Source organism: Lepisosteus oculatus, chromosome 19, assembly GCF_040954835.1.
Source record: "Lepisosteus oculatus isolate fLepOcu1 chromosome 19, fLepOcu1.hap2, whole genome shotgun sequence".
NCBI lineage: Eukaryota > Metazoa > Chordata > Actinopteri > Semionotiformes > Lepisosteidae > Lepisosteus > Lepisosteus oculatus.
Genome location: NC_090714.1, coordinates 6,370,374 through 7,451,587, shown reverse-complemented (window position 1 = coordinate 7,451,587; position 1,081,214 = coordinate 6,370,374). Strand labels below are relative to the sequence as shown.

General features: G+C 44.5%; 39 protein-coding genes, 5 long non-coding RNA genes and 1 other non-coding gene across 86 annotated transcripts; 21 read left to right on the top strand and 24 right to left on the bottom strand.

Moving 5' to 3' along the window:
* The first annotated feature begins 17,125 nt into the window (after positions 1-17,125).
* Positions 17,126-94,669, top strand: baiap3 (BAI1 associated protein 3). Of its 6 annotated transcripts, none has more exons than XM_015360022.2 (34): positions 17,126-17,541; positions 35,844-35,996; positions 61,517-61,604; positions 63,342-63,428; positions 64,715-64,822; positions 66,477-66,536; positions 67,850-67,916; positions 69,039-69,252; positions 69,499-69,543; positions 69,846-69,923; positions 70,712-70,814; positions 71,347-71,454; positions 71,822-71,914; positions 73,175-73,278; positions 75,001-75,118; positions 76,537-76,661; positions 77,945-78,035; positions 78,332-78,388; positions 79,002-79,099; positions 79,300-79,351; positions 80,020-80,171; positions 80,528-80,651; positions 81,010-81,153; positions 82,151-82,246; positions 82,672-82,887; positions 83,495-83,563; positions 83,842-83,921; positions 84,958-85,066; positions 86,206-86,277; positions 88,722-88,805; positions 89,532-89,652; positions 92,456-92,579; positions 93,082-93,278; positions 93,781-94,669. In XM_015360022.2, the coding sequence occupies exons 2-34, from the start codon at positions 35,851-35,853 to the stop codon at positions 93,885-93,887; spliced, it is 3,537 nt and encodes a 1,178-aa protein (XP_015215508.2). In that variant the 5' UTR covers positions 17,126-17,541; positions 35,844-35,850; the 3' UTR covers positions 93,888-94,669. The 6 variants fall into 6 exon arrangements, with proteins under 6 accessions (XP_015215508.2, XP_015215507.2, XP_015215511.2 ...); XM_015360021.2 differs by having other exon boundaries at positions 63,339-63,428; XM_015360025.2 differs by lacking the exons at positions 17,126-17,541; positions 35,844-35,996 and adding an exon at positions 40,040-40,165 and having other exon boundaries at positions 63,339-63,428.
* A 306-nt stretch (positions 94,670-94,975) lies between these two features.
* Positions 94,976-107,101, bottom strand: tsr3 (TSR3 ribosome maturation factor). Of its 3 annotated transcripts, none has more exons than XM_069180755.1 (7): positions 106,991-107,101; positions 105,514-105,668; positions 103,501-103,717; positions 98,929-99,122; positions 98,317-98,484; positions 97,688-97,742; positions 94,976-96,530 (listed from the first exon to the last, which is right to left on the bottom strand). In XM_069180755.1, the coding sequence occupies exons 2-7, from the start codon at positions 105,638-105,640 to the stop codon at positions 96,341-96,343; spliced, it is 951 nt and encodes a 316-aa protein (XP_069036856.1). In that variant the 5' UTR covers positions 105,641-105,668; positions 106,991-107,101; the 3' UTR covers positions 94,976-96,340. The 3 variants fall into 3 exon arrangements, with proteins under 3 accessions (XP_069036856.1, XP_069036857.1, XP_069036855.1); XM_069180756.1 differs by lacking the exon at positions 106,991-107,101 and adding an exon at positions 106,928-106,986; XM_069180754.1 differs by lacking the exon at positions 106,991-107,101 and adding an exon at positions 106,453-106,704.
* A 340-nt stretch (positions 107,102-107,441) lies between these two features.
* Positions 107,442-113,859, top strand: gnptg (N-acetylglucosamine-1-phosphate transferase subunit gamma). The gene is made up of 11 exons (XM_006637093.3): positions 107,442-107,616; positions 107,748-107,802; positions 108,091-108,158; positions 108,929-108,983; positions 109,546-109,629; positions 109,731-109,824; positions 110,375-110,489; positions 110,790-110,872; positions 111,658-111,786; positions 113,130-113,211; positions 113,371-113,859. Exons 1-11 carry the CDS (start codon positions 107,526-107,528, stop codon positions 113,463-113,465), a joined length of 951 nt encoding a protein of 316 aa, XP_006637156.2. The 5' UTR covers positions 107,442-107,525; the 3' UTR covers positions 113,466-113,859.
* Positions 113,860-114,999: 1,140 nt separating this feature from the next.
* LOC102690285 (cyclic AMP-dependent transcription factor ATF-4-like) lies at positions 115,000-119,814 on the bottom strand. Its single transcript, XM_015360027.2, has 3 exons — positions 119,703-119,814; positions 118,943-119,188; positions 115,000-116,159 (listed from the first exon to the last, which is right to left on the bottom strand). Exons 2-3 carry the CDS (start codon positions 119,091-119,093, stop codon positions 115,339-115,341), a joined length of 972 nt encoding a protein of 323 aa, XP_015215513.2. The 5' UTR covers positions 119,094-119,188; positions 119,703-119,814; the 3' UTR covers positions 115,000-115,338.
* A 1,246-nt stretch (positions 119,815-121,060) lies between these two features.
* Positions 121,061-167,054, bottom strand: unkl (unk like zinc finger). Of its 2 annotated transcripts, XM_015360034.2 has the most exons (16): positions 166,747-167,054; positions 165,693-165,902; positions 148,478-148,654; positions 144,148-144,281; positions 143,120-143,255; positions 142,230-142,347; positions 141,185-141,269; positions 139,790-139,956; positions 138,836-139,024; positions 136,422-136,484; positions 135,673-135,850; positions 132,990-133,079; positions 131,958-132,194; positions 131,387-131,580; positions 130,066-130,323; positions 121,061-128,478 (listed from the first exon to the last, which is right to left on the bottom strand). In XM_015360034.2, the coding sequence occupies exons 1-16, from the start codon at positions 166,809-166,811 to the stop codon at positions 128,323-128,325; spliced, it is 2,457 nt and encodes an 818-aa protein (XP_015215520.1). In that variant the 5' UTR covers positions 166,812-167,054; the 3' UTR covers positions 121,061-128,322. The 2 variants fall into 2 exon arrangements, with proteins under 2 accessions (XP_015215520.1, XP_006637127.1); XM_006637064.3 differs by lacking the exon at positions 138,836-139,024 and having other exon boundaries at positions 166,747-167,049.
* LOC107078982 (uncharacterized) lies at positions 152,401-157,834 on the top strand. Of its 3 annotated transcripts, none has more exons than XR_001479954.2 (4): positions 152,401-152,547; positions 154,804-154,946; positions 155,838-155,883; positions 157,605-157,834. It is a non-coding gene; the product is annotated as an uncharacterized lncRNA (long non-coding RNA). The 3 variants fall into 3 exon arrangements; XR_001479952.2 differs by having other exon boundaries at positions 157,520-157,834; XR_001479953.2 differs by lacking the exon at positions 155,838-155,883 and having other exon boundaries at positions 152,406-152,547.
* A 7,109-nt stretch (positions 167,055-174,163) lies between the features above and the next one.
* On the top strand, positions 174,164-177,212 carry LOC102684155 (histone H3.3A). 2 transcript variants are annotated; one of them, XM_006637063.3, is made up of 4 exons: positions 174,164-174,271; positions 175,633-175,787; positions 175,996-176,149; positions 176,685-177,212. In XM_006637063.3, exons 2-4 carry the CDS (start codon positions 175,660-175,662, stop codon positions 176,811-176,813), a joined length of 411 nt encoding a protein of 136 aa, XP_006637126.1. In that variant the 5' UTR covers positions 174,164-174,271; positions 175,633-175,659; the 3' UTR covers positions 176,814-177,212. The 2 variants fall into 2 exon arrangements, with proteins under 2 accessions (XP_006637126.1, XP_015215540.1); XM_015360054.2 differs by lacking the exon at positions 174,164-174,271 and adding an exon at positions 174,334-174,553.
* A 3,671-nt stretch (positions 177,213-180,883) lies between these two features.
* On the bottom strand, positions 180,884-184,522 carry uqcc4 (ubiquinol-cytochrome c reductase complex assembly factor 4). The gene is made up of 2 exons (XM_015359982.2): positions 183,957-184,522; positions 180,884-182,828 (listed from the first exon to the last, which is right to left on the bottom strand). Exons 1-2 carry the CDS (start codon positions 184,046-184,048, stop codon positions 182,486-182,488), a joined length of 435 nt encoding a protein of 144 aa, XP_015215468.2. The 5' UTR covers positions 184,049-184,522; the 3' UTR covers positions 180,884-182,485.
* Positions 184,523-184,642: 120 nt separating this feature from the next.
* LOC102689887 (uncharacterized protein C7orf50 homolog) lies at positions 184,643-314,061 on the top strand. The gene is made up of 6 exons (XM_069180758.1): positions 184,643-184,732; positions 187,198-187,374; positions 187,948-188,106; positions 297,088-297,293; positions 310,990-311,071; positions 312,589-314,061. The coding sequence occupies exons 2-6, from the start codon at positions 187,219-187,221 to the stop codon at positions 312,760-312,762; spliced, it is 777 nt and encodes a 258-aa protein (XP_069036859.1). The 5' UTR covers positions 184,643-184,732; positions 187,198-187,218; the 3' UTR covers positions 312,763-314,061.
* Positions 208,794-217,511, bottom strand: gper1 (G protein-coupled estrogen receptor 1). Of its 2 annotated transcripts, none has more exons than XM_015360030.2 (2): positions 217,318-217,511; positions 208,794-212,114 (listed from the first exon to the last, which is right to left on the bottom strand). In XM_015360030.2, exon 2 carries the CDS (start codon positions 211,683-211,685, stop codon positions 210,606-210,608), a length of 1,080 nt encoding a protein of 359 aa, XP_015215516.1. In that variant the 5' UTR covers positions 211,686-212,114; positions 217,318-217,511; the 3' UTR covers positions 208,794-210,605. The 2 variants fall into 2 exon arrangements, with proteins under 2 accessions (XP_015215516.1, XP_015215517.1); XM_015360031.2 differs by having other exon boundaries at positions 208,794-212,109.
* LOC107078981 (uncharacterized) lies at positions 231,474-237,590 on the bottom strand. 2 transcript variants are annotated; one of them, XM_015360029.2, is made up of 2 exons: positions 237,486-237,590; positions 231,474-234,416 (listed from the first exon to the last, which is right to left on the bottom strand). In XM_015360029.2, exons 1-2 carry the CDS (start codon positions 237,486-237,488, stop codon positions 233,277-233,279), a joined length of 1,143 nt encoding a protein of 380 aa, XP_015215515.2. In that variant the 5' UTR covers positions 237,489-237,590; the 3' UTR covers positions 231,474-233,276. The 2 variants fall into 2 exon arrangements, with proteins under 2 accessions (XP_015215515.2, XP_015215514.2); XM_015360028.2 differs by lacking the exon at positions 237,486-237,590 and adding an exon at positions 236,702-236,828.
* gpr146 (G protein-coupled receptor 146) lies at positions 249,804-264,619 on the bottom strand. Its single transcript, XM_015360032.2, has 2 exons — positions 264,296-264,619; positions 249,804-252,859 (listed from the first exon to the last, which is right to left on the bottom strand). Exon 2 carries the CDS (start codon positions 252,815-252,817, stop codon positions 251,816-251,818), a length of 1,002 nt encoding a protein of 333 aa, XP_015215518.1. The 5' UTR covers positions 252,818-252,859; positions 264,296-264,619; the 3' UTR covers positions 249,804-251,815.
* A 7,971-nt stretch (positions 314,062-322,032) lies between the features above and the next one.
* c19h8orf33 (chromosome 19 C8orf33 homolog) lies at positions 322,033-328,013 on the top strand. 4 transcript variants are annotated; one of them, XM_006637089.3, is made up of 8 exons: positions 322,033-322,171; positions 322,444-322,493; positions 323,171-323,258; positions 323,901-324,038; positions 324,995-325,473; positions 326,063-326,153; positions 326,834-326,980; positions 327,545-328,013. In XM_006637089.3, exons 2-8 carry the CDS (start codon positions 322,485-322,487, stop codon positions 327,718-327,720), a joined length of 1,128 nt encoding a protein of 375 aa, XP_006637152.2. In that variant the 5' UTR covers positions 322,033-322,171; positions 322,444-322,484; the 3' UTR covers positions 327,721-328,013. The 4 variants fall into 4 exon arrangements, with proteins under 4 accessions (XP_006637152.2, XP_069036854.1, XP_015215499.2 ...); XM_015360013.2 differs by having other exon boundaries at positions 322,034-322,171; positions 325,109-325,473; XM_069180753.1 differs by lacking the exon at positions 322,444-322,493.
* A 112-nt stretch (positions 328,014-328,125) lies between these two features.
* Positions 328,126-352,462, bottom strand: LOC107078976 (dynein axonemal assembly factor 8). Of its 6 annotated transcripts, none has more exons than XM_069180748.1 (31): positions 352,398-352,462; positions 350,265-350,399; positions 347,979-348,086; positions 346,924-347,448; positions 346,294-346,396; positions 345,676-345,811; positions 345,022-345,165; positions 344,488-344,805; positions 343,672-343,825; positions 342,406-342,597; positions 341,344-341,496; positions 340,430-340,624; positions 339,795-339,911; positions 339,312-339,456; positions 338,577-338,886; positions 337,925-338,034; positions 336,641-336,795; positions 336,138-336,282; positions 335,915-336,046; positions 335,471-335,665; positions 334,176-334,475; positions 333,690-333,752; positions 333,008-333,061; positions 332,635-332,804; positions 331,943-332,138; positions 331,523-331,617; positions 330,869-330,989; positions 330,325-330,539; positions 329,873-329,958; positions 329,301-329,370; positions 328,126-328,761 (listed from the first exon to the last, which is right to left on the bottom strand). In XM_069180748.1, exons 2-31 carry the CDS (start codon positions 350,388-350,390, stop codon positions 328,675-328,677), a joined length of 4,920 nt encoding a protein of 1,639 aa, XP_069036849.1. In that variant the 5' UTR covers positions 350,391-350,399; positions 352,398-352,462; the 3' UTR covers positions 328,126-328,674. The 6 variants fall into 6 exon arrangements, with proteins under 6 accessions (XP_069036849.1, XP_069036850.1, XP_069036847.1 ...); XM_069180749.1 differs by lacking the exon at positions 352,398-352,462 and adding an exon at positions 350,627-351,068 and having other exon boundaries at positions 334,176-334,472; XM_069180746.1 differs by lacking the exon at positions 352,398-352,462 and adding an exon at positions 350,627-351,067.
* Positions 351,323-365,725, top strand: anks3 (ankyrin repeat and sterile alpha motif domain containing 3). Of its 4 annotated transcripts, none has more exons than XM_015360008.2 (17): positions 351,323-351,481; positions 352,709-352,882; positions 354,353-354,551; positions 354,987-355,108; positions 355,691-355,772; positions 355,872-355,995; positions 357,192-357,335; positions 358,059-358,184; positions 359,105-359,220; positions 359,716-359,877; positions 360,656-360,780; positions 361,412-361,553; positions 362,530-362,702; positions 363,321-363,421; positions 363,812-363,895; positions 364,085-364,167; positions 364,348-365,725. In XM_015360008.2, the coding sequence occupies exons 2-16, from the start codon at positions 352,713-352,715 to the stop codon at positions 364,156-364,158; spliced, it is 1,944 nt and encodes a 647-aa protein (XP_015215494.2). In that variant the 5' UTR covers positions 351,323-351,481; positions 352,709-352,712; the 3' UTR covers positions 364,159-364,167; positions 364,348-365,725. The 4 variants fall into 4 exon arrangements, with proteins under 4 accessions (XP_015215494.2, XP_015215495.2, XP_015215496.2 ...); XM_015360009.2 differs by lacking the exon at positions 351,323-351,481 and adding an exon at positions 351,515-351,584; XM_015360010.2 differs by lacking the exon at positions 351,323-351,481 and adding an exon at positions 351,521-351,574.
* A 40-nt stretch (positions 365,726-365,765) lies between these two features.
* On the bottom strand, positions 365,766-373,979 carry igfals (insulin-like growth factor binding protein, acid labile subunit). Its single transcript, XM_015360007.2, has 4 exons — positions 373,919-373,979; positions 371,222-371,455; positions 370,326-370,432; positions 365,766-369,734 (listed from the first exon to the last, which is right to left on the bottom strand). Exon 4 carries the CDS (start codon positions 369,727-369,729, stop codon positions 367,924-367,926), a length of 1,806 nt encoding a protein of 601 aa, XP_015215493.2. The 5' UTR covers positions 369,730-369,734; positions 370,326-370,432; positions 371,222-371,455; positions 373,919-373,979; the 3' UTR covers positions 365,766-367,923.
* Positions 371,830-390,193, bottom strand: wdr24 (WD repeat domain 24). Of its 3 annotated transcripts, none has more exons than XR_001479947.2 (11): positions 389,906-390,123; positions 387,126-387,609; positions 385,579-385,756; positions 384,129-384,801; positions 383,291-383,403; positions 380,266-380,390; positions 379,542-379,646; positions 378,439-378,776; positions 377,057-377,241; positions 375,509-376,334; positions 371,830-374,065 (listed from the first exon to the last, which is right to left on the bottom strand). XR_001479947.2 is itself a non-coding variant. In XM_015360003.2 (11 exons), exons 3-11 carry the CDS (start codon positions 387,604-387,606, stop codon positions 376,166-376,168), a joined length of 2,367 nt encoding a protein of 788 aa, XP_015215489.2. In that variant the 5' UTR covers positions 387,607-387,609; positions 389,906-389,998; positions 390,130-390,193; the 3' UTR covers positions 371,830-376,165. The 3 variants fall into 3 exon arrangements, 2 of the variants coding, with proteins under 2 accessions (XP_015215489.2, XP_006637123.2); XM_015360003.2 differs by adding an exon at positions 390,130-390,193 and having other exon boundaries at positions 371,830-376,334; positions 389,906-389,998; XM_006637060.3 differs by having other exon boundaries at positions 371,830-376,334.
* On the top strand, positions 390,192-396,265 carry zgc:112496 (uncharacterized). Its single transcript, XM_006637086.3, has 6 exons — positions 390,192-390,317; positions 390,915-391,066; positions 391,666-391,759; positions 393,004-393,163; positions 394,586-394,738; positions 395,942-396,265. Exons 2-6 carry the CDS (start codon positions 390,927-390,929, stop codon positions 396,145-396,147), a joined length of 753 nt encoding a protein of 250 aa, XP_006637149.3. The 5' UTR covers positions 390,192-390,317; positions 390,915-390,926; the 3' UTR covers positions 396,148-396,265.
* A 610-nt stretch (positions 396,266-396,875) lies between these two features.
* On the bottom strand, positions 396,876-481,593 carry rhbdl1 (rhomboid, veinlet-like 1 (Drosophila)). Its single transcript, XM_015360037.2, has 9 exons — positions 481,242-481,593; positions 467,560-467,718; positions 451,978-452,202; positions 447,639-447,787; positions 446,600-446,712; positions 411,416-411,516; positions 406,824-406,884; positions 405,822-406,138; positions 396,876-404,622 (listed from the first exon to the last, which is right to left on the bottom strand). Exons 1-8 carry the CDS (start codon positions 481,278-481,280, stop codon positions 405,867-405,869), a joined length of 1,119 nt encoding a protein of 372 aa, XP_015215523.1. The 5' UTR covers positions 481,281-481,593; the 3' UTR covers positions 396,876-404,622; positions 405,822-405,866.
* Positions 473,714-476,215, top strand: LOC107078983 (uncharacterized). Its single transcript, XR_001479955.2, has 2 exons — positions 473,714-473,916; positions 475,968-476,215. It is a non-coding gene; the product is annotated as an uncharacterized lncRNA (long non-coding RNA).
* Positions 481,594-506,805: 25,212 nt separating the features above from the next.
* On the top strand, positions 506,806-508,371 carry h1-0 (H1.0 linker histone). The gene has a single exon (XM_015359971.2). It carries the CDS (start codon positions 507,221-507,223, stop codon positions 507,824-507,826), a length of 606 nt encoding a protein of 201 aa, XP_015215457.1. The 5' UTR covers positions 506,806-507,220; the 3' UTR covers positions 507,827-508,371.
* A 2,630-nt stretch (positions 508,372-511,001) lies between these two features.
* rhot2 (ras homolog family member T2) lies at positions 511,002-535,625 on the bottom strand. The gene is made up of 19 exons (XM_015360046.2): positions 535,415-535,625; positions 533,486-533,544; positions 531,113-531,194; positions 530,728-530,771; positions 529,696-529,749; positions 529,365-529,417; positions 528,263-528,371; positions 527,746-527,847; positions 527,084-527,182; positions 526,419-526,527; positions 525,737-525,857; positions 525,269-525,353; positions 524,644-524,789; positions 524,088-524,188; positions 519,743-519,873; positions 518,534-518,614; positions 517,795-517,917; positions 515,493-515,695; positions 511,002-514,359 (listed from the first exon to the last, which is right to left on the bottom strand). The coding sequence occupies exons 1-19, from the start codon at positions 535,449-535,451 to the stop codon at positions 514,242-514,244; spliced, it is 1,857 nt and encodes a 618-aa protein (XP_015215532.1). The 5' UTR covers positions 535,452-535,625; the 3' UTR covers positions 511,002-514,241.
* A 1,535-nt stretch (positions 535,626-537,160) lies between these two features.
* wdr90 (WD repeat domain 90) lies at positions 537,161-571,844 on the bottom strand. The gene is made up of 43 exons (XM_069180789.1): positions 569,198-571,844; positions 568,372-568,463; positions 566,693-566,869; positions 565,749-565,887; positions 565,123-565,293; positions 563,677-563,803; positions 562,964-563,031; positions 562,747-562,856; positions 562,289-562,525; positions 562,045-562,107; positions 561,403-561,471; positions 560,934-561,044; positions 559,999-560,144; positions 559,315-559,372; positions 558,358-558,476; positions 557,829-557,990; positions 557,000-557,130; positions 556,024-556,140; positions 554,663-554,898; positions 554,009-554,145; positions 552,843-552,973; positions 551,794-551,924; positions 551,117-551,278; positions 550,701-550,829; positions 550,192-550,325; positions 550,071-550,111; positions 549,573-549,707; positions 548,919-549,086; positions 548,459-548,553; positions 548,264-548,366; positions 547,903-548,024; positions 547,419-547,575; positions 546,768-546,958; positions 546,066-546,234; positions 545,482-545,599; positions 544,666-544,837; positions 544,417-544,539; positions 543,494-543,674; positions 541,783-541,913; positions 540,163-540,306; positions 539,772-539,891; positions 539,378-539,462; positions 537,161-538,022 (listed from the first exon to the last, which is right to left on the bottom strand). Exons 1-43 carry the CDS (start codon positions 569,208-569,210, stop codon positions 537,865-537,867), a joined length of 5,583 nt encoding a protein of 1,860 aa, XP_069036890.1. The 5' UTR covers positions 569,211-571,844; the 3' UTR covers positions 537,161-537,864.
* Positions 571,845-571,891: 47 nt separating this feature from the next.
* On the bottom strand, positions 571,892-601,390 carry LOC102688670 (glucagon receptor-like). 2 transcript variants are annotated; one of them, XM_069180791.1, is made up of 14 exons: positions 601,153-601,390; positions 584,366-584,487; positions 583,225-583,327; positions 582,908-583,015; positions 582,697-582,818; positions 581,579-581,685; positions 579,414-579,570; positions 577,268-577,427; positions 575,991-576,051; positions 574,306-574,375; positions 573,878-573,966; positions 573,143-573,281; positions 573,016-573,057; positions 571,892-572,655 (listed from the first exon to the last, which is right to left on the bottom strand). In XM_069180791.1, exons 2-14 carry the CDS (start codon positions 584,441-584,443, stop codon positions 572,587-572,589), a joined length of 1,305 nt encoding a protein of 434 aa, XP_069036892.1. In that variant the 5' UTR covers positions 584,444-584,487; positions 601,153-601,390; the 3' UTR covers positions 571,892-572,586. The 2 variants fall into 2 exon arrangements, with proteins under 2 accessions (XP_069036892.1, XP_069036891.1); XM_069180790.1 differs by having other exon boundaries at positions 584,366-584,459; positions 601,153-601,388.
* A 2,874-nt stretch (positions 601,391-604,264) lies between these two features.
* cluap1 (clusterin associated protein 1) lies at positions 604,265-627,765 on the top strand. Of its 3 annotated transcripts, none has more exons than XM_015360044.2 (13): positions 604,265-604,404; positions 605,319-605,425; positions 605,582-605,693; positions 606,444-606,528; positions 609,445-609,624; positions 614,790-614,885; positions 616,246-616,329; positions 618,050-618,183; positions 618,573-618,714; positions 619,169-619,241; positions 621,327-621,437; positions 622,249-622,304; positions 626,242-627,765. In XM_015360044.2, the coding sequence occupies exons 2-13, from the start codon at positions 605,404-605,406 to the stop codon at positions 626,419-626,421; spliced, it is 1,275 nt and encodes a 424-aa protein (XP_015215530.2). In that variant the 5' UTR covers positions 604,265-604,404; positions 605,319-605,403; the 3' UTR covers positions 626,422-627,765. The 3 variants fall into 3 exon arrangements, with proteins under 3 accessions (XP_015215530.2, XP_015215531.2, XP_006637118.2); XM_015360045.2 differs by lacking the exon at positions 604,265-604,404 and adding an exon at positions 604,698-604,788 and having other exon boundaries at positions 619,172-619,241; XM_006637055.3 differs by lacking the exon at positions 604,265-604,404 and adding an exon at positions 604,698-604,788.
* Positions 610,183-613,727, bottom strand: LOC107078984 (uncharacterized). Its single transcript, XR_001479956.2, has 3 exons — positions 613,593-613,727; positions 612,289-612,357; positions 610,183-610,517 (listed from the first exon to the last, which is right to left on the bottom strand). It is a non-coding gene; the product is annotated as an uncharacterized lncRNA (long non-coding RNA).
* Positions 627,766-627,826: 61 nt separating the features above from the next.
* On the bottom strand, positions 627,827-651,525 carry nlrc3 (NLR family, CARD domain containing 3). The gene is made up of 18 exons (XM_006637054.3): positions 651,378-651,525; positions 650,494-650,754; positions 648,523-650,266; positions 647,719-647,805; positions 645,206-645,289; positions 644,270-644,353; positions 643,259-643,342; positions 642,652-642,735; positions 642,101-642,184; positions 641,452-641,535; positions 639,458-639,541; positions 638,858-638,941; positions 635,696-635,779; positions 635,121-635,204; positions 633,971-634,054; positions 631,777-631,860; positions 631,511-631,594; positions 627,827-631,222 (listed from the first exon to the last, which is right to left on the bottom strand). The coding sequence occupies exons 1-18, from the start codon at positions 651,388-651,390 to the stop codon at positions 631,132-631,134; spliced, it is 3,288 nt and encodes a 1,095-aa protein (XP_006637117.3). The 5' UTR covers positions 651,391-651,525; the 3' UTR covers positions 627,827-631,131.
* Positions 651,526-665,934: 14,409 nt separating this feature from the next.
* Positions 665,935-684,276, bottom strand: LOC107078985 (uncharacterized). The gene is made up of 12 exons (XM_015360050.2): positions 684,014-684,276; positions 680,705-681,610; positions 680,005-680,233; positions 679,771-679,910; positions 676,637-677,217; positions 675,384-675,660; positions 674,785-674,956; positions 674,178-674,359; positions 673,552-673,662; positions 671,452-671,607; positions 670,443-670,536; positions 665,935-668,532 (listed from the first exon to the last, which is right to left on the bottom strand). Exons 2-12 carry the CDS (start codon positions 681,534-681,536, stop codon positions 668,463-668,465), a joined length of 2,844 nt encoding a protein of 947 aa, XP_015215536.2. The 5' UTR covers positions 681,537-681,610; positions 684,014-684,276; the 3' UTR covers positions 665,935-668,462.
* A 3,319-nt stretch (positions 684,277-687,595) lies between these two features.
* Positions 687,596-690,734, bottom strand: LOC102688468 (zinc finger protein 436-like). Its single transcript, XM_069180875.1, has 2 exons — positions 690,494-690,734; positions 687,596-690,356 (listed from the first exon to the last, which is right to left on the bottom strand). Exons 1-2 carry the CDS (start codon positions 690,732-690,734, stop codon positions 689,125-689,127), a joined length of 1,473 nt encoding a protein of 490 aa, XP_069036976.1. The 3' UTR covers positions 687,596-689,124.
* A 2,695-nt stretch (positions 690,735-693,429) lies between these two features.
* trnak-cuu (transfer RNA lysine (anticodon CUU)) lies at positions 693,430-693,502 on the top strand. Its single transcript has one exon. It is a non-coding gene; the product is annotated as a tRNA-Lys (tRNA).
* Positions 693,503-763,322: 69,820 nt separating this feature from the next.
* sbk1 (SH3 domain binding kinase 1) lies at positions 763,323-793,684 on the bottom strand. Of its 2 annotated transcripts, none has more exons than XM_006637083.3 (4): positions 792,456-793,684; positions 770,964-771,175; positions 766,274-766,476; positions 763,323-765,474 (listed from the first exon to the last, which is right to left on the bottom strand). In XM_006637083.3, exons 1-4 carry the CDS (start codon positions 792,491-792,493, stop codon positions 764,695-764,697), a joined length of 1,233 nt encoding a protein of 410 aa, XP_006637146.2. In that variant the 5' UTR covers positions 792,494-793,684; the 3' UTR covers positions 763,323-764,694. The 2 variants fall into 2 exon arrangements, with proteins under 2 accessions (XP_006637146.2, XP_015215534.1); XM_015360048.2 differs by lacking the exon at positions 792,456-793,684 and adding an exon at positions 772,412-773,402.
* Positions 793,685-815,337: 21,653 nt separating this feature from the next.
* Positions 815,338-850,231, top strand: xpo6 (exportin 6). The gene is made up of 24 exons (XM_069180752.1): positions 815,338-815,922; positions 821,534-821,624; positions 823,942-824,054; positions 826,593-826,790; positions 829,270-829,429; positions 830,137-830,214; positions 830,641-831,136; positions 833,767-833,893; positions 834,279-834,388; positions 836,349-836,457; positions 836,817-836,909; positions 837,311-837,380; positions 837,713-837,872; positions 838,656-838,748; positions 839,364-839,508; positions 840,646-840,792; positions 841,785-841,974; positions 843,503-843,658; positions 844,167-844,281; positions 845,302-845,473; positions 846,135-846,296; positions 848,032-848,130; positions 848,650-848,880; positions 849,345-850,231. Exons 1-24 carry the CDS (start codon positions 815,920-815,922, stop codon positions 849,444-849,446), a joined length of 3,420 nt encoding a protein of 1,139 aa, XP_069036853.1. The 5' UTR covers positions 815,338-815,919; the 3' UTR covers positions 849,447-850,231.
* Positions 850,232-855,818: 5,587 nt separating this feature from the next.
* Positions 855,819-865,234, top strand: nme4 (NME/NM23 nucleoside diphosphate kinase 4). Its single transcript, XM_006637053.3, has 5 exons — positions 855,819-856,254; positions 861,631-861,761; positions 862,382-862,483; positions 863,156-863,268; positions 864,436-865,234. The coding sequence occupies exons 1-5, from the start codon at positions 856,089-856,091 to the stop codon at positions 864,554-864,556; spliced, it is 633 nt and encodes a 210-aa protein (XP_006637116.1). The 5' UTR covers positions 855,819-856,088; the 3' UTR covers positions 864,557-865,234.
* A 1,438-nt stretch (positions 865,235-866,672) lies between these two features.
* Positions 866,673-876,981, top strand: decr2 (2,4-dienoyl CoA reductase 2, peroxisomal). 3 transcript variants are annotated; one of them, XM_069180933.1, is made up of 10 exons: positions 866,673-866,795; positions 867,649-867,772; positions 869,252-869,320; positions 870,025-870,076; positions 870,360-870,495; positions 872,015-872,139; positions 872,926-873,019; positions 873,463-873,567; positions 873,808-873,996; positions 875,810-876,981. In XM_069180933.1, the coding sequence occupies exons 2-10, from the start codon at positions 867,657-867,659 to the stop codon at positions 875,863-875,865; spliced, it is 942 nt and encodes a 313-aa protein (XP_069037034.1). In that variant the 5' UTR covers positions 866,673-866,795; positions 867,649-867,656; the 3' UTR covers positions 875,866-876,981. The 3 variants fall into 3 exon arrangements, with proteins under 3 accessions (XP_069037034.1, XP_069037033.1, XP_069037032.1); XM_069180932.1 differs by lacking the exon at positions 866,673-866,795 and adding an exon at positions 866,896-867,502 and having other exon boundaries at positions 873,808-874,046; positions 875,810-875,898; XM_069180931.1 differs by lacking the exon at positions 866,673-866,795 and adding an exon at positions 866,899-867,502.
* Positions 876,982-882,985: 6,004 nt separating this feature from the next.
* On the top strand, positions 882,986-944,071 carry rab11fip3 (RAB11 family interacting protein 3 (class II)). 6 transcript variants are annotated; one of them, XM_069180926.1, is made up of 16 exons: positions 882,986-884,512; positions 911,492-911,585; positions 916,391-916,482; positions 920,316-920,384; positions 921,883-922,052; positions 927,860-928,045; positions 931,241-931,375; positions 932,634-932,669; positions 934,420-934,513; positions 935,403-935,506; positions 936,173-936,313; positions 937,734-937,815; positions 937,975-938,112; positions 939,084-939,239; positions 939,889-940,029; positions 940,616-944,071. In XM_069180926.1, exons 1-16 carry the CDS (start codon positions 882,986-882,988, stop codon positions 940,727-940,729), a joined length of 3,279 nt encoding a protein of 1,092 aa, XP_069037027.1. In that variant the 3' UTR covers positions 940,730-944,071. The 6 variants fall into 6 exon arrangements, with proteins under 6 accessions (XP_069037027.1, XP_069037026.1, XP_069037029.1 ...); XM_069180925.1 differs by having other exon boundaries at positions 921,880-922,052; XM_069180928.1 differs by lacking the exon at positions 920,316-920,384.
* A 2,113-nt stretch (positions 944,072-946,184) lies between these two features.
* On the top strand, positions 946,185-947,583 carry LOC107078979 (uncharacterized). The gene is made up of 2 exons (XR_011182713.1): positions 946,185-946,358; positions 946,695-947,583. It is a non-coding gene; the product is annotated as an uncharacterized lncRNA (long non-coding RNA).
* Positions 947,584-948,362: 779 nt separating this feature from the next.
* telo2 (TEL2, telomere maintenance 2, homolog (S. cerevisiae)) lies at positions 948,363-967,223 on the top strand. Of its 2 annotated transcripts, XR_011182642.1 has the most exons (22): positions 948,363-948,459; positions 949,513-949,888; positions 950,572-950,849; positions 951,777-951,845; positions 952,672-952,819; positions 953,072-953,174; positions 953,853-953,921; positions 954,618-954,759; positions 955,078-955,214; positions 955,430-955,524; positions 956,308-956,439; positions 957,071-957,159; positions 957,661-957,752; positions 958,261-958,377; positions 958,798-958,869; positions 959,535-959,708; positions 960,073-960,164; positions 960,963-961,062; positions 961,571-961,635; positions 962,275-962,390; positions 964,121-964,344; positions 967,137-967,223. XR_011182642.1 is itself a non-coding variant. In XM_069180816.1 (21 exons), exons 2-21 carry the CDS (start codon positions 949,545-949,547, stop codon positions 964,237-964,239), a joined length of 2,553 nt encoding a protein of 850 aa, XP_069036917.1. In that variant the 5' UTR covers positions 948,363-948,459; positions 949,513-949,544; the 3' UTR covers positions 964,240-964,614. The 2 variants fall into 2 exon arrangements, 1 of the variants encoding a protein (XP_069036917.1); XM_069180816.1 differs by lacking the exon at positions 967,137-967,223 and having other exon boundaries at positions 964,121-964,614.
* On the bottom strand, positions 965,160-1,012,156 carry ift140 (intraflagellar transport 140 homolog (Chlamydomonas)). 4 transcript variants are annotated; one of them, XM_069180812.1, is made up of 32 exons: positions 1,011,754-1,012,156; positions 1,010,992-1,011,101; positions 1,008,380-1,008,559; positions 1,007,834-1,008,055; positions 1,006,786-1,006,907; positions 1,006,240-1,006,382; positions 1,003,557-1,003,732; positions 1,002,919-1,003,010; positions 1,002,498-1,002,604; positions 1,001,842-1,001,990; positions 1,000,575-1,000,778; positions 1,000,022-1,000,094; positions 998,963-999,054; positions 998,410-998,537; positions 998,182-998,299; positions 997,960-998,081; positions 997,575-997,710; positions 995,649-995,780; positions 995,380-995,415; positions 993,805-994,004; positions 975,201-975,378; positions 974,707-974,897; positions 974,285-974,380; positions 972,333-972,465; positions 971,644-971,787; positions 971,205-971,333; positions 970,357-970,539; positions 969,631-969,837; positions 968,508-968,720; positions 968,026-968,192; positions 967,188-967,329; positions 965,160-966,740 (listed from the first exon to the last, which is right to left on the bottom strand). In XM_069180812.1, exons 2-32 carry the CDS (start codon positions 1,011,007-1,011,009, stop codon positions 966,528-966,530), a joined length of 4,446 nt encoding a protein of 1,481 aa, XP_069036913.1. In that variant the 5' UTR covers positions 1,011,010-1,011,101; positions 1,011,754-1,012,156; the 3' UTR covers positions 965,160-966,527. The 4 variants fall into 4 exon arrangements, with proteins under 4 accessions (XP_069036913.1, XP_069036914.1, XP_069036916.1 ...); XM_069180813.1 differs by lacking the exon at positions 995,380-995,415 and having other exon boundaries at positions 1,011,754-1,012,155; XM_069180815.1 differs by lacking the exon at positions 1,011,754-1,012,156 and having other exon boundaries at positions 1,010,992-1,011,122.
* On the top strand, positions 976,726-991,230 carry tmem204 (transmembrane protein 204). The gene is made up of 3 exons (XM_006637052.3): positions 976,726-977,973; positions 981,524-981,679; positions 988,350-991,230. Exons 1-3 carry the CDS (start codon positions 977,688-977,690, stop codon positions 988,592-988,594), a joined length of 687 nt encoding a protein of 228 aa, XP_006637115.1. The 5' UTR covers positions 976,726-977,687; the 3' UTR covers positions 988,595-991,230.
* Positions 1,012,157-1,012,229: 73 nt separating the features above from the next.
* Positions 1,012,230-1,016,344, top strand: LOC102687039 (E3 ubiquitin-protein ligase TRIM56). Its single transcript, XM_015359973.2, has 2 exons — positions 1,012,230-1,012,452; positions 1,013,332-1,016,344. Exon 2 carries the CDS (start codon positions 1,013,344-1,013,346, stop codon positions 1,015,399-1,015,401), a length of 2,058 nt encoding a protein of 685 aa, XP_015215459.2. The 5' UTR covers positions 1,012,230-1,012,452; positions 1,013,332-1,013,343; the 3' UTR covers positions 1,015,402-1,016,344.
* Positions 1,016,345-1,016,581: 237 nt separating this feature from the next.
* Positions 1,016,582-1,017,849, bottom strand: LOC102686841 (dynein light chain Tctex-type protein 2). The gene has a single exon (XM_006637076.3). The coding sequence runs from the start codon at positions 1,017,727-1,017,729 to the stop codon at positions 1,017,178-1,017,180; it is 552 nt and encodes a 183-aa protein (XP_006637139.2). The 5' UTR covers positions 1,017,730-1,017,849; the 3' UTR covers positions 1,016,582-1,017,177.
* A 518-nt stretch (positions 1,017,850-1,018,367) lies between these two features.
* ccdc78 (coiled-coil domain containing 78) lies at positions 1,018,368-1,029,005 on the top strand. The gene is made up of 15 exons (XM_069180810.1): positions 1,018,368-1,018,559; positions 1,019,086-1,019,217; positions 1,019,803-1,019,889; positions 1,020,859-1,021,038; positions 1,021,714-1,021,887; positions 1,022,186-1,022,236; positions 1,022,815-1,022,903; positions 1,023,385-1,023,463; positions 1,023,871-1,023,996; positions 1,024,923-1,025,128; positions 1,025,699-1,025,873; positions 1,026,522-1,026,565; positions 1,027,049-1,027,130; positions 1,027,410-1,027,510; positions 1,028,156-1,029,005. The coding sequence occupies exons 1-15, from the start codon at positions 1,018,452-1,018,454 to the stop codon at positions 1,028,280-1,028,282; spliced, it is 1,761 nt and encodes a 586-aa protein (XP_069036911.1). The 5' UTR covers positions 1,018,368-1,018,451; the 3' UTR covers positions 1,028,283-1,029,005.
* On the bottom strand, positions 1,028,572-1,037,238 carry antkmt (adenine nucleotide translocase lysine methyltransferase). Its single transcript, XM_015359990.2, has 6 exons — positions 1,037,189-1,037,238; positions 1,033,136-1,033,415; positions 1,032,325-1,032,429; positions 1,031,812-1,031,952; positions 1,031,140-1,031,190; positions 1,028,572-1,029,785 (listed from the first exon to the last, which is right to left on the bottom strand). Exons 2-6 carry the CDS (start codon positions 1,033,295-1,033,297, stop codon positions 1,029,564-1,029,566), a joined length of 681 nt encoding a protein of 226 aa, XP_015215476.2. The 5' UTR covers positions 1,033,298-1,033,415; positions 1,037,189-1,037,238; the 3' UTR covers positions 1,028,572-1,029,563.
* A 7,491-nt stretch (positions 1,037,239-1,044,729) lies between these two features.
* On the bottom strand, positions 1,044,730-1,052,401 carry LOC138224290 (uncharacterized). The gene is made up of 3 exons (XR_011182726.1): positions 1,051,692-1,052,401; positions 1,049,555-1,049,802; positions 1,044,730-1,044,799 (listed from the first exon to the last, which is right to left on the bottom strand). It is a non-coding gene; the product is annotated as an uncharacterized lncRNA (long non-coding RNA).
* Positions 1,052,402-1,056,129: 3,728 nt separating this feature from the next.
* On the bottom strand, positions 1,056,130-1,066,700 carry metrn (meteorin, glial cell differentiation regulator). The gene is made up of 4 exons (XM_006637074.3): positions 1,066,011-1,066,700; positions 1,063,748-1,064,211; positions 1,061,167-1,061,226; positions 1,056,130-1,060,188 (listed from the first exon to the last, which is right to left on the bottom strand). The coding sequence occupies exons 1-4, from the start codon at positions 1,066,109-1,066,111 to the stop codon at positions 1,059,875-1,059,877; spliced, it is 939 nt and encodes a 312-aa protein (XP_006637137.2). The 5' UTR covers positions 1,066,112-1,066,700; the 3' UTR covers positions 1,056,130-1,059,874.
* Between the last annotated feature and the right edge of the window lie 14,514 nt (positions 1,066,701-1,081,214).

The following is a 1,081,214-nucleotide window of genomic DNA, read 5'->3' as shown; positions in this document are numbered from 1 at the left end:
CTCACCCAGCCCTGCCAACGTAGGATTGTACATCCTGTTTTCCAAAATGGTAAGTTCTGAAAAATGTGCCAGTTAACCTTTTGAGTATGCACACTGGCCTAAATTAGTTTTCTCATCACCCTGTTCAGCAACTACTATAATCATGCTGTGCATTAGCAGACACTTGTCAGATTACACATTGTCTTTTCCCCACAGGCAGTTTTTTTTTTTCCAAAACCAGGTTATGATAAGAAGGGGGGGGGTCTTGATCCTGTCACATAAAACACAGGAAATAAAAATGATGCACATATATTTATATCTATTGAACTAAATGTCAGAGGGGAGAAGCAGTGAACTTTCTATTAATATGTATTGATGTGCATGAAGAGAATAGGAATGGGCATTAAGACTCCAGATGCCTTGCTCACAAAATGGATTAATCATGTCTGTAGTGGAGATCTGTAACTGTTTCATGAGAGCCCCCCTGCTTTAGTGTTTACTCAGTGGGAGGGGAGCATGCTGGTGTTGACTAATTGCTTTACGTAAATATGAGTCGTTTCCAATGAAAGCGTAAGTAACCTTACAGATCTACAGCAGTGGGGTTGGGCAATGGAGGCCTGCAGCTTCTGGTTCTGCTAACCACATGTATTTTCCTCCTCAGTAGTGGCACGAATAGCATTTTAATGTGTTGAGGAACAGTTCCTTTTCCCCATTTACCTTTAGCACGTGTCTCAGTTCTTAATCTTTTGGTTCATAAAGAGGTTCATTTAAGCAACTGCTGTTGCATAATGAGTTGGGAGGCAAACCCATCCATGTACTTCCGTTGGGGTCACCAATTGTATAAGATGTGGTTTCAACTATGTGACTTGTAGTGTGTGGATAAGTGCCTGTGTCAGAGTTCCTGCTTTTCCCTGTTTTAAGTTTGTTAAAGCCTTCAGGTGTTGATGCTTTCAGTTAGGGTGTTCTGGAGACATTGTGGTGTCTTGACTTTGTTCCAGCTGCGATCTCCATTTCCATTTTTACTGAAACCTATGACTTCTCATCCTCAGAGCCTTTAAAAACTGGGTGTGTGCAGTCTAAGCTCCTGTTGTGTGAAGTAAAGGTGGATTTGTTTAGTGTCCCCATTTTCGATAATTGTATTGGTGTTTTCCAAAATGACCTCATGCAGCAAACGATTCTTTCAATTAAATGAGTGAAAGGGGTCACACCAACCATTGAAAGGCAACAGCGTTGAGCAGGCTGTAACTGTGCTGAAGAAATGGCCAACAACTTCCTTTAATTCTTCTTGCATAACCTGATCTGCACTTTCTGTGGTAACTGTCTGGTCTTCAGTTGTATATTTTTTCTTTGTATGGGAGAGAACGTAAGAGAACTCCTTGCTGGTTGATGGCTCGGATACGTGCCAGGGAATTGATTTTAGCTCTGGACCTAATTAGCTGCCCTTGCCCTCATAACTCATCACTGGAAAGGCAGTGCAAGTGTGTGGGCAGGAATAGCAAGGCAGGTTCATACAAAATACACAATGGGACGTGCACCGATATTCTGAAGGCGTCCTCTTCTGCCGACCAGAAGGAACTCCAGCCTCCTGTTTGCTCTGAGATAAGGGCTTTGTTTTGGTAGGCCTTACAAGCTGGAGATACTGCTGGCTAATGACCAAGTCTGGCCTGTCTGGGATTCCAGCTTCAGTTAAGTTGAACTTCAAATTTGGTTACTGTATGTTGAGCTTTCATCATGGAGCAACAAAAATAATCATGCGTATTACATGCGTATATAATCAAGTCAAGCAAAATCAATCAAGTTAATTTACTATTACATCAAATCACTGAATGTAATAAGTGTGCTAAGTTTAAATTTGATAAGACATTATTTTATCACCCTTCCAAAAGGGTAGACATTTCTTTGGTATCACTACACACATCCACAAAACAAATAATACTCAACATAAATACACAAAGACAAACTGTAGTCTAAGACATGCAACATTACATATATACATCTTGCTCCATCTGCATTACACTTCTGTTACACATAATCTCATGGCTCCATGCAGGGGAAAAAAGTACCTTTACTATACTGATTGCACAGGGAACAGGGTCTCTTGTTGACACTTTTTGCGAAAGTAGCTGTTGGGAAGGGTGGGAGGGGTCATCAGTTCAAAGCTGAGCTTTCTTTTAAACTAGAATAAAGTGCATCTCTTTAACCTGTTTTTGTGGTTAACCAATTATTTTACTTGCAATATGAACAATTGTTGAATTTACCTTGATTCTTCATAGTGGGCATACCATACCACACTGTGATACTAAAGGTACAGATCTTCTATCTTTCTCTAAAATGTTTGGACTCTCCCCAACCCCTTTCAGCTTTCTGGATATATAGTATACGCTCACTAGCCAGCCTTCTAAAAACAGTAGTTGGTATTGTCTGCAACGTTTAAATGTTCATCCCTCACTATATCTCTAAATATCTAAAACGCTGAACAACCTTCAAAGGCTGATTTAATAAGGGGGAGAGGTTTAAAGTCTGACCTTTTACTGTTACAAGTAATAATTTATCACAATACACTGAAAAAAAACATTAAATATTAAGCAGGAATTCATGAGACAGTGGAATAGCAATGTACCATTCTTTTGTGTTCCTAATGATTATAAATTATGATTATAAATCCCTTCCACGTTTTGTATTATCTTTATTTTTTTTTCTTTATCCTTTCTGGACAGCGGACCAGCAGATATGTTAATAAATGAGTCTCCTGTTCCCACCACCGTGGCTGGCTTAATTAAGTGTTATGAGGCCTGATAAGAGGCACTGGAGCAGATTCCAGCAGGTGCGAAACAGCGGCAGGAGCCCAGGTTCTGTGCAGATCGGCTGATTTGAAGTGGCTTTTTCTTTTAATTAGATGACACTTCTCGGGCTCGCAAGAGTTCAGTGGAAGGCAATAAGCCTGGAAGGGGTTAAGATAATCCATCCATCTATTGTCTAACTCCTTTATTCAATGCTGGGTAGCTGGAGAAGATCACCAATAATTAACAGGTACAGGACAGGATAGACCCTGGATGGGATGGCAGTCCATTGCAGGGCACATACGCAACAGGGCCAGTTATTCCAGAGGCCGCTTAACCTACCAGTATGTCTTTGGATGGTGGGAGGAAACACCCAACCAGGAAGAGAACATGCAGACAACACCCCAGGTCTGGAACTGAACCCACATCCCCACAGCTGTGAGGCACCAATGCTAATCACTGCACCACTGGGCTGCCCAGGGTAAAGATAATATGCTATATTATAATAGAACATTATTATGTAGTTGCAGCATTTGTAGGCTAATGAGGGCTGTGCAGGAACAGATGCAGGTGAGAGACTGAGCCCCGTGTGCCTCCACCACTGAAGGCACGTTTCTCCCTGACCAGGAGTGAGGAATCTGTAGCTGCGTCAATATCCTGTAGAACTGAACTTCACACAAAATTGAGAATTTATTGTCTGTCCTAACACTCTTCACCTTACCCCGCTGGACCCTGCCTCCCCACTTGCCAAGATGGAGATTGACAGCTATTGATTTTTGGCATTATTAAAGGTTCTCGCTATTTACAAAGGCTGTGCAATCCTTTCTCTGGCGGCTAAGAATCTTTAGCAAGCCCACAGATCCCATCGTCATCCGATCATTGTTTTTATTAATTATAAGAAAGTAAGAGAGCTTCGAAATGAGCTGCCCATCCAACTTGTTCTGTTGATAATGGCTAATTCATCCCAAGGATCTCAACTAGCTGTTTCTTCAAGGTTGGTGGGATACTGGGTTTCGCAACATGGCTGGGTAGCTGGTCGAATTAATCATGCTTCCCCATAGTTTCCAGGCCAATTTGCCTATGGCATCGAGCACACCCAAGTGTGACTGAATCCTGTGGGTCTTCAGTGACATGCCTTTACATATCATGGGAATGGTGTGTGAATCAATATTTTTCTCAGTTTTCTCATTTTTCTTCTGTGCTTACCCTTTTTCAAACATTTTTTCCCTTGGGATTAGAAACCAAATGGTGTTTGCCTTTGTTATCGCACTATGAAAGGGAAACAAAGAGTGGTACAGATGGAAGCAGCCGCGAGATCTTTGCAACCGGCTCCAGACGAAAAATAAACATAATTACCGAAGGAACTGATGTTTTCCAGCATCAAATTGTGCACACATTTAATTAGCAGAACATTAAGCTTTTCCTCTCAAGAGGGGGATCCTTTTGTTGGGAAGATGACAGTAGCTGGGGCTTTATCTGGGAGGAAAAATATTAATAGCTGTGCTCAGTAATTAATCTCCAGGGTCCATCACAATAAGACAGAGGTAGATGGAAACAAGTTGTGCCGAAATCCTCATCCTGGCTGCGCAAGTGGTCCCTTGGTGGGGCTGGTCCATAAACCCCCCCCCCCCCGCCCTGGACAGAAAAATCCGTAATTCCTTCCTTCCTCCTCCATCGGCAGGGAAAAGAGCACAGAAATGACTCCTCGTGCTCCAATGCAAAAATTACCTGAGGGGTAGCCCCACACATTGCATTTACTTTGTTTAGTATGTTTTGAGAACATTGTCCAACTTAATTTTCACATGCAGAATCAATAATTATTGTATTCTTGTTACCCTTCTGGATCGTTGATTGTTTGGCTCTTGTGTTGTATCAGGACAGGACTTGTACCCTGAAAAGCTGCACTGCTGGTGTATGGCGAGTTCATGCCCTGGGTTCATGAAGGCTAGATAAGTTTAATGGATGGCTTAAACTGATACTATTAAACAAATAAGCAAGATGAACTGAATTTTTTACCGTTCCTATGATTTTAAATAAAACAACTTCATAACCAGAAGTTTAATTCACACAGCCACTTCCTGGAGAGTATTTGACAGAGTAACTAGAATGGCAAACAGTTTTTTAACTTAAATTTACCTGGACAAGAGAGCCCATTTGTAACTTGCATACCTACAGTGTATTTCCTGAAGGGTGAAGAACGAAGAGAGTGACAGCAGACCCATCCAGAGCACATTGATTAACACAGCTCAGTCTTTCCTCCCAAGATATCCTGTGGATTCTGCCAGTACAACTGAACCCAGCCACGACGAATCGATATGTTCAATAAAGTCTGACCCAGTTGATTTCCTCTTGCTTCCCGTCCCAAAGCTAACACTTCCTGAATGTGCAACCTGTGCATTCATAGGCAGAAAAATCAATTTAAACACAAGCTTCCTGGGACATTTTATCTAATGAAAAACCATGGATGAACTTTTTGTTTGGAGTTACCTTGGCAAAGGTCATTAGCATGCCTGTACTTAAATATAAACACATAAAATCTAGGTTTTAATCAAAAGGTATTTGGTGTGGGCAGACACTGAATTTAATCACACAACATTGATGGGTAAGTAACTGACATTTCTTTTCAATCTCTATTTGTATAATTCTACTGTTTTCCTGTTTTCTGAAATACAGCAGTAGAATGTGTAAAACCTCTTTAAAGTAGATATGTTTTATTTTTACTATTTTATACTGCTATAATTAGCTTGACAGCAGCTGTGGTTGGAGTTTGCTTGATCTTGAGTGAGTTTGAGGCATTCTGAGTGACTTCATATATTTGTTCATGTCTGAGCATGTGAATGTACTCATAAGATCAGAAATCCAGTGTGCCAACCTTTGCACATTTTGACAAATAATGAGGAATTGTAGCAACCTGATTGTAGTTTAGTAAGTTATATGTTTCTAGCAAGGGACTCAGATTAACAGCCCAGTGCTTTCTCACAACCCATCTTTCTGATGGGTTACTTGTGCCTACCTGGGGCCTCTCCCATGAACCCTACAACTCTCCCACAGACTCCAGATGGTGGCGCTAATGCCAAGGTTAGATCCTTGAACAGGAAGCGCTAGTTCATACCTACCCCTGCTCCATGACACCTACCCACCTTGAGTCTTGACCCATAATTCGAGAACCCAAATTTTATTGAATGGAAAAAAAAAATGCCTGAGCACCCAATCCTCTATGATAAGGTGTGAAAATGTGTCTCTCTGTCCATTACTCACTGGTTACATTTCATTGTTGGAAGCTTAGCTCTGCACCTGCTTCCCTGTTTTTGCACACATTACTTTCACTTGACTGTATGACAATATTACCATCATTTGGAGCCATTGTTTTATTCACATCAATTTCCTCTCTAAGTTCATCTTCCCACCCTCTACCCTCCATACATTATTCTCATTCCCATGTGTCTCCCCCAAGGATTCGTACCGGCTAAGTAAAACTGTTGTCTCAGAGTAGGTGCAATTAATTTAAAAGGGGTAGGAGGGGTGGCTGGTGCGCCCCAGACATTTATACACCATAGATGCCTAGAGGAACAAGTAATAGGTTAATGCTGAAAAGAGAAGAAAGAAAACACAATGTTTCAGCTGTGGAGCCTTCTTCGGGTGTCAATGACTAGATGACTGGAGTCTAATCATGTGGGAGCTCTGAAGCTCAGCAAGGTACAACTGTGAAAATACCTGACTGGAAAACCACTAAGGAAAATCAGGATCCTGCTGGAAATTGTGCTAATTGACCAGTGGGTGTCGCTCCTCTCTTTAGACTGTAAGTCTCAAACCAGCACACCTGTGCAATAAAAGGTCTTTCAGAGAAGCAAAGTAACCAGGGGAAGCTGAGCTTCAGCAAGGCACTGTATTTGCCAATTAGCCATTGCTGCCAAGCTCTTGAGCATGCTGTAGCTCGGATATTTTTAAAAGGCTAAAAATAGAAAATAACACTAACTCTAAAATAATATATTTAAAAAAAACTGAAAAACCGAGGCTAGAAAACTATGTGATTCGTGGGGCTGGAGAGTGAGCAGCAGACGCCAGCTTGATGCTGACGTGTTCATCAGCACCAGAAGCGAAGCGCGGAGTGTGAGCTCTTTGCTCGGGGACTTAGTCACTTTTGAGGGAGAGAATTACGTCCTTGCGTGGGGTAAAAACTAATGTGAATACCAGGGCCGAATCACGACTGCCCCAGGGGTGGGGGGGGCACAGAGGCTTAATGGCTGCCTGTGACTAGCCGAAGAGGCAGGTCATCCCTCTACCGACCAAGATCATTTCCCCCTGTGGAAATGATTAGACAGCTTCACGGCCCCCTTCTGACTGTTTTGAGCACCATTCTTTGGGGCGAATTCCAGTAAAGTTCCATCCACATGGTTGAAACAATCAAGCAGAAGTTGGGAAGCTGCAGAGTATTCTCTAAAACCTACCCCACTGAAGGCCTCCTTGTTAAAGAAGGCATAACAGGGCCAGGAGGGTTGTAAACATCTCGGGTCACAGAGTCCTGAGCTTGAGTCCAGCACCAATTGGAGGAGAGGGCGTGTCCCTCACCCACGGCACCCGAGTGGCCACAGGGGGGCGCTGTGCCACTAAGAACCGAGGAAGTCTGGAGTGACTTTTTCCACCCCAGCCCTCAGCAGACCTGTTGAGATGACCAGGTTCGAACCCGTGCCACCTGGAGAATCAGCCTGTGCTGTGGTGAGCACCAGATGAGCTTCTTGGGAGGCCCTGTACTGACAATTTGGACAAAGACAGGCCTGGTCTTGTCTCTCTGGACTGTTTGATATCAGTGAAATAATCCAAGTCTCGGTTATTTGGGTCATGGAAAGCTGTTCTTCTTTCTCGTAGATTTCGATTGGGCTTTGGAGACCCAGATCAAAATGCTAATGGACGATCTGTCTAATTTTATTGCTGGCACTCGCCTTCCCAAAACCTGGCTGTCACATTTTGATTTAAAAAAAACCGCCAGGCTCCGGGTCAAGCACACTTGATTAAAATATGTGCATTCTGTTCAGCAGTGGTCCATTAAAATTAATCTCCATTTACATAAGGTCCTTGAAAGTTTTAAATGCTTTACAAATAGCAGTGCCTGTTTCCCCCACTTCGTTTCCACTTCAGCCCACTTCAAAGACTGCCCTGGTAAGCCATTGTTATCATTATTTACTGCGCATTCATATTTTAATCATATCACATGATTATTTATTTAGTTTAAGGTTTAAGGAGGCATTAACTAAGCACTTACTACCGTTTTGAGCTTGAACTGGTTTTGTTTTGGGTTTTTTTTTACCAGTCGGAGAGGTAGGGTCTAATCATGAGCTCCAGATGGATTTCTCAGGGATGTAGATCAAGGACTACAGTGTGTGTTTTGTTTATATATATATTTTTTTTTTGTGGAGGTCAGTGGAAGGTATGGATGCAGAGAATTTGTTTATTTTTTAAGACATGCACTAGATAAACATAAGAAGTGCTGATGCATCACATGCTCATTTAAAGTAGTCCGAATCCCCATTTAAATGCTTAATGTGATAAACCAAAGCAAAAGCAAAAGCTAGACACAATATAGCACTAGCAAATCATGGGCGAAGCAGGATTAACCAGCAACATTACCACCTTACAGGCTGATCTCATCAGCTCTCAGAGCGAGGCTGAGCCTAGGGAGACTTCCATACAGAGAACCAGGCAGCTGCTGTAATGATAATGGGACAGTAAGTGGCACTCTGTGGCCTTCTGTTCCAGAATTTTCAGGAGGCGCCATCCAGCAGATGAGATGTTTAGCCAAGGGCCTGACTACTTGAGGATTAAATATTCTATGGTGTAAGAGTAGTGGTGTTAACTCCAGTGTCTCTGAGCTTGCACTAAAATGTAGAGTAGTGTAGTGGAGAGGTGTAGTTCTCACGTCTCTACCTAGGATGACCACCTGGGAGACCTCCTGGGAAAAACTAAGGTTGCTTGAAGTGGTGTTAGTGGGAATAGTACGGGGGCGCTCACCCTGCAGTCTGTGTGGGTCCTAATGCCCCAGTATAGTGATGGGGACACTATACTGTAAACAGACGCCGTCCTTCAGATGAGACGTAAAACCAAGGTCATGACTCTCTGGGGTCATTAAAAATCTCAGGGTGTTTCTCGAAAAGAGTAGGGGTGTTACTCCCGCATCCTGGCCACATTTCCCATTGGCCTTTACCCATCATGGCCTCCTAATAATCCCCATCTTTGAATTGGTTTCATTACTCTGCTCTCCTCCCCACTGATAGCTGATGTGTGGTGAGTGTACTGGTGCACTATGGCTGCTGTCACATCATCCAGGTGGGGCTGCACACTGCTGGTGGTGGTGGAGGGGAGTCCCCATTACCTGTAAAGAGCTATGAGTGGAGTGTCCAGAAAAGTGCCATGTAAGTGTAAGGAATTATTAATTATTATTACCTAGGGCTGCTGTGTGTGTGTGTGTGGGGGGTCCTCCTGTACAGTATATTAAGTTCTTTGGAATCTTTTGGGATTAGAATATCCAAAAAATAAAAAAGGCAAGAGTGCAATAAAAATGCCCAGAGAATAAAATCATGGTAATTCATGGTAAATTCATTGACTGTGACTTAGAAGTAAATACAGGGCATAAACACTGTACAACAGGGGAATACATGGAAAAATACTATACAAATATATAGAGGACAACCATCATAATGAAAAACCATTTGAGAATTTAAACAGGAAACAAAACTGTAGTCATAATGGGAAAATCAGTTGCTGTGCGTCCGTTCCAGAAATTGCCTTCATGTAATTCAGTTTTTTCTTCCTTAAAGGGCAGTGAAAATGATATAAAATTGCCAGTCCTAGGTACTTCACTGAAGAGCTACAGTTTAGCTGGGAAAATCCTGTCGTCACTCTAAGTGTCTCAGGTTTGATATTTTTTTCAACACACCTTGTTTATGTGAAGGAAAATAGACCCTGACTTTGTTATGTTTTCAAGGCTTTATACGATAATTCCTTGGCGGAAAAGAGCCATTTTGCTGTGGGAGCTGCGTAATGAATGTGTACCTCTCTATTTATAGCACTGTGAGCCTGGGCAAGCGCTTTTCTCTCTGTCCCTGTAGCTGTGGATTCTGTGCCATTAAGGCCATCAGAGAAGAAACACAGAAGTAATGATATTCACTCAAAATGGATAGAAAAGGGGGGGGATTAAATATTTATTCTAATTTAGTTCTCAAGACGCATAATCCTCTGCTCATTGCTGATGAGGACTGTGGGAGGGCAGTCCTTGAAGTTTTTGTATCCAAATGTAGTTTATGCCTTTTTTTACTTAATGTGAGAAAAAAACCTCTTCCTGTTAGGTAGCAGGACAAGAAACTGTGCTTTCCATGATCCCTGCTGTGCATGAGTTGTATAAGGCATTTGAAGTCTTTTCGTTTGATCAGTAAATGAACTAAACCTTTCTTGGTTTTCTTCCAGATTTGAAAGGAAAGCATCACCTACAGAAACACGTTTGAACAGTTAAAGCATGACAATGATTCCGTTCATTTCCAAAGCTGAGAATCCAACTCCCCTTGCTGATCTACAGTCTTATCCTGGAGCCAGTAAGAAGAATGCATGTTCCGAGGCAAAACATTCAGCTACTGTATCCTGAATGATTCCATCTGCTGTAGCTGGCATTTAAGGTTCCCAGCCTTCATGCTTTTACACAGACTGCATGACTCATGCAGACAATTGGAATTGGGATATATATATTTGAAATCATCAAACAGATGTCTCTGTTTTTACTGTACTGTATGCTTGGTGTCTTTGCTCAGTGAAACTGAGCTGACTGAGTTGACTATGAACAGAAGGGGGAATGGGATCCTTCAGATTCTCATTAAGTGTCTTTGGATTAATAATGTTTAAAAGCTGCACAAGCATGAAACTGACATATTGGATGTTGATAAAAATCATCACATTTTGGCCTGTTCGATGGTTAAAGATGTAATAGTTGAATTTTGGAAGTCCTGTGTTGAATGCAGTGGTCTAATTGGAGGTGTCACTTAGTGTCACTTTGGAAGATGATGCCTGGAGTATATGGACATAATAGTTTCCCACACTTAACTATCCATCCATTTTCTAACTGCTTCTTCCATTTCAGGACTGCTAGGGAGCTGGAGCCTATCCCAGCAAGCAGTGGTTGCAAGGCAGGGTACACCCTGGATGGGTTGCCAGGCCATTACAGGGCAGACAGAATGCTGAACTATCTTTAAGGCTAAATCAAAGCCTTTAGTGTGCTTTCACTAATTGACACATCAACTACTGCAGCTGGCTCAAATAATCTGCGCCAGAGGTATTGGACAGGATAACAGAGAGTGGATACACAACCATTGTAGTCACTAAAACCACTGTATTTGGACACTCAGACCCAGCTGTCTGTTTAATGAAAAGTTCAGATATTGTCAGGATCCTCATCCCTCCGTTAAAGGGCACTCTCACCTTGTATTATTTATTGTCATTACGTGCACCTGTCCCCTGTTGCCCTCTTATTATTTAGGTCTGGCGTCTCCGGTGTTCAGGGCTCAGCATGGGAAGACAGACGCCCAGAAGCCCGCCTACCAGAGGGTCCAGGAGTGGCCCGACGTCACAGGCTTCAACGCGGCGTCCTGACCATCTGTGTCTGGGGCTCCGAGAGCCTGGCCTCGTTATGGTTTTAACTTCTGTGTTCCTGTTCCCACGTTCCCTAGTTCCCGTTTTGAACTAATTTTGTCTTGGAAGGATCTTCCCGTACCTGGACCCTGGACTGCGCGCTGTTTTCCCTTATTGGAATTCCCTTGTTCGGACGCGTTTGCCTGCGCTCCCCCCATGCACCGGATCATCGTCTTAAACTACACTCTCTGAATCGACTCTCGTGACAGATACACTCATCAGGAATTGTGTCGCACATACATGCATTGGATAAAATAGGGGGTTCAATAGCAGTCTTCACTTGTGAATGTGGAGTCACTGTTCATCTGTCATTGTGTTATGTGTGCACCTCTCCGCAGGACATTTTGTATTATAAAGGTCTCTAGAGTGATTCAGCCCATAAAGACACTCAGCTGAGTGGAGGTTGAGCTCTGTGATCACAGGTTCAAGTCACATCACTAGAATTCCCCATATGTCTGCCACAATTGGCTGAGTACTACAGAGAGCAGGACGGCATTAGCCAGGCCAGCGATGATCCTTGGCTAAATTAAAATTAGCTGCCTACAACAGGCTAACGAAGCTGTGCAGCCCCTTCCTTGACTGGCGAGAAGGTCAGAAACTTCTTGTTGCCATGGTCCTGATGCGGTTGCTATGGTCCCCCTGTCAAAACCAGCTCTTGGCGTAGGAGAACTAGGGGACTGCCTAGGGCCCACGGGGCCACCAGGGGCCCCTCACTGTGTAACACAATGTATGTGATGAATTTCATTGATCTTTCATCACATCTTACATTGAATGAAACAGCACAAGTGACCTTTTAATTATGTTGCAAACTATGTTGTAATGGTTTAAAATTAAAATCATGTAGTTGCACCTGGTAAATGTGCATCGTCCTCCAAAAGGCTCTGAGAAAAGGAAGCACTTAAAAGAAGAGCAGGATAAGCGATCTCAAAACTGAGGTGCACCAAATCCAGTCACTGCAATAACACATATGTAATGCAAGTGGTTTTGAGTCTGTTAGATCCATGTCACTAGCAAATGGTAGACAAGCCACGTAGACTACTTGAGGTGTTTTCCTAGAAGTTAAGAGATTCACATTTCATGTTAATACTTTCAAAGTTAAAATATGCTATCTTTGAAAAACGTGTGCTTCTTGTTTTTGTATGTACGTTATTTAATATGTATTTTTCAAAGCTGGTTAATAAAAGTTTTTTAGTTATCTAATTCATTTATTTAATCATTCTAAATAGAAAAATAATGTTTTGGTGGGGAGCTGATAATAGTACTGTATGTCCAAATTGTGATCTAGATCTAGGTCCCTTTCCACTATCCTGTCTAGGGACCCCAAACATCTAGGGCCGGCCCTGCCTCCTGTTGTTGTTATGATCCTCCTGTAGTTGGTCATAATGCTGTTGCTGTGGTTCTGATGCTGTTGCTGTGGTTCTCCTGTTGCCGTGCTTCGTTGTTCTGATGCTGTTGCTGTTGTCGTGATGCTGTTGCTGTGGTTCTCCTGTTGCTGTTCTTTGTGGTTCTGATGCTGTTGATGTGGTCCTAATGCTGTTGTTGTGGTTCTGATGCTGTTGTTGTGGTCCTGATTCTGTTGCTGTTTTTCGTGGTTCTGATGCTGTTGCTGTGGTCCTGATGCTGTTGCTTTGGTCCTGATGCTGTTGTTGTGATCGTGATGCTGTTGCTGTGGTTCTCCTGTTGCTGTGGTCCTGATGCTGTTGCTGTGGTCCGGATGTTGTTGCTGTGGTTCTGATGCTGCTGCTGTGGTCCTGATGCTGTTGCTGTTTTTCGTCGTTCTGATGCTGTTACTGTGGTCCTGATGCTGTTACTGTGGTCCTGATGCTGTTGTTATGATCGTGATGCTGTTGCTGTGGTCCTGATGCTGTTGCTGTTCTTTGTGGTTCTGATGCTGTTGCTGTGGTCCTGATACTGTTGTTGTGATCGTGATGCTGTTGCTGTGGTCCTAATGCTGTTTCTGTGGTTCTCCTGTTGTGGTTCTCCTGTTGCTGTTCTTCATTGTCCTGATGCTGTTGCTTTGGTCCTGATGCTGTTGCTGTTTTTCGTGGTTCTGATGCTGTTACTGTGATTGTGATGCTGTTGCTGTGGTCCTAATGCTGTTTCTGTGGTTCTCCTGTTGCTGTTCTTCGTGGTTCTGATGCTGTTGTTGTGGTTCGAATGCTGTTGCTGTGGTCCTGATGCTGTTGCTTTGGTCCTGATGCTGTTGTTGTGATCGTGATGCTGTTGCTGTGGTTCTCCTGTTGCTGTTCTTCGTTGTTCTGATGCTGTTGCTGTGGTCGTGATGCTGTTGCTGTGGTTTTCCTGTTGCTGTTCTCTGTGGTTCTGATGCCGTTGATGTGCTCCTTATGCTGTTGCTGTGGTCCTGATGCTGTTGCTGTGGTTCTGATGCTGTTGCTGTGGTCCTGATGCTGTTGCTGTTTTTCGTCGTTCTGATGCTGTTGCTTTGGTCCTGATGCTGTTGCTGTGGTTCTGATGCTGTTGTTATGATCGTGATGCTGTTACTGTGGTCCTGATGCTGTTGCTGTAGTCCTGATGCTGTTGCTGTGGTTCTGATGCTGTTGCTGTTTTTCGTCGTTCTGATGCTGTTGCTTTGGTCCTGATGCTGTTGCTGTGGTTCTGATGCTGTTGTTATGATCGTGATGCTGTTACTGTGGTCCTGATGCTGTTGCTGTAGTCCTGATGCTGTTGCTGTGGTTCTGATGCTGTTGCTTTGGTCCTGATGCTGTTGTTGCGATCGTGATGCTGTTGCTGTGGTCCTAATGCTGTTTCTGTGGTTCTCCTGTCGCTGTTCTTTGTTGTTCTGATGCTTTTGCTGTGGTCGTGATGCTGTTGCTGTTCTTCGTGGTTCTGATGCTGTTGTTGTGGTCCTGATACTGTTGCTGTGGTTCTGATGCTGTTGCTGTTGCTGTGGTTCTGATGTTGTTGCTTTGGTCCTGATGCTGTTGTTGTGATCGTGATGCTGTTGCTGTGGTCCTAATGCTGTTTCTGTGGTTCTCCTGTTGCTGTTCTTCAATGTTCTGATGCTGTTGCTGTGGTTCTCCTGTTGCTGTTCTTCGTGGTTCTGATGCTGTTGTTGTGGTTCGAATGCTGTTGCTGTGGTCCTGATGCTGTTGCTTTGGTCCTGATGCTGTTGTTGTGATCGTGATGCTGTTGCTGTGGTTCTCCTGTTGCTGTTCTTCGTTGTTCTGATGCTGTTGCTGTGGTCGTGATGCTGTTGCTGTGGTTCTCCTGTTGCTGTTCTCTGTGGTTCTGATGCCGTTGATGTGCTCCTTATGCTGTTGCTGTGGTCCTGATGCTGTTGCTGTGGTTCTGATGCTGTTGCTGTGGTCCTGATGCTGTTGCTGTTTTTCGTCGTTCTGATGCTGTTGCTTTGGTCCTGATGCTGTTGCTGTGGTTCTGATGCTGTTGTTATGATCGTGATGCTGTTACTGTGGTCCTGATGCTGTTGCTGTAGTCCTGATGCTGTTGTTGCGATCGTGATGCTGTTGCTGTGGTCCTAATGCTGTTTCTGTGGTTCTCCTGTCGCTGTTCTTTGTTGTTCTGATGCTTTTGCTGTGGTCGTGATGCTGTTGCTGTTCTTCGTGGTTCTGATGCTGTTGTTGTGGTCCTGATACTGTTGCTGTGGTTCTGATGCTGTTGCTGTTGCTGTGGTCCTAATGCTGTTTCTGTGGTTCTCCTGTTGCTGTTCTTCAATGTTCTGATGCTGTTGCTGTGGTTCTCCTGTTGCTGTTCTTCGTGGTTCTGATGCTGTTGCTATGGTCCTGATGCTGTTGCTGTTCTTCGTGGTTCTGATGCTGTTGTTGTGGTCCTGATGCTGTTGCTGTGGTTCTGATGCTGTTGTTGTGGTCCTGATGCTGTTGCTGTGGTTCTGATGCTGTTGTTGTGATCGTGATGCTGTTGCAGTGGTCCTAATGCTGTTTCTGTGGTTCTCCTGTTGCTGTTCTTCAATGTTCTGATGCTGTTGCTGTGGTTCTCCTGTTGCTGTTCTTCGTGGTTCTGATACTGTTGTTGTGGTCCTGATGCTGTTGCTGTGGTCCTAATGCTGTTGGTGTGGTTCTGATGCTGTTGCTGTGGTTCTCCTGTTGCTGTTCTTTGTGGTCCCAATACTGTTGTTGTGGTTCTGATGCTGTTGCTTTGGTCCTGATGCTGTTTCTGTGGTTCTCCTGTTGCTGTTCTTCGTGGTTCTGATGCTGTTGTTGTGGTTCGAATGCTGTTGCTGTGGTCCTGATGCTGTTGCTTTGGTCCTGATGCTGTTGTTGTGATCGTGATGCTGTTGCTGTGGTTCTCCTGTTGCTGTTCTTCGTTGTTCTGATGCTGTTGCTGTGGTCGTGATGCTGTTGCTGTGGTTCTCCTGTTGCTGTTCTTCGTTGTTCTGATGCTGTTGCTGTGGTCCTGATGCTGTTGCTGTTTTTCGTCGTTCTGATGCTGTTGCTTTGGTCCTGATGCTGTTGTTGTGATCGTGATGCTGTTGCTGTGGTCCTAATGCTGTTTCTGTGGTTCTCCTGTCGCTGTTCTTTGTTGTTCTGATGCTTTTGCTGTGGTCGTGATGCTGTTGCTGTTCTTCGTGGTTCTGATGCTGTTGGTGTGGTCCTGATACTGTTGCTGTGGTCCTAATGCTGTTTCTGTGGTTCTCCTGTTGCTGTTCTTCAATGTTCTGATGCTGTTGCTGTGGTTCTCCTGTTGCTGTTCTTCGTGGTTCTGATACTGTTGTTGTGGTCCTGATGCTGTTGCTGTGGTCCTAATGCTGTTGGTGTGGTTCTGATGCTGTTGCTGTGGTTCTCCTGTTGCTGTTCTTTGTGGTTCCAATGCTGTTGTTGTGGTTCTGATGCTGTTGCTTTGGTCCTGATGCTGTTTCTGTGGTTCTCCTGTTGCTGTTCTTCATTGTTCTGATGCTTTTGTTATGATCGTGGTGCTGTTGCTGTAGTCCTGATGCTGTTGATGTGGTTCTGATGCTGTTGCTGTGGTCCTGATGCTGTTGTTGTGATCGTGATGCTGTTGCAGTGGTCCTAATGCCGTTTCTGTGGTTCTCCTGTTGCTGTTCTTCGTTGTTCTGATGCTGTTGCTTGGGTCGTGATGCTGTTGCTGTGGTTCTCCTGTTGCTGTTCTTCATTGTTCTGATGCTATTGTTATGACCGTGATGCTGTTGTTGTAGTCCTGATGCTGTTGTTGTGGTTCTGATGCTGTTTCTGCGGCCCTGATGTTGTTGTTGTGATTGTGATCCTGTTGCTGTTCTTCATGGTTCTGATGCTGTTGCTGCGGTCCTGAAGCTGTTGTTGCTGTGGTCTAAGAAGCACTTTTGCTTGTCACAACTGTGCTCATTTTTCTGAAGAAAACTAATTCACTGTCTCTTTTTTTCATTATCACTCACTTTATAAACGGGTCGTTTAAAATTGCTTGCAGACTAATCCTGAGTCTCCTTGTATTTATTTCAGAAGAGCTCTTTGTTACCTAATTGAGACCTTAATTGAGGTAACAGTGTGCATATGCGTAACCAGATCGTAACAGTTCTTAGATGAAAAAGAATTGCAAATTAATTACGCTACGTTCTTGTTTTAACATTGAAGGTGTTAATTAAGATGACTCATTAGGAAAGAAACACATAAGTGATGCCCCCCCGTCCATCTAGCAGCGTCAGTGTCTGTAGATACTGGTGCCGTCTTCACTTTTCTCCTTTTTCCAGTTTATAAACTCTTACAAAGGTGGGGTATGTTGAGGTAATGTGATACGGGCGTCTTAAGGAACGTGGAAAAGATTCTCCATGTTTGTGCAGAACTCGGAGAATCTCTACAGGTAGCCCGAGGAGGCAGGAAGAAGCGAAGAAGAACGTCTCTGGGAAGGTGTCTCGATATTCCTGATATTCCTGTCACCGTTTCAGACAAGGTGCCCCCCGCAGCGCACTTCCTCTGACCAAATTTGGCAAGTGCCGGGGACAACACGCGTGAAAGAGAGAAAGAAGTCGCTGAAAAATAGAGGATCAATCTTTCAGCAAACAAACGTGTTCCCGTGTCGGAACTTGGCGAGACAAAACCGCCTACATCACTGTTTTCTAGCACCGAAAAGACGCACTGATAAAGCTCGCATCTTTGCGGATTGAATGATCTGCGTTTAACAGGTGAGGCTGTTTTTTCTAATTTAGCAACTTTATTAGGTGCGTGTCCGAATGCATGCTTTATTATTATCATCATCATCATCATCATCATCATCATCATTATTTCCTGCTGGTCTCACATTACTTTACAAGAACTGTTCTCTAAATTGAACATGCGAGGCATTTTTCAGCAGGAACGTCGAAGAACTATTTTAATTGCGTGAAGTTTGTTGATTATGCGGTACGAATTCGGAGACTAGTTATTGAAGGATATGTTGCCAAGGCGGTATGAAACCTGCCCGTTGAATTTATTAATTCAGTTTCTAGCTACTGTAGGTAGCATTTCTGGAGCGTTGACGTACGTAATACTCACTCTTCTGAAGTATTCTCGGAAGTGAAGGCTACTTTGATTTTTACAAATGTGTGCCAATACTTATATTAAACGAAATTTTTATTTTAAGCTTGCGCTTTCTTGACATGTTGTTTTCCAGAACACGTATTTTCTCCGATGAGAAGCACATAAAATCGGCTCGCAATGATTGGGGTGATGCCATGACATTTATGCTGTACGGAGTAACACGGACCTTCACTGAAAGGTGTTTTTAAAGTGATAAAGGAATGTAGTTCCATTAAGGCAACTTATTGTACCATTTCTCCGCGGTCTTATTTGTGTTTTGTCAATACAGTTTTTATTGTTTGATATGAAAACAGTGGCACACGGTCCGATGGGGTGCTTTTTCAAATAATGATAAAAAGCTAATTGTTATTACGCTCTGTTGCCAAAATACACCGCTCTCTTACAAGCTCTTTGGCATTTCTCAGCGAGACCCAGGCAGGAGGCACCGAGATAGGATGTCAACAGACACAATTTAGCCACACATGTACACAGATTTAAGTAAATAGATTTAGTTAATTATGATCAACAAAATTTGCCCTGGAACCATTAGCGCCGCTGGTTAAATGGATTAATTCTCGGCGGAGCCAAGTCTGAACTGAAGCAGATCGTTTCATCTACTGTATATCAGGGGCGTTAAAATACTGGACTTTACAGTCCGTTTCTTCATCTAATTAAACAGCTGCCTTTTTCGAAGACTTATGCTGGAAGGAGCTGAAAAGTCCAGTATTTGATTACACTTTGTAATCTGGCAGTGTGAACACTCAACTCTGGACAGTCCCACTGTAATCAATTCCTGGAACAAACCCATGAGGGTGCTCCTGGAGTTGGATACTTTCACAGGGATCAGCGAAGCAAAACCCTTAAGCGCTCAAGAGGCTTCCCGCCCAAAGACTAGCAAGATCATAGCAGTGCTCCAATGCTCTCTCTTTTACAGCATGTTGTGATGGCTTTGGTTTAGGCCAACTGACCATCACAGCTGTTGATTTAACTTCTGTCTCAACAAGGATGGATTCCCAATCCAAGGTGGTGGTCATCTGTTCAAAGATTTATCTGGTAAAACAGTTCCCCAGCTGTCACTGTCCATACAACATGGACTTTTAGTTTTGTGGGTTGTCCTCGAGGGATCCTGCTGGTCCCAATAACCACGACTCCCCTGTCCAGATTCTGAGAAGCTTGGATGTTGGTGTAACAGTGGCTTGTATCTACATTGGGCTTGTATCTACACATGGCTTTGAGAGCTGGATGCTTGTTTCTGTAGGGTGCATCACTGTAAGTCTTGTTGACCGGTGGCTATCAGCCCTGCTCCTGGAGTGATCCTGTGTCGTCTGGTTTTCATTTCAACTGAGTTCTTTTGCCCGTTAGGCTAAATGATCTGTAAATGGCTGTTAAGACCCTTTTTATCTGTTGACAAGAGCTTGAATGGAGTTATTTATTGGTCTCAACCATAAAATGTTTTCCGGGTTTCACAGCTGCTTTCATTCAGGTCTGTGAGATATCTAGATTTAGATCTATGGTGAATACAGATTTATTTTTTGGGGGAGAGTTTTTGATACAGAGTTATTTCCACCTGTGTGCTGTATGAGTAATTGGCTACCTACTTTGCACAGAAGAATAATTACATTTAACATTAACACTTACATTATAATCATATTTATTGTATAAATATAATATACATTGAGGATCCAATGGATGGTGCTCCATTTGCTGAATTTCTTTCAATAGCATTCCCACAGCAGAATATTTCTGAATTAAAAAATGGATTGAGGAATCAGGTGGAGAAGGTCTGATCAAGCAATAAGTTCAATTAAAGGGATCAATTAGCCTCAGCAATTAAAACCAAAATCAGAGTAGAAAGGGGTACTCCAGGAACAGGGGTGAAAGCGACTCTTGTAAAGAGCTAAAATTAAACCTACGCAGTCACAGTTAATATTTCCATGACCATATGCACATTACAGAAATCTACGATAATCTTGGCTCATGGTATTTCACACTCTCAAGTAACACACTGTAATTATATCAAAGCAAATGGTGCTGAAGTGTTACTGCAGATTGAACCAACAAAGAAATACTGTAGTAAACCTGCAGAGTTTGAAGAAGCAAGGTTTACTTCTGTAGCAGGCATATCAAAAATGTCTTTGTGACTCATGGCCTTTAAATGCACAAACTGTAAGTCTTAACAACACCTTTTTAAGAGTATTAGGCTGCTTGGTACCGTTTTCCATGATGTTACATGATGTCTTATCTTTTTTAAATGGTTCAGAGTGATCCTCAGCTGGTATTTGTTTTCTATGGGGTTTTTAACAAATGTTTGGGAGGGATGACAGCAGCCAAGGTCTCCCTCACCTCTGCTACCTTGTACTTTTCATTCCCCATGATGTCACTTCCTGGAAAAAAAACTATAAATACCAATGAGTCCCTCTCTCTCTTTTGCTTGCCTTTGTCTTTCTCCCTCCCTCCTCTACCTCACCTCCACCTGTGCAGGTGCTCCTTGGTTAAATGCTCTCTGTGCCTGGGTGGCCTGGCTTCATCGAGGAATGTAAGAAACATTGGTGTAACCTGATTGGCTGAGGGCCACCCACCTGGCCAATTGGGTTAAGCCAATGCCTCTCACACCAGATTCCTGAGAAAACATTCTGGGATTTTTATTGAGTAAAGTTATTCCTCGTGAAGTGTTATTTTTTAGGAGAGAGCTTATCGTTTCAATTTTACAACATGTGATTTGGAACCAATGACTATCCCATAATGCCTACAGGGGAAGTACCACCAGATGCAGCTCAATACTGATGACAGTTCTAGCTCACAGGCTCCTTGCAGAGCATTATAGTCACTGTTCTAAAGTAAGGAAAGTGTGGGCCATTCTGGGAAATTCATGACCGAGAAACTCCAGCAGTGCCGAACTACAAGCACTTAGGGATCCCAGTCACACTCTTCTAATGCCTAAGTGTGAACTACTAAGATCTGGACCATAGTGCTCAGCCAGTGCTCTTTGCTGGTTGAGCCACTCAGGATCCCTCTTCTCATGCTGGTTTTGAGGTTCTTTTGTTAGCCTGCCCAGCGTGACTCCATCTTCTCTGGCTGCCTTGGCAGTACCACATGTAATCTGCCTGTGTATTTGCATGTGAAATGTATGACAATTCCCACGGCGATACTGAAAACGGTGGGTGGAATGTCTTTTAAATATCAAATCTCTTTACTTACAGAACCTCTCTCTCCAAAGACGTCAGACGTTGCTTCTATGTCTGTGCTTGAATCCCTGTTCTAGTGTTACCTTTTGGAACTAGCTGGTATTTAAAGCTGCCTTCTTCTAAGACACCCAAACCCTGCAGATTCAAAAAAAGGAATATGCCACAAAGAACAACTGCAGAGTTATAAGAGAGCTGAAATGCTCTGTCAAAGACAACAATAGGTACAGATGTTACATGAAGAGATCTTAAAGAGAACAGAGTTCAATAAATCAGACAAATGATACATTTGGAGATGGCCATCACTGGATCCCAGTCCTGGACCCCATAACCCACACATCTGTGATTTCCAGTCGAGCCCTCAGTTACACAATCAAATCCTTTATTATTGTTATTATTATTATAGCCCATGTCGGAGTGTTGTATTTTGTAAGTGAAATAAAATCTCACACTTATAACTAGAAACATAATGCACAAATTCCAATGAAGCAACTTCTTAGATCAGTTAAGGCTTCAATTATCTAACTGAGGTGGGATGGAATGCATTCCAACAAGTGTGTGGGTCAACAGGACCAGGACTGGGAACCACTGCTGTATATCAGTGTCACACCTGTAGCCTTCTGGAGCAGGTGCACTTCACTCTGCACTTCCAAGCTTCAGAACACAGCTTCAGGAGCCATTTTGAGTTGGAGCAGACAGTGACATTGTTCCAGTGGCATTGAGAGAGTGTATTACAGTAGGTCAGGAAAGATAGTAAATGACAGCCTGTGTTGTGTTCCTGCTGAAACGAATCAAGGAGAACAGGAAAAACAAGCATCAATATGTTTTCGGCAGCGTTTTAAAACTGCTCATTAAGTGTCAAAGATGCAACTGTAGCCTTTCAAGGGGACTCTTTTAGGTTTAGTGAGGGGTTTCCATGGTTACCTCACAATCAAGGGCAAGGCTGCATCTCAAAATACAAATCTAAAGTCAAATTTAATAAATTTCCTGCGGATATTAAAATTCAGATTCCTAATACTTTTTTCTCCTACAGTATTTATGAAGCTATTCTGTACTTGTGAGGACGTTCTAAAGGTAATATCGGAACAAATAAGACATTTTTTGTGATTCAGTACTGAAAGTCATTTTCTATTTTCAAGCCCTGTTTTGTGCCTGCAATCATATTTAACAATTCCTTTTTAATTGAAGTGGAGGAAAGTGATGGGAGCAATAAACTCTGCCACGCTGTGCCTTAATGCTTTTCTTATTAGTTAGTAAAATCCATGTTCCAGTTGTCTACATGCTGTATTTTGGCACAGTTCTTTTCCACCACCCTGGGAAGCACAGTAACGTCAACTGCTCTCGGAAAGCCGAAAATGGATGCAGAAAACAAAAAATAAATGGATTGTTGCCACGTTGGAACAAGTGGATCATAAATGATTAATCCATGATCCACATACTGTAATAGTGAATCTTGCATTATAGAGTGTCTTTCACATTGAAGATATCCCAAAGCACTGTGCAAAAAGCACAGGATCAAGAATCAGAGGCTTCAGCATGAACAAAATCATTAGATTCAATATATACCAAGTGTCAGGAAGCGTTTTTCAGGACCCTGTGCAGACAGTAGAATCTGGAAGGGAGTGAAACAAACATGGAGAAAGAAGACTAGGATCGGGGCTGGTAGACGAACAGGGGGCGTGTCAACGGTGCGCTGGTACTCGGGGGGGGGGGGTGTGGCCAAGGCAAACAAGTCCAAAGGGAGTCCGTAGAGCTAGGTAACCCATCCATGATAGACATAACGAAGGTTAAAAGCCGGAGTGGGATCCGGTGAAGGCTCGGGGAAATAAAAAGGGGTAACGGGGCCAGGCACTCCAAGCCCCGGACCCAGATGGTCAGGATGCCGTTGCGAAGCCTATACCGTTGAGCCCCTTCTGGACTCGCTGGTAGGCGGGCTTCTGGGCATCGATCTTCCAAAGCTGAGCCTGGAATAATGGGAGTGTCCAGCTTTTAAAGGGGAGACTGGAAGAGGAGGCAGGTGCAGGAAATCCGAGGTAAACAAAGTAAGGCTGGAGTGTCCTTAAGAGGAGGGGTTTACGATCGTGGAACTGGAAGAAACTGGTCAACTGCAGAAATATCAGCTCTACCCAGAGCTGAATAGGAATACAGTGCAGAAACTGTATTGTATGTGAATGTTGGGTGTTATGTTAGGCAGCAGTCAGATGCACTTGTCAGAGACCAGCAAAATTTTACTTGTGGATAAAAGCTTTCAATCAATAAATGAATTACTTAGTGCAAGAGCACTGCTGGTTTAAACTAACTGGAGTTCCTGTGAGGCTTTGATGATGACCAATAAATAAAGTGACCAAATAGGCAATGGAGTATCTCTGATGGGCTTTAATTTAGGCATCTCATCAAATGAAAACAAACTGAATTTACTGGGCCAATGGCATGCCATGTGTACCTGAATAAGACCCTCCCTAGCTTGTCAGTGCTGAACCTTTTCAGCTGAAGTGATCTTGATGAAGTGGAATCAATATTTCATGACCTGTCCATGTCCAATAATTGGGTAGTGTCCGAGGCTCCCACACACTTGACTTGATACAGATATTGATGGTCTTAAAATAAAAGCTGTTAACTCGGTCTACTTCCTGTTCATTACCAAGGGAAAGACAGGCTGGTGAATCTTTGCGTATTGCACTATGTTCCGTGCTGGAAGCAATTCCCAGAGGATTTGAGATGAGCACGCTGTGCATTCCAGATCCTTAAGGTAAAGATACTTTTTACCCAGAAGTTTCTAGTTTAAATCCCGTCTCTGCCACTGACTCACAGTGTGTCACCCTCAGCTAGTTACTTAAGCTCCTTGTGCTCTGCTCTTCGGCTGAGACGCAGAACCAGTGACTAATTTAAGTGACTCTGCAGCAACTGTTATTCCTGCATAGTTGAACCTTTGGTCTCTGCAAGTCACTTGAGATAAAAGCATCTGCTAATTTGTTATTATTTATTATTATTACTACTATAGGGAGATTAGGAGAAGAGCACTTAAGCTTAAGAGTATCCAGCTATTCTTAACATAGTGTTTAGTGAAGAATTTTTAACATCCCAATGATTTGTGACTAAAATGCTTTAGTGTGCATACTGCAGTTTCCTTTATAAAGATTTTCTTTCTTATTAGGTGCTAGTCAGTCAGTGTTTGTGCTCTGTGTATTTTTTATTCGTTTCGTCTTCTCTCATTAAAGATCGTGTTCCTGTAAAGGTCTGGTCAATGATTGATTGAGTAAAACAGCTGTTGAATCGCCACACAGGGGGCCACAAATACTGCAGATTTTCTTAAGAAAAGCTTGAAATCAAGGGGCTCAGAGACAGAATTATATTTAAAACTGGGGGAAGCAACACATGTGCCGTGCTAATTGGTTAATGAACTTCTAGCTCTGACAAAATATCCATATCTTGATCATTGCATTAAGCTCATTTCACATATTGATCAGCAGTTAATATTTGAAATCAATCAATCAATATCTTAATTAGTGAGTATGCTCTGGAGTACACAGATTGTCTGTCACATTCCCTTTTAAACCAAGCATATGCCAGAATGTACCTTAAGATTCTTTCTGCTGTAGTTATAGCAACACCAGGCCGGGCAAACCAATACAAGCACTGAAAGGAAAGTCAGATCAATATTAGGACAATAGGAAAATGAAACATAGTGTAACTTGCCCAGGAGATCAGCTCTTACACTTTCACGGCTGTTTCCTATGATTTCTCTTTGCTAGACCATGGTTGTTTCATGCCTCTGATGCTTCATGAATGTGATTTTCTAAAGTGTTCATAGAATCACCTAGCAGCTTGTGATGCAGTTATCGCTGTGCATGAGACTTTTTTCTCTCTGTCATATTGGCTAGACAAACACCAATTCCAGCTGTTATATTGTAATGACAACCATCACAGCTCAATCTCAAAGTTTTAGTTTTGAAGAAGCCCCAGGTGAAGATCTTTGCTCAGTCTTTTACAGTTTTCCATTTTAATCCCAGCATAATGCACAATCTAAATAATAACTGACTGAATGGAAACGAACTGAATAAATGATAAATAATTACAATAATTATAATGATTAGTATTAAAGCCACTTTTAGTGACTCATGCAACAGCCCAGTGTGTGTCTGCTGTGACGATTGTATCTCTAATGTGAGAGTCTGTTTTTTTATATAAACCCTGATCAGCAGGATGGATTAACAACTCCTTTGCAGGATGTCTTGTCTCTACTGTTGTGTGAGTATGAGGATTGAAGGCTTTTACACAGCAACGTGCCCAGAAACAGCCGACTAATTACTCTCATCTCAAATGTTTGAGTCGAATGAGATTTCAGAGACTATCTCTTTCATTCTCAGTTCACTTTGCCGAAGCTGCACGTGTCTAAAACACCCCAGAGATTTTGCACAGCCGAATTCAGGCAGGATGCCTCTTCCTGACGTGACAAGCATTTACATGAATGTGCTGTGAACCTCGCTTTTCTTTTCGCTTAACAGCTTTTTTGAAGTGCGAAAATAAAAAGTAATGTATTCTCTCTTTTGCAGACCTGCGTTCTATTCAACATTAACAGTTGCTTTCAGAGACAAATGGGAGCATTCTGAGGCCCAAGTTTCGTGCTTTTACAATTGGAAGTGTCTGGTGGATGAGCTGACCAATCTTTGGGCTTTATTAGTGGATCATTCTTAATGTCTCCTGCATAGGTCTGAGCATCATGGCTGGTTAAAGCTAACAAAGTCTTGTCAATTGACAAGCATGTCTCTTGTACACCAAAGTTGTACAGCTTATTCTGGAAGTAGAATGTGTCTTCTGTGTCTGTTCTGTCATGTCTCCTTTCCCATCAGTTAAAGTGAGTTCGCCTTCAGAGCTATTGCTTTGCTTCCACCAAGAAAGGTTGCTTCAGATGCCAGGCAGACAGATTCCCTTTAAGTAAAAAGCAGGGCAAGTTCAAGGATTTCCTGTTTTGTGCCGAAAGAATAGAATCATTTTTCAATTGTCGAGTTACTCCTCCTCCACAGGGATGTCTAAGAGCTTGTTTCTCTCTGGTCTCCGCATCTCATACACAAAGGTCAGCTGTAGAAATTAGAAAGAGGAAATTAAATAGAAGATGTACCTGCTGGCAGAGATCGGACCCCCCCTCTCGTCCTTCAAACACTATTCGATAGAGCGGTCTCATCTGGCAAAACATGTTTCAAATCAATAAGGATGAGGCTGTAATGAAACATAATGTTAATTTCTGTTACATGAGAGCTCTTCTACAAGCGGAACCTCTTTTGTTATTGTGTTTTCCTGGAGTACTGATTTGATTGGTTATGTTTGCGTCTGGGCTGAAGGTCAGAGTTATTGCAGGGCTGGACTGCAACAGAGTTTTTTTTTACATTGTAACCTGTATCATCTCCAGCTAGTGGTCTCTTGTTCCTGCCTGGTTTGAACTGTACAGGATGAAAATAACTTTCAAAGACACTCGAACGTTTTGTGATCAGGCTTTGGGGTGGGGGGGTTACAGAGTTTGCATTTCGAAAACACTGCATCTAATCAGCATGCGCTGGTGCCAGATAGGGAGAGCTGCTACTTCAAGTGAATGTTTAAAACCCATTCTTCTGAGAGAGCTGCAACGTGATGTTGTGAACAACAACAAGGACACATCTTTAATCTAGCACAATGCATGCTGTCGCCCCAAGACAATTTACTTCCCAAATTGTATTGTGGAAAATGGATATTTCTCCAAACTATTTGCAGCACCAAACCTGTGGATGGTCTCCTGTTGCATTCTAAACAGCAAGAACTAAAATTAATTTCCTCTCCCGCACAAAGTCTACCAGACCCTATTCAACTGTTTTACCAAGCAAGGGACAAAATGTGGAGAATTAGGATTAAGTTCAGCACAATAGGTTACTATTAAATCACTTAGCAAAAAGTGAACATAAAATGTCACTAGAGCTGTCACTCTATATACTGTAATATTATAGTATATATAACATAAATATTGTTCTTTGTAATAAAAAGGCAAAGGTGATTAAGTTTCATCCCTGAAAAGATATGTGATTAAAAAGTGCCTTTTGAACTGTGTTCAGAAGGCATCACTGTACACAAAGGGTTGTAGGAGTCTGGAACAAACTTCCCAGCCATGTTGTCAAATCTTTGTCAAACCTTTCTAATGTTGTTAGCGCAGTTCCTTTCTATAATACAGTACAATGAGCTCCATTTTGCCAAGACTGTCTTTAGGATGAGAGGGTTAATGATTATGTTTGGATGTATAATGATTAGGCATCATTTTTTCAGGCTATAATGGCAGCCCAATATAACAACCTATATGGACAGTATCTGTGTTACTTGATAGGTCAGTTTAAAGTCATTACACATATGTTTTTTTTTTCAAAAAATTTAATTTCCTAGAACCATTATAGATGTTTTTAAACCTTAATCTCCCAAGGTTTAAAACAGTAGTACAAATATCCAGTTGTGGAACAACATCCTCATCAATGTTACATTTTTTAGATGGGGACAGTTTAGACATCGGCAAAACATATCTCTGTGACCCAGAATTCAGAGTGAAAAAAAAAAACCTAAAGACCATGTTCCCAGACTCTCTGTGCTTTTACAAGCAACAGTCACCATCTCTCCAGTTACACAGTTTTCCTGGTGAGTTAAGAACACAATGTGCTGACATCACTCTTAGTAAGCGATCTCAGCCATGTCTGTGCTATATTCTAAAATTAGTATTAGTGTATCTAAGGATAACGTTGAAGACAAACAGCAATATTCTTTCCTCCATCTTCCCTGTATGTGATTTCTCTAGATTTTTGAATGGTCCTTCCTGCACGCATATCTGCACGTGTCACAAAAACCTACACATTCAAAGACACAACCAGTGCCCAGGATGTGAAACAAAAATGTGTTGCATATCTCTAAGGAAATGCACAGAGACATCAATGGTATGTAAATATGTGCTTCTCGTGGCCTGAGTGAATTGAGGACTTTCCCTTCATTCTGGGACAGTTAAAACTGAATTTCCCTGAACGTCTGATTTCAAGAGTCTGGTTTCCCCTGGGGATCATAGGTACTGTACGTGTTAGTTAAAAAAATTAGAGAAATCTCTAATAAATGCAATCAGTCTCCCTCACTAGCCACTGATCTTCATTGTTCATTGTTCAGGCGTAGTTTTGAAAGATTAACTTTCCATGTAGTTCTTTTATAATGTAGTGTCCAGTCTTTTTATATCATGTTTAGAGTGGACTAAATACTAGACTATATTCAAGATGACTTCTTCAAGTTGGGAGTATCTAGATTTATTGTGAAGATGAACTGTAAAATAGAGTGTTTGATAGAGGCCTGTCTTTTTTGATGAATGTATTAGTTGTCTATTATTGTACCTTCCCAAGTGGGAGAAGCATTGAGTATTAAACTTGCTGCACAGAGAGAATGATTACACCATGATCCTCTATACACCTGCCTTCAGAGTCCATTCTTCACCTGCCATGGAGCACAAAGCTCTACAGAAGCATTGTACCCCAGTGCTGCTTCCGGTGCCCTTTGGCCCTTCCAAGAAGATCCCAGTTGCAGTTCGCTGGCGACGTGGGTCAGGCACAAGCCAGGAATGTCTGGGCTATGGAACTCAACCTGTGTATGGAACAGGCAAGCAGCCTTACTGCCTGAGCCTGTCAGAGATTCATCTTGTGTCTCTGTGAACAAGGTTATCGGGGAGATTTGATGGAGAGCTATGAAATAATTGAAGGGGACAGACAAACAATTATCTCAACTTTTCTGGCAGTTTCCTACAGTAAATGTACACTGAAATGATGCACCTTTGCAGCAGTCAAACTGCAGAGAAAGAGTTTACTGAGGTATATTACTTTCTGAGACTTATTGTAGGTTTACAATGCTTTCACTTTGTTTTACCATTGTGCTTCACTATAGTCTATGACACTAATACTATTATACCATCATAAACTTTGTTGAAAACCCTGTTAAGAACTGATCCAATGAACAGCTGGTTTTACACGAATAGCAATAAGTACTCAGAATAGTTTACCAGGCCATGTTTAATCCAGAACCCCAGGATCCTGTGGTAATCAACTCCGTGCTGTGTTACAATCGCTCTCATTACAAGACTACAGCTTCAGGGGGATAATTTACCTTATTTTGTTCTAGGCTTCTCCTGTGCCTTTGAAATATAACATTTGTGTAAAAAATAATGGAAGCTTTAATAGAACCAGATCCATGTATGGTCATTAAATATGAAAGAAATATGTATTTCATTTAATATGAAAGAACTGCACATAATATTGGACACTTTCACCTTCAGCATAAAGGAATGGTTTGCTTAAATACACACTATTCAGCCTTTACACCCACGCACACTGTAAAAGAATTATGAAAACTGATACCAAACTTTTTACATTTCCTGTGACTCCGCTAACAAAATCAGGATGAATATTACACTTCTGAGTACCATGAACTCAACCGGAAGGCCCACTCCGTGTACATGGAAACACATGAGATGCGGGCCTTTGAAGAAGGTGAGTCCACCTTTTCGTTTGTACCATATGTTGTCCTGTCTTGGAATTGGGAAGGTCAATCACTTTGACCCTCCTGCACGACCTGTGCACCCAGAGGAATGTGGATGTATGACTTCTCCTCCGGCACGCCTGCTGTCCGATGCTGTGTGCTGTGTGCTCCTCAGCTCTGCCAAACAGAGGTGTGAACGTTCTCACTGACAGCACAGCAGGCTCGCAAAGTACCTGACAGGTCACAAGGTGGCACTGTTGAGCAGCAAGCCCTGGACACTGCAACGCCCTGGCCAGTTGAAGCTTGTCTAGCCATGGGTAAGTTCTGCCAGTTCTGCACCAGCGCTTGATTCAGATCTTAGCTGACTAATGACATAGTCCAGCTCAGACAGGGGTGCTCTGGTCTAACAGAAGCAATCTGCACTCTATGAAAGCACCTGTACTCATTAAGCTACTAATGTATTGAAGATCATGAACAAAAGATGGACTCACCTGACCCTACATGGGCGAATTTTACAACGCAACACAATGAGTAAAATGTGAGACTTTCCATCAATTATCTATTCACTTCCTCCATTTTAGAGTGGTGGGGGAAGCCATATCCTATTCCGACAAGCAAAAGGCACAAGGCAGGATATACCCTGGGCAGGAAGCTAGTCCATAGCAGGGCCAGACTTTGAATATTTCCTTTTTAAAGGAAGAAACGGCAGCATTGAATGCCGTTACTTTACCACAAATGCACTGCATGACACAAACTACAAAACTAGTTACTGAACCAGAAGCAATTTCTTTTCTTGCTTCATCTGTAAAACCCTATACGAAATGAGTAAAAAGCAAACTATTCTTCTTTACAGCTTCGTATACAGTTGAACTTCTTTTGTCGCAGTTCTTGTCAGATGTGTATTTTTGTGTTACACAGCCAGCCTTTCAACAGTGTCCAATTTTCTTGAAAGATAGATGATGATTTTTCTGTCTGTGTCAATAAAATCACTGTAGGTTCACTGATTCCTCGTCTCCATTGTGCACAGCAAAGCTAATTGATGTGGCACAGAAAGGAAAGGTTTTGTTGGGCTCACTGTGTTAAATGGAAGTGAATAGTCTAAAGAATTTTTGCCATGATAACGACAGATAGGTATTCTTTACATGGCCTTGTGAAGCCTTGTGTACCTGGATATACTGTCCTTGTGTTCTGCTGTTACCATAGAGACCGAGTCATTCTGATAAGAGAGGGAAAGGTTTTGTCTTTCATGCAAACAGAGACTGGCAGGGAGAGATCTCGAAATGATATGATTGTGTTCTTGGCCTGAGAGTCTTTTAAATGAGGTTATCTGGTTTAGAGGCCACTGGGGCAAAACTTTGACCCCCTCCTGATGGCAGGTCACAAACCCCACACTTGTTATGGGTTTTTCATCAGTAAGGCACTGAAGACCACCAGCAGATGGAAAGCTCAGTCATAACTCTTAGTGCATGTTGAGCAGAGTTGCTAGTTCAATCCAGTGTCCTGCTGATCATGTGGGTTTTGTTCCAGGAATGGACTGCAGTGGGACTGTGCAGAGCTGAGTGTCCACACTGCATAGACAGAGACTAATCAAACACTCGATTTTACTGTTCCTTCCAGCATATGTGTTCGAAAAAGACAGCTGTTTAATTTCATAATTAAATAAAAGGACTGGAATGTCCAGTATTTTACCTCCCCTGATATACAGTAGGTGAAACAATCTGCTTCAATTCGGACTCCACAGAGTATTAATCCAGTCAACCAGTGGCGCTAATGGTTCCAATGCAAATTTTGTTGATCATAATTAACTAAGTCTATTTACTTTAGTACATGTGTAGTTAAGTTCTGCCTGATGCCTCCTACCTGGGCCTTGCTGAGAAATGCTAAAGCAATTATAAGAGGGCTGTGACAGAGGTGAGTTGGCAACAGAGTGTAATAACCATTAGGTTTTCATCTTGATTCCAAAAAGCACCCTAGCAGACCGCGTTCCACTGTTTTCATAATTAAAAATTAAAACTGTATTGACAGAAGGCTGCTGGGAAATCATACAATTGACTTGGCCTGAAAAACGTATATTTGGCTATATAACACAAAAAAGATAAATATGGAATAAACATAGGAAGAATGTATTCTTTAATAATCACACTTAAGCCTCAAGATAATTCATTTTACTTTATTTAATCTTTTTTTACAGTTTTTTAGCTACTCTCTCTTGTGTTTCTCTACTGAAGTGTAGATCCTAGCGATGTTTTGTGCAGATGAGGAAAATCTTCATTTTCTCAGCCTTCTAATATATGGAATTCACAAATGTGCCCAGGAGCTTTTTTTAATGTGTACTAAAGGCAAACATTTGCCTTTTCCTCCAATCATAGTGCCTTAATTGCAAGGAAAGGGCACATGTAGCGATTTTCTTCTCTGTATCTCAGACTTCACACATGTACTGCAGAAATAATACCATCTGAATCAATAGTAAGGCGGGTAGGGGCCTCCAATTATTTCAGACTGCGCTTCACCTAATGTTCACACATCAATCCCAGCCTTTGTCCAGCTGTCAGATTTACTTTCCTGCTGTCGAAAGCAAAGTTCATGTCAGAAGTACACTTAAGATGACAACAACAAAAAAAAAAACACAAAACAAGAGAGCTCCCGCAGTTCTGGTGAAAAAGAAAGTCTGACAGCACTTTGGAAGGTCTGTTCCAAAATAAATGCAACAAAAAATAAAGGTCAGAGAGAATACTGCTACACCGTAAAACTTTCAGTGCAGCTCGCTGAGGTCTGTAATGGACTATAAAATGAAAGGGAGCTTCTGGTGTTTTTTTGAAAGAGCAGGTTGTTATATAATTGCCTGCATGAAGCTTAACTTCTCTTCTCTTTCCCGTCTGCACTGCAGTACCTCACAGCTGTGATGGAAGAGGGGGGGATTGAGACTTCTCCTGCGTCCTTTGTTGATGTTTAATCCAAAATATGATACAGTAGATATGTAAAACTGCTACTGGATTAACGCTGCAGCAGACAATTGCTAAAACAATTATATGGAATTTTGAAGATGGAACTGAAAATGGCTTTCACACAGGTCTGTCTAATTGTGTCTAATTGCTAAAGGGCTCTAATTGGTGTTCGATATTTCATTCCCGCAAGCATTTTGATGGGATTCTATTGTGTTAATTTGCATAACTGAAATATGGGTATAAAAGGGCAAATAAATTACGGTCTGGTTTTGAATAAGGTTACACACTGAGCTTCTGATTGTTGTGGTTCCCATTCCTTGCTGCTAGCTTAAAATATTGCATCATGGACAACTTAATCTTCATCTTCATCTTCATCCATGTCCCTGGTTGTTTCCCCACAGCCAATCAATCTAGAAACTTGGTTATGTGCAAAATGGCCCCCACTCACTGCATGCACATACTCTACACCCCCTCTGGATTATTTTCCAATGGGACACTCTGGACTGTAGGAATAAATATCTGATGGTCTCTGCAGCAAGTTGTGTGAGTGTCAGTTTTCTGACATTTTTTGTTTCAATTGCGCTCATATTTATGAGAAATAAATGAAAAATTAAATTGAATTCAAATTTAATCTTTCTTCTACAGCTACTGTACAAAAGCTGTTCCCTAGTCGAAAAATGGCAAATTTGTAGAATTTCTTTTCACGATAAATACACAGGAATTAACCAGATGCTGTCCTGGACAGAATTAAAGACTGTTTGAATCCTACATTTTCTGACCCATTAGACCCATAAGGCTGAACGATCTGTTCTCATTGTTGGTCATTCATATACTTTAATTTGTCTGAGTTAATGGGGCTTAAAAATCTTGAATATGACTTGAAGAACAAAAATACCAGAGCGTACTGTCCCACATTGTTTCTGTTGTTTTTCAAATTGTAGTGAATTTTGTTTCAACCCTCCTTGAAGAAGGATTTTTGCAGACATTTTGAATCACCAGTTATATTTCATTTATCCATTGTGGAGTTGGTCAATTGTGTCTTTGTCTCCAGGTGTACAGAAACAACCTGTGTACTAACACAGGTAGTAGGAGAAGTGTTGAAAAGCCAGATGACTACAACAAGCATCCTCACTCCTGGTAATACAGATCCATAGGGATTTCAGCTGTAGATTGAGACTAAATTCAAATTGAAACTTTTGACATCATTTGAGAAATTACAACTGAGGAGCAAAATATTGGTGCTGTGGTGGCACGGTAGTCAACCTTCCTGTCTTGGAACTTGGGATGTAATTAGTGTTGGGGCCCTGGGTTCAGTTCCTAGGCTACCCTCTGTGTGGAGTTTATATCTTCTTCCTGTGTTCTCCTGCGTTTCCTCTGGGTGCTCTGCTTTCTTCCCACAGTCTGAAGATATGCTTGTAGGTTAATCGGCTTCTGGGAAAATTGGCCCTGGTGTGAGTGTGTGCATGTGTGTTTGAAATGATTATAGGACTGTGTGTGTCGTGTGATGGACTGGTGTCCCGTCCAGTGTGTACCCTGCATTGTGCCTGTTGATTGCCGGGATAGGCTCCAGTTCCCTCGTGACCCTGAACTGGAACAAGATGTCAGAAAATGGAAGGATGTAGCAAAATACTATCATTAATTGAAAACAGGTCTACCAAAAAGATGAACATACCACCAAGGCCAGCAGCCACATCACCCTGCAGCTCACAGCTGGCAACACCCTGAAGCTAACCAGGTGTGAACATGGCCAGTACCAGGATGTGAGACCTCTTAAGAAAGCTAAGGTTGCTGCTGGAAAAGGTGTTAGTGGGGCTAGTAGGGGGCGCCACGATAATTATAATGTAATAATTTAATAATAATAATAATTGCTTACACTTATATAGCGCTTTTCTGGACACTCCACTCAAAGCGCTTTGCAGGTAATGGGGACTCTCCTCCACCACCACCAGTGTGCAGCCCCCACCTGGATGATGTGACAGCAGCCATAGTCAGCCAGAACGCTCACCACACATCAGCTATTAGTGGGAAGGAGAGCAGAGTAATGAAGCCAATTCATAGAGACTAATTAATAGACTAATTAAAAGTCTAATGTAATGTAAAACCAAAGCTTAACCCAGACCTTACTTCTACATACATTTTTCCAGAAAAGAGTTACAATTACTGTGAAGCTTTTACTTCACGTAGAGTTGCACTTGTGTTTTCACAGGGTTAATTTAGTGTTTTTCAACATTAGTTGAAGTGTAAGCTTGAATCAATCCTTTTGACCTCACTTGGAGAAATTGCTAATGTACCAGTAATACTGAAAAAGTGAAGATGTAACTAAATTAGAAATTCCCTTTTTACATTAGGAATTATTAATCCCTCTTTATTTAGGAATGTGAATAAAGTGAAAAAACATTTTGGAGGCCTAACTGAAGTGGAAAGCTAACCCTTACTCAGTACTTTTCAGGGCAAACCGATTAAAAAAAACCTTCTTTTTGTTAAAAAGAAAAAACATTTTTTCATGTGTTTTTTTTTTCCGGAAATACACACTTAACAGGCCTATACAGAAAGCACCATGCATGAAAGAAAAGAATATTGAAAAAAACTGAAGTCACTGAGATGACTTCAATCGTTTATTGTAAAAAAGTTGCAAAGTTAACTACAGCAATAAAAATTGTAAGTTTGATACTTAAACAGTCCCAGCCACCTGCGGGGTTGTGGAAAGCTGTAGTTTTTCTGAACTCTGCTATTTTTTTCTTTAAATAGGTTTTCCTGACTAGCTTTTCTTTGTGGAAGAAGGGTGGGTGTTGAGTGGGACTGGGAGGGCGCAGGTAAGCAGTAGCAACTTGCAATCAGAGTCATTCTGCATCAAAGACAACAGCAGGTGTGCATACAAGTAACGCCACTGACAGCTGTCTGAAGATCAATCTTCAGTGCCACACTGAGTGGAAGCAACAGGGGCATATTAGTCAATTCTGTTTCGAAAAAGCTTTCAGTTTTTTTTCGCGGCAGAGTTAAATAATAATCTTTTGAATGTCTGCGTGTGCGTGTGTTCAGAGAGCAAGTGTTGCACATTTGCTGCAAGAGCAGCAAGGAACAGTGGGTTTCTTTTTAGTCTCTCCTAAGTAGAGGCAACATCAGTACTTTATCTTCTTGAATAAGCTGATAGAAGACGATACTAGCTCTGATTGTCAGCTCTCACCTGTCGCGGCCAAGCCCCCCCCCTGCTGAGCCAGTGCCTCTGAAAGTCAGGTACAGTACCATTGGCTGGGCGCCCAGTGACACGGCGCTGCCTTCCTCCCGCAGGTAGCGAATGAGCATGTCGACGCTGTTGGAGATAAAGAGCAGCGTGCTGAGGCAGGTGCAGAGCCGGCAGTCACTCCGCGGGAGAAGAGAGACTCCAGCTGCCACCACATCCTCCAGCACAGACGCACACAGCGCTGCCAGCGCCTCCCATGGGTGAGTCCCCTCATCTGCCTCCGACTGCACTCGGACAGTTCACTGTGACACTGAAAGGGGGGAACATGACACGCAGCCAGATTCCAGGATCACACTTCTCAGGACAGCAGGAAAACGAATGGCTGTGCAGGCTGCAGCACCTGTTGAGTTCTTTTCTACGTTTGCGAACAGGCTGTAGGATTTTCAGTATGTCTAGGATTTTCTCTATAGGGTTTCTCTGTGTGTAAGACTCGCTCTGGGTGCACGATCTTCTCGTGTGAACAGAAACTTGTTGGTGCCACAAAGAATCTGACAGATCCACCCACCGGTCCAGCATACTGATGTCTCACATATATGGAGGTTTGTAGGAAAGATCAGGGGTTAGCTCTAAATATATTGATCCTAAAACATGTACTTCTCCAATGTAGGGCAAGTAGAGGAGATGTTTTGAAGTATAAAAGGTGCTAGTGAACAATGGTGAACAGATCTGATAGGGAGAGAATCACTCTGTCAGTCTGGTGATCTCCAAGAAGCCTCTTTGTTACAAAATAAACCTCTTTCAAACCTCCACTAAACTACACTGTGACTCCTTGCATCCAGGCGATGCTTTCATCTTGCTGTAGACGTTGGACTGGAGACCTGTCTGTTAGTCTGGCGATCTTCCATTTATGCATCTCCTGTCTGATGTGAGAGGGGATTTGTGCTTCTGTGAGGCATCAGGGCAGATTTCAAATCGCACAGTCCAGTTTTGACAGGAGCGGTTTGTTTAATTTTGTGTGTGTGTTTATGCTCTGCTGTGTGAAATGAAGATGGTGTCAAAAGTGCGTGTGCTTCAGGTCCAACAAGGGCAGCATTCAATTTCCGTTTGAGGTCATACTCTTTTATAATGTTTTTTTAAATAATGGATTTTTAACATTGCTTTCCTTTTCGGTTGTTTTTTAAGCCTTGTTTAGTGGAAATTATAAGAATAAGCCACTCATTGTTCTGCACAAGAGTCTTAAACAGAATGCCTCCGAGGAGACTAGCTGTTGGACGAGTTGCTAGGACTGGTGCTTCCTTTGAGCAAGTCACATACCCTGCAGTAGAAATGGGTTTCCTGGTCAGCACTTGAAACTTGAGAATTTTTTCTTGTTTGACATGAGTATAAAAATCAAGAATGACGTTTTGAAGTGATGTTTTAGTGCAGTTCTTCTTGTGGACTCTTCCTAATTGGGGGAGTAAATTTGCAAATTTAATTTAATCTTTCATTTTCAAAACAACCTTTCATCCTTTTCCTGTGGGATGCCACTGATTCAGTGTTTCTATTCAGAAATTCACACTGATCCTTGATGTTTAACACAGTAGCTTCTGCAGTATTTAACGAATAAGTTTGTACATGTCATCCTCTGATTGAAGAACCTGGTCATGCAATCATGATGGACTAGTCTACATACTTGTGGTTTAAAAATGTATTTCTGTATCCCAAGGTTATAATGTTTGCAAAGGTGACATTGCATGCTTTATTTGAACAACCCATATCTGTGTCAACAAAAGAGTTCTGCAAGATGGCTGGTGGTTTTGTGTGAAATAAGGTTTGTGCAGAGTAAAACCTTCAGGGATGAGAGCAGGTCTGGGGCAGGAGTCCCCTGAAGAATGAGCTGTACTACAGAGCAGAATGTGGAGTGCTTAGCACCTATACAGTACGCATACAGATATTTAAATTTTCCAGAACCATATCATGCAAAGTGTGTGCTAAAGTAAACAAATTTAAACAGTTAGTTCAGCGATATTATCATGGCATCTTTTACACATTAGTTCTGGACATTTATATTAGTAGTATCAAAAGCATATTACATTCTACCTCTGGCTTAAATACTAAATAAAGAAAGGGGAAATTGAATTAATTACTTATAATCATGACCAGGGATAACATACATACCATCTGAATTCCCTGCATCATTGTTTCTGAACTTTTTGTTACAGCCGTTATTGACTTTTGACAGAACAAAGCAAGTGTCTGTCACCATTATATGAGACGAAGAGGTTTTGTAAATATCCGCTGTAAATTATAGACAATGTCAGAAGATGTGAAATGCATTTTAAGGGTATTTACAAAGATAATCTATTTCCTGAGATGTGTGTGCCAAACTTGACGTTGGTGACTTTAAACAAGAAAATGGTGACGTCTGCTCATTCTAAGATGCTTGATAAAATACAGGCTTGAAATTCTATCATGGCAATGTTCACATATTGTACCAGTATTTAAATGTGTTATTAATTACATTTGTTGCTGTTTGTTTTGATTATAAGGATGATTTTTGATGCATTTTAACTGTCACAGTTGTGTAATTACAAAGGATGAAACTAATCTTTTTTTTTTTAAATGGTCATTTTCAAAGCAGCGCTGATTCCTTTAACTCATTTACTCACGGTTCTAACTTCCTTTTTTGACCAGTATTGCTTATTTAATAAGTTGCGGGGAATTATTTGGCAAATAACATGTTTTTCGCAGATTCTCTTCAATTTTTCAGCAATGCCTGTATGCCAAAAGAATGTTAAGCTCTTGGACTCTGATTAATGCCTCATGCCCAATTAACTAATTAACACAACACATTACCCTTAATTGAGTCCCTGTAGTGAAACCAAAGAAGCTTGATTGTTTACAATTTAATCAGGAAATCACCACCACAGGCTGACTCAGAAAAGGTGTGGCTTTAATTTTATTATCAAGTATTTAAAATGTAAGCAATAATCATTTGGGATATGAACTTGAACTTGAACTTGAACTTTATTGCCATATGTAACCGGTACTGGTACAATGGAATTCTTACTTACAGAAAGTCTCTCGTTTGTAAAACAAGTGTAAAAAACAAAACAAAGTGCAAACAGTGCATCAAGACAATGTACAAACAAACAATAGACAATGTGCAAGTAAACATGCAAACAGTTTGAATGTAAACAATACAGACGTGTAAATAATGACTGGAGACGTACAATAAATAAATTACAATGAGGTAGATGGTGATGGTGTAGGTGTGGTCCGAGGGGGATGGCTAAATGTGTTCGCCAGTCTCACTGCTTGTGGATAGAAGCTATTGAAGAATCTAGTGGTAAGTGACCGTATGCTCTTATATCTCTTGCCTGAGGGCAGTGGGGTGAAGAGCTCATGCCCGGGGTGGTGACTGTCCTCTGTGATGGCCAGAATTCTACCACGGCAGCGGTCCTCATAGAGCTGTTTAATCTCGGTGAGACCGCAGCCGATGATCTTCTGGGCCATATTGACCATTCTCTGCAGTGCCTTTTTTTCTCGCGAAGAGGTGTTGCCATACCACACGTTGATCCCGTTGGTGAGGACGCTCTTGATAGTCCAGCGGTAGAAGTTCACCAACACATGTATTGGCATCCCCCATCGCTTGAGGCACCTCAAGAAATAAAGGCGCTGCTGAGCCTTCTTCATGATAGAGTCAGTGTTCAGAGTCCAGGTTAGATCTTTAGAGATGTGGATTCCCAAAAACCTAAAGCTGGTGACTGTTTCCACTTCCGTTCCATCAATACTGAGTGGGCTGTGAGTGTGTGGCCTGTGTCTCCGAAAGTCCACTATTAGCTCTTTCGTTTTCTTTATGTTCAAGTCCAGGTTATTGCTATGACACCACCTAAGCAGCTGTACAACTTCATCCCTTCATTTAAAAATAAAAGCTTTATGTTTGGGACCTGTTTGAGAAAAATCTCTGTGTGTTCAGATTGTTTGTCTCTGAACTTCAGTGTTGTTACTGATGAGTACAGTAAGGAAATTTAAAAAGAAAACTGTGACTATTTTGAGATCGGTAAAGCTATGTTTGTGGTGCAGATGAAGGGGAGGTTTGTGGTGGAAAAGAAAAAGCTGTACGAAACAGTCAATTGCACAATTTCCAAAACACTACAGGGGACGGACCACAAGATTTGACAAGATTTGACAAGATTTACCTAACAAGCAGCACATGTGATAGAAGAAGTTAAAAGGCATTGCAAAACAAGGATGCGTCTAAATAAAAGAAGCTACAAATATAAGAGCCTAGCATACACTGGGAGAGGCTCTTCAGTGCTCAGGAACACCGGGGATACAGAAGTGCATTGGAATTCACTTGTGTTCTCTCTGCCTGTGACTGTACCTGAGTGCTTGCTTGACATACCAGGAATCCACTCTGTGGTTCAGAATTTCACCTCCAGCTCAGGTGAGATCAGCTAGATACTGAACATTACCTATAAGAGCAGCCTACTGTATGTAATCATATGCGATGCTTTAGAATTTAGTGTGTCTTTAGCATTTGTCTTTATCTTCATAACTCAAGCATACTTTGCATTAAATACTATATAACATGTTCTGCTTTGATTGATAAGGCTTGATTAATAATTAAGTCTCACAATAATTGCATGTTGCTGGCATAATCGTGCTAGCTTTGAATGCCTAAATAATACAGCTTGATTGACGAATATAGCACACCCTTCCTTTGCGTATTTCTTGAGCTCTGCCTGTGAGGTGACTTGAAGATTAAAACTCAGAGGCTTCCACCTCAGATCACGGAGATAAATAGGAGTAATAATAAAAATCTTGGTCACCCAATTGTATTGGATTATAAACCCCCAGTAAAATGAACTTTCCTCCTGAGTTTGTGGTTTTTGTGAAGGATTTGTTAACCCAATCAGCCACCTGTTTCAGGTGAATGTCACCTCATTTCTGTGTTCTGCTACACAAGGCATTGACATAGCTGGTGGTGTTTCCTTTGGTGGGCGGATGCCTTGATAATCTGATTTCCTCAAGCCCCGTGTGTCTTGCCTTGGCTTCTTGAGTGGGTGTGGAGCTCACCACACCTACAGGGGAACTTGAGCATGTATTCGATTCACTTCCTATGTGTTGTGCCAACATCTGCCAACATTTCCATTTTATCCGATGAGAAGAGTCAGGTCACAGACTGATTTTAATTTTGCACTGCCACGCTTCTCCTTTTGTGGTTGTGTTTCTAGGACAGAGACCTCTTTGTCGTCCCAGAATAATATTACAGCTCTTGTTGAGCTGCGCCTCTGTCCACCATGTGGCACTTAGCCAATTTGCTGGATATAAGCAGCTGTTGCCATCAGAACACAAAATAATTGGCCTTCTTTCCTTTATTCGAGGAAGCCCTCAGCCTACTATTAGAGCCCTATTGACAAACAGATGGCGCTGAGAAGGGGCTTGGTGTTGAAATAATCAAAACGGTGAGGAACATTAAAAGGGGTATATTTTGGGATTATTGATATGCAGGCCTTTATTTTCTGAAGAGAACTGTAATCAGAACAGTTAAGGGAATAAAAAGGCTTTCACAATGGGAATAGCATTTATAGTCATTTGTTATAAAACAGCTGATGAGAGCATTTAGTGCCACACAATGACAGTGATGGTACTTTAGATTGAGCCATGCAGACAGTCCATTTGAACCCAGAGAACATTTGTCTGAAAATGTTTGGCTACAAAAGAGTTGCTAGAATTGCAGCAATTTGCTGTTAACAGGGAGTGACAGTGCCAGGCAGTTTTTCTGCACTGCACTGTCCAGATATAAACAAGCAAAACCTGTGGGTGCTTTTCAGAGATCCTGATATCTTCACTGGCAAAACTGGAAGAGGGAACATATTCACTGGCTTTTAGAGTCATTCCAGAGTGACTTACAAGGGGTTACAATTTTCTTGTTTTCTTTTTGTGTGGATTAGCCTGATTCCAACCTGCTCCACCAGCAAGAAGACCTGTAGTCAAAGCAGTGATTAGAGTAAAGGGGTTTGAAATTGAGCTGCAACCTCAGTGGAAAACCAGTGGAGGTTTTCCACTGAGGTTGGGGCAAAGAACGAACCAAATGGCTTTTTATTACAAAGCATTTCAAACTTTCAATGGGCAATTGCATATACAGCTGGCATGTCAGGTTTGCTGGAGCAATCTGGGTAAAGTCTTCTCTCCCCAGGTAGCACTGTTCTTTGAGCACCACCAGCTATTAGATGCTCTGGATTCGGTTACAGTTCACATGGGCCTATACTCCAGTTACGCTAGTTGATATCTTCTCTGAAGACGTGCAGCTGCTCATAATGTTAAACTCCTAGAATTCTGATAGTGGATTTTACGGACCGGGACTCAAGATCCCTTTCCTAAAAACAAGAGAAAATCTCTTTTTTTAGAGGAGTCACTCTGAATCTCTCAGTGAGAGGAACACCCTGTTTACCAACCTCTCAAATCTCCTTTTCTCTTCAGGCGCGTGGCAGGGGTTCGATCGATCGGGCTTTGGCTGGTTAAAATGTTATTTGGGCTCCTCTGCCTGGTTGTGCAGTACCCTCTTTTCAAGCAGTTTCGAAAACAGGGAAATATACAGTAGGTAGTTCCAAATAAAAGGTGACTATGGCACTAGGGTAAAAGCAGAGATCAATGTTAAGGTAAAGCAAAGTTACTAAAGCAAATCCATGGTGCATGCACAGTAAAATCATAAAACTCTGAGAACCCCATGTACTTCCACCTGAGCCAACGTTTTAGTTGAGCAAGGAAATATATGACAGATGTTTTTTCCCTCATACATTATTTTTGTGCTAATATAATGTTCTGAGTAACTAACAGATACTTAATCTGATCAAACCAAAAGTGCACAGCACTGCAACTGGAAATTCTCAGCGCATTTGTGGATTTTTTAATCTGTTTTGCGTGGGTGGAGCCCCAGGAAGGCCTTGGCCAACAGGCAGCTGCCAGGTGGATCCTCTTCACGACTGGCGGTTCCGATGATGTTTTGATTGAAAGCTTCAGTACAAGCATCAGTTGGCATCGCTGGGCAAAAGATTTTGAATTCCCCCCAAAGTAATGTGTTGCGCTTCTGCGTGTAGTAGAAAATGGTTTGAGCAGAGCCTCTCATGCACTGTAGCCCGATTCCATCTTGTCAAAGCAGGGATTAGAGTCACAGGGTTTGAAATTGAGCTGCACTGGTAACGCTGAGGTCTGGGCACAGAGCTAACTAAATGACTTATTATTGCAAAGCATTTCAAGCTTTCAATGGGCAATTGCATATACAGCTGGCATGTCAGCAATGCAGCAAAATGCAGCACAGTCCTAAATGCAAAGTACAATACGGAAATGGAAACTACAATACATGCAAATATGTAGATACATGCTGAGAGGCAGTAAACGCGTAACACATTTATGTATGATTATGTTGTTTGAATTTTAATGTCTGTCTGTGCATGATATAGAGTATGTGTATCTTAAAGAAATTACATGGTGAGTTAAACAGAAAAAAGTATCAAGCGGAGGGCAGAGGTGTGACGCTTCACATGTACAGTACAATAACACATTTTGTATATTTAAAGATGCTACCTTATCTTAATAAAATCAAAATTCTGTCTTCATGTTCAAATCACTGCGCTGTACCCCTAAACGGCTCACTAACGGAGATTTTTGCACTACATTTGGCATTTCAAGCAATCTGCAAAACAACAAGCCATATCATAATTATAATATCTGAATCATAGCTGTAAAATATTAAGGAAAAATACTTAACTTCATCATTAGGCTATTCTGCTTTTCACTTCCTCTTGCGGTTGCTAACTGCAATCTGTGATTATTTTTAATTAGAAATGCACAGCGCTGTCCGTAACGTGTGTGTTGCAGCTTATACAGTGCTCGATGTTATTCAGTGACTACAGGATGTTATCAATTATGTCAGGGGCCTGGGAGGTGATGGAGGGGTCTGTAATGCAGATGAGGAGCATGTGAGTTGTCCAGCACTCCCCTGGGGAGGAGAGGGAATACAAATCTGTCTGTCACTATTGTTGGTGGTAATGTATTGATACTCTTACTAGTCAAACTATTATTATTATGGTCTACCCCTCTCCTGAACCTTTTTAGTCTTCTTTGCAGGATGGGGGAGGTCACAGAAGGTTTTTCAGTCTCCAGAGGTGTGGTACCTTGACGAAAAGAGTGTGCTTATGTCCCAGGACACAGCTTTCCACTATCCAACACATGAACCTTAAGTGTTTCTCTTCCGTCCTGGGGGGAGGGTGTGCTCAGTCACACCCTACAGGAGGGCCAAATGATAACTCAGAGGGAGTCTGGGCCTGCCTGCCTCTTCTTCCAGATGGCCAGTTGCAGCATTTCTTAGACTTTGAAAAAGACAGCATTTCCTAGCATTGCAGCACTGCATAACACTTTAATTAATGTATTTATTTTTCTAATGCTTTCCTAATCCTGTCTGGGCGCAGAGCTCAGAAGAATACTTTTGGGCATATCATGCTTGTTCATATACTGTATCCTGTCTTAATAATTAATGCCTGATATTTCGCAAAGGTTTTATCAGCGACTTCGTCAGGAAATGCTGACAAAACTGTGAGCAATAAATGTGACAGATGAGTTTCAGACGATACTCCCTTCTGCCCTCCCCGTGCTCTAGAGCTGATGCAGAATGGGAACATCAAATTCATTGCTGGTCTTATTGAGGAACTATTAAGCGTCCAAAATGCCAGGCATTGCATTTATTCACTGGAGGAAATATCCGACCTTCAAGAAATAGCAGCATCGCAGCTGTGGCTAAAACTCCAGTCTGGATGACAAGAAATCTCATATAGGCAATAAGAAGGGATTATTTGACAAATCCCACAAGGCCGCTGATGGAAACGAAAACATATGACAGCCCATGGCAGTGGAGCCAGACCTGATGGGGTTTGATGATGTGATTATCAACCAATATGAGCCAGTCTGATTGAATGCATGCCTTTTGTAGTGGTGGTGATGTTAAGACAAATTCTCCATTTATTTTACCTTCAAGTGTCTGGTTTCCTGTGTGCTCTTCCATGAAGTGAGAACAAGAACCCCCCCCCTTGATGATCCCCCCATACTGATTGATTCACAACAGCATTAACTGGAGTGGAGTTTGTATTTTTGCTCTTTTCTTTTACTGAAGATCCTGGTATGGCACCATGGCACTACAGAATGGCTCAAGGTGTTGTCCCTTTCCTGGAAATGGGAATGACCACAGAGCAGTGTGAGAGTGATTGCTGTTTTTTTACAGAGCACAAAGAAAGCCTGCCTTGTCTTGTGTGGCTGCTGCTATTTGCATAGTACTGTATGCCTGTCAGTTTCTTTTCATTTTCGGGTGGTGTGTTAAAGCATGTTAAAGTCTGATAGGTATGCCAAGAATGAAGTGATAATGCCTTTCACTTGTAACAGGACTCATGACTTAAGATGAGAAAGTTACAGTGACATTTCCCAGGATTCCCAGGAGTCTTCATCATCCTCCCACAACATGGCGCTGGTCTTTCAGCATGGCGGGCTTGATATTTGACAGGGCTGCGCAGGTCAGGCGCTCTGACATGAATCACAAGCTACAGTACACACTCTTGGTTCAGTGCCGTAGAAATGTGTCCTGGTGGCTGTTATCTCTCAGTCCTCACAAATACTGGAGAAATGGCAACTATTACTTCCATTGCAAGTATTTCTTTGACAGCTATTCACACTGCAAGGCCCAAGGACGCTCTCCTGGCAACTCAATGGAAGCTGACTTTTTAAAAAGAGAGGGTATTCTTTACAGGTTCCTTACAGGTTTACAAACCTACCGGGATGCAAACAAAGAAAGTAAGAATCCCAGGGGCAGTACTTCAACAGCTATACAAGCACATGTTGAAGTATAATAAGAGGTTCTTTGTGAATCTGGATGAAAATATGCACGGTATGTACTATATCTTAGAAGTTAGTGGTTAATTGTGAAGCAAGCCCACTGATATAAATGCTTGCAGTGTGGTATGGATGTGCCATATGGTGTGAAATGATTCAGATCCTAGTCCTTGACTTCATTTCTTCTTTTCTACCCAGGTGCCCCCCTCCGATTCCAGATTTTGTCTTAATTCAAGGGGAACCCCCACCCTCAAACAGGTTTCAGGAGGCACGCTTTGGAAATGCTTCAGCTGTCAAAATAGGAAAGTTCAGAGTTTAAATGAAATTGAGGTTGACTTTGCATATGACTTTCCAGCCAGACATACTATTAGCATTCTTTCTCCAGGACCTGGCTGCCTAATCCTGGTCCTAGAGGGCCGGTGTACTTGCAGGTTTCACTGCACTCAGATTTTAATGAGCTAAATCAGCTGGTTTCTGATTTAACTGGACCAATTTAACAGTTTTGCCCAGCCCTTAAGATGCTCCTGCTGTAAAGAGACCTAGAAAACCTGCAGGCACACCAGTCTCCAGTTCTGTTCCTGTTCTACAGTATATAAAGGTAACTGTAGAACCTGGTAATTTTAAGGTGTTTTGTCTGTGATGCTAAATACTATCCCCCCAGAGAATGGTGGCATAGATAAGCAAACCTTATTCCAACTTCTTGTATCTGTAATTGATAGGATCACAGTGGACTCTGATCTCAAGGAAGGAACACCTATGGTCTAGTTTCTAGATCAAATTGCAACATTGAGTAGAAATCAGCCGTAATGCTTCCACTCTTTAGCATTAGAAGTGTCACTGAATAACTTTTCTCTGCTGTAATTTTCTCACACAGGATATCATCCCAGTGGGGAACAATTACTGTGACATGCTGGCCTAGACCAGCTCAGGCTGTCTGAGTGTTCACGTAAAAGGTGCAGACAAGTGATACGTTCAGCAAAGGCTGGTTTACACTGCTACTGAACGTGAAACGTCAGGACTGTGAGGGAAAAACTAGGAAGTATTCTGCTGCAGTGAAAGCATCTAAGGAAGGATTTTGACGTTAATTGTGAGACCTGGTTTAGAGAGGTTCAGAGGCAAGAAAGCTTTGCTGATGTGTTGGTGATCTGATAATGCCTTGAAATGCCCAATTAGGAGGTGTTTGCTTAGTAACAGTAGATATAACAACTAAAGAAAATTATCCACACATCCTTCAAAAATCCCCTTATTCCTTTTGAGAATCACAGCAACTTGGAGCCTATCTAAGAAGTTCCAGGGAACACTACCTAAAATCAGCTGGTATTAAACTGTGCCAGCATCGAGGGAATTACATCCATTTAAGATAAATCTCTTAATTGCTATTCTACTTATTGTAGTGAAGGAAACAAGAGATATTATTAGCAGACATTAACAAAACACTTCCAGTATTCTCTAGAGCAGGGGTCTCCAGTCCTGGTCCCAGAGGTCTGCAGTTTTTCCAGATCTCTTCCAGCATGTGAAAAGATGAATGATGCTGTTAATTAGTTGATCCCAATTAAGCCAATGGTGATCTTATAACATTGTTAAGAGATTAATTGGCATGGAAACCTGCAGACACACTGGCTCTTCGGAACCAGGATTGGATACCCCTGTTCTAAGACCAGAGTAATATCCACTGGAAAGTTTTCATGTAGCATCCATCCATAAAGATAACAAAACCTAAGTAATTATAGCTCAATAAGTCTTAATTCTATTACACAGAAGGCTATGAAAATGATAAGTGTAACTAAACTAGGGGATCATTTGTATATCAGAAGGATTCTAATGGAGAGTCACAATGAGTTTAGAAAATGCAGGTCTCTCTAAACTAGTTTTTTTAGCAAGCGACAACAGTAATGGATAACCCTGAACATATAATAGATAAGAGAGCGTGTGATAGGGCGTATTTAGACTTTCAAAAGGCTTTTAATCAAGTTACTCATAAAAGATTAGTTTTTAAATGACAGACAGTAGGCATTCAAGGTAATGTGTGTCTTTGAATTAAGAACTGATTAATGGGCAGCACATGGAGAGTACAGGTGGTGGTGAGTGCACAAACTGGGATGATATAATTAGTGGCATAAATCAGTGTTCTATATTCTGGTGCATTTAGTAAACTTGCCAAGCTCATAGATGATACCAAAAATAATATGAATATTAGCAAACACTGTAGAAGCTGCAAAGGAAAGCCAAAGATACAAATTTCAAGACCAGGCAAACACACCTTGCAGAAGACGTTTAATGTAGACAAGTACAAAGTGATAGATGTAGTTAGAAAAATCTAAACTATAAATATAAGGTGGAAAACACTTAGTGCTTGAAGAAGCTGCTCATGAAAAAGTCAGAGGACACAAATGGAAACAAAGTGGAACAAATTGCATTTAAAACTGAGAACAGCAGGTTTTTACACAAAGGATTGTGTGGAATTATGAGATACTAGCAACCAAATGTGTTTGATATGCTAAATGATTGGCCTCCTTTTGTTTGTAGTCTTTCTCTTGTTTTAATGTTTCCTTAATGTATCAAAAGCTTTAGAGTCTTTACAGAATCTTAGAATTATATCTAAATTGTTACACATCTCCTCCACTTCACAAAAAACATGCTGTGACTCCACACTTATAACTTAGATTTTGTCCTTCTTTGAATGCTTTCCATAAAAAAACACAGATCTGACAGTCTTCCAGTTTTTATTGGTGTGTTTGAGGTCTGCCCAGAAAATTATTTTAATATAGTTATGTCAGACACATTTTACATTTTATTTTTGTGCACCATCAACCCTCTATTGTGAGTTGTTAAGTCACAGGATATCTTTTGTTTTTAGAATTCATATATTTAAAAATACAAATGACAGTAAGTATGAAAGCTTTTCATTGTAAAACACTTCTCACTGTGAAATAAGGCAATTTAATACATCTGAGTAATAAGAGATTGGAGATTGCATTTAGGATTGTATAACAGTCAGATTGAAAGATTTTTCTAGTTCTTTCTTTCCTTCACCATTTCTGTAGCTCAGCTGTTATTGAAAGCGTGTCTGTTATATCCTAAATGACTCAGCATCTGTTCCATAAAAAGACACCTGTCACATACTGTACAGAATATTTTAATTATAAAATTGCCTGTCTTCTTTGACACTAGGGCCTAATTGAGCTAAAAAGCCATTTTCTGATTTTCTTCTGTGGGAGTTGCTTTGTAACTCGTTGCTTTGTCTCACTTGGTGAAAATCTTTAATTTTTTATTTTGCATTTTAAAACAGCACCCAATTGCTCACAAAGCACAGGAGTTTAGACCACCCTGGTAATTGAAAGACACATCCTAGGAAGATACATCAAATACCCTAACAACATTTCCTCTTCAAAACAAAATTATAATAATTTATCTGAAAGCATTTGCTGTGAATGAGGAAGAGCCTGATTATGTGTGGGCTTTTATTCCGAGTCTGCCCTCTATTAAACCTCGAAGAAACAGAGACCTGGACTTGTAAAAGAAAATTATTCGCTCTGATATGAAGGACCTCCTGTCTATTCCTCTTGCATAAGTGTTGATCCTCTTTGAAAAACACCACCCTTCTATCTCCTCTACCCTTATTTTTAATATGCAGTCATTAGTGCCCGGAAGCTGTTTCGCATCTTAATTAATAACGGGTCTTTCAGAAGAAAGCTAATGGTTTGGATGCAGCAATTCATAGGTAAATCAAAGACTAAGAACAATTGCAAGGTTTGTGTTATTTAAGCTCGACAAGTGCAAATGGACCCAATACAGGGGATGTTTGTTGCATATTATTCTTTAGATCAGAAACATTTCATATCATTAAAATGGCAGGGCACTCCAACCAGTGTATTTGGGTTACAATGAGAAGCTGAAGATTCCTCATGGAAAATGGGGATTCTTTTTTCTCATGTTATTCAGTTTATTACGTGCTTTGCGGCCTGCCGCGTTTTCGGTGTGTGACTCTCTATTAGTATCCCTGCTTAGGCAGTGATTTGCTTTTTGTGATTGAGAGCTTCAGGGGAAAAAAAGGTTTGTGAAATCCACAAGAAGAAATTAGTTAAGGATGTGCAAAGCTCCGTTTTATTAAAAGGATCTGTGGTTCACATGTGGTTTACTAGGCTTTTCTGTATTTCTTCTCCTGGGAAGGTTAACATGATATCATTAGCATGTTATCGGAAAGCCCCGGCTTCTTGTGAGACTGGTTAGCTTGAGTGGTTTGAACATGGTGCTGACCTCAACAGGGTTTGGTGCTGAGGCTGCCCAAGTTTAGAGAAACCAGTGATGGCAGAATCTTTTTTTTTTAACATGTTGGACACTTTGTAATGTCACCATTTGAACAGGGCTTCACTGAAAGCCTTCATAGCCTCTTTCTGTTTGTTAGGGAAGAACAGAGTGCATTTAACTTAGCTTCCTCCTTGCAAACATTTCTTCTGAAAGCCACTGCAGTCTTTGGAAAATAAGGAATCTTGTTTTCTCTGCCTTCCCAACATTTTCACTCAAAAGTGAACTATTGTGATGTGTCTTCTTGCCTGCAGGGAGCTTGTATAAGGATGGTGTACAACTAGGATTCATAGAAATCATCTACCACCTCATTCCTGGAACTTGGGGGTATTGGGAAATAAACCTGTAATGTCACAGGACAGGATCCAATTCACAGTTGCCATAAATTAGGCTTCTTTCACCTTTTAAGCAACCCTTATCAAAGCCTAGTTTTCTTTTTGATGTTGTCCTCCGTCTTCATTATCAGCAATTATAATTTCATCTTCAATATTGGTTTGCCAGCCTTTGTCTGTAAACTGCTTAAAATGCTTTTAATAACTGTATTCAATAGCCTGGGAACGGAACCTTCGGCAGAGTCCACAAAAAGCTCTTGTGTGGAGAGAGTTTCTGGTGCCAGAGGGGGCTGTTTCTATCACAGTGAGCACTTAGAAGTTTTTTAAATAGCCTATGTAGATGAGGAATTGAGGATTCTAAATAAAACTGTTAAAGCGTCTTCTTTTTCATCTGGCAGGCTTGTGTGCAATTGTAATATTACAGCGCAAGAGCCTCATTTCAGTCAATTAAGACTCATGCATTATACAGGGGAAGGCCTTAGAAGAAACATCCTGTTAAAGGCCACAAACTGTCACTCATTTGAGATGCTACAGGCATGGAAAGCACAGGTTAAAGGTAAAGGTTATACATGACATTCTGCAGATATATTGGAACAAAAAAACGCAGCTGAATGCAACGCTAAGGTAAGGCTCTCCAGAATTTTTAAATTCACTGAGGAAGTCCTAATGACAAACTCCTGACAGTTTCTAAAGAAGATGACTGAAAGTAAAGATAGTTAAAGCAGAGAGGGTAACCAAAATGAAAGTCCTTGTCAAAACGGGCAATATCTGAGAGTAGGAGGAGGCTTTTTTTGAGAACTGTATCTGCTCAAATAAGTTTTCCACCTCAAAGAGTTTGAAACATTAGTGACATAACTTTCATGTCACACTGTTGCTAAGGAAGGAGAGGAGCCTTCTTTGTCTGGTAATTCAGTCAGTTGTCCTGATTAATACAGAGAAAATTCCTGTCTGACATTCAAACCTTCTTGTGAATTCGAAGGTTGTTTTCAACGATGCAAGTTTTTAATGTACAGGGTGTTATGAATTGTACTGGAGCACTGTACAATTCCAGCACTGATAAAACCCTAGCACCAGTCTGCTTTGTTATTGCACTTGCTGGACAAGCCTCAGATCTCACCATGATTGAAAACCTTGCTGGCAGCGCAGCAAGTCTGCGTCAGGCATTGCTCCTGTGCTGCTGGAATGACAGTGGTGCTTTTATCTCCCACAGGAAGTCGTAAATCTCTTCTGAAGCCGTTTGCTTATTTCCTGTGCTTTTACGCAGTTTGTACTTTAAATGATGCACGCTAGCTATGTATTTACATCATATTGATAAGATTTTTACAGGGCCATTTAATGACTATATGATTAAGAATTACATTAATAATTAAAATACCCATGTTGTTTTGTACCTTGTACAGGTGTTTATTTTTAAGAAGAAAAGTCTTATTTGGGGTTGCTTACTGTTCTCCCAAGTTGTGATTTCCTATCTTTAGTCCTTTATTATCCCCCTTTCCCTTTTTTCTTAACAAACCCAGTTGAGGGTCAGTGTTTGAATCATGTTTTTTAAAAATTGTAGTGCACACATCTTCCATTTAGAGGGTCACTAGTACTGAGGATACTTGCAGTGCAGTGGTTCCTGTTAAGAATTCCTAGGAAAGAACTGCCCTTTGGATTAGCAGCATTCTAGTTCCTCAGCCCTGTGATGTCCCACTGCATGTCAGCCTGTGATACATCCTGCCAGTTGGTAACCAAGATCATCTTTATCATGGTTTGTGACGGAATCTGCACTCCATCTACCCCTGGCATGCAGAATCACGTCTATGAAGGTTTACAGTGATATACTATAGTAAGAGGGGTATAATTTGCATCAAAAGTATGGTGAAATCATGGCAGGTGCGTAACATTGACATAACATGAAAGATTCTGGTAAAGCCAAGGCAAAGCAAAGTGACAACATGACACTAGCATTGAGTTTATTGCTCTGAGCTTCTTAAAGAGGGCGTCTCTTTAGAAGCAGCCTCGGGTGTTCATAATGTTAGCACAATGTACGGTATGAAGCTTCCCCCCAACCTGAGGCCCTACCCCTGTGCTTCAGAAGACAGGCGAACACTATGGAGTGAGCAGGACATCCCTTTAAAACCCTGCCAGAGCTTAAGGGAAAGCGTGGGAGGGAGCTGTTCCCTAGCAACCAGCAGTGGAGTTGTTATGGGAGGCGTATGTAAGCAAGGGAACCTTCAGCGTCCAGATGGCTTGCCCTGAACATGTGTAAATAATGTTAATATCTCCGAAGGCATGTGATCTTAAAACCACAAACACACATAAGGGTTCACAGCGAGATCACCTAGTGCGCCACCCTGTGATGCTCAGGCTGCACAAGCATCAATCATTTATCAAAAAAACAGTTTGGCATTCGGAGTACTTAACAAGAGCGCCAAATAGACATGGGCAAAGCTGAAGGGGATATCCCAACACAAACGTGCACATGGGGAATGGAGTAAAAAAAGCAGGAGACCTAATGGTTTTTCACACATTTGTCATGGATGGCAATTAAAGCAGAAAAATTACTAGTTTCAGAAGTGAGGATGCCACACTTTCAGCCCATCGAAAAATATCAAGTCCACAAAAGGTCAAGAGAAACGGGATTCCTTTATAATTTGGGTGTTAGAAATAGAAAATCACAGATGATCATAACTCATTTAGTCATTCCAGCTTGTTTCCCAGTTCTCTTTTGCATATACTGTAGGTTTAACAGTCCACAAAACTCTTCCGTTTCTTATTTGAATATCAAGGGGTCAAAATCTGTGTCCGCTTTAAATACATGTATTAAATGCATTGAACGTTTGGTATGTAGACGCATCTCCTGGGAAAATAACTGGGACACAGCAGTATTTAATACTACAAGACAATAATGACTCCAAGCACTTTTCCAAGAAATATGCAGCTGTGTTGTTAGCTTTGGAGTAACAAAGGAATTGATTCATTTTGTGAGTGTATGTCAAGTTTAACTGCAATTGTACATAGAGGTTTCCATTCAATGGCACTGCAGAAAGAGCAAACCTTAATCAAGCCAGCTTGTTAATTTGTAAGATAGACAGGTTCCTTTGAGAATTTAGAAAAAATAATTCTAAAATTAAAATTTAACATAAAAAGAAATTTTCAGCTGTGTTATGTCCTCTTCATTCAGTTTTTTTTTTAACCCTGGAAACATTAAGAGAAGGAACACATTTGTTGTTAATAAGGTACAGTAGGTAGCGGCACACAGAAAAATAGTCCCTCTGAGGATGATGTGATAATGGGAGTTCATTTCAGATTAGGTTTTGAGTCATCTCTGTTGCAGCGATCCTGTGTATTTTCCCTCTGTGAAGAATGGGAGAGTAGGACAGTGGCATGGAAAGTTAGCGCTGATGCCTTGCAGTTCTTGCAAGGCAGTTCTTGCAGTGGACTGGAGAGCCTTCTGTGTGGAGAATATATGTTCTGCAGTGTCTGTGTGCACTGGATTGGTGTCTAAATGTGCATGTGTGTGCACTTCCTGCCATCTCAGCCAGGGTATAGCCCTGACTTGTAGACTCTGCTTCAGGGCCACATCCCTGTCTTGGAACAAGCAGTTTTGTGATAATGGATAGAAGGAGAAAAATGGACTGAATGTCTTCTTCCCCTATGTGTGTGGAAAAGCGTCTGAGCTATAGGGCTGTTATTACATTTAAGAAGCAAAGCAGCATTCTTTTAAATTGGAACAATATGAGCAGTTGTGAAGCTCAGGGGATTCAAAGCAGTTAACTTTTAAGCAGAAACGTGGGGAAATGTCTCACGTTATTGACTTAAGCTAGAAAGAAGGAGCCCATCACAGCTCATAGTAAAGCAGACAGACCTGCAGATTTAACAGATATTTTCAGATTTTTTGTTTATTAATTTTGTCATCTCCAACATTAATATTGTGACACAAACATCCTAAGATTAGTTGTCCATTACCTTTGATTGTCTTACCTGGAATAAAATAACCTTTTCTGTAGCAAGAATGAAAAAAGAGCGGCATCACTATGAATAAACTGCTGAGCATTATTTAAGTGATAATTACCACAATTCTTAGGTAATAAGTTGGAATTTAATTGGGTATTTCATTGTGACCTAAAAAAATGAACAAAGACTGTACTGCTCTGGCAGTGTTTGTCGAGTGTATTTCGGGGAAGCTCTGAAGACGCGCTCTTGAATTCCTCCAGTGAGCAGGGCTCTGTTACCATGGTGACCAGACTGCAAGACAGTCTATGGGTCAGTTCCGATTCACTACATCTCACAGACTCCTGATCAGATTTAATTACATGCTGGACAACTCTGACAGCACCCCGCCCAAAAGAGTAACATTCTTTGAATGGCAGTTGTGGGGATGGGCTTCCTTTCAGGCTTTGGAATGAAGTATTTCAGGCTTTGGAACTGAAATGAGCATTCAAATGTTTTAACTGTTCATCCATTTAAGGATAAAATCTGAGTGTGCCTAATCTGTTATCAGAGAGGTAAGGGTTAACCATCAGTAACTGGTAGACATTCACCCACTGCTCTTCCACGTTAACGTCCCGTCAATTTAGGTTTGGAAAAACAAGTTGTTTTTTTTTTACTTAATTGTTGTGACTGAGGTTTGACTCAGAAGAAGAGTGGTGTCTTGCTGCTTTTACCAAAAACCTTCTGCCTCTTTGGCTATAAGTTTCCACTTTTTACTGTGTGCTGTTGGGATACGTTATTTCTCAATGCAGGCTAGGCTTGGGTTATCGTATTCAAGCCACATTTGTGCAAAATAGCCAATCTGTAATTTGTGTTAAGATGGTATCTAAAATCAAGTCTCAATTCTGGAAGACATAATTGTAAGCTGTAAATTATGCAAGTGATTTTCTGCATTTTGTAGGGAAAATGTCCCTACTAAACAGCCTGTAACAGAGCGTTTTTAGCTGTTGGGGAGAAAGTTGTTGCTGGTTATCAGTTGACTTTTTCCTCACTGTGTTTGTCAGAGTACAAGAGACTATGTACTCTGCTGCTGCCATTAAGAAGTATACCAATCCTTCTCACCCAGTGAAGAGGGGATAATACTTCTTTAAAAGAACTTCTGAATATTTGTCCCCTTAAACATTCTTGCAGCATCATGTTAGTAACTTGTTAACCGTTAGGATGCATGACAGTATTCCCAGGCCAGAGTTACTTCTTGTAGTTACCTGTGTGTACTATACAACCCGTGATACAACTCAGAAGACTGGATTCTGTTTTTATTCCTCTGACCATCTGAAGCATTCAAAACTGGGGGAACATTTTAAAAATAAGTTAACTGTGTGTGTGTGTGTGTGTGTGTGTGTGTGTGTGTGTGTGTGTGTGTGTGACTTCCTCAGTAAGGCCTGCACTGTCAAGCACAGCCGTTTCAGGACCTGTCTTCACTGACTGCACAGCCTGGCAGTCTTGGTTTGGTTTCTTTGCAAGGTGTGCTACTGAGGTGTCTGCTGCAGAATGTCACACTGCATCCTGCTGAACATTGCCCACTGAACCTTCTGAGAGCCCCTTGAACCCACAGCAGAATGTCAGGAATCCCTAATGAAGAGATATGTGGATCCTATGCAGACACAGGAGTAGGTAGATGACGAGGCAAGCAAACAATCCAATATGTAAAGCGAGTTCATGGTCCAAAGGAAAAAGGCGATTCATAATCCAGGAAGTACGATGAAGCAAACAATCCAAGACGAGAGGCTAGGTCCAAAGTCGAAAGGCAAAAGGGAAGTCCAGAATCCAGAATAGTACGAGGTAGAGCTCTCAACGAGTAGATTCAATACCAGCAAGTGGGTTAGGATGGTTTAAATAGTGTTTAAGTAGAGAGTGTGCTGATGGATTAACACGTGCCGCGGCACTTGTTATTAGCCCACTGCTGGTACTGGTTAGTTCTTTTGTGAGATGGTCTTCGCTGGCTGGTGGTTGTGACACAGAAGAGTTTCTTGGACACACATGCGTGTTAATCTGTCCTCTGGCTAGTCATTGACAGTACCACCCCCCCCCTCACGGGCAGCTCCCGACACCCAATCAGGATAGTCCCTGTGAAAATCACCGATGAGCATAGGGTCCAAAATATCCTTCTCCAGAACCCAAGATCTCTCTTCGGGGACATAACCCTCCCCGCCGGCTAGATACTGAAGGGTAACATGGTGCCATCTGGAGTCGAGGATCTTGTGGACAGTATACACTGGGCACCCCTGAATGAGATGCGGGAGCGGTGGTAGGGTTTCAGGAGGGAGACATGGAAAGATGGGTGGATTCTGAAGGTGGGGGGGAAGCACGAGACAAAAAGTGACCGGGGCGATCCAGGAGAGAATCAGGAAGGGACCGATGTACCTGGGGCTGAGCTTTTTGGAAGGCAGGCGTAGAGGTAGGTTCCTCGTGGATAACCAGACTAACTGTCCTCTCCGAAAACATGGGGGTTAGTCTGCGATGCTGGTTAGCAAATCTGGCCTGGCGCTGGAACGACTTGGGGAGAGCTGTCCTAGCCATTCTCTAGGACCTCAGCAGATTGGAAATAAATTGGTGCACCAACGGCACGGCCGTATCTGGAGGGGTGTCGGGGATGAGAGTGGGTTGATATCTTAATGAACAGAGGAAGGGAGAGAGACCTGTGGAGGAGGAGGCAAGGGAGTTATGGGTATACTCTTCCCAGGGAAGCAGTGACGACCAGTCATCTTGTGAAGAGGAGGTGAATGTTCTAAAGAAAGGTAAGGAGGCTGGTTACTCCTTTCCACCTGTCCATTGGCCTCAGGGTGACATCTAGAAGTCAAAGATACATGGGTCCCAAGTGCTTGACAGAAAGCCTTCCAAAAGGCAGAGACAAATTGAGGGCCCCTGTCAGAGACCACATCCCTGGGCAGATCATGTATCCTGAAAACCTGCTACACAGTGTCACCATTTCCTGGGCCGTGGGCAGTGTGGGGAGGGGTACAAAATGGGCTGCTTTGGAAAAATCAATTGGAGACTACCATGATTATGGTATGGCCTTGACTGTTAGGAAGATCCGTAATGAAGTCGACAGCTATATGGGACCAAGGGCGGGATCGGAAGGGGGTGAAGAAGGCCGGCTTTCCTAGCCCGTGGAGTCTTAGTCCTGGCACAGATGGGGCATGACCGGACATACTCAGCAAGCTCTCATGGAAGACCACCAAAAATCCTTGGTCAAGAGGTCCAGAGTGCATCTGCTACCAGGATGACCTGCAAACCGGGAATCATGACCCAACTGCAGGACAGGAGAGCGCAAGTGATCTACCACAAAAAGCTTATCTGTGGGACAGTACAGAGGAACTGTAGTTCCATTGAGGGCATCTCTGACCTGATCCTCAATAGAGGAGTGAATCGCCACCAAGCTTCTATTAGATGAGATGATTGATCAGGCGTGTAGTCCAGATCTGGGAGGAATTGGAATGCCGTAAGAGTAGAGCCGAAGAGTTGTTTTGGGCATAGGAATGCCTGGTTAGCCTCTGGGTTCCATTTACCCCGGCTTGGTCAATTGCGGGTCGGAGCCGTGATGGGCGCCACAACAGAGCTAAAGTTCTGGATGAATCACCTGTAGAAGTTTGCAAAAACTAGAAAGCATTGAATTTGCTTTAAATTGCGAGGCATTGGCCAGTCATTGATAGCAGCGACCATCTCCACTCCAAGGAGAGAAATAATGTAGCCCAGAAAGTGAATCTTAGAAGCATGAAAAAACGCACTTCTCAAGCTTGGCGTAGAGCTTGTTGTCAGTGAGTCTGGACAAGACCTCCTGGACGTGACATACATGTTCCTCAGGGTTGGCGGAAAAAAAAAAAAAAAGGATATCGTCCAAGTATACCAAAACAATTTCCAATAATATCCCTAAAGATGTCATTCATGAAGGATTGGAAGACCACCAGGGCATTAATGAGTCCAAAAGGCATAACCTGATATTCATAATGCCCGTGCGTGGTCATAAAGGCCGTCTTCCACTCGTCCCCTTCGCGTATCCTGATTAAGTTATAAGTCCCCCCCCATATCTAAATTTTGAGAAGATGGATGCTCCGCATAAGAACTCCAGAGCGGCTGGGATTACAGGCAAGAGGTAGCGATGTTTGACTATAATGGAGTTCAGCCCTCTGTAGTCAATACACAGCCATAAGGAGCCATCCTTCTTCCCTGTGAAGAAAAACCCAGCACAGGCTGGAGATGTGATCCATCCACAGCTTGAATGCAGATGGGGGCGAGAGGAATATAATAATAATAATAATAATAATAATAATAATTGCTTACACTTATATAGCGCTTTTCTGGACACTCCACTCAAAGCGCTTTACAGGTAATGGGGACTCCCCTCCACCACCACCAATGTGCAGCATCCACCTGGATGATGCGACGGCAGCCATAGTGCGCCAGAACGCTCACCACACATCAGCTATCAGTGGGGAGGAGAGCAGAGTAATTAAGCCAATTCATAGAGGGGAATTATTAGGAGGCCATGATTAGTAAGGGCCAATTGGAAATTTGGCCAGGACACCGGGGTCCCACTTCTTCAATCTACAAAGTTCCCCGCTGCCCCCGAGTCAACCAAAACCGAAAGGGGAAGGTGAACATCCATCCATGAAATCTCGGACGGGAATAAAGGCCCAGACGAGGATTGTGAAATAAACAGCACTACAAACTCCAACAGTAAGCTGTTGGAGGGTTCGAGATGGATACGGGGATCTTGAAGGACAAACGGAGAGAAGGTTTATCCGAAGCGCCGCAGTACAGACAGTCCCTCCCGACGACACCTTTCCTTTTCCTCCAAGGACAGGGGTGCATGTGGCAGGGTGGGCACCAAGGGGAGAGGGCCCATGGGATGCACAGGTCTGCTTCCTGGGTGCCTCTCTGCTCTTTGAAGCCAATTCAACCACCTGAGCAATCGCCACCTCTAGAGACCGAGTGTGTAGTGGCATGAGCACTGGGTGGTCCTTCAGTACCTCCAAGAGACCTTTAGAGAAAAGGCAAACCAAAGCTTTGGGGTTCCAGGCAGACTCTGTGGCGAGGGTTTGGAATTCTGCCACAATCTTGCAGTGGTCTGTCGCCCTAGTGAAGCGAGGACAGCCGAAGGAGAGTCAAGTCCGGGTTGCTTTGAGAAAAACGCGCCCAGGGACGCCCTAGTGAAGCGAGGACAGCCGAAGGAGAGTCAAGTCCGGGTTGCTTTGAGAAAAACGCGCCCAGGAACGGTCTGCAAAAAGCTGAGAGTCAGAACTGCGGATCTCCCCTAGCAAGCAACACCGCTGCCCAATCCAATGCTATGCCTGTGAGCAAGGAAAGGGCGAGTCCGATCTGCTCCCAGGGAGTAGAAAAACCGCTCAGTCTGCAGCTGGAAAGCCAGGGAGCATTGAGCAATAAAACCCCAGCAGCCTGCAGAGTTGCTGTCATACTTTTGAAGTTGAGGGAGTGGTGGGCGGGGCCGCGGGGGTCGGAGCAGGTGCTTATACAAAAAGCTTAGCAGGAATCGGTACGGGTGCCGGCGAAAATGGGGGAGACGAAAGCCAGGCGACGTGGTTAGCGAGCTGTTGGAGTGAAGATTGAAGCTGGGTGAAAGCTTGGGAAGGGTGATAGAAAAGAGAACGAAAGGCTTGAGCGTCAGCGGGATCCATCTTGCAGGTTCGGTATTCTGTCAGGAATCACTAATGAAGAGATATGTGGATCCTGTGCAGACGCAGGAGTAGGTAGATGACGAGGCAGGTGAACAGTCCAATACATAAGGCGAGTTCGTGGTCCAAAGGAAAAAGGTGATTCAGGATCCAGGAAGTACGATGAAGCAAACAATCCGAAACAAGAGGCGAGGTCGTGGTCAAAAGGAGTAAGGTAGGTCGAAATCTGGGAAGTACACTGGTGGCAAACAATCCGAGACGAGAGGCGAGGTCCAAAGTCGAAAGGCAAAAGGGAAGTCCAGAGTCCAGAATAATACGAGGTAGAACTCTCAACGAGTAGACTCAATACCGACAATCCAGAATAGTACGCGGTAGAGCTCTCAACAAGTAGATTCAATACCGGCAAGCGGGTTAGGATGGTTTAAATAGTGTTTAAGTAGAGCGTGTGCTGATGGATTAACACGTGCGGCGGCGTTTGTTATTATTAACCCGCTGCTGGTACTGGTTAGTTCTTTTGTGAGATGGTCTCCGCTGGCTGGTGGTCGTGACACAGAAGAGTTTCTTGGACACACGTGCCTGTTAATCTGTAAGGAGGGCTAAAACACAAGTATGCCAGAAACTTGCACAGCTGGAGATTTAAAAGCAGATCTTACACAAGACATTTACATGAACTGTGTAACTATACATTTGCAAAACAAGAATAAATATAAGGGAAGATGTATTTGAGTGCGTGTTCGAATTTGGTATGCATTTCTACTATTAAAGGATAATGTACATGCTAATTTAGTTGTAGATAATTGTATCTACAATTATGCCTTGTAGATTATTAAACTATTCCAGAGCCGTGTGTAATGAATGGATGAATAAAAAGATCCTCCTTGTATTTCATTGAACTTTCAAATGTCTTGGCTTTCTCAGAGAATCGATAATTATCATTAATTATTTTAATGAAGATGTACTGCAAGCGTGAGTGATTATTTTCTTGGTTCCCTAAGGAGCTGTGCATCCTTGATGTATTTTAATCCTGTGTGATTTAGGGTATCCTTGAATTCCAGTCACAGGAACCTAGCTTTTGAGTTAACGGTTTTGATTGGTGTGACTGGAAGAACTGGTTACGTCATCTGGTTCAATCTGGCACATGCACAAGCAGGCCGACACGCACACAGAATGTGCGTACAGTTTCTGAGAAGGTCCATTGTGAAACAGTTCCTGGTTACCAAAGACAGAACTCGTGTTAACGCACTCACTTGCCAACTCTACAACAGGGTTCTGTGACAATGAGAAACAATAATCTCTCTAGATATTAAATCTCACTTATCACTGGTGAAGACGCGGGCTCATTTCCTTTGTGCCCATATGAACTGACAAATAAATTGCTTTACAGAAATTTCCTAGAAATACATCTTGTAGCTAAGCAGTTTGTCCATCCTGCCTTTTGATGAATTTTTAGAGTTTAAAGCACTGGAAGGAAGAGACCAATAGAATCTAAAGAAAAAGGAGATGTTTGGTTATTTTCAGCACTAGAAGTGAGTGTTTCTGATAGTTATTGTGTTGTGTAGGTTTGTGGCAGTGTTTGAGGAAGTTGGCTTTACCCTGCTGGCTTTGTGTTTTATTTCTCTTTTGTTTCTGAGCACACCTGCTAGAAATGTGAAATCCCTGTGTTTGTTTCAGGGCTGCTGAAGGAGACGGTGAGTTTTTCGAACGAATGAAAAGCATTCTTCAAAAGCAGGAGAACATGCAGCGGTCCTCCCACACTGAGGTTTGTTATCAAACACTGTTTTTCCAGCTTTTTGATGGTGCTAATGGAGGGTCTCAATCTCTGTTTCTGTTTATGTAGCATAGACACACAGTTATTTAATATCACATTGATTGATCCTTTTTTACTGCTAGAAGTACACCAGAGACTGAGCATAAACTTGTTCATTCTAAAATTCTAAATTCTTTCTTGAATGGGTAAGTTAGGTCTCAGTAAAGTCTTACTTTTTCAATTTTTTCTAAATGATTCCTTTGTTAAAGAGCTTTAGAGGTCATCAGAATACAGGTTGAAAAATAGGATGTTTGTCCCACCTTATTTATTTGGTTGTAAGGAGTTCAATGAGCTTAGGCGTTCAATTGATCTAAAAGAGATACATGTTCCTGTTCACACCTGGAGTGTTTCTCAACAGTTTCTAATTTTAATGGTTGCGACATACAGTACTGACATTAAAAATAAAGGTAGTGTGCACACATGGATAGTAGCATTTTTTTTATCTGGAAACATGACCCAGAATTGTAAGCAGTTGTTTCCAATTGTGTAGTTGCCTTTTTAACTTGTAAAAGTTGTGCCTTTGAATAATGTCTACCAGAGATTTGAAGGCAGAGCTAGCTGTGGGCTAGGAGGCTAATCAATGTGCAGATTTGTCTATATCTTCTGAAGCAGGAGGTCGGGGCTTGAGGTAACTAATATAAGAAAGCCCTGTGTCAGAGGGTTCAGGATCAGCTTGCAAGCAGTTGTCAGCTACTCTGATTAGAGCAACAGCATGATCAAGGGCATACAGCAGTGAAACTGTCTCAGTGTTTCCTTCAGGGAAATACTGTAGTTCTTGCTTTCTGCAGAAGGTGGGTCATATTACAGCGATAGAAAAACAGGATCTGTAATGCAATACCTACTTATTTATTCATTTTTTAAAGAAGAAAATCAAATGACATATCAAATAACATTGACATACTACAAAAACATCTTAGGTACGGGATTTTTTAATAAAACTCAGTCTTTTTCCCATTTACTGCAGTTTTCCCTTACTTTCAGTTGTGGTTTCCTGTGGGTTTAAAGTGCCTTTAGCATTTTTTGATAGTTGTCTTACAAACCTTGCAGATTGCACTGTCAATGTATTTATTCAACATTTATTTAATTTATGGAAGTTTATTTTAATGAACAGATGCATCACATTCTCACAATATCATGCACATCCACCAGAGAAGTTCGGACCTTTCTGCAGTCATTCTTTTTATCTGCACACAACACCGAATTTTCCCAGTACAGTGTCAAACTGCTTTATGCAGAAAATACTAATTAGTTTCCCAGAAGCTTATTTTTTTCTTTTGTTTTTGATATTTATTGTGTCCAAACCTTAGCTGCATGGTGCTGTAGACTAATCGACTGAAGACTGTTCTCTTAAACTCTCTGAGTTTAAATGCTCAAACTCTTATTCTAAATATCTGTTACAATTTATTCTTTGTAAGCCACCTCTAGCTTGATAGTTATTTAACCTTTTATTCATGTTCTCTCACTGTGACTTTATTGGGTCAAAAATTTCAGTAAAAAATAAGAAGACCTTTTTTGGGGGATAATTTCCAGTAACTCTCTTAATATGCTAATTTGTCTCTGAATGCCACTGAAGCTGATATGTAGATGTCAAAGCAATTGGCTGGTTAAATGCGAATTAAGGTGTTTTGACCACGCAGGGATCAGTTTCTTTGCTGACTGCTCTTCACCTGAGGTTCTTCTGTTCAGCAGGGCCTCATCGAAAGTGGGGCTCCCCCTCCCCCAGAGACCACAGGCCAGACCAGTGTCACAGAGAGGCCAGCGTTGACCAGGAGAGAGGTGAGCCTGTCGGGTCTTAGCAGAGCTGTAAACCTGGTATTACTATAATAATGCAGAGCACATTAGATGGTTTAAGAAATGAGGCAGATTCATGGTTAATGGGGTGTACTAATAAACCTTGTTAAGTGTTTCTACTTTCTCTTTAAGGAGAACAGTATCTGTCTCATGTTAATTACAAGTTAATTTGGCTGGGCCATCTCAGTCTGGCTCTCAGCCAGCAGCCTCCCACTTCATCATACGGTGAACTGCAGGAGGGCTGGACTGCACAGTGACCTCCCGTACTCCTAAGGAGGATGAAGCAATTTAGAGCCAGCTAACCCTCTCCCAGCCAGTCCATCTATATCAGCTCCTCTAGAGATTCAGCAACACTTTTTTGAGCATTTTGAGCACAGGCAGTTTCTCACTTTATGTAGGCATATGAACATGAGATATCCATAGTGGTGCTCTTGTCCCGGAGAAGCATACAGTAAATCAAAACAGCCATCACCAGAACAACACACTGGAAGTCCAGGTCATCTTGCCCTTTGCCTTATTTAATAGAATGAAACATAATTTATCAGAGCGGACCTTGATCTGTCAATACCCAATATATCCCTTTACCTTCCACAGTAGAAAGCTGAAGTCTAAAACTTTCAGTTGTTGTAGTTCAGTACATATTTTGTAATCAAACTGATTACAAAATCAGCTCCTTTTACAGTCTGCCAGTAACTTGAACAGTGCATTTGTACATTACCCATGAGCTGATGTTCCAGGGGAGCGCCATGGCAAACTGGTGTCTATCCCAGAATGCATAGGGTGCATGTCACTCTCCCTGGAAGCAACGCCTGTCCATCACAAGGCCATGGAGCAAAAAAGAATCTGAGTAGCCAATCAAACCTAGACAGTGTGTCAGTTCCATGTGGGAGGAAACTGGAGCACCTGGCAAAAGCTCCCTAGGAACATGCATTCCTCACACAGACGGACATTCCAGCCCAGAATCCAAAATTCTGTATCTTTCTTGGACAGGGAAGATAAATCTCATTAAATACTTATTTTTTCCTAAATGACTCCTTGATGAAAGAGCTTTAGAAAGCATCAGAAGTAAGATTTGTCCTGGAATAATTTAAGACTTGAATCTGATTCAGCAATAGAAAGAAAATGGAAAGACAACAATAAATGTTGAAAAAGAGACATGGTAGTTTATTCCGCCTCATTAGTTTGGTGGTTAGTAGCCTTGTGTTTCTAGACCACAGCAGCACTGTGATGCACAGCTACAAACACATCTGTGAACCCTGTCTTCCCTGCAGCTGGACCTTCTCTACGAAGAGGTGGTCTACACTGTGGTGAACCGGGTGGGCGTGCCTACCCCTGACTATGTTAACAACGAGGGAGAGCTCTTCGCTTACCTACAGAAGGTATTCTCACTTACAGTCATGGGGGTCATTTCTACCATTGCTCTCGTGGTAATAAAAAATAAAAAATTAAAACTGTTTTAATTTTTACAAACTGCTTTTTACATAGCAAAAGATTTGTCATTACTTTTTGGTAATTACTGTAGTGTTATTTGGTATTAGGTAAAGAATACACGTAATGCTTTATACTGTATAGAACATTTTTAATTAAAAAAATTGGAAAACATTTAAAATACTTGGTGAAGTGAGACTCTAATAATACTCGAAAACTTGAGCCTACAGATCAAAAGCAGCACACTCTTCAAAACAACATTCATCCCAGATAAAACCTAAAAGCTTTGTAAGACTAGGAAAAAGAATTTTCTTGCCTTAAATGCATGTGCAGCATCAGTCTTCTCCCTCTGTTAGTCTGTGATCTTGAAAGTGACTCAGTTCAATGCTGAGGTTCAAATGTCTGTTCCCCTTCCAGGACAAAGATAAAATTCAATCTTCTGCTGACATTCATTCCAGTTGGGCCCTTGATTTGGTGCCAATATTTGCTTTCTTTAAAAACATTTTCTCTGCTCAGGATTTGGTTCCAAAATATCCAAAAGTATTTTATTGCCAACAACATCATCATACAGAAATGTACACAGTCTCTACTCAACATTCCTAATTAATTTACCACATGATTTCTCACAGAACAGCTCTTAACAACATACCAGCTTACAAAGAACACACCTAGGTGGGGAATTACACTGCATCAGACACGCCCACAGTGAGTGTTTTCCTTCTGTTTAACTCCAATTGGTCACATTTCTCAAGCTACCACACTTGTAGGAGGGCAGTTCTAAAACTCACTAATTAATACATGCTTCATACCAATTACCAAGCCCGTTCACCTTTTTAAGAGCTGAAAGCTAATGTCACAATCGGCCTCAACTAGAAAATCAATTTTGCCTGTTTCTAAATCAATTTAGCCTGTGATTAAGAACAGAAACCAAAAGAAAAGAACCGAGGATTACACCAAGGAAAGGAAATTTGCAGTTTTTGAATCCATGGGTCAAAGTTTTGGCTTGAACTAAGGTGTTCACTCCATATTAACTGTTGAAAGCAGAGTTTTTTCTTCTTAATATGGGTAACCTTCAAAGCCTTGACGGTATTTGCTCTACAATAGAAATAGTGGAGTAGATTAAGGGCCTGTCAGTCTTCGCTGTGTTTGGGGGTGGTGCTGTCTCCTTTTTTTTGAGCTCCCTCTGACGCAGACAACACCCTTTGGTGCTTTTGATGTAGCTTCTCGGTCTGAATTGCTCATCTCCAGCTCGTTCCAGGGCTCTCCTGGTGGGAGGTGAAGCTGGCAATCTCGAAGGTGACCTGGAGTGTTTTTACTCATTAGTTCAGACCCAAGACACAAGTCACCTGGAGATGCTAAAAATAGATTGTCAGTGAGATTCACCAAAGCTAAGATAGTGAAGGGTTTTGATATGGCACTTACAGTAAAACAGAGAGAAATTCTTGTGGGCTTTGAACCCGGACTCTCAGTTTCTGTTTCACACAAGGAGTGCAGCAATTGTCCCCCCCCAAAGAACAGAAGGCTGCCCTATAATCCTCTCCTCATGGAAGCTGCGTTCGTTTCATCGAAGTTTGTGATTTTAATGGCTGCTTCTATTTCCCCCAGGTGTTCGACATTGGCTCAGAGGAGCATGACATCATTCTCCAGAGGGTCAGAGAATCCAAGGTGGGAGACATTTTCTTCTGTTTTTTTTGCTTTTGCTTTTGTCAAACGTTTTTCAACTGTGTTGAAAACTGCGTATCTCCCAGATATCTCTTTTCCACCTGACTGGTGCCTCAGGCTCCCCACAGAAAGGTTTGATCGTGACGTGCGGACTGATGGAGGGAACCTACATGTACAGGAGAGTGTGCTTCTTTACACAAGGGGTGGTGGGATGTTGGAACAAGCCTTGTTACATCCCCTGGCTGGCTTCTTTTTAGAAAACGCTAGATGAGAGGTTCTGATCCATTAGACATTAACTAACGAACTGTAGATGGGCCGAACAGCTCCTCTCCTTTGTTACCTGTCTTATTTTCTTCTTAAGTAACAGAGAATCTGTTTTATTTAGTGTGTGAGGGGTCTGAAAAGGTCAATGTCTTACATACAAGGAAACATCAGAGATCATTGCTGCTACAATCAAGACAGAGTAGTTGTTGTGCTACTTACATTCCTCAGGAATGCAATCATAATTCAGCACCTTTAATATAATCTGTCTTCAAGACACGAAGAATTAAAAACCAATCTGGACTTTGGACTTGGATGTCGGAACATTCTGAATCACACTAACCACTGTGGGCAAAGGTCATCCTTCACACTGAGAACTTTGATAAATATTTGCTTCTGTTTTCCTTGCTGTTTGTTGAGATTGGTTGTGACGTTTACCTGATCAATTAAGGTGGATGATGGCTTGATGTGATTGTATTTTCTTTCACTTGTATGACAGGACCTGTCCGGCTTGTGCGTGCCCCACTAAAAAAGCCTCCAATCTGTTATCAGGGCGTCTTTTAAAATCAAAAGAAAAGATCTGACATCTCAGTGCCTTTAAATGTTCCACATAAGACCTTTGATCCTCATCCAAAACTCCTGTGGTTCTCTGCAGAAGCAACAAATAAAATTCAGAGCTGAAACTTAGCTCTGAGAAAGCCGCACGAGACAGGTCTTCCTTCACTGTCAAAAGTTCCAGACGTAGCTTTGTTTTAATTTAGAATTACAAATAAAGTTCACCTGATATATTTGTTTCTTTTAAAAAATCAGATATTAAAAGGGAAAATGCACTTTCCCCTGATCTTCAGTAATTGATGATTGTTTTCAGCAAAAGGAAAAAAATAACCCACAACCTCTTAGAGCATATTGTTCAATAGTTTCATGTTTCCTTGCCTGAATAGATTCTTTCCTCGGTCAGAATGAAATATACCAATAGAAAATGTTGAGAAATGCTTTAAAATCCCTTCTATACTCTCCAGCAACACTTACGTTGTGTGTACTCCTTTTCATTCCAGCGAGCCAGTTACGCACTGAAAGTTTCTGTGATGAAAGGCAAAAATCTTCTGGCTAAAGATGCCAATGGTGAGTCAGGTGCTCTTCTTACTTCTGCGCTATGGACACGCTGACTGGAAGTTTTTCTTTCACTGCTGTAAGAACATCAGAGTTTTCACAGGTTAAAGACAAGCTCAAGGCTCCTGTGTGGCTCCACCAGTTTTTCAGAGACCTTGACAGTTCACGCTTGGTCTGTGTTATTTGCCAGCTGTGTCTACGACTCCGCAAGCGACAGCGTGCAGTTTGCAGAGCGCTGCTGGGGTGGTGTTGGCTTGAGATGAGTTCAGTATCCTCAGCTGGCAAAGCTTCACTACCCCTGTAGTGTTCTGGGCACCTCTGAGCCCACGGTTTTGCCAGTGAGAGCTGCAGGACCCCTCCAGCTGAGGGCACTGAGGGACTCGCAGCTCACTTGTAGCAGAAAACTGCAATTAAGTATTTTTTATTTCAAATTGTGTAACATTTGAAAATAAAGTAAAGCAATCGTAATTTAAGAAGAGGCATATGTTTTGCACATGTAGAACACAGAGCCCTGTAGAAATCTGCTTCCTCCTAGTTTCTTTTATCACTCCACCGTTTTGTGAGTGGTCTAGCCCTCATGTATATTCAGGCTCTACAAAAAGCCTTGCAGTAGTCTTGAATTTTAAAGGTTTTGAGGTCAGTACAATCCGATCATGGATGCTGTTCACTGTCTGCTATTACAGTTTGAATCTCACAGTGTGAACGATGTATGACAGGTTTTGTATATTGACATGTGATTATTAATATTTGCTATCAGGATGCAAATTGGCAGCATTCCAAGACCTGGACTTAGGCTATACTTTTATCTGATCTTCCTTGAGCAGAAGCTTGGTTATACAGGTACAGTAATTAACTCCAGCATTAAGGTTAATAATGAGGTTATGTTCTCAGAATGGAAACCTGTTACCTTGTCATGTTATTTGCACCAATGTCTCATTTAGGAATGTCTTGGATTGACCTCAGCTACAGGTAAAACAATGGGACACCTTGCTGCAATCGAGTTTCAGAAGTTGCAAGTATTGATTTCACCTTAAGAAGAAACAGTTTTTTTTTAATTGATACCCTCCTGCATTCTAGATTGGAAAAGATCACCCGATTCTTGCCTAAATCTGAGATCCCTGCCTTTGCTTGCAGGCTACAGCGATCCTTACTGCATGCTTGGGATCCTCCTGGGTCAGAGTCCCAAGGAGCCAGAAGAGAAGAAAGAGAGGAAGTTCAGCTTTCGCAAGAAGAAGGACAAGATTGAGAAACGCTCCAGCGTCAGGGAGGTCCTCCCTGCCAAGTACATCCAGGTCACAGAGGTCAAACCGCAAACTCTCAACCCTGTGTGGAATGAGCATTTCGTTTTGTAAGTAGTTACAGTAATTTAATTCATTCTAACTGTGTGCCAAACAAATGTAAATTAAGCAACCTCTGCTCCTTCCCTTTTTAAATTCACAACCTTTGAAGTTGAGTAATTTGTAATTTGTAATTATTTGCATACTATTTTGTACTTCCTTTTAAAGACATAAAAAGGTATATTCAAAACAGTAAGATGAGATTACATTATGTCATGTAGAGCTTCAATAAATAACCTCTTTAATGGATTTTGCAGTGAGATTGATGACATCTACAGTGACCTGCTCCATCTGGACATATGGTAAGACACTGGACTTTCCTTCAGTTTGAGATTCAGTTGGATTAAATGATTTGTCATTGCTGCACCCATGCCAAAGCAGAGCAGTTTCTGAGGCAAAACCTCATTCTGTGTGAGTCATATTGGCCATTCCATTTGCTTTGATAAAAAAGCCAAGATTGTGTGCCCAGAAAGATTAAAACAAGTTTTGAAACAAATGTCAAGTGCAACTGCTATTCAAAAAATATACTTTTGTTACATTAGCCCACACATTTACAAGCACAAATGTGAATAACCAATAACCTGCCCTGCTGTTGTCTTCCTAGGGATCATGATGATGATGTCTCAGTGGCAGAAGCCTGCAAAAAGCTCAATGAAGTCAGTGGTTTTAAAGGCATGGGCAGGTGGGTGTGGTTATGGGACAGGTGGGTGTGACTGTAGGGCACGTGGGTGTGGTTTCAGTGCAGATTTGTGTGGTTGTGGGACAGGTAGGTGTGGCTATAGGGTAGTGTGATTTGTTTGTGGGATAGGTAGGTGTGACTGTGGGGCAGATCAGATCAGATTGATCTGGCCATATATAATTTTTTGTATTAGGAATTTGTCTTTTTGCATACCCCAGCTCTCCGTGAGACACACAGACAGGGAGAGAAGCTTGGTGTCAGAGCGCAGGGTCAGCCATTTATATGGCACCCCTGGAGCAGTTTTGGTTATCTGCCTTGCTCTGGGGCCCAACAGAGTAGGATTCCTCTGCCGGCTGTGGGACATGAACCAGCAACCTTCCAGCCACAGGCCACCGCCCCCCCCCTTTTATAAGATCAGATGGGTGTGGCTATAGGGCAGCTGGGTGTGGTTGTAAGACAGAGAGATATGACTGTGGGACAGGTGGGTGTAGCACCAGGACACATAATTGTAACTATAGGACAGGTTCATGCAACACCAGAAAAAACACCAGACTCCCATCTCCTTTAGTCAAAGAACAAAACTGATTTGAAATTCAATGCCCTTTGTATCAGGTTACAATAACAAGAATTCTATATTCCTTCTAGTTCTTATTGTTTCTGTTCTATTATAGAGTCACAAAAGCAATGTGGCTGGTATAGTGGTAGGTCTTTAACTTAGGCATTATAGTTACATTATTGAAGAATTCTGCCCAACCTAAAGCATTTTTTAAAATCGTTACATTGCCGCGCAGGTATTTCAAGCAGATTGCCAAATCTGTGAGGACCAATGGCACAGCAGGGTCTGTAGAGGAAAATGTGGATGACTTCCTTGGCTGCCTGAATATTCCCATCGGTGTAAGTACAGAGAAAGGGGATGAAAACCATTATTAACCAAAGACGTTATTTTTTCAGTGCAGAAATGCTGTCCATTGAAAGCCGTTAACTGTGCACAAGTAGGATGAAGTATTGGTGAACCTTGTTAAAAACTAAAAACTGAATAGTAGTAGTCCCTTTTCACTGTTCACTAATAATGAAAGGTTTTTTTCTTGGTTATCAAAATCTTGTAATCCCATGCCATACAGGTAGATGTATCCAATGGCACGTCATTATTCTTAGTCCCTATTTCATTGCAATGGTAAAGTGCAAAAACAGTAAAATCAAGGTGAAAGCACGGTAAAAAAAGAGGTGCCTTAAAGTGCAGTACAAACCTCTGGAAAGTGGCAGATGAAGTAGATGTCTGGCACAAGTATGGTGAAACTGAGGGACACCGCTTTCTGAAATGACCGTGCCAGACTCCTAGAAGGAGTCTGAAACTATGCAGTGAGTGGTAATTTGCGGGTTCGAGCACACGTGATCTGACGCAGTCTTGTTTCGCCTGCCTCTGAAGGAGATCCCTGTGGATGGTTTGGACAAGTGGTTCAAGCTAGAGCCCCGATCCAGCACGTCCAAGGTGCAGGGGGAGTGTCACCTGGTCCTCAAGCTGGTCACCACACAGGTACACCCCCTCTCTCACAGCACCAGGGGCGCAGCTGAGGGGACGGCAGGGGGTGGGGGGTGGGGGTTGAAGTGCTTTGATCAGTGAGATTGATCAGGTTTCTTTGATCAGTTTGTTCAGATCATTGAGAATCTAGAGAAAAACCTTCTCTGTCTGGAAAAACAAATCTTTATTCAACCGGAATCACAGTTCTGACATTGCTCTGTTGAACTAAAATCCTTTTTCTTTCACAATCCAGGCTTACAGCAGCTAGTATACAGTTATCAAAATCATAGATGCAGAAATTTGTTTAAGATCAGTGGAGAGCTGCACTTTGGATTTTTCTTTTGAATTGTTTCGATGCTATTTGTTGGTCTCTCTCCCTCAGAGGGACACGGTCTTGAGTAAGAAAGACTCGTATGCAAAAGTTCATGAGAAGCTCCTCCGTCAGATCCTGGAGTATGAACACGCTCAGGTGAAGGTAAATTGGCTGATTTCATAGCTGGATTTTGTATTCCCCTCACTGTGGACTAGAGGATTTTATTGCTATTTATACATGTACATTAAAATTCGTTTTCATGCCAATCTCTCAGGATGCACACAGTACAGCAGATGACACAGTACAACAGACAACACCACACAATGTAGACAGTACAGTACAAAATGATAGATAATAAATAGTGACAACCAGTAATAAAAAATATGTTATAGTACTGAGGCACTACTTTATTAGCTGTTGAGGATCCGTACTGTCGTAAGGCACAAGCTGTTCTGAAGCCTAGTGGTCCGAGTTTAACTACACTTACTGTAGTGCGCTACTGCTTGCCAGAGAGAACAGTTTGTGGGCAGGATGCTGGATTGGCCTTACCAACTGACTGTTGGTAAATCACATCCTATAGTCCTCTCTGCCGTTGCCACAGCCCTTTGCAGTGCATCTTTGCCATGGGCAGCTGCTGTGGGTTAAGAAAAGGAAGAAGGTTACAAAGGAGAGGAGATCATTCGGCCACTCTAACCCATTTGGTAGTTAGTAGTTAATTGACCCAAGGAACTCATCCTGCTGTTTCTTGTAATACGCCAGGGTGTCAGTTTCAACAATATGGCTGGGTAGCTTGTTTCACACTCCCACAGCCCTGTGGGTAAAGATTTTCCTCCTGTTCTCTGTTTAAAATGCACTTCCACTTTGTTTAGTGCCCACTGTTTAATGTTTCAGTGAATCTTGACAAGTTGCAATCTCCTATTATAAGGAGTTGGAGGAGAGGGTGCCTTTCTCGTAAATTTCAATATACTGGTGTCTTGGATTGTAATGATCCTGTTTCACTTTTAGAGCCTTTGTATTAGAGGTATAAGAAGCAGTAGGTTTTAGTCTTCCTGTTCTGTGATCATCTGTGATCCTGCAGCAACCTCACTGAGAGGCGCATCTCCTCCAGGTGTTGCTAACTGTCCTGCAAGGAGATGGATGCATGTCAGAAGACAGATGACCACCAGGTGGGCGTGTCGGAGATGGGGTTACACAGCTCTTTCAACTCCCCTTGTAGTATAGGGGCTGTAGCTGTAGACCGATCTGACAAAACACCTGATGAATTCAAATTGAAATAAACTACAGACAGGGTGATTTAAAGCTCGGATAGCATTTACAGTATAATGTGAGCAATATAATCTTAGGAGCAATGATTGTCTTGAATACAAAAGAAAAGATAGTAATGAGTCCAAGTTTGAAGGGGATCTTTGCCTTTCCTTCTAGACAGAATCCTACAACTGGAATGGGAAGCTGAGTCAGCCAGCCTGGACTGTGGTATCCCATCATGCCGTGCAGACTGACTTGTCACCACTGCAGAGGGCCATAATGTAAGTTTCTAGTGACAGTCTAATAAAAGCAATATTCCATATTATTATTATTTTTGATCTGTACAGCATTCTTTGGTTTTTCTTCATTTTGCTATTGATGTTGGTGTTTCCTGTTCCACTAATCAATTCGAAGAGAAAAAGTGTTTGACCATTTTAAATAAGGCACACAGTAGGCATGTACTGTATACACAAATTCCCAAATCCAAAGTAAAACCATCTTCATTTGGCTTAAAAGATTTTCTACCATGCAGAGTTTATCAAAAGTCCTAAGACAATTGTTACTAATATCACAAACTCCAAAAGAAACTTATAGAGATTGATGACAGAGACTGTTTAGCATTCACAGGACACATTTACAGAAACTATTTTTAGGAATGAACTAGTGCAGACTTAGCATGATGGGAAATGGTTTCTAAGTGTCTTTCCTAGTGTTTTAAAGCTTGTCATAGCTTTGTTTTGTCTGACTCTTGATTTCTAAAACCAAATCCATTTATATGTGCATAACTGAAACAGGAATATAATATGAACTTTCTGTTCCTCTCACATTTACATTTAAAGCCATTGAATAGGCTTATTCATTCAAATCTTTGTGGTGTCATGAAGATACACTTTGTTGCAACAGCACTCTGGACCCTTAGAAAGAGAGATATGTAAATATGCCCCTTTATTATCCCAACTGACTATTATAACATAATATTTGAAGATTGAGGAGTGTAATGTGATATTATTTTTCCTGAATTCCCTGTCAGAAATCTAATATTAATCTGATCAGGACGGACATTGCCTGCCCTGTAGGACACTTTTCAGATTAATATGGAGCACCATGTACTTTTCAGCAAGTACAGGTATCCAGTAAATTACTATCACCATCCCCTGCAGTTCTCCTTCACATGATATCTCTAGATCTCACAGCTGAAATAACACTTTGTTGTCTTTTCATGAGAGATATATGTTTGCACTAGGTCAGCTTGTTCTGGGTTTATTTTAATTTCTGATTTGTGGCCAATGCTCTGTTTCTCTTATTCAAGGCTTAAAACGGCACCTGATCTTTCAGGTTTTTTTGCCTCAGAAAAGCATTGAATCTTGTTTTGGAGGTAAAGCAATTGTTCGCTGTTGTGACGACTGCAAAGATTCAGAGGGAGCGGTGAACGAGGAAAGCTAGGACTGGAGTCATTTGAATCAGTACCGGACAGTTTTTTTTGGTGGGATTGCTGGTTTGACCCTGGGTCACATCCTTCCCTGACCACTCCTGACTCCTCCTCCAGGGTATCTTCCTCTGTTGGCAACAGTGACATGTGGGCAATGATCTTCCTCCTTGAGAGACCCTCAGTTCCAGTTCAGTGTGGCAATCACACCCTGTCAGCGCTGTCGGAAGAGATCACACTGTCGGAAGAGATCACACACGGTTCTCCCCTCACTCCCTGCTGGTACTGGTGGAGCGGGGGGCTGACAGATTGAGTGTGAAATGAAGATTAATTGGTGATTTCATGGTTAAAGAAATACTGTGAGAGCCAGGCACACATGGGACCTCCCATGCCAATAGATTCATTGTGCCACTGTTCTGGAAGAGGGAGTTGCTAACATTTCTACTGCTTATTGGTGACGCTGGCACCTGTAACCCTGTACTGCAGGTTTTCTGTGTGTGTGAGCCACATGCACACCGCTGCAGAGCTCTGCCGGTCCCTGTGTTGAGCCAGTTTCGTGTTGTCTCCTCTCCTGCAGATGGTGGCAGTGCTACAGCAAACATCACCAGGCCCACACCATGGACTACTCCTTCCTGCTGGAGCTCCTGAGGCAGGTCGAGGAGGCCTGGGATGCTGCTTCTCTGCAGACGGAGCTGGTAGGCCCAGGTGTCCCTCACCTCCTTGGTGAAGTTATGCAGGGTCTTTGGATATTTCACTGGATATTCGCATTTGATTTCCTTGGCTCAGATTCAAGATGTGCTGTAGAGCAGAGGTTCTCAGTTCAGGCACTTTCACTGCTGAGGCTAATTAAAGGGAGATGGGATCGTTCAAATTTTTTAAATTGCTTCTGCTCTGATTGTCAAAAAATGTAATGCACAGAACCCTGTTCAGTCTGTCCTTAACTTGTTAGCTTGTTGTTCACCCTTATCTGTCCAGGCATGAAGTAATAGGTCAGAGATTACAGTCTGCAGACAAACAGGATTTAGACAATTAATTATTTATGCTTTCTATGAGCTCAATGCTTGCATTTCAGATACCTAGATGAATAATGTTCTCATACTTGATCAATTCCTAAGTACATCTGCTGATAACACACAAACAGGGGTCTTATCAAAATATTAGATCAGTTAAGCATTTTAATCAGCATAGTCAAGAGCTTAGTTAGGGAAAAAAATACTCTGGAGGAAACCAGTGCTGTGATGTTCCTGTGAGTTCGTGGACACATAGTCATAACTGATAAATAATGTAGCATAAATCCAGATCACAACAGATAAAACCAGCTATGCATCTTAATGATACCAATTGCTTTTGTTTCATGTCCCTTTCATTTGTTGCTTAAGAACACAGAAAGGTTAAAAAAGAACATAAGAATTTAATAAGGGACTACAAATGAGAAAAAGCCTTTCAACCCATCTGACCTGTTTGGTGGTTAGTAGTTAATTGATCTGAGGACCTCATTCAGCTGTGTCTAGAAAGAAGCCAGAGTATCAGTTTCAACAGCATGACTGGGTACCTTGTTCCATGCTGAGGCTTTAATAAAATTTAAAAAAATCAATCCTCCTAGGCAAAGTCTTCTCGACAGGTCGTAGTCCTATTCAACTGGATTATTCACTAAAAAAATGAGTCACAGTAGGGTATTTTTTTTCTATATGAGCTGTGAATGATAAAATCTTCCCTAAAGCACTTATCTACAGTCGTGAAAAGTGTCTGCTGTGTCTTCTGGGGTCTGTAGGACCCAAATGATTATATAAAGTTTATTTCTTCTATACAGTCTAGCAGCCTGTTGGCTGAGCAGCCAGGGACATATTACAGTATACAGCACTTCATTTTCTGAGAGCTATACATTTTTTCAGTTCTATTGAGTTTTACTGTGGAGATTTCTTTTAGCAGTGTTGTTCTAAAAACAGTGTTGCACTAAAAGATCCAGGATCCAGGCTTGGTTGTGATCTGTTCTACTCAAGACTTGGACTAGCAATAAGGTTACATGTTCTGCTATCTGCAGTTGGCAGAATTGCTGTCTGAGCTGTCCCTGCAGGATGTTTCACATCTGGCTGCTATGTTTTGTTGGGAACAGGAGCAGAGCCTGGCAGACAGTTTCAGCCTCTTCACAGAGTACTGCCTCTCGCTGCTGAAGAACCTGCGGCAAGTGTTTCCCACCTCCAGCCCCACTGCCATCACGCGCTGTGAGTTTTTGCTCAGGTAAATATGACCCTCCATCCAGGCGTGTGTCACTGCCGTGCAGAGATGTGCTGATCTCTAAAGCTGGAGCTCTCAGTCCTGCAAAACTTATAGATCTAGTTCATCGCTTCCTGATGCCCTTGGAAAGAGAAGAACATTAGAGAGGTCACAAATGCAAAGCAGCCCATCAGCCAGTCGGCCCAGTCAGAGAACCTCATCCAACTGTTTCTTAAAAGAAGCCAGTGTATCGCCTTCATCTGCATGGCAGGTTTAGGTCTGCGCTGCAGTTGCACGGCCCCCAAGACCATTACAGACTCATGCCCTCCCCGACATACAAAGGGTCCCTACTATATTAAACCTGTAAAAAATTGAATAAAATAGTGTCCAAAGATGAAACCCAGACTGAACCGAGATCAGTTTGTGCCAAGGCTGAAGTTAGGATTGATTAATTAATTTAGGTAATTGATTGCATTGATTAATCACTTCTCTACCAGCAACCCCACTGCATTGCAGATCAGGATGCCTTGTTCAAACTTTTAGGCTCACAGCTGGCATTCACACTCTCCTGAGTCTTCCCAGAACCACATTAAAGAGTACAAGAATCTCCCTGCTCCAGTCTACTTTTGAGTATCTGGTGCAGAGACATTCACTTGTTCCCCTGTAACCTCATATCTGAAAGCCCATGTTTCAGGGTAAAAAAAGAGTGTTGCTAAGCAGCACTCAACACAGTAGACACCAGTGTGAGATGACCCCTCCGAAACCTGCTCACTAGACGAGCAAGAAAACCGACACTAAGCTGCTTCTTTACAGACGATGAGATAATGTGGTTCTTGTTCTCTTTTGCGAGATCTGAAACAAATCTTTTTACGTGTTCAACAGTGCATCGAGTTCAAGTTTGATACTTTATTACCATAACAACTAGTTGTGTGGAATTTGGTGTGGTGAGCTCACACAAGTAAAAGCATACAATAGAGATATACAACAGAAAGCCAATTACAGATGCATCCACCCAACACATTGATAAACCATCCTAAACACACACCAGCAGTAAATAAATAACATTGGGGCCTGGTAGAGTAACAATGAGCCGTGCAAAAAAGTCAAAGTTAAAGTGCAGAGTTTATGCATTTCACAGCCTCCGGATAGGTGCTGTTACTGAACCTAGTAGACCTTGTATTAATAGACCTGTGCGGCCTAGCAGAGGGGAGAGACGTACACTGAGGTTGGGCAGGGTGGGAAGGGTCGGCGAGGATTGTAAGTGATGAGGTGTTGAGAGGAGTGTTTTGTCTGCTCTTCTGTTGCAGGTGTCTGGGACAGATTCATAGCATGGAGGCTTTCAAGAAAATGTGTCCATTCCATAATGAACTCTATGTGGAAATCGCTACCGTCATAAAGGTACAACATTGTCAGATTTGATTTGCCAAGACTAAAGCTTGCTAAAGGGGTCATTTTTAAAATTGTCGTAGGGTTCACATTATTGCTACAATTACTTCTGTCGGGGACTACTCTTTGTACCGTCATATGGTTTTTGTGTTATCTTATGATTTAACCTCACATTGTCAAGAATGTGTTGTTTCCATCTTACTACTGCCAGATTACTCCAGTTATTTGTACAGAGATGGGAATTGTATTTATGTTGCAAAATACTGATTCCTAACCCTAATCAAACCTTTGGGCTCTCGTTTCTGCAGAAGAGCACATTGGAATGGTACGAGGGGATCATTTCCACAATCAAACCAGAGGAGGGTGTACGTACTGGTTCATGTCTTCGTCTGCTTATTAAACAATTCCGTCTCGCTGCAGATTTCTTTTACATTTTCTACAAATTAGTATTGGCAACATCCAGGTCGAGCAAACTCCCCACCCTAGTGCTAGTGAAGGATGAATGAAGACATTGTTGTGGATCCTACAATAGCCAATCAGATTGCTGCTGCACTGTGAGCCCTATAGCACTTACAGCAGGTTTGGCATCAGATGGAGAACAGATGCAGTGCCCACCCATGGTGCAGCGGGCTCACATATATCCCACAAGCCCCAATGGTGTCTGTATTACCATCACGGAATCCCATCCAACCCTAGTATCATGCATGTAGTTGTGCAACACTACCTGGACAATTCTGGTCGCAATCTGCATGTGACATAGCCCAGAACTGAAGCAATGATCTTGGGACAGGAGTGCTCAGCCTGCGCTTCAGTCTGGGACTTTGAGATAGCTGAGAGATAATCTGCCTGCTGACTGTTACACTGCAACAATTAAAAATAGACAAGTAAAAGCCCCCCTGTTCCTCAATCCGATGTCTGTGCTAATTTAAATGGTACATTTTTAGGAATTGAAAATATGGCATTATCCATTTTTCCCAGACACTTGAAGAGCAGTTGAGGCGCCTGGTGTTGGTGGTGGATGCAGTCACCAGCGACGTGCAGAAGAGCCAGAACGTCTACAACAAGCTCTTCAGCAGGTATCTGTCTCCCGCCTGCAGCCACTCAGTGCGTCCTGCCATCAGCAACACAGGACAAGTCGAAAGGAGTAAGAAGCCTTCAGTGCTCTGCTTCGCAGGAGGTGTTCAGCATCGCCACTCAAGAGGACATTAGAAATAACTCATGGGAACTAGTTGGGATGTTATTACATTGGCAATCTCTCTCTTTCCCCTCCTTGCAGTGCTGTGAAGGTGGATTTCTTCAGTATCTCCTATCGACAGCTGGAAAAACTGGTAAGGAAATGTCTGAAGTCAGAACAAAGACATAACCGTGTAAAAGTGCACTAGGTATGACATTGTAAAATCTTGTTTCAATAACAAGAATCAAAACTGATAGAGGATATTAATTATGCAAATGAATGTATTAATTTAATACACAAGTGTTCACTTAAAACTGTAAACAAAAAAGATATAACAATTTCCCGGGACCAGGGTTGAAAACAACTGTGTTTTAGTGCACTGAAACTGATTTGTCTCGCCCTTTAAAGATCACTAAACTCATTTACTTTGTGAAAGGCAATATGAAACCAAGCGTCACTAGACAGCAGTATTCAAGATGAAAATACTTGGAAGTGCTGTTCTCACTGACCATAATATTAGAAGGCCTCGTTACATAATATATTGGGCAAAAACTGCTCGAGTCGGTAGCAGCGTGTATTTATATTTATATCCCTTCTTCTACTGGGAGTGCATTCAGTTCCAGCTGGGATGAGGATGATGTTGTGTGGGACCGAGCTGTATGTTCTAGCGTTTAGAAATACTCATGTTCCTTAAGCCAACTATGCGTTGCCTGCTACTGAGAGTCTGTTCATTTGAGGTTCTGGTCTTCAGTGTATTTATCAAGAGCTTACTATGAAGAGTGTGCAAGGTGACCCTGCTGGGATACACTGTCTGCCCTTCAGGTTGCTGACGATGTGAGCACTGCTATGGAGAAGGTGTGTGGTACTCTAGAGCAGGAGGGCACCAGACTGACCCAGCCCATGGGCGAGACGCTGTTTGAGCTGTACATCTCCCTGAAGATCCTCAAACAGTACTGCGAGTTCCTCCCCCTCAAGTAAGTGTTGAACAGATTAACTCCGTAACTCTTTTTTTCAATCATTGATGTTTGCTATTTTCTTTCAAAATACTGTATAAGAAATGGTTGTACGAGTTGCTTTTGTCCCACTCTTCCAGAACTCAGCTCTTTGAAGTCAATTCTCAGTGTCGAATCTGTTTTCATCTCAATAAAGATCAAACCAGTGTCCATTCCTTAACGGCATAGATTCTAAATGTTAGGATATGTGCACAGCATCACTAATGTACCGTATGCTTGAGATTTAACCTTGAAGACCTTAGCTAGGGAAGAGTGGGTTATATTTGTTCTTTGACAATGAAGACCTGAGTGTTTTTTTTTTCTTGTTGGTGTTTCAGGGACACCAAAGCTCTGGCTCTGTCTGGATTTCACGAATGGTTTAAGACGTCCATTCACAAATGGCTGCAGATAGTCCATGAGAAGTCATGTGATAGAATCCGCAAAGCAGTGGAGGTGGACCAGGTGGGTCCACGTGGGCAAGATCTGAGTTGATGATCATGTCAGGTTCTGAGTCTCCCATTGTGGTCTTAATCAGAGTGAACAAACCGCTTCAGTGAAAGCATTTTTAATCTGAGAAAACTTGCTCTAGATATGAACATAAAACAGCTCTGAAGTCTGAGCAGCCCTTAGTTTAAGCTACCCCTTTCATCATTTAGACTGGCATTTCCTAATTTAAAAGCAAACTTTCCCCCAGTAGGGGAAAAGACTTTTAATTGTAGAAAACTGTCAATGAGGCTTTGGAAGTGAGCCCAGGAGAAGCGGGGAGTGTTTCACTCAGTCTTTCCCTGTGAGTGTGTAATCTGTGTTGTGTTTGGAGCAGCTGGTTCCTGTTCATACGTTATCGAAGCACAGCACTTCTGCAGTGGACGTCACTTCCTGTTTCAATCAAGTGAGGGAATTCTGGGTACAGCTGGCCTGGCCGGACTCGGCAGGAGCCTTTATTTTCGTCACCCGATTGACAGACGTGAGTATGCTTGGGTTTCTTCGTGGATAAAAATTCATGTCAGGATTGAGGACGTGTCATCTTTCGCACATTGACATGTTTACATTCCAGCCTTGCACCCGGGCTAGTATTACTGAAATTCCTAAACAGGTAATTCCTAAAGAATGGCTAAATTATACTATGCTAATGTATGGTAAGCCGACTATAACATTGTTATGGACTTTTGTGATGACTGAGGGAACAGGATCCACACACTCTCTGGCAGAGAGCAGGCATTGCCTCAGGAGATATCAGTACTGTACATGTACTGTGTGGTCTGTCTCTCACTTTACTTTCTTGCCCTGACACCATTGAATCTCAAGGTTCTGTCAAGAGCTATTTTCTCCCAGCTGTTGCTATTAATATTTATGGGAAAAACAGACCACCGGTAGGTCCTGGAGAAACCAACAGACCTTAAATCTCTCTCATTATTTTATTTAAATGTGCTGAACACATTTTATTCCTCATTACCTACATTGCCATTAGGATATCCACGGAGTTCCCATTATGAGTCAATTAATTTTTGGGTAAGAGTCTATCCATGGGGTCCCCATTAGTCGGAGTTCCATGAGGTTCACACATGGGGATCCTACCAGTCAGAGTCAGAGATCCACTGGGTACTGCTGTTTAGTGTACTTAGTGTGTCAGCTTTCTATCGATAATCAATTCCATAAAGGACAGCATTTTAGGAGAGTGCTAACCATAAAGAGGCATCATTAAGAAGCTTTGGTAGGCCACTTTAAAACATCTTAAGTTGGTTTAATACCTGGAAAGGGTTCAGTTGGTTCAGTTATCAAAGTAAGACCTCAGACAGAACAAAGACTAGAAGATGTGCACTCCAGAATACAAAAAAAGTCAGAAAATGTCATGATCCACAGAGAAATGTAATTTCTCATGTACAAATGAGCCAGGACTGGGAATGGAGGAGGTCATTTTTTGTTCTTTGCAAAGAAAAACTGGATCCATTCTTTGGCTGCAGGATGTTTGCAGTGCCGCGATCTGCTATTCAGATCTGATCAAGCGCAAAATCGAGAGGAGCCAGATGCTCCAGGACAACAAGAACTTAACGAACCAGGTAACTGCAGGGTCTCCATGTTCACAGAGCTGTACAGCACTGAGAGGCATAAATGAAACTGAGATACATGCCAGGCAAAGACATACAAAATAACACATTTTGTTTTTCTGATAAGCCAGGTGTTTGAAAGCAATTGGTGAGTTCTCTAGCTCATTACCAAATGTATATATGCTAACATCAATATAGAAAGGAGTAACTGAACAAACTACTGTGTAATACTACAGAAACCAAGGCAGTATAATCAGTACTTTTGTAAATGTTAGTTGGAAACATATCCATGAATGGTTATGTAGTACTGAGTCAGAATAGTTAGTGCTTTGACTTCATTTGCCTTTCCATGGAGGGGAATGTGCCAGCAATCGCCACACTGTTCAGCACTGTCTCTTAGGAGCCTCTGACTAACTCTCTACAATTGTCGCCTTCAGCTCTGTATTGCGCTGAACAACATTGAGCACGTGCGCAAGTTCTTAAGCAACCTACCCAAGGACCTGGACTGGAAGTCCCTAGAGGTGGCCATGGAGGAGTCGTGTGGGGCGGATGGCAAGGAGCAGGTGCAGAAAGCCCTGAACGCTCAGCTTTTCAACATCGACATTGACCTGCAGCGCGAAGCCAAGCGCATGATCGCACTCCTCACAGACAAGGTGGGTGGAGGAGCAGACCTGACTGGGGGGGCTCCTCACAAAGGAACCTGCTGCTGTTCAGCTGCAGGCTGTGATGGTTCTAAACACTCTCAGGGCTCTTTCTTAACATAAAACAGTTTACATTCATCTGTTGGAGTAGCATATTGATTGAAAGATTTCTTTCCTTGAAGGACACCTTATGCATTGTCTCCAAGAAGTTCATGTTCCACATGTTAAAACATGTTCTTCCTGTGGTGGCATGGGTTTTCACCAGGTGCCCCGGTATCCTTCCACCTTCCAATGACATGCAGTTTAGGCTGTCTCTCTCCAAAATCGACCCCACGTGCATGTGTCTCAAAAGGATTTCCTTCCCTACTAGAGTGTAGTCCCACCTTGAGCCCTGTAATTCTGGAATAGGTTCCAGTTTGCTGCAATCCCATTCCAGGACAGGTGACTTTCTGATAATCCATGGATAGTAATTAAAATTATTGATGGGAGTCACCAAGAATGTGACTTAAAAATCACAGCTTAAGAGTGAATAAATTGTGCCGTTCATTTTTATAAATCAAATGCATTATCATGTTAATGACTGATAGGATACTCTCCCTGTTTCTGTCGTTGGCTGCAGATGGTTTTAGATATGAAGAAATACATCCAGCACATCAGTCTATCCCCGGACTCTATCCACAATGATGATGTGAGTGTTCACTCCCCTTTCCTGCCCCCATTTTGTGTTTGACCATAACGGGAAAAAGAACACTGAAGACACAGGAGAACAGGTGTTTGACAAGTAGCGGTTCAAAAACCACAAGACAGCATTTCAGTCGTGTGTTTTATTTTGACAGAAACACAATACAGCACTTGGCTGGATTGTCAGATGCAGATGCAGTCTAATGCACCATATGTTTAACCTCAGCCTTATTCCTCAATATGTGTGTGACGATCCTGAAGGTACACACAACTTGTTTCTTCTAGGCTGTGTCCCCTCTGATGAAATACCTGGATGACACTTTGGTTATCTTGAGCGAGTCCTTAGTGAAAGAAAACCTGTCCAGGTAAATAATTTATCCCCTTAATTTCAGTTAGCTTAAGAATTATGTCAGTTGAGAACTAATGCAATAATATCATTTACAGTGATAACATGGAGTCCTGTCTATTCAATTGGATGAATCAATATTGCATCCCAATTTCACTGTCTGTTGGACATTGTGATGGTCACTGGTGCCTTTAAATAACAAATCCTTTGTTGCAAATAACACATTTGCTAGTGCTTCTCCAGTTGCATCCTGGAGTGGTATTCACTCAACCACACCAACAGACCAGGTTGAAAAGCAAGAAATTGCTTCATTGGTTGAATTAAGAAGCAAACATATCAGATATTGCCAGTGCATTTTATCCAGAATACTGGGATTAACACCCCTAGTCCTTCTAGAGTACCCTGAGATCTTTAATGACCAAGTACTCAGGGCCTTGGGCCAATGGCTCACGAAGGACTGCACTTCCTACAGTGTTCTAGGGCATTGGTTAGGAAAGTTGTTCCAGGGGGAGGAGTGCACCAACCACACCAGCCTATTTTTCCTGAGAAGTCTCCGGTCCCAGTACTGGCCAGACACAGCCTTCCTTTGTGTCCGAGGTCTGAAGTGATAACTCTGCAGCTGTCTACAGTACATTCAAATTGTATAATATTGTGGTGCACGACTTTCATGATCAAACTGTTTGAAAGTCCAGATACCTGTATAAGCACTCTAGGTATTGAAAGGTTTTAGGTTTATGTGTTTCTTTCCACAAATGCTACAATGGCAGAATGACAAACTTGAAATGTGACATGTGTACTGTACCCTCCTATTTTGTGTTTTTTCAACATTGATTTCCATCTAATTTTCTTCTTTTCATATTCCATCACATTTACTTCTGTATTTTGAGTAGTCTACATTTTAAAGCCATGTGAGTGTTTTCTGTGTAAATGGCCGTACTAATGCCAGTGAAATTCAGTCTCGGAGAGCAGGGCCGCTGGTCCCCTCGTGCGCAGTGGGGCAGTTCGCTCCCTGGTGGTATATTCCTGTCAACCCTGTTCACCTTCCTGTCTGGCAGGGTGCTGCAGGGCCTGTGGCAGCTGCTGCTCAGGCTGATCTTCGACACAGTGGCTGAAAACCGAGGCGTGTCTGTGGAGTTCTACGGGAGGTTCCACTACACGGTCGAGGTAGGTTGCGCGCTGGCCGCAGCTGCACCCTTCCCTGCTCCGAGAGCGCAGTTTCAGCTCTCCCATCATACAAGCTGCCAAGCTGATCTTGACTAACACGCGCCTTCCCGTCCACAGCTGTCATTGTGTTAAACCAGCAAGACGAAGCCTGCCGAGATACTGTTGTGAACAAGAAGCTGGCAAAGTGCTGGAATGGCTTTGTGAAACTCCCCTTGGGGTTTTCCTTTATTGTCCTTTCCATGAATGGCGCTTTGTGTCAGCTGAGAGACAGGCAAATTGTTTCTCTTCGCCACTGGACATTTAAAGCTTTACAATTCTCTTCCTGTCTTCCAAATTGTGTTGATCACAATTGGTTGCCGCACTTCAGCTCTCTGCGGTCTGAACTGCGGAACTGACCAAATCAAACCTTCATCACGGCCCTGACAGTAATTTGCTGGAGCAATTAGTGGGGCACAGTCTGTAATGTTGATGTGTTAATACCAATATGCAAAGGACAAAAAAAAAACTTCCAACAAAATCACAGCTTGCAGCCTCTAAGTGGATAAGCGCAGTGGGCATTAGCTGTTAGGGCTCGATGTGTTACAGGAAGTGGCTATAGGGCATTGTAGCGTCCTTATTTAGATAATCCTGCTGGGCTGGTTACCTGCTGAGTTTATGAATGTGCACAGGCCTGACCTTCCAAGATTGAGTGCCTGTGAGAAATGTAACCTGAGTATCATCATTGGATTGAAAACCACTGGATTTCTTCTGAAGTGGATTGTGAAGATCAAATACTAAATTGTCTAAATGGCAAGCTAAAGCAAATCTGTAAGATTAAGTTAGTTCAGGTGGGTGGCTGCATCAGCATGCTTAGGCTGCAAGGGAACAAGTGATAGGTTTATTCCATGCTGAAAAGAGAAGAAAGAAAATGCAACCTTTTTGGCTGTGGAGCCTCCCACACTTGAAGAAGGCTCCACCGCCAAAACGTTGTGTTTTCTTTCTTCTCTTTTCAGCATGGAATAAACGTATTACTTGTTCCTTTGGTTTCTCTACGATTAAGCCAAGTTCTACTGAGCTTTAAGAATTTACAGTAATACGTGTAATAATGTACAGTGTCCTTCACCTGTCAATGAAACACTGAAACATTGTGCTTCTCCCAGGTTCTGGTTGAGTTTTTCCATGCTGAGGGTGAGGGCTTGGCACTGGACAATCTCAGGAATGAGCAATACAAAGTAAGCATTTACAAAACCTGGAAAACTGCTGTGAAGGGCTAAGAGGAAACAATGAGTTATAATCTGCACTACACTGGATATCCTTATTTTTCCAGACAAAAAAAATGTAATTGCTAAAAAGCCTCAGTCAGGAATATGACTTTTATTCAGGAAACAAAATTATACACCAGTTATGGATAATTCAGGAATGGTTATTTGGAATTCAAGAGCCTACCTAACACTTGGTGTACATCAGCCAATGTACACAAACAGCACTTGCACCGAATTAGTTACGTTTTGTATGCCCTGCTCTTCTTTGAATTCCGTTTTTTATATACATAAATTGTGGTTCTGCAGGACAAGCCATGACTGCTTCACAACAAAAAAACATAACATATGGTGCAGTCCGTAAGTATTTGGACAGTGACACATTTTTTGTTGTTTTGGCTCCGTACTCCAGCACATCGGATTTGAAATAAAGCAATGACTATGAGGTTAAATTGCAGAATGTCAGCTTTAATTCAAGGGTATTTACGTCTATATTGGGTGAACCATATAGGAATCACAGCCCTTTTTATACATAGTTCCCCCATTTCAGGGAACCAAAAGTAATTGGACACATTAATATAGTCGTAAATAAAATTGTCTAATTAGTACTTGGTTGCAGTTTCTTTGCAATCGATAACTGCCTGAAGTCTGTGACTCATAGACATCACCTGGTGATGCTCTTCCAGGCCTGTAATTCAGCCATTTTCAGTTCCTGCTTGTTTCGGGGGCTTTTTGCTTTCTGTCTTCTCTTCAGTAAGTAAAATGCGTGCTCAGTGGGATTCAGGTTGGTTGATTGACTTGGCCAGTCAAGAACATTCCACTTTTCGGCCCTGTTTGGGGTCATTGTCCTGTTGCAAGGTGAAACGCCGTCCAGTGAGTTTTGAGGCATTTGGTTGGATCTGAGCAGATAAGATGCTTCTGTACACGTCAGAATTCATCCTGCTGCTGTCCGCAATCACATCATCAATAAAGACAAGTGAGCCAGTTCCACTCTCAGCCATACATGCCCAGGCCATGACACCACCTTCACCATGTTTCACAGATGAGGTGGTATGCTTTGGATCATGAGCAGTTCCATTTTCTCTCCATACTTTCCTCTTTCCATCACTCTGATACAGGTAAATCTTTGTCTTATCTGTTCATAAGACTTTGTCCCAGAACTCTACAGGCTTTTTTCTGTACTTTTAAGCAAACTGTAACCTAGCTTTTCTGTTCTTGAGGCTTACCAGTGGTTTGCATTTTGTGGTGAACCCTCTGAGGTTATGCTGGTGTATTGGTCTCTTTCTGGCAGTCTTTGACACATCTTCCTGCTGTATATGCCTACATCCTGGAGTGTTCTTGATCTGTTCAAGTCAAAAAGTATTCTTCGGTCAACCACTACTGTGGTCTTCCATGGTCTATTAGGTCGTTCGCCATTGCTAAGCTCACCAGTGTGTTCTTGCTTCTTAAAAATGTACCAAACAGTTGATTTTGACACACCTAATGTTTTAGCTATGTCTCTGATTGATTTATTCTGATTTTTCAGCCTCATGTTGGCATGCTTTAATGGCATTAACACTTCTTTGGTCCTTATGTTGAGAGATAACAGCAACAGACTCCAGATGCAAATGCCACATCTAGAATCAACTCTAGACCCTTGTTAGCTCTCTTGTGCATGAACTAATGATACAACAACACACAGCTGGCCAAGAAACAGCTGAGCAGCCAACTGTCCAATTACTTTAGGTCTCCTAAAATGGGAGGACTATGTATAAAAATCATACATGGGGAAAAATTCGATGCCACGGTAAAGGCCGAGGGGGGGAATTTGGCCCGGACACCAAGATAACTCCCTACTCTTATCGAGAAATGCCCGGGGATCTTTAATGACCACTGAGAGTCATATTCCTATATGGTTCACCCGATATAGACGTAAATATCCTCGAATTAAAGCTGACATTCTGCACTTTAACCACATAGCCATTGTTTCATTTCAAATCCAAAGTGTTGGAGTACAGAGCCAAAACAACAAAAATTGTCAGTGTCAAAATACTTACGGACTGCACTGTAAGTGCATGAATCATCTACATAGTGCGACCTTATCTATTTTGCTAAATGTAATCCAAACCGTAACTTTTTGGGTAGAGATTTATTTGTATCTAATGTGCAGGGACTCCCCGTCTACATGCTCAGAAATAACACTGAGAACAGATGGCTGTATGAATGTAGAAAAAGCATGGCTGTCCCATTAATTTAGACATTTTGTGTTTGAGCAGAGCAGACATCTCTAAGTGTCATTGTATTCTAGGAGTTTTCAAAGATTGAAGGTGGGAGTGAGGGATCCCAGTGACCTGACTGGTTTCACCTTCTTCTGTGCTTCATTTATAACAACACTCTTTCAAAAATACACAATGAAGGACACTCATGTGTCTCTGCAGGCCCTGGAGGAGGAACTCAGACTGAACAAGTGTTCATCCAGCGAGCTGATTGAACAGTACTTCTTGGAGAAAATTGCACATCAGGTACCATTACTTCACAGTGGAGGTGGGGTTGAACAAAATCACACCCTTTCTGTCATGACTTATAGTTTGTGAAAACAGTAGGAAGAAGCCAGCAGAGATATTTCCATGATCAAGAGGTTTGGCAAGTTGTGCGACAGCTTTTTGAAACTTCCCTCTCCTCTTCAGCACCACATTGTATTGGGATAATAATACAATTCTATTTTTCAACAACTGCTTTATTATTTTAAGTTTGCCGTTTTTATTAACTGCAACAGACTCCACCTTTGGTAGGTGTAAAGGATTTTATCACACAAAAAATATATAAAAAATATATGAATATTCATTATTACAATAATTATACTGTTAATAATATGAAATAAATGAATCTTTCAGATAAATAAATGAAAAAAATATTATGTGGTGCTTAAGATGTATGGCCTTGTACAAGGTGGATGTATTTTCCCTTTAAATTAATGGGAAAAAGTGAACACATACATTTTCAAAAATACATTTTTTTCTTCCTGGTGCGCCGATTTAAGTTTCGTACATAAAAGGATTTTCAAATTCTGATTTAATAATGATCTTAGATACACCTTTGATGTATGATACTTAGATCTTTTCAACTCTTCTCATGGAAAAACTGCAAAGATATGATAGCACCCATCCCAGAAGTCTTTTTTTGACTATCTTTATGTTTATAAGACTGTTTATAAGGCTGGGGAACTGTGTCTTTTTTCTGTTTTCCAGAGAATGCTAAAGCACAGTAAATTTGGCCGGATCAGTGTTAAGTGCTACTACGAGGCCTCTGAACAGAGGCTGACAGTTGAAATCCTGCATGCTGCAGACCTAATTGCCTTGGATGCCAATGGTAAGCAGGTGAAAGACAAAAAGCCACTACTGCACCATTCTTTACAGAGGAAAAAGGCAACCAGGGCCTGACTGCATTCAGCAGCTTTAGTATTGACATTAAACTGGACACTTTTTATCTTACCTATGTTATCTATGTGATGACAGCTTTTCTACCAAGTGAACATCCAGTGCTGTGAAAAATTACTGTAAGTACACCCCATGGAAAGGTGTATGTTTTTTTTAACATATTTGCACGTATGGATATTTGATCTTCATTTCAACAATATTGATAGATAAAGGTGATCTAATTTAACAAATAACAAAAAAAAGTCAGAAATGCAATTGTCTGCTTTGGAAAAAATAAGTACACACCCTTGCTTTAGCAGCTGGTGTTGCCCCCTTTAGCAGAAATCACTTCTTGCAGGCATTTCTTGTAATTGTTTATCAGTCTCCTACATCGCCTTGGAGACCTTTTTGCCCACTCCATACAGAACTCCTTCAGCTGTGTGATGTTTTTGACAGATGGCCTCACATTCTCCTCAAGTACTCTCTGGTACAATGTGGAATTCCTGGTTGACTCTATGATGGCATGCTGGCCAGGCCGTGAGGCCGAAAAGCAGCCCCAAACCATAATGCCTTCATCACCATGCTTTAAAGTTGGTATGAGGTTCTATTGTTCAAAGGCAGTTTTTGGTTTTCACCAGACATGATGTCTTGCATTGTGGCCAAACAGCTCTACCTTTGTCTCATCCATCCAGAGCACATTGTTCCAATAGTCCTGATCTTCACCTAGGTGTTGTCTGGCAAACTTCAGTCGTGCATCTATATTCTTTTTTGAGAACGGAGACTTCTTCCTTCCTTGTGCGTTCTCTTTCGGATGGTTGCCTCATGCACTTTGACATTGAGTGAGGCAAGACTTGCCTGTAAATCCCTTGATGTTATCCTGGGGTTTTTGGAGACTTCCTGCAGCATCTTTTGGTCAGCTCTTGGGCTGAATTTGCTGAAACGACCTGGCCTGGATAGGTTGCCACTAGTTTGAAATTTCTCCATTTGTAGATGATTTTTGGGACAATGGAGTGATGGACTACAAATTGCTTGGAAATGGCTTTAAAACCCTTCCCAGACTCTTAGGCATCAACAATCTTTCTTCTGAGGGCCTCAGAGAGCTCTTTTGATCTTGGCATGATGTAGCCACCCACACACCTCAATTGCTAAGACCAAACCAAACCACAGTTTTCTGATGTTTATACTGTCTAAGGCAGTGCCCTCCACGTTACTCTCTAATGATGTTCTAATCATTTGCACCTGTTTTGGTGCACCATATTCTAATTTTTGGCATTTGATCCAATGATAAAGGTAGGGGTGTACTACTTTTTCTGTACAAGGAAATTGAATTTTGTTTATTTAAATAGTACAAATGAGTGCAAAATGGGATTTTTCAATGTCATTTTTTAAAATTCGATCACCTTTATCTATCAGTATTGTTGAAATGACGATCAAATATGCTTTTATCCAAAAATGTAAAAAAAGACAATCCTTTTCATGTACTTACTTTTTCACACCACTGTATATATGTTCTATTTTAAAATCTTAATGTATAATATATCTGTAATTTAATATATGTATATTATACCCTGAGATGCATTAACTCCATTAACAAACAAAAGCATCTGTTGGTATTTTTAAAGCAGCTGCAAATCCCTTAATTTAGTCAGTCACAGCGCCAGATACACGTCTTTTATATAGCCTTCAAAAGAAGTGGGGAGAAAATTATAATTCAGGGCATTTTTATTCCTCCCTGCCATGTTATTATTCAAAAGGTGCAAATACCTCATTTCAAATTGCAAACATATCATGTGTTTTGGCACAAACCCTTTACAGTGAAAGGTCAGTGTGTTTTGCAAGTGGCAAGAACACACATGTGGAAAATGTTTCATAGCATAAATAATATCACCAAAAGAACTTGGAGGTACCGATGGGAATATTCATGTCTTGGAAGCAAAATGGATTAAAGACCTATTTATAACAAGAAAAAAAAGGAACTTTGATCCTATTTTGCAAATTCACAAGCTGCAGATTTTACTCCCCCACATATGGGAACCCACCCAGTGGGCTCTCCTGAAAGCATCACACTCGCCATGGCTAGGGTGATCTCCTAAGTGCTTGTTAGATTGTACGACCTGTGCTTGAGGTATAGACTAGGACTCCCTGCTGACATGCCTACAGAAGCCAAGCAAACAAAACGGTCTTAATGCACTGTCTTCAGTGCAGCACTTCTCTTCCTGAGAGCAGCTCTCTTTGGAGACAGCCTTACCAAGAAAGCCTTATTTTCCTTCGTCTTTTAGCCACCTACACAGTGCAGCTTTCTGCTGTGCGGGCCTTTTGAAACACTTGCCAGAGTTTCACTTTTTTTAATGCTGTCCGCTGCACGGTTTCATTTCAACAGAGATGATTAAGGATTTTGCTGTTGGTCGTGCCTTGTCCTGTCTATCTGGAACCCTGAGGTTTGTGTGGGGAAAATCAGGCATCACTTCCTGAACTGAGTTACAGCTGAGTCTGCACTATAAGGGGTCACCTTATAATATGGGTAACGCTGTATTTCAATAAAGAAAACCTTCTGCATTATGCTAAGCACAGTATCTTAAAAACAGGTGCATACTGACTGACTGACACTGGGCAAGCATATTATGGTGTTGAATGAGTGAAACAACTTCTGTGTCTCAGCTGAAACTAAAACAGCCTGTTGTGTGAGAACAAGCACCACAAGCACAGCCTTTCCTGAACCTCAGCTTAAACAGCCTTACTTTCTGCTTGCTCCCCAGGTCTAAGCGACCCATTTGTCATCGTGGAACTGTGTCCCCATCATTTGTTCCCCACAACAAAAAGTCAACGGACTCAAGTCAAAGCAAAGACCCTTCACCCTGTCTTTGATGAGCTGTTCCACTTGTAAGGAGACCAATCTGTTCCTGGCCCGTTTTTTTTCCCATATGTAACTCTTTAAACAGATCTCTAGGTCTATATTTCGTAAAGAAGAAGGTACTGAGGAATAAATATATACTATGATTTTATTTCATGCCCTCCAGAAACGGGAATGTAGAATGGTTTCTTATTTTAATATTAAGAAGAATGACATTGCAAAGGTAACCTGTTAAAGTAAGCCTGGCTATTGTACACCAATGATGGGAACAAATTATCAGTTTGTACTCCTTCATGTGAATAAAATTATACTGAATTCTTGTATCATTAAGCTGATTTTAGCATGATTTGAAGGTGCAATGCAAATGAGTCAGTATTTTAGTAGCCAGAACCCCTCAAGTGCTAAATTCTGGAGATGTTGCTCTGAAGCTGAGGCGTTGATTCCAGGGTTGGGCTGCTTTGTGCGAATCAGCGCTCGAGGTTGCTGGACCCTCCTTCTGTCCGGGGCTGATGGGTATCTGTGTCTCCCCAGTCATGTTGCTCCAGAGCAGTACAAGAAGAGGTGTGCCTGCGTTACCTTCACCGTCATGGACCACGACTGGCTGTCCACCAATGACTTTGCTGGGGAAGCCATTGCTCCCCTCAGTGACTTCTGTGGACCAGACAAATCAGGAGGAGGCAAGAACATACCACCCCTGATTCTTCAGCTGGCTCGGCCCAAACCCAGTGGTAAGAATTAATCCTTTTTCCCCCCCCATGGGCTAACTGCCTGCTCCCTGGCACTGTAAACAGGTGACCTGCCTCCCCCAGGCCAAAGGGAGCTTCCATGCTTCCATCCAGTGCGACAGCTGTCATGATGTAAGATGAGACAGCTCCAGGACCCCTGTGGTAAGGGGGCAGGCCTTGCAGCAAAGGGGGCTTGACGAATGCTGGCAGTGGTGGTTCAGCATTCGAGGGTCTTAGAGACTGCTCTGACAGCTCTGACAACACGCTTTGCAGAAGCAAGGAAGCTGCTAACTGAAGAGGAGTAGTGTTTGACTTCACTTGTCAATGGTAATTCTTCCAAGTCAATGAAGAGTCCAAAGTGACTTAAGATGTCAAGTGTCAATATTAGAGTCTGCTATTGTACTGCATTGCAATATATATACTGCAATACTGTATATTTTAAATTGTTTCAGAATATCTTCCATCACATTATCCACAAGTGTCATTTTTTTCATTCCCACCACAGATAAACCAATCCTGAAGATGCTGGAGGCTCGAACAGGGGACAGAGAAGCCCAGGAGTTTGTAAAAAAGCTAAAAGAGATTGAAAAGTCTATGGCTGAAGAAGAGTAACTATTTTCAGAAATAAGTTTAAACCATTAAAAGGTAACACTTTATAATAACTAAGCCTCACTGGAAAGTCAATCAGACATTTATATTTCCTCTGAGCTCAAAGGTGTTCTGGTGCCAAATATGAGGTTATCAGATGACAATTTCTAGTATCCTCCAGTTTATGTTAAAAAGCCTCATTATAAAGTGTAACCTATTACAATTCTCCTGGTTGTTTTTTTCTGTTTTCCATGTTATTTGGAAAAAGTACTTTGGTGTTTTAAAGTTATTGATAAATGCAGCAATGAACATTTTAGTCTTCAACAGACTTTTCAGTGTCACACAGCTGGTTTTCCTTGCAGTCTAATCAGAACTTCATCTGCTAATTCCAAGCAACGAATCGTGCTCTTGCGTGTTTTGACATTCTTGTAATGACCAGGGAAGCAGGAGAGAAGAGACGAGACAATGTTGGAGAACAGCCTGCTGAGAAGAAGTGTTTTATGTAATATAAAAGATAAGGCTGTAAATAGCTGTCATTTAAAACATATTTGTACCCTGTAAAAGCAATTTGCTTCAAAGGTTGGTTTTCTTGTGTGCTAATGTAATGCAGTTTCTATTTTAATGCTGTCTTTACAGACTCTACCTGACTGTGATGGTCCTTTTAAGATAAATCTGTATTAGTTTGATGTAAATGTGGCACACAGAGATACTAAATATTTGTCCTTGTAAGGTACTGACCGTATGTTTTTGTAACTGTTGCACTCAAAAGCATAATTTATTTAAAATGGCCTTTTGCGTGTCCTTGACTCGAGGATGTTATTTGATGGGTTTGTTTTAAAGCATTACATTTCCACTGGCGATCAAAGCTGCCCTCAATGTCAGCTCTCGAGCAGTATTCCTCTTAAAGCTTGGAGGTTAGCTTGTCCTCCAATCAATGGGTCATCAGAGTGCAGGTGCTTTGGTTTATCACACACTACTTGAGGCCACAAGGACCGAAAAACCAGTGAGGCACTGAAAAAACTCAAGGCATGACAAGAACCAATGATACCAAGCCAATATTCTCAGAGGTCTGTTTGGTTTCCGCCTCAATGATTTCAGTTAGATACTAACAATTTATCAGTAGATAAATTATTTATTAACAGCGTCATATCAATATAATTTTAACCCCATTTCCACTGTTCTACTTTCCAACAAAAAGAAAAACATTTTCCTGTGTAAACTGGATTAACGAGAGCATTAGATGATTTTAATTATACGCAAGTTCTGGCACAGGTACTGCAGTTTGGTGCACTTTGCACCGAGTGAATCATGATTCATGCTGCGTTCAAGGTCTGTGCACTTAGAGTGACACACAGTACAACACAGACACATCTAATTAACACGCAGTGTCACCACAGCCTCATACCCGGTAAGAGTGAGACAGCAGTGCCTTGTTTTTCATTTAAATGGAACTTATTAACTGTAGTTCGGGAGTCAATCCCACACAGCTGTTCCTAACCACAACCATTACAGAAATAAGCACTATCTAGCGATCACAAACACCTCCTTCGCCATTTGTCTCAAGCATCTCTCCTTTGTCCCATCTCCACCTTGCAGCTACATCTTGGTTCACTCCTCTCTGAAGGGGTTCAAGCTTCCTCATTAAAACCAAACCTCTCTGCAAATTAATCCAAGCATTCGCAAAGCTTTTAAGTCTTGGATGTTGTTGTTCCTAGGGAAATTTAAGCTCCATCAACTATATTGCTCTAATTATCAGCTCAGCTACAACCTTTTTTTCCCCAAGGTCTTTTCAAACCAAGGGTTTTATAAGACACACAAAGGCCTCTGGAACAGGCAACCCAGTCATGCTGTTAAAGATGATACCCTAATTTCTTAACCCTCCCCCTAACCTCAGGAATGAAGTCCTCCAATCAATTAGCTACTAGCACCCACACAAACTAGATTGACCAACCAGCCCCCTTTTGTTTGTAACCACATTTTTATTCAACGTACATAAGCAATAAACGGAGGAGTTGAAAAACACCAAAACAAAAGTCAGACTCCACCTGATAAAAGATCTTTGTATTCCACCTGAAATGTTTGATCTCTAGCAACCTTTTCGCAAACCCTGGAAGCTCTTTGTCAGGAAATATTTTTCCTGACATGTCTGTGTCTTTGACTCATCTCTAAACAGTTTTTGTTCTCTTCATACTTACCAGGATTACTTCAAGATTTATTCCTGAAGGTCCGAAATAACAGTTTTGAGTATATTTGAATTTCTGAATGAATACAGACAAAAATAAGGGGGACTGTCTAACTAGAATGATAAGAAAAAAAAGGTATCAGAGATTCCTGACAACAAGCAAAAATGCTTTTCTTGACTGTCTTAAGCTGCACAAGATTTGATACAGAAAACTTGCCTTTTTCCATCGCAAAACATTCTAAATTGCAAATTAGACACGAACACAACAGAGTCTTTACTGCTGAATAACGCGTGGTCAGTTCCTGATCCTTTTCTTTGCTCCCTTCCATATGACGTCAGCACTAGGAGTGGCGCAAGACTTGCCTTCCTCTTCTCCATCCTCTTGCTCACTCTGCTCTTCGGCCTGATCCTCTTCCACCTGAGGGCCGGAGTCCTCCTCACTCTCGCTCTCATCACTGTCGCTCTCCTCTTCCTCCTGCGCGGCCCTGAGTGGTCACACAACAGCATGATCACATCTAGACCCCTGGGTGCTAGGTATAGTTCCTCTGAGGGCCACAGAGGCCCCAAAAGTTTTTTTTTAATTTGGAAACAGCCTTAAGGCTAAAAAGGGTAGGCTAAAGGTAGGGTTTCCAAATTCAATTAAAAAAAAACCTCTTATTCTAAATGTCACCTGTTCACCAAGGTCTCCTTTCTGCTTGTGTGATGGACTATAATTAATCTGCAATTTGTGGCTGGTGGGTGACTAAAGTTCTCATTTAACTGCATCTTCCAGTTACTAGGGTCTAAATTACTTAATTACACTCTTCCGTGAGCTCTTAATTTAAAATGTAACTGAAAGAGTCTGTTTTCAACATTTACAAATTTAAAGAAGTTTAAACCCTGTATCTAATGTAACAGGTAACCAAATCAATAATAAGATCTGAAAGCAATTTTAAAAAGGCTCTAATTAAACGATTACGTCGAATAAACAGCAGTGCTCAGCTCGCACAAGAAAACAGGAGACAGCATGTACCCTGGAGTAAATGATTATGCACAATTGTAATCTAATTTATGAGGAAAAAAAACAATTTTCCTAATGGTAAATAACATATTCCCTAGGTACATAAAAGAAATTAAATCAAAGTTCTCCGACTTTTTAAGTCACGTAGTACTAAAATGTCGTCTGAATCATGCAGAATTCTAAAAACTGCTTGATGCTGTTACTTGGTTACTGAATTAATACAATTACTACTGTTCATTAAGCCTATCTGAAGCTTAATTATTAGCATTTAAGGAGCGAGCACAGGGACCTGTATGCTTTATCCACTAATAAGCATACAAACAGGAAGTCCCACAACAGAAAGTAATTGACTGCAATTACCATGCCTCTCCTTTGATCAAGTGGGCCGAAAATGGGTGGCACTGTGACATTTCTAAAAACAGATTTCTAAGAGATCTTCGCTCACGGTCCTGATTAGCCTTCTGGCTTAGCGGTTCAGCAGAGCTTTTATTGAATTAAACAGGTGGCCACAGTTCTCTGTTTGTTAGCTCATGAGGATTTCAAGCTTCCTCGGAAAACCTGCAGGGTTGAGGCGGAGAGCAGCACTTCAAAAACGAGGCAGCGCGTGGTGCTGATCTCTGAAAAACGAGAGGTTTCACTCACCATCTCGGTCTGTTGGGGTTTGAACACTCTCTTCCCGAGTCTACGTCAAAGGGATCTAACAAAGGAACAACAGAGGCGTGTGGGACTGGTGCAGATGTGACTCGACTTGTTCCTCCACCCCAGTACCCATCTAGATAAATCACTGATCTGTCCATTTACGAACTGCTTCATCCAATATAGGGCTGGGGAGCCGGAGCTGGAGTCTTTCCTGGCAATCTACGGGCTCAAAGCGGGATACAACTTGGACGGGAACCAAGTCCATATCAGGCTAGATACATACAGTACACACATGCACCAATTAACCCCTGTGCCACCCCTGATAAGATCATTTTAAAAAGAGTATGGGGTTCCTGCTGTTCAGCTCAGTTTATTTGTCATATGCACAAGAGCAACGAAATGCTTTTTTGCATGTATGCCCCAATACAAAGACATTAAGAAAACAGCAAAACATAAACACAGAACAGCAGCAGCCACAGCAACAAAATGAAATACATACAACTTACATAGAAGTCAGCACAAGCAGTGGGCAAACAAATAAATTGGTGCGAGTCAGAGGTAGAGGCAGAATTCAATACTCTGACAGCTTGCAGGAAGAAACTGCCGGAGGACCCTCGGCCTGTCCACAGTACCTATGTCGTCCTCCTGCGGCTTGGCAGCCAGGAACTCTTTCTCCACCTCCAGCAGCTCCTCCTCCGAGCGGCAGGCGGCGTAGCGCTCCAGCAAGGCTTCGTTCAGGTCCAGGAACACCTTCCCCCACTTAAACTTCCTCAGCAGGATGACGGCCAGGTCCCTGAACCCTGTGAATCAGGCACAGCCCCTCCATCAGCAGCCGCTTAAGAACTCCGGCTCGACGTCTAGCGAACACGGAAACAACCGCGCAGGGCCAGCTCCCCCCAAACCCCGCTCCGTCAAGGTGAACCCACGCATCTTTGTCTCCCACCGACATCCCCATTTTAGAAAATCGTCAATGTAAAACTAAAAAACATACAATGTTTTGTGGCTTTTTAAACCTCAACAGAGAAAAAAACAAACACTGCGAACTGACATCACAGAACCTGGCTTTGAAACAGGACAATGTCTCAGCAAGGTGAGCATAAGGCAGGTAAAATAGACTTAAAATAGAAAAAGGATTCTAGGAAAGGGAAAGAAAATCAATGTTTTTGGACCACAGTGATAAACACCTGAAAATGAAAGATTTTTCAATGTGTTTATCGAGAGGTGGTGTGAAGAGCCTCACTTACCAACGATACAGAAGGTGGCAGCAAAGGCCTCGACGCAGGACAGCTTACAAGGCCGGCCGTAGTTCACCGGATTGGCGGCCACCAGGTAGGGCAGGAGCCGGGGGTGGCTTCCCCTCATCTTGCTGAAAGGTGTCTCCTCCAGCTTGGCCCAGGAGCAGTCGATCACTGCCAGGCCGCTCTGGGCCACGATCTCCCTACAGCCGCGCAAAAACCGCAGCGCATTAGGACACCTGGACAGCCATGAAAGGGCAGCTCACTGAAGGGCTGGCGCCCCCAGGTGGAAAGAAAGAGGAGGTGCGTGTGAAACTGGAAAAAACAGGTCCTCACTTACAGGTGTCTGGAACAAACTACTCGGCCAGACAAGCCACATGACATCCAAACAAGGAAGACAGGCTGAAGAGCCTCTACTTGCTTTTCATCTCTCTTGTGTTCTAGGTCAGCAGTGGGCATCTCTATTTCAGGAGAGCCACCATTGTTTTTTTCATTTCACTTTGGATCTTAAAAATATTTCATTTAAACAATTCTTTGTCTATTCATTTGGATCACCCCAGATCTTAATTTGTTACTAATCGAAGATGAACCTATACAACCGCCAGGACTCTGGCATCTGAGGATTAGAGTTGCCTATAACTGCTCTAATCTGTCCCACACGGTCCTTAGCAATGAAATTCTGTGCTGGCATCCCTCTTGCATGAAAACCCTTCACTCTGACAGAAATCATTTCACTTTTTTTAAAACAGCTGCTGCCAGTGAATGTTGGTGGCAATATTGTTCCAAATAATAACAGATATGCAAGGCATTAGTCTGTGGCTTAGACAGATGCTCCTGACTGAGTCTGATCCTGCATCAGGGAGCATTATTAAGCTCATGCATAATCATAACCCATCTCTGCCTTACACACAAACATTGTTTTTTTCCCCTAGCTAGTACAGCTTGCTGTCAGTTTAAAATTGATTTTGTAACAAGACAACTTCTGGAGGGCTGCCGCTGTTATTAAAATCCTGCTTCTCTAGACAATGAAAAGCCAGCTTGTAAATACCGAGGCCATACATAACAGTGCCACAATAATCTTGATACCGCAAATAAATGACACTGGATATCAAGATTAAGCTAAAACTACTAACGCAAGCGGCCCTCACAAGATCTTATGTGCCATAACGGCTTTAGTATACAGTGGTGTGAAAAAGTGTTTGCCCCCTTCCTGATTTCTTATTTTTTTGCATGTTTGTCACACTGAAATGTTTCAGATCATCAAACAAATTAAAATATTAGATGAAGATAAAAACAAGTAAATACAAAATGCAGTTTTTAAATGAAGGTTTTTATTATTAAGGGGAAAAAAAACCCAACCCTACATGGCCCTGTGTGAAAAAGTGATTGCCCCCCCTGTTAAAACATAAATCAACTGTGGTTTATCACATCTTTGGAAAGCTGAGTTCAATTTCTCTAGCCACACCCAGGCCTGATTACTGCCACACCTGTTCTCAATCAAGAAATCACTTAAATAGGACCTGCCTGACAAAGTGAAGTAGACCAAAAGATCCTCAAAAGCTAGACTTCATGCTGCGATCCAAAGAAATTCAGGAACAAATGAGAAACAGAGTAATTGAGATTTATCAGTCTGGAAAAGGTTATAAAGCCATTTCTAAAGCTTTGGGACTCCAGCGAACCACAGTGAGAGCCATTATCCACAAATGGCGAAAACATGGACAGTGGTGAACCTTCCCAGGAGTGGCTGGCCGACCAAAATTACCCCAAGAGTGCAGCGACGACTCATCCAAGAGGTCACAAAAAGCCCACAACAACATCCAAAGAACTGCAGGCTTCACTTGCCTCAGTTAAGGTCAGTGTTCATGACTCCACCATAAGAAAGAGACTGGGCAAAAATGGCCTGCATGGCAGAGTTCCAAGACGAAAACCACTGCTGAGCAAAAAGAACATAAAGGCTCGTCTCAGTTTTGCCAGAAAACATCTTGATGATCCCCAAGACTTTTGGGAAAATACTCTGTGAACTGACGAGACAAAAGTTGAACTTTTTGGAAGGTGTGTGTCCCATTACATCTGGCATAAAAGTAATACAGCATTTCAGAAAAGGAACATCATACCAACAGTAAAATATGGTGGTGGTAGTGTGATGGTCTGGGGCTGTTTTGCTGCTTCAGGACCTGGAAGACCTGCTGTGGTAAATGGAACCATGAATTCTGCTGTCTACCAAAAAATCCTGAAGGAGAATGTCCGGCCATCTGTTCGTGACCTTTAGCTGAAGCGCACTTGGGTTCTGCAGCAGGACAATGATCCAAAACACACCAGCAAGTCCACCTCTGAATGGTTTAAGACAGTGGTTCTCAAACTTTTTGGACCAAGTACCACCCCTAATCCAACCAAAGCATCCAAGTACCACCTACAAGTCATCATCTCATAGGAACCCCAGAAATTCTCAATGACTAACATGAGCGCGCGTGCACACACACTCACACATACATATAATAAATATTATAATAATAAACTTTATTTGATATAGCGCCTTTAAAGGTGGCTTCTCAAAGTGTTTTACAGAAAAAAAAAAACATTAACAACAACTAATAAAAAAGCACCATTTCAGTGAGAGGGGTGAGCCTGTTTAGTTGAGCAAAGCAGATGTGAATTAATTTTTCGAGCCTTGATACAATTCACAACAGAGTCTAACAGATATTAAATCGTCAGGCATTTTCTTGACGGCAAATGTCTCGCGGTGGATGTTGTAATGCGTACATTAATTTCTGGAGCAACCTCTCTAATTCGTGCAACTACACCGTTATGTCGGCTTGTCATTGCTCTAGCACCGTCTGTACAAACTCAGACGCATTTTATCCAGTCGAGGCCATTCTCTTCGATAAATTCATTCAGAAGCTGAAATACGTGCTCTCCTGTAGTTCCTGTTGGTAGCGGTTTACAGAACAGAAAGTCTTCATGGGACATACCCTCAAACTCGTACCTAACGTAACCGAGCAAATTGGCCAAATCGACTACAGACTCATCTAATTGCAGTGAAAAACATCTGCTCTATCAGTGTACTTTTGATATAATCCTTCATTTCAATAATTCTATGAATGACTGTCTTTCAGGGGGAGGGGGGCAGCAGGTCGAGCTGTTTAGTAGCTTTTTCTCTACACATAATACGTGTCAGCTCTTTTGCCAACGGTAAATAAGGTTCTTCAAAAATAGTGTAGCTTACCTGCTTTAGCAATCCACAAGCTTGCATTTTTCCGCGTTTCCGTTATTTCTGTATTTATTTAAAGTTTTTATTTCATGCGCATGGAAGCGAAACAAAGAGACGCTCGGTGTATTTTTCTCAAATTAGAACAGTTCTTAAATATTTTTCTGTTATCACGCTTTCGTGTGCTCACAAGATTACCTGTGTTCATAGCACGTATTTCTATGCATTCCTGTGTTTACAACGTTGGCATTGTTCCAAAATCACGCACATTCTCCTTTCTCCCTATTTGCTGGAGATACAGTAGCTTTTTTTAAATACAATTGGTCACTTGCGTCCGTAACACGCATTCCTATAGAGTGGTATAGAATTACAGAGTATCTCTTGTGTCCACTGAAGTATTAGCGCGCACTGTATCGTAGTACGTAGGCTGCGTATTCCACACGTATTAAAATACAAAATATGAAAACCCGTCCTGATTTTTCAGCGCACACGACAAGGTTCCAGGGTCATTTGGCGTACCACCAGGCGGCACTCCACGTACCACTGCCGGTACGCATACCACAGTTTGAGAACCACTGGTTTAAGAAAAACAAAATGAAGACTTTGGAGTGGCCTAGTCAAAGTCCTGACCTGAATCTGATTGAGATGTTGTGCCATGACCTTAAAAAAGCGGTTAAGGCACGAAAACCCTCCAATGTGGCTGAATTGCAACAATTGTGCAAAGATGAGTGGGCCAAAATTCCTCCACAGCACTGTAAAAGACTCATTGCCAGTTATCGCAAACGCTTGATTGCAGTTGTTGCTGCTAAGGGTGGCCCAACCAGTTATTAGGTTTAGGGGGCAATCACTTTTTCACACAGGGCCATGTAGGTTTGGGTTTTTTTTTACCTTAATAATAAAAACCTTCATTTAAAAACTGCATTTTGTGTTTACTTGTGTTATCTTTGTCTAATATTTCAATTTGTTTGATGATCTGAAACATTTCAGTGTGACAAACATGCAAAAAAATAAGAAATCAGGAAGGGGGCAAACACTTTTTCACACCACTGTATATCTTTATGAAATAATCTTGGGGAAAAAAAACACATAGACCTGTGCATCGCCTTCAGATTTCCTAGCTGATGATCTTCAGATGGACAGACAACAGAAGCACAAACGAATGGAGCCAACAGTTAAGATGGCTGTCCTAGTGAATATCCTAATCCTGCACGTCAAACATTCAGAACCCCACACACACACACACATTTCAATTTGACACTCTGTGACCCTTCACGAAATTCCAAGATGTTCTGGGATTCGTTTTTTTTCCCAACCAACTGACTGATCCAGACTTGCCTGTAGGGCCGCGCCCGTTCCTGGGCCCCTCGGGGACTCACCTGTCCTGTGGGGAGACATACTTGGTGCCCATGGGGCTGAGGATGAGCCCGTTGAACCTCTGGTTGAGCCGCAGGTGGCGCACGAGGCCCTTGCGCACCAGCTTCCGCCCGGTGCAGCGCTTGGGGTCACAGTGGCCCAGGTCCCACATGGCCAGGGGGCAGGGCAGCTTGACCCCGGACTCGCCCCCTTCCTCGGCGCCGTTTCCCTGGACGCTCGCTGCAAGACAGGAGTCCGTTGAGTCCCAGTGCAGAGCAGTTTGATCCGTTTCGGGTATAATGCGTTGCAGGCTCTCATACAAACTGAACCAATAATGGAGGCAAAATGCAAACACTGCCTGCTACCAGTTAAACTCCTTATTGTTAAGCGCCTTGGGGCAACCTTGTTGGGAAAGGCACTATATAAAAATAAACTGAATTGAACTGAATATTTAAGGAAACCTATAGGCATGCAGAAACCTTAAATTAAAGGTTGCTCACAAGCATGTAAAAATCCAGTATTTATCATTAGATTCGGCACACACAGTTTGCTCACCTGGCATAACAGATTGCTAGGAATTAAGAATACAAATAAGAATGCTAGGAATAAAAAAAACCTTTTTATTCAGGATCAAACAGAACATGGGCAAACTCCCACAGCGTGCTCAGTCGCCATATGTGGCCCATAGAGCAAACAGGTTAGAAAAAAAATAAAACAACAGGTTACTGAGGCTGGCGCTGCGCCCACTTCATTTTTTACTATCAATATCTTGTTTTCGCCAATGTAATTAGAACAGTTTACATAAACAGCAACTCAAATAATAAGCTGTTCTCAAAACACACACAGAGTCATTAATTCAGACATGAAAAAGTAGTTGATCATAAAAAGACTTTGCTTTCAGCATCTCAGGGAGACAAAATGAGCATGTTTTCATGAGCAGTAGGGATCACAGAAAGCCACCACAGCTGGCAGATAATTCTGTCAAGAACGTGCTCAAGGAAAAATTACAGGAATAATGACTGAACTGTTTACAAGGGTCTTTTTCAAAGTAAACCTGCATGAACTCTTCATTTGATGGATACTTGGAAATGCAGGCATTTTACTGTACAACCAATTAGGGTCCTATAGTCACCATATAGATATAAAGTACAAGATAATTAAGAAATTACAAAAAGGAAGTATGATGTCAAAAGTAAAAAATCAAATTTAGAAAACGTTTAGTTGTTCTTAGGTTATGAGGTTTAACAGGCTCTATCTTGAAAACAACACTGTCCAATGTCTTGTTTCTGTAGTAGATCGTTATCGCCCTCTGCTGTTGCTACAGCACACTGAAGCTACAGGGTCCTGAAACACTACAAAATAGTCTAATGATCTCAAACCTCTGCAAAGACACCTAAAGTTAAATTAAAACGCCTTTGCCCTTGTTTTAAATAAACAAATGAGTGCGTACACGATTGCGCGGTTTGATCTGATCCTGAGAGACCGTGCTCAAAAGCCTGCAGCGTGGACCGTCAGGGAGAAATAAGGTAACCATCTTTCCATTCCAGCACGTTTTCACAACTATCTCAATTAATCCTTAATTGCTTAATGACGACCAGCAGCTGGGTCAATGAAGACATTAAGAGTGATTGGTTTCTGCAGTGACTCAGACTGGGAGGACTCAGACTTGGCTCCTCTCTAGAGATTTGAAGTCACCGGAGCCCCCCTCTCAGAGTGGCTCAGCTAGTACCGGCGTTTCCACACCCTGCTGCTCTCTCTGGGCTCTTTCACTGGTCAACTGTGGCAGGGATATCCCATGAGGCCGTGCACGTAGCGGGTTGCTGAAGCATGCATGCATCCTGGGATTGCCCACAGGAACAGCGGCCTCCAGAACTCAGCGGGATGCCTGCGGGAGTGCAGGGCTGCACGCAAGAGGGCGCTGGATTCTTCCAGACAGCACTGAACTCTCGCACGAGGCACAGCCTCAGATCGCTCCAAGCAGCCCACGCTCTGGAAGAAACTACATGGCACCTGAGCTTTTTTTCTTAACAGCCAACCTTGCAAAGCTTCGTGCATCTCTTCGGTGAAGGCCTCCAGTGATTTCCCCTTCTGCCGGTGCTGGGTGTCCCTGCCTCGGCCGGGGGGGCGATCCGGTTTACCATGGTGTTGCTTCTTCCTCCCCATCCCTGTGCCTGGAAGTTCACGCTCGATGCTACACAGAGGGAGAAGACATTGACTAAGAGGCAGCACTCTCGACGAACTGGAGGCTGCTGCACACTAAACCACCTAATTCAGGTTAGGTTTCCAAGTAAACTAGACCATTTTAAAATTTCACTTTTCCTCTGTGGACATGCATTCCAATACTGATTTTAGGAAAGGAGTTTTTCTCAGAGGCCAAAGACGTACTGATAGGTTAATTGGCTTCTGGGTAAACTGGCTCTGGTGTCAGTGTGATCCCCCACAACCGTGTATTGGATAAAGTGGTTAGAAAATGGATGGATGTATTGTGCTTTAAAAAAACTAATAAATACCACTGCACAGTACAACTTGCAGTTACACCACAAGGCATTCCAGGCTCTTTCTAACAGGAACAATGACAAAAGCCATTAGATCTCCAGCTCAGGAACAAGTTCAATTGAGAGCTGATATCAGGTTTTAAAATAGACGGAACTGTTGCACCAATTCTTAAATTGAACCGGCATCCTTAACATAAGGAGGACCCGGACTCAGTTCTGAGTACATGGCAACTCCCACGTTGGTGGGCGATGCTTTCACTGCCCTAATTCAAACCAGCTCACTATATGAAAGAGCTTGCAGAAAAATACCCTGCATTTAAAAAAGCTCATTCGTGTTTTCTTGAAACCGCGCTTCCCATTTTTATAATTCTACACTAAAAGTTTTTTTTTACTTAGAAGCACTGATGAATGTTCGCCCCACTGCTGAGGATAGTATTAGTAAGACAAACATTAATACGCAGTTTAACACTGGGAACTTACACGTGCTTCATGAGTTGAACAAAAGTATTGACATTTTAAGACTAACTGACAATTTAATCTAGGACAACAATTGTGTGTACGAGCCAATCTCGGAAGGGGCGTTATCGTCCATTATTCTACTTTACCAACAATACGCACTGCACAGCAACGTAGTATTTATTGAATGACACTGAAGGTATCATTTAATGTAAATACGTCTATACCTTTGAATATTTTCTAACCTTAAATTTAAATTTGGGAGGTTTTGGAAACCTATCACATAAATTGTTAAAATCACACTCATTTTTTTCAACGACGCAGTTATCCTGATTTATTCAAACTACAATACAATTACAGTTCCAATATTTATCACAGACTAAGATAAATTCAATCTTGCCATAACAAGTTTCTCGCGCACTAGTTAGACCAAATTGAAACACTTTTAAATATAACTTATGCAAACTCAAATCGTTTCCTATTTATAATGGTTTAATACATTGCCTATCAGTCGGTGAAACACAGCATGTGAGAGAGGACTTCTGCTTATTTTGCGACTCACCGAGCACCACGTTAGGACACAACAGCAGCCATTTCCTGCTCCAGTTTCGTGTTTAACGTAACCGCCCGCATTCGCCGCAGTCCTACGGTTAGGCGATCTGTTTCCTCAGCAGGCCTTTCAAACTTTCACACCATTACACCCATCTCAACATCATGTAAAGTGTACAATCAAAAGAGTGGACTTCGAGGACTGTTAAATTAGTAAAGAAAGGCCCCATTAAGACCGTGAAATTAATGTAATGTGACAAGCGATCCCGTTAAACGTATAACCAGCGCAAAAAAAACACCATTAAAAGACAACAGGGCTGCCATTATATATTTTTTCAAATGCATTTATTCTCTCTCGTTTCAGTACAATACGGTTGTTCCTTTAACAGTTCTAAAAAGTGTTTTTGCTCGTGACGTTTACACTTGAAACACAAAATTTATTTTCATCGTCGGCTTCCTGCCTGTCAGACCGTCACGTGTGATTCGCAGTGCCACTTCCTGGTGTCTCTGCACCAAGCGACCGAAATTTGTTTCAAAAACCTTTTAAAATGTATAACACGGTAGTGTTGAGCGTGAGCATTTTTCCTGCAGGGCACCTTTATTTGAGCTTGTTCTCTCTGACGTGGGTTAGTTTACAAAGTAAGTTTTTTTTATCCCAATTATCTCAGTTATAACTGCAGTGACTCGTTTTATGCCATTACGTAGAAATTTACAGCAATTTTGCAAGTCGCGGGTTAATCAGTTTTTTTTTTTTATTCTGCGCGTTCTAGTACCGTTATCGTCAGCTGGAAAGATGAAGATTGTAGAAGAACCAAATACGTTTGGGTAAGTACAGTATGAGCATCTAAAGCCATCAGTCTCTGTATAATTAGCTTGTAGTTTGCATTTCGTGCACAAAACATCTTTTCCATATTTGCAAAATGTGCAGTAGTGAGGCGAACAAAATAATAGTAAATAATGAAAGTACAAAATGAAAAGCCAAAATAGAAAAATAAGATGAAGCCTACTGCTAATACAACTTAACATGCAGCTGCTGTCTGCTGCGCAATTCGAGTTACTGATCAGTTTAAACTCCGTAGAAGGTGTGTTTAGCGTGTGTTTTTTATATTAAAGGCTGAACAATCCTATGCTGGCACAAGCCAACAGACTGCAGCCCAGGGTGCCTCCATCTGGTGTTTCAGGTAAGAGTGTTGTTGCTGAGCCCTGCTGGTAAAGATTTTCTTTATCTTGTTCTGTTGCTTATTCAGTGTATGTATTTTGGCCACTTCTTTCTGCTTAGAGATAGAGATGTGCATAACCTGCTGACACGATGGTTAGTATTCCAAGGCCTTGTGTTTGATATTAGCAGAGGGCCCCCATTCACTCCAGGAGCCTGGCATAAATTATTGCTCCTTAGTGGCATCACTGCAGTCCTGGCACTCTTGCCAGGATACGAGTACCAGCAGAAAAGAAGCCATAGGCTGTCCTACCTTGTCTATATTTCTGTACGGCTTTAAAAACAAAATAACTCACTGTGGTGCACACAGATTGCACTGTATCAATATAATTTAAGGAGTCACAAATGAAAACTGAAAATGTTTCGCAGTTTCAAAAGAAAATTTGCAATAATTACATGGGAGTGTCAAGCAGCAAAGAACAAAAATTAATAAGGGTCAACATCCTGCGTTTGAATTGGAAACCATGCAGTTTTTAAAGCAAACTGCACTTGGACAATCTTCGTTGGCGCTTCCATGTGGATTGGGATCTCCTCTATTGATTACATCAAAGATGTCTCCTCTACCATCCTCATTTTTCCACGATCTGCAGGGGTGCATGAAAATCACAATTTGGCCTTCCCACTCTGCATGAATGAGCACCTCTGCTCCACAAAGAGGCTGGGAAATTCATCAGTCGGGCTCAGCCAAACGAAGAACTTGACGTTTTAATGCTGTGCTGTGCTGTTTTCTTAAAGGGCCAGCTCATCTCCACAGACTGGCGGGGAAGTGTTTCAGCTTCATAGAGTCGATGTAAGTATTCCATCAGACGGGCACAAACACGAACACCGACATGTGCCCATGTGTGAATGAGGATTAAAATGTTTTGCCGAAATATAGCCAAAACAACTGGCCTGACCAGGGCAAACAGCTTGAACAGGCTATAATGTGTATCCGCAAGGTTTTGAAATGTTGCATGGCTGAGGTATGTACAAACGTACTGGGCTGTAGGGTTGAACTGCTTGTTTCACCAGTTATAAGGAACGGCAGGACAGAGCCCTGAGCCTAGGAAGGTAATGGAGGTCTGCCTGTCGTGTTCCTCAGAGCTGCTCCACATTGTCCACCACTGCAAGAATGTACTCCTTTGATAAGTGAGTTGCTAATATTTTGGCCACCAGTGGTAAGGCATAAAACACATTTTTAGAGCCCAACTTAATGATTGTTTATGCTTCCTATGCACGATTTCAATTTGGTTTTCATGAAACTGTGGAAATTACCCTTAAACGGGTTCACAGAAGCTGGAGGGCCACTGCAGGAAGTGTACCTGTGCACCTTGCATTCCTGCGACAAACGAACAGGTTGTGTGTCCTGACAGGTACAAGTACGAGTTCTGCCCGTTTCACAACATCACCCAGCACGAGCAGTCCTTCCGGTGGAACGCCTACAGTGGGATCCTGGGGTGAGTTCCCTCTCTCGCTCCCCTGAGCACCCCTGGGAGAGGGGTGTCTGGCTTCCTCCTTCAGCAGAGCTCTGGTGTCTCTGTGTTTCTAACACCAACAGGATCTGGCACGAGTGGGAGATTGCGAACAACACCTTCGTCGCCATGTGGATGAGGGAAGGAGACTCCTGTGGGAACAAAAACAGGCAAACAAAGGTAGGAGCTCACACAGCGTTTCGGGTCTTGGCGTCGCAGGAGGCATGTTGGCAGGCCGCAGCCACACTGCACTGACAGGATGAGGCACTGAGAGGAGGCACGTTTGAGCAGTTGATTCTGGTCACCCACAACTCAATGCTCTTCAGGCCCAGAAAGACCTCTGACCTTCCCAACCCATAGCATTTACTCAGATCTGACCTCTGTTTTTTTTTTACTTATGTTTTTTATTAACACACAAAGGTAACCAGAAAAAAAAGATTTGCCAGTCATCTTAAATACCTACCTTAGGTATTACAAATATAAATGAGTATAAAGTCTGCTATGAACTGAACTCTGTTTATGACCACACTGCCTGCTGCAGTTTACATTATTCAGTGATTGGCACCCTGAAGTCCAGAAAATATTTCGAGATTTTTGTACAGAATCCCAATGTGGGCTGGGATTGTGGAAGGAAACAGAGCTGCCAAATGTTTTTATTTGCCTGCCTTACAGAATCCAGTTTCACACAACCGCTCAGCTCGTCGGTGTCTTTTCCTTTCTCATCCTGCAGGTCGTGCTCTCCTGTGGGAACAGCAGTAGGCTGGCCCAAGTGTCGGAGCCCACTACCTGCGTCTACGCCTTGACGTTTGAGACCCCTCTAGTCTGCCACCCGCACTCTCTCCTGGGTAAGGGAGCAGGTGGCCTGCTTTTGAAAAGAAAAGCTTGCAGAATAACTCATTGTGAACATTTTCGGGGGCATTGTCAAAAGGGTATTAAAGTGTTCAAATATTCCCTTTAATCTGAATAAATCTGCATGTAGCAACCCAGTTTTGTATGATTCTCCATGTAGCACACACTCGGGTAGGCTTCTTTGTTCGATGTTCGTACAGCAAGCAGATGCCTTTTTCAACTTCAATTAAAGCTGTTTAATTGGCGCAAAAGATGGAAGAGAGCTGGATAACCGCGGGATTATCTGGTTTTTGCAGTTTACCCGACCCTTCCCGAAGAGCTGCAGAGAGAATGGGATGAGGTTGAGCAAGCCCGATACGACCAGCTGATCACCGAGCAGGTGGGCAGAATTCACTGCTGTGTCATCTGTCACAGTGGCTAATGTCATCCCCTAATTCCCATTTTCATTCAAAGTCACTTACACACAGCACTCCAGGTAGGTGCACAGAAACAAATATTTTACCCTGACCAAATCATCCAGGCATTTTACATTCAGACACCCACGGTGTACTTCATTATCTTTTGAAGATAAAACTTACCTGCCCTGTAAAATACAGGAAGCAGCTGTGTGGAGGACTGGTTAGGGCTCAAAGCTGGAAGGCTGGGGGTTCAGATCCCAGATGAAGTCTGCTGTTACACTCTTGAGTGAGATATTTCACTCAGATTGCACCAATGAGATACCCATCTGTATAAATGGGTTCAGGTGTAAGTCACATTGAATAAAAGCTTCCTCCTCCTTTCTACTACTCATGCCTCAGTAATTGGCAATGCTGGCTCATAGCTCGTGGGCTCTGGGTTCAATTCCTGGGGATAACTGTGCGGATCACTGTATGTTCTCCATGTGTGCATGTGAGTTTCCTCAGCGTGCTCTGGTTTCCTCCCACAGTCCGAACACATACAATACTGGTAGGTTTATTGGCTTCTAGGTAAATTAGCCCTGGTGTGTGTGTCTGGCTGCTCTGTGCCCCTAAATTGGATAAAGCAGTTAAAAAATGGATGGATGATTGTGATAGAAAACAAAGTCTGGATTCTCTTACATTCATCAAGTCCCTTTCTGAAGAGTTTATAGAGTCAACCGGGTGACTCCTGTGTCATACTCTGTGGTGCTTTTCTTCCTGTCCAAAGGGATACAACAAGCAGCTGAAGGCGATCTTTGAAGAAGCTGGATATTTCAAAACTGCAAAGCCCAAGGAGAAGAAGGAAGTTGGCGACCATCCCTCCAAAACGTTCGACTCTCTGGAGCAATGCAGTGAGGTTTGTGATTCCAGGGGAAAGAAAACAGACTTTCAGCTCAAATTCCTTCCCCCATAAAAGTGTCTGCAATCATCCCCTGTACGTAACTTACCTTTTTTTCTATGAGAGTATTTGTTCTGCAGATTGTTCACTTTCCCATTTTTTTAGTTTTAATATGTGTGTGCAGCTTGGGTCACTGCTACACCCTTTGCTGTGCATTGGATGTTCTGATCAAACATAAAATCCCCGTTTTTTGTCAGGTTCGATGTGTCAGTACTGTCACACTCCATCTCCACCATTAACAAGACTCAGTGTCTAGAATCCAGCTATTCTAGTGGTCAGTTGGGTGTCGACCACTAACAGGAAGACACATAACAGGTTCTCTGCTGAATTGAGGCTGGGAATCTCTGATTTCTACGAGTTTCAGACTAAGAATATGTGGAAGTATCTGGAGTTGTGCAAATAAGCATTCACACTCCATCCTTCAGAAAAATCAGTTTAGCAGAAAGAACAAGTGTTGCACTAACAATGGAAAGAGGCCGTTGTCAAATAAGTTCAAGTAGGTAGCTGTGTCAGCATACACAGGCCACAAAGGAACAGGTAAAGGTTTATACCATGCTGAAAGATAAAGTAAAGAGACACAATGTTTTGGCTGTGGAGCCTTCTTCAGGTGTACAGTGATTGTCAAATAAGTGCAGTATGTGAATGTGCATTGCACTTAGTGAAGTGTGGAATCACCCTCCACCTCCTACAGTGTTACAGTGCCATGTTACTCTTGTGACCCCAGTATAATAATGGACTGGTACAGGTCCTATTCTTAATTATGTTTTCAAGAAACACTATGCACACAGATAAAGAAACAATGAAGCGTTTAGATTAGGGAAAATAAGTGCACACGTGTATGATAGCCGTCTTAACCCCTAGCCCGACTTCTGGGACTGCTTCTCATCACTGCCAGTGGTTTTCAGCCCAGGCCCTGTGTGCTGGGTAGGCTCTGCTACAGCACAGTGAGTCCACACTTTGTGGTTCCACAGCAGCTCAGCTGTAACCCAGACATTTCCTAGCCCATGAGCTGGCATTAGCCCTCATCCCTAAATAATGTGACAGAACAGTTCCACAGCACTTGTGCCATTTCAGTAGAGTAGCAATTAATTTGCATACTATCAGGCTGCCTAGTGTACATGTGGCATCTTTAAGTCTGTGAAGCACAGTTTCAGTCTTGGGGCTAGGGACCTAGGAAACTAGCGAAACATCAAGGGCTAGAGTTTGGTGCCTTTGTATTTTTGAAAATACCAAGTGAAGTTCGCAGAGGTGCCTGGTTGCCTTCACTGCAGGCTAAGGCCAGCTATCTGTTTCCTGTGTAGGATTTCTACAAACAGAGAGCGGAGCTACAGAGACTGCAGGCCCTGCTGTCCCAGAATGGGATCACTTACAGCAAGCAGCCAGGTAAAGCTCTCCGCTCTGTGTCATAGGGATCAGCTCCTTTTCTGTCACTTGTTAAATGACAGAAAAGGAGCTGATCCTTCTCAGAGTCCGGCCAGATTTTCCCCACTCGTGGTTGTGTCCTCTGTTGTTGGTCAGTTTTTTGTCTCTGTCCTTCCTCAGAGAACTCTGACAGCCCTCAGGCCACGCCCCGCTCTGCGACTCCCAGAGAGGAGCATCTCCGTGGCGACACCGGGCAGCTTGGCGATCTCCTCTGAGCACACCTCGAGTCACACGCCAAAGGAAAATGGGGACAGAGGAAGTGAGAGAGGGGCAAAACGAGAGACGTGGGGTCCCTCAGGATTGGTTTTGCCTTCGTAATTATTGCTCAAAGGTTGAGAAACTGGTGTCAATCAGGATGTTTGTTCACAACAAGGGTAAATGAGAGACCAGTTGACAGCTGTGTCCTTGAAGGCAGCTTTTGGGAGAATTACTGCCAGGCGTGAAACGGGCTGTGGCCCCCAGGAGCACAGTCTAGAGAACAGAACTGGAAATCCAAACCAACCCCACCCCCTTGAGTTCACATTCAGTTATACCTTCTTATTTGTATAAAATCTTTGAGTTGTTTATTTAAGTGCTGTATATTTTTGTTAATAAATGGATAAAAGGAAAGTTCTCACCAATTTCCCTGGTTGAAACTATTAAAATTAAGAAACCACATTAAATGTAATGGGGAACTGCAATACTTTTTTCATATTTCGGGGTTAGAATCAGCATTGATGAGTGCATTTCAAACCACAATTAAAGTAAAATTTACACAGTAACTTTGTAAAACCCCCAGTTCACATCGCAAAATAGAAGAAATTTCCAGGTATACGCAGCGCCATGTTTTGTGATTCAGAACAAAGCAACAAAACCTCCAGTGACCCATTTCGGCCCTATTACACTGTAAGCAAGCAGGCTTGTGAATATATCTCTTTTAATCCAATAAAAATATTGCTCTCGATTTCAAGACTGTTTTGCAGACAAATACTACGTATTAACTCCGCATATAGATCACGCTGGAACACATCTGCTGCACAGCCTGTACTCATTCGCTCGTACATCGCATTACAGTAGTCATCACAGTGACTAGTGAGCAGGAAGGGCCAAATCACGTCACAATTCGCAGGAACTTGAATGCGAGTTTGTGACAACATGATGACTTACAGTGCTTTCATGATCTTGTGCTTAATTTGAAATTTGTCATTTTTATTTCTGTAACATCAATGAATTTATTTTGTTACAGACATTTAATAACCAGTTTGAGAAATTGTGACTGCAGTTCCCCTTTAAAGGGGAAACCAGTGTAAGTTTTAACTCAATTTACAGTCTAAAATGATCCCTTTATTTTAAACAACTGAGACAATTCTTGAATTTTGAGAACACTGCTTTGTCAAATGAGACAGCATGACTTTTTCTTTTTTTTCCAAGTGGAAATTGGTATCTATACAGTACGTACACTGAGAAAGCAACTGATGTCCCAGGATAAAGATCAAGAGAATACTAATGTTACAGGCTGCTCCCCTGATTCTGGCAACACAAGCAACAGATTATCACACTAGAGGACTGGCTTCCACAGTAATACAGCAATAAAACATTTGTGTAAGAGCGCTACAGCTGCACTGAGGTGATTTTTTGAAGATCTGAACTCACTAGCAAACATTCTAGTTCTGTATACATTTTTTCAGTTATTTTGGAGAGCTTCAAGTACATGTGACTTGTTACTAAGTATGTTGCACCAATTGGTAATACCCATGAGACAGCAAGACAAACAGTTTCAAATGTGTATTGGAGCCAACACTAGTGAGAAAGGTAGGTTGGAAACATTACACATGTAATACATGTAGTGCCTATTACACATGTAATTGGAATAGAGCTGGTTACTGACCAAAATACTTTTCAACAGCACAAGGTCCACAGGCATCCTGTAAAAGCACATGACGGAGTCCTTTGTCACATGATTTGAAAGCTTGCATTGGAGAGGGACAATTAAAAGTCCCGCGGGAAGTACTAGAATTTTAATACTCGGTTATTCCGAGGAGCCATGCAATAACCACGTTCGACCAAGATAGCACATTTCATTGATCTGCTGTGACCTTCAGCTATGGCTCAGCTCTTGGTCTGCTGTGGTTTGGAAAACACCACACTCTTCTCCTCTCCAGCGCTCTGTACCTCCTCTAACAGTGCTTCCAGGCACTGGATCTCTGTGGCCAGTGAGGCCACCTTCTCCTTCAGCTCTCTGTTTGTGTCCTCCAGCTGGAGCAGCTCGACTTCCAGTGCCGCCCTCTGTGCTCTCTTCTTCTCCCGGTACCTCGTGGCTGCGTTTTTGTTCTGCTCCTTCTTCCTGTGCTTTCGGTTGACAGTGCACTTGGAGCCCGGGGAGGAAGAGGAGGGCACCGCGGCCTTCTCCACCAGCGAGCCGTTTTGGCTCATGATGCAGAGTGGGATGTTGGCGGGAGGCTCCGGGAGCTCTTGCCAAGGCACAGCTCCAGGGATGGTCACCAATTTAGCATCATCGCACTCCGAATCCATCCCATTATCCTCACTGCCAGAGGGAGCAACTAAACCATCCAGCAGCAACACGGATTCATAGGGAAGTTCCAGAACTTCTGTCGGCTGGCCTGCAGAGAACCAGCTGGCATGGGAAGAGGCCACCGTGGCAGGCTGTGTGGCAAAGTGTGGGGATAGAGGAGGTGTACAGGGCGCCACTTGATCGCTTGAGACCGATGGGCCCTGGAGCCGCCCTCCTCCTTTAGGCTGAACATGAGTTGCAGCTGAACTCTGTGTAGTGGATGTGACATCAGCCTGGAATTTCAAAGTCTTCTCAACCACGTGTAGCAGATCTTTTGAGGTCACTGGGGCATCCTCGATCAGACTGTCCAAGAGATGTACATCCATCTTCTCTCCCATCCATTCCATCTCGGAAATGCCTGCAAAAGAGAAAAGTCCTTATGTGGTTTGTCAAGAGTCTTATTCAAAAACAAAAGAGGAGATATTTCTTTTAACAATGCTTCCAAACAATTAATTATGAACATATCACAAACACTTTCCTCATCATCAAATACAGTTGCAAGAAAAAGTTTGTGAGCCCTTTGGAATTACCTGGACTTCTGCATTAATTACTCATACAAATGTGGTCTGATCTTACAGTAAGTCACAATAACAGACAAAAAATCTGCTTAAACTAATAACACACAAACAATTGTACTTCTTCTTGTCAATACTGAACACATTGTTTAAACATTCACAGTCTAGGTTGGAAAAAGTATGTTAACTTCTAGCTAGTGACGTCTCCAAAAGCTAATTGGAGTTAGGCGTTTCAATCAATGAGATGAGATTGGCGTTGTGGGCTGGAGGTGCCCTGCACTATAAAAAAGACACACAAAGGTTGGTTACTGACAGAGTCTGCTCTTCTCAAGAAAGAGCTGTTCATGTGAACCATGCAGAAGAAGAACTGTAGTGATGCATAAAGCTGGCAAAGGTTACAAAAGCATTTATAAAGGCCTGGGTGTTCATCAATCCACAGTAAGCTGTTGGTACTCTCCCTAGGAGTGGCTGTCCTGCAAAGATCAGGGCAAGAGTGCAGCGTGCAATGCTGAAGGAGGTGAAAAAGAACCCTAGGGTAACAGCAAAGGACCTGCAGGAATCTCTTGAACTTGCCAAAGTCTCCGTTCATGTGCCCACTATAAGAAAAACACTGAACACGAATGGTGTTAATGGAAGGACACCACAGAGGAAACCACTGCTCTCCAAAAACAACATTGCTGCACGTCTCAAGTTTGCAAGCGACCACCTGGATGTTCCATAATGCTTCTGGGAGAATTAGAGGGAACAATGGATTCAAAATTGTATCAAGAAATTTTACAGGAGAATGTCAAGGTAGCAGTCTGTCACCTGAAGCTTGAAAAAGGTTGAGTGATGCAACAAGACAATGACCCGAAGCAAAGGAGTAAATCAACAACAGAATGGCTTAAACAGAAGAAGATTCGTGTTCTGGAATGGCCAAGTCAGAGTCCAGACCTCAACCCAATTGAGATGCTGTGGCACGACCTGAAGAGAGCTGTTCACGCAAGGAATCCCAGAATTCCTAGGAATCCCTGAAATGTCAATGAACTAAAACAGTTTTGTAAGGAGGACTGGTCTAAAATTCCTCCTAACCGTTGTGCAAGTCTCATCAACAGCTACAGGAAACATTTGGTGGAGGTTACTGATGCTAAAGGAGGTTCTACCAGTTACTAAATACAAGGGTTCACATACTTTTTCCAGCCTGGACTGTGACTGTTTAAACGATGTGTTCAGTACTGTGTAATGGAAAGTTACTGAGAAAAAGTGTTTTATCCTAAAAATGTTGTTTACGGACAGAGCTGTGCTGCAGAAGCAGCTGGATACTCAGAACAAAGTGTGATAGCACCCAACTCGTCAAGGGCACAGGATGTTTTAATAATGTTTATCTCTGCTGCTTGAAGAAGGGAGTATGAGAAACTATTTGAATAACTGCTATTCTTTGCTTAAAGCAAAAACCTATAAGGAATGGAAAATTACTGTTTTGCCTGTCCTTGAAGTGTTGCATCAGCTTAAAAAAAAGATATAAAACAAGGGCTCTCCCAGCTTGCTTTTGAATCAGCTTTTACTTCTCTGTACAAATGGGTGATGGTTTTTTCCCATATTGCAATATGAATAAAGACCTTACTAAGTAATCGAGAATACTTTCTGTGGCTCCTTTATTCTAACCGTAAAAGTTTCCACGACAACTGACAAGAAGTACAATTGTTTGTGTGTTATTAGTTTAAGCAGATTGTGTTTATCTATTATTGTGACTTATTTGAAGATCAGACCCCATTTTTATGAGTAATTGATGCAGAAATCCAGGTAATGCCAAAGGGTTCACAAACTTTTTCTTTATCTGTTTTACACAAAGAGACTAAAGGCAATCTAAAAGTGATGGATGAGCTTTACTTTGCCTCCCTGCCTGCCCTTCCGAGGCAGTACCACTACTAATGTGCATGGAAGCAAACATGGAGGGCAGAGACATAACACAGGGAGCTACACGAAGGTTTGATCCAAGGATTGTTCCTATTGCGATTAAGGAATAGAGGGCAGGTACAAACCTGCACACTCAACTCTTTTCTAGTCGTGTTTGTGGGGGAGAGACTATCCGTTAGAATGGTCTTGAGTCCCGACTCTCAAGTTGCAATCAGTGTGGTTAATGAACTTAAGACAGACCGGGACCTCAGCTTTCTGCCGCACGAGTGACACCTGGAATCTTACAGCTGCCAATGAGCTTGCACTGATGCGAGCGCAAGTCTCACTTCTCCTCCAATCAGCGCTAACTATCCTGCATGGCGCTGTGGAGCTCGCGGCACGTCAAACGACGAGTGATCGTCCCTGGTGGCTGCGTCAGAGGAGACACGCTTGTAGGTGTTGTCGTGGGTATAAAAAGTGTTAAAAAAAAACACCCAACTGATCGGATAATGTTTTTAAAAAAAGATTTTAAGCTTTAGCTGGTTTAATTAAATAAATGCGGAACTAAACAGAAATCCTAAACCCTTCAGCGCTCAAGGAACAGCTGAAACAGCAAAGATATTACTAGAAAGAGATGGGCAAGGACCAGGTGGTGCAATGAAATAAGTGAAATGACTGTCTCTGCCCTTGCTGCTACAGCGACCTGCATGGTGCTCAGCCTTTGCATAAACTGTAAAGACAAGGGACCTACTTTGGGTGTCAGAACAGAGCACGAAGCCGCCGCTTCCTCCCAGTTGCCTCTCCTCCTTCAGCTCGGCGCACACGGGCAGGTCAGGCTCAGCGGTCAGTGAAGCAAGTTCGGGATACAGGCTCCCCAGCTGCAGCAACTCGCTCCAATCCATCCCCAGCACTCAGGGCGGTCGTCTCCGGGGCTTGCAGGGGTCTTTTCTCTGGCAGGGGCTGTGTTACCGAACAAGCAGCGGTTCCATCTTGAAGCCTGCAGAGGATAGGGGAATGGGGGGGTAATTAAGATCACTATGAGAAATAGCAACCTAATTAATGAGCCGGAACAGTAGCCAAGCGTTCTTCAAGAGCCTCAGCTGTTTTGCGTATTATTTCATTGGTTTCAAGCAGCTGAGAGCTTGTTAATGGCCAAAATCTGGCAAGGGCAGAGTGCTGAACCTGCATTGCAATGTGCTGTGCAATCACCAGCCTGCTCATTCCCCAGCCCCCCCACCACATACTCAGTCTGTCTTTAGCCTGTACTATAAGCAGACAACACAAAGCACCATGCAGTTAGAAAGGCGAGCAAATTCTTCCACTTTTAGAGTGCAGAAGAAGCTCAAAACATTGCAAAGATATACATTAATCACTGCCTTTTTTAAAAAAAGAGAAATGCATCAAGCAAAATGTGAACTTCTATGTACCACAAACACGGAACGCAACATTAAAATTGGTACGCAAACTTTTCTCAGCTGTTTAGCTCCTTAGCGGTGCCCAAGTATACTCACTCCATGTTTGGCTGTGTGCTGGGCTGCGGGAGTCAGCAGGCGCTGGAGAGTCTAAATTGAGGAGTCCATGGCAGGGTGCAGCCTCTGAGCCCAACCCAAAGACACTGACAGCTCACAGCCGCTGTGCATAGGCAGTTCTGCAGGGGGGGGAGGAGGGAGGTGGCAGCCAGGGAACCAATGGCATGGCGGCAGCCCTTAGATCCGCCCAATCAGAGCAGAGGCTATAACTGCAGCAAGGGAGGGGTCAGAGACAAGGGATAATCCCACTTCCTCTGCCCCCACCCACCACATACTTGGCTTCACACCCATTCCTTCTTCACTAGGGGGAATTACAGAGCCCACGTGCAACAGACAGCATTTTCTCTGATGTTCCTCCTGCTGCTTTCCAACTTCTACAGACTACAGATTGCAGTGCATGACAGCTTAATGATGCAACGTCTAGTAATGCCTTCAGGCTTTCAGTGTAAATGGATTCCGTTTCAGAGACTGTGCTGACATGACCCTCAACCCAAACGATAAAGGAAATGATGCAGAAGCGCATCTCAAACTGAGAACAGGACACACCGGTGATGTGGGGAGAATAGCACAAATTACCTCTGTTAAAGCAGACGTTCTGACTTCTTTTAAGAAACAGACTGGGTGGGCTCAGCTGTAATTGTGTTCCTATATTCTTATGTAAGCTATAAAAATCCCTAAAAGATCTTTTAATAGAGGCATTATAAACACCATTAATTGATATTACTGCACAAAAGAGAAACTGTACTATCTCCTTAAATATATCTTTATGAGGAGTTAACACTCAAAGGAAGGAAAGCTTTGCTTTAAATTCATAACTTATTTTTTCATAGGTCAAGTTATTGTAAGACACTTTTCTACTGCTTTCAAAGCAGTCCAATCAAAATCAATTAAGGTGCACAGAGGTCGTATTCAACTCTAGTACATGGTTATTTACCAGTAATGGGACTTAATTAATTGTATCACAATGCACAATGTTTATTAATAGGATTCATTTAATTGAAGTAAGGTGATAACCGTAATTAAGCTTTTAAAACTGATGTTTTTTCAGAGAGGAAGGATGTGGATAACACTTCAACAGTAATTTATATAATAAAGATAAATAGGTATATTCTAATTGTTGAAATGTTGAATTTGGAAAAAGAGGTGAACCATATAGTTTATTTTCCTTAATTTTATTGTTTTTTACCTTTGTACTCATTAGACAAAAATGGGAGATTTTCATTATTATAAGAACTGTTTTCCAAATCTCTACTTAAATCTATTCTAGGACATGAAATAATATATTAAGGATAAACCTCATGCTACGTGTGAGATTGTGAAAAAAAGACACACCACAATGGTTAAGATCAAAAATTATTTTAATTCCGATAATGATAATAAAAATAATTCCATGAATTCTGTAAACCATTGCATAAATGCTATAGTGTAAAAATTTTAACAAGTGTTAACAATTTTAAACAATACACTACAAGTAAATGATTATGCATTATAAATAATACCTTCTACTCTTTAAGAAAAAAAGCCATTCGGGTCTTCAATCTCTTCTAGACACTCAGCTACACCATTAAAGACTTTCATAAATTAAACATGAAAATTCCCATAATATGCAATTAAGGTCTTATGTTGACAACACATACACAAAATTAATATACTGACAGTAATATTTCTAGGAATATTTCAACACTAGTTAGGATATGAGCTATTCTATATATCAATACATAATAAAATAAGGAATATGTTTTTAATCTCTACAATAAATTCTACCCCAGTTGGATTCTAAGCAATTAAACCTATTAAATGCAGCTTAAAGTCTGTAAGAACTTAACACCTTTCTTTTTTCTACAGTTATTACTGTAAAACCCTGAGAAAATAAACTTTTTCAATTTTTCCATCTCTTTACCGTTAGGTTGATAAATATGCAAACTCAAAAACTGCATTCACAATAAATTCTTAATTCATACTTTAGAGATTTTGTATAGTATAGCCATTTCACAAAACTAATGCTACATCTTAATGCAAACATATTCCACCTTCTCTTAAAGTGGCTTTTATCCAAATTTGTGAATGATACATTCAAGGATTGGGTTAAAATGATTTTAAAAAGTTCAGCGACAATGTGTATTTTTAGGGATCAGTGGTTCCGATAATTGTGAAGTTAGAACATTTTTCCGAACCCTTTAAAAATTAAAAACAAATACAAAATTGCTCTTTACAGTTAACACTTTGATACAATTTCTATTTGAAAATTCTTGGATATTCAGTTCAATCTAAACAATTTTATGTTGCATTCCATACATGATTGCATAAAAGTCCTCAAAATTTCACCAGCATAATAATACAAAAAATATATGAATGCAAAAGATTATCCTCGCCCAACCCTTAATAAAATCTTTCCATTACGGTTCACTGACAAGCTGATCTCTTCAAGAGCTTTTCTTCAGTATCAATTGTCTGGTCTAGTTTATGGATCAACTGAAATTCTATCAATTTTGAAATATGTGAAAATAAAAAATACCTTAACTAATTAAGTGCAATTCTAAAACCTACAAACAATCTTAAGGCCGATGAAGAGGCAGGGAGAGGGACATTGTAAGAGGCATTGGAACCGATTTATTCACAAAAACAGCTCGTTTTGAGTTTTTGTTAAGGGAAAGCACCGAGTGGAGTAAAGCAGGCACAGATCATACTGTAAAACCAACAATAAAAAGAACAATTAATCAATCATCACTCAGCTCAGTCCCTTTTTCCCTCTCTTCTGGCATTTCAGTTCTCACAAACCGCATGTGGATATGTGGATTCCATCTAGTCTTCTAGCTCAGTTTGTCTCGACTGCCTTTGTATCCTAATCCAAGGAAAACAGGAATGGAATGAGCTCAAGTTTTGAAACCAAGCGGAAGCTCAGAAATGGGACAAAAGGAAAAATTGAATCCCTCTGAGATTTATGCCTCTAGACACGGCAACACAAAACTGGCAGTTTAGTTTTTTTTTTACATTTTGGAGATGCGGAGATCTGTTAAGCAAATTCATAGATCAAAGGTTTATCTACGCTTTTTCAGAAATCGTCTGAAAAAATAAAACAGCAGACTCTGGAGCCGAGATGATCTGGATTGACGATCCCTGATCTAGCATTAACTATTTACTGCCTTATAGCCTTGGAACAATTACCAGCCCTTCAACCTTGAAGGTTTAAAGGTTTAATAGCCAGACTCAGTGCTATTGTACCCCTTAAGACTACACTGAGTGCTAGGGACACCAGTCATCTCAGATGGGGAACATCCCATTTTGTTTCGAAGGCCATTGAAGGCTGAGATTTCGTCTCAGATTCCTACTACAAGCTACGCACAGTGCAGTCTTCAAGGCCAACCAGCCGGTGCAGACAGGATCCCGCAGAGGAGAATGAGGCATTACGAAGGCAGCCGCAGAGACAGCAGCCCTTACGAAGGAGAGCACAGTTGGCACATTTTCACAAGGACAACCTCAGCAGGGCAGTGCCAGTGTTGCAATTCCATTGCAAATCCAGCACCTTTATTGCAACCACAACCAATTACCAAGCGGGGCGAGACCTACATGCCGCTACTTGCAAGGGGACACAGAAAGGGGCATGAGCTGGACAGCAGACAAGCTCCGAAAAAACCACGGGCAGAATAAGGAAGCTGAAATGGATCAACCATAAAGGCACCTTACGAGTGCAAGTTGAGATGCAAGATCCAGATGTTAGGAGCTCAAGCCTACAGGTCACCTGACTATGTCTTTAACTAAAACACCCGGTGGCCCTGTGTCTATGTGTGAAAATACTGAATAAATACACAAGATACGCTAAAAGGGTTGGGAATCATAGATTATCAAGGACAGGAAGAAATGAAAAACACAAGTGAGCAAAAGCACCAAAGAAGTCCTTTACAAGTCCTATACACACACTGATGGGTACATGAGTGACAAACAGCTTTTTTAACTTTTCTTGGTGTAATAGACAGACCATGATCCCATGACACCCCATCCTAAAGAGTGCTCCTCGCTCAGGGGCTGATTCCAATTAAGTCATTAGCAGTCCAGGGTGGAATGATAAACCTATATCTGGTTCGGAGGATGGTAGAAACCTGTTAATCTATAGGTCTTCTTAAATCCTTAACACCTTGTCACCTGTAAGAGTGTAACGCTGGTACGTTATTAAAATTCACAATGCCCAATGAATTTTGTTATTCCCAATATGAAACACCTAATTGTGTTGTACTCGTCTTGGCTCACTGCTACAAGCCCGTGAGGAAGTGTGGACATTCTGCTGCCCCACCTTCGTGTCACTCGTCATCCCCACGACAAACACAGCAGAGCCCTAAGCCAACTGCACCCAAGTGGCCGCAGGGGGGCGCTGAGTCACCGAGACTATGCCCACCCCATCATTAGCACTCATTCTGCTGGACTCTACCCTTGGGGAGACCTGGTCACCATCGGCTAGTGATGCGACCACGGCTTGAACCCGTGATCATAGAGCTCAACTGTGCTCATATCAGAGCCTTTACTAGGATGTCCACTCTGAAACAAGTGATATACCTACAAGAAAACTATGTACTTTTATCAGCCTTGGTACTAAAGAGGCTACTAAACTGGGGCCGATAGGGGGTACTGACAAGCTAAACCAATAGCACTGCTGAATTTAGCACAGGGTAAGAACACCACTGCTCCAAAAAGCATTCACTTGCGTGTCTTGTTCTAACAGGTTTGGGTCTGCTGTCTCTTTAAATAGAACCTTCTAACCCAGGTGTGTAGTGAATGAACAGTTACTTCTTTGTATTCTTCACTTGCAAATATGCAAAAGGGCATATTTCAAAGATAAAGGACATTAGTTCATGTGGGGCTGCTTGGGCTGTATTGGTGTAATCTGTGCGAGTTAAGGAATGCAAGAGTGTGCTGTCACTCGTGATCAAGTCAGTGCAACACCTGTTCCAGACTGAAAGTGGGATGAAAAGGACGTTTACACATAACTTCAGCTACAAAACACAAGGGCTCAAGTGAAAACTGAAAATACTGTTTCCCTTGGAGACTGGAGTTGTGGCTTGGTTACCTTTCATCAACAGCTATGGCGAGAATGCTCTTCTCTTATTATGCAACTGCTGCACCAAGGTGAAATCTAAACACGACCAAAACCGGCAAAGGTCAGTTCCTTTGAGCCAAACAACGGGTTTTGTGGGAAGCAGGACAGAAGGCTCGGGCTGTGCGAGCAAGGCTGAGACTGCATCTGTGTAGGCTTCCTCTGGTAACGATCATGACTCACTGCCTCAACCCCGACGGACCTCATCTCTCTGGGCGTTTCTACACACGTCTGCGGCGCAACTGACAGGCGAAAGGTTGGTGGTTCGAGCCCACAAAGTGAAGCTGAAGGTTTTTTTTAAATGCATCTGCAAATTGGTCTTATTTTAGGCTAGAACAAATACAAATTGCTAAGCATTATGTGATCATCTAGCCACTTCTGGGTTTAAAATACAAAGTAAACTAAATTTCAATTGTTTTAACTGAACAGTGATAATTCTGTTAAAAATAAATGATGTTAGATAATCCAGTTAAACTTTAACTGAATAATGATAATAAACCAGGCAAATGAAAACTAAAGAAAGCACCTTACACTCCATATATAGTTCCTCCTGACAGCAGAATAGTAGTGCACAACCATACATATGCGATATTGATTACGAAGCTTACAAATAAGTGACAGTTCAGCACAAAAAACTGTACTAATTCTTAATGAAGTACTGATCCATATGGCCACTTTGGAATATTAACACAAATACCATTCGTTTTTCTAACATTCCTTCACTATGAACTACTGCCAGTTCAAACAGTTATGATTTATTTAAAAAAAAAACTTGTGCATTCCTTATATCTACCACAAGACGTCATCCTGAATTGAATGATACAGTTTACATTTTACATTTCTGTTTTACAGGATCTGATAAATACACAAGTTAAATTTGAACAAAGTTTGGTCATTTCTCAAAAATCTGGTTTCTAGCTGTTTTCTTGCTTAGAATGTTAAAAATTAAAATAAAATTACAAAAAGAACAATTCTAGAACAGGAAAGGTCTTTGGCAAAAAAACCTACAAAACGTGGTCTAAAGAGTCCATTAATATCATCAGCAAAGGCAGATAGAATAGTTTTCTCCCTCCCCCTCATTAACATTAAACAGGAGGGCTCCCTGTAATACTGCTACTTTTTGACATTTCTTACACGTTTTGAGAGCAACACTGTGAATGAAATACAGGCGACAGCACTTTGGTATGTTAAAAAATGACTGTGTATTAGTCAACAAATACTATGCATTAGTCATGTTAATTTAAGTCACCTGTTGAGAAACATCTGAAACTTCAAGAAGAGAGAATTTGGAGAAGATGTTAATACTGAAACTTTAAATTATATAAGACCCAGAAGAGGGATTAAGGGGTCTCATCTGATGCAAGGAATATATGACCCTATTGTGGGCTGTAAGCACAGTCTTTCCCCAAAAACTAGCAATCCATATTGGAAGGGGGCTTTCTGTGCTTAAAAGCATTCACTAGTCCACACCTTGCAATACTGAACCCTGTAAGGCTGGCCTAGTGCAAGCTTTTTGTTTAAACTGTTTTAACATAGTTCACAACGAGTCTTACTTTTGGTACATCTGAAGATTTCAGGTGTATAAGTTGCTGTATTTGCAGATTTGAAAAAGCATGGAAAGTTCCTAAAATAACATGTGAAATCAGATTAAGAAATGCATCTAACACTTACTGCATTTCACACACACACTGTAAACACCACTATTCCTCCACTAATGTATGACTTATGTTTTTGTGTGTATTTTACTGATGTTTTTTACTGTGCAATGAAACGGACCCCTATCCAGAGAATTAGCTGGCCAATGCAATTCTGTCTGGCATGCAAATGAACATGTCTGCCATTTTGTTTCTTATACATCAATATACTTCTCAGGGTTGTGAGTGAAACTATTTCCTTTCTGCTGAACATAATCTTTGCTGTAAATATTAAAGGACCAAGCTATACAGAATAAAGAAATATGAACACAAATACCTTGTTTGTGAACACAGTAGTAGGTCATTTAAATTAGTTTAAACCTAAGCACATTACACGGTCGTATTTGACAACACAGACTGAACAGAATACACATTGATTTCCCCTGTAAAGACAGTACAGAATTCTTTTTCCCCCCCATATCAAAAAAAGAACAGTGCCAGTTGTTTTTACATGAACATGGAAAGATATTTTTTCCTGAATTGCATACTCCTAACCACGTAAAATTAAAGATGGTCAACAATTTGAATCGATACTATAGCTACACCAAATAAAAGCACTAAAAAAAGCACCATTGCTCATCAGACCAGAGAACTGGGGACAGGAGCTGTGAGCTTGTTGTCAGGCCTCAAGCACTGACATTAGCAATATTCTCACATGGACCAGTCTGGAATTAGAAAGGAGGATTTCAAAGAGCTCAGTAGATCAGCCTACATTACTCATCCCCCCCTCCCACAATGATATTTCTAATCAAAATTTGCACAAGCCTTTTAATCACCTGTAGCCATTTGTTTTACTACAATCTTGAATTGCTCACAAATGCTGAGATTTTCTGAGGCAAGGCACTTAAGAGAGCAAGTGGCCAAGTATCAGGTCTGTTCATAACAGTTTCAAGAGGCTAGGAGTCATACAAAACCAATTCTCTATGAAACAAACAGTTGCAAATTACCACAGGACCGTTTGGTTATGGTACTGTAACTGTTAGAAGTTGGTTCCTCCAACATCAAAACATATTAAAAAACACAAAAAATTAAAATGGCAATTGATTTCCTAAATGCTTTAGCATATGTGCCTTTATGATATTACTATAACTGCTGGTTATGCTTGTAAGCATTAAAAGTTTGCACTTAATTTCTGTTTTGATTCAAAAATGTAAAAATCCTAAGCAAGTTCAACAATACTAATATTAATATTTATTAAGTACTATTTTTAGAATATGAAATTTTTAACAATATATTTACTATACCAGGATTTAACAGTAAGAAATTGAATATGAAATATTCTATTATGTTTCACAGTACACAAACAAAAAAGCTTCATATAATAGTATATTTAGAAAAAAAATGAAAAAATCCTACAAAGCAGCTTAAAGCAATTTTCTAAAGTAACCTTAAACAAATCCCCAGGTCAACAAAGTGCTTTTACAAGAAATGAGTCTCTTCACATGTCTAGTAGCAGTAATAGTGTTTGACTGATACTTTTCTTAATTCTTAAACATTCTTAATTCTGCAAACATTAAGAGCCTTAAAGAGGGCTGTGAGGTTGGGATAATACGAATTGAAATATTTAAAAATTAACTGCAGGGAAAAATATGAATACGTCTTGAAATTTTAAGTTTGTTGACAAAGAAAGAATCTTGGCAGGTCTCCTGAAAAAAACAGTCAGAAAGTACCAGTCAAACACCATTAATAATTTCTAATATAACTATTAATTCAAACACTATAAGAAATACTGAAAAACACAAAATGCTGTATTTAAACTGTTAGCATATTATTAGTTCTTCAAAGGGCTAGATCCAGGAATTGTACCTTGGAGATTTCCACATCACCACTTCAGTATTTTTGTCTTACAGTAAGGACATTCTGTTTTGCTCGGTGCGCAGTTCTCACAAAGCACATAGTGTTGACAAGGCTGTAACACGACGCTGCGATCCAGCTTTTGGCACACTATACATTTCTTTGACTGAAGCTGATATATTACCTGTGTGATGAAAAAAGAACAGTTAGTATCCTTCATGCAACAGGCACCAGTACACACCTTTCAAGCAGAACAACACTTCACATTAAAGGGGAACTGCAGCGCGATTTTTATATTTCGGAGTTAGAACGAATCAGCACTGATGAGTACATTTCAAACCACAATAAAATTAGCTTGCAAAGTTACACATTAACTTGCAAAACCTCCCATTTACATGACAAAAAAAGACTAAACGTCCAGGTATACGCGGGGCCATAATCTGCGATTCAGAACGATGCAAACAAACTTCACAAAAACCGGTGAGGTGGAGCGGCCCTGTTTGATTGTAAACAAGCAGGCTTGTGAACACATCTCTTAATCCATAGAAATATTGCTCTCAACTTTGAGACCGTTTTGCCAACAACTACTACTTACTTGTTAATTCTGCATGCAGATCACGTTGGAAATTTTCTGCGGTCAAATGTCTGCTGCATAACCTGTACTTATTCGCTCGTACATCCCATTACATCAGTCATTATGGTGACTACTGAGCAGGAAGGGCCGCTTCATGTCGCAATTCGTGGGAACTCTCCCTCTCGCCCGTGGAAAGACCAGGGGTTTGCGACAACATGGAGACTTAACAGTACTTTCACAAAGTGTGCTTCATTCGAAATTCATAAGATTTCTCTATACAGTCAGTGAATTTGTTTTGTTACTGAAATTTAATAACCGGTCTGAGAAAGTGGGACTGCAGCTTCCCTTTAATGCACTGTTTTCCAGGTAACTGTTTAGGGCTTGATTGGGAAGTAGAGTCTTTGGCTCTTAACTTTGACGAGTCTTTCCTGATCACTAAAACCTCTTTTCCTCTCATTTGCACGTGGCCTGTTTGCTGAACATTGTAGTATGCCAAGAGGCAAGCTTGATTACAGCACTGAAATGAGTGCAAAAATCTGAACTTAAAAGTCAAGTTTAAGGTTACAAGGCAGACAAATTCAGAACTCAGGTGGTGGATCATGGAGCACAGAACAGTATGGGTATGTGGCCCAACAGGCTACAGCAGGAGAGTTACAGGATGGAACTATGAAAGTAAATATGTGCAGCAAATCAATTTGGGAATAATCATAAAAATCTACAGGTTGAAGAAATTGTTTCAGACCATTTGTTGCATACTTGCATGTTTCAAGTAAAGCTTTCGGGAAGGTTAAGAGAAATGTCACCAGTTAAACCCCCCAGCTCTACCACTGACTCACTATTGTGGGCCTGTTGTTGGTGACTCTGCCACGAGTCTCAGTACGTCACTCTGGACAAAAATGAGATGCACAGCTGCAACAGGGACAAAGTAAAAGGAAGAGGTCCAGATCTGGAGAAGCCTTTGAATAAACAAATTCAGATCTGGACAGATCCCACACTGCTCCTACACTTATTTGCAATAACATAACATTGTGCACTGTTCCTGCTGAGTGAACTTGCGCCGATTGATGAGTAGGCCCTTATCTAGCACAGATCTAGTGTGATGAAAAAGTTCAATGTCTCTCTTTGAGAGCTTATTTACATCTACGAGACACTGAAGGATCAGGACTTGAAATGGATAGGGGATTTCCTCGCGCTTACCCCGTCGATGAGCTCCAGATCGGCCCGCAGCTGGCTCTGAATGGAGTGAAGCTTTGGTAAAGGCAGCTGGTCGATGTCCCCGCAGCTGCGCAGGAGGGGTACGCTGGGAGAGGGGCACACGGCGGTGAAGTCCTCCTGCAGTTGCTTAAGTCTGCGCTCCGCATCGTCTCTCTTCTGGAAGGCCAGCTGCCGCTCGGCCTCAGCCGCCTTCGCCTGGTCCTTCGCTTCCTGGGCCTCCTTCTGCCAGGCGTCGCAAGCCTACAAACAGGCAGGCACAGTCCGCAGAGTCAGCACAGTCACACACACCCGGCACACTCGCACACAACTGGCACAGTCGGCGCACACACTCGCACACGCCTGGCCCAGTCGGCATACTCGCACACGCCCGGCACACGCCCGGCACAGTAGCATTACTGATATTTCTACCACAGAATATAAAAAAATAAATAACCTTGAAAAACAATTTTCAAAATACATTTCTTTAAATTGACAGTTAACTCTCAGTTTAATAGACTAAAAAGAGGGGAAGAGGTGTAAACGTCTGTTAAAACACAAATTACGTATTTCAACAAAAAAAAACAGTATTACAGGAGAAAAAAATATATTTACTATGTATATATGCTTTTTGGATCTTTTGACTTATTTTAACAATTGTAATCAACAACAAAAATTGTGCCTGTACCTTTATCATAAATATACAAGCTCTTTATTTACTGTGTGATAAATATACTGCATAAATGTCACTAAAGCATAAAAAACATGCATCGTAAACAACAAAAGAGTAAAAAAGGGGTAGGTCAATTATTTCAGCACTTCATTGTTACTGCAAGGAAAGCCCAGCATTTCTCCTTTAGCAGATTTTGTCCATTACGTCCCAAGTCTTTTAAAGAAAAGTCAATTTCCCAGAGGGTTTACTGTATACAAGAAACAAATGTAAAGGCGTGAGATGGATTTGGTGTAGATTAACCAGTGTCTTTCTTCACTCCTCCAGCTCGGCAGTGGTTGGACACTACATCTGCTAGGACAGGCCAGACTTTGGCCGTACAGTAATCAAACATTATCAAGCCACACTCTCATTTGCTGGGAGCTTGCGCACAGTTACGCATTGCTTCTCGTCTTTAGAACAAACCGAAGCCCAGCTCCAGTCAGAGAGCGGGCTCTTGGTGCTCCGGCTTGGCCTGTGTAAGTGTCACGCCTAAGGTGTTTCGCTCTTATAGTGGCGGAATTGGGGTAATTTAAATAACGGGCAGGACAATGAGCACCATGCTGAATCTGTTGTAAACTAGTGCTTGCTGTACAGATATTGTATTACAGGACGAACCTGTTTAACCTGCTGCCAAGAATCTTCCCACTGCTTGATCTTCCTCTTGGCGTCGTCCAGCTCTCTCCGTAACCGGGCGAGGTCGGCCCCGCTGGAGGCGGTTGCCGAGGCGATGGTGCTGAACCCCGGCGACGGGCTGGGAGAGAAGCTCCCGCTGACGAAGTCCCAGATGCTGCCAGCGCCTCCGTTTAAACCTGCAGAGGCAGAACACATGACAACTATTTTCTAATTCTCCAGAGACGTTGTTTGTTTAGAAGCAACTGGTCAACAACTGGTTAACGGCACTAAAGCAATTTAAAATATATTCTTATATATTCACTATCCAGAACAACAGCTTTGGTGCGTTAAAGACTGCAGTTTAATCACAGTATAGAAGACCCAGGTGTTTATCTTGGGTTTCCCCCCTACAAAGGCTTAAAATAAATCTGTGAAACCATGCAATTAACTGATTACTAATCAAGTTATTACTCTAAATGTAGAAAGTTACTATCTGTAGTCAGACAAAGAAAGCAAGCAGGTGTTAAAGTACCAAGCCTATTTACAGCTATTTTCTTGTTTAGTCTTTTCTTACCCAGGGAATTCTGGGAGGAGGCCGAAGTTCCCAGAAGGCTGTGCTCTGCCTTGGCTGGCTGGGCCTGGGGCTGACTCTGCTGGGGTGCCATTGCCGAGGACAGGACGGACTGAGAGAGGGACTGAGACAACGAGCTCAGCGGAGAGGCAGAGAGCGAGGAGGAAGAATGCAGCGAGGAAGAGCGAGCAAGGGAGCCAGGAATATTGACAGGGGCTGAGCCTCCTAACAACCTCTGACCTGTATGGGTGAAAATTAACGAAAGAAAAATACACCAACTCAAACCCTTTTTTGGTCATTTGTAATGTTCCTATTGGAAAGCTGAACATCAAAGCAAGGGAAACGCACGAAAGGTAGTTTTGTAGACTCCGGCTAATGATACTGATCAAATCTAACAATTACAAAGTCTGAATTTTTGTCACCCCATGAAAAAGTTTAAAATCTTAATGTTTAAAGTGTTCTACCAGCCACTTTACACATCCTTACAAATTATTATTTACTGATTTATATAGTGTGGGGTTCTCTTTATCAGCATCACAGCTCTCCTTCCATGGGGACAGTCATATAAAAAACATTTATACAAAGTTAAATGCTATGCTAAATGCCATCTTATAGATATTTGTTTATTGAGCAATTGTCAGATGCTAGGGTTTACACAACGTAAGAGTTACCATGTTTCTTATTTAAGAACTGGCAATATTTTTGGAAAAACTCTTTACCAGCCAGGCCCGAACCACTACTGGAGCAACGCAGACTTCAAGATCGCGCACAGGTCTGACCAAGCACGTACTCCCATTGCAACAACAGCTGGGCTAGGGCACTGGACGACTCTCGTTCACCACCGCTGCGTCACAGGCGACTGGAAACCCATAGGGGTCAGCATCGAGTGACAAATCAAGCAGCTGTGCCAGAATGATTAGGGTAACCCGGTAAACTCAAACCAGCACCCTAGACCACCCCTAGACTCTACAGCCCGGGGCCTAAATTGAAAGACCCCACCAATCTTTTTCAGCTCACTCACACCAGTCTGCTTACTTGTTAAGCCAAGATCACTATTCTCTTCTTCTTCCAGTTCCTTATCAAGAGTGACGTTAATGTCGCCAAAGTTCAGGTCAAGTGCAGAACCTGCAAAGTAAAACCATCAAGTATCAGCAAAGGTTTACTGTAGTCAAAAGTACAGTTTTTACAAATAAGATTTTATTTAAAAATATAAATATGTTATACTACAGAGAAACTTGGTGAGAAGGAGCAATATTCTTTAAAGTCTGTGTATGTATACACTTATTAAATTGAGGCTCACTCTTACTATGAAAAATACTCGTACAGCCAGGATTCGGAGTCTCTGATGAAGGAAAAGTTAGATGAAAACTTTTTAAGATTTAAACAACTTTAGCAAAACTCAAATTTTCTTTCCACTTTTCACAGTTTGCAAAATAAGCAAAGAATTGAGAAAAATTACCTGTTACTGTGCTCTCAAATCATTACAAATTACAGAAAGCTTTTTAAAAAACAAACACAAAAATAGACTTTAAAAGCACAAGTTAAATTCATTAAGTTGCTTATAAAAGGCCTCAAACCAGGCCTAAAACCAGAGGAAAAAGACACTGTCTCAGGACCTACACAACAACTAAACGTGTATTTCACTGTGATTTTTAACTTGCAAACAGTAGCAAGCGCAGTTCCATATGTTCCGTTAAAACGGCAGAATTCCAATTCACACTGGACAGATCTCCCCAAAGAAATCAACGCAGAGCAGAGCTTATTAATTCCAAAAGAATGACGCAGAGCAGAGGGCATCGCTATAGCAACTAGAGCTGTGTGAGTAGTCGGGTGCCTGGCTATGTGCAAAGAGGAAATACTGAAACTGCCCAGGCTTGGGAGCACACAGAGCTACGGATCTCTTTGCCAAGATGTGTGCTTCTTTTCAAAGGTCACACTTTGCACAACAGCCCTCTTGTACTGAACACTTAATAAAAACTGAACTTGGAATGCCAAGACCTTGCATGGGTTAAATAATCACAGTTAAAACAGAAAAACACCCTCAGATCCCATTATGAGGTCCTTCGCCCCATGTTGCTGATCCAGATGTCACTAACGCAACTAACAGAGTAGTAACACTGGTGACTCAGCATCTGCAACATAACCCTGTACTTTGTTCTCCGCTGCCTCCTGTTCTCCGAAATTAGAGATCCAGTACTTCACTTCTCCCAACCCATTCCTAAGGGCTACCCTGCAGTGTCACTGATCCACTGGCTCCGGCACAGACAGAGAGCACTTCTTGTTAATTCATGACATTCGGTATTAGAAGTGAGTGCAGCACTGTGCATCGAGCACATGCACACAGCATCACTGTACAGAATCATTTCCAATCGCAGTACTTATGGAATACTGCATTTTAACAAGGCTGACAACAGCTAGATTTTCAAGAAAACATACAAATGCAGCAGCAAAGCACAAAACTCTCAGGTATCCCAACATAAATTCTGAACATACTCGCGTACACATCTTAGAAATTGCACATTTTAAAACAATCTCTATTCTGTAAACACTCAATGTGTCTGTTGACTAAGCACTTCTGTACCGCAACCTTTTTTTACTCTATTTGTGAATCCCCAGTAAAATCACCCTACCTCACTGCCAGAAAGCTATGGAGTTGTAAAAGGGAGAAAGTATCCGCCCATCTAAGTGCTGACTCACTGTCTGCAGCAGTGAGCTCTGTCTCTCTCTCTCCCTCCCTCCCTCCCCCTCTCTCTCCAAACACCCCTCCAGACACAGACCCCTTGCACATGCACCGGCTAATCACAAACCCCAGTCATGTGACCACAGCTGCCTAGCAGCACCAAAGAGTCAGGTATGCACTCAGACACGCTCCCTGCCCTAATGCACTGTTGCTATTTTTAGAATTGCACCCCCCCCTATACACACACCCCGTCCATTGTTATTGCAATGAAAACTCCCTCCCGATTTTCAAGTTCCTCTCTAGCTGCCGCAAATTTCCAGACATGTAGGAATCTCCCCCAGCTTGACAGAAACAACTGAATTCTGCACCTCTCGAAAAAATAAAAAAATCATAAGCCAAACAAAGACAAGACCACCGATTAGGAAAAATTGCTAAATTAAATGTTGGATAACATGGGTGATTCTGAATTACAAGAAGCTACATGTGGATGGTATCTGGTTGTTTGTGTAGATTTTTGTCCCCATTACAACAGTGTGGGTAAACAATCAAAACATTGCAGGACTTGAAACTGGTCTCTCTTTTGGCGTTCAGCCCTTCTGTTTTTAAAAACCCCATTAGATTATATCCTAACAATTCCCTCAATGTTCGAGAAGACCCTCCATCCACCAACCTGCCTAGAGAAACTAGAGATGGCGCCTTTCAAAGATCCAAAACTCCACACGTGCTTGACTACAGCTAAGAGGGAATGCAGGCCATGGATAATTTTCTCATCTTATGTGCATGATTCAGCACAGGATACAGCATCTGAGCAGCTCACACGTGGTTAAGCAGCTGGACAGATGGACAGAGGGACAGACGGTAAGAGAGGGACAGACAGACAGTATAGACAGACAACTCAGAGTATCACTTACAGCAAGATAAACCAATGATCTGCTGGTCATAAAAGAGAGGTACTTTTCAACCCATCCTCACACTGGCCTGCAGCAGAAGCGTGTGAATTCAGGTTACTGTTATTAAAAGAGCAACTATTGCCCATACCGATCACCGATTCCACTGTGTTGCTGCCAGGGTAGAAGGGGGTTGCTTTCGCGTTCATTGTGGACAGAGTGGTTGGGGACGAGCTGTCGGAGCCGATGCTGGAGGCCAGGCTTGACGTTATACTGGATGTTATACTGGACGCCAGCGGGTTGACCGCTGAAAAAACACTAATGAGGTTCTGCGAACAGGAAAAGGGCAACGGTTAGTCTCACCTGGTGATCAGGACATAAAAGCCTCCAAATTTTATTTTCCTGCTTTCACAGCGGCGCCCTTCTTGGGATTTGAACTACTGCTGCCTCTCTCACAAGCTGTGCAAACTCTGCTGCTTTTAATATCTAACTAATTATAAATATGATAACTGATATTTGATGATATTAAAGATATAACTGGTGATACAACTGAGGCCATACTGAAGACATCCTCTTTTAAAAGCTCTAAAACTAAGGAGGTCTAGCAGTATTTGCTTCACATCTGCATTTGAAAAGAACTGAATTGGTTGTGTTCATATGCAGCCCTCTAGTGTGGCCTAATGAGAACTACACAGCTTCAACACCAGGCTAAGCATAGCCATCCAGTAACTAGAATTACATTTCCCAGTTTGAACTGAAGACTATCACGATTTTCCTATACATCTCCATTGAATTCCTTTGAGCTTTTCTTCCCCACCCTCATACATTTTCTGAAGCTGCTCATTTAATCCACTGCCAGATCCAAATACAAAATTGCGCCATTAACAAAATGAAGTGCACCTGCTTCTCTTGGTCCACTGGTTTTTGAATACCATCCACTGGGTGGCTCTTCAGATTTTTCGCCTAGAAAACAGTAACCAAAGTTGTGAAGGCAAACTGTGCAGTGAATGTTAGGAAATTATATCCTGAGTGATTCATAAGCTACAATAAATATGAATCTGAACCCCACACCTGCATTCAGAATACTGAAAAAGGGCAACCTGAGATGACCTTTCCAAGTCATGACACAACTCACACAGCAATCATCAACCCAAACTGAAATTAAATGTATTCAGCTCTAAAGTGCCATTTGGCATGATCAAAGTTACACCTGAAGAAGTATTCTGCATTCCTCATTCCCCTGTGTGCCAGATGAGACTTTGGAGGATGAGGAAGACGACGTGATTTCATGAGACACATGCCAACAAACCAAAACAGCACAACAGACATGAACGACTCAGGCCTGCAATTAGCCAGCAAACACAGGAACGATAACGACCTGCACCGTTGAGGCAATAACTGCATCTTTTTAATAGGTGACCTACTCTTCCAATCCCAGCCTTTTTAAGGTTAATAGGCAAACTAACGCTGTGGATTCTGGTTGAAAAGGTTAGCGATGACTCTTAATAGCAAACAGGGGATCTGCAAAGATGGGCAACGTTTCAACATCTTTTAAACAAGTTTTGTTTTTTTACTTGTGCAATGTCTCTGAGCTAAACACTAGACACACTCTAGTGGAGTAAGTTGCAGCTGAAAACGTTTGGACAGACAGTAGATTGGTCTCCTAGATATCACTGTACCGGCGCTTCTCAGTGATGGAGAAAAACAATAAGGAGTACTGCAGCCCAGTCCAACTCAAAGGCACCCAGGTGGCTGAGTGATGCTCCAGCTGGGTGGACTGAAGGTGGCTGGGGCACCTCTTGGTAGGGAACAGCCAATAACTTAGAGTTTGAAGACATTTCAGCGAGAGATGCACCACTCCTCCAGGTGCTGCTCTCCCTGCTGCGAGTCCGGGGGGGGGGGCGTGTCGGACGAGCGTGCGTGCACACAGTGTCGGGGGTGTGCAGGCGAGCTGTGCCGGTTAACGAGTGGCGATTCTAAAACGGTTAGGCGGAAAATAGAAAATTCCCGTTAAAGAGTGAAAAAGAACAGTGAAGCTTAAAGAGCTGGGCTTTGGGAGGGCAGGTCAAATACGTGATTTCTAGATTTCTATTTATAACCAAAACTGACAAACGAGAACCAAACAACTTAAAAAAGACAGACAAATCAACACTACCATGTGCTTTGAGATGTACACTCGGTTCATCGGTTTCATTTCGCATAAATCCAATCACAAACGTCACAGCGACTTGCAGAGGTTAAAATTGAAAAACTAGCCGAAGAAGGATACACACGCATTCAGAATCCTGTGCATTAGATTCACCGGAACACCTCCTAAAACATATGAGAGCAAAGCCACCTCTCTAGTAAAAGCCAGTGGGCTCCCTTTCAGTAGAGCTGGATGAAATGATCTGATAATGCAGGCCAGGTGTGGTAGGGACAGAAAGGCGGGTCTGGGGATCCGGAGTGCCTCTCCCAATAAAAGTGAGGGGCAGAGCCCGACAGTCTGGACATCACCAGCTGGGTGGAACATTACGCCATCAGTCCAGTGTGACTAAGAGGTGTGGCAAAAGGCAGAGTGCCGGGGGCAAGCTCCAGTCTTCAAGAGTGAGCTTGTATCGCCTGGCGGGTGACAGCGCCATCAGTGATGGATGCATCACTCCCCCTGTGCCAGACTGACTCTCCTGTAAGGCCCTGTGCAGCTGTGGCATGTCCCAGGAGAGCCGGCCAAGTCAGCCTTCTGGGTCCATGAGCTTATTTGCGTCTGGACTGAAGCCGTCGTGCTGCGATAGGCTACAGAAGTGTTTTCGGCTGAGCAAAAACTGTCTGCACCAAATGTGTTTGTTAATGAGAGTTAGGGGAAAGTTTGTACCTCCATCAAGTGCGAAGGAATATTTAAATCGAAAACTGTTCTTTGGGCAATTATAACAAAAAAAAAATGAATTGTGAAGGAACACCTTCTTTTTGGTCTAAAAAAGAAAATGAAATACTAATAATCGTCTCTAAAGGGATTGTTCCAACCTGCTCTTAAAAGAAAAACCACCTGAATAATCGTTTCATACAGCTCTACCCAACTGTCCTGAACATAAAATAACATTTCAGCTGTACTCTGCCTCAGAGCTGACGCTGTTACCCAGAACCCTTTCGAAGTTCTTACTACAGAGACTAGGGAGTAAGGAGCCTATTTCCGCCCTTCACTTGAGGAGGCAACAGCCTAGGAGAGGGAAAACCAGAAAAGAGCTGCTCGTGGGAAAAAAACCCTAATTTATACTGACAGCACTGGGCACTGGGTCTTCCAGTCAGGAGAGGGAAAAGAAAAATGAATCTTTATATACCTGATCCTCACGTTCAAACCCCGGAGCTTTGGGATAGTTAGACGTTGGAGACGAAACATTGGACGTGGTGGATTCTGAACATAAGCTACCGTTAGTAAAGCTTTTAGGCCTGCTGATGGGTCCGATTGGGGACAATGAACTGTTGCTTCCTGAGCTTGAGGTTACTGTTGGACTACTAGAGCATGAAACCTGAGGGAGAAAATGACAGAGGGAACTTAAACAGGCTTCAGAGCCAGCAAAACATGCTTGCTACTCTGCGCTTTTAGGCATTCGAAAACTGTAAAATGGACAGCAGCTCATGCGACCTGGAGTGAAGTGAATTACATATTTAGAATACGTGGACTGGCAAATGTACAGAAATCAGAACATATTTTCAACCTCAGCCTCTACGTCTTGACTGCACGAGTCTACAAGCCACTATAGGGAAAAACAAACCTTCTCAGAGGAGGTTCACACGGGACCATCTTGCGATGAAATGAATAATACAGAACAGGTAATAACACAAAAATATACAAATTACAGAAACTGCAACCAGACTTAAAAAAAAGGGATAAGAATGATTCATTACAAATCTGTGTCATTACTACCAGCAAAATTATCCTTTCTTACAAAAGAAATTTCACAGGTGTATTGGATGAAAGGGAAAATTCAGACTTGGAAAACGCTTTATCTCGGCCATTTTAAAATCCATAATGAATTAGATAAATTATTCTCTGCTATGCCGGAAAAGCAGAGGTGTGAACAGTACAAAAGCCCTTAAACCTCATGGAGAGACTGTAATATCTGGCTTTATAAAGTTAAAGTGCCGGTAATCATACTAACATACACAGGAAATGTTTCTTTGAACTTGGACGTTACAAGAATCTGGGAGCTCATGCTGTATTCACTGGCCTTTTTTTCCCCCCACAAACAACGTTATGAAAACGGAGCACAGCTGTTGGCGAAACCACATACATTCCCTGTTTGACCACTGCTGTTGGCCGCGCTGCCGGCGGAGTTGGCGCCGCTCCCCCAGTCGGGGCCCGGACACTCGGAGAACGGCTGGGACCCCGCTTTCGCCTGGGACCCCGGGTGCATCACAGTGAGCAGCGTGTTCATCGCCTCCTCGGCGGAAGGGATTCCTGCAACACAGCGCGGCACGGGGAGGCGGTCAGAGCTCTCTCTCGAGCCTGCGCCGCCAGGAGGAGAACAGAGCGGAACGGGAGCCGCTATCGAAAGCGAGATAATCTCGGCGGCAGACAAGCCTTATGGAAGGAAGTGCATGAAGGTGACAAACATCCGGCCCGTTCTTGTGGGCTTGGTTAGCTAACCGGTCTGGGGATCTCAATCAGGAGTTTCGTATCTAATGGAAACACTTCAACATCGAGGCTGGGCACCAGCCTGTGTATACTCCCTATTCTACTGTAGGTCAGAAACTTACTCTTACTGAGGAGCACCCTCTGCGTCATTAGGATTGTATCCGGAGAAGCCACCTTCAGAACAGCTGGGAAAGCACTGACCAAAAGCCTAGAGATGGTGACCATTAGGAGCAGGTGGTCCAGGCGGCACAAGAAAGGGATCCAATTCCAAGGCTCCCAATTGGATCCCAGGGTAAAATGGGCAATGTGGATCATATTCCCATTTTCCCGTACTTGTGATTATTCACCTCTATAATTGTTATCTCTAGCCTGGTGATTTTATGTCAAATTAGATCTTACAATGTGGCCAGTAAATTCAGAAGAGCTTTTTAACAGAACTGTGTGAATGAACACCAACCCAGAAGTGCAATTTAACAACTGCAATGCCTGTGCACACTACCATCGCAACTGCTTGCAAACAATCCCTACAGCAGATAAAAAGTCCAAACTCTTGGATTCACTTAGTGATTCACAGCAATGTGACTGCAAGTCAGCTATGAATCTCCAGTGAAACAAGGACTGCCTGACAAGGTTTGTCATTTACCACATATGTATTATTATCAAGTGTAACTGATATAAATCCTTCTGTGCCTCACTAAGTATTTAACTATATTTTACTGCTATGTCAGGGTGATAACTAAAATCCAAATAAGCAACCAGGTAGGACAAGCAAGAAATCACAAAAACCAGGGATTGATAATATCTGTAAAGATTTCCCTTCTGGGCAACTGGGCCATTTCAGGTTTCTACACTAACTTTACTGATTAAGTGAATGATGAAACATTTTAGCTACAAACCTGCCTAAAACAGTAACTGAGCATTTGGTTTCTATGTACAAACGTATAGCTCGTAAAGTGTAAAACAGGTCAAATGGTAGTGCAAGATCAAACCTACTCCTACTTGCATGCAGGTATCTGGCCCTGTAACCCCAGCAGATGGTTAAATGCCTTACTTTCCACATGGGCAAATGCACAGAACGGTCCTCGAGGGCAATATCCTGTCTGGCGCATATCATTGCATTTTGTGGATTTGTAAATCTAAAAAAAAAGAAACAAGATATGACATGTTAAGGTTTCAATACAGTCTTAACATAAACCACTGCTCTATGAAAATTGCATGTTAGAATGAGCATCTCGGACAGATTGTGCTGCTGTGCCTGCAGGAGACTTGCAATATCGTAGGGGGGCACTCTTGCATATAAAGACATGAATACAGGAGTTAATCAGAGGGGAATCCTGCTCCCAACCTGCTCATATTCCAGCCCAGGACTGGAGCAGCAATATCTGGACCACAGGGCTCAACCTGCACAATGAACGTTAACTGGCAGCTCCCAAGTCAGTGCACACCAGGTTTTTAGGACATAAGTGAATATCCCCTATTACACCAAGCTTAATAATAATAATAATAATAATAATAATAATAATAATAATAACAACAACTTTCTGGACACTCCACTCAAAGTGCTTTACAGGTAATGGGGACTCCCCTCCACCACCACCAGTGTGCAGCCCACCTGGATGATGCGACAGCAGCCATAGTGCGCCAGTACACTCCCCACACACCGGCTGTCAGTGTGGAGGAGACCAGAGTGATGAAGCCAGTTCAGAGATGGGGATTATTAGGAGGCTATGATTGGTAAAGGCCAGGGGGAAATTTGGCCAAGATGCCAAGGTAACACCCCTACTCTTCAAGAAGAACCCTGGGATTTTTAACGACCATAGAGAGTTTTTCAATTTTATGCTTCATCCTAAAGACAGCTCCTTTTTTACAGTATACTGTACCTGTCACTATACTGGGGCATTAGGACCCACACATAGTGGGCCAGTAGGGGGCACTCACCCTGTGGTCTAACACCTCTCCCTGCAGCAATCTTAGCTTTCCCAGGAGGTCTCCTATCCAGGTACTGGCCAGGCTGACCTTGCTGAGCTTCAGTGGGTGGCCAGTTGTGAGCCTGCTCGCTCCTATTCGTGTACGGGTGGAGGCTTTAAGCAGCTTACCTCTGGGTGGAACTGCTGCTCTGTGCGTGAATGGCAATACTGACAGCTGTCGCCACTGTCGCACTTCGAAGGTTCACCCCACTCGTCTCCATGCTTCACGTTGGGACAGGGAGTGGACCTGCAATCAAGTCCCCAGAAATGAGTTCTGATGCCTCGAAAATACACAACACCCACTGTCAATCACCATGCAGGAGGCCTTGTTGACCCCCTGTGTGAGCTCTATACTGACAATACTGACATTTTACACGTCTAGCCTAATCCGATCACTCTGAAACCAAGGCATGCTAGGATGAAGTCAAGAATGCACAAGCAATGTAGCCACAGTAACAAAATAGTAGACCACAGAGCCATTGTATCGTATTTTTTAGAAAATGTTCTGAGAAACTATGAGAGAAAAACACAGCTGGTTACTTTCAGATCCTTACCACAGCTTGACGGCTGCAGCAGACAGATCTTAAGCAGTAAGTGTGGAGCAGGGCTCATAGTTCTGGACTCGTAACTGTGGGTTTGATTCCCAGAGAAGTCACTGCTGCTGTAACCCTTGAGCAAGTACCATTATATATGAACTGCCCCAGTAAACTTCCCAGCTGTATAAATGGGTGCAAATGTAAGTCACTTTGGGCAAAGGTATTGCCCAAATAAATAATTACTTTTTTTTTTAAACAAGCAGTTTAGTTTATAAAAAAGCACATTAGACAAAACAGTCCCACACAAAAGCTCTCTAATCTTATTATTGTCTTTAATCAGCATTGTTAAAAAATAACTCTGATTCTGAAGGTGTGAACACCACCCGCATGGTTGGCCAACCAGATTAAACCAGCATGGCTGTACGTCAAAAGTAAACATCGCGATAACGCTGTAAAAAAGCAAGCTGGCTCCACGTTTCCGACCTGTACTTGAATTTCCTCGGATTTCGTCGGCGGTCCCGGCTGTTGTGGTAATGTGGACAGGCGTACCCTTGTCTGCAGAGACGGGGGGGCTTGGTGCACTGGTCTGTCTTGTAGTTAGCAAGAACAAAGTTGGTATCTGTGGAAAATAAACACCTTGCCCAGTCAAGAGCAGCTTTCAGCACATAGTGGAGTGACAACCCATCTTTGGGTTTTACATACTCCAAAAAAAATAAAAGGAAAGATATGTCAGGAACTTAAAATCATGGTTTTCCAACATCCAGCTGCCCTTTTCCTTGCATGACTAACCAGACCGATGTAAAAATGTACACTGTAGTGCTGACTATCAGCTTGATATAAAGTCCAGGACAGAAACATTAAACTATTTGTACACTGCCTGAAAAGGGCTCTAATATATTTAGTGTGTCCACTAGATGGCAGTGTCTCCATGACATGAAAAGCAAAAGAAACAAATGCACAACTAAATTCACACCTGATGAATGTAATGCTGTTGGATAATGAAGTACTGAAATTTTCCTTTGTTGCTGTCACAGGCAGGAAGAATTGGTGTAAAATAACCATTGTATTCCTATTTGCTTAGATGCCTCTTGTGTGTTTGGAACATACAACACAGAGAAGGGAATATATTTCTGGCAAGGGAGTTTGATTTCACAATTATCTGCTGCATTGGGAGTCTGCTTGTGTTGCTTGTGTGTCCTCAGCATGTTCTCATGGAATTCTGATCGCAGGAGATCCAAAAACTGGATAAAGTGCTAAAAGCTTACAATAGATACCATGACTGTGAACCTGCTGCCATTCGGCCAACTGAAGAAAAACCACGAAGGTGCTTAAAAATACAGACATTAAAAGACAAAGTCAAACTACAATAAAACACAAAGCAGACTTAAAATTCCAGTCTGGCAAAGTAAAAATAAAATGTATATAAGAAAACTGGTCAATAAAAAACACCGTGCTAGCAGTTGACTGATCTTGTCAACAAACCGATTGGCAGTGAGGCTGCAGTCTCTTACCCTGCCACCTGGGGTCCTCGGTGAGCGTCTTTTCGATCATGGCCTGGCTCGCCAGGACTCCAGGCTGGAGATCAGGGATGCCCTCCCCCGCCCCCAGCTGCCCATTCTGAAGCGCCTCCTGTGCCTGGATTTCTCTGGAAGAGGATCCGAAACCGCTCCATTAATAACGACTGTGATTTCTCAATGAAGGTACAAGGTCTCAAGCACACGGTAAGCATTCATACACCGTAGTCCTTTTGTTGCTAAGCAACAGCAGCCTATCCCTCAGTCACTTTCCTTCACTGTAGAGGTGGGAACAGGCTTGCTGTTCTGCTGTTCCACTGTGTTTCTTGAACGACATCTTTACTACTATGGAATGCCATGCTCTCTTTTCTTTTGGTTTCATTTGCAACTGTCACAAAATGCAAGTTTATATCATTTGTCTAGGTCTAGGTCACCCTATGAAAAACTACAGTGAAAAGAATGCCATGTTTCGTTTCGCAACCATAGTAGAGCTTATTTGCTTTCTGAGACTTCTTAATACAGCAAAGTGAAGCTCGGTGCTTTGACACCAAAAAAAAAAACATTTCACGAATGTGCCTGGAAGTCACTGGCTATACAACTGAATCAGTGTTCCTTCGCAGCGATGTCCATTAGAAGTAAAAACAGGCCCAACAGTATGAGCCCATTCACACAGATATGGAGTGCAGGGTGAGGCTCCCCGGACCTCTGGTGTCTCTGAACGTGCTGCTGGGTCCCACACAAACACGACCGCCGTCACAGCAGCCTCGGCTGGGTGCGGCCCTGCTGAGAGCAGGGTGCAGGACTGGACAGGACTTCTCACATCCGAGTCAAGACCCACTCACTCACAGAGGCCTGGGGCCAACTGTCCGGAGCCCTTGATGGTGGACTCAACAAGTTAGTTGATCAAGAGAACATGACACATAGGGCCTGCTCTCACCTAGCGCACTGCTGGATTTATGGAAATATTACATAGAAGACAGTCCCATACCATGACCTGCGGTGAAGCATGAATTTCCACAAATAAATCTCCTGTTTTTTTAACCGAAATTTCCCTTTAAGATTTATTGTGACAAGATACTAGACAGATTGGGTACTAGAAATGTGGTATCTAAAGCAAAATAAATCTCAGAAAAGAGAGCATAATCCATGAATGAAATCTTGACTAGGACCACTGGGCAAATAGTAGCCACATAACAGGACTTTCAACTCTCAGACTTCTAAGAAGTTCAACCCATGTTTGTTTGTTTTTCCCCAGCGGGGAAGAGCTGTGTATCAAATGCAAACAGAAGGACAGCGTGTGGGCTTTCAGAAGAACGACAAACATCCTAAGAATGAGAGCCGCACTGAAGCCTTTGCTGTAATGCAGCTGTTGATCTTCCAGGAAGAATGGTTTAAATGTGCATGGTTTAAACAGGGCTCCGCTCCTGTTGTTTCCCATCTCTTTACCATCATGAAAATGATCCTGGAATACGCCGTGTAAGGTCACGATAAGAACAATTTTCAAGGAGAGCTTTTCTTAAATCAGGCTCTGAGAGCCTCCACATCCTGCAAGACAGCAGGACAGGACCCCCTTTCGTCCTGTTCATTTCTTGGTGCTTGTGTCGGACAGCTCTCGTGTCGGAGGCAGCAGTGGCCATTTGAAGACAATGCCTTTCCCCCCCCTCTCCTGTATGCCCGTGTGGGTACTGGCAGCAGTCCTGGCAGATCGAGGTCAGAGATAAAATGGCCAACCTTTGTTCACGGAGCACAGGGGCACAAACTGGTCGGACCTGACAGAGAGGCAGGCAGCTCGCGTTGTCAGCTAAAATAAAAAGATCGAAACTCCCAGAAGTATGTTTATCTTCCGCTCTAACAGAGAGCCAGAAACCTGTTTTTTGTAACAACACTTCTGTTGTCAATCGACATTAAAGTGTATTAAGAAGAGATTCCTTCTCGTCCACAGTATTATTTTAACTCATTTCCTGATTTTAATCAAATTGGAATATTATAGTGCTATTCAGAAAGCATACACAAATCTATACTGCGCAAGTTTTTGATTGGAGACAAATATTTGTGTAAATATCAAAGTGCAATATTGCATTTTTAATAACTTCAACAATATTCCAAAGAGTCGGTTCTTAAATAGGTCCACTGATGCTGAGCACAGAGGAAACCGATGACCTCATTTGCCCTTACGCTCAGAGAAGCTGCACTCGGAACAAGAGCCGTGGAATTCCCCTGCTGCTAAACCAACAGGAATGGACACCGTTCAGAGAAACTCGCTAGTCCATGAGGTCATTTCCTCTTTCTACTCCAGCTGTCACTACCCAGAAACTGATCGGGCAGGAGCTGCTGAAGTTCAAGTCTGTCCGGGACTAATAAAGACCTTACGATTTCCAAGAACGATGGTCTTGAAATCAGAGCAGCGTTCACTTGACAACTCGATCTCTGAGGCAGGCTGCATTTTCTTCACGCTTACGCTTGGATACAGATACTAAATAAAACTGCTAAGGCTTGTTCAGTTTTCAAAGACACAGAACTCACTAGACCTGAATAGAATGCCCAACCTGTTTAGCTTCAAAAGACTTAAAAGCAGGAGACACGTGCAGATGTAATTCTCGTCTTTTTGGTTCGGAACGCAAACTGTAGATGAACAAAAACAAATGGCAAAGGCCCACTGCAAACCCTGCAGACTGTGGGATTAACCTGCACTGCGCCCCTGGGCTCCTGGTTCCTAACAGGAAGCACCGGGTGAGTGTGGTCTGCTGTAGGGGAGCAGAAAGCCCGAATGAAGAGCTGAAGTCTGAGTTTAACAAAGCACAATGATGCTGCTTCAGCACATAGGCAGAAGAAGGGTGATGCAAGGGCCAAATCATCCCACCTTGAGACCACTTCCATCTCCTTCAAATAGCTCTTTACCATAGACTGCAATAGTGGTTGCAAGTTTGACCCTCAGGTGAGCCAGGTGCATTGCCCGAATTGCTCCAGTTAATACCTAGCTGTAAAAACGGGTGCAAACGAAAATTGCTTTGGCTAAAGGCAGCAAAAATCAGTAAAGAGTAGTAGCTACATAAGGAGGGGCTATTATATAAGCACTGTCTTACAATTTGGATTTGCGTGAGAAAACACAACTCCAGGAAACTCTTCTTTGAAGAGGTGACAGCTCTCCTGCAACAGGCAGACAGCTAAATCCTCCTCTTTACATTCCATTACGATCACTATGTGAAACCAGGTCAATCACGGGACTACGAGGTTAACAAAACTTTGATTGGCAGAGGGAATTTTTTCAAACAATTACTCATCTGAGATATCTATTTGGTGATATCTCATAAATCTGTGCGCATTCAGAACAAACCTGCTCCTGGGAGTGAAATAATTTACAAGAAACCGTCCCCCTGTGGGGAATGCCATCTCATCAAGGCCCATCCATTCCCACCCTCATTACTCAGCAGGCACGGCAGGGTCTGCAGGCTAAGCAATGAGCCCTTAACACGCGTGTCTACATGGAAGACAGATATGTTTTTTTAATTTTGAATTCGTCATGCAAAATACCCTGGTGATAAAAGTTCCCAATGGAAACAAGCCACAGGGCATGCAGTCGCCTCCGATTTCCTCTGGGAGGTAGCGAAGGAATAACTGCTGCATATCTTAATTGAGAAACCGGGACAGATTAACAGACCTTTTCCTCCAATGGCTATGTGCCTGCACATACATTCATGCAAATCGAAACCATATAAGCGATTTGCAACTCAATTATTTTTATGGCGCTAATGATCCCGCTCACAGGACGCATGCGATCGAGGAGGGACAGGGGTGCGATAAAACAGTGGCGCAACATTATAACACTTCATGTATGTTTTTCGCCGTCTAAACAAAGATCGATAAAAAATTAAATGAGTGCTTCATTTAAGATTGAGAGAGATAATCATAATTATTGCTTACACTTATATAGCACTTTTCTGGACACTCCACTCAAAGCTCTTACAGGTAATGGGGACCCCCCTCCACCACCACCAGTGTGCAGCCCCACCTGGATGATGCGACGGCAGCCATAGTGCACCAGTACACTCCCCACACACCAGCTACCAGTGGGGAGGAGAGCAGAGTGATGAAGCCAATTCATAGATGGGAATTATTAGGAGGCCATGATTGGTAAGGGCCAATGGGAAATTTGGCCAGGACACCGGGGTTACACCCCTACTCTTTTCGAGAAACACCCTGGGATTTTTAATGACCACAGAGAGTCAGGATCTCGGTTTTACGTCTCATCTGAAGGATATATTCCATCGAAATATATCTAAACGGACCCTGGCGGACGGGTTTGAGCCCAGGGCCCTCGGGGACGTACCTGATGTCGTACACCGGCGGCCGCAGGTCGTGGGGGCCGTGGGCGAAGGCGCAGTGGAGGCCGTTCTTCGCGCAGTGTCCCCGGGCGTCCGTCTCGTGGATGCACGTGCCCGTCTTGTAGTAGCGCAGGTGGTACTTCCGCTCCGTGTCGCCCGTAGTGCGGTGCAGGTAAGGGCAGCTGTGGGCGGGGAAGAAACGGGGCTGAAGCGCATCTTCTGCACGAGGTACGGAGGCAAGTCCAGCTTTCCTCCAGCCGTGACTAAAACGCTCTTCCACGCACGCTTCTACAGCGGCTAAAGAGCCAGAGCGCTCTCACCCTGTCCCGAGTGGAATACAGAGCCATCAGGCTATTCAAATGGTGTTCGGGAGCAAACAAGCAAAATCCATGACCAGCCCAGTAACCCTGGATGGCACAGGCAGGCGAACTGAAAACAGGCACAGAGAAGGTTCAAGCCTTCGCCGAACCTCAGCTTTCACCACACTTAGCCCCCCTCGCGCCCCTCTCTGCACGCAATATCCTCTCGCAGCAAGTCCCTACAACCTTTGTTCATGTGCAGAGAACTCTAAGAAAGCACCTGCATTGCTCAGGTTAAAAAAAACAAAAACAACCTACAGTAAATGCCTGAAGCCCATTTCAGTCAGGTAACCTTAAAAAATATCTACAGAACCTAATGAAAGCTTACAAGGAGGACCAGAAGTGCTGTTATATTTTGACTACAGCCACTCAGTGCACAACTCCAGACACATTAGGTAGCCTAACGATCAACCAATAACCTTTGCCCTACTAAGCTTGGATTGAAAACGAGTCTCTCAACGTCTCCGCAACCCAGCGATTTTTCCCACACGTGAAAGTGAGTTTTCATATTTGCGGTACGGGCCTGCAAGGACCCAGCAGATCTGTATGCAAAATCTGTGAGCACATTCTAAGTCTTCTTACTCCGCCGGTACAAGTTTGAGAAGAACAAGCTCAAACACCCAGGAACTGGATTAGTGCAGATAAATTGAGTCCAAGACAAGGCTCATAAAGTACAGAGCTCCTCTATTTTTTGGAAAGAAGCTAGGACTGACCCATGGGTAACAGAATAAGAAGGAGGAGAGAACTGAACCACACAAACAAAAACTCAACCATTTTCCCCTTTTGACTCACTTTTTGAACTTCTTTTTTGCATTTTTCATTTTACACCCACCCAATTTGGGATCATCAGCTACTTCATCGGGGCTCATCTCACTGGTGACCACACAGGATCGACCCGCTCCTCCAACTCTAACAGCGATCAGGGCGACACGCCCATTGACAAGCGCTGCGCCTCTTGAGCCTGTCGTGGCCCAGAAAGCACCCGCAGTGAGGTTTTTGCCAGGGAGCCAGGGGAGGCCGACAGACTAATCCCAGATCTCTGCCAGCTGTGCAACCCCAGTCGCAGCCAGTGACTCGCAACATCTGGGCCAGTTTTACCATCCTTGAATATCTTGTCTGCGGCTACCTGGTCCTGAAAAAATTATGATGACGCTAGTAAAGAAGTTATAATTCCTTACATGCGTATAGCACTTCTTCATCCCAAAAGATCCCAAAACAGTTCATTCCCCAGACGTGCAGCCCCCACCTTGGTAAGGCACAGGAGCCCTTCAGCACCAGCAGCCCCACTGCTCAGCTGATCAGCTGGAAAAAGTGAGAAATTACTTCAACTGAATTAAGGAGGACCTTCAGCGAAGCCAGAGTGGAGTTTTGTCAGGACAATTTAACAACACTACTTTTACAAACAGGGTCATGGGATCTTAAATGACCAAGGAAGTAGGGACCTCAGTAACTTCTTGAGTGTTACTTAGGCCAGTCGCATTACTGGAAATTCTGGTTCAGAGGAAAGAGCATCACCAACTGGTATTTTCCTTAGGAGCTGCCCATCACCGTTCAATAAGGGCCCAACATTACCTTGTTTCTAAAGCTTTCTTCTAATCTTCTGACATGACCCAGTCGTAAGGTTAGGAAAAGGACATCAACTTGCCTGTTAAATTACTACAGTCCTTCAATCTACCAGCTGAGCTATTAAGCCTTTCTGGGAGCTGTTAAGTGAAGGTCTGCATAGTCAAATGCAGTGGCTTTTGACCCTGCATCCGTTTAAGTGTATTAAGTCACAAGGTCCCCGTGTGAAAGGAAACAGTGGCTGATTTTCCTCTTTGCCACACTAAGCGCCTGCAGCTTTTCACATAGTTTGGGCTTGGAGCTCTGCCAACAGCATCTTATTTCCTGGCTCATCAGAATGCAAGATGAAAAAAACGCCACCACTAGCGATCGAGTAATTCCTGCTTCACTAACGCACTCCAAGAGCAGTGATCTTCAAGCACTTGCAGGGCATGGGAGGCAGAACACAGTAAAAACTCTTGGAGAGACAGATCGGACAGCTGGCGTAGCTGAACGACCTCCAGTGCCTACGCCAACACCTCGTGCTGGATCTTTTGAAACGTGAATGCATTTGCTCGGACAGATGTGAAAAAGACATGATACTCAAACTGTTGCCTTTGTGCATTACCAATACAATCTGGAGAGTAACCATCTGGAAAAACCCAAAGTGGAACACACCGCTGTGCATCTGGAGTCCGTTTCTGTGGATAGCACACATGCTATCAGCTTGTTGCTCCTGATTTGTAGGGTCAGCGAGAAAAACCCACTGCTGACAGGCTGTTTTCTATCATGCCATGTTCACAGCACTGCAAGGCTTAAGAACATGAATACAAGTGACAGCCACATATTGTCCCTCTCACTCACAGGGGCCGACACACTAAAAACAGCATCCCTACTACTCAGCTCTGCCCCTGTGAACCAAAATTCACTTCAGCTCTGTTGTTTCTGAAGCTGTCAACCCAGGGGCATCGCTGTAGGTCTTCTCTACTGATCCAAGAGCTTTAGCTCAAACACCAAGATTCTCAGTCAAAGCTCCTACTGAGCTCCTACACTCGCAGGAGTGTCGGGAAAGCATCTTCGTTTAAGACAACCTCTCTTCGAACAGCTTGTGAAGCTGTGTCCAGCACAGAGCTAAGACAAGCCTGAGCCCACGGACATTAGAAAAATGGCTTGCTATTGTCTGAGCTTAGAAGCTACTTATTTGAGCCCCCATTTTCATTCCTTCTGTAATTTGTGAGTCAGGTATGATTTAAGATGACAGCTACGATCCACAGGCCAGCCAGCACAGCATGGACTGTATCCTCTGAAATGTGCCCTTGTCAGGCCACCTGCCTCCTACTTCCACTCCCCCTCCACGATTGGTGCCTCCTACAGTGCCAGTCAAAAGGCTGGGGCATCGGTCCAAGAAGACATGGAGCTCTGAGCAAGAAGGCTGCAAGCCTGCTGGCAAGCCACAAGGGGGTGCCACTGAGCAGCAATCCAACCAGCTATACGGATAATCCCATGCACAGTTCAGGCTCGGACCAGCAACCTCTGGACTGACTTTAAAACCCAATCTGCACTCAGGAGTAGACCTTAACTGGTTTAAATACTGGGATTGCCTAACAGAGTAGGCTTTAAACATCTATCCATTTCCTAGCCTTGACTGCATGGTATATTGTTTTTAAAGAGACCGAATGTTTCCTTTTGGGTTGGGGTGACAATATTGCCTATTTTTGGTTTATTTCAGGGGGCGGAAACCTCAACGTTTCACCTCAATGCAAACTACAAAATGAGTCTCAATCACCTGTTTGTTTTCAAATGTAAAAAAACAACAACTATGAATGATGTCAGACGCGCTGCAAAACTGAGGGACCTCTCACAACGCAGGCTTTGTACTCCATTGCTCATGGAGGAGAGGCAGAAGTATGTGGGTTAAAAAAACAACAAAATCACAAAACATAAATGGCAGCTTTAGGGACTGATGCTGAGAGCACTGGGTGACTGATAAACTGCACAGAAGCCACAGCAGCTCATTCTCACAGAAACGGTAGCCATGGCAACGCTGCTGAGGACATCAAGGCAAGCTGTCATAATGAGTGGGGGAGAGAGACATCTTATTTTTCAGTGATCTAGGACTCGAAGATATTTCAATATTCTTCGGCTTCATCCAGACTTCACCCATGTTTAACAGGGTAAGAAAACCTCACTCACCCCATGCACTGATAGCGTAGACTCTTGAGGAGCAGAGAAGGAAAACTAATGACTTCTGGACTGGATTCTCTGTACAGGCTTCACCCTAAAAAGCAAGAGCTGAGACACGGCTTTAGGTCTGGTCTTTGGAAATTACCAGGTGCCAGGTGTGCCGGTGCCCATGACACAGATCCAGAAGGAATCTGGGAGCTACACTGACCAAACCGGTCAATGTAATTTGGATTTCTGCTGTTCTCGGGCACACCTGCAATTCTTTGCTGGCACTGCACAAGAGAATCCTTCGAAATTTTAAACAATGAGCTAGAGGGATAGCTAGGGTAAGGGAATAACAGAGGAGCTGAAGATGGAAAGAGATAATGCTGTAAACACTGAAATAGAGCAACCTAAATTCTGCAACACCTACAAAGAGCTTTTTCAACCGCAGCTTTGGAGCAGCGAATTGAATCAGCTGTCATACCACCTCAGTGCTGCCCAGGATATTTGAACTTTTATGGTCAATTTCCCTGTGATACGAACTACAAATTTAATGTTGGGGGGTCTTCACTGATGAGTACGTTTTTATGGCCCTCTAGCCTAATCCACTTAAAATCAATCGCCCTAAACTGTATTTTTAAAAACCTAACAGTGAGAAAGTGCTGCTTGAACAAAAGAAAAATAACTTTTAGAAAGCATTTAGACTCCTAAATGTGCACAGCTAGATTGAGATTCCTCCCACATACTGTACGTACTATATGCTGGGGCACACTGCAGGTCAGAGCTCAACAAAGAAAAGGCCAATTCAGTTGGGGTTTTATTTCCTGGCTTTCCATATGCAAAGTTTAAAAATCAAACAAGAAATACTGCCAATAGCCAAGCCAAGAAACCCAAACTATAGTAAAAATCACAAGCTGAGAGGACGATCATTTAAATGATCATGTGACTGGAAAATAATTTCTTCCCGTGATCTACAGCTCACAGTTGTACTGCAGCACAGCAGCTCTTAGAGAGATGTCTGCTGCACCCCTTTGCTGCCATGAACGCTGCTCCAGCAGTGGAGTGCCCTGTCAGAGCAGTCTCGCCATTCATTTCCAAACTTACAATTCTGGCTATATTCATACCCCCCCGTCATATGGAACATAAATCTCTTGAAAGAGCTCCAGCCAAGTCTTTCAACACCAGCCCCAGCGCCCAGAGGAGGAATCGCACTGTGTTGCTGCTCAATCCGAGTGCTGCCTGATAAGCAAAACTAGCAGTGTCCGATTCCTCACCCAGAGCTAACACAGCCCCCTTTCTCATGGCTGGCTCTTTATATGCGTTCAAATACATGCCAATCATTCCAGCTCTCAGGAAGCGCCTTTTTTTTCCAAGAAGATATTAAAAGATGAACTAAAGCTGCACCGAATAGGTAAGAATATTTACCCAGCCCTGGTGGTGCTTTGCCACTCAGGGTATCCCAGACATGGGCTCCTGACGTGACCCAGGGAAGCACCCAGCAATGCCTGGACTGTAACCTGCACCCTTAATAAGTGCCTTTCCCCATCAGTACCGCTTGAACCTTGAAGGTGTCCCAAGGACTGACTGTGATATTTAAGGCCTGTTCCAAGATATTCTGAGTTTAAGAGGGAAAAAAAGCACTGAGGTGAAACAGCACGTTAAAACAAGATTAATTATTTTGGAGACACAATATCCAACTTTCAAGCATTCATGCTGCTGCTGTTGCCGTTTCCTGGGTTTTGTTACTGAAGGACACTATTTCCTCAGAGGTGCTTGATCGCCACACCAAACCAAACAAAAACAGCTTATAAAACTGACTTGGCTCCAACACTGTGACGCTCCTGCAAAAGCAACTTGTAGCAGAAAAAAAGCTGCAAATTACCCTATCCCTTAAAAATGTGACTACAAATTAACAGAACTGTGAAAGAATGACAAGTTCATGTTTGACAAATGCACAGAGATTGGTTTATCTCAATTAAGCAGTCAGGAGAGGTTACAAAGTTCAACTACTTGAAGGATGACACTGCATAGGAAAAGCCTGAACCGAGACCAGCATTTTTACAGGCTGGAATAATTCGGAGATAAAGGCAGAGCCACATATAGACAAAACAGACAAAAAAAACTGACTTCCTTCACTGGCAAATTGATTTTAGGAAAAGCTATTTTCTAAACATACAGAGCACTCTCAAAACGTAAAAAAGGACAGTGCGATATGATTCACTTGAGTTTCACTTTCACTAAAATAAAATAATCTTATACTGCAGCAGCATCAGATTCAGTCAATGAAGCCAAGAGAAACAATGTAGGGAGGAAACTGCTGAGACCTGCAAACATCCTCTGCTAGACCTGGGTATTTCCCTGAAAACCGTGCAACACTAGTTACAGCACCATGACAGAATACTACAAGGTAAGCAAGTATTATTGATTTTTTTGCAAAAACGTCACCACGTTTGTTTTACAAATTGCACCGAGCAGCCAAGTTCAGTTTGATTGAAACCCTGCATTTACAGTCCTGCAATCACCTTCCAGACAGCTGGCAAAAGCAACAGTAACTGTCATGTCTGAGGCAAGCATAGATTACCTATTACAAGCCTTCGAATAAAGACCAGTGCAGAAGGATTGGGCCTCCCAGCACAAACAGGATCAGACAGAGGAAAACCAACGTTCAGAAACATGCAGCTAAACCCGAAGATGAGCCCTCAGCACAGTCAGCCAGGAGCAAGTGAGGGCGTCTACTGCATGTAGGAAGAATTATGCCTTGAAGTCCTACACTGAAATCTGTATTAATTTACATAAGATACTATTTTGAGTCACAGAAACAAATTCCATTCTGCAAATTGCAGAACGCTGATTGCATTCTAAACTTGCCGTCAACCAGCTGGTCGAACTCAGCTGGAAGGACTGTTTGCCTGAATTAAATACGAAATTCTGTTACTGTCAAACTCACACCACTCCTTTCCCCCACAAGGGCCACAGCACAGCCTGCTTTCCAGGGCCTACCAGCCTCTATAATAATAATCTTTATTTATGTAGCACGTTTAAATGTCTTCTCAAAGCCCTTTACAGGACGACAACACTATAAAAAAATTAAAAACATAAAAATACAACATTTGCACAATGAGAGGAGACAGAAGACGGTGGTACTGAATACAGTAGGAGCTGATGGGTAAGGAACAGAACCAGTTGAGTGAAGGCTCTTCTAAAGAAGAGGTGCCAATAAGACTACCTGAAATTCAGTGCAAATAAAAAGGCTGGATTTCAACATCCATCCAATTTCGAACCTTTTCTACCTGTCCAGGGCAATGGGGGAGCTGGAGCCTACCGTAGCAAGCAATGAATGCAAGGTGGGGAACGCTCTGGGCAGGACACCAGTCCATCACGCAGGTGCAGGACACAGACACGCATACACTCACATCAAGGCCAGTTTTGCTTTTTCCAGAAGCCAATTAACCTACCAGTACATCTTCGGACTGAAGGAAGAAACCAGAGCATCTGGAGGAACATACAAACTCCACAGAGGTGATCATCCCAGGTGGAGGAACGAACCCGAGCTCCAGCCCTGCTAACCCCCTCACCACTGTGTTGCCCCCCATTTCATCTGCAAAAGCAGACCCTCAGTGGCTCCCTTAGTGGAAGCACAAACAAAAGGACCCATCTCTTCCAAAAGCACCCGGCTGGGATGTCTTGACCCAGGCTTTGAACTTGATCCTACTTTTTCAGAACCTGCGTCTTACTAAAAATGAACGTTCACAAAACAAAAAGAAGAGCGGTAGTCTGTCAGTTTAGCTACACAAAGCACTTGCATTCAAAATCTGATGTGCCTGGGGGGGAGGGGGGTTGGGGGGAAGCTTAATGATTTGGAAGTGGGTGTTGTTGCCTCAGAGCTCCCAAGTCCTTGGGTTCGATTCAGCCCTGGGATACCCTCTGTGTGGAGACTGCATGTTCTCCCCAAGTTTACATGGATTGACTGGGTCCCCAACAGAACGTGGGCACAAATGGCCCGCCCACGTGCTCTTTTTTGCACCCACAATCTGCCAGGTGGGGGATCCATGATGCTACATTATCTAAAGAAAACATTACAGGCGAGCTGGGGTCTAGGGGAAGAGACATAGCTGTGTCGTTGAAATACACACATTCACCTGTACCCCAGAACTTCTCCAGCACTTTTTTAAAAATACATCTGCTCATCTGGCCTAAAAACTATTATCTTATTTCTAAAACCCAGTGCAAATCCACAGGCTATATGGAGCAATACAAGGAACCAGAAAATGCTTACCAAGGTCAGCTGACACCCCACCCGGAGTGGGGGAAAAAAATGAACTCTAACAAGAGAAATACTGATTTACACTTCAAAGACTGAAAAGCACAAAATTGTTAATTGAAGCAAAACCAACAGAATTCTTGGGCGTTGCAACATGTAGGTGCCATTTCGTTACTTACACAGGCCTTAGCCCCGTTCATCACTCCCGTCATCAGCTGCATAGAGAGCCGTCAACAAAAACCAGAGTGCAAACCCACAATATTAATAAGAAATCAAAGGAAAGAAAATGAGCACACTGTGGCCTGCAGCACAGAAAGAGAGATTCCTAGTTAAAGCGATTTAGAACAATCACATTTTTGCCCTCCAAGCAGCGGGGAGACACTCGTTCTCCCCCCTTAGACAAGCTGCTCGAGTCTCGGCAGTGCGGACCCTCTTTGCACCCGCTCCCCACTTACTGATCTTCTCGGGACAAGTGTCCCTGGATCGCAGCAAGGACACGGCGCAGTTAAGATCTCTGCCTCTGGCTGATTTTCCTATAGAGCACCGATACATGGCGAACCACATAACCCACAGCGAACACAACAAGCGCGCAGCAAACAAAACACGGCCGCCGCACTGCAGAATTGCAGATTGTGTATTTTGAACCGGCGGCAACCACGCTGTGCTCATTTCCTTGTCTGGTGCGCTTTCTACCTTTATTCCATCACTGTTGAGCCTAGGAGCCCTTCACTGACAGCGTGGCCAAGGAGCCCCGAGTGTGAGAGAAAACACATGCTCTTGCACCTGCACCTTCTGTTTCCAAAGGGAGAGGCACTCACTATCCCGACAAGACCAATCTGCTCAAGATGGAAGGGTCACAGAAACATTCCTCAGCGACTAGGCTCCTCTTCACGTCAAGAACCCGAGAGAGCGACGCAGCCCGAGAGCAGCTTGATTCACGCCTGACGCTCTGCTAACGGATCTACGTGACCAAACCAGGAGGCACTGAAGAATAAATGTCATGACGGTCTCAGAACAAATAAAATAAAAGGCATCAGAAAAGCTGTGTGTAATAGTGAGTGTACATTTCACGCAGAAATGATTGGTTACAACAAACGATCTTTCATGGAGAAAGGGAATATGGTTGCCTTTTATTATATATTTTAGCAGGTAAGTCAACCGAAACCTAATTTACATTTACAAGACGACTTGTGCAGATCTGTGCTGCACCTCGCTCAAGGCTCAAAGAGCGGCAGCGTCCCGCGTGAGCTCTCAACCCACAAGCCCCCCCAATGTGGACCCAATGTGGGCTGATAGAGATTTACCTTCAGCTCAAGTGGCTGGGTCCCTGTTGGATGACGCCGGAAGCCTGGGTTCGAGTCTCCGACGGTGGGGGGGCCGACCTGAGGCAGCAGCAGAGGCGAGGGCGCATACCCACTTGAACCCGAGAGCGCTACAATATTCTGCTGGTGAAAATCAACTTCACACACTACAAAACAGGCCTAAAACTCCGACGTTGCAAAAGCGCTTTATCAGCTACCAGCAGCTCCAAACTTCACTGACCTTGATACGGAAAAAAAAAGATCTATTTTTAGGTAGATGCAGATGCACAGCTAATCTATTCATTTATTCAACCTTTTGAAGTCTCTTAATGCACTGAAAACTTCTGAAGCAGCTGCACCCTCTTTAAGAAGCACAGTAAAAAAAAAAGGCATGAAGAATTAAAATGGTTGTAAAAAAAAAACATTTTGCGCTGAGGCCCAGTGAGTATGAGAGAAGTTGGTCTCATTTCAGCAATTGAGAGGAACCAAAAACAAAATAAAACACAGCAGAAATAGCTAATTAGCACCAAATATAGGGGTTCCCCGCTTTAGAGCCACTCTGCTCATGTCTCGTTACTATCACTCACAAGCAGATGCACAGCAGCTGCCTGAGCCGAGGCTAAATTAACCTGACAGGCTCAATTTACAATCAACTTCCGTTGTATCCCTGTTGTATCAGATCCCATGTAAGATACAGTGTGGTTTCTTGGGAGCTGTTAAAGCTCTGTTAGCAGAAAAAGTAAATGGAGCCTACCCCTGGGGCAGTACGGTGGCGCAGTGTTTGGCACTGCTAGGCCCTGGGTTTGAGTGCTATCAGCGTAGAGCTTATATTTTCTCCCCATGATCGCATGATTGCAACCTGACATTTCAGGTTTATCGGTTTCTGTTAAAAAGGGATCCTGGTGTGCGCATTTGCGTCTGTATGCCCTGCGAGGGACTGGCGTCCTGTCCAGGGTGTACCCTGCCTTGCACCCACTGCTTGCTGGGATAGACTCTGGGTCCCCCACAACCCTGGCTTGGATAAAAGCAATTGGGGGGAAATGGATGGATGGATCTTGTTCCTGTTCCTGTTAACTCTGAAATGGTATTTGTTTAGAAATGTGAAATGCCAGGGGGAAAACAAATCAAAGCAGTCAGATCCTGATCCTGTTTCATTGATGTATAAGCTGCAGGCTCTACAAGGTCAATCAGAAACATTTAAAATTGTTTTAATACTCATTAAAAATAGTATAAAGATCATGACATTTTTAGACTCTTATCTTAAAAGCCACCATTCCATTGCCTCAATACCTTGAAACATCTGTTCATCACTTGGAGGAAGACCTTGAGTTACCATGCGTGTAGGATGTGCCACTACACATTTACAAACTGTAAAGCTGCAAAGCAATTTCAGAAAGACTTCGGTACAATTCAAGACTGGGCAAATGCATGGCAAGGACTCAATGAAGACTAAAACCTACTCACAAAAAATACATTAAAAAAGGACAATGTGAAAATTGTTAAATTATAATCAATTCAAGCTTTGTTAAAACGGTGAAGTGCACTACTAGGACCTTATTCTGAAAAGTATACACAATTGTGACATTGCTTGACTTAAATTAAATGGAAAAAATAAGAAGTGGATTTAAAACCGGAGAAAGGGAGTCATTTTTTCCCCACACAAAAGCCATGCTGTTGAAGCCGGAAACTAAACTTTCTTTTAGGAAAGGCTGGATGAGATCCCTAATGATAACCAAATGATCTAGACAGGCGCACTCTCCTCACTTTGCAACCTTTCTAAGTGTGAAAGACCAAAGTCATGTCTAATGCAGCTGTATATACATATTACTACTTACAGGCAAACGATTGACTAACCCCTTTCTAATGCCTGTGAGAGAGCATGTTCCGAGCCCGGTCTGGTGCCGAGGAGGATGGCCAAGTGCTGTGCAGTGCCAGCGGGCCCAGTGGACTTCCGAAAGCTTTGCCAGTGTTCCTCTATGCAGCACAAGTCCTGCTCTGTCTCCGCTGCCAGCAGGTGCTTGCTTAGTCCTACCACAGAAGCGCTTGAAGCGACTCCGTGAGCACCATCAGCCATTCACACATCAAAGCCTCTCGCCCAGGCTTATCAACGCCTCTTTTATCCCCGGCCTTGGCCATTATACGGGGGCTGCAGACCGCACAGTAGCGACACAAGGGTTTAATCGAGTAGATGCAGACTCCCTGGGCGTCAATATAGCGAGTCTGATTGCGGGCTGGGTCAATAAGATGGCAGAGGAGGGAGCTCAAAAATGCAACAACCATTATGTCAAGAGGGAACGCAGCTTTTCGGTGCCTGTATTAAAATGCCAAATAAACCCATCTGCGATTTGTCACAGATTGTGCACTAATCCAAAATTGAGGCTCTTTTTAAGAGAAGAGTAAATAAAACAGCGCTGACTACAGAGAAGCAGCATTTCAAAATACGGGGTTTGAGTCTGGGAAAAAGAACTAACTGGCATGTGAGGCCAATGTTATCTTGGGTCAGCGGGTCATTTCAGTAATATTTAGAAAGCCTTTAGTTAAAAACAAAATCTCAGCCGTCTGCCTCTCTCTCTCACCCCGTTTGCCAAATGACTCCAACTGAACATTTTATTTTTATTGCATAACACCCAGTGCTGAACTTGACACAGAGCATGCAGAAATACACTTGTGTACTGCCATTAAAACACTGTTTTTGTACCACTTAAACAGCAGGTAAAATTGCTGGGCTCTAGGTAAAGGCATCATCAGGCACTGAAAGATTACTTAGAGCTCTAGCGAACTGTGTCCGAGCAGAGCAATAACAAATAACTAACCCTGCTCAACACAATCTTCTTTCCTGCGATGATAAACGTGTTATTGAGCTTGACCACTGAGTACTGCCCGAACACACCCGTGAGTCTGATGTACAGGCTGCGGGCTCTTTCACAAGCCAACAGCGGGTGAGAAGGACACACATCTGGATCTCATACCCCTTGCCCAGGGACAGCCAGGGCTTTTATACATTTGTCTCAATTAGCACCCGATCGAGATCAAAGAACACAAGTGGTCTGACATTATGCAAAATAATTTGCTTAATGAGGTAAGTGAGGTAATTAGCCAGCACGTCCCTCAAGCACAGTCCTCTCTGCAGGTGTGCGGGGCTGAAATACACTCTCAGCCAGTTCCAACAGCTTGCAGCAGGACCGCGATCTCAGAATTGTCCTGCCCAGGGAAAGGCTGATGGCCGCAGAGACTCGCTCCTGCCGCAGCCCGGAAGTCTCGTGCACTTTAACTCCAAGACGTGGCTTGAAAGGGGGTTCCTAAGATTTTGTCCAGTATGAGTAGAATGGGGAGCTTTGCCCACCTCAGTTACACAGACTCCACAGATAAACATAACTTGCCTCTGTACCAGTAAAATTTAAAAACCCTTTCCCTCATATTGGGGAATTTTACATTCAGAAAGAGGTGGCAAAGACGGGAATGAATTGTTTTCTTGTCTGTTCCTGAGCATGCTTAGCACAAGAGTCCCACAGTTCACGAAACTCAAGACAGGATCATAAATAACACTGGGAGTGGGAATTCCATTTGTTTCCCCCGTAACTGATTTTCCTGTTAATCGTGTAAAAGAAGCGTCCCCTGTGAGCACACAATTATATCATGCTACTTCGAGTCAAGCTAGAGACTAATTCTATGCATCTCCTCCGAGGAAGAAAGAGTCATGGATTAAAATTTTCTAAACCGCATGGTCTCCTTGCCCAAGGAGAACTGGCGGCTACGTCCGACGCCCAGATCGCTGTTCCTGCAGTACCTCCCCGACCACACAACCAACAGCCCTTTAATCAGCAGGAACTTCATTTTCAAAGCAGCTCTGCGGGAATCGCAGGCAGAGACCAATCATGACAGGATTAGTAGCAGTTCCAGAACACAGAACCACAGTGTCCCCTGAAGCAGAGTTCCCCTGGGCACCTGTAGTTTTACAACACTGGTTTTCCTCAAGAGCCCTCACACACCAAGACCTGGGCGTCACAGGAGCCCACAAGCCACTACTGTAACTTCTTCTGGGCCGCTGTGAAAGGACAGGCATAGGAGGCAAGAGTCTGATGGCTTTTACAAAGCACTCCGGCTTCTCACTGCTGGAGGCGAGAGCCGTTGGGGACAGAATTATGGCCTGATGTTAACCGTGCACTTTGTTTCTGCATTATCGATTGTGTTGAGAAACCGGGCTGAAGCGGTTGGGTTGTATGGCTATTGTACTTGTGATTCAGTTCAAAAGCTCAGGAGAAAAAAATAATTAAGTGTTCAGCACCTCTCTGCTTCAGTGACTTTATGCCACCCCATGGTGCATAAAGTATTTATATGTGTATATTAGTAATACTGTTTAGGAGCTGTTGAAAACATCCTGACAAAAAGAACCAAAATTGACAACAGCGCGACATCTTGAGCGGAGCCCACATCGAGTTGGGGGGAAAAAAGGAAATGAAACCATCTCCAATTCTTGCTGCGCTCTGTAGGACAGGCTCCTCAGAGGAACAGCCTTGAGAGACCATCAGTACAGGATTCAGACAAGATGGGGGATTCAAATCAGTCATCCAGCTGGCTGGCTATCATTCCAATTAACCAATTATCCCATTAATTACACATGATTAACAATCTTTCTTTAATCTTGGACTGCTCACTAGGATCAGGCTTAGAGACCACCTAATTTAATACGATTGAACACAACATACTGTGAGACGTTCATTTACTTTGTTCTTAGTTTTAGGTGACCTGTATAAAACTGAAATGTCATATCTGATTTAATGTACCTGTATAGTCTGAAATCATACAATCCTTTATTATTCCACATGCAGGCTCTTCAAATAGCTCAGGTAACCAAAATTACTCTGACGAATTACACAACTAATATAGGATTCTATAGCAAAGACTTCTGCAATAAATATTCCAGCAATTTTTGCTCTTGTTCTGTCTTAATTTTTTTATAGAACATTTGATTAAAAATATTCACTTCTGAAATAATGTAAATTCCTCATTAGTAAGTCATTAAAATGGGACATCACTGGAAGGGGTGAATGCTATTGGAAGGCACATATATTAAACATACAGTGCAAGAAACATCAAAGCAGCACCGAGGAAGATTATATACAGGAACAAAAAGATATGATAACATGGCTCCATGAATTACTGCAATTTATTCTTATAAGGAAATTGGATTGAGGGTTTCCCTCTTCTTCAAGACTGCTAACATGAGTCATTTCCAGCTGAAGTGAACCCAAAACCCAGTCCCCAATCTAGATACAACAGGAGTGCTGATGTTCCCAGTCCTGGATCTGTGGATCCACATACCTGCTGGACTTCATTGCAGCTGAGCTCTTTATTTGACATGATCTCTGACTTAAACCAACAAGCTGCATAAAAGTCGGCATCCAACTTGTTTAGGAACAGAAAATCAAAGAGGTCAAAGAAGTCACATTAGGTTCAAGAAGTCATATAACGGGTCAATTATTTGAGTAGCTGGGTGGAAAAACAAATCCATAAACAGGATTGGGAACCTCTAGTTTAGCCAAATTGCTGATTTCAGTCGTGTCCAAGTCGTGATGCACAGACAGGCGTATTGTTGCGTACTTTTTAACCCTTTCATGATGTCGTTGGCACTCACAATGCCATTGTTGCTTGTGGGGAAAGCAATTGATTAGTGGCATCGCTGGAGACTTTATGCACACAAACAACCAGTGTATAAGTGAGCTTTCACAGAGGAGGCCCGAAGAATCTACCTTTCCACTGTTACCACTCACTACTTTGAAGGACTGAAATGTTTAGAATAGGCAGAAACCAAAAACAAAGCCCTCCTAACGACTGCTCACTTTCTAAGTGCCAGATATCCCCTCCACCCTTTAATAAAGCAGAGTCAATATTGCTCCATTTAGGAATGTCCATGAAATTGTTGCATTATAGTCCAGCACATCATTGCCGATGCCACTGCTCACACCTGACAACTTCCCTTAATTGCAAAAAGAGCAGGATAACTTTCAGCTCTTCAGTACAGCCATATTCTCTTATCCAATATTACTGCTTGATTCTGCTTTTTTATTTATCAGTAGAGATCACTTCACATTTTTAGTACACCAAATGAACATCAAAGCTCATGTAAACTGAAGAACAAATGAGACGCCAGGACGACAAAGGAAACAAGCAGAAGTTGTACATATTTTGTGGTATGGAGATATTCGTTTTTCAATGAAAATAACAAATCCACTGTAATAAAACAATTTACAGCGTCTTTCATCAAATGTTCGACAACATATGTAATCCATTGCTACAGAGGTACTAAATAAACTTCACCTGGCAGGAGATAAGCCAGTTCAAGTGGAAACTACTGTTCTTACGTTAACCTTGTTTTATTTTGTAGCCAAAGGCTAAAATTAACGTGCACTCCACTGCCACGGAGTTTGTAAAGGTAAGTAGGCTTTACTGCATAAAACGACAAACTAAATCCAACGTTTTCATGTCAGCATGTGACCAATAGCAGCCGTGGGTGTTATCTTTAATTACACAAGGCAAAGGAATGGTAAACACTTCCCCTGTTAGCTCATAACGAAGCAGTATCAAGACCCGAGAAAGAAAGGGGGTGTGTCTGTCTGCCAGCCTTGGTCTGTAAAGATGAAGGACGGCTCAAATTAAATTAAAAAAATGTTTTTTTTTCCTGGAGGGGGGTTAAAATTCTCGTTTCTACGAGAATTGTAGACGGTTTTGGATTCACAAGGCTCGCGTTTCACGGCAAAATCTCCGCAGTAACACACAAAGCGGACATAACTTCCGCATCCGACAGCCCCAGCAGCCCGAGTGTTCAAACCCCGACGCAGCTCGCGAGCATGGCAGAGGGGTGCGCGCGCTCCGCAGCAGAACAATGGCCACGGCTGCGAGCCAAGCTGCACGCGCGTTTAACACCTAGTCCGCTCTCAGGGTAGGAAACAAACAGATCCTCTTTTTGTAAGGGCTGCCCTCTTCCAAACACTCTAAACCTTGCATACAGATGCATTTTCTACTCCTCTGCTTGCACCTCTCGTGCGGATGCGCTGAAGACGGGGGTGTGTGTTACCACGATTGTCTGAGAGGAGCTGGAAGACGGTGCTGTGAGCTACTGAATTTCTCCTGGTGCAGACACTATCTCAATCCACGCCATATCGATTCTTTCTCCAAAACGCGAGCAATAGAAGGCGCCTATCGCCGAAATACACCATTTGAAAATAAAGTGGATCTGAGGCAGAAAATCGCTACAAAAAATCCCCACGACTGTGTGCATATATTACCCAAAATACGTAAATGATCTCTTTTAACACATCCGGTGTATTCTCGGAAACCTTACTCATATTAAGACGTTACAATCAGCATTACAAGACACCACGTAGACTGGAAAGCACCACACAGCACACATGTAAAACTCCGCTATTGTGCATTTCCTAGTTAGAAACAAAAGCACTGACAAACACCGCCTATTCCAGTCGAACAATAAAAACATCAAATATCAACATCCATCAATCATAATGCCTATTATTAACAGAGAAAGGGGCGCACATTGAAGTGCATCCGTTAATTTAATTAGCCGATAACTTACTCGTCTCCGTCCGGGCAGATGCCTGTAGTTTCGTCGTATTTTGTACAATAAACATCGGGGCTGTAGTTAAAAGTCCCATCCCGTCTCCTGATAGGTCTCCTCCGCCGCTGGTTTAGGAAATGCCAGTGGAAACAAGTGAACGGTCTATGCTGGGTGCACTTGTGTTGTAAGAAAAGAGGGCATTGCTCCGTCCTGAACTCCTTTAAATAGCTGCAAAGTATTGGAAACCACCGTTAAAAACATGATCTTTTTAAAAAAGGCAAAAATGATCTTTGATGATATTTCTAGTCTTTAAACTTCCACAGGTTATTATGCTTAGAACGCGACCGACCGTAAAAAGCATGCATATGCTTTCGTATCATTTCGGAAAAACCCTCATTTTTAAAATACCCAATTCCCTTCACGACTGCAACGTTACTCTCGTGTTTCGGCTGTAAAAAGACACGCTTCGTGATTCTGAACTAACGGTACAATCGCAAGAGGACCGGGGAACACGTAAATACTGAAAAATTCCGCTTAACCAAATCCAAAATTTACTGTCGCTCATTGTTGCAAGAAATGTTACTCCATGCTGCCCAAAACTCCACTGCCTGCGCTCACGATACATTACTATTTCGATAGGACTTACGCCAGATTTGGTCCGTAAGAGCAGTTCTAGCTATTGGTACGTACGTCGAGAAAGACACGTAGGGACTTCAGCAAATCAGGCCGAGATGGAAGAAGGAAAAATAAAAAAGTAAAAATGCAACTTAGCTGCCGATTCTGCAAACAAACTGGCGCAGGTTAGCGTTTGATGGGTGCTACAGGGTGCTCCGCTATTACAGGCCAGCTGCTTTCTCTAGTTTAGCTCGCTGCGCTTTGTTCAAATGTGTCTTTTTTATTTACTTACGTGTATTCGGGAAGAATTTACAAAAGGAAAAAAGCACCATTTTTAAACCCACTCCGGGTGCCCGAATCTACGAGGCTGTGGGTTTGCTGCGACCACTGGCACCCCGGCGTAGAATTTTTTTTTTAATGCAATTTTCCGCGCTTTCAATTTTTGGCTTTTACTTACGTGTAGTGGGTTGGTTTCTCGGTTTGAGGAGAAGCGCTCGCCGCCGTTTTCGAAACCGACGGCATTTTCAGTCAAAACAATGCAAGGCGCCTGCGCGGCGGCACGCTCCACTCCTCGTATTCTCGTGCACAGCAATGGAGCAGCATGGGCCACTGGCGGGATAAACAAACTGCTGCAGCTGGGCGGCGAGCGGGCTGCTGAGCCGACCCTTCGCTCGGGCGACAGGGCAAGACCGCACTTTCATCGGGTCCTTATTTCAGCGGTGATAAGCCGTGGCCGCGGCTGATTCTTCTAAAAAGATCTGAAACGTAACGCTAAAAAAAAAATTGATGTTTCTCCCCACCACCACTCCCTGCATTCTTTCACAAGAGGCGGTTTGTTGAGCGGTGTGTGCAGGAGGGTTTTAGAAGTAGGTGACGGGTTCGTGAAGCGTAGCTGTTTTAAAAAGTTCAGAGACAAGTGAAGTGGGTCCTTTGGGTTGAACAGCATGAAAATGCAAGTATTTATTACATTCGTGAGGGTTTTTATTATTATTATTGTTGTTAGTCACCAGTTTCTTTATCAATTGAAATTGAGTGATCAATTTCGATGCAATGAATGAAGTACTTGGGTATTTGAGAACTGTAATTTGTAATTATTGTATTAATGTATTAAAAGAGGGAAATCACACTCCCAGTGTGGAAAATCAGTGCTGCAACCTAGTGGATCTTTTCTATCAAAGCTTATAGTTTTCATATACAGTTGGTGCAGTTGGGTTTAATACATTGCATTATGTAGCATGACTTCCAACAGGGGATCCTAGTTCTGGTCCTGGATGCCCAGACAGCTGCTGTTGTTCGTTCGCACCAGACTCTTTAACTTGCAGAACACTTACAGTAGCTGAGCTCACAAGCACCTTATTTTGCAAGAAAAAAAATTCTACTCAAAAGTCGGGAATTTGTAAGTTATCTCTGCAACACAGCAGTCAAAAGTTGGCCTCCAACACATCTGAGAGATGAAAACAATGAAATAGTACAAATGAATCCCGTTATTAAATCAATGAAGGTTGTAGTTTTTGTGGCCCTCCAGTAAGTCAATCACAGCTGCAGTTGTGAAGATCTGGTTTATAGTGATTATTAGTGATGAAGGGTTTGATTGTACTTTATAACCTGAGGGTCTTCATGCAGAGTTCTTGACACAAGAGTCCTCTTCAGGCCAGAAGAGGTGGACAAGTGGTGAAACATATGGCTACACCCCTCTGATGTGCATGAGGGTAACTGGCTGATTCTGTGGTGCCCAGTGAGCGAGTGTGGGGCTGGGGACCTGGTTCACCGGCACCGTGCTGTCCAGACTGTGTGTGTCTCTGGGACCAGCCCAGCAATGTCGAAACCAAGAGGGGCCGAAGGACGTCCTCTTGTTTTGAAGTTTTCTTCAGTTCTCAAGCAGCTCTGCTTTTCTTCAGCACTGGCTACCGTTAGGAGGACTCGGAGCCTTGCACAGAACATTTCGCACAGGGCTCCAAACAGATTCTGCTTTGTTGTTTTTAAGAAAGATACCACTGGACTTTCAGATATTTCTAGAACAATTCAGGAAGTTTGAGCGGGGAGCTCTGTGTCAACGGGTGCTGGCTGCAAAGGAAAATGTAGCGATTAAGTCCATGCTAAAAAAAATAAAAAGACGAAATAACATTTCTGCTATGGAGTCATCTTCATGTGTATGAAGAAGGCACAACAGCTGAAATATGTTTTGTTTTTGTACGTTTCAGCGTAGGCTTAAACTGTACTTGTTCTTTTATGAAATGAATATCTTATTTTTCCACAATACCTAAGAAAATAGTAGTATCTTAATTTTCTTAAAGAAGAGTACTAGTACATTCTGAGAATAACAAAATTGTAATTTGTAATTGTAATGTGAATGTTGTTCACATTCGGCAAACTTTTTGCATTTTTTAAAACATTTAAATGTTTGCAAAACTAAACTGTTATGTCTCTAGTGGTATGTATTTCAATGTCTGAGACTGAGTAAAGGTTTTGGAGTATGTCCTTATTACTCTTTCGTTATGACTTTATGCACTTCTCTTTACTGCCGTTTCTAAATTAGTTTATGATGGAGTAAGAAATCATCTTGAAAACTGAAAGTGTCACGTACGCCACCATGTGGTCAAATCTAAAAAAACACTATGAAGCTGGATAGTGAGAACATTTGTTCTCTGGATCAGGGCTGTCCAATCCTGGCCTTGGAGAGCCAGGGTGCCTGCAGGGTTTCCTGGTCATTTTGAGGAGCAGCACCAGAGGAGATGGGAGAAGCTGTTTGATTGGTCAGGAGCTGGGGCAGCTTGTTAAGAGACGCACTGACCTCCGGGACTGGGGTTGGACACCCCACATCTAGAATCAGATCCCATGTGAACAGGCTGAAATAGTTCTCCTTTTCCAATGTTCTCGCACGGTTTTCCCTAATTATTGTGACTGAGCAAGAAATCTTTGCTTTTGTGAATGCAGTAGGAATTATGTCTTAACATAATAGACTCCTGTGACAAACGGCCATTTGGTGAGCCAGTTCACCGCTTGGTCAGGCATTGGCTCAGCTTTCACTTTCCAGATGAGAAGTTGCACTGCTCTAAACAGAAACTGAAAAAAAAAATAACCCCCAGACTTGAAATACAGTACACTAAAGAAGCGGCACACATTCTCCAACATTTTTGTTTTTAAATGTATGCAGGACATCTTTGTTTTGGAGGACTTCGTTGTTTAATTTCACCCACCTCTGCTACTCTGTATCTGTCTGCAGGCTTTAGTATCAGCAAAAGCCACTGCAGGGGTATCCAGCTCCAGTCCAGTAGGGCAGTATCAATCTATATCATAGACCACCCCAAGTTTAGTTTGCTCAACTAAGTATAAGCTTTCCTGTCCTTCAGGGCTGGAGAGTATTCAGAATATTGTTCCAAATGGTGTTGAAATACTTTACTTTAACTTATCACATGCTTACTTGATAACATAAAGTCAATAATGGGATGGTTATAAAAAGCTACAATACTACCTAGCAAGATTACAAATCCTGCTGGATCAGGGCTCTGCATGTCCATTGTTAGACACCTCTGAAGTAAAAGGTTTGTGATGCAGCAGGAGCACAGTCACATTCCACTGCAAGCATCCAAGACTTTCCTGACAGGGGGCGTTAGGGAGCTGTTGTTAGGCCTGCAGCTTCTGTTGTGGGACTGCTGCAGTGCTGCTTTATGAATCACATACTTGTAATACAATAGAACTGAAAACCGATATGGCTGCTGGTCATATCACCCTTGAACTCACAACTGGCAATCTACTGAAGCTCAGCAGGTGTGAGCCTGGCCAGTACCTGAATGGGAGACCTCCTGGGGAAAACTAAGGCTGCTGCTAGAAGAGGTGTTAGTGGGGCCAGCAGGGGGCGCTCACCCTGCGGTCTATTTGGATCCTAATGCCCCAGTATAGTGACAGGGACACTATACTGTAATCAGGTGCCATTCTTCAGATGAGGTGTAAAACAGAGGTCCTACTCTGCTCTCCTCCCCACTGATAGCTGATGTGTGGTGAGCTTTCTGGCGCACTATGGCTGCCGTCGCATCATCCAGGTGGGGCTGCACATTGCTGGTGGTGGAGGGGAGTCCCCATTACCTGTAAGGCGCTTTGAGTGGAGTGTCCAGAAATCGCTATACAAGCAATTATTGTTATTATTTTTTTCTTGCATGAACACCAATCAGGTCTCAGCTGAAACATGAACAGGTGAGTGATCTTGCACCAGTCCAATGATATGGCCAAGGTGGTATGCAACGGCATTAACTCAGCTGGGCACTTGTGCTTTTATACACCTGGGTATAAACCAGGACAGCACAAAGCAAAACTCCAGCACACGCCTTCTTGGTGTTTATTAGGGGCATACAGTAATGCAAGTACTCTAAATAAAAGAATCTGTAATACCCCATGCCCAGTGACACGCCAAAGCCAGGTTTATCATGAGAAAAGCAAGATGTTTCCTTTTTGATTGAATTTAGGACACCATTCTAATGTTATTGGTGTATGACAAGATGTGGGGAGGGGCAATTATGGAATTGTGGAAGTGGAAAAAGAAGAAAACAGTTTGTACCATTCAGTAAAAAAGTGGTATTTATGAGCACGTTTTTCATATTCATCACGTACTGTTCCTTTTCTTCCTTACTTGGGAACCAGTGCAGTGATGTAAAAATCAAGTGGCACTGAAGAAGAAGCAATGACAGTAGATAATAATTTTTACACTGCTCTGCACACAGTGACAGGCTTTTAATTTGGGACACTGTTCCATGATACTGACAAGCCAGATAATTGCAAAATGCAATTTACTAATCCAGCTGACAAGTGTTAAGTCAATTAAAGGAAAGTCATTTAAGCCTGTGCACCATGCTTTTTCACAGTGGGCCAGATAAATAATAGCTCCTTTTGTGTAATTTCGTAGCACAATATCTAATTCAATTTTTTATTATACCTAACGAACAACAGCGGATTCACTAGGGGCTACTACTTTTTGTTCCAGCACACATACATTTGCATAGGGCATTTACATTTCCCTCATTGGAAGGAAAAAAAGAATAGTGAGCCTGGAACACTTTTAATTGTACTTTCCATTATTTCCCACATTCAAATGGACTAGCTAAATTGTTTAACCCTTATAAAATACATAAAGGTCCATCTCTAAAAATGTTTTTGCATGTTGCAATCTGAATAAAATGTCTTGTGTTACTTTTAAGATGACAAAGGTCCCCCTTGTATGAACTGAACCCTCTTTAGAATAAAAAAGAAAAGCTGAGATCGGTTTTAATAGGATTTTTGATAATATGAGCCATAACCAGACAGAGGGAAAGTGCTATAATTAGAGGCATACACCAGGGGTCTATATTAGGACTACTGCCTTTCTTAATTTATATCCTCCATCCATCAAAAGTACAGAGTGTTACATGCAGGTTGAAAAAAACACAAATTATAAATAAAGGAACGAATATTCTTTATTCTGACCTTCTTAAGAATCAACAGTGATGCACAAACCAGAGACCACAGGAGGAAACAATATACAGTAACATTGCATTTTAAACTGAGAACAGAAGGCACTTTTTCACACAAAGGGTTGTTGAAGTTTAGAATAACCTAGCCTGCCGATACCCTGTCTGTTGTCTGAGAAATGTCTGAATGAGATCTTCGGATCATTTGTCTCCTAACACACCAATGAGTTAGATGGACTAAATGACCTTTTCTTTTTTGCACTTATGTTCTGATAGATAAAATGTCTTCTGTTTCTTGGGGGAAAAAATGTTTGACCTTGTCATCCAATACTAAATACAGTAAGTGCTTCATTGTAATTGTAAGCTTGTGAAAACACATTCTACAGTTTCTACTGTGTTTTGGTATAAAAATAGCTAGTACAGAACTCCTTCAAGATGCTAGAGTGTTTTTTTTTTCCATTTTCAGTGTAGCATCTTATTTTTTAAATGGATGGACTCAGGATTTCCATCTTCTATCTATCCATTATGAGAAAGCTGCACATTGCGCCCCAGAGCCTGTCATGAAAATACAGGGCACAAAGGAGTGTACTCCACATGAAAGGCCAGTCCATCATAGGACACTCACACTAGCCACTGTGTCTTTGGAATGTAGGGGAAACTGGAGCACTTGGTGGCAACTCAGTCACTCAGGGGGCAGCCTGGTCAGTACCTAGATGGGAGACCTCGTGGGAAAAACTAAGGTTGCTGCTGGAAGAGGTGTTAGTGGGGCCAGCAGGGGGCGCTCACCCTGAGGTCCACGTGGGTCCTAATGCCCCAGTGTAGTGACAGGGACACTATATTGTAAAAAGACGCTGTCCTTCGGATGAGACGTAAAACCGAGGTCCTGACTCTCTGTGGTCATTAAAACTCCCAGTGTTTTTTTCGTAAAGAGTAGGAGTGTAACCCAGGTATCCTGGCCAAAATTTCCCATTGGCCTTTACCAATCATGGCCCCCTAATAATCCCCTTCTATTAACTGGCTTCATTACTCTGTACTCCTCCCCACTAATAGCTGATGTGTGGGGAACTTTCTGGTGCACTATGGCTGCTGTCGCATCATCCAGGTGGGGCTGCACACTGGTGGTGTTAGTGGGATTCCTCATTACCTGTAAAGCGCTTTGAGTTAAGTGTCCAGAAAAGCACAATATAAGTGTAAGCAATTATTATAATTATTAACTCGCGTGAACATGGAGTGAACATGCAAACTCCACGCAGTGTCTTGTGACACTGCTACCAAAGCACACATAGAATTCAATGCTGCAAAACACATTAAACCTGCAAAAGTGATTAAATTTAATTATATGCACGGAGGCATAAAATAACTGACAAAATGTTACATTTAAAGATTAATAAACTATCTTTAATGTTATCAACAAAGACAATTCCAGTGCAAAACAAAGAATTCCAATGCGTTTTCCTTCCATAAAAGGTAAAACATATGTTTAATTACAGTTTGCAGAGCTTAATGAGCTGCGTTAGCACATATTTATCAGAGTGTAAGGCTGTGGTCGAGGGCGGTCGAGTACTTTCTGTTTTGTGTGGAGTTGAAGCGGGTAATAACAAGCTGTTAGCCTGGCTGAACTTGAAGAAGATGGCGAGACTGCGCCCATGGCTTCTCAGGAGTACAAAAGCAGAATCTGTGGCTGACACCCAGGACGTGTTCCTGCAGAAACACGTTCTCCGAGTTTAATTACGAAGCTCACACACTTGACTGGTAAAATTGCTGTTGCGTATGTCTTGACTTTCCACAGGTCGTAAATGTAAAATGAAGATGGTTAAAAATTCGGAATATCACACTTTTGTATATTTCTTTGAAAGCGTATAACTAAGAAGCACAGGAGAAAACAAAGCATGGAGGAATGACCTACATCAGCCTGCTTTTTGGGCAAAATCACGAGCTTTTCGGTCACCGTATTCCGTTTTAGGCCACGGAAGTTTACTTAGGTGTAGTATTTCAAGGAGTTTTGTAATTGCAACGTAGTGTTTTTACCATACCACTAGTGAATTGTCACATATACGGATGGCAGATATTACAAAATCCATTTCTGCATGTTGTGAGACAGAGAACATACTTAGATTTTTTTAAACCTCATGCTGTACTGGATCAAGCCAATTCGGTGATTTTTCTACAGTTTCCATTGTGAACGACCTTCATGCCCTAAAATGTATCAGTGATTACGGTCGTGGTTTTTTTTACAGGCTGAAAAAAAGCCTGAAAAAGCCCGCCGGAGGTCCATGCTCGTCTGCTCCTCCGCACACTACAGCCAACACAGTACAGCAACAATAACATTGACATCTGAGGCGCATTAGGGGGCGGGGATTTCCCCTGCTCCCCCAATACGTACGTCTTCTTCTCGACCAATCAGAAAGCAAATCCGCCGCGCTGGGGGCGTGGTCTGCGCACTGCGTCACGGGGGAATAAATTCAAGCCCGGCCTCTCCAGGTTTTACGTAGCGCAGTGTGGAAATTGGCCGCTAGGAAAGAAGAGGCGTTTGTGATCGCTCGAGTAAGTGCTTATTTTTTTTAATGCGTTTTTAAAACTTTATTAGACATGAGAGTCATTTATTTCTTCATGTGAGGCGCATACGTGGGCTGGTGAACAATTCTGAGCCTTCTTTTCCTTGCCGATTGCTATGGGAATACGGCGCTGGCGGTCTTTCTCCCCATCTCCGGACTTCTGGCCGTCTTGAAGTACTGAAAATAGAAACTGCGCCGCATATATCCGAGGCTTTTTTTCTCTTCGGCGTTTCTGGCGCTTTTGCGAGACTACCAAATCGCGTTTTACAAGGTAAATGGGTCGAGTGCCGGGGACCGCGGAGATGCCCCTCTCCCGGAGAGGGGCGCGATTCGCCCCCCGCCGGGCTCCCTCGCCTTCCCCGGTGCCTCGTGCGGGCGGCTGAGCGGCGCGAGACAAAGCGGCGGCGAGCGGCTCTTCCGAGGCGCCATGTTACAGCGGGCGGAGGGGACGTGTCTCCTGCGCGTCGCGTAATGGTGGAAAGAGAGGCAAAAAAAAATAAAAAGAGAGATCCCGTTTTGTTTTGGGGGGCTCCGTCTTTTCGCCCCTGTTGTAGTAATTTGACGGAGTTACTGCCGAGTTTAAGGTTTTAAGGGTGTCGAGTTTTTCTGTAATAGTGGGGGTGGGGGAGTTACATCAGATAAGAGAATTTGGAAAGCGCTCCCGCCTTCCGATGCTGAAATGCGGATGAGTGACTGAGCTGTGCCCTTAAGGTAGTTCTCAAATCTCAATTTATGAACCGCAGTCTTATCTTGCACTACATCTAGCCGACTACTTATTAGTATTTTTGATATCGACATTTAGTTTTTGCCGGTCTCATACGTTTGTTTTCGTAATGTTCCTGTTTTAAGTTGCTCTGACGCCGAATGAGATCCTTTGTCTTTTAGTGTCGAAAACAATTTTCATTAAGCAACGAAGCCGGGCAATTTATTCTTAATTCAGGCCCGCTTAATCAGAAAAATACTTTTGGCTGCTCGGAGTAACGGCAGCGCGGGCTGTCGTGACGCGAATATGGCCGCAGACCTTCCTGTGGGGTCTGCTGCTGCTGGTCGCTGGTGAAGCCGCCATTTTGTGCTCTGGGCTCCGGTGTTGATTTTGCTGCTCGGTGGATAACAGCTCGTTCTCGTTCCGGAGCTGCTGCTGTCGTGTGCCGCCAGAGCGCCCCACGGCCGCCATTGGGCTGCCCTGCGTCAGTCACAGCGTGGGCGGGACGTGAGGTGCAGGCAGGAGCAGAGGGGGTCTTCTTAAAATCGGCACCTATCGGGATTAGACTCCCTGCTTCGAAGCCATTTTTTTGCTAGGACGAGATGCTTGTGCTTCAGTCTCTTCCCTTCTTGTTGTTCCGATTGTAGTTTTGGGACACGGAGACTTGAGTCGCAATGGCACGTACCAAGCAGACTGCCCGTAAATCCACTGGTGGAAAGGCGCCCAGGAAGCAGCTGGCCACCAAAGCTGCCAGGAAGAGTGCGCCCTCTACTGGTGGTGTGAAGAAGCCTCACAGATACAGGTGAGCTTTTGCAGTCCCCTTCCCCTTTTCAGGATTCCTTTACTTCTTTGCACAAGTTCTTGGTTTTTTTAATGCTTTAATTTAATGTGGTCTTGTGTTGAGGTTTCATAGTTTTATGTTGATTTGAAAAATTTCCGGTCAAGTCCACTCTTTTCCCTGTGTGTATTGCTGCAGCTGCATGATGTTTTTTTTCTCCTTTTAAAAAAAGGCCTGGAACTGTTGCCCTGAGAGAGATCCGTAGGTACCAGAAGTCCACAGAGTTGCTGATCCGCAAACTCCCTTTCCAGCGCCTGGTGAGAGAAATTGCACAGGACTTCAAGACCGACCTGCGTTTCCAGAGTGCTGCCATTGGTGCTCTCCAGGTATGTCTCTTTTATTGGTATAAACAGTTCACCAAACTACGTGCTATGATTAAGAGCTGAAAGACCAGGTTATTAGAGGTATAGTATAGCACTATGTTCAGATTTTCTTGATTTTAACAGGTGAAAGATTTTGGCTGAAAAAGCAGTGGTTTAACCTGTATGCATGTTGTGGTTAAGTCTGTTGCTTTGCATTGCACAACCAACAACTGTTTACTGCTCCCTATCCTCAGACATGGATCATTTTCACTGTCCACAGTCGGAGCATTACTGATCCAGGAGCAGTGGCTACATCTGTTAAATATCTAGAAGTCTTTCAGTAGATACAATCATACTTAGAATTTGGTGTGCCAGTAGGACCTTGGTTTCTGTTGCCCCTGTTTAGGGAGAATTTCAGTTTCTTGAAATGGGTACATTTTCCTGAGGTTGCCAGTGTCAGGATGTGTATGCTGGGAAACGGTGTCAAGTGCTCAATAAGAACTTGTATACGGAGCATGGGAATAGTTTTAATCATTGTTTTCTTTCCATTTCCTCGTAGGAGGCCAGTGAGGCTTATTTGGTTGGCCTGTTTGAGGACACCAACCTGTGTGCCATTCATGCCAAGAGAGTCACCATCATGCCCAAGGACATCCAGCTGGCTCGGCGAATCCGGGGCGAGCGCGCCTAAGCACCAGCTCTCGAACTTTATCCGGACTTTTTTTTTGGGGAAGAGAAATTTTTTGAAATCTTTTATTGAACTGCAAATGCCTTCATGTGGAGGTTGAAGTTTATTTTGTATTTTTGTTAGTATTGATAGAAAACAGAAAAAAAAACAGGCTAGTGGTTTACAGTGCAAAAGTAGCAAGCGTTTTGTAAAACATTCCTTCAAAACTCCCTCTCAGGTTTTTAAAATAAACAGTCAATTTGTATCTGAAATTGTTATACCTCTGGCTCATTGTGCTGTAGATTGTAGTTTGCATGCTTCAGATGGGATAAATTATTAGTAGACTTGTTATCTTTTTTTTCTTTACCTTTCTCTTTTTTGCATTGTGATTATTGGGTTGTAAATAAACTTTCCACTACCTCACCTTGCTTTGTGTCTTGTTTCCAAGAAATTGAGTACTGTATTTCAGTCTTGGTGTATAAACAGATGCAATATAGTCCAGAATATTTACTCTTAATTTGAGATCCAACTGTATTGAGTAATTCTAGTCTTCATTTTCCAGGCACTAGAGGAGAAAATTTCTAATATCTTGAGGCATTAAAAGTCAAATCCTTACTATAGAACGTTTTTATGCTTAGTTGCTCACTGATGCCACCATATGCTAGGTGCTTTCAAAAACGGATTGTAATTTCTGAAAGGTGCCGTCTACCTGCCCATGGGTGAATCAAAAATGGTTTATTTCCCAAATTGGTAATCACGTAATTGTCTTTCAGAAATGATTCATTTTTGGAAGTATAAGGCTCAAGCAGTACAACACAACAGTATAACAGATTGACAACATATATGGGCGTTGCATATCTGTTGCTCAGTATTCATTTTTTAGAATAACGATATATTTTAAGTTTGAGATGTTTTATACATTAAGATAAACGCGTCAATTTGGCGTTGGATTTTAAAACGCCGCAAGTCGTCATTTACCCGGAAGTCAGGTGCCAGTGAGGCGCTGATCCGCAAGACGTCCTGGCGCAGCGCCGAGACGTGACGTCATCAGAGCAGCAGTCTGTCAAGTTTTACCGAGTTAAAAACTCGCTTCGCGATACAAGCGAGATGCGTTTTGAGACAGTAACAATACAATTGGCGTATCGCCGTGAATCAAATCGTTCACAATAATTTGCTCGACAGAAGCTAGTGATTTCAGTGTGGGCGATGTCTTTCTAGTTTGTTCACGGGGCAGTAATGATTCGAAGCGTAATTTTCTACAGAAAAGAAAGGCAAGGTCCGCTGTTATTGAACGTGTGCTCCGTAAAATACAGAAGAACTGAAAATAATAAAACTAAAAAGTGAAAGAATAACTATTAATGTTTTCAGAAAATGTCAGATTCCTCTTTCAGATTATAAGGACTTTTGCCTTTCTTTACATTTGCCGCGAAGCCATTTTTCAGAGCTGGAACAGAATGATAAAAGTACTGGAAATTTGTACAGAACAGGTGTATTTTCGGGACCTACACGGCAAACAAGCGGCAATATCGATTCAGCAAAGGTTCCTCTCGCCGTTTTGACATAAATTGCCGTTTCAGGCAACATCCAAAATCTCCTCAGTCTCAGATTTCGTGGCCAGGTTGCAACTCTAATAATTTAAATCTTTAGGTTATTGTAGCAGCGGACATATACAGTGATGTAAAAAAAGGCCTTCATTTAGTCCAAACCTCATAAAAAAGTCCTAACAGTACATAAATCTAACCTCATATGACAGATAACACACACACACAGTTTATTTTGTCATTATTTACTTTTGAAAATCAGCCGACATTCAGTAGCATTGTGTGAAAAAGTGCACCCTGTGATTCAGTGATGCGTGGAACCCCTTTTAGCAGCAATAATTTGAAATAAACTTTTCCTATAAGAGTTGATCAGTCTCTGACATCGCCTGGGAGATCTCCTGGCCTACTCCTTGTTGCAAACCGCTTCAGCTTGGTGATGTTAGAGGGGATTGGTTTAAGGTCAGCTCTCTCTGGGTCCTGCCACAAAATCTCAATGGGATTTAGGTCTGCGCTTTGACTCGACCATTCCAAAATCTAGGTTTTTTTTCTTTTTCAGCCTTTCAGTTGTACATTTTCTGGTGTGTTCTGGAACATCGTCCTGTTCTGTGATCCACTTTCGGCTAAGACAGTGCTGTAGCTGTAGCTGTTAGACTCACATTTTCCTCTAGAATGTGGACTTGATGGTTGTCAGGCTTCCAGGTCCTGCACCTGTGGCTTAAATCATCACCCCTCCACCATGCTTGACGGTTGGTCTGAGGTTCTTGTGGTGATACACAGTGTTTGGTTTTCACCTAACATGTTATATGCAGGAAGGCCACACAACTCTGCTTTGGTTTCATCTGTCCAGAGACATTGTTCCAGAAGTCTTTGGTTCATTCAGGTGCTGTTTTGCAAACCTACACTATGCAGAAATATTCTTTTTGAAGAGAAGGGGTTTTCTCCTGGCTACTCTTCCGCTAAAGAATTGTTCATTTTTGTCCCTAATGTTAGAATAATGAATTCTAATGCGTAACTTATTGACAGAGGCCTGTAGATCTCTGGCTGTAGTTTTAGGGTTCTTTGCAGTCTGTAGGTGCATCATAGTCTGATCTTGGGATGAATTTGCTGGGACACCCACTCCTGGGTAGATCTTGAACTTTTTCTATTTGTAAATTCTTTCTCACTGTAGAATGATGGACTTCATATTGTTTAGAAATGGATTTATAACCCTTCCCAGACTGATGAGCAGCAATGACTCTTTCTCTGAGACCATCACAGATATCTTTTGACCTAGGTGTGATGTATTACCACAAACCTGAATGCTCCAGACAGAACTGACAAAGCTTCTTATTTTATATACAGGTGGAAGCACTTCCCTCATGATCACTTCTTTAGCACCACCTGATTGTGATTACCATCTCAACTCATACTGAAAGCATTAAGGGTGGAGTAACTTTTTCACACAAGACTTCTGAATGTTGGCCGATTTTTTCGTTTAATGTCTTAATATGTAAACCCCTTAGAATTGTACCAGGGTGTATTCTCTTTTTCACATCACTGTAAGTAAGCACAGCAATATTTAACCGTATAAACAGCAGGAACAGCTAACTGAACACGAACTTTGAACACTGTACTCTCAGCCTAAGCTTCTGTTTTGCCTATTTGCTAATTAAATCAGCTGGAGTCCAACCTACGATCCCTCTAATGCCAGGACCCATCTTTTACAAACTGTACAATCTAGTTTTTACAATGCAAGCATGGGAAATGCTGTTCAATTCCCCACCAGAAATGACTTTCGAGAATTTGCACTGGATCTTGAGCTGTGCGGGTACCAGATGTAATATTTTTAATGTGGTCTAAAGCTAGTGGCTGGCAGTACTGTAGAGAGGTGAAAGTAACAGGAAATTGGCTGTAGAAGGTGGCGACAGGGAAGGTATTATATGGGATTACACAGACTTTTTGTCCGTTTATAACTAGAATGGGTAGCCGAGTGTATTCGCCCAAGTTTAAAGTTTGACACGCATCTTTATACCATAGATAACTGGACAAAAAAGCTAGCCACAGTCAAACATAAGCTTCTAATTGCACTATTCCGGTAGTTTTGCTCCGCCAGCATGAGAAAAAGTGCAACAGCTATGCCTCGCATGTCCAGACAGCTACCCTCTTTTCACTTTTAGGATTGGCACTGTGCCTCTTGTACGAATGACGTCTCATTTCAGGCAGCATCAAAAGGAACCTGTTACCACTTAAACACTTATATTTCTAACAATATTTGGTATACCCCCCATCCCCACAAGTGTCCTGTCACAACAAGCTTACAATCCTGATTGACGCTTGACATGAATTTGGCCAGGGCTTTCTAACTTCTGTGAAGCAGTATCTTACATTCTTCCGCAAAGATATTTTTAAAACCAACATTACAACAGAGACCCCTGCATGAAACATTTCTCAGGGTCGCCCTCTTGTGGACAAAACCGGAAGGAAACAAAGCATAAATGATACCAGAGGCAGAAAGCAGAGCAGGCACTGAGCACAATCTTGGCAGAATGAAAAGAGAAGAAAGGTTACAAAAGATAAGATCAGATCACTTTATTGGCCATATACAATTTCTTTCATTAGGAATTTGTCTTTTCACCTACCCCAGCTTGCTCTCCATGAGACACACAGACAGGTAGAGAAGCTTGGGGTCAGAGCACAGGGTCAGCCATTTATACGGCGCCCCTGGAGCAGCTGGGGTGAAGGGCCTTGCTCAGGGGCCCAACAGAGTAGGATTCCTCTGCTGGCCACGGGATTTGAACCGGCAACCTTCCAGCCACAAGGGCATTCAGAGCAGCAAGCAGCTGTGGAGGGTTTCTGCAGCCACTATGGCATGATTATGGGTTCATTAGTGTATTCCCTTCCTCCACAGGGACTTCTCCCTGGAGAGCAGTGGGAACATCACAGCTTAGCTACGCAGATTGCATCTTTCTGGTGCAGTGTTTCTGCATCAGCAGGGAATTGCCACAGTCGGTGCCCTGTATGATTTCCACAAAGGCCGGGAGCTTGGCAGCACACCTGATCACCACTGGTCACCCCTGAGCACGGTCCTGACCCAAAAGGACAAGGCCACTGGCACTGCTCGGGGCTGTTCGCCCAGCCTGGACACTGGCATCTGCATCCTTCTTGCTCCATCTCAACTCAGGCCAGGTGCCAGAACATGATGCAGAGTTCCGACTCCGATCCCCACGAGGCCTCTGGATGGGCAAGTCTGAGATAAGATTAGCCATGTACAATTTCGTGCATTAGGAATTTGTCTTTTCGCATACCCCTGCTTGCTCTCCATGAGACACACAGACAGGGAGAGAGAAGCTTGGGGTCAGAGCGCAGGGTCAGCCATTTATATGGCAGTTGGGGGTTAGGGGCCTAGCTCAGGGGCCCAACGAAGTAGGATTACTTTGCCGGAGTGAGTGCTCCCACGTTGCTCAGCCAGTAGTTGCCCTGCATAAGCCCAGGTCTCAGCTGCTGCAGGTTTGAGTCAGGGCTACCTTAACAGCTGGCAGTGACCAGAACGGATCTGCTGAACATAAATGGTATAGGTCACCCAAAACAACCTATTTCTAGCTAAGCATGGGTAACTATTTGGTTTCTAAGATGGTTTTGTGGGGGGGTGGATTAAAAATCCAAGACTAAGTCTCTTTTAACCCAACTTTAGGTCAGGGAAGGGCAAATCCAATTCTCAAAGACATGGGGACCTTCTGATTTTCTTTCCACTGCCAATTTTACTTTCTTCTTTTAAAAATATGGCCTCACCACTTGAATAAGAAACCAAATCAGATTTTTAAGTCTCCATCGGTTGTCAATTTAAAACTCCGTGAAGGCTCGAGGCCAATGAGGACCGGAGCTAACCACACCTACTGTAGATGAGGACAGAGGTGTGGCATTTTGAATTGGGGTCCAAGTTTAGTAGAGTAACAAAGTTAGATCTGGCGAGAGTAAAGAATCCTTCTTTAGATTTACATTGCACATTATTGAAATACACAAAGGTGGGGGGCAGCTACAGCATTCTCTTATCTTTCATCAAGGTTTCCATCAGAGAGATGTACAAAGACCCTCATTAATCACACAGACTGAAACAAGTGGTGAGAACGGGAGGGAACACGGACAGACTAAAAAACACGGAGGATAACGCCTTAACGCCTACGAATTTGGCCGGCCATTTTCTTTGCCGGCCTCTTCAGGAGCATCAGTCTCTGGCTGCGGCAGCAATCCGGGAAGGTACTCGTAAAGGTTCTTTTCCAGCTGGCGGTCTATCTCGGTTTCCTCCCGAAAGAAGCACCACACCAGTAAGGAGATCCCTAGCAGGCTGAGGGGAAGGACTTTCCACAGGGGCTTCTGGTGCTCACTGCCCAGGGACTTGTCCACCGTCCACGTGCGATGGCTGGCCTTGCTGGTGGAGAACTTGATGGGCTGGTCACCGTCAGCCGGCGGGGATGTCCTGCTCTTCGGCGGCGTTGTGCACAGGGCTTTCAGCGAGTCGTATCTATGGAGAATCAGAAACCTGCGACAATTTCCAGTTTTACACCAAAGGGCTTTTGTTTTTTCAGCGCAGAGGTCAAATCTGTATCCCTCTTGACATTTTGTATCTCCTTCATCCATACGCACTGCAGCCAGTGAAATGAGAACTTATGTAATATAAACATCTCCATCAATCCTTATTTTTCCCTCCACATACTTAAGGTGAACACAGCATTATCCCGCTGTGGATGATAACGGTTTTGTTGAATTTATTGGTCAGAAGACCCACAGAAACCCAAGTTCCAGAAGGGGGAACAATTATGCAGGGATACTGTACTGGCTACTAACTCGGCATTATCGTAACTAAAACCACCTTTATGCCATCATTAGTTAAATCGGTCAAAATTAAAGACGTAAAAAAGACTCGGGATCGATAAAAAAAAATCTCTCGTATTGACATAAGGAGACGAATAAAGTATTTTGTATTTTGAATTGAGTAGAACTGCTTATATGGAATAAAACGACAGGTTTTCTCGGTAATTTATATCCAAGACCGATTAAACCGCTTGATTTCGCCACACCTGTAGATTCTATTCTACAACCTTTGATCCCGTTGAAGGAACAGCTGCACGTCCGTTTTCAGCGTCTAAATCTAACGAGAATTTCCCTGATTGAAAGAAGCCCCTGACCACAGACTGTACCTGAACACTTCGCGATCCATCACACTACTGGGCGTTTTGTCGCTGCTGTTTTGTATAAATTGTAATGTACCGAATCATGATGTTTTGGCAAATCGCTTTATAGTTATGCAACTTTATTCCATACAATTAAGTAACGGTTTTTTTTAAATCGAGTGTTTTATAAACCAATTCTAGAGATAATAATAGTAATAATCACCGTGCGACATCTAGCTAGATTTAGTCTTCGTTCTCTTCAAGGTCACGGTAAACGTAACGACTATTAACGACCACAACTCGCTCGTGTTAAACTCACGATATGGGGACAAGAGATTTCTGCATTGGCATATCTTGAAACAGTTTAACCTTTGCTATTGTTAGGAAAGATGCCATAGTGTCGTGTTTTCCCCGAAATCTCCACTTCTAGAAACATTCAGGACATGCACTCACTCTACAATTTAAAAATAGGCACTTACCTTGCACACCTGTGTGGATTACAAATAAACACCCCCCGATACAGGCACTTTATTCTCACATTACAAAACAGAGTCCGTCCTAGTCCCGACATCTTCAACTCACGCTTTAGGTAATGCTACATGCCAGTGCAACTGCGTGTACACTCCGTAAAGCAACTAGACCGTGATAAATTCGTTCCTCTGTCACGAACGAGGGATTATCTCGAAATATCTGCAGGATACTTTAAACGTACAAGGATAGTGTTGTAGCAGCTAAAATCTACTACAATAAAAATAGCACGAGTAAAAATGCATTTGCATTTTGTTCGTTGGTTGTTATAGGGTATTTATTCGAGAAGTTTATCTAGTCAAATTAAAAATAATCCCAGTGATTCAGCTTCAAGAACCAAGGCCGGGCCGGTTTGATAAAAAAAAAAAACTGCACCCTCTCCTCAGATTTGAGTGCTCTCCCTTTTCATTTCTTTTTTGTGTAAAACGATGCAAAAACGGCCTCATATTTATCTTTCCTAGACAGGAATAGGCAATAGGCTGTCACTGACAACACGTGCACGGTACTCCAGCAGGTTGCCACATGCGACCCCAACCCCCAGCCACAGCCACACTGAAAATGGGCTGGCCTTTGTGAGATTGACAACCATATAGCCAATCGAAACGGGACATTAGTGAGCCAGAACCAATCACAGTGAAGGGGCGGTGCGTAGCACCATGCTTTCTATGGCGCGCGTGAAGCAAGAACTTGCTCGTGTTGTACACAAACTGGAGGAGTACCGTGACTGGTGTGAGTAGTGCAAATGCGTAATTAAATTTTAGCCTAAGTCTAATTCTGTGGTGTAAAGCTTTTATGTATGAACATATCGGAAGTTATGCAAGTCATTGATGCTGTGGTTGTGGACATTTAATGTTACAAAATTCTGCTTTTGAAATGAAACTTATTTAAAACGCAATTTTAATCATTAACCTCACACGCGTTGTTGCTTGTAATTTTCCTGGACTGCGTGTTTGCTGCTTAAATGTTAGCAAAAAGCTAACTATGGGCAAAAGTTTGTTGATATTTCTATGAATTGAGTTCTTTGAATGTGGCAACTATGTATGCGTGTTTGGGTTTGTATTATGACTAGTTTTCTAGCTTTTAATTTTCTAATGTAAAAGCCCCTTTACATCTTTGGAAAACAAAGTACTAATATGCTGGCAAGGCCTTACGAATTAATTATTCTTGGTAACGGAAAAAATAACGAACACTCCTTTCCACGAAGTAACCTGCTACTTCTTACCCAAAGTGACTTACATTTGTAACGTTATACAGGAGGGTATTTTACAGAAGCAATCTGATTGATGTACCTTGTTCAAGGGTACAACACCAGGATTTGAAACCACATTTTTAAGGCATCTGTAAAGAGCTGTAAAGAGCCCTAACAACTACCATACACTGCTACTAATGATATTTTTATATAGCGTTATTGTCCATCCAAAAGGATTGACATTTGTCTTTGGCAACACCATACAGAACCATATATATAAAAAAACTCTTGACATAAAATATATACACGTTTAAAACACACTACTGTATAGTCCTGGTCATTCAGCAATACGTTTGCTGTTTTCCAAAAGTAGAAAACAACAAGACACATGTATGGATCTGTTTCTCTGTCAGTTCTAATCGACCTTCACCACTTTTTATTATGTTGGGCTGGAAAGCTAATGAAAAATACTGAATGATGGCACAGCACATATGTGTGAAGCACATTTGTATGGAGTCTGATAATGCTTTAATGAGATGTCTTCATAGACTTCCTGATTTAATTAGCCACTAGGGGGACATAAGGGGTATATTATGTTTTATTATTATTTTCTTAAATTTGGAGCCTTGAGAACCTGACTGGAGAGAGAGAATTCTGTTCATTTTCATTTCAGCATGAATTCAGAAGACGTTATAATGCAAGGAGTACCTTTCCTTTTCTGGCTCATCTGGCCATTCTCTTGGTCTTTGAGTAGGATAATTGGAACTGTTGCGACTGTGGCTGGACTTCAAGATCATATTGATAGCTTTGATGTAATTTGGAGAATTTAATTACATTGATAGTTATGAGCACAATATTATTAATTACTAAGAATTGCTTACACTTATATAGCGCTTTTCTGAACACTCCACTCAAAGCACTTTACAGGTAATGGGGACTCCCCTCCACCACCACCAGTGTGCACCCCCACCTGGATGATGCGACGGCAGCCATAGTGCACCAGTACACTCCCCACACACCAGCTCTCAGTGGGCAGGAGAGCAGAGTAATGAAGCCAGTTCATAGATGGGGATTATTAGGAGGCCAATGGAAAATTTGGCCAGGATGCCAGGGTTACACCCCTACTCTTTTCAAGAAACGCCCTGGGATTTTTAATGACCACAGAGAGTCAGGACCTCAGTTTTACGTCTCATCCAAAGGATGGCGCCTGTTTTTTTTTTACAGTATAGTGTCCCCATCACTATAGTGTCCCCATCACCATCACTGGGGCCTTAGGACCCACACACACTGCAGGGTGAGCACCCCCTGCTGGCCCCACTAACACCTCTTCCAGCAGCAACCTTAGTTTTTCCCAGGAGGTCTCCCATCCAGGTACTGGCCAGGCTCACACCTGCTGAGCTTCAGTGGGCTGCCAGCTGGGAGTTGCAGAGTGACATGGCTGCTGGCTATATAATATAATAGGCAGATATTAACTGCAATATCTGTCTACAAAAAGTAAATATAACACCCGATCACTATTAAAGCTATACCCATCCAGGAATAATATAAAAATAACGTTCTACTTTCAAGGGAAAGCTGGCACTAATCTGGGCTTTAGTGAGAGGAACAAGTTTCAGAATTCCAGTTGCTGTAAAGTGAATGGTACATGTGGGTGGTATTTGTGTTTTGGGTAGTTTAATCAATACTATTAAGTTCTTAGGTTTTTGTTTTGCGCAATATGAACTACAAACTGTATGATCAACATTGGATTGTAAAGAAACTTGATGGTGGAACTGATGTGGTAGTCAAATACTAAATGGTTCTGAAAAAATGTCAACATTAGATGTCTAATTTTAAGATCCTCCTAACTCTAACCAAGCATTTGCTTAGATGTAAATCTCACTATGTTAGGGTTTGCAATAGTATTAGGCTTGCAATTACTGTGATAATTTAACATTAATTGTGTCCAGGTGATGCTTTGTATTTTAGATTTAGAATTGTATCTTTAAAATTTTTTGATGTAGAAGCTTGCTGTCCCTGGCGTTATGGCAAAGAACAAAAAGTCTGACATGGAGTCTGAGCGCAAGAAGAAAAAGAGCAGGAAAGAGAAAACTGATGAAGCAGTGGAGAGGATAGACCTTGTGGGAGCAGAGGACACTACAGCAAAGAGGAGGAGGACCAAAACTGGGCGTGGTGATGAGGTGGGTGTGATATTGATATGGGTGTGGTGTTGCGGTGGGTGTGGCAGTGATGTGGGCGTGGCAGTGAATGTGGGTGGAGTGCTGGGGTGGGCGTGGCAGTGAATGTGGGTGGAGTGCTGGGGTGGGCGTGGCAGTGAATGTGGGTGGGGTGCTGGGGTGGGCGTGGCAGTGATGTGGGTGTGGTGTTGTGGGTTGGTGTGGTAGAGATGTGGGTGGGGTGCTGGGGTGGGCGTGGCAGTGAAACTTGGTACAGGCTTGCAGATGCTCCTGGTAGCAGCACCTGAATGTTCATTGCTTCTTTTTTAATCATGGTATCAGCGGATGACTAAATTGTTGTCTAATTGACTGCCAGCTTTCTCTTACCGTGTTCGCCCCTTTACTAAGCCTGGTGCCGATTTCACTTAGAAATGCTTAGTAGGCTGTTAGACCTGGCCATGGCCGGAGGAATGCACCTGACTTTTCCAGAGCCGTCATTGGAAATAAGAATAAGGCTTTCCATCGGAGTCCTAACTGCTGACTCCTACTGCGTCTTTAAAGCACAGGACAGATGTGCCACGGTGTTGTCTTTCTCAGGAATGTCCGCTGTCCGTTGGTACAGCTGTTGAGTCCCAGCCTGAGCAGCTGAGGGGGAAGAAACCCAAAAAGCGCCAAGCCGAGGAGAAGCCTGACTCCGTGGAGGTGACGCAGTCTGGGAAAAAGGAGAAGAAACGAAAGAAAATCGGACGGGAGCAGGTAGGCCAGGCAACACAAACCTGATCAAATGGTTGATGGCTGGACTCTTTAGGTCATGGGTGGTAATTTACAGCTGCCTGCCGGTGCCACCTGTACGTGTGGAGTTTGCATGTGTTCCCTCTGTTCAAATGCTTTTCCACAAGTGGGTGGCTGGGCTCCTCGGCTCATTACGTGCCCCAGAGTGGGAGAGGCGCTCTGGTGTTGGGGCCTCTGTCCCCTCCAGCTGTTCTGGCTATGGGGCAGCACGGATGGACAGGTTGTGCTGTGGGCCGGAAGGAGATGGAAACTGACCTGTGTGTGCTCAGGAGTGTATCTGTGCTAGTACAAAGCACACGGCCCATTGATTTATGTTTTGGTGAAAAAGATGACCACTGACCACTGAATGCCCTGTTCTGAAAGTTATGGTTCTGAACCAGGTTCTGAAAGCTATTACAGTAATGTTTTGGGATTATTTCAGTTGGGCATCTTTCTACACAAATGCTCCATTTGGATTTTGACATGAGATGTCATTGAAAAATGTGAAATGTTCTAAGCATTGTTGCAGCTGATGGGATATTAGCTTATAGTATTTTCTTTACAGGAAAATCGAAAATCTCAATTTTTGAAGTTTGCATGTAGTTCAGTGTACAAAGTGTCCAAGTAGCAGTCGTGACGTGCAAGCTTTACACACTAGGTGGTGCTGTATGCTTAAGGTAAAGGCAGAGGAACAGGACAGGAACCTTGCAGCTCAAGATGTGGGTCATATTCATCCTCACATCAGGACATTCACAGGATTCGGGCCCGGTTTTTAAATCTTGGATATGACATAACAGTCAATCTGTTACTGATACTAATAATATCGGTGTCATATATGTAATCAAGCAGCAAATCATTACGTGCTAGCATTTAATCATTATTTATAAAGTGGGTTAAACTAAAAAGAAAATAATTTTACAGATCTGCTTGCTACGTTTCAGTGGGCTCTGGCATGCTGTGTACGGAGTGAAAGTGAGGGTGTTGTGGTCGCGGTTGCGTTGAAGAGAAACTGCGCCCAACTTGCAGATAACCTGGGCCCCCTTTTTGAGCAGTAAGAGAGAGAGATAAGATCACCTTATTAGCCATATACAATTTCTTGCATTAGGAATTCGTCTTTTCTCATACCCCAGCTTGCTCTCCATGAGACACACAGACAGGGAGAGAAGCTTGGGGTCAGAGCGCAGGGTCAGCCATTTATACAGCACCCCTGGAGCAGCTGGGGTTAAGGGCCTTGCTCAGGGGCCCAATGGAGTAGGATTCCTCTGCCGGCCGCGGGATTTGAACCGGCAACCTTCCAACCACAGGCGCAGATCCTTAGCCACAGAGGCACCACACCGCCCCAGTAGTAGGGAATCGAACCATGTTGACAGCATTGTATGGCTTCTGTATATACTAACAGATATTGCTTGTCAGAGCTTGGTTTAATTTACAAGTGGACGTTCTGTAGCAGCAATAGTTGCTAGACTGAAACCCACCCTGAGGATCACTGTCACACTCCTAGCTTTTCAAGTTCAAGTATATTGTCATTATACTCATATACAGGTATATGGTATAAGGAAATGCTATTTAGCTAGCTCTCAGACGATAAGTAGTACAAAAAAACATTACAATTGTATAAGAAAAGAAAGACAGAGACAACAGGCAGTGTGCAAAAACAACAACAACAGGTAACAGGTAATGTGCAAAACAACATCAGATGTGCAAAAACATACATCAACAGAATGAAATAAAGAATAGAAAATGATGGGGAGTGAGCTTCTTGACATGTGAGGTAGAGGTAGATTTCAATGTGTGTTTGAGTTTTTGGTAAGAGAGAAGGCACTGTGAGGTTCAGATCGTAGGTGAGAGAGGCTGGGAGTTGAATAGTTTGATAGTGCGGGGGTAAAAACTGTCTCTGAGTCTGGTAGTCCGGGCCCGGATGCTCCGGTACCGTTTTCCAGATGGTAGAGGGTCATACAGTCTGTTGCTGGGGTGTGTGGGGTCTTTGATGATGCTTAGAGCTTTCCTCAAGCACCGTCTGTCATAAATGTCCTGTATAGATGGGAGGGCAACCCCAGTGATGGACTGGGCAGTTTTCACCACCCGCTGTAGGGCTTTGTGGTCAGCAATACTGCAGTTGCCACACCTCACTGTGAAGCGGCCTGTCAGTGTGCTTTCTGTAGCGCTTCTGTAAAACTTAGTGAGGATCTGGGGACATATCTTAGTCTTCTTCAACCGTCTTGGGAAGGGTTTTCTCAGAAACCCTGAACATGTGGAACTTAACAATGGTGGTAAGCCCCTGGCAATCAGAATCCTGCGTCCCCACAAGCTGCTATATCTTTAACAGCATCGCCAGGCTGTTGGGAAGTTTGATTTTTGCCAACCTCAGACAGCGTTCCTATGATTGAAGTGCGTCTACTCGAGAAAGCACTCAGAACCTTTGGGTATTTCAGAGCACAAACAGATGAGACAAAGTTACAGACTGCTGTTAGCAGAAAACCTTAGTTTTGGCTGCTTGGAGCTTGCTGGCAGATACATTTTACATTTACATTTCATTGACACCCAGCTGCTGTGTGCTCTGCATATTTTTGAAGAATGCCAGCCACATTCGTGCTGGGTGTGCACAGCAGATTAACGGCAATTTGTGATGCAAATTCAGTGTGGAAGACACTCCTGGAAAAAAAAAAGAAACTACCCTCTACAAATGGGATAGGTGAGGTTACATGAAATAAAAGAAAATCTGAAGTAGGTCTTGGAAGATTGGCAGTGAAGTTGAAAGTAGGCTGTTTTTTCAAGTGGCACAGCAGGAAGTGAGGGATTTGTCAGTGTACACAGTCAGCAGGTGCCTCTGAGTTTTTCTGCCGGCACTGTTTTACGTGTTAACTAACAGAAGGAAAAGATAAATATAGATTTTTGATGACACATTCCTCGATGCAGAAAATATGACTTATTTTCACAGCTCGCTCTGATCATGAGGTGGGATTTTAGTTATTTCTGCTGGTTGTCAAGGACCTAACGAAATCTATGGGGCGTTGATTTTTTAAAAAAAGGCACACCTCATGCTTTATTTTGCTTTGTTTAGATCTTTTTATTTTTGCTCTAAGCGATAATTTTTCTACTGCAGTTCCAGCTACCGGGTGTGATCTCTGGAATAAAAAAATAGTTTATGGCTTTATTTCAGCATTAAAATTTTACATACTGTACAGTGAAATTATATTGGACTCAGAATCCGTATGAAGGGGGACACATTTCCCCTATTGTTGTGAAATTTATCAGGGCTCAAGTCTGAACACGGGTGGAACAGTGTCTTTTCAGCTTTATGAACTAGAATCTGCTTCATGTTATCAGTAATCCACCATCGGTGCACTAGTTTTATTACTAGACAGTGTTGTAGGTAGGAAATGAAAGATTTTCATAAGTCTTTCGGGATACATGAAGCATGTTCATCGATGTTAAACACTGAATAGACGTGTGATGGTCCCTCTGGTGTGTATGTGGCCAGGGTGCCTTTTATTCTGAGCTCCTTGTTTTGGATTTTGTCGTTCCAGATATTTAGACAGCTGGCCTTTTCACATGTGTGACTGTGGTCTTCTTATTGACCCATTGACAGAAAAAGTTTTTATGTTGTTGTCATGAGAGATTTGAAGTCTGTTATGGGAGGCGATAAAGTGTTCGTTTTCCTTTTGGGATTGTGTATCCTAGAAGTGGTGTCTTGCCGGTTCTATGGATCTGCCTGGTGTTCCGTGGGGATCGGAGGGGGGGAACATGGGGTCAAGGTGATGCTACATTTACTGTCATCGGGATGTTTTCCAAATTCAGCAATTAACTGGAATTGCATGGGCTAGGTTGCGAAGGAAGGAAATTATTTTTGATGACATATGAAAATACTGTATTTATGCACAAATTGTGTATTATGCCTAAAACAAAACTCCGTTACCATTCTCTGGTAAAAGCTGGTACCAGACTGTTTGCTTGTAGGCAAGAACATAAAAGTGACATTAAATTCCCATTAAAATGCATGCAAATGTCTTTGATTTGTTACACATGCTCGTAACTTTTCATGAGCAAATTAGGTACTTTTCTGATGTGTTTGAGTAGTTTAGAACCATAAATCAAGTACTATACATAAAATACATAGCATTAACCAACACTTCTTTTTATATGCAAGCTGCTACAGTATGTTTAAGTGTATTAGGAAGCACTTATTTGGTGACATTTGCATAGTTTCTATAGTACACATGAACAAATCAATAATCATTATTAAATAAACATTCTTTATTATGTTAGTTATTAAATCTTATAGAGTCAAAGACGGAGCAAAACCCATAACTGAAAAGTAGGTATGTGCATCAAGGTGTCTGGTGATCAGCTAGCAATACTGCGCATTCATAGTGCACATGATCAAAATAAACATTTTGTTGTGTAAAATGTTAAAATTCATGAATCAATATTATTTTAACAATTATGCATTTACAATGTTATTCACCACCATAATTAGACTAATATCCTTATAACGTCTGAGAAGATATTGAGAGCCAAGCACATGCACAATTAAAAACGGAAGAATGAGCTACACCTGAAGCTCGTGTCAGCAAAGGATGTTAACTCCTTCAACAGAAATAGGTATGCATGTATGTCCCTCATTTTAGCCAGTACTTCTAAGTGCTCATTTAATGAGAGGTGAGCGTGCATACAATAAAGTTGAACCTTTCCTGCTTCGCTACTATACCAGGTAATTGTGGTAACTGTGTAGATGTAGGACTGAATTTTCCTGGAACAGCTTAATCAGCACTTCCTGCTGAAGCAGTTCCGTAGAGTATTGCTCCAGACACTGCTGGTGTCAGCTGTGTGAAACGCTAATGAAATGCATGAACTACAGTATGAAATCAGCAGGAACACGGTCATAGTCCAGAAAAGGATTAAAAGACAAGTACAAGTACAGGATCAACAATGGGTAAACTAACAAAGAATATTAACAAAGTAGTCTATATTAAGATGTTATGTAAATAATATATTCTTATAAATAGTGCTGAGTATGGCAATAAAGGTTTCTAATAATGCATAATGGTTCTGAAAATGCTCTACAGAGTACAGGCAGGTCTTGCAGTTGCTGTGAGAGCAATGCCCTGGGCCAGAGATCTCCATGTGCACTTGGTGAATGAGAGCTGGGGCCTCTGTCATGCCCTGCTGTGCCGGAGAAGACAGGTGGATTGTGTTCAGCCTACGAAGATCAGACAGGCAACCAGAGCTTGTATCTGGAGGCTAGCCTCTGCAGCAAGAGCTGTATGTTTTTTTTTTTACTGGGCCGGGTGCCCATATGACTCAGCTTCAATCTTGAGTGCGTTTCCAGGTGAGTTTCCAGACGGCGTGAGGAGAGTGCTTAACCTGATGTGACTGCGACATTGTGCTCGAGATCTGAATGTTTTAACCCCCCACATACCCAGACCAGCAGGCGCCCCTCGTCACTGCAGCTCTTCGTCTGTGTAATCTCTCTCCTTTTTTTCTTTAGGGATTTCAATTTACAAATGCAATCATAAATTGGATGCATTATTTAACACCTGTCCTCCTCAATATGCATTTTCTTGGGGTTATGTATGCTCTCTGCCCCCTCTTTTTAATTACACACAATGCAGCTGGCTCATTAATACTGTATCAGTCTGCTGTTTACCCCATCTTTTAAAACGGCACATTTTAACTGGGAAGCCTAGGAAAGTCTTCAGCCAAGACACTGTAAGAAAATGTTTTAATTCCCTGTGTGCGAGTTTTCTTATTTGCATTTGCGTCACAGGAACTTTTTGCAAAAGTAAATTCCTGAATAAGACAGTGGATTTAGAACTTTATTCCATTTGCCAGCGGTGATAATGTCCCTCTTGCGCTCTGATTTTTTTTTTTAACCCACCCCTCTCCCCCATATAAAAAGTCAATGGTAGTTAAGTACCTCTCTGTGAAACTGTTCTCTGTGAGCGTTTGAAATTCGGACCTCCAGGCTGTAGATATGTGGGTGGAGACAGTGATGATACTGGATGAGATGCATCAGTATGTGTAATTGTTCCCATTGACCTGAGGGGCTGGGAGTTTGCATGGAAGGAAGACCCTCACCCCTTCAGGAACGTGCAGTTTGGAAGGGGAGCCCCACTGCATTTTAATGTGCTTATACCTGTATATTGTGATATTTCACTGGAAAGCATTGGGGGAAACTAGTGCATTACACTACCTTCACACGAAGTTTTGTTTTTGTCATTGCAATATCCGTTACATCATTGCAAATAAAAAGTATGTGATGTTTTGGTGCATAGCATCCATACTTAAGATGTTTTTTTTTTACGAATGATTAATTAAATTCCAATTCAGTAGATTAAAAAAGGTAAGATAACATCACTTTATTAGCCATATACAATTTCTTGCGTTAGGAATTTGTGTTTTCGCATATCCCAGCTTGCTCTCCATGAGACACACAGGCACACAGACGGGGAGAGAGAAGCTTGGGGTCAGAGCGCAGGGTCAGCCATTTATACGGCACCCCTGGAGCAGCTGGGGTTAAGGCCCTTCTCAGGGGCCCAACAGAGTAGGATTCCTCTGCCGGTCGCGGGATTTGAACTGGCAACCTTCCAACCACGGGTGCAGGTCCTTAGCCAAAGTGCCATCGCTCCGCCTGGCACTGTAATTATTCAGTTCAAAATACTTTATTCATCCACAGTAGGGCAATTTATTATTGCACTTTCCCCAAACACAGGCATTACCGTGTGCTTTTTATAATAGATAGATAATACTTTATTAATCCCGTAGGGAAATTGGTTATTAAAAGATTTGGAACTTCAGGTCAGGTGTTAACATCTGAGATCTTACACTTCCCTCATTTCTTGCTCTTTTCTGTGTGTGGCGGAGGGGGAAGATCGCTTTGAGAGAGACCAGACCGTAAGTACTAGATGCTCACAGTAAGACAGAGCTGACCAGACTCCCCCTTTCATTGTGTTTATGCCTAAATCGTGCGTCAGTGATGGACAGTAAAATTGAAATCTGCATAGCTTCCATACAGAAACAAACCTGTTGTAGTAATAATAACTCGTCTTTCTCTGCAATCTCCAAGCACCCCGTTCAGAATTAATATTAATTAGCACAAAGCTATTTTTGCCACAGCTTCTACCTAATTATCGAGAAAGAGATGAGATTATACTTAAGTGCCTTCCAGGCTGTTTTCTGTTAGGTAAGATGTAATTAAATTGGAATTGTTTGTAAACCAGTGCCATATACGAGGTAGAAAACGGCTGCAGTGTTAAAGAGGCGCTATCCTGTTTAAGGCTTACAGTGTGTTTTGATCAGTTTTAGTCACCTCTGAAAGCAAGGCTTGGGCAATTCTGCATAAAACTGTTTTTGCTTTTAATTAACAACACAATTTTAATTTCTGACAATAAGGTAGCTCTTGAAACATAAGAAAAGTGATGAACCAGAGGAGGCAACAAGGAAGGAATTGCACTTCTAGTTTTGATTGTATTTGGTAAACGTGTGTATTTATAAAAAATGGTATGAAACTCTTTTTCTTAAGCTTTCTACTGTCTCATTCAGCTCTGACTTGGCAATTACCTTACTGTATGAAATCCTAGTAGCCAGTGGAGTCAGAACTCTCACTAGTCCCTCACCAAGAGGAGCTTTAGCCAAACTTTTTGCAGTTTGTCTCCTCATTTTTGAGTCTGCAGAGTGGTTTTGCTGGCTTTCTGATCCACTCATGTAGTGCTGTCTTGTCAGCAGTGATCTTTAGAGCAAGATTCTGTCAATACAGTGAACTCTGCAAAACCGACTTGAAGAAACTCTGTAGACTGACGAGCTTTTATGAGGTTATTTTTTGGTTAAGATTGTGAAAATTTATTTTTTTGTGTGGAAGATTCTGAACAAAAAAAACTAATTCAGGACAGCACAGAGAAAAATCTTAATTGAGTATACGTGTCCTGTTTTATGGGTGTACTTCACTTAACCTCTGTCCTGTCTTGACCACACAAGCTGCTTTCTCAAAAAGCAGCAGAAATGAGTTTACCAGACAGTCAGCCCCCTCCGCTCATGAAGAAAGCAAAGCGCTGCCTGTTTCTCATGTTCCCCAGAGAAGAAAGCCTGAAAATGGCTTCTTCATTTGTTTCTTGCCTCCCCGGACCTGCACTGTGCTTTCAACAGTCTCAGAAAGTCACAGAGTAAATAAATACAGCTCAGCGTAAAAGACACATTTTTGTTCCTCTCTTACTGCTGGGAGCCCCAGTTGTGGACATAGTCCCTGTGTGCCTGGTCAGGGCCAGCGTGCCTTCTCAGAGACTTGCCTTCCTGTGGTATTTCTGCTGGGGTAACACTGTGAGCTGTCAGGGTTTTCCTGTCTTGTTGAGTCTGTATCTGACTATTCCCTCTAAATGAGGGGTCTGCAGCCTTCGTCCTGCAGAGCATTGGGGTCTTCTGGGTTTGTATGAATCTGAGCTCCTTCTAACCTAAGTGAGCCAGGTGTTATTGCGAGATTAACGTGATCTTTAGCAAGTGATTGGAAACTCTTTAAAAACCTGAAGTATTGTAGTTCTTCTGGACCTGGGCTGGGGATGTCTGATCTGCACTCTTCATCCGTCATTCTGGCCACCTAGTTTGCTTACTTTTCCGTATCCACCTCTCTAGTGTTATGGGTCCACTGACGTGATAGTTTCTGTGAGATTAATGAATGAAATGAAGTTGTTTTAGTAGCTGTGTGCACTGGGAGCCAGTGAAGTGGTGGTAGCGGAATGAGGACATGGCGTGCTAATGAAGCACAGGATGAGATGGTAAGCGAAGGCATTCCTCAGCGCGTTTAAAATTGCTGCTTTATTGTCGCTCTGAAAAATCTACTTTAATTTGTATAGAAATCTCATTAGCAGTACCCTTACAGTTCCACTATTTATTATGAAAAAGAAGTTTATTTAAGTTTTACATTTTTTTAGAAATATGGAATTTGACGATCTTATATCCCAAGCCGATTTTAAATCCCCTCTGGTTATTCCATGACTCTGCACAACACTCAGTCCCGCACTCAGTCTGGGAGGTGTGGACTCCCGGACACGCTCACCTGTCGCTTGACGCGTTGTAAATCCCTCAGTGCCCTGGGGGAGAGGCCCATATCTCGCTGGCATTGGTGTCCGCATACAGCTCCCTGGGAAGTCCCAGGAGGCGATGTGTGCCAGAAGGCTGAGAGAGCCCCTACAGAGCCATCCCTTCACCACCCTAGCGGGGCCAAGCCAACTGTGTGCCACTCCTTGGAAAGTCCCGGCCACACTCAGCTTGTGACTGAAGGCGAAGAGGTGGATGAAGAGAATCCTTCCCCAGGGTGGCTCTGCCCGCTGACACTGAGCAGTGGGCATGTCTTAGGCCTGGGCCAGTGATTGGAAGTAATATGGGAGAAGCACCTAGCGGGCAGGAAAGATTCCCAACAGCCCCGATTCAGTTGCGTCAAGCGCAGTCTGAAGTATAGGAGCAGAATGTTGTTCCGAAGAATGCTGTGAGACAAAGCATGGCACCGGCAGCGCCTTCAAGAGTGCTTTCCCACATATGGAATTAACCGAGCTATGTCTCCTGTGGGAATAACTATGTAAAGACTGAAAACAAAACAGAGTGAGAGATCGAGAGACCTTGTTACTGTATGCCACAATGAGTTTGACATTTTCACCGATCCCGTCGAAAATTATTTGAACAATGCTAGGAGCTCATTTCCCAGGATGGGATGTCACAGCTGGAAAAACAGTTTATCCTTTTCCGATGCTTTTCCCAGACCGCAGAGTCCTGTGTCCCACTGTTCCATACACAGACTCTGCACAGCGCTCTGGCCGCAAGGACTCGGTCATAAAAGAGCCGTCTGGCTGGAATTTGCGTTTTAATCCACTAATTGAGGTCAGCCAGGCTGTCGATGCTCAGGCCTGTTGGTTTTTTTTCTCAGGGGTGCAGATTTAAGCAGGTGTGAGCAAGCAGGTAACCAAGTAGCTCAGCTTGGGATAGACATGCTGTTTGATGGGCTCCTATAATTGAGTGCACCAAAATATTAAAGTAAGATTTTTAACCCAGCAGATTTTTTTGCCCATCAGATTCTTATTGTTCTGCCTGATCTCATTATTATCCGGGTTTCTTAGGCTTAAGTGAAGTGAAATGTTATTAATTAAAATTGCAGTCTTGAACAGCTGAGATTCCGCTGCAGGGACCGTGGTGGTGGTGGGAGGCGCAATGTGTCTGTGGGCTTTAGATCTTGGTGTGAAAGACTGTTTGCATCCTCCCCCCTCTTCCTGTGAGTCAGTTGTTTCTCAGGAGCTGCGTTTGCTGGAATGGTTTGTAGGAAAAGCAAACTGTTGTGTTGGGTCAAATGGGAGACATGCAGAGGTAGGATTTTGCCAGCTACCTCTGGAAAACCTTGAACCCCTGTGGCTCAAAGTCCAGGGGGTTTTCTCGGTCTCTTTTAAGTCGTGCAGAAGAGTTCTGCTCTAGTTTAGCCTTACAGGGCTTGGAGGAAGAATGGTAAAACTTTAAATACTGGCACAAACCACTCCATTTCCTGTCCTGTGACATGTTTGCATCAGATAGCTTTAACTCAACCATTCTAACCCTTCTCCACAGGCACCAGGCTGTTTATAATTCAGAGCAGCTCTGAGGAGACCCCTATTTTAAAGGAGTTAGTCCCCCATCAGCAATAGAAAAGTATTTTAGAACAATGCATGTTCACAACCCTGCAATATACATTATAACAGTCATGTACACCATGGTAATTGGTCCCATTTGTGGATGGGAATCTGCATGTTCGTTGGTGCTGTGGGGCTGGCAAGCCGGTCACGTTGAGGGATCTTGCCTTGAGTTTTTATACGGGTGCGGATTTGTTTGCCTGAACAGTGGTACTGAGAGAGGGAGAGGAAAGTGCTTTTGTTTGCCGTGGAATATGAGGGCATCTTTTCTTAATTGACCCTGTCCTTTTCAATTCGAAATTCATCACGGCAGGTGTCGCGGGACCTCAGCAACTCAGCCAGCAGGCTTCTTTGTGTAAAGAAGGGCCTTTTGTTTTCTGAGTGTGTTGATCTGTCTTCTTCTGCGGTTTGCTTTTGATTACTAGATCATTAACGCATTGTGACCGGGCTCAAGCTGTATCTGTGCACTCTCCAAATATGCACTTCAAATGTATTTTTGGAAAACTGTTTAAAGATGCATGCGACGTCTTTGGCTTAATGACGATTCTGTTTTCTTTGCAAACTGAATTTTGCTGAGACATTAGGCAGATAACAAAGGACCACTGTTTGTTTTGCCATATTTCTCTGAACATGAAACAGATAAGATTGTAGAAGGGTATCCGGAACTATATTTTTCAGAAGCTTTCACACACAGTGCTGGTTACTCTGTCACGTAAAATTAGGTTAAGTCTCTTTTAAATATCTTGATTTTGTGCTATTTGTCTTCCTTTTCTGTAAGAATCTGCAGGTGCCTATTGATCTGACAAATATTGACCACTTTAATTGTGCCGATTATTTGTGTCAGTTTATGGGAACAAGGTAACTTGTCTCCAAGGCTAGGAATCTCAGAGCTTTGTACTTCAAATGTTTTTTATTAGATGTACGTACAGCATTTAGCAATAAAGAACACAGCTGTGCAAAAGGCAAATGGAGCTGCTCAGATGTCCATTTAAGCACATGTTTTGAAACCACAGATTTTGCTATGGTTTTGTGAAGGAGTTCACGGGAGTTGACAGTTGTTCTGTAGATCTGTTCAACTCCTGCTGGCAGCAGACGAGAGAGGTGAGCAGGACTTCTCATAGTAGTGACTTCCTCTCACCAAATGGATTTATTTTAATGGCATTAACTATCCGTTAACTGCACATCCAAATCGGGATCTGAGCTTTCCCTCATGTGCCAGTCTCTGAACACGAACCCTGAGGTGCTCCGTTAATGATTGGAGACTCAAGGTTTTCTTTGTGTCCTGTGTTCTGTGCACGTGCTCCTATATTCTTGTAGCGTGGGTGTATGGTCAAGCCATTAAGCAGCTGACTTTTCTTTTTCCACAGCAGTGTTAATAGGACGCTGTCTTCAAAGAGAAGTGTACTGTCACATTTCAACTGATCTGTTAGGCCTGTGCTCTGGTCGTGCGTCTGTGGAAGTGTGTACTGTCTGGGCACCTGGGAATTGTCGGGTTCGGAAATGCACTGGCTGACACCCATGTGGAATAGAAGCGCAGTGCACCAGGCGTTCCGCTTCTCACGCACTTCCAACACATCAAATGTACGATGGCACAAGATGAGAGAGGCCTTTAATAACTGCTGGAAAGCAGGAGGGGAGGGTGTCAAGAGTCATCCATCTTCTCCTGCTGCACGTTTCAGCGCCGAACAACACTGTCCCTTATTCACGTTTACTAGTTTTTACAAGGGTGTGCCGAAAGGATTAATAAATGCGGGGGCCTGTGGTTTCAAGCTGTGCTTAAATACACTTTTACCTTGTTTTATTTCTGTCTGCATGTTTTATCACGATTGTGACGTGCTGCATTGCGCTCGACAGTAGCCATGTCACCCTGCATTTCACATCTGGCAACCCACTGAAGCTCAGCAGCTGTGAGCCCGGTCAGTACCTGGATGGGAGACCTCCTGGGGAAAAACTAAGGTTGCTGCTGGAAGAGGTGTTAGTGGGGCCATCAGCGGGTCCCCTCCCTGCAGTCTGTGGGGGTCCTAATGCCCCAGTATAGTGACGGGGACACTATTATGTAAAAAGGTGTCGTCCTTCAGATGAGATGTAAAACCGAGGTCCTGGTGTTCCGTGTTCATTAAAAATCCCAGGGCGTTTCTCGAAAAGAGTAGGGGTGTTACCCCTGCGTCCTGGCCAAATTTCCCATTGGCCTTTACCAATCATTGCCTCCTAATAATCCCCATCTATGAACTGGCTTCTTCACTCTGTTCTCCTCCCCACTGAGAGCTGGTGTGTGGGGAGCGTTCTGGCGCACTATGGCTGCTGTTGCATCATCCAGGTGGGGCTGCACACTGGTGGTGGTGGTGGAGGGGATCCCCATTACCTGTAAAGCACTCTCAGTGGGGTGTCCAGAAAAGTGCTATATAAGTGTAAGCTATTATTATTATTATTATAATGGTTCACTCACAGCACGCTAATCTGAGGGGCCCTTTTGTGTGTGCTTCAGTCAGGGGGGCTGGTAGCCAGCAATGTGAGTGTGGCTGCAGCTCTGCACTGATAGAGGACTGGCGCAGGTATCCCACCTCTGTTCTTTCAGGCTGGAGGAGACTAGTGCGGCAGTTCTGTGCTTGTTTCCATCCTGCCTCCCTGATCACATTGAAATGTGCCTTAATGACTCAGTAGTCTTTCTTCCTGTTGTTGTTGGCGGCCAACAGGAGCGTGAATATTGCCTCTTCACACTGTTTCTGTCGGAGAGGGAACAGTTGGGTCGTTTGCAAGGCATGCCAGCTTCATTGCAAACAACAGACTCTGGATTACAAAATCCAGGGTAGCTCAGTCCCTGCCTTCTTCGTATGCAAACAGACATATTCCATTTTCAAACCTTTATTAAAACGCTAGTTAAACCACATGATTGACATTAGTTTATTTGGTCTAGGCTAAGTCCGAGCCAGTAGGGATTCCTATGGCAGATGAAAGGATTTGTAGTGTTAAAGGTCTTTTAGAGCTTCAGCTATTTATTTTAGCTATTTAAAGCATATTGTTATTTTTATTGTTCTCAAGGGCTAAATTTCCAAAGGAAAAGAAATTAGAGATGACGCAGGCATGTAAATAACTTTAGGAAATGTCAGTAGCATCCTACAGTGTTTCACAGAATTTACGACTGAGCCTGTTTTTTTTATGAAGGCGATTTTGAAAAAGGCCAGCCAAATAATTACACGTTTAGGAATTTGCTGATAAGATCTCGATGCTCAGATTTCCGCTTCGGCTGATGTGTTTGTATGCAGGTCGGAGTCTGATGTTCAGTTTTCCAGAACTGGGTAATTTCTGTGTAGTTTTTTTTTTAATACCCCCCACGATAGTCTGTGAGCTGTTATTAAAGGTATGCTGTCCCAATAGTAGTAATAATGAAACCCTGCCTGATCTCGATGGTTCCCAACAAGTTGGCTCGAGTCCATCCCAGCTCAAGAATGATCAGACACTAACATGTCAATACCTTGGGAGTCCAAGCACAGCCAAATGATGGCACAGTTCAGGTTTCAAGCGGTGACTTCTGAACTGTAGGCAACAGTCCACAATCCACGATTAGGCTTCAGCCATTGTTGTCTAGACTCTCAGGCACAACCTACACTCTGAGCCAATGATTGAGCCCATGAAGATTGCTGTGCAAGCCAGGTCTCAAAGTAATGTAAACCAATGGCTGTCTTTCACACAAGCAAATGGAGTCAACTGAGCAAGTGATGACACAAGAAGACCAACTTTTGTTTGCTCTTTAACACGGTCTCTTTGAAACGAACGCTTGCACATGAAATTTGGTTTATGCTAACTAATTGCAAACAAGTATTTGGCGAAGCTGTGTAGCCATTTCTGTCCTTTGAAAGGGCTCTGTTTTATTTTGCTGATCTTGAGATGAATTTAAAGGGTTTTTATGCTGTTGGGTATAATATTAAACACTTTCACATGCGCTTCACAAATGACTTAATGTGTGCATTTTTTTTTTAAAACTGTCATATTGGATCAAATCATGAGGGCATCCTGACAAATGAAGGTGTTTAATATGAACTTGTACTTTATTGCCATATGTAACTGGTACAATGGAATTCTTACTTACAGAAACTCTCTCTATTGTTAAAACAAGTGTAAAAACACAAAGTGCAGACAGTGCGTCAAGACAATATACAAACAGTAGACAGTGTACAAGTAAACAGTTTGAATGTAAACAATGCAGACATGTAAACAATGACTGGAGATGTGCAATAAATAAGAAATCATAATGAGGTAGATGGTGAAGGTGTGGTCCGAGGGGCATGGCTAAATGTGTACCTTTTAAATCTGCATTGCAGCTCATTCAAGGCTTGATCCACTTTTCTGTTTAAGACTGAGGATGAAAACTGACCGGCTCGCCCTTGACATCTCATTTTGATTTTCTAATTCAGACAGCGGCACAGTGACACTGATGTGCCGTCTTCATGACGTGACGCACACTGATTTGCTCCATTTGTTGTAATAGAGGGTCTCCAAACCCAGAGGTGCTCTTTTCCGCTTCAGCGCGGCTGGAGGGAACACGGCGAGCGTGACTCGTCTGAAATCCTGACTTGTTTGCATTAGAGCTGGCGGTGTCTGCAGAAAAAAACACTCCAACATTCTCCAAATGTGCAAGATGGAAATAGGTGACCTTTGACACGGCAACAGCTAAAAAGGTTTGGGCGGGCTTCAGCCGGATTCAAAGGAAATGTTGCTGTAATTACAGTGCATTGGTTGGGGGCAAGAGTATCATCTCTGATGCACTGCATGTGGTCCTAGAGCAGTTTCTCTTGTGTTTGATGATGTCCTGCATAAGCTGTGCTAGTAGACCCTCCCCATCCATGGTATTTATGTTTGTTGTTCAGAAGCTGTTTTTATTTTTTCATTGCCTCCTGGGAAGTCATTTTAGGGGCAGCGTACAACAGTGAATGTGTGAGGCAGTTGTTTCACGCTGTTGATATAATGTCTTTCGCCTTTTCTATTTCATTTTTTGTTTCTATTGTTTCACGTCCTTTGTGCCCTTCGATTCAGGTTTTCCCAGTTTCGCATGGAGCGAAGGGAATTCAAGTTGTATTCTTTTGGGAGAAGTGCAAGCCCTGGCTCTTGAAGAAAAGTGTATATTATTTCTAAATTAATCTGGCTTCTGGGACCCCTTGAGAAGGACGGACCTTGCTCAAGATCAGTTACAGATAAGGGGTCCCATTCTGAGTCCTGAAAGAGCAGAGTGGCACTTTTCAGTGTCGATTCACTGGCTGTCAGATTTGTGGCTCCTTTCTCCTCAACAGCTCTACTGCCAAAATACATTGTCTTAATGGCCTGGGACTGGAAAGGAAATAATACTTCTGTCTTGAGTTTGAAGGTGGACAAGGTATTTTACCTTAAGTGAAACATTTAAAGAAATTCTTAATAAATTCTCAATTTCCCTCACGGGATCAATAAAGTATCTATCTACATCCATACCAGGATTGTAAAGTACTCACTCCAACCTCTTAACTTCTTTCTTTTCAGAGGTTTAGGGGTTCATTTTTCTGGCATTTTCTGTATGTATTTCACCTTTGGGCGTAGTACAGTGTAAGTGTCCCCAAGGCGGAGTATAAACTGGAATGGTCTCCATTGGTTAGAGTTTAAGATCTTAGCAGTGGCCATCAGGCTTCTTAGCTGTAATCTCTACCAGAGGCTTTTTATATCATTAACTAACTGATAGCACTGTGGCTGTCAAAGGACCTAAATGTGACAGCTGTTTGCTGTCCTTGTAGTTTTATTTTATTTTTTGCACTCTGGGAATTTGCATCATATAAAAGGTGATCAGTGATAACAAGTGGAGATTTTATTGAGATCTGAAGGGTGAGATGTATATAAATACAGATCTTTAATTAAGCTGTTAGTGTTGAAGGCTGCAGCTGAACCTCCCCCCAGGACAGGTGGATTTCCCCTTAGTGAGGGGATGACATGTTCTGTTTGGGGGGTGTGGGGACAGGCGTCACCTGAGTTCAGGGATTGTGACTTTACTGTTAACAGTTCTCTAGCTTTTCACCTCCTTGCTTGTGTGAGTCCCTGTTTTGTAACAGTGCTGTTTTGTAGATAAGTGCTATTTATATAAAGTAACATAGAAATACGGAGAGAGTGGCATGGTGGTGCAGTAGGTAGAATTCCTGCCTTTCAGTGTTGTTGCCCTGCTTTCAATTCCTGGGGTTCTATCTGTGTGGAGTTTGTATGGTCTCCCCTTGTTCACGTGGGTTTCTTCCAGACGCTCTAGTCTCCTCCCACAGTACAAAGACATACTGGTAGATTAGTTGGCTTCTGTGAAAGCTGGCCCTGGTGTGAGTGTGTGTGAGCTTGTGTTTGTGTCCGTGTGTGTGCTGTGATGGACTGGCGTCCTGCCTTGTGCCCATTGCTTGCTGGGATAGACTCTGGATCCCCCACAGCCCTGCATTGAAGCAGTTAGAGGAGTGCTATCCATTAGCTCCAATAATAATGTACTTGCACATTTGTATATTCAAACTAAAGAAGTGCATAACAAAAGATTCTGTTGAAATGAACATCACTCTTCTATTCCAATGTTATTATGAAGCAGGACATTAAAGATGGTGTCTGATTTGCTTAGCACCTTAGGTGTTGCACAACAAACTTGCGAAACCAAAACTGTTTTGGCATCATCCCAGTGCTACATCAGCATCTCTCCAGTACCGATGCTGAAAAGTGGTCAAAAGTCCGATTTCTGTTTGTTTTACTGCATCGCTACTTATTTTCTCTCTTCACGCCTCATTCCCTGGGAATCAGGCTTATGGGTGCTTGTTTCATCTGCCTGTAAAAAATTCTACCCTTGCTTCTTGGGACTTCCTGGACAGCTAGTCAGTTTTACATGTGTCCTAAAGCATCTCGTTACCTTTTCTGATGGCTTGGCTCATTTTTAAGGATTTATAAAGATAAAAGATATCTTATACAAGATCTTGTTCTTGATGCAGAGACTAAAAAAGTGCTCAAGACTCTCTGCTTTTCTGGCGTTCTGCTTTAGAGCAACAGCATGAGTGTTCCAATGAAGTAAGCAAATAAACTTAAAATGGCTGAGGATTAAAACAATTAAACTCAGAAGATAAATGACACCTATTTCAGTTCCTTAAAAGTGCTCTGTAATGGCAGAGTCTTGGAGTCCAGCTAACTAGATATACTGTAATGCTGTGACAACATACAGTAATAGAAGAGTCCCAGCTTAGTACAGAAAGTAGAAAGTCTGTGGCAAATGAAATTGTTTCCCTTCCCACATGTTTTCTCCTCTTCCCTTTGACAGCAGGAGCTGCTGCCGTGGTTCTGATCCGAATCGAGGCTCGGACAAACCTGTTCCTGGGTAACAGGGGAATCTATGCTTAACTTGTTCCTGTTCCTGTTGTCTGTGGAGTATTGCTGTGCTGGCAATATCATGAGCAAAGACTTTGATGAATAAGTGCTGTAGTTTTAGCAGACAACAGTTACTAACCTTATGAACTAAAGAGATTGATCCTTGTATAAATACAGGCAGCCAGGGCTGATTTCTGCAGGCCTTTCCGTTTCTGGGTTGAGTCACTCCTGAGTCGATCCCTGCTGCTCACACTTGTGAGAGTCGTCCCAGGGACACCTTCACAGACGGAGACAAAAAGGGCCAGCGTCCCACTGTCCAGCAGCAGGGCTGTGCCTGACATGGCGTTCCGTCTCTCCCCCACTGTGTTCGATCCCGTCTCCTTCGTGAGAGAAGGAAGGCTTCTATGGAACAGACCAGGAGCCAGCAAGCTCTGTGCAAGGTGTCATTGAGAAGAAAAGCCCCCATGGCCCTTGTTTTCAGTGTTCAGTGTTCTTTTCATCCCCACTTGAGTACAGGGAGTTCAACCCGGTTCAGAGCTTTGCCCTTTTTTAGAAGATCGCAGTATAATACTGTGATCTGAGCTCTTCTGTGTAAAGGTGACTCTTCCATCAGCAGTGCTTGTTTAGTTTATGGGTGCAATTTGCTGCCTCTTTCTCTGTTGGATGTGGTTGTAAATAGCACAAGGATTTTAATACTTTAATGGCTTTGTTTTTCATTTAGGAAAAGACATTTCAGACTGTAATGAAACTGAAGTGCACGTAGTTTCCCCACAGTGTGCTAGCAAATATGGCCGTGTTTTTGTCTTGTGATCTGTTGATACATCAATGCCAAAGCCAGAATCATTCCTGTGTAACATTCCTGCCTGACAGCTGCTTTGTTTTAGTGCCTTTTTCACTCGCTATGAAAATTTGATGGTTGGCAAATGTTGTCTGTTTTAACATTGTTTTATCCTACTGTTAGGAGATGTCTTGGGTGGATCTGGCAGTCATCATTGCAACTTTCAGTGCCTGTTTTTATGTGGTTATGTCATATGAGGATCTGTGTAACTGAACCACTGAATTGTCAAGTCGGTCAATACAGAAAAACGCAGTAGCAAAATTGAGAGTCCACTTTTTGCTTCAGCTTTTAAGATCTTTCCATCTTTAGAAATTTCCTTTTGCCTTTCAACTTCCTCCAAAACATAGCTTTAAATTTTGTACAATTTACAAATAGAAAACCATGGTTGAAACACTAGCTGAACTATGTACAGTCATCTTTGTCTAGAGTGCATCTTCTGGGGTTTTGGAGGTTGCTAGGCGACATCCCGGTGGAGGCACCATGCTGGAGCATAGCTGACTGTGTTTCTGGGCTGGCGTTCACACAAGCCAGCAGACCAACCGGCGCGGGACTGAAATGGAAAATAGTGTTTTCTGAGAACGTAGCCAATAGGTGTATGTGCTGAGTTGTGAACATCCCTGCCCTGCCCCTCTTTTCCGTTGTTAAAATGGAGAAAAGCACATTAGAACAATCTTAAGTCCGAAGCAGTGCTTTGATCCTTAAGTATCTTGTATCATTCGCTTACTCTTTGTAATCAAAGTTGTGCATGGTTTTGTTGTCCTGTGTCAGAAGATCTTTCTCTGAGCAGGGAGTTTTTCTGCTCTGTTCCATTTATTTACTTAATAGCTGTGTGCAACTGAGTTTAGGTCTGTTATCCGAGTTCTACTACTACTGTGTTAGGCCGTTTTTTATTCTTTGCAGTTCAGTCGGCTTTGCCTTGTCAGCATGAGATATGGTGTAAAATCCTGCCAGGTTACCTTCAGGCTTGGCCACAGTGCTGCTTGAGTGAGGAGCTTTTCAAAGGATGCCCTTTGCTATGGAAACTCTTCCCCATCTCATTAGGCCATAGCACACAAAAACAGCTTGTGTGCAGTGTGTCACCTGAAAACCTTGATTCATTTCACTTAAGTGCTGAATCAGCCTGAAGGAATGGTGTGAGCATTTGTTATGCCCCAGCACAGTGCGATTTCAACAACTTAATGTGCTGAAGAAACAACAGCCGAAGGGGACTATTGTAAGGTTTTTCCTTTTTAGTGGAAGATCTGTGCTGCATTAAGAGTGGTAAAAAAAAATAAACCAGAGGTCCTTGTTTTATCTGGGATCAATCTGACCAGTTCATAGTAAAAGGAATTAGCCAATTAGGTGGGAGAGTGATCTGTACATAGTGCCTCTATGGTTTCAGCCTTTATCAATGAAACAAAATAAAAAATGGGCTTACAGCTTGCTGTTCACTCTGGTGTTCTAGTTTAGCCCATCACTACAGAGGGTACTGCTTACCTCTGATTTACCTTTAAGGTGAATATCGTGCCAATATCAGAAAAACAAAGCCTGTGGCTTTCTGTGACCCGTTCTGTACCACTTACACTGAGGTATGTACTGTAAGTATGAGAATATATCTCGCACTGAAGGGTGCAGCCATCTGAACTTGAGAATTTTCCTTGGAAAGTCCTGTAGCTCTAGATGCTGTGTGAGATATTGAAGAGAGCACCCACAGTGTTTTGAACCAAGTAAATGTCCCACAGGTTAGGAGTCCCTCCCCTGAAACAACTCAAACACCAAGAAGCTAGGAAGCAGTTACTGCAGCAAACACCATTACTGAGCTTTTTTTCTAATGGACTTGTAGGTCATAACTCCTGTAGAAAACAGATCTGTTTGCACAATTTCTTACAAAATACATTGCTTTATTATTCTGAAAATTACCCTGCTTTTCATAGATCCTAGTGTGAGGGTGTTAAGAGAGAATACTCCGGGTTCTCCAGAGTCGTCGCCTTTGACATTTAAGTATACACCAGAAGATAGAAGTAATTGCATTATATTGCTCTTTTTCACGCAGTGGAGAATAACAGCCTAGCAACACTTTGCAGTTCAGCAATAGACCGTAAAGGCATCACAATGGTTTGTAATGAGAAAAGGATTAGTGGACTCAATCCTTTTCCTTTGTTCCCTGACCAGACGCACTCTGCACACATTGTCTCTAGAGTTTGTGAAATAAACTGTGTTAATACAAACCGATTCTGTTTTTATACTGCTGTGCGAAAGTCTTAAAAATTTAGAATTAATCTGCTCTTCACATTACGTTTTTCTGCCTTTAAGCAGAAACCCAATTCTGTTTTGATCTTGTAGGGAAATGGTAGCCATTTACCCCCATCATGATAAATCAGCATTTTGTAGCACAAAACGTAGTTTAACTTTGCATGTTTAGGTATGTTGGGTGGCTAATATCAGAATCTTTATCATGGATACTCTAAGAGTGGAATACTAACAGGGCTAATTGGGCTTTATTTTTTTAAATTTGAACAGATGTGGTATCGCACAAAATGGAGGCTCAGTAATGAGATCCCAAAACATCTCATTCTTCTTGAACGTATATGTATTTTTTTAGGTAAGACCATGCTTAGTCCGTTTGGAAAGCAAGGCTGTTTACTGATACAAAAAAAACTTACAATGCTTACAATGAAATAAAGCATTTCAGCATTTCTAGTTCAGTCCTTGTAGGATACTTTTACATATGACCTGAGATGTGACACTTGTCTAAGGAGGAGCAAATGAAATTAACGAGAAAGAGTGTCTGACAGTGAATCAGTCGTATTTTATTGCTAAATGTGATGGATTAGCTACCACACATTTCATAGTAGGTATTCATTCATGCATAGTTTGATGATAATGTTTTTGAAGTTTCTTATCCACTTGAGTTAAAGATTGCTAAATGACAAACTCAGGTTTTTCCAAATTAAGCTGTATTAGTGACTGTGAAATGTATTATAATAGAAAACATTGTTGGAGACTTTGAGTAAATTGCTGATGCTTATAACATATAATATTGCAACTACTGATTTTGTCTAAGATGTAAGACTTTCGCACAGCAGTGTATATGTATTGAAAAGAATAGCAGAGAAACAAGTAGTACCGGTGAAACACGTTTGCTTAAAAACAATTCCTTTTTCCGTATTGTTTTGTAATAAGCCACAAGAAAATTAAGGTTTAGGTGCAACTTCAACAAAACAAGTCAGCATCTAAAACAGTTTTCTTTTTGTACAGTAATGTTCTTCATCAGAAACAGTAGTGTTTAATAAATTCTTTAGTCAGAAAATCATAACACATGATATTTGTTTTTTTCCCTTAACCTGAATAAGCTGCTTGTTCAGCCCCAGAGTGTCTTTTTTTAAATTACTTTAAATAACAAAAAGAAAATACAGTGCTTCCTCTCGCCTGCTTTTTTTGGTTTTATGGCGTGTTCTCCCAAGGCCCTTGTCCTTTCTCAGTTCTTCCTCTTTCTGTTGTTTCTAGCAGTTATGAGAAGCTTATTTTCGGAAGTCATTGGGGTACATTAAGGATATCTCAATCCAAACTTCCTGCACTTTTCCAAGAGGGTTGTCCGTGCCTAGACTTGACGTGTTTGACCCCAGTGCCTCAGGTCATCTGCGCCACTCCAGCCTAAAAGCCTCCCAGGATCCTTTGAGGAGCTGCTGGTGTTAAACTTCAGACACTTCACTCCTGACGGGGATCTGTAAGTCCAAGGTGTGATGACAGAAGCGATACAGCACGGACCAGCTGGCCTTCTGCTTGATGAACAACCTCAGCTTGTCCCTGAAAGTCTCTCCCAGGAAGCTGTAAATGATGGGGTTTAGGCAGCTGTTGGAGAAGGCCGCCAGGTTCACAATATGGCCCGTCAGCGGGTAGTCGTGCCTCAGCGTCTTGCCACTGCGCTGTGCAGGGTCTTCTGTGCCTTGGAGGAGCTGGATGCTGATGAAGACATTCTCGGGAAGCCAGCAGATGAAGAACACCAGGACTACCACCACAATCATGCGCAGGGCCTTCTGCCGCCTGGGCCAGAGGCCCCGGTGTTTCTGGGCCCTCATGAGGATGCGGACAATCAGCGAGTAGCAGAGGCCAATGATTGAGAAAGGAACCAGGAACCCTATGGTCACCTCTAGCCACTGGATCTCAAGGACATTGGCAAAACAGAAGTGGACCTCGCCGGTGTGCTGAGTCTGCACGATGGTGAAGGGGAGCAGGGTGGCCAGGATGGAGGCCATCCAGATGAGACTGCAGCTTAGCTTAGCGTGCTGCATTGTCCGCAGGGGGCTGCTGCTCATGGCGCTGGCCAGAGCCACGTACCTGTCGAAGCTCATCCAGGTCAGGAAGAAGATGCTGCTGTACATGTTGATCTGAAGGAAGAGGGACATGAAGGTGCAGAGGATGGCGATGTCGTAGTACTTCTCATTAAGGTTGAAGACCTCGATCAGGGAGTCCGCCACCAGGATGAGGTCGGCCACCGCCAGGTTGACAAAGTAGAGGTCAGGGATAGTCATCTTGTCCCGATGGTTAAGGTTGACAACCAAGATGAGGATGTTCCCGATGAAGCCGATGGGGAAGAGGAAAATGGTGTACAAACAGGAGAGGAAGAGGCTGATGATGTAGAACTGGTAGGTATCATGGGTCTCCTCAGGCAAGTCCTGGAAATCAGTTTTATTGCAGTCGTACGAAGTGTTCAGCTTCAGTGCTGTGCAGTTCCCATAAATGTGAAACAGTGTGGTCGCCTGCACTTCCATACTGCTTGTTACGTTTTTGGCTTTGGCTGCCCCGAATTACAGGTCACATGGCTTCTGATTGCAGCTACATCTTTCACACTTTTAAATCCCCTAGTGCACCACTTATGCCTATGACAAGGGTCTTGCCCGACGCAGAGTTTGCATTCTGGCATCAGACACTGCTCTGCCCCAGACAAGAGCTGACTGAATCCATTCTGACCAATAGTTTATCTCATAACAAAGGGACAGAAAGGGCTGGTGAAAAACTCCATTTTTTTTTATTCCACTCTTTGTAACTGTAAGTGAGTCAGATTGGTGCGATCCATTGCTTGTGACTTGGAGCTGCGGTTTTTATTTTATTTTCAGTTTTCCAGATGTTTTCTCTCCCAGTCCATTTGAATGTTAATTCACCGCTGTGCTGCTTTTGACGGCAGTGCTGTGACACCTGAGCTGGGGAGAAAAGGAAAAAAAAGTTATTACATTAAAAAAAAGATTAGGTGTACAGTGTCTGGTTTAAATTGCTTTGGCATTGTGGTCTTGGCCAGCTCTTACCACTCTTGTTTTTCAAACACTTCCTCTTTCTAGCCCCCTGGCTGTTATCTAAACCTCAAAGCTGGATCTGCAGCTACAGTAGCTATTCCAACCATCCAGAAGGCTTGCTGGCTTCGTGTCTCGTGGTCTATCGCACCACAGCAGATTTCAAGCATCCACCTGGAGTGGAAGCAGGGGGCAAAGTTGCGACCCCTCAAGTTTTGGAATTATCACAAAAATAATCCACTTTTTCACCGAACATCTTATTTTAAAACCATTGATAATATTCCAACTTATAGATTTTTCTTTACCTGGGGAATCTGGAGAGATAGGTCTGAGAATATGACTGGCCTCACTGAAGAGGTGAGAGTTAGCTGGAGTTTGTGAAAACAGTTCATGCATTATCTGCTGTCTTAAGTTGGTCAGTAAGACTTAGGAAGACCTGATGTATTTGCTGCTATATGCCGTTGTCTTTCGTGGTAATGCTCGTGCTGAGCAATTTTTATTTCCTTTAGCTACTTCGATTTACCTTTTGAATTTGCTAACCAGCTTAACCAGAGACACCGGGAGTCTCAAACTCCCAGCTGCCCAAACCTGGAGCTTCCTGATGATCAATTTTAAATGCCACTAGAGTCCAACCTTCCACTTTTGCCTACTGTTCATTGTCTCTGTCAGACATAACCTTGTCATCAGGACTAATACTTGTAGCATTTTGGCCTTTAGAATAGCCTGTCATGTGGTTACATTAGCTAAACTTCACAATTAATACTGATGCCGACATGTAAATTAAGACCCGCAGTCAACTCCAACTTTAAAAACCCCTTTTTCAAAGGGACTCGTGTGCCCTAAGCGGTCTGATTAGATGCACCTGGTGTGTTAAGTGGCACTAAAGAAGGTTAAAATGCAAACCAGAATGTTAAACACATGCATTGAAGAGCAAGCTCAAAATCCTCTCCTGATCCTTTTGCACACCCTCTCACACTGGTCTAAGCGTGGTGATTATTAATCAGGCGCTGAAGTGATTTGAAACTTGTTAAAATGCAAGCTGACTTGTTAATTAGCTAAATGCGAATGGGCCGTCAGCACTGGGCGATGCGACGCGAGACAGCCTATATAAAGCCTGGCAGCGCAGGCTCTCTGTGCTTCAGCTGGGGCATGCAGCAGCAAGCCCAGCACTCCAGCTTCCAGACGTTAAAATGCTTTAGTGGCGCTTGAATGTCCTGTTTTGTTTGATGCAGATTTTGCTTCTGCTGTTGTATATTTTGTTGAAAATCTTATACATCTGTGCTCCTATAAATGAATTGGTATCAATTTCTGTCTGTAGAAAGTCATGAAAGGATGTCTTTCTTGTGCAGCAGAAATTTGAGAGTTGGTTGTAATGATTTAAATTTTGTCCGTTTAGTCTTGGCTTTAAGTATGCATACATTACCTCACCTCAAGTGTTAGAGTAAATGTTGGGTATTTATCAGCATTTCCTGTTCCTTTTGGTAATTCATTTTATATGGCACATAAAAATAGCACCCTGCACATAGCTGAACCAGCTCAGCTATAAATAGGTAGCATACAGGTAAAAGACCATAATACTCGGTGACTTGCATAGTGTTGCACTGTCTACAATTTGTGGATTTCAGGAGGAAAACAGCTGAGCGCTTTATTGCAAAAAACAAAAGAAAAACATTGCATTGCTGTAGAGGTTAAATCTTTGCATTTATATAATCGAAAGAGTACCCTGTGGGTTATAAGAAAACGAAATAAAATAAATATACACAAAAATCTAATGAGATCTAATTAAGCATAACGCTTTGATATTTATTTAGAAGGTTTTAAAATGGTGGGTTTTTAAGAATCGGCACTCATTAATTCATTAATTCAAATGCATACAAAGTGTATAGACCCTCAGTATGAGAATGGGCTTTCTAATTGGGCACACTGATTCAGAACTTCCTAGGTAATGAAAGTGTTAGTAGTAACCAGTCGTTATGAGCAGGAAATGTTTCAAAACATAATGAGTGACTGGTTTGTTTCTACTTTAACGTGCATTGATTGCCACAAGCTGAGAAACTTTTTTTAATATATTGGAGCTTTGCATTAATTAAAAATGTAATCACTTTGAGCACACAGAACTTTGAGCAGACAGGCTCCCTTCCCCTAGCCTTTTAATTTTCCACAGAAAACTGGCGTTGCATTATTTATGATTCCCAGCTGATCTGGCTTCTCCACGATGAAGATCAGTCTGCGGCCAACGCTGCAAATGCATTTTAATCCTGGGGTAATATTAGAAGCCTTAATCTAAAAAAAAAAACTTCCTTGGTGCAATAACCCTTTCTGTTAATAATTGTACTGTAATGAAGTTGGTGCTCCAGCACTGCATTAGGTCTACCAGTCCTGTGGAACACAAGCATGAGGCGTTCTGCCTGCCGACATCAAAGTGAATGGGAGAAGGCCGATTGCGCTCTCGGTAATTACTGTGACCTTTCATGGCTGGGGTGAGAGCTTGCTGGATTTGCAGACCATCTCAACGTACGGGAAGGAACCGAAGAGCTCCCAGCAGACGTCCAAAATCCAAAAGATTTGCTTTGGAAACTGACGGAGATGAATGGCAGAAGTGCAGAAGAAAGGCACGAGCAAGACAATTCGTTTGTGTTTTGACCAGTCTGTCACTGGGGCTCATTGTGCAGGAGTCCTCTGCAGTAACATCGGAGTGCTTTCAGTGTGGGATGCTGTGACCCTGAATAAACGAGGTGTAGGTACTTGCAGACTTCCAGAAACTCTGCTCTCCTCACAACAATTATTAGATATCTTGCTCAACAATACATGGCTTAATTTCCAATTACTATGTATTGGATGTGTGCTGTAATGAATATCTTTTGGTAATATGAAAGATGTACATTTCTTGCTTTGGGGTATCATTCTTAAGAACTAGTAGTTTAATCAGCTTGAAAAATTGAAACAGCTTAACGACAATGGAACAAGTAAAGGTTTATTCTGTGCTGAAAAGAAAACGGACACAGCTTGTGGAACCTTGTTCAGGTGTGATGAAGAAGACACCTGAAGAAGGCTCCACAGCCAAAATTGTATCTCCTTTCTTTTCCTTCCAGCATGGAATAAACCTTTACCTGTTCCTTTGCAGCTACCTACTTGAACAGCTTGATGGCTCTCAGTGCTCATAGTGTCACTCCTAGTTGTGTCCAAGATTTCTGAAGACTTTTCACAACAGAGTATCTATATGTAGGTTTGTGTGTGTCAGTGTTTCTGACCATTCAATCAGTTGATGTAAAACCTTCAGGCTAGTAATCCAGACTGACGTCTTTTTAATTTCTGATGAATCACAATAAACTTGCACAAATTCCCAAACCTAATAAACATTAAGAAAAACCTAATTCCAATAACTGCTTTAATAATATATAATTGTTTTTGCACCTCTACTCTGCGCCTCTTGGCAGTGGCTCTGCTCAGTGGGCACCCGTGCTGATGGGCTTGTGCCGGCAGACGTGGCACCTCTGATGGTGGCCATTTGCTGGTAGAAACCCAGCACTGTGTGACCCAGACTGCAAGAGAGCACCCAAAGGGGCCTCTTCAGAGAACAACCAACTTCCCCTGATCTGGAAGCTTTATAATGAATCAAACAAGATAATGAAGCAACCTGACATGAGGCAAAATATTTGAGAATGAGAATAGTTGTTTTTTTTCCCCTCGCGGCCCCTTTTTTTCCATGAAAAAGTTTGGTAGTGCTATTATCTTTCTGGTCGGCAGAGAGATATTGTTGCTGCACTTTGGGGTGACAGTGGGAAAAGGTAGCTCGGCATGCTGAAGCAAGAAAGAAAAAAAGAAGGAAATGTACTTGTGCAGTGTGACTGTTGGATGAGTTTACATAAAGAAGGTAGAATATCCATTTTAAAATAAACTGGTCTCTTGCTGTTTTTTTCAGACTGGATATTAGTTTTCATATTCCTGTACCCTGCCATTTGCTTTCCTGGATTGAACCTCAAGAAATCTGTTTTGTGACTCGGCTAAATGAACATGCAAAGACACTGTAAACGTGCTTTGGCATATTCTCATCAACACTTGCTCTGTTTATCGTGAGGACCGTTCACAAGTAAGGTGTATTTTCAAGCCTGAATGTTTAATTTTCGTACGTCCTGCTTTTGCTGAGACCATTGTCTTAGCGACCTTAGTAAACCATATTACGCTCATCTGCAAAGGATCTGATCATCAGTTGTTGTGAGAAGGTGTCTGCTGAGCCTCATCAGTCATGCAGTAAAAGAAAGCTTTCCTGTGTACTGGAGAATGAAGCGCTAAGATGACATGCAGGTCCACGTTAAAAGCTACAGAACTCAAGTCTAAATTTCCCAGACGCTTATAAGAGATGCAATGGAGTTTCTGACAGAGGGAGGCTGTGGAGCTTCAGCCGAGAAATGACAAGATTCCTTAAAAAAAGTAAGTGTATACTACCAAAGCACACAAGCACGCACATAACTGAGCAATATCTTGCCCTAGTCCTAAAGCCAGAGTCAGGCCATCTCGCGGCTGTGTGTGGCGAGACCCCGGTCTCTGGGAAGAGTGAGCCTGTAGCCTGCGCTGCTCAGCCCAGGTGCCTGTAGAGCTCAGTGGCTGCTGGTACCAGAGGACTTGAATTATGCATGGTCTCGCTTTCTATGACCAACTAAATTCGTGGTACAGAATTTCCCACTGGGATGTTTTCTTTTGTTCGAACCAGCCAGACACTTCTTGTCCCAGTTTTTGTTTTAAATCCCTTTGTCGATTTATGCCACGGCGTCCTCAGATTTCTTTCCAAGGTTCTTTAAACATGAGCCTTTGTCAGCAAGAGACCCAGTTATTTTCGGAGAACCGCATGTGCGATACTCCTTTCCTTTCAGCTAGACTGGCGGCTGCTCTTTATTTTAAATTCAGCACCGTGCTACTTGGAGGATCGCCTTCCCAAGGTAACAGTACGCCTGCAAGCTTAAGCAAAGCCAAGATCGGACCACTTTAGGCAAAGCGATTGTATTGCTGAAGTTTCTGGGCTGATGCTGACAATGATGCTTTCTTTGTTTTACATTAGAGAAAAAAGACATCTGCAAGATTCAAACGCGATCTTGGCCGAGTGAAAGAATGGACTTACTTTTCTGGTGAAGGCTTGTTGCTCATTCTGTCTGCTTCTCCGGGGCAGAAGAAACTGCTGAGCCGCGAAGTAGTCCCCATCTCCGCGCTCGCCAGCGCTGTGGAGCACTTTGAGCTGCTGAGGTAGTGCAGTCGCCTGCTCCTCTGAACGCCACCTGCTGTTCAGCCCAGCCGAGGAGAGAGAGAGAGCCGTCCATAAGCAGCAAATCACAAAATGTGCTTGCTCCCGGTGCTAGCCTCCCCTCCCCACCGCCTCCTCCACCTCCCTCAGTCACCGTGGAAACTTCCCCACAGCTGAGCCGTGCCAGGACTCTGTCTAAGCACTGCTCTGTCCAGGGGTCGCCCTCCACAGTCAAACTTTCAATGAATGTCCCAGATTTCGCTTGGCATCAGGGGCTGTACAGACTGGGGGACGCTTTGTGGTTTGTTTCCTAGCCGTTTGTGCCTTGAAACCCCTGAGCTCTTCGTTGTTAAGAACTCATTTCCCTAGGATTAAAGCAGTGCTCTGCCAAGACTGTGGAAAAGGCTCCTGGAACAAACGTGAAGCACAGTTTCTTTTTTAACTTTTTATTTAACAATGAAAAGATTTACAAATACAACATATACAAAGTAAAATAATGAACTGCTTTCACCGTTATTATTTTTTTAATATATTATTAATTCTTTTCATTATGAGAGCATAGATCGAAGGTTACATCTAGAAATATAATCAGCAAAGACACGACAAGTAACCAACAATCTAGATGAAAGACTGCTTCATGCTCTTTCACAGTGAAGCACAGTTTCTCAAAGCCTTTCAGGACTGTCAGTGCTTGCAGATTTCTAATTTCTACATGCAGCAGGCATAAAGCACTTTTCCATTATTGGTAATACTGCAGAAAATGGAAAAAAAAAAAGATTAGATATTACATTGTGGTAAAGCTAGTAACTTTTTTTTTGTTAACAAAAGTCATTCAATTTTTAGAATGTCTTCAGCTCTGTTATGCTTCTAAACTTTTCATGTTTCCATGTTCTGACTGAGGGAATTTTGTTCTGTTTTTAGAAAATAGTTTTCAAGTAGTGCTGTGTTATGTTTGAGCTAGGTGCCTCCCACCGGTTATAAAATTTCCTGAATGCATTTTATGAAAAGAATTGTGCTCTTCCTAATGCTTCATGGGTGAAACTGGACGTGTGATATAACCAGGACTGTCTTGACTGGCAGAGAAGAGCAGTAAATGGAAACGCTGCAGGCTGCTCCTTGCCTTGACTTTCCTGTGTAGGAGGGTGTTCAAAGGACCCGCCTGACTCCTGCATTGTTCGCAGAACAATGAGAGGAGGCCATTTGGTTAATAAGCTCTAGCTGTGCTTCTGTAGAGCCAGCACTGTTTCTGTTGTTTTGCGTGATGTGTTTTCAGGTATTTTGCCCCCACCTGTCTCTGTGGATCAATGACATTTCCGCAAAGAAGGAAAGCGAGCTGCTAATTTTCAGGCTCACTGCAGCGTCACACCGGAGGCTCGTTCGTTTGCAGTACAGCCCACGTCTCAGGGGCAAAGGCATCTTCCTTTTGAGACGAGCGTACGCCTCCCGTCTGCTGACGGAGCCTAGCTGGTCCAGGGGCTTGAGCTATCATGCGCTCACACAGCAGCACCGCGTTCTCTGTGGGGTCCTTCATAATTAACCTCTTTATTTTTCACCCCAGGGGAAGAATACATTTGTCAGTTCACACTGTGCTAAACAGTCCCTGCTAAATGTCCCTTCTCCTTTCTAAGCGGCCTGTACTCCTGGAAGTATTCCACATGAGAATTTCACTAGTGCTGTCAACTTCAATGTGGTCTATCAGGTATCGTTTTCCTAGCTAGCAGCTATATCACCCTGAACTCACAGCTGACCACCCACTGAAACCCAGCAGGTATGAGCCTGGTCAGTATCTGGATGGGAGACCTCCAGGGAAAAACTAAGGTTATTGCTGGAAGAGGTGTTACTGGGACCAGTCGGGGGAGCTCACCCTGCAGTATGTGTGGTTCCTAATTCTCCAGTATAGTGACGGGGACGAAAAGGTGGTGTTCTTTGTGAATCTGAGGTGCTGACTCTCTGTGGTAATTAAAAATCCCAGGGTGTTTCCTGAGAAGAATAGGGGTGTTACTTAATTTCCCAAATTGGTTTTTACCAATCATGGTCTCCTAATAATCCCCATCTCTGAACTGGCTTCATCACTCTGTTCTCCTACTCACTGATAGCTGCTGTGTGGTGAGTGTACTGGTGCACTATGGCTGCCCCTACCTTACTGTAAAAGGCATCCATCCTTTGGATGAGATGTAAAGCTGAGGTCCTGACTCTCAGTGGTTATTAAAAACACCAGGGTGTTTCTTGAGAAGAGTACGGGTGTTACCCTGGTGTCCTGGCCAAATTTCCTATTGGCCTTTACCAATCATGGCCTCCTAAAAATCCCCATGTCTGATTTGGCTTCATCAATCTGTTCTCCTCCCAACCGATAGCTGGTGTGTGGCGCCTTTGGCTGCCATCGCATCTACCAGTAGGGGCTACACATTGGTTGTGATGGAAGGGAGTCCCCATTATTTTTAAAGTTCTTTGAGTGGAGTATCCAGAAAAGTGCTAAATAAGTGTAAGGAGTATTTGGCATATTTACCATTAAGTGACTTCTTGGGGAAGCGAAACTGCACGGGTGTCTGGTGCAGACAAGGACAGCCAAATACATCTTTCAGATGTGAAGCAGGGCTTTGCTATAATTTGATCACAGTGGCTATGTAAGAAATGGTATCAGACTAGAGTTAAGTTAAAACTAATTTTCGCAAGCATTGCTCGATAGTCGTCTTCTTAATGCTATTAGGCGTTTCCTTTGCAATTTGTCTGTATACTGTGCATGTTAAGATACAGTATGCATAAATATACCATGCTACTGTATCTGCATCTATCTATGCCTTGTCCAAGTGATCAGATGGCAAATGAGCTCTGCGGGATGGATTGCTCATATTTCCAGAAGGTGTGATTAATGAGTGCTTGCCCACGTTCCATTAAGAGATTTGTGAATAGTGCAGTGCCTGTAGTTCGGTGCATACTGTAGGAGAACAGGCTGTCCTGATTGGCCTGGCTGTGATGCTCAGACTGTTCGTTTTCTGCTGGCTCACAGGACGCTCTGCTGCGAGCTGTTTTTGAAGGCTATGCCAAGGAAGCAAGGCCGGAGCTCTTCATTTGACATAAGCTATAGGCCAAAGAAGCAATGAGCCTTTGCCATGCCTGGGGAAGCAGGAAATAAAAGGCAGGTTTTAGACAATAAAACTAGTTTATGTACTGTATACCATAAACATGGAGCCAGATTTAAATAAAAAAACAGCGATTTGTGAGCTGTAAATCACGAATTAGCAAAATCCCACTTTAACTCAAGATGGTAGTTGCACTGTTTTTTTCAGAAATGGTTAGGAAATCTTTATGGGGGGGATGGGGGTGCTAAAATCATTTAGTGGAAGCTCCTTTGTATCTCCTCCACTAATGGCATGTAATCTAGAGTCCTGCTCTGTGATTTTTATAATTGTTGTTATCTATTTGCATACAGTGAGTCATAAAATACAATGAGTCATTAAAAAACATCCTTTTTTTGGAGGTGGGTACAGGCTTTTGAATTCCAACAGGAATAATGTTTGCTTCTGTCCACGGTGATTATTATGTGGTGAAGTGGAGGGCTGTGATGAGTCTCGAAACCATGTGTGTGTCTATAATTTCTAAAATTAACGAGGCCCCAGGGGACGCCGGCTCTAGGTTTCAGAGATCCCAGTGGAGGGAGAGAGGATGGGCAGCTCTCTGCAAGCAGCTCCTGTCCCTTCTACCTTTCTGCCCCAGTGGGTCCTGCAGCCCGGAGCTGGAACAGCCATGGGTGTGCTGTGGCGCACAGGAAACACAGGGTTTGTCAGGAAGGCTGCATGCTTTGAGTGCACCCCCACTTTCCAGAGGCGGGGCTGCTGGGGCTCCTCCCCCCTTCAGTCTCCCCATTAGGGGTCTCCCTTACAGGGCGCAGAATGTGTTTTTGTGTTTAGAGATCGCTTGAATTATTCCCATAATGGGCCAAGATGAAGGTGCGCCACTCTGTCGGCTCCAGGCTGCTGCACGGTCTCCAGGCCCATCTGCTTTAGATCACAGATGATACATTACACTAAAACAAGCCAGCGGTCACATCCGAGACCTGGCTAGGAGTCTGCAGCAATCTCATCACTGACAGTCACTCAAGCTCCTCGATTGTCATTTCATGTGTTGGCATTTAGGAAGGCGGTTCTTTACTTAGTTGATATTGATTTCCAATCAATTTAATTTTGATTAAAATTGATTGGAAATTGATTAGTTGTGCTCGAGCACCCATTTCAAACATGTTTATACCGGATTCCCCCCTGCCCCCATCACACCTTTTCCTGGACACTGCTGAGTGTCAGTATTTTTAAGTCCTCTTTCCTGGGGAACTTTAAGCAAAGCCTTCTGAATTCAAAATTTGCCATATCTGATGTCCAGTGTGTACCTTTTACTGTTGGTGCTTGTTCAAAGAACTTAGTTTATCAGACAAGAACTACCTTTTATAAATCTATGCTATTTCCATAGACATTATCCATGTCTAGTTCAGTGATCATGATCCTCTAGTTCAGTGGTTCTCAAACTGTGGTACGCCTACCGGCAGTGGTACGTGGAGTGCCGCCAGGTGGTATGCCAAATGACCCTGGAACTGTGTCATGTGCGCTGAAAAATCAGGACGGGTTTTCATATTTTGTATTTTAATACGTGTCGTATACGCAGCCTACGTACTGCGATACAGTGCACGCTAATGCTTCAGTGGACACAAGAGATACTCTGTAATTCTATACCACTCTATAGGAATGCGTGCTACGGATGCAAGTGACCAATTGTATTTAAAAAAAGCTTCTGTATCTCCAGCAAATAGGGAGGAAGGAGAATGTGTGTGATTTTGGAACAATCCCAACGTTGTAAACACAGGAATGCATAGAAATACGTGCTACGAACGCAGGTAATGTTGTGAGCACACGAAAGCGTGATAACGGAAAAATATTTAAGAACTATTCTAATTTGAGAAAAATACACCGAGCGTCTCTGTGTTTCGCTCCCATGCGCATGAAATAAAAACTTTAAATAAATACGGAAATGCGGAAAAATGTAAGCTTGCGGATTGCTAAAGCAGGTAAGCTAGACTATTTTTGAAGAACCTTATTTACCGTTGGCAAAAGAGCTGACACATATTAAGTGTAGAGAAAAAGCTGCTAAACAGCTCAACCTGCTGCCCCCCTCCCCCTGAAAGACACAGTCATTCATAGAATTATTGAAATGAAGGATTATATCAAAAGTACACCGATAGAGCAGATGTTTTTCACTGCAATTAGATGAGTCTGTAGTCGATTTGGCCAATTTGCTCGTTTACGTTAGATACGAGTTTGAGGGCATGTCCCATGAAGACTTTCTGTTCTGTAAACCGCTACCAACAGGAACTACAGGAGAGCACATATTTCAGCTTCTGAATGAATTTATCGAAGAGAATGGCATCGACTGGATAAAATGCGTCTGAGTTTGTACAGACGGTGCTAGAGCAATGACAAGCCGACATAACGGTGTAGTTGCACGAATTAGAGAGGTTGCTCCAGAAATTAATGTACGCATTACAACATCCACCGCGAGACATTTGCCGTCAAGAAAATGCTTAACAATTTAATATCTGTTAGACTCTGTTGTGAAGTGCATCAAGGCTCGAAAAATTAATTCACATCTGCTTTGCTCAACTAAACAGGCTCACCCCTCTCACTGAAATGGTGCTTTTTTATTAGTTGTTGTTAATGTTTTTTTTTTCTGTAAAACACTTTGAGAAGCCACCTTTAAAGGCGCTATATCAAATAAAGTTTATTATTATAATATTTATTATATGTATGTGTGAGTGTGTGTGCACGCGCGCTCATGTTGGTCATTGAGAATTTCTGGGGTTCCTATGAGATGATGACTTGTAGGTGGTACTTGGATACTTTGGTTGGATTAGGGGTGGTACTTGGTCCAAAAAGTTTGAGAACCACTGCTCTAGTTCTTTACTTTACCCTGCATGGAGCAGAAGTCAGACTTATTGGCCAGTCAATTACATGGTTCAGTTTCTCACCCTTTTTATGGACTGCAACTGCACCAGCTGCTCTCCAGTCCTTGGGTGCAACTGCTGTCTTCAGGGGCTGCTGGAAGAGTTGCATCAATGGCTTCTGAATAATGTCATTTTTTTAGTATAATTGGAAAGACAGCATCAGGCCCTGGGGTTTATTAATCTTGAGTACTTCCAGTACCTGAAACTCTTCACCGGTATAGAACTTTGTCATTCCTGTGCATGAGGCATGTTGTTGGTTTCTTCCTTGGTGAACACCTACAGTAAGTGAACTGCTTGTTTAGTATATTAACCAATTCCCTTTCATTGTCACAAAGTCTACCATTCCTGTCCTGGGTATATTTTACTTAATCCTTGATTTAATCTTTTGCTGCTGCAGGATAGAAAGTTTTTATAATTTGGTTTAGCCTCCATTTCAATATTTCTTTCAATTTTGTCTCTTGGCCTTTCCACTATCTGTTTTTATCTGCGCTTCATTTCCTGAAACTGGCATCGAGAGAGACTTTGCCACAGTCATTTCCATTAATATTCTGAAAAAAATCCTTTGAAACAGTTACTAAACAGCATCAAGATGCCTTGCTTTTCGTTCACCTGCGTTAGCTCTAAAACTTAGCCAGAGTCTGCTGCATTCTGGGGTAGGTAAGTTAGTACTCTATTCAAGTGATAGTGGCTTATAAGGCCAGGGCTTGTTCTGGTTTCGATGGCATTATGGGGAGTGACCACACCTGACTCCGCCCCTACATTGGACACTGGTCCACCTCAGGAAATACCCCTCCTTGATGCTGGTCTCCACTTATACACCTGGGTGGACTGGAGCAACTGGGAAAAAGCACCTCCTTGCACAAGGTACTACAGCAGTGTCTACAGTGGGGACTCAGGCTTACAACCTGGCAGTCATGAGTCCAGAGACTTAACCACTATGCTACACTGCCCATAAAATTGTAGGCTGCATTCTAGAATGATGATGAAATTACGTTAATTTCTCTCCGAAAACTACTACAGCTCATACTCACACTAAACTCTTTGCAGAATATCTCTGAGCAGCTTGCAGCTTTGAGCAGTGAGCGTGAGCTCAGCACAAGGAATACTTCCTTTTCAAATGCCTCACTGCCTGGTTTCATTCTGTGATCTTGTCTAATTGCGTAGTGATGACACGTGTTCACAAGATGTTACAGACTGATCCTGAGAAATGTTTTTTTTTCCCCAGACAAGATTTAGCTACTGTCTTTTGTACAGGAAAAACAGGACGATTATAAATATCTGGCTTTTGTTGAGGAGGTTACAATTTTGTATTAATTCAGTCTTTAAAAAAGATATGGAGGGGCAATTTGTTTTGCTTAAGATGTTAAAAGGCATACTTGCAACAAGGGATATTTGTTCTGGTTTGTTTTTCCATTTCCTGAAAAAAAAATTCAGACTGACTCAATTTCAGTGTCAATTATGCTGTGAGTGCATTGTCGTTGTTTATGAATTAACATTAACAGAACAACCAAGCACAACCTGACCAATCATCAATCCACAGGGTTCGGCTTTCCAAAAAAACACTGATCCCAGCTGCTTCCCAGTGGCTCAGTCACTGAGGCCGTCTTGCTGATGGTTCCCATACAGACACCGTTCCTGTACCAGTCTCTAAACGCTTGGACAAGACTGAGCATCCCTCTCCCACTCTCCCACATTGGAGCTCATAGTTCACTTCCGGGGGGTGTGTCCTGTTACCCGATTCAAGCAGCAGTACTGAGCAGTTCTAGTACTCAGACTGCTGGTCGCGACTCTCCAGCAGTTACCATTGTGTGTCCAGGTAAATCGTCAGCTAATAAAAACTTAGTTTCATGCAATATGAGCAGTTCAGAATTACTTAATGTGAAGTTGTTTTTAAAAGTAAATAAAACCATCAGTACATGCTGTTGCCACTTTTTTTCATATTTGTTTTTTAACTTTAAGGACTAAAAAAAACAGCAATTTAATCTCATTTTCTTGCATCCTTCTGAATCAATCATTTAAACTGTTATAGCCTAATTATTTTTTTAAGCAAATGCTCTTGGAGCAGTATGTTGGCTTGTTGACTGACTGGTTAACAAGACCATTTGTAGCACTGTGGCCTGGGTGCTTGGGGAGTTTATATGAAGAGTTGTCTTGTCTCTGCATGTTAGAAGGCTGGCTGTAGATGGGTAATGGGCAATATAGACGTATTCCTAATAAAAAGAAGCATGCATCCATGGACTCAGTGGAAGACATTTTTTGTAATGTTCCATCTGAAGGGTAAAATGGCACATCTCTGTTACCTACTGTACATGTCTGCTGGGCTCCACGCCTGTCTTGTGCTGATTAAACCTACCATTGTCCTCATCCCACACCAGAGAGAGATCTTCCGGGACGCCACAGTGGCTGGACACTGCGAAAGAGGGAGGGAAGGGCAAATGCAGCCGAGTCAGTCTGCATTGTTTCTGCTCGCAAGACATTTCTAAATGTTCTGTTCACTGAGATAAAAAAAACTTTTCTGGGTGTTTTTTTCTAGTGATCTGCATTGCTTCATAGCTATTTTAAATTTTATTCTGACATTGAGGTTCACATTTTTACTGCTTTGCTTCAGCAAAATAGATGATATTTTGTTGCTTTTCATCCCTAAACCATCTATAAATGGCCTCAAGGGAGCTACATTCACATTTTACTTTTACTGTACTTAGCATAACAATATTAATGACATTCTCCGAGTCCACCAGGCCTACTCTTTGGGGAGGTACTCTTTGTATTTTGGCTTCCTACTGAAAAGTATTCAGAGCAACTTCAGGCTCCTTAGCAGAAGGGAGTGTTGTTGTAGCTGCTGGTGTTGTTCTTGGCTCAGTCCTGACCGCTTGCTGCCATCAAACCATCATCTGTGTTCGTTCATCAGTTACTGAAGCTAAATGTTTTATGTACAGGGCTTGAAGTGGGAGGACATTTTAATTATACTTTCTGCTTTACATTCGCACTCTTGTATAAAAAAACAACTTGAAGAGTCTGCATTTGTCATTGTTCGCTATCACCTTTAATATGGACCCTTGGTAATATAGTATCTGGCTCCATTTCCTGCTCAGTGTTTGCTCGTTGTTTCTCTAGCTGCTTTGCTGACACTGGGTTTGAGAATGCTGAATCCTGTCAGTCCGTGAGCCCTGGAAACTGATGCCAGAAGCACTTTTTTTCTACGGGGTATACTAACACTGTGCAAATAAACAGGTCCTTCCAGCATACAGTGAACTGGGCATATACTGTCTCTACTCTTTACATTATTAATGAGCTCCGTGCATTCACCAGGCAGGTAGGAAGAGAGTGAAAGAGAGGCATGGGCTTGAGTGGTCTGGGCCTCAGGTGTGGTCACTCACTGGCTTGGCGCCAGTCTGGGCCTCAGGTGTGGTCACTCACTGGCCTGGCGCAGGTCTGGGTCTCAGGTGTGGTCACTCACTGGCCTGGCGCAGGTCTGGGTCTCAGGTTTGGTCACTCACAGGCCTGGCGCCGGTCTGGGTCTTTGGTGTCATCACTCACTGGCCTGGTGCCGGTCTGGGTCTCGGGTATGGTCACTCTCTGGCCTGGCGCCGGTCTGGGTCTCAGGTGTGGTCACTCACTGGCCTGGCGCCGGTCTGGGTCTCGGGTATGGTCACTCTCTGGCCTGGCGCCGGTCTGGGTCTCAGGTGTGGTCACTCACTGGCCTGGCGCCGGTCTGGGTCTCAGGTACGGTCACTCACTGGCCCGGCGCAGGTGTGAGACAATGGTCTTTCAGGCACTCTAGTCTCAAAAGGTGGTTGTAACCCTGCTGTAAACTCATAAAAAGTCAATCCAACCACTGTGGTTTTTTTTTACATGTTTGTTCCATCTAGATCTAGTTGCCATCAGCTTACTTCAGGAGTGCACTTAGTGCTGTAATTACAAAACACTTACCAAACCGCTGAGTTGGCACGGTTGCCTCTCAAAACGGAAAACAAGCTGGCTGTGCTCTCGATCTCTCAGCTTACACTATCAAGGCTTTACTCATGCAAAGGTCTGCGCTCTGCAGTATCCTCTCACAGTGGTGCTGAGGACCTTTAGTTATCTACTGTATCTGGGTTTTTTATGTTGAAAACGTGAAGCAGTGACTTCCCTTTTTTGGAACTGAATAGGGACAATATTATGTCACATTTTATAAATAAATATGGTTTTGATTCTGGCCCTCGATGGGTTTTAAATACATACCGATGCTGGTTATCTTTTGTGTGCGAAACTGCAGTGAATCAGAATTGCAATGCTGAAGTTAATTGACAGCAACACCTTTATTATACAAGCACCATTCGTAACCCAGCATCTCTGAGCTCTCTACAGAAGAACAAAAAGAAAAACAACAGCTTCTTTATATTGGAGCTACTCTAGTAAACTTACAAGAAAAGGCCAAATATAGTAATGTCTTTTGAAGCCTGATTTAAAGCAGGTCAGTGAAAACAGAATTTCTTGTTGCCTATGAATGTAATGAGGACATGGAAGAGATAGCATTTTATCTCGTATGTAATCTTCATGTTCTGTGTTCCTGTATTTGTTTGAGGTTTGCATGGGTTCCATCAGACTGTTTCATAATGCCTCAATGTTCAGGCTGTGTTTTCATTAATGCAGTACTGCACGAGTGCAGTTGAGAAGAAACAGAGCTCTGTCCATTCAGTCCTCTGCTTGCTTATTAGGTGATTCTTTTCTACCTTGACAGCTCTAATAGGTGACTAATGATGTTCAGACATGGGTGGAAATCACGAGCTATCGAAACCTCCCATCAGAAATAGACTTTGTGTTCTGCAGTGGTCCAGTTAATGGCATCCCACACACCTGAATAAGGGCTGGCGTAAAACCTGGCAGTTCTGTCAGGGTTGATACTAATTAATAACCTCACCCAGGCTCGTGTGAGCAGATATAAAGGTCTTAATGAGCTGCAGAACAGCTACCTTAATTGCCGAAGAACTCAGCAGGAATGAAACCCAGAAGATTCAGGGCTGAGAACTACCAGGGGAAGCCAGTTTAGATATGGCCTCTGAAGTTCAGGATGATGCTTGTTAGACAAATAAGGAGAGAGGTTGATGGGGAGGAGGGCGGCAAAGCAGATCCATTCTCATCAGAAAGGCCAACGATGAGCAGCCGGTTCATAACCGTTGAAAAGGCTTTCCCGCCGGAACCTCAGGGCAGACGTCTGCGGGAGCACTCAACCGCCAGCTTCACAGGCCTGCTTGGCTCATCCCTGTTTTTCCCAGGCACCACATATTCCTACGGCAACATGGAAAACAAACAAAGCAGCAGAAGAAAACGGGGCCAGCAGCTCCATCTGCAAACGCAGTGACATCTACCATGAGAAAACAACACGCTGGCTATCCGCTTTTGCAGAGCTTTTCTTCATGAGACGGGTATCAGGCACATTTCTGTGTAAATAAAGAAACAAAATGTGTTTTAGAACCGGAATTCCTCCTTCAAGTTGCTGTGATCAAGTCACCCGTCTTCAGTGTTTGTGTAACCCTTCAGGTCTTGTGTATCAGAAGTTAGAATCAAATCAGTTAGCCTCAGCTTCAAAGGTTATCACTTCACCTTTTAGAATTTAGGGAGTTTCTCTGGGGGGAAAGGAGATTATTCTGCTAAACATTCGGGCGGGATCTGCAGTTTGTCTGGTCTCCTCTAGCACTGGTGTGCTGTATGTACACAGCTGACATGGATCAGACAAGGAATTCCTGGCACAATAAGGATGGCGCATGGCAAGACCATGGAAACCTGTGGGAATTCATGCTCGAGAGGCGCTGAACGAGATGTGCAGCCAGCTGGTTTCTTTGGTTATGTTCTTGCGGGTTTCGAGGCTCCAGACGTTTTGTTTGTTCTTAGTCGACGCGTGCTCGGTGGACCTGGAAGTTGGCCGCACGAATCCGTTTGCTTCCCAAGGGGCACTGGGAGCCGGGAGGAGTGGGCGGTGAGGGCGCTGTGGAAGGAACGGTGTCACCACCCACTGCTCGGGGCCCTCGCTGGCGTACCTGCCAGAGGAAACGATCCCCAGACTCGGCAAAGAAAGAGAAAATCCTCTTAAAATTGATTTGTAGTCGGGTCCGTTACTGGTATTTACGACACTCTCTGCATGGCACTGTGATTTTCACTGAATTACTACACCTAATCAAGTTGAATACTTAAAAAAAACTGGATGTTGCCAGGTTGCGATTAACTGAAACAGTTTTTTCATACAAATCCTTTTCCAGATTGTGTGCTCTGCCTTCTCTGTGTAGCAGCAGTTTCCTTCTGTTTAGATGTCAGGTGCCCCCTTTTAGGTAATTGAGTGAGTGTGTGTCTTTTTGCCCATCATTGCAGCATTCATTTATATAGACTCGCAGTTGCTGCACACTGACTGTCAGGGAATGTCAGGGAGAGAAAACAAGGTGTGGTTTACCTTGAAAAGGCAGGCTCCTTGGACACCTTATAGCTTCGAGAGGACATCTGTTGAGTTACTGGAAAGCAGGCTGTTGTATACAGCAAGGAAGACTTTTTCATTGGATGTGTGCGTTTTAAGTTTCGGAACAAGTCATTAAATTAAGCTAGCAGCTATGAGACTGTGTCTGTGAAACAGTGATGAAATGAGAAGCACATGATGTCTGAAAAAAGGAGTTTTTGCCTGGCTTGGATGCTCCAGTAGTCCTCAGTGCTTCTGGGTCTTTACTGTATTTTTTCCAGATTTGTTTTAGCTTGGCAAAGTTTAGTTGCCCAAAAGCCTCTGCAGTGATTTTAGGAAGTGATGGGCTTGAAGTGCTTTTGTTTGGGGTTAATTTTTGTGATTTCTTAAGCTTGGAGAGAAAGTCTTCACCATCAATGTTGTCGGATTCTCCCCCCAGTGTGCTGGCCAAATCCATCCACTGCTTTTCATGCACATCAAAGAGAAACCTGAAATTATCTCTGTTCATTTGCTTTTGTTCGAATTATGAGATGAGCAATATGAGAACCTGATCAACAGACTGGAAATTATTCTATTTCAGATATTTTTCTGGCTGACAAACATGGCTGTTAAATATATAATGAAGGCTGGATCTAGAAGATCAATCTAGACAAAACCTTCAAGACAGGCTAAAGAAACACCTGTGTCACCTAAATGTTTTACCTCTGTGCTTACAGTACTTACAGTAAGTAGTTTATTGCCTCGATTGTACAGACGTTCTAGGTCAAGTGCATATGCTAAATGGCTAAGAATCTGGTTTTGGAGGTCAGTGTTTGTGAATGGACTCCTCAGTGGTAATTCATGAACTTCCTGTGAGCAGATGCTCAAAAGAATAGAACCACTGCCAAGTGGTTCAGCCTGTCTTCAGCTTTTCCATTTCCCAAGATCTGTGCGCGTAAGAATTGGCTGAAAAGTAAAATTGCCATTAGCAGAGGATCTAAGCCCCATTTCTTATTCTCCATTCTGTCTGTGGTATATTAAATATGTTAATGTCTGGTTAGGTTTGTTTTGTTGAATTATGACAAATTATGTGTGCATCTCTATAGTGAATGAGTACAAGGAAAGTGAGGTTCTCTCTTTTTTTTTTATTAAGCTGGTTCAGCCTCTGAAGCAGTTGTGTCCCACCACTTTGAATAGAATTCTTGCATCATATTTTTTCTAAAACAACGAGGGCTCCATTCTTTGTATTGCACAGGTTGGCTCTGAATCTACGCGCGTATTCAGCATTGCCATGGCAACCTATAGACAAATTTGCTGGAGGAGCAGAACTTGGCCGCATCACCTCTGACTCAGGATGGTTTATTAATGAGCAAACCAGTTGTCTCCACTAATACTTAATACCCAAGCGTCTGTGTCACTGAGTCTGTACCTGTTCAGTCTTGAGTAGTCTCCCATTACAGGACTGATATGATGGTTATTATCACGTCATCACTATATTAATACTTATTAATGTATTTATCTCTAAAATGGTCAAAGATATATGCAGTCTCTGATCTAAAGTTATTACCACCTGATTAACCTCTTCTTTTGTTGTGCTGTTTTTTTATTTGCTTGTTTTTGGCATTGATTCACACAGGATTTCATGTAAAATGTTAAATATATTGTCATATTTTATTAAAAAAAATACAGTAAGTATTGTGGATGGCATGGCCATGCTAGGAGTTTTACCAAGCACTAAATTCCCAAGTGCAAGCGCTGAAGTGCTGTGGGAGGCCAGCGTTGTGCAGTTGGTGCTCCTGTGGTGATCCTGGCCAGTTTCTGACGAAATGCAAATTTCCTTGGCCGCTCAGACAGGGAGTCAAATGAGGAGCTCCTGCTCTCAAAGCACAGAAATTGCCCCCCGTGTTCCTGCTCGGCTCTGATTTGATCAGACAGTCACCTGGTCCGGATTGGTGTCCTCTCTCTTTCAACCCCTCTTTTCTCAACTGCGAGATGCTTCCTGGATCCACAGACGCACTGAAGCCAGAGCCGTGCTCCTACTACGAAAAACCAGTTCCTGGTTCCTAACCCACCACAGAGACGCTGTCACAACGGAGGACTTTTCATTCATTATTTTAGCTCTTGTGTCCTAAATAGTCAGGAAGACCTGACATTTCTAGAAATTCTTGGTGTATTGTGAGACTTGTGCGACTGAAATGAACTTTCGACTTTGCAGGAAAGAATTTCAAATGGGATGTTTGCCCCTCTGAGAACGAACAGAAACACAAGCTTTCTTAGTTTTAATACTGAATGTGAGCATCAAAATTAAAATGGACTTTTAATTATTGGTTACCTTGTGATTAATTTCCCTTATTTACATTGACTTTCTGATCATGCACTTCTGCAGCTGTTGAAAACGGATGTCCAGAGTTGCTCTATGCTTTTTGTTCAAATCCAATGACATTAGGCTGCGCTGGAATTGCTCTGGAGAGGTGAAAGGTCAAGCAGTTGGGCGCCATTGCTGTGCTGCACTGCAGTGAACTCGTTGGGTTATTGGAATGGATAGTCCCCAATAACTTGCCCTCTATTTCAAAGCATGGATGAATGGAGCAGTCGAGTCTGCATTCAGTCTAGAATAGTTTGTAATATTATTTCTCCTGTTGTGCAAAGTCAAAAAGAAAAGGGGGTGGGTTATGAGGATTAGCTCATTTACTTGCACATCAGCCTTTTAATTTCTTTTTAGAAGATCTCATCGTACACGCTCCAGTACACTTGAAGTTAACTTTACATACGTGCCTGTCTCCTGAGTGATGCTTGAAGAAATTATCTGAGCTCTGGTCTCCTGAAATGCAGAACTTTTTTTATTTTTAATTGCAGGCTCTCCTGTTTCTGGTTTTGTTGAACTGCTGTTTTATTTCAGTTTAGAACATCTGCTTTCCCAATGCAAAATATTAATAATAATAATAATAATAATAATAAAGCTACAGTGTTATTCAGACCAAGGCTAGTGATTCTGGATTGCTTGTAACTGTGAGATACATGTGAGTTAAACTACTGAACCTGAATGCTGTTGCCGACAGTGCTGTTTTGTAAAACTGTCGTTTTTTTTCTGGCTCTAGGTGGAAGGCCACTTAATTTTAAAAAGGTGTTTTAAAAAAAAAAACAATTTTTTTCTTTGTTCTTTGATACCCTGCATTGCAGATTGGAAGCAAAAAGTTTTTTCTTGCTGCAGTTTTTAATGTGAGCCTTTATCATGTCTCAGAAGACTAGATTGAAAAATGTCATTCATTCTGCTGAACAGTTTGATGTGGCCATGGAGGAAGCAAACAGAGCTGTTGGTTTTTGCTTCTAAAGCCTTGCATCTGCCTCTGAATGTGCCTTTACGCAACGGGCGAGGTTCTTCTCTTAGTTAACAGTCCTGTTTGTTAATGATCATTCATGCTGGGATGGAGAAGAGGCTCTTGCAGTATCTCAGCTCTCCTGGTTGTCTGAATTCAGCGATATTGGGTCATCTTTTCCTATTTCAATGTGGGGCTCCATGATGTTCCGGTTGGCCTCCCGTCTGCTGATGCTCTGGCAGCAGTGCTGGAGGTGCCTCACCACGTCCCTCCGGGCATCCTGGCACGGCTGGCAGAGGAAGACGAGGAGCACCAGCTCGAGGCAGCAGGCGGAGAAGAGCACAAGCTCTGCACTGTGTGTCAGGGCCTGCTTCCAGAGTGAACCCTCACCTGTGTCCGATTTCAGGCCACTTCTGTGGACCAGGATAGAATTGTAGACCAGTCTGCTGCAGAAAGCAATAAGGCCTACTGCCAGGATCCCTGAACATGCCTTAAGCCTGGAAGGGAAGCTCACTTTGTCTCTTATCCACACGACACAGCAGGTGATGAGGAGGCCCATCAGAAGGAGATAGGGAAGCAGAAATCCAAGGCTGAATTTGGCTATGTCATACTGGGGCAAGGCTTCAGGCGGATCCAGTTGGCAGGCGATGTTCTGATGGATCCCCTCGTGTGTCCCCAGAAGCCCCGTTATCAGCACGGAGCAGAGGAAGGCGGCGAGAGCTGACAGAGCCACGCACACGGCAGGATGGCCCACGGCCTTCCTCACCAGAGCTACTCTGGCGCGACTCTCCTCCCACTTCAGAAAACACCCCACGAGAACATGAAGAAACTGGGCGTTCAAATAGGCAAAGTTGAAGAAGAAGGAAAACACGGCACAGCTCGGGTTAGTGATCTTCGAGTAGGGCAGCAGAATGGTGGGGATGGAGTAAAGAATGATGAAAGAGTCTGAAATGGAAAGGGCACCAACAAGGATGTCCAGTTTTCTGAAGGTGCATCCAGTTCTGTAGGACTTAAGGTAGCTGTAGAGAATGAAACCGCTGGCTATCAGGCCTACTAGAGCAAGGGACAAGTAACACCAGTCCAAAGCTGCAATGTCTTTCCCCAGACTGCGGCCCTCTGTTGTTGTGCTGGTCTCCAGGAGGGTGGTGGTTGTTGCAGTGCTGGTTTCCTCCAGTGCTGCAGTGCTGGTCCTTGTGCTAGACTCAGCGCTGTCTTGGCTGGGGAGCTCTGTTGTAGTTGTACTTGTTTCATAGGATGACCCTGTTGAGCTTGACTGGAGGGGGAAAGAAAACAAAGATGCTGAGTGAGAGGGAAAGAACAGTAAGGGGAAATGCTGCAGGATAAAACATCTCTCTCGGTTTTTCATGATTGCAACAAGGGTGCCACCTAATGTTGGAACCTGCTGATGTCTTCAGTAACAGGGTATGGGCAAGGATGTGCATTGTTTTGCTAGTTCTGGTGTATACTGCTTGTTGTAATGGTACTGTTTGACAATGGTGCCCCTTATTCAACCAAGATGAAATAACGAGGCTTGATCTAAGATCTTTTTCTCAAACATCAGAAGCCATAGAACGCTGAGCATTCCAGAGGAACTGGAATTGTCTGCATCAGGTCGCCCCAAGCGGTGCCATACATTTCTGACCCATTAATAAAAATCGGACCCCTGCGTGACGATTTGTGCCAGCTCTTGGTGTTGTGCCCACACGTTATCCGTGCCACTCAGTCTGGTCCGACACTGGCTTCTTTAAAAGTCCACTCGCACAGAGGAAAGTGATTAAAAGGAATGGGCAGATAAGAGCAGAAGGCTGGAATGCAATCACTCTGAGCTTTCTTAGGCACATGGTCTTGCATTCTCATCTGTTTCTGTTTCATTACTAACAGTTGTGGCTTTGATTAGGTTTTTAAAATTGTACGCTCTTGCACAAGCAAAACTTACATTATGGCCTTTAGATCTCTTGATACATAAGAAACCGTTTAATCATTTAAAATTAGGCTTTCATAGCTCTTTGAGGGATATTACATAATAGCTGTAGTTTTTACCAAACCAATCTGTCTGGCTAATTGTACCTTTTTAAGTCTTATCATGTGGAAAAATGTCAGTTTTCAGGAGGTACAGCAGCCAGATCTCAAATATTTCCACCAATAACTCTTTACTGGTCCCTTTCAGTAAAGCTGTAGAAGAAAAACATTTGGAAGCATTTAGGTACCCTCATTTAACATTCAGAGATGGTAACTGAGTTCCCTGTTGGGTCACAAAGATACCTTGTAGGTCAGGAAGTGAATATTTAATTCATAGTTTCTTTACTAGGTTTACTGAACATTCATTTGCCTTAGCATTGAAGTGATAGTGATGATACACTGACAAGATGTGGAATATTCAGCCCACCATCTGAATAGTCAGTCCTGTAATTTACCAAACCACTTTATATCATACGGTGTCGTGAGAATCCGGAGTCTATCCGGCAAGCAATGAGCGCGAGGCAGGGTACACCCTGGACAGGACGCCAGTCCATTGCAGGGCAAGTGCAACCCAATCACACATGGGGACAATTTGGAGGCCACGGTAAAGGCAGGGGGGGGAAATTTGGCACAGACACCAGGATAACTCCCTACTCTTCTCGAGAAATGCCCGGGGAACTTTAATGACCACTGAGAGTCAGGACCTCTAAAGTCTCATCTGAAAGATGGCGCCCAGGTACTGACCAGGCTCAACCCTGCTTAGCTTCAGTGGATAGCCAGTTGAGAGCTGCAGGGTGATGTAGCTGCTGGCCCATCTGAATAGTCTCACCTTAAAAATATTTTATTTAGTGAAGAACTCCCCTATTCAGTGGAACCTGTTAAAATGCATTCTGTTGTCTTGTTTTAGCAATTGAGAAAACTTTCTTTTGACTGAAATGTAGGCAATCTGTTGCTCATGTGACGTAGGGTAGCATCCAGCCAGGACTTTCTTTTCTGTATGGGCTGATATTGATCAAGCTCTTAGCTTATAATCATAATTGCAGCAGCAGCAGTATTATGTTGTGTTATGGCCTAATTTGTGTTTTTAAAGAGAGAAATATGGAAAGTCTTTTTGTGCCTCTTTTGTTAAAGGTTAAAAACTGCTGCTTACACAGACGCTGGTGGTCTTTTAACTGAAGGCATATTCACTAGACACCTCTTCACCCAGCTTAATATACGATGGTTTCATTGTGAGCACTTCCTCACTGTCCGGCTCAACTTTCTGAATTTTGGCCCTTTCCAGGTTCCTAACTACTGATAGATAGAAGTACTGTATAGACATCCTCCATCTCCAGCAGTTCTGAACTGTCAGAACAAAGAATCTTGCAAAGAATCTCGTTCCAGAACAGAATTTGCTGCAATGTTCCACTCTCTTATTTAAGTGAGCCTATTTAAAGGCCCTAAAACTGTTCTTTAAAAACATACATTTTAATATTGTTTTTTCACACTTTGTCTCTGGTTTGTCTGGCATCTTTGTATACTTCTGTTAGCTCTCTTAGCATATCGGAAATAATTAATGCTCTTATACTAATGTGAACGACACACACGAGTGGATCTTACCCTGTCTTCAGGCATTGATTTTATTTCTTAGTCGTTTATATATAGCTCCAGATGACGCCGGATATGTGTGCTAACAAGGAAATCATACAGCGGCTGGTGCTCGGCAGCCATTTAAAGAGAGAGGCACATCCTGCCTGGCACAGTAGGTGTTACCCTGGCAGAGCCCACTGGGTGGGAGAGCAGGCTCCTGCCCACATGTAGGAGGCCCTACAGGATGTGATCCAGCCTGGTATAAAATTAACTGCCAGGTCATGGGCGCTTGGGTAAAAAGCAAGAGGAGTTTAAAATTTCTGAAATAAAGCATGCACTTAAAAATCTGTATGTGCACCATTTCACTGCATCTCGAGATACTGATTTTTGTATTATTAGCGGTGAACACGACCCATATATCATAGAGAACCTTTTCTGTCATCTTTTACAGCTGTTTGCACATCTTTCATGATTTCTGTCTTGGACTGAACATGAGTGCATGTTACAGGGACAGAGTTTCCAAGCATACTGTGTTGTCTCTCTCACTTCACGCCATTGGTACCCGGTTCAAAACTGTGCACAGCGTTTGTATTTGCGTTTTTATTGCTTTCATTTTTTTAAAGAAAAAACATTAAAATGGCAGTGTGTATTCCTTTCAGACATTCTGTTCCTGTCAAGCTGAAAGTTTGGAAGTCAGTTTTAGGGTCTCTTGTAACTGCTGTAACTCTGAATGTGCCTGCACCTTTAAAATGCCTCTTTTTTTGTCATAAAAGAAGTCAATATTTTATAGAAAAAAAATAAAGCTGTTACTTACCATCTTTTTGTTTTTTATTGACCTTGGTGCGGTTGAAAACTGCGTGCAGGAGAGTTCAGGAGATTTCTTTCACTTCCTCTGAGAGGCGTCTGTCACAGACGCAGCAGAGATGCGTATTATAAGGTACTGCCTCAGGAATTGGGCTGGTCATGTTTCAAAATTCAACCCCCTGCCGGTGTGCTGGCTTTTTGCGGGCTGCTGTAAGGCATGCAACTTTTTTTGTGTCAGTGCAGCAGGGGTCTTTTGTAATGAAATTGAAAACATGAAAGTTTTCTCCTTTCCAGTTTCACTGGCTCTGAGTTGTGCTGGGCTGACGTGTTTTATCTACATGTATATAGGTTGTGTGCAGTACTGAATTTTTTTCTGATCATTGAGGTACAAAGCTGGAGGTGTCATGATTAAAAATCCCATTTCACGATCAAACCATAAAAAGTAGCAAAATGTTCATTTTTTGTCTGAATTATGAGAAGGATGGAGTGTTTGTCACTGGGTCTGAACTTACCGGGGTTGATCCGAGATCAGGGGCAGACCTGGTGCGTAGAGTAAGAGTATCTTGTTCAAGTCTGGAGATGGAGAGTGGGAGAGGAAGGCTAGCCAAGCAGGAAGCAGGTTGTGCAGTGAGAGCTGATGTTCACATACTGCATTATCCTCTCCATAGCACCTGCGTGCAATTGGTGTACCTGCAGGGCAGTATGCTGTTAGTGGATATAGCAGCATGGGGTGTTGCTCTGCAGTTTTACTCGAGAGTCGTAAATGTACTGTATAAAGTTGCTAAATCATATGAAGCACAGTCAACACCCATTTTAAGCATATGACCTTGGTTTATTATCTGTGCATTTCCCCATTTATTGTGGGGAAAGTCCCACATTGCTGATTGAACAGACAGAATTCCCTCTTTGGCAGATCCTGTCTGTTGAATCTGAAGTGGATCAAAGTGACGTCTGTGCTAAAGCAGGGTTTTACTGTACTGGTGCAGTGAAGTCAGGAGGGGTAAGCTCAGGCCCTGGAGGGCAGCGGTTGAATAACTGAATTAAACATACGATTCTCTGTCTTCGGGGTCTGGTGCTGTGAAAAGCCCGCTGCTACTGCCCCTCTTGAGGGGAAGAAATAGAAATCAGGCAGGGCTGCTGGTTTTCAGTGGTTGTTTTTGTTCACGTGTATATGGTCAATATGTTTTCTAGATAAAATCACTGAAATCTGTTTATCACAAATCAGGTGAGTTATCCTTCAATTGGAAACGCAGTAGATGGCATGCCTTGGTCACCCATCCTAGGACTAGCTTGTACCCTGTTTTTAACTGTAACAGTTCCTCCTCTTTGCTGTCCATCTTGCTGCTCTGTGGACGTTGTTCTGAGAGACAGACCTCCACCCTATTAGAAGCTCTAAAATAAGACCGGCTTCTCTCTCAGGCACTTTCTAGGGCTTGGTAGCCCTTAGAAAACACAGCTTGTTTTATTCCCCATGACCTCTGTCGCTGTGGCGCAGCTGTCCAGCAGTGCTAATGGCTTTGCCGTGGCTTGTTAGTCAGCTGTCACATGTTGATAGTGCGGTCACCTGGCCATTGGGGTCACACGCATTTCAGATTGGTCAGAGCGCCTCATGGCTCTGCCACTGAACACCAGGTTCAAAACCTGCACCGCTTGCTACATTGACATCATTGCTCAGGGATCGCATTTTTCTGTCCGATTTAAGTGGTCATAAAAGAAGAATTAGCCAGATCTCACGTTCCCACAAGATGGGGGTCTCAAGGTTTGTGGGTGACATGGTTTAAGTAGTGTGTGAGTGCAGCGAGGGCGTTCTGTACAGAGGCCACGGCGCACATGTTCAAGGCAGAGGGTGCTTTGCTGAGGGCTCTAATTTTAGACTCGCTAGTGCAGGCGGAAGCTACAGAGGAAAGGTGATGTGTGTGCTGTCTTGTGGAGTGAGGCTCTGTGCATATTTCAGAGGGCTCCTTTTTGTATCACTACCATCGTGTTTAGAAAGAAGAAAGAACAGGGCACTGGGAGGTTAAGATAAAATGAGTGGATCCAGCAGAAATCACCCTGACCCGCAAAGCAGCATTAAGCTCTACACTACATTTAGGGACCACTAGTTGTCAAATGAAATGTTTTTGTGGAAAAACCAAAATGTCCTTTTTGGTTTCAATCAACTGATACAGCTTTCAGTCTGGATCCTGGCACTATTTGCCACTGGTCTGGAGGCCCTTTAAAGACTTTTGTCATCTACAGACTTTATGATCTGCTACCATCTGGAAAACGGTACCGGAGCATTCGGGCCCAGACTACCAGACTCAGAGACAGTTTTTACCCCCGCACTATCAAACTATTCAACTCTCAGCCTCTCTCACCTACGATCTGAACCTCACAGTGCCTTCTCTCTTACCAAAAACTCAAACACACATTAAAAAAATCTACCTCTACCATACATGTCAAAAGCTCACTCCCCATAATTTCTATCCCTTTATTTCATTCTGTTGATGCATATTTTTGCACATAACCTGTTACCTTTTTGTTGTTTTTGCACATCGTCTGTTGTTGTTTTTGCACATCGTCTGTTGTCTCTGTCTTTCTTTTGTTATACAATTGTACTACTATTTTTTTCTTGTACTACTTATGTCCGAGAGCTAGCTAAATAGCATTTGGTTATACCATATACCTGTATATGAGTATAATGACAATAAACTTGAACTTGAACCTATTTGAGATTATCAACAGAAATGACTGTTACCCCTGGTTTCTCTTTCTTTATGTTCTTCTGTTTTTACCCATGTGGTCGACTGCTTAAGTGTTAAGTCTTAAGACTAATTAAGCTAAATTAGGGATAAATTAGTGTCAGGATTTTTTGACAATTCACATTTTAAAAAAAGTTGTTCCTCATGTTTTTTCTGTATGAAATTCAAATCCAGGAAGAGGGAATACAACTGGAAATTTAGCTGGAGAATGTAACCTGAAAGCCAATCTTGAGCTATACAGCTTGTAGAGAATTTTCCAGACGTGGAATGGGGGAAAAACTGCAACGTTAATTAACATTCAACACTTTCAGTGATTTTAGAGTATTGTAGCAGATGAAACTGTGATGCAGGCCGCCCTGATGCCTCCTGCGTTTAGCCTCGATGATGTATTTAACATGACAAAGAGGAGACGAGTGGAACATGATGGGGAATCTTCAGATCTGCGGTGCCTGGCAGGTGTGCGTGGGGCGCAGGCTGTGTGCAGGAGGTTAGCTGTGCTCATCCCGCACAGGAAGAGAGAGTGGTCGTGTCATCTTTACCAGTTCACGGTCAGGCCTCGCTCCCTGCAGCGCTCACGGACAGCTCCACTGCCCCTGCAGCGAGCATGAGCCCTGCTCTTTCAGCAGAGCCAAGCTGGAGCTGCTGCTCGGCTGACACAGAGCGCACAGGAAGGAAGTCAGGCCTGCATGTCGACTCGCCAGATGACTAGTTAGTTGATTTCCTGAACTTTCTAAACGTGCATTATTTCCTTTTTAATATCTGCACAACTTGCATTGATGCTTCCCAATCTCTGACTTTAGTATAATAATATATAAAAGTATCAAAGGAGCAAGTAATTGGTTTATTACTTGAAAAGAGAAGAAGGAAAACACAACATTTTGGCTGTGGGGCCTTCTTCAGGTGTCCTGCATATTAAAGTATCATCATAATTTTTAACAACTCTAACTGGCTCCTAGAGTGCAGTATTGTGACATCGTTACTGTAGACATCTGTATCTCTGCTGACCTTTGTGGTTATAGCATTGCTGTCGCTTGTGGTTGTTGTATGTCAGTATTTTTTTCTTGCACTTTGGTTGATAGGAAGGCAGTCCAGTGATGTGATGGTTAGCGCTGGGCTGGGGTACCTTCAGTGTGGAGTTTCCATGTTCTTCCTGCATCTGTCTGACGTTTCTTCCCACTTTCCAAAGCCATGCCATTCAGGTTACTTGGTCTAAGTTGTCCTTCTGTGCTTACCCTCCAGCGTGCCTCCTGGGATACGCTCCATTCTGCTGTGATCCCTGCCAGGAATGAGCTTTATTAACATTTAAATTAATGTTATAACTTTGTTTTGCTGATTATATGGGCTGCCATATTGTAGTGCAGAATGTTTTCTCTTGGAATATCAAGCGCCATTTTCCCATTTGAATCTTTCTTTTCAAAATGAATTTGTAATTAACAGGAGAAATTGTAGGCCTCAGCCTTACTGTACATGATTTTCTATCACTTTTTGTTATATTAAATATGTCCAGTTGAGGAAAGAATTCCAACAGTTAAGTAGAAAGAGCTCTTCAGCTGTTGCAGTGCCCTTTCTCTGCAAGACTGTCGAATCCTCTTCTGGTTAACAGCACTTCTTCCTTTTGGCCACTAGGTGGAGCCGTAAGACAGTTAAAATGGGCTGTGGTTTGTACAGCATCCAAACGGCTTCAAAATCACGTCTCAATGGTCTGTCTCTTTTAGGCACCTTTCATTTCCTGCTCCCAACACTGCTTTGACCTTCTATTTTAGCTTTATGCTTTTATACAGTTTTCAAAAAGGGGCGGATACTTCAGTATCCACAAACAGCCCTCAGCAGTGGAACCACAAGCTGAGAGACTTCAGGCCTGGACCAGTTTCGTCTCCTCCACACCCTCCTGCTCCAGGTGTAGCTGTACACCCTACCATTCTTTCCCTCCACTGAACTGTACTCATGCCGCCAGACCATACGTGTTAATTGCTGTTGACCTGTTCTGTAGTGTTTCAAGTGGAAGATAAAGACATGATGTAGTATTGAAATAGTTATTTTATAAGGTCGGTTTTTGTAGCTACTTATTTATATGTTGTATTAAAAAATTAAAGCATTAAATGTGAATTTCTTTTTCAGCCTTGAAAACTAACGCACATTCCCAAGCCTGCTTCGAGATCTGTCAATCTGCTGAACTCAGTGTACACACCTAGAAGCAGTCATGGCAAAAGAAAGAGTTCAGTTGACAAAGCGTGGCGCATCAGAGCGGTTCGGTGTATGACTGGCTCCTGTAGGCGCTTGTGCTCACAGTCGCAGCACGTGAGGGGGATTAGCCCCTGAGGGGGGGCAGGAAGGTGTCTAGCTGGCAGCACTAATGAGATTACGGCATATCCCAAATCCACTTGGGGGGTCAGAGGTCACGGCCTCAATCAATTGAGGCTAGTATTGGAAGGCAGAGATGAGGATGGACCTCCAGACTGACTGACATTTTACACTCTTCCACACTCACACAGGGCTGCACACACAGAGGAGTGACCCCTTCCACACTCACACAGGGCTGCACACACAGAGGAGTGACCCCTTTCACACTCACACAGAGGAGTGACCCCTTTCACACACACACAGAGGAGTGACCCCTTCCACACACACACAGAGGAGTGACCCCTTTCACACTCACAGAGGAGTGACCCCTTTCACACTCACACAGAGGAGTGACCCCTTTCACACTCACACAGAGGAGGGACCCCTTTCACACTCACACAGAGGAGTGACCCCTTTCACACACACACAGAGGAGTGACCCCTTCCACACACACACAGAGGAGTGACCCCTTTCACACTCACAGAGGAGTGACCCCTTTCACACTCACACAGAGGAGGGACCCCTTCCACACTCACACAGAGGAGTGACCCCTTTCACACTCACAGAGGAGTGACCCCTTTCACACTCACACAGAGGAGTGACCCCTTTCACACTCACACAGAGGAGTGACCCCTTTCACACTCACACAGAGGAGTGACCCCTTTCACACTCACACAGAGGAGTGACCCCTTCCACACTCACACAGAGGAGTGACCCCTTCCACACTCACACAGAGGAGTGACCCCTTCCACACTCACACAGAGGAGTGACCCCTTCCACACTCACACAGAGGAGTGACCCCTTCCACACTCACACAGAGGAGTGACCCCTTTCACACTCACACAGAGGAGTGACCCCTTTCACACTCACACAGAGGAGTGACCCCTTCCACACTCACACAGAGGAGTGACCCCTTCCACACTCACACAGAGGAGTGACCCCTTCCACACTCACACAGAGGAGTGACCCCTTCCACACTCACACAGAGGAGTGACCCCTTCCACACTCACACAGAGGAGTGACCCCTTCCACACCTCCATGGGGTTGTACACACAGAAGAGTGACTAACTTTGTTAGTTTCTATCTCTTTTTTTACCTAGTTGTGATTTTTTACACATATGCTGTAAAATGTGTGTATAAAACGTTACACACTTGGCATGGTGTCGCAGTGATTAGCATTTTCTGGACCTGGGGTGCTGTCTGCATGGAGTTTGTTATAATATTTATTATAATAATTCTATACGCTTATATAGCGCTTTTCTGGACACTCTTCTCAAAGCGCTTTACAGGTGGGGACTCCCCTCCACCACCACCAGTGTGCAGCCCCACCTGGATGATGCGACGGCAGCCATAGTGCGCCAGTACACTCCCCACACACCAGCTCTCAGTGGGGAGGAGAGCAGAGTGATGAAGCCAGTTCACAGATGGGGATTATTAGGAGGCCATGATTGGTAAAGGCTAATAAGAAATTTGGCCAGGATGCCGGTGTAACACCACCACTCGTTTTGATTTTTAATCCAATGTTTTTTTAATCAGGATTTGTAATGACCACAGAGAGTCAGGACCCCGGTTTTATGTCTCATCTGAAGGATGGCGCCTTTTTTACAGTACAGTGTCCCATCACTATAGTGGGGCATTAGGACCTACACAGACTGCACGGTGAGCACCCCCTACTGGTCCCACTAGCATCTCTTCCAGCAGCAACCTTAGTTTTCCCAGAAGTTCTCTTATCCAGGTACTGACCAGGCTCACACCTGCTGAGCTTCAGGTTGAGTTGCAGGGTGATATGGCTAGTTGGCTTCTGGGAAAATTAGCCCTGGACTGGTTGACTGGTTGTGTGTGTCTGTGTCCTGCTTTGGTGCTTTGCTTTGGTGTCCTGTCCAGGGTATCCTGCCTTGCGCCCATTGCTTGCCGACATACTCCACCACGAGCCTGTGTTGAATAAAGTGGTTAGAATATGGATGAATGATGAAACTTTGTTCCATGTTCTTGTGATATACAGTAATTATTCAAATTGGAATTATTTGTTTCAAGATCCATCAGTCGCAGAAAGTTTGAGGTGCTTTCCGAGGAAGTAATGTTAAGAACTTAGTATTGCTGCCTTAGAAAGAGCTCAAAGAAGAGTGACCAGAAAATTCCAGGTCTAAATGGAGTGTCATCCCCTGGCAGGTTAAATGAGTAAAATCTTCTCAGCCTTTAGCTGAGGAGATTATGAGGGAACTTGATACAAGTAGCCAGGATCCTGCAAGATCCCGACAGCCTCAGTCTGGTGCATTGCTTCACACTCAGCAGTAAAAGAAGACCTCAAGGGCACATCTGATTATCCCAGGAAATTATATTTAGGGTTGAGAGTAATGGCCACTCTTTGAGCAAAGAGTGGTGGGTGTCTGAAACCAGCTCTCCAGCCATGTTATTGAAGCGTAATTAGAAGTGTCCACGAACCAGTCTAACTCAACCGCATATTTCTTAACGCGATCTTGAGCAACGCTTTGATATCGTTATTCTTTATCTAATTCCCCTTGAATGACCTTATTTGTATGGATAGAACTTTGGGTTGTTAATTAATAACCCACTCTAACTCGTTTTTCTAAATATGTAATTATCACCTTTGTGACACACAGCAGAGATTGATTGCGTCTTCTCAAGCTCCTCAAAGTAATCTCCTTTCCTCTTGGGAGAGACATTAACTGAATCTTCAAGTCTTTCTAGAAAGGCTACAAAAGAGAAGGGACAATGATCGTATCAATAAATAACGAACTTAATAAAATTGACCAGAGTGCGGTCTGCTTTCTCTGAATATGTGACTCTTCTCCCCAGAAGCTTTGTAGGGAATCTGGGTTGGAGTTCTTTAGGCTGAACTGTGCCTTCAGTTTTTGTCTCCTTTTCTCAATACCAGGAAACAGGCTCTTTGAAAACGTGAGGTGATATAACGCTGGATCAGGGCTTTCTGTGTGACTCAGAACACTGGTCCCGCAGGTCGTGACCTGCCAGTCGGACCCGTTTCTTGAGCTCAGTGTTTTTCACACTCTCTTCCTCTCGGCAGCGTGCTCGCTTCACCCCTGACTTTCAGGCTGTTAGATGGACGTTTTGTTTGTGCTTCAATCCAGCTCAGACCCAGCAATAAAACCAAAATCTCTTTAAACACAACTGAGCCAGTGGTTACATAATCTTGCTCTGCAGAGGAGCTACTGTATTACAGTTATTCCAGGGTGGCTGCCAGATTATTTTATAACATGCCCCTCAGAATAATCACTGAGATTATCTAGAGCCATGTTTCTCAATCCCCAGTCTACAGACCCACAGCAGTCCCTGGTGCAGTGCCGACCGGTCCCTGCTTTAAGTAACATTACTGATTAAATTCTAATCTACCTACCGGCTCTTTTTAGCGTAAATGTTCGTCAAAGGAGGAGAACTGGAGAGAGTTGGTCCCTGGTGGAAATAAACTTGAGAAATGTATTGATCTTGATCTTGGTTGTAAACTCTGCGATATTTCACAAAAGCACACCTGATTTAAACTCCATTGGTAAACGTTTTCCGTGTGTCTCTGTGAGTAGTGCTGGGACGTTTTGCCTGCACAAATCCAGTGTGCAGTGTTCAGTGCCGTTTATCTCTGCCAAAATAAGTTTTAATGAGCTATTAAATCCTTCCTTGACATTCTGGGTCTGATCTGATATGTTGGTTAGCACAACAGATGTTGTTGTAGGGGCGGGTGGGACAAGGTTCCTGTGGTTTTCTGGAGATGCTTTGGAAGCTTTCGCAGAATCAACAAATTGAAGCGATTGTCGCAGAGATTGGAGAACAACAGATGAAGTGTTACAGCTTCCTTTCATCTGAGTGCCAATAATTGCTGCGCTGGTTAACCGCACCAGAGGCAGAGCAGGCGGGAGGTGGGGTTAGCTGAACGTGGGGGACTGCTCGGTACTGCTGGGGTCCATTCCGTGTCTGTTGACGCGGGCCCCCAGTTCCCAGCGCTGGTAAAATAAACGCTGCTGGCGTGTGGAAGGTGGCTTGAGTTCGGCTGATCCTGGGTTCCCTTTTTAGGCAGGAGGGCCGCTTTGTGTTACTGGTCGCAGTTTGAAAGCCAGCGCTCATCCATTAGCTGGCGATGATAACGGAGACCAGGAGAGACGTGATATTCTAGCTGTTGTCAAACAACTAGGACTAGTGAAGGACACAGCGTAGAGTCACTGACAACTGTCCAGCTTTGGCTAAAAGAAAAAGCTAAAACGGGGGATGAGTGAATTAAAGTCACTGACCTTGGCTTTAACCTGAAGAAACAGTGTGCTTGACCAAGCCTTTCTTGTTTGTTTTATCTGGAAAATAATTGTAAAACAGCCTGCTTGAAAAAAAAAGGAACGATCTCATTGTGTAACGAAAGAGCTCAGCATGTAAACCCAGAAGAAATGGATGATGAAAGCCTGGCGTCTTAATGACTAAACTTGTGTCGGCGAATACAGTGCTTACACAGTCCTATCTCAGCACACTGAGTACACTTGTCTGTTGTACTCCTGCCCAGACAAAGTGCCTGCCTTAAGCCAGTCTTGTGGTTTTCCCAAGCGTAGATGAGTTTTTGATTGTGAGAATATGCAGTGTACAGCTGTTTTAAAAAAGGGACTACTGAATCTTCTTAATGGTTCCCATATCTTCACCTAGGGTTGGTTTAATTAAGAAAAATGTTATTGTTGTCTCGCTGCACAGGCAGACTTTGATCTGCAGGGTCTAGGTGGCTTGAGGCCCTGTAATGGACAGTGCCGGTATTGTGAGCTCAGAGCTGTGCTCCTGCGCGTCTGCGCTGCGGGTGCCCGGAGTCTGCCAGAGACTGCCCTCCCCGCCATCAGCCAGCTGCTCCTGGACGCCAAGGCAGCAGTGGAGATCTTTCCTGGTGTGGCGGCATAGAGCCAGCGCAGCGAGATTGTAACGAGTTAACTTGCTCTTTTTCATGGTCTACAAATGCACCCTGTAGTTCTTACATTACAGGAGATACTACGATGGCTTCATGTTAGGCTTTACGGGTTTCATATTGTAAAGAGACAAAATAAGTTCAAGTAGAAAACCACATTTGTGTGGTGTATATTATGAAGAAAAATGATAAATGCTCTGTGGGTTATTGTAAACCAATTTATAGCTGAGTTGTATACATAGCAACTTTTTATTTTCTTGTCATGTCATATGATCTTTAACATCTAACGTCTACAGCGGCATTCACACTCTGCACAGCTGTACAGACTGTAGCCTCGGGCACCAGAGAGCTTGCTTATTGACAGTCTCGTCGAAGTCGGAGCTACTGCTCTTTGTTATGGAAGTGAGATAGACACTGTGCATCCATTAGGCAGTTGTGGAATTGCGGCAGCATTTGATTATGAAATGTTTAGTTTTTTTTTTAAGAGGAGGCTCTCCTCAAAGCTGCTTAAAAGGTGCAATGCTCTGGTGTCTTGTCCTGACCTGGCTTAAATTTTATCCCTTCTACAATAATTACAAATCCAGATTGAGGCTGTTTCAAACTGAGAGGTAGCAAACCACAACTCCACAGGAACATGTGTAATATTAATAACGTTGTGTATTAAAATTATATGTAAGCGCATGCATTTAAACAGTACGATATGTACATAGTACTATTTTTTTCTGTATATGTGTGTGAAGTGGATGACAACCTCTCCTTCATTAATATTTAGAGGAAGTTACTAAGAGCAAGTTGACGTTGATCCAGTGGCGTGTGGACTTCTCTGGAAATGATTCATGTTGTGTCCGGAGACAAACTCCACAGCGTCTCTTTCGACGTGTGAGGAATTCCGAGAATGCTGTCCTCACTCTGTATCCGAAACGAGCCACAGGAAGGGTGGCCCGGCGGCGGCAGGCCTCTCCGCTCAGCTGCCGAGAGAGAGATAACCCCGCAGAGTCCCATCTCTGAGAAAGGTGCTTTCCCAAAGCTGGGCGAGTCGCTGAGGCCTCCTCCAGCTCTTGCAGCAGCCACCAGGGGAGACTACACCCAAAACACGGACGATATGCATCAATCCCCACCATTACACCGCTTTAACCCCACGTTTTGATGTCTGGAGCCGCCTGTCGTGAGAAACTAGCAACTTATTGCACAGTTGCAAAGGTAACGCACAATTAATCTCCAGACACAGTTCAGTTTGCACATCTGCGCTTAACTGATCTCAAAGAGCCAAGTCCTGGAAAGAAATGGGGAGTTTTAACTCAGCAATGAGAGGTCACGAGAGGCAGTTGACTGTATTGTTAAACAAAGGTTTCCTAAGTTAAAAAGGCCTACCTCTTGCGTGAAAGCAAGGCTGGTTTTGCCTTTGAAATAGTTGTGACCATCACAGCCATGTTGTTGAAACAAGTTTCCTGAATACTTGGGCTTCCCTGTTTGTAATCTTCCACCTCTTAACCATAATTCTGCATGAGCAGTAAATGTACTTAAGTGCATATTATAATATAACTTGTGTACCATATACAGTTATCTGCTATGAAGTAACAGGTCCAGTTACACTCAAATCATTATTAATGATTTAGCATTAGAGGCTTAAATACAGTAATATTAATCCTAATTAAATCACTTCTTAACACATAACATGCATCATGTATATATACATAGTATTGTATATAAAGGATTCAAACCACCGTCTTACGTATTTTGATCCTGACTGACACTTGTGACATGAAGTTTCCATTTTTTTAGTTACCATATGTCTTTTTTTAATTCTTTGTTTGGTATTAAACCTGAACACACAAACTTAAATTAATTATTTTTTGAAAACCTATAGTGGAACGTGTTTGCACTCTTGTGGTAAAAGATCGGTGAAAATCAATAATTCTTCCAATCAATAACTGTTCTAATACTCGGGAATCCAAAATGGCTCTTCAGGCCAGGCAGTCCACTAAGCACAGATTGGGTCTGTATCCTGTAAAAGCCATGAGAAAGTCATGCCTCTTGAGCTGTGTTTAAACCCAGATCCATCAGAAGTAAAAAGGAAAAATCTGAAAACGGGGCTGCACCCCTTTCTAAAGATATAATTACAGAATTATATGCATGCAAACAAGATAACAGTGCAGGCATATTCCACACACTGCTGAGCGTGAATGTCTCACTGTGACATTTCTACAGTCAGATGTGGTCATTAACCTGGTTTTGCTCTCTGTTGTGGTACAATGGAATTCCAAGACAGACCAGAATGCGACTGAGTAAGAAACACGCATCTTGGACACTCACAAGAACTGGAGAAAAACAAGCAAAAGCCAATGTGTTAAATATTCACACTGTTAGTTTATTGGTTTAACAGTCTTGAACTCATTAGAGGCAAGTGTTGTAGATAATCAACTAAAGTATCTAAATATATCTCTGTGAGAAAATAATACTGTATTTTGTACTGGTCTCTGTTTGTTAAGCCTCTAGGGTACAATATATACAGATACTTCATCATTTTATATATACAAATAGCTTTTACAAATTATAGTCATTTGTACATTAAAAAGGTCACACATTTGCACTTTCACATCATGAAAATTAAATAATTCTACACTCTGCTTACATAAGTGGGTTTAAAAAACTCTTACAGTACTTTTTAATATATATATATATTTTGGTAGACTGTATATTCTATAGGCTCTTCTATTCATGGAGGAGTCCTGTGCGCCGTGCCCGTGATGACCGAAAGAGGTCGTGACAATATGAGGGCTCAGGTTTTCAGTGGGCGTCTTTGTTCCAGGAAGGCAAGAATCCAAGGGACAGTCTCAGGGAGGTTTCACACGAGACGTAGGTGGTGCAAAGTACAATAACTAGCAACTCTTCCAAAGCAATACTTTTAAACTGAATGTTTTCTGAATGTGTGGTACAGACGTAAGCTGTCACACTCCACAAATAGTTTTTTTTTCCCCCCCATGAAATCATTCATTTATAGCAACTACAGCTTTATCATCAGTTTGTCCATCTACCACATGAAAGTGGCAGACGAGAAGAAGTGTTTTACTACGTTATTACTTCATGAGATCCCAATCGATAATCAGGTAGCACGCTAGGTTTATTTTTCTTGCCCTGAGATGCCGGCCTAATTCAGCAGTCACACAGTACTGGCACAGCTCTGGCTTTCTACTCAAAGTGTCAGGAATTACTCACGGGACTTTGATCTCGCAAGAAGCAAAGATTAACCGGGCAGGGTGTCTCCTTCCAGCTGTTTGTGGGTCAACACCAACTCTCAAATATTTTTCTCTTGGTCCTATTCTTCTGCAACACTTTAATAAAGTTTATCCACAGGCACCGTCCTGTCAGGTTACTAGATAAACCCATGCTTGAATAGTGTTTGAGTAGATCAGAGAAACATCTCCCAGCAGGGAATGATTCTTCATTTATTTAGGCTGTATCGACATAGTGTTATCTGAAATACTTCAAGACTCAAGACACATGGGTCTATATATTAACCATCCTGATTGCTGTTTTAAGTAGAAGTGTTGAACATTTTTCCTTTTTTCTCTACAATTCTGTAATTCATTATTTACTCAATAAGCACCGCTGGAGACAGAGAGCCTTTTCTAGAAATGTTATTTCACTGAGCCGTGAATAATATGAGATGCTTACTTTGCGGAGCACATTTTTTCCTGAAGGTGGCCAGATGTTGGGCACGTAGATGTGTAACCACTTACACGTCTCCTGTGCATCTAAGCAACAAATATACACCATTAACACCCTAAATTCTGTTCTCCCACAAAGACGGCCACTTTCCCAGAAATCCCAGAATGCTGTACAGCCACAATTAGTTGCTATAGCTTATGAGTCTTTGTTTGGGGTTTACCTGGAAGTCTGAGAGATTCTTTACGTAATGCCCCAGGGTGAATATGAGGTACGGGTATTGTGTGTGTGTTATACATGAAGTGTATTGTTTTTTAAGACTTGAGTGGACTTGGAATTGGATGTTGCAAACCAGGGGAAAGGGGGAAGAGGGGAATCTGTAATTATTAACATGGTTTGAACAAAGTGGCTTGCACGCTCAAAAAAAAAAAAAAAAAGCACTTAGTGGTTTCCTCGTAGTAGCCAGCTCTGCAAGAAATGCAAACAAATTCCCGTAGCATCCCGGCGCACTCGTTGCGCTCCAGTCCACGAAACCGGCGCAGGTGGGCCGGGACTCCTCCGTGATCGGCGTCCGTTTTACTTCCTTTCCGATTTTCCCCGGGGGCGTCTGCTGCTCTGGCCTGCCGCTCTTCGGTGAGCGACTCCAGATCCGAGGGGAGTGTGGCGGCGGCGGTGGCGGCGGCGTGGCCTCTCCTAGGCGACGACCTGCTGCACCGCCGAGCGCTCGTGCGAGCACCCCGGCCTCCCGCAGCGCAGCTTCGCCAGCAGCCGCTGCAGTTTGTGCGGGAAGTTCTTGTTCATGTGCCGGTACGTCAGCGGCATGGCGAAGCTGCTGGAAAAGGCCAGCAGTTCGGCCAGACACCTGACAAAATAATACACCGTTATCTGAGGTCTGCTGAGGTACCTCCCCTGCGCCCCGGACAGCGTGTGGACCAGCAGTGTCATGTAGTAGGGGGTCCACAGTGCAAACTGCACGCAGACTGAGGTCAGGAGGAGCCTGTGGATAGAAGGGTCCAGCCTCCCGGAGTCCTGGTCCAGCGGCGTGGACTCTTTCCGAATCCGCAGTATCAGCACCAAGGCGTAGAGGACCGCTATCGCGGGCACGACGTAGCCGATGAACATCATGATGGCGTCTGCTGCCTCCTTGTTCTGCATCTTGGAGCACTCGATGATTTTGGTGGACACGTGGTTGCACACGTAGAACAGGAGGGAGGAGAAGCTGGTGAGCACCGCCCCGCCCCAGATGAACCCGCACACATGCTTGGTGTTGTAGACGCTTGACATGTACGTCCTCGGCAGGGCGCGCTCGATGTAGTAGTCCAGGCTCAGCAGGGTGGTGGAGTACATGATTACCAAAGAGGAGATGTTGAACAGTATGAGCAAAGTGATGTAGATCTCGTTGTTGTAGTCCCAGATGGGCCACCTGGTGTAGCTAGGTCCCAGCAGCTCGATGGGGGCCACGATGTTGAGGACGAGCCCGGCAATGGCCATGTTGACAAAGTAGACATCAGGCATGGTCATGGAGACCTTGTTGTAGAGGTTGACCACCACCAGCAGAGCATTGTAGCACAGCCCCACGGGGAAGCACACAATGAGGTAGATGAGGGAGAAGACGGACAGGACGAGCCCGAAGTCCTGGCAGAGCTGGTGGTCCACACTGTGATCTGTCTCATTGTAAAACATACAGCTCCACATAGCGATCTTCCTGCAGGGCTTCACTTCCGATCACTGGTTCAACTGAAAAGACAGAGAAGACAAGACCTTGTTATTCTCTGGCACTGGATGTAACATACCAATCTTCCCTTGCCTATCCATCTTGACTGGCAATTCACCTTGACTAGAACTAGACTCCGTCGGGTGTTAATAATCTAATACGAAATATCAGTAGAAATCGTGACATAACTAAACTGGAGATTTACAGTACAGTGATTTTCTTTTCCCACTTTCAGTTTTCTTTGCTTTGTGTCATATGGTTTCCTTCTCAGTGCTGTCAGCTAATTTTTCTTAAAGAAGGTTTCCATATTGAAGTTGGATATGCAACAGACCCGTGTATTAAAAAGCCCCCTTTAGCTTTGTTTCAGTAACAATGCCTATCCTCTCTGTTGCCTGGAGCGGTGTGGTGCTTTCTGAAGAGCACTTGTCTCCCTCCTTTTAATGAGCTGCCTGTTTTCTTTGGCAAGAGTGTGCAGGATTCTCTTATGTACGGTCAATCTTAGCTGGCAAGAACCAGCCCCCCTTTCCTTTCTTCCTGACTCAGGGAGCCGGGCTTGGGAGTTCAGCCTTTCAGCTCGCAATTTATAGCGAGGAAATAAAAACCTCAAAGCCCAGGTCCTGCTGGGAGTCAAGGAGGAATGACAACATTGTAGGGGTTCATGCCGAGGTCACAGAAGGCTGTGTGATAACCCTTCCCTTCTCTAACTCATCCCCTTTGTTTTTTGTGCAAACGGGAGGTGATTGTAGCCAAGTGTTGGATATGTGCTGAGCTTGTTAAGGCTGGATCCTACAGTATCTGTGGCTCATCAGAGGAGGCAGAAATTCTCAGATTCAGTTACATATATTAACTACACAGTATATAACATTATACTGTAAGTACAAGTTGATTTTTACCATTAGATGGTAACTGAACCTATATTAAACAGGTATTGATTGTAAACGGTAAGAGAGGACCTTGGCTGCTGGCATTCTCCATGTTCACTTTAGCACTGACCTGGCAGATATGGGAAAAGTAGCCTGGTTCCAGACTTTAACTGGAGAGGTTTCCTCTAGGAGGAAACACGCCTCCACTCAATTTACCCAATCACATGTCTGTTTTGTTCAGACCCGTCCAACCCTACCATAACTGCCCAATAGTGACTGCGTATGATGATGACTGACTCCATCAGTTCATGGCAGAACAAGGTTAGGAAAATACCTATCTTGAGAGTCATCATAACAGTAACAAAAAATGAAATTACATTATATCTTCCCGTTTGCCTTGTTGATTGATCAGATATAAAGGGAGGCTAAATGTTTTCTTTGCAGCTGTGGCAAATATGAGTTTCTGATTTTGTTAAAAATCCTCCTTTTCTTAAAGGCTAAATAGACAAAGTTCGATTCAGACTTTAATTCCAAATCTATCTGAGTTCTCCAAAAGAATGCCACTGATCTGTCAAGTATTTGTTCAAAAACAGCATTGTTGAAATACCACCAGTGGTTTTTAATCAGTTGATCAGTTTGCTTGTGGCTCAGTTTGCAGAATAGCAGGTGTTTTTTCTGTGCTTTAAGAGCTGAAAAAACAGAAAAGTCAGAACAATATTTCAAATCTGCTGAGTTTTATACAATGTGTAATGTGCAAATTGCACTTGTTCACAGTAAAGGAGAAACACACACCTACAGGGTGTCTAGGTTTCCAGTCTGTGTCCACACTCTGTATGGTCTTAATATTGTTTTAGTCTTTGCTGTTCAGCATTGTTTTCCACTCCCAAGCCTTTTCATTTTATTTATTTATCATGCTTGCTGAATTGTTTTTCTTTGCACTTAAATGTCACATCAACTTTATATGCATTGTATGTCACCGTGAGTCAGGGCATCTGCTAAGCAAATAATTAGTTTGTATCTCCAGTCTTTTTTCCTTTTCTCGTGTGGTGGGAAACCTTTCATTACACAACAGCTGCTTCCCTTCATCCCTCCCTGCTCCGATTAATTGAATTGCGTAAAGAGCTGCCTGGCAGTGGTCAGCAACAGGACACAGCCAGCAACTGGATCACGCCTCTGTTCTGTTTCGTGACCTGCTACTGTGGAGCCTTTCTGGCACTGCATGGCTCGGGCTCGACCGCAGACTCGCAGACGCACACAGCACTTGGCTGAGGGCTGCCTTCATCCCAGAGTCTGTGTTATTTGGAAGGCAAGGCAAAGGGATTTGGGACTGGGGGAACAGCGAAAAGGGGGGGAGGTGGGGGTAGTATTGCAATTTCAGAACCTCCCTCGCTCTTGGTCCCCGAGACAGGTGCAGGGCCTGGTTGCTGAAAAGACGTGTTCAGGTGACTAATTCTCTGGGTGCATTTGAATAGAGCCCAGGCGGAGATGAAGGAATGTGACAGGCAGCAGGAGGAGCTCAATAGATAGGGCAAGACAGCAGGGAATTTTTTTCCTGGGATATTCTTTGTCTGGAAAGAGGACCACACCTTTCTTTTTCAGGCTTGGTCGTTTGACACTCCCCTATCAACCTGCTCTCCCCAAACCTGACTCCAGGAAATCTCAAGTCTAGACTTCTCATGGTAGCAAAGTGGATTTTGTAAATATCCTGGCTTCAAAAGTACATGAAGAAAAAACTGGCCATGCCTCTCAAAACCCTTTTTTAAAGTTTGTTAGAAAGCTTAGTTAAATACTGTGAATCTAGCCTCAAAGAGCCTGTGCTCCAGAAATAAGCACTACTGCAAAGTAAAGGCAACCTTGCTTTCTTGTTTTCAGAGTTTCTTCTGCCTAAAAAAGCATTTTGAGTTTCAGCATACTGTGAAATCAGTGTTAATACAGTGACCCATCTGCAGGTTGTCTGTACTGCACATCTTGCTTATCTGCATCGGTGGAGAGGTACAAAGCTGTCGCTGTTTCAGCTTTCTGGACTCCTTTAGATTTGCATTTGTAAGCTTTCCTCTTTATTTAAAAACTGCAACTCCCACCATTCCCAGTGAAGAACAGTCCCAACCACATATCAGCTTCTGGCTTCCAAGATAGATGTGCCTTGGACTCGCCTCGCGTGGGCAGTAATCACTTAAGGATACTGCCGTTCCTATCATTTCTGCACCTGAACTGGGCCAGGGTTTTCTTTGTCTCTTTCAGAGTAGCCGTTTCACTTCCCGTGTAATCACAATTTCTCTGGACAGCCACAGCTTGTAGGAAGTTGTGGTGGCACAGAAACGCACAATTTGTGATACTCAGATGATCAGAGTTAAGATTTATTTTATGAGCATCACAACTGCCTTCCTGTGAAGGCTGTTGACAGGAATAGGTTTAAGAAATAAGCAAGGAGAAGCCTGCACAAAATTGGTACGTACAGCTCAAGAGACTCAGTGTTAAGCAAAAACACGGGCAAATTTGGCTTTCAAAGGCTGATGGACGTGCCACTTGAAAGACTGCACGTCAGGCATATCATTGGTCTCCATTACTGTTCCATACAGTCAATAAACACTCTCGTACTGTGTTTTTAAACTGTGATGTTAATTAGCCTAACTGACAACTCATCCCATTTGAAACTTGAGAACTCTCCTGAAGTCTCTCTTGAGATAAAGGATGTTGCACACAGCTTCTTAACAATTGGCTTAAGATACAAAGCCCAGGGGGAAAGTAAGCATGTAGAGTATTCCAGGCACTCTGTATTGATGGTGCATTATACAACCAAGCTTAGCACTGTTGGGCTTTTTTCTCCTGGACTGTTTCACAGGGACATTCCTCTGTAGTGTGCATAGGCCTTCTGGGAGAGCTGTGAATGCACTCCAAGAAAGTGTCTCATATTGTAAGCAGAGAAACCAACACTTGTTGCAGATTCCAGCAGAACCAACTTTTGAGCAAGAGTCTTCGCAGACTCGGTGCACAACACTGCTCAACCTGATGTTCCACTATAACATTTACAGAGGACACAATTGGAAGCTAAAGGAATTTAAAAGCGAGATCAGGCAACACTCTCTGACAAAGGAGTCTGGAACAAACTGATGAGCCACGTTGTCGAAGACGATGTCCTGATTTCTTTACCAGAAGCAGCTGGATGAGTTCCTCAGATCAACTAACTGCTTGTGATCAAACAAGCTAGATGGATACCTTCCACTTGTTTGCACACTTTTACATTCTTAGAGCTAAAAACACAGCAGTCCACAAGGCACGTGCTTGACATTTACCTGCGATTGCAAAAAATGAGTTTGCTAGTTGTGTTCTCGTATCTCAGTAATCCCACTAGTGTGCTTCACGTGTGCCTTTCTGGGCTGTCCTGCAAAACCACTGGGGATTATAAAATTAGAACAACATCCTTCTGATCTCATGTATTCACACACTCATCCGTCTGCCCATGAAAGGAGAATTGCACAGGCAGGCCTGGATTTACCAACAGCTAAATAAGTCCTTTTGTGGCAGCCCCAATTCGCCATCAAAAGTCAAAATTAAATGAGAACAGCAGTGTTTGTTTTTTCTAAATTCAGAGTTTGTGGGAACCTGGATTCTCAATGCAGTTTTGTATGGCGGTATAATTAGGGAGAATAAAAGCCTTTCTTCTTTGAGACAGTTCAGGAGAAAAAAACACTCACAGGTAAGCAGTCGTCACATTAGATCATACCTGTTTTTGGAAAAAAAAGACTATACTTTAGTTCGCTTTCTTTACAAACCACATCTTCCAAAACAGCCCTCATTTGTAGCCAGCTCTCATTAAAGAGAGTAGAAAAGCAGCTTTATTTTTTCAGTAATAACTGCTGTCTCTCAAAGTGATTACCTCTGCTATTAGAACCCAAAACATGCCTGATAATTTATTTAGGCAGTCTCTGTGGTTCTTAGAACACTATATTTAGTTTTGCTATGAATGTTTGTTGTAGTTTATAATCGCTGTTATTATTTTTAGTCCAGACAAAAGAGTTTATAGTCTGAAATTCTCCAAATGTCTGCATAAACAGCGAGACAGGAAATTTACTTTGCAGCTGCATGAATTTAGGAGCCAGGCTGCATTGTGAATGAGACTGCACACAGGTATGACCTAACTCTTCCTTGAGAAATCAGAAATTTAAAAACCATTAACTTTAAGCCTCATCTTTTTAAAATTAGTACCGAATGTGTCTTCTAATAAAATGTACAGTATTATCTGATGTGGTACATTACTGATTACCAACACTATATCGTTAATAAACCCGGTTTTCTTTATTGTGGCTGTATACAGTGGCCTCTTGGGTGAAAGAGCATCCCTTCTAAAGCGTCACCTTATAACACAAAAGATTACTAAGATGCCCAAAGAAAGCCACTCAGATCCTCAAGGCTCCTCCGCTAACCTGTGCAAAGTAGTGTTTCTGAACAGCTAACAGGCCAGTCAAATCAATACTAGAGATCCTGCTGTGAGTACATTGCATTAGCCTCTGTTCTACAAAACATTGTTTTTCTTCATCATGTACCCAGCTACAGCGACCTTAATAAATGAAATAAAGAATACATTTCTTAAAGAAACCTGCTCCCACAGGTCACACTACTGGTGACATTTGGCAGCTGGATTTGTGCTCATCTAGCAAAGACTAAGGTGATCAGCTACGATGCTATTCCTCTCTACAGCCTGAACTCTGTAAATATAGCAAGTGTTTCTAATGCACACATTTCAGTGTGATTCTCAGGAACACAAATATTGCAAAATAACAGAAATGACACCAGACAACCATAGTGATTTAACGGAAGCTCTCCGAAATCAGATGCAGCTGAGATACCACTTAGTATGTGTTGTTATTTTTCTTTCAAAAAGTCCTTCAAAGCCTTAGTTTATTGCTTAACTACATTTCAGGTGAAACTGTCTTAGCTGTGCTGTGCTTCCTTTCTCTGGTCGATCAAACTGCACATGAGGAAAGCTGATCACACGTGACAGTAGCATTTGGGCTCCCATTAGTTGAAGAGAGTGCTACGTGTGAATCAGAAATTACAAGCACTCCTCTTCATGAAACTCCCCCACCCATTCCTGCCCAGCACAAACACTTCTTCTTTGGAGTTTACACCTGGCTTTTCAGTCACAGCAACCAAAACAGGAGAATGATCTCAATTCATTGTAACTACCCTGGAGGCATTAACATTAACTTCATGCAGCACTGCACACTTTACAAGCAAAACTGGAAGAGATCCTTCACCTGTGCCAATGAGAACGTTGGGCATTCCCAAAGCAGGCCATGTAAAACCATCACGCTTCAGTGAACATTCGTTTAAATTGTTAGGGAAGATGGCTTCCCCCTGACTTCGGGGAGCCTTCTTGAAGGGGTAAAATATTCTGGCTGCTACTAACATTTTAAAGACTGCGTAATATGCATTTTTTTCCAAAAAAAAAAAGTCATAAAGGCCAAATACCATCAACAATCAAGTTTTACATTTGTCTGAACCTGCTTAACCAAATTAGTGTCAACCATTTTCTAGTTAAAGCTTGATCTTGTTGATTTAAGAATTATTTTCTTTTTTTGGGGGGTTTTCATAAAATTCTGGCCTCCAGCCTCTCACAGAAGAGGAGGCACAACAGTCACTGTGAGTAACATACTGATCGGCACGGCATATTTTATCTGAAGAACAACAGAAGTCATTTTGCCTTGCAAAACTGGTATTGAGTTCAGCCAATTTCATGAATCCTCTTTTTCGATGCTTACAAAGTGGACCTTTTTGGATGGCAGAGCACAGCTGATTGAGAGATCCTCCTCCCACTCCTAGCACAACGAGGCAAGACTCCTGGCAGTTCACATACCACAGGGCAGCGAACAAAGGCTCTCTGAAGAATGTAGAAGTGGCGTTAGGAATTTGGGCAGTGTATTAGGAAGCGTTTCAAGCTAAGCTGCTGTAATAATGAAATTTTGCACAAACAGGTCTTCCTGGTGTGTACTCGCTTGTTTAGTCAATGCTGCAAAAAAAAGCCTCTGTAACGACTGTACCAACCTTGAATAATTGTTCTAGGCAAGCTAAAACCTCAGCTTATACAAGCTTTTGACCTCCGTTGCTGACAAAGAGGAAACTATCTCAATAAGATCCTTATGCAACACGACTTTATAATTTAGAAGTGTTTTTAGTTCTGAGGCTTTTGTGTTACATTGCAATTTGATGTTTGTAAACCTTTTACAGCTTCTGTTGGCGAAAACGTCCTCTGAGCTCCCCTTCTCATAAAAGTGCGCCGTTCTTGACAGCAGCAATTAACTGTTTGGGTACAAACTTACAGGGTCTGATACGGTGCTGCTTGTCTCTTAATGACCATGTTAGGCTTGTTCTGTTACTTTGTTCCTCAAGTCTTGTTTGCCTTATCAGTTCTTTCTACAGTAGCTGGAATTTGGCAGGACTATCCAGCTATTGTCTTTTGTTTCGTTCCATGAGACCAAGAACACTGACACAACTCCTTGTTTCAGTTCTGTTCCCTCATCCTCCTGAATATTGCCTCTGTATGAGCTTTTAATAATGCTGAGAAAACAACCGACCTTCTCCTAGGCATTGTTCTGTTGTTGGGTGCCAAATGTCTGGCTCAAACCACTTGAGTGAGCTGATCAAAGCCAAGACTGTGCTGGCTGCTTACTAGGAAATGTGGATAATACACTGCTTCTGTAATTCGGTATCCCCTTTCTGTCTTTGCCACGCTTTGATATGAATCCCTGTGCAAGCATTTTGCTTGGAGAGCATGTCATACACTTCGGTTTCATATCACATTACATTAATTCATAGCTGCACATTAAAAGAAGCTGTACATTGGCTCTTCTTCTCTATACACAGTAAGGAGAGAAAAGCAATCTCACGGTCTTTGTGTGCTAGATCCTGTGGAGTTCACTACAACTTTGTCTCCAGGGTTGAATACAGAACAAAAACTGTAGTCTGGTCATTTTTATTCTGTGTCAAATTTCACACCAGTATAGCGCATTACAGTTGTCCGGTTCGCTACACAGTGACTACCAAAAGTATTCACCCAACTACGACTTTCATATTTTATTGTTACAATTTGAAATCGTAAAGTTTTAATTGGTATTTTTTGCCATTAATTGACACAACACACTCCATAATGTCAAAGTGAAAAAATTTGGTAGATCCCCCACCCCCCCCATGAGTCAGTATTTGGTAGAGGCATAGAGGCACCTTTGGCAAAAATTATAGCCTTGAGTCTTTTCGGCTCTCTTCATCTCTATTAGCTTATTAAAATTGCAAAATCTCTCAAGCTCCCTCAGGTTGAATGGGGACCATTAGTGATGAGCAATTTTCAACTTCTGCCACAGATTCTTGGTTGGATTGAGGTCCGGGTTTTGACTGAGCCACTCCAGAACTTTGCCTTTTTTGTTTTTAGGCCAGTCTAGTGTGGCTCTGGTTGTATGTTTCGGGTCCTTGTCCTGCTGGAAGATAAAGCAGGCTTTCCTCCAGGATTTCTTTGTACTTTGCTGCACCCGTTTCGCCTTCTTTCTTCACATGTCTTCCAGGCCCTGATGCAGCGAAGACTCCCCATAGTATGCCACTGCCACCACCATGCTTCACAGCAGGGATGGTGTTCTTAGGGTGATGTTCACCGTTATTCTTGAACCAAACATACACTGTAGCGCTTAGTATAGAGGCTTAAAAGGACAATTTTGGTTCCATCAGACCTTAGGCTCATCTTCCATCTTGGTCACAGTCTTGCATGCCTTTTGGCAAACTGTAGTCGAGGCGGATGTGAGTTTTTTCCAACACTGGCTTTCATCTTGCCACTCTCCCGTGAAGCCCAGATTTGTGAACCGCCAAGGTTAATGTTGTCGTACGCACAGCATCTCCCATCTCGGCCGTGGAAGACTAATTTCTTTAGCGTTGTCATTGGCCTCTTCGTGGCCTCTTGTCACTGGTGCCTTCCTCTCCCAGATACTGAGTTTTTGAGGGTGTCCTGTTCTGCACATATTCACAGTCATGTCATGTTTTCTCCATGTGTTTGTAATACTTTATTGCACTTTGAAGAGTGTTCAATGTGTTGTAAGTGTTCTTATACTCTTCCCCTGATTGGGTATAACCCAATAACCCTATCCTGGATTTGTTTTGGCTGTTCCTTTATGTCTTCATAAAGCTGTACTAATCAACTGTGGGTCTTCCCAGATATACAGTAGGTGTATTTAACCTGAACTGATATGAAGATCCTTAATTGCACACAGGTGGACTCATTCAATTAATTATGGAACTTCTAAAGACCATATGTTGCACCAGAACCTGTTTAGGTGCATCATGGCAAAAAGGATGAATACTTGTGCAATCAGATTTTTTCTGTTTTATATTTATAGTTAATTTAGGAGGATCGGAGGAATTTTGTTTTCACTTGGACATTATATGCATCGATCAATGGCAAAACATCCCAATTCAATACATTGATTCCATATTGTAACACAAAAAAATGTGATGTGTGTCACGGGGTGAATACTTTTAAAAGCCATTGTAGATGGGAAATGAACACTTACCCTGGACAGAGAGAAACAAACTTCTCCTTAAGGTGAAGCATGTTAGGAATACTGGTCCAAATTTCATCTCCTTTCAATTTCCTAACGGGCCTCCATTGAAACATTCCAACCCCTTTATACCCATATTTTGCAACTACTTTGAAATTCTGAACGGGTTTTGCTGTGATTTAATATGAAACTTGAGTCTGCAGCCTGCTTCAGTTATTCCTGGATAGGAGGTGGGACTTGAACTGTAGCTACTACATTACTCTTTAATTAAAATCACTTTGAAAAGGCTGGGCGCGAAAAGCCAGAGGCCTCTATCTGTAACAGAGATCTGAGGCTCCTCAGTCAGGAGGCACTCTCCTACAACAAACTCGTTTCTTTCACCATAGCAGTGATGGGCCAGCTGATCACCTAGAAGCACACTACAAACCTCCCAGTGAACTGAGTTAGCTGCGATATTGTGAGGTTACAGGTCTTTCTGGTTTCCAATCCACACAGTCCCTGGGCCGTCACTCTAAAGAGCTTTCTGTCAGGGTTAACGTCTGCCTCTTAACTAGTAGGAAGCCACAGGTACAGATGTCCATCATAAGATTTGATACAATTCTGCTGTGCATGGCTGCCCCTGATACTTTTCAGTTTATGTACTGCTTTCTGATTATTCTTATGTACACGCTTTGGGGGTATTATTATAATATTCACTTATACTCACTTGTCGATCAGTCTGTTTTGTGTGTACACGGGCACTTTAGAACAAATAAATCAAATCCTTTATGAACAAAGCCTCGCTGTTCGCTATTCAGTTACAAAACTAAATCTGCATCATCGCTGTCTCATAGGATGTTACGGGACTGTATCTCAAGTCACCACAGCTCTCTTCCTGCAAGGCATGGAGTAAGTTTTTTAACGCGGATCGCGTATCTCGAACACTATAGACCACACAGCACTAAGCGCATTCGACTACGAAAACAGGGAAACGATTTTTCGCGTTGAACTACCTGGTAACGTAAGACTTCCCGTTAATTTCGGTGATTTGTCTTTCACAAGAGGAAAAAATGTATTATAAGCTCGGTCGCCGCGTTCTTCAAAACGGCTCTCATTACAGCAAGGAGTATCAGACTCACGGTGCCATTGTGCTGGTGCTCCGCTTCAAAGCGGCAGCGTGTTAATAATCCATCGCTGTATCGGTGACAGGATCAAACACACTTTACTGGCGCAGCCCGTTTATTAACCACGGAGTACAGACACTCGATACCGCTGGATGAGAACATGATCAACACGGTCAAAATAACACGAGAAAAAAGAGCCGTCTTGATCCGCTTGTGAGTTGACGTGCTGCAGTTTTAGTACTGAAAGACGATTTAAAAAATGCTCGTTTGCCGAAACGAAAAGACGTCCTTTCGTAGTCTATCGATTTGACGTGTTGGAATTGTATCCCTTTTCAAAAACTAGTAGTTTTGTAAACTCACGATCATTCCTGGTCATTTCCTGTGTTGTCAGTATTGCATCTGTCAAGAGTACTGCCGCTTGAGCCGAAAATAAGCATTAGTTGGATTTCTTCAAAGTTTCATTCACATTGCGACCTTCCTTCAGAGTCCTGAAGTGAATATCGGAGCCTTTATGAAAAGCTTTTGGAGATTCCTCTGGATTAAAAAGTTGTATGTTGTAAGTGCAATGCATCATTGATATTTTATATAATGATACCTTGCACTTTTTACATCAAATCACAAAGATTTGTGTGCTTCAGTCCTCACCTTGATTCTACCAATTAAACTCCCCCCAAAACAATCATGTATACTAACAAGAAATACAGTTCGTATACCTCTAAAAGTCAACGTATATCGCATGATGCACATCGCTGTTTATGGGCATCTTTTTTCTGTTTGGGGTATTCATTTATAACGCGCTTTCTCTTACTTGAAACTAGTTTAGGCCAGCACCATGTTCTCAAAACTGAATACAGTTTCGCTCCGAAATAATTTCGCTCGCTCCTGACATCTGCTGCTCTCCAGCTTCGGGAGTCCCGTGGAACAATCTCGATTTCAGTTTAAAAACAACTCACCTGGTCAGCAAAACTGCGACTCCTCGGGACGACCAAGGGAGGCATTGGACTTCCATATAATCCCGAACACATGTCCCTCCGGGTTTTCTTTTTCTGGAGTTCTCGCTGTGGGGAAAACAACCTGTTCTGCGCCTCTGCGTCCCTCCCCTCCAGTACATGCAGAGAAAAGTTGCGGGGAGAGACAACAATGTGGGCCGCCTCTCCGCTGTTTGTGCGAGCTCTCTACCCCGCCCCCCTGAGCCAGACCCTCAGTGCTTCGCGTAAATGCGCACGCCAGCTGCTCGGAGCGCTCCCGAGTGGCCCCGGCCCCCAGTGCGAGTGTGTGTGTGCGCCACACGTCCCCTCCGCCCCCTCCCGCTCCCTCAATCAGCGAGCCCGCAGGGGCCCCGGGCCTCTCTCATTGGGCGAGCCCAGGAAGAAGGGGGTGGCGACGGGGAGTTCCAGCCAGCAAGCGAAAAAAAAAAAAGTACCCTAACAAAATCCTGGTACTAAGTGTCTTTGACAGCGGGGTTAGGGGTTAGTAATCCCGAAGCCTCCATCAATCCTCGGGATCCTGACGCTCACGCTGACAGGAAAGTGCGGCTTCGCTGTGCCGCAGGTGTCTTGACAGTTTTCCGTTTTCTCCCCTTCCGAGACCGGGCGGTATGTTATTGTAACGCATACTTACATGATGTTTTTTTTTATGTATACCCCCTCCTTAACTCCGGACAATCCTTCAAAAGCGGCTTCTTAAGAAGGCTGAAGGGCTTCACCCCGTAATATGATATAAATCACGCCTGCTGAGTCATCTCTTTTGCGGGTTGCTGGTGGTTGTAGGGGGTGATTTTCCGTTTCAAAGCAGAAAGCGCTCTCGATGAATACAGCTCTTGTTTACGCTGTAAATTAAAATTCCTTATGATGCCGCTGCTCGGCCCGTTTGAGTTTTGGAAGTGCTGTTAGATGATACTGTGACCGAGCCCTCACGGGGGACCGGCGTTTCCCTTGCACGTAATGTACAGCTGTGTGGTATTAGGAATCCCTTTTCCAGTAATTTTAAAAATTACTGTAATGTTCGTGCACACAATAACGGGACTTTCCCTTAAACATGCAGGAAGTTAAGCAATATGTATTGTACAGTCCTGTTCACGTTTATCACTACATAGCCCGGGGTCAGGTACTTTAATAAACCCATATAAACGAGCGCACAATGTGATCTATTTTATCAAAATTGGAAGCCAGCATTTTCCTAAATGAATTTAAAATACATTTTTGTTTATATTTCAGTTTTGTGGAGCTTAATTGTTCCTTTCTATATCTAGAAAAGTAGAAAATATCTGCTGTCTATATCTAAAAAAGCAATGGGCTGTTTTTTCTAGGAAAAGAAGAAAAACATGCTCTTTAAATTGCCATGGACTGAATCCCGAAGAGAAGAATTTCAAAATTGTGAATGAAACAGATGCTGCCCCCTACTGAAAACATTGCTAAACGTGGAGCACACCAGTGTTGGCTGTAAAAGGACCTTCAGTACATACTGTATACAGAATGATTTCCAGTTTTATTTTTCTGGCTTAAAATGATTTGCTTTTGCAGAATGATTTCCAGTTGAATTGTTCTGGTGCGCACCCATTGTGTGGAACAAAGTAGCATTAAGAAATGTTTTTATGTGCTGAATGTATTTTATTTGGTTTGCATTTACCTTGCAGACTCTACAGAGATACCCCAGAAATCTAAACTACAGTATGAGCAATGTTGGTGTGCTTCACGCAGAAGCTTTTACGAGATGCAATTGTGTCAGCTTATCTTTCCTGTCAGTTTTGCATTGTTGTTCATGTTTCCGAATGGGCTCCTGATAGATCTGCCACAAGCCCGAGGTAGTCTGGGTGAAAGTGGAAGTTGTTTTGGCAGAGGTCTGTCAGACAAGCAGACAGCCTGACCTGGCCTTTTTAACACAGGAGAGGTTAAGGGGCCGACGAGCCAAAATAATTCCTGCCCTGGTCTTCGTAATGTCAGGAGGTTTGGAAAACGTGTCTCGTCTTCTTGAAGTTATCAAAACAAACAGCAGGTGCTGAATGAAGGGAATTTACATTTTGCTAAGAAGATTAAGGATTACAGAATATCCAACTGTAAACACTTGACTGATTATGACCTACTTATTACAATCCAGTCTCTCCATTGGTTCTGTAATGCAGACTGTTATAAACACAATTGCTGGTATAGGAAGTCTCCATACCTGATCAATAGAAATAAAGCTGAAATATTTTAAAAACATGAGCTGGTCATTTTTATCTTAAGTCCCACAGTTTGAGATTCTTCAGTCACCATGCATCTTTTTCTGACTCAGATCCAACATTTTCTTAGGTTTGATTACCTACATCATATTTAGGGGAAAAATGGAGATAGATTGTAAGGGAACTATTTTATTAAATCTTTTAAAGGGTTTGTTCTTTACCTAATTAGAATCTGCTCAGTTTCCAGGGTGTCTAAATAAACTCTTCTTTAACTGGTACAGTTAATTTTAGATTAATTTATATGTTTAATTTGGTGATGTGTGCTATTTTCTACCCCACTGCAATCGGTTCTTGATTTTAATTTAGCTTCAAAATTAGCAGCGTTACATATACAATCAGATCTGATTTTTTGTTTTGTTTTCGGCCTGTGAAAAAAGTTTTTGAAATTCAAAATCCAGTTTCTGCCATGGTACCAGTTACGAGAACATAGCCCCTGTGGTCTGTAATTTAATGGAAAGTTTTTAAAAATAATATTTTAGAAAGATGCATGAGAATAATAAGGTGCAGGCATACAGTAGACCTGGAATTTTGTTTCTAAATTCTATACACTTGAATGTGTTTATTCATGGTGTTTAAATCTTTTCTTGTTTTATGATCCATAAACAACAGTGTTTGGCAAAAAGACCTAATGTAGGTATTACTGGGAAACATTTTGTACATTTATGGATGGCATTCATAAATGTTTTTTTTTCTAGAACCTTTCTTACTGTTGTATAATAATAATTGCTTCCACTTATATAGTGCTTTTCTGGACACTCCACTCAAAGCGCTTTACAGGTAATAGGGACTCCCCTCCACCACCAAAATCAGCTGACAAAGCAGAAAAGAAGGTTTTCACATGCAGGACTGCTGAGAGACCCTATCACCACAGTTGTTTTTGCATAGTGTAAAATATGTATGGTTTTCTAAAAGCCAGTTCACGATTCTCATCTTTGTTTCAGTAAAGTATTTTTCACAGTACCCAAGATCACCTCTCACCTAAAGAAAATTAATTTAGTCATGTTTTTCTAAAGTAAACCTGCTATGTCATATAATGGCTTTGACAGGATGAGTTCTATTAAGACAAATAAACCTTATTCTAAGAGCCTTATTGTTGGGTTGTGTGGGAATTGTCGTCAAGTCTCAAGACATAACTTTCTGCAGAAAATACACTTTTCTACGTAGAAAAAGTGTCTTTTCCATTGATTTTAATGTAGGAGGCTTTAAAAACATGCAGTTTAATTTCCTGCTGTGCTGCTTGACAGTGACCTAAGTGACAGGACAACAAATGCTAATAGCTGTCTACTGACAGCACAAAGCCTGTGCTGTCTTTACCTAGCGTCTGGGCGTCTCTGTGTTGTTTCAGCATGAAAGCTGAGTATAGACACATTCCCAAAGATGATGAACAGCGTATGACCAGGCAATATGGACAGGATGCATGTTGGGGTGGGGGGGATTGTCGTGATGCCTGTCTAGCTTCTGTTTACTGTCTGCTCTGATTCTGGAGTAAGCTGATCAAAGCTGACCTCTCTGTACAGTAAAATGCAGAAGGAATTTTCTTTTTTTCAAAATTGTGCATTGTACCAGATCAGGGGTATCCAATCCAGAGCCCTGAGAAGTCACAGGCTCTGCCTAATATTTAAAGTCCAGCCTATAAATTATCAGTTTGTAAAGATTAGAAACACATGTGAGTTTTGGTCAATTTAATACAGCTAATTGTTTCAATTAAAAGAGGAATTTACAGCTATGATTTATTCTAGAGAACCTAACTAAGCTAACTCTCCAGTGGAAACAAAACACATTGCTCTTAGTATTAGAAATTGCAGGTATAAGGGTGACCCATCAAACCTTCTGGATTGTGGCTTTCCAGGCAGAGCTACGCCGTAGCCGGAGATTGGAGGGGCAGCGCCTCTTCAGGATGCACTGGGGAGGATGAGGCTACCCATTGATTTCTCTCCGTAAACAGGATACACTCGCTTAATGACTTAGTGATCTTCATCTGCCCTTTGAGAGATCTCTCGGCGTTTGTTTAGTAATGAGTCCCTTGGGGCACTGTTCTGTGATCTCACAATGGATATCCAAACGTGCCGAAGGACACAATTGTCCTTTATTAAATGGCTTAGTGCAGGACCTGCCCTCTGGTTTCGGCTTCTCCCAGCTCACAGTTTCACAGTGAGAGCTCCACTTTCCTCAACAGTACTCATTTAGCTGTTGCACTTTGTGGTAAAATAAAACATCAGAGACCAGGAGTGATGCCACAGGTTTTGCTATCACAAAATGATTTTCCAAGCCTGACTTTATTTATAAAAAGCCCTTTCCAGCCCAAGTACTTTGTATGTAGTGATAAAAAAAAACAATAAAAAGTAAATGAATAAACTTAAAAAATACAGGATAGAATGTAGGGCAATCATAGGTCCTGGTAAAAAGGTGAATTTTGGGTTTAAATATGAAGAGAGTCAAAGGAAGGGAAAACAAGGGAGCAGGGACAGAAAATGTCCGGTCACGTGCTTATCATTTACGGTCACAGTTATCGATTATTGAACCCTAGAAAGGTAAAAGCCAAACTGTCTAATAAAAAGTGCACTGCCAGTACACGACTTCAAGAATTGGTAAAATGATACTGGTTCAGCTGCAGCAAGTCAAATAATAGACTTATTCTCAGTTGCGCACAAAGTTGAAGACAAACTGATAGGCAGGAACAAACATTACTCAGACAGAACACTCCTGCTTTCCAAGCTCAACAGAGGAAAATATTGCCCAGGTTTAAACATCAATCAGACAGTTCAGTATATTGATTAATCTGTGCATTGCTTCAGCCTTAATGGTAATCACGGAGCTTGGCACACAGGGTTTGTATAATAGGTACAAATACCAGCTTAGTGTTGATCCTCCTCAAAACATGAATAGGCTGTTTTGTGGTGAATTACCGCACGTAATTACTGGGTACAGAGGCTGTGTAAGTGTGGTTTCAGAAGAAAGCAGAAAGGGAGTCCAGAAGATGGTCATTTTCAATAAACTGCACAGTCATAATTTAAAACACTCAGTTGTACAATTTTCCATTTCAATATTTGTTGCTTGTTCAAGAGTTGTGCAATCTCCCATGTCAATCAGAGGTACATTACAGGGGTAATATGTGAAAAATGATACAGGTACATTTTTCTGCCAGTGCCAAACGAAGCATTTTTCTTTAACATCTTTTAGTCTGACAGCATCCCTTGACTTTGAAATCTTCTCCGTGTACAGTTCAGTAGGCGTTCAGTTTCACAAAGTGTTGCATAACAGGTGCTATATAACACAGAGACACTGGTTTCTGTCATGTTTATCAAGTTTCATAAACAAGGAGAATGTCGGGCATATCATTTTTTAAAAGTTCTTTCTGGAGTTAATCTTTAGGAAATCTGCACCTGGCTCTCTAATAGTTCAATAGCAGGTAAAGCTAAATTGGTCTATTTGCATGGTTGCTGGCTGTCCCTGGTTTTGTAGTGCTGGCAGCTGATGATTTGAATGGGGAAAGATGCAAATTGAAGATGTAGAGGTCACAGAGAAGCTGGAAAGCAGTCTTCTACCTGAGTTGTATCTGGTTGTGACTTCGCAATGCATGATGGATTTGTGTTATAGTTGTCATCATTTTTGCTCTCAGTTCAGCTAAGAGAACCCTTTTCAAGGCAGTGTTTCTCACCTTGCTCATGCATGGCTCTGATGATAAAATAAGATGACTTTATTAGCCATAGCTAATTTCTTTCATTAGGAATTTCTTTTTGCATACCCCAGCTTGCTCCCCATGAGGCACACAGACAGCTTGGGGTCAGAGTGCAGGGTCAGCCATTTACACGGCACCCCTGGAGCAGTTGGGGTTAAGGGCCTTGCTCAGGGGCCCAATGGAGTAGGATTCCTCTGCCGGTCATGGGATTTGAACCGGCAACCTTCCAGCCACAGGTGCAGATCCTTAGCCACAGTGCCACCACTCCGATTAAAGAGCAGACTTCACGCCTCAGGGCAGGGGACAGTCACATCTGGTTTCCTTTTTTATTTGGCCTACAAAAGAATTGCTTTCCCAGCACCTGCAGGGGTGCTGTCTGATGATGTTCTGACCTGTTGGAACCTATGGTATAAAAAGCAGTTAAAGGATAATCATTGTTTTATGAGAACATGTTCTGCTTTGAGCAGGAATTCCTGTGATTCATGAGGTGCTGTTTGTTATGATGGAAGGGAAGCTGGTAAGCCTAATGTGAAAAAAGTAAATGATGTCAGGAAATGGACATTCCGAATTGGTGATCTCGAGCCAGCTATGCTGTTTAAGGTCAAACTTAAGACTGATGGAGAGATCTCTGGAGTTGGAGAAAAATAGAGAGAAGTATGGAGAAATGGAGAGGAAGAGGAAGATTTTCTCTTACTCTTACTCTCTTGTTGGTCGCTAAAGAACATTTGCAGCCACAAAATCCAAATGGGACAACTTTGCAGAGGAAATGTGGAAAACTCTTTTGGGAGTTAAAATGTTTCAAACTATGTTATGTTGCCATAGCTTGATTATAGGAAAACCGCAGTTCATCAGACAGAAGTTCTTTTACGACATTTTTGCAATGAAAGCAATACTTCAAAAAGACTCTGTATGTGGTTATACAAAGTAGAGTTTCTATTTTTGTGCCTCTACCGTGTCCAGGGAATTACTTCCTTACTTAGGAAGAGCAGGAATTGTTCTTTTTCATGTTGCAGTAGCTTGTTTTAGGCATCAAGCCTGTGTACATCCGTGGCAATCACTCAGAAGTGAAGAAAAAAGTTAGTTTCATTATTGAGTGTTTACGTCTCCTGGTGATGACTGCTCTAATTTTTAAGCAGCTGTATTTATTTCTCAGTTAAATTCACTCGTAAGAAACAGCTCAAGTGAGTTTCTGCATCTTCCAAAAAGTGAGCTAGCTGAATTGCAAATACCTCTTTCAGGGAAAGATAAGTCAGACGTTTTTAAAAAATGACTAAACCTCCTTTCTTAGGAGAAAAAGGTTTTGTCTACTCCCGTATCTTTACAAGATGACTGAGCTTAAATGCAGTTATTTCAAGTCTTCGTGCTTGTCGTCAGTTCTGGGTGCTGGAAAGGGAGTGTAAACATGGGGGTGTTGTGGGCCTCTTTGATGGGGGCGCATTGAAGCCCGTTGCTCTGGAAGAATCTTTCCTTCCGTCCTGAGTATGTCGTTGTGCGGCGATGCGTAAAGAGGCTCAACTGGAAGTCAAACCCAGTTGCTGTGGTAATCAGGCAGTGCAGCCTTGAGCTGTGAAATATGATGCCAGTGGTCATGAAGGAGTTTTCCATAACAGTTTGGTCCTCCCTTCTGAAATAATTCAGTCTTTTTGCATCGTTCCAATACAGAATTTTGGTGCTCTTCAGTTAAGTTAGAATAAGGTAGTGAAAATAATCCTCTATTCCACCCCACAGTAATTTAGGTTTTCTCAATGTGACATGAGACACAGAGCCTAAACTCCTAGACATGTTTGGCCAAAATTGTTGAGTTTGAGGGGGTGCATTTGGAGAGCTTCCACTCAGCACTGGAAGCACCTGCATTTTGACAGCAAGATGGTTTGGAGTTTGAGGCACCAGTGCTTAACTCTGTGTACTTTTCTAAATATGTTACAGGAAGCAGCAGGTAACTGACAGTTCAGAAGAGTTTCCTCCTGGAAATGTGGTGTGCCAGGCAAGTGCATCGTGTAACATCATGTAAGCACAGCCAAGAGTGTGAGCATGCCGCACTTGATACAGTGAACGCGAAGAAGGAAAAGGTTTCTCATGAGCGCTTAGGAACATGAGAGCTGAAGGTATTTCCTGTCAAGAATGATCAGAGACAAGCATGCTCTTTGATGCTCTCCGCTGGACTCGCCAGTCTGTGAGGGATAGGGATGACATGCACAGCTTGCAGCCCGTGTGTTTTCTTGTCACGAAGCATGAGAGCCCAAGGGCAGCATAGAGCAAGTACTTTGCTGCTTCTTCATGATCTGCAGTGCCCCTGCTCTGTGTGACATTCAGCCTAATTTTCTACAGATGCAGAGGACACGTTCTTGGTTATACACCGATTTAGTGCAGGACACTCTGATTCTCTGATTCCCAACAGGACAAGAGACAGGTGCAGTTTAATCAAAGGTAGGGTCAGGCCCTCCTTACCCTTCTGAAGCATGAGTGTCAAGTTGTAGATGAACTTTAGTGTTCAGTAACAGGACAAGTAATTCGACATCGCATGATTATTGATTGTGGAATTCAGTTCATACCTATTTATAATGCCTGCAGTCTCATACCCTCTCTTGAAATATTCTCTTAGTTAGGGGTCAACACTACAGCTGAAATTAAGCACAAAACATGTGGCTTGTTCAGCCCTGATAGAGGAGATGTCTTTGAGGTCAGGTGTTTATTATAGCGCAGTATGGAAACCTTGAAAGTTGTGCATTTGTATCAGAGAAAAAATAAATAAATAGAATGTAATGATAATTTAAGGTGCAGAAGATTTATTGCAAATAGATGACTCGTGTGAAAGCAATTTAACTAAGACAGCAGTTTAATAATAGCTTGGTACCTTAGATGAGGCCTCCTGTTGTGTTCACTAATGAGGGCATAATATTATGGCAATATAACAGGATTCTAAGCTAATGCTGGTATGATATTTAAACAGTGTATTTCTGGCAAGTGGTTAAATGCATTGCAGCATTGTCTGTATTGAGCATTTTGTCATATTCCATCAAGGCTATCGCTTGTATTACATGGGTTCACTGTCCCTTTAAAGAAGTGAAGCATCTTCATTATTACATAATGTTTCATCAGCTATGTCGCAACAGAGGTGCAGAACAAGTTCGCTTAATTTCTCTCCTCTTTGGCAGATGTTATATTAATGACCCCAATGTCACCATTCATGTTCAGGAAGTGAATTCTGTTTGCATAACCATATGCCATGAATGTACTGAATTTTTTTTTATAGAAACCTTTAGCAATTTAGTGATCTTGTCCAGTAAAGCTCTTCCAAATTTGCACAGGAAGCTGCATTGTCAGCAACAGTGGAGGTCCTACAAATCTTTAACATTGTTTTAAATAAAGTCATGTCCAGATTTCCTTTAAACAGAACACTTTATTCTTGGCAGTTAGTTTTGACGTGACCAGACCATTTCCTGGGAAAACAAAATGTCCCGTTTTCTTTGTTTTGTTTTTGTTTGTTTTGTTCCTCTCCTTGGTGGTGCGCTGGTGCGGGGCTGCCTGGAAGAATTCAATGTTGTGATGCTCTGAAAACAATAGTCCTGAGTCACCTCCTATGGTGGCTGTGGAGTTCCCACACTGCGTAAGCTGTCACCGCTGCAGCTCCCAAGAGACAGAGTGACCCTGGCCTTCGGGGTTTCCTCTTGTCCTCGGACGTCGGTGCATCAACTCATTTCTCGGAGAGCAGCCGTCGGAGCGGAAGGCCGCGTTGGAGCCAGGGAGGCATCGGGCTCGGATTAAGACAAAGCCGTGGAAGAGTGTTGTGCAAGACCGGCGCGGTCGTGTTCTGCCGTTGAGAGATTTGCCGATAGCTTGGGGACTCGGACACTTTTTGCTGTCACGTTCTCCCGTTCAGTTTGCGCGCAGAGTGACATCTCCGATGTCGGCTTTTGACACACTTTGTGCTGCTGCCAAGGCATTTTAGTATTCTAGTTGTCGTTGGGTTTTTTTTTTCCCCTGGAGTCCCTTCGTTGGGAAGTGGGTCGGCAACCTGGATTACATGTGGGAGCCGATGCGTCTCGCCAGTGACGTGGGACCGGCCTCAACCCGACCCCGATTCCGGGATGGACCGAGATCCGGGAACAGAAGAGCCAGCCTCGTCCCGAGGGAAAAACACGAGGCCCGCGCTGGCTCACACAGGGGCTGGGGAAATCCCACCTGGCAGAGCGAGGATCAGGCGATCGGGTTTAAAGCCTCATTGGAAGGCTGAGCAGGACCGATGCACCTTTGCCTGCTTGCACTTCCAGAAAGTAATTGAGACCCCTGCTCGAATGCCACGGTAAAGCCTCACGAGTCATCCTACTTGGCAGGAAGGATGTTTCTTTGCAGTGAATGTGTCTTTAGGACAAATTATTGAGGAGGTTTCTGGCATGTAAAACCACACAGCGATCCAAGGGTTGAAGTGTTTTTGGCACATGGAGCGATCCTCAGTATAGCTGCCAGTCCCTGAATCCCTGCACTTGTGCGCCTTTCTCAGCCAGGCAGGTGCAGGCGGATGGGATGGTAGGAGTTTCAGTCAAAGCACAGGTGGATTCTAAAGAAGGAACCTCAAAAAATTAATTCCACAGTCTATTATTTTTTCATAACAGGTTATCTTTAGTTCCACACTCTCAATTACTGATTTTCTTTGAGAGTCCTAATTGACAGGCACCTTTTCATGCTGAAGTATTAGTCTAGTTTTGTGCCCTGTATTTTTACATTTGGATTTGCTGATGAATTTTTGCTTCACAGCCTCTGTGTTTGGAATTGTCAGCTGTTCCTCAATTCATCTGACAGCTGTGACCCCATGGCCACACTGAGAGGATGTGGGCGACACGTCCTCCTGCCACAACCAGTCACCACCTGACACTCGTTAGGCCTCCATAGTTCCTCACCGGAGACTTAGCATCCATTGGAGGAGCAGCATGTCATCCTCTCTTCACTCTAAGGTCCCAGGAGTCAAGGAGAAAGCTGGGCAGATCTTGTCTGACCCGAGCTCTTCCAGCCCTTGCTAGTGGTGCGTCAGTTTTCGGGCAGCATGGTCGTATTTGGCTAATGACAGGCCCGAGCTGGTGCCATGTGAACTCTAGAACGTATTTTGATTAATACAGCTTCTGCTTTAGCGCTACTCTCTGGAAGGCATTGAAAGGTGCATTTAATATTGGGAACAGGAGGCACTTCTTTAGACAAAGGGCTGTGGGGAATATACTATCCAGCCATGTCATTGAAGCTGATCTTCCCCCTGTCTTCTTTCAAGAAACAGCTGGATGAGATCTTTGGATTGGCTGAGTGGCCTCCTCTCATTTGTAACTTTACTTTCTTATGTTCTAATTCAGTTAAAGTGGACTCCTCTTAATGCAGTAAAGAATCCAGTTTGCATGAGAGAGTATGAACCAATTTTGGTTTACAGGTGTCTTTATATTTTTACTTAATTTCTATATTGTTAGGTCTCCTCCGTGCAGACAGTTGTACAGTATACACACATGTGCATTGTTTAATGTGCATCCAGCCATAATAATAATCTGTCCGCGGCATCACATTGAACAGATGACAGCAGCATTGCCACCACACTGCAGCTCTCAGCAAGTGCCCAGGCCGCGGTCACTTGTGGTTACATCACTCATTACTCGGTTCTGTTTTGAGCCTTTCCCAGAGCTCGGTAAAAGGAGAAATCCTGGAATAATCGTCTTTTGAGCAGTCGCCTCACTTGACTCACACAGCTGATGCTCTTAAGGAGCTTAAGCGATGTGAATTAAAGGCCTGGATTGACATTCCTTGCTTTTTGATTGGAAATAAGGCTGCCCTACAGATGTCATGTGTTTTATGTAATGCCACAGTGCAGAGCTTTCATAGTCACAGTGTGCAGAGTACTTTCACAGTCAGCTGACCTGCTGAGACAGCTACATGGGGAAGCGTGCACTATGGAGCAGTGAAAATTGGGTTCCCATAAAGCCCGGGAATATAAGGACTGACTGTGCACACCTTTCCACTTGAGTTTTTATATAGTGGGAATGCATCGCGCAAGACTCAGGATCCCCCTTTTGATGCATGTGTCATATTCCATGCAAGTGCGTTCCCAGTGATCCCACTTCTATGGATCCCAGAATCAGGGTGACCCCTTGTTATTATAACACTGTCTGAAGGGAAGCACCCTGTTCATCTTGCTAACCAGTTCTTCAAAATCATAATCCCATTTCATAAAGAAAAGCACCAGGCCCGGAAAAGGCCTTGTGCATCTGGGATACGATTGTGGGATTAGTGACAAATGAGGGGAGCTGTGCTCCACCCAGTATCCAGTTGCCCAGTGTGCACATATGGAGCAGCTGTATTTGTTCCGCAACCCATCTGCATCACGGATCGCATTGCACTGAGCTCTGATCAAGCTTGTACCACAAGTCGCAATTACAATTTTGTGTGTCGTGGTTTATTCAGTGACTGGATTGAATTAATTTTCCTTCAGGACATATTTAGACCTCTGATGGAGGCCTATTTAAACTTGATGAAAACTGCATTTTGCCATGCTTTTAAACTCTTGAGAGAACACCAGAGCCGTGCTCCCCTGTGATCTGGCATGTTTCATTATGTGTTGAAGACTTTATGAGCTGCATTTTGAAAAAAGAAAAATGCAATCCAGTAATTTTGTTAGCGGCAGCCTGTGGATTCTCCATCACGGGAGTTCTGCTGAATTCTGTCCGTGTAGCACTTCCAATCTCGAGGAAAGTGTTAAAGTATAGCAACAAAGTCATGCAGTTGGAAATGGAATCAAAATGCAAGTGCAAAAGGCTTGAAAGCTGTTTTCAAGAAAGTTTATTTTCCTTCAAATTGCATTATTGAAAATGAACAGAACATATCTGTTAATGAGAACAGATTCAATGTACATCCACAGGAAACCTTCCAGAACATAAATAATAGTTTTAAGAAGGGGGTTAATTTTGAAAAAAGCACTAAGTAACAGTTTAGTGAATGGGGCCCATTCTTCTCACAGATGGACATGTTTCAGATAGTCTGAAATCTGTTGATTTAAGACACCTGAGGCACCCCTGCACAGACAGCCCTCTAGTCCATAAGGAGGACGTTAGGCCGACTGGATTAATGCAAACTGAACTGTAGCTCTTAGCAGTCATACTGTGGCTGAGGACCCTTCTCTTCCAGGCGAATTACAGCATGTTCTAGAGATCAGAGACCATGTAGCTGCCTGTGTAAATATCCTTCACAACCAAACCTGTTTGGTTTGTGGAGATAATCCAAAGCAAATATTGAGGAGGGGAGCCAGGAACACTCGCAAATAGTTACCATATGTGAGGCACGCTTAGATGCATAGAAAGATCTTGGGTAGAAGGGGTGATAAATGAAGAGCACTGTATTAGCAGTAGTATTTGCAGGACCTCTGGTCAAACCTTGATTGGGGAACTGCAACAAAAGCATGCAAATATTTGCATTCATTCCTGTTTCCTGGAAAACAAGTCCTTCCTCAAAGAACAAGTCCAAATGGCTTTTTCGCAATTGAAGTCTTAAAATTCCAGTTTTTCTGTGTCGGTTTTTTTTAACTGAAGTAGATTAATGGTGTTATAATGGAACACTGCTTTGATAGGCCAGTCGGGTCCAGTGGTTTTGTTCAAAGGGATTATTTCTGGCTTCCACTGTTAAGCGTTTCAGCATTCTTTTAAATTATGATTTCTTACATTCGTGGAAACATGGTTTAGAAGTATACAACATTATATCAAATGTATTCGGAGGAACAAATAAGCAGAATCTTATATTCATGCTTTATGAATTCAGACATTTGTAATGGAAAAGCGGACCATGTACTTTTAGCAATTCATTTTCAGCAAATGCTTTTCAAACTGGGCTGTATCCAAGTCACAAAAGACCTTCGACCTTTCCTCTCTGTAAAATCAGGAGAACTAGTGACATTGGGGCACATGATTATTGGAATTTCCTTTCTGGTGTCGGAATGTTTCGGACTTTTTAACACCCACACATTCATCCTACTTCTGTTCACTTCGGTGCAGGGCCCGCCATGCATGCCAGCCCAGCAACATCTGCACCAGGCCGAGGCGCTACAGATAATTAAGCTAAACACTCTTTCATTTGTGGATAAAATACAGTAGAAATGTAATTGCTCAGGCCAGTTGTTACCAATTGCAACACAGCCTGTACCAATTAAATAAGTATAGTTAATAGCTTTTCTACAGCACTTTTCATCCGAAGGTTTACCAAATCTCTTTATATGTGGCAACCCCATTAGGGACTGACCAGGTGGAGGAGTGAGAAATTACTTCACCAGTTGAATCAAGAGGGAATTTTTGGGAGGCCAGATTGTACAGCTGCAGAGTCTTTAAACAACTAGTCAGGGCCTCAGTTTCTCTTGTGAACTGAAGGACAGCACCTTCTACAGCACAGTGCCTCCCTTCACCAATAGATACCTGTTTTCCTTAAGAGGTCTTCCATCCCAGGACAGTATTAACATACTCTGCTAGTGTTATTGTAGTTTTTTCAAAGATATATCAGGTTTTTGGGTATTGGTTTGTGTCTCTTCCCAATGTGTTATTTCAATGTGACTTCTTGGGCACTTTTTCCCTGCATTCCCAATTCCAAAATCTCAAGTCAGGAAGTGCTTGGAACCATTCAGAGAAGCTACACTCCAGCTACACAGCATTTCCATGGTTTTTGCGTTGAGGCTGCATGTTTGAATTGCAAATCATCCAGACAGCCCATCATCCAAATGCAGATTATTCAGAGTTAAGTAATGCCATCTTCAGAAAGCCTACGAAGAAGGTACCCAAGAAATACAATTGTTTATTTTTTCCTTGTCATCAGTCCAATCTAAAGAAAATAAATTAATTTACTTTTCTGACCCAAAGCCAACGTTCATAGGCGCAGAAAAGATTCCCTTCACTCTTTCAGCACTCATCTTGATTACTTAGTGGTGCTGAGACAGCAGCATCGTTAGGCACTGTGTTTTCACTCCACTTCAGTAACACTGGCTGGTGTGTCTTTGTGAAAGTGTAGCATCCCCTGCGAGATCTACATGTCAGTTGCCATTATTTGTGGTTTTTCACTGCACTTTTAGTATTCATGCTACCACATCACTTTTTTTCTTGGTCTGATCAGGGAGAAGCCTCGACTAGCAAGCTACAGTGTGGACAAGACCCACCACAGGAAGATTTCTTGTTTTGTTTTAGTGCTTCTGATGAAAGGGTTGTATTACTGTATCCATATTAACAGCAGAGGATAATGTTGTTTGGAAGTTTGACAGCTGGTAGTTTAATTATTTGTAGAATTTAAATAATATACAACAAAGATGGTGTAAATAAAAAAAAATAACTGCTGTCGTTGGCACTTTTTATTATAAACAAGATGGTAATTTATACCTGGTTCATTTACTACGGCCCTGTCTTAATAGGGCCCAAAGCATAGTTAAATAAATGATCCTATTTCAGTTGTTTTGTCGCTACCAAATTCACTTTTTGAGCTGCATTATTACTTAGGTGTGTAAGAACATTTGAACTTTTTGGTGTGAAAAATCCATGACAAGCTGGTCGTACCCATCCCGACTGAACAGACGTGTCACGGCAGGGGTCTCGGGGGGAGCAGCACGAGACAGACCCTTGTCTCAACCCTTCTGTGTTGGAAACTGGTTCACTACCTCAGCTCCTAGACAGGCTGCCCCAGGAGGAGAAGGGGGGGGGGGGCATCGGTCTGCAGGTACATCAGGACACATCATGTCCTACCCCAGCTGTCTCTGCAGCCCCAAGCACCTTTTTCAGTGCCGGTGGATAGGATTTTGGCCAGTGGGTGGGCAACCTGCTTGTCTCGACAGAGGAGAACGAGGGGGGCTTGTGCCGCGCGTGTGGTTCTGTTCCACAGCACTAGAGACGGCGACAGGTCTTCTGGCTCGGACACCGTGAGGGGGGAAGTCAGACAGCCCCAGCAGGACCTTACAAGTGTGATTCTCGGGTTTCATTCCTCCAGGGGCTGTGTGGCTCCTGAGCGCTGCGCCCGCTCTGATGGAATACTTTGTCTGCAATGCTGTGAGGGTATCGGCTATGGGGGCTGAAGACGAGTGTCAGGCAGCAGCCAGCATTGCCTGTGTTTCATCATTCAGAATGATGGACTTCCCTCCTCCCACAGTTCCTGTAACACTTCCAGCAGTTGCAACACTCCAGTTACCGTTAAACCCTGGCAGCACAGTGGGGTTTTGAATAACCTTCTGAGTTTCGATTTGCTTCGAGAGACGGGAGTATGTTTGGGATCGGTGAATTCATTTTGCAGCAAGCCCCAGGTTGGCAAAGTGCCATTACTCCCAGGTGATAAATCTTCTCACAATTTTTTTTTAATACCACTCATTTGCTTTTAAGTATCTGCTTTAGTTTTTGGTTTATAGCAGTTGAAATTTAGCGCTTGAATTACTCTCATCAGTAGAGCTGCCAGACTCGCTGTAGACGCAGATACTGCTGTTGATTTATAAGATGCAGGGAGAGTAATTCGGTTTTACTGACCGTGCAGTGAAGGCTCTGACCGGTGTGTTTCTTGTGGTGCAGTGGTTGAGAAAGCAAGGCTGCTATGAGTTTATATACAGGGGCAGTAAAGCTGCTGAGCCCTGTCTGCCATCTGACCTCACCACTTTGCTAGTTGGTATTACTTGGTTAGTTAGACTGCCTGCAGTACATCCACATCAGATAGTAAATTAAGTACAAATCAAGAACTACTGGCCAGATACAGAAGCTGACTTTTGCGGCCTTTGCGGTCATTTTTCTGTCCTGAGAACAGAATGTTCTCACATCTGTCACAGTATTGTACTCCTCGTGGTGTGCTCTCGCCTTAATTACTTTGTGGCCTGTGAAATGCACATATGTTCCAGCTACCAACACCGTACGGATCAATTGGAAACGGGCATTTAGCAGAGAAACCAGCCGTATGCATGAAAGCGCAAGGTGGCATTTACAGTAGCAGAGAGAAAAACTCTTAGTTTCCGAAACGTGTCCACTAGAGCAGAAGTCTTCCCTGGTGAGTTCTCGGTGGGAAACGGTTGAACCCAGGCACCCTGGTGGTGTCACGCAGAAAGCGTAGAAGTTCTCTGGGCTCTCTCCAGCCTGCGACTGAGAGCACCTTTTCATTGGAGCCTCTCCATGTCCGCTTCTTCCTCTTTTCACCTCCGGATAGCCCTTTTCTGCAGACTTCATCGCTTCCGAGAAGCCTGGGGCCATGCGTTCGTGTGGAGTGTGTCAGCCCTCCCTGCCAGGCTAGGCTAGGTGACACTCGGAAAATCCAGAACTCTAGAGCAAAACCTGCAGGAAAACATGGAAACAGTGCCGTCTGTAGCGTATTCAGCTGCTTTATTTTTTTTTGTCCTGACTGTGGTTTCTCTTTAAGCCTTTTTTTTTTTGGAGGGGAAGGGAACACAGATTTAAAATGGGAAAAAAACAAACTGTTCTCTTTAGAATGGGTCCCTTCTCTCTTCCTGGGGCTGTCCGGTGGAGTGTTCCGTATTGATTGGGATTCCTCCAGGCAGGCTGGCTCGCACGAGAAAACAGTGTTGTAATGTGTTCTTGCCTGTCTTTCATTAAGAGCTCCGTGCAGCGCAGTCACACTGCTCCAGACCCCTGGCAAAGTGCCTGCTGCCTGCAGTGCTTTCGTTGGAGACTCCAAGTGTGGCTGTCTGTGAGTTGTTGTTCGTGTGATTGTGTTTGTGAGGTCTGTGTCTTTGTGCAACATTGTCAGAAATGTCTTCAAATGTATGTATTTAAGAAGTGGCTTTTCAAGTTGAAATACAACAGGCAGCTTAAACTGAACTGCACAGGATGGCGCTCTGGCTGTTTTTTGATGGTTTTGAAAACCAAACACACAACCCCTTGAGAGAAATAAGCTTGCCACATGCCTTGGTGGTTTTTTTTTTTAGTTTAGTTTTCTTAAACAAAAACAAAAACTGAAATGAAAATGTTGCAGAGAGTAACTTGCAGTCTTATCTTTGAAAGTTTACACAAGAAAATATTTACCATCTGTGTATTTTCATTCCTGTTCCAAAAATAGACTCAGGTTGGGTCAATGTTTCTTGCGTGTGACAAAAAGCAAAACATAATTGGAGCTTTGTTCCTGATCTAAAAAGGTGGGTAAAGTGACTTTAGCTGTTAAATCCATCCATCCAGGCTTCTATCCTCTGCTCTCCAGGGCCTGATAAATACCACACATTGCTATATTGCTCTTTTTACCTCATTTCTGCTCACTGAAGTTGGCCATACCTTTTATTTTCCAAGTAAGTGATTAAGTACTGTCGCCAGGGAACGTACTGGAAATCTGGAACAATACAGCTGTTAAAATGAATGGTGACAGAAGTATCCTTAAACTAAGAAAACAGACCGATCTGGAAAGCTTGGTGGCTCCTGGCCTGACTGTTAGCTGTCCATTTAGTTTCCCGTTCCTGTTTGAGTTGATTGAGCACAAGTCTGCCTCGCATTCAGCTGGATTCATTTGAAAGGCAAGTAGACTGTAGGGCATTTCTCTGAGCCCTGGAATCAGCTTCTTCAGAGTAGAAATATGAAACGTTGTAATGACCAAAACGTTACACAGCATTCTAAATAAGATCTTTCTAGTGAACTTTACAATTTTAATATATATTTAATTTAATATGAAATAATCATTCGTTGATTTGAGTTTGATATATTTTGCTCTCACTTCACACAGTCGCTCAAGCGTATTTAAGCTGTTGGTTGTGAGGAGACTTAGTTGTTTAAGAGAGACAATACTGGGATTGGAACACCTCATGATCCCCCAACAGCAACTGTTTCTGTATGTTGAAATATGACACATTCATTCTGTCTGTGGTTCTCCATTGTGTATTGAGGACCGTTTTTAATATTACAATTATTTTAAACAAAGTTGCAAGTCACCCATTCTACCATTCAAAGACACCGATAGTGCAAGAGTTGTGGATTTAGCCAGAAGCTATATCACCCTGCAACTCACTGAAGCTCAGCAGGTGTGAGCCTGGTCAGTACCTGGATGAGAGACCTCCTGGGAAAAACTAAGGCTGCTGCTGGAAGAGGTGCTAGTGGGACCAGCAGGGGGCGCTCACCCTGCGGTCTGTGTGGGTTCCAATTCCCTAGTATAGTGACGGGGACGAGAAGGTGTTGTCCTTTGTAAATCTGAGGTGCTGACTCTCTGTGGTAATTAAAAATCCCAGGGGGTTTCCAAATTGGTCTTTACCAATCGTGGTCTCCTAATAATCCCCATCTTTGAACTGGCTTCATCACTCTGTTCTCCTCCCCACGGATAGCTGGTGTGTGGTGAGCGTACTGGTGCACTATGGCTGCCGTCGCATCATCCAGGTGGGGCTGCACACTGGTGGTGGCGGAGGGGACACATTACCTGTAAAGACCTTGGAGTGGAGTGGAGTGTCCAGAAAAGAAGTATATAAGTGTAAGGAATTGTTAATCATTATTATTTTACACTGGATACATACATGTGCTTTAAAAAAGTTCCCATTTGTTATTGGTGATCCACTGACTAGTGTTTGGCCCGGAACTGGGTACCCCTGACACAGATGGCATGTGAGCCGGCGTGAATAACCGGGAAGGTAAGCGTGCAGGTCTTGCTCAAGGGCACGGTACAGGCTGCTGAAAGAGTGAGCAAACTGGAGAGAGGCTGTGTGGTGGACTTGCATTCAGACCTTGGACCTCTCTGGAAGTGGTTGAGGAGGCTTAGGTTAAAGCCATTTACTTATTTCTAAAATGAAGTAATGCTACTGACAACAGTTAACTCCCTTCTGTCAGATTGGTAAGTCTACTCTATTTGGGTTTGCTCCCTGAGTAGTTGACCGAACATGGCGCGAGGTGTCTCCTGTTCGCGTATGACTTACACGATCTCCTCCACACCTCACAGCCTCCCTGCCACTTTCTGAGGCCTTCATGCCTTGCTAATGCGGTAAGCAGGAATTTTAATAACACTGACAACGATACATAAACTGCCAGAGCAAGACACACATGCTCTGTTGATCAAACTCTTCTAAAAGGGGCTCCTTAACTGCTGCTCTTGCTTCAGTAGGCAAATTGCTTATCCAGCTTGTTAAGCATAGTTGTGGCTGCATCCCGTGAATGCAAAATGGACAAGACAACAGCAGTGTTTATTTGTCGATTGTTGGGATGGGGGGTATATTCTTGGTTTGGATGAAAAACTTTTTGTGTGCAGAAGAAAGGCTTTATTGTGTAAACAAGCACTCAATCCACAAATGAAAGCCTTTGTTTTTTTGCTGACTTGCGCTTTTATGCACGCTGTGCATTCTTCATACTCTGAGGCCCAGCAAGGCTCCGGCCTGAGCTGTCTGAGCGAAGGTGGAGTTGATGCAGGAAGTGCACGAGAGCCATTTGCAGTTCAGGGTTTTGGAGCAGGCCTGTGGAATTAAGAAAGACTGCCGTTTAAACTCTGCAGAAATGAATGAAGTTTGTACATTAGGCTGGAACCTCAAATTAAGGAGGAGGAAGAGTAGAGACTTTTAAGTCACTTCTTCACCTGGCCCCTGGCTGCTCAGAGCTGCCCTGAGAGAAACTCCTGCTCCTTTTCAGCAGCCCCTGACGGTTTCACAATGCTGATTTCAAGAATTAGGAGTCTCAACCTGGGCTTTGTTTGTTTGAAAGCACTGCTTTGTTTCTGGATACAAGCACACAAAAGGAGGAAATATGACCCCTGTTCTTTTAGAGACCCTCTACCCCCACTGTAGATTCAAACCGCATGTAAACAAGATGTGTGCACAGACCAGGGGCTGCCTTGGCTCCACTGCCTGGCCAGAATTTGCCTGAAGAGTGATGTCTGCTCAAGATGTGTTACTGAAACCTCCCACCTTGTTTTGGGTCTGAAACGCACAGCAGTGCTGCCAAGAGAGGCCTGACCTCGTGAGGGATTTAATGTTTATGCCCTTTTGAAGACAGCTGAGTAAGAGGAGTAAGTCTGCGCTCGCCCAGTTCTTGTCTGCTGCCTTCGAGATGTCCCTGCAGGTGAATTTACACCGGTATTTCACATCAGGATCTAGTCTTCCAGAGCTACCCTTGCTGGGTCAACTCAGAGTCATCCTGCAGTTTGCGCAGATCTCATCCCAAGTGTTTAGTGTGAGCAGTTTGTGCAGAAGCCACCCCAAGTGCTTGGCATGCATTTACCCATTTTCAAACAGGATGGGATGCTACCGACACACTTGATCCCAGTTAGAAGCAGCAGTGTAAATGCTCCTTTTCCGTTTGTGGAAATCGGCTGAATTTCAATTTCTGTCCCCCAAAAACAGGCAGTGTTGTCGCTGTGTATCCACTTTTTTCACACAGAGCTGGGAATGGGGGAGTTGAGAGAAGTAGTTCTGTTTTTTAGATTTGTTTTGAGGCCATTTTCTAACTACATGGTTTTATCCCATGAAGGAAACTTCATTTGTTGCCCTTACTGGTATGCTCGGCTGTGGCCTAATTTTAAGATCCAGCTCAAGAGCAAATACACGCACTGTATATATAGCGCCCGAGCATAACTGAACACGTCTTACATGAATAAGGAGACGTGGGGAAGCACCAGGTAAATTCGATCACACCCCATGTTGCCTTCAGGGCAAAGTACACATGAACCTGAAACCAGAAAAAAAAAAACCGCTTAAAATAAAAACGTCTTTGGAGAAATTCCTGAAAATGACTAATGCTAATGTTTTCTTTCACTGGTAAACAAACAACTCTGAAGATAACGGTACCTTCGCCTTGTGTCAGGTAGTACCAGACCAGGGTGACTGCCCACTTGTTGGGTGGAGCAAGTGTTAAATAAACCTACAAGTGATATTGTTTACAAACTCGCTTTACAAACATTGCCTTTCTTACACAGAACTGATTAATGAATAACCTTGTATCAAATCCAGGTTGCTAGTACAAGTCCAAAACTGTAATTAGTGGAGTAGCTTACATCTGTTTTTCATGCGTCTGTAGGGATTTATTTTGTTCGTTCTGTGGTTTACCTTCAAGGGTTATTATACATTACCAGAGTTACCAGGGGTTATTATACATTATTTTGTACTACTCATTGTAGTTGAGAAGGGCTATTGTTGTTTTCAGGGACGTGATCCAAGCATAACAAATTTACAGAAAGATGGTCCCTGCTGTGTCCCTGCTGGCCGAGTTCCTTTTCAGCGAGTCTAGCCCCTGCCCCCTGTTAGATTCAGTTTTTATTTCGGATTATTCTGAAGAGGACGATTCCTTTTTTTTTTGGCTCCACCAACACAGGCTGGTGTGTGCGTCTTATCCAGTTTCGGTGCTCTGTAATCTTAAGATGAAAGACAAGAACGGAAAAAAAGAACTTGCCCTGAAGTGGAAGAGCAGGAGGGAGGGGAGGGGAGGGGGGGGGGCTCTCAAAACAGCTCCCGCGCCCCTTTCCCCTTCCCCCACGCCTCCCTGCTGCAGCCTTGTGATCTGAGGGGGCCCCTTCATCAGATAACACCAACACTGGGAGTCAATGTTCTGTCTCGGGCCCGGCCACCAAACAGCAAGCAAGGGGCCTTGCCGATCTTCACAGGAACACAGGGACTCGGAGATCAGTCGCCCCCGGCCCCCCGCCCCCCCGCTCCCCCCCATCACACTCTGTGCTGCTGAATCGGCTCTTTCACGGCATAAAGAGCACCACGGGGTGGGGGGGGTGGTGGCTGGCTGGGAATGAAGTATAAAGACGGTGGTTTGAAGCAGGCGGCGTGCGCTCCCTTAGGTTTGAAAACTCCACCTTTCTGGAAAAGGTGCTTCTAGAAGCGGTTTTAAAAAAAGAGGGAAGTTCAGTTCTCCTGACACGAACCCTCCGCCTTGTCACCCTCCCGCGGGAGCCGGGACAGGGAGCCGGGGTGTGCCGTGGAAGCGAGCCGCGTCCAGCACAGCAGGTGTTGCCATGAGCTGCGCCGCCCCCCCCCTCGCTGGGCTGACGTGAGAGTGACTGACCGTCCTGCAGGCACACAGCCCCTGATATGAACTCTGTAAAGCCCACACACCCCAGTTCTCGAAAGTCACGTGAGAGCTACTGGTTTTGCTGGAGAGGGGGGAGTAGGCTGGAAAATGGTGATAATGGTGAAGCTCCGGGCAAGGCCTGTGGTCATTCTGTGCTTTGGCTCTTGAGCCGCACGATTGGGCTTTTCAAGTTTCTTAGCTAAAGTCTGAGAACGTTTCCATCTTCTGTCTAGAGTAGATTAATAATTTACTAAGTACAGAGATCTGTTAAACGTTTTAAAATGCTTCTCTGCTGGGATTTCAGTTTTACTCCCGTGTCACTACACTTTTAATTCCATCCGTCAGTGTTCATTAACTAGAACACATATTTGCCTCCATGCCTTATAGTATAGTATTATAGGACATCATTTTGGGGAAAACAAAACGTAGGCTCAATGGGCTGCATAATATTTGCAAAGGTTTTTATATACAAATAAGGACACTCCTGCTCTGATAAAATTGCAGTGTGAAGAAGGTCATGGGCAGCATTGCAGAAAACCAAGTTTCGCTCTTTAACCAAACAGGTGGCCAGAAAACCTTCTGAAGCTGAAGCTGATGCACTGGGTTCTTCGGTTTGCTGGGCCTCTGACATCGCTGTTGTGACACAGCTATGTCGTGGAGCAATAAGACTCGCTGTGCTTACAGGTGGAGCCGTGTGGAACATGTTTTTATGGACAATCACGTGTGAAAGCAGCCATGTCCCTCCACGCATTCAAGCTGTCATCAAAAGACGCAACGGTGCCATTCAGCTGAATTAGCACCCTCTGGTGTCTGATACATGGCTGTAAATCTGTTCCTCGTGATCTATAAAGTAGTTTCCCAAATGGCATTGCTCGTCAGTGCACAGTTCCCCCATTGCTGCTGTTTGAGTGAAGGATCTGTCTTGAGATCTTCATCGGCCCGGCTGATGTGAATCTGTTTCACTGTAATTTTTTTTAAGCTTTGAAACATTACCCTTTCTTCCAAAGTTCTGTGGCAAATTGAAGTTAATTTGCAGGAACCTGATCAGTTCTTACTGGCACAACCCATTGTACCTGCTTCTAAGATCCTGAAGGCAGCGTACCGTATAAAAAAACCCCCATGAAAACAGAACCGTATGCAGGATTCCTTGCAGTAAAAGATCTTTAAATATTTCCACCCCATGTAGTAATAATAATAATAAATGCTTTTCTGGACACTCCTCTCAAAGCGCTTTATAAGTAATGGGGACTCCCCTCCACCACCACCAATGTGCAGCCCCACAAGGATGATGTGATGGCAGCCATAGTGCGCCAGTACGCTCACCACACATCAGCTATTAGTGGGGAGGAGAATAGAGTAATGAAGCCAATTCATAGATGGGGATTATTAGGAGACCATGATTGGTAAGGACCAATGGGAAATTTGGCCAGGACGCCAGGGTTACACCCCTACTCTTTTTGAGAAACACCCTGGGATTTTTAATTAACACCAGGACCTCGGTTTTACGTCTCATACGAAAGATGGCGCCTTTTTACAGTACAGTATCCCTTTCACTATACTGGGGCATTAGGCAGACCATAGGGTGAGCCCCCCATGCTGGCCTCACTAACACCTCTTCCAGCAGCAACCTTAATTTTTCCCAGGAGGTCTCCCATCCAGGTACTGACCAGGCTCACACCTGCTGAGCTTCATGTGGAGGTTAGATATCCTGGTGTAAAAATGCTTGTGTGTGTTTGCACGTACTGTACTGCAGACATGCAGTGAGCTGTGGTTATTAACAGTTTCATCTTTGAGATTTCCAGTAAGATGTCAACAGAAATTACATGAACATGTGTTCTAAGTAATGGTTAGTTCGGGGGAAAAATGTGATGCCCGTAGTATCCGGTTTGACAGGGTATTTCTAAAAAAATGCAAAACCTAAAAGTCTGTACGTTTTATGAAACAGGATTGAACAGGTCTAAATTTCATTGGGTAGCAAAAATAGAAAAATGATTAACTGGATAAAAAAATTCCTGTGAAGTCATTCAATTCATAGTAATCTTCTTGCTAGTTGTAAAATCTCTTTGGCTTCCCAGAAATTCTGCCCGCAGCAGATCATCACTGAGTCATTGCTGTGCAATAGTAAAAAATAGAAAATGTGTTCCAGCGCCGCTGGCGTACCGTCAGTGAAGACACGGCACTCGGGGGACAGGCGTGTTCCAGCACCGCTTGCGTACCGTCAACAAAGACACGGCACTCTGGGGACTGGCGTGTTCCAGCGCCGCTGGCGTACCGTCAACAAAGACACGGCACTCGGGGGACAGGTGTGAAGAGTGTACTGACAGTGAGCTGGACTGATATTCAGAAGTCCCTGAGAACTGGCACTTCAAGGCGGACTGTTGAGATTCTGCACTCTTGACGGGCAGTGTGTGTGGTAACAGTGTTATCAGCACATGATGCCAGAAGAGCAGAAACGAGCATGTGGGCAGCTGGGGAAAGGGGGAGGAGGAGGAATGTACTCAGAGCTGCAGAGAATGTACGGAACGAAAGGGAATGAAGAAATCCAGAGAGGGTCATGTGGGGGTCATCTGCTGCACTGGCACTGAGGCAGCATCCTAGAGTAGCTACGCAGGATCATTTTGACTTCTCTCAGGCAAGGACGTTTGTCTTGTTCTCCAGGACTGGATGCAAGTCAAGGCAATCGATATAGACACAAGTGTTAAAATAAGATCCCATTTATCTTATTTAAGCAGACTTTCTGGGCGGGCTTACCAGTGAGAGGCCAGGATCTTCTTTAAAGGAGTCCAGGCCAATATGCTGGTATTTGAGTTTGATGGTCCAGGACAGAGCAGGAAAATGAAGAAAGTGGGGAGTGGGGAATTTTGCCAACACGCAAGCTGCTAGGCAACAAGTAGAGGATAATACCATGCTGAAAAGATAGAAAAAATACAGTGTTTTGGCTGTGGACCCTCTTCAGGTGTGGTCCAGTCAGAGGCCCAGCTAAAAGCTGGCAAACGAGAAATAAAAAAAATAAAGAAAGGGAAATTATTTCAAATCAGTTTATTCATTTCCTTGGCAGCATTTATGAAATATATGCTATAGCTATATTGAGCTAACATTAACAGACAATCTTTTCTTCAACGTCCTTGAAAAGGAAAGGTTCCAGATGAAAAGAGGTCATTTGTCTGTTCTGGCCTGTTTAGTTTTTAGTACCTATTAGACCAGTTGATCACAGTAGATAACCTGGCTCAGAGTGAGAGTGCAAAGCAACAAATACGGGCTACTTCAATGCTGAGTAGGAGAGAGAGAAAAAGTCTTCTTCAAGGTGCCTTCAGAGCAACGAAACGTTTATTTTTTCTGCTTTTCAGAGTGGAAGCGGCCAGCACACACTGACTCAGCTTCGCGCTCAGAGGAAGGATATTCTTATCAATCATCGGAGTTTTGGAAGATTTTTTTTCAGGGGTGAGGGGAAAAGTACAACGTCCTGCGGACAGGCCGCTTTGCCAGTCACTTGCTTGACGATATCCGCAGCTGAGCTCTCGAGTGCCAGGCGGTTCCCCCTCCTGCAGTAGCGCAGTGCTCTGTGTTGCCCCTCTCCGCGGGCCCCCTGCCACAGCAGTCCAAGTTTCCTTTGTTACGGGGCCAGCTCCGTGTGTGGAACGGTTTCTGTAGGAGTGAAGCCATACTTTACCTCCTGTCCCTGGAAAACAGCCTGTTTAATCTTTGCATTACTTGTTGTGCCAGATAAGTTTCTGAATACAGTCTAAATCCCTTAGAATCTATGCGAGTAAGTTTTCATAGCACATATACTGTACCTGTTTTGGAGGGATTTTGACTTTCAGTACATGAAAAGTTTTTTTTTCTGTTTTTCGTTGTGGGTGGTTTGGGGCTTTTGTTCGTGCTTTAACTCCTGAGGAACGTAAGACGAGGTTGCCAATGTGTGGGGGGCCAAATCCAACTAGCAGCCAAGGATCTCATCCAGACTTTGCTCAAAGGTTCCCGGGAATTCGTTTCAACAACGTGGCAAGGCAGCTTGTTCCCAATATCCACCGCCGTTTGTGTAAAGAAGTGCCTCCCATTCCCAGCCCTAAACACACTTCTCTCACTCACTTGGTCCAAGGCATATGACTGATAAAATAAAACGTAAAATGTCTGTACAGGTTAAAAAGCAGTTTTATGGCTAGCCTAACATTCAAGATCAGTTTTTTAAATGATCAAGTTTAAAATTTGCTGAAAAATATCAAATGTGTCCGGCTGAGCCCACAGTTAGATCATTATGGGAATTGGTTCTAACTCAGTCAGAGCCTTTACAATGCATCCACCTGTCCTGTCTTGTTTGCTGTCCTGTCAGTCAGGTGTTTTAAGACAGACAAATGTTATTTTCTTGCCCAGGTAAATACACTGTCTCAGAGGCTCAGCCCTGTGGGTCAGAGATTACTGATCTGAGCCTGGTCTGCCTCCGTGTCCAGCTGTGACCAGGCTTGTTTGGCATGTTCGAGCCAGCAGCAGTATCCTTGGTAACGGTGACGCTCTGGGACGTCCGGGGCACGTTTGAGGTCACAATACCGTAAGCAGAAAGCCGGGGTCACTCTTCCACAGTCCGTCACCCAGCGCTCGCAGCCCACCGTCATTCCTCACATGCTTGTGCAGAGGCTGAAGCTACGAGCCACGTTGAGCTTTTGGTAATTTCATATCTGGAAATATAAAATTATTATATTATAAAATATAAAAGTAACAAGTTTTTCCACGTTTTTTTTTAAATCCCCTTTATTTGAAGCCCTACCTTTAAATGTGAGGATATGATTTATTTCCCATTGCCAACTGTCAGCTTTTTTTTTATTTGACTGGGGAAGGATGCTGTACCACATTATCACTGAGTTGTTGAAGACCCCCCCCCAAAAAGAAATTGTTTTTGCGTGTACTCGATTAGAATCGGCTCCTAGTCCAGCTGCAAGGAGAAGGCATTTACAAGAGAGTAGCTGTGTTCTTCTTTGAGGATTGGAGCCTCTTTGGGGTAGTGGTCAGGATTGCTCCTCGCAGCGCTGGGGCTCTGGGTGCAGTTCCAGTCCTGGGGTGCTATCTGCATGGAGTTTGTACGTTCCCCCTGTGTTTGTGTGTTTTTCCTCCCGAGCGCTCCGCTTTCCTTCTGCAGTCTAAAGACATGCTGGATGGGTAATCGTCTTCTGGGAAAATGGGTCCTGGTGTCAGTCTGTGCCCTGTGATGGACGGGCGTCCCATCCTGGATGTATCCTGCCTTGTGCCTGTTGCTTGTTGGGATGGTTAGAAGGTGGATGATTCCCTTTTGGTTTTGAGACCAAACACCCCTGTTGCTTAGACAAGCTGTGTGTCCTCGGTGCCAGCTAAGCCTTATGAACTGGTGCCTGTCTCTCCGGCGGCAGTGAGATCGGACCGCTCAGGGTCCGGGAGGAACGGGGGACAGTGGGAACCTCAGACTCACTGGGTGGGATTCTTGGCTTGGCCTGCGGTGGCCCTTAAAAGAAACCAGACAAATATGGTCTCAACAGAACTCGGCTACATCGGAGCCTGAGGAGGAGACTGGATGTGCACCGAATAGCAGCCTGGAAACCCACAGGCTGCTGTGGTGGGCTGACACTGCCAAAAGAGGAGGGGGTGTCCTGGCAAGGGGGACAGAATTTGAGGGGAAACCAAAATTAGAGGCACTTATACAGCACCAAAGGCTTCGTTGTGATGTATTTTAAAATCTGCCATAACCCAGTGTCCTAGAATAGGCCGCAAATATTCCATATTAATTAAGGGACGCTGTTTTTAGATTTCAGCATGTTTGCAGAGCTAAGTGTATGTTTACATTCCCGTTATATTGTAAGAATTCAGGTTCATAAACTGTGTGTGCATTTAAGTGTGGTTTTTAAAAGCTAGCATCATCACACCTTCGTCAGATATCCTATACCTAGTGTTTAGATCATGGATTGAATAGGACAAACTACATACTGAAGGCTTTAAACCAGTTTCAGAAAGTACACATATGTCTGCAGCTTCTTTGCAGGTTGTTAAATGTAGACAGGAAACAAAAAGATTAACTTTGTAATTCAATTATGTTAAAATTTGTGATTAAGGCACAGTTCAATTTCCATTGTAGGTTAAACAAAATGTTAAACAGAGGTGTTAATTAATTCCTCTCCTCTCTCTTAAAAGGCTGGTTGATGGTGTTGGGTATTCAGTTTCATCTGAGCTTAATTTTTGAAGCTAAAATTCGAAATGGGTTCCAAGATGGCACAAATTGTCCTTAAGTAGGGGTTGGTGATACAAAACCAAAAGCAAGTAAAGGCCTTGAAGAGTTTCCACTTACCACGAATCAGACAGCAAAATGGGAAACACATGGAGTTCGATTGGATCTTGGGATGCAAGAAGCTTTTCTGTTCTTGATGAGATCGCATCAGATAGCAGAGAGTGAACTTGAGCAATAAACCTACAGCCCAGAGGAAATGAAGAGTTTAAATTGACTCATCAATGGAAAGCCATTAAAAAAAGGCCTGGAAAATACTAGATTTGTTGGTGTCTGGGACAAACCACACCATTAAAGGTGATGCCCTACTCTCAAGCCTTCAGTAAACAGCTGGAATTGATACTTGGATGAGCTAAGCAAGATTCAAGTGAGAAAGATGGGCCTCTCTCATGCCGCATGGCCAACAGGAGAAATCTGTGTCAAAATTTATAGGCTGTTTTCTTCTGCTCTTCTGCAGCCGAGAAAAACACACACAAAGCAGGGCAGAGTGGAGGAATTCATGCCCTGATTTTGATCAAGGAGGCCTTTGTTTGCCAAAGTTATCTGTTTACTGTTAGAATTTATTTACAATGGGTCGGGCTCTTCACTTGGTTGGATGGTTGGGACTTTCTCTTGCAAAGCTAATCGGATCGCAAAGGAAGGGTTTATGATCAAAACCCCTCATCTTCCCTAATTAATGACCCTCCCCCTCCCTGATCTGCATGAGGACCACCCAGCTTTGACACACTCCCAGGGAAGTTTGGCAGAAAGGGCTAAAGACATTCTGGGCACTCAGAGCGCTTTCCAGACGTTATGAGTAAAATAGGAAAAATAAAGTGCAGAATGAAAAGAAGGTGGAAAATGCATTCAGAGGAGGTCATATCTGTGTGTTTAGCATGAATACCACTGAATTATCATATTTTTTGTTTGTTTTTTGGTTTGAACTGAATAACGTGCACTTATTTGACCATGTATGTTTGTGGTTGCTGTAGAGGACCGAGTTAATGCGATGGTGTGGTTTATTAGGTGGGGTTCTTGGTTCAGATCGTAATGGTGCAGGCAGCATGACTGTAAGCTGTCGGGGCACTCTGCTCTCACGCAGGGCCAGGCTGGTTTCAGAGGTCCTCGCTTTCTTTGCAAGGGAAGCACCCAGTTATACATTGGTTCAAGTGGAAATCCTGGCCCACTCAGTTGCACTTGAGTATGCCTTGAGGAGATACAATTATCATAGCCTGTCCAAACTGCAAGAGTAATGACCCTGGTTATCTGCCTGGCTCCTCACTCATTAACAATGCTGTCAGTTCTCCAAAGACTTTTTCATCAGTCTCTCCCTGACAAGGAGCAGCCCTACTTTGCTGCAAGATGTTGTTTTCTCAATTTGCAGATGTGATGATTACCCACAAGCTGGTGCTCTTTTCTGTATTGATGCGTGTGAACTGGTGCCAGTCTCTGTCAGCACTGGCGGTTCAGTTTCAGAGCTCTGTTGCTTCTTGTTGAGTTTTAACTTTATGGTTACTGTTATTTCTCTAGAGTCTTTCAAGCGATTCATAGAGTGCAAATGGAAGCAGGAGAGAAGAATCATGAGGACTGCTCTTCTCTGGAATAATTACACAAGAGCAATGTTTTCATAACATTGTGTACATACACAATTGTACACAGTATTCTAAAGGAGATCTTAATAGAGCATTGCACAATTAAATCCTAAACTATTCTAGAATTTTGCTTTTTTTATTGCTCCCCTCCATTGTCTAGATTAAGATGTAAAGAATAATAATTGCTTACACTTATATAGTGCTTTTCTGGACACTCCACTCAAAGCTCTTTACAGGTAATGCGGACTCCCCTCCACCACCAGTGTGCAGCCCCACCTGGATGATGCGACGGCAGCCATAGTGCACCAGAACGCTCCCCACACATCAGCAATCAGTGGGGAGGAGAGCAGAGTAATGAAGCCAGTTCATAGATGGGGATTATTAGGAGGCCATGATTGGTAAGGGCCAATGAGAAATTTGGCCAGGATGCTGGGGTTACACCCCTACTCTTTTCAAGAAACGCCCTGGGATTTTTAATGACCACAGAGAGTCAGGACCTCGGTTTTACATCTCATCCGAAGGATGGCGCCTGTTTACAGTATAGTGTCCCCGTCACTATACTGGGGCATTAGGACCCACATGGACCGCAGGATGAGCACCCCCTGCTGGCCCCACTAACACCTCTTCCAGTAGCAACCTTAGATTTTTTAGAAGTTACTCACAGTCCAGAACACACAAAGAACAAACCAGAACAGAACAGTACACAAAAAGTTGTATTGCACAATATATTTATATTTATATTTATAAATGTATTGCACACGTCTCATATATTGAGAGTGGCATATATTGCACCAAAACGGTTGGAAAGTGGAAAAAGAAAAAGAATCCTGCTATTTTGGTATTATCTGCAAACTTGACTGCTTTAACTACAACAGATTATAGATTGTTGGTATAATAAGGTTTTAAGAAAAACATAAGCCTCTTAAATCTTTGGAATGTCCTAAGAGAGACACCTGATGTAGTCAAGTAATTGTCTCCCCAGTCTGAGCATTTTCTCTCATTCTTTTACGTAAAACTGCACTAAAAAAGCAGGACGTTGTCTGAGACAATGAAACATCTCTTTCATCTCCTAGTGTTAACACAGCCCTGGTCTTAAGCAAATCTTTGCTTAGTGAAGTGTTCAGGTTTGTAAACAAAACTACAGGTTAGCTTCAGGTGTCCTGGCACTTCCTGGCTTCCTGTTTGTTTGAATCTGTGAGGAATGGGAAGCATAACAACACTTTTGTCTGCTGTGTGATTCGCCTGTTGCTGGTATTCAGCTGTATTTGCTTACCAGTGGAGGTGTTAGGAGTGACATCACTTCCTTTCACTGTGCCAGAGGCCAGCCGCCACACCCCCTTCGGCGGATTAACACTGATCCCAGGGAGTGGGGCTGATCCCTAGTTAAAACAAACAGACTTCAACTGGACAAGCAAGCTTCACCAAGCAGCAGTGAGCTGACCTCGGTTGTAATTCATTTCCTTAGAAGGCGCCTTTATCGAAAGAATTCCTGCACTGTACAAAATGAACGCAGTGAAGAGAGGTGTACATGGATATGCTGTAGAATCGATGGGTACAGTCCAAGGGGGCAGGCAGGGGGAGGAGGGACAGCCAGGTGGCCAGCAGCAGGTGTCGGAGAGGGTGCCAGGCTGGGAGGAGAGCAGCAGGGCGAGGGACACCCTGGTAGAGGCAGTGGTGGAGAAGGATGAGGCTCCTCAGTGGGCTGAGAGCAGGGAGTGGAGCCAGGGGCCACCTGTGTGAGCAGCAAGACAGAGAGCAGTAATCAAGCTTCTGGGCGAGATGGGGAGGGTGGGGTGTCAATGGCGATGCACTCAAGCCAGTTAGGAGATGTTGCAATGATCCAGCCTAGAGAGAACAAGGACTTTGACAGACTGAGTGCGGCACAATGTTAAAGGGTGAATGAAATACTCTAGATGCTCTTTTGAGGTGGTTTGAGCCTGCCAGGCCCGAGATGTGTTGACCATATGAAAAGGAGGGACCCATTTTGTGTCATTGTCTTGCTTTTTTTTTCCCCAAGACTAAACTCAGTCCTAATCTCTTGTAGAGTGATCCCTTCCTATGATGTGGATTTCTGTTTAAATACAGGAGGCTGAACAGGATGGAGGAGAGGACGAGGAGGAGGAGGAGGGGGGAGACTTAAGCCCAGAGGAGAGGAGGCAGCTGGAAAGAAAAGTGAAGAAAGAGATGAAGAAGGAGGAGAAGAGGAGACTGAAGGCAGCCGGGGTGACGCTGGAGAAGCCCGAGCCCTCTAAAGCGACTGCTGCCGAGCTGGCTCTGGACTACCTCACCTGGTAAGATGCCCTGCAGCCCAGGAGAGGGCGAGAGTGCACTTATCCTGCAGGTTCACAATCACCTGGGCCTGAACATTCTTCTCTACAGTGCAGTTTGCTCTTCATTTTCTTAAATGACTTGAGGTGCAAAAATGGGAAAACAGCAAAATATTTCCTTTGACAAGAAGGCAAAAAAAAATATTTATACATCATTTAAAGAGAAAGAGAATAGCTGGAATTAACAATACTGGAGCCAAAGTCTTCAAGGAAGCAACAAAGCTTTGAATATTCTCCGTCTCGATTCAAACCGAAAAATGGCGGCTTGATGAGTTTGCGATGTCTTTCATTTAAGCGCAACAATAATTCAAAACACATTTTGAAAGCGAACCAGTCCATTTCTGCTGAATAGAGAAAAGCTGTATACACTGTCGTAAGAGAATCCAGACCGGGAGGTTTTCGAGATTGGAAAACCGTTGTCTGATTTTTTTATTACCCCACACTTTTGGGACAACGCTTGTTACTCCGAGAAGTATCTCACTTTGCACTATTTCCTCTGTTGTTACAGGTGAAAATGTTTACACTTTCTTTCGTTACAAGTTGAGCACTGTTAGCTTAACAGTACTTCCCAATTGGCAGTCATGCACGTCACCATCATTTAACGTTTGTTGAAAGTAGCCACACCGATCCATAATGCCTATCGAAAGAGAGCAAAACATTGCCTGGTCTCGATCCAGACATCCTTAAAAACCAGAACTGCATTGAAGTTCAGGAGAAGATGTTTTTCATTCTGCTGAAGTGTGACATAGATCTCTAACACAATTAACTTGGAGCAAGCAAGTCATAAAGCATCTTCCCCCTGGAGCCCGAAAAGTATATAGCCGGGTCTAGTTTTTATGTATTTGGCTAGAGCCTGCAGTCAGTTGTAATTCTCTTGCCAAGAATGTGCAGAGAAATGAAATTTAAACTCGGCTGGCCCAAGGAAACATGCCCAGGCTTCCAAGAACGGTTAATGTTTAGTTGGGATGTTTGCGGTGCTGGCTTTGCTTTCACTCAACGCTGTTTCAGAAAAATAAAGCGATTAATTCTCAGAAGCAGCGATGGAAAGTTGCTGTCTTCAGATCACACTTCTGTCTTTCTTTGAGCACCCATAAAAACCTGAACCTCACAGGAGGGCTTGTGGAAAGGGACATCTGTAAACAAGCCCTCATAATCGCAACTCTATTAAAATCTTCAAACAAATGACCTGCTTCTGTCTTTGGGAGTAAAACAAAGAAATAAATTGGATTTATTTTGTGAGGTTTGAGCCAGCTCCTATATCTAGAGATGCCTCCTGATAAGACTCACATTTCTGTCTGTGCTAAATCTGATCAGGACCTTGTACTGAGTCAATTAGTTGGATGCATCAAAACTTTCTGTAATTCAATCTACAGGGGATGCAACCTAGCATCTTCTGACTTCAGTGACCCCAGTCAGCACTAATGTTATTGACAGGTCTGAGAGACCTGCTGATGTGGGTCTATAACCTTGGTTATTAGTCTCTTTATGGATCTGCCAGGGACAGCAGTGTGGAGTAGGGGTTAGGGCTCAATACTTCCAAACCAAAGGTTTGTGAGTTCAAATCCTGGGTGGGACTGTGCTGTTGTACCCTAGAGTGAGGCTTTTTGCTCACACTGCTCCAGTAAAAGCCCTGCTGTACAAACAGTTCTCTAGCCAGCTCATTCTTGTGAACACTTGCTCTTAATTTTCTTATCTGGTTACATAAAGACTTAAAATGAAATGGGTCCACCAAAAAGGTTAATGTTCACAGTGTTAAAAAGAGCCTTTGTTCAGCTTTGTGTTGCAGTTTTACACCTTTCTGAGTTCTGACGCTGTGGTATTATTGCTTTCATCACGCCAGCACTGTAAGGTCTGTAAGGCTTGATTCTGGTGCTGAGGGAAGGGAGCGATGTGTTGAGACACCTGCTGCTTGTGTTCTGAGCAGGGAATGTCAAGGGCGCCTTTGTGACAGAACTCCACTGGTCCACTGGTCGCCAGTGAGTTTTCGATTTGATAACATTTCTCTGATGTTATCACTCACTTGCACAGCACCCCTATTGCAGATTTCATTGGACCCTGTTTTCTGTCAGACTGTCTGTGTGCTTTTGTCAAAGCCAGTTTCCAGTTTGAGGCAGCACTCTCAGCTTAACAAGGCATGTTATGTATATGCACCCATACTCTGGAAATCACTACCCAAGCTCTTTGGAGACTCGGGGACTTTTATTCTCATTTAAAAATGCATGACTATTACTATTAAAGTTGTTTCTTCTGTGTAGTTAAATTTTAATAACTTGCATTTTAATAAGTTACTGACTTCTTGTAGTCACTGATGTCTGCTTATTTTACTGCTGTTCAATGCCTAGAGTTGTCTAGCTATGAAAGGAACAGTAAATGAAATAAAGGAGGTGTTGTTCATGGCACGTGTGAATGACAAAAGGTTCAAGGATATGTTCAGATCTGCTGACCAGCTTGGGGGAGTTGGATACATGAATGGTCAGTCGAGTTGTGCCTTTATTGAACTACAGTGGTGCATTGTGAAAAGTTTTGATGTCTTTTTTTGTTACCTCCTCCCACCTCCCAGTTTGGAACGTGAATCTCGACAGAGGCTACATACATGATCACGAGGAAGTTCAAGGACTGAGAGTCTGATGACTACAGGTCAAAGAGTTCCTGAGGTCACAGATAGACCCAAAGGTTCCATTCCAGACTCATCACTGTGGTCCGCTGCAGGTGTAAAAAAAGAACCACATTTCCACTTGCAGTGGGCAATGTGTAAATAAGAAATGATTTCTGCTTAGCAAAGCTTTAAAATATTAAAGGGGAACTGCAGGGCTATTTTTATATTTAAGGGTTAGAAAAAATCAGCACTGTGCATTTCAAACCACAATTAAAGTAAAATGTACACAGTCACGTGTAAAACCTCCAATTTACATCACAAAATAGACACAGTTTCCAGGTGTGCACAGCGCCATGTTCTGCGATTCAGAACGAGGCAACAAAACTTCTAGTCTTGTGAATACATCACTTTTAATCCCTTAAAGATATTACTTTCAATTTTGAGCCGGTTTTGATTCGTGGCAACTCGAATGTGGGCTTGCGACAACATGGTGACTTACAGTACCTGCACAAAGTTCACGATTTTGTGCTTCATTTCGAAATTCGTAAAATGTTTCTATGAACATCAATGAGTTTATTTTGTTACAGAGATTTAATAACAGAGAAATTGGGACTGCAGGTGCCCCTTTAAGTATATACTTGTTGCACTGCTTCCCTACAAGTCTATTGGGAACATAGTGAGCCCCGGTTCTTGTGGTGTGATGAAATGTTGTCCAGCTAATCCTGACACTGGCTGGAGATGATGGGAGTATATTCATGAAGAGCAGTAGGGTGAGCATCAGGGGTGCATTCCTGTGTCCCTTAAGCACCCTGTTCGCATCAGGCTGGGTCTGGAAAAGGACAGCAGCTGTGCAGTGTCGGGATGACCCAGCGCACACAGGCCCAGTCAGCCCTGATGTTGCCAATTAACGCACATCTGGAACGATTTGTGCACTCTGCTGCGCTCAATTTTTAGTGAGCGTTCAGCAAACAAACATTTGAGATTCTGATTAGAACCATAAGGTAATGTCACTGAAAGATCGTTTAAAAGACTGGGCTTTTAGGGAAGATTTTGGTGTATGTTTTTTTTTATTCCTCATTTTACTTCGCGGTATTAGATCTGTAATTTTGCCTTTATATTTTAGTAAATTTGGGAATTCAGCCTGAATTCCTGTTACCGGTCCTGTGCAGAGGAATGGAAAATAGCCAAGCTGTAGTCTTCTGCAGTGCCTTCTCAGTGCTGAAGAAGATATATGGTCTGGCCTGCAGGAGTTTTAAGCATGTGTCTTGTAGTGTTTCTAGCTGCATTGTTTTACTCCTTTTTAACTACAAATCCATATTGTTAAGAAAACCTTCTCTAACTTTTCACAGGAACATGCCTTTCACAGCTGTGATTGAATGATCTGTGCTTTATAACAGAGCAAGGTTTATTTAACTTACTGTGGCCTGCTTTTTTTATCTGATACAAACAGTCGTTATTGAATTCTTGTTTTCCTTATTCCAGTAGTTCCCAGTAATTAATTCCACAATTTCACTTTCGTGGGAATTAAAAAAATCTGCTAGCCCCTGGCAAGGATCCTTCTGCGTAGATTTTATCTGGGCCACATGGCACACACACTGTATTGGGGTTGGACGGTTCCTGCCTGTCTGTTGGAGGGAGGATTTGTTAATAAACGATTTTCTGCTTCGCTTTCTGAAACTGAACTCTGGCGATCGTAAACACTTTATGTCCTACTCTAACCACAAACTCAAGTAAGCCAGTTAGTGTTGCAGGAAATGAAATATGCACCAAAATGAAGACTGCCACACTTCCCTGTACTAGACACACACTTTTTTCTTTGTTTATCCTCAAATCTTTTATTTTAATCTAAAGGCTTATTAAATCCAGGCTTATTATGTCCCTTAGAGCCCCCAAATTGGAGGTAGTAAGGGGGTCGTGGTGCAGGGGTCAGGGGTCAGAATGTCTATGCCTTCTTAGGATACATGCACTTGGTGTAATCATCCCATTTATTCTTTATAAGAATTTAAGGACGTGAGAGACATTCGAATGAGCCATTCAGCTCATCTAAGTGATTAAAGTAGATAATTGATTGGAGATGTTCATCCTGCTCTTTATTGAAAGAAGCCATAATATCATCCAACAAAGTGGCGATTCAGCTTGATTCAGGGCCCAAAAACTCTTTGTGTAGAAAATCCTTTCCTGTGCTCAGTGTTTAGTGCATTTCCATGCAGATTCCACTTGTATCCATTGGTTCATGTTTCATTGTTGATTCTGAAAAAGGTCATCATGTTGACTTTGTCAGTGGATTTGAGGCCTTGAATCAGATCTCCTCATGGTCTTCTCTGTTCAAGACAAAAAAGGTTAAGGCCTACGACTGTAGTGCTGCTAGTTACATTGCAGCTTATTTATGATTAAAAAACAGAATGTCATTCAAGTTGGTCAAAAACACAGGAGGTCTTGTAACCTCCCCGATATTAGTAGTAGTAGTAGTAGTAAATAATAATAATAATAGTCTCGCAAAGTGTCTAAGGAAGGGCGATAATTCTATAACAGCAGCAGAAAAGGTAGATTTAGTCTCGGGTATAGTGAGCAACTGAATGGAGCCTACAGGAGGGAGTGTAAACATGGAGGAATTCAGAGATGAATGATGGAGTCAGATTATTTAGAGCCTTAAAAGTCAGTAAAAAATCTTATATGTGACTTTATAGGTATTCAGTGTGAAGAAATGAGTGTAGTAGTGATGTGCTGCCAAAGTCCGTGGTGAGTTAGAAGTCTAGCTGCAGAGTGTTGGGCATATTGCCGTTTAATGAGAAGAGCTTTTTCAGCTGACATTTGCGATCCACCAGTAAAAGTTCTGTTTTTTCACTATTTAACTTTGAGGAATTTAAAATTCACTAGAACTTGATGTCAGACACACAAGTGATAAGTGACAGAAGTGGGAAATTGGAGGGAAAAAGACATTGTAAAGAAATCTCATAACAGAGAAACTGAAGGCCGTGTTTGAGAGCAATCTAACCGAGAAGAAGTAATGGGCCCCAAGACTGAACCCTGTGGCACACCATGATGGATTGGAGGATTTATGAGGACCAAAGACAAAATGCTACCTGCCTATCAGAATGGGTTGATCTTTACGCTAAGATACCTTCATTCGTGGAGAAAAGCCTGTGGGGTTTTCAGGAGAGTTTGCTTGGGTCGAAGGAGTAGTTGACATCTGTGAAGGACTTCTGTAAGTGAACACCAGGGAACCTACTGCTGGACTCCAGCCTCTTGGGCAAGCCTGATCAGTTAGCTAATGACAGCTCAGACCAGACACCCTGATTTCTGGACTGTGACACTTGAGCTGCACTCAAAAAAAAAAGCTTTTACTCGCTGGCTGAAAAAGCAGGGTTACTAAAATGTATTCGGTATACTGTAGTTTATTTGGTATAGTTGTCTTCCCTTTAGGATTAAATCACGAAGGCAGCAGGTTAGGTGGCAACCAGCAAGTTGGAAGAGTGATGGAGCTGCAGTTTGGAGCTGAGCCGCCAGCCAGCACACAAATTCTCCCAAACCAACCACGCTGTGCAGGGGTAGCAGGGAAAGGCTTAAACCACGCCACGTGGGGCTCATGTTTGCTAAAGCTCAAGTAAGACTTGAGTAAGAAGTAATTACACATGCATTTGGTTCACAACCCACTGAAGCTAAGCAGGTGTGATCCTGGTCAGTACCTGGATAGGAGACCTCCTGGGAAAAACTAAGGTTGCTGCTGGAAGAGGTGTTAGTGGGGCCAGCAGGTGGTGCTCATCCTGTGGTCCATGTGGGTCCTAATGCCCCAGTATAGTGATGGGGACACTATACTGTAAACAGGCGCTGTCCTTCGGATGAGACGTAAAACCGAGGTCCTGACTCTCTGTGGTCATTAAAAATCCCAGGGCGTTTCCGGAAAAGAGTAGGGGTGTAACCCCGGCGTCCTGGCCAAATTTCCCATTGGCTCTTACCAATCATGGCCTCCTAATAATCGCCATCTATGAATTGGCTTCATTACTTTGTTCTCCTCCCCACTGATAGCTGATGTGTGAGGAGCGTTCTGGCGCACTATGGCTGCCGTCACATCATCCAGGTGGGGCTGCACACTGGTGGTGGTGGAGGGGAGTCCCCATTACCTGTAAGAGCTTTGAGTGGAGTGTCCAGAAAAGCGCTATATAAGTGTAAGCAATTATTATTATTATTATTATTATTATTATTATTATTATAACCATTCTTGAACTGTAAGTCATATTATAGTAAGATATTAGCAGTTGGCCAGGAGACTGAATTGCCACCACTTATAACTATTCTTACCATGCGAGTTGGAGTAGAGCAGCTTCCCTCTGTTTTCTCTAGAACAGCATGGTATTCCCAATACTGTTTTTTCCCTAATTCTCACTGCTCGCGTTTTTACTTCATAACCAGGCTCAGAGAGATGGGAAGAAGCTGATCACAGGCTGCAGTGTCTGTTTTCGCCGGCGAAGGAGTATTGTACATCCAGACTGGACAGTTGGCTGGCTTTTTTTAATCTTGATGCTGATGTTTATAAATGAGGCACGGGGCCTGTTAAGTTAAGGACATGTGTTTCGTGTTGAAATCTAGCTCAGAAACTTTAAATGAAGTTCAGGAGAGTTAACATAACACGTTTACAGCTGCTGTGCCTTGTCGTGAGAGATCTGCGTATGCTCTCCCTGAAGTCTCTGGAGCCCCTGTCCTGGTGAGAGAGGACCTGTCCGGCTGATCTGGGTCCCTGTCGCAGGGGGGGAAACGCCTGTCTCTCTGACATCAGAATATGGGCTGAGGTTTCTTCCGAGAACCGAGGAGAAAACAATTTCATCCACTTTGTGTTCTGTGAGAAACTTTCTCCACGTGTCCGGAGTCAGACTGCTGGTCTTTGAGGAATTCCGTAGCTCATACACTGTCCGTAACTTTCCAGTGGGAAGAATTTCAGAAAGCATTCCCACATTTCTCAAAAATAGAATAACCATGAAGCAGGAATGGCAAATGGGAAGAGAGTAGAATTTGGCAACCTGTTGTTTTTCTTCATGAAACAATGACAAGCCCACCCTAAATTCTTAGATTTGTTTACCAGCCCAGATTCTCTGATCATGACAACCACTTTTGGGAGTTGTCATCACTATTACGTTATCTATTGATGTAAATCATTTTGTTTGATTCTTAAAACACTGTAGGATTTTCACTTGAACTCTTGAGGAAATAAAGTAATTTCCTGAATGGGAATATATATTGTGTTGTAGTTTATCCATGATGAGTTAATACTAATGTTCTGTGGTCTTCATATCATAAACGTTTCCTGGCTAGGAACACAGACATAATTCCAATATTGTATCTGTACTTATGTCTCTCTTTTTTCTCAGTACTTTTTCTTTCTTTAAGCATTATTCAGTTGCCATGTCAGCCTGAATACATTCATGTTCAAGGGCTGTAGATCTTTCTAGTTGTTGCTTAACTGATTAAAGCAGTAAGTTACCGTCATTTAAATCCATGTTGCTTTGCATATCGGCAGGGATCCTTCTAGTTTTTATATGATGGGGTTTTTAGGGAAAATTGCAAACAGTAATGAATATATATTTTTGATGGATGATGGATTCTGAGAGTCTTACATCAGACCTGTTTGACCCCAGTTTCTGATGGTCAAGTATGAAAACAAATGTGGCTCTAATATTAATTTTCTTCTAACTCACAAGTTGTGTAAATGCAAATTGCCCATGTAATATGTCTTTTCAGGATAGTGTGAGAGAAGTATTTATGTATTGTGAGCCATGTGACGGCTGTCATGGAGAAAAATTTATTAGACATAACACCATAAACCAGTCTCAGTTTCGCCAGTGTGCAGTGAGACGGGTCATTTATTAGTAGGGTTTATTAAAGGTGCATCTGTGTAACTAATCAATCTGAAAGCAGATATGGCCAGCAGCCATATCAACCTATAACTCACTGAAGATCAGCAAGTGTGAGCCTGGTTAGTACCTGGATGGGAAAAACTAAGGTTGCTGCTGGAAGAGGTGTTAGTGGGGCCAACAGGGGGCACTCACCCTGCGGCATGTCCCAGTATAGTGACAGGGACACTATACTGTAAAACAGGCGCCGTCCTTCAGATGAGACGTAAAACTGAGGTCCTGATTAAAAATCCCAGGGCGTTTCTCAAAAAGAGTAGGGGTGTAACCCCGGCATCCTGGCCAAATTTCCTATTGGCCCTTACCAATCATGGCCTCCTAATAATCCCCATCTCTGAACTGGCTTCATCACTCTGTTCTCCTCCCCACTGACAGCTGGTGTGTGGGGAGTGTCCTGGCACCCTATGGCTGTCGTCACATCATCCAGGTGGGGCTGCACACTGGTGGTGGGTGAGGAGAGTCCCCATTACCTGTAAAGCACTTTGACTGTCCAGAAAAGTAGTAAGTGTAAGCAATTCTTCTTCTTATTATTATTATTAACACCTTTCTGTAATATTGTTCAAAGCTTTAGAAATTTCCCTTGCAGAGGGCCAGTGGGAGAACAGTACAGTCCTGTTTATCTTATACTCCTCAGAAAGAGCACACTCACAAGCGTTGAGTGTGAAGGCAGCTCAGTGACCTGTTCTTGATAGAGAAGCCGATGAGCTTGGGGGGGTTGTGGAATCTGGTATATCACATTAGGGCATAATTATATTTCCTTCTTCCCAGGCCCCTGTGTGTTCAAAGTTTTTCAAAGCCTGTAAAATTGTATCTATCCATCTGTCTATAAGTATAGATGTATACGTATCCGTCTATGTATATATTCATTCGCTGTTCTTTGTAACATATCTCAATTAGCATCCATAATGCAGTAATGTCATAATTAAAGACTCAATTCTAGTAATAAGTCTGGTTTTAAATCAAATCTAGTCTTGGTAAGTACCTGAAAAAGACATAAAAAACCTGTTATTCTCTCCCTTCTCAATAGTCAGAGGAAACTAAAAGATAGTGGGGCAGTATCATGTGAGCAAGTCAAGAGATTGTCAGGTTGCTCACGGTAACATAGTTCTCAGATTCTGTCAGACGACCCTGTTGCTGCTACAGAATTGTCATGCAGCTCCCGGTAAGACTAGCAAGTTCTGTTTCCTGACCCTTTATTGACCTGGGAGATTGTTCCCATGGAGACCAGCAGAGTTCCTTGGATTTGACTATAGCGGGACATAGAAAAAGCCTTTGGGGTCACTTTCCGGACAGATTAATAACAGAATACGGCTTCTCGCTAAAACCGTTCCTTACAGTCTGCCCGGGCTGCAGCCCGGTGAGCCGCGAGCAAGGGTGCGAGGCGAGGAGAACAGAGTCCTAGAGGCAGGCTCCTCGCTGTCCGAAACGAATGCTTTGTACTGTTCAAAAAGCTCGGGAACACCGACTTTTGCGGGAAGCTTACAGTTAACTGGAAATATTACAGATCAGTAAAACCATGTGTTTAATAATAGTCACATAACAGCTGCATTCCTCATCTTTGTAGTTAGAAATAAAAACCTATCCTTATTAGTTATCCTTATGCGAGTACACTTTAGAATTAAAACTGAGCATTTCCCCTGAAATAAAATGAATTCCCTTGTAATATTCTTCGAGAATATTTCAGGATTAAACATAAATGATATTTCGATAATATTAAAGCCAGAGCTGACTGCCAGAAAATAAATGGGCAGACACTCAAAATATTAGTCTTCTGATTATATTTGACAATATTTAAAACTTTGTTAAATACTTAAATGCATGTCTTTTTCTTGTTTAACTACACTGCAATAACCTGTTTACAATTATAGACATCACAGTTTATTAACTTGTGTACAATACACAAGTAGCTCTGTTCTACATAATCTTGCAAGGCCACAGTAATCTGTTGTTTCAGCCCTTAAAAACAACTACATGAATCTGTTAAAGAAAGTGGGTGATGTAAGCCTTTCAGGAGGTTTTCACTTTTCAGAATATTTGACCCTCCTTTTACTTCTTTTCTGGAGCATCAAACTAGGGACCTGTTACTGCCTTCTAGACTCTACAAGTCACTTTGGACTTTGGAAAGCATCTGCTGAATAGATTTGTTTTTTATTGCGTTGTTGAAGAAACAGTTCCTAAAGGGCTTTCTATTGCAGGTCTAAAGTCTTCCCTGTGGCTGCTGTAGGATTGGGTTGCTTTTCTCTGCCAGAGGTTTCTGAACAGGGAACCAGGCGAACCAGAGGGGAGGTCTAGCTGTAAAAACAGGGAGAGGTCCAATTTTGCACCAGCGTTTTACATTTAAAGAGTAAAAATCAGCCTCCTCTCACTGGATGATAATCTGCCTTTGGTGTGTTTTTACATCATTTTAAACTCTTTACTTGAAACATGGTTCTTCCATTGTGAAAACGTACTGTAGGTAGTCCCAAAAACAAAGCAGACAGCTGACTGTAGTCAGTAGGACCTGAGGGATCATGTCTAGGGGGTCTTTTAAATATTATGACCAGTGTTAAGAGGAAGCACGTGGCCTATATGAGCATGAAAAGAAGTGATTGGCATGGTTTACTTAATTCTTCGAGCAGCTTTGAAAATCTAATAAAGTTCATGTGATCTTTCTGTCTTCTTTCCGTAGCAACAACTGTGTTAGAAATAGCCACTCTAACTACTGTACTGCGTCGCAGCATTTGAAGTTCTTGTGTTCTGCCTGTTATTGCTGATGGTTCTGATTTTGTGATGAAAGGAGAGGTCTCTACATTGTTTTGTCCTTGGACCAGTAGCATTATCTTCTCCTGATATTATTATTTGTAACACACCACCAAAAAAACATTCGCTTAAGTCATGCACAGATGGATAAGAAAACTGCTGAGCTGATTGCATTGCTTAAGGACAGCTTTTATAAAGTTCAGCACATACAGTGCCTCTTTTTAAAGAGCCAGATCTCATTGTGGTATTGCTGGCATTATTTCTATCAGTATTGCCTGCCTGTGATGCCTGTTTCCATAGAGATGGGGTGATTGGGGTTTTAATAAATTTTACTTTAAGCACAAACTGACTCAAGAGGCTGCCTCCTAACTTTGTGAATTAAGTCTTGTTCAGATTCACTCCTCTCCTCAAAAACGCCTGTCTGAGTCAAACAATACAGGCTCTTGTCTGGGGGCTGAGCCCGAGTCCATTTGGAGCTGTCCATGACTGGGATTCTGTAGGTGGTGACTGCACTCGGTTGTGCAGTCTCCAAGTTTTAATCATCCTTGGAGTTTACAGAAGAAGCATAAGAGCGCCCCCTAGGGCTTAGAGGACACCTCCGTGGTTACGCTCATATTGGTGGGTGGCTGGGTGATTGGTGTGGCTGGTGGTTATAACCGATCCTGGACCAGTCTGAGACATTGTGGGGACTCGTAGCTCAGACAATGATTAGGGGGTGTTCTCAGTGGAAAGTGCGTGTGAAAGGCAAAGAGGTCAATTTCAGCCGATAAATAATCTGAGCAATAAAAAAAGACATCGTTTGGTAGCTTTAAAGTTCACGTATTTGAAAAAAACATTTCAGAGCAGGACGGCTGACAAGGTTGCAAGTGAGATGAGACTGTTTGGCTCATCTGGCTCGTTTCATTTCTAGCCAACGCTTGTCCTGCGCATATGCTTTCAGAAAGAGCAGGGTGTCAGCTTGAACTAGGTTCTCACAGCCCGTTTTGTTGCCCATAGTTTCCCCATGGTTTCCTCTTGTGTCACATGATTCAAGCTGTTCTGTTCTTCTTGAAGTTCATCATTGGGATGACTTTGAGTACCAATCCCAGTCCCTTTAAATGATTTTCTCTTCAAAATTAAACTGATTCGGTTCTTCCAAGTTAATTGGAAGGTGTCGGTGCAGGACATTCCTTTAGACCTGGGATTAAACCCGCAGGTCTTCTGTGCACTGATTCCAGAGCGCCGATGCCCGTTTTGTAACGTGGTGTCCGGAACGGTACACTAGTATTCCCAAATGGTGTCTTAACCAACCCGGCTGCTTTCACAAGAGAAAGCCGTTGGTCTGTGCTGGGTTGCCTCAGCAGGCTTCACAAAAACAAAGAAAACAGCAGCGAACAAAAGAAAGCAGTGATTCAGCACTTCTGGCAGCCCTGGGTGAGGACGGAGACAGGGGGCTGACTGAGCTGTGGCACGGCACTGGGTACTAACAGCAGTGGAGTCTCCTGGCAGTGCGACAGAAAGGCTCGAGCTGCATTCTTCAGGGAGGGGGAGTTTTTAATATCAGCTGGGCTGTCAGGACAGAGAGCTCCGAGGCCAGAGGGAGAATGCTGTGTAAGCCCCTCTCCCCTGGCCTGGAAACCAAGCAAGTGCCTCACAGAATGAAGATTTCCTGAAGCCTTGCGGTGTCGCAGTGCGCAGTGCCCCCCCTGCAGACAGGAGATAAAATAGCTTCCAGGACGAGGCTGGCTCCCTGTCAGGTGCGAAAAGGACTTTTTGTCCGTGTCCCAGTGAGCGATTTCATTTGCAGCCAATACATTACAGACTGGCCACTGTTTAATCTCGACTGTTTTCCCAAATTTAACAGCAGGGGATTCATCTTCCAGACAAGACTTTGGAGTGATGTGACTGTTAAAGGTCTTTAACTTTCTGAGGGTTTTTGTCTTGTGTGTGGCGGCATTAAGTTAGTTTTTCTTTGGCTTTTGCTCCAAAGTTTCGCTATTTTATCTAGTTTTGTAGGTTAAGGTGTCTCCTGCCATTGCACTGTGATTTCTCTCTCCTTTCAGCACCAAAGTATTGATTTATCTCCCTCTTGTCGATCATGGTTTTGAATTCTACAGCTATTTTTATCAGTGGTCTGATAGAATAATTTCCAAGAAACTCTGATTATCGTATGAGTGTATGGCCACTGTATGTCCACATAGGAGCCCTTATTCCTCCTTATTAAGGAGGAATCTTCAAGTCAACATTTAAGACTTATTGGAAATTTTTCTACATTACCTTTTTCACAAGCAACGGTTATACAGTGTGAAATGGCTTCACTTTTTTGCCAATTGGTTAAAAAATCAGATTCTTTGTTTTAAAAAAAGCTGCACGCTGCATTGGACAGATTGTGTTCTGCATGCTGGGCTGCCCAGTGGTTGATTCCTGTGCTGTTTGATTGCAGCTGGTCTCAGAACCGCGCACAGTGGAGGTTTCAGAAGACGAGACAGACCTGGCTTCTGCAGCACATGTACGACAGCGACAAGGTAAGCAAAGCTGAGATTCTATGCCAAAATCAAATTCTTTGCATTCTGAAAATAAAAAAGAAATTGTGCTTCTTGGAAACATCTGCTCCAAGGAAAGCCTTCTGATGTTACTGTTTGGCTAAGACAGCTTACCATATCCAGTTGCAGGGTTTGCAGTGCAGATTGACATAGCAGGTTTATGGCACGTGTCCCATTTTTTCTAATCTTCAGATGCCTGTGTTCTGAATAACAGATCTGTCTGCGGAATAGTCTTCTGCTAGTAGAGATAAGAGATTTAAAGATCACAGGCTGTAAAATATTCCTGGCTTTGCCAGCTGTTGTGCAGAAGCCATTCCTGATCCATGAGTGTCTGTTCCTGGGAAGCATGTGAGCTCAGTTTCTGCTCCAAAGCTCAGAGAGTCAGTCACATCAGTGCTGTCCAGAGAGAGATGGGGATGAGACAGGGAGAATCCTGTCCAGATTGTCAAAGCACTTAAAACGTCAGAGTTTAGATATTTGCAAAGTGCTAATGAATAATGCATTAGAAATGTCTTAATTCTGGACTTTTTAAAAAAATGATCAAGCACTTAAGTAGTTTCCGCATGTGTCTTGTGGTTCGTATTTCACTCTTCATTCTGTAGTTCACTTTGTTGACTTTGTCTAAGCCCTTGAGGGAATTTGAGTACTTTTATCGCTTGTTCTGGCATTATTGGTTATGTTCCTCACAAATGACAGATGGTGCCAAATTACCTACACAGAATCTATGATTCAGTACAGCTGATTACATAGTGCAGACTATCAGCCACAGCTGTGCCTGTGTATGTTTATCTGCCTGAAGCTTTGCTATAACTGTTCCTCAAACCACATCTCTGCTCTTTGCTCCTTATAATACTGGCAATAAGACAATTATGATAAAGGCCTGCTCTGCTTTTGAAAAACAAACCTTATCAGTATAGACTGACTCAGATACAATTAAAAGTATGGCCCACAACCAATTGCAAATTAAAAAAACTAGTACTTAATTATACCTTGATGAAATTCAGTCTCTTTTGGTCATTTACAGAGAAAACAATAAGGGAATTTAGAACAAGTAGTTAAACACAGTAAAGGTTTTAAAGTCAACCCAATGCACTACTTCAAAAGCTCTTGTGAGAAAAGGAACACAGGTGGAAACTGAGAAGATATGCAAGAGACCCTTCTTTACACAAAGAGTTGTGGGGGTCTGAAGCAAGCTACCCAGCTGTATTCTTGAAGTCAATTGTTGAAGTGGGGGGGCTTCAAGTAATGGCTGGATGAGATCTTTGGATCAGTAGGTTACAGCTGTCAAATTAGGGTTGACCAGATGCTCGCTTCTCATTTGAAACCTCCATGTTCTTTAAAAAGCTTCAGCAAAACCAAAGGTGACTTGAGATTGCGAAGTGGCAGGTGAGGGCGAGGTGGGTATATAGTCCAGGCGCCTGTGGGCTCTGGCGATGTAGATGGGCGTGGGGGCGTGAATCCCGGGTGTCTGACTGTGCCTGTGTGATGTCTGTGTGGAGGTCCCGGAAGAGAGCTTCGCCATCCTCCTGCAGTACCTGGAGGGGCTGCGCGGCAGTGCGCGGGACACCACGGTGACGCGGGCCGAGGCGCTGGTCAACGAGCGGGACGGGACAGAGAGCGGGGACAAGGAGCGGACGCGGAGGGCCAGGGAGGTCATCCAGCTGCTGTCCTGAGCCGGAGTCCCGGGCTTCCGGACTCAGAGGAAGGGGAAGGGGATGGGGAGGTGGGGGGGGATTTTTATTACAGAGTTTTTAAATTTCAACTCTCACGGTAAGTCAGAGTCATAGTCGGACGGTTTTAAACAGAATCGTGGGCAGATCAGTCCACTACAGAGTAACAACAGAGGACTGTTTATGAGAAGTGCTTTTTGCTCATTTTTTGCATCTCGATTCGACTGCACATGGGGAAATCATCATACACGCATATCGTTGCATATAAGGACGATTTGTGCATGAGACATCGCTGTGTTCAATTTCTTTCTCCTGCTCAAAGCAGATACAGTATGGTGGTAGGCTGGGGGGTTTATATGCCTCCATGTGTTTGTGAAGAAATGTTCCTGCCCTGCAGGGGCTGCTGCCTGACAGAGTCACGAAATGAGCCAGTTTGGCACCATCCAGACCCATCCGGCTCCTCCGTCCGGATTAAAGATGTGAAACATTAGTAATGACTTCAACAGCCAGAGATTAGGCTCCCTCAACCTTACTTTACTTTCCTGGTTTGAATTAAAAAGTGTTTAATGCCTTGCCAAATGACAGAAGAGACTGCGCTTTCTGTCTGGTCTCCATTGTCAAAAGATGCAAATGCAACCAAACTCGACATCTGTTCCCTAAGCTAGAGGCTTCTTCATGTTTTAAGAATCACGTGTAAGAACAATCCCCTAAGTAAAGGAGTACGCCTTCTCGTTTTTCATTAAGATTGGCAGGCCTGAACAATGTTCAGCGAATTTTGAAAACAGGAGTCTTTGCATGTCCTTTTTGTTTCAAAGGGGGGTTCTGTTACAAAGTTTAAAGCAAGCTTTGAAAAACGATACATTTATTATATAGAAAATGGGAAAAAAAACAACTGGAATTTGAAACCTCTCATTGTCTCTTCTGTTTTGTGTTTTGGATACAAACAGTCACCTTCCGTAGGGTACTTTTTCTTTTAAGGGTGTTCTGAGCAGATTTTCACCATACTTCCAATATTAATAAGATATGCGCTATCAAGGAAGATTATACATTCTTGTGTGCATTTTCACCCTGTGAATTGTGTTTTGGAACAAATGATCAACATTCAAATACAGTTTGAGTCAGACTCAGAGGCTGGAGACTCAGGTCAGGGACAAATCCTTTGTAAGAGTTTTGAATTATTCTAAAACAACATATCCATATTGTGAGAAAACACAGGAATAGAATAAAAGTTTTTAACCTGATATTGTGAAGACATAAACTGTAAGATCTCTTGGAAAAAATAAAAAAAATGATTGTCACCAAGTTCTTTTTCAGATCATCAAATTCTTTCATGATTATCTTGAGAGCTTCTCATAAGGCTCAATGATGATGGTGTATTTAAACCTGAGAAATCCAAATGGTTTCTTATTGCAGTCCAGTGAGTGCGGCACCCAGTTTTGTAGCACTGTAGAGGAGCAGAGCTTTAAAGAGGGAGAGACAGATGACCTTGCACCTCGAGTGGGTTATGTCCAAGTTTCCGCTTGTTTCTGTCTTTTTACAGCCTGGACGTCTGCCTCCCATTCCACTGTTAGACTTGTCCTCCAGGTCATGAATGCAGATCAGCACAGTTGCTCATTGCTTGTGAAACACACACGCTTTGCACTTCCTATTAAAGCAGGTCACATTAGTGTATTGTACAGTAGATACAGGGATCAGGCACTGGCTGATGGAAACTGCTGAATGGGGCTGAGGTTCCATATATTAACTCAGTCTTCTGTTTGAACATGCTGAACTATAGTTGCGTTTTAACACCAAACGTGTAGTACCTTAAAGTCTCTTAAGGATAGCATGTACCTTTTAGACTCTTAACAGATGTTGTTTTAGGGTTAAGAGAATGTTTGAATGATGTTAGTTGTCTGTTCTTTCTATAATTTAGATAGAATTATCCTCAGATGTTCACACCAATTTGTCAAATCCCAGTGTCATGTGTGTTGTGTTTTAGTGGTAGTATTTTAACATCAACTATGAGCAAGTAGTTCCTTGTTTTAGACACAAAGAAAAACTGTAATACTGTATACTGTTTGTAAGAACCACCACAGCAAATTGTAGCACAGTTGGCCAGTTCTGTTTATTAGAATTTTATTTCAGGAGCTAATTTGCTCAAAGGAAATGTTTTTTATTTGAAGTAAAAAACTGTTTAGCAGAACAATACACCAATACATGGGTTGATCTAATAAAAAACCTATTGCAAAATAGCTGAGGGCACTGTAGCTGAGCTGCATCTGCACAAAAGTCCCTGTCAGCTCTCGAGTCCTTCACAGTGGCTCCCATCACCTTCACCTGCCTGCAGTCTACCTGCAGTCCTGCTCTGAGCTTTCCACTGACACGTCTCGTTAAGAAGTGATACGAATCCTCATTGCCTGTAATGTCACTTGCTCAAGTTGTTGGCAAGGATTCTGCATGTTGTTTTATTGGGGTGTGTAGTGTTTATGAAGGAGCTGTGCCTTTTTTAGCCTCATTCAAGCAGCTTTATTTTTAAAATGTCCTGTTTGCATTGTGTCTGTGTTGTTGCTTCATAGCCAGTTCCGTTGGCTGACTTAACACATAACAAGGCTGGACCCGTGTGTGTCGTGTCCTAAGCTTTTCAGCACCTGCAGAGGCAGATGTGTGCGCTCAGCGTCCACGAGCCTGCGACTGTTTTATTTACATTTTTCCCTTAAAGGCTTAAGGCTCGGGTTTTGTGAAACGAGATACACACACGCAAGCCTTTGGGCACTAAATAAGATTTTATTCTTGGATCTCTTTAAAAATGGAGCTTTTTTTCTGCCACAACCACATACTAAACTTGCCCCAGGAATGGCTGAATGCGGGTGATTGAGGTTAGGGCAAAACATTTGGGTACAAGGGGAGTTTCTTGCTCAGCAGGAATACAATTAAACAAGAATGTTACATATTCCGTCTTGTATGTACTGTACACAAGACACAGAGAGATACTGTACAAGTTTTCAAACCATTGTTAATTGTTTTATCTATTTCTTTCTTGGGTGAGTACAAGCTTGTGTTTCACATAAATAAAATGTTATATACAAACTCAAAACATTTCCTAGGAATATGAGCATATGTTGCTTTATGGTGTTGTAGCCTGCTATGTTTTGTGCTCAAAGAAAAAATCATGGCTGGGCTTAGACTTTAAACAAGCAAATCGTTAAAGATGTTTTTATTTCTTGTCTGCTTTTGCTTTGTAACAGTTTTAATTTACCTTGTGTGGGAAACATGTTAAAGTAGCGAACTTGGCCTTTAATCTGAAATGAGTCTGTATTAAATACATACGTATTTGTATACATATAAACGTATTAATCTGAATTGAGTCTGCTGCACAAACAGCTGGGGGTGCAGCTCTGAAAGCGGTGTTGCTGGTACTGTAAGTGCACAGCAGCCTTGTCTTTCTGGAAGCAGTGAACATCCTCTGGAAGGGCAGGAGAAGATGATCTGGGGAGTTTTCTGTTCGTTTCCCTTCAAGGACCACCTAGAGATTCGTCAGACAGGCCTCGGGCTGGTATCAACAGCTATTAAAGGGTGATGTCAACGTTGTTTGTGTTGTTTTTTTTGTGTTCAGTCAAGGCTGCAGCCCCATCCCTCCCCAGTCTGAGCAAACAAACGGGGGGGTTTGTGCAGCTGTGCAGCCAAGTGATGGATCTCAGGGTGCTGCAGGGAGGGGGCCCCTGCATCCTCTCACCAGCTCCAGAGGAGGGACCTGACAGCTATGAGCCAGGCTGTGAGGACCCCCCCCTTCTTTACAGACACAAGATACGCCCGCACACAGCCGCAAATTAGAACAGTAATTAGCTTGTCACTCATTCAGTGCCTTGGTAGTATCATTCCTCAGGAGGAATATCCTATCCAGGCAGATTAAAGGAGCTGAATCTTGTGCCATCAAGCATTCAGAATCCTCAGGTATTGGTAAATTCACCCTAGGGTTCACACTTAGGAAAGTGTAGAGGAGATGCATTTGGACTAAAAATAGGGGGTACGTCTTTAGACAATGGGTCACCTAGTATTTCTGGACCAAACTACACAGCCAAGACATTGAAAGTGAACTTGGAATCCTTTAAGAAAAGAGATGTGTGTGATTTTAGTATCTATACCCAAGGAGCAAGATGACCTGAAAGACCTTTCAATTCCAAACCTTTGTATTCTCGGGATCTGGGCATTGGAGAGGCCATTTATGGGTCATGTCAGGCTTATGATTAACACAGCTGTAACCACTTTGTACCAGATAGACAGTGACTCAAATCTGATCATTGTGTACCCAGTCTCCAGGTAGGACTGGGCAATCTACAGTTAAGACTGTTCAATTGGACTTCAATAATGTATAAAGAAAAGAAAGGTAAGTAAGTGCTTTGTCATTGCTAAAGAGTGCTGGTATAGTCTATGAATCATCAGCACACACTGAAATATTTCTCTTATTTACTGGATACAATCGTTTTTATTTAAGTTTACATAGAAGAAAGAATATGTACTAATATGATGATTTTTTTTATTTTTTTTTAGCATTGTAAACTTCCCCCACCTTTCAATCTGTTAAGCCAACATTAAATCCCTGGTAACTTTTGTAGCCTTGAATTATGCCCTGGTAGCAGGACTGGTCTTTTGGTACAGTGAAGCTTCATTGAGCTTCGAGACTGGGAGGTGTCTGAGAGACAGAGTTTGAATCCCATGAAGGAGACAGCTGGACGAAACACAATGCGTAATGCGTAATGCGTAGTGTGTGTGTGTGTATCTGCGCATCTCTTTGCTCCAGATCCATCCGTGAAAAACGTTGCAACAAACACAATGTGGGCCTTGTTTGAGAGGAGGTTTCAGTTCATAGTGAGCTACTGGAAAGCGCAGGAAGAGTGGTGGAGCAGCACTGATAAACCGCGTCGATATTGCTCCGTAAGGTTGAGAGAGCAGGGAATTTTACCAAAGGCAAGAGAAACGGATGAAACCAAAACCACACAAGTGGCTAATCCTGTAAAGGTTTCAACAAGTGCGGTTGGATTAGGATGCGAAATCCTTCCCACTCGGGCTTTGTTGAATAAACAACTTGTGTTTTTTTAAACCGAACACAAAGAACTGGGAGGTTTTCCTCCTCAGACTTGACATGGTTTGTGGATATATACTGTGCAGAAGCAGGAGCTGGCATCACTGTACTTGTGCACACCTGTACAGTAAGCCATACTGGAATCATACTGCCCCATTCAGACTGTTTATATGCAGTCAGTTCAGGACCAGGTCGGTCTATTTTTCAGTTTCAGTACAGTGTGCTGTGATTTGCAACCTTCCTGAAAAGCATAAAGTCCAAACTGAGTTGAGCAACCTTTTAGAAAGCTGTTTAAGAAAAAATAGAAAAAAATGTTTAATTATTCTATACTATTTGACCTGGACCCTTGTGTCTTATAGAGCAGAATATTTCACTTTAGATGTCTGAATAGTGTAACGTACTCCTTATTATAGTCTTATGATGTATGTTTGGAACAGGGTTTAATAGCATATTCACATGTTAAATATGATCGAAATGACTGTGAAATCTGTATTACAGGTTATTTATATTTACTTTTAGAATCCCAAATTTTCACCCTCTTTAAATTTTAACCCTCCTGGTTTTGAAACCGTCTGGTGTTAATCAGCTCAGCTTTGCTGCTCAAACTTGTGCAGAGTTTGAGCCGACTTGGTAGTGCTGGTCACTAAAAATAATACTTCCTTACAGGTATATTGCGCTTTTCTGGACACTCCACTCAAAGCGCTGTACAGGTAATGGTTACTCCCCTCCACCACCACCAGTGGATGCAGTTGCAGCCCCACCTGGATGATGCAACAGCAGCCATAGTGCACCAGAACGCTCAACCCATATCAACTATGAGCGGGGAGGAGAACAGAGTTATGAAGCCAATTCATAGATGGGGATTATTTGGAGGCCATGATTGGTAAGAGCCAATGGGAAATTTGAGTCAGGACCTTGGCTTTACATCTCACTAAAGGACGGTATAGTGTCCCCATCACTATACTCGGGCATTAGGATCCACACAGAGGCTGAGCGCCCCCTACTGGTCCAACTAACACCACTTGCAGCAGCAACCCAGGGGGTCTCCCGTCCAGGTATTGGCCAAGCTCACACCGGCTGGGCTTCAGTGGGTCACAGGGTGATGATAAACAGTAGCTGCTGCCAATGAGTTTATTTTTTTTTTTACATGATTTTACTGTTTTTTATGAAAGAATACTTTGTGGTGGTTTCAAAAAGATGTACTTAATCTAAGAGATGGCATGTGCCAGGCATGCTGAGGCCTAAAGAGAAGAAATCAGGCGAATCGATTGGGTTCGTTAAAGAACCTAGAGCTCAGCTGGTACACGAAGCAATAAGATACTCTGCGCCTCCAGGAAATGAATTTGAGACGCCTGATTTAGAGGCTGCTGTGTGCACAAAAGAGCTCTTATTGTATCCGGAGGCCTGACTGGACTGCAGGCCTGTCATTAACCTTCTTTTGTTTTGAGGGCTTTAGTTGCCATGGTAGCCAGTCAACCTTTGAGCGGGGAAACAGTGAGGGGACCTCTCCAGCAGTGTCCACAGCACTGGACTGTTGAGCCACTTGTTTGCTTAAGCAGCAGGAAGCAGTAGGAGCCCTGTCAGGCTCGGGTTGCCTTGTTGGCAATGACCATTTACAGTGTTGCCGAAGAGGCCGCTTTGAGACGCACCCGAAAAGAAAACAAAATCTACAATATTAAGAAATGTTATAAGAGCCGATACACACAACTGTAATCATCGTCCAACACTGGTGAAGCAGGAGAGAGATTTAAAGGGGAATTAAAACACTTTTTTATATTTTGGGGTTAGACAGAATCGGCATCAATGAGTGCATTTCAAACCACTATAAAAGTAAAATGTACACAGTAACATGTAATTTACATCGCGAAATAGACAACCTTTCCAGATATGCTCAGCGCCATGTTCTGCGATTATGATTGAGACAAAACTTCTGGTGATGTGCTGCGGCCATCTGACACTGTAAATAAGCAGGTTTGTGAATACATCTCTTTTAATCCAAAAGAAATATTGCTGTCAATTTTGAGACGGTTTTGCTAACAATTACTACTCGTTAACTCTGCATGCAGATCACGATGGAACATTTTTGTAGTGAAATGTCTGCTGCAGAACCTGTATACGCTTGTACTTCACAGTACATTAGTCATTACAGTGACTAGTGAGCAGGAAGGGCTGCTTCACGTCACAGATTGTGGGAATTCAAATGTGAGTTTGCAGCAAAATGGCAACATACAGTACTTTCAAAAAGTTAACAATTTTGTGCTTAATTTGAAATTCGTAATTTTTTTCTATAATGTCAATGAATTTATTTTGTTACCAGTCTGAGAATTTGGGACTGCAATTCCCCTTTAATCCAGCTGAGGAGTGTGCCTGAACTGTGCTGCGTGAGTCCAAATTCAAATTCAAAAATCGTATTAGCATAACCATAACCATGAATCACAGTATTGGCAATGCATTTATAATTAGCAAGACATTTATAACAAAAACAATATTATTTGAGACTCATTCTTTGTTTCTCAGCTTGTGTATTGGAATGCCAAATCTATAGAGGTTCCTCCCACCGTATGATTGGACAGTGTGCTGGTTCTGGCAGGTCTAGGAACTCTGGGATTCGATTCATTATGTTAGGGAAGAATGTTTTGTCTACTCTCTGAGTATTTATTGCTGCTTAGCAGGAAGAGCAGCTTTGTACTTCTCTCTGCTGGCAGTGGGACCACAGCCTTTCCTCTCTGGGCAGCCAGGTTTGCCTGTTTACCCAGTTTCTCTGTCCAGGCTGTAGTCATCTCCCTACTCAATATGCAGTCTTTCATTTTGGATACCATGGAGTATAGCTCATCTTAAAACGTTGAACTGCTGAGAAGTATCCGGAACACAAATACAGTAGCTAGCGTTCAACAAGGCCCTCTAGTGGTCATTCAGGAGTAGTGTCAGCTGCACTATCTCCGTCGTTAAATTGGAAAGAGCTGCATTACGTTATACTGTAGATGTGTCTAGCCCGCTCAACACCACTTGACATTGTTCCAATCGCTGGGTGCGTCTTCCCTAAGATCCTGTTTTGAATTCTCTCTCTTGATTTGATGGAGCATTAGGTTTTTGTGTGAATTTACCTTGAGCTTCGTAACGCCTTCTGTTGACCAGTTGCAGGGGATTGATGGCACACAGGATACTGGGGAATACAGTTTACATCTCTCTCGATCAGAGCAGAGGGTGCATGCAGCTGAAGCCCATGTCAAACCCTGTAAAACAGGAGCTGTCGTAATTCTGCGTTCCCCGATTACTTCTGAGTAACTCACAGCCCCAGTAATCCTCTCTGCTTGCCTAATATATTTAAGGAACAAGTAATAGGTTTATTCCTTCATCCTTGGAGCCTTCTTCGGCCGAAACGTTGTTTTCTTTCTTCTCTTTTCAGCATGGAATTAACCTATGACTTGTTCCTTTGCAGCCTACGCATGCTGACGCAGCTACCCACCTGAACTAATATATTTAACGTCTGATGGATCTTGCAGCAAAATTTGATGGAACGGTTATAGCCGAACTTCTGCCAGCAGAAATATTATATATAAAGAAAAAGGGATTAAACCGGTCATATAAAGACCAAACGAAAAGAAAACGACAATCCTTTCAGATGATCATAGCTGTTAAGCAACGTGTTGCAAATTAGAGTGATGTTAGTGACCATGAGATCTCTTGAACACAGCAATGCCGCTGTCAGCTACGGAAAGGCGAGGCAAAGATTCCTGATTAAGTAGGTAGCCGCGCCAGCAGGCGTAAGCTGCAAAGGAACAAGCAAAGGTTTATTCCATGCTGAAAAGAGAAGAAAAGAAACACGTCGTTTCGGATGTGGAGCCTTCTTCGGGTTCACATCCGAAGAAGGAGTCCAGATTTGTGAGTATATAACAAAAAGGGACACAAACCCACTGAGTGGAGGTTAATTAGTTATGGTATTTGAAGCATGTACTTTTGAAAAGGCGATAAATAATACTTCTGTATACTTTAAAATTGAAAGCAAAGTGGTTTATAAAGTGGATTTGTGACAACACACTGCGTGTATATAAGGCAACACGAAGCCGTAAATAGTCCAGTACAAATTGATCAGCATTTTCCGTTTAATTGGAGTGAAATGAAGAGTTTGAATTTCGGTCTTGCGGAACTAAATGTCAGCGGACCTGACCTGCGCTATTGACTTTACCCGGAGGAAATTAAAAGAGGGCGTACTGCTGTTTCAGACACGTGATTGAGTCATTTGTATTGTGCTGTTGGACTGCAGTAGTGGTGTACCCTTACTAGTGACAGAAATGATATTAAACAAAGCAGTTTGTTGTTGAGTACTATTCCGAAAAGTGAATACAGAAGGTTGGTAACTCTTATTTTGCTGCTTGGTCATATTTGGCATTGGTTTTAAAGTTTGTACTGATCTGAAAAGATGTCTAAATCTTAATCTCAGACGTGTTAATTTTCCTCTAATGTGGGTAAGATTTGTGTATACAAATTGAACGTCTTAATAATCAGTGTGATTACCGGTATTCTTAAAGTAATGCAATATTTATTTCGATCTAAACTCTGGAATACCCTTAACACTTATTAATAACATCCCGCCGTTTCAACTCCCTCCCTCCTATGTTCAGGAAAGCAAGGAATGCGATTCCGGATTGTGTAGGATTCCGTGATGGAAGAGGTAATATTAAAGTTTTGTTTCGTAATTGTTATCGTAATTGTTATCTTCGTCTACCCGTTTGAGATGTGGTTGTGGGCATATATATGGTACTATTTTAGTGTAATCCACTCTGAGCTGTTTGAAAGAGGGGCTTAAAGGGTCATTTTGAAACAACATGCAGGGCAGCTTTCTCAAAGGTTTCCATATGGTGATCTACCAGCAGCGATCTGAAAGGTTTTCAGAAACGGAAAATCCTCGGCTTCTCTTCTTGACTACTTCTCTGAGGGACAAATAGAGAAGGTTTGGAAGACGCAGGACACCCCAACTAACTCCTGATAAGAGCTGTAGAATTCAGAACAAATGTCTACTGTAAAAGGACAGATAACTAGTTCTCAAAGGAACAAGTAATGGGTTTATTCCAGGCTGAAAAGGGAAGAAAGAAAACACAGTTATTACCCTCACACCTGAAGAAGGCTCTGAAACGTTGTGTTCTTTTCTTTTCAGCATGAAATAAACCTATTGTTCCTCCGTAGCCTACGCCCGCTGGGGCAGCTACGCACCTGAACTAGGATGACTAGTTTTGTTTGGGTTTATTTGAAATGGAACGTGACCAGAGTGTGTTGGGGACAGGCCAGAGGGGTTGAGCAGCATCAGTAAGCCGGGAGAGAAACCTGCTCATGGTGTCGATTCCTGTTCAGGCTCCCTGGGGCACCTTCCAGGATGAACTTGACTGGTGTATCCAGAAGCTGGAGACGGGCTTACTGACAGGCCCCAGCCCTGAGCAAGGTGAGCCACACCACAGCACTGGCACCCTGGTTTCCCACACAGCGTCCAAGCTAACAAACATTTCGCAGTACGGTGTTGAAGCACTTGGTCCAGGCAATATATTCTTACCTCAGTCGTCCAGTTTTGTTGCAGTGGCAGATGAAGAAGCTGTTCACAAGGGAACACTGCTCAGTTAGTGCCGTTGACATAAAGCAGATGTGTATCAAAGTGTTCCCTCCTGATGGCCGTTAAGATCTGCTTGTGGTGGGATTTTAAATGGTTTGTCAGAAATTGTATAAAGAGTGAAATACTTGTTTATTACATTAAAAAATCAATTAAAGAGTTTGGGATGACACATGTTTAGTCTCCTACATGCACAGATTACATGTTAACCCTCTTTATAAATCAGTGAAGGACTATCCAGGAACATTGCCCTTACTTACTGTTTGCAGTACTGACATGGAAAAATACACAGAGAGTGTTAAGAAAAAGTGAAGCAAGTTTCTGACAGTGAAGCAGTAATCAAGCAATCACTTGCTGGCAACGAGGGATGACGTGTGGAACCTTGGTCTTGGAAAGAGATGATCCGTGTGGGTTGTGCGTGTTCGGAAGCTGTTCTGTCAGTGAGGGCCTCACCCCAGTCCTGTCTCTGCCTGACTGCAGCGCAGGACAAGAGGAGAGTGCTCAGTGTGCTGCAGTCACGGGGCTCCTCCTTTGTGCAGAAGAGGCGGGTGATGCAGAGCGTGTTTGGGGATTATCGCCAGAGAATGACTGAGGAGTACAAGACACAGGATGGCTCAGGTACCCCAGACCTCCTGTTGTAATAAGATCAATGCCTTAACAACTATGTTCAGTGTTGCTGTTCTTGGAAATGTGGTTCCCATTGTCATATCTATACAGGTACTGAATTTCATTGTTTCATAGTTAAGTTTTCAGTCTTTTAACTTCATACGCTTCCTTTGTATTAATAATCAATAGGATGCAATATTGCAATATAACTCACAACTGGCAACCCACTGAAGCTAAGCAGGTGTGTGCCTGGTCAGTACCTGGATGGGAGACCTCCTGGGAAAAACTAAGGTTGCTGCAGGAAGAGGTGTTAGTGGGGCCAGCAGGGGGCGCTCACCCTGTGGTCCACGTGGGTCCTAATGCCCCAGTATAGTGATGGGGACACTATACTGTAAACAGGTGCCATCCTTCGGATGAGACGTAAAACCGAGGTCCTGACTCTCTGTGGTCATTAAAAAACCCAGGGCGTTTCTCGAAAAGAGTAGGGGTGTAACCCCAGCGTCCTGGCCAAATTTCCCATTGGCCCTTACCAATCATGGCCTCCTAATAATCCCCATCTATGAATTGGCTTCATTACTTTCTGCTCTCCTCCCCACTAATAGCTGATGTGTGGTGAGCGTTCTGGCGCACTATGGCTGCCGTCGCATCATCCAGGTGGGGCTGCACATTGGTGGTGGTGGAGGGGATCCCCATTACCTGTAAAGCCCTTTGAGTGGAGTGTCCAGAAAAGCGCTATATAAGTGTAAGCAATTATTAATTATTATTGTGGTTAGTGTTGTTTCCAGATTTCTAAATTGTACTGTGAAGTTAAGCAGCTTTGAAAGCTAGACATGACCAGAAATACATCTGTTAAACAGTGAAAATGACAAACTACAGCGTTTACTACACTACGGCTGTGTGTGTTGCGGTATGGCTGGTGTGTCGAGGGATGAGGGAGTGTGATGCGTTTCTGTGTGTGTGTTGTGCAGGAGTTGTGCCCCAGGGGGTCGCTGTGCCGGTAGTGGGGGCTCTATACCACGGAAGCAGAGAGGGCAGCAACTTCACTCCCAGTGACACCTCCTTCACCTTCAACTTCTTCCCAGAGGGTGTGCCAGCAGAGGTGGCAGCCGAAACGCCCCCCCAGGCCCCTGGCGCGGACGTGGCATCGCTGGACCCCCACCTCCTGCAAGGGCAGAGCTCTGGGTTTGCCTTCAATTTCCCGGTCCCTGCCAGCGAGCCGGCGGAGACGGAACAGAGCACAGCGGAGCAGGGGCCGGACCCTGGAGAGGGGAACTCTGGGAATGCGCAGCAGAAAGACCAGGACCCTGAAGCCCCACCTTCCCAATCCAAGAAAAAGAAGAAGGCCAGCAGGAAGAAACCGCATGCAGAGAAGAGCAAGAGCCAGCAGAAACAGCCACCTGCATCGCAGGAGGCAGAACCCAGAAACACAGGGGAGCTGGCGGCTCTGGTGAGTCGAGTGCCCTTCTGCAGCAGGCTGGGGTGAAGGGTGTTGAAAATATGCTTTGTGTTTCAAGTTACACTTTTTCATTTTTTTTAGGAACAGACACATGGCACAAAAATACTTTTGGTGAACCTCACTCCAGCAAAATAGTTCACCCATGATTAAAAGATAGCAACCCCAGCTTTTCCAGTGGTACAATATGACCTTGAAATATAATTGTGTGTGTCAGTTTAGGTCTGCAGTTACTCCCATTTTTTATGTTTGCTCTGGAATGTGTGTCATAACTTGAATCTGAGGGAAACACTGTTTGTTGAGGTTTTGCTGATCACGAAACATCTCATCTGTCCAGCCCTAACAAAAGTTATTCATCTAACCCAGCTGTAGTTTGGAAATCCGCAGATAATTCAGTTAGAGTCCCAGTTAATCTGTTAAAATATTTTGTGTTGATCACAATTATCAAAGGCATCTCTCGTGTGAGTTTCCAATCCCATCAAGGCGCCAAGCTGTTGTTTATCGGGCTGTGTGAGTTGCGTAAGGCCTTAATATACAGAATGGCCATTATGGTTCTGAAAAATTCTGTGTGTTCGTGTTCCAGTCCCCAGAGCAGCAGCTGGCCAGGGAGCTGGACTGGTGTGTGGAGCAGCTGGAGCTCGGCTTGAGGACGCAGAAGTCCACTCCCAAACAAGGTGAGCCAGCAGGACACTGGAGTCATGGAGCCTGCCTGCCTGCCTGCTGCAGTTTTTGAGAACATGTTTTGAACTCGCAGATGCCAGCTCTTTAGGATCAGTATGACAATAGCAGACTTGCCTTGTCAGGGCTGACGAGTGCTGAGCCTGTCAGCTCTAAAACTGGGCCTTGGTCCCCACCCTGATCTGCATCTCCCAATCATTTGGGTAGTACTTGTGCAGTTTTAACTGAAGACTGCAAGCAGATGGTTACTGAGAGTACAATATCAGCTGCAGTTCACCTGGTCGCTAGTGGAGTTTTAAGTAAATAGTTGTGCTGGTTTAGTTTTAAGAAGTGAAACAACTGTAAACAACTTCCCTTGCTCATAAGCGAGAGTATCAGTGTCCCTCTTGAGAATTAAAACAAGAGGGTTACAGTTTTTCTGTTATGGTTTGAACTCTTGTGTGAGTATGCGAACTGCAAAGGAACATGTAGATGGTAATACTACATTGAAAAAGAGCCCCTTTTTTTTTTGCTTTTGCAGACTAGAATTGATGTCTGCTTGTGTTGTCCACCCACAATTGCAGTTCCTCACTCAAACCACAACCAGGTTTAACCAGAAACTCTAGAAAGTCTCAGCAGAGACAACAGAACCTGTTTTGTGGATGTTTAATTGTGTCTGGGTCTCCACTGCTGGCAGTGGAGGAGGCCAACCGTGCGCTGAAGACCCTGCGCAGCGACAAGGCCCCGCTGGTCAAGAAGAGACAGGTGATGAGGGCCATGCTGGGGGACTACAGAAAGAAGATGGAGGATGAGAAGGCCAAGCAGGTGAAGCTCATGCAAACAGGTGAGTGATCTATAGGAAAACATTAAAAGGATTGTTGCTGGCCACTGTCTCTTTATCAGCAGCCTTATCAGCTGTGATGAACTGCATTAAAAAAATCTTAAATTAAACCCTCTGTATATACTGTATGGTTCTGAAAAAGTCCATTTAAAAAGTAGCCTTCATTGATTAACAGATAAGACAAACTTCTGTGTGAAAATCTTTCTTAGAAGAAACGGTTGTCCAATTGTTGCATTTAAATGATTATTTTCTCATCAGTGTCTGTGTGTGTGTAATAGGTGTCGTTTTGTGGATGAAAAAAATATTGGTAATACAGAAATTATCTCTGCTCACCTTCAGACAGTTTGAACAGTACTGTAACAACCTGAATGTTTCCATAATTTTGGATATAAGAGCAACTAGAATGATTAGTGGTACATGAGTATGTCTTTCATCTGTGGTTTATGTGTTCTAAACTTCATCCCTAGAATAATTCCAGTGCATTTACAATTTCCAATAGAAACTGCATGTCTGCGGCCAGTTTCTATGGAGCCCTGCCATTCTCCACATCTTATCCTTTCCCGTTAGCTCTGAAGTCGGCCCGTGTCACTGCGGTCTCCGCGCCCCCTAAGAAAGCAGTGTTTCAGCGGAGAGCAGAGCCCCAGACACAGGCGGGACCCCAGGAGCCAGGCCCACAGAGCAAGGAAGACCAGAGGTTTGTCTTCACACCAGCCCAGGAGGAGTTTCACTTCAACTTCTTCTAAACTGACAGGAGTTCTGTCAGACAGTTTTGTGTAAAAAGAAAATATGGTAAGGAAGAGTGAAGTGCAAGAGTTTTCTCTCTTACTAGAGAAGATGTTAATGACTCAAATTGGGGGGCATTGGGTAATCGGTGCTAGAAGTTCTAGGTAAAAGTGAATTTTATCATTTCAGACTTCTTGAGATGAAACTTTTGTAATAACATGACAAGGAAAGTCACCTTGTAAGGCTCTTCTAAGTAAATAGTCTTTTTGTATGCATCTGTATGGTTTAGTAAAATAAAAAAAAAACGATTTTACAGCCTTTACAATTTATCATTGCTACACCGTTGCAGATTAGCAAAACTTGAGTCTGGGTTAAATGGTTAAAAAATGCACATAATGCTTTCAAAAATGACAATAACAGTAAAATTCAGGGGTAATAAGTGAAATTTAATATATGATCAATAACACATTTTACATTTTTATTATAATAAATAGCAATTTAGAAATATATAAATAAATATTTATAGAACGGTAAACCCATGCTACAAAGGTTTTTGGTAGGAAATTCAGAAAACATTTTGTTCTGCCCTGAAAGAGCTGCCATCTCTTTCATTCAGAAATGACTAGTGTAGTGCAATCCAGAGAAAAGGGGTCTTATAGGTTTCTGGCATTAGTCACCATGCTCAACACCAAGTCAAGCATTTAAAAAAGGTCGGGGTGGGGGGTTAGGGTGGTGTAGCCTTTAGTGAAGTTACTGGCCTTGTTCTTCCAGCAACAAGTGGCACATTCTTCCTGGGGCCACTTCAGTGCTTACATACTTTGACAGCTTTTTTTGGAGAATTTATCCAATGTTATTCTCAGAGTCATATACCTTGTGTAGCATGGGCTTACTATACCTCTGAATGTATGGCTTTAGTTCTTGGTTGTGCTGCGGATGCAGGCCTACAGCCCGTTGTGTGGAAGCTGGTGCAGTGTTCAGCTCTGTGCGGTGTCTTGTGGCACAATACTGTGCAGGCTGTCGGGGGACAGGGAATCGAAGAGGCAGCACAGTAGCTTTGCAGCCTGCAAAAACAAGCACGCATCAAGAAAGCACCAGTCGCATTGCTCGTCTTAAAAGTGAGCTCTTTCAAGTTAAAAGGTAAATAAGATGGACTGTGTAGCAGCGTTGTCTTCTGTGCCGTGTTGCTACAGGACAGAGCTTGTGTGAGTGCAGTCGGGGGGGAGGGGGCTTGAGTCAGTCACGATCGCTTTACAACAGCAGCCTCAGGGCCTTTCCAGGCTCCCACGAGCTTGCAGCACCGAGTGGTCGAGCTATTTAACAACTGGGGATTCCAGATCATATAGAACATGGAAAAGTAATTTGTGGGGGAAAAAAAAATTCTTGCTGGGCTTTTCCATATTGTGGAGCTGGGAGGTGTCCCTCTGTTGGTTTCCAGGCTGTGTTTATCTGCCACACGTTGCTCTGCTGGAACCTTTCATGACCCTTTCATCTACTTGAAAATTGGTGACTATACAATACTAATGAAGAACAGCAGTTGAGAGAAAATGTTTAAAAGCTAAATACAAAGAGAGATTTTGATAGTTTTTTTTTTTTAACTTGCCTGCTTTTCATTGTAAGGATAAAGAATTGCCCTCCGCACATCCATCAGCTCGGGCTTCTCCAGACAAATACTGAAACAAAATATACTTTAAGATAGAAACAGGTCTTACATACATAACATGGCCTTTAACCCTCAGACTGAAAATTACACATTACATGATTACAGTTTTCCTCAACCACAAACTGTGGATATAGAACAATCAACAGGATTAGGTAGTCTGCCTTATTATTCTCAGTTACAAAATAAATCATACCCAGGATCAGGCTCTGAAGGTAAAAATGCTGAAATATGAAAAAGGAGTTTAAATAACAGCAAATGTAGTACGTACCAGTTCTGTACAGCCAGTTGATGGAAACAGATGAGACAATGCATGTCAAAGCAGAAGTGATGCGTGTTATAATGAGGTCTCTACCAACACATTAGATTACAGTTCCTATCTATTCCTCAAAACTGGTGCTTAATATTTAACAGAAACGCTAAGATATAAAAGCACATGGAAATGTACATTTATGTACTTGAATTCAACTTTTTCTGTTGAGAAGTAATTTATGGTAAAGCACACCAGATGTTACCTGTCTAGGATGGACTCGAAGCAGGTGACAGCATTGTCTCCCTGAAGTGCAAGGATCAGACAGGGGACATTGGCCAGCATGGCACTCTGAAAAGAACACAGGCGTAAGATCAAGACTCATCTGATCTTTCACGGCTGTTCTGATACTGGAAGGAGTTCCTGAATTTTTGTAATGACAAAAAATTGCAATGCTCTATATGAGGGCTATGCAACTTGTAGATTTTTCATTTTCTTTCACAGCAGAATTTCACTACCACCAGCTGCTTTATTTAATTTGGAACAGGATCTGTGTACCAGAGTGCTGGTTGTATTAAAGCACTGGAAGTATTGCGTGACCCTGTTGTCTGCCTTAGATTTGCACTTCCTAAACCTAGTTAGTTAAATTTGTTCATCCCAGATATAAAAGAGAAGGACACAGATGGCTAACATTGCTGGACACTGATGTGCACTCACCACCGAGGTGCTCTCCTGGGGTGACTTCAGTGCTTCTTCAATGAGCCTGCTCTGCTCGGTGTCCAGCACACAGAGTCTCCCGGCCACCAGGTGGCAGGCTCTCTTCAGCAGCTGCTCCACCAGCTCGAGATCGAGGGCTCGTCGGCGGGACTGCAGGAGCTTGGCTGGGATGAGCAGGCAGGTGGTCTGGCAGAGAGCGCTGCGCACAGAGGGCTCTGACACGCGCACACACACACAAAGAAACAGTACTAGGAGGGAACAGCAGCAGGTTCCTGCTTGAACTGCTGCCATAACACTGGGTATTTAGACAAGCACAGTGAAAATTGCAAGGTACAGCTATGATATTCTCTTAACATACAAATTTGACAATGGGAAACATGTAACATTTAGTTGTAAAACGAATGTTGGTTAGCTTTACAGTAGATTTAGTTAATGAAGTTTGCCTAAAGTCTGGTCCTGATAAAGGCAGATGCGTTTGGCTAGATACAAGAAGAACAAACCACAGTGCTGGGTAAAGTCCTGAAAACGAGCTAGATTGTCTTACCTCCCTTCAGTCCTGTGGTTGTGATCAGGGGTATGGTGTCAGTGTTTCTTGTGTGCAGGGCAATCCTGTAACTTTTTATTCGTTCTGTGCTGACAGTGAGGTCAGAGGTCACACATGGTATCTGAGAAAAGATACATTTTGTGATTAAAATCTTTCAAATTGTTCATTTTTGAAGCCAAGATCTATTACTGAAGTCTTAGTCTCCGACTGTGACAAAGGGTGACCACGACATTCAAGCCAGTAGTAATTTTCTTTAACGTTGAAGCCATAAACCAGAACATTTGCCATTTTTACAATTTACTTTATTAACAAGGCATGGTAGGCATTAGGAACAAACTAGATATGGTCTGGCCAAAATGTGGGAGAACAAACACAAAACAGCTGCTTAAAACTTTTATGAACCTGCAAAGTGGCCAGTAATACAAACTTGTTTAACAATTCATGATGTGATCATCTGAGACAAAAATCTACAAAACTAAGGGTGTATAGTGAAAACCTCTGGCTAAAGTAAAGCCACACTTGTGTTTCTACAATCCAGTCTTGAATATATCTTCTATAGGGGTAAATGCCCTTTAGGGTTGTAAATTATGTGCAGCCACAATGTAACAAGGGAAGAGCAAAAACCATTTGTTATTTTGCCTCGGAGAAACGCACCTCTTCATGCTTCATTAATGTGCTTTCCGCACAGCACAGGCCCTCAGGAAAGAACATCTTCACATCTGCGATTGCCTGAAGGTATGACCTGGAGCCTGGAACACAGGAAAACTGTTCAAATGCTCGGAAAGCAAGGTAGCAATACAGAATTTGTTTGGCTTTGGTTCATTTCATTCAAAGCAACACAGCTAAAAAACCTCTCCACAATTTAGCAATTAAAATTGGTCCAAATGCAAAACTAATGGCACCTGTGTGCCTGGTCCTTGCATGCATGGCAGCCATTGTAGACACAAATGGTGGGCACAGGGTGTTGATGCAACACCCTGGGAGATGTGCTTTCATTGTCAAAAGAATGCACCAGATTTATCTGCATTCCACAGGGCAGTTTTCATGCTACAATAAGACTGCAGTTCTGCTCACCATAAACTCCATTGTGAACCAGGTCAGTGCCATAATGAGCTCTCCACAGAAACTGATCCTGGGCTCGAGCTACACAGGGGTCCTCTGGTCCCAGCAAGTCAAGCAACCTCTTCACTGCATTCTCCCTCTGGAGCCCCAGAGCCAGGGAGGGGCCTGAGGTGAGGTACTGCACATGGGCGTCCAGAGCATCAGGCTTCTGCTGAGACAGTGTCACATTGAGGATATTGCTATTGCAGTATATTCATTAAACTCCAAAGCTGTTTAAATAACATACTGACATTAGCCCATTGACCTAATTCTAGAAAAATCACTTAAAAACATTGTTTTAATTGAATAGATGAGTATTATTTAGTTGTTTCATTTCTGTGTCCCTGGGGAACCTCATATTACCAACACCAGCACAGTGCAGCTCTCTTCTGTGTCTGTAATGGCGTGCATGTAGATAAAAAGGTGTACAGCTTAATGCAGCAGTTCAATACCCTCAAGAATGTCTCCATGGTCTATCTGAATTTGTTCCAAATTTCATTCAAGGTGAACAGTTTAAGAGAATTATTTAAATTCTCCAGCCAACTACATAGGCACTCTGCATTAATGGTCACATTCGTGATCTGATACCGCCGCAGTAACAGACCATAATATCACAAGACAGTGAATCAACACAACGCTGTCCGAAGACCGTCGGGGTGCCAAACCTGTCGCTCCGCAGCAGGCGTCACAGCAGCAGCCCTCCCAGTGTCCAGCACCACCAGCTTGAGGCCAACCACAGAGAAGCCGCTCTGCCGCACTTTGCTGAGGATCTTGCTGAAGGGGCGGCACCAGACTCCAGGTTTGAACAGAGCCACGGTGAGGAGGGGCTCAGGGTCTACAGAACACCATTACTCAAAATCAGCTCCCGGTTCTGAAGTTTGATTAACCACGCATCTAGCTAATTACTCTACATACAGGGTTTAACAATTGTGCTGCAGCATCAAAATCTCTTTTATGTTACTGTGAGATCTGATTTCAGGTTTGGGTAGGATGTCTTTGACATATTATTTTACAAAAAAGGCCTTTGTAATTACTTACCCTCTACCATGCAACTGAAGACAGACTCTGGCCAGTTCCTCCACTGCTGCTTTCCTAGCATAAGAAAATTTAAAAACTTAAATTCAGTTAAATTATTCCATCAGAGTATCTGCTTGAAGTAAATCCTTGCTACAAAGAAAATAAGGTTCACATTTTTAAAATGTAAAATCACATATTTTTCATATACACACGGGATTTAGAATAGATGTGTGTTTTTCACATCCCTGCCAACACCTAGGAATCAGATCAAAATCAAATCAAAGTTTGTTTATCAAATGCACAACAATATGGCGCGCAGCAGTAGTTGCTGGCAATGAAATGTCTTTTCTGCGAGCTCACGAGAATCACAAAAAGCACAAAATTGAGGTTACGTTTTTTTAATTGAATAAAACTCAATATGAGTAGAGCTACTATGTGTCTATGTGCTATGTGTCCTTGGTGTATGCAATATATACAAGTAGTGCAGTTATGCTGAATACAATGAAAACTGTGTCCATGGTCATTACAGGTGATTTGCTGAAGGAGCTGCAGGTTGGCTATTTAGCAGTCTTATTGCCTGGAAGTAGAAGCTGTTCCGTAGTCTGTTGGACTTGGACCGAATGCTTCGGTACCATTTACCGTTTGTATACTGTATACAGCCAGTATACAGTATAGGAGGGAAAAAAGGGAATCCCATGATTACCTGGAACAGGGCTGCACTTTCTGGGAGGAGGCAGGAATCTTAGTAATGGACGGGCACTGTGATCTAGGTTAGAAGAATTTCAGGGTACAAAAGTCAAACATCTGTATGATGAAAACTATGATTCACATGGACATCAGTTCCAATAGACAAGAACGGTGGAAACTACACAGTTTTGTGCACGAGTGTGTTTCCCTACATGTAGTCCATCATGAGCCCAAACAATGGTCAAATAAAGCCTATGCTGTGCCCTCTGTCTACTGGAATGTTTTCTCTTGGTCCCAATGTCTATCCCAAGTCTATTCATTTCTTTGTTCTGAAATTCACCTTTTCCAAACAGTTATTTTATAAGCAACCTATAATATTTAGAATTAGCAGATACCAGAACTACCAAAGGAATCGTCATACCATCTCTTGACTCATATCTGAAAACCACTTCTAGCCCATTCTGCAAACCCGTTAGTGCACTACGGAGAGTTAAAGCAGAACCTGGGAGCAGCTCTTTGTCCGTGAAGAACAGGGCAGCCTGGCGGAAGGCCAGCTCAGGGGTGGGCGACATCACTCTGTCCAGGCTGCCAGCAGTGTCTTTTAGCAGCTGCCGGAGGACAGCGAAAGCATTGACCCTTCTCAGCGCACAAACCAAGGCTGGCACAGATGCCAGTGCTGCTAAGCTGTCCCTCCATCTCCGGTCCCCCACCTCAAAGGGGCTGACCTCCCGGGCCTGGAGTCGCGTCAGCTCTGGCAGCCACTTCGTCGCCAGCAGCTCAAATCCCCCCTCATTGGGACCTGCTGGAGACAGGCATGACACATGGTCTACAGTTTAAGTCATTCAAATGTACAACAAAGGGCAATGCCTGCCTTTAAGATTAGTTTAGAACCAAGCTCTGTACATACTTGGCTTATTCAAACAACTGTATAGTAAGAACTACACAATCAATGCAGCAGAGCCCAGAAGATACTAACATCAAAGGTGTCCAGCAAAGGGCGCATGCACACCATCACAGAGTCACACTGAGGTACACTGAGGGCCTCTCAGGTGTGCTGTGCTTGTCCATGGGAACATGGCAGCCAGTATACAGTATATATTTTTTCTAAAATTGGTCTGTTGTACAGAGTGTACAATATGCAGTAGTTTTAATAGGCCAAATGACATCGCAAGTATCTTGTATAAGTCCATGTGAAAAAAGAAAAGATGAATACCACAAACGTTGCTTCACAGACTAGTTATTTAACAGCATCGCCAGTTAAATTACTAAGCAGTACTTCTAAACCATTTTTGAATGGATGGCCCCTTATCAAGAAATCATTCTCCTGAAACAATGTTTTAATTAAACATTACAAATGTCAGTTTGATTATTGTATTTATATTATACAAGTTTATATATATTAGAAAAGCTGACAAAGGAGGCCATTCAGCCCATCTAGCTGACTTGGTTGCTAGTAGCTAATCGATTTCTTTCAGCTGTTTTTTGCAAAGAGCAAATGGTATCAGCTTCAACAACATGGCTGGGAATCCTAGAAGCTAACTACAGGTGAATGGATGTACCACAAAACACTGTGAGAGCAGATTTGTTGCTGTTCTAGACTGGAGGGTAAAGGCCACCCTTGTAGGTGGGGATCCCAGGATAGTCTCTGAAGTCTCACAGAATACTAGTTGAGAAAACCCGATTTAAAATTAAATGCCACAAAAAGATTGCCTTCACAATGTATGTAGACTGATAGCATTCAAAGTCTGTGAGTAAACCCTGAACAACATCTCGACTGCTGACTGAGGATGAGGGTACCTGCTGGGCTGCCTGCCTGGGAGGCTTCTCCTCTCAGAATCTTACGCAGAAACTCCAGTCCAGAACCTTCAATGTCGCTGCTGGTCAGGGTCAAAATCACCACCTGCTCCACTTCAGGGTTAGAAGGAAAGCTGCACACTGACAGCATGTCCAGGTAGATACTGCCACCTTCTGGCACCGACCACATAGAGCCGCCTGCAGACACAAGTCAGAGTCTTCTTAGAATTATATGAATTTGTGTGTCTGTCATTGATCATAAAGACTCAGAACGAGTTTTTAAAATGCATAAGGGACTGCAGTGAAGATGCCATAGGGAAATTAAAGTCTGTGAACTGATGAGACAAACATTACAGTATGTGAAGCGGCTGCTGGATTTACAATGGTTTGAACAACGTTTGCAGAGCCTTATCTTTGGTACTGGGAATAGTGGAAACTCTGACTTACCCAGGCTGTGCAACAGGCTGTCACTGTAGCGCACCGGGTGGAAGCAGAGGTCTGGATCTATGTTGACGTCGGGGGGGAGCCTGCTGCCAATGGTTGACAGCAAACCCTGCTCTGCAAACTCCTTCATCAACCCTGTAGGAAAAGGAAAAGTGTGGGAATGGCATCCTCTCCAGTGCAGCAGCTCATTCCATCCTAAGGAAGGTTTGATGCAGAGGTCAGTAACCTGCAAGAAGGCTGGAACAGTGTCGCCAGGCATGCTCCCTTCTCAGGAGAACAATCAGGCAGTGGGATGGCAAGTCAACCTGGAAATCCTCCTCTTTTTCATTCGAAACATCCAGGAAAGGTGGAGGAGAGCAAAACACCAACACCTACCGATTCCAAAGAAAGCGAGATCAGGTATGTTAGATTACAGGTTTAGATTATTTTCCAATATGTTTTAAGGACGTATAGAAGCTTAAATTCACAAGCATTTTAAAATGAATTGTTGAACGTTAATGACAAAATATTGCTGCGATATAGAAAACTGCTCTGTTCAGAAGCACATTTAGGTTTTAAAAGCAGCAGTTGTCAGCCATAAGGGTCCAAGAAACCAGTCAACTGTGACAAACGGCGTGAATTTTGTTTTCCACTCCTGCTGCACTACGTTAATACTGTAAATCTAGCAATTCCTCTTCAATTTAATAATACGCACCGTGGTTCCCTTGGGTTGTAAGGACTAATAGTTACCTGCGGTCCAGTCAGCCCCAAGGCCTGGGCTCGTCTGGGAGTGAGCTGCAGCCTCTGCAGGCCTCGAATGTTGTAGCCTCGCTTGACACACGCGGTGAGGACATCTCCATAGCAACAAGGAGGGATGGCTGGAGACACCAACAAGAAGACGTCCACTATGTGGGAAGCAGAGGACACTGCTTTAGCCAAAGCAAGCAATAGTATTGGGACACTGACTTCTGAATGCATCAAATAAAACATAGCCTTTCAGAGCACATGTAAGCTTAGTTATGATTGATTTTTAGTCCAAGCTATATCATTAGCTGACAACTGGATAATCAATCTCCACAGATTGGCATATAATTGTCGGTAACCTTTTATTATTGTGATGATCAAAATTTGCCATCTCTGGTCGAGGAATTCCCGACCTTTGGTTACTAAAATGGTAATGTCATATAGCACCTCTGTAGCACTTTCAAGCATGAAAAAAGAACAATGGCCTAATTTTGGGACTCCTAGGTTTGGATTTAATAATAATAATAATATTATTATTAATAATAATAATAATCTTTATTTTATATAGCGCCTTTAAAGGTGGCTTCTCAAAGCATTTTACAGGATGACAATAACAATTAATAAGAAGACTACAACAATAAATAAGAAGATTTCAAAAGATAAGACAATTACAATTACAACAATAGAACAATAACAATAGAGGAGACCGTGGAAGGTGGTACTAAGAAGAGCAGAGGGGTGAAGAATGGAACCAGTTCAGTAAAGGCTTTTCTGAAGAAGAAGGTTTTGAGTCTGGATTTGAAGGAGTTTAGAGAAGGTGACTTTCTGATATCCTTGGGCAAAGAGTTCCAGAGCTTGGGGGCATGGCAGGAGAAGGCCCTGTCGCCCATACAATGTAGACGGGCTTGGGGGACAGTAAGGAGGGCAGAATTTGAAGAGCGGAGGTTGCGAGGTGGGGAGTAGGGCGATAATAGTTCAGACAGGTATTGAGGTGCCAAGCCATGTAGAGCCTTATAGGTGAGCATGAGGATTTTAAAGTCTACGCGCAATTTGACCGGAAGCCAGTGCAAGGACTCCAGGATAGGCGTAATGTGAACACTTGCACTAGACCTGGTCAGGATTCTGGCTGCTGAATTTTGGACATACTGCAGTTTGTTCAGAGTAGATTTAGATACCCCAGCGAGTAGAGCATCACTTTTATTTGAGACAATATTTCTAGGTTATTGCAATGATTCTATGCCATACACTGAAAATAAAATGCAAAAGATTTTGTTTGGTAAGCAACATTACCTGTGATTGTAGAGCAGAGAGCAGCAGGAGGCCTGGCTAAGCCTGAGGAACTTGCCATTCCATCACCACATTTCTCTTCTTGGGCGAGGAAGGACGGAACGGTGGTGGACCTTTGTGGAACAAGCAGCACAATGTAAGTTCCACACTCTTTGAAGTCTTTGACAAGACTTTGAAGTTGACACTCCTAAAGCACAATCATGCATACCCCTTCTCTTCTTCTGTGGTGAAGAAAGGGCGGTAGTGGGAAGTGGAGCTGAATACCACAAAAGCCCAGATTTGGGAAGCCATAAATGAAAAAACGAACCAATATTTCAATTAAAAAAAAACAGTGAATAGCAAAAGCCCTGACATTTATTGTTTGGCAGTTATCCAATGTGGTCAATCAAGAGTCAAGATCAATTGTAGCCAACATTCTCTGATGCCATATCCGTGATGCAGTAGTATCTACTTTTTGATCAAACCGCAATGCATGATCTCTAATGACTTGCCACCCAATAAACAAAGTGCTTGCTCAGTAGGGAATTCTTTCCTTTGTGCCTAAAGTTGTGTTTCTTGTCAAAAGCCTGAAGTAACATGATCTCCAAGATGGCATCTGGCATTCCATGCAGCCACACTTTGACTGAAGACTCTTCAGAAAGCACGCTGTACTCACCCATACCCTGGAACAGTTGTGCTATTCTGTGGTCCCGCGTCAAATGTTCCACCCAGTGGGACTCTCCCCCCAAACCAAATGCACAGCCCCCATTGGATACGACTGGCCAGACGGGGAGTGTAGAACAGGGGCCTGTCCGAGCTGGAGCAGTGCGTGGCGTTGATCGAGTTGGGGTCGGTCAAGCTGGCTAGCCGCGGGTCTGAGGGGCCTGTTATATCCAGCCACACTGCAGCAGCTCTGGGCCCTCTGAAAGCCAGGGCAAGGACAGGCTTGGGGGCACAGCTCTGCTCATACCCTGAGGGCAGGCATCCTGAAGCAGAAACACAGAGTCGTGTCACTGGTCACCCATGGTGTCCTGAGGCAGAAAACGTACCTGAACGGGCAGAACCCTCTTACTGTAGAAGACTTTACTTTGCTGCCATCTAGTGAATAAAATAAAGGCTTTGCATTGAAATAAAGGATTTTATTTAGTCTATTTTTTTCTCTCCCATGGCTTCTTTTTTAAAATTTTCATATACTGTAGTAGAACATTGCATTTCCAATCACATTCTTTGTCATGTTCTTAATTTAGCCCTTATTTCCTCTGTTTAGTTTTAAACATTGTGCCATCTGAGAGACATACTCATTAAATTCCTCTGCCATTGCACCAAAACTCTTTATTGCTACATTACAATGCCTCTGATGCCTCTCTTCACCCATACCATATAACAAACAGTCTCATTCAGAATCCTGTACCTGTGCTGTTTTTCAGCAGACTATGTGTTGGGTAGAGCAGACGAAGTCCACAGACATCTAGGTTAGAGCTCAGGAGCAGCTGCAGAGTGTGGAGAATCACAAGAGGATCCTCAAAGAGGGTGCTGTAGCCCACAGCCATGGCCACCTGGAAACGACACATACTGTAGTAAATAGGGACGGTGGTATGAGAATAGTCAAGTATCTGTTTTCATACATTTTCCACAGGAGATATTTTACTATAGTTCTATATAACTGTTCTGCATGAGTTCATGTTTGAAATGAACTTAATGAGGATAATAAATCATATTAGCAAACAAAAACTATAAAGTGTTCAGTGGTTTAAAATAATTTAACTCTAAAGGATCTGTATTATCAGGAAAAAAGTGATGATTAAGTTGGAAGTAAAACCTCCACTTAGCCTTTCAATGACTTTAGAGCTGCAGCACAAAGATGGGCATGAGTAGTCTCATCTTTCTAGCGTACCTCAGTATTGGGGTGTTGACTGTCTGCTGTTTCTCCTGCACTCTCACAGATCTGTCCTTCTATTTCCACAGTCTGCCAGTAGAAGCCAGGAGTCGTCCCAAAGGCCTTCTCTAGTGCCTGAACAATATTCACCAAGTAAGAATAGATCTCTTTGACACTACACTCTGAGGTTTAACAGACACCATTGCCATAAAGTTTAAAGAGGGACAGTTCAGGACTTATACTACAACCAGTTACCGAAGAACTCTTGAAAATTAAGAGAATGTGCCTGCAAACAGGGTGCTCTTCTTTACAGAACATTATGGGTGTCTGGAACAAGTTAGTTACATTAAATTTCCCAAGATCATTTAGATAAAGGCTAGATGAAATCCTTAGATGAACAGCATCAAATAACTAAATGAACTGTATTTGCTGAATTATGGTTTGCAATTTTTCTGCTGTTCTAGATATAGCAGGTCTCTGTAAAACACCCAAAACAGTCTATCAGTAAATCAGAGTACACCTTTTTCTATTTTAATGACAGGAGAAAAATAAACTCTTCTAACTACAACTCTATTGGCCATACAGTCCTTTAAAATGTTTAGAAATATGCTTACACCCCAGGCTTTGAGCTGGAAAAAGCCAGCATCTCTTACCTTCCTCTCAGGGTTGACACAGATAAAGCTGTCGAGGCGAGCAGAGGGCACATTGATATGCAGGGGGTATGACTGCTTGGCAAGGAGAAAATTCAGGTCCTGTGCCCAGGGGACAACAGCGTGCAAAGAGGTCTGGGATAGGAACTTGCAGACCCGCTGGTAGAACACTGAACTGCTTCTCTCCCCCTCTCTCTTCTGAAAACACAAACAATAGCACTCTTACTGTAAAGGTAACAAGGCACAACCACATCTGTAAGAGGTCATACGTGATACTTGTTATTGGATGTATTTAAAATGTAGCTTCCTATCATTCAAAAAAGATAATTAGATACCTGCTAATAACACTTTAGTAGCATAACGTCAAACCATATGTTTGTATTGTTAATACAACCCTTTTTTTGACGCACGTAAACCTTTTCAGAAAACATACAGTATCAGCTTTTAAAAATTGCACAAACTGCACCACGTGAAAGGACGTATCCTCTCATCCTTTATAATAATCAGCAAGTCAACGACTATGAAAAAAGGAAGCCAGATAAAACAAAAATCTTCCGGGATAATTCTTTTCTGTCAAAATCTTTTCATTGTCCACTTTTCAAAAACATGAAATAGTTTTTCTCATAGGTGACATTAGCTTCTGCGACATCCCATCAAATGTACAGATACTGTACCTTAAATCAAATTATAGCAAAAAACGTTGTTGTGGAACATAGCAACAGGCCAAGCAGGCTTATGTGCTCTCCACTAAGTTAAGCAGAGCAATCAGAAATGGTTCTGAATGCCAGGTTAAGTAAGTCCCGTTAACAGTAGGGTTTAATCGTTTAAACCCCACTGGTTAAATGATTGGGACTTAAGATAAAGTTTCTGACTTCATGGGCACGTAACCCCAGCTGAGCAAAGAGGAGAGTCCTGACTCTGTGTCGCCTGCTGTGCTGCAGACTCTCTCCAGGCGAGGCAGCGCACACGTATAGCGCCAGGCCGTCCTCTCTCCACAGCTGCTGCAGCCCTGCCACCCAGAAAGGAGGGTGCAGCTCTTCTCCAGCACGGCCAAGCGGGCGCTGGCCCACCTGTAAAAGACAAGTGGAATCCAGTCTTCGTTTCCCACACGAGGATCCAGGGATTTTGAAATGCTCTTCCAGTCTGTTGCGTTTTAATGTCGACAATGACTAGACCACCATTTATTTTGCAGAAGTGGTCGTGAAAATCTAACTGGGTATTAACTGCTGTGTTTGTGACAGGGGTTCAAAGTTTTGGCTGGCTGGTGTTGAAGGAATACAAAATAATTTTTTAACAGACGAATTGTTCCGTTTAATTTTTCTTATGAATAACGTCGAGCCTGTTTAATTTAAGGGTTAAGGATTTTAATTACAATTAAGGCACACAAGTTAACAATGCTGCTTAAATGCTAGTGCGGGTATAGGTTTTAGAAACTGTTGCTCTCCATTATAGCATAATTCTAACGGTCAGTTCTTAGAAGATTCAATCTGAATACAAAATCAAGAAGCTGAGCATATCACAGGCTTCCATCAAAAAACATTGAAAAGTCTTGGAACAGGACTACCAATTTGAAAATATCCTCAACATGGGCTTTGTCAAGACATATTAGGATCAATAATAAATATGACCTGAGTGGCATGGTAGTGTGGCAGTTAATACTGCTGCCTCACAGCTCTTAAGGCCTGGGTTCAAATTCACACTGCAGGGCCTACTCATGTTCTCCTTGTGCTTCTGTGAATTTTCTCCCACTTCCTACAGACTTCCCGCCTAGATTAAATGGTATTTCTAACTCATGCCTGTGTCTATTTCCCTGTAACAGACTGATACCCAGCCAAGGATGTGATCCACCCTCATACCCTATACTTCTGAAATAGGCTTCTGGTCGCCACAGTTCTTACAAGGAATAAGCAGCTTTCTGATAATGAATGGAGGAATAATAATGACCCCTAATGTTTTTGATTTATTGGTAAAATACTCACCAAAGACAGAAACCATGCCACCAGAGAGTTGTACACATGGGATCCTGATAACGCCATGTCAAGAGTTTGGCCACCGGTCCGACCACTAACTGACACCTGCCCAAGACTGGCCAGGGACACAGTCAGCAGGAGGGTCTCTCTGTGTTCACTCTCCGCAGATAGAGTGCTGATAGAAGGCAAATATGAGGCCTCCTTTAAAAAGATAAAAACATAGTTTAGTTACAAAGACTTCTTTTAAATAGTGTCCTGTATTCTTCGACACATTACAAAGATGGACAATGTAGCAAGACCAATTCCTATGCTTAACAGAACTGAAAGGACATGAATCACTAGTCTTGAATAGCAAACGTTATGAGAGCCCTCACTACAAGAATTCAAACCTCCTGAAAGGTAGTGACCCAGAGATTACCTGACATTTTACACACAGGGTAGTGAGAGCTAGGAACAAGCTGGCTAGCCCTACCATTGAAACAAACGCCTTGGGATTCTTCACAAAAGAGCTAGTTGAACTCCTTGTATTAATTATTCAATTCAAGTCAAAATACTTTATTCATCCCAGGAGGGCACTTTAAGTCAATTAGTCAGCAACCCATTTTACTGCATGGTGACACTGGCATCCTCTTGCTTGCATGCTTCTTCTGTTCTTTACTAGGCACAATCTCTCTCTCGAATAATCCAGTATCTAGTTTATTTCATGAAAACGTTTTTAATCACAAAGAATAAAATGACCAGATCTACAGTACCACGGACCTTCAAGTGGTACCAAATTCTGGGCCTTGACCTGCTGCAGCGTCCCTTTGCCACCGACTGCACTGGTCTATTTAATTATCTAGAGCAATTCAGCAGGTCAATCTTGCTATGGCACCTTGAAACAAAGATATCTTTATCTAAACCTGAAAATGCTTTTAAACTAATATACATACAGTTAATCCAGTAATGAGATCGTTTATCTTAATTGAAAGTTTGAGTTGCAATATAACAAAGAGATTGTGCCTCATCTGCAGGAAGCAAGTTTAAACCTCTTGTGGCAGAAAACCCGAGATAAGACAATCACCACTTTAATTATATTTGCTTCTGGACCAGGAATTTCCACTCTGATGAGACTATCGAACAATTTCTACCCGATTACTAAGGACAGTTTCATGAGGACGTGATAGTCCTCCTTAATTTTGATAGATTCCTAGACAGACCCAGTCAAGAACTGCAGCTTCTCCACGTTCTAGACTCTGTGCATTGAGCATTGCTAGAAACAACAGCATAACTCACATTGTCATACAGTATGTTAGTACAGTGAGCAGCAGGCTGTCTGCCAGTTACTGATCGCTTTGGTTTGAGGGTTTCCAAGTGTTGGTGAAGCTTCTGTCGACGGATATTCTCTTTTTGTTGCTCCCTGCGCTCTGCGTCCTTAGAGGCTGCAGCACTGTGGAAAGCCAGTCAAACACACAACTGGAAATTGTTCGTCTACATGCAAAGCATTAAATCTGAAACCCATCTTAGTTCATCATCCCCACTGTCTAGGATGATGGTGGCAAATGCTGATGCATTCATGAGCACCAAACCTTAGCAGAAAACCTGATTCAGATCTAAAACAGGGACAAAAATTCACCTTACAATCAAAGCACAAGGCCAAAGCTACAGTGGATTGGCTTAAGAATAGAAAGTGTTTTTGAAGGACTTGAATCCTTTTGAGAATCTGTGAAAAGACCTTAAAAACTGCTGCCCATAAGCAAACCCCAAGTAACTTAAGCATGGAAGCAAATCCGCCAATTTGAAAGCTGACAATGACTCGTGGCTGCCCAATGACTTCATTATTGAATGAATACTTCAATCAACATATTTGATTTTTGCTCTTTAGTTCCATTGACATTTATTGTAACTTTTCTTACTCTTAGAAATCTTAAGTTTGAGCATTCAGGTTTTGAATAGAATATTAAGTTTTAAAAACATGAAAATGTTATTTTGGAATTTCACAAAATGGGACATCCTAGGGAGCGTCTGAACACTTGCAAGGGACTGTAGGGTTCATTGGGAGAAATCTTACCCATTACTATTAAGAGACCGAATAATAATACAGGAAAGTACCTCTTGTTGCCAGTGTGTGTCTCTGTCAGCTCTGGGCTGGCTCTCTCCATACTGAGCAGCCTTTCTTCTTGCGACCTGTTCTGCTCACTCTCTGGGCCAGACTGGGGGGGTTTTACAGCTACCCCCTGAGGCTGGGACTCTTCCTCACTCGTGCTCTGGGTTCCACAAGGCTCCTTTTTTCTCCTTGGTGCTCTGACCTGGAGATCTTTCATCCCGCCAGCGGTGTCCTGTCGTTTCCCACTGGCTTGTGCAAGACAAGCTTCACTCCTGTTTGTTTCACGTAGTTTTCTGAGCAGCAAACACTTTCCTGTGAGTTTACTGTGAAAAGAATATGGATTAAATAACTTTGGATTCCAAAAAACACAGGGAAATACAGGACTACATTTCAGAAACTGTTTACTCTTATAAAATGAGGCCCCAATATCTCTTGACTACCACCCCTCAGAATGTGTACTGTAGCCCTGTTCTGTCCTGTTCCTGTGGAGTTCATAAAGAAATTACGGAGAACGTGCAGGAGATATTCGAAACAGATACCCATTTTCTGTTGGCCTTGGCCTTGGGCTCTCCAGTGGCTTTGCAGAGAAGGGGTGTTTGGGAGGGTCAGGGTTGCGGAGGTCAATGTGGACTGTGGGAGAGTCCTTTCGTCTTTTCACCTGCAGCTCGGTCCAGTATTCACTTCTGACACACAAAGAACAGACCCTGTTCACTCTATATTATTACATTTTATTTATAGCTAACCAACAACACGCCAGCTATTATTTCGGCAGATTTTGTTCCATAATTAGTGACGATGATCAGACAGCAATGAATGAAATAATTTACAGTGGCTGTACAAACTTCATATCAGCCTCATGAATGGACACCCGCCATGGCACACAAATTTGCCATAAGCTGAACAGTAACATTAAAACAATAATTGCACTTAATATAAATGTTGTGTATAATGTAAGTCACTCTCAAAAAGGGTGTCTGATATGCACGTAAATTAATCACTTTTTAATTGTTCGATGGTATTTGACATTGATTTTTTTGCCCTCCTATAAAGCCTGCTGGACTGGGCCCTTCAGGATCAAGAGTGCACTATCCTGCTTGAGACATCCTAGATATAACTGGAAGCGTTTATCTCATGGCTATTTATTATAGAGACCACCCTTTCACCCCAGTCTCCTAAAGGCACATGTTTATTACCGGAGATCTGATGGACATTGAGAAGATGAATTCTTCAGCTTCACGGATAAGCGGTCTGCATTTTGCCTCACACACAGGGCGGTCAGCTTCTCCATCAGAGCCCCCTCTGCCTTCTCCACAGCACTGTCTGAGGGTACTGAAAAGTCAGCTCATTAAGTACTTTCCTTTTAGTACTGGACACACAAATTCACAAAGAGAGAGTAAAGAAGACATTTGAAAATGCACAGCATACTGAACATATTGAGTGTTGCATCACCTGCAAAGGAAAAAGTAAGGAAAAGGTTCTGGGTTTCTGCATGGAATTAACTTTTACTTGTTCCTATACTGAATGTAGGCTCATTGTCATTGACCCTCTGATTTCTACTCTAATTTGTGTTTATTTCAAATTCATTTATTCTCCTATCACTTTGTCATGCAATTGCATGAAGTAGTTAAATGTTTGTCTTAGCAGATCCTTATCTTACATCAAGTGTTAAAAAATTCACAGCTTTCCATCAAACTGTTTATAGAGGACATCTACTAAATGAAAATCTTTCCTGGAATGTGTTAAGCCCTTAAAATGTACCTGTTCCATCTGCGAAAGAACACTTCAGTGATTTAATCTCAATTTGTCAATACCTGTATTTGTTTCAAGAGTTGTCACATCTTCTGCAGATGAAGCCAGATGTCCATTCTGTTTCAGTGTCTGTAAAACTTCGTCTAGGTCCCACTGCTCAAATGACTAAAACCAACACAGGAAAGAAGAAACCGTCAATGTGTAGCTTCTGATTCAGTACATTTATGAAGTAGAGAATAAGCTCCTAAGATTTTAGTTCCATATCATCTACTTTTTGCACACCCGAAAATAAACATTTGGGGCATGTGAGATAATTATATTTTTTTCTTATGGTGATTTCTGTTATGTTAAAAATGGACAAATTGTACTACAATTTACTGTTGGTTAAGAAAATTAACCTATTCTAAGGGGGCAGTATTGTGCAGTTGTGTATCATATCTCCATACAGTATATACGAGCCATCATGGATGCAGAGGGTGATCTCATTCATTCAAAGCATGTTATTTTCCATTAGAGCGTGTGCCCACTAGTCCATTCCGGGTGTGCTCATGCTCCATGGTGTAATTTCACAACATCATTTTTTGAATAAGCCACCTGACATTATAAGTAGCCCGATTCGACAGCTGCCTAATAAATCTGCTGGATAACTCTTTTATAGCACAAAGTCAAATCAGACCACAGGTGTCACTCACCTCCAAGGATAAAACAGGAAATCCACTTGATGGTTCAACATTTGTTTTCCTGGAAGGCATATCCTGCACAGGACCATCTCCACTGTTCTGCACTGAACAGTCTTCTCCAGCACTGTTCACAGAGAGGTTAATCTCAGAAGCTGGAAAGCTCGGTATTGTGGCACAATTCCCAGAAATCCTGGGCCTCCTGGCTTGGCTGGTGCCTAATGTCTCACCCTCCTGAGCTCCAACAGAGACACAGGCAAGTGAAGGGGATTCTGCAAGTCTTAGGAACGCAGCAGATGTGTCAGCATTGGTTTGATGGTTTGTCGCTGGCTCCTCTTCCCTTGCTACAGCTGGTCTTGCACTCAGGCTGGAGTTGATCTGCACTGACACTGCTGTTGCTGCCACATTGTGAGCTTCAAAGGTTCCTGGCACCAGGTCATCAGATATCTTGCAGACAAGTTCATCTTGGGTGCTCTGAGGGGATGGATTGTCCTTGGTCCAGCACTCCCTAACAGGCGTCCTAACAGATTCTAAGAGCTCCTAGTGCAGTGACAAAACACAATAAAGGCCTGTTATTTTAATGGCCACAAGAAAACAGGAACACATCCTTTGCCTCTGGCTCTCCTACCAATTAAATGATGTTTTACTTCAAATCCAACAGTCTTACAAGTATCGATGCAAGCAAGATGTTATTACCACAAATACCACAATCTTATTCCCTTAATAATAGAGATGATAAGAAAAGGTTCAAATCATTCCTGCAGCCTTTTTCTCTATGCATACCTCCCGTGTTATACTATGTGAATTTTAGAACTTTACATCTGAAGCTCCTATGATTCCAGCTGCTGGGCCTTTTATTACTAATAAAATACTCGTATTTTCTTCTAAAGCCAATATGGACAAAGGTGTTCGTCAGATAGAGATAAATCTACAGAGATAGCTAAATAGACAGCCGTACATAGGCGTTAAAAATAAATAAAGGTACATTTTAAAAGAGGTGCGAATCAAAATAATTTCCTTCATGGCCTTCCTAAAATGAAGACGTTCTAATGATGGGTCATTCAAATTACCTCGACCTCCGCATCCCCCAGTGACAAACTGTCAGGATTCTCTGGCTGTCCAGGGAGGAGAGTGGCTGGTGTTCGGCGAAATATCGGCACGTCCTCCTCACAGTCTGACTGCAGCAAGATGAACAAGACCCAGAGGATTCGGTTTCAGAAGCTGGGTTTCTCGGAGCCGGTACCACACCAGCCCCAAGTACTACCACGCAGCCACCACGACCCGCTTTCCTAAAAACCAACCCGGTGAAGCCGATTCTCAGTTCATCACCCAACAGTCTCGGAGTGTTTTGAAGGAGCCATAATCAACACTTTTAGATTCATAATAATAATTGCTTACACTTATATAGCGCTTTTTCTGGACACTCCACTCAAAGCGCTTTACAGGTAATGGGGACTCCCCTCCACCACCACCAATGTGCAGCCCCACCTGGATGATGCGACGGCAGCCATAGTGCGCCAGAACGCTCACCACACATCAGCTATCAGTGGGGAGGAGAGCAGAGTAATGAAGCCAATTCACAGAGGGGGATTGTTAGGAGGCCATGATTGATAAAGGCCGATGGGGAAATTTGGCCAGGATGCCGGGGTTACACCCCTACTCTTTTCGAGAAACACCCTGGGATTTTTAATGACCACAGAGAGTCAGGACCTCGGTTTAACGTCTCATCCGAAGGACGGCGCCTGTTTACAGTATAGTGTCCCCGTCACTACACTGGGGCATTAGGACCCACATGAGCCACAAGGTGAGCGCCCCCTGCTGGCCCCACTAACGCCTCTTCCAGCAGCAACCTTAGTTTTTCCCAGGAGGTCTCCCTTCCAGGTACTGACCAGGCTCACACCTGCTTAGCTTCAGTGGGCTGCTAGCTGGGAGTTTCAGGGTGATATGGCTGCTGGTCATATTTGAACAACTAATGGTTTCTTCCACACTGAAATATAGAAAAGAGAAGCAACATTCCAGCTGTTGCATCTTCTCCACACTTGAAAACAAAAAGGCGAAAGATTTTAATTGTTGGGCCTTCTTCAAGTGTAAAGAAACCCCAACAACCAAGAGGTTCCGTTTCACCTTACTGTCAGATTAACCTTGATCTGTTCCTTTTGCAGCAGAAGCCTGTCTGCGCAAATCCCTACTCAAACTTTTAATTTGGGTACCTTTTTAGGTTTTGCCTTGTAAGCGAGAGACGGTCACAAGAACGTGTTTGCTGGAATCAGGCGTGATGCATTGAGTGGCAGATCTGAAGAGACAGATCCCCTAATGGAAAGGGCAGGGTGAACAAAATATTTTTCTCGAATTATACTTAAGGCTCTTTGTTTTCGATGTTGTAGTATTTGTTGTTGTTTTTTTATTGAAAAACAGTTCTTAAAATAAACACCATAAACAAATCACAAACAACCAAAATACACATTATCAATAATAACAACCGAAGTCATGTCAACCATGGTTACCTTTTCCTTTTAACCCTAATTAATGGTCAAAGAATCTTCAATAGACTCTGGTTTAGTTAAATTTCTTAATTGGCTTCTAGGTTTAGGGTGTTGTTTTATTAACCGGATTTATTGTAGGCCTTATACTTACGATTACACGCTCGAGTTGAAAAATTTGTGTGGGAGTCTCTTTCAAAGCCAGTGAAAGGACGTGGAGGGCTAATTCGACAAACAGCAGGATTGAAGGGCAAGTGAAATTTATTTAATTAGCGTCCCTAGCAAACTGCTTGAATGCTTGAGGCAAACAGCAGCTGAGGCGTTAAATAGGACGCTGCTCAATTTTACAGACTTTTAACGTTTTCATCTAAGATGCAGCTCGGCGAAAGGTAAAGTTAAAAGGGTGTCATGTGAAGATAAAAAAAAAACACCGAAAACGGGGATCCCTTTTATGTCATTCATTTTAAACGCACAATCAGAAGTAATGCTGCAATTGGAGACGTGCAGTTAACCGAAAACTGTGCCAGATCCAATCCGCTGTCTGAGAGTGCATTAATTGTACAAATCGTGAAACATTTCATTACTGATGAACCAAGGGCAATCTCTTAAGACCTCTGGTCGAAAACCGTATGCTTGGTCACAAGACTACATTTTACTGTAACTCTTGAACAGAGAGTTACCCACAGTAACTTCGTGTATTAGGTATACATTATACAATACTGCAGTGGTAAACCACTACAGGGGACAGCTACCTTCGGGTTTATACTGACCCATTGCTGAAAATAGAGAATACCGATACACAATACCCTTTACCAACTCCAAAGGGTCCTACTGAATAATAGCGTCTCACAACTTATCTACAAAACTGTTCATAACCGTAAATCGTGCTGCCCATGGTCTTACTCCGGAGGAGGTATCGGAGTCGAGGGAGGGGATGAAGTCCTTCACGCTGGCAAATATCGAGTCCCAGTCCGGCCGGGCACCGGGGCGCTCCGAGCTCATCTTCAGCAGCTGCCGAAGGAAATCAGTAAATCCTAAAACACTGATCACCACATTAACAACTGCTGCACACTACCCCCCCCCCAAAAAAAAGTTAAAGAAAAGGGTGCTAACCACGAACGTCATCCCCAAAACAAGTGCATACATTTTAACCGACAGCACGAAGTGCCCAGTGAGCAGCTCGAATGACGCAAATGCAGGCAGTTGAAACAATTTTAAAAAGGGTGCGAGATGTGTACCTTAGTTCTTCAACACGTTAAAAACAGACGCAATATCATGAGCTGTGTTTCGCCCAAGTGTCCGATAGCATTTCCGATGTTTTAACACGCAGAAAGTCTTCAACAGAAAACTTACAGCCGCAGTCACTTCTTGCAATTAACACACGCAGCTGCGCAGCTTCTCGGTTACCAAGGCAACACAAGGTGCGCCACTGCGCTTCCCAATCCAGGAAATGTATAGAAACCCAGTTTCTAGAGATAATGTATTACTCCTTCACTATAAAGATGCTAAATACCTATTGCTGGCTAAGCAGGCCAATGTCTTTCATTTAAGGAATGTCAATTTATTTTACTCCTTTCCTTTAAGACTCTTTATTAAACACCCTCAAACTAATTTACAGTTGTAGACACTGCAAGGTCCTTCAAGCAAAAAAAACTATCTTTCGTAGTTATTTTTCTAAATAAAAATCCTAGGTTATTATTATTATTTGTTTTTTATTATTGCTTTAAAAAAATCCAGAACTACATTGCGTATAAAAGACCTTGTGTCCGTTAATTTCAAGATATTACAGCAGGCTCTTGATGTCACAAAAAAAATACTTTGGATTGGATATGACGCAGGGTCATCGAGGGGGCCTCACGGGAAATGTAGTTTATTGCAGATTAGTTCCTCCCTGTAGTTCTTCAAAGTGAGAAAAGGGAATGACTACAGATCCCAGCTTTTAAGGAAAGCAATTTCCTGGAGCGAAGGTGCAAATATACGAGTGACTTTGTAACTTGGGTTTGTTTATTGAGGTGGCGAGTGGTTGATCGGCAAGCCCTGAAACGTCCATTACGTGGAGATCAGACAAAGACCACAGCAAGTTGAGTGATAAGGTATTTAATCTTTTTTTTTTTCTCGAGGCTACACGGAAGCATTTTCACGGATCAAATGCACTTGTGATGAAGTGTTTGACGGACAGCAAGAGGGTAGAGTTCGGTACATGGAATTAATCGATGAAACTTAGCCACTTGCTTCGAGACTCGACTTAGTTCGGGGTCCATTATTTCTTTTCCGATAACCAATCCAGGGTCGCGGGAACTCCGATCCCAGCCCGACACACAATGGGCAGGATTAGTACTGGACGGGATGCCTTTCCATCGTAGGGCACGCATACATAGTCTCTCTCGTACACATAGGCGGAAAATTTAGAGATCCCAGTTTACATACTGTAGACAGCTAATCTTAAGACTGCGAGAGGAAACCAGAATACGCGGAGAAAGTCCACACGAACAAGGGAGAGATCATGCTAGCTCCACACAGACGGCATTTAAGACCAGATTCAAACTCGGGACGTAACCATTGCGAAACAACCGCTATACACAGGCGCTGCATTCAACTTAAAATAGCTAGGGGACTAGACGGTCGCACAAAAATTGTATGTTTTTCTTAACCGAAATGTTAATTAGATGTTCACAAACAAAGCTGATGATTGAATTTGTGTGAAATCGCACCACAGATACACTGATAGCACAAAATAGCAGCAAGAAAAAACTTCAATCTAAATATTACGACCAGATAACCGAAGCTTCTTGCCAGTATTTTATTTGTAGCATCGGAATTGCTACAAATTGATATGAATTACTTCATATCATGTTACTTTTTGTCTGGCTTAGTGCGAATTAAGAGAGTGAAAAACTGTACGTTTTCCAATTGACTGGACCCCACTTAGCACACTGACTCTTCAACACTCTGTGACATTGTGGTCCACATGGAAGAGTGCCACCTTAGTGGTCCACCAACACCTCTTACCTCAGCATCCTGATTCTTCCTGGGTGCCTCCCATCCCTGTACTTACTAACCAGGTCCAGGCTTGCTTCAGAAAACAGACAGGTTCAGGCTGCTTTCTAACAAAAATCAGCAGAAAAGGAAAAGCAAAAATCAGCCAAACTCAGTGGCCAATATGGTGGTATACCAAGTGTCTTCTAGATGGTAATTGTGCTGGTTAATGAACACAGCCCGTGGGTGGACTAGGTGGGGGTTCTAGGGGGTACTGGGGGTAACGGCGAGGGAGAGCACCTGGTGAGGTGCAGCCTGACTGACGGGCCGATTTCCCCCATCAGGAGGATGTCGGAGCTGAGTGACGAGGCCAGCGAGACGGAGCAGCTGGGGGCCAGCCTGTCCGTGTGGCTGGGGGCGGCGCCGCTCGTGCACCCCGAAGAGCTGGACGTGTCGCTGGACCTGCACACGGCATGCTCCATCGGCCAGTACGACGTGGTGGCCGAGTCCATCAGCAGGTGGGAGTCGGGCCGGGGGGTTGCTGAAGCTTGCCCCAGAGGGGGTAGGACATCGGAGGATCTTTTGTTTTTTATGCTATTCTGCTATTCTGTCCCAGCCAGCAGACATCCACAGAAGAGCGCGTTTTAACCTGCCTTTGTAAAACTCGGAATCGAGGTCATTCAGTCAGACCAGTAGGGGTGAATTCCGCATTGATATGCACAGGCGTGAGGGAGAGAGACAACAGGTGCAGGAATATTCAGCACCAGAGGGGACAAAAGAAAGACCAGGTGAGAATGAGCCCTTCTGAATGAAGTGAAATCCGGAGGACGAGGTCTAGGAGAAGGGTGAAAAGCTCAAATCTGGAAATGAATGGAGAGGATGTAGAAAGGAAATTGGCTGATTATTGAGACTTGAAACTCCTGCGTTCTTCGTTTTTTTCAAGTGGTTTGTGATGGATGATGTGCTCCTAGTGTAAGGATAATCTTGGTTCCGGATGTCTTTCTGGAAGTACGAGTCCTGGAAATCCCTGCAAAAAGACACAAGGCAGGGTAGGATGTGCTCTCTCTCTCTCTGTCTGCCGGGAGAAGCAGAGACGGAGATGCGCTTTCTGCTCTCCAGAAAGAAATACAGTAGGATTAGACATCCTTCCGTTTCTACACCTGCTCGAATCAGAGCTGTCAATCCTACTGGGGAAGAGGGGGATAAAATAGACTTGAGCTGCAGTACATGATCGTCTGAGAAAAGGAGAGTGAGTCTCTGAAATAATAATAACAGTTCTGTAGTAAATGTCTTGCTAGGTCCTGCTTTGATAGCACTGTAATTCCTCAATCATACTGAGTTTGAAAGGTCAGTGTGAATTGAAGCAGGGAGCGGTAAATTGAATTGATAACAGTTCCTAACTCTTCCGTGGTCCCTCTTACCCCTCTCTGAGCTTTGTTTCCCTGTACTCTGTGTCTGCTGACGAATCTCCCCAACTGATTCTTTATTTCCGTTCACTTCACTTGCTTAAAACCTCGTAGATTAACGGGAAGCTCTGAGAATGAGCTCTGTTCAGCAGATTTCCTCTGCCGTTTTAAAACGCCTCCCCTGCATCTGGGACTGGCATCCCACGTAAGACACACTTCTTAAGATTTTAAGGATCGATGCCTCAGTGCTAATACTAATGCACAGAGAAGGATCGGCTGTGGAAAGGAACTTGCACAGAGCCTCTTGTGGTTAGAACTGCTGCCCCCTGGTGGTAAACACAGCTGGGGTGCCTTTTTGTGTGAAGTTTGTATGTTTTCTGCTTGTGCTCTTGTTTCCTTCCATCTTCCATTGACCTTATAGCTGTGGGTCCAAGTCTGGCGTCATCCTAAATTGCCTGTCTGTTAGGAGTAGAATGCAGTTCAGAACTGGTAGCGATGAGTTTCAAAGTCCGTCTGCGAGAGCGCAGGGAAACCCTTTCCATCTCGACTGGCCGACTGATCGTTTTTTTCTTCGCCGCTCAGGCGGGAGGTGGACCTGAACGGGAAGAATCGGGGCGGCTGGACGCCCCTGATGTACGCCGCCTACATCGGGCACGACAACATCGCTAACCTGCTGCTGGAGGCGGGGGTCAGGGTCAACGCTACCACGGCCAAGGGGCAGACGCCCCTCATGTTGGCGGCCAGCTGCGGCAACGAGAGCATCGCCTACTTCCTCCTGCAGGTCAGAGCCTGGGCTTTACTGGCAGGGACTATGATCACAGCAGCCCTTGCGGTCCTGTCGGACGGCACTGGTTCCACGCGCTCTTTTCTGCGCTTTCCCAGCCACTGCAAACGTGAAATTGGTCCTGCTGTGGCCTGAGATGCTTTCTGGTGAATTCAGGTTAAGGTTGCGACCCCACTGTCATCACCATCTCACCCTGTAGTCTCACCGCTTCTCTGCTCTGCTTCCTCTTTGCTGACTTTCCCTTTAGAGAGATGCAACTCATCATGGCAATACTTTTCAACAAACATCTCGGCTTCGGAGGTGTTTTGATGTAGAGTGCCATGTGGCCATGTCTTGCAGAATTGATGGTTGGACGGTTATTGACAGTGCTTCTGTGAATATCTCGACAAGAGACTGATGTACTTGAATTCCCCCTGTCCTGTGTTCTGAAAGCAAGGAGCAGAGTTAGAGCAGAAGGACAGGAGGGGGTGGACAGCCCTGTTCCACTGTACCAGCACTGGACACCAACAGATGGTCAAGTTCCTCCTGGACAACAACGCTAATGCCAATGTCAGGTGAGTCCCTTTATAGCATGGATACATGTAAGAACAAATGGTTACAAATGAGAGGGGGCAATTTGGCCCATCTTGCCCGTTTAACTGCTTCTTATTGATCAGTCACAGTTTGGCTAGGAGGTGCATCTCAATGATCTGTGTAATATTGTGATCATGCACCTATATTTCATTGTTGAGCTGAAGTCTGACCCTTGAGTTTATTCAAGACTAAAGAGATTTGGTTTCTTTAGCCAGCTGTCGGTACCCTGAGAAATATAGTCCAGGAATGACAGGTTTGAGTCATGGAAATGTAATTAGGCAGCTGTGACCAGGATTCTCCCAATGATGGTTCAAAAGTGATTTGAGTGGGCCAATGCATCATCTGCTTGCTTGCAGCTCAGACTCTTGACTTGAGGATCTGTGACCTTGTAGTATGGGCAAACTGCTGCTCCAGCTAGTGCCCACTCACCTATAGGTGCCACAGAGCTTGCAGGATGATCAATAACAGGTTGCTCTGACCAGCCTGCTGCACAGAGAAAAGCGTTGTCCTTGATTCACAGAGATTTGATCTGCTGCATAAGCCTCATTTTCTTCCTCTCACAGGGAACCCATATCTGGCTTCACTCCCTTAATGGAAGCCGCTGCATCCGGCCATGAAATCATTGTCCAGTACCTCCTAGAACATGTGAGCATTCAAGCTGGGAACCGGATGAGGCTGGTCTAGGGGCCATGTGCAGGCTGCTTGAGGTACCGGGAGGTTATTGAACCTGTGTCTGTGTCTCAGGGGGTGAAGGTGGATGAAAGGAATGCCAAGGGAGAAACGGCCCGGGCTCTTGCCATGCTGTACGGGCACACCAAAATCGCCAGCCTCATCGACATGCACCTGGTCGCCATGCGCCCCAAGCCAGGTACCATTGCAGCACCGATTCTGTACCTGCCAGGAAAACTATGGTGTTTTTCAGAGCTGCGATACAGCAGGGGACCTTAACCCAGGTCCCATACCATCAAACAAGGGAACCAAATCGGTTAACAAGAGGCTTCATCACATCTGAGGTGCAGGCGTCTTTCTTATGAATTGATGATTTTTATAGGAAGCTAAAAACAGAAAGATGAGACATTCTTCGGAACAGAACAGTGCCTTTTTTACACCGAGGGTTAACAGTAAGGGTATGTAGCACTCAGACTGGATCAAAGAATATTCCAACAGAACTGCTCCTCCTGCCAGTCCTCTGCAGATCCCTTCTGCTGCTTTTTTAAGACTGCGTGAACACGAATTTTACATCACGATGGTTGCAAGATGTGGTTCTAGAGGAGATCATGTCTGCTGGTGCTTGTTCATGTCTCATTCTTGTGAATTTCCAGGTTGCCATTCCTAGAGAGATAGGCTTTCAGGTTTTCTTGACTAGTGATGGGGAACCCTAAGTTGGCTTTAGTGAGCTTCACCTGTACTTACCAATGACTAGATGCTCTCAACAAGTGGTTCTCAACCCTGGTCTCAACACTTGAATTGGATAACCCAGCTAACACAGACCATCACAACATTTTCAAACACTGCTGGAAGGTGGTGGGTAGCTTATATTAGAAAGAAATGTTTTCTTCTAGCTGACGCTTTCATTAACGGACACGTTTATATGGCAGGTCAATTAACTGGAGGGGAAGTACTGTGCACAACAGTTAGGGCTCAGTGCTTATACTACTTATCGAGTAGTTGAGCTCATTATCGGTAAACCTGGTCTCCCTGATGTGAATTTATATAGAAAAGTGTGGAGATTATTGTGCATCACAGAGGATAAAGAGTACAATTGGATCAAAAGCGGGAAGATACAGGGGGTATTAAAGGATCAGAGTAAGAATTGTTGTTCTGAAAGAAACCTAGAATGGTACTAGGAATCAGATTAGGAGGATCATTGAATTTGACAGCTAGATCAGGCTTTTGGCTTCATGCAAACCCAGTGGCTGCTTTTAACAATCGATATTGAAGACATCAGCATTTGTTTTTCTCAGTCATACCTCAGGGATAGATTTGTCTGATGGTCACGCACCCAACAGCTGGAACACTGGTCTTCCTCAAACAGATGACGCTCTTTCTCTCTTTTGGCCCCAGGGCACTTCGAAGACCTCAGCTCGTCGGAAGACTCTGACAGCGCCCCCCGCAGGCCGCGCCCCAGCCGCAGCAAGGTCAAAGGGCCCAGCATCCACGATGGTCCCCAGGCCATCGCCAAGTTCCGAGTTCCAAGCAGACGCTGCGGTACTCTCCCTTCCTCAAAGGGTGCCCTCTGTGAACGCCCCGAGAGGCTTTTGAACTTACCTCAGACCAAGTCTACCTTTAAAAGTCATCAGGAAAAAAAACAAAAGATTTTAAAAGCTCATACCAGTTTAGCACTGGGAGTGCAGTTGTTAATCACGGCGTTGAAATGTGACAGGCTGGTGGTGAAAAATTCAGCCAACTCCAAATGGAGAGCAGCATTTTCAAAGGCTATGAGATATCAGGACCCAATGCCACTTGAACACAACAGGAAGCTGGCAGGTTTAGGTTACAGACGATAGGAGGCAGTAGAGCCTTTTCTTCTCGCACAAGAAAAACGCCAGACTTGAGCAGTAAAAGCTGCAGATCTTGGTTGTCAGGTATGTCAGGTGTTGATTTGGGAAGGGTTACACTCATCATTTCTTGAATTCAAGGCATGACCTATATAAATGTTGTTGACATAAAAAATAGGTTCTGATTGCTGATTCAAGCACCTTTCATGTAGCTCATTCTGAAGAAATTGCATTTAAAGAACTTGCTTACATCGAGCTCGGTGTGTGAATCTTCAGTCTGCAATCGAGGGTTCTCTGAAATGTGGAATTCCTTTTGAGGCGTAGAACATTGCAAAACATGCAAGGGTGGCTTGATGGATTTGTCTCACACTTGTGGCTGGCGGAGGCTGGTATGGGCTGCCCCCACGAGAAAGTGATTCCCTGTGTTTCCCAGAGCCCACTGTGGCACTGCCTGGGTACGTCACCTTCCACAACGAAGGGGAGCAGAGCGACGGCCTCCGCAACCGCGATGTCACCTCGCCCATCAACGAGCTGGACGTCCAGAGCAACAGCAGCAGAGGTGAGATCGCACTCTGGGCTGCCCCTTGCTTGAGTTTCTAGTTCCCCAGTAGTGTGGGAAGCTGCTCCTATTCTGGCAGGTCTGGGATTTCCGGGATTAGATTCATTATGTTAGGGAAGAATGTTTGTCTGTTCTCTGAGTATTTATTGCAAGGTAGCAGGAAGAACAGCTTGGTCAGTATTTATCTCTGCTGGCAATGGGAGCACAGCTTGTTCTCTCTGGGCAGCCTGGTCTACCCGTGTCCTGTTTCTGTGGTCACTGAGACAGTCCTCTTTGGATACCCAGGTCTACCTGTGTCCTGTTTCTGTGTCCAGGCTGTGGTCGCTGATACTGTCCTCTTGGACACCCAGGTCTAACTGTGTCCTGTTTCTGTGTCCAGGCTGTGGTCACTGAGCCTGTCCTCTCGGACACCCAGGTCTACCCTGTGTACTGTTTCTGTGTCCAGGCTGTGGTCGCTGATACTGTCCTCTCGGACGCCCAGGTCTAACTGTGTCCTGTTTCTGTGTCCAGGCTGTGGTCACTGAGCCTGTCCTCTCTGACACCCAGGTCTACCCTGTGTACTGTTTCTGTGTCCAGGCTGTGCTCACTGCATCAGATCATACCTGCAGTATGACCTAGATGTGCACCTTTTTTAAATTCCACTTGGCTCTCCGTTTGGGGTTCCCTGCTCCTGATTTAGGAAGTACACACATCACTGGATATAAACAATGTTTACGGATGGAATAAGAGTCAGAACGGAATGAAACGTCAGACATCTGACCAGATTTGGACATGATGCCCTTAACTTGCTTACTCTTCCCCCCCGCTATGCGTCATCAGGTATCGATCAGTGCAACAAGCGCGTTTTGCGAAAGGCGACTGGCGGTTGCTCTCGGGCCGGGCCCCGCGGTCTGAGACGCAGGTCTGTGTTGTCTCCGCAGAGGAGAGCCCGTTCTTCGACAACGACATGCCCACCATGCGGAGCAGCGGCAGCAGCAGCGAGGGGATCCCGGGCCTGCTTGGGCTCAGCCGGGACGGCTCCCTGGAGAGCAACGAGGTAGGCCAAGCGGGCCCTGCGACTACGCTTCCAGACTCGACTCTGGGCAAGGGGGTTCCATCGATCATTGACACAAAGCTCACGAAATGCGTTCGGTTTAGACTTGAGGAACCTCTGTTCCTTCTTGATCACGTTCTCCTGTGGTTGACTCAGCGGGTGTTTGAAACGTTGTCGATGGTCAGCAGGTGAAGCCAACTGCCTGCCCTCGAGACTGCAGGCCTCAGGTCCTTTACTCACATCCCCACCAGCACCAGGTTTCTTTAGGTGGGTGTTAGCAAAGCGATCTCTTGATAAAGCAAAGTGCGTCTACTGTTTTGTGACGACTGTGACCGTGGCTGCTGTGGTGGGTTTGTGCGAGGGAACAAGCAGAAGAGAATGCAATAGTTCTTCACTCTGGTTGGCTTGTCCCAGGAGGCCCTCTGCAGGGCCCGCGGTGCGGACGGCGGTATGGGATTGTGCCGTTGCTGTTCTGACCCAAACCTTCTCTTCTCTCAGGACTCCGATCGGGCCAAGAAGAGCTCCAGTCGCCGGCTCAGCAAGGGCCACGACAAAAACAAGAGCCGCAGCAGCAGCAGTGAGAGCCCGCGGCCCGCCGGCGCCGGGAACTGTGGGCCGGGCGTCCCGGCCAGCCAAGCTCCGGCCTACACGGGACCCAAGGCATGTGTCGTGTGTTCGGACAGCGGCTTCGACAGCGTGTACGCTCCGATGCCCGGGCTACGTCCAGGCTTCAATCTGATGGCCAGTCGTAGGTTACAAACTGAGCTGCCCGACTGGCAGGCTGGAGGCCCAAGTCACTTTAATGGACGTTGAAATCAAGGGCACTTACTTCATGCTTTTAAAGGTATTCAGATGATGCACAAGGTTCAGCCGTGGGCTTAGGATAACATACAGGGTGTTTTAAATACAGGTGGTTGAGAGACAAAACCAAGGAAGAAAATAGCATTTAAAACGCTGGGGCTCCTGTGTGGCTCGGCCAGTAAATGCCCTTGCTCTGAGTGTAGGCTTAGCTCTGTGGCCCAGATGTTGCTGGTATGAGCCTGAGTCACGTCGCTGGCCCGTTATGACTGGGATTGCCCAAGGGGTGCCGGCATTAATCACTGTGAAAGCCATACACAGGACCTTCCTAGAATGCAACAGTGACAGTCGTTCAGTTTTATTACCTTGTGCATCTTCATGAATTTATTCACAGAAATTAAACACTTTTTTGTTTTGTTATTGTTGTGATGCTTTGTTTTACGTCAATATGGATTTGCTTGTTATTGTAAGAATGCCAGGTACATAATTGGTTAGAACTAGGTTAGATGGTGGATTTTCTTTGTGAGTCACAGGAGGAAGGCGTGGTTCACCTGTGCAGTAGCCCGGGGGACAGCCGGTTTCAGGATGGGGGCAGGGCTCTCATCTTGTTCCATTTCTCGTTTGCATGGTTCCGTCTCAGGACCTGGCCGAGTTCCTGGAGCAGTTCGGCTTCTCCCGATACCTCCCCCTGCTGGAGGAGCAGGACATCGACCTGCGCATCTTCCTCACCCTCACTGAGAACGACCTGAAGGAAGTGGGCATCACGTGAGTGTGCTCCCACTGGCCCTCCCTCACCACACCCCACGGGGAGAGAGATCGGGCCCACCGCTGTGGACGATTGCCTCCCGGTTCAGGGTTGACATTCTCTCAGGCTCTTCTTCGTGCAGGAACCCCAATGCCAAAAACGTGCACCGACAGGCTTGTGAAATTAGAATGTCTACCTTTTCAATGTCAGCAGTTTGTCCAGTAGTCGGCGTTTGGTCAACCTAAAACGATTCTGCTGACACTGCTGAGCACTGGCAGTATTGATTCTCTGCCTGACTCGCTCCGCCTGACAATTGCTTTCCCAGGCTAATGAAATCATTGGTATGTGTCTTCAGGGAAACATCAGTGCTGGCATTTGTAGTCGTCTTGTCTGGAGACAAAAGAGGTGCACTGATGGACAAGAACACACTGAAAGGGGAAGGGTGTGACGCAGGCTGTAAGATAGTTACTGACAGACTTGGATATCACATGTTATGAGAACAGGGTGTCTTAATTAGATTCCTGCTTTAAACCGTCAAACAGGCTTATCTGTCAGACTCCACAAGTCCGCAGCTGGCCGTGCTCTCAGGGAGGGGGGCTGGGGGGAGGTCCTGGGCACTGGGATTGGCTGATAAACCCTCCTCCCTCCCAGGCTGTTTGGGCCCAAGAGGAAGATGACGTCGGCGATCGCGCGATGGCACAGCAGCGCCCCGCCCCCCAGCGATGCCCTGGAGCAGGCGTACGCCGACCAGCTGGAGGCCGAAATGCAGGAGATGGCCATCCAGCTGCACAAGGTGAGGGCGGGGCCGCAGCCCTCCCGCCCACGCAGTCGCGGCCACCGCGATGTGTAAAACACCCTCGTGGTGGCCTGATCGCGGAGCCGCAAGCAAAGAGAACCGAGGGCGGCTTATAGCTGTGCAGATTTTTAAAAAATCTCTTTGACCTTAAAATGTTCAAAAAGGCAATGCAGTCGTGACACTATTGTAGCTGCTGGGGCATGAGCCAGCAGCCATATCACCCTGCAACTCACAACTGGCAGCCCACTGAAGGTCAGCAGGTGTGAGCCTGGTCAGTACCTGGATGGGAGACCTCCTGGGAAAAACTAAGGTTGCTGCTGGAAGAGGTGTTACTGGGGCCAGCAGGGGGCGCTAACCCTGCGGCTCATGTGGGTCCTAATGCCCCAGTGTAGTGACGGGGACACTATACTGTAAACAGGCGCCGTCCTTCAGATGAGACGTAAAACCGAGGTCCTGACTCTCTGTGGTCATTAAAAATCCCAGGGCGTTTCTGGAAAAGAGTAGGGGTGTAACCCCGGCGTCCTGGCCAAAGTTCCCATCGGCCTTTATCAATCATGGCCTCCGTACAATCCCCCTCTATAAATTGGCTAAATTACTCTGCTCTGCGCTGATGTGTGGTGAGCGTTCTGGCGCACTATGGCTGCCGTCGCATCATCCAGGTGGGGCTGCACACTGGTGGTGGAGGGGAGTCCCCATTGCCTGTAAAGCGCTTTGAGTGGAGTGTCCAGGAAAGCGCTATATAAATGTAAGCAATTATTATTATTATTATGAGTTTAGCCTGGTTGAGAATGTAATTGTACACTGAGTGCTGCTTCCCGGTGGCCATGCAGGACCAGAAAATCTGTTTTTAGTTTCTTCTGTATTATGAATGCTCTTGGTTGGCTTGGTTCTACTTGGCTACTAGTTGCAGCAACTAAAGCTTGAGTGATGACTATGGCAGAAAACACTGTCTGTTTCTCTGTGCCCCCGGCAGAAGTGCGAGGAGCTGCAGCTGCTGCAGGGCCAGGTGTCCCAGGAGCGGGAGCTGCGCACTGTGATGGAGAGCTGCCTGATGGACGACAAGATGGCTTGGAGGAGAGTTCACAAGGAGCTGCTGGACACTCGCGAGCTGATCCAGGAGACCGGGAGAGCCCTGCAGAAAGTGCAGTGAGTCTCGGGATTCGCCGGATTTCCCATTAGGCACTGGAGGCACAGTGCCTAGGGCCTACGAAGGAGGGAAACGCTAGCGACTAACGAAAAACGAGCTGAAACAACACGCCTTCAATCGACTCTAGGTGCTCCAAATCAATAATCATACCCCCTACCTAGCGGCTGTTCTAGAAACCAGAAGGATCGAAGTGATGGTCCCTTGACTCGCTCCATCAATCACATGGTTTAGCATGAGAATAGTTTAAAGCGCATCGTGTCAATTGACGTCATTCAACTGGCCTTTACCCCTCGTTTTGCACATTTCGGAGTGAAATCCCGCCCTGGTGAGTCTGGGACCTGGTGCCGACCCAGCAGCAGGAGAGACGGGGTGCAGGACGGGGGAAGAATTTGGGGGTGGCTAAAACGGGGGCAAACCGGTGGGACTATCATCAATTCACCGCAGCAGAGCCAGCCCAGCCTTCCACCTGAGGGGTGTGAAGACAGATGTGCAAGACCAAGAAGAGATGTTTCGTGGGGGGGAGTTAAATCTAGAGAGGAAGAAGAGAGAAAAGGCCCAAGTGTGGCCCGTTGCTGTGAGCTGTTGAGTGACAGTTGTTGAACCCTGGTGTCTGGCAGGGCCGGCGAGGCGGAGCTCGTCTCCCGACTGCGGACGGACAGCGTCATCGGGCGCTGCCTGGAAGGCCGCGCGAGAGCGAGGGTGGAGACGGGAGGTAAAGGCAAGTGAACCTGCTCATCCTTGCACCACAGGACCCCACAAACCCCAGCTCCGTTCTGAACGCCACGAGCCAATCCGTAATACCTACTGCCAGGCAGCAGATTCACACAGCCTCATTTTTACTGGTACTGTGCACGGGAGATCCTCCGAACTAGAAACAGAAATACTGGAGTATGTTTCATTCGGGTGCTAGCTGCAGATGCTTGTTCGTCATGCCTGAAGCTTCTTGAGTCTGCTCAAGGAAAGGTGGCTATCGCATGTGTAGCCAGCAATTCCCAAAGTAGACTGGCCCAAAGGCAGATTGAGAACACTTATCGCACAATTCATTAGTACTCCACTCACAGCGAGCACACATTGCCCACGCAGGCTGCTGACACTGCGTGTTTTGCAGGCGGCGATGTATGCAAGGAGGGCCTGAAGTCTCTCAGCCTGTCGGAGCTCACTGCCAAACTGGAAGCCTATCACGATGAGATGGGTAAGAGTCTGAGAGGACTGCCGGAGAAGGTTCTGGAATAGGCGTTTTCGAAGGAGAGAAAACATTCCCTTCCACTGCTGTACCTTGCCAATGGGTGAACTGTTTCAAACCCAGGCAGGGGTGGAGAATAGCTGTGTTTAGGAGCCTGCAGCTGTCTCATTGCCTGTCTGTGCCATTTCTCCTTTCTAGGGAGAACAATGCGCATGATATCCGAAGGCCTGGAGAGACTGACTGAAACAGAGAAGGCCTGGGCACACTCCTAGCCTAGGCTGGTGAGTATCCAACCTGAACACTTCTCTCCTGGCTCAAGCCTGTTTCTTTCACAAAGCCCTTCAAGACACAAGAGAAGTTGACTTTTTCCTCTACCTAAGGAACACCCACCTCCCTCTCAGCTCTTCCTGAAAGTAAACTTGATACTGACCACCCTGTCTGTCTTCTGGCTGTTGTTTCAGTTGTGTTCATGATGGCCATTCCTGACGGAGGGTGACTGTGCCACCCTAGACAAGCTGGGACAGGGCGAGGGGTTCGCCAGCGATCAGACAAGCGGGCAGGAGGGCAGACGCCCCCAGATGCCTGTGCTCCTGACACGAATAGGCCGGGACACGAAAGAGGCCACGTCAGGCAGGAGGAGAGGGCAGCCGAACGAGCATCGGAGCGAATACGAATCTGTCTGAAGAAATCCCGTGAGGCAGTGTTCTTCGTTTTCAAATCGCAGAAACAGCCTTTTGCTACAAATGAAATCCATCAGAGCAGGAACCTGTGAGCACACTCATAAAGTTTCGGGTTCGAACAAGACCGAAGGCCACCGGATATAAGAAAATACAAGATTGTGGGGCCTCCCACCTGGCCCAACTGGGAAGGGCACTCGGCTGAGTGCGGGATGAGCTTGAAGGTTACGGGTTCGAGGCTGGGCCATGTCATTGGCCCACTGTGAACAGGATTCCCCAGGTGGCTCAGCTGAGCCCTGCTGGGGGTAGGATTATTTAGCGAGGGCTGTCTCGGCTCTCAGCTCAGGGGGGAGGTTGAGTGATCCCCCCCCCTGCTGAAAGATAAGCACACAACCGGCTCTTCCAAAGTCGGTGGGTTTCACAAAAAAAATGCAAAAATGACAATGCTAAAATTATTTTTTACTTTATTTTATTATTTTAAATTTAAACAATTTAGCAATTCATCGTTAAAAGTGCTGGACAATGGTCCATATTCTCCTTTGTGCTTAGGGAAATGGGATGTGGGACTTTTTTTAAATCTTGTTGGAACAAAAGAAACTGACTATTCTTACCAAATGATATCCCAGTCTTTCCACGATTCTCTCGCAGACCGAAACTACTTTTGTTGGGTGGAAGTGGATATTTCACCGCGAACACTTCTCTAGGTCACATTGTTCATGGCTCTGCTCTTGGTTATCAGGGAGTTGTGGGGTGGGTTCAAGGGCCAGTATTAAATTAACCTCACGAAGGGAATCCAGTGCTCGTGGGAAATTCTGGAGGGTCCAGAAGTCCACAGGGATACAGCAGCGACTGCTGCAGGTCTGCACTGATATACTCATCCTGAGAGAGGCCTCTGTGGACCAGAAACAGTTTAACCTGCAACCAAAAGACTTTTAAACACCTCTGCAGCAAGTAATAGGATCCCTTCACCTTTTTTTTTTTTACTCTGTTGCTTCATTTAAATCATTCAGTGCATGACCTGAAAATCTTCAAGCAGATACCTCAGTTCGCCTTAGATCTTACTCTTTCAGTCCGACGATTGTGATTGCTTTCCGTGTATTGGTTTTTCTGTACAAAAGCCAAATATCTGTTGTAGCTGATTAAAAACCAAACATTTCTACAATTTAGTGTTGCATTGGTTGTCTTTCATGCACATCAGCTTGAGTAGTGTCTCTTTAAACCCTGTATGTTGAGGTATCTCACTGTATTTTATTGTAAAATTGACAAAGGTGGCAATGCCTGAACCAAGCCTTAACTAACCAAGGGCTGGCTGACATGCTGCCTGCTAAAATAAAAAAACCCATAAGTTGTATAAACTCCCTAGCAGCACAATTATGTTAATTGATAAATGTATTTTTTTTTAATGAGTGCTCAACAAGGTCTGAGAAAGCAATCGCTACAGTATTAACTATAGACACCCTTTTCACTTCAGTCATTTTCAGCAATACCTTTCAGAAACACTTCAAAGGGAAAAATACATGCAAATCTAGTGGCTCCGGGCGTTTTAAGCAGAAAAAAACTGGGTCCTTTATTTCATGATATTGGCTTCTGCAGCCAGTTCCACTGGAGTTCTTAACCTGTTCAGGGACAGTAAGAACTGTCCAACTGTTCTCTCTGCTGTCCCTTTAACTGTTGAAACACTTTACTTTCCCATTTTTATCTATTCCCTCTGTAAATATTTACTTTATTCTAATTCCAGCTGTATCACATTGAACCCTCTAGTCTCTGGGCAACTTATTTAAATGGTAAAATAAGATTAAAACACAAAAGGCACTTTTACATTTTTAGGCAGCAATTGTAGAGCATGGAGAGCCAACCTCCTAGTTCAGTGTTTTCTTGTGGTAATAACAGAAATGGAAAAGGTATAGGTTCATATATTGTTCGTCCATATTGGTAGTCTATTTCTACCAATTATTCTGCACAAAATTGGTAGAAATAGACTTATACAGTAATGTCAATGCAGGTCACACATGGTTTTGAGCAACTAACACTGTTGCAAAGCTGATACATTGCAAAAGGTGTTCTATGCTCACAGATGTTTAAATAGCTACACAAAAGATTTACCATAGTATTAATGTGGCCATATTGAATCCTGCAGAATTGTGATAGAGCAGAAACCATTTTAAAGCATTCATGTTTTTTCTAGTCTTTCAATGAGAGAGGGGAAATGCACCTCCTTTTTAAGAATTGTGCTGCGGGAAACCACAATGGGCAGTAATCAGAAATCCAGATAACCAAGGCAGGCAAAATGAAATATCGGAGAGCTGGAAGGTGAGAAAGGATGTGTGAAATGCTTTTCTTCTTGTAATTATGCTGTAAAACATGACATATCTGTCAACCATTGCCCTACATGGGACAGATGCAACATTTGTTAAAAGGGAGATAATGACGCTCCTGTTTGCAGCTTATTTGCCTTCTCATTGCTAACCAGTGCCACTGGCAACACCAGCAGCAGAGTGAACCCTGAAGCGTAAACGTAAATGTTTTTTTTGTTTTTTAATGCTCTTGTTCTGTTGCTATTTCTTTTTAACCACCGCAAAGGATGTTTACAGAGTTTTGGCTCCAAAACCAACAGAACGGGCTTACTTCAGGGTTAATCTATAAATAGCTCGGTTCCAGCAATCTGTTGGAGCCAGGTTTTGGAGAGAAGGCAGGTCTTTATCTGCTTCTGCTTGTCTTGGCACCTGGGGTGACTAAGCACAAACAAAGAAGCTTGATTAGGGACGAGGGAACAGAGCAGGGCCGTCACACTGCATCTCTGCTCTTCTGAGCCCTGCGCATGGCCAGGCTGGGTCTCCTGCCTTCCTAATTTTAAAAAAAGATTCTTAGTTTACAATTCCCCCTGCAGAAAGGGATTAAGATCTAGCAGCAAAAGCCTGCCTGGTTGACTTACCCAGCCCTACCACGTCTGACTAAGCACCCCATAAATACTGTGGACCTGGATGATCATCAGCTATACAAGGCCCAACTGCCTGGAACTGTTTGTTTGTTTCTGCTGTTTCGTGCGCAGTTTGTATTCACTCTTTAGTCAAGGGTCTGCAACAGAGCCACAGGTTCTTCTTATTTTTGTTCCAGGTAAATTACTTAATTGAACCAATATGTTGCTTAACTGGGAGGTGTAATAACTTGCTTTCCCATAAAACCCTCACGACTAGAACTTCTGCTCTGCGGGATCAGGGTGGCAAAGCCCTGTGTCAAGCCATTCACTGTTTTAATATGGGTTTGTCTGCGTTTAATTACAAAGGAGACCCTGAACACCTTGATGAATCTTTAGGTTGGACCAAATTTCCCCCCACCCCTTATTCTCTCTGTTCACCCCTCTTAACAGTTTTGGAAGTGTTCACTGCTGACATCCCGCAGGTCAATGCCTGCGAAACTGGACGGGCTGCTGCAGGTGATGTTGTTGAAGACTTGGACGACCATGTGAGGCTCCTCTCCTTCAGCCAGGGTCTCCACCTGACGGGGGACAACTTGCGGTTTGCTCAAGCTGTAATCCCTAAGGTGTCTGGAGGTGCAGTCACAATTCCAGTTGTTTCCAGTTAGCCATAACTGCTCCAAGGTGGCGGGAATGTCCGAGGGGAAGCTGCTGAGGGCGTTGTCCTTGAGGTTAAGATACCGAAGCCTGGGCAGGAGCTGCAGGGTACCGTTCTGGAGGTGTTCTACCTTGTTGGAAGACAGATCCAGCCAGGAGAGCCGCTGTAGGGGTATGAAAATCTCTGCAGGGACTTGCTGTATTAGATTGCCAGCCAGCAGAAGGTAATCCAGGTTTTTTAAGCCATTGAGCATGTGAGAGGACAGAGACTCCAGCTTGTTAAACCGGAGATCCAGCTGCTGAAGTGCAGGGAGTTCCAGGAAGCTATGTCGCTCTATCAGGGAGATATTGTTGTACTGGAGAAAGAGTCGCTTGAGTCCCATCAGTCCAGACAGAGCCTGAGTTGAGATTCTGGTGAGGCAACCTTTATCCAAGTGGAGGCTGTGGAGCTTAGACAAGCCCTTGAAGACGTGATCCGGGAGGTTCTTGAAGCAGCTGCCTGACAGATTTATAACTGCCAGGTGGGGAAGGCCGAGGAAAGTGCCCATGCGAGCTTCCTGAATCTGGTTATGCTCCAGCTCCAAAACCTCCAGGTGATTCAGCCCCTCAAAAATCCGCTCCCCAAGGGCTTTGATTTTGTTGTAGCTCAGTCGCAGCTCCTCCAGGTACTGCAGGTCCCGGAAGCTGCGAGGACGCAGGTTGCTGATGGAGTTGTTGGATAGTCGGAGAACGTGGAGGCTATGTAGGCCCAGGAACGTCTCCTCATGGACACTAGACAGCCGGTTGTTGGTGAGATCTAGCCAGCGGAGGGACTTCATACCCATGAAAGCCCGGGGTGCCACAGTGTGAATCTGATTTTGGGCTAGATAGAGCTTCTGGAGCTTCTGCAGCTTCAAAAATACGTTCGCCTTGATCACCTTCAGGGAGTTGCCTGTGAGGTCTAATTCTTTGAGCTCAGTAAGGCCCTGAAAGAGCTGGGGCTGCAGGTATGCCAGCCTGTTGCCAGCCAGAATCAGCTCCCTCAGGCCCAGCAGGTCCTGGAAGCTGTTCTCTGGAAGCACCACCAAGGCGTTCCAGCCCAGATTGAGGAGCCAAACGCTGGCCAACCCAGAGAACAGTCCCTCCTCGATCCTCAGCAGCTGGTTGTTCTGCAGACTGAGGGAGGCCAGGTGTGGAACGCTCTGAAAGACCGCGGCAGGCAGGGAACGCAGCTGGTTGCGCTCCAGGTGCAGGTGGGCCAGGGACCGGAGCCCACGAAAGGCGTGGGGGTCAATGCTGGTCAGCTGACCGCTCTGCAGGTTGAGGAAGTCCAGCCCCGGCAGGCCTTTGATGGCGGAGGCTGGGAGGGAAGTGAAGAGGTTGCCGTCCAGCCACAGAGAGTGAGTGGAGGAGGGGATGTCGGACGGGACGTGCGTCAGGTTGCGAGAGCTGCAGTAGACATTGAGCTCGGAGCTGTAGTCATCGAGCAGGCAGGTGCAGCCCTTAGAACAGGGCATGGGCTGCTCAGAGGGCTTCTCTCCTATTTCTTGAGCCGGCTCCGTAGTCACAGCCAACACGCCCAGCACAGAGCCCACGATCAGCACAGAGGTGTACATTACCACTGAGGGAAGAGGGCAAAGACCAGTCTCACATTCCTTCCCTTTCCACACCATTTTGAAACATCCAATGAATATGTCCGATTTTCTATATACCATATGACATTTACTGTACGTTACCGTCCTCAAATTTTACTTGCAGTACAAATTATGTTAAGCTGGCTCTTGACAAAGCTGGTCTTATCAGTTAGGCAGTAGAAAAAGGGGCCGAGGAGAAGTATATTTCCAAGTCTATTTGGGATTAATGAAACATCATGCGGGTACATTGGAGTGTGGCCGTCCACCCGCAACCAGAATTTTTAGTCATTATATTGAAACCCGCTCTTGGAGCAGAATACACCAGCAAAGTAGCCACTGCGCTGGGTTGTCAGAGCACTGCCTACTACTGGTGTGGAGGGCTGCAGGTAAGAGAACAAGCGATCCCTTTTCAACATTACTCATTACACTCATGTTGAAAAGCACCAGAGAGTTTAACAATTATTGTAACAAGGTTGTCAGAATATTGACTGGCATACCTACATTGCAATATTGGGATTCTATAGACTGCTCGTAATGAGTTATCCAAGGGAACTTGTTTGAAAAAAAATCCACCTTACCTGCAGTTCCTGTAGTCTTGTCTAGACTCGGTCAGACAACCTCTTGCAGGACTGACAGTCTGTGTGTCTGTACACAGCCCGAGCTGTTCCTCTCTCCTATCCCTCTCCTGCCAAAGAAGTCAGACCCACAGATCAGTCCCAGTGAGCCAGTTAACCTTTTCATTCCTGCTGCATAAAAATCTAGTTCAGTTTCTGAATGTTTTCAGAAAATACATGATTACAGTGCATGATTTTATTTTTTTATTTTTTTAGCAGAATCTGGTATCTTTACTACATTGCAGAAAAAGTGCCTTTTTAAACTATAGCTGGAACTACTTTTTGCCAAATAGACCATGATGTTATTACCAGTGATTTCTTAAGTTAATTCTGAAGATCTAACTCAATAACAGGCCAAAACACATTTTGGTACAACATTTGGTATTGCCAGGAATGAAAATGTATGTCTTTTATTGTAAAATTATTTGCAAACATTTAAAAAAAATGACAACTAAACTTGCAGAAACTTCTGATTTACTCTTCTACAGTAGAGTAAATATATATAGGATTTGTTTACAACTGGCTGTTTCAGGGAGGCTGGAAGTATCGCTAAGGACACCAGTTATACTGGTTCCTCATTTTTCTCTCCCCTTCCCTCTGGTGAAAGTTATAGAAGCATAAAGGCACAAACTTCCAGATTCAGAGAGAGTTTAGGTTGTATGTTATTTAACTCAGTGTTGCTGCTGCTGTTCTGTGTTTATGTTGTTGGTGTTTCCTTAATATCTTTGTATTGGAGCACACATGCAAATAAGCATTTCATTACACTTGTGCATAAAACAATAAACTGAGCTGAGCTATACATGAAGCATGCATGCTGCATCCGTAATTAAATCCAGGTTTCAGTTCTTACAGACACATACCTTCTCATGTTGAGGGTGGGATAGTAGTTTCACTTTGGTCTAGGCTGTCATAATCCATGCTTACGTGCCCCTCTCCAGATTCATGCTGGAGACAACCGACAACGGGAACTGTAGTCCAGCGGAGCTCCAGAGGGAGAGCTGATGGAATTCTGGGAGGTGGTGGGGTTGCAGTGCATATCAGCTGAGCAATGCCTCTGAACTGACGATTCTCCTCACGTTCCAGGTAGTGATCAACTACAGGCATTCAGCACACTGTTACTGTACACATGACACAGTAGCCTCAAACCACCACTACCCTTTGAAGCCCATATTGCATGTAAACAAAACCATCTTTGATGTGTAAATCACAGTCAGCTCTTTTTGTGAATCAACACAAACTGATACACAAACCACTCAACTGGAGGTACGAATCAACTTCATTACAAGTAATCCGCACACCCTAGACCCTTTCAAATTGAATATGTTCATGGTCAAATGTGTTGTACAAGCTGTTCGCAGCTTTTGCATTTGCAAAGGAAAAAACTTTGCAACTAAGACTATATTTAAGAAAATAAATTACTGGATGCAAATTATGTTCTGTAATAAAAATCATACAGTCCTCCCATTCCTAAATGTGAAGTTCAATTTGTTTATTGGGTTTTCAGGGGAAACAGAATATTACGTGGTACCATACACAATAATGAACAAATGTGAACAATCATCAAGGTAACACAGACTTGGTACCTAAACAGAGTGTATAAATCCAACAATGAGAGAAAAACAGGGAGGAAGAGAAAGAAACAAGGAAAAGAGAGGTGTGAAAAAGAAAAACAAAGGTAAAGGAGAAAAAAAATGTAGTGAAAGGAAAGAAGAGGGAAGCCACAGTCTTCAACTTTAATATTTCTCGGTCGCATTGAAAGCTCAGGGAAACCCACATTTTTTTAAGGTGCAGAAAGTACGTTACATCCCTTACCCAGCGAGGGAGGTTTAAATACAGACTTTTCTACCTTTAAACACCTTGATTATAGCTAAGGGGTCTTCTCATTTACAATCAGAAATCAGTAACAGACTATTAGTCATTAGCTGCATATTTCATCTTAAATGTCTAACTATAGAATACACATCACAAAAAACCACAGCAAGTGAGCTCTTTGCAACTGATTTAGCACAAAGCAACAGGAACAGACTAACATGTACCTGATCAAACGTTTTTATCTTCTACTGAGTGTACCCAATAGCAGCATTTAAGAGAGGTTTTTGATTTTAGAGTACGTTTGACCAGGGTAATGATTTTGAAGAGACTGAGACCCTAGAAATCAGAGCCCTGCGATTTTGCAGCCCATTCCTAACCCCTACTGAGAAACTAGATGGATCTAGGAAGGTGAACCGATGACAACCCTGTGACATCTGGCTACTGGAAGCAAAGTTCTTTGAACTATGGGCTCTTTTTTTTTCCACGGAAAATCATGCACTTGGGACTCAGACAGTATTTACCTTTCAACCTGAAAGCTCAGATATAAAAAAAGAGATAAGAAAATAGGACAAGAAGAGACACAACTGAGCTAAGAATAGGAGTTCAACAGCAGGCCTTTAGCTAAAGGAAGATAATATGTCTCTTCCTGGGGGAAGGGGGCAAAAGACAAGATTATTTTCCAGATTCCTAGGGGGTGGGGGGTAGGTATCCTTTGCTCAGCTTTCACATTCCAGCAACTGAGTGCCCAGTCTGAAGAAAAGGAGATGGATCTGATCTGCAGTCTGCTTCTTTTTACATCCGGACACAAGTGAAAAAATGACTGGAATCAAGTGCATTTACAAAGTGCTCCAGCAATTGGTGCCTTTCTAAATATTAAAATCTGCTCAATTTCAATGACCCAAATATAGAGAAGAATGAAAACGCACTTTGACATTAGTTTGCTCATCGTTAAAAAGCAAAGATTAAGATTCTGCTTATCGACAAAAAACCCCAAAGAGAATCTATGCACCTGCTCCAATGTCTGCACATGAATGCAGAAGATTGGAAAATCCTATACTTTACTGGATAAACACAGACTTTCGTATACTGTTCCCATAGGCAAAAAAACGCAGGTTGCTATATAATTAGTCATTCAATGAGAAATACTCTGCTGTACACTGGAGTTGGATATTATCCAGTCCGGCTGCAAATTGATTCATACTGACAACAACAATCAGCAGTTGCAAATAAAAGGGTTTTGCAAATACTGGTGCCCCGAGAGTCAGTAAAGGCACTGCTACTTCCTGGTAAAAACGTATGCAGTATGGCAATTAATTTTAAATGCGTTTTCCTGCATTTAATCAAAGCATGAATGTTCTGATGGTAAGGTATGAAACATTCTTCTGGAACAGCAGAAAGCAAAATATTGATGCTGAACTACTGCAAATTTCCTTCTGAAATATGTTGACTATGCTAAATTTGTGTTGCATCAATAAAAAGTCTGACAACACAGCAATAAGTTAAGAGTTTAGAGTGCAGTAACCCCAAATTTATGCACAGTATTGTATATGTCACACAAATCTGTTTATTCTACAGGAGGCTTCAAAGTTCACGCTTCAAAAGAGTCATCAGATTGGCTTACAGAAAAGATGGGGCTATGTGCTATAAACTGTGAAACAGAAGCCAGGACAGCCCGGGTCACTCAGTCACACAGTGTACCAGGGAGCAGCAAGGTAAATAAGAGAGCTTCCTGGGATTGTCCAAACCTGAGTCCACTCCAGTTCCCAGTCCTTGAGAAGAGCTCGGCACCGGACTGTCAATGTGTTCTGGCTTTCCTGGGAATGGCACTGCCAGTTTGAGAAATAAGCTTGGACTTTGCATTGGCATGCTTGCCAAGTCCTAGTTAGATCCATCTGAACAAAGACAGGAGGGAACATGGTTTCAGCCTTTAATACAACTAATATTCAAATGGCATGGGCACAGCTCACGGGCAGCATAACAGCCTTTTGCTTTCTTTGCTCTGGATGCAGGTACTTGTTATTCACAAGGGTTTTAAGTCAAAAACCCATAATAAAACAACATTATAATGAAAGATTTTGAGTTTTAAATGGAATAATTTCAGGTTCAGTAATAAAGCAAAGATCTATGGTTAACATATCTATAAGAAAATCTTCCTACCACAAGAGTTCAAAACAGATATTGACAACTTAAAACACTGGCGAAGGTTACAGATAAGAGTGATTCAGCCCATCTTGCTTGCTTGGCTACTAACAGATTGATGTCCCTTTCATAAAGGATCCCTTCTGTCAGGCACTGGTTCCAGACTCCCACAATCGTTTGCATAAAGATATTTTTTGTCTTAAATGCCCTAAAACATGATTTCTGCCTGTGGTCCTGGGTCCCTGTGCTGTGACTGTTCTCGAAGGAGCACCATGCTGCCACTGCAGATGACGGATAAAAATCATGCTAACTAAATGATCCTCTTTCTGTGCCGTGTACGCTTGTACAGTATTACATAGTATTACATGTCCCCAATCTGTTTACAGAGTAAGTTTTGGTTTAATTGCATGCTGTACTATACCTTCCAAAAAATTGGACTTGATTTTTTTTTTTTGCACCAACAACACCACTGAGAGTTTAAATATGCATAAAGATACTTTCTACTTTGACCATTCCAGTTTTGTTTTTACAAAACACAGCATTCACTTGACAAGGCAAGGTGAGTACCTGGCACATTTGAGACCAATGACACACGGCACTACAAAGAAAAGACTTCTAAGAGCAGAACTTATTTTTTGCCCCACTGATAGGAAGCAAGAGCGTTAGAGAACTGCTGGAGAATTCAGGACACCAAACAGCAGTTTTTCCGATTCACTAGAGCCACAAACGTGTGAGGTAGCATTGCACAGGTGAAGATGATAAACTAGGTTTAAAATTAGACTGCATACTTTTCATGACTTTATACAGACAATTAAAAAACTGGAAAAAAGTCAAAAGCCCCTGTAGTGGCCTAATGCTTCAAGCATCATGTGTAAACAAATGAATCCAGAAACCATTTTTAGAGGCAGCAATTAGCCTGTCACCGTTTCTATATTATGGTATTTGACTTACAAATAAATATAAAACCAACCAAAAAATACACAAACAACATTTGCCAACAGAAAAAATAAATTATACTACAGAACTTGCTTTTTTGTCATTAAAAATAAGGTATAAGTGTGGCACTTCTGGTAGATGTCTGCATTAAATTGTGTTAAATCCTTAGATAAAAGAATTGCATAAACTTTTACAACACAGTTGCAAATTGGCTCCAAACCGCACTTAGATTATGTGGTCTTAATAATAAAAAAAAACACCTTAATTCCTTTTAAAGCAGAGTTGTCCTCCGGCCCTGATCCTGGAGAGAGATGTGTGAGGTTTTATTATTAACTTAACCGATCAGCTGTTTAATCAGCGGAAGTCAACTTGCTTTGCAGATGTCTGCTCATTGACCTTTTAATGCTACTCATAAAAACAGTCCAGCAGCTTATGTAGGTCTCTTTATGCTGTTAACAATGCAAGAGTTCAGGAAAAGGATTAAGTTAACTCAGTCAAGGCTTAATTGGACCAGTTTAATTCTCCTGTACAGAACAGATGGCTACAGGAGGGCTTGCTGGACTGCTGCCCTCAAGGAGCAGAGCTGGAGAGCCAAAGTCAAGTGTCCTGACTTATGCAAAGCCCAAACTCAACCCCCTTTTTACTGCGTTCCTTCTTGATTTTGTTTTAGTGTAAGGAAAAATAAAAACAGCTCTTCCGGCTTGTCCCATTTCCCGCAGGCTTTCTAGCAGGGCACATCCGATAAAGAAAATGTTCTTTTGAGATTTACAGTACGTGGATCTTAAAATCGTCTTGCCTGAACAGGAACACGGCCAGCGTCCTCCTTTTCCGCACCCAATATAGTTCTTCCCCAGAGGAGCCTGGCATGTTCCTTCAGGAGACGGGTCGGACATGAATGAGCCCCCCACCCCACCTCGTCAGGTGTATTCACACAGGTGCCCACAGCCAGCTGGGCAATGGGAGCTGCTTTTCAGCCAGTTCATGATGTGCTCCAAATGTCCTCCATGACTGCAGCCCTGGCACCACACAAACAGCCCCTTCACTACATGGTGGCACACGGCACAGATGCTGGCACACTGATGGCACCTGGGGAAACACAGCAAGGCGTGAGGACACTGGCGAAACCGGGGGAGATACTGACAGCATGCGAGTGTGTGTGGGCCAAGAGAGCATACAGGGTGGCAGAAGCAGTTCAGTCTCCCAGCTGCGGTGTGAATCCCCTCTCTTCTCCATGCTGCAGACTGTTTCTATTACCACAATGGCACCCACACAGGGGGACCACCTTTTAATAGATCCATTACTGCCTCTTAACAGTGCGATCTACCCTTCTCCGAGAAGGCTGAATGCTAAGGTGGGCGTATTGGTTTACCTGCCCGTAGATACAATCAGCTCCCCCCTATTCAATAATCATGTATCTGGAAACTTCAACCAGGAAAAAGGTCAAAGAAACGAATAAAACAATTTACGGGCGAAGTGTAAATTTGAACCCTGCACGCAGCAGTGTTTCTCTAACCTCCCACCCAGACACCTGGCTGCGCTTAAGTATAAGAACGTAGCGTTAAGGACAGTTATGATTAATGACTGTTTATTAACTTTCATGTTAGGTGTTCAAATTAAAAGTGAATTTATACTTAAGTGCCCAGGATTACTTTATTATGTTACCGAACCTTGGTCGGGGGATGATAAAGCATAATATTTTGCCCCTATATTTACATTATTACAGTGCATGACTAAATGTATTTTTTTTTACGTTCTCCTCTGGATACGAGGGAGAGCACTGTGTGCTGGGGCAGGGCAGGGTAGCTCACCTGTCGCAGATCCAGCCCTTGCTGCTCATGGGCCGTTTGCAGTTGCTGCAGTTGATGTGCAGTGTAGTGGAGGCCTGGTTCAGGCAGCTGATGGCGCTGCAGGTGCTGAGCTTGATCACCTCGTTGGCGACGTTCCACAGCTCGAAGCGCTGCAGCAGGTCGATGTAGGAGGCGTACCAGTGCTCCTGGTGGGGTGGAGGGAACAGAGCAGGCAGACAGATCTGTACACACCTTAACCCAACAGAAACTTTTCCTTCACAGGGAGCGATACTGACAGCACTACAGGCGTCAGAAATATAACCACACACTTCGAGAGGCATTCCCAAACTGGCATAGTGACAAACTAAAAGTAACACCGTTCGGCTATTAAAAGAAAATGAAATCACACAGAATCAGGCCATTGGAAAAAAGATGACTCTGCAGCTGTGTTCTGAATCTGAGGGTTTCAATAACCTACATCTGCAAAAATTCTGGAGATAATGTGACATTGCCTGTCCTGCACAAAATGAATCATTTCGTTTTAGCTTCTAAACTCTAAATTTACAAGTTTACTTCCCCTTTTATACATTAAAAAAAAAAACTAAATATCCTGCTTGGTCTGCTGTGAATAACACTTAAGTAATAACATGCAAAAATCTGTACATTAAGATCCCCCCTGAAAAGGGACAAACTGCTCCTATAACGAAAGCTTCATAGCAAAGCATCATTCTTAACAATGCTGTGCTGAATCTCCAAGTCATAAAAGTCCAGAGTTCAGTCTTGCGGGTCCAGTTCCTGGTGCCTTTAAAGACCCATTTGCCAAAGAAACAGCTCTTAGAACATAAGAGAGGCTAGATGGTCTGGATGTAACCTGTTTGGGGCTTAGTAGTTAATTTGATCCAAGGATCTCACCCAGCCATTTCCAGTGTATTACCTTCAATAACAAGGAGGTTAACTTGTTCCACAATCCCTCACGTCTTTGTGTAGCGAACTGCCTCCTGTTCTTGATCTTAAAATAAATCTGGTACTTGTTTCACTGTTCCGGGCGGAGCGGTGGCACTGCGGCTAAGGATCTGCGCCTGTGGCTGGAAGCTTGCTGGTTCAAATCCCGCGGCCGGCAGAGGAATCCTACTCTGCTGGCCTCCTGAGCAAGGCCCTTAACCCCAGCTGCTCCAGGGGCGCCGTATAAATGGCTCTGACCCCAAGCTTCTCTCTCCCTGTCTGTATCTCTCATGGAGAGCAAGCTGGGGTATGCGAAAAGACAAACTGTATATGGCCAATAAAGTGATCTAATGATTCTCATTTTTCTCATACTACTTTGCGGAGACGGATGATGGAATTCCAAGACAACCACAGCAATCCTTAAAAAAGCCCCCCAGCCTCCCCCGTGCCGCCTGCCTTGCCTGCGTGAGCTCGTCGATCTCCTTGCGGATGCGGTCGCCCAGGACGATGAGCACGGACACGGCCATCTGCACGTCGCCCTGCTCGGCGTAGTACTGCAGCATCTCGCGCACCACGGGGCTGAAGAAGCTCGGCAGCAGGTGGCCGGGGACGAGCGACTGGGAGACGGAGATGAGGGAGAAGGACTCGATCGGCGTCAGGCAGGCGCTCTCCGCCTCGTTCCCGCTCGCGTGCGGCGAGTCCGCCTTGTCCTGCAGGTGCTCCGGGGCCGAGGGGTGGTCCACGATCTCGTGCCGCAGCGGGAAGGCCTCCTGGGGCAGGACGTACTCCGGCTCCTCCGCTGGAGGGGGGGGCCGAGAGGTCGCAGAGAGGTCACAGACACCCGCACGCACCGTTCATAAGGAAAACGGAGAACCGCCTCGATCGGAAAAACAATGAATGGAGTAATCAATCTGAACTCAACGCACTTGTTAGGGATGACTTAAAAAGCTGATTCATACCGAAATTACTGCAGCATCTAGTAGAAAAAAATAATTAGGTATTGGTTGACATAGAAGACTAAAAGATTTCCCTGAAGTTTTGAATCAAAGCACAGCTTCTCTCGAGAAAGGCATCTAAAACGTACCGAAACGAAGAAAAAAACAACTGAAGCAAAAACCGGATCCAGACAGTAAGTCACTTATTTGGCGGGGGCTGCAGCATGCTGGAGAGCCTATCCTGGACAAAGACAGAGCAAGCTGGGACACGCTGGCTCTGACGGCCAACTCCCAGAAGTTACAGAAGTAATTGCTTGCATTTCTGTAGCGTTTCTCATCCAGAAGGATCTCTAGGCCCTTTGACATATAAGACGGGACCCCACTTCATCTGCCACTGAGGTGTCCAGCCACCTGGGTGACGCACAGTGTCTGTTCTGTGCCAGTGGCACCCCTACACAGCGGGCCAGCTGAAAAAGGGAGACTAGCCAGTCGAAACAAGCCAGCATGGTGGAGATGGAAGGGAAGTCAGAAATTAACCCAGGAGCCTGGAGCTGTGAGGCAGCAGTGCCAACAGCCATTGGTTGATTGATCACTGGAATCAATGATTCGGGCTTGCATTAAAGACTCACCGGCCTGATTGTCGTGCTCCATGGAGTACAGATCGTCATCGTCCAGCTCCGCGTCCCCGAACAGATAGTCGGTCGGGCCCTCGCTTCCCTCTGTCTCCTCGTTCTCTGCAGGGGAAAACACGGGCTGAATATTCAGGTTGGTTAACATGGAGGAGTTTAAATGGAATGGGGTGGGGTGTGCTGGGGGGGCTTCTGTACTGTCTCCTGCGTCGCAACATTTTCTCACAAAGCAGGAGACAGCACAGCATCCCCCTAGTATGTTTAATGTCAGTGTGAAAGCAACAGGGAAAGAGGTCATGAAACTCAAAGAAATCGAATCTAATTTTATAGGAGGGCTATTAAAAATGCAAGTACTCAAGAACTGGGGGTGGGAATTTCAAGAATACGGGGAATCTTGAAAAGTATGACTCATTACAAAGCTGCGATAACCATGGATTGGTGCGCTGTTCATCACGTGCTTGTGAATGAACTCCAGAATGACACCTGTTCTCAAATCGCTTGATTTAGCCCGTGCAGGAGAGAAGCATCTTTCGCCCACTGGAGAAAAAGGAGGCTAACGAAGCCTTGCATTGCGCGATAAAACTTAAATTAGTAACATTTGTAAGAACACGACATCTTGGTGATGCGAGCAGAATAAATAAATCAAATTTCCGTTTGAAAATGCCGACAGGCTCCGACAAAAACCCACTGAGGAGCGGCGCAGCCGGGCCCCTCAGTGGCTCACCTTCATTGTTATTGATCAGGGAGTTTCCCGACTCCATGTGGATGTTGTCCTGCCGGATGTCTCCCTTGCTGCGATCCAGCCTGCTTTCGCTCCCCAGGCCGCCTGCGATCTCCTTGATGTTGAAGCTGAGGAGAGGAGAGGACAGGAAGCACACTGCTGACGAGGGGCAGGGTCCTCTACAAGTTCAGAGAGGGACATCAAACTGCCAGCATAACAAAACACCAACAAGGTTGGGATTTAAGCACTTCGCATCCCACTGCGACGGGCCTAGAGCCCTGGGAACATGACCTGCTTTTTCAGGAACGTCCTCTTGGAACAGAGTTTCAGGAGACCTGGTTTAAAAGCCACTTTCCTGCATCCAAGCTACTGATCTGGAAACTCTGGATCGCACACTCCATTAAGGCCCAGGAACAGGAAACTTTTCGGTTACAGGTACACTCTGTGCTGTCAAATTCCTTGCATTCCAATAAAAAACCTCAGAAAAAACTGTAAACGCTTTGTAGCAAACTTAAAGGCTCTGTATATCAGAAACATTTTGTCTTTCTTGGGAGGCGCTGCATGATTTTAGTAAGACAGCAGACATGTGGTATCAAGCATTTATGTACAGTTGCAAGAAAAACGTTTGTGAACCCTTTGGAATTACCTGGATGTCTGCAGTAATTACTCATAAAAAATGTGGTCTGATCTTCAACTAAGTCACAATAAGAGACAAACAATCTGCTTAAACTAATAACAAACAAACAATTGTACTTCTTCTTGTCAATACTGAACACACTGAAACATTCACAGTCTAGGTTGGAAAAAGTATATGAACTTCTAGCTAGTGATGTCTCCAAAAGCTAATTGGAGTTAGGCGTTTTAATCAATGAGATGAGATTGGTGTTGTGGGCTGGAGGTGCCCTGCACTATAAAAAAGACACACAAAGGGGGGTTACTGACAGAGTCTGCTCTTCTCAAGAAAGAGCTGTTCATGTGAACCATGCAGAAGAAGAACTGTAGTGATGCATAAAGCTGGCAAAGGTTACAAAAGCATTTATAAAGGCCTGGGTGTTCATCAATCCACAGTAAGCTGTTGCTACTCTCCCTAGGAGTGGCCGTCCTACAAAGATCACAGCAAGAGTGCAGCGTGCAATGCTGAAGGAGGGGGAAAAGAACCCTAGGGTAACAGCAAAGGACCCGCAGGAATCTCTTGAACTTGCCAAAGTCTCCCTTCATGTGTCCACTATAAGAAAAACACTGAACACGAATGGTGTTAATGAAAGGAGGAAACCACTGCTCTCTAAAAAAAAGACATTGCTGCACGTCTCAAGTTTGCAAGAGACCACCTGGATGGTCCACAATGCTTAGGGACAATGTGCTGTAGAAGGATGAGACAAAAGTTGAACTCTTTCGCAGAAACGCGCAAAGCTATGTTTAGAGGGAAAAAAAGCACTGCACACCGACACCAAAACCTCATCCCAACCGTGAAGCATGGTGGAGAGAGCATCATGGTTTGGGGTTGCTTTGCTGCCTTAGGGCCTGGACAGCTTGCTATCATAGAGGGAACAATGATACAATTAAAAAAATTGTATCAAGAAATTTTACAGGAGAATGTCAGGGTGGCTGTCTGTCACCTGAAGCTTAATAGAAGTTGGGTGACGCAACAAGACAATGACCCGAAGCACAGGAGTAAATCAACAAGATTCGTGTTCTGGAATGGCCAAGTCAGAGTCCAGACCTCAACCCAATTGAGATGCTGTGGCACGACCTGAGGAGAGCTGTTCACGCAAGGAATCCCAGAATTCCCAGGAATCCCTGAAATATCAAGGAACTGAAACAGTTTTGTCAGGAGGACTGGTCTAAAATTCCTCCTAACCGAAGTCTCATCAACAGCTACAGGAAAAAGGTGGAGGTTACTGCTACTAAAGGAGGGTCTACCAGTTATAAAATAAAAGGGTTCACATACTTTTTCCAGCCTGGACTGTGAATGTTTAAACGATATGTTCAGTACTGACAAGAAGAAGTACAATTGTTTGTGTGTTATTAGTTTAAGCAGATTGTGTTTATTATTGTGACTTAGTTGAAGATCAGACCACATTTTTATGAGTAATTAATGCAGAAATCCAGGTAATGACAAAGGGTTCACAAACTTTTTCTTGCAACTGTATCAGCCACCAAAACGGATTTCTTCTGCAACATCACAAGGATACCCGACAGTCAACAAAACAAAAGGCGGAATTCACTTGACTTTCCGAAAAAATAAAAGAGGAGTTTAAGAACCTCAATCCAGGACAACAGAAATATGCTTTTTAGAGTCACATCTTCTGCATTTACTTTGATAGAGTATTCATTTAAATTAAAGCAACTGCTGTAGTAGTTTTAATGTATTCTGACTTGTGTGTGTCCTCTAAGCACAATAGTGAAATTAACATAAATAAAAGGCAAAGGAGCCTAAAGGGTGAATCAATTATGTACCGTATACCTTAACCTTCTTCAACACCCACAGCAGAATGAGGAATCAGCCGGCCCAGCCAATAAATAACCTTATCAGCTCTTTTAAAAGATACCGGGCTTGACTTCAGCTCTGGACTCCACTTTAGAAGGCCATCCTGTATTGTGTATTATTTATTTTACACTGAATCAAAGCCACTGTGCTTAATTTAAATATAGTTTTATTATATTTATTTTGTTGTTGTTCGTTTGAAACACAGTCCTCTGGCTTTCACTGATGCAAAGATTGTTCACACAGTCAGTAACAAATGCCAAAAAAGACTCCAGTATTTTTGTAGCTCTTCTGGTGTTCCACAGTAACCCTAATGGGGGACTTTTAATTGCCATAGACTATGGACCGTAATTACAGCACCTGAGACTCAAAAGATGTGTAAACTCTTGCCAGGTGGTATTTGTTTGACTGTGGTCAGAGCTTAACCCACTATCTTATCTATCAACACGTAATAAGAATAATCTCAAATAACATCATGCTTATTGTTGTCTCTGCCTTTGACACACAAAAACATAACCAAAGACTCTATTCTCCCAGTCCTACCTGTTCATTAATGGTAAGGCGCCCAGTTTGCTCATGTTATGATTCAGAGCTGAAGCAGTGGGGTTTCCTGGATCAGAAAACATAATCCTTAACATCGCCCACGTGGTAGAAACCTTAAAAAAAATAAAACTTGTTAAGTATGGTTTAACCTTAAAAAAAAAAACCCACCCTCCCCATCTTGCCCAAAAAGCTGCAGCTTGATTACTGCTCTCTGTCTCGCTGTTCACACAGGTGGCCCCTGGCTCCACTCCCTGCTCACAGCCCACTGAGGAGCCTCATCCTTCTCCACCACTGCCTCTACCAGGGTGTCCCTCGCCCTGCTGCTCTCCTCCCAGCCCAGCACCCTCTCCGACCCCTGCTGCTGGCCACCTGGCTGTCCCTCCTCCTCCATCTCCTGCTAGTCACTCTCTTGCATGCCTTGTACTGAAGCCTTAGGACCGCGATTCATCGCTGAATCGCTGAATCCCACCATCCACTCTAGGACCGTCTTGGGTCCTGCAAACTGATCTGGTTCTGCTAAGTGCCTCATGACTGCCCTTCCTCCAGCACCCACAGTTTATTAAGAAACTGAAGGACCCCACCATCAGTAAGTACCTGTGACCTGGTTATGAGCTATTTAGCTATACTAGTCTATTAGCAGCCAGAGACTTGCCGTGTAAGCAGGGTGTGGAGATATAGTAAACACAAGAAGCAAATACACTGTGAAAAGTAATCATTCACAGGATGGATGTAAGGACAACCAGAAGACCAGGATTGCAGTTCTCTGGAAATATAAAATAATAAGGAAAAGAAAAACAGGAAAAGCTGCAGAATTTCCCTCAACCAACCCGAAGCTCACCTGAGGTCGCTTCAGCTCCTTGGCCACCTTGGCGTTGTGGTCACACAGCTCCCCGAAGGGCTTCCCGCTCAGCAGGTAGAGCTTGGCCGTCTTCACGAACCAGTCCATGCAGCTGCTGTCCAGGTCCGTCTCGAAAACGGTCAGGGCGCTTGAGACGTGGGCGAACTGCTCGGTGAGGTCCGGCTTCTTGAAGAAGAAGATGGGGTAGCGGCGGTCGCCGCCGGCGAAGGGCTTGCGGTTCGAGTCGCCGCTGATCAGGCTCTCCTTGGCGGCGAAGGCCAGGTCGCCAAACAAGCCGAAACACAGGCCCTCCGGGTTGGCCTTGTTCACCGGCCGGCTGGCATCCTGGAACATGTGCTGGTAGAGGGTGCTGTCCTTGGAGCCCGAGAGCAGGAAGCAGGGGTCGTGGAGGTGGCGCCACACGATCCCCGTGGTGACGTCCTTGTGCTCCTCGAAGGTGGCGAAGGGGATGAAGGGCCGGCGCACGTCCCACACGTAGATGTTGTGATCCACCATCATGGAACAGGTGGCCAAGTGGTACTTGCGCTCGGGCCGCCACTTCACGCGCGCCACCGAAGCGATGGTCTGGACGCAGTAGATCTCCTTGGCCCGGTTTGTGGTCATGTCCCAGACCTTCACCATCTTGTCACGGCCCCCGGTCGCCAGCCAGCCCCTGCGGGAGTGTTAGATCAGTCGGAGACACGCGTGCGCATGAGATAGAGATGCCGATCTGCACAGTCTGCAAAACCCCACAGAAAACAGTAGCTCAAGTTAAACCAACAAATGGTAGGGTAGGAAAATCTCCCATGAGCCACGCAGCACACACCCACGCCACTGTGTCTGCCACACAGCAGCTGGAGTTGGTGCTTTGAGTCAAAGATGCAACTGCTGCAGAGGCGATATCTATGAATTGGCTTCATCACTCTGTTCTCCTCCTCACTGATAGCTGGTGTGTGGTGAGCGTACTGGCGCACTAAGGCTGCCGTCGCATCATCCAGGTGGGGCTGCACACTGGTGGTGGAGGAGATGCCCATTATCTGTAAAGAGCTTTGAGTGGAGTGTCCAGAAAAGTGCTATATAAGTGTAAACAATTATTATAATTATTATTATTATTAAATACCCAGGGCACTTCTCGAAAAGAGTAGGGGTGTTACCCCGAAGTCCTGGACAAATTTCCCCTTGGCCCTTACCAATCATGGCCTCCTAATAATCACCATCTATGAAATGGTTTCATTACCCTGTTCTCCTCCCCACTGATAGCTGATGAGTGAGGAGCGTTCTGGCGCACTATGGCTGCCGTCACATCATCCAGGTGGGGGCTGCACACTGCTGGTGGTGGAGGGGAGTCCCCATTACCTGTAAAGCGCTTTGAGTGGAGTGCCCAGAAAAGTGCTATATATAGTATGTGTAAGGAATTATCACTTTCATCATCATCATCATCTGTACTGACCTGTCTTCCGGGTGCCAGTCGCAGCAGAACACGGGCCCGGTGTGAGCGGTAAACATCCGCTCGTAGCGGTCAGGCCTTCGGATGTCCCACAGCTGGACGTTCCCATTTTCAAAAGATGCAGCGAAAGTGAAATAGTCCCGAATGCTGAACTGGACATCCCTCACGCTTTCCGACTGCCCTGAAGAAAACAAATAAACAAAAGCGAGAGATTAACCAAGCAATACTGCCTCAGACTGGTAGATGATAACATTCATTAATATACAGTATAGGCATCCCTTAGACTTCCTACAGTATATATTTGTTGCAACAGTATCTGACAGAGGATATTAACTAGAAGAGTAAGGAACATTTAATAAGAATCAAATTAAATATTTTCTGCCAATTCCACCAATTAAACAGGGTTAGATCAACATCAAATTGTCTTTAAAAAAACACTAAAATTGTTCAGCTTTAACAACTGTGAGAAACTGTCATTACATTTCAATTTATCTTGATGACATATAAGGTTATTTCACCATGTGCTCCCCGAGACCCTACATATTGGTCCCATGTGTGTAAAAAGAAACGGAGAGCTTAGGCGTGGCTTAGGGCGTGGGTTTTTAAGAATACTTGTATATAACTTGTAATACTAGGAGACACGAATGAAAGAAAATCTGGATACCCGACATGAAATGAACATAGAAAAAATTGAAAACCAGTATCAATTGTCCAAATCCCTACTCTATAGCAAACATAATCAAATTGAGAAGGCTTTTCCACCAAAGAAACACGAAGGCTGCCGAATGAGCGACGTGTTTCTTCTCCACGGACAAAGCTTTATTAAAGTGCTCGATGATGGCAGACTGTTTACTTGTACACTGTCTTCTGTTTGTTTGTATATTGTCTTGATGCACTGTCTGCACTTTGTGTTTTTACACTTGTCTTAACAATCGAGAGACTTTCTGTAAGTAAGAATTCCATTGTACCAGTACGTCTACCGGTTACATATGGTGTAAGATGACCAGGGGAAGGGTCATTCATAACAGGTATTTTCGGAATGACCTACTTAAAATACTAGATATGGACCTAAGCAAAATGGCTGCCAAAAAGAATCAGCTGACCCGTATATGTAAAGGGTCTACCCTGAGAAACACTGAGACACAGCTGAGCCGCATCAGGAACCGAAATATACATGCCCCGGAGGCAGTGAACAGGGCGGAAGCTGATAAGGTGAATGCGGTCTGGAGGAAGAGAGAGGAAAGAGGTGTATGTTAAAGATCGGACTAAAGAATAACGGACTACTGAAAGGAGAAAAGGTTTATGGGTTTTTGATTGCGGATAGTGGATAAGGATACATCGCGGATTGGCTTTATTACGGACTTCTGGAACTCGGATCGGATCAGGATTAAGGGAACGGATTACGGACTGGATTTGGAAGATAGTCGGAAGAAGAAATGCCACGAAACTCAGGAAAGAAAAGTGTGGTGTGAGTACTTCTCTCATCTACATAAACTTTCCCCCGGAGGCACCACAATGGCAATACAGTTCAAGTTCAAGTTCAGGGGTACCTGAGAAAGTGCTGACGGACTCCTTCTTGCGCAGGTCGAAACACTTCATGTAGCCATCCTGGGAGCCGCTGAGCAGCATGTAGACCTCGGTGGGGTGGAAGCAGACCTTGTTGACGGTGCGCTTGTGCTCGGTGAAGAGCTGGTCCTGCTTGTTCCGGGAGGGCCGGCCCAGGTTCCAGGTGACCACGGCCCCGTTGGTGGCGGCGGTGGCCAGCAGGTTCTCGTCCATCTGGTGCCACATGACGTCGGCGCAGCTGAAGTTGAGCGAGGGCTTGCGGCCGACGCGCAGGTTCAGCTTCTCCACGAACTGCTCCTCCTCCAGCGCGTAGATCTTGAAGATGTTGCGGCCGGCCACCACCACCTGCGCGGCGTCACGGCACACGCTGATGGCGTTGGCGGGGGCGTCCAGGTGGCAGAACATGGTGCGCCCGGTGATAGTGGTGCTGCCCAGAGCCGTGGTCACCCGCGCCATCTTCTCCATGGCCTGCAGAACGGATGACCCAAAGATAACTTCCATGTGTTGTGTCAGCAATGTTACAGACCCCATATCTGCCCGCTGCTTGGATTAAGAAGCACGAAAATGCTCATATATTTCAATCATGGTTCAGGTGTAAACTGTGCAATCATTAGGATTAGGGGTGGAAGGATCGATCGGCTATAGATTGGAATAGTCCGATTTCCATTCTAAATATGTGATCGGCAATCGGCAGATGTTCCTTTCATTTGGCGATCTACGACGCAAAACAGTTGAGCCAAAATTTCGCCACATGCCTTGGAATGAAAACACGTCATCCGTCTCTCAGTTTTTTTAAAATATCTGACTCTGATCAACCTAATGCTATGTGCAATGTTTGTAAACCTAACGTGTCTTGCAGGGGGGAGCAAAACAAAGAATTTTAACACACCTAACCTGACACAACACTTAAGAACACATCGCCCAACAGAGTACAGTGGGTATCAAGAAACTTGCAGAGCTAGCAAAGACAGATCTAGCCACACCGGCATTAAGACAACCGTCAGCGCAGGCGACACTTGAGAGATCCCAAAAGTACAGCAGCAATAGCCCAAAAAAAAAAAAAGGAATCATGACCAAAATAATGGCATTTATTGTGCTAGATATTAATAAACCTATTTCAGCTTGTACCATCTTTTGTGTCTTTGACTGGATAATAACACTCCCCCCCACCAAACGCTTTACCCTATTCTATCACCAAAACCTTTTTGTTTTGTTGTCCAGTACAAAATACTACTAAACAAAGGATTTAGGAGACACACTTGTAAGACAGAATACAGTAATGTGCATATGTGTGTGTATAATGTCATACATTTGCTGAAGGTACACAAAAGACATTATGGGCATTTTCAAACTAAAACATTTCCTCCAAACTTCAACCCTTCCATTGCTAAAACATTTAACTTCCTTCCTCATTTGGAAGTGCAGGCATATGTGTGTGTTTCATTCTCAATCTTTCAGTGCATTTACCAAGTTTCGACCATGCATGGTGGAGTTTGTCAATATAGAGCCGAAGTCTCCAAGCCTGGCCCTGGGGAGCCCCAGTCTAGCAGCATTTATAGGTCACCATCAGACTTTCTATTTCTAAAGACCTGGAGCAACTGCAACTATTATGAATTAAATGGGAGATTTGCTAAACAAAGTCATTTGAAGATCATAAGGAAGTAAAATCCCTGAAGAAGAGTTTCCTTAATTGACCAAATATACCGATTAGAACAAGTAACAGGTTTATTCCATGCTGAAAAAAAGAAGAAAGAAAACACAACGTTTCAGCCGTGGAGCCTTCTTCAGGTGTGTGAAGGCTCCACGGCCGAAACGTTGCGTTTTCTTTCTCTTTTCAGCAGGGAATAAACCTATTACTTGTTCTTTTGCAGCCGACATATGCTGACGCAGCCACCCACCTGAACAAATATACTGATTTACTCACAAATTTTCCAAAACTTTAAAAAGATGGTGCTCTCAGGTGGTCTATGACGAACTTGACATGGGTTAAAAGAAACTCTGACGTAGAGTGGCAACTTTTTGCTCTTTGAATCTTTGAGTAATACTTTGTTGAATTCGTCAGTAGATGGCATTACAGTTGTACAAACATGGGTTAACAACCCAATACGAAGGATGAGAAAAAATATGATCAGAAAGATCCTAGCCCATTGAAGAAGAATGATAAGGAAGCATGCGTTTTGGTTGCCATCTGTATAAACCTTGTCACACCTGACCTAATTCAGCACATTTCCATACTGGTCCAAAGTAGTTTTATAACCAACACAAGTACACCAGTGCGGATACACTATTTTCCTCATCTTATATGATCTGCACCAGTCATCAGTATATTAGTTTTTCCATTCTGATTGTTCACCTGAAGTGTGTCGCTTCCTAATGTTTTGTTTTTGCTTCCATCAAGAAAGTGAGTATGCTATTTATATAAGATAATAAACTGGCAAAAAGATGGAAAGACAATAGTTGCTCGTAATTAGCAATAGCAAGTTACTATTTTTTAAAAGAGTTACGGTGCTCTTATTTTAAGGGTAAAATAAATGCTGAAAGCAGAATACCTCTTGGTTACAGATTTTAATTTTAGCAACTTTACCAAATGTCATCTAACATTCACTACAGTACCTAAGAGTTCAAACTAATATAAAAATAAATGTTACACAAAAAATATATCTAACCAGCTAATTATTACATTTGTCCTCTTACATTCGAACATAACAAATTAAAGAAGTCAAAAACAAGCTGGTGTATCATTCCCTGTATGTCGAAAACATACCAAAGCAATTTTTCAGCTTTCCGACTGGATCATCAATATTGTCATCTGAACACGCGTCTCACACCTCGGGATGTCGGCCGCTGACCTAAACTCCTTTGCAAAGAAAAGTGTATAAGGTTTTGATTTATGACTCTAGATGGGTCAGAATAATTCCAAAGCACAAACTACAAAACAAGTAAAAACATAACTACAGCAGACCAGAGGAATACGATCCGGAAACACACCTTTCGCTCCGGCGTCGCTTAGTTTAATTGTTGCTGCGAAACGTCATCATGCTGCGTCTGAGCAGACGTTGTGCAAGCAGGGAGCACACACGGGTTTTTGAAAAGTGTGGTTATGCATCCGTTTCTGGGAAGCGCCAGGAGACCACATTGGAAATTGTCTACAGTGCTGCAGGTCTTCTCTTACAAAGGTGCACTTTGCACTCCCGTTATAATCAATTCACACAGAGGATCTGTTGACTAGTAGATCTTCATTTAATATTTCAGCATCGTATTATTTAGAATAATTATCGACTTATAAAGTTAAAAGTGTTTTTTATATTGATATCGCGGTGGGTGATAGGGGTCATCATTGAGAGGACCCTAGGAATCATCTAGGGGATTATATAAATTCCTTTTCACTATATGTAAGGGAACATGTGACCATTGTTGTGATCACTAATACAGTGCTTTTGTGCTTCAAAATATTCACGTTTAACTAATGTGCCACACATTCAATTGAATGTCCCCAGAGTCGCAAAGGAAGAAAGTTTTGAGAGATCCGACGACGTTTGCAAAGCCTTCTAAAAAGGTTTTCTAGTTTTATAACAAAGTCTAATCTGCCGACAAAAAAAAAATGGGTTTGCATCCGTTGATCTTTTAGGACACCTTTTTTTTCTGTCGAGAATGGAAGACATACGCTGTAGTGGTCCGGGTGGGAGATGGCCGAGTTGAGCGGTGCCGTGTGTGTGGGGGAAAGCTCTCCCCTGGATCTGGCTCCGGGAGCTGAGGTGTCCTCTCCTCCTCAGCCCTCGGCTCTCATGCCTCCCCGCGGGGGACTGTTTGACTGTGAGGACCCCACCGTCTGGAGAGCCGTCCTCGACCAGTACTGGGAAGTGGTTGGGCTGAAGTCCGCGGGGAAGAACCGAAAGCAGGGCAAACTGCTGCTCCTGGAAAAATGGCAAGTTGCTGTTTGAGCCTGTCGGTGAAGAAATGCTCAGACCGGACTGCTACGGCTGTGGATATACTTATGTGATACCAAGTAGTTAATCGTGAACATAAGTGCATCATCACTTATAGACAACATGAAAGTCTATCATCATCCCTTTAGTATTCTTTTAATATCATATCAATCAGTTATGTACTCCACAGTCTACTTCAGTTTTTGATATGTCACCATGAAGTAGCGAAGTTCCTTGCTTCTCATTATTAGCATGCTGCTGCTATGCTATTGTCTGTAACTTATCTGGCTCTGATGCCTGTTAGCTTTCTGTTATCCATGCAAGGACACAGTATTTATGGATAGTCAGCTGCACTGTACAGCAGAGATCAGGTTTTTAAACCTGATTAGTTTAATGTGATGGTTTCAGCAGCTCGCACATCACCTTACCATTTATGGGGTGAAACTGATGCCGTCACTGTTGCTGTGTGTGGGAGCAATGCAGCGAATTGGTGGAAACATCAAGGGGTGGGTGGACGTTTGGGCCTGTTTCATTAAAAAGGCAAATCCAGTGGAGGTGATTTCAGGGGTTCTTCCTCTGTGGTTGTATGCCTCCGCAGGTACCAGGAAGAGCTACCGGCAGCCATAGCGAGTCGACCGGAGCCCTTCCTTCAGCACCTGGAGCTGGTGAAACTGATGGAGTGGAAGCTGACGGTGAGTGTCCAGTCAGAGAGGGAGTCAGCATCGACAAAGAATTGGTGAAGGTTGTTAAAGTCTGCCCTCCAGTTTGCCTCAGGAATTCTCTTACCTCTTGATTGAACACAGCAGGTAAGTGGTTCAAGGGACCACGAGTGAATAAATGTTGTTGAAGAGTTCATCGGTTTTCTTTAGCCTGGGGATCGCTGCGATTTCTCTCTGCTATCTGACACCTGCTACGCCCACACAATATGCTTGATTCCCTTCCTGTAGGTTTTAGGTAGTGGCAGTGACTCATTAGAGACATCCTTTCCTTCTGCTTTTACGTTTTGACAGTCGTATAGCTAATGAAAGTAAAAAAAAAGTCCAACTAGCTTCATACCCTGCAATGTAGGGACAATGCTGACGGCTCGCTAGAATTTTGCTCTAAACTGCCAGAAACCAACCCCTGTAGGAGAAGATTCCCAGGGCTTGCTTTTGATCACCTGAGTGCCGGTCCACAGGTGGAGTCACCGAGTTAAAGCTGTAGGGCACGGGCTGTACCAAGAGAGCGGTTTCAAAGAAAAGTAGCGGCTGTTAATTAATGTGCACGAAATGAATCGCTGCAGAGTGGAAGGTGAAATCTGCTGGCCAGCTGTGAGCCACTGACATATCCTTTAAGAGACCATTCCCGTATTGGATTGGCGGTTCAGAAACGATGGATGGGGGTGGCCGTGTTCGCCAGTTTTCTGAATCCTGCAGCAGTACCGAGGAGATCTCTGTATCATGAAACTTAAGCGTCCGTCGACATCTTCATTCTTTATCATTGTTTTTCTCCCATCCAGTATTCGCTCACAACCACTTTAACCTTAAGGTTGTGGGAGCGATAGCCTAGCCCAGAAGGCACAGGGTGAAAGGATGAACTTCATCCTGTATGGGACACTAGTGGATTGCAGGGAGTACAGACACACAGGTGGACATACAGGATATTAACTGGCTCTTATGTTAAGTAAAATGAATTAAGGCTAATTGATTGAAATGTGTGCCAAGGGATGAGTGAGTTGGCATGATGCTGTCTCACAGCTCTTGGCACAGGGTTCAGTTCCAGACTGGGGCTCTTTGTGGAGTGTGCGTGGTCTTCCCTATGTTCATGTGACATTTCAGCGGGTGGTCTGATTTTCTCCCCCCCCCTTCCCCTGATGTGGCGGCTTGGTGAAGTGGAGACTCCAGATCATGCTTGTGTTGCCACATTGGCCGATTCTGGTTTTGCCCTCTGCCTGCAGAGAGGGAAGTTCCGGCCGAGGCTGCAGCAACTGGTGGCCACGAATCCCAGTGACGCAGTGGAGCGGTGCACCAGGAAAGCCTTTGGTCTTCTCCCAGACACGCGGGCGGCCATTGCTGAGCTCAGCTCGCTGAAGGCCGTGGGGCCGGCCACAGCCTCAGGTCAGCCCCCTCGTCGCAGGAGCCTGGTGCGAGCTACAGTCCGGCCAGTCAAGGCCGCTGCAATAAGCAGTGGAACGCAATAGGGCTGCACACACAGTAAATTGCGCCGCAGGGATGCGTGAGTTATTATCCCTCGGAGGCTTTTCAAATGGAACATTCTTTCTGTGTTCTCCCGGATTTCTCCCGGATCACCCAGATGGCATCTTGTACCTCCAGCAACCTTATTTACTGTATCTCTTGCAGTAAATGCCCAGTTTCTCACTACATTGGTGAAACAGGAAGGAGACTTGGAGACCGCTTCAGAGAACACGTCAGGGCTGTGAAGATTAAAGATCTCTCCAAGCCCATTGTTTCTCATTTCACCTTTGATGGCCACGGCCACTCTAATCTCTCCTTCTGTGTTCTCAAAGATGGTTTTCCAAACTCATACATCAGAAAGACTACCGAAACCAAACTTATCCTGCAGCTAGGATCACACCTTCCCTCTTAACGACAGACTACTATTCTACTAAATTTTCTCCATTCATTGTAAGTTTCATTTCACACCTCTCGACACCTATTCTGACTTCACACCTCTTGATTGGCCTCTCTGTCTGTCCCCTGCTGTCCCCTGTCCCCTGCTGTCCGCCTCTCACCCCTCCTCCCTCCCAGCCTTTGTTCTCTCACCTTTGCCTACTGCCTTGTCTCTCTCACACCTGAAGAAGGCTCCACGGCCGAAACGTTGTGTTTCCTCTCTTCTTTTTTTTCAGCATGGAATAAACCTATTACTTGTTCCTTTGCATTCTTTCTGTGGCCGAGCTGCCAACTTCCCAGTGTGTTAATTAGGAGGGAAATGGGCCAACAGTTGAGCAGGGCTGGTAGTTGAGTGTTTTTTTGATTGGCAACTGCAATTGCTTAAAACACAAACGTTTAAGTCTAAACGAGGTTCTAGTTATAGATCTAAGGACGTTCCGAGTGGGGAGCTGCGTCAGCATGCGCAGGCTGCAAAGGAACAAGTAAAGGTTTGTTCCATGCCGAAACGTAAAGAAAAGAAACACAACGTTTGGGCTGTGGAGCCTTTTTCAGGTGTCACACGTAGTGACATAGTGTTTCCTATCTTTACGTTTCAACATGGAATGAGCCTTTGCCTGTGCCTAAACTTGGATTACAAAGGAACAAGTAAAGGTTTATTTACTTGTTGAAAAGAGAAGAAAAGAAACAAAACGTTTTGGCTGTGGAGCCTTCTCTTTGCACAATGAAATTGTTGCTTTGCAGCCTACGCCTGCTGGCGCAGGTACCTGCCTAAACTGTTAAACGGGGATTAGCCTCCTTTGGGCCTTTAAATAGAGCAGAATGTCTCCTTGGCGTTATATCGATTCTTAAATGAAAGCTTCACCCTTTGTGCCAACTCTGATGCCCCCACCCGCCTCTCCTTCCCTACAGCGGTTCTGGCGGCCGGAGCTCCCGACCAGGCTGCCTTCATGGCCGACGAATCCGTGGAGAGCGTCCCTGGACTCACTCCCATCCAGTACACCGGGAAGCACTATGCCCTGTACCTGGCCAAGGTGTCGGAACGAGCTCGCGCGCTCAACAGAGGTAAGGTGGCACTTACCTGGTGGTGTAAGAGAAGGGGGAAGGAGAATTTCGCTCAGGCTGAGGAACTGGGATGAAGTCACAGGGTCGATGACCGCATTTCCAACTTTGTGACTTGTGAATTCCATTTTTTTTTAATTTAAAGAACAACAATTGTCTTTTATCATATGCTCACTCAATAATTTGGAGTCGTCAGTGTTGACCTGGGGTCAGGCTGGCTCACAGAGATGACACCTGTGCAGACAGGCTCCCTTGAGCCATTCGGCCCATTAGAAGTGCTGCAGGGTCACGCAGGAGGGTCGGTGCCGATTGGAGTAGAGGCACGCCCCTCACTGACATCACCGCTAGCCTCGGGGTTCACCGCTTCTCTAGGAACCTTCACCGAGACATCCCACCCCACCTTACCCCTGGCAGTGCTGAGCCACCTGTGTGGTGTTACTCAGAGAATCCTGGGCTTATTCAGCTAGCTAGTGACATGACCTGGGCTCGAAGCCACGATGTCTGTAGACAAAGCATGGAGTAAACGCCTTTACTTGTTGAGCAGATTCATCTTTTGGACGGGAACTGGTTAGGTGAAATTTGGAAACTGATGATTGGGTCAGAGACGACAGCTACCAGCACCCTTCCCCCTTGCACGCATCGCAATACCAACATCATGGCTATAAATGCAGGCCATGGACCCTCCTGCTGTCACGATCAGGCTGTCCTTCAGCTGAGCTGGACTGCGCCTGGGCAGATCTGCAACCTTGTCCTACTAGCAATCTGTCTGGTGTGTTCAGCCGAGAGAGCGTTTGCCTAAATCTCCTTGACATTGACTGCAGATACCTTGAGCTACAGCTTCAAGGTGCAGTCACGGGTGCGTGTTTAAGGTGTAATTATTTGTGGAAACCGAAGTCAAGGAGAGGACAAATAATATGGATGATAAAGATGAAGGTCCAGTGGGCTTACCTCAGGCCTGGATTGGATCTACTCACTGATCACAATACATCCTGTGCTTGATGGTGGCCAGAGACTTCTTACTTCTGTCCAAGAGAAACATAGCATCCAACCCTGGGTTTTGGAACTCTTGGTTGATGGGGAAATCTTGATTTTATCCGGGCCCAATAGTGACGCAAAGGATTTAACCTTAGTGGACATTCTGTGGGGTGAAGGTGAGAGTAAGTCAGTGTGTGAGGGGTCTCCATGCGGTGTCCTGTCTCTCTGCAGTGGACAGCAGACAGGACTGGACGCCTCACTCAGTGGAACTGTGTCTGTGGACCTGGGCTGTGGGCCAGAAGCTGCAGCCGTCACTAATGGAGGGGATCAGCACGGGAGAGAAGAGGCCAGCTGTGGAGTCTGAGCCCAGTGGCAGCTCAGTCAAGAGACGGAAAACCAAGCAGGACTCTGCTCCTTCCGAAGAAGCCTCTGTATAACACACCAGGGCTTCAGGATAGGGAGTGCTGACGTACAGAAAATGCAGATGTTTTGTGAATGACTTGTGTTTGCATGGAAGAAATTCACCAAGCATAAAAGACGTTTGTGCACCAAAAAGCCTCGACATTTCTTTTGCTTTCAAAAGTGTGGTGCAAGTGGTTCATTGATACTGCTGCAGTCCTACAGCAACAGCAATGCAATGGGCACAATTTACAAAACCACAATGAATAAACCTATATTGTTAGCCGACCGATGTGCATGTCTGCTACTTGAGGGGTACGTTCCCCTTTATTGTGGTGCTCCTGACACCAGCTCAATCTGTTAAGAGTAAGGCTTTCCCAAATAACCTCTGGCCCTGGCAGCTGGGCAATAGGATATTTTTGTACCAGTTGGCAGCAGAGACTTCTCACATTAGCGGGCCTGAAGAGGTTGTGGTGCATTTAAGTTGTGGCACCTGTCACAGGAGTGGAGCAGACAGGCCTCTGAGCAGTGGAGTTCAGCCCTCATGGCTCTTGAGTTCTGTCCATCCATTTTCTATCTGCTTTCTGCTATTCAAGGTTGAGGGGGGTCTCACCAAGCACAGGCACAAGGCGGGATACACCCTGGATGGGACACCAGTCCATCACAGAGCACACAGACACAGACAGAAACTCACACTCACACCAGGGCCAATGTAAAGAGGCGGCAAAGCAAAGGGGATAGTACAAAGTCACAGGCATGGAGGAAATGAGTCCACATGTGCCGACTTTATTGTAATGTTCCCAAATTAAAGCAAGTACAACGAACAGTACAAAAGAAAAAATATATATACAATATAAAATAGTTCAGTTTTGAACATTTAAAAAGTACAGTTACAGTCATGAAATCATAAGCATAGATTTGTTTTTAAATAGAAACTATTTACATAAATATATTTTTGTTTTCATTTGTCTTTTCTTAATTGACCCAGAGAAAAATAAAGTTTTTTTACAGCAGGAGGTGGGGGGGGTGGGGGGTGGGAGATCCTTCTGTTCTCCTCCCCCTCTTATCTTGGCAATAACTTGGATTGTGAAAACAAACCAACTTTGAAAAGCAGAGTGTGGATGATTTCTTGCCCGCCAAACAGGTCTGGCCTGTCTTCCAGAGCGAATCAATCTTTTCTTTCGATGTAATCTCACAGCAGTTAACCTTTGAAAAGCTTCAGCAAATAAGTCTTTGATAAGAGGTGGACAAGCATTTGGTTGCTTTAAACAGTCAATATTTATCTATTTATTTATTGACTTTTCTTGGCTATTTGTATTGCGTTGGACAGGGAGATGAGGAATTCAGTGACCTGCCTTCACCCTGGGCTGTGCTGAACTCTGTACCTGCATTCAGAAGGATTTGTTTTAATGAAGATGTTGACTTGTGGTGTTGGATTGAATTGCGCAGTTGCAATCAGGGAAACAGGCCAGACCTCCCTTGTGTAGTGGATTGATCTGCTTCAGTTTTACACACACTGCAGGTAATTCCAGCTGCTGCATTTTATAAGGATGCTACTATGTTTTCAGACAAGCCGTGTAAGATGTACGGTGTGACAATTGTGTCAAATAAGAACAACAGTTGCCCATCATGAAAATAACCTGTAGGAAGGTCCCGATTCTAAAGGGAGTTTCTATAAATACTTGAGCTGTTTTTGTATTTTCACAAGAGAAAGTCCTTATTCCATTCACAACCATTCCCCTGAAAATAATCTGTTTTTCACTGATAAACGGAATACTTGAACTACATTGTAGTGTTTCTTCAGTGGCTTGGTTATATTTTCAATGTCAGTTTATTTAACGAATATATTACAATTAAATATACGTTCCCGGGAGAGTCCCATCAGAACATCCTCAATCTACAGTATGGAAAATATTCAACTAGGATGCTTTCAGAGTAAAGGTGGTCTTGGCATTTAAGTAATAAATCCCCAGCTTTTCAGCTGCGAAGAGCTGAGAGTTACATTGTGAAGCTAAGAAAATCACTCCCTGGCACATAGAGAATAAAATCTGTTCCAAGAAGTTTCTAGAAGCGTGCAGGACCAAAGTAACAAGCAGAGAAAATGACATGCACAATCAACCCTGCAGAAACACATCAGTCTTCTGTGACGTACTGAGAAACGCATAACCAAGCACAGAATCCAGTGTTAAGGCTGGCTGAAAACTCAGCAGCGGGGCAATGAGGAAGGATCGGCCCAAACTTGGTTAGCCCTGTCCCTTTTTCAACTCGGCTTAAGCCCTGATTCTGACGAATGTTGAAATCCTGCGGGAAAATGTCAGGGAAAGCATTACTGGTTTGGGCACAAGGCTCCATCTAAAACCAGCCCGGATTGTCTTCAGGACTGGTAGTGAACAAGAGTCAATATTCCCCCAGTAGGTGGTACTATGGCAGCAACTCATGAGACCGCAGGAAGCTACAAGCAGCTTTTGATATTCACAACAGTCGACAGGCTTTTACTGTAGATACTCCCCACCCTTCTTTAAGAGTCAAAACAAATGACTGTGCTTATCCACAAGACTCCGAAAACCAACTGTGAGGGAAACAATTTCCCCCACTGGCTGTTTTAGCTCCACGCCTGCTGAACAGCTGCTTTCCTATTATATACAAAAAGCAGAGTCTGCAGAGACAGACAAGGCCAAAGATACTGCACATACCAGGCTGTGGGGACTCTTGAGATCCTACGGAGGTGAATTCATGTAGTAAAGTCTGAGAGAGCTGACAGAGACAGAGTCCTGGGAAGTGTTTCTTTTTCGGGTAAGGGTAGAAAATTCCAACCTGGGCAAAAGTGTAATAATCGAATAATATTAATAACACCACATCTCATTTATCATAGTCAAAGCGTACCTCCACTATTTACTACTTAACCTTAAAGGGAGCCCTTGGAAGATCTCTGTCTCAGATTGCTGAGAAGCTGCTGTCATGGGGTGACACTGGCGTCTCTCTCTTTCAGCAATTACAGCCACAAACATGAGCACTTACAAGAAACAGCCACTTAAACCTTGGAAAACATTTCAAGCCACAGAGACCTTTTCTGGTGGGATTGATCTGCAGGAAGCGAGCGAGCACATAGATGTGCACTACTTTGCTGAACAAGCTGGCCCTCCAGTTCCCTAGGGCCGACTGTTTCACTAGCAATAGGACAATTGATTTTAGGGGGAGAGGAGCTACTTGGGGTCGAACAGCCACAGGCCTCCCTTGATATACTCCCCAGGGTCACAGCAGGTTTTCATCATAACTCCCAAGTGCTGACAGTGATCTTCTGGCAGCAAACCCACTGCTCAATCAAGCGTTTACAAAGTAAAGACACAACACAGACGTGAGAGTAAGTCAGAACAGCTTTGCAACTCAACAACAGCTTACACCAAGCTGTTAACCTGCAGGAAATGTCACCTGCTTGTGCAAAACACACCATGACTGAAGATGCTAAGCCTCCAAACTCTTCCCTTGTGTCTGTTTTAGGATCTGTTGATCTTTGTCCAATTGGGTACGGACTGGGCTTCAATCAGGCACATCTTCGTTTTGATTAACTGTTGTTCTTGAAGTGGTTTTACTTTGAGGAAATTACAGTACAACACTGCTATTGGTACCGGCTTCAGGCTCATAACCAGTAGGAGAACCGATGGCATCTTTTTTAAAAAATGCCTTAATTCTTTTTACTTTAACCTAACAGACTGGTTGTACCCGAAGTGCCTGAGAACTTAATGGATGTAATACAGATAGTATACAGTACTCTTGAGAGCAACACTTTCTAAATTCCAAGTGTTTCAGTCTCTGGAAAAGGGTGATCACAGGAATATTTATTATATTAAAAAGTAGCAGCACAAAACCCAGCACAAACATTCTTTCCGAATTGAAATTAATATTCACCTCTGATTATATTCGAGTGGCAGGAACAGAGGTCAACAGAACACCAAGTTTCAGATACATACAGTGTGTGGATTATTGGATTACTGGGTGTGGCATTGCAGAAGGAGCTGGTATAGCGAGAGATTACTACTTGAAGAGCATCAGGGAAAAGACAATCCTTCCAGACACCGGGGACTCATAATAAAAGAACAAGCAGTACATTTCATATCCCCTCACATCTTTTCAAAATTAAACAAGGACTCCTGATATTCAGTGAGGGATTTTCTCTTAAGCTCCACTTCTTCATGCAGTGAAAACAAAGCACCAGTCGCCATTCCTTTTTTCTAAATTAAAATTCTCTTTGTTGTACTTCCTACAATAGCAAACAGTCACATGACCAGATTACCTGATGATTTTTACATTCACAGCAAGTGCATTATACTGGGACCTGCCTACTACGCTAGACTTTGTATCAGTGATGATTGGTGGACCAGTGCTACAGAGATGTAGAGCACCACAGTTAGAACAATCCAACTGTATCAGCTTTCGTACGCTTTAGATTGGAACAGACATTTGGCCTTTCCATTAAATCTCGCATCAGCATGAAGAAGCGTGGCCACCTTTCTAAACGCAGAATAAGGTAAAGTAAAATCATGCTAGCAGCATGTTACAGCATTGGGGGGACAGTAAAACACAATACAAACTGTGGGAAACTAGCTCGGTAAAGTAAACACTGCACAGACAGGGTAAAGCCAGGGAACACTTATAAATATAAATTACAAATGTCACCTAGAACCTCAAATGTTCAGGCCTGGAGAAAATAATTTTTGGCACAGTGATAGTTGCGGCCTTTAATATTAATAAAACGTATTCAGTCGTATTTTCCATCCCTTTCTCAGTGAGGTAAAAAGGAACAGAGCATCTTAGTTTTAACAAAGAGACATGCGCAGGGATACTGCTGCTACAGGTTTTACGGATGCAGCCCTTAGTCTTGAACACAAAGGCTTGTCAAGTCTGACAGTCACACAGTTATCAAAGACTACGCCAGGGAGCATAGCTGATGCAGACTGCCAGGGAGTGGACTTGAGAAAATGACAGAGCAGCCACAAGAGACAGCTGAGCATCCTACAGATGCCCCTCTGCAGCTGTTTCTGAACGTGGACTTTAGAGATTTCCTCCATCGGAGGCGAGATCTAAAGAGAGAGGCTAGCCTTGTGCGCAACATCAGAGAAACATCTGCAACAAGCACACTACACTTTCTGATCAGAGATCTGAACAAAGTTAACAGTTAAGCCAATCAGCACTGTGTTAATCGTCTCAGCATTACTACATTCACTGGCCAAAGTATTAGGAATGCAGACCTCAGTCTGTACTGAAAATTGCTTGAACCAGTGGAACATGGAATTCAATCCTACACACCACTGCCCTCACAGCAACTTCACCTGCAGGATAAATTCCCAAAATGCTCTGTTCACACTGTTCCTGTAGCTCACAGAGGCCAGCACGCCCTGTGCCAATTCCTAATATCATGGCCAGAAGCTGTACGTCTGTAGCCCTTTGTTGCTCAAAGACTAGAAGTGTTTTGGTTCTGATGCAGCAGGTTTTAATCTTGGTTAACATTTTTCTTTAAGAATACTTCCCCAGTGTTCATTTTCTTTCGAGATCAGATATGACTTGTTCTTAGACAATGATAAAAAATTCCCACTTTTTTAAGCCTGTGAGCACTGCTTGCTTGCTAGAGAAGCCATTTGAAGAAGCCTGCCTTACTCTGATTATTTTCATTATCTCTTCAGCACACCAGCGTTTCTGTGTCGTGGTTTAAGACGTTGGCATCACAAATTGTCTTCTTCTGTTTCTCTGTTATCAGGGGTTGAAGGGTTTTTGTGCAGCTGGAATCAGCATGCTCTCCTCCTCCTAACATGTGAGCAATCATGTCTTATATATCAGGAGATCATCAATTCAACACAACTCAGATCTCGTACAAGGATCTTGTACAAGACATATAATACTGAGAAGCATGTCCATCAACACTGAAGACAGGTGATGAAGGAAGAGACTCTTCACAATAACCTATTTAGTTATTGTAAAGTGTGGCACTTCTATTGTGAAACCTCGGCTCCCCTGGTGAAATCCTTAATCAGCTCTTAAAGAGTTCACCAAGCCCACACCAAGAGACCATGGACAGCTGCCACAGCACTGTGTGGACGGTGCTTCAACTCAAATTCTCCAGATGCAGCGTCTTCTCCTTTGAGAAGGTTCGCTGAAGTCTGAGGCTCAGCAGAAAAAAAAAATCAAATATTGAACTGTTTAAAAGAAAAAAACACGAGTGGTTTACACATGGTGTATCATTCAGAGACAAAGCCAGGCTTTGCTTTGGGAGAGATGTGACTTGGAAACAATACACTGCAGCCTTGAAATTCAGACCCTTTTTGCTCAGACAGCACTTCTAGTTTCTACGTAGTTTTTAAAAACTCTACAATGAAGAGACGTGCACCAATAAAAGAGCAAATGCTTAAAGACACAAAACTAGACAATACCGGCCACATACACGCAACGCAGCAGTCAGTCTGCATATCCTGCTACCCACGAAGCTCTGCACCATGACATGACTGCAAGAATACACATCCAGGGCAAGCAGACAGTGAGCAGGTCTTCACTTGTCATGCTACTCTTCCTTTTCACCACAGCCTTAAGCAGGAGGACAAATGATCTATAACATCCATATTAGAAAATCTCTTTTTTATATGTGGGGAGTACATGGAAACAATGGACAGTGCAAAGTTAATATAGGCATTCTACAAGGCAACTCAGAGTCTCAAAGGCCATGTCTTCTCATAAAAAGCGTGGTTCTGCAAATTAACAAATGAAAAACTCCAAGAGGCATATTTTGTTCTCCTTCAACAGTTTTCCAGCACACCGCTGCCAAACTCTCCCCACGAGAGAACAAAGAGACAAGGTCTGCATTCCTGAAGACACAACAGCACTGCTTCACAGAAGGGCAGTAGGAAATGCAGAGGCCAGACACGTAGACATCACACTCGCTTTTCACAGCATAGATCAGATTCACAGATCTGAGTAAGGTATGGGAATGCTTGTCTTTATCCTTAGCATTTTAAAAACAAAAGATAATGGGTTTTTTTTCCTCCAATTTCCTTTTCCTTCTAAATTTGGCAAAACCATTTTAATTTTGTGATGCCACTGCAGCTCACACTGGAGCAAAAGACATTCAAGATGGACCAATGCCCTCAACTTGCCCTGGCTTCTGCTGTTTGGCAACAGGTCACTGTGTTTGATGTCCTCACAGCGGATGCTCATGTCTTGAGGATCCCCAAAGAATTGTGACCCCAAATGTGACATGTGATGCCAGGTTTACTACCTCATTTGCACCCTAAGTTGATGCCACTATTGGCACTGCGCAGGTTAAGCTGGAATGATGAAAATATGGTACGAGAAGCTTGAATGTCTCTAAGCTACTGCTGATTTGTTTTTAACAAAAACATAAATTGGCCTTTGAACAACTTGAAGGCAACAGAAGACCCTCTTTTCCTATTCAAAGCAAATGTCTGTTCTGCTGGAGACGCCAGCCTGGCGTCACTGCTGTCTGATTTCAGACGTACAGTATGCATGTTCAGAACTGTCCTAGAGGACTATATATAGTAATGAGGGCAAGGCAAAGACAAGCTTAATGGACGAAACAAAACAATTTTAACAAGCAAGGCTGGATCATGACATTCAGTGCCTTTTTTGTGAAAGACTTTGACTTGAGAATGCTGAAGTCCTGTTTCTTAAATGCTGTAGTGATTTAATTAAATGTAACCTGGAAATATTGGGTTCCTTTATGGGTTAGTTTTCAAAAGCAATCAAAAAGCATTATATAAGCAACTGACTTGGGCCGTATTCTGAAGAAACCTGAACTTGTCTTCCAAAGGCATGCTTGTCAAGAGAACGTCTGCACATGAAGTAGAGAACTTGCCCATTATTTCCAAAAAGGAACCTTAGAAGGAACAACATGCTCATTAATTGTGCATCATCTCATTCAGATTGCTTATGGCCTCATAAGACCGCAATCTAGCTGAATCAAAACCCGTAACTCTGAGAATTCAACTGAAAGATCCCTGTTTTGGAATCACAGGGCAGAAGTGAATAATTTGTTACTCCAGGGGGATGAAAGGCTGAGGGGAAATGCACCTTGTTTTTGAGAATAAAGAAAAGGTTTAATCCAGCAGAAAAGGTTTCTAACGAATGAACAGTAACCATAAAAAAGGCAACGTTATATTCCTTACAGACATTCCTTTACAAATGTGTACAGTCCCCGGGATTGAGACCCTGTGGTGCAGGCAGTGTGAGCAGGCCCCCTGCGCCCACGAAGACACAGAGGGCAGGAGATGACTCTGTGAGGGTCCTCGGCCTACGTGTCTGTCTCTGCCTGGAGTGGTGCAGACCAGTGTCCCAGGGGCTTCATCAATCCCATTGAGGAAGGGAGAAGGCGATGGGAGCTCTTTAAATAAAAGATGCTTCAGTGGAGTTTAAACAAGATGGGGGTTTTTTTCTCCCTTGGGAACAGAGGTCCAGTGATGCTGAAGATGGGTGGATTCCTAAAGTCGATCAGGCCAGGTAATGGGAAGAACCTTTAAAAAAATGCCACATTAGTGAAACTGCAGAGGGGGGAGCAATTTACACTGCTCAGGTAATTCTTTCTCATTTTGCGTTTTCACTGTGATTGAAAATGTCTCACCGTGCTTTCTCAATGCTCTGCTGCACTCTACTATAATATACTAGATAATAAACCTTGAAAAGGAATTTGAATGCAGTTCCTGGTGTGCTGAAACTTTCAGACCTTCAGCTGTGATGGAGAGGTGACAATAAAAGCGCTTTCAAATTAAACTGTGGTGCTAATAGAAGCTTAATAGAAGTGCAATGAAAAGACCTAACAACCCCCCTTTCCAAGCTATAGAGCAATAATGAAGTTCCTGACTGCGGATAACCACAGTGTAGGTTATTTTCATCTGTATTCAACGCACAACTTGTCTTCTACTCTGTTTCCCCCTGGGAGAGAAGAAAAATAACGAAGTGAGGTATTGTTGGACAGACCAGTGTTACTTAGGTGTTCCAAAACACCTGAAGCGGTCAATCCCCAAAAAACAAAACACTTCATTTTTTTAAAAAGAAAGATTTGTTACTAGACTTTCTTTGTTAGAAATACACCAGGCCACACGTCCAGCTGGACAGAACTGCTCTCGTCGGGAGTGCGCTTCACCAGCGAAGAGGAGCTTTCGGCTCAAAAGTAGGAGCATGCGTGTGGTTGGTGAAAACTCCGATAAGAGCTTCCTAATGGGGGTGGCTGTTGTAAGGGTTGAGGAAATTGAGAATATTTAGCATATAACATGACCAGGTCCTCCGAGAACTCAGATGAGGCCCGGGCCGTTTCACATTGTGAGGCCCCCTCGTTGTTTGGGAAGAGGGGTATAAACTATTTTAATGTAAAGGATGGCATGATGGGAAGATTAAGGCGGGCATTGCGAAACTCCTAAAGAATGGGAGATTCAGCACTGAAAGGGGGACATTTTTTCACAGCTGTAGTCAAGAATCACAGTATGTGGTAAAAGTTCCTAATTCATCTCGAGTCGAGAAACACAGCCAAAGGGTTAAAGTGGAAGACCAGGCACCCTGGGCTGAGGTGAGGCCCCCTGTGAAGTGAGGCCCTGGCCTCCCCTCTCGTAGGGCCTGAACATGATGACCTCAAGGGGTGTCCTCGCTCCTTTTGAATCGGGCACGGCTAGGCTGAGGGTGAGGCTGAAGCTGTATGGGCCGCAGCGTGAGGAGTTACCTGGCTGGAGTGCGCTCAGGAGAGGGGGGCGTGAGTGGCGTCCATCTACGGAGGCGGCGGGATCTGCACCCCCAGCAGCTCGTAGGCGAAGATGTTCCAGAAGATGGCGAAGAGGAGGAAGGTGGCGAAGGCGAAGATGACGACCCACCAGGAGCACTGGCGCTGCAGGCTCTCCTCGTAGCTGCGCAGGATCAGGAGCCCCATGCTGATGCCCACCACGGCCCCAGACAGGTGCGCCATGAAGCTGGGCTGGGGGCCGGAGGAGGGCAGCGGCGGGGAGAACCGCAGCCACACGGCCCGGCCGACCTCCGAGCTCACTGCAGAGGAGACGAGGCAGCAGGGGGGGCACAGGGCCCGGAAAAACGAGAATGAAGCAATAGTGGGGGGCCACAGTGAGACAATCACTAGAAAACAGCAGGCCCCTTCAAGATACGCCCTGGTGACACTTTCTGAAAGAATTAAAGCCTTATAAATCATGGGAAGCCAGAAGCGCACTTGAACCCATTTTCTAAATTATTTCCTGATCTAAATTCTTTCAGGATCCAGTAAACGTGTTATTTAAAAGGGCCGGTGGTATTTAGTAGTAATGAATGGCTTATAGTTTCGGGGAGAGATGGCATCGAACTTTCAAGAGTTTCGTTATCTGAGGTTAATTGTTGAGTTATTCGAGGTCTCAGCTCAAGGGACATGCCTAATGGATGTGCAGAGAGATACTGTCTATAAAGCTCCTAGAACCTTATCGTAAGCCAGCTTTAAGGCAATCCTTGTGGCTGGCCTGCCGTAAACATAGATGGTGAAGCAGACTAGCAGAGAAGGTGTTACCTGTATATTGAAGATGTGTTTCAGCAACTGTCACCATGTGTATTTTAATGTCATTAGGGTGTCTATTGTAGTTTTGTGAGCTTACGCTCAGTAACAGGTCCCATGAGGGATCTCCAAAGCTTGATATGTATTAGAAGCCAATGCATACTCTTGCAAGCTGACACGTGAAAATGGACTTACTGCACACGAGGGCCAAGATCATCCTGAGCATCTTATATGGACACCGCATGCCTGCCCAGTTCTGAAACAGAGAAAGCCACAGCAGACGGTATCAGACCCACAGAGTTAGAGTTTTTAAATACGAATCAGGGCAGTGTCAATGTCACCTGGCACTACCTGAGATGCTTTTACATGTTTTCAAATGTCAGTAGACCCTGGCTTTAGAGAAAACCCAGCTTCTTCTGAATCCGCAACTGAATTATTTGGTGCTTTATGCCCACCCAATTTGGAAACACCAACTGTTAATCAACTCAGCACACTGCAACGATTCTCGCACTGTCCATGAAGCTGTTCGGCAACGGAGGTGCTGCAAGTGCCACAGAGCTCTACAAAGGAGCTGGCAGGCTCTCGCTGGCGTCGGCACCCGACAGGCCCTGGGGGAGCCCCTGGGATGCAGTTGACACAGCTGGATTGTTGCCAGGTGTGGTCCTGATTTAGAGACAATCTCAAGCAGCATGCCCAGCCTTGGCTGGAGCTGGACTGAAATCAGAGGAAGACAGAAATCTGGCAGTAGTAATAAGCCAGTCCAGAGTGTGTGTGTGTATGTGGGTGTCTGTATGAGTTTCTGCATGGATATCCTATGTAGGACAAAATGTCAGAGACTAAGCCGTTGCAGAACAAGTGCCTGTAGATAACATAGCCTCTGGGAGGTGGGTGGAGGGGGGGCAGAGGAAGGATAGGCTGCTGTTTCCACTTTGTTTGCCCTTAGCGGTGCAATCTGTAAAGGCGCAGGTTGGGCTCAATGATCACGGGTTCGAGCCTGGGTCGTTCAGCAGCGGACCATGACCAACACTTCCCAAGCGGTGACATAGGCCTGGCTGAGCGGCACCAAGAGCAGCAAAGGGACTAGCGAACCTTGACGTTTTAAGCAGGCCTGTTGCCTTGACTTGGGTGGAGGACCCCCAACAGAGGTGCATCAATCAGAGCATACTTTTGCAGTCTTTATATGAACTAGAACCAGGAACTGAGTTGATTAACCCATAGCAAAGGCCACAGTAGGAGATCAGCTGACTCCAATTGGGATTCCCCATGTTGTAGCGCACCATTGCTCAAGCAGCAGCAGGGTAAGACGACTCGCTGCCTGCAGAAGATGTCTCCACGTGCTGCAGGTCAGTGACCCCTGTGCCTGTCCAGCTGCCCCCCTGACTTCTCGCTCTGGTGTTTATGCTGTGCGTATTTTAAAAGTGTCCATCTTGGAAGACGTATCTGCTGGAAAGAGGGATATAGAGGTGTACATCTCTTGGGAGGTTTCTGCTCAGATCCAATGCATCTATCTGTGTGGTCTATGAGGTTCCAGTGATGAGCAAAAAATTATGAATCCAAAGACATTTTGCAACGTAAAAGGCTCTGTTCTCGTGAGAAACTAAATAGGAGAGGGCACCCAACTAGAGTTGACAGGCAGTGCTTGTAAATTTATAATGCACACAAATAAATGATGAGGGAAAGTAACAAAGGCTGAGAGACAGAGACGAGACGCTGGATTAAAGCAGCTGAATGTGCCTGAATGGAGTCGTGCGATTCTGTGGTGCAGCTCCTTGATTCAGGCTGGTGACCAGGGAAGAGCCTAATTCAATATTACCAGCACTGCGTTCAGTCTTCAGGCAAATCCTGCGAACGGAACATTCAACCTTGGTCGTTCCATCTCAGACAACACAGGTGGGACATCCCTTGTGAAAGTAACCCTTGGTCAGTACGCCACATGATTATTGAGAAACGCTGTGGTATACTATAGTGAACGTGCTGTAAAAACCATTTGTCAAGATATATCATTGCCCTTCTTCAGTCTAGAGTAGTAACATGAAGAGGAAACCATCTTGAATCAATTGGACACTGTAGCATATGTGCAGTAAAACTGTGGTAAACGTGGAAAATGGGAAAGTTACAGAATGTAACAGTAGCCAGAAGGATTTATTCATTAGAATTTATTCTGGATCTCCATAGCCAAGACAATTGCAGAGAAAGACAAGAAAATTGCTCTTCTTTGTTTCCTTTTAACCCAAAGTCACCACCTCCTGGTTTGGAAGTGCCATAATAAGGATGAATTAGAGTTGCCGTGGAGCGAGAGTACATTTTCTGTTTTCCTCTGTTGCGGTCTGCAGGTTGAAAGCTAGCAGGTTCTTTCAAATAAGATTCTTGCAGCCAAGGGACTGCAGCAGCCTGCCTCGACACAACTTCCAAATCTTTCTTTCGCACCTCAACAAACTTCCAGCGAAGAGTGTCCTTTGCTGCACCAATCACGAGCGCAGTTAGAGAAGACAGCAGGGCCCTGCGGCCCTATAAGCCCAGCAGTGTCAGGAGCCAAGGAAACAAGACAACGGGATGTTTCTTCTGCTCTGTGGTTTTTAAAGTTCAGATACGGACATTTAAGGTATTATTGGCTTTTTTCACGTCCCTTTTTTTTAATGATGTTTTAGGCTGGCAAGTCGGTGTTGGAAAATGGAAACGAACAACGTCAAGGGTCTCGAAAAAAGTGAAACAAATTCTAAGCAAGTTAAGGGATGGTGAGCTTCTTCCTCACCTATAGGCCCAGCTCTTCACCTCTAATAAACATTTAACAGCGACAGTGACCTGTTTCTGGACTAAACGCATATACACATCTACTGCTACATCTGTTCTCTTTCTTTTTCTTTTTCTTTTTCCCGTTTACAACCACTTTTGTGCAATATATGCCAGGGACCTGTGCAATACATTTATATTTATATTTATATCTATGGTTACATCTATATTTATATTCATACGTGTGATACGATTTTCTGTGTACTGTTCTGCTCTAGTTTCCTCTTGTGTGTCTGGACTGTGAGTAACTCTTGTATTGTATTGTATGTATTGTACTATTATTATATAATTCAGTATCTATCTATCTTAATATCAGTCATGTAAAAACATACTCACGGAAGTGTCCCAGTGCCAAGTTTGGACTTGGGAGTCAAGGGGCTCGGGCTCAGGTGGTATACAGGTTCAGCACTGAGCTTCATGTGCCAGACATTGCTGCTTCAAGTCTGGGTCATGCCACTTTTCTGATCACTGCCCAGGGTGAAAGCTGGGATTAACTGGTCAGGGATCTCACATCTTTCCGACATCAGATCCTGCAGCTTTCGGGGAGCTTGTAGGCTTTTAGTGACGTCAGTGTGAGAAGCACAGCTCCTCCTCCAATCAGCGCCGCCTCTCCCATTAGGCGCTGTTGAGCCACATGGCGAATGTCTCTGCAGATCCGCGCGTTGGAGGAGCCTGTCTGTGCGTCTCATTCAGGAGCTGCTGCTGGAGAGCTGTGTCTGACTAACAGTTGGTGGCTCCAAATTTGGATTGGAAATTAGAAAATGGAAGAAAGAACTTTGGCTTCAAACTGAAATGATCAAGGGAACAAGTGGGCACAATGACCTTTCTTAGGTGCTTTTCTGTTTTTGAATCTTCATACAGGAGAGCTCGTCTCCTGAAAACATCCTTGCCCAGGCAGGAGTTACTGCAGTCGGCCTCAGGCTTCGCAGTTCTCACTGCAGCTGAGCCCTTAGATAATACTGTTCAACGAATTACTCGCTAAATCATCCAGATTTGATTATCATTTATTTCAGCTTTCCAAGCCTAAAGGAGTTAAGAACTGAGGAACATATGTGAAGGATCCTACCCTCAAAGACAGGAAACTGCCCACTCCTTTGCACAAGGCTTGATTATTTGTCTTACACTAACCCCAAATATGCCTTTAGTCAAAATCTTTGAGTAGTTTATTGACAAACCCCACATGAAAAATAATTTGTGTGGAAAACACAAATATACATTTATACTGTACATACTGTTTATGCACAAAAGCTTATATGCACTTTAATTTTCTAACAGTTCTTGTACGACAGTTATGGTAAAAAACACTTGATATTTAGTAACTTTAATTTGGTTTAAAAATAAACTTTTATGTATTGTGCAGATTGTACACGTGAGTCCGAATGCAGCTCTTTTTCAGCCATGTAACTGTCTTCTTATTGCTTTTAATGTGTATCAGAGTCAACTCCAATCAAAGCCATTTCAACAAAAATGAAAATAATCAGGCCAAAGACCTCACACAACCGCATAAGCCACTGCTGATGTGTGCTACAGTAATGTGTTGTGATATTATACATTCCCACTCAGTGAAATGATTTCTTCACCATCCTAAATGCTGTGCGCAGTCTGTGCGGAATGGGACATTCCATCACGAATTGAAGATGACAGCACAATATTTCCTGAAAGGAACTGATAAATTACATTTGACTTTCCCAGACTGTAATTCTCCAGGCTCGGAGGGACGGGTTTTTCCAGCTGTAGTGCCGCATGCAAGCAACATAAAGAGTTTCAGTCTGCGCAGGACACAGACGTTGGGGAATATGCTAGTGTTGACTTATTTGGTGTCATCTTCAAAACACAGCACAAGTGGGTTTTCCATCTGAGTTCTAATCTAGAACGTGTATTATCTGTGGCTCAGGGATAAAGCCACCCAGTCTGGGAGAAAAGCCCTCGAAGGAGCCGACACTGTCTTTTGAGGCCTTCGCTAGAGGCCAAGTCAAGATAATAGCAAAGCCGGTTACCATGACGACGTTGGCTAGGTGAGCCGAGCAGAGAGCATAGACTCCCCCGGACCCCCCCACCACCGGTGCTCTCATATCTGTGATGGACACTGTCAGGGAGCCTGCCGAGAAAGAGAGAGCAGAAGAGGGGGGTCAGTATGAAAGAGACAGGAGACAGTTGCAGGAGACAGGCTGAAGGGTAGAGAGCTACTGTAAGGAGCACCTTTCAGAGCATTAGAGAATTACCAGCATAAATGAAAATATCGCTAATGCTACAGCGTTTTAAGAGCAAAGAGAAGTCTAATTCTGCTTTGCGCGTATTAAAATCAAAGTAATGGGTACATGATCATCAGCATGGCGTACTGTGAACTTGACCACGAAAGCAGTTATTGTTCTAGATTGACCCACGAATGGACGGACAGGCAACCTAACCACAGAACGAGAATAAGAGACCCAGAGAGATCGGATTTCACAGACAGACGAGGACCAGAACCAGAAGCCCGATCAACGAAACTAGTTATTCGCACCCTCTCTCCCCTCACAGACGTGAAGCTGCTCTCTGTTCTGCCAGCACTGCCAGAACAACACACGCCAGTTCGGGACTGCCTGCCCGTCTCTAATTAAAACAGTCAGCATGCAAACAGAGGTCCTGATTAACCCATGTGTTTAGAGGTTTTGCTGTATCCCCTCTCTCCTCAGTTTCCTTTTAAAACTGGATTTGTTCAGCAAATCTGAGCTGCGTTAGCATTCCTGGGCGCCACCTTGTCAAGCTTGTAAGCTCGCCCTGCGTCTCACCACGTCGGTGCTGAACACCGTTCCGAGAGGCAAGAAACACAGTGCCTCACAGGGGTCAGAGCCACTGCCTCTGGTAACAGTTCCAATTAAAAATCTCACACATCTTTTGTTTTTCTTCACGTGAAAACACAGTGTTAGTGTAAGAATAAGCTGTTATTCTTAAACTATAATTTAGACCCCTCTGTATGGGCTTGTGACTGGTCTGCTGTCTCTCTGTGGCTGGCACTGCCTTTCCTTACTGCCGCACAAATTATCACTCTCTCTGTACACACAATCAATTTTAGGCACAGGATTCTCATTAGGGTAATAATAAACCGCATTTGTGGCAAAAGGTCTCTGGTTTACGACAGCACAGCTCTCATAACACTTCATTTATCCTGACAGCCACTCACTCTGTTAAGACGAAAAGCCCTGCAGTAGGCACCTTTCTGAAAATTGGCCTCTATGGCCGATTTTGGCTCCTGCTGCTGAATCTGAACTTATCCAAGACCCTTCGGTTTCAGACGTTTGGCTAGTGAAGCTGACTGCAATGTACTTTTCTGCACAAATGTCCAGAATAGTAAGTGTTCTTTAAGCGAAACGTGTCAGGGATGTTTTTTCGGAGAGAGTGTTGCCCTGTTTGCTTTCTACTCCTTCCGGTGCCGTGTCGAAATCCATCTGCGTGGAGATCTCATCCAAATCCTTCAACACAGCTACCCTCACGGCCATCTTTATCATCCCAGCACCCCTCCCTGATAAGCGCTATGAAGCTTACTAAAGGACTGAGCAATCCTAGACATCCTCTCAAACTGTTCCTGTGACCTAAGTAAGTGATCATTCATTGTCCTCCTATCTGGGCAGGCAGAATAATGTCCAGGGGTTTAAAATTACACCTCAGTCACTCTATATTATTCCTGCCAAGTGGAGAGATAAAAAGCTGACATTCATTCTAATTAGGTTTCCAAAATAAGTTTTAGTAAAGGCAGCTTGGCTCACTAAGAAGGTTCAGTGCCATTCAAATGTTAGGAATGTTTTATTTTTTTTACAACGAGGTCAGCTGATGAGCTCATCTGATTACTTATAATCAATTGATCTGATGACCTCTTCCAGCTGTTTCCTGAAAGAAACCAAGGTATTGGCTTCAATAACGTGGCAGGGTAACTTGTCCAGATTCCCACCAAAAGCGCCTCCTGTCCTCAGTTTTAAATGTTCCCCTCCCTTAGTTTCCATTCACGGGATCGTGTTGCGTTGTCGAATCTGAAACAAGTCTTTTAATTGGCCTGCAGTGATGAACCCCATTGGCTACATCTACAGAAGTGAGCGAGTCCTGGTGCTGTTTTTTGGAAACCTGGCCGACAGCTCGTGCGGGCCTGCGTGGTGTGTTTCTGTGTGTGCCTTTGCTGGGAAAGCACTGCTGCAGTGGCTGACTCCCACCTTGAGCCTTGGGTCAGAGAGAAGGTTACACTAATGGGCCCCTGTGCAAATATCATGAGACAGCACTTAGCGAGGGTGATCATCTGCCTGCGTGTCAGAACACACTACATTGGAAAACAAATCCAGCAGTTAGCCAGAGGGCAAATACATTTATTGTGTTATGTAGACAAAATCAACATTTTTTGCCTTGCATAACCAAGCCTTGATGTGACCTAGCAACTATTAATTAATCCAATTACTGCCTAGTAGCCCTTGAGATCTCACAGTCATTGCTGATTATGTAACTTCAACATTGTGAACAAGTGGCTTTTTATAGTGCAGTCATCTCGGTTTCTGCTTGTATGTTGTGTCCAGATCTCATTATTCCCCAGGTCTGCTGTCTGTATGTTGGGGGGGGAGGGGTCAAGTAGAGGTTCATTCGGCACTGGAAAGTAGAAGCACACAAGGATTCGGCTGTGCTTCATGTGCGCAGAAGGAGAGCTGGGGAGAGAGGTAGAGGAGAAAGAGAGAAGAAGTGGGAATGGGCCAGGGGGGTGGGGGTAAAAGGGGGGGGGGGTAATTAAGAGGAAATGGAAGAGGTAGATTACAAGGGCAGAATGGGATTCATCTCTACCTGTTGTTTTCCAGATCGCATTCTGATGCAGATCCCCTCTCTAGTCTCATAAAAAGTCTCCACGTGTATCTGAAACCCCAAGGCTGCTGCTGTCTGTGGACTCCAATCGGATTTTAGATAAAAGGCCAGAGGGGTGTCAGCTTTGGAGGGGACACCTGGGACACTCCAGACGCTATGCGAAATCACTTCAGGACAAGCGTTAGTATCCCTTGGGGAAAATGGGTTTTAAAGTAGAGTCAAACAAATGCAACAAAAGCAGACAAAGAGCACCACCAAAGAAGGAGGAGTTGTTTTACACGGATTGGGAGTGAGATCGCAGAGGGGCTGAAAGATTTGCTGAGGCTGTTACCATTCCATCTCGGGACGCTCCCAGGCATCTCCCAGGTGGGAGTAGTGTAACATCAGTTTAAACTTGAACGTTTCAATGAAAGTGCAATTAATACCCTAGGGCCTGAGTGGGACAGGTACAATGAAGGCCTGTGGACACACAGTTCGATGTGCTTTCCTGCTGGAGTGAGCTCCCCAGCGTGCTCACAGGAGAACGGGCTCAGGTTAAATCTCAGTATGACAGTGGTGCAAGTCTGCTGGCAGGCACCCTGGTAAAGTCCAAGGAGCCATCATTGCACAGCAAACGGAGTACAACCTTATTGTTTCAAGCTTACTAACTCTACTGGAGCTTGGCCCATTGTGAAGCACAGCTAGTGCAATTTTATTCCTAAAGACCAGGATCAGATCATATTGCTTACACAATAAAATACGTTCTCATTTCTCCACAATGTCTTGCGTGGCTCCAAATTAATGATCGCGTTTTTATGAGCAGATAATGAAATCTCATTTTAATTGACATGAGAGGAGAAAAGCATTCTTTCGATATATACCCTGTCTACATTCTCCAAACGATACCCCACTGAATACTCCACAGTGGAAGTAAGGATCGCGGGAAGCGGTTGGTGTTTTGCGCTGGTTTTCGTAGGGAGGGGTTTTATAATGGCGAGATGCTTGTCAATCATTACTCAGCGAGCACAGCCTGAGATAATAACACCCTAACGGCCAGCCGGGAAAAGGGATCACACTTCTGTGAATCATTTCTCGGTGTTTAATGGGATGTGTCTCCTTCGTGTGGATTTATGGAGGAGTTCATGTGTCTCTGGGAAAACTGATTTTATTTGCTGTTTCTGTACAGCTTTAACTACACCAGGTGTTGGGTCGGCGGCAGGGGGGGATTTAAGTATCATTTTATTGCTCGACATTTAAAAAATATAAGAAAATTCACCTTAAATCGTTCTAAAGTTGTAAAAGGAAACAGAATGCCTTTACTGAAAGAAGTGCTAAGCAGGGTTGTAATTAACACAGCATTTTCAGAACAGTTTTTAATTTTATTTACTGGTTTTCTACTCCTAAATTAAATAGATTTCAGGAGGCATGTTACTCTCTGCATCCTCGTAGAATTTATGTTCTAGTCCGTTAAAAAGGGTGAGATGGCTATCAAGTCTTGTACTTATTTTCTATTAGTCTATTAGTTGTTAAAAAATAATTTTCGATTTCAGCCAAAACTTGAGTCCTCAAAACACCAGATACATTTTAAGTCCATAATAACAAAATATAATTTGAATGTTATTCTAAATTATATTGGGGCCTAACGTATTCTGTTGTGAACTGGACCTTTCCTTAGGCTCTGTTACAAATGTATCCAGCATAGTGGGCCAAAATAGTTTTTAAAGTAAATTAAAAGCCCTGGATCTGGAGCTGCACTCCTGAGGAAATTCTAGCACCCCTTAAACATAGAGGGTGTGGTGTACCATAGTGGGTAAGCTTTTGTGCTCATAACTGATAAGTTGTGGGTTCGAGTCCCTGCTACAGACACTGCTGTTGTACCTTGAGTGAGGTACTGTACCCCAGGTGCTCTAGTCCAACCTTGCTGTATAAGTGGGAACCAACATTGCTATGGAGCAATAACTGTGAGGGACTGGTGTACCATTCAGGGCGAGAGCCACAAGCTCTCCAGCCCAATTATCGCTGCGGAAACCAGGAGGTGCCCTGGCCTGCTGAGCCACTGTGGTTCTGGTCAGGACTTGATCTTTACCTTAAACACAGGAGAAGCCACAAATGACTATTACCTTGCAGGTACCGTACTGCATAGGATTAAACTGATTAGTCACTATCTTGAGTTGTTGCTGATAACTGAGATAGCTATCATTAGGCTATCATTAAATTATAGACCGATTAGGTTTACCTCAATTACACCTCAAACTAAGGAATAAATTACAACCCAAATAGAAAAGCAGAAATGATTACTTGAGGATCCATATATTTAATATCCTGAAAGGGATTGATCAAGTCAGCTCAGGGGATTTCTTCTAGAGCAGCAACAGCACAAGGATCCGGGGACACGAGGACATTTAGCATAGAGACATCTAAGACACGGAAAAGGATAGACAACACTGCACAGAGCTTTGAGGAAGTCTGGATGCAGAATCATGTGGCTGCAGAATTGCTGACTCCATGGAATTCTTAAAGGAAAGTATGGTCTGAACCTAGACTGGATGAAAAGTCCCATCACATTGCAGATAAACATTGCCAAGTGAGTTTTAAGTGTATTAAGTGTATTAAGGCTGGAAATAATCATACAGCCCCTGGACTGCCAGGAAACAGCCTAGAGGGAACACCAGCATCCTTCTGGTCCTGCTTTGACTGAAAGAGTTGAGGATGAATATTAACTCCTGTTGGCGGGTTTCATTCCTGTGGCTCTGGAGCTTCAGAGGCACAGAGCGCAAGATGCAAATCAGCTTTTCTCGTGAAATTTCTAGGATTTATAGTTTTCATCGTTCATCTGCAGGGAGGGGTGCTGCTGGCGAATCAACGCTCTCCAAACCACAAGCAAGGTGCTCTCTACAACCCACACAGCTCACCGGGCACAAGACGCCACAGGCTTCCTCAAGGAAGTGCCAAAATCAAGACAGGCAGGCCGTTCGTGAGTGAATATGCTCAGTTTCATATTTCTGCAAAGTGCAATGTCACTGGCATCGATCAAGTTCCAAATTCAAAGAGAGTCCTGCGTGTACAGTGACCTGCAGTGTCATGGGCAGTGACTTTTTGTGTCTCCCTGAATACACAGGCAGCATGCAACCTCAGCATCCAAAACCCAGAGATGTTCGTAACTACCTTACGAGGCAATTCAATATTTAAGAGGCCCCCCATGTACTCGCTGATCATGTTACATTTGCAGTAATTCTGTTTACTCAGAGGCTGAAGGGCATGCAGGGCCTCATAAAATATACATCAGTTACAAAAACAAGCAAGGAAGCCTTTTTAATCCCTCTCAGTTATTCTGCACAGGGTGAGGAGTCAGTAGAGTGGAGCAAGGGAACTATTTACCTAAGAGCTGAAGCTGTACAGGATGCGCTACCCAAGCTACGATTGTCTTCTAAATAAGTGTCTTTTAAGTGACTTGGAGTTAAAACAGTAGGCAAATGCGGCAGGAAGGTCTGCAACTTTTCCCTCTTCAGTCACTGTTCACATCAGGAACAGTGAAGGAGAGGCAGGGAGAGGGTCAGGAATGAGCTGGAATGACATCTCACACTGTTCACACCCTTCATTTAGACACTGTCATATCTATCAACGCTATGGTCCATATAGACGGGCAATATGATTGCACTTCTTGCATGAGAAGGTTCGTAGGCTGTACTGGTCTTTTATTAATGACGGTACTGCATGCCTTTGAAACCGCCAGAGCAAATACCATTAAACAAACACTAATTTCTGAGTGCGTTTCACTCCATCGGGCCCATTTATTGAAGCTGTTTAAATACTCATTCTAGAAATACCTGAGGTGAACTGACATGTGATACCTCTTCAGCTGGTAACTGGAGGATAAGGCGCGATCTTAAATGTCTGATTCAAATCACCCCTGCTTTTTTGAAACACTCTGGCCGTATCTACACACGTATTAAAGACAGCGAAAGGGTTGGTTTTGCTCTTTTAAAACTCTCTTTTAGAGAGCCTGGTTTTCAGAAAACTGTTTCACTTTAAGGAAAGTTTTTTTTTTTAAATGAACACCAGATGACCAACCCCAGTCTTCAAAGGAAATGATAATTGCTTAAGTTTAGCTAATTGTTTGGATAAGATTGTCGAATCACTCATTTGTGAGGGAGGGGGGTCTTAATGGTCTTAATCGGGTGTTAATTGAAAAATACTTAGTAGCTGCAGGAAATTAACCCTGGAGTACAGGGGCAGCCCATCCCTGATCTGGAATATGACCTTGTGTGGGGAGTGGGAGTGGGAGTGGGACACCCGGCTCACCACATGGCTGCCCAGCTGCTCGCGTCTCACGTCTAGGCCTGAGCTTCTGAGAATAAATACGCCAAATAAGAAAAGCAGGGAAAATTACAGTTGCATTTTGAAAACGAATGAAAGTAGGCTGCATATAAAGTAAAAATCCCCGAGACCATCTGTTCTGGGAGGGAGAAATTTATGTCCTTCTGTTCTCTGATATAATGGGCTCACACGCAAGAAACCGTTTTTCAAACTCTTTTTACCTCAGAAACCAACGTCTCCGCCTTACCCTTGCGCAAACAAAAAAAACGGAAAAGTACATTTGGAGTGAGTAGGTGGAAAAACACTGTTATTTAAGCCAGTAGGGTACTCCAGAAATGAAGACTGATTTCTAATGAGTTCTGGATTGTTAAATAACACGCAGGGAGAACGTGCTTTTTTTCTTTTTAAATAATGAATGTAGTTAAAAAAAAAACGGAAAGCCGGAGCTTGGTTTAAGTCATTATCTTTAATCTTCCTCCAGAACTGCGCAGTGCCAACAGCACTGAGCACCTGAGCTCGGTGTCTGCCAGCCCACTGCCATTTCACTGCGGGATGACTGCGCTCCCGTTTCCATGGCAATGCCGACCCAGGAATGGGGGTTCCTGGGAGGTGCCGTGCCCCACAGAGAGGGGGGGATTCAAAAGTTTATTTTGGAGTGAATCACATGCTGGGTGCCCGACGGTCTCAAACTGAGTTGCGCTGCCTTCTAACGGAGAGAAAACAGGGTTGTTGGACGGCACGGCCATCTGAAACGCCGGGGAACAGCAGGGCTTGAGACAGGCGTCTGCCCTGTAGGCCAGGGTGCTCCGAGCTACAGGTAGAACGCACAAAAACCCCACAACCGCACCACGGCACCACAAAAGTGTGCCGGAGCACTGAGTCTTGGCTCTTTTCACATCTCATTAATCTAACGTAACTGACTTTCAAGGCTCGAAACAACCCGGCTCCATCACACATGTCTGAACTCCTCCATGTTTACACTCCGTTCTTTTGAGGCTGGACTGACGTTCCTCAGACTACGAGCGACAACTTCTTTAACTCTCCTCAAATCAAAACTTTAAACCTCTTTACGAAGGTCTAGGTCTGATTGCCTACAGCTGTAAAAACCTGTATGCTCTTGGGTTTTTTTTCTTCATTTACAGTACTTCTATTGTAGTTTCTTTGGTCTCTTTTCTTTATTCATGATGTACAGCGTCCTTGGCTATTTATTATTATTATTATTATTATTAGTGAAAGTGGAAAAAAAGGAAAGAGAGGAGCGGTGTGATTGTTGCCCGACGCTGCAGTTGAACAAAAGGCTCCTGAACGGATCCCTCGGAGCTCTGTGCCCATACTGAGACCGGCCAGGTGTGTCACGAGCAGCCCCTCCTGGGGGGATGTGTGCTGGGGTTTCCCAAGGGCCTCCGGCCACACGGCCCCAGATCCTCCAGATTTCACCATGTCAGGAGCCCGGCAGCCTGTCGCCGAGCGTCTCCTCTCCGAATGCGCCCTGCCGCGCTGCTGCAACGGACACTGTGTGAAAACAAGGCTGACGGGCGCTACAGCCATCACATGTATATAGCGCCTTTCACCACAAGGGATCTCAAAGAGCTTTACCCATAGGGGGGACCCCACTTCATCCACTATTGACATGCAGCAGCCGTGATGTCCCAGCAGCCCCACCACACCCAGCAGGTCAGGTGAGATATTACTTCGCACACTGCATCAGCATAAACTACAGTAATGACGGAAAATACAGGGAAGAAATAACCCCACAGGCTCCCCTTTAGATAACAAGAGAATGAGTTTGTTACATAAGGAGGCCCATCAGCAGATCACACACCATTCTAAATGAGGTGATTAAAAGTATTGTTAATTTAGAGCGTCTAAATATGATAAGGATAGTCCTTAATTTCCCAGTGGGCAACCTGCCAACCCATAAAAAACTGAAAACGCTGCCTGATTACACTGTCTCCAGAGGGAAACTCAGTCCCCATAAGTCACTCATCATCGATCAATCCTTGGATGATGGAGATTCTATAATGGGATCTATAAACCAGCATGAACTGCTCCAACAACACTGCACCCCTGCTTTTATTGCAGCAGGACAGCACGTCATGTGCTGCCAGCTTTTGAAACACGCGCCAATAAACAGCAATGGGGAGACTGGAATGATGGGGAGAGAAGGAATTGCTGTCCCATTCAACGCCTCACTGTGAGGGAAAAAAAAAAACCTCTTGTGCCAAATACTCGTCACTTTTCAACGTGTAACGAATGTTTGCCGAAAGTATCTCCCATGAAAGTGCATCAGGATGAATTTGTAAGGTATCCGGGCAGTTTTTCACATGGCTTTGCAAAGTCTTACCGTGTTTTCCCTTGATTTCACTGTGCTTGACTATACCTTTTCTGCAGACAAAAGCAGAATAAAAATCCCCGTGTTGCGAGCACTGCAGATTGAGGGTGAGATGTGGAGGTGACATTTAATCCCCAGCTTTGAGGATCTATTTGAAGTCTGCTGCCTCTCAGCTCTCAGTGACACGAGAGCCTCCTATGGAAAATGTCCAGGTTGCTGATCACCATTGCAGTGCGCCAGATTCTGGAGGTGAATCGCTCTCTCTGTAAAACATCGTTCAAAAGCCTTTGCTCACGGGGCAGGCAGACCACTAATCCAACAATTTGGACAGAGGTCTTTTGGATGGGGGCCTGGGAGCTGCATTTTCAGCTGGAATCAGGAGGGGTCAGGGAGTGACGGAGAGAATTATTAGCAATCCTTTCAATAACATTAAAGCAATTAAGCGTGGACGCTCTTACAAAGCTTGATAATTAGTGGCCAAAACAAAGCCCGCCTTATTCTCACTTTATGCACAGAGCAGCTTCCTTTAAACCTCTTGTCTGTTTAACTGGGAAGAATTAGGCGGCTTACAGCCTAATTAACAACCACAGTGGAATATGCACGGCACCGCACTGTACTGTGCCTTCAAATAACACTGCATGCACCGTGCTGCAGCTCTCAGGTCTGCAGCATGCTGCTTTTTGTATTATTGGAAAAGAATGCTCTGCTGGGTTCTACTTCAAAATACAGGTTATCATGATTCATAAAGTAGTTAGCATTATCTACCGCCCACCAGTCACCACAAGTACGCGTTTGTGTCCAATTCGCGGAACAGGGAATAATCACCGACATGAAAAGGGGCTCAATTACAACGCAAGCAGTGTTTGCATTGGCTGTCTACCGAGTCACACTGTGCATCTATTATCACGAGCGTGATGATTATGATTTTATTAAGCTGAAGCCTTCATCTGTGGTAACTTCCAGATAATAACCGTTTCATACACAAGCTCACAGAAAACCTTAAAAAACCGGTACAGCGTAATATTAAGTCGAGATGTTTTGACAAACTGCAGGAGAAACCCAAAGCTGTATGGCGATGCAGCGGAGGGCTTAATGAAGACATTCCCTCTGCTTGCGGGTCTCTGCGAGTGTTGGAGACTAGAGAGTTTGTATTCCTCACAGCGAGGTGCTGAATGGGACAGTAATTCTTTCTCGCGCTACAATCTCCCTATTGCTGTTTATTGATTACGCCTCTGCCTGAAGATTCTGAAGACAGCAGGGCCAGACGAGTCTGCTGTTTCCGAATCAGAAGGCTTGGCTGAAAGCACAATTATGACATTACTTTTTTTCACCTTGAGGTGCCGGAGTCCTCAACTCGTTTCCTGTCCTGAAAAGACTGCTCAGTAGACTGAGCACCAGCACTCTGGATTTGTTCCATGTGATCCAGGCAGCCATGCAGGGTAATCTGTGCAGAGTGCTTTCTGCTGCCCCTTCCACAGACAGGACCATCAACCTGTCCTGCACCTGGGCCCTTGTCTGAGTTTCGATCTATAATCATTCGGGAGGCAGCTGGGGCTAGGTTTTGTTTGAGCAGTTTCAATCCCTCCCTCCGAGAAGAGAAGAAGCAATCGTGCACATCGTCGGGCAAAATGGGATCCTACCAAGTCCCTATGTATTTCGTTGCACCAGAACGTCCTGTGAAGATAAAGAGCTGATGGCTAACATAGGTCTGACAGACCTTAAAAGGCTGAAAAGTGTAAAGAATACTGAAAACATTTAATCCAGTCCGAGTGGTGTTGCTGGTTTAAGGTTATACACCTTAAAGAAGTTTATATCTTTATCTTTAGTTTATATTCTGTTTCACATGCTAAATGTGGACAGTATCTTTTACTGCTTTGTTGTGATTATTAGGTGTTACCCTTTACTTTCACTGTGGTATGCTCTTGTACATTTCAATAAGGGTAGTGCTTCAACACACTTGTTGTTTTCAAGGAGATTATCTAAACAACATCCATTTCAAACACAGTGTGAGTCACTGCAATTTCTCTGGCTCCAAACCTTAACAAACAAAAAAGGAAGCACACTTTGGGGGTAACAGACTTTGCCTAAATTGCTGTGCATGGCACATAAGGAGAGATTTTAGAAAAATAATTTACAGGTTCAATCCATAGCTATCTTCTAATCAATGCACCAGTAAAAAAAGAGCAAAATAAAAGCTCTTAAACAACGATTTTCAGAGGTTTTTTTGACAATGTTTTGCCCGGAGGGATAGCACAGAGCCAGCAGTATTACAGCTACGTTTTATACAAAGAGAAACACATTCTTTTTAAACTGTCATCGAGAAATCAATTTCAAAGCAGATCTGAAGTTTTTTTCACTTCTTTTCATTTTCTATACACAACGCAGGGCTGAGGTATTATTCGGCATCATTGTATCTGAACTACAGTTTTCCTTTCTTTTCTGTTTCCCTTGTTCTTATCACGCTTCAACACATTACGAAAGAAATATCTTTATTTCACCTCTGTCTCAGTGCTCCGACTGCTAGATTTTTGTTAAACACTCTCATTTTACCACTATACAGTAGAATACGCATTTAACAGGATCTATTTCAGCTTCTGAAGGATGTCTTCTTTCGAAGAGTTCTTTATGATTACCTGACATAAAAAATCTACACTTCAGACTGTAATTAGGACATGCCTGATTTTTTTTTTTAAAAGGGGCTAATACAAGCTTGGCTTTGATTTTTACTCACATCAAGCCAACATCTCATAATGACTTCTTGTAATTTCAAGAGCCAATATTCCAATAGCAAATCTGGTAAAAAGGCGTACTGATTATCTCTTCTTCATTGAACCATTTTTTTAAAGGTAATTATAGCCTGATATACTGTGGGCGTTCTACATACATTCTGATAAAAGCTTTCCCTCTCTAGACATTTACCCTCAACAGCACCTTTGCTAAAAACTCCTTTCTTGTAAGTGCTGCTGGGACATAGGAAGACTCAATACAGCGCTAGGCATTACTGTTACAGCTCTGCAGAGCTATCTGTCAGAGTAATGACAACTAACTACATGATTTAGCACAAGGCTTATCCGGTCTTTTATCATTTCCATATGAATGGAGAAATATCTCAATTTCCCCCCTTTCATTTTGTTAATTATCAGACGGAGAAATCCTAATGATGTTTACCTTTCCTCTCCCCTGTCTTGAGCGATATCAAGAGAGAAGCATCTGGGCGCTCAAACGATCTCACCATCCTGCCAAAACCCACCTCTGCTATCGGTTACATAACTGGCCACATCTTCATGAATATTAATTAAGCTGGTAAATATGATAAGAGCACGATTATTAATTCATTGTCTTTTGACTAACATCCAGTGTGATGTGAGATTCACAGTGACTGCATTAACATTTCTGCTGCCTCCACCAGAACTGCGACGAGGATCGAAGTATTCAGCACCCGGAAATCAATGAACTCAACGGAGAAGGATTCGGATTTCCACGCGGCCTCCTCAACTTTTATTGCAGTTGCTGGAGAGTTCAAAGCAGAGGCCTCATACGTATCCATTTGTACTGGACCAGCAGTCTTACAAATTAGGCAACGTGGAGAAATGTTTTGTGTTCCTGCTCTTCTGTCGGGCAGACCTTGGCTGCCAACTTTCAACCTTTATCTACAAATCCTCATTTTAGGATTGATAGGATTGTAGTTGTTTTTTTTTCCCAAGAAGTATGGGAGGTTCTTACACTGCTGATCGTACTTTGACAACATCACCGTGTTTGCAATGGTCTAATTATTTTTTTCAGTTACAGCGCTGTCATTTGTTCTCCAGACAGGATCAGGTACTGTCACTGTTAGCAGGACAGGATCCACTTTCTTGGAACTGTCTGCGTATTTCAGTTGCCTTTCCTACAATGGGATTTTTATATTCCATGAAGTCCTCAGGGGATTTCTAGGGGATTGTGGGAACAAAGAGAAACTTGCTACATCAAGACTAAAACAGTAGTGTGTTAAGTCAACTCTTCATTTACACATAGCAGAACCGATCTAATAATAATAATAATAATTGCTTACACTTATATAGCGCTTTTCTGGACACTCCACTCAAAGTGCTTTACAGGTAATGGGGACTCCCCTCCACCACCACCAATCTGCAGCCCCACCTGGATGATGTGACAGCAGCCATAGTGCGCTAGAACACTCACCACACATCAGCTATTAGTGGGGAGGAGAGCAGAGAGTAATGAAGCCAATTCATAGATGGGGGTTATTAGGAGGCCATGAGTGGTAAGGGCCAATGGGAAATTTTGACCAGGACACCGGGGTTACACCCCTACTCTTTATGAGAACGCCCTGGGATTTTTAATGACCACAGAGAGTCAGGACCTCGGTTTTACGTCTCATCCGAAGGACGGCGCCTGTTTAAAGTATAGTGTCCCCGTCACTATACTGGGGCATTAGGACCCACATAGACCGCAGGGTGAGCGCCCCCTGCTGGCCCCACTAACACCGCTTCCAGCAGCAACCTTAGTTTTTCCCAGGAGGTCTCCCATCCAGGTACTGACCAGGCTCACACCTGCTGAGCTTCAGTGGGCTGCCAGCTGGGAGTTGCAGGGTGATATCGCTGCTGGTCATGATCTAGTCCTACAACAGCGGATCTGCTAATCTGCAGTTCTGCTTTTATAATTTTATATGTACATAATACATACACTATATGTAGCAGTAGCTTTATTTATAATAATTTTCATTCAGTCTGACTTATGTTCAAAACTGGGGAATTCCGAGATGTATTTCCAACCATAAAATAAGTTATTGACTTTTATAACAAAAGAGGATGACAGATTGCCGATTGTTTACTATACACGAATCAAGAGAAATGCTGCACAGCGAACGTTAGACAATAGATGGCAAGATCACAACACAGGTGTAGAGAGAGAAGTCCTTGGAGCTTGCAAAAAAAATTGGTTGACATTTAGGCAAATATATGTCTATTTACTTACAGGGAAAGCAAAGATCAACCTGTGGGAAATGACAGATATATTTTGCCAGTGAGAGGCTGGGGAAAGGACAGGAAGCTTGAAGCCTTGAAATGTGGCATTCATTAAACTGAGCTGCAGACTAGCCATTGTCTAGTCTGACAATACCTCTGAATGTTCCCAGCCGTGCTTGCTGTGGTCAGGTGTTAGAAAGAATCCCAGAGCCCATTTGGAGCTGTCAAACCTGCCTGAAGAACTTGACACTGCTGTACAGAACAGGACAGGGGCAAAACATGATTTGGTAGAAGTGGGCTTCATGGGTAGGCTAGTTCTTAAAGTTCAGGTGGGTAGCTGCGTCAGCATGCGTAGGCTGCAAAGGAACAAGTAATAGGTTTATTCCATGCTGGAAAAAAAAGAAGAAAGAGAACACAACGTTTCAGCCGTGGAGCCTTCTTCAGGTGAAGAAGAAGGCTCCATGGCCGAAACGTTGTGTTCTCTTTCTTCTTTTTTTCAGCATGGAATAAACATATTACTAGTCAGATACAGGGGACCATAATCTAATAACTAATGTGACCGATAGGGCATGACCTCAGAGTATGGCAGGGCTTTGGGAAGATGGCACAGGTTCTGTGGATAACCTTGGAATGTGAAAGCTGATAAACAGGGTATTCGGAGGATGTAAGTGTAGTTGACCACTGTTATGACGCAGCAAGGTGTTGCGGATAGCGGCGGAGGAGTACAGGCCGAACGCAGAGATCGGGGCTGTGACGCGGCTGTGTGCTGCAGGGAGCTGAGGAGGGTTTTCAGCCGGAACCAAAGCGCGTGGGCTTGCCGGTCTTCAGAGGAATTCAGAATTCAAAGGGAAGGGGCTCATTCGCAGCTCGCTGGAGGTAGCCGAAGGCGCAGTGGTGTGGGGCGAAAGCTGAGACCCGAGAAAGAAAACTGAATAATCTTCTGCGGCCAGAGCGTTGAGGGGGTCTCTGTGAACTTCGAACACACTTTTTCTGCTGAAGCTGCAATATTTTATAAGGTGGACGTCTAGAAATGGTTTGAACTGGGTTGGAAGAATGCTGGACAAAGGGGCTACTATGCAATTCTATACTGTTATATACTGTAGGAATGCGTGCCATGACCCTAAGTAACCAATTGTATTAAAAGAAGTTATCTTGAGAAAACAGGGAAGTAGGAAGATGCACGTGATTTTGGAACACGGCCAATCTGATAAGCACAGGGAAGCGGGATAGAGAACAGAAGATATTTAAGGACTGTTCCACTTCAATTACTTTGAGAAAAATACACCAAGCATCTCCGAGTTTCACTCCCTTGTGCATGAAATCAAAACGTCTTTCAACTTTCTGAGACGCAATGTCTTGAAGGGGAAACGGGACAAGTTTCTCAGACAGGTGAAGCTCCCAGAAAAGTCAGGGTCGTGGTCTGTGGTCAGAAGGACACACAGCAAGCAGATCCTTGAACAGGGGTCGCGCTGGAAGCCTTTTGAGAGTGGCACCCTGGGAATACAAAGGGGAATGTTAATTAAGGAATTAGGTACCTGCCAGGGGGAGGGCCAGACCGAGAGGTGCCTGGTCCAAATCCTCAGCTCCGCAAGAGACCCGCCATTCCTCATAGGAACGACAGGGTTTCCCGGGGCAACCGAGAGCTATGAGCCACCCGCCCAGGCGTAACAACCACATCTGACTCCAGTTAGGCCAGCAGACTAAATGCCTTCTCTGATAATATAGAAACCCCAAGAGCGCTGCATTTTTGAAAGAGGAAAAGATGTTCGGAAAATATCAGATGCTTAATTGCTTCGACAAAGCCGCTTCACAGTGGAGACACAGCAGCGCTGTGACTTTGGTACCAAGTTAATGACTTAATTTCCCCTCTGGCACACTGGTGCTTGCTCTCTCCTGCCTCTCTGCCAGCAATGGACCCTGTCGACCTATTAATTAATGAACTATTCAATCAGTCAACGGGTAAATGTGAGTTCCCCCATTGAGACATGTTTCAGTCTCCCACAGAGAGGGTCCTGTCAGCTCCAGAGAGAAGCAGTAAGCCACAGCAGTCCAGATACAGACCTGGAGGGACAGGGCATGTGCTGTTGTAAGTCACATTGAAGCAGCACCAGCAAACTGCTTGGGATAGGAGTCAAAACACTTCAGATCATGCAGGAAAGGGCTGGGCATTTCTGATGTAAGCCAACCAGAGCTCTGGTATTGAAGCCTTGAAGATGCGAGTTTCATGTGAGTCCATCTTCGCAAACAGTCAATTCAATGAAGAAGAGTCAGACTGAGTGAAAATAAAATTACATTCTGGCCCATAAGGATGAGTTGCACATCTGTAGCACAAAGTCTTCAAACTCTATTCTTCTGTTTTACAGGCAGAACATATAAAACCAAAGAAGTCTAGGTGAAAGCAAAGCAGAAAAATATATATTTTCCTCAGAAGATCCATTATTCTTCGTTGGCTTTAGCTGTATTTCATCATCTTTGAAATACTTTTCTAATATATCAGAAAGATTTAAAATCCCTTTATGGAACTGCGTAAGTTTTTTGAAGACACTGCATTTCTTCTTCTCAGACTGTATAAAACCATTGACACCTGACAGAACTCTCACACTACAATGGCTTTCCTGGTCTTTGCTGAAAAGTCAGATTTAAGCTTTTAAAGAAATTGCAAAACTATCTACAATAACCTAAAGAGTTAATACAAGTCAATGGAAAGAAGGTTTTTGTACACATGTATACTTTTACTGTATGTAATAATAATAAAAATAATAATAATAATTGCTTACACTTATATAGTGCTTTTCTGGACACTCCACTCAAAGCGCTTTACAGGTAATGGGGACTCCCCTCCACCACCACCAATGTGCAGCCCCACCTGGATGATGTGACAGCAGCCATGGTGCGCCAGAACGCTCACCACACATCAGCTATCAGTGGGGATAGATGGGGATTATTAGGAGGCCATGATTGGTAAGGGCCAATGGGAAATTTGGCCAGGACGCCCCCTACTCTTTTCGAGAAACGCTCTGGGATTTTTAATGACCACAGAGAGTCAGGACCTTGGTTTTATGTCTCATCCAAAGGACGGTGCCTGTTTACAGTATAGTGTCCCCGTCACTATACTGGGGCATTAGGACCCACATGGGCCGCAGGGTGAGCGCCCCCTGCTGGTCCCACTAACACCTCTTCCAGCAGCAACCTTAGTTTTTCCCAGGAGGTCTCCCATCCAGGTACTGACCAGGCTCACACCTGCTGAGCTTCAGTGGGCTGCCAGTTGTGAGTTGCAGGGTGATGTGGCTGCTAGCCAAAAATAAATAAAATAAATAAAATAAATAAAAGTTGAAGAAGGTGCCTGATTTGGACAGAGATGCAGCATTCTGGAACAAGCGTGACACAAAACCTTGCCTCCCTCCATCTTTTAGCCACCAGACAACAGCAAAACAAGCTGCTAGTCAATCACCCTGGAAAGGGCTGGGCAGGCAGAGAGTGGACAAACTTTATCTCTATTAAAGGGACAAACCCAAAGCAGAATGCATTCTATGGGTTCAAAGGTCACCGTGAATTTGAAAGGTTCAAGAGTTTATTCACTGCAGTCGTTACTCCCGGAGGCATAAATATGGGCCTTATTAAACCGAGGCCTAAGTGCATTTTTACATCCATTACTGGAACCAGAGACCAGCACCAAGCTGTACCTGGATCAGTAGTCTGCAGCCGCCTGCATGTTAAGTTGTTAAATGCACAGTAGGGACCACTACACAAATTTCAGATTTCTGGTTTATGGAAACACTGAATACCGAGATCCTTTTTTATTGTATTCAAACCGGCCACGGCAATCCCTCCCTCCGCCCGCGATCGACCTCCTTCTCCATCAATCAGACGACACAAATGAGAAATGCTTTCGGGGGACGCGAGAGAAGGAGAAGGGCTGCGATTCATTATGCCGGGATCCATAAAGCAAAGCTCCTCTGGGGAAGAGAGAGCTGAGCTTCAAGATATATAATCGAGCATCAGTCAATCCACCGAGAGCATCGCGTCCGAACCTCATTTGCTGAAAGGAGAGAGGGGGGAAAAAACACTCTTGGAAGGGTCACACGGACTGATGGCGCTCAGGTGTAAGCTCACCGAGTCCGCTTGAGGAGGTAAAAAGGAGATGAGGGAAGCGAATGCGACTGTTTTACGTGGTTTTCTAGCCGTTAAGCAATGCTTGGGCCCCCAGCCCCGATTTGCGACACTCTCCGCATCGTGAGCGCACAGCTAACTGCTCTCTCGGGTTCTCCCCCCATCTGACGGGCGTCCTGCCTCCCTCTCTCGAGCTCCAGTCCATCTCCCGGGCCGCCTGCTGGTGTCAGAGGTATCGAGCGCCGCCGCTCACAAACCGCTGATCCCCCCCCCCAACGGCTCTCATCCTCACAGATTCCTCACTTTCGTGCAAGAGAAGCACTTTCGGAAGGCAGCAGAGGCCGAGTCCTGTCTGCTGCAAGCGAGTGGGACAGAGGCTTTCGGAAGCACGAGCTAAAAATAACGATGGAAAAAACACATTACTTTACAAAATACATTTAGACATTTTCGACTTCCGACGCCAGCGCAGAATGATTCTAGGTCTTGCTAGTTGCTAGTGGCGAGATAGAGCGAGGATAATAATGTTTACAAGTGAGAGGAAGCCATTCAGCACATCTACCGCGTTTGTTTGTGTCTGGGGAGCTCTTCCGGCTGTTGGGTTTCGTCAATTTGCTTTCAAAGGCAGCTTTTTCCCCCCCACACAACATCTCATTAAAATAAATTAGGCAGCACTGGCCATTTCGGAAACCCCCATTACCGCCCTCCATATTGTGGTCTGGATCTACAGCACGAGCTCCGCCATCTACAGCCCTCGTATCGGTACGAGGGAGAAAAAGGTCGCTTCTGTGAAAATGTGCACCGTCCTGGAGGCTGAAGGTGGCAGCCTGTGAGCTTCTCGGCAGCTCCGGCAGAATTAGCGGTGCACGGGAGAAAGGGAGATTAATTGTCTGGCCCGTCCTGTCCCTATTCCGAGTGATTTAATGTTATGATTACAGGACACGGCCCATAAAGGCTCATCGTGGCGGGGGCTTTATTGTTTGTGCCGGCTCGTGGTTCAGGATCAATGGGGCGAGATATGATGTGTCAGCACCCCTGAACCTACCATCGCCCCACCTTCCTCTAGCAGCTTCGCCACCGACGATATGGCGGGAGATCCCAGCTGCCTGCCCCCCTGAGGAGCTGTTTGCTCATTTCACTGGGATTGACCCATCTGTGTGATTCTGCTGTAGCTGCGGCAGCAACAGGATCAGCCTGGAGACTCACCAGGGGCCCTGCGTTAACAAAATCTTACAGCCTCGCACCCGCTGTGATCCCATTTCACTGCACATACATATCACTGCCACTGGGTTGGTCTGCATTTGCATTTTTCTGTACTGTCTCAAGCAGAACTGGATTGCATTACAGAACTTGTAATCGTTTTTTAAGCAGATATTCTTGCTGTAGCCCCTTGTAATCCCTCCTAAATAAAATTGATAAACGATCATTTATTTTTTCACAGCACATGAATTTCTTAAGCATCCTCAGAATCTTTCAGCTCCAGCAGAATCTGTTAAACTGCGTCCATGACTGTGTCTAAGTTGACGGTATCGAGAGCCGATCGTGGTGGTTAGTTTTCTGAATACCCCCAGGAGGGCTGTCTCTAAGAGAGATGAGCTTCTCGGTTCTGAATCTCACTGCTCAGTATCCCCTGGTTTTTGTCTGAACTGCGTTTTCCGTTTTTGTTTATTGAAGTTTTAACTGAACTACTAATTGGCTTAGACAGAGCCTTTCACGATCTGAAGATCCTATATGGGATTCAAAATTAAGTTCAGAATTCTTAGGTCACCTGAATTATCTCTGACGAACTAAAACATGCCTAATTAAGATCATTAGTACAGTGATGGGTTTAATCAACTAATTGACAGCTCAGCTGGAAGGAAGGCTAGAACACACTGGCATAATGAAGCGTGGGATTGTGAAAGTCTCACCTCCTCCCAAAGTTTTCCCAGCGATAGACAAGAGCAGAGGGCTGCCCTGGCTTGCCCTCTTCTCTGAGTACACGCTACCATCATATAACCTTTCGTGCTCTCAGCCGATGGCTGTTCCACTGCAAACAGGAGGCAGCACTTTTTAAACTTTGCATCTTATCTCCCCACTTATTACACCAGAGTCTGCCCGTGTCTGTTTTTTAAATCCTGCGTTCGAGAATGATCTCTTCGAGTTACCATTTTCACAGCTGTAAAGAGACAGTTCGTGTCTAAAGGCAATGTGTAAACATTATCTCGTATTGCAGAGAATATACCTTCTGGTCCAAGCCTTTCAACCAGTCATCTTTTTCATTTGACTGCTGAATAAATTATGTTTCCCAGACAATTAGAGTGTTGGTTGTTATCCAAAACCTGAAGTGGGAGAGACTGGGAGGCCTGGTTTGGACAATCTTGTGCCCTCTCATATCACAAAGCACTAAAAAGCAATTATAATGAAAAAATGTATAACAGATTTACAGCATCTCAAATGCAAGTCGCTTCAAAGCGCAAGTTGGGTAGTAAATTTGGTGTAGAGTTTATTTTCCCCAACACTATTTTGTGACTGCAACACAGAGAAAGAAATGGTTAATACTGAGGTTCTGCCCTGCTAATCTAACAGTCTAACATCTAACAAACCCTTTCATGACTTTCGAAAGAAAATTGTACTCGGTCACTGAAACCAGGGCATTTCATTGACAGGACTGCAGCGTGATTTATCAGACGCATTGTGCATGGCCAGGTCTTTGCAAGCAGAACCTCTCTTCTCCATGTTTTTAAAGATAACACAGCTATACTATATGTCCCAATGAGGCCCAGCCACAACTAATCTAAGAAACAGAATAAACACCAATTACTGTTCTGCCAGTTACCATATATTATAGTGCCAGATTTTTGTACTACTGATGTATGCGATTTTACTCCTTATTTTAGGTATTGGAAGGTGAGGCATTTCTCAAGGATTTTCTAAGTCGTCACATGGCTGAAAAGTATGTCTAAAACACAATAAAACCCCTCTGTACCTCCCACCCTCCCACAAACCGTTCCCAGTGCTGTCATTTTTTTCTATAACAAAGCTATTTCTAAATCTGCCAACATAGATGAAATATGATAATATTTATGCTTCCTGGGGGCAGCAAGGAAATCAATATCCTGCTCAAGACAAGATCTCTCTGCTTGGTATTTACACATCGCCCATAGAGGAGAAGCGAGGTTCTGAGGCTCTGCTTTTAACACGAGGATGACAAAAGTGTGTTACGTGTTACAGCTCTGAACAGGGGCATTATTTTTCCAATCATCATCCAGTCCTTGAGATGTATTTACAACATGAAAACATGAACAATCCCACGAAAGCCATTATTTGAAAGCGTTTTACAGCGTGTAGGTACGGACAAAAAAAAAACAGCCAACGTCATTTCGGAGAGCTGGTCACGTAGCAGCACATCAAAACACAGAGCGCTTTCTCCCCGCTCGGAAACCGAAAGCCAATTTTCTCCTTTGCGCTTGGCCTTCAGCCTTTCAGAAACTCTAAAGAGAGCCGTCCACATCCGCTCCCCTTTGTCCTCGTGTTTTATTTTCTCAAAAAGGAGCCCACAATGCGGCGTTGAAAATTACAGACATTAAGAAAAGCAAACACGGGGGACAGCGAAGGGAAGGAAGAAAGCGTTCCCTGCGAGAGAGACGAGCGGGGGCGAAAGCAGACAGAAACCCTGTCCTGTTTCCCCTGCAGTGTGAGCCTCTCCGTTCAGTCAAGTTATTCGTCACCCTGACAGCAGCGCCGGCGGCGGCAGTCAGAGCTTCACAGAAAACACGACCTCCATCACAGCAGCCGGCACCTACGCCCTCCACGGCTTTAGAGACGGGTCCAAGGCACGCACACACCTCTCTATTAGCCCCCTTCTAAACTGAAATAAACACCGCATGGCAGAATTTTGCCTCAGCCGACACAGATATTTGTGGATAAAGGCGCTTCTTATTCAGGCTCATTTTCACAGCTGCTTAAGGAAAGTAAGCTCGGATGACCGTGCGCACAAGGCAGCTCAGCACGAAGGCACGAAGCATCAGACGCTCCAGTTCTCCGCAGATTGCTCGGGCTTTAAGACGCACGTTTGCAGTTAAGCCAGGAGAGGCACACTCGTCCCTGCCGTCGCACCTGAAAACGCAATGGCAGGAATCCCGCCCTGCCTTTCAGGGAGCTAAAAATGGCTCCTATTCAGCAGGGACGGCTCCGTGGTGGATTCTAATCTCCACGCTACCCCGCCAGACCCGCTCTTCGTCCATCTTCCAGAGTGGGAGTCTAATTATCCGTGCTCCTCATCTTCCCATTCCTCCGCAACCGAGCCAGCCAGCCAGAATTGCTGTGACAGACACGGATTTACTGCACGCTCTGCAGGGGCTCAATCTGCTGGAGCCGAAACCTCCGTGTTTAATAACGGAACGACGTCCTTCCCTCTTCGGCTGATTGAGGGACCAAACCAGGGAAGACCTCCGGGAATTAGTGATGGAGCCCATTCCAAGCTAGCAGGCTGGTTTACCCCACTGAGAGAGAACAGTGGAGTATCAGAGCTCATATAAATGATAATGGCGTTGAAACTGATAGCTGGTGTGACAGTTGTGGCAGTGGATAGACACCATTAAAAGTATACATGGACCACATCACAAAGCCATGCTTCTTTCTTCTGTTCTAATACACTGCCAGCTGAGACATACACAAAAATATATGCAAGGTGTGAGATTGCACATTTTGTTATGCTCCCATCTTTGAATGAAAAGCACTTTGACCAAAAACAAAACCCACAGATAACTGTATTTTCCCAAATCTCCAGAATTCAATATTCGATTTTTAGGTATATACTTTATAAATATCTAATATATACCATTTCCAATATACTCTCTCTGAAAACTGCTTTCATAGTCAAGGGTGAGACAATCCATTATAGAGTTACTTAAAGTTGCAGGTTCATTGTTGGCACTGCTATAACAAGCCCCGATATCTCTGAACATAGTTAATTATTTTAACTCTTACCTTAAGCCTTAATTCTAAATGTACATTAATACTGACGTTCTCTCAGGTGAAAAATAGTTCCTTTTGAGATGACAAGGACATCAAGAGTGTTGCTTAGGAACTAAAACTCTTGATGTACTGTATAAAGACTAATGACTTCATTTTCAGACTTCCACTGGAGCCTGGCCTCAGCGTTGCCGGGGGTAACTGCCTGACAGGTAGATAGACTTTTTCAAAGGACGTCCAACCCAGCTCTCGCTCTGTGAGACTCCCAGCATTCCCTGAAAGATGTACTGACCCAGCGATGTATGATGTACTTACTCCAATCTCCTTCGACCTGCTTCAGCAGCATGATGTGTACAGAACACACACCTACGGGATCATCCAGCTGGGAAACACAACATCAGACGTGTTTCCTGAACAAGCTCAGTGTAAACAGGTTCCATTGGGAAGAATGATACGCAAGGTGCCAGTCTAGGCTATGTGCCCAATATGGTGTTAGATCAAATCTCAGTTCTGCTGGGCAACATCAGCTGAGCAGTAGTGGAGGAACAGAAATGAGGTAATTTTCTGTTTACATATATTGGGAATAATAATTCAGATAATTTTGCTGTTCTGTTAGGAATTACCAATTGTTTCTGAGCTTGGCTCACTGCTAATGCCCTGCAGACTGTACAGGAGGAGCGAGAGCCTGTGTATACAGTTCCTTGGCACACCAACTTGTCAGTCGTTTCACAGGGTGTGTGCTCCACAGTGTCTGACAGGAGAGTCCCCTCTTACTCAACGACAACACTGCACTGCTTATTTTGGAAAAGCTGCCACTGGGTTACTGATCCAGTTATTCTCTGACCTGCATCCATTTAAAGGGGAACTGCAATTTTTACATTTCGGGGTTATAATGAATCGACAATGATGAGTGCATTTCAAACCTACAATGAACGTATCAAGAACACGATTCACATCACGAGAGAGAGCGTTTCAATATGTGCGTAGCGCCATATTGCCACCACTGTCTGCGATTCAGAATGAGGCAACAAAACGTCCAATGATGCAAAAGCGGCCATATTACATTGTGAACATGCTTTAAACCAAGCAAATTTCATTACTATATGAATAGTATTTTTTTTTCATAAAACAAACACAATACAAGGTGACGTGGTTTTTAGATACTTTTAAATATGCCAAAAAAACAACAACCTGCCAACCAACTAAAATACACTCAATAATTATCTTTGTTAGGAGACCATGTTTCTTATTTGCTTACAGTGACTAGGGAGCAGGAAGGGCCACTTTCACATCACAACTTGTGCAAACTCTCGCTCTTGACCGTGGCGAGACCAGTGGTTTCTCGTTTGCTTGCAACAACATGGCAACCCTACAGTACTCTCACAAAGTTCAAGACTTTACACTTTTTTCGAAATTTGTGAAATTTTGTGATTTCATCCATGAATTGATTTTGTTACCGAAATTTAAGAACCGGTCAGAGAAACTGGGACTCCAGCTCCCCTTTAACTCTCTTGCTGTGGTCTAAAGAGCACTGCAAGCTTTAACTGCAGTCAGAGTCAACCTGCGTTGACTGTAGCCTGCGAGCTATTTAGCTCAATGTGCTCAATGTGCTCACCATTGAGAGCACCTCGACCAGTTGTATCACTGTTTGGTTTGGGAATTGCAGCGCTTCAGACCACAAGACCCTACCACAAATTGTGGAAACAGCTGAAAAGATCATTGGAGCCTCCCTCCCTTCCCTTCATGTCACCTATCACAAACACTGCCTACACAGGGCCTCCAGTATAGTAGATGACCCCTCCCACCATCTGGGAAAAGATATCGCAGTGTACGGGCCAGCTCCACCAGACTCTAACAGCTTCTTCTCGCAGGCTGGCAGGCTCCTCAACACCCTGGAATCTACAGTACTTGCACCCACCCCAATTCCAGAAACCCATATATATTGTGTATATATGTATTTGCCGTGTAATTTGCGCTATCTGCACTATGTGTATCCTCTCTACAATGTCTACGTCAGTGTCCTGTCTGGATTTGCACCGTGGGCCAGGAGGAATGATATTTCGCTCCACTGCATACCTGGAATGACACATAAACGTGAACTTGGACTTGAATTTGAGCACTGAGTGTGAGGAACCTGCTGCACGTGGAATCACGCTGACTTGCTCCACGTGCCAGTGTTGGGTGGAAGACTTCCTCAGTGGATGCTATCTTTCCTGTTGTTTGTTTATTTGCGTTCATTCGGCTGTCGCATCACATTGTGCATGGGGCATGTAATTAATCTGGGGGAAGTTCCGTGTTATTAATCTTCGAGAGCGGCGTATAATTAATCTTCATAGCCCGCTGCTCTCGTCTCCAGACGCACGTCTTCACGGGACGAGGTGCCGCTGAGGGCTGTTTTGAGGGCCTGGGGTCCAGGAATCAATATCCCGTCACTGGGAACCATTGAAATCAATATCCTGGCTTGATTTTCTCACCTCTTACTCTGCACATTTGTAATGAGAGTCCACAGGGCTGGGTGCTTGAAGTGCAAAAGCATCAAGGGTGGTTGTCACAGCAATGGCAGTCTTGCTTTCCTCTCTCTCACCAAGAATAAAAATACAGCGGCTCTCCAAAAGGTACAAACCTAGAGGACATTTTCGTTTTTAAAGTTAAATGTGGCGATGTTGTTCTTCTAAATGTCCTCCTTATTTGGATACCACTCTGAGCTGAAACTGAGGACTGTGAACCAGGGCAAGATCTGTACTTGCTTTCTGAAAGGTGCATTTTCAGAGCCTGCTTCACTCTGAGAGTCCTTAAGAGCTCACAGCCAAGGTAACACTGACTGGAGGAGTGATGCAGCTCTCACTGACTTTACTGCAAGCCCACTGGTGCCTGGAATGTCTCAACGATTACTGTTGCATGGCAGGTTGAAGATACTGCACCTAACTCAATCCCATCTAGTTTTGATGGACGTCTTCCCTAATTGTTCACTGTTGCTTCGGGAATCTTGATGACAATCAGGTAGTAGAGCTGATCTCTAAAGCAACCTGATCTAGATCTAGGTCTGGGCTAGAGGGCTCAATACCTGAGCACATACAGCACATACAGTATTAATTTTTCATACTTCATGTTTATTTCTTTCAGACAAAAAAGAATCCCCAGCACAGATAAGGTGTTTCAAGTTTTTCAGTCTCAGGAATATGGTGTTTTATTTATACCACTACACAGTCACAGTTTCTGCCACCTGAGGCTGCTTTCCAAAAAAAGATGGTCTCATAATATCAATAGCCAGAGCACAATAACGAGGAGACGATACAGGAGTGACTTTTGGCAGAAGTCAGCAGAGTCCCTTCCAGCAAAGCAGCTCTGTGAGAAACTAAAAATATATTTTGGTAATATCGGAAGTTATGGACAGTCAGGTATCAAAAGCTAAAAAGGCATTCCTACGCTGTACAAAAAATATTGCCACCTTTCCTTCAGAAAAGCAATAGTAGTGTTTTGTCAAAAGCAGTCTGTATATAGGTAGAAAAGGAGACGCAGAGGGGAAAGCATTCAGATCGATTTTAACAAAGGCTTCATCAAAATGAGGAATGGTTTAACTCACAGTCCATTTGAGGAAGATTTCTCTTCTTTTCACTTGTCCTTAACGAGACACGAGATACCAGCACAAAGCTATTGCATAATACATTGCATCCTTATGTGGACAAGGGAAAGCCTTTTTTACCAGACAAGCGTTTTTATTTTGTCAAGTCAAAAACTAAACACATAGGCAACAGATGAGGACGTAAAAGGTAATATCCCGGTTAAATTACTTCCAAGGGGAAAGTATTTAACCCTGAAAGGATCACAGTTCTGTCCATCTGATGCCTGAGATTTTGATGGTTATGGTCTATTTTGTCTTTAAAGAGTGCTCTTCTTTCTGCATCTTCCTATGCTCACTGCTTGGCCCAACTAATGAAACAAGCTATAAGTGTACATCAGGACTGCATCACCCTCTGAAGACCCCTTTTCTCCAGACTACACCTACAGCTACTGTCCCCCACAGAGGTGGTACTGCAAACTACTGCCGTATTGCCTCTGTATCCATTAATCATTGTCTTTTATTAAAAGTGTGACTCTGTTCTAATCGATTTAACTGCTACAAATCTGTCCTGCACAGGGAGAAGAAGAACCTGTGAATACTTGTCAGAGTCCCTTGGTCAGCTGGCAAGCTCCAAGCTCTACAGTGCCTAAGAGGGGAGCTTGTGCCAACTGAAAGGGTGTTGCAGCTCTGTCTGGCACCACTGCCAGCCCACAGGTGCGAGACCTGGCTGGCTCATCATAAACCAAACGTTCCCTGTTCAACTCTGGTCAGCTCATCCCTGTCAGCGCTCAGATGATTGTACAGTGGCTTGGTAAATCCCACGCAAAGCCCAGAATCCGCCGGGCTGTGCCACTGGATTATCAGGCTCAGTCCAACAGCACCTCTGCTTATCGATCTACTAAGGAACTGTCGTTTCAGATGTTTTTGAAAGATTCCAAAAAACGCACCCCGTGATTTTTGTTCATTTCAATTTTGGACGGCCTTTACTGTAGCATTGTGCTCAGCAGCTGACCATAACAATTGTAAACAAGTCTTAAATATACAAGACCTGTTGCCAAGAGCTCTATAATACAATAAATCGACTGGGATCTGTGTCTGATTAGTGTCTGAGCATTACAAAAAAGTAATAATAAAATTAATAATGAGCTTCAATAGCACCTCTTGAGCCCTCACAGAACTGAGTGTTATTTTCCTGAATAAAGCCTGATTTTCCACCCTGCGCTACCTGGTAGCAAATTCTACCACAACTGTAAGCAGACATCTGAGTCACAGGAGTGGCTTCAATTAGCTGTTGCAAAGAACTCACCTCCTCTGTTCTTTTCTTAATGCTATTGATCATAATCCCAAGTGGTTTTATCCTACATTCTCAAGAGACAATTTCTAAATCATCAGATAGCAATCAAGGGCCTACTCAACAACAGGAGACGTCTTATTTTAATTCAGATTTCCTCTTTCTCTCTCTCTCCGCGTTCTGCTCCAAGGTGCTGTTCAAAATCTGATTCATTAACACACTAAGATTAGAGAGTTGTTGGACTAAGTTTTGTGTTGTGTTTCAGGGCAACAATATGCCTAAGATAATTTCTGCAGCAGTCTTCAATCGAAGTGAAAACATCTTGATATATTATTGAATCAAGGCTATCTGCATTTAGTGGTTTTACATGGTACATAAATTACAGTCTTTGGTCTGTTAATTGGAATGAATAAATGACAAGTGTGCGAGAACAGTTCTCTTCGCTGGGAGGCCTTGGGAGCTTTGTTGTCTTTACTTTGGTAAAAACAGCAGAGAGGGCATTTTAAATTTGCACACATTCAAAAATGTACAATTCATGGCATTAGTGTAATAAAGTGGTTTATACAATAAAACATTGTGCCTTGTCCCTATTGAAGTAACACTGGAAAAGGTCTAAATAGCAGTGTCCTGTCTTAAAATAAGACACCAGTCATAAAGTACTGACTACCTCAGAAAATGTACCATTATGCAGAAAAATCAATGACATTCCAGCAAGATACGAAGATTTAATAATCCAACAATATTCGTTAATCAATTATATTGATCACAGGATGTGACATTCTGTAGGCTAAGAAATAAATATCCTATTTTGCACTCCTTTGGATTAAGCCTTTACAATAAATAGTTATATTATATAGAAGTTCAAGTAGTTAGCTGCGTCAGCAGGCGTAGGCTGCAAAGGAACAAGTAAAGGTTTATTCCAGGCTGAAAAGAGAAGAAAAGAAACATAACAATTCGGCTTCAGGTGACACACCCGAAGAAGGCTCCACAGGCAAAACATTGTGTTTCTTTTCTTCTCTGTTCAGCATGGAATAAACCTTTACTTGTTCTTTTATATTATTTCGTACGACATACTGGAACTTAGGAAAAGAGGTAATTCCTTCAAAAATTAAATTTAGGCTTCTGCTTCTTGTATCCTATCAATTTTGCAGTTGTAGATTGTAGAATATTAATTCTACCCTCAGTAGCACTAAATATTACTAAAAGGTACATTTCTTGCCTGAGCCCCAAACAAAAATTAATCAGACCCACAGCAATTCATTATTTAATCTTCTTCAGTGCATTACAGCAGGGCCCAGAGCTCTCTGTTGCCATCAACCAAGTTTTAAAGGCAAGTCTGGGGTCTTGCTGATGGATGCTCTTGTAAAAGAGTTCTGACCTAGAATCTCTCAATAATATGACATGTGTTGGCTCCAGCCATGCTGTCATGTATAATGGGCTGGCTGCTCCTGCAGTGTGCAGCACTCTATAAATAAAGAGCATGCAGAGGTGGCTAACAGGGTTTATAGAGGGTTCCAGTTAACTGGAGCGATGCTTCCCAGATATAAAATACTGTACTTAGACTTCAGCTGCTGAGACAAGACGAAGATTCTTGGCACTAGCTTGCGTAATACCAAAGGAAACACAGCCTCTGTATGAAAGGTTTGCCATTTCCTGATTCAGTGATTCGGAAAGTCCAGATTGTGATTCAGGACTTTTCTCAAAGTCTAGATCGGCGGGGCCCAGGCACGGTTGTGGCTATCCTTGCAACACGCAGACCATTTTGCGGGATTTTCTCCCAAGGAAAATGAACTTGCTCAGACACCAAACTGCCCCTCCTTTCTAGAGTGCTTTCAGATGTCTTGACACGAACGGCACTTCATAAAATTACACTCTTCATCTTGTCCTTCTTCACTTTCATGTACGTCAAATCGCAGTGTGATTTGCTTAATGTGTTATGTGTTTGTTTTCTCCGCGTGATCTGTTTTATTGCCTCTTGTGATGACATTGCATCACGGACCAGCCAGGATCCCTGCAAGCAATGGTCCCTGACTGTAGGTTATTTCTCAAATCCTTCAGTATCCGTCCTGCCTGTCCTTGCTGGTTTCATTCCGCATCATTTCATATCAAGCTTGTCTATTCAATTCCCATTGACTGCTGAATTATGCGTTATTGGACAAGGACTTGAGCCAATGGGAACACAAAGTCCCTGTAACTCTCGGTCTGATCTGCCTCCTGTCTCGCCCTTGTCGGCTTTTCTTTACAGCAGCCAGTGTCAGTGAGTAAGTCAGTGATTTTCTCTAATTGAACTGGCTTCCACGTTTCCAGAGATGCCTGCAGGGAGCTAATTACCTCCTTATCTGGCTGCAGCGAGACAGCTTTGCTCTCAGGAGTTGGGACTTTTGTGAAAGTTGCCGTGTAGCTTAGAGCTACAGCTGGTAAGTACCAGTGTGCTAAATACTGAAGCCAGGATGAGCTGCTTGAGGCATTGAAAGCACTCTTAGGAACAGGACTGGTTAATTCCATACCCCAAAGGCGAAATAGAAAATGTACATGATTCCTACATTAGTCCTACAAGCCACCCACAAATATCCTGAAAGATTTTTATAGGCTTTAACTTTTGTTGCCACTCCTGACAAGAACGATCCCCAGTTCTCAAACCTATCAGAAACCTGATACCACATGATCCCGCTGTCAATAGGGAATGGCACTGGATAGCCAATACTGCAAACCCTTGTGGAATACAAGGATTTTAGCCTTGCTAACCAGTTAAACATTTGACAGTATATGCTGCCCAAATGGGCTTAATATCCACCTTAGTGGTTGTTTCCAATATCTAGGCTAGTGCGTATTATTACTAACAGCAGAAATAGAAAATGCAATGGAAAATACAACTAGAATTCTATGTGGCAGCCCTCTGAGAGTCCTGGTGAACTGCCAGCAATGGAGCTCCAGTGTCGGTGCTCAAGGCTCAAGACAGCACAGCATGAGCTCTGATATGACTCTCACAAGGTGTGTATGTGCATGCACGTAGCCTCCGCACTCACTGGTGGCAGATTTGTCTGCTGGAGGCCAAGGAAAGGCCAACAGTACATCAGAAAGGATGTTGAGGACAAAAAACAAATCAAGCATCAGATGCTTCAGGCTTGAAGACACTAAACCACAGTAAAGTTCTGAGTGCTTGCTGGGGCTCCACCAGGTCTTGAGAGTCTAAAGACGCCCTAGTTTCCATGTCAGCCCACTTTGAGTACTTCCACTGAATCAGTCATTTGGATATGAAGTCAAACCACTCTTCGGTTTTTGACGTTTTAGAAACGCGCCTCTAAAACCTGGACCCCCATCCTCAACCCTGTGACAAAAATTCTTCTACAGTAAATGGCTTTTTTTTTTACTTTTTAACTTTCGTGAAGCCCCTACAGAAAACAAGAACAAGAACCACAAGAGAAATGAACAAATCAAGCACATTATACCCTGGCGGTCTAAACACATTGGACATATAGACTACAAGTAGCCACAGATCCGGCTTCTTGCATTTCCTTTCTTCTTCGGGCTTGGAGTGGCCCTCTGATTATTTTTCTGCAAGGAACGTAATGCATTGGCGTGAGACTCGACATGCGGTGGCACGCCGCCCCCTTTTCTTATGCGAGTCTGGGGCAGCCTCAGCATTGATGTTGGTCGAAGCCCCCTACCCAGAAGCCAGCTGCGCAACCGAACGAGCTGAATGGGTCGCTTGCAGACTCTCATTTGTGTCCTCCCCGGCTGCACGGAGACTCCCACTCCCTCCCAGCGTTGCCCGACCTCTTAAGGCACGTGCCTTTGATCGGTCTGCCTTAAACTCTCTATTTTCCAGCTCTTTAGTATTCGTTCAGTCAAGGCTCCTGCGCCATCGATCGCAGACCCTCCCCCCATTTCCCTCGCTGAGCACAGCCTTGGCTTTCTTCAGCTCAATCTGCCAGAGCGAGCACAGACACACAGGGAATAAGTAATGCTTTTTAAAGACTCCCTATAGACACGCTCTGTTGATAAAAAGTGAAATGATTTACTGTTTATGGACGCACAGGTGTTTTCCTTGAGTAATTAAGCATGCGACAGAACAAACACTGAGGGTTTTCTCTGACGGGGGAATGCCAAGCGGTAGCGAAAGGCGTTTCGTCCCAAGACCCTCATGCACTTGATCTAATTATTTGGTTGAGAGGAATGGTTTGAACCTTTTCACCCTCTCTGATTCGTGTAAAGCTACGCGATCCATTGTTAAACTAATCTTTTAAGTCCTCGAAAGGATTAAGGAGGATAATGAATGCAATTTGTGCCATCTAGCTGATTTGATGGGTGGGAGATTAACGATCCAAGAGTTTTGGTCAATCGATTGTTCAAGTATCCCAGACAGTGAGCTGCAGCCATTTGATTATGAAGCTGCTATCAGTCTCCCACAATTCTTGTGTAAGGTAGTTCTTGCTTTTCTTCTTTGATATTTACTTACTTTTAATGATGATATGTAAAGTGTCACACCTACAGATTTCGTGATGGATCTTCACTTTCATTTTTTTCTTCTGCTGCATTTGTGTCACACTTTGTTACAGGATGCTATGTTTATGAGATGTGCTTCATAAAATAAAGGTTATTATTATCATGGCTTATTTTCAGTTTCCCTGGCTGCGGCTGTAGATCTTGCATAAATTCCCCAAGCTGACCTGGCCAGTGTCTTTCAGGACTTTGAATACTGAATCAACTCCCAATGAAATTTCCAGTGTCCTGGGTTTCTAAAATCCAGTGATCTTAATCTGAGTTTGACATTCCCTTTGGATCAGAGATTAGTGTGGGTGCTCTCCTTAGTATGTCCTCTAGAGCAGCATTTTTTTTTTCTCGTATCATGGTTAATCTGGAGATTATTTGTGCTAGTCTACAGAGCACTGTGTTTTCTCTACCCTAAGGAATCCCCCCCACTCAGAGATAATCAGGGCTCATTACATGCAGTGACATCTGGACACTACCCACAAGGTATGCCTTATAATGGGAACCTTCACAGCCAGCAGCTGACAGACAGCTACTCTTCATGCACAAGATACTCTGTATTTCACGACATCTTAAGTAACAACGTGGTGCAACAGAGGCCAACAGTAAACGTGACGTAAATTAAAGAGAGTTTAAATGTTATGCAGTTTCTCTTTCTTCAGTCTGGATTAGGTGAGATCGAGGAGTCCAGTAAGCTCATTACTAGGTAATAATTAAGTCTGTCATAAAGCTGCGGATGACACCACAACACAATATGGATGCAGGGTGACTTAAGAACAAGCAGAAGGTCCTTTCTTGCACACAGACTCATGGCTGTCTGAAACACGCCTACCAAAGCAAGAGCATGAATCAGACACTCTAAGATCCTTCCAGACATAAGATGGATGAGATCTGTGGATCGATCAACCACTAGAAGTATACGACCAAGATGAGCTTAATGACCTCCTCATCTGTAGCCTTTTTGTTGTTTTTATTAGGATGTCATTGGCTGTGTTTCTATCAAAATAAAAAAAAAAAACATTTTACTGGAGCTAAGGTAGGCTGTAGTAAACAAGGCTTTTAAGAAATGATAAAACCGGGGATAAGATACTCTGCAAGTAAAAAATACGACAAAAATTTTAAAAATATAAATAAAAATATAATTAAGTAATTGTCCACAATGTTTGGTACATTTAAAAGACACTCTTGCCACTTATTTATTATCCATGTTTTTGTTCTCTATGTAAGCTAGAGCTGTTCAGAGGAAAGAATGCACATGAGCAGTGATGTCATGTCATAAAACTGCCAGGCTGAAAGGATTCAGTTCAGACTACACTGAATTAAGAGACCCAGAATAAAAGGGATGTAAAATCCTTAATGACGCGGTGCCCTGTAATTAAAGTCGAATTCACTGTCAACTGGTGATCTTTCACCACTACTGTCACGCTGTGATAACAGCAGCTCTGCAAGCTGAATAAATAAGGTGGAGAAGGTGCTGTTTCTTGTGTGCAGATCAAAGGCAATCGTGTTTTTTGTGAGAAGAGAGTCCAGCACACTTCAGTTGTCTAGTGGCGCTCTGGTGAGCACAGCTTAAGTGTTTACACGGAGTGTGTTGTTACAGGGCGCACTGAGAGGAGGGACAGGGCAAAATTCGAATATTAAACAATGACACCCCAGCAAGAGGCTCAGGCAGATATGAACATTGCCCGGACAAGTGAGTATGAAGTCACATGATTGCTGTGCAGTGCGAGATGAATCCTGTGAAAATTATGGTCAATACATTGATCCGCAATACCTTTAATTTCCTTACTATTAATCCGCAGAATTCATAATATTTAAGGAAAACAGGACTATACTGTTTCCACCTGGGGAAAAGGTGTTCACTCTGTGCGGACACTGCTTTCAAAGCAGATGGTGCAGTAAATGAAATTCTAATGTTTTGCGTGACACTGTAAATAATGACAGATAAATCTAGAATAAAACCATTAATGCAGCTTTTTCTACAGGGTGCTAAACAGTAAACATCCCTCCTCCTGTTCCTAATGGTCTTGTCTGCTCTTAAGTGCCAGAGCTGGGATTTTCGCTCTCTGGACTCCTGTAATTCTCTCTCACTTCATGTCCAGTCAGCTCAAGTGTGGCTCAGAATATTGTAATCACAGGAGCCTAGAGATCGCCCAGTCAGAATTATTTATGTACATCTTAGAGGACAAGCGCTTTGGGATTATCTTTTGAAAACATCTTTGATTTCAGTCATGTCTCGCGCCATGACGGCAGCCTGGAGCAAATTCACCACCAGCCTAGATCTTTGCGGTTTTTTTAAGCACGTTACGACGGGCGCAGGATTTCATTCAGTGAACCCAGGTCTTGCCTTGCCCCTGCACTCACCCGCCACCACCCCTGCCATGTACAGGAGGCTGATCCGAAGGATGCCATGGACCATTTCGAGGGGCACGCCAATCATCAGCTGGAGGAGAGCGTTGAATCCGAGCTGCTCCAGCCTGCGGGAGCACAGACCACCGGTCAGAATCCCAGCCAATTTCCACCCCCCTCTGCCCCACCACCACCCCCCGCCTTTTCAAATTTCACTCTCAATGGTTACTTTCATCCGGCCCTGAATAACAGAAATAAAAATCAAGGAGAGCACGAGGAGAGGATGGTAAGTAGCTAAGGACACAGGACATTTAAAATGAGTCAGCTTGTGAGTACTGCTGTTTAAAAGAGATCATGCGGAAATCAGAGAATTCTGGGACCCAAAAGTAGCCGATCTGTATAAGCAAAGGCTGCCAGGCCATCTCAAATGTAACAGGCAGCCTGTAGGTTACATCCTGTCAGGAAGAGGTGTGGCAATAGGCCTGAGACCCAGTGAAAGGAGCAGGAAGATGAAGACCAAGCTATGTCCATTGGCATTGTCCTGCTGAGAAGGACATTTTGAATATAACAAAAAAGCAATATGTGGAGCTGTGGCTACTGATATCCTGTTCAGCCCCGGGATCTGCCATTGAGTTATATAGCACATTGTCAGAGCACATTTAATGAACCTCCTTGGGCTTTGTGCTTCTGATGAAACTTCAATCACAGTACAGAATGATCATAGTATAAGAACCACCAGCATCACCAGTTAGGCTCCTTTTATTCGGTCCCTCAATATTTCACTCCCAGCCTGCCTAAGCATTTTCAGTATTGATCAATTGTATGTGGTTTGGTGGTTCGGTAGGGAAGGTAAAAATCTTTTCACCAGGTGATTTCAGTTCAGGCCCTGGCACTGCTACTGCATCACTGCGTGCCCCACAGCTTTTAAACAACTTTTGAAACCTTCACCTTTTCCACACCCACTTTAAGAAACTACAGGAGTAGAAATACAAGGCATTTTCTCATCGCTAATCCCCGTAAGTCATGTGAATAGTTACTGAACTTCATCTCTTACCCAACATGCATGAACATGTAGCTGAAGAAACGCCACACTTGTGCCCTGTGGCCAGGATGGTACACCAGGGGACTCTTCATGAAGTCTGGCTGGTAGGTCTGTAGAACCCACTTGTTTAGCATGATGCCGTAACACAGAAACACAATGATCTGGGAAAGAGCAAAAAAGGAGGAACTCGAATTAAACAGAGTCATGTTACCACTCTGTGATCTCCTGTCCTAAGCAGTACACTGTCTGTGTTTTTCTTGATAGAAGCTTTCCTAGACATTTTCAGGACCCTTTACTGCTTGAGCTGCTCAGGGACCTATGTAATTTTATAGTTTTTTGCACAAAACAATGAACAACCTTAATACAAGGAGAGGAGAATCAAAATCAAAGCTTCTGCCTTGTGCGGGATTTGCACTCCTATTTTGTTACCAAGAAAACACAGCAACAGGACAGGACAACAGGCGGAGCAGCTACAGCTCTGCTGTACAACTGGTGCTTTTATTGGGCCCGACACAGTGAAAGGTAACTCGAGCGAAACCCTCACCCAGAAATCGATTTAGAAGAACAATATGAGGGCTCCTGAGAGATTCACCCACGAGCAGTCCTTGTCTGGAGGACATCTCCATCGTTAATTAATAATAATAATAATAATAATAATAATAATAATTGCTTACACTTATATAGCGCTTTTCTGGACACTCCACTCAAAGCGCTTTACAGGTAATGGGGACTCCCCTCCACCACCACCAGTGTGCAGCATCCACCTGCATGATGCGACGGCAGCCATAGTGCGCCAGAACGCTCACCACACATCAGCTCTCAGTGGGGAGGAGAGCAGAATAATGAAGCCAATTCATAGATGGGGATTATTAGGAGGCCATGATTGGTAAGGGCCAATGGGAAATGTGGCCAGGACACCGGGATTACACTCCTACTTATTTCGAGAAACGCCATGGGATTTTTAATGACCACGGAGAGTCAGGACCTCGGTTTTACATCTCATCCGAAGGACGGCGCCTGTTTACAGTATAGTGTCCCCGTCACTATCCTGGGGCATTAGGACCCACACAGACCGCAGGGTGAGCGCCCCCTGCTGGCCCCACTAACACCTCTTCCAGCAGCAACCTTAGTTTTTCCCAGGAGGTCTCCCATCCAGGTACTGACCAGGCTCACACCTGCTGAGCTTCAGTTAACCAATGGGATTCCTTCGGCAATGGTGAACGTTTCAGCCGCACAGTGGGCTGGGGAGGTTTGAGCTACCTGAGCCCCCCTCAGCTTTCCATGACTTACCCAGAGACAGATACACCACTCCTCCGGTCAATGTTGACTCTCCCTGGGCTCTGGTGAGCTAGCGGATTGAAAATTGGCAGATGGCTGTGTCAAGAGTAAATGTTGCAGGAAAAATGTGCCCCCCACCCTGAACCCCCCCAGGCCCAAGCCGACAGAAATGTCAGATCGGTTCAGTTGAGAGGATTAATGACTGAGGGTAGAAAAAGAAAATCGCGTAGTGTAACGGCCCTGTCTTCCCAGTCTGAAACGTTCTTTGTCAGTTATTTCACTGACACAACTCATTTACAAGAACAATTACAGCTGCTCAGCTCAAACGGGCCTCAGATTGTCCCCAGAGCTCCTCTGGATTACAGGAGCCCTGCGATCGCCCTGTCAGAATTATTTATTTACATCTTACAGGACAAAATGCTTTGGGATTCATTTTTTGTAACTTCATTTCACTAAAGTCTCTGGCTGGGACTCTGCTGGAACGCGGACAGTTAGCAACAACAAATCTGCAACATAGTCAGCAGCATTTTCCTGGATGTTTTATGTTTCAATTGTCAATGTACCAGTGCAAGTGGAACAGAGGATTCATTTAAATTAATAAAGCCTTGGAAAATTAAAGACTCAGTTTGTTTTTGGCATCGTCCAAATGACTTTCATTAGCTGCATACTAAAACGCACTGTGGTTCTTTTTCCATAGATGAAGTGATTTTTTTCTAAGACAGAAAGGAGATTTTAGGGTTTGTGGGGGTCACCTGCACCGTGGTCAAGAGCTGTGCCAAATGACCCTTTTCCCCGTTTTGCTCTCCTCTTGCTTTTCGTAAGCCGAACAAAATTAAACAGACCTCCCTAGAAAAAAAAAATAAAGAAAAAAGTCTTTTTTTCCTCTTTTTCTGGGGGGTGACCGCTAATAGGATCAGCCCAAGCTGAAGTGATGACAGCCTTCACAAGTGTTTACAGTGATGCACGATAATGAGAAAACAGCAGAGCGCAGGAGGAGGAAGGAACCTGCAAACAACAGTGCTTCTGGAACCATCTTCCACACAATGGCTGGGGGGAGGAGAGTAACATTGTTCATTCCTTTTCAGCGTAACGCTGAGATTCAACGAGACCTCTCACCCCTCATCAGATAACCCCCTACTCTTCTGCAGTACGCTACTGACCCCAATTTGATAACGCACTTACACGTCCTCTTGTACAGCTGGCAAGGGTGTGTCTGATGCTGTATGTGTGGGACATCCGAAAACTGTTGACATCACCGGTCTTTGTCTCCCAGAGGCTACTGATCGGCACCCTTTAAATAACAGCTTCAACATTTCTTTTCAGAAATGTGTTTTTCCTTCACAAATGTGCAATTTGGATTCCGCTCACCAGCCCAGTGAGATGCTGCCTGCAGCAGGTTCGATGACGTCACCCGTGTGAGTGTGTGCCCTGCCATCGACTGGTATCCCATCGAGGGTGAACTCTGCCTGCTGCCCATTGTCTGCCATGTCGAAGTTCAGCTCACCACCAACCCTGTATTGGACTACGCAGTTACTGACCATGAACGCATGCATCGTCTCTGGCTTCCCTATTCTCCTCTCTCTCACCCCTGCCATTCCAGTGAGTAACTGTGGACATAGTGGGATACCCCTTCTGTCCATCACACAGTGGAGAATCAATATTCCTGGAAAAGTGCTTTAAGCCACTAAGCTTTGTCGGTACGACTGGTGTGCCATCCCTCAAGATGCACGGGCTCTCGGTAGGAATTGGAAGCCTCATTTTAATCCCCCTTCTCACCTCTCTGAATTTAAACCATAACAGCAGCAGAAACCCCTAGACTTATCACAGTGGGAGCAGACTTTGCGCTCACACCAGACTTATGGAGTAAGTATTAAAACAGGCCTGTAATCAATAGTCATTACAGTTGCCCATGCAGCGGGCAAGTCATTTATTTCAGTTACAATTGCCTCTGTTGAGAGAGTGATGGTAGTAATTTATAACGGAAATTAATTATTTGTCAGCTCAGGTAATAGATATTCTCACTGCCAGCAATGCTGTTATTAATATATATAGTGCCAGAGGATGAATAGATAAAAAGTCCCTTTTGCTGTTGTTTTGATGGAATACAAAACTACAGCACGAGAAGATGAACATTTTCTACTGCTTACTCTACTGTAGGGGTATAACTTTGGTGTCCTGGCCAAATTTCCCATTGGCCCTTACCAACCATGGCCTCCTAATAATCCTCCTCTCTGAACTGGCTTCATCACTCTGCTCTCCTCCCCACTGATAGCTGGTGTGTGGCGAGTGTACTGGTGCACTATGACTGCCGTTGCATCATCCAGGTGGGGACAACCGAACAGGTGGAGGGGAGTCCTCTTTATTAAATGCTATTAAGTGTTGTGTCCAGAAAAACACTATATATGATTATTGACTACTACTACTGCCGTTGCTGCTGCTGCTACAACTACTGCATTCAGGAGTGGATTGTATTGGAGAACATGACAATTAGACAGGCTTCAGAATAGTCCAGGCATTGTGTTCATTGCTCTTAAAATTGTTCCTATTTTAGTCTACAGAGGTACACAGCAGTTATTTTCACCTACAGGACTGGGCCAGTATGGTTAGTGATCTACCTTATGAAGCGAACATGATGGACAGCAGATCATCTATAATTAAAGTGTCCTAAGGACATGGAGAATAATAATAATAATAATAATAATAATAATAATAATAATAATTGCTTACACTTATATAGCGCTTTTCTGGACACTCCACTCAAAGCGCTTTACAGGTAATGGGGACTCCCCTCCACCACCACCAGTGTGCAGCCCCACCTGGATGATGCGACGGCAGCCATAGTGCGCCAGAACGCTCACCACACATCAGAATACTTGTAATATAACCTGTGGACTATATGTGAATCACTTTTCACCATTATTTTTGGAAACTGAGAATTTTGTGCGAGGTAAAACAGAATTATTATGGTGTCTTGTTTAACCATGATGGCTTCATACCCTGGTAGACAGAAACACCACCCTGGCTCTGGCCAGCTCGGAGCGGACCGCCTCCGCGGCGCCCCCGGGCCCCGTACCTGCACGACGGTGACGATGGCCATGAAGACGGGCGGGGGGCACAGGCGGCTCTGGTGGAAGTACCAGCGCCGGTCGGTCTCGCAGGGCAGGATCTCATAGGCCACGTAGCGCACGAAGCGCTTGTACACGCCCAGGCCTGTCTCGTCCAGCAGGATCTCCCTCTGCAGCGTGCGGCGCCCGTTGGCGATGGCGCGGCGGAAACTGCTGGAACGCTTGCTGCTCATCTGGGCCGGCGGAGAGGAGGGGAGAGAGAGAGATGGAGAGAGAGAGACAGTGTGGTGTGAGCGGAGAGGCAGACGCAGCTGCCCACTGGAATAAACGCTGGATAGGGTCAGACAGAGGAGGCCTGGCTGTTTCACTATGGATGAGGATCCCTAATTGTGCAGCTTCTGCTGTTATATCAGCCTGTGTTGAACAGGGACACCACCTGACTTAAGTTAAACGGCCCCATCTGGGAGTCAAAGCCTCTGTTCTTGCTGCCTCATCGCTATGAATCTCCAGTTTAAATCAAAAACAAACTGAAACAGTTTGCGAGAGAGTAGAGATGAAGAAAGCCAATCAGCCCGGGCTGAAATGAGCTGTCAGCTTATCAAAGGAACGGCAAACCATGTGGTGCTGCTATCTAAGTTTAGTTAAGGTCCAAACGCTTGCGGCACCAAAAATAAAGCACACACATGCAGCTCCTTGACACTTCTAAAGCGAAGCAGTGAAAGCAGTAAAGACCTGGCTGGGAAGCTTAAAACAAAGACCAATTAAGCCATTTTATTGCAATCTTCTGTAACGGCGAAGGCTTTTCAGGTTAAAATAAAATGTGTGACTAAAAAATGCACTGAAGGTTTAATTGATTAACAAAACACAATCTTTTGCACAACTGTATACAAACTGCAGTCCATTGGATGTCTGTGAATAGGTTGCATTTTTTTGTGTGTAATGGGATGATGGGGTCAGATCATGGACCATTTTGAGAGGTGAACAGATTAGTTAAAGCTAGAAGACCACCTGACCAGCGTCAGTACTAATTACCAAAGGTGAGATCAGTAATTACAAAGATGATCATTTGGTCTGAAGCAACAAGATGGTGTCGTGTAATGCAATCAGGCCTGTTCCACCTGTGAGCAACTAATAACCTTACCCATCTCAGGTGGATCAGGCTGTTGAAGATCTGCTTTGGCTATGCTCTTGGCTCTGTGGTAATGTTTGCTCTGAACCCAACTCTGTTCTTGAATCCTCAAGTTCCTGCCTTGAGATTTGTCATGGATTTGCTTCTCTCTGACCTTGTCTCCTGCATTTGCCCCACTTGGCCTTGAACTGTGACCTTGGTTCTGACCAGAACTGACTATTTGCCTGCTCACTCCAGCCTGCCCGTGCTTGCTCGCTTACCAGTCCCACCCTGCACCTGGGTTCTTCTCATGACCCAATGAACACTGTTTTACTCCAGTATGAGCAGCAGTATTACACTACAGATACACTGTGAGTATTGATTATATCATTAGTAGTGTGTGTGTAGGATTTCCCAGGTGTTTAACTGGCCATGTTGTTCCAGGATTGAGTCAGCCAGAATATTACAGGCTTGCTGTGTCTCTGTGAACTTGTAGTGAGAGCTGCATCAGTCCTCCAAACCACTCTTCTGATACCACTCATCTACAATACACAGCAGATGGTGTTTTTCATAAGGAAGTCCCGCCCTTGTCCCTGGGCTACAGGTTGAGACAGTCGATCTGAGCTAATCAGCAGTGGATGAATAAAATATGCAGGGGAGGGGCTGGCGTTATGTAAAAACATAATACACAAAAGGAGGACAAATGCAAAATGGTGTTAAAGAGAGTCCCTACAGATCCTAGTGTCTCCCCATTAAAGTTACAGGTCTGACTGCATTATGTGGGCATATAATGTTTAATATATCATATTATACATTATATGTTTAATATGGGCGGAGCGGTGGCACTGTGGCTGGAAGGTTGCCAGTTCAAATCCCGCAGCTGGCAGAGGAATCCTACTCCATTGGGCCCCTGAGCAAGGCCCTTATCCCAACTGCTCCAGGGGCGCTGTATAAATGGCTGACTCTGCACTCTGACCCCTGTGTGCCTGTGTGTCTCATGGAGAGCAAGCTGGGGTCTGCGAAAAGACAATTTCCTACTGCAAGAAATTGTATATGGTCAACAAAGTGATCTTATCTCTTATATCACAAACATATCTCAAGGCTTGAAATTGTATAGCTACTATATCTTGAATTCAGTGCATCATTTGTGGCCTTGAAAAACTTTCAGTTGAGCCAACAATTAGAAATCCACTGATTAGCTACAGTTGGCTGAAAAGAAACAACGAAAGACCTAACGGCGTACTAGGAGCTTTAAACTCATGTTTTACATTTTTAATAAATGTAGGACCGTAACTTCCTTACCAATGTTCTTCGACCACAATCATCAGGCTGTGAATGTCTTTGCCCTGTTGAAGGCATGCTGCTTAAAATCACTGTGGAGCAAATCCTGCACTTGAATTATTACTGTCTGCACAGATCTCGCACTGTGTTTTTGCTGAACCGCGTAACGCAATCCCATAAAGCATACCTTGCAATTTATTAGATGGCCCTCCCAGGTATTACATTACACAAGTCGATAATGAGAATAAAAAGGTTAGGGAACAAAAAAAAAAAAGAAAGAAAAGCAAAGAAAGGAACTGTGCCCAGATTGCTAGTTTTTAAGAATGAATGCTCTGTTGTTGCTGGTGCAGTCCTACAGCACTGAAGCAGAAGTAAAGATGGACCTGAACAGAGAGAGAGAAATTCAGCCTGATGTTTTAAAGGAAGCTTAAAGACCACTTTGTTGCCACTGAGTTTAAAAACAGCAGCTGTGTGTGTACCCTTAGCTGATAACCGCTTAAGTGCTGATGCCCTTTCCTGACATCAATGAATAAAACAGAACTCTCTTTTGTATGGAGGAGTAGGCGATTTTTAAATTATGTATGTAATCTGAATTATCCCTCTTTTATGCAAAAACGGAAGCTCTGAGTCAGAGTTTTTCCTTTTCTTTTGGGGAAAAAAAACAACTATTTTCTCTTTTTCAAAAATAAAACACCACAGATGGGTTTACAGAGGATGTCTTAGTAAGCCTGGAAAATTCACACAGCAGTTCTGCCACTCTAAAGAGCTTGCTCTGTAGGAGACAGCCAGGTCTTAAAGAAGAAAGATAAGAGCTGCCTCTTAGTGTACTATGCCAGCCTTAGGGAAGATGAAAACAACCTGTTGGGGTTTGTGTAATGATAGTGTGGCAAGTCTGATTTTTATAGCACTTTAACATCAGTCCCAATGTTGCTGATTCCAGTCTGGGGTGAGGCTGTAGCTCATTTTGACCAGGATTTCTCAATTGGAGGGGATGAATAACTGGCTAAGTGCTGCTAAAGCATGGAAGTTTTCAAATCAGCTGGAACACCATTAGCTGTGACCACACAACAGCGCCTCCTGTGGCTTTCCTGGTCCCTGCAATCGCACAGTGCTGTCAGCTCACCTGAGCTCGGTGGACCACGACATTCTTGCAGAGTGAAAAACAGTCCTCAGCCACTGTGGCACAAAGGTCATCATGTAAAACCAACTGTTGTGGAAAAGAGCCTACAATGTCCCATGCTTGGCGCTGTAAGATCACAGAGGAAGGGAGCTGAGCTAATTTGGGGATAATGGGAAGATTAATTACTAATTACATGTTTTGAGGCAACAAACAGCAAGGAATAATGTGATACTTTGCTGGGTTTGTCCACAAATGCTTTAAAGCATTTATTACACTTAAATAGGTAAATCCAACTTCTTAAATGGATTTCTGCATGTCCTGGTAAAATTTACTTTTAAAAGAAGAAGAAGAAAAACACAATTTATTAAGTGTCGATCATTTGTTAAATGAAATAAAAACTACAAGGTCAGCTTTGTAACCTTTGGTACCAGTGGAAACTGTTAAAGAGTGCAACAGTGTAACTTTGTGCTTCGGAGGAGAATAGAGGACAGTGGTGGGAAAGTAACAAACTGCTACTTACTAATCACACTTACTGGTACATAAATACGCCATCATATTTTTAGGCACAAAGCTATAACACTTCTTTCCAGGTTGTAAGATCTTTTTATTCATCTACTAAATGACTGATGATGACTAAGTATCTACTGTCATTTTAATACATGCACCAAGAAAAGGAAAGAAAAAAAACCATTTACATAGCTTCTTACTCATTTAATTACTTTCAGAATTAAAGGCTAAGTGGTAACTACTGCTAACTGTAATGATTAAAAAAAACAGAAGACAACAGATCAAAAAATGATACAAAATGTGACAGTATTGATCTTAAACTAGTATTAAAGCGTTTTAGGTGAACACATTTATATTGTCAAGGTTAGAAAGATGCTTATTGATCCAGTAGTTTATTCACTAAATTAATACTACTAGCAAATAATATATTATATTATGATATATATTATATATTATATTATAAATAAAATATTATATACTGCAAAGGAACAAGTAGTAGGTTTATTCCATGCTGAAAAAAAGAAGAAAGAAAACACAACGTTTCGTCTGTGGAGCCTTCTTCAGGTGAAGAAGAAGGCTCGTGAAGAAGTTCCTGAAGAAGGCTCCACGGCCAAAACGTTGTGTTTTCTTTCTTCTTTTTTTCAGCAGGGAATAGACCTATTACTTATTCCTTTGCAGCCTACGCATGGTGACGCAGCTCCCCACCTGAACTAATATATTATATACTGTAGATGAGTGATCATATTAACCAGTTCATAGACAGAACTTTTAAGCTCAAAATCCTAGTCCAAATCTTCTATGATTATTTTACTTATTGACTAACCCCCTTTAATAACCCCCCCTAAAGAAATATTGTCTTTTTTCCTAACCCTCTATTTGTAACAGTATAAAGGTCAGTTTTAGAGATCGGAGCTCATTCGGATTCATAGCTTTAGTCAATACAGTATATATAAAAAGACTTAACACACACTGTCTGAAAGCAGACAGTGAGTAAGTAGATTTCGAAATGGGGCTGGAAAGTTTGTGCAGACCCAAAGTGAGACGGGAAGGAATTAGGATGCAAAGCTGAGCAACAGTCAGGGGCCTGGTGCCTGCAGATAACCGAGACAAATTCATATTCATGACATCATGATGAGATGCAGAACTGCATATTAAAGCAGCCTCCCTATTTCACGATTACAAGCAAAGGCGCTGAAAATGCAATTTAATGCACATTAGTACAAAGATGAGAAAGAAATTACACCGCATGTGAAGTTCACATGCCATGGGGAAAAATATCCACAATAAAGTGACAGCAGAAAAACAAATGTTTCTTTGTTTTTTTTTTTATGGTGTATCGCCTTTTCTGGAACCCAGTGTGTAGAGGATTAAACAGAAGTGCCGGAGAATAGCAGAGGCGGTAGCACCTTTGCCATTCTTGTCGTTCATATTTCATTCCATCCTTTTGGATCTGCAGCAATTCTTCAAAAGTTACAGTGTGGTGACCTTCGTGTTGTCCCTTAAATGTCCACCTGCCTGTCTCTCTCTGACACTTATGTGCCACAGAGCTTCTTTCCAGCAGATGGGCAGACCCAGTTGTCGCTGTGCTTCACCACCGGCGCTGGCCAACGGCTGCTTTAAGCGGGTTTTAATTCTCTTTGAAGTGAGCGCATGAAAGTAAAATCAGACAATGGGCATGTGAACGGAATGTTGTGCACCAAACAGCAGCGAGCCTCTGTGACCAAAATTGTAACGAGCTTACTCTACACACTCAAAGCACCATTTAGATTTTGCATCTCTGCGAACGTCCAGAAGAAAGGGAATTATTCCTTTTTCTGTGACAGTATTACCTCTCGCATTAACTCTGCTCTCAGATACATCACTTGGTATTAATGAGCATAATCAGACACTTTACCTATGACTTACAGTACCCATAAGTGCAGTAGCTAGTAGCTGGCATACAGTATGTACAGTACATATACCTTAACTACAAACCACAAAGGGCACTTGAGATCAACTAACCTTGTCTGTGTTCCCTTTTAAAAAAAAAAATGAACCTGCCTGCATGACATAACCTGGTTCCAAATGATTTTGAGCTACTAGATTTTGAGCTACTACTAGATAGAAGTAGACCTCCATCACCCACCTTGCCTTTTATCTCATCTGGAACAAGAGCAGAGTTCAGGTGTGATCTTTGTTCACACCAATTTCTGAACTAGTTTTAGAGGCATGTGAGGCCCTTATATCAAGGAATAAGTCATGTAAGTGACATAGATGAGGAACAGAGGATTACCCAACAGCTCTTTAGCTAGATCTTTTGCTGAGAGCACATGAGGATGATTTCAGTGGAGTACCTCACTCAAGAGGACAATGGCCTTGTGCACAGCAAAGCCACAAGCGTATGACTTATATTCCACAGCCTGAACCATACTGCCCTCTTACAAGGAGCGCAGCCTCTTACAGCCCTTATGCTCACAAGTGTATATTACTGATGAGCAATATTTACATTTTCTCCACATTATGAGTGTAAGGAAGAGTGAATACTCAATTTGACCACCAAGGCAACATGTTTGTTGTTAAATGACCTAGTGCTTAATTGGCAACCACTAGCAATGAAATTATGACTGTTCTGACACATTATCATTCAATAACAAGTTAGAAACACAACCTCCCACTGCACAGCAATAACCAGCTTTTTTAGTAATTGATACAGGTTGCCCGGCTGTCACACTAGATTGCAGTATGGCATTCCAGAGGCTGGTGTACCTGGCAGAACAGATGTACTGTGAACAGATCGGTCTGGAGCTTTTCTGCTGGGGACTGAAATGTCTCAACACAAATCGAGTAAAAGGGACTCGGACTGAGGAGCCCACTTGCTGATGACAAACAGGACCAGGCTAGTTACCTGAGGCAATGCAGACAGAAGAATTAGACTACAGACATGTGCTGCAAATTCCTACTGAGAGCATGCTGTGATGAGAGTTTGGACCCAGTAAAAAATAAGACTCTGATCTATCCAAGCAACTGGAATTCTGCAAAACAGAAGGCATCAATTATTTCCTTAGTTCTGTTCTTACTATTTTGAGCTAGATCAATGCACAGTTATCAATTCAGCTTGTAGCTGAAAGATGCTTTAAAAAGAAATGAGTCCCCACTTGTGTGCAGATCATAGAGAATTTGATATTTCAAGCTTGTTACCTTATTTTGATTGCATTTGTACAGATAGATGTGTGCAGTTAAGAGTAACATGGATTATATAAGACTGCACGCTTAAATTTTTTTTTTCAAAGCAGTCCCACAAAACACTGACCTTTCAGACTTCATTACTGGGCTTAAATTAGCCTCAGCATCTGTTGGTTGAATACTTGGTCCGGCCAGAGAGCTAATCCATTTGAAGTGGTAGCATTGGATTAATTAATGAATTCCGTTTTCAATATCAGTTTTAATCCAAAAACTACCAAGCTCTCAAATCATTAAATTTAGTCAAATCCACAGAGAGATGAGTCTGTGCATCCTTTTGATAATCTTTTTAGTGTACTTTCATACAACACAGAATTTTTTATTGAATCAAATGCTCCCTTTTACAGAAATCTTCATGTTTTGCTGCTGTGTTATTAGTTTTTTAGATAGAAATCCTTAATCAAACATGTTGGAACAAAGGAGTAAACAATTAAGTTAATAGAAATTCTTTGCATTAAAAGAACAATATTTCATCACAGCAGTTTGGGCACAAAAATAACAAAAAAGAGAAAATGTAAGTATAAATAGTTCCTGGATTCTCTCTGCTTCAACTGTGTCACCAGTAACACAGTAAACACCAGTAACAGCTAGAAAGCTCATCTAATTTCTGTTTTGTAAGTACATACCAGCCCATTCTGCAACTGCTCTGTATTGCAGTGTGGCAGTCTTACTTTATCTCAGTTTAATGCATTTAAACTTAGGATAAAACCAAACTACATTCTATCGTTCATTTCCTCCAGTGGACACAGGGAGTTGTGGGTGCTGACACAAACTGTTCAGACACAACTGGGGGGTTCTTCAAAAAACGTTCCCATTTTGGGGTGGATTAGCTACTGAGCAACCAAATTAGTTCTATACACTGAATCTGTTTCTCTAATTTGTTGTTCTGTTCTTAGGCCTTTTCTGTTAAAACCAATTATCATTATCAACCTTTTTTACCCTGTTTTCTTACCTTTTTTATAGAGGAATATCCCCTCCTAATTTGGAATGACCAATGTTGTATTTCCCAGGCTTGGTGCGGACCAACACCTGCAACCCCACACAAGGAGGCACAGGACGTGACTCCTCTGACCTGTCCGGCTTTGATCTCATTCATCTTTTGGCATGTCACCATCCTGTGCCACAACAGCATCAGCTAGAGGTGTGGCGCATCCATAAGGCATGTCCCAGACGATGAGTCACGATTCCTTCCTCTGCAGCACCCAGCCAGTAGGGTGCCACTGCTTAGGCAATCCAGGTTACAGTCATCTAGTGATATGGCTGAAGCCATGGTTGAACCCACTTGAACCTGTGACACCTGGATCAAAAGGCTCAGCCAGGAGGAAGGCTGATCAGCCCAATTGCCTTGTTATAATAATAATAATAATAATAATAATAATAATAATAATTGCTTACACTTATATAGCACTTTTCTGGACACTCCACTCAAAGCTCTTTACAGGTAATGGGGACTCTCCTCCACCACCACCAGTGTGCAGCCCCACCTGGATGATGCGACAGCAGCCATAGTGCACCAGTACACTCCCCACACACCAGTTATCAGTGGGGAGGAGAGCAGAGTAATGAAGCCAATTCATAGATGGGGATTATTAGGAGGCCATGATTGGTAAGCGCCAATGGGAAATTTGGCCAGGATGCCGGGGTTACACCCCTACTCTTTTCCAGAAACGCCCTGGGATTTTTAATGACCACAGACAGTCAGGACCTCGGTTTTACGTCTCATCTGAAGGACGGCCCCTGTTTACAGTATAGTGTCCCGGTCACTATACTTGGGCATTAGGACCCACATGGACCGCAGGTTGAGCGCCCCCTGCTGGCCCCCCATGTTGCTCTTAACATCGTCTAATGCAGCCAACACTAACATTGCGAAACCACAGCAATGCAGTCCTGGAGCAACAGCAGTTCTAAAGCTGGACTTTATTGCTGGACAACAGAAATATGTGACAAATCATTTTTTACCTGGGTCTCTAACAACATATTCCAAAGGTATGAAGGAAAAAAAATGTATTTTCTTTAAGAGTAGTTTAAGTTAGAATTAGAATTAAAATGGATTAGAGTCTTCTAAAGTAAATAACACTCAAAGCCTATTTTAATGATCTGCATAGACTGAATGAAAGGCTACAGATGTACAGCAAATGTACTGTAGCGTTCTGAAATGATGGAACAAGGAAAGGTTTGTTCTATGCTGAAAAGAGAAGAAAAGAACAAAATCCAAAGAAGACTTTTCCGCATAGAATAAACCTTTCATTTGCAGCCTACGCATGCTGACACAGCTCTCTACTTCAGCTGCTTTCTGAAATTATTCTGAAAGCACCTTTAATATCACCTAATAATATAATATAATAATAGAACCTTTAATTATAATATTATATGTTATATAATGCAAAATTATTTTCACTACAGTGAATCCACGCCTACAATGAAGTGATGTACAGTATTGCTGAATGAAATGGAGACCAATACCATTTAAAAAAACTTCTAAAATGACATGCAGTCCTTATCGTATTTCACATTGCTATGGTCGTGTGTGTCCCCTATGTGCAGTTGTTATTGCTATTTATTCCAGGGGTAAAACTAATAGCAATCCCTTGTTGAAGTCAGGCTGTAAGACTTACAGAAAGTGGCATATGTCACATCCTTCAGCAGAGCTGGAAGACTAACAGTTCAGCTCAAGACTGTTCAGGATTTTGAGCAGCACACCTGTCAGTGAGGCCACACGCTATATCGCAACTGCAGAGGCATCCTAACAGTTCGAGTCTCTTAGGTATTCCTGACTGATTTTTTTTTTAAATGGTCAGGTGGAATATTAACCAGCATGCTGGATTTGTTTGGGCAAGTGTTGAGCTGTATTCACCCAGCACAACCCAGCCTGTTACAGATCCAGCCAAACAGAATGTCTGCCAGTCCAAGCCCCAGCACTGTTAAGTGTCACAAGGCTAAAGGCCTTAATTTCTCATTCACCTAGGGATCATGGCATCCAACAAGACAATAGAATAGGACTCATTCAGACCAAAAACAGAGCAACAAGCAGAGAACGGTGAGATTCTGAATTTTGTGTTTAGAACCCGTGTGTCACTGCTGGCTCTGAACCTGACTTTCACGATCTTTTTAGTTTATAAACTCATCATAGGAAAGTTCCTCACCTTGAACGTTGGCTGGGCTCCATGTTCACGTCGCTGTTTGAATGTGACTGCGACAGGAGCCAGCCAGGGAGGAGGGGTGAAATAAGTCAACCAGGGCTACCTGGCAAAACTGCATTTTCTCTGACCTCCCCAGTGTCTGCAGTGATGTCAATGAGCGACGTCCTGCTCCTCCAATCAGAGCTAACCAATCCTATCGGACTGGTAAGAAGAATTAAACAACAATGTCAAAATAATTCCTTTCCACAAGGAAATGGAGGGTTGCAATTGGGTCTTTGAGTGCAGAGCAATTTACGCAAGTCCTCTAATTGTCCTGTCAGATGATAATAATAATAATAATAATAATAATAATAATAATAATAATAAACTTTATTTTATATAGCGCCTTTAAAGGTGGCTTCTCAAAGTGCTTAGATAACATCAACCCCTGTGAAGACTGACACCTCAAGGAGTTTCAAGACGCGTTTCTCCATCCTACATCCCTCCTCAAGATCACTACAGTCCCCTGAGTTTAATTCCACCAACGTTTTGAATTCCCTAAACCTCTTGTGCACTTTAATCGCTTGGTCAAGCCTTGACACATTGTCAGTTCTTGAAAAACTGGATGAGGCTCGGGGCAGAAATCGCTACTAACCCTGCAACAAGTGCTGGGGTTCAGATCCTTTCAATAGCTACAGTAGGTCTCTGAAAATGTAAGCCATTTGGACACACTTGGAACTCAGGGAACTTATTATGAGAATGCTTGACTATTTAAATTCTTTGTCAGACTACATTTTAAAACATAGTTCTTTAGCTGAATTTGACTGAGGTGCTCCAAGCAGTGGTACTTAGTTTGCCAAATGCAAACCTAGGTTTAGACTGCCAGGATATCTGCCCAGTAGCATTCCCCCAGGCTTGCCAGGTACAGTACCTATAAACTTGCTCTCAGTGTGGATTATGGATACCGTTGGGGACAGCTGCAAGAAATCACAGCACAGCTCAGTGTAGTTTGGAAATTAAGGAGGGCCATCATGAGAGTGAGAAGTGAGACACCATTTTCTCTCAGACCTCAGCCCTATACAGTAGGTAGAGTGCCTTTCTGTGCACTTTTATACCCTTAGACGCAGCACGAAAAGACTACTTTGCTGCCATGTGTGTTGTGTCAGGAAAATGGAAATATTTGGAAAGGACGTGTATGTAACCATCCACAGGGAAAGAATCCTTCTGACCTCGGGAAATGCCAGACAGACAAATACATCTGTTCGTCACACATCTTTTGTAGCCTCAGCCAGTAAAATCACAGGCGTCATTGCCACCGACACACACGATAGGTGTCCTGCTTTCAAACATGTCAGAAAATCGGTCTTTACAATACTGACCATTGTATGGCTGATGTGAAATAACAGAACCGCATGGTTCCCAGCCCCCTTGTACTTGTATGAGGGCTGTGCCTTTGAGCAGTTCTGATTAAGAAGTGTCAATTACAAAGGCGAGAGGATATTAAATGGAAAAATAGCTCACGATCCCAAATCAAAACCCGGCCATGAATCTGTGTAATTAGGATCTCAGCAGGAAAAAAAAAAACAAATTTCACAGGGAGTCTGGATTGCAGGACTGAGGTCTTGGTTTTTTGTATGCAATGAGACAAGAACGGTAGACACAATCTGAATCACTTGAGGGAACATATTTCTAGAGAAAGTTTATTTGTTATGATAAACCAGTCCCCTTCAAAAATGAGAAACTCTGCAGGATTTTACCAAATGCACTGTGGATGCAGATTCCAAAAATATAAGGACTTTTTAACAGTTGATTGCATGTCTCCAGGGGGCGTCCTGTGACTGGGTACAACTTCAGCCAGCTATCTCAATTACTCCTCTGCTATGATGTGCAGCTGACTTCCACACAGCCCCTGCTGGGCCCAAGTGAGGCTTTGCAAGCTTGATCAATCGAGGAAGCAGACAGGCCAGCGAGATGCTCTCTGCCCTCAGCAGGTTCCCTCTAGAGCTCCTCCCACAGCCCCGTCTTCAAAATAATCAGGGCAACGTCCCCTGAGAAAATTGCACAATTAAGGCCCTGTGCGCCGCTCAGGAACAGGCAGGGCCTGAAATGGATGTTTATGAAGTTCGTCCTGCGCCTGGCTGCAGCCCATGGCGGGGACGAAGCACAGAGGAAAGGGTTGGTTTTGCCGAATAAGGAGGGGAGGTTGTTTTGACTGCGTCGGGCCCCAGGATAAACACAAACAGGCCCGCAGGGCTGGAAACCACACCAGGCCTCTTCTACAGGAGCGCTAGCTGAGCAGTGTGTGATTTCCTTCATGAATCAGTGAAAGAGCGCCTTCACTTGATCAAAAAGCTCAATCCACTTTGCATCCCACTTACGTTCTGAGGACTGTCCGGATGCCAAATTCTATTTCAGTTTGTCAGGATATTTTCTTTACACGTTGACACGCAGGGGTACTGTATGTACACATACCTTAAAGGTACAAGATAGACTTATATCTGATATACACAACACAGAGATTGTCTTTCTTCAAAGGCTACGTATGTGGTGCAGTGATATGAAGTGTAATACTGTCACTGACCAAAATATTAGGAACCCACCCCCTGCTGGGTAACGCACTGGGCCTTGATGAGTAGCTTGAACGGCTCAAACAGGACAGGGTGTGCTGGTTGACCTTCTGAGGCCGAACGGTGTGTGGGACTGTACCACACATCCTACCGGCTCCACCAGTATCTGATCCGGGGATTGTAATGGTCAGGGAAGGCAATGGCAGCCCGTCTCGTGCTCCGGCAGCCAGCCATCTGCCGTCTCTGACTGGGACCTCCTGTTTGTTTGACTTGCTCCTAATATTGTGGCCATTGAGTACTTATCTTCCATTTTTGCCGCTTGTAATCTTCATATTTTTTAAACTGATGGATTTACTGCTGATCACGCGGCACGGTGGCCCTTTCTTACTCGGCCTGTCTGGAAAGGAGAAGTTAAATTGACTTGATGGAACGCCAGTTTTCCACCTCTGTGGGCAGAAAAGCTGAATGAGTGGCTGGTCGGACGACGTACATACCTCGACTTTCCCTGTTCTCCAGAAAAACACTTCATTCCGACTGTGGGAGCCCTGCCAGCCCCTTATCTCACCATTCCCAGGCCTGGGGCTGTCCGTCAAACTCTACTCTCCCCGCACAATTTCTCTGCCTGTCAAAATCCCATTTCGCCTCCACTTCCCCCCGTTACATCAAGTCTAACCGTGCACAGACACAGCTGACACGGCAGCAGCTATTTCACATCCCCATTCCGAAGAATTTCAACCCTAATTTCCTAAACAACGGGATTTACAGACTGGTTTTTAAAGAGACATAATCTAGAATGACCTCTGCCTGAATAGTAAATTTGTGTTACTTTGATACTATAACACATGCAAACCACACACAGATAAGCTGTATATCTCTATTAGCAACACAGTTAGTTTAAAAATCTACAGCAGCCATGCCAAATTAAGCCCTGCAAGCACAGCAGATTTAACTTGCCAATTAAAAATATAATTCTGCAGTAACACCTTTCGAAACCTTATCTTAATGGAAGCCATTTCTGATTTTCGGTAACGATGTATATCTATACTCAGGCGTTGCTGTGTTTAGCTCACTTTATCACGTCTTCGATGGCAGAACGCTTAGTGCCCCAGCCACTGCAGCAGATCTGTGAAGGAATAACGTATGTACAGAGGAGTGCTTCCCATTCACTGGCACCACGCCTGCGTCAGAGCTACTGATAGCACGTTTGGGACCAAGCCTAAGTGTCCAGCGAGACATTATTCAAGTGCTGCACACGCCTGCCGAACTCAGAGCTTATCTGGTCTCAGTGGAGGTCACAGAAAGTCCGATCAGGTTAAAGTGCAAGATCCCAGGGCTCCCAACTGGCAAGTAAAGGCACTCATTCAGATTACAGGCTGAGCTCGATGACTTGAAGCCTGGACCTCATCTGTAGCCAACTGTAACCGGGATTCTTCAACATGCAAACTGGGTAACTGGCATAAGGCCTCCAGAGATTTTGTCAGCTGGCATTAGATGGCTAAGGCTCTCCTGGCCCCTGGCTAACTTCCTGTGTTGCTGAACATTAACTTTCCAGGCTACTACAGCAGATCTGCGAACGAATAACCTATGTGCCGAAGGGTGCCTGCAATAAAGTCAGTGACAGCTGCACCACCTCTGACTGGAGCAGCAACCCCTGAACAAGAGTCAATGTTGTGAGATGAGACGTTAAGAAACAATTTGCGATTCTTAATGGGAAGGTATAAGCTGAAGAAATGAAAAAAAGTGATAGTGTGGTGCTCAAAGATACAACAGCAAGGTGTATGCTGGGACCTCTAACCCCTGACCTTTCCAGAATGAGGCCAAAGCCTGAATCACAATTTCACGCTGCCCTCAAAGGGTCACGTGTCAAAGTTCAAAGAGACAAAGCCTCTCAGATTAATTAATTCAGGCAAACACTTCGTTCCACAGGGCACCAGAGGACCAATCAATGCACACTGCACAATTAAGATGTGAATTATAAAATGGTATAATCGGAGCTGTTTCCTTTTGTGTTTGTTTTTTTTTTGTATTTGCGAAGAGCTGTGATGGTGCCTGGCTTCATTTGCATTCCTTTATTAGCGAAATAAATGAACATTTAAAGGGAGCTGACTGATGGCAAAAAACAAAAGTGTACACCCATCTGTAATTTTCCACACTGTAGGAAAGTGTCAGCGGTTGTGTTGAAAATTTGGTTACCTCTCAGAAATGTATTTCCTTCTGCATTGTAAATGTTAAACTGATCCATAACATGAACACTATCCTTAAAAACAGACCCGAAATTGCAGACACTAGCAGAAACGGAGTTCTTACTTATTCCATGTGTTTTTTTTAATAAATATGGGAACTTTAAGATATTAGATTTCTTTCACATGCATTATTAAGGGACAGTTGCTCTCGTATAGAAATAAACAACATTACAAACTTCTTAAAGGAATTGACCTTAAGATAATAGAAAACGTATATATCAGATTGAATTAAAAACATTGGCTATCTTGTGCTTTTATGAATCAGCAATGCCTCCGATATCAGTGCCGTTAGCACACAGACATAGAATAATAGTAACTGAAGGGACCACACGGCAGGTGCCCACAGGGGCAGGAGTTATGTGTAAAAGGATTAACCCCAATCCTCACCCCTCCTGTCTGCTGGGAAGCTGAATGCAGCCCACTCACCAGCTCGATGAGCTCCTGGTAGCAGACCTGGCCCTCCTCGTTGCTCTGTACCAGGGCGAACAGCATCTCCAGCTTGGCAGGGTCCAGCTGCAGCTCATGGTGCTCCACCAGGGTGGTGAAGTTCTCCACTCCGATGAAACCGGTGTTCTCTGGGTCCAGCTGCCAACAGAACACACACACTGGGTCACACACCTCCCTGGACACCTGATGGACACACACACTGGGTCAGACTCTCACTGGACACCTGATGGACACACACACAGGGTCTGACACTCACTGGACACCTGATGGACACACACACAGGGTCTGACACTCACTGGACACCTGATGGACACACACACTGGGTCTGACACTCACTGGACACCTGATGGACACACACACTGGGTCTGACACTCACTGGACACCTGATGGACACACAGTAGGTCAGACACTTACTGTACACCTGATGGACACACACTGCATCAAACACCTCACTGGACACCTGATGGACACACACTGCATCAAACACCTCACTGGGCACCTGATGGACACACACAATGAGTTAGACTCACTGTACACCTGATGGACACACAGTAGGTCAGACACTTACTGTTCACCTGATGGACACACACTGCATCAAACACCTCACTGGAAACCTGATGGACACACACTGCATCAAACACCTCACTGGACACCTGATGGACACACACTGCATCAAACACCTCACACACTGGGTCAGATTCTTTCCTGGACACCTGATGAACACTCACACTGGGTCAGACACTCACTGGACATCATGTCACACCAAGTCAGACACTCTCCTGGACACCTGATGGACACACACTGGCTCAAACACGTGATGGACACCTGATGGGGACACACCAGGTCAGATACTCCCAAATGTAAATTGGGAAAACCAAGTATAATTCAGTGTAAATTCTACAACAGAGGTGAGAAATGAACACTCTCAGAGAAGAAAGCAGAGTTATATGACAAAATGTTTCCTCCAGATTTCAGAAAGCTACATCAGCAGCCTCATGGGAAGCTGTCTACAACCTCAAAGCTTTGCCAAAGGCCAGTTATGGGAGGTGTCCTGACATTCCTCATCAAGAAACCTTTTTATGGTCCCAAAAGCCCAATATTTACTGCGATGCTTGTGTTGTATTGGATCCCTTTAATTGATTTAAACAGAGGTGGATCATAAAACTGCCAGAATTTAGTTTTGTGAAATAGGGTCTTATGACCGACAGGCTAGTAAAGCACAGAGCCACTGACAGCTCACTGCAGGGCTCCTCTGTCATTCAGCTCAGACACCAAGAAAGACACCAAGCTACTTAGGCAGATAGATTGATATTTACACAGATACATCTTAAAAACAGATCCATTACTCAAAGCTCTGCTTTTCTGTAAAAAAAAGTATTTTTGTTCAGGGGGGGAAGAAAGATTACTCGACTTTCCTGCTTCATGATTCAAGAAATTCATGATTTATATGTGAAAATGTAATACACCCTTCTATATTTACACGCATTTCTCTAATCTAAATGTGACCCGTTCGCTGCCATTTTCTGAAAATTCAGTTTTACACTACACAAAATCCTGTTTCAGAAAATAACAGTGAAAAGTGATTCAAATGATTAACCTCTACATACAGTACACAGGTTATATTGCAAGTATTCTCCATGTCCTTAAGACACTTTATCGATCTACCTATTGAAGGTAGATCACTAACCATAATAGCACAGTCCTGTAGGTAATACAACTGCTGTGTACCTCTGTAGACTAAAATAGGAACAATTTCAAGAACAATGAAAACAATACCTGGACTATTCTGGAGCCTGTCTAATTGTCATATACTCCAATACAATCCACTCCTGAATGTAGTAGTTGTAGCAGCAGCAGCAATGACAGTAGTAGTAGTCAATAATCATATATAGTGTTTTTCTGGACACAACACTTAATAGCACTTAATAAAGAGGACTCCCCTCCACCTGTTCGGTTGTCCCCACCAGGATGACGCAACTGCAGTCATAGAGCACCAGTACACTCGCCACACACCAGCTATCAGTGGGGAGGAGAGCAGAGTGATGAAGCCAGTTCAGAGAGGGGGACTATTAGGAGACTCTGATTGGTCAGGGGTAAAATCCACTCCTGAATTTATGGTCGATCCCCAAGTCCTAAGATCTAAGATCTAAGAACATCACATCTTGTAGGAATTGCGTGGAAGTTGCTGTGTGCTGTTTTGGAGGGCTGGGGTTTTCAGCGTGCAACTTTATTTTCTGTGGGGTTTGAGCAATTCCCTGTTATGATATCAGAAGGCAGATGAACATCAAAATTCGCCAGTGAAGTGCTAATTTCCAAAAGTGACAGAATACAGAAGTGGATTTTGTACAGCGGTAGGGGCACATTTTCCTTGTTTTCACCCATACTTGTTACATCTCTTTTAAATGCACTATGATGCACTGCTACTGTACGACTGCAAGTAGAGCTGTTATTCACCAGAAATGGAAATGGAGCTTAGCCTGTTTCAGAGTGAAATGTGGTTTGGACCTTAATGACACCTCAGAGTGGGGAATGACTGAAGACGCAGCTGTCACTGCACAGAGCAGCAGCTTCAGAAATACTGTAGGCATGTTCACATGAATCTTCACTGTCTTAGGGCTGACACAGTCCACAGTGCTCTTATCCCTGCTTTTGCGTGACACTATTTTATTTTAAACGTGAATGTGAGAAACCTTGAATTCTTTACCATTTCTTATTTGTTTACATCTTCAGCAGTGCTGACTGAATTCTGCACTTCCTCCCATCTGCACTCTGTGGGAGCAATGTCAGAGGGGCATGAGAGAAGGCTACCTGCAAGGGTAGGGGTATCGCAGATGAGAGCTGGGACACGATTCCTTATATGGGTAGACATAAAATAAAAAAAAATAATCAGCTTCTGGCAGTGTGGACGCGTTTCGGACTCTTCAGAAATAAAATATTAAAACCGTTAATCACACACATAATTGGCAGCCCCAACCTAAACAAGCCATTCCTTGGCACAAACTTGTGGATTTAATAGAGGTCCTCCTCAGCCGCCAACTGTCTCTGCACTCTGGCTAAAAGCAGCAGTCATGTCCACCCCAGTCCACCAAACCTGCAGGCAACAGACAGGGCTGTCCCCCCAGATGGCTCTGAACTGTAGCTGCAGCAGTAGAGGTGCCGGGTTTAAAAATCAGCACATTAACAGGCAAACACAGGCAGGACGACTGTCTGGGGGAGCCACAGAAAATAAAACTATCAGTCAGGAAGTTATAGTTGAGACCTAGTTTCCCTGCACGCTGCATAGTGGTCTTCGCTCTGGTGCTGCTGTCTGAGAGTTGGGAGAGTTATCATCGAACACTGCAGTGTTTTAATTCCAGTTAATCTACTTGTCTGACTCCCTTGCCCTAATCTGTTTCCCAGTGTAAGATAAGAGCAATTAAGCATATGCTAATTTGTTTCCACCCTCCTCAGTCATTTCTGGACTCAACTGAGGCTCCATTTGCTGCTGGATGAGTGACTCACATAATGGACAATATTAATATTTATTTATTCTTAGCTCTACACAGCGACGTGAATGAGCCAGGTCAATAACGACGGGGCCACAGCACAGTCCTGTGTCGTTTCTGCAGGTAGAGAGCCACCTACAGATTCATTTCAGACATAGCATACTTAAAACTAACATTGGCAGGTCTGGCAGCGGCAGCACAACCGTAAAAAAAGGAGCGCTTTGTAAGACTTATGCTAAAAATAAGCACTTCAAAGGCGTGCTTATCGCTTTACTGCATTACCATAAGACACGCGAGCGGGGCCTTCATGGCGGGCTGCCCTGTGCTCAGCTGCCTCTTCGCCGGTAAATTTCAAATGTTTTTTTTTTATTGAATTCCACATTCAGCTCTGTGGGTCGTGTTTCCGAAGGGGGGTGGGGGGGTTATTTTTAATTACGGCTCAGATGCCAGCCTGTGAAAAATTGATTAAGGATGCTAATAAATAAAAGCAAAACAGAAAATTAAGCAATTACATAGCTCAAGCTGCAGTAATGAATCGAAGGGAACGGGCGTCGGTGTTAACTCTTTCCAACGCACGGTAACTTTGGCGCCGATGGCGTTTATCGGAAAAGAGCTGATGAAACCTCACCAATGACGTTTCCAATGCCATTTTAAAACACCCCAATTCCAGGCACACACTCAAAGCACGGAGCCTTATGCGCAACATTAGAAAGGAAGGCAGGATTGTAAAACTACTCCCACGAAGGCACGTTTCACACACGCCTAGGAGCGTAACACCGAGAATCTCAGACAGCCGGAGAACCACAAGACTCCACAGAATAAAAATACAATTGTTACGTTATTACCAACAAAGCTGGAACAGCTTTTCAAGTCACAGAACTGCCGCAAGGGAAGACAGGAAAAAAACGGAAATGCACCTTGGAATACGGAAATAACATTTAAGGCACATCGTCCTTCTATTTATCCCCAAACCTTCTTAGATATACCAGGGGTTTGCTTCTTTCCTGGTAACGCTGTAACGTTGGCTTTTGAAATGACATATTATACATACATGACAAACAATTAACATAAAAATTATTAACAGATCATTTGTATCACCTTAGAACTATCCGAGTTTTGTTATTAAAACGTTCGGAATCGGTAAATCCTCGGCACTTCAGTTAAAGCCAAGTGTTAAACTGTTACAGATTCTCTACAGGCTTTATGAATGGAATTTAAATCTCCTAACCTCCATTTTCATGTTTTTTTTTTGTTTCTAAATAAAAACATTGTATCGCAGGAGTCAGGACCACTTAAAAATGCACCACCTCACTCCTGAAATTAAGCTGTTGTGAATGAGCTCAAACAAGAAAGGCTTTGATCTGTTTCCGACTAATCCACTCACATTGTGCTTCATGCTGCGGTATTTATACATGACATGTTTCCCCGTTTGTTTCAGCTGAAACAGAATATGAAACTCACACTGCTGATGGTAGGAGTGACTGACTCGTGCCCTGAGATGAAAACACAGACTCTGTTCATAGATCGGTTCAGGAAATTGGTACAAACATTTCTACAGGCAATTCAAAGCACCCAGCAGCGTGCAGCCTATCCAGGACATTGTGAGAGGGTAGCAGCAGCCAGTGCGACCAGAATGCACCCCGTCATGGAGTGCATCTTAAACACTTCCTCCCAGACGAAAACACAGAGCTGTCAGAGAAAATACAAAATTGCACAAGGGACAAGTGACTCCGGGAGGAAATGCAGAGGAAAGCAGCTCTTAAATGCTAACATATACTGTACATCCGCCAATTACAGCAGCAATGTAGATGGGTGAGTCATGCTGGGAGCTGCCTGATGGTCCAACCACTAACATTAAAAGTCGGTGTAGAGCAAAATGGTGCAAAGTCAACAAAGTCATTGGTGGACTGAAAAATGTTGCAAAGACTGTTGATTTTGGTGCCAGACATTGTTCTGGGCGTTAGTGGGACCAGCGGGGGGCGCCCACACTGCAGTCTGTGTGAGTATTAATGCCCCAGTATAGTGACGGGGACACTATACTGTAAAACAGGCGCCGTCCTTTGGATGAGACGTTAAGCCGAGGTCCTGACTCTCAGTGATCATTAAAGATCCCCGGGGCATTTCTTGATAAAGAGTAGGGAATTATCCCGGTGTCCAGGCCAAATTTCCCCCCTCAGCCTTTACCGTGCCCTCCAAATTGTCCCCATGTGTGATTGGCTTGCACTTGCCCTACGACGGACTGGCGTCCTGTCCAGGGTGTACCCTGCCATGCCCTCGTTGCTTGCTGGGTAGGCTCCGGCTTCACAGCGACACCGTATGATATAAAGCAGTTTGACAAATGACATGACATAGCTTGTGCAGGACTGCAGAGGAGGGCATGGTGGCAAGTCACATGTCCACACTGATGTGAGGATGAGCCTTCAACAGTCAACCCAACCAGCGCAGTCCCAGCTACCACTCTGTTAAAAAGCCTCTGTGAAATAAGTGGAATATAGTTCTGCGGTGCTTGAAAATACAGTAAATCACCATTTGGAGACTTGTTCCTTTTGAACGGTGCTCACTGATTTGTGGAACCTGTGCGGTTAGAACTGTATCTCTTTGAACGATGTACACGTTGCTGTAATCATGTCTATTTCCGAGGTGAGGAGCGCACGCTTGCTGTGCCTTCCAGAGCGCTGGTGCTGCAGCGTCCCCAGCTTACAGCTGCTTACAGTTCGGATACACGGCTGTTCTTTACGAGCGGGTTTAAAAGGGGATGAAGGTAAAATTTGGAAAAAGGAATAAGAGAGATAAGGAGGTTGGAGTCCTGGGGCGCTGGGCACAGAGCCTCACCGTGGCAGACTTGACGCAGGTACGGGGGGGGTCTAATAGACGCTGTGGAAGAGACACGGGGTCGTTTAATATCACCTTGCAGGAACTCTTTGAACTGAGCCAGCAGCTCGGTCACTTTCAGCTCCCGGCAGCTGGAGTCGGGAGGGAGGGGGCTGTTTTTCTCAGGCAGCGCGGGAGCGAACGGGCTAAGGGGGGAAAGCGCGGTAATTGAACCGATGCGACATGACGAGCGGCACGGCACCGCCGGGCCTGCATCGGTTGCCACGGCGACGGGGCGCTCGTTTCCTGTGGCGAGAGCGCGCGGGTGCGCGCGGGCGCAGACACACAGAGCCTCTCCGGGCTCCTTCTGCGCCTCCCGAGCAGGTTCCTTCAACCTCCACCTCCTCCTCCTCCTCCTCCTCCCCCTTCCTGGTGCCCAGAGAGCTGTCGTGTCACAACCCCTGCCCTGGGCCTATTGCCCTCTCATCTCACAGCCCCCCCCCCCTCGGGAAGATTTACCGTGTAGTTATACACATAAACACCACGGTCGGTGTTGAAGAATCAGACTTCTCATGAACGGGCAGTTTCTTTTCCTCCCTCATTATAATAACCACAAAGATGATTTGATTTGACAAGGCCTCTTCTGGGGCTGTCCTTCCATGGGAGACTGGGCAGGCTCTGGGGGAAGATTAACAATGTGACACCAGCTGAGGAGCTGGCACCTCACCAGCCCGGATGCCGCGTGTGTGAGACGGAGGTGGGCTTTTTGTGCTGCACACCCCAACACACAGCGCCACGGTCCACCTGTAACTATCTCACACACCCCTGAGGAAGCCCGTGGCTACGGCTCTTTGACAGATACCTTGAGCTGGGATTAAACATGACTGGGATATTTATTGAGCTGGGAAAGGGCAGGGGCTTTGGTTTACCACACATCCCCTGCATTTTGAACCTGTCCTTGAGCTTTCTAGCTTCCTGAAAAAGAGAAAAGCCTAGTCAACAGCCACCAATACATTCCCAGCTGGTCCACACGGCAAAACTGACCCGAGTCACAAATAACACGTGTGAAGGGAGCCACAGGACCTACAGTGAGATGCACAGCCAGGCCCCTCAGCCCATCAGAGCTCGCCATTTTCCTAAACGCCTGTCCCAGCATCAAGCTGCGTTTTGACAGATCCCATCAGCCCTCGAATCCTGATCCAGTCCTTTCCTCAATCTACAGAATCGTCAGCACCCATTAGGAACTGCTAATTGTTATTTACACTACTTTCCGAGAATCAGTGTTAGAGTCACTACTATCCCAGAATCAGTGTTAGAATCACTACCATCCCAGAATCAGTGTTAGGAGACCTGCAGTCTGATGGCAATGTCAGTGAGTGACACACTGCTCCTGAAGGGGGCGCTCTCGCTGTCGATAGGCGTGACAGCGCGTCAGTCCACACTTGGCTCTGCGCACGGAGGAGGAAATTGCCTGCATGCCCCGCCCTCTCCGGCCCAGGTGCGAGAGTCGCCAACGGGAATCCACTGCGATTCCAGAAACGGTCCAGAATCGTTCAATCGTTCATCCATTATCTATTCTCCAATACAGGGTCGCGGGGTAAATTGGGTAGATAGTCAAGAAATAATAATGGGCAATTTCACAGTGGAAAACAATCCGTTAAAACTCAAAACCATGAGCCCCAGTCACAAGGGATACTGGGATAGCAAGACAACAGCAGTCAGATCCAGAACGGAGACTGACATACATACACCTCAAGTGCTGTGATGATATATCCTGATTTGAAGGGACCCACAGATCCAGGAGGTGTGTTAGGTTAACAGACCACATGTTTTTCAGTTTTACTATGCTTCCACTGTCCTTTATTACACTCTACTCTACTTTATTATTTGATGCTCTATTACCTTTTTATGAGGAGGGCATCACACGCCTTTTCACAGTCTTTTGATTTTCTTAATGTTACTATTCTACTGTATCTGATAGAAAGTGACAGTCAGCATTTTATACATTTTAAATCTATTCATCAGTGTCAGAGCCCGTGTATGTTAATCCATCTCCTGGTTTCCATTTGTTATTGTCAATGTGTGTTACAGGGATCTGGAACGAGCTATCCAGCCACGATCGTGAGGCCAGCAGACGTTTTAAAGAAAAGCTGGATCACATCCTCAGATAAATTAATTGGGCCAAAGGGCCTGCTCTTGTTTGGATCTTTTCCTACGTTCATTTGGAAGCAAATATCCATATGAGGACAAGTCAACGGAACAACGAGAGATACTCATCGTTCCCTTCAGTTCCAGTTCCTATTTTCCCCACACAGTAAAGGAAGCTTTTTTATTCTCCAGATCTCAAATCTTTTTTTTTTTTTAAAGAGACATCAATTCTTGAAGAGGGTTTTTAATTAAAGATGATATATTTGGCTGCCGTTCAAGCTCCTTTGCTAAAACTGTGCTGGTCCCCCATCCAGCTCAAACAAGACAAACAAAACGCTCCTCTAATTGAAATGTCTCTGTGTGTGCGCAGCGATGTGCCAGAAATAGATTGAGATCAGCCCACCTCTCCTCCCGCCGACAGAGCCCCTTCATAAACAGCCTTTTGAAGGCACTGGCTTTCCCACACCTGAACGCAGCCGCCGAGTTAAGAGACCCCGCACGAAGGCAAAAGTCGGCCTTGCTTCTAACACTCTTGACGATCGGGTTCCAGCTAGTTTCCACATTGGCCCGAGAAGAAGAATGCAAGGGAAAAAATAGGAAAATTCTTATATCTGTTTTCTTATATCAAAATGACATTAAATTACATACTGATACTAGTAATCAGTTTGTTTTAAAGACCCAGGGAAAAGTCCCAATAGGGTGTATTTCAAACATATGCATGCTGCTGAAACAGAATGACGTACAGTACAGTTAAATGAGATGCTCGGGTGGGCTGAATAGCTTGTTATTAACTTAATGTTCTTTTGCTCTTTGTCATGTTATAGGCATCTTATATCAGAAATATGTGTTCATCGGCAATTAAGGTTTTATGGCTCTGCTTCATATGAGCGTAGGACACTGCTGGTCAATGAACAACACACAATGAACGTCTGCCTTTTCACCACTGCGTTTTGCTGAGCGTTTTACAGGTGACATCATCCCCATGCTTCCTGGATAGCACTTAATTTAGCCAGGATGACCTCACTGAGTGTAGCAAATGTTTCTGATGTGACAAAGTGGCACAACAACGGATACTGGTATTTTAATAAATTAACAAGTAATAGGTTTATTCCATGCCGAAAAGAGAGGAAAGAAAACAAAACGTTTTTGGCTGTGGAGCCTTCTTTGGGTGTAAGTAATAATATTATTACACTACACTACAATAATTACACTACAATAATAATACATTAAACATTTAATTTATTGAATGTTTAATTTAATTTAATAAATTAAACATAGCTGTTGTCGTGGTTGCATAGCCTCTATGATTTCAAGTGATCGAATAAAATATTGTAAAGACAGCAAAATTATATCATGTGGGGAGCTGTGTCAGCATGCGTAGGCTGCAAAGGAACAAGAAACAGGTTATTCCATGCTGCAAAAAAAGAAGAAAGAAAACACAACGTTTCGGCCGTGGAGCCTTCTTCAGGTGTCAAGATGGTGTCTTCAGGTGACACCCGAAGAAGGCTCCACGGCTGAAACGTTGTGTTCTCTTTCTTCTTTTTTTCAGCATGGAATAAACCTATTACTTGTTCCTTTGCAAAATTCTACCATTGCTAGCTGGAATGCGGTGCTTTCTTGGAATTGTCCCCAAGTCATACTGGAATGTGATTTTCCATTAGCAAATATCTGACCTCTGCATGAGTAAAGTCTCAACTTTTAAAACGCATTCCAAAACACTTCCAAAATATCCACCCTCCAAAAGAAAAACGTGCAGGATATGCCCCATTGTCAGCTCCTGCAAGAATTTCCAGCTTGGACGCCGCTCCATGTCTGTTAGTGCAAACCCACCTTGAGACTTTGGGAACTCAAGTTCCAGGGCAGCTTGTCTATCCAGAGAAAGTGCGATCCAGACCACTACAAGAACATTCACCTTCACCAATATCAGCTTGCCCTGGCTCCTGCTCCCAATCTGATTTTAAAGACTGAGGAGTTCGTGATCATCAGCACTGAAAACGAGCCCAACAGACAGGAAAAACACTACCACAGATTGTCCGCCAGAGGTGCAGCCTGCTGAATTTGATCACAGCCAGCCACTGCACACCTGGGATGCACAAGCTCTTACAGAAGGAGAGGCGATGGAGTATGTCATCCAGAAGCGTCATGCCCACAGTACTTCAGACACAATCTCTAGAACAAACAGCAGCAGACTGCAAAAACCAACAGACCTGCAAAGAGACACTCGTCTGAAAAAACCACATCTCAGCCCCGTCACAGCTCTGTCAGAACCAAGTTGCAAGGAGATTTCCCTGTGAAGCTAGCTGGCATAAACGGAAGGATGTCAGGCAGCCTGAGACTACCATATTTAGATCAGAGCAGCCTGGTTTTGTTACAGCGCAAAGCGGAAAAGTGACTGGGCACCAGACTACTGGGAATCAGACGGGAGTATGGGATCTCATTGCCCAGCAGGTATGAGAAGAACAAGACGTCAGCCGCCCTGTTCTCGCTAGTGCTGAGCTGCCAGATTCTGTGCCAGAGGATTTCACAGCCTTCTGTCAAGCCTTTGGGATGCGCAGGAAGGAAGCCAAAAAAAAAAGAGTAAAAGCCGTTCCCACGCACAGTAGATTCTGAGTGGCCCGACGGTTCTGAAAATCAGCTGGCTAACAGGCGGTTCCCAGTCCAAGCCCCAGTTTTGCCACTGACATACAATGCCTCATCCTTAACCAGTTCCCACACCTCCTTACACCCTGTCCGTCAGCGGTCGTGGTTAAATAGCCCCCCCCACCCCGAGTATCTAGAAATCGCTTCGGATAATGGCACCCATTCAGAAATGAATCGCGTAAATGAGCACGTGCACTCGTCAATGACGGGAGGTGAAGTCCCCGTGCGTACGTCTTCAATGACAGCGCTCGCTGCAGCACGTGGTCGAGCAGGGAGAGAAGTCTCCGCAGCACTCCAGTCACCAGGCTGAAGCCCGAGAAAACCGCTCTCCAAGGCTCTGCAGGCAATGTCCAACGTATTTGCATAGGGTCTCCTTAAAAACACAGTTTACATGGGGTACCTACTGCTTTACATCTTAAAAGCGAGCCAGGGACATGATTTGTCCTTTGGCATCTCCTGCAGGTCACCTTACGTTTACTTACAGAGTTCCAGAGCATAATGAAAAGGGTAATGGGCACCCACCTCATGGGTCTACAATGGACCAGTAAACCAAACGCACTTTGGGGGACAATCTGTCCGTCTTTTGTAAAAGAAAATAAGAAAGGAAAGCACAGTGAAGGGAAAACGCGCTAGTCTTCACCGTGAGCACTGAGTGGGAAAAGACACAGACCATTAGGGACAAACACTGTGATAACTGTGTCTTGGTGTGGAGACCTCGCTGAATTTCACCCCAGGCGCTCAGGCGATCCGTCAACCTCAGACCACCAAGATCGCATTTGGCCCAAAGCCTGATGATTTTAGCACATTAGCTAAATGGCTGAATGAAATTGGCGATTAGCACACGACTCAATTTTGCTTTTGTAAAATAAAAGGCCGCAGAGCAAGGCGGCTACAGTACATTAAAAGCTCAATCCGCTCTCCTGATATACATGTTCTCAAACGTGTAACAGACCACATCTCTGAAGCAGCAGACCCACAGCTATGGAGGACCTAACCCTACAGCGTGACCTTCATTGAAAATCAAAGCGCTTATCTTTCAGTTTGTATTTTTAAGGCTATGTACTATTTACTTCTTATTTTATACCTGTTTTTCCGCTGGGCTGCTTGTGATGTTCCGCACTGTATTGGAAATGCTCGTCAGTCAGGACTGACACCACACACAGCACTTCCTAGCATCCGTAGTATTTTGCCTCATCACACATTTTACCTAAACAGCAGAGAGCTTGGAGGTGGAGGACAGTTCCTGCTGTTTCCTTTCAAACCACATCTCATTCAAACATTTGAAACCATTCGGACCCGGGCAAGAGATTCGGTCCCAGTTTGATAAGGCTTCGCCTTTCTGTGTAGCTCCCAGTACTAACTACAAATTAACTTCTGAAGAATTAGTATGCGCCCAAAGTCTCCTACCCCCTTTAAATCTCTATCAACAGTACTTGGATCCAAAAATTCACTAATATTTATCACAGTGGAGGGAAGGCGATGTCTAGCTGTCAATCTGTTTATCTCTCTGTGCAGTCCTGTTACTGCGCAACACGAGCTGAACGGATCTGACAGCCAACGGTGGATTCCAAGGCAAAAATAACGCACAAGCGATGGTGAGAAAGATCACACAGTCCCACGAGTGATCCTGAGCCGATCATCTTCAAACGCACAGAAATAGTTCGGTTATTTAAAAAAAAAAGAGCCTAAAGGCAGTATGAATGCAAAAGAAAAAAAACACTGGGCAATTTCTACACTGAACGTTACTCTGAGACAAGCAATCCTCATCTCTCTCTCTCAGCTCCAGGGCAGAAGGAAATAAATCCCTTTTAACAGTTGGGGGTGGCTGGGAGTTGTGGTGGTCTATTCCTAGTCCCGTGATCAACTCCCTGGCATCCTGTGGCCTCAACCCCTTCACTCATCTTTGCTCCTAACCCCTGTGACTTTCTTTCCAGATTGAGGCAACCCAACCCAACTAATGCCCGGACAGAGAGCCGGATGGAGATACCGGTTTCTCCGGGATCTTCATTAGGGATGAGGCGGGGAGGAATTCTGCCTTAAGGAGCACGGAGATTGCAGGCACAGCCACAACCCAAACCCAGCACGCCATCAAGAGTTATTTGTACACAACGGTCCAGGTCACAAAACGTGGAAGAGCAGGGCCGAGTAGCCCCAGGAGGTGAAAAGTCATCCTGACGTCCCAGCCAGCTAGCAGGCACAAACAGAGCAGCCAGCCACCAGGAACAGGAGAACGCAGAGCACAAGGTCAGCGTCCTTCAAGATTAACAACAAACACAGGAGGAAGCCTGAAAAATCCCCAAAACACACATCCAAGTCCAAAATCCAGAAAGCACGTTCTGTGACAGCCCATTTCTTTACAGGTAAAGCCAGTGACTTTGTCCAAGTCCTAGTTCTGTTCCCAACTTTGGCTTGTTTACGTGCTGTTCATCCAGCACTCTCCTCTCCTCATGTCCAACCCCCCCTTCCCGGACCACCACGACAGCCCCTACCCCTTCCCTGAGTCCCAGATCCACTCGGGAAAACCGAACGAGAGGACCTCGCTGCCTGTAACCATAGAAACTGAGCCAGCCTGCTTACCTGCTCTTGTATGAGCTGAAACAGGGAACTTCTATCCATATACCGGCCAGGATTTTCAGAGGAACCGTGACAAGGGCAGAGGGAAGAAAAAGGGGGGCAGGGATTCGGGAGAAGGGTGGCGACTGAAGTGGCCGGCTCCTTTCGTAGGGTCCCGGAGACAGGAAAAGCCGAGAAGCGGGGGTTGAACGCAGGCTCCAGCCGGGCAGATAGGGAGTCCCTCTTCTCCTGCCTTGTGAGACCCGCTGCAGCAGTGGTAGTGGAGAGAGCCGGAGCGGAGCAGCAGAGCCTGTGAAGCACTCACTCACTCACGCTTTCCTCCTCTCTCCACACACGGCGCACAGCGAGAATGCCAATGAGGCAGGAGTAGGAGGGGGAGCCTCTCGTCCAATGGGAGCCGGAGGGGGCGTGGCTGCGGTGTGTGGCACGGGGATGGATGGCACTGTGCACAGAGGAATCAGTAACACTGCGGCTGGCTCACAGGCACGATGCTCACACCTCTTGCGGGCTCTCTTCATTTCTCCTCTCCTCCAGCCCAGCCTCTATAGTGTGAGTGCACAGAGTGCCATCTACCCTACTGTTCGCTGCTCATGGATCACACCTTTAAAAGCCTCGACAGCCTCATGAATTTCCCTCAGGAGGCTTACAGAGCGATACTTCTTGCTCTACAAGAAGGGTGACAGCAGGCGCTATGCTTGTGATTCACCAGTGTTCTTTGGCTGGCTCTGTTTGGGACCTAGTTTCCAGTAAAAGATTTTCTCTATATTCTTTCAGTGAGCTCTAGATTTTCCACCTAACATTTTCCCGATTTGATCTCACCTACTACTGTAGATTTCACTGCAGGCAGAATGTCTTTAATAATAACAACAATAATTGCTTACACTTATATAGCGCTTTTCTGGACACTCCACTCAAAGCTCTTTACAGGTTATGGGGTCTCCCCTCCCCCATCACCAGTGTGCAGCCCCACCTGGATGATGCGACAGCAGCCATAGTGCACCAGTACACTCCCCACACACCAGCTCTCAGTGGGGAGGAGAGCAGAGTAATGAAGCCAATTCATAGAGGGGATTATTAGGAGGCCATGATTGGTAAGGGCCAATGGGAAATTTGGCCATGATGCCGGAGTAACACCCCTACTCTTTTCGAGAAACACCCTGGGATTTTTAATGACCACAGAGAGTCAGGACCTCGGTTTAACGTCTCATCTGAGCCTATTTACAGTATAGTGTCTCCATCACTATCTGGGGCATTAGGACCCACATGGACCGCAGGGTGAGCGCCCCCTGCTGGCCCCACTAACACCTCTTCCAACAGCAACCAGGTGTCCTGGCCAAATTTCCCATTGGCCCTTACCAATCATGGCCTCCTAATAATCCCCTCTATGAATTGGCTTCATTACTCTGCTCTCCTCCCCACTGATAGCTGGTGTGTGGTGAGTGTACTGGTGCACTATGGCTGCCGTCGCATCATCCAGGTGGGGCTGCACACTGGTGGTGGTGGAGGGGAGTCCCCATTAGCTGTAAAGAGCTTTGAGTGGAGTGTCCAGAAAAGCTCTATATAGGTGTAAGCAATTATTATTATTATTATTATTATTATTATTATTATTATTATTATTATTACATTTCTAAAGTATTATAGATGCAACAGGCTACGTTCTGCACTTAACCCAAGGGTTAGGACTAGGAGTATGGTTCAGCCTATGGTCAGGTTTAATGCAATTAGCCATAGAAGAGGATTGTTAACGCACAAATGCCATACTGTTAATACTTTGTTAATATACACCATTAATAAAACACAAAGAAATTGCATTTGCAACACCCAATCTCAAGTGTTACATAATGTTGAAGCCACCTTATAATTAGAATTTCATACCTTTGCTTTTGAAGGCTGAAGAAAATTGTAACTTACTCAAATTAATCCTCTTACGGTCGTGATGGAGCTGAGTGCTGTTTTACTTTCCAATGAGCACACAATTTGGCTGCGAGAGTGTGCCAATGTACTGCCTCATTTTTGTGTTGTATTCTTCATTCTCTGGTAATAATAATAATTGCTTACACTTATATAGCACTTTTCTGGACACTCCATTCAAAGCGCTTTACAGGTAATGGGGACTCTTCTCCACCACCACCAGTGTGCAGCCCCACCTGGATGATGTGACGGCACCCATAGTGCACCAGTACACTCACCACACATCAGCTCTCAGTGGGGAGGAGAACAGAGTAATGAAGCCAATTCATAGAGGGGGATTATTAGGAGGCCATGATTGGTAAGGGCCAAGAAGAAATTTGGCCAGGATGCCGGGGTTACACCCCTACTCTTTTCGAGAAACACCCTGGGATTTTTAATGACCACAGAGACTCAGGACCTCGGTTTTACATCTCATCCGAAGGACGGCGCCTGTTTACAGTATAGTGTCCCCGTCACTATACTGGGGCATTAGGACCCACATGGACCGCAGGGTGAGCGCCCCCTGCTGGCCCCACTAACACCTCTTCCAGCAGCAACCTTAGTTTTTCCCAGGAGGTCTCCCATCCAGGTACTGACCAGGCTCACACCTGCTGACCTTCAGTGGGTTAGCAGTTGTGAGTTGCAGGGTGATATGGCTGCTGGCATAATAATTGTGCTTGTGATGGGGCATTCACTAAATACTGAACCTGTGATGTCAGTTTTCTCCAGAGACCTCAGGGCACTTGATGGTGCACAAAGACCTTGATATGAATAATATGAACTGCATCTGCAAAACTAAAACAGTGAAGGTTAACTACGTTAGCAGTACAGTTCTGTTAAGAGTGTTGTGAAAAATGTAAAACAAATCGAATCGTCGATCTAATCAAAGGGAAAACACACCTTGTCTGGGAGCGTATTAAATTAGAACTCTTTCCAAGATCGGGTTTGCTCTGGGATTAGATTACAATGGCTGTGGAAGTTTGACAGAAATTATTGTGCTGCTCCGAAGCGCATAACTCAAACTGCAGCTGAAATTCTGTAGCGCTACAGTGTTTCATAAATGTATTTATCACCAAAGGTCTGCTATGGAAAAAAACACTCAGAGATGGGGAAATAGCAGCAATAAAATCCATGCATATGCAAATAAACCCAGAGCTCAGCTGCTGGGAATTTAATCAAAACTAGAATGCACAAGCATATATATCACCTGTTTTAGCACAGGTTGTAACATCTTTGCACTGACTCCCAGCGGAATTCAGAATAAAAGTCAAAATGCTGCTGCTTTCCTTTCAGGGCTTGAAAAAGTCTGCCTGCTGACTACATTGCCTGCTTCATACGCCCCTGCACAGCATTCACACTCTTTGGGCTGTGGCTTTCTGTGAATTCCCAACATGAGTCTCCAAATAGGACCCTGTAGGACCCCATTGTCCGTGTGGGTCCTAATGTCCCAGTCATGTTAACAGGTGCGGTCCTTCGGATGAGATATAAAACCGAGGTCCTGACTCTCTGTGGTCATTAAAAATCCCAGGGTGTTTCTCGAAAAGAGTAGGGGTGTTACTCCGGCATCATGGCCAAATTTCCCATTGGCCCTTATCAATCATGGCCTCCTAATAATCCCCATCTATGAATTGGCTTCATTACTCTGCTCTCCTCCCCATTGATAGCTGATGTGTGGTGAGCGTTCTGGCGCACAATGGCTGCCGTCGCATCATCCAGGTGGGGATGCACACTGGTGGTGATGGAGGAGAGTCCCCATTACCTGTAAAGAGCTTTGAGTGGAGTGTCCAGAAAAGCGCTATATAAGTGTAAACAATTATTATTATTATTATTATTAAATACTGGGACATGCCAGGAGACACTGGGAGACACTAGGACACTCTGGGACTCTGTGCTTTCCCATTACAACTCATTGTAATTTCTAATTGTTTTATTTAATGCATTTATTTGTGAACACCTGCCTCTCGTGTGTGATCAATTATTGTACAGTAACTTGAGATAATGTATAATGAATGGTCCTGTATTGAATAAAGGTTATTACATTTTTAATGTTTGTCACCAAGGATAAAGACTAGACAAATAACAACAATAATAACTTGCAGTGTGATCAAATAATGACCGACCGACGCTAATGCTAATATTTTAGGACTGATGTATATCAACACATTTGATGGCTGTTGTTACCCAATGTTGCAATGGGAGTATTTCATTGAAACTTCCAGAAAAGGAAAAACATGAAAAATCGGGCCATCAGCGGAGTTCTGAAAGAAAGACTTGACTTGAGAAGGTAGGACTAAGATGAACAAACTTTACCCAGAAGAATGTTCCTGTGCTGGAGGTGTGAGTTCAGTGGAGCAGTGGACCAGCGGACCAGCTGAGGAGCAGCAGTATCAAAGTCTTCTGTCGTGGGAGGTGTTAATGTACATCATTAAGACACAGTAGCTCATTCCTTACCATCTGTGTTCCCTCGTTTACAAACGTAGATCAATCTTCACCTCTGTGCCAAGACGTGGGAAAATCCGCTCACATATTAAACCAAATGTGCTGTAGCGTTTTGACAGCGTATTTGTCTCACTTAATACGTAATAATCAAGAATAGCATTGCCCACTCCCAGAGACGGGCACACACATGTTTCAAAATCCACAAACAGCAATCTTTCAGCCTTTAACCCTAAAGCTGTACTCACAGCATGCGACATTTACAGAAAGGAAGAGTAGGGTGCAAGCCACTATTGTTAATTAAAGATAGATCTGTTAATTTTGCTGTTGCTTGGTTGAAGATTTGACTTGGGTGATAATTGTATATTCTATATTATATACGTGAGTGGAGACCCTGTTGTTGTGCAGCTCCATAATGAAAATAGTGATAAAAGGTTTTGTACATGGTTACACTATTGCTCTAAGATAAGACAAGATAACAATAATTTCTTACACTTATATAGCGCTTTTCTGGACACTCCACTCAAAGCTCTTTACAGGTAATGGGGACTCCCCTCCTCCACCACCACCAGTGTGCAGCCCCACCTGGATGATGTGACAGCAGCCATAGTGCGCCAGTACACTCCCCACACACCAGCTATCAGTGGGGAGGAGAGCAGAGTGATGAAGCCAGTTCATAGATGGGGATTATTAGGAGGCCATGATTGGTAAGGGCCAATCGGAAATTTGACCAGGACGCTGGGGTTACACCCCTACTCTTTTTGAGAAATGCCCTGGGATTTTTAATGACCACAAAAAGTCAGGACCTCGGTTTTACTTCTTAGCTGAAGGACGGCGCTTATTTACAGTATAGTGTCCCTATCACTATACTGGGGCATTAGGACCCACACAGACTGCAGGGTGAGCGCCCCCTACTGGCCCCACCAACACCTCTTCCAGCAGCAAGCTTAGTTTTTCCCAGGAGGTCTCCCATCCAGGTACTAGCCAGGCTCACACCTGCTGAGCTTCAGTGTGTTGCACAGTGATATGGCTGCTGCCCATAAAGAACACTTTATTAGCCATATACAATTTCTTGCATTAGGAATTTCTCTTTTCGCAGACCCCAGCTTGCTCTCCATGAGACACACAGATAGAGAGAAAAGCTTAGGGTCAGAGCACAGGGTCAGCCATTTATACAGCACCCCTGGAGCAGCTGGGGTTAAGGGCCCCTGCCAGCTGTGGGATTTGAACCATCAACCTTCCAACCACAGGTGCAGATCCTTAGCCACAGTGCCACCACTCTGCCCTACATACAGCAGTTTTGTAAACTGAAATACTCAAAACCGCTGCAAGGGTGGTTTTCCTTAGATCTGCATTTGTAGTGCTTGGTGAAATCTGTATGTGACTAACACCTATCCCCAGGGTGTCCCTGCAGACACTGCAAGCACTACCCGACACCAAACCAACTCATGCAAACATCCAAAGATTTCCCTTATTAACAAAGCCAAGTCTTGCAAAGTCTGCGAGTGTTATTAATCATTCTGTGACCGTTACTCCTGCAGGACGTTCCACTGTCTGTGGGGAAGTGTGTTTGTACAAGAACTTGCAATTTTGAATAAACAGATCTCAATAATCCACACAACTCCATAATCCCTAAAACATTCAAACAAGATGGGTTTTTAAAGCCTGCCTTAAATGGAGTTAGATCATGGAAGACGATTGAAGTTAAAAACCTTTCCGGAAAATATACCGTTTCAGTGCTCAGCCTATAAAATGTTAACATGTTTTTCTATCATGTATTTATATTTCTGTTTTGAAGCAACCCGTTTTATTTCAAGATGCGAGTTTAATTTGACAATTTAGTGTCCTTTAAAGTGCTGTTAATATCCTCAAGCCCTGAACAGGAATTAGTGTGATTGAAGAAGAGACCGCCTGATCCATATTGCTTATTGATCGGAAAATGTGTACAAATTAGGACACTGCGTGACGAGGCAATTAGAAAATGTAATTACAACTAAAAAATTCATGAAGGTCATGTCCCATGATTCATTACAAAAGCAAAACCATAAACATCTATTAAGTTACAGTGTTTTTCAATGCTGACGCATGTTGATTAAGCTTTAATATTGATCTGGGACAGATGTAACAACCAATTTGCCAACATATACATTCATATCTTCTTTCCCTGGGCAGCTTCAAAAACCTGTTTTGTCACAACGCATGGCCTTAGGGTCAGCTTACTCATAACACTGAGATGTACTGCTCCTTCATTATTCAACACTTTGCAGTCCATGACTTTTTACAGCTGTTGTATGATATAACGCTGCATAACTGAACAATTTACCCCTGACATGGTGCTTATTATTCAAAACCCATCCATGCATCTTCTAATACAGAGCCTATCCCTGCAAGCAACAGGGATAAAGCAGGATACATCCTGGACAGGACACTAGTCCCTTGCAGGGCACACACAGATACACACTCACACCAGGGTCAATTTTCCCAGAAGCCAATTTCCCAGAAGTTACCAGAATGTCTTGGCCTGTGGGAGGAAACCCCACATGAACACGGGGAGAACATGCTAACTCCACACAGACAGTACCCCAGGAATTGAACCCAGGGCCCCAGTGCTGGGAGCCAGCAATAATAACCACTGCACCACTGTGCCACCTGTTTCTGGACTTATGGGAGCATGGGAACCAGAAGGTGTTCACTCACATTAGATTAAAGAAGAAAAAAATAAGTTTTAACCTGTGTATTATAACTGAAGGGAATTGCATATGTTGGTGTTTTTTCCCCAAAAGGCTCTTGGAGGTCTAATGACACAGCAGGAAACTGTGCTCTGTGGTGAAAAATAGGTTTTGACAAGGGCCTACTACAGTGAGATTATTGCAGCCTTGAATTGTTTGCAAGAGAACGCTCTGAGTAATTAAGAGGAGAAAGAGGTTTGGAAATCACAGCACACAGAACAAAAGCTGTTCACTCTTACAGGGCCTGAGAGAAATCCAAAATGCACACTGGTACTTCTTAACAGATTGTTTGCTTGCTGTACAGTATAAAGAAAGGCAGGCGCTGAGACAATTGTTTTCAACTAATAAGAAGCATTTAAATGTCTATTTTACATCAGCAATGGAGGCCCTGATGTCTTCTGGGCGCCAACTAAATTGGTTCGACGCAGGGCAGTGCCGTTTGTGAGAATCTGTTTTTAATAAAGACACAAGCAGGAGTCCGTCAGATTCTCAAAGACTGAATCCTTCAGCTACAAAAGACAAGTGCTCAACTATTACAATTCACAGTATATGCTGCTCTGTGTGAGGATGGGGAAGAAGCAGTCATTTTGCATGTTCAATAGCGTGCCGATAACGAGCCCGGGTTTGACATTGAAATGCGAGCAGGGGATATGATGAGGGCTTCTGATACAGCAGGTGAGATGCAGTGCTCTAATTAAGTTTTTTCCTGCAGGACTGGAGACGCCTGTCGTTTGGCAGGGCCTGGGCCTGACATTAGGATATGGTGTGTAAGTGGGTGTTTTTGGAAAGGCCGAAATTAGAAAACAGTTCAAAACGGAGGCTTGGTGTGATTAATGCTATCAGTGGTGTTACTACTGCTGAAACTGTGACAATTACAGCAACTAGATCAACGGCTCTGACTACTACTGCTAACAATTACAGTAACAGCAAGAGAAGAGAATAATATCCTTACACTTATATAGCGCTGTTCTGGACACTCCGCTCAAAGCTCTTTACAGGTAATGGGGATGTGTGGGATGATGCGATTGGCAGCCATAGTGCACCAGTACACTCCCCACACACCGGCTCTCAGTGAGGAGGAAAACAGAGTGATGAAGCCAGTTCAGAGATGGGGATTATTAGGAGGGCATGATAAGATAAGATCACTTTATTGGCCATATACAATTTCTTGCATTAGGAATTTGTCTTTTCGCATACCCCAGCTTGCTCTCCATGAGACACACAGACAGGGAGAGAAGCTTGGGGTGAGAGCGCAGGGTCAGGCATTTATACTGCACCCCTGGAGCAGCTGGGGTTAACGGCCTTGCTCAGGTGCCCAACGGAGTAGGATTCCTCTGCCAGCTGTGGGATTTGAACCATCAACCTTCCAGCCACAGGTGCAGATCCTTAGCCAGAGCCACTGTCCCACTTTAATACGATTAGTAAAGACCGGGGGGAAATTTGGCCAGGACGCCGGGGTACTCTAACACCCCTACTCTTTTCAAGAAACACCCTGGGATATTTAATGACCTTAGAGAGTCAGTACCTCAGTTTTATGTCTCATGATGTAAAGCAAGAAACTTGAAACACGAGACATCTCCAGCAACGTTTGTCTACATTCTCCTCTGCAATAAGCCCCTGTGCCGGGGCACAGCTGTTTGTATCTTCTCCCTTTTGTGCTTCGTCTTGTACCTCATTCCACCCCACGTCTGTTTGCTGAAAAATCTCTACATGCACGCTGAATTAAGTCTCAACATTTCTGAAAGGCACAGAAGAGAGACTATTGTTAATACTATTGCAAATAATAGTTTGCTCTCCAGTCCTCGCCTACAGACTAATGAGCTGAGCAGTATCCAGCATGAAGGACAGTGAAATTCCATCTGCCGCCCATGAGGTACCGATACGAGTGCGGAGCTGTGAGTGCTTGTGTCGGTAATTACCCGCACGGCCGGCAGCCCCTCCTCGTTTAGGGGAGCACAGGGAAGAAAAGGGGGGCAGCAATTAATCACTCGCGGTCGCCAAGGTGAGAAACGAGCTGGCGGATTCTGTGAAAAGAATTGATTCCTTGCATCTATAGAGTGCTCCCCAATCACTTTTCAAAGGCCTCAGGCACTTTGCAGAGAGGAGACCCCCCCACACTTTATTTACTGCTGCAGTGTGGCCCCAGACCTGCACTAGCAGCAGGAGGGGGTGGGAGGAGAGGGAACTGCGGCGCCGGGTGAAATAAGGGGGAAGTTTAGGGATTCCCAACGGCACACTCCAGGATGGAGTTTGGCCAGGACGCCATCTCTTTCAAACAGTGCCAGGTCGAGGTCGGGACCTGGGTTTAACACCTCACCTGAATGAGCTTTCTTCCTCGCTGTGAGCTCAGCGGAGAGGCCCAGGCGCAGCGTGAAGGGAACGATACTGGTTTTTTCCTCCAAGGACACAAAAACACACACAGGCGCTCGGCAACATTCGCACTCGAAAAGCCACTGGCACCGGGCAGGCGCTGTGCAACGGAGAAGACCGGTTTCTCTTCAGCCGGACTGTTCCACATCCCCATTGCCGTCACACAACGCACCATTGAGACCGGGGTGAATGCGGCAGGCCTGCCATTTGCCTGCTTGCCAGCTGCGTTTGGAAACAGGACAAGTACAGCCCGCCAACTCTACACTCCGCGGCGTGGGCCCTCATTGGTGGGTCTGTGACAGGCGGGTGGGGAGGGGCCCGGGGGAGCTGAGGAGGACTTGGTACATTCAGAACACCCCCCTTGCTAACCCCCCTCCCCCATGAAAACACTTTGTCAGGATTTCAAAACTGCCTAAATCTCAGTGGGTGAATTATTCGCATTCCCCTTGCATACCTCCTGGGACGGGGTTAACTCTGCAGATTAAACTCGGCTTCGAGACCCCCCTGATAATCTGTAGAACAAAGAGAGAGAAACCAACTGACATTTCGAGAGGCAGAAAGTGAGAAGGAGGAGGGAGGATGTGGGCCAGAGTGCAAACATCCATGGCCTCTCCCATCCCTCGTGACCAGCCTGGTGTGCAACAGTGGCCTCTGGCTCTGCTCCAGTGGGAAACCCGATTGTGGGTGAGCACGGATCGCCGAGTTTCCCGATGGGATATTGACAGGTGGCTTTAAATTTAAGCCCGGCTGGGGTTTTTTGTTTTCTTTAAAATAAGTCGTTTTCAATTGACTGAATGACTGGAACAATGTGAAGATCAATGCAGTGGGAAACGCAGCTCAGCGAAGGAATTTTCACTCTCCTTAATAAATCCAAAAGATCACATCTTTGCTCAGAGAGCCCTTCTGACAGGTTATCGCGGATGTTTTGCACGAGCTCTTCAGCTTTCTGCTCGCTCCTCTCCACGCTATGTCATGCTTTAACCAGGATTTTGCTGAGCTTTTAAACGTTGCAGAAGGAAATACAGTTCTTAAACATTGCTTGGCATACACATGTGCCAAGCGGTGAGGGCTTTGTCAAAGACCAAACTCTCGGTGCAGAGATTCCCGTGGAACAGCAGCATTCAAAAGAAAAACTTTCAACACACGATGGATGTTGGCAGAGAGGACATTTCCAACTGGAAAAACAAGACATTTCCACTGCAAAATCTAAGACCGTGGTCTTGGCAGGGGCGGATAGACTTTCTCTCTCTCTATGACATAGGGGTCACGGGGTCTCTCCCAGCGAGAGGGCCAGACTCGTGAGCACGGGGCTTCAAGGGGATTGTGGGAATGTGCTTCAGAAATGCGAGGGAGCCCCAGGCCAAGCAGATGCCTAAGGCTCGCCGTCAATCTCTGGACTGTCAGCCACTCGCCTCAGTTCAATCCACCTGGGCTGAGTACAGCAATCACAGGACCCGCAGAGCTGGCTGGCTGAGGTAAAGAAGCACAGAGCTTTAGGTTTGTTTGACCAGAGCAAAGGCAGAATCTCCCCCCCCGCGTGCTAATCATTGTCAGAACCCCACAGTAAATCAGCCCTGCCAGCCGTCAGTCCTGGGGATTGCAGGTGATATCGTTCCTACCGTTTTCCATGACAGCTGAAATGGGCAATAGCTTGTGACTGATATCTGCCTCTCCTGGGTCAATCACAGACAGGAGTGACAGAGGGGTGCGGGTGCTCAGGGAGATGGCCGAAGACCTTAGCACCACAACCACCACCACTCCCAGTGCCAGCTGCCAGCAGGTGGGGCGTTAATACGGCCTCCTCCCGGGGGAGACCGAATGGCAAGACAGAGCTACATATCCCGACACACTCACGAGCACCTTCACCAGAGATCCGCACAGACGGGCCGGGAGTGTGTCAGTCAAAGGATCGGGCTTCCCACACAAAATAAAGCGACTGCCAGGAATTGCAAGGCTCAGGCTCATCCCTGCGAGGGGCTTCATTCCTCCAATCAGTGCTGATGCTCCTGTAAGGCTTTGTAGATAAGATCAGATCACTTTATTGGCCATATACAAGTTCTTGTATTAGGAATTTGTCTTTTCACATACCCCAGCTTTCTCACCATGAGACTCACAGACAGGGAGAGAAGCTTGGGGTCAGAGCGCAGGTCAGCCATTTATATGGCACCCCTGGAGCAGCTGGGGTTAAGGGCCTTGCTCAGGGGCCCAATGGAGTAGGATTCCTCTGCCGGCCGTGGGATTTGAGCCAGCAACCTTCCAGCCACAGGCGCAGATCCTTAGACACAGTGCCACCACAGCACCGGTGGTGCTCAAGCTGTGCTAATTGGTGAATGTCTCCACTGTAGGTGGGTTAGGGGCTCTCCAGAGCTGTCAGACGGACATTAACAATTGGAAAGTCAAACCTGAGGAGGTGATTCCTGTCAAAACAGGAGTGTGTTAAAACGGATTATTTAGAGGATAGCAACAGCGGCACACTCTTAATAAAAAGACACTTGCAAATAAGCACTTAGTGACCACCTGCACAGTTCCTAATGCTCCCCAAAGCCCATGACAGCACTAAAACACTCCAACACCGACTCCTGACTGAATACAATCCGCTACATCACAGAAGTTTCCCGTCCGCCTCCTGGGGCCCCTTAATTAACGTACCGTTTCGTCTGATCACACTGACATCATCCCCGTTCCCAGACACTAATTAGAGAACTTTCAGTAAATGTCCATCAGTGTGATCTATGCTGTACGATGTTTCTCGGTTCACCAGAAAGCAGCAGTTACCCCTCTAAAGAAACACAGGAGACACAAGAAAACAAAACACCCAACCAGAGGGCAGAGCTGGTGGAGTTGAAGCATTACTGCCTCTTTCTCTTGAAAGTCAACTGCTACTTGTTTTTCCAGTAATATTCTATTCATCTCTTGTTCTTACAGACAACGTCTAATAATCAATTTAATTCAGTGTTTTTTATGTACTTATATATAACTTGTCTCTTTATATTTATATAGTTGAAGGAGTTTGTGGACGTTTGAAGAAAAACAACTACAGGATTTTGTTCCAAATCCCCAAAAAACAGCAGATCTAATGTTCTTGGTATCCTTTTTTTGAACAGAGTAAAATAGAAAAGAAGGGCAATACACCACCTATAAATGTATCAGTAATGATGGGATGTTTTCGATGCGTACGCTGAGCTTCCCGTCGATGGGAAGGCTGTTGCTCTGCTGCCCCCTGCTGGTGAGAAGCGATCATTGTCAAGCAGCGGGGCTGAAAGGTACTGTATCCTGACACGGTGACAGAAATAACGCTGAATCAAGGCCACGTGGAATCCAGTAAAGACAGAAAGCCTACTTGCTTCAACACTCCTTAGGCGTCAATCAGCAATGACTGGGGGAAACCGACACGGCTCCAATTGCACGGTGGCACCGGGCTGAACGTTAAAAATCATGCCGGCTCAAGTACGAAATGTCCTGGATAGAGCAGAAAAGCAGTGTATCGAATACAAGTTTAATGTTGCAGGTGCAGCTGAAGTTGGCTAACACAGGAGCCTGCAGTGGGTCAGCGGGAGTCTCTTACAGATAATGGTAAGGTTGATTGCCTTACATTAATGAGATAGCACATAGCCTGAAATGTGCAGCGCAGTAGTGCAGTGGCTAGCATTACTGCCCTGTAGCTCTGGGGCCCTGGGTTCAATCCCAGACCTGGGGTGCTGTCTGTGTGGATCTTGCCCCATGATCGCATGGGTTGCCTCCCACAGTCCAAAGACATGCTGGTAGGTTAATTGTCTTCTATGAAAACCAGCTCTGGTGCAAGTGTGTGTGCATCTGCCCCATGACTGTCTGACATCCTGTCTAGGGTGTACCCTGGATGAACGAATAGAAATGGATGAATTAAAATAGCAAACAGGTGGATTCTGTTTCTATGGACTGTAGTTTTACGCAGGGTGACCAGACACTTGACCAGTCAGAGAACTACCCAGATTAGGGTCTCCCCCCCCCCCCCCCAGCGCCCATCAGTCAGTGACGCTGTGCTGCTTCCTCCGAGAGGGCAGGATCAGCACGCAGGCCCCAGCCGCGCTGGCGAGCGTCACATGTCAGGAACGGACCTGAGGACACGGAGCCGCGACAAGTTATCAGTCAGCAGCAGGTGCTGCCGTGTCACAGCAAGACCCGAGAGAGCTTTTCAGGAGCTACAGCACAGTGTCCCACCAGGCTCCGGGGTGGCGGTCCAGACGTTCCCCAGTTTGCCGAAACTGCATTGCGACAATCAGCACTCAACTGACCGTTTGTCAGCATGTTCTTTCCTCACAGATTATGGAGTTTCCATCTTACCGACCGAGACAAAGCAGAGACGCTGCTTCCTAGTCTAAAAGAAGCCGGAGAAAACACAGGTCTTTGGAGGTAAAGGCAGCTGCTCACAGTGCAGTCCAGCCCACATCTGCCCCCACCCGGACTCTCTGAGCTCTTCCACGTCCTCAGTCAAACCCTTCATTTGAAGCATAAGCTAACTGACCGTTTCACATTCCTTGCAAACTCTGGGATATTTGTAGCTCCCACCACAATTTCATAACTGCTGGATGTACATTTAACCAGGTGACATCTGTAATGTAACGTTGTTTTTTTTTAATGTACCCATACGACTTTGAATTACCAGCTGCGACTTCGAGTCTCTTCTCATCATCACGTTTCCTGAACCCAGGACCAGCTCCCCTGGCTTTGCGACCCCTCCCAGGGAGACCGGTTACACACACAAGAGAGGGAGCGCTGGTAGGTGGAGCAGCTCACTGAGCTCTCTGCCAACCTGCAGCCGCCTGTGGTCCAAGAGCTGAGAGGGTCCTGGCCAGGGAGACCCAGCTCGCCCAGGTGGGAGGTTGGCTCACTCAGTCCCTGCTGGCTGGTGACAGGATCACAGCCGGAAGGAGTGGGCAGCTTCACTGAGCCACTGCCCACTTGAAGACTCAAACACGACAGGGCACCCACTGCCTCCCCTGAGCCAGTTCTGGGCCGTGACAATTTAGCCACAGTCTGTGCTAGCCTCCCCCACCCCACATGCACGCGCACACACACACACACACACACACACACACACACACACACACACACACACACACACACCACAACTCAGGATCCCTTTGCCCTCTGCCAGACAGCTGCCCTAACAGCTGAACGCTGCATCCTGCACAGAGGCCTCGCTGTGCGAGTGAAATCGCACATTAAACTTCCAGTGTCGGATTTCTGCAAGAGGATGTCGCACCTCAACACCAAGAGAGCCATCGGGAGGGCAGCTGCTCTTGTCTTGACCAAGCCCCGTCTTGAAGAGCGACTGGCCGGGGGGCGTGCTGGTCACCCTTGGGGTTTTTGGGACAAGTAGGGGGGGAAGATTAAAATCCACCAGATGCAAAATGCCGAAGCGTTGTGCTGCTTTTTTTATTTTATTTTTTACTCACCAGCGTGAAACTAACTTCGAAATGGCAGTTCCATGCCCTTTTCTCCTCCTCCGTAAATACTTTTCTCCTGGTGTGCGTTCTTTCATCAGAGCTGCTCGTGTGCTACAAAAAATAGTTCTCAGAATGACACTGGGTTTTGACACACATATGTACACCTTACCAAGCCTGACAGAATTCATCTGAGTGGTGTCACACACATGACCAAACCCAGCCAGGGCTGAATGGACGTGACTCAGCAAGGATATCTTTAGCTTTATGCAAACTACATTATACCATACTGTATATACCGCACATGTAACACACATGACCAAGGCTGGACAGACTGTACTTTTGTTTTTCTTCTTTCCCTCTACTCTTCTCAAATTCATCTCTATTTGTTCCTAAACAGAAATAGAAGAGTTTAAGTTATTGTAACACTCCAGGGTACACATGGACACCCTCACCACCACCGCATCAGGTCAGCCCCCCCACTGCTGGGGACTTGAACCCAGGCCTCCGGTATCACTCAACAGGGACCCAGCCTCTTGAGCCAAAGAGAGATCTCCCATCAGCCCAGTGGCTGCAGCCCCTGCTATCCATAGGGAAGGGCGGTGACATCACCACCCTGGTAAGCCGGCTCTCGCAAGCAATGGAGGTCGTATGCGTTACATTATTATGACCTGAATTTTGTTTTTTAAGTTGCGCTCCTTGCACTTCATAGCAGATGTGCCCTCTCTATGCTGTCGATTTAATTTTAAGCAGCAGAGGAATAGGTAAATGAGTTGCACGAAGTTTCAAGAGCTACAGTACTGCACTTTCAGATCAGAGCTACGCAAACCGAGTGCTGACCTGTCATGGTTAATGGTGCAGACAGCTCCATGGACATTCCATATACTGTACAGTAGTTCAGTGCCCTGAAAGGGATCATTTCAATTCACACCCTGATTTTGTGTGAAATGCAAAATTAAACTGCTTGTGGTAGTGCCGAATAACTGGACTGGATTTTAATATTTGCCTACCGTGCCCTGGAGAAAGAACAATTAAAACCGCAAGTTTGATTTATTACTTATTTTATTTTTATATTTATATTTTAGTCTACAAACTAAATGCTATACCTCCCAGGTATAAAAACATTTCATTTCCTGTTTTTGGGATGCTGCATGTCTGTTATAATACTGGGACAATCAGTACAAACTCAGATTTCTCATAGGAATTTTGTTCTTAAATATTTGATATGTCCATAAAATATATTTATATGTCCAGCAAATATATTAAGTACATCTCAGTTTTTACATTTATTGTGCCCTTAAGAATGATCAAAATGGTATAACGTTACAATCATTCAGTTAGGCCTGTGGGATTTAGGAATACCAGTTATTTCATTTTCTAGCTGAAATGTTTTCTGCAAGCCTAAGAATGAAAAGAATTAACAAATTCAACTCTTGAATGATTTACAGCCTAAGCTTGTAAATGTATCATTTCCATGCTTTACAATAAATCTCATTTGATAAATAAAACACACAAGACCTTGTGATTTAAAGCTGCAAAGCATTTCACAGGACAGGCACTTCAAACACATGCAAAGGAAAAGCAAATTGATTTAATAATGACTTTTCATAATGAGATAAGAACATCTGTCTTCTCCAGAACATCTAGAACAAAGATATACAAAAGCTCCCAGCCTCAAGGAGAGTCAGATCTTAGGCGCGTGACTCCCTGTCTGACAAGGGAAGCAGAAAATCAGAAATGCTGTCCGTTATTAGCAAATGATCAAAATGCACACGAAATCAAAGAAGCAACTTTCATGTGAAAGAGATGGCCGTGGGCACTTGTTGTCTGATGGACAGTGGAGGTGGGTGGAAGGAGGCGAAGGGAACGGAGGTCTGTTCTTGCGACAGGAGACGTTAAGCACGTAGCTCTTATTTGCCATCACTGAGCCACAACAAAACACCCCAGGGAATGAACTGAAATGGGGCTGGAGGGTTATGCGCTGGACGCCGCCAGAAACAGAAAGAGCCCGAAACTGCAAAGCTACACCCTTAAGGCATTTACTATTTCTATGGGTAAACTATTTTGTTTATATATTGGGGACCACAATTTACTGTGCGTCTCCAAGGGCCAAATGTAGCACACAGGGCAACTGGTTAACCCACCACTAGTCTGTGCTAAGTCTTCCAAAACCCAGCTGATGGATTATGGGATAAAGGAGGTGGGAACGTTTATCTGAGACCAACGGTACACTTGGCAGGAGTCTCCAGAACACAGCCTCTTCTTTATACACATGAGTGGTAAGAAATTCAGAAAAGAATGACCATCCCTCATGAAGGTTTACTGTGCTAAACCAAGATAGGATCTTGCAGCTTTGTGCAGAAAAGCACAGTGATGGGGCTTTTTCCATCACCTTCAAAACATGGCACACATAAAAATACAGCAAAATCACTGTCAAACTCAAATATCATCTGCAAGAACACCAGTATTTTTTTTGTGTGAACATTCTATTGACCAAGAGCAACAGCAAATCCTTTAAAATTAAACAGATGTAATAATGATATAGTATAATGTGTAAATTATTTTAGATGTCAGAACCCTATAATTATTTTTGTAGTGGATCTGAAAAAACGTCCACACTGGAATTAAGTCCTGCCAGAAAGGTTTTTTTAGTTGGTAAAGCATTGCACAAAATACTTTTTCCCTACTTCTCTAAGGTCTTGGTATAAATGTGGAGCTGCTTTGAGCCGCACCCTTAGATATAACCGACGCTCAAGAGGACGTTTACCTTAAAAAAAACAACTGTGCAAATCAGGGACATGCATTTAATGAGGTCTAATTTCTTCTAAAAGCCTTTTCATACAGAAGACACTTCCAAATGTCACCATCATTAAACAGACAAGTTAAACTGCAGGACCTTTTCAATCAAGGTGGTGAAAGCCATTTTGGGGTTCACACTGAAGGCATCTTCTGTCATTTAACTTATTTTCACAACGTGACCATTTGTTCTGATCGTGGATTGAAATATCTTGTAGACCGATGTCTTCGGTCGGGCAAAGTATGAAAATGCCACACACATAGATGATCCCTAGTGCCTATACAGACAGTCATTCTTTAATGCATTAGAACTCAAACATCACTACAGCATAATTACTGAAGTTCTAAACTGTAATGTAGTAATTAGGACTATGTATGCCAAGTATCTTGCAGTATTTTTACATTTCTACAATTAAAGACACGTGTTTCTTAACCATTAATTTAACTGCTTATTGATTGATAGTTACCCCAGCTAAAGGCATCAGCTAAAAAAACAACTTCTGTTGCCCAGCTGTTAAAACATACAGTAGACACTCATTGAAGCATTATGTTCTATAAGACAGCCAAATAAAGGTATCTTAAGCTCAATACCCTCTGCATATCAATTGAAGCTCTGTGTTGAACCCAGATGTCACGAAATGCAAAGTGTGTAACCAGCAGAAATTGTAGCACTCTGTGGTTCAGAAGTCAGTGCCTAAGGCTGTGTGTCACAGAGGAGACAGTTTTAGTTCGGACAAAGGGAAGAAACTCCGGAAACAGCAATTTGTCATGACGCAATTAGTCACAATTCACTTGGAAGCTAACTTAATAATAACAGTGTAATGTAGGAGCACAGGGCCTTTTTTCTTAATAACTTAAATGGGACCTAAGTACTGTAGAAACACTTTTAGCCCCCCCACTGTTCAAAGGTTAATTCCTTTCTCTCATTTCAAGATACAGTCCTCAGTGTCTGAACGCACAGTATATTGTTGACTTTTGTGTTACCTTGCTCAGTTCATTTGATCAGAAATGACGTTTGTTCTTAAGGTTCATATCATTAACCACTTGTTCCCTGATCATGACACACACAGAGACCCTGATTGCAATACCGTTATAATATTAACCTGTGTTATGTGAGTTAAGTAACACTGTTCAAGGATTCTGCAAAGATAAAGTAATCCTGAGCTCCTCTACATGTTTGCACAAAGAATCCACGCATCCCTGTAGATACAAAAAAATCCCATGTCACGTTTGTTTATGAGCAGCTCCGCTGTAACCCAATCACCTTGGAAGCCAAAAACACAAGTTCCCTGGCAACACTTCAGAACGCAAACATGGGAAGGCTGCAAGTAATGAGGAGATACACATCATCTTGCCAGTTTAAGACATAAGCGGGACAGAAATCGCTCCTCGTCCCCATATCCTGCGCTTGGGCAATCTGTAGTAAACTGAGGAACAACGTTTTCTAATAATTGGGTCTCAGACACGGGCTGAACGAAGACAACTGTACGTCGCGGAGGAGTGACACACACATGAGTCAAAGGGGAAACAACACTGGAACAAACTGAGTTAAAATGGGGGTTGGAACGAGGAAAATTACATTTCTCTGGGCTCTTCAGCGACTTGTCACCCTCCCAAGTTTTCTTTAAAAAATCCTCTGCAATTGCAGGTGGTGTTTCAGCTCGCCCTCCTGCGGGGTACTCTGTCGACGATCGCTTTATATAGTGGGGTGCCCCTCTGCTATCTCACTTCACTTTTTTCCCCCCAAACGATATCAGTGAAGCGGCCTCACACAAGAGCTTTCACAAGCAGCAATTTGACAAAGTTACATTGTTTTCTTTCTTTCTAGAAACCAGTGAAACTCACGCGGTTTTTAAAATGTATTCCAAACTTTTGTTTATAGTTCCCCTCCCCGGGTGATTTTTGGAGTAAAACCTTCCAAATCACAAAAGGGGCATCGAGGGTTTGATATGAGCTGAGATATCCTGCAGCTTCAGGAGAGAACCACACAGGACGCTTTAAAAAGGCAACGCGTGTCCTGTCCTTCTGAGAACAGTCGTGCCACATGGCCATGCTTCTGGAAATAAAAGGCCCTGGGAAACAGCTGAAATCTATCAAGCCTAAGCTCACTGTTCTGGCAGGAGCCCAGAACCTCAGGAGTTTCTTCAAAAATTACAAACAGGCCACTGTGACTGACAATATGAAAACAACATAAGCGGGGTCCCCAGCTCGCCAAACCATCGCAAATAAAGTGCTAATTTAAGAAATAAAAGTCAACTTTATGTACATAATTTGTTCTATATTTTGATTTCTATCCTGTAGCAACATTCAGTTAAAAAAATAATGCATGTACAACTTGGCACACAACACATCTCTATAACAAGAGTTTAGCACCGACGAAACAACTGAAAATGTCAGAACGCAGGAACTCGTTAAATACATCATCCTTAAAGGCCCATTGGAACGGACAACTTCTGTGGATGTGCATGATAAAGAGAATTCGTTCAGAAAATGCTGAATAACTTCCTATACATTTATCGCAGAATATCTGCCTTTTTGAGTATTTCCTGGTATATTTGATGCACTTGTAAATTTCTGCCTAAATCTTAACAGCTCAGAGTCTTTTATCTTTTTGGCTTTCAGATGTTTTACAGCTCTGTAAGGAGCTTCAGTTTACAGTCTACCGGGACTTTAGGAATTTGCGTTTTTGCATTGGTGTTATTGCTCAAGTACGGATTTTCACAGTTTTCTCCATCTGGATACTAGTTCCTCGGCCTGGTTTCATCCTGTAATTTCAGGTGTATAATGGACCTTGCAGTCCTGTCCTCCTGCCCCTTACCCAAGCTGAGCGAACCGCAGTACTAAGCCAGAGAGCGATACAGAAACATCTTGGGGGCAATCTGCTGCATTTGAACTGAACTGAACAGTTTAGTCCTTACTTTCCAACTGCACGGCTTGGTTTAGGGTAAAAAAAAAGGCACATGCACCCGCACTTTAAACACCAGCTTGAACGCTTGCCGAATGCTAATGAGCACTCTTAACCTGCCCCTTCTCCTGCCCCAATTAGACTTCATCCCTAAGATGAACAACAGCAGGATCCTCACGTCTACCCCACGGACCCACCTCTGCAGAGTAGCACAAATCTGCAGCGCTGACTCTTGATAGGCACGGTGGCAATGAACTGTAATCCTAATGAAAACGTCAATTCAACGGGAACCCCGGCCCGCATCTGAATGCTTTTGCAATCGGAAACTTAAATTGAGTCCAAGATGTACTGAAAATAGCCTCGACATTACTCTACAATGTCTCGGACGGGATCGTAATGCTCATCTGTACGTCTGCGGTTTCTGGGATAAAACCCAGTACTAGCTTGCCCCCAGATCCAGACCCGTCCTTCACAGAGCGAGGGTTAGCATAGGAAAGGGCCAAATGCCAGCAGTCAATACCATGTTCATGCATCCAACCATTTTCTAAACGCATGATCCAATACATGGTCACGAGGATGTCAGAGTCTATCCCAACACCCAGTAGGTGCAAGGAAGGGTACACCCTGGACAGCCCTTCACAGGGCACACACAGACACACCAGGGCCAATGGCCCCAGAAGTCCATGAACCTGCCAGTATGTCTTTGGATTAGGGAATGAAATCGGAGCACTCAGAGGAAACCCTTGTGAACATGGGGAGAACATACAAACTCCACACAGACAGCACCCCAGGTCCGGAATCGAACCCAGGGCCCCGGTTCTGCGAGGCAGCAATGCTAAACACTGCATCACCCTGCCACTCTGCCACTTTCTTGTGCGGGTATAAAAGATCTGGACGTAATTAAGCAGTCATCTCGTAAGAAAAGCATGGGTGCATGAGGAACCCATATTTTGTAGCCAGCCGCCATATCACCCTGCAACTCACAACGTGCATTCCACTGAAGCTCAGCAGGTGTGAGCCTGGTCAGTACCTGGATGGGAGACCTCCTGGGAAAAACTAAGGTTGCTGCTGGAAGAGGTGTTAGTGGGGCCAGCAGGGGGTGCTCACCCTGTGGCTCATGTGGGTCCTAATACCCCAGTATAGTGACGGGGACACTATACTGTAAAAAGGTACCATCCTTCAGAAGAGACATAAAACCAAGGTCCTGATTCTCTGTGGTCATTAAAAATCCCAGGGCGTTTCTCAAAAAAAAAGTAGGGGTGTAACCCCGATGTCCTGGCCAAATTTCCCATTAGTCTTTACCAATCATGGCCTCCTAATAATCCCCATCTATGAATTACCTTCATCACTCTGTTCTCCTCCACACTGATAGCTGGTGTGTGGGGAGTGTACTGGTGCACTATGGCTGCTGTCACATCATCCAGGTGGGGCTGCACACTGCTGGTGGTGGAGGGGAGTCCCCATTACCTGTTCAGAGCTTTGAGTGGAGTGTCCAGAAAAGCGCTATATACATTAAGTGCAACTATCATGAATGATTTCGGGCACTTCAAGAGCTGTCGGTATTGTCTTATGTGGCTACTCTTTCCTACAAAGACAGCCAACAATCTTCAGAAAATCCCAGTCCTGCAAAAGAAGCTGCTTCCTTTCACAAGGACAACCGAAACAGTACTTCTGCATGTGTCCTCAAGTTTATTATGCAAGTTACTCTTTCTTAACACACACTGATTAAAAACTGCTTGTCTATGCATTTACTGCTACTCTGTAAAAAGCAGCTCAATGTTTTCTTTCCCTATATTATGGGGAATTGATTTTTTTTAAAATGTGATCACACATTGAGCACGCACTCAGAATTCCCATACATTCACTCTTATCTCCTTCTTCCTACTCCAAATGAGTAAATGCAGTGACACGCTGATACACCTCTTCTTGAACCTGTGCTGTGAGCTCTGTATGACAACAGAAACATCACAGCTGCCCTCTTCGAAAAGCACCAGCATCAGGACCTGCATTCAGACAGGTTTCAGACAGGTCCTGATGCATTCAGGACCTGTCTGAAACCTGCTAGACTAAAATAAGAGAATACTGTCGCTCATATCTGTGTGCTCCACACCAGTGTAGGAACGAGCTGTCAGCCGATGTCGAAATTGTAGATTCTGCATATTCCTTGCAGAGATACTGGTAAAGACTGGTTGGGATGAAGGTTTCCTCTGAAAGAGCTCAACAGAGACAGAAAGGAAAAACTGGGCAGTACCAAAACCCTGAAAGAAACAGCAGGCCTATCTCCTGCAAGTAGAAGCAGAAGACTTCTTTCACAGAAAGGATGACGATGGCTTCAACAGCATTTCTGCCTACCCCCCACAAAAAGAATTTCTTTTCCCCAGTGTAGAAAGCTAGTTAATTAAGAGGAACACCAACAGTAAACTTGTAGCCAGGTCGGCACTGTGTAACTAACAATTAATCACATTCCAATTCCATTGTCTGACTCCACTCTTATTGAACACATTGACCAGAACGCAAACATTTAGCATGAGGAGTATTGAGACGTAAGCATGTGAATTTTTTCAAACCTTTGTGAGGGTCTCCCATATTTAATCATTCGTATTACTTAAGAAAAAAATATATTAAAAGCGATATCGTCGACATTTTGAATAGAAACAAACAGCATGACAATACTCCAACACAACTATGGGTAGAGGATACTTCACAATGCTCAAGTACAGGCACGTATGACTCGTAGCTATTTTTATTTTAATATTGTAAATTCATTTTATTTCTAAAAGGACGTCCGTAAAATCGGGTCTTTGCCCTGCCTGCAATGCCAAATTTCATAAAGAACAGGACGTGACCCTAAAAAGAAACACCACACTGCACCAGAATAATCATTCCTAAACACTGACTTCGACATGAAGCTCTATCAAAGGAAGCGAACCTCATCGTGTACATTTTTAAATCATATAACATTTCTGGGTGCTAGCTGACGTTTATTTCTGTGTTAGTGGCGAGCGCCTTCTTATCTAAAATAGACACTCTCTCTCTATATATATTTATTACTTCAATTCTTCACCAAAACAACAAAAAGGTCGCCATTTATAAATACAGTGCTGGAATAGAGGACGGGCTGTGCTTTGTGCCAGGTCGGGGCATCTGTCGTCGCAGTCCCCCTGTCGGCGGGCGGAGGTAGGGGTGTCTGTGCGGGTGCGGAGGGGGTGAGCGAGGTGCTGTTTTCAGCACCAAGCCAGAGCTGACTGTCCGCTCTCCGCAAGAGTGGACCGCCGTCTGTCGGATCGCGGGCACTGACGCTTTCCTCCTGTTAATGGACGTCTAAGCTTTTGAATTTAACATCTGAAACAGTAGAGGACAAAAAAAACCATGATGTTTCAAAAAGTTATTATTGTCTTAGCTAGGAGTCGTAAGTGGGGAAAAGTGTGTCAAAGCACGGCAACTAAACACTCACATCGAAACATTTCGGACAATATATTAAGAAATGTGAACTGTTATGCGTTTATCAGTTGATGCTAAATTCAACATTCGTTAAAAGGGTCATCTAGCGCTCATATACAAAATTATGTTGTTGTTGTTGTTGTTATTATTATTATATATTGAATACTGTCGCTTTTGAAAACAAATTTTGAAACGTGTGGATTTTCCAGAACAAAATAAGACGATATGACTGTGCCATAAACCTGTATGCACGGCTACAGGAGGCGCAAAGTCAATGACGGTTTAAATACCTCATAAAGTTCCAACTCCGGTGATGCCAAAACAGCGCCAACACCCCACCCCTCCAAAGAAACGCGTATCAGTATGCATCAGATAAAAAGGACACGGGCAGAGGGGAAAGAAATTTGAAAATAAAGTGAAAAATCAATAATGATACTATCAGGATGAGGGGATCCAAGATGGCGTTTACTGAGAAAACTGTATCAGCTCTTTACATTTGAATTAAAAACAAACTTTGATGTTACACGCTGTTGCAAAAACTAAAATACGATTCGATCACGCTATCAGCTAACCCCGAAGACAAGGGGGGGAGGCTCAGGTGGACCGTGCAGCCTTGGAATTAAATTTACAGTCGCTCCTCTGTCCACAAGTTAGTGAACAAAAGAATGCAAGACCTGCTATCTTTCAGTAAGCGCTTGTTAAGTGACCTGTACACAAAAATAAAAACTGCAACGAACAACAAGTCCGTAAATCAAAGAGAGACAGGTTTTTAGGAGAATAACATTCAACCCTAAATGTGTTGAGTTAATCACAAAATCAGATTTTAAGAGCTGTTGGCAACTTTCCTAACAACGATGAAGCACAGACCGGTGCATAGCCGCTGCCTGTACAAATTACAAGTTTAGCCTTTAAGTAACTAGAACAGCACAGGCGACAAACTACTAAAACGGTCGAAGATGTACCGATATAACGTGTGTTTTCGTATCGACTTTTATTTCTTTGTGTTTTAATTTATAGCAGGTTTAACAATAAATAATCTCAACCACGTCACTCAAAGTCAATGGCGGGGCTGTGTTAGTTAGGAAACTATATCGGTGCATTAAAAACGATAACAACGTCTTTCCCCCGTTAACCCAGTTTTAATCAATAGAGCAATGATTCAATTTGCCAGTGCTTCGGGGTTTTGCGTGCTCGGTTCCGTCTATTCGGGTCGAATTTGCAGGAATTCTGCAAAATAGTGCTCGGCGCGCCACGCTTCGAGATGGTTTTCAGGGAATAAAAGTTGATCCGTCGCGGACTTGTGCCTCGACCCCGGTATGTCCGTGAAGCCCAGGGTGTCCACTTTCGGGGTGGGCGGGCGTCCGGACCCCTGCGCGTCCGGACTTTGGAAAATTCCCAAGAGTTCGAGGGGAAAGAAACACAAACCGGAGTGTGAGAGTTTCACAGAGCCTGCTAGATCAGCTGCTGGCAGTTGGTGTTCTCAATCACGTCCGCTTGGAGGCTTGATAAAGTCACAGGAGCAGCTGGGAGAATGAGACACATCCGCACGCTATAGACTGGGAGACGCTTGGTGTCCCATTCCAGCCACTACTACAACAACTCCTCCGGAAACAGAAACCACCTGAATCGTCTTGCTACGCGAAATTAGTACAATTCGACGCGCCCAGGGGGGGAGAAAAAGCGGCGGAACTTGCCCGGCCAGACGAGACGCACTGCTCCGCGCTCCGAAAAAAGGACACTTTCCCCATCTCATAAGAAAAAGAGGGGACAGTTCGTGACAAGTCCCGTTGTGGGGTGTTTTTTTTTTGTGTCAAACGCCTGGCCCAAACCGTCGCTCTTGGGAGTGGAGGAAGAAAAAAAAAAAACACCTCCCTTGAAGACTTTTTTTTTTTTTTGAGTCGTCTCTGGAGAGTGATCTGAAAGACTCCGGTCATGGCAGAGACAGCTGCAGCGGCGCCAGCGCAGAAGGCGAAGAAGGCGAAGGGGCCCAAGAAGGCGTCCACGCACCCCAAGTACTCGGACATGATCGAGGCGGCGGTCCACGCCGAGAAGAGCCGCGGCGGCGCTTCCAGGCAGTCCATCCAGAAGTACATCAAGAGCCACTACAAGGTCGGGGACAACGCGGACTCCCAGATCAAGCTGTCCCTCAAGAGACTGGTGGCCACCGGCGTCCTGAGACACACCAAGGGAGTCGGGGCGTCGGGCTCCTTCAAGCTGGCCAAGGCGGACGAGTCCAAGAAGGCGCCCAAGCCCGCCGAGAAGCCCAAGAAGAAGGCGACCAAGGCGGCCAAGCCCAAGAAGGTGGCCAAGCCCAAGAAAGTGACCAAGTCGCCGGTCAAGGCCAAGAAGCCCAAGGCGGTGGAGAAGAAAGCCAAGAAGGCGCCGGAAAAGAAGAAGCCGGCTCCCAAACCCAAGAAGCAGGAGAAGGCGAAGAAACCGAAAGTTTCCAAACCGGCCAAAGCCAGCAGACCCAAGAAAATGAAGACGGCGAAACCTAAGGCTAAGTCGGCCCCCAAGAAAGCTGCGAGGAAGAAGTAAAAAGACTCGCTAAACACAGCAGCTGCCTGTAAATAGACTCGATTTTTAACAAAATCTTTTTATATATAGTAAATATATCGTTTTCTGCGGACTTTATCCGACCCCTTTTCTAGAGTATTCTTCGTGTTGCGCTATAGAGACATTGATGGTGTTAGTGGCGTCCGGAGCGTTAACAGTGTTGCTGTGACTCCTCGCTTGATTGTGCTGTTCTTCACTGTTCCTTAAAGAAAGTACTTTTAACAGCTTGCTGGCGTCCTCTGTTGGCGACACGAATCTGGAGCTGCGATTAAGACTGGGGAGGGGTGTTTTATAGCTTTCCGTGCTGCAAGTTGTGTTTGGAAATGTCCTCATCTCGGATGAGAGCAGCGCTTCGCGTTGTTGAGCTGCGAGTCTGAACTTTTCTTTTCGTTTTTTACAGTTCCGATCCCAAGTTACCGTTTACCTTTTAACTCCCATTTTGTAAAATACGCTCACAAAGCAGTTATTGTAAAAACAAAACGACTTTATATTGTAAGATGCCAATAAAAGGACTTTTCTGATACCAACACTGGCTTCTGAACGCTTTCTCTGCAGGAGGGAGGGGATGGTGGGACACGCTTTGGGGAGGTGTAACACTTCGGCGCCCCTGAACGTCTTCTCGCAAGGCCCTTGTGAATAACAGATCTGATTTACTGTCAAAGGCTCGGGGGATAGCGAGGGACCTGTCTAATTTGTATAATTGAGAGGCTCGGGGAATATGGGTTGAGTGCACAGAAAAGAAAACGGCTTCAGCTGTTGGGAGGGGAGCAGCACTTGGAGCTGAAGTCCTGAGCGCAGCTCCAGACGGACTGGACCAGCTGCGATGGCAGGTAATGTCCTGGAGAGGCGCCCCCTGTTGCCCATATGTGGGAGCGTCCTGAATTTCTGGGATTAAACCGTTGGGAATAGAAATCGAAATTGATGTTTTTATTAAAAGATTGTTAGCCGCCTTTTCTACTTGGTCATTTTCTTTCTTTTTTTAAGCGCCAAAGCAAATGTTCAAATGCCCCTGAAACAACATTCATGCGTGTTGCGGAAGGTCTATAATGATGTGTCAAAACAAGACTACACAAAAGTAATGTATTTACGGGCTACATGCAAAAAAAAAACGTTTAAATCATCGCAGCATTTGAGGGTTCTTGCAGCCAAGAAATAGCAGCAGGTGGAAGGCGTTAATACGGCCGTAAAACGCAACAGTCTACATTTAGATCGCAATGTTAACGGCAAAAATCACTAACTGCGCATTTACAAAACTGACATTTAAAAGCACCACATTTCCCTTAACAGCTGTAATGTTTTTCAAGATTCCAATCGGAATTGGTTTTAAAACGGCATGGTGTTTCATAAACGTAGTCACATCACTTCAGGTGCAGCGTGTCTTTAACGATGACTTGAAAAGCGGCTCGACAGTCTCGGACGGATCCAAGGGCTGGTACCGGCAAGCGGAGGCGCCCGCCATTCACACCCTGGACACGCCGCTGCCACGGCTGTGTGAGCGGACAGCGCTGGCAACGCCCACCCGCTCCGCCACATGGCGGAACTCGGCTCGGTGACAACTCCAGGGTCGGAGCAACACGACCCGCAGGGCTGCCTGCTGCTCTGTCCCCGGGCGACCAAATAAGGAACTCGAGTCCTTATCGGGCATCCGGAGTCCAGCCTACACGCTGCTGAAAATAGCCTCGGGCGACGCATGCATCATTGGTAATCTGGTGGGGGCTGGCTTTAGCATACCGTAGTTGTTGCTCCTGGTGACTACGAGCGGCGGAACCATTCAGGAAAAACGCATCAAATTAAGTTTCTTAGCCGCAGCTGAGTAGACGAGAACGCGTAAAAAGCAGTTCTTGCGAATTTTGCCACTGTACCAGTTTATAGTTTTTGTACTAATGTACCTAAACTGAAAAATAATTACTTGCAATCATAAGAGTCACTAGAGAGTAAGCTGCTATTTTTCCAATTGCAGTACTTCGATCTTTGAGAGCTATATTGATCCCGTAATGTTCAATTAAAGAATTAAGTAGCTGATTGGAACAAACGTCTGTACTGGAGTCGCCTGGAAGGGCTGCAGGTTGAGTAGCTCTGAAGTAAGGAGCAGAAGGCGACCGGAACTCAGCTCACCGGGTAGACGTGCAGGTCTGATCCGGGATTAGGAGGCTCCGGTCCTCACTGTACTGAAGCTGTCCGGCTCATCACATCACCGCCTGTCGCTCCCAGGACATCTACCGGCTGACAGAGAGACTGCAGGCGCCCAGGGCGGAAGATAGGAGGCGCTTTCTGTTTTTTTACAGAAACGTCCGAAACAAACTGCCCAAATAAGATGTTGCAGTTGAATCTCAAAGACCCACTAAAAATGTATCTGGGTGAGATTTTGGGGTCAGTTTGTTTGCTCGCAATTAGATGAGAACGATGGGTCAAACACACCCCCTCATTCCTACACTGCCTCTCTTGATTTGGACTGGGTGGGAACCCCGCAACTGTGAATGTCTATGAGGACACCTCTCGTTCCTCAGCCCCCCTGAGTCAAGTGTCTGGATGTCTGCAATACAGCAGCTGACACAAAAAGGAAACATCCAAACACACCAAGTCTGCACATTTCAGACTGTGTAGCAAATCAGAGTGCGATTTTTTTTTTGCAATGTGACAATTACACTAGTAAGATATTTACGTGTGTGTCTTGTAGTTTATGTGCCACAGTTTTTAAGGACAGAAGATTGTTGCAAAGTAACAGCACTACTGTCCAGATATCAGAGCAGCTGTATGTCAGACTGATAGATTGTTGTTGACAGCAACAATTACACTGGACAAGTGCAACATACACAACTATAACAACCCAGATAAAATAAAAGGACTCAGCTTAAAAGACTTTTACAGCAATTCAGAAGAGCTCAATGTTCTTTTCTAACAGAATTATATGAGTCATTGGCCTGCATCTACAGAGACGTAACCCTGTCATTAGTCACTCAAAACATAAATCTTACTGAGAAAGTTTGCACATTTTCAGACTGACCCCCTCTGCTGAATACTTTGGGTTATGAACAAATACTTCAAATCAAGCAATGTTGCATTTTCTGGGCCTAATTAGCATAAATTAACTAGCATCTCATTAAAACAATTTTCTCTGTTGCAATAAAAACAACATATTCCACTTAACACGCTCAGCATCTGTAAACGTTAATTTATTTAAAAAAAGTTTCCTTAGTTAAAATATCATGGCTTAGCTAAAATAATGACATTCGCTTTCATCACACTACAGATTAGGTTTTAACATATGATCACACTAATACAAAGTACACCAAGTCCACAACCAGGTATATAACAGGTGAGAGGGATAAGGTGTGCTTTGAACTGAAATAGTTTGGCATGGAGGAGCTACACAGCACACAGCCTGTTGAGCAGGAACGCAGAGTGAATGTGCTACCAAAGAGAATTACCAAAAGCTCATTACATTGATGACAATTTCCATCCAGCACAGTTGTATGTCCCCAGAGAATACAGCAAGGGTGGTAAAGCACCAAAAACAATCAACAGAAATAAGTCTGCCAGCATATACTTGTGACGGGTAATTATTTTGGCATCCTGAAACATGCCAGGACAGAGCTGGAGAACGCAGACAAGACTGTGTGTGGTGTACATGAGTGGTGAGATAACCCCGGTCTCCAACAAGGTCTAAACTGAAACCAACAAAGGGAATCAAAAAGCATCACTCCTACGTCCCACTTCATAATAGAAAACATACGGAAAAAAAGACCCATTCTAATCCCGATTCCCACAGCAACACAAGCCCCCCACACAACCGACTCGACGCAAGAGCCACATACAACATCTGGAGGACAACTGTTCCTTTCCAATGAGATGACACGTCAGACAGTACGATACTGCATGACAACAGCAAGTTGTCGGCGTTGTGTGCACACCTGTTTTCCCAGTTGCATGGTATTTGAAAGGCCAAGTTGTATCTCAGTGCAAAGCAAAAAAAAATCCAGAAAAGCATTACAGAACAATCAACGAATCAAAAGGCATTGGTTGGTAATAACTCAGCGCTCTTGCACAAATGAGCTTTAATCAACCATGGTGTAGACAGCTATTCCCACTGGAAACACACTTACAGTTCCATGCTATACTTGCGTATTGTAAGTCTTCTAACAGTTTCAAGACCAGGTACCTAACGCGGGGACTAGGTTCACCTGCGCAACCCAAGACATCAAAAGCAGCTGAATCCACAGAGACGAGGGAGCAGGAAGATTCCGCAAAGCACTAGCCCACAAGCTGCGAAAGACAACATGTCATGTCGGTAGCCCAGCTCGGTCAGGATCTGCCCAGATCTGCAGAAATGGGTCTTCAACGCCAGTGGACAGTTACGTCCCGGCTTCCAGAACGGACCGGAGACAGGGAGCAAGAGGCTTTTTCTGTTGCTAGACTAGTTACGGATACAGAAAATGGGGGAAAAAAAGGATTGAATTTAAGAGCCTCCTAAAACAGGCTCTAATAAAACAGGCAAACAGCAGCTATATTCTGCTGACAGTATATTTCACCCGAATCTCTTCTTAATAAAAAACATTCCCCAATAGTACAGCACTGAGCTTCATACATGATGGTGCACATCCACAACAGTGACACATGTTAGCCCGCTGATAGCAGCCTGTCCTTTACTGCATTCAGGTTGAAATAGCATGCCACAGCACACAATAACCAGTTTGGTAAGGCCATGTAAACTGTTTTTTAAAGATGCTGTTTTTTTAAGAAGCCAAGCTGAAGAAAGGCTTTCAAGGGTTGGAAAAAGACAGTCAAGTGCCCACGAGGTGTTAAGCTCTATAATGATTTTCATATCCTGACTAGTGCTTTGTTAAAGGCATATTTGAAACCAAGAACAATTTTGATGAGATGAGTGAAACACAATTGAAATAGAACCTTGATAAATAACAGTCAGCTGACCCGTGTGCTTCTGACAGGGCAGTCCGGTTTGATCTGTTGTCTTTAAACAGGAAATGCAATGGCTATTGTACTGGCGTAAGTAAATTTTATTACAGTATCTAAGGTTTCTGCTCGCTGGATGGAGACATTCCTCCGAAGTTTAAGCCCTCACATAGGAAAGCAGACAACGGAGACCTCAGATAGCTCAAGACTTCCTCCACATGGTAAGTCAAGTCATGATGGTTATCGAAACAGGGTTATGCAAAACAAGTCTCAAAGAGCAAAACATCAGAACAATCTGGCTTATCAGACAAAGAGTTCAACTGGGTGTCCAGTTTTGGTTCCAAACAGAGAGACCAGACAGTACAATCCCTGCACCGTGTTGCAAGAACAAACCCAGTGGAAAAGATCAGTTTGGTAAATTGCCGGCTATGTTTCAGATTCCTAAAGAGACGCACAAGAAAAAGAACAGTGTTTCAATTTTAAAAGTTGAACTTTGTCAACAGGAATCAAGTAGAAAAATTAAATAAATTGCAGGCCAGTGCAGAACCCATACCGAGCCAAGACACTGTTCCAAAACAAAGCCGGCATTTCTCTTCCATCTGGCTGAGACCGGTGGAGCTTAAATGGTCCGAGGAGAAACATGGCTCTCCAGAAGACCTCATTTAGAGCTCACTGATATGGATCTCATTAAGATGGGTAAACTCACAGCAACAATAGCGCAGCATCAGGGAAAAGCTATGAACTTTCACACGGGTGAAATGCAGACACGTGTCAAGCTGTAGTATCAGATGGTCACGTCTCCATGGTTATAATCTTCCGCGACAGTGGATGTTGTCTTTTAGAGCTCGTGAATGATGTACGAACAGGTGGTCAAGCTGATCGCTAGCTTCCAAAGGGGGGGAATGTTTTCTTTACCCTTGCAATGCTCACTTTTAAGCCCTGCTTTCAGATTAATGAAAAATGGCCACTTTTCCAGCCTGGAACACAATGTAAATGGCAGATGACCCTGGAACAAGAGTGTCACTTTCCAGAAGGCAATTCTCCCGATTGCTTAAAATTCAAAACAAGCATATGAACAGTTATGAAAACGGGTCTCGTCTCGCCCCGTCTTTGTGGATCTAACCAGATATCCATCAAATGTCGTTTTGAAGTTCTTGTTCTTAAATTCCCCGTGTCACCCGATAGGCACAGTACCAGGAAAACAGGAAAAGCTGGAGGGGTTTGGCTGTGCTCTTCCGTCTTCCCGTCTCACGCGGACATAAACATTTCTAGGGTGCAGTTTGTGCCCACTGCAGGTCGTGGCAACGATCACGTGAAAAGTTCTCTCTCTCATCACTGGCTCTGAAGCTGCAGGAAAGAATCGTGTTGTTAAAACGGGCTGTCAATCTTATCGTCCTTTCTCAAAGCTGTAGGTCTGATGATTTCCTGTGGCCTCCTCCCACCCCCTTGCCAGACTCCGTCCTGCAGGTTCACCGGAGCACGCCCTCTATTTTTGCCGGACGAAAGCTCTGTAGACGGTGAAGCCCAGCACGGAGATCACGGCCGCTCCGAGAGTCACCCGCAGCCAGAAGGAAGTGGCGCTGAGGTCAGAGCCATTGAGGTGTCTGGAAAAGTAAAGCATCGTCGCGTTACAAGACTGTCACCCGAAAAACGCGATTCCCGGTTCCACTCAATGGCGTCGCGGGGAACCGTTCCCCCCAGTCTAAATCAAAGACGCTTCTTCCATTCTCTCGCACTCAGGCGCATACACAATCCCCTCCCCAGAACACACCCAACATCCCCAAACTAGACATGGAAAACGCAGGGTGTGCCAGACATGAGTAGATGCTTTTCAGGAAAGGCGTTGTCAATTGTCCTTCTACCCGTGCAGAAGGGGGATCAATGTATTCTTGAATTACAGGCAAACCCTCAGGAGATAATGTCAGGAATTCTACAAAATGTCTATTTGGAATTCACCCGTAGGGTTACTCCTTAAAACTGTATACAATTACCATGTAGCACTAATGACCTACAGTACATGAATTCAACAGATTTGCTTCAGTAATGGTGAGGACTGGATACGAGACCACACCTACATTGGATATAGAATCGAATGTGCTCCAGTCTGTGTTCTACGGGATACACAACTGTAATGCGACACACCCCTTCCACTCCTCACGAAAATCAATGTCAAAGGTCACTTTCAGGATGGTTTTGCAAAAAAAGTGAAACTGTTTGCAAAGGTTACTGTACATTTACAGTCTGTTATTCAGCATCACTGCTAAACCCCCGTAGCGCAGTGGGGAGAAAGAGATCCTGCATGCACTGCTGTTGGAGCCCCTCATCCTTATCCGAGAGGAAGTGCCAGGTGGCGACATGACACACCTCACACTGACGCCACCCCTGGGCAGCTCTTCCCAGATAAGGTGCTCTTGAGGCTGACAGCCTGGAGAGACCTGGGCAAGTACCAACCAGATAACCTTTGCAAAGCTCAGACAATCTTGCACTGCTGATCGGGGGGTCCCAGTCACAGTCAGCTAATGATACAAACCAAGAATCAGACGGTGAAGTCTGGACCTTAGGGCCCAGGCTGGCTTTACCCAGGAAACCCGCTAATGGGCCTGATTGGCCGAACTGACCAGGTGCTACCGACATGTAGTGATTGGGAGCACACCAGCAAAACCTGCGGGACTATAGCTGAGCGGGCTGTGGTCAGTGGGCCGGCGTGAAGGCGGCCAGTCCCAGAAAGGACACCTACGGGAACATGGCGGCCCAGGCCAGCTTGGAGTAGATGGCGGTGCTGGGGGCGTCCAGGCCAGTGCAGGAGAAAGGCATGGGGGGCGGCAGCCGGTGCTTGTAGCAGAACTCCGCGGGGGAAATCCCGTGCTGCTGCTTCTGCTCCGGCAGGTCCGACTTGGACGCCACGACGACGCAGGGGATCCGGCTGTCCATGTAGTGTTGCTGGGAAAGGAAAAATCAGGCTTGGGTTTAGACAGCCGGAGCGGCCAGGCGATCCCTGGTGCTAATAATGCCTCGTCTGGGACACATTTTTAAATAAGCTGTCTGATTAAGCCTAAGCCTCTCGGCCATCACATGGAATGGACGTTCCTTCCTGCAGAGATTGTAAAACCAAAGGTCTCTGCTCAGGACGGCACAGTGCAATTTCCTCAACCACCACAGTATGAAGAATTACAGAAACACTAGTATTTTCTTTAAAGGGGAGCTGCAGTCCCCAATTTCTCAGAAAGGTAATTTAATCTCGGTAACAAAATTAATTCATCGATGGTATCGCAACATTTTACAAATTGCGAACTCGGCACAAAATCGTGAACTTTGTGAAAGCACCGCATGGGCATCATTGGTCTCGCCACGGGCGAGAGTGAAAGCTCACGAGCATTGTGACGTGAAGCGGCCCTTCCTGCTCACTAGTCCCTGTAATGACTAATGTAATGGGATGTACAAGCGAATAAGTACAGATTGTTCAGTAGACATTTGACCACAGAAAATTTCTGCATTTGTCGGCAAAGTCGTCTCAAAGTCGAGAGCAATATTTCTACTGGATTAAATGAGATGTATTCACAAGCCTGCTTCGCATCACTGGAAGTTTTATTGCCTCGTTCTGAATCCCAGAACATGGTGCTGTGCAAACCTGGCAAGTTTGTCTATTTTGTGATGAAAATTGGAGATTTTACAAGTTAGTGTGTACATTTTACTTTTATTGTGGTTTGAAATGCACTCATCAATGCCAATTCCTTCTAACCTCGAAATATAAAAATAGCGTTGCAGTTCCTCTTTAAGCAGTATGACATACCCACAGTGCAACGTACTAATATAGTACATTTCGCAGTGCTCTATGGGTGATGAGTATCTATCTCTCAAGCTTCAGAAAGAATGTGTGGTGCCATATAAAGACTCAGGGACACGCGTGTAAGTTAGAAACATTCAGGGCATGAAACAGGATACCCTCCCATTTACAGATAATTGTGCGAATCTGGGAGCAACTCCTTAGCCACACTGTTGAAGCTTCCCGTGTTGAAAATTGTTTGATGGAATTTATGGATATTTAAGCTACGACTAACAAAATAGCCAAGGTGATCAAACTGCCTTGCCTCTGTCGCTTTCCAGAGGACACAAGTGGAAACTACATGGAACTGCTCCGAGAACTGGACTGTGGAATAAGCATTCCAGCCATGTCGTTGAACCCTGGTGTATTCTGAAGATCACTGGACTTTCATTTTTTTAGCTTTCTTACTGTTCAGTTAGGAACTTACTCAAAATACACCATCTCCTTTGTTTTAGCCTATGTTTCCACATCAATTTCAACATGAAGAATTCTGAGCTTATGTATCAGGTTAACTTTAAAATGTTAAACCTCCTCTGAAATATGAGCCAGATTCATTAATCAGATTGTTTTATCTGTGCTAATTTAATGTCTGCATATTTGCTTTCAGAGTCATAGGCCACGCTAACTCATGGATCTGCCTAATGGAATCCTGAATTTCGCATTCTACTGTTGACACAGGTCAGGCTCAAAAGGCTCAGTAACGACACTATTGCACTCTGACTACAGTTGGTACTGCTTTTCTTTAACCACTGAAGACTTTTTACCCAATGCAACTTTAATTTATCACATTGCTATCCCTCCCTCTACTGATGCAGTTTCAAGTGTGATTCGTCACATGTTTCCCCACAAGAAAACTAAAGGAAACATCCGTCCCAGCAATCTACACACCTTTTACTGCCAGAACACCTTCTCTCCAGCTATGTCAAGGGGAGGTGCACTTGCAGTATCCAGTACATAATGTGGCCAGTCTTCATTTGTATTTTGCAAGCGCTTTATCAATCTGGCACCTAGTTTGTGAATCCATTTTGAAATCTGGAGTTGAAGTGTTCAAAAACAGCACAACACGTGTACACTGGTAGTCCTTTGTATAGCAAATGGCCGTACTAAGGCTGTGAGTTTAGGAGTCATTGGGCTTGCTCACTAACTATTCCACAAGAAAAGTAGTAACGCCAATCCAGGCAGAGGTCTAAAAGGGCTCTTCCAAAGCGATGCTCACCTTGTAGATGCTGGCGCAGTAGTTAAAGGATTTGGGGTCGGTGACATCATACATGAGACAGGCCACATCGCAGGCGGCGTCGGAGGCCTTGAGAAACTCCGTATCGACGTCCACCTCATACAGCTGGGAGACCAGGAAAGAGCAGAAAGTGAGCGAGCGCCTTCCGCAGGACAGCTCCTGGGAAGAATAAAGCTGGAACAGGCGCCGAGCAAAGACGAAATAGAGTGGAGGAAAACCTAAATGCTCCAGCGCGCTTTTCTGGGGGTCAGGTGCCGCCCGGTTCATCAGACAATTGCAACGCATTTCGGATAAAGATTAGTATGGAGTATAACAGATTTGAAAGGAATAAGAAGAGGTGCTGAACACAAAGAGCAAAAGACATGCTTCGGTTGAAAGCCTGAAAGTGCCCAGGAATGAAGCACAGCCAACACATTATTAATTTAGCCTTGTTTTCTTCTTTTCCATCTGCTGTCTTTCTTTTCTTAGAGTAGAAGTAACCTTCTCTTGTTCCTTTGGCAGCCCATGCAGTAAAGCAGACCCCTGCTCTCAACTCCTCTCAAAGTTTTAATCCATCACAGAAACACAAAAACAGAAAGACATGGGGACAAGCTGGGTTTCCTATCACAAGGCAAGGCTGAGTCTGGTCCAGGACTGAGTTTACTGGAGCAGATCAACTAAACCACATTCTGGCTCTCTAAAGGCGCTCAATGCATTGCTGTGTTCGTTAAATGACACTTACAATTAAATACTTCTCCTGGCTGTTGACCTGTACTGTGTTTATGGTGTAGTAGGAAAACTGGCCAGTGGAGCTCTTCTGCTTCTGGGGGGAAAAAAAACAACAACAACAACAAACTTTTAGAAAAGCAGTGCCACTCAGTGTCTACTGTCTGAAGTGCACTTTTAAAGGAAGCTGTTATCGTGAGTTAAAATGCTGCTTTTCTTTTGCATGTCCCTGCAAAAAGAAGGGAAAGTAAATTTTCAGGCAGAAAGTTACATGAAACAAAACTTCCAGGCACAGCAAATGAGAAACCTTCCAGATCAGACAGAAAAGTGGATCAATTATCACTATTATAGTGGATGAGAAGCAGGTCAAATGTCCGAATAAGCTGAAGCACAGCTTGCATAGGACTTCCAAAGAATAGAGGGTCTTAAGAAAAACTCTGAAAGACGTGTATCTTTATTATGTGTATAGTCCTTTATTTCACTGTAAGGTATTGCCTACACCAAGCCTTATCCTGGGACATTAAGTGATTTCAGTCTATAAAAATGCTTGGTGTGACATATTCTTAGGAATAATCACCTATGTATGCATCTTGAATACTTCAATATAAAAATGGGGTTGGTCCCAAAACAGCAGAAACGTGCCCCGAAGCACTGTCCTCAACGCATGGCCTTCCTCCTGATGGAGCAGGACCTCTCGCTGTGTTGTTTCAGGAGATTAGGAGAGCGCGCGCTCACGTCTCGTTGAGGGTGCAGGCCTGTTACTGACGTGTTCCCCTGAGGCACAGCGGATCTGCGAAGGGGAAGTGACCTTATGGGGGCACCTGTGAGGCTGCGGGCCGAGCTCTATGGCCCCATGATGTTGCAGGTTCGAGTCAGGGCTGTGCCACTAGGTTACCGCCGTTACCCAAAAGGTGGGCCTTCAGAGCAGACAGGGGGCTTGGAGGAAAGGGTATCCCTGCAACTGGCCAGGCACAGGCAGCCCTGCAGGAATGTGAGTAAGAGGCACTGCTCTCCCAGTCGGCAATAGCTCTCATGCAGAGCACTTAGGAGCTCAAGCGTCAACACATGCATGGCTCCAACAGGTAGGCATAACAGAAGAGCACAATCCCCTCCTAACAGGAGCTGCTGGCAGAAGTCTTAAGAAACGGGCGATTCCAAATTGGTTAGCATGAAATGAGTGGAAGAAACTGCAAATTTCAAAATAATGCCGAAACAAGCAGCTTACCGACAAGCTCTTCCCCAGGAAGGCCTGCAGGAATGCAGTCTTGCCAGTTCCTCGGGGCCCGATCACCTTGCAGAGAAGCACGTCCCTCTGGGTCTGGCCCTTGTCCAGGTCCAGCTTCTTCTCCCGGGTGACTGCGAATCACAGCACAGCGGAGGGGCCCGGAGTCATGGGACCATGTGATGCATCACAGAAAAGGCCAGGCAGGCCCAGGGCAGCTTTATGCTGCTTCGCTGTCTACTGCCAACACGTCAAGAGTTCCTTTTCCAATTCTAAGTCAGTGTGCCCCACAAACATTTCATTAACATAATAGGTGAGTCATAGGTATAGGAAACAAAATCTCTAGTACCACCATACTGAACACTGGAACCGCCCAGGGCTGTGTACTCAGCCCACTCCTGCTCACGCTGATGACTCATGACTGCACATCATCAAGCTTGCTGACGACACAACAGTGGTGGGTCTCATTAATAGCAACGATGAGTCACCACACAGAGAGGAGGTGAAGCAATTAGCGGACATATTCCTATTCCTAAAACTGCCAAGCCTAGTGGCCTGAACAGCTACAGGCCCGTAGCCCTCACATCCCTCCCAATGAAAACTCTTGAGAGAATAGGGAACAACACATCACAAAGATCACACAAGCCCTCATCGACCCCCTTGCAGTTTGCACACAGGGAGAGGAGAGGAGTAGACGATGCAATACACACATTGTTAAATCTGGTCTATCAACATCTGGACCAACCAGGGGCCTTTGTAAGGATTTTATTTGCTGACTTCTCCTCTGCTTTTAACACAATACAACCATTGTTGCTTGCACAGAAACTCTCAAAGCGCTTCAATCTGAATGAGAACCTGATAAAGTGGGTGCTAGACTTCCTAAGTAACAGGTCTCAACAGGTCAGATTGGGGAAGTGCTCATCGCTATACGTCAACTGGATCACAACAGGGCTGTGTCTGCGGTGGGCGGAGTGGTGGCTCTGTGGCTAAGGATCTGCGCCTGTGGCTGGAAGGTTGCTGGTTCGTATCCCACAGCCGGCAGAGGAATCCTACTCCGTTGGGCCCCTGAGCAAGGCCCTTAACCCCAGCTGCTCCAGGAGCGCTGTAGAATAGCTGACCCTGTGCTCTGACCCCAAGCTTCTCTCCCTGTCTGTGTGTCTGTGTCTCATGGAGAGCAAGCTGGGGTGTGCGAAAAAACTAATTCCTAATGCAATAAAAATTGTATAGGGCTAATAAAGTGATGTTATGTTATGTAGCACATCCTTAATGATTTTACTAAATGGTGCAACGAGTCCCCCCTTAAGTTAAATGTTTCAAAAACAAAGGAACTGGTTATTGATTTTGGGAAAAATACCACACCCCCTCCACCCACTATAATTGATGGTCAGCATGCTGAAATTGTCGATGACTATAAGTACTTGGGACTGGTCATTGACAATAACCTAAAATGGGACAAATGCTATGACATGATCTATAAAAAAGGCCAACAGAGACTCTTCTTTCTTAGAAAACTCAGGTACTTTAAGGTGGATAAAACTATTCTTACCCTTTTCTACAAATCATTCATTGAAAGTGTCTTAACATACTGCTTCACTTCTTGGTTTGGCAACATAAGTACCGGTAACTGTAATAGGCTGGGTAAATGAGTCAATATAAGTGGCAAAATAATCAGGAATAATCAAATCAACTTAAGAATCCTTTATAAACAGAGGGTGACTAAGAAAGCCAAAAGCATCAGGGAGTGTGTGTCTCACCCCCTCCATTGCGAATTCACACTTCTCCCAAGTGGGAGACGCCTCTGTGCCCCCAGGTGTAAAACCAGCAGACTCAGGAAATCTTTCATCCCCGCTGCAATCATACACTCAAACAATGCAAAGTAACCACCTTGTCTCTGGTTTCTTCCTCCTGTAACTCTGCTGTATTCTCTTCCCTTTTGATAATGTGTACTGTCATTGTGTTGTGTTTGACTGTGCCGTAAAACAAATTTCCCCTCAAGGGACAATAAAGCTTATTATCCCCCATACTATCCACATTCTATAGAGGTACCATTGAGAGCATCTTCACAAACTGTGTCACTGTTTGGTTTGGGAATTGTAAGGTCTCAGACTGCACTTTCCTGCAACGAATTGTCAATACGGCAGGAAAACATCATTGCAGTCTCCCTTCTGTCCATTCAGGACATCTACCACAATACTAGAGGCACACACAAAGCCTCCAGTATTGCGGACGATCCATCCTACCCCTCCTGCAACTTCTTTGCCCTCCTACCATCTGGTAAAAGGTATCGCAGTCTACGGGTCAGCTCCACCAGACTCTGTAACAGTTTTTTTCCCCACAGGCTGTCAGGCTCCTCAACAAGCTCCTGGCACCTACTCCAAGTCTGGAAACCTAGTTCTTTTTTGCCTAATGTCAGGCACACTGTCTGATGTATTCTTTGCACAATTAGCGTAAAGTCAATTGCACTATGCACATTATGTACCCTGCACCCTGTCAGAAATAGCTATGTCTACATTGTCTTGTCAGTGCCTTGTCTGTATTCGCACCGTAGACCCGGAGAACGATATCTCACTCCTCTGCATACTCTTTTAAATGTGCTTATCTAGGAAGAAAAATAAAATATAATGCCTAAACAGAAATCCATATAAATTATTGGTTGTCTCTGGCACTCAAAATGGCTGTAAAATGTTCAGACTCTTGTGCAAGCTCCTTTATTCTTGTGTACAGCCACAATTGCACGTGCATATCAATCTGGGTTGTATTTCCTTTATTTTATTGTAAATCTTTCCTTGGGACACCAAAACATCTGGCCTAGAATAAAATTATTTGGCGCAGACAATGCACGTGAATGCAAGAGATGATGAATAAAAGGCAAGGACAAGTTACCTGTCAGGTGGTAGCTGAATTCACGCTTAATAACTTTACTTCAATACCTGTAGCACCAAATACAGAGATGGCCTTCCTGGCCAGGATCATGCATCTACAAGTCTTCCCTTTGGAGTTTTGTTGTTCTGAGAAAAATGACACACTCCCACCAACAGGCCCCATTATCTCAGCAGTAGAATGGGCGGTTTCTGGTCAACACGCGTGATGTTAAACAACGACAGCTGATAAGAGAGAGCTGCTTCACATTGCACGAGTTAAAAGGTCTCCTACAGCACACGTGAAATTCTTGCATTTCTGGACTGAAAGCATTTGAACTCGCTAGCCGAAAACATGCTCCTCCTGGGCACTCTTCATCATTCACGGGGAAGGAATGCACTAATTACATCCGGAAACGAGGGGCGACACTTTAGGAACAGATATGCAGTAAAAGCTGTAGCCACATACTCCTACACTACAGCATTCGAGACAGGCCCGCAATTCAATCACTCCTGCCTCTTCATAAGTGAAACAAATCTGTTCTTAATCACAACAGCCCTTGAATTCGTAATCCCCTCTGACAATGTATGTTCATCTACCAAATCCACTTTTGCACGAGTGGATTGCGATTTGGTATCCAGCACTTATTTATTCACCCGGCAGTTGAATTTCCCCGGGCCGCCCGCAGTTCGCACCAGTGCTGCGGGATTTTCCCAGAAAATGGAAGGCAAAAGCGGAAAGGCAGAGGCCTTTTTGCACACACATTAAAAAAATCAAAGAGGCTTCTCATCTCTCCGGTGGCTTTGCAGATCACGTGACAAAACACTTCATCACAGTCAGGATCTGCCTACGATATAGCTGAAATCCAGTGAGCAAGACTGTTATGATTATGTAATTATGTAAATATGCATTAATTATGAATACTGCAATAAACACCACTTGGAGATGTCCTTCACCCTGCCCACCATTAATTGGCCGGATTGAGCCACTAACAAGCTGCTGTAGCTTAACACACTGGCCCTCACATATTAGAATGAGGCAGCCCTGCTCCAAATGAAAATGTTGTATTTCTGACATTGTCTTCGGCATTAAAAGAATTGAGGGTTCCATATCTCAAATGGTTACAGTTTTTTAAAAAGCGTTTCGCTGCTGTCAAAACAAATTTGACGGTTCAGTTTTGAGGAAATTGGAGATCTCTTGCATGTGCGATATTTTCTGAAGCAATTCAAAAAAAAATGTAATTGATGATGGCAGTCTAACCCGAAGGTGGTGTAACTGTGCTAAAACCTAGTACAGACGCAATCAGCTAGCAGGTTTAAACTCTGAGAGGAAAATCACTGCTGCTTGGTGGACTTGGGAAAGGAAAGTCACTGGAGTCACTGGCTGATCAGTGGGATACCAGCAGTTCGAGAACAGAATGACCAGAGGAGGACTGTGAGCAGTGAGCGAGCAGCAATGTCGCAGGGTGTGCAGGACTGCGAGGTATCACCTGTTATTGCTGCAGTCTGAGACTCCTGCTCCATGAGGACTGGGTAGCCGAAGTATCCCAGGTACTCTAGGCACCGATGGACATCCAGGAATGCCGTCAGCCTTTGGACAAAACACAACACGGATTCGGATCAACCACCGCCATGTTGGGCAGGATGGACTCCATGGAGCTCCCAGAATCAAGAAAAGAAAGTACAAATACTCTCACGCCCTGACACGAGCCTCGGATCAGAACAATGCAGCGAAGAGGGCAGGGTTAAACGCCCCTCACATTCGTATAAATTAGAACTACAACTCTCAAGGGTTACACAAAAGGACAAGACTGAAGAATTTACTGAAGAATTTACTTCATGGTACCAAAATTCCAAATTTTAGTATCCAATCATTAAATAATAATCGTTAACCAACATGTATTAAAAGGACACTGTTGCAACTCCAAAACCTAGTGAAAAATCAATGCTTGAATCCAGGGCCTGTCATTGGAAAGGGATAGTTCACAAGGGTGACAAAGGGTTCGTACACCGAGATCAGGGCTGAAGAGAGGGGGGCCTACTCACGTCCACTGGCACAGATAGCCATGCAGGGATATGAACCCGTCCTGGTTGGTGCACACAGTGGTGTGGACATCTGGTCCCCAGGGCATGTAGGGAAAGACGCTGAACAGGTTCTTCAGCTCCGGCGGAGACAGGGCCGAGTCCTTATCCTGAGACGGGCAATACATCCAGGTGAAACCCCATGCCTAACCACGACTCGCCCCCCTATCATCATCAGAACGGACCCTGACCGATGTTACTGTCGCTAGCGTCGTGCTCGGAGACAGGACACGCAATGACAAAGGGCTTTCGTCTTTCCTTTTTCTGCCTAATATTAAACCCGACGTTTTCAGAGACGGACAAGTAGGCTGCTTCATGTCTGTGGCAAAAACTGGTGACACGAGGTGCATTTACGCTGGAATTTCTGATCAGTCCTGAAAGGCTCGATAAGGATGAGAAATATCGCAGCTACATATCCGTTAACTTTACCCATAAAACATATATTTCCATGTTACGCCCATTTCCATTAAATAATCATGCAACCCCTAATGCAAGCTAATGACGCCAAGGCATTTCAAGTCGCCTCCAGCCCTCAGCCCACTATATTCCAGATCTGCCTGCGTGTGAAGTCAGAGGTGATGTTACTCACATGGTCGTACTTCTCGAACAGCCTTTGCAGGAACTGGTATCCCAGGTGGTTGAGCTCCGTGCTGCAGCCTGAGGGAACCCGCAGGCTGAGAGACAGAGGAGGAGGAGATCAGTGCGATTCCCCGTTTCTGCACCGATCTCAGCCCGACGCAGAGCTCAGCCACCACTGCAGCCACAACCTCCCTCCCACCCGCCAGACAAGTTTTGGATCTATTCCGAATTAGCTGGTCAATCATTGTCAATACATGACTTCATAAAAAAAGTCATTCTTCCTTTTCCTTAGTTTTATCCGGTGCAAGCTTGATCTATTATTAGGCAGCTCTATTTGTGCCCAACGCAAGGCTTTAATTAAGCAGCAGACATGCCAGCATCACTGTACTGCACAGAGCACAGTGGCATCCCTCTGGCCGGCGTACTTGTCCCAGACAGTGGCTAAAAAAGCAAAACAGATGAAAGGGGAGATCCTCACTGAGGGTACAGGTAGTCGTCTGTCAGCTCCAGGGAGTCATCATAGCCAAACTTCCTCAGGATGGTCCAGGTGGTCTCGTGCCGGCCTCTCTGGATGAACAGCGTGTTAAGGAACAGGAACCCTGGCCCACAGAAAAGCAGGGGGGAAAAAAAAATCACTGGCAGAACCGGACGCCGTTACGGCACACGATAAGTCGGCACCAGTCGGAGGACTGGCTCAATCCTCACTGACGACGCTACAAGCCTGCAGGTAACCAGGAAATCGCCGTTCCACCAGCGCAAGCCCTGGGTGACTCCAGTAGCTCCGGATATCTGGCAACCCCAGCCACCTGGCCTGCAATCTGTGCCAAAGGGGCTTTTACCCGCCTGAAAGTGTCAAGGAGTTTTACCGGTCATGCATTACACATGCATACAAATGAGTTACTATTAAGTACACGCTTAAACACTGGATAACCCAAGAAAAATGTACATCTCCAAAGTGTCTCCAAATCAAAAGACCAATGGAAAGCTTAGCCATACCGCAAGACTTCAACATCTCTGCAAAAACATCCAACACCAGCTAAACCCTGAGCTGCCTGACATTTGCCCTTTGGGAATCGCTTCTCGACCTGCACCTCCTTATTCTCGGCGGAACTGGGTTTTCCCCCCTCTCGGAGCGCGCCTGCCCCGCGGATCTCCCTCACCGTTCAGCGTGAGGCCGTTGTCCCGGACCCCGTCGCTGGTGTTCTTCCACACCACAGTTTTCACGTCCTCCAGGGCCTGTGGGGCCAGGGGATTCCCGAAGCAGGATTTCTTGGGGACAGGGAAGACTGGATCAGGGGCTGCTTGCTCGAGGCCATCAACCTCCGAGGCCAAGCCAATCAGATCAGTTTCCTTCGAGGCATGGATATCGCCTTACTCAGAAGGGCAAAACTCCACTTGTACACACAGCCCTCATCGCAGTCCACCCTTAACCCTAAAGACACAGACTGGCACCATTTTCAGCCTTGCATCTAACAAAAAAACACCCCCTTTCGCTACCCCTGGGGCGGAGCGGTGGCACTGTGGCTAAGGATCTGCGCCTGTGGCTGGAAGGTTGCCGGTTCAAATCCTGCAGCCGAAATTAATCCTACTCTGTTGGGCCCCTGAGCAAGGCCCTTAACCCCAACTGCTCCAGGGGCGCTGTATAAATGGCTGACCCTGCGCTCTGACCCCAAGCTTCTCTCCCTGTCTGTGTGTCTCATGGAGAACAACCTGGGGTATGTGAAAAGACAAATTTCTAATGCAAGAAATTGTATATGGCCAATAAACTGATCTTATCTATCCCTTTCCCAGTCTGATCTATTGCTATGCGGCAGCCTGCTGATACCTGAAAGGAGTTGAGCTCGCCATCACTGAGGACTCCATCATCGTCCTGGTCGGAGATGGCGAAGATTCGGCTCAGGGCACGAACACACATGGGCCTCAGCTAAAAACAAAGAATGCTGTCACCGTTTCCAAAACTCTGCATTAGTTGCTCTTTACTGTTCGAAAGAGAGTCCTGTTTGGATTCTGATGCTTCTTAACTGAGCCATCACTTTGCCAGGACAGGGACATCACCAAGACAAGCACAAGCATCACTAGTGAAGCTTCAAATTCACCTGCAAACCTCCAACTCTGGTAAACAACTGAGCACTAAAGAAGGTGCAGAAAGCATTTAAGTCTTAACAGCTAAGCCATAGCACTATTTGAAATTATTACTTGCTTGTGGTTTGCCAACAGCAGAAGGTTGATGCATTGACATTCTGTAAGTTATGCCAATTGTACAATCAAAAGGAAAATCTGTACTATAATTAAAACCAGCCTGAAATGTGTTAGGGCTAATGAAAAACATTACATGCATGGCAGTGTTTGAAAAGTGGCTTTTCTCTCCCACCAGGTCAATCAGCTTGTCATTATGTGTCAATCGCCTCAGTAGCATTCCAGCTTCCTTCCAGAAAAAAAACCCACAACTAATCAATGAACTGGTCTGAACAACGGCAATGTGCCCACCTGCTTCTCTTCAGGGTCGTAGAGGGGGGCAGTGGGGTGCAGCACGGCTTTCTGGGCGTAGTAAAAGAGCTCCGAGATGTTCTTGAGGTTCTTGGCTGAGCACTGCGTGGGGAAAAAAACAGCAGAAACAATTTACCTGCAAGACCCAGAGGTTACAGTCGCAACCCGTCAGTGTGCAACAATTTAAAAAGAAATTTAAACAGATTGTTCTATTTTTAAAAATAAAACAATTTGATTGCTAAGAACATGGGAACCCTTGCTGAGAGGGAGCGATCAGTGGCCTGAGCCACACAGTCACTGTTTTGAAATTTTTTTTTTCCTATGCATCTGTGCCCTTTGGGTGCCACTTTCTCAAAAAAACATGACTCGGCTTTTACATTTATGTCGGCATCCAGTCTATTGCGGTCTCTGACCGGGTTAAAGCACAAGGGTTGTCCCCGCTGTGAGGGGACAGCTGCCCCAAGCCCACCCTGTGGCAGAGGGCTCTGCTCAGCCTGCTGCTTGGCTGGTGCCTCACCTCCACGCAGGTCTCGATCTCGGAGAACTGGTTCATGATGGGCAGGATGGACTCCATGGAGCTCCCAGACCGCAAGTCCGACTTGTTCCCCACGAGGATCACTGGAATCCTGCAGCAACGGCCACAGCGAGGGAGGGAAAAAAAAAAACCCTGAGCCTCCACTTGCTTCTTTACATCTGTTCTTACGAGAGTGTCTTAACCACAGTGACTGGAAATCGCATCCAATTAAGTTGCCAAGGGTGCTCATAAAAGTAGAATAAAACCACAAAAAACACTAAACGCCACGTTAATTAAGTGCTGGGACATGGCACAATGCTAACGAAGTGGTAACATTAGAGCACGGTCAGCATGTGAGTGTCAGTCACACAGTACCGATCACAGGGCTACTGATTCCCAGGAAAGCAATTCTACTGAAGTCTGATAAGCAGCCATGTCACTCTGCAACTCACAACGCGCATTCCATTGAAGCTCAGCAGGTGTGAGCCTGGTCCGTACCTGGATGGGAGACCTCCTGGGAAAAACTAAGGTTGCTGCTGGAAGAGGTGTTAGTGGGGCCAGCAGGGGGCGCTCACCCTGCGGTCCATGTGGGTCCTAATGCCCCAGTATAGTGATGGGGACACTCAACAGGCTCCGTCCTTCAGATGAGACGTAAAACCGAGGTCCTGACTCTCCGTGGTCATTAACAATTTCAGGGCGTTTCTCAAAAAGAGTAGGGGTGTAACCCCGGTGTCCTGGCCAGATTTCCCATTAGCCCTTACCACTCATGGCCTCCTAATAATCCCCATCTATGAATTGGCTTCATTACTCTGTTCTCCTCCCCACTGAGAGCTGGTGTGTGGGGAGTGTACTGGTGCACTATGGCTGCCGTCACATCATCCAGGTGGGGCTGCACACTGGTGGTGGTGGAGGGGAGACCCCATTACCTGTAAAGCGCTTTGAGTGGAGTGTCCAGAAAAGTGCTATATAAGTGTAAGCAATTATTATTATTATTAAGACACTGTCCACAAGCATGACACACACACACACACAGCCTGGTCAGGTAACTAAAGGCTCCGAGAGCAGGCGAGCTAACTCGTACTTGTACTCTTACGCGGGTACATACTTATTTCCTTTCTCTGCGTCTCCATTCACAAGGGGAATCCACTTCGTCCTGATCTGCAGAGACACCCGGCACAGCAAGGTTAGAGAGGAGCAGGACCTCTCTCAAAAGAGACGCAGGGCTCAGCAAAGGCTTTAGGAACTATAGTAGTTAACAATCATAAAACAGAAGAAATAAAAACGTATGCGGTTAAGAAACGGAAGACGTGACAAATGAAATCCGATGCTGTATAAATTCACATATTTATGTGCACTGTGGGGAAGCATCAAAATGAATAATTTTAATAAGTGGATTTGCTGCCCCCTTGTGTCAACTCACGTTCACTGCATATTACCTTCTCAATGGTGTCCTCTTTGGTGACATCGTACACTATACACACCACATTGGCCTAGGAGAGGGGAGAAGGAAGGAGGAAGAAAACACATGGTGAAAAAGCGCACTTCGGGAGTTTGTGTCATCCAATATTTACGGTCTCCTTTGCAGCAAGGCCAGGAGACGTGAAGGCGGCCCGAAATCTTTGGAAGTGGCATTGCTGGCGTCCCCTGGGCCAGCACAAACGCCTTCACGATAGGGGCCCTGTGTGACCGCAGCACCTAACTGCTCATGCAAACAGAACCGTTCACCCAAATTGTTCTAAAAACACATTTTGGATTGGTATTTCGTCAGAGGTGGCTTTCAGATCTCTCCTTTATTCTGCGGGAGGGGAGATCAAGTGTAACCTCACGTGCTGGCTGCCTTCCTGCAGGTCAGGACTGACTCGTCATCTGAGCACAGCCACCCCAACTTCCGAGTGAATCACCTCCACCCCCCCCGGCAGTTCAGTTGTCACACACTGGCCCTCCTTGGCACCCCTTAGCACAGCGGGCTCCCTTCTGTGGATTTGGATACGGAAACGATCCAATCCGGAACACCGAGGCGGGGTGGGGAACACGACGGGACTGGGGTACAGAGACAGTCCGCAGACACCCGTTCCAGCCAGCGGTGCGTCTGCAGAGAGTCAGAGCGATCCTCTGCCCGTCAGCTGGCTGCCACGGACTCACAGGCAGCAGACGCAGGGAGGGATTGATTTTTTAAGTTAATTTTGGACATGGTTTGTCAGTGAACAAAGGACACATGGAGATCGCCTCCTCTCTAAGACTGCATGGCTGACTGTCGAGGAAATTGACAGTTAAATCTGACAGACTATTGATAGATAAGACTGACAGTCTCCCTCATTAAGTTAAAGGGGGTGGCGACACTATTCTGCCAAGGCGAATCTGTAATTAAAGGCGACGGAAATTCAGGCGTATTTGTCTTAATCTGCTAGAAGGGCTTACACACTACACGGAAGAGCTGATCACGTGAAAGGCACGGACACGCTTCTCACCTTGATGATCTCCTCCTGCAGCACCTCGTCGGACTGTTCGCTCTCTGGAAAACAAGAGGACACGTGGCCGTTCAGGATGGGCCTGTACTTTCCCCTCAACCCAGGGCACAAGTCGCCTCCAATGGACTTTATCTGGGACAGTGTGTTTGTCAGTGTCCTGTCTGTCCTGCCTGTATTTGCACCGTGGACCAGGAGGAACGATATGTCGTTCCACCGTATACTTATATATGGCAGGAATGACAAATAAACCTGAACTTGAACAACAGGAAGTAATAACGGGCTGTTCTGTGCCTTGAGATTCTGTCACATCTGGGCCCCACAGTGGCATCTGAACAGAGGGCTGGCGATAGAGGACACGGGGTTTTACCAGAACACCATCACGTACCTGAGTAGTCGACGATGTGTGTGGGCACCTTCTCTGGCGTGACATCAGCTGGGATGGTGATCTCCTCAGCCCGCAGGGGCACCTGTGCCAGGGGAGGAACAGATAGACATTAGGGCAGACTGGTCAAGTGGACGCCTTCATGAAAGTATAAAACACCGGCTAAAAACACAAACCTACACACTGAAGAAAGTGATATATGAAGGAAAATATTTTATATGATTAAAATATTATGTTTCAGTCAGAAGTATATGTCAGATATTAATAATTTAACACAAGTTTTTACTGATCCTTCTTTAATATTTTCCAGGATAGGTATTAACAGTAATCTATCAATTTAATTGCACATCTTAAGGGTTACCCATAACGTGTCTTCAGCCTAGGTCTAAGAGGCCTCCCTTATTAAACAGTCACTTCAGTTTTGCCTGGTGGACTGCAAACTAAAATGGACTCAAAGTTCATTCCAAAAAATTCTTTAACTTCAAGCGATTTCAATTGTTATGTACGCACGAGGATTAACGTTTTTTTAAAAGCTGTACGAGTCTCATCATTTTCCACCACTGATCAGGCCTGCAGAGAGGCTGACTTTAAGGACGCGCACTCTTGCTGGCGCACCAGACCCAGCTGTAAGGACGCGCACGCTTGCTGGCGCACCAGACCCAGCTGTAAGGACGCGCACGCTCGGTGGCGCACCAGACCCAGATATGATGACGCGCAAGCTTGCTGGCGCACCAGACCCAGATATGATAACGCGCACGCTTGCTGGCGCACCAGACCCAGATATGATAACGCACACGCTTGCTGGCGCACCAGACCCAGCTGTAAGGACGCGCACGCTTGCTGGCGCACCAGACCCAGCTGTAAGGACGCGCACGCTTGCTGGCGCAACAGACCCAGCTGTAAGGACGCGCACGCTTGCTGGCGCACCAGACCCAGCTGTAAGGACGCGCACGCTCGGTGGCGCACCAGACCCAGATATGATGACGCGCAAGCTTGCTGGCGCACCAGACCCAGATATGATAACGCGCACGCTTGCTGGCGCACCAGACCCAGATATGATAACGCGCACGCTTGCTGGCGCACCAGACCCAGCTGTAAGGACGCGCACGCTTGCTGGCGCACCAGACCCAGCTGTAAGGACGCGCACGCTTGCTGGCGCACCAGACCCAGCTGTACGGACGCGCACGCTTGCTGGCGCACCAGACCCAGATATGATGACGCGCACGCTTGCTGGCGCACCAGACCCAGCTGTAAGGACGCGCACGCTTGCTGGCGCACCAGACCCAGCTGTAAGGACGCGCACGCTTGCTGGCGCACCAGACCTAGCTGTAAGGACGCGCACGCTCGGTGGCGCACCAGACCCAGATATGATGACGCGCAAGCTTGCTGGCGCACCAGACCCAGATATGATAACGCGCACGCTTGCTGGCGCACCAGACCCAGATATGATAACGCGCACGCTTGCTGGCGCACCAGACCCAGATATGATAACGCGCACGCTTGCTGGCGCACCAGACCCAGCTGTAAGGACGCGCACGCTTGCTGGCGCACCAGACCCAGCTGTAAGGACGCGCACGCTTGCTGGCGCACCAGACCCAGCTGTAAGGACGCGCACGCTTGCTGGCGCACCAGACCCAGCTGTAAGGACGCGCACGCTTGCTGGCGCACCAGACCCAGCTGTACGGACGCGCACGCTTGCTGGCGCACCAGACCCAGATATGATGACGCGCACGCTTGCTGGCGCACCAGACCCAGCTGTAAGGACGCGCACGCTTGCTGGCGCACCAGACCCAGCTGTAAGGACGCGCACGCTTGCTGGCGCACCAGACCCAGCTGTACGGACGCGCACGCTTGCTGGCGCACCAGACCCAGCTGTAAGGACGCGCACGCTTGCTGGCGCACCAGACCCAGCTGTAAGGACGCGCACGCTTGCTGGCGCACCAGACCCAGCTGTAAGGACGCGCACGCTTGCTGGCGCACCAGACCCAGATATGATGACGCGCACGCTTGCTGGCGCACCAGACCCAGCTGTAAGGACGCGCACGCTTGCTGGCGCACCAGACCCAGCTGTACAGACGCGCACGCTTGCTGGCGCACCAGACCCAGCTGTAAGGATGCGCACGCTTGCTGGCGCACCAGATCCAGCTGTAAGGACGCGCACGCTTGCTGGCGCACCAGACCCAGCTGTAAGAACGCGCACGCTTGCTGGTGCACCAGACCCAGCTGTAAGGACGCGCACGCTCGGTGGCGCACCAGACCAGACCAGCACAACTCCGCAGGCAGGAGAAGTACGCTGTTTTCCAGAATACAACTACCAAAAACCTGGAGAGGAGCTGATGCTCCCTGTGACACGGCCATCTGCAGGAGAGAACTCACCTCCTCAGGAAACTCCTCCCCCACTAAACACATGATCAGCGATGTCTTCCCCACCTTGGCTAGCGAGAGAGAGAGGGGAGAAGAGAGGGGATTAGCAGAGGTCTGAGCACTGTTCCTGGCAAGCCACAGCAAAACAGCCCGAAATACGTCAACCTGGTCAAATCATCGGCAGAATCAGGTGCTTGTGCTTTTTTTTTGCCAGGAGAGAATGGGTTAAGAGGTGCTGGGGGGAAAAAAAAAACCAGACAGTACATGCTGTTCAGGGAGGCTTATCTCCCAGCCCGGACCACACCCCTGTGCACAGCTCCCACACGCTGGAAAGGAGAACGTGCAGCCAGGCCAGGCCAGGCCACACCTCGGATGTGTATACCTGCGACTCACTCACTGCTCTGTAACCCACAACAAACCGGCGACGAGCTGGTTTCCTTAAGACGGCCTGGATGACAGCAAGAAAGCCATCAACCTGCTGCTCAGGGCTCTCACAGCTGGGCACCCACAGAGAAGGGGATCAGAAACAATGGCTACTGAGAACGCCATGAGGAGGGATGCACTGCGTTACCTCTTCCAGAGAGGACTGACGGAGGAGAAACCGGCCGATTAGACAGGAGGTGGCCTGGCAGATCGATTGACCGTTTTGAGAGTTTTCCTTGGCTTTTCGCCATGTTACAGAAGGCAAACTGCAGCAGTCAGCATTGGACAAACACAATTCATTCTGGATGGAGTACACACGCAGCACTTAAACGGACCATAAGTGTATGGTATTTGCGTTTTAAGTGCATTTGGTGCTCAGGCCCTACAACACCAGAGAGCCCTTTCCAAGTGGGGTGGGGGGCTTGTAAGCTCACAGGAACCAGGGTCACCAGCTCCTCCTCGCTTTCGACATCTGACGAAATCAAAAAGCCGAGCGCTGTGACAGCTCTCCACCGGCTCAGCTGCTAATTTGTTAACCAAAAAAATCTCAGGCCAGCCTGTTGAGACTTAAAGGCATCTTTCTGAACGGCATACACATGCTGAAGAGTTACTCCAGGGTGTACCAAAGTACCTTTTATAGATCTCAGATTAATACCGGATTTGTCTTGTGACAATCGCAACAAGCATTCTGCAATGTGTGCTCCATACTACAACACACCTACACTCCCAGTGCTTCACCTGAGCATTTTAGGGTCGTATTCATGGATAAGTCAATGTTTTTTTCCCCAAGAACATTTTTGCTGCCGTTTTGAGCTCAAAGCACAAAGGTCCGTGTGTCCGTGGCTAAGGCATGAAACACAGGAACCCTTTCAGTCTCAAAACACGGAGAATAACCTTCCCTTTGAAATGAGAAAAACCTTCACCTACAAACCGTTCACAACAAATCCCTTATCTCTGTTTGTGTGAACAATGTATCTGTCCTCTTGCAACAAAAGGACAGTGTGAACCCTCAAGTGTGGCTGTCAAATTGACTCGAATTGTTTATTCATAAACTCCAACTGAAACCTGGCAAAAATAAAATCGGATCAACACGCTTCAAAACTAACTTTCAAATCTCCCAGTCGTTGTTTTTTAGACGTCTCTCAGTGCCAGTCTTTCGTCAAGATGAAATCAATGAATATTATTAAATCGCTGATCGCGGTGGGGTGAAACCAATATACTGATCGATTAGGAGAGCTGCTCTCCCGCTGGACCGGACTTGAAAGTAGCGGTCGAAGTAGGAATGAGGAGACTTCTTTTAACTAAAAGTAGCTAAACCGGCACAGCTGACAAGGTGCTCTTTCTCTGGCGATATATACACACACTGAAATAAACCCTTCAAAACAATACAGTTAAATATCACCCTTCTGGAAGTAACCAAATGATATTTGTACAGCCCAGCACCATTATTTTTCATTTGATCCTTTTTTTTTTTAATTTCGTAAAGTTGCCGCGCAAGAAAGCGATTCATAAACTCACGCTCCCCCAACAGGAGGATCCTGACGTCTCTCTTCATTTTGGTTCCTGCTTCCTCTTGCTTTCTGTGCTGTGACGAGCTCCTGTGTCGGCTTCTCGGTTATGGTTTTTTGCGAGTTATTTTTTAAATTCAGGCTCCGGCTGACGCTCCTCTGCGACCCATTCCGCCACCTTCCAAGGAGAAACGCGCAGAAGCGACGCTTCCGGTGACTCGAACGCTGTTCACTACTGCCGCCTGCCGGCCAGACAGAATAACTCCACACAGGTCAAAGAACCAGCTGACTCTTCCCTTCCCAATTAACTTTTAACAGCAATTAACTTTTCATCTATTCCTACGCGTCGGTCAGACTGTAGAAACCACCAATTACGAATGAGTTATTTAAAGATACGTTTATAGCTCATTAAGATCATTTCGAAAAATTCCCTGTGACAGATCAGCAAGAGACCCTGGATGTTGCGTTTTGATTTTATTCCAATTCTGTCATCATATTAATGTTTTTTTGTATAAGAAGCCTAGTTATGTAAAGTAACAAAATATTGCAACATAAATATATAAAGTAGAGGCATTGCTTTCATTTTAGTCCACGATTAAAATGTAATTTGTATATTTTAAATACACTGTAAAAGGGTGCCAAGATCTTAATGCCTAGAGGGTCTTCTTTCTTCTGGTTTTTCTTCCAACTTGAGTAGTCAATTAAACAAATAACCTAATTGTTTTTACCAGTACAATTTGCCAAAGCTCTTTTACAGCTTACTCAATGCAGTCACTTTGTTAAAAGTCCAGGTACTTACTGCATAAAACTCCCAAGAATCTGTGCTGAAGTGTAACTAGTTAACTGATCAATAAGAGCAGGTATCTGAGAACTTGGGTAGGACACAAAAAACTGAAGAGCAGGGCAGCCCCACCCTGTCCAGGCTTGTCCAAATTCCTCTCGCATTTTCCTTAGGTGTCCACTGGGGGTCCTTCTGAAGAATTTACAGTCTGTATGCCTAGTTCTTGGCATTAAGAATTCAAGCAATGCTATTGTTCACCATATTCTTTCATATTTTACTGCCTCTCAGGACATACACTGTCCCAGCCATAAAACACTCAAGTTCCCTTTCTATATCGCACATTGAATAAGAGATCCCTTTAGAACTACAAGATATTTTAAAATCCACAACACAGGGCTATGTAAATCTTTTCTTTTGACTTCTAAGTCAATTATCATTATACATTGCTTTCTCACCAGTTCGATTTATTTTCAATACCACCGTTAAACAAAGCAGGGGCTTACTGTACTTCCTAATGATGTTACAGGTGGCAAGATCTTCTTTATTATATGCAGATTTGAGAAACGTTTCATCCACAAAAATATTCTCAATTGTATTTCTGTATGGTATGTCACACTTAGTTTAATGTTTTAAGTGCATCTAAAGAAGAAAGTCAGGTGTTGGCATAAACTACTAGTAACCAATATAATGTAAAAAAATGTCAGATAAATGTAAATGATGTAAAAATTTTAATTGGCGCTACTTTGTTCAAATGTGCGTTAAATCTAGCTGAAAATAAATAAGTAAAATACAAGATTATAAAATAAAAATATAATTTAAAATATTAACTGAACAACAATTAGTAACAACCTGAACGTGTTCAGTCCTGTTCTCTGTGGTGGACAGAGGGAAGAATCTCATTGATGCCTTCAGCTGGTGTCCAACTCTTTCCAGGGCAGTTTCCATCAGGCAGTAATGGAAACCCAGTCACGCGTCTTTTATCTTTTTGCAACATTTATTAAAAAAAGCTTTTTACAAAAATAGGGCAATAGCTGAACGCTTTATAAAAACAGCTTAAGCTTTGTACAAACTTCAAATACCCAGATTTGTTCTGAAACTGTAACACAGAAACAAAGACACTAGAACTAAGCACATCATTTCAAATGTTTGCTCTTGCCTAGCTGGAAGCTAAACTAGTGCTTTTACTAAAATAACCTAACAGAGCTGTACTTCCAGACAGCAGAAAGATCACAATAACTGATGGAGTGTGATGAGGAGTTCAGATTCAGACTCTGGAATATTTAACCACATTATAATGAGGACAAACAAAAGTACAGTTAAACCAAAAATCACAGACAGGAGGGTCCAGGGAAAAGGACATGACAACTCCTAGAAACGTTTAACAGTCGCATGTACATACGAACACTGGGAAATCCCAGTCACTACATTTACTGAATGCAGCTTTGCTGACTCTATATTGACTTTCTGACAATCCAGAGTGTTCAACTCCGATGAGTCAAGGCGACACAGTCTACTGAAATAAACTTTCAGTGCCACTGTCAAAACGCATGACTTCAGTTGCGTCCCTAATGAAGCCGATGCAGGTGTACAGGAAACCAGGGGACAGCAGAAACTGACAGTGGTGTGCATTTAAAAAGACAATGCAGGCGAAGAGTGTGGCTGGCTGCAGATCTGACTGTCTACAAGCCCAACACATCCCACAGCAGGATTTCATTGTAGGCCGAGGTGAAGAGCCGATTCCCAGACGGGGCGAACCGACACATGTGCACGGCGTCGCTGTGGGCCACGAAATCCTGAAACTTCCCACTCGTCGATTTGATGAGCTTCAGTAGCCGTTCTGGGGAGAACAATTCCAGATATAAAGCAGTGCATGCCACAGCCGTGGGCGAATTGGAAAGCCTGCTTTCCCTAAAGACTACATTTATGAACAAGATAGAAGATGGAACTTGAAAGGCCAACGTTGATTTTAGAAATGATTTTTTAGGCATAAGGGGCGGAGTGGTGGCTCTGTGGCTAAGGATTTGCGCCTGTGGCTGGAAGGTTGCCGGTTCAAATCCCGCGGCCGGCAGAGGAATCCTACTCTGTTGGGCCCCTGAGCAAGGCCCTTAACCCCAGCTGCTCCAGGCACTGTACAATGCACTGTACAATGGCTGACCCTGCGCTCTGGCCCCAAGCTTCTCTCCCTGTCTGTGTCTCATGGAGAGTAAGCTGGGATATGCGAAAAAAGATGAATTCCTTATGCAAGAAATTGTATATGGCCAATAAAGTGATCTAATCTTATCTTAAGCAAAGCATCTGCTAGGGGCAGGCGCTGAGACGGACTGGCGTCCCATCCGGAGGGGCCAGTCAAGTGCTCCACGTTCAATTATCTCCACTTTCTGGAGTGTTTCAGTGTATATTAATGGGTCTGGAACAGTGCTTTGAAAGAAGCTCTGCTCATTTGTGAGGACAATATTTCCAGGAGAACAAAGCCAGCAAACTGAGAATTCTACACTATGATCTCATTAAGATGTGAATATGACCTTAGGGTAATATTAATAGGACACTATCATTTCATGAAGCCGAAAATGTGGAGAGAGGGCTGCCTGATTTATAAAAGTATACATTTAACAGACATTCAGTGTTTTTGTCAAAGGGAAGGGCATGATTTAGCCCCAGCTAAATGTTTGTTCTGTTCACTCAAGTGGGGACAGATTTCAAGATTTGCTACTTTTCTGACATGAATGACAGTAAGGTAGGCAGAGCTGTACAAAAGGAACGTCAGGATCTGCACTAGGAGAACTAACTTTATGAATGTTTATGAAATACTGACATTTTTAAATCACTAATGGCATGGTGGCACAGTGGTTAGCATATCTGCCTTGCAGTGCTTGGACCCTGCGTTTGATTCCAGACTTGGGGCGTTATCTGTGCGGAGTTTGTGTATTCATCCCCTGTTCGTGTGGGTTTGCTTCCAGTGCTCTGGTTCTTTCCCACAGTCCAAAGACTTGCTGGGAGGTTAATTGGCTTCTGGGAAAATTGGTCCTGCTGTGTGTGTGCCCTGAGATGGACTGGTGTCCTGTCCAGGGTGTACCCTGCCTTGTGCCCATTGCTTGCCGGGATAGGCTCTGGGTTCCCCATAACCCTGGACTGGAAGAAGCAGTTAGAAAATGGATGGATAATTATTTAAAATGGGAGAGTGAAAGGACTCACCATCTGACCCAACTGCAATGAGATGGCCTTTGGGAGAAAGGCTTAAACATGTTGCCCAGTGAGAGAGTGCAATTCTCTTGATAATCTGTAGAAAAATGCAATGTCAGCAATATTGCAAAGACTGAGAATGGCCTTTGGAAAAAATGTGTCCAAATTCAATATGAACACCATTCAAATTTAGGAAAAAGTGGAGGCATTTCCACTTGGAAACCCACGTTCAGTCTTTAAAGACCTCAGTACACAGAGTAAGAAATAGGATGAGTCTTGCAAGGTCACAACAACACAGACTTTGATCTCAGCAACTTATTTACAATTCTCAAAACCAGAATTCGCGTGGCCCTTGTTAAATATCTCGGACACAGAGGAGCTTGCTTGTGCGGTAGCGCTACGTCACCTGTTTCTGAAGCAGGCTGTAGAACATGATCTCCTTCTCCACGCCATACCCAGCATACAGCACCACCCCCGGGGCCGAAGGGCAGAAAGCGGCCAGACTGGGAGGTAGGCTGTCCAACTCCTGACCCAAACAAAGCGCAAAGTCACTTCAATTGACTAAGTCTGAAACACCAACCTGAACAAACAGTATACAGTAGGCCTCTCTGACTTATTGCAAACTGTGTTGTGTCTGCTAGATGTGATTTTATGTGATGGGCTCTGGTTAAGATGCTTATTATGCTAGTAACCTGCTAAAGCCGAAACAGCTGCTGAAAACTCTCCTGCACCGAGGGGCAGCGGGGAAGGAAAACAGTGCAGTTATGCCCACTGGTGGTACTCAGTTTCCATCTCACCTCCGTACGGGCAGGAGCTGGGAAGGTGAGCCAGTCCAAGAGCTCACACTTGTCCTTCAACCAGTCGGAAGCCCAGATGCTGACACGCCTATCTGCACTGGCAGCCAACCACAGCTCGTTTCCTTCAAGACCGAATTCTGTGTACTAAAGGGAAAATAAAATAAAATGGTTGATTTTGGAACTTAGCATTGAGCACAAGTCTGTTATTTCTTAAGACTGCTAAGCGTAAGCTGTCACGCCATTCAAAAACACAGTGTCGCTGCCTTTGATACAGGGCATATAAAGTCAAAACACATTCAATTCAGCAATGAAACAGTACGCAGTCAGCCTTGACTTGTATAGCAGAGACCAGACACTGCAGAGTAAGTTAGCTGTGAAGGGAGACTTAGACATGTGCTGCACAAAGCTCTCTGTCAAGAGAATTAAAGGGAACTGCAGTCCCAATTTCTTAGACAATTTATTAAATCTCAGTAACAAAATAAATTAATAAATGAAAATTTGACAAAGTCCAAATTAAGCACAGAAACGTGACCTTTGTGAAAGTACTGCAAGTCACCATGTTGTCTAAATCCTCTGGTCTCACCACGGGCAAGAGCTCTGGACGTGAAGCGGCCCTTCCTGCTCACTAGTCACTGTAATGACTAATGTAATGCGATGTACAAGCAAATAAGTACAGGTTGTGCAGAAGGACATTTCACCACAGAAATGTTCCAATGTGATTTGCATGCAGACTTAACAAGTAAGTAGTATTTGTCTGAAAAATCATCTCAAAGTCAAGAGTGATATTTCTTTTGGATTAAAAGAAATGTATTCACAAGCCTGCTTCTTTACAACGTATTAAGTCTGCTTCACTTTACCAGACGTTTTGGCCTCATTCTGAATCACAGAACATGGTGATGTGCATACCTGGAAATTGAGGCTATTTTGTGATGTACATTGGAGGTTTTACAAGTTACTGTGTACATTTTACTTTTACTGTGGCTTGAAATCTTGAAATATTCTCAGCAATGCCAATTCTTTCAAACCCCAAAATGAAAATAGCACTGCAGTTCCCCTTTAAAAGTCCAGAAGGCCTGGAAAGGCATCAATTTAAGATGGAAAAACACATACAGGCTTACAACAGAAATCACAACATAATTTTTAATCAAATTAACATTAAAACATGATCAAGCACTCTTAATTTATGAAAAGGGTTTGAAAGAGAATAAAGAATTTATAATAAAAAGTATTTGCATAAAGATTTAATCAAGGTTGTTTTAGATTCACGGAGCAATTTTAGAACATTAAGTGCCGATTATTAATTTTAGGATAATTCCCAGTGTTAGAATTATTCCCTGTATTGCCTTAGAATGGAGAATTTCTGAAAGGACCCAGATGAAGGCTCATCAACCTGCATTATGAACTCTATGAATTGGCTTCATTACTCTGCTCTCCTCCCTGTGGGGAGCGTTCTGGCGCACTATGGCTGCCATCGCATCATCCAGGTGGATGCTGCACATTGGTGGTGGTGGAGGGGAGTCCCTATTACCTGTAAAGCGCTTTGAGTGGAGTGTCCAGAAAAGCACTATATAAGTGTAAGCAATTATTATTATTATCATCATCATCATCCCGAGTTCTGACCTGCTTCTTGACACACTGAATGGTGCTGATGAGCGCCCCCTTGTGGTCACTGATGATGCGGATGGTCATTCCCGTCCGTGGGCTGCTCACGGCCATCAGGCCATCCTTCCCACCTGAGATTATCACTTGACCTGTGGGAGGGAGGGGGAACATTTCCACACTGATTGTGGGGGTCTTTCGTCTGTCGCCTAATCACAAGTGGCCTCCTCTTTGAAACACAGATTTCTGAGATTGAATTCAAAGGGGTGACTTTTATATGATGAATTAACTACCACAGCAAACAGTTGGAGATAATAAGTGCGTTACACAATTTGAACATAAAAATCCATTCTTGAAAAGGTTATAATTTAAATCAAGGGATGGTATGTTAAAATTGTATAATATACTGTTAAGGCCTCATTTACAATATTAAGTACACTTTTATTCAGCATGTTCTAGATAAGATATCGCTGCTTTGGAATCGCTCAGAGAGGAGCGAGCAGATCCATTCTGGAACTTGAGGGAATGTCCTGCACTGACAGGAGGAAGGAACTGAACCTTTTTAGCCCAGAACAGATAAGACTACGAGGGGACCTGACACAAGCACTAAAAATCCTCAAAGGCACTGACCGAGGCAACTGAGCAGATTTCTTCACAATGAACAGAGAGTACAAGTGGAATTCATGTAGCCATGCATTTAAAACTGAAAGCAGGTCCTTCTTTTCCCAAGGGATTATGGGAGTATGGAACAAATTACCCAGCCATGCTGTTGAAGCTTATACCCTGGTATCTTTCAAGAAGCAGCTGGATGAGGTCCTGGGACTACTAACAAATGAGCTATACGCGCAGAATGGCCTCCACTTATTTCTAATCATTCTTATCTTCTTAAGACCTACAGCTTTAAAATGTCAGAAAGAAGAAAGACCTTTTCAGTCCTGTCTGTTAAGATTAATAATGGCTAGTAAATAGTATTACTAATAATACTACTGGCCATCAGCCATGTCACCCTGCAACTCACAGCTGGCAGCCCACTGAAGCCCAGCAGGTGTGAGCCTGGCCAGTACCTGGATGGGAAAACCTAAGGTTGTTGCTGGAAAAGGTGTTAGTGGGGCCAGCAGGGGGCACTCACCCTGCAGTCTGTTTGGGTCCTAATGCCCCCATAAAGTGATGGGGACACTATACTGTAAAAAAAAAGCGCCTTCCTTCGGAGGAGAAGTAAAACTGAGGTCCTAAATCTCTGTGGTCATTAAAAATCACGGGGCGTTTCTCAAAAAGAGTAGAGGCGTTACCCCGGTGTCCTGGCAAAATTTCCTATTGGCCCTTTCCAATCATGGTATGGCCTCCTAATAATCCCCATCTCTGAACTGGCTTCATCACTCTGTCCTCCTCCACACTGACAGCTGGTGTGTGGGGAGTGTACTGGTGCACTATGGCTGCCGGCGCATCATCCAGGTGGGTGCTGCACATTGGTGGTGGTGGAGGGGGGTCCCCATTACTTGTAAAGCGCTTTGAGTGGAGTGTCCAGAAAACTGCTATATAAGTGTAAGCAATTATTAATTATTATTATTTCCATCGAGGAGCCTTCTGTTGAAGGAGCAGGGTGCATCCTTCTTATACTGCATGTGTAATGCTGACATTTTCTGTGCTGCTAACTCATCACTTGCCACCACATGCTGCTGGTTTCCTGCCACTAGGCTTGAGGAGCGCCAGGGTACAGACTCAGTCACCCTACCGTCTACAGAGTACTGGATGGCGGTGATGGCCACAGGGTGGGGGTGCAGTTTGAGCTCCATCTCCGCGGTCAGGAGGCTGAAGACCCGCAGTGTGCCGTCGCTGTACCCCGCCGCGATGCGCTGGCTGCTTTGGACGTCCTGGGAAGGGCACACTGGGATCCAAGTCATGCAAACACAACTCTGCAGGAATAAAGATAAAGGATGTTAACGGATTAGTTCCTTTTCCTGAAAGAGTCATCCCTATAACGTATTAATCAAGCGCATTTAATATATCACACAAAAGTCAAAATGACATCAGTAACGTAGCGTTCTAAAAGCTTTGCAAAATCGTTTTAGACACAATTATCCAGTTATGAAAGTGTTGATATTATACTTTAACTATGCTTAACTACAGTTAGTAAGAAGCTATATCACCCTGCAACTGCACCCTATATCAGGCAGCCCCCTGAAGCTCAGCAGGTGTGAGCCTGGTCAGTACCTGGATGGGAGGCGTCCTGGGGTCGCCGCTGGAAGTGGTGTTAGTGGGGCCAGCAGGGGGCGCTCACCCTGCGGTCTGTGTGGGTCCTAATGCCCCAGTCAAGGGGACAGTGTACTGTAAAAAGGCACTGTCTTTTGGATGAGATGTAAAACCGAGGCCCTGACTCACTGTGTTCATTAAAAACCCTGGATGTTCTTTTCGAAAAGACGAGGGGTGGCCAAATTTCACACGGGCCTTTATGAACTGGCTTCATTACTCTCCTCCCCACTAAAGTGATTTTCAATTTTTCATTATTGAAGAATTGTGTAAACTAGATATGTTAAATGTTGTGAATCCTATTTATGCCACGGGGGACATTTCTGACACTATAAAGTCAGACTGACATGAGTCACTCTACATGATGCACCTGTTAACGCACAATCCAGACCACGGCATGCTTCTTACCTGATTGAGGACCTGAAACTGCACCACAAGTTCGTTGCTTGGGGCTGCCCACACCCGCACACTGCCATCTTCAGCACACGTGGCAAAGTGACTCTCCTCTGGGCTGAAGGCAACATCATTTACCTGCACGATTCGGGGAGAACAACTCAGATACTTCAGCTCAGAAACCTGAACATAAAGCTCTACAACGGGAAGCAGCTCAAGACTCACAGATGCTTAACCGCTGGAAGGTTAGAAAGACATGCCCACCTTATTCTTGTGGCCGCTGATGAGACGGATGCTGGTGTTCTCCACCCAGTTTATATACCACAGGGTGCCTGTTGTGGTACCTACAATCCCCATGTCCATCACGTCATCAAAGGCAGCGCTTACGACAGTGCCATCCAGCACCATCTCATGCTCAAGCAGCACTGAATTGCTCCTGTCCAGGAGGACCAACATGAGACAAAATAAAGATAGAGAAGATGAGCAATGCTATTAAGGATCAGACTCTCAAAGTGTGTCTGATTCCACATGTGTGGGGCAGTGCGGTTGTTCTGTGGCTCAGGATCTGCGCCTGTGGCTGGAAGGTTGCCGGGTTGAATCCTGCGGCCGGCAGAGGAATCCTACTCCGTTGGGCCCCTGAGCAAGGCCCTTAACCCCAACTGCTCCAGGGGCGCCGTATAAATGGCTGACCCTGCGCTCTGACCCCAAGCTTCTCTCCCTGTCTGTGTCTCATGGAGAGCAAGTTGGGGTATGTGAAAAGATAAACTCCTAATACAAGAAATTGTACATGGCCAATAAAGTGATCCTAATTTTCTATTTCAGTTGAAAAGTAGAAAAGGTACAATTCAGACTCCTTGCAGTGGCATAAGATCTCAGTATACTGTACAGAATGCAAAACACAGACGGAGGCAGAATGCCTAAGCATATGGAAAGAGATCATGCTTTCCCACCCTTGATCAGAGATTTTTTTGCCTTACAGTTCTGTTTAACCTGTATTCATCAGCTTTGAATGAAAAAAAAAAAACACCTAAAGTAACAACACAGTTGTTTCGCAGGGAGCTGAGCGGACAGACTGCTCACCTGTCCCCTGAGCTATGAGGGCCCGGTCTCATTCCCTGCACCGCGGCGACGGCCCACAGCCGGATCCGCCGGGTGTTGCTGCCGGTGAGAAGCCGGTTTCCTCTGCACAGCAAGACCCCTTGAGGACGCACAGAGCACACGCAGTCAGCCCTTCACTCTGTGCAGCCCGGCCTACCCTGTGACTCTTTTCAGTCCCAAAAACATTCAGACTGACTTCAACGACCATGAAGCTGTCCCATCTTGCACCACCCACCCCTTTATAAGGCCATCCTGGCACGTTTGCCCTTTTGGTCAGAAATGGTTCTACACCAACAGACAGCTGAGCCTTTCCACACAGCACTCTTTCCAGGATGCCCCCTCTCATTGCCAGAACACGGTGGGATCTCTGAATGGGAAGGGCAATTCCAAAAAACATTCCAATGTGACGTATACACAACGCACACGTAAAAGAGCAGACGATGCTGTGACATAAAACACAATCTGAAAGCACACAAGGTGAAGGGCAAGGGCCATAAACTCTTATAGCAAAATTACAAGGGTGGCTGTACAAGAACATTCACAAGGACTCGGGATTTCGGACTGACCGATCTCGCCCTCGTCTGCCTCCCAGGTCATGAAGCAGCGTGCGGTGGGGCAGTCCCAGGCACACACCCGCCCCCGGTTGGTGGCCGTGTAGAGGATGTGGTCGGGGCTGTAGCACAGAGCCGTCAGCTCCACGTCCCCCACCTCCTCTGGCACAGCCGCCCTGTGCTCCTGCAGGTGACGGACAGGGCTGCATTTGTCAACGCCTTCGGCCAAACCACTTTCGAAAAAGTCAAAAGCATTCCAAACTGTCTCGAGAAAAAGATACACCCCAAAAAGAGCTGCTGAAACAGTCCAGATACACCCCAAAAAGAGCTGCTGAAACAGTCCACGGGGACATTGTTGTTAAACAGCGAAAGACTTGCGTTACAACTTCACTGTATTGTTTTCGTCTTGGAAAAACTTCATGGAAATCCATAAATATTAAGTGGTAACAAATAAAAACATAGGAAAAACTGCACGGATTAAGGACCATAGTCTTAAGAACAAAGTAGAACCATATAACATAATAATGTTATTCACTTCCATTTAAATTCAAGTCCATTTGATTGTAGTTCACTTCCATTTAAACTCGTCGGTCTGTCACCTAATCACGTGGCTTACTCCTTTAAACACCGATTTCTGAGATTTAATTGAACTCAGTTTTATACAATGACATCCAGTTTATCTGGAACAATATTCAATAACCATGATTTACAGCTCACCTTCAAGTGCACATCCTGGCCTTGGGTTTCAATGGCACAGAAGATGGAGGTGGCCCTTCCCACACAAGCGAGCTGGCTGGCAGAGGCTGGGTTAAAGGCCACATCATGCACTGGCTCGGCCAGGTTAACGCTGGACAGCAGCTGGTATGTCCTGGTGTTCCACAGCGCAATGCCAGGGTCTGTGTAATCTCCTGAAAAACAGCAACAATTTCTGTTTCCTTTCATTTTTATTTCCATTATCTCCATTAGTCTTCAGTCTGTTACTGCTAACCCCTGACTTTGGTCCCCCCAAAAATTAAAATCTTGTTTTCTGTTCACAAACGCAGTATTGCTTGTGCACCATTCTGCCCTTTTTTAACACACTTTTGCAATACAGCTGTAATACTACACAAATCTCCAAATAGCACTCATGACATGAGATCTTGAAGAACGGGGAAGTTGTTATTTCAGTGTGACTTTCACCCTCCCTGTTTAGTTAGGAAGTGAGGCAGCTGTGATAAGCAACAGTCCAACCTTTCTCAGCTTAAGATGTGTCCTTGGTGGGGCTTGAAGAAAGGTTTGGAATATTTGTAAAAATTACAAGAGTGCTAGATTGCTCCTGTTCACAGTGTGAATGTCAGCGCTGGGCCTGTGACAGGGAGCGAAACTGACCGGCAGAGAGGAAAAAGAAGTCATCCCTGGAGTAGGCCATGGCCTGGACATGTCCCCGGTGGTATGAGATGGTATTTCTCCTGGACCCGTCGGGGACATTCCAAATACAGATGAGACTCCGAGATCCATCGCTGCCCCCCGAAGCTGAAGCTATCACCTGTAGAACAGACACAGAGCCAGTGTCAGTGTCACACCCTTCTAAATACCACATTCATTTAGGGTCCAACATTATGTGCAGGAACCTACACACCACCAATTCTGGGCTGATTTATTTTAGTGTTTTGAGTTCCCTAGTTTCCTGTAAAAATGAAAATCATCAGAATCAAGGCTATTCCAAAGATACAACAGATTTTCCATTAAACCATTTCTCTTCATTCCCAGGACCTGAACAATCACTATTTCCATTGATATCTATCGGTTCTTTCCCTGCACGGAGACCGTATTTCTTATCCGATCACTGATTTGCAATCCCGGGAGCCGTGACCTGGGCGTCGTGGGTGACAGCAAGGGTGGAGATTTCCTCGAAGTGGCCCAACAGGTGTCTCTGAGAGCCCGAGTGGAGGTCCTCCACCACCACGACACAGCCGCAAGAGTAGGCAAACAGACCTGGGGAGCAGGAGGACAGGCATTGGAATAAGCAATCACCATGAAACCCAGACTCACATTATAATGTTAACAAACACTGTGGTGGTTTGGGGTTACAAGAAGCTCAGGGGCTACAAGATTTACTTGCGATTTCAAAGCACTGGGGTTTCATGAGTTCTGCAGCGGGCACTGTGGCACCGTGAAGACACATGAGGTGAACTACAAAACAGCCCTAAAAACTAGAGCAATGTCAAGATCACCTGTGTCCGGGTTCCAGACCACGTTCCCTCGTCCATTCCCATTGTACCCAATCACCACCTTCAGCCGCAGGCTCTCTTCACCAGGGAGGGGTGTGGCGGCGCTCTAAAAGACAGCGACACGCAACTGAGACGACGATCTTGGGGGGTATCTGCCACCCTACCCTGCAGACAGTGCTCGGAGGTCAGCCACCATACCTGATCAAGCACTGACGTTTTAAAGAGAGGGGTGAAGTGTTTATAGGTATCTGGTCGGACTGGTGGCCTGGCATCATCTCCTTCACAAAGAGCATCTGTAAAAAAAACAAAGGATAAACGATTGCTCATCCATGCAACTGAATGTATAATCAACCGCTGGTGGGGCACAGGACAAGAGATTCACACAACTTGGTGTAGGCAGCTGGGAATTAATTCAGCTCCCTTCCTGATCAAGGTGAAAAAAAAGGTACGACAGGACTTTATTTTTTTATTTTGTTCTACAGCGTCTTCCGGTGGATTACAAGACACGCGAGGTTAAAGTTCCTAAGAGGAAAACAATACACGTGACAGTGAGGTGATCTGCAGTTACAGTAGGAGCCATACTGGAAGCTGGAAGCCAAAACATTGTTCTGCAGGGTGTTGAGACTGTGAACATAAGGCAAAGAGCTGAGATACTTACCAAAGTCAAGATGTGTGGGTGTGTGAGTCCGGCTGGCCTTCACGCCGGATGGGGACCTCTGGGGGCCTGCTGGGGTCTCGGTGACTCGCAGAAAGGAGCCTGTCACTGCAGCTGGGGCCCCTCTGGCCTGGTCTGCACGCTCCTGGTCCTCACACACAGACAGGAACGCTGCGGACAGTGATAAGACACACTAGTCCCTGAAGCTACAAAGTGCAGATTACACTGTACGATAAGCCCAAATGAAAGTTTACTATGATGAATTTGCTTTTTCGATGGTCTTATAATGCTATTATTTCTCTCTGTGGTGGTTTCAATGCTACATATTATGCTTTATAATTCCTTTCTATACTTCACCATGATTTAAAAAAGACTTTACGGCGCTTTTCTACACTGTACTCTGCTTTTATACTGGTATATTGTTGTAAATGTTTATAAGGGAGAGCAGAGATCCACAGTGCAAACGCAGTGGAAAAGAAATACCTGCAGACCATCTTGGTTGTGTAACAGTCATCGGCACTTTATCAGGTCTCTTTGCTAAAGAGCCGACAGAGGAACATATAACATAAAACTGCAAAATGAATGTAAAGAAAACTAAAGTAAGAGGCCAGTAAAATAACAGCACTGGGAAAATGTGCAAGGCAATATCCTGCTCACCTTCAAAGCCTGATCTGTTAATGGAGCTGATGTCCAGGCAAGGAGGAGAGGCAGAAGGAACTGGTGCAGTCGGTCGGGGCATTCCACTGGACATCAACATCCCACTGAGAACCAGCTCAGAGTCACCTACAGGGGCTGCACACGTCGTCAGTGACTGCATGCACTGGACTGGGGAGTCTCACTCTCACTGCTTAGTAAGTCTGCTTTTTATTAGAGCCACAAAACTGCAGTTCAATGGAACTTCTCAAACTGCATCTGAGCTCCTAAAAATGTATCCTCTTAAAATCAAAGCCTAGGTTTCATCTAATGCTTACTTTTTGGCGTGCAAACTCTTCTGTACAGAATCACCCAGCAATATCTTTAGTCAACATATGCACATTATTTAAATATCTAATTTTCTTAATGATATGGTCATTATTTTGAAAACAGTAAACATTAGTCTAATTCTTACCATTATTAGTGTATTTTAGTGCAAAGTTATCTTCACCAAAGCCTTACCTGGTTTGAAAGGTGAGTGAGAGGCAGTAGTGGGAGACTGTCTGAAAGAAAGGAAATGTTACATGTTGTAAAGGGAACAGTGGTAACACGGCTGATGACGTCTTTGAGGGTGGATGCTAACCTCTTGTTCTCCTCCATTTCCTCCGGGTAGGCCAGGAAATCCCAGTAGTAGATGGCATCTCCCACACTGACCACTCCCAACTGGTCTGGGGTGAAGCCCACCTGCTGGATGGGCTGGGAGTGCCCAATGAAGACCTGGAGCAGGACACAGAAGAACATGTCACCAATCACTACCATTTCTGCATGCTTCATGTGAACTCAGACAGGGGGAACAGCTCTTCTGGACAGAGTCACTGTCCACCCTCAGGGACTCTCACCCTTGATAGTATAATAGTGGTAGCCACTCCTGATAGTCCTGATATACCATAAGCCAGTACAGATAAACATTCTACTCATGCATTCAAAAGGACATTTGACTTGTATCGATCTGAAGAACAAGCACTTCTTAAAAGACTTTTGTGATGCCCATATGAAAGTCGACTTAAAATACAAAAAACCTAAAATTGCATACAAGGAACAAATATACAGAAAACTCTCATCTCCATTTTCTAGATGAGAAAATGATCCTACCTGATAGCTGGTGTCATGCTTCATTCTGTAGTCCCACACCTTGACTGCCTTGTGCCCAGCGGTCAGCAAGAACCGCCCATCCTCACTCACAGACAGCGATGAACACACATGCTTGTGGACGTTTGAAACCTGTGAACAGAAGGAAAGGAGAGCAAGCTCGAGTAGGAAAGGCCACAAGGTAGCTTCTGTTATGGCCATTTCACCCTAGAATTTCGACCGTAGCTGTTCTTGAAAGTTCTCCTAATCTAACTAGCCTAGTGCCTACTTTAAACCTAGTTATGTCGACCTTCCCATTTAAGTTAGAACTAAGAAACTGGTTTCAACTTAGTTGAACACCGTTTTCAGGTTTTTTAAATATACTCACAGAAAAAAACAAAATTTAAAAACATGAATGAACAGCAAGCGTTCAGGCTGACCTCTCTGAGCAGGCGTCCAGTTTTAGCGTTCAGCCAGAGGATCTTGTTGGCCGATGTGGTGACCAGCAGGTGTCCCGTGGGGGCTGGGGGGAAGCAGACCTTCACGGCCGAGTCCAGGCTGGTGCTGTCCAGATCCAGAACGCTCACGTCGATGCGCATCAGCTGAAGAAGGGGCATAAATAAAAAGAAAGGTTGCTCGTGCTCAACCTCCTCAGCGACTCAAGCAGTGAGGAATGATAAAGGAACGATAAAGCCAGGCAGAAACTGTAAGAGACAATGGCAAGGCAAGGAAACATATCAGTTTTATAAAATTATAGGATTGTGCTAAATTACTATGCATATTTTTACATGGAAAATATTCATAAGGGATGTTAGGCAGCATTTAGGCATCATTTGTACATTATGCAAAGTAAAAAATATTTGATTCTTCAATTTCACAGCAATTAAGTACACTTAAATGTTTTGTAAACACATCTGTTCTTGGTATCAACCTCAGTAATAAGGTATTGTGAGAATCTTTTTTCCCAGAGCTTTTACTAAAGAGAAGCGCCAAAACGATCAGAAGTGCGGCAGCGACAGCGTATGACGTATTTTCCCAGCCCTGCCGACAGAGCAGAACAAGGCATCGGAACGGCAGCAGAAGCACGCGCTGCCAGGCGAGGCGGAGCGCGCGCTACCTCGTCCAGGGAGCGGGCGTCCATCACTGTCACGGTGTGTTCCGACGGGCCCACAAACGCCAGACTCCTGCTGTCGCTGCTGACCGCCAGGGCATCTGGGCAGCGCGTGCTCCCCCGGGATACAACGTTGCCTTCAGAGGAATACCAACAGCTAATCAAACATCTGCTGAAATAGACTTTCACAGCCCAGGACCAACAAACACTGCCAATACCTCCCAATCTGGGTTCATAGAACTAAGGCTCAACAGATGACCCACACTTAACACTGCTGCACACATAGGAAGGGTTTAGGCTTAGACTGGAGTATGCATAGTAACGGGATTTGCAATTGAGATACTAGCAGGTGGATCAAAAGTTTAATTAATGTCATCCTTAATTACTTAATGCTTGACGGTGAGTCATTTACTGCGGAAAAGCAATAAATCTCCAGAGAATAAAAAGCTTTTGAGTACTGGAACTGTAATTTGCAGTTTGCAGAGAAATTGATGTTTTGATATTAAGCTTTGAATATGTTTAATATCTATGCTCACATCAGTAGGCTTTCTGATTTCACATAGGCAAAGCAAAATGAATCCAACCTTAAAAGATATGTTATTACGCACAGTAATTAAAAGAAGATGTAAAGAAATCCACAAGCATGCGTGTTCTAAGTAATACATCAGGCAAGGGGCACCCAAGGCTACTGCCTGGCGCCCACACCTTGACAGCAAAGGTAGATAAGCATGGGATCGATGTTCGTACATGCCCACATTTATGGCTCATGTACTTATGAATCCAGCAGGGCTCTTGCTATACTCCTCACCAAGTTGCCTCAAGTATAAAAGAAAGCTGCCTGCTACCTTTCAAAAGCATAAGAGGTTTTAAGATATTTATTTGCGGTTTTTGGTGAGTTTAGGGTACATTAAGTTAATTTTTTCCGCAAAGACAGGCCAATACTTAAGCGCTGCTGTAACATCTCCTAAAATGAAATGTCTTCCTAGGAAGGTGGACAGTCAGCGCTATTCCAATCTTCTGTTTTCCTGCTTTACTCCTTGGGACCAAAGTCGTACCCAAGACTCTGAGAACGTGGTGGTCCTTTTCTGCTGAGTTGTACAGCGCCAGGGAGCCCAGGGAGCCCGCGCTGTACATGTACTCCCCATCGGGAGAGAAGGCCAGTCCGATCACTTCCCCGCGGTGCTGCCTGCGAACACAGACATAACACACCTGTGAGCCTGGACTCCAGCCAGCGGCCCCTGCTCTGTTTACCGGGGTAATCCCACAGAATCACCCACAGTGTACATTCCTACTCGTACACAGAGACAGGACTGAAAACCTGCCAGACGCAGACAACAATTTCTTTTGAAAGGTAAGGCAAGGCCAGTTTTATGATTACAAGGCTTCTCTCCTAGGTGTGTTGTTAAACAGGGGAGGTTAGTTTAAAGAGATTCTAAAAACATAAAACTCTTGTTTATCACCAAGCACACTGATTTCCTACTTTATTTAATCTATCAATGACAATTTCCAGTGGCGTTCTAGACAATTTTATACTTGTTTCCCTGCAATTACTGTGCCATCTGTGACTCAATCAACAGACTGCTGCACGTTAATAGGCTGCTTATTTCCCTAGCTAGTTTTGCGCCTGATGAGTACATCACATTAATTCAGAAGAGCTAGAACTCAAAAAAGAAAATCACAGAATCAAGCTGTTTACATAATAAAGAATATTAGAAATGTAATGCAAGAAAGCCACACTTGCAGCTCTTAAAACAAAGCCTGAAATAGCCAGTTTTATTTAGGACAGGAGAAGCGCTTTACACAAAGGCTTGTGGGGCTCGTGAAGAAGCTGACAAGCTATGTGATTAATACTGACATCCTAGCCTTTAAACCACTAGATGAATCAATTAGGAACTAAGTGGGCTATATGGACCAGATAGCCTACTCTTGTTTGAAAACTTTCTTTTGCTCCGATGTACATCAGCCTTGGTTGAAACCTAGGGAAGTTTTTCCAAGTGTTCAAAAAGGAAATGAGCTGGCACAAGCTGTAAGAAAATTCAAAATATGAATCTTTACTTAGCTGACAAGTAGGAAAAGGTCAAGCATTGCGCCGTGAACAGGAGACATCCTTCATACACTTCATAACACAGCAAACACAAGGGCTCAGCAATAATAAGCACCTCTGGAAGAACCCAGGAATTATAACCTGCTTGTGTGTGGGAAAACATGGCATTGTGCTTACTTGTGTTCTGCTAGGAGACTGGACGTGGCGATGTTAAAGACTCGAAGCAGCCCAGATCTGAACCCACAGGCAAACTCCTGCTGAGTGGGGTGGAAAGACACTGCGCAGGGAGTGTCTTCAGAAATAAAGTCATACAGCTGCAAACACATAGCAACACGGACGAGGTCAAATCCAGTTGTTGATGGACAACAGAGAGATTTTAAAAGCTTAGGAACTTCAGTATCTCAAAGATTAGCTTCAGAAAATAAAATGCTGCCATGTCTTTAAAGACATGGTAAAAGCCATGAGCAAGGAAACTAAGTTATTCCCTGTATTGAAGGGATTAATGTCCACTTCAACTGGGTTTTTATTTTAAACCTAAATTTTAAAGTACATTTACAATAAAATAAGCTTCCAAAGCCTACAACAAACAATATCTAACAAAGACTTTTTTTTATTTTGCTTTTAGGACAGATTTTAAAAAACCCCCGCTCTGATCTCATTCCACTGCTGGCCAAATTTAATAAACTGAGTTGGCCTTCTGATAAAGTTATTTTGATCAATGGAGACAGCAGCATGTTAGTGCCAGAAGTTCCAGTTCCTGTCCTCTCGCTCTCAGATCAGTATCTGTTCCAGGATCAGAGCGAGAGAGAGAGAGAACTTCGGGAGGCTCACCTGCTGCATGGAGTCCAGGTCCCAGACGCGGATGGTACAGTCCTCGGACACTGTGGCAATTTTCCTGCGGATCCCATCCACACTGAATCCCAGCACGCAATCTGTGTGGGACCTCATCAGGGTGCTGTATCCCCGGCTGCTGATGTCCAGGTAGCCCAGGTTGCCTGTGGCTGTAGCAGCCAGGACATTTAACCCCTCTGATCCAATACTGACCAAGCTCACCGGCCCCTCGTGTTCTGGAAAAGAGATTTGTATGTGCTTATTGACTAACATTTGAACAGAATTACCATTCTGGCTTAACATTTTTTCACCTCAGAAATATCACTAGACTACACCCTATGTTATCACTAACTGTGGCTGAAAAGCTGATCAACACATTTGTGTTCTCTCGAATTGACTACTGTAATGCTCTTCTCGCTGGGGTATCTAAATCTACTTTGAACAAACTGCAGTATGTCCAAAATTCAGCAGCCAGAATCCTGACCAGGACTATCCTGGAGTTCTGCACTGGCTTCCTGTCAAATTCCATGTGAACTTTAGAATCCTCATGCTCACCTATAAGGCTCTGCATGGCTTGGCACCTCAGTACCTGTCTGAACTATTATCATCCTACTCCCCACCTCGCAACCTTCGCTCTTCTAATTCTGCTCTCCTTACTGTCCCCCAAGCCCGTCTACATTGTATGGGTGACAGGGCCTTCTCCTGTTATGCCCCCAAGCTCTGGAACTCTTTGCCCAAGGATATCAGAGTCACCTTCTCTAAACTCCTTCAAATCCAGACTCCAAACCCTCTTCTTCTAGAAGAGCCTTTATTTAACTGGTTCCATTCTTTACCCCTCTGCTCCTACTTTTCTTAGTACCTCCAACCATGGTCTCCTCTGTATATTGTAATTGCATTTTATCTTGTGTATTCTTTTTATTTATTGTTGTTGTCATTCTGTAAAGCGCTTTGAGAAGCCACCTTTAAAGGCGCTATATAAAATAAAGTATATTATGTTATTATTATTATTATTATTATTATTATAACAACATGCTGTCACAAAGGACTGTACTAAATAGCTGAAGAAAGTCTCAACTTTATGGCTAAGAACAGAATGAGCACCTTGTCATTTAGCTGCCGAGTTGTAGCACTAAGACCTGAGTGAGTGGTTACAGCACAGTGGTGATTTAACGGTGCAACTTTATGCTTTTCTGTTTATTGTAATACTTTTTAAAAATCTTTTCCAAAATACCACTTCAGACATTAGGCCTACTTAAAATAAGAGACGTATTAGTGCCAGATACAGAACTTGCACTGTAAAGCAAAATGAATTTGGAACAGTTAACCCAGAGGAGAGGAAATTGGCCACTGTAGTTTTTTACCTGCTTCCAGAAAGACTGTAGAGAAATCGAGAGGCCAAAGGCGCAAGTACCCATCCTCAGAGCCCGTCGCGCAGAAAGCAGAGGAGATGCTGATGCTGTTTACAGCAATCCCTGGTCCTGACAACACAAGATAAGATTTTTTTTAAATCTATAATTATAGTCCATAATTAAAGTCTATAATTATACTGTTTTAATACAGGAGAGGCCTAAGGTACCTTCTTCTGGTTGAAGAGCTCACTGTTCACATGTGGACATCTAAGTCCATAATATCAACCAGGAAATAATCCCTTGTAAATTAACCTCGCTCCTAAACTAGGTACGAGTTACAAGAATGCACTAATGCCAGAGTGTGCTGGATTCCTTCTGTTCCTCTCTGAAGCCTACCAGTGGCCGGCAGCCATATCACTCTGCAGCTCCCAGCTGGCAGCCCACTGAAGCTCAGCAGGTGTGAGCCTGGTCAGTACCTCCTGGGAAAAACTAAGATTGCTGCTGGAAGAGGTGTTAGTGGGGCCAATAGAGGGAGCTCACCCTGCGGTCCATGTTGGCCCTAATGCCCCAGTATAGTGACGGGGAGACTATACTGTAAAACAAGCGCCGTCCTTTGGATGAGAAGTAAAACCGAGGTCCTGACTCTCTGTGGTCATTAAAAATCCCAGGGCGTTTCTTGAAAAGAGTAGGGGTGTAACCCCGGTGCCCTGGCCAAATTTCCCATTGGAAATTTCCCATTGGCCTTTACCAATCATGGCCTCCTAATAATCATGCCCAATTGGCATCATTACTCCGCTCTCCTCCCCACTGAGAGCTGGTGTGTGGGGAGCGTTCTGGCGCACTATGGCTGCTGTCGTATCATCCAGGTGGGGCTGCACGTTGGTGGTGGTGGAGGGGAGTCCCCATTACCTGTAAAGCGCTTTATGTGGAGTGTCCAGAAAAGCGCTATATAAGTGTGAGGAATTATTATTATTATATTTATTATTACCAGAGCTGAAGGTCTGTTTCTCTCTGTGAAGAGAGTGCTTCTGTTGAGACGGGAGCAGACGTCGCACGTTTTTGATGGTCACAGTCTTATAGTCAATCTCCAGGATGTGGCCACTCTTGCTGCTGGCGAACCTGAGCGGCATAAAAAAAAAACAAAAGAAAATTGTTTCAGGAAACAAAATACTCCAAGACTTTTTCCTGATGTGTCCCACATGTGATCCAAAATAAGACAATTCAAATGCTTGTTGTGTTGATCCGAAATCTAAATGCAATGGGCTTATCAGAGCCTCTCACACCTCTCACTCGCAGGTGTTAAAGGTGGCTCAGTAAAAAACAGGACAAAAGTAGTCTGGCGCAGGGATAAGGGATCAGTTTAAATTCAGCACACCTGCTCATCTTTGGAGATCCTCAAGAACACACACTTAACCCTTTGTTGTGCTCTATAATCGTATTACTTTGAATGGGAAATATGAAATGGTTTTGGCACATCTTAGCACCTTTCGCTCATCAACAACTAAATTCTTTAGTTATTTGTTTCTACGTTTTATTCACATGTGAGGCGGTTAAACTGCGTAGAAAAATCTTGGAAATGTCTTTGTGTCCAATGACTCACATTGTGGGAAGACCCCATTCGCACTTCACAACGGACTGCCCTCCCATCTCTTCACTCAGCCACTCCTGGCCCAGTGAGCCCAAGAGACAATGGTAGCGCACTGTGGAGCACTAGGCATTGGAACACGACTCAGAAGCTAAGCATTCCAGTTCTGAACCTGTGCCGTCAGAAGCAGGAAGGCTCGACAGCTCTGCGCTTGACGGAAGGTCAGACTCACAGAGTCCTGTCCTCGGGCTCCCTGTCGGCGAGGTGACCCTCCTCGAAGGCGATGTCTGTGAACTCCATACAGTGGTATTCTCCCAGATTGACAGGGCAGGAGCGCAGAGCCCCGCTGCGGACTCGCCACAGACGGATATTATCCCTCCCACATGACACCATCCTGAGGAAACACACGGAGACCCAGTGACCTCAGCCATCTGTACTGCCTTCTATACTCCAGCTACACTAAACTGATTTATGAACCCAAATACTACATTTTACATTGGCAAAAAAGAGTTTAAGAGGAGCTGGTCTCTTGAACATGGAAATCATGGTAAGATCAATGAGATTAGCTGAAACAACATTGAAAAAGTCTAAAGCTGAGCATCGTACACAAAAAGCAACCATGCTAGAGAGTCTGTTACTATACTAGGTCAGTACAACTGCATGCCTTATGTGCCACCTGTAAGCGGGGTGTCAGGATGTCAGGAATCTAAAAACATCAGTTCCCAAAATGGACACCAAGGGTGTGTTTGAATAAATTTTACCTGGTGTCATCGAAGAAGGCGATCTTCATGGCCTGAATGTCTACGTCAGTGTGAGCCTTTGCCATCACCACCACCTCCCCGCCTCTCTGTACCTTCTGCGTGTTCCACACCACCACCATCTGCCCCAGAGCACAGACACAACAGGGGCACACCCTGATCACCCGCAAGGCTCCACACAGCGAGTGTGGAATAAGAACTACAAGTCCCCCATGACCCAGCGATGAACAGAAACAAGTAACTGGAGGTGCTGTTCACTCTGGCCTTCACATGGCTGCTTCTTTTACAAACTTGGAACTGCAAGTTAGTCTTCTTTTCATAACCCCACAACCAGAAATTGCCAGCACTTCATCAGTTTAATTTGACCTCAACATCCCAGTGCAAACATTGGGCACACAGTCTTTTGAGACCCATGTGCCTTTAATCACACTGCAACTCTCGGTGTCTGCAGCACAGCTGGTATAAACTGGAGGATGGATTCACCTCTAGCTGCCAAGACTGATGACTCAGTTATCACCAGATACACCGGGGGGCTGTTGCGCATGACGCTAACAACGCAGTCAGCTAATGACCTGTCTCACCGTGTGCTGAGAAAGACAGCCTTTTTTTTTAGCAAGTAGCTTGCAGGAAAAAGGAAACTAATATTACGGCATGTTGCACAGACCCAATTCATTTAAAAGGAGTATACTAGAAACATAGAAAAATTGCAACCTTAAGCTTAATTTAGATTTTTTTTAAATAGATGAAACTCATTTCAATAATGAAAATCTTTATTCAATTAAACTGAAAATTTCAAATGATGACTATTATACTTACAATTTCAGACAGGAAAATACAAACTCTTATGAGGGTAGAATTGAATTTCTGCAAGATGTGAGAATAATTTCATTTGAGCAGGTTTTAACACAAAGGTCATTTTGTGTTGCCTGTTTAACACTGACGTTCGAGAATAATACTCACGGTTTTACCATGAGAGTCTTTGCCCACTCCGCACAGGACTCCGCCACTGTGAGAAAAGCTGAAGCAAAGAGACCAAAAATGTACTGAAATGAATAAGGATTCATTTAGTTAATCAGTCTTTTCTAAATAAACAAGTTTTAAATGCTGGATCCGATGACACTGATGACCACTGAAGACGGCACCGGTTCTACACTACTGCTGGACTTTTTTAAATGAAACTAAAACCATCAACAAAGAAGAACAGTGACAAAGACCCACTCAGATGTTTACTTGGCTTAAACTGGATCATCTGCATAGAAATTGAATTCTGCACTTGTAGGGATCCTGCACTTTTTTATTTAATATTAACAGATATCATATATCCAGATTCCTGATGCATCTTGAAATGGAGGAAGAATGTGTCAGCACATATAAAACATGCTCCACATGGTTACTGAGACAGGACAAGTAATTAACTGCCTAATAAAACTACTGCCACGCCTCCCGTAGTTTGGATTAAAAACACACTTCTTGGCCTTGAATATTTATTTCACAAATCATTCATTGCTATCTTGTCACTTGCAGCAAAATTTGGGGCGTTGGATGATGTTCTCTGGAATTGCACAGAGCGGGTTTTGTGAGTTATAGCCTCCCTGGTTCTCCCAGAACGTGTCCTTGGCGGAGGCCAAGGGGGTGATGGGATACCTGAGTGAGGAGACAGAGTGTGCGTGGGTCTTGAACATGGCCAGACAGCTTCCCTTCTGGTAACCCCACACCCGCACCGCGCTCAGGCTGCCTGTCTGCGCCGAGGCCAGGAGAGTGCTGTTGCCGTTGAACGCCAGAGCAGACACCTGCAGCAGAGAGCACAGAACCACAAATCCTAAGCCGACCCCAGAAAACTGCAAGCCTTGATCATATCGTTAGGCTTGCTCTATTACGATGTAGATGGTAAGGAAATGTTTTCCCCTCACTCACTTTTCTCTTTCAGAGAGAAAGCAGTGAAAAGTGCCTGGGCCTTTGCCACCTCTAGGAATTCCCATGCATTTGTTAAAGGCTAAAGTACTTTTAGTATGCTGCAGGATCCTCTGGCAATAAGCCTAAAAAGACAGTGAGCAAACGTGATCTGCGATCTTTAAGCCTCAGTCTGGAGCCTCGGGAGGCTATCTTAACAAAATTCCTTTGCTTTTAAAGGAAAAGAAAGGGGAGATCTTTGATGTATAGAGAACTTGATAATCATACTAAAATGGACTCAACACATGTTTGAGAAGGACTCTATGCTGACAATTTTGAATTCTGCTTGCTTGGGAAAACAGAGCTGATGTCATTTCTGGGGCAGCCTGGTAGAACCTTTAGCTTTAATAATGGTAAAGCATATGAATGCTTTACTGTATATAGCAAGTGAGTATTATACTCATTTTCCCTATGTCTAGAAACTACAGTGCATCTACAATTACATGTTATTAGTTTCTTTCTGTTACTTCATGGATGTGGATTTATAGTGAAATTCTCACTTTCAGGTTCACCGTTTAGTTTAAGTCGAGTCTGATTAATTAATCACTCTGGCTTAGGGTCTGAAGATTTTATCTGTATAATGTGATTCCCCGCATATCAAAAGGACTGAAGGCTGCTATCAAACATACCTTATCTGTGTGACCGATAAAAAACCTCTGCTGTCCAGAGACGATTTTCATGGAGACAATTACAGCATGGCAGGGGTACACCACAGCCTCTCCTGTCTTTGTCCACAGAGCCTGTGAAGTTCACAAACCCAATTCACATCAAAACACTGGGTTAACTGACTCCCACGGTTAATTGCGAGCATTTGCTCCAAAACCAAATCATTTGCATTTTACCTTCTCAAAGATCATGCATACACCAGCTTTATCTGATATAATTTCTACCATGAAAAAGCATTCCAGTTGAACAAAAGAGTAAATAAACAAGGAAAAAGTTAACTTATTGAAACCTCAAAGCCAATTTGCAGAGTGTAAAAACTGACCTCAAGTTCATTCAGTTTCAAGCTAATTTGTCAAAATATTTTTCAGCAGGAACTAATCCATTTTTCTTGCCATCTTTACTCTGGGCAGCTCATTCAAAAGTCTAACTCACACATTTTGTCGTACACCCTCCAAAGCCGATGATCCGGTTTAATTTCAGAATGGGATCAGGATGCAGGTTCTGCAGAAATAAAGTCGGTGCTTTTAAAGCCAGAAATATTGGCAGTAAAGCAGACTTCCCATGGCAACTTTGAAACAAACAAATATCAGCCCTTAACACCACTGTGCCCACACAGTAATTTCAGATTACCATGCTGTAACAGTGGACATTTACACCAAGACTTGCTGGCGTGTATCATAGTCACATAAAATACCAATAAAACATTTAAACCATAGTTGAATAAAGAGCCAGATGTTTGTAGTTTTATCCTAGAACATTAAGAATAGTTACAAATAAAAGCAGTCCATTGGGCCCATCTACTATATTTGTTTTTTAAGGATCAATCTATATAAGGATCTGCCCTGTAAGAGCAGTTGTGGAACTACTAAGCTCTAAAAGTGGCCACTTTCTACAACTACAATCAATAAGAAAAACTGTATCTCCTTTATTCTACACTCTTTATTAAAAGTCCCTGTCCAAGTCAAGAACTGGGATCACAACTTTAAAAAGATCACCTGCAGGTTTCTGTTCTTAAAGCACATCTTGTCTTAAGACTCAGTACAAAAGGAAAACTGGCAGAGATCAGATGCTTACTGTACGCTCCAATACTTTCTTTGATTGCAGGGACACTGGTCTGGTCACTTTAGTGCACACCGTCTGAAAGAAGAAAAACATTATATGTCACAGTGTAAACTGATATACAGAAGTCGAGTTGCTCCGAAAAATGTTAAGTAGGGAATGGGAAGAGACAGGAAACAGCAGGGAAGACGGAATTAGTGAACAGAGAAACCAGGAACTCCAGAGAAAATTAGGAGCGCTTTGAAGCCACGGTTTTTACCTCTTCTGTGTCGCTGTCATGTCCGGGGACAGTGATGTCACTGTCCCTGTGTGCGAAGACATGGACTGCCCCATCATCAGAAGCGAGGGGAGTCCCACTGTCTCCCTCCGCTCCCTGCTCTGTGGTCCTCCCTCCCCCAGCCCAGCTCTCCCTGAGCTCCTCGCCCACTGGCACCGAGGACACCCTCCCCAGCTCAGGGACGCTGGCAGTCACTGGGGGCGTGCGATGGCGGGGACGCTGCCGAGACACAGCTACACACACTTACTAAGGTGTCCACCAGCCTTTCTTAACCAAAACAGCATCAAATATTTATACACAACAGTATCTGCTGAATATTTAAGAATGAATAATAATCTGCCGTCAGTATATAGCAGATTTCATCGAAACGTTTCACAGCACTAAAAACAGAAATAGGCATCTATTTATTCACCCTAAATGCCCGAATAACGGAGACTCACGGGCTTAGGGGTGGTGATCTGCTGAATCAAAGAGACTCGGTCCTGCACTGGTTTGCTGACGTTCACACTGCGAGCCAGTTCTCTAACAGGGCTCGGAAGTACCGGAGCACCTATTGGGAAGCAAAAACAAATCAGACACACAAACATATATACTGTGCATACTGATATGATGTGGCTGTGAGATAAGAATCCCGCTGGAAGGTCACACTGCACTTACCTGCAGCTCGAAGAACATGTCCTTTCTGAATAGAATCAAACGGCATCTTGGTTCCATCTGAAGGAAACCTAGGGAATGAACATGCAGAATAAAGGGTAAAACATGCGAAGTTCCACTGACAGAATTATAACCTCAACTATTCAATATTTCACCGTTAAGTGTCTTCTTATAAGTCTGCAACTGAATCGGGTGCCGACTCCTTCCTCGTGGGCTTAGTCACAGACCCCAGGATGCACCATGTCAGTGTGAGGTACAGAATGTGCTACATAACATAACATCACTTTATTAGCCCTATACAATTTTTATTGCATTAGGAATTCGTTTGTTTGCATACCCCAGCTTGCTCTCCATGAGACACAGACACACAGACAGGGAGAGAAGCTTGGGGTCAGAGCGCAGGGTCAGCCATTGTACAGCGCCCCCTGGAGCAGTTGGGGTTAAGGGCCTTGCTCAGGGGCCCAACGGAGTAGGATTCCTCTGCCGGCTGCGGGATTTGAACCGGCAACCTTCCAGCCACAGATCCATCGCTCAGCCCTGGTCATCAGCACAGCTATTGTTTTCAGTCTCTGACCTGGACTATGACAGGTGTGAATAACCCAATAGCTCCTCAAGTGAAATTAGGAAAAGGTACTTAGCCTCTGCCAAGCATAACATGCTGACCGTCCAAGAGAAGGACTTCACATGAAATGAGGCGTTAAGACAAAGACACCAACCTGATGTAGTCATACAGATCATGCCAGCTGCCCCCTTTTGGCACAGGAAAACTCATCTCGCGTGGCATGGGACTAGCACCCTGCAGGGCCTCGACCCCAGCTTGTCTGGCTTCAGAGAAGGTCAAGCCTAGGATGTTACAAAACAGGTAAAACATGCATGAAACGCTTTGAAGAAAATATTTAGAGGGAATGTCACTGAAGGGCTGGGATGATGTCCTAGTTTGCTACAGCTCCACTTACATTGTCTTTAAAAAGGCTGCTTGGACTACATATAGGTTAACAATAATAGCATACAAACCTTGTAGACAGTTTGCGGTGGTACACCACAGCACAAGCACAGTGTAGCATATTAAAAATACAGCATGGAGAGGTGTAGTAAACCATAGTACAATCCAAGGGAGACCATGGGCACTTCTTAAACAGAAGCTTCAAGCTAAACGGGAGGAAATTGAATGAGCAAGGACATGATTCTGGCCAACTTCTGGTATAAACAGCACCACACTAATCACAAATAGGGCAAACTTTAATACAAATCAATTCAATCATAGGAAAAAAGCATGTTAGGGAATCTTCTCCTTTTATAAACTGCAACTGCAAATGCAACGGCCATTTGTATGCAGGCGTTGCTAACCTCTCCCCCAATCTAGTATAGCACTGGATCCCAGTCCTGGTGCTGGAGGCCTCACACCTGCTGGATTTCATTCCAGCTGAGCTTAATTACCTTAATTGAATTAACAAGCTGCTTGATTGTAATAGTTGCAAGGATATTTTTGGACTCAAAGAGTTTGCCATTTGATTTTAATGAGGAAACAGCTAAAAGGTTATCTCCAGCAAATTCAAAATCTGAGAACAGCCACAAAAGTTCAAATCATCCAGTTCTTAAGCCAATATGTGGTGTTGTGGGGCCAGTAGGGGGCGCGGAATCTGCGGTCTCCGTCGGTCCTAATGCCCCAAAACAGTGGTGGGGACACTATACTGTAAAAAGGTACCGTCCTTCAGAAGAGACGTAAAACCGAGGTCCTGACTCTCTGTGGTCATTAATAATCCCAGGGTGTTCCTTGAAAACAGTATGGATATTACCCCGGCATCCTGGCCAGACTTCCCATTGGCCCTTACAAATCATGGCCTCCTAATCTATGAACTGGCTTCATCACTCTGTTCTCCTCCCCACTGAGAGCTGGTGTGTGGGGAGTGTACTGGTGCACTATGGCTGCCGTCGCATCATCCAGGTGGGGCCGCACACTGGTGGTGGTGGAGGGGAGTCCCCATTACCTGTAAAGCGCTCTGAGTGGAGTGTCCAGAAAAGGACTATGTAAGTGTAAGCAATTATTATTATTAATATCACAGATTCAATGGTGTAACCGACAGCTTGGCTAGAACAAAAACCAACAGGTGTGTGGGTCTCCAGACAGGGAACTCCTGCTGTACAGTCTGTAATCAGCCTACCTGGGTCACACAGCAGATCACTGGTGAACATGTTCTTCACTGACATATTGGCACACAGCTTGATGCTCTTAAGGTGGCTGTGGCGGCGGTTCAGGTAGATCGACAGAACATAGTGCAGGTCCATCATCAGACACGTCCATCGCACACTGGGGGGGGCAGGACCCACCAGGCCTCAGGGGGAGTCAAAGAAAGAGATGGCAACTCACTACACCTTGAACATCCAGCTTTCCACCACTTCATCCTAATGGCAATTTCTTCAGGATAACAACAACAAACAGATGCTACTCCAGCGCTTTCGTTAAAAAAATAAAAGAGCTTGGTCTCTATGGCTTTAGTGTAACGGAAGATTATTCATAATTATGTAATTCTGCAGTCAACAACACAAGAGAACAATGAGCACTAATTAAGGGGGCTGGGTTAATTGGAGGGATGTGCAACAGATCGCAGGGGGCTCCGATTTTGAAGGGAGGAAAAAACGTGTGTTTTAATGTGTCAAACAGGAAACAATCAGCTCAGTCAGCCTTAAGGAAGTAAAATAACTCATTACCACATTACCGATGATCCCATCGAGGAAAGGGAAAGCCTACAAATTCAATATTTTCGGGATGAGGGGCTGTGCTGTTTACCTTGTCGGGCGGTCTGAGCAGTGCTCTCGTACACAGAGCCCTTGGCAGCTCCGCAGATGAAGGGGAACTGCAGCCAGGTGGCAGTGGATTTGAACTCCTTGAAGAGGTTGGAAAAGGAGATGCGGATCACCTGGCCATCCTGAAAAGGTTATAAGACAGGGAATAAGATGAGATCACTCTACTAGCCATACACAATTTCTTGCATTAGGAATTTGTCTTTTCGCATACCCCAGCTTACTCTCCGTGAGACACACAGACAGAGAGAGAGAGAAGCTTGGGGTCAGAGTGCAGGGTCAGCCATTGTACAGCGCCGCTGGAGCAGCTGGGGTTAAGGGCCTTGCTCAGGGGCCCAACAGAGTAGGATTCCTCTGCCGGCTGTGGGATTTGAACCGGCAACATTCCAGCCACAGGCGCAGATCCTTAGCCACAGAGCCACTGCTTCATCATCCCTTTCTCTTCTTAAATCTAAGTCAGGGCAGCTTAAGATCACACTTTTTCAATTCAACAGTGGACACTGCTGCTCTTAAGGTATCCAGAACTGTGGCCCTTATACTTTATTACGAATAATCAGAGAAAGCAATTATTTGGTCAGGAGAAGAAGGTGTAGGAGGGTGAACTGCGATTACCACAGGGAGGCACAGCCTCAGAAAATACTGCCTACTGCCAAACGAATTTCCATGTGAGTCTCTTTTGCAAACGTTTTAAGACCTCTAAATGACAAAAGACTAGAATATGTGCTACTCTCTACGCTGTCAAATTGTTGAATAAAAGAAATCTGCTTTGTTTTTGTTTTTTCTAGGTTATTTTTCTTTTTTATTGAGCTTGGCTCATTATTTCCTCCTTTATGGTGGGCCAGTGGAACTCGGTGTACTGTTAATGTATAAAAGAAAGCAAAGAAATGCAGATATTTTATTAGTTATACAAATACTTCATTATCCCGGTACCTCAGTGGCTACATCCAGGTGCACCACAAAGTGTTTGCCAGGGCTGGGTCTGAAGAGCAGGTAGAGGTAGCGGCCGGTCAGTCCCAGCGACTGGGTGCTCGTTTTAGGGAGAAGGATGTAGTTGCTTGCTGGGATGGACCCGCGGATCCGATACACAGAGCACTTAAGGGTTTTGTCCTGAAAGGTAAAAGAAATCAAAATAATAGACTGTAGAGAGAGACAGATGAAGAAATTTAACAGACTAGAAAAAAATGAAAATCACATTCCATAGGATACCAGGAGAGAGAAGACGTGATCTTTGTAATGTTAAAGGTAAATGCACATGTAGGACATGCAAGGATTTTAAGGATGCAATTAAAGAGTTGTTTTGATATGCACTTCCCGTGACTGTGTTTGTAACATATTAATGTTATTTTGCATGATACTCACAAAACATCGATGATAGTGAACCATTTTATGCTTATTGTTATGAATATGAACAGTAATTACTGTCCAACACACCAACATAAAGCTATCTTTTGTATCTCACAATAATACTGGAGGCAGCATGTGCAGTTTTGATTACTGTCAATGAACCATTGATCCAACACATAACCCTGTAATTGTAAAAGTCTCCCATCAACTAACACACCCACAAGTGTGGGGCAAGGACTCCCTCGGTACTTTCATTCATGATATGTTTGTAAGAGATAGGCTTACTGTAGATACATCTCGCTTTTAATAAGCTTTGCTTCAGTTTCCCCAGAACCATTAAAAAAAAGCCGGATGGGACCCTTGCAATAACGAGACACTAATAATAATTGCTTACACTTATATAGCGCTTTTCTGGACACTCGACTCAAAGCTCTTTACAGGTAATGGGGACTCTCCTCCACCACCACCAGTGTGTAGCCCCACCTGGATGATGCAACGGCAGCCATAGTGCGCCAGTACTCTCCCCACACACCAGCTCTCAGTGAGGAGGAGGACAGAGTGATGAAGCCAGTTCAGAGATGGGGATTATGATTGGTAAGGGCCAATAGGAAATTTTGCCAGGACGCCGGGGTTACACCCCTACTCTTTTCGAGAAACACCCTGGGGTTTTTTAATGACCACAGAGAGTCAGAGCCTTGGTTTCACATCTCATGTAAAGGACGGCACCTTTTACACTAGTGTCCCCTTTACTAGGGCATTAGGACCCACACAGACCACAGGGTGAGCGCCCCCTACTGGCCCCACTAACACCTCTTCCAGCAACAACCTTATTTTTTCCCAGGAGGTCTCCCGTCTGCTTAGTTTCAGTGGGCTGCCAGTTGTGAGCAGCAGGGTGATACAGCTGCTGGCACTAGCAACGGAATGTGCAAGACGGGCCGATACTTTACATATTTCCAACATAGAAGGAAAACGGGGCCAAGACCAGCACTGGCACTTGCCCACGCAAACTCTAGGCCCTTCAAGACGGATCTTTTCCCATTTGGTTTACAAACAACATTCGAGACACCTTCTGAGAGGGATTTTAAGCCTGGCAGATCCACAGAGGCCACCACCTTGACAATTCACCTCCGAGACGCCCCAGATCCGTGACAGACACGTGACAGATTAAATCAGAGGACAGAGGACGGCGTGGACACAGGCCAGCCCCAGCCGAGGCCGGGGGCGGCCTGTCTCCTGCCCAGGAGCGGCGTGCTCTGTTGCTGTACCATGTATGTCGTCACATCCCCCTCTCTGGAGCACTTCTTCCAGTCCTCCACCCGGACGTGCTTGAAGATGTTGACGTAGGGATGCTGCCACACTAAAGACACAAGCAGATTGCAGCCACGACTGGAGCAGCTTCAGACAAGAAGAGTTTCCAGCCTGAGTCTAGCAGAGCCGGGGGTCCGAGACTACATTACTGGACCGTCCTCTGTTTTTTTCCTTCCAAACTGAGTAGTTTTTCTAAGTATACTTTACGATTGATGGCTTAAAACAACCACTTTATTAAGGAGACAGTCACTTATAAAACACTTTAGGGCCTGATTAGGAGAATCAACAATAATGCAGTAAATTACATAATTAAACCAGTTACTTAACTGAGAGCTCAGCTGGAACAAAATCCAGGAGCCTCTGGCCAGGAAGTGAGTCTGAGACCCCTGAGCTCATGTATGTCAACTGTATGCAGTGATTTTGACTGCCACCGATGACAATTTCACTGTAACCCCCTATTTTTTTAAAAAAAAATGATATTCGCCGAGAGTTCATGTATACCTTTAAATGACAATTCGCCCTAAAAATCGGAGACATCCGAGAGAATCTAATCAGCGACACGATTAAGGGTGCAGCGGGAGCAGTTCTGGAGGTTAATGACATCCGATCTAGTTTGAGTAAGTTAAGAGGTTGTGAAAATAAAAAGACTTCTGCTGCAATAAAGTTGGGGTTGATGACATGAGGCACGATGCAACCCTTATCTAACCCGTTACTGAGCGCTATTCAGTAAGGGTGACTGCGTGTTATCCGTGTTTAAATATACAATAAACAAAACGACTTTACCTTTGGTGGACATTGTGAGCAGTATATTTAAAGTTAATTAAAATATCTTAAAACCGCCGTCTTCTCACAGGCTTACTGCGTTTTCGTTATGCAGCCAACAGCCCGACTCCTTTTACGGTCTTAACACTTCTCAGGCCCGCAGACTCCACCCGCTCTTCCCGGCTCCGCGTCCCTCTTTCCCGGGTGTCGCTGTCAGAATCTTCCGCTTTTTCTCTCCGCTCCAACTGGCGACTCGGATCAATCCTCCCGCGGCGGCGACCGCCGTTTCCAACGGCAACACGCAGCACGTTCGCTACGCGCCGCGGCGCTGTGTAGTGGCCTGCCGGGAAATGCAGTTCTACTGTGCTTCCTCGTTTGTGGCCTCCTGGGAAATGCAGTCTTAAGGTTTCGTTAATTTTAAATTAACCTGTACCTTCAGCAGCAAGATAGCTCAAAAACGTTTTGGTAGTTTGGTTATATCAATGGGATAAATGTGTACGTTCATCCAGGTTACATGTGTTACACAGCAGCACATACACCATCATTCAATTCTAAAATCTTTTCAGTGTAGTAACATGGACAACTATTACAATTCTTAGTAACACAATATTTTTTTTACGGATTTAAACGAGGAGATATATTCACAACCTCTGTGTCGCAGAGACTGACATTAAGCATTCGGAAGAAGAGAAACACTGAAAATACATTATATTTAAACTAGATTAATTTGGAACATGGAAATTTGATAAATGTATACATGTAAAGATAAGAAAAAACAGAATCACTAATTACAAAATATATACAGCACAAACCTCGTCCTTAAGCAGATGTTATGACTTTGTAAATACGGTAAGTAGATGTCTACACCACTGAAAATATATACAGCATGTACAAAAAAGCAGTTTCTCTAAACCTAATTTCAGATGTTATACAAAATATTTTTCCCTTAAACTTTTCAAAATGTAAAACTACAGATCTGGAAATACATTTTTTATTCAGTCAAGATGGTCTCTTAGATGAGTAAGAGCAGGGTGTGATATTTAGAGCATTCCATGACATCCAGAAACGTCTGAAGTCCAGACTCAGCCCCCCACCCCCTCCCCAGATTCTGCCAACAGGGTGGGCTTCAGCTGAGGTTGTGATGAGGGTGATGAGGTGTCGGAATGAGCTGCACTTCCACCAGATTCCAACAAAATCGAGAGCTGGGGATTGATCTGACAGGGGAAGTTGATGACAGTCCGTCTCTTGCTCCTGTAAAAAGCACCCATCGCCTGCCACTGAGACAGGCTGTTCTTCCAACTCAGAAAACTCCTAATGATCTTGGCCTGTTAGTGTACAAGGTCTTTTTATTCTTCACCTCTCTTTCTAGTCGAATTTCCCCCCTTCTGGAATTCAGAACGCTGTTTTGATTTACTAACGCACTGGCTCATTTTAGTCTATCCTTTCAACTCTCTATCAGACTACAAAACCAAACCGCAGCTGGGCACAATTTACCCTGTTCAAAGCCTTCACACTCAGACTCCACATTTCCAAAAGGACATTAAAGGAATAAGCAACCGTTTTTTAAAGAAAATCACAAATTCAAGAAGAAGAGTTTCAAATCTGGAAATTAACTCCAGTCACCGACACGGCTGAAGAGCTTGTAGGTTTTGGAAATTAAAATTGTGGCAAAACGTGTTCACAGGTCTACCACATTTCAGGTCCTGATCCATATTGCGAACACTGGATATTTAACTGGTTAGCTGCTGTTTCAGCAGACAGTGTACAGCTTTGGATCATTAGAAAACTGTCTTTTACTTTTGTCAAACATGTGTGGAACATTAGTATAAATACAGGCGTGTGACATTCATTTACACCCAGATCAATAAAATCCAAATAAATACAGGTGTGACGTTCAGAAAAATACAGGTATGTCAAATTCACATAAAGACAGGTGCACGACAATAATATAAATACAGGTGTGTGACATTCATATACTGTAAACACAGGTGTGTGACATTTAGAAAAATACAGAAGTGTGAAATTCAAATAAATACAGATGGCATTCAGAAAAATACAGCTGTGCCATTTACAAAAATACAGGTGTATTTATTTGAATGCAGAATTGCCCACTCGGAGGGCTCTTTTTCTTGACTGATCTTCAGTTGTGTGCCTCCAGAATTTAGCTGTGTATTTACAAGACCTGAGAAGACGGGGGGGTTCCCCACTGTGCACTTGCATCGAGAGCAGTTTGCTGAACGCAGCTGTAATCCTGGGAAAATATGCGCTGTGTGAGCCTACTGGCACTAGAAAGGGGCCGTGCATTAATACAGCTCTTAGTGCATGCAGCTCGGGTTTCATCAGAGACTGGACAATAACAATTTCTGAACAGCTGCTACACCCTAAGAGAAAATAAACAATTGTTTAAATACATTATAATAGCAGACTGCTGAAGTAGGCATACCAGACAATATCATCTTCAGTTGCAGTCCTGTTAGTCTTGCTAATGTGCTCACTAGTGTGATTGTTCAGAGGGAACAGTGCCTCCTACTGGTCAACCAGTCCACTACTTGGCAAAAAGAATAACGTAGTTCAGGTGGGTAGCTGCATCAGCATGTGTAGGCTGCAAAGGAACAAGTAATAGGTTTATTCCATGCTGAAAAAAAAGAAGAAAGAGAACGCAACGTTTTGGCCGTGGAGCCTTCTTCAGGTGTGAGAGAGACTCTCACACCTGAAGAAGGCTCCACGGCCGAAACGTTGCGTTCTCTTTCTTCTTTTTTTCAGCATGGAATAAAGGAAAAACATGACTTGCAACTTACATTTTACCATATAAGCCAGAAAACTACACATTTACAGAGCTCTGCACTTTGCTGGAGCAGTACAAATATAGCACTTTGTTCATATGTACAACTATAACATTCCACATGGGATTCGAGTTCATTTCCTGCTACTAATCTAGGGTCCTAACCACTACCTTCATGTAGGTATGGAGCGGGTCAATGCTTGCTTTCTGACATTTTAGCCTTTAAGGTGGTACATCTGTCAGTGTAAGCTTACCAGCACGATACTATCCCTGCCACACTGCCCAGTATTTTGTGGGTAAAATGAAGAGAAGTCTGCACCCTCTCTCTAGACTTCCCTCTCCGAGCCAAACTGGTCAGGCCAGCGTTACAACGCCATTGGAGGAACCGAGCACTGTTACAGCATTAGACTAACAGGGGGGGGGGAAAATGAATAAGTGATAAATATTAATGTGTGCAATGAGATATATGTTGGGCAGAGATCCGTGTAACAGCTTAACGACACTTCTTTTTTAAAAAGAAACGGTCATTATGGTCGGCTTTAGGGATTTCGCCATGTGGATGAGTACATTTCCCCCGGAAAACAGCTTGTCGCGTTAATCCCAGCAGCAAGGGGGCGCTCTCCACTCCTCACTTTGCCAAGCACAGTCCTAGCTCCATTCCCCAGGTGCGCATCTTCTTCTGCACTTCTGATTTCACCTGGAACACGTCACGTGGAGACAGAGCTGAGGCAACCATTTAAACCTGGTACCACGCAACCCTTTAAAACCTGGTTTATACAGGAGTTCTCAGTAAAATAAGCTTGCAGTGTGTATCATGTGAAATCTTAAGGTAAAACAAATACTACCATTTTCATTAAGGAGGTTAGAGAAGTGTTTTTGTATATGCTATAACACTATATATATATATGCAAAAAATACAACTTAAAATAATGTAGAAGGATTTTAGATCTGAATATAGGGGATTCTAATGCTGCTAGGGGCAAGGGTTCTGGACCTACGGAGTTAAAGCGTCAGGGACTGCAGCACTGTGGGAAGACGAGCACACGGAGTGTCTCACCTCCTTGTTGGAGAAGCAGTACAGCACGGCCACGAGGAAGCCCTGCGGAGGAGCGAGAGGGCACGAGGTGGTGAGAGAGGAGCCAGGCCCCCGAAGCCGCGAGGAAACCCACCCTCCCCCGGCTTACCTGGAACGAGTTGAGGGAGAGCATGAAGAAGACCTTGACGTAGCGCAGGATCCCGCTGGTCTGCTCGTCCGTGGCGAAGATGAAGACCACCTCGTGGATCCCGAAGAGAGGGATGAGGGTCAGGGTGGCTTTGGCCAGCCTGGGAACAGGAAGTGCACAATCTGACTCCGCCTCGGACAGTTTCCTTAATCGGCTGCCATTTATTTGTGGCACCCAGGTTTGTGAGAGTGTTTGTGTTGTCCTCGTTAATAAATCAAGTGTGCCTGGATTATTACTCTTTACAACAAAGCTGTGCCAGAGACTAAAGAATTCACGTGCCTCTAACTACACCAACTGCTTGGGTATATATTCTGGAGAAATTGCACAAGTTGGGAGTTATGGGTATTTTACTTATTGACTAAACTGCTCGGTCAATGCCTGAAATTCACCATTTTCATAACCCTCCCATGTCAAACTGTCCAACTTCACTTATGCATTTTATTCCTGACAGCGGACGCGCAAAACCCAGTTCTTCAGGATACTTTGTGCGCTTTTATTATTCGACGGAGACTTTTATCAAAACCGCTCGCACAGATGCATGACAGCCATTACTACAGTCAGGCATTTTACTAAAGCAACATGGGCAAAGTGCTTTGTTCGAGGCTACAACAGCAAAACCTTCAACCTTTCAATCTAGTACAAACTACTGTTAGTCAGCATCTCCAGGATGGCAGCTGTGGTCTGCGAGCCTTTTACCTGAGTTTGTAGTCAGGATAGCCTTTCTGATTGGCTCGCAGTTTGGAGAGAATCACCTTCAGAATCCTCATGAAGATCACCAGGTTGATCTGCAGGCAGAGGGCAGCATGTCTCCGTTCTAATTCTTGCTTTGCGAGCATGCTTTTCTGCATTTTAACCTTTCAGAACAGTCCACTTTGAACATAACACAAGGCTTCTCCCACCCCACAGATTCCCTTAAGCACATAAGAATGGCTGTCAAGCAGAGGCAGCAATTTGGAAGTTTGGAAGTTTAGCAGCAAATAGATCTGAGTCTCATTCAGCCATTTGTTTATAAGAAGCCAGGGGTATCTGCTTCAGCATGGCTGGGTGCCTCCACAGTAACATAAAACTAAGGAAGTAAAAGCTCTGAGTGTCTTTTAAATCCAGAAAAACCGCTGTGGACTCACCAAAGAAGCGAGAAGAATGGGGAAACGGATTATCCACCAGAAGGCCATGTTCTCATTGACAGCCCAGCATCTGGGGGAGACAGACACCACAGGTCACACTGTCACAGAGACACCGCACTGCAGCCACATGAAAAATCACACGAATGGCCTGAAATCCACAGTTACTGCTTTACAGCTCATGAGCTCAGTCAGACCTCTACGACTAACACTGATCGCATCCCCTCATCTTGTAAATAAAAAGCTTTAGAATGATCAAGATGGCAAAGAAAGTGCCTGAGACTGGAGACAATAAACTAAGCTACAGTATATTAAAACTATAGAATGAAAGACAGAATAATAGATTTATTTTTGTTCTGCAACAAAATTAAGAATACGTGAGAAATTACACATTTATGACATTACTGTAAAATACCTAGGTTTAAGGAAACAAATTTCATCATGTGCTTGTGCTTAATTTGTGTTTTAAGTAATTTACCTTCTAAAAAAACCTGGCAGATCTCATACTCCTGGTTAAGAAGGAGTATGTACTAAGGTATTTGAGACATGTATGTATTAACTGTACTAAGGCCATTCTCACAATTGTGTTAAACAGTCTTCATATGCTCTTCAAAATACAGATTTTCCTAGATAAATAGTGTTTATAGTGGTTATGTATAGTAGTATAGTGGTTATGTTTTATGTATATGAAAGTAGAGGTAGTTCTTGCAATGACCTAAGCTTTGAATTAAGGCCATTTTAAAGGTGACCTGATCAGGCATTGTTCCACCTGGACCTTGTTGGGTTAAAGTGCACCTAACGCCAGCAGCCATATCACCCTGCAACTCACAACTGGCAGCCCACTGAAGCTCAGCAGGTGTGAGCCTGGTCAGTACCTGGATGGGAGACCTCCTGGGGAAAACTAAGGTTGCTGCTGGAAGAGGTGTTAGTGGGGTCAGCAGGGGGCACTTACCCTGCGGTCCATGTGGGTCCTAATGCCCCAATATAGTGACGGGGACACTATAATGTAAACAGTTGCCGTCCTTCAGATGAGATGTAAAACTGAGGTCCTGACTCTCTGTGGTCATTAAAAATCCCAGGGCGCTTCTCAAAAAGAGTAGGGGTGTAACCCCGGTGTCCTGGCCAAATTTCCCATTGGCCCTTACCAATCATGGCCACCTAACAATCCCCATCTATGAATTGGCTTCATTACTCTGCTCTCCTCCCCACTAATAGCTGATGTGTGGGGAGCGTTCTGGTGCACTTTGGCTGCCGTCGCATCATCCAGGTGGGGCTGCACACTGGTGGTGGTGGAGGGGAGTGTCCAGAAAAGCGCTATATAAGTGTAAGGAATAATAATAATAATTATTATTATTATTATTATTATTATTATTATTATAACGAGCTTTCGTGTGATTGGCAAGTTGCAATGCCTCACTGGCATTGTGGTTGTGTTGTGGTCTGTTGTTGTCAGAGGGCTTAAAACCATTTGACAGCTTTTTGTGAAAGTAACATAAGCTATAACTATAGTTTTCTCATTCCAGAAAGTGTTGCGTTTCTTTTTTCCCCATCAGTATATATCCACTAGAGAACCACTCTTAATAGAGCCTTTAGGTCCTTGCATTGTTAACTGCAGCCCTGGATACATTTCCTGTCAATGCACTTGGAAGAAAACGCCGTCATGAGCTCAGCACTTTGAAGAACCTTACTCCTTGTTTTCCTTCAGCAGTTTGGCCAGCATCCATGGGATCACAAAAACGACTGGCGTCCCTGCGAAAAAACAAACACGGAACTTGAAATAGCTGGCGGTTTGATCTCTGAAGCTTTTATCTTGAAAGCCACTGTGCAGCACTTCTCTGGAGAGCGAAGTCCAGCTGCACTTGTGCTGCAAGCAAACCTCTTCTTTCATCGCATCCTTCAAGTGTAGCCTGTCATGGGCACAAAGCATGTTCCCAGCCATCCTGAACTGTTACATTTTCCTTTAAAGGTCTGAAAGCCCTTTTATGAATGGAGGAGTTGTGATTTTCATTGTAATGCACCTCACAAACCAAGATAGCAGGAGTCCATGGATAAAGAAAATACCGTTGCCTTACATCAGGATAGTCTGGTATTCTAAAAATGGAAGATGAATGCAAAGCACACTGCGTTCTCCACAGAAGACAATAAAAACCTTTACAGGTTTTCCAGCTCCAGTATTTACAGGGAGCACAGATGGCGTGATCATAGCTGGGCACAGTCCATCACTATTTAAATCCCTTGGCACATGACTCACCACTCACAATGACTCTGTGCGTGTATTTTTTAATAGACGCGCTGGTACATATTTGAGGAGAGTTCCAAGGGGAAATCACAAAAAAAAATAAATGCAATTTGTGCGTACAAACTAGTCACCATGGAACACAATCACCCCCACTAACAATTTCTCAAAGTCAGAAAGACCTCATGGAGTGCAGTTCCGAGCCCTGTAACCTGCTCTCCTGAGGGGTTCTGCAGCCTGGATTCCATTTTAATCTAAAAGTCCGCAATTTAGAGGCCCCTAATTCTCTACTAGCCAGGAAAATAAACTTGCTAGCAATGACCTTACTAAGAAAAAAATATTTTTTGTAAGCAGAGAATTTCTGAATGAGTAGGAAGCTACCTTGGGAACAGGCTCAGACTCTCAGTATTGAAACAGAGAGCATAGGAACAAACAAACATAGGTTACAAACGAGAGAAGGCTGTTTGGCCAATCGAGCCTGTTTGGTAATTAGTAGCTAATTGATCCCAGGATCTCATCCAGACATTTCTTGAAAGCAACAAGAGTGCCAGCCTTTAGGCAGGCTGTTCCAGACCCCCACAACCCTTTGTGTAGCGAAGCGCCTCCTGTTCTCCGATTTAAATGCGGATCCTTGTCTTTGCTGTTATGCGACGGCTATGCAGTGTGCCAACGAGCCTCTGCAATCCGCCGCCACCCCGGGTGACCCAGAGCATCATGGGAGAGCTTTACCCCAGCCGAGGTACAAATAGGCCGTGCAGCTGTTCTTCTCCGAGAAAACGGAGCCGATCAGGACCGTGTAGAGGTAGACCGCCTCCCCAAAGAACCAGTAGTGATTGGCCAGAATGCAGTACTGCATCACCACCTGCGCAATCCTGCAGCCAATCGCCGCCTAAGGATTGAAGCAGAAAAAAAAGCCAATTGTGTCAAAGGCCGACACAGTAGCATGCGAGGTGCATTTAATGTCTTAATCTCTTTTCTTGTAGTGATCCCCAGGGTGACCTGTCTGACCCCCGGCCCTCGCTCTGCTGTTTGTTATGCCTAACTATTCATTCGGAGGAAGAGAGTGGTTTTCAGACAGGCGTGTGAGAGGCAATGATGAGAATGCATGACAGGGAGTTCATTGGAACAGCAGGGCCGATATCAAGAGTCTGAGTCTGACCAGTGGACTGTCGTGGGGTCTCAGCGATCCTCTACCTCATGTTGTAAATGTAACCCTTGCAGGACTCTAGGAGAAGTTAAATAACCTCATGAGAAACTGGGATTTTGGGGGCGTTTCTCGTTTTTGACAGTGAGTGCAGCAGCTGCGTCCGACAAGGACATGGAAAACAAAATCAGGGATTTTTTTTCCCCCACCTTCAGATGATACAAATGCATATTTACTCAATTCATTTCAGGGGAATTGAGCAGGGGAAAAGGGACCTGTTTTTAGACAATGAGCGCTAGGTGTCAAGGCTTTCCTGACAGCCATGATGGAGCCGCTAAGTGGGACTGGACAAGTCGATCTGTAAGTGGTTTTGTAGTGCTCGTGTTTTTCTACTGCGCACACGCGATTTGCTTGTGGGTGTCAAGTTCAGAACACTCCTTTTTAGTGCAAATGTGCTTCCCAAGTTCCCAAGCTTCCGTCACCATACAATAGCCCCCTCCTCAGCTCCACTGCAAGCTGTACAGGGGCCTGCAGCAGCAGTACTAATCCTGCCCAGTACTAGGTTCCTCACATGTACTTTTCTTAATGGCTGCTACAGTCACTGCAGAACAGCATGTGCACCAATATTTAGATATAATAGTTCATCGCTTTTGATGAAAACAGAGGACACAATTTTGCAGGCAGGGAAAAAGACCCGTTTCAATAAAAAAAAAATTAAAATCCATTGTCAGAAATGCTGATTATTACAGCGTATGCTGTTTCCCCACCTGCTCATTTGTGTCAGCCAAACTCCAACTTACAAATGCAACTACAGAGGTGGCTCTATCCTTTCTGTGTTCTACAGACTTTGCTGCTGGAATTAGAAATGATTCACCTTCCTCTCCTCCTTTTCACTTAGCCCTTCAACCTTTTGTCTACAGAAAATGCAAATTGCCGAGCTTGCAGGTTGCGTCAAGCAGACGGTGTGCACCGTGCCCTCTGAAAAACAGTGAGCCTACATTTCTCATTCTTGCAAAGCTTTTTTTTTTCCCTCCCACCAAATTTCCAGACTTTAGAAGACCAAATCTGGAAAATGGATAAAGATGGTTTTTAACTCTTTCAGTTGACGAGTTAAAAAGCCGCAACACAAAATCGGGAATGAACTTGAGAAAAGTCCTTAGTGGCCAATTTCCTGCTTCAAGTGCTCCAAGTCTTCTGTGCTAGGAAAGGAAAGTACACTTCTATAAAGAGGAATAAAAACATCTGGTGCCCCAACAGCCTGTAGTGATATGTATAATGCATGTATATGTAAGGATGTAAGACTATTGTTAATTAATCCAACCCTGAGCAATACACAGCCCAGTCACTAGTTGCACTGGTGGAGCAGATGTTACGGTTCCCAACCTGAATCACGTCACTACCTGATCAGTAACCAGCGGCACACAAGAGAAAGAGAACTTACAGGGCTGGGGATTAGCCAATCAGTTAATCAATTAAACAATCAAGGTTTATTTATCAATTGCACGCCAAGTGTTAAAGAATAAATCGGGTGAGTGGTACTGTACATGAGGAAAACGAAGAGGTGTTCCAGTATTATGTTTAAAGAAGTGAGTGGAGCCGATCAGTTGTCCGTCTCATGGCACGGCATGGTGTGTGTGTGTGCGTGCGTGCGTGCGTGCGTGCGTGCGTGTTTGTGTGCGTGTGTGAAGTTGCAGCTTGCATGTTGGCGGCGAGCCTAGTATCCAGGAGGACCTGGTGACTGAGGATCTCCCCCAGGTCGGACTCCATTGTGATCTCCCGGCCCCAGTGGTGCTCCAGCAGGGCATCCTTCACGATGACGGACACTGCCCGCAGCACGAAGGACACAAACAGGTTGGCATGGATGTAGTTCCGAGTGCAGTGCAGCTTCCTGACAAAGATCAGAGAGGGACAGCAAATTGCACAATCTCCAGTGATTTTTTCCCCTATGGTTTGCGGACATATGGTTGACCATGTTTCTCCAGGCTTAACTTGATTTCGCTTTGCTTTACTACACTATACTGTGCTTTCACTCTTATAGCCATGAGTTACATTTCAGGATGGGAGAAACGTCGCACACAGCCCGCACAGGGACAGAGCAAAGCCTGAGAGAGAAACGCAGCCGGGTTCATCTCAACTTTACAGCTACGTTGAGAAAGGAGACTTGGGCATCAGTTTTGCGCCACTGAAGAACAATAACAGCACACAGTCTGGGTCTGCCATCTTTTCTACAGACTCGGCTTCCATGACGAGTTGGGCCAAGTCTTGCTCATTTACTGCAGGAAAGTGAATCAACCAAGCACATAAAACCACTGTTAGACAAAAATTTGGGATCCAAAATATTTGGATCATGTGTATATGGGTGTTTAATTTAATAAAAGAAGGCTGCCTAAGATGGCTATTGGAACACCTGAATTCTGTGTTTCCTTAAACAGTTGCAACAGTTAACAATTTAGGTAGCTGTGAAACCCACTAGACCGTGGCCAATTAAGAACAAACTTCTGTGTTCTGTAGCTCTGTGACTTAGTTAATTATGCAAAAACTGTCTTTTCCTCACTTTACTGTAGCAATCTGGCACTAGTATTTGCATATGCTTGCCCACCACCGTCAGCTTTCATGTGAGTTGAAACACTGTTTCTCAATAGAATGAAAATAACTTCAACGGGACTGACCGAAGTGCCTGGAAAGATGGTAGTACATCATATCCACTGCTTATTCGCTGGGCCGGCAAATTGGCTGTGCAGTGTTGAGCGACTCCAGGCAATGAGTCGCTGTATTTGGACAATTCGCTCTAAGCGGAAGGTTAGAATGTTTTTGCGAACGTGCTGTGCGCCTTGGCATCACAAAGTTCAGTTTTAATTTCTGGCCAGCGGGAGTGCAGGGAAACACAAAGCAGAACTAAGAAGCCCAAAGTAATCTCCAGCAAGGTCAGAAGCGTGTCAGCTGTCTGAAGTCGAGGTTTAAAGCCCAGTTAAAGCTGATAAAGAATGCAGCATTTAATGTGGGGAAGGAGGAAGTGGGGGTTATTTTTCTGTATTTAAACTGAGGCAATTTCAGCTGTTTCTTGGGACAGATTTGCCCGTGCGGAAAGGGTAAGAAAATGGACAGATGCTGTTAAGTCCTCACAAAACTCTGTCCATCCGTCATTGGTGAGCCCTTTATCCTGGTGAGGGTCACAGGATGCCAAGGGCCTTGCAATTAAAAAAAACAAAGCACACAGCTGTAAGGCCAAGCCACTGCATTTGCTTACATTTGCAGCCCACATTGAACTGCATCTATATTTAACTTCCCTCCTTGACACGCTTTACTTTAAAGGGCTTCCTTCAAGAAAGAGCTGGGTGAGATCCTCAGATCAATTAAGTGCTCAGAGCCCAGTGGGTCTGATGGGCTGGTTGGCCCCCTCCTGTTTGTAAACTTTATCATGTTCTTGTGTCATTGCACAAATCTGCTGCAACTAGTAATAGTAAAAAAACTTTATTTTGTGTATGTGTATGTTTAAAAATAACTTCTGAAAGAGAGAACGTTGCTCATTTCTTGCTGTTATTCACTGGACACATGGAACACTTAACAAGGAAGGTTCTACATTACTCTTCTGTAATCAACTCACAATCTTAATGTCGGTATTTATTTTCTCTTCTTTATTCACACCTTTTGCAATGCACTTTCTTCTCTAGCATCACCATCCTCCTCTTTTGTTGAAACTGTATGTTACTTTCACCTGCAAGCATACCTCTCTCTAATGCAGAACTTCACAAGCACTGTCAGTCTGAATTAGGGTTCTTGCTCAGCAGGTAAGTAACTGAAAACCACTGCAGGTCAAGGACAGGCAGGAAGGAATCCTGCAGGAGCAGGAAGGACAGAGGAGACGCAGGGAGCTCACGGGGCCCAGCCCAGATTACCTGAAGCCCAGCAGGATGACAAGGGCGGAGATGAGAGTGAAGAGAGACAGGGAGTAGCCCACAGTGTAGAGGACTTTGAAGCTCAACATCAGCTGCTTGTACCAGACCTGCAAACACACAGAGCCTCAGACCCAGAGCAGTAAACAGAACTAAACAGGAGGTTTTGCTTCCTTCGTTCCCGATGTTTCTATCTTCCGAGTGAAGGACATCAATTTAATTCAATTCAATTCAAGCTTTACTGTCCCCTAGGGGAAATTTGTTTGGGAAATCATTATTCTGCAGGGCTAGCTCAGCTAATGGAGACATGAGAACTGTGGGCACATTCCTGCTCGCTCACCATCACCAATGGATCCCATTTCATTAAAATTTTGATAATGGGATCAGGGGGCGCTCACCCTGCGGTCCATGTGGGTCCTAATGCCCCAGTATAGTGACAGGGACACTATACTGTAAAACAGGCACCGACTTTCGGATGAGACGTAAAACCGAGGTCCTGACTCTCTGTGGTCATTAAAAATCCCAGGGCGTTTCTCGAAAAGAGTAGGGGTGTTACCCCAGCATCCTGGCCAAATTTCCCATTGGCCATTACCAATCATGGCCTCCTAATAATCCCCATCTCTGAATTGGCTTCATTACTCTGTGAGCTGGTGTGTGGGGAGCGTTCTGGTGCACTATGGCTGCCGTTGCATCATCCAGGTGGGGCTGCACTTTGGTGGTGGTGGAGGAGAGTCCCCATTACCTGTAAAGCTCTTTGTGTGGAGTGTCCGGAAAAGGGCTATATAAGTGTAAGCAATTATTATTATTATTACTACAATTGTACAATTTGGATTTCCTTCTCGTTTTGCTGGTTTCCCCTTGCCTTCACCATGCTCTCCCATGCTCTTGCTTTTTCACTGCTTTGATACATCAGATCAGGGCAAGATTGGGATTTTCCCAGCTAAATGTAGTAATGCAGAGCTCTTACAAGACAACAGAGCAGTAGACCCCATTATTCTCATAGACCACGTTAGTAACAGGCAGAAAACAAGGTAACCACAGGAAATCAGAAGGAGGAGCACAGGAAAGATGCTAGACATGGGTCAGGCTGCCCTGTCTCCAGCCTAGTGCCGCGCAGCTACCTCTTCAGACGTGACTTCCTTCTCGTCCTCGCACTGAGAGTCGTCCCTCCAGGGCTGCCCGCCGTCCTGGCTGACCCACTGCCCTTCAGGACCGCAGCGTCGCCGCACCACGCCCAGCCTCACTGAGGGACACAGACACTGTCAGCGCTGGGGGGGTTACTGGCCCCGAGTTGAAGGGTAGTGAAGTAATGTGGAGTACTGACGCCCTCACCTTTCTCAAACCAGGGCAGGTAGGATGGGCAGGACACATTAACAAGGCTCCCTGGAAGGCCGTCTGGCCAGCAGGCATACATGTCAAAGGTCCTGTTGCAGTAAATACCTGAAAGGACAAGTCAGGCAGATCAATGAGACCCGTGGGTAGCCTGTATTGGCAAAACAGATTCCAGGCCTTTCCATTGGCTTTTGGCCAGGACGAGGGCGGTGGGAGCCCAGGAAGAGCTTCCAAAGTTGGGAGTGGGGACATCAGGGGAAAAACAACTGTTTTCTTTTTCTACTATAAAACGATGACGATATTCGAGTCCCACTTACCGGAAGGGTAGGGCTCGCTCTCCATCTGCTTCACACAGTCCTCTTGATATTTCAGCCACTTCTGGTAGGTCTCTTCCAAGACCCTACCCAGCACAGCCTGAAACTGGAAGGCATTGACATGCAGAGCTCTAAGAAAACCAAAGACATACAGCCCTAGACTAATAATAATAATAATTCCTGACACTTATGTAGCTGTTTTCTGGACACTCCTCTCAAAGTGCTTTACAGGTAATGGGGACTCTCCTCCACCACCACCAGTGTGCAGCCCCACCTGGATGATGCGCCGGCAGCCATAGTGCGCCAGTACGCTCACCACACACCAGCTCTCAGTGGGGAGGAGAACAGAGTGATGAAGGTAATTCATAGATGAGGATTATTAGGAGGCATATCCCAGAGGTAACACCCTTGCTCTTTTTGAGAGACTTCCTGGGATTTTTAATGACCACAGAGAATCAGGACTTCAGTTTTACCTCTTATCCAAGGGACAGTGCCCTTTTACAATATAGAATCCCCATCACTATACTGAGGCATTAAGACCCACCCAGACCACAGGGTGGCACATATTCAAATGTAAGCTCCCTAACAAAATAAAAAACCATTCTGGCCTCAAGATTGTTTTTTCATTTAATTTGTCTGAAGTCTGTTTGGCAAGCTCAGCTCTTTTGCGAGACGCTCGATGGCAGCTGTTCGTGGGCATCTCCGGTGACAGAACCACACAGGGCCTGTCCCCAGACAGAGGAGAACTCTGCCACATCAAAAGACCGGGTATCCTGCCGTAGCCGAATTCAGCTCCAGGGGCTTGACGCCACCCTCTGTAACCAGTTGAGAGCCACTGAGAACCCTTCACTAACGGCCATTCTGGACAGATCCACACTGGTAAGAATTTTCCTGATCCTTGTATGTGAAAAACATGCTTGAGGCTCATACATTTTGGCTTCATTAAAATTAATCACAAAGAACAGGGGAAAAATAGCTGTTGTGTATAATTAATGCTTATCTAAAAAAAAAAAAACAATGTAGGAGAATAAGAATGAGCCTCTACGCTTTAGGTTAATCCTGAGCTCAGCAGCAGAGCTGAGCTTTTGCTGAGGTGTTTGACCAGAGTAAGTCTGGTGCCCGTCATCAGCCTCTGAGTGCTTACCCACAAGAGCAGCAGCAGTCCAGTCAGGGCTTCTGGGAGCATTCCAGCTCTGCTCCTGCTCTTCGGAGTCTTCCTCATGTCTCCATCTGCTCGCCTGTACGAGGAGGGAGAAGTGTCCTCACCTGCAGGCACCACAAAGTCACACACGCTGCAACTCACTAGACGCACTGATAGAAGATACGCCCACTGCGTAGTTGTGAAACCCAAACACCAGTCAGCACCGTGTTTCATTTTTAGCTGTATGCTTTCCATTCATTTTGCAGAAGTTCCAATACGGATCTTCACGCTGGTTCACCAGACCTATGGGAAAAATGCCTGAGCTATTTTCTGTACTCAGTAAACCAGCAGAAGGTGCTCTCCTTTGTCTTTCTTCACTCACGATCTGTTGAGAACTGCAACAGATCAGATCACTTTATTAGCGCTATACAATTTCTTGCATAAGGAATTCATCTTTTCGCATACCCCAGCTTTCTCTCCATGAGACACACAGACGAAGCTTGGGGTCATAGCATAGGGCCAGCCATTGTACAGCGCCCCTGGAGCAGTTGGGGTTAAGGGCCTTGCTCAGCAGCCTTGCTCAGCAGCCTCTGCCGGCGGCGGGATTTGAACCGGCAACCTTCTAGCCACAGGCGCAGAACCTTAGCCACAGAGCCACTGCTCCGCCCCTGCATGGTACTGAATATGATTTATACTGTGCATATCAGCTGCTTCAGAGAGCAAGACCTTCAGATCAGAAAGGCATTTTAACGTCACATATACAGGCACATTTACACAGCTGGATGAAATCCACTAAACAGGACAGGGGACTTTACACAAAGGCTGGTGGGAGTCTGAAGAAGGTGTCCAGCCATGTTGTTGAAGCTGATACCCTGGCTTCCTTCAAGAAACAATCGGACGAGTTACTCACTGCCAGGTGCACCAGACAGGCTGAATGCCTGCCTCTTAACTGTGACCTTTCTTATGGTTTTTGAAAATAAAGAAAACATTGATTAAGTGGCCATTCACAAGAGGAGGTAATGGAGGGCATGATGCACTTGTAATAACACTGTAAGACTCACTGAAACGCTACACCATCCTGACGGAGATCAGATGTGAGAGAGTCAGCTTTGTGGAGGAAAGGAGATATCTTTCTCTCTGCTTCTGCCATAGGGCTGCCACTGCCTCTCCCTCTCCACTCCTCCACAGCTCTCTCTGTGTCTGAACCCTTAGGTATCTCTACAGTAGCTGTCTTTTCACGATTAGCACATAATTGTTTTTTTTAACACAGACCTGGTGAAGCATGAAATTGTAGAAATTATTATTATATGCTAATGAATGCTAAAATGCTTGACTTTTTCTAGAAAGTTTGGTTGTCACGTCAGCTGTTTTTACTTTTTTAACCACCTGAAAGTGAAGTACCGGAGATGTCAGATGGGATATTGCCACCCGAGAGGTTGCTGGATCTCTCTGGGAGCCCACGGTGTTTCTCAGCAGGATGCACCACTGCCCACTGCTGAACAGAGAGACAGAGCCCCGTACTGCCAGGCCTGCTCCGGTGAAGCAGATAATAACTGGAGACTTAGAGAAAAGTATTAACCCTCTCATTTCAGCCCATGAAGGGGAGGCTTTCCAAACAGCCTTTTGGAAAAATTATAACTTTAAATGATGTTTGATTGACGTTATAATGGTTTATATGGTTTATAATCTGTATTAAGTTATTCACTTTTCCTTATTAATACCCTTGTATGCTACTGTATATGTTTTCTGTGTTAAATAAGAGCAATAAAACTAATGCCCATGTTTCCCCCTTGTTTGACCTCTGTTGTAGCAGTTGCAGGACTGCACTAAGTGAAATGTCTGATGAAACTTAAAAAAGGAGGGAGGTGGATGAGAATATAATTAAAATAGTCCAGGTGGGTAGCTGCGTCAGCATGCGTAGGCTGCAAAGGAACAAGTAATAGGTTTATTCCATGCTGAAAAAAAGAAGAAAGAGAACAAAACGTTTCGGCCGTGGGGCCTTCTTCAGGTTTGAAGAAGGTGTGACACCTGAAGAAGGCTCCACGGCCGAAACGTTGTGTTCTCTTTCTTCTTTTTTTCAGCATGGAATAAACCTATTACTTGTTCCTAATTAAAATAGTGCTTAAAATCTTATCTCACTTTTCCATTCTTCGGTTTATTTTAAACTATGCGTCATGCCATTTCTTACATAAACTGCACACCCATTATTATTGACTTGCTCCTTCTCACAAAAAACCATAAAGGAAATCAGAACCTGTGATACAGAAGCACGTCTAATTACTTCTGCTAAGCCTGTTTCCTTGTCAAAGACTTCATTTTACAAGCATTATTTAGATTAAATTAAAATCGAAATACTATAATTAGCCTAGACTGGAGATTAGCTTTCACAAACCTTAATTAGTCAAATAGAAGAATTTATTTCTTTAATTGCAAGCAATTTGTGTTGCCTGTAGCCTTGGGTACAGTACTGTATGTACTCATACACAAGTTTTAACACAAGTTCTTTAGGTGCTCACACTGGGACACAGTGACCACTTCTTGAAACTCCACAATTGTACCATTTTGTATAAATCCTGGAGAAAATCAAATGCCTTAGGATTCTAGTGAGTTAAAGGAAGAGGGACAACTGGAGGAAAAACTAATATAAATTATATTGATTTTTATTAAATCTGCAAGGCCATGTGGCTCTGCGGCTACCGTTCTCAAAATAAAAAGTAAGAAACACAGAAGAAAGACTGAGCCCTGCTATCCAGCTGTTATTCAAGGTCCTAAGATGTCAATCGAAAGCAATTATTTTATGTCTCGGGCTCATATCTCCCAGGATGAAGGGATGACTCTTCTGCCCACCCAGTCGTGCTCTGGAAATGTTCCGTCAAGTTAAAGAAATCCCTACCTAATGACAGGCTGCTTAAAACGCCCAGCACTCAAAATCAGGGGCAGAGACACGCGCTTTCTAAAAGAAGGCTGCTCAAACTCTGCTTAGCAGGTCCCCGTGCTTTTCAGCAAGTCTCGCAATAACCAGGAGAAATAATTTCAATTGTTTTCAGTGGGGAGCATGCATCAGTGTGCGTTTACTGCACACTAACAAGTTATGGTTAATTCCATGCTGAAAATCAGAAGGGATAAACACAATGTTTTGGCTGATCAGCCTTCTTCAGGTGTGATATAATAGTGTGAAATCATTTCAGTGCTCCAATCTACTGTAGAGGAGTAAGATCGCAGTACACAGGCCTGCACGGGGGACATCACAGTAGTAAATCCCAAGTTTACTGTGCTGTCTCTCCTCTTCCTCAGACCCTTCCTGGGGATCCTGCTACACTCTGCAGCTCTTTTCAAAATCTCCCACTGCAGTAAGCAGAGTTCTCAAATGACTTCATGAGAGATGAACTGAAGTTTAAAACGAAGTCACTGGGATGTGATGAATCCCTTTGAAGAGACACCATAGTAACCGTGTCGTCCCATGCTCCTACTCCATATTTCTATGGCTGTGCAATGGTTTGAGAAAGCTCTCCCCACATTGTTAAGATAAGATGAGATCACTTTACTAGCCATATACAATTTCTTGCATTAGGAATTCGTCTTTTTGCATACCCCAGCTTGCTCTCCATGAGACACACAGACAGGGAGAGAGAAGCTTGGGGTCAGAGTGCAGGGTCAGCCATTGTACAGCGCCTCTGGAGCAGTTGGGGTTAAGGGCCTTGCTCAGGGGCCCGATGGAGTAGGATTTTAGGATATTAGGATTTTGCTGTACTTTATTGTGCTTCTGGAGAGGAGCTACTGACCAAAGGGAGTACATTCTAGATTCGAAAATTTCACCCACCATTCTATGCACATTTTCCTCATTAATTACAAGGGAACTTTTAAACACAGCAATACTGTAAGCTGTGACAGCAGCCAGGGCTGTGTGTGTACACCACTAGAACAATCCAGTGCAAAAGTCAAAGTGTGTCATTTCTCAGTGTGGCGAGTGAGCAGTACAAACCTCTCTGTGAATCTACATTAGGCAGATCACAGCAATTACAGAGCTCAGCGTGGCAACATGCTGTTGCATAAAACATTTCAAAGCCTTAAATTACAGCTAGTATGAAATGTGCATCGTTATTTTCATTTGACAGAATGATAGTATTTGATAGTGTAACTGCAATGAGACTCCCCGTGTGCGCTAACCTGCTTGCATGGCTTCTCCCACTGCCTCTGTGTTGATGATGCCTAGACCAGAATTATTCATTCATTACCTCTTGCAGTGTTTTACATCCTGCGGGACTCCCAAGCATTTACATACAGGAGAGACCCTCACCTCACCCACTGCTGAAGTGCAGCGCTGTCTAACCGCTGCCCAGAACAGGTGGAAAAGTGAGGAAGTGCCTCACCATCTGAATCAAGGGGAAGCTTCTGTCCAAGAGCTGTGTGGAATTTATCCACTACGATCATGAACTGCAGTAGAATATTTCATGACCAAATAGTCAGGACATTGGTTTTTAAGTCTCATTCAAAAGATAGAATCTCCTACAGCACAGTGTCCCCAATCACTGGGGTTTGGGAATTCTGGTCCACCCACACCGCTGAAACCAGCAACTTCAGGTTTCTTCCCCCAGTACTGGCCAGGCTCAGCCTTGCTTATCTTAGTAGGTGCTTAGCACTTGTCAAATCTCCCTCTGTTTCACACCTCCAGATTCCAATTTATAAGCACCTTGTTTCTGGTTGAGTAGTGTTATTCTATATATCTCTTCTTGCATGTTATTATATTTCTGCTGATATGCCTTAGATGAGATATATCTATCTTATATACAGTATGTTTGTCTATTTTCTTAGCTTAATAATAATAATGTTATTTTGCTTATCCACTTATCGCATTGATTATAACTATAACCTGTCTATAATAAGGGCATCTGCAAAGAGAATTAACAATAAGTAAGGAAATATTCGTAAGAAAATGATTTAGAGGTGTTGGCAAAGGGAACGTTTGCAGATAAAGTATCACAGATCGAATGACAGAATCTAGATATGGGGACATGTGAATGTGGCAATATTGGTCTTCTGGGTCATGAAAATTGCAACATGGATGGAAAAGAAAATGTTGGTCAGGTAAGCTCTGGCATGACACGGAGGAAATGTGGGCATATTTCTGAAACTGGCTGGAGTTATGTCCTCTGCCCTTTAAATAACAATAAGGGACTGTTCAGCAGCCTAACTTGCTGGGCACACCTGACATTCAAAAGGATCAAGCATCCTGGGATGCTACAAAAGGAAATCAGACAGCACGTCATGATGGGCCTGTGATTTATACTGTAGCTCTCTCAGTGCTCGCTGTTGCCGGGCTGGCACCTGATCACAGACGCCCTGCGTTTAGCCGGAGGAAGAAAGGCTGCCATCTGACACCTGTGGGACTCTCTAAACCGAGAACCGAGTGCCCCACATCCGGAGAGAGCTGCTTAGCGTGGCTGGGCCGATGGGGACCGACAGCTGCTAGTCACTGTCACAGTTTCAGTGTGGAGCCATCCCTGCCGGGGACACAGCCTGCAGGAAAACTGCAAGCTGTGGCTGCTGCTGCCCCTGTTTTTGCACCGCGCCGATGTGCTCTCATTCAGCACCACTGCTCGGAATAAATCACAGCTACAGTTCACGACTGCCACGAGGTGTACTGAGGTACACGGGTGTATTCACAGATCAGTGATGCTGACATACTGATGCCATCTTGCACATGGCTGAGTGGTAGTCACCTCTACCCCATGTCAATACAGAACTTGGAAGATTTGTCCTTAATTGCGTAATTAACTCAGTTGCTGAAGATCAACACAATAACTAAGGATGAGCTGGAGCAAAAATCTGGAACGGAATTGAAGTGCCAGGATTGACCTCCCCTGAGTCACACGGATGCACAGATCAGAAAACCTGAAGCCAGTTGTAGTCATGACCGGCGTTTTTTGACTGAGGTTGTATGGCTGTCGTGTCCAATCCTGGAAAGTTGATGCGTCTGCAACTGTTCTTTCCAGCTCAAAATGACCTAAATCACCTCGTAATTGGCTAAATTACATACATTTAACAGGTTTATTCCAGCTCTCCAGGTTCTGCCACATTGAGGAGACCTAGAAAGTCCTCCAGGATAAGACAGCCAAGTTGTATCAGTATTGTTTACATGTGCAACTTCAGGGGCCATATTCCAGGTTGGAATTAGAGTGGTAAACTGGTTTGGAACAGACATTCCAAATGGAGTATACAGCTGAATGAATGATGAACGATCCCTGGCCATTCTATTTATGGTACAGTGAGGCTGAAGCCATTAGAGATTTTAAAGAAGACTGGAGTTTCCCATTAGGCCTTTAATTAAAGTGAGATGCAGTGTGGCAGACTAAGGAATGTGGACCAGACCCTTGACTCCCTGGAGGCAGATTGTCCATGTGACAACACACGCTGGCTTCCTGTCACTCAACGCACAGGATAAATATAAGCTACTGCTGCGGACTGGAGATGGACGACACCACTGTAGTCTGCCTCGCAGCCCAGGGGCGTCACATTCTCAGTAGTGCACTTGGTTCAGTCACAGGTTGCCATGACGTGACACTAATGTGTGGCTTCCTGATGTGGAAGTCAATTCAACAGGAGCAAAAAGCAAAAAGAGAACCAGGGGGAAGCGATCTTGACGGATATTTCCACTTCCCTTTTCTGAACTCACCAGGCAGTTCGGACTTTCTGAACTTCACAGACAGCCTTGCCACATTTATCTTTATCCTATGTTTCATCCTAGAAACCCTAGCTTTTAAAGCGAAGCAAAGTCCAGACGTCTGAAGTTAACAGGACACCTCCGGGCTCAATAGAAACTGCTGTGCCACCTGCACAGCAGGACATGTTCCAGACTCACAAAACCTTTTGCTCGAAAGACTTCACATTTCTTTCCAATTTTCAAAGTCACTTTCTCTTTAATTTCAGCTTGTGCCCTCTGGTCCACAGATTGTTTTGAGGACAGACTATGTTTTCACCAGAAATCATGTTATACAGCCATCATTTTTAATTCTACGACCACAATCCATTTGGCTGACACCTTTCTCAAATACTGCAAGAGCAGACCATTTGCAATATTTTGGTATGCTGTGCCATACATTCCTGTCTGTGCTAGCCCTGACAGATTAGGTATTAAGTGCTGCATATGAATTAGATCCAATATATATTAGACCCTCCCTGTGGAAATGTCACTGTGACTATTAATACAAATAACAGGGATTTAAATGCAACATTTATTTACAAGGTTCCGTAAAGGTTAACACAGAGACATCGCCTAAGATGGACATTCCCTAGGGAGATAATTCTGGTAGAGCTGTTCTATCCAGATGATGAATTAAAATTGTGACAGTACACCTATATGACCTTTCTGCAAACAAATGTACTATGCAAAATTTCATGCCTTGTGAAATTGAAATTAATAGTCACAACTGCAATCCTTACTTAAAATGCAGGTTTGCCTTCACATGATTTTTCTGGTCCCACTTTTATCTCATCTCTCAAACAATGCTGTCATCTCAACATCACACGATCACGTTTCTTCCTGAACAAACAACTATTTTCGATAAAGGTAGAACACACAATCCACGTGAATATAAAAAATGAAGTAAAAATGTGTAAGTAATAATCACAATTGCAATCTTTATTTAAAATATGAATTGGTATACTGTGCAGCATATTAGCGACAATTACACAATAATGTTTTTAATAGCAGTCAACACCACCAGCACAGGTGGAGGATAATTATAATACTTTGGATTTTAGCCACAAACTGTTTAACATTTTATAAATAAGAGTTTGATCAAAGGGAACAGCTGTGTAATCATATTTAATTATTCTTGGCACATTTGTCTTATATTGAACAGTCCTGGGTAAAACTGTGTTGCAATGTCCAACTCATCCATTACCAAAGAGCGATGTATCCCTGGAAAAGACTGCAGAGCAGGAGTCTGTCCCAGAATGTTAGGAGGCAAGGTGGGACTACAGTACATGCTGGTTAATCCACCAGTCCATCATAGGGCACGCACACAGTTTGAAGATGTCAATCTTCAGCTGCCATGTCACCCTGCAACTCACACCGGGCAGCCCACTGAAGCTCAGCAGGTGTGAGCCTGGTCAGTACCTGGATGGGAGACCTCCTGGGAAAAACTAAGGTTGCTGCTGGAAGAGGTGTTAGTGGGGCCAGCAGGGGGCGCTCACCCTGCGGTCCATGTGGGTCCTAATGCCACAGTATAGTGACGGGGACACTATACTGTAAACAGGCGCCGTCCTTCGGATGAGAAGGAAAACCGAGGTCCTGACTCTCTGTGGTCATTAAAAATCCCAGGGTGTTTCTCGAAAAGAGTAGGGGTGTAACCCCGGCGTCCTGGCCAAATTTCCCTCTGGCCTTTACCAATCATGGCCTCCTAATAATCCCCATCTCTGAACTGGCTTCATTACTCTGCTCTCCTCCCCACTGAGAGCTGGTGTGTGGGGAGCGTTCTGGTACACTATGGCTACTGTTGCATCATCCAGGTGGGGCTGCACACTGGTGGTGGTGGAGGGAAGTCCCCATTACCTGTAAAGCACTATTAGTGGAGTGTCCAGAAAAGCGCTATATAAGTGTAAGCATTTTTTATTATTATTAATTAACCCAGCCTGCATGTCTTTCCAGATCACCTGGCAAAAATCCACATGAACATGAGGATCACATGCAAACTCCACACAGACACCCAAACTATTTGACTACAGCTTAATCTTGGCACCATGTTATTCGTTAAAAAGGAGTGTCCTTGTTAAATAATTAAGGCGCAACCAAAACACCGACAAACCACACCCCCAAACCAAAACACCTACAGTTAACCGTCAGGTTTTTGTCTGTAAGTACACATTGGGTGGTATTTCTGTTTCACCCGCACACTTCCATGAGCACTGAGAAGCCATTATAGAAGCCGTGGTGTTTTTATTAATTAGCACAGGCTAAGCAGAATGGTCAGAAAATCACTGTGGAAAAAAAGAACGGCAACAAATTAAAAGTGAATATTGCTTTAAATTTCCAAGCTCCACAGGTAGGATATTTATTCTGATGAATTCCCCTGACTGTGGCGACTGTTTCAACGACTCACCAAACGCAGCAGTGAGCGTCGGTGTACAGTCTCGCACCTCAACCGCTCTCTCTGCTGTGATGTTCACATGAGCCCCTTCGCGGGAGAAACAGGCAGGGGGAAATTCTGTCTGATTTCAGACTCGTAAATCTCTCTAGGCTAACCCTGTGGGAATATCTCAAAATAGACACAAACGCTGCAGAAAACAAAAATATTGACAAAAGCAGGCTAAAGTCTAGCGTATAGCCACAGGTTAATCAAAGCTTATTTTGTTTGGTAAAAAGAACCAGTGGGGCTGGACGCGGCTAGTTGGATATTTCTACGGCTCACCCTGCTGTAATTCAGAACATTTTCCTTATTTCCATGACCTGAAAGTCTTGTACTGGTTTCACGTAAATTCAATACTGCACTCGCTGTCCACCTGTTCTCCTTAAAGCGACGTAGCGATAAGTTCGCGAAATATCCACCAGGCACTGGTCCTGCAGAGCGTGCAGTCAGAAGGGAGCTGTGCGCCAGCTGATGGGAAATGTTAACTCCCTTCTTGAAAGTAGCAGCCCCTTCGTAAAGAGAAGATTTTCCGTTCGGAATGGAGAAAAAAAATGTCCTTGTGAAAACCAGCGTTGCCTGGGACGATAAAAATCGTTCACTCACCCCTAAAAATGGAGGGACCACCCACAAAGGGCAATTTGTTGAAGGGGAAAACCCGCTATGACCCATTCACGAAGCCCTTGCTGAAAAACTAAAACACTTCCCCCGCCTTTCCTGCACAGATTTAATCGTCTACCGTGCTGTTCTGTCGCACAGCGTGAGGATCCTTGTTCTATCATTTTTAAAACAGAATTGAAACAATTGAACTCACGAGGGAGCTGACACATTATGTTGTGTGTTCGCCTGCAATTTTCACAACAGGCCAATGCACAGGAGTAACGGGCTAAAGTATTGAAGTTTTAAGCTTTTTTAAGCTTTAATCTTAAAAAGAGAGCAGCTTTCTTTGTCAACAGAGACAAGGACAGATCATTCAGCCCAGTGTAGTCTGTCAGTGCTTTTTGAGTTATTTTAAAGAGAAACATAGTTTCGAACATGATATATCTTTAAAGAACAGATGTCAGGGTGGCACAGTGATTAGAACTGGTGCCTTGTGGCCCTGGGTTCCATTCTTTATCTGAGGTGCTGTCTGTGGGGAGTTTATATGTTCTCCCTGTGTTTGTGTGCATTTTTCTCCTTCACTCTAAAGACAGTAGGGGTGTTACCCTGACGTCCTGGCCAAATTTCCCACTGGCCCTTACCAATCATGGCCTCCTAATAATCCCCATCTATGAATTGGCTTCATCACTCTGCTCTCCTCCCCACTGAGAGCTGGTGTGTGGTGAGTGTACTGGAGCACTCTGGCTGCCGTCGCATCATCCAGGTGGGGCTGCACATTGGTGGTGGAGGGGAGTCCCCATTACCTTGGGGTCAGCGCTTTGAGTAGAGTGTCCAGAAAAGCACTACATAAGTGTAAGCTATTATTATTATAATGGTCGGTTAATTGGCATCTGGGACAATTGGCCCTGGTGTGTGTGTGTCTGTGCATCTGCCCTGTGATGGACTTGTGTCCCGCTCAGGGTGTGTTCTGCTTGGTGCTTGTTGTTTGCCAAGATAGGCCCTGGCCGCCCTATGGCACTGAATTGGATGAAGCAGTTAGGAAAATGGATGGATGGATCTCTTTAAAGGGCTCTTGCATCCAAGCATCATTTGTCTAATCTGTCCCCTATACGCTTACTGTACAGGTATAGAGTGTCTGGATGGAGAGGTTTTAATAACGCTTTAATGATAATCACTCATTAGTTCCACCAGGGGGACAGCATATTTTCCCACTGCTCCAGCTATCAGCACGACTGATAGCTCATTATGAGTAATGACTCTGAAATCTGACTATACCCTATTGCACGTGGTTGAAGAGGCCAGGGACAGACCTAGTGTGTGAATGTTAAGCCTGAGCCCTTTCTGATATTGCAGTAGACTGAACAATGAACAACCAAACTACACTCAGGAGGGTCTTGGGGCAGTGTTCGTAGATTGTGGTTTTATTCATACACCAGTCCCTGGACAACTGATTATTTAAGTAATTTTTTAAGGTTTTGCAAAATGTAATTGAAGAATCATACAGTATTATGCTTGTAGTTACTGTTGCATGAAGTGTATATGCCCTGACTACTGTACAGCACGAAATGAGATGAGCATTTGTAGGATGGGGCCCGATTTCAATTAAGTAATGAAAGTGACTTATTCGGAAACAGAATTGGGTGTTTTTATTTGCATCGGGGCGAAGCGTTTCATTCTGAAGCAGTGGACAAAAGAGGTCTTTGATGTATTAATTAGGGACAGCTCATCAGCTCCACACTGTAACAGCCTACAGCAGAACTGTAACATTGGAGAAACCCAGGAGAACACTCAACCTTAAGATGCGTTAAATTGATGTGGCCGAATAGAGGTTTTAATCTAAAAAACCCCTACAGAATTGTTCCCCCCCCCCCACCAACAATCTATGGATGCAATTATGAGGACTTTAGGAAAATATCAGTGTTTTACAAGTCAAGGGATTTTCAACCCTCAGAGAACACATTACAGATGCGGATTTCAGTGGTTTCCTTGCAGAGCAATCATTACAGAAAGGCACAACCACTTTTACAGTGCAGACATGTTCAAAGCACTGCTGTTGTTCCCATTCAACAGGGAAAATGGATTATTCATGCACTACCCTAATGAATAACCTTGCTCCGATACATCCTTCGCGAGCTTTTCTTCCACTCTCCCCCAAAGCCTTGGTTTTTCTTTAATTCTTAATTCACTTCGATTTCTGCTGCTTGTTAAAAGCTGTGGTTACATGATCAGTTATTATCCCATTTCGGTACCAGCAAAAATCAAAAGAAAAGTGCACTTTGATTGTAAAACCTCTCATTTTTTTCAATTTGTGACCTTTTGTCTCCACCTCGGTAGAAAATCTTTGCCAAGAAAGACATTCCTTCCAGGAAAGAAGGATCATTAATGGATCTGCAGCTTTTCCTTTACACAGACGTCTCATGAGGCACGGTTGTCTCCTCTGATGTCTACTCCCTTCCAAAGCAGAGCTTGCAAAACCATTTCAGAAAACTGCCGCTGTCCAGAAGGACAAGATCTTCGGGATGAGCCCAAACTACAGGGGCGGGCGATTGCTGACGACCGATTTCCTGTTAGTATATAAGAGGAATTGGGAAGATGGCTTGTGGTAACAAACTTACAAAGTTTTTGGAATGGCTCTCAACAGCGTTCAAGTCTTCTTGCCCTGGTTAATGCAATGGTATCGGGGACAGATGCCTGCTCTCGTCAACTTCCTGTTAGCCCAACAGGGCTATTTACACTCAAGGAATCTTGAATTTAATTTCCCATTAAGGAAAATGACCCCAACCCCATATCCCACATTATAGTCCACTGCTTGTTGTAACAAGGGATAGGTAAGGGAGTTTGGATCCTGTACAGGACTCAGGAGAGAGAGAATACCAATCAAATTGCTCGGCAAAACGTAATCCAGGAAACAGGCAAGAAGGTCAGCTAACTGGAAGAGGCTACTGGAGAGCAACAATCCGAAACGCAAGGCTAAATCGTAAACAAGGGGCGAGCTAGAAGGCCCGACAAAGAATAGAAAGCAGTAGCAAATAACGCGCACTAGGGAGCTCGAGGAGAATCTGCAATAGTGAGCCGGGAAGTGAGGAAAGAGGGGAACTGAAGAAGTAACAGGAGTGAACAGTGGTAGGCACATCACTTGCAGCGTGAGCGCTGGTTGAACACCGCGCGCGCGCGGGCATGCAAGACGAGACAGAGACGCGTGTGGAACGCGGGACAGTCATTCAATATTACCCAACAAGAATCCCTCTCATTTTTCTGCTGATATTATGACACTATAACAACCCAAGCCAGGGAGAATGCCAGCGTATTAATTCTTAGTGGATTAAACTGGGGTCCCTAGTACTTGTGGTGATTCTGTGTGTAATAGTGCTAAATGAGATTGCGATAGTGCTGTTCAGTACAGACCTTCTAAGAGAGTTCACACCCTCCCCACATAAACACTGGAGCTCTGTCTTTCGGCGCACTGGACCTGCGTAGGTGCCCCAGAGACAGTGGATAGAATCCAAAAGTCAGAACACCCCCACTGTCAAAGCAGCAGGGATGTTAAACACACTGCCCTGACGGCCAGCAGCCATATCACCCTGCAACCCCCTGAAGCTCAGCCAGTGTGAGCCTGGTCAGTACCTGAATGGGAGACCTCTTGGGAAGGTCCATGCTAAAAGAGGTGTTAGTGGGGCCAGCGGGGGGCACTCACCCTGTAGTCTATGTGGGTCCTACTGTAATGCCACAGTATAGTGATGGAGACACTGTACTGTAAATAGGAACAGTCCTTCAGATGAGACGCAAAACCAAGGTCCTGATTCTCTGTGGTCAATTAAAATCCCAGGGCGTTTCTCGAAAAGAGTAGGGGTGTTACCCCAGCGTCCAAATTTCCCTCTGGCCTTTGCCAACCATGGCCTCCTAATAATCCCCATCTCTGATCTGGCTTCATCACTCTGCTCTCCTCCCCACTGAGAGCTGGTGTGTGGGGAGTGTACTGGCGCACTATGGCTGCTGTCACATCATCCAGGTGGGGCTGCACACTGGTGGTGGTGGAGGGGAGTCCCCATTACCTGTAAAGCGCTCTGAGTGGAGTGTCCAGAAAAGCGCTACATAAGTGTAAGCAATTATTATGATTACAATCCCAGTTAAAGCTAAATATCCTCTAGGAGTTTAACAGTGTTTGTACCACCTAATTTTCTGCTTTGCAGCTGAATGAAAAGAATTCAACAGCCGCGGCTGCTGCTGTACAGCAGGGATAGGGAAAGTAAGCTTCACCGGAGAAATTACACCCCCATCTTAATTTTTTCACGAGTTCTCCATTCTGTTCTTTTGCACGTTCTTTGCGTTGTCTCCTATGTGTCCATGGAACGCATCGATGCGGACTGGGGCCACAAACCGCCGTGTGTGTCTTGAAATGATGACTGCGTACTGACATGCGGTCCCGCAACAAGCTGCTCCGTAATGAGTTTTTCTTCTTCAAAGCGACACGCAGAGTTGACACGCCAATTTGCAGGAAACCTGGGGATGGGCGCCTGGAGCTGAAGCTTCGACTCTCAGCGGTAGATGACAAATGCTCGTTTGCGTCGGGCCCGAAGTCCACCCGGTCACTGCTGGGGTGTCACTGTCGCCCACGGACCTGTCGCACCTCGTTAGGCCAGCACGCCTTCATGTTTCACACAGGCGAAAGCCCACGCGTGTGGCGCCGCCCTTATTTGACAGCTGAAGGACAGCTGCGTGCGCGGAAAAAAAAACATCCACGCTAATCCCAACCGCAGGAGAGAGTTCTGAGAGGAAGTCCAAAGACACGCAACAGCATGAAGATTATCTGGGCATTGTACAGTAGACGACTTTCGTTCAAAACTGAAGTGTTAGCTGGAGCTTCAGCGCTCGCCACCACATATACAGTAGTATATTGAATGGAAAGTTATTTCAACGTTTAATTTTTACACGAAGTCGCTTTATGAACTGAAATTTCTGGTAGTGCGGCATAAAACCCCCGTCTAATTTCCAGGCTTCAGGGACGCTTCAGACACGAGCAGCGTGTGATACTTGCGGCTGAAAAAACCCTTCTGGCAAATCCCGGCGCTGCTCTGCTGCTGCTTTGTGTCAGTGAAACGGAGGACAGAAAACGAAGCCTTTTTGTTCTTTTCACTACAGCAGCCCCGGCTCTGCACATTTTAGAGCCGTCCTCAAGCAGCTGCCAAAAGCTATGTTAATTGTGTGTAACTGAGTCTATAATTGCTTAATTAACCAACTGAACCTTATCTGGAAAACAAAACCCCAACAGATCCTACCGTTGTCTTGGTAAAGACACGCGATTTCAAGAAATCCCACCTATCTGACAGCTACAGCAATGTGCTGTATAGCTAAGGTTAAAAATAAAAACACCCGGGGTGGCTCTCGGTCCATACAGAGCGCAATCAAGACAAAAGCTCAAATAAAGCGGTGATTTTCTTTTAATTACAAAACGTCTCAAGCTACCATCCATTCACTGATTTCCTGAACTGCATTAGCCTTCGAGTCACAGACAAACCCAGCAGACCCAGTTTGCAAGACGACACCCAGAACAGGACACACGTGTGGTGTGCAGTTCCAGAGACACATCCTGACTCTCCTGGGCAGCACGTCTTTGGGCTGCGAGAGGAAACCAGCGCATTCCGAGAAAACCTATACGAATATGAGGGGAACATGCAAACTCCACATAGACATCAAACCCTTCCCAGCAACACTGTTATAGCATCACATCAAAACCCACTACTTCTCCAAAAATACTCTTAGCAAGCCCAAACCTTTGATGAAACCATTAACGTTTTCTTTTTGGGGTTTTGTCTCACCGCAGTTACTGAAAGGTGCACGTTTTCCGTGACCCACACTAAGTATTATATTCCCGGGAGTGAATGTGTTCACTGAGCGTTTTGAAAGGAAGAATGCACCGGATTTTCAGATGGTGTACGGGTGACACCCCCCCAAAAATGAAGCCTTACTGCACCTGAGCCCTTCTCCGTCACTGTTTAACCGGCACAGATACCCGCATCCCCTACCTGTGGATTTTATTCCAGATGAGCTCTCGGTTACAAATTGAAACTTGAATTGACCCAATAATATAACCGATCCAACGTTTGGTTTTCGGTTCCTAGCTGGTTCTAACTATTGCATTTCGTCCGTTTCGTACGATTTCCGACCTGGAATAGAAAAAAAAAACTTCCAAAGGTTCCAATCAATTTAATTCAGGATTTAATTGAGTTAAGAGTTCGAGCGCACGGGTGTGGGATTAACGAGATTGCGTACCCTTGTCACAACATCCCAAATGGGTCAATTAAAAAACCCTTAGAACGTCGTAATTAGACTAATTAAATCAATAACCTATTCAATTAACTCATTTAAGGTTGGGGAGAACGAATGCTACGTTTCTCTACGCGACGCGGAATAAACATTTCCGACAGTTTCTGAAACACAGATTCCGTACCGACACACTTTCTGATGCTCAAAGTCGGTACCAGTGTTATAGACACTCTTTCGGAAACACGGGTTCGGTACCGAAACTCTTTCTGAAACCGAAATTCGTAGCCGGTATTATCAACACTCTTTCGGTAACATAGGTTCGGTACCGACATCCTTACCGAAAGAGAAATACAATAGAAAAAATCCAGAAGTTGGAGAACGGGAATACTTTGTATTGTCTGGCTCGTTTTTGCACTGTAGAATTCAGTCTTTGTTTATTGATAGGCAGCGCAGGGTTGTAGCATTCACACAGTCTTCCCATATATAGAAAACGAACTATGTAAGAAACGATTTGAGTTTTAATGCCCGGTGTTGCTCCTAAAAAGAAAAAAACATCTTAAATTTGAGAACTATTTGATACGCGCCCCAGCGCTCTTAAAGCAGAAAGCTAAACCGAACCAGCAACAGAGAAGCATTCGAGCTCGCGAAATTGGGCCGAACCTGTAGCTGGCGGCTCATCGCCGTGATTCGGACACATCCCCTGTTATCAACGTGAATGACTAGTCCTTAGATACAGTGATTCCCTGCATTAGAGCAACAAGGACACGAAGTCTTTTTGGACCCAGAAAGAAAAATACTCACCAACGAACGGCCCGCAGACAGAGGGCTCCCAGCCCGTTTGTTCCGGCTGCAGGGGGGTTACCGGCGGCTCTAGCTGCTGATCGCCGGTCCTTGCGGTTCCTGCGAACTTCTGCAACTGCTCAGCTGGAGGAGGGCGCGCACCTGCCTGCCGCCGCGGCGGCCGGTCGTCTCCACCAGAGGGCGGGCTAGAGCCGGCGGGACCGGAGAGCTGAACGCCGAGCAACGCGAATGTGTTGGATCATCCTCATCATTATTAATAATAATTATTATTATTTCCGGGCGCATTACATAACCATAAACCTCATTAAGATTCGCCCTATCGCAGTTTGATCAACTTTATTGGAAGCAGGGTTGTCTAAGATAAACTAGTCAATACCTGCATTGCGGTTAAATGCGTTTTTCTTAGGACTGACTGCATGCGTGCCATTCGGGTTTTCCAGAGCAGAGATAACCCCAGGTTGCCCGTTAATTTTGAGGGAAAACAAGAATAACAAGCGAAACTTCGGAAATAACTTGATAAATTTGTGCAATGAAATGCTATTACAGTATGTCGTGCTTTGGTAAAGAATACAAAACTGTCTGGCCATGCCACGTAATTCACATTTTCTGCTGCTGAATTTGTGACAGTTCTCCACAGAATGAAGGGGTAGGTTCCGTTACTGGTAGCAAACATGCCAAGTATCTTTGTTATCATAATGTACAGCAAACTGCCAGTAGCAGGGATTACTAGCAGGAGTACTAGCAGGATTTAAAAATATATATATAGTATCCTGACATCTCTTTTAGTCCATTTGCGTCCCGGGATAGTAATTTTATTTTGCTTGGCCGTGTCGTTAGGGAGAAACACGTCAGAAGAATTGCCAGAAACGTCGAGTTTAATTTTAGTAGCGAAGTAACAGGTAAACTCACTGCGAAATCAGTATTTGTCTTCGTCTCTCGGGCAGGGTAGCGAAAATTGTTTTGGTTAAATCGGAGCCCCCCCGCGCTCCTGAACCGTGGAGCTCGGCTCCTGCTTCTAATTATCTAATTAACAGAGACAGATCCGGGAAAGGGCCCTTCTGCACTTCACCACAGACCTGCAGAGGTGATATCAAGATTGTTTGACGTAGACAGTCTGACACAGAGCTGACCCCCCGCTGAGAAGGCAAAAATAAAATACCCTTGCCCACGCCAAACCGAAGCGGTGTATATTGGTTGGAACTGTTCTGTTGCCCAAGTTAAGAAAGGTCACAGGCACGATCTACAGCTGAATCTCACTGGTCCTAAGGCGTTGCAAATCTTTTAAAGTTTTTCCTTTTGTTTCAGTGTACGAGTTCTGTTCTTGTGCAGAAAAACAAAAATGACGGAAGCGAGTTTGCAAGTTAATCTGTTTTATATAGCGCCTCCAACGAGGCATCGTCTCAAGCAGGGCTTGCCCTAGCTCTTGAGAGGCCCTAAGATCTTGGAAAGCTCCCCCACCCCCCGAGATCACAATTTGCGCAAACACTACTATTAACCGCCCCACGACAAACTTACAAACTTATTTTACCATTTAAAACAAATACATGAACTATATAACTAGAAATCTTTTATCAACCATCTTCTAAGAACTTGTAAACTAGAACAAGAGGCACGCATTTTACAAATGAAGAGTGAATCTGTGAACTTTTAGTAAAACACCTCAAGCAGTCTGGGTGTCTAGCTAGAAAATGTAGATTGTCCACCGTCCGCTGGTTACTTGAATCTGACGGACTCCAATCCAAATGCATTATTCGTTTACATGACTGACTTGATTCGGCGCACCTCTGTTTTGATAGGTACTGTACCTGCTTTTGCAAGATGATGTGCGTTTCCCAGTTGGAACTACGTGATTTTAATTTTAAACCATTTGGCAAATGGACAGTTTGCAACCCAAGTGAAAGGTCACTTGGAATATCTCATCACATCTTCTTAGATGTAACGGAAGATTAATAAAAATTGATCATCACAACATTTACCACTACCCAATTAAACGAACACCATTTGGTGTAAACCGTCTTTCGGATGAGACGTTAAACCGAGGTCCTGACTCTCAGTGGTCATTAAAGATCCCTGGGCATTTCTCGAGAAGAGTAGGGAGTTATCTCGGTGTCCGGGGCAAATTTCTCCCCCCGACCTTTACCGTGGCCTCCAAATTGTCCCCATGTGTGATAGGCTTGCACTGGCCCCGAGATGGACTGACGTCCTGTCCAGGGTGTACCCTGCCTTGCGCTCGTTGCTTGCCGAGTAGGCTCCGGCTTGCCGCGACACCGTGTGGTATAAAGCGGTTTGGCAAATAAAATGACCCGACATTTGGTGTAACAGCGGCCGAAACCGCAATGATATTGCCATTTTACAGCGAAGATGAGCCATTTACTACACATTGACAGCAAAATAAACTTCTACTCTTTTATTCATAACTAATAATATTATAAGGTAATTTTATAACTAACAAACTTTAACAGCCCTAGACTAGCACAGCAGCAACAGAAAGAGCGCCTGGAATTTTTCGCTCACATTTGAAAGTGCCGATTAAAAAGGTTGTGGTGCACAATGAGGCCCCCTTGTGGCCACGGGCCCCCAGGTAGTCCCATAGTTCGCCTGCGGCTATGGTCGGCACGGAGCTAAAACAATTACAAAAAAAAACAATCATCCAAAGACATAGGTATCCACAAATTAAACAGAAAACTAAACAAATAAAAGCTAGACATAACTGCGTAATAAAAGTTATGATATGAAAACATTTATACTAGGATGTAATATACTGTAACGTTGTCTCCCAGTAATTAAGTAGTGACTAACTCAGTATTTACTGTCTGTATTAGCTACCATTTTGCGGAATTAATTATTAATTTGAAATAAGACCTATCGAAACTGTTTAAGGCTGTATCCATCTTGGCATCCGCTCTGTAATAACTATAAACTCAAGTGATCTGGGATTCAGACTGTTCTAGTCCAATTGCTTACATATCCCGGCATCGCTGTGATGCTGGCTGCCCACTGTTAATCCTGACAAGAGCTTCACACAAAGAAACCCAGACTCGAAAGAAAGAAACGCCCTCTTGTGCACAGTCTCTCCCAGGCAGAAGTTATATAGACAAGTTGGCTCGACGGTTGTTTCAAACTGACCCAGTTACAGCGGCAGCGGTGAAGAGCTTGTCCGCTTGGGAAAACGGACCGGCGCACTAAATTGGAGGATGGACTGCTGAGGACTGGGTCCACTTCTTCAGGCTTCAGTCAAGCCAGAATAAAAGGGTAAGGCAAGTTAAAAATAGAATGTAAATGTAGGAAAGTACACTGAGATCAAAACTAGAAAAAGCACAGAGAGTGACTGTATAGTTATTAGCACAGCAAAACCGAGCTTACAGTGCGATTTCATTATACAAGTATAAGCTGTTGGGGGAGTGGGAGGAAGGACAGCAGCCTGGGCTCCCGTGGGCTTCATTGGCACTGTACACTGCTCTAAAATGTTCCCCGTCTTCTTATTGTGCTCTTATGAATACTGTGTGCATGGTTGTGTGCTATTAGGGACTCGTTATGAGGTTTGTCTTCTCCAAGCTTCCGTAGCGCAGGTTTGTTTTGGATTCCATAGAGACGGGATAAGCGGTAGAGAAGCTCGCAGGCCAGTTATGATAAATTGTAAGTATAGGTAACGTTACTATTAATTAATTAGCGTCTTTCTTCCTGAAGGATGCCGAAGAGAAACCCGTCTGTTGAAGTATACAAGCTAGGCACAGACTAGACCGTTTAAAAGTAGCATGTAATATATAAAAATAGGGAAAATTAGAACATTTAAGGCACTAAGATATACAGTATGCGGCACAGTCTGGCCCTCTGAGGCGACTTTGGTATTTTTCTAAGAACAAATGTACTTTTGATTTTGCCTTCGAAACTGACTTTAAGACATTATTAATGGTTTGCTTTATCGGTCTCCTACGTGGGTTATTCTAAAATGGGACTCGAGTTAAGATTACGCAAGACTGCGAGCGAGACGAGATCAATACAAATCCAAATGATTAAAATGTCAGCCTTTTGATTTTTGCTATGGGTAAATACGTCTAAGAACATGGGAATGGATTCAATTTCTTGCGGTTACGGACTCCTTATTTTCTGTAACACCCAACAGTCTGAAGGGAGGTTGAAGTCTTGTCCCTCTTTTCAATTCAAAGGGCTCCCGGGAAAGTCAGTCCGGATCAGCCTGCGAAATAAGTACTTGGAAGAGAAAAGACCGCTGTCTCCACACAACCGGACACCATGTCTTTCAGAGACCTGAGAAGTAAGTGCTGAGCAGAAATTCTACGTGACCAGATTTCTTGATTTCTTCAAGTAAACCCCTATCCCCATCAAACGCTGGCCCATTTGACGCATTTGTTGTCTTATAGCTAACGGGTCCGAGGATTTGTTATGAAGAACCATTTCTTTGTTTTAACAGATTTCACAGAGATGATGCGGGCTTTGGGGTACACTCGTCTCATTTCAATGGAAAACTTCAGGACCCCCAATTTCACCCTGGTGGCAGAGATCTTAATCTGGCTGGTGAAGAGGTTTGTGCCTCTGCACTGTTTTTACTGTCAATCAGAATGGCAGACGAACAGCAATCCGAGAGCCATATTAAACCTAGAATACTTTTCTGTTGTACTTGTGCAATAATGTGCAATGATTACTTCAGCTTCTAATTGCTTCAGCTCCTTAAAAACACCAGGAATTTAATAATAATAATAATAATAATAATGCAAAGGAACAAGTAATAGGTTTATTCCATGCTGAAAAAAAGAAGAAAGAGAACACAACGTTTCGGCCGTGGAGCCTTCTTCGGGTGTCTTCTTCGGGAGCCTTTTTGACACCCGATGAAGGCTCCACGGCCGAAACGTTGTGTTCTCTTTCTTCTTTTTTTCAGCATGGAATAAACCTATTACTTGTTCCTTTGCAGCCTACGCATGCTGACACAGCTCCCCACCTGAAATAATAATAATTGCTTACACTTTTATAGCGCTTTTCTGGACACCATTCAAAGCATTTTACAGGTAATGGGGACTCCCCTCCACCACCACCAATGTGCAGCCCCATCTGGATGATGCGACGGCAGCCATAGTGTGCCAGTACACTCCCCACACACCAGCTATCAGTGGGGAGGAGAGCAGAGTAATGAAGCCAATTCATAGATGGGGATTATTAGGAGGCCATGATTGGTAAAGGCCAATGGGAAATTTGCCATAAGATTGCCTAATTCAATCCCTGTCCATAGTCTCCTTTCCTGCCCTTTAAGTGTTTTTCTGCATATTTCACACCTGTAGATACGAGCCACACATGGATATTCCCACTGATGTGGATACAGAGACAGACCGGGTTTTCTTCATCAAAGCTGTTGCTCAGTTCATGGTAAGTCTAAACCTGTGTTGGTTCTCTTCAAGTTGCCTTTAAGTGCACTGACTGTAACTAAAACCTTAGTTAAACATCTGCTTGTGCTTTCCCTTTCAGATTTTGCTTTCTGTGCATCATCAAATTTACTTTTCTGCTTAACTCATTATCTTGCTATTATCTGTGCTGTGAATCTGACAACGCTTCTAAAAGTATTCTAGTGTATGGCAGCAACTTAAGCAAATGAATCATTACTTAGAGAAGGTTTGGAGATTCAAAAATTAGTTTTAGGCTGTGTTTCCAGGAACATTCCTTAATCCTTATGAATTATTTATTTTTGTAAACTAGGGGACAGCAGTTTATGCTAGAATAAATACTTTAATTAATTTACTCTTAGTAAACATAACAAAAGTACACACAAATCTTCTTCTTCTTCTTTTTCACAGCCTTAGTCCCAGACTGTCCTGGGGTCAGCTGCTTTGGTTGCTCTTCTCCACTTGTCTCTGTCGAGCACATCTTCCTCACTCACTTCACATACCTCCATATCTTTTCTCACACAATCCATCCATCTCTTTCTAGGCCTGCCTCTTCCCCTGTTACCTTCCACCTCAAATTCCATTACCCTCTTTGTTACTTCCTCAACGTCCCTCCTCATGATATGTCCATACCACCGTAACCTCGCCTCTCGCATCTTCACAAATTATGTTATAAATAACGTTGATGCCATTTGTCTGTTCTAACAGACTGGTATTATCACCCCACTGTCTCTGTATGTGAAAGATAAGGTTCCATGGTGAAACCCAAGTCCACAGTCTGACATCTCTCACTGAGGTTTTCAGTCTCTGATCTTTCCTTCTAGACCAGGGAGCTGTGTTCTCTGGCTTCAGGTCCACAGCATTAGACTCTCGAGCTGAACACCTAGGAGAGTGCAGGCTGACCAGTCACAATGGACGGAACATCATTCATGGCCATAGTTGCAATCTGTCAGGTTTCATCAAATTAAAGCCATGCGTTTTTATACTGTAATCACCTCCCTAATAGAGTGAGAGAGACCCTGCTAGAGTGGAACACTGCCAAGGCAACAAGGCTTGAAACCATGCCTTATACACAGTCCAGGGCCACAGACAGCTGTCACGTTGCTGCAGGAAGACTGAGACATCTGTTGTATATGAGCACGTAAATCCTTACTATGTGATTACAGTGCAAAAACCTGAGATTAAAAGCGTGTACAGTCAAGGGAGGTAGACTAAAACAGCTGTGGCTTCTTAGATGGCAAGAATGTACAAAGGTTAAAAAGGATGCTCTGTGCTTGACAACTTGTGATGTATAGGAATTAATAGCAGTAGACCTGCCAAGCAAATACAATTACCTTAACTTGTTTTCAAAAGGAGCTGCAGTGACATACCACAAGCATAATCTCCTAATGTCTGAGGAGCAAAGCCAAATTCAAAGCATGGGAAACAGACCTCAGAGGATAGGATACAGCAAGAAACCAATGTGAAAGATGAGTGGTTTCAAATAAAATAGTATATTTTTTCTGTTTAAAGCACTGCCTACTTTTGCTCTGCATAATAGTCCCTGGTGCTCAGAATCTATTCAAGATCACAATGAATATCTTTAGTGCTCGAATGGACAAAAATAACTCTTACACATCCCCATCATTTCTATTGAACAGCCCTAACAATTTGGTGCTGCAGACCTAAAAGCTTAATGCAGTTTGCAAACAAAAGACATTCTTCAAAAATTCGTTTTTCTGTAATTTTCCAGTCACTTGCTGTAAGCCCTTAAAGGCAGCCTCCCATACTAGTAGCTAAGTCCGCTCCTAGCTTTGTATTAGTGACACCTGGCCAGCCTGATCAGTCATGTCTCTGTGAAGTCACTTACAGTAAGTCAGCCTTCCTTCCCGTTGAACAACATACTGAGAAAAAGATCTAATCTGCTTCTGCTTGACAGCAATCATGGGATGTGTGGTCTGTCCTACTGCTTTCGAATGCAACACTGAATATTTTGTATCACTGATATTTTGGTAGGGTAGTACAGCTGTACCTCTTTTAATGAATGTTCCGTTTTTGAAAATTCAATACTACGAAGTATGTGAATTCTTTCCCACATTTCAAATAACGAAAGCCAACTCCGAAACTACACAGAAGCAATATGAAGAAACATTTCGAAACCTCCGCCCTATGTAGAGAGTGAAGAGGAAGGCGTCATACGATGATAAGACTTGATTCATATTGAGTGTTCATATCACGTTCCACTAACTAGTGTGGGTGAGAGCAAGCACTGAGCCTACGGAGTGGCAGGAGAGACGTTCACACCATCTTGCTTCGTGCGTTGCTCGCTATTGTGTGTGCTCTTACTTTTCGTGTAAGAATATTTGTAGTTTAGACCTTAAAGATTCATGTGCTTACTGAACATTACAGTACTGTACGTAGATATGATTAATGATGTCGATCTAGTTAAGCAGTGTTTTCTATTACTAAAAACACAAACTACAATATAAATCTTAGTTATTATCATTTCTTTTGTAATTTTTTTATAATAATAATTGCTTACACTTATATAGCGCTTTTCTGGACACTCCACTCAAAGCGCTTTACAGGTAATGGGAACTCCCCTCCACCACCACCACCAGTGTGTAGCCCCACCTAGTGAAGAAAGTAAAAGCGGGGGTGTAATTTCTGGGGTCCGGAATGGATTGTAATTTTCCCCCATAAGAAATAGTTTTTTCTTTTTACAATTTTTTTCTGTACAAAACGGTTTCTGGGAATGAATTTCATACCTAAAATGAGGTACAGGTGTTCTGTGATACAGCTTCATTTAGGGGAAAGAAGTTTTTTAATGTCAAGTGATTAAAACGCACATACCCCTAGCAGTAATCTGAACCGTCTGAAACCACTAAGAAGAGCCACTGATCTTAATCTGGTTTTATCACAGGCTTCGAAGGCTCACGTCAAACTCAACACGAAGAGATTGTACCAGGCGGATGGGTATGCGGTCAAAGAGATGCTGAAGATCACCTCTGTGCTGTACAGTGCCATGAAGACCAAAGGAATGGCGTCCGGAGATCAGCCGGAAGAAGACAGCAGCAAGTTCAAGTTTGACCTGGGATCCAAGGTGAGGGGGGATGGGGCGCATGAGGAAACTTATTTCATTCGGCATTAGCTGGCAAACAGCACAATTTGGGGAATTAGAATCTTTCTGTAAGGCTCACGAAGAATCATGAAGGTCCTGAAGATCTGAAACAGTGTTAGAAAAAAGTTTCGCCACTAGGCTATGAGATCTTTATTAAAGTGCACGAGTATGTGACTTCCATTGGTGATTTTTTTTTTTCAATTATACACTTGTGAACACTCGGCCATGTGCCATAGCTAAAAAGCAGTAGGGAGAGGTTTTGTTCTGAGCACGATTTCTGATGTGATTGATTGATTGATTTTAAAGAATTTTTGGGATGTGAACTTAACCCACTCTTAATGAAATCTGTTTCCCTAAGCACAGAAGTGAGTAGGTTAGTTCTTGTCTTACCACAAAACAGTAATTCCTTATACCCAGCCAGGTATCTCTCTTGTAACAGTTTTAAAACTTTTGGCCTATCCTCAAAAATAGTTAGGTCCCTGCCTAGCAATTAAAAAAAAACACAAAAGTTAGGAATCTGAATTCTTAACAATTGCACATATAGCCTTTATTGCTACGTACACTACTAGACAGAGGATAAAAGAACAGAAGGGCAGGAAAAAAGTGACAAATGAATCCAGCAACAAAACAGAAACTCAAGAGTGCCATCTTCCACAGGGTGATACATACTGTATAACAGGGAGAAAGAGCTCACAAAACATGTAGCCACCAAGATTTGTAGAAACAAAGTCCAAACTCCTGTTGTTGAAACTGTTGTTGAGTCAGCTCAGTCCTTAGTTCATTTTCTTCCAGTTTTCTAGAGTAATCAAATAGTAGAGGACAGCTTTTTTTTCAGGGAACAGCAATGTTTTAAGAATGTTTCATCTCTTTGCTACCTAAGCCAAACAAAGAGAAAAACTTGGATTAACAGAAAATAATGCTGCACACCACACACACATAAAAAAAAAAGCTCATCAACAACTGATTTCTTGAACTTTCTTCTTAATAGTTTCCCGCTGCAGAGATTTAAAACAGCTGTGCGTCCTTCCAGGAAGTAAGCTCTACCCATAATGCTCTAGCTCAGGTATTTTAAAGAGAGAGTCCTGTTTACTTCTTAAAGGTGCAGTAAGTAAAAAAAAATAAATCAAAGGACCAAGAGAGAGATGTTTTTTAGACACAAACAATTCACAGTCCTGGCCAGGCCATAATGGTGCACAATAATACTGAAGACCTATTATTTTATGTACCTGATGTTACTTTATGACTGGCGTAAGTGAAGAGATGTCTTGTCGCCTAGTGGACTTGACAGTCTGTCAAGCTTTTAATAGGCTTCAATGTGTCCGCTCCAGTTTACAGTGAGACAGGTGCACATTTCTCTGCTCAGAACATAGTCCTAACAGTAAAACATCCTAAATAATTTATCATTATAAGGCAAACATCCTTGTAAAATAATTTTGTTTTTTCTATCAATATTTAGCTTGTGAAAGATCTCCCACCCTCATGATATATTGTTATTAAAGTATAAGCAAAAATAGCATTCCAATTTGTGAGATATTATATATCTTTTAAGAATGACTTCATTAAAAGATAAAGGTGTTGAATAGTAGCACATACAGAATATTATAGTAATAGAACATCTGTTTCAGTAAAAATCATTGTTTCCATTGCTGCTTGGCTATTTCATAATTTGTTACAGCCCTTTGATTAAAGGGGATAAGAGGTGTAGCTGTGCCACGCAGTGACTCTGACCCTCTGTGAGGGAGGGGATTCGCAGTCATATGTTATTTTTGTTATGAAAATCCTGGAATGTCCCTATCCTCATTTTGAAAAAAAAAAAAGGGAATAGCAGATCCTAACTGATGAGTTTATTTTGAGGTGTGAACAGCTTTCTATTGGTTATCTCATGTGTTACTTACAATAACTGGAATTTAATAAAAGGAAGGACAATGGGAGAGGAAAGTAGCCCCAGATCCATTATAAATAAATAACAAACCATAGCAGCATACATGAAGCTCCTTTAGAAGAGGAAGCAGTGTCACCGAGACCACTGTTTTGCTCAAACTCTAATAATATGCATGATCATACGCAGAATACTATGACATGAGCCCTGTGCTGCTGCTGTGTGGGAAAGGGAAAGTAAAGTGAGCTGAAGCACAGTGGCTCCTGAGGTTGTGCACCGTCACAGAAGATTGTGACCGAGTGGCTCCATGGCCAACCCAGGTAATACACTTCCTGGCTTTTGTTTAGAAAGGAGGGCTAAACGTCCATTACAATTTGATTGTAGATCTCAGCAAAAGGCATGGAGCCATTAGAGAAGTTGGCTGGTAAAGCCTGGTATACTACATATAGACTGGCCCAACTATCAGTGGTGGCCTGATTATATTACACATCAAAGGACTGATCGATTGTCTCAGCCTTTAAAGAATAATAACTAGCATATTAGATATTTTTTTTACAAATACGATTCTTTAAAAAGATAATTATTTTAAGACTGTAGTTTTGCGCACACATAAAACCCTGCTACCTTCAGTAGGTATACAGGAGCAGTTATAAATCCAAGCACAGGATAAAATGATCTGTCCTGCATTTGTCTGTTGTCCAGCTGAAGGGCCACTGGGGTACTGTGTCACAATAAAGAGTTTATAATAAGAGGGAAAAGCCTGTGACCTCAGGTGCTCTTGGTACTGTGCAGCGTTTCCACCAGTGGGACTAGTTTTCAGGATACAGGTCTTAAGCCTGCAGTGAAAAAGACAAAAGATATTGGAATAATTCTATTAAAAAAATCTCAATTAAAAATCCCGAATAGATAAAAGCTCCCAGTGGCACATTGTTGAAACAGGGCTCAATAGTAGATTTAAAAATGTGTTGCAAGAAGATAAACAGTACTGTCCTCCCTCTCAGAGGAATGGAAATTGGCTTTCAGACTCGGAAGATAAGGACAAGAGAGATAAACTTTGCTTAGCTACAGTCTGAACTCCTGCTGGTCTACCTTTTTTCCTGAACCTTCTCCTCAGGGTAAGAAGACAACTGCAGCAATTACTATGTGTGTTTTGTCAATGGAGAGTAGTTTGTCAAAACTGCAGGCTACCTGTTGCTGCTGAGCTGCTGTGACATTATAGATAAGGTTGTTGTATTTGCTATTGTATTGATATGAAGAGTAGAAGGTCTTCTTATTTTCTCTGGGTTTTTGAATTGCTAAATTCGATGGGAAGGGTGAAAAGGCACAGTAGCTGTTTATTCAGTAAACTAAGAAAGTAATCGTAGAAAGAATAATAATCGTAAGTAAAAGAGGCAAAATATAACTGTCTAAAACCAGTGTTTTTGGTTAGTATACGAGAAGCTCCCTTTGCAGGAAAAAATGTAAAGACAGCAGTAGCTTCAGACTTCACTCCAGATCAACAAAATTTAGTTTTCACTGTGTATGGGGCTTCATTTCTCATATAAAACTCCACAGGTCCATTCCCTTTGCTGTAGGTTAACATTCAGTTTATTACTGGTGAGAAAGAAGGCCACACTAAGCACTAAGAACCTTTGCTGTGTGGCTTCTTTTTAGTTCATTTTAGATTCAGTTAAAAATGTCAGCATGGCAGCTCATACAGTATTTATCTTTTATTTCTTGGACCATACAAACATTTACTCCGGGAAGAATGCAGAAAATGGTCTAAATAACAGGTTGTTGCAAAAAGAATAGCTGTACACTCTCATTAACCATTCAAAGGTGTTTTTGTTTTTAATGAATTTTAAAAGTTTTCAAATAAACCAATACTTCGGAAACCACGAGAGATAATACATCTATTTGACAATAAAAGAGCAAATTATTAATAACAATTATTTTACGTCAATAGTAGCTTTGCAAGTGTCACACAGGTTAAAAAAATAGTGTGAATAATCTCAAGGAGTCTTGTTTTTAAATTTCCATTTGTGGGATTTTTTTGGGGGAAACTCCCAATACCAAAAGACGTTTAGAATACCTTGAAAACTTCTTTTATGCAGTACTTTTTTGTCATTCTGAAGATGATGGATTTGTGGCATAACTGTGTTCTGTGTTAATGTAATAGCCCTGGCATTCTAGTGTGGTAGGTTTTTCTCAGTTTTAACAGACTAAATGAAATTACAAGTGGCAGATGACCGAATTCCAATAAATACCATGCACAGATTGACAGCTGAGTGCACTCAGCAGCAAATGCTTTTATGACATAATACTCCAGTGCCCGTAACAATGGAAATGTTCAGATATGCATTCCAGAATAGAAGATTGGAGCCTGTTTAGTAGCTTTTTAAAAACGTGAGCTTCCTGCTGGATTTTTGCAAAGGTTTTCCGTCACAGTTTTTCAGATTTTATATTATCGAGAAACATTTTTCTGCCCGTCATCACCGGCTCCTCTTTTTAGAGAAAATCCCAGCGGTGGGTTTTCTAGCCACTGCAGGTGTGGAATTAGCAGGAAGGCGGAGGAGCCATGAGGAGAAAATTGTCCTCCAGCTCTGATTTCCAGTCTCCCCCATCTAATAAGAGAGGCGTCACGTCAGCATTAACGTCTTGTGTTCCCAAGGGATTCGGAGCACCGCAAGGATTTCAGTCGACCCTTCTGTTCTTGCCTCTGCGAGACACCCACATTCCTCAGCCAAGCAGAAGAGAAACGGGATAAAGCCGGAGGAAGCCGGCTGTGGGTTCTGTCGTTGTCTTGTTACTTCTCATCAAAGATGAGCGCTCGTGCCAGAATTTATCTCGTTAGAAATCCCTGGCCTCTGCGAGAACTTGACCCCCTCAAAAATATATCGCTTCAGCTGAGTTTTTTACAGCCCCCCAGGAAATGAAGGCTGAAGCTGCAGTGCGCACGGCTGTGGCTTAAGAATTCGATGCATGTTTTCCAGTTTATAGGGGAAAGAAAAAATTGCAGTCGGTGGGGAAATGTAGAAAATCTAATGACCATCTAGCTAATTTGCCTGCGCCGTCTCTCAAGCGGCTTGATGTTTTACTGGCACTTGTTTATTGTAAGTACTAGAGCGAGCAAGTACAGAAACAATATCGTGGTGTGAGATCCTATAAAAGAAGCTGGCCACGAGGAGTGCTAGCAATAATACAGGAGAGCAATGGTTATCATCTCTCTTCAATTGTGAATTTTTGTACTGGCCTTGTTGTTTTTATTAATAATAATAATAATTGTTAGATTGCAGATTTAAAAGCCGCGAGACAGCTGGCGTCAGAGATCACATCTAAAGGAGCGTCGCTGTATGACCTGCTGGGGAAGGAAACAGAACTGAGGGTGAGTGGGAAGGAGGTGCTGGGGAGGGGCTGGCGCCTGACCCCAGGAATATGTTCTGAAAGCATTTGCAGCTCCTTTATGTTTGACGTTGCAACCGCTTCAGTGACATTAAGTAGTTGACTTTTTCCGTGTCCAGCAGAGCCTTGGAAATCTGAGCCAACAATAAGTTTTAAAAAGGGGCTGCATCGAAGCCTGCACCGAAATCAGAGCAGGCTTCCTTTGTCCAGTTAATGATTCTAAAAGCCACATTACCTTGTGCTCTATGGGTTAATTTATGCAAGAAGTGGGACCAATACCAATGCACAAAAATCTTTTTTGTGCTGTGCCATACAAATGACATTGCTGTGATAAGTTAGTTGCGAATATATTATTTCATAAAAAATACTTTGGCATCTGTATGCCTGTAATTGAACTTAAGAGTACAGTTACAAATGAGAAGAGGTCAATCATCCCATCTAGCACATGTAGAATACTAACTGTACCTGTAATATACATCTGTAAAATAATGATAAGAGTAAATTATCATGAAATCCCTCTTTAAAGACATAGAAACCATGTTAAAGGATGTCTAATTAATTCATATTACAGTAAGTAGTAAACTTTGCACATGGGTAAGTGTTACAGTTACCATAAATACATGACCTTATTTGGGGCCAGTAGTGTTTTAAAGTTTTATAGTAGTGTAATTTAAGTAATTTAATTGAGCATCTTACAGTTGCATTTTAGGCTTAATTTGAAATTCAGATTTTAATGCTATTTGAAAGAATTGTCATTGAAGGATAGAATACTAACTGTATCGATATTGTGAGTATATAAAATAAAGCAAATACAGGACTAAATTAGCCCTAAATCCCCCTTTAGAGACATGGAAATTTTTTTTAAAATAATGTTAAAGGATGTTTAATTCAAGAAGAAAGCTAACCCTAACCTTAGCTTGAGGCTTATTGACAGATACAGTATATACAGTATATATGGTTCACCTTATATAGACGCAAATACCCTCGAAATAAAGCTGACATTCTGCACTTTAACATCATAGTCATTGTTTTATTTCAAATCCAGTGTGCTGGGGTTCAGAGCCAAAACAACAAACATTGTGTCACTCTCCAAATACATATGGCCTGCACTATATATAGTACATGGGTCAATATTACAAGTAACCACACATATTTGACACTTTCTGGGATTTTAGTACTGTTTTAAATAATTGTAGTTATTTAAATAATTGAATTTCAATTTTAATTTGAACTTCTTACTGTTTAAAGTCATGTGAAGAGATTGCCATTGAAGGGCTGAGTCCTGACTGGACCTGGAGTCCATGTCTGTAACGTCTGTAATGCCTCTTCCTACCTTCCTGCAGGAAATGCGGACTGCCGCCATCGCGAGACCCCTGGAAATAAACGAGACGGAAAAGACCCTGCAAGCCGCAGTCCGGGAGGTCCTGGTGAGTGCCGAGCTCTTCCAGCGAGCTGTCCTTCTCTCCCGCTGGCTGTGAACGCTCTCCGCACCCCAGAGAGACACGACGCTAGGAGACTGGGATACCCAGTGGCATCCCAGTGAGAGATCTGCAGGCTTTCTGCAAGGACAGATCTATCACCTCTCAAAAACAAAGCAGTGTTCTATGAAGGAGCATTTCCAAAAATACAGTTTAATGCGTTGCATTTTTAAGCACGCAAAGACATACACAACCTGCATTTCACTATCAGACTAATTGTTTTAGTGCTTCTTGGCGTTTGAGAGTAAGGTGTCTTGTGCTGTGGGGATTATTTTGCAGACACAGAAGATTAATGAAGAGAGGAATGGATAAGTGATTCCGTCTCGAGATCGGGGGTGTTGAGTGCAGTTCCTGGAGAGCCTAGAATTTCCTTTTTTGTTTAGTTCTTAGCCGCGTAGGTGGTCTAATCAAATTAGATTAGATCTAATCACCACCGACGCGGCTAATTTGTCTAATTAAATTACAGTGCAAGAATTTAATGCAAAAAATATGCATGTAATAAATGTAGAATACTGTACCTTTAACAAAGGAGATGTGTTTGAGTAATCCGTTGTAAAAGACCTTAAGAAGACTTCTGTGTGTCTAACTTGGAACATTATTAGAAATAGTCAATAACCTGCTTGGGTTGGAGAAAGAAACAGGATGATCTTAGACCCCTAAAAGAATTAAGTTTTTTGACACAAACTGGGGATCAATCAGTGAACTTGAAAGGTAGTTGTTTTAAAATAATGTTGCATCTTATTATAGTCCTCTCCTTCACTGTAGTTCCTTTCAAACTGTCCTTGGTGGGTAGGCCATTTATATTTTGGCACACACACAGGTTTTATCTTAATACAATCCATTTACTGAATCAGAGGGGGCAGTTTAATTTGCAACATAATGTCTCTGCTTTCAATCTCAGTACTGGTGTCTTTGTAGAACCTAGGGGGCCTGTAACTTTAAAATGTGTCCTTGATAGAACAAAGCAGTGTTCAACAAATGGCAAACATATAAGTGTTTTAGAACAGCATAACAGAAGAGAAGCTTGTGTGCTGTTCTTTTTTATCATACAGCTATGGGTATAGCTGACGCAGACTCAAATACTGTCAGGAATTAGTATGTGTCAAAACCTTGAAGTCTTTCACATAGGAATTAGTATCAAAGTAGCAAAAGAACAGGGAGTTACTCAACAAATAGAGATCACAGCAGCAACATGTCAGGCAGATGGAACTGCGGCTTGAATTAGGATTGAGCAGAATAGACTTTGAATATGATTTTATGCAAAAGTGATTGTATTTACCTCATAGAAGCAAATAAAGAAAGATCAACCTTAAAAATTGTTTTGAATTTCCAGAGAGAACAAACAGCTTGTATTAAGTAATCACAGGGGTGTCCACAGAGTAGAATGGAATTCCTTTACAAGCACTGAGACCTGAATTTCAATTCAATTCAATTTATTTTTATATAGTGCCTTTCACAACAAGGTTGCCCCAGGGCTCTTGAATTTGTTATTGGTAGGTAGACCAACGTTTGATTTAATCAGAGTGCAAAATCGATATCCATGCTGCACAGAGAGAATCGATCGGCGTCAGCGGGAGGGGTGATTTAATAAGCCGCTGTTTTCCTGCCTTTTGATCCTGGGTGTTTCTTTTCTGACTCCTTGTCCTGCTTGTTAATGGTCCCGTGTCAGCACCAAGTCCAGAAGACCAAAGACATGCTGAACAATGTGGCCTCAGATGAGGTCAGCCTGGAGGCCAAGATAGAGAAGAAGAAGCAGGAGCTGGAGAGGAATCAGAAGCGGCTGCAGACTCTCCAGAGTGTACGGTGAGAGCCTGTCACTCACGCTGATAGATGCACTAGCACATGTTGGGAGCAGGGCTGAAGCTCATACCAGCATACTGTGAGAGACCTGTACCACAGGAACAGATACCAGTTGCATTGGTGGCCTCTTGTAATCATCCCATATTCCGGTTAGACATGATATAATCATGATCTGAAATGGATTCATTCGTTTCCATTTCTGTATTAGTTATTAAAGAAAGATGTCTGTTGCACAACAGATTTCTTTAGCTAACACAGCCTAGCAACGAGAAAGCAGGTAAAGAGAGATCTTTTTCCCGCATCATGAGCACAGTTCGTACATTAGCTTTCAGATCTTTTAACAATACTCTCTAGGCTAGTGTATATCCAATTTCCCCTCCAACCCCCCTCAGGCCAGCCTTCATGGACGAGTATGAGAAGATCGAAGAAGACCTCCAGAAACAGTATGAGGTCTACGTGGAGAAGTTCCGCAACCTGAGCTTCCTGGAGCAGCAGCTGGAAGATTACCATAGGCTGGAGCAGGAGAGGTTTGAGGTGAGGTTGAGATGGAAAGCTCCTGGGAGGACAAATCCAGAAGGGCACCTTTGCACACGTTGGCTCTGTTAATCTAGGTTGGAGGAGTGCTGAGAGGAAGATAGAATGGCACAAGGATGCTTGTGAAATGAATGAAGCAAATTGGTGAAGAAACGTCAGTCTAAGGTACCAAGGAAGAACCATCTAAGGACTGGGCTTATGCTTTTCTGTAGCAAGCACTGATGTGCTGCAGTATTAACTATTGTGATTTATTTTGCTCCCACTCCCATGTCTTCTGCGTCTTTGTAGACTCATGGCAACAGGAACATTTGAAGACATCTAAGCTTTCCAGATATGTTCAGTCCTTTGTCAGGGTAGTGGGATCCAACATATTTCAAAAGACTTTTCCATATTGGCACATAGTGATCTGTCAGTCAGATACAAAAATTTCAGATGCATCCCTCTGTTTTTGAAGGAGACTGAAAATACACTGAGGCTGATGCAGAACAAGCTGAGGGAGGAGGAGAAGAGGCTGATGAAAAGCGGAGGTAGGACACTCTCAGGATAGTACATAAACACCCCTCACACCCTTCTCACAAACTGTCATTTCGATAGTGACCCTGAAGCTACCAAAATGGTATTTTCTCTTCCTTGCTGTTTCCCAGAAGAGCTCCTGTCACTAACAGCTATTTCACTGGGGCCTGTACTCAGTCAGACTGTGGCTTGTGAAGCTGAAACATGACACGGGTTCTGTAGAGAAAAGGTCACAAGGAAAATAAAAGCTTTAAACAATTTTAAGTTATTCCAATCTAAGAAAGTACTAAATAAATGGTAATGTTAGTAAAACTTACGCTGCCTTTAAATGACAGGAAGTCCTAATTTTTTTGTAGCTTCTAAGAAGTGCATAAAGCAGAAAAAGGATTAAGTGGGTTAGCTGTAGCCCTACAAAGACTGAATCACTCTGAATGCTAGCTCTGAGGCTGACTCAGCAGACTCGACAGAATGGACTCTAGCCATCTTCCTAGTCAGCTATGACTGAAATCCAAGGACTGGCACACAATAGGAACTACACCACAGGGGGCAGGGTTAGGATTAGTCAGCCAGGGCTCTCTGTTAGCCCTCAAACTAGATTCCTGGACACCTGCAGGTTTGTGGAGATGTATTTGAGGCATGTGCCACTCATCCAATTAGAGCGATCTCTCCTGTAGGTCACTGTGGAGCCTAAAGTACAGTATGTCAAAGGGCTTGATGAGTAGGCATGTCAGAGGAGAATGCCCTTCCTCATTCACCCAGGTGTAGCTCAGGTTTCACTGCTGTGAGCCAAGGTATAAAGAGGTAATTGGTCATTCTAGATGAGAAGGATATACAGTATAATAAAAAATGATATATGCAACCTGAGTTCCTGATATCCTTAAGCTTTCAGGGAGCGTTCACATATTGATTTTGTCTCATTTACATATTACCAGTTGTACTGTCAGTATAAAAATTGCTAGGGTTATGAACATTATACAGTATGTGTAGAAAAGGCAATGGCAAATATTTGAGTGGTAAGAGCTGCTTCTACCTATGTTTGAGAATAAACATGCTTGTAAAAGCCTCTGGGATAAATATATCCCGTTTTTTCAAATCCCCAGTGAATTAGCAGAGGGGAAAACAACATAACTTTCCTGCTTATCCCTGACCTGTTTATCAATGAATGACTCACTGCTTTCAATAAGATAATGTGGATTGAAAATGTGCAGTGTGCAGATAAAAAACATACAGCATATACTGCAGTTATAGGTAGCTGTTACAGCATTTAATAATGGATGAAAACTGTTGAAATCAGATAGGCTTTGCAAACCCTTCGTCCTGTTAACACTAAACGGAGTGTGTGACGTTCCTCTATTCTGACCGTTAATGAAAATGCCATACTTTAATAAGCAGGATTTAGGTGAAGCCTATCATTGAAATTGGCGAAAGCTACTGTGAAAATGACATGGCAATTAACGGTAGTGACAGGAAAATAATGCTGTTGCGGCGACTAAAGCAACTGTATGTTGAGCATTCTGTGACATTAATTTTCTTTATGACCTGGGAGGCCATTGTGTTCAGATCTCTAGGTCTTCCCTTTATTCCGTCTAATGGACAGAAATTCTCTAGCACCTGTCAACAGACACTGCCTGATGTTCCACTGCAAAACATTCTGAGGTGAAATGGCTTGTGAGGCTTTTTCTACAGGTATTTGTCTGCTAAGTGCATGTGTGCACGTATTCCATCAGAGTAAAATGCCATTGGCATCCTGTGATTAACAATAAATGCCCTTAAGAACAACCTGTATGTTAAAACAGTCCAAGCATTTCCTACTGGGACATCAGCAGTTGGCAAATCAAAAAATGCCAGTAATGTACAAGACTAAAACTTCATCCTGTTTACCTTCTCAGGACGCCTATTAATACCCTGTTCAGACACTGCTTAGACTAGACTCTGCATGTCTGAATCTCAAAGGTCAAACAACAAAAATGGATACCTGGTACATACTCGTGCACTGAAAACGAAGTATGGGGTATTGGAAAAAATGACCACTTCTCTTTTGTAATCTTATTCTTCTTATGTTCTTACAGTAAGTACCTCTTTTCTGTGTTACAACCCAGGCAAAGATGAAGACTCGGACATTGAGATTCCAGAGGATGATGGATCAGACAGCGACATAGAGGACCGCAGACCCCCCAAGCCCCGTCTGACCAGAGACATACCCATTCCAGGTACCAAGTCTGCCATTTCCACTGTCAGCATGAATATTTTCTTCTACTCCACTGATCCTGCAAGAACAGGCTCTCTCAAGGCAAATGTTCACAATTCCTAATTGAAAATCCCTATATTTCACTTTTACATCCAAAACATCCCCATTGAAAGAGCCACTGAGCACAAAGGAACTTAAGATAAGAAACATATTAAGTTAGAACTGAAAGATTTTTATTTAAAAAGCAAACACAGAATGTTTGTTCCTTTTGCAGCAGTATTGTTATTTCAATAAGTTAACATAGTACAGTAGTATGACCTAAACGATCAGTAAAAAGGGTTTTTCAAACAGTTATTTAAATGTTGTATTTTGCTCCATAATTGCTGTTCTCATTCCTATTTTTATCATTTTTATCATTCTTAGTGTGACATGGTGCTTTCTACAGTTTTTGCTGATGGGGGACTAATTCATATCAAAGTATTATGACTTAAGCTGATTGTTAATAATCTCTTAAAATCCTGTTATTTTCTATTTTTGCTGGATTAAGTGTCTGGAAGGGGGGTTATTTTTTCTATAGCTAGTACTTTTCTCCTCCTGCATTGCAATTAGAGAGTGAGTCATGCTTCAGAAAGGGCACAATTTCATTCAGTGGAAAAAGAAAATGCATTCATAAAACAACCGTCGTCATCCTAGCAAAACGTGACTTTCAAACTCCATTGCAGTTACCTTGACAAAGAAATGTAAAAGGAAAGAGGAGAGGGCTGTTAAAATGTGCTGTCGGCTTTAGAAGCACCTCTTACTAATACTAATAGTGCTGGTTGTAAACCCCACAGGCAGAGCTGGAGCTCGGATCCTGGGGACGATGCAAGGAGGAGACAGCGAAGACGAGGTGAGAGTGACCATAACTAATTTGATCCCTCAGAAAACATGTTCAGCCCTGTACACCAGGTGTAACTAATTTGAGTCCTGAGCTGCGATCAGCCGGCTGTAACTAGGAGTTCCCAAGCCAGCAGCCTGCGTTTGGCTGAGAACCACTGTGGCAGGCTGGGTACCTGCCTGGATATTTATCATGGGAGCTTGCTGGGACGTCAGCGAGAGGTCCTCTGTTCCTCCAACCATTACACACTCCTCTGTGAAGCGCTGTGAAGCTCCCTAACTAGATGGGCGTGTCAGAGGAGCTCATACACATGCCCTCGTTTTCCTCATCTAGTGTGCAGGGGTAGAAGAGGCCGGCCAAGTTCATTACCAGTGTTTCAGTTCCAAATGAAGCAGATATGAAATAGAAAAGAGCTGTAATTCCAGATTTTTTAAAAAAATGTCCTGTACAGATCTCCACTGAGCCACAGTGGTAAAAACATTTAGAATACTGTCCTTTAGCATAACTGCAGAGACTAAAAAGAATTTGAGATTTTGCTTTTCTACCATACTAGAGTACTTAACCTTAGGACCCTGAATTAAGTATGTTATCTTTGAAGAAGCAGGGATTTCTACGGGCTTAGATAATCAGCATTTTCCGAGAGAGGTTTGAGGCAATGCATGCTGTATGCCTATCAGCTATGATAATGACCTCAAATTCCCTTTCCATACTGTAAGTCAGGTTTTCCTGCTAAAGAAATCAGTTTAGGTATTTGTCTTAGAAACAAGTGGATATTTATCATGTAAATCCTTTTTTGAATGCCTCAGCCAGACAAAAATACATGTATTCTTGCCGTTCAAGTAAAAAAAAATAACTTGGACCTATTGAAACTGGTACAAAGAAGCACTCCAGAAGCACGCCTCTAGCATTAACAAGGTTAATTGGGAAATTCACCTGTTTCGTCTGAAGGCAAGAATGTGTCAATGCTTCAAAGGGGTAAGCTGATATTTCTAACAGGTGATATCACTCTTCACAAACGTATGAAAAGAAAACAAAAGCCTGGTTATGCACCAGATCTGTTCCATTCTTACGATCAACTCCTGTCATCCTCATCTCTCCTGTTCCTTCCTTTTGCACTCAACCTTTTTTCCTCTCTTTCTGCACCTCGGATTTAAAAGCACAAACTGGCTGCAGTCAGTGTCATTCCACACACTTCCACACGGAAAAAAAGAAAGGTTGGTTTTCAGCTACAGGTCCGAGCTTCTAAAGGGCTTCAGTTTGTTCTGATTACTGAAGTCTTCTCCAGTTGTAGTGGAGATACGTTACCTGTCCTCTACAAGGAATAGTGCATCTACTGGCTTCAGGGATTCTGGTTAGCACAATTCCAACTTAACTGATCTTAAAAATGTGTCCCCCTTCTTTAATGTGACTTTCACTCCAGTTTCAAGATTTACTGTACCTCTTCACTGTTTTTGTTATACAGTCTATGTACAGTCTTCATTAGTAATGATCCTAACCGAAGGCGAAGACTCAACATATTTAAAATTCAAGGAGCAAAAATTGCAAAGTTCTCAGATCTTTCTTCTTAAGTGCATTTGTAAATCTTATGCAGGAAAAAATACTTTATGTAACCAGTTTTTTTTCATGAAACAGCTTTTACATTGTAAGGTTAGCATTTTTCCCCCTAGAACAAGAAAACATTTGAAATTATAAATATTAAAATTTAACAAGCAAGTCATGTTTTCAGACTTGATTTTTTCTGAATCTTGGAAAAATGTAGCTCATGCCAGCAGCACAAGGCTGTATGATGTTCCCATGTCTGTGATGACAAAAGGCTACAGTGAGAGAGCTTTCACATCTGCCTTTTCTCCTCAGAAAGACTGATGCATAATTTGAAAGCACATTAGAGAAAAATAACATGTAAACCTTCTTTAGAGTAGTCTGTTTTTAGACATCAGTATGTGGCGAGTGCGTAGCTTGTCCAGTTGTAGATTGCTGTGTATGGCAATCTGTCTGTCTATACCTGTGTGATTGTATTGTCTATAGACCAGTCTGTACCTGTGTTATTATATTGTCTATCGGTCTGGAACTGACTGGGGAATAACAGATTGCTGACACAGAACAACAGAAAGGGCATGAATGAGAGTAGCCCCTTAATTTTGTACATTTCATGTCATGCCCATGTACAGTAGTTCTGTATTGCCTGTAGTGGGAACAACTCCCCAGGGAAAGGGACAATTCCATTGCCAGTCAAGCCACACAGCTTTGGAAAGTTGGAGGAAACCAGCTCGGCTGGAAAAAGCTCTGTGAGCAAGGGGGTGTGAACATTCAAACTACACAAAGATACCCAAGCTGGAATCAAACACAGGGGCAGTTAGATAGTGCTACTAGGGAGAGACGGTGAGACTGTGCCCTTCCTGTTACCTGCAAAAAGAGCTCCCCCTTGCTCTACATAAAGGAGAAGGTCTCCTTCATGCAGTGTTTTTTTGAAAAGGTAGTCATCTGGAAATCAGACCAGTATCAGCACACACTGGAGATTTCTCCCCAGTGCTCTGCAAATGGGAAATCTTTTTCAAGCTAGAGAATAGTCCTATACACTAATGACCATGTTTTTTAGAATAATTAGCCTCTGGGGTATATCAGTAGGCTTAAATTTGTACTCTCTATATTTTAGTCTTCTTGCAGTGGTAGTTTTGTTTCAAATTATTTTCACAGCAGTATAAAGCAATCTAATTAATACATGCTTGCTCCACATACTCTAAATTTAATTATGTAGGTTTTATTTTTACATTATTGCAAATTAAGCTTGCAAGTACTATTAAACCAAATAGTGGACTGGAAGTTATTATAGGAACAAAAGCTAAAGCTGAATGAAAATCCCTGGGGAAGGACACATTTCACACCACACTGGATTGCTGCTTTTCTCCTGTTGCCTCACCAAGATTGACAGTATTCGTGCCGTTGTTTTCATTGTGTTATCAATACAATGCATACATTTACATCTTGAAACAGGTTTGCTTACAAAGAGCAGAAATAGTTTCTCCTATTATGAAAAAATTAAGATGCACCCTTTTGCCACAATTAAACCCCCCCCCCCCCCCCCCCCCTCTATTTGCACTCTGTAATAATCAAGTTCTGCAGCAAACCGTAAAACAATGCTGCATACACAGGAATGCTATTGAAGGACTGGATGCTACCATTTCTGATACAGTGGAAGAAATAGGATAGATTCCACAAGGGATTTTCAATCATGGGGCTTAGTTGAGCAGGATTTCCTGAGAAGGGCTTTTTCAGCAAGTAAAGGTTGAATGCCCTTGATCTAAATCCTAAATAATAGAATTTTCTCCACTGTATTAACATTAGATGCAGTACTCCGTAACAGTGTTCACAGACGAGACTTTCTTTGGAAGATGTGATGAAATGATTTTTTCAGTGTCAGACCTGTGATCTCTCAGGAGCTTTAGGCTTCACATACCCTTGTCACGCCTGCATTGCTGGTCCAGGCCTTATTGCAAAGTATGAAGTGTAAACTTTGTGTGTTATTGTGAAAGCACAATTTACCCTGTGTCCCTGCTACTTCATGTTTCTTACTGTATATTTAGCGAACTGCGATAGCACAGTGCCACCATCTGGTCAATAGTAATTACAACAAAGGTTTTGGATTCATAAAACTCCTTGCAAAACCTGTTTGACACAGACATTAAGACAGAACCTGTTTCAATTTATAAAGATGCTGCTTTTAAAAATACTTTTGTAATGGACATTTTAGCATACGGTTACATCTCTGATTATGTGACCGTGGGTTATTGGTCTCTGAATCCACATCAAGCTGCTTTTTGAAAGTTCCCGGTGCACCTCCTACCACAATAAGGCTGGGTAGTGTGGAAATCTTTGTGTAGTCTGTAAAGGATGGTCCGTGCTGTACCTCAGTGCTGCTGGTCTGATCCGTGCTTTCTTGATGGCTTGCCAGGATGACTCTGAAGACAGCGAGATCGATGTGGATGACGACGAGGAGGAGGAGGAGGAGGAAGAGAACGAGGACCTCGATGACGATAATGACAGCTTAGCGGCCCCCCCACCCAAACCCTCACACCCGCCTCGTGGGGCCCGCAGGGCGGAGCTGCTGGAAGAGAGCGACAACGATTTCTGAGCCTTGGAGTGCACCTCGATACCTTGCCCCCACTTCAGGAACTTTCTCAAGCAAAAGTTGACCAACCATGATCCCGGAGATAGGTAGTCTGTAAGCTTTACAGGTCTCCTTCATCCCTATTCACCTGAAATGGATACACATTACAATTGAACAGGCAACTCGTGGAGAACATAACATTTAGATTAACTACTATTAATACTCTAAATTATTTTACTTGCATATCATGATAACTTAATGATGTCATTTCACTTGGTCACGTTTACAAAATCTGCATTCTGGGGGGGGGGATTTTAAAAATGTAAATTTTCATCTGGCATTTCAGTTTTGCTGAAAAGTACCAAATGTGTCATGAGACATTCACATGACTGTCCATCCAGTGGACAAGCAAACATTAGACAACACTATGTGTTATGTGTAGTGATTGGCACTCTGCTGTTGTCTCTTTTTTATTGAATGTGTATATCATTCTAAATAGACATATTGGTTGTGTGTGCACTAAAGGTCAGGAGGCCATATCTTATGACAAATGTGTTCCTTTCGGGTACGTGCCTATATTTGTTAGGGCTTTGTTCTTTTTGCCATCACACAATAAACCTAATTGATTCAAGCTTTTTTGAAGTTACATCTACCACCACAATCCATTCCCTGTAAAATGCAATATCGTTTTTAAGGTGAGAGGTGTATATAATTAATACATTAAACAGTACGTTATAGAAAAGCAGGACAGTGAATAATAAAAGGTCAGAATCATCATAGAATTCCATCAGTCACATAATAGAGAAACATGATTCTAGGCACCTTTATAGGTGTAAAAGTTGAACAAACAGCTATGGAAAACTAAGAAAAGCAAGGCTCTTTGCTCAGAAACACTATAGAACATTGAATCCATTGTTCCAGAGCTTGAAAGAATTAGTATTTCAACAACAGGAGTTGTTGAGCAACAATGCTTGCCTACGATTGGTGAGGAGTAAGAGTTTTTACATGAGTTTGAGCTGAATATTATTTCCATAAGCAAAGCTTGTCTGCTTTTTGTATCTACGGCTGCTTGTACTGAGCAGCTTTTTAGTTATTCTTACTAGCTGGTGCAGTTTCCATTCTCTTCCCCGTTATTTTAAAAAGCGACTTGGACCAATTAAAAGTTGACCCACATTTAACTTTTTCCATGGTCTGAGAAGTTTATTTCGGTGTGAACTGCTACTGAGAGCATGTTAAAAATCGGGGCCTAATCGCTTCTCCACAGCTCCCTGGGGACACTGGAGAACTGAATTGTCAGGCTCTGTGTAAAGGGATTTTTTTCTTTTTTTATTTGTCATTAAAATAAAGATACATTTTTTTACAGTGCAATTTCCTCTGCTTATGTTTTTGATGAAAGGGTGTCTTTTGGGATGTAACAGACCAAAGTAAATAACAGAATAATTAAATATTTATTCAAAACACATTGCACACATTTGATCTAAAACAGAATATTTACAAAGACAGACATTCTGAAAGTGAATACAGAACCAAGATACACAAGTATCTAGTCTGTCTAGCAAACTGGACTGCACTGCACTGTCAGCAGCTGTGCTCAAATTGATACAAACACACTAATTGCCTTTTCCAAGAGAACACAAATGCTGCAAAATCAAACTGTTGAAGTTCATTTTGCAATTAAAGTCATTTCCCCGCACAAAAGCATGTCATTTTAGAAAGAGAAATGAGTGGAGTTTTTTTCCTTTTGTCTGTCATAACATTTAAATAAAATAAATATTTAATCACAACCATAGATAAAAAAATGGGGGAAAAAAACACAATATGATCCCTAAAACACCAACCCTGTCACACACTGGCTAGCAGAAAAAAGAGTAAGGAAACAGCCAGCCTGTCTCACTGCTAAATGAATTCCTAAGCAATTCATAACTGCCACCATAATAAACAGTGCTGGCTTAGCTTCGTATGTCTGTCCTTTAAGCAGTATATTTTTTTTACAATTAGGAATGTCCCATGCTGTGTTTTTAGAAAAATAGATTGAATAATGTGTGGGGGAGACATTTCTGTTGTCCCACTGGCCTTCTGCAGCTCAGTGCCCTATGTGGTTCTGCTGAGTGTGTTTCTGGTTTCGGGTCAGGCAGCTGTCTCTTTCAGTGGTAGTCTCCCCTGTCCATGCATAGGAGCAACCATGCACTTGAATTCCCAACCACCAGCTTAACTCTTCTAATTACTGACTTCTCTGGTTCTGGCTCAGGGTTATAGCAGTTGCTATGAAGCCAAGGTTGGACAATGACCTCCTTTCTCACTTTATCAAGTCCCACTGAGCTGAGCGAGGTCCAGCAGCATAGGTAGCTGGCAGCAGGCAGCACAGCCTGGCCACACACCTGCTAGCTGGCTTCAGGCTCCTCCTGGGTTTCATGCACAGTCGAGCCACTATCAGAGTCATCTACATGGCAAAATGCCAGCCCACAGACACTGGGGATTATTACTGTCTTCTGAAAACAGACAGCCAGTGTCATTGCAAGAGGCTCATAAGAGACCAAATACCCTTTGAAATGGATATCAAGTTTGGTAGACTCTACATTTACAGTACTAATTAAAGAAGTGGAACAACAGGAAACATCTTGGTACAACTAACTTAAAATCCTGGGGTATGCCACTGGGCATTCTCTGCTTTAAAAAAATCACTCCTCCCAAAGGCATCTTCAATACACATTGGTAAAATCACGCTAAAAGCATGAAAAAAAAAACAGAGGAACAGTATAATGATGTAAACTAGGGTAAATAACAGCAAAGGTCAAACTTTGTAGGACCAACAAACAGCTACTTTTTTTTTTCTAAAGGATGTTGTTATCACTTGCTCCTCAGAGCAGTTCATAGGTCCATGTGCTAAAGTGGTAGACTGGGCAAAGCTGAGCACTCATCCACATGTATTCACCAAGAGAGGCTTTGCAGTGCGCATTTTGGCATAACCTCTTAACTGCAAATACCACCTGCTTTCCCGGTGTGACTGCTGTTGATGGAGTCTGCTAGCAGAATCGGTGTGTTACTCTGTACCCATATAGTGGTAGGAGCTGTGAACTCCTGCTGAATTCACATGCTAAACTCTAACCTTCACGCTTGCTTGAGCACAGACGCTTCTCCCTCCCATCTTCTGTACTAAACTCCTGACTGGGACAGAATCTTTATACTAAATTCCCTGATAAGAGAAGTTTTAACTGCTTTCTGAGTCCTGGAGTTTCTTGAGAAAGATACCTCAAAGACGGGGGGGTTGAAGAGACAAGTGTATATAAACTGTGGAGAGCAATATTACAAAGACATCAGATTTTTCTTACTTTAGGCCTAAAGGGCTGATCTTTAGCTGTGAAGGACAAAGGCCAAAAAGCCAATAGCCTTATTTCCAAATCTCATCAATCAGCAGTTTGTGAACGGATTGGCTTCAGCAGTGACTGAAGTTGCTGTCACTCAACTTGTGCCAGTGTCCATTCTCTCAGGCACGAAAGTGCTGCTTTAATACCTGAGAAGAATTCAGCTTTCACGTTTTACAATTAAGGACCAGGTTTGCAATGCGAGATGAAGAAAAAGCAGCTAGGTTTCAGATCTGAACTGGTAGGCTGTGGGTTCAAATCCCAGATGAGACACCCCTGAGGTATACTTCAACAAGAAATGTCAGCCAAAATTGCTCCCGTACCATAACCAGGTGTAAAAAACAGAATGTAAATATAAGTCACTTTGGATAAAGGCATCAGCCCAAAAAAAATTAATGACAGTAAAGATTGTGTTGCTACTATAAGCAGTTTGTTTGTCTGTGTACCCATGTTTGATCTCTTGTGAATTGTGTTTGATCTCTTTTTCATCCTAATTCTTCAAAGCATCGCTGAAATAACTGCAGCTGCTTTACCCACGACACACAGCACGTTTCCTCCAAAAGAAACCAGCTTTTCAAGATACGTCTTTCAACTGGAGTCAACAGCTACACCAGAGAGCCAACAAGACCCTTGAACGACTTGGTTACGATTTGCTATTTCAATGGAATTCGTCTCCTCTTTGAGTAGAAACATGTGAAAGGAATTTGGATGTGGGAAGGCATTTTCTTTCACTTCAAGAATGCAAACCTTGACGTTAGATTCCCAGCCCACTCCCACCTCCAACCACACACAAACAGGTGCCTTTGAGTTCCAAGTCCAGTGAGTAACAGGACATTATTCTGAGATCCGTCATCTGTGTGGATTTCAAGGTTCAGGGTCGCAGTCATCTCTTTATGGAGGGGTCCTTTTATGGCTCACAGTGCAGCCAGAACACCTTCCAAGCTCATTTTTGTGCAGACCCAAGCTGAAAGGTGGTAGGATTTGCTCAGGATGCAGTTGGCAAATGTCCTGAGGGCACCCTTTTAGTTCCTGTGTACCTCGTGAAAAATGGATCTCCCTTCACACTCATCTTCACACACTTCATTGTAACGTCCCGAAGTCTTTTTGCGTTTGTGATACTGCACGTGAGGATTTGTATTAGTTGCGTTCATGCTGTGATGGTACTCCACTGTAAGCTAATTAAAAAGGTCATTTCAGGAAACTCACTGAAAGGAGGGCCTGACAGGTCCGTTACCTCAGGCGGGTGAACACCTAGAACAACACAGCTTAGCTGCCTTTAAAACTGGATTAATATCTTCATCCCAATATGGGAGAACCAGAGGCCAGAAGCTTCAGTCAAGGGCAAACAAGAGAGCTTGTTGACCAGCCAGGATCAGATCTCCACCACACAGTCAGGAGACTTGGATTTGATGGCATCAGAAATGACCTTTGCTCCCGATTCACCTATGCGGTTCCCCTGCAGGCTGTAACAAAGAAAGGATGGCATTACTATTTAATTTTCTGCTTGAGCCGTGCCTTTCTGTCGAGAAGAAGCACACACACCACCAAAGGAAACAATTCAGTTTTCAATGAGACTGCAGTGCTGTTGACATTACTTAAATGAGAAAGCACAGATCATTTGTAACCAGGGTGTTACTTTTGCTGCCGTATTTCTATGGGTTTTTCTCTGAATGATTGGCACTGGCTCTGTGCACATGTGTTCAGGCACAGTACCAACAACCCTGTTCCTCCGATCCAGTCCTGACACTTACTTGATGTGGGTGAGCTTGTGGTTTCCAGTGAGGGCTGTGGCTATAAAAATAGCCCCGTCCATTCCCAGAGAGTTCTCCTGCAGACTGTGGACACAAGCGCAGGATTAGTATGTGTGTGTTTGTCCCCGCTGCTATGCTTTTTTAAAAGAATAACCACAGGTAATTCCGTTTAAAAGTGGGCAATGAGAACCATTCCGTGGTGAAATGTGCTTACGGAATGAAGCCAGATTGAGACAGAACAGGCGTCGGGGCTTGAGGGAGCTTACTTTAAAATCCGGAGGCTGGTATTGATTTTCAGAGCGTTGGACAGTGCCTTGGCTCCTTCCATCCCAATCGAGTTCCCTCGCAGGCTGGACAGAATAGGGAAAGAGTGGACATTACTGTATGTCATTTAACCAGCTGAAAGAATGAGCAAGATGGACAGGTAGCGTCCAGAAGTTAAACTGTATATACAGTATATATACTGTAGTACAGTCAGTCTACGGAAGCATCAGGCAGATCTAGGACAGCACCTTATCACTCATCTCCTTTCAGTTTTCATTGCGTTCAAGCCCTCAAGCACAGTACCTACGTCACCTCATTATCTGACGGAAACGTAATAGTGTTGTGTGGCTCTGAAAACCCCTGAGAAATAAAAAGCTTTAAAAAAAAACCCCTGAGAAATAAAAAGCTTTAAAAAAAAAACACTTGAAGAGTGAATAACACATGTCCAGCTGGGACAAGAATCAAATCAATTACGATAAGCCCAATTATCATAAGCTCCACAGGAACCCCTTTTAACTCCACCAATCTAAAATTGAATTATCTCAACTGTGAAGCACATTAACATTTAAGTGTGAAGGACATTATATATGCTTTGCGGGTGTCTGGAATGAGTTATCCAGGCATACTGCTGAAGTGGATTCTGTGGGTTTCCTCACAGAAATGGCTGGATGATGAATAAACTACTAATGACTACAGCAAGAAAAAATTAGGGCTTCTGTGGTTTGTAGCCTTTCTACTGGCCTTTGGGGTGGAAGCTAAAACTTTTAATGACGAAAGAGCCTTTAAATGGTAAAGAACGAAAGCAAGAAACAAACATTTAAGTTTTTTTTTTATATGTAGGAATTGTTCTTTTTTCCCCCAGCTTCTGAAAACTTAATTCCGTAAAATTTAACATCTAAGAAATGGAAAAGAAATGTCTTATGTACTGTGCAGGAAATCCTTCTGCCCGCAGAACACTGTGATTGTATTGATGGAATTCTCTTTCCATTATACTGCCTGATGCTATATTAACAGTCAGGCGAGGAAGATCATTCTGGCAAAGGTGGTGAATGGAGAAAGAAATTTGACCTGTTCAGAAAAAAAAAATTAATACATTACAACCACAAGCCACTAATAGCTTCTAAATACAGCCTGGCAACCAACAGTCTGGTTATAGCCAGTTCATGCTTATCATGGTTACAAGACTACTGTCCCTGCACAGAGCTGAGGTGTTTAAATGGAGACCAAGGGCATGTTCTGGGAGTTTCTGAGCTTTAAATGTCAAACTGTATGTCTTGTGAAACTACAATGCCCAAAAACATCATGACTGCAAGGGGCAATTTTGAAGCAGTATTAACAAAATATCGAAGAACACCCTGTCTCTGTAATTACAATCAAGCCTGTCGCTCCTCAGAGATGGCAGCAGAATACTTGGCATCACTTTGGGTTGGGCTGCCTCAGTGACTTATACACACGTCAAGCCCTGTCAGCATGGCATACAAACTGCAGCGTGATGGCAGCAGGCCAGGAAGTCCCCAGGAATACCACGTAACCATGGGGACAAGAGAAACACACTACAACACGCTACACACAACCACAGCCGTGCTGGCAGTTACTGGTTACCACCAGGATGGAGATTTCAGCCTGGTGTTTCTTCTTTTAGCTTTTCGATTTAACATGAGAAACACAAGTGCGAAAATCAAGAAAACCAAGAATGAAAACGTGTATTCATGTTTTTGCTACAGCGCTGGAAAATATGATCTGAAACTTCTTCATATCTGACATCAAACATTGTCCAAGCTGACCGGGGGCTGGTATGGCTTGTGAAGACCTCCTGGGAGCACAGCGCTGTGCCTCTGCATGAGGCCGCACAGTGCTCCAGTGCTGGAGGAGACACAATGCGGATCTCCAGCACAGCCTTCGCACAGTTCAGACCACAGGGGACGTGACGCACTGCGCCGCTGCCCTTCTCCCGACTCCAGGCCTCCAGACATTCGTGTGTTTCACACCCAACACAGTACAAAAGCCCACGTCCGGCATGACCTTTAAGAACAGTCATTTGAGCTTTTTCCATGGGTCACTTGTTTGACCTTTGCGGTGTGAGACCTGTGGATGGATGGGCTTAGCTGATGGAGAAAACCTGCAGCCCTCACCCACCTTCTGAGTAAAGCAGAGCGAGAGAGACGGGGGGCGGGGGGGGGCACGATAGGTACTTACTCCAGCGTGCGCAGAGTCTGGTTGACTTTCAGGGTGTCTGCTAGGGCGATGGCACCAGCTTTGCCAACTGACACTCCCTGCAGACTTGGAACACAGACAGCCAGATCAGCAAGAGCTTCTACAATCGATCAATTCTCACTTTCAGCGGTAAAATCTTTTTATCATCAGCCTTTCCCATTGATTACCAGTCACATATTCAGTCGAAAGCCTTTGGTGCGATTCTAGGTCATCTTTTCCGCATTGCGCTATTCCTGACCATGCCAACTTCAGCAATCCCATGTGAACAGATTGAAACAAAGTTGAATTGGGAGGAAACAAGGTGGGATAAGTCTGGTGTTTGCCTAGAATGGTCTACCAATGGACTGTAATAGGTCTTTAAAGAGTTGACATTAGCTTATACAGTATAAAATACCTAATTCATTGTTATTTCATTTTTCATTGCTTGAACCCCAGCAAGGTTTTTAAAAATCAGGCTTTGCACCTCCTGCACTTAGCATTTGGTTCTGAGAACCTTGTCCTCCTGGCTGCTGTTTGTGTGATGTCACTTTTCTGCCAACTGTGATGGATGAGAAAGTGCCTCCATTTCCACAAGAAGCTGCAGTCGCCAGTTCATTAGCTTTGAGAAGGCCACTGCTGCTTCAAATGCAAGCTGATATCTTGAAAGGGGTAACAAGGTCAGTATTAGGGAGACCATTTGGAAGCAACTGCAAATTAAGTAGTTCATGGGGGGGTAGGTGCGTCAGCATGCGTAGTCTGCAAAGGAACAGCCGAAATGTTGTGTTTTCTCTCTTCTCTTTTCAGCAAGGAATAAACTGAAAATTAAGCTGACTTCCACCTGTGATGTTCCTACTAGCCCTGGATGAATGAGGTGTTTCCTTTGAACAGCCAACAGGAGATGCAACATTAATTAATTAATTGCACTGCAGGCTCACAGGCCATTGCAAGCCACAAGGAGTCGCTGTTGTGTGACAAGCTGGCAGAATTCAACCCGATCCCCGTATAGCTGGGGGCCTGTACTGGAAGGGCTCCTGGACCTTAATTGCTCCAAATAGGCGCTGCTACTGCTTGAGCCACTTGGGATTGCACTGTGCTATTGTGGCATCGCTGGACGGACAGGGCAGATTGATCCAGGGCGAGAATGAACACTTACTAGAGGGAGGTGAGAGCCGTGTTGGTCTTCAGGGCCCCAGCTAGCGCGACCATGCCGTCGTCTCCAATGGCGTTTTCCTGCAGGCTGTGGAGACGCACAGAACACATAGAGAGAAGAGGCACTGCGTCAATGACAGAAGACCAGATTCAGAAAGCTGTATTCCCCCCCCCTCCACTGGATGAAGATTTCAAACTGCCAATATCTCAGTGGCTGACCTGCAGCAGATATCGATGGGTGTTGTTCTGGTTAATAAACATGGCCACATGAATGGTCATAATAAATAAAGAAAAATATGGCCACTTTAAAACGACACAAGTCAGTGTAAATGTTCTTCCGAGTTTCATTAAGAAACACAAGATGACGATATTGTTTGATTTCCTCTCCGGTGATCACGCTGTAAAAGGAAATAACTGGTTTGCTGTTTAAGTTTAATTGATTTTAATTAAAAGCAGCTGAGCAAATCGCAATTGAATCAGTCCAGAACAAAAGCAGCGCTCATCCGTGCTGGAAAGCAAGGAGGACCCCGAGCTAGCCCTAATCCAACAGCAGCGCAACGCAAGGGCGGGAAGACCTACTCCAGACACTGCAGGGTGCTGTTCGACTGTAGTGCTTGAGCCAGGGCCTTGGCAGCTTTGGATTTGATGAAATTCCACTGGAGGCTGGAAAACAAGGCCAACAGAAACAGCTGGGTTACGACAACCGAGGCCCATCAGATCCAACAACCCCCCTGTAAGTGTCACTGCTTCCACACAATCAACATCACTGGGGTGTGGGATTCAATTCCGATTAGGGTAATAGATTAAGATTGGGTCTAGTGCTGTAAGCAATTGGGTAGTTGTGACTGGGATTGGAGTTAATGGCTCAAGACATTCTAGGTGCAGCTTACACCATACATAAATTATAATTTCTTTTATGTATTTTTCTCTATATCCATTCATTGTTATTTTATTTCCTGGTCACCAGGGCATCTATAAATTACTGCAGTACCGTGTTACAGTCCAGGCACGTCCACTTAAATCAGTTTGAGGCTACTAGAATCAACTGGACATGCTCTTGGAAAGAACTTGCTCATGATCTTTTTACTCATTGTGCAAAATGGAACCATTTGGGACCTTTAAGAATGGAAACATTGCAACAAAATCTGCAAAAAGATCAATTGATGAATTACAAACAGGTATCCTTTGACTGGACCTGTTTAAGTCAAAGACTCAATTAAACGGATCTTTGCCAGCTGCAAGCCAAGAGTGATGAGGATTCTCCAAAGGGCAAACACAATTTGCAGAGTTACCAGGGCAGGGTGGGCAACCTGCCTTTGTGGCCTTGGGGAAAACACCCACTCCTGCAAATGTGCATGGCGGCCTCAAGCCTGCAGTGACATCGATGAGAGACTCACTGCTCCTCCAATTTGAACTAACTCTCCTGTAAGACTCTATGGAGCTCGCAGACAATTGCAGAAAAAATAACTCTGACATGTGAGCACATTAGAAGGGTAAGGCATGTCCGCTGCTCTTAATTCTCCCCAAGTCTGGATGACAGCTGTAGTCACAAGCTGAGTTGAGTCATTGCCGATTTCAAATTGAGTGGAGATATCATAAAAAAATAATTGTCAATTCCTAATTGTATGTAACGCTAATTGAATTAACAAAAAAACAATACAATGTTTTGTGCATAGTTTTGTCTCTACGGTAACTGTAAACCACACTATCAAAGAAGCAGAAGCCACAGGAAATGTCAGGCTAAATTGTGAGACATCCTTTGACAAACCTCTGGCTCAGCTCAGAAAGTGTGCAACCTTTCTGCTTTCACCTTCACCTGGATCAGCACCTCTTCCTTTTATAGTCTTTTGAGGCACTATAGTTCTGTAGTGGAATACGAAAAATTGTGAAGAGAGACCTTTTAGTGATCGTTTGTTCCAGCAAAGAAAATTATGACAAACAACTAGAAATAAAAAGAAGTTTAAGATGTACAGTAGCTCTATTTAATTTTCAGCTACTGTTGTGGTTGCTAAACGGCAGCCAGGACTTAACTCCCACACTAAATTCATTAACACTGGATTAAATCGTTACCAGCCCACATGCCACACGTATTTTCCAGACCTGATGCTTGTTGTTTATATTAGGCAGATGTATGGGGGCTTTAACAAACATAAGGCCAGAGCCAAGTAACGCACTTGGAATTTGTGTGTCATGATTTTGATTTCATCCCTCCCTAGGGCTGCTGAGTTCTCAGATGTATCAACAGAATATCATTCAGTATTCATTTTAGATTTTTAAGATACTAATGTGATGCCACGGGGGTAGTTGTCTCCACATTGGGCATGGTCAGGCTCCCATTCACCCCTTCACGCTCCTTTAGGATCCTTTTCTCATAAAGCTCCGTTTCTTCTGTCAGTCTCCTCGCAAACGGACCTTTTCACTTTTTTCCTCGCAGGCTATTCTTCTCACAATCCCCTCCAGGATTGTCGTTCTTCTCCACCCCCTCACAGGGTTACTACAGCAGCTAATCTGTTCACTTATACACGGTAGGACGCTCTTCTAACATTGCCCAGACTGGTAGCGTCTCACACCCGCCACTGTCGTCCTTCAGCTCGGCTCTCTCACAGTAGACCCTCCGCATTCGTCCTCTCACCACTGCAGCCACAGTAAGACTGAGGTCCTGCTGGATCTTTCCCTTCATGAAGTATTCAGGCTAGTTTTAAACCACTCCTACATTCCTACGCCTGCCGTTATTTCCACTTATTCATGTCAGGTGTGGTTTCCACGGCAACACGTCACCCTTAATCTGGGGCTCTGCCCCCCACACCAGACACTCCCTGCATTGCACCACATAGTAATATTTTTCTTAATGTATCTCCATCCTATATGGAATTGCTCATTGTTTCCTCACAGCTAGATGAGCTCCCCCGCCTACCCATCAGGCCATTCATCACTGACACGCTGCGAGCTTCACAGAGTTGGACAGGCGAGTTAGCACTCATTGGAGGAGCTTCATGCCTCTCAGTGACATCACTGCAGGCTTGCATTCACCCAGGAAGGCAAAGGAGATACTGTTTTGTAGAAAGCAGACAATGCTCAATGTCAAATAATCCCAACCCTATCCATGAACAGAGGGTCAGCAAATTGCATTCATGTTGGAAATCATACTCAGCTTAAACTCAACTCATTACACCATTTTTCCTTTGCGCACATCCCCAAGGGCCACAGGGGTCTACAAATTATCATGTATTACCTATGCCTAAAAGAGATGGCTATTTCTAGTCTAGAACAGAGAAGACCATGCATTGCAAAACATGCAAAACCATTGACAAAATCAACCTGATTACCTACTTACAGAATCAACAGTGCTACATGAACCAGAGGTCAAAAGGGGAAATTACAGGGAAGCTTTAAAACAAAGAAACTAAGATGAAGTGCACAATAAGACCAAGAACAGGAAGTCAACTTTTACACACAGGCTTGTCTCGGTGTGGAACAAGCTAACCAGTGAAATTGCCAAGGCCGATACACTCACTTCTTGCAGAAACAGCTGTTCGAGTTCCTCAGCTCAATGTGAGTTTTTGGTAGTGGTTGGTTCTAATTATGTCATCCAGCTACAGTAATACTGGGCAGATTCAATGTCCTTCACAGGTGCTAGGTATGGCCATCACGAGAGTTAGGATATGATGGCCAGTCACAACACACATGATGTGGGGAACCCCTCCAGGGCCTGTGGCTCACTTTCTTCATCGGGGTACTTACTGCAAGGAGGTTAAGGCACGGTTCCCCTTAATGGCTCCTGCAATGGCTTTGGCACCCTCATCATGCAGGAGATTCGCCGTCAGACTAAGAAGACGGAGAGAGAGAGGGTAAGATAGACACCCACAGCATAGACGCCCACTTGAATCTCCCGGTGCCCTCCTTCTTCCTGCTTTAGAATTGCATTGCCAACAATCGCTTTCAGATTTATATCTGCAAAAAACCAACAGCAGCTTCATCTTCATCTGCGCATGAGGTCCTCGTTAAGCTCCACAGCTGAGACTGAAACACAACCAGCTGAAGGCCAGGAGGAAATGTTGCGCTTGATTTTCCCAAGACCTGACCGAGCAGCTGCTGAAATCATACATTTCCATCCTTCCCCTGTGTAAAACCAGCTATGAGATATGCAAATTAGAAGCTAATTATGTGCTGAGTATCTTCTGTTTTAGTTAAGGTGATAGTCAACAGCAGACAAAGCCCGGAAGCTTGAATCAACTTCTGAAATGAAATAAGTTACACCTTACTGGTAACTGAGTAGTAAATGAATTAACCAAGCAAGTAGGAATGGCTATGGAGCCAGCTGCAGTGAACGTGCAAACTCACTCCAGGTTTCTCAGTGTGCTGTTCTCTTGTAGTGCGTTGGCAATCTCCTTCGCTCCTTCCACACCTATGGAGTTCTCCCTAAGGCTGGAATATGAGAGAGGAAGATGGGACAGAAACATCATCTCAGTTTGACAGCACAATAATAACATACTGAGACAGTCCTCTCCCTTACCTACAGTACTGCAAATAAGCAAGGCAATAAACAGATAATTCACATTCTGCATTATAATGTAGAACATTAAATGTCAAACACCTCCCAAGTGTCGACATTTGAAGTTTTCAGCAGTTTCAAAGCAAGAAACAAACTGAAGTGTTTACTGTTTACCTTAAATTAGGTGTGAGACACACTGGTCAAAGGAATTGCCTGGTTAATCCTAGTTAATCAGGTTCTGGGTAAATGATGAAGGGTCATCAACAGTTGAGGAACAGATTATCGAACAGGCAGGTTGACAGAAGAGAGCAGCAGGGAGAAAGAGGAAGAAAATGGACAGAAAGACACAAGGAGAGAGAAGGGACAGTGGCAGGAGAGAGTTTCTAATCCACATCATCCATAAAGACCAGATTTGAGTTAAATATTTTAAGCTTGTTAACAGAGCTTGCCAGTACGATGTTTTTAGGAAACTCTGATTTCCTGTATACAGAATCCCTAGGTTAAAAATAGCCTTTCCTGGTTAGTAAATGCATTGTTACAATAGGTTCTGTATTATAGGTCCCCATTCACTTTGTAGCATTCAGATTTATATATAGAGAGAAATTTAATTTTAGGTTGTATTCTGTTTGGTGCAGAAGGTAGGTTTCTCTCTCGTTGACCTGTGTAGGTGTTATATAGCATTTGAATACTTGATAGCAGTCTAGGGTTTTTCTGGCTGGTCAGGATGTAGGCCCCTTAGCCACTTGTTTGTACTATAAATAGAGTAACTTGTATATTGTGTGTTGTTGTTGTGTTGCTATTGTTAATAAATATTTGTTTAACTCAGTATGTCTGACTTATTATTTTTTCAACAAAGCTGTGCCAGGGAACAAAGCACTTCGGTGCCCTTAATTAAACGATCCACTTGGGTTTATTCTAGGCAAAATCTTTACAATTTGGGGTTATCATTTATTTAATAAATAAAAATTATATTTATAAAAAAATATATATGAATTGGCTTCATTACTCTGCTCTCCTCCCCACTGAGAGCTGATGTGTGGTGAGCGTTCTGGCGCACTATGGCTGCCATCGCATCATCCAGGTGGGGCTGCACACTGGTGGTGGTGGAGGGGAGTCCCCATTACCTGTAAAGCGCTTTGAGTGGAGTGTCCAGAAGAGCGCTATATAAGTGTAAACAATTATAATTAATTATTAATTATTGATTAACCCTGAAAGACCTACAGTATGCAGTATACAGTATGCTGCGAAACTAACAATTGTAGAGGTTTTGATATGTAGTGAACACTGTGACTTCTGGGAAGGAAAGCTCAGGTGACAGAGAAATCAAAGTTTTTTTTGATGAAGGACACTCCTATTGATCAGAGCTACAGACTAGCTTCACATTGGGGCATCTCTGTAAGGTGAGCACAGAGTGCGGACTCAGATGTCGATTTCAACTCAGGCAGAGGGGCAGTTTTCAGGAATTTGCCATTTTCTTGTGTTATCAGTCTGCGTGTGCATTGTAAAAAAGTCACCCTGTTCTTTCATGGCTCCAGCCTAATGTGCGGTGACATGAAGCCAACAATGGCTAAATTAATTAATCAATTAATAATTCAGGGATTGAACTCTAATGCAGCAGCGCACAGCTTAATTTTGAGAAATAAATCTTAATTAAACTAGTTATTCATGCGTTTACGTTTAAGAGTTAAAGAAAATAACAGCAATTATAATAAATTAATTAATGTATGCTATCAGATTTAATTTTCAAGCCATTTAGTCCAGCAAAATGCATTTAGGAGAGCGACAAAGCACAGTGAATTCGCATCAGGTGACCTATGGTAGAGATCATATATTGGGCACTCACTTGAGGTCAGTCAGTCCTCTGTTGTGCTTGAGAGCCCGTGTCAGCGCTGTGACCCCTTTGTTACTAATGGAATTGCTCCGGAGGCTGCAATCATTGAAACAGAAAAGTGATAAGAGCGAGGCAGGCCTAGCCGAGATGGGTGTATTATGGGATGTAAGGTATGCCTGCCTTTCATGATTCATACTCTTATCTACTGTGAATTAAGTTCTTGTACAACATACTGGCTTATCATATTCCTAGTTAATGACAGTGCAGTGTATATTATGAAAGTTACCCTGAAAGGGCCGATTCATGGTTTTGAGACACACAACATAATATACCCATCTCCATCTACAATATACTGTCTTGAAGACACTTTCCAGCAAAGACTTCACCCATGATAAACATACCAGACCAATTCAGATCAAAAACAACAACATCAGCTTCTACATCCCCACAAGATTCTACCTTTCTAGTCATTAGCTGTTTGGTTTTCCAGAAAACACTGGAAAAAAAACAAGATTTCACCCTGAACAACACTAAGGAAAAGCAACGCTAGGGAAACTGAAGTATTTTTGCTCTGACTTTGGTTTTTTTGTCACACTTCATGTTGAATATTCATGCTGAATATCACTTGAAAGGAAGAGGAACAGTAATACTCCAGACGCACTGAAGAGCGACAAGGCTGTGGTTCTCCATCAGCGCCTGGGCCAGCGCAGTGGCCCCCTTGTCACCAAGCTGGTTACTGGACAGACTGAAGGGAGAAAAGAAACAAGTGTCATATAAAGGGCTAAATCTAGCAAAATAATTTACTCCCCCTTTTTCCCTTTGATAGTTTTCAGAAATAAGCTCTATAATTTTGCTTTAAAAATATGATTATCACTAGTGCTATGTACAGATTCACAAGAGTCCTATTTACGTGGTTAACCTTGAATCAAAATCAATAGACACAGTGCTGCGCCTTTTTCTGTGAACAGTAACTTTAAAAGGAGCAGATGCCTCTGCTGTGATTCGCTGACAGTGTGAAGACATTGCGCAGAATCTGGTATGTGATTGGTTAAGAACTTTCTCATGGGGGTGGGACAGGGTAGCTGCCTGTCCTGTAATTGGCTGCCTCTTTCTCACACTCAAAGAAGATTCCACAGCCGAAATGTTGTGTTTCCTTTCTTCTCTTTTCAGCAGGGAATACACCTATTTCTTGTTCCCTTGCCTCTCTCTTACATCAGTTCTTTCAGGCTCCGGTTTTTCTTCAACGCCTCGGCAATCAGCTTGCCTCCCTCTGCAGTGATGGAGTTCTTCTGCAGGCTGCCAGACACAAACAGAGGCTCACTCACCATCCAGGCAGAGTGACACAGAACTGCACTCCGGCCTTTTCTGGGACATCAGGAAACAAACCTGTCTTCTGACTTAACACAAGAACTAACCAAGACTGCATAAACATATACAGTGCATCAGTAGAGAAGATGAGATGGATATTACTACCCCAAGAGGCAAAGAAAAATAATGTATTGGTTGGCTGAAAGAGGGTTCCAAACACTGAAGATGTGCATGTAACCTATTACAGACATGTCCCAAAAGCACCATTGTTTGAGGATAGCGTTCTCATTCAAGAGTGGAAAGATACTTCCAGCACCTGATAGATGTACACATAAACTTAATAGCTTTAACAGGGTGTTTTCTCTCTAGAAGTTAAAATATGATAAGCATTGACACTGATCCAACTGTAGCATCCTTTCCAACTAACTGACATCACCTATCTAGGTTCTAGGGAAGGTAGAAAGAGACTGTGGCACAGGGAGGAAATGGTCAAGGCTCTCTCTAAACTCACTGAAGGGTGACCAGCTTGCGATTTGTCATCAGGATCTCTGCAATGCCCTTGGCTCCCTCTTCCCCGATTAAGTTGTTCTGGAGGCTGGAAGAGAACAGCAGAGTGGTGAAGAGAGACTAAAATATACAGCATATCATCTCCCACTGTGCTCCAGAAGCATCACTGAATATCACACAGACAACACAGGAACAATCTCTAAAGCAGTCAAAACGTTGAACGCCCAGCCAGCCAGCCTGTGTAAAGTGGCAGAAACTCTAACAGATGTTTGGGTCACCAAAGTCCTCACACCAATTCTTCCTTCAAATCCTCAGTCAGTCTTCACTGTCTTCACTGACTTTGTAAGTACCATAGTACTCACAAAGTATCGACTCACACAATGTCAATGAGAAGAAACACTACAGACTGTCTTCATCACTGTCTTTCTCTTGTAGAAATAGTAGAGTAACTGCTACAGTATCTGCAGGGGTACTCCACATCTAAATTCAGAAGCTGTATTTTCGGTTTGGTTAGATAATTTCGTGACAACAAGTATTAAGCCCATCATTTTCATTTTAGGAGCTTTCTGTGGTTACACTAACAGCAAAGGGATTTTGACCCATTTTTAGATTTCTGTAGCTTACCACAATAAGTAACATTTAAGTTAGGCAGGATGGTAAGATAAGACAAAATGAAGATCCTTGACCACATTTCCCAGAAGGCTGTGGGGAATGCTCTACCACCCTTTGTCACCTGACCATTCAGATGAAGATGATTGGCCAGGTGACTATGAAACACCAGGAAGCAGAGGGTCCTGCTGTCTGGAGACAGAGGGCAGATCCTCTGGAGTGTGTCGCACCAGTTGAGGTGTAACTGGGAGAGAGGAGAGAGGAAGACCTACTGCTGCTGCCGGAGAGCAAGAGCCAGATTAAGTAAAGCAAACCTTGACACTACCGTATGGATGCCAAGCTGGACAGGGAGTCGGAATAAGATGAAGCAGTGGCAGAGCAGCTGCAGGGGAGGACGGAGGCTCACCTGAGAAACACCAGGCCCTGGTTGATCTTGAGCGCTTCTGCCAGGGCTTTGGCTCCTTTGGGCCCGATGTTGTTACTGCGGAGACTGTAAGGACAAGCATGGCAATCAAACTGCGATACGAGCGGCACGAAAGGACCAGCACCACGGACATCCATCACTGACTGGAAATCTTTTCAACCCTCAGACCAGCAGGGGAGAGGCGTAAGAAAACAAGGGCTCTGCCTTTATTTGGCTCTCTTTTTTTGCAGCCAAGCCCTAGTGCAGAGGTAAGTGTCCTCGGCTGTCTGATACAGCTGTCGCTAAAACACTCCAAGCTTTGTAGGTGTCTAGAAATCTAATAAGAACCTATGTTGCACAGCAAAGTAAGTTCACCAATCAACTTCAAAGGTACCCTGCTGCTAATGAGACTACTGTGTGCTACAGCTTCCACATCAGTATCACAATGGACTACTGACACAGCCTGGAATAGAACCAGCAACCTCTGGACTCTATGTCCTATCCTGCACTTCAAGCAGAGACCTCTACTGGTTGAGGCCCCTCAAGAGCCCCCACAGTCTTTGGATTAAGCTGGGTCCCCACTGATCAGGGAAAGCAATGAGTCTGTCACTCCACAGCAAAAAAAACCACAGCTGAGATATCTATATTTATGGCCACTACAGAGCCGATGTCTTCTGCGCGGGCTTTAGGCTTCCTAGGGTGCCAATTCTGTATTGGTTACTAGGTGGTTGAGCAATGTCCACTACTAAAATCCTTCCAGAAATATCAAACAATTCCAAAACCTGAATGATGTTAGGTTTTCTAAAAACAAAATGTTTCATGGGTCAGACCCGCAATCTGCATTAGTTACAGTGGGGTGGTGAAGCGAGGTTCAAGCATTTAGGAAGCGGTCTGTGCTGATCATCTGCGCCGCTGGGCTGCATCGTGTGTCGTACTCACTCCAGAGCAGTCAGGCTCCTGTTCACCATGAGGGACCGGCTGATGGCCTTGGCTCCTTTGTTACTGATGGCGTTCTCAGCGAGACTGGGGAAACAGCAGAACACATGAGCAGCAGTTAACACCTGTACTGTATACAGGGTCCTTCATACTAGTAAACCTGTGTTTCATCCCCAAGAATGCAGCTCAGTCTGCACTCAAACCAAGCCAGCTGGAGATAACCTGACTGCACTGCCTTGCAGCGCACAGGTGGGCTGAGTAACCAAACCGCAATCTACCAAAAGCTAAACCACTCTGTGCCTATAAAGTTAAAGCTGATTCACTCTGTTTTATGTTATTTTAAAATCGGCATCCTGAGACAGGGTATTACTGTATCATGCTCAAGAATGGTTCGGACAGAAATAGCATGACAGCTATTTTGGCTCGACGCCATCAAAACAGACACATGCTTAGGCATAGAACAGCTGAAAGGGAAAGTCCAAGACCGGAAAGCGTGGCGAGAGATGGCCTATAGAATCACAGAGAGTCGGATTCGACTGAACGGATAACATCATCATATTTTGAGAACCTGTAGCTCGATTCAGGGGCCAACTGAGCTGGCTGTGCTACAGAGCTGCACAGGAATGGATTAAAATAGCCTCACACTTGGCTACTGCAAAGTGATTATCCCACTTTTCCACTGGTACCTTGGCGCCACTCAAGGACACTTGGCAAAGTGCCTTTTTATGGTCCATACATAGGCTCAGAGAGCTGGTTCTGATGGACTCCTGAATACAGTACCAACCAGGCTGGTGGTAGGGTGAAGGCATATCAGAGGCAAGACAGTGCTTTCTCAAACACAAAATGGGTTTTACTTTCACGAACACAAAACAAGTATTTCAGCATGAAGAAAGACCCTTGTGCTTGGCAGACATGGTTTATTCAAAAGAAAACGCTTTAGTTGAAAGACGGGAAAACTGTAAGAAATAAAGGAATGACATGGCTGGAATTGATCACTTTTCTTCACAATTAGAGTAATCAACCTAAATCCCCCCCCATCCTCCACTGACCTTCTGTCGACATTGAGAGAGAGAGAGAAATGATTCTCTGGAGTCACGTTCTGATCTGTCTTGTTTCGCTAGCGCAAAGTGCAAATGGCAGATTAACTGTGCGCTTTCTGGATATATTTATTTTGTTGGAGGCATAAACCATCATAGCCCATAGCTTTAAAATGTTAATAACCAATAAAACTGACTTCTTAAAAGCCTAAACACTCTACCTACTGGCTTCCTACTAGTATGCATAACTTTAATGGAAAAATAGTGTTTAAAACATCAATGTTTTATTACAGTTAACTATGCATGAGTCATGCTAGTCTTATTACCAATTACCTTACAGTAGAAAAACAATTGTTCTAAGTGCGATAGCTGTTTAGTATTTGTTTGTCTAGTAACATTGTTGAAGCAAATCCTGATCAAGGTCACAGCTGTAAAGCACTGAATTCATTTGTCTTGATCTAAAGACAATGTGGATTGTTTCCTCGGTTCGTGCGAGAATATATGACGTCCGTGAACAGTTTGCTTAGTAAATAATAGAAAAAAAGCAAATGCATTTTGGTCTGGAGGCGATTTTAAAATGTGTGGACGTTTCTGTCCCCTGACTACAAGTCATTTCAGACCCGCAAATCCAGCTGGAGTGTATTATTACAGTCATTAGAAGAGCACACATAACTCTGTCTACTTTCTCCCCAAGCTTGTATTGGCAGGCAATGTTTCCTAGCCAGTCGTGCAGAAAGGCAAGGCAAGGCAAATCGATGTTTTGACAAATGGCAGCAAGAATGTCAATCATTTCCTTCCCCGAGCTACGAGAATCGTCACACAGCTGTCACAGTCGCCTTCCCGAACCGCACGGAACAGGCGCTTCTCAAAGCAAAGGAGGATAAAAAAAAAAACCACAATTACTGTATGTTTCAGGTCGCTGGGTGAGCGAAATAACTATATCTCCATCACAAATATACTGTTAATGAGTCAATTTAACCGGCTAGGAAGCAGAGATAATGATGTTAAACAAAGAACGCAGCTGACCCCTGTGCTGCTTTCCTTCAGCCTAGCTGAGAGTAAACAAGGTCGTTATTTTTATTCATCAGAGTTGTGACACCAGAGGACTTGTAATAAAAAATACACTGAGTCTCAGTGGGAGTGTTTTGGAATTCAAAAATGTTTGAAATGTATGACTTTAGATACCTAGTATACTTTTAAAATATGCCATAAATACTCATGGACAACGAACCATAGATGAGGGACAATAATTTCTTACTTCTTGTCTACACTCCGGGATAAATTCATATTTCTGAGGAAATATTTGCATTTGAAGAACATAACTGTGCACACTTACACCAGCTGATACAGAAGAGCGATGCCTTTCTCACTAGAAATGAACCTTTTCTAAATAGATGGCAGTTCCCTTGTTTAGTGTCAACATCTTCAAGAGACCCCAGAACAAACAGGCAGCTCAAAGCAATGAGGGTGAGCTCTGACCTGATCCTCTGGATGTGACAGTCCTTGGCGCTCAGCAAGCTGCCCAGCAGTTCCATGACATCATCTTTAAACTGGTTATTCTCCAGTCTGGAAAAGGCAACACAAACAGATACCAGAGAAGGTGGTACTTAAAACCAGTTGAGGCCCAGCATCACACTTTCATGGAACATCTCTGTAGCTGTGATCAGTTGAGCACCATTTAAATAATGCACCTCCCTTTGCACAGTTCCCAGGTATATACTGTCTAATGTCTAATCTTGGCCAAATGTACTGAATGGCTAAATTCAAAGTGTTGAAATTAAAGGTCTTTCCCTGACAATCCTTCATATTGTGCGGAGCGGTGGCTCTGTGGCTAAGGATCTGCGCCCGTGGCTGGAAGGTTGCCGGTTCGTATCCCGCAGCCGGCAGAGGAATCCTACTCCGTTGGGCCCCTGAGCAAGGCCCTTAACCCCAACTGCTCCAGGGGTGCTGTATAAATGGCTGACCCCTGTGCTCTGACCCCCAGCTTCTCTCCCCGTCTGTGTGTCTCCTGGAGAGCAAGTTGGGGTATGTGAAAAGACAAATTCCTAATACAAGAAATTGTATATGGCCAATAAAGTGATCTTATCTTAAATTGGGAATATGAATACAGGTGTATATTTATTTGCCAGATCCTTTTGTCCAAAGTGACCTCCAATTACCTCTGGTCAAGTTGCAAGGGTTAAAATGACCATATCAATCAACGAGCTCTGTATTGCACGGGGTGTCTTTTTTGGTATAATATACCCCGTCCTCCCACCCCCTACACCCTGCCCATGGGCTTACTTGAGATTGCTGCAGTAGAGGAGCTGCGGCAGCAGGCTCTTGACGATGCTGTAGTTGAGGCAGCTGGACAGGTTGGTCTCCTCTGCGCACTCCTCCGACACCTGCAGCAGGTAGGCCAGCACCGAGCAGTTGACGGTGTTGAGCTTGCCTGCCAGGCTGCCGTTGCGGAGCGACTCCTCCACGGTCCGGGCCAGCTCCGTGTGCTGCAGCTCCTGGAGGCAGTGCACCATGTTGACGGCCCGCAGGGAGATGGTGCAGCCGGAGCTCAGGCTGCTCTGCAGGAAGGAGATGGCGGGACCTCGGTAGCCGTTGTGCTCGTCCCTGGCCAGCAAGAGCAGTCCAGACAGGGGCTTGATCACCTGGGGGGAGAGCAGGCCGGAGAGAAAGCGGACAAAAACATCCAGCTGTCCATCCTCGGATTGCTGGGACCTCTGGAGAGCATTTTTAAAGTGGTTCTGGAAGCCTATTTTGGGCCAGGACATCCCACTCTCCGTGAACAGATCAAATATAGCGCGCTTCGAGGCCGTGTAGTAGTAGGTGGCCGCCAGGTACTCCTGGAGTGTGAGATGGGCAAAGTAATAGACTGTGGAGACTGGGGAGTCTTCCTTTACTAAGATGCGAGTGCAAAGACTGCCTTGTAAGGAAGGCAGGTCAATCCCATAAGCCTTCATGTCTTGCTCATAGAAGCTGTACTTCCTCTTGATCAGCCCGTAAAAGGCTAATCGCCCCAGGCTGCCCATCAGCTTCCGACTGCTCCCGCTGGCTTGTTCAATCTTTAAGGGCTCCTTATCCTTGGAATCCCCTTCCACCATCATCTTGAAGAAGTGAGAGTAGAGCTCGGTCCACGTTCTGGGCAAGCCATCCTGCGTGTCATTCCTCAGGAGGTGTCCAAGGGTGGAGGCAATGATCCAACAAACGCAGGGCACGTAGGACATCACCAGGAAGATCTTGTTGGAGTTCAGGTGGGACCAAATCTGCGAAGGCAGGTCTCCATCCTGGAAAAGCTGCTGTAGGAAATGCTGGATGTCTTTATGTCCAAAACCTTGGATTTCGGTCAACCTGTCCACTAGGCCCCCAGGGATCTGGGCTGCTACTGTGGGCCGAGAGGTCAGCCAGACAGAGGCCTCAGAGAACAAGTTCCCCCGGATGATGTTGGTGATGAGGTTGTCCACAGGGACCTCCTTCTTGGGATCCGTACAAGCCACGGTGTCCGAGAAGTCCAGCGGCCACTTGAACTCATCCAGCCCATCAAAAATCAGCAGGACGCGAGGAGTGCCACTGAAGATTTGGCTCACGTCAGCGATGTGGGGAAACGTCTGCTTTATCAACCGCTCAGCAGATAGTTTCTCGTAGGCGTTGAGTTCCCAGAAGGTGAAGGGAAAGACAAAGTTCACTTCCTGGTAGATCTCTCCCTTGGCCCAGTGGTGGATAAAGTGTCTCACCAGGTTGGTCTTCCCGATGCCCGCCACTCCCACAGTCAACAGGATCCGAGGGGGCATGCTCACCCTGGTGAGAGGCAGCAGCAGTTTGTCCAGGGCCAGCCTCCTGGCATTGTGTCTCCCGGTTCCTCTGGTGGCCTCGATCTGCATGACATCGTGCTCCTTTTGCTGGAGGTCCGACAGCCCCTCCACCAGCAGCAGGTTGGTGAAGTTGTCGAGGGAAGGCTTGATCGGCAGCAGGCTCTGCTCCAGCCAGGGCCCGTAGCGGCTCTGCAGCACCTCCACGTGCTTCTGCACCATCGGGTCTGAACACAGAAGAGAAGAGACGTCGGTCAAATCCGACCACATTCTGTCAGAAGGCCGAAACAATCCTTTGTGCTTGCGGAGGAGGGTGGTAAGAAATCGGGACACCCGTTTCTCCAGCGAAGGTCAGTGTTCAACCAGAATTCTCCTTTTCTGTTGCTTAAAATATAGCTCAATTGAATACCCCATTGAAACAGAGAGCAAACTCCCCTTTGTGAGCCCCACTCACCATACAGCGTGATGAGAAGGTAGAGCTGGGAGTTGGTGGTCTCAATGAAGGCCTGCAGCGACTCGGAGCCCTGGGGTCCCTTCAAGGCCAGGATGTCGATGACCGTGCGCACCTTCTCAGACACGTGGCCGGCGGCCTGAATCTGGCAGGCCTCGTCCTTACTCAGGAGCTCCAGCTTCCTCATGTGGCTCACGATGTTCTCCAGGAAGGGCCCCGAGATGGACCTCACCAGCTGCTTCCGGTATCTGTTAATCCAAACACCTGCAGAACGCAAGGGGTCAGGCTGGTTTCATTTCAAACACGGTCAATTCACTGTATCTGCGTGGCGAGCGTCATCTCTCAGCTCTTCTGCGAGGACAGGTAAAACGTTCTCACAGTCGTTAAAAAGTGTATTTGGTATGACCTTTGTTATTCTGTGTTTCACATGTTAAAGACCTTCTCAAGGTCTCTTAACTGTAGCTGGAAATGATACGCAGTTTCCTTTTAAATCACAAATTAACACTCAAAAAGAGATCATGGAATGACTGATTAATGTCATGTCATGTCATTTACCAAACCGCTTCATACCATACGGTGTTGTGGTAAAGCCGGAGTCTACCCAGCAAGCAACGAGCGCAAGGCAGGGTACACCCTGGACAGGACGCCAGTCCATCGCAGGGCAAGTGCAAGCCAATCACACATGGGGACAATTTGGAGGCCACAGTAAGGGCCGAGGGGTGGATTTTGGCCCAGACACTGGTATAACTTCCTATTCTTCTCGAGAAATGTCCGGGGATCTTTAATGACCACTGAGAGCCAGGACCTCAGTTTAATATCTCATCTGAAAGACAGGTGACTGATTAACACTTTACTGAAAGTACAGATGACAATGAATAGAAATTTACCTTCCATTTTCATCTTTGTTTATGGGGAGGGAGTGTCAGATTGAAGCTCCAGGGAATGGCCTTACAGCCATGCTATCTTTGCGCTGTGATCCAAACTGAAGGTTCTTCACAGTTTCTCAGTCACAACTCCTCGCTTAGCCTACTTCCATTGCACTGAAAACAGACACAAAAGCCTTTTAAGCATTACTAACCCAACTGCATGAGGCTGTGTGTTGGGTGTTCCTGTAAAGAGTAATAAAAAAGTATAATGAATTAATAACAGTGGTAAAAAAGGCATGCAGCAGTAGGATGTTTAGCTAAAGTGTAGATTTTAAAGCAAGAAGTGTAAAAAAAATGTAAAATGTATTCGTAAATGTATTGTGAAATATTATGCACACTTTTGGTCACCACATTACAAAAAGGTATATCTTTGCTGTGGGTTAGGTTCTGGTTATACAGGAATATCCTACACTGATGGGTTAACAGTAAAGAATGTTCTTGGCCTTGAAAAGAGAAGGCTATGAAATCACTTTATTCAGGTGTTCAAAATCATCAAAGGCACTGACACAGTCAACACAATAAACTTCTTGGGGATTAACACTGTATCACGAATGAGAGGCCTGCATTTAAGACTGAGCACAAGAGGCACTGCTTTACACAAAGAGTTGTGGGAGTGTGGAACAAGCTACCCAGCCATGACATTGAAGCTGATACCCTGGATCCCTTCAAGAATTGGCTAGATGAGGTCCTCAGATCAAATGTCTCTAGCAACCAGTGAAGCTTTGTGGACTGAATGCCCTCCTCTTACCTTCTTTGTATGTATTTTGCTCTTAAGTTTAAAACAGTTCTCAGTCTTGTATTTTATTTTATCTAGTTGAAGGAACCAGTTAAATAAAGTGGACCTTCCTAAATAATTGTCCCTGAAAAGACCCACTTCAATCAGGTTATTGCATCTCAGAAAATAGTCCTGGAGAGCAGTAGCGCTTTTGCCTTGTTAAATAATTAAGAAACACAAGAGATCAACTTGAAAAAAAAAAAGATGATGGCCGAAACTGTAAGTCATTCAAAAACATTTGTCATATTGCTTGTTACCTAATGGGACAATTGGCTGAAAGGAATTAACAAAATTGTTTCTTGATAATTGTTTTTTAAATTTATTGACATTAAAAAAGAACCTATATATAAATTATGGTGTCTTCTTTGCAAAACTTCAACCATCAGTTCTACGGTCTCTTTTGAAAACATTATATTGTGTAAAATTACGCCAATTCAGAAAAGATCATCTGTGGGTGACAGTGCTGGGGCTTAGAAAATGATTGGAAAATAGAGAATAAAGGTAATTTGGATCATTTAATCAATCAAACCCATTTACAGAGAGACCAGAGCTCAGATATTTAATCTTTCTTAGAAGAGTTAAGAGCTAAGAATCAGACATTTCTTAGAACCTTACAGTTAGTGGAGAAGAGCTAATCTTTGATCTGAAACGCCCATACAAAGCGAGCTGCTATTCGACACCTAAACAACCGAAAGCTTTTTTTTTTAAATATCAAATGTCCTTAGGAACACTTTTGGAAAGCAGGTGTGCACCTGCCACTGCTTTTCCAGAACATGATCAGTTTGGAGATCGAAAGGCCGTGCATTTGAAATGACAGGGCTCACTCTGATCGAGCTGGTCTTGGCAAGTTGTGCGTGCAGCTGTTTAAGGAAAAATAAATATTTCATATCCCGTCTATCAGATGACTTACTTAAAAAGAAAAAAAAAAAGGTTGGATTCTCTTCAGGAGATAAGGGATGCCAACCTTATTGTTTGCAATTAGAACAAAGAATGGTAAACTGCACTGTTCTCTTGGTTTACAGATGATCGTCTTTCATTGTAATGAGAACTTCAGAGAAGAGAAACTTTTGCTATCCATGAGAATGTCTGTACACATCCAAGCTGTGAATATCATAACCCTGCAGGCCTTTTTCAAAAGCCCCTGTTGCTTATAAGATAACATTTTCTCACATTGGCCTGGGGAAAATTCCAGTGAATCAGATGACGCACTTATTGGAGGGTTATCTTGACAAGATAACGTGCCTCATCAAAAAGGCAACATCACCATCCCCAGCTCAGCGGGCAAAACTAAAAAAAGCTTCTGACCAGCCCGAGCAGTGGGCTGTGTGTTCGGGCAGCTTCCTCCAGAGACCTCCCGCCAAACACGGCACAGAAAAGTCTGATTGTGCACTGATCGCCCAGCTCGCCCCAAACCCACAGGCCCCGGCGCGGAACAGGGTGCTGCGTCACCACGGGCCCTGGTGTCACTGCGATGCGATGAGAAATGTGTTGTGAGAAGCTGGACAGGGCCAGAAGCCATCTGCATCTGCATGCCCTACGGAACCATTAGCTCAAAACATGCGTGCAACAAATCTGCACAGCTCCTGAAAATCAATCAATCGATCAGTACAGCATACAGCGGTGTTGTCGGCAATTAAATGCTTTGCCCGTGAGCTCGTTAAGAGGGATAGAAGGACAGGAATTTATAGGGATTAGATTAACATTAGGATACAATAAATCACCCAATTGCAATTTACAATACAATTTACAGGTTGTGCGAAAGTAACACAAGGGTAGGAGGTATTTGCTACTAGCTATATCAGCAAATGCATAGAAGATGTTGTCCCCAGGATTACTGTTTGCACATACCCACATCAAAAACCGTGAGTAAATGCTAGTACTGTATGCTACTAGCTATATCAGGGTAAATGGCGAAGTACAAGCTAAACTGAGAGCCTGAACATCCGCCTTCAACTCTGGAGACAAGGACACGTACAGAAGCTCCAGATCCGACCTCAGAAAAGCCATCAATTCACAGACAATGAAGTCACAGAGTGAAAAGCATGCACAGTCGGCATTTTCACTCAAGAGGACGGGAGCCAACATGTAGCTACGTTTTCAACCCGATCCTCTTCGGTGTTAAATAAGCGTTCCAGTTCTGCATGTATTTTTTTTTTTGTTTGGTATAAACTTTGAAGCCCGTGTGTTAACAAACCGAAACAAAAGCAAAACCAACCCCCAGTGCGTGCCTTAAAGCATTTCTGCTGCTCAGTTACGGCCACTCAAGACTCTGGAGGTTGCTTTTTGTACAGGAATACCACACCCTGAGGTGCTGAACGTACTGGCGCCCTTCTGCACGGCAGCTCCAAGCACGACGGGAGCCTTAGACAAGACTGGTGCCGACGGTTATCCTCAAGAGAACTACAACGCAGCCGTGAAGAGTTTTGTTTTGATTTTCGTGCACGTCATCTAAAAAAAAATGCTAACGCCAGGCAAAGATCTAAGGGGCATTCTGAAGAAGATCTGTGTTAAAGGTTATTCAAATTTGCAACTTCAAGCAAATTAGTCTCAGCTAATTTGTACACCCCTGTGTGAGCTGACAGGAGAACCAGAGAGTCATTCACTCCCGTAGAAACCCGAACCACTCAGAAATTCATTTCTTTAACAGAAAGACCCGTGTGCTATTAAAGACGAGCTTTGATGATCTGCAAGGTAGGCAGATCTGCAATGGTTGTTCGGTGTTCTGCCTGGACCCGAGAGATACTAAGATCTCTTCTAAGAGTGTCCTGCTTTCAAGGGTCCAGATGCGTTGCAAAATTGTGTGTTCTGCAATGCTGTTCAGCAGGACAATTCAATACAATCCATACAATCTTCTCCATTACACACTTGTCCAGCATATTAAATAAATAAATATAATTATTTGACTGATTAGTAGCTGGATCTATAATATTCTGTATAGCAATGGAGGGCTGACTACTTTAAAGAACAGCAATAGAGCAGAATGGAGTTGCTGCAAGTTGACGAGCCCTGCAAAACTGCTGTTCTGCAGGGTTTTTTTCGGCTCCTAACCACATGCCCTTAAAGTCGTGCGCTAGGTTTGCTGCAACAGCTAGGCAATGCAGGACAAGGCATAGGGATGGACTGGTACTACAGCACTCAACCTTGAGTCTGCAGGATTCAGCACACATGTAACAAATGCAATGTTGAAAAGGGGGGCAGGGCAGATCTGCCTATAGGTTTTAAAGAGCATTTATTCGAACATTCAAGAAGCAAAACACGGCGAAACGGACAGGTGAGCCTTCAACACCTCAAACAGCAGCCCAGCGCGCCAGTGAATGACAGGCAGCAGGGGTCATGACCTCGTCCCCCCCCCACCGGTGCCACAGCCAGACCAGTTCATCCACAGGCTGGCGGGCGGCGGGTACGCCGCGCCGCGCTCTCCCTCGACACAGGCGCCAGGAGAACGAGGCAGAACAAGCTCTGAGGTTAGAGCCGACCGCGACCGGCGCGTCCCTGCACGCTATGCAGCGCTCTGCACAGAGGGAAGGCGCCGCCCCCCCCGGCTCGCTGGCGGCTCTGCGTCACCACTTCCTGCCGGGGGTTCGAGCGCAGCAGCAGCAGCGGCAGACCTGCGCTTACCTTAGAGAAGGTGAAGCCTGCCGGGAGCAAGTCCGGTACTACTGGTCATCTATCACGGAAAAATAAAATAATTGTTTGAATAGAAATATTTCAGGCCTGAATTTAAAAGTAACAGCAGAGAGGCACCGTCTGTTGCATCTACGGTGCGTGGAGTTTTCCTTTCTTATGCCGGCCGTTTCTGTAAAATTCCCTTTACGCAGAGCGCGTAGAGATGTGGAATAGTTTTTTTTTTAAATCAAACATCAAATGTTTCGACAACGGGGGACATCAAACCAAAGGGAACTCGATTTTTTGCAATGCTGGCTAGCAGCACAGCAAGTTAACGTGTTGATGATCATCACCCACAAGTGGAGAATAAATCCGCAGCACCCACAAAGCCAGTTTTTTTTTAATGAAGGGAACCAGCAGCACCATTCTTGTGGAGCCTTAAGAACTGAAAGCTGCCTGGTTGCAGATGATGTCCAAGTAAATTAGTAATAAGCAGTAAGTGTTTATTATATAAGATGAGCTGGAAGATGAGTCAGTTTTCTATGAAAAAAGCTGGAATCGAAAACGTCTTTCCTGTAGCGCTGCCTAGCAACCTCCAAGACACTTCCACTTCTTGACATCAAAATAAAGGCACATGGGTAGGAAGGTGTAATTGACGTACTGTATTTAGCACAGGCTACACAACTTTAAACCCCACTCTGCTCCTCAATAAGCAGCACAATGACACCGTGACAAAATATTTCAGCTTGGGGAAGTCTGGCAGCTACAGTATAACACGATCCCGTATGTTGGTCCAACGGCTCAACTCACAGTCCAGTACAAACATCACGGGCCAGAGAGGCTGGGCTCTGGCGGCAAAGGTATTGCGAATGATCCGATAGAAAGTGGGTGCTTACAAAAAGAAGAAACTGGCAAAGTTCTATCAGGCTAAAAGCACCTCTGGCCTAGATTAACTTACAGGCAAAGCCTGCTCTGCTGACACAAAAACATCATCCTTTGTCTCATTTTCTTCAGATTGTGTGAAGTCTATTCCACTGAATGAAATATTAGGGTCTTAAATGTTCCTTAACACATTTAGTTTAAATATATCTTATTAAATCATCATCTTCATCCAAGTTTCGTAAATACTGAGCCATCCCACCACATAACAGTAAAGATTCCAGTTCCATCATCTTTTCCAAGTTTCGTAAATACTGAGCCATCCCACCACATAACAGTAAAGATTCCAGTTCCATCATCTTTTCCAAGTTTCGTAAATACTGAGCCATCCCACCACATAACAGTAAAGATTCCAGTTCCATACAGGAGTCACAGCTAAAAGTTACACAGAGAAACAGCGTTTCCCCAACTGCTGGTCATCAGTGAGAGAGGTCTGCGGAAAAGAGCACATACTGTAGTTATAGATGCAAAGCGCCCTTGGGGACTGGAATACAGATGGCCTTGATGAAACAGAGCTGTGGATCTGCTGAAGGGCTGTGCTATTTCAGCCCCATCACGCTGTGCAGAGAGATCGGCCTCTGCAGTCAAGACTGGAAGAGCCCTGTTTTAAACCCCCTCAGCGACCTGGAGTGGTTCAGCCAACAGGCTTCCCTCTGTGAAATGCAAACATATTCAAGACCTCCCAGAGGCGGTAGAATAATTGAGAAGTCCTCTGTGTGCACGTTAAAGGGGTGCACGTATTCAGTCACCTCCAATTAAAGTCCATTTGTGGAAGATGATTCATTATTTGTATTGTTGCGACGGTCTTACGCAATACTGTTTCGCATTGTAAAATCTGGAAACCTGTATCTTTGAATTGATTCATTAATCAATATTAGTAATATAAACACAGTAGCAGCATTCATGGTGCTGTCCCAGATGAATTCCAGTAGGATGCAGAGACAAGAAAAGCTGGTTCTTCCTTTTGACCTAAGCTGTTATGGGCATGTGCTGACTGAGGCTAGAGACGTCAGTCGGAGCCGAGATTGTTAGAACTTTGCTGCAAAAAAACACTCTTGAACTCTTGTTCAGTCTAACCACGACAACTGTAAGGCTGTATGGGACTGCTAGAACATGCAGACTACTTGTTTAGCCATTAATTGTTTTACCATGTGAACATATGCATATATCTGCAGACGGCACAGAACCTGCGTTCTTCAGATCCCAAGAAACCAAAAACGGAATGGATGCATTTAGTAAAGGAAGGTAGAATATCGGTCTTTGGCAAAAGGCAAACAAAAAAGGATTCCACAGTAAAACTTGAGTTACAACAGAAAAGGCATACAAACCCAGTGTTCGACAGAGGGAATCTGGACGTCCTACTGCTCTTGTAAGTGAACTCAGTCCTCCTCACGGTAAGAATCTGCACATCTGAAATAGGGTTTGAACTATGGCTCATATGTGTTTTTCTCAGTTTTTCAGTGTTATCACGACTGGGTGCTACTTTGGCTAAAGCCCTTTGAGTAAAAATAAATCGGACTTCTGCATGAAAGTGACTGGAATGTAGACTCAAAGTGCCTGAGTATGACCAAGAGAGGTGCATATTATTAATACACTTAATATTTCTTAAATTTCATTGGCCCCCTCATTGGCTCTTGTTGGGGGTTTCAGGTTTAAATCGCCATTGATAATTATATTATATATAATTACTGTAGTTTAACTGAGGGCCAGTGTAAAACATTCTGCAGATCCCTGGCCATCCTGGGGCAGCATGTCTGTCTGGAGAGGAAGAGAGGAGAGCTCGAGAGCTGCAGAGCAGTCCCTGGCTTCTGTGTGATAGCTGTATTAGGTTGTTAGGATCCAGTATTGTTGCGCTGTATCCAGAATTTAAAAGGCCAGTTATCCGTTTTGCTGCTTCTTTGTAAGTATCGAGAGCCACAGAAAATATGGACTCACTCTGTTGCTGTTCCTGAAGTCTTCAGTTACTCTGCAGCAGGCTGTAGACAGGTTGACTCGTCTCTGCATGCTATCCGGTAGTCTGTGTCTTTGCCAAATTGGATTAGAAACCAGTTTGTGTGCTCAACAATGATGAACTAAGGCTGCGCTTCAGATCATTTAAAATTAATTTTGAACATGAAATTTAAGATGAAATACAATACAATTTCTACAATACAACGCACCCTTTGAGGACTGCATAGTCACTTTGAATAACTTGATGCACGGAACTCTCTTTCTGACAATGTGGGTTTTTCTTGGTCTCTCCCCTTACATTACAAGAACATGCACTGGGAGTGTTTTCGATGCGGCAAACTCATGGTGCTGTTCCAGATGAATTCCAGTAGGAATCCAGTAGGAGACAAGAAAAGCTCATTCTTCTGTTTGACCTAAGCTGTTATGGGCATGTGCTGACTGAGGCTAGAGACATCATTCGGAGTCAAGATTGTTAGAACTTACTTTGCTGCAAAAAAAAAATTCTCTTGAACTCTTGTTCAGTCAAACCACGATAACTGTAAGGCTGTATGTGACTAGTTTAGCCATTAATTGTTTTACCGCATTAACATATGTATATATCTGCAGACGGCAAAGAACCTGCGTTCTTCAGGTCCAAAAATATACAAGAACGCCATCTCTACAAACACAGTGTAAGGGGACCACTGAAAAATATGAATGGATGCATTTGGTAAAGATGCTTTTTATTGAAAGCACCAGCTTTTGCATTGGAGAGGAAAGTGTTGGATTCACTGGTTTCAAACTTCAGGCAAGTGCTGGGCACGATTCAGGCTTTTTCAGCTACAAGCAATGGGATGAGTGAAATGAGCTGAACAGTCGCTATCCTGTTAGCTCAACTTCTTCTTATGTTCTTTACTCCCTGCTGTGCTAGATGAATCCTAACAGGCATTTAAAATCAGGATGTAACAGTTCAGGTCAGACCATGAATATCATGCCTGAGATGGTTTAATCTGGTCCATTCACTCAGGCTTTCACTACAGTTATTGGAAGAAAAGATAGTCCCGCCGTTGAAAGAAAAAACAAGAAGCAACAGTTTAGTTGCTCAAGTACATTTTCAGTATAAGCTCCACTGCTGCTGGGCTGCATCCCTTTACAGTCACAAGCACCAGCAAAAGCAGCAATAAAGCACCTTTTAAAAGATACAGTAACATCGTTGTTCTCTTAATCGTCAATGCGCTCAATATCTACCCATGGATTCCAGAAGCTCACCAGCACACCAGCTTACCAAAAGAAAGACACGATGCTTACAGAGCAAGGATCTTCATGCCTGATTTCACACACTCTTGGGCCTTTCAAGTTTAGCATAAAATGTGCAGCATTGCGTGTCATTTTCTTTCATTCTCAGGAATAATGGACAGCAAATGGGGAAGCTGTCAACTGAACAACTCTTCATTCTCTAATCCAATAGTTCACAACCCACTTCCTGGGTGACCCCTGTGTTTGCTGGCTTTTTCCTGCTTTCAGGCCTAGGTATCAAAAATACCTTAGTGAGAGTGTGTACAGCTGCCCCTCGGCCTTCTAATTAAGAACGTTAATTAAATGGTGTTGACTGATGATGAACACACACCAGTGGGAAGGACATTGTATCAGGTGAGGCAGTGTTGTTTTTTTCTTCAATCCAAATAGCTATATTTCAGCTCACACACCTCAATGAGGACAGCCCTATAACTCACAAATTAGCCGAAAGCTCATTTTTAAGAACTGAAAGCACATTGTTAAGCACTGAAAGCAAATGTCAACAAAGCCTCAAATAAAATAATCAATTTACAGCATGTTAGCTAGAGATTAAACTCTTGGCCCGAGCAACAAAAACAGACACAAGTGTTACCCAGGATGCGAACTGAGAGTCACTGTACTGAGCATTTAGGCCTGAGTGCAGGAAAAAAGCCTAGGCAAGCAAATCAATGCAATTAGCACAGGTGATTAATGCTCCACTTAACGAGCGAACACCAGCAGAGACAGAGGTACTCAAGGACTTGAGACCCACTCCTCTAACCCATCCGCGCAAAATATTTTAACTCCGCCAAAAGAATTATTTCATCTCTGCCAAGAAGCTGGAGCTGACCCATGTTCAAGTGTAAAGCAGATCCAAAAGCAATCTTTATATAATTTCCATTCTCCTTTGTCTTTCCATTCAGTCCACACCCCGCTTTTTCTTTCATTTTCTGAGCCTGAAATAGTATAAATAATGGCCTGAAATACATGGGTTCCTAAAGGCTGGCGAAATGCTCTGGGCAAACCAGCTAACAGAATCGACAAACCAGAAAAATTAGCTCAAAGTATTTGTTGCGAGTTCTGCACAAGATGTAGTGAACATAAGTGCTGGAAATTGTGGTTTAGAAGAAAACATACGCCTTACATGAAGTAAGGGTAACATCTGCACATGAACGCCTGGTTTAGGTAAACAAGGAGTCAAAAGAACATCAATTAACCCCCTTTATATCTTACAGTTTGTATAACTGACATAACTTTTATGCAAGGAGAGCCGAAGTTATAAGTCTTTTTAAGCCCTTAAGAGAATAGCACTTACCCAAACTATTAAATCTGGAGTCTTGAGCAAATTCCAAGGATGAGTGAGTCTTTAATCAAGCAAGCCAGATTATTCCAAAGAATATCGGTCTATAATGTTTTAGTTTCCTTTTGCCCGTCTTCTAAAAGTCTTTGCTCAGTTTTGCAGCGTGTCAGTCATCCTTCCTCAAGAACGAAAGAGATCCATCTTTAAGGTCAAGTTAGCTCTGAGCCGTCTTAAACAGGAGGAAAGCTGCACTCCTCAGTAAGACTACAGCCCCGTCAGCTGAAGTTAATTCCACAAAGAGCTTCCACACAGAAACACACCAGCAATGTCTGCATAAAAATGGAACGGCATCAAGATAACTCCTGTTCAGAGCAAGCCCTGCGTCGTGTCTTTGAAAACTGCACCTCTTCCTGTCTCATTGGTTTCTGCTCTCTTCCTGTCGAGTGTCACGGTCCAGAGATTTGAAATTGAAATACTGTCAGCTACTGAACGCTGTGACCTGTGACTTCAGAGAGCTTTTCCTGCATCACGGTTTCTTAATGTAGCCAACTTCAGAATCGGGGACCAAAAGGAACGTCTAGTTTGGGCCCCAACACACCTTGCTCGTCTACCCGATTTCTGCCTCCGGTGTCTGTCACAAAACAAACAAATTGAACCCTCACAGAAAGCAGATGTTAAGAAAGAGTTGGAGCACATTGGCTGGTTATCGTTGCGTCTATGGTGCTGGGTAGTGAGGGGAAAAAATCATGAACGTTTACTATGGTAACTATGAGCAGTAATTCTACACACTATCGGAGCATAACATCCCTGTACAGTACATTTACTGATCCTTACTACCCTAGACTATAATAATGCCATGATTCGCCATCTTCAAAGCTACAGAGAGCGGTGTTACTCACCCACAGAGGCATGATTTACTGTGAACGCCTGGAACGCCTGGTAAATAGACAAAAAGCACAGTGAAAATAATGCAGGAATAAATGACTTTTTACCATTCTAAACTGTCTCCGGGGACATTACTGATGGGGCACCTAAAAATCACTGGCCACAATGTCTGTCTCATTTTGCTTTGAGTTGTACACAAAAACACAATAAAACAGTAGTTTCACCTTGCATAGAGAAAGGAGCTTTCAACGCGTATGCAGAGAACACCCTGCATTGTCTTAAGAAACTTTAAACAGCCAATGAGACAGGACCTTGAAAACTTGCCAGTTTGTACTAATTAAGCAAGTGATTGGTCATTAAGTCCAATGAATAAGTCAGGAATGAAATCACCAAGCCTCTCCAGTCTACAGATCTTGGCCTAGTCCTAAGGGAAGCTCTTTGGGAGCAGCTAGAAAAGGGCACCTATTTCCTACAAGTATCTGCTGGGACCGGGACAGGGACGGGGACAGGGGGACAACAAGAGAGAGAGACTGCAATCCACACCGAGAGGAAGAGAAAGCACCCAGAGAGACGAACTGAGAAAGGTTTCCTGCGAGAGTGATTTACAACCCAAACAACAGCCGACCTGCACACAGGAAGCAGCGGGGCAGGTACGCGTTTGCCTGCTGCCGTTTTGACAGACGGAGACGTGCAGGAAGGAAGCGCGGCTGACATGACAGCGTCCTTCTGAGCAAGGGAGGACTTTGAGAAATCGCCCAGCGAAGACAGTGACAAAGGAAGTGCTGCAAGTCAGTAAAGAAGGGACACCTGGCAGAAAGCTGCATTTGCTGGTACAGATTTTGAATCAAGACCTGACGTGGCATGTTGTTTGCCTCAAACGTTTGACGATGAGATCCAAAGGTAAGCAAATCCTGGTAATGCAACCAAAGCCTTTGACTCGGAAAAACCTCTCCTCCATCTCGTCAGTTCCCAGCCGAGGAAGACTCCTTTTCTGGTCTAGGTATCATCCACAGAAGACTGACAGGATGAGAGGCGTTCTCTGCAGGGGGGAGTTGTGGAGATCTGATCAATGGACGGGATACTATTCTAACAGTGTACCCTTGCAATCGAGCAGCCCAGACTGCTAAATGAAGTTTGCCCAACCACATCTAAATATGGCAATCACAGGCGCACTTGCGGTGCAAGCCCCCACGTCAAAACGTGACCCTATCCGCTTTGCTAAGTCCAGTAGATGAAACCAATGTGGGTATATCTGCCAGCCCCCTGTCCCCCCCTACAGACTTCAAAGGCAGTCTGAGAATGACAGGCTCGGCAGGCGCCTGCGTGACCCGCCTCTGTATCCCTGCCTGGGCTGCTCAGAGCACAGCGCCGCGCGGCCTTCGGGACACTAGACAGGATGCTGACAAACCGCAGGGGCCTCGTCGTGAAGATCAGAGCAGCGCCTCGCACGTCGATCAGGCAGCTTCCTTCCTGCAGCTGAGTTAGAAACCAGAGCTCCCCTGAAATCCACCGGCCGTCAGCGACCCCCAGAACAGGAGGGGACGGCTGGTGCTCGCGGTTTCTTTCCGTCGCGCTGACAGGCAAGTGCCAGACGTGTAAAAATACGAATCTGGGGGAACTCCCGAGCGGATCAACTTATTAAACTCTTCATTGAGACCAACAGTCCAGATATAACTCAGACGCTAGGCTACATCATTTCCTAATTCTAAGAGGGTTTCTTCAACTGGCATTTCTCGAAAAGAGTAGGGGTGTTACCCCGGTGTCCTGGCCAAATTTCCCATTGGCCCTTACAAATCATGGCCTCCTAATAATCCCCATCTATGAACTGGCTTCATCACTCTGTTCTCCTCCACACTGATAGCTGGTGTGTGGGGAGCGTACTGGTGCACTCTGGCTGCTGTCGCATTATCCAGGTGGGGCTGCACACTGGTGGTGGTGGAGGGGAGTCCCCATTACCTGTAAAGCACTTTGAGTGGAGTGTCAAGAAAAGCGCTTTATAAGTGTAAGCAATTATAATTATTATTATTAATTGTTAATAAAAAACTGGCAGTCGGTCAGGATTTCACTAATTATCTATTAGACAGCATCCTTTTTGATCGTGCCACTAGTAGGAGCTGTAAAGGCCGGCAGAGTGTGGTAAAAACATAGACACACCGTGTGTAGTGTCTGGCCAAACTGACACACAGTACAGCTCATCAGAAAGATGAGGGAAACGGAACTGCTGAAAAGCAAAAGCGCTGTAGTTGTGCCTGGTTACCAAAGTTACAATAACTTTTTTTCACATCTTCTATAGCCAAGGGTATGAAGACGCCCACAGCCTTGACTGGCTGCTTTTCAGTAATACGATCGCCCACTATCAGTATGCAGAATCAGAAAAGATAATGTACCTCATTAAACACAGCATTTTCACCAAAGACTAGGTTCTGATCAGAAGGCCTTCAATCAGGGATGATGCTAATTAAAACTGGAGGTTCTCAGTTCTGTCACACATTCCAGAAACATGCTCTTGCAGCTGGAAAATAAAATACAGAAACAAATAATATGATTATAAACTATTTTATATAGCACCTTAAAGGTGGCTTCTCAAAGCACTTTACAGAACTACAATAATAGCAATGAAAAAAATACCCAACGTATGAACAATGAGAGGAGACAGTAGATGGGGGTACTGAATACAGTAGGAGCAGAGGGGTAAATAACCAGTTAAGTAAAGGCTCTTCTAAAGAAGGTTTTGAGTCTGGATTTGAAGAAGTTTAGAGAAGGTAGGGTGAGCAGGGTGAGAGAGTAGTAGAGAGTAGGGTGATAGTAGCTCAGACAGGTACTGAGGAGCCAAGCCATGCAGAGCCTTGTAGGTGAGCATGAGGATTTTGAAGTCGACACAAAACCTGACAGGAAGTCAGTGCAGGGACTCCAGGATAGGAGTAATGTGATCACTTGCACTAGACCTGGTCAGGATTCTGGCTGCCGAATTTTGGACATACTGCAGTTTTTTCAGTGTGGATTTAGATACCCCAGCGAGTAGAGCATTACAGTAGTCAATTCGGGAGAAGACAAAAGTGTTGATCAGCTTTTCAGCCAAAGTTAGCGATAACATAGGACAAACAAATTCATGTCTTTTTTTTAATCATATTCAAACAACCGCAACAACCCACATGGTTGTTCCAACACGGCCACAAAGCCTACCAAGAAATGTCACAACATGGCATTTTATTTGTTGTGTGGGGTGCAACCATAAAACTGCACTTTCTCTCCACTCTTCCCTTCACCTGATCAAAGGAAAACTCAGAGAAAGATGGATGGATTTACCTCTCGGACAAAGACTTTTGACACTCCTGGCTGATCTCGTCCAGTTCCAGTGGAAAGTTTCTCCCAGGACAGATGTGGACACCAGGCCAGCAGTTGGACAAAAGCAGGAGAGATGTAAGGAAATAGCTGAGACATGGGAGGATCAGACACCCAGCTCTTCAAACAGCCCATTCTGTACATGTACATAAGCTACAGTATAAAAAGTTTATCATTTGTGCATTTGTAGGGTGACGGTACATAGCAAATTTCAAGAATGCAACACATTATGTGCACACAGAATAAGTTATGATATATGTCTCGTGGGAGCATTTAGTTAATTTATATAGCATCTACCTGCAATGCAGTATGTTAAGAGGAGATTTTGAAAAAAAAATGCTCAGAGTAAATAAGGAGAACTAACAAGCATTTGTGCAAGGAAAGCTTAGCCTGTTGTGTAAAGAATTGCTTGCCTGTAAGGAAAAGGTTGCATCCCAAGATAAAAAAAATACACTCAAGATAACAACAAATTGTAACAATGTTTATTGCCGAAAAAAAAAGAGTTGCAAATCTTCTCCAAGAACGTACACAGAAGGTAATCACAATCAAAATTAAAAACATTCTTTGTTTTCCCCCTGACGTCGGAGTGAGAGGAGGACAGCTCCTCAGCTAGTTCAAATGCATGTAAAACGTTTTGCAACACAGAACTGCCCCCTCCGAAGAAAAAAAAAAAAGAACAGCCAGCAGGTCAAAGCATAAGGAGGAGCTTAGCACTACAGTAAGACTCGGTACTTGAAATTAAATTGCAATCTGTTGCTTAAAGGTAAACAGTGCTAGTGCAGAAAAAAAAAATCAAGAAATTGCAACTCTGCAGCCCAGGAGCAAAGCAGCAACATTATTTCCCCGATAAAGTCTGCAGCCGACTTCTCAAAACTCTTCACCAAAACCGAGTTCATCAACAGCTCTTTCAAAACTTTTTGATTTCTACTGTATATGTTTCAAGCTCATTGGACGGAGAAATAAGCATAATCAGTATCTTCCAGCAGCCCCTAGACTAAACAACCAGTGCTGATCTTTCATGGTTGCCTATGAATCAAGGCCACGTCAGAAATCACCTGGTGTCACGCACAGCAATCAGTGTTTGTAACCGACACAGAAACTTTTAATATACACAATGCAGTCTAACTTGACTAAACTTGACTATTCATTTTCTAAAAAGATGCAGAAATTTAATCTGCACACTGATTAATTTCTAGGCATTATTCAGATTAGCTGATCATTCATGAGTGACTATAGTAGACTTGAGGAACCTTGTTGCAGAATCGTTAAACCACTGTATAAATGAGAAAGGTGATCTGGCACAGGTGATGAAGTGAACCTGCTGAATGTTCTGCCTGGTGAAAATCCAGAAAGAAGATCAATCCACTTATCGTGATTAAAGGCACAGTGCTGCTCTGACCAAGTAGTGGGAACTCACTTGCTGTTAATCTGAATACCTTTTCCTCAGGACAGTGCACAGCCTAGTGTAACAATGCCTTTCTTAAGAATGTACAACTGTACAAACGAGAGGAGGCCTTTGAACCCATCCAATAGCCTGCAACATTCTGGAGAGATGTGAACGTGACTTAGTCCCAGTTTAACACCTGTGGGATGACACGTGGCATCTTGGCATCAGAGACCAGTGAAAAGGTCACTGAACGCCAAAACTGCTTCAAAGATCACTTCCACATGCGTTGCAACTGTTGATGGAAGTACAGCTTGCTTTCCTTCCAGTGGTAGCCACAGGTAGAACGAGCCTGTGCCCTTTCAGAGTAAGATGTTAAACCATGTTGATGACAGTTCCAAATGGGTATAATGATTGTGTCAGGTTTGTATAATGAAAAGGTCAGTGCAACTGCTAAAAAAAAAAATACAGATACAAACACAAATTTATCAGGGAAATGACAGTTATGAGTGATATTTCTTTTGATGATCAGTATATTTATATGCAAATAATACAGATATGATATTTGCATCAAAGCTTCATATTAGGTATATCCAAACATTATCAGAAAGCGATATTCCTGGTAGGCAATATCCTGGTACCCATCCAGGAAGTACAGGTATCAAGGAGGAACAGAGTAAATTATATTTGAAATTAAGTTTGTATTTTAAGAATTTGGAAACTGATGTTGATTTCAATTTTGTATGGATGTCAAAGTCATTTAGTGCTACTGAAGTCTCAGGCTTCCCTGACAGTTTTAGTGTCCCTGCCAATGTTTTCTACAGCTTGAAGGGTTATTAATTCTTTCTCTGTTTCAGCAAAATGCCAGCTGAAACATTTCACTATCTGCTGCTGATAAGACTAGGGGCCTACAGACACAAAGAATGCTTGTTTTAAAAATCCCAAAGACTTATTTTGTGTAGAAGGCCAATTATAAACTACCTGCTTGAAGAAAACACTGATATAGCTTAGTTATGCAGACATCTTCCGATTGTAGCAGACGCTTGCTTAACCAATAGAAATTAATTAAGACTGAAGTTTTTTTTTCTTTTTGAGACTTAAGCTCCTTGTATTCCTTATCAAGTAAGTGTATAAAAGGTCAGCTGTAACTTTTCTTGTTGGAATCACCTTCCTAATTGCAAGGAGGGTGCTTCTCCTTGACCAAATATAATAAATGCTTCTGCTCAGCAAACAGGTCTCCAGTGGATTTTTACTCTACATGCTAAGGAATATTAGAGCACCTCACTACCTGCACTGCTCATAAAGCTTTGCAAGAGATCCACACCATCTGCACTCCAGGGGTTTAGGTGAAACAGTGTGGATGGGACTGTAAAGCATGAAGGTGAATATGTACAATATACTGCCAGTCCAGGGGGAGACTCTCCACACAGACACACGTATCCATTTTCTGTGCACATGGATCTCAAGTGGTTCTGTCCAACCCCGTTAGAAACGCTGTTGTAGAGAGGAGAGAGATATTTCCTTTCCTTTCTGTCCTCAGAGCAGAAATCGCAAGGAGTGTCCTGTCCTTCTCCAGTGTGTCTGGGAGAGAGGAAACATCCCAGGATAGACCTAAAGATCAAACTCCCCTTCCCCCTCTGCCTGCTCGCTCAGCTCGATGGTGGAGTAGTTGTGGGGACGCCTGTGGAGGAAAAAGCAAACAGTGGAACACTAACAACTTTTTTTCTGGCAAGAACTTCTATAGGACTGCGAAGGTTGTCGTTTCATTGTTTTCTGTCTGCGAATAGTCCACGATTTCTGAGAAAAAAAATGCTTTCTCAAAATGCTAGGCACTGTGCCACAAGGCGTTTCTCGGCATGTCAGTGCAGTTCAGATCTCAGCTACCTGTGCCCAATCTGATGCTGTTCACACACCTCCACACGCAAGCCCAGGCCCAGTCAACACAAGGAGGGGCCAGATTGACTCATCCTGGCTCTACAATATTACAGGGTTAGGCGTTTATCCCAGAGTTGAGCATGACCAGGTAACGCTACAGTACATTATCTCAACAGCAAACACAGCAGTGCTAGTAAGAGTTAACATGCTGTTGTTTGAGATACCAATATCCATTATGGCCGACCGATCCTTCTCTGCATGCTGTAGAGCATACGCTTTTGGAAAGGAGGGTTTGTTAATGGAGCTGGTAACATCTACTTAACAAAGATGGGACTTTATGACGTTACTCCTGCAAGTACAGCCTCTAAATAGAACGCCATTTGGAATGGCACCTATGATGGCTTCACACAAGCTGGCAGTAAAGAGCCATCTGGTGTTAGAGAATCATGCACTGGGTACAATTACAATTTTGTTATCTTATGCTACAGTTTGGTATTTGATCTGCATCTATCTGTACACTTTTATGTACTTCAGAAGGCACTGCACTTTTAAAGATGCACGATCCTTTATACCCATACATGCTAGAAAAATGCTGATATGCTGGTACTTTGATAGCAATAGATATGAACGATAAGGCTGAATGTATTAAAAACATGTCGTCTTCATACACTGATACTGTGCCCACGTTTATTTCTTGTATAATTTTTATTCCCATTGGTTTTGCCCTTTAAAGAATTGCCTGACTACAGAACAGAACAAGGCAGAGTCCACTGAAGCTGCAAAATGAAATGAAAGTGTTTCGGTTGTGAAAAGGAGACAGGAGAGACAGCGGGAAGCTGACAGCTGAGGACTGGGGCACCTCTGGCAGCTTTCACTTTTAACCAATTTCTCTCGATATCGTAACTCTGGAATTTCTCAGTCAGCACGGTCAGTGCCAACACGCATCACTTTAAATGTTTTGCGAGGTGGAAACAACCTTTTTGTTTTTGACTTGCCCTGTTTCAGGAGCACATATTCTGACATTTTTAATCAGATCATTTCCACCTGCGTTATACACAGATCTCTACAAAAAAAAGAGAATGGATATTGTATCAATGAGTCATATAGATCCAAATATTGCTAAATTCTCAACCCTGTTCTTGGGCAGGAGTGAGCCTGCCCTGGGGCTGCATATTTTCTTTAAAGAGCTATTAAAAGTACTTTTTTTATTAATAAAGATAATGTAGAGTCATCTAGGACTCGCTGCCTTTTTTGAGAATAACCAGAAAGGGTTTGGTGACCTAAATGTTTAAAGGCAAGCTAATGTAACATGTTCCCATGATCCCAGATCAGGAACACCTCTGAGCAATCAGACTGCTCTGTCCCAACAAGATCTTAATGCTAAACCTATTAGACATGCTAAATAAAATGACTTGTCATTGCAAAATAGAAAACCATCAGGGATCTTGCAGAGGAGTAACATCAGTATATACTGTACTCTACAGCCTTGCATGAGTCCTAAGCTCTTTATGCTAGTTATTAGGTCACAGAATATGCAGGAGAGTTACACTGGGAGAAAGGGGAGCCACAAAAAGCCGTCTCTTGAGGTCAAAGAATGGGTCAGTTACTGTAGGTGCACAAGAGGCCTCTTCTTGTGTCATCGGGCAGGAAACAGCTTTAAAACAAGAAACACCGCAACCAGCTGACATCTGCTGCCATGGTGTTGGCTGGACTCACCTCTTTCTGTACCAGTAGGTGCCCAGGGCTGCCCCGAGCCCCAGGGTCAAGAGGACGATTATGATCAGTGCAATCTCCCAGCCCAGCCCGGCCTCTGAAGAGGAAACAGCGCACAAAGGGCTCAGAGCTGTAGTTCTCTGCTCCACCTGATCCTGGGGAGGCTTTCCAACCCAGGCCTTCTGCTCTGAAGGCAAGCAAGAGATCTGCAGGTGTGCCCAAATACCTGGGATCGCCCCATCAGGGGAATTCTACCATACCCCATCGCTCACAGACAGACTCAGGAGGAGTCAGGAACATGACTCACTTGAGCCAGTGCTGTCTGGACTGCACGGCACTGCTACGAGCTCAGTCAGTTGGGCGTCCCACTTTTACATCTTTTCAATAGCAGGGTAGCTATCACCTTATCCAATGTGAAAGTAGCTCTTCAGTACATAGCTTGAACTTTTAATTTTCAATAAAGACAGGTATATTTCAAAAAAATAATGTTCTCACTGGGCTAAACACGAAGAAAAGCCCCTGCATGATTGATCGTTACAATTCTTGTGAAAGCTTGCAGTACCACCTAGTGGATGTCTGTAAGTTACAAAAGAGGAATTCAATTGTAGTGAATAATACCCACTGGGTAGTTTATTTATTGTAATGCATGCACAGAAGCACCGTTTACCTACTGCAACACCAGTAGCTCACATGAAAATCTGTGTTATCCTTTACTACGATTCAGATCAACCCACACTGGGAAAAAATGTACAAATAATACCCCAAAATAAATTACGATACGTTGCAAATCAGAGGAAACTATACAGCCATCTTGTTTTGTTGGTAGTAAACCTCTGGATGATATCCTTGGATTAATTAGCTCCTGAAAACCAACCAGGGTAAATGAGGCTGAACGGCCTTCACTTGTTGGCAACCCTTCTGATCTCATCTGTTTATCTTCTCATTACTAGAGAGGACCACTCTGGGCAATTCTGACAAACAGGCTCAGGAGGCCAGCGAAGCGACGTCTTACTTCTGGCTTGAAACTTCTCCATGGTGACTTCAGTACAGCTGTCTTTCAGCATCAGGGCGCTAGTGGTCTTGAGGATGAGGTCTCTCTGGTCTGCGGACAGCCCTTGGATTTGTCCACTCACATGTAGCAAGCCGTCTTCACAGGAAATATTTGTCTCTGTTGGTAACGAAAACACGTGATGAGGATTTTGTACCACTTCCGTGTGTCACAAAATAAAATTCATTGTGACTGATGACTTAAAACTATGGTATAAAAGAGAGTACAAACAATGAGTGTTTTTTTGCCAGAATCTCATTTGTGCCCATGTCTTTTCTTGACAGTGTTCCTAAATGTATGCTGTTGTTTTGTGGAAAGAGAATAATAATTCCTTAAACTCCACTCAAAGTGCTTTACAGGTAATGGGGACTCCCCTCCACCACCACCAATGTGCAGCCCCACCTGGATGATGCAACAGCAGCCACAGTGCACCAGTACACTCCCCACACACCAGCTCCAAGTCGGGAGGAGAACAGAGTGATGAAGGTAATTCATGGGGATTAGATTATTAGGAGGCCATGATTGGTAAGGGCCAATGGGAAACTTGGCCAAGATGCCGAGGTTACACCCCTACTCTTTTCGAGAAACAGCCTTGGATTTTTAATGACCACAGAGAGTCAGGACCTCGGTTTTACGTCTCATCCGAAGGATGGCACCTTTTTACAGTACAGTGTCCCTGTCACTATACTGGAGCATTAGGACCCACACAGACCGCAGGGTGACCACCCCCTACTGGCCTCACCAATACCTCTTCTTTAAGAAGACCCAAGACCTCAAGCGATCATAAATTTACAAGAATCCCTGTGCCTCACAAAGTGATACCTTACTGTCCAATGATGAGCGTAATCAAACATTGGATCTGCTCAAATACTTCTGGAACACCCCACCAGGACGTTGCACACGCCTTCAGAAGTCACAGAAGCACCACTGGTGCACCTCTGAGATCTTACAGCGCCAATCAGGATGTCACCGACGAGACATGCCCGTGTGTAATGACTCCTGCACAAGACTGACGGATCAGGACCTCCGCCATCACACAGCAGCTGCAAAAACAGAATGCCATCTAGCAAAAGACTATCATCACCAGGCTCTGTAAACATTTGTGCCTTGGTTTGACACTTGCCTTTGTTTTAGGAGGTCAGGATGCACAGCTTGAAGACTTGAATGATCTAAGAGTGTGTGCTGTTTTAGGAATACATTGCCCATCACAGATTAAGCTATTGTGTTGCATGTCTTCTGCCCTGTCATCATTCCATGCAGATTCTTTTGGGTTGAACCACAGCAAGGTACAATAAAATGGGGGAAGCTCATCAACGTGGGAAACACATTGATGAGTGCTGATCTACACAAGTGGTTCCCAATACTGGTCCTGGTGACCCACACAGGAGCCCTCAGTTACACAATCAAACAATTCCTTCACTTCAAGAGGAACTGCAGTCCCAGTTTCTCAGACCAGTTATTAAATCTTGTTAACAAAATAGACGGTATTGCAAAAATGTACAAATTGCTAATTAAGCACAAAATCGCGAACTTTGTGAAAGTCCTGTGAGTCGCCATGTTGTCACAAACCCCTGGTCTGACCATGGGCCAGAGCGCGAGTTCCCACGAGATGTGATGTGATGTGGCCCTTCCTGCTCACTAGTCACTGTAATGACTAATGTGATCACATGCGTACAGGTCGTGCATCGGACATTTCACCGCAGAAATGTTCCCATGTGAACCACGTGATTTGTCTCAAAGTCGATATGTAAATTATACTTTCATTGCAGTTTGAAATGCATGAATCAATGCTGATTCTTTCTATATAAAAATAGCAATACAGCTCCCCTTTAGTAGTCATAGTGATAAAGATTAATTTAAATAATGTCGGAGCTTTAACTGATGTACGGAGAGACACAACTCCCAAACTTGTGAGTAGAAAGAAAATGCAAATATTCCAATCAAGCAAGTTCAATGATCTAATGATGGTGGGATGGAATGAAAACTAGCAGGTGGGTGGGTCACCAGTACCAGGACTGGGAACCCCTGCTCTAGGCCTTTGGGTGCAGAGCGACGCGCCCTCACCCTGCAGGTACAGGCCTGAGATCCCGCAGTGACAGGACTCCTCCAGGAACTGGGCTATCTCACTCTGCATTTCCCGGAGACTCTCATTCTTCTGCCCCGGAGCAGCACAACCTGCAGAGAAAGAGACAACAACTCATTGTAGGCCGGCCCTCTGGGGAAGACATCTGTACCACTCCGGGTTCAGGACATCTCACTGAATTACGGGGATGCCACTGCTGGAAATCCAAAAAGGTGACAAAACTCTGTATTGTACAACTAATGTTAAGTACGTGATGTGAAACAGGGCAAATGCTTAATCCGTCCTTTGTGTTCAAACACAAGTCAGTCACTGTTAATCTCATGCAAAGGAATAACAGGTAAAGACAAAGAGGGAGACGCTCCACAGTGCAAATTAAGTTAGCAGAGGTGTGATTTTGATCAAGAACAAATTCAGCAAACAATGAGTCCAATTAAACCATTCAAGATGCAACTACAATGAAAGCCACATCAAATAGCCACTTGGCTAAAAGTTAGTCTATGTACTATATTTTGAAGAAGCATCTTCCATCACAAGCTATAACAGCCTGCCTAGGCAATTTATTAAGACCAAAAATATTTCAATTGCCACCTGAATCAGCTGTATTTACCTGGTACCTGCTGCCAGAGCCTGTTGGTCTTGGGCCCGAGACAGAGAACCAGCTCACTGGAGAAGCCAGAGGAAGGACAGTGGTTGACCTGCCCTGGGGTCTGGCCTGAGGCAATCCAAACGTGAGGGTTTCTCACTTCACAGCAGGAACAGCGGCTCAGAGAGACAGGCTCCTTCATTGAGCTGAGAGGCACAGAGAGGGAGGTTTTGCAAGAGCTAGCCTGGATTGTCTCCAATTCCCAGATTCGCCTTTCTTATGAAATTCCTTCAGCAAGGCCAGACTGGTATCCCACAGAGAGAAAACCTGATTGAGCATGCCCAATAAGCCTGCAACTAACATGAACCTTAAATAAGTCTCCACTTAATTAGCCGATTAAGGAGTCAAATAAGAACATCTGTATGGAAATAAACCTAACATGAAATAAAACAATTCATCTTTCCAGTAGCTCCTGCTTTGTTGCCAATAGCTTCAATGGTACCCACTCCGTTTACAAATCAGATTTCTGTTCTTGTTTCAAGCATTATCAGCATTTCTAACTGCTATGCCCCCTTATGAACTTATAAACCTTACTCCCCATATGCTTTTCTACTCTCAAGTCAACACTCACCTGAGCACAGACAACATGTGCTGCCCGCTGGTGGTGTTGAGCTTCTCCAACAGCTCCTGGTCCTCGGCGAGCACCACGGCGTCTATTAGGCGTGCTCGAGCCGTTTGGAAATAGCCTTGGTACAGCGCCACAGCTCTCCATGCCCTAGAGGGGCTGATGGGAAGGGTCTGATCTGGAGAGAAGAGAAGGGGTTTTATGTTCCTGAAAACCGTCGTTCACTCTCGAGTAGCCCGATTACCTGCATGACTCAGAGATTTTGGGTGAAGGTTGTCATAATATCTGTGGCAGATTTTTATCCCCAACGAGGGCAACAAGTGGAGCATCTGGTCCCCTAGCCTGCACTCCGGGTGTCTGTGAGGTTAAGTATGGCTTCTGACACATCATCACCTTGTCTATGTCGCCAGGCATGCATGTGGGACAATTCTGCATCTGCAATCAGTGGCATGATCGTTTGTGTGCACTTGTATGTGCAGATGGCAGCTTTTATAAACCAGTTGGTTCATAAATCTGATACTATTTGTTGTAGGTAAACTTCCACGTAATGTGAGAGTCAACAGGAGGCGCTCAGGTAGACATACTGTACACGAGCGAGAGTTCACCTGCGTTGCTGGTGTTCCCAAGGACATACAGCCCGTCTGAGCTGGCCGACCCCTTCAGAGGGACGGCCAGGGGTTCGCTGTTGTGCCCCTGCTCAAACAGCAGCAGAGTCAGGCCCTGCAGCCTGGCGTGGGGGGTCGTCACCAGCTCCACAAAGGCCTCCTGTTGGCTGCCGTTGGTCCAGCTGGCAGATACCTCGTTGATGACGACCTGGAGAGGGGGCTCAGGGGTTGTGCGAGACCCACAGGCGTTCTTTTTCAAAGGGGTGAGGGGGGTCACCTAGGAGACACGGAGCAGCAGCTCATCAGCACTGCGCTGAGCAGACCACGGGCCAGGCCAGCTGGGAACACCCCAGTATCGCACCCATTTTCATGACATGCAAGAGCGAGCTGCACCAAACTCACAACTAAACTATTCGGGAGAAGCTCATAAACCTTCCACGTTGGGGAAAGGCCCACATACTGTATGATACAGCTTTTTCCAAGTTGCCCAAGAATCCTCTCATCTCCTTCCCTTGTTTTTTCAAATAATAAAAGCTCATTTTTATTTTTTATGGGAGCTTTAAAAGCAATCATCTCAAAGTGCTTCACAGCACACAACATGAAGGTCATGAAAGAAAAGAAGATTCCACAGCTAAAAAGGTAGCTGTCAGGAAATGCCGTATTTTTGGCTAGAGTGAAAAGCATCCTGTATGGTTGAGTGGGCCATGTCTTTTGGGATAGTGTTCCAGAGCTAGAGGCACATCAACAAAAGGCCCTGTCACCCACAGAGTGGATATGAACGGGGGGAGCACATATACCGAGAGACATTACAAATGCGATCAGTGCTGTTGGTTCCAGGAATGGGCAGCACCTTCGCCGTTCGATGGCTCCTAATTGAGACGGCAGGACAAGGCGTTCACCAGCCTCAGTCCTCAAACCCAGAGGCATCGTTTCATGAAACGCATTGGGAGTTACTTTCCTTTCCCAGGTACCTCTAATATCATCGAGCACCCTGAACAACTCATCTTGCACTCCACACCGGCATGGGGGGTATGAAACTTTTGGGGCCTCCCTTTCCTCCTAACTCCCCTTGCATTTTGGGGGAACCCGACAGCACCCCTCGAAGGATGGCCTTGCTTGGGTCACTGGGTTATTCCGTCTTTCCTAATGGACGCAACGAGGGCAGAAATGCTTCCACGGAGGTAACGGACAGCTTGCAGTCCAACGCCTAAGCCAGGAGCCGAACGGAGAGGGGGCTGAGCCGCGAGACTCACCTGGAAGGCGGTAAGGTTTGCAGGCAGCAGGCTGCCACAGCGACTCAGAGACTCATCCTCGGGGCTGAAGTCCGGATCCTCCAGGAGGGGCACCTGCCCAGGAGTCAGCGCGTCCCTCAGATTCTGGGCTTCCTTATCGGACCTCAGCCCACGGTACACGATGGCATCCAGCAGACCCTTAGTGGGGATGGCTCCCCCCTCCTTGGGGACGGGAGGCCCCAGGGGGCTGCGGTACAGGGCCACGGCGTCCGGGCCGTTCTGCACGGTGTTGGGCGGCAGCCGGATGGCGGGCCGGGGGCTCATCTGGTGGCTGCCCAGGAGGAAGTACCCCCGGGCGTCGGTGAAGTAGCCGTGCAGGCTGATCTGGCGGTACGGCTTGTCGTCGTTGCCGTTGAAGAGGAGGAGCCAGATCCCATCCAGGCTGACCCGCCGGCCGGAGGGGTGCCAAATCTCGATGAACTCCCGGTCCTCGGCGGCGCCGGGGGTGTCCGAGTTGACCTCGCTCAGCAGGAAGTCCTGGTAACCGGCGGGGCTGGGGCTGGGGGGCAGCGGCGGAGGTGCCGCTGTACTCTCCGGGACGACTGTGCGGAAAGAGACGGCTGCTGGTTTAGCGCCACAGGAACCAGGAAGCAAGCCCCCCCCCCAGAGCATTCAGAGGTCATCAGGGAGTGAAACGAATCTCAGAGCAGCTGCCAGATTCAGACGGACCCAGTGACTTGCAATCAGGCACTCTCATATCGTACTACATTCTGCAACGGTTCACTTCAATTTAAGAAACGCCCATCACCTCAGTCTACCATCCAAGGTGCCAGGAAGTAATCTCAATTATAACTAGATTCCCTAGCAGTTGTATGATGGATTACCTTAAACATAGCTCCTGATAGGGGTTTCACTAAGCCTTCTAAAGAGGCTTATGTCTGGTGGTGCGTGTTCTCTGTGATGCTCATTTTTATTGCCTTCGAACCGTTTGCTTTGTTGACTGATGGCCACCAATCGGAGATCCTAGTTTTTTTCATGTTTACACAATCCAAACTCTCCGATTAAAAACAAACAATGACGTCCGGATTTGAGGACTTCCCTAGTGGTTCTTATACTGTAGCTGTTTTATATAACAGCTGATGCCACTCCCTTATTGCAAAATTCGCTGAAGTTATTTTAAAAATACTGCAATGACATGACACACTGTGGCCATAGTGCATTCTCGGACATCCTGAGTGGACCATAGGTTCTGGGCATAACTCCACATACTGACCTCCTTCCAAAACTACATGGGATGTAGCAGCAAGCTACACGCACCCTTACAAATAAAATCCTCAATAAGAAGTCACTGGGTAAAAAATTAGGAATGACTTCAGTGTTTGTTAGCCCTGGTCCTGGAGGAACACTTGTCTTCTAGTTCGCTAGTAAAAGCTGTTGAGTCAGAAATAATGGCCATTAAGATGAGGATTTGCTGCAAAAAGGTCTGTGTGCTGAAGTTAATGGTAATAGCACCCTTCAAGTTATGTGTTTTAGGGAATTAAATTAAGTAAAAGTCTAAACAACTGAGCAGATCATTTAAGCCATAAAGAAGCATGAGAGATTTAGAGCTCAGCAGAATTGAAAACCACCAGACACTGTTTTGCTAGGACAAGGGCTGGAAGCCAATGAGCATCCTACCTACAGTACACATCAAACATTTTTTCCAGAATCCGAGTATCAGTGTGACTGGCTGCTGCCGATTTCTGGTTTCTAACATGAAACTCACCTCTTTGCGCATCTGCTACTTATGCACCAGTGAGGTCAAGTCTGCTACAGCAGCAGCTTTTATGTGGGTGGAAATGTCTCCTGTCATACTAACACTGCACTGTCGTCCTTCAGCAAGGTGACAGGAGCGTGCAGTGGAGAAGCGTCTCAATTTCCAGCTGCAGTTTCATTGCAAGTCATGTTACAGGCACCGGCCAAACTATTAGGAACCCCCTGCTCCTGTTTGTGGCAACAGGCAATAATTGGCTGTCTCAACTGGTCTGAACAATGCCCCGTTCCCAGTACTGCTGCAATCTGGAGGAGTGTGCTCTATCCTTTACCAGTAGCACAGGTAGAGGTGATCCTGGTGGGAGAATGAGGTGGGAATTGAGCTACATATTTTGTTCAAAACTGCTCTTGCTGTCCTCCGAAAATCCGGATCATTAAAGTCAGTGGGGGGCCCTAATATTTTGGCCCCATGAGTGTATAATCTCTGCATACACTTTGAATTGCTGAGCACACAGGCTGCGCACCAACCTTCAGATACCTTAACCCCCTTAGGCTTCCCATCATTCAATTGATGCCAGCTGTACTCCACCCTTAATTCTGCAAGAGGTCCCGTGACTTAAAGATCAGACACAGGCATGACATGCCTGCGCAGGCTAAGTCAAAACTTGTTCCTACACATCTTTCAGTTACAATAATAAAGCACAATAATCACTTCTACATCACTGAACGCATTTATTTAAATTGCTAGTTTTAAGTCACTAGAAAGATTACATATGTCTTAATTTCTAAAAAAAACATCTTCACTATATCCCATCTAGATTAGTTTAAAACGTTTTGTTTACTATCTGAAGCACATCTCGCAGCAAAGTGGAGTTATAACATCAGTCAAATCCTATGTGGAGTAAAAACCATATACTAAAAACTATATAATAAAATACCATATATAAAGGCAATACCATGACAAAGCCTATCCATGCCTTTACTATGTTTTTACCACAATCTCACTGTGCTTCGCAACATTTCAGTTTACTTTCACCAGGGTACATCATGGCAAACTTTCTAAGAGTGATATGGTCTCATATGTCACTCAAGTTGTCTTCATTTCTCTGAGTCCCACATTGAGTCTCCCCATCAGGGGGTTCCTGAGAGTTTCCGGAGGCTCTCAACACACAGGGTGCTTGCAATGAAGCCCCGAGGTCTCTATTTTGTGCAAGAAAGATCAATAGCATGATATGAGCTCTACATATAGAAGTTGCTGCTTCACCCCTAATAATTAGCTGCATTAAACAGCCTTTCCTGGCAGCTTTTTATAGGCACACCTGATTGATAATAGGTACATCAATCCTTCTTGACCAAGAACAGGTACAGCCTGCAGCAATGGGCTCTTGGCTACAGTCACTCACCTACATTGTGTGGACATGACTCCACCCCCGAGCACTGATTGGCCTGCCCTGGAGTGGGAGGGGCTTCAACAAAGAGTTCCGTGTCCCTGCTCCAAACCGCTGCGCCACAGCGGCTCAGGGACACGCCCCCTCCTAGGGACCTGAGCAAACAGAGCGAGCGTCAGGGCGAGAAACAAGCGGGGTGGGTGGATTCACACCAGTAATGGACACACGCACTCGCGGTTGGCCGACTACCTGCTGGTGAGAAGGAAGGCCTGTCTGCCAGGGATGAGAGTCTCGACGAAGCTGGCACCCTGCTCGCCTCCCTCTCCCAGGAAAACGAACGCGTCGATCGGCTGCCTCGGGCTGAGGGGCGCCCCGTGAGGGAAATCCGCGGCCATCCCGCTGTAGAGCGCCACCGCCCCCGACAGCGACCCCTGCTGCTTCAACACAGACTCGGCTTTGGGGGGCAATAGCACAGCATCTGCAACCGTCCAAGATACTCCAGTCATCTTAGTGATGCAATCATTCCCTGCATAATGAAACTACCAGACTGAAAAGTGAGCCAGCTGTTTTTTCAGCATTGCAGGAATATTGAAAAACATATTATGACTAAACTGATCCGTGGTCCATTCATCTCCATTCACTTGATCTGTGAATTAACCATGCAGCAAATTACAGAACATATTAAAATCCATGATACGTGGCAAACATCAACCATAAAGCCTTCGTATCCTGCCAAGCAATGTCAATGCAAAAACAACACTTGCGCGTGGTCCGGTGTCTGCGGGCATGGAACAGAATGACCGGAAAGCAGGGTGTGAATTGTGGAAAGTGCGTATGGCCGGCATATTAAAATTAAAATAACCTAAAGCTGACTGGATGAAATCCAAGTCGTTCAACATCACCGATGGCAAAAATCCATGACCTGGAGGTTGTGATTCACAAGGCCTACCTTCCCGAGAGCATCCGGATGGGCACATCAGAAGCAGCCCGGCTCTGGAGGCATTGATGTCCATGCTGAACTCCACCGCCCCTGTTGTCCCGTTCAGGAGCGCTAGGACCAGGGCGCTGGGAGGCTGGGGGACGCTCAGCTCCAGAAAGACGCCTTCCCCCAGGCTGAGTTCACTGATCTGTGCCTCCCGCGCTCGTCCCGTGGCGCAGGGGTTCTTGAGGCCCGGGGACGGAGGGCCCGTCTGGAAGGTCCAGTTGGTGGCGAACAGCCAGCAGCGCTCCATGGACTCATCCTGCTGGTACAGGGACTCGTCTTCCAGGAAGACCGGGAAACCTGGCGTCAGGACCTCGGCGAGGAATTCCGCCTCCCCGCCCCGCCGGGACCTGTACACGATCGCGTCCACCAGGCCCTCCGCGGTCACGTTCATCCGCTCGGCGTAGCGCGCCCCGCCGTGGTACAGCGCGATGCCGTCCGGCCCGTTCTGCACGGTGTTGGGCGGCAGGACGACGGCGGGCGGCGGCTTGACGCCGGCCGAGCCCACGAGGAAAAATCCCTGCTCGTCCGTGGCGTTGCCGCCCAGATTCAGGACCTTGTAGGCCAGGTTGCCGTTCCCGTTGTAGAAGACCAGGGTGTAGCCATCCAGGCTGGTTCTGCGCCCGCTGGTGTGGTAGAGCTCCACAAACTCAGTGGAGTCATAGCTTGGGTTGTCAGCGTTGACCTCGCTGATGAGGAGGCAGCTCTCGCTGGCCGCCCCCTGCACCGCCGCCGCCGCCACCAGGAGGCCCAGGAAGCAGTGCCACAGCTCCCGGGGGACGGGAGGACGCGGACTCATCGCTCTGGCTCTTCTGCTCCCAGCGGGGGTGCCGCTCGGGTCAGTCCTCGGCCCACGAAACGGAGCTCCGCTTCCTGTGGGTTTAGAGGAGAAATCATTCAGACTTGGGGACGCCACACGCTTGAGACGCAGAAGAAAGGCTGAGGTGTGGAGCTCTTCCACTACAGCAGCGGTCCTCCCGGTTTTGAGGGCCACTGCCCCAATTCCTCTGTAGCCGAAGGCCTGGCAACCTTCAGTATTTCTGACCAATAAGGTCAGTACTAACATTAAATTTGAACTTTGGCAAAATGATTGGCAGAAGACCATTGAGCTGTGCGTGAAATATGTATTCAGAATGAAATATGTTGTGGACCAACTTTTCACTCTCAATCTAAGTCATGACACGCTGACTTGTCTCAAATGCCCAGATGTTAAATCTGGGTGTGCTAAGCATTCCCCCCAAAAGTGCAAGTGCTATCGTTGTGACACATTTCTCTCTTTTTCGACCCAGTAACTTTCTTAGAAGTAGCACTGGGCATACGTCCTCCCTGCGCTTCGCACAGTTCCCAGAACAGAGCTGAGTCAGAGTGCAGCCACGAACTCTGGCCCACAAGTCAGACCGCTCCTCTCCGCATGACAAGAGCAGAAGCACACAGTGGGGAGGGCCAGCTTGGACTGCCGTAGTGTCTCATCGCTAGCAGCAGCAGCAGCAGTTGTGCTGGGCAGAACAACCAACTCTTTCATTCAATATGTCATTCGTTTTGGAAGGAAGTAATGACACAAATACTCGACTTCACCTCATGGCTGCACCTCCAACGTTGTGCGTGGAAAATGAGTCCAGAATTGTTCAAGCCGAGGAGTTCTTTATCAACTTGGCCGAGCAATCAACACCATAACAGTTTGTTAGAGAGTTAGACGTGAGCTTACACAGTCTTAGAAAAATAATGCTAGTGATTACAATCTTTGCTGTATGTAAAAGATACAAAATTCACAAGCACTTGCAAACTAAATGCACCTTAACTAAGCAATTTTGATCAATTCGATGCCCACAAACCTGTCTTTCCACATAAGTTACCATCACATTTTAATCACTGGATTCACCACAAAACCGCAACATTGACTCATCCTGTCTCTCAGTTGTAACCACACTCACAATCCCACCCTCTCGATTTCTCCACTTTCTGTTTTTTTAGCCACGGTTACAGTTCATACAACTTGAGGAAAAGTCGGGTCTCTGTTTATAAAGGTCCCAGAATATGGAGATGACACGTGCGTTTGCGTGAACTTCACAGAGCAGACTGTATCTGCCCAAACGTATCGGCTGTCTGGTGACAAACACGTTAACTATGACTGTTGACAGAAAAGAACAATGCCCGTGTATGTAACATTTCAACAGAAAGCTTGATTCAGAAACTACTCATTTCTCTGCTAAATCTATGAGAATATCCATTAGTGTCTCCTAATCAGGATCAAATGTAATTCCCTTTAAACTGCATTTTATCACACTGCCAAAACAGATGCACTAAACTGCCTAATTAAGAGAGGACAATTAAGGCACCTGTGAATTATTCAAACATCCTATCAAGATGCACAGACACTACATGAATCTATTAATGAACATATCCTATAATTGAGGTCATACACAGTATTACAGTTTGCAATGCAAAAGAAGTTTTGTCTTCTCAAACTGGTAGGCTACGCCATCAAGATCACAGCCCAACACTCAGGTACTGATTTTAGGTTTGTTGATGGTTCCTCACCTCCTAAACTCTAACCACCTCGAGTCCCTGACTGCTGTGCACAAACCCTTTGAATTACACACCCTGGACCACAGTTGTATTAAAGTTCACCTGGACGGTTGTCTTAGAACAAAACTGCATCTATATCGTCCCGGAGAGAACCGTTATATACTGTAGTTTGCCATGATATAATTAGGCTTTTCTAATGGTTTTACCATGATTTTACTCAGCCTTGCAGGGGTCGCTGTGGTGTGTACCATGATTTCACTGTAATACAACATTGTGGTACTGCGTTACCATAGTGCGTCACAGTAAACGTTTTGAACGTGTACTTCGGTAGCCGTGCACGATTCTTAAATCTTAGTGCACTTCAAAAATAGTGCTGACAAAACTACGCAGAAGAGAACAAAAACTACTGTAGGTGCCAGTTGCGCAAAACGAAAAAGTACAGAAACTGCAGAAGTGAACAAAATATAACCACGTCATGGTTAGCAGGGGGGCATTTACGATTATTCAGTAAACGCATCGTTTTAAGGTTTTAACATTTCAAAAGTACTACCTCTTAACAGCAACGTTAATATTAATGATAACCCAGGTCTACTGTATGAAAAGATTTTTGTTTTAATATTTATTTATACGCGTTTGTCTGTGTTGAAAATTAAACTGGGTGCTAAAACGTACAAGCGTGAACGATAGCCCCAATCAGTAATTCGGCACAAATTCGTATAGAAATGTGTAGAAAGCGTTTTTAAAGCTTACCTAGAGCACCAAACGCTTGTCTTTGTCCACATCACAGTTAAATGCAACAATGTTACTCCTGGCTCATCTCCTCTGCTAAAACAGCTCACTTGCACAGTATCAAACCCCTTTAAGTTACCGGAAACGCGTCTCCTCTCATCCCGAACCTCAAAATGCACTTTTTTTTTCCTGCACTGCAACTTTTGCTGTCCCCTCCTTTTTCTCTTTCTGCAAATGGAAAAAGCATTTCCTGCGAGCAGGCTCCGAGTGGCCCAACCATCTACTGGAATGATGCTGAACAGTCGCGCCGCCTTCTTCCGAGAAAAATCACGACCGTCCTGAAACGTCAACGCGGGTGTTCGGGCTGCAGAAAGCTTGATGAGAAACTGCTGTGAAACGCTTGTAATGGCCGAACCTTGACCTCTTTTTTTCTTTTTTAAGTGTCTTACCACGACATTGCGTATCCTGCCTTGCTCCCGACATCTGCCTGTTTGGCACCGGCACATCGCGACCCGGTATTGGAGTAAGCGGTAACTGACAAGGGATGGATGGAATTTGGTTTTCGTTTCTTATGAACCAGTAACGTAGAAAACTGCAGCACGTCTCCCGAGTTTTACAACTGCTGGATATGCGTTTTTCCGAGAAAACAATTACCATACTGCTTTGGATGAAATAGCTACTGTAATTGCTCACTTAAAACCAGAGGATAGTTGGAGGAATGCAGTTCTGGACTCTCCGGTATTTCTCAGAAATCGTCTACATTTTTATCACATTTAGATGGGTTTCACCGCCCCCTCTCTCATCCACCCTGAGTGACTTTCAAACGTAAAGACTTGTGAACTGCAAACTACACAGCCCTCCCTTTCAGAATGTATGGCTCCAGAGATCACTTTTTCATTGTGGTTTTCCATGAGTAGGTTAAAAAAATCTTAAGCGTCTTCGTATCATGATTAAAAGTAAACTTCAAATGACCAGACGCCAATCTCAGACCTTTTCTTTGATGATAATAATAATAATTGCTTACACTTAAATAGCGCTTTTCTGGACACTCCATTCAAAGTGCTTTACAGGTAATGGGGACTCCCCTCCACCACCACCAATGTGCAGCTCCACCTGGATGATGCGACGGCAGCCATAGTGCGCCAGAACGCTCCCCACAGGGAGGAGAGCAGAGTAATGAAGCCAGTTCAGAGATGGGGATTATTAGGAGGCCATGATTGGTAAGGGCCAATGGGAAATTTGGCCAGGACACCGGGGTTACACCCCTACTCTTTTCGAGAAACAGCCTTGGATTTTTAATGACCACAGAGAGTCAGGACCTCGGTTTTACGTCTCATCCGAAGGACGGCGCCTGTTTACAGTATAGTGTCCCCGTCACTATACTGGGGCATTAGGACCCACACAGACTGCAGGGTGAGCGCCCCCTGCTGGCCCCACTAACACCCCTTCCAGCAGCAACCTTAGTTTTTCCCAGGAGGTCTCCCATCCAGGTACTGACCAGGCTCACACCTGGGTTGATCTTTGATGGTAGCTATCCTATATTGGGTCGTTTGTTTAAGTCAGATAAGAACTGGCGATCAAATCCAAGCTGCCGTGAAGGTGCAGTGTGAAACAGGCTGGTGGTGCTCAAGTTCTGGGTTCAATTCTGCACTAGGGTGCCTTCTGTGTGGAGTTTGCATGGTGTCTTTGCTCTTGCACAGGTTTCCTCCCATCAGGATGGGTTATCTGTTGCACAGTATATTGTCCTTGTGGGGCCCTGCTCTGGTCCTGGCTTGAGCTCCAAGGTGCTATCTAGTCGTGACCCTTCCCAAGAACAAGTGGCTTTGTGGTGATAGATCAGTCACAGTTAATCAAGACTCCACTTCTGTTTTACAACTGTGTTGTTTATTATTGTATGAATACAGGAATGAGCAACAAGTGTTTTCCAGAGGGGGGGAAAAGGCAGTCAGGCAAAAAGCAGATCTGCTGTGAATTCTTTGGGCAACATTCTTCCCCTTCAATAGAAAGTGGCTGAACACTTCTTGAGACATTCTCCTTACATGGAAGAGCTACTGAGAAAGCTCAATATTTAGAGGAAGAATCTACAGCCATGATCAGACCTTGTCTTGTGTGTTAAAATACTGAACAAAACTCAAAAGTTAGTCACTGAAGCAAAACTGCAGCTCTAGTATGTTTTTCCCAACATTGAAAATGCTCCATTTTCCTTTTCAGTAAAAATATGATCTTCAAACAACCTCAACTTGGCAAGAATAAAACAGGAGGACTGCAAATCCACACACTCAGTACGCAGGAAACTAGCTGCATTTGGGTTAAGAAAAGATGTTACAACTGACTGTTAAGGAAGTGTGTTTTTCCATATACTGTATGGTATTTTAACTATTGCAATTCAAACTATTGCTCTGACATATCTTGAGAAGTGGTTTGTACATCATTAAAGGGGAACTGTACTCCACATTTCTTAGACCAAATCTCAGTAAACAAATGAATTGACAGTATTGCAAAACTATAGTCACCCTGCTTGTCATAGTCAGCTGATGGTCCCCATTTCTGATGCATACCACAGTCACTGAACGGAGAAGAAGGTTACTGGCTCAAACTTTCTCCATCCCCTTCTACCACAAACAAATCCACACCAAATTGCACTTGTAATAAATATACTGATGGAAAAAAGAAACACAACATTTTCTGGAATGAGAATACTATAGTTCTAGCTTATGTACTTTCACAAAAAGTTGTCAATTTGTTTTGAGCCCTCTGACCAGCACAATACAGCTTGTGCAGTGAGGCACTGCAGCTTGCCAATCACACGACAGCTCGTTAGGTGCACTTTAACCCAACGAGGTCCAGGTGGAACAATGCCTTATCAGGTCACCTTTAAAAAGGCCTTATTCAGAGCTTAGATCACTGCAAGAAAAAGGCCACACTTAGTCAGTTTTCTGTGCATTCCATAATGCCTCGAATGTCACCAGAAGCAAGGGAGAGGGCCACTGGTATGCTGCAGGCAGACATGTCATGTGCCAGCGTTGCCAGACACTATGGAATAAGCCGCTCCACTGTGTCCCGACTGCAGAGAAGGTTTCAGCGGACCGGCAGGACAGATGACCGTCCAAGATCCGGTCGCCCTCGAGTGACCACGCCAGAGCAGGACCGACACATCAGACTGGTCCATCTGAGAGATCGTTTCGGATCTGCCACCCGTACTGCTGCTGAAACTGCCAGCAGACACAATACCCGCGTCGGTGACAGGACAGTGAGGCTCCATGCTGCTGGCCTTAGAGCCAGGCGACCTGTCAGAGGCCCTCTGCTCACACCTCCTAGACGTCACACCCGACTGGCTTGGGCCAGACAGGGGCTGCGATGGACTCGTCAGCGGTGGCATCAGGTCCTCTTCACGGATGAGTCACTCTTCAGCCTGTTCCACACAGACGGGAGGGCCAGAGTGTGGAGGAGGAGGTGTTGCGTTTCTTTGTTCCAGTATACAATTCTACAGTTGTGGCAAAAACAGCGGTTTAAGTGAAGAACATTTTCATTACACCTGCCTTGTTCTGAACAAGCCAAGTCATACACCTAAACCGTATTTTATGTTAAATAAATGGAGAGCCGTTTAAGGTTTAACAACCGTTTAATCTTAAGAATTTGTTCTCCACCCAAACAGATCAGACCTACAGTATCTACTATCCTGGAATATCCTCCCTGTAGTGTGTACAATACAGTATATCCCACATCCTCCCACTGCTACACATACTGCTTATACAAACAGGGCACTAGAACAGACCAAGAAGACAACCTGCTCTACAAGAAGTCTGGGAATGTGCAGTGCTGGATTTGTCTTCGGGATTTTGGGGGGACTCGCATTTGAAGCGAGATCTGATCTGCACTGTATGTCCATCTGAATTTCCGTACTTCAGAAAAAAAGGACTGTGGTAATTTTAAAAAGGGATCATTCGAGTTATGTTGCGTCTACAGTAGTTCTGTAAAAATAAAAGCTGCCTTTGCACTCACCTGCAGTTCATGCTTAATTTCTGTGATAAAATAGTTACGTTTCCTCCAACAGAATGTAACAAGATCTCCTTAACTTGAAGAGAAAGCTTAATTGCAATGCAGCAGCTCGGCAGGAAACTCTGGCAACAAGATACACTGTACAATGAGCAGGAGCAGCCACATGATGTTCTGAAGATTAGACCTCCTTGAATAAGACAAAGCTCAGATTTGTGTTTCTTTTATCAATACTAATGTTTGCTCAACTTTGCTTCAAGGTTTTGACAGAGAAAAACAAGATGTTATTTTTGTACCTTTCACAAAAATAGCCTTTTTTTTCCCCTTGAAATTCACCGAGTGTATCGAACATATGGGCTGGCCGGTCAGGAATGTGGACCTTAATCTCTTCTGACTCAGTGGAATGTGGCTTCTCAATTTCATTACCAGGTTCACCAAGGAAACAAACAAAGATGAGACAAACGGTTATTTCAAATAAGTGCCACCGGGCAGTGTTGTTAGATACTACCTGGAATTCTCACACCGACATTACACAAACGGCAGAAAATCTCACGGCCCTCATCTTGAAAAGATGCAGAGCAGACCCTTGTTCGCAGAAGAGAAGCCGGGTTCTAATGAAATTCGGGAAACAACAAGTCAAGGCAGGAGTCTGAAGAAAAAGGTGGAAGTGGATTTTACAAACGAAGAGCTGAAAAAAAGGAATTGGCAGACAGGTTCCGGACAGCAGGTAGGAGGCACTTGTTGTCATCCCAGAAATGGGCAAATGATCAGAAAAGGGACACTTTCTGTCACCCCCAGAGCAGTCTGGGATCCAGCCTCAAATCTCTCACGCCAACCTTCAGTGCTGTGAAGCCTCAGAGTATTATTGCTCCCACAGGCCTCTGGAAGCCAGTGAAACAGCAGTTATGTAGTCTTCTTTTTTCCTTTCGGCAATACTAGAAAAGTGCACGTGGTGGAGTCATTTCTCACATTTTTACATTCTTTTTTACTTCGCTTTGACCTCACCCTTTTGATTCACAAACACTGGGTTCTCTCTTCCTAAATGAGATGGTAAAACCCAGGTATATGTACACATACCGTCCAGCATATACAGTACAAGACGGGCCAGTGACCCCCACCCCCCCGGCCCTCTCTGCTCACACCTGGCAGGCGTGCGTGCGGAGTTTGTAGGAGTAGGTGAAGCTGTTGCCGCACCTGGCGCAGTGGTACGGCCGCTCGCCGGTGTGGGTGCGCTGGTGGGTCTTGAGGGCGGCCAGCCAGCCGAAACTCTTCCCGCACTCGGAGCAGTGGAAGGGCGTCTCCCCGGTGTGGATGCGCTGGTGGGCCTTCAGGTTGCCCTTGTTCTTGAAGCTCTTCCCGCACTCGGAGCACTGGAAGGGGGTCTCCCCGGTGTGGATGCGGAGATGGGCCTTGAGGTTGCCCAGCTGGCTGAAACTCTTCCCGCACTCGGTGCAAGGGTAAGGCGTCTCGCCCGTGTGCGTCCGCCGGTGCCTCTTGAGGTTCTCCAGCTGGCTGAAGCTCTTCTCGCAGAAGTTGCAGTGGTAGGGCGTCTCGCCGGTGTGGCTGCGCTGGTGGAGCTTGAGGGAGCCCAGCTGGCTGAAGCTCTTGTCGCAGTCGGCGCAGTGGTAAGGCGTCTCGCCCGTGTGGATCCGCTGGTGCCTCTGCAGGTTGCCCGACTGCCGGAAGCTCTTCCCGCAGTCCGCGCAGATGTAGAGGGTCGCGCCGCCGTGGGCGCGCTCGTGCTCGTGCGGGCCGCGCAGCTGCCCGAACCCCCGGCCGCAGTCCGCGCAGTGGGGGGCCCGCGGCTCGGCGTGGAGGAGCTGGTGCCTCTTCAGGGTCCGCAGCTGCCGGAAGCTCTTCCCGCAGCCGCCGCAGTGATGGGGGGGCTCGCCCGAGTGGCTCTTCTGGTGGAGCTTCAGGGAGCCCAGCTGGCTGAAGCTCCTGCTGCAGACGGAGCAAGTGTGGGGCGCGTCTCCCGTGGGCGTCCTGTGGTGAGCCTCCAGCTCTCCCCTGTGCCTGAAAGTCTTCCCGCCTCTCACGCAGTGGCGGAGGGGCCCCGCCGCCTCTGCCGGACCCCCGCGGCCGGCCGCGCCCCCCCGCTGCCCTTCCAGGCTGTCCGCGCACGGGAAACTCCGCTGGCATTCCGGGCAGTGGTGGAACGTCAGGAGGCTCTCCCCATCTCCGGGCTTGCTGGGAGACGGCGGAGGGAGAGCCGGGCTGACGACGGGCAAGCTCAGAGAAAGACCCATCGCTCCGTCCTCTGCCTCGGCACGGCCCCCGTGTTGGGACAGTGTGTGCTTTCCAAGGGTCTTCTGCCCCGGGCAGGAAGGGCTACACTGCGGGCACTGGCAGCGATCCGTTTCCAGATCTACAGGGACACAGACAGAGAGACGCAGGGGAAGGGTTAAGTAGCAGGATTCCAGATAACACGAAATAACAGGCAAGAAACAGCCACACAGCAGTGTGTTATCAAACGAGCGCTCTCTCATTCTTTTGGTACTCGACCTGCGTTGCAGGAACGAATCGACGAGGATCTTTCAGAAATGCGACAGGTGCCCCCCAGGTCGTCCTTGATCGTGACGCACTCCATCTCCGGGAAGCCCTCGTCGCCCACGGCGCGCCCTGGCTCGGCGACCTCGGCGGCATCTTCACGGCACGACGTCTCTGAACTCTCCTCATCCACCACCTCCTCTTTGATCCGCACGGCTTCCATCTTGAAATCGCTCGCTGCGTCTGCATCCATCATTTCCAGACCTCCAACACGCCGTTCTGTAAACGGAAAAACAATATAAAACTCTGCCTGACGCATATTCTAACGCAGTCTACCCATTTCATATCACATATATTTCAGTGCGGCAGGAAATAGACAAAGACACCTGCTTCGGACAGATGCATTTGCAATCAGAGAAAATAAATGGTTTTGTTTTACGGTATAAACAATTACGGGCCTTGATGTTGTTGGGGGCCTCGGGAGAGGTGATTATCACAAGAAACACTGCAGATGAGAGGCGAGTATTCGATCCCTCTTGCTCATTTGAAATTTGCTAATACCTTATTGATCCAAGGACCTCATCCTGCATTTTCCTGAAGAATCCCAGGGAACCAACCTCAACATGGGTAATTTGTTCCACTCCTCTACAACTGTTTGTGTACAGACATGCTTTCTTAACTTCAATAAATGGAACCTCACCTAAATGCCCTAAACGCACTCAGGGTTTTGGGTCCTAATTTTATTATGGTTTGAAAGTATAGATCTGCATAGAATTTGTCAATATGTTTCAAGATTTAACCACTTTCATTAGATTCTCCTCTGTTCAAGACTAAAGAAACAGAATTTCTTTTATCTGTCTGCAGACAACATTCCTTAAAGGACAATTCCTAAATGGAATTAATGTCAATTTTGCCACCCCTTAACTAAAACTGCTTGCCATCTTTGATGTTGCTTAAAAATAAAAGCATTTTAAGATTGACCACCTGCCAAAAAAGCATCTATAATAAATCAGATTTTGACAGAAACCAGTCTTACAGTTGTATGCAAAAGTGTGGGCACCCCTGGTCAAACTGCATGTTTCACTTAAATTTTTACTGAAAATAAGTGATCACTACCTCTGCAGGGTACAAACGTAAACATATTTCTGCACATTTTAATGCACAGTTACTACTCATTTGCTGAATTTAACAGATTGAAAAAAATAAAACTATGAAAGTGGCATGTACAAAAGTTTTGGTCAGTACTTAGTAACACCTCCTTAGGCAGAAATCACAGCTTCCAAACATTTCTTGTGGCCAGCTAAGAGTCTTTCTATTCTTGCTTTAGGAATCTCTCAATTCCTATTATTTAATTCCCATTATAGTAAAAAAATAAAGTATTGCTGCCCCAATTACACTTTCTCCAAGAATTTACATTTTTTCTTATGAAAAGTCCCCGAATATAAAACACCAGAAAAGGCTTTGGCAAAACGCTGAAGACGAATGTGCTTTGTTTATGAGGTTAGCATGGCAGACAGTTAATAAGTTACTTAAAACCAAAAGCAAATATTATGAAGCCACTATAAGCCCCACATATTTAAGACCTCTATTGGTTCGGGTTAGTCCTGCACAAAAGACGAGCGCCCTTTCGTCAACTGCAAGAAGTTTAAACGAGAAACTCTACTCTTTGTCAACATTGCGGGAGATTAGCAGTATGTTTAATATCATTGCAGTTGCCCTCATTAAAGGTAGGTACACGCCTTTACATTCATCAACGGTGTTACGTTGCCAGTTCACGATGGCAACTCTTAAAAAAAATTATACACAAAGACAAACTACGGAAACCATAGGTGGGGCGTTTGGCGTGAAATTACGTAAATCTTAGATAAGGTTTGTTTAGGGATTTCATATATATATATAATGTACACAGAAACTTAACTGCATGTTTTTCTGAACTCAATAGGGCTGTAAAACGAGCTACCGGGCAAGTGGTGTTGCGCTAGCTACGACGAGGCTCTTAAGTCTTAACAGTAATAAAAACTGCACTTGAGGGGCGCCATTGGGGTGCTCCCTAAAACCCCACTTCTCAGGAGCCGAGCCGGCGATCTGGGGCAGCGCGGCCTGCAGTGAGAGACTCCGACACCCGAAAGCCGTTTCACGATTCACTTCGTAACCAGGCAACACGCACCCTGCGCGCTACGGTCTTGGCACTTTTCGGCTTTTACACGCACTTTCTCACCCTCTTTGTCCACGTTTTATTTTTTTCCAGCTCAATTTACAACCCCCTTCATCCGCCCCCCCACCTTTGAATCAGTGACGTGACGTATTTGGGCTCCTTTTAAGCACCGGGCCGTCCAGTTGTCTGCAGACCAGTTGGGGGGCCGAGGTCTTCGCCCCAAACCCTCCCGGCTCCCTGTCGCTGCGCCTCGGCTTCAGTCCCACAGAAGGCGGGCTGCTCTCCTTCCCTTCCACTTGTCCGTGTAATGGCTGCGTAACCACATCGCAGGTTACACAGTTTTAATAGCACTGCCATCTACCGCTAGACCCAAATTCTTCACATTTTTTTTCAATCCCCCGCAACCAAGCCGACATTCTCCGACTTTACGTAACACTCGCCATAGTTTCTCCTCAACATGTACACCGCCGCGATTTCCAGCCTCCTGCACGGCTCCTGCAAGCAGAAGGTTGTCGGAGCTTCTGTGAAAATGCATTATACGTCCTATTTTTTCTCAAGAATGAATTACATTTTTAGAAACAGAAATGCATCTGCAATCTGTAAATCAGGCTATTGCTAATCAAAAAGAAGCACTGCTAATAACCCATTGAAGCTTAGCATACATTTGGGGGTATTGTTTGAGAAATTAAAGAATGCGGTTTTGCACGTCAAATTCATCGCTAAAATGATCAAATTATGTCATCCTCAATACTGAGTCAGGAAAAAGGCGACGTCAAGCGAGTTTGTTTGCAGAAGCGCCCGGCTAGCTCAGTCGGTAGAGCATGAGACTCTTAATCTCAGGGTCGTGGGTTCGAGCCCCACGTTGGGCGATTCCATTTTTTTCTAAAAAAAAATCTAGAAACTGTATTTGACACTTTACAACCCAGAATAAAAAAATACCTATACCGCAATCGATCGTTTGTTTTACTTAAAAGACTGAGAAAGTCGTGCAGCTGAATGTCTTTAGATGAAGCGGAACACGGTGCTGATAAATGTTGCTCGTTACTGTTCAGCAGACACAGTGGCTTAATGTTCTATCGTACTTTGAAAGCGCACAGTAATTTAATTTATATCGTTGGGCAAATGCTGAGGAGATATTCGTGCAAATGTGATTGTTAACACGTGATGTATTATTTGTAGTTTGTCACTCTGCTTTTTGGACGTCCGAGACGTGGAGCTCGCTGCAGAGCAGTTTATCTCGTTATAACGTTCTGTCTGCTAAAGAACAGGTTCCGCTAAAAAATTTTTTTTTTCATAATAGCTTAATGATGATGGCAAAACCACTTTTGAAAAATTAAAACTCCGAATCTGTGGGGATTTACTGAAAGAATAAGAAAAGAGTGGCGCGCTTTGTCCACTGGAGGGAGCAGTTGAGACCACATGGTCAAAAACGCCACCTATTGAAATACGATACAAGCATCCCTGGCTGTATCCCTTCCATGAAAACTGTTCGTAAGGACAAGTTTTTAAATAAAAAATAATAATTCCCATAAGAATATATGTAAATCCCAGAAATATCCACACATTTTCAAAATTTTGCGCAGTGCGAAATCATTACAGTGACGACAGTATTACTTTATATATATATTTATATATATATATCACTTTATATATATATTAAATGTTTTAGCTTGAACAGAACACTCACAATAAGTCTAACATAACAGAAATAGGATGCTCGATATGGTAAGAACTAATAAGAAAATACGTCTGAATATTCAAAAAACGTCTGAATTTGCAGGCGTCGTCGTAGTGGACAACGTAGTGTTTGAGCTTCCGCTACGCACAGAAGTGTATTCCTCCACATGGAGTAGGATCAACGTAGAAATTCAGCTCGTTATAGCAAAACATAGGTTCATATTTCATAAAATATATAAAGTGTAAATTTGCACACTTTGTTACAGCTGAATTCTTAATACGGTCATAGCGGACGACATATGATGCTTGGACCTATGCTACGCACAGAGGTGTATTCCTCCGCCTACGGCAGGATGTATCAGCGCAGGAGTTCGTTAGCGCAAAAACGGTCGATTTTTGAAAAATGGCAAAAATATACACAACACTTTATAGTGAAAATTCGTAAATGGGGGGTGCCTGTTTATAATCTATAATAATGACAAATCCCTTTTATTAGAATGTTTTATTTTTACAGTAAGTGTTAACATCATCATTGTATAGCAAACCATACTAACTCTTTTAGCAAACGCGGCACATAATAAATTAAATGCAAGTACTTGTCATGAAGGCTTTTCGAACAGTTCACAATGAATTCCACAGGCTGTTATTACCTTTAAAACCTTATATGGCCAATAGGTTGTTTTTTTGAAAGTTCATTTATTTAAAGCAATAAACCAAAATACACAAGAATGTTAGCCTTGTCAGTTCAAGAACTGAGAAATTGAAAGGCATGTATAGCCATTAGATTCTGTAATGGGTACACAGCAGGGGACGATACGGAGATGAGGGCTTTACTTTTTACAAAATTAAAGGTTAAAAACCACAATTTTAACCATTGCTTCTAAAAGTCTAGAAAATCAATGAAGCGTTAAAGCCAGAAACAAAAGACTATTCAAATGGATTTCACTATATTCTTAAGACGATTGTCTGCGCTTTTCTTTCTCTAAATGTCTTCTGAGGCTGTGCTCTCAGTTTTACAGCTAAGGTGTTCACATCTTCGGGGGTGAAGATCGTCCTCCCCTTTGATCAGTCTTCTCTTCCCAGAGACAAAGTGTCTCGGTTCATCTGTAAAACAGACAATAAAAAAAGGTTTTGGACACTTTCTACATTTGTAATGTACTTGAATATGATTTCTAACTATATATATGATACTTTAAGAATTCTATTCTTACAAGGTAGGTTCCTTACAACGTCTTGCTGAGACCGCATTCATTGAACTGATTCGATCTGCAATTTGCATTGTACAGTCCCTGGACAAGAAATTTAGGAACGTCCATCACACACGGGTGGGGTTGAGGGAGGTGCAACATGGGTGTCAATAGGGTAGCCAGCGAGGCCTGAAGTGGTCTCCGATGGCAACCATACCTAAACCATAAATGGAAGAGGGTTCCCAGAATGCCATGTTTGCCCCCAAAGTTTATTTATTGTAGCGCAACAAGCAGGGTCATAGAGAGGGGTCTCCAGCTATCACCCATTAATGTCGCATACCATGCTGGAAAGGCACCACCTAAGTGCATTCTTTGTGGCAAAACAAGGTTTTGCAAAATAACACCACAGGTAATGGTACTGGAAATCCGACTCCATGCTCCTAAAAGCAATCTTGCTGTGCCTGCTGCTAAGAGCCTCTACTTGTACTTTGGTCCCTTGGCATTCAAGCCATGTCCTTTTACACCACCCCCACCCTGTGCTGCAGAGCCACAGTTCTGCAGCTTTTACATGTCTCTCAATATCAACCACTAATGTTGCAAAGCCAATTGCATTTTTATACAATCATTTATATAATGTTGAACGATAACATTGAAGTCGACTAATATGTGAAGTGCTTGGATCAGGCAGAACTGGAAGTCCACCACAGATCTCCACATCCAAGAAAGGTAAAACCATAGAACTACTCTATATTCCTGCAGGGCAAATAATATGGTCTGTAACGCTAATAGCTCTTCAATGATAAATTGATGTCAAGTTCCAAACTTTGTGTTATTCAAAACAGACAGTCCCTGCTAATAAAACACTAGTTTTACAAATGTTACACGCAGGGAAAGAGGAAACATTAGAGACTGAACAAAGATTCCATTACATTACAGATGAAATGTATTGGATGTCCTGTATAAGATTTACAGGGTTTTGAATAAGAGCCATTGCCAAGAATTGGATGTTTAAATCTTTGGATATGGGATCTTCTTTTTCTTTTTTGAGTCAGTTTGTGTAATACAGTATAAGCGTTTCAACTTCCAAAGCACATTTTGTGTTGGAGCAGTCGTCCTGCGTGAGTTCATAATGGATCCTATTGCTGTGAAATGGGAGCTTCACTGTTGTCCATGAAAGGTAAAGTATCTCTTTCAGCTCACCATCTTCTCATCCGATCATGGTGAGGACTGACTGCCTCTCTCTCCGGGAAATTCTGAGCTCGACGTCTCGGTTCTACAGATAAAACAAAAATAATACGGGGAAAAAAAATGTTCTCAACCCCACGAAGAATCTCGTATGATTCTAACCAGAGATTGCAGATGTTTTGTACCGAACTTCAATAGTGTCTCTTTGTCAACACACAGACAGGGAGAGTCCACGGATGAATGAAAGACAAATGACAACCGGTTGTAGGAAGATAAAAAAGCATGATTAGTTTAAGACAGTCAAGTTAACCCAGTTAAGGTGTCAGCAGACAAATGCATCGCATCCTGTAGGCATGGCATTGACAAGTCTTTGAAAAAAGAATATTGTGTAACAAAACAGCAGTGTGGGAGATGCAGAACCATGATAAACTGCACTTTCATACAATACCTAGGGGGCAGCATGATCTCTCAGAAGAGCAGGTTTGTGGTAAGGATTGACTTTCTCTGCAGGTAATTGGGAAATTTGGACAATCTGCACAGCCTGGCATTAATCCTCTTTCCTGATAAGGTTCTGTAAAGATTGTAGGTTTTCAAATTCAAAGCTAGCTACACCGATGTAGGCTTAGTTTAGGAAAGAGCACGACTACAACATTCAGTTCGGAAGAACTTAAGGGAATGGCACTCAATACAATTGTTTCTGACAGCGTGAGATACAAAATTAAGACAGTCAGAGTTGACAGGTTCAAAGGCCGTTAAGCGACCAGCAGCCAAAAGAAAGGCCAAATGGCTTCATCTTGTTTGTAACCTCTCTCTTGCACTGTTGCACTGTTTCGTAATAAACATTTTGCAGGTGCTTTGACAGATGGAACTGTTGTTAGCTTGGTTAACTCTGGAGTCATTAACAAAGGGACTCTCCTCACCTTGTATCAGTATGAGTGGTCATATGCTGCCTCCTCCTGGTTCTTCTAATAAGCTCTTCGGGCTCCACTGTCTCCTGCACTGCTTGCTCTAGAGTGAGTATTGGGAGATGAAGTAAACACATTCGTCACTCATTCACTTACTTCTGCTTCTTGAGAATCAGATTTCTTAATGGTTCTCAGTGATTCTTATTTTGCAGTGCAGCTCCAGGCAGCTCCCCGAATACGTAGTGTAGCAGGATGGAGATGGGAGTCTGAATCCCAAGGCACAGCAGCTCAAGGCAGTTTCAGGTTTTTTTTTTTTTATGAGCTGCAGTCTCACTGTGTGGGTGTTTTCAGCACCGCAGGGCAGACTTTCCTCCCCTTCGCTGGTTTGAAGAAACCGCAGATCTTTGAAAACCAAAGATCCCAACCCAAAACCATGACCCCACCCAATCGTCTCGGCCACAGACTCTCCCCTGCGCTTTGGGAAATGGAACCGCACCATTGGGGCGGAGCGGTGGCTCTGTGGCTAAGGATCTGCGCCTGTGGCTGGAAGGTTGCCGGTTCGTATCCCGCGGCTGGCAGAGGAATCCTACTCCGTTGGGCTGCTGAGCAAGGCCCTTAACCCCAGCTGCTCCAGGGGCACCATATTAATGGCTGACCCTGTGCTCTGACCCCAAGCTTCTCTCCCTGTCTGTGTGTCTCATGGAGAGCAAGCTGTGGTATTAAAGACAAATTCCTAATGCAAGAAATTGTATATGGCTAATAAAGTGATCTTGTCTTAAAGCAGGGACCACTAGACTCAAGAACAGCTTCTATCCCACTGCAGTACACAACCTCAACAGCTAACACAGCTGCACTATTTTGCATAGTCTACCATGGTTTTTCTTTGTGTTTCACTACTACTTTGTGTTTATTGTTCTACAACATATTGAATGTTCCTGTTGTCTACACGGTGTTCTGGTGTCTGCTGTACTGCGTATGTACCCAGAGATCAGTGCGATTAAGAATTCCGATGTACAGTTCATGTGGCAATAGACTCGACTCTACCAAAGGAGAAAATGTCTACATGCCTCTGACCTCGTCTCAGGCTCTGCTGAAGCCAGTCCTGGAAGAAGGGGGTGGATTGGGCTTCACATGTTTCAGAATTTCACTGGCCTGTCCAAGCAGTTCTTACTGTTCACAGAGTACCAACATGCGAGTAAATAGGAGTTCCAAATGATAAACAGTGCAATCCCTGACAATACCTAGGGGACTGCCTGATCTATCAGTAGATCAAGTCTTTGGTAAGGATTTACTGGTAATTGGAAAAGTCAGCCAATCTGCCTGGCCTGCCCCTCTCCTGATTAACGTCCTGTGAGAATTTAAACTTTTCAAATTCAAAGCTGGTTCCTAAATACACTGATGTACAGTAGGCTTCATTTAGGAGAGGGCATTTCATTCATTCAATTGCAAGACTTTAAAGGAATGGGACTTTTTGGATCAGTGACTGTTTTGGGGGTCTTGGATATTTCATACCTTATATTATATTAGGGGTGGAGTGGTGGCTCTGCGCCTGTGGCTGGAAGGTTGCCAGTTCAAATCCCGCGGCCGGCAGAGGAATCCTACTCTGTTGGGCCCCTGAGCAAGGCCCTTAACCCCAACTGCCCCAGGGGCACTGTACAATAGCTGACCCTGCGCTCTGTCCCAAAGCTTCTCTCCCTGTCTGTGTGTCTCATGGGTATGCGAAAAGTTGAACTCCTAATGCAAGAAATTGTATATGGCTAATAAAGTGATCTTATCTTATCTAAAATCAATTTACGGTGAGATATGAAACCTTAAAAAATAAATGCGGTTTTTCTGCCTGCTCAGTTTTGTGGCAGAGTCTCCCACTCAGAAAGCCTCAAATGTTTCCATTATCTGTGGAATGGGCCTTTGTTTACACCGCTTACTAATCATCTGTGTGCTCCCCACCTCCCGGCAACCAAATTAAAACGCTTTTGAATTTTTTTTTTGCTTGGAAATGGGGCCTGGAGGTTTCCATTTGTCCTATATTTCAATGGTCTTGCCCAAGGACACGGCGTGGGGGACATGCAAATTGGCACAATGTTCTGGATGGGGCCGCTCTGTCTCCATTCTAAAATACCTAGGATCATTGTTGAATCTGCAGAGAGCTTGGTGTAAAAGTGTTATGTTAATTAATTATGCTCTTGGAATTGCAAATTGCCGTCTACTGAGCAGCATTCAATAAGAATGCACGCGTTACAGGAACTGAGGTACAATGCCTAGATCAGAAATTCGAAATACAGAAAACAATGCAATCGCTTTTCATACAGTAAGACCTCGTTGTAGTATGGAATGAAATTATGGATGGAATCAAAATCAATATGAACATTGTCCTTACAGAGACTTTGCCGAAAATGAAGTAGCTCAAGTAGGTATCTGCGTCAGCATGCGAAGGCTGCAAAGGAACAAGTAAAGTCCCAAATTCACACCAGAAAAAGGCTCCACAGCCAAAACGTTGTTTCTTTTCTTCTCTTTTCAGCATGGAATTAACCTTTACTTGTTCCTTTGCCATAACTGTATGTGCATGACTCGATCCTGCCGGTCAGCACTGATCAAGACGTTCCCATCTTCCTGTACCCTGTGGTAGCCATGAGAAAAGACTAATTTTGTTGTTTATGTGACTTCAGCTGTTCACGCACAGCTATGGAATTCCTCCAGGAGTATACGTGCACGAATGACAGGATTCTACAAACTCACCGATCTCGGAGAGGATGTGCTCAAACTCCTGGGGCTGCTTTGCACTCACCTAGGAAAAACCAAACCAGAACACCAGTCACCCCATCGCCAAATGGCCCATCTGGGTTATTTATCTGCTTCCAAAGACTCATCAGATGTCTTTGATAGTTAGATATCTAACCATCGAGTCTTAGCAGTCCCATCATGAGCTGGTTGTTGAACAGAAAATCCACTTACTGTATATGTGAAAGTCCAATTAAATCCAATAATTATATGATTACATATAATTAGAAAACACTGTAGGCAAATGTTATTTTCCTAAAAAAACATTTTAATGGGATTTCATTTAGGACATTTAACCTTCTTCCATTGTGCTGGTATTTATGTATTGGCTCCTTCTGTTCAGTACTGTAGTATAACAGAAACCAGAGTGCAGTGTCTATGAAATTAGGGCACATGTGCTGGGTGTGTGGCTTTCTAAACCAAACCTGGCATCTTGCTGCTGCCTCCCAGTTTAACAGCCGTCAGACTGGACAAGTTCACAGAGAAGTACAGGAGCTGTGATGCTTTCAGAATGTGAAATCGAACCCTTTTTAAAGATCAGGGGTAGAGGTCTCTCAAGGCGCTAGGTCAGTTCCTGCAAATAAACTTTTCTGTTAACGGCATGGCGGACACGCGACGTCAGTGCAGAGGGAGGGGGCAGGCGGCGGTATATCGTGTCGCCTCACATTTTCCCCAGGTCCCGAAGGTAACTAGAAACCACCTCTCTGCGGGGCAGGAGGAGGAGGTGTCTGAGAAATCCCGGCCTGTGCTGGAAACCAAAAACCATCCAGACTTCACTGTCCTGTCTAACGCGTCGGCCAGCCGTTTGGAACTTTATATGCTGTCCGTGAAGAACATCCGATGCTAACGGTGGCTCTGTGGCTAAGGATCTGTACCTGTGGCTGGAAGGCTGGCTGGTTCGTATCCCACGGCCAGCAGCAGAATCTTACTCCGTCGGGCCCCTGAGCAAGGCCCTTAACCCCAAGTGCTCCAGGGGCGCCGTATAAATGGCTGACCCTGCAGTCTAACCCCAAGCTTCTCTCCCTGTCTGTGTGTCTCATGGAGAGCAAGCTGGGGTATGTGAAAAGATGAATTCCTAATGCAAGAAATTGTATAGGGCTAATAAAGTGATGTTATGTTAACACTGTCTCAAAATCCATAATTATTCCATCCTTCGATTGAAAAAGCCAGTGTGGCTTTTAACCTGTTGAGTGAATGAAGGTCAACATGGATTGACTAGGATCCTTCCCTGGAAATATTTTGGGGAGAATTGCAGGTATCTGCCCCATACACAAGCCCATATTAGTAATAGCCCAACTAGGAATAACAGTATCCTCTGTCATTTCTGCTTAACAACGCCAGTCATGGTTCCAATATACAACTAAAATAAAATCATACATTGTATTCCTTGAAAAGTGTAGCTTCTGCCACTCTATTTGAGAGCCTAGTTCAAACGTCTGCTAACATTACATGTGGTAGAAATTCCTTGCGTCATAGAAAGCCATCTTAAGCAAACCTGTATTCATGTTGCTTTTGCTCAGATGTTTGGGGGTGATTTGCATTGTTCTGGGTTTTGGGACCTTTTGGGTTGTTAACCTGGGGCAGCCTCTGCACTGTGATCCGAGTTTGACTAATGGACAGACCAGCTGTCGCCTTTATGAAGACGGAGCTGTTGCTTCAGAGTGTGTCAGCACCCCCGTCCTGCTGCACATCAGTATTTCAAAACACACCGTGCCTTGCAGGACTATCTAAAAATGACTCCCTCCGTCCCATGATTCCTGGCCACTGGGTGGGGGAACTTTGAAACACAACACTTTCCTGGCAGGCTCAGTCACGAATGTCAGGTCATTGGCTGTTCTCAAGTCAGCGTCTCCGATTTGGGTACTGAGCTTGAAGTCAGTTTAACCCCAGATCATCCTGTTTGCTAACCATTTAGCTTCTTGTAGGTGGCCTCTGTCAACATGTCTGACAGCCTATCATGCCCTGTGCCTTGGAACTAATTTTAGAGGGTCTGGACTAGCAGGACTCGGACTGCAATTCTCCCCCTCGCTAGCTCACAGAACACCTGTACCCAGGACAGTGCTGTGAGGGCATCCACTGACAGACTGGCTGCCTTTGCCCGCATCAGCCTTATGGGTCCTCTGTCTTTGGGTGTTTACAATGCTCTACAAGCAACCTTCCATCTCAACTGGGCACAAAAAACACTACTAGCACAGCAGCCTTGAGAGCTGAGAAATCCCACTTTCTCAGGAAAGAGTTCTAGGGGCTGAGGGATTTAGGCATGCCTGCACATTTCATTAAAAAAAAAGAGATCCAATTAGCACGAACATGGATGTTTTTATTGGATGAAAAGTAGGAAACTGGGATTCTGAGAAATTTCCGAACCCACGCATTTGTACAGAAGGCGCCTTCCATGACTTGAACTTTAATGGATAGAATTTGCATGGTTTCAAGACGGTCATGTGTGCAGTCCTGCATTACGTCTCTAATATCATGATGAATAACTGGAATCTTTCTGGTAATATTAAATTATGGAACTTGCATCGGGTCGATACGTGGGCTAATGTATTTCAATGAAAAGATAATAGACTCTTGCAATTCTGAGCGTTTTGTGAGAGTGAAATTGAGTGATATAAATCCCTGGATTAAATTATGTCTTTTTAACTTCATGTCAGAGAAACAGCTTCTCTCTCTCTTAGTGTGATCACGGGCCTAATTGCACCTTTTGACCTTTTGTTATGTGCCATTGTCATCTGCAGTTACCTCACAGCCCTGCCATACAGTTGATTTTCTGTTTTAACGAATCCCTAGTTCTTTCAAGAGCACCCTTTCATTTAAGAGTCTCTTTTCTGTTTGTAGGTTTAGATTTATGTTATACCAGAATTAGAATATTGCAAGAAGTACAGTGTGCATACACAGTAAAGGTCTCCATTGTGAAAGACAACAGCAGACAGTCTAACTGATCGGCAGGGTGAATTAACATTCGCTGAAGCTTTTATATCCTCCCTTTAACTGGAAAAACCCCCTAGGAATGTGTAAGAAATGAAGGCTTCAGTTCTCCGCCAGTAAATATCCCAATACTGCCATCGGTCAGCTGTTTATTTTCAGGTAACAAGGAGGCTGAGAAAAAAGGCTTTTCTAGACACTGCGCCTTCTAAAGGGGGAGGAGATACTGCCACGTCAGATATATCTCCAGTTGTTCTCTTCAGTGAGGTTTTGATATTGTTTTGCACAAGTGATCATAGTGGATCAGTAAGCTGAACTAGACCTGCCCAATCTGAATCCTGTTCAGGTCAAACTCATATCCTGTCTGTACACATGGAGAAAGACGAAACACCCCTGTTCAACCCATTGTAAAATCCCATTGGCAGAAGTCATGTCTTTTGCAAGTCGCTTAGCTGTATCTGCCTGCTGTAAAACTATTGGGGGGAAAAAAAGCCTCATCATCATCTGAGAAATAGCAAATTGGCAACAAATGGAAGCAGAAACACTGTAAAATTCTCACAATCACAGTTGTAGTTGTACACACTGCTGCCCCGTATCTAAAACAAGTTAAATCATCCCAATTGGGACGAACAGCATTTTGTTAAGCTCTTTCTCCGTGATAACACCTAACTATTAACAGCTCATCAATCCAAGTAAGCAGTAGTTAAGATGTTCTAGTGAATTCGTTACAGATGCAAGATAACAGTACTCATGTGTGTGGCTGTCATGCAAGAAGGTGACTCGGGTCTGTCACACTCCAGAACCCCTGTCTGTGGGAGACCCCAGCGAGATCAGAGACCCTGTCTCCCTCCATCACCTACGTGCTGGAGTCCCTCACAGACTCCCTGTGGCGTTTTACACTGATGAATGTGTCGTTTGCTCTTTGGTTTTACCATGTCTGTGCCACGAATTTGCTTTGCCATTTTAATATTTCCCATCATTCTTTACCACACCTCCCTTGTGAAACGATTATTCCTTTACTTGGATGTCACAGTCCTTCCTGTCACTACACTATTCTCTACCATTCAATACTCCGGTAAACTTTCAAGAGGGAATCAGATGCTAATTATCGCATAATTATAGCTAATTATTAGACTTCCAGGATCCTAGAAGGCCGTTCTCTGCAGTTAACAACCACTTGTCCTAGAAAACAAAGCAACTGTTCTACACGCCTCTTCCACAACACATAATATACTGATGCACAGAGACTGAGCGCGCCACACGGACTTTTTAGCTGGTATACAAACCGATCACTAGTTATCTGAAAGGGTCTAGCCGAAAAATTAAACCCTGGCCAAATCTTCATTTCCCAGGATTCTTCCCTATTCTGGGCGTTTTCTGGAATGTTTTGCTGCAGAATCCGTTATCCTCGCTACAGCTCAAGGTCGTCAGGTGCAGTGATTTGTAACCTGTTGACTTGGCCGTTTTATTCGCCGAAAAGGAGGATCAGGGCAAACGTCGGGAACAGCTGCCCTAAGAAAAGGGGGGTACCTCTGACTTGGCCGGGGCTGGCTGCCAGCGTCCGCTCTCTGGGCCTCCGGGGGGCGACACGTAGACATGGGTCCTGTGGATGGAAGGGGCTGGCTGCTGCCAGGGGTCTTCCTGGACCCTGGTCCTGTACGGGTCCCCTCGGGGCCCCTCGTCGCCCGTGAACACCACCCCCGTCAGGCGAGCCATGCACCTATCCAGCTCGTCAGGGGAAACTTCCAGACTCCTTCCCCCACCCCCGCTGCTGCCACCGCTGCTGCCGGAGAGGGCGGAGGACTCCTGGGACTCCTTCGGTTTGGCCGCCTGCTCTTCGGTGTCCTTCTTCCGGAGCGAGAGAATGGTCACCACGATGGCCAACATGCTCAGGAACACGGAGACGATCCAGACGGTGTCCACCATGGTTGGGGGGGGTGGGCTTGTGCTTTTCAAAGTTGCAAGGGAGGAAAAAATAAATGTGTTGTTCCACTGCTGGGAGCAGAGCCCTTCGGTGTGGCACAAGGCTGAAGCCGAGCGAGGCTTTGAAAAAGGCTCGTCCGATGACGCAAGGCTCGCTCAAAACCAGAGGCTGAAATCGGGGCTCTGGGATTAAACCAGCTGCACAAATCGCACTTTTCAAATCGATTCTGAAAACAACAGAGTTGCAGATCTGCCTTCACTGCCCCTGATCTTCTTAAAAAGTCCTCAACAACTCAACTCCCTTTCACTAAAAAGGGCTTCCCAAGTAGCATACTCTTGAAAAAAAACCACCCGATGGGAAAGAGAGGTGTGATCTTCCAGGGACAATCGTCGCAGAAGAGGCTCTTTCGGCGGAGCTGAAAAGGGAGAATCGCTTAGCTGTGCTGTTTTGGTTTCCCTGTTAAAAAAAAAAGCTTCAAAAGCCAGCTTTCATCTGGAGTCTCTGTTTTTTCCCCCGTCAGGTTGGAAAGAAACAGTCTTCAGTTAACAGCACCGACGCCGTGACCGACTTCCACTGAGTTAAGTTACCATAGAAAATGAAGCCCAGCCTTATCCAGGAGTTCTATTTAAATCACATTGAAATGGAGAGGGTTTCTTTGGCACTTTGTAGCATCTTTATACGCAGGGTCAGACAGACGTAGCCTTTAATAGATTTTGTCACCAGGGCCAGAGAGTCCAAAAGGGGAGCGAACACTATACTGTATCTCACTCTCCTCTAGGTGAATCACAAACCCAAATTTCACATTTGTACACAGTATGCTGAGTAACCGATGGCGACTTAACCTGTCTCATTACTGCTCCCAGATACTGGCCAGTTAGGTCACCCTCCTCTGAGGCACTGAAATGGTGGTCTACTCACTTGCCCAACTCCCCAGGAGCGATTAACATCTCACAGCTATTAAACGAAGCAGAGTCTGGTTAGTAGAGGTAGGGACTGGAACTCTCTCTCTGATGAGAGTCCAAGCGATCTTTACGACACCTGAAGGTGCCACAGCAGGGGGCTCCTACAGCTCTCGATCACAGCTAGCGAGGCTTCAGATGGCAGCTGACACGGTCCTCAGCCAGGATTCGATGCAGCGATGCCCATATCTCGGGGCTCATCCTTCTGTTGTGCCAGTGGCACTTTACCGGCTATGCCAGTCAGGAATTATGCCGGACTGACCTGGCATATTGTACTGCAGAGTCTTGGTTTTCAGTCTTCCAACCAGCTCAAGACTTTTCAGCGGAAGTTCCTTTTGCTTTTTCACCCTTTGGTTAGAGCCCTAGGCAAGAATCAATGAAGAACGATTAATGAAGCCTTCTGGGGGACATTTCTGCTTGCTCAAAAACAGGCTGTCAGAGGTTTTCGGTAGACTGATGTGGACAGACTGATGCGGTTAGTCTTAACAGTGTCAGACCGATGTGGTTTTCAGTATTGCTTTTCAAAGGCAAACCTCCTAAGGTTACAGTGGTAGTCCCTTGTTTGAAAAAAAGTATGTTTCATGCCTGAAATTTAACAGGAACAATTCAAGGGAAAGTCGAGAGTCTGATGCCATTATATAAAAAAAGTTGAAAAACAAAAGGCCGAACCACGTTACTTGAAAGGCTTGGCAAGTTAGTGGGGAAGAGCTGCCAGATTTTCTCTTTCAAGAGAGAAAATCGGAGACAAAAATGACAGTGCCAGCTCTTCCCACACGTGTTCTTCAGAGCAAGGGCTGTTTCTGAAGCCCCACGAAGGAAAGGAACCATGTTAAAAAGAATTACGCCACCATAAATCTTGCCTGACTGAACTTGCCTTTGATTCTGTTGCCCCACAGTAAACCATCTAAATCATCGAGTGTTTCTAACCTCCCGGAAGGAGTCACCTTAGCTTTAACAACCTTTTTGAGTATCGTTGATCTTAAGCAGAGTGCTTCACAAACATTTCGAGAATTTGACTTCGCTTTGCTTAATTAGAAACCACATAATGCCCTTCACCAAGAACAACAAAGCAGTAAAAATTTGGCAAGTGCTTTCTGAGAAAGCAGCATCATTACGAGTGACATATGTATTTTTTTTTTTACCTGGGCGCTCGCTGCCCAGCGCGGAAAGCAGGAGCTGCAGTACTGATCATGTCCAGTGGGTGGCAGCAGTTTCACATTGCAAAATAACTCTTGTTTTGGAACAACTCGTTTCTCACGTGTCCCTGCTTTGCTGCTCTTCCGCGATTTTTATTTTGAACAAAGAAATCCCACTTTCGTCTTTAAGATGCATCTTTGCTGCTTTGCCGATGACAATAAATTTGTTTGAATATCTTAAACCCTGCAATAGATCTTGACAGTGATAATTATAAAGTATCTGTCTCATTGCACTTCACATGATTGATTATATATACAGTATTATGTAATTAATACAGTAAGGAAAAAATGAAGGACTTCAACACGGAAAATATAACCGAGATCAAGTGTATGATAGCTCTCAGGGGGCCTTTAGGATGCAGTCCAGTCTTCTCTGCCCGTCTGTTGACCTTCTATAGCCACAGTATTAATAATGCAACTCAAATACTTAATATCCTTCCTATATATACAGGGTGGCCCACACCACACAGCTAATTAGAAAATGGTCTCTTTGCTCTTTCATACCACTATGTAGAACTATAAAAAAAAAACTCAGTTACATGGGACAGCAGATACCCCACATTTATGGGCAATATTTCTATTTTGCTGCAGAATGGTCCCATGCATTATGGTAACCATAGTCTTCAGCACTTGTCCTGCTCTGGAGTCCTCCATTCCTGTAGGTTTTATTGGGAACTGGACCTGTGTGCAGTGGACTCTGCTCTGTGTACCGTACAGTGTGTGGAGCAAGCCACACCAGAGCAGTGTCCTGAACTGACCCCTCCACTCTGGGCACAGTGATCAGCTGCGACAGGGCCCAGAGATTCGGCCAGTTTGCAACTCCACTTTCTGCACATCCAGGTCCCCTGGAGGAGTAGTTTGCTATACCCTCAAGAGCTTAAAAAAACCTCAAAAGAAACAGAAACGAAATTAGTTCAAGTAGGTGGCTGCGTCTGCATGCGTAGGCTGCAAAGGAACACATAAAGGTTTATTCCATGCCGAAGAGAGAAGAAAAGAAACAAAGTTTCAGCTGTGGAGCCTGCTTTGGGTCTATGCCTTCTGCTAAATCTTTTTCTAGATCTCTTCCTCCCTGGGCTACTTGCGCCCTTCTCTCATCAAACCAGACAGCAGTCCGTCTCTTCACAGCGATCTGTTTCAAGACCAGGCTTTCTAACCACCTCTTATTCCTTTACAGATGTCATCGTTATAATATCATTCCTAAAGGATCGACCCAAAGACGGCTCCCCAGCCAAAACATTGTGCGTCTTTCCTGCATGGAATAAACAAGCAATATTAGACCTTTTTCCTCTTGACCTGTTAGAAGGTTATTGAGCTAAGAATCCTGTCCAGACCAGGGATTCCAGGAAGTCGGGTTCACCCACATAACTGTGTGCAACACCCACCACTCTTTGCGTAAAGAAAAAGTGTTTCTGGGATTCAGGCCTAGAGTATCCACCTGACTTGCAGAAGTGACAGGTAATTTTAGAAGAAATCTGTTTGCAGCTCAGCACATTGTCACTTGCAACAAAGACCCTGATTAACATGTAGTCATTAGGGTCTCAGCATCTGTGTTCTCTGTCCATTTACAGACTCATGACCAGCCAACAACAGCAACAGTGACAGGGAAAACTTATCCAATGAAAAACACCAGAGAAAAGTGGATTCAAATCAGTGTCACAGAAACAGAGGTAATTGGGACCACTACCGGTCTTTTTTTTGTATTTGGAAATAAAGGAATTCTAAAATCCCAATGAGGCAAACAGTCTCCTAGTTTTCTTCCAAATACTGTAGGTGTTGCTCACACATCAAACTTTCACAGAAGTAGAAACCATTAACAATTTTGTTTGCTTAAGTAATAACAATGCAATTGGAAATACTGAAGGAAAATGATTATCTCTGTTGGCCCCATTCAAAAATCTCAACTGAATAAGTGAAGCATAAGAGACACAATACCTCCAGTTCAGCAGACAATACAGATATTCATTAGTTTCCTTTTTTGAAATAAAAAAAATGCAGGGATGCATGTGCTCTAATCCTGGCAATAAATTATATGTCTCTCCTCACATAACCTTCCTCCATTCAGGCTGTTTTCAGTGCTTGTTTGTGTTTTTTTCTCTTCCCTCCATGACTCACTTTAAAAGGGAGCGAAGAAGTGAGAAATGACAGCTATTTTTTTTACCCCTGGTGAGAGAGCACATCTTCCAGGAAATTGCCTTTTTTTCCAGCAGACTAGCTAGTGTGAGTAATTTATTTTCTGTACATATATTTCTAAAAATGTAGTGCCACGAAATAGGTCAGCCCTTCTTTGAGATAAATTTTACAAACACCTCTGCTGTGGTGTATCACTGATGCATGAACTTTTAAAATTACTGCAGTTGGGGCCTCATTTAGTTTATCCATATTGCTTTCTTGATATTCAGTACTTTAGAATGATCTGACAGGTCTGTTAGGGAAGGGGCTAGTTGTCACGATCGTAATCCCTCCTCTTAAGGGCGCTCTGGCTCTTTCTTATTTTGCTGATGACGTGCACCTGCCCCCAATCCTGCCCTTCCTTAAAAGCCAGACGCTCGCTCTATTGCTGGCTCTGCACTGGGAGATGGACGCCCAGAAGCCCGCCTGCCTGCGGGTCCAGGAGAGACCCGAAGGTACAGGCTTCATCACGGCGTCCTGACCACCTGAGTCCGGGGCTCGGAGCGCCTGGCCTCGTCATCCTGGTGCCTGTACCGGATCCAGTTCCGGTTTTTCACCTTGTCTTGTTTCATCCTGGATGGATCACCTAGTTTTGGACCTTGGACTTCCCCAACAGATCTCCCCCCTGGACCCCTTGGACTTGTCTGCCTTGTCCACACCCCCCGAGCACCAGTTCACTGTCTTTACACTCCCCTGTTTGTCAACCTGCCCTGATCCTTGTCGTTTCCTCCAGTTGTCCTACTACACTTACTTCCAGATAATACCGTCTGCATAGGGTCCTGAACTACACTTCACGGGAGCCTGGACTGGCTCCCCTTACACTACTCGTGCCACCCTTTAGAAAGAAATTGCATACTCTAATGCAAAAAGGTTTCATTCCAATAGGACAAGCACTCCAGTTTAGCTCTCAATTGTTTCCGTTTTTTACCCAGTCCGGTCTCAGATCACCAGTTGTCAATCAGCAATGCTTTCTGCTACATCCTGGTGTTAGCATGTTAAGGCTGGGCACTAGTGGTGACTCTTGCTGACAGCACTGATCTTACATGTTTTTGGCACTTTCCTCCACAGTGAGCTGTGGGGGTGGTATCACAGGGACACCTAACCGTTTCAAAATGCATCCAGCCCTGGGTGCACCACTTTAGGATCGCTGTGCACAGTTGGCTATCGACCCAGCCCAGCTTGTAAATGGTGACGGTTGGACTATAGGCCTCAACCTTCATTTTAAACAGCTGCCTTTACTGGTTGAACCTCTGAGGATTGCCCCCAGATGACAACCAGAGTGCCTGAGTGACTGGTGGGGGCAGCTCTGTCTGGTTTTGGGCAGCTCTGCCTTTGACAGTGTATCTGTTCAGTACTGAGTTTATTCTACAATAGGGCTACTCAACTTCCAGCTCATCCAATCACCTGCACTGCAGTGATCTCTGGCAACAATTTTTGTATTCATCTGGGAGTACAAAAAAGACCCATAAATATGCTAATCTGACACACCCACATGTAGAGCTCACTTTAATACCATTTATTTTTGACTGACACACAGCAACTTTCATTTGTACCATTTTACACAGCTAAGCATATTATTGGTGCAAAGTACCTTGCTCTAGGTTACAAACATAGCATCCCAACCTGGGATTTGAACCTACAACCTTCTAGTTATAAGGTCAGAGCCCTAACCCTAATACGAAATTTCACTAATCCAAACACGAAGAATTTTTACCTTGTAATTCGCCCTAAGAATGAAATTTTGCTAATCCATGTTCGAAAATGACCGATTTTGGCCGAGAATCGTCTGCGAACATGTGGATTCAGTGCCACAGAGCAGCTGTTTGCGTAAGGCATTGTGGTTAAGGATGCTGCGAGGCAGCAGCGCTTGGTTTACAATCACAGCGAAAGCTTGTGTTCTCATTTTCAAAGTGTTTTTTTTTGTGTTTGCTTTGTAGTTGCTGTTATTATGGGCCCTAAAGAAGAGTTTGCTTGTTTGTTTGCTTGTTTCACACATTTTATTTAATTCTGACTACAGTAGGTTTTTTTAAAAAAAAATCTTAGTCAATTTCTTTAGCATAATAGTCAACAGATGCACATCGTTTTAGCCGTTCGCTTGGATAGCGATCTATTCCGAAATAATACAAAAAATGTAAATATGATATCATTAATATGTCACAGCTACAGTTGGCTTATTTGAGTTCAACTGCGTTGTTCATTCAAGCTTGCTATAATGGTCTGTATGTTTAGTGTTTAGTGTGGTTTTTGTGTAACCTTGTCTTTGGCTCGGAATAGGGTGGAATTTTCCCTATAAGAAATAATGGAATTTGTATTTTCGATGTATGATCTCATGCCTCCTGAGCAGATTTTCAGGAACGAATTAGGGTCGGATACAAGTACTACGAGCGTACCGAACAGATAATTGTCTCACATCCCATCAGCTCTTCTATCAGCACTGGAGAGATGCAGCCCACTTCTTTCTTTTCACAGTGCCAATAGCAGATCTAAGGCCTGGATTTGGGAAGGGGGGCAGGGTGTTACGACCACACACTGCACTCATTCCCGCTAATTGCACCTATTAGCTAATTTTCCGTTTCCTCCCCTATTTAAACCTCCAGCTCCCACGCTCGGTATTGGAGTCACTAGCTTGCTCAGTTTTCTCTCGCTGCGGTATTCTCAGCCTTTTTCTCTTTCGGATTTAGTCTCTCTTTACGTATCTCGGACACTTCACCTTGGATTTAGCTCTTGCTAGTCGCATAGGGTCCAGCTACTTACAGAGCGATATGCGTAACACAGAGGACAGCCGTCAATGACAATGCTGACTTGACGGGCTTCCTGCTGGTCAGAGGGGTCATTACCACTTGGCCAGGACAGCGATCAGCCCCCCCGTGATGGAGGGGCATCGTCACAGGTGGCAACCGACAGAGCCCAGATTTGAACCAGCAATATCTGGGCCCAGGTGTTGTTTAGAAGGCATTTGAAGGTTTGTAATTACCCCCAAAAGGGAGATTTTAGCACCGCTTCTGCTGTAATTCATCTGTTGAAGCCTAATTGCTGAAGCCCTGCAACTAATGAAGAGAGAAGCTGCGCGGTTGCACCATGACAACTCCCCCCCCCCGCTTCACAGCTGTGAAAGATTTGCCGTTTGCGCTACTGCGTCTCAATTTAAGACGAGTCGCAGCATCCCAGCGCGTTCCCACAGGTGCTGCTCACTTTCACAGCCAGGCGGCTTCCAGGTCTGGCGCTTCGGAGTGGTTAACTGACGTCCCTTTCAAGGGGTCGTTGCTTTAAAGCTCTGGCCAGGCTGCCAGCACGTCGTATCGCAGCGAGCAGAGGGACTTTAGCATTGCGTCGGGCCAGATTCGTGAAGCTCCCTCATTCCACTAATCGCTGGGGTGTAACTGGAGGCAGCCCACCCCAGGAGGGAGGGAAATGGAGCATCTAAGGATGCGGCGCACAAACTTGAGCAAACATATCTTAAGTAGAGCAGAAGAGAATCACCTTTAACCTCCCTTTCTTTAGGGATCTACCCAAGAGTTAAATCAGGATCCACTTCCAGCACTAACCTTTAAGTACCGAGCCCATAGTGTCTTTTCCATGAATTCAACCCTTGTAAAACGTGTGTGGAACCAATGCAAAGCAAACAAAAATTCTCCCCCGGAGCAAGAGGGCTGGTGGAGGAGTCTTCCAGAGTGACCCCGACTTTCTCAAACACCGGAACGATCAGGTAACAGCTAGTGAATGATCACGCAACATGACAGAGGCCGACGTTTTCTTTTTGAATACGGGAGCAGAGTTCAGGACAGCACACGAGATGAGGCACAGGACTCTCCTGATTCACCGATAGAGGTTTTCACGTGAAACATCCACAGGACCGCACACGGAAGGCGATTCTGCAGGATCACGGAGCACAGCTGCAGGAGGCGATGGCCTGGGATTCTGGCACAGTCGGCCAAATGAAATTTTGGGATCACATAGCAACTAGAAATCATGACCCCCAAATGGCACCGGCCCATTTCATGAGCCTGCTATTCTTTTACAGATTATCATGTGACATCGGCTGTATCCTGATACACACCTCACTTCAGTGGAGATCGCCAAATCACTTCCTGAGATCGCCAACGAGAATCAGAACTGAACAGCGCTGACAGCTCGCATAAAAAGAGCAGAAAGAGTACAAATGAGAGGACGCCGACTGGCCTGTTGTTCTCATTTGGTCTCTAATAGCTAACTGCCATTTCGTGCAAGATCCCAGCGACTCAGATCCAACAACAGCTTTGGACAGCTGTAATGAAAATAGTGTTTAAATCTGTTGTCATTACCAAACGAGCAAAGGCTTTGATTCTAGAACACTTCGTTTTCATTGAACAAGGGGTAGATTTTTAGAATCATTTTTTACCTTAGAAGTAGCAAAAGCCTCATCGTTTTGTAATTGGATTTGGAAAGCAGTATACAAAAGCAACCACGTTAAAGCGGTTTGTATCAGGCGAACTTGTTCATTTTTTCCTTCAAAGTAGCAAATTGAAGGAAGGCAGGCGTTTTAATATTCACAGGAGTCAGTCTCACTGATACCTTATCTCAATCACTAAATTTCCCTGGAGACAAACATCTACAGTACATCTCCTGGGGATAGACACAAAGTAAAATTTAGAGCTGGATTGATAGTTATCTGGGTGTTGCCACCTTAAGACATGAAGCTTTTAGCAAATTGTAGCTTCTCGCATGTGCAACTGCTTTGAGTCCAACTAAATGGGGAAAGTGTATTACTTGGAACAATTTATTTTAGGTTATGACAAGTAGCCTATTGATGTTTTAAGCTTTGTACAGCTAGCACGCCCTAGACAGTGAAGGAGAAAGTCAAGGAAAAGAGGCTGTGGAACCTCCTGCAGGTGTGGTTCTCTTTTCAGCAGGGAATAAACCTTTACATGTTCCTTTGCAGCCTACGCATGCTGACGCAGCTCCCTACTTGAACTACTCCCCTGGATAGTGGCTGCAAATTAGGGAATGGCGCATAATTAAAGAAAATGGCAAGGGTGTGCATCAGAAATTGCCAGCTGAAAATGGTCATAGTCATTATGAAACTGTTAAGAAGCAAATTCAACTACCAAGCCAAGGATATGCAAGTCAGTCCTGGAGGTGGAAAACAAATCCACTTGAAAGGTTTTTAACTGGATTTTTTCTGCATCTGGCAAGTAAATTGAAAGCAGTTTCGAAAAGGATAAAACATTCACAACAAAACACACTAACAAGAACATTTCCATTTCAATAACCAGTTGTTGTGGTTTTTTTTAACCAATAAAATGCCTCCAGCCCTGAATGACTTAATTCACTTACAAGCCCGCCTGACTTTGCATCAGAAGCAAAGCTGGAACAAAAAAAACACCATCGGAATTGAAGGCTCAACATAATTACCCAGGGCTCCTTTCCTCATGAATATTCAAGGTGCGCTTTGAGTTTCATCCTTTCTTTCTTGCTGTGCACCTCCATTGCTGTGAGCTACAGTGTGCCCAGACTTGATGCAGTCAATTCACCAGCTTGCAGCTTATTGTCATCGAATCTCAGAAGCATGAGAAAACAAAAACAAAACTTGAAAACAAGTCGGAGGCTGGTCAGTACTGGAGATGTTACAAATGGTGCTGGTGGACCAATAGGTTTTCCCCTCCTATATCTGAAGGGCTTAAGGGGCCTTAGGGATGAAAACCAACACATAAGAACATAAAGGCAACTTTAGGTGACGCAGCAATTAATTAAGAGAAGATCACTTTATCAGCCATATACAATTTCTTGTATTAGGAATTTGTCTTTTCGCAAAGGCCAACTTGCTCTCCATGAGACACACAGACAGGGAGAGAAGCTTGGGGTCAGAGCACAGGGTCAGCCATTTATACGGCACCCCTGGAGCAGCTGGGGTGAAGGGCCTTGCTCAGGGGCCCAACGGAGTAGGATTCCTCTGCCGGCTGCAGGATACAAACCGGCAACCTTCCAGCCACAGGCGCAGATCCTGAGCCACAGAGCCACTGCTCACATTCAGCAATTGAATGACAGAATCCAGTTGTGCTATGTACTGTACATATAAGAAAAAATTGAATTCTTATGATTTGTTTTAAATATATCTGTTTACATTAAAGGGCAACACAGTGGCACAATAGTTAGCATTGCTTCTTCACAGCTCTAAAAGCTGGTTTCAATTCCAGTCCCGGGGTGCTATCTGCATGGAGTTTGCATGTTCTGTCCTGGTTTCCTTGGGTTTTTTCTGGGTGCTACAGTTTCCTCCCACAGTCCAAAGACACTGGTAGGTTAACTGGGCTCTTGGGGAAGCTGGCGATGGCGTGAGTCTGTTCTGAGATGGACTGGCGTCCCATCCAGGGCATATCCCACCTTGTGCCCGTTAGAAAATGGACAGTTGCTTACGTTAACATACACGTTTTGCGGATGGTTCAGCACGGGGCCTTGATCATTTTCCCTTGATTAACTTTGAGAATTGTGAAACCCAGGAAACCCTGAGCCACCCCTTCGTGAAAGAGTGTAGAAAACGCAAAGATTTCAACTGACTCCATTGCAGCTGCAACCTTGTCTGGCTTTGCAATCCTGTAGGGACTGAAATGAGTCCTCATTTCACCTGTGCCTAGTTTACTTTTTAATGGAGACAAGCTCCAGTACACAGTGTTAAACCTCCACTCTTTCACCTCCCAAAACCTTCACATCCTTTCCTGAAGCATTATTGGCTTTTCTGGTAGAGAGGGCTCCACTGGGCCCACAGTACATGATAAAGCCATTAAGATGCTGATAGTCGATTAGACAGGCTAACTCCCCTTGACAGGAAAATTGTCAGAAAGTAGTTGCAGGCTTTGATTTCAAGCAGAGCCAAAGCCCTCTCGGTCTCTGCATCTCCTCCTAGGTCCCGCTACAGCGGAAGATAATTAAGACAAGCTGACACCTGGATCCTAGCTATGCACGATTCCCTTAGCAACCTCATTTTATTTGACTGTAGATGCAGACTCCATTTGCATTTTTTTTTTTTACAACGCCGTGCCTTTCAAATCAAAGCTGCTTTGGGAATCTGAATGACAGGCCAAGGCTGCCATTGTCCGCTTCATGTGAAGAGTTTGGGGTCACTTTGAGGGGCTCACACCTCATAGAGCCCGACAGCATGGAAAGCTGTTTCAGTCACGTGGACTGAGCCGCTTAATTGCCAAATTCATTCCGTTTAACGAAGCACTAATGAACGAAAAGATTAATCTCGGGGGGGGGAGCATTCATTTTCAAGAAATGATACAGTGTGCTGCTCTTATTTTGGTGATCTGTTAAATGATAAATAAAAGTTCACGCAGTCTGTGCACATATGGGCCTAATTGATGGGAGCAGTCAAAAAGCAAAAGCCACTAAGGAGAAACGTATCCATGTTGATCATTTTCACGAAATCTCTGGAATTACATAATCATCACCACACGCCAGCTATGTCTTCTGCTCCTGCTGAGCAGCCCAGGCTTCAAGATTCAGACTTCTGTACTGCACTACTTAACTTCCCATCTTCATGAGGACTAAAAGCCACAAACAGACTAATCGTGGTATCTTGGCAGGGACAAGCGCACACACACCACCAGGACATGACCTGAATTATGATCAAGCAGGCAGTAGTCCTTTTGAGGTGGAAAGCAGAGCTCACGTGCGATGAACAGAGCCAGGCTTCTCCCACTTCTCTGTAACGGCCATTTATCACTGTCAGCCGCCTGATCTGTGCATTAATAACTTCCGCGCAGCCATGCCGTTGTGGAAGTAGTTCACTCCTGGGGGAGTTGGGCATGGTACGTTTACTAAGCCTCTCACTTCTCCCAGCTGAGCAATCCCAAAAGAGACTGGGAACGAACAGCTGGCCTGTGAGCTGCCCCACCTACTGTAGATGAAGTGGTTTATTCCTATTCAAAACCCTCCTCGTTAGAACACCCTCTCCACTCCCCACATTTCTGTCTCCTCTCCTTTCACCACACTGAGACCCCAGAAGTAACATGAATACAATGTGTTATTGCATTTGTAACTGGGTCACTGTTCAGTTGTGGTATCTTAGAGCATGTAGGTAAAAGGTATGAAAAAGGAGGACATTGGTGCAGGGACACTGAATTCTGGAAAGACAGCAGAAGGTCAGAGGTGCACATGCCATCGGGAGAGGTAAAACAACCACTTCAGTGTCAGAGTTTCTTTTAATAGTAAATCAGAGTAGACTATTACTTTGTCTGCTCTGTGGTGGACTACTCAGTGTTCTGAGGAACTGCATGTATTTGATGTGAATGAATATAATTCTATTGGGTGCAGTAACAAGGAGTTGAGTTTTGTTGACAAGTATTACAGTATATTGTGACAGCATGACAACATACAGTGTGGAATGCCATAATGGGGTCTTTAAAATAGGTCAGACCCACATACTGTACATGCAGCACAGCTGTAAGGTTCAAAATAACAGACCATTTTATTTTACAGTGAGGGAAATATCCCTCATCAACAGACACCTAAACAAAACCTAAGCTCCACTTGAGCTACTGGCTAACCTCCTCTCTAACTGTCATACTGGGTAGCTAAGCTGCTTACTGGCTTCAAAACAAAATTCACTTAGTTTCTTCCAGACTCTTCACATAGCTCAGTTCTAGTCTGACCCTGAGACTTCAATAAATTCCATAAAACAAAGTTTCTCATCTCTCTTTAAGAGACTCTTCACATTGCGCTTACAAAATGCTCAAAGCTCATAAAACTTCCTTTGTGCTTTAGCCAGTCTCCTCTTTCTCCCATCCCTCTGCTGAGTGTGCCCTACAGAGGCACTACACCACACCTCCATAGAGCAACTTGACCATCTCAGAAAGCCTCCACTTCCAGGTTTTTAAACAGCTACCTGACCAATTGTCTTCCAGCAACAGATCAGGTGATAGAGCAGCAGCTCATTCCCCCAGATGATTCTGGGGAATGTGGTCCAGATAAGGTTGCACTGTCACAATATAGAAAGGCAAAGCCATGAAGCAACATAAAAGAGAGCACTGTTATTTGTTTCAGTGTGGAGAATTTTTTAAAGATCTAGGTCACCACATCTAGATGTATTTACATCTGTATTTACCGTATTTAAAACCTCCATAGTAATCAACTTTATTTGATATAGTGCTTTCAAAAGGGATCTTTTAAAGGCACTATATCAAATAAAGTTTATATCATATTGAGGATCTCAGTAATAATAAACTTTATTTGATATAATGCCTTTAAAAGTAGCTTCTCAGGGCACTTCAGAGTAAAAAACAATGATAGTAGATGAAAGAGTACAATTAAAAAACAAGAGTTTTAGTAAGTAGACATCACAAAGTTTAAGGTTTGTCAAAATTCCTCTGCAGAATGGAGGTCACCTGTTGCTTTTTCCTTAAGGTGTCTAGGCTTAAGCACATTTAGAAAACATTTAGAAAAGAGAGAGTTGTTTAACAGGTTAATGAAAGATAATTAGATTTGAGCTGTGCAGTTCAGGATGCTGGTTTACGGGGTGACTTGGAGGCAACAAAGAATTCAGTTCCCATGGCAACCCTATTAACAAGTTTCCACCCGAGACATACAGTATATACATTTACATAAATCCACGTTTCGTACAAATAAGCACATGCATCCACATTGTTGTTCTTTACTGTATCTAATTTTTAGTTGTTAGCCCAGCACCAGGCTTAGTTCCATACATTAATTGCTTGTCATAGCAGGGAGCTCACACCCTCAGTGCTGGAGATAATGATTCCTCAGGGTGATGTAGGATAGAAAAAAAAAACGTTTTTTCATATAAAAGTAGTGGTTTCCATTTGAACTCCCTTTCAAAATCTATGCTACATTTTTAGCAATAACTTTCTCCACAGTGTTAATATTTTATGCCTGGATTGTTTTACTATTAAGACTGGCAGTGATCAAGAATGTATTATTAATGTTACAATTATGACTACTCACAAAATGTCTCTAGAAGATTCATTAAGAAAAGCCTGCCAGACACGTACCAGGACACTAGTCTCATTTATTCCCAAACTGCCTGTTTATTGTTTCTCATGGATCCGTTACAGGGAACAAATTGTATGTCTATAGGAGTTCACGGGTCATTGTGAAGTACTCTTGAGGAATTGAGTGTTATTAACAAGAGAGAAAGAGACAATAGTGTGTGTATTCTATTTTCTAAAGCTTAGAAAGACAAGATTTAATATGGTATGGTGCCCTGTTTCCATTCCAGGAGTTTCAGGTTTGGTTTCCTTGAGAATGGACAAACGGACCTTCTTTTTTATTGACCAAGTACAGAAACAACAGAACTATGTAATCTGTGGTCTTCTGCCAACCAGCAGTAACTCAACGGATGGGATAAACATACTGGGCCAGAATGCAGGAAACACACTGCAGAATAAAAGACAATGAAGCAATGTCCTCACTAGAGCGATTCATGTACATATTCATGAGCAAACTGATTCAATTTCACCACCGTTTTCTAAAATTGAAAACCAAATGACATTTTTTAAGACTTTTGAGAACAACCTCTCTTATGCAAGGGTGACTTGGAAAAAGAACCAAGGCCAGTCTAAGCAAATGCCCTTGCTCAAAAGGTAAAACCCAAAGCATAATTTAAACCTGCAACCCCCCAATATAAGGTTCAGAGCCCCTATCACTATTCCACACTGGCACTATAGCAAGCACAACACCTGCTGATCTACTCTTAAGAAAATAACCTAAGTACCCTATTGTTTCACATGCAATTTCCAGGATTGAGTACTAAGACTTAAGGAGAAAAATAAAGGTTCTTTTTATAAGTATGTGTGCAAACACTTACGCACGTATCTTCATTTAGACATGAGCAAAATGTCATATCTAAGCACAAGTCTGTTAATTTAATAATGAAATATGTGAGCCCAAAGAGCTTGCATGAATTTACACCATGCCTCTGCCAAAACAGCAAGGGAAAAAGGCAGTTTGCGTTTACTTAACTCAAAACAACAAAATGCACTGGATTTGAAGCTTGGAATTGTACAACAAAAAGATCCTTTTCTAAATGATTAAAGTTATTCAATTTGTGCTGTGTGCACTTGGCTCGTACAGCTGTGCCAGGGGAGTACATTCTAACAAAATTGTCATCAAGTAACATGAGGAAACTCAATAGCATCAACATGAAGAGGCTTCTCTGACCAGATTTCCTTGTCTCTCAGAAATATTTTTCCCAGTCTGTGGTGGTCACAAGCGAAAGTCGTAGTTCCAATGATTTACATGCATTAGAAGTGCTTTGCTTTAAGAATGTGGGGTATATCCATTTACAGTTGCACAAAAAGGCTGTCTTATTTTGATGAATTTACATGTGCCTCCATTTTTACAGGTGGAATATTTAGGTAAAGTACCTTGTGCAAGGGTACATCAGCAGTAGAGAGCATGGGATTTTAACCCACAAGTTTCTAGACATATGGCAAGAACTGTAACTATTGTTCCACACATCATGAACCATCAGGGTACTGTACACTTTTTGTTTTTGTCCCAGGTGACAGTTTTGCAGCCCCCAAAGCTGGAAACGGACTTGGGTTCTCCTTTAAATCAAGGCTTAGATACTCTCCAATTTTCTACCGCCATTAACAAAGCACAGAAAACCACGGCCCTAAATTCTGATTCTGCGGGAGAGGTGTGTAAACATCGGCAATTGTTACGGTCCCCGCCGTCTGGAGGTCGTGTTAATCATGAATGAAAACCATCAGAAATCCAGGCCACAGAATCGAAGAGAAAAGTGTTCCGTGCTTCATAACCCGATTAACATAGCTCGCTGCATATTTTATGACCTAGTTTGTTACACTCTAAGTCATTGAAAACTGGAAAGATTAAGAAACTGAAATCAGTGATTGACCTAGGCAGACATACATCAATTCTGTTCGTCTTCCATTCAGGAAGCCGTTCTTTTTCTTCCAGTTAGCTATCTTTTTCCCTTATACACCCCCCCACTTCCCCTCCCAATTTCTTAGGGCCACAATCCCATATTCTGGAACGATCTCTCTTTTTTTCCCCCCTCTTTCTCTTTCTCTTTCATCAAAGGCTGACGGGCCGCGTCGGGGGTGGGTGGGAATGCTGGGTAATAAATCTAATTGCTGTCCCAAAGAGGTGACCCCCTGGGATAGGCGGGCTGTGGCTGTCCCAGTTCAGAGGGCTGAAAATAGCTGCGCTGGGAAAGAGAAAGTGGGCCACCGAAGGGCAGACACAGCCTGCCAGGGGGCTACAGAGCATGAGCTCCACGAAGAGAGCACCTGCCCGTGGGATGTGAACACTGGCCTTGCACGACAGAAATCCAGCTCCAGTTAAAGCAGGCCGACAAGTGGGAGGGCTAAAAACAAGCAAATACCGAGAGACCCAAAAGATATTTTTAAATAACTGAAATGGTCAAAGATTTCAAATAAGGGGAGGCTTGTGGTTACTAGGGAGTAGCTACTGTACGTGGCTGGTCATTGTGTTCCTCCCCGTGTCCTGATCTCAGCCCAAAATACACCTCCTCATGGTGTCCACTTGTAGCCTCCATGTCAATAGCAAGGCTGATGACCTTAATTAATCTGTGCTGCAGGGTGAAAGCAGAAAATCAAAAGCAGTAATGATGTGCGCCACAGCTGGGTGAGGTTCCTTTGACCAAGCTGTGTGCGTGAGGCGCACAAGAGTTTCAAACAGCTTGTCGCGGTGGCAAATTGAATCCCGCACAGCAGGGAGGTGCCCAGAAAAATCTCAGACTGTACAGCAGGGCCCTTGGCTGCGTTTTCTTCTTTCTCCGAGTTTGCTACAGTGAGAGTCGAGAACTGCGCATGATGGGCACCGAAACGTTTTCCTTGTTGCTGAAATGACAACAGTTTTCGGTGGCTCTCGTCCCAGTCCTGCAACACCACGCCTACATACAATTGGAAAGTACATTGGCAGGTTTGTACAGGACTGCACAGGCTTATTTGAGTTGTGGAGTGTGCGATGTCGTGGGTTGTTAGAATACACCATCACAAGTTTTGGAACAGTGAGAGGTTATGTGGTTTATGATATAGTAACATGTCAAAATGGGACAATATCGATTAATCTACACCACTAGTAACCACTCCCTGATTATCTCTATAATAACCCTCCAAAAACTCCCATTACTCTCTGACACAGGACATAGACACTTTTAAACAAGGTTCTCCCACAGTTTTGCTTGTTTGTACAGTATATGAGTCTAAAGCAAGCAAAGGACTTGTCCATCATACTCCTAATAGGTACTTTGCCAGTAAGACAGACATAGCTTTCGATGAGGATATGCTTGTGTAAGAATATGTAGGTGTTAAAATTGGTTATTTATTACAATCAATTACTGTAATCAATAATAATTCCTTACATTTATATGGTGCTTTTCTGGACACTTCACTCAAAGCTCTTAACAGACTCCCCTCCACCACCACCAGTGTGAAGCCCCACCTGGATGATGTGATGGCAGCCATAGTGCACCAGTACGCTCCCCACACACCAGCTATCAGTGGGGAGGAGAACAGAGTGATGGGTCTTAGATGGGGATTATTAGGAGGCCATGATAGGTAACGGCCAATGGGAATTGACTGGGAAATTTTAATGACCATAGAGAGTCAGGACCTCGGTTTTACATCTCATCTGAAGGACGGCACCTTTTTACAGTATAGTGTCACATTCTCAGTAGGGTGTCCCTGTCACTACACTGGGGCATTAGGACCCACATAGGCCACAGGGTGAGCACCCCCTACTGGCCCCACTAATTTACTCTTCCAGCAGCAACCTTAGTTTTTCCCAGGAGGTCTCGTATCCAGGTACTGACCAGGCTCACACCTGCTGAGCTTCAGAGGGTTGGCAGTTTTGGATGACAGGGTGCTATGTCTGCTGGCGATATGTTCTGTATGTGCCTTCCTTCCATAATACACATGACGACATGGTACAGCATAGAAAACCAGGTCAGAATGTATTTGTTTGGTCTGCGTGATTGTCATTACAGAGTGCTTCATGAAAAGGCTGTGAGGATATTTGTACAGTCAATGTTTCCTGGAAATGAACCCCAACCTGGCCTAAGAGCTGCCTTTTGGAGTGGCTTTCAGGAGCTAAACTTTAGTTCAAAACAATGGCCAGGATGATTGTTCTTTAAGGAAGGTCTGAGATACCTGGGTTGGGAAAGGACTTTAATAAGACTTAAACCCCAAACTTAACAGTAGGTCTTTGCGTTTAGAGGTTCTGGTGAACAGGGAAGACCCACTGGTCCACTCTCTCCACATTCAATACTTCACTGCCTTGTTCAGCCCAGATTGTAATGTTCTATAACTCCTGTATATTCCAACAGACATCTATGAGTTTGTAACTCATATTTAATACTTAAAAAAGAATTGGTGAGCTCCTGCATTATGCTGCCGAATTTTCCGACTGCAACTGTTCAAAGCAACCCCCCAGGACACAATTCCGCATCCATCCCACTTGCATGCAGCAAGTTGAAAAGACACCAGCTCCAATTACTTTCTTCATTAAGCCAGTCATCCTCTCGATCCAACACTTCTTCCTGAATTTGAATGGAATCATATAGATATTTTAAATGTCACATTACAAAAAGGAAAGGACAGTGCAGATTCTCATTCGAAGGGGATTTGTACCTAATCAGTACGTGGCACTGCCACCTGGTTTTCAGTGGGAAAGTGGATTCAATGAGATTGAAATGTTCAAATTTATTCTGAAGAGCTTCTTCGATAGACCGAAACCTTAACTATCACCTCTGCTTGTTTCCTATAAGCCTCACAATCTGTATATCTTACATTCTTGTATCTTTGCATTATCCATTGAATGCAGTAACACTTTTACGGCCCCATGTTCATTTGCACACAAAGTAAACAGTGGATGCCGTAAACTAAAGGGAGTCAATTTCAGGCGAAGCTCAAGTGATCTGAGATTGCTTATGCTGGGGCAGGGAGGTGAAATCTCTCTTCACAACTTTGCCGTCACAAAGCCTTTTCATTTTCACTGAAGACGTTCAAGAAACAGACAGGATGTACAATCAAGCAGCACTGCTCGCCGCTCATTCTGGTCCCAACACATGAATAATGAAAAGGATTGCTTAAAAATGGATGGCGCCTCTATTTAAACACTCAGAATAAAATGAAATTTAATATCCTCAGGGAAGCTAGTGCATACTAAGGGAGACTTGAATGTTAAAGACATGCATCTGATGTCATCTAAGGATGACCTGGAAGAGGGAGAATGGTTTTTGCTAGTCACCTCGGTTATCAAGCAGACACAGCAAAATTCTGGACATTAATACTCTGAGACACTGGACTCAATTTGCAAAAATCTGCATCAGAATAAATGCAGATCCACTTTTTCCTGTCTCCCGGGGAAACCTGACCCTGCAAAAGTTGCAGTCCTGAGCTTAACTAATTCAGTTTTTTTGCACAATTGAATTTGTAACACGATATAATATACTGCCAGGTCAGGAGAACTCAACCCCTGCCTCAAGGTTATGTGCTTGCTTTGGTTAAAGCCAAACATGAATCCATTGCTTGAATCAAGAAAGGAGGCATTTTCCAACTTGCTTTTCTTCTGCTGTGGCAATCCAGAAATAAATAAAGACCCTTTGCATGACGGTATATAATCCGGAAACGTCTGGAGACGCACATCAGGGAAGACGCAGCAAGGTTAGGTCGGGTCGACAGACAGGGGGCGGTGACGGTGGTTATCCGGTGCACGGGGAAAGGCCGAGGTGACGAATCCAATAAAGTCCAAAGGGGTAGTTAGAACGTAGTCCAATGTCCAATGCCAAGAGTTCCATCTGAGACGAAGAGAGTTAAAAACAGGAAACGGGGAACTAAGAACACGGAAGGTTAAAACCCTAACGGGTTTACAATGAGAGGTCAGGACACCTCTTCACTCAGAGGTCAGGACACCGTCAGGACAGTGATAGGCGGGCTTTCGGGCGTCCGTCTTCCAAAGCTGAGCCCGGAACTGCGGAGACGCCAGGCTTAAAATTGTCACGAGATGTTTTCCAGGACCCTATGCAGACAACAGACTCCAAAAGGGAGTCAAACGGACTCGGGGAGGAGACGAGGAGGAACTGGGCTGGTAGACGAACAGGGTGGGGGGCGTGACGAGCATGCGCTGCTGCTCAGGGGGGCGTGGCCCAGGCGAACAAATCCGAGGGAGTCCAGGGGGAAATCCAGGGCGAAGTCCAAGAGCCCCAAACTGGGAAATCCAGACGAGACGAAAACAAGACACAGTTAAAAACTGCAGGGCCGGGGAATAAAAACAGGCGTGACGAGGCCAGGCGCTCTGTGCCCCGGACTCAGCCGGGTCAGGACGCCAATAGGAGGACTATCCCCTCAAGCTGCGGGCGTAGGGCGACTTGGTGGTAGGCGGGGCCTCCAGGCATCCGTCTTCCAATGCAGAGCCCGGAATAGAGTGAGCGTCTGGTTTTTAAGGAGGGGCAGGATTGGAGGCAGGTGCACATAATCAACTAAAATGTGAAAGAGCCGGAGCGCCCTTAAGAGGAGGGATTACAATCGTGACATAAATAAGGCAAAGGGGATGAGACACGGGTGAAACTACTAAACTAAGAACAATACAGAAAAAGGTAGGAGTGCCCTCTAGAGGAGGGATAACGACCGTGACATTGGAAGCAGTTTGCTTTTTGTAATTTGCTCGGATTATTTGTGCTTTAGGCATAAGTGGTTTCATCATGTTTTTTGAGTGCCAGCTTATTGGCTCTAATAGCATAGGAATTAAGCCTGAGTATCTTGATCATTGCAAAATTACTAGAGTACAGTCTCCGTGCTTTTCACCTAGTGTTATTTCAAGAATCGATTTCACTTCCTGCTCACACACAGATCCTTGCCCCACTGTGGGTACTCTTCTGCTGGATTCTCATGTTGAACCTTGGTTTTACTGCCTCTGAATCACAAATTCTAGCTGAACAGCATGTTACTTCAGGAGATACAGTCAAACACCCCCAGTATGAACGGCATTTGAGAGTGTTGAGGACTTACTTTCATTACCACTAGTTCTGAGCAATTGTAACATGAGGATGAGACAATGTGAACCCCATTATTTCAGGAGACAAGTCGATGGTGTACAGCAAGGAAAGTATATTTGAGTGCTTGAAAGCTGTGCCACCACTTTCCACCCTAATCTTGTTAAGATCTAAGCAAGACCTTGGCAGTACCTTTTTTATGATGGGTTCTCAACTTTGCTTCAGGATTGTGCTGTGTTTTCCACCACCTACAGTACCACTGGCTGTGAACTTTGTTTTGATTTCTCTTGGACTTGCCTGGGGATGTTCCTTTGGTGCCTTTCTGTACGTGTCTTCCTGGTTCCTCAACGCGCCTGGCTTTTGGCTTCCTTCTCTGGATTTCGCCTGAATTGTTTCTTCAGTATTTTCTTGGCCTCAGCTGCCCTGTCTGCTTCATCCTGCTCCTGGATTGAGCTCACTCCGCACACCACCGCACGGAGTTCAGGTAAGAGCAGCACTATTACCAGCTGCTTGCAAATGGATGCGAGTAGAACAGGAAAATGCACTTTTGCGTGTTCATTTTTGTTCTCCAGAAATGGCCTTTTTCATGGCAAATTACAGCTCATTTTGCCGAGCTGCGCAGTTACTTGTCAAAGCTTTACACAATGTAGCAGGAAGAGGTTCAGAGAGTCGCTGACGGAACCAGTGGCAGAACCCATGCCTAACATGACAACAACTCATTCACTGTAAATGCCGGACCTTCTATTTACCCGTTTCTCTGATCAAGCTGTCATAAACTGTAGCATTGTAATTTATAGACTTCATTTTTGGGACACCTGCTACTAGTAATATGGACTTCTATTCTCCATCCAGTTTGTTCCCTGCTGGTGCTTTGGGATCAGTAAGTTCTTTCGTGAAAGGCAGCTGTTTTGTTGGATTTGAGAGAGTTCTCCTGTGTGGACAGGAGTTGGATATTCATCCTAGTACAACCCAAGATGGTGTGGCTGAGATGATGCAATTGAAATTTTGGGTGCTTTCTTATCCTTACACAATTCCACCTTAAAACACACCATATGTCACCCTGCAATTTCAACATAAAGACCTTTTGTGATTTATAAACACCACTATTTTGAAATTAATTGAAACATTTCCATAGCATCGATTCATGTTGAATAAAAGTATAGAATTGTCATCTTTTGCATACCAGCTGTGTACAGTATACTATATATGCAGCCCTATTGTAATTTTCAGGTGGGTAGACCCAGCAAAATGTTCCATTTGTCATATCCTTTATTGTTTGAAGCTGCATTTTGCAAGAATCTCACCAGCTGTCTGGCCACAGCATGATATGTCTGCTAACTATTTCACATTAACTGCTTTCATTGCAAGAAATACCTGCAACAGCAACTAGGTTCAGAGCCAGGAATCACAGAGAAAAGCCTATTGATGGCTTCAGCATCTACAAATGAGTTAAAAGAGAATCAGAAATATATCCCTTTAAGAATTCTGCACCTGAGAGCCCCAAAATAACCCTTCCAATTGAGATCAGCGCTGTCAAGTGGACATTGAGTACCTAGCAAATTGCAGATTGGTATTCAGTATGAAATTAGCAAGAAGAAAGGTTTTCTGAGTGCATCTTGAGAGGAAGCTGATTAACAAAAACCAAGTGGAGGTAATGTTTATTGAAGAAAAAATAGCACATCTGTTCAATTGTAACTGAGCTGCTTCCCTGCCTTCTTTTGGTACACAGTTCCTTTCTGATCAACTGAAAACCACTACAGTTTTGGGATTTCTGAGTATTTGTATAATGGACAAAAAGCCTCAGGACATCATCTAAATATTTTTCCTATTCTACGTCCACATTTCCAGCACTTTCTAGGTTCAATAGAAGAAAACCAAGCTGGTCAGTAGTGGGGTTAACCCAAGCACCTAAGTAGCAGTTCAAATCAGTTACTCTTTCATTCAGTTTAGCTGTGATTGAAGTGCGCACACGCTGCTGTGGGTTTCATGCAGCATTTTTGCCGCCTATTCCTCTTGTATTTTTAATTTTCCAGACTTAGAGGACATGCAAATTGTGGAAACAGTTTTAACAATTGAATATGGGGGAAATCACAAACACAGTTTTTGATCAACTGATGGGGAGGCAGGTTTGGTTTGCAATGCACCACAATTTGACAGCGAAGACCTAGTTTCCCAGTGAGCTGAAACAGCCTTTGGTTGTATTGGCTCAGCAATTACTTGAACTTTTGATAAATGCATAATCACACACGGACAACATTAATACAATGAATTACTTTAAAAAATGTTCCGTTCAAGATCCTTATTGGAATGAACTGCTTCGTTATCCACTAACTTCATGATCTGTTGCTTGATGATGTTTGCTGCCAGCTGCACAGTTCATCACAGTTTGAGTAAATTCAATCAGGAATCAGGAAAGCAATCAGGAGTCGATGATCAGTTCAGATTGCTATTCATCTTGTTGGCAGGTCTTCCAAAAAACAAAGGATTTTCCAAAACACAGCCAAGATAAAAGTTTCAACACCCGTTTCCGATCCTATCAAATTGCATTAATTACAACTAACCTAAACTTCACTTAATCTAAATCAATGACAACTCAGACAGGTATTGATCTGCTTTTTTTTAAGCCGGTCGGCTCACCAGTACCATGTGCACCCTCAGTGCAAAATCAAATCCTGATCATGCCTCATACTTGCGATTAGGTTTATTGCAGCCTTGTGGGACAACTTACTTTACCCACTTTTTAATTAGGTAAAGGTAAGATTAATTTTCTAAATGCTCTGCTGGATTAGATGCCATTATTGCAGAAATGGCTATTTTGTTTTTGAGACAGGTAATAGTCTTTTTCAACTGTAATCCGCTTCTTGCCACACTCGGAAAAAGCTCTCGTGGTTTGAAGAACATGTGATGGATATTATTTTGCCACAGAGTGAGAACTCAAACTCAAAGCACAAAACAGGACACATGCAAGATTTACATCGAAAGAAACAGTAAGTCTACAGAAGCACAAACCTGGAAGAAATGAAAGAGATAATAGTGTTTTTTTTAATCACTGCATTTGGTCTCCGTGTAGGAATTCAGTGGGCCATATCAACTGCAACAGGATTGCACCTTGCTGACCACATACATCTCTGACGCTCTCCATTCCATTCAGTCAGGAAAGTCCAACTTGTTCTGAAGCCCATGGGTCTGCATAGCTGCTCGAGATCTGTAGTATCTGAACCACAGGGGAGTTGTGAGAAAGCAAGGAGATTCATAGCCACAGACAGGCTGCTCTAGCATTTTGGGTGAAAAAAAGATCTGTTTGTTTATCCAAGCATGCTTTTTGTAATGAACATCAATAAATAATAATTAAAACAAGGGCAGTACAGTGGCTCTGCAGCTAAGGATCTGGTTTGTATCCCGCAGCCAGCAGAGGAATCCTACTCTGTTGGGGCCCTGAGCAAGGCCCTTAGCCCCAACTGCTCCAGGTGTGCCATATAAATGGCTGACCCTGCACTCTGGCTCCAAGCTTTTCTCCCTGTCTGTGTGTCTCATAGAGAGCAAGTAGGGGTATGTGATAAAAGACAAATTCCTAATGCAAGAAATTGTATATGGCCAATAAAGTGATCTTATCTAAACTGACTTTTTTTCCTTTTGACAATTAAGAGGCCACTTTTTATGCTAAAGTTAGACTCTTTCTTCCTAAAGGAATAATGTGCTATAACCCACCCTTACAAATATTTGGGCAGGTCCATAATACCCTTGTCATCACATTAACATGCGCTGTTAACATGGAAATTATAATGTTCTGCACATATTACAGCTACAACCGCTATACCTCTGTGACACCAATTGGAAAGGTGATATGCATGGCTTGGCTGTGTTATTTACTACACATTTGGACATCGGAAATGAACCACCAAGTGTAGATTTTGTAGACAACCGTGTTCAATATGTTCCTCCTGAGCAAATACGCAATCAACTCTTCTTCAGCTACCACCGTCACGAGAGATATTTTATGAAAACCTGTTCCTTAGCTTTTCCGGGTGTTTATTCAAAGAGTCTGCTCGGCAGAGTACGTGACTTTGTTTGCTTTTTGAAGCACTCCCGAAGCAAAGCGATTGCAGGCTGGGACTGTCGAGTGGGTCTAACCTCATCTGGAAGCTAATTTTCCTCTCAGTCTCTCCCTGCGCAAGTCGGAAGTGGGAACGGCGGGATTCAAAGAGACCGCTCAGAGGCCCCCCTTGGGCAAATCTAACCCCGATCGTTTTTGAATTCCCCATAACACGATAAATAATTCACACTGCGCGTTTAAACCTTACAGAAAGCAAAGAGAAACGGACAGGGCAGCCACACCAGCTGAGGGCCCAGACAGCTCTCATTAAGTCTCGCTAGCTGAATGCGAATACAGACAAGCAGTGATACAAAAATACACACAAGCTCTCACAAGGCTGAAAGGACTGGAGATCACGGTCTTTCGAAGTTCACCGCAAAGTAAGCTTTAAAGATGCCAGGACCATGTCTAGATTTTTTAGAGGTTTCAAGCTAGGATTTTATGCCTCTAAAGTTTTCATTTTTTGGGGACCTACTTTGATGTAAGTTTAGGGTTCTAGATTCCATCAAATGTTTTCTTTGTGAATGTCGAAAAAAACTAAAAAAATGAATACCCTGAATGTCATTTCCACTTCTTTGAGACACGAACTTACCCTTATCTTGTTCTAAAGCCCTAGGAAGACCCCAAGCCAGCAGCCATATCACCCTGCAACTCACAACTGGCAGCCCACTGAAGCTCAGCAGGTGTGAACCTGGTCAGTACCTGGATGGGAGACCTCCTGGGAAAAACTAAGGTTGCTGCTGGAAGAGGTGTTAGTGGGGGCAGTAGGGGGCGCTCACCCTGCAGTCTGTGTGGGTCCTAATGTCCCTTTATAGTGACGGGGACACTATACTGTAAAAAAAAAGGGCACCGTTCTTTCGGATGAGACATAACACTGAGGTCCTGACTCTCTGTAGTCATTAAAAATTCCAGGGAGTTTCTTGAAAAGAGTAGGGGTGGTCAAATTTCCCATTGGCCTTTACCAATCATGGCCTCCTAATTATCCCCATCTATTAATTGGGTTGGTCTGGGTCAAAGAGCAAGGCCGAAGATGAAGCAGCTTGATGAATCCCTCGGGATTTGTACCGTTCTTGTGGAAGAGCTGAAATCTCCTGCACTGGGAGATCCTGACTTTTGGCGTAGCAGGATTCTCTGCTGTCCGGGAGGCTATGATTAAGTGCTGGAAAGGGACAGTGCCAAACTCATCACACTGCTTCCACAATTTCCCTTGAGTTATGGTAGGTAGGCAATCACTTTTACTTGTATGACACTATTATGAGTAGTGTTTGCCTTATGTCCCAGTGACACGAAATGCCTGTCTCACAAAGACAACTGTGTAGCAGAAGTGTAATAGGTCAACCAGCTGTGCTTCAGATGACAACATCATGCAATGATCCAGGTAGCTTTAAAACAACACTCTCAATCAATGAGCCAAAATAAAGTTATTTTCTTATATATTTTCTTACATCAATAGGTTAATAGATCAGCAGATCACTCTGCTGGGCTGTGCAACTTATGGTTAACTGTGAAATTGGGATGAATAAAGCAATCATGGATTGTACAATGAAGTGTGTCACCTTGGTTACAGGCATCTACTTAGCAGTAATAACCAGACAGGCCTGGCAATCAGCGAACGGACTCTCACAATTTCTGCTGGGTTGGAATCCCACAAGGGAACGAAATTATCCTTTAGCACTTCGCATGTGCCCGGCAAATGCAACAATTAGAATCGGAAGAGACCATGAAGCCCTCTTTAAAAGCTATCTCCCCGGTGCTCATGGGAAGGAGTGGCCAATTTAAAAGGCACCCATGCTTCCTGGAACTGAGGCACTTCGATTTGTAAATGATGTTCCTAACGAGCACTTCAGCTTCGCGCAGATTTCATGCTGCGGCAGTAACTGTGCCTCGTGTCTCCCCCTCCCCCCAAGACGCTCCATGTGGAAAAACCCAGCAAAGAGGCATGCTCTCATGGAGGAGTTCTTAATTTGCCATTTGGAGATGTTTAATCCCGGTTTTTTTTTTCTTGCTGCATAAGCAGGTTCTTTTTTCCCCCTCTCTCCTCTCTGCCTAGGGAACAATAAATGAAGAAAATAAAATGCAAATGTCTAGAAAGAAGGCACAAGACCACTTACAGTCACTCGTTGCTTTTTGCTTGGGGCACAGTAAAAGTAAAAAGGATTAGGCTGAAGGGATGTCCGGGCGCCTCTATTTATCATGAGGCCTTTGCACTCTCTTTTTCTCTCGAATTACCTGCCAAGACCATCTTTCTCAGCCTATGCAAGTTGCATTGTGCCCTTTCAACATTTTCATGACTCGAGAGTTCTGAAAGCCCTGCAGAAAAATGCACCCAGTGTGCCGTATTCCACGCTCAATTTTCCTCCTTCCACCGTGGAACTATCAGGTATATACTGTATCGTAAGTGCTTTCTGAGTTATTGGGACACACCCCATCTTTTAACTAGTAATTTGTCCATGTCAGTGGAACTCGAGTCGCCAGCCATCTGCGTTGCTAATTGCGCTGTGCGCATCTCAGGTGTGTGCCCAGCGTAATGCGTGGATGTGGCTACTGTGCAGCTTTCAGTGGTTGTCAAAGGAAAAGCACTTTTATAATTTTTGAGATGCGGGTGGGTTCGAGCTGTACACATGGCGACGGCTTTGGTTACTGACAGTGAATCAGTTTTGACCGGCCCCCAAAAAAAAAGTGTAACACTAAGGGATATTGAAGGTAAAAATAAAAGCAGGATAGAGAAAAAAAACTGAAGTCCATGTACACTGAAACACTGAAAACAGCCATTCAGGGGAATCCAACAGCCTACCATCAGGTCCGAAAGGTCATTACTGTATAAAACCACACCATTTAACAGCAAGCAAACGCCAGAGGCTGGTGAGTTTAAAGCCTGCCTGCAGGTCTAGTGAGGCAGAGCGTAGATGATGGAGCAGCAAACAGTATTCAAAAATAAAAAGGGCACAAGACAGTAGAGCCTGGAGGTCAGATGAAATGTTTCAGCACATTGGGACACACAAAGTCAAGCTCTCTCCTCACTGAAACCACACTGCAGCACTCAAGTTTACAGACTAAATTTTTAATGATTTTCCCCAGAGGGGCCTTAGCCTTTTCTCCAAGAACCATCTACACAGGGAAGAAAAATGTGCAAAACTTGGATGTAAAACCGCAGGGTGTTGCTAGTTAGCTGGGCTTTTCCTGTCTTGTCGTCCTTGAGCATTTTGGTACAGAATGGAGGTCTCGTGCTTTTTTGTGATTTACAGGGCAAACCACCTACTTTGGTTCTCCAAAATAAGGTTCTCCCCGAAGTTGCTGGTTTCCTTGTCTCTTTTAATTTGCAAAGAAGTCGTTTCCGACATGCAGACTTGGTCTGACAACAGACAGCTTACTCCAGTCTGCCCCACACTTAGATTATACCCTGAGGAATTCCATTAATAACAGCCATGCATAATTAGCTCAAGACCACTCCAATTCTGATTAGCTTTTCTCCCCCCACACAAAATGGGGACAAGCTAGAGGTGATAGAAACGATGCCATATCCTAGACCCACAGTAGACTCTATAACTTTTCCCCATATTCTGTCACAATTAGACCACAGGTGATGATGTTTTTAAATTGCCCATTTAGACTTCCCAGTTAAACCAAATAAAAAAAAAAGTACAAAGCAGGCTTCAGACTGCTACAACAACAGTGTAATGTTGGTTTCTCAATAAAATGGGTTTTACCTTTTAAGTGGCTAGTTTCAGAGAAAACCTTTGCCCACTACCTGCCACAAGTCCTTCACAACTCAAGAGGGGAGACATCAACGACGAGGTTAAAATAAGACGCTTGATTGCAGACAAGGGCTGTTCTTAGTTTTTTTTACATATTCAGAAAAGGCATTTCCACACCACTGGCCTCAGACTGCAGCTGTTTACAAAGGCTTTGATTTACTGGTGTCAGGGGACCCATGCTCTATATTATTATGGCCCAGTAATTGGATGTTACTGAACGAGGCTGGTTAGCTGGATGGAACACAGACACATAAGTGTTTCTATCAGGGACCCTAATGGGCTCATTCTTTATTGCCATGGCTAGCTGGAGCAGCAGAAATCGGCTTTCTGGCATTGCAAGACTGCTAATGCTTCACCAGCAGCTTCTTCACAAATGCAATTCAATACAGGCTGCTCCTGTGAGGACATACAATGGGATCAGCACGTGAATACATATGAATTCAGCTACATGCCTGCATACAACTGCCCTGCCAGTGAGCTGTCTTGCTTGGGTAGGCAGAAGTAGAGAGAAACCACGTGATCTATTGCGTTATCATTCTGAGGCTTTGCAATTCATCAAAGATCATTTGTAAGCCCACGAGGGTGCCTCGGTGCATGCTCAGACAGTGCCTTTAATTCTCAACCGACTGCCCATGGAACGATCCAACCTCTTTCGGAAAGTGGAACAATTTCTTGTACCATCCTTCCCTCTTGCACATTGCGAAATCCCTGCAGAGCTCTGCTGGAGTCCTGCTCTAATTTTCTCTCCACCACGATCAAGAATGGGGAAGTCTGACTGTGCCCTGCTACCAGCCTGCCCCTTCCTGACTTTGATCGCAGGTGTCTAGAAATGGATTTGAAGATCCAAATGAAAAAAGTGCATTTCCTGGAAGATCCGTTTCCCTGGTCTCGTCTTTCGCATATTACAGCTTTAATCGCCATGACATTACATGAAAGACTGAGAGTACTTTAAGAGACCTGCGTCCTCAGCACCGCATGAGTAGTTGGCTGGCTTTTCTGCATTGCATGAGAGGAAGTGAAGCACAAGCACACTGCAGCCAGAATAGTGGGCTGTACTTCTTGCTGCAGAAGGCTCTCAAGTACAGCTGTGTGTGGTGTAGTTTGCAGCGTCCCTCCCCCCCAATATGTAGACAAAAGCAAAAAGGGTGGCTCAGACGTTGAGGCTCAGGGAATGTGAACTCCTTTGTAATACCTTTGATTAAAACCGGAAATACACACATTTTTGTGTTGCCCTCTCACTTTTCCCCAGTGTCATTTTTACTGCGACGTTATAAACATACTGATCCCGGTCCTGAAAGTTAGGCAGCGGGTCATTAATTCTACTCATCTCCTCCCACACCACAGCCAGCTTTTCAAACCCCCCCCCCCCCCCGCATGTACAGTACTGTAGAAGAAGTTCAGGGCTGTTATGAGGTCTTGGCTGAAAGTTCTACCCTAATGAGACATCGTCTGTTGTTTCATCGGGTGGCGCGGCTCCCGACCTGCACAGAAACGAGCCTGCTTGCTTCGTCATCCAGCTCCTAACGAGGCCAGCCGTGCTGGAGTTGGCTCTGCTGGGGGGTGTAGATCCGTGATCTGGGGCGGCTCGTCCGAGCAGTTTCCCCGGCTGCCTTCCCTTTGATCCGTGCTCGCCCTGCTTCTGCTGATTGACGCCCTCAGCTCCTACCCTGGGGCTACAGCTGTGATGCCGGCTCATTCCGTTTCCTTTTCAACGAAACGGAATGCATTCTATTTTTTTGTCAATATAATTTCACCTCCCTCCTTCTTTGCTTTGAAATCCGGGACAACCACAGGAGCACGGAATCTTCACGTGGGCCAGATTGATGGAGGAACAGTGGGCGTCGCCTCCTGGATGCGTTTTTATCTCTATCTAAACACCAACCCGTCCTCCATCCGCTGAACAGAGGAGGAGTGGAACAGGCTTGGCTGACCTATTTAAAGGACCTGCTTTTTTTAGACGGTCCCTAAGAATAGGTCAGCATGAGACAGAACCTCACTTTGGTTTGGGTTCACAAGCCCCCTTCCCTGCCCCAGATTCAGAACATTCCCGAGACCCCTTGTAGTGTTCCTTCTGGGGCCGGGGAGGTCAGTCACTCTGCAGGACATTTATCCGCAGCACTGACCTCCCTGCTTCACTCCTGAGGCAGCCATGCTTGACCACAAGAGCCGTCCACCAGCAACTACGCACGATAGCAGCTCCAACGTCAAAAGTCAAGAGAATGGGTCATCAGCAAAAGGAGAGTAGAAACTATTCGTACTGTATACCTGTAAAGAACTCATACCACTGCCACGCTCTGCAGAAATAGTGTACAAATAGGAGTGCACAGAGCAGTTCATTGCTATCCTACCCTCACATCCACAGTCTTTTTTGCAAAAGCAAAAAGAGCTACGATACTTGGGGATTGAAGAAGCAGGCAGCTGTTGATTGAGTTTGACTAGTTATTTCAGTGATGTTGGACAGGAGCTGGGATCAATGATATGGAGCCACAGTGAATCCCATGACTCTGGCACATGGTTGCAACCCTAGCACGGAGCCCAGGCTAGGCCAACAGGTGCACATTGCTGCTACTCTAAGCGGGCATGGAAAAGTTTCAGATTCTCGATATTGGGAATCTTGCCAGATGTGCCCGAAAAGAAGATGCCGGGAGGAAGTTCCATGTGGTCCCATATGTTGGGCTGATATTTATAGAAATTGCATTCGCTCGCGTTTAAAAATAGCTTCTGTTTGTCGATTCGATGGGCATGCCAAGAATTACTGGGCCAGATGGCTTCCCCCCCACCCCCCCCTGCCCGCACCAGCGTCGGGTTTCTCGCTGAGCCAGGCAGCCCAGGCCACAGATGGGTCCATTTTCGAAGGTCCTCCTCCAGCGGAGGGGAGGGATCACACAGTAAAAAAAAAAATTGGGTTTCAATCTTAAGGGAACACCAGAGTCATAAAAACCAAACTTCCTATCTCTTCCTTTTATCTGCACTAGTGCAATGATCATGGATGTCAAAGCTCTTGCATACAAGCATATATTGCCTGCTTGCTCATCACCTCCTGGGAAAAACTAAGGTTGCTGCTGGAAGAGGTGTTAGTGGGGCCAGAAGGGGGCGCTCACCCTGCGGTCTATGTGGGTCCTAATGCCCCAGTATAGCGACGGGGACACTATACTGTAAACAGGTGCCGTCCTTCGGATGAGACGTAAAACCCCAAGGTCCTGACTCTCCGTGGTCATTAAAAATCCCAGGGCGTTTCTCGAAAAGAGTAGGGGTGTTACCCCGGCGTCCTGGCCAAGTTTCCCATTGGCTCTTTCCAATCATGGCCTCCTAATAATCCCCATCTCTGAACTGGCTTCATCACTCTGTCATCCTCCCCACTGAGAGCTGGTGTGTGGGGAGTGTACTGGCGCACTGGAGTGTCCAGAAAATCGCTATATAAGTGATAGCAATTATTATTACTTTGAAATAAAGGCAGACAGCTATAAAATAAACTATCATGAACAGGCCTTCTCCTAAAGGCCTTGCTGGTTTGCTTATGTATGACATGCAAAATGCAGCTGTTTAAGAACATCAAAACAACATCTAGGGTAATCAGATTGCAGAGTCTGAAATGGAAGCAGTTACTTTACTTGGAGAAACAAAGCTGACAAAGATGAAGGCCTCCAGCTTCCAAAATTTCCCTTGAGATCAGAGAAACACAACACAATGAAATCCTCATTTAAATACTTGCTCATTAATACGTCTCAATATCTACAGATAATCTGCTCTTTGAAGATGCATTTAAGCTTTTAAATGAGAAGTTTATGAGAATGAGAAGCCCCAAATATCTCCCCATCCATCACAAAAACAACCTTTAAAACAACCTTTCAGAGAAGGAACCCAAGCAACGCAGAATATTAAGCTTAAGAGTTTCATCCTCATTCATCAGATGAACATTACTGCTCTCTGTATCTGTACCATCTTTGTCTGTATTTAAAAAGTGAGAAATACGTGTCCATAATCCATTCATTTTAAGGCATAACTAAAATATTGCAGTTATGTTCACTGATAATGACAGCCTGCACATTAACCAGAAGTGCAAACATCTGACAATTAGGAGAGATTAGGAAAATGGGTTAATTGCGTGCTGCATTTGGTTGATTACCTTGGTAATGGTGTGGGTGTGCAGTTTGTGCGTGGGTGCAGGGGGAATTTGAATGGATCTGCAGTGTGGTAGTACCTCTGTATGATAATCCATGGGTCACATAACCAGACACTAGCAACAATTAACAGGCTGAGTATTATAGCCATTTCTGTACACAAACACAGAGAAAAGCAGATCGCAGAGTAACATCCTAGCTCATTTGTGGGGGACTCTGTACATTCACATTATAATATACAATATACTGTTAACTGGGCGGTGTGGTGGCTCTGTGGCTAAGGATCTGCGCCTGTGGCTGGAAGGTTGCTGATTTGTATCCACGGGTGCCAGAGGAATCCTCCTCCATTGGGCCCCTGAGCAAGGCCCTTAACCCCAGCTGCTCCAGGGATGCTGTATAAATGGCTGACCCTGCGCTCTGACCCCAAGCTTCTCCCTCTGTCTGTGTGGCTCATGGAGAGCAAGTTGGGGTATGCAAAAAGATTCCTAATACAAGAAATTGTATATGGCCAATAAAGTGATATTTATCTACAATATTTGTTTGCCAAATACTTAATTTGACACCCACCTACTCTTTATCAGCTCTAAAACCTTTTGACGGATTCTCTTTTTAACAATTCATTAACTAGTGGCTGCAGTGCTACAAAATTGGTATGAGCTGAAGGGTGGGGCTGGGAATTACAACATAGGCGCATTGATTAGGATTGATTAAGACAAAGATTAAACTAGTGAATTAAACTCAGTCCTTTCTTATGTAGTATTAAGTGGCGCTCTTCCCTCTGGGCTTGTAAGTATTGTTGGTGGATCAAGATGGGTAGCCCCACTATGGTGACTAACACATGCCCTAGGAAGTGGCATTTTTGAAGGAGATGAGCTCCAGAAAACTGGAGAAAGAAAGGTCCATGGCACTGTTTGCACTGTAGGGGCGGCACAAAGCTGTCCTGGAGAAACTTGTGGTTGCACACAATGCCCTGCTTCTCCTCGGGTTCCATTACAGACTGGGCCATTGTGCCATTTGCATTTTTGTTCCGTGAACATCTGGATTTTCGACAACTGCTACAAGTCAGACCAAAGACATACTGACTGGGTTAATGGTGTTTAAACATGTGGACCCCCATCCTGACCTGTGTCCTGTGCCTACCAGATAAGGCTCCAGTGCGCCTCTGCAACTTATGAGACAGACAGACAACGCTGTTTGGGTTGTGGCTGTCCAGGAGAGGACAGCACACGTTCCCAAAACGTGGAACAAGAGCTTTCCATCCATAGGGAGCAGATCGCTTTCCTTGCACGAGAGCCGAACGCAAGCCTGATTCAAAGGCAAACTCTTGGCAGAATGCCCTGGAGCCCCGGTATCCCGGTTTTGTTTTCATTCCTCTTATTTACATGCAGGGAGCAGAGCATCTGAGATGAAAGGCGCGGGGATTAATTTCACTTGTGTGGCCTAAGGACAAGTGTGGCAGCGCAGTACAGCAGACAACCTTGCCCTGAGCAGTAAACCACACTCTCTCTCTCTCTCTCTCTCTCTCGGGCTCTGTGTGCTCTGCTTGCCAGGCAGTAGTCGCGCGCCAAGGGCGTTCTGCTAGTCACCTTACCTCCTGTGGGATGCAGCTGTAGAAAAGATGACGCCAGCAAGAGGGAGGTGGGTACTGAGGACATATAGGACACCAGCTCGATTGGGCGGAAGCAAGCGAAGTCCGACCTTGAAATTTCACAGCCTGCTAGCTTCAGTGAGAACACTGTGCAGATAAAAGCAACACTTGGGCTGCTGGTCACACACACACAAGCACTGATGTAAAATGTTTATAGTAGAGATAAGTAGATGGAATTTGGAATTAAACACTGAAAAGCAGAAGATTGAGAATCCGCCCCAAGTTCTCAAATGCATAAAAAGACCAAAGTGAGCCCCGAAGTCAACTACTCCGTCACTCTCACTGGCGTTTCCAGGAGCAGAGATGTCTTATTCGCTGCCCTCCACGAGACAGGCAGCCAAGCCCTGCCAGCGACTGCTCCTGTAGTGAAGGCCCACAGCTGAACATTGCAGCTGTAGCGAAAGCGTTCTTTCCGGACCCTATGCAGACGACACAATCCGGGGTTGAGTGAGAATACACGAGGGAAAAAGGCGTGCAGGATAGGGGGATGAAGACAGGGGGGCGTGTCCATGGTGTGCTGGTGGTCCGGGGGGGGGGGCGAATCCAGGGCAAACGATCCTAAACAGAGTCCAATGCGAAATCCAGGACGAAAGCAAAAAGTCCAAAGCCGGGTGGTCCATCCGAGACCGACGATGGAAAACGGGAACCGGGTCGGGAACCGGAACAGAAACTAAAAGCATAACGGAGCCAGGCGCATCCAAGTCCCGGGCTCGCCTGATGCGGAAACCAATGCAGAGCCTGGATTAATGGCAGCGTCTGGCTTTTAAGGGGGGCTGGAACAAGGGGCAGGTGCACAAAATCAAGTCCGGAGTGAAAGAGCCGGAGCGCCCTTGAGGGGGAGGGACTACAATCGGGACAGCAGCTGAGATGGTTTTGCTTGCAAAAGCCAAGGCCAACCACGGTGGCTCGTCCTGGGCTTTTCCCTCCACGAACACGGCATGCACGCTGAACGCAAAGAGACCTGTGGGTCAGGCCCCGGCCGAACTAGCCGTTCCCAAGACACTCTGGGCAATCACACTTAGCTTATGTTGAAAGGGGATTGGAAACCCGTTTGTGCCACTAAAAAAAACAAAAAACAAACAGTAAAGATTGTGCTGCGTTTCTATTCCAGTGTTAAGTTTACAGCCTGAAGTGACTGAGCATAACTTTCAGCGGGAGAACTGGGTTTCTATAAAGGCATTTTCACCATCATAACACGGTTTTCTCATAGTGAGGATCCACACATTAAATGGAAATGTCTTTTCAGGTTAAACTTGAAGCACATTCCAAGCAGAACAAGAGTAGCACTGGCTCTGCTTTGCTCCTAAATATACACTGGTCTGGCTCTATTATTTTTCCCGGGCTGTTATTTTGCACCTTGGAATTTACACAAATGCCTGTTTGCTGTAATAGGCTTTCACAAACATTGTAGATATAGGCTAGTGAAAACTACCACAAAGAATTAATTATCCTCTCAGCTGAGACTGAAAACCAAGATGCAGGTTGAACCAGCTTCTTAAATCTCTAAGGCCTCATGATTTATGTCTTAACCTTTAGGATGAAGGCATTCTTCCGGTACCATCTTCCTAATTAGTCTTTGATATTGAAGTGGTTCTAGCCTGGATATTAACCGAAAATTGAAGGTTTCTGTGAGAAATTGCTCATTTTCTTCCATGTTCGTTAAGAAAAGAAGGTGAGGAACATGTACAGTGTGATTGGAGAGATAGGTCAGAAGGAAAGACTGACTGCGATACCTGCACTGCGAGAAGGAGCTGGTTGCCTTGGAAACGCAGGACGTGCCAGTCTGCGCCGTGCCGAGTTTTGGGACGGGAGAAACGGCGTTGACCCCAAGCACAGCGAGAAACTCATTCAAAGCCGACTTGTCTGGTTATCACGCCTCATTTGCTCCTGAAAACTGCAGCAGTGTCCGGAAGAAATTAGGTATTTGCATTTTAAAAAAAAGCCTCTTCCTTCTTGCCTGCTCAGCACGGCTCCAGTTGCAGAGACAGACGCCGTTAAACTCAAACACATAGTCAATCGGGGATACAGAGCCCACATAGTGCTTTTAACAGACAGATTCCTCTTACCTGCTGCATTCCCATAAAACAAAATGTATTTGCAGATAAGACACCTAAATCCTATCAGACGTTGGTTTAGAAGAGACAATATCCTCCAACCCCATCAGCACCTCTGACAGAGAGATGCTCCAGGTATGCTTCAATACTCCCTTCGCTGAAACAAATCCACGTCAATTCAGCACTAGCAGTTTGCTCAACGTTGATTGCTGCATCATCGCCGTAGCAGTTTAAAGAACTTCGGCGCCTAAACCAGACGCTTCCCGTTCAGTTGCCGTTGCTCAAAGTTAAGTTCCGTTGTTGGTCGGCTTTTAAGTCTGGGAGGGGAAAAAAAAATCAAAATCCTCACAGCCCCTTGGGAAACTGAAATCGCTCACGGGCCTTCTGCCTGCTCCTGCAGGTGAGGAGGCAGGAGGCCTCTCGGCTGTGCCCTGCACAACGAGTTCAGAGAGGTTTCCCAGCCCAGCTCAGGAAGTACGCTGCTCTCAGCCCTGCACTCGGAACTCCAGCCAGGAAAGAGTCGTTTCAGCTCCCCATCTCTTCAATTCAACTTTGTCATTATACTTACACGGGTGCATAGTGTAATGAAAAGTGTTTCTCATTAGTCTCTCAGGCGCGGTATACTGTATACAGCATATAGAACAGCAGACATGACAATAGACAGTAAATACAATAACAATGATCATGGTACCAGGAGTAACCATATCTGTCTGTGCAAAAGTACACAAACGGAGCAAACCCTGCATTATTTTGCGCCGATTATGAAACAGCACAAAGTCAATCAAGTACAGTTTTAAGTTCAAGCTCGGCTTCCATTCAGTTGTCGGAGGTATGGTGTATGTAGTGGTGTAGGAAAACAGTCGTTGTGTCGTTCTCTTCTGTGGGCTTCCAGCAGGATCGTTTACAGTAGGGCTGCTGTCCCCTCCCACCATGTGAGATTTGGTTTGGCGTGGGGGGCACGGTGGTGCAGTGGTTAGCACTGGATTCGATTCCCGAGCTATCAGCATGGAGCTGGTATGATCGCCCCATGTTAGTGCGGGTTTCCTCCTGGTGCTCCTGTTTGCTCCCACAGTCCAGAGACAAGACGGTAGGTTAAATGCCTTCTGGGGAAATTGGCTCTAGTGTGTCCATGAAGGCATGTCAGCGTTTGTGTCTGTGTGCCCCGTGATGGACTATGGTAGGCTCCTGCTCTCCAGTGACCCTGTATTGGAAGAAGTGGTCCGAAAAATTGGTGGATGTACAATTAGAGCCGGGAGTCATCTTGCTCTGCCCGAGTACCACAGTCACACTGTTTGCAATGGCAGGGAGGAAGGGGGCTTCTTCATTGTTTCAGCTTTGCCCCCCTCAGAGCAAGTACATCCATTATGATTTTTTTTGTTTTTTAAATCACTAACAATTTGCTCCTCTCTCCACGTCCATAAAGCTAGGAGCCATTCTGTAAAACGTACCAGAATCAACTGTCGGCTTAGAAGAAAACCGCGGCATTTTCAGTAGAAGAACAGGAATGTTTCTGCAATTCAAGAGGAAAAGCCTTGAGTGAACAATAGAACAGAGCAAAATGGAGGCATTTGCACGGATCACATGCCAGCCTGCCCCTGCAGAAACTTTTTCAATGATTCATTCAAGAAACATGCAAGAAGGCCACTGTTTAAAGTCCTGTCAGGAGCAAAAAGAATCCTTTCAGCCCCTTCAGTAGAACTCAGAACATTTGAGCCTGCCCAAGCTGCGAGCAGGCAGAGGACAGGCTGCAGCTGCTGAACTCCAACTATTTTTTCGGTTCCTTCTCCTGAATGCTTTTCATTTTTTTTTTTTCAATCCCAGGAGTCTTTTGAGGCTCAGCCAGCTGACTAATGAAATGAGTCACCTGGCAATGGAAGTTAAGACTGGGGAACAGAAATAGCCACCAAGCCAGCGCCATACGAGACGTCAGAGACGAAGGAGAGATGGGCTTTGCTAAGCCCGCTCACACAGGTCCTTCCAGGAGGCCGCAAACAAAAAAAAAAGATCAACAATGAAAAAGCAGCAGCTTAGAGGTAGGGGCGCGGGGGTCATTGACTGGAGGATTGTGTTTAAATCCCAACACCTGCAACACCTCGCTGGCTCCAGGAGAAGGCCCAGCTGTGCGATTAGGCACAAACATGTCAAAAGAACAGTCGGCTCATCTAGCCTGTTGTTTGGTAGTTAATTAATTGGTCCAAGGAGTTCATCCAGCCAGTTTCGTCAAAGAAGACGAACTCTTAGACCAGTTAAATGTCTGTTTAGATCAGAATGTCTGTTTTAGGGTGTTGAAGTACCGCGTGTGCACATTTACAGTCAGAAACAGGACAGGTGGTCCACATAGCCGTATGTTAGAGTCTGTCCATCAATTTTCTAACAGCTTTATCCATTTCAGAGTTGCAGGGGATCTGGAACCTATCCTGGCAAGAAACAGGCACAAGGCCAGGTACTCCTTGGATGGGACGCCAGTCTATTGCAGGACACACTGAGAGACAGGGACACACTTATACCAGGGCCAGTTGTCCCTGCAGCCAAATAACCTACCAGAACGTCTTTGGACCATGGCAGGAAAGCCACACAAAACAAGAGGAGACTATACAATCTCTATACACATAGCACTCGAGGTCCAGAAGTGAACCCAGGGCCCCAGCAACACTAACCACTGTGCTAGCCTGCTGCCTGGTGTTGGAATCACGCCTATTTTAAAAGTTCCAAGTGATGTAACAAAGGAGATCTATCCTAAACGCCACAGAGTGCATTTCCATATAGCCGGCAGAACCATCACACCCAGGTAAACATAAGAGGCCAATGAACGTCATTTCTAAAGGAGTAGGTAATGTCAGCACCGGACATCCAGCAATTCTACCAGATTCGAGCCACAGTATCTGACCCAAGAACTACATTTCATAAATTCTACCCGTTAGGAACTATCAAACGCTTAGTTCAAATTCCTAAATAGATTAATTTGTCTTGGACATCCCCCTGAATTTACCGGTTTAAATTAAATCAAACGATTCCCAAGACAGGGCAAAACTTTTATTTTTTATTTTTATTTTTATAAAGTGAGCCCGTAGATGTGCTCAGGAGAAAAAAGCTAATTTTGAATTTCTGCTTTTGATGAGGAAGTCATCCTCGCACAACCTCGGCTCCATTATAGGTAAAATACACGGGAGAAAGCTTCTACGATATTATGTAGAGGAGCCCGTAACTAAACTGAATTAGCAAGTAATGACTTGGCTTATTTGGAACACAGTGGTCTCTCCCCAGACAAAGACGATTAGAAACTCTGATGCTCTTAATATACACCTTAATTCCACAGTGGTGACCAGCTCATACAACATCAATATTTCATTTTACTTTTCTTACATACACCTCAACTTTTTACATCCTCTGACCTTTCCAGCTGCTGCGAGAGGTAATAAATCTCATTTTCCTGGCTGTTTTTATTGCGTTCTTTTCCACTAAATGCCACAAAGAGCAGGGTGACTAAGACAAGTCTGACGTCAAGGCATTGAGCATCCTGAGGAGGTGCTATCTTTATAAATGAGTGAGAGGATGTAAAATGTTTGCGTTGCCATCATCCAAATGCTCTCACTGCAGCTCCAGTACCTGTTCCAACACAAAGGACAGATTGTGAGCGATATATCACACAATCCTAGGATCAGGCTTCATGATGAGGCAAGCATTTGTTATGGTGAAGGTTACATTAGCAAGCTGCTGGGTAGTCTACAGATGTGATTTATTTCAACAATTCTAACAATAAACACGTTAAAACCCAAGTCAGAGTGGGTGCTTTTTTTTTTGTGCGAGGGTTCTAAATATTCAAGTACAAAACTGCACGCATATAAATGAATATTCTCATGGAATAAATTGAAGTAGCTTACTTTGTCTCAGGTGGGAAATTTGCTTCGCAGGCAGGTAAGAGACGGAGTGTAACACGTTACCCAATAAATGAACCCGTTAACAAATAGACATGCATGAGGAGAAAGAAAAAATTAAAATATGCTGTACAATCAGTTTTCCCCAGATTGAGCAGGTTAATTGCTGTGGGAATACGGTAAAAGATGCCTCTTGAATCTAGGCAGTCGAAATCGATGCCCAGACGGAAGGAGCTCAGATTTTCTGTGCAAGGGGTGGTCATGACAGCGATTATATTGGCCTTCCGCACTTTTTGCTTGCTAGATGTCTAAAATAATGTTGCTCAATTCTGCTCAGTCGGTTTTTATTGCATGTATTAAGGTTACCAAACCAGGCTACCACAGAGAATGTTAGGACAGATAAAATGCAGGTTCGAGAGATTAAAGTCCTTGTTGTGGAACGTGCATTAAGAGAGCAGTTTTCTCAGGAAGAGCAATTAATTTTGCCTCTTTGTACACATGGCATCCATGTTTTTCCTCAAAGATTAGCTTGTAATCAACGGTTACATTTGTAACTGACAATTTTAATTTCTCGTGCCCCAGTGACTTTTGGTTTTTGTAGCTGGTGGTCGCTTTCTCTAATCAATGATTTGTTCTTTTATACATCAAACTAAAGGAAGACGTTGTTACACAATCCAACATAAGCCACCACAGGCCCATGATCAGCGACTACCTCTTGGAGGAGTGACAATCCCAGAGCCATCAGCAAACTTAATGACTTGTCTGTCCTCCTAAAGGACTTTTATGGCTGTCTGTATACAAATGTATGGGATGGGGAAAAGCACCCTGAGGAGACCTAGTGGAAGAACAAAATTGCTCTGATAAGACCATTTACATTCCCATCCTGTCATTTGTTGGTCAAAAAGTCCAACCTTCAATATTAAAATTTGAAAGCTAGCTCTCTACTAATAAGTGTGGCTGAATGGCGTTGAAGGCTGGCGAGATATCTATAAATCGAGGCCTGGCATGTGTCTTACAGTCTTCTAGATGTGAATAAGAGATTGAGTATAGTATCTTTGACTCCTCTTTTAGTCCTGTAGGCAAACTGCATGGGACCCAGTAGGTGCTCTGTCTAGTGGAGCGCATGCCTTTTAACAATTTTCTCAAACGGCTTCACTACTAAAGAGGTTGATACCACTGGTCTGAAATCACTTAGTCTTGGGGCACTTGTGTTTTGCAACTTGTACGTGCATTGCCCATTTCAAGTTTTTTTTTTTAAACTTTGTGCCGATTCAGAGACATTTTCAAAATGTAATGAATTACAGTTCTGAGCACCTTGGCACATGGTCGTGACCTTTCTGTGTATGGTATTGATGTCACACTCCGAAAAACAAGGCGCTATATTGAAATGTAAAACATCCCAACCCATCGGACTTGGAAAACAAACTGCACCTGTTGTTTTTTTCACGTCCAGTAATTAAAAGTACAGAGTGTGTTGGTACCTGTAAACTTCCTTGTAGACCTTCACATAACCTGAAAAACAAGGCACTACAGTACATCTTGGTAATGAAAGCAGCACTAATGCTACTTTCGGTGATGCAAACCATTACAAATGGAACACTACAAATGTGGTGGGTTTCAGTGATTGTGCTACTGTATTTGCTGGAGGGTAACATCCCGGAGCTGGACAAACATGTCCTGGGTCATTACACTGCACACTGCAAAAGTCATGATTTCAACTGGGAGAAATATGATGACTTAAGAAAGGCACTCAATCTGTGTCTTCAGACCTCAAGGGGTGCCTCACGCTGTATTCAACAGCATGATCCTGGTTCTTGTTCATGATTATGAATTTGCATTAAAAAAAAAGAACAATAGTCTTGTAATATAGGAATTTGCCAATTACAACCCTTTAAAAAACTTGGCTCAAAAGACTGGTCTAATTTTTAACATTTGCATATTTATCCAAGGACACAATGAGAAACTGATTACTTCTTCAGATTAGCTTTCAAAGCCAAACCAGCACAACCAAGTGCGGTGGGCTTCAATGGTTTGTGCTGGTTGTAGGGGGAGGGCCAATTGCATGGAACTAGGAGAAGCACTATAGTCTAGACATGGCTGCATCACCACCTGCAATTCCACAAGCAGTTCAGAACAGCTGGCCGATTACCACCAGGACTTCAGGGGCTCAGAGAGCAAGGTCTCTTCTACCTGCTGTGCAGCAGTAATCTAACATTTCCCAGCTCCTCAGTGCTGGTGCTGTAAAGACACCGGGAAAAAATCTGCAGAGATACTGTCGGTCCTACAGGACCTGGAATGGATACCCCTGGCCTGGATATTGCGGTCATCTCAGAAACCACTACAAAGGCAGTCTTTTACTGGCGCATCAACCTGGTTGTCTTGTTAGCTTGTTAGCTGAAAGGGGAATCACTTTTGCTCCATACCACCAGGAATTGGCCAGTACTCACTACAATGTCCTATTCCAAGCTAAATAAAAGGGAAACTCAAAACTGGCAATGCCAGGAGACCCAACACTATGCAGGGCTCTCGTCAATGAAATTACCACATTTATGGAGACGGCAAGTTACACCTTACCGGCGAAGGCACACAAACACACAGCACGTCTGAAAGACACCCAGAAAAGGGTCGGTCTGGAGGACATTGCCGACGTCAGGGGTGACTGTCCTAATTGAAAGCGCAGCGTTTGGCTGCCAGCGAGCGACAGCAGGTGGGGTGGCGTTTCTGAAAGAAGAAAAAGAGCTGCTTCCATCATCTACCAAACAAAAGGCAGATTAACTAAAGCTGCTTTCACGGTTGTAGACCTCCAGTTTACACGGCTACTTTCCTGGAGGGAAACAAAAAGAAAAAATTGCAGAGGAGGATTTCAGACTGTTTGCAAAAGAGTTTTGCTGCAAATATATATGTGGTTAAAAAAAGCAAAGATGCACCGATGTACATTGCACTTGATGCGTGAACAGATTGTTGTACAGATATACATGGGTTCACTGAACTCATTTAGAACAGCGATCGCTTACCTAAGGAGACTTGCAGCAATTAGGGAGTGAACCGCATTTCAACAACCGCTGTTGAAGGGTCATTTACAATCAGCATCTCACCCAAAAGGAGAAGCCACAAGGAGGATTAGAGCCGAATCGTAAATCACAACACACCTGCCGGTAAAAAAGCCCTTTGTCTTAACTAAGTGGTGCTGCAATCTGCTCACAAAAAAAAAAGACATTTCAGAGATGCATGCCATTGGCTCAACCTAAACAGTCACATTTGGAAAAACATTTAATCCATTAACCAGAATTCTCCAGTTTAAGAAAATAAAATATTTAAAATGAGAACCCATACTTATAAGTCATTGCATATTCCATCCAAACTAGGAACATGAGACACTCTTCAACCAGTTCTGAGAAGCTGAATAGTCCCTGACTTATTTAATACTGGGATGGGAGACCTTTAAGGAAAATCAGCAAGCTACTGTATTGGTTAAAGAGTAGGTGATGCCCTTCCTACTTGACCTGCAATATCCCAGTTTGACAGGGGCAGACATTTCTAGTCTTGGGGAGTCCAAGGGTTTCTAGTGGTCTTTCCAACTCAGTCCTAGGTTAGGATATTAATTGGACAAGTTTACAGTAAAGTTCAAAGGGACTTGTTGTTGGAAGCTGAAAGTGAGAAATTTTCAAGTATTAGAATCGTGACAATTTCTGTAATAAAAAAACAACCATGACTTTGGTAGAGGCTCAGCTATCAGACCAGAAGCAATGTTACAGACACTGTACCTTTAACATATGCTGCCCCAGTCCTGGCCTGACCTGCTCTGCTCATTACGGTTAACAAGCACAGGTACCTGCAGCTGGAGGGTTCTGGGAAACGAGCCCTGAAGTGCTCCCATTAAGAAACGATTTGAAGAAATTAGCTTTTCAGTATGTGACTAAACCGAAGGAGCCTGACCCTGACAGCCTGGATGAGTTCAGGGCGAAATGGAGAACATAGCACCAGAAATAAGCTCACAGCACAGTGGGCATTCTCATTTTTAATGTGGGATGCGACCTATTAAAATGTGGATTTCTCTGCTTGTACATTCATACACACCAGGGAAAGTCAGTCCCGGTCCTGGAGGGTCAGCGTGTCTGCAGGATTTCATTCTATTGTGGCTGATTGGCTTAATGGAACCAATTTTAAACAACTTGCCAAGCTCTTCAGGTACAGCCGAGTTGCTGAGACCTAGAAAACCTGCCTCCCCACGATCACCCATCTCTGTTCCAGAGGGTGACAGAATAAGCAGTTTGCTTTGCAAGAGACCCACACACCTGATGAGGCTGGAAGGATGCCTTGCCCGCCTACTGTCTTGAGTGGGTGACCAGTATGAGACTATGGCAAGCCTGTCTTGTTCTAATTGCTGGGACAGCCATTCCACCAGCGGTATGGGTAACTCCGCTAACCCCTTTAATTCCATACTGAAGGAGAAGACTCTGACCCAATTCAGATTTCATTTTATATTTCTTTGCATGTAGTTGTGGTCTAAAGCTCTGCTGTTTTTGTCCTTAAGAGCCTGAGTCTGAAAGTGTCAGTGAGCGATTGGTTTTTAGTTACTTTTATTTGAGCCCTATTTTTGTCTCTTGCAAAGAGTTGCAATACGTGGTCTTTGAGTCTTCTGGGAATAGCCTGGTCAAACGGACTCAGATCAATTCTTTTGCTGCCCAAGCAAAATGGCCATCATCCCTCACTTGGGCAATGCAACCCCTTCTCTGATCCAGTGTTGTACTGTACATCAACCCCCCAGATATCAACCGTTATTTAACTTCATAGATGTTTCATTTCTGATATTGAAATGGAATTACTGCAATATGTCAAAGCATGATTATGAATAGGAAATGTTTTGTATAACTATACAAAATCACACCTGCATATTTCCAATGAGTATCAAAGTGTTTTTAATCCTTCATTTTGGACCAAGAGATTATCTTAAAAATAGTCACCTTGCACCACGTCAAGGCATCGTATGAAAGACCTTTTATTTGCTCGCACTAGAAAAAAAAGTTTCTCAAACACGGACATGACAGGTTCCGGTTTCAGTCAACTGAAGTGAAAATTTAGTCTTATTAGTACAAGCCCCTCCATCCAATATCGGGAGTGGACTTATTCCTGGCTAGGATCACTACCTGGAGCTCATTCCAGAAGAGGGAGCATGTCAGGATACACCCCAGTCTTGATGCCAGTCGCTTGCAGGTCATACACAGAGGATAAAGAGACTGTAACTAGCCCAGCAGGTGGGGCTTGTAATGCTGCCAGGGGCAGAATCCCCAAAGAATGGAGACTTGTCCCCCTCAGGAACCCCATGTAACGAACAGTTCTTTCCAGACCCTGTGCAGACGACACAATCTGAAGAAGTGGGGAAACACTAGGAAAAAGTCATGCAGGAATACGGGGCTGAAAACGGGGGGGGGGGCGTGTCCAAAGTGTGCTGGTGCACTGGGGAGGTGTGGCCGAGGCAAACAATCCAAAAGTAATCCATAAACGCAAGAAAGTCCATAGCCAGGTGATCCATCCAAACAAGGAATTAAAAACACGAACCGGGTCTGAACCGGCAGACAAGGAACAGGAACAGAGGTTAAAACCTTAACGGGACCAGGCGCTTCCAGGTCCCGGACTCGCACGGTGCGGAAACCAGATGCAGAGCCAGGCTGAACGTCCGCGCCTGGCTTTTAAGGTGGACTGGGAAAAGGGGTCAGGTGCACAGAATTAAGTCTGAAGTGAAAAGGCTGGAGCACCCTTAGGGAAGAGGGGCTATAATCGTGACACCCCACTATTTCTGCATCTTTCCTTGACCAAGATGGCCAACTGGAGCCCTCAGCCACTGGTGTGTACTTCTCCAGCCTATATAAGCCAGCTACCAGACTAGCAGGGTAGACAGCACCAGGGCCAACAAGGGAGTTAACAGGACAAGCCTCTGCATGAGGAATAACCACTGACAATAGAAGATTCCTCTCATAAGGGTTTGTTTATTCTTACGGAAGCCAGTAAGCAGCTTACCTACCCAATTTATTGGTTAGAACCCCGGTACAAGTTTAGCCAGGAGCTCAAGGACAAGTCGAACTGTCTTTGTGGTGGTGTACTTGCACATTGTAAATAAAGAGCAAGTTCGGAACCTTTTGGCCCGTTTTGGGGTGGCCATTAGCTACTGACCCACCTAGATCCGACGCCCTGCTTGTGACTCATCCCAGGTGGCATTACAGCCATTAGAGGTGGGAGGAACCCCAACCAAATTCTATACAGAAGCCCCCCACCCCTCCCCAGAAACAAACCCTATTCAAGCAAACAGCGCGATTCAATCTGATGGGAGGGAATGCATCTTCTTAGCAGCATTAAAATTCCAGCTTCAGCTCTGTGATCATGCAGATTTCCTGCTCATTATGTAAATACATCTTCGAGTAATTAAAGACAGAGATGCCAATTAAGTTAAGGTCTGTATGACAACAGACGAGAAGCCGGCTTTGACACAAAAGGCATCCTGAATCCGCTTCCCTGCAGGTCTCATTCAAAAACGTTCTGGTTCTCTCCTGATTTTTGGGCAATTCTACTGCTTGAATGTTCTCTAGTTTATTCTTCAGCTTCTTTTCTTCCTAAAGACTAAAACCCCCGCATATTTCTGCAGCAATCAGGAGCTACAGCACATCGTTCATCATTTTTATAAATCATAATTGAGGGTTTCTAAGCTGCATGAAGTTTCAGATATTTCCCCCCATGATTTTTGTATACAAAGAATCCCGCTTTCCTCCACGCCAGCTGTGCGCCATGCAGCTCTCTCACAGTGTGAAAAATGTTCCACCTGTATTGAAAATGTTCAAAAACACGATAAGGTGTGAAATCATCCTAACTGGAGTCCAACAGATTCAGCTACTGCTAAAAATAAATAGATACACAAACTGCCAAACAGACATTGAAGGCATATCAAGACAAAGGACTCCTGGCCCTTGCTTGGTGGAAGATACTTTAGCATCACTGATGCAATCCTATCATTTCTGTGGATGGGTAAATGGAGTTCCTCCCCTGTTCAGGCAACCTTCAGAGTGCTAAACAACCCTGGAGGTCCTACTTTGGAGCAAACAACGGGATAATTGGGTAGATGGAGCCAGTGTTCCATTTACAAAGTTAGATGACAGGATTCACAAAGCTCTGTGCCCATAAACCATTAGTCATTCAGTGACATCATCTCTCACTGTCCCCCCCCCCCTCACATGTCTAACAGCACAGCAGCTGACTCACAGAGCTTATGTTGGTCTGTTCACAGTTTTCCTCCATGAACATATTTTTCCCAGTTGGTTAGCTCTGAACAGAACCTGCCCAGCATGTGGGCACATGCTTATCGCCTTGCTGGTGCTAAGCGCTGATGCTGTAAACACTCCAGGGCAGAATACCATATATACCCATACTGCCCCCATTTCTCCTGCTTGTCATCACAATCAATTTCCTTTACCTATCCACAACCAGAGGCCAGTCTGTCACAGAAGCACAATTTAGACACACTGATTAACCCGTCCAGCAAGTCAATAGAATCTCATTCACAGAATATGCACCAAAGCATCAATGATCAGATTGAATTGTGATTGAGACTTCCCGGAAAGAAGCTTAACACACACCTTCTATAGAAGTGATGGATTAAGAGACAGTATGAGGCACCTACTTTAGCTCATTAAACTTTATCCTGCAGTAGTAGACCCTGCTCAAATAAAGCCACTCAAGTGAAAGGTCATTGAGGAGGAGCAAACCTCACTTCTAAGCCCCAACTGTACAATGCATTGTCCAAAGTAAACACCAATAATACTTCAGCACATTTAGTCATTATAATCCAGATTTATATATACACACACCTACCCCCTCCTTCCACATTTATTGAAGGTTGAGGTTATACAGAAAGGAACCAATATGAGGCTGTATGGAGATGTATTATGATAATCTACTGCACAATGTGCCAAACTGCATCACTGGATTTTAATTTTTATCTCATAACCAAATTCCACTTTACATCTGTGCACCAGGGGCAGCACTTGACCATATTCAGTTTCTGACTGAATGTGAAGGGCTGTATCCTGTGTACACACCATGATAATTACCCTATTTTTCCCCTCCAAACAAATACAAGAATACACATACTTACAAAAAAGTCCACTGCTGCAGCCAGCATCAAACCCCTTCAGCATCCACAGTCTGCCATCACCAAAGAGACCAGGTGATCTATCTTTTATATGTTTAAACTAGGTACACCAGTGCCTCAGTAACTGACTCAAACCCATGTCCACATTCCATGCAATCATTCAATCACAATACAAGGGAAGTATCTTTTTGTTAGCAGCGCCTAGTGGTCGCCCTATTGTCACTGTGTCCCTGCAGCTCCAACCTTGCTCAGCACGAGACAAAAAATCTGTTGAACAATTCATCCTTCTCAAAGATGCTGGGATCTCTGACAGCACAAAGATGTCTTAAAGAAACCAATACTGGGAAAAGCGGAGCTTCGATAAACAGAAGAAAGTAGGTCAGTCTGGGAGAAAGCTGACACAGGCTTGCTCAGATAGATCTGGAGGTGTGGCTGACTCTCTTAATGCTTAAAATATATGCAGCATTTTTTTTTGCAAACAAATGTTTGATGGCTCCTGTTTTCACAGGAATCTTTTTGTCAGTTGAAAGATTTTTCGGTTTCCTTTTCATTCCTAAGACAGACTAGCTTCATGAATCTTAGTTGTACTGTATATAGTGTAAAGGTCTATGAACCTTCCTTGGCCGGTCTGTGAACTGATATATTTTATACTGAAAGGGTTACCAGATCCTCCTGAAAGTCTTCATAAAAGATTAACATAACATGATGAAACATTTAACAGACCATAAGATATATTTGGATCACTTGATCAAAAAATGATCCAACAGTAAAATTCCTCTTAATTCAGTAAAACTTTAGATTCACTCACTAATGGCTCCTCCCTGACCAGCAATTACTTCAACTAGATACTTTCTGCAACTTTTTCTGTCTCTTGCATTGGCTTCTACAAATTTAGGCTCATTTTTCCCTACAGAACTGTGACATTTGAGGTTTTCCTTGCATGAACTGCTCAACCCAGGTCCTGTGATTATGATTTGGCTAGTGCAAAATGAGACGTTTCTTCTTCTGTCATTCTGCTGTTGGGCTGCTTGTGTGTTTATGACCATTGTCTTTGTGCATGACCTACTTCCAGCTCTGCTTCAGCTGAAGAAAGGGGGGTGTGACGTTCTCCTCCTGAATCTGCCGACACAAAACTGAACTCGCGCTTCAGTGACGCCAAGTGATCGTGAACCTGAGCCAGCAAAGTCGTCGTAAACCATGATCCTCCCATTTAAAACTTTAACATTCCAGTCCCTTAATCTGAGCTCCCCAGGGCAACTCAAACCTGCTGCCATCTTGAATGAATATGAATCTAGTCTAGTTAGCAGTAGCTCCCAGTGAGGCTGGTGGAGTTGGCTATGGAGTCTGACAGGTGGGGTATGCTGGGAGACGGTTGTCAGCACCCGCCTGTAGCTGCGAGGAAGCACTGGGGAAAGACGAGGTTCCAAGCTGTTTGCAAATGTCAGGCTGTCAGGGAATTACCACCTACTGTCACTCATCTCTCATGACTGGCAGTACAGGGCGCTCAGCAGAAAGATAATGTCAACTGGAAATGAGGGACCTACCAGTGCAGGGGCTGTCTGTTGAAGGAGGTCTGTCGAACCCCTTTCCTCTAGGGATTGTGGCGTTTGTGTTGTGTCTCCAGCCAGATCATCTGCTCCTAAGACTACATTTGCTACATTTTGTGCTTCAGGTAGCTGCTTTGTTCTCCAGGTATGCCTGACTTGCCTTCATTGTGATTTATTTTAGATTTTTTTTTTAGGGTTTCTCAGTAGGGTTAAAAAACTACAATGCAGGACGAAGTCTTGAAAATCAAGTTTTCATAACGAAAGGCACAGTTGTCTGTCTGGGTTTATGCTTTTGTTAAGTTGTTCGTATTCATTTAACCGTCTGGAAAGAAACCAACACCAGATTCAGAGAAAGGATAATCCTTGGAAAGCATCCCGAGGCCTGGAAAGAAACATTTTCAGCCAGTTATCATTAAGTATTAATACAGTATATTCCCTAAGCTGATGTGCAGGTTTGTTTCTGTTCTCGATGGAGGGGCACTAGAAACACCACGAGACGGATCATTCAATCACTTTATAGATGCAGTCAAGTGCTCTTTCTCTTTAAGTTTCCCTGCAGATACCAAAACTGATTTCAGCTAATGTTTTCTCGCCGTTTCTGATGGGAGCAGCCGATTTCCAAGACCGTTCCACTTGGAACAGAAGGAGGCAAGACTTGTCGTTCTGCAAGTGCTCAGACTGTTTGCGCTAATTGAATTCCGCTACACCTGTTTTTAAATGTGTCACGGGCCGTTTAAAACTCTGGCGCCTCACACCTGTTACAGTAGGCACAGGAGACAGAAGGTTGTGCGTAATATCAAGGCGCACGTCTAATTAAAATAAAAATGTACTTCCTGCCCTTCCAAATAAAAATGTAATGGATCTATCAGCCCGCTAAAAGAAGGACAAAAGAAAAGTTGTAAGGAAGACAAGAAGAGAAAGCCTGTCTTGCTCATGTGAGTTTAGTGTCGGAGTCTGTAGGACAACACTATCACCTTTCGTAATCCCACTCCCTAATGTCTTCATTCTACCAGGGCACCTACCTTGCTTTTTCAAATAGCCCTTAAAAATGACCTCCAAATCATGGAACAAACACCCACAAGAAAGTAGCTTCAGGCGCTGAAGTGCACGGGAACGTTAACGTTGCCGAGACTCCTCCTGCATGATAATGAAACTGTGGAGAGTTCACAGGCACCCTGCCCCCCAAAAAATGTTATTGATGCGAAGGGCGGCGGCATTCACGACACCTTTAATCACGGCTGCGCATTTGGCTCTGGGCAATTTGTATCAGTGCGCTGAAAATCAGTTCGTGTTGTGATGGAAACACACATTGGTGAATAATAGATCTTATGTTGCATGTTGAAAAGGTGGTGTAGGGGAGCATGGCAGACAGCAACAGCGGTGTCTGGGCTGGGCATCACCAGCCTGTGATGGCACTAAGGCCAAAAATTGAGGTCTGCAGAGAGCTGGCACTGAACCAGTCAAGTAGTTTGCCCACTGTGGCAGCACATGTGTGCTACTGGCTTTGGGTCTGCGCAACCCGAAACAGCAGTTGTCGATGTCCTGACCACCTTCCTAAAATGGGCTATTCTTCCGTCACTAATGTATCCAAGCTGCTGATTCCCCCATTCACATTCGCGAGAAGACACCATTAAAGAGACCAAGATCTGTCCTGATACTGATGTTTTTTCCTCATCAGTACACTTTCTCCACATGACAGATCAAAACAACCACCCCACAGATGTGTTCATTGTTAATCATGCTCAAATCGGCCGCCCAGCTCACTGCACACAACAAGAGCCACCCATGACGGTCTGTCGCGCAGACACGCCGCCACGTGGTGACAGGAACAGCGACCCTACATGCGTTGAGCTGTCCCAGGGCTTCGCCATGGCTGTCTCAGGCCTGAGCGCCGTGGTCGCCAGGGAGACGCAGTGGAGCCCCCATTCCCCCCACCCCCCCCTCCCCCGGCCAGGTCACCATGGCTACGCAGAGACGTGAACAGAACGGAAGAGACAGGCTCCGACAGGGCTTTCATATCACAACTTTTAATTTTCGTTCTTGAAGGGAAAAAAAACAACACCACCTAAACACAAATCAAAAATGGAAAAAAAAAACATTGGTATTTCAGTACACATGGGGAATCCTACTGAATCATAACCTTTCAGTGCTGTAGAATTAGTATTTATGTACATTTACATATACAGGTGAAAAACTAACTGTGAGTTCCATACACAACTGAGGTAAACAGTAGTAACGACATAACATAGTTAAAATACTCCTGTCATCTCTACATTATTGCACTATTAGAGACATTAAGAATCTAAGGCAGCGATAGTATTCCTAAATCCTGAGGGGGAGCTTGTGGACAAGAGCTTGACAGTGGCCAGACGTCTGCCATTTCTGTGGAATACCACATCCCCTGCCAACAACCTCATCTGGTTGTCATTCTCAGATTGATGGAGATAGCAGTCAGCCAGAGAGATTCCTGAAGAGAAAATGCCAAGGCAAGAATTCTTCCATTTGTTTTAAAAAGCTTGGAAGCTACATTGGAAATGAGCATTTAAAACAAAAAATTGTATCGCCTAAAACTACAAATCACAGGTGTTAAAGAAGCGGACCCTTTGAGGTCCTAACAGTCTGGGGCGTCAAGTCACATCGCAATCCCAAATGCCATTTAAATCCGCCGCCCTTTAAAACAGAGACCCGTCTCTCAACTCCTGCTATTGTGAAATACGCCTTAGGGAACATGCAGTCGGTTCACAGCAGGTTTAAGATCAACGCGCCTCAAATCTACTTGAGACGTAATCTTGAAGGAGAAAGTCTACCCTCAATCACTCCAGATGGACCCCATTGTGTCTGCCAAAAAGAAATCGGGCAGTTTTGTAAATCACACAAGGAGAAGGACTACTGGAAATCAGTTTGTAGTCTCATCTGATAAGCCGTTCCAGGGTGATTTTCAGCACTTTCGACACCTTCAACAATGCAGCAATCAAACAGACACAGAGGCAGTCAGAGACCAGTCGAGGGGAAAAGTAGATTATAATTAACAGAGCTGGATATTGATTTGCCATTTTGGGAGCATTTTAAGAGAAGATAACAGATATCTGCCAGCAAATGGGTTCAGTCTCCGAGACTGGAGATCCAAAGCTGTTGACACGCACGACTGCAATTTTAAATCACTTCCCTGATGATGATGTAATGTCAGAACCCTGTGTGAGCTCAGTAGGTAGTTCCTGAAACACACTGTAATGGGAGTTGTGGCATCTAAGGGTCACAAAATCAGATCTCAGATTATCCCACATGGAAAACAAGTCTGGATTAATTCAGCCGTGAAGTTTTATCTCCCATTTTTTTTCTTTTTTAAATGTAATTGCTGCGGTACCAGCTAGTTTTAATTGCTGCTTATTTCACTGAACGGTAGTGATCTTCTGTCCCGGACCTGCTCTTAAGGACTTCATTAAATCAATCATTGAGTTCATTGGTCACAATTACACCAGTGCCCAGGCCTATGGTCAAACCCGGAGTCTGAGCTCTCCAGAACCAGGAATGAGGTCCACTGCTCTATGGTTCCGGATCAATTGCTATTTGTAAAATGCAGGTCTCTCCTGCTTCAGCCTATGGACGAGTCACAGATGTAATTCTAAACATGCTGACTCTGCAAGTCATTCATCTGTCTTTTTTTCTTACGGATGTGTGTTTTATATCTGTAGAAATAAGAATCTGTAGAAATAAGAACCTGGATCAAAAAATAGAAGCACAGAAATCTCCTGAGGTAGCTGATAGGCAATGTTAATGATATTTAGCTTCTTGAAAATTTGTCTGCAAGACCTCTAAAGACAGATGGGATGAAGGACAGCTTTTGAAGGGCCACTTAATCAGCGACCGCTTGCTGGACCTTTCCCCGTGTGGCCTGTGCTGTTTTGTCTTCAGAAACCGAACACAAGCTAGAGAGCCAAGAGACTGCAGCTCTGCCCAGATACGACGTGCTCAGCCGATCCCCCGGGGACAGCGAGATAATTATGGCAAAAGAACAGAAAGAAGACGAAGCGAGCGAAAGAGTGAAGTCAGTGGGAGGACTTTGAAGGAAACCGGAATAAAAGCTCACTGAGTGTATGACCAGGCCCGAGTCCACAGGGTATCAGAAGTGCTGATTCAGAAGACATAATGAGGAAAAGTTGGTCCCACAACCTCATTGAGCTCTCTGTGTCATAATAAAAACAACAAATTGGCCTCTCCTGCCCGTTTCTTAGCAGGTAACTCTAATTGATCCTAGGTTCCCTTTCAACATCCAGACATTCCTTGAAAGAAACCAGAGTATTTGCTCCAACAAAGCTTCGCGCATCCTGCAGAGCGTTTGATGGGAGAACTGAAACACTGCTGAGCTCTGTCTGGCCACACATGTGAACCCTTGTCCACTCCCACCTTTGCCCTCAGAGTTGCTACAAAGCTATTTCTAAAAAAAAAGAAAGAAACAAAGTGTCTTTTCCTTGCTAGTTTTTTAAATAAATGTTTTAATTGTTGTTGGGGTTTTTTTGCTACATACAGTGCATTTTCTAAGCAGGAACCCATCACCCACAGTTTCTACTACTAAAAGAACAGCTGCCAAACGCCTGTGGCAGAGCTATCTTGACACTCTTGCATTTCTGAGTTGTTTCCCTGTGAGGGTTGCCAATGCAGTGTTGGGGTAGGTCGATATCTGGAGAACAGACAGCATTACAGATGCCGGACCTGCTGCTCAAAAGTTGAAGAGGTCTGATTTGATTTCAACTCTGCAGGCAGCTGCCCCAGAACATTTCCCTCAGTATTTTTTACCTTGCATTTTTCCAGAGATTCCTCCTTGATCTACTAACACCAGATTATAACACAACAATTATTGAACTCTCAATTATTCAGCAAGGACAGAACCCCACAGCCTGCAGATTGATTGAGTAGTGTAAATCCTGGCCTTTACATGAGAACAGTTGCAAATGAGAGGAGGCCAGTCTGCCCAACTGATCTGTTTGGTACTTAGTTGCCAATGGATCTACAGTAGGGACCTTATTGAGCCCTTTCTTGAAAGAAACCTGTAACGGAACAGTTCTTTTCGGACCCTATGCGGACGACACAATCCGGAATAGTGAGGAAACACTGGGGAGAAAAGTCATGCAGGAATCGGGGATCAAAACAGGGGGGCGTGTCCTTGGTGCGCTGGTGTTCAGGGGGGTGAGTCCGGGGCAAACAATCCAGTAGAAATCCAAAGGGGGAATCCAAAACGAAAGCAAGTCCAAAACCGGGAGGTCCATCCAAAAACAGACAAGATAAAAACTAGAACCGGGTCGGAACCGGCGGAATGGGAACGGGAATGGGAACGGAGATTTAAACCTTAACGGGACCAGGCGCTTCCAGGTCCCGGACTCGCACGATACAGAGATCAGATGCAGAGCCGGGATTGACGTCAGCGCCTGGCTTTTAAGATGCACTGGGAACAGGGGACAGGTGAGGGGAATGAGGCAGACAAGGAAGAGCCGGAGCGCCCTTAAGGAGGAGGGACTATAATCGTGACAAAGCCAGGGTATCAACTTCATGAAGATGGCTGGGTAGCCTTGGTTCAGACTCCCACGGCCCAAAATCCATCGCTTCTCTCTGCGACCACACACCCTGGAAACATGGCAGATCCAAAAAGGAGCATGGTGACAAAAATACAGTACTATGCCGTCTCGCTGTGGGAAAATCTCTAAAGAGGTAGTCTTTCACTCTGCTGTTTGTCAACAAGTCAGCTGTTGGACATCTGTGACAATGAGAACAATGGGTATTCAGCATCAACATTTTTGAAAGAGAAGCTATGGGCCCTATCCATAAAACATTTACAAGCACCATGCTTTTTTTTTCCTAACGAGGAATCAGCACAACGATTTTTTTAAGAGCCACACAGATCTTTCGGGAGGCTCATTTAAAAGTCCCAGCAGGAAGAGTAAACCTTTCGTGCGGATCCTGTAACTACGGGAACTGGGCTTGTCCTGCAGAGCAGGCATTCTGAGTGCAAGCCCCACCTTTCCTCATCGATCGAAGTTCTAAAAGGTGACTCACTCTGTACATACAGCGAAAAAGAGACATTTTATACCTCCTATGCAAAAGGTCACAGTATCTACATTGGGAATTCCTGCTCATGTGCGTTCTCTGACTTCATCGGAGTTGGGATTATAGCACCTCTGGAGCTGCAAGAGGTTGATTTCAGATGGCCGCATTCCTGATCTCAATAGCAAGTGGAAAAGGCTGGGAATCATGACTGTACATTTCTCAGGCTGCAGGGCCTGCAAACGCAACAAAGAGGATTTTAGGGCCTCTGTGATCAGCTGGAATTCAGATTGATTTCTGTGGCCCAGGTGTCACTAGTTGACTGTGACCAGGATTCGTCAAGTGGCCACATGCAATTGACGGGAGCACCTTGGATTGATTAGTCAGGTCTCCTCTGGCGAGCTGGAAAGCCTGTATACTGTAGGTGGGCACGTCTGAATCTCTCCTGAGAGGGTCCAGGAGTCAATGGCAGACAAGTGGGTCTTAAAGCAACTGGCAATTTCAAATTCTGTGGGTTTATAATAAAAATAACTGGTGTTGTTTTACTCGTTAAAAAAATCAATAGGCACGTTGGCCCCCAATGGATTTAATTGAGCAATGATTGTGGCTTGTTGAGATCTTAAGTGTGTTTTCCTGTACACAGTAAGAATGTATATGTCGTGCTTTTTCATAGACCCTTGGGATTTGTTAGCGGTGTCCTGGAAATTCAAAGTTTGCACTTTGTTTTGTATTGACAACAGTGACCTTCTTTATTCCTATGGCTTGTGCTTTTCTCCTCTTCGCACACAGTTTGGTCACTCACACACATACACATTTTCTTAACTCGGTAAATCTGGAAACAGGGGACAGCAGAGCCTCACGCATAGCGTTTGACCAAACTGTGGATGCTGGGGCAGGTTCCTGATGCCCGTGGTCTAACATAGCCCGTCACAAAACACACAGGCCTGCTTCCTATATCTTCTCTCTCACTGGAGACATTCTTCAGGTCTCCTGTTTCAATGTACAGATGGCTCAGGGTGGAAATCGTAGCCATTTGCTCGAACCCTCTTGAGCCTTTGGTGCAATGACCTCATGGATCTCTGTGAATCACCCCATTTCCCACCCAGATGACCTGGTATCATTATCGCTGATGTGTCCCCTAACATATTAGAGGTATATTCATTTCACCTTGTTCTCCACATTCAATTCACATCATGATACAACAGATGTTGTAGCCCTTGCTACTATGGGAAGCCCTTCTAGAAAGCTTCTTTTTCCACTTGCCTGTTCTCACTTCATACACCTTGTGGTTTTCATGAAAAATCAGTGACACAACAGAATACATTGGCTGAAAATGCCACACTATACTGATAATGCCTTGTAAAACTGATGGCGGTGGAACAGCAGGAGGTGTCATGTTTTTCTTTTGATCTGGTTCAGGTAGCCTTACAGGAAACAGCTTCACGAAATAGCAGAGTGCTCTCTGTTTTGGCGGATGAGTCACTTTCCGAGACACAGGGATAGACAGATTTTTAGTGGTTGTGGACAAAACATGGCCCTAGAGGATGTTAAACCTCATTTTATTGCCTCTTTTTCTCCAGTAAAGACACACTTTATCTGTGTGAACCTGCACAGAGCTGTCACCTCAGCCCTACGATAGACTGGGGAGCAATACAGGAAAGGAGAACTGGGGCTCAATGACACACAAGTACATTAGGAGAGCAGTCTAGCCACAGGAGCCACATTCCCAGTCTTTAAAACCAAGAGTTCTTCTGTGTCGAAGGGATGGGCTTAAATATCTCTGAAATCTGTTTTAAATCATCCTAAATCCCAGCTATGATTTTGTAAGACAGACTAATGAATTAATAAGTTATGACCTTCAGAAAACAGAAGACTTCAGTTGTCCAGGGCAGTCCTGAGAGTGAGACACAGTCACAGAGCAGCGTGCAAATCGCCTTGGTCCAGGAGCCTCGGCACTCTTAAGACACTTCATGATAAAAACTGGAGCCAGAAGAATAACGTCAGGAGTTGCTACATTGTGCTCCTTAGACCAATCTCAACACTTCTGTGTTGACACATTTTAACAGTTTTTTTTCCCATGGAAAATTTGGGAATCTTGGTCAAGAGAAATTAGAGTTTGGCCAAGCCATGATGTTTGCAGAAGCCAGCATGTCCCTCCAATCATTGGCCTTTCCTGGAGCAGGTACATTAGAAAAAACCTACCCAGTACACGCCCAGGCCTCTGGATACAACATCGAGGTGAATGCAGACTCACACGGTCTTCTGTAGTTTGGTTCGTGAAGCCAGTGAGTGGTTTCAGTGAGCTGAACGTGCGAAATGGAGATTACCCTGGAGTGCAGGAGAAGAACAGCAAGGGAGATAAAACGACGACTGAACCCAGAGGACAGAGATGACAGCAAGTGAAATGCCCATTCTCGAAGCTGCTCCTGGCTGAAAAGGAAAATCCCATTCTAATAATCAGATGTTTCTTCACTATTCAATAAACATAACTCTTAGAACTCGGACCGTGATGGACAATGTGTAAAGGATCCTATGGATCCCTGTGTCTAGATGACTAGATTTCACAGTACGTCTTAAAGAAGACAGCACAGAGCTAGCAGGTGCTGCCATGAGTTCAATATGATGAATACGCTTAAGTTTTTAAGTTAAAGTCTTGAGTCCCCACAAATCTGCTTCTGGTTGAGTGGAAAACTACAGCAAAGCAGGTGATTCAGAAGTATACTTGTCTAAAGATTCTCTTCTCCGTTCTCCAGCAGGTGCTTCTTGAGGGACGGCTATTCAGCAGTTTTCCTACTACTCACAGCGAAGAAGAAAGAATGTGGGAGGCCCGCAGAGCAGGAACCTTAGCTTCTTGCCCTGGGGGGCAAGCCTCCTGCTGGCTGTGATGGCGCACGGACAACATCCCTCACGCGGATTCAGACACAAATCTCTATGGCGGTTGCCATCACCATTTGACCTTTGCCCTTCTCCTGGCGCCCAGGTGAGGGGTGCAGGCCGGGGTCAGGGAGGACGCTGCGTTTGAGGGGGGCCGGGCGGAGGCAGGTGCTGGAGGCCTGGCCGGAGGAGGTCTCGGGGTGTCTGTGGCCCGATCGAGACGCCGCGTTGTTACAGGAGCCCCTCTCTGTTCTCTTGCCCCTGCAGGAGGGCCGGCGGCGCAGCTCGCTCATCAGCTCGTACTTCACGAAGTAGAACACCTCCTTGACGGCGCAGCGCTTCTCGGGTTCGATGGTGAGCAACCGCTGGAACATGCGCAGGGCGTCATCGGTGAAACGGCGCCACTGAGACGGAAAGACGCCCGGCCGGCACGGGCCTTTCTGCCAGCGCCAGAACTCCTCGTAGAAAGCATCCGAGGGCAGGGCCGCCTCCCAGGGGAAGTTGCCGGTCAGCATGCAGAAGATGAGCACTCCGAAGGCCCAGACGTCCAGGCTGCAGTCCACCACGAAGCCCTCGGTGCGGCTGGCCTGGCACACTTCGGGCGCGGTGTAAGGGATGGTGCCGCTGATGCGCTTCACCCGGCAGCCCACCCGCCGCGTCATGCCAAAGTCGGCCAGCTTGACCCGCCGACACTCGCGGTCGAGCAGCAGCACGTTCTCGGGCTTGACGTCACGGTGCACCAGACTCTTGCTGTGCAGGAAGTCCAAAGCCAAGCCCAGCTGCTGGATGCACCTCTTTACCATCTCTTCTGGCAAGCCCACCTGCGATAAAATCAGAATAATAACTCCTTACACTTAGGTAGCACTTTTCTGGAAACTTCACTCAAAGCGCTTTACAGGTAATGGAGATCCCCTCCACCACCACCAGTGTGCAGCCCCACCTGGATGATGCGACAGCAGCCAGAGTGCACCAGTACACTCCCCACACACCAGCTCTCAGTGGGGAGGAGAGCAGAGTGATGAAGCCAGTTCATAGATGGGGATTATTAGGAGGCCATGATTGGTAAGGGCCAATGGGAAATTTGGCCAGGATGCCAGGGTAACACCCCTACTCTTTTCAAGAAACACCCTGGGATTTTTAATGACCACAGAGAGTCAGGACCTCGGTTTTACGGCTCATCTGTAGGACGGCACAATTTTTACAGTATAGTGTCCCCATCACTATACTGGAGCATTAGGACCCACACAGACCACAAGGCAAGCATCCCCTACTGGCCCCACTAACACCTCTTCCAGCAGCAACCTTAGTTTTTCCCAGGAGGTCTCCCATCCAGGTACTGACCAGGCTCACACCTGCTGAGGTTTAGTGGGCTGAGTTGCAGGGCAAGGGGAGTATCGTTCACTGCAAAGATAAGTATATCTATATTTTGCTTAATCTGTATGTAAAATGAGTCTCCAGATCATGTCCCAAATCAGGAGGTGTGTGACTCTGGATTACAATGAGTAGGATTCGGAATTCAAACTCTGGTGTAGTACAACCATCTCCCATCAGGACCTCGAGGAAAACACGGAGAGCACCGGAATTCCAAATAGCTGCTACCAAGAGGGCAAAGTGACCTACCTGCGGGGGGATGATATCGAAGAGGTCCCCGGCAGGGGCGTACTCCTGCCCGAAAACGTAGCTCTCCTCGGTCTCGAAGAGCACGTCCAGCACCTTGATGACAAAGGGGCTGGAGCTCAGGCTGCTGGTGATGCTGTACTCCCTCAGGAAGCTCTTCAGTTTTGTCTTGTTCTTGTTGACGAACTTCAGAGCCAGCTTGGTTCCTGAGCAGGCAACACACACACGGATACAGTAAGGGACAGGGGGCAGTGTACATGGACTACAAAGTTCAGGATAGACCAGATGTTGTATCGGTTTCAAGAGTGGCTTGTATAACACCATAAGTATAACAAACTGTACCTGAACATGTATGATTCTGGCCTAACCATTACCTGTTTTGTGCAACACCCTTGACTTTTTTTAATACAAGGCTCATGAGGGCTGAAACCAGTCTGTGATGGGTCTGTTTATGGCACTATGTCCTTAAAATTGAAATAAAACTAAGGCCATTGAAACACGTTTTTTAAAGTGCATGCCATAAGATGGTTTCTTCAAGTGTTGAAGAAACCGAATGTGGATTTGTTCTGCTTCTCACCCAAACTTCTAAATAAGGAACATCTGCGCAGCAGGATGTATAATCTTAAGTTATGTTTTTGTACAGCAGGCCACGCTATTTAACAAGGGATGTTTAGGCCGACGGTTCAGGAATAACAATCTGTTTCCCTGAATAATCGAATTTGTTTATACAGAAAACCTGCGTCTCAGAAAATGAAATTGGGTTCATCTCACAGAAACACAGAAATGATTCAACTTGCTGCCTCTGAAAGAGACATGCCCAACGCCGGTGCTACACTGTGCGTGACTGTGGCTTCTTTACAGTCAATAACAGAGATATCAGCCATGGGTAAGGAAGCACCCACCTAGACGCCCAGCAGACTAAAGCTCAGAGACAATCTCACAGATTACCACTGAGCCTTTTTGTGATCTCATTTAAAAAACAAAATTTCACATCTGTGCTGTCACTATCTCTTCATGCATCCTTTTAAGAGTAGTGAAGACCATATGTTGATTGCATGGTCTTCCTGCACTGGCTCCCAGCTCTACAGACAGAATTAAATACATGTTTAGATACTGTATATTTAGCACTTTTAGAACAGTGGAACAAGTCTAATCAAATCTTGTCTTTTCACTCGATAAGAAGCTGAACTTGCAAAACCTATTTCTGTTATACTTAAGAGAACATAACAGATCGCAGCTTTATTGAAGAAAGAACATTTTGGAGGTTTGTTTTTGCTGTTCACCTCCTCCTCTGTCTTCCACTGTAAGCTGCTTTCAGTATCAACATGAGAAAAAAACGTATGTTGAGGGTTTGGTACGAAACAGGCTGCTAACAACACAGTAGGTCCAATATGATCGTCTGAGGATGGAGAGCTTAGCAAACTTCTGTTATCCATCTGAGGCACTGCACAACAAATCCCTCACACATAACCCAATACCTAAGCCAAACACATTGCATAAAAATCCTTCCCTGTTGGGGCTGGTAAAAAACAGGGAAAAGGATCAGACTCCAATCGCAGAGCAGTGTGATTCATTCTGTGCTTTATCAGCTCCACTCTCTAGAATACCAGAACACATCCAGAATTCTGCTCCCTTTCTCCGAGTCATGTCACATTGACTGTATAAGTTAATTGCCTTACTGCTCCATCACTATAATTAATACAGGAGTCAGCAAATGGAAAAACATCAAATGGATCGGTCGGATGGAGTGCTTCCTGTCCCTTTCCTTCATTTAGGAATATTCATCACATAGGACAGTATGTTATTTCCAGCAATATGAACTGGGCAGTTGAATAGTACTGTGCCAATTCAAATGATATTCGACGGTTTTGTTCTTACAGCAGATGTTAGATAAAAGATAAGATAAGATCACTTTATTGGCCATATACAATTTCGTGAATTAGGAATTTGTCTTTTGACATACCCCAGCTTGCTCTCCATGAGACACACAGACAGGGAGAGAAGCTTGGGGTCAGAGCGCAGGGTCAGCCATTTATACAGCACCCCTGGAGCAGTTGGGGTTAAGGGCCTTGCTCAGGGGCCCAACAGAGTAGGTTTCATCTACTGGCCGTGGGATTTGAACCAGGAACCTTCCAGCCACAGGCGCAGAGCCTTAGCCACAGTGCCACCACTCAACCCTAAAACAATACTTAAACCAACTCTGGGTGGGCTCAAACCACCCCAACCTTTCGGTTAACAGCCGAACGCGCTAACCGATTGCTTCCACAGAGACCGCGCTAGAAAAAGTAAAAAAACACATTAACACAAAATCCACATTAACTCAGGCTAGCTGTGGAAATACATTGTGCCAATTTACACTACTGTAGCATTAATTTGCACTTTATTCCACTTTCTCAGAGGGGTTCAAACTAGGGGCAGGACAGTAGACAAACCTTACAGAAGAAAAAAGGTTTTCTGTTCAGTGCAGTGCTCTCGATACTCCCCAGCGATGAAAAGGAATAGATTAATGGCTGAAGTTTCCTGCAGCTGGATCCAGAGATATCACAGTCCCTAGGTGGTGCTGTACATTTAAAAGATTTACTTACATGGTATTGGCGAAGCCTGTGGCATGCGTGATACACCTTCATACCAGATTAGCCTGGAACTAAAAATCCACGCTGGGCATTTTGAATCCAGCCTTAACATCGGGGAAATCTAGCATAGTTTGAATCAATCATCTCTTTTTTGAGCCCAATTAACCCTGGGTTAATTAGCAATATTCGATTTTGTTAATGTTCCAGCATGTGATGGTGTTTGCTTCAACACTGCTGTTAAGGAAAGGATGAAAGAATGAAATCAACAATGAAAAATACTGAGGATAAATAATGATAATAATAAATATCAAGATGGGGGAATTTCTCATGCCAAGTAATATTGTTTGAAAAAATGATGCAATCCCATGAAATCAATGACATTTTCATTCTGGATCTGGCCAGCAAAGTCAGTACTCTCAGTTTCTCACTGGCGCTGATATCACTGTCTTTGCTGTTTATTGCAAAGTATGTTTTACAGCGAGAGCACGGGCTGACTCGTACGTTGTAGTGAATTTTATGAATGTGCTCCTGTTTAATACGCAATGCTGACAAGCAGCATCAAACATCACTGTTCAATCCCTTCGACTGAATCACAGTTAGGAAAAACAAGCGCAAATCTTATATGATGCATGCAAGCATAGTGAGACATCTTCTGGGTCTACTGGCAATTGAACGAGAGCTTGGGTTCTTTTTAAGGACATTACTAGCCATGGTAACGGCACTTAGCTATGGATGGTTGAACATTTTGATAAATCAGTGTTTTAACCAGTGTAGAGAAAATTGTATTGTTTCATTCAGAACTGAAGCCGTTATTTGCGTTGCACAGAATACACAGTTTACCCCTTAGTACTCGGATTTCTGTTTAATAAGTGTCTTTAAAATGTGCCGCCCATTGACAAAATTGCCTGTTTGCGGTTTCTCTGAAAAATAAAGCTCCTTTCATGCCCCTCCCACCACCTTTCACTTTAGCACATTGAGAAAAAATACATGAGTGTAATTTTTAACACCCTTGAGAACTACTGTATTGTACTCATTCCTATAGCCAGAGCCCCTGATTTCAATGTGGTTACGGCCAAGTAATTTCAGGGTTATAAATGCCATGCAGTGATAATTGCGATCTGGAAATGTACTTATCTTAATGGCACTTTAAGAGGGATTGGCAGGGAAACAGCTTGTACTTTCCACACACCACCTGAGATGGACGTTATACAGCTCTCTTTATACAGTACAGAACTGCAGAGTCTGTGACTGTGCAGGGTGCAGGATAAGACTCCCAGTGCATAGCAGACTCTCTTACAGGTTTTATGAGCTCCAGGTTCTGGAAGAAATTGTACTGGCCAGGTTAAATACCAAGGATAGGCAAATAAGGGAAGTGAATTTGTGAGATTAATAATAATTATAATTATTATAATAATTGCCTACACATATATAGGGCTTTTCTGGACACTCCATTCAACACACTTTACAGGTAATGGGGATCCCCTCCACCACCAGTGTGCAGCCCCACCTGGATGATGTGACAGCAGCCATTGTGCTCCAGAATGCTCCCCACACACCAGCTATCAGTGGGGAGGAGAACAGAGTAACGAAGCCAATTCAGAGATGGGGATTATTAGGAGGCCATGATTGGTAAGGGCCAATGGGAAATTTGGCCAGGTTGCCAGGGTAACATCCCTACTCATTTCAAGAAACGCCCTGGGATTTTTAATGAGCACAGAGAATCAGGACCTCGGATTTATGTCTCTTCTGAAGGACAGCACCTGTTTACAGTACTGTGTCCCCGTCACTATACTGGGGCAATAGGACCCACATGGACCACAGGGTGAGCGCCCCCTGCTGGCCCCACTAACACCTCTTCCAGCAGCAACCTTAGTTTTTCCCAGGAGGTCTCCCATCCAGGTACTGACCAGGCTCACACCTGCTGAGCTTCAGGGTTCAGGGGGTTAGCAGTTGTGAGCTGCAGGGTGATAGAGCTGCTGGCTAAATTAGTGAAATTATCACTGAGCTACTAACTACCAGTCGGGCCAGAATGACCTCCTCTCGTTTGGTAACTGTTCTCCTGCTCTTCTTCCAGAGCCGACCCCCCTGCATGACCCCCGTGAACGACTGGAGGGGCTCACCTTGCGTGCGGTGTGCCACCAGGTCCACCTTTCCATACGTGCCCTTGCCCAGCTCACGGATGTGCTCGTAGTGCTTGTGGATGTCGGCTGCCGGCAGCGAGGTGATGGCGAGGGCCTGCATGTCCTCGATGGGCACTCCGCAGCACCCCACCTTGCCCGTCGGTGACCCCCCGCCGCACCCCCCTCCTCCTGGAGACAGGCTCATCTTCGCACTGTTGGGACGAATAAGGCAAGAGCATCCATCAACTCTTGGCGCAATGCTTTTTTTCCCCCACCTTTCCCATTAGCGTGATTTTACCCTGTTAAAAAATGAATTCCAAAAATGACCCCTTGGTGTCAAAGCTTTACATGCAGGAAGGAGGTCAGTTCATTCACCACTAAAGAGCAGCACCCACCTGGGTGACACAAAGCTGACATTCTGCACCAGCACCTCCACTGCAGATCAGGCAGAGATCAATGAAACTGTGTCACCAGTTGAGGGCAAGGGGCAGATTGGAATTTAAACAGGACATTGGCGATAACACCCCTACTGTTACATAAACAGTGCCGTGGGATCTTTAATGAGCAAGTAGTCAGGACTTCAGTTTAGCTTATCACATCAAGGACGGCACCTCCTACAGTCCGACAGCGTCTCCTGTCATTGCCCTAGGTTAGGAAATTCTGGTACGGAGGGAAGGGCGCCACCTACTGGTCTCCAAACTACACCACATGCAACAGCAACTTGTGGAAAAGAGAACTTGAGCTGGAGACTCCTATAGCAACAGCGGCAGAAGACCCCTGACACTTTTTTGAGCAAGAGCTGAGAAAATAATGAGGAGTTCCAATTTTGCCCAAAATGCAACAATGATACTCTTTGGTGAACTTCTCTCAAACACCCAGCAGAGCAGACAGACAAAGGGTTAAACAGGCTCCTCATTGTAAATGACATCTGACATGTAGGAACATGTTTAAAAGAGATGATAATTAGCATGCTGCACACTTCAAGCCACCACTAGCTATAGTGAAAACAAACACATATGAGCAGTGATACAGGATTGCATTAAAAAGGTCTTCCAGACACCTGAAAACAGTGGCCTCCCTCTTTGTCTTGCTATCCTTTTTTTTACTCACTGTTTATGTTTATTTCCCTAATTTCTCTGTGCCTGAAAGCAAACAACATTTCTCACATAACCAGCATGCTCATTATAACAACCCCCTCCCAAAATGTCAAAAATAGCTCTGCAGCTCGTACAGCTAATGAGGTTTCAAATGCAGAAGACGAAATCGCATTTCCTGCATGAGCCGTAGTCAGTCTCTCCGTGCCGAGATCAACGAAGCTCCTCCCTTCCCACTATCTGAGCCGGCTGCTGTTGGGAAGCCTTTGTCGTTTAATCAGAAATGACAGCCAGAATAATTCCAAAATGCGTTTCGCGCACACGATCGCACTGGAGAAACAAATCGGTCCTTACCTTGATGGAAAAGAGGCAGAGTGCAGAATTTGCTGAGCGTTAACACATTGTTAGAAAGAAAAACACACACTTCAGTTGTGTCTTCTATTCTGAGACGTGCTGTAATTGTGATCAGACAACACTTGCTCATCCTGTAACGGCTTAGATTACAACGACCAGGATGCAAAGAATTTGCAAAGATTTTTTGTTGTCGTTTTCACCGTAAGGACTAAAGATAAGCTTGCTTTCAAAATCCGAGGGGTTGACAAGTCATAGTTCCTTCTCCCACGGTTTCTTTGTAAGCGCCTATCAATGAGAAGACATGACACCCTGAACAGATGGCTTAATCGCATTACACAGCGAAACACACACCGACATCTTCTTTTAGAAAAATGTTCCTTTGTTTTGCGAAACAGGGATGCCTGGACACCAGTCAAGTTTTAGCTCAAAAATCAAGACAACACTTAAAAATAAACATCTATTCTGTGACTCAAAGGCGGATAACTGAAAAGCTAAAACATAATAATCAAGCATTCTAACAGCATTATAAATACATATATTGTACATGTATACCTCTAAATGCCAGATATCAAAGGATACCTCACAAGATTATGAGCTTTAAAATAAGCACAAGAGAAGCAGTTCTTAGCATGGGTATAAAGCAGAATGCCTTTAATTTCCGGCATGCTTTACCGAATGACTCAGGCTGAGCCCAGGATGGTGGACAGGCCTGAAGTGGATTCTGGTATCAGATGTCTTCTAGATACAGATGAAGCAGACTCAGAGAAGAGGGATATAAACCTGGGCAATTGCTACGCAGTTTTAAAAAGGCTCCACTTAAAAGGAGGTTCTGGATGAAGGAGTGAGAGAGGAGCAGCTGCCTGCTCTATTTTGTGGGTGAAAAAAAGCCAACTAATTTCTGTAAATTTCGCAATGTGTGCCAAACTGCGGGGCTCTCTGGTACATGCTGCCTGACAGCCCCGTCTCATTTTTTCCTTTGTCCTACTTCCAGTTTCATTAAGCCTTCGTCGCTTTGAAAGCAATAATTTTTATTGTGCTTTTCTTTCAGTTCTTTTTTATTTAAGAGGGAAGTAAACACCTCATCCCAGATTTTCCAGTTTTGCCACCAGATTATTGCCCTCGTTATTTTTTTTAGTTTTTCTTTGATACCCATCCATGGAATGGCGTACATCTGGGCTCACGGCAATGACTCCTATACTGCACAGGAAAGAATTAAGAAGGGCAGACAACTTTCTTCAACCCGGCTGCATGTTGAACCGTCCATTTTTAGACACACTCCCAGCTCCAACATGCCCTGCAGGAGAGTTATGGGCAATTGGTGGAGTGGCTCATTCTGCACTGATGTCAACTGCACATCTACAGGCTTCTGGGAAGTCATTAGAGTTGCTGTTTCCCTCTACGTTCTGTCAATTGCACATCAGTGTCTTGGGAATCCTGGTCAACTATCTTTTTAAGCCCTCCAACACATTGTTTTAGTTTGACTGCTTCTTAACCAAAAACAGCTCACCACTGTAATCCTTTCCATCTGTAAAATCCAATAGCAAGCCCTATTGTACATCTGTCAAATGTAAAAAAGTCAAAGAACCCCACCTGTTTAGCAGACAAAAGATTTCATTTAAGCCTGAATAATTCAACAAAGTTCACTATCAGATTTATTTCCTTCAAGTACAGAACTATGAAGTACATCTTGAGTTAGAGCCGTGAAAGAATGGAACAAGCTATCCAGTTGTCCTGCTAAAGCTAATACGCTGTTTTTTTTTTCAAGAAATTGACTACTAACAACCAAATGAGCTAGATGGGACGAACTGTCACCTATCATTTGTGTCCTTTCTTATGTCAGTCATGTAACTTTAACACTATCCCAAAAATAAATGGTTGTCACGCTGTCCTGACAAACACATTTAACTGAAAGTGCTATTTCATCTCCATTCAGCAGGGAATGAGTGACATGAATGGACATTCTCCCAGCAGAAACAAGGTTAGAAACATATAAACGCTGCATTTCGTGTGCACACGTCTGCTGCAGTCGAACGGAGCTGCAATTCTTCAGCTGTCAAATCCATAGGGTTTTCAGACAAGCTTCCCTGTTTTGTTTTTTGGTCTTGCGTTACCTTAAAATCCACTCAGACAAGCCTGACTAATGCGAGTATCAGAAAGCCTCATTACTTTTCAGAGCCCTTTCTTTCTTGTGGATCACAATTAACTGGCTGCCTCCTCCAACTAAGAAGGAGAATGGAAAATTAATGAATTCTTAAAATCTGAATCATAAAATCTGTTGGAGAGAATAATAATTAATTATTCCTTATACTTATGTAGCGTTTTGTCTGGACCCTCCATCATCATAATGCATCACTGTACTGAGGAATTAGGACCCACACAGACTGCAGGGTAAGCGCTCCCTACTGGTCCCTACAAGAATAAGATAGCAGTTGGGTGGACAGAGTCTGCGCCCTGTTACCTTCAGCAACTTGTAACAACAGATGCTGGAGAAGAGATGAGACGTACTCTTGGGCCCTCTCAAGTCTCAAGTGACTCACTTGCCTGGCTGATCCTGGGCTATTCCAGGACCAGTGACCAGCACCTGTAATTCGGACCAGGAAGGACACAATCCAAAAGGAATTTGCATAGCTGGGCAGAGCACTTTTTATGAAGTTCTGTTCTGCGTGTCGCGCAACAGCGCCCCCCTGTGACTAGCCGGGCACATGTGCTTTTGCTGTGTTTTGCAGCGAGAGCTCCCGGTAACCCTTGGCAGCTCTCCTGTGTGCGCCGTGGGGCTTCGCAGCGTGGAAAGTGGTCCGTGGCTCCGATGGCGCACGTTTTGGAGGATAGCACACGTTGTCCGCGACCTGGGATCAGGACTGCAGCGGGAAATCCGAGCTGGTTAATGATCTGGGGCTGGGTTAGCTTGGTAAATAAACGAAGGAGGATTGGTGATTCCAGATTTTAAGAGACACAAAGACACAAAATGTCTTCTAGATTTAAGATCAGACTCAGTGCAGCTGCCTTCTATACTGAACACAGAGACAGCTGCCCAATCGGATGGGGTGGGGGGGTTCTAAACCTGCAGTCAATCCCTTTATAAGAGCTTCTGATAGTGCTCCTTGTGTACTACTGCAGAGAAAAAGTGTGTTCCATAGGACGTCACAATGGAGAGCACAGTGTAGCGTGGACTACACTAATTCAGCACAAACTCCCCTGACTAGCTCTGTTGGTAGAGCTTGAGATGCATAATCTCAGGGTAGTGGGTTCGTGTCCCACGTCGGGCGCCAGGTCCTACATGTTGGAGGTTGGGCACAAGGAGCGCTCCGTGGAAAGCAAAGGGCGTGGCGAGCCACAGAAAGGCCTCATGGCCGTCCACCGCAACCAGGGAAGGCTCCAGTCGTGACGACAACTCGTACCGCTGGACCCAGGCTTCTGAGGCCGAGAGAGTGGGACAGCCCCAGTGCCATGGCTTTCCCCCTTCAAAAAGCTCTCCCGCACGGGTTTCTTCGTGCGGCTCGTCTACCAAACAGATGAGCTGCACAAAGCACAACCGTCATCGTCAGACAAGACGGACAACCATCACAGGAATTCAGCACACTGAGGGCTGCAGTGGCTCAGCTACACTGCGTTCTGACGTGAACTGCAGACTAGAGCAGCAGGCGTTATAGTGTCATACACACCCTGTGGAAGCAGAGGGGGCAGAAGTTCACAAGACAGGGGTGTCTGGTCTGCTCTCTGTCCCAGGAACACGTGTGTGAGAACATCCTCAGAGGAGCCCAACTCACCCTGACGGAGGAACGGCGGCAGGGGACACCAGCACCCTGGATATTCTGCTGCAAGGTGTGCAATTGTCACACACGTGCGAAAGGACCACAGACGCTCGTGCTGTGGTCAGCTAGGCCAGAGGCATGGCAGGGTGCACTATTCGGTCATCGGCCACAGAGTCAGGCATGGATCTCACTACTCCACATGACAGTGACTTTTCTTTGCAGGATCAGCAGAGAGCTGGTGTTCATTTGCAATCTGCTATGTCCCACTTTTAACAGCCCACTAGCTTGGCACCCATGGCAAAGCCTCATGCTGATACAGTATTCAGCTGGTGCACAACTATCAGCATGACGTCCAGTACAACCCATCACAGCTGCACGTGTCTGAGCCTGCTCCGATTTCACACTCAGAGTTTTGCCATAGTAGTTACATGCCGATTCCCATATGGCACAGAGCTGCATTTTTAACACTGAGCACACAGAGCAGGACAGATTTTACCTTCTATTATTTTAGTGGTCTACAAGCCTAATCCTTACTGCTTTTCCAAAGCCACAACCAAGCCGCTGACATTTCTGTCTCCTCTCTACTGAGCCCCGAAGGACAGAAACACGCTCTGTACCAGCTATGAAAGGAACTCCCAATTAAACTGCTCATCTTAACCATTCACATTCCCATTTAAATACAGCTGCACACAGACACAGAGCCCTGTGATTCTGAGCTTGGGGAGGCAGAGTAGCTGTAGTTAGAAAGTGCTTTGAGTTAGTCTAAACAATATCAAAGTATGATATCATTACTACTGAGGCTACTCAAAACCTAGTAATAGAACACACCTTTTAAAACAGGATCTAGTGGAGACATTTTTTTAAGGATATAAGGGACATCTGACAGCCTTTGACATCTTTTCTTGCATTTTTAATTATAAACGGAACTAATTTTATTTTTAAAGCACGTCCATCAATATGAACACCAACGTACTCCACCCTAACTGCCAACAAGAAAAACTGTGCCGAATGCGGATATTTTTCACTCTGGGTAAAGAAGTGCAATTTTAATTGAGCCAATCAGCTTCAAAAGAAAGACGTGCTACTCATTTTGTGTGTGTACGTATGGGGACATGTAGATAACAGGCGTATTTAAATAGCTGGGGTAATTAGGGTGAGCTGTAGAGAACTGAGATTTGGTTCCCAAACAGATGGAGTCACAGCGCACCGTTTCTGTGATATGGCCGTGTGCGCAGGCCAGCCTAGTTGATCAGCACACAACATGTCTTCCTCCTCATCCTCATCATTGCCATGAGTGTTAATCAACCTGCCGCTGGATGAAGAGTCACACTGGCGCCTGCAGCACTCATTGTCTAGCTTCTTCTAGATCAAGCCTTGTCTCCACCTTACCGTCTTGTCATAGATTGTTGAGAATACACACTCCAGCTCTCCAATAGTCATTTTCATCCACAATCGCCTGATTTATCCCAAATTTCTTGCTGCTGTCTGGTGTGGCTGAATCAATTTTACACACAACCTTCGAGCCACAACTACCACACCTCAGCTGCTTAAAGCCTTTAAACTCATTGTGACTCCCCTTCATCTGGTTTTTCAGAGGACACTATGAATTAGCTCAAATATACATCCGTATCGACATCCTCCATATCAATGGCTTTTATTTCAGTCACCGTGGGAGTGTAGCAGATATCACTTTAGTTTATATTCAACCTAGGTGTATATTTAGTGTAGCAGCTATGACTTCAGTTCTCATTTTATCCAATTTGAAACATACATTAATTGCAGTTCCGTGCAGTTCTCGATTTCACAATTGTTGTTCTTCTGATTTTGGTGGAGTTATAATCATTGTGTCGTCAGACTGTCACAGGTTCCATTAATCTGTAGTGCCTTTTCATGTAAATCCAGGGTTTTGCAAACACCTTCCAACATGGTTAAATAGAGCTCTGGGTATTTTGTATCCCTCTGGGGTCTGTGTCTCTCTCTTCCATGTTTTTGTCACTTTCTGTCAGTTTTGTGTGGCCTAATAGTCATAATTCAGTTGTTTATAGCGTTGTAGGTCTTCTCAATGCTTTGGATCTTTAAAACACCTAAATCACCAAAGTGTTGTACACGACAAGTCAAATGCTTTTGATCAGTTAATTCAGTACATAATGGCCTCATTCACTTGGATGTTGCCCAAAGACTAATTTAAAATCAATGGGCAATTAGGCCTTCAGTGCCATGGCTCCAAATCTTCCAAATTCTCTCCCGTAGACTGTCAGAGAGTCGAATGCTTTTTAAAACAAGGAGTTTAAAAACTATTTTTTTTATTGTTGCTGTTAGCCTTAACTATAGCTTGTATCATATCCGGTTTTCTTTTATATTCATTTCATTCTTTGCACCACCCTCCATGTTATTATAAATATTATTAGCAGCCATATCACTCTGCAACTCCCAGCTGGCAGCCCACTGAAGGTCAGCAGGTGTGAGCCTGGTCAGTACCTGGATGGGAGAGTCCTGGGAAAAACTAAGGTTGCTGCTGGAAGTGGTGTTAGTGGGGCCAGCAGGGGGCGCTCACCCTGCGGTCTGTGTGGGTCCTAATGCCCCAGTATAGTGACGGGGACACAGTACTGTAAATAGGCGCCGTCCTTCGGATGAGACGTAAAACCGAGGTCCTGACTCTATAATGTGGTCATTAAAAATCCCAGGGTGTTTCTTGAAAAGAGTAGGGGTGTTACCCACCTAATAATCCCCATCTCTGAACTGGCTTCATCACTCTGCTGTCCTCCCCACTGATAGCTGATGTGTGGGGAGCATACTGGTGCACTATGGCTGCCGTCGCATCATCCAGGTGGGGCTGCACACTGGTGGTGGTGGAGGGGAGTCACCATTATCTGTAAAGAGCTTTGAGTGGAGTGTCCAGAAAAGCGCTACATAAGTGTAAGCAATTATAATATTATTATTATTAATAAAAAAAACTTCTATACATGAAAATGGACTACTGGTGGCTAAAGCTTGTTCTCCTGGCTGTACAAAAACAAAGCTTTCTCTGTCGATCACAGGCATCTTGGTTCTACTTTGGGGGAAGAGCATTCAATTCTGAGAACAGGATGCACTTTCGTACGCTGTGGGCGTCTGGAACAAGCTCTTGTGTTCTCTCCTGTACGATTTAGTATATATCAAAACAGCAAGGTGATTGGTCTCTTTGACATTCTCACTTCACATTGACCTGGCATTATAATAATCATACAATTTTCTTGTGACAACTCAAAACACTCATAAAGAGAACATGACTGATGACGCCTACAGTAGATACCCCAGTCATTCAATGTGCATATGTGGATTTTTATATGATTGTTTGGGCAGAGACATCACTGTAGAAATCCAGTTTCTGTCCATGTCCAATATCGCCAGCAGCAACTGTTGCCATAGTCACCACCACTATAAAAAAGGACTTCCTGTGGCCCATGGTCACTTGCATGCCCACTCACATCCGGGGAGAGCGCAGACAACAACACTAGAGCTTCCTGGGTCAGGCTGTACAGTAGTCTATCAAAGAGAGTTTGCCAATAAAGACTCACAAAACTACAATTTCAAGGATTGCCTGGAAGTAGACTGCAGTTAACCTATTTTCTCTCCAGACTTCCAGTGCTGGATATACTTACATTGTTTGTAAGGTTTTTCTCATTCTTTTCTCATGGTTCTATCCAGTCCATCTTCCAAAGCACTGCCTGTCTCTGAAAGATACCACCCTCTGCTAAAGCCACAGTCGTCCAGCTTTGCTAATTAGAATTAATTGCCTTTGACAAGCATAGTTAAAGCTAAGCCATAAAGCCAATGTGATTGAGGGCTGCCTGTTTTTCTCATTTGTTTCCAGGACAGAATAACTGCGTGTTTTGACTCTGATGATATATTTCGGGCCCTGAAAGCATTGTTTTGGTAAGAAGGAGAAATACATCAGGGGGTGAGTTCACATGGGGGTCTGATGAATCATTCTGTCTTTTTCTGTTTCATACTATTACATCCAACGTACAATTTCTAGAATTATTCCACTGTGAGTTATCCGTTTCAATTTATGTAAAGGCAGTAACCTATGAGGCAATCCATTTCAGTGATTGCACACAAAAAAAAAAGATTGGATTACTGTACATTTCAGATTACTATTGCAAAATATCTAGGACAAAACAACAAACATCAAAACAATTCAATCACTACAATAATAGCAGAGCGAGAGCTCTCTGTGTCTCAGCCTTAGTAATGTTATTCAGTTAAAGAGAAGACAATTCAGAAAAGGAACAAAGGCACACTCTCATCGCCACACCCATCAGAGCTATTTAATCTGGAGCTCGTACAGTACCGTGCACATGAAGCGGAGAGTTTCAGATGTCGGGTACGTTCTCTCCTGGGGTCTGTACTATATACAGTAGCTTCTGCCCTTGTCCTATTTCTAGTTAGAAAGGTTTGGAAATGAGGACCTCCCCCTTGCCACTGACTACAGTACATCTTTGTTTCTTCCCACTTTACCTGTGCATGTAGAATACAGCCTGGCCTTATTCCTCTCCAGATTGATTCTGGCCACTTACGTTTATTCACTCTGTAGTGAATCTCCCCTTCACTGTGTGCTGTGAAGTGTGCTAAACAATATTTCTTAAATGAGATATGGACTTACCAGTGGCACCTTTCCCACGTTGATGAAACATTCGCTCAGTACAGCACGTGGTACATGCATCTTTCCAGTGCATAATTTCATTTCACCTTATATTGTAACTGCCTTACAATAAGGGTGCCTTATATTGTAACTGCAACTGCATACCAGTTATGACAGTTGCTGTAAAACAATGAACTGGTGGCCCGTCATGCTTTAATTTGTTTCAGATACACACTGGTTTTCACCGGATTTTAAGATTGTGTTGTTGAAATGACAAACTCTGCAAATCTTCTCAAACCCCATGCCTGAACTCCATTCGCCTGTCCACTTGTAAGGCTGCTCTTTAGCAGTGAAGGGTTTTAAAGAACATTAAAGGTCAGATCAGAAGCCTGTGTTTTATTATCATAAGGATGCACTGGCTATTTAACATGGTTGTCTCTGTATAAGATGCCCAGTTAAATACATCCTTTTTTAAAGCATTTATCAGGGTTTTAAGTGGGTCTCATCTGTATATGCAAAGTACTTCAGGATCCTTGTGATGTAAAGAGCTGTACAAATGCACAGATTGTTTTACAAAATCACAAAAAAAAAATAATCAAAACCCAGTTGAGAATTGTTGCACATTTTAAATCATTCTGATTCCCACTAGGCCGGAAAATCGAGCACTGAACTCCATCCCCATGTGTAATGGAGTATTCAGGCCTACAGCTTGACCTTGGAAACGTCCTTCAGGGACACAGCAAGAGTGAGAGGGATGAAGTGAAGTGATATCAGGGCAGGGCCACACTTTGGACACATTGGTTAGTAGCCAGGCCCTCAGTGATGGGCCCCCTGGGATTTTCAAGAAATGAAAACACGGAGATGGACTTTGCTCACTGGGGGCCTCCAATTAGAATCCTGCAGGGGACTGTCAAAGACACCCGGTGGGCTCCCTCACTCTGAGAAGCTTCGGAGGAAGATCATATATCCATTTAGATCTTCCAATCCAAACCCCCGCATCACTGTCGGCGAAAGATGATGCCCAGAGGCGCAACTGGCTGCTCTCTGCCTCAGGGACATGGCTTGTTCACATGCGCCCCCAAACCCGGGCCCTGCAGAGAGGACAGGGGAACCCTACTGCAGCACCCTGTCAACAAAAACGGACCCCCATCCGCCCCCTTCCTTGAAAACACTGAGCAGTAGTGGCCAGAGGTAGGGGGACCAGTGTAACAGTACCTTGTGGCCCCACATAATGCCAAGCAGGGCAATAGCCAGCATGCGCCCACCTCAAAGCCACAGAGGATAAAGTCTGTAATGTGAACAGGATTGGGAGGAGGCAGGAGGAAAATATTCCCTCTCGATGCCCTGAGAGGCTTTCTAGGATCGCGTCAGACTAGAAGAGTGAACTCTTCTTAATGAGCTCGGCGGCACAGGTATTGATTCAGAAGAGGTTTTTTGTGTTTTACAATCGAAGGCTCGTCTTGTGCCTTCTTGCCGTCGCGCTCAGTTCTGCTACGAAGAAGTCGCTGTGGCTGGAGGAAACGCTTGGTCAGAGCCCAGCCATTGACCCCCGTGCATTTTACACAAGCTGCTAATGAGAATCGGGCAGCTATATTATGCACTTATAATGGGCTTTTTCCTCCTGACCAGCCTGTAATGGGAGCCCCTCGTCGGCCCTGAGCTCATTCCCTCCCTGCTTTGGGTTCCCCATTAATCCCAATCAGGGCAGACGTCTCCGAGAGCCTCCAGCTTCTCTTTCCGGATGTACAGCCTGCCTAGCAGGCCCAGGGGACCACTGTAGGCCTCCTTCCCAGCACAGATTCCCCATTAACAACCACGGATCAGCCAATGGTAACAAATTAGGAGAGGAGGGGGGGTTCAGACTGGGTTGCTAGGTTACAAGAAGTAAGAAAGAGGGAGAAAAAAAACATTTGATTGATTTTTTTAACAGAATCCCAGAGCCCAAGTGGTTTCAAAGCTTTCTATTTCTAAATTTGCCATTGTCTGACAGGAGAAAAGGAAACTGTCACTACTGGTTTCAAAGCTTGCTCTTGATCATTCCTATTGCCCACTGTCATTAAAGCCCCCTTAAAAGTAGGTCACAATGCCGTTAGCAACGGAATATCGAACTAACATTGCGTCTTAAAAGTATTGTTCATGTGAGGAATTTCCCAGTAAAACATCAAGTCGTCCATTTGACAATGAAACAACACTACACAAAATGCTGCTCGGATAATTGGCACCTCCTACGCGGCAACAACTACTTCGAGTGGTGAAATATATTGGTGTCTCACAAGGTCCAGAACACAACGTTGTGCTGACGGGCTTCAGAACCCTTCGGAACACCTGCCCTGGTTCCTCACCAAGGCTCATACGCAAGTTAAGGTTGACGTCTTTCTCGGGGGCGAAAACAAACAGCAAGAGGAGCATTCAGAACACACAGACGCACAGGTGACAAGTAAGCAGCACAAGCTACAGGCACGTTAAGTTAACAGGGACAAAGGTCTGTGCGTTCTATCAGGACCATCTGTGCCCCTGCCGCCTTGGCTGGGATCTGAAGGCAGGCTAATTATGATGTAAGGAGTGTGTGTGGTTCTGCAGTCGGGCCTCTCTATGTAGGACGGTGGGAGAGGGAGCTGACAACTGGAAATTAATTACCTCCTGAAAAAGGAGCAGTCAGCTGCGCCGCTTTGGGGTGAGGGCGGGAGGAGGTTTGGAGGGAGGTGGGGGCCAGGGAACTCAAAAGGAGCTGGGCCATCTGTCTCGCCACTCCGGATCTGTCAGTAACCCCCACCTCTCCCAGCTTTTCAGAGTGCATGCCTCCACTCCCCTTCCACGGCCCCGGCCACCAGATGAGCCATATGGAGGCAGGAAGCGTTGGTCACTCACAGCGTGAGGACGGACAGATGCTAACAAGAAGACTCAAAACAGCTATCCCCCAACCTGGCACTGCAACATTCCGACTGACGTCTGTCTCGCTGCGTGACAACTGCAAAGTTGCGAGGAAGAAAAATGTCTGCAAATGTAGTTTTTGTCTGGGCAGGCACTAGGCTGATAAACTGAGAAATTTGCTTTTCCTTTTACCTTCTAACGGCAATCCAGCGTCTCAAGACTATACTTGTCAAGACTACCCGCTGCTGCTGGGAGCACAAGGATAAGGGGGCCATACTGTGAACCAAAATGGATTATAGCAAAGGAGATTTTAATTTGAGCTTTTTATCATCTCAAAGATAGTTTTAATTCTGTGTCTCTTTCTTGAACCTATTCCTCACATCAGTCGGGATAATTAAGGGGTTGTCAGGCTCCAGTCGTCCAATTAAAAGCACGCTTGACCCATCTTTAATAACACACCTTGCGTTTTTCAGAGAGATCAGGCTGTACTGGCATATTACATCAAGCAGTAGTTGCTTTTAATTAATTTCAGACACACTGGAAATATGTTGATTAACAACAACTTCAAGCAATTCAAAACCACCGCTTCTCATTCTCCTTCTATTAGAAAGGTGTCTGCAAATGATTTTCAACCAAGTGCAATGTAAGGTTGTCTCAGTCTCTACCCAATATTGTAAGATCATATTGTACTCTTTCCAGGGCAGCCCGTTTTGAAAATTGCAATGCAAAAGTAATTTTTTTCTGTTACTTCCATCGATTAATGATCCTGCACTGTTTAAATTGTTGTCTAGCATATTGTTTCTAAATCCCGACAATACTGTATGTGGCACAGGACAATAACATCACATCATAACCACTTATCCAGTTCAGGGTCACAGTGGCCCAAAGCCTATCCCAGGATGCACTGGGAGCAAGGCAGGATACACCCTGGACAGGACAGCAGTCCATCGCAGGGCAGATACAGACACACACACTCACACTGGCCAATTTGTATAGAAGCCAATTACCTACCAGCATGTCTTTGGACTGTGGGAGGAAACAGGAGCACCTGAAGGAAACCCACATGAACAAAAGGAGAACAAACAGTTATCCATACAGACACCATCCCGGGAATTGATCCCAGTGTCCCAGCGAACGTTTGGCAGAAATGTTCATCATGTCGCCCACAGAACAATAACAGCACAACATAAATAAATGCTTTGCATGGGTGGTTTCCTCGATTTTAGTGCGACTTATTTATTTTGACAGCTTGAAACAATCCCCGAGGAGCGATTTAATTTGGTGAGTAAGTCCGGCCCGGATTTGAAATTGATTCACTTGGCCTGGCCATTAAGGCAAAGCTAGCAGAACCAGAACCTCCCCACCATCACCAGTAAGGGGGAGGAAACTGAGAGCGCCGAGTACTGGGATAGATTGTTCAGAAGTGTTTACACGTAGACGAGACCAAGTCTGTCCAATTTTCGATTCTTGCAGTCTTAAATCGTGCAATTGCTGTGTGTGCAGTTGAAACCCCCCATTCAAACTGTCACGTCAGGAACCTAAAGGAACGTCATAGCGTCAGAGTTTCTAAGAGGCCCTCTCTCTCATCATGGGAAGCTGAAATGCTCCTAAGTCGCCGTCCACACAGTCTTATCTTGGTACTACAGAAATGCGTTCAGAAAGGAGTCGAGTGGAAGGTTGAGGAAAGAGGATGTGAAATTTGGAAGTAGGGAGACGCGTCAGCATGCGTAGGCTGCAAAGGAACAAGTAAAGGTTTATTCCATGCTGAAAAGAGAATAACAGACCACACCCGAAGAAGGCTCCACAGCCGAAACGTTGTGTTTCCTTTCTCCTCTTTTCTACATGGAATAAACCTTTACTTGTTCCTAAACAGTGGTAAGTCAGCTGTTGACCTCAAGTCAGCGCACTTTGGCTGTAACGGTTGACATCCCTCCCCTAGAGGGCGCTCCATTTTACTCCTGTCAGTAGTTCCCTATGATCGTTTATATATGTGTTCCAGGTGTGCCTTGCTGTGTCTCCCCCTATTTATCCTTAGCTCCTCCAGGGCTCAGGGCTCAACATTAGGGTCCAGAAGTCACGAGGCCCGCCTAGCACCAGGATACCCTACGTCCGTCTCCTGAGGGCACAGGCCTCACCCCCGACACCTCCCGTGTTCTGAGCCCGGGGTCTGGGGGAACCTCTCGCCCCGTTATCCCAGGATCTCCATGTCAGTTGTCTGTTCGTGTCTTCCCCATTCCCAGAGGTTTTAACCTTGTCACGTCTCAGGATGGATCTACCGCTAATGGGCTCTTGGGCTGTGCCCTGACCCTCCTTCGGACCTGCTCGGATTTGGACGCCACTCCTCGTCTCCCCCCCGCTCACTGTTTTCCCATACCACGCCTCCCGTTTCCTCCAGCTCTTACCGCTTCGCAGAGGGTCTAGTACGAAACCCGACACGGATTCCAGACCCCGTCCGTAACATTGGCAGGGACAACAGGACTGACCCCCCCAACCTTGGTGTTCCTGTACTGACTCCCTGATCACTGGAGCCTGGGCGCACAGCCAGCAGCGCCCCTTATCTGCGCAGCCACACCACGCTGCCACTCACCTGCCTGCTCAGGAGGCAATCTGAGGACACTCAGGCCCTGCCTTCATCGCCTCCAGCCACAGATGCTCAGAAAGTTAGCCTCCCAGATGAGCAGCGACTCAACTGAAATGACACAAAGCTAATTGGAATTTAGAAACAGCTCTCCTCCAGCACTGGGGATAGCAGATATCGCCACTCGGATTATGAATGCATTGTCTGCAAAGGCATTGTGCTTTTATGAGTTGGTTTTCGTTTTCCTCTCATTCCCCTGAGCACTGGCAATGTGTTCCCATTCTTATAAATATGTGTGGATATGCTGGGGTCAACGTCTCTTTCCACCACAATGTCTAGAAAGTACAATAAAATACTGGAGCCTTATGTTCAACACCACCAGGAGCTACATGATGAATTTTACTCAATTGATTGATAAAGTGTAAATACGCTGTCCTTGAAGAAGAGAGACTGTTCTCTTGTGCACTTCACTCGATCCATTTTTTGCGTTTCTAATGGCTGTATGCTGACCCATGATGAATCATAATTTTCTAGACTGTAAGAAGTAATTTCTAATATCTGAATTTTCCTCTTAGTTCACTTCATGCTTGTTGCAGATACGGTTCTGCGTGTCCTACTTTGCTGCTCATTTGTTATTTCTACTATTTCTAGTCCTGGAAGGCTGGAGTCCAGCAGGTTTTAACAGGTAATTTGCCTTTGGCGGCTGTTTAAGACCTGAGGAGACAACGGTGTTCAGATAATTTATCCAAACTATTAGCTCCATTAAGTACTTAAGATCAATGGTGAAATGAAACTTAGAGCATCCTGCAGGACTAGCTTTTCCATCTCTGGACTAGATGGTTAGCTGATGTGGCCAAAAGACTTTGGAAAGACAGGAAATGAGCTGGGGGAGTATATTACGGTTATACCAGTTGAAAAGCAATGCTAATACCACCTCTTTGAGGTGACAGTATATAAAATTGGCTCTCTGCTACAGATGGGTCTCATCACATGCTTGTAATCTATAACTAGCGCTATCGTGTCATGCTAGTCTAATAATCACAGCATAATAGAGGAGGCGGTCACACAGTACAGCACACAGAGAGCTGTGAAACACACCTACCCATCATGCCCTGGAAGGCCTACTCCACTCAGTCTGCATAAAGTCATTGACCTTATTTCAGGAGATCTGGAGGGTGCTTCTCTAATCAACCTTGTCTGTTAGCGGAAGCTTTGGGTCCATGTGAAGAAAAAAAAAGACTTTTCTGCAGCCTATGATAACTTCGAGCCTGTCATAAGACTACAAGAACATAAAAAGGCTTCAAATGAGAGGAAGCATTTCTGGTCATCTAGCACATTTGGTAGTTAGTAGTAAACTGATCCTAGGATCTCAACCAGCTGTTTCTTAGAAGAAGCGAAAGTATCATCTATAAGCTGTTATCATAAGCACCCCTCTGCATCTGTGAGAGTAGAGAAATATGAAACGAATTCTCACTCAAGTGAAGAGTGTACACTCAGCATTGTTTGTACATTAATCAGAGCAGATGTAAATGATCCTATTGTGATTTTTAGCAAAGCCAGCTTAAAATCACCACTGATAAGGAGCTTTGAATTTGAGTTCTTAAATCCAGCTATTCCATTTTAGAAGAAACAGAAGCAAGAGGGAAGTTAACATTTATCTATTAGAGCCAGCTGACCTGCATATGATCCAGGAGTTAATGGACTGCAGACTGTAAAAACCCTACTGTCAAAACAAACAGAAGTGAACGTCTGGTTATAAGTACAGTTTCGTTTCTGCGGCCTGCTGGTTTATCTAGGGAGAGCAGTAAAATGATAGTTTTGCATAGACCAGTGTGAAGGCTACAGAGTTTGCCTTTCTGCTCCATCTGGTAAAGTGAGCCCTCGCTGTTTTCTTAACGCCATGGCAACCAGGACAAGCTCTGGCTCCACAGACATTACCTACCTGTCGAGTGAGCTGGTAAACCTGGAAAAGGGATTAAGCTGCTGTGCGATGGACGTCTTCCATTGCAATCTTCCAGACCACCATTTTTAGGATTGAATGATGAATTCTGGCCAGGAACAATGCAGTTTCTGCTAATATTTTACTTGGGCCACTCACCAACATACCTTGTCTGAAGTCTACAGGAAGCTTGGCTTTTTCCCCTATTGACAGTCAACAGAAGTTCACAGTTTACACCCCATGCTTAGATAGCTGACATACAATAACACCACAGGACATTTAACTCCTGATTCTGGCATCAGCGATAAATAAAACTCTCCTCCCATGTAGCTGTGTCACCCACTAAAGCCATGAACGCTCTTTGCTCTCTGTCTGCCTATTTATTAAAAGACCTGCTTCAGTCTTCCAGCTCTGCCCTCATGTTAATAATTAATGGCTTCTCCGCTGGTTATTGTGTTTAATTTACTGTGCAGTTTGTTTGAAATGTTCCGCCCTGCCCTGTACTTATTTCATTACTGGATTGTCTGCACTTAGCGAAAAGCCTGCTGCAGGAGAGAAGGAAACTTAGCGAGACGGCACCCTGCTCTTGAAGGGATGACGTGAAAGTTATCTACTTGAGAACTGTAGCGATCGGAGGACCGACAGGTAACCGCTGAGTCAGGGGACAGACTCTGTTTTGAGGGGGGTTACCTGTGTCAACAAGACAGCGAGTGAAAAGGTTTTTGGCCAGCAGCCACATCACCCTGCAACTCCCAGCTGGCAGCCCACTGAAGCTCAGCAGCTGTGAGCCTGGTCAGTACCTGGAAGGGAGACCTCCTGTGGAAAACCAAGGTTGCTGCTGGAAGATGTGATAGTGGGGCCAGCAGGGGGCGCTCACCCTGCGGTCTGTGTGGGTCCTAATGCCCCAGGATAGTGATGGGGACACTATACTGTAAACAGGTGCCGTCCTTTGGATGAGATGTGAAACCGAGGTCCTGACTCTCTGTGGTCATTAAAAATCCCAGGGCGTTTCTCGAAAAAGAGCAGGGGTGTGGCCTTTACCAATCATGGCCTCCTAATAATCCCCATCTCTGAACTGGCTTCATCACTCTGTCATCCTCCCCACTGATAGCTGATGTGTGGTGAGCGTTCTGGCGCACTATGGCTGCCGTCGCATCATCCAGGTGGGGCTGCACACTGGTGGTGGTGGAGGGGATCCCCATTACCTGTAAAGCGCTCTGAGTGGAGTGTCCAGAAACGTGCTATATAAGTGTCAGCAATTATTAATGATCATTATATTTTTGCTTTGAAAGGCAAGAGAACCAAGCGAAACATGAACATGAAAGAGAAAATGGTTTTTGATTTAAAAAACCTGTAAAAGGGTTCAGCTGTTCAGAGGCGTGAGCAAGGATGCCTCCTCTTTTCAGCATTTCTGAAATGTTAACAATGGTTTGGCTTGGCCTTTCTACACAAGCCGTCTTGGCTCATGCTTAATATACCTGCTGAACACCAGCAGCCTGCCATTACTGTTCTCTCCTGGTTTTTGGCACATCAAGACGCTTCAGGAAACAGGAGGTGTGAGATTGTCACATAGAAGCACTACGGTACAAGCAACAGAATGCGTAGGACAAGCCCAAAGGGAGCCTCCTTCCTGCCTCTCCTCGTACTAAAGTACCGCTTTTAGAGGATAGCTCAACCCTTTGCTGGCACACGTCCGTTATTCCAGCCATCGATGGCTTCACTGTCTCCCAGGCATTAGTATAAAGTACTGAAAACAGCCCATTAAGATGCAACAAAGCAGCACTCTGAATTAAAGAGATGACTAACACTGGTACGGACTTTAGCAGCTTCTGTAGTGCCGTCTGAGTGGTTTCTGTAGTAAATTACATTTCTGTACCGGCACGGCTGAAAGTGCTGTCCCATACAAAGGAGCTACACTTCAGAAAGCATTTAGAGGTCTTTTTGATCCAGCCATTCATTTTTATGCTAATGGGGAAAGGGGCCAGACATTGTGAGCGCAGTGTGACACATGGAGCACGCTCTGTTGTTTCCCATCTGTGCTCCAGTCCGACTGCCAAATGGCAAATCTTGCACGGAGGCACGCGCTTCTGCTCGAGCAGGTTCGGGAGCACTCCTCTGGGGCGTTTCGTGTGTTTCCTCTGGGCAGGTGTTTCCAGGAGGGTGGAGACAGGCTGGAGGGTGAGGTGCCGACTGGGCGCATTGAGAGGCCGGAAATGGATTGTTAGACAAGGATTTCAAGGAGTCGAAAAAGAAAATGAGACAAAGGCCCTCAAACCCCTCTTCATATCTGGCCTTTATTAAGTAGACAGGGGGCGGTTGTCATCTCTTCTCTACAACTAACTTACAAATTCCCATCACCTGCACTTACAGGAAGCAGCTTCGGACTTAAAGCGCTAGGGAGAACCTATAACTGTAGTGAGCCAGCTGCACAGATGTTCTTGAGATGTCCCCACTATAGGCTGACCTCAATGAACCTCCTGTTTCTTGTACTACATGTGAGTAACCGCGCTGTTATTTATTCATTTCTGCTAATCGCCCCCTAGTGGAGTGATGGTAATGGTGCACCTTCTGTTGGGCACTACTCTCCATGCAAAGCATCCAACACTTACAGCTACATTTAGTTTTTTCCGTATTCTTTGTGAAGTGAGGAATTGCTTCACCTGAATTAAGGGAGAAATTAAGGGTTGTCCTTACTGTACTAGACAGCATAGCGTTTCCCAGACAAAATATTGCAGTGTTAGACTGGAAAATCTGGTCCACGGAAAAGAGAGCCACCTACTGGTCCACAAGCACCACTGCAACAGTAACCTGGCATTCCATAAAGATCTCCCACCTGCCCGCGATCCCGAACTGGATTAAGTAATTAGAAAATGGTCGGATGATTCTCCCATCTCAGGATTGTCTAGATCCAGGCTCCCCTAACTTCTGAAATCCAACAAGACCAGGGTACATGTGCTATAGCTGTGTTTTTAAATATCTGAACTGCATTTCAAACAACATTAGGCCCTTCAGAAACAGAAGAAAAAACAAACAAAACTGCAGCTGCGTTTTAAAAGCCAGTCAACCGCAGTTGCCAAATTGCACCGAACTGCACAAATCGATTTAAAATAGGACACCTGCAAGCACGGCGCCGCGGTTGAATCCTTCTGCGGCTTTATAGAGGACAAAATCGATATGGCAGGTCGAAGTCTTCAACAGAAAAAAAAACTTCAGCATCAGTGTAACACCTGAACACTTCTCAGCTGTTAGCCAGCTGTCCTATTTTAGCAGTTGTTCATATTAGCCCCGCTGATATACACTGTCTGCTGAGCCCCGTTCAAACAGGGAAGCCTGTGCTTCTGTCTTATCAACCCCTTCCCTCTCGGAATTCAGTTGTCTTTGCACTTTCTCGTCTTCAAACGCCCATCTCCCACGACTCCTCGCTCGCACGCCGCCCCGCTGTCGACTTTCAACCCAGTTTCTGCCTCGGCACTTTCCTCACAAACTTCCACGTCTCGAGGTTTTCTAACTTCCTTGGGATAGATAAATTGGACTTCCCAAGCGGAAAATTAAACACGTATATTTCTAGAAGCTCGTGTGTGCGTGTGTTCAACTATAATTTCACGTCCGTGTGTCTGAATGCAGGTTTACCTCGAGCGCGCACTGAAGGCTCTGCAGCTCCGCGTAATGACTTGCAGGGCACAGCGGCTGCGATCTGCAGGCAGAGCCGGTAAGGCGGAGGGGTCTGTGCGCTTTAATGAGCTAGTAGGCATGGACCGCTCAGACGGAGCGCGCTCGCTTTCCCGGTAAAGCTTGAGGTAACCGCTGGGCGACCCTCGCTTGTCAGCCAGCGCGGAGAGGGCTAGCCCAGTTTGCCCCGGAGGAGGGATGAACCGGGGTTCGAGGAAGTCACCTTACAGCAGCGGGAAGGGGCCGGCTGCTGAAATTCCCCGGGGACGTCTTAACTCGACGTGTACTTACATTTCTTCGGCGTAACCAAATTGGCTGAACGGTCGTTATAGATGAGTAAGAACCAGGAAACGTCCTTTGTTTGTAACGGGGTTATGTATGGATTTCTCAAAAGGTACAAATACGTGCATTTTGAAGATCAGAGGCTGTAATGCTAAATAATCTTAACGGTATAATTCGGGTTTTTTTTCTTATTTAGATCTGACAGTTTAAAAGGCAGTTTTGAGGGTGGTTGAGAGCACAGCATGTGGAAAGCACGCACAGATCAGAGGTAAAACAGCTCTCAGCGATAAGACGGCAAAGGGTCGCCACTGGCATCCCATCTCGCTCACCTGCCGGCGACCTGTCTCTCTCCCCCATGGTCCTGCATCCACGCCGCCGCTGTGAGCGCACCTCCTTGAGCGCTGTGCCCGGAGCTCCCGGATTGACGCTTCAGTTCCCGGCAATAACGCGGACGCGAGCACAGCTCTTCAACGAGCGACCTACTGGAGTCTCCGACCGTAGCAGTGTTACCGAGTCCTCCACTCCCCACAAAACAAAATATTTCAATAGGTCGAGTCCCGTTTACAAACAGCAAAGGATGCAAAACCAAATCTTCGACCACCACTATACTGTAAGATGCACTTGCATTGATTGATGCGTATTATTAATACTTTTCGGCAGCCTTGACTGTCATGTCAGAGGCGTGAAGACAGGTTGACATCGGTGTTCATGAAGGTTGTTCCACGAAGGGTCTCTCTTCTCTGAAGTGCACCACCCCACTTGCCCCGGCGGTCTGGCTGGACTGGGGGGTTGGTGTGGCGGGTCCAATCGCAGGTGTGCCTGGCTGCCCCCAGCTTGCTCATGGACCGGGACTGCTTCCTTCCCGCCCCGATCCCCTTCTCGGGCGGTGCTCGAACCCCTTCCCAGCACCGTGGCGGAGAGGAGCTGTCAGCCCGTCGAGCAGGGCTCCGGCAGCCCAGCCTCCTGGCGACCCGGTGTAGCCCCTGCCTTCACCTCGCCTGCTCTGCGCTGGGGTCACTCGCTGTCACCACCTCGGCCGCCCAGGTCCCCGTCACGGTGTGCATTCGCTCAGTTTCAATGAATGCGCGGCGGTGGCAGAATAACAACGATAATATATGTTGTTGCTGCTGCTGTTGTTGTTGTTTTAATTCAGGAAGGTCAACGAACAAACTAATTCACGGACGCTCTGGTCATTCATGTCAACTGCGATCCGTGCTCTGTTAAAATCACAGTTTTCTCAATTTTCCCCTTTCCTCCCCGGCTCCTTGTGGTCGGGCAGTGTTTTTCTCTCTCCCTGTTAGTCTCCCCAGTAGCCGCGGTGCTTTGTTGTTAATCCCCGTGTTGTTCTGCGATTCGGATTTTCATTCATCGCGTTTTCATTCCTGTTCCCTCTTCCATTGTCTGGCTCGCGGTCTCCACCTCCCGGCAATGGCTCCTAGCGCCGGGTCCTAGCGCCGGGGACGGTCTCCGCTGGAGCGCACGGCGCTTTCTGTTGAAACGCCACCGGCTTCGGTGTGTCGATGTTTTCGTGAGCATATGAGCAGGGAGAGAAGGAGAGAGTTGAACACCAGCACTCCGTATCTCCCTCCAGTCTTTCTAAGGCACAGGGCTCTCTGCTTTTCCTTTCCGCTTTGACCTTCATCGCTTGAACTAATTATACGGTTTGGAGCGTGTGTAAAAACCTGAGGCTTGAATCGTCTTGTTTAATTGAAAAAAAGAAAGAATCCCACACTGGAGCTTCCCGTCCCTGGCTCATTGAAGAAAAACTCTTATTTGTTGTGCCAGTTTTGTGCCCTAGGAAGGGAACTCTGACCTGTAAGATCTCTGTTTCCAGTGGACTGCAAGGCTACGACTGAGCGGAGATTCCCTCTTTCCTCTGTTCCCCGTTATTCAATTTCCCAGTTGGTGTGAACTGTCCTCCTGTGGGCTGAAAACCAAAGGGAAGGGCAGGAACCTGTCTCTGTGATGGGGAAACTTTGTGTAGCAGTCAGGTGCTACCCAAATCACCCACCACACCCATGCTAGTCAAGCCATCCTGGCCCACTATTGCCTCAATGACTGTGGACTAATGTGTCAAGTGAATGGACTGTCTCAGCAGTAGGGATGACGTGACAGCCCCGAGCTATATAAGAGGAAACTTGTATCTCTTTCCTTGGCTAGAGCTGTCGCCAGATCTCAGTCCTATGGGAATACCGAAGGAACCGAGGCAAAGCGCAATTCAGTCTCGAAGCCTCATCACAACCCCTACTACAGACATTCCACATTACAGAAGTAATTTGACTAGTGTGGGCTGCCGACATTTCAGAACCTTGCAGATTCCATTCAAGCTGCTCTGCTTCGTGGGAGGTTGTAAAAAAATACCTAAAATGAAATCAGAAGATCCACCTTATCTCATCCAATTGGGCCAATTAATACCCCCACTAATTCTGTTTTAGGTCTGTGTCTTTTTGTTTGAACTGCCATGAATGATCTAGGATTGCTGGCAAACATGTCTTTGCAGTTGTATTTCCTGTCCGTCCCATTGCTGTGTGTTCAGGGCGAATCGAGTGCTGTCTGACTGTATGTGCTTTCTCTTCGATCTGGCGTCAAGGTACAGCCCAAATCAACAGCTTTAGACAGACTGCCGCTGGAATAAATGAGCTTGAGGGAGCACACTGGCTTACCACATCGACTGTATTGATCCATCGGAAATCCTGCCTGATCTACATCCACTGAATCATCTCTCTCGTCTTCATCCCTGTTGACAGGAATCCACTGTTCGTCAACGAGAGCCATGAATGACTTTCCAGAATCTCGAGGGCTTACAGGATCTGTTAGATCAGAAGAGGCCTTCCAAGTCTTTAAATCTTCCACAGTCCATCTTCGGGTGAAAGAATGGATGTTCTGGGCAACATGTGGATAAACACTCAGCTCAGGAACATGGAGGTGGTTGGTCAGAAATGCTTGTTTGGCAGCTCGGGCAGGAACAGAGAAGGGCAGGTAAGGTCCCCAGCAAGATTAACGCGGGAGGAAGAAGGGAAAGATGGGAAAAAGGAAGAGGAAGGAAGTGTTTCTTGTTTGACGAAGGACAGAAAGGCTGTATGTGAGAAGTCTTGGCTTTATGATTGTTTCCCATAGAATTCACATTTTCCGCTAATGTATCTTTTCGTTACTGTATTCTTCTGTAGTACTGGCCTCATTTCATGGCCGTTGCCATCATTTACAATAGCTTACGCTTTAAGGGTTTTAAGGGCTTTAAGAGCTGAGTAACACCTCTTGTTTAATATTTGTAATGGCAAAATGTAGTCTAGGGAGGTCCAGCCCTGATCTTCAGTGCCCGTTTGTCTGCTGGTTTTCATTCCAGCTCTCGTGTCAATGACCTTAATCAACTTCCTAAGGAAGAAGTAGAGGAAAACAGAAAGAGAAAACACCCTGTTTAACCCACAGCCCAACTCAGCTGCACACTCGAACCCAAGCTTCTCCCAGCACTTCAGGGTCTGGTTCTTTGAAGAGCCTTTGAGAACCTGCAGACACACCAGCCAGTCTGGTACAAGAGAGGCCATACACAATTTCTTGCATTAGGAATTTGTCTTTTCACATACCCCAGCTTGCTCTCCATGAGACACACAGACAGGGAGAGAAGCTGGGGGTCAGAGCACAGGGTCAGCCATTATACCCTGGAGCATTTGGGGTTAAGGGCCTTGCTCAAAGGCCCAAGGGAGTAGGATTCCTCTGCCAGCCACAGGATTTGAACCGGCAACCTTCCAGCTACACACACAGATCCTTAGCCACAGTGCCACCATGCAATGTAGAACATGGCAAAGTTCTACAGAGTCACAGTCAGAGCCATGTAAATGTAGGGAAAGCGCAGGTTCGTTATTTGAATTTGTATGCAGAATCAACAAGACACATGAGTGTAACGTGCTGCAGCAGAGGGATTTAAGGTGGACGCCCTGACTAAGCCCACTTCTTTCCTTGTTTTCCCACTGGGAGCAAAGCTGTCACCTTAAATCCCAGCCTTCCAATGGGCTAGCCATTTCCTCCGCTGCTCCTTGTAAAAGGCAAAACGAAGGACACTTCGGAGTTAAAGAATCCAGGAAAAAACCAACCTTGAAAATCCGCCACTGTAAACTTTAGACAAGGGCATCAGCTGTACTGGGGCTGCTCCAATCCGCTGCTGTCAGGTGACTTGTTCCGATGTCTGATGGCAGCTTAAAGGGAGGCTGTGAAGGGGTGAAGTCGATTTGTCGGCTTTTTACTCCAGTATTTTTGAGTGCGGGCACCTTATCTTTCCTGGAAGGTCCGAACCATTTTTCCCTGAAGGTCACCTTGAGCAGCCAGCTGGTCATAAATCACGCTGAAAGTCAAAGTCTCTCCTGGGGCCGAAGGCAGAGGTGCAGGTCGATGGGAGAGGAGACGAGGCTGTCATTGTCTAGGGCGTTAAAGGACTTTTTCTCATGGCCTCCTCCCCCTGCTTTCCGACACGTGACAGTCTCCCTGCTGTCGGCAGGAAAGAGCCACGTGAGACGGCCCTCTTCAGTTCGGCTGACTCCCGACCTCTGGGCCCAGTCTATCCTGTCTCCTAAGGGCCCTTGCATTGTGGGGTGTCACCCAGAAAAACGCTGAACGTGTCCAGGCAGTAAAGACTCAACGACGAATTTTCTCTCTCAGTCCCCAGCCCAGGGTATGCAGCTTTAAAAAAAAAAAGCTCTGAGGGTCACCAGGTGTGTTGAGAAAACAGTGGAATCAAAAGCAAATTCTTGATTAGTGCATTTATTGCAATACGTTGGTAAAAGCACAATGAAGACAGTGGAACCGAATTTTGGGTAATCAAAGAAGAACACATTTCTTTACAAAGAAACACACAGCTGGAGAGTGCTTCAAAATGAAGGAAAAAAGTACAAATTTACCACCGTAGATTATGCAGTGAGGCACCGTAGTGGCACAGTCAGGCTGAAAAAATCCAGCTCAACACTTTCTATATGCCACATAACAGTGACCTTACACCAGTCCAGTATTTCTGGATCTCAGTAGGATAGACAACTGCATCTGTTTTGCCCATAACAGCCTCAATCCCGACTGCAAGAAGCAGCTGATTATCAGAATTGGCTGAGTGGGGATTGTGTGGACTCTTACCAGCTTGGGGTTGCATTAATGGGAAAGAGTGTTATTAATTATGATGAATTTATTAAGCATGACACAATTACCTAAAGCTATTTGCAGAGGTTGTTTTGCGTGTTTTTCAATGAGAATCATGGGGTCTGTGTGTCCTTTCACATTAGACATTTCTATACACTTACACGACTGCAGGGCTGAAGGACATCTGCCCCAGGTACAGCAGCACAGCAGTTGGGTTAGAATCTATAGCTCATTACACTGCCACCCTGAATACCGGGGTAGACGTTTCACTTAATTTCTAAAGTGTTTGTAGAAAGTGCAAAGCAGGTATTTTGAGTTCAAGACCTAAAATGTTCCTGATAACTACTCAGCCTGGGGCCGGTCTTAATGACTGAACCAAACCATCACTTTCCAGCTTTTAAAGAGTGAATTATTCAGTCCTTGACAACTGCTGTGTAGCCACCGACATCAAGCACTTTAATATTCATCCTTCACCCTCTTCCACTTCTGCGCTCCCTCTCCCCTCCATTTCATGCTCTGTTTCAGAACGTTTTGGTCCGTTGAACAGTGCCAGGTTCTCTTGAACAGTAATCCAAAAATAAAAAAAATGCTCCCAGCTGATGTCCCAGAGTATGTCAGACGTGAGAAAATAATGCAAAATGGCAAGAAATTAGAAAAAAGAGCAGCAACAAGGAGATAGAAATACTGTATTTATATCTTAATTATAAATTATATATTAATATTATTTGCAGTATAACAATAAATAACATCAAGGAGAAAGACAACCATAATTCTTATATCATGGCTCATTTGTCTACTAACATATTTGGCTATTTTAACCAAAGTTACATTTATACCTTTTTATAAAACTGGGCAGGTTTCAGGTGAAGTACTTAAGAGTACAACAGCAGCATCTCATCTGGAAATTGAATCTCCATCCTTCCAGGCACAAATACCAAACTCTAACCACTACTCCACACTGTTACACACATGTGCACAAGTTCCTCCTAGCGTGGGGGCCCTGTTTGATTACTTTTTCAGTGTTAGCCCTTGTGTTTGAAATTAAGATCTTCTCGTCCGACGCTTTTTTCACATCAGATATATAAATCATCTTAAACCCAAAGCTGAAACTTTTCACTCTGTTTTGGTTGGGCTGAATTTTTGAATTTCTTTCCCCCGCCTCCAACAAAAGGTGGAAATTTCCCTCTCCTGACCTGAGGAGTCAAGAAAGTTCAAAACCAATGATGAAGAAGCCTGTAGTTCCTGTTTTTTCTACCAAAGAAGAGACTTGGATTCCTAACTTGGGCATCTCACATATTCTTTCAGAATGTCGTCTGTGCAACTTATTAAATCCCAAATGTTAACTTACATTTTTCTTTTAAATGTTCATAAAGTCTCGTCGAAGCAGAACTGCTATATACAACGCTTAAACTCTAAATACATGACTTGTTTGGACTGTAAGATGTCCTCATGAAAGACATGCTAGGAAACATCGCATGAGGACCACGTTCACCACCAACAGCACCCGTGCGATTCCAGTGCCCTGAAGAACACAGGAAAGGCAGCAAACAAGTGCAGGCCATTCGGAACGTCTAGCTCGTTGGATATTAGGTAAATAATCCAAGGATCTCCTTGATCTTTCTTCAAGAAAGACAGGGCACCTGTCAGGGAGAGTTTTTTCCGGACCCTATGCAGACGACACAATCCAGGGTAGAGTGAGGAAACGCTGGGAAAAAGGCGTGCAGGATACGGGGATGAAAACAGGGGGGGCGTGTCCATGGTGTGCTGGTGGTCGGGGGAGGTGTGGCTGAGGCAAACAATCCAGGGATGAGTCAAAAGGAAAATAGCGTCAGCGTCTTACTTTTAAGGGGGAACTGAAAAGGGGCTGGAACAGGGAGCAGGTGCGGGAGATGAGTGGAAAAACAAGGATGGGCCTCAGCGCCCTTAAGAGGAGGGGTTTGCGATCGTGACAGTACCAGGTCAAAAAACATGCTTTGGCTGCTTGTTTCAGATTCCCACAGCCCTTTGCATGAAGAAGTGCTTCCTGCTCCTGATTTGAACTGCACTTCTATCTAGTTTCCACCTGTGCTCTGGCTCTTGTTCCACTGTTTATCCTGAAGACGTCCAGTGCAATGATTCCTCACTGCTTTTGAGGATTTGGAATACCTTTATCAGTCTTCTCATACTCAAAAGTTTCAGTTCCTTCAGCCTGTCAATGTAGGACAGATTCCAGAGCAGCAATACTGTACATGTTCTATAATGTGATGACTAAAGTCACAGAATGTATTGGTCTCATATTGGGCAGGCAGGAGTCTTATTCTGCTCTGTCTGGGAATAAGCGAGTCTTCGAAATAACAAGAGGAAGTGCGGTTTTAAATCCAGAAAGCCTTTACATAAGCAGCATCTGTCGCAGAGAGCCCGGGATTGTTTAAAATCTTTCCCTGGAACAGATAAAGAGCTTAGTTCCTCTGAAGCATTAATTAAGTTTGAGAATACAGCATCAGACGGAGGAATTGAGTGATTTATTAGCTTTGTCTCAGCAGCTAGAAGAGAAATTTCAGAACATCATGGTATGATGTTATGATCTGTACCTTGCTTTGTGCTTAAAGACCCAGTCATTGCTATCATAAAGAAGAAGGTGGGCTTACTTTTCCTGATCAGTGATCACTCTGGGCTTTAGATGTAGGGAGCCATTTCTTTCAGGCCAGTTTCATTTTGACAGTCCAAGTCCAATTTATCCAACAGTTCACAGTGCAAGCCCATGTGATGGTTCTGGCTGAGATTGCTGATCCAACCCCTGATTGAACACTTGCGCACCTCTGCTTGGCTCCATTGGACACCCTTAGGTGCCAAAGCCACCACATCAGATGAAAGGCTTGTCAGGCAGGTAGAATACCTTCTGCAAACACATCAGCTCACTGCAGCCTGAGGCTGGCAAAGGATGTTTATCAGAGATCTCTGCATGTGCCTCCAGATCACTTTCAGATTTTCCCTGACATGCCCTCCTCTTTTCCCAAGAGGGGGCGTTTTCTGGGGTAATCACCTCAGTTAACACAGGGCTATTCAACTGGCACATCCAAGGGACAGGCTAGGCAAAGGTGATGAGGACAATCTCACAGTCCATATCACAGGATCTTCTACAGAATGGGTCCTCACTTCTGGGTCTTAGGGACTGTAATCCACCATGTTTTCTTGGGCTCTTTAAAACTTCAGCATCTTAAAACCTGTGCAAAAGTATTAAGGTGGATTATCTTGTCCAATTAAATCTTAAAATGCATCTTCTAATTGTAGCATTGAGTACAATAAGCCTGCTGGACCCTGAGGATGTTAATCAGGAACCCTTGGTCTGTATCAACAAGGACCTCCCACAACTAGGACCTCTTTTCTAAGAGGTTTGATGGTGATTCTAACAGCTGGTATGCCCTTTGTGTGTTTGAAGCTGTGTGTTGGAGGAGGGTGGGAAAAACACAGAGGAAAAGGTCACTGTGGTCTGCGAGCATGACCGGTTCTGCTCCTGTCCTGTCATGTCTCATATTTTCACAGTTCTTTCAAAACAGCTTTGCCTGAAATGACCGGGGCTATGGGCGCTCGGTTTTCATGGCAACTGCTGCACATCCACGAGGCTTTCTCTCTGCTCACTTGTCCGCTGGAACCTCACTTGGCCGCTTGGAGTGTGGCTTAATTGACAACTATGAGAGACTCTGCATGTAACAGCTTTGTGCAACTGAGATTTTGACACTGTCTGGGAGTAAGCCATGTAGAGAGCAGCATGGGGGGGGTGACAGATGTTTTCGATGATGAAGAGGTTGTGTCAGTGTCAGTAGGCTTCTCTCTTCTTTCGTTCTTCAGTCTTCAGGTTTTGATACAGCAGTCTGTTGCTCTGAAGGATTTTCAATGCGAAACCACTCTGTGTCAAAATATCTAGGTACATGGAGTCCTGAGAACCACTTACACAGAGTGCTGTATCCTAGAAGCTTGTGATGGTCTTTTCATTTATCCTGCTGTGTGACAGCTCTGTTTCCTTTAATAAATAGCCCAAGCAGAACACTCCTCAAGAGGCTCTTGGCTTATTTATTTAGAACGTTCTGTTCCTCTGTCCTCCCAATTGAGTTACAGATGCCACAGATACTCTTCTGCAGCAAGCTATTTTGCAGTTAGATATGATAACAGAGTTCTAATCTTCCCCAGAAGACGTGCGCTGAAAAAGCGTTTGTTCGGCTGCCTTGCAGGCGTCTGCGGATCGTGCTGCGAATGTAAAAGTACCGGCCTTTTCATTCCAGCCCCCTGCGGCATCACATACTTTTGCTCTGGCACACGGTTGAAGGTCAGTGTCAAAAAAATGCTGGTGCAACGTTTGAAAGAAAATGTTGCGCTTGTGTCAGAGGAATCTAGGCTTCCTGGCTGATCCTGGAAGCACCTGTGCTGGCTGACTAACTAACTGGCTGAGCGTTGCTTCTTGGAATTGGTAGATGGGACCCAGTGATGGCTTTGAGCCTGCTGTATTGACAGCTAGCACCAACAGCAGGAGATAGGGTGGGCCAGAAAAGGAAAAGAGCTTGTGGAGCAGTGGTTAGGGTTCTGGACTTACCTCTGAAAGGTTGTGGGTTCAAGTCCTTGCTAAGGCACTGTCCCATGCTTTGATCAGGTACAGTAGACCTAGTTGTATTTATGGTGTACAGATATAAGGTAGGTCCATCCCTTTTCAGGCCATTAAGGCCAATGAAGAACAGGGGGCAAGGACCACCATTTTTCTCAGCCATCTGACACTGGAGGTGGAGGTGGTCATCATCATGATGCTCTGGCTGGCCTATTACCCCTGGAAGGATTATCCCCCAGTACTCATTTGGAAAGCAGGCCAAGTGGACCTGGGAGCCATCTTGAAGAAATCAGAGCAAGCTATATCACCTGCCCCTACCTGGGATTGAACCCAGGGCCTTCCAGTCAGGAGCTAGACACCCTTGCTGTCCGAGCTACCACAGCTCCTGTGCACATATAAGCATATTACAATATAAACAAAGCTTTGGATAAACATGTCTGCAAAATACATTTTTAATTAGTTGTAATGTCCTCTACCACGGTGAACAACTCAGTGTGTGCCTCCCTCAGTGATCTACTGTAATGTACGTAACCTTCTCTAGTTTAAACTTTCTGCTTTGGATGAGATATAAAGTCCTACTGCTACTTACATAATAGGAAAGGATTGTGCATTTCTCTCATCCCTAGAGTCTGCCATTGCTGTTGGATAAAAGCATGTGCCTTCTTGATGACAGGTTTATTTAAAAAAAAAATGTATGTTTGTCTTCTGGTAGATACGTATGTTCACAACCTTAATACTGTATATGTACTGTACCTAGGCAGAGAGAGGGCTTGTACTAAGTTGTGCTGAACAACAATTTAACTCACTCCAATGAAATGTATGAAAAAAAGATTTTGGGTTTCCTAACAATGAACAATTAAGACTGCATTGCTAGCTTTGCATTGACTGCACTGAGACAATGATAGCCATTGTACGATACATGTTACAGCCTGGCACTTAAAGTGTGTGTCTACTATGTATTACTAGTTTGATCAGCAATAAGCAAAGACATATACGGAATTAAGACATATTATAAACATATTCCTCCATAAACTCCTTCATTCAGTTTCAGGATTTGTCAGTGGTGTTGTCTTGGGAAAGACTTACAATACGTGAGATTTAGAAGAGGTTTTTTTCCATGTTTTTAAAAGTACGATGCGTTTTGAACTTGATCTTGATGTCCTGAGGAAAAGGCAACAAGTACAAAATATCTTCATCACAGTAGCTCCACGCTTGCCTGCATCTTGGAAGACTTAAAATCTTCTGCCCCGGGAGTCACGTCCGCTCCTGGAATCAAGTGAAGGGATGTAATTTAAAAGGGGATTTGCTGTTCCCCCACTCAGGCTGAAGCCCTGATCCATGTCCTGGGTGCCAGCTGTCATCGCCAGGCGGATGAGAGGTGGTTGGGCGCCACCTGCCTTCTCCCTGATCACTGGTGACATAATACCTTGTTCATCCCTGCTAAAAACCATTTAGCCCGGCAGTGGATGGATATTTCTGGTAAGCCACAGCCCTGTTTGACTCCACAAGCCCTGGTTAGTGTTTCGACTGGTTAGTGTTCCTCTTTTTCTGCTGCTAATGACTTCAGCCACCTCGCCACCCATTCAGGTCACGTCAAGTAAAAAAGGCAGAATGCTTCCCGGTCTGTGGCTGCACTCAAAGGGCCACCTGATATCTGGTGATTTCAGTCCGGTCCGTTTTGCCCTGGTCTTACACCTTTTCACCCGCATTTGGGGCCCTTGCGGTCTGTGGGACTGCCTAGTGTTCAGTATGATTCACGAGGAAATGATTGCTGTCTGCGAAACAGCTCGAGGCCAGTTGTGTGGGATGGGTCTGGCCAGCTGGGAGGGCTGTACAGAGCCCAGAGCTCCCCGCAGAGCTCGTTGAGTGCTGCCATGTGAGGGCTGGGGTGTTGCCGGTTGCCTGCAGTAACACTCTTCCCTCCACGGCTGCAGTCCCTTGGGGTTCTCCTGGGGACCCCACTGAAATTCAGACCGGCTACTCGAAGCTGTCGTAGGTGGGAGACGCACAGGTCGCAGATCCCCACCGGTTTAATTCTGCTACATCAAACACATGGAGTGATTGGGCGCCCTGGCATTGTCCCAGGATTCCAGGAGCACTGTCCCAAGATTCCAGGAGCACTGTCCCAGCACTCCAGGAGCACTATCCCAGGATTCCAGGGGCACTGTCCCAGCACTCCAGGAGCACTGTCCCAGCACTCCAGGAGCTTTGTCCCAGGATTCCAGGTGCACTGTCCCAGCACTCCAGCTTTGTCCCAGGATTCCAGGAGCACTGTCCCAGCACTCCAGGAGCTTTGTCCCAGGATTCCAGGAGGATTGTCCCTAAACTAAACAGGTGTGAATCTGGCCAGCACCTGGATGGGAGAGCTAAGGTTGCTGTTGGAAGTGGTGTTAGTGAGACCAGCAGGGGGCGCTCACCCCACAATCTGTGTGGGTCCTAATGCCCCAGTATAGTGATGCAAACACTATACTGTAGAAAAAAGGCACCATCCTTCAGATGAGACGTAAAACGGAGGGATGTTACCCCAGTGTCCTGACCCAATTTCCCAATGGCCTTTACCAATCATGGCCTCTTAATATTGTCCATCTATGAATTGGCTTCATCACTCTGCTCTCCTCCCCACTGAGAGCTGGTGTGTGGGGAGCGTACTGGCGCACTATGGCTGCTGTCGCATCATCCAGATCAGGCTGCACACTGGTAGTGGTGGAGGAGAGTCCCCATTACCTGTAAAGCGCTTTGAGTGGAGTGTCCAGAATTGCGCTGAACAGTATAAAGAATTATTCATTATTATTATTATTATTATTATTATTATTATTATTATTATTATTATTATGAGCAATCCGGCAGGCCTGGAAATGCAAGGCCAGACACAGATTTAGTCAGCACCAGGAAGACCTGGTGTGTGTTTACCAGCTGCTGTTTCCGAATGAGGGCAGACACCGGCGATTGACAGAACCTCCTTCTCACTCACTGAAGCAGGAACGTGATAAACACACAACCCCCCTCCTAGCGTTCCTCCAACCGGCTCTCCCCACCCACCCGCCTCATCTCCTGAGATGATCTTACACCTCCCAGTCCCTCACTGGGTCGCTTAGTCCAGAGATTCTCTTCTTTTCTGTTAGTTGCTATTGCATTGCAATCTTTCTATAGTAACGGGACTAACCTAATAAACTAAATGGGTCAACAGAAATGCTGCAGTTGTTCTATGGAGGATGGGGAAATATGTATAGAAATTGATATTTTTTTAAGGGATAAAAGGCTAGACAAAGTGAAGACCCTTTGGCCTTTTTGTCTTTGAGGGTTTGGTGTCGATTCAGTGTAGTCTTGTTTATGAATTGTGCGTGGAGTATTCACATCTTACAACACCTGCCCTGCTAACACTTTTTCAAACAAGACCGATTCACCTGACAAAAGATTAGACCAATCCACCTCTAGTGAGCGTGATCACAAGACACGCTCAGTGGTGCAAAAGCGCCCTCTGTCGTCCATTTTAAAAAAGTGCAGACTTCGCAGAGAAGGATAACAGCACGACTGTTCAGAGATGGAAACAAGAAATTAAAATCCTCTAGTGCAAAAAGTCCTCTTCTTGTCTTTCTATATCATATATATATATAGAGTCTCTAATTTAACTTTCCTGTTAATGAACAATATTAAACATTTTTGGTCCATAATCTAGGAACAAAATACCAAATCTCAAGATTGTTATAAATCAGTTGTTGTTGTTAAGAAGAAGAAGAAGAAGAAGATATTTTATTGTTAAAGCACCTTTCCAAACCAAAGAACACTGTACATACTGATAAAGCAAAATACAAAAAAAGTGAAAGAAAAAAAATAAACATATTAAACAAGGAACAAGTAAAAGGTTTTTTCCACAGCTGAAATGTTGTTTCCTTTCTTCACTTTTCAGCATGGAGTAAACCTTTTACTTGTTCCTTTGCAGCCTAGGCAGATACCTACTTGAACTACATATTAAACAAGAACATATGATTCATACAGATAGAATGTAGGGCAATCAGACTTGAAGAGGATGAAAACTCTTCCTTGAAGAGCCTAAGGAAGGGTGATCATGCCATACAAAATAGCAGATACAGAAAAGGCACAGTCACCAAAAGTTTGAGATTTAGTCCTACGTAAAGTGAGCCTCAGCTGAACGGAGCCTGCAAGCTGGAGTGTGAACACGGAGGAGTTCGGAGAGGAATGGTGGGGCCAGATTGTTCAGCGCCTTGAAAGTCAGTCACTAGACTTCATATTGAATTTGTAACTTTATGGGCAACCAGTGTCGAGACGTGGAGTTGAGTTGGAAGAGGTGACAACGAGGAATCGTCACATTACTATTATGCTAGATTATGCACTCTAGGACTGTGGGAAAAAGTGGACGTTCAACAGCACGTATTATGATCTCATGTGAGATGGTCAACAGACCATTAAGGAAAGTCAAGCTGCTGCTGTAAGTGATTTGTGGACCAGTTGGTGGGGCTCTTCCCTTCCCTGGAACCAGAAGTTCCAGAGAAATGTCCCTGTGACATGTTTAACAAGTCCTATTCTGATGAAATGTTAAACAGAGTCCTGACTGTTTGGTCCCAGGACACTGCACATATGGCTAGGGGGTATTAACTCGGGTATGCTGGGTACAATGCCCTTCTTGACTAGTACAATGTGATTTACCTAGTGAAGCATTTATTTATGTCTTCATGATCTACTGTGTAATGAGCTACTGGGGTAGCACGGCACCCATGTGTCACTCAAAAGGATGCTGAACTTCAGTAGGGGAAAAACAAATATGAGCAATTATGATTACCTAATACCAGTGTACCCCCCAGAAATCTGCCTCTCACAGTACGCGGCTGCCTAGGACAAGGGGGTTACACTTGACTGAGCAGTACGGCCAATGAAATAAGGCAGCCAGCGAACGGGCACAATGAATGAAATGCATTTTCAAAAACGCTTAGTGGAGAAAAGAACATGGCAAAGCCTCACTGACCTGCAGACGTCACGGGGTTGTCTGTCTCCCCTACCAGAACAGAACAGGCAGAGTGACTCCATTCCTCTATCCCATCATGCCACGGTGCCTGCGGGGTGACCAGTCTGCCGCACGGCCTGGAGGGCTGGTTCTGTCTGGAGCGGTGCCCGTGGTTGTGAGAGAGACAGAAAGGGAGAGCAATTGTGTGTTGGGACATATCACGGGCTATTCACACAGAGCAGTCTGGAGGGAGGAAAACTGGCACAGATGTAACGATAAAGAAGGACTAAAGCAGAACCAACATCTCCTGCCTCTTTCTGAATCACACCCCTATAATGTATGTCCACACAATTTTAGGTTGCTGTTTGTGTTTTTCATTTTCTAACTGCTTCTAATTCAGGGTCACGCAGGAGAAGGAACATATCCCAGCAAGCAATGGGTGCAAGGCAAGCTACATCCCGGACAGGATGCCAGTCCATCACAGAACACACACAGACGCAAACACACTCACACCAACAGCCGATTAACCTACCAGGATGTCTGTGCACTGTGAAAGGAAACTGGAGGAAACTGGTTATTTAAATATCAGCAATGAATATATCATTCATTCCAGCATTATAATACATAACTCCCTTTTGACAGGCACAAACCTGTTTATAAATGTACACAAAGTTCACTACTATTAGAGCTCAGGTACTCGAAACACAAACTCTGAATACAAACAAATGGCGGTCTTGTATTTGTGATTCTCTCTCACCCAGGCCTTGCTCACAAGAGAAGTTCACCCGACAACCGGAGACCCACACAAACACGAGGAGAACATACAAACTCCACACAGATGGCAGCCCACATCCCAGCCTGAACCCAGGACCTCAGAGCAGCAAGGTAGCAATGCTAACCACTGTACTGCTTGTTTGGCTTATAATTAGTTCATTCTGATTGTCAATTAGCACTACTGAAGCAGAAATCAACATGCTACTGTACATCAATCCAATACCTAAAATAATTTCCTTTTTTTTTCCTTTTTACTTCCTTTTTTAACTTTTCTTACTTCTTTCCTTTCTTTCCCCTCTTTCCAACATCACTCACAGCCTCTTAGAAGAGTGAGGTGAGTTAGAGAGTGTTTGCTAACTAATTGCGTGTTATATTGTTTTTGTAAAAAAAAAAAGACACATTTTTTGCACCTCATCTGGCCTTTCGTTTGCGTGTCGTAAAAGGTTGAGTTTGCCAGCCCAGGATCTGTTCCGGCGTTCCGACAGGGAACCCGAGCAGATCCTTCTCCTGAACATGACACCCTGACCTTTTCCTGCAGTGCTGAGGGCTAGTGGGTTAACATTAAACGTCCCTGCCAGGACCCGTCCTTTTCCAATTTGGAAGAACGCCTCCGAGCTGGGCCCTGCCTGCTGCCGGGGTCAACCGGCTGTCAGATCGAATCGGCAGCCGTTTGCTGTACAGAGACGCCCTGAGGGGGAACGCCAGCTCTTCCACCGCACCAAGAGGCTCTGCCCTCCTGCTCTCTCCCTGTTGCCCCCCTCTTTCCCAAGCCTCACTGACAAAGGTCGTGCTTTACCCAGAGCACCCAAGAGGGGGCAGAACTCTGACAGCCGCTCAGCTCTCCAACACTAGTTGACGTGCATTTTTTATAATAATAATAATAATTGCTTACACTTTATTGCGCTTTTCTGGACACTCCACTCAAAGCTCTTTACAGGTAACGGGGAACCCCTCCACCACCACCAGTGTGCAGCCCCACCTGGATGATGCGACGGCAGCCATAGTGCGCCAGAACGCTCCCCACACACCAGCTCTCAGTGGGGAGGAGAACAGAGTGATGAAGCCAGTTCAGAGAGGGGGATTATTAGGAGGCCATGATTGGTAAGGGCCAATGGGTAATTTGGCCAGGACACCGGGGTTACACCCCTACTCTTTTCGGGAAACGCCCTGGGATTTTTAATGACCACAGAGAGTCAGGACCTCGGTTTTACGTCTCAGCCGAAGGACGGCGCCTGTTTACAGTATAGTGTCCCCATCACTATACTGGGGCATTAGGACCCAGATGGACCACAGGGTGAGCGCCCCCTGCTGGTCTCAGTCACATCTCTTTCCCCAGGAGGTCTCCCATTCAGGTACTGACCAGGCTCACACCTGCTGAGCTTCAGTCAGCTGCCAGCTGTGAGCTGCAAGGTGATAAGACTACAGGGGAATGATTGCAATCATCTGCATTTAAGACATTCATCTGGGCACCTGTATTTATGCACTGCAGAATATTTGACAGGTCCTACACACGATCTTTGTTTTGTGGGCAAAACAAAACTGAAGGAGATGTGGAGTAGATGAAAGAAGATGTCCAGTGTTGTATTTGCATCCCTCGCAGTTGTACAGTTTTTTCATCCCCAAGCACTTTGCGTGTAAGAGGACCCTCTTCACCCCGCACTGAAGGGCTGGGTAACCCACAGCAGCCATTCTGCTCCAGCAGCCTCACTACATAGCACTGGAGGAGCACCTGATTAGGATCATAATAAAGAGGAACATCATGGAGGCCATATCATGCAATCCTGGAGTGGAATTTAACCAGCTCACCAGGATAGAATCTCTACTATAAGGAAAAGTAGGAAGCTGTGGTGTTCTGAGCCCTGCTACTTTCTTCCTAAGATCTTGACTGGATTCGAATTTGGCCATTGCACGCCTCTGTTGAGAAGCAAGATATACTACGAGTCTGATTGTCAACCAAGCAGAAAACTCCACAGCAGAAGCTAATAAGCTTGAATTTCTCATGTGTACTGTCGCTCTTCTTTCTGGGGAAAGATACTTTATTTTTAAGTTTCAAGAGTCCGTCTGCATGATGAGCAGTGATGAGGTTGTGCTGGTATTCCAGGCAGCTGGGACTGCTATTAAATTTACATGCAACTTTTGACCAAAGGTTACTATTTCATTCGCGATACATTGTTTAACCAGGACAGTTGTCTCTGGCTACAAACCACTGCAGTATAATAACTGATACAAAACTAAGTGGCAAACAAACCTGTAGAATAAATAGTCTTAGAAGTATTTACATCTGAGATACAGTCAGCTAATTTTCCAAAAGCATGTTGTATTTCTAGCCTCCATCCCGGAGTCGAACCTCATGCAGGAACTACAACAGAGACAGAAAGCTGCATTGTGATTTCGCCACGTTGTTAAATTAAAAACTGTAGCTTCCCGGGCACTCACTTGATCATTTTCATCGCCTGCCACCTCTCCTGGCCCTAACCCCACTGATGTTTCCGTTGCATTGTAAATCCTGTTTATCTTTTTCCTTAACGGAGTTATTGCCCGGCATGCAGCGAAACAGAGCAACCGCATCCAAATGAGAGCGGATTGTCTTTTCCGGTCCTGGCTCTGCACCCTTACTGAAAAACAATAGCAGCACTCTGTGGCTGTGGCAAATATTGTTCCCAGTTTGCATCAGCATCTTAAGCAACCCGAAAACCCGCACAGGGAGGAGACCTGGAGGAAAGAAAAAGTCCATCTCATTCTGTCGCCAACCCATGCGCCTGCCGTTCCTCAGAGTGGTCTTGAGAGTATGACACTTCCCAGATTCACACTGAAGAACAAAACAGATTTCTGCTCTAGGGGATCCAGATTTTGCCCTCAATTTCAGGTTCAGTTCTATTTGGATAAGGTCAGCACTTTAGTTCTGGACCAAGAAAGAGTGTGGAAATGAGGTACCTTTTCAAGAACATGGGCACTGCTTTTCAATCACAAAACATTAGGAAACACCTAGGATCACCAAACAGGCTGTATCTGAGAGACAGGACTTACCAGTGGAAGACTTTAATGATGCTTGCTCGTGCACTGACATCAGCGAACAGCAATCTGTGCTGGGCCCATCTTTCACGAATCGAAGGGAACGTTGTTGGCTGGTGTTGCAGCTCTGGATCAGGGCAGAGTCTTGTAAAAGACCTTAAAGCTGATGAATCTAGGGATCAGATTCTTATTCCCTTGTTCTATTCCCATTCTGAGCAGGAGACAGTGACTCTTTCCCCGGCCAGAGTGTCTCCTGCATTTATTGCCCAGATGCATTATAGAATCCCTCCTCCCACATGAATGCCAAGCCCCAGAAGAAGATTAATACATATCTGGCAACTGGAGGCTGGTAACTTCTGCGAAGCTGTATCGACAGAACCAGGGAACTGAGCGATCAAAAAGCCACATTCTTTCGACCTCTCCCCTTCATCAACACAACCTAATAGACAAGGCGAGTCCTAGCAGTCCATTAACGCGCGTGCAGCGCCCAGCAACTTATTGATCTGGGACTTTTTAGCCTCTTGAAGGATCCCAGGGAATCAGCACAGAGTAATTTGGTTTCATTTTCGCTAGCGCCTTGGCCACCCGTCTGAGATCTGTGTCTGAAACAGAAGGGGAGTGATCGTGATTAGGACGTTTTCTTCGGTGCTCTGCATTGCGACAAAGTTGGCTTTCTTCTCCCGTGTCTGTTATTCACAGTAAAACATAGAAGAGGCATTCTAGCCCCAGAGCAAAGATGAGGTGTTGATTTGAGTGAGCTAATGAGGGTAAGGGGTAGATTTAGAGATGAGAACTACAGAGTAATAATGTTGCACATCGTCACAGTAGTATCAGGAATTGTGATATTACCACGTCTTCATGTTTCCTACAGGAAACCTGCCTGTTTCTCAGCATTAACCAGAAACAAGTGGATTGTACACTGCGGTTCCGTCACAATTGGGAAAATCGTTCCACAAGTTAGCGAGACAACGTGGAACAGAACAAGAATTTTAAGTTTTCAGGAGGTGTTCCACGCTGTTTGCAACATAGTTCTTGTGTCATAGAGTGGAGGGAAAAAAAGGCAGATGAGATTTAAAAAAAACTGCAAGATAACTGGTAATGGGTTTCAGAGCAAAACCCTATAGGATTTCAACAGGTCTGCGGTGCAAATCTGTCTGACTTATCTCTGTCCCCAGTCTTGGGCCCATGTTGGATTAATGGAGGAACTCATACTGATTTATGGGCTAAAGTCCCTAATAGAGTTTTATAGGATGTTTATGAATCTTGTCAAATCTCCTCCTGGCCCCACAGACAGCAAAGATCAATACGCCCTGTTCCTCCACTGAAAAACCACGGCCGTTCCCTGGCCTTCACTGGACATGGGAATTGATTTTCAAATGACTGGCTCCAGGCATCTCCTTTTCTGGGAACACTGTCCTTTTGCTCATGGCCAGGTTACTTATCCGATATTGAACGGGAGAAAAATGCCAGGAACAAAGCAGAAAAATCCTCACGTGACTGCGATCCCGCCTTTCCACCTGCGATCTGAGCAAAACAGATTAAGGCTCTGTAGACAGAGCCTCGTCATTTGGTGATTTTCTTTGTGCAATTTTACATTTCCTAAATAATAAGAAGTACAGAGTACATGCATACTGTCCATCCAAACATAACACCAAACTCAAGATACTCAACATCCTGTTGTTTACACTGTTATTGTCATTGTATTTCTGTCTACTGTCTTGTCTGCTGTTCTATTTATATACTGCACCTGAGAGACTAATGAGAAACACTTTTCACTATACTATGCACCCGGGTAAGTATAATGACAAATAAAGTTGAATTGAATTGAAGATAAATAAACTACCGTATTTGGTGTTTGCAAACTCCTGTGTGTAAGATGTGAAGAAATCCGGAACCACAGTGCTGCAGTGAAGATGGGGAAAACATATTTAAAAGGGTGAGCAGGAGCCATTGCTGTATACAAAGAGCCTCTGTGGGAGTCATAATGCCCCAGTATAGCGGTGGGGACACTATACTGTAAAAAAAAGAAGGCAGCATCCTTCAGATGAGATGTTAAACTGTGGTCATTAGAAAAAAGGCCCTGTACTTCAGATGAGATGTAAAACCAAGGTCCTGACTCTCTGTGGTCATTAAAAATCTCAGGGCATTTCTTGGAAAGAGTAGAAATGTTAACCCACCATCCTGGCACCTGTAGCCTTTGCCAACCATGGCCTCCTAATAATCCTCCATCTCTGATCTGGATTCATCACTCTGCTCTCCTCCCCACTGAGAGCTGGTGTGTGGGGAGTGTACTGGAGTGTACTGGTGCACCATGGGTGCTGTCATTAGCATTAGCATTAGCAGGTCTTTCTGCTTGTCGAGACAGACCTGAGTCACTTCAGGAGCAGCTTGACGAAGACCAAAAATGAGAAATGCGACAAACTCCCCCACTGAGGTCATCTGGACAGTGTGAAGCAGAAATGACATGTCGGCTGGCGTGTGGGAATTCATCTCAGGGGTTTCACCAGGACATCCTGCTCGCATGTGCTTTCTGAGACGCAAATTATATTTGACATTTTAATTACCAGGCAGATGAAATTTAAATCCCCTGCTTCTCTAATGCAACGTCTCCATCTCTGGTCAAAGTCCCAAGTGACAAATGGAAAACATTTCCCTCCCCAGCTAGGAGCATGTTAAACCAATAGTCTTTTTAGGCTCCCCCACTTTAAGTTCAGTGAAACCTGCTGGATCTATTGAACTGGAATCGTATTGTTACAAATAGAGGAGATAAAAATAGAAAATATGGAGTGGGATAATCAATAATTAAAATAAATAATCATAACACCCAAAAAGATATGCTAAGAATATTCTCAAGAGTTTGGCATAGTTACAGACACCTGAGTTCTGTGTTCTCTGGCACTTTGGAGAAAGAGTAATAAACGAGAGGCAAACTAAGACATGCAAATATTTATTAACAAGGACAATAACTAGACAATACACAAAGTTACACACATACAACATAAAACATAACGCTTCTTAGAAACAAGGCATCTCAGAGGACAACGTCCTGACCAACCAGAAAAATCCAGAGAGCAAACCCAGTGCTCAGAAAACTTATATAATGCCTAAACAGGCTCACAAGAGAGCTAAACCCCTATCCTACATAAAACAGAATTAAACCGATAATTAAATGTCCTTTCCTTTAAATCCAGATGATCCAAAGAGGATGTGACATTATTTCCCTCGTCTACAAATGTGCATCCCCTAACGAGGGGAGGACGTTTTTTAACCTGGGGATTCCTTATGGAGGAAATCAGAGTTTTCTACAAAAATTAAAATAACAGAACGGCGAGCACTTTTAAATAAGATTCAAACACCTAACTAGAATCTGGCCTTTGTGGTTGATTCAAACAAGGCCTGTGTTTTTCCTGCTTCTGCTCACCTAACTTTTATCTTTTGGTCCTGGGCTGGTAATGACTTGTAATGACTTACAAAGAGTTTAATTAACCAAGGTAAACCAGACAGTCCAATTTGATCAATATCACTCAGACCCCCTGAAACCCGTCTTCGATCCGTTGTTTCTACTCCGTGCTTCGAAGCCAGAGAAGTGTAAATTTACTGTATTGTCCATTGTAACGTCCGTAACAGTAGCATTTCAGGTAGTATTTCTGTGAGCGTTACATATTTCCTCTTAATCTGAACATTGAAGGCATTCGCTGGACATAATGTTTCAAAGAGGATTCCCGCACACAGAACACTGTGGATCATATCATGAGAACTCCTCACCCTTTGAAGCAGGCTGACAACTTCAAATGTGGCCTGTGACCTCATTTATAACCTCTGCATACACGGTGAGGTTACTGTGTGGTTTTTTTTCAGTGTCACTTTCCTTTTGCATGCTAACTAATTTCTACGCCTTTAAGAAACACAGAAATTGCCCGGCTAGTGCAGTAGCAAGGGTGGATTGAAATTCGGGTATATGAAGTTCTGCAGCTGGTGGGTGATTAATTAGTCATCCTTTGTTATGTATAACACCCTTGATTGCACATTTCCACAGAGCGTTTCACAAAAATGTCTGGAAGACTTTTTATGCGCAAGTATATCTGCCCATTGGGCGGTAAAATAGAAACTAAGGAAGAAAACATTTTTTTCAATGCAGAAATGGGAGGGTTATCGTTTTTATTTCAAATTGCATGTAGCCGCATTGAGTTTGAAATCCAGCGATGGAGCCTGCTGTCTATTTAGTATTAAATTTTAAAAATAAGTGTTAAAAACCTCTTTTTGTAGTCCCCTTAAAAACAATGCAATTCGCAAGGAGAATCCTGGTATACAGAGACATGCGGAGAAAAAACGAAATACAAGTGGGCTTAATTTGCTGATGTAATCTATTGCTCGCAAAGATGAAATACCTAAAAATGACTCAAATCGCACAGAAAGGCTTGCTCGTACTGGTTTTTCAACGCAGACGTGTGCGCTGAACATCAGCCTGGGGCTGACACTAACTCTGCAACTTCATGTAAATAAATCGTTCTAGTATATTATTAACTATTTCGTTCCTGTTTGATATGCCTTAACGTGTTCAGTTTTATTTTTTTTTAAACGCGGCTGTATGAGATATTCATGCCTGCGCCGGGAAGCCGCCCTGCTCGATGTTCATCTGTACGTTCGCGTCTGTGCTACACACGTGGGGCAGATGCTGTAAGGTCGCATTCTTTCTCACGGCTCTGCCCCGGGCGCTGACGTACCCGCGCCCAGCCCGAACTACAGCGCGACCGCTAGTCCCGAGCGCGTGGCTGGCTGCAGCCGGTTCCATCCGGCCCGAGATTAAGATTTCACTTCCGGCGGGGAGGGGCTGCGCGGAGAGGAAGTTCTGAGGCCTGACTGGAGAGGAGACCTGCAGAGTTACTAGGAGGCTGGAGAAAACAACCTGAAAAATAGGAACTTGTCTATTTTATCGTAGTGTACTGTGTTTGGGTTTTTTTCCTCCCCTCCTCCCAAAGACGACATCTCAGGGGGCGCGGCGGGTTTTATGGAAGGAAAGGGCTTTGCTCGCTGGTTTTATGCCACTGTTTTCATCCGGTTTTCCCCAAAAAGAGTCCCGTAAAGACTCTCTCTCCCCCTCCACCCCCCACCCACCCCCACCATAGCGGACCCTGGGCTGCAGGATTTATCAACAGCAGCCGTATCGAGGGCAGCGCATCAAGTATTACGGTTTGTGTGGCCACACCGGCAGCCTGTGCTTTTTTCAGGGGCGAGCAGTCGAGCGGGTTCTGCTGTCAGTAGACGGGGAGGTATGAACGTGAAGAGAAACAGCCAACACCTCAAATTGAAGCAATAGTCCGAACAGCCCGGAGGCGCAACGCTGGCTCCAGGAATGGTGAGTGGCTCTTGATGCAACTCGGGTATCGCCATTCCTGAAATGCAACCCCCTTCTTCCTTCGCAGAACTCGGGTGACACCTGTTTTCCCCCTTTCCGCGGGGACCCTCTCTCGCTGGAGGCATCCGTGAGCAGAAATGCTGGCCTCGACACCTGGGGGGCTGTAGTGCGTGAAACCGCATTTCCATCCCGGGTCGGGGGGCGCTTGGGGGGCTTGAACGCGGGGACCGTGCTCGGCTACGCGTTAAAGTTAAACGCCGATCGCTTTGTCGGCTCAAAAATGTAACTGGCGTTACAGCAGCCGTGTATTTGGGCATCTAATACAGTCATGTTGGTGTCTAAATACGAATTCGGTGTGTTGAAGTCACCTACGCACTGCCTTCCCGAATTAATAATAATTGCTTACACTTATATAGCGCTTTTCTGGACACCCCACTCAAAGCGCTTTAATGGGGACTCCCCTCCACCACCAGTGCGCAGCCCCACCTGGAAGCTGGACTTGCCTGGTTTTAGTTCGTGACCTCATGGTCTTAAATCCCCGTACGTGTGCGTTTTGGAAGACCTCTGTGCAGAGCAGGAAATGAGATCGCTTTGGCACTCAAGCCTCCCAGGTAGCTAGTTAAACGATAAATATTTGAATCCCCGATCCTTTGCGTGTTCTGGCTTATTCCTGAATTCCACTGTTGTAAACACAACAGTTTTGTTTTTTACGCATCAGTGACGGGTTTTTTTTTTTGGTGACGCAATGAATTTACCGGTACGGTAGAAAATGTCAGGTATGTTTTCCACGATCAGATCGTGCCTGCTGACTTCCTACGTGGATGTGGAAGTGTTGCTCCGTTTCCCCCTCCTTTCTTCCAGCTCTCTTTCACTTCCACGCTCCTGTACAAAATATTGGAGATGTTGGATTTTCACAGGCCCAACATTGCCGCGAGAATCAGGAGGTCTGCTGATTCATATAGAGAATATGTCTTTTCGTGTCGTCCCCCATGACTAGACCTGAAATAGGCCCTGTCCTTTTAACATGTAAAACATCTTCATAGTGAAAAGTGAAGATTCTCCAGGGTATTATTATTGTGCTGTCAGATCTATCTGTGACATAGCTGGACACCATCTTCTATAGTAGTCCAGGTGTAGGCCGCAAAGGAACAAGTAATAGGTTTATTCCATGCTGAAAAGAGAAGAAAAGAAACACAAAGTTTAGACTGTGGAGCCTTCTCCAGATCTTCACCATCTTCTGTTATTACCCTCTGTATGGCTGTATCACTGTGATCTTAGGCGTTTGGAACCTGTAGGAAAGGTCATAAATGAGGCCTTGTCTTGTAAGTTTGGTAGATATTCATCCATTGATCTGAAGATCTATTCCAACCCTTCCTTGAAAGAAATCAGGATATCAGTTGTAATATCACGCTACTAGAACATGGCGCAGTTTTAATCTAGCAGTCCATGATTTACTTTGTATACTTCTAACTACACATCCTAACATTCTGTTTGCCTTTTTATTGCATTGTCTAAGGCAGAAAAGTGTCAACGTTTCAGTCTTTTTCTAAGGCACCCTTCTTTGAGCTCAGCATTAGCTCATTTTCAGTTTCCATTTTTGCTACCTGCTTGTAACACTCTGCTCTGGTCTGTTAAATGTCATCTGCCAACTGTTGGCCTCAGTCTGTAGGTTTTCTAGAGAACTGAGATGATGGGTTTGTATTTTCTACCTAGAAGTGGCCCTAGAAGCTTGTCTAGTGGGGATCTTTAGTGTTCAAGTTACTGTATAGAATTTCGTCAGTAAGTGTGTTAATTGCCAAGACAGTTGTAAATAGCAGTAGTTGATTAGTGGATACCCAAATAGAAACGACAGCGCTGGTGAGTGTTTCTGCTGTGAGTCAGTGTCTCTCTGGGAGTGGAGGTGAGCAGTGATATGAAGTCCTGAGGTGGTTGAACTGCTGTAGTTGGCCTTCCTCTAGTTCAACCTGCAGATGCAGCCTTGTGGCTGCTGTACTTGTGATTTCAGTGACCCCAGTTTCTCTTGGATATCGGGATGCTTCCTGTTTTTAAATCGCAGTCTTTCCTGTTGCATGGCATAGATATTTACAGAGATGGGTCCCCCCTTCCTACCTTAAATCTTGTGACTTTTGCATACCTTTACTTGAGGCATTTATGCCTGCAATTCCATTGTACATGGAAGATTTCCTTGTTCCTACACAGTTTTGTGTACTCATGTACAATCTGAGGTTCATAAGCATTCATGCGATTCATCAGAAATAACATGGTAATATTACTACAGTAATGTAATATTACTGTATTGTAACTAGGGAGTAATCTTGTGTCGTAGATGGGCATACTTGTCGATATTACTTCTGTTGGGCATTCATCCTAGCTGGTGGTTAGGATCTACTAGTTAATGTACTGTATGCTATAGGGAAACAGTGCTTGTGTATACCTATACAGACATACGTTGTTTTTTTGTTGATACATGAATTGTAATTTTATTTCACTTACACAGTGCCAGTTCTAACAATCAACATTAAACAACTATAATCCTCCAGGAGGCTAAAGGGCTCAAGTAATTGATCTGTGGGAATGAGATCTTGGGGAATGTCTCACCGTGTCTGTCTTGGGTCACTAAATGATCAATCAGTCCAACTGTGATCTCGGTAACAGCCTTTTTTGATTGTATTGTTTGGAAATTTACCACAAAAGAAAACAAAAATTGTAATTTTAAAATATTTTCGCAAAATCTTCCCATAGTCAAGTGTTGTTAGAGCCTTCAATGCCCTGTGAATGATTGAGATTACTGAGGACTTTATTAACAGCGTTTTTATAAATGTTTCAGAGAATATTCATGTATATAACTGGCAGAAAGAAAAATGAGGAAATGCCTGTTCCCTTTGAAAGGCATTCATGTCCAAATTTAACGCAAGTTAAATTTGTTACCGCCTGCGTGATCGGCCTTCTGCTTGTTGCCATTTGGTTGAGATGACCCTTATTAGCACGATCTGATGTCATCACCTCCAAAGAAACAAGGAACTGACTTATAGGTTTTCAGATGTCATACTTAGCCATGTGTGTCAGATTTCTGGGCAAGCCTCCAGTTCATTTATTTGGCTTTATGTAATCCGGCTTCATCTGTGATTACTTTTATTGTAAACTGGTTATTGGAATATGCAGAGCCTTTTACGATGCTTGTGGCAGTGCATTTCAGCTTCCCTTCCACATTGCTTATGAAATCGGCCCTTTGTGACGCCTGTAAAAAAAAAAGTTTTGCTAGGTTTTGTTCTTGGGAAAAGTAGCCTTAGTTTCACTTTCTTGCTAAGAAAGGACGAGGGAGTATTGCCCTGTCAAATGTTTGGCAGCTGGACACATGGTGCTGTTTCAGCTTCTCATTTTGCACAAGGACATACCTGCAGATGTGCACAGCGGGTCTGTTCGTGTTAAATTGACTAGAATTGCCATCCATTTCGGGCAGCACGGTGGTACAGTGCTTAACATTGCTGCTTTTGCAGTGCTGGGGTTCAGTTCTGGATCTGGGTTGCTATCCTTGTAGGGTTTGTGTGTGTTTGAGTTTCCTCTGGGTGGTCCCATAATCCCAAGACATACTGGTAGATGAACTGTCTTCTGGGAAAATGAGCCCTGCCGCTAGTGTGTACAGTAAGTGGTTGTCTGTGTGTGTCCTGTGGTGGGCCCCGGGTGTATTCTGCCTTGCTCCCATTGCTTGCTGGTACAGGCTCTGGCTCCCCAGCGACTCTGAATTGGATAAAAGAGGTTAGAAAAATGGATAGATGGAACTACCCCGTCCCACCGGGGACCTTGATACTTCTGTTGGTCTTGCTGGTACAAGTAAGAAACAACAACAAAAAAAATAATCCATGCTGATTTGAGAAAGTGAGAACATTTTATTTTGAGTGGTGGAGGAAAAAGAAGGACATAGCAGATGCGTTTATGCAGGAATGCTCTGTTGAGTGTTTCAAGGTGTTTTTTTCCCCATCGGGGAATGTAAAGGTATGTAGAGGTACAAAATAACTGTTCTGAGACTTTTTCAAAGGCAAGTCTTCTGCGTTTTTCTTGAAGGTTGTTGGTCGCTGTTAGTTTTACCAGCTGTATTCCGTGACTTCTCTGATGACATGGAGTCCATAGTGCAGGCGCTCGGAGTGAACGATTTGAAAAGCAATAATATAATCGCCAGTGCTCATTACAGCCAGACAGGTTTAGACCCTCATATGCCCAAGCACTGGACTGATGAAACATGCCTGGGTCCAGTATTCTGGTTGAGCAAAACTGCCTGTAATGAGTTGCATTAAAATGGCATCGTCCTAAATGATTCAGTTCATCTAGTGCACAGTCCATTTTCTTTACATACTGAAATATCTCACCTCTCTTAAAACCTAGGAAAACGTATTGAACAAACTTCAAGAATTGATTGAAGGTGTTCGATCGAGCTGACCAGTCAAATTTGAGAAGGTGCCCTCATCACATCTGGCAGTCTTTACAGTAGAATAACATTTGAATTACCAGCTGACTAGAACTGACGTGGATGCACTAGCAGCTCATCAGCTGTTAAGGGAAGGCCACAGCAGGCGTTTGATAAGGTGCAATAGGAAATATTAAATGTTTGCTTCCCTTTTTACGTACATTGCTGGGGGCGGGGAATTGAAATGTGCAGATTCTGATTAGCTCAACAGAGGTGATTTTTAACAGATGCATCCTGAATGCACAGTGTAATAATATTTAATCTAGTCTTTGCAAGAATTCCTGGCAAGAAGTATAGTCATGTGCCTAGGGTAGATTTGTGTTCTTGTTTTTAGCTTTTAAGTTCTGTTGACTTCTGTTAAAGCATGCTTCCCCAACTCCTCTCCCTTACATATGACAAAGCTTTTATTTTCTTACAGTGTTGTTGCCTAGTAGGTAGTGTGATGAACAAATCAGCACAGCAGTGGTGCAAACATCTATTAACCAATTCTGGGAAAATGACAGTGAAGCACACAATAAAGTACTACTTCCTGTAACTTGGTTTTAGTCTCATGCATGCATTTATAATTGAGTCAACGCACTAGGCAGATGGTACAGTGGAAGACTCATTTCTTAATGGCTGCTTAAGGGGTGAGAGATCTCCCACCCTATAAAAGTAGCTGTACTAGATATGTTAAACCATTTCACATAGGGAACACTTTAATAACAGCATAGGGAAATTTGTGGGCCTTCATTAGCTTGTGTGTTTGCATACAGTATATGCATGGCAGTCCATAGGCACTAAGTGTATGTATAATCTTTTATCATTCTTGTGTTGTTCTCCATACAACATGTCACAGTGGACACTGTATGTATGGTTAATACATTTGTTTGCTATTTAAATCGTCAAAGCCGAAGACCAACTGTTTATCAGAAGAGGAAGTTTAAACATTAGCAAGAGCTCAAAGTGTTTGAAACCAGCAAAGATGGAGGGCAGATACTCACGAGCCATCTTGACCAACATGTACTGTAGCACTTGTGTTAATCTCGCATATATTTACTGGAAGCCAGGCCCGGCAGTTCAGCATCGGGAGTCACAATGGCCTCTGTGCTGTGTGCTGCGCTGTGGCCTGCGGGACCTGAAAGCCTCCCTCTCTCTCTCTTACTCTAGGCGTCGGAGGTGGCCTCACTGCGCGCTCTGGAGAGCCTCATGACCGAGTTCTTTCATTCCTGCACCACCAATGAGCGCAAGAGGGAGATCGGTGAGTAGGAGCCGGTGCTGGAGACCGGACCTGTATCTCATCATGCACGTGTTCAGCCTTAGCTCTTATAAACACCTTAATCTCTGCTCGAGAGCATCAGGCACAGACCTGCTTTGACCATATGCTCTTTGATATATGAATAGATTGGCACACTTGACTTATTTTTCTCTCTCTGAGGAAAGTTAGGTTTATCTCCTACTTTGTTTTTTTTAACCCGAGATTTCCTTTTGAAAATATTCCAAAAATCTAAAGGCGTGCATGAACTGGCCACCTTTGATCCCTTGCGCCCAGGTCAGTAATTGCAGGACCTGGGCTGACCAAACGTACATGCGAGCACCCAGCTGTCCTGGGGAAATCTCTTCAGATCATGTTACCAGTGAAAACGCATAAGTAACAAGCTAACAAGTGGCTCTTAAACTCACAGGCAAGAAAAAAAAAAACAAAGTTGATGAGTTGTACATCTGTATATTAATAGGAACTTTTGCTGCTTATAATAACGAAACAGCCATTCAGTATTGGCTGTAGAAATAACAGAAGTTGTCTTTTAAGAATTGTGCAGATTCTAGCGTGTCGATTATATACGCTCAGGTTCAGTGGGTTTAGAAGATGTACAGTTTTAATCACTTTTGGAATTGACTTTTAGACTTGACAGTTTTAGATATTTGTGGTAGTTCTAAGAAATAGGTTCAACTTGCACTAGTGGACATGGAAGGCCAGCATTACAGCAGAATAAAAAGGTTTTGCGTTATAACAGCCGGAATGGAGGTTCTTTGAATGGAGATTGTTTGGTGAAACTTTTATACAAAAGAAGTTTGCCCGGGGCTCTTCTGCAGAAATATTGACAGTTTATTATTTTTAAGATCTATTTTAGAGTACAAAGTGCGTTTTCACTTGACTGTTTGCTCTTGTGGATTCAGTTGATGACGTTCTGACATTGTTACTTTTTTGTTAAATCTGTCTGGTGAATACATCCTGGTTCTATCCCTCTTTAAAGCCACTGGCTGCCACAACACATTGACAACTGTTGGATGTTCTGTATTTGGAGCATTCACTTACAAAGATCTACCTCCTTTAAAATGCATTTTTAACATACATTTTGTCCTAACTAGGTCAATTTTACAAACCTATTCATTGTCCGATGTTGTTTTATACTTTTTTACCATTATATTTTAATTATGGTTATGATTGTGGCACTTTACATAACTGACAAGAGTGCCTGTTGAAACATTTTATCCAAAACGGGTGAAAATTCCTAAACTGCAGGACTGAAATTTGAGGGATGCTTGTGGTAAAACTCTCAGCAGCTGCAGTGTTCAGTAAAAAGCACCTCTGGCCTTGTTCTGTAATTAGCTGAGATTTAGTGTTTTTATCTGGGAAATGGAAATGGACAAAGAGTTTTGATGAACAGCACATGACAAAAAAAGAAATCCTTAACACTGTTAAACAATTGTGCAGATTACTACACATCATTGCAGCTGTTGGAAGTACATATTGTCGTTTTGTAGTCAGTATACAGTACCATTTACAAAGATGGTGAAACTATGTAGTAATGGAAAGTAAAATGCTGTGGTAACTCATTTTATTAAACATTTTATCATCATAAACACTGTTATTGACGCTTCTAAACCCTGAAGACTCATCAAGAGTACATTAGATTCTATCTGGTGGTTAACACAAACATTTAAATAGGTTTGTGTCCGATTTAAGTGATACCTTACAATGTCCAACATTTTTAAGGAGACATTTGGACGGGATACTGAAAAAGATTAAAAACAGTACGTGGCAAGTAATAAGCCACACATGTCTGAGTTCAAGGACTACATAAAACCTGTTCTTAATATTTGTATAAAAATATTTATGAAGCCGTACCAACAGCATCGCAAGTAATGAAGTGTTTCCTATTATGTGTGTATCTATGCAAGTGTTCTCTCCCCTTCATTTTATTTTCCACTTCACTATTATAATGTTTACAATAACAAAAATGTAATTTACTGAAATTTCACCTGGTTTATTGTCACAAGTGTGACTGCACTAGGCTGCCTGAAATCTCATGTGGTGTCTGAGGGCTGACCTAATAAGTGTGAATAGGTCTCAGTCATCTACTACAGTTGCTCAAAATGTCAGATCTATTGCATTTGCACTTCCTAAGTACCAGAAGTGACGGTCTGGGGACATAATGTGTCCTGTAGTTGCAGCATTGAGTAATGAGTAGAGAATACTCATGGAACAGCAAATACATTTGTTCTACCAGACCCATGATCCTACCAATGTCAAGTGAATGTTTGATTGGGTGTTTTTTTTTTTTTTCCCTCTGCAGAGGAGCTGTTGAATAACTTCGCTCAGCAGATAGGAGCATGGCGGTACTGCCTCTATTTCCTCTCCAACACTCGCAATGAGTATGTCATGATGTACAGCCTGACTGTGTTCGAGGTGAGTTTTCCTGTAGCTGAACTGCTGGACGTGTCTTTAAATGCAAGGGGTTCTGGAGTTTGCTGAAGTGCTGGTTCAGGGGTGGTTCTTCTATGGCAGCATTGAGCTTGCATGACCGCTGGTCTGAAAAGGGAAGAGCAGCATTCCTTCAGTATAGTGCACTGTACTACTCCCCAATTGGTGGTCTTGTTTGAGAAGGTTCTGCAGCAGCTGATGAGGGTCTGTGATCTGCTAGTTAGAGAGAATGCCTTAAACATGATAGTGATTTTCTACAGTTAGGCTCCTTAAAATACTCCAAGTATGTATTGCCATCTCCACGCTAAACCTTTAGGTGGATCATAAAGTATGTTTTATGACATAAAGACGTGGCTTACGTCATGAAACACATTTCTTTTTTTCTATTTCTGTTTTGGGTTAGAGCTTGTACATTTCCTCACTGCAAATCCTTGTATTGAATTTGTGCAGCAGTGCTGTCCCTAGACTCCCCATCGCAGTAACTGAGGGCTCCACTTTCTTCTGGGACAGCTGCTCTTTCCGCTGACACTTTTATCCATAACACAGGCTTGAAGGAGAGCCCAGGCCTTTTCCAGGAAGCATCACAAGGCTTATCACATGTAGGCTGATTAAAAAAAGAAAATCCTGTTTCTGTAGTATATTTGTGTTGTGCTGCTAATTAAATGGCAGGGCTTGTTTCTTTTCATGACCTCTTGACCCTCAACGAAGAATCAGAGCACCAGAACCATGACAAACAAACCAAACCTCATTAAAAATAATTGAATGCAATCTCTAGAGTAGGAAGGAACAGGCTCTATGACCTGATTCTCAATTGTATCTACTTAGAATTCATAGAATATAATGTCCTTCGAGCAGGAGGTTGGCGGAGATAGGACTATGCTTTTATATAGAAGAGATTGTGTTGCATTCAGTTTTCAGAGCGTGGAGCCGCAACATGCAGATTGAGACACTCCACTTTGCCATGACTACAGGTTTCCTCAGCAGAGTGTTTGCAGCAGAGAGCACTGGTACACTGGAGAGCTCATGATGGGTGTGTCTCCAAGGAGCTCAGATACTGATATAGCCCTGCCGTCTTAAAGGGAGGCTGGCTACTGTTTAATCAGGGAACAGATTAGAACTTCAAGAGTTCATTGGAATGAGCAGAAACAATAGAAGCTCAATTGATTACACGTTACAAGTTAGAAGTGACTCAATGCTTAAAAGTCCTGTGTTATAGATTTCCTGTTTAGGCATGGTTTTCTGTTTAGCTCGAATCTTCCTCAGCTCCCAGAATTGCGTAAATACAAATCATTTTCACATACATAGATTTTCCAAGCGATGTAGGAATCTTTAAAGGAGTTCAGCAGAATTGGTTTGCTGTATTTTATTCTTTTTATAAGAGAAGAGCCGACTGGATGTTTAATCTTTCATATCTTGTCAGTGGTTGGAACCAATATAGAAACGCTGCAAAATCAAATGAGAATCTTTCTCTTTTTCAAGTTTCAGATAAGTCTTTTATAATAATTAATAATAAACTTTATTTTATATAGTGCCTTTAAAGGTGGCTTCTCAAAGCACTTTACATGTTGTTGTTGTCAAGCAATAATTTTAAAAAATACACAAGATAAGCAGGTTGAAAAAAACACAGTTAGAGGAGACAATAGATGGTGGTACTGAATAAAGTAGGTGCAGAGGGGTGAAGAATGGAACCAGTTAAGTAAAGGCTCTTCTAAAGAAAAAGTTTTTGAGTCTGGATTTGAAGGAGTTTAGAGAAGGTGACTCTCTGATATCCTTGGGCATGGAGCTTTGGGGCATAACAGAAGGCCCTGCCACCCATAGAGTGTAGACGGGCTTGGGGGACAGATAGGAGACCAGAATTAGAAAAGTGAAGGCTGAGAGGTGGGGAGTAGGGCGATAACAGCTCAGGCAGGTACTGAGGTGCCAAGCCATGCAGAGTCTTATAGGTGAGCATGAGGATTTTGAAGTCAACACGAAACTTGACAGGAAGCCAGTGCAGGAACTCCAGGATAGGAGTGATGTGATCACTTGCACTAGACCTGGTCAGGATTCTGGCTGCTGAATACTGGAGTTTGTTCAGTGTGGATTTAGAAACCCCAGCGAGCTGAGCGTTACAGTAGTCAATTCGGGAGAAGACAAATGTGTTGATCAGCTTTTCAGTCACAGTTAATGTTAACATAGGGGGTAGTCTAGCAATGTCACTGTTAAGATGAAGGAAATTTTGAGTCATCCGAATTTTGTCAGAGATTCAATTGGATAGAATAGAGACAGCCACATCAGTGTCAGGTTTGGTATGGATGTATATACTTTTGTAGTTAGTATAAAATGAAAATGCTAGTTAACTGTAACCATCCAGAATGGCTTCTAATTAAGAACTTATATTAAGCTTATTTCTAAGATTATAATTAATTTTGGAAGCCCATGCAGTAATATCTAGCTTGGGGAGATGCGCTGTGGCTGTTCTCGACAGTCACCCCCTCTGTGTCCACCTGCACCCCTATGGCTGACTGTGCAATGTCCCCGCAGAACCTTATCAACAGGATGTGGCTGGGCGTGCCCTCTCAGGACAAAATGGAGATCCGGAGCTGCCTGCCCAAGCTGCTGCTGTCAGAGCACAAAGCCCTACCCTACTTCATCCGCAACAAGTTGTGCAAGGTCATCGTGGACATCGGCAGGCAGGACTGGCCCATGTTCTATCATGACTTCTTCACAAACACCCTGCAGGTAAGCCCCTCCTTGGGACGTAGGGCTTTGTGTTGCAAGGACCGACCTCCAAGAACATTGTCCGTTTTCGCGTCGCGGTGCGATCGGGTAGGAATCGCAGATGTGGAATGTGGAAGGCAGGTTGTAATCCAGCATCACGTAGTTCTGTCTGTGTGTTTGGCATTCATGAAACAAAAATGGCCTAGACCTGAAATGGGCGAAGCCTGTCCGCAGGCGTTTTGGGGCGCTTGCCGTGTTATTAAGTTTGTCGTTTAGAAGCTGTTAAAATGTAAGAAAACGGGGGATCTGGCTTCTTAACTAATAATTAGTTTCAGTGAAGATCAGAGGAGGAATTAAAACTGAAGGACGTGATCGAGAAAGCAAAGGAGAGAGAGACTTCAGGCAGTAAAAACTAGACGGTGGCGAAGGGTTTCACCTGTTTTTTTCTCAAAGCTGTCTGATCCGAGTGTCTCATCTAGCTGCTTCCTGCGAGATTCCAGGGTAACATTTTCAGCCCCGTGGCTTGGTATTGTGATCAACACCACCAACAACTCCATATGAAGAAGCGCTTCTTTTTCTCAGTTCCTATTGCATATCATCTTAACGTCTGTCTTTATCTTCTGGTCTTGTTTTCTCAGGGACTTTCCTTCGCATGAAACTTTTTTAAGTATCGATTAAACCCCTTCACTTTAGCTTGGTCTAAAATAGTGATGTTGTCAGACTTTCGTTCCTAATTCTAAACTACCTAGCATAACCCATCTTGAGCTTAATTTGACCAATTTACAAATGTTTTCAGCTGTTGATGATTTAGGAAACTGCTGGTTCTTGGCTTTCCAGGGCTGGGCCCTGTTGGTCAAAGATTTGCCAATCTCCCTGAAGCGCTTCTGTTGTAGCTGCTTCTGAGCTCAGCATCTGTTATACCTCAGCATATACTCCAAACAACGTTTCTAACACCTGGAATGTATTATTTATTAAACTGCCTGGAAGGGTCTACAAAACATGGTATTTTCAGTCCTTCCAGATTTAATATGTAAACAATTCAACACTTGACACTAACCTTTGCGTTTCACTTAAAAGGGAAATGTTTGATCATACTGAACATTTTCTTGGCAAAAATAGCTACTCTCAGTTCTTTGGTTTATCAAGTCTGAGGAGAATTTACGGAGCAGATTCGTGTGAAATCCCTCTTGCGCACTGACGAGGGCTTCAGTGTGGTTTACGTGCCTGAAAGCTTCAGTGTCACTCTAGGTTCAGTGTTAAAAATAAAGCTTTAGAGCTGCATGACAGCTTTTTGTTCTGTAATACCACAGTTTGAGACGCGTGACTGCATCTGAGGAAAGAGCTGCAGAGCTCAAGGTTATGTTCCTAGTGGATAGCTAGACAGTAGTGAATACCATGGTAAATAGTTCATGTACTTTTAAAAACAATCTCCCGTAATGTGGTAAAATTGGTCTTGTTCTGTAGTTATACTGTGGGTAACCTGCAAGACGAAAATGGGTTCAGTTAAGATTTAAAGTAATAGTTAAATGCACTGTGGCTTTGCTGCAATGTAATGTTTCCTTTCAAATTTTGAATGATAATGCTCCAGTACCTTCACATCCTCTGCTTTCTGAGAGTAACTTTAGATCTGCAGTACCCCAAGCTAACCGTGGTGTGCAGTTGTTTCATACTTATAATAATGAAATGACTGCAAGCTGCCCGTTTTTGTTGAGCAGTTTGACGTGGCTGAGCCGTCCCCTTTCAGATCTCTGCAGCTCTAATGCGTCAAAAACATTTTGACGGCAACGCAAATGAGGAAGCAGGGGAGGCCGAGACGTGCCGATGTGTGAGCCGTACCACAGATATACCTATGAAAACACTTCTTGATTACCTTTGATTTCTGTGCACCTTTAAATACCTGAAGAGCCTCCAGCACCCTAGGCATTTATTGCCTCAGTTAGAAGAAACTGCCTTCTGACATCCAGCAGTTTTTATTTGCATTGAGACCCCTGGAACCAGCCAGAGTGGTCAATTACAATCCGGTTACCAAACCTCCGCAAAAGTCTGCGATTTCAAGCTGATCTTTCAGCCGCTAAACTTTATATTGTAACTGCCTTACATTGCCTTTCCTAGTGCTTTGTTGCCTGTGTTCCACATAGCTGGAATTGACACACTCTCTCAGTGATGTTGATGGATTGGAGATTATTAGTGTAACTCCACTACAGATTGAATGCATTACTAATTGCACATGATGGTTTATATAAGCGTGCATATTCAATTTGTTTTCCATCTCGTAACGAGTGACGCATGCCGTCAAAATCAAATTACATTGTTAGAAATATGATTTATACATTTTTAATAGAAATTGCACCCCGCCATGCAGATTTAAACAAGATTGTGTCTCAGTCTGAGCCTCGGATCCGCATACGGCCTGTGCCAGACCGGGTGTTTCAGTCCGGCAATGGCTGACGGACCTGGCGTAACTCTGCAGCCTAATTCTGCGTGTGCATTCTCCTCACAGCTGATCCAGTCGCCCGCGATGGCCCCCCTTGGTCTGATCCTGCTGAAGACGACGTCGGAAGAGCTGGCCTGCCCGCGGGAGGACCTGAGTGTGGCGCGCAAGGAGGAGCTGCGCAAACTGCTGCTGGAGCAGGTGCCCACCGTGCTGAGCCTGCTCACCGGTGAGTCCGCGCCGGTGCCTGATGAGCACCACGCGATCGGCATGCCCGGGCATACACGGAGCCCACTCTTCCACCAGCGGTCAGCCCCGAGATGTTTCAGCCAAAACCGCCTTGTTTTGTATGCTTTCTGCTCAATTGCAAAATTGACAAAAAGGAACCTGCAGGCATAACTAAATCATTCAGTCTGTTTAAAGTTTAAAATGTAATACATTATTTACTTAAGATATGGGACAGTTGGGGTCTATCTTAACCAAATAATTGGGAAAACTGATAAAGGGTGCCAGCGTGTTGTCTCATTCCGGAAACGTATTTAATCTTTTTAAACACATACCGGCTTAACTAAAATCTGTTGTTTCACCTGGTTTGATAAAGGGTTCTCCAGTTTTCCCAGCGAAGCGCTTTAAAAAGGCCGTGTTGGAATCTGTCTTCGCATTTTTCAAGGGACAAACTTCAGCTGCTTTTCTTTTTGAAACTAAGAGGCGGAAAGCGTATATATTCTTCCGGTGCTTTGTGCCCGAGGGTTTGGTGATGGAAATGACTCCCAGTAACGCTGTCCCTGTGAACAATGGGGTGGGTATGCAGGCTCCGATGAATACACGCTGCTGATGCAGCACATTCAGCTCTGTGAGCTTGCACCAGAGGGAGTGCACTACAGAGCTCCTTTTTTCATCCGCATAATAGATTGTATGTTTTTCATGACCCGGCAGGTATTCTGGAAACAATCTGGGATAAACACAGTGTTACTGCTGCCACCCCACCTCCCTCACCCACGTCAGGCGAAAGCGGTAAGGTTCACAAGCTGGAAATCTCTGCCCATCAACTATTTCTGTGGCCCCTTCAGGCGGCATTTTTCCAAAAAATCCAGATTTATAGCTGTGTGTTTGTTTGTGCATACGGGATATTTTGTCTGTCTTTGCACCCTGGCACGCGCACTCAAACAAGATTGGGTAAGCCGAGCACGTGCCTACGCACGCAAGACGGATTTAAAAATCGGGACAACTCTGAAGGGCGAAAACACTATTGCTTTGTATAACCGATCGCCATGATATGAGGGTTTCAACTCGTGCAGATCCTTTTTAAAAAAACAAGGGTTTCGAGGCTGCATTGCACATTCCTTGTTTGCTTCCTGTTTTGTTTTTAAACGTCTGCTGGTACGAGCTGACCATTCACCAGCGCTGGTTCTGCTTCCTCTTGCGAAAACCTGTCTGCAGGGGACCTGCTGAGCAGTCTGCTGCAGGGCCCGTACTACTCCAAGCTGCTGTCCCAGCCCATCCCGGCGCTGGATGAGGAGAGCCATCAGCTCTGCACCCTGGCCCTGGAGTGCCTGGCTCACCTCTTCAGCTGGATCCCGCTCTCCACCAGCATCACGCCTTCCCTCCTGGCCGCCATCTTCCACTTCGCCCGCTTCGGCTGCGACTCGCGAGGGAGCGGCAAGGGCAAGCTGGGCCACTCCACCCCCGTCCCCACCTCGGGCTCCGGCCCCCTGAACGGCAGCACGCAGGTCCCGGCGGGGGGGGCGGACGGGGCCCGGCTGGGCGTGCTGGCCATGACGTGCGTCAACGAGCTCATGTCCAAGAACTGCGTGCCCCTGGACTTCGAGGAGTACCTCCTGCGCATGTTCCAGCAGACCTTCTTCCTGCTGCAGAAGCTGACGCGGGAGAACAACGCCCACTCCATCAAGAGCCGGCTGGAGGAGCTCGATGAGAGGTGAGGGACCCCGCAGGCACCCCAACCCCCCCGCAGCCGGAGAGAGAGCAGGTCCTGTGACTTCTCAAACCCCTGTCGCCGTGCCGGGGGCTGAAATGTCTTTAACCGTCCAACCTGGGGCATTTCGTACCGTAGGCTGTGTGTTGTTTTTAGGAGGTACGTTTTTATCCCTAGGGCCCTGGCGGCTTGTGTTCAGACTGGCTGATATGGTTGTGCTGCCAGCGTTTTCGTGCTCCCAGAACACACGAGGGCCTTGCAGCTCGTGTTGCCTGGCTCTGAGGAATTCTCGGCCCTTTGGCGGTTGAGCGGCTGGCTTTTTTATGACTAGCCCCCCTCTCCCTGGCCCGCCCCTTGCAGGCTGGCGCCTGCCTGGCAGTAGGAGAGTCGGGAGGGTGTGGGAGGTGAGTGGCAGCGTGCAAGTGTCAGGTCTGTGTCCTTTCCCTCCTGTCCCACCTCCCCCCCCCTCCACCCCCAACCCTGCTGTTGTACCATAGGTGCTGTCTGCCAGGGAGGCACAGTCACCCGAGGTGCAGGTGAGGCATTTTAAATTCAGCCGTCGGAAGAGGCGTCGCGAGGTAAGGGGATCGCTGTGTTCCCTTCTCCAGGTCACTCTCCTGCTTCCCCGGCAGTGGGGTCTGTAGGATCGGGGGTGGGATTCCGTGGGGGATGGGGGGCAGTATCTCTTTCTAATAGCTCCACATTAACCAAATAACAACTTGGTTATTTCAAGTCAATAGAGCGAATGAGCTCAGCTCACCGGCTAATCTGCCTTATTAATGGAGATCCGCCAGCCCTGTACCTGTTTTTGGTTCGCTGTGAGATGGCGGCAGTCCTTTTATGTGACTTTGGAGCCTGGAGTAGGACTGCAGGGGAATAGATTTCTGGTAATTAACCTTCTCAGCACCTTATCTCCTGAGCAGGACCAGTGTATGTGTTGCTGGTTCAATCCCTAAACCTAAACCTAAACCTAAACCATTTGTCCATTTACCTAGGAGTCACATGTTTGACGCACAAAATTACAATTCTTCTTTTCACATAACCCTGATGGTCCTGTGGTTACTTTAGAGCCGTTTCCCCATACCTTCTGGATATAATGAGCCAGCGCTAAACCTAGAATGTAAAATATATGTTTAATAAATATTAAAAAAGAAAACTGTAACTGAGACCTTTAGGACAAGTCTGGTGGTTCCTTTTGGGACAGCATAGGAAATGACAAGCATGAACAACAGTGGTACCCTGAACTGAATCTGGCCTTTGCTGCCTGTCAGGTTGGACAGTCCAGACCTGTTACTTCCCATTTGTGCAGAAAAGAAATCCGCAGTCCTTGAAAACCCCTTCCGTTTTTCTCTTCTTTTGTAAATTTATCTCCTCTCCTTCCTTATTTGTGCACTACGTTTGGTCCATGTGGCAGACCAAACTCTTCTACTTTTAGTGTTCAGGATTGCTTGAGACTCGTTTTAAGAAACCCATGGTCTGTCAGAGTGGGATGAGCTAGCTATTTGTAAGTAAGAGCATGGTGATCAGCAAGATCATCCGTAACTGGTCTTTGTAATTGGTTTATTGATTGCGGGAGACCTTGATATCGATGGTTTAGCTGCAGAGATGTAGCTCTGAGCAGTTGTGAAAGATCAGACAGGCAAAGAAGTTGTCCTCGGCCTACTGTAGCCATTTTTGAGAGCACATCAACACACTTGCAGCGATACGAACCACGTGGAGACAAAAGTCCGAAACTTTTGTTCTGAAACAACCTCGAAACATACTGATTCGGCAGAAAAATATACTGCATTTCCATCTGGTGTATAATTGTATCAGCATTATTGCACATTAAAAATACCCACCATACTCTAGTTCTTGGTGGTGAGGCTGGGGTGGATGTTAACTTCTTAAAGGCGCCATTGACTTTGCATGGTTCGGTCTCTTTTTCTATGGTGTTTTCTGCCTGGATTTTTTTCATCCATCTCTTTCTTTGCAAATAACGTTTCTGAAAAAGCCTCCCTCCAGGAAGACTGAGGGGGGCGCGTTTTGCTTTTGTGAGACATTCCCGGTCGCGTGAGCAAGGCTGTGGAGCTTTGCCGGTCCTTCCCCTCCCTGCATCCCTGAACGGCTACGGCACGAAGGAAAGATTTTTCTTTGCTAGTCTTGCTTCAGCAAAAGCGCTAGAGAATACTCAAACCGCATGTACACACGTGCAGGCCATTGGACGTGACTCTTTAAGTAAATGGCACAATGGGTGTCTTGAGGTTGCTCTGTGTGCAGGAGCCCATAGAGACGTGAGTTTTCATCTTTTGTCTCCACTTGGCTGAAAGTGGCTCTTGACTAGCATGTCTTTTCTGCTGTATTTCAGGTGTGTTTGGAGTGAAGGGTTGCCGGTCCCTTAGGTAATTGTTGAAGGGGTTTTATTTGTATTTAAAACTACTTTTAGTTTTATTCCTTTATATTCTGTAACTGGCTGCTTTTTTTTTTTGGTTGGTTTTGTTTTGTTTTTTTGATGAACGGAATTCTGAATGAGTGTGTCATTTCTAATTGTATACTTCAGAATTCTTCATTCAATACATTTATTTTCCTTTTCTTGCACACGTGGTCTAACCTGTCTTGTTTTTTTTCTTTATCTGCTCCTTTTTGACATGCAGCTACATTGAGAAGTTCACGGACTTCCTGCGCCTGTTTGTCAGCGTTCACCTGAGACGGATTGAGTCCAATGCTCAGTTCCCTGTTGTGGAGTTTCTAGAGCTTCTCTTCAAGTACACTTTCCACCAGGTACTTCGTTTTTTAAATAATAAGGGTCACAAATCTGGACTACTGGGCCCATCTGGCCTGTCTGTTGTATACGTTTTATTTATTCACAGGAACTATCTGGGTTTTTTCCGCAATGAGCTTTAAAGAGCACAATGTTACATGTATGGCGGCACAGTGATTCACAGCATCATCACGGAGTCACAGAGTGAAGACTGAGAATTAGACCACTGTCTTGTTTACATGGAAATTTCCAGATTAATTAGCGGTTCCAAGTCTTCAAACGTGAAAGTTGATCATGTCGGCTTGCACAAATTAAGTAACAGATGGAGCTTGGCAACATATTATCCAACGGCCTCTGACCTCAGATTTTTAATGTGTCTTTTAACCTGAAGTCCTGTGTTTGCAGCCCACACATGAAGGCTACTTCTCCTGCCTTGATATCTGGACCATCTTCTTGGACTATCTGACCACAAAGATCAAGAGCCGGTTAGCTGATCGCGATAGTGTTTTGAACAGGTAGGCCTGTTTTTGGAATTCCTACTTAAACTAGTGTTGTTTTCTTTATCAATTTAGCTGATTAAGCAGCCATTCTTTTTTCTGTCCATAGCAGCACGTCAGTAGAGTTGCATCAAAACAAGTTGCATTTCCCTAGCAGCTACATTTGTGTGCACATAAGTGATTCAAAGGATTTTTAGGTTGTTTTGAACGTTCAGCATTTAAATTTCACATAATCACACCCCTTAAGCTTCCCCCATCAGATACATGGCTTAGTTCTTTGTAGAAACCACAGTAGTACGAACTAGGCAGAGGAAACAGGTTTCAGTCCTCTGTATTTTATTCATTTTGTTTTAAATGGACTGTCGGGTCTTCTAAGGCTGTGATACCTTAGCATGAACTTGTTCCCCCCCACTACACCGACTTGTTTTTGCCCTAGCAAATAGGTGAGCAAATAGTAAGCTTTGTCAAAAGACTTTTTAAATGAGAAAGCCACAGTGCGGTTTCGTTCATCACGACGGCACGCATCACTTCCTGCTTTCTCAATCTCAAAGGGCTCCGCCACATCCTTTTTAAGCTCCCCTGAGCCTCATTGCCTGGCTGTGCTGGAGGAGTGCCTCTGTTAGCACACACAGATGGCCTGCACGCACCAATGACTGCCCGTCTGTGAAAAGCCAACTTGTGATGTCATTTCCAGGGCTACAGTCATCTGACGGGGGCACTTGTGGAAAACTAGACAGTGCTGATCTTGAGTTGGCTGTGCAGTAGTGTTCGTTTGTGACCTATATTGCACTACGACTCGTCTGCATTTAATTGCTGTTGTGAGAGTGAGCTGCTCCAGTACAGTTGTTTGTTCACCATAATAATGGTAGATCTCAAGCACTAGCAAGATGTGGAGAGAACAAACCCTGTTAGCCACAGATTTTCATCATGATAGTCCTGCCTTGTTTGCACTCTACCAGTTTGCTATCTGCTGTTCTTTTGATATACCGGATTATTGAGACAGACCGCAAAAAATATTTATATAGAATGCTTCAGGAGGAATCAATCTGAAAAACATGTTGGAGTTTTGACAAGCAATAAGTAATGTGAAGATATAGTTAAATCATTGCATGAGGTGCAGGTTTGTGCAGCTCTGTGGAGAGGGCAGCATATGGGTCAGATATTCATGTGTGCACCTGGGAACTTCAGTGTCTTTTTTTATTATTTTTTATTTTACATTTTACATGTAAACCACCATTATTCAGCCTTACTTTTACAGTACACTTTCGACTATACATCACAAGCAAAAATTGTCTATTCCTGTTTGTTCCCCTAGTATTTTACGGTTGTATAACTTTTAAACAAAGCTATATACATTTAGAATGAGGAAGATGTATACATTTATGAATATGAAAAAGGAAGAGACTATATAAATGTACCTCATTAAAATTTAGTTATTTTGTTTCTCAACAAATTCCGACCTTAAAGGTTTAATGTACTGAACCCATCTAGACCAATATTTGACAATTTGTTTCATTTGTAATTTTAGTGAAAATGTTATTTTATCCATTATATATATTTCTTTTATTAATTCAATACAGTCATTCATTGTTGGTACATCTGGGAGAAGCCACTTTCTTGCTATAGCTTTCTTCCCTGCTGATTATAAGGATTTCAAACAAATATTCGTCAGTTCCACTCCAATCAAAATTAGGCTGCTTAGGCTAGTGTCCTGTTCTTGAGTCTGGAGTTCCCCAGGATTGTGGTGGAAAGACCTGGTCATTCGGAGACAGTGTATTGTGAAGCTCCACATAGCAGCGCTATGTAGCGTTTGGTCTACCAATAGTAAAATTAATTAGAAATCAAGCCGTAAACCAGTTCTCTTGACATTTTGAAACAAGGATGCAATTGAGATGGCATAGGGGTGTGGAAAAAAAACAACTCGCTTATACTTCCCGAAAGGAATAGAAGGTAACAGCTTCTGTTCTGTTCCGCTCAGGTACAAGGACGCCCTGGTGCTGCTGTTGCAGGAAGTGCTGAACCGAATCCAGTTCCGCTATAACCAGGCCCAGCTGGAAGAGCTGGATGACGAGACTCTGGATGATGATGTAAGGCACCGGTCCATTTCTCCTACCTATCTCAGCTGGGTGAGCTGTGTAGAGGATTGTTTGAGGGATGATAATATACTAAAGCAGCAAAACTGTGCATTCACACCAAGTTGGAATTGCTCGTTCACACATTTTAACTACCCAGAGCACCATATAACTGTATGTCTAACTGTAACATATACGGCGCACTGACATTTTATCTTCAAAATGTTAAGTCATAGATGTGGTAATAAGAATTGGTATGTTTGTGAATCTGACCGATTGGGATATCTCTAGCAATAATGTGCATCTCTGATTGGGTGAATTGTGTCAGTGATTTCTGTGGCCTTGACCCTCATCTCTGTAAATGGTCTGCTCAGCAACAGACAGAGTGGCAGCGCTACCTGAGGCAGAGTCTGGAGGTGGTGGCAAAAGTGATGGAGCTCCTGCCCTCCCATGCCTTCTCCACGCTGGTAAGTCTGGGCTCTTTCCTGGGAATGATGGATGACCAAATTTAGTGTTTTGAGGCTTTTTTCATGGTCTAACCATCTGAATGATGTGATTCATGTACCTTGGAAGTTATTCCTCTCAAGTTCAGAAATGCCAATGGTAATTTAGGCTGTCATACTCCATACTATCTTCATTTTACCAGTTGTGATCCCATATAGAAAGTCTTGTTGAGAATGTCAAGCAACTAGGCTGAAGTTCTCGTTAAAACTTTTGTTTAAAGAAGCTCTAGTTTGCATCCCAAACGGGCTTAGTTTGCATTAGTTCACATGTCCCCGTGTGTGCGTGTGAGGTTGAGCATTGTGGTTTAGCAGCATGTTAGGGACCCAACCTGGGATTAGCTCTAATGCTGAGCCTCTTCTCTCAGTTCCCAGTGTTGCAGGAAAATCTGGACGTTTACCTGGGCCTGCAGCAGTTCATCGTCACTACTGGGACAAGTGAGTACAGGCCATGTGTGATGTTCCTCGGATCTGCTGCCATTTTTACTTTTTTTTTCCGCTAATTTATGTTGATTAAGAAACAAATTACCTGAAGCAAAGTGCCCCTTGAAAGGAGATAAAATGCTGAGTTTCAGATACCGTAAACCATACAATTTTTCTTGCAAGGCGCACATGTGCCTTCTGCTTAATGTAAATTTCTGCCCATGCATCTTTGACCTAAACATCCTAAACATGCAAGGAAAGAGTGCAGGGGCCAGAGGGTTTCGTTGGCCGAGGGGCAGTTTCTGAACGCGCATCAGGAACTGGCTGCCCTGTGTCTCCCCCTGCAGCTCGGAGGCTGAATATCACAGCGGAGAATGACTGCCGGCGGCTCCACTGTGCTCTGAGGGACCTCAGCTCCCTGCTGCAGGCTGTGGGGCGGCTGGCCGAGTACTTCATCGGGGATGTCTTTGCTGCCCGCTTCAACGACGCGCTCACTGTGGTGGAGAGGTAAGTGCCAGGAAACTCGAGAGTTTGTCTGCAGAAACCCACCGTGCTGTACTGATGTAGCGCTGTTTAGGAGGCACAGTAGAATAAGGCACAAATTCTAGATTGAGATTTGACTTCCTTTAGTTTTGATTTTCTTCAGCTTTGGCTAAAATACTTCATCCACGTATGCATTTCTTAATTCCGATACTTGTGGTTTATTGTATATCTAACGTGGATGCTGAAATAGGAATTAGTTGAGGATGCTTATACATTTGGCTTGTACAAAGAATTTATCTGGTACTTCAAACACAAACTCCATCAGGTGTTTTTAATAATTTAGTGTGCTTATTACTGTACAATCTCTTAAGGAAGTATTTTTTAAAGAATTTAGTGTGACTTTGGCACAGAAGTTGCTGAAGTGGTTTCTGTGTATCGCTGAAACGTTGCATAATACATTTTGCATTTCCTTTTTTCATTTCATGCAAACAAATGGTTTTGAAAGGTTATGCAAATGGGGAAAAGTTCATTTCGGTCGATTCGTCTGGAATCTGCCTTTCCGCGGAATTCATCTCGACTTAATCCCCGAAGAAATTGGATTTATAATGAGTCTCTCAGGGAGGCAAATTACCAAGTCCTAGAATACTGCTATTTGTCAGTCTCCCCATGCAGCAGTCAGGACTGTTACTCGAGAGGTTCGATCTCTAAAGCAAAGAACCCGACCTGAAATGCACAGCAGCTTTCCTGCTGGTCGGGCTCGACGGAGCCAGGGGTTTGAGTTCTCTGCCTCCTCTCCTCCCTGCGCAGGCTGGCGGACGTGACCTGTTACGGCTCCCAAATCAACCTCTACGACCTGGAGACGGCAGTCCCGTCGGTGCTGAAGCCGGACCTCATCGACGTGTGAGTATCCGGGAGCGGGGAGTCCCAGGGGGCCCGACATCTTGAAATACCTTCAGTGTTGAGCCACAGCTTTACAGTTGAGCTTGGCTCCGATGAGCCTCGAGCCCCCGGTATCTATAGTGGTTCACTGCAGGCTGCCCTCAACTCGCGTCTTTCAAAGTTCTGTAGTTCGGGTTTCTGCAGAGGTAGGTGTTGATGCCCAGGGATCCCAAGTGGTCCTTTGCATCAGAATGGTTCTATAGCCCTGCCATAGGAAGAATCTGAGGAACGAGTGGGGAAATCCTAAAGGTGTGTGAGGAATGTTGGTTATTTCATGGGGGTGGACATATTTATAACCTAAGTTTCAGGGTAGCGTGAATTGGTTTTATCACACGAGATTGGTCACTGCCTTAAAAAGAGGAAGAAACATCTATTTCATTTTTAATTGACAGACGCCGTTAAGAAGCTGTTACTTTTTCTTGCATCTATTACTCATGTTCTCTCATTTTTCCTAGTTGCCAGGGTCAGATATTTTTTTAGGAGTTATAACAAGCAGTGAGGATGTGCTTTGGCGAGGCTGGACAAGCTTGTCTGACACTGCCCTGTCTGACGCGCGTCTCCCCTTGTGTGTCCCAGGCACGCGCAATCCCTGGCGGCCCTGCAGGCCTACTCTCACTGGCTGGCTCAGTTCTACAGCGAGGTGCAGCGGCAGAACCAGGCCCGCTTCGTCACGCTCATCACCTCCGCCATGGACGCCACGGCTCCCCTTATCAGCGCCAAGGTGCGGCCCCTCAGCGCTGAGCAGCAGGATGGCTCCGGTGGCCATTTTCAGCGAAAGTCGCTCTCCTCCAGAGTTGGCCTTTCCCAGCGTGCTCGTTCCCGAGCTCTCAAATTGTTGCAAGATTGAGCCTGAGCAATGGTCAGAGTGGGTCCATTTTCTAAAATGGTGACACCGCCGCAAAGCATGCAGCTATTTACAGTGCTCCTCTTCCCAACAAGAAAAATGGAAGGGAAGCTTTACCTAAAAAAACAGTTGTTAAATCTGGAACGAAAAGAAATCGCCACAAACACAGTTAAAACTGTACACGTACTATGACACTCCAGAACATTCCACTATCTCCAACACATCCAACTATCCACCAACCAACCAACCCCTTCTGGCCTGAGGAGCAGCTTATATTGTGTTTAAGCCCCTCTCCCCCTGGAATGAACCATTAGCTTTTTACATAAAAAAATAGTTCACAATTCTGCAGTTCGTTCAGATTATTCACAAAGGAAAGAGAAGACCAGATATATCCAAAACAACATTTTACCACTTCTTTTTTTTTTTTTACCGTTTTCAAATATTAAACAGAAATGGAATTTCCCCCTTTCCACATGCACGTGGTTCTTCCCTTAACACTATAAATATACCTCTAGAAAGGGGGTTAGGTTTGGCCCTTCGAAGCCGCCATAGGCTGGCACAACCCGGACGTCTCGAACAACAAACAGTATCATTGAGTGAGCGCGCTCTCCATTCACACAGTCGCAACACTCAAACGGACAGTTACCACATATGTTTCTGTATGTATCTGTGCCTCCAATTAAAAAAAAACACTAATAACAGCAGTCATTGGCCAAACCCCGAGTGTGCACCCTCAGGAAATCGCTAGCAACTGGTTGGCAGAAAGTGTGTCATTTGTATTTTACAGTGCTACCTGTGCCTCCTCTGTCACACACATCCATCATCATTGCAGGCCTGGCCCGATTCTGTGAATGTCCAGGCTAAATTGAGTGGTCGCCGGATGTCCTTGCCCTCGTACCCGGTTCCTTTCGGGGGGTCCCCGTTCGCCTCCCACTGTGGGGACCCTCTCGTTGCAGCAGGTCGAAATCTTCCCATGTGCTCACATAGCTGTCCCTGCGCCGCCCATTCCCCTAGGTACCGGAGAAGCTGCTGCTGTCGGCCTGCCACTTGATGGTGTCGATAGCCACCACGGTGCGGCCTGTGTTCCTGGTGACCGTGCCGGCTGTGCAGAAGGTCTTCAATCTGGTCACGGACAGCTCTGCGCGAGGGCTCCCCCCGGAGGTGAGGGCCTGGAACTCTCTGAACCCCGTTAGCCACTTCAGCGCTCTGGCAAACATCAAGAGCTGATTGAAGTGGAGAGACCTTGTCAACTTGAAAGGCACTTAAATCACCAAACGTGTCTCCTGTTTTCGGTTAAGCAGTCATTTAGTACTTATTGAGTTATGCACTCAAATTCATATTAATGAAATTAGTAACTATCTTTACAAAACCCTTTCTCTGTAAGGGAGAATTTAGTTAAGTATGAACTATTTTCACTCCTAAATTCCTTGAGATACGATTCATCTGGTGCTTGTACCAATGTGACTTTGGAACCTTTCTAACTTGATTTGCATGTAACTCGATAAATTAATGTTCACGTTTACACGGTGCATACTGTGGTATGTCATTTTACGATGCTTATGTGTAGCTCAGAAAAATGGTCACCATCGTTAACACACAGTGCAGGAATGTTAGCAAAGGCTATAATATGTGTATAATATTCCCCTTATTGACTGTGAAGGCCATGCTGATCATATGGATTTGGTGCTGAGTAGATGAAATAATCAGGGTAACCATATGTGAAGAGAAGGAAAAATCCAGCAGCCCGAGGGTCGGTAGTTTAAAGTTACTAAACGTCGCTTCATTTCATTTACTCTCGACCATGGGCAGACATCTTCACCCTGTCCCCTACGTGGGAGACTAGACTGTTCAGCCTGCAGGTTGAGCTTTGTGGTACAGATGTGACTGCCTTGAGCCCAGGTTAAGTCTCTAGCCTTTCTTCGATGGGGGAATCTCCTGTACTGTGGTGCCTGATTAAGAACCGCTCTTGGTGTAACACTGACTCATGTAACACGCTGGACACCCTGCGATCTGCCAGTAAAATCTTCGAGAGACGGAACTGCTCCTCCAGTCAGCACCACCTCTCCTGTCAAGCGCTGGGGAACTGTTGGACGGATATGGGGCTTTGTAACAGTAGGTGTGGCTGTTCCTGATGTGTGCTTATGTGTTCTCAGGCTCAGGTGTTGGTGTGCAGAGCCCTCTCCAACATGCTGCTGTTGCCCTGGCCCAACCTCCCCGAGAGCGAGCAGCAGTGGCACACGCGGTCTACCAACCATGCCAACCTCCTGGCCGCCCTCACCCGCCACTACCGCCAGCTGAGGGGCACCGCCAACCTGCAGCAGAGGCGTCTGGGCCTGGAGGACTGTGAGTGCATTTTCTGTCTCTTGCCTCAAGACACTGTTTGTTCAAATAACAGCGCAAGCCAACACCTGGGGAAAAGTAAACCCTTTTCTGAATGCAGTGAAAGTATTGTGATTCCTGGGTGTATCCCAGTGCTTTGACTTTGGTCCCATCTGTCTTTGCAGGTGGCCCCACAGGGCAGATATAGGTTGCTTAACCCTAGTCTTCCATTGTCCAATACCTCAATAGGGCAGGGCACATCTGAGTCAGTCCATCTTGCCAACCACACCTGTGTGTGAAAAACATGTTCAGAACTTAATTTCAACAGTGTTTATGAATTTTACTATTTAAAATGCTTTTCTGTTAATGGATTTCGTATACCGTTTGTCTTTGTAGCCTGCGACGTGCTTTTAATGTTAATCTAGAGAGAGTGAGCGATGGACATGGGTACAGCACATCAGAGCCGAGTTAGGTCACAGCTAGAATAATTCCACAGTGGAAGTGATTCTGAAATTTGAACGGAAATATCCTGAGGCATTATACACGCAATGAATGTCGAAACCGGTAGCTTTTATTATTGTGTTTTAATGTTTAGTACAGAAGTAAAAAAAAAAAGACTTAAAGGAAATGTTTCAAGACGACAGTCCAGTTCATGATTCAGGCCAAGAGCTTTATTCCAGAAAACCAGATTATCCCACACACCATTGCATTTCTTAAAGAAAACAAATCCCTGTTTGCTTACCCAGAGCTGCCTCACGGCAGGTGAAATGCTGGAAAGACACAGAGTTACATTTCAAAGAAATTCTCTGCTTAAAGGGACTCTCATAATGGATCCCAAATAAATAATTCATGGTCTCTGTATTTTTAGCAGTCATGCACCACTCGCTTCTTCCTGACAAACCTCTTACAGAGTGCGGTTTCCATAGCACCTCTGTAAAAGTCCTCTATGAGGTCTAACAGCTTCTCCAGCCTACACGCTGGCACTACTAAGGAATCAAGACAATAGAGTGGCACCACTCTCGTGCAGGATCTCGGTTGAGTTATTGTTGTGAGAAGCACAGCAGCCACTTGTGAGCTCACCCCTCTCGCGCATTTAAAGACAAAAGACAGTGGGGGCAGATTGGCGTGAAAGCGACAGATGTTTTACCTCGTGCTTAAATTATTTATTTCATGGGCGGGGGTTCCAAGTGGCTCACCCAGTAGTGAAGCACCCACGTCGCAGGTTCGAGCCTGGTCACTAGCCGACTGTGACTGGGATTCCCTCTCCAGTGGCACACAGTTGCCAGGGCAGTGCTGCGATTAGTCAGCCTTGATCTGTGCCCGGCAGCCTTGAGGTGACACTGTGGGATACAGTATCGGCAGATATTGCAGTGAGCTTATGGTTACATCTTACCCATGGGCTAGAGTACAAATGGGTGAAGCACCTCGTTCAGAGTTAGTGTCTGACCTGCGCCCGACGTGGGAGCCTTCTGGCTCCAGCATTAAGCAGGTGATGTATTATTGTGCTTGTGGGGAGCTCTGCTTCACAAGGGTCTTCCCCTGTCCATTGCAGTGAAAGCGGTCCTGCAACAAACACTGCGAGTCCTGAGGGACGTAGTGGACAGCATCTCGGGGGAGTCCACCAAGTCCCGGCAGGTCTGCTACCAGTCGCTACAGGAGTCCGTGCAGGTTTCCCTCGCGCTCTTCCCCGTCTTCATCCACCAGCCAGGTACGGCGCCAGTGTCCTGGGGAGTCACCTGTCGGACGTTTCTGCACAGGTTCCAGTGACATTAAAGACTGTTGATGGAATGTATGATGAAGTGGTTGCATGCTGAAAACTAAAAAAAACATCACTATGAAATTCGCTAATTACTTAGTCCCTGAGCATCTCCTTCAATAGAGCATTTGAATGTAAGATGCTTGAAAAGGAGAGACATCTTGACCCTCTTTGTGTGCTGCTGGTTTTTTATTGATGAAAAAGACCTTTTATGCTGCTTCTTGAGGGAGACCAGTGAATTACTCTAAGCCCGGTTTCATCATAATTGTATCCTGTCTGAAACCCTTTTTTTTTTTCTCATCTTAAATGAGAAGGCACTCCAGCTCTCACCACAGACATCAGCCACTGGGATTTAATCTTGCTTCTGAAGCAATAGCTGCAGAAATAATGTTTGCACTGTAGCTTCAATCATCTTTCAAAGAGCAAGTTTTCTTAGCAGAAATGGTGTTTTGCTTTCCAGATGTCACAGACGAGATGCTGAGTTTCTTCCTCACTCTGTTCCAAGGCTTGAGGGTACAAATGGGAGTTCCCTTCACGGAACAAATCATCCAGACCTTCTTAAACATGTTTACCAGGTACTGCTCCTCCAGACGTTCTAGTGCTGCACGTTATCCCTTCCATCTGCCCGTCTCAGAGCCAGGTTTCATTCATTTCATTGCTCTGCGATGCAACACTTCAGGAAGAGTCAGCAGATCTTGTTGGGTGGTTGTGGTGTCTTTACAGTTGGTGCAATACGCTGTCTTTTCCTGTAGTCCCAGTTTCCATCTCTGAGCTAATGAGGTGAGGGGCTCTGGTGAATTGATTCTGCTAACACACAGTCCTGCTGTGTAGAAGTTCGGTCATTTGTACTTCTGATTGGCCTGAAAGGGACGAATAAGCATCAGTTGAATACTGTCTAGCTGGAAAAGGAAGTGGATTTTTTTTTCCCCAGGCTCAAGGGACTGTTTATGATCCCACCATTTGTCGCGTTTGCTGGACTCCTAGCAGAGATTAATCGGATCTGGGAGAAACTTTAGAGCTGCACATGCAGTGTGGTATCAGCTTGTGTCGCGACAGGTCTGTTCACTGTGGTGAGCAGCTCAGTAAGATTGCTCCTCTCTGTGTGGGTGTGCAGTGTTCCATGCCTTCGTTTCTGTTACTCGTTGTTTGTGAACCTGTGCGTGTGGAAGTGTGCTGTCTACTTAATGTGTTCCAGTGTATTTGTACGTGATGAGACAGTACAAATGGATGGGATAACTTCCCTTGATGGTATTTTATACAATGTCTTGTGGCTGTATTGGCGTGATTGTTAGCTTTTTTTTCATGCATCTTGGTGTTTGCGTCAGAACAAAAGAAAAATAAGCAGAAAAGTTTCAAATTTCGGATACTTACATCAGAAAAACGGTGACGGTGAAGAAACTGAAATTCCCTGGCAGTTGAAACATTTATTCGAAGTATGGAAAATAAAACCAGATTTCGGTGAATTGGTGGTGGTTCACTTTGCTGGTTTCGCTTCCTTTGGTACTTGTTGGCGCAGCAGTGTGTGGAAGGGAGGGGGGCGTGCTGATCTCTGTGCGCGCGCGCATCCGTGTCTTGACCGTGTCTGTGCCGTCCAGGGAGCAGCTGGCGGAGAGTATCCTCCAGGAGGGCAGTGCCGGCTGCAGGGTGGTGGAGAAGTTCCTGAAAATCCTGCAGGTGGTGGTGCAGGAGCCCGGCCAGGCCTTCAAGCCCTTCCTGCCCAGCATCATCTCACTCTGTATGGAGCAGGTCTACCCCATCGTGGCCGAGGTGAGTGCGAGGGGCAGGAGGGGGGCCTCAAGTCTTTCAAGCGCTGTCTGGGTTTCTACTCATTTAGTTCTCATTCGCATTTAATGGTTGAAAACCCGTGGGAACCAAATCCAGTTCTACAGACATTTGCGATGTCATTAATAAGATAGAAATGATTTCGAAGCCTTGAGAGAATCGTTTAATTCTAATAACTTAAACTGAACTTTTTTATGGGCGAAAGTGAAGAGGCAGTGACCCTCTGTACAGCATTCGAAACCTCTGGCTTTGCGTTTGAAGACGACATGCAGAGGATGACGTGCTGACAAACTGCGAACACAAAAACATATTTTTCCGCTTGCTCAGAAATGTCCCTTTCTTGCCTTTTCTTACTCAACCACTACAATTTCCTTTCGATTCAGTGGTACGTCACTTCACAAAAAAAGATATTGATGTTCCGATTAGCAGATTTTTTCAGAGCTGGGGAATATTTTGCACTAAGACCTTTAAATGCTAAACTAGAGTTGCCAAGGGCATTGTAGAGCACTGGAACTTGGGACACTGTGCTGGTAGGTGGTGCACAAGTTATAGGGGTATTGCTGTATTGAGCAGAGCTAATGGAACATCAGGCCTTCTTGGTCAGGAGGGTCTTGCCAGACTTGACCTAGTTTGTGTGTGTTAACAGCGTTCCTCTCCAGACGTGAAGGCAGAGCTTTTCGAGCTTCTCTACCAGGTGTTGCACCACAACTGGAGGTACTTCTTCAAGTCGTCTGTGCTGGCCAGTGTTCAGAGGGGTGCGTCTGAGGAGCCCATGGAGAACGAGGCCCAGTTCATCGCTGTAATGCAGGTGAGGATTTGAGGGGGCCAGTTGCATCAGTTTCCCTTTAGGTTGGCCCTTAACTGTTTCTTAACACGTTAAAATGCTATGTATGACTTAGTTGAGATAAAGCAGGTTCCATATATGCTGAGCTTTAAGAAATTCACAAAGTTATCTGGAAAAAGATACCATCTTTTTTTAGCCATTGTACTTGCATTTTATTGGACAGACATGACGCAAGTAAATGCATTATGCTGTTCGGCTTTTGTCATCAACAAGGGCTGGATTGTGAAAGGTTAGTAGCATTTGTGGCCACTGTTCGAAGCAGTACAGGCTGTATCTGTGCCATGCATGCTTTGCACTAGTCTACAGATGCTTTCCTTAAGTCCATCGGATTCTGCCCACTCCTCTCGCAGAACCAGCACAAGCATGCGCGTGATCGATGGAGCTCTAGTCTGGCTAACGGCATCCGTGGCATGGTTGTTATATCCTTATTTTCCAAGAAATCTTTGAATATGATCATCTTGAGGGAATGCGTAATCCTCCAAGAATGTTGTCACGTCGGGATGAGCCTGCAGCAAGTTAGGCCTCGGCATGCAGTCAGGTTCCCATCAGTCATGCAGAGGTATCATGAGACATAGTCTCTTAGATCATGGCCTTGCATGGATGAACTGTATTTGACAGTAACTCTTCCTAAATTTAAGCTGCTGTTTGCAGACACTCCGGACAGTGAGCAACTAGTGTGCTGTCTAGCTTAGTCCAGCCTCCAACATGTAGCAGTAAGGCATTGCTCTCTTGATAATTGAGGCATCGTGGTGGCTTTCTGCTTTTCTTGCTTGAGTTTCAACAGGTTAAATCACCTCGTCACTTGTACCCAGTAAACTCTTTCACTAATGTGGTTGTTCAGTGCTTAAGCAACAAAGTGGGTGGAATGTATCATCATCATCGGTGATGATTACCATTAATCAAAATAACTGTGAACATATAATCAGTATCCCAAATCCTTGTACTTCTTCTAAAAGCCAACAATGATAAGTTGTAATGTTTAATTGATGCTCAGTACATAACACATAAGCACTAATCCCTGAAGGTGTTTTCTATTTAACAATTATATTTCAGAGTTCATGGCACCAGTCTATAGTCTGTGGAACCTCTCGAGTCTTTCCTTCCCTCATCCCTTGAGATGCCTTTGGAATATAACCCTTCATCTCACTGTTACTCATCCTCTGCAGTAGTAGTTTTTTTTAGTAAAAACAAGAGGAGAGTACGGGATATTGGAGAAAATGCCCTGCTGTTCACACTTGGTATTACGCTTCTAAGAATGGAGTATTTCTGTGAATGTTTAGATATGTTAATAATTTTAGAGGTGAAATGCTGCCCTCCAGTGTTACTTTTGAAGTGTAATAATTTTTTTACAGCAGATTAGGAATACAATTGAAGGCACAGTGCCCAAGAAGATTTGGCACCTTTAGATATTATTTAATTATATTTATATATAATTAAAGATATTATTTATCTTTATCATATTAATGTAGAAATCATACTGCAATCTGATATCAATAGCAGTGCAATTACTCTCTGCAGAGTTGCAAAAGTTACCAGTACAACTTGTGGTGACCTTCATCCCATATCCTAGCCTAGCAGGCCACCATGAGGTCCTCTTTAGCTGCATAAACGGTTTCATCTCCTCCCTTCACCTGCCCTGTCCTGTGATTGAATAGAACGGTGCTGTTTTCTCACCCTGACTGATGAATGTGCTCCCTAGGCTTTCGGCCAGTCATTCCTGCAGCCTGACATTCACATCTTCAAGCAGAACCTCTTGTACCTGGAAGCCCTCAACAGCAAGCACAAGCTATATCACAAGGTGAGTGGGGAGCAGGGGGCCCAGTTCACACTGGCTGCATCCTGCAGGACTGCTCTGGGTTTCTTTCCATCATAGCGGAGCACAGATACAGTGCAGTATAGATATGCCGATTAACTGCAGGAAGCCAGTTCATGCTGTTGACTCTTCAAATTCAGTTGATACCAGCAACAACAGCCTAGTCTAGTTTAAAGGAGGTCTCCAGTGCTAATTGTTTGGGAATTCGCAAGTGACTGTCCAGGTCCGTCTGTACAAAGATAATTTTATGCTTGATTTTGTGCATGCTAAAAGCATTTAATCCCAGTATTATATGTACAAGATCCCTCAAATGGTTTTAATTTTTTATTCTAATTTGTAATGACTAAATTTTGGGGAATTTGCAAAAATCAACCTCAGCCAAGATATTCTGGGGAGATCTCGGTCTTGTTTTTGGACTCGACAGTCCCCGTTTATGGGCTGTCAGTGCCAAGAAACAGGCACCGCGATTGAAAGATGCGCGACTCGGGTCTGTCTGTCCTGCAGAAGCTGTTCCGCACCTCCATGCTGTTCCACTTCATCAACGTGCTGCTCCAGGTGCTGCTGCACAAGAGCCACGACCTGCTGCAGGACGAGATCGCGCTGGCCGTCTACAACATGGCCTCCGTCGACTTCGACGGCTTCTACTCCGCCTTCCTCCCCGAGTTCCTCCACAGCTGCCAGGGCGTGGACGCCAACCAGCGCACCGTGCTGGGCCGCAATTTCAAGATGGAGCGGGTAGGTGGAGCGGGCCCTCCGGGAGGGCACGGGAAATTGCAGCGTAGGCACAGTTCTTAATATGAACAGAAGCTCCGACACGTCCGCGTCATTCAGGCTCATCGATGAATCTGCCTGAACCGTTAATAAACGGTTCTATTATCTTGGGTTTTGATTTTTTTCAAACAGTGCGCATTCCCATTGGTTCTTTTTTTAGAACTGTTGAGTTGTGTACTTGTCAGCAGGAAGGTGGTGGATTTTTTTTAGAAAAAGAACGTGGTTATTACTTTCCTGCTGTTTCCCCCACCTCAAAATAACTCAAATCCTTCTTTCGTGGCTTAACCTGGTCCACATTGGGGAAAATTCCATCTTGGAAGTGTCCTAGCCTTCGCAAGAGGAGCCCCCGAACAGTGCTTTCCAAGTTAGACGCAAACAGCTTTGTTTCCTCTGGCCCCGCTGACCCGCGTCCGTGTCTCCCTCCGCAGGACCTGCCCTCCTTCACGCAGAGCGTGCACAGACTGGTGAATGACCTGCGCTATTACAGGCTGTGCAACGGGAGCCTGCCTCCGGGGACAGTGAAGCTATAGCAACCCGCCCCTGCCCTGCCCTGGCCCGGGCCACCGCCGGGACACTGTCCGGCCGCCAACCTCCCCAGCTGCTCCCACGCTGCCCCTCTCCTGGCCTGCACGGACGGGCGGCCTGCGTTTCGGCACCCAGGGACTGGCTACTTCACATTGTGGGGTGGGGGTGCACCAGAGAGGGGACAGGGGGGCCAGGCTGGGTCTCTAGCACCTTGATGTCTACAACTTTCTGTGGATTTATCCCGTTTCAGCTTTAGGGCTTTTGGGGGTGGGTGGGGGGAGATGGGGGCGTGATTAATTATTGACCTTCATGAACGTCGATGCCAACAATCAGAGAGGCCAACAGGAAGCCAGTGGAGTCAGGCCTGTGTCATTCCACTGCTTCGGAGGGAGGGCAGTCTGTTTCAGCACTTTTCTGACTTCTTAGAGGTTGTTTTAAATTTCTTTTTTTTTTTTTTTAACGTTGCCTTCAGTTTCTTCATCTCCAAAGGAGACTTGCAGAAGACTCGGTCGAATCTGCGCTTTGTTTTAAGTTCTGATCATTCCATTCTCATTCTGAAGAACTGTGCTTAATTGTGCTCGGTATACAAACTCATTTTTGTAAAATAAATCCAAATAGGTTGTCTTTTTATTTTGTCATTTTTTTTTATTTTGCATTTCAGTCGTCGTTAATATTTTTATTATGATTGTCAATTTGGACTGTGGCTGTTTTAAATAGAATGTGTTCCCCTTTTAACCCGCTACGGTTTGTACAGTTCACTTTATTAAAAGTTGAGGACGTTTTGTTTAAATGTGGAAAATGCGAACTGGATTATTGGCGTTTCTTACTTGGGGAAAACCTGATGGTACTTGGAAAATATTGAAGAAAGGGTGTTCTTCAAAATCCTTGCGAGAGCGTTGAGTCCTGGTCAAGTGTGTTGTCTGTGTCCCTGCCTGAACCAAAGGATTAATGGTAAACCTTTCTTAGGGTTTATACTGGGAGCTAAGCTAAGAATGGCTGAATACTGGTTTCCAGCAGATACATTTGAAAAGGCAGCATAAAATGCAGACAGATTACCACTGGGGCCAGTGTGTAACTTAAATTAGGTTTCCAAACATAATGTTTTTAAAAATGATGGGTATGAATTGTATTTATATTTTTTCCTATGTGATTTATTGCAATGTTGAGAAAAATTCAGTTTGAAAGTTGAAACAGTATTCAATAATTTACAGTATTGATTGCTTGTTTAGATGTGGTGGACTGATGGACATCTACCTGTTCTGCCCAGATCCCATGGAGTCAACAGTCTCCCAGATAGCCTTGACCATTTCTGTGAAAAAGTGACTCCTTCAGTGCTGCTGAACACACTAGATCTTCATTCACCTTGCCTTGTTTCATGTCATATTCTGACAGTGATTTAGTATCATTGCCAGTGTTGCTGCTGTTTTGGGGGTATTTTGTAAGCCAGGTCATCAGTAGTTTGCTATAATTTGTGACTTGGTTCAGAGACAATGTTAATTAATTTTCTTGTCCTAGCTTGATATGGTGTTTCAATAGCTTTTTTATTAGACCAACTAGTAAGATAGATAGGACCTACTGTGTTAATGCTATAAACTGAATGTGTGGTGTTCAATTGTTTGTTTAAAAGCTTATTACATTCAGGAGGGCCTTCTTGAACTCACTGGTATAAATGGTCTCTAAATGCAGATATGGATAATTTGGGTGCCTTTTGGTGATTGCTCCCAGATGTTTAAATATCCTTAGAACTGCTGGCTGCGGGGCAAAATATACAAACTATAAACAAATTATCAGGGCAGTGGAGTTCATGAGGGAATTACAGTATGGGAAAATGAGTACATTTCCAGTTACATCAGGCCGTAGCATATTTAGATGTGCAACAGTAAAATACAGCACATGAGCAAATCCTCATGATTGAGGGGCATGTGAGTCTTGTATACTTAACAGCACGAGCTGCCAGGGTCATGATCTCCCTGCTTCCAGTTATAAAATATTGTACAGCACAAGTCAAAAACTTTGTAAGTAGCTGTAAGTAGAACAAAATAAGATGGCCCGTTTAAGGTATCCCATTAAAGGATGTACAGTATTTTGAAAGGGGCTGATCCCAAGTGACTCTACCAATCTGTGGGGAGTTGCCAAGTAGGTGGCGCTGTGCCAGTCGTGCACTTTTGAAGGCTGATCTGGAGATAGAGCCGTCTCGACAAGACGGCAACGCTTGTGTCTTCCTGTACACCTGTAGGCTAGTGGCCATACCAGGGAGGGGACACATTGTTCAGGCACTGTGGATCTCGCAGTGCGCTTGAAAACTCAATGGCTTGACAGCCAGGTGAGCCACAGGACCTTCCCTTCCTCATCTCGTCTAGTGGGGGAACAGAGACGCGCAGGAACAACCCCACACTGAGCGAGTAATAAATTGGCGATTCTTAGCTGGCGAAACACAAGCAATCAAATCAGAGGATCGTGCAGCAGGAAGACGTGCACGAGCACTTGTAAAGCTGTGCCACCAGGGAGCAGCTGTTTCAGGTGATCAGTCGACTGGGTGAGCAGTCGAAAACGTGTTGTAGACGTCGTGACTGCTGCCCTACACGGCTGGGTTTCGGAAGTGGCAGTGAGCACAGTTACTCCCCTGCGGCCTGTCGGACAGATGCTGTACATTGATAATGACGCACGCACGCACCCCCCTGATTGTTATCTCTGGCCTTGTTTTGTGTCAGAACTCTTGCTCTTTTTATTTGCCTTCTGCTTTAATATTTCATCGGAGATCTTACCCAGTGCCAGAAAAACGATCTGGCACTGGGTAGTTGCTCGATGGAATCGTGCAGAGCAGACCTCGCTCACATGGCAGACCTGGAGAATAGACAGCTGTAAGATCAATAGGTAAATATTTTTCAGGACATCAGCCTTTAGCTAGAAAGTTTATTTGATTATTGTTACAGGGTTCCACTTTGTCACTGGCTGCCTGCTTAATATTTTCACTGTGTTTCCGTTTTGTGAGATTCAAAAATAGAGCAGCTCGAAATTCAAAATGTTCACACATTTCGGACATCAAATAATGCCACTTTGTTTTCCTTCTATGGGAAACAGTATTGTTTTATTGTTCTCTGCATTATCTTCTTGCAAGACTCCTTGGTAGAAAGGGAGCCTTTAAAAGACTGTTCTCCTAAATTAATCCACATTTAGGATTAATTTAGTGTACTTTGCTAGATAAGAGCATGCCTCATCTTCACTTTTTTTCTGCTGTACTTTTAAGTGTAGTTCTTACAACATTTGAATATACTGTAGTTCAAGGACAGGAGAGATGTGACAATTTTCACACTTTAGTGGTACAGTATGTGTTACATCTTGAGTTTTTACGTCTGCCTTCCAGTGGGAAGTGTGTCTAATGCATTGCTCCAGATGCTAAGTGTTGTGGTTCCTAAATAGAATTATTTTACCTTTCTAAATAGAAACACTCTTCTTACATGCCTAGGGTGCACTGAGTTCTTGTGCGTGGATGTTTTCCGCTGGGATCCTTTTACATCCGTGACACATCTCAATTTTCCACATGACTGCACGGAGCTCTCCTGAAGGTCCTTTGAGGTTATCTTGCCTGGAATAGGAAATCTTCTGCAGAGGGTGCCCAGACTGAAATTCTGCTTGGGCCCCCAGGGGAAAGTTTCTCTTGCTGGGAAGGATTCATATACTTATCCCAAATCAATAACATTTATTATGAAATATTTTCTTACAGGGTAAAGTGGATACATTTTTCTAAGCTCATTTGTACTCCAGATGTATTCTAATAAGGGGGGCACAGTTGCACAGAAGTTAGCATAACTGCCTCTTAATACTGGTGATAGACTCTGGATCACCTGCGATCCCGAACTGGAAGACGAGCTCAGAAAAGGAACGGATGTTTTCAAATCTTCCCCGGTGTGTGACATATATATCCATTCCTGGATTCATGGGGTCAAGACTTGTTAATACAAGGTGTTTGACATTTTCTCACAGAAGTGAAAGTGCTACACTTTTTTTCCACATAAAGCCCAGCAACGGGTGATCAAGTTGTTGTTCAGGAACAAGCTGTGCAGCCATGGGATGGGATTCTAGAACATGTTTGATGTTCTGTATCATGTCCTTCCTTTAAGAAACTGCTGGAAAAGAGACTCAGATCATTTAGTAGCTAAGAATCAAACGGAACAGATGGACTGAATGTCTTCCTCGTTTTTGTGACCTTTCTTGTACAGCCCTCACTGATAACTCTGCTAGATGCCTGGTGTATCATAGGAGCCACACCTGCAAGGCTGGCTGACCAACAGCGCTAACAAGCATCCTGTGGCTGGCCAGTCTTGAGTCGCTGCTTGTGGATTCCTCATCTCCTCAGGCAAATGACCAACAGAACCTTCTACTGCTCAAACTATATACTACAGGAGTCCCTGACACATAGTTTATGTTCTTCCGCAGAATCTGAAAGACACACTGACAGAACCTGTTGTACTAAACGTGGTCCTTGGGTTTGACTCGCAGTCAGTTTGAAAAGCATTTGTGTAGATGATTCAGTTTCTTTCCAGGGCTTACCTAGACAAAGGAAATTAGCCTCCCCTGCCTGTCGAAACGGACTGTTATTTAGAAAACAACCCACGTGTGTGTGTGGTATGATAGTTAAAATGACTGCGGTGGCAAAAATGACAACATTGCCTGTAATTTTAGAACAAGCGGGAGTATTTGTCGTTGCAGTGTATTGACCGCCGGGCACGCTAAACAACCCAGAAGGGGCACAGAGTTCGACGGGGGGTGGAGTGGAGGGCGGAAATTTTCCATAAACGCCAAGGAGTGGCTGTTCGAGGCCTGGCGGTGGTGTCCGCCTCTCCGTACGCACGGTCCACACAAACATGCGGCTCTGCAGTCAACAAACGGAGGGTTTGCCAAGGGGTTGTGACCTTTGACCTTTGACCCCCCACCAGTAAGGCCTGTCCTGTTGTAGCTCGTTCTAGGAGACAGCCCTGCTGTAGGGTGCACTTTCACTTGCATGATCCAAAATCCTCTGAAATTGGTGCATACTGCATCTACTGTATGTTTTACAGCCTATGGATAAGACATGTTTTGTGGTCCCCTGTGGTCTCTGGCCTTTACTGTTCAGGAGATGGAACAGCGATGTGGCCTCCCTTCTGGCAGTTTCTGAAAAAAAGGGAAGAGTCCTGACATGGCCCTGGTTCTAGGACTTTAGTGAAGCTAACCCCAACTAAAATCTTCAAATTTTTATATCCCAGAACACACAAAGTAAATCAACTAATCCAGACCTCAGTTTTTATCATTACACTAGTTCCTTTAAAACATCATGACCAGATAGGAATTGGTCCCTGATTCCATCTGTACATACCAAGTCCAACAGGAGGTAAGGATACTGTTGCCAAATCTGGAAAATATAAAAGTGGAACGAATGATTCCCTGTGCCACTAAAAACATGCAGGGAAGCAGGAAATAATGACAAGCTGAGGGCACTGATGGCTGATGAATATTACTGTTTGTTTATGAACCATGACTGAGTTATGGAACCTTCGCGGTGTTATTTGTTTTAAGAGAACGTGGCTAAATATTATCTGGCAAATGGAGTTGCAAACACCACAGTTATTATTGTTCAGCGCATGCATAGGATCGTAAGAATATACAGTGCGTTCACAAGCAAGAGAAAGCCTTTTGGCCCATCTAGCCCATTTGAGAGCTCATAACTAATTGATTCAAGGATCCATTGCAGTCAACTCTTGAAAGAAACAGGGGCATCAACTCCCAAAACACAGCTGGGTGGCTTGTCCCATGCTCCCACAACTGTTTGTGTAAAGAGGCGCCTCCTGTTTTTGGTAGTTTCTACTCATGTCCTCTGGTTTGTGTTTCACTGGGGGGAGCATGAAGAGCTTTGAATTGAATACACTCATCCAGGGAGATTTCCAGAAGTGACTAAATAAGAGCAATAGCACAATAGTACAGTATATATACATAGGAAGTGCCATACAGGACAGAGCTGTTAGAATACGCATAGTTTTTATACGACTAGCTGGTCACTTTCACTGTCTTTGTGCTTTACACACAATCAGCTTACCTGCAGTCAAAAAGTGCTCTCGCTTCAGATCGAACTTTTTTTTCAAGACTTTTGTATTTGTGTATTTGTGTTTGTATTATTCAAGACTAATTCAAATTACGCATATTTTAAACACATAATTATAATGTATAAGGGGGTCCCTTTCGGGAGTTGATGCTGGAGAAGTTACAGACGAAAATGGGAATCCTGCCCTATTTAAACTTGTTCCAGCCACTAGTCACTTACCGTCAACGATAGGGTTAATAGCCCCAGAACGACTTGACCTCCCTCTCCTGCCCAAAGTTGCGATTTCCACAAGAGGAGGAGCTACTGTTGACCAAAAAGAACCCAGCTCCCGTTTAAATCGAGCTTGGGGAAGCGGGCGCCTATAGCAAGAAATAGCATTTTGAGAGGTGTTTTGGATGTTAAATGACACGGCGGCACCGAGGGGTTTCGAGTTGCGAAGGTGACAAAGAGTTGCGCCTGCCGCAGCTAACGTCAAGTGTGAGGTGTCTCTTTACTGTTTTAACACTTTGTTAATGAAGTTTTAGAAGATTTTTTTTTTAGGGTTTTGCTTTGGTTTTTTTGGGACTTGAGCATGGTGCTGTTTCAACGCTGCGTACTCGGGGGACTTGTGCAGGGTCACCGCAGCCTGTGTGGAATCCAAACGGGAAAAAAGACCTGTAACCCGGCGTGGGCTTCGTCCACAGTTCGCTACCGTCCGGACAGCTGCAGCTCCGCCAGGCGCTACAGCACCACGTCAGGTTTGTGGGCTGTTGCCCTGTCAGAAATACATTTCACTTTTAAGTGAAGTATGTTTGTCAGCTAATGCATGGGAATTCTTGAAATTCCTGAAGTTTACCAACTACAGGGGTAGGGTAGCTGTTGAAACGCGTGGATCTGCGTTTTTCTGTTAAATATTTTTTTAAATATTTTTTAAAAGTGTAAAGGCAGTAGAAATTCTGATTTTTTGGACGTCTAACGCTTAGTTTATCGTTTTTCAAACAAGCCTTTTCTTATTTGCAATTCCGTGGGTCTCTGACTGGGGAAAAATATTTTAGGTGTGGGTTGTATCCGAAGTACTCAAACATAACAAAAGAAACGTAAAGTCATAAACAAGGTTTTTAATTTTATTTTCCAAGTGCAGATCGGTACTGCGAGCTTCTTTTAAATAATACTCTACCAAAATTAAAGGGACACATTACAGAGGTGCCATTTTATTTTTTTCGAGAAGTTTTTTTAAAAAATTGAGACGTCCAATGGTTAGTAGCTGTCGTACATCACTTCCGGCTGAAAAAAATTCATAGAATAAACATTTAGCTGATCGCCCAGGATTGGTTTAGTAGTTTAAGTCCTCGCAGTCCTTTCGTTTTTCTCTTTAAAAAAACCCGAGGACGATAAAGACGACGTTAATGAATAAGCCTTTATCTAGCCAGATTATCTGGGAACAAATTCTTTACCATTGTTATCTAGATACACAAATCAGTGGGTCTCTCGTGTGTCGAAATAGACTTTTGAATATTATTAAATTGAGTTAGATTAGTTAGAGGTCGACATGGGACGAGGCGTCAGGTGGTCGGCACGGTTTCTGCTGTACGGTTTCTGCTGGGGCACTAACTTTGTGCTGCTGTGTCTCCCCAGTAGCTCTCCCTTCATTTACTTTTCAGTGGCCTTCCGCACAAACACTCGACAGATAACGGGGATCGCAGCCTTTGTACTGGGAAGTCGCCTCCGAGCTGGAGCTATTGCCCGGCTAGCTGTCTTCCAGTAAGGTGTCACGTTTTCCCCGGCTTGCAGATCCACCAGCCTGTAAAAAACGGGAAGGAAAATCGGGAGCAGAACACCGATTTCCAGCTCATTTGTAGCTGCAAAACTGAAGTCTTATATTACCATTAAAAGGGGGAAGCAGACCTAAGACTGTAAGCTCTCCTGTGCCACTGATCACCCTGGGCTGCCCTCTAGTCGTGCAGCCCTGGGCCCTACCTCCCTGGCACCAGGCAGGGGGCGTCTAACCTGTCCTCCCCCCTCTTTGCCCTCTGTCCTGCTGTCCCGTGTGCCCAGTGTGTGAGAGCTGGGCAGGCAGGGAAAGCTGAGTGTCCAGGATTTCAGTGTATTTGGCAGCAGCCACTGCTGAGGGCCTGTTCCCTTAGCAACCCACTGTGTACCCTCTCCTTCAGTAAGCCTTTACTAATCCCTCTGATGTGTTTGCAACCACCTCTGGTCACTTGTCACAAGGAACGAGTTGAAGGCTAATTATTTGCACATTGTTTCCCTTCTGCCCACGGAAGAAACGAAAATTATGAAGTACGTTTTAGAATTCAGTTGCCTATGGCCCAGTGACCACGGAGACTGAAGTTGAGGAACAGTGTTACTGAATTTTGTGGTGCAGACATTCATACGATGGGACACAAAACATATCTGTAATCCCACAAATCAAGGAATGCGCAGCATAATGGAGAAATAAAGGCTGTTTAAAGAGAAAGTTGTCAAGTTGTACATTGTTTTAAACAACGTCAATAAACATGTTTTGTAGTACACAAAAAGTCAATTGACGGTGTAAAATCCCAGCTGTGATTTTAAAATGTGTGGAAATGTCCGCGAGGGAATGCTCAGCAGAAGAAACGGCCTCGGTGTTGGAGAGCCTGTCCGAATATTAACTCTCCCCATGCGTACTCATTGACTTCAGTCAGCCTTCCTCTGTGAAAATTAGGATTTGCCAGAATGTGTATTCATGGGCCTTTTATGATGTTTACTGGAGACTTGTTTTAATTGGTTGGGCCCCCGTGGGCCATAGAAAATTAAACAGTATTCGTGGTGGATACAGACCAAAGAGAAGCTTGATTTGCCCGCACCAGTGGCCGATGGGCTGTTCAAGTTCTCCTCCTGGGACAGATAAGATTCTATTCCTTCCGGCGGGGCTGATGTGTGTTCTCGTTTTCCAGTGTTGCCTGCCAGGTTTGTAACGATGTCGCGGAAGTCGTTCTGCTCATCTGTGAGACTCTCCTGTGTCTTATCTAGTCCTGCAGCCCCCTTGTCTCCTACACAACACCACAGGGCCTGTTGTGATATCAGCAGGCCCACAATTGCTCCCTCTCTCTCCATTCAGTCCCCACTCCCTCCCCCAGCCTGTGGCAGTGACCTGTAGGCCTGTCGCAGAATCCATTCTCAGCGGCTCATGACACCCGCGACTCTGTGATTCCCGCTAATGCGCGGATGAGTGAACGTTTGCTTGTTTGGAGTTCCTTTTTATTTAGCTGTATTTTTCATCTCTCGGCAGAAATAAGCCTGTTGCTACGGTAGGCCAGTGCTTGCAGCCCTCGGAAGATGACTAATGGCCATTCAGTAGGAGCTGAAAGGTGGCCCGTTTTAGAGAAGGAGGGAAAGACTAGTTACTGCTTCCTCTGGGAGTCCTCAATGTTTTGTTTTTTTTACTGAAAGGAATGCGGAAGAGAAGAGCTTGTTGCCTTTTTTAGGAAGAGTCCGGAAACTGTTAAAAAAAACTAAGACTTTTAGGAATGATTCTTTGTATTGTTTTCATGTTAGTCTTAAGGTTTTAGGGCAAGGGATGACTGGATCAAAACAACAGGTCTGCAGATGGTACAGCGAACATTTATCAGACAAAGATTCTGTCACCTAAATTTTGCTGTTTGGGAGTTTTATTCGGAAGTCTTTCAAGTCAAGACTTGAGGGACTTTGGTTCCCTGGCAAGCACTCAGAGGTGGGCAGTTTTTTTCCCTTTTATCAAAAGCTAGAGGCTCTGCTTGTTCTATTTAAACCTTGGTTCTCCTCTGCTGCTTCCATGACTTCATCTTTGGCAGCAACTGGTGCTCAGAAATGATCTTTCCATGATTATTTCCCAGTAGAACAGTCATTTACCACCAGGCCACCAACATCAGGCTTTATAGCTGAAAGAAATTGACAGTGAAATGAAGTGGAGATCTACAGACAATTTTGTTTCCTGATAAGATGAAGATTGTTGTGGATGGAAGTACGTACACCCTTTAATAAGTTCCAAATGACCAAATAACCTTAGCAGGTTAAAACATATCAGGGATATCTTTTGACTAAAAAGTGTAGTTTACTAAGCTGAACATTAATCCATCTACTTTGCTTTTTCTAATTCAGGGTGGCAGGGGAAACGGAGCCTATCCAGGCAAGCAGTGGGCACAAGGCAGGGTACACCCTAGATGGGACACCAGTCCATTGCAGGGCAGACACACACTCACACCAGGGCCAATTTTCCCGGAAGCTAATTAACCTGCTGGTATGTGTTTGGACTGTGTAAGGAAACCCATATTGACCAGGGGAGAACATACAAACTCCACACAGACAGCACACCCAGGACTGGAATTGAACCAAGCCCTGTGTGTTTCTGTACCATAAGCAGTACATATTGCCCTTAGTGAATTACATTGAATACTAGTACTTTGTAGCTCGATTGCATCTGCTTCGTCAGACTTCATGTATTGATGATAGTGCAGTGTGAGGCCCAGTGATAGGGTGGCCTTCAAAAGATGGTGCTGCCTGTGTCATGTGATGTTCAGCGAATCAGGTGGCAGGGCAGGGGTGAGAGGTAGGTGTGCGTGCTTGTCTCTGGTACACTGCAGCGCCCAGACAGCGGACAGGGCTGTTCCCCTAATTCAATTGGGCTAATAAGCTGATAGTGAGAGGATGTGCTGGCCGTGCCTCGCTAATTATCTCCGAACAGAACGGGCTTCTGTCCCCAGGCCTCTGTCCTGTCTTGAGCTGGCCAGGCCAAGCTAACCAGATTAACTAACACTTACTGCCATTCTAGTTTCTGCTCTTGCCCTGTATCCAATCCTGACTCTTTCCACTCTATTTTTAGCCCTGAGCCAATTCTTCTTCTCAAATTAACGGGCAGGCGGCTCAAACAGGAAGCCGCTGGTTTCCAAGATCAACACGGATGTTGTGTTGTTGCTGGTACCCAGCTGTCCGAGCTTGAATCGCTCCTGGGCTCGGGTCTGCGGCCCTGTTGATTCGCACTGTGGACTCGGTTAAAGGCTTTGCTTCAAGGTTGTTCTATTTACAGTAACACTTACTGGGTACTCCTTGTCTGCTGCAGTCTGTTATCAAGCTGTCCCTTGAATCTTTCAAACCTCATAGCTGCCAGGCTGGCCAACAGCTAAAAACAGCGAAACAATACTCCCGTGATCCCTCTCTCCTCCGCCCTGTCCCGGACCTATGTGGACATGACAAATGACATAAGTCAACCACAGCATGACTGCATTAATGGATCCATTTAACGATCAGCTGTTTTTTCCAATCCTCTGCAATATTCAGAATTGGGTGGCATGTTGTTGCAGTGGTTAGCATTGCTGTCTCCTGCGTTCAATTCCAGACCCGGGGTGCTGTCTGCGTGGAGTTTGCATGTTCTCGTGGGTTTCCTCCCTCAGTCCACAGACTGTAGGTTAGTTTAATCGGCTCCTGGGGAAACTGGCCCTGCTATGAGTGTGTGCGTTTTTGTGTCTGTGTATGCCCTGCGGTGGACTGGCATCCCTTCCGGAGTGTATCCTGCCTTGCACTTATTTCTTACTGGGATAGGCTCCGGCTCACCAGTGACCCTCTATTTGATGCAGTGGTTAGAAGATGGATGGATTTTCAGGATCATCAGGTGTTCTCCATATACTAACATTACTTTGGGGAACAGGGTGATGGTTGCCTTCAAATCAGCTCCATTGTAAGATTCGCCTGTTAGTTGTTTGTTGCTCGACAGTCAAGGTGCCAGTTAAGGCGATAGTGATTCACCGAGAGCTGAGCTTGAGCTCCATGATCCAGATGTTGGTAGAAGACTTGTCACTAGCTGACTGTGACTGCTCGGGGAGGTATTAACATTAGTCAGCTAGGGAGCTCTCTGAATTTTCAAACACATCAGTGACATCACTGAGAGAAGTACCTCCTGTCAGGTTCCATGAGCCTAGCGGTAAGTCACGTGCTAATCTGGTGGGTGAAGTGGGTTCTCACTTGGGATGCTCTCCTATATTTTATGTGCTTTGGAGTGAAGAACTCTCGATGTATGCAAGCAGTTATTCTTATGGATGTGCAGGCAGGTCTGTCTTTGCCACCCTTTGCCAGAGAGCTCCTGATGAGTGATGAGGACTGTCTCTGTGCTGTGTTCCCAGGCATTGCAGGGGTGAGAGAGCGCACTCTGATTGCGGTGAAGCCTGACGGGGTCCAGCGCCGCCTGGTGGGCCAGATTATGCAGCGCTTTGAGCAAAGGGGCTTCAAACTGGTGGGCTTGAAGATGCTGAAGGTGAGGCAACACAGCAGGGGAAAATAGATCTTCGTTTACTTACATATTAGCAGCAGAGTCCATTAAGCAATCAAACATCAATCGGTCTTCTAACTGCACAAATACAGAACTGGCTGGATCAAAGTCATTGGAATGTCACGTCATTTCGATTAACACCCGTGTCGAATCTTCTGAGCGATATTTCAAGGCCAAAGAGTGTCATGATTGGGGTGGTGATAAAGAGCTTTAAAAAGGCATCTTTTCACATTCAGAGTCTTGCAGTGGAAGATGCTGTTCTGATTTGGAAAAGTGGTAGGTTAGAGGTATTGTTAGGAACCCGGTTTAATGAGTTAAAGGACAGTAAAGAAATGATTGATGTAAATGAGGATGCAGGGTCTCGCGCCCTGTTTTAGTTGTGCTAATGGCTCATGGAGGTCCCTATTGGGGTCTTTCTTTTTGCAGCCTTTTTTGGAAAGAAATTCCCCAAATTGTGCACTCGTGCAACAGTGCAAAATTAGGAAGGTAATGACAGGAGTCCTGCCCTGGCTGCAGACAAAGTTGGATTGTTCCTGCAGCGTTCTCAGGCTGGGGAGAGATTCAGGAGTGCGAGTGCTGACCTTTCCTGTGTCCTGTGTCACTAGGCTTCTGATGACCTCTTGTCTCAGCACTACCGTGACCTCCAGAAGAAGCCCTTCTATCCCAACCTGCTGCGCTACATGACCTCTGGGCCCCTAGTGGTCATGGTGAGTGGTCAATTATTGGAATAAATGGAAATCAATCTCAATAAATGGAAATCATTATAATTATAATTTCTTACACTTATACAGCACTTTTCTGGATACTCCAGTCAAAGCACTTTACAGGTAATGGGGTCTCCCCTCCACAACCACCAGTGTGCAGCCCCACCTGGATGATGTGACGGCAGCCATAGTGCGCCAGTACACTCCCTGCACATCAGCTCTCAGTGGGGAGGAGAACAGAGTGATGAAGCCAGTTCAGAGATGGGGATTATTAGGAGGCCATGATTGGTAAAGACCAATGGGAATTATTGTCAGGACGCCGGGGTTACACCCCTACTCTTTTTGAGAAACGCCCTGGGATTTTTAATGACCACAGAGAGTCAGGACCTCAGTTTTACATCTCATCCCAAGGACGGCGCCTGTTTACAGTATAGTGTCCCTGTCACTGCTTGTTTGTTTGTTTTTTAAATGGAATCGGGGATTATTTTTTCCATTTTGCACCCTTCCAGTTTGGAATTGGCAATGGCCACAACAAGCTCTGAGGCAGGATGGGAATGCGAAGCCTGTGTCCGAGCTCTTCTGACATGCCCACCGTCGAGCCACTTCCTGATTGACATGCTACAGGTTCCACAATGCCTCAGGCTCAGCGAGCATGTTTTGTGCTTTCTCTGGTAGGTGTGGGAAGGACATAACGTAGTCCGGACGTCCCGCCTCATGGTAGGAGACACTAACCCAGCAGAGGCTCATCCTGGGACAGTTCGTGGGGACTTCAGTATACACATTAGCAGGTGCCTTCCTCCTTTTAGTTTGCTTTGAAGTGGTCAACACCTTCCGCATACGGGTTGTATAAAAGCTAAAGGTGTGAAGTTATGGAAGGGTGTCGGTCGCCTTTCTGCTCGTCTGCTGTACCTGGTCTTTCTAGCATGGCGTGAAACTGTAGGAAGAATTTGAAGCATTGAGATAAAATGCTGTGATTCTCGGATCTTTGAGTTTATGCATTAGCCCAGGTCTTTTCAACAGTTTGTAGTCTCTAATCGTCGCCGATTGTGGACTGCCTAAAGATCACGTGATAATAATATTTCCTTATGTAGCACTTTTCTGGAAACTCCACTCAAAGTAATTCCAGGTAATGGGGATCCCCTCCACCACCACCAGTGTGCAGCCCCACCTGGATGATGTGACAGCAGCCATAGTGCGCCAGTACACTCCCCACACACCAGTGTCCCCATCACTATACTGGGGCATTTGAACCCACACAGACCGCAGGGTGTGTGCCCCCTGCTGGCCCCACTAACACCTCTTCTAGCAGGCTTGCACCTGCTGAGCTTCAGTGGGCCGCCAATGGTGAGTTGCAGGGTGATATGGCTGCTGGTGAACTGCCTTCACACTGGTTAGGAATTTTGAGAACGTCCTCTGCAGCGCATGTGTATGTATTGTATATATGTCAACAAAGTTCATTTCCTGTTAAGAAGACCCGTTCTGTACATTAGCGGGACTTGGCAGAGGGATATTAAGCGCTGATTTTCTCCAGCCTTCAGGTCCATATGTATGCATTGCAAGAATCTGGACTGGCTGATATTAAGTACACTTAACAAGACTGCTGTTTGGTAGGAAAAGCAGTTCCATAGTAAGGCTAATTGGCTCTGAGATCTCTTCCTGTTTATGGTAACTCAGCACCTCATTTACTACAATCTGATGTCTGATGTAGCCACAGATGACACTAGTCTAGCTTCCAGGCTCACACCTGCTGAGCTTCAGTGGGTCGCCAGTTGAGAGGTGATGGGCAATATGTCTGCGGGCTATGTAGGTAAGCAAGGCTAAGATGATTGCTTATTTGCGTCTGCAATGTGATCCGTGTCAGTGGGATGGGGACACCTTGTTTAGTGCCAACATGCGTCAGGTCTGTCTGGTGCAGTGCTGCCCATCAGGCCCATCCTGTGGTGTGTGTCCTTCAGGAATGTGGTGCATGCCAGTGACTCTGTGGAGGGCGCCCAGAGGGAGATCCAGCTGTGGTTCAGCAGGAAGGACCTCATGGACTGGGACTCCTGTGACCACAGCAGCACCTACCAGGTGTGAGAGAGACCAGCGGAGGACCGTGAAGGGAGGAGGAGACTGGGACTGGGGGTGTGGAGACAGGATGCACCATTACTACCTCCATCTGCACCCAGGGGTGCAGCCCTTGTCTCCCCCCAAAAAAAAACTTTTCCCTGGTTGGTGAGAAGACTTATGAAGCTAACCATCGCCAAAGCCCCAGGGGAGACGCACAACGGTATCGTGCTGGATTCTCCCAGTGCGGTCAGGGATCGCGCCAGCTCTCCCACTCTCTCTATCCTCCTGTAGCACAAAATAGGGATCAGCAGTTTCCACCCTGGCTTTTAAGTGTAGATGTAGAGCAAGGACAGTTCTTACAGTCGGACATCTGGGGGTTATGTACGCCTCCTTACAGAAGAGATGAAAGAGGAGGGGAAAAAGGTCAGGGGTGTCTGTTGACGTGAATGATCCTCCTTCCTGAAATCCCGGCAGCTCCTGAGGGCTCAGGGATCCCCCGCCTCGGCATCCGGGAGCTAAAGACATGCACCCCCCCCACCCCGACTCCTTCACCCCTGGGAAGCTGAAAACCGGGTTCATGTTGACACACCCAGTCCACCCCTCTGGAGTTATTGAGGGCCTAATTGTACCAAATCAGGAAACCGTGCAAAGCAGCCCAGTCTTTGCCTTCACTGTGTTGTTTTAAAATAAACTCTGTATGTGGTACTTGTTTGCCTGGCCTGTTTTATTGCTCTTTCATTATTCTAGCGTGAAATCGGCCTGCGAGGCCCTGAGCACCTTGATCTCCTGTCAAACCAAGGACATTCAAACATTGTTTGATTCTGGTCTGTCTGTGTGGAGTCTGCATGGTCTCTTTCGCTCTTCTTCTTTGTTTCTGTGGGTTTTGTCCAAGTGCTCTGGTCTCCTCCCAGCTCCCAGAGACATGCTGGCAGGGTTAATACCCATCTCTAAATTGTCCTAACATCCGTAAGTATCCCAGCCTGTGTATGGACTAGGATGGGATCCGGATTGCTCAGCTCTCGCCTTGAGCAAGTGGCTTTCTGACGATGAAAGGAATCGAATGCAAACGTGAAGCCCAGTAAATAGAAACATTAACATAGCCACTACAGCTGGGGGGAAAGAGCTGCAGGCTATCCTCCATTATACATGTGAGATATTACAATACTGGCCCACCAAAGTGACCCACAGTGGACAAAATTGCTAGACATACCCCCGTCAAAAAAGGAGATACTGGGATAGGAGATGAATTTTTTGGGCCGTGTAATATGTTGGGACGAACTTTTGATTTGTGAATTCTGTCCGTGTGGGACTTTTGTAAGCCGGCTACATATGGATTTCATGCCTACAGTGCTTTAAAATAGAGCCCAGAGGAAAATCGGATGTTCTGAAGATTCCTATTGACGATTCCTATTTTCAATGGCTTTGACAAGAGAACGCTGCAATGTATAATATCACTGCTAGAACGGTTTGGTTTTTAAAAAAAGTCCGTGGTATAAAAATTTATGGGATGTTTAATACAAAACGTCACACGTATTCATTAAAAGTCTGATATCCTGGCTGGGTGTGTCGCGTTACCGTTAGCAAGTCGCAGTTGTGCTGTCGGTTCTGCTCAAACAAGTTACGTAGTCGAGGAGCAGCTGAAGACTCGCATATAGTCTAGATATTTTGTTAGAGCCTTGTGTTCAAAGCGACTTACATTTGCATTCATTGATACCGCTGGGTATTTTTCTGGAGCAATTCAGGCAAAATACCCTGTGCAACAGGATACAACAGCAGCGTCTCACCTGGGACTTGAACCCACAACCTTCTAGTTGAGAGGCTAGAGCCCTGACCACTGCAGCAATAATAATAATAATAATAATAATAATAATAATACCTTACACTTATATAGCGCTTTTCTGGACACTCCACTCAAAACGCATTACAGGTAATGGGGACTCCCCTCCACCACCAACGTGCAGCCCCACCTGGATATGTATAATAATTATTAATTATATGCTCTTCGAAAAGTCACAATTAAATACATTATGTATTACTAATAGTATTAGGAGCAGTATCAACATTGGTGTGTAGTGAGGTCACAAAACAATAAGCCGCTCTGGTGAAACACTACAAGTACCAGAAAGCAACGCGAAAGACATGACGTAACGGTTGTCCTCGGTCTCGAATAACATCTTCCAAACCTCAGAAGGCGCCGTACCGACAGAACGACGGGCTGGAGTTAACACGAAGGGAGTATAATCCTGCTCGTGATACTGCTATTCAGGTAACATTTGCGTTGTTATTGCATGGAATAACCCTCTTTACGGCGACGCAGCTTTAATTCGGTTTTTATGCTGCCGTAAATTATGCCCCGAACTGCTGTAATGTACACAACGAATTTCCTTGTGTTTTTGGTAAAACCCGCAGTGCTTTTGCAATAGAATTGCTTTTGAATGACAAATCCGGGCGGTTGAATAAACTTCCATCTGCTCTGATGACACGATATTACAGTTTCTGTTCTTGCGTGTTAGTCTGTCGTGCAGAGTTTGGAGCAGCGACGCGCCGGGCATATTACAGCATTTGGACTTTGTAGCGTCGGGAACGGCGGCGTGGCAGTTAGCGCTGCTGCCTCACAGCTCTTGGTCCCGGGTCCGACCCGGGAGTGGGGCGCTGTCTGAGTGGAGTTTGCATGTCCTCCGTGAATTTGTGCTTATTGCTGGGGCTCCGGTTTCCTCCCGCCTCAAGAAAGGCTTTGCTGAAGAAGTTAGTTTGGGAGTCCGTGTGCCTTTCGGAACAAATCTGATGGACATCCAACTCCATTCACCCCCCCAAACCAGACAATCAAACAAAACGTTATATAGGTAAACAAAAATGTGGAATAAATGCTGAGCATGTCAGTGACTTGTGAGCGGACAACATCTACGGCTTTGCTGCTCTGTCAGGAGTATTTGAATAGTATCTCAGCGTCAGCGCCTACCTCGATCAGAGAAGGTGGGTGGGGCAGCGTTTATTCTCACGTTTAAAACGCTGCAGGTGACACCTGCGTTCCAGACGCAATTATCCGCTGCGTGTTTGAGGTCTTCACCTCCCCCCGACTGTGTGCGCTCGCTTGCGAAACCCCTCTGATCTCCCGGCAGCCGCCGCCATGGACGAGCACCAGCAGGTCGCCGTGAATCCCAACACTGCCGAGATGCCCGAGGACGTGGAGGCGGACGAGTGTCTGACGAACTACAGCTATGTCTACAGCCCGGACCTCCTGAAGTGAGTGTGGGCCGACCTGCCAGTACCGAGCTGTGACAGTTGTGGTTCTGCGAACCACAGGCCGGGCTAAACCAGGTCTTTCCCTTCCATTCATATCAATGGATATCACTGATTTTCTCTTTATTTGCCTTGTGGTTACATAGTGTATGCGCTTGGATAATGCCTGTACCCCCGTTGACTGGCAGTTGAGAGGGTGACTAACCATTTTGTACAGTGTTCAGCAGTTTTCACTGTATTGTGGCTTTTCAGTCGTCCAGAATTCAGGTTGGGCATCAGTGAAAGAGGCAGTATTGAAGGGCTGTGTGCTTGAACATAGGCTGTGTTCCAACTAAATGCTAAGCCCTTCCTCCAAGTCTGCACTTCTGTGACGCAGAACAAGCTTGGACTTCAAGTGCGTATTTGGGGTATTTGGGGGTGCACCATTATAGAAGAGTAATTGGGACACCCTCGCATGACAACACTCTTGGGTTACGTGGCTCACAGTCAAAATGCTCTCTGTTGTTGCTGCTTCTTCTTGCAGTGGTTATGCCCAGGTCTTTAGAGAATTATTTTAAAGAATTTGTTTCATTCTCTGCTCACAGTTTCATGGAATTGAAGGACACTACATCTGTCCCTGCACGAAAGGAGTGACCTATCGTGTTCATTCGTGTTGAGCAGGCTTAACTCAAACTGGGCGAAGCAGACTAAGGAAAACCTGGCAGTACAACTCTGTTTATTCAAAGCTTTGTGCTGTCTTAATACATTTGATCTTTTCTGCCCTGGTACAAAAATGACAGTACGAGGAACATAACCTGTTCATTCACATTAAACAGTATTGATTCAAAGTGGATAAACTAAACTAAATAAGGAAAACTTGGCACTACCTCAGAGTTTCATACTATTAAATACTCTGTCTTTTCATGTACAAATTATACGGCAAGTAAACAAATATTCAGCAGTCAAAATGGTGTGACAAAATAATCGTTTTATGTCAACACCTTGTACCTAAAATACACATTAATCTAAAGCAGCCCAATGAAATGTTGTTTTTACATCAAATGTTGAGTTTTAGAACTGTAATAAGGTTAAATTTTACTCACACGTAAATATTTTGTTCTCCATGGCAACTTCTTTCTGCCTTGATAGGTCAGTTAGAACATGAAATGTCACCGTTCTGTGGGGAATTCTGGGGAATTCCGTTCAGCGGAGTCTGCTCTGATGCGGACTTCCATGAAGGGTGCTTTGGACAAATGTGGCACCCTAAGCCCTTGCAGACCTGGGAAAGGTGCATGTGAAGGGCACGAGACACGCAAGTGTGCATACTGGGACAACGGCCATAGTGTAGCAAAGCTGCAAAGGGTGCTTGACACCTGGTATTCACTAGGGGGCGCTGTCGGGTAACAGTGTTGGTTGTCACAGCTAATGGGCTTTTTTTCTAGTCACTTTTCCTGGGGTTGTAAGGTGGACAGCACAGCAGTTTTCCTCTCTTCCTCCCTGCAGGGACAGAGTGGCGTTCGTCACCGGAGGGGGCTCTGGGATCGGCTTCCGAACCGCAGAGGTCCTCATGAGGTGGGCGGCTCTTTGTTCTCAGCCGAGCTTGTCTCCTCTCGCACGACAGCAGCCTGGAGCTCCCCATCTGCTCTAACCACTGGGAGTTTACAGCCCTGTGACGACATGGCCCCTTTTATTAAGTCAGCTCCAAGCTGAGCAAATGTCTGTCTTAGTAGCAATTTCCTGTCTGTGATCAGCTCAGGAAATACAGTCGTTATGTGTCTGCAGTCTTTCCAGGTCTCTTTTTAAAGCACCAGCACCTGAGGAGCTGGGAGATGTTGGTAAACTGGTCCAATTAAACCAATAACAAGGTGACCCAGGCTTTTAAAAAGTGCTCTAGGTCCAGATTAGACGCGTAAGAGCTTGTAGATTACAGCTCTCCTGGACTGGCACAGGGCACTAAATCTCTGTATGTCTCAGGGTACTTAAGATACAGGCACTCTGTAGAACACATACTATATGAAAGCACCTAGATCACCACTGTGACCTGTGTCCCTGTCTCACCAGTGTAGTGTCATGCTGAATTGATTAAGTAAATTCCATCGGTCATTCATTTTTACTTTAAAGGGCAATGACAATCTCCATCTCAATCCATCAAAGATACATGGAGGCCACCTGAGGTGGCTGAGCTCATGCTTGGTGAAGCTGTGCCTTTACCTTCTGCGTGGAGCCTGCATGGGCTGCGTCCGTCTCTCACCCTGACTCTGCTTCTCCTGTTTCAGGCACGGCTGCGACACGGTGATCGCCAGCAGGAACCAAGAGCGCCTCTCAGAGGTCAGGCCTCCCTTTGCACACCGACTCACCACTGCTGCCCCCTCGCCCCGTCTCCTGGGCAGGGCTCAGTCAGAGTGAGCCTACAGAGCCGGCCTCCGGCAGCTTGCATTGAGACCCGAGACCTTTCGCTAGCTCTTGGAGCTCACGTGACGTAGGGGTCTTTCTGGAGCCGTGAAGATTGATCTTCTGTGCTCGTGACGGGAGCCCCCTGCCGCGCCCTGCTGGCGGCGGGGCGCGGAGGGGGTGTCCCGTGTCGTGAGCGCAGTGCCGGGGTGTCTTTCAGGCTGCCCGGAAGCTGAGCGCGGCCACGGGCCGGCACTGCCTGCCTCTCTCCCTGGACGTGCGGCAGCCAGAGACCATTGCCGCCGCCGTGGACGAGACCCTGAAGGAGCTCGGCAGGATCGACATCCTCGTCAACAGTCTGTGTCCCCTCTGCGTCGCCGTGACAACAGTAGTTGGGCCTTAGCTGCCATCCCCAGACACCTGTGTGTTACAGTGGCCAGGGGAAATGAAACAACCTTCCCCTTAGTTTACCCATGAGTATTCCTGCTAGTGCCCGGGAGACTCCAGGGTCGATGTGTTGCTGAGAGCCGAGAGATTCCTGGCTGGCTGATCTCTCCCTACCCTCAGAGCGCTCGGCCACTTAAGGAAATTTTATTTCTCACAGGATTAAGGGATGAAATACCCATATTTCAGACATAAAACTTTTGGATTTGGTGTTGCTGGTTGAACATTGACCTTTGACCTTTGTCTGGAGTCTTATAATCATAATAATAATAATTTCTTACACTTATATAGCACTTTTCTGGACACTCCACTCAAAGCGCTTTACAGGTAATGGGGACTCCCCTCCACCACCACCAGTGTGCAGCCCCACCTGGATGATGCGACAGCAGCCATAGTGCACCAGTACGCTCCTCACACATCAGCTATCAGTGTGGAGGAGAACAGAGTGATGAAGCCAGTTCATAGATGGGGATTATAAGGAGGCCATGATTGGGAAAGGCAAATGGGAAATTTGGCCAGGATGTCGGGGTTACACCCCTACTCTTTTCAAGAAACGCCTTGGGATTTTTAATGACCACAGAGAGTCAGGACCTCGGTTTTACGTCTCGTCCAAAGGACAGAGCCTGTTTACAGTATAGTGTCCCCATCACTAGGCATTAGGACCCACATGGACCACAGGGTGAGCGCCCCCTGCTGGCCCCATTAACACCTCTTCCAGCAGCAACCTTAGTTTTTCCCAGGACGTTCCCATCCAGGTACTGACCAGGCTCACACCTGCTGAGTTGCAGGGTGATATGGCTGCTGGCAAATAAAAGGCCAGTGTCATTCAAGGTCATTTCAAGAAACAGCAACAGCAACAGCAACAGGGAATGCCACAGGAGTCCATCACAACATTAATTGAATGAGTTTTTCTAATGAGTTGGCTTTACTTAAATAGTTGCAAAAAAGGTTGACAGTGTTATTTGGAGACCTGGCTCAAGAGTTGAGAATTACTGCTCTCTCTTATGCAGGCAGCAGGTACATTTATAGTGCAAGATAATACAGCCAAAGCTGATGCTAATGTGTTACAGTATCTTCTCTGTACCATAGACCACAGATATGCTTGTGAATGTACGTGTCTTTTTAAATACTTGCAGAACCAGTTTGGCACAGCAAGGTCTTTTGATTGAGTCACTCTACAAACATAATTAGAGTTCATGTGAAGGAGATAGTCATCTCCTAATTACAAGGGAAGGCATTTGTTTCCATGAACTTCCTTGATGGCTTAAGACCGATTATTATTTTTTCATTTGTAAGTCTATAATCTACTAAATATACATGTATAGGTAGTAGAGGAGTGACACAAGAGGTCAGCACAGGTTGCAGATGGATGAATTTGAGACCCTGGTGAAAGGTGGACACTGAGTGTGCTGTGTTGTGTGAACTTTCTAGATGCAGCAGGTAACTTCCTGTGCCCTGCTGCCTCGCTGTCTTTCAATGCCTTTAAAACGGTGATGGAGATCGACACCATGGGCACCTTCAACACCAGCAAGGTGGTCTACGATAGGTGGCTGAAGGTAAGAGGACCCGAAATCCCCAAAAGCTTCAGAGTCTCCTGTCTGAGCACTGACGACCACATGACAAAGCTGTGTGCTACACATCAAGTGTTCCTAGATGTCGGACTGTTGGGCTAAAATTTGTACTGATGAAGCAGGAAATCAGGAGGTATTAATTAAACACCTTGCATTGGTCCCAGCAAATATGAAGTTTCTAAAAACCTGCAAAAAAAATGTACTGCTAAGCAACAGGAGTCTGATGTGTTTCTGCAAGTACATATTTAGCATTTTCCAGAAGGCAAAATTACATTGAATTCATCGAATCTTGCAGTGAATTAATTTCAGTGTTTTCAATCTTTGAAGTCCAGAAAAAGAGCATTTCATACTCTTTATTTTTATACAAGTTGCATGTTTTACATCGTGGCATTTCATCTTACAGCATTTGACATCTAGAGTAGTCCAGTAGTTGTGCTTAATTAAAAGTATCAAAGTTGAAAGGAAAAATATCACGGTCAAAGTGGATCATTGCTGTGCTATCTAATACCCCGGCTGATTTGCTAATGAGCCCAGCTGTATTGTGTAGCAAATCTTTGCCTCTCCCTCAAGAAGCTGAGTGAGAAAGAAACAGTCTGGAAGATTTATATACACAGTCCACAGACACTAGCATTGAATTTTCTCGAGTGTTTTTCTGTCTCCTTAGGTTTCTTTTTGTCGTGCCAGTTCTTGTAATTCAGGACAGGGGTGACATAATCATTAGTTACAGGTTCAACAAACCACTGCTTGTCTGTCCATGTGCGCCCCCTGCAGGATCACGGTGGCTGTGTTGTCAACATCTCGGCCACGCTCGGCTACCGGGGCCAAGCGCTGCAGGTGCATGCTGGGTCTGCCAAGGCGGCCATCGGTAAGGAGAGCCTCCGCGTCGCAGCCAGATGATCCTGAAAAGCAGCAGCCCTCAATCCCTTAGAACAGGCTGAATAGCACTTGAGTCCACATGCCCATATGAAGAGGAAAGGACGTCTTCCTTTTAAAGACGTCCTGGTCCCTGTGCTCAGAGAGCAGGAGGAGTCCTGTGACCTGGAGATGATGGTAATCACCAGAATGAGCCTGAGAGCTGCCGGGATCACGAAGAAACGCGTGCCCCCTGGCCTGGCGGCCGTGGAGCGGGAGCGAAGTTGAAAGAGCAGGACGGCGCTCTCCCTGCCTCTCCCTTTCGTCAGTGGATCGCAAAACCGATGATTTCGGACCGACTCTCGTGTTTGAACACGGATCAGCTCGGCCGCGGTTGTAAACCACAGCCCTGACCGCGTTCTCCCCTACAAACCCCCCCCCCGTCCTGTGTTGCAGACGCCATGACGCGGCACCTGGCGGTGGAGTGGGGGCCGAGCGGAGTGCGCGTCAACAGTCTGGCTCCTGGCCCCATCTCGGGCACAGAAGGGTACCGCAGGCTGGGTAAGAGGGGCAGAGCTGTCGCTGTTCAGCACCATGGACAGTGTTCGCCACTCACTGATTATTAATCAAACGGCTTTCTTTACCCTGTATTTACCACCCCACCTTCCTCATTCTCTGACATCCTTCTCAACCCGGAATAATCTTCCTTATTCATATTCCTGATTCTCTGTCCCCCCCCTTGATCTTCTCCCACCTCCGTTTCAAACCCTCTCTCTCCCCTCCTGCTGCCCTGTCCCCCAGGCGGCACCGCGGCGCAGTCCAGCGGGGTCTTCCAGACCGTCCCCCTGCAGCGGGCGGGCAGCAAGACGGAGATCGCCCACGGCGTGCTGTACCTGGCCAGCCGGGCCGCCTCCTACGTCACGGGGGCCAGCCTGGTGGTGGATGGCGGCAGCTGGCTCACCTCCGCCAACAGCATGCCCGCGCTCCTGGGTATAGCCTTCTCCCGATCCGCTAAACTCTGACTCCATTCCCGCCAGCAGGTGTGTACGCCCCCCCCCACCCCACCCCACCCCGGGAGAGGAGAGGGGCCGGGCCCCGAGCACGCACACAGCTGAGGGCTCGCGTCGGATCAGTGCCGCACAGCAGGGAGAGCCTGTGACTCTTAATGGAGGCACTTGGTGCCATTGGGTTCTGTTATTGTAGTAAGGGCTGTGAACAGAGTGTCATGAGTTTAGAATGGGGAGCCTCGACGTCTGTACAGAATATATTGGGGGCTTGTGGGGTGTCTAGGGGATGCTGGGAGCTGAGAATGGTATTTTGGTGTATTTAAGGGCTGAGAGTTGAGCGGTTGTGTGTGATTTCAGTGTGTGAAAGGTCTGGGAGGAGGAGTATAGATAGATGCAACAGCAGCCACGCACACTCAACAGAGCACAGTACAATGGAATAATACAGATTTACAAAAAATAAAAAGTGCACCAAGAACATGTATTGCAGATATTGTAGATTGTATTGTAGATATATTGACAACTGGGTCGAGACTTAAGTCATGTTTATTTGCACCCCGCATCAACTTCGTAAAGCCAGTCCTGTAACCCTACCTGTGGATGGTTCTGTACTTGAGCTTGAGTCTAAATTGAAAAACCTCGGGGTGATATTCTGGCTTAACATTCGACCCACATGTGCAGCATCTTTTTTTCACCTCAGAAATATCGCTAGACTACGCCCTGTGTTATCAGTAACTTTGGCTGAAAAGCTGATCAGCACATTTGTCTTCTCCTGAATTGGCTACTCTAATGCTCTACTCACTGGGGTTTCTAAATCCACATTGAACAAACTGCAGTATGTCCAAAATTCGGCAGCCAGAATCCTGACCAGGTCTAGTGCAAGTGATCACATTACTCCTATCCTGGAGTCCTTGCACTGGCTTCCTGTCAAATTCCGTGTGGACTTTAAAATCCTCCTGCTCACCTGTAAGGCTCTGCATGGCTTGGCACCTCAGAACCTGTCTGAACTATTATGGCCCTACTCCCCACCTCGCAACCTTCGCTTTTCTAATTCTGCTCTCCTTACTGTCCCCCAAGCCCGTCTACATTGTATGGGTGACAGGGCCTTCTCCTATTATGCCCCCAAGCTCTGGAACTCTCTGCCCAAGGATATCAGAGAGTCACCTTCTCTAAACTCCTTCAAATCCAGACTCAAAACCTTCTTCTTCAGAAAAGCCTTTACTTAACTGGTTCCATTCTTTACCCCTCTTCTTCCTACTTTACCTAGTGCCACCATCCACAGTCTCCTCTGTGTATTTATCTTGTGTATTCTTTTTATTTATTGTTTTTGTCATTCTGTAAAGCGCTTTGAGAACTGACCTTTAAAAGCGTTATATAAACGCGTTTTGTATTATTATTATTGTTATTATTATTATATTGCACAGTCCACCAGCATATAATTATTGTATTATATAGTATTGTAGCTGATTTGAAGGTGACAGCCCACAGATGCCCAACACTGACCATTTTGCCCACAGGTAGGGAGAACTAGGCAGTCAAGGCAACATCATGGGGCCCCAATCATATCGCAGCCTTTAATCTCTCTTTAGAGTGGTCTCCTTGTGATGACTACCAGCAGAACCCTCGTACTGCAAAAATAAAACATTTTACAGTGCAAACATTGTCACCGAGATTGTGACTGAAGCTTTCCAGCAGTCGCTTGTGAAATTTACATCCTGCAGTGATTCCTTTCGGACATTTGACAAACAATGACTTTGTCTCCACAATCCTGATATTTTGTTTATTCCTTTCTTTTCTAGAGACCTGGTCTTCTGGAGCAAAACAGGAGAAAGAGAAAGAAGTTAAGACAAAGTAAAATTAATCGAGCAATTAACGATTAATTGAATTGAAGCTCGTCAAGCAAAATGAAAGGAGCAACGCTGAAGTTTGATTTTTTTTTACCTGATTCAGTTTCTAACCGGGCACAGCTGAGAACACAGGATCTAACTGTGTAAGAATCCCGCAGAAAAATGGCAAGGGGCAAACTTAAGTGTTTGACGTAACACCACAGATATTACAGTTTAGCAGAATTGTTATTGTTATAATTATCAGAATTAGAACTCAATCAGCACTGAGTCTAAGCCTCATTTTGCTTCTAACCCAAGCCTGTATCTCCTCTGACGCTGTGAAAGGAGTGATAAAAATAAACTCTTTTTCACTGTCACATTCAGCTACTTCCTTGTTGCTGCACAGGTAGTGTTCTCTGTGGAACCAACAGCTGACAGTGGGACAGAATAGGGCATTATTGCAGCTTATGGTTGCAAAGTTATGGAAGAGAGGTGACCTTTTTATAACTTCTGGGAACAGGCAAGGCAGTGGGTCAGGTTAGGGTGAGCCACCTTTCCATTTAGCTTCTGACTGAAAAGTCATGTAATAGTGAACTGGAGCCGATGTATAGAGCTTTTCTATGTGCAATATGTACTTCGAAGGTATAAAGGACATTGAAGACCATGTTCTCTCCTATACCTAACTTATATTGTTTCCCTTACTGGGATAGGCTCCTGTTCTCCCACGACTCAATATTGGACAAAGCAGTTAGCAGTAAGGCGGGCTGGATACAGTAATTGTTGTTTCAGCCTCAGCAAAATGGAAGTTGCCATTCATTTACAGTGACGCAGAAACTGCTTGAGGAAACATCATGTAAAATTGCTGCCGTGTGCAACAATTCAGTATTAACAAACGCAATGTGCTGTGAAAAGAAGATCTTAGTACTGGCCCTCAGGACTTAGTTCTTAGTACTGATTTACTTACAAATCTCCTTCAGGAAGAGCACGATCCAGAGCCCCTAGCACTGGGATGCAGGCTGGAGTTACAGGAAGTGGGCTTTTACTAAATGGTGGAAAAGCTTGATAAGCTCTTTGAAATGTGTGTTTTGTACAAGGCTTGATGGATCATGTTCTTTTTAAATAAATTTTGCACAATCATACAGTTATTCTTCTCATGTCCTGCGATTATTTCCTCTTGGATCACTCTTCGGAGTGGACTACAGTGGATTGCTGTTAAGGGGAGAGTTCGACTTCTGGCTGACCCATTCTTACAAATGTGTGTGGCTCGGGCAGCTTCCCTTCTTGAAGATCTAGTTTCAAAATGTCAGATTGCTCTTTCTTAGAGGATATCATGCTGGCTTATCATTTTAGTACAGTGATTTCAGTGAACGTGAATTTATATGCTCTGAACATTAAGTCTGTTGATCCAGTTCTGTCCACTGACCTGTATGGTTCTCCATTCTTTTCAACTTTTTCAAGCTTATTAATAAGTGGGGCCAGTAGGGGGCGCTCACCCTGCAGTCTGTGTGGGGCGTAATACCCCAGTATAGTGACAAGGGCCCAGGTGTCCCGGCCAAAATTTCCCATTGGGCTTTACCCATCATGGCCTCCTAATAATCCCCATCTGTGAGTTGGCTTCGTCACCTGGTTGGATTGAAGAGCTGAATCTTTTTAGCCTTGAACAGAGAAGACTTCAAGGACGCCCGACTCAAGTATTCAAAAAGCTGAAGTGCCAATCCAATGAGCTCTTTAGAGTCAACAGTGAAACACAGACAAGTACAAGTGTGTGGAAGTAGTTTTGAAAACGAGAACAGGAGGTATTTCCAGTCATAGTTGTGTGAAGTTACCTGTTCCTGTTGTTTAAGATGTTACATTTTTTCTTTCAGAAAAATTTGGATGAGATCTACTTTACAAGCAACGTCTTTGGAGATGTGTTGAAAGTCATCCCCTTATTTGATATGTTTTAAATGGTGATATATAGATAGAGCAGTTGCTGGATTATTTAATTTGAACATTTCCTCTTTCATTATTGTCTCCTAACACTTAGATTTTTAATCATTTCATTTAGAAGTCTTACTTTGCCTTCAGACACACTGATTGCCTGCCTAAGCAAGGAAACTGCTGTTATTACAGAGACTATGCCTGTCTTCAGTGTCACTCAAGATGAAATACTCAAGTTGCCAGCAGACCAAGAAAACTTGTGAGAAAGCTTTTCTCAGGGAAACTTGATTCTCTGGTTTGTGTCTCGCCTCAAGCCTTCGACTCTAGTCCTTGTCTGATTTGGCACTTCACACCTGTGCAAGACACTGCGTGTCTCCATTCAGAGCCCCAAGGGCAAGTTTTTAGGGCTGAGTATGTAAATATTCCCCACAATAACTTACAGTACCGCAGCTCTTGGAATTGCATGATTATTGACATATATATATATATTCCTGAACTGCTTTAAACTACCATGAAAGGTAGGACAGAGACATCACCAATTTACAGCACAAGACATGGCTTATGTAGGAGGCATTGTAGTGCAGTGGTCAGCATTGCTGCCTCCGAGCACTGGGGCCCTGCGTTATATTCCTGGGGTGCTCTCTGCTTGGAGTTTCCCTTGGGTGCTCCAGTTTCATTCTACAGTCCATAAATGCCAGAGGTTCATTGGAAAAATTGGACCTGCCGGTGTCTGTGTGCCGTGCTGTGGCCTGGTGTCCTGTCCGGGGTGTATCCTGGACCTGGTTCTTGCTGGGATAGAATCCAGTGTCCACCTGTGACCCTGTCCTGGATAGAACTGTTTAAAAATGGATGGGCAGTACTTGTGCTGTTAGTAATGAAACCAGGTCTTTGTCCTTTTTTTTCAGAAGTCCTGAACACTGGGTAGGCAAATTCAAATCAATAAATTATGTTCTAAGCATAATGATTAAAAACTGATTAGAGAAAGAAAGCGTAACTTGGGAATTTATCATTTTACATGAAGTAACCAACATTTCCCTTCGATGCGTGAAGAAGTAATTCTCGTTGGACTACATTGAACGGGTTTCGGTAAACCGATGCTTCCTGGAGCTTTTTGGAGTTTCTTTGTCCTGTTTTGAATGAAATACCAATAATCCCGTTTTCTCAAAGTGACGTCAGTGTTTTGCATATTCAAACACTGAAGCAGAGGCTGGTTGAAGACAGGAATTCATATTTATACGGCGTCATACTGCTTTTATATTGCGTTCGTGAAACGTCTCAGCAAACGTTTTTACAACAGAAATGTATCTTTCCGTTTTTTTCCGTGGTAGGGTCAAGATTATCTCTAGTAAGGTTTAGAGCTTTCACTGCGTCTATAAACGTATAATATAATACATCATATAATCACTAAGAGCTGCTTTTGGGAAGAGTACGTAAATTTAGTTCAATAAATAACTAAAAAATGCGATCATCTTTGTTCGTCTGAATCTCGTTGAATCTGTGGACCCAGTACCGCTGCCTGTGGAGAATCTCATTAGTACAGGGGAAAGGCTAACGGAAGTTTGCTCAGACCCCCGACCTGTGATCTCACAGGTTGCCGATATCAAAGATTTAGCTAGCAGATAAAGAGTTGTAGATACTTCTAGTTAAACCTTCTGGGAGTGTTAGCGACTCTTTGTCTGTACAGAATGGAAATGTTTCAGGTAAAGCAGACGCAGGTAAGGGCTACTTTTTAAACACTCATTTAAGTTGAAATAGAATTGCACAAAAACGTCCATGTGAGTGACTCGAATTCTTAATATTTGTTTTGGGACTTTTCCCTAGTTTTGTTGGGGGGTCAATATACTTGTAGTTTGCACCACGGAAATTAGCTTCCCCGTTTGTAGGCCGTATATATTTGCCACGATGTTTTAAAATAAAAAGAAGTCATTGCTGTAAAAGTACACAAGAGGTGCTTTTAAACGTGAGCGATGAAAATCTGAATGGGATGCTGTCTCCGGGGCAGGAGGGTCATGTTGAACTCTTTTTATAATGTTAATTTTTTGTTCTTGTCTTAAACTGGGTTTAGGGATTGCTTTTTACCTGAGCTAAGAAGTGATAAAGATGTCCCTAAAATATTCCTTTAATTTCGACGAGAAAAAAAAACTAGCTTTTGATGCTATTAATCCGTATGCGGACCCTGCTGTGTTAGGAATCTTGGGACCTGTGACTCTTGCGGTCATTCCTCCTCTATATATTGTAATTTAAGAGCCTTTACTGAACTGGTTCCATTCTTTACCCCTCTTCTCCTACTTTACTTAGTACCACCATCCACAGTCTCCTCTGTGTATTTATCTTGTGTATTCGTCTTATTTATTGTTGTTGTCATCCTGTAAAGCGCTTTGAGAAGCCACCTTTAAAGGCGCTATATAAAATAAAGTTTATTATTATTATTCATCGAAGTCAGGATTCACAAGAGTTCGTCCATATGGCTTTCGTGGTTGTCCTGTACTACCAACAAAAAAAAACCCGGAAGTATTTTCACAACCACAAGAGGGAGAAAGAGCAGGGAAACTCGGCGTTTGCACAGTGTGGGTTAGCTGGCCATAGTGCGTGCGAAACAGTAGATGTTAATTAAAACGCTCTTTCAGCTCACTGAAGCAATAGTGCGGTGTTGTAATTCCTATTGATCGATTGTATTTGATTATTTTTAAGTGGTGTAGCCAACATATTGCTTGAGCTTCGCCAGATTTGAAGGTGATTGTTTTATTCAGACGCAGGACCTGAAGAAATCAGCTGTCCGTGGACGTTATTTTTGTACATTTTAGTATGGTATGCTAAGAAACGTCCCTTTCGTAAGACCCCATGCCAGGAACCCCGAAAAAGCCATGGGAAATACATGACTCTGAAGGGCCAGTGAAGTCATCGTTTCGCCCAGAGGTACAACTGGACTTGCGAACACTCCCCGAGGCGACAGGAGATCTGATCCTTGCCGGGGCTGTGAAATCTCAACCCACTGTCCTGCATCCACGCACACTCGCGAACAAGGGTCGTTCGAAACTACTGTATGATGCATTTACACTGTTACCTGATATAAGTACTGTGCTAAAAAGTGTCGGATTTCTCTACCTGTGGTCTGGCAAGGGGATTTCAGAATGAAGGAAATATGTTTTTTTTTCCTTTTTTTTGTTTTAGTAGAAGCCGTGTGAGCGATAACCTGGAACCTGTACTACCACATAGGTCAGTGACGTCCCACTGGCTGACAGCGTAACACTTCTTTTCTGGTTTCTTTGAAACCTCAGCCTTAATGAGCTTGAAAACAAGGCGACAAACGCAATGCGAGGAGCTGCCAATCACTGATCGATCGGCGTGGACAATAACGTGAGTGATTACTGCCTCGCAGTGCGTGCTCAGTTTCGTACCCACGGTGGTTGCGGTTTTGTCAAACCTTTTAAGTAAGTTAAAGACAACTACCTAATCTGCCCAGCTTTGGGTATATCCTGGGCTGCGCTGCCCCATGCTTGCCACTGTGTCTATACCTCACTAGACACACATCCACGCACACCTTTCCTTTAAGAGATGGACTGTAGGGGCCGGGGCGCTTTTGAGTCGACAGACTGCGGCGTGCTCGCTGCGCCTGCGCGCTGTGGGGGCGGTGACGTCAGTGCTGTATGCGGCTGGCGATGGCGGAGCAGTTGCTGATGCGAGAGAGAGAGAGACGGACGGCAGTCCACGGAGCCATCAGTCACCGGCGGTACCTAATGGAAACACCTGCGTATCTGAACTGAGGAGCGCTTCGATGGCCTTGAAAGCGGGTCATTTTCAGGGGTGACCGAAGGACGGAGGTGAGGGCAGAAAAAGGGGGCTCCGCCAGCCCACGCAGGTGGATGAGCCTTGAGAAACGAGCCTGAGTGGAGAGGGGTGGGGGGGGGTTCACGCATTTCTTTTTCCCCCCCGCACGGAGAGGGGGATCCGGGGCTGGAAAACCTGGATCAGGCTGAAGGACGTGTACCAGCTCTCGCAGGAAACCAGCCGAGCTCGGTGGGGGGGGGGTGGGACGCGAGAAGGAGCCGGCTTTCCGTGAGAGTCGTCGCCGAGACGGGCGAGTGAGGGATGCTCTTTCACCGGGGAGACGCTAACGGAAAATCTTGTTTCACAGCCCCCCTACCGGCAGGCGCCTTCGGGGGAGGACAGACGCGGCGCGGCGCTGCGCTGCCCCGGCGGTCGCGTTTCGGGGAGCCGCTGAGGATCTGGTTGTGAAAGCCGAATGAAACGACGAGGCGAATCAGTTCAAAACGCGAGAAATAACTTGGGCTAACGCGAAGCGCCGAGCTCCGCTGGAGGGGAGGGGAGATTCGCCGTCCCGTCGGGTTACAGCGGTGCCTAGCAACTGCGAGGAACAGTTTTACAACATCCATCAAATATTTATACCCAACCCGACAGACACACACACACCGGCGGTGTTTCACGCTCTCTGTTCACCCCTATTTTTTTTCCTCTTGTTTTTTTTTTCCCCTGCTGCAGTTGTGAAGGTTTGGCCGAGTGAAAACGCCGAGGGGAAACGAGGGCCCGAGGAGGAGTATGAAACGAGCCGGGGGAAGAAAAGAGCCTTTTTTTGGGAAGGAGGCGAACGCGGGGCCTGGACGGAATTAACTTCACCTCGTCGGAAAACGCTTCTTCTTTTTTTTTTTCTTTCTCCCCCAAGAGCGGCCCGCAGACCATTTCAAAACGGAGATACAACCGACATTTTTCCAGCCCGGAATTTTTTTGGGGAGCAGGCAGAAACCTAACAGGTCCTACCGAGGAAAGACCCACAGCGCTTCGTGCTGGGGGGAAAAAATGAGTTGTTTCAGAGGAAAGTGGGTGAATGAAACCTAGCAATAAATATCCCCCGTCTGCCAAGAATGGCCGTGCTTGTGAAGGTTGCAGTTCAGGCAGCGGAGTGGACATAGGGACAGTGGCTGCAAGAGCTCAGCCCTGCAGGTGTTGGTGTTGGTACTAATGCCTTACTAACACGCCGGTCCGTGGATTTAAAAGTGTTTACTTACTGTATCTCTGAGATGCCTTTGGATCTGCTGAAGGGTGTGCTTGTGTTGAACAATAAGCCGCTGGCTTGCTTTTGGTCGTCCGCAAGGGAAACCTTTGCGAATTCTTTCCGGATTCTTGTTTTTGTTTTTTTCTGCCTTTGTTTCAGTTCTTAGGGCTGCTTGTCTTGCCTTTAGGATTTTCAGGTAGTGTTTAAAAAGCGCTTCAATGGAGCAAGTGCTGCTGTCTAGCCCGGCTGGGCGTTCCGACTGGGAGCTGGAGCAGAAACAGTCGCTGGGATTTCTCTTACTGGAGCCGGACAAGGGAGTTAGTTTGTCCAAGGGGAGCAAAGAGAGTCCGGAGCCGGGGTTGGATTACAGAGCAGGGGAGGAGAAACTGGTGTCCCTGAATCTGGATGAGATCCTTCAGGAGAATGCCTTAAATCTAGATGACCTTCTTAGGAGCTCAGGGTATCCTAGTGTGGACCAGATCTTGTCCTGGGAGAAAGGCCGTGACTGCACTGTACTGCAGTGGGAAAAAAATCCCAGGCAGGGCACGGATTTTAACCACAACCGGGCAGTGGAGCTGGTCAGCTTCCAGGGCAGCCCCGCCACGGATCACACTGGTTTCAGTGGCAGTCCTGCTTTAGCGGTGAGGGGAATCGGCGCTTTGAACTCCGAGCCGGATTTCTCTCCAGAGTCCAGCCCCTTTCAGCCCCGCCGGCTAGATCTGGTGGATGGCGGCAGGGAGCCGCCTCCGCTGTCGCAAGACGACGACGGCTCTGAGTCCTCGTCACCGGAGGACGCGCTGTTACCTGAAACCGAGGGCAGAAGTTCCTTCCAAGAGCCGGAGATGGATCTGCCCGCATTGAGTCACGAGCTGCCGGAGGGCTTACCTGAGGGCTGCGAGAGCCCCCCCTCGCAGTCAGGGTGCAGTGGATCACAGGGAAGTGCAGGCCTTTCAGGCCCTGATCACGAGAGCTGCCCCAGCCCTGTGGATCATGTTCTGCGGAGCGAAACTGTGAGCCCGAGTCTGCCTGCTGGGACCCCAGAGCAGGATGCCTCAGCGGAGACTTTAACTGCCTCTTCCTCCCGGGAAGACCCGGGGAACTGGGTGTTTCCACAGCCTGCACTACCCTCTCAGTCTTCAGAACCAGCTGGTCGCCCACCGTCGCCTGTATCTGGAGCTGTGTCGGACTCCGACGGCCCGGATAATGACCCGGCCTCGGATTGGAAGTCATCAAGGGATTTAGTGCCCGGCCAGCTGGGCTCGGGTCAGGGTTCAGGATCTTGTGGTCAAGAGCACAAAGATGTGGTTTCGGACCCATGTTTACCTGCCGTTGCAATGCAGGAGAAAGACATTTTGGAACCACAGCTCACCGAGGGAGTATTGTGCGGATCTCCAGTTTTGGCTCAGGGTGGGAAGAGTACAGAGTCGGAGGCGGACCTGGGTGCTCCCAAGGATATAATTGACCTCGAACAGAACGGTCTTCACGATCCCGCCGAGGAATCCCTTGTGTCCGGCCCCCTCTTGTTGCGGACTAGCAGTCAGCCCGCGGAAGAGTTTTCGGTATTGGACGTGGAGCTCTCTCCCTCCCTGCCTGCAGGGGGCAGCGTTTCTTACCGGGAGGACAGCCCGCGGGCGGAGGACGTGTCCCCTCTGAGAGCGGTGTTTGACGCTCTGGACCAGGATCGGGATGGCTTTGTGCGGATGGAGGAGTTTGTGCAGTTCGCCACAGTCTATGGTGCTGAGCAGGTAAGACGGTCTTTATTGATGCAGTTGTCCTGTGCTCCGACAACTTTCTCTCGCTCCGGGAATGAATCGTTGAGCTCTCAATATTGGCATTTCTCGGAGGTTGTTTTCCCGACCTAGTTTGGAAACTAGGCTTTGTAAGCCAAAAAAGAAACATTCAACAAAAAGGGAATCTGTGTTTCTCAGCATGCAATTGTATGCAGAGTCTCGGGGCAGGGTGTTTAATGGTGGAAGCAGCATGTCTGAAACCCCTTGAACTACAGGGAGGGGATTTATTGCTCTACTTCTAGTAATAAACCTTAGAAATGGCTTTTTGTGAAAGCAAGTTCAAAAGCTCAAGAGCTGTTTAAATGCACAGAGCCTGCCGAGGGTGATCAGAAGTTTGAAACAGTGGCTCGTGGTGGGGTATCTTAAGATGAGCCCCATGTGCAGGACAGCAGGAGCTCAGACTGTGAGATTGCTAAGGGCTGCTCTCTCCCTGTTTCCACGGGGCTGCTCCCCTGTACCCCCCAGTAAAATGACCCCGCGGTGCTGCGCAGACTAGGGGGGCCGGATGCCCTGATCTTGTTTGTCATCTTTCTTACGACACTGACAGGTTGCCCAGTCGGAGCTGACTGGACAGGTCTGTGTCAATGTGGCTCAGGCCTCACAGTGGGCTACTGGGCTACACACTAAAACTAATCACATGTGGTGTCCCAGGACAAACCAGATAATGTTTTGAAGTTGTATCTGCTTGGGTTTGCAATGAGTCATCATGCTCAATCAGTTCTACCAGTCCAATTGTACTGCCTTCAGTGCAGTCTGCTGAGGTCTTAACAGTACAAAGCCATATGTGCTATTGTCAAGCGCTTTGGTGCTTGCAAGCTCAGCTTAAAGGTTTTTAACTGTACAGTTTCCTTTCTGGAGCTGGGTTTTCTACATCCAGTAAACTGGAGACTGGGGTTCCCTGCCTACAGGTTTCGGCTTGGGCCATGTGCATCCTGCACTGGAATGACCGAGATCGTGCTATCAGATTTTTTTTTTTTAATGGGAGATGAGTTGTTCAAGTGGGGGTAGAGATGGATCTCTCTTGGTGCTCCTGCACAGTGGAACCATTTAAGACACTGGAGTGCAGGGAATCCTGTGTATGGTTTCAGATAAACTCCCTTTGTTCTGAAACAAGATTACGGTGTTCCGTAACAGGGTTGTCAAAGAGAAGTGAGGTAGCAAACGTCATTGACTTTACGTTTACCATACTTAAACCAATAAAGTCAGTTTGACTGCTGGGATGCTGTAGTGCAGTACTGTATGTCTGAGTTTCGAAGAGTCAGTTGTATTGAAGATACAAAGGCTGAATTTGTGGGGTATTAAACCCTTTCACACAAATCAATTTTCCTTTTTCACCTGGAACCTACACCTTTTTCTCCAAGAGGATCAAAAAAAGTAACGACCTCCCTTAATCTCGAAGCCTTGAGTTTCGTGCAGTTTGAGACATCCCACTATTTCTTTTTTTTACGTCTAAAATCTCTCTTCCAGTTCTGCGTTTTTCCGTGAAAATGACAGTAATTCCCCCCCGAGAGGGCCGAGCAGTGAAAAAACAGCAGGTTGAGCTGTCGTTAAAAATATCTCGCAGCCTTCTGTGGTGACTGGAGGCTTCGGCCCAGTGCCGTGGCAGACGCGTGCGCCTTGCGCTGGAAGTGGCCGGGCGTTTCGTACTGGACCTTCCTGGAAGGAACTGACGGTCTTTGAAATTCCCCCTACAGCATGTAGGTTAAATACTTTTTGAAAAGGGCTGAGCTCACTTGGCAGACGCTCATTTTCGGTCAACAAGTGTGGGGCTGCGGCTTGTGATTAAAGTCTCCTTTGGATTAAATATCCTAATCGCTTGGTATGTTTTCCAGCAGTGTGTATTTAGCAGTATTGGCCTTTGTTATGTACTGGGTACTTGTCAACATAAGTGGCACCGGGGGGAGCTGTTATGGTATCCCTACTGAGAGACCTTCTCCTCTGAGAGGTGAAGTGTTCATTACCGTTGTTGTAAGGAACGATAAAGCACAAGGGAGTTTCCTCTAGGCCCCCTTGCGTGCTCTGTTTGGGTGTTTAACACTTGCTGTAAATTAGCTGTAATATAGAAACAGCTTTAGGAGTTCCTTGGTTAAATCAGCTATTGGCAACTAAATTAGTGAGATGAGCACGATTGCCACCTTGGATGTGCGCCCTGGATAGTCGTCTTCCCCAGTTTCAGATTGCTATGGAACAATCAGAAACAAAGGGAGACCATTTATTAGTAGCTAATTGATTCACAGATCTTATCCAGCTGAAGTGTTTGGCTTCAGCCACATAATAATAATAATAATAATTGCTTATACTTATGTAGCGCTTTTCTGGACACTCCACTCAAAGCCCTTTACAGGTAATGGGGACTCTCCTCCACCACCACCAGTGTGCAGCCCCACCTGGATGATGCGACGGCAGCCATAGTGCACCAGAACGTTCACCACACATCAGCGATCAGTGGGGAGGAGAGCAGAGTAATGAAGCCAATTTATAGAGAGGGATCGTTAGGAGGCCATGATTGATAAAGGCCGATGGGAAATTTGGCCAGGACGCCGGGGTTACACCCCTACTCTTTTCGAGAAACACCCTGGGATTTTTAATGACCGCAGAGAGTCAGGACCTCGGTTTTACGGCTCATCCGAAGGATGGCGCCTGTTTACAGTATAGTGTCCCTGTCACTACACTGGGGCATTAGGACCCACATGAGCCGCAGGGTGAGCGCCCCCTGCTGGCCCCACTAACACCTCTTCCAGCAGCAACCTTAGTTTTTCCCAGGAGGTCTCCCATCCAGGTACTGGCCAGGCTCACACCTGCTGAGCTCCAGTGGGCTGCCAAGCGGGAGTTGCAGGGTGATATGGCTGCTGGCTAACACATGTCCACATGGCTGGACAGCTTGTTTGATGTTCCCATAATCCTTTATGGGATGGCGCGCCTCCTGTTTTCGTTTTTTAAATCCACGATCCGTGTAGTCTCCACTTGTGTCCTGCGGTGTGCGGTTCGCCGTTTCTGCTGAAGGACTCGCCGCCCTGGCGTTTTCTAGGCAAAGCGTTGTCACTGCCGTTCCGCTGGCTGGGACGATCGGCGATCTGGAAGCGTCGTAACGCGCGCGCTGGCTGCGGGGAAGTCGTTCTTTCCTTTTCGTCCCCGGAGGGCTCTGCAGTCGGGATTGGGGACTGGACGGGTTGAGAGTGAGGATCCTAAAAGTCGTGAGCGAGCACAATAAAAGATGGCCGTGCTTTGGGGTCCGTGGGGGTGGCTTGTGCTGTAGGTGCTCTGCCATGTTGTGAGTGCGCCCGGAGGAGGGGGGCTCAGTGAGGTGTACCCTCTGGCAGCCCCACCCTGTGCTCTGATCCCTGAAGGAAAAGCTCCTGTGAGACGGGGCCCTTTCTGTGTTTAGTTACGGGGTGTGTCGTGTTTGGATTTTCCTCACCATTTCCGTCTAAACTCAGTGGGCTGTGTGCTTTAACTTCCTTCCCAGCCGGTTTATTTTCTGTCAGGTCCGCACAATTATGTGAATGATGTTTTTCTTCAAATGCCGTTCATGCTTTTCCAGTGCTCTGTTTTCCCCACACGTCGGTTTTGTGTTTCATTCACAGGGATAAACATGATTCAAAGTTCAAAATCTGGCTCTTGGCCCACAGACTTTTTTTTTTCTCCCAGAGTGGTGTAAATGAAAATCAAGTTAAAATTCAGGTGTTCTGCCTGGGGAAAGGGTTCCCTAAGGCACATTGGTGTAAACACGATTGCAAAAAGGAACTTTAAATCCCTATGCCAATTCTTTAAATACAAATAAAAAGGTTTAGCCGTTTTCTCTTTGAAATTTCAGTGTGGGCCCACGGGTACCTACTGCGTTTGTAGAAATCAGAAATGTATTTGCTAACTTAACAATGGCTAATGTAGGTTAGACCTTTTTGGAAGTAGTCTGTACAAGAATACTTAGTAGTTTTGACACTTTTAGGCTGACACTTCTATTGCTTTTTAGCCTAGATAAGCTTCTAATTAGCCTTTAATCACACACCCCGTAGTCCCTGACATGCTGTTAGTTTGAAGACCATCAGTTGCAGTTTATCCAATTGTGGTTTCATTTATGCTGCGTTATGTTACCAGGTGTGTATAAGTACCTGTAAATAGTGGAGAAATTTACATCAGATTAGCACCTTAGACGACTTTCAGAAGTTACCTCTACCAAATAAATGGTATCTTTCTGTGCTGTAGGGAATGTTGAATTCAGGCTTCAGGAAGAACCGTTTCTCAGTCTTGGGAATCATTCCTTCCTGAAACCTGAGTTCCGTGTGTCCGCGAATGTTTGCGCTCATAGTTGCAAATATGATGTAAATGGGGGGAAAAAAATCACTTCTCGATCTGGCGCTGAGAAACCCGTGACCTCGCCCGGGGGGACTGAGGGACTGGAATGGCCCTGCCTTCAGGAGACCCTTCTCCTAACGTGTCGCAGGACACTGACCAGGTGTCCACTGATAGGTGACGCCTGGATGGTGAAGCTGGACCCACACTCCAGCAAGGACCCTTCCCTGATGGGCTTCTACTCTCCTGGAAACACGGGCTGGGGTGGGAGAGCAAATCGTATGTGATTTTTTTTAATAACCGCTGATCTGCAGCTCAGGGGTTGGCAAGGAAACTGCAAGGATCTTTTTAAGGGGGGGTGTAACAGCTGGGCTGGAGGTTTTGGAATTAAGGGACATCTGCGGACAGGAAGATGCGCCTGCTCAGGGCGTAGTTAGATCCCAGAACTGGCCTCCAGCTAGTGACCTTTCTGTGCAGATATTTGTACTGGTGGGATGGGATCCTGTGGCCAAGACCGATTTTCTGATCTTCAGTTTTGCGTTATGCCTCAGTGCCCAGAGTGAAAGTCACACCTGGTTTCTAACCTTGGCCAGGGAGGTTGCGTGCAGGACCTCAGAACCATCAGCTGTGATGAGTTTCACTGAAACAGGGCTGGCGTAGTTTCGGAAAGGCTGCCCTCTGTGCTCTTTTGTGGTTTGCCTTGCCTCTCGGGTTAGGCCGTTTCCTAAGGGTACAGCCCTAAAACCTCCGTGGTTTCATCCTCCCCTGGCACAGCACGAGAGCAGCGCTTTGAGATGAGAAATGTGGATCAAACTGCACAGCCTGCTAGATTATTTTTTTCCCCTTCTTGAAATTTTCCTATAGGATTAAAACTGAACTTTTTTCATCCACTCTTTTTTTTTTGAAGTAAAGGTATAATTTACTGAGCGGAGCGGTGGCTCTGTGGCTAAGGATCTGTGCCTGTGGCCTAAAGGTTGCCGGTTCAAATTCCACGGCCGGCAGAGGACTCCTACTCCGTTGGGCCCCCGAGCAAGACCCTTAACCCCAGCTGCTCCAGGGGTGCTGTACAATAGCTGACCCTGTGCTCTGACCCCAAGCCTCTCTCCCTGTCTGTGTGGCTCATGGAGAGCAAGCTGGGGTCTGCAAAAGGACAAATTCCTAATGCAAGAAATTGTAAAGGGTTAATAAAGTGATGTTATAATTAAATGAGCTGGAAGTGCTCCTTTTTCTGAACAGGTCAAAAGAAAGTCGACTTTTAGATGTGAACAGTGGCAATAATAGAAACCCAGCAGTTTCCAAAAGGCACAACAATGGACAAACCCCTGAAAAAATGATTTTTTCAGCCACTTAATTGTATCCTCATCAAGCCTTCTGGACACAGTGTCCCTACGTGACACGTTTTTAACCTTCAGGCCTGCCCCACAGCTTATCCAAAATTTACTATATCATGTGAGCTGCTCTCTCCTTTTATAACTTACCTTATGCTCCTCTTTACACTAATACATGCTGGCTACAATAATTGGAGTTTTGTGACTTCTGCTAATCAGTTTCTTTGGTGATATTTATTCAGTGTCCTTGACAGCCATAGGACACTATATTACTAAGCCGAAAACCCACTCCTGTCTCGTGAAGCAAGATGAATTGGACAGAAACTGCTAATAACTGCCTTAACTGTAACCAGTCATACACTAAGTAATAACTACAGTGATTTAAATGTCAGGGTTATCAGATTTATCCATTATCCTGTTTGAGACTTAATTATAGGAGTAATGCGCGATTCGAAAAGCGACTAATCCTTTCAAATTGCAGAGCCGAAAAGCCAAACTAGTTAAGTCTGTGCATCGTACTGCACCTAGAAAGTGGAGAATTTCAGGGGATTCATCTCACCACTCTGATCCTTTTCAAAATGAAGGGTTAATTTACATCTGCCTATTTTAACAGTCTTTTCTTGCTGGTGAACGGCGAGAATTGTACATGGCTTAATTATGGGTTGTTGGGGGGAAAAATGTAAGGTCTCTGTGGGCATCTTGAACTAGATATTCTAATCTATTGAAATTGGAGACAAGCAATAAGGAACTTGTGCATTAGATATGATAGATTTCGTTACAGTTAATGTGTTAGTTGTATACTGGTCAATGTTTACTCATGATCAGCATTTTATTGAGGACTTTCATTGTGAGCAGCATTTTACTTTGGTTAATAGTGACATAATAAAGGAGAGAATTTATTGATGCTGATGTACATGCTTGAGATTTAACAGTGTTCCAAAATAGATTTATGATCCTTTGACAAACCCAACTTGTCGGTCGTGTTTCTGTTCTTTCGTCATATCTAGGGATGCCCAAGGGTTTTATGATACAGCACAGAGAAACGGATATTTACACTGCAAAACTGATCACCAGCCCACAGCCCCACAGATGTCCGGGGTGGAGCAGCGAATTTGATTCAGATCCATAGGTCCTCAAGGACTCGGACTCAGATTAATGTGGCCAGAGCAGATTTTGTTTTTCATGCAAGCACGCTAGCATCCGGATTGAATCGAATGCTCTGTTTACTTGGTAGTGAATTGGATTAATTCTGTTTGTACACTTGGTGGTTTTTCCATAATCTGAGTTGCGTGTAGATGCTAATGACCAGGGACAGACAGGTGGATCTCTCCTGTCTACCTTGGACAAGAGGGCAAAGAGGGTTATGGGCTCGTACGGATTCCAGAGAGATCACTAAACCATTTTCCACCGAATCCTCCCCCCCTTTTCAGGGAGGAGGGGGCCCCAGCACGCACCAGCCTGAGGTGGTGTGGTGGCTGCAGTGTCCCCCCCGAACGAGGGACAGTCCTGCCAGCTGACCACCCATTCACCCGGCCCGTCTGCCCCATTGTCTGAGAAGAGCAGGGCTGTGTGTCACTGCAGCAGGACAGAAAAGAAAGCAAATCCTCCCTGCCTGGTTTGATGGCTGTTTTGCCTTGATCCTGCCCTCAGTGAGGGGTGCTATGTAGTCTGATGAGGCACCTTTCTATTTTAATAAAAGAACGTCCCGTAACTCCCAAAACTCTTCACGCGGTGGAGAATTGAACACCTGTGTCCCGAGCCCCAGAGACCCAGCTGTGCCATATTTGATCCAGATGTGTGGTGTACGCACATGGGTGCAACCGAAGGCACCAGAACGGAAGTCGTGTGTCTGGGATGCAGACTGAGCTCTGAGATCCAGGCATCACTGGTTTGACTCTTGGTTCTGTAGCCAACCGGCACCGTGTGTACTGAATAGCGCCTCTGTTGTCGGGTGGGTGAGTTGGCGTTCTGTGGTAACGCGGACCACTGTGGCTAGCTTCAGTGTCCGTGGGCCAGCCCGGTTCTGAAGCGCAGCTGGCTCCCGGCACACTCTGGAAGAAAACGTGGACCATCTCCACTGTCCCTGCGCTGGTCCTGGAATTCCCCAACCCAAAAAAAGCAAGTTGGGATCGAAACTGAATTCAAAACCAGGTCTCCGTAATTGAAAACTTTTGAGAGACTGTCTGGTGAAACAAACAGCTTTCAGTCAGACTGTAGATTTTAGAGTGAGATCTTTCGAGGGGATAGTGTAAAAAGCACATGTGTTTCCTATTTTCTCTTTTTTTTAATCAAATGTTAGGTGTGGTATTGAGATTTATGTGCAGCTGGCCCTGGGCCCTTCATTGAAGTACTCCCCACCCACCATTCTCCTCGCAGAACCGCAAGGGTAGCGAGATCATTTCATTTTCAACCGCTGTCCTCAATGTGAGGCGGGGCCATGGTGGGGCTGGAATTAGTCGCACTTCCCAACTGAATATTAGTTAAAATGTTTAATAAAATCCCATCTATCTGCTACCCGCTTGATCCAAAATAGGGTCACAGGAGCATATCCTGGGCACGCATTTAATAAAATCTGGTGCCGCCCCCCCCCCCCCACGTGTGATTTATTTTGACCAGATTGCGCCAGATCTTGAAGTCTTTATTTTATGCAGTCATCCTCGCCAGAAGCGACCAAAAAAGTAGCCTAGCCCCCCATTCTCTCCTGTTCAGAAGCGAGCCGCATCAGAAGTTCTGCACCTCGGATTTCAGGGATGATGGCAGGTTGCCGCTAACGGCTTGAATTGTTTTGGCTGCGTTAAGCCGGCCGGTCTGGGGTAGGGCAAGCTCGCTGTCCTGCTTGGGGGTTGTAGCTGGTGAAAGCAGGCCTGCTTCGCCGACTCCAGAATAGCAGGCAGATCCTGGTCTCCAAAGCGAGGGCATTCTAGCAGCCATATCACCCTGCAACTCACAACTGGCAACCCACTGAAGGTCAGCAGGTGTGAGCCTGGTCAGTACCTGGATGGGAGACCTCCTGGGAAAAACTAAGGTTGCTGCTGGAAGAGGTGTTAGTGGGGCCAGCAGGGGGCGTTCACCCTGCGGTCCATGTGGGTCCTAATGCCCCAGTATAGTGACGGGGACACTATACTGTAAAACAGGCGCCGTCCTTCGGATGAGACGTAAAACCGAGGTCCTGACTCTCTGTGGTCATTAAAAATCCCAGGGCGTTTCTCGAAAAGAGTAGGGGTGTAACCCCGGTGTCCTGGCCAATTTCCCGTTGGCCCTTACCAATCATGGCCTCCTAATAATCCCCCTCTCTGAACTGGCTTCATCACTCTGTTCTCCTCCCCACTGAGAGCTGGTGTGTGGGGAGTGTACTGGTGCACTATGGCTGCCGTCGCATCATCCAGGTGGGGCTGCACACTGGTGGTGGTGGAGGGGATCCCCATTACCTGTAAAGCCCTTTGAGTGGAGTGTCCAGAAAAGCGCTATATAAGTGTAAGCAATTATTATTATTATTATTATTATTATTATTATTATTATTCTGTAAGTAATGAACTTTTCCTTGTGTTGTAAGTCCGCCTCCTGCTGCCAGCAGCACAGCAGTGTGCCTCCGGGCAGCTGTCCTCCTCCCTCACCCCTGCGGTCCGGGAGTCGCCGTGTGGGAATGTGCCTCGTGACGATCTGACAAGGCCGTTCGTTTAAAACCAGGAATCTGCTGTGAGCTGGCTGCTCCCGCAATCCCTTGCTCGGGGAGCCACGGAGAAGGGCTTGAAGCCCGCCAGCGAGCCGAGTACCGAGAGGGGAGCCGTGCGGCCGGCTCCGGGCGGACAGAGGGGACGGGCCGGGCCGCGTCGTGCTCACCGCCGGGGAGAGGGAGGGACCCGAAAGCGCTGGGGTGGTGGGCGTGCGCGCGTTGTGAGAAATCTCACCTGAGTGACTTGATATTTTGCTGTGGCATGGAAGGCCCTTGGTTGTTTCGAGCAGGTTTTCGGTCTCGCGCCCTCCCACTGGCCTCGCCGGCGGCCTCAGGTTTCCCCCGTTGAATGCTGTGCTGCTGGGAGCTCTATTGGCGTTGTTCAGGGAGAATAAACCAGGCAGCGAAGTACAGTACCAGTACCTGAGACAAGGGTACAGACTAGGGGTCTGCCTCTCCTTAGCGCCAGAAAGCAGTAGGTTCTGGCTCTCAGTTTAACTGAGCTGTAAGTTAAGGGACTAGCCTGGTTACTTGCTGAACACACATTTTTAAGGTTTCTGCTCCTTCTCACGTCACAGATCCATTTTTATAAACGTCCCTCCATTCACTGCAGGAATGTGGCTCGGTGGCAGACCTGTGTTTTAGACTGCAGGCCTGGGGAGGGTGAATAAAAAGGCGTTAAGATTTCGTTTGGTTTAGTCCAATTTTTTTCTGACTTGGGTCTGTGATCATTGTCTGCATGAGCTGGACTAGTTTTGAAATCTTCTGGGTCATTTATAACTGGTTCCCGAGGTGACGCCAGTGCTACAGAGTACCACGAGATCTTCGGTGATTTGGAACGTTTTTGGTACTGACGGGGAATACGTAGTCTCGATATTTTTTAAGCCACTCTTTAACCAGGAATGAACTTTTCCTTGTGTTGTAACACAATGACAGTCTCTATGCTGTCATTGTGTTACAATGACAGCATAGAGACTACTCATTTACACAGCAGATTATGACCGCAATCTGAGTGAATTACTGTACAACAGCTGTGCTCCACATGGGATTTGAACCTGCAACTTACTCTTAACACTGCTGCCCGGATAATGTACTAGCTATGGAGCTTTGCAGTTTCATGTTCATACCAATTCGTGATGCACAACGCCACCATGGTGCGGATGAACAGTTTGCTTTCAGCGCCAGGCTTGACCTCGTCTGGAATGAAGTTTATGAACCGGGCCTTTTGGCCTGACCTTGACTCGCCTTTATTGTGGCAGTTAGCAGTAGAACACCTTGTTGAGAATCAGAAATCTTTCGGTCAGCATGGTTGTACGTACGACTTGCGACATAGGGGGGATCAGATCACGTTTCCCCACATTTTCCTCTTAGACTTTTGTCGTTTTTAAGGGTTAAAAGAACTGAGTCCTGTTTTGTGACGTTTCAGTGAAAGAATGCCTGTTAATGTTCTACTTCTCCTTTAGAAATTTGATCGTTCAGAGCGAAACTGTCAGACTTGTGTGAATGTTTCTTTTCTTCTCCTTTATGTGAAAAGTACACAGCAGCAGTGTCGGAAAAGTGTTCTGGCTGACAGCTGGCTGGGAGGGAGAAGTAGCGGTGGTGGACTTACAGGAGACAGGCCTGAATTTGCAGGGCGGAGGGCAGCTCTGTTGCAGTTTGAAACCCCGATGTCATTGTGTCACAAACACGAACATTATCCAGAGGCAGTTGCCTAACAGGTCTTTGTGTGGGGCAAGTGTGTTTCCACAGACTTGCATATCGCACTGCCTCACTTCAGTGGGGGAGAGAGTGACCTCTTGGGTTTGTTTACCACACTCTGGGTGAATGAATAATCAGAAAACTTAAACATTAACTGTTTTTCTCTCTGGCCAGCACAGCAGGTTTACCTTTGAGATAGCCAAGGGCATATGATTAAATTATCCTAATGTATAACAGCATAAGTTACTCTGTTGCTGTTTGCATATCTCCGTCCAGTATTACATTTCGGGTAGATTAGATTGAGTGCGTTAAAGGTGCCTGCACTGGAATCATTCCATCGGAGAGGGAATTCTGGTCGGCTTTGGCAGAAGGGATATTCTGTTCGTTCATTGAAATCCAGTAGCAGGATGTGGTCAGCCTTGAGCAGCTCTTGGAAGCTTGCTGTGTTGAAGGCTGTGATACCTTTAAGCTCGAGGAGCTGCCAAAACATATTGAAGCTTTGAAAGCTAAATTCCTACAAGTTCCAGTGGAAACACAGCTATGCAGTCTGCTCCTTGTGGCCGACGCTAGGGCAGGAAAGTGATCTGGCGAGCAGGATTTGGCAGCCCTGTGCTAAGTGCGGGCGTGATTCTTTTCCAGTCAGACCTAAGGCATTGTAGAGGCATTACAAAGAGAAAAGATTGTAGGTCTTAATAACTTAGCAAGTGCTGTTTTGAATGGGTGGCTTATATTGTATACAAAGCTTTACAAATTAAGCAACTGTAAATGAGTTAAATGTGGAACTGCAACAAAGTGTTACACAGAGGTCATTGGATCCAGTGAAGATTCATCCACACATCCATTTTCTAATGACTTTATCCAGTTCAGGGTCGTGGGGGACCGAGTCTGTCCCAGCAAGCAACAGGCGCAAAGCGGGGTACACCCTGGACTGAGCCGCAGTCTCTTGCAGGGCAGCAGAGATGAATTCATTCTTTTAGTTTATAAATAAGTGCCGTCTATCGGCCTGTTAAAAGAACACAGGTCATTTATAAGCAGGGAAGGGGTGCAAGGCTTTAATACTGCCAAAGGCCGGATTCAGTGGAGTAGAGGTGTGACCGGAACAGAAGAGCAGGGTGATCTTGAGTTTGTGTGAACCGGCTGGCTGTTCAGGTCCGTCTGCTTTCACTGCACCTGCTTTGCATGGCTTGACTGTTACTTCATGTTACCTGCTAGTCCAGGGCTCACAGCACTGAGCCTGGCTTTCTGTGCAGCAGGAGCCGGTCGACAGATTGGCGTAAAATGGTCATTTCTGAACCTCGAATGAGAAAAACTCCCCGAAAAAACCAAATGATCCGCCGATCAGCACGTTTTAATAGGTTTGGGTTTGTTTTCTTTGATACTTCCCAGCATCACAACTTAAGGAGGATTCGGGAATAACTTTGTGAGAGGTGAGCAGTAACAGAGCCCACTGCCTGCAGCCCTGCTGCCTTCCCCCGCTCTGGGCTCTCCTTCTCAAAATGACCCGTCAGATTTCAAGATGAGAAGATTAAACGCTGCCCCTAAGACCAGCGCGGTGTAGTCCTAGACTGGGTGACCCACATTCACGTTAGATAATGCAAGGATTAATGGCAAGTAGCATCTGTGAAACCACTGAGATAAGATTACGTTTAGTCCAGTTTTGGCTATGAACACTTCGTCTGTACCAACAAGTTATTGTCTGCCATTGCCGGCCTGCCAGACGTGTTGAGCGCGGCCCACGGCAAAGTGCCTCTGCTCGTGTCACCTGTGGGTATGCGGTAGCAGCCGAGGTTGACATCGGCCGGCTTCAGACTCATCCCGCAGGTGCTCGATTCTCTTGAGATCCTCTCACACAGGTGATCGGTAATATGCGTTGGCCTTGGGCATAAGCAGACGGCCCTGAGGGACCCACTGTCACACATTCTCGTGTTGAGGGTCAGGGGTTGCGTTCACACGTTGGCTTTGCAGTGGTGGGGCGCTGTGTTGAGATTGGGCGAGAAGAGCAGCCAACTCCTCAAGTTGCTCGCTCTTGCATTAGACGGTTGACACCTGCCCTTCCGTTTGACCAACTCCTGTTTCTGTGCTGTCTCTTGCGTTCTGCAAAGGGCAAGATCTATGCCTCTATGACTGACTAAAAAGCTGAGGGAGTGTTGCGAGTTCCTGTTGCAAGTCCAGAAACTGTTAAAAAATAGTCCTTGAATGTGCTGCAGCGAGCATTTGGAGGATTCTAGAGGCATTCCCCTCGTGGATTGCAGCAGTGGTAGGCATCCCTCTTCGTCAGGGTAGGAACATCACGCAGCAGGAAGAGCTGCTCCGTTGCAACTGGCTGTGCGTTGCGCATTGTGCAAGCCTTCCAGGTCGCAGCGATAGGGGTTCCAATCCAAGCTTTGTGGAAAGGAATCAAATATTCCTGACCGCAGTCAGTGTGGGGCTTTGCTATAATGTTTTTAATGTTTAATGTTAATGTTTCTTTATTAGCCCTATACAATTTCTTGCATTAGGAATTCGTCTTTTCGCATACCCCAGCTTTTCTCCATGGAGACACAGACTGGGAGAGAAGCTTGGGGTCAGAGCGCAGGGTCTGCCATTGTAAGGCGCCCCTGGAGCAGTTGGGGTTAAGGGCCTTGCTCAGGGGCCCAACGGAGTAGGATTCCTCTGCCGGCCGCGGGATTTGAACCGGCAACCTTCCAGTCACAGGCGCAGATCCTTAGCCACAGAGCCACCGCTCCGCCCATAGTGGTGTTGAGCTTGGCGGATTTGGAAGAAATGCCAGTTCAGCAGCTCTTTATCCGGCCCCCCTCTGCTCCGGCTCGTTTGAAGCGTGTCGGTGAACCCTACTGGAATGTCCCTCGTCTCTGCAGACTTGCTTTCTTAACCCTTTCCAGTTAAGACCCGCCACCTCATTTGCACTTCAGATTTACTGAGCACCTGGAAAAATATTGGTGGGGTCTGCAAAGTTTTCTTTTGTCGTAAACGGGTCAAATGTGCAGACGGTGTCAATAAGGTGTTTCATATAAATTACATGGGATCAGAAATGTATTTTCTGCCCATCTGGTTGAATGCCCATCAGTCTGACATACTTCAGCGGCCTTTTCCTTACTATGAGCAGCTCCGCAATGTCTGAAGTCTTGTTTGTCTGTACCGAAAATGTGAAGTGTTTGCTTATCAGAGCAGAATCTTCAACCCGATATTCACCAGAAGAAATAAAATGTCATTCTCATGAAACAGATTCACATGAACTTCCCTTCATGTGGGACACCGGCCTCTTTCGTAGGCGACTGTGAGATCTGGGAGTTTTTGCCTCTTCTGATTTTTCTAGTGGGTTGAAGTTGTTCGAGCTTGGGGGGAAAACACCTGTTATCATTGTGGGGTAAACCGGCGATTCCCAGCTTTTAGGCGCAGGAAACAAGAGTTTCATCTCTTCTGCGGTTACCCAGTTTTTCCTTCAACGCGTGCTGGGAAACAAACTGGAGCAGTGACAGACTTCTGCTTTCCAGGCAGGGGGCCCTTACCAAGTTGTGCTCTGGCTCCTTCATTAACGGCTCTTACAGTCTCTACAGACCGGAGTTGCGCTCTCCAGGCGGTGGCGTTTGTTTTTCTGCCGTCTCCAGTAAGCCGAATGGGACCGGCGGTGGCGTGTCACGAACAACGTCGCCCACCCCGCGGAGCCAGCGGGGGCTGTGTGTGTAGCAGCCCCGCTGCCAGAGCAGCACAATGGGAGTCTGTGAGGAGGCAGTCACGCATGTGCTCTGCGGTGGCCGTGGTGAGCACTGACGGGGGTTTATTCAGGCCGAGCTTCACAGGGAGAAGCAGGTTGGTGTGGAGCGGGGTGCCGGTTGAAGTTTGATTTTGAAGGCATTCCGCTTTGTTTAAAAAAAAAAGAAAGTGTATCTGGTGAGCGAGCCTGTAAGCGCTGCCCGTTTCTCCTCCCTCTGATCGGCCCCTCCACTGTGCCGCTTCTTGGCTGAATTTGGATTCTGGTGAAAGATGGCAGACCTTCGCTGCTTAGCTTTTGTTCCCTAGAATCATAAACGTGTCAAAATGCAGTCCTTTCATCCCTTTGGCAGGGAACGTTTTGAATTCCATCTCGGGGGGGGTTCAGAAGCTTTCATATCAAGGTACTTAAAGTATAAAACTCATGTTTTGATTTATAACCCATTGGAAACTGTTATACTACACAAAATCCCAATAAAACTGCTCCAGAGAGTTAAAACGCAGTGATCTTGGTTCAGCGGGGGGTAATCCACTAGCCTTTCAAGTGCGTTCCTCTTCAGACCTGGAGCGACAGATGGTTTTCTGTGGCACCAGGTTGGCTGCTCTCTTCCTGCCCTGCGTGGATGTGCGCCTGTGGTGGGATGCGAGAAGATCCAAAATGATTTGGCCAGGAGGCTGACCTTTCTGTCACTAGCTGCGGCAGGGCTTTCTGCTGTTCTTGCGCTACAGCTTATCAGAACCCTCTTGCTGGATCAGCCCGGCATATTTAAAGTACTTTCGTAAGGTGTGTTTGATTTACTTTGGATATTTATGCAGAATTCCTTTCATCAAAAAGAGATTCATACTCGATTTCAGCTGCTCACCCCGAGACCCTGCCTAACAGCAGGCTTCAAGTAGTAGCCGTCATCTGGGTAAGATGCCCTCTGTTATCTAGACCTGTGGTAATCTGCCAGCCAGTGCTTTAATGACATTGGTTCCATCTGTTAGAATGGCTCTTAATAACCAGACAGGCATCTGGAAACCCTGACCTTGGCTGCAGTTTCTATTCTTTTCAGCTTGAGGTACTGTATATCCGTGGGAGAGGCTGAAGGCTGCCCTAATCCCAGAAGAAGAACCGATTTAGTGCCATTTTTTGAGGATCCTGTTCCGTTTTGTCCCCCAGCTAAATTAGACTTTCTATTTATGTTTTAAAAGCCGTAATAGCGCATTATAAAATCTGACCTCGTTTACAAGAATCGTTTTCTGCTTTCATTTTCTGTATTCAAAAATGTTAAGACCCGTCTTCTTGGAAGAAGGCGTTGAGGTGTAATGGTGTTAAGATGTCGGTGACAAAGCGGTCAGATGCAAACGGCTCATCACTCCAGGTCTCATAATATGCAGCAAGGCTGTAATTGATTCTCTGATGCTTGCTGATTTATATGATGATGCTTAGGGGAATTTTAGGATTGCAGGGGACAAGTTAGTTGCTGTTGATGACATATTTTTATGAAGTGGGGTTTTAAGTGCTGGAAAAAGATTCTGAACTATCTGCAGTAGGTTTTATGAACCCCTCGTGTGTTTAAAAAAATTCTGAAAATAGCATATCCATATCAGTGCGGTATCAATGCATGCAATAAATGATGGACTGTAGTCTCATTCGCCACACTGCTATGTGATGAGTTAATATTGTGACACTGAAATGTATCTCAGTGCACAGCTCTGTTGTGGTATTGTAACGGCACTAAAGAACATTGATATTTCTTGATCCACAATCCATCACTACACCCTTAGTGCCCATCACTTAAAGACAGTAGCCATTTTCTTTGGACTTAAAAGGCACTCAGGATATGGTTTAAGTTGAAGCTTTCCCATTTGAGAATCTACTGTGCATCTGGGAAGCTGCAGGCTCTGCATAGCCATTCACTGTGTTTTATGAAGCTTTTGAAGTGCTTGTCCCAATTACAGTGTCAGAAGAAGCTATAAGGCGATTTGAAGGATTTGCAGAATATTTAACTGTATAATTAATGGATGATTTTGCAGGAAGAGTGCTGATTTCAAGCAAATGTGTAATGCATGCAGAGAACCTTAAACACAATGTGAAAATCAGTGCTGCCTTCCTCTACCAGCGCTTATGGAAGATGGTACCTACCGGGCACTGAACGGGCGAATACTGATCAGATGAGACAGGATACATTGGTAACTGAAAGAGATGAATAGTTCCTTTCTTGGTTGAATTTAAAACTAAGTCCTCAGAAAATAAACGTTCGTGGCATTGTACAAAACGTTCTCCCACCCTTGTGTGCACAGCTGGCCTTGCAGTGCTTATAAAAACAGGAAACGCCATTAAGGTTAGCTTGAGAACTGTGAACCTGTATATTGGTCTGAAAAATAAACAGTAGGTGTTCAGAAAATTGAATTTCTAGCTTGCGTTGCAGCACGGATGAAGTTTAAGAGATTGCACGAGCAGGAGCGTGACGATCCTGAATTTTCATGCTCAGAAAAGCTGCCTGTAAAAAGATTCGTTGGTTTGCAAAAAAAAAAGACGCCAATACTGCTTCTCTTCTGAACTGTCAGCTAAGTGCTGTAGGGGAGGCGGCAGTGTTATGCTGTTACATTACCTTGTCTCTTGTGTAACTGCCTGCACTTCTCTCACACACACAGCTCCTGTAAGCAGATCACACTTGCTTGAATAGGTTGAATAGCAGATCTAGCGTAGCTGTGCAGGACCTCATATTTCAGTTCATTTTTGTTTAGCTGTGTCCATACAAATATTTATCCGGCCTGAAAAGCCTGTTTTGGGGAGCCTCCGGTAGGTTGTTTGCTGAATCACACCTGCTGACGGCAGTTTCGGCTCCTGTGTTTACTGTATGCCTCCCACCCCCACTGGGAATCTGTCAGAACTCGCTGCCCGCCTATAAGCGTGACCGTTTCACGGTCACTGTAGTGTACTGTTGCTGCCACAGCGAGGATATTGTGCCAATAAACCCACAGCCTCCTCTCTGCGACCAAATGACCTCGGCCACCACAGCCCGTGAATAACAGTCTCATTGTGTCAGAGGTTTCAGAAACGTGGCTGAACTGTACTTTCCCTGTTCATCGCTCAGCCATTCCTGGTTCACAGAGCTGCCAAAAATGGTTTTGATCAAAGAACGGACTCTTAAATTGAGGATGTGAAATTTTAACTCCAGAGGCCTCATACAGTTTGGGCTGCTAGTCTCTAAAACATCAACTGCTTATTCTCCTGCCAGACCATACAGTGCGTCCTCACTGGTACTGCCTGTTTTAATTCAGTGTCCCCATGTATTTTGTTTAAAACGTAAGCTGATTTAAAATTTGAAATCGCCTTTTATTATGTAACCCCTCAGTTTGGCCCTGGCAGCCATTTCAGGTGTAACTCTCTAAAAGTGACTCCTGCTCGCCCTCCAGAGACACTGCGGCAGTCAGATTGAGCTGTTCTTCATGTGGTATGTTGTGAGCCCCCCCCACCAGCACCTGACATGAGATAGTGATGCATCCCTCACTGAGGCCAAAGCAGGCAGACCCAGACGTGTTCTCTCAGCTCAGCCAATTGTGCTTTACCATGAGGTGAAATAGTCACAACTGGCTTATAACATGGCCTACAGACATCTGGTCTCCAATCCTACTGGAACGTAGTGTGTTACTTGTTGTTGGACCTCTAACTCAAAGACTCCTCAGCTGATTCCTCTACCCAAAGCATGTTCTGGCTCAGTGCCCTTTTTGACACATCCCGGGTCACACCTGCTCTCCCCCAGCTGTGGAACTCATTCTGCAGTGGTATTGATAGCTCATTTGGGCATCTGGATCCTCAGAGTATAAGTGACTTTTAATGGACCATACCCAGTAGTCCTTCTCATTGTCTGTTTTTGCAATCGTCAGTTCTGGGATCTGCTTCTCCTCTTTCACTCGAGGGGAAAAAGAAACAGCTCCTTCCCTTGAGACGCTGTTTATCTTCTTTCTTGCAACATTGCTCCCTGGACGGTGATTCAAAGAAAGCTGATTCATGTAGTGCTTCTGAAACCATGTTTTTTTTTTTTTTTAAACTTGTGTGCAAATATTATTGTTAAAGGTGTTGCATAATTGCTGCGTGTTATTTAAAGATCTGCGTGGGTTAGGAGGTTGGGGGTCAGCAGTGTGTCAGCGCTGGTGCTGTCTGGAGAACGGTTTGCCTCGCAGCCGAGAGCTCACTCTGGCAGAGCAGTTGATGCACAAACGTTTCCTGTAACCACTTGTGTTGCAGCAGTGGCCTTGGTGTGGTCTTCACCTCCCTTCATTATAGATGCAAAACCTCCGGTCGAAATGCCTTCCTGCTTACTTTGATAACTGGCTCCTTCTACGGCAAGAAATATTGGCAGATAGCGGCGCACATTCACGTAATCCTATTTCGTGGATTATGCAGATGGCCGTTTTCAGAGCGGAGAGGTATTTAAAAATTCCACATACTGCTTTTTTTTGTAGGAATGTTTCTTTTTTCCCGGAGATATGGGTTTTGAAACGGATTTGTATTTAAGTTGGCGAGTTAGCATACTTTTCTAGAACGTTTTTGTACTAGCTTGAAATATCACACAATCCCAACTTGCAGGTGTCTGCCTTATGCAGATAATTCCTTACACTAGCACTTTTCTGGACACTCCACTCAAAGTAGTTACAGGTCATGGGGACTCCCCTCCACCACCACCAGTGTGCGGCCCCACCTGGATGATGTGACGGCAGCCATAGTGCACCAGTACACTCCCCACACACCAGCTCTCCGTGTGGAGGAGGACAGAGCTGGAGGATTGTTAGGAGGCCACGACTGGTAAAGGCCATAGGGAAATTTGGCCAGGACTCCTTCTCTTTTCAAGAAACGCCCTGGGATTTTTAATGACCACAGAGAGTCAGGACTTTGGTTTTACTCCTCATCCGAAGGACAGCGCCTTTTTACAGCATAGTGTCCTCGTCATTATACTGGGGCATTTGAACCCACACAGACCGCGGGGTGAGCGCCCCCTACTGGCCCCACTAACACCTCGCACCTGCTGAGCTTCAGTGGGCTGCCAGTGGTGAGTTGCAGGGTGATGTGGCTGCTGGTGAAGTGCCTTCACACTGGTTAGGAATTTTGAGACTCTTCTCTGCAGCGCATGTGTATGTATTGTGTATATATATCAACAAAGTTCATTTCCTGTTAAGAAGGCCCGTTCTGTACATTAGCGGGACTTGGCGGAGGGATATTAAGCGCTGATTTTCTCCAGCCTTCAGGTCCAGTTGGATGCATTGCAAGAATCTGGGCTGGCTGATATTAAGTACACTTAACAAGCCTGCTGTTCGGTAGGAAAAGCAGTTCCATAGCAAGGCTAGTTGGCTCTGAGATCTCTTCCTGTTTATGGTAACTCAGCACCTCATTTACTACAATCTGATGTCTGATGTAGCCACAGATGACACTAGTCTAGCTTTTAGTTGAGACTCTAACCAGAATCCTTTTTCCTTTGCCTTCCAATTCCATCAAAGCCCATGGTCAGCACCAAGCCTTTCACGTGAGCTGTTATTTGAGTTGCTTATACCCAAATCCCCTTCATCCCTGAATGGCCACAGAACTGCTGTAGAGAAGTTCAGCTGCTAACTTAGTGGCCGTAATCTATAGCTGACTGGCTCATGTGGACTAAGCACTTAGGCTGTTGGTGTGTGTAACTGATACAGATCAAGAACCCTGATTGCCATTTGCACGAACAGTGCATTGGAAATCTTACACCATTTCTCCGTCAGAAAACAAAAACAAAAGATAAACACACATATTATGGGCAGGACACTATATACACAAACTGTAAAAAGACTAAAAACAACCTGTACACACTACTACGCAAAAAATTCACATAAGCAGAATGGCTCCTGAGTTACACATGATAAAAGACATTGTGCCTACGGAGCTGGGGTGGATATGGGCCTCCTATATGTTATGCTGGTCTGCATGTCCTTGGCAAACGGGTGCACTGTCCTTGAGAAGAAACTGTTCAGAACCCTGTTCCTTTGGGTCTTAATGCTCTCTGGCCTGAGACACCGAAGGTTATGTTTAGCGTCTCGCCAGGTAAACAGACTATGGTTAGGGTGGAGTGGGTCTTTGAGAGCCTTGCTCCTGCAGCGGGCTGTATCGAGATTCCCCAACTTAGGAAGTTCTGTTCCCATAAAGTGTTCACCTGCTCTAATCACTCTCTGGGGGATGTGTCTGTCCTTCTGGGCAGCACTGCCGAACCACACTGTAATGCCTCCAGTCAAAATACTCATTGGACCATTGTAGGAACTAACCAGTCCTTTTTTTTTTTATGGATCCCACTCCTCTTTAGGCACCTCAGAAAGTACAGATGCTGCTGGGCTTTCTTCACAATCGCACTAGTATTCTCTGCCCAGCTCAGCGTATTGGGAGCATGTAGGCCAAGAAACTTGGAGTCAACCTGTTCAATTTCAGTACCATTGGTGTAAACTGATTGGTGGGGATTGACGTTTTTCCTGAAATCCAAGATCAATTCTTTTGTCTTAAAAACATTAAGAACAAGGTCATTATCCTTACCATAAGTGGTCAGGTCTCTAATTAGCTCCCTGTACGTAGTAAGAGATTTGTCTGGCTTGATACAAAGGGTTCTAGTCGCTCAACCTGATTTTATGTTAAATAAATTCCCAATTTCTCAGACCGGGTATTCAATCTCAATACCAAAATTAATTAATTGATAGTATAGCAAAAGTTTACACATTTAGAATTAAGTGCAACATCCTGAACTTTGTGAAAGTACTGTACGGTCCATGTTGTTGCTTTCATGCGAGATACTGCTGGTCTTGCCACGGGCAAGAGTGAGAGTTGGCACGGATTGTGACATAAAACATCCCTTCCTGCTTGCTAGTTGCTGTAAGCAAAGGAGAAAGCTGCCCTTCTAACAATGTAAATACGTTTTTTGTCTTTTTGAGCTTGCATACGTATTTTAAACAATGCCTCGCTGTTGAGCATTTGGCTGTTCAGGACATAGAGGTTGCATTCAAATGGGATTGGATCAGCAGAAAGTCTAAACTGTTTCCTTTTTACAAAGGCGAAACATGATGTTGGTCCCATCCATACGTTTCTCAGTGAGTTTCACTGAGCGCAATCAAACACGTACAGTTTGTGCAGCCGAAACTTCACCCCAGAAATGTATTATTTGTTGGCAAAACCGTCTCAGTCAACATGTTGAGTTCAATTGCACTCATTCAAATCAGCCATTCAGGCGACAGCTCGTCTCCCAAAAATATAAGTATTTGATGTGATTTACCATAAAATAACCACCAGTATAAATTATAGAGCACTTTTGTCAAACTTGAAAATGGATGAGTGTATTTAAGTTGGCTGGCAGGTTGCTCTTTTTTGCAGTACTTAAAGTATCTAAAAAACATTACACATGGTGTCATTTTCATTAAAATATTTTAAATGGGTATATTAGCAACATTTGCTTGGTTTAAAGTTGTTCCAGAGATTAATAGGGCTGCTCTCGTGTCTCTGGGAGTTCTGTTGCGGACAATGTTGGCAATATGCAGATGCACCCATTGGAACATTGTCTTTTATGATGTAAATTGAAGGTTGTACACGTTACTGTGTCCTTGCTACTTTCGTTGTGGTTGGAAATGCACTCGTTATTGTCGATTCATCATAACCTTGAAAAACAGCCATGCAGTTCCCCTTTACCTGAAAGAATCCTGAAAGCCCTGTTCATGAATAATCCATAACTATGCATTGTCTCTCTCGGAACATTGTAGGGAGGTTTATGTAACAGTGGATGTTCCTCCTATAAAGCAGAAATCCGCATACCTGGTCCTGTAGAACTCCAATCCAGGAATTTATACAAGTTACCCTAAATTACTCATCTTGGAAGATGAAAATGTTATTGAGCAATTTTGCATGAAATGGGTTCAGTTTTTAAGGTGACTTCAGTCCTTGATAGCTGCCAATTTTTGTTCTAAATGATTGCTAAATGACTTAGGTGGAAGTTAAAAGCATTCAGAAGTATTCAGAATTTGATGATTTAATGGTTACTTTTAAAATCTGCTGGACTGGGCCTCTCGCGGTGTGGGGTGTCAGGATGTACAGTAGGAGAGTGCCGTAAATTCTTTTAAGCCAAGCAAACAGTCTTTCTGATGGTTCGTAAAACCAGGTTCTCCGGGAGAGAAAAAGCATGGTTCAGTGCCTCTTAGATCTGCAACAGTGAACTCCTCCAAGTTTGTGAAAAAGGTGGACTGTGTGATTGTGTTGCACGGGGGCTGGCATTTAAAACTGCAGCCTCACAGCCCTTGGGTCTCTGGTTCAGTTCGACCAGGTGTATCTTCTGTTTAGAAGTTCAGTGCTCTCGCCCGTGTCTGTGTGGGTTTTCTCTCTCTGCTCCCCATGAAGTGCTGGATAGCTTCATTCCAGATGGCTAGGCCTCCCTCTAAAGTACCTCTTGGTGCCTGTATACTGTATGTACTCCTAAGATGTCCAGGGTCCCGGGTTGCTGCAACACTTACTAGGAATTAAGAGCTCTCTGGTAGTGCTTGAATGTACATCCACTCCATTGATTTATTTTAGCTTGGGTGCACATCTTCCAGTAGGTATGTATGGCCGTATTCCTATTAGAGCTTTTCCTTGTAGCTCTTTTGTCTTCAAAGGCAGCAGTTCTGTATCCTTTGCTAGCACTTAAGACATTTGCAGCCTAAATTCTTTTCAGTGGTTGTTTCCCTGGATACTTCACCTGTTGCTAGGTTACGCCACAGATGGTTACTAGGCTACCAAGTAGCTGATATCCGTGAGGTGTCATGTGAGAAGCATTTGATAGGTATTGGATAGCATCTAGTTCACGATATGGAAGGTGTGTTTGTGTGTGGTGGAGGGGTTCTCTGGAGAGAGCCATGCGTTTTTGTGTCAAAACATGCCAGTTTAATGCCTGCCTTTTCGGATCTTTCTGGAGAAGGATTGAGGGCAATCACCTGGATACCTTTGTGATCCAGCTCTTGGATATGGAAGAACAAATTTAATTTAATTGTCTCACTTTACTTCCAGAGTTTCAGTTGATTCTTTCTTTGCAGTACCTTTTCACTTATCCAGCTCCCTCTATCAATACGTGCTCCACAGCAAGAGCAGTCAGTCGTTCCACCTGAAGTGCTGCCTCTACAGGGCTGGACAGTAACCATCCTCTACTGCAACAAGGTCCAAACAGACTGCTGGCACAGACGGCCAAGACAGCGGGGCTGGAGACGGGCTTGTGTTTGGTTGATAGAGCACCAGCAGGGATTTCTGAGAGTCTCGCGTGGGGTGGGTAACAGATGAACAGAGGGCCACTCTTTAGCAACCCTGCAAATCACCAGCTCATAGTCGATACCCAGACAGCTATTTCTCTTAGTTACTGGACTACAGTAAGAGGCTGTAAACAGCCACCACAGACTTGTAAGTACATGGACACAAATCAGTGACTCGTTTCTGACAAAGGTCTATCTTTTAATGGCTTCTTCCTTACCCTAGCTCTTTCCCCGTGAACAAACGTCTCGGGGGCAGAGGAGGGTTGAACTGCAACACAGGGGGGGAAAAGTACTCCTTGCGCTGGTTAGAGAGACACGGGGGAGCCTTGTTGTTCAGATCGGTGACTGTGCATGAAGTGCCAGAACAAGGTGTCCGTTCCCAGGTGTTCCGGAGCTGAAGGTTGAAGATGAGCTCTCATTGCCTCTGCTTGCAGGAGTCATTTGTTCCACAGCCTTGACTGACTCCTCGCTCGGTGACGTCAGCAGCGTGGTTATCGCCACTGGGATGTTGTGGTTATTAGTCCAGATGCTTTCTGAATGTTCCAGCAAGCTGTTAGAATTGTGCCTTTGTTTCAGTCTAAGTATTGCTTTAGATGTGTGTGTGAAGAGCTGGTGGGTGTTTGATTTAGGGCATCTTATCTCTGTGCTGGAATATATCTGGTAGAATGACCTGATCTATTAGAAGGAAAAGACTTTTAGAAGCTTCCCAGAAGGACAAATCTCACAGGAGACCAGATGCTGTCTTTGATATAATATAGTTTTAATAGTTTTCTGTAGCTGGGTCTTACTGCTGAATTTTCCAGATCCCCTGTGATTTTTTTTGTTGGTGGTTGTCGGAGGAATCGTGTTGTCATGTTTTGTTGTATGAAACTTCCTTTCTGTTTGTGATGGATACTCTTGTGGTCTTTCACAGAAGTGTTACAAGTAAAACCAAATTTCAAAACAGTGCCTATTTAATTGGTTTAGTTTTTTAAAAAATACCCTTGAATTGCTCCATGTATATTCCAAAGCTGGGTAGAAATTTTCTCCTGATCCAATGAACTGCTTCAGGTCTAGCATCTTTCCCAGCTCAAGTCAGTTGTCATTGGTGTACCAAAGATACAGTTCAGACAATGGTTTAACAATTGCTTACACTTATATAGCGTTTTTCTGGAAACTCCACTCAAAGAGCTTTACAGGTAATGGGGAATCCCTCCACCACCACCAGTGTGCAGCCCCACCTGGGTGATGTGATGGCAGCCATAGTGCGCCTGAACGCTCCTCACTCATGAGCTATCAGGGGGGAGAGAACAGGGTAATGAAACCATTTCATAGATGGTGATTATTAGGAGGCCATGATTGGGAAAGGCCAATGGGAAATTTGGCCAGAACGCCCTGGGATTTGTTAATGACCACAGAGAATCAGGACCTTGGTTTTACATCTCTTCTGAAGGACGGCACCTGTTTATAGTAAAGTGTCCCCATCACTATACTGGGGCATTAGGACCCACACAGACCGCAGGTTGAGCGCCCAGGAGGTCTCCCATCCAGGTACTAACCAGGCTCACACCTGCTGAGCTTCTGTGGGCTGCCAGTTGTGAGTTGCAGGGTGCAATGGCTGCTGGTTGGTTTGTGGTGAACGTTTCTCGATAGTTTCTACAAAATGGCCGACCTGTGATGGTCCTATACTGTCTCCAATAGAAACATCTAGACTTCAGCAGCGATAATGCACAGCTCATGAAATCCCCATCTGTGGAGTGAGTCAGTGCTGTGCTTGCAGGCATGCATGAGTTCCACAAGGAACGAGAGCTGAACTTCAAACTGGGGACAATATTGTGCAAAGAGTTTACTGCAACTGAAACTCTTTTTTTACTGTTAATTGGGGGTGGTCTGCTCTTCAAAAAAACTGCTGATCAGTAGCACATAAGCAAAGTAAGCGCTTAAGCTCCAAATATACAGAGCAGTACATTTTTATAGCTTTTCTTGTTTTTTTCATGTGGCTCCTATAAAGGCTGTCAGGTTACTAAGTAGGGAAATTTTAAAGTTTAAAATTCATTTAGCAAAACAATCTGATGTTAATTTCACCTTGGCTTTTTTCCCATAAGAAATCAGGCTTCAGACACTTGTAAAAACACTTGATCTTTAAGGTCTCTGTTTAACCCCTCGTCCTTCCTGAGTTACAAAAAAATGCTAGGATTGGAATCCCAGGGGTCTGCTGTACAGGGATCCAAATTCACAAAAATGACTTTTTGTGGTCTGTCTGGGCCCAGTACAGGAAAAGTCGTTTTTGTGATTTTTTTTGTTTATTCATTTAAAAACCTGTAGAACCAAAGAAGTACAAGAAAAAAAACCTTCTTCCCACTCAAGTATCCCAGACCAGATCACAGTAGACATTCACCTGACCATGTCTGCAGCAGTATGTCTGCTCTCAAGACTGCAGATAGGATGCTGCTGTTAAACTCATGGGCAAGGCGGTAAACTTGAATTGCCCCTGCTGTGTAAACGGGTACTCTCCAGGTCAGTATTGGAAATAAGAATTTGCTCTCAATTGACTCACCTGGTCAAAGCATTAAAGTTAAAAAACAGAAACTCAAGCCTCCTCTGGCAACATGAATCTGAGCAGCAGAAAGCTGTATTCACAGCAGTATTCAAAAATGTTCAGAATCCAGTTATGCTAGAGAAGGGTGGTGTTCTAATGAAATGCCCATATATTTGTAGCTATAGTGAATTATTTCTGCTGTAAAAAATACTGTAACAAGGGACTTTAACTTTCATCTAAATGGTTCGTGTTGAAAATCCCCAATCCATTGGGTAATGAAATTGCAGTGGCATAAAATGTCATTGTGGTTATCCAGTCTTTCTCTACGGGGGACAGGTCCTGCATCTGCTCGCACTCCACTCCAGCTTTGCATGGTCCCCATCCAAACTTTCTGTGCTGTGTACTAGTCTGAACCTCTAACGAAGTCTGACGCCTAGTTTCTCCTGTGCTTACAGGTCAAAGACCTCACCCGGTTCCTGGACCCCAGTGGCCTGGGAGTGATCAGCTTTGAGGATTTCTACCGCGGCATCACAGCTATCAGCAATGGAGGTGAGCCGGTTCACCATGCCATTCAGCGAAGGCCTGCTGAGAGGCTGTGCCAGACAAAGCCTCCATGAAATAGACACTCTGGACAGGTGCAGCAGCCTATGTTTTGCACCTCTTTAAATATTAATTTTAAAGTGTAGGCAGGGTAAAGAATTTCTAATAACATATAAAACATGCCTGCTTTTTTTACCCCAGAGCTTATTCAAATGACATACTGTGTCAAGATAGCTGGTTCCCCCAAGTTTGTCAGACTTCCAAGTGTGAACAGTCACTGCGTTAACTGCCAGCAGCCATATCACCCTGCAACTCACAACTGCTAACCCACTGGGGCTCAGCAGGTGTGAGCCTGGTCAGTACCTGGATGGGAGACCTCCTGGGGAAAAACTAAGGTTGCTGCTGGAAGAGGTGTTAGTGGGGCCAGCAGGGGGCACTCACCCTGCGGTCCATGTGGGTCCTAATGCCCCAGTATAGTGACGGGGACACTATACTGTAAAAAGGCGCTGTCCTTCGGATGAGACGTAAAACCGAGGTCCTGACTCTCTGTGGTCATTAACAAATCCCAGGGCGTTTGGTGTCTTGGCCAAATTTCCCATTGGCCCTTACCATTTATGGCCTCCTAATAATCCCCATCTATGAATTGGCTTCATTACTCTGCTCTCCTTCCCACTAATAGCTGGTGTGTGGTGAGCGTTCTGGCGCACTATGGTTGCCATCACATCATCCTGGTGGGGCTGCACATTGGTGGTGGTGGAGGGGAGTCCCCATTACTTGTAAAGCGCTTTGAGTGGAGTGTCCAGAAAAAGCGCTATATAAGTGTAAGCTATTATAATTATTATTTTTAATGATACTTCAGAGAAAAGCCAGCATAGAGTGCATTTGTCCTTGTAGAGTGCATGCTGAAAGTCCCTTTTTAATTAGTTTAGAAAAATGGAACAAACGCGTATTAGAGGCAAGATTACAGAAGCCAGAGGCTGGGGAGCACCCCATTTCTAGCTGCGCACCCCGGTGACAACCTCACTCCTGTGAAACCCTCGCACAACTCTGATATGACGGAACTGATTAAGCTGGTGCTCGGCCTCCCTAAAGTTTTCTAGGTTAGCAGCTTGTGTTACTCATCCTTTCAATTAGTAATGGAGCCTGAGTCATAAATACAATAGGGCCTTGGGATAAGGCTTGGAGAGGGAAGGGGCTCAGGTTTTTCCTGAATTATTCACAGAATTTCTACTCCTCAAGGACTTGCCTGGAGTTCCTTAAAAACAACTTGCAAAGCGACAACAAAAGGCGAAACTGGACTGAGACATCCTAGAGGAAAAGCTCATATCCAAATGGGAAATAGGCGTTATGGTCACAGATCTCCTCTTGAGCGTTTTTTTATTCCCTGGACTCAACAGACTTGAACTGTTCCTTTTGTTAAAAAATAATAGGATATTGCTTTTTTTTTTAGCAAACCTATGCAGGTGAAAGACCTCGTTAAGAGTTGAGAAACAAGTATTTTTTCTTCTTCATCAGAGACTTGAAGCTCTTTTCCTCATGGGTCTGTCGTGACTGCTCCTGACCCAGTGACCCCGGAGCCCTTGTGCTGATCTCTGCTGGCGTTTTTCGAATCCTAGCTGAGAGAACTGTCAGTCAGCGCGGGTCTAAATAGGAACAGGGGAGGAGGGGATGAGCTGCTGTCTCAGCCTCAGGACTGACACCATGTCAAAAAGCTGCTTTCATTGTGGGAGGGGGGGGAAGACATGGTGAATTTTTTTATTGTCTCATGGAATGCGACCTCTCCCGCACCCCCCACTGTTAACTCATCCAGCAGGTCTTTATCTTAAATTTAAACCACACATCACTACGCACCCTGTGTCCAGTTTCTGATCTGCCAACATCAGCAATAAGACCCCTTTTTTATCACTTTTCGGCCCCCTTGACGACTGGTGCTGTCAGGTTGATGAGGAACACTCATGCGTAGTCAGAGGAACAGGCTCTTAAATGTGAGATTGCATCCCCGAGCTCCGCCCCAGTGAGATTGAGAAAGTGTTTGTTGTCAGGTCTCTGAAGGGAACAGCTAGAGGGGACAGAAAGCTACTGCAGCAGTTTCACACGCTTTAACAGTGACAATGCGCAGATGTCTCGCATGTTGGTCTATCCTTCTGCAAGTGTAAAAGCTTTTGATGAAGGCATATGCGCTTGTTCCTCTGGGCACACTGCGCATTTTGGCAAGTCACATGATTCCTGCTTCTGTAGGAATGTCAGAATGTTGCTGGTAACTTCTAAAGCCCTTTACAGGCTGGTGCCAGAATTCCTGCCTGTCTGCATCACAGCCTGTCGATCTTAAGGGATGCCACATGCTGGTTTGACGACTGTGGCTCACAGGGTTCCTCTCTAATGGAGAACGACCCAATCTGATTGCAGCCTTTATTCATCAAGCAACAAAGACTCACAGAAGCAACGAGTTTCTTTGGACTGATTCGCTATCCGAGCTCTTTTAACCTCCACAGTCTTCCTGAAGTAAACGGAGCGTTTCCGTTTTTTTTAATTTAAGCTTATGTTGGTACCACAATTGGTTTGGGAACGTCTTAACATTGAGAATTTTAAACCGTGACCCACTTGATTTGAGTAGATCTTTTCCCCATTTCCCTTAATACCAGAATTTAAGGGAGAATTGAATTTAAGATGGATGCAAGATGAAACAGGAATTTTTGTTAGTCGTGCTTAATTTATATTTAAAATACGACCTTGTTTTCATGTAAATTTTACAACTTTTTTTATAGATATGAATTCCCCTATGCTAGTGCATTTTATTTTTCTGTTGGTGAGCCTTTGTGGGAAATTATCGTTTTCTGTTGTGCGTTTTGGTGAAGTACAGAAAGGCCAAGTACTGTTTTAAGAGACAGAGTGTGCCAAGACTGCAGTCTGTCCTTTCTGAACCTTGTGAGGAGGGCTTACAAAACCATACTGATCACTGCATAAGCACATCGTGAATTAAATTTAAAATCCTTCCATTGTTTCCTTTCTCTTGCTGACCCTTTCCAGCTGAAAAGTTGTCATGAATCTCTCGGCACACACGATGTGCATTTGTACACAAATATCCTTGGACTGAGCTGGAATCAGGTCTAGCGAGTTCAGCAGGCTGTAGCAGAAAGCTACGCGTGGACAGATGCTTGTTTTCCAACGGGAGCTTACTGATGAGGGACAAGAAGAAGAGAAGTGGAAGAAAAGGGTTTTACAGCGTGCTTGTGCACCTGCAGCTTCTCCAGATTTGTGGGGTTTAGAAACTGGAGGCACAGTGTTAAGTGGCCTATCTCTGGGTCCAGTGCAGAGGTCTGAATCTCTTGCCTGAGAGAAGAGGCCGCACTGTGCTGGATGATTAGGTGTCACTGTAAACTGCTTATTATCCCCACTAAAAATTTATCGGAGCCCCTTCGATTCATTAAACCTAATAATAAACTCTTATGGTTAGCTAGTATGTTGAAACAGTTTTAAAATATATTCAGCATATTTTTGGGACGCAAGATATGAACCCCGATCTTCCATTCCATTTCCTTTTTAACTCTGGTTTGACCATTTCTGCTGCCATCGCGGTTGGTTTAAACAAACAGGATAGTCCTGACTGCTTCCTTGCTCCTATTGTCCTCTCCTGGCACCCCTGCTTGTGATAGCTTGGCTGCAAGGTTTATTATCCACCTTCCTGTTGGGGGCTGATTTCAGTTCTCAGTGAAACAGAAAAAGGAGGCAGTGAGGTGTGAGACAATTGTGGGTTGGTTGCCACTTTGCCTTTTAAAAATCCTTTCTCCCTATTTCCAGTCTTTTCCTTTAAATTCTTTTCATATGACCAAATAACACTTGTTTAATATTATTTTTCAGCTCCTTTGAATGCTGTTTTTAATTAAATTGCCATTGGTAGTCTTTATATGTACAGTATGTGAGTGCATTTTTATCAAATGTGTCTGTTGTAGGGTTACAGAGCAAGTGGTTTCCTTTCTATCCCATCTGGGACAATTTCCACAATTTCTGAAATGTGCAATTGTGCACATTTATGGAATTCCTTTATATTAGTATGCATGGGAAACGTTTGTCATTTATCACACATTACACAGAGAAAATAGCCGTGTGATTTAATTCAGATTGTCATAATAGGGGTTGCTGTTTTTATGTTTTGAACCTCAGACTGAGTACACACAAAACATTTTAGTAGGGTTGTGTCTGATTGAAGTAATACCTCACATTTTAAAGAAGAAATTTGGAAATGGCAAAGTCAAGAAAATGTTTTAAGAGGTCAGAGGAGCATGTCCATTGAGCCGATTTCCTACCAAAACATGAACAAACACAAGGCCTGGTTAAAAATCCCGCAATCGGGGAAGCTTTTGGTTCCTTGTAAAATGTCAGTAATCCCAGAGCAGGTATAAGATTACTAAATAAATAGTCATTATATTAACCGTGCAGTCTGGCTCTCGTTGCAGAAAAACTGCAGACAAACATGTTTTTCTACTTCTGCTTGGTTATTCACTTTTCTTTTTCCAGGATCCCGCACTGTCCTGAAGCGAGCTCGACAGTAACGCTCTGATTTTGAAAACAGTTTCTCGTTATCTCAACTAACCATTTCTGCTAATCCCAGGTTTCATATCCCTATAGAACAAGGGGTTTAGGTGCTCGGTGTAAAACGCAGATAAAGAGGACTCCAAACACTACAGCTCTTACTGTAACTACTGGAACATGCAGAATGTGACTCTTGACATCAAGACGGGTACTTTTGACATCAAGGTGCCCTGCTGTAGATGTATGGTCCTTGTTAGTAATTTTGTGTCTTCCTCTCTATTCAGGCTCGGACGCGCAGCTGTACGAGGTGGGCTTCAATGCTGGGGATGAGGCCGGGGGCTGTCCGGAGGAGTATGATGACTACGCTGCCTTTGAGGTGAGTGTGCTGGGGTCTGGACAGCTAGAACACAGGTCAGATACCTGGCGATATGAGCTCACAGTGGGTTTGATCGACACTTGGATCACATTTAAAAATAAATACATCATATTAACTGTGCGGCTCGGGTCTCTTTACAGCAAAACTGTAGTAACAGCAGAGAAACATGCATTTCTACTCTTGCCTGGTTATTTGCTTTCTTTTAACTATGTTTTCATGACTTAATGTGATAGTATTTCAGCACCAGCTGTTTGAGACTTTTGCCCAGTTGTGTAACAGCTTATGTTAATTATTCCTTTAGTTTTCTATAAGTTTAGTAGTGTTGCAGCAAGTGCATTAATGTCAATACCAGTAGTTAAGGGATCCACATTTCCTACTCTTGTTAGTACTGGGAAGGAGAGCTTTTCTTCAGCTGCTGATTACGGTACATAGTCAATAGCCAAGATCCAAAGCTCAGAGAGATATCGAGTGTAAGGTTCTACAGCTTGAGATCATTTTTTGAATTTATGTTTTTGCCTTGTGATATTGTATATGCAAAATACAAGAGCAAATAACATTGCCATCTGGCTGATTCAATGCCTTAGAAATGCAGCAACATACAGAAGCATGAATGTTTTTTGTCACAAAGTAATGTTGTGCATTCTTGAATTCAATCGTGCTGTTTGGGAGGGAAATCAATTTAGTTTTATTTTTGCATAATTTATTAGGTTGACTGTTCAGCCACTTTCAGCCTTCATCCCTGTAACTTGAGTAGCTGTTGGGTTACTTGGGTGTCCTGCGTTCTCAATGAAAGAGATTTCTTTTTTAACCTAGTGCAGCTATACTGCCCTCTCTTGGCTTGCATAGTGCAAGTCCAGTGTGAAATATCATTGTGATCTACCAGAGGGTTGGATTAATGATTTACCACTCTGAACACAGATGAGACGGCCAACATTAATTTATTCTTTTGCAGCCTAGTGACTCTTTCACTATAGGATGTTTTTTTTTTGCGGCAGGAGAGTACCTAAGCAAAGACATTTTTTAATGTTTCTGTTTTTGTCACGTTAGACAAAAGACACTGAAACTTCAGTGTGGTACTTGGTGAAAATGATTATAGCTTATTATAGATATTATAGATATTTTTTGCTTTGAGATATTGTATATGCAAAGCAAAATGCAGTGATGTCACATTTCACTGAGATATCTGAATGATCTGATTGGCTGCCTTAGTTTGTCTACTGTGATGTCACTACAGTGCGGTCTGTATTGGTCCTTCAGTTAATGCATAAACCTAGGTTGGTTTAATCTGAGGTTGTCATGTGTTGTCATGCTGAGACTGTTGCGGTGTTACTGTGAGTATATTGGGAGATTGAAAAGGGCTGGGTGGCATAAGCATGTATGTGAATTTGTTTACAGCTCTGGCTTGACATTTATATTGATCATAATAAGCTTCATGTCATTTAAGCTTTACAGCTGTTACAAATTATTTTCCCCTCTGATATTTTTTATAAGGACTTTTGAATCGTCAGATTGATCTTTTCCTATTTGTAAGTATAAGATAAAGTGTAGTCTGCTTTTTTGACTGGATCTAGCATATTGGGTAAATGTTTTCAAGTTTCTGAAAGCTGCTCGAGTTGTACGTTTCTTCAGTATTTCTACTTTTTATGCCAGTTACCAGCAGGGGTCGCTGTGTGTTTGTCCAGTGAATGCCTGGAGGCCCGCAGTTTCTACTAGCTTTTGCTTTATTTATGTTAAAAAGTGTTAATTAACTATCTGCATAAATGTAATGCGTCTAGTCTGGTTCCGACTAAAATTGAAGTCTTTGTGTTCCTTGAGTACTCCATTGAAAAAGACTTTTCGAAAAACGTCCTTGTTGAAGGTCAAGGTTTGCTTTCCTCAACTTGATCGCTTTTAAACCTGAAAGAACTGCGATTGTGTGCATGCATACATGCGCTACCATGCTTATTCCCTTGAATCGTTTCTGATGTATATTGGAACCAATAGCATTTTTGTTGCTTCAAGGTATATCATGAGGACACTGAAGTCTGGACTTTTGGAATAGGTGTTTTAGCATTGTCTTTACAAAGTTAATACAGTATTACCCTGAAGACTGTATTGGTTTAGGGAAACAGTTGGACAGGTTAGAAATGAGTGGAGGCCATTTGACCTGCTTAGGTTCTTCGGTTGCAAATTGATCGAAGGATTATAGATCTAAGGATTTCCGCTGTTGGTTTCTTGAAAGATCCCCTCAGTGCTGGTTTTGATTGCCATAGGGCTTGGAACTAAATTGGCTTCTGTGTGCAGAGGCCAGCGAGGTGTTAAAAATTCCTGGAGCTACAACGGCACCAAGAAACATCTCTGTCCTTCCGTGCTCTCTTCAATGGCCCCTGTTGTCCTGCTGTTTGCTTTAAAAACAAGCCAGTGAGGTAGCTGGGTGGAGCAGTTGGAGAGCCTTTCCCCTGCACGGTCTAGGAGCCCAGAGCTTACCGCAGCAGAAGCAACACTGAGTACCATTGTTCTGGGAAAGCCAGTTTTGTTTGTTTACCTCAGATAGGTAAGCAAACGAAATCCAGCTGTGCCTGCTTGGTGCTGAAACCTGCCATCTTTATTTAAATGTTCACGAAAACCTCTGCAGGACTGCAGTAATTGGTGAAAAGAGGCGAAACTGCTCTAAAGGGAATCTTCAGGTTCCTCAAATAGAGCTACACATTATAATAGTTAATTCAAAGTTGCCCACACCCCTTTTGCACAAAATGTCCCATTGCAAAACTGAGCAGCTACTTGTTACTTGTTTCCCTGCTCAGTTTTACAAGTGAAGGTATGGTAGCAATGTGGATGGTATTGTCACAGAGCAGCATTATAGAGACATTTATAACCCCCGGCAGTTTTTAATTATTCCAGGATGTTTGCATCTAAAATTATGATCCTGGGGTGTTACATCAGCTTAATGTGGAACTCCCAACATTTCACATCTAAACCAGGTACCTAAACCTGGTTTGTTACCGGTTAAAATAAACTAGGTTTTCCACACTGGGCTTGGTGGTTTGCTAATGGAGATTCCTTCATCTTTGCTGTTAGCAGAGAGCAAATATTGTACACTTTTAGATTCCTCATAGAATTACTTTAAGGCTTGATTATTAATTGAGAGGGCAGGCGTATGCATTGTCTGGAAGGGCTTCTGTTTAATGTATGACTTCCATTATTAATATACAGTAGGTGACACAAGACAGCTGCATATAGGACTTATTTCTCCTCACGACTCTGGAAACACTGATTTTTTTTTTTTAAAACAACACTTGACTTTCACGGTTGGATTCCTGGAGGAAGGCACAATTTCAGGTGAATGCGTACCAAAACAGTACTCTATCCTGAATGAAAAGGTTTAAAACTTTGCCGTCCTTTCCATGCCTGCTGTGGCAGGTTTGAGAGCCCAGACCAGAGTCCTTCTCTCTCTTCTGGTGTGGTTTGCTCTTCACGTTGCCGCACGGGCGTCATCCAGCAGTGTACAGAGTGGAAACAGCTGAACACACAGCCCCGTACCGATCTGTCTTTGGATGTTTTTCAGTCTGGTGAGCAAGAGGGCGGCCGGTGTTTCGGCTCCGCCCAGGGGTGACAGCACTGTCCCCGAGAGCTCCTTACAGCCCCTGCTCTTTGGACTTCCACCTCAGAGCCTGGGAGAGCCCAGCCCCGCAGGGCAGACCTGGACCGCGGCTGGTCTCTCTCTCTCTCGCTGTCGGTGCCGTTCTGAATCTGGAGCGGGAGGTTGGGGGACACGGCAGGATCTACCCCTCCTCCGCTGCAGTTTCCACCACTAGTCCTATGACATCTCTTCCTTCCTGCCCTGGTTCACACAGACAGGCATGGCCCTGGGCATAGTGGCCAGCCCCCCGGGCATGGCATCTGCAGAGGCACCAGCCTGGCAGGTACGGTCGTCGTCTGGCTCATTCAGAGCTCTGCTTGAAACCGCCTGCCTGCGTTGGCCGGTGGTGCTGGGGTCGGTGACCGTGTTGCCTGTGTTTTTCTGCGGGTGATCTGGGATGGTTTGTTTTTTCACTCAGCTGGGGAGCACAGTGCCGGCAGCGAAGAACTGCTGTCTTTTAAGTTGCAGGTTACAGCGTTGTGTAGCTCAAAATGGATTGCTCCTGGGCTTAAGGCCCCAGCGATGCAAATGTAGCACTTTCAGGCTGTTGATTCTGTAATCGATTCAAGACCTGTTAATCGGGCTTTTTTATTTTTTGGTGTACAGAGTGGCAGTGTGCTGACAGTGTATACTCTATGAAAGACAGTGTTGGCCTGCTGTATGTGCAACATTGTTAGAATAGTAGAGGTTACTTCAGATTGCCTTCAGCACAGATCTGTCTTCAAGGTGCATGGTGACAAGAGCAAGAGAGGAGGAATGATCGTTTACTTACTCAGCTCACATGGCTGAGGAGCATGGAAGATGGTTGTTTATTTGGTATCGGAATCTTTAGCTAGGTACTTTATTAATCCCGTGAGGGGAAATTGAAGATTAACACTGGCCAGGTCTGATCAGTCAGTTCTCCACAATGATGATCCAATGAAGTAGACAGCCGTGTCTGTGTGGTTTTGACTGATACTACCAGCTTTGCTGAATTTAGTGAAGGTCTGCCACAGTTGATAAGAACATATTGTACATATATAGTTCATATGTTAAACTTGCTGATAAATCAAAGAGCTGTTAAATTTCTCTGGCAAAAAGTTTAGCAGGTGTATGGATTATCAGTAATTTTTACTTTTTGATGTTGATAATGATTGTACAGTATGTTGTAGTTGATTACTCTTGTTTTATATTCATCATGGTTAGTTTAGTTGGTAGATACCTGATACATGACATTGTAAAATCTTATTTGTGTAAAGAGAGAATTCAATGAGCTGTATGGTCAAACAAGTCTGTCCTGGCTGTCTTGATGCTTTACAAAGCCTTTTTGTTTTACCAATGCAATATACTGCACACCTAACCTCTCTTCTTAAGGAAAATGATTTTTGAGGGGTCTCAAACGTTTGAGTTAGTGCCAGCCACAAATACTCACATCTCACCTCAGTTGTCACGTTCACACATCTCACTTTGTTCATGTGTCTTTGGTCTCGAGGCATAATTTGTAAACGATTCACAAATATTCGCCTTCCAAACATTTTTAGAAAATGTCTTGTGAAGTAAAGGGAACTCTGGTTATTACGTCTCAGGGGGCTTCAATCTTGATACATACCATCCCAGATTGTCTCACAAGAGATGCACTTTCTTACTTGTTACTGTGATTGGATGCAGTGATATCTGAATGTCCCCAGCCTGTTGATTCAGGGCTGAGGTTCCACTGACGCTACAGGGGGGAAGGAGGCTTTGTGCAAGTTGTTGATTTGGCTGGTTGTGGTAACTGTGCCGCCCCTGTGTGTCCGCAGCAGAACGAGGTGACAGACAGCGCCTACCTGGGCTCCGAGAGCACCTACAGCGAGTGCGAGACCTTCACGGACGAGGACACGGGCACGCTAGTGCACCACGAGATGCACGAGGAGGTGGAGACGGACAGCGCCATTGACTCCACGCTGCACGACTCTGAGGAGGCGGGGAGCAGGTGAGTGTCACGTCCCCTGCCCCCCCCCCTCAGGTTAGAACCCCCTGTTCAGGTCTGTGCCACACCATCGACTGGATACATCTCGACCGCTGGCACAACTGGGCTCGAGCTGTACCTAGGGACCCACGATCTGTTTTCACCCCTGGGTTCTGGTAGGGAGGTATCACAGGCCAAAGATTCAGAAACAGTTTCTTCCCCCAAGCAGTCCACATCATAAACAGCTCAAATTAGCACCTGCATTTTAAGGTACTGCACTGTTTGCACTATGTCCTGTCTTTGCTGTGTTAATAACATCTATTGTCTAAATTCACTGTCCATGTCTGTTTGTCATTTATGCCTATTTTTGAACTGAACTGCAGTTCATAAAAAAAATTGTTCTTACTGGCTAAATAAATCAGTGTTGTATCGTGCATTCTTGTGTTTGATAGGAATGCTCATTCTTAAATTTTAAATACTGCTCAGCTGGAACATTGAAAAGCTCTAGTCTTCAATAGCACTGGTAGAATCTGCTTTAAATGCTTGATGTAAAAAAAAACAAAATCTCAGTACTGTATTTTTTACATCTGTTTTGACTTGGAAAGAGAACTGTTAATTTTGGCTCATATCTTAACGTTACTCCTGCTTGTGTTGGATTGGAAGTAGGAAAGGCAGCAACTGAGAATTGTTTGAAAAGATAACGTATCTACAGAGAAAAATTCCTTTAAGTGCTCACTGTAACTGTGGATTTCATTTATCCCTCCCGTGCGTTTAGTTCGATTTTTTTTTGTAAAATACTAAGTCTTGTCCATCTGTAAAAGCAAATATGTCAAAGAAAAGACAGATTGCACTTCAACTTTTTTCTTTGCTTGTTTTCATTTCAGCGGTTAATCACGTCTCCCCATTGCAACAAAGAGTCTCTGAAATTAATTTGTTGATGCTGATCAGTCCCTCCAGGCTTTTTATGAGGCGCTTGCCAGTGCGAATATTGGAACGCACCAGTGCACAGCTTAGCAGAGACTCCGATCTCTTTATTACACCGCTTTTGGGTCACTGCTGGGGGTCCTTTAGAGCCCAGTTGATGCTGACCTTTGCCCATCTGTGAACCTTAAGATCCATTAAAAAATATCTGCGGATTAATCATCAAGCTGGCTACTTTGCATAGCTGAGCCTGTGGAATATCAGCTTGTCTCTGAAGCTGATAACCCTATCTAAGTTTACATTTCAGCTTCAGAGGTGTGACCACTCTCTTCATGCTCGGAAGCTAACAGCACACCTGAATGCCAAAAGCTTTGACTCAAATGAGGAAATGTTTTCTTTTTTCTGCCTCTGTTGGTCAGCTGTTTCCTAGTGTTGGTGTTCGTGTGTGGGGAAAAAAGTGCCCTACAGGCTCAAGGTACCTGGGACTTAGTCTCAGCATGGCTACCAGTGTGTGTTTGTCTGCACAGCTTACTAAAACAACCAGAGTTAACAGTGCTGCAAAGCTCTTATCACCCTCTTGTAACTTATTTAGCCCTATTGTTTGTCTCTTTCTTGAACTTTGTATTAAAAGACCCCAAAAAGAATAATTCGTTTAAAATGTACACTTTCTCCTGAGTCTGGTGAGATCCCTGCAAGCCTCTTCCATCTCTTTAGGTTGTCCGTTTGGTTATCGGAGTCATCCTTGTCTGTGATTACAGACAAGTGGGCTGAAGAGCATTTTGAGTTTTTAAAAAAAGTGAAACTGTGCCTTTGAAAAGTTTGCAGACAAGAGGGACGCTCTTATTTAGCACAGTGTCGCAATTCCCTTTTAAAATAAACTGGGCGTTAAAAATAACAGCAGGACACAATTTCATGTTTCCGTTGGATCCCTTGTTGTCTGCGGATCTTTTGAACTGGTAGCAGGCCGAGTGATTAAACTAGCATGGTGGTTACAAAATTCAGATTTGATACAGTGTTGAACTGACGACCTTGAATAAGCTCTGGGAAAGAGCCATACGTTTGTGCCAAGCCAGTGGGGGGTTCAGATTTGTGTGTTTGCGGTGCTAGTTTCTTCACCTACAAGGGATCGCTGAGGTGGCGAAGAGTTTTCCTCCCTGTTCATTGCTGGCTGTTCTGCACTGGGGGGTCCGAGTTCTGGTTACAGCTGTTTAGAACTCCTGCAGGGTTTCCAGTAAGTTTTGAGTCACGGATGCTGTTGTTGTTGTCAGTTTTGCCTTGCCTTTTGTTAGAATAATTGTTTTCCACCGGGTTTCAGGAATACTCCACCGTGTTTCAGGATTCTGAATACTCTAAAATATTTCTTTGAGCCACACTATAAATTGCTTACTTATTGTTGCACAGGTACTGAAGGTCTTTTTCTACTTTTTTAAACATTTTTTAAATCATTTTAACGTTACATTTAAAAAAGTAAAAACATCTTCTGAAGTAGACTGAAACGTTAATATGAAACAAGGAGAAGGCTTACTTATGACGGCATAAGTGAGGAAAAATTGATTCTGTAGATAGTAAAAGTGAGTGTTATCTTGCCTTGAGTAATACATTCCAATACCAGGACAAGTGCTTGTGTAGTCAGAAAGCAGTTATGGTGTCCCAGAGTGCTGTAGTTGGGATGTCACGAATAGGAATGGGGGTTTAGTCTGTTCCTGGACTGTTGTGCGGAGTGTATTAAGGTTTAGATAAAGTGGCAGATGCCCTGTGTAGGTGTAACAGTCTGTGCCCTGCTGCCGATGGCACCCTGTACATGTGGTGCCGTGTTTATGTGGAAAATGAAGGAACCAGAGAGCAAGAGGAAGCCGGGGCAAAGGCCCCCCGAATCTGCTGACTCGCTGACGGATCGCAGCAGCGCGACGACAGCTCAGCACTCTCTCTGGCGGAGACGTGTTTTCGTTTCCCCTTTGGCGAAAGAGCCTTGAATCACAGGAAATGTCCAGTTGTCTCCGTTTCTGGAAGGTGCCCATCAGCTGCTCCTCCCCACCTCCTCTCCGACTGACCCGTAGGTCAATGTCGTCTTGCCTCCTCCAGGACCTGCCGCCGCCGAAGGAAGTCCAAGCTCTGAGCGTCGGCATTGAATCGAGTCATTCTGGCACTTTATTCGAGTCCTGTCAATGAACTCTCCTAGCCCTTAACAGGATACTGAATATACCTTGCAACATTTGAATTGGTGAATATGTTCAAATGAAAGGAGGCTCTCAGAAGAAAATATGGAGTCATAAAAGGCCCATTTTGCGCTAGCACACCTGTACAGTGGGGTCCCGGTAGTTATTTGTTTGAGAGTGCCAATGATAATTTCACGATCTGGGGTTTGGTCTCTGTGCTGTCCCACGGTAAAGAGTTGGGCACTCATGCTGTTTGATTGATCTTGGAAAAACTGCATTCTTGCGTGTTGAGCTTAAACACTGTCTTTTGTTCCCTATTATTACTTGCACATGATGCTCAACAGCTACAGATTTGCTGTTAGTCATGCAGGATTTCATAACTCCACTGGTCCACCTTTTTTCTGCCCGGCGTGAAAAGACTATGTGGAGGGGTTAGGGAGCACCAGGGAGCTTAAAGCTTTTTTCCTACATTTGAGCACAACCCTTCCGTTGCACAAAACAGGCCGCTATGTGTGCGAATGCTGGCCAAGATTAGAAATTAAACAGGATTATGCCCTCCCTCCCTCCCCCTCCCACAGCACCTCGCAGGGCACAGTCACTCCAATTCCCACTCCAACGCTTAACAGTAAATCTGATTAACGGAGCTAGTCTGTGCTTGGGTGTCGAAGTGAACAGGCTTTCAAAACCTCAACTGTAGCGAGAAGTCTGTTTGCTCTCTGGAGCAGGACACAACGTGCACAGAGGGCTCTGGGAATCACCCTGATCTTTCAAATCTGGGGGAGGGGTTCCCCCCTGCGTGGTCTTTCTATGCGTCTTGGAGTGGAGCTCTTTCCCCTGGGAAGAGGATGCGGCCCCTTGTCTTCCTCAGCATTTCCTGCCTTCGAGCTGAGTGCCGTTGTCCAGCTGGGGAGCGGGTGAGTGGAAAGGGTCTGTCAGTCCTCTCGGCACAGCCAGATCGGGTAGCTTGGCGTGCATGTGGAGCCTCTGTCCTCTTCCCCAACATCCCCTTCGCAGATTGGGGGGGGCGATTCTGTACGGTGTCAGTCCCCACCCCGCAGGAGTGTTTCTCAGTGTAGCTCCGCAAGTGACCGGACTGCAGCACGATCACGCTTTCACGCGTGTTTTATTTAAGAGGCCCAGAGCAGTTTTCAGTGAACTTTCCCCCCATCAGGAATAGTGCCTTAGTGTTATGCGCGTTTGTGTTGTAATGTGCAGCACGGGTGCACAGTCCAGAGTGTTGTATTTTAAAAGTATCATCAGTGGCAGGTGTATTGTTTTGCCAGTTGCACGTTTTCATTAAAATCCACTGCTGGAATCGGAGTTGCTACGAAGCTTGCAGAGAAAAACTTTGTAGGCTAAATTTGTCCGTGCTTCTTACAAGGTGTTACATTTAATGATAGTCTCCGAGTGTTAGAGTTTCTAACAGAATGTTAAAAGGGAGCTAACTGTGAATTTGTCATGATAAGCGATAAAATTCCTGAGGTGGAGCATTAGCTTGCACAATTCATGTAAGCAGTAACCAGTCATGTTGTCCTTAAACAGTAAAAGTAACCGTTCTGTTCATCAGTCCTAAAGGCTACTTGTGTGTCCTGACACCCCACGACAAGCCAAGTTTCTGGCTGTCCAGAACCAGTGTCTGTCTCTAGAGGTCTGAGCCCCTTCAGCAGTGAAAAACGAAGCTGCTTTGACTCTTAATAATCGGAAGGATTTGGCTTTTTTGGCTTTCCAGGAAGTGTGAGGTGGAGATGAAGGGGTGTACGGGACCATGGCAGGTTTCCACTAAGAAACCAGTTGCGAAATTGCACAGATTGTGCTGAAAGCAGCCCTCGGCTGTTGCTTGAGTCATCGGTGTTCTGTGGCCCCCTACACAGCTTGACATCAAACGGGAGTTTGCAAGTGCTGCGATACTCAGCGCAGTCCGCCACAGCCTCAGAGACATTTCATTTTTAAACACCTTGTTTTCACTGATTAGTAAGGACGCTCTTGAGCAGGTGGGCTGCTGTATTGAGAAAAGATATAACATTTAAGTAGAACACTTAAATATTATTTGGAAAGCTTGTGGATAACATCGTTATTTAGCAAAGGCTACTCAGTGCAAAACCTCAGCGACTGGAGCTCAATGTGCTGTTTATGCACATGCTAAGGAATGACATTCAACATAGTCCTGCTCAGAATCCAAAGTATAGCAATCCCAGTTATCTTGTTAACTAAATATGGAAAAGTTCTTTCTAAGTTCTAAATTTTGTAATTGGGCCTTACAGGCTCAATTGGTTAGGAGCATTATCTGGACTTGGGTTGCTAGAGTTACAGACGTACATACTGGTACTCCAATGGTATTATCAAGAATTTCCTAAGTGTAATAAGTGGGTTTTTTTTAACAATAGGGGTTTAACACTCTTTTCAGGACACTTTCATGGCATTCAGTGGAAACTTACAATCGTTATTGAATTTGCTCATTATGAGACATGGTGTCAGTAACTGCATAATTCTAAAGAAGTGTTTCAGACTGTAGAAATATTCAAGCTCTATCACTTTCTTGATCATTGTAAAACTCAGCCTCAGCAAATTCTAGCTGTGGAATTACCTTAACTCTCAAAGTCCAACAGTGGCAGGACATATTCCTGGAACTGACTGATGGTCTTTTCAGTTCAGTGCTCCCTGCAAACTGTTTCAGTCAGCTTCTGAGCACCCTGTTTCATAGGGCATTGTTTGAAGCCCCCGTTGTGCGACTGCTGTGTTCTGTGTGTCTTGCAGGCTGTCGCTGGGCTCCGAGCTCAACAACCACTCCCTTGTGACGGTGATCAGTGGCCAGGAAGAGCATTTTGAGGATTTTGGGGAGGGTCACGATTCAGAGCTGCTTCTGGACAGTCCTGACGTCACGGAGGGGGACACCACTCCTGACACGCAGGTTCACAACTCCACACTGCTGCTTCCCGACAGGTACAAGCACAGCGGTGAACGTGCAGCAGACAGATGGTCCAAATAGTTTTTTATCTTGTCTGCAGCCTCATGCAGATTTTATTTCAGTTATAAATAAAAGCCATACATTTATGGGCTGAGCGGTGGCTCTGTGGCTAAGGATCTGTGGCTGGAAGGTTGCCGGTTCAAATCCCACAGCCGGCAGAGGAATCCTACTCCGTTGGGCCCCTGAGCAAGGCCCTTAACCCCAGCTGCTCCAGGGGCGCTGTACAATGGCTGACCCTGCGCTCTGACCCCAAGCTTCTCTCCCAGTCTGTGTGTCTCATGGAGAGCAAGCTGGGGTATGCGAAAAGACGAATTCCTAATGCAAGAAACTGCATAGGGCTAATAAAGTGATGTGATGTGTGAAATTCCAAGCGATTGGATTTCAGTCTGTTACATCTTCTGATCTGATTGCGGGAGTGCAGTCAAGAGCCTTGTGAATCCACAGGAGCTCATCAGCAGTGTGAAAACGTGACAAATGAGAAATGCTTGTTTTTGTGTACAGTTTGTAATAGTGTTATTACATAGAAGTAGTGTACTTGTAAAACAAACAAAACAAAAAAGGGCTCTTAATTCACACTGCTCTCCTGCACAGTCATTGGGCTCAGTAATGTCACTCACAAGAGTGATAGGCTGTATTTTTTATATATATATATAGTTTCTTCTTCTGATATTGTGTTTGTGGTCATAGCCATTCCTCTGATGGTATCTGATTTGTCTGAATGTCACCAAAGGTGCAGAACTTTACTTGTGGCACATGAGAAGAGTCCTTTAGCCTGGGGTTCTACAGCTCGGCACCCCAAAGGCTTTGTGACACTGTCCAAGGCTATTTCCCTACCTCTTTTTCTCATAACTCATTTTTTTTCATGTTGGAACAGTTAGCATCACAAATAAAGAACAGCATATCACAATACACACAACAGGATATGCAACATATGAATATTTGTTGTAAACCTTTTTCAACACTTTCCACACAATTGCTAAATAACACTGCAGATGAATGAAATTGATACCTAAAAGACTCGCAATAGGATTCTCATCATAGTTGAAGTGTGCAGAGGCCCAGGGCCAGTGTTGTGTACAGTGTCTGTCCGGTCTGGAGCACGTCACCTTGTCTTTTCCTCACTGCTTTTCCTCTTACACTGTGCTCTGTACCACTCCACTCCGCCTGTTCAGACAGATTCTCTCTCTCTCTCTCTCTCTCCCTGCTCTCTGGTTTTATCCAGGATTTGAAAGCTGGGTTAATGTTTAATTCCTATTAGACCCATGCTAATATTACCAAGGCCCCTCACAGCTGCTTTGCAAGGAAGCTTTGAGCTCCTAAATAACCAGCTTCTCGACTTTCTGGAAATAGTCTGAGTAGCACGACGATTTCAATCCCTGATACACAGATGTGGCATCAGGGGCAATTTAGAGCTTCAAATCTAGTCCTCTAAGGACAACTGTACTGCTATGCAATTTAGATTTTACTGTATTGAGTGCTAATCATTCAAAACATCCCATTACATTTCACCATAGAAGCAGGGGAGTAGCTCCTAAATTGTTTTCTCATAATTTCACCTTTAAACAGCCTGCTTTGAAATGAGATTTAGAATACAATAGAAATGGACTGGTATTTCCAGTAATACATTTCAAAATGGGGATTGAAATGCATACAAATATTTACCCCCTGTTAACAAATCCATCATGTGTCACCAGGATCGAAATAAATTGTTTGGGCACAAATGCCACATTACTGGCTTTCCAGGTAGTAATTCTGCCCACCAGGGCAGAATTTATGTTGGTAAGCTTATTCAAACCCCTTGCCTGTGCTAGACTTTAAATTGGAAAAGCATAGTTTCCTGTCCCATGAGCAGTCATCTGATTTCTTGTACAAAACTGTTATTGCAATTGGATGAAAAAATTAATGTACGGCACCAGTGCACTGGGATTTACTTACAATTTGGAGCTCTCTAGACAGTGCAGTGATTGCACTTGTTACAATTCTTGTCCTTGTTCAAGGACACAAGAAATAAAGAATGTTAATTCAGGGGAACTGTTTTTGTGGCAATTTATTTTATGAACAACAGGGGTTACAGCAAGGAGAAAATGATCTGTGTTGACTGCTGTACCCCCAAATCACAGGCTTAGGACATGAACTGTGGCTCTCTCAAAGGCCCTCCCCCCTTGAGTAGGTTGATGCCCAAAACAGTCAACCTGCAAAATAAAAATGTCACTAGGTTATTTACTGGCATGAAGCATGCAGTCCTGCAGTCACAGTGTTTAAACATGATTCTCCTTTGCAGAAGGGACTGCCATTCAGGCCCTGATTGCTATCTATGTAGCAAGTCCTTATATTGTAATGAAACACACATGTCATGTTAAAGCCCTGTAGTACATTTCCTATCATTGGAATCAGCATAGGGTCAAATTCTGGCCTTGGAAAATTGTTAGGTCTCTATGAAGAAGCCCTTTGCTCGGTTGGTAACAGATCAATGCTGTTAATATAGGTGTTGTAAGGCAGATCTAAAATAGTATCTCACTGGCATGCACCTAGCGCTCATCCTGGATAAAAATAAACAAAAACTGAATACTTGTACTTGAAATGACAGCAGGCTGAAAACATGAAACACAGCCTCTGGTGTTGCTGATGCAATAAGATGCCCAAATCTTGGATGCACTGCTTCTGCCGTGTCCTGCATCTCTCGACCTGCAGGATTAAATGCCTTTGGTACTTGGAGCATGGCACAGTCTTTGTGACCTAGATATTGAAGAGAAAAATGTAGATAAATCCGCCAGCCTCTCTCTAGCAGCTGTAACGAGGAAAATCTTACTATTGTAGTCATATAGACATTTTCCTAATGTTATCAAATCCATGATCACAACAGTATGGTTTTATTAAATATGCTTTTAATCTGTTAGTGTGTTTGGATCCTTTCCAGATTTCTGCAGTTTGGCTAGAGAGGACTATTAATACTCGGATTTTAATAATTATCCCTAAGGAGGGGGTGTCTGTTGGGCTGAACAGATGGGCTATGCTGATGCCTGTGATTTTTCTCTGTGGGCTGTGCCTGCCCGTGCCACCAGAAGCTGTGTTTGTAGTGGGCAATCTGATGCAAAGATCCCTTCTCCTGTCTCTGTCGGCGATCGCTCCGTCACTCACTTCTCTCTCTCTCTCTTTCTCACTCTCCCTAGCGCTGATCCTTTCCCTGCAAGCTTTCAGAGCTTTCTCAGGGAGGAGGTGCTTGACTTTTTCTGTAGCCAATGTCACAAACAAATTAGTCGCCTTGAGGACCTGTCAACCCGCCTGAATTACCTTGAAATGAATAGGTAACTGCATGCAGGATCCTGCCTAGCCCTCTCCCCTCACTCTGTGTGTTTTGTATGATCTGTGTGTGCTTAGCATTGCCTTCATGGGCTCTGTGAATTCTGGGTGGTGCACTATTGACATTTCTTCTTACTTCGAAATCCTTGGTTCATGTGCTCCTCTCGTTAAATTAATTATGCTGACTGCATTCTCATTTCACTTTGCCTGACCTGTGTTTGGAAACCTCCCTGTTCTGGCTGGCCTGCCAGCTGTTGGCAAATGCTGTTTTTTAAATGTAAGCAAAACGAATCAAATAGTTTTGCGTTTACTAGAGACTATATATAGTATCTAACCCTCTTGGCCTTGACAGTCTCTGCTGATAATACCACAGTTGTTGAAAATTAAGCTGTTTTGTTTGTGAAGTTGGTTGACCAGTTTAAAAAAAAGAATGCTAGGGTATTAAGATCAAAGATTTTAAAGAGCCTCACATTTAGGCATTAAACAGCATGCAACTTTTTGTAGGGATCTTTATAATTATGGGAATGCAATTGAAGTCAATCAGTTATATGTAACTGAACTGCCCATAGAGAACCTTTCCAAATCCCCCCACATTGTGTCACATGTCTTAAGATCTGAATCTTTTTACCAGTGAGAATCACATTCCTCTTAGATCCTTGGATTCCATGTCTGAAGGTACCTGATTTCCTGCAAGTTTTAAATGTTTAATCATCTTTCAATACAGATATTAGAGGGGCTCTAATTGCCTGCTATCTGTATTAAAAGATAATTAAACATTTCTTTGCACAATTTAATGCCAAGTCTGTAGTATCACTGCCACCATCTTTCAGACCACAGGGAAACCATTTTTTTAAGAAAACTTAACTAGACATGGCGAGGACTTCACCTTCCTAGCAGGGGACTGAGTGTGGCTTTGGCGCAGGCCTTGGTCAGCCGCGTGTGCGCTGTAAACATCAGCTACCGTCCTGTCTGGACTGATCTCGGGTTTTCTGCCACTGGTCAGGCGACTGCTGTGATCTGTGGGGTGGTGTTTGCATGCCTGCGGTGTTGGTGCGTGGCTGCCTCGGCGCGTGTGCTCATGAGCCTGACCTCCCCCCTGCCTCCATCACCCCCCTGGCGGGCTGCTTCGCCTCTGCCGATGGGGGCTGGGGTGGTGGGGGGAGGGGAGGGGATACCAGGGGCAGCTTTCTGTTTCCTGCACCCCCGTTTCCCCCAGCCTTGGCTTTCTCTTCCTGACTCCGGCTTCCTGTTTTCACTCCACAGCACCAGCAAGAGGCTTTCCAGCAAGAAGGTGGCGAGGTATGTGACCCCCCCCGCCGGCTTCCCAGAATTCCGGGTGCGCGAGTCTCTGGGGGTGACTGGGGGGATGGGCCTTGTGACCAGGGATCACAGGGGAGGAGAGAGAAGGAGTATCGCTTATCAGTGACTGACCTCAGGGGAGGGGCAGGGGAACCCCGTCTGATATTGTATCACTGAAGCAAGGATACTGGATAGCAGGTTTGACTGTGTGATCTGTCAGGAGTGGGACTGGATAGCAGGTTTGACTGTGTGATCTGTCAGGAGTGGGACTGGATAGCAGGCTTGACTGTGTGATCTGTCAGGAGTGGGACTGGATAGCAGGTTTGACTGTGTGATCTGTCAGGAGTGGGACTGGATAGCAGGTTTGACTGTGTGATCTGTCAGGAGTGGGACTGGATAGCAGGTTTGACTGTGTGATCTGTCAGGAGTGGGACTGGATAGCAGGCTTGACTGTGTGATCTGTCAGCAGTGGGACTAGATAGAAGGCTTGACTGATCTGTCAGTAGTGGGACTGGATAGCAGGCTGGACTGTGTGATCTGTCAGGAGTGGGACTGGATAGCAGGCTGGACTGTGTGATCTGTCAGCAGTGGGACTGGATAGCAGGCTTGACTGTGTGATCTGTCAGGAGTGGGACTGGATAGCAGGCTTGACTGTGTGATCTGTCAGGAGTGGGACTGGATAGCAGGCTGGACTGTGTGATCTGTCAGGAGTGGGACTGGATAGCAGGCTGGACTGTGTGATCTGTCAGCAGTGGGACTGGGTAGCAGGTTTGACTGTGTGATCTGTCAGCAGTGGGACTGGATAGCAGGCTGGACTGTGTGATCTGTCAGCAGTGGGACTGGATAGCAGGCTGAACTGTGTGATCTGTCAGCAGTGGGACTGGATAGCAGGCTTGACTGTGTGATCTGTCAGGAGTGGGACTGGATAGCAGGCCTGACTGTGTGATCTGTCAGGAGTGGGACTGGATAGCAGGCCTGACTGTGTGATCTGTCAGGAGTGGGACTGGATAGCAGGCCTGACTGTGTGATCTGTCAGGAGTGGGACTGGATAGCAGGCCTGACTGTGTGATCTGTCAGGAGTGGGACTGGATAGCAGGCCTGACTGTGTGATCTGTCAGGAGTGGGACTGGATAGCAGGCCTGACTGTGTGATCTGTCAGGAGTGGGACTGGATAGCAGGCCTGACTGTGTGATCTGTCAGGAGTGGGACTGGATAGCAGGCCTGACTGTGTGATCTGTCAGGAGTGGGACTGGATAGCAGGCCTGACTGTGTGATCTGTCAGGAGTGGGACTGGATAGCAGGCCTGACTGTGTGATCTGTCAGCAGTGGGACTGGATAGCAGGCCTGCGCAGTGTCGGTCAGAGCTGAGTGGGAATAAATAGCCTGTGATTGCTGTTGTATATGAATTTCCAGCTTTATAAGGGATAGGATGAGGGAGACAGCAGGGTTATTTCTATATACTTATTGATGAGCAGTGGGGGACATTTGGACAGACAACATTTTTGTTATGCATCGCAGCGGGACAGAAAGGGTGGGTAACTTAGAATCTAGGAGTGGGTGGGGGGCATCTCTGAGGACTGGGGAGCAGGACCACTATATATAAAGAGTGGGGCTTATGAAGCAGGGAGTCACTGGATGCTTTGCACTAGAATGCCAGTCAAGGTGGGTGAGCTGCAGTGGTCAGAGCAGAGGCTGGCAGGCAGGGGTGGAGGAGAAGCTGCCATCATCTGCGCCCCCTCTCTTCTCACAGGCACCTCCACCAGAGCAGCATTCTCACTCTGGACAGCATGGAAGACCTGTCCCGAGACATCCTGGATCTGGCCGACACGGACATCACGGACAAGGTGTGTGTCTGCGGCTGCTCGGCGTGTGTTTCAACCTGCACACTTGTGCTTTATGCTTTCCAACATTCTTGTTACCTTAGAAAACTGCACTAGAAAGCAGATATTCTCATTATCTAACAAAGGTCAGTCCCAAATAGAATTTGTCCCTGTAGTGGAAAAAGCTCACAATGCTGTAACCCTCTCGCATTCACAAAGAGAAACTGGAGTGCTTTAATTTGTCTCCTCTATAGCAGTGTTTCATAACTAGATAGTGTGGATTCTAGAAGGAAACCAGTGAGTAATACCAGTGCTTATCATTTTTTTTTTCTGTAAATGTTGCTCAATTGCAGTGACTCCTACAGCAAAGAAGATTAAAAGTGTTTTCCTTTATGTTAAGGAATTAATTGACTGATTGCTCTTTTATATCAAATAAACTGAACGTTTCCACAACTGCGAGTGTAGTGTAGCCCACTCCTGAATGGGCAGGTTTTTCTTTGGCTTCATGGAGCACCAGGGCTGCGCCAAAGAATCTCACTTCAAAGAGGCAATGGAAATATACTATATTTCAGTCTGCTAAACAGCAGATTTTAAATCGCTGTAAACCTAGATGTAATACCATCTTGGTAATGCTTTCATTAACTTTGCATATTAGTTTCCAGAAACAGAGTCATGCTTGTCGGTGATTGGTGAAAAGGCTGCAACAGATGCCCCTGCAAAGGGTCTGTAGTTGCTTGGCAGTTGTGAACTATTCAGGTCATCAGCCACTGAAGATATAAGCAAAGTTAAATACAGATTTCTTCCTTTGACGGGTGTAGGGTTGTTCATTGGTTCTTTCCTGAAGAAGTGTGAGGGCACGACAGTGTGTGTGTGATCAGCAATGTGCTTGACACCAGTGTGTGTGCGCGCACAGGTGATGTTCCTGGAGAAGCGCGTGTCGGAGCTGGAGAAGGACTCCACTGCTAATGGAGAGCAGCATGCACGCCTCAGACAGGAGAACCTGCAGCTGGTCCACAGGTGAGGGGAGACCTGGAGCCTGGGCTCTGAGCTCTTAGATCAAGGACAGTCCTCCATGTTACTGTCACTGCATTGCCAGTCCATAGCAGGAGTGAGTCAGTCACTGCTACTGCACTCCTATGCAGGACTGTTCCAGTGAATAATTAAACAGTCATTAATCAGAAATGTGGAGGACTAAGCAAAATATGACAGCTCCAAAATAGTACAGCACGTTTTAATATTTTCAGAATATAGGGTAATAGATTTGTAGTGAGCATGAGAGTATCTGGGTTGGATCAGGGCACAGTCTACTTAAAATAATCAAAGGCTGCCAAATCACAAAAACGGCAAGTGGCAAGGTTTTAAAGCCAAAGTTTTTTACGAAATCTGTAGGGAGCTAAAAATGCGATTAAGATCTCAGAATTGAGGTGGGTCACATCTTGTGAATTTGTAATTTACGGCAGGAGCCTGTAGTTAAAGAGGACAACTGGTCTGTGGGGGTGACTTGTTAAAAGCTACATATGGTGACTGAGGGGGAGGAAAAGGACCTCTGTTGTTTGAGACTCTTAGACGAGTAAATCGGCGCTCTGGTGTGGGTGGGATCTGCGTGCTGCACTGCTCCACGTTGAGTGGTCACTCCAGCGAGGGCCCCAGGCGCTCACAGTAAGAGCTGTGTTGTCCCCACAGGGCCAACGCTCTGGAAGAGCAGCTCAAGGAGCAGGAGACGCGCGCAGAGGAAGCCATGCTGCTGGAAGTGCGCCGACAGAAGGAGGCGCTGAGCCGGCTGGAGAGGGAGCGTGGCATGGAGCTGGAAAATCTGCAGAGCAGGTCAGCCTCCCCTTCACTGCTGCTGCTCAGCTGTGGACTATCAGACCAGCTCCTGAAGCACTGCTGCCATCTAGTGGTGTTATTGAATAGTGCAACCTGACTTGCCTGACTTCTCGTTTTGACATGATCATTGCAGTTTAATTTTTCTACTAAACCAACATTTATTTTTTTGTGTTCATCTAGTTATCCTCACACTACCATTTATTGCTCTGTCCCTTTCTTACAGTTTAACCTAACAGATATATAAATAATCCACTGAGGAGTTTTGTTCTGCCATTACCGTATGCAAATGATGCAAGGAATTCTTAATGATGGATTATCATGCCTGATTGTTAACATAGCCTTGATTTACGTTTTGTTGATTGCCCGAATTAGTGTTGTTCTGAATATTTCCAAATGAGAATTTTGCCTGGCAATTACTATTTAGAACACGAGAAAAATAAGCCCATCTAGGCTGTTTGGTAATTATTAATAGCTGGTTCATCCAAGCATCTCATCCAGGCATTTTTTTAAAGAAGCCAGGGCTTTGAGAATACAGTTGGGTAACATACTCCAACAGTTCTTTGCTTAAAGAAGTGCCTTGTGTTTTAAATGCACCTCTTTGTAGTTCTGACTTTCTCGGGTTCATGTATCATTGTTGATTCTGAAGAAGTCCTGTGGATTGACTCGATCAGTGCCATTGAGGATTATAGATTTGTATCGGGTCCCCTTATAGACTTCTTTGTTCAATAATTCCTCAAGACTCAATTCCTGCAGCCTGTCAATATGAGACATTCTTTAATCCCTGGAATGCATCTGATCAGTGCCGGATTTCCCATTAGGCACTGTAGGCACAGTGCCTAGACCCTACGAAGGAGGGAAACACTAGTGACTACCAAAAAACGAGCTGAAACAACAGGCTTGCGATCGTCTCTAGGTGTTCCGAATCAATCATCATGCGCTATCTAGCGGCTGTTCTGGGAACTAGGAGTATCGAAGGGATGGTCGCTCGACTCCCTCCATCAGTCACGTGGTTTAGCATGGGAAGAGTATAAAGCGCATCATGTCAATCAACGTCATTCAACTGGCGTTTACCCCTCGTTTTGCACATTTCAGAGTGAAAGTGCCTAGGGCCTACGAACACCCAAATCTGTCCCTGCATCTGATTGCTAATGATACGTTATGTTGGCTTTTTTCATTCGCCACTATTTATGCAGATGTACTCAAAGTAACAATACATTGCCTGGCAATTGTTGCTGACTTGAAGAAGAGCCCATCACTCCTACAACCACAGGAGGTCAAAGGGGGAGTGGGAGTCCTATTGGTTTGCTGGTCGCACAAGCTGAATGAGGTGGACAAGAGCCCCGTGTGGAAGGAGGGGAGAACTGGCAGGTGGTGCTCTGCTGTTTGTATATCGCTGACCTCAGCTGTGCTGTTTCAGGCTGCAGCAGCTGGACGAAGAGAACAGCGAGCTGCGCTCCTGCGTGCCCTGTCTGCGCGCCAACATCGAGAGGCTAGACGAGGTGAGGAGAGCCACCTTGCTCCGACACTGGCTGTGGCTTTTCAGGACTGGGAGCATTTCAGCTTGATCGTGCTGCCTCTCTCCATTTTGGAAGGTTTTAGTGTCGTGTCCCGCTATGCGCGCCCAGTGGCCCTTTCCCACTCCTCCTTTCTCTCCGCAGGAGAAGCGAAAGCTGCAGGACGAGGTGGAGGACGTGACGGAGAGGCTGAACGAGGAGCTGGAGGCACGCAGGAAGCTGTCGGACAAGCTGGCCCACGAGCGGCACAAGAACCAGAAGGAGAAGGAGTCCACACAGGAGGTGAGCTGGGCTTCTGAGAGAGTGCGCCGTCTCCAGAACCTCCCAGTGGGCATTATGTCGGTGTCCTAACCATAACTGATTAAGATTATCAGAGGTCTACTCATTGACATGACAGCAGCCATGTCACCCCGCAACTCACAACTGGCAGCCCACTGGAGCTCAGCAGGTGTGAGCCTGGTCAGTACCTGGATGGGAGACCTCCTGGGAAAAACTAAGGTTGCTGCAGGAAGAGGTGTTAGTGGGGCCAGCAGGGAGGCGCTCACCCTGCAGTGTGTGTGGGTCCTAATGCCCCAGTATAGTGACGGGGACACTATACTATAAAAAAGGCACCGTCCTTCGGATGAGAAGTAAAACCGAGGTCCTGACTCTCTGTGGTCATTAAAAATCCCAGGGCGTTTCTCGAAAAGAGTAGGGGTGTAACCCTGGCGTCCTGGCCAAATTTCCCATTGGTCTTTACCAATCATGGCCTCCTAATAATCCCCATCTCTGAACTGGCTTCATCACTCTGTTCTCCTCCCCACTGATAGCTGGTGTGTGGGGAGTGTACTGGCGCACTATGGCTGCCGTCGCGTCATCCATGTGGGGCTGCAAACTGGTGGTGGTGGAGGGGAGTCCCCATTACCTGTAAAGCGCTTTATGTGGAGTGTCCAGAAAAGCACTATATAAGTGTAAGCCATTATTAATTATTATTATTATTAATTTGTTAGATTTTTAATCCTTGCATCGGCAATCCTTGCTTTCTGATGCGATTTGAGAATGACCAGCTGAGAATAGTGTTTTCGTCTTCTTCTGTGCGACACGTAGCTTTTGTTTGTGCTTCCTTGAGATTTGCCCCACCTGTCTTAACTTTTGTTCCGAAATGCTACCGAAAACAAAACCTCCCGCGCGCACGCGCACGCGCGTGACTGTGTGTGTATGTGTGTGTGGCGAGGCCTGCAGCTCCTCGGTGTCCTCCGCTCCTGTGCCCACAGCTGATCGAGGACCTGCGGAAGCAGCTGGAACTCCTGCAGCTGTACAAGCTGGAGGCCGAGGCGAAGAGGGGCCGCTCTTCCAGCGCCGGGCTGCAGGAATATAACAGCCGGACCCGGGAGGCCGAGCTGGAGCAGGAGATCCGACGCCTCAAACAGGTACTGTCTTGGCTCCTCAGCCAAGCACGGATGTCTGAGCAGGATTACCGCTGCAGCAACACATCAGCGGTAGGGTAGAACTACCCTGTATGGTCTGAACCCAGCTCACATTCCGCCGCATCTAGGCATGGGGCACTCGGGTCAAGCAGACAGAATCCCCACTGACACACTGAAACCAGAGCTCTGCCATAATTTTAATGAACAAGAGAAACTAAAGACATTTCGGAATGAAAATGATCAGATCGCTACTTTCTCCCGAATGGTCATCATAATCTGTTTGATATCTGGTCACAAGGAGGTGACTAGGATTCACTTTGATTTTAAACATATCTATTTTAAGTGATCTGCTTGAATAATTCTCGAATTTTCGTTCTTAAGCAACCTTGGGGCAGAAAGCTTGTTTTTTTCTGGTAGAGAGGTGACCTTTGTAGAACTTTGGTTTCTGTTCTTTAAAATAAATTTCAAGTAGACCCCTGCAATGAAAAGTGCTTTACATTCCTTTAATGCAGGTAATCCCTCTTATCGAGCGGATATTGACCGAGAAAGTTGCCTAGCTTTGGTCTGTCTCATTTAAATGATAACCCAATTAGCTGAATAGCTCTGAATAAGCTCTGGCTAAAGACAGTGGCTGACGGATTGCTTCCTGCAGGACAACCGCAATCTGAAGGAGCAGAATGATGAGCTCAATGGGCAAATAATCAACCTCAGCATCCAAGGAGCCAAGAATCTTTTCGCAGCCTCTTTCTCCGAGTCCCTTGCAGCAGAGATCAATTCAGTGTCCCGCGATGAGGTACGTCCCCAACCAGCTGAGCTCTGAAATCTCCAGCAAGCCCACAGCAGCTAGCTGATTACAATTAACAATATTGTCATCGAGGCATATTAAATTACAGTGTTTCTGAACCACATTTTTACAAGATTGCCTCAAAATGTGCTTTTTTGCTAGCGGCTAACCCATTTTAAAAGTGCATTTTAAAACTACTTTCCTGGGCCGTCAGTAGTTAAGACTGTAATGTTTAGCGTGTTACCCTTCAGTGAAATGGCTACACTGTGTTAATTCTGTACTGATTGTGCAATGTGTCCTTTACCCTTGAGTGCACTGTGTCCTAAGGTGCAACATTTACAGCAGGTTTTCTACTTTCCAGGAATGAGCAGCTCCCATTCTGGAAGACCTGCAGATTTTAATTCCACCCATGCTTGTTATCTTATGTAGTTATTTGGGTGAGAAGTCAACTTGCCTGTTTTTGTCAGACTGCCGCTAATTAAAGAGGACCCTGGCCCTCAGGGACTAGTGCTGCCTACCCCTGAGAACTCAGAGGCTGTGCTTTTAAGCTGCAGGAATGGGCTTTTCACTGAGTTGCTTCTGCTTTCTTTCTTAGCTCATGGAAGCCATCCACAAGCAGGAGGAGATCAACTACCGGCTGCAGGACTACATCGACCGCATCATTGTAGCCATCATGGAGTCCAACCCCTCCATCCTGGAGGTGAAGTAACGCCCTCTCCATCCTCGAGCTCACTCCACCTAACCTCACCTCACCCCACTGCTGTCGCCACATGGCTGGCCGCACCATAGGCACAACGAATGGACTTGGAGGAGAAAAGCGCTCAGAAGATTAAAGAAAAGGTTATATTGTCTTGGAGATCACTGAGTGGATTTGTACGTGACTAAGGCAGAGTGCCCTGGAGCTCTGCGGCTGTGCCCCAGGCATCTCCGTGCTGAGTGGTTCCTGTGACTCCCCTTGGAAGAGGGATGGAGGGGCCTAGTTTCCCAAAGAAGCCTGTGTTTCTGTGTGTCTGTGTGTGCGTGTGCTCTTCTCACTGTGGCCCTTGGGGTTTCTGGAATGTTCGCGGGCCACAATCCTTGTTTCTGGCTACGTTGGAGAGCAGGGCATCCCTTTTACTCCAGGGGTTCCTGCTGAAATCGGGGACAGGCGTCACTTGGCAGTTAAAGTTGACCTGCTCTGTGATCTACTTCTCTCATCACAGTTCTTTTGTGAAATTCCAATATTTTAGAGGATCAATCTGTTGGCAAGGTGCAGTTCCTCCTCATTCCAGGCTTTAATGTCTTGTGCTAAGAGAACGTGCTGATGGAGCTGGGGTTCATCGCTTTCGGACAACTTGTTTGTTCACTAATATAAATTGGACCCTAATTGTAGAGAGTCTTGAGCAGCCCTTCACAGTATGCACAGTAAAAACTCCTGTCTCAGCAATGAGGGCATCCCTGTAAATGCATCTCAGACAGACTCGGACTTTGAGTGATGGCTAGTCTTATAGCAAGGTGCTTTTCTCCAATGAGAAAATGAGAGGAGCTGCCTTTATCCTGGACAGGCAGAAGAAACCGTCAATTCTCTGTCCTAAGACACTAGATGTAACATACGTGTATGGGCACCTTTGGTTTAGCTCACTATTGGAAATCCTGTGGTAAAAGGATGATTCTTGAAAGTTATTTGCAGTTAGATTGCCATAAGGACACTCCTATTCAGCCAGTCTGGCCCTTGCTGTCAGGATAAAGCACGCGATTCCTGCATAATAATACCACTTTTGATTTTAGCCATTCTGTGTCGTGAAACGCAACACCAGCAACCTACTAAAAAACATGAATCCCATTATTTTACCAGGAATGCATTCATCAATAGAATAATAGGAGAAAAATGTAAAGTAAGATGAATCCACTTCTCTCTCTCCAGGCCTTTAAAGGAACTCACTAGAAAGAAAGCTGGCAATGCATTGAAATTTAAAACTTGAAATTGTACTGACTCATCGCTTAATGACTGCACAGTATCACTTTGACCCAATTTGTTCCCAATTGTGGTTCGGGTCGCACAACCACCTGCTGGTTCTTATTCCATCTGAGGTCTGTTATATCATTAAACCCTTAACTAACATATTATTGGGATTCATTTGACATCTTTGTTTTCACCTTTGTCGTCAAAGGTGTTGCATTTGACCCCTTTTGTTTAGCTTCCTAATCATTTGTTATCTTGGTGAAAGATTCAGTTAGGGAGAGAGCTTACCTGGCGTGAAAACCAGCAGGTATGTGGATCCACATGGCTGGCATGGGGGAACCTTTAACTTCAACATCACCTGTTTATTTCTGTAGGTCCCTCTTAGTGTTTTTGGGGTCCTCTTAGAGCACAGTTTCCTTCCTCTGTAAAACATCACATTTTTTTCTGATGATAATGTCATGAAGCACTAGCTACATCACCACAGGAATGGCAGCTGTTGAAGTAACGTTTTCCTGGTCACGGCCTCGGAAGGAGCTAGTTTTGTATTTGCCTGGGAACTGAATGTTGTTACCCGCACTTGTTTTCTTTCTTCTTTTGAGTTTCGGTTTAGCCAGCCCTAAGTGGCGATTGTAGCCAGTTACAGGGCGAAGGAGCTCAGTGTGTTACAGAACCCCACTCCCCTCCAAGGTGCTGTACTCCGCTGTCAGTCTCTGACTGTCGGACCCAGTGTGTCTTCATTGTGTGCGAGTGTGTGTGTGAGAGTGTGTCTCATGTAGTTCTGTCAGGGGCTGCCTTCCTCCGCCCTGCTGCTTTTCACTATAATAGCTATACTTGAAGCTGGGACGGACATGCGTTGGGTACCAGTGGGCTTGTAGCACGAGGGGCAGCCAGCCAGCCTGCCTGCCTCTTGCCATTGGCTCACTACCACCTTCGGGTTGGAGGCCTGCCGGTGAGGCTCATGAGTCGAGGCAAGGCAGCCAACAAAGGGACAGATATCCCCCATCCCCACTGATTGAGCCAGGGACCCAAGAGCCCAGCGGCAGTACAAGACTTCTGGGAAGGAGCTCCATTGACGGCAGATACAGTCGCCGAGCGGACATCACGGAACTGACAAGTCTCACCCACTGGAGCTTTGCGTGTGGCTTCTGTTGCTAAACAGTGAAAGAGAGGATATCCAGGATGGTAGGGAGCAGTAGGAGGGGAGGCGGGGGGGAGAGGACAGGGACATGTTTTTTACAACAGCAGCAAGAGAGCCGGTGTTTGTTGAAGACACTAACTCTGACAAGCGGACATGCAAACTCAACCCAAGAAGAGTCCAGTGGATGGCTGATGGTACCACCTCTAATGCTCCGCTGGACTTCGTGGCTGTGTAACACTGTCACTGTATTATTTAGCAGCCCTGTACAAATATCACCCTTAAGAATCGTGCACAAGTTTGTCATCATTGGGTTGTGTCTTACTGCATTCTTTGAGCTGGGGATAGTCTGTTTAATAGTGCAGCTCTTTTTGATGAAGTCCCAGTCTGAAGTGTAAACTAATAACATGAATTGGTTTTAGTTCCCCTGTCGTGTTGGGACGTTTTCACTGCTCTCCAGAAACTTCTCAGCTGTCTCCCACTTCTGAATGTCTTCATCTGGTTAGTCAATAAGAAAACATTTGCTCTGTTTCTTCATATTTTGGGCATCAGGCAAATACCATGTGGTTCTAAACTTGGTCCCTTTATAAATTCTCTTCGAGTATAATTGAGGGTACAGGCTCATTAGACAACCAGCTGGCAGTGAATGCACTGTAATGTGGGTTTTGCCAGCTCCTACAGTGGAAATCGCGTCAAAGAGCAACCTTAGCACCAACCCAAACAGCATGTCTCTTAAATGTGGAAAACGCAAGACATTTGCTTATAACTTCGGCAACCCTGCAACTTTTCACGTCACAAAGGGACTAATTTTATAATCACATGGATGTACTTGAGCAATAACTAGAAATTACCCCTAGACTGCTTCTGTGTACTGTCTACTTTACTGAAGAAGGGGCAAATTGTAAATGTTTTATGTGCTTGTATACTGAGAAGGGCAATCAATCATACACTGTATTAAACAGCTCCTGACTGAACTGGTTCAGTGCAGCTCGGTTGTTAATATTATGCGACGTGTGTACCGATTGTTGTAGGACTGTAAGAATTTGAAGGTGCATGTCTTATCATGGGCATACTGTTACTGCACATGGCGAGATCGGGCTTTGCTCTGGGCTCAGGACCGCGCTGGGCGCACATGACTGGGCCAGTCCTGCTGTGGAATCCAAAATCGCTGTCCTGGGATGCCCTCTGGCCCGGCAGGGTCATTGATAGGGAAAGTAACCTCACTCCTGTACCTAAACGCTTGCTTCTTAATGTTCTTTGCAAAATGGCCTTGGATGTAAATTATTGTACATGTTTTTTCTATCTCGTAGATCTAGGTATTTTTATAGACTGAAGGAGAATGACTCGTCTGTGTTCCACTAGGAATTAGCCCACCTATGTGGAATTCAGCTTAACCTTTCCCTGTTCTTTCATTTCACATCTGTACATATATACACTACATCCACAATTTACTTTTTACATCATTCTCCCTTCATCGCTATGGCTTGCAAAGACAGAGGGATGTTCTGTAAATGTAATTTATCCTGGATCGTGAAGGGAACTGACTTTTTAGTGGCTCGTTTCTGTCCAGCCTTCCCTCTGATGACCGTGTAGAGCCAAGGAATGCTTTGTCCCACCAGTCCGCTCGTTTTAAGCGAGATGGGTAGCACTGTGCATTACCGTAGCTACAGTGTCCTTTGCATCACTTAACTGTTGCCCGTTTCGGTTTTCTTTTTCTGTACCTGCTCACTATTATGTCTGTACAGTGAAATCCGGAGACCTTGAAAGGCTGTGGGGTTGAAAATCCTTTACAGCCTGTTATCTGCTCAGCACCACAGGAAAAGAGTGCTCCAAGGAGAGGGGGGTAGAGACCAGTGCCTGGAAATCTGGACACTAAAAGGCTGCTCAGGCTGTTCTGAATCCTTTGACCTAGCTTCTAGCCAGGGCTTTATCAGGGCTGTAGCCCTACTTCAAACCCTTAAGGTATGAAGGTGTGTTTATCCTGCAATGTGAGCTGCAGTAGCAACAGTCAGGCAGCTTGGTGCATCAGGGTGTATTTTCTTGCATTGCATCTGATGAAAGGATAAAGAATCTTTTGATGTGACCGGCTTGTTAATACACTATGTAATTTATTGCAGACGTCAAAGGGACATGTCGGATTTACACCCTCCTGTCTGCGCCGGGCTTTGCTTTCACTTGATGTACGCAAATCTGAAGGAGTTCAGAGGTTGAGCAGCCTTCGTCCTGGAAATTTTCAACATCGCTGATGCAGCACGATCAGTAACGGAATATATTTTGATGAAAATCTTTACTCCTTTGAAAACAAATATACTATTATGTACTTGAGAATGTCCTCTTGTTAAATCTAAACAAGAAGGTGGCTTAAGAATGATGCAATTGTCTTTATTACCACAAACCTACAGGAGCCATTGCTTCAACAATAGTTGACCCCTTAGGTGTATATTTCTCCTTCGGTTTTCCCTAGTTCCTTGAAGTTGAGTTTCACAGCTGAAAACGATGAGATCAGTGCCCTGCTCTCTCTCGATCCAGCCTTACTGATAAAGTCTGCATAGTACTGTATGAGCAATGTTCATGACTTGTACATTGTTTAAAAGTAAATTAAGTTCAGATATATACAGATATGTTTGTTTTTAATAGTTCACAATCTAGCTTCCAAGTTTCCAGAGAAAGGTGGCTGGAAGACCAATCTCCCTCCTGTGTGGTGCACTCACTTTCCAAACTCACATGGTAACTGAGGATTGTATTGTAAACTGGGCTTCATTCTAATCGTGAAGGATAATGTATTAATTAAAAGATCAGTATTGTTTACTGCTGTATGTCACTGTTCCCCTTGAAGAAATCCTGAAAGATGTAATCATATTGTTTGAAGAATTATAGACTTTCCAAGTTACTGTAAAAAAAATCCAAGTGTCTCTGTGTCATCATTGTAGGGTGTGGGTATTTAACTTTTTAAAATGACATCTTCAGTTACAGCAAAGCTGTTTCACTGGACTGGATATAGTTCCATCTGATCACATGACAGTGTTCCCGTTGCCACGGTGAAATGGAATCGCTTCTCCTGCATTTTTTCAAACTGAAGAGGTTTGTGATGTCATCAGAAAATTCAGTCTTAGAACTTCATGAACGTTCTAATCCTTGGTGAAACATTTAAATCCGCTTATTTTCAAAGATAGCCTGCTGCTGGACAGGTGTTTAATTGAGTGTCTTTGACTCAAATGTCTTGTTTCGCAATGATTCGACGGAACCAATACCACTCTCCAAGTAAGTCATTTTTTATCATGAAGAAGAACTTCGGATATTGACTATAGCACTCTTTTTTTAAAAAAGGCCTGTGGGATAGAACCTGAATTAAATGTAGAGGAAATATGAGTCACATTTTTAGATGGTGATGATGATCTTGTGGCTAATACAGTATTCCCCATCTGAAAACTGTTTTCTGAAGCTACCATCAAAGACTTGGGTAACATTTTAGAAGTGATTAAAAGATTTTTTTTACGAAAGTCATTGTAGACCATCTCTTGTTAATCAGTGGAAAAACTTTGTGATCTATAAAGGCTTTAAGTTATAGGTCTTCCATTACTCCTTTTTTATGAACAGGAGGAGAACATGGTGCTAGTTCTGCACTCCACATGTACCCCTCAGAGAGCACATTCAAGAGAGGGTATACCTCTGCTCAGACCCCTCCTGCAGCTGTGGGACAGGAGAGCTATCTTCCAGCGAGCTGGGCAGCATCGGTGTACCAGCCAAACCCCTGGTATCCTAGAGGATTTCTTTACCATGGCAACCACGCCCCTGTCTTCTGGAGCCAGAACAGTACTGGCTTCCCCAGGTATCCTGACCAGGCTTTCTCCTGCTCTTCCTGGGCATACCCCTCGGCTCAGTCTGGCACAGCGTCATGGCCAGAGGCCTACTGGCCTTGGGCTTCTGCCTCAGGGTTGTCTGCCTTGAAACCACACGAGGAAGACTGTCCGTTGTTGCTGGCCATGACGGTAGCCGGTATTCCCACAGTCCCAGCGCCAGGAGTCCGGATGGACAGAGTTTTGGCCGCTGCCCGGTACTTTGTGGCGAAGAACCCCAATCTGGACTCCTTGTGGGAGGAGCAGCTGGGAGGAGATAAAAGGGCGTCCGACAGGGTACCGGGGAACCCCAGGAAGAGAGTGTTGCAGGAAGAGGACTACTCTTCCGCCAAGAGGTTTAAGCCCAGCGAGCTCCTGGGGTGTGCTTCTGGCAGTGATTAAGACGGAGGCGTACCATGACTGCTGTTGCACCCTTGAGCCTGAAAATGAACCCTTTACAGCAATAGGAAAGCCCCTGAACAGGTGTTTAATCGTTCTGTGTAGATTAATTTATTGTATGCTTTAAATGGAGTTTTTAATGGACATTCAGGAGGGATGATGGCAGCCCAGTTTATTTTTACCTCTGTTGCCCCATCATTCCTGATGTCCTTTATTCTTTATTCTTTAAATAAAAATGAAAAACAAAATCATTTTCCTCTTTGTATTTGTTGTTTTCAGCTACTCCTTGCTCATTCCTCCCTCTGAGCAGGGAGCTGGTCCTCAGCCCGGTGGGCTTAGACACATCTTGCCATGATTAAACTCTCAATAAGCTCTTTCCAATGCACTTCATTCTGGGGGGAGAGGACGTTGGTCATGAAATGTAATTTTGTTTGATCCACGGTGATTAATACCATAAGCAGGATGTATTGCATAGGAGCTGGGTCTTAGTGTGTACATTTTTTACTGTGTACTGTGAACTAAACAGCCTTGCATTTCCAGTATAATTCCCCAAAACTCCTGCCACCTGCTCTCTAAGGTTGGGGCAATCGGATTAGACAGGTTTCTCCCACAACCATAATACTCCCCTTGACTCTTCGTTTTGGGGAGGTGCCATTTCCTGTGATAATATAGGCTGAACGCCTTTTCTGTAGCACTTTCCTGCCGTACCCATTTCAAGACTATATTCGTCGTGTTTTAACTTCACTTTCACTTCATGGTCTTTTTTATGCAACGTTACCAAAGAGAACATTTTAGCAAGAAATTATCCACAATGTCAGTAATTGACAGGTTTCAGAAATACACTATACAAATCTTACTACAGAGAAGATGACAGAATAATACGCTTTAACTTTATGCAAAAACAAACTATGGAAAAGGTTTTAAACCGGACACCAACAGTTATTGCACTGAGTATGAAAGGTGTACATATACAGTATGTAACTACAGTGTAAATGTATACTGTATAATCCTACTAGGAACGTTTCTCGTACGTTTACGGAGATGTTTCCCACCGAGGACATTTGAGAAGCAGACTCAATTGTGGTCATGAAGTAATTTCACGGTATTTTAAAAAGCAGAATAACGAGGTAAGCACGTTTTGTTTTTTTAAAACCTAAATCAATGCTTTGCTTTCTCTTAAATATTTCCCTTAATGTTCCTTTTTGTATAATTGCAACATAGATAGGTGCAATGAAAAGTACAGGCATCCAGATGAATAGTTACCACCTGTGATAAAGATACTGTAGTGCACCAAGATGATTTTAAAAAGCTTTTGTGTCGATTTAAGTAGCGTTTCACTAACATTCGTCAAAATAAGAACTGCAATCTGTTTTAGACGATGGTGTGTGAACCTAAATATGTTAAACGCTTCCAATTTAATTGTGCAACTTAAAATGAAGAAACGTTGTGCAGTGTACGTCTAAAACCGCCAGTTTGCTAAATGCATTTAATTTTATTATTTTAAAAAACACAAGTACAAATTTATTTTGTAAAATTCAAGTTTAATTTTAAGGTCGTTCCGAGCGTATTTGCAAGCCGCGGTGTTAAACGCAGGCGTAGTACTTCTTTCTGAAATTATGGTCAACTTGAAGTATAAATCGCAGTTTTGACTGGCATTGTACAAACAAGAAGTGACCCGCGTGCTTCTCGGCTAGTCTGCGTCCGATTTAAAGGTGCTGTTATTAACAACATTCCGTTACCATGAACCAATGAGTATAAATACGTGTCTCCCCTGGTTTACGGAGACCAGGCATGTTACAACCCTGTTTTAATCCCGGTACTGTGGGTGTCCTGCTCACTGTTCCGCCTCGGAATAGTACGGTAGCGCAGGAATTATGTCAGGGTCATTAATAAAATCCCTTTTAACAGCGGATTCCGGTAGTGTGACCAAGCTGAAAACAATCGCCCGGCAACAAAAGCCGGTTTCCTTTGACAAGCCTGATGTATAGCTTAGTCACAGCACCACTGTTCACTAGTTGCGCGTGTGAGAGAGTGTTATTTTAGGCAGTGGTTATTGTACCAAGGAAAGCAATCAAGTTCTTACTCTGTCACGCTTGGCCAGGATGGTTCTGTGCATGCTGTAAATATGTAAAGGTGATGGCGGACATCCTACAGAGGTGAGACCCCAGTTTTGCCTGCAGCGTACCCCAGTGCCTGCAGGGTGCTGTCGTGGATGGAGCCCCATGGCCCTGACTTGGAGGTCCGGCTGGGAGTGCGGCGGTGTGTGGCAGCCCTCTCCTCCTCTGGGGACCTGAACGAGGTGACCCAGAGTCTGCGCACGCTGGGGGGCTTCCTGGGGGAAGGCGGTGACGGAGACCAGCCCCCGCCGGGACAGCGGGGCGAGTTTGCCCGGGCGCACTACACCCGGGTCCTGCAGTGCCTCATTGGTCACGCCGGCGCTAGCTGGCTAGAGCTCCTGCCGCCCGCCCAGCGCGCCGAGCTCTGGGACGGCCTGTTCCTGAGAGGACCCCCGGACCAGGCTCTCCTGGTGCTGCTGGACAGCCTGAGCTCCAGCAGGTACGAAGGGGGGAGGGTTCATTCCACAGCAGGCAGGTTCAGGGTGGAGCCTCTGGGATTGTTAGAGAGGGGCTGATTTGTGCCAGTTACTGACTGCACAGCAGATGAGGAAGAATGACTGACTAAATGTAGGGGGGTGTTTAAGTTGAATACATTGACAGCCTGAATTGGCCTTAAATCAGGGCTGATTTTTCACCGGTGCTTGAAGATTGTGCTTGATTACTACTGGCAAAAAGAGCTGTGGTTTAACACCATTTCCAAAAGCTACATTCCCCCCGTTATTTCACTGGAATACTTCTTTTAAGCTCCTGGTCCAGAAATCAGATGACACCATGACGGCCCAATCTTCTGGCCAGGCTGGTTTTTCTCATAAGAGGCCGTTCCGTTCTAATTCAATTTTGGATGCACCTTGGAAGTGTTGGACATCAATGCGATCTGCCCGACATCTTTGAAGGCATTCGAGTAGGTTGCTGGGCCAGCATGCAAAGGCTCCACAGCTGAAACATCGTGTTTCTTTTCTTTACCGTTCGGCATGGGATAAACCTTCATCCTATCTTTTTAGCCACGTCTGATTTAAAGTGTGTTTCAGGCATCCTGGTTTGTAGACATGATCCTGGGATATGACCTCTGTCCTGCTTGGGGTCTAGGCTGGGCATCTCCACTCACAGCTGTTTACCTGTCAGCCCAAGTGCAGGTCTGGACAGGGTGCTGGATGTCTTGAAGCAGTTCCTCTGCGCTGGGCGTCTGAACGCACTTCTGTGGTCACGGTGTCACGGGGTACCCCCTCCGGAGTCCCCCCAGCTCCGGGAGGCCCTCTTGGGGCGCCTGGTCTCCCTGCCCGATATCGCCGCCAACCGCCTACAGCACCAGAACTGCGCTGATTTTCTGCCAGCCAGTTACTACCCACTCCTGGCCAGAGAGGTGGGCACCGTCCTGGAGCAGATCTGTGTGGCTCTGAGAGGTAAGCTGGAGGACGTGGCTGCCAAAAGTCTCTTTGTGTCTTTGAGTAAGCTGAGGGGATCTTAGCGGGGGGTCTCCGAGTCAGATATAAGCCCCTGTGTGCTTGTGTGCCAGTTTGGAACAGGTTTCTCTTCCTGGAAACTTAGGCCTAGTCTGTTAATGCGTGCTTGTTACTTTTCTGTATTTAGAAGTGTTTGTCCGTGTCTGTCTTGAGTTTGTCGTGCCTGAGCTGTGCTGTTGTGTAATACGCCCGACTTTTTGTCTCTTTCCCACTCTGTAAGGTGTGGACTTCTTTGTAAGATGCTTGTGTCTTTGCCTCTCTGATTCAGTACTTGCTCCATTCGCTGTGTTTTCAAGTTCAGGTTCAAGTTGATTTTTGTCATCCCAGCCATATACCAGTATACAGTGGAACGAAATATCGTTTCCTCCTGGTCCACAGTGCAAATACAGACACGCCGACATAGACATTGTAGACAGGATACACATAGTGCAAATTACTAATAATACTAATATTAATAAATAAGATTAAAACTAAGACAGTGTACACCAGAACAGAGGCAGTGGACACTGGATATACACATAGTGTAATTTAACTATTACAGAATAGTACAAAATAATACATCATACGATATACACTAACACTGATATCTTTTCCCAGATGGTGGGAGGGCAAAGAGCTTATGGGAGGGGTGGGAGGGGTCATCTACTATACTGGAGGCCCTGTGTAGGCAGTGTTTGTGATAGGTGACATGAAGGGAAGGAATAATGTTTTCACAATTCGTTGCAGGGAACTTGCAGTCTAAGGTGTCGCAATTCCCAAACCAAACAGTGATACAGCTGGTCTGAATTTTCTCAGTAATACCTCTGTAAAAGGCTGTCTTCCTCTCTGCCTGTGTGTGATGTGTCACCCTTGTGCCCATGCACGCAGGAGGACAGGACTGCTCTCTGACTTTTGTAGCCCAGCTGCTGGGGAAGGCCTGTATGCAAGGACACAGTGGTAAGTGGCACCCAGTCCTCGGGTATCTGTCCTTCGATCACTAGATCTGCATCACGCCTCCTGGATTCCATCTTCGTCACACTGTGTCCAGACATGCAGACGCAGTAAATTACAACCCAGCAAGGCAGGCAGAGCTTCATGGATCTATGAGCAAAACACAGCGCACCAGTTTCCCCAGAGGACCTGGAGCAAGTCCACCCCGAGCAAGTCCCAAGGAGAAGTGGATGGACACCTCCGAGCAGGAAATTCCCTGCATCCTCGTGGGAGTTAAATACTGCGCCTTCTGTGAACTGATCGCTTTACAAATTGGAAGAGGTGACGGTGTCAGGGTGCCTTTCGCAGGGGTGAAAGCACCTTCTCTTTCAAGTAAAAACCTGAGATTTCTACAGATAAATGGCAAATGAGACTCGGCGCCTATTTTCATTTCATTTCATTTCATGGCTACTTGCACAATTGAGGTGTGATTTATTGTAAGGTGCAGAGTGATTTGAAAAGTTTGCCAGCCTATGCAAAGTATTTTTGGAAATGTGTACATTTACACCTGAACATGCGGGGAACACCTTTGCACGGAATGCTTTAGTGTTTTTCTAGTTTAAAATCACCAGCCGGCATTCTCCCAGTGGTGTGTGCGCCGTGGTCATTTTTATCTCATCGCTGTTTATCGACTAGATCCACAGTGTCTTCTTTAAAGGAATGTGGATGAAACAGTACTTATACACTTATCTACCCTTAACCTTCCGTCACAATCCTGCATGCCTGCGTCTCTCACTGCAGCCAGGTGATGTCATCGTTGCACCTTCACACACGTTGCTCTGTTTCTCCCCAGAGCTCATGTTCGCAGAGCTGGTGCCCCGCCTCTCCGCTCTCACCCAATCAGACATGGTGTGGCAGAGGGTGTGCTGGCGATTGGTGGAGAGTGTTCCAGAGCGCTGGGTGGAGGGCGTGGTCACAGGACTGGTGCAGGCTGTGGACGGGTGAGCACTGCCCCAGTGACTTGAGGGCAGCAGGCTTTGAGCAGTGAAGTGAAGGGGCAATAACAAGCCTTCACTCTGTGAGATCTTAAGAGAAAAAGATGAATTGTTCCTCTTTCTGAGAGATCCCACAAGTTAAACTTGACTCCATGCTGAATGTCTCTGTTAGCCTGTAGACGTTGTACTGCTGGTCTCTCAGTGCAGACTCCTTTCTCCAGATCTCAGTGTGCTCTGCCTTTCCCTGTCTCTCCCTAGGCCAGCTGCTCTATCCAGGATCCTGGGCAACGTGGTTGTGAAGAATAAAAAAGCCCAGTTTGTCATTACTCACAAGCTCCTGCTGCTGCAGTACAAGTACAAGGTCAGTCAGTTATATCACACTGGTCTCTAGACCATTTCGTCTGGTCCCACTCTGAACTAGAGAGCTCTTGATTTCTAAGATTGCTGAACAGTTTGGTTCTGCGTGGAACCAAATTAGACTTCCGTTATGATGCATTTCAGGCTTTGGTGGAAATTGTATGGAAAGAACGGAAAAGCATGAAAACACTAGCATCTGGATAATTTTCACAAAGTAAGAAAGTGTAAAATGTCCAGAACTTGTTGTCTGTCTGACAGGGGGCTGTTGCTTGTCTGATCACCCAAGAAAAGGCTGTGAGTAAGTGAAAAGGCCTCAAAGACTCCTTAGTTTGTAAATTGTTCTCTTGATCTTAAGAAGTCACTAACTGTGTGATGGAATGGAATTTTTAAGGGCCAACGTGGGTTTAGGTTTATAAGAAGTCTGTCTTGGTCTCACAGACATTATTTGTAGAGTGAGATTAAAAGTGTGTGTGTGTGTCAAGGACAGTAAATAAGGTGTTATTGTTTGTAGGGTTGATGTTTTCTGTAACAAGTTCCTTGGTTAATTTGTAACTCTCCATAAAGACAGAAAATCATCCTGAACCTCTCTTCACATCGGTGTGAGCTGTGTTAATGTGCGAATGGATCAAGCTCACGTGCGAGACGACAGAAGTAACTCCTGTTGTCGCCTTTTCTCTCCCAGACTCCTGTGCTGCGGAGCATCGCGGGATACCTAGCTCAGGACAGGGAGCGCCGCCCTCTTCTCATACAGGTCAGTCAAGCGGAGACGTGGGCAGGAGACGAAGACCCAGTGAGAACTGGGAGGCAGATCTTTAAAGCCTCGCTTGCATCTAGCCAGCAGCCATATCACCCCTAACTCACAGCTGATCACTGGATCTCAGCAGGTGTGAGCCTGGTCAGTACCTGGATGGGAGACCTCCTGGGAAAAACTAAGGTTGCTGCTGGAAGAGATGTTAGTGGAGTCAGAAGGGGGCGCTCATCCTGCAGTGTGTGTGGGTCCTAATGCCCCAGTATAGTGACGGATGAGACATAAAACCAAGGTCCTGACTCTCTGTGGTATTAAAAATTCCAGGGTGTTCCTCGAAAAGAGTAGGGGTGTTACCCTAACGTCCTGGCCAAATTTCCCATTGGCCCTTACCAATCATGGCCTCCTAATAATCCCCATCTCTGAACTGGCTTCATCACTCTGCTCTCCTCCACACTGATAGCTGATGTGTGGTGAGCGTTCTGGTGCAGTATGGCTGCTGTCGCATCATCCAGGTGGGGCTGCACACTGGTGGTGGTGGAGGGGAGTCCCCATTACCTGTAAAGCGCTTTGAGTGGAGTGTCCAGAAGTGTAAGTATTTATTATTAATTATAAGCTGACGACTCCTTCCTCCGATAGCAGCGTCTGCACGCACGCGGTGCTTGTTTGTCAATGCCAGACGGGGCCTGCCTGTGTCCCCAGGCGCTGCGGGCCCTGCTGGAGGCCTGGTGCAGCGGCAGCGCGGTCCGGCACTCCCCGCTGGAGCAGCAGCTGTACCTGAGCCGAGCCCTGCTGCTGTGCGCGGCGCAGCTGACCGAGGCCGAGCTGCGAGATCTGCGCGCAGGTGAGAGGAGCCGCCTGTGGAACAGCGGAAGGAGAAGACAGGTGCCGAGGTCTCGGGTTGATCCGCCCTGTTCTGTGTGTTTTTTATTTTAAACATGCATCCTTAAAACTGTAAAAAAAAAAGGCAAGATCATTTATGTCCATGTGCTGTGGATGACTTTATTCGACCCATTTGACACTGTTCGCCAAAGGCAAGAGTAAAAAAAGGATCATCAATTTTGTTGAACACTTTCTTGAAAACGCTGCTTCCTGGAGCGGTCAGAGGGGCCGTAGTTTGGGATACTGGTGCCTGATCTTGGCTGCGTGACCGTGCTTACAGAGATCCTGCAGCGCATGATGAGCGGGATGCAGTGCCATCTGGACAGCAGCGTAAGCCGGGTCAGGCGTCTGGGCATGGTGGTGGGAGAGTGTCTGAGCGCCAGGCTCGACCCAGAGGGCACCCAGCTCAAATTCCAGGTGAAGCCTCCGTCGTTATTCAGAAGCCATTCTGAAATCACTTGCTATTTTTCTGTATTTGCTGAGGGAAGTGTCGAGCATGTGTAAGCAAATAGGTGTCACGCTAAATAGTTTGGAGTGGCCAAACGTGTGATTGAAGAGTCCGGGTTACCCAGTCTCGTCTAAGTGTGCCCTTTGCCCTGCTGCTAGCCGGTATCACTTTTGCTCTCCTGCAGTATGATCACGATGCTGAGACCCAGGAGCTGGTGTCACTGATGTCTCCTCTTCCTGCCAGTGAGTCCCTCTCTGAGGACACCCCTGCAGCTGACAGGTAAGATCAACCCTGCAAATATGCCTCCTATATATAGTATATACTTGTATTATATTACACATTTGAAAAATGTATAGGATAGATATGATTATTCGTTTTATCACTGTATCAATAATTATTCTGTTGATAAATAAGAAAAATGAGCTTGTCATTGGCAGCCCTTTGCTTTCTTTTTTTGTAGTATTTAGTACGAGTCCAGCCAAGACTCGAGAGGGCAGCCATGACATGGTTAGACTGCTGACATCGTACAGTACATACATGCAGTTTTCATACCTGTCCCCCAAGGTGAAAGAATCAAGGCATGAAACAGGCATTGCACCTCCCTTAAATTAGGGTAGATGTTTGCGGTATTGATTAATTAACGGGACGGTCCCAAAATGCAAGCGTTATATTGTGCAAATTAGGATAATATTGCTAAATGCAAAACATATACAGGCAGTTTAAGACAATAAACAGTTGTAATTCCTGTTTGAGTTGCTGAGGTCAGCATGCACATCGGTACTGTCCTGAAACTGAGCAGAAAATTTATTTTTGCTTTGAAAGATATGTAGGAGATTGTTTCAGGTGTATCTGATGCTTATAAAAAAGATAAACACTTGCATTGCAACGATAACAGCGAGACACTGATGCAGTAACAAAGATGCATTGCAATTGTGTTGTTCAAACCAGTTCCTGAGCAGATACAGAAGAGAAGAGAACAGAACAGAATGGTTTTATCATCTTCTTTACTGGACAACTGCATTCCTGCTCTTTGACATGAACAAATTTGTGTCCCTCTTTCAGAACTGAATTGCCACTGAATAGTTCGGAGTCACCTGATAGAGGCCAGAAATCGACAACTCAACCAGATTCACATCAGATTTCAATGGGAACAGAGCAAACCACAGATAAGGGTGATGACTCTGAACTGGACAGGTGAGAAATAACATGCGTGTGTCTCATGAAGAGCAAGCTGGGGTATGCGAAAAGACAAATTCCTAATACAGGAAATTGTATCTGGCCAATAAAGTGATCTTATCTATGTTATCTTGATGGAAACCCTGGGGGGCGCTGCTTTTCACTTCTGCGTGATTTTTACTCTTCAAAATGTGATCAGCAAGAACAGCGCACCCTGCTGTCCCTCCCTGACTCCACAATGTTTTTCAGAACTATCACAGTAGAAAAAAAGATCAATTTTGTAACAACGTTTATTATTTCTATAGTTTAAAATAGGACTGGATAACTTGTGCTCCTTTCCAGTCGACTCCATTACTTGGTTTTGCTGCAGCCAGGTTTAGCAGAATCAGTATGGCTGTTGAGGAGCTGGTTGCATTACAGTAGTGCGATGGAGCAGACTGGGGTGGCTGCAGTTGCCCCTGTCCTGGTTTAAAACAAGTAAATATTGAAGATCCCAATGGACCAGACAGTACAGTGCTGTTCCAGAGCTCCTGCCGTGCAGCGTCTGGCAGTCCTACAGTCTGGCACTCTTCTCCCAGCGCTCATGGAGCTGTGAGGTTATTAAGAGCTCAGTCGGCCTCTGACGGCGCTGTGTCTTTGCACGCTGCAGTGATGACGAGCTGACCCCCTACGACATGTCCAAGGACCAGAAGCTGAGTGAAGCCCCCCCACCTCGCTACCTGCGAGACTGCCTGGAAGGTAAGACAGGGACCGCACTGCTCTGCCACAAGGGGGCACTGTAGAGCCCCTGCCTTCACATTCACATCTACGTGCTGGAGGTTCAAGGGCCCGGCAGGGTTTAGCTTTAGTTTCCAGTCTTTCTTGGTCTGTACAAAGCGATTCCTTTAGACAGATAAAATCTATGTTTATTTTGAGTTGAGTAAGAGGAGAATACGAGCTCAGGCTTGGGAGTGAACCCCACAGCAGCCTGTAGTCCTCCAGGCCCAGAAACGAATGTGACTGATGTGCTGGAGGTGAGAGAGGGCAGTGGTGTTCACCTCCTAGAGCTGCCAGCCGTCCAGAACATGGTTATGAACACGACCACAGGTGAAGCTCTACAGATATGCCTTCCGGCTACCAAATTACATTGCTTTGTGGAATAGTTGGTTGAAAACCGCCACCTTAATCTCAGTGCGTAGTGATCCAAGTGTAAGATTCAGGTTTAAGCGCGATGCTCCTGACTGCCCTGCTCTCCCCCAGCCCTCACCACCTCCGGGGATCCTGGGAAGGTGGAGGCGAGTCTCCAGGCCGCCGAGGGCCTGATCCGGAGGAACGCTGCGGCGGCCAGGGAGGTAAGAGCCAGCCCCCGCTCTCTGTGAGTGTGGGCCCCCCCCCCCACACACACACACACGGGCTCCCCTTCCCTGCTGTCTGCGAACGTGCTCTGTGGACACGAACACGTCACTGAGGAACTCGAGGTGAAACCACGGCGTGCTCCAGGCTTGTAATGGATGAAGAAGATGGTGTCCACAGTCGGACAGCACTCAAAACCTCCTTGGTGTTCTCTGCTCCGTGAAAGAGGAAAAGAATGCATGTTTGCAGTGCAGGCACTCATCTTGTGTTGTTGGCTGTATATTATCATGTCCGCTGTGAGCTTACTCCTCAGGATGTGTAGTTGAAAGGGGATATTGAGGGGATAGTAAGGAGAGGTTATTGCTGTCAGAACACCTCAACTGCGACCTTCTAAACAAAAGCTGGAGGTCTGTCTTTACTGCTGTGTCTGAGAAGCAAACAGTTCCAGCATGGGAGCATGATTTTCTACTCCGGGTGGCATGTTGGCCTTCTGTGTCTTCTGTGCAGGTGAGTGTCCAGCTGACCAAAGTTCTCCTGCACCTGGAGGACAGCTACAACACCGCAGGATTCCTGGGGCTGCGACAGGGTGCCATGGTGGCCCTCGCCGTCACCGACCCCATCCCGGTAAGATTATGCCCTGGCCTGTTCCAGCAGAGACAGCCCTGCACCTGTGACACCTCTGTGTCAGCAGTCTTCGGAGACCTGAAACACACAGAGTCTGGAAACTGCAGTCGTTTGCCTTCACTTCTTTGGAGCTTGTCTGAAAATAGTCCGAAGGGTCTGTTAGCTTACCCAAACCAGGACTGGCCTTGCCTGCCATCAAACCTTTGTAAAGGCACGCTTTCAGAGAGAAAGACAGAAACCGTCAGGGAGTGTCCTCATTCACATCTCGCACGGATTTAGTCGCGTGACTGAGTGACATGAGAGAGTTACAAGCAAGGCCCATTCAGGCACTTTAGTAGTTAGTTAGAAGTTGATGGATCTTTGTTCCCGACTCCCAGAAGCTCCAGGCGTCGTCTTTCACTTCTGTTCTCTCGCTGTCAGGTGGCAGAGTTCCTGACCACTGAGTTCTTTGCGCTGAACTACAGCCTGTGCCACCGGATGGACATCCTGGAGGTGAGAAGCTGGGGCGCCGGCGCAGCGCCCTGCAGGACAGGGGAGACCCTCGTTCTCCCAGCTCAGGCCTGGAGAGCACTGATAGGTCTCCAGTAAATCCCGCAAAGGTCCACAGCCCGAAGCCAGGGCTCTTTCACGTTCTCTAAAATTGGTGTTCATGTCCTCTGCTTCAAATTCACTATGTCTTTCACTGATTAACCTGGATGGACAGGCCCTTTTTCTGTTTAGTTGTATTTTAGTTGCTAATTAGCGCTGACGAACAGAAGAACCGTCTCTACTGAGCACCTAATGCAGGTGGACATCAGGCTCCCAACATTTGTACAGCCCATTGGCTCTGCTTTCAACCATGAGGCCCTCCAGTGAGGCCTTCCAGTGTTGTACAGTGTTTTCATCATGACTTACTAATCCTGGCTGCGCTCCATTATGGAGTTTGTCACAAAAGTTCAGGGGGGATGACTGTTAAGTTCAATCAGACTCAGCTGTCAGTAATTAGCAATCACTCCTGACGTCAGGCCAGGAGGTCAGCCCAAATGTTCACTAAACACCCCATAATCCTTTCAGGACACTTTATTCTTTCCTACTGAAACTTTATTTTGCCGTAATTACGCACCCGCGGATGTCGAGACTGTCCTGACGATGGCTTCCCTGTCCCCGGCCTCTGTCAGGTTCTGGTCCGCTCAGCCCAGGAGCTCTCTCAACCAATCACAGCGCAGCAGCCACCGTCTCTGCGGATACAGCCTGTTGCCACGGCGGTGACCTCTGACCCCCACGGCCCCGCCCTCCCCTGGCGGCAGGTGGTGGACCAGCGGATTGAGAGCAAGACACGGCGCTTCAGCAAGGTAGCCTCGGTTTCATGCCACAGCCCTGAAGGGCTGACCCATGTGCTCCATGCATTCTTGAAGGGTGAAGATCATGGCAGACGCGTGTAAAAAGCCGAGTCTGAAAATCTGCACTGGAGTTGCAAGAATTGTAACACTTAATTAGTGCATTGTGTTGCAAGCTAAGCAAGGATGTTACGCACCTGTGCAGCAGTGTGTTCTGCTACCGAAAGGGAGCAGGGGCACTGGAGGACACTGGGAGACATGCTGGGTCTCCTCTGAAATGATTTGAGACCACCTGGGTACAGGAAAACCCACTTCAGCTGGGCATTTTCTGGCTGGGCTTTGCTGTTCTCAGTGTCTGTGCTTTCCTCTGGACTGGCAGGGTGCCCGCCGGCCGGCTGGCAGTGCCCCCCCGAGCCGCTTCGCCCCGGTCGCTGGACACTTCTTCTTCCCTCTGCTGCGCAACTACGACAGGTAGGAGAGGGGGAGCTCCTGGGCTACAGGCTTTTTCCGGGAGGATTTGACAGGGGCCTGAAAGTCGGTCCCCACTTTGGAGGCTGGATCACAACCAGACGCAGCTGGAATATTGTCTAATTTCATTGCTTGTTAATGGCGAGAATGACAAAAGATTCCTACTTTGCTTCTTAGAAAGCACAAAGTCGTATTAACATTATTCTACGGTGGCCAAATCGTACCCAGTGTTCAAATGAGTGGCGCACAGTGCGGGATGAGTCCCGCTGTCGTGCTTTCTGCATGTGTCCACAGAGAGCTTGCAATGTGTCACTTTGTGTAAAAGAACAAAAATTATATGCAGCAGACAGTCCTGAGAAACCAGTGGAGACACGAGGAACCCACCTTCGTTGTTTATTTTCTCCTTTTTGTTCTGAAACAGCAGCAGAAGTAACCAGATAAAGATCTCTCTCTAATCTGGTGCCACGCAATTGTGCACTCAGCTAGGAGGTGCCTCTGAGCTGAAGTCCCACTCCAAATTATACAGATCCCTGAAAGCCCAACTCTTTGTTCCTTGATATTTGTGCACCACGCAGGGCCTGACAGAGGTGATCAGGTGATATTTGTCCCATTGTCACTGAAATACTGCTTCAGTGTGTTCAATATCAACTAAATTCGTTAGAATTATATAATTGATTTCATAATTAGGAAATTACAAGAGTCCACAGTGGGAAAGCCCAGCCTGGAAAAGAAACCCACTTAAACCAAGAACAGATGAGGATTAGGTTTCAGTGTTGTAACAATCCTCTTCTCTCTGTTCAGGCCGCAAGTGACCTTTGACCTCCTGGGAAGTGACCACCTGCTCCTGGGACGCCTGGTTCACACTCTGGGGCTGCTCATGCACCTGGCGGCCAACGCTCCGGTACCCCCAAAACTGCCGAAACCCCACGTGCAGACGTTTCCTGTAGACTCATGCCTAAGATAACTTTTCTTCCCTGCGTGGGTCAGCTCAGATGTGTCTGCTGCTCTTTGCTGGTTAATTCCCAGCCTCCCTAATTACTGCTTTCCTTATTGGTTCTGAGGGGACTCCAGTAACAAGGAATATGCGTGACTGAGAGGCTTTTCTTCCTACGTTCAGCTTTCTGAGGTCTTATAAAATTGCCTGTGTGGGTTCACAGTAAAAACCAAGCTAGACAAACCAGAGAACCTTCATAAGAAAGTTGAAACTATTTTAAAAAATCTAGTAAAAGGAAAAGATAGACAAATTGTATTTTTAACACTTCTAAAGGATTTTCAGGCCTTTCTTTTAAAAGAACACTGGGTGGTCTCTTTAACCGTGTGACGAAGGATGTTTGAGGATACCTCCTGAGGGATTTTATACCGTTCCAGAGCGTCCTTCAGAATTTCACTGCCTGTTTCCTCACCTCCAGGTGGCCACGCAGATGGGCCGGGCACTGCTGGACTTCGTGTGGGCCGTGCGGTACCATGTGGACCAGTAAGTACTGCGATGTCGCCCTGTGCTGGGCTAGGCCTGCAAGGGGAATGGACAGGGCACAGCAGAGCTCTTCGTTAGTGCCTGCTAATGGATGCTGCACACTGGTGGTGGTGGAGGGGATTCCCATTACCTGTAAAGTGCTTTGAGTGGAGTGTCCAGAAAAGTGCTATATAAGTGTAAGCAATTATTATTATTATTATTATTATTATTATTATTATTATTATTATTAATGTTCTTGCTGCAGTGCTCTTGATTTGGGAATTCGTGATTTAGAGGCTCTGTCTTCCCCCTCTGGGGAGCTCTAAGTGTCCAGGTCTCTGCATGCATTGTGAAATATTTACTTTTTATTCCCATTAGCGCGCTTATCGTTTGAGATGCAGGATTGAAGAGCAGTGCTTGCTATTTCTAAGGTCGGATTCTCTTGATACCGCTGTTTGGCGTCTGTTATGACCGCTGGCCTTGTTTCAGCGGGTTTCATTTAAAATCGGTCTTGAGGAGTGACGGCGTGTCTTCCGAGGGCACGTTTGGGAGCACAGGCTGCGAGCTGTGGTTGGCCCCGGGCGCTTCGTGTTTCCAAGACGTGCTGTATCTCTCCATGCGTCTCATTCTGCCCCTCTGGCCCTCTCCCTCTCCTCTCAGGGTGGTCCGGCGAGGGGTCCTCTTTGCCGTCTGCGCTGTGTTTCTGAGCATGCCCAGTCAGCACCTGCTGGCGGAGCTGAGCGAGCACCTCCTGGAGACGCGGGCCTGGCTGACAGGTCTGTGTGCACATGTGCATCCCTGGCCAAGCGTTTGCCTGATCGTTATGTATGCATTGTCCAAAGCAGCTGACGGTCTCCCCAGTAAGCAGTGTATTGTGTATACAGAAAAGAAACAAAATTGTCATCAATAGGCAAGCATGTACAGGAAACAGTGCACCTGTGCAGAGAAATGCAGCAGTGCAGAGGGACAAACAGGTCAGTGTGTGTGAGGCAGCGCAGGTTTCAGTGTCTCCTGTACTTACGTTATGCTTCAGTGGATGAATTTCTAAAGATCCGGTATTGATCCATATGGAATGAGGAAATGCACCTTTGTTTTAATTTGTGATCATCCTGTCTGCAGTCTTTCTGGGTCGCAGCGTCTCGTGTAGTACTACAGGAAGGGGTAGGAGACAGTACAGACTCTGTATCGTAGCCAAGGGATTGTAGGGTCTGCAGGGCACTGGATTGCCCAGGATTGCAATGTCTTCCTGGGCACTGAGTGAAGATGTTAAAACAGCTCCCAGAGGAGCTGCAGAGAACCCAGGCTGTTCTTTCATCCCAGCCCCTAGGAATTTAGAAGCAGTGTATTAATTGTTGAGGTTTTAAAAAATCTTCAGTAAATACAGTATATATATATATGTTCATTATAGCAAGACAGGGCTGAGCAATTACTACTTCAAGCTCAGCCTGGTTTTATTTGAAGAAATGGTTAGATAAATGTACATTTTGAGAGTCGTGGCCTCTTTGCTCTTGATAATAACGAGCCTGAACGTTTTGCACTTCTTCCAAAATGTTAAGCAGATCAACTTTTTGTACTTATTTGGTTGGGAATGAAAAATAACCGGCCTTGCTGTTGAATCTTTAAGTCTGGAGTCAGGTGCACATTTATACTTGAAATAAAAATCAAACAGACCTAGCAGAATTCTGAATCTCGCCCTGGACGTGTGTAGTTGCAAGGCACCCATCAGGTGTCTTTCTTCCCAGTGGGAAGTGCGTCGCTGTGATGATTCAGTGTGCCTGGAAGCGCAGTTTGGGAAAAGGGATGTTGCAGCTGGAGAGACAAGACACTGCTGGGAAATGGCGAACGGGAGCCGAGGAGATTTCAGGATATCCTCTGCCCTGTGATTGTGTGCTGCTCCTTGTGGCAGCACAGTGTTGTTTTCCCCTCTCATATTGAAGCACAGCCCCCCGGACCCCTTTTCCATTGAACTCATTAGCAGGCAGACTCACTCTAGTTGCAGTTTCCGGCTCACAGGAGAGGAGCTGGTTGTAGTTCTCTGCAGTTGTGGTTACACCGACTGTGATCTTATAAGTACCCAAAGTAAAATAAAGTTGGCAATTCTCTGAATACGTTTCAGAACCGAAGCTGGAGATAAGTGGGAATTTTCCCTCGATAATGTTGGTCCAGTGATAATCTCCTTTGTAGGATTACTATATAGTACTGATACAGTATGTGCGCCTTTGGGATTTGTCTCATAATGCACTTAATATTCCTGTACTTATCTTTGAAGTCTTTCCACACCGATCCTCCTCCAAAGGCACTTTTATTAACCTCTTGCTATTCTGACAGCCCCCTAAATGAGCCTTTTCCCCCTTCTGTCAGGCCCCTTCTCCCCCTGTGTACAAGGCCCAGTTCACCTGCCCGTTTCACACTCTTGCCTCCCTGTCGCTCCTCGTGTCAGTGCTTTACCCCTTCGATCTAGTTCCCCCTGCCTCTCACTCCCCTCTCCCCCTGCCATCCTGAGCAGATGTGGCCGAGGGGGACCCCGATGACGAGTGCCGCAGCCTGGCGATGCAGAGCCTGCTGCTGCTGGAGAGGAGCCTTAAGAAAGAGCTGGAGCCCGAGCCCCTGGCCCTGCGGCCCTGAGTGTCCGGGGAGTCTGCTGGCGGGGCAGGACAGGAGCCTTGAGGACCTGCCAGGCAGCACGCAGGCTGTTGCATCCGGTACAGTGTGTCCAGCCAGGGGAAGGAGGTGGGATGCCATCGCCGGGACATTAACATGCACTCAACACACTGGGTGAAATATTTATAGACTTGGCAACTTGGAGGATGGGCCAAAAATACCTTTGGAATTACACAAGGAAGGGGACTTCTTTTTTTAAAACCTTTATGTTCTTTCCTGTGCTTGAGGATCTGCTCTTTACTTCGGTGGGTGCAGGTGTTATCAGTGGAAATGATGTAAACTGCCCCTCCTCCTTGCAACCTCCTTATCCGAAAATAAACTTTTTGTTTTCCAAATGAATGTGTAGGATTTTCCCAGTGGTTTTAATCGGAAAGATTGAATGATTTTTTTTAATCAATCACCGCTTCATGTAGCATTGATATGATTTCCTACCTAACTGGGAAATCGCATGAAACCTGTTGCAAGGACTGTGCCGTTTGTAATGTCATATTGTTCTATTTTATGAAAGCATAAGATGAAATGTAAAAAGCGCTATACAAATAAAACTGAACTGAAATGAATAGTTCTGAAAAATGTTCAAGATGGCAACAGTAAAGAAATCAGTATTATTATTGCCAGGATTATAGTCATGCCAGCTATGTGGCAGGAGAAAACAGCAGCAACTAAACAGGCTCCATGAACAGCTGGCTTTGTACAAACAGAAATAAATTAAATACAAGCACTTTCAAAAAATGCCTAGGCTCTTATACCTTACACAAAAATGTCTGGATGTGGTGCTGTTTTCTAGTTTCCTTTCAGATCACTATTGGCTGTGAGCGTAAGTGGTGTGAGAGAGGTCTTGAAAATGCATAGGAAACAGAAAACATACAGATGGTCACAGATCCTCAAAGGCAAAATTAAAAATTTATTACTGACATTTTTTTTAACATTCATATTTCATATTTTACAAAAGTATACAAAACTAAATTATTCTGCTACACGTCCAATTGTCTTATGAAGCAGTGAGATATAGAATATATAAAAATCCCACGGAAGTCCAGATGCCACCATATTAAATTATTTAGTAAGTCTTCACAACTGTATGAAGCTTCATATGTGTGTAATCATAAAATATATATACAGAGGTTCATCTGCACCAGCAGTAATGTGGTGTCAAAGTTGGAACAGGCATGTTTTCCCTGAGATGTTGTTTTACATTCTTGGCTGGATTGGACACCTAAGGAACAGCTCTTGGACTTTGCAAATTCAAGCATGTTGTTGCCAATACACATCTCACTTTCACCTAATGGTAGCACTTTTGGAATTTGCAATTGGCTGGTTGGCTCGGGAACAGAACAAGTTAGACCTAAGAGTCAGTTTTAATCAGAGCCACATAACTTAGTAGCCATGGCATTAGGCATTAATTAGTAATCCCCTTGTTTTAGCACTAACTGGAGTAGATTCAGAGGTAAATAGAGCTTCCATGAAGACTGACAAGAGATTCATGGTTCTCTTTTAGCTTAAGGCAGCTGTTCAACCACATTGGCACATACAGTACAGAAAGTCTAACCTTGTGAGACATTTACTTTGGGTTTCTGGGTATAGGTATGTTAACCAAAAGCCCTTTAACTACTTGAGCTAAGCTTCCTATTTAACTTTTACAGTTTACAGCTAAATCTCAACATGTGGACTGACTCCTAAACATTTACATTAAACTGTCTTATTTTTACTGGACAATATGAACTTGAAACTTCACAACTGTGGATTGATCCAAATTGCAGATGGGAAACCCAAAGTAGCACTCACAATCTGTTGTGGGACTTCAAGAGATATGGCTCTTCCCACTACCTACACAGTGTAAATCTCTTCTACTAAATGATCTTGTCAATCCTGTGTGAAGAACACAGACATGCAACTAATATAACTGCAGTCAAAGTGGGCAGATTGGAGCAATTAGAAAACAACTTTAAACTGATGAAATTTGTATTTTCTAATGAATAGTATGGCTTATGCACCTATAGTTTCACAGCTGAGTCCAGTTCATTCCTCTTTATTTAAGCAGTCCCTGTTGTGCAATACAGTCCTTCGCACTGGGTGTGCACAGCTCTGCAGCAGTCTATACTGTGGTGAATAGCTTGGCCTCAGATCCCAGAGCTGCCCTATGTGTAAGAAGCCCATCTGAAGTCTAACTCTATACAGCACTGCTTGTGATAATCCATGCAGCGGCGTTACCTCGGGTCCCAGTAACACTCCTCTGCCCTGCCGGGCTCTCCTCAGTCACCCTGCTGGGACTCAAGGGTTTCCTCCTCCTCCACCTCCTCCTCCTCTCCCCCACTGTCTCCGTGCGCCCCCTGGTTCAGGACACCCCCCCGGACCAGGGGGAGCCCCACAGCACGGTGCAGGCCCTCCAGGCTGCGCTGACTGACGTAGTAGCTGACGTTGACGGAGGGCAGCCGCTTCTGCAACTCCTCCAGCTTGCGGTAGGCCTGGAGAGGAGAGGGCAGGACTGTTGTCAGCTAGCATTTTAATAGTCTTAATAGTCTTTAAGAGGTGGAAGAAATCTGAATTAAAAAATACTAAAGAAACACTGTCATACTTTTGACTTAGCAGCCTGGCCTCACTCTTCAGACTTGTACACTTGTACAGAAGCCTACCAAGCAGCGATGGCTGGACAAGTGGTAAAAAAACCCGTATACTAATACTGCATGTCTTTCTTCTTTAGTCACATCCAGGTACAGCTTTCGTGTAACAATGGTAGTAATGAACCATTATTATGAACCAAGATTAATGCATAGACTGACATTACTCAGAAATTAAGGAAGGATTAAAGCTGAATGTCTGGCAGAAATATAATACCTTGTTTTCGATCCTTGACGTCACAGGAGATAGGATTCTGCAGTTTACCCTCCCCAGTCTGATACCCAGCCACTCACCACCTGGAAGCTGCCTTGCTGGCAGTGGTGCTCCACCAGGAACCCGTATGCATCTCCGATGCGGACAGCGGGATCCAGTTCTGGCTCCTCCAGCAGAGCCTCACACAGCCGCACAGCCTCCCCGGGGTCCTCCTCGTACAACCTGTGGGCAGACACACTGAGCCTGAGCCTGAGCCAAGTACTGCGGCCCCCACATTGACGAGAGGACAGTTCTCCACTCATTGTCTGCAGTAATCCAGCTCCGTTGAGACAGAGACAGTTCTGTAATGGAGCCTCACACATCTACAGTAGTGCAGAGAGCAATATGAAAATCCCACCTACAGTAACCTGAGCAGAATATATTAGTGTTGTCTGTACTCAGCACCCAATCAGTTTTGTTATGTGCAGCATTATTATGTGACACTACAATATGAAGGAAATGTCAATCTTTTTCTTTTTATTGCTTAGCGCTTTACATCAGGGGTTGCACATCCTTTTTATATATTTTTTAAAATATGTAATAGGTTATAAATACGAATGCTTAGTAAACATAACTCATTGCTCTCAATGTACATTTTATTAATAGACAATTGAGGGTTAAAAGCTTGTTCTAAATTCATCACGTGTCATTTCCAACACTTCTGAAGTGTTAGCTACCTGATTAATTTGATACACACACTTAAAATAATTTCAAGAGTCTGTGCTTCATCGGTACAATTTGTGCAAGAGCCTGCAGCTAGTAAAGGGAGCAAACAGAACTGTTTAATCGTCTTCAGTGATTGAACATCTGAGAAGGTCTGTTTGTACTGGAGGATGAAGGAAGTGGAGAGGGTGTGCTGCGTGCGGAGGCTGTGTTTACCTGCGTGCTTGGACGAACCTCTTCACCAGAGCGAGTCTGTGCTGCAGCTCTGCCAGGCGGCCCTCCTGCTCCTCTACGCTGCGGGCTTTGGCCTTGGTCAGACACTTGTAGGCCTCAGTCAGAGCACCGAGGGCCTTCTCGTAGTTCTGATACTCATCAATCTCCACCTGAGGGCACAAACCAATTCCTCTGAGTCTGCACTGGCCAGCCCACAGATGTGAAGGAGCTGATCGACAAGCTCCTGTTAAAGACGCAAGGTACTGATTGCATGGCTACGCACTAAAAAACCCTTTTTTAGTGACGGGGGAATCTGACATCCCTCATTCACATAAAAAGAAGCCTTTACAACTATTGAGTTATAAATTCTTATGTTTCAAAAGCATCTCAAACCTGAAACAGCAGGTAACTTACAGTAATCGCTCAGGTGTCTAGCTTGAGTAGATACACAAGAAACCTTACTCTTTATATCCAACAGTACCCACCTGGGCACAGGCCTCATAGAAACCAGCAAGGAGGTCAAGCGCCCTGCCCTTGGTGTAGAAGGTGATGATGTTCTTCATGATCTCGGGGTCTTTGCGCCAGTCTAGTGACTGGAGGTAATTTGCTGCCATGATGTAAATCTCTTTTTGGCGGGAAACCCCAGCAAAGAACACAATCTTCTCCGTGTCTCCAGACTTGAGGAGCGCCCTCATGGCCTGTAATGGAACAGTGAGACACTGAGCAACCCATGAGCCCATCAAGGACAAGGAGTCGAGCAACTTTCAATAACACTGATCCAGTTTCACTTCATCTGGATGTAATGTAAGCCCAAAACAGAAACTGCTTACTGATATTTACTTTACCTTGTTATGTAAATGGGAAAGTGCATCATCTACATATTTCAGTACATTTAAATAATTCTCCAGGGAGCGAGTCATTTTCTCTCCTTTCATTAAATGATAATTCTCAATTCAAAATTAATAAATACAGTCATCTGCGGTTCGCGGAGGAATACACATGATGCTCAGTTGTCCCACGTGCTTTGTTTTGGAAGTGCTAATTAGGAAGTGCTCCGAGCCTTTTCATGCTTTTTGCACTATATCTTCTGAATTGCCGTACATATGAGTGAACAAGGTGACAAGAATGTGTCTACGAACCGTGCTTGTGATAAAATTCCAGGCGGTGAACTTTTTTTCAAGGTAAAGTCCTAAATTTACTGTAGTATTTCTGTCTTTATTATGAATTTAACTTGTATTTGACTGTGCTAACATTTTTATTAGGATAATTATTAAATTTGGTAAAGCTTTGGTTAGGCATTTGGCAAGGTTTTGAGTGGTCTGCCCCTAACCCTATTTTTCCCATGAGCCCTGTTATTTTTATTGCGTGAGTTTGCACAACACAAGGTTTTATAGGAACGCATCTGTCGCGTTTTAGCAGAGACGCCTATAATTGTAAAACAGCAAGCCCTGTACATCAAAAGAAACTGCAATAGCAAAAGTTTAAAACACAATTCCTGAAACACCAAGCCACATAAATGACAATAAATCCCACAAAGAAAGCAGGCTGGATGAAGCCTGAAGGGGTGTTGTCTAATCCCAGGAGTGTGGCGAGCTCTGCCTGCCTGACCTTCAGCTTGTTGCCGGCCTGTGTGTATTTCTTGGTGGCCAGGTGGTAGTTGCCCTGCCGCATGCAGCAGTCAGCGATCCTCTCCAGCAGCTCGCGGCGAGCGTCCTCGGACAGGTCCTTGGAGTCACGAGACACCGTCATGCTCTCGGCCAGCTCCTCTGTGATGGTCAGGCTGTGGTCCAGGCACAGCTGCAGGGCCTGGTGGTACTACGACACACAGATATGAATCACTGAAGGAGGGTTTCACTTAGTTATCAATTCATAGCAACACCTTGTAGGCTGTTGTAATTCAAATGTTCAGGATATTCAAAAAGGACTGATGAAGTCAACTCAAGTAACTGTTTAAGCCTCAACAAAGAAACATGGATATAGGCACACAAGTAGAATTCAAAAGTTGCATTTAAGATTAAATATAGGAGGCACAAACTGCCAGGATGCTGAAGCTGACTCCTTTAGGAAGCAGTTGGATGAGATCCTGGGATCAATTAACATCTGCTATGTACTTGTCATGATAAAGAACATCTTTATATGGGTGACCACTGAGACTAAAACTGAGACTAGAAATTCATGTCTGCAGGTATGAAAACAAGAATTTGTGATCATCAAGCCAATGCTACCAAAGTTCTGAAGTACTGTGCACAGGATGCATAAATAGTGCTCACACAGCCGTCACAACTGGAACATGAGGTCTGAGGTCAGCAAGATAGACAAAATAAGTGCAATTACCTTTTTGGCTGCTACCAGCAGCTCCACAGCCTTCTGGTACTGAGCATGTTTGATGAAGAAGTCCGAGCAGCGGGCGAGCAATGCTGGGTCAGAGGTCTCGTCCAGATCTTCTGCTATGAGCTGCAGGGCCCCAAACTGCTCTGTGGAGAAGGCCAGTTCCAGAGCCTTGGAGAAGTGACCAGCCTGCCAACACAACACAAACTCCAGCACACAGTCTCCACACTCCAGATCAGTGGCACTTAAGAGCTACCAGGCAAGCTGTCTTTCTCAGGGTCACATTTCTGTGCCAGATGTCAATCATGTTTCTCAAGAAGATGATGGATATATTCAAAAGGGTTTAAAAATCCTAAATTTTGGAAATTGTACAAAATATGTGTCATTGGTATTTCTTAAATGTACATGGTCAAAGATCTGCAGCTTTACTAAGTACAATATAAAAGAATAATGATACTGAGGCTTAATCAATGTGATTATTAGTGAACGATTCTATAGCAAATCAAAGTTTATTTTAAACTGTATGTGAACACGACAAGGTGTCAACATTTTTGATTACTGATGATTTGTCATTGTCATTCACCTCTGCAATAATTAATATAGATTTATCTTCTTAAACACCTCATCACAAAATAATGCTGAAAGTAAACTGGATTGAAATCAGTCAAAGCTGTCTAGGTGTATTTGGATGAAATAAAAAAGTACTGTCTTAAATTCTCTATTAATCTGAGATGGATAATTCTGGATAATTTATCAGCATACAGAAATAGGCAACTGGAAGTCAAAAGAATGCAAATCAATCAGTGTGATTCTGTAAAGCAGTGCTGGCTGTGTGTGCTGTGAGCTGCAGGCACCTTGTGATACAGCATGACAGCCCGGTCCATGTGCACCCCCTTCTCCTCATAGTAGCACGCAGCTTCCATCATGTCTTCTGGGTTGCTCAACAAAGCCAGGTTCATCAGCTGGTCATCGAGCCCATTCTCCTGCAGGAACAGCCGATTAGTCTACAGGAACTAACACTGAGACACACAGATGCGCTTCTACATATGTAAAAGATGTGAGCACCACCTTTAGAACAATACCTAAGAGTCGGGTTACATAAGGGTGACCACTGAGACTAAGATGACTGTATAGAAATTCATGTCTGCAGGTATGAAAACTAGAATTTGTAATCATCAAGCCAATGCTACCAAGGTTCTGAAAACAATCAGGTGAACATGAACAATTTGCACCAATGCAGTTGGCTGCACCAGCTTTCGGCTGTAGTGTAATGGTGTCAGAAGGCTCCCCTACCTTGCACAGGCGGATGGCATTGTTGTAAGCCTGTGCTCTGGTGTAGAAATGCACAGACTGCTTGATCTCCTCCTGACTCTCATACTGCCGGGCCAGGTGATAGGAGGCAGCGCGGTTCCCTGTTTCATTAGCAATTTCTGCTGCCTGTTATCAAAGGACCACCAGGCACTGTCAATGTTGAGCACATCTTACCCCCATTAACATCACTTTAATATCTAGTTCATTAACGTTTCTAACAAAGTAATCAAGGGTTTCTTCCAAACTATCTTAGTATTGACAGCTTGTCATCCAGCTACTCTTTACACTATTTTAGAAAAATGAATACTTAAATATATCTGCAAGTGTAACTGTATTTCATAGTATATTTTTATTTCTGAAGGCAGCCTATATAACCCCCTTTACCTCTGTGCTCAGCGCTTCCCAATGAAATGTCTGACCATACACAACACCGGGTATTATTATTATAACAAATGTTTGGATTTACCAGGAAACAAAACAGAACATTTAGTTCAACAGAACAATAGTCAGTTTACTGTAATAAAACCTACAAGGAGACAAAAGAACGTATTGCTTCATTTTAAGTGGTTTTCCAGTGTGGTACACCGGTGTGGAATATGTGCAGTGTCAGTCTTTCAGATTGTTGTAAAAGGGGCAATTGAAATGACTAAAATAAGAATGATCGGTTTTACCTTCTGCACGTTTCCCAGGTAGCAGTGGACCCTCACCAGAGACAGGTAATCCTGGGCGAACTCGTAGTACCGCAGGGCCTCCTCCATATTCGACTGGCTCTCCAGGTACTGCCCCCACCACTTATACAGGCTCCTGCATACAGACACATGTTTAACCACTCATGCAGAAAACTGCTCTTTCAATAGCTGTATTTGTGAAGAGGAGAGCACTGGGTGATATCACTGCAGAAATGACTCAAAGTTTTCAAACTGCTTCGATGGCAATTAGCAAGCGCATGGTAACAATGCTGTGTTACCAAAATGTGACAAATCATGTCTAAAGTAGTAGAATGTCCTGGCATGTGGTTAGTTTTTTTTAAAAATTTTGCTCACTGGGTTATGCTATGGGGAAAAAAGTCAGATGTAAGGAACCATACAAGAGACGTGGCTGCTGGTGTGTTGGTCTCTGGTAAATGGCTGAGTGCTTACCTACAGTAGCTTCTGTATTTAAACCCAAAGATTTATAGCAAGTAGTGGATAAAAAAAATTCAAACAGCAAGTGCAGTTCAGATCACAAAAAGTTACTGAACTGTAGGAACAGATGGAAGATTTTACATCTTACTAGACGGTGACTGGGTGGTCCCATTTATCCATAGATAGACCTTGTAGACTCCATGGCACTTTTACAACTGTAACTGTCAGAGGAGGTGCGTAGACATTGCTATTAGGGGTATTATCTATTTTCCGATAGTGAATCATATATTTGCAATTGTGACTTAACAGAAGCTCACAGAAATTGTTTCCTTTGTTTCAGATTGCTTTCCATTATATACCTGCAGGAATTGGAAAAAGATGGTTTCAACTTGTACTATTTTTAAAAATCTTTCATGGCTTGTTGGGACTTAAAAGTCCACCCAGTAGAAAAAGTTTATGGACTCTGAATCTGGGCTTCCGCCTGAAGAGACTGCAGAGTAATCTCAAAAGACATTAGACTGCAGACCTGAGGTTGACACTGGCCAGAGGTCGTATCCCAAGGAGCCAGATGTGAATTGTATGCAAAGTGTTCATTTACTTGAGTGAAAACATTTTTTTTTAGTTTCATTACTCATAAATAAAATGTTTTGGTTTCCGTGAACTGCTAAGTAATAATTTGTAACTAAATAATTAATCTGTGAATATATCTCACATATGCAGGGATACCTGCTGCTATATCTAGGTCCTGCTGGCTGTACATATACTTTTTTTATCATGTAAAATTATTTTTCTATCAAAGGACGCATTCCTTCAAATAGAAGCACTCCCTATTTAGGTCACACAGAAACAAAAAATCAGGCCATAAATGTTTAAGCCATTCTTGCCAATCTATAATATTAACACAAATGTGTTTGTTTGGCTATATCAAATTGATTGGAAACAGTGAAAAACACTGTTAGTAGATAGTAATGGACTAAAAATGTATGTACCTTAGATGTGGCAGGACTTTAGCTTTCAACATCTAGGTGGCCTTGGGATTTCATTCTTTTGTTTGTATTGGCAACAATATTATTGGATTTAATATTTGATTGTTCCGTATACATCCCTTAATTCTGAAACATTTTTATTTTCCAAAAATGGGACTAATATGAAATGTGAAAAATGGTTACATTAAGCATAAATTTAAAAGATGTTCCACCTGTGACATTTGCTTTAACGGCTACATGCCTTCCTGTGAAAGGATCCCATTTTACACAGTATCATCCTGTGCTGAATTCCTAGAAGCAGAGCTTACTGTAAGGAGGTAACACCCATGCATTGTGTCCGGAACACTCCAGCTCTCTTTAAATGATACTGATGAGCAGCACAGCCTGAACTAATGAAGCTACTGGAGGTACACTATGCAACCGATATTTGGTATTTGTTCCCGTCAATCACATCAAATACAATCACACACCTGGACTTCATCCCCCTCCCCATTTCCACACTGCTTTACTCACTTGTCCTTCATTTTCTTCACATAATCCTCCAGGGCGCTCAGATCTTCCAGCAGCATCCTGGGTACCTCAAATCTGTAGGTGTCTGACTTCTCGTAGCTGTGTACAGGAAGAGAAACGCATCCTGAGACTGGTGTGCAGGGTTAGTTTAATCTATTGCACCATTAACATTAAGGGATGAGGAATGGAAGTGGAAGGCAGGTGCTAAGGGTAGAGTGTATACTTTCTCACTGGCGGCGGAACCAGACTGCAGCTTAGTGAATGACGTAGCCATAGAATGACTATTTTCCCAATCAGCGCAGAAGGCTATTGTTTTTTACATATTTAAAGAAGAAGAAACAGAACGCTCCAAGATGCTGTATTACACAAATAGGAAACAATAGGTTCAAGGGGGCTACATTTCACACATTAGGTCCAGTGCGTACTATTCAAGTGCAAGGCTGAGCTCTCCCATAGACTCCAGGTGCTTGGCGTAGCTGTAATAAGTGGCCCGCAGGTGGACACGGTCAAAGCTCTCTGCCGTCTCGACTGCCCGCTGCCACTGGCCCGAGGCTTGGTAAAACTTATTCAGGAGATCGTAGCGCCGGCAGCTCCTATACAGCCGTTCTGCATCTTCCTGTAAGGGGGGAAGGAGGGAAGAAGTCACACGTGCAGAGACACGAACACAGAGATAATCACCCCTGCGGAGCTGCTGGTCTGTCACTTCACAGACATTCAGAAACGTGAAGTGCCACACATTTTACACACAGGCAGTAACACTAACTACCATAACATACCCCTCCAGCCGTGCTTCTGAGATGAACCTATGACAGTGTTGTGACAAGAATCTCTCCACATTCACATACATATGGCCGAACTGCTATAAAACAGGCTTTGAGCAGTCAGCGTGCGTACTCATAAGCCCTTGTGGTGGGCGTACCAACATGCCGAGCTGCGTGGCGAGCACGGCCACCCTGGCGTCAAGTTCTGGCTCGCTCTCGGCCTCCCGGAGTGCCCTGGCCCCCCGCGCGTGGCCCATGTTGCCCAGGCAAACGCGTGCAACATCCAGCCGCCTGGTCTTCACACACATGCGGGCCATGTTCTCCCACACGGCCTCACTGGGGGCAGAAGGGAAAGGAAAGAAGTTTGTTTTACACCCTTTTGCTTTAGCTCAGGCGAAGTTAGCCACAGTTTGTCTTGCGATGTATGGACTATAGCTTTTTCTGTTGGAAAAGGGCTGGCTAATTTTACGCTGAAAATTAAAACAGGCAGGCCACAACATCCTGACAGAGGTACCGGTATTCCTAGAAAACCTGAATCTACCTTCTAGCCACGATACCCAAAGGGCTACAGGTTTCATATTCTTTTAGAAATCAGTGTTGGAGTCAGTGGACAAAAGTTCATGTTTAATGAATGAATTAGTTCAGTAAATGAATCAATGGAAAAGAAATCCCACAATAAGAACTCTAATCTCTTTAAAGCCCAAGACAAATATCCTGTCTCTATCAGAGGGTAAGGGTGTAGGAGAAAGGCAGGTCCTAATGAATAAAGCTGTTTTTCATTCTGCAGAATCAAGGACAAAGATGTGGTCACTCTGGGAGTATGTGGTGATGATAAAATGTTTCATTTAATATTCTGGGCAGTCGTCCATATCTTTGCGGAAGTCATGGGAAAGGAGCATCACAAGAAAAAAAAATGTATATATTTCTGCACTTTCTGAAAGGTCACAAAAGTGGATTTTTTTCTCTTGTGTGTGGATAGGAATACAACCGTACATTTTCATTACTGTATTGGAAACTCTGAATCCCAGTGGAGCCAGAGGGCTAATCTGCTTTGGGCTCCGTCCAATAAACGGAGAACTTTCTCTTAAAGTACAATTTCTTACAAGGCAAATTCAGGAAAAATAAACTCAAAAAAACACTTTGAAAAGTAGAGCAACAGTAGGCCACAAGAATGGCACCCATTTTATTCAGAGATGCGTCAGTTAGCACTGTGTTGGTTCAAAGTGAAATGCATCATCGCCGATTGTTTCAGGAGATTTCCGGGCGGCAAAGTGAGGAGTTTCATGTGCAGTTTCACTGCTTCAGAAGAACTCTGGGCATGGGAATCGGACACAGGAATGCAAGCTGTCCCACAGAGCAGAACTCCTTCACTCCACCGCAGCCCTGAGCTGCACCACTGCTGTGGATTCCACACCCATCTGGTCTTCATTTTAATCAAAAGCCCCTGCCCCTCCCTTCTCTACAAGATACAGATGTGTGCTGTTTATTAAAGTCTGGCAACAGGAAATTCCCGGAATCTTTAGGGGCCCTGGGACAGGCGGGAAGCAGCCATTACAGCAGTCCAGCTGACAGCCCACAGAGCTGGGGAAGGCTGGCCCCTTCTCCACAAGCACTAGATTTGCTGGACTTGTCCAGAAACACGCAGGGCCTACCTGTGTTCAGATGTAGGATACACAGATTCATTTTTGTTGTCGTGTAGGTTTTTCAGACAAGACAAAGGTGAATAAGAGAAGTGTGACAAGCTGTAGACAGTTAGGCAGGGGGGAGTAGCGCTAAAATCTGTCACCCCAGTCCTTTTCCTCTCAGGAAACGCATCCTGTTGCTGTTTGGCCGCAGGGCAGAGTGTTTGTCGCAGAGAGGGAGCAGGAGAGAGAGTACGCCCTTGTGCTCTCCAAAACACTCACCAGCTCAGTCTTTTCCTCTTCAGTGCAGAGTGTGCACACAGACACACACACACGTACACAAGTAGTCCCAGACTCGTCCACTGCTGCTGGCTGCAGCCCGAGACTGAGAGAGCTCTTTTCACATCTGGAGCTCAGCTGCACTGAGGACTGTACTGCCAGAGGGAGCAAGGGGACAAGGGGCCTGCAGAGTTCCTCAGACTCGGAGAGTAATTTATAGCTGTGGGGCTGAGCTGTCATCCCTCATCACCTAATCCGGGGATCTGGTTTCTTTTCTTGCATTCCTCCACCCCCGTGGAGTATTTGAAAAACCAGGGGCGCCCGCCTCTGTACCGCTTGACTCAAACAGCCCACAAAGCTTGCAGAAGAAAGCACGGAGAGAAAACCCGAGAGACAGATAGGAAAAGAGAGAGCAAACTCACAGCAGCAGTAGGGCAGCAAGAGCCAGTGGAATGGACCTGACTGCCTGCTGGATTAACCCACGACTGCCTGCGGTGCCTAAATCCGAAGAGGAAGGGTAAAGGCTGCCCATTTTCCTTAAATTGGCATGAACAAAAGATCCTGGATAAGAATGAACGGAGATGTTCTCTAGCTGAGATTCAAAGCACTGTTTGTTTTTCTTTCTATTACTGGCTTCTCTGCTCTCAATGAGCCACAGCTGAGCAGCAGGGGCTCACTCGGCAGAGGGGGAGAGCAGAAAGAGACTGTCCTGCCGCGGTGGAGAGCCGGGAGGCGGGCGGGTATATGGCCGTGCAGAGGCTCGTGGCTGCGGCGGTGGCTGTGGCCCTACTGTCCTTGATCCTCAACAACGTGGCGGCCTTCACGCCCAGCTGGGTGTTCCAGGCCCTGGAAGACGGGCGCAAGCGCAGCGTGGGGCTGTGGAGGATGTGCCCGGCGGCGGAGCGGGCTCGGGAGGTGGCGGTGGTGGCCAGCACTGTGCGGCACAGCCAGGAGGGGGAGAACCAGTGCCAGACGCTGGGCTGGGGGTCGGAGTACTCGGGCTTCCAGGAGTCCCGCAGCACTGTCAAGTGTGAGTGGGGGAGCGGGAAGGGGAAGAGGGGGTTCAGCCTGCAGGCTGCAGTACGGCAGGCAGTCTACTTTTACTTTGGGTTTTACTTGCTAAGACTTCAAGGGCAGCTGCTTTATTCTTAAGCATTTCTCAGAATCCTTACATTCCTCTCAAGCAGAAGTACATTCCTTTGTCTTCTTCGCAGAAAATACATTGATTTAATTAAGGATGCAACAACGGGATACAGTGTAAGAGCTGGCGAACCCAATGTAGACAAATCATTGTGTGCATTTCCATAACAGAACTCAACCAGTTGCCTATGATCCTCAGCACATCTGTCTGGAAGCTGGTATCCGTGAAAACGGCTTGCTTACAGATCGGGACAAAGCTGAAATCTTTACAGTGTGACATGTGGCTTGTGCACTCACTTCAATATGAAAACAAATTTTGGGGTTGAAATCCTGAAACGATCAATGATCTGCGATTTCCCCTCCCTCCCCCAAGTTAAACATCAATCCACAGAACCTGAACAGACCTGGGATGTTTTACTCTGGTTAGTGGGGGGTTCAGTCTCTCTGGCCAAGTGAAGGTGCAGTGAGCACCTAGCAAGCTGGCGTTAGAGGTCAGAACTGTTGAACACTAAAAATTCGTAAGCGCTCAACGTGGTGCTTTGAATTAAAATGAAGAGCACAGCTTTATTACTATCCAAATCAGTTCTTTCGTTAAGGTTGGCGTATTGCGTAAGGTATGCTGTTAAAAAAATAAACCTCTTCACAATTCCTTAATGTACATCTAAATGACTTTGTCACCCCCCCCCAAACTGTAATAACAAAACAAGATTTAACCTCATTGGATTGTGTTTTCAGTTTAGCCGAAGGAATGGGGATCTTTTTTGTTTAGCAACAAATTACAATTAATAGTTGATTATTAACTGGTTTACATATGTAAAGGCTTTAATCCTAAAACCAACACATCTCTGAATTACTATGCAATCTACAGTATGTCATTTTCTGACAACTGAATTAGTTCAAAAAGGAGATTACACATCTCGCCTAGCAGATGTAAACTTTTACCAATAATCTATAAAAAATATCACATTACAACTTTCCTGCACATTTAAAAATTACATTTTGAAAAAATCAAATTAATGAGAAACACTTTATCCAAGCAATGGTAATAAAATGGAACTGAACTTTCACATCCAACTACTTAAAAAAGCACAGTAACTTTATACCAGACTACTGCACAGATATATAGAATATAACATCTATAACTGCTTTGTATTGCAATTTTTATATGCATACAAAAATATTTAATAGCACAGATAATCAAATTCACATAAAATACCTAATTATTGTTCCTCTAAGTAAATTACTATTTAACAGGCAAATTATATATACTGTATATCTGTAGAATTGGAAAAAAATCTGTATTTTCGAAGAAGCATGTGTGAAATGCAAATAGTTGTGGTCTAGACAGTTTAAAATGACTTAATGCAAAGACATTTTTTCAACAGTTTTCTCTGCATCTGAAAGGGAAAAATGACAGATCTTGGGCATCAAAGTAGAGTTTGTCTGTGTGTGTAATGAGAGATGGCTTTGTGAGGGAGACACCAATTAATGGGAAAAACCTGAAGAACGAGGCACCTGGTCTGACTGAGTAATTGGCACTCAAATGAAAGAGAAATTCCACATGAGGGAAAGGTGACAGGATAGGCTCTTCTTTGGAATTAGTCACACCTCTGGGCTAATTACAGGGCATATAAAAATAGCCAGGAGGAAAATTTAGACTCCAGGCTGTTAGTGAAATGTAAATGAGCACTAAACTGTGGAGAGGTGCCCATTAGTAGTAGGCTGAGTTCACAGGTCTGTGAGTGAAGGTTTATAGTTTATAGCGATGGGAGTCATAGCTGCTGAACAAATGGCCATTTGGTAGATTGTTTGCCTGGCTCGACGAGAATGAAGTACATTGTGGTCGGACAACTGAACCAGGAGCATTAGGACCTAACTGTAGCCATGTTAGCGTGCTTTCATCTCTCTGTGAGAGATCTAGGATTATAGCTGACACTTGTTAAAACCTGAGTACTCTGTTTTAATTAGCAAACCCACAATGTGGGACTGAAGAGAACCACTAATTGGTTGCTGCTGTTGTGTCGCGGTTTTATTAATAAGTGGTGTCACTGGACCAGCTGGAAGAACTTGGGATAGGGAAATTAGCCATTGCCAGTGAAGATCTGATGCCTGGTGAAGAATACATTGTTGTAGTGTTCATTAATGTGAAGACTGAGAATTGGGCATTAATAATTGACTTTAATTCTGTGTAAAGGGAATAGTAACTAGTGAAGATTTTAATTTCAAGGCTCCAGTGTCTTGGTGTTAAAGGAATTTTAGCAAATTGGCTTAACTGAAATGAGTCCTTCTGTGCCTGCTGAGTGAGACAAATGAGGTAAACTGAGGAGTGTAAGAAACCAAGTATGGGAGGGGAATACAAAAGCACAATATATGTGAGCGGAACACAGTGAAGAGGAACACTGATCTAAGCAGCATGCAATCAACTAAACTGGCACAACTGCATAGCCTAGAGCTAGCCCAGCTGTGTAACCTTGTACAACACACTCCTGCAACTTGCCAAGTCCCTATGTGGTCAGTGACTTACAATCAATACTGACTCTTCTGTAAGCATCAGATTGCCAATTAATGGAAAAAACCTAAAGAATGAGGCACCTGGGCTGATTGAGTAATTAGCACTCAAATGAAAGAGAAATTGATATTGCATAAAAAAGGTAGCTTGGACAATATGCGTTCTAGATCAAGGCATGAACAATAACTATCACCCCCCTGCAATTAAAGGGAACTGCAATCCCAGTTTCACAGACCTGCTATTACTAATGCTCACCACTGCACCGCTGTGTTGCCCCCACAAGCAAGTACTGATCTATAACTTGCAAAACCTTAAAAAAAAGCTCAATTCTGCTTAGCGAACCTACCAAAGATGGTGCTCTGGACAGACGGGAGAATGGCTCATTCCGAAATGCTGAATGTAATTCTTGCACTTGACATTACATACTTTCCCCCTAAAATGTATTATTTTAACCCCTGCACATAAATGTATTTATAAGAATTTATAATTAAAATACTGCATGTGATTCATCTTTTGCAGAGTTAAACTTGGAAAAAAATCTCAGGAACAAAGCACACTGCCGTTATCAGTTACACAAAAGATTTTCAGTTTAGGTTTGCAGGAATTCTGGTTTCAGCACTCCTAACAGTGCAGTCCTTAAGGTCCCGATTATGTTGATGATGCATAACAAATGCACATAGGCTTATGCTCAAGTGCACCGACACAAAGTGCACTTTAACTGATCTGATATTAAGGTGTTATCACTGTTTCATTTAGTATATATATAGGTATACGGTAAACTATGTGCATTAACTAGTTTGCAGGATTTTGGTGTTATGCAAGTGGAAAATAGGTACTTAATTGAGAGACAGATTTTTCTCTGGGGATTGTATAGTCCAAGCATTGTCATCAGTGAGAGCCTGGATTTGATGCCCTGTTCTTTGTCCCCCAGTGCAGTTTGACATGATGCGTGCTTGTAACCTGATCGCCACAGTGGCCCTGACAGCTGGACAGCTCATCTTCCTGCTGGGGCTGATGAAGCTGCCTTTCATCACACACGACTCACAGTGGTGGGAGGAGGCCATCGCTGCACTCTTCCAACTCGCCAGTGAGTACCCTGGTCTTTATTATACTCACCTGCTCAATGCAGACATCAGAATGAGCTGCAGAGCTGTAATAAAGTATCAGCCCTTTGTCTGTTTCTGTGCAGATTGTTTTACAGTGAACTTGGTCAGATCTTTATGTGGGTTGGAGTAGTTTATAGAGAAGACGCGGAGAGAAAAAAATGGCACCAAAGTTTGGTGTTTCATTCAAAAACGTTGTTGATGTCTATCAGTCTTACAAAAGTGGTGAGAATGGTCTTGACTTAGGTCAGTGTTCATGACTCCACCATCAGAAAGACACTGGGCGACAATGGGATCTGTGGCAAAGTAACTAGGCAGAAAAGAGTGCTCACTAAGAACAACATGAGCGCTCACCTCATGTTTCCCAAAATGCACCCAGATGATCCTCACAAGTTCTGGAACAATGTTCTATGGACAGATGACTCAAAAGTGAAAGTGTTTGGTTGACGTGTGTCCCGTTATGTACAGCTAAAACCAAACAGTGCATTCCACAGTAAGAGCCTCACACCAGCAGTCAACCGTGGTGGTAAGTGTCTGGTTTGGGGATGCTTTGCTGGACAACTTGCCATCATTGGAGGAACCATGAATTCTACTCTGTACCAGAGAATTTAACAGGACAATGTCCGGCCACAGATCCCTGAGCTGAAGCTGAAGCACAGCTAGGTCATGCAGCAAGACAAATATTCCAAACGCACAAGCAAGTCTATATCAGAATGGTCAAAGAACAAGAAATGTGCAGTTTTGGAATGGCCTAGTCAAAGTCCACACCTAAAGCCCATCGTGATTTTGCTGCAGGACTTGGACCAAGGAGTTCCTGCTCGAAACCCACAAATGTCACTGAGTTGAAGCAGTTCTGCATGGAGGAGTGGGCCAAAATTCTTCCAGAGCGCTGCAAGAAACTTATCAATAACTACAGGAAATGTCTGGGTGCAGTTATTGCTGCTAAAGGTTGCGTAACCAGTTACTGAGTCCAAGGGGGCAATTGCGTTTTCATACGGTGCATTGGGTGTTGCACCTAATTTAATTTATTTCTTAAAGAATCAAAATCTATGTTAGTTGTTTACTCAGGGTCCCTTTTATCTAATATTACTGTAGGTTTTGGTAGAAGATCTGATCATATTCACTGTGAAAAATATGAAATAATGCACAAAATATTTTTTCACTGCACTGTACCCTTGGTTGCTACATTGCCTTGGAATGTGAAAAGTAAAATTTGTCACTTACAACAAAAAAAGTGACTTATGCGTCTTGGCCCCCATCTCTTCTCTACTAAAATCTCTTTAGTTTCACGTTAGCAGTAACTAAAATGCGCTGTTACCCTCTCTAGAACTTTAAAATTCAAATTCAACTTGCATCAAAAATAAAATAAAAAATGTATTCCAATTATGCATTTTATAAATATATTAGTTCATTCACAAACTATAATATACTTTGTTTATTGAAAATTAAAACAGCAGTTTGACACGCCCTGCTCAGCTCAAGGTGGTGTTCTTAGAAAGTTACAATATGGGCTCCAGAAATAAACCCGTGAAAGACGACTAAGCGCTGCCTCTATCTGCCTCAGCCCAGCCACAGGGCTGCCTGTCCCAGTGCCCCTGGTGAGGAAGTGTGACGCGCAGTCTGTTGAGCTTGTTTGAGTTTGAGTTCTTCATATTGTGGCACTGCAGTGGCCGGCTAATTTTAGCCTGGATGCAGGCTGGTGGGCCGGAGCTGCTCTGAGCGCAGGGAGCGACTGTCGGGCGCCAGGATATCCCTGCTCAGGACAAGGAAATGCCTGTTACTACCTGTTATGCAAACCAGAGAAGCCATAGGAGGGAAGGGGGGAGAGAGCTCTGTATTACAAAAATCTAAGGACACAGATCGGTGGGGTGGGAACGGCTGCTGTCCAGATAAGCAGGCAGTCTTTTATGCTACTGTTTACAAAGCATACAGGAACACTGTCAGGAGAAGTGTCCCCTTCATGATACTGGATAAACATTTATGTGCGCTTGCACGCGTTGCTAGGGGCGAGCCATCTGGTACCCTAGGGTAAGCTCTACCCATACAATTACTGCATCAATAAGTAATAACTTACATGACAAATCAATACATTTAAACAGAACCAAAATCAATGAGCAATAATCCTTTAGTTTACTGCAGTGGAATCTGTCACACACTATTCCTGAATTCTAACGTTCCAGGTCAAGCTGTTACAACCTTGTACACATACAGCTGAAATCTGTATCTAAATCAGTCCCTGATTGTCACTCCTCTCAGTATTATGAACCAAAATGTAAACAGGCTTTATTATTTAGGGCCACAAAACATTATAGTGCCAAATTCCAAAGAGATGAACAGACTTTAGCAGTTCCTTTTATGATCATTTTGTTTCGGTTTTGCAAACTGCTAATATGAATGGCGTTGCGTCATAATATCACAGCTATTAATCTCTTTGGTAACATTCAACATCAAGTTGAACTTATTGAGGAGAGAATCTGAAGGGTGGAGTTGGACTACTGATTTTACAACCAAGTGTGGAAGTGACTGCCTCTAAACAAAGTCTCTAAACATGGCAATTTGAGAGCCAAATGACAGCTTTTGATTTTCACTCCAACATGAGTTTCGAAAATGTACAAATTAGATCAACAGCAAATTAGGTATTGAAGCTGATGTTTTAAATGATTTCAATTGTCTTTGAAACTTTCAGAGCCTGGAGAGAAATTGACTTTAAACACCTTTAACATTATTAAACTAGTTAAATTTGTGAGTAGAACAAAAAACAGCCCTGTAATTTAACCATGAACTTGACATCCCTAATATACATTAGCCAATTTTAAATAAGATTACCTCTAATAATACACATTTAATATTCATTCACAAATACAGCCGACAGTATTCTTGTATTATTAGAATGTTATAGCGACACAGCGGTATCACTAGCTTAAAATCCATCCTAGTTCCAAGTCCAAAACCCCAAAAGTATTTTTGACCTGTAAGGCGTGTCTCCTGTTATTAAATCTACTCTATTATCATGAGACCTCCTTTGTTTGCAGGTTTTGCCATTTGCTGCCCCTTTGAGTCATTACTTATTTCAAAGATGCAGCACTTCTTAACGCATCTGTCAACAGCTTGTCAAAGCTAACATTTAATAGCGCGATTTAAGAAACACATCTGTGACGAACTGCGATCATTTTAATTAACTGAGTCTTTCATCTCTTGCGGGCAGTGTTGAAATCTGTTGTCTTGGACAGGATGAGTGAGTTTTTGGTAGTTTAAGGTCAGCCCCCAGTGGATACATGTGCGTACAGCAGAAACACCCCCGCAGTCCAGCGAAACATTGCCAAGCTCTGCAGAGAGAGGAAACCATGCTGGCATATTGGCGCTGCGCCTGACAGTATCCTTGACTATTGCACCTAATCTTTCATGAGAAGTAAGCCACTAAATTAGCAGTGACAAAAATCCCTTTGTGTCTTGCAGAATTGAATAAAGAAACAGATTAGCTGATTACCGTACCACTGCACAATGAAGACATGAATAAAAAAACACTATCATCAGTCAAAAAGTAAAATTTCTCTGATCTTAAAGGAGAAAGGTCTCTTGCAGCACTTCAACAACCATGAAATTCACTACTTAGAAATGACATATTGAAATGTTTAAGGAGCACTCATTAGTTTAAAAAAAGAGCATATAATGATGTTATTTTATAAAAACCTCTGTCCTGAAAAAAGACATCAGTGAGACAATTTCCAGGATCTTGTCCACTTTAAAATCATTGCCAATCACTTTTCAAAGCACGATAAACGTCTGATTGTGCTTTTCATGTGTACTTCACTTGCGAAATGAAATGCCACGAAAAGCTTGTGCATAAATAAAAAAAAACTAATTGTTTACAGGCTCAATTCAAAGCTCTGATTACTTGTCAAATGACACTGGGGTGGCTCAGCCAGTGACCCAGATGCCTTTGTCACATCACTAGTTATATACTGACACACAAATGGCCGAATTCAACCAGGAGGATTGGGAGAAGTCAGCCAGGGATCTCTCGACTTTCCAGCAAACAGCAACTCCAGCGACTCGCCAGTCACTTGCAACAGTAAAATATCTTCACTTTACAGTTTCTGGTTACATTACTATTGTGGTGAGAAAAATATTCATTTTTAACTGAAAGCCAAGATTTTAAAAGTAGTACAGGTGTAATCATATGGAAGCAAGCGTTTGTTGGGGGGGGAAAAAAAGGAAAACCCACGTTTCTTCAAATACCCACCCCATAAAGCTCAAACCAGTTAATCACAGAACTGGTACAAGTCCCACTGTCCAGCTCTTTTTACAAGGAGTGGCTCCGCAGTGGAGCTGCTGAAGTGGGGAAGAAGGAAAAGGGAAACAGGAAAGGAGGAAACGAAGGAAGGTCCTAAGATACCCCTAGGCCAAAAGGCACGTTTCAGACAGCTCTGTGACTGTCCCACCCATCCAGCAACTAGAGGGAGGCTTCGTTTTCTTAGAAGTAGCAGGCAGTGTAAACAAGCAGGTCCTTTAACTATAATTCACAACGATTAAAGGAAACATATCCTATCCTGAATCATATCCTAATCCGGTCACATCCTTTTTTCAACATTTATCTCTGGTTTGGAATAACTTAATTCATTGTTCTACTCTTTCAAAATACTTCGGTGAAGTGGTTCAGGAAAGTACAAATATTTCGATTGGGAAAGCCTTTGTGTACTGTAACTTTCTAATTTTGGTCATTTCGTCTCTAAAGCTTTTCCGTGAAATTCCCCAGCGAGTGTGTAAATATGCTTCATTTTTGTTTGTTTTTAATATATTACAGTACATCTCGATTATTAATGTCACTCCCGAACAGCAGCTTACTGAAAGATGATGCCACTCCATTAAGAAATACCTTCAGATGATATCATCAGCTTCCAGCTGTGATCTGAGGGCAAACATTACAAATCAATACTTGAAAAAAGAAGCTTTTCCATCTAATCGAACCCCCAACCACTGTTCTCCCAGATGGTGAGATTCTTTCTCTGCGGTTTCGTGCCTCTAAACCGTCCCTTCCCTGAAAGGGTTCAGGCAGAGGGCCTGTGAAGGGAAATGACTCTGCTGAAATAAATCAGTTTATTTTGGGCCACTGGAGGAAGCTGCGATCCTGTTTCCTGCTGTCGGCCGGTGACCGATGGTTGCAGTTTCTCAAAGGCAAAATTCCTGCAGGGGGTCCACCTAAAAAACCTCTTGTCCCCAGGAGTGTCCCTTCAACTGGGCAGCTCAAAGAGCAAAGCCGCCTGTCTGACCTCGCTGATATCAATGCTCCAGCAGTTAAGCCTTCAGGTTCAAACACCCCAGATCAAATCTAACTCTGTGCTGATCCCAGCTAGACTTCAATACAGGACACACTTCTTTTACACATTCACAGGTTGAGGAGTGTCCATTTTTACATAACACAACAGAAATGTTTCTTCACCTTTCAATATAGTAACCTATTTACACAAAAAAATTAGATACAATATGATACAAAGAACATCACTAATAACTCGAATATAAGACTTTAATACACAATCTTTCAACTGATATTAGTTTTATAAGACAAATTTACTTTATTCATATCACTTACCAATTTTATTCCTAGACAACAGGCCTAAAATGCATTTAGTCTTTATTTTCCCTAAAGCTGTCATTCATTTACTACCCTGGTAATAATGCCATATAGGCAACCTGAAACCATTACAATCATTAAATTGCTTCAAGCCTTTGAATGAACTTCCAAAAAGGAATGTAAATCCAAAAGGTATTTTCTTAAAAAATGAGGGTGGAGTAACAAGAGCACTGGGCTTTTAAACTAGATTTGGGTCCGTTTTTAGCTCCACAAGAATGACAACCGTTAACGTTCCAATGCTGGGATTACAGAAAGATCCACTGTAACCAGTACCGGACTGCCTCTACCCTTGCCGAGAACCTGCAGAGTCCCCGAAACGGCTCCAGCCCTTTTCAATTAGTACGCTTTTCTCCTTCCAAGGCGATGTACGTCTCCCCCTATGGAATTACATACGATAGAAGGAATTTCACACTGGAACTGCAGCCTTGCCGACATGCAGCTGAAGTTCTGCCCCCTTTAATGTAATATGGGTTTGTTTCCCTATTTCTTTAGTAAAGCAACAATGAGAACTGTATTTCCTAAAGCCATGTTACAGCGTTCTTACTGGAAATGGTAAAAAAATAAAAGCAGCAGCTTGTTCCTATTCTCTGGAGCGAGTCCCACGGAGCACATAAAGGAACTCAAATCTAGGAACACGCTGAAGAACAGCAGGCCCAGAAAGGAGGAAGAATGAACACATCCTCCCCTGTTTGTCAAACTTTAAAGAACAGAGTTTTAATGATATTCTGGAAACTTTCTAAAGTGCTAAAGGATTTGTTCATCTGTGGTCTGACCCTGAGACTCGGACTTTGAAAATATATGATTCTCTTGAAATATCTGTTTTTACTTAAAGAAATCTCCTTATCGTCCTCGATGTAATCGCTTCAGTGTCACATTCAATACAAATGCTTAAAAAGAGGTAAGAGAAATAGAGGACATTATTTATCATTACACAAATCTCTAGCACACAGAAGCCAACAACTAGTATCCAGTTAATAATAAAGCCTCTGGCTGTCCAATAACATTTCCCTGTCTCCGTGCAGGTTTTGTGCTGGTGATCGGCCTGGTGACGTTTTACCGGATCGGGCCGTACACACACCTGTCGTGGTCCTGTTACGTGAACATTGGCGCCTGCCTCCTGGCCACCCTGGCGGCCGCCCTGCTGATCTGGAACATTCTGCACCGGCGCGAGGACTGCCTCAGCCCCAGGGTGATCGTCATCAGCCACTCGCTCGCGGCCCCCTTCCGCCCCCGGCTCAACAACGACTACGTCGAGTCTCCCTGCTGAGCCGCCCCCCAGGACCCCTCCGGAGGGGACTGAGAGGACACCGAACACTAACCCACTGCTCCTTGGCTCCCTCGTGGCGGGAGAGCGGCTTAACATTATTGCTGCACAAACGTTGGACTAACGTGCTTAAATCTTTTCTCATTGTGTTATCGCTTTCTGTCCTGCGGAAAATACTTCAAACTCACAAGCAAACTGTGACCATCTCCAAGACTGGCAACCTTGAAGCATTCCACGTGTCGTTTTTTGAGGTGCCCCTGATGAGGACCTTTAAAGAAGAAAAGCACTACATAGGGGAAGAAAGTCAAACATCCAGGGATATGAGCAGAAAACACAAACCAAATACTTATAGACTTCTTAACTGCTGAGAGTACAGCACAGCTAACCCAGTACGGAAAGAAAAAAAAAGAAAAGATTAAAACACAAAAATAATTTTAAATATATGTGCTAAACATTTCCAGGAAGTGGGCAGGAGATTTAAGTGCACACAAACAGCTCTATCATGGTAGTAACTAACTCAGTCGTGTCATTTTGCTCACATTATCACAATGTCATGGTGGTTACTCTAATCACACAGTAACATCCTTCAGAATGTGGACAAATTGCCTTGATAAATGCCTATTACATTAACTCCCAAAGTTTTATAGAGTAGTTTACAGACTGTCTAATTAAGGGCCAATGCGGTGGAAACAGAGGAGTTAGCCCTGAGGTTCTGTGATGTGCCTTAATTTGACTTTCTGGACCCCTTTACTACACATTTTTGGTTTAAAAAGACACCAAGCTGGATCTTGGTCTTTTGTCACCAGCACTTCTTTTAGTACATTTTGCACAGAATATTCATCGTGAACTTAAAATTATCTAGATTTCAGCAGACTTAACGTCTTGTATTACAAGACATAGCAGACTGCTATGGAATATTAACATGCTCAGTTCTACTACACTTTTGAATGTAGGCCATGTGACCCAAACCAATTATGAATTAAGATCTGTGTAACTGAAACATATACTGTAGTAGTTCAGGTGGGGAGCTGCATCAGCATGCGTAGGCTGCAAAGGAACAAATAATAGGATTATTCCATGCTGAAAAAAAGAAGAAAGACAACACGTTTCGGCCATGGGGCCTTCTTCAGGTGTGAGAAAGGTTGTGTTTTCTTTCTTCTTTTTTTCCAGCATGGAACAAACCTATTACTTGTTCCTTATATATTGTAGTAACCAGCCAAAGTTTCAATTAAATTGAGGAGTCAATAGATTAGCTAAACATTTACAGGAACAAATATCTATATTTAGTTTAAAATTAGTTGGGATCAATTTCTACCGATAATCTCCTTGCGTTGAGTGGTACATATACGGATTAAATTAATTTTATTTGGTTGTATTAATTGTATTGATATATTATATTGCTAATTGAGATGTCAGATTTCTCTTTTGAATGGAGTTCACTTTAAAATGTTAAGTTTCTGACTAAAAATAAATGTTATGAATAATTTTTTGTAACACCAATGTGTTATTTACTGAAATTCCATGCAAAATCCTCAATGTCTCTATCAGACACTAGGACCCCAATAAACAATACTTCTTAGAGCTCACACATGCAAATGCAAGCGATTGAGCTCATTTAAAAATCATTCCATACAAATCAATGGTGTATTTTCCATAATCACGGTTGTAAATATACATTAATTTACATAATATAAACTGCAATCATATTGTTGCCAATTAAGAGATTTAGTATTTTGGATTCCTTAAATTTCCATTTTTAGTGATATAATCATTAAACCTAACATTGAATTCACAAAGAATAAGACAACTGAAGAAAACTAAATCTGTATTTCCAATAACTGCAGTGTCTCTAACAATCTACAGATATTTATTTTTTCTTTACCAGTAATGCATTAATTCTGCAATTAACCTGAAAGAAAACCACTTGGATGGAATCTACATGTTATAAAATACTGTTTTGTATTGTCAAAATAGCATTTAACTTCACTCTTTCATAATACAATTCTTACAACCCTCAGCTGAGAATGGTTTGAACAGAGCGGGAAAAATTCAAAACAGATTTTAAAGTCTACAGATGTCATGTATTAGATCCAAGATTGATACCTTTTCTGGAACAGTGTACTCAACACACGTTGGAAACATGCCACTTAATCCAAAAAACAATGAGATCATTTGCCATTCGAGCTGATTTCCTGCTAAAGGCACTTTGTGACTCCCTGAGTGTACACAACCTAAACATCAGTGTTAATGCAACCTTCTCAGTCGACTTCATAATTCCTTAGTGGAGTGCTTGTGAAGGGATGCTTCAAAAACTCTTAATCTGTGCTGTTTACTAAGCTACAGTACAGTGCTCAACTTGACCCATTCTGCAGTTTAAAGCATGATGTACTGATGTGAAATGATGTATTTTTAAAAATCCTTCCATTTCAAAGAAGCATTAGTAACACGGTAAAATAATGTCTATATCTCTTTTTCATCAGTTTTTTGATAACCCCTCTTTAAATTCCATCTGAGTGTCAAGGACAATATCAATTGGTGGAAATACTGCAAGTGTATTTTACTGAATTAACACGTTCCAGGCATTTACAACATAAATGCTGTAATAAAGCAGAAGGGCTTCAACACAGGATGAAAATACACCCAGTATCGCATAACTGAATTGTGTTGTGCGGTTCATGGAGTTCAGAACATGTTATACAGCAGACAACAACACTGGCTTTGGCAGAATCAACGATTATACTGTAGGTCCATTAAAGTTTTATTTACAGTATATATGAATATATTATAACTGGATAACAGTAGCCAAAACAGAGTTTTTACTACTATTACGAAATTTTATCCAACACAGTTGTGACTAAAGAATTCTGTATTATTTTTGGTAAAATAATACATTTAGTAATAGATATTAAACACATAATGTGAGATGAGACTATTAGAATATTCACACTGTTGCACAACATTTTGGATTTCTGTTAAAATGATAACCATTTGGGAAATGGCCAAAGAGAAAGCATTTTTCTTTCCTGTTCATAAAATGTGGAAATGTCATTTAACGAGGTTTGGGTGTACACCAGCTGGCAGCTCAAGGTTCATGAAACCTGGTTGACTTGCACAAGATCAGAATCCTCAATGAATTCCAATGCATTTTGGAAGCCATTTGGGTATACAAAAAATATCCAGCAGGAATTTCATTTCAAAAGTTTCACCTTAGTAATTCAAACACTCTTAAACCCCTTATTTTGTTACAAGCTCAAGGTCAGGGCTAATATGAGGTTGTGCACCATGTTCCTTTTCCTGATTATGCTCTGGGATTGTCAATGGTCATCCAGCAGACAACATTTGGATCCAGTCACATCCCAGGCATGAACCTCCTCCACTGTAAGAGTGATTTGATTTCCCTCTTTTTCCATTTATCTAGCATTTCCCCAGTAACTACCCCCCCACACACACACTGCTCTGCAGCGTGACTATTCCCTACACAGGATCTGCGTCAGCCAGCGGCCAGGACTTTGCGGGAATCGAGCACAATACCTTACAGCCAGTTCACAAAAATACTGCAAAAATAGCTGTCAATGAGGAACTTTTATAAAGCTGTCATCGCGGCTATTAAGTGTTCGGAGATTTCCGACAGATCGGATATGTTTTTTTCTGCTGTACTTTTTTTTTTAACAATAAACATTTGCTCACGTACATGGGAAGCCATTTGTATTTTCTCCATGGGGAAATTGGAGAGTTACAAAGGGGTTTAATAAGGGCACTGCAAAAAAAGGAAGGGAATGCGATTGCAAAGGAAAAGAGCATGAGAGATGTTTCATCTATGCATATAAAAATGTGGCACTGTCACAACTCTTAATGGGGCATCATACACTATCACCTTTCTGTGCATTGATACTCAAATTGGAGTGATGTAATTACTGAAGTACAGCAGGGATCTGTACTAGGACCACTGTTCTTCTTAATGACCTAGATTCCACAATAATTAGTAAAATAGTCAAGTTTGGAGATAACACCAAATTAGAAGTATTAGCAAACACTGTTAAAGCTACAAGAGAAATTTAAAAATATTCAGATAAAATTCATGACTGTGTAAACACATGGCAAATTATGTTTTGTGCCGATGGGTATTTTTCTGTTCTTGAAGAAACTAACTCCAGTACCTGCAGCAGTTTATAAAGTTCTGTTCTGGAATGTCATCCATCACAAACATTTTATGATGAATATCGATATCGATACAAAATAATTATTTCCAATTCAGTTTGTGTCCTCACAAAGTTTAAAATAACAGAAAAAAATAACCTGGTCTAGTTTACCAAGATCCATTAAGGACTAAATCTTTTTGGGGGGGTCTGGTAAACAGGGATGAAAGATATGAGAGGCGATTTAAGAAAAAGCACATTCTCCTTGGCTGTAGATAAAAACAGAACCAGTTCTGCATTAACAATGCCGAAAACCCACAGAGACCATGTACAATGTGTCAAGGCCACAATAAGAATAAAATCAGAACATTTCCTTCTACTTTGAACTAAATATGGCAACTAAAGGAACGAATGCTTCCCCAGAATGTCTCTGGTGCAATCAAGAAGAATATGAATACACAGTCCTATTGGGGAGAACAGAGGCACAAACTCAACATTTTGTGGCACAGTGCCACACAACCCACTATGCACGTGCCAACCTGCATGCCCCAGCTTAATTCATTGACCCTGCACAGAAATCGCTTGGTTTTAGGCACAGCAAGGCATTGTGCTGCTACAAAAGATATAATAGATATAGAACAGAACAATGCAACAAAAATGACCCATAGCAATGGATCAATTATTAATGATATACCCATTTTAGCCCAAACAAAACATTCTTATTTACTCTTAAATGTCCTTCTGGCCCATCTTGCACTCTTTCCCATCAATTGACTATGTGATATGGTTTTACTTAATGTAGGTTCAAGTCCTACTGTCTGCATCTTGCGTTTCTATTTAATCTCTGGTTTACTGCACATCTATGCTTCAACACAGGAATGAATTCAAGGCCACATCAAAATTAAGTCAATTCTTTTTACCATCCAATGCCTGTTTGTTATACACAGAAATGACATCCCTGGTGATGTAATTTGGCTTGCTTGGCTTGACTTGACTTTCTAACTTGGCTTGCTCTGTTCCTTTATCCATTACATTCAACACGTCTGTTAATAAAGGAACGGCGACACGTCTCCCTACCTCTTGATGAGTTTGATGGACTTGAAGGCCTCGTCCATGTCCCCGATGGTCAAATAGAAGCTGAAGTTGAGCATGGCGTCGCGCGTGGGCTTGTCGCAGTCCTCCAGCCCCACGAAGTCCCGCAGCGCACGTCGGGACACCATCTGAGGGACAGAGGACTGAGCAGAAGACCCCTCGCTCTCCACCTCTCTTTCTCCAGGCTGTGATACACACACACATACATGGAGGTAAGAATGACGGGTTAGGTGCAGCACTACATCCGTTTCTTTATCAGCGTGTCATAGTGCAACACACAGATGTCAGCATCGACAGATTTTGCAGTATTCAATTGAGATGCTTCCTTTCATCTGTTACATAAGCATTACCAGGGACATCAAAAACCCATACACTGTTTTTTTACTGAAAGCTGTAAATTGAGAATGGACAAGTCTGATCTCAATTCTTTGAATCTCTGAAATAATCATTTGGATCAAGACATCCAATTGCCTGCCATTTTTCAGTCTTAATCACTAAAGAATCCTCAAGAACTGCTGTTACACATTCCTACCATAAATATATCTTATTATATATATGGGAAAAAAATACATTAAGTAAACAAACACTTCAATAAAACACAAGCAAGGACAGTTTAAAGTTGCCACAGAGGGACAATTACAAAACTGTCTAAAATGAGAGATTAATATACAAGAAACACAAACTAAAAAGATTGTGTACTGGAGTGATGAAAATGAAAGATAAGATAAGATCACTTTATTGGCCACATACAACTTCTTGCATTAGGAATTCGTCTTTTCGCATACCCCAACTTGCTCTCCAAGAGACAAACGGACAGGGAGAGAAGCTTGGGGTCAGAGTGCAGGGTCAGCCATTGTACAGCACCCCTGGAGCAGTTGGGGTTAAGGCCCTTGCTCAGGGGCCCAACTGAGTAGGATTCCTCTGCCGGGCGTGGGATTTGAACCAGCAACCTTCTAGCCACAGGGGCAGATCCTTAGCCACAGAGGCAGCGCTCCAACCCAACAATAGGGTTAAGTAATTAACCAACAAAAGACAAAAATCCTAAAGTGTGCCAATGACACAAAGTTCCTGAAGACACCAAGAAAATATTTGCTTCTCAAAACTTGCCCACTAAGTAATTGAGACAAAAATGCCACTGCTGACCAAATAGTAATAAAATTGCTTTTTTTTCCTCTATCAAATGGAGACCATTTTTAAATCTCAAAAGTATGTTTTTAACTGTAAAATGTAATATTCAAAACACCAAAATTGAATTCTTTTCCACGTTTGTTTTATCCCCGGATGAACTAGCACCTTAATACTTGTACAAAACTGTCAGCACATTCGTGGCAAACTGTGCTCTCAAGTCTCCTCTTTAACCTATTAACTTATCAGCCTATTATGCCTGTGTAACCTCTGCGCTGCGCATAGGAGATGCTCTGAAGCTTTCTCCAATTTGATGCCTTACTCTTACTCTTCTCTCACAAGCAAGGTTTGAGGAGAGTGTGCGAAGATTATGACATGAGGAGTCTTCACGAAGCATCATGAAGAAAAGCAGGGGGATGAGTGGCAGGTACTCACATATGGCTGAAACAATGACCCTCTCCGAAACAGCAGCTGGAAAGGGGTGACCCAGACAAACCCAACCCCGATGAGGCCGAAGAAGGAAAGGAAAATAAACAGAAAGAGCAGTAAAGGTGAAAACACCTACGCAAATAAATCGTAAAGGAAGCCAAGGAGCAAAAGACAGGTAAAGAAAAAGCAATGAAATGAACAGATGCCTTCTTGTGACTTGAAGCAATCGTGAAGTGTTTGTGTACGAGGGAAACACCAAGGATTTTCAACCCTACCTTGCAGGTGAAGTAATAAAAGGGCACGTCAAGAGCAAGCAGTGCCTGCATGCCTACTGGCTTTGCATACGAGTCCTGGAGTAGCAGCCCATGTTCCTGGGTGCAAAAGAAGGACACCACTAGGACGTCTGCCTACAAGGTAAAGAGGGACAGACAGTTCTGGATTAGAGACCACCACAGACTCATTTCAGTTTTACACCAGCTAGAGCACCACCACTGATCCCCCCCAGCTAATGCTAATGAGCTGGATTTTATTCACTGGTCCAGAATAACTTCAGACAAAAAAATAATTTGTGGGTTTTGTGTCGGTCGCGAGCCTATTCAGGTCACATCTGTCTCGCTTCAAACCTGGTTTTTGGAATCCCATGAGAAGTATATTTTTGCAAGCAGAATTTGTTGTGACCTCTGTCCTGCCGCATCCCCCGGCTAGGAAAACCGTGGCATTCTCACAAGGGCTCATGGTTTTCCAGGGCTTGCCTGATCTCCTTCTGGTGATCCAAACAACCTCGCAATTATAAAATCTATTATTTATTGCTGGTCTTTTTACATTTAATGCCGAGGCACCACTTTAATACTACTTCATCTTTATTCATTTCACCCCAGCACTCTTCCCAGTTGCAGTTCTACTCCCACTCTCTACTCGTTATTTCCGGTCCTGTGGGCTGAGGCCTCACAATCCCGGTTGACGGGCTGTGTGCCCAGGGTTCTGTTTTTCTAGGCTCTTTCCAAACTACCCTCGCCTTTCTCCACTGAATCAGCCCATGCTTCTAAAGCCCACTATGTTACTCTGCCTGCCCTGCAGCTCCAGCTCCAGTCTGCACTGTGCCCTGCAGCTCCGCTCCAGTCTGCACTGTGCCCTGCAGCTCCAGCTCCAGTCTGTACTCTGCCCTGCAGCTCCAGCTCCAGTCTGTACTCTGCCCTGCAGCTCCAGCTCCAGTCTGCACTGTGCCCTGCAGCTCCAGCTCCAGTCTGTACTCTGCCCTGCAGCTCCAGCTCCAGTCTGTACTCTGCCCTGCAGCTCCAGCTCCAGTCTGCACTGTGCCCTGCAGCTCCAGCTCCAGTCTGCACTGTGCCCTGCAGCTCCAGCTCCAGTCTGCACTGTGCCCTGCAGCTCCAGCTCCAGTCTGCACTGTGCCCTGCAGCTCCAGCTCCAGTCTGCACTGTGCCCTGCAGCTCCAGCTCCAGTCTGCACTGTGCCCTGACTTACACTGCAGCTCCAGTTCCAGTCTGCATAATGCTCCGCACTCCAGTCTACATGGCAGGTTCTGGCCTTTTCTCTCGAACCGTAGACACTTTTCCACTGGCCTCCTATTCCCCTACAGTTCTGTCACACTTCAGAAGGCAGCTTTCGTCGTCCAGGACCCCAGGGCTCCCTCCCTGCAGTCATCTTTCCCTCAGCCTAGCAGCTCCATGTCTGTTCTGTGGAGTCCTGCCCTGCAATGTATCCTTTTCTCAGAGTTCCCTTATTCCTGCTGCATTCCTGGCTTCTCTCTGAGGCAGTTTTTTTTTGTTCAGTTCTAATCCACCTTACTGCGCCCCAGCCAAGCCTTGTTCTGATGCCTAACGAGCATTACTCCGTTATCCTGAGCTCCCCCAGGACTCCTTGTTCTCGGGCTCTGACTGGGACAGCTGTGCTGAGCAGGTGCTCCAGGAGTTGAGAGGGGGCTAAGGACAGGTTTTGTTGTCACCAGTTCCTCGCAGACGTTTCCCCCAGTGGATCCAAAGGAAATTCCTTCCCTCCCTCGTGGATTGCTCTCCTCTGGCGTTCCTTGCACTTGGGCTCTTCTGACAAATCACCAGCCGGATCGTAACAGAATTAAGGTCCACAGACTAAATAGAACACAGTTCTACACAAGTACAGTATATGCATAACACAAAGCCAGAGATGAGTGGACAGAACTAGCCCAAAGGAAAGAGACCTGGTACCTGCATAATGCTGTTATTCTGGACAGGGACTGTCCCTGTCAATACTGCCTCACACACAAAGAGTCGAGGCTCACTTTCATCCCAGAACTGGCTGACTGGAGACCGGCCACACAGCTCGCTGTTCTCCGATTGGGTCCTGAAGGAGTCACCAGTTCAGTATTCCCGAGACAGATAGATTCACAAAGATTTTCAAAAATGTTCATATGTTTATTTACTATTTTAATAATATATTTTATGTTGCTTTTTCTTTTTTCCCCTCAAAAAAAGACCCCAGACTTCAACATTCAGTGCTGCAACATAAAACTAAGCAAAAAAAATCAGAAGAGTAATAAATATCCCTCAAACTTATTTGAAGCCAGACTTTCTGCTTCTTAAGCAAGCTTACCTCTCTGGCTCCTCTCCTTGGAGGATCCCACTGTGAGGTCGGCCTTTGGAGAAGTCAAAGTAGGTCAAAGTGTCCATTTCCACATCATAGAAATACACCCTGGAATCACAGCTCCCATCGGCCTGGAAGAAGCAATGGAATGGTTAAACACGCCAAGGACAACTATATTTAGCAAAACCGGGATGATCTTTAACCTGCAGTACACATTCATTTCTCACTCACCCTGGTAACGATGATGCTGACTTGGCTACCATTAGCGTTGCACTTTACTGAAGACAAGGCTCCCAGGCCTGGGATAAGCTCATTCAGGTTCTTTGCATTGCAGTGAGGCTTCGCTTCCCTGAAAAAAAAAAAAACGACATTCAAACAGTGAAGAGGAACAGCCCTTTACTTTTCTAATCCGCATAGCATGTTAGTTTAGATGAGTAAATGGTAGGTTAGGGTTTGCACCTGCGGGACAAGTCAAAAACCTTAATGTGTGCGGTGTCTGTGCCGACAGCCAGGAAAGTCTTGCAGACACTCAGCAGCAGAGGGGTTCCTTCTGCTTCCGAGAAGGCCAAGAGTTGCTTCACTGTACCCTGCGGAGAGACAACCAGCGGAAACGTTTATGGCACACAGTGGACATGTCAGCTTTTGTCACTTTTCCAGTCAACGCATTGTGGGTTTTGTAACGTTATTTTTTTTAAGGAATAAAAGCATTCTTCTCCTCAAACAAATTCCTATATGGACAGATTTTAACTTTGACCATAGTCTGCTCAATTTTGGGGGTCCAAGCCACACATTTCTTGCTTCCAGATCTAATAAAGCAAAAAATGTAAGAAATTGATTCAGCTAAAGCCAACAAACAGTTCTTTGCAAAGGGTAGAAACATGAGGAATAATTATATTATAGTCTAATGCTGTAGTCCATTGAATGGAGAAAGCCTAGAACCATGCTCTGCAGGCTGGATGTATCCACACACTGCAGACTCTCAGGGCAACAGAGAGAGGCATGTCAGACTAACCTGTAAGGTGCGCACTTGCACCCTGTTAAGCTCCACAGTATAGATGTTATCTTCATGCACAGCGAGGACCAGAGATTCACAAGGAAAGAAGCCTGTGACAAAGCAACAAAAAGTCATCGGGACTAAATCAGAAGAGTTGAAATATACACACACACAAACAAATATACTGGACAAACATTAAAGGTATTCCTTACAAATTACACTTGTTATTGGAAACATATAAATTAAGAAATAAATTGACAAAAAATAGACCTGTAGTTGCGACTAGCAGGAATCCAGAAATACACGCGTACAAAACCCGCAAAGACAGTAACAAAGTGCCTTCTTTGTTGAGAAGAAGACTTCTTCTCAACAATCAAACAAAATTAGAACACATTAGTGGGAATCTGATAGAATTGCATTTAGATAAGATCAGATAAGATAAGATCACTTTATTAGCCATATACAATTTCTTGTATTAGGAATTAGTCTTTTCGCATACCCCAGCTTGCTCCCACACAGACAGGGAGAGAAGCTTGGGGTCAGAGCACAGCGTCAGCCATGTATACGGCACCCCTGGAGCACTTGGGTTTAAGGGCCTTGCTCAGGGGCCCAACGGAGTAGGATTCCTCTGCCAGCTGCAGGATTTGAACCAGCAACATTCCAGCCACAGGCGCAGATCCTTAGCCACAGTGCCACAACTCTGCCCATTTAAAACCAAGAACGGGAAGTTTAAGGTTGTGAAAGTCTGAAAAAACAGCCATGTTGTTGAAGCTGACACAGATCAGTTAGTTACTTCTAAATGGACCCAATGGGCTGAACAGCCCCTCGTTTGTAGCTGTTTTACCGTTTCAATCGTCTGAATTAAAACAGTGACATGGAACAATAATATGGGAAAACTGTGAAAGCGCAAAGGTTCTAAGAATTAAAACAAATACCCAGTTTTACTCACATTCTATAAAGGAAAGTTCTAAATACTTTTTTCTCAATTTGGGAGAAGTGCTTTAATGAAGATTTGTGTTTTAAAGCAGTGAGATTGGCAGCAGCTGTATAATAGCTGCTGACCAGCAGCAGTCTCACCTGTGCTATGCAGTGCCGCTCCTGAGGACTCAAATACAGTGACCTGCTTTCCATTCCACACTGTGACTGTGTCCTACACCAGGGAGAGAGACAGGGACAGGACAGCCGGAATCAATGCCATGTTAAACGCTACAGTGATGAGACTTGCTCTTAGTAAGTAAGTACAGTAAGTATGCACAGAGATTCCATTACAAGTCTCACATTCACCATTCACGTAAACTGTTTTATGTGTCCGCCAGACTGGTTGGTAGCCAAGACACAACTTAAACGAGTTTAATTTTTTTTCTTCATTTTTCCCTGCAGAGGAACACAACCTGATTCCTTCATTTTTTCAGCAACCTACAGCATATCGCAGGCACTTAGGAATAATCTGTGCTGTTGCGGTATAATGTTTTGATTGGTGACGTATATGAAAAAATAAAAATATAGAACGATAACTGAGTAAATCCATTATCAATGGCGAAAGCTCATGTGATTTCCATTGGTAAAGTAGTCTCTTGATAATGCTGCATCGTCTGGTGGAGCCCTGCAGCAAAGACTAACTTGCCATTACCTTTGTGACACACACGCCGTTGATGTGCATGTCTGTACGCAGGCTGTGGTGGGCCCCCGAGTTGAAGTAGTTCAGGCTAAGCTGGTTGGGAGCCAGCTGCACTGCTGCCACCTGCTGGCTGAAGTGAGCAGACATGACATGCTCAGAGAGGATCAAAACTGTGCTCAGGTTGTTGGCCGCCAGGATATTCAGACTAGAGCCCCACTGCAAAGAGACAGAGAGAGGGGTTACTTCACAATTGAATCCAGATCAACTCCAGGTTATCTGACCTACAATAAGAAACAGGAAAATATGCTGTATATATAACAACATAACTCCAAAATATTCAATGCAAGAATAAGAATTTGAACAAGCAAGAAAATAAAAAGACATTACTGTCTTAATCTTGCAAATATATTGACTTTAAAAACTAAATGAACCGTCTGAGCAGTACTAGACAAGCTTTTTGAAATGTATCACCGATCAGGGGACATGGTAAACAACATTGAAGCATTATAATGTTACCCAAATAATTTGATGGCTTGTATCTTAACAGAAATACAAGGTGAAGGAAACCAATCTATAAAATAATAAAAAAATAAGATCATCCAGTTAAATCAACTGAGTACAATACATTGCAAGTGCATGTCAAAATGGATGTTCAGCCGAAGAGAGAGACATTGAAGAGTATTACAATGAAGACTAAAATAATATTTTGTGCAGTATTACAACAGTAAAGGATAAAGTACAGACATGTCCCTGAAATAATAATGGGAAGGTTCTAGATGATGAAAGAGAAACATGACTAATATAAAAAAAAATCTTCAAGCTAAGGAAAAATATATTCTATATTAATTGTGAGACCCAATCATAGATTTCCTATCTCATCGTATCATTCATTTTGAATGTCGTGATACTGGTTAATTTATCCAAGGTTAAATTAATATTGTCATAGAAGAGGCAGAAGTGTTACAAGTACTAGAAAACTTAAATCTTCACGACCTGAAGACATTCTAACAATAGTACAGATAATAATGCACAGAAGAGTAAATATTATCCATAGACTAATAGACAAAACTCTTCCAGAAAAGATATTCCCATATTCGCCCTGTTCTCAAAGATGCGGTCTAGCCGTATCTTGAAAGAAGGCAGGGTGAGACACTTGGATCACCTATCTACCAACAACCAAACCAGCGAACTGGCCTTCTCTCATTTATAACCTGGAAGTTCATTATGCAAAATTCATATATTGTAAGGTACGCTGTCCCAGCGTTTCTAAAAGCTGCACCTTGAGTTGAGTGATATTCCCCTCTATCTCTGTTGGAGTCTGTAGTAACCACTGGTCCTTCCCATCGGTCTTCTGCCTACCCTGATGAACCAGGGATACCTTCCTCCACATGGCAATGCGACCTCGGCTCGTCCCAGCAGCCAGAATACCTTAGGGATAGTAATCAGTCAGACCATTAAAAACATGCTCAGCATTGTCCCAGAAAATACACAAGAACTGATCCATTCTGTAGTCTCATAAAAATACATTTCCTTTTGTAGGCTTTTGGGATAGGCTGATGACAAGGAATATTAATAATATTGTGCAATTTTTTCTTGTTGACAAAATTTTCCACAAAACAGGTATTTATGTAATTTGGCCAGTGATTCATGTAATTAAAAAAGGTTACTGGAAATACATTCAAAGTGGTTCTTTGAAGGACTATGAAGAGACTCTTTACAGAACTGCTAGCTTAAGAAATAATTCATTACAATTGCTTTGCTCTCATCTCCTTCTAGATAAAATCTAGATTTTTGTATGCCTTTTTTCCTTCTGCCTTTTTTCTGACACTTTTAAATACCTAATAAAATAAAAAACAACATTCATCCTTTAGTAATGGGAGAATAAGCAATATGGTCCAAACTCTTCAACATGTGTGTGTACGACAGAGAGCTCACCCTTCGGTGCACAGTAAGATACACAGTTCAGCGTTTCTCCTGATTCATAGCCAAGACTCTCATCCAGAGACAGCACATAATTATCATCTCTCTCCAGGTCCCACAGCCTAAAACATAAGACCGTTAACATTCAGTAAAACATCATCACGATATAATTACTATACTCTGTGAAACAGTCTGCAGCAAAACCTGATTCTTCTTCTACAAGATGTCAAAATACAAATACAATTCTGTACAATGCAGAGGCATGCAAATTAAGAGATATGCTTTGCTTTCCAAAACTAAAAACGAGAGATTATTCTAATCCAAAAGAAAAAATGTGTCAATATATGGTCCTCAACCGCCTGTAGCAGGTTTTTGAAACAACTCCTTTCAGGGTCTGTAATCATCAAGATACCCATTCAGCAAACAGGGCTGCTACCTGATGACACTCTCCTCTGTGGCGGTGATGAGCAGGCCCCGCTCCGCCCACGCCATGTCCGCCCTCTGTCCGCTCTTCCCACTCAACTTCACCTGCCAGCACACACAAACCTGGCTCGTTACAGCTGGCCTCAGCATAGCACCAGGGCTCTTCGTTGACTTCACTAGGCTCTTTGAGACATGCAAAGCCCATCAGAGCCACTGTATGAAATTAAACACTTTAGCGAAATTAATATCTGCAACTAGTATCTACATTCAGTAAACCACTGTACGTAATCAAAATGACACCGCAGCTCTTTATGTGTCGCGAGTTCGGGTTCCTGGGGTCTCTGCCTTTGCCGCTCCCGCCCCAGTTCCTCCCCCACCTCAGGATCGAACCCTGGTCTCCAGCGTCGATCAGGTATATTGCCGGCTGAGCTAAGGAACGCCTCGCTCAGCCCGGGCGGCCAACATCCCTGTTATGCACAGGGGAGTAGAGGGAGGTTGTACCAGCTCGTACAACCTGTATGTCAGCCGTTTTGTTACATATGCATCTACTACATTAATACCACGGGGAATTCAGCACAATTCTCGCTAAAAGTTCCAAAAGTAAAAGCACGACTATTTAGTGTTGCGAATCCGAGCCGCAGGTCCTTCCACCTTCGTGATCTCCTGGGTCCCGCCCTCGGGCCCCACGCTGTGCTGAGACAGCAGCAGGGTCTGCGTGATCACCACCAGCACGTCGCGCTTCTCCAGGTACAGCAGCTTCTGCACGGGGCCGTCCGCGCTCAGCACCGGGCTGCTCTTCCCCTTCGCGTCCACACAGTGCACGCTGCCTGCAGGGGCGGGACAATCCAGGCTAGGTTAGCATGCACACCGCGGCGTACTGAGCATCTGAACCCACGCTCTCCTGCGCCACCTGCAGAACTGAGAAATGGGTGGACTCACTGAGGTTAGCGTCTTTCGTGCGCAGTTGTCAAACGCATCACCAAAACAGCTCTACTGTCTGTTCTAGTGTCTAGTTTAAAACTGGAGGTCTTTATTGGCATACCAGTAGTACAACTGGACTTTGAGCTTTAGGATCCCTCTGGAGGAACAGCACTATATACATTCTATACAAATAACTTTGTAACTTATTCTACATCTATAATTATGCTGGCTGTAATATTTTTCCTGTGACTATAAAATATACTATTTCTTAAAACAAAGGTATAAAAGATTTTGGTAAAGCATCAAATTAATAAGGAAACCAAGAAACGTAAAAGCGTAAATGTGACATTGTAGAATAAGATCACCGTTATAATTGTTGCAGAGCAAGTATAACAGACTCATTATGCACAGGAATATGATCAATTTCAGATTAAGCAAGCTGAAGAGTTTTGTTACAAATCACACTAATGAAGTAAAAATATATTCAATATAATTTGGACTACACATATATTTCCATTATAATGTACTCAAAATTAGAAGCAGAAAATATCTGTTACCTGATGTTCACGTATCTAGGGCTCTGCAGGCTGCAAAATTTGAAACTGATCAACCTGCTATATAACGGAAGTACAGTGAAGTGAAAAAGAAAGTACACCCTCATAAGACTCGATGGTTCCAATAATGAAAACATTGAGACCTATAACTAGTCCTCACCAAGTCCTAAGAGTAGAAACACACAAATTGTATTTTATCTTTATTTAAAAAACAAAAAACACATCAGCCACCATTCAAAAGTAAGTGCACCCTTGATGCTTTCAATATCAGTTGAGAAGGTAATCAGAATCAGGTGCTGATCATGAGGGAAGTGCTTCCACCTGTGTATAAAATAAGAAACTTTGTCAGTTCTGTCTGGGGCATTCAGGTTTGTGGTAATACATCACACCTAGGTCAAAAGATATCTGTGATGGTCTCAGAGAAAGAGCTGTCGCTGCTCATCAGTCTGGGAAGGGTTATAAATCAATTTCCAAACAATATGAAGTCCATCATTCTACAGTGGGAAAGATAATTTACAAATAGAACAAGTTCAAGATCTACCCAGGAGTGGGTGTCCCAGCAAATTCATCCCAAGATCAGACTGTATGATGCTCCTACAGACTGCAAAGAACCCTAAAACTACAACCAGGGATCTACAGGCCTCTGTCAATAAGTTACACAAATTCTTGTTCAGTTTTTTGCTAATTTTGGAACTTTTTTTTTTGGAAGAGTAGCCAGTTTCTCTTCAAAAAGAACACGGCTGCATGGTTTAGGTTTGTAAAACAGCACCTGAATGAACCAAAGACTTCTGGAAAAATGTCCTCTGAACAGATGAAACCAAAGCAGAGTTGTGTGGCCTTCATGCACATAACATGTTAGGTGAAAACCAAACACTGTGTATCACCACAAGAACCTCAGACCAACCGTCAAGCATGGTGGAGGGGTGATGATTTAAGCCACAGGTGCAGGACCTGGAAGCCTGACAACCATCAAGTCCACATTCTAGAGGAAAATGTGAGTCTAACAGCTACAGCTACAGCACTGTCTTAGCCGAAAGTGGATCACGGTACAGGACGATGTTCCAGAACACACCAGAAAATGTACAACTGAAAGGCTGAAGAAGAAAAAAAAACTAGATTTTGGAATGGTCAAGTCAAAGCGCAGACCTAAATTCCATTGAGATGTTGTGGCGGGACCCAGAGAGAGCCGAGCCTAAACCAATGCCCTCAAACATCACCAAGCTGAAGCGGTTTTGCAACAAGGAGTAGGCCAGGAGTCCTCCCAGGCGATGTCAGAGACTGATCAACTCTTATAGGAAAAGTTTATTTCAAATTATTGCTGCTAAAGGGGGTTCCACCCGTTACTGAATCACAGGGTGCACTTTTTCACACAACGCTACTGAATGTTGGCTGATTTTCAAAACTAAATACAAAGTAAAAAGTGTGTGTTTTATCTGTCACATGAGGTTAGATTTACTGTATGTGCTGTTAGGACTTGGTGAGGACTAAATAAAGGTTGGATATGTGTTAATATGTAAATCCAGAGAAGTGTAAGTGGGTGTACTTTCTTTTTCACACCACTTATGTCTTGGATTGTATTTATTTTCCTCAAGGGACTGGATTAATAACAGCTTAAATAATAAAACAACAGAATAAATTAGAATAAAACATTCTAAATTAACCATCAGCAATACCTCAATACACAAGAAGATCCAGCCAACCAAATGATTAGACATACCGTACAAATATCTGGAAGCTATTTGTGTTTACAAATATAGTAAATGTTGAAACTCTCCATGGTCATTACCATCACAATTATTCTACCACTGAATATAAAGATCAAGGTATTAAGCCAACAGGCAGCCTCTGTCCAGCCTTACCATCCCCTGTGCTAACAAAGAAAGTCAGCCCTTCTTTAGGTCCCAGCTTGAGTGGAGCTCCCTTCCCAGCCTTCCTCCAGTTGAACATGTCCAGTGCATTTTCATCTCCGCTCACTGCTGCTCGAGCAAGCTGGGCAACGTCCCTGTGCAGACACACAGTCTTTAGAGGAAAGACTTAACACCCGTCTTTCCATAAAAGCACCAACTTGACAGCATGTACGTCTCTGCGAAGGTTCAATGATGCATTAGACGGGAGCTACATCTCCTGGTTCAGTATTTATTTCCAGTACATAAATAAATGTACACCAGAGGAGATGTACTGTAACTCAGTTTTGCTCATTACTAATGTGCTAATTTTTGCTAATTTTCTAATGTACAGTCTGTTTGAGGAAGGCTCAAGAGCTGAACTTTAGGAAGTAACATACTAATCTCAGCCAGCTGGAAGGATTATCCAGGCAACACAAACCTTTTTTTTCAGGGTATAATAACTTTTAAAATGAATGTCTCTGCTTTATCCCACAACACGTGCACGCCACAGTTACTCACTCTCCAGGGGGCACAGGCCTGATGACACCACATGTCAAGGGCTTGCCGTATTCATGCTTCACCTGAGGGGACCCCTGCAGCCTGCCACGGGCATCCACCTTCCACAGTGCCAGGACACCCAGCTGCACAGAAACAGAAAGAACCACACCGACCCCTGCACATCAACTCTCGCATTTCACATTAAAAAAAGGAAAAAGGAAGTTGGTCACAAACGTATATGATATGAATACCTATTAACAAATGATACAAGTTTTAAAAAAACCTTTAAAAGGAACAATTCCCACTTCCTGACATTTAAAGACTACCTTAGTATTTATATTAAAAGCTACTCTGGTAAAGTTAAATTTGATAGAGATGGAGAATTGGATACGGAAGGAAAACTCTTTAACCTCAGTTTCCCGTTAATATGCATTTATCTTAGTTCAGTAGTGCTATGACTGTAGTGCTAGTTCAGTAGTGTTGTGCCTGGTCCTATGGTCCCCATACTAATTTAAGCTCTTAAGAATATCAATTGGCTTTGTTATGTTCTCAACTGGAACAGATCCTTAAGATTTTTCAAGGTCACTTAAAGGTGATCATTTAAAAGATATATCTGATTAAGGCCTGGACAGAAGTGTAACATTCTCCCACATAATAAAAGGTGGCAGGCATTATATAAATGAGTGCAAGACTAAAGGAAATAAAAGCCTGAAGTCTCTGCTATAAAGAACTGAGTGTGACCCCACTGCATTAGTGACAGAGATAGAGTAAAGCTTGTCTTGAGTGGGAGGGAATATAGGTGATCTGAAATGGTAAAGCACCGTTATGGCCAACAGTGAATTGAAAATTCATGTGTAACACACGATACGCAATTAATACAGAATGCATCTACCAATGTGGATGTGCCTTACTACAAAGGTGATTTGTTTAAGCACTCTAAGGCTGCGACACTTAGGGACCTTATATACTCCTTTTATATACTCCAGTGGTACCTATGCTCCCCTGTGAAGTGATGTTTGATGTTCTTGGCGTTTGTCAATGTATCACAAGTTTGCCTACTCATATATACCTGGTCTCCAGTGATCAAGTGGCTGCCATTGGTGCTCCACTCCAGCAAGGTGATGGAGGCACTGTGTGTGCTGGGCAGGGTGGTCTGCTCCCCGTTTGGGTAGGTCTGAAGCAGCACCTCCCCTGACTCCCAGCCCACTGCCAGCACCATTTTGCTGGGATGCCAGTGTAGTACAGTGGGCTGGAAGGGCCTCTCCACATGCGAGTTACCAACATGCTCTCCCTGTGAAACACAGCAGCAGAGAAATAAGGTGTTGTGCTTTCTGGTGTTTCAAAGGAGTTGGATATTAGCATTACTTCAGAACCTAGCAATGGGATACAGAACTACTTACAGACAGATTAAGTTCCAGTGTCAGAGGAATACTTGTCAAAGACTCACTTACAAGCATCACGAATCACATCTTTAGACCCTGACTAATTATGTATTTTTTCAAGGTACAGGATGGGGAACCCTGCTTACAGACTTGTGGGTCTTTGGCAAATAAATCAGCCTTACATACAAATAATACAGAACAGTAGTTTCACGTGGCTCAGGTTTGGTACTCACCTGTTGGAGGTAAAAATCAACACTGCCCCCCGTGGCAGGACTGACAGAGGCTACTGCTAACACAGGCTGGGAAGAGTGCCACGCAATCTCACAGGGAGCCCCACTCGAATCAGGAGCCTCAATATGGTGATCAAAATACACCGCCATATCCCCAGTGCTGGGCCCTGCTGGGGTGTGCCACTGAGGATTCAAGAGATACACACAACATGACATAGATCTGCATCTGCATTTGGACTAACAACACTTATAAGGGGTTAGATCTGCAGGCTCACTTAAAACCATCAATTATTTTCCATAAGCCTTGAGACAGTCCTAATATCTAACAATAAATAACAGACAGTTCCAATATTTGGTAAGAATCCATATAAACGATACTTCTACTTTTCAACGGCATATCATGGGAGGACTGAATTCTTCTAGGGTTTCTTTTTTGTGCATCAAAGATTAAAACGTAGATTTGATTCTCGATAATCGGGATCTACTCAAATACAGTTAGAAAACCTGGTTGCTGGACCAACTGAGTACGTTATGGTTGTGTGTCTGCTTGAAAAGTTGGTCTCAGTTCTGGTGTCAGCTCACCTGGATGGGGCAGATGGTTGACTTAATCACATAACGTAGCGCCTGTTGTGGACAAAGCTTTACAATCTCTCCTTTGAGAATAATACCACTCCTTCACAACGTGAAAGCAGTAGATTCCAAGAGGACGCTGTACGTGGAAGTAGGTATTCTTGACACGGTAACAACCAGATTTCTACGCACCAACATCTATGACTTTTATCGCATATAATTTAAAGTTTACAGTAACAATTTGACAGGTTGTCAATACCGGGTGTCATGTCTTTCTTGGTTTAACAACTCCATGAGTTTATATTTCCAGATCCTAAACAGACACTACAGAATCGCTCTTTCTGTGGCGAATTACAGGATTGTACAGTATATATATATAGTATCAATGTATCAATACATAAAGGGTTAGCAGAGCAAGCAGGGGCGCTAAGAAAATTTAATACTGTATGAACGCGAACAGGCACTCCGCTTAGTTTAATGAACTTAAAACTTGAATTGTATTTTTTACAACAGAAAACACAGTTCCACCAAACCAAGAAAGTACAGTTCTCACTTAATTGTGTTACTCCCCCCATATTATTGAAAAAATATCACGTTTTCTGAAAGGACAAAACGTTTTTCTCCATAAATGAATTCACGTTCGCCACTGAAGAGACGTCAACTAGCCAAACAGACAGTTCCCTGCGTCTTAAAACGAAGTTGTTTTTTTTCCCCCGAAAATACACAGCTGAACCATAAAGTTTACATTTTCCATTTCTGGACAAATGCTTCTCTCCAAAACGGATTCAGCCGACTCAATCTCCATCTCAACCGGGTGGGATAATCAACTCTACAACGGGGCTCAGTGGGCCTGCTGCACGGCAAAGCCAGCTAGTCCAGAACCCCAGAGTGAAAAATATTTTTGGAACACCCACAAAAAATATTTTTACTTTTACCTGTAGGTTCGGTTTTCTTCCTGTAGTCAATTTCTAGCCAGTGTTAGAGACAGAGGAGAACGGGCCTTTCCTCCTTATTGCCACCAGCGACAAGCAGCGGCGTCGCTTCTCGTTACCCCGACAACAGCAGTTGTCCTCGCACGAAGGCGTACGGAAAATCCCGAGTCCGAGCTCTTAAACCACGGCTTATGGACCTGAAGCGCCCCCTTGGATTAAAGCCATTAAAGTAAAATGGCACTGCAGCAGAGAAAGAATTAGTGAACCTGTTCTAATCAGTAGAATCATTTTTGTTTCTTCACCTCCTATGCACTGTGAAATACCGTTGAAAGGAGAATAACACATTTCCTTGAATAATAATACTGACAAAGACACCTTAACTCTGCCTTAACAGGCTGCATATGGATTCAAAACTTCATGTTAGCAATGTCCATACTTTCACCATCTTACCTGACTGTAATGCAAAGTTTTGCCCAGGGTGCCCAAGTACCCCTTTATTGCACTCTGATATAGAGAACGCACACAGGCTATTAAACCACATTAAAGACTACAGAAGAGGTTGCAGTCTCACTCATTTACAGTACATGTCAGCAGGCAGTGTGATGCTTTATCTTTCCAGTCATCATTGTCACCATATCAGACTGCAGTTAAAGATAACATGGAATCGCTCTGCGCAAGTTGTACCAACTGATCTTGGTATCTAAACTCTGTAGCAATTCAAAAAGTACCAATTTTGACTAATTACACTCTGGATCCTTTTCCCCCTTGTGATCTAATGCACTGTATTTTGCCGCTGTTGCAGTAACCCTAATTGATGCATCAGGACCACATTCGTTTTCTTCTGAGATGTATTAAAGGTCTGGGATTTTGTTTGTTTTTTCCAATATAGGGGCACAGCGAGTCAAAATGGGCATTCTTAACACCATAATAATGACAAGCACAAATCAGCCTGTGTCCTGCTGTACGTGACCTGTATCTTCTGCTCAGACAGCCTGCCTCACATTCTTCCCAGGTCAGCTATCATAACTGTCATGAATTGCCAGCAGCTATATCATCATGATACTTACAACTGGCAATCGACTGAAGCTTAGCTAGTGGGAGCCTTGCCAGTACCTGGATGGGAGACCTCATGGGAAAGCCAAGGTTGCTGCTGGAGGAGGTGTTAGTGGGACCAGTAGGGTGCGCTCGCCCTGCGGTCTGTGTGGGTCCTGATGATGGGATCACTAGAAAAAAGGGTGGGTAAAACAAAAAAAGGCCGCCTCTTTCAGATGAGACGTAAAACCAAGGTCCTGGTCTATGTGGTTATTTAAAATCTCAGGGTGTTTCTCGAAAAGAGTAGGGGTGTTACCCCAGTGTCCTGCCCAAATTTCCCAATGGCCCTTTCCAATCATGGCCTCCTAATATCCCCATCTCTGAACTGGCTTCATCACTCTGCTCTCCTCCCCACTGAGAGCTGATGTGCAGGGAGCGTACTGGCGCACCATGGCTGCTGTCGCATCATCCAGGTGGGGCTGCACACTGGTGGTGGTGGAGGAGAGTCGCCATTTCCTGTAAAGAGTTTTGAGTGGATTGTCCAGTAAAGTGCTATGTAAGTATAAAGAATTATTTTTCTGAACTCTCATTGTTCAGAAGACTCTGCACCCTATGCATGCTGACGCACCTACCAAGTTGAACTAATGCTATTATTATTGTTGCCCAACTTCCTGACTTGAGGATAAACCAGTTGTGTGACTGTATCAATACGCTTCATTGCTCTCTGGGGGCTGAAACAAACAGTCCTGGGTTGCTCTTCCAATTGCCATCCAATCAGCACAGGTTTCCAGTATGCAGCAGAGTACCAAATATAGTGAGTATGGTGTCTTCATGACCACTTACCTGAAACAAATATCTAGGACCTGGGGTGAAAAAAATCACACAGGGGTCATCTTCTTCAACAAGAAACAAAGCTTCTCCATCATACATCCATCAGTCCGGGGTTGCAGGTGATCCGGAGCCTATCCCAGCCAGCAAAGGTCTCAAGGCAGAATAAAACCTGGATGGGACACCAGTCCATCGCAGGGCAGACAGATATAAACACAGACACAAGCACATTCACAACAGGGCTAGTTTTTCCAAAAGGCAATTAATTAACCTAGCAGTTTCCCTTCTGCTGTGAGAAGAAACCCACATAAACACAGGGAGAACACACAAACTGCAAGCAGATAGCACCCCAGGAATATAACTAAAGGCTACAGCGCTACAGGCAGCAATGTTAACTGCTGCACCACCGTGCCGCCTCCATTATACTTCCCTGTGTACAAAAAAAAAACACATCTGCAATTGCAAAGAATGCCTTAAGTTTTGATTGTAAGAAAAACGAAAGTGAAAGTTGAAATATAAGCACAAGGAACACCTCAGACTTCCTTACCGAAATATAAAAAAACATTCTTTAGGAATATAAATATATATATTTTTTAAATAATGTGGTTTACGTCACATTTTATGCTCTGGACTATCGAGAATGTGTAGGAGTTGGCCGTAAACCGTTTTTTTCTGGCGTACCGTTTCCCTTCCAAGGTGGACAAAGTCTGAAAGGTAAGATCCGCAACTTGTAGTTGGTCTAAGTTTTTATTTTTAAATAAATAAATAAAAATCGACTTTTTGAACAGGTGAGGAGTAAGATTGGTTAAAAAAAATACGAACGCGTATGGGGGGAAAAAAAACTCGCACACGATCGTAAACAAAACATTTTAAAACTAGGAAGAGAAGAAGTCCGGCGACATTTCTACCGTTTCTGACTTGAACTCGCTAAAAACGTCTTATAAAGGCGCTTGTCAGTATTTTAAAGAGTAGCATACTACGTTTTCAGTTTAAATTAAAATATTAAGCCGTTTAAGAAATATCGAATATAGAATACAGAATTAATGTTAATTTGTTTGACACTTTCACACGTTAAAATACTTGAATCCCCCATATGCAGAAATAATGTCAAAAAGTAATGCAGAGACTTAAAACTGAAACGGGTCTTTAATTTAACAAAAATGTCTTAATCCTATCTTTAAACCAGGATAATTAAGGAAGTCCTTGATGTCTGTGAGAATAGTTTTTGACAGATATCAGTCCCTTGGTACCACGGAATCGTTATTTTAGTCAACGAATGAACTAAGTGCTGAATAAGTCAATAACGTGTTTTTGTTTTTCAGTTTATTTTCACAAATAGTCAACTGCTTGCACGGAATCGAGCGATTCCTCGGAAAACTCCACCGGAAATTCTCCATATAGTTAAGATATCTAATGCAACGATCGGCAAATTAGCTGCAAAGAAGGACTATTACTACCAGAGCGCAGAGGTCGATTTGAGGCATTTGTGCACAGGCTAGAGCTGTTCGGCAAGTCTCTTCATTGGGGGGAAAAATATTATATGTGCAAATAACATCTTAAAGACTTTAAAAATCTTTTTTTTTTCTCCATCAGAGCACCAGAGCCATGGCAGCAACTAACGTTGAGCTTTCTGCTCAAATAGAGGAGGAGTTCCTGCGGTGCAAGATCTGCTTTGAGGTGTACAGGACGCCCCGAACCCTGTCTTGCCTGCACTCCTTCTGCGAGCCCTGTCTAAAAAAGCTCCTGGACCAACGGAAGGGCACCGTCTGCTGTCCGGAGTGTCGCACGGTGACTGACCTCCAGGGCTGTGTGGGCAACGCCAAAGCCAGCTTCTTCATCAACAGCCTCCTGGACCTGTTCAGGGCCAAGACCGACACACAGGCCCTCTGCTCGCTTTGCCCCTCCCTGGGGAAGGCCCCGGAGCCTGCCTCCTCCCGCTGCCTGGACTGCGCCGACTTCCTGTGCTCGTCCTGCACCCAGGGCCACCGCTGCTCCAAGGTGACGGTGGACCACAGCGTGGTCAGCCTGCAGGACTACGCCTCGGGTCGCTACGATGAGGAGGCCAGGAGGAAGCAGGAGCGCCACTGCCTGAGCCACCAGGACCCCCTGAGGTTCTACTGCGCCACCTGCTCTACCCCCATCTGCCGGGACTGCCGCATGCTGGAGCACTTCCCCCACCAGGTCCTGTCCATGGCCCAGGCCCTGGCAGGCAGGAGGCCCCAGCTGGAGGGGCTGATCGGCAGCCTGGATGGCAGCGTGGCGGGTCTCTCGCTGCAGGAGCAGGAGGTGGACTCCGCCGTACAGAGGCTGAAGGAAGCAGAAGGCGCCGTTAGAGACCAGATCTCGGGGTGCGTGTCCGCGCTGGTCGACCTCCTCCTGGCGCGCAAGGATGCCTTGTGCGAGGAGCTGTCCTCGTTTGTCCAGCAGCAGGAACGGAACTACCTGGCCATCAAAGGAGAGCTCCAGAGTCACATCAGCTCGGCACGGAGCACCAGGGACTTCTCCAGGCAGGTCATGCAGATGGGGAAAGATTGCGAGATCCTGGATCTGGAGAGCACCATTCAGGGCCACATTGAACGCCTGCAGCGACTCCAGATCGCCGCAGTTGAGAAGAAAACCCCTGTTTTGTTCATTAAGGAAGAACCCGATCAACACAAGTTGTTAACTGGGATGTTGGAGTTAAAATTTGAACCGTGTGGTCCGGAGGTGGCCAGTCAGACAGTGGACGATCCCTGCATTGAAGCGCAAGCAAAAGCTTCTTCTCCAACACCTGCGGAGACTGGTAATCAGACACCAGTCGCACCTCCAATCTGGCCACCAGAGCCACTAGCCTCCAGCTTACCTTGGCTTCACTCTGGGCTTGTCCATAACCCAGCTTCCATAATTTTCATACGCTCGTTTGAAACCGATGACGACAACAGCGGATACTATGAAAATATAACCGGAATCGGCCTGTCCCCGGGTGGCGACATTGTTATTGCTGATAACAGTAACTTACTCATAAAGAAGATAATCCGAAATGGGAATGTGAGAAACACTTTTTCCACCAATGATACTGACTGGGATAACCTTAAACCCTTCAGTCTCGCGGTCTGTGAAGACACCATCTACTTCACTGCCGGGGCAAGGGTGTACAAAATCACAGAGGACGATGATATAGCTCAGGTCTGCAACTTGCGGGGCTCCCACCCTGAATACGCCATCGCGGCCTATCAGGACCAGTACATCGCAGTCAGCGAGGGCCAGTCTTGTTGCCTCTCCCTGTATGACCCTAGAGGCACGCTGGAGGGCCGAGTCGAACCAGATGCCCCCCTTGAAGGGAAGTTTGTCTTTTTGGCAGTAAACAGCAGGGAAGAATTCATCGTCTCCATGCAGAAATCCATTGTAGTTTTCAAGAGGAGTGGGGAGATCATCAACACCTGCAGTTCTGCAGAGACCGGCAGCTTCAGGCCACGGAGTGTCTGCATTGACAAGTGGGACAACATTTATGCGTTGGAAGGCACGAGGGTCATTTTACTGACACCCAGGGGAGATTTCGTGCGAGAGCTTCTGAACTTTAAAGGACAGGGTTATTCTCCAAAGCTGTTGACTGCTGATAGCCGAGGACACCTCATCATGACTGATAAGAAAGGAACCATTAGAATCTATAAAGTGTCCTTATAGCTTAGGGCTATACAAGTGCTAAGTGACCTGCCAGGTGAGCCTGGAGTGACGTCACGGAGATCACTTCTCTAATGGCTACAGCTCAGAGTGTGTCACAGTGACAGTGGCTCTGACTCATAGAGCCATACAGGTCCTCATTCATCCTGGGCAAAACTGGGTGTGAAGCAGTAAGCTGATTAACAATTTGAATTCCAAATTGAAAAGCGTCTCGTGTAACAGAATGTAAATGCTATTTACAATAAGCTTTGTAGTGTTATAACTATAGTATATGAAAGAGGGTGCATTTGTACTCCATATCGAGCTTTGGGGGAAAAAACGTTCCATTCCATTTGAAAAAATTACTTTGTTTACAACAGACTGTATTTCTGGAGAAATGTATTACAATCTGAATTTCATTGTCATTAATAGAATTTTTAGATTCCTAGTATATTTTCAGGGCAGCAAATATATCTTTGCATTCCTTCAGATGTTTTTGAACATTTTTGAATGTATTCAGAAATACAGAAAGACAGGAAATAACTACAGCATACTTCAAACTAGTGTGTCTCACAATGGTTCACTTCTTCACTGTTGCAGAAGAACTGTATTTCTAGAACATAATGTCTTACAACCTTAATTTCTGATGCAACTTTAATGCCTTTTGTGAAGTTCCACAATATGTTTTCAATCCAAAACATAAATTTGTGTTCCTTTAACCAATAGACTTGTTACAGATTTGTAAACTCTGGAATGGATGTGGGAACTTGTTTGAGATTATTGTAGAGTTTCAAAAAATGTTGCTTTGCCAGGGGTTACGTTTTTCTTTGTGCTCTCAGTTAAAGGTTGATCGTTCGTGTTCAGTTAATGTGATATTTGAGTCTGTTAAAGTGTTTTATCATCCAGACCTCAAGAAATGGACCAAATGCAGTTCAGCATGTTTGCTTAAATAAAAATCTTTTGCCTACTTGTTGCATTTACTTTGAGTCTGCTGCAGATATCTTGTGTTACCTTGTTTCAAAGCCTGTTTATATTATCTATTACTTTTGAAATATAATAATGCTTCAGCATTATGTTGCAAAGACTACAGCCATTGCTAAGACATTCTTGCAGAGATAATCTGTGGAACTGTGGGTGACATGATCTCTTCATTAGGTGAGTGCAGTGGTCAGTAGCCCTGTTCTTGCAAAGCACCAGTCCTTGGGGATTTGCAGGCGTTTTTATTCAGTTGAAAGGATTGCTTTAATTCTAAAGTAATTAGTAGCTGAGTGCTGGATTGAAACAAAGACCCTGGCAGTGTACACACCATCCTGGCCCTGGTGTACCCCTGTGTCTGCTGGTTTCTGGTCCAGTTGGATCCTTTGAACACGAGTCCGAATTGGTGACTATAGTTGCTTGGCTTGTGGCGTCTTTTCTTCTGCACTCAGGCCCTGAGCTCGGAAATACCCCCCAAGAGTTTGGAGCTCAACCCTAGTCCTGGAGTACTCCTGTGGATGGAGAACCGCCTCATCTCAACCCCACCAGCTGTCCCAGACTAACAGGGGGAACTTTCTGTGGCAGCACGGGACATTCCAAGGCGTCCAAGGTGAAATAAGGCACAGGTGCAATTTTCTTTTAATCAGTTATAAAATCTCAAAGCAGCAGACAGCATGTTTTATCATATTGGAAGCAAGCATATAAATCGGATTGATTCCCACAGCTGCTGCTGCTTAGTCCTTCTTAACCCCTTGAAAGATAATGATTTGGAACGACATTTTACCAGCATCACAGGGTGGCAGTGTTGGACAGTGGACTCCTCACCTACTCCAGGTACAGAGCATAGACTGTGGCCACTGCGAACAGGGAGCTGTTCTCGATGGTCAGGGAGATGAAGTTGTCCTTCTCCGTGTCCCACACCGCCCGGCTTGTCACCCTAACACTCTGGCCCCTCTTCTGCCCGACGATGATCCTGACGACGTACCTGTAGCGCCCGAACCCCTGCTCCTTGGCGAAGCCCAAGATGTCATCCGCCACCTTGCAGGCCAAGTCCCGGCAGGCGGCCGGCTCGTACGTCGCCGCGCCAAAGGCCTCGCCCATGATCTCCTCGCACCTCTGCTGCACCGGGCGCGGCTGGAACTTGCGCGCGGGCTCCATCCTGTAGGTGTTGGCCAGCTTCGCCTTCCCCAGGCCGGGCTTCCAGACCGCGGAGCCGCCCTTCTCCGGGAACAGGTCGTCTTCCTCGGCCTCGTCGACGTGGGTGACCTCGAGGTTGGCGTCCTTCAGGCGGTCCTGCAGGATCTCCTGGATGAACCCCTTTTCAAACATGCTCCTTCGACGATCTCGCCGGGGCATGGGCTGTGGCTCGTCATCCATTTTCTTTTAATAATTATTTTGGGGAAAGCAGTGGTAATTTCGGCGGTTTTTCGCCTTTGCATTGCGGTTCGGGGTGCAATGCCAACCGTCTCCGCGCGTGGGCGCTGATGTGGGTCCTTTTTTTTTCAAAATACCTGTTGGAACCGATGCGCAGCATTGCTGCAATAGCAGGCAGTATATATTGTAAAAATAATAAAAGAAAACGTATTATTAAGGTGCAGTGTTTTGTCTGGGGTAAAAAAAGAAAGTGAAAATAGGCGTGCTTTTAAAATAAAATGTTCGTTAAATACAAAAGGTTTTTTCCTTGTTTGGAAATGGATACCTATTTGTAGCACTACACTATCTCATGAGCTGGGTTAGGTCTAAGGGTTAGATCCAGTGTTGACTCTAAGAACAACGTTATTTAGGCACATTGTAGTCCTGACAATGACCGCTTGACAGGTGACAAAAACACGTAACTTTTATTCATAAAAAACATGTAAATCTGATTAAATGACCATGTGAAAAAAACTACGTCTATAAAACTGTAAATACAGGATTTGTGTTTTTAATCGCAGGCGACAGGTGTTGTGTTGTTGTGGCTTTCCGGACTGCAACACCTCTCTAATACTTCCTTAGCAACGGCTGTTGGTGGAAACGCCGTGGGGTTTTCGCGAGTGACCGAAGAGCACAGACCCATACTGCACACATTTGAGCGACATCAAATGTTTTGTCGGATATAAATGCAAACAAGTCCATTTTTCCCCCAGCTGATAAAAATGAATTCCCCTGAAGACTCGGGAAACGTGAGCGAACTGCGGGAGCACATTGCCCGGCTAACCAATGAAAATGTAAGTACTGGTCAGCTGTGCTGAAGTGTTGCTGTCGCTCCATCTCGCCTAACGTGTGCTACACATGCAAACTACTTTCCACAGCTGTTGCCATTTTAATTTTTAATTATTTCACTGGTTCTCTAAACGTGAACTTGTTCACGTGTTTAGAATGTGGTGAGTGACCCTTAAATTCTGCCTGACTGTTGCTCTCTTCAGGTCCAGGGTTGTTCGTTCATGTAATAGACACCTTTCAAGGCCAGTGATGTACAGTGAAACATAAACCAGAGGTCACAACTGGAAAGTATGCGTAAGGGCATTTAATACTGAGAACACTTCTTTACCCAAAGGGTTGTGGGTGTATGGAACAGGCTACCCGTGCACATTGTTGAGAAGCTGATACCCTGGCTTTTTTCAAGAAACAGAAGGATAAGGCCAGCTACCAGCTACCAAGTGGGCCAGATGGGTGGAATTGCTATCACTCCTGTGTGACTGGTCTTGTTAATGAGGAGCGTGATGCCTGATACACTCCCCTGTTCGCTTGCAGATCCAGCTCCGGGACAAGAATGAGCGCCTCTTCAGCAAACTCGGGGACCTGCAGGACAAGCTGGGGCACCTGGCGGGGTCCAAGACTGACCTGTCCTCCAAACTGGTCTTCAGCGAGGAAGAGAAACTGAAGGTGGGCGAGACCAGAGCAAAGGTCCAGAAAGCGGCCAGTTCAATGCTCCTGTCTGTATTGTTATAGAGCCTATAAAACCACAGGGGACACTCACCCTGCGCTCTGTGTGGGTTCTAATGCCCCAGTATAGTAAAAGGGACACTATACTGTAAAAAGGCACCGTCCTTCAGATGGGACATAAAACCGAGGTCCTGACTCTCTGTGGTCATTAAAAATCCCAGGGTGTTTCTCGAATAGAGTAGGGGTATAACCCTGGCGTCCTGGCCAAATTTCCTATTGGCCCTTACAAATCATGGCCTCCTAATAATCCCCATCTCTGAATTGGCTTCATCACTCTGCTCACCTCCCCACTGGTAGCTGGTGTCCGGTGAGCGTTCTGGCGCACTATGGCTGCCGTCACATCATCCAGGTGGGGCTGCACACTGGTGGTGGTGGAGGGGAGACCCCATTACCTGTAAAGTGCTTTGAGTGGAGTGTCCAGAAAAGCGCTACATAAGTGTAAACAATTATTATTTTTACAAAAGATGTTCCATGTCATTGCTTTTACTGCCGAGTTGCTGACCCTTGTTCCGTGGCCTCTCCCAGATCTCGAAGGACCTCATCGAAATGCAGATACAGACCAACAACATGAGAGAGCAGTATGAAGCAGAGGGCTTTGAGCTGAAGAACAAGGTGATAGCCCTGCTGATACTGCTGTCACACACAGACAGACATACAAACACAGGCCAGAGAAATCTGGGACTGCTTCGTTTCTGGACATCCTCCACATAAGAATGTACAGTATAGACAAAAACAGATTCAAACACTACTTGGAAATGGTATTGAGGGATGATTTTACCTTACTTAATGTTTTATTTGAGGCATTGAGAAAATGCAGTTCAGAAAACAAAATGAAATGATTCACAATGTTATATTTAATATGGATAAAGAACTGTATTAGCACACGTATGACACTTCCTCTTCACTCTCTACATTTGGCAGAGGTTTTGAAATTGTTCTTCATAGTTGGCTTTCCTTATTCGAACTGTGGGTAACAATTCACATGTGTCGTAGTATTACGTAGAATTTTCGTAAAAAGAACATTCGTTTAAAGAAGTACCGATATATATTCAAACTCAGAGCCGTTCTGAATCCACTGAGCATGACATCTCAGGTTCTTATATTGGGTTTAGCAGTGGCTCTGTGGCTAAGGCTCTGTGCCTGTGGCTGGAAGGTTGCCGGTTCAAATCCCGCAGCCGGCAGAGAAATCCTACTCTGTTGGGCCCCTGAGCAAGGCCCTTAACCCCAACTGCTCCATGGGCACTGTAGAAATGGCTGACCCTGCACTCTGACCCCAAGCTTCTCTCCCTGTCTGTGTGTCTCATGGAGAGCAAGCTGGGGTATGCGAAAAGATGAATTCCTAATGCAAGAAATTGTATATGGCGAATAAAGTGATCTTATCTGATCTATAATACTGAAACAACACTGTAACCATGAGATAAGACTACCATTATTGCATGCATTGTGTTAGTCCTTTCACAGAGGGCAGCCCCATACACAGTAGATGCTTTTCAAGCCCGTGCCAGATGACCCTGTGTGTCTTTACTGTACCTTATGCGTTCTCCTCCATTGTCCTTTCCCTGGCCTGACTTGTCATCTCAGATCCTGACCCTGGAGAACCAGCTGGTGGAGCTGGAGATGGAACGGGACAGGCTGGGGCGGGAGAACCAGGCCATGAGGGGCCGCCTGCAAACAGCCGAGAGGAACCACAAAGAGCTGGCAGACGAGTACATCACCCTGAAGAGCAACTACCTGGCCCTGAGCAAGGAGCACGAGAAGGAGGTCAGCCTGCAGGACACAGGACACTGGGGAGGTCCTAATAAAGAGCAGGGAGAGTATAGAGTCTGGACTCCAGAGTGGAGTTTGGATACCAATACAAAGGAGCTAAGGACCAGCTATACCTGCTAATGTACAGGTATCAAAACTGATGCAGAAATGATATTCTGGGCTCTTAAGACAAGGGATTTGGGGAGGATTTCTGAAAGGTTCAGGAAAGCAAGGCTGGAACTGAACATGGAATAGAAGGAGTGAAGGATAGCCATATAAGCTGGCAAAACAGTCATATTTAAACAAGAGAGACCGGGGCTCATTTGTGAGCTAGCTGGGATGATGGGAGAACAGTGATTGGACAGGACAAGGAAGGCAAGAAGAGCAAAGGCACAAAGACTCACAAAAGCGTTACAGAGCAAAGGGAGAGAGGGACTATAGGGCTGCCAGTCTAGGGCTGTTCATTTATTACAGCAGACAACAGATTCTACTGCATAAGGAGCTTACCACAGGACTCCTGGTGTAATTTATACAAGATACAAGAAGGGATGCATGTAGTACATGACAGCAACCTGTAATTTATCTGATCTGATAAAAGAGAAGCTGGATAAGGAGCTCCTGGTTTGGCATGAAGCTGCCACCATCGGCGTGCACTTACATATATTGGTCTGCGGGTGGTGCTGTTTGCAGGTGTCTCGGAATGAGGAGCTGAGTGCAGAGCTGCTGGGGCTGGCGCGGGCGCAGGACGACCTTCTGAAGCAGCAGGAGAGCCAGGCCCGGACCCGGGCGCTGTACGGCGAGGCCACCCAGGAGCTGGAGAGAGTGCGGGCAGTGGTCAGCCGTCTGTCCCAGCGCAGAGTTAGGGTGAGTCCGTGCTGGTGATTATAAATATGGAGCTGAAACCAGGAGACACTTCTAGACACCTGGGGATGCTGAAACGATGATTCCCGCATTTAAGAGAATAAATTGTTGTTGAGGCATTTAACATCATCTTAAATCTTAAATTTAAGCAAAAGCCCACAAACTGTTTGGAACTGTCCTAAAATTCTTGTACTTTTACATTCGTTATAAAGAGGTGCCTGCAGCCTCGGGATCCTGTGTACAAATGTAATGGGCTGTTTTAATAATATATAATAATAATACCGCTCATCTCTTTGTGCAGCCAGAGCATCTAGCATCATTGGAGCAGGAGCGCAGGACACTGGAGAAAAGCGTGAGTCTACTGCTAGTGGCATCTGTGTTGTGAAAAAGAGGTTCTGTCTGTCCTCGCTGAGGGACTGCGGGGCTCTTTTTTAATGCAGTCACACAAATGTTTGGTACACATGGCCCCTGAAAGGCCTCAGGCCAGCAGCTTCAATGCAATGACCCCCGGAAAAACAGAACCCCCCACCCACCCCCTGTACCTACAGATATCCGCGCTTAATGGTTTCAGCACAGTGAAAATCCTCTCTTAATTCCAGGAGCTCTTGATCAAGCTTCATCGGATTGGCGATGGTAAGAAAGTAAAGGAAAAGTATTTAATCTGTTACAATCGTGATTGCTGATGAATATACGCGAGTCATACTTGTACTATTTCCTGTGTGTGTCCATGTCCAGGACCACTCTCACTCAAGTCCTTTTCAGCAGGAAAGTTTGACAGAAGCATAAGGGTTTCATTTCAAAGGGGAACCGAGTTTATTGAAGATTAAGCTATGACGTCTCAAAATAAATAACAACCCAGTGTTTTAAATACTCGCCCTGCAGTTTCCTGCTGTTAAAATAGGCAATGCTGTGCTGTTTCTCTCCTGCCAGCTGCTGGGACACCAGGACCAGATCAGAGAGGAGCTGGAGAAAATGAAGACAAGCTACGAGGAGCAGCAGTCCAAGCTGGAGGAGAAAGTGTGAGTCTGAGGACTGAAGGGACCCAGGACACCCAAACATCCTTGTTCTCCCTCCTTTGTTCACCTTTAGGATTGTCCCTCATTCTGTGGACTGTCATAGGTTTAAAAATGTCTCATCAGTGCCAGAGAATGACTAATTTCTGTCATCAGCATTTCTGAGCGTTTGCATGCTGCGTGCCACATTTCCTGCCTTCCTGACTTCCTTATCTGCCGGACGATGAAAAAGTATTCCAGACAGCCTGGTCAAATGTGAATCGGACGCAACCCAAAGTGGAAGACATATTAGTGTTGCACTGAAGGTGTTCTATTTGGATTTGTGCCATCATTGTGCCTAAATACTTAGAATTGACTAAAATAATTCGAATAAAAGCTCTGTAGACTGTAGAGTCTCCTCCCCTGACTGTGCGGCGGATGTTATTGTGTGTAACGGTCGGTGACGGAAACGACTGATCGCTAGCGTGTTCTGTGCTGTTCCGTTCAGGGTGGCAATGGGCAAGGAGCAGCAGGAGAACAAGAGAGCCATCCGCAACACCCAGCACAAACTGGCGGAGCAGTCCGCGGTGAGGCCCCGCCCGGCCCGGGCACATGTCCCGCCTCTCTGTCTTGTAGTGGATGCTGATGAGTAGTGAGGATTGTTAAGGTACTAAGATTGGCAGTATACCCAGCCATTTGCAGCCTTTCTTATGTTACTGCATACAACCACTGACTCAAGTTTTTTCTGAAACTAAAACAGTACTATTGCAGGCAGTCAGGCTTACTTGATTCAGGCAGTTTCTCCTGCTTAATAGATTATGCATTGCATATGCTATCTGTAGAATTGCCAGTATCCACTTGGAACTTCTGCTAATGGTTTGGGCTGCTTTAAGGAACAGAGACATAGAGATCAAACACACCTTGCCCTCAGCTGTGAGAGCTGGCTTTGTCTGATTTGTTCTGCGCTGCACTGGCATTTTCCCCCGTGCGTCAGGCCCTGCTCACCTCTCAGAGTCAGCTGAAGGAGGTGGAGGCAGAGAACTCGAGGCTGCAGCTCCAGCTGAAGGAGCTCAATGAGGAGTATCGCGCCCGCCTGGTCCGCTATCTCCAGGACCTCGCTGTGAGTAAGGGCTGGTATCGCCGAACCTGAGCACACCACCCACCAATCAACAGGCTAAGAGCAAAATGCGACCGAACCGCTTCTTTACTGTAACCTTTTCTCTTTCTGGGGTTCCCTGTGGTGCAACACACCACATTTCACCAGTATTTCATTGCGCTAGTGGGATGATTGAATCCCTTGAGTTTAATTTGTTTTTCATCGGGAACACAGTTTTAATATAAAAACAAAAAGAGAGGACTTTTCGTTCACTCTCTGACCCTCTACCACTCTAACTGACATTTCACAAGATCCCACTTTTGTTGTGCACAACTATAGAACTTGACAAGTCGAACACAAACAAAAGAGCACCACGCAAACATCCCAAATTCCAGTCCTGCATTAACGTAACATCCAAATGCATGTCTCAAGCTTGATACATGACACTTGGCAGCCCTCTTTATAATATGACTTTTCATTGTCTTTTGACCTACTAGCTACACTAAGGCCCTGGTCCTGGAGAGAACCCACCCAGCAGGAGTTTAAGGTCTTCATCAAATTACCAAAATTTAAAGATATGGAACAATAACATTGCGATTTGTTAAAATGACGTGTTTTACAGATCATTTAGGACTTAAATCCTAAGTGCTCTTCTTCCCTCAAGAACTAGAAATCTCTTAATTGATCAGGCACGTGCTTGATCTCTCGATAGCTTACAGGACACCTGCCAGACTAACTGGATTGGAGCTCTCCCAGACCAGGGCGGGAGACCACTGCTCCAGCCGAAAGCTTGCAGACACAGAGCAATAATGACTCACACTGACAACAGTGCCACGGTGGTGGAAGTTCTCCAGTGTCGTCCCAGGCTTTGCTGGGCGCTGTCACGCAGGTGAGGTCAGCTCTGATGAGACATGGCAAGGGCTGATCCCCTCCTCCGTCCCCGGCTCCAGGAATATGTGGATGCTTCTGCTGGGGCCGCGGGAACCAAGAGAGCCCCAGAGCGTGCTCAGATGAAGAACTTCGTGGACAACATGCTGCAGGACGTCAGAGCCTCCTACAGGTCCAGGGAAGAACAGCTCGCTAGCGCCGCTCGTAGTTATAAGAAGAGGCTACAGCAGCTTATAAGAACCCATGAAACCCTGCTCATCGCCTACAGGTTGGTCGCCTCTACCATTCCCTCACATGCATTCCAAATGTTGACTGCGTAGAGCCCTGGTGTTATATTTTAAGGTTGACCCGTGTATGATTTTTAGAGTGGCTTTGAAGTTCCATGCATCGGTCCTGTAGAAAGATGTATTTCCCCCCCCAAAACAATATGGAAGTGTGTTTAAACGGAGAGGAGGGGGCTGTTCTTCACTCAAAGGGCGGTGGGAGAAGTGGTGGATCGAGCCGCCCAGCCATGTTGTGGAAGCCGATACCCAGGCATCTTTCGAGAAAAGCCTGGATGTTATCCTTGGATCAGTTAACTACCAACTACCAAATGGGCTAGTTGGGCCAAATGGCCTTCTAGTGTTTGTAACTGCTCTTACATTAAAATAATTTGGGATCTTTGATAGTGATTGCCATCTGGTTATCCATTATGTTCTTGGGAACAAGATTATCAGGGTGTCATTTCTTTTTACTCAGGATGGATCTTGGTTGATCACAGGCCCTTACTTTCAGTCATGCTGACCAACTGCACTGCATTATGTCCCTTTAATCCTCGCCTGTGTCCCCCCGCCCCCAGGATGCGGCGAGAGCAGATCCTGGCTCTGGGGGACCGCAGTCTGGACCCCGGGCCACCCGAGTCTCACTTCAGCCTCCCCGAGAGGGAGCTGCAGGGCGAGCAGAGCCTTGAGCTGGCCAGGCTGCGGGAGGACAAGGCCAGGCTGGAAAGCCAACTGAGGGACGCACAGGAGCAGGTAAGTAGATGAGCCTTCATCCATACTCTCTAGCTGCAGAGCTACTGCAACACACTGCTGTACCGCTGCATCTAATGAGTCAGCACACAAACCACAGAACCCTTGAACACCACAGCCCTGTACGCTTACCACAGAGCTACTGAGCACACTGCAGCCTATCCCTTACCGGAGCATTCGGGCCCAGACTACCAGACTCAGAGACAGTTTTTACCCCCGCACTATCAAACTATTAAGCCTCTCTCACCTACGATCTGAACCTCACAGTGCCTTCTCTCTTACCAAAAACTCAAACACACATTGAAATCTACCTCTACCTCACATGTCAAGAAGCTCACTCCCCGTAATTTTCTATCCTTTATTTCATTCTGTTGATGTATGTTTTTGCACATCTGATGTTGTTTTGCACATGACCTGTTACCTGTTGTCGCTGTCTTTCTTTTATTATACAATTGTATTGTTGTTTTTTTTGTACTACGTATCATCCGAGAGCTAGCTAAATAGCATTTCGTTATACCATATACCTGTATATTAGTATAATGATAATAAACTGGAACTTGAACTTGTACTGAGCACACTGTAGCCTAACTGTGCGTATCACTCACCATCCCTTATAATCCTCTTGAGTTTTCATCTCCTTGTGTCTTTCAGAAGAGTATTCTTGAGATCCACCCTCCGAGTGTCACCCTCAAGGAGTGAGTACTCATCATTTGAATTCACATCTATTAATTACCAAACCCTAGGATTGTTTCGGGTTTTTTCGTTTATATTAAGAAAGGGGTGGACCTTATATTACACAATAACAAAGGTTTCCAAATGGCCTGTTTTTTTGTAAATCTTTCTCATTTACACAGAGGACGTGACCCTCCAGGTCAGATAGCTGTATTCAGAGTGACAGTATGGTCATTTCACACCATATGGTCCAATTCACAGGAAAGCAACCCTTGCTGTCACCTGAAATCCAGGGATTGTTGGAAAATGAATCATTTCATCAAACTACAGTATATAGAGTTATTAAATTATCAAAAAGTAAAACAGGACTTAGTTCTATTCTATGAAGTAGACCTAACACAACAGAACATACACAGCACTGGAACAAAGCAGGGCCATTATGTACATACAGTAGTAGCTGAACTGATTAGATGTGGTTAGATTAGTAAATGTGGTTTGTCTTTTAGGTCAGGAACAGGGGGCAAGGCCTCTGAAGAAGCCTGGGCTGACATCAGGAAGCAGCTGAGGGAATTCACACATTCCACCCAGGTAAGTGTAGGCATTACCTGTGGGAAAGGACAACCTCATTTTTACTTACACATATTTTCAAGATTTCACACTGAATTTCACTAAATACACAACACATTTTTTCCCTGGGCAATATGCCTTAATTTTAAGCAGCCCACAAGGTAGGCTAAAAAGAACCCAGGGTAGCAGAATGTGGGGGCAGCACAGCAATATTCAGGCTCTTAATTGAAATCTAAAAAAAAAGATTGACGTTACAGTTTTCTCCAGGTTAACTCTCCCTTGCCTCTCTCTTTTCTCCAGGAGGAACAGGAAAGGGAACGTGCTCAGCTAATCACCCGGGCAACGGTTGCTGAGGAGCAGGTCTCCGAGCTGCAGGAGTATGTGGATAAGCACCTGGCCAGGTAACAACACCCTTCCACAAACGTCACTGTTCATTTACCCTTGTCTGTGCAAATTCAGAGGGAAAGAAAACCGTTTGAATTGAAACTGTGGATTTATTAACCGTATTACTCACAATATTTATAGAATTGTGCTGTTCTTGTTTTTCTTGTTAAGCAGAAACACTAGTACCTATGTGCAAGGATGTCATTTTAAATTAAATATACTATTAACATTATCCTGTCTTTCGGGTGAGACGTTTAACCGAGGTCCTGACTCTTGGTGGTCATTAAAGATCCCCGGGCATTTCTCGAGAAGAGTAGGGAGTTATCTCGGTGTCCAAGCCAAATTCCCCCTTCGGCCCTTACCGTGGCCTCCAAATTGTCCCCATGTGTGATTGGCTTGCACTGGCCCTGCGATGGACTGGCGTCCTGTCCAGGGTGTACCCTGCCATGCCCTCGTTGCTTGCTGGGTAGGCTCCGGCTTCACTGCGACCCTCACCAGGAAAAGAGGCAGTGAAAAAGGATGGATGGATGGATGGATGGATGGATGGATGGATTAACATTATCGGGTTTAGTTCGTATCTCAATCTACAGGTATCAACGCAATTTTTCAATTTTTCACCGCCTGCTCAAGGTGGTCCTACTGTCTCTTTTTCTCTGTCTCAGGTACAAGCAGGAGATCACACGACTGAGGAAGCTCCTGGGCACGGACACAGGCCGCGCCCACAGTGCTGACGCCCCTGAGGCCCACCTTCTGCGACACGCCAAGAGGAACCCCAGCTATGAACTCTAACCAGTTCTGGGCAAATGCAAACACTCCTGGGCACCTCCCAACACACCCATGGGTGCCCGTTTCACAAAGAACCCCACAACAGCGGCCACATCTGGGGGCACCTGTGCCATTTTCAACCCTGAGACAGCTCTGCTAGTATACCACTGCAGATACAACTAAAATGGCCCAAAAGCGAGCACTTTAAGTAGGAATGCTCTGGCCAATGACTGGAATTACACAATTCTTAAGTCATGTTTTAGTCTAGTTAACATTTCCATTAGTGCACTACATGAAATCCAAACAGATTGGATTAGTTCTGAAGAGGTATCAAGCAATCATTTTATTAATTCATTCATTTACTAAAAATATATTTTTTTCTCAACGTCACAAATCACTTCATCAAGATTAATGTTATAGGTGTTGCCAGACCCAGAAATGTGCTAGGTTAAATATTTAAAAACAGACCATTGATCTTCCACTCTGGATTCTTCATTACTTTTTATTGGTCTGCATTACCACTTTTTCCCGAAGTCAGAAGGCACCCCAGCCCAGAAACGAACCCAGGACCCAACAGTTCTAAAGTAGCACCACTAATCACCAGTGACTGTACCACCCCAGAGCCACTTAACAGGAGTGATCCTAAATAAGTCAGCTACATGTTTTAAACAAAACAATAATCTAAATAAGTGCAACCATCCCTCAATTTCTTATGAATCATTAAAACATTAACCGTGATTTGCAGAATGGCTCATCATCTTTTAGCTGTTTTCACTTTTTACATTAAATGTTTGTTAATATATAATAAGTTAGGGTTGGCTTTGTAATATATTCCACAACTGGTAAAAGAAATACCCAGAAAAACATATTTACAGCAATATTTCTGTTAAAAATTGATCTAAAAATTAATCAATGAAAAATCTGTTTACATTTGTCTGAAATCTTTTTTAAAAATACTAAGCCATCGACGTTCTCTGGAGTGACTCTTCCCAGACAGGCTTAAGCAAAGTCTCTGAGATGATCCCCTGTTTTCACACCCCACTGACCAGCCCTCTCAATTAAACTGGCAATCTCAAGTTCAGGTATAGGTCTGTGACAGGTCTGCTGGGGGATACAGCGTGTTTTAAAATTCCACAGAAGTGTCCCCCCCAAAAACGGCAGGGACTGTCAGACCAGATGCACATTCGACCGGTTCTTAAAAAGTATATCATATTTAAAAACACCACCTTTGAATACACGTCTGAAATTTCACCTATAGTGAGGCAGTCGCTTCATAAGGAGCAAGGCCAAACAGATCCGCAGGGTCTAGGGTTTCGTGAGCGCGTCGCGCCCCCCGCCGGTCTCTGCTGCTGGGGGTCTCGGGGCGGCACGCTGGCCCCGGCACTCCCGCACGAGGTAGGCCCAGGCCCGGTCCACCCCCTCGCCCTCCACGCGGCAGGGCGCCCACTCAGGAAAGGGGAAGCGGCCCGAGACCACCAGGGCGTCCTCAGGCAACTCCGCCAGCAGCTTCTCCTGCAGGAGCGGGAGCTGGGGAGGGAGGAAACCACTTCCGTCACTGGGCCGTTAGCGCAATTACGGGGTGGAACTGCAGTCCCAATTTCTCAGACCGGATGTTAAATCTCCGTAACAAAATCTATTCATTGGCGCTATAGGAAAAAAAAAGGACAAAGTTCGCATCGAGCACAAAATCGGGAACTTTGTGAAAGCGCTGTAAGTCGGCATGTAAGCGACCCTTCCTGCTCACTAGTCACTGTAATGACTAATAGGTTGTGCAGCAGACATTTCACCACAGAAATGTTTCAGCATGATCTGCATGCATAGTTAACAAGTAAGTAGTTTTTGTTGGCAGAACCGTCTCGAAATGAAATTTGATTAAAAGAGACGTATTCACAAGCCCGCTTGTTTACAATGTAGTAGGGCTGCTTCACCTCACCGAAAAATTTGTTGCCTCGTTCTGAATCGCAGGCCATGGTGCTGCGCATACCTGGAAATGTTGTCTATTTTGTGATGTAAATTGGAGGTTTTACGTGTTACTATGTAGATATTACTTATATGGTGGTTTGAAACACGCTCATCAGTGCGGACTCTTTGTTACCCCAACATACAAAAAGAGCTCTGCAGTTCCTCTTTAAGGAGCTGGCTGTACCAAAGGCCAGCAGGGGAACATAAGCAGTCTTAAAAGTATGATTTTCAGTTTCTTGAGTTTTTGCTGTCGTTCCCAGTAGGATCTCTTTTATAAATATTATTGACATTAACGATGCCTCTATCCTGATTAAGGATTCACCAATGCCATGATTATAGACACTTCCTTCAAATTTACCATTTTTTATTCATTCTAAAAGCTTTTAAAGGGATAATACATGATCAAACATAAACCATGAAATCTGGATTACCATATATGACTAATTCTGAACATACAGACTCACTGGGATTGAGCATTGTAAGAAAATGACACAAACACAGTCAACGACAAGACAGCTTGTTGAAACTAACACACTGACACGCAATCTTCTTACAGGACGTCTTATAAGACCAGATCTCTTAGAACTGACGATTTGGAGGTTACTTGACAAGCACAGTTTTTCCTTTTGGAAAATCTGTTCTTGCAAACACCCCGATTTCAGGAGACTGGAGTTGTAAAATAACAAAAGGCACAGCCTTTTAATTTAAAAAATCAATTTAAGAAAATAACGTGTTTCAAAATAAAATATAAGACTGACATCAAAAAGCATGCTTTAGGATGCACATCATATATTGCTCTCACACCGAGAGTTCTTTAGACTGCAACACAACAATTCCTGCTCTCTCACACACAGACACGAACTCTCATGTACTCTAGCAGCTTACTGACCGAGAAAAATTAACCTTTTGCAGTACTCACCACACTGGGAGCCAGAAACACAGTGACATTCTTATACTCCGCGAGACTGACCTGAAAAACACAAAGACAACTACAGACTGGGACACATTTAAAAGGAAAAGTCCTTTTCATATTCCCAAGAGAAATAAATACCTACTGAATATGACAAGTGCAAGTGAGGTGCTTTCATCTTGACTGACACCAGAATTAACGGCCACATGTCAGTGCACTCCTACTACAGTATGCTGTAGTGCAATGGGTTTTTTAAATCAATGGAATCACTGGAGAGCTGCATTAGCTGTACGGTTACAGCTAAATGCTTTCAGCAGACCTGCACCAATACAGGTCATAGAGGTAAAAAAAGACGAAATACCCAGTTCTATGCAATCAATGTCACAATGACAATCTAAGCCATTTAACTGAATGCAGACTCTGATGCTTCCGTAATATACTTTTTTGTAGGGTGTCAGTGCATTATTGTGGCCCTAACGATGGCTTCTACTTATCCTTTCTGCAAGAGCTTCAGGTTTCCAGCAAACAAGTCATTTGTGTTGTGTCATACAGTATGTGTACACTGTTAAATGAGCTTTTCTTGGATCTACCAGTTGCAGCTTAAGGCTGTTTCTGCTGCTCTCCACGGTCTTCCACACCGCAGGCTGGAGATAGTCCTAATCAAGCCCATGCCTCGCTCACCTTCCACAGGTCCTGTCGCAGGTAGGACACCTTCCCATAGTGCCCGGCTCTCCAGGCGTGGACGCTGGAGAGGCGGATGAGCCAGGGGTTGAGCTCGTACCCCACAGCGGGCCGGAAGCCCTGTTTGTACGCCTCCAGGACCTGACACACAGGACAGCGCCATCAGACCCTCCTGGACACAGCCATGGATGAACACGCAGATCCTAACCTGCGAACTGGCCACAACCCCCCCCACAATAGGCAACAGAGCCTCTCGTGAGCAGCACACCTATGGATCTCCCTGTCTAAATACTTCAGAGACCTCTGAAATTTAAGTCTTGCTTAAAGAGCTTTTTTCCCAAGCAGTTCTGATGCATACTATACTTTATCCTTATCTTTCGGACTGGACTTTAGAGGCATGAATACTTTGATGAAAAAACCCTGGTCCAGAACAGATACATCGGGCTGATTTTAGGCAGGATATCGGACTATCCCACTGCCCCTGGCCTGCACTGCCCAGAGTGGGGTACTTACTATCCTGCCGTCTCCAGAGCCCAGATCTACGATGCCCCCTGAGCGCCCCTTCAACAGCGTCATCACATTGCGCACCTGCTGCCGGCTGGCAGGGAGATAGGGCACCTGCAGGGGCAGAGAGGCACTACAGTCACGCTGAGCCCAACACACTTCCCCACCGCCAACTGCGAGAACAAGGCCACATATATCTGCCAATCTCTGCTAAAACCAGGTGTTCTCACCCTAAATCTCAAGACTTCCTCCCTTTATTACTCGCAAACCTGGTCTTCCTAGAAGCCTAGAAGTCCCTTATAGCTTTCCTGTATTTGGTATCCTTAATTCTGTACAATTTCTTAGTTTTTTAACTGGAATTTTAAACACACAAAAAGATAAAAGGAGTCTAAAGAGAATTCATCATCTCATGTTCATTTAGCTGGAAATGTGACCTCTGTTCTATACCTTGTTAGACTGGGATTTCTTTAATGACTCACAGGATACACTGGCTGCTTCTCACAGACCTTAACTCCCACTGCACCCCCCTGCACCCCTGATCTGAGACACGCGGGCATGCTCTTGAGTGACATCTGGGTATTTTCAGACTGTTACCCATTATCAGAGAAAAAAGCACAGCCAGTCAAAATTATATTTCTTTTTCCTTTCATGCCAAAACAACTGCACAGCCCACAAAACGTGTCTAAACCGTGGGCAGTATAAAAGCGAGGAATGTTAACTGCCGTTTGTGGGGTACCCCTGCAGCACCGCCGAGAGTCGCAGTCCAGCTGAAGGTTAGGAGAACCCTGTTTTAAAAAGAGCACACTGTGGACTCTCTCACCTGCAGCTTCAAAGGCACCCTCCTGAAGCCGGGCATGAGCAGGCCCACCCACACGCCATAGGCTGCCAACCCAGTGCCCGCGGCGATCTGCAGGAGGCCCCACGCCCCCAGCCGCCTCTCCTTGAAGTCGGCCAAGACCTCCTCTGGGGTGTCCTGATCCATGCCCGCCGCCGGTGAGGAAGACACCAGTCACGGGCCCAAGGGGGGGCAGCAGGGAACCTCGAGGGCCGCAGGCCAGAGCTCGGCGAAGCTCTCAGTAAAGCCGCTGTCCGCGTGCAGCCTGGGGAAAGGGTTCAGCTGGTTCAGTCAAAGCTTTTGTTAAAATGCAACTTTTGGTGGGGGGAGAAACAAAACTCTCGACGGTCTTGAGCTGTTATAGTCAGTCACAGCCTTCTGAACAACAGGTAACCGCCTCTCGAAATGGAAAATGTTGTGATGCCCCTGAAAAACTCAGAATGTGTTTTTTTCTGACTATAAGGTATTCTATTTAATTAATATCTTAAAAATTGCAACATGCTGTACACTTTGTTTTTTATCAGGACAGACTCTTGATCCTAACACTGACTGTACTGTGAAACTTTCAAGCAAGGAGAGTAAGTAATGAGCGTAGTGCCATGAACTTCTTCTACAGATCAGGAGGTTTGCCCTTGGAACACACAATTAAGAGTCAGGCAATAGACGGTCATTCTCTCTGAGAGGGGCAAAACTACAGACATGAAGCAGAGGACACGAGTGGAAAATACAGAGAAGTGCATTTAAAACTGAGGACGAGACAGACTTCATGAATGATTGTGGGAGCATGAAACAAGCTGCCCAACCATGGGTTTGAATCCAGTACCTGCAGACGAATTGGCTGCGATTAGCTACTAGCAACCAAACATGCTGATCAGCCCAAATACCTGCTTCTTGTTGGCAGATGTCTTTAAATTCTTTTTTCCAGTACCTTTGGCAGATTCCATGTGCCATATTAGGCAAGGTTAAAGTGCAAAGGTCGAGCAAAAGGATGGTGCAGTGGCTCTGTGGCTAAGGATCTGCGCCTGTGGCTGGAAGGTTGCTGGTTCAAATCCCACAGCTGGCAGAGGAATCCTACTCCGTTGGGCCCCTGAGCAAGGCCCTTACTCCAGGGGGGACCATATAAATGGCTGACCCTGCACTCTGACCCCAAGCTTCTCTGCCTGTCTGTGTGTCTCATGGAGAGCAAGCTGGGGTGTGCAAAAAAACACATTCCTGACGCAAGAAATTGTATATGGCTTATAAAGTGATCTTATCCTTAAAGAAGGAAATAATCAAACTGTGCCATCATTTTAACTTAATTAAAGAAAAGAGCAAAAGCAACTTACAGCAATACTTTGCTTCGTAATTATCAAAAGGACAAGATCCAGCTCATACCCACGGTAAGATAATTTATTGTATTTTCACAAACATTATCACAGATATTATACTTTAATGTGGCACTGTCCGTTCTGAAAACTTCCTGTCCGAAACACCGGACTGTAACACACAGAGCTGTTCTAAATGCTCGTTTCACTGTCAGTGTGTCGGGCACGAAAAGGTAAACCTCCTGAACAAGCGGACAACAGTACATTCCAAACCCACAGCACCTTCTGAGAAGCAAAACAAGGTCCGAGACAGAAATGTGTGGCTGGGTCACGAGTTCTCGGCGTTTTGAAGATTCAAAATATGTCCCAGTCCGACTCCCAGTCCCGACTCTGATCCCAAACCGCGTGAGTCACCCCAGCTCCGGTCGCAGGCAAGGAGCCCCCTACTGCCCGCGGGCCTGGTGCCGTCAGTGGCGGCTTCCAGCAGCCGGTGGTGCAGAACCGGGTCTCCGGAGCCATCCAGCGCCAGGCCGATACCGCCACTCTCCAACAACGGCGGACGGATTCCATGTCCAGGGCAGCCCAGGCTTCCGATACCCAGTTGTTGGCACCTTGGGGGAGCACCCCGTTTTCCGGTGGCCCCCCTGGCATCGCTGCGCCCCCCAGTTCCTTCAAAGCTGACCCTGCAAGGCGCCATCCAGGAGAGATCAGCTTGCTGCACCAGCGGATGTGTCCTGATCTTCCCTGGCATCCCTGGGGTCACGTGCCCCTGCGCTCTGTCCAGCGAGATCAGCCGACGCCGGTGCCCGGATTTTGGCGCCCTGACTTGATCCAGATTCGCACCCGCCGTTTTTCGGCCCCATGCCAGTGCATTGAGCGCGACGGTGAAACCCATCCTCCTCCTCCCCGACACCTCCCCCACAGACACTGCTGCTGGCCCTCATCAGGTTCAGATCGAGGATCGCCGCCGTCCCAGCCATATTACCAGCACAGTACTGCTGGAAGAGGTGTTAGTGGGGCCAGCAGGGGGCGCTCACCCTGCTGTCCATATGGGTCCTAATGCCCCAGTATAGTGACGGGGACACTATACTGTAAACAGGCGCCGTCCTTCGGATGAGACGTAAAACCGAGGTCCTGACTCTCTGTGGTCATTAAAAATCCCAGGGCGCTTTTTGAAAAGAGTAGGGGTGTAACCTGGCCAAATTTCCCATTGGCCCTTACCAATCATGGCCTCCTAACAATCCCCATCTATGAACTGGCTTCATCACTCTGTTGTCCTCCCCACTGATAGCTGGTGTGTGGTGAGTGTTCTGGCGCACTATGGCTGCCGTTGCATCATCCAGGTGGGGCTGCACACTGGTGGTGGTGGAGGGGTTTCCTATTAAAGCACTATGAGTGAAGTGTCCAGAAAAGTGCTGTATAAGTGTAAGCAATTATTATTATTATTATTATTATTATTATTACTGCCATCTTCACAGTGGCGCTGGCTGTGGGCCTTAACTGCCAAGCGGAATGTCCTCGGTTCTCCGTGACATCTCTCCTGTGGGACGCTCCCGGTCTTGTCCCTCCTGTCGCGGAGCCAGCCATCGAAGGCCGCGCCGTCGCTGATGTGCCGCTCCGCAGCAACTTTCAAGACGGATTCGTCCAGCATTTCTCTCGTTGGGCGTCCAGGCAAAAAATGGCAACGTCAGTGGAATCAGATCACAGTTCCCCGCGTGCGTGGAGAGACCGGAGCAACTCTCGGATCCAACTCATTGTGCACCCTCTCCCAAATCCCCTGGTGGGTCTGTTTGAAATTCCTGGGAAGCAGTTCCGCAAATCTGATTGTGCTGTCGCCACCAGTCGACAACTTTAAGCTCAGTTGCAGCTGTATGGCTTGAACTTGAACTTTATTGCCATATGTAACCAGTACATGTACTGGCACAATGGAATTCTTACCTACAGAAAGTCTCTCGATAGTTGAAACAAGTGTAAAAACACAAAGTGTTTCTTCTCTTGGATGCCATTTTAAGACTTTGAGATCCCTCGGGGAACACACGGCCAGCCCAGCGGTTGGTCCCTTCATCTGCTGTGTTGCTGAAAAATCAGCAAAAAGGGGATGCTTTTGGCAAGACTGAGTCAGTCCCTCTAAAGCGGGCGCGTAAGGAATCGAATCCAGTTGGAAGAAAAGACGAAACGATTCACTGTAACCAAGTATCGAATTTCACCCCTCAAAATCACGGAGCCAATTATCCGTATAGAGGTGTCAGTTTATTTTAAGTGTAAGTATGCAAAGACATCTATATGGACAGACCGGTTGTTTGTTTCCAAATTGTGCAGGACTAAACAAATATTGAAGTGGATTTTCAAATGATGAGAAAACCGTTTTTATCTTGGTAAAACAAAGTAGAACAAATATAATTTAACAAATGCCGTAGATTTTCATCTACAATGCAATGCAATACCATATATTCAAGATAACAAAGACGACAAAGCTTTAATAATTTTCTGTTTTTTCTTTAACAACCATGCGAATGAATACAATCAGATTCGTTTGCTCACTTGCTCGTAATGACATTAAAATCTCGTAATGTCATTGAAACAGAGCAAAAAGCTTAAAGAAGGCGAGTCATTTAACATGCATTCGAGTAAATAGCTCATTTAAAACTACTTATTCAATCTTGTCAATTTGCACCTTGTTAATCACATGATTTGGCAACGAGAAAAATCTGTGAACGAAGTAATTTTGACCAACCTGCACCCGAAATGACTGATCCTGTGATGCACGCCTGCACAGCAAGTCGGGGGGAAACATTACTCGCCAAACCTTGGTTCCACTTAGTCCTTAACGAAGTTAAACATTAGTTATCCATTGTCGCCAATACGCACACACTAGGGAAAATTTAAATACGTTAGTTAACCTAGACATCATCTTTGGACTGCGGAAGGAAACTAGAGCACCTTGAGGAAGGATAACATGCGAACTCCACACAACGGTGCCCCAGGCAATTCGTATTATTCAACACAAGAAAGGAATAGCAGACAGTGTTGGTCTTAATTTTGAGTTTATGCTAGCCAGCCAAAAGGCGCCCGTATCATTCTTGTCCTAGTAGCAAAGAACAGTTTTGTTTGGGACACTGAGCCCAAGTCATTGTTCATATTTCCGAAAAGCACTACTGCGAATTATGAGGTTTCTCGTTTGCTTTAAAATATAGATTAAATATAGGGGTTGTGGTGTACCACTTATTGCGTGGTAGAGTATATTATCAAAATAAATTAAGCCGTTAAAAAATGCGATAGTTATCGTGTTTCAACCGCTGGAACGAGCCCAATGTTTCAGAAATTGCGAGCTGGCAGATTTCCACACTAGGTGGCGCTGTCTCACGGTTTCTGTTATAGTCCTCGTTTCATGGTCTAGTTAAGTCGCTTCTGAGGGAACTATTAGCCTCAGGAAAAGAATCCAGAGAATGCTTAGAAAGCTTAAATCGATTTCACATCGGCTTTGGAGGCGAAGAAACGTTTTGACAATGAAATATTATCTGATTGAAAATAATTTCACCATGACACCATGGGAAGTGGCCTCTTTGTGATTAATTGCTGTTCACACAAGCAACACCCGCTATGTCTCACAAAGCAGACTCAGTTTTCTACTCTGGTTTCACGTGGAAAATTGTGAAAGGGTTTGAGGATCAGCTAACATGTTAGAAAAGTCTAAAGTCTTTCAATCCAGGAATTAATTAAACTGGGAGACTCAGATTCTTTTATCGACACGATGGGAAAAGATCACTGCCAGATTCTAATGAAAGAGAAACTGCAGAGCCCAATGTTTTCTGCCACAAGCTGAGTATATGACCACATGGCAAATTTACTTTTTACACAAATTGACACAATTAAAACGAATTTACTAATTAAAAAAACGAATTTACACAAGCCGACTTTACTTCTTGAGGAGGCTCAGGTCCTTTAACATATGTAGTAAGATTCTACATATGTTCTATCTGTCGGTTGTGGAGAGCGCCATTTTCCACGCGGTGGTATGCTGGGGCTCTGGGATTAGAGCAAGGGATGCTAACAGGCTGAACAAGCTCATTATAAGACCAAGCTCTGTCATTGGGTCTGACCTGGACCCCTTGGAGGTAGTGGCTGAGAGGAGAATGGTGTCCGAACTAGAGGCCATCATGGACAACTTCTCCCATCCCCTCTATGACAGGCTTGCAGGAATGAAGAGCACGTTCAGCAATAGATGGATTCATCCACGGTGCGACAGGGAGCGCTACAGGAGGTCATTCTTGCCTTCTGCCATAAGACTGTACAACACAGGGCTACATTGACCTGTTTTGGACTAAACAGTAAACTGTCTGCTACATCTGGCTTTCCCGGTTACAACTGTTTTTGTGCAATATATACTAGGGACTACAATACATTTATATTTATATTGTGCAATACAATGTTTTGTGTACTGTTCTGGTTTGTTCTTTGTATATTCTGGACAGTGCACTTCTCACTGGCTGTACTGATTGTAGTGTATGTATTGTATAATTGCGTTACAGTGGGCTGTGTTGACTTTGTTAAGCTGCTGTTGCACTGCAATTTCCCTCACGGGATCAACAAAGTATCTATCAATCTAAATTAAAAATGTAGTCCTGTCACTACATGTGCGCCCTCAATAAGTCTTTAAGTCTTGAGTTAATTCCACCTGGAGCACCTTCTATGTGGATTTAGAATTTTTCTGTGGTTTCCTCCCAAAGTCCAAAGACATGCTGTCCAGGTGACTTCGTGTGTCTAAATACTACCTGAGAACGTGGACTGGCATGCCAACCAAAGAGGTCTGAAACTCAGTTCCTGGTACCTTGAAGTAATCAATTAACCTAAATATTTTCTAAATTAGAAGACTCCACGGTTCATTAAAACTACCTCAGACCACCTCAGAGCCTGGTTAGGCTATTAGTCAGCTATTTAGATAATTAGACCAATGATGTCACTGAGAACATGGGTGGAAAAATAGCAACACCAGGTTCCCCAGGAACTGAGTCTGAGTCCCCTGCTCCAGAGTGTAGTCCTGCCTCACTCCAAGATAGGCTCCTGCCCAGTGTGACCCCCTAAGAATAAAAGGATTGTTCAATTTTATTCTAAATTTCCATACGATTAAGTAACATCAAGGTCAGTACAATTATACTGCTAGCAGCTATGTCACCCTGCAAGTCACAACTGGCAGCCCACTGGAGCTCAGCAGGTGTGAGCCTGGTCAGTACCTGGATGGGAGACCTCCTGGGGAAAACTAAGGTTGCTGCTGGAAGAGGTGTTAGTGGGGCCAGCAGGGGGCGCTCATCCTAAGGTCTCTGTGGGTCGTAATGCCCCAGTATAGTGATGGGGACACTATACTGTAAAAAGATGCCGTCCTTTGGAAGAGATGTAAAACCAAGTCCTGACTCTCTGTGGTCATTAAAAATCCCAGGGTATTTCCCGAAAAGAGTAGGGGTGTAACCCCAGCGTCCTGGCCAAATTTCCAATTGGCCCTTACCAATCATGGCCTCCTAATAATCCCCATCTATGAATTACCTTCATCACTCTGTTCTCCTCCTCACTGAAAGCTGGTGTGTGGGGAGTGTACTGGCCCACTATGGCTGCTGTCGCATCATCCAGGTGGGGCTGCACACTGGTGGTGGGGGAGGGGAGACCCCATTACCTGTAAAGAGCTTTGAGTGGAGTGTCCAGAAAAGTGCTAGATAAGTGTAAGGAATTATTTACTTAATCACCACATTGCAGATAAAATAGCATCTCCTAGCAGCTGGATCAGTGAAACGTAAACCCAGTCCCTGCTTCTGACAATACTGTTTATATATAGTACAAATCATGGGGTTACAGCAAAGGTGCCCACCCTGGGCTTGTGCTCGTTCACCCCCCACTGCAGCCATCTCCTTCAGTGCTCGGACAAATGAAAGAGCCATCTGCGGACTAGCGCTCGGCTGCGTGAGGAATAGAAAGGTATCGAATTGACTACTGCAATGCTCTACTCCCTGGGGTATCTAAATCTACTCTGAACAAGTTGCAGTATGTCCACAATTCAGCAGCCAGAATCCTGACCAGGTCAAGTGCAAGTGTTCACATTACGCCTATCCTGGAGTCCTTGCACTGGCTTCCGGTCAAATTCCGCGTAGACTTTAAAATCCTCATGCTCACCTATAAGGCTCTACATGGCTTGACACCTCAGTACCTGTCTGAACTTTTATCGCCCTACTCCCCACCTCGCAACCTCCGCTCTTCAAATTCTGCCCTCCTTACTGTCCCCCAAGCCCGTCTACATTGTATGGGCGACAGGGCCTTCTCCTGCTATGCCCCCAAGCTCTGGAACTCTTTGCCCAAGGATATCAGAGAGTCACCTTCTGTAAACTCCTTCAAATCTAGACTCAAAACCTCAAAAATCTTCAGAAAAGCCTTTACTTAACTGGTTCCATTCTTCACCCCTCTGCTCTTCTTAATACCACCTTCCACGGTCTCCTCTATTGTTATTGTTGTATTGTTGTAATTATAATTGTGTCCTATCTTGTGAAATCTTCTTAATTATTGTTGTAGTCTTCTTATTTATTGTTATTGTCATCCTGTAAAGCGCTTTGAGAAGCCATCTTTAAAGGCGCTATATAAAATAAAGTTTATTATTATTATTATTATTTTATTATTATTATCGAGGCTGATGGATGGCATGTCAGGGGAGGCCAGTACGGATGGGAAGCGGCGTTTCCCAGAAATGCCTTCGAGTCGGCTCTCCGGTACCTCCGGAAGGCCTCTGGGAAAGGAGAGGAAGGACAGGCTGGGCCCGTGCCAGGGGGCGATACTGTACTGTGCCAGAGGACAGGGGAGGGTGTGAGGTTTGGCCTGTTGGGGTTAGTGGGAAAAAGAGGAGCAGGGATTTAAACTCATCAGAACGGGACAATGGAGCGCAGCTCTCTGGAGATGTCCGGCTTATCTGTTTCCCAAGCCGGCAATAACAGATAAGAACAGCTGACCTCTGACATCACATCAAAGACCAGCAGAGACAGCTGCACTCACTCCCCCACCTAAAGCCTGTGGGGCTGAACGCTGGGAAGAAATGTTGAGAAGTGGACTTGGCTCGTGGGTCTTATTCTTCCTGCTCAGATGTCAGCATTGAACCAGCGCTTATCTGTCCCCTGTTCGGGCTAAAGTAAATATTTGAGATTTTGTTTGAAATAAAAGATTATGGCTTTTTCTTGGCTGTGTGTGACTCCCACTTACTGCAGTGTCCATAGGCGTCTCAGAGGCCCTGTCAGAGAAGAGAGCCCCATTGATCTAACTGAGTTGGATTGAGGGCCATTGAGACCCAATAATGAAGACAATGCAAACAGTGCTGCCTCTGATGATCATGTGCAAGCCGGCTGTTGTTTGACCTGCTCCAACAAAACTGCACCATCACTTCCTGAGAGAAAGGCAACAGAAATAATGATCTCTGCTCCTGTCTAGTCTTAATCCTTGTGTCGCATCAGGGAAAGCTGTTGTCATCGTGCGAGATCCTTGGAAAGCTGAGCGTGATGTATATGGTAGGCAGCCAAAGTCGTGAAGGGGCTCCCACTCACCATAAACGGTTAAAAACAACTTTTTCTTTGTGAGTGGGGCCGTGCTTTACAAAGTGGGAAAGCTGGGTGTGCCAAAATTGCTTTTCATCCAAGCCTGCTTCATATTACCATTGATGCACTGTGGTGAAAGAGGTTCTTTGTTTCAAGGGCTGGACTTAATTGATACAGTATTTACTTCATGAAGCCCTATTTGCATTCCCAGTGCTCTAAGGGGAGGCTCAGAGGAAGTATGCCTGGAATGTCCTGGGAATCTGTGTGTACTGCACGAGATGCCAATAGAGATTCAAAAGAGCTGTGCGCTGCGTGCTTGTTGGGACATAATGTAATTGGAATGGACAGCCCCTGTATAAGCACCACAGTGGGGAGGGATTCTGAGGCAAGCAGAACGTGTGGGAGAGACAGAGGAAGAGAGGGAGACAGAGAGCCAGGAGACAGGAAAAGTGGGTGAAGGAGAAATCAGTCTTTCTGCTCATCCGTTCAAAATCAAAGAGCAACAATGCAGCATTCTTTACGGAGAGCAATTAGTAGTCTGCGCGGTTCCCATTGGAAAGAAACGGCCACCCCGTTTTCCATCGCAGGGAAATCCCGTATTATTTAATATCATTAGGAACGTTCCTTCCCAATGACTGCCCATATAGGTTATAAAGTTCTGATGAACCACGAACTAGCCGTTATTAAGTTCTGCAAACACCTCGTGACAAAACTCCAAGGCTTTCATTAGGGGAGAATTTGTAAGACATTGTTCTGAGCCATCAGCCTTTATTTGAAATAAATTCGCTACTGGCCTTTCTTTGGCTCAGCCTGAGCGTATATACGTACAGTGTCCAGTACTCCCAAAAGTAGATGCTTCAGTGGTCATTCTTGATTGTGGTGAATATGCTTTTTTTTTTTAAATCCACACATTGACACAGTGTTACTTTGTATTCTTCTTTTAACAATCTGCAGTGGGGAAAGAGAGTGAGAGAGCACCTGCTCTGTTCTTGTCGGCTGGATTCTGAAATACAGATTTTGGCAATATCCGTCCTAGCTCGCCGGGCCCTTAAAATACCCTTTGAGCTGGAATTTGTTGGAGAGGGAGAGGCAGACAGAAGAGCTGAGCGAGCAAACCCACTTGAGTTCGAGCAGGAGAAAGAGGAAGAGAGAGAGAGAGAGACTGTCTTTCCCACACTGAGAGTGATTCCCACAGTGCTCTGCTAATCCTTGTCTTAATTAGGACAGGATTCCATCCCTCATGGCCCCGGTACAGAAAAGTGCATCTCCCAGCACAACAGGTGGAGCAAAGCTGTGGAGATTTGGCCAGATAGGCAAGAGGGTGGAAGGAGGAGGGGGCAGTAGGGTAAAACCCGTGAGCTGTGATTGGTGTCTTGTGTAGCTGGGCTTTGCCACACCTGGACAGCCCTGGAACTAAAGAGGGGAGTCTAGGGGTCTGCACAGCTGGCCACAACTTAAGAGGGATTTATAAAACAACACTAGCATTAGTCTTGTTTCAGTTTGACTGTTTCGCCCGAGAAACATCTGAAATCCTGAAAACGATCTGAACGAATTGAAATACGCTGGGAGAGGACAGGTTTTCTGCATCCGAAACATCAAAGAGACTTAGCTGAATGAGTCCAAGCTTCCTACAGCATAAACAGTAGCAGAATGTCTAATAACAGACAAAGACACCAGAATGACAGCAATGAAGTTATAATTGTGAAGTTGTGACTGCGAGGTGACTACTGAACTGGCTGGCTGCCAGTACTTCTGAACAAATACAGTGAAGGTTCCAGCTCTCCAACCTTGAAAATAATATTTGATCTATATTAATCAGAATATTAATCTGCATGAAATTGCATATATATTAATACAAAGCCTGTGTATCTGTTATATATACTGCATTGTGTCCAAGGTTAAAATAATACTGCTTATTGAGGGTGACATATTCCACTAAAGAGCTTTGAATGGGGACCGTGGGTTTGAAGGAAGAAGGGAGCAGTATCTAGTCATTTCTCCCGCCTTCAGTCTTTTCTTTCTTTTTTCCCCCCACTCCTTCCAAATGTCAGGATGGGGGGGTCCCAGTCAATTTCTTCACAGCAGGAAGAGGAAAACGCAGACCCCAGGCAAGGGCCCTGCCACAACAAAGGAGCTTTTTCCGGCGCTCGGCTTTTCTGAGTCTTGCGTTCAGCCCGGGACGTCGGCAGGAGACAGTCTCCCCGCTGTCTGTACCCGCGCCACGCTGTGGCGTTGAAATGCGCAATCGAACAACGGAACAGAGAGGGAAACAGCATAAAACCAGACCCGTACAGTCACCCGATCTGCCCCCGTCTTCTTATTTGGAGAGAGAAAGAGCAGGCGATCTAGGTAATTAGAGGATTAGGGCCAGAGGTTAGAACAGCTGTCTGCACAGTGGCCTACTAAAGACCATGCCGGCCAGCTAAACTCCTCCATTGTGCTGCGCCAGGACAAAGCTCTCAGGAAAAGGCTGTGTGAAAACCGCAGTACTTCAGTGGCTGAGCATCGCTGAAGTGGAAACAGGTGTGTCTTGTCCAGTGAGCAAAAGATCCTGGGATCAGGGCCAATTGTCTTGTCAATACCTTCCAGTGGGGGGAGGAATCAAATTCACAGAAGCGCTGGGAAATTAAGAAGCGCTGCTGCGAGTTTTGACTCCTGTGTTCTTGAGAGATATCCAGCGAGAACGGGAGGCACTTCTTTACACAAAAACTACCCAGCCGTGTTGTCAAAGATGATCCCATCACTTCTTTCAAAACGTGCCTGGATGAGACGCTCAGATCACTTACCTGCTAGGCAGAAATAAAGCAAGATTAGCAAACTGACTCTCATAGGTTCTTATATCACAAGGTGCTTGATGCAAAGAGGGTACAAGCGCCCCAAATGTTGCCCCACGATCTCTGCAAGGTTTAGATCAGATCACTTTATTGGCCATATACAATTTCTTGCATTAGGAATTTGTCTTTTCGCATCCCCCAGCTTGTAGGATTCCTCTGCCAGCTGTGGGATTTGAACCAGCAACCTTCCAGCCACACCCCAAACATGTATTGGGTCTCATACCATCACCGACTGCAGTTTACTCTGGGGATTTGAACCCAGACTCTTACCAACCACAGACCAGAGTACATACAGGACGAGCCATAGCGCCACTGCCCAAAACCAGGCTGGACACTCTGGTGGGGAGGGGTTGGGCTCCCACCAACTCCAAGACTGCATCTCGTCTGTCCGCAGGGTCTGACTGGGGCAGGTGTCCGGAACAAAACAGACCACTTACGGAGGCGTCTAGCGCACACCCGCGCAGCCCGAGAGAGCGAGAGAGGCTCGCCACATCACAGGAGACCTGCTTCAGCCCCGTGCCATTTATCTCTTGACAGTGCAAGGACAAAACGAACCCATAACGCAGGATCCAAAAATGACGAATTAGACCGTGATATGCCGTGTAGACCATTTTTTCTATTTGCAGAAATGGAAAATGTGGGGAGTCTGTGGAAGGTTTTGTGTTGTTGAAGTTGTTTGTTTTGGTTAGTCCTGAGTGTCAAAAACACCTGAGCTCACACATGGAATAAAAGAAGAAAGAAGCAAGCAGATGAAGTCATGAAGTCATCAATGAGCACTGGAGATTTAGAGCCCAGCAGACAGTGTTTCTCCAGCTGGAGGGCTGGAAGTCTCTGGATACTGTAGGCACACTGTAGCCAGACTGGCCAGCAGACGTCTCCACTACATTCACAGGCATTCTGAGGAAGTTTTTTCCTGAGTGACACAAACTACCGTGGAATTCCTTTTGTCCCGACAGAGTCATGTGGTATGTCTGTCTCAGACTAACAAGCCCATGCCTATAAAGTGTTCTGCAAACTCTCCCCAGCAGGTAAATCAAATGCACCATGCATACACACATTTTCAGAAAGCTTCGTGCTGTATTTTTTCAGTTCAGGTGCTTGAAACATTGAAAGAAATGAGAGATTTAATTGGATATGGGGAAGCTTGGAGTGAACGAAACGTGTAAATCTAACAGCTTTGTTTATTGTACTCTTTGATAGCGTGCTAGATTTACTCTCCCTCCCAAAAGTAACTGTGAGTAGTTTCAGTTCTTCACAGTTATTTATGTTCTGTAACTTTTCTGTAACTCACGGATACAGTGTCATTCAAGAAACCGGAAACTGTAATGAGTTACTTTCCAAAAGTAAGGACCCAAACGTCCGGACTGCAGCCTGCCTGAAACATTACAAACAGGCCATGAAGCCTCCATGTGCATTGTTATGATTATTATTTTAGTGAGAATAATACTAAAGATTTTAATTGTTAATAAAAAAAGCTGTGCAATGTTTTTTTACTTTATGCAACATCCTTCGGACGGCAGTTCTACTTCTCTGCTCTGGGGCCCTTCAATTCTAGTCCTGGGGTGCTGTCTGTGTGGAGTTTGCATGTTCTCTCCATGTTTGCATTGGTTTCCTCCTGGTGCTCCAGTTTCCTCCCAGTCCAAAAAATTACTGGTAGGTTAATTTGCTTCTGGGACAACTGGCCCTGGTGTGAGTGCCTCTGTGCCCTGTAATGGACTGGTATCCCATCCAGGGTGTATCCTGCCTTGCGCCTGAAGCTTGTCTGGATAGGCTCTGGCACTCCTGAGACCCTAAAGGGGCTTGACAAGAAAGCAGTAAAAATGAACATTATAGGAAAAGGAGTCAGGTAAGCAGCTGGCTCCATGTGAAATCCACCAATTTTCTAACTGGTATTTCCAGTACGGGGTCGCAGGGGAGTTGAAGCCTGTTCTGGCAAGCAATGGGCACACCAGTCCATTGCAGGGCAGACACACCCCAGGGCCAATTTTACCAGAAGCTAATTAACCTACTAGTATATCTTTGGATGTGGGAAGAAACTGGAGCACCAACAGGGAACCCGCACGAAAACAGGGAGAACATACAAACTCCACCCAGAGTGTCCCTCAGGAATTGAATCCAGGGCACCAGTACTGCGAGGCAGAAATACTCATTGTTTGATCTTATGTGATGCACCCTGCTGTCATTGACTTGCTACTCTTTTCAATTTTCAAGATGCTCAAAAAGAGAATACAAAAAGAGCACATCTGCTTGCTTGGAGTAAGACAGAGAGAGATATAGTAAACGGCAGAACAGAGGATTTCAAAGACTGTCGAGTCCAGACTGTTAAAAGAACAGACTTGTTTTTTTTTAGTCATTACAGGAGTCAGTTGTTAGTGTTGTGCTCACAAGTGGTGAGAGTTTGTTAATGGTATCAGTCAAGCACCTTGCCAGCAAATTTCCTGAAGTCGGTCGAGTATAGAATGACAATGTGCTGTGCACTCTGCTTTATGATTGTGTGGGGGACGAAACTTCATAGCTTCCTTCAAACGTCAGTGCCAGGTCTGATAAGAACCAGGACTGCAATTTCATACGTACTGTATATGCTCAGGTTTTTGCAAGGCAGGTTTTGTAAGCAGGTCGTTATTCATGTTAGACCTGGCAACCTTAATATATCTGGGCGCCTCAGTTAGTATGGCAAGGTTTAAAAGGTTTTACAAGTGTTTTGATGGCACAGGAAATGTGATATTCCTCACTGCCCATATGACATGGAGCAGGAATGTCCTTCGATTGCACAAGTTTGGCACCATCAGATCAGCGTGGATCACGGACGAAATGCCTGGAAAGAGTGGCGTCAGACCGGAGCCACGCGATCAACGGGAAGCCTGTCATTGATCTCCAGCTGTTTTGAAAGGAAAAGTTGAAAAACATCTGCGAGCCACTGAGTGTTGAAGGGATTCAAATCCCCTTTGTGGTATACAAAACGTACTTACAGTATCCCCAAAACAGTAAGAACCCTAAAAAACCCAAGCCCCAAAGCTCTGCATCCAAGAACACACTGGGGCTCCTTTTTTCTTTTTTTTCCAGGCTGCAGTCTTGAAAACAACAGGCACTTCGAGAAAAGGAAACATAGACAAAAGCAAGGCTTGTACAAGGATTCTCTGAGTCACGGTTCCGTATTTGTCTTTTCTGCCAACTCTGCCAGACCTACTTCTAAACCTTGTTGTTTTTATCGCCGTGGAGTTCTAAGTGCTGAGGAGCGTCTGGGCTGATGTTAACCCACAGAGCTCTTTCATTCAGGCTGATCACTGACTGAGGCCGTATCCCCTAAATTCCCCCCGGAGGGTCCTTGTGTTTGGCACAGACAGCTGTTTGCAGCCCGGGGAGGAGGGCGGCGGTGGTGTGTGTGGGGGGGGTTTGATTGTTTGTATGCGGTGTCTGCTCGTCTCCCCCTTTTGTTTTTTGGCGGGAAACGGAGCCATTGCCTTCAGTGACCTCCACCCCTCCCACCCCGGCCCATAACAAACCCCATTTCTCGCTCCTTCAGTCCCTTCGTCGGCCTCCCACACCCTCGCCCCCGAAATGATTGATTCTTTCTCTGCATTCTGGAGAGGATTACAGCCATCTGCAGCCTCTTGAGGAACAAAAGTGCCCCCCCCCCCCACCCTCCCTCCCCCATCTCCCTCCCTCCCCACCCTGCAATCACCTCAGCGCTTCAGAGGGATAACAGCCCCACATCAATGCGCTCTGCCCCTCTCCCTCAATCCTCCTTCGGCACTGACCTCTGCTGTCAAATCCAAGACTGTCCTGAGGCCTGCATTCATGTCGCCCGCCCCTCTGTGCGCCTGGAGAGCTGGAGGAGAGGGGCCAGCCTCTCCTCCCTTATATGAGCCACTGACACACCGCCTCCATCCCCTCCTTCTACCTGTCCCGGTTTAAAGCAAATTACAGTTAGATCTGCTCGTGCCTCAGCTAGAACTTGCAGCTCCTCAAAAAGCCCAAAACGCATACGGTCTTTTTCTGCCCTTCTAATAACGATCATGATGTGATGCTGTTGACACTGTGGCCGGAAGACGCCACTGGCAGGTGTTTCGATAACCGAGCTCTATCCTGCATCACAGCACAGATCGGCGAGTCTGCCAGAGCAGGACGAGGCGAGCACCGGCTATCGGGCTCGTGTTTTCCGTGTGTGTGTGTGGTGGGGGTCTGAGTGACTAATTGGAGAACAGCTGCACGGATTTGCATTGATTAATCTGCACTTTGGTGGGAAGAAACGAGAGGGGGAAATAAAAATCTGACTCAGCTGGCGAGAACAGGAAGGAATTCTTCACGTGAAACTTGCTCTCCTTGTAAACAAAGCTGATTGGAATTAACACACCAATTACCCCTTTGGAGCAGAATTCGTGCAGGCCGGTAACCAGCACACAGTAGATCCGTGCCTTGAACTCTCCCATCTGAGGAGCTGTTTTTCATTTCTCCTGGTACACGTCATCCAGAAAAATGCAATGCTCTCACTCAGTGTTAAATCTAATCTAATTCCGGCCTCAGAATCTTTCTCCCATTTCTTATAATTGCTTTCCCTAATAGACTTAAGGGCTACTTGTGACTAAAGGTACTTTATGAATGTGTAATTATCAGGGAAGGTCCTACAGCAATCCCAAGAAAAACGAGCTCCCCCGAGCTTTACAGTGACTCAGAGTGACTGCCTTTTTTATTTTTACTTATATCCACCTGATCTGGAATTGCCCATCATTCCTGCAGGTCTCAATTCACAGCAGAGACTCCTGTACTAATCCGAGGGAAGATGAGGAGGGGAACGGCTCATCTTCATCTTTCCATGCACCACGAACTCCGCTGGCAGGGCCGTACGTCTCTCACTGACGTCACTGAAGACTGGCAGACTCCCAGGAAGCTCTGGGGGTGGCCAAGTGCAACCCTTTTCCTGGGTTCGTTCTTCTGCTCTGCCGTTTGGGAGAATCCTGCAGGCGACAGGTGAGATCACCACCGGCTCAAACATTCAAGATCTCCATCGCGGAGTACAACCAGCGCTGGGATCGAGCCCAGCCTGTTTACTGTACACTCCAAGCCAGTGCACGGGCCATGTGAACCACAGCCTCCTGTCGGTCACACGCCTTCCCAGTTTGCCCCAGTGAAAGGCTGACTCAGGTTAACACTGCAGCAGTTCTGCTGGTCAGGAGCAGACCAGCAAACATCTCAGATTTCCTCAAGACAGGGAAATTAAGCACTATGAGGGAGTGGAGAGGGTTAGCCCTGCACCTTGCAAAACAAAATAGAAGCAGAACCGTGTGATCAAAAGATATAATGCAGTCATGATCACAAAGTAAGCAAACACTGATAAGCTGAACGGTACTCTTGCATTCTTTAACATGCCAGCATGTACAGATGATTTCTGCTGAAGTCATCAAAGCAAGTGAATACTATTCCCCTATGGGAAACCTGCCCAAGTAATTTATTCACTGTGGAGTGGAACGTTTGCCAACTGGGAAAATAAAGATCATCATGTCCAGTTGCGTAAAAAATAGCACTTCTTTACTGAAGCAAGCAGACTGCAACAGAGCTGGAACAGATCATTCCAAATCCAGAAAGTGTGCAGTTGACACTACGTTGCACTAATTGTGCAAATCATAAAAAATGACCATGGCTTCATTGCACACTTTTATTTTTATTAATAAAGTGATGTGGATTAGTTTGAGTCAAATAAGTCAGTTCCATTCCACTAACCCCAGCAGTTCACAGAGGCAGAAACATGCCATTTCAGCCTGAACTTTCTCCACGGACAGCAGGGAAACAGGTATTGTTTTGCATAGACTACAAGTCAGCAGGCCTACATAATAGGAAAACTTTGCACTGCCTAAACATTGAAACAGCTGCCTGGCACAAGGGCAGACCTTATTAGGGAAAACTAAAATGAAAAGTCCAAAGTAAGCAACACAACTAGAACTTGGAGGAGTATCTCTGCCATCTGGCCGCTGTAAAACTGCTCAAAACCCCAAATCATACATTCAAAGGTACGTCAGAGATGTTTCTTTTCATCTAAAACACTATGGCCCGAATCTTCTAGAAACCAGATTATACATGGCAAATTCTCTAAACGTAGTTTAGAAGAAGAAGGGCAGAAACCTGTATTAAGCAAATGCTAATTTTTCTGCATAATTCTGAGATTCTCTGTTGATTATAAACAAATAACATTCTAATGAAAATCTACACACTGAAATTTTGTGAAAGTGGGGACGTTCTCCTCATAAAACGCGACTCCTAATGAGCCCATAAGGTCCATCCTTTACTCATCTTGCAGGAAAAGAAGAGTTTCCTGAATTCTATTTTCATCAGATGATGAATTATTTGAGCAGGTCCATGGTAGATACTTAGCACAAAGATCCGCTGGGTTATACAAAATAGTAACAGAAGCTTCCTTTAAAATTATGCATTTATCTCAATAATAAATCCCCATCAGGACGCCCCCAGAATGGAAACCCTTGAACACGGGGCTGCTGTTTTCTACGTGTAGACTGTGGCTGAAGGTTTTGGGCCTTCAGGGACTGAGGTCCCTAATCTCATGCTAATTACAGACAGACCGTAATAACAGGACAACTCCCGACTTAACAGCACTTAATAAAAATGCACTCCGTGTATTTACCAACGGTTAAAGGGACTGCAGTAACGCACATTACTGGTCAAAGTATGGTCAAAGTGTGGTCATTGACAGGAAGATCCGTTAAGCCACGACATCATTGCTAAGAGAACAGGACAAGGCAATGGATAACACGTTATTGACGTGGTTCGCCCGATGCTTTTGTCTAGCAGCGATTTCAACAATCTGTTTTTTTTTTCCTTTGTGCGTACACACCTCTGTACCTGTTTATACAGCTGGTTGAACCGGAGCCCTTCGGATTAGGGTCTGTTGCTCAAGGGCTACTGCAGCTGTGTCCCGTTGTGCAATCTGAGCGCACATCGCGCTGGTCGGAACCGGCGCTCCACGCTGTCAGCCCCTAGATAAATAGAGGAGATTTATGTCCAATTCCTCTGACGCTCGCTCACCGGCGTCCAGGGTAAGTGAGGAGGCTTAGCCGCATTTCCTACGACCTGTTTTTCAATGACGTGCAGTAAGTGAGCAGACTGGATTGATACGACGCGGCATTTACTGCAGAAAATCACTGCGGTGAGTCTCCAACATCCCACCACGAAGCATTGAGAAAGATTGCGCCCACCCCCCCAAAAATGGAAACATCCAGAACAAGCATTAGAACCTGGACTACGAAGCACTTCTGAGCGAGGCTCGCTTTTTTTCTGTCTCCACCGTTTTATTTTTTTGGCTTGGCCTCTCGGGGGTGTAGATAAAAACTGGGAGCTGGGGACATTGTGAGCTACGCATTTCCTTCGCCTCGGCGTTTTCTGCTATCCGGGATCTGAAGGCAGAAACATGCCCCCTGTGGTCCGAGCAAAAGAGAAAGCAGGCAGAGATAAAGACAGTGGGGCTTTGTGAGCAGGGCCCGTGAACAGCACAAAGACAAGCAACAGGACCCTGGTGTCTCTACGAGAGACCTGCGCGCTCCACCCTTGTTTCTTCCTCTCCCCTGTGCTTTATCGCGTTTGCTCAAACCTGGCAGCGGCTCCTGTTTTGCGGCTGGCAGGAGCCCTGCTGTCGTGGCGCCCCTGCCCGTCCAAACAGGAGCGGGCGGGCGGCTGGGTCACCGTGCCAGCGCCGCCAGAGAGGACACACCTCGGAGACGGAAGAACAACAGGCAGGCCTGCTTGCTCCAAGCACAACAGGGCAGGAGCAGGGGCTGGTTACAGGAGGACTGCGCCGAGCACACAAGACGTGACCCATCTGGCAGCGATGATCGTGTGGATTTCACTTGTTTGTATTTATCTGACAGAACATCATGCGCTGAACTCAATGCAGACGCTTCCACATTCGTGGGTGAACAGAAATATCAGATGCAAAAGCTGACGACTACAATGCCAAAAAAAAGTTCCAGGAGGTAGCTGCACAGTCTGCAAAGGCACAAGTTTTAGGTTTATTTCATGCTGAAAAGAAGAAAAAAAGACAACGTTTCGGAGCCTTCTTCAGGTGTGGGACTCCACAGCTGAAACGTGGTGTCTCTTTTCAGCATAGAATAAACCTTTACCCTTCCCTTTACAATGAAAATATACTGCTCCCCCAAGTTACTTAAAGTTACATTCAAAATGGACTGTAATAAAAGGGGACAGAGACAATAAAAGTTTAGTGCAGCACTGTTGAAGGACACTATAACTGGTATACTACACTCTTCAGAAATTAGATGGCAGACTCTTGAGTTCTGTGAAGAAATTAAATCCTTTAGCTACAGTGGGCTACAGAACAAGAATGCAGGTATTTCACAGCACACTTCTTGGAGTCTGCTACCCATCCATGCAGTCTCAAAGTACTGCACTGAAGTTTACCCTGAGTCCAAGATAAGACACAGGACACCCACGGGGACAACTGCCAGATAATCTTGTCACTGGAGGAAGTGAGGAAATTCGATGACCCATACAAAATCCGTAGGCCTGTGGAAGACCACGCAAACTCCACACAGAAATTTCCCCAGGCTGGAAACTTAAGTGTGACACCCCTAGAATGCTGCTTTTAAGGTTTAACTGCTATTCAATTGATGAAAGCATAAAATGAACTTTAACAGTGCAACCGGGCGTGTTTGTTTAATTTAACAATGGAGGGGGGAATTGTTTCCAAAGTTAAGGGAAAGAGGAAGCTCCTGATTACATTTAATACCTCACTTCTCGCACCGTGTCACAGGAGATGGCTTTCCACCGAGGAGCAGATTGTGTAACAGTGACAGTTTAATGGGCTGCGGGGAGCACAGTGTTGTTGTGGAAGTCTAGGGAGCATCCTGAGGCACTGTGCCCAGTCTGGCTTCACCACGCAGGGGTTGGGCTCACTCTACTTGCCCCCGGACTCCCAGAGGGGCCTACCCGGCTCCCCCACCCCACAACGTCCTGTTTTTGACTTCACCGTGGCGACGTGGTTGTTCTGGCAGTTAGAGGCCCGGCTGGCACCGTTCAAGAACGCCAGACGCCTGACTGAGGAAAAAAACAACAACTTCCTGTCATCCTTTCACACTCTTGCGGCAAACTACTCGGTTTTCTGTTTGGGCTGAGGAGGGACGGGAGGGGAGGGGAGTGAGGGCTAAGAAAAGGGCCCATTTCTAGCAAAGTAAAAGTCAAAAACACAGATGACAAACGCCCAAATGCAGTCCAATAGTCCAGAGCACCAGGGAAGGAGGGTTTTCCATTTAATTCACTGGAGGATATTGATGCCTAAGTACCTCAGCAAGTTAGATTCCCATGTTTATTTTTGTTCAGACTCATAGCCAAATAACCAGCGACACTTGGAAAATAATGGAAAATAGTCTAGGGGGAACGATTTTTCATGGCAGAGCCTATTAGATCTTAGCCCGGGGGGAACAGTCTTTCAAGCGAAGCTGGCTGCCTTCCGCGAAGCGATGGCCGGACTGTGGAAGCGCCGAGCCGACTTGTGCTGCGCGTTCCCTGTGGAGCCTCCATGCTCTGGCAGGAGGCCAGAATTCCGAACCGCTGTCCGTCTCCATATCCGCAGCAGGCGGGCAGCGAGGCACCCCCCCCGCCGCCGCCCCCACTCACAGCGCAGATCCTTAATGAGGATTTATCACTTCCTGAATGCTGAAGCTGGACTGGCTCGGCAGCCCGACCTCCTGGGAGCAGGCGGCTTGCCCGCGACACGGCGCCTACTCTCCCCGAAGACCTTTCCTCTTCCCCCGTCCGCCGCCAGCAGCCGACACGCACCAATAACGCAGCCGCCACACCTAGCGCACCTACCTTGCAGGGCCTTCGCACACTGACCCCTGACCCCTTTGCCCAGCACACTCCCGCCTACCAGCTTCTAGACAGCGACTTCTGTCAATATCTAGGTCTCATAATCCAGAGGCGTCAGGCCACGTGAGGTGTTTCTCCACACATCCGGAACAAAGCCTGGAGCGGAACAGAGACACCGCCAAATTGCAGGTGAAGGAGGGAAGGGCTGATAGCTCCCACCTGAAATCTGGGGAGGGGGGCATAGGGGTGGAAACACTTAAATGTTTCCTGCAGGGTAAGTGACACGAAGCCGAGCAAGCAACTTCAATGTTTCAGTACCTACCTACCGAATTTCATTACAGCACTGGGGAGCAGATGGACACTGGGCAAGACTAATGGTGTGTGTCTATCAGCAGATTCTACTGCTCTCTCCAGCAATGTGCCTTCCTCATTAAGAGGGAGAAACAAGGAGGACGTGGTGGGACAGAAAAAGGAAAAAAAAATGCAAGAATGGGCTTTGCCTTCTCTTGAGATCCACCTTTTAATTCTTGAAGCTTTTTCTGGAAAGAGCTCTGGTTTCTGTCCAAGCCGAGGCAGAGTCCTGCCAGGAATTTGATTGCCGAAAACTTGCTGTGCAAGACGAGAAAGCTCCCCGTGTCGGAGTGGGGGGGGGGGTGGTCTTTGTTGAAGCGATTCTTAACTGGCACCAGAACAGCTCGCATCAGCAGAACTGCGGTTTGGACTAGAGTGCGCACGGACAACAACCCTCTGTCTGCTGGAGAACACTGGCTCTTGGGAATGAATCCCCATTCATTAGGCTGTGGGAGAGGCAAACCAGAACAGGCCTGCCAGGAAATGGGTAGAGTAGCATGTGGTATAAATCGCTGCGGCGTGATCTTTTGGAGGCCAGTTGTACTGCAGTGACCACAAGGTTAGGAAACATCCAGTGACCTTCCTCACAATACACCCAGTTTTAAAAGGGATGTGTAGTGTACTTTTCAAACTCCATACACCATGCAGAAGGAACCAAACTGCAGGTTTAGGAAGAGACCTTAGAGAAGTGTGCCTCAAGTACATCTTGAGGAACTATGCGTGAAACTAAATTGGTGAGAAACATGCGTAAGTGATGCAATAACACTGCAGTAAGTCCGTGCCATACTACCAACTTTATTCCAACTATTAAAAACACAAATATTGTCTCTATACTTTCCATGTTTTAGAGGCCACAGACTTTAAATTGTGTTCTTCATGTTTACCTTCACTTCCAGCGTTTTTTCCAGTCTAAGTCCACTGTGTAATGGGGCAAACAGCTCCAGTAAACTAACAGAGCTCAAGAATTGAATCCAATTAATAAAAACACCTAGAGGAGAGAAGGGAATAAAGTGGAAGCATTTGTGGAAAGAGAAATTCATATCCAAGCATTAAAAAGTCACTAAAGCCAACCATCTGGAGCAGTGACTTAACACACCTATTATATTGAAGAAAGTGGTTTTTATTTTCAATCTTTAGAAGACACTTCAGGCACAAACAGCACAACACAGACATCAATTCTTCAAAAAAAACACTTAATATTTCTTCATTAGTTTCTTAAACTTTTGTATGTACAGTATATACATTCACATTGAAAACCTCAATCTAGCCAGTCACCTTGGCAACAGCTATTTAAAACAATTAAAAAAAACAATTGAGTGCTTCTACAAGAACAAGCCTCCTAAGATTTGGTATCACCACTCCCTTCAATTTAGTGCACAGAATAAAACAAGCAATATACTTCACAACGAGCTAATCAGATATTTAACCCTGCACATGTATGTGGTTTTCTGCAAGTTCCAGTTTAGACTGCAACTGGTCCTGGGGTCAGTGGGTAACAAAAAAAAGCTCCTGGTGGCTAGAAACCATGATCACCCATTTCTGTTGGGCAATAACGATGCACAATCTCACAAGCAGCACTGAAAATGACTCTTCTGAAGTCAGTAGCTGCTGGAACAGAACATTAGCATGAACATTCCCAGCAGGAAAAAAAAAAGTCACAAAGCATGAAGCCCTAGTCCAAATAAACTAGTTAAAAGCAAATGACACTTCATTATGGACATTCAATACTCCAGACAGACTCCCGGGCCAGGACTCACCCTTATAGAGCATTTGCAAGAAACATGGGATGCAGGAGTAAGAAATTCAGTTTTGCTCCTGTACATTTTGAACACACAGTTCTTATAACCATTAAAGATGATATTAGGCTCATCAATAAGAGCCAAGGCTGATTATTTTCACATGTCCTTCTGCAAGAGTCATTTCAGCTCCGTTCCCCCCCATTATTTAAAAAAAAAGGGGTGCAAGACCCAATGTTGCAGGCAGCCCTAGATGTAACTAGTATTCTAGTTGATAAAGATCACTTAATTAAATCACTTTGTGAGGAAACAAGTGACATCCTTCAGCTTTAGCACAGAGGTTGATACGGGGTTGTTTTCCCCAAAAAAGCATGGCAACCAAGCATTCGAGTTCCTGAATGTCAGTCCACCAAGCTCACAGATGGAGGTTTAAAAACAAAAGGCTGTGAGGGATCATTTAAGTAGAAGACGCTTTTAGTTACTATCCAGTAAGGCTGTGCTGAATATGAATCCTAGCGTTTCACAGGTGAATGACAAGCTGTTCATCTTTATATAAGAAGTTATACACTTCTAAAAATTACCATCAACAAGGTAGTCAGAATCTGTGAACGTGGACAATTGACAGTGCTCGCTTCAACTTAGAAGTAAATTTTTAGAACTCCAGTGCACCAGCTACTGGGGTTTATCTGGAAAAGGGTGGGTTTGATTTCTGGGTAAAGCACGGTCATTGTATCCCTGAGCAAAAGGAACTTCCTTCAGATTGTTTCAAATTATACAGCCCTGTTAACGGTTAAAAACGCAAGGAGCTTTGGATAAAAGTGTCTGTCAAATATTGCAAAAGCAAGAAGAGCAGAGAAATGCTGAACTTCAGGTGACAGCAGTAAAAAGTTACACAAAAGTCACAGGCCTCTGTACACAACTGGTTCCCACTGTCTGACCTAAAGGCAGTTGCATGTTCTCATGTCTCAAGCCTATATTACAATGGCAAAAAAAAAGTGTTGAATATCGAATGAATAACCACAGGGGACTGAAACTGCCACGCACACCTCCAGTTTGCAGCCTAAGAGCCATCTGGACTAGGAGTCCAGTGAGGAAAAACCTGAAAGATGTTTGTTACAAGCATCTCACTCCAATAAGATACCAAGCTCAGTTTAAAAAAAAATGCATTGAATGTGTAACAAATTCCCCACCCATCATCAGAAAGCTATTCCCAGTTAGCATCACAACCATCCAAAGCCTATCCTAGAAGCAGAGGGCACAAGACCATGCTACTCCATCACGGGGCCAGTTTGGAGAAACCAAGGTAACCAAGCCATCAGGGTTCATCTTGGCAAGACTGAGATACCAGAGCACCAAGAGGAAATGGACTGACTGGTTTAAAAAAAAAAAATGCACCTTCTGTACAGTTGAAAACCCAACTACCACTTGTTGCCGTTTTCATTTTAAGTGATCATTAAAATGAAATCATTAATCAGGATGGCCCTGAGGGGCAGTGGTAAGCATTGTGGCCTTGCAACACAGGATTCAATTCATGGAGTTTGCATGTTCTCCTTGTGTTCACAGGGGTTTCCTCCAGTTCCCTCCCACAATCCAAACATGCTGGTAGGTTAATTGCGAGTGTTTAGGGCTCTCTGGCATGTGATAGACTAGCGTCCTGTCCAAGGTGTATTCTGCCCTGTGCCTGCTGCTTCTCTGGACAGGTTCCAGCCCCCCTGCAACCTTGTACTGGATAGACTAGCTTAGGCATGTTTTTTAGGGAACTTGTTGTCCCATGAAACCATTACACACAATTTTGTAGAAACAACAGTATCCCACATTTGAGGAAACAAAGGTTTTTAAATCCTTCTGTCCTTCAGGATGTACATAAAGGCTCAGGAATGATTCTGTTTATATCCAAAGATGCAACAAAACAGACCACTGCTGAAGCAATACTCTGAAACAAGTCTACTTAACTAGGCTTTTTTTTTTAAAAAAAAAGTTATTTATACAGGGTATTCAATCAGTACACAAGGCACCCTGTTTCAAACTAACTGATATAAATGTAACAGCAGGATGGCAAGCTATCATAGGCCATCAGGCTGAACGTGGCACATACTCCTGCTCTTAAACCTGGGACTCACAAGCTTCTCTGAACTCTGCCCCCTTGCCTGGAGTCACCATTATATATTAATACTGTATTTCTATACACATAAGCAATATAAAATCATTTGGTTTTCCAGATTCCTCAGTGCTTGCGCCAACCTCTCATCCCCGACACCCTAAACAGATAGTCCCCTTTCCTTCAACAGCAAGGCAGTGCAAAATTCATTCAGCCCCCTCCTCATCTACAAGGACATTCATGTAGAAACCTAGGAAGGGAACATGTTCATCTCAATCAAAGGGAGAGGGGTGGTGAATTATTTTAAATTTGGGGTTTTTTAAACTGGCATTTTTAGGTGTTCTTTAACCTAAATGGGGGGTAGAAGGCAGTCTTGTTCTAGGATAGAAGACGAGTTGTTGATCCATCAAGCTCACTCTCCACAGTTGCTCTTCAAGATGGAGACACGAGAGGGAAATCAACATACCACCGTGGTTTAAGTGAATCAGTCCAATACTGAAAGTCGTTCACTTCCTGAGTAACAAAACGTCCTGTCCCAAGTCGATGTAAAAGATCAAGGCCTGCTGTTATTAAGACCTGCTGCCATCACGGTCTCCCAGCGTCCTCACCAAGAACACTGAAGCGGTTTCAGGACCGCCCGTCGAGCTGCCACGTCTGCAACACCCACAAACCCTCCCGGCAGCGAAGCCAAGACCCTCCAACGCCGATCACAGCTCTCCCAGCGTGGCTCCCGATCCAGAACGTGCCAAGACCCGGCTCGGAGGACCCCCAGACTGGAGGGCAGCCGCCATCGTGTCCACACGGTTCAGTCCGTTGCATTACCCAGACCCCTTCGCCAAAACCAACCCCGTCAACACCAAAAGGCCGCCGCCATGCCCAGAGTTGGATCCACACCCCTGCTGCGCTTCCTCGGAGGCTGCAGGTTCTAGGCTTCGAGAGGGCGATGAGCAAGGGGAGGAGGGGGGCCATTGGCAAAGAGGACCGCGGAGGTGAGGAGTTTTCCCAGGATGCCCCTCAGTTGCCCGCCAGCTCGCAGGGGATCTGCCGCGCCTCGCGGGCCTCCTCGTAGACCCGGCGGAAGTCCTTGTAGCGCGGGGCGCAGCCCAGCCAGGCCTCGCCGAAGTGGACCCGGCCCGTGAACAGGAAGCTGCCGGAGCCCGGCTTGACGCCGCACCGCAGGAGCGTGCGGATCTCCCCGGACTGGGCCAGCCGGCCCGGGCCGGAGAACAGGGCGTACTTCTGCCGGTACACCCGCGAGGCGCTCACGCCGATCACCGACGCCCACAGGTCCCCGTCGGTCCTCACCGAGCGGATGTTCCCGCGCACCACTGTGGACACAGAGAGGGGCGGTCAGAGCTCTTCTTCCTGCACCCAACAGACTGGACTCCACCCTGTCCAGGCGCCCTGCTGCACGTGCCTATTGCCAAGAGGGGCCAACAGGGGGCACTCAACCTGCAGTCTGTGCAGGTCCTGATAACCCAATATAGTTATGGGGACACTACTGTAAAAAGGTCCTGACTCATGAAAAATCCCAGGGCGTTTCTCAAAGTGTAGGGGTTCATCAATCACGGCCTCATCACTCTGCTCTCCTCCCCAATGATGGCTGATAAGGGGTGAGCATACTGGTGGTCTAGGGCTGCTGTTGCACCCAGGTGGGGCTGCACACTGGTAGTGGAGGGGAGTCCCCATTACCCGTTAAGTGCTTTGAGTGTCTAGAGAAGCTCTATATTAAAGTGTAAGGAATCGCCTAAAGCAGAACAGTTTTAAGAAACCAATGCGTCAATGGCTCTTCACAAGACTCTCCCACCCCTCTGCCATTTTATCTCAAATTAACTGGGTAGGGTTACTCCACCACACCGGCTTCAAGCAGTGCACAACAGGGTGCTGCCTGACCTTTGACCCCCAGCTCCAGCTTTGGATGACCACGCTATGCTTAAGCAGTTTATATTTTAAGGTTCATTTCATGTCAGCCATTTGAAAGAAATCCAAATCACTTTAGGAATTGAGGAACTGTTTTTTAGGTCCTACTGCTTTCTGCCATACACATTTTCACAGCCGTTAACTTAATTTGATCCAAAAGCCCAGAAACAAAATTGAAAGCGCATTGAATTTGGTATCGCACATACATCTCCCCATATTGTGAAGCTTCTAAAATGGTGTGAAACAAATGAAGCTAAAAAAAAAAAAAAGAGAGAGACCTGTTCCATCTATCCTGCAGCTCAGTACAGTACAAGTTCGGTCAGTCCCTGCTCAGTGTATTACACCCTTGCTGAGTGTACTGATGGAGGAGGTCGATTTCAACTCACCAAAGTCACTGGTGCACACAGCCATCAGGATCTCCGTGTCATTGCAGGGTCTGCAGGCAGCTGGAGACGCAACAGAGGCAGAAAGTGAGAGAACAGACAAGACGGCCACACGGTCTCACAGCAAGTACATTTTTTACAGACCCCCAAGTGAGGCTAATACATAAAGTCCTGTTGGCACAAGAACAGCCCACATTCAGCACTTCCTGGATCCGCACAAACAGTTGTTAAACCAATTAGATCAGTTAAACTTATCTAAACGTACCCAAGTCTAGAGGTGGCACAGATTAGAATATGCTGGTGCACGCATGACCAGCACACACATGCTACAAGCAACACTAACAAAGCAGGCAGGGAGCCGAGGCAAAACAATGCACCTGGGAAGCTCTCCATGGCTCCCCTGTTAAAATCGCCCTTCTGCTTTTTTGCAGCAGGTCTCTAAAATGGAGGAGCCTGGGGGAGGTTTGCAAACAGGGCTGTAGCCGATTTCTCCCCAGGGTGGAGGTCTTTGATGGGGGGGGACGTGTAAAACGAAGATGACCACAGCAGAGGTGCCTCTGACTGCTTGTTTGCTTACTTGGAGGAACGTCAAGGCCAACATGAAAGACCTCACCCACTCCTGTAACTCGAATTGCCCCAATTAGGAACAAGGCAAGGTTTATTTCATGCTAAAAAGAGAGGAAAAACATTCTGGCTGTGGAGCCGAACACACCTGCGGGAGGCCGAAATATTTTTCTCCTCTTTTCAGCCTGGAATAAACCTTTAATTGTTCCCCGTCTACTTGAACTACACCGCCCTAATTAGTTCACCAGGAATCGAGGGTCTGCTCATCACTGCCTGAGCTGTACAAAAACACTAAGGCCGAGAGCAGATGGGTCTGCCCGTTTATGACCAACATCAAATTTTAAAATTCAGTCCAAGGATATCTCACTGGAAGTATTAAGAAATAAGGATGCCCCAAATGATTCACCTACTCAGAAGGACGGATTGCATCTGAAAATTGTTGAAAGTAGCATAAAGACCCTCAATTAGAAACCGCACTGTGAGAAAATGAATGTCCCTAAACCGTACTGACAGTTGGGCAAGAGTGACCCATCAGATTTTTGGCTGCTTTCCTCAGAAAAGCATATTCAGCTTTCTAGAAAAAAAAGAAAGCAGTTCCACAATAAGACGGACATCTGGAAAGGGAAAGTGTAATTTCATACATTTTTGTGGTTAAATTACTCATTTTCCACAAAAAAAAACTGAGGGATAACAACGAGGGTGACATTGCAGAACCAATCCTTGCAGTCTTGTTCCCAGAGGGGGGAAAGAAGAGTAATTTTAAGATCCACTTGGCATTCCAAGCCCTATTTTTGTAGCCCCCTAATGGGCTACCGCCCCCCCCCTCCTCCGGTCACTAATCAAGCCTGGTGAATTCCTGGAGACAAGCGGCCCTGCAGAGGAAAAACAAAACAAAGGGAGCATCCCAGCTGATGAAAGGCCTCGCCGTTACCACAGCAACCCCACTAATCCCTGAACTCTCATGTGGCTGAATGAAAGGCCTAGTTCTCTACAAGTCCTCTCACACTGGGCTTTTGTTCAAACCCCCTGACAAACGCATTCTCTCAGGGCAAGAGCAGCCAGGGAATTCGTCCACTGGCCTCCGGGGAACTTGAATGATTTCTCAGCTCCGGCGGCCATTCTGTACAGGCCCCCGTTATCAACTCCCAGCGCCGAAAATCCTTCACAAAAAGCTGGAAAGGACGGGGCTCCACACCCAAATTAAGCACAAACGTCAGGATAGCTCAGGTGCATAAAGGGCTACGTAAGCACTCCGCTGCCTCTACTGCTTAGTCGGTAGGCAGGTAGCAACGGTAAATGAACAAGTAAAAGTTTATTCCATGCTGAAATGAGAAAGGAGACAAACTCTCTGCTGGGGAGCAACATTTCGGTTTGACACCCGAAGACTCCCCAGCTGAAACGTTGTCTTTCTTTTTGACATGGGATAAACCCTTCCTTGTGCCTTTGCAGCCTACGCATGCGGACACAGTTCCCCATCTGAACCAAGCAATAATAGGCGAGGAGCTCCATGCTGGAAAAAAAAAAAAAGAGGAAAGAAAATGTTTCGGCCGTGGAGCCTTCATGTGTGAGTTTAAGAAGGCTCCACGGCTAAACGGCGTGTTTTCTCTCCTCTTTTCAGCGGGGGATAAACCCATTACTTGCTCCTTGGCAGCCTACGCGTGCCGACGCAGCTCCCCACCTGAACTACCCTAGGCGAGGAGTTTCCCGCCAAACGCGCACGGACATTGGAAATCCCATTTGTGCTCATCTCTGGGGACACCCACGGTACAGCAGACAACACCGCACAACGTCGACAGTACATTACACACGACAACAGGAACAACAAACGCGTAGCAGTGAGGGGAGGGGAAAAAACATGGCGGACCATGCCAACAGTGCACAGTGCAGGAGCCCTCAAATCGGTCTTGAAGCCTTTTAAACTACTTTTGGCTCCACCAAATAAGAAGTCGCAAATCCACAAATGGAGGGCAGTTTTCCCCAGGTATTTTTGGGGGGTGTCGAGGAAGGGGCGCCCCCTCACCTTCGCTGCTGCTGCTGGTGATGCTGGTGGTGGTGGTGCTGGAGTCCGGCGCCAGCAGGGCGTTCCAGTCGCCCCTCAGCTCGTAGCGGAAGGAGGCGATCCGCCGGCTGATGTCCTGGTGCGGCGTGGCCTGCAGGAACAGCGCCACCCTCTCGCCGGGCTGCCGGCTGAAGCAGCGCACCCGCGGGGGCCGGCCGGGGGGGCCCGGGCGCTCGCCCACCAGCAGCTCCAGCAGCCCGTCGCGCTCCAGGTAGATCTGGGCCCCCCGGAAGCTCTCGGCGGGCTTGATGCAGGCCGTGATCTGGCCCGAGCTCCGGCCGCTGCCCCCGGGTCCCACCGCCCCCGAGGGCAGGCGGGGGGACAGGCTGAGCCGCAGCGCCCCCTTGGGGTACAGCCAGACCAGGGCGCCCTCCGCGCAGTGCAGGGAGATCTGCTCCACGCTGCCGGGCTGCTGGGAGAGTCCGCTGCAAGAGAGGGGAGACCCGGGTGAGAAGCGCGGCCAACAGGAAGCGGCGCAGCCCTGCCAGATCAAGACAAGTCTTTCTCACTACAGGAGAGCACTTTTAGAGATAACATCACTTTATTGGCCATATTCAATTTCATCCATTAGGAATTTGTCTTTTCACATACCCCAGCTTGCTCTCCATGAGACACACAGACAGGGAGAGAAGCTTGGGGTCAGAGCGCAGGGTCAGCCATTTATACGGTGCCCCTGGAGCAGTGGGGATTAAGGGCCTTGCTCAGGGGCCCAATGGAGTAGGATTTCCCAGCCAGCCACGGGATACGAACCAGCAACCTTCCAGCCACAGGCGCAGATCCTTAGCTACAGAGCCACTGCTTGTATAAATTGTATAGGGCTAATAAAGTGATGTTATATGTCACAGATTGGAGGATGGTCTCCTCTCCATGAGCCACACAACTTCGCCATTGGCCGTGCAGACGTCCCACAATGCCCCACGTGGGACTCCGGTCCAGAGCCCAGCCTCCAGATCGCCATAACAGTTGAAATCTGCGGTTTTATAGTCGTAAAATGAGGCACGTCGTTTGCAACGGAACGCAAGGACGTCTCTTCTCACCACAGATGAACAGTGGCGACGCCTATCGGTGACGACGCGTAACACGCCGAGTGGGGGGGAACAAGCCGTTTAATGACTTTTTCCAGACTCCATCACCCCCCAACCTATAAATAACTTGGAAACAACGTACAAAAAGATCCAAAAGCCAGTTTCACTCGCATAGTACAGCAGACTTCTCATACGCTCAGTTACAAACCGTTAAATTTCCATGCAACTGGACGGCATACTAAAACATTCGAGCTACCCGACTGGAGTCAACGTGTCCAGGTTCCTTTCTCCAACTCGATTTACTCGTTTGACGTCGGACACATCAAAGAGCAGGTCTAATTGCCGAGGTGCCAATGTCGACACGTTTGAAATCCGACACCCCCTCAAACTTTATGGGCGCCGTCCTTTGGTGCCTGCGTTTACAGCAGTCACAGCGAAGTGACAGATCCTAAGCAAAAGACGCCGCCAATGCAACACGGATGCAAACTCTGCACACGGGGGTACGAATCTCAATTTCTAGAAGGATGCCAACCGAAACCCGAGGGAAGCAGAAACTCTCTGATGGGGACCGATGGTTTCAGCATTTCTTTTAGTTTCATTTACACCTGGTCAAGTTCAATTAGTCTCCAACGCAGCGAATGGGTATTTGATTAATAAATCAAAGTTTGGTGCTCACACTTAAAGAAGGCTCCACGGCCGAAACGTTGCGTTTTCTCTCTTCTCTTTTCAGCAGGGAATAAACCCATTACTTGTTCCTTTTCCTGACGCAGCCACCCACCTGAACTATTTTAATTAATAAAGACGTACAACGTTCATCACGCTTATAGGCGTTTGGTAAAAGAACATAAGCGATATCCTAGTTGATGCTGTTCTAGCAAGTTACTATTAAGAGGGGGCAAACAGCAGCCTTAGCGAATCGCATGGGCCAGCCTTTCACTGTGCCAACTGAAGCGAACCACTGCAGGAACACGGCTGGGTGGCCATCACACCGCAGCTGGGCAGATGGACGGACGCCCGTTCAAAACGGGTACCAGTACCCCAGTTCTGCAGTGGTCCCCCTCTTCCAAAACCTAAGACACGCGCACTAAGATAGAGATAACGAGGAGTGGCTTTAAGACCTCTGAAAAGCTGCCGGACACACAGACCAGACGGATCCGAGTTAACGCTTTGAAGACGCAACTTAACAACCGATAACTTACCTCCCTCTCCAACTGCACTGGTCCTCGGAATAGCTGGACAGTGCGGGGTCCAAGACGGAGAAGAGCGGGATCCACAGGGCGCACAGCCGGAGTGGAAGCATTTTCGACGACGTCTCAGCAACACCGGGTGGAAGTGGGGTGGTGGTGGAGGTGGGGGTGTCCTGCCGTTCCCCCTCACAGCCACTCGCTACTTGCAGGGCGACCCGCACAGCCGAATCCCAAAAGCGTCTTCACGGCCCATGTTCCGAGACCACATCTACACCTCCCATGCGCTCTGCACCGCAACACCTTGCTTTCCAGCCCCGCGGTTTACATACTAAGCATCCCGGCTACTATTTCCACAATCTGACTGAGACGCCTCGGTGGCGTCTGAAGGTTTTAGTGGTGGGGCCGCGGGCCGCGCCAGCCAATGGCGAGCAGGGGACCAAACTTTTCGCCAATCACAGACAAGGCAGCGGAGGGCGGGGGCGTGGTCTAGGACAATAGAAACCAGCTGAACGTTTTAAATGACTTCACTGGCCAAATGAAAACAGAAAAAAAAAAACTTTTCTGCGTGGGTCGAAGAGATACCCGCTAGGGAATAGATCTAGATGTATATGCATGCTTCAGCACTGATCGTTTTTGTTTGTTTAACATCGCCAATTTCAGAACTGTCTCGTTGACACGCAGCAGGACACGGAAACTTTTGGGAAAATTCAAAACGTGTCTCCAAATCCCTGTGCAGAAACCAAAAAAAGATATACATTGGATAGATGTATAACATTTGTCAAATACACGTCAGTTCCAGCCTTCAGCTTATTTCCGTGATGTGCACAGCGCTGAGAAGACCAATAACTAATTCTCGTAAGCTATTTTAAAAGTTCCTACCGGGTAGGTGCAGGATAATGAACTCATTCATATCCACCTAGCCCTTCAATCAGTCTGTCTTTGATAACGAGTGGAATAAATGTCACACCCATACAGATAACATTCACATTAGAAGAGTGACTTTTTTCAACGTGTGTTCAAAAAGTATTACATAGTAAAATGCACACTACGTCTCCCCGTTGACGCCGTTTATACACGAATGGCCTTTTTAAATGAAACGTTGGATGCACGTTAATCGGAACTCTCGATAATAGACTAGATTTTGTTTGAAAGGCTTGAGCCCTTACGTGCAAGTTCATTCATTTCATGCGAAATCCAAATGCAGAGACTAATAACAGACCCCATAGTGCTGTGCAATTCAAAACAGTTCATTCATTCCCTAGGGCAATTTAAGGAACTCGAACATGTAAGATAGCTATCTTTTATTTTGACTGTAAAGCTTCCTGAATTTCTTCATTTTGGCACAAAGAAACACCACCGTCCGAATCGTTCACTGTATATCTTATTTTAAAGAGGTAATTCCCTGCCCAGGTGTTTATATATTTCCTTGTAAACGTATAGAACCTCCACTTTATAAACCCACATTCCTGGTGATCTTAGAACAAGTAAAATAGTTTCATAGTCGCTTGCCTTGTTACGAGGAAAACAGATGCCCCTTTAAAAAAATCCCGACAGTGGTGTCTCGATAATTAAAACAGCCCGCCAAAAAGTCTGAATTAAAAAAGCACAACCTATTCAGCGATTGACCCGAGACGATGGCTCTGTGCTGGAGGGGGAGGGACCCCGTGTTAATCAGGCATTTGAAGAAAAGAGTGTGGCCGACCCCCACCGCTGGCAGATAAACACGACCTGGGGGAATATACAGTGGCAATCAGCTGACACCGAAAATGGGACTTTTAACACAAAAAGGAGGGGAAAAAACGCGATTAGGCGCATTAGTCGCTTGCCTTTTGATCACGAACCCCTCTACGGTAATTGAATCGGGTTGTACTATTTAATGTGTCCACAAAGCCCTATAATGGCGTTTCGGGGAAGGTACAAAGGAGCACATTAACACCTATTAATCAAACGACTGATCGAACCCCCCTTCACAATCCGATTTTAATGACTGTGCGAAGGAATCCAAGCCAACACACAGTGATCCTCGCCTGCTGTTGTCACCTCTCAGCCACGACACTGTTTTCCGGCTCTTTGCATCAAGTCCATTCGTAATTCAAGAACTTTACGATGAACACGGTGCGGAATCTCCAGACAGTGCCGGCTGATTAATGAGCATTATCATAGTTAGAAAGGCTCACTCAAGAAGTTGGAGCTGGTGGTTCCTGAGATATTGGCAAGCCTTAACGGGCATGTTTAGCCTAATACAGTACATTATTGCATTTGTTACTGCTAGGTAGACTGCAGAGTAATGTCATAACATCACTTGGAGAGCGCTTTATATATTTTTTAATTTGTAAAGCCCGGCTTCTCTTCCAGATCTTTAGCTATTAATGCATCTACAGGTATAGAGTACCAATTACAAATGAGTTGCAGAACCGTCACTACTTTTAAGTCTGAATTTAGCGTCAGTGTAGGTTTGGGCTACACTCTGATTAAAAAAAAAACCTTGCTTACTTTCAGACATCTGCGTGACATCTGAATGTCATGTATACCCACGCCTACACAGCAAGAAGAATGTCTTTTCATCTCGTCGTTGCGGAGAAGTCCCTGCGTTGGTTTGGAAGTTGCAGAATTAAAAAAAAACGTATAATCTGAATCAGAGAATAAAAATGAAATGGGAATTTTGTATAAAAAAACAATAATTATATGGGAAAGTAAGCGGATCAGTACCCAGCGGGCGCACAATGGCCAAATCGATTTCTGCTCTGGCAAGTTTCTTAATGACAATGCGTCCTAATTGGCTTGATCACTAACTTTTTTTTTCCCCCAAAGAAGGGCGTCTTCCCTCGTCTCCAATAAGGCTTTTGTGTCCCCTCGGGGAACCCAGTACCCTCTAACTCCAGCGAGGGGAGTCGGGGGGAGGGAGGGACGGTGGGAGGAGATACCTATTGTCTCAAACTCTTTGTTTACCGGCCTCCGCTGGCGGAGCCGAAATCAAATATTTAAACATTCTTTCACAGCGCCCGCCAAAACTGAAAACAATGCAAGGGACTTCAGCATCTGTTGTCTGCACAGAGGTCCATGAAATACTCTTTAAAGCGCAAATGTAAACGGGAACGTATTTTCATCAACGGCAAAGTGTATTATTATTATTGTTGTTGTTGTTGTTGTTGTTGAAAATAAAAGTGAAATAGTGTTAGAAGAAAACATTTAAGTGGTTACATTTGTTCAGGGTGCATATTAGAAACAGTGTTGTGTATAATGCGAAACTTCCAGGAAATGCATTGCATTCTGATGTATTTGGAAATATAGGAACAAGTAATAGGTTTATTCCATGCTGAAAAAAAAGAAAAAACACAACGTTTCGGCCGCGGAGCCTTCTTCAGGTGTGAGGAGGTGTGAAAAGCGAAACGTTGCGTCCTCTCTTCTCTTTTCAGCATGGAATAAACCTATTACTTGTTCCTTTGCAGCCTACGCATGCTGACGCAGCTCCCCACCTGAACTATTTTGATAGATATATAAAGTTATTCCACGCCGCGAACGTACCATAGCGACCATTTACTAGGTGACCGGGATGGTGAAATCGTGGCAAATGAAAGAGAGAGACGAAAAACGGCGCCACATCCAGACGTCGTGAAAAAGCCAGAGAAACTCTTACAGGGTGAGAGGCCGAAATCTGGCCACCTGTTTCGGATTTCAGATTTCAATTAAATGTGCCGCTGTGTCATCGACGTGGGCAGCTCCGTTAGAGCTACAACTAAATATTATCTCATTGCAAACAAGACCTTCTGCCCCATGTCCTTAATAGCTATTTAAATATTACTGCCTCTGGTATTCACTGATGCAGAATGATGATTTATACAAGGCTGAAATGGAGGTTGTAGCGCAACGTCTGAGCACAGGGAAACTCAAATGATCGTCACGGTAAACTGTAATAAGGGATGGAAATGATCTCGGCACAAAACGATGCCTTTCACAATCACAGAACTTACGTTCACCTGAAATCTGTTTTAAAAAAAAAACAGCGGGGAACAGAAAAAAAAGGGAGCGCTCCTTTGCACAAAGAGACGTGGGGGGCGGGCACAAACGGCCCTGTCCGATGAAGTTGAAGCTGAACTCCTGAGACACTTCGAGAAATGGCGGGATGAGGATCCCAGGATCAGTCTCCGAACACAGAAGTGGGGTTCCTAGATGACCTTTCCTGCCGGAGCGAACACGAAGACGAACAGGCAGAAATAGGGGTTCACCTCCTCCTGTGTGCTGTAGCCCGCAGCTTCACCTCTGCGCAGCACAGACACCCAGGCAGGCCTTACACACACCCCCGGCGAGGATCCCTTTCAAGATCAGGGTATTAGAACTCAATCAAAAATTCTTTTGTGCTGGTGCTGCCATCGATCTCAATGCACCGTCTCTCCCGGGGGGGCGGGTACCAGTGGCGTTTCAATAGGTTGCGCCGACGTGAATGGTTTAGCAGAAATGCAGTGCCCTGTGGGTAGAGTTATGACAAGGCTTCAAAACCCACAAAAGCACGTGCGCAGAAATCCAGCTGCTTCTTTGTTTGCCGAGAGAGACGTGCTTTTGTACAGAGCCAGACATTTCAAAGGCGCGGAGCCTGAATGGGAACCGGGCAGCTGTAAAAATATGAAATATAAACGAGGATCTAATCATGTTTTCATGTCAAATGAAACAGCAGAATTCCCCAGGAGCCCCTAGGAAAAAGTGTGAAGATCACGGTCCTTCAGTGTTATAGAGTTTCTAAATATAGCTTCGCAGGGAAATATATATGGACCATTCGGGTCTGTACTATATAAAGAGTTTTCAGGGTCTTAAAAAATGCGCCTTTAAAAAATAGTCAGGTATTTAGAAGCGGGGTGCACAACAGAAATCTAGAAAGGTGAATAACGTCTCTCAGAGAAAAGGAGGGTCGTGCAAAGTCCGGGCTGGCTCAATTACTTTTCCACGAACCAACGAATTTGACACAGAAGGGGGATTTCTCAGAGAAAACTCGCTGACTGACTGAACACTTGCCTCACTAGGACACATCCATATAATAAAGTATCCTTTGCAGTTTCCTTCATATTAGATACCGTAATTATTGCGAGGGGGCCGTTTTACTTCTGTGGGATGTTACAACACAGTAACCAACTGAGCGCAGACCCACAGAAGGGCATGAAAAAATCATTCTTCATCTTTTCTTCCTCCACACCGGAGCTTGCACGCTTCGGGACGCTGGGGGTGCGGGGCGCGCTGTTGGGCTGTGTTATCGGACCGATCACCCACTTCACAAAGTGTGGAGACAGGAATTCATTTACAAAAACGAGTCCCGCGCTGTCCTGTTTCCAGAACCGAGGGGGCAAACTTTCATACAAGTTAAGCACACAAATTCATCCCTCGTGGGTCTCTCTGGGAGCGGGAAAAACTGTATCGGCTCTTCTTATTGATCAAAAAGAACCGGGAGCCCTGCTCTAAAAGTCAAACTGGGGCTGGTATCCCCCCTCCCCCAATGAAGACGCCCTCTGCTTTCCTCCGACTCCCTTTCTATCATCAGTCTCCCGCCCCCTCAGAGCTGGGGCTTATGGAGTTCAGCTGTGACCTCTGACCTGGCAGTAATAATTTGATTAAAATGATGGAAGGGATGATTAATGGTGATGGTAGGTGGTGGCGATGCCAGGGGACCTGGGGCAGACTGAGTGTGTGTGTGTGTGCGGGGGGGGAGGCGACAGGCCTGTATTAATAACATTTAACATTAATGAAGCTTCTGCCCCATCAAAAGCATCGCCGTGTTTACTCTAGAACCATGAGGTCTGGAGGGCAGAAGTAACAACACTATAATAGAGGTCCTCAGGAATGTCTCTATAACACTCAAGGACTTCACACGTAGTCCTGGAGGTTCCTAGGGAATTCTGCTGAATTAATTACCTTAATTGGGCTTCATTACAACTGCTTCCAAGTCTTGACTGATTAAGGAGCTTGAATTCCCTCTATAGAATCTGACCAGGCATAGGGAATAGCATAAACTAAGACAACCAGGCTCAGCCTCTGTTTATAAAATTCTGCAGCCAGAATCCTGACCAGGTCTAGTGCAAGTGTACACATTACTCCTATCCTGGAGTCCTTGCACTGGCTTCCAGTCAAATTCCGTGTAGACTTTAAAATCCTCCTGCTCACCTATAAGGCTCTGCATGGCTTGGCACCTCAGTACCTGTCTGAACTATTATCGCCCTACTCCCCACCTCGCAACCTTCGCTCTTCTAATTCTGCTCTCCTTACTGTCCCCCAAGCCTGTCTACATATCTATGGGTGTGACAGGGCCTTCTCCTGTTATGCCCCCAAGCTCTGGAACTCTCTGCCCAAGGATATCAGAGAGTCACCTTCTCTAAACTCCTTCAAATCCAGACTCCAAACCCTCTTCTTTAGAAAAGCCTTTACTGAACTGCTTCCATTCTTCACCCCTCTGCTTTTCTTAGTACCACCATCCACGGTCTCCTCTATATATTGTAATTGTGTTTTATCTTGTGTGTTCTTCTTATTTATTGTTGTTGTCATTCTGTAAAGCGCTTTGAGAAGCCACCTTTAAAGGGGCTATATAAAATACAGTTTATTATATTATTATTATTATTATTATATTATTATAGTTCAGGCACCTATCTGGGCTCTATCGCTGGTTGATTGGCTTGCCAATCTGGAGCCTCCCCTCTCCTTGCAGACAATTTCCCCATCGCGCAAAAAATCCACACGAAACAGTGGGAGTTTGCTAGGGTTGAGAAGTCTACAATTTGCATTAGGCATGAACTGAAGTAACTGGGCCTTGCCCGTCATTAAACACACCACGCAATTTCCTTGTTTTTCAATCTAATCTGATTTCCAAGTACTTTGGCAGCAGCGAGAACACAAAGCGGCCTCCGTAGGGCTTTCAGAGTCCCCTTGTCTGTAAAAACAACATGGGGGAGATTGCAATATGGGAATTAAAGAGCTTAGAAGGCCATAATAGGCTTTGAATAAGTGTCCACTTGTTAATTTCAATCTGACGGGTTACGGGTTTTTTTTTTCCGAGATCTCAAGGGCTGATGGAGGTAGGCGGCACAGTTGGTTCTCCTTCCGCGGTTTCTACCTCCCGAGGAGTGGGATGACACACTACGCGAGCAACAAGCGAAATGAATTTGATTACCTCGGCGTAACAACACACCGCACAAAAACAACATGCATTTCAGCCCCGCTGGGCAACTTCACAGGCAGGCTGGAGAACGGGAGCCATTTTGTTGTGGGCATCAAAACGAAACCACCTTTGGACCCAGTGTTGCTTCTCTTTTCCTGGTCTCCTCCTCAGACGGAGGCCTCGAGTGTAATTTTCTGTACTGTAACACAGGGGGCCGATAAATTCAATACAGCACATTACCCTGTGCCATAGAGATGAAAGCCACAGTGTACAATAGTCTGAATAATTGAATAACTGAGGGTCTGAGGACCAGCACGATTGGATACAGCCCTACCCAAGGGAAGAGGGGAGGGGCTGTATGTTTTTTTCTAAATATTTACACCATCATTGCTGGATGGATGGAAAACATCAGGCTTTTCTGCTTATATAACTTTCCAAAATGACCACTTCGTGTTTCCACACAGTGAGAGTGCTGTAGGAGTCTTTACAAGGCACTACCCAGCTGTATTTGTTGTCTGTTCTTAGTATTTGCTAGCTAGACTCCTGTGGCTGTGAGATCCCATTAAGTCGCTGACAGGTCTGAGAAAAAGCTCAATAAAAACAAGTGTCGGTTTTCACAGACATCTTAAAAAAAAGCCATAGGGGCTGAGATTACAGATAACCCTTTATGGCAGCCTCAGGTTAGCAGTTACACCACAGTTACGAGTGAGACCAAGACATGACTGTGGTATGTTTGGGTCATTAGGAACATCACATCTGTATTTCAAGGGGAAAACCTGTTTTGCATGATCTGCAGTGAGAGAAAGATTACATTCCTGGCCCCAGAAACATCCTATCATGCCCACTCAGAAGTGTTTTGGGAAACATATCTATTTCTTACAATAATTGTGTCACCTATAAACTGAAGAATATAAATATATATTTCCACTTGGGGCCAAAAAGCAAAAGTGTTGTCTGTGGAATGATTTTAGTTCTAAATTGCAGCTTGCAAACATGTTGAAGAGTTGAAGCTTCGTTTCCAGTACAGCCCCCAAAACAGCAGCCTTGTAATGTTTCACATGTTTATGAAACTGACAAAGGACAGGAAATGTTTGCCTCTTCCTGACATCTTAAACTGCAGTTGTTTTGTCAGTCTATTCAAACTTCAGACCTGGAGTTTTATTGGTGGGACTCATGAATTACAGTGTTTCCAAAACAATAACAATTAGTAGAAAATTTATAAACATTTACAACAATAACATAACACAGCTGGTCCTCTCTGGGCAGCCAGGTCTGCCTGCGTCCCCAGTTTCTCTGCCTAGGCTGTGGTCACTGAGTCTGTCCTCTCTGGAGAGCCAGGTCTGCTTGTGTCCAGTTTATCTGTCCAGGCTGTGGTCACTGTCCTCTCTGGAGAGCCAGGTCTGCTTGTGTCCCCAGTTTCACTGTCCAGGCCGTGGTCACTGAGTCTGTCCTCTCTGAAGAGCCAGGTCTGCCTGTGTCCCCAGTTTCTCTGCCCAGGCTGTGGTCACTGATCCTATAATTTGTCAGGGTTTGCTTCTCCTTGTTACATTTCAGACCCGGTGAGATAAGCAGCCAGTGCATTGACCATTTCCATCCTCACATCTGGAGGAAAACATACACAAACTGATTTTGATTTTTGTTTGCCAGTCTACAACTCTCCAGATATGTGCATGCATGAGGACGATTATCTCAGACAAGAAGATGCCGGTGTGAAACAGATCTGATTCAGTCCTGTTAAACCCTTTGCTAAACCAGATTATCAGGCCCTTGTCATGTCACATTCTGCAGCCTCTCTGTCTTAGGCCCTGTGTGACAGACAGGTCCTGTCCCATACTGCCTGCATCCTGGGATATTGACCATCTGCAGGGTTTCTGAGGACCCCGATTAGCAGGCAGGCATCTCTTTATGACAGTTTACTGTAGCAGCATTTTCCTACTTTTACAAGTTTTCTTCCTGTGGTTTAATTGTGAATTTTGCATGGTTTCCCATGACCTCACTATGGTTTATTACTGTACATACCCAGACATGTGGTGTGTAACAGTGAGTACTCCAAGGTGCATGGAAAGGTCACCATAGTATTCAATCCAAGACACCTTGATCACCAAAAGGGAGAAAGTATATGTGCTTCCCATCCCTCCTGGGCCTGTTTCAGCTACCTACGTTTTGCAAACCTTAACAATCAGATTCATGTCAAAGGAGTGAATCCTACTATTCTCTCACCAGACCCAGTAGGTCTAAACAGCTTGACACAATTTGTGCTTTGATCAGTCTTTCCCTTTAAGACAAATGATTTGCAAATGCGGTTCTACTTCAGCCACAGTACAGTAGTTCACATACAAGTCTCAGGGTGTTAACATTGAAGTGTCAAGATATTCCACCTCATTTGTACCGTAGGTAGACAGAGAAGAGACCTAGTTCTCACATACCTGATTCTTCCATTCCTAATACAGATCCCATGTTCTCTATCTCTCAGCCGGAATAGATAATGGACTGTTTTCTGAAAAAAGCCAGAAGCTCACAGTGTTTATTTACAAAGCAATGTCAGTAAATGAAGTGCTGGGACACTCAGCTTGTATACAGCTTTCTCCCGGTTTTTCACTTTTCCAAAGACCGAGTGGAGGAGCTGAAATGTGAGAATCGGAAGTAAGAACATTTACTTCACTTTTCTATTTGAAATCATTTCGAAATGAATTAAATCGAGACAGTTACTATGTTTCTATTTGATTTTCAATTTGTGTTCATCTCTTCCAAAGGCTGAATGAGATTTGTAAGTGGAACGGGTCGCGGGCTCATTAGGGAGTTCTTGGGGGGTGTGAGCCGGAAAGTAACCAGCCAGACAGAAGCAGAAGGAACGCATGTCTTTTCCGCGTCAATGGATCGAGACCTGTCTTAGTCAAAAATAAGAGAGCAAGTTCTTAATTAGCAAGTGATGACTGCGTATGGCTCTGTGTGGAAGCAATACACTTTAACTACAGTATTTTTGCTACCAAGGTGAAGAGCAAAAAAAATCATCTTAACGATTAAGAGGATCAGTTCCAGATGCCGTTTAGCATTGATGATTAAGGACCTAATTGGAACGAAAAACTGCAGAGAAGGGGATACTCCAACACCAGCACCGGGAACCACTAGGATACAGCACATCCAGTAACACAGAGACAGCAAAGATGCCCATACAAAAAACTGATAACACTGATACCACTCACAACAGCATATAAAACAACAGCTCAATTTAGCAGCACAGAATAACAGAGCCAACAATATAACATGAGCCTAGGAGTCAGTTGCTGCACTAGTTCAGGCACTATGGGTGTCCAAAAAAGCAACACTCTGTACTGTTGAAGGGGCTTCACAACTATTTAGGTTCTTATATATAAAAAAGCTTTTAAAAGATTTGATTATCAGAAAGTTGCTGAAAGGTGACCTGATTTAATCTTATTTGGGACGAATTACGTTTCAGGGAATCTGGCTCCTGAGTCCTGCTCTCTGGATTATTTCCATATTTTGGCCAAGGTTTTAAAGAGGGGTTTCAGACGTTCTCGAAACAATTTGCTCAATTCTAAGGAGAGGCGATGTGGGCCTACACAGAAGAAAACAAATCAATTCCTCTTCTAGGAACAAACTTTGCAGAGGTTTAGTGAACCACCCAGCTTGTCTGCTGCTATACAGTAATTAATTTCAAAGCAGAAAATCAAATAACAGGGTTAATTTTAAAAGTGACAATATATAAAGTCATGGGCTACAAATAGTACCAGGTGCTAGGTTAGGTTTAGCACTGTTGTCAACTCACAGCTTCTGTGGAAAACAAGCAGGCCAATAACATGTTTCAGCAATGGAGAGCACAGAGGCAGAAGAGGCAGCTCCGTTTCCCTCCAAAAGTTACCTAGACAAAGCCCTGAGCCCCCACCGCAGGTGCGGGGCCAGCTGTTGAACTCCAGGAGGTGGGCGGGGCCGCCTCTGAACAAGAACAGGCCCCATCTGTGCCTGCCGCACCAGGGCATTATCTCTCCGTGACATATAGCCAGCACTCTTAGAACCCCCTTCCACCCCCCAGTCGTCTCCTGGAAAAAAAAACAACAACCAACCCTACACCCACGCCACTCTCCGATTGGTCGGCGCCCCTGAGCTCCCGCCTCCCTGCCACAAGCCACGCCTCCTCTGCGTGCTCCCTCCCCCTCCTGAAGGGCGGGGGGGGGGCTGGCTGGCATTGTACTCGCTGCATTGCGCTTCAGCAGGGGTCAGACTTGGTTAGATAAAACATGATTAACACCCCCCCAACGCCCCCCCTTGGCTTCTACCTCACACACACACACACACTTTCTCCCCAGACAATAACGCGCTGAGACAATGGACACATGCCGATGGAGCCCCCCTTGTCCATATGTTGCCGTCTTGGCCAGGCATTTTGAGCCTGGAGGCAGGGAAGCCTCTGGTGGCTCTGCCCTTCACAACTCCATTGGAGATTCAGGGTTGTTCCAGAACTGACATTCCAGTGACTCTGCCTGACAGTTCCCCGATATATGAATTTTATTTGGGCGTCTTCTTTTGGGGGTGCTGGAGATTAACCCCAAGCCTTGGGATTTTCGTTACGAATTCCTGACCATTTTGCCACAGTGAGAGAAAAATTCAAATCTTGTTCATGTTGGTGGGAAATAACAAATTAGAGGGCGATTTTTCTAAATTGGGCTGTTTAGGAACAATCCCTTTGGAATGGGTTAAAAAATGCACTTTTGGTAAAACCTCCTCTTAAATAGTTTGTGGATTTCAATGAATCCCCAAATTTTTTTTATCCAGAGCCCCAGAGTACTTTACACACTAGCCAGTGCTAAAAATGCAAAATTGTCAATTATATATTAAAAATGACTTTATATTACAGCCACAGGCTTTAAGCACAAATCATCCGGAATCAGAAGTAAGTAAAAGGAAGAAAATATGTTTTGTGTGACATTTTAGAGAAAACATAAATGTTGAATAATTAATATATATCCCGGGTTATAGGGAGATTAAACTAAAATTTTCTCCCCCACCTCCTGCTCTTGGATTAGGACTCCATGCATTATGGAAGGCGTTCTTGAAGGAGAACGAGAAGAGCAGAAAACCAAACCCAGCGGGCGGAAATGAACGTGTTTTTCATCTTTCTCTGATTCCGAGGTGCTTGAGCAGAGCCGTTCTAGGGGGTGTGTGAAACACCCTGACGATGTCTCGCTCAAGGGGACAGCAAGAGTCACAGCCCACAATCTTGAGAAAAAGAGGAACACTATATCCTTTAGTCACTACTAATAAACTTCATGTAGGCCAGTTCCACTAGGACCCCAAGAGCAAGTGTCACAGCCAGGAAATTCAAGATTTAATGGAACAGGTGAAGGTTTGCTCCATGCTGGGAAGAAACAACGTTTTGGGTGTGGAGACTTTTCCAGGTGTTCCTTTGCAGCCTATACGCACGCTGACGCAGCTCCCAGCTTGAACGAAAGACTTAGTCCAACATTCTGGATGGAATCAATATTTAGCTCACAGCTTCATCAGATGGGTTCGTTTTAAGCAGGAGTTCAGTGCAACAGAATAGAGTTTTTTAGCTGGCCAGGATGTGTTTCTGCCGTGAAGCCTTCTCCCTGTGGTTATGGAAAAGAAGCAAGGCTTTAGAAACTGCTGGGTAAATATCCAGTTTGGGTAATAATGATAATTGCTTACACTTATATAGCGCTTTTCTGGACACTCCACTCAAAGCGCTTTACAGGTAATGGGGACCCCCCTCCACCACCACCAGTGTGCAGCCCCACCTGGATGATGTGACAGCAGCCATAGTGCGCCAGTACACTCCCCACACACCAGCTATCAGTGGGGAGGAGAGCAGAGTGATGAAGCCAGTTCATAGATGGGGATTATTAGGAGGCCATGATTGGTAAGGGCCAATGGGAAATTTGGCCAGGACGCCGGGGTCACACCCCTACTCTTTTCGAGAAACGCCCTGGGATTTTTAATGACCACAGAGAGTCAGGACCTCAGTTTTACGTCTCGTGGTTTAGCATTAGAATTGTTCAAAGCGCATCATGTCGTAATTCAACTCTCGTTTACCCCTCGTTTACATTTCGGAGTGAAAGTGCCCAGGGTCTACGAACACCAAAATCTGTCCCTGGCACACAGACGAATGCCGTGTCAGTGCTCACAGACCTCTTGCACTCATGTGCTCGCTGGACACTGAGACCAGAAAGCCTGTGAGGTACTGCGGCTGAAGTGTTCTGACAGAAATTTGTCCGGCTGCCCAGAGAGGAGAAGAAAGAGGAGACGGTGATCTGGAGACTGGATAATCCATCCCGGAAAAAAAATGGTTTCCAACCTGAAAATGTACAAGCCTAACCAAAGAGTTCAACTGACAGAGCTGCTGTTCTGGCACAAAAAATGAACAATAAAAAAAATAAAGTGTCTTTCAACAAATTGGAAATGGGCAGGCCGACTAAAACATAATTTTTTTTTTTTTAGATGGGTGAATTCACTTACCTTTCAATTTTTAAACCATATTTTTAAAAATGAAAAAAAAAGTGTATGTGACTAACCTGTTACCCTTTTCAGCTGCGGTGGGCACGCTGTGGCCTCTGAGTAACCCCACGATACACTTGAGAAGATCTTGAGAGAGGCCGAAAATGGAATAAATGTCAAATGTGGTTACACTGGCAAAGCTTTCTGAGAGTTTTTGTCATCAGGCACATTTACACTTCGGCTGTGTGGTCCTTATATTTTTTCGGTTCGCTACTTAGAATCAGGTTCTCATCCTGGAAACGCAAACAAAAAAGAAAGAAAAGTGGAAACATTTGCGGCCTTCGTTGCTCATTATCACAACATGTGCCTGATGAAACCTATACAGGGCACGACGGTCTTGTACTTAAGTTGAAAATAAACTCTTGGAAATGTGTGATAAAATCCTGCCCCATTAATTCCTCCTTTCTTTATTTGGTAATCCGAACCTGTGGTAATTTGAAAAAGGAGGGGTATTTTTGTCAAAAGAATTTTATGCCCCTCAGTTTTTCGATTTTTTTCTTCCCCCTGCTCCATTACACAAAAGCTGCCTTCTACAAAGCAAATAAGCCTCTGCCCGGACAATGGTACAGGCTCTGGCGCAGGCGAAAGTGAAACTAACTTGGCGGGCTGAAAAGAGCTCTATCCTCTGTCTGACAGCCAGTCCAGCCATCAGTCTTTGGGGATGAATGCTTTGGTGTTGTGGATGAGGAGAGCAGCCCTCAACAATACCAAAACAGGGACAAAGATATGATTTCATTATCAAGCTTTTGAGAGGTTACAGAACCTGACCTCGTGACCTCCTGACCTCTGCCCTGACATCACATGACCCTGCAACACCAAGTCCAGGCTTTGCCAGTAGGGGTTTGTCATGCAAGGTTATTGTGGCCCAACTGTTGGGCCATGATGTTTTCCATTCACTTTTTCGGACGATTGTCCCAGAGACAAGCGCATAGCTGGCTACTGGCTGAGCGAAAAGGACACAGCCCTAACGCCACTGCGGGGATTTTGTAAGAAAGCAACCTTGCTCCCTCCTGGCATTGTGGTGCTATGTGAGCCCCCCCGCTGTTTGAATATGGAAAAATTCAAATTCTCCTCTGCTGCCATCCCCCAGTGGGATTTCTTGCAACGCTGGATCCAAATCAGATATTTTTCAGATGACCCTATATAATACAGGGACTCGTCAATGAGCTTTCCGTCAATGTCTGTCTGTGCTTAAGGTGGAAATAGAGTTGCCCGCCTCCCATTTAAAAAAAGCTTAAAGTTAGTCCAATATTTGACAGAAACAGGCGTGTTTAGGAGCTTAGCACTATGTACAAATAACAAGAAGCCCTTTCTTTGGCTATAGACTGTAAAGATTGAAATTTGCCTCACTTTGTCTTGTTTTTATCCTGATAAATGAAAGAAAACCTGGTCCCTCATCTCAGTTAGAGAAGGGCTCAGAATTGGTCTTGGGAGCATCAGAATTAGTGGAGGGGAAATGAGCTCAGGAATTTGTTTTTATTCTCAGCTTAACTCAAGGTATTAACGTACAGGGCTAATAAGCACCACATATTAGAACGTTCAGTATCCCC

Excerpts from the sequence above, each read along its gene's own strand:
- baiap3 (XM_015360021.2), top strand. The coding sequence starts at position 35,851 with ATGAGCATGTCGACGCTGTTGGAGATAAAGAGCAGCGTGCTGAGGCAG. Across the intron at positions 64,823-66,476 it reads TCTTCGCTTACCTACAGAAG|GTGTTCGACATTGGCTCAGA; the intron begins GTATTCTCACTT and ends TATTTCCCCCAG. Across the intron at positions 82,247-82,671 it reads ACAAGAACTTAACGAACCAG|CTCTGTATTGCGCTGAACAA; the intron begins GTAACTGCAGGG and ends TGTCGCCTTCAG.
- tsr3 (XM_069180754.1), bottom strand. Across the intron at positions 98,485-98,928 it reads TGCCACCTTCTGTATCGTTG|GGTTCAGGGACCTGGCCGTC; the intron begins GTAAGTGAGGCT and ends CCTGATTCACAG. Across the intron at positions 97,743-98,316 it reads GCCGCAGGAGGACGACATAG|ATCCCTTTGACGTAGACTCG; the intron begins GTACTGTGGACA and ends TTCCTTTGTTAG.
- gnptg (XM_006637093.3), top strand. The coding sequence starts at position 107,526 with ATGTATAACACGGTAGTGTTGAGCGTGAGCATTTTTCCTGCAGGGCAC. Across the intron at positions 107,617-107,747 it reads GACGTGGGTTAGTTTACAAA|TACCGTTATCGTCAGCTGGA; the intron begins GTAAGTTTTTTT and ends TGCGCGTTCTAG. Across the intron at positions 111,787-113,129 it reads CTCTGGAGCAATGCAGTGAG|GATTTCTACAAACAGAGAGC; the intron begins GTTTGTGATTCC and ends TTTCCTGTGTAG.
- LOC102690285 (XM_015360027.2), bottom strand. The coding sequence starts at position 119,093 with ATGGATTGGAGCGAGTTGCTGCAGCTGGGGAGCCTGTATCCCGAACTT. Across the intron at positions 116,160-118,942 it reads GCTCTGTTCTGACACCCAAA|GCATTTCCGAGATGGAATGG; the intron begins GTAGGTCCCTTG and ends TCTCTTTTGCAG.
- unkl (XM_015360034.2), bottom strand. The coding sequence starts at position 166,811 with ATGCCGTCGGTTTCGAAAACGGCGGCGAGCGCTTCTCCTCAAACCGAG. Across the intron at positions 139,957-141,184 it reads TGCATTTGCCCATGTGGAAA|GAATCCCTTCCGCCGAGGAG; the intron begins GTAAGGCATTTA and ends GCTGTGTTGCAG. Across the intron at positions 128,479-130,065 it reads ATCTGGAGCTCATCGACGGG|GTAATATATCAGCTTCAGTC; the intron begins GTAAGCGCGAGG and ends TTCATCACACAG.
- LOC102684155 (XM_006637063.3), top strand. The coding sequence starts at position 175,660 with ATGGCACGTACCAAGCAGACTGCCCGTAAATCCACTGGTGGAAAGGCG. Across the intron at positions 175,788-175,995 it reads AAGAAGCCTCACAGATACAG|GCCTGGAACTGTTGCCCTGA; the intron begins GTGAGCTTTTGC and ends TTTTAAAAAAAG. Across the intron at positions 176,150-176,684 it reads CTGCCATTGGTGCTCTCCAG|GAGGCCAGTGAGGCTTATTT; the intron begins GTATGTCTCTTT and ends ATTTCCTCGTAG.
- uqcc4 (XM_015359982.2), bottom strand. The coding sequence starts at position 184,048 with ATGTCGGGACTAGGACGGACTCTGTTTTGTAATGTGAGAATAAAGTGC. Across the intron at positions 182,829-183,956 it reads AATCCACACAGGTGTGCAAG|ATACGACTCGCTGAAAGCCC; the intron begins GTAAGTGCCTAT and ends GATTCTCCATAG.
- LOC102689887 (XM_069180758.1), top strand. The coding sequence starts at position 187,219 with ATGGCAAAGAACAAAAAGTCTGACATGGAGTCTGAGCGCAAGAAGAAA. Across the intron at positions 187,375-187,947 it reads AAACTGGGCGTGGTGATGAG|GAATGTCCGCTGTCCGTTGG; the intron begins GTGGGTGTGATA and ends TGTCTTTCTCAG. Across the intron at positions 311,072-312,588 it reads ACATGTACGACAGCGACAAG|GTCCCGGAAGAGAGCTTCGC; the intron begins GTAAGCAAAGCT and ends GTCTGTGTGGAG.
- gper1 (XM_015360030.2), bottom strand. The coding sequence starts at position 211,685 with ATGGAAGTGCAGGCGACCACACTGTTTCACATTTATGGGAACTGCACA.
- gpr146 (XM_015360032.2), bottom strand. The coding sequence starts at position 252,817 with ATGTGGAGCTGTATGTTTTACAATGAGACAGATCACAGTGTGGACCAC.
- c19h8orf33 (XM_006637089.3), top strand. Across the intron at positions 324,039-324,994 it reads CAAGACACAGGATGGCTCAG|GAGTTGTGCCCCAGGGGGTC; the intron begins GTACCCCAGACC and ends TGTGTTGTGCAG. Across the intron at positions 325,474-326,062 it reads CAGGGGAGCTGGCGGCTCTG|TCCCCAGAGCAGCAGCTGGC; the intron begins GTGAGTCGAGTG and ends TTCGTGTTCCAG.
- LOC107078976 (XM_069180748.1), bottom strand. The coding sequence starts at position 350,390 with ATGAGCTCGGAGCGCCCCGGTGCCCGGCCGGACTGGGACTCGATATTT. Across the intron at positions 345,812-346,293 it reads AACTCTTGAAACAAATACAG|TACCCTCAGACAGTGCTGTG; the intron begins GTATTGACAAAT and ends CTGACTTTTCAG. Across the intron at positions 338,887-339,311 it reads TCTGCTGAAAAACAGCACAG|GATGCCTGCCCTCAGGGTAT; the intron begins GTACAGGATTCT and ends TTTCTGCTTCAG.
- anks3 (XM_015360008.2), top strand. The coding sequence starts at position 352,713 with ATGTCGGAGCTGAGTGACGAGGCCAGCGAGACGGAGCAGCTGGGGGCC. Across the intron at positions 355,109-355,690 it reads AACGCTAATGCCAATGTCAG|GGAACCCATATCTGGCTTCA; the intron begins GTGAGTCCCTTT and ends TTCCTCTCACAG. Across the intron at positions 362,703-363,320 it reads AGAGCCCTGCAGAAAGTGCA|GGCCGGCGAGGCGGAGCTCG; the intron begins GTGAGTCTCGGG and ends GGTGTCTGGCAG.
- igfals (XM_015360007.2), bottom strand. The coding sequence starts at position 369,729 with ATGTACACCTCTGTGCTGATCGTGGGCTCTGTGCTGGGCGTGTTGGCT.
- wdr24 (XM_015360003.2), bottom strand. The coding sequence starts at position 387,606 with ATGGAGAAGATGGCGCGGGTGACCACGGCTCTGGGCAGCACCACTATC. Across the intron at positions 385,757-387,125 it reads GTCCGTCAGCACTTTCTCAG|GGCAGTCGGAAAGCGTGAGG; the intron begins GTACCCCTGAAC and ends TGTTTTCTTCAG. Across the intron at positions 377,242-378,438 it reads AGATCGACGAGCTCACGCAG|GAGCACTGGTACGCCTCCTA; the intron begins GCAAGGCAGGCG and ends CCACCCCACCAG.
- zgc:112496 (XM_006637086.3), top strand. The coding sequence starts at position 390,927 with ATGCCTCCCCGCGGGGGACTGTTTGACTGTGAGGACCCCACCGTCTGG. Across the intron at positions 391,760-393,003 it reads TGATGGAGTGGAAGCTGACG|AGAGGGAAGTTCCGGCCGAG; the intron begins GTGAGTGTCCAG and ends CTCTGCCTGCAG. Across the intron at positions 394,739-395,941 it reads AGCTCGCGCGCTCAACAGAG|TGGACAGCAGACAGGACTGG; the intron begins GTAAGGTGGCAC and ends GTCTCTCTGCAG.
- rhbdl1 (XM_015360037.2), bottom strand. The coding sequence starts at position 481,280 with ATGGATAGAAGTTCCCTGTTTCAGCTCATACAAGAGCAG. Across the intron at positions 452,203-467,559 it reads ACCAGGAGCTCATCGAGCTG|ATGAGCAGCAAGCGTTCCAG; the intron begins GTGAGTGGGCTG and ends CCGCCGGCCCAG. Across the intron at positions 447,788-451,977 it reads CCATCGTCACCGTCGTGCAG|ATCATTGTGTTTCTGTGTTA; the intron begins GTACGGGGCCCG and ends GCTCTTTCCCAG.
- h1-0 (XM_015359971.2), top strand. The coding sequence starts at position 507,221 with ATGGCAGAGACAGCTGCAGCGGCGCCAGCGCAGAAGGCGAAGAAGGCG.
- rhot2 (XM_015360046.2), bottom strand. The coding sequence starts at position 535,451 with ATGAAGAGAGACGTCAGGATCCTCCTGTTGGGGGAGC. Across the intron at positions 527,848-528,262 it reads AGATCGAGACCTGCGTGGAG|TGCTCAGCCAAGAACCTCAA; the intron begins GTGAGGCACCAG and ends TTCCCCACGCAG. Across the intron at positions 514,360-515,492 it reads GCCTGGGCCGCCATGTTCCC|ACACCTCAATGGCTCTGACC; the intron begins GTAGGTGTCCTT and ends TTACTTTTCCAG.
- wdr90 (XM_069180789.1), bottom strand. Across the intron at positions 562,857-562,963 it reads ACATGTTCTTCGAGCTGCAG|GTGCTCCGGTACTTCCGAGC; the intron begins GTAAGTGCAGTG and ends GCTTCCCAATAG. Across the intron at positions 541,914-543,493 it reads CATCCAGTACTCTGTAGACG|GTCAAGTGATAATCTCAGGT; the intron begins GTAGGGTGACTG and ends TCCCTCCCACAG.
- LOC102688670 (XM_069180791.1), bottom strand. The coding sequence starts at position 584,443 with ATGAGGAAGACTCCGAAGAGCAGGAGCAGAGCTGGAATGCTCCCAGAA. Across the intron at positions 577,428-579,413 it reads GGGAGATCCTCAGTCACCAG|GCGGCGATTGGCTGCAGGAT; the intron begins GTCCTCCTGGAT and ends TTCAATCCTTAG. Across the intron at positions 573,282-573,877 it reads TATCCTGACTACAAACTCAG|GCTGGCCAAAGCCACCCTGA; the intron begins GTAAAAGGCTCG and ends TCCTGTTCCCAG.
- cluap1 (XM_015360044.2), top strand. The coding sequence starts at position 605,404 with ATGTCTTTCAGAGACCTGAGAA. Across the intron at positions 609,625-614,789 it reads AGTTTGACCTGGGATCCAAG|ATTGCAGATTTAAAAGCCGC; the intron begins GTGAGGGGGGAT and ends AATAATTGTTAG. Across the intron at positions 622,305-626,241 it reads GAGGAGACAGCGAAGACGAG|GATGACTCTGAAGACAGCGA; the intron begins GTGAGAGTGACC and ends ATGGCTTGCCAG.
- nlrc3 (XM_006637054.3), bottom strand. Across the intron at positions 643,343-644,269 it reads CAGGGCCTGGTGTTTCTCAG|CCTCCAGAACAACTTAATCG; the intron begins GTGAGCCTCCGT and ends GTTCTCTTCCAG. Across the intron at positions 642,185-642,651 it reads CGGAGCCTGAAAGAACTGAT|TCTGTCCAGTAACCAGCTTG; the intron begins GTAAGAGAGAGG and ends TTCTCCCTTCAG.
- LOC107078985 (XM_015360050.2), bottom strand. The coding sequence starts at position 681,536 with ATGAGTCCGCGTCCTCCCGTCCCCCGGGAGCTGTGGCACTGCTTCCTG. Across the intron at positions 680,234-680,704 it reads ATCCGGATGCTCTCGGGAAG|ATGCTGTGCTATTGCCCCCC; the intron begins GTAGGCCTTGTG and ends GGACGGTTGCAG. Across the intron at positions 673,663-674,177 it reads GCTCTGGCAGCAGGTACCAG|GTTGTGCTGCTCCGGGGCAG; the intron begins GTAAATACAGCT and ends CTTTCTCTGCAG.
- LOC102688468 (XM_069180875.1), bottom strand. The coding sequence starts at position 690,734 with ATGATGGATGCAGACGCAGCGAGCGATTTCAAGATGGAAGCCGTGCGG. Across the intron at positions 690,357-690,493 it reads GATTCGTTCCTGCAACGCAG|ATCTGGAAACGGATCGCTGC; the intron begins GTCGAGTACCAA and ends GTGTCCCTGTAG.
- sbk1 (XM_006637083.3), bottom strand. The coding sequence starts at position 792,493 with ATGCAGGACCATGGGGGAGAGAGACAGGTCGCCGGCAG. Across the intron at positions 771,176-792,455 it reads GAGAGACAGGTCGCCGGCAG|TGCGAAGATGAGCCTGTCTC; the intron begins GTGAGCGAGATG and ends TCGTCCCAACAG. Across the intron at positions 765,475-766,273 it reads TCGATATCATCCCCCCGCAG|GTGGGCTTGCCAGAAGAGAT; the intron begins GTAGGTCACTTT and ends ATTTTATCGCAG.
- xpo6 (XM_069180752.1), top strand. Across the intron at positions 830,215-830,640 it reads ACCCACGTCAGGCGAAAGCG|GGGACCTGCTGAGCAGTCTG; the intron begins GTAAGGTTCACA and ends ACCTGTCTGCAG. Across the intron at positions 843,659-844,166 it reads CGTCTTCATCCACCAGCCAG|ATGTCACAGACGAGATGCTG; the intron begins GTACGGCGCCAG and ends TTTGCTTTCCAG.
- nme4 (XM_006637053.3), top strand. The coding sequence starts at position 856,089 with ATGGTGCTGTTTCAACGCTGCGTACTCGGGGGACTTGTGCAGGGTCAC. Across the intron at positions 856,255-861,630 it reads GCGCTACAGCACCACGTCAG|GCATTGCAGGGGTGAGAGAG; the intron begins GTTTGTGGGCTG and ends CTGTGTTCCCAG. Across the intron at positions 862,484-863,155 it reads CTGGGCCCCTAGTGGTCATG|GTGTGGGAAGGACATAACGT; the intron begins GTGAGTGGTCAA and ends TTTCTCTGGTAG.
- decr2 (XM_069180931.1), top strand. The coding sequence starts at position 867,394 with ATGCTGAGCATGTCAGTGACTTGTGAGCGGACAACATCTACGGCTTTG. Across the intron at positions 867,773-869,251 it reads TACAGCCCGGACCTCCTGAA|GGACAGAGTGGCGTTCGTCA; the intron begins GTGAGTGTGGGC and ends TCCTCCCTGCAG. Across the intron at positions 870,496-872,014 it reads GATCGACATCCTCGTCAACA|ATGCAGCAGGTAACTTCCTG; the intron begins GTCTGTGTCCCC and ends TGAACTTTCTAG.
- rab11fip3 (XM_069180925.1), top strand. The coding sequence starts at position 882,986 with ATGGAGCAAGTGCTGCTGTCTAGCCCGGCTGGGCGTTCCGACTGGGAG. Across the intron at positions 934,514-935,402 it reads ACACGGACATCACGGACAAG|GTGATGTTCCTGGAGAAGCG; the intron begins GTGTGTGTCTGC and ends GTGCGCGCACAG. Across the intron at positions 940,030-940,615 it reads ATTCAGTGTCCCGCGATGAG|CTCATGGAAGCCATCCACAA; the intron begins GTACGTCCCCAA and ends TTTCTTTCTTAG.
- telo2 (XM_069180816.1), top strand. The coding sequence starts at position 949,545 with ATGGAGCCCCATGGCCCTGACTTGGAGGTCCGGCTGGGAGTGCGGCGG. Across the intron at positions 956,440-957,070 it reads GATGACTCTGAACTGGACAG|TGATGACGAGCTGACCCCCT; the intron begins GTGAGAAATAAC and ends TGCACGCTGCAG. Across the intron at positions 960,165-960,962 it reads CTGCTGCGCAACTACGACAG|GCCGCAAGTGACCTTTGACC; the intron begins GTAGGAGAGGGG and ends CTCTCTGTTCAG.
- tmem204 (XM_006637052.3), top strand. The coding sequence starts at position 977,688 with ATGGCCGTGCAGAGGCTCGTGGCTGCGGCGGTGGCTGTGGCCCTACTG. Across the intron at positions 977,974-981,523 it reads GTCCCGCAGCACTGTCAAGT|TGCAGTTTGACATGATGCGT; the intron begins GTGAGTGGGGGA and ends TTTGTCCCCCAG. Across the intron at positions 981,680-988,349 it reads TGCACTCTTCCAACTCGCCA|GTTTTGTGCTGGTGATCGGC; the intron begins GTGAGTACCCTG and ends GTCTCCGTGCAG.
- ift140 (XM_069180812.1), bottom strand. Across the intron at positions 995,781-997,574 it reads AGAATAACAGCATTATGCAG|GCAGACGTCCTAGTGGTGTC; the intron begins GTACCAGGTCTC and ends TTTACCTTGTAG. Across the intron at positions 974,381-974,706 it reads CTCAGCCTTGCACTTGAATA|CTACGAGAAGTCAGACACCT; the intron begins GTACGCACTGGA and ends TCCTGTACACAG.
- LOC102687039 (XM_015359973.2), top strand. The coding sequence starts at position 1,013,344 with ATGGCAGCAACTAACGTTGAGCTTTCTGCTCAAATAGAGGAGGAGTTC.
- LOC102686841 (XM_006637076.3), bottom strand. The coding sequence starts at position 1,017,729 with ATGGATGACGAGCCACAGCCCATGCCCCGGCGAGATCGTCGAAGGAGC.
- ccdc78 (XM_069180810.1), top strand. The coding sequence starts at position 1,018,452 with ATGCAAACAAGTCCATTTTTCCCCCAGCTGATAAAAATGAATTCCCCT. Across the intron at positions 1,022,904-1,023,384 it reads TCCAAGCTGGAGGAGAAAGT|GGTGGCAATGGGCAAGGAGC; the intron begins GTGAGTCTGAGG and ends TGTTCCGTTCAG. Across the intron at positions 1,027,131-1,027,409 it reads AATTCACACATTCCACCCAG|GAGGAACAGGAAAGGGAACG; the intron begins GTAAGTGTAGGC and ends TCTTTTCTCCAG.
- antkmt (XM_015359990.2), bottom strand. The coding sequence starts at position 1,033,297 with ATGGATCAGGACACCCCAGAGGAGGTCTTGGCCGACTTCAAGGAGAGG. Across the intron at positions 1,031,191-1,031,811 it reads TGCGACAGGACCTGTGGAAG|GTCAGTCTCGCGGAGTATAA; the intron begins GTGAGCGAGGCA and ends TGTGTTTTTCAG. Across the intron at positions 1,029,786-1,031,139 it reads TGTTTCTGGCTCCCAGTGTG|CTCCCGCTCCTGCAGGAGAA; the intron begins GTGAGTACTGCA and ends CTCCCTCCCCAG.
- metrn (XM_006637074.3), bottom strand. The coding sequence starts at position 1,066,111 with ATGCTTCCACTCCGGCTGTGCGCCCTGTGGATCCCGCTCTTCTCCGTC. Across the intron at positions 1,064,212-1,066,010 it reads CAGTGCAGTTGGAGAGGGAG|CGGACTCTCCCAGCAGCCCG; the intron begins GTAAGTTATCGG and ends CCTCTCTTGCAG. Across the intron at positions 1,060,189-1,061,166 it reads TGTGTGCACCAGTGACTTTG|TGGTGCGCGGGAACATCCGC; the intron begins GTGAGTTGAAAT and ends CTGTGTCCACAG.